The sequence below is a fragment of the Schistocerca cancellata genome, chromosome 5 (assembly GCF_023864275.1).
Source record: "Schistocerca cancellata isolate TAMUIC-IGC-003103 chromosome 5, iqSchCanc2.1, whole genome shotgun sequence".
NCBI classification, from domain to species: domain Eukaryota; kingdom Metazoa; phylum Arthropoda; class Insecta; order Orthoptera; family Acrididae; genus Schistocerca; species Schistocerca cancellata.
In genome coordinates this window covers 314,219,453-315,372,885 of record NC_064630.1, presented here as the reverse complement: position 1 = coordinate 315,372,885, position 1,153,433 = coordinate 314,219,453, and the positions used below count along the sequence as shown (strand labels likewise).

General features: G+C 43.1%; 3 protein-coding genes and 1 pseudogene across 3 annotated transcripts; 3 read left to right on the top strand and 1 right to left on the bottom strand.

The window, feature by feature from the left end:
* Positions 1 to 94,093: 94,093 nt before the first annotated feature.
* On the top strand, positions 94,094 to 94,211 carry LOC126189754 (5S ribosomal RNA; annotated as a pseudogene).
* Positions 94,212 to 191,847: 97,636 nt separating this feature from the next.
* On the top strand, positions 191,848 to 192,429 carry LOC126188513 (charged multivesicular body protein 1b-2-like). The gene has a single exon (XM_049930115.1). The coding sequence runs from the start codon at positions 191,848 to 191,850 to the stop codon at positions 192,427 to 192,429; it is 582 nt and encodes a 193-aa protein (XP_049786072.1).
* Positions 192,430 to 281,212: 88,783 nt separating this feature from the next.
* LOC126188512 (ecdysone-induced protein 78C) lies at positions 281,213 to 1,014,964 on the top strand. The gene is made up of 10 exons (XM_049930114.1): positions 281,213 to 281,399; positions 281,511 to 281,552; positions 877,476 to 877,600; positions 961,120 to 961,261; positions 980,038 to 980,282; positions 993,944 to 994,100; positions 1,002,067 to 1,002,224; positions 1,004,346 to 1,004,525; positions 1,006,725 to 1,006,919; positions 1,014,349 to 1,014,964. The coding sequence occupies exons 1-9, from the start codon at positions 281,213 to 281,215 to the stop codon at positions 1,006,914 to 1,006,916; spliced, it is 1,428 nt and encodes a 475-aa protein (XP_049786071.1). The 3' UTR covers positions 1,006,917 to 1,006,919; positions 1,014,349 to 1,014,964.
* A 40,408-nt stretch (positions 1,014,965 to 1,055,372) lies between these two features.
* LOC126188856 (N-acetylgalactosamine kinase) lies at positions 1,055,373 to 1,151,777 on the bottom strand. The gene is made up of 10 exons (XM_049930499.1): positions 1,151,312 to 1,151,777; positions 1,143,563 to 1,143,721; positions 1,122,465 to 1,122,632; positions 1,120,328 to 1,120,529; positions 1,120,139 to 1,120,247; positions 1,101,137 to 1,101,294; positions 1,093,874 to 1,094,014; positions 1,093,574 to 1,093,688; positions 1,055,974 to 1,056,172; positions 1,055,373 to 1,055,893 (listed from the first exon to the last, which is right to left on the bottom strand). The coding sequence occupies exons 2-10, from the start codon at positions 1,143,709 to 1,143,711 to the stop codon at positions 1,055,728 to 1,055,730; spliced, it is 1,407 nt and encodes a 468-aa protein (XP_049786456.1). The 5' UTR covers positions 1,143,712 to 1,143,721; positions 1,151,312 to 1,151,777; the 3' UTR covers positions 1,055,373 to 1,055,727.
* Between the last annotated feature and the right edge of the window lie 1,656 nt (positions 1,151,778 to 1,153,433).

Here is a 1,153,433-nt window from a genome sequence, read left to right as displayed (position 1 = left end):
AGAGTAAGATAGATACTGCCTACAGGAAAATTAAAGAGACCTTTGGAGAAAACAGAGCCACTTCTATGAATATCAAGAGCTCAGATGGAAACCCAGTTCTAAGCAAAGAAGGGAAAGCAGAAAGGTGGAAAGAGTATATAGAGGGTCTATACAAGGGTGATGTACTTGAGGACAATATTATGGAAATGGAAGAGGATGTAGATGAAGATGAAATGGGAGATACGATACTGCGTGAAGAGTTTGACAAAGCACTGAAAGACCTGAGTCGAAACAAGGCAACCGGAGTAGACAACATTCCATTGGAACTACTGACGGCCTTGGGAGATCCAGTCCTGACACAACTCTACCATCTGGTGAGCAAGATGTATGAGACAGGCGAAGTACCCTCAGACTTCAAGAAGAATATAATAATTCCAATCCCAAAGAAAGCAGGTGTTGACAGATGTTAAAATTAATTGATTTATTAATGATTTAATAAGTCACAGCTGCAAAATACTAACACGAATTGTTTACAGACGAATGGAAAAACTGGTAGAAGCCGACCTCGGCGAAGATCAGTTTGGATTCCGCAGAAATGTTGGAACACGTGAGGCAATACTGACCCTACGACTTATCTTAGAAAATAGATTAAGAAAAGGCAAACCTACGGTTCTAGCATTTGTAGACTTAGAGAAAGCTTTTGACAATGCTGACTGGACTACTCTCTTTCAAATTCTAAAGGTGGCAGGGGTAAAATACAGGGAGCGAAAGGCTATTTACAATTTGTACAGAAACCAGATGGCAGAGATGCCAGTTGTAAGAGTCGAGGGGCATGAAAGGGAAGCAGCGGTTGGGAAGGGAGTGAGACAGGGTTGTAGCCTGTCCCTGATGTTATTCAATCTGTATATTGAGCAAGCAGTAAAGGAAACAAAAGAAAAATTAGGAGTAGGCATTAAAGTCCATGGAGAAGAAATAAAAACGTTGAGGTTCGCAGATGACATTGTAATTCTGTCAGATACAGCAAAGGACTTGGAAGAGCAGTTGAACGGAATGGACAGTGTCTTGAAAGGAGGATATAAGATGAACATCAACAAAAGCAAAACGAGGATGATGGAATGTAATAGAATTAAGTCGGGTGATGCTGAGGGAATTTGATTAGGAAATGAGACACTTAAAGTAGTAAAGGAGTTTTGCTATTTGGGGAGTAAAATAACTGATGATGGTCGAAGTAGAGAGGATATAAAATGTAGACTGGCAATGACAAGGAAAGCGTTTCTGAAGAAGAGAAATTTGTTAATATCGAGTATAGATTTAAGTGTCAGGAAGTCGTTTCTGATAGTGTTTGTATGGAGTGTAGCCATGTACGGAAGTGAAACATGGACGATAAATAGTTTGGACAAGAAGAGAATAGAAGCTTTCGAAATCTGGTGCTATAGAAGAATGCTGAAGATTAGATGGGTAGATCACATAACTAATGAGGAGGTATTGAATAGAATTGGGGAGAAGAGGAGTTTGTGGTACAACTTGACAGGAAGAAGTGACCGGTTGGTAGGACATGTTCTGAGGCATCAAGGGATCACAAATTTAGCATTGGAGGGCAGCGTGGAGGGTAAAAATCGTACAGGGAGACCAAGAGATGAATACACTAAGCAGATTCAGAAGGATGTAGGTTGCAGTAAGTACTAGGAGATGAAGAAGCTTGCACAGGATAGAGTAGCATGGAGAGCTGCATCAAACCAGTCTCAGGACTGAAGACAACAACAACAACAACAACAACATTTCGAAATGAGCATGTGGTATGGTTCATAGATGCCTCTCTTACATTTTAGTGATACTTTCTTGTTCCGTAGTAGAACTTGTTCAAATATGTGTGAAATCTTATGGGACTTAACTGGTAAGATCATCAGTCCCTAAGCTTACACACTACTTAACCTAACTTATCCTAAGGGCAAACACACACACACACACACACACACACACACACACACACCCATGCTTGAGGGAGGACTCTAACCTCTGCCGGGACCAGCCGCACAGTCCATGACAGCAGCGCCTTAGACCGCTCGGCGTAGTAGAACTATCAGATGGAAGTTAGGAAGTTACTATCTGCTTGAATTCTCTGAGTGATTTCTTTGCCTATAGAACCAGTATCAGAGATATTTAGTAGGATGGCTCATCTGTAGATGTTTCCCCTCCATTACGACATGGCCCACTGGCTTCCCGTATCTTCTCAACACCATCAACTCACTTTTCTCCTATCTGAAAATTAGACCACATACTACAGCAGCTTCTGCCCATGTGTTTATTTGATCTTGAGGGTCTACCTTGCAATGCACTAAAGACATACGTCATTACTAAACAACATGGATTTCACTTTTTCATCTCCGATAGTTTAATGTGATTTTCTCTCGATCTCGTTCAGTAGAATAGTAAGAGGAGGACACAGAATCCCTCCTTGCCTTAACGAAGATTTTACGCCAAAGGCTTCATTCAGTTCTGACTGACTGTGGATATTTTTGTACAAGTTTTTCAGCCTATGTACCATATCCTGTACTCCATTTTTCGTCAATGCTTCCTGTTCACGACATGAAACGCTTTCTAATAAAGGAAGGTTGACGATAGGTCTCTGTTGTATTCATAGACCACAAATTAAATCTATTGTATACCTTGCCTTCCTGAATGCATACCATACTTCCACGAGAGTTTCTTCAAGTAAAGTGTCCGATCTTAGACACTACTTTTGCAAAATTTTTCAACTGGAGATTTCAGTTGATTCCCTATATTAACAACATTTCTTTCTATCACCTTCTTGAAAATTGGAATTGTGATACCCATGTTACAATCAGCAGGTATCTTCCTTCCCTTTCATATCTTACGAAAGATCCTGTAGCTCCAACTTATGTCGACATAAAACAAGTAAGAAAAAAAATGAATGCATGTTGGTAAGTAGGGATCTAGGTGTTTAGCAGTGCTAAGGACCCAGCACGACCTTGAAACGACCATGACGTGAAGAACTATATAAGATCGCTACGCGGGTCAAAGGTTTCTATCTAAGCGCTCGTCGACCAGTCTGGAAAAGGAAGGCAGGAAAAGGAAGCTCAAGTTTTAAATTTCGCGTTTAAGACTTCGTTCACGCAGGAGGGTCGTACAATCGTACTGTCTTTTGATCGTCGCATAGACTCTTATGTGGAGGAATCCCTGATGAAGAGAATCAACTGAAAGAGTTAAAAAGAAAGTTGCCAGAACTGGGTGGAATCCCTATTCGATTTTGCAGAGAGACATATATGGCGTTAGCCTCTTACTTAGCTTGCATTTTTCGTGAATGTCTTGCCCAGCGCAAAGTTCCAAATGACCAGAAAAAAAGCGAGGGTGACTCCTGTGAATAAGAAATATAAAAGAACGGCCTCGTGTAATTGCAGACCATTACCCTTAACACTGGTATTCTGCAGAATTCTTTAGCATATTCTGCGTGTGAATATAATAAATTTCCTTGAGACAAGAAAGCTTCTGTCCACAAACTAGCATCGCTCGGGCGTATCTCAGCTTGTCATTTTCCCACACACTATCCTGAAAACCACGGATGGAGGGCAACAGGTAGATTCCATAGTCCTAGATTTCCGGAATACGTTTAACACAGTGCCTCGCTGCAGACTGTTAGTGGAGGTACGAGCGTACGGAATAGGTCCCCAGATATGTGAGTGGCTCGAAGAATTCTTAAGTATTAGAATCCGGTATATTTTCCTCGACGGCGATCGTCCATCCGAGACAAGGGTAACGTCCGGAGTGCCCCAAAGAAGTATGACAGGTCCGCTACTATTTCGATATACACTCCTGGAAATTGAAATAAGAACACCGTGAATTCATTGTCCCAGGAAGGGGAAACTTTATTGACACATTCCTGGGGTCAGATACATCACATGATCACACTGACAGAACCACAGGCACATATACACAAGCAACAGATCATGCGCAATGTCGGCACTAGTACAGTGTATATCCACCTTTCGCAGCAATGCAGGCTGCTATTCTCCCATGGAGACGATCGTAGAGATGCTGGATGTAGTCCTGTGGAACGGCTTGCCATGCCATTTCCACCTGGCGCCTCAGTTGGACCAGCGTTAGTGCTGGACATGCAGACCACGTGAGACGACGCTTCATCCAGTCCCAAACATGCTCAATGGGGGACAGATCCGGAGATCTTGCTGGCCAGGGTAGTTGACTTACACCTTCTAGAGCACGTTGGGTGGCACGGGATACATGCGGACGTGCATTGTCCTGTTGGAACAGCAAGTTCCCTTGCCGGTCTAGGAATGGTAGAACGATGGGTTCGATGACGGTTTGGATGTACCGTGCACTATTCAGTGTCCCCTCGACGATCACCAGTGGTGTACGGCCAGTGTAGGAGATCGCTCCCCACACCATGATGCCGGGTGTTGGCCCTGTGTGCCTCGGTCGTATGCAGTCCTGATTGTGGCGCTCACCTGCACGGCGCCAAACACGCATACGACCATCATTGGCACCAAGGCAGAAGCGACTCTCATCGCTGAAGACGACACGTCTCCATTCGTCCCTCCATTCACGCCTGTCGCGACACCACTGGAGGCGGGCTGCACGATGTTGGGGCGTGAGCGGAAGACGGCCTAACGGTGTGCGGGACCGTAGCCCAGCTTCATGGAGACGGTTGCGAATGGTCCTCGCCGATACCCCAGGAGCAACAGTGTCCCTAATTTTCTGGGAAGTGGCGGTGCGGTCCCCTACGGCACTGCGTAGGATCCTACGGTCTTGGCGTGCATCCGTGCGTCGCTGCGGTCCGGTCCCAGGTCGACGGGAACTTGCACCTTCCGCCGACCACTGGCGACAACATCGATGTACTGTGGAGACCTCACGCCCCACGTGTTGAGCAATTCGGCGGTACGTCCACCCGGCCTCCCGCATGCCCACTATACGCCCTCGCTCAAAGTCCGTCAACTGCACATACGGTTCACGTCCACGCTGTCGCGGCATGCTACCAGTGTTAAAGACTGCGATGGGGCTCCGTATGCCACGGCAAACTGGCTGACACTGACGGTGGTGGTGCACAAATGCTGCGCAGCCAGCGCCATTCGACGGCCAACACCGCGGTTCCTGGTGTGTCCGCTGTGCCGTGCGTGTGATCATTGCTTGTACAGCGCTCTCGCAGTGTCCGGAGCAAGTATGGTGGGTCTGACACACCGGTGTCAATGTGTTCTTTTTTCCATTTCCAGGAGTGTATATAAATGAACTGATGGACAGGTTCAAATGAAATGGCTCTGAGCACTATGGGTCATCAGTCCCCTAGAACTCAGAACAACTTAAACCTAATTAACCTAAGGACATCACACACATCCATGAACGAGGCAGGATTCGAACCTGCGACCGTAGCGGTCGCGCGGTTCCAGACTGAAGCGCCTAGAACCGTTCGGCCACTCCGGCCGGCTGATGGACAGGAGGAGCAGCAATTTGCGATCATTTATTATTGAAGTAGTGATGTGCGGCAGGCTATCGCCATTAAGTGACTATACGAGGATATAAGATGACCCGGGCAGAATTTCTAGTTGGTGTGATGTGTGGTAGATAGCTTTACGTTTAGAAAAATGTAAGTTAAGGCGGATGAGTAGGAGAAATACTTACTTTTCTAATACAGCATTACTAATGTCCTGCTTGACACAATCACGGCGTTTACATACCTGAGCGTTACGTTGCAAAGCGGTATGAGATGGAACGGACGCTACGTTGCAAAGTGGTATGAGATGGAAGGAGCATGTAAGGGTGGTAGTAGGAAAGGCGAATGGTCGACTCCGGTTTATTGGGAGAATTTTAGTAAAGTGCAGGTCAGCTATAGAAGAGACATAATGCGGTACACTAAAGTGAGCCATTCTTGAGTAATGCTCGAGGGTGTGGGATCTCCACTAGTCAGTTCAGAGAAGTGCTGCTACATTTGTTACCATTAAGTTCGATCAGCACGCAAGTATTACGCAGATCCATCATGAACTCAAATGTGAATGGCTGTAGGAAAGACGACGTTCTTTCCGAGAGACACTACTGAGATAATTTAGAGAAGAGCAATTTTAGATTGTTTGCAGAACGAGTCTGCTGCCGCCTAAGTACTTTTCGAGTAAGGCCCACGTAGATAAAATAAGAGAAATTAGGGCACGTATTGAGTGCCCAATGCAATGGCCGATACCGTATGTAATGTAAGGCACTGTTTTTCTGAAAGCACGTTAGTTTTATTCAAGATTCCAATATAACATATTATTACCAACTCTTTTGGCTAGTCCGTAGCTCGTGGTCGTGCGGTAGCGTTCTCGCTTCCCGCGCCCGGGTTCCCGGGTTCGATTCCCGGCGGGTCAGGGATTTTCTCTGTCTCGTGATGACTGGGTGTTGTGTGATGTCCTTAGATTAGTTATGTTTAAGTAGTTTTAAGTTCTAGGGGACTGATGACCATAGATGTTAAGTCCCATAGTGCTCAGAGCCATTTCTTTTGGCTACAAAACCCTATGCACCACATAATCTCTGTGCAGTGCAAAGACACCTTACTGGGAGGGCTTGTATACCCGCCTCGCGCCATTTTACTGCCGAAGTTGCAGAAAACGTCTTGCTGCATCAATAACTTCACAGTCATCCACGTACTGCGTACCATGGAGTACGCCCTTCAGTGGGCCAAATACACTCCTGGAAATGGAAAAAAGAACACATTGACACCGGTGTGTCAGACCCACCATACTTGCTCCGGACACTGCGAGAGGGCTGTACAAGCAATGCTCACACGCACGGCACAGCGGACACACCAGGAACCGCGGTGTTGGCCGTCGAATGGCGCTAGCTGCGCAGCATTTGTGCACCGCCGCCGTCAGTGTCAGCCAGTTTGCCGTGGCATACGGAGCCCCGTCGCAGTCTTTAACACTGGTAGCATGCCGCGACAGCGTGGACGTGAACCGTATGTGCAGTTGACGGACTTTGAGCGAGGGCGTATAGTGGGCATGCGGGAGGCCGGGTGGACGTACCGCCGAATTGCTCAACACGTGGGGCGTGAGGTCTCCACAGTACATCGATGTTGTCGCCAGTGGTCGGCGGAAGGTGCACGTGCCCGTCGACCTGGGACTGGACCGCAGCGACGCACGGATGCACGCCAAGACCGTAGGATCCTACGCAGTGCCGTAGGGGACCGCACCGCCACTTCCCAGCAAATTAGGGACACTGTTGCTCCTGGGGTATCGGCGAGGACCATTCGCAACCGTCTCCATGAAGCTGGGCTACGGTCCCGCACACCGTTAGGCCGTCTTCCGCTCACGCCCCAACATCGTGCAGCCCGCCTCCAGTGGTGTCGCGACAGGCGTGAATGGAGGGACGAATGGAGACGTGTCGTCTTCAGCGATGAGAGTCGCTTCTGCCTTGGTGCCAATGATGGTCGTATGCGTGTTTGGCGCCGTGCAGGTGAGCGCCACAATCAGGACTGCATACGACCGAGGCACACAGGGCCAACACCCGGCATCATGTTGTGGGGAGCGATCTCCTACACTGGCCGTACACCACTGGTGATCGTCGAGGGGACACTGAATAGTGCACGGTACATCCAAACCGTCATCGAACCCATCGTTCTACCATTCCTAGACCGGCAAGGGAACTTGCTGTTCCAACAGGACAATGCACGTCCGCATGTATCCCGTGCCACCCAACGTGCTCTAGAAGGTGCAAGTCAACTACCCTGGCCAGCAAGATCTCCGGATCTGTCCCCCATTGAGCATGTTTGGGACTGGATGAAGCGTCGTCTCACGCGGTCTGCACGTCCAGCACGAACGCTGGTCCAACTGAGGCGCCAGGTGGAAATGGCATGGCAAGCCGTTCCACAGGACTACATCCAGCATCTCTACGATCGTCTCCCTGGGAGAATAGCAGCCTGCATTGCTGCGAAAGGTGGATATACACTGTACTAGTGCCGACATTGTGCATGATCTGTTGCCTGTGTCTATGTGCCTGTGGTTCTGTCAGTGTGATCATGTAATGTATCTGACCCCAGGAATGTGTCAATAAAGTTTCCCCTTCCTGGGACAATGAATTCATGGTGTTCTTATTTCAATTTCCAGGAGTGTAGATGGAGTTCCGTTCTATTCAGTGGATGGGAGAACAGTCGAATGGAGTTTTGTGAGCTCCTCTGAGGTGCACGGACTAGCGTGAGGCCTTGTGTTGACATGGAGAAGGAGAAGTTCATTTGAATTTCTGTGGCGACGAATACGCTGAAGACGTTTCTTGAGTTTCCTGAGTGTATTACAACACACTTTAGACTTGATCGTTGCACCATGATGGAGGACATCAAACAGAAAAACCCTTTCAGAGTTCCAGAAGACCGTCGCCATGACTTTATCAGGTGCGGGTGTGGTTTTTGAACTTTACCTTCAGAAGAGTTTCGTTGTGGCCACACTCTATCCACCAAGTTCTTTATCCCGTCCACCCAATGGTTCACCAAATGCAGGACAGCCTCCACTTCCTCCACTTGGGGGGGGGGGGGGGAATCTCTATGGCGTTCCTCTGGATCCCAGGGCATGTTGGTATCTGCAGAAACGAGGTGGCCGATATAGCAGGCAAGGCTGCAGTGTGTCTTCCACGGCCCGCTGTTCGCATGGTTCCCTTTGCCGATCTACAGAGCGTTTTATGTCATCGTGTAGCTCTTTTATGGCACACACATTGATCTATACTTTCCGATAATAAATTACGGGACGTAAAACCTGTTCCCTGTGCTAGGACCTCTTCCTCCCTGCCTCGTCGTCGAGAGGAGGTAATTTTAACTAGACTCCGGATGGGGCACTGTCTTTTTAGCGATCGACATCTTTTAAGTGGTGATCCTCCCCCGCTTTGTCCCCACTGCTCTCAACCGTGGACGGTGAGACACCTTTTACTTCAGTGCCCATATTTTAATCCGCTACGAACCCGTTTCCAGTTGTCGCCTGATATATTTTCCCTTCTATGAGATGACACGCGCCCAGCCGTTCGCGTCCTTGAGTTTATCGGCATCAGTGGGGTGACATCGGTCATTTGAAGCTCTGTCCGCTCCTGTTAGCTGAGTGGCGCCAGCACGTTAGCTCAGCGTGTTTGGACAGAGGGTTATCTGCCCTCTGTAATAAAAAAATAATAAAAAAAAACTGAGTCAATGGATCGTCACTGAACTTGAACGTGTAACATGGGACATCCGCACCTAACAAATGCAACGAACAATATGGAACAAAAATGAGAAAAAAAAGTGGTCAGCGCGACGGAATGTCATGCCTAACGGCCCGGGTTCGATTCCCGCCCGGGTGGCAGATTTTCTCCGCTCAGGGATTAGGTGTTTTGCTGTCCATATCATCATCATTTCATCCCCATCGACACGCATATCGTCGAAGTGGCATCAACTCGAAAGACTTGCACCAGGCGAACGGTCTACCCGACGGGGAGCCCTAGCCACACGGCATTTCAATTTGAAGATCTCTTTGGGGAATACAATACCCCATTCAATGGTAGTTTTCTAAGATTCCCTTCCGTTTTTAGTTTCCCTCCTTCTTGAGTTTCCCTCCAATTGCTGCTGATTTCCCATTTGGTATTTTATCCTTCCCTAAACTACAGAATGGGTGCTTATGACCGAAGCAGTTTTGCGCCGTAAAACCATAAGAAAACTCCATGGATTGCTGTTTTGTTTCCGTTTCGAAGCGATGAACCCATGTTTCACCACCAGTGACGATGTTCGGCAAGAAAATTGTCAGAATCAACCTCGTTACACGCAAGCAATTACGCACAAGCGGCCCTTCATTGCTCTTTATGGTCTTTTGTTAGATCTACATCTACATCTACGTTTATACGCTGCAAGCCGCCAACGGTGTGTGGCGGAGGGCACTTTACGTGCCACTGTCATTACCTCCCTTTCCTGTTTCAGTGACGTATGGTTCGCGGGAAGAACGACTGTCTGAAAGCCTCCGTGCGCGGTCGAATCTCTCTAATTTTACATTCATGATCTCCTCGGGAGGTATAAGTAGGGGGAAGCAATATATTCAATACCTCATCCAGAAACGCGCCCTGTCGAAACCTGGACAGCAAGCTACACCGCTATGCAGAGCGCCTCTCTTGCAGAGTCTGCCACTTGAGTTTGCTAAACATCTCCGTAACGCTATCACGCTTACCAAATAACCCTGTGACGAAACGCGCCGCTCTTCTTTGGATCTTCTCTATCTCCTCCGTCAACCCGATCTGATACGGATCCCACACTGATGAGCAATACTCAAGTATAGGTCGAACGAGTAAGCCACCTCCTTTGTTGATGGACTAAATTTTCTAAGGACTCTCCCAATGGCGTGGAACCCAGCGGGTATGTATCTTTGAGAACCCCAACTGGTGTACGAGTGTGTTAGCACTAGCAAACGACACGTACACTTGTGCAGCGAGGTGTTTTACTGTGATCCGTCGATCACCTCAAATGAGAGCGTCCCCACATTCCAACATTGCAAGGGTCAGAGCTGTGAGCAGGCAGACGGCATGTGGCAGACCGGACAGGTTTGCGTGACCTTGTTTCGATGATAACAGACACCTCGCCCAACGGCTCACTGTGCTTTTGTTCACTGCAAGGTCTCCGTAGACATTCTGCAAGCGCCTATGAGTATCTGCGATGGTGTGGCTTTCTGCCAAGAATACTTAGTGACAGCTCTCTCCCGTGGAACGTATCTCTGTTACAGACGCCATTTTGAATGCTACATAGAGCGCCGCCACCTATCGGACCTTCGTGAAACTATAGGGCCTGACGCCGGGATATTCCACAGTAACGCATAACAAATTCTGCATTTTTTGCGAACGAAATTGTACGAGAAAAAGTGTGGCTTTACTTATGTGCTGCAGCCGAGCGAGAACAGGCTGAATGGCTGTTGGGCTGTCTGCGCTGTTGTCCCGCTACTGCGCGGACACGTGCCACGGCGGCAGACTGCACGGCGGGCGTTATCGGCGGCCCACTGGCCCACATGTCGGCCGTGATAAGGCGGCGGCGGTTGCCACATCTCGCTCTCTGTGTTTGCGTGCACCGTATCGGTCATCGCCGGCGGGCGGCCGGCGCGTGCGCGGCGGCAGCATCACACCAGAGGGCGGGCTGGACGAGGAGAGCGGGAATCGGCGCGGGAACCCGTCGCTACCACACGCCGTGGCCGGTGCTTCTTTTCGCTACTGTTCCGCATGTTTCTTATCATTTCCTTTCCTATTCCTTTCCACCACTTTAATATTTTAACACATAATATTATAAAAATGTATGTATTTAGGTATATATGTTCACATCTCCTCCTAAACCACAGGATAGATTTCAACAAACCTCTGTACGTATCACTTACTGTTTGGAAGAACCACTATGGGCTGTGGGGACACGAACGAACAACCTCTCAAAGGCCTGGGGATGGGGGTGCAAACGGGGCTTAGTTCAAAACGCGAAAACAGCATTCCTGTATTCATACAATATTTGAAAATGAGACTATTTAGTGATTTGCAAAATGATTTAGATTATATACGTGTATGGTGCGAAAAGTGGCAATTGGCCCTGAATAAAGAAAAGTGCGAAGCTATTCACATGAGTGCCGGCCGGGATGGCCGAGCGGTTCTAGGCGCTACAGTTTGGAACAGCGAGACCGCTACGGTCGCTGGTTCGAATCCTGCTTTCGGCATGGTTGTGTGTGATGTCCTTAGTTTAGTTAGGTTTAAGTAGTTCTAAGTTCTAGGGGACTGATGACCTCAGAAGTTAAGTCCCATAGTGCTCAGAGCCATTTGAACCATTTATTCACATGAGTACTAAAAGAAATCAGCTAAATTTCTTTTGCGCGATAAGTCACACAAATCTGAGGGCTGTAAATTCAACTAAATACTTAGGGATTACAATTACAAATAACCGAAATTGGAACGATCACATAGATCATATTGTGGGTAGAGCAAACCAAAGACTGCGATTCATTGACAGAACACTTCGAAGGTGCAACAGGTCTACCAAAGACACTGCTTACACTACGCTTGTCCGCCCTATTCTGGAGTACTGCTGTCCGGTGTGGGATCCGCATCAGATGGGACTGACGGATGACATCGAAAAAGTACAAAGAAGGCCATCTCGTTTTGTATTAGCGCGAAATAGGGGGGATAGTGTCACAGACATGATTCGTGAACTGGAGTGGCAAGCATTAAAACAAAGGCGTTTTTCGTTGCGACGGGATCTTCTCATGAAATTTCAATCACTAGTTTTTTCCTCCGATTGCGAAAACATTATGTTGGCACCACCTACATAGGGAGAAATGGTCATCACTATAAAATAAAGGGAATCAGGGCTCGCACGTAAAAATTTAAGTACTCGTTTTTCCCGCGTGCCGTTCGAGAGTGGAACGGTAGAGAGACAGCATGAAGATGGTTCATTGAACCCTCTGCCAGGCACTTTATTGTGAATAGCAGAGTAATCACGTAGATGTAGATGAAGTTTACATATAATATCACGCCCTCCCGAGAATTTCTCTCGCTGGTGCTCCCTACAATGCGAAGAAAGGAGCATTTTCGCTCTTCATGCAGTAAAACTGCCGCATCAGACCTGACCTATTAATGTATTACTTCTTTACTGCAAACTCTCTTTGCAACATATTTTGCACAGAGTGTCTTGTGTATCACTGAATGTACCTGCAAAAATATATCTTTATACGGCATATAGTTCAGGAGATATGAAGTCACAAATTTCCACATAATGCATGATGTTTCCATTTATCTGTTCTCTACTACTAAGTCTATTCGAAGGCGATTTCCACCTGTACCGCACCTGGGTCGGTGGCGGCGTCTGCACAGCGCTGTTGGCAAGCAGGGCGCAGTCTGCCCTTGTGCGGCCAATTGAGGAGCTACTTGACTGAAAAGTAGCGGCTCCGATCACCAAACATTGATAATGGCTGGGAGAGCAATCTACTGACCCCATTTGGTGACGCACAACACTGAGGATGACACGGTGGTCGGTTGGTACCGTTGGGCCTTCCGAGGCATCTTCGGATGGAGAGAGAGACAGACAGACAGACAGACAGACAGAGAGAGAGAGAGAGAGAGGGAGGGGAGGGGGGGCGAGAGAGAGAATCTACACATACCGCTGGATGTACCCACAAAATTATATTACTGGAATCCGTTAAACTTCCGTTACGCGATAAATCAGTCAAATCCTTAGTACCTAGGAACTACAATAATTAACAATTTAAATTGGAAAGAACACACAGAAAATGGTGTGTGGAAGGGAAACCAAAGACTGCGTTTTAGTGGCAGAACACGTAGAAAATGTAACAGATCTCCCAAAGAGACTGCCTACACCACGCTTGTCCGTGCCCTTTTGGAGTACTGTTGCGTGGTTTGAGATCCCTACCAGACAGTATTAACGGAGTACATCGAGAAGGTCCAAAGAAGAGCAGCAAGTTTTGTATTATCCCGAGATAGAGGAGACAGTGCCACGGACATAATAGAGGATTTGGGGTGGACAACATTATAACAAAGGCTTATTTATTTGCGGCGGAATATTCTCTCGAAATTACAGTTACCAACTTTTCCCTCCAAATGTGAAAATATTTTGTTGACGCCGACCTACATAGGGAAAAACAATCGTCACAATAAAATAAGGGAAATCAGAGATCCCACGGAAAGATATAGGCGTTCATTTTTTCCGTGTGCTGTTCGAGACTGCGATAGTAGAAAATTATAGTGAAGGTGGTTCGATAAAGCCTTTGCCAGGCACGTAAGTCCGATTTGCACAGTATCCACGTAGATACAGATATGGATGTAGATGTAGTCACATAGTGCAGAAGCTAAGACATGGCCATTTAAAAATTAAAATTGCTACACCATGAAGATGACGTGCTACAGACTCGAAATTCAACCGGCACGAAGAAGATGCTGTGATATGCAAATGATGAGCTTTTCAGAGCATTCACACAAGGTTGGCGCCGGTGGCGACACCTACAACGTGCTAACATGAGGAAAGTTTCCAACCGACTTCTCATACACAAACATCAGTTGACCGACGTTGCCTGGTGAAACGTTGTTTTGATGCCTCGTGTAAGGAGGAGAAATGCGTACCATCGCGTTTCCGAGTTTGATAAAGGTCGGATTGTAGCCTATCGCGATTGCGGTTTATGGTATCACGACATTGCTGCTCGCGTTGGTCGAGTTCCAATGACTGTTAGCAGAATATGGAACCGGTGGGTTCAGGAGGGTAACATGGATCGCCGTGCTGGATCCTAACGGCCTCGTATCACTAGCCTGAGTCAACACATGGGGACGTTTGCAACACAACAACCACCTGCACGAAGAGTTCGACGGCGTTTGCAGCAGCATGGACTATCAGCTCGAAGACCATGGCTGCGGTTACTCATGACGCTGCATCAGAGACAGAAGTTCCTGCGATGGTGTACTCAACGACGAACCTGGGTGCACGAATGGCATTTTTCGGATGAATCTAGGTTCTGTGTACAACATCATGATGGTCGCATCCGTGAACGCACATTGGAAGCGTGTATTCGTCATCGCCGTACTGGCGTTATGACCTGGCGTGATTGTATAGGGTGCCATTGGCTACACGTCTCGGTCACCTCTTGTTCGCATTGACGACACTTTAAATAGTGGACGTTACATTTTTGATGTGTTACGACCGTGGCGCTACCCTTCATTCGATCCCTGCGAAACCCTACATTTCAGCAGGATAATGCGCGACCGCATGTTGCAGGTCCTGTACGGGCCTTTCTGGATACAGGGAATGTTCGACTGCTGCACTGGCCAGCACATTCTCCAGATCTTTCACCAATTGAAAACGTCTGGTCAATGGTGGCCGAGCAACTGGCTCGTCACAATACGTCAGTCACTACTCTTGATGAACTGTGGTATCGTGTTGAAGCTGCATAGCAGCTGTACCTGACCCTTTAGTCAGCCATAGTGCCAGTAGTGTCAGTGTCGTCGTAACTGCCGTCTGCTTCACGTCTGCTGTGCAGCGAGCTACCTTAATTTAAGTATTAACTGTATTTTTCTTATTTGTCACTTCTTCTTCCGTGTGTTTTTGCTTTTAGGAAGCTTTAATTGTCGAGTGCTAGTAATAGTGTTCCATAGATTTCGTGTTTGTTTTGAATAATGTCAGAGAGAGTCCCTTCAGTCAACCATAGTGCCAGTAGTGCTAGTGTTTGTTTTCAGTACAGTCCAGAGACAGGTAGTGCTATTTTCATTGTTTTCTACGAGAAGTGGCTAGCAACCACAGTTCAGTCAACAATCAGCCGCATTTAGTGAATTAGCAGTCTAGTTAAAAGTTGATTAACTCTCTACAGTAAATTGATTCCTTAGGATGGATAGGATGTGTGACTGCTGTGTACGGACGCAGGAGGAGCTGGCCACTGTTCGCGAACAGCTGAGCGTGTTGATGGCCGCGGTCAGCCGTTTTCAGGCTGCTGCCCCGGAGTGTAGCGGCAGTGGGGAGTCTGGTGTGTCGCATGGTACACCCCAGGTGTGTTACATGCTTCACCCACTGTCCCTGCTGTCGAGACATCTTCGCGGGTACCGGGCGCGGTTGGGCCACCCTCTCCCCAAGGGGAGTGGCGGGTTCAGCGGCGTTCGCGGCGCACAAGGCGGAGGGTACATATGGAGGCTGGCCGTGTGGCATCGCCCACTCTGCCTGTGAGTGGACATGTGGCTGCTCCTTCCGCAAGGTCCGAGCAGGCACACGGGGGGAGGGGTTTATTAGTTATTGGGAGCTCCAACGGTAGGCGGGTGATGGAGCCTCTTAGGGAAATAGCGGAAAGGTCTGCTTGCCGGGGGGTCTCATCCGAGATGTGGAGGAGGCCCTGCCGGCGGCGATAGAGAGCACTGGGTGCACCCGACTGCAAATTGTTGCTCATGTCGGCACCAATGACTCCAGCCATCTGGGTTGAGAGGTCATCCTCAGTTCGTACAGGCGGTTGGCGGAATTGGCGGAAAGCCTCGCTCGCGGGGTGGAATCAGAGCTAACTATTTGTAGTATCGTTCCCAGAACCGATCGCGGTCCTCTGGTTTGGAGCCGAGTGGAAAGCTTAAACCACAGGCTCAGACGATTCTGCGGAGATCTGGGGCGCAAATTTCTCGACCTCAGTTGTCGGGTGGAGAAATGTAGGGTCCCCCTGAATAGGTCAGGCGTGCACTACACGCCGGAAGCGGCTACAAGGGTAGCGGAGTACGTGTGGAGTGCACATGGGGGTTTTTTAGGTTAGAGAATTCCCTCCCTAGGCCCGACAAGACGCCTCCTGAGACGCGGCAAGGTAGGAGTAGGCAAAATGCAACAGGGAATAACAATATTAATGTGCTAATAGTAAACTGCAGGAGTGTCTATAGAAAGGTCCCAGAACTGCTCTCATTAATAAACGGTCACATCGCCCATATACTACTAGGTACAGAAAGTTGGCTGAAACCAGACGTAAACAGTAATGAAATCCTAAACTCAGATTGGAATGTGTACCGCAGAGACAGGCTGGACAGTGAAGGGGGAGGCGTGTTTATAGCGATAAGAAGTGCACTGGTATCGAAGGAAATTAACGGAGATCGGAAATGTGAAATAATTTGGGTGAAGGTCACTGTTAAAGCAGGCTCAGACATGGTAATTGGATGTCTCTATAGGCCCCCTGGCTCAGCAGCTGTTGTGGCTGAAAACCTGAAGGATAATTTGGAAAATATTTCGAGTAGATTTCCCCACCATGTTATAGTTCTGGGGGGAGATTTTAATTTGCCGGATATAGACAGGGAGACCCAAACGTTCATAACGGGTGGCAGGGACAAAGAATCCAGTGAAATTTTTTAAAGTGCTTTATCTGAAAACTACCTTGAGCAGTTAAACAGAGAACCGACTGGTGACGAAAACATATTAGACCTTCTGGTGACAAACAGACCTGAACTATTTGTAACAGTTAACACAGAACAGGGAATCAGCGATCATAAAGCGGTTTCTGCATCGATGATTTCAGCCGTAAATAGAAATATTAAAAAAGGTAGGAAGATTTTTCCGTTTAGCGAAAGTGACAAAAAGCAGATTACAGAGTACCTGACGGCTCAACACAAAAGTTTTGCCTCAAGTACAGATAGTGTTGAGGATCAGTGGACAAAGTTCAAAACCATCGTATAATGTGCGTTAGATGAGTATGTGCCAAGCATGATCGTAAGAGATGGAAAAGGGCCACCGTGGTACGACAACCGAGTTAGAAAACTGCTGCGGAAGCAAAGGGAACTTCACAGCAAACATAAACATAGCCAAAGCCTTGCAGACAAACAAAAATTACGCGAAGCGAAATGTAGTGTGAGGAGGGCTATGCGAGAGGCGTTCAATGAATTCGAAAGTAAAGTTCTATGTACTGACTTGGCAGAAAATCCTAAGAAATTTTGGTCTTATGTCAAAGCGGTAGGTGGATCAAAACAAAATGTCCAGACACTCGGTGACCAAAAAGGTACTGAAACAGAGGATGACAGACTAAAGGCCGAAATATTAAATATATTTTTCCAAAGCTGTTTCACAGAGGAAGACTGCACTGTAGTTCCTTCTCTAGATTGTCGCACAGATGAGAAAATGGTAGATATCGAAATAGGCGACAGAGGGATAGAGAAACAATTAAAATCGCTCAAAAGAGGAAAGGCCGCTGGACCTAATGGGACACCAGTTCGATTTTACACAGAGTACGCGAAAGAAATTGTCCCCCTTCTTGCAGCGGTGTACCGTAAGTCTCTAGAAGAGCGTAGCGTTCCAAAGGATTGGAAATGGGCACAGGTCATCCCCGTTTTCAAGAAGGGACGTTGAACAGATGTGCAGAACTATAGACTAATATCTCTAACGTCGATCAGTTGTAGAATTTTGGAACACGTATTATGTTCGAGTATAATGACTTTTCTGGAGACTAGAAATCTACTCTGTAGGAATCAGCATGGGTTTCGAAAAAGACGGTCGTGTGAAATCCAGCTCGCGCTATTCGTCCACGAGACTCAGAGGGCCATAGACACGGGTTCACAGGTAGATGCCGTGTTTCTTGACTTTCGCAAGGCGTTCGATACAGTTCCCCACAGTCGTTTAATGAACAAAGTAAGAGCAATTGGACTATCAGACCAATTGTGTGATTGGATTGAAGAGTTCCTAGATATCAGAACGCAGCATGTCATTCTCAATGGAGTGAAGTCTTCCGAAGTAAGAGTGATTTCAGGTTTGCCGCAGGGGAGTGTCATAGGACCGTTGCTATTCACAATATACATGAATGACCTTGTGGATGACATCGGAAGTTCACTGAGGCTTTTTGCAGATGATGTTGTGGTGTATCGAGAGGTTGTAACAATGGAAAATTGTACTGAAATGCAGGAGGATCTGCAGCTAATTAACGCATGGTGTAGGGAATGGCAATTGAATCTCAATGTAGATAAGTGTAATGTGCTGCGAATACATAGAAAGATAGATCCTTTATTATTTAGCTACAAAATAGCAGGTCAGCAACTGGAAGCAGTTAATTCCATAAATTATCTGGGAGTAGGCATTAGGAGTGATTTAAAATGGAATGATCATATAAAGTTGATCGTCGGTAAAGCAGATGCCAGACTGAGATTCATTGGAAGAATCCTAAGGAAATGCAATCCGAAAACAAAGGAAGTAGGTTACAGTACGCTTGTTCGCCCACTGCTTGAATACTGCTCAGCAGTGTGGGATCCGTGCCAGATATGGTTGATAGAAGAGATAGAGAAGATCCAGCGGAGAGCGGCGCGCTTCGTTACAGGATCATTTAGTAATCGCGAAAGCGTTACGGAGATGATAGATAAACTTCAGTGGAAGACTCTGCAGGAGAGACGCTCAGTAGCTCGGTACGGGCTTTTGTTAAAGTTTCGAGAACATACCTTCACCGAAGAGTCAAGCAGTATATTGCTCCCTCCTACGTATACCTCGCGAAGAGACCATGAGGATAAAATCAGAGAGATTAGAGCGCACACAGAAGCATACCGACAATCCTTCTTTCCACGAACAATACGAGACTGGAATAGAAGGGAGAACCGACAGAGGTACTCAGGGTACTCTTCGCCACACCCTGTCAGGTGGCTTGCGCAGTATGGATGAAGATGTAGATGTAGATACCTGTACACGCCATCCAAGCTCTGTTTGAATCGATGCCCAAGCGTATCAAGGCCGTTATTACGGCCGAGGTGGTTGTTCTGGTTACTGATTTCTCAGGATGTGTGCACCCAAATTGCGTGAAAATATAACTACATATCATTCCTAGTATAATATATTTGTCCTATGAATACCCGTTTATCATCTGCATTTCTTCTTGGTGTAGCAATTTTAATGGCCAGTAGTGTAATTCTGTTTTAAGCTTATTTTGTAGCTGCAAGTGACTGAAACGTCCGATTCATCAAATTTTCTGCAGTATGTTATGTGGAAGCAGATGAATCTACCTGCGAAACACGCATAGTAAAGTGCAAGTAACTCTCGATTCAGCAGCATCGAAAGTGGGATGACAGTTCCTTTGTGCATTTCCTGGTGACAGCAGTCAGCACGCGATGACAGTATATTACAGCGTCAGTCTACCTAATTTTCTTTCTTAGGCATCAAGCAACTAAAATAATGAAGGGCTTTCGATGTAAATTTATCTCAGGTCATCTGGCAGATGTGAGGGGATCTTGAGTTGAATAATAAAACCCCTATACTAAAAATCGATGGCACGTAACACGAAATTTATTGCTTAGCACTCGAAAAAACGAAGTCTTTTTCGGGACAACACAAAAGAAAAAACTCAGCAGTAAAAGAATTTATTTCTTCTTATTATATAAATCAATCTTCTGTACATGATGATCACAAAATAGTTTAAGATTCATCTGCCATACCAAAAAAAGCAATTTTTTTTAGTTTGTCCGTGGAGAGGGGGGGGGGGGAGGCGGGAGTGGCGAATTTATGAGATAAATATCCAACTGTTTCGTCTGACTAGAGAAAATAATTCATCTGTAGTTCACAGTTCCAGAATGCAGAGAAGCACCAGAATCCTTAGACACGGGTTCCTTGGAAGGCTTCTGCGATGATCTTATTTTACCACAGTTACTCAGATAACAATCTACAAACAGATGCTTCCAGTTCCTCACTTTCTTTAAACGTGATTGTTTTTAGCGCATGACACAGGTAGTAACTTCAACGATCTCCAGAATGAACGGTATCATTTCAATCCATTCCTGAGTTCCTTGCAAGATTCAGTCTTCGAATGCTTCTGGTATTCATTGCAATCAAATTCATTGAGTGACATGGTACAGCGAAATTTACATACATGGCATTGAGTGGCATTGCTTTTTACAAAATACTCTTTCTCTGTTACAAGGAATTCACAGAACCCGCCTGATTTATAATCTATGTTGCCAGCTGTCTACTTAAATTTTTCAAAAGCGTCCTCACCGATGGCTGAGATTGGTCTGTCAGTAACTTCGCTCCATTTCTCCGAAAACCAAAACGGCGTAGGAGACATTCTGCATTATTCATTGTTACCAACTTTATCGACGTGACGCCTCCTTCTTGGTACTCACGAAGCCGGTATCGGTGTGTAGGCTGGAGTGCACAAGAGAAATGGTAATGAGGACACATTATATGCACGGACGTATATGCACACCCTACACGTATATCGTAATATATAAATATTTATGCCAAGAAAAATATGATACTGTCATCTAAAAGACTGGCTTTGAAAACTATGATTAAGTAATTTACTACAATACAGCATTAAAATAAAAAAATTCTTATTGAGAAAAAAAAGGTTCGTTATATAATATTACACTGATTAAAACTGTAAATTCTTTGCCGATCAAAGAAATATTTCGTCACGAATGACAAATGTTTGCTGAAGATTATACTCATTAGAAGCAAAGTTTTATACTTTCTTATTAACGTCGGACTCAGAGATACACCGATTTTATTTCAGCTTCTGAAAAAATTTTGAACAGCTCAGCCGGTGTAATATTGCCCGCAAATATTAAGGATGCACGTCAGTCAATGTTTGGCTGACTGTTGTCATTTCTTAGAACGTTTTCCTCAAACAGAATATCAAATCGAAAGTTACGAAAAAATAAACCCTAGTTTTCAAAAGCGGAAATGATGTTTTTAGCTAGAATCCTCTTTTGAAATATTATTACAACAGATACAGTTAATTTAGATCACCATCAACTTACCGAGTTTAGTGGTCTGTTCGAATGTTACAAATGTTGTTGTGGTGGTCTTCAGTCCAAAGACTGGTTCGATGCAGCTCTACATGCTACTCTACCCTGTGAAATCCTCTTCAGCACCGAGTAAATACTGCTACCTACATCTTTCTGAATCGTCTTAGTGTATTCATCGCTTGGTCTCCCTCTACGATTTTTGTCCCCCACGCTTCCCTCCAGAACTAAATTGGTGATCCCTTGATGTCTCAGAACGTGTCCTACCTGCCGACACCTTCTTCTAGTCAAGTAGGGTCACAAATTTAACTTCTCCACAGTTACATTCAGTATGTCCTCATTAGTTACGTGATCTACCCATCCAATATTCAGTGTTATTCTGTAGCACCACATTTCAAAAGCTTGTATTCTCTTCTTGTTAAACGGTTTAGAGTCTATGTTTCGCATAAATACACAGCTGCACGCCATACAAGTACTTTCACAAAAATCTTCCTGATACTTAAATCTATACGCGATGTCAACAAATTCCTCTTCTTCAGAAACGCTTTCTTTGCCATCGCCAGTCTACATTTTCTTTCCTCTCTACTTCGACCATCATCAGTTATTTTGCTGCCCAACTAGCAAAACTCATCTGCTGCTTTAAGTCTCTCATTTCCTAATCTAATTCCCTCAGCATCACCTGATTTAATTCGACTACATTCTATTATCTTCGTTTTGCTTTTGTTGATGTTCATCTTATATCCTCCTGTCAAGACACTGTCCTTTCCGTTCAACTGTTCTTCCAAGTACTTTGCTGTCTCTGACAGAATTCCAACGTGGTCGGCAAACTCAAAGTTTTTATTTTTCTCCCAGGATTTGAATACCTACTCCAAATTTTTTTTGTTACCTTTAATGCTTGTTCAATGTATAGATTAAATAACATCGGGGACAGGCTACAACCCTGTCTCACTCTCTTCTCAACCCTTCCTTCCCTTTCTTGCCCCTCGACTCTTACAGCTCCCATTTGGTTTCTGTACAAATTGTAAATAGCTTTCACTCCCTGTATTTTACCCACGCCCTCTTCAGAATTTGAAAGAGAGTATTCCAGTCAACATTGTCAAAACTTTCTCTAAGTCTACAAATGTTAAAAAGGTAGGTTTGCCTTTCCTTAACCGAGCTTCTATGATAAGTCTTACGGTCAGTATTGCCTCGAGTGGTTCGCCTGTAAAGAATTCGTGTTAGTATTTTGCAACCATGACTTATTAAACTGACATTTCACTCAGCTCCCGCTTTCTTTGGAATTGGAATTGTTTTATTCTTATTGAAGTCTGAGGTTATTATCCTGTCTCACACATCTTCCCCACCAGATGGACGAGTTTGGTCATGGCTGGCTCTCCCAAGGCTATCAGTAGTTCTAACGGAATGTTGTCTACTCCCGGGGGCTTGTTTCTACTTACGTCTTTCAGTGCTCTGTCAAATTCTTCAGGCAGTATCATATCTCCCATCTCATCATCATCTACGTTGTCTTCCATGTCCATGCTGTTGCCCTTAAGTACATCGCCCTTGTATAGGCCTCTAATCTCTTCTCTGCAAAGGGCTCCTTAATTATTCTGTAGGCGGCATCTATCTTGCCCATAGTAAAATATGCTTCTACTTTCTAGCCATTACCATTTAGCCGTTTTGCACTTGCTGTCGATCTCATTTTTGAGACGTTTGTATTTCTTTTCGCCTGGTTTTTATTATTTTCTCATTTCATCAATTAAATCCAACATCTCTTATGTTACCCAAGAATTTCTACTAGCCCTCGTCTTTTTACCTACTTTATCCTCTGCTGCCTTCACTAATTCATCTCCCAAAGCTACCCATTCTTTTTCTACGGTATTCCTTTCGCTTGTTCCTATCAATCGTTCCCTAATGCTCCCTCTGGAAAACTCTAAAACCTCTAGTTCTTTCAGTTTCACACACCCTTAAATTTTTAAGTTTCTGCAGTTTCTTCAGTTTTAATGTACAGTCCATAACCAATAAATTGTGAACATAGTCCTCATCTGCCCCTGGAAATGTCTTACAATTTAAAATTTGGTTCCTAAATCTCTGTCTTACCATTATATAATCAATCTGAAGCCTTCCGGTGTCTCCAAGTCTCTTCCACGTATACTTGAACCAAGTGTTAGCTATGATTATGTTATGCTTTGTGCAAAATTCTAGCAGATGGCTTCCTCTTTCATTCCTTATCTCCAGTCCATATTCACCTACTACTGTTCGTTCTCTTCCATTTCCTACTATCGAATTCCAGTCCCTCATGACTATTAAATTTTCGTTTGCCTCCACTATCTGAATAACTTCTTTTATCTCATCATACATTTTTTCTTTCTCTTCATCATCAATGGTGCTGATTGGCATATAAACTTGTACTACTTTGGTAGGCATGGGCTTCGTGTCTATCTCTGGTAAAATAATTCGCTCAATGTGCTGTTTGTAGTAGCTTACCCGCGCTTCTATTTTTTATTCATTATTAAACCTGCTCCTGTAATATCCCTATTTAATTTTGTATTTATAGCCTAGTATTCACCTGACCAGGTGTCCTGTGCCTCCTGCCACCGAACTTCACTAATTAACCTATCAATTTCCCTTTTTAAATTTTCTAGCCTACCTGCCCAGTTAAGGGATCTGACATTCCACACTCCGATCCATAAAACGCCAGTTTTGTTTCTCTTGATAACGACATCCTCCTGAGTATTCCCTGCCCGGAGATCCGAATGTAGGTCTACTTTACCTCCGGAGTATCTTGCGCAAGAGGACGCCTTCGTCATTTAACCACAGAGTACTGCATGCCCTCGGGAAAAATTATGGCTGTAGTTTCCCCTTGCTTTCAGCCGTTCGCAGTACCAGCACAGCAATGCTGGTTTGGTTGATGTTACAAGGCCAGATCAGTCAATCATCCAGGCTGTTGCCCCTGCAACTACTGAAAGGCTGTTGCCCTCTTCAGGAACCACACGTTTATATGGCCTCTCAACAGATACCCCTCCGTTGTGGTTGCACCTACGGTACGGCTATCTGTATCGCTGAGGCGTGCAATCCTAACCCACCAACGGCAAGGTCCATGATTCATGGATGGAGGTCGAATGTTACTAAACTAATCGATTCACTTTCGATATTCTTACTATGGAAAAAGTTAGGTAGATTTAGACTAGCTTCGTTATTTTATGTCAACATAATTATTAGACATTAATTAGCGGGTCTCTCCTCATTTGTAACAAACGATACTTCACTTTATGCGAAAATTAAATCAATTTTAGAGAGACACTGGAGTTTCCTTCTCCGAGATCGTTGTGCGACCATGTGCATTTAGGTTTTCGATAGTTTCCCTAAATTATTCAAGACAAATGCCCGGATGGTTCCTCTGCAACGGTGTAAAGGACGTTGTGTATATCCCTGACCATCCTTGTCCTATTCCAGTTTGTGGTCCAGCGCAAATGCCCTCCTTGTCGAAGGGACGTTAAATCCTATTCTTCCTTTTATTTCCTTTAGACAGTCAATAAATATCAGAAATGACTCACTACTGAGCAGAAGCAACAGTGTTTCTGCTTTCTGCCTTCTGGTTACCAAATTCCTGAATATGCAAATGTTTGAAAGACTAGATTCACGATACGAAATTTATAGTTACGTTCACAAACAGAAAATCATCTCTAGCGAAATGCTTTGTTGCACAGCAGCGCGTATTAAAGAAGTATCATCATCATCGTTTTCTTCTTCTTCTAGATCATCTATTTCTTCATCATCTTCTTCATCACCATCTCATCTTCTTGCGGTTTATTTACAACTGGAGCCGCTTCTCCGCCTCCAGTCTCCATCCTCTTCTGTCTTTCCTCAACATTCATATTCCTTGCTAGCATTGCCTCGTGCACATCATTTTGCCGGTTGCTTCTTGGGAAACCACTTTTCTTCTGGTGGCATGGTATCCATTGTAGTAACCTATTTGGTATTCTGTCTTCATTCACTCTATTCGCATGGCCAAACCACATCAGCTGTTTTTGTTGTATTTCTTCACAAATATCAATATTCATTTTCATCCTTTGTGGGATTACGTCATTTCTTATCCTATCCATCCTAGTACAGCTTGAGCTTCGTGTTACACAGACCATCTCAGTGGCAAGCAGTTTATTTTGCTAATGCCCCGGACTTCTCCTCCGTACGAAACTACACTCTGGACTATAGTCTTATACATTCCCTTCCTCGTTGTTATTCTTATCCTTTTATTGCACAGAACAGAGTTCGTTGCCCTTGTTACAGCACTTCCTTTAACCTACCAGTGATTTCATCATTCCTTGTGCCCTGTTCATTAAATAATACGCCAATATATCTTTCCTTATCCACATCTGCTTCTATAACTATATCCAAATTATTTATTTTTTCCGTTCCAATATTCTAGTACTCACATTTCTTTACGTTGTCTTCAGGTCTGCCTTATTGCATTCCTCTTTAAGCTTTCATGTCAGGCAGCTCAGATCATCTTGATGTTCTGCTAGTACAATCTGGTCATCTGCTAAATACAGGCTAAATATGTTGCTATCCTCTACTATCACTGCCATAACCTGGCACTTTCTATACCAGATCTGCATGGATGTCCGTGGATACAGCTTAAAGGGGGTCGCTGATAGCCCACATCCCTCCCGCAGACCTCTGTTCACCTCGAACTCTTCTGTCCAACTATTTCCAATCTTTACTGTCCCTGTGTTATTTTCATATAATTTCATAACTACCTTTAGCAGTCTTTCGTCTAACCTTATCATCTCCTTCAACTTATCCCACAGTTTGTTGGTGGGTACATTATCGTACGCTTTCTCTGGGTCAATCAGCGTAACATGAGCCTCCAACCCTACCTTTGCTCGTTTTTCCCATGTTAGTTTCACTGTGAAGATGTTGTCCATCACAGATATTCCTGCTCTGAATGCTGCTTCCTCTTCTTGCTGATTGTGACTTGTTTCCTTCTCTACAAGATCTTTCACTACCTTCGAAAACAGTCTTCCAACGAAAGGGATCGCTCCCACTCCCCTATAATTATTTAGATCATTACGTTACCCTTTCTTATGCACAAGTTCTCCATTCCGATGGAACATCTTCTCCGTTTAATTTTCAAACAGCCTCCTTAGCATCTCCAGCAATTTCGGTGTTCCAAACCTCTCCAGCTCTGGATATTTTGATCCATATGTTGATACCCTCCTCATCTTACAGCTCCTCACAGCCTCTTCTAGAACTTTTATATCTAAACGCCACAGCTCCTCCCGCTGCATACTCACGAGCGTCTATGTGGGATGCATCGCTAAAATCACTAATTGTTTGCGTTCTTCACACGTCCAGGTGCACAATATTGTATTCGTAGAATTGAAATTTTTCCGATTTATAGCATCTGGGTTGTATAAGTGTTTTCTCCTTCTACACCTGGGACTTCTGTCTGTATGATGGAGAAGCATCCCATCATCAGCCAACACAAAATAGTAAAAAAAAAAAAAAGAAAAGCATAGCGTAACCGGTGTACCAGACAAATGGACGTTGGATTAGATCTACCATCCTGCCCCATGTATCAATTTCCTAGAGAACATCCAATTTTGCAAAATACTGGCAAAACTATTCCGAGGTCACCGTGGGACTCTTCTTAGCGACTCCACCCACTGTGATGGCATGAAACTAGAAATTATAACAGTCCATTAGAATAAGAATCAAAGAGACTTTTATTTTCGTTTTCTTGTTTTTAAAGTCATTTTTTAATTTTTTGTACACAATACAATTACAAAACATTAGAAGATACAACAGTTTTCGGTTTTGGACCCTGTGTAGTAACTGTTCGAGGGCGGTTTGGCAAGTCTGATAAAAAAGCAAAAACAAATGTTTGTTTCAGAAACAACTCCCTTGGCTTCTTGACATACTCTGCTTTGAGAAATATCCACTTGGCACTGCGATCCTCCATCTTTTTCATCCCATATTTCCGATTCAAGTTCTGTCAAATTCTGCAAAATACTCGTTGACTGAAACTATCATTGTCTCATTTGATGGCAATTTCATCCCAGAAGGCCAATGTTTCAAGCTACGGAACAGGAAGAAGACATTTGGTCTGTGTTTGGGGAATAGGATAGATGAAGGACCAATTTAATGCACATTTTATGCTCTTTCGCCATTGTTATTGAGACGTGCGATATGGCGAATTATCCTGGTGAAAGAGCACTTTCCACGTGCCAATGTTGGTCTTTTTTCCGCCAAAGCAGGCTTCAGAAAATTAGACAATGAAGCATAATAGGCTAAAGTTATTGTTCTGCGTTCTCCAAGTAATCTATCAGGATTATTCCTTAGGAATCCCTAAAAACAGTGGCCATCATCTTACCAGCTGACAAAATGGTCTGTGCCTTCTACGGTGCACTTTCACCAGCCTTTATCCATTGTGTTGACTGCCGTTTTGACTCTGGTACGTAATGGTGGATTCTGGTTTTATCAACAGTCACAAATCCAAATCGGTGCAAAAATTCTTATAGATTGCGATTAAACATCGACACAATTGTGTTGAAATAATGTGCCGGATGCGCTTTTAGTCGACTGTGAGGAATCGCGGCACCCACTTCTCACACAGCTTTTTCATAGCCAAGTCTCGTTGCATAATATAATGCACTCGCTCAGTTGATATCCCTGCTGTCTCATCAATTTCACGAATTTGTATTCGGTGGTCTCTCGGTTTTAAAAGAAGTCATTAAATAATGAAAAACGGTACGTTACACTGTAGTAACCAATGCAATCGAATAAAATTTACAAAAAAGACAGAGTTACAGTTTTTCCAAAGTAATCGAAAATGAATGTAAATAATGAGATTTGACAGAAAAGTTGTACTTTCTTGTTTCAAATAAATACTAGTTTTTGTCCACACGATTGTTTATAATTGGAGTATCGTGAAAAAATTTAAAATAAATATGTCAAGAACTTTTAGAGATTATTGGAATCAACTTTTCCCCTTTATACAGTGTGTTCGGAAATTCCCGTTATAAACTTCTAGGTCCTTTAGAGGGAAGTCAGTACATAATATTTTGAAGTGTAACAGATGTCCTGAAAGTCATCCAACGATTTTACAGAGTTATAGGCACCGGCGTCTGCTGAAATTTGTTTTTACAGGATGCTTCCTTGATGATGTTACAAACTTTTTAGGGTGATAGAGATGGATAAACGTTTCAATTTGAGGCAAAGGTCTCTGGTTAGGAAACGAAGGAGTCGGAAATCTGATACCTCTGACAGTGGAGTACGTGTACAGGTACTGTTCTTGTTAAGAATGCAGGATATGAAACTTTCATAGTTGCTGTTATTGACCAAAACAGGGAAGAAATGTTCAGTAAACGTGGGCTCGAAAGATCATTCCTGAGGAGCTGTTAGCATTTGTTCATCTTCGACACTGCGAAACACATTTCCTCTTCTGAGCAAGTGCTCATAGCTCTTAAGGGATGCATTTTAAAGCTCATGTTTAGTAGACTTTTTTTTGTTGTGTTGCCTACCCTACAATCTTAGCAACTACAGTAGCCGTATATGTATTCCATTGTCAGAGATATCATAACGATTTTCGCTTGTAGCTTCCGATTCGCTCGTTTCCGAACTAGGGACTGCTACCTCAAACTGATACATTTATCCGTCTCCATCGTCCTACAAAGTCTGTAACATCATAACGGATTCACTATCTATAACTTAGATGCTCTGTAGCATCATTGAATGATGTTTTCGAAAACGAGTTTCTGTTCAAAATATTATCTACTCACTACCCCCAGTAAGTTCTAGAAGTTTTTAACGGGATTCCCGAATCCCTGTACGTGAGCGTAGAGCGTAAATTTATATTATAATATTCCCGCAGATATTAGACAACGGAAAGCGTAACAGTAATTCACATTATCGTTTTAAGACTTGCGGTATAAACGAGCATTTCGTAGTCGGTGACAAGAAGGAACTGGACACATACTGAGACGAATGATATCGAGACAGAAACGACATGTTGCTGTGTGGGACACCGTGGTTAGGTCCACAGTAAGGCTCATTCAGTGGATGTTACGCTTTTCCATTCAATTTGGTGCGACACTGAACGAACGATCGAGCATCAGGCTTATTATGTGACACGCTGAACAGCCGTTTCGGAGTTATCCACGTATATCCAACTACTGAGAACAGCGGCTCGTTTGCTACATATGCGTCTACATTTTTACTCCGCGAGCAGTCGTATGGCGTGATTTGTGTGACGCTGTCAATGACCCCATTTCCTGGTCCAGTGCTGCTCGGGAAGATTGACTGTTGTTAAACCCTCGTAGGAGCTCGAATCTCTCTGATCTTGCCTTCTTGGTATTTTCGCTGAATACAAGTAGGAGAAATCAATATATTTCTTGACACTTACAGGAATATACGGTCTCGGAATTTTAACGACATCGTGACTGACAACGCGTTTCCTACAGGGTCTGCCACTGGAGTTGGGTGGTGCCTCTGCGACACTTTCACTCTTACCAAACGAACCCTTAACGAAACGCTCTTGCTCTTCTATGTATCTTCTCTATTTCATCACTGAATCCGAACTGGCGAGGGCTGCAAACTGACGAGACGCAATAATCAAGTGTCGGCCGAATGAAGGTTTCGTAAGCTCCCTCCATTGAGGGTGGATTACAAAGATTCTTCGCATGAATCTGTCTGGCAACTACCTTTCCAAAGACTAGTTTTATGCCTTCATGCTACTGTAATTCATTCCGTGTGCATGTTTTCACATATTTGCTGGATGTGACAGCTTTCAATAACTGTTCAGAAATCGTGTAGTAATGGTGGAAGGTTCCTACCCCATTCTGTGGCATCTAATAGTCAGCCCTACTAGATGAGTGGCTTGCCAAGCAAGTGCAAAAAAAAATGGTTCAAATGGCTCTGAGCACTATGGGACTTAACATCTGTGGTCATCAGTCCCATAGAACTTAGAACTACTTAAACCTAACTAACCTAAGGACATCACACACATCCATGCCCGAGGCAGGATTCGAACCTGCGACCGTAGCGGTCACGTGGTTCCAGACTGAAGCGCCTAGAACCACGCGGCCACACCAACCGGCAAGCAAGAGCAGTTATTATTCGAACATCAGAAATATTTCCATGATTATCATACCCACTGCAACTATGCTTGAAATATGAGCCCTAGTGCCTTTCAGTTAAGCTATAATTTATTCTCGTCCTTACTTTTTAACGCAACGGAATGGATAACGCATCTGACTAAGAGCTATTTCACATTTCTGATGGACTCACTTCACCCTGGCAAGGCCACATTTCCTTCCTGTTGTATATATTTTATCCAAAGCTTGGACATCCCAGCAAGAAAATGGAGGTTATGTTAAAATACCTCAACAAAATGGCTATCCACAACTCAATAATCAAGACCACTGTTTGTCTCGTATATCTCCTTTTTTATTACAATATATTCTTTCATGCTAATGTTGCAAAATTTCTTGCATTACACTTAAACACAATAGTAAATCAAGTGATTCTCCACCCAATGGGCATGATATAACATAAGCATTTTACTATTCTATGGTCTCGTTATGTTTCTGTCTATCGCTACTGTGAACTTTATGGAATGGTAAGGAATCTTTTGCTACTTCATTCTCTCCCACACTCTCGTAATCTCATACATCAGCAATATAACGAATTTACTGACTTTCGTGCTGTACTGGGAGAAATCATGCTTGACCCACTAAATTCGCTACTGTCTCATGCAAATCACACAGATTAAATACACATAATAGATCACACTGACTGTATAAAACACATCTCTAAAAACAAAATGATTGGTTTTCTACTCATTCTGCTTTCCCACATCAAACAAGAGTCACCCCAGATTCACACGTCACTGACCCATGTAATAATTTTCCTATCACAAACTCTGGAGGATTTATGCACATCTCCCTGTGCAATGCAATCCTCATGGAGTTGCCGGGTAGATGGCTGACTCACCTTAATTCACTCTCAGAATATCTGAATATCATGCTGGCGTCACACGAATGTACCCCATAATGGAAGTTTTGGTATCTTATTTATTTCAGACACGGATCCTCAACTGAATGCTAGGTCAAGCACTTCTAATTCTTTTTATTGTCTCATAGTATGGTTGAGACTCACACTGTACTCACCACTTGGAAGTGCTTGTCTCTAATTCAAGTTCTGCACACGCAAATCTTAATTATTTTCAACTTAGATTTACCCACGCAAGTATTTCATCTTAATACTACCACTCGCTAGTATTTAGTCTTATGATTACAACACGTGGTTTCTTTGTCACTTCCGAAGAATCCTATGTCCCCCTTGAATTTTTACCTGCCTATCTTTTTCAGAACAATTTACATCAGCCTCCCACCCAAAGTTTCTGAAAAGAGAAATTATTGGTGCATCTACTCCTAAATACTCGATATGCATACCATTTTCATTTAACTTTGTTCTTTTTGGAGCACACATAGAGCACGTCTTCACACCTCAGGAACCAGCGGCAGAGTGCTGAAACATGGTCGGTCATCCGGTCATCCCGCGCTTCCGCAGAAGTGGGGTAGGACCTTGCCATCGTATTGGTCAGCCACATTCCAAGCCCTCTGGTGCTCTGGTATACTTCCTCTCTTTGGTTCAGACAAAGGTGACCAGAGAACTGTCTCAAAGATGATTATATAATCTTTCACTATCTGTGGTCAGCCATTCATTCAATCCACAAACATTACCAACTGGATCCAGGGATTTATTTTAAGTAAGTGCACATATGGATAATTAAACATACAAATTACCCTTCTTTCTTACATTGGTATCCGGCTTCGGTGTATTAAATAAAATGGTGTTATTCTACAAAAACGCTGTTGTGACAAGAACAACAAAGTATGTTGTTGTACATCTTTTCTATGTCCGGCAGTACTGACCCATTCAATGGATCTTTCCGCCCGTACATGTGCAATTCGTTACATTTGCTTTTGTTGACTGCCAATCCCTGCACCAAACTCAGGAACGTCTTCAGATTAAAATGAAAATCACACGTCCGTAATTCTTCCTCTTTTTCTCTGCACAATAGGCCTATCACGCAGAACTCCACACAGGTTAAGGTTTAAAAGAGTTTTGTCTAGTCAGTAAACTGTTTTGAATATTTTTAAAATTAATTTCAATTTTCCGGTAATAAACTTTTTTTGCTTTGTAATATGGTGAATGTCAGAACTGCAGTTACAACTGAACTACACTTTAAAATTAAAAACATTGTAAGAGATATCTATACACAGTAGGCATTCCATTTGCGATTTGCGACAGTCATTTCACACATACGACCAAAAATGTTGAACAACAACAAAACTGTGTAATATATTTTTACTGGTTTATCGCGGAAATATAACGTTTATTTAGTTGAGCTCTTCCGTTTTTCTTGTACCTTAAACTGCTGCCATATTTTATTCTTCTCGGTACATGCTTAAAAAAATACATGCGAAGAGTCAGAACTCTTGAGCTGTATTTGCTGGAAGTAACAAGTAGAATAATACCCAAACAGAATACAAGTTGCACTACGGAAAACCAGGAAGATTTTCCAGCAAATATTCTCTACTGACAAGAGCAGCAAGATCTCGGTAGATGAGAAACACTTATTTTCCTGTTGGAACGAAATTCACGAAAACTTTTTAACAACGTCAGAGTCGACGCCGTCATAATAAGATTGACAATATTTCACCATCCATATTTTACCCTGCGCCAGCGGGCTGTTCCTGAAAGTTTTAGTTGGACGTAAATATTAAGCAGGAACAAGAGATTGCTTTTTCGTACCAGACAGGAGAGAAAAATCGTATGCACTACGTCGTGAGCGTCTCATCCGTCACGTCGTACATCTGATGACGTGAAGTGTAATGGAAATGTCCAGTGTAACGTCTGTAGCGTAGGTTCACGGGTATTAGAATCGACAGAAACCACCGCTTGGCTGAGCGTATTCTGGTCACTAAGGTGCATTTATACTACACGCTGCACTGCGGCAAAGATTTTTTATTCTCGCCACATTAAATCTGACCAAAATCGGTACCTACAAGTAAATCTGCGCCACAGTCAACCTGCGACCGATTGTAACTTACGTATTTCTTATAAAAAGAGATCAGTCGAAGTCACCATACTTTTTTCCTGCCAATAATGACGACAGAGAAATCCGAAATTTTATAGAATTTTGATGCAGCAATAATAGCGAAAATATTTATTGCACTAGCGTTCCATGTAGTATGGAACAATGTGGAAAGTGTGTTGTTTATTTAAAGTGTGAGTCAGAACTCTAGAAATTTTTTTTCGATGTTTTGAACTCTTATCGAAATCTAGTGATCGCTCATTGACGTTAGTCCGTCAGTAAGGCAGCAGCAGCCGGCCGAGACACAAGCAGCAACAGGGAAGCAACTGATTTTATGAGAACCAGGCATATGGCATGAGAACCAGGAGCGAATTATTTAGTCTCATCTGTGGGCTTCGGTGGTTTAGTGTTTTTAACTCTGCATGTTAATGAAATTTATTGGACTCTGTTCTTGCGTTAACGTTAGTGTCTACATTATAATTTCGTGGCACGTATCGATAGCCGTTTGTTTGTCCGTGTAGTGTAGTTTTCCATCACCTTTATTATAGATTAGGGATGCGAGCTGAGGTGGTGACACTTAACTGTCAGTTTCAGGCTGTGTTGGCTTCAGTTGCACAGCTTGAGGCTGCAGTGGATGGGAATCACTTGTGGACCGGCAGTGGGGATCCAATGGACGTGCAACACGACCCACGAGTCCGCCGATCGGTCCGCATCGGTAGCCATCCCAGTTACTGCTCGCTGTGAGGTTGACCCCTCAGCCGTAGTCAAGGGGGAGGTCGCCTCGGAGCGTTCCAGGCTGCAAAAGAATTCCCACGGCGCAACATGTAAGGCCCTTTAGTCTGACAATCAGCTTCCAGGTGTTGCCTGTGGCTGATACTGTCCCTCAGCCAGATGCAGCTGCTTGTCCTATTTCAGAGGAAACTCTCAGCCAGCAAGATCTGGGCAGTCATAGAGTGTTCGGTGCGTTGTTGGGCCCCTTAGGGATATGATTGCCAAGGAGGGGAAGAAAGTCATGCGCACTCCATATGCACACCATCTATAGCCATTGCAGATGTGGAAAGGTTCCTTCCATATGGCATGAAGAACACGGGGTGCAGCGAATTGCAGGTAATGGTCCATGTCGGTGCCAATAATGTGTGTCGCTTTGAATCACAAGAGATTCTCTCTGGTTTAGAGCGGCTGTCATAATTGGTAAAGGCTGCCAGTTTTGCTTACGAGATGGAAGCAGAGCTCACCATTTGCACTATGGTCGACAGGACCGATTGTGGACCACTGGTACAGAGCCGAGTGGAGGGTCTGAATTAGAGGCTCACACAGTTCTGCGACCGTGTAGGCTCCAGATTACTCGACTTGCTCCATAGGATGATGGGGTTTTGGCTTCCGTTAAATAGATCAGGAGGAGTCCATTACGCGCAGGAGGCGGCTATCTGTAGCGGGGGCTGTGTGGCGTGGACTGGGCGATTTTTTAGTTTAGATAGTCTCAGGGAAACACAAAAGTGCTTCAGTCTCAAAGGGTGCTCGTCAATCACAGGAAGAACGTAGATCCTGGAGCCATTGGTATAACAGTTGTAAATTGTCGTAGCAGTATTGGGAAAACACCAGAGCTACAAGCGCTAATAGAAAGCAGTCATCCTCAAATCTTTACAGGCATTTAAAGCTGGCTAAAGCCGGAAATAAATTTAATCGAAAGTTTTGCAAGGACCTAACGGTGTTCAGAAAGATAAGCTAAATATTGTTGGCTGTGGCGTGTTCGTTGCTGATAGAAGTAGTTTATCTTGTAGCGAAATTGAAGTAGATAGTTCCTGTGAGCTATCAAGGGTACAGGTCATTCTTGGAAACTGGAATAAAATAATAATAGGATCATTTTACCGACCTCCCAACTCATATAATATAATTACTGAAAGGTTCAAAGAAAACTTGAGTCTAATTTAAAACACGTATCCGACTCATAGAATTATAGTTGGTGGTGACTTCAATTTACCCTCGATATGTCAGCGAAATCACACATTTAAATCCGGAGTCAGTTCGTGAGCCCGCTCGAATAGTAAATATTTGTGAACACACACTTGCCCTCTTAGCAATAAATAACCCTGAACTAATAACGAGCATCAATGCGGTTACAGGGATCAGTGAACACAGGGTCGTCGTTGCGAAACTTAATACAGTAACTCCCAAACCCACCAAAAATATACGAAAAAATATCTATTGAAAAAAGAAGACGAAAACTCGATGGACGCCTTCCTGAGCGACAATCCCCACTCCTTCCAAAATAAAAATGTAATCATAAACCATTTGTGGCTGAAATGCAGAGAAATACTATCGACACCAATTGAAAGATTTATACCAAATGAATTAACAAATGACGGAGCTAATTCACAATGGTACACAAAACAGGTCAGAATACTGTTTCTGAAACAACGGAGAAACTGTGACAAATTTAAAGGAAAGCAAAACTCCCAAGATTGACGATTTTTAAAATAAGCTCGAAATTTAGCGTGGACTTCAATGCGACATGCTTATAATAGTTTCCACAACGAAACTTTGTCTCGAAACTTTTCAGAAAATCCAAAGAGACTCTGGTCGTATGTAAAGTATGACAGCGGCGAGACACAATCTGCGAGATGGCAATGGAAATACTATCGATGACAGTACTGGTAAAGCAGAGTTACTAAACACAGCCTTCCGAAATTCCTTTATCAGATCTGATGAAGTACATATTCCAGAATTCGAATCAAGAACAGTTACCAACGTGAATAACTTAGAAGCAGATATCTTCGGATCAGTCAGCAACTTAAATCGCTTAAAAAAAAGCAAGTTTTTCCGGTCCAGACTGTATACCAATTAGATTCCCTTCAGATTATGGTGCTTCAATAGCTCCATACTTTCAACAATCATATAAACCGCTCGCTCGACGAAAGATCAGTATCCAAAGACTGGAAAGTCTCACCAATATTTAAAAAAAAAAATGGTTCAAATGGCTCTGAGCACTATGGGACTTAACATCTGTGGTCATCAGTCCCCTAGAACTTAGAACTGCTTAAACCTAACTAACCTAAGGACATCACACACATCCATGCCCGAGGCAGGATTCGAACCTGCGACCGTAGCAGTCGCGCGGTTCCGGACTCAGCGCCTAGAATCACCAATATTCAAGAAGGGCAATAGGAGTAATCCACTGGCCCATATCATTTACGTCACTGTGCAGCAGGATTTTCCAGCATATGTTGTGTTTAAACATTACGAATTATCTCGAAGAGAACGGTCTATTGACACACAGTCAAAGCGGATTTAAAAAACTGCTCTCTTGTGAAGTGTGGAGGGCTATCAACAAAAGAGTGCAAATTGATTCCGTATTTTCAGATTTCCAGAGGGTATTTGACTTCACAAGTGGCTTGCAGTCAAATTGTGTGCTTATGACATCTCGTCTCAGATAATCGACTGGATTCATGATCTCCTTTCAGAGAGGTCACTGTTCGAGCAAAACAGAAATGATTTGTGGCGTTTCCAAGGTAGTGTTATAGGCCCTCTGTTGTTCCTTATCTATATAAAGATTTATGGGACGATCTGAGCAGTAGTTTTAGATTGCTTGCAATGATGCTGGCGTTTATCGTCTAGTAAAATCACGAGAAGATCAAAATCAATTGCAAAAGGACTTAGACAAGATATCTGTATGGTGCGAAAACTGGCAATTGACCCTAAATATTGAAAAGTGGTAAGTGATCCACATGACTGCTAAAAGGTTACACGATAAATCCATCAAGTCTAAAGGGCGTAAATTCAACTAAATACCTACGAATAGCAATTACGAAAAACTTAAATTGGAAAAAGCGCATAGAAAATGTTGTGGGAAAGGCGATCCAAAAATTGCATTTTTATTATCAGTACACTAAGAAGATGTAATGTAACAGATCTACAAAAGTGACTTCGTATACTAATTGCCCTTCCTCTTTTTGGGTACTGCTGCGCGGTATGGGATCCTTACCAGGTAGGATTAACGGGGTATATCGAGAAAGTTCAAAGGCGGGCAGCATATTTTACACTGTAGAGAAATAGGAGAGTGTCACGGACATAATATAGGATCTGGGTGGACATCATTAAAACAAAGTCTTTGCGGCGGGATCTTCTCATGAAATTTCAATCACCAACTTTCTACTCAGAGTGCGAAACTATTTTGTTAACCTACGCATGGAGAAACGAGCATCATAATAAAATAAGGGAAATCACAGCTCGTGCATTGATTAAGTGTTCGAGAGTGGAGAGTGGAATAACAGAGAATTATTCTAAAGGTGGTTCGATGAATCCTCTGCCAGACACTGAAGTGTGATTAGCAGAGTAGCTATGTAGCTGTAAATGTACATGTATCTCCAGTGACTTGCAAGATAGTTAGGTTTATTACTCCATCCACCTCCTTGGTTGTCTTACGCTTATAATATCTGTATACCAATGCAAATGAAAGTAATACTGAATTCTATTGGGTTTGTGGTGTACGCTGTTGGCAACACACAGATAACACAAGAGCAATGCATTCCAGCGGGTATCTAATTGCTGTTGTCAAAGACAAGGCCAAAAGCGAGTGCAATTAAGCGTAGGAGACCGAAGATGTGCACATGGTACGCACCATTACAGGCTAAAAAGTGGAATACGAAGTATAACTCAATTAGCACTGGGAAAAAGAGGCAGTTCGTGAAGTCCATTGTCAGTCTGAAATCGCTTCTACCGTCAACACCTCTATGGGATATAGGTCATGTGACGGTAGAGTGATCCAGAACATCAACCATTCCTGTTTTGGCTACTCTAGGTACAGAAGCGGATGAAGAGTGGCTACTTATGGAGCTAATCCACGTGTATTAAGAAATTATCTTTAATGTGTTAACATTCTTGACAACAATGAATACAGACGTTTATAATTTGATCGTGGAATGCGTTTTAAAATTTGAGATTAAGCTGTAGCCGTTCCCTTTGTGTGTGTATGTGTGTGTGTGTTTATTTAGATTTATTAGAAATTGTCCGTTAAATTAAGGGGCCACTGTATAATATATGTTTATCGTGTCAATGGATTTTATGTTTTAAAGTCCTCAGAAATTGTAGAAAATTGGTACAGATGCCTTTTCAAAGGATAGACAGGAAGTTTGGACTGGCTATGTTGGTGTTCTCACAGGCCAATAAGAAAAGAAGAAAGAATACCAGATATATAGTTTCCTTTTCGCCCCTACCCCGCCCGAAATGTCCAGCCTTGATCTCTCATAACAAGAGAACACCATCTTGTTTTGAGCAATAGATCAGGAAAACTTATAAATGGAAGAGAATTACAATAACTCTGTTATAGAACAGTACAGAAAAGCGGACAAACGTATAGAACCGTTTTATTGCAAGAACTGTTCGAAATTAAGAGCGAAATAATTGCGGCAGATTCTACACTTTTACTCCATAGACTGCATTTTACCCTCAAGAAGCCCAGAAAATTGGCTTACAATTTCAGAAGCTGTGATAATCGTGGCCATCAGTGTCCATTTGGACATTGACCAGATCTTCGCAAAATTGGCTCTTCCCTTGGGCCAAGAAGAAGTTGGCTACTGATATGTCTGTTCACCGTGTTAGCCATGTAACACGAAAATCACGACTAGTATATCACTGTCCAAGCTTCACAGCAAGTGCGAAGTGTGCACTCTATTGCACCGACTGATAAAAGATAGTACCACTAACATCACGACACAAACGCCTGCGTTTTGAGTGAAGACATGACCAGGAAGTACAGGCTGCTGATTGCTTGCAAGCTTCCAACTTTCAATTGTAATCATGACTTTAATAAAAATGGCAAAGGTAATGTTAATCAGAATACTGGGAGGAGTTGTGGTCTAAATAACAACAGATTTATTCATTCTTAACATCACAAGACTAAAAATTTGCTAAAGACACGGCACACAACATTTTTTTATTCGACAAACACTTTCAGTGATATGCGGTCTATGGTGAACGAAGTGATCAGACGGGGATCAACACACGACACTAACCGGAACTAATCGATTTACCTGACTTCATACATGTGAATCCGTGATATGGCCCAAAGACCACGCTACTATCAAGCATCTGTACTCTACTACTCCATAAAGAAAAGTATGGTTCCAAAGGACAGGGTGCTGAGAAGCATATATTGGAGCCCTACGCTGTAGCAGCAAATACTTTACCCTTATGCTGGTCAGGGCGGCACTCCACGATGCGCTCGGTGACTGGAGTGATTGACGGCAGCAATCTGTTATTAATGGCGAGCGCCCAAAAAAATGCAAGTAAGCGGTCTCGCATTCGGCTAATTCGGAACGCAGGTAATTCCCTATAAGCCTCTGAAACCCCCGTGGATTCTGGCATGCAGGTGGAACCGTTTGCTGGTCTGCCAAACCAATTTGACTCCGTGCCACGACTATGGATAATGGAATGTGTCAAATGTTTAGACAACTGACTCAAAACAAATAAGTACACCCATGCATCACTCTTTGTGTGCGTGATGCTACAAGCAGTACCTCTGACGGTTCAGATAGTGACTGCCACAGACTTTAAGTGGCACACTAGCAAAGGACACAAGTCTCACCGTTTAGGTAACGACCTGCCGTTCTTCACTAGGGAAGTAAATAAACGTCGTGTGGCTAGGGACTCCCGTTGGGCAGACCGTTCACCGGGTGCAAGTCTTTCGATTTGATTCCACTTTGGCGACCTGCGCGTCGATGAGGAAGTCGCCCTGACCACTCAGCTACCGGGAGCGCACACTAGCGAAGTGCCAGTACAGGAGTGTCCTCTTCTCTTTCTGGTTCAAATGGCTCTGAGCACTATGGGACTTAACTTCTGAGGTCATCAGTCCCCTAGAACTTAGAACTACTTAAACCTAACTAACCTAAGGACATCACACACATCCATGCCCGAGGCAGGATTCGAACCTGCGTGCGTAGCGGTCGCGCGGTTTCAGACTGTAGCGCCTAGAACCGCTCTGCCACCTCGGCCGGCTCTTCTCTTTCTCTCAGCTTTCCTCACCAGCTCGGTAGCACAGCACATTTACATCTTACGCTACTCCGACTTTAGCACAAGCAATCACGAGCCAGACCTCGGCATTCGAAGCTAGGAGACTGTCCCTTGCTCGGCATACACAGATTTGACCAATCAGCGACTTTAAAAATTATTTGGGAGAAGAAGGAGAAAAGATTCAGCTTCGCGGCCACTTTCTCTCAAGTGTCTTTGCTAAAAGCATGACCTGGATGGAAACACAGCCCTCCATAAAAAGATCGTTACTTCCCCTATTGCGTCCATTTCGAGCTTTCCAAAGAACGGCTATAAACTCCCTAAAAGCGTTAACTACTGCCAACCATTTCAACATATGAATGAAGTCAGATCGTATCCAGTATAGCAACCAAGTAATAAAGTTCATCTTCCGTAAGAACATTACGCAGGATAACAACGTATCTGAAGTGAGAGTGCCCTGCAATTCCTCAAAGGTACACCTGAGCTTTGGATATATTCGTGTGGATGTCAGACGATTCGCATTGGTTGAACTGGCATATATATCTCTCCCCTTGGGCTCATATCCGTTTAATAAAAGCTGTCATCGAATGGATAACTAATAGAACGGAGATAGCCCTAGCAAATATGAGACATGGGTGTTGCATCTCAAAAAAGATAACAAGTGGGTTGATCATGTTGCTACAAAATGAAACAATGATCCACATTAACTACTGCTTATTATAAAGTTCCCTGTTAACATACACGTCAATAAGAAATTACTGCATGGTCTATTCGATCCGAAGAAACACAGAGAACACGGAAGTTGACAGTTAGTGGCATGGAATGGTACTACTCTATCACTTGATGGTCCCAGAAAAGACTGAAAGTTTAGGTGATCTGGATAAGACCGTAACCTACGAGTGAATTGAGGGAAGACAAATCTGCAGTGGACACACATCGATTGCTTGAGTCCGCTAGAAGAATGGAAAACTATGACACTGATCGAGTCAGGAATACTCCACAATCACTCGAGAAAGGCATAAGATTCACGGGTCATGATCGATCCTATGATCACGCCTACAAACGCTCGGTAATTCTCATACCTTGCTTGCCCAAGATGGAATTTCTGACCATATTTTTCATTCAGCAGTGGGACGTTGCGGGCGCCGTGGTCTGCTGCAGACTGTAGCACATCGGCTACCAATTCCTAGAACATCCCTTCTCTGCTTCTGCAGGCACTTTCCTCTGTTCCGTGTCTCCAGATCATTTCAGGTCTCCAGACGAAGTGTTCTTAAACAGCATAGAGTTCTTTTTCCTCTCTATATACTCAAGTAATTTCCATGAGCCAAAAAAGGCTTTAAAATGCTGGTCAATGATATTTTTTTCACAAGGTAACAATCTTCCCTCCTAAGAAAAGTTTCACGAAATTAACCAATATCTTCACTTCCGTCTACATACTGTATTTCTTAAACGATTCTGAGTTCCGCTCCCACTCTTCAGCTAAGTCTTCCCCTTCAGCTAATGCGCTAGTCTCCACGTCCGCATTTCTTGGGTTTGTCATCCTGGCTACCCTTCCTTTAGCATATTTAAGATTATTGTATGAGGAGCCCTCTTATCACTTTTTACACAACAGACTGGTCATTTTTCATATGGTGGCATTGTAGAGGAAAGAGTCCTTGACCATACTTCGGCTCGGTCTCTTCTCACAGACCACAGAAAGAGTTAGTGAATGCCCGCTCATTGCGTTCTCAGAAGGCTACCTGTCACCGTAAAACGAAGTTCCTTTGGAACGTGTTTTGGCCAGCTGGCACTGCTTGTAAAAACTACAGAGGGCCGAATGGAAACATCACTGCATTAATTCAGGATAGCTTTCGGGAACCTGTGAAGCGTCAACGACGGTATTAAAGCATTATTACAGTTTAGATAATTGTTCACAGTGTTTACAAGTCGTCGTCCTTTCACGCCAGCCACGACTGTTGCTCATTCAGCTGTGTGTTGGTTTCTAGTTGAGCGGTTGGTTGCACACGTGGAGGACGCCGGCGAGCAGGCGCGGCCGTTTCGGTCTGGCCGTTGGAGTGTACTCGGTCCCAGTCCGAATGCTACGATGACCCTTGATGACCCATCCGTGATGTTCTTGTTGTCGATAGTCGTGTGGTCTTTCGATTTCCTCCCTACTCCTGGTAGGTTTCAGCAGCCGAAGGCGTTCAGTGTTGAACAGGAACGTGGACCCCAAGAAGGTGCTGTTGCTGGCTTCCGCGTTATAGTCCAGTATTGGCAGTACTCTCGATTTGTTGTCGTCGGAAGACAGACAGTTCCTCCGTCAGAACGTGGACGGAGGCGCGCAGCATGAAGTACATCAGGTTAAGGCCATCATCTTGAGTGCAAATTGGAAATTTGTGGTAAGGTCTTATGGAACCAAACTGCTGAGGTCATCGGTCCCTAAGCCTACACACTACTTAATCTAACTTAAACTAACTTACGCTATGGACAACACACACACACACACACACACACACACACACACACACACACACACGCACACACACCCATGCCCGAGGGAGGACTCGAACCTCCGACGGGGGAAGCCGCATGGACCGTGACAAGGCTCCCTAGACAGCGCGGCTATCCCGCGCGGCCACCATCTTGAGTGCATCTTCGTTTAGTTCATAGACTGTGCTGGAGCACCTAGGACATAGATTCACTACAGTCTCGCAATCATGGAATTGAGTGCTATTACTGTGAATGCCATCGAACCCAATGATCGACTCATGACGAGAACTGGATAGCCGGAGAATTTAAAGGGAATTTGCGTGAGGCTGTGATGCATGGTTCGGTTCGTAATGGCTAAGTGTGTCCTTCTTATTCTGCTACATTCACTTTACCGGTTCCTCGCTATCTGCTGTTATGAAAACGATACAGTTTTACGCAACATGTCCTACGACCTAACGGATATACTTGTCTAGCTTCACTTGGTTCTGTCACAGTCTCCTTTCTGCTGAATGTGTATCCTTAATCGGCAGACAGTGTCGTCGACTTGAATCACTTGCGTCTTGCGTCGTGCTGGCTTGCCTCTTGTTTCCGCCTCTGATTCTGTCATGACTTGAATCTGCCTGTGGCCGTGTGAGTAAGTTTTAATAATTTTTTTCCTAATGTCTACCCCTTACTATCACTTATTACTCTCTACCGTAAAAAAACTAAGATTTTGCATGAGCACAGGTGTTCGTCGCAATGCATTATACAGCTTCTTTGTATGTAGCTTGGGCCCCATATTGTGCATACTTTATGCGAAGAAGTGCCAGAATGCGGCGCCCAGTTCCGCAGCCCGAACAAAGCTTGAGTGGAGGCGTAAACCTGCCACTGGGGGACGCTTCGTACAATTGCACTCCATTCCTCCTCTGAAAGCGAGAGCCAAAACTCCCAGACAGGCTCGAGAGGACATCTTCTCACTGCCTTGGTCCAATCTCTCGACCCTGGCTCATCGTTGCCCCAGTCTTTCTTTCTTCCTTTGTTTCTTTTTGAGTCATCAGTTTTGTGACTACTTTGAAGCGGTTTGTCACGAATTCGTCGCCTGTGCCAACCTCCTCATCCCAGAACAGAAGTTGCAACCTACGTCCTCAATTGTTTGCCGGATATAGTCCATGTCTTAACACAAGTCCTACAGTCCTGTTCCTTCTCCTCTTCAACGTTTTCGATATTTTCAAAATGGTTCAAATGGCTCTGAGCACTATGGGACTTAACTGCTACGGTCATCAGTCCCCTAGAACTTAGAACTCCTTAAACCTAACTAACCTAAGGACAGCACACAACACCCAGCCATCACGAGGCAGAGAAAATCCCTGACCCCGCCGGGAATCGAACCCGGGAACCCGGGCGTGGGAAGCGAGAACGCTACCGCACGACCACGAGATGCGGGCTTTCGATATTTTCCTTACCGATTCCTCAGAGAATTTCCTCGTACCTTACCTTATCAGTCTACCTAATTTTTAACATTCTTCTGTAACACCACATGTCAGATACTTCAATTCATTTCAGCTCTAATTGTCCCACAGTCCACGTTTCACAACCGTTCAATGTGGACCCAAAACGTATTTCCTAACAAATTTCTTTCTCAAATGAAGGCCTCTGATACTAGTTGACTTCCCTTGCCCAGGAATGCCCTTTTTGCCAGTGCTAGTCTGCTTTTTATGTCCTCCTCGCTCCTTCCGTCATTGGTTCTTTTGCTACTTAGCTTCATCTACTTCGTGACGATAAAACCTGATGTTAAGTTTCTCGCTGTTCTCCTTTCTGCTCCTTCCCACTACTTTCGTCTTTCTTCGATTTACTCTCTGTCCGTATTCTGTACTCATTGGACTGTTCATTCCATTCAGAAGATCGTGTAATCCTCCTTCACTTTCACTCAAGACAGCAGTATCATCAGCGAATCGTATAATTGATATCCTTTCACCTTAATCTTTATTCCACTCCTGAAACTTTCTTTTATTTCTCTCATTGCTTCTTCGATGTACATATTGAACAGCAGGGGCGTAAGATTATATCCCTGTCTTACACCCTTTTAATCCGAGCACTTCTTTCTTTGTCGTCCACTCTTATTATTCCCTTTTGGCTCTTGTACATGTTGTATATTACCTGTCTCTCCCTACTGGTATTTTTCTCAGAATTTCGAAAATCTTGCGCTATTTTACATTGTCGAACGCTTTTTCTAGGACGACAACTCGAATGAAAGTTTCTTGATTTTTCTTTAGTCTAGCTTCCATTATAAACTGCAACATCAGAGTTGTCTCTCTGGTGCCTTTAGCTTTACTGAAGCCGAACTAATCGTTATCTAACACGTCCTCAGTTGTCTTTTCTATTCTTCTGTACATTACTCTAGTCAGCAACTTGGATGCATGAGCTGCTAAGCTGATTGTGCGATAATTCTCGCACTTGTCAGCTCTTGCAGTCCTCGGAATTGTGGGATGATGTTTTTCCGAATGTCAGATGGTAGTCATCAGACTCATATATTCTACACACCAACGCAATAGTCGTTTTGTTGCCACTTCCCCTAACGATTTTAGAAATTCTGATGGTATGTTATTATCCATTGTGACTTTTTTTATCGGAAGCCCTCCGAAGCTCTCTTAAATTCTGATTCTAATATTGGATCCCCTACCACTTCTAAATCGACTCCTGTTTCTTCGTGTAACACTCTCACTCAGACAAATCTCCTCCCCTCCTCCCACCTCCCCCCCTCCCCCCAGACGCCTTCAATGTACTCTTTCCAACTATCCGCTCTCTCCTCCGCATTTAGCAGTGGAATTCCCGTTGCACTCTTAGTGTTACCGCCCTAGATTTTAATTTCACCGAAGGTTGTTTTGACTTTCCTATATGTTGAGTCAGTCCTTCCGACAATAATTTCTTTTTCGATTTCTTCACATCTTTCTTGCAGCCATATCGCCTCAGATTCCTTGCACTTCCTATTTATTTCATTCCTCAGCGACTTGTGTTCCTGTATTCTTGAATTTCCCTGAACATTTTTGTACTTCTTCCTTTCATCGATCAGCTGAAGTATTCCTTTCTTTACCCACGGTTTCTTCGCAGTTATCTTCTTTGTATGTTTTTTTTTTCAATGTCTGTTGTTGCCCCTTCATCTGTACTGCCTACTGAGCTATTCCTTATTGCTGTATCTATAACCTTAGAGAACTTAGTATTTCTGTGTCCTACTTCTTTGTGTATCGGTTCTTCCTGACTAATCTCTTTAACTTCAGCCTGTTGGTCATCTCTACTACGTTGTGATCTTTGTCTATACCCGCTCCCGGGTACGCCTTACAATCCAGTATTTGATTTCGGAATATCTGTCTGACTATGACGCAGTCAAACTGAAATCTTTCCGTATCACACGGCCTTTCCCAAGTACACTTCCTCCTATTGCGTTTCTTGAACAGAGTATTCGCGATTACTAGCTGAAATTTACTACAGAACTCTCCCGTAATCGTTTCTTCTTCTCCTTCCCCGAGAACTGCATTCCAGTCCCCCACGACTATTAGACTTTCATCTCCCTTTACGTACTGTATTATCTTTTCAATACCCTAATTTACTTCCTATATCACGTCAGCGTCAGCTTGCGAGGTCGGCATGTGTACCTGAACTGTCGCTGTCGATGTTGTTTTGCTGTCGATTCTGGTATGAACAACCCTATCACTGAAGTGCTCGCAGTAACACCCTCTGTGCCGTACCTTCCTATTCATAACAAATCCTCCTCTCGTTATACCATTTTTTTCTGCTGTTGATATTACGCTATACTCATCTGACCAGAAATTCTTGTCTTCTTTCCATTTCACTTCACTGACCCCTCCAATATCCAGATTGAGCCTTTGCATTTTTCTTTTCAAATTTTCTCGTTTCCCCACCACGTTCAAGCAACTGACATTACACGCCCCGATTAGTAGTACGTCATCCTTTCGTTGATTATTCAGTCTTTTTCTCATGGTCACCTTCCCCTTGGCAGTCCCCTCCCGGTGGTCCGAATGGGGCACTATTCCAGAATAATTTGTCAATGGAGACATCATCATGACACTTTTTCAATTACAGGTCACATGTCACGTGGATACACGTTATGTGTCTTTAACGCAGTGGTTTCCATTGCCGTCTGCATCCTCATGCCGTTGATCAATGCTGAATAATCCGCCTTTAGGGGCAGTTTCCCATCCGAAGAGCAGGAGAGCGCCCTGAACCCCTGTCTGCTCCTCCTCCCTTTTTGACAAGGCGGTTGCCAGAATGAGGGTGACTTCTTATGCCGGAAGTCTTCGGCCGACAGTATGGTGACGCCATTTTTTCAACAATACAATGCTTCTCCACAAATGCCAAATGTCTCTGTGAACTGTCTACTTGGCGCTGATGTACTGCAATGGCCAGGAAGGTCCCCAAATCTGTTCCAACCACTTTCCATAGGTACACACTAAAGCAGCATACAAATCCTTCCAGCTTCAGCCCTTCCGGGATGCTCGTTCCCTCACAACGGGCCTAAAACGCTGCTTTTGTCAAATTCGCTTATGTCAGTAAATATCTGCATGTGCCGACAACCATTTCTCATTCGTTTCTGTTCCGTTTCTATACTTTTCCCGCACTTCACGCGCAATCTCGCGACGGGCAGTGATCGTAATATTTTGGGTCATCACTGTACATCAATGTATACAGGGTGGGGAAAATGAAAGTGGCCCGGAGAACAGAGTTCCAGGATAGAAAGAAACACGGCAAGGGAAAGGAAATACAATATTTACCTGATTATAGCAGATGTTGAAAGTAACCACTGTTGATCTCTTTGGTCCCTGTTCAGCAAATTGCTCAAGGCAGATCGAAGCTGGACTGCTGGAATTGCTCAAATGTTCTGCTGCAGTTCTTGAAGACTCTGAGTGTTGTTGCGATACCCGTCAGACTTGAGGGCTCCCCACGCAGAGTAATCGCAGACCGACAGATTATGTGACCTGGATGCCCAGCTAGTGCCGCGATCAGACTGATTTGTGCTAACAACTCTATCAGGCGTAAAGATTGTGTAAATGAGCTCCAAGGTTCCGCCGGCTGTATGGGCAGTTGCTCCATCCTGTTGGAATTCACGGGGTGTGGTTATGTGCATTAATTCACGTGCAATCGTATCCACTCGTCAGGGCCACTTCTTGAAGAACTTATCGTGAGATCTGAATCACGGCAGAGAAGCCTTTGAGCGTAAACCGTCTTTCAGTGTACGGACTGAACTGTTGAGTCTATCTTTCCAGTCAGTTGCCAAGTGCTCCGTTCTGCTGCTGATTTGACGGCGTGAAGGTGAGGAGCCTAAGTGATTAGTGTGCAACTTCCCGACCTGGGGGGCAGAGGCGCGCTAATGGGGAGCGGCTAAGTTTAGGCTGTGGGCGGCTCGCGTGCGCCGCCAGATAGGGCCGTTGCATTCCTGGGCGCGCGGCGACCGCTCGCATGCAGCACGCGACGCCGGATCCCCTGCATCCCGCATGCCGCTGACGGCTAATTTCGCAGCGTGTTGCAGCTAATCGATGCATGCATGCATGTAATTCTGCATGTCACTCTCCCCCGCTGCATCCGCGCAACACACAGCGAGAGCCAACACTTAAAACAATCCACTGCAAGACTGTTGAAGTGGTCATTATCTGTAACGGCTACACAAATGCAAAAAGAGCTTCTCTTTCAACGCTGCAACATAGATATTTTGCTCCATACACATTTTGCCGTTGTTTGGAATGAATCTTCAGTGTGTATTCTGAATTATTACTCGATTTCGATTTTAAAGATAGTACAGCTACTTAGGCAGCTCATATCTTCGTTTTTTCGGAAAAGGAGCCTATAGTTACAGTTAATTTCACGTATCTTGACGACTATCCTTTATCTCCTGGTGATAGGTTAAAACTTGCACGTTTACTTTGCCTATGCGCATTTCTGCGATTTAATTGTTAAGTACTGTGCGTGTATATTGTGTGGGTTAGAAACAGGCGTTGGTTGTCTAGCCACTAATCACTCTTTTTCCACAAGAGGTGGTGGAGTGCAGATCTGTTTGTTGATGACAGCAGTTCCATGGTTCCATTAGCATATGCAGATATTCTCTCTCTCTCTCTCTCTCTCTCTCTCTCTCTCTCTCTCTCTGTCTCTCTCTCTCCCTCTCCTCTCTCTCTATCTGTATCTGTTTCTCCCCCCCCCCCCACTTTTTATGTGTGTGGCTTTTATTTCACTAATATTTTTAATTTTTAATAGTACGTGAAGGTATTTTCCAATCTCGTTAAAGTCACTTAGTCGTCTGAAAAGACAATTTGTTTTGGAACGGCAAAAGTATATAATTTAATTATGTCCGCATAAAAATTGACGCCTTTTAGAGGATGTGAACCAGTTATGAATAAAACAATAATTAATAACAAAGCAATGGTGCAAATCAACAACTTCCTATAATTATGATTTGAGATTTCTTACATATCAAGTGACAATGTGAATAGAAAGCTACAGAAATGTGTCACAAACAGCGTTTTAAAATTAGCAGAAAAAATTCATTGCATAAACTGTATCAAGTAATGGCAACTAGAAAATTGCTCTACAGATGAGAATGTTAGTCATTTATTAAACCACATATAAAAAGAATAGGAAGAGCAGAGTTGAAATTTCTAAGAACAGTTGTTGGCTATAGATGACTTAGGGACAGAAAGGACGGTATTAAAGAACTAAACATATTTAATTCTAATGAACAAATAGTAAAGTAGAAATGAAAATAACGTGGAACAAGAAAGTAAAAAACCGGAACTCCAAAATCAATGCTGAATTGTAAGCCAAAATCACAACGAATATGAGCCAACCAAAGAAAAGTATGATAGAGGGAGGGAGGGAGGGAGGGAGGGGAGGGAGCGTCCTTCGATGTACTACAAACGACGGTAATGGAAATTCTCTCTGATGTATTCCCAATTGGGACTCTGTCTGCTAGCTCACCTGATATTTCGCTACAAAGTTGTGTCATTACTCGAATCGGCCACTCTAACTAGAGAATGAAAAGTAAAATAATCATCGTAATCCATACATATTATAAAAATGCATGTACGTCTCTTTGTATGATCAGTATGTATGCATATTTTGCGTTTTCTTCTAAACAACTGGACTTCTTTCAACCAAACATCGTACGTGTATCACTTACTGAAAGAATCGCTGTGGGGGTAAGACCCACCTAGCTATCAAAGATGTGCGAATACCCGGATTTAAAAAACTTCCTGGCAGATTTCTGAAACACCCGGATTTAATTCATCCAATATTTGAGAATGAGAGCATTTGGTGACTTCACATGTACCACTGAGCGTACCAGCAAACTTATCAATCTTCGACACGTAGTTCAAGAGATATGTCATAAATATTGTGCTGCCTGAAAATGATGCTGTTGGGCGAAATTAGTTAAAAGTGAAATATGTATACAGACACAGTAAAATACGGTAAATGTATGTGAAATATATTTTACTTGTGTGTACACGGCCAAAGCCACGGATAAAAAAACTCGTCCTAAGCCCCTGGAATGATTTCAGTCAAATTTGGTACACATATTAGTTACGATCTGCAAACAAATACTATGGAAGTAAGAACCACCAGCGTCCTTTTGTGTTGGGGATGAGAGAGAAGGAGGGAGAAGGAAATGGATACAGATAGGGGGAAGGAGAAGATGGACAAGGAGAGGTGGTGGAGGAAACGGACAGAGAGAATGGCGAGGAGGGGACAGAAGCGAAAAGAAAGAGGAGGAGATGGACAGATAAGAGAGGGAAGGAGGAAATAGACACTGAATTGGGGGAGTGGGAGATGATTAGGGAGACGAGGTAGCGGAAATAGCCAGAGACAGGAGAGTGGAAGAGATGGGTAGAGAAGGAAAAGAGAAGGAGACGTGCAGCAGGCAAAGACGTGCAGAGAGAGGGGTAAGGAGGGGGAGAGAGAAAGGGGAGGAGGCAGACAGAGAGGAGGAGATGGAGAGAAACGAAAGGGCAGAAGGAAAGGCAAAAAGACAGGGGCAGGAAGAGGAGGGACAAAGAAATGGGAGGAAGTGGAGAGAGAGAGGCGACAGGAGTAGATGGACGGAGAAAGGCATGGGTAGAAGATGGACCGACAGAGAAGGGAGGAAGAGAAGAACAGGGAGAGGGGGAGGAAGAGATGGACATGTAGAGAGGGAAGGGATAGATTGACGAATAGAAGATAGGAATAAACACCCTAGGTACTCAGCTTGTAATAAAATGAAATAAAATAAATAGAGTAATTCGCAAATACATATCATAATTCGTTTAAAGGTAACTTTATATATATATCGTTACTCTTCTTTCAATTTTTTCCCGTTTAAATGTAATTCTCCAGTTAGAATTTGTGTACTGAAAATAGAAAAACTGTCAGCCATGATTGTTTACTCTCTCCTATAAAAATACGTTTTCGGTTTCAAACTTGCAGCTTCATCTTAAAGGGGCACTACACGTTGTAAATTTATTTATTATTCATGAACGTGATATCGTGGTTGAAAAGTGTGTAGCAAGAAATATAGTTCGGCGCAATAGTGCAGTTCGCTACTGTGGCTCACGTTCAAAACAAGACTTGTCGCCTATAATAGGAATTTCGTTTGAAAAGAAAAAAAGAAACTATATGGTTTTGTCTTGATGTGTTTGTTGTTAGGTATACTTTGTATCTGACGTCCTTCAAACAGTCTCAAAATGTCGTTTTTCGACGAAATTGTGCAATGGTATGTCTCTTACACAATCACAAGGTGATTATTTTCACTAGGAGGAGAGAAGATTAGGGTTTAACGTACCGTTGAAGACGAGGTCATTTTCCACGTAGCACAACCTGGGAAGGACAGGAAGGATATCGACCGCGCTCTTTCGAAGGAACCATAACGGCATTCACCTTAGAAGTGTTAGAGAAATCACGGAAAACCTAAATATGGACCATCTGGAGATATGTTCGAACCATCACGCCGTCCTTAGTAGGGCAGTCCTCCTCAATAGAACAGTTGCTGTCACAATGTGAAGAGCACACATGTACATGAAGTTCGGATATCTACGCAATCAGATACGAGTATTGGGGCCTTTTCTTAAATATAGTCTACATGAGTGGTACTTCTCGTCAGTCATGTGATATGCCTGAAGATGGGGTGACTGGGGCGTCTAAACTGGTTGCCTAATAAAACAACATCAAAGTAACGGCCATTGGTATAGCATTATTACATTCCCTTAAAAGGATCTAGCGTCTTACTACTCCGCATCCTTCCTCGGCAGTTTTCATTAAAAAAGTGTAGACAAATTTTCACTTGCAACTAGTATTCCCGCAATCGTAGTTCATATTGCATCCAATGAATTATGCATGCTTCACTACTATTACACAAGTCTCTGTTTAGTTTCAGCTGCTGCGAAAGAAAAAGGAAAAAAAAACACCTCAAGACTATTAAAACTGATTTGTTTTTTGTTGCGGTCTGCACAACCAACACCCAGTTTGTACCTAAACTACATGAAGACAATTGTAATAATGCCACCTGATAGTAAAGGTGTGATCTTATAAGTTGCATTCTAAAAGTCCAGAACGGATGCAGAGAATTGCAGACTGAAATAACTAACTTCCGTCCGTTGCAGGATGTCAAATTACATTTTAAGGCTCAAACATTATGAGCTTTCCACTAAATTTCGGGCATGCAGCCGCGCAAATAAAATTTCTTCTACTGATATTTCGGCCGCGTATCGTCCAGCCATTATCAGAGCGAGTCACAAGACTGACGACAAGGTGCCAAACGCGGCCTTATATGCTCCACCGCGGCGGTACTGCGCATGCGGGTCACAGATGCTGGTCGGCGGCAGAGACATACGCTTACACATGCGCCGCCTGTGGCGAAGGCGTACAGACATTCGATTTGCTAATCGATGTTTGATCGGCGGCGGTGACACGATGACGACTTCTCTGGAATTTAATTACTCCAAGAGCCGGATTCCATGCTTTGTCCAAATTAAAACCATTATCTCTGTTTATTATCAGTAGAGGAAATTTTATTTGCGCGGCTGCATGCCCGAAATTTAGTGGATTATTCAATACGCCGCGAGAAGTTGAAAATGCACATTATGAGCTTTACTTTACTTCAACGAAACAGCATAGGATTCAGTAAAAATTCCCATGTGAACACAAAATGCTTTACTTATACACAATATCTTACAAACAGTAAGTAGACGCGTATTACATTTAGATCCCTCTGTGTCTTCTGCGTGCTTCAGTGTTTTTTTTTTTTTTTCGGCGTGTGCGTTGTTCTGAAAGCATCACCAACGTCAATCAGGGAGACAGTTGTTTGTTATGAAGCGTACACACGCCTAAGATGCATTGGTCACGTAAGACCTCACACCGCCTGAAAATCTCATTCTCTGCCATTGCTTCCTTTCGCGGGGCGCTTCATACAATGAGTCAGAAGTCTCTTACAAAAGGATAACTCCAAGCCATTTCCAGTAACAAAGGAAGAAAAGCCAGAGGAAATCGATTACAAGATTAGTGGCTATTATACGGGATTCGCCACATGGTTTCAGTAACTTTGGGGTAATACTAAGAAGCGAAATGAAAAGGGCGAATTCGTAAAACCAGTATTAGGGATGGCGAAAGGGCGACTTACATGCGACGTGAGAATCTCGGCTGTAAATAGTGGAAAAGGATAAGTTCGTTGTTTTGAGTAAGTGAGCAGTAAAGTTTCAATAAAATATCTCAATAATAAGATATTTCAAGTGCATCCCATTGTGGCTTTTTATTGAGTAGAGGCAATGTTTTCAAGTATTTGTAGAGGATTGACATATTTTTAAAATCTTAAATTCAATCTAAAATTTTATTCTTAAGAGTACACCAATGGTTACATAACATTATTTAGTTTCAAACTGAGTGCATTTAACGTAATGTAAGTAGGCTGTTTAGGTTTTTATGTTGGTAACCCCACTTAGCGTTCTATATGAAAATCACTGACTGTGCTGTGTGAAGTCTGTGGTTGGTTTGCATTGTTGAAGTATTTGCTATTGTAGTGTTGGGCAGTTGGATGTGAACAAAATGGTTCAAATGGCTCTAAGCACTATGGGACTCAACATCTGAGGTCATCAGTCTCCTAGCACTTAGAATTACTTAAACCTAACTAACCTAAGGATATCACACACATCCATGCCCGAGGCAGGATCCCAACCTGCGACCGTAGCGGTCTCGCGGTCCCAGACTGTAGCGGCTAGAACCGCGTAGCGTTGCGCTGTTGGAGGTGAGCCGCCAGCAGTGGTGGATGTGGGGAGAGAGAGATGGCAGAGTTTTGAGAGCGGATGATCTGGACGTGTGCCCATCAGAGACCGTAAATTTGTAAGACTGGATGTCATGAACTGATGTACATATATTATGACTTTTGAACACTATTAAGGTAAATACATTGTTTGTTCTCTATCAAAATCTTTCATTTTCTAACCATGCCTATCAGTAGTTAGTGCCTTCAGTAGTTAGAATCTTTTATTTATCTGGCAATAGTGGCCCTCGCTGTACTGCAGTAGTTCGAGTAACGAAGATTTTTGTGAGGTAAATGATTCATGAAAGTTATAGGTTATTGTTAGTCAGGGCCATTCTTTTGTAGGGATTATTGCACGTCAGATAGCTTTGTGTCAGTTTGGTGTTGATCAGAATAATTGAAGAGAGTAATGTCTGAGTACGTTCAGTTTTGCTCAGTTGTTTGAAAATCAAATAATGTAACAGGTTTATTAGCACAGTCATTCATAAATTTGCTAAGGGGACGTTCCAGTAAGTTGCCACTGAGTTACCATTATTTACTTGGGGAGGAATTAATGAAACATCGCTGTGAAATGTCTCGAAAATACAAGTTTAAAAAGCGCGAAATGCTTCAGTTTATCCTGCTAGGGCATGCATGACGGATGTTTGAAATGATGAAGTGTAACAACTTCAAAAATCGCTAGAGCACACAAGCGCTGTAACGAATATGTACGAAAAGGCTGGGGGCATGATCGTTATTTGGTGAGTTTTTTTAGTCTTCAGTTCCTATTTCGGCAAGTAACACGAAGTAGAAAGTATTTCATTTAACCCCGCCCAACGGCCATTTGTACAGGCATTCGAACATCAGGTTTACTGTAGCTATGTTACAATACATTCAGTAAGAGTTGAACGACGAACCGGGGCTGGTGCCCAGGCAAATTGTGCAAATCTGTTAATTCCTTTTGCAAAATATTTTAATTGTACTGAAATTAACGTTCATCTAATGGCACTAATTTGTATATGCATCGCCGATCGGAGTGGCCGAGCGGTTCTACGCGCTACAGTCTGGAACCGCGCGACCGCTACGGTCGCAGGTTAGAATCCTGCCTCGGGCATGGATGTGTGTGATGTCCTTATTAGTTAGGTTTAAGTAGTTCTAAGTTCTAGGGGACTGATGACCTCAGATGTTAAGTCCCATAGTACTCAGTGCCATTTGAACCATCTTGTATATTCATCGTTCGGATTTTACGTGCAAAAACAATTACCCTTATATAATTCCTGCCTGGAACGAGACTGATAGTTCACATTTAGTCCACCGGTGTATCGCGCCTTGGTCTAAGATCATTTTCAATCGTTTGAAAAGATCTCGGTTTGTTTGAATCTTACGTGCAGAAAACACTTTTTCTGGGACGATTTTGAAGCACACCACTTCTATACGTCAAACTGGCACGAATTTGTTCAAACTTTGTTACAATGGAGGTAGATAAATGGAAAAAGTCAAAACGATTTTTTTAAATCCAGTACTCTTTACGTTCTAGAGATACGATGGCATAAAGTCGAGCAAAGTGTACCACCACGTAATATTTGTTCTTATGTGAATTGAAGGTGCAGAAACGGTTTAAAAAGAATCAAATAAATAACAAATGTATTCTTACGATAAAATTGAAAACTTAATTTCAAAGATCTAGCTTCATTTGGATTTTACGTGTAAAACAATGTGTTTTGTGAGGCTTTTTACCTGTACCACCTCTGTGTTTCAAACTAGCGGGAATCGGCTCGAATTTTGTAAGAAGTTAGACAAATACATGTATTTAATTGCCGTCCCGTTGTTTTGTGAGAGCTTTATCCATTGCCAAGCCAGCGGCTTAAAGTTGTATATCAAACTCTCGAAAAACTCTGTTTTCTGCGAACAACACGTACTGAGGTGGTTTTAAGTGATACAGATGATAATAAAAGATATATTCTTACTGTAATTGTAAGAAACGTTTGCAAAGATCTTTCATCGTTCAGGAATTACGTGCTGAAAATCACGCGTTTTCATGTGAAACTCTGTTTCTACAAATGCCGTGCATTTTCACCATTGCACTTGGATGTAATTAAAAAACGCGGGTTGTTACAGTTGATTATCATTTTGTTGTTAATACGTTAAGGATTTTATTCACCAGTGGCTTGACATTATTGCAAAATCGTTGGACGTGCAAAACAATGCATGTACCAAACTAGAATTATGTCCAGCCCTCTACAACCGCACTGTTTGATTGAGCGTTTAAGGGTTTATCGACGACGACGCGGGAAGTTAAACTAACATGAAAATAGCTATAAAAATAATTTTCAGAAAAAAATCTCACTTTGTTACTAACCAGCAGAAAATCTGTTCCTGCGTTTTCGCCGGCAAGTGTGGCCGAGCGGTTCTAGGCGCTACAGTCTGGAACCGCGCGACAGCTACGGTCGCAGGTTCGAATCCTGCTTCTGGCATGGGTGTGTGTGATGTCCTTAGGTTAGTTAGGTTTACGTAGTTCTAAGTTCTAGGGGCCTGATGCCTCAGATGTTAAGTCCCATAGTGATCAGAGCCATTTGAACCATCTGAACCTGCGTTTTTTCTAATACTACGCTATCTTGTAGAAAATTTATTTTCAGGAAAAGCATGCTTAAGTTCGTCGATTTTCGTACATAATTGAGTAGTTGATATTATTTTGTGTGGATGTATTGTTTCACATTTGTTCTGCTTATTTCAGTCAGTCATACTCATACTTAATTCGGACTGATCATTGCAACATTTGTCTCCAAAATTATTCACGTGAATTTTCCTAAGAGCAGTTCCTTAATTTTCCATTTTTACTGTTGCATACTTTAAATAAGTAATGACAAGAATTTTAAGATAAGAGATAAGAACAAGATGTATGCTTCTCAGTAGTTAATTATTTATTGCGTATATCATTCAGCTTGCGATATAGTAAACTTTTGAGTAAGTTTAACCATTCTATGTAATATGGTCATATCGTAAGTTTATCCGCATAATATAACCAAAAACTATTTACAGAGATTACCACAAACTTTGCACAGCATTTAATATGTTGCTCGGTGTAGTTATTTTGTGCACTGTATTGTATATTTGTGGCCATTTTCATCTGTTTGCGCACACAGTCTCATGTGTATAGGAATAGAATGTGTAGTTATAAAACAAAAAATTTAAAAAAAACTATAAAAATCAAACAAAATTTTGTATGTTAATATATTTAAAAAATAATAATAAATAAAAATCAGAAAAATTAAAAAATAAAACGGAAACCTCTGGAGGGCATGTGACTTTGACGTGATGATGAGGTTTGTGTGTTCTGTGGACAAAGTACGGTACATGGGACAGGTTCAACCTTACTAGACAGATAACCGTACAGGACCGCACTAACGATGCACAACTCAGGCAACATGGTTCGAAAGACAATAAAAAAACCTATATAGTATCATTAGTCGCTCGAAGCGAAAAAAAAAATGTAGAATAGAAAGTTGGGAACCATAATGAGAAATGCTCCTATCATAACATAAAAAGGCGACTATGCCCTGGGCAGAGTTAAGACTGTAGAACAAAAGAACTAGCTTTTCGACTTATTTGGCAGATTTAATGACATTTAAATCAAAACATCATGACGTATTCGCGCTTTTTTATGCGTTAAAACTACTTCCCCAGCGCAGTGAGCTCTCTTAGCCGCAAGGTGATGACACATCTGCGTTTTGCAATTTATAGGCTAAAGCCCCTGATCCTGTGCCTAAAATCCAGAAGATTCGCCAGCCATAGTAAACAATATATAATATCATATTGTTGTAGAGCATACATGTAATAGCTAAAAACACTTTTTTTGTGGGGATAAAGTTTACGGTGGTGGATTTGTTCCTGGAGATGTGGAGGACACGTTAAAACAGTTTTTTTTATTTCTGAGTAGGGAGGATGGGTTGACTTTTTCCCCCAGGGGATCATTTCTTTTCCAAACCCATCATCCCCTGTTATATGTGTGGTGAGGGGTACAAGAACAAATAGACACAAATTCCTGTGCTTCTTGAGAGTGGAATGCATCTACAATAGGAAGTATCCTGGAGTGAGGTAGCATCCGTAATAGGAAGTACCCCAGACGAGGGATACTTGCATCCTAAATTTTAATAACACATTGTATGACAGTGTACGGCATAACGGGTGATGGCACGTGTCATGTTATATGACGTGCCACAATGTATCCGTTACTTTACTTGACACGATGCATTATATTACATGACATGGTTACTAATACTAACTAGTACAAAGGCGCGAATAGATCAAGATATTTTGGCTTAAATGTCTTCGAAGTCTCTAGATAAGTAGAAAAGCTAATTCCCTTCTTTTACATACCTAACTCTGACTACAACATATTCGCCTTTTCTTGTGCTACGACAGGAGCATTTTTCATTCTGGTTCATCTACGATTCAGCACAATGTAAAGTTATTTTATTATCACCTTACTACAGCTAGTAAGCCAGCATAGCCGTTGACATTTCTGCCATCGCACTGTCACCTAAATTCACGTAAGTGGTGGTAAGATTCACAACATTGTTCACTTGCTTAAATAAATATTTACATTTACTCGATTAGCAATAACATTTCAAGCGTATTTGCGTTCAGGATCTTCATCTGAGTTGTAGTTATCCATATCATCCTCATATTTGTAGCCCCTGTTACATTTATGGTGAGGAATACAAGAACAAATAGACACAAAGCATTTTCCTGGTGTGAACACTGCATACTTATTGCTACCAGCAGTTAGGACTGTTGATATTTTTAAAAATATCGAGAATATGATATGTCGATATTTAAAATTTCTCTCTACCGGCCCTCTTTCTGTCGAAGTAAAGTATCGATACACCGACTGAAAAAGTATCGAGGTACCAGCCTATAAGAATATCGGCTGCACATTGTAAATATACTGCTGGTTTCAGATCTGCAAATTTAAGTATTGATTTATTATTATACATTCTGTATATCAACATGCTAGCAGCCTGCTTACCCCTCTCAGCGCAAGAATGGAAAGGAAGACGATGCACGTTCACGCTTGGCGATAATCACTTTGCTAACGACGGTAACTGAATGCAAGTGGCACAATGAAAGGTTTCCGACGTGCCCGTACCTCAGTTTAGTCACATATAGCTCGGTTTAGTCACAAATCGGATTTGTCCAAAACACTTCATATCGACTTCTCTGTATTTTCATTTCTGCAAACGCCAGCGACCTATCAGTTAGGTGGTGAAGTTAAACGCTACAGTGTCTGTTACAGCCCGATACCCGAAGTCCGATGAGCGAACGATGGCGATTCGCGCAGGGCGAGACAAGGCCGGGTACTTCATTGTTGCCACTTCCAGGCGACAGTTGTGGTACGCGCATACACGTGCTTTGCGCTTGCAGAAAGCGTGTACCCACAAACTGTCTGTCGTTTGCTTGTGTAGCATTTGTCGCTGACCACAACCATCGGCCATACAACTCGCAACATGTTGGAACAAAATTCACTAAATAACTAGCTACGATCGCGCATGATGCTTCCATAGCATAAAGCATTCACAGCAGAGCGCTCGGAATACTACTGAACCCTCATTCGCTGACGGAGAAAGCGTGACGTAGGTGCGCAGAACAAGCCTAAATTCGATCGCCGTCGTTCTTGACTCCAACTATAGTAGCGCTGAGAGCCGATTACGTCACCATTTCCCCTCACACGTCTCCCACCGCAAAGAAAAATCTTGTAATATAAATTTTTGTTCATCATTTTCTGCAGCCACTTTTCAAGAAATTAAGAAATAGCGCACTAGCTGAGTAAAAAATTGTTTTTTTTTCCTTAACGCAAGTGGTGTGCTATTTCTTCTCATAGGAAAACTTGTTCTTCCATTCACACCGACACCCGCCCCCCCCCCCAGCGCAACCGGACTTCTGTGTGCCACCTACACTTGCTTCACACAGTCAAAGAGAAAGACGACGTGATGAAAGCTCAATAAATAGTAAGGCTCCTTCACACAGTAAAAGTAAATTTATATTCTATTACAATTTCAAAGAACAATTTCAAATATTTACCGAAAATTGCGAAAAAAGTATAACATAAAATAAAAATGTCGGTACTCGATATTACCATTTCGTTATTGATATATCTGACAAAAGTATCGCCGTTATGTATCGAAACTTTCCGAAAAATTATCGATATTTCGACATTTTATCAACAGGTCTACCACCAGTCCTGCTATAGGCACTTACCACTACTTAAATGCACGTCTCCTGACAATTTACCACTAATGGGACTCTGAAATTAGAGGTAGGGCTGCCATTTCTCGGTACATCTTGTAACTATCAACTACTATGGATAAAGCACGCCCCATACCATATTTTATATGCAACAACTCTACTTTTAATCGACGGTCCCTTACCACTGAATGAAGCAAATTTCAAGCATGATGCTAGTGTGACCTATTTTAGAATGTTGTTCCAGTGTTTCGGAGTCTTTACCAAGTATGCATCAAACGAATTCGGAGACAAGCTGCTAGTTTCGTAACTGGTCGGTTTATTCCATACGAAAGTGTAACAGAAAAACTCGGGGAACGTAAACAGGAATCCCTGGGTGAAAGACGAAATAATTCACGGGTAAACCGGTTCGGTCAATTTAGCGAGCCTGTATTCGAAGGTGGCTGTGATAAAATCCCGCTGTAAGGATCGAAAGTCTTGCGTAGCTATTACGAAAGTAAGAGAGAATAGGGCACGTACAGAGGTTGAGACAGCTAATTTTCCATCGCTCAGTAAGCGAATCGCTGTGAATGCTAAGAAATACGAGTGCCATCCGTATACAGTGTACGTACTTACAATGGAACCTCCCCATCGCACCCCCCTCAGATTTAGTTATAAGTTGGCACAGTGGATAGGCCTTGAAAAACTGAACACAGATCAATCGAGAAAACAGGAAGAAGTTGTGTGGAACTATGAAAAAAATAAGCAAAATATACAAACTGAGTAGTCCATGCGCAAGATAGGCAACATCAAGGATAATGTGAGCTCAGAAGCGCCGTGGTAACGTGGTTAGCGTGAGCAGCTGCGGAATGAGGGGTCCTTGGTTCAAGTATTCCCTAGAGTGAAAAGTTTATACTTTCTTTATTTTCGCAAAGTTATGATCTGTCCGTTCGTTCATTGACGTCTCTGTTCCCTATAATAAGTTTAGTGTCTGTGTTTTGCGACCGCACCGCAAAACCGTGCGATTAGTAGACGAAAGGAGACGAAAGGAGACGAAAGGACGTGCCTCTCCAATGGGGACCGAAAACATTTTATCGCAAGGTCATAGGTCAACCGATTCCTCCACAGGAAAACACGTCTGATATATTCTATACGACACTGGTGACGGCACGTGCGTCACATGACAGGAATATGTTGTCGACCCACCTAACTTGTACACTTGGCGAATAGGTGAAAAGATTCTTCTACCTTGCCCGATTTAGGTTTTCTTGTGGATGTGATTATCACTCCCAAAAAAGCGATGAAAACATAAGAGTTCGTCACATAAACTGCAACAAATGAATGCAACAGTTTCACAGTCGCACAGTTTTCCCTGTGCTCTGTCAAAACATATGTTTTTAACGTTTTCAAATTTTTCCGTGTGTAGACCGTCAAATCCTGCATATGTCCAAGCAAATCTGAACATGTCCTGTTTTCTCGATTGATCTGTGTTCAGTTTTTCAAGGCCTATCCACTGTGCCAATTGACACACGATCATGTAAACAATACTGCTCTGTGTACCTGCACAGCTTCTCAAAATCATAGAATCAGAGACGCTAAACTTATTACAGTGAACAGAGACGTCAAAGAACTAACGGACAGATCATAACTTTACGAAAATAGAGAAAGTAAACTTTTCACTCGAGGGAAGACTTGAACCAAGGACCTCTCTTTCCGCAGCTCCTCACGCTAACCACGGAACCACGGCGCTCCTGAGCTCACACTATACTTGATGCTGCATATCTTGCGCATGGACTACTCAGTTTGTATATTTTGCTTATTTTTTCATAGTTCCACACAACTTCTTCCTGTTTTCTCGATTGATCTGTGTTCAGTTTTTCAAGGCCTATCCACTGTGCCAACTTATAACTAAATCTGAGGGGGTGCGATGAGGAGGTTCCCTTGTTAGAAGTAAATATTCTAGACGTCAAAGAACGCAATATCAGCATGTGAGTTCGGACAGACTACAATGTCCCATCCCCAGGAAATGGATTCATCGTATCGTGAAATTTGGATTTTGATAGGTTATTTTTTTTACGGCAGTGATACGTCTGTGGAATCAGAGGAAAGTTGTTTGTACAGTGGTATGCTAGTAGTAATCAACTCAACCGATGAAAACTTGGAGTGACTGCCATCTTGCTCATATTCGTAGTCGTCTGCAGAAAAACGCCTCCGACGACAAAGAGCAAGTGAGCTACAGTTCTGAGTAGCAAAACGTACCTACGTTCTTTACAGAAAGCTCTAAAATGTGTCAGTTGCTAATATACTGCTGGATGAAGTCTGGTTGTCTGCACACATTTTGTGACACAGAGGACGAATACCAAATTTAATGGTGTGTCGTGCCAGTCATTTGAAGAGAAACGCTTATATTGTGGAGGGTTTTGACCGCAAATATCTGCACCTTCATCCAACTCCATATGTCCTGTTTCAGGACGACAGTACGCAACCACATGAGGCGAAGAGTGTTTCAGCATTCGCGGAGAAAACGCAATATCCTTGCTTTCCCTGCCTGCGTTTTCACCTGACATGTCGCAAACTGAACATTTTTATTCTAATATTTTCATTAGAGACTATTTTCTTTAAAGACAAATGCAGTAATAGTCTGTAAAAAATTAGAAAAACAATTCAGTTGTTGCAGATTATCTCCGCTTGACCTAACATCAATCTTCCATCAACATGTTTTGATAGCACAGAAGATATTAATCCTGGTTTTCTTGCAACCACTGTTCGTGCTTTGCGTGGATCTACATGGACAGCCCCAGTAGTACATCCAGGGCCACTATGATTTCATTCTGAGACTTTTAGCTCTGATTATATCTCGTGCGCTTTGCGAAACTTGCTCAACTGTCAAAGTCAGAGACCACCGACAATACGGTGCTCTTAATCTGGTGTACTGCAGTCTGAGTTGTTCTTCTTTCACAAACTAAAACAGTGTTCCAGATTCACACTTTAATTTATGTTGTAAGTTCATAAATAGTGAGGTATCTCAAAGGGAAGGACCTCCCACATGCCAGTCACATGAATTCGGAAAGAATGAGCCAAACAGAATCCAACTCGCGTTCTTCTCACATGACGTCCTGAAATCAACGAACCAAGATAATCAAGTGCACGCAGCATTTCTTAACTTAAAAAAGTGTTTGACTCAGCAGCACACCAAGGGTTATTAAAGAAAGTATGACCATAAATTTATGATAGGTTTCAGGATTTCTTGGTCGGGACGTGGCAATCTGGACAGCCAATGGCGCATCAGAAGTAACTTCAGGAGTATCCCAGTGAAATGTGTTGTGGCCCTTATTGTTCGTGTTGTATGTTAATAAGAAGATAGACAGTACAAATAATATTCTCAGATTCCTTCCAGATGACACAGTTCGCTACAGTGCAGTACTATCTGAAACAGCTGCAATCATATCCAATAAGAAATTGATAAGATTTCACGGTTTTGGAAGTACTGAAAACTTACTTTAAATGTTCAGGAATGTGAGATTGTGCACGTAACAAAGCGCAAAAAATGTTGTATTGTATAACTTGTATAACTGCAATATCGGTTAGTGATAACTCATACAAATTCCTAGGTTTAACATATTCTACGTGTATAAACTGGAAATACACTACTGGCCATTAAAATTGCTACACCACGAAGCTGACGTGCTACAGACGCGAAATTTAACCGACAGGAAGAAGATGCTGTGATATGTAAATGATTAGCTTTTCAGAGCATTCACGCACGGTTGGCGCCGGTGGCGACACCTACAACGTGCTAACATGAGGAAAGTTTCCAACCGATTTCTCATACACAAACAGCAGTTGACCGGTGTTGCCTGGTGAAACGTTGTTGTGATGCTTCGTGTAAGGAGGTGAAATGCGTACCATCACGTTTCCGACTTTGATAAAGGTCGGGTTGTAGCCTATCGCGATTTCGGTTTATCGTATCGCGACATTGCTGCTCGCGTTGGTCGAGATCCGATGGCTGTTAGCAGAATATGGAATCGGTGGATTCAGGAGGGTAATATGGAACGCCCTGCTGGGTACCAACGGCCTCGTATCACTAGCAGTCGAGATGACAGGCATCTTATCCGCATGGCTGTAACGGATCGTGCAGCCACGTCTCGATCCCTGAGTCAACAGATGGGGATGTTTGCAAGACAAAAACCATCTGTACGAACATAACAGTTCGATGACGTTTGCAGCAACTCGGAGACCATGGCTGCGGTTACCCTTGACGCTGCATCACAGACAGGAGCGCCTGCGATGGTATACTCAACAACGAACCTGGGTGCATGAATGGCAAAACGTCATTTTTTCGGATGAATCCTGGTTCTGTTTACAGCAACATGATGGTCGCATCCGTGTTTGGCGATATCGTGGTGAATGCACATTGGTAGCGTGTATTCGTCACCGCTATACTGGCGTATCACCCTGCGTGATGGTATGGGGTGCCATTGGTTACACGTCTCGGTCACCTGTTGTTCGCATTGACGGCACTTTGAACAGTGGACGTTACATTTCAGATGTGTTACGACCCGTGGCTCTACCCTTCCTTCGATCCCTGCGAAATCCTACATTTCAGCAGGTCCTGTACGGGCCTTTCTGAATACAGAAAATGTTCTACTGCTGCCCAGGCCAGCACATTCTCCAGATCTCTCACCAATTGAAAACGTATGGTCAATGGTGGCCGAGCAACTGGCTCGTCACAATACGCCAGTCACTACTCTTGATGAACTGTGGTATCGTGTTGAAGCTGCATGGGCAGCTGTACCTGTACACACCAATCAAGCTCTGTTTGACTCAATGCCCAGTCGTATCAAGTCCGTTATTACGGCCAGAGGTGGTTGTTCTGAGTACTGATTTCTCCGGATCTATACACCCAAATTGCGTGGAAATATAATCATATGTCAGTTCTAGTATTATATATTAGTCCAGCGAATACCCGTTTATCATTTGCATTTCTTCGTGTTGTAGCAATTTTAATGGCCATTAGTGTATTAATTAGGATCAATCAATAGCAAAGCACACGGCAGACTTCCCTTCATTGGTAGGATACTGGGGAAATGCAGTCAGTTTGTAACGGGAGCTTTTACAAATAATTAGTGGACTCAGTGCTAAAATATTATAATGCTATTACTTTTAGCGCTGTTACTTCTCGTTTATTGTAAACAGCAGACGATGTTCAGTTCCTCACGGTTACGTGGCGTATTAGCATCGTGTTTGCATGCAGAATGGCCTTCGCTGGTTCCGTTTGTTTACTATCGTCGTTTTCCAAATCAATTTTTCGTTCATCATAGTGTCTCTGAGCGTCGACTGCTGTGCTTTCTCTTTTCGTAATAATACTTTTTTTGGGACTCTTTATTAAGCATCATTATCAGTCTTTTAAATTCTAGTTTTTCATAGTTTCTCTAACTTTTAATCCATTTTGCCTTCTTTTATCTCGTTACTTTCCTCTTCCTACTTACTTAGCTGCCCCCTACATGCCCTACTTGCAACTTTCCCTATTTAAGTGCATTCCTGGCGCGCCTCGGCAGACGTCCTGTACCCTCTCAGGGCGATTGACTTGTAAGTTAAGGACACATGTGTCGATTTCCTAGACTGTAACCGATTTCGTACTACTTCTATGTTGTTATGATGTTTTTATAATGTTTATTGACCAATTTTTTCAACATTATTTTGTTTATATAACATACATCCATTTTAATAGAAGACGAGAGCACACTGCATTATTACTTAATTTGTTATCTTCATGATGTGGTCCAGTTTCTTGAACATTTATGCATTTGATTTGTTATTGATGATGCTTATTGCCAAATTTTTCCTCATTTGAGTAATTCTGTTGTACAGTGTTATTTGATACTATGTAGATACAATTAGATAGTTGCATTGGGGGCCGACACCGGTCGTGGCTTAGAATAAAAAGAAAATTGCAATGGTACTGAAATTTTGTTCAGAATTATCACCACGTTTGCGAAATCGGCACCAATAAGTTCCACATGTTGGACAGGAAACTATAATATTGTTTACATGTGAGGGATTGTAGCAAATGTGATGCACATGGAATATTGAACGAATACAAACAAGAAGAGCAGCAATGGTCATACGTTTTTTAAGTAGGCTGTTTAGGCTTTTATGTTGGTATCGCCACGTAGCGCTCTGTATGAAAATCACTGACTGTGCTGTACGCAGTCTGTGGCTGGTTGGCATTGTTGAAATATTCTCTATTGTAGAGTTGGGCAGCTGGATGTGAACAGTGCGTAGCGTTGCGCAGTTGGAGGTGAGCCGCCAGCAGTGGTGGATGTGGAGAGAGAGATGGCGGAGTTTTGAGAGCGGATGACCTGGACGTGTGTCAATCAGAAACAGTACTTTTGTAAGAAAGGATGTCATGAACTGCTATATATATTATGACTTTTGAACACTATTAAGGTAAATACATTGTTTGTTCTCTACCAAAATCTTTCATTTGCTAACTATGCCTATCAGTAGTTAGTGCCTTCAGTAGTTAGAATCTTTTATTTAGCTGGCAATAGTGGCCCTCGCTGTATGGCAGTAGTCTGAGCAACGAAGATTTTTGTGACATAAGTGATTCATGAAAGCTATAGGTTATTGTTAGTCAGGGCCATTCTTTTGTAGGGATTTTTGAAAGTCAGATTGCATTGCGCTAAAAATATTGTGTGTCAGTTTAAGCACAGTCATTTATAATTTTTCTAAGGGGACGTTTCAGTTTGTTTGACTCAGGCGAAGGTGCCAAGGAAGGGCTGAACACTCTGAACCGACAAACGCTTGAAGGAAGACGTCAATCATTCAGTGAAAACCCACTTAGAAAGTTTCAAGAACCGTAACCAAGCAAGGAATCTAGGGACGTACCACAGTCACTTAGATACCTCTCGCGTAGGGACCGCGAAGTGGACTTTGCACAAATTACAGCGCGCACAGCGGCATTTAAGCAATTATTCTTCGCACACTACATAGTTTACGTGACTGGAACTGGAAGAAACTTTAGCAAGAGAAGTACCCCTCTACCGCGCACTTCACAATCGTTTACAGTATATGGATGTAGAATTACTATGGATCATTCATACATATTTCTTAGAACAAGAACGGTACTGCTCTGATAACGTCCTGTTCAAAATTATACTTTCTCTGTCCGCACTTGAAGTTTGTGTGTATGTATAGATGGAAGTTACTGATTGTGAAGAGAACATTGCTTCAACATTTTAACATTACAAACGTTCTAATTACTGGCAAATCTGTGTACTTATATTGATTTGAATGAACAATAATAACTTTTAGATAATAAACCCCCTCTCCCCCCATGAACCATGGATCTTGCCGTTCGTGGGGAGGCTTCCTTGCCTCAGCTATACACATAGCCGTACCGTAGGTGCAACCACAACGAAGTGGTATCTGTTGAGATGCCAGACAAACGAGTAGTTCCTGAAGAGGGACAGCAGCCTTTTCAGTAACTGCAGGGGCAACAAAAAATGGTTCAAATGGCTCTGAGCACTATGGGACTTAACTTCTGAGGTCATCAGTCCCCTAGAACTTAGAACTACTTAAACCTAACTAACCTAAGGACATCACACACATCCATGCCTGAGGCAGGATTCGAACCTGCGACCGTAGCGGTCGTGCGGTTCCAGACTGTAGCGCCTAGAACCGCTCGGCCACCCCGGCCGGCGCAGGGTTAACAGTCTGGATGACTGACTGATCTGGCCTTGTAACATTAAACTAATTGGCCTTGCTGTACTAATACTGCGAACGGTTGAAAGCAAGTGAAAACTACAGGCGTAATTCTTCCCGAGGGCACGCAGCTTTACTGTATGGCTAAATGATGATGGCATCCTCTTGGGTAAAATAGTTCCCCTTTCGGATCTCCAGGTGGGGACTTCTCAGGAGGATATAGTTATCAACAAAACTGGTGTTCTACAGATCGGAGCATGGAATATCAGAGCCCTTAATCGGGTAGGTAGGCTAGAAAATTTAAAACGGGAAATGGGTAGGTTAAAGTTGGATATAGTGGGCAGGAGGAACAGGATTTCCAGTCAAGTGAATACAGGGTTATAAATACAAAATCAAATAGAGGTAATGTAGGAGTAGGTTTAATAATGAGTAAAAAAAAAAAAAAAAGGAACGCGGTTAAGCTACTTTGAACAGCATATTGAACGCATTATTGTAGCCAAGATAGACACGATGCCCACTCCCACTACAGTACTACAAGTTTACATGCCAACTAGCACCGTAATTGAGAAGAAGAGCGCGACTACTACGGTCACAGGTTCGAATCCTGCCTCGGGCATGGATGTGTGTGATGTCCTTAGGTTAGTTAGGTTTAAGTAGATCTAAGTTCTAGGGGGCTGATGACCGTAGATAAGTCCCATAGTGCTCAGAGCCATTTGAACCATTTTTTGAGAAGAAGATGTAAGACGAGATAAAACAAATTATGCAGACGGTTAAGGGAGCCGAAAATTTAATAGTCACGGGGGACTGGAATTCATGGTAGGGAAAGGAAGAGAAGAAAAAGTAGTAGGGGAATATGGACTGGGGGAAAGGAATGAAGGAGGAAGCCATCTGGTAGAATTTTGCTCAGAGCATAATTTAATCATAGGTAACACTTGGTTTAAGAATCATGAGAGAAGGTGTGCATGTGGAAGACACATGCACACATCGGAAGGTTTAAGATTGGTTATATAATGGTTAGACGGACACTTAGGAAACAAATTTTGAATTGTAAGACATTTCTGGGGCAGATGTGGACTATGACCACGATTTATTAGTTACAAACTGCAGATTAAAACTGAAGAAACTGTAAAAATTCAGAAATTTAAGGAGATGGAAATGTGGAAAGGAATACAATAGAAGAAGAATGTGTAACTTCGAGATATGAGATAATGAAGGTAACAGAGGCTCAAGTAGGTAAAAACATGAGGGCTAGTAAAAATCCTGGGGTAATACAGGAGTTATTGAATTTAAGCGATGAAAGGAGAAGACATAGAAATGCAGTAAATGAAGCAGACGAAGGGGAATAGGCCTACAAACGTCTAAAAAATGAGATCGACAGAAAGTGCAAAATGGCAAATAAGGAATGGCTAGAAGAGAAATGTAAGGATGTAGAAGCATGTATCTCTGTGGGTAAGACAGATACTGCCTACAGGAAAATTAAAAAGACCTTTAGATCAAAGAGAACCATCTGTATGAATATCAAAGGACGAGAGGGAAAACCGCTTCTAAGCAAAAAAGGGAAAGCTCAAAATGGCTCTGAGCACTATAGGACTTAACATCTGAGGTCATCAGTCGCTTACAACTTAGAACTACTTAAACCTAACTAACCTAAGGACATCACACACATCCATGCGCGAGGCAAGATTCGAACCTGAGACAGTAGCGGTCGCGCGGATCCAGACTGAAGCGCCTAGAACCGCTCGGTCACATCGGCCGGCCAAGGGAAAGCAGAAAGGTGTAAGGAGAATATAGAAGGGCTGTACAATGGAGACGTACTTGTGGGCAATGTTATCGAAAAGGAAGGGGACGTAGAGGCACATGAGAAGGGAGATATGATACTGCGTGAATAATATGACAAAGCACTGGAAGAGTTAAGTCAAAACAAGACCCCGGAAGTAGACAACATTCCGTTAGAGCTACTGATAGCCTTAGGAGAACCAGCCATGACCAGACTCTTCCATTTGGTGAGCAAGATGTATTAGACAGGCGAAATGGCTGAAATGGCTCTGAGCGCTATGGGACTTAACTTCTGAGGTCATCAGCCCCCCTAGAATTTAGAACTACTTAAACCTAACTAACTTAAGGACATTACACACATCCATGCCCGAGGCAGGATTCGAACCTGCAACCGTAGTGGTCACGCGGTTCCAGACTTTAGCACCTAGAACCGCTCGGCCACTCCGGCCGGCACACGCGAAATACCCTCAGACGTAAAGAAGAATGTAATAATTCCAATTCCAAAGAAAGCAGGTGCTGAAAGGTGTGAAAATTACCGAACTATCAGTTTAATAAGTCACGGCTGCAAAACACTAAGACGAATCCTTTGCAGAAGAATGGAAAAACTGGAAGAAGCCGAACTTGGGGAAGATCAGTTTGGATTCTGGAGAAATGCAGGAACACGCTAGGCAGTACTGACCCTACTACGACTTCTCACAGCATACAGGTGAAAGAAAGGCGAACATACTTTTATTATCACTTGCAGACTTAGAGAAGGTTTTGGCAAAGTTGACTGGTATACTGTTTCAAATTCTAAAGGTGACAGGGGTAAAACACAGGAAGCGAAATGGTATTTACAATTTGTACAGAACCAAATGGCAGGTATAAGAGTCGAGGGTCACGAAAGGGAAGCGGTGGTTGAGTAGGGAGTGAGACAGAGTTATAGCCTATCCCGAACGTTATTCAATCTGTATTGGGCAAGCAATAAAGGAAACAAACGAAAAATTTGGAGTTGGAATTAAAGTCCATTTAGGTTTGTCGGTGACACTTTAATTCTGTCAGAGACAGCAAAAGATTTGGAAAAGCAGTTGAACGGAATGGACAGTATTTTGAAAGGAGGATATAAGGTGAACATCAAAAAAATCGAAACGAGGACAGTGGAATGTAGTCGAATTAAGTCAAGTGATGCTGAGGGGATTAGATTAGAAAATGAGACATTAAAATAGTAAATGAGTTTTGCTATTTGGAAAGCAAAATAACTGATGATGTCTAAGTAGGAAAGATGTAAAATGTAGACTGTCAATGGCAAGAAAATATTTTCTGATGAAGAGAAATTAGTTAACATCAAGTATAGATTTAAGTGTCAGGAAATCCTTCCTGAAAGTATTTGTATGGAATGTAGCCATGTGTGGAAGTGAAATGTGGACGATAAGCAATTTAGACAGGAAGAGAATAGAAGAAATTGAAATGTGGTGCTACAGAAGAATGCTGAAGGTTAGATGAGTAGATGACATAACTAATGAGGAGGTATTCAATAGAATTGGGGAGAAGAGGAGCTTGTGGTACAACCTGACTAAAAGAAGGAATCGGCAGGTAGGACAAATTCTGAAACGTCAAGGATTCGCTAATTTAGAACCGGAGGGTGGTGGGTAAAAATCGTATATGGAGATCAAGAGATGAATATAGTGAGCAGATTCAGAGGGATTTAGGTTGCAATAGTTACTCGGAGATGAAGAGGCTTGCACAGGTTAGAGTAACATAGAGCGTTGCATCAAACCAGTCTTTGGACTGAAGATCACAAGAAACGATAAAAAGTAGAACATGCACATTGAATGTGGAATGCGTGCTAACAAATGCCCAAAAGTCGAATATTCTCCGGTAAGTTGGTGGACCTCGTCCGGTCGTGTCCTTGCCATTTCTCCGTGGGCGTCACTGCTGAACAGCTAGACGAAACAGACTTTTTTTTTTCTCCGCGGTCGCCGCTTTGGTATTCCGTGCACAAAGAGCATAGACATGTCGCGCGGAGGGAGTGTCGCAGAACTGTCCGGGTGCGACGCCGCTCTTGAATGCAAAGCGAGACTTTTATTGAAATACGACTGCTGGCGGCCCGCCTCGCTGAACCTAGCATGCCCTGCGAAGTGTCTAGAGTTTCTACGGAATTTGGACCCATATCATCGGTAGAAGTTTCAGGACTGATGCACTTTTGCTTTCGGTCTTTTGCCATGCGAATTATTTAAAATTATGCTTAATATCATAAGTAATTTACACTAATTTCATTCGAAATGCATGAAAGTTTGGTAATTCGATAGTCCTGCAGTACCACAGGTGCCGTAATCGCAACAAAATAACAATTAGCAGAAGATTTTGGTAGTAGTCTGTGTAGTCCAGGTTGTAAACGCGATGTTACAGGATTGGGAGCCGCCTTCAGTCCTGGTTATAGAAGAATTTCACCAAGGAGATAAAAATTATCCCGAGTGTTAGTGGTGGGAGACTTAAGCAGCATAATATGGGCAGACACAAGGGAACCGTGACGCATTCAGTTCGTAAGACTGTTCATCATTGTTGTAGGTTAAATACCAAACTTCTCTGCAGTTGAAACGTCCCCTTAGAAAAATTATACATGACTGTGCTTAAACTGACACACAATATTTTTTAGCGCAACGCAATCTAACTTTCAATAATTCCTACAAGAGTATGGCCCTGACTGAATTAACCTATACCTTTCACAAATCACTTCCCTCACAAAAATCTTCGTTACTCGAACTATTGCAATGCAGCGAGCGCCACTACTGCCAGCTAAATAAAAGATTCTAACTACTGAAGGCACTGACTACTGATAGGCATAGTTAGCAAATGAAAAATTTGATAGAGAACAAACAATGTATTTACCTTAATAGTGTTCAAAAGTCATAATATATATAGCAGTTCATGACATCCATTCTTGCAAATGTACTGTTTCTGATGGACACACGTCCAGATCATCCACTCTCAAAATTCCGCCATTTCTCTCCCCACATCCACCACTGCTGGCGGCTCACCTCCAACTGCGCAACGCTACGCACTGTTAACATCCAGCCGTCCAACACTACAATGGCAGATAACAAAGCAACCTAGCCACAGACTGCACACAGCACAGCCAGTGATTTTCATACAGAGCGCTACGTGGCGTTACCAATAAGAAAACCTGAACAGCCTACTTACACAGTGTATCAAGAAGTATTTGCAGCTAAGAATGTAGATAGCGTCATTTTTCTTGGATAAGATCAATATGATCAATATGCTTGATTTTACCCTTTCCTAAAAGAGACGGATGAGCGCTTGGTCCTCTCCCCCCTTCCCCCCCCCCCCTCCGACACCACCCGATTGAATATGTTTAAAAACTAATTTCAGTTCCATTAGATTTCCTGTGAGTAAGTTATTTAGCCAAAATAACACGTTACTCAGGCTTCACACTGATCTCCATTGCCCCACGCCAAAGATATCTCAAGTACACTGTGTCATTTGTATGAGCAATAAAAAGTAGTTTTAATTTAAAATCAGAAATTTTCTTCATCAGCATGGAGATTTCTATGGATTCTTAAACTTTCAGTTACCAGCCAGACACTGAAAGTTTTTTCGATTAAAGATTACAGCGCACTAATTAACCGTTATAACGGTTTCATCAAACGTATATGCCAAATTTATAGCAAACTGTTGAGTTGACTGTTTACATCTACTAAGGAAGGCAGTGGAAATCACTGCATTATAGGTAGATATTGGATATCCATATGAAAAAAACGTGCGCTCGTGACCTCTTCATTGCTAAGAATTGTGCATTAGTTCCCCACTTGCATCTCCGAAAGAAGAATGCCAAGGTGAAGTTCATCAAAAACCAACGATAGGATAGCATTCTACTAGTAATGGCATGGATGTGACTGGTAGTTAGAAAATCTGAAAAAGGAAATGCAAAGGCTCAATCTAGATATAGTAGGAGTGAGGGAAATGATATGGAAAGAAAATAAATGTTTTTGGCCAGATGAATACAGGATAAGGTGAGCAACAGCAGAAAGCAAGAAGTCTTTGTTATGAGTATGGAGGTAGGGCAGAGACCGAGATATTGCGAACAGCTCAATGATAGGATTACTCTCATCACAATCACCATTAAACCATCGCTAACAACAATAATTCATTGTTAGTAACTGTAGGCATTGTCCTCAGTTGCAACTTCAGTTATGCTGAATATAGATTCAGTTGCAAAAGAGGAGTTTTTCTTATCTGTATGATACAGAATAACTAGCAATACACCAATTATACATGCTGACATCGTAAGCGGAAGATGAAGGTATAGCGAAAGTACATGAGGACAGCGAACAGGTAATACAATTCGTGAAGGGAGACAAAAATCTAATATTTATGGGAGACTGGAACGTTATAGCAGCAGAGCAATAGAAGGGACGGGAGAATACAGTGTCAGTAAAAGAAATGAGAGAGGAGAAAGACTCCCTGAATTCTGCAATACATCCCAGCTGGTAACAGGAAATTAACTTTCCAAGAACAGCAACAAGAGGCGGAATACTTGGAAAGGCACTCGGGACACTAAGAGATACGGATGAATTACGTCGTGGTGAGACAGAGATGCTATACAATTTAGTTGTGATGAGGAGTAGAGTGAAGTTCAAGAGAACCTGCGGGAAGAATTATCATGCAAAGAAGTCGGACACGGAAGTACTGAGGAATCTTCCGACTCATGTATTCAGTACCTCAAGCAAAGATCTCTTCATACTTTGAAACTTATTCTGAAATAATGATGTTGTTATGATGTATATTCTTTCTTCTTTGTCATAATGTTTCTTTCGCTATATGTTCTTAGCAGCTAACAGCTTCCAACCGCCATCTTTGTTTACAAAATATGGCAGTTTACATGTGATGTGTTACGACATTGAAAGAAAACTGTGACCACTGGAGGTGTTCTGTATTTTACTTGTTTTATTTTCGCTGTTAGATATACGTTTAGATTTTAGTCAAAAAAGTTCCAAAATCATGTTATGAAATAGTATTTTGTTTGTCCACAAGATATTGCCATCAGCTTTTCAAAACATCGTAACACAACACACAAATATGCCATACTAACAAATGTAAATCCGTCTGATGATGGAGGTTTAAACCTTCTAAACGCGTCGTGAAGATAAATTGACGTAACAGTAAACTTGTTTCATTCGAAATTTAGATGTAATTAAAATCAAAGTTGTCACCGTTTAGAGTGCAAGAAGAATTTCGCTGTTAAACGCAGAGGAGAGCGCGGATAGGTGGAAAGAGTCCTTCGAAAAGGACTATTCAGCTTGAATCTATGAGAATAGAGACGTATCTTGAGTGTTCCAGAAAAACATCATCCACACAATCCCGAAGAGTGTAAGGGCAGATAAATGTGAGAATTATCGCACGATTAGTTTAACATCTCATGCATCCAAAATGCCGACAATAATAATACACGGAAGAATCGAAAAGAAAACTGAAGATCTGTTAGATGATAATCAGTTTGGCTTTATGGAAAGTAAAGGCACCATAGAGGCAGTTCCGACGTTGCACTTTATAATAGAAACAAGACTTGATCATGACACTAAAATGATTGGTCGACCTAGAAAAACGTTCGACGCAATATAAAACCATATAAGATGTTTAAAATTCTCAGAAAAACAGCTATAAGCTGCAGACAGAGGTGGACATTTACATGACACAAGAGGGAACAATAAGAATGGAAAATCCCGAGAGAAGTGCTCCCCTACTGTCCAATCTGTTGATTTAAGAAGCGGTGTAGGAAACAAACGGAAGATTAGGTGTCTTGTTTAAGTTCAGGATGAAAGGATTTCAATAATAAGATTCGCAGATGGTTACTATCCTCAGAGAATGTGAGACAGAATTACATAACTTGTTGATTGGAATGATCGGAAGAGAACAGAATATGGGCTGAGAGTAAACAAAGGTGAAAGTAATGACGCGTAGCAGAAATGGGATTAGTGATGAGCTTAGCGTCATAATTGGGAAAATGTAGAATTCTGCTGTCTAGAAAGCAAAATAAAGGATGACGGACGAATCAAGGATAATGTCAGAATCAAACTGACACAGGCAAAGAAGGAATTCGTCGTTTACTGGTATCAAATATAGGCATTAATTTGGGCAAGGAATTGCTGAGAATTTACTTTTGGAGAACATGATTTTATAAAACTGGAAGATGGACCTTCGAAGAACAAGGAAAAGACAATCGAATCGTTTGCAGTGTGGTGTAATAGAAGGATATTTAACATTAAGTGGACTTGTCGGTATGAGATAAAACATGCGGTGGTTCTCCGCGGAATCTATGAGGAAAGTAATGACCGTAAACACTACTAGAAGAAAGAGCAGAATGCTAGGGCTTGTATTAATACTTCGGGGAATACCCTTCATAGTTTTAGAGGTACATGTAGAGAGCAAAAGCTGTGGTGCTACTGTCAGATGACCAGGCTGTCACAGATGAGGAATTCGTAGCGGCCCGCATCAAAACAGTCACATAACTTCCTGAAAGAGGTCAGCGTTTGCGATACAACTGCGACATTTTATACGCCAAGCTGTGCAGTCATTCCTGATTCTTAGATAATACCGCCTGAAGAACTTTATGAGTTCTCAGTGAATAGGCTTGGCATCACAAGCTACTTCATGAGCAGAAGAAGCATTTAATACGAAATGTCTGGAAAGCTTGTAAGGTTATTGCAGAGTAGGTTACGCTGATACAATAGCTAAGAAAAAAATTGTATGCGTTGCGCCGTTTCAGAATTAATTAGCATTAAATTTAGCCTATCAGGCCTTTGTGGGAGCCAACTCAAGCGGCCCGCCAGATGCAAGTACTGGCAGTTGTTCTCATAGCGTAAATGATAGCGCACGAGACTGCTCCGCCTCTAGTTCGGGTTCGATCCGTGCTGGCGCTACATATCCAAATTTTTGTATTGCTCTCTCGTTCGGTTTTAGAAAACCAATCGGTTGGTGACACCATCTCTGGTGGATTGCTTGAACTTACGCGCGCAATGGTCTGAGTGGCTAATTTCAATATTAGTTAGCTCGGAAACGGCGTAATGTCTCGAATTTTTTCTTAACAATTATTTCTCTACACAACGTACCCTGCAACGCCATCAAAAGCTTTTCAGGCCGTTTCTGACCGCCCCGTGTAGGCACACGACACGTCTCTTATTACCCAGTAAGAACTCCCACACGAGTATCAGGGAGACAGTGGGCCGTCTGTTTGCTGCAGTTTGGTATGTGCGAGCGCATCCCTGATATGATCCCACGGGAACAAACAGTCCCTCGTCATATTCTCGATTCTACAGGTGAACCGCAGGGTACATTGAACATAAGTAGTTTTGTAATATGAGACACAATTGAGAGATAAAACTGAGCTTCAAGCAATGTCCAGGCTTCTCGATGACATGCCAGTGTTTGTAAGTTTGGTTCACAATGTTTCAAATAGCTCTGAGCACTATGGGACTTAACATCTGAGGTCATCAGTCCCCTGTAAGTTTGGTAAGTAACTAATAAAAGTTGACCTCAACGTTTTTAGGTTTTTCTTATCACCTGCCCTCCGTTCCATTTAGGACGTAAAGGAGACCAGAAAAGTCACATGAAGCCAAACTTTAGAAGAAGATGGTTTGGAGATCAAAATTTTGGCATCGCAATAGTCGACATACAGGGTCTATCCAGTATAATTGCAGATATTTTTATACGTTGTACTTAATACGTACACACGTTAGTGTGTTGGCTATTTTCCCTCTGTGTTGAATAATCCTTCCACAGTCGCATCAGAAACTTCATGACGCGATGTTTTCTGCTCGATCGTACTGCACCACCGAATATACTACACCTGTCAATATATCTACATCTACATGAGTACTCTGAAAATCACATTTAAGTGCCAGGAGGAGGGTTCATCGAACCACCTTCACAATTCTCTATTATTCCAATCTCGTATAGCGCGCGGAAAGAATGAACACCTATATCTTTCCGTACGAGCTCTTACTTTCCTTATTTTATTGTGGTGATCGTTCCTCCCTATGTAGGTCGGTGTCAACAAAATATTTTCGCATTCGGAGGAGGAATTTGGTGATTGGAATTTCGTGAGAATATTCCGTCGCAACGAAAAACGCCTTTCTTTTAACGATTTCCAGCCCAAATCCTGTATCATTTCTGTGACACTCTCTCCCACATTTCGCGATAATACAAAACGTGCTGCCTTTCTTTGAACTTTTTTGATATACTCCATCAGTCCAATCTGGTAAGGGTCCCACATCGCGCAGCAGTATTCTAAAAGAGGACGAACAAGCGTAGTGTAGGCCGTCTTCTTAGTAGGTGTGTTACATTTCCTAAGTGTCCTACCAATAAAACGCAGCCATTCTCACAACATTTTCTGTGTGTTCCTTCCAATTTAAATTGTTCGTAATTGTAATACCTAGGTATTTAGTTGAATTTACGGCTTTTAGATTAGACTGATTAACGTGTAACCGAAGTTTAATGAGTTCCTTTTAACACTCATGTGGATGACCTCACACTTTTCGTTATTCAGGGTCAACTGCCGCTTTTTGCACCATTCAGATATTTTTTCTAAATCGTTTTGATCCTCTGATGACTTTATTAGTCGATAAACGACAGCGTCATCTGCAAATAACCGAAGACGGCTGCTCAGATTGTCTCCCAAATCGTTTATATACACTCCTGGAAATTGAAATAAGAACACCGTGAATTCATTGTCCCAGGAAGGGGAAACTTTATTGACACATTCCTGGGGTCAGATACATCACATGATCACACTGACAGAACCACAGGCACATAGACACAGGCAACAGAGCATGCACAAGTCGGCACTAGTACAGTGTATATCCACCTTTCGCAGCAATGCAGGCTGCTATTCTCCCATGGAGACGATCGTAGAGATGCTGGATGTAGTCCTGTGGAACGGCTTGCCATGCCATTTCCACCTGGCGCCTCAGTTGGACCAGCGTTCGTGCTGGACGTGCAGACCGCGTGAGACGACACTTCATCCAGTCCCAAACATGCTCAATGGGGGACAGATCCGGAGATCTTGCTGGCCAGGGTAGTTGACTTACACCTTCTAGAGCACGTTGGGTGGCACGGGATACATGCGGACGTGCATTGTCCTGTTGGAACAGCAAGTTCCCATGCCGGTCTAGGAATGGTAGAACGATGGGTTCGATGACGGTTTGGATGTACCGTGCACTATTCAGTGTCCCCTCGACGATCACAAGTGGTGTACGGTCAGTGTAGGAGATCGCTCCCCACCCCATGATGCCGGGTGTTGGCCCTGTGTGCCTCGGTCGTATGCAGTCCTGATTGTGGCGCTCACCTGCACGGCGCCAAACACGCATAAGACCATCATTGGCACCAAGGCAGAAGCGACTCTCATCGCTGAAGACGACACGTCTCCATTCGTTCCTCCATTCACGCCTGTCGCGACACCACTGGAGGCGGGCTGCACGATGTTGGGGCGTGAGCGGAAGACGGCCTAACGGTGTGCGGGACCGTAGCCCAGCTTCATGGAGACGGTTGCGAATGGTCCTCGCCGATACCCCAGGAGCAACAGTGTCCCTAATTTGCTGGGAATTGGCGGTGCGGTCCCCTACGGCACTGCGTAGGATCCTACGGTCTTGGCGTGCATCCGTGCGTCGCTGCGGTCCGGTCCCAGGTCGACGGGCACGTGCACCTTCCGCCGACCACTGGCGACAACATCGATGTACTGTGGAGACCTCACGCCCCACGTGTTGAGCAATTCGGCGGTACGTCCACCCGGCCTCCCGCATGCCCACTATACGCCCTCGCTCAAAGTCCGTCAACTGCACATACGGTTCACGTCCACGCTGTCGCGGCATGCTACCAGTGTTAAAGACTGCGATGGAGCTCCGTATGCCACGGCAAACTGGCTGACACTGACGGCGGCGGTGCACAAATGCTGCGCAGCTAGCGCCATTCGACGGCCAACACCGCGGTTCCTGGTGTGTCCGCTGTGCCGTGCGTGTGATCATTGCTTGTACAGCCCTCTCGCAGTGTCCGGAGCAAGTATGGTGGGTCTGACACACCGGTGTCAATGTGTTCTTTTTTCCATTTCCAGGAGTGTAGATAAGCAACAGCAAAGGGCCTATAGCACTACCTTGGGGAACGCCAGAAATCAATTCTGTTTTACACGATGACTTTCCGTCAGTTACTAAGAACTGTGACCTCTCTGACAGGAAATCACAAATCCAATCACATAACTGAGACGGTATTCCATAAGCACGCCATTTCGAGCCGCTTGTGTGGTACAGTGTAAAAAGCCTTCCGGAAATCCAGAGATACGGAATCGATCTGATATCCCTTGTTTCGTGTCAACGCGTCCACACTTCAACAGTTGACCTGCTGCCCAGGGGAAAATAAATCATTAATGGCTTCCTGTCGCCACATATGCCTGCAGTTACCAACCATCCTAAAAACATACTACTTTTAATGGCTGTAATTAGTAGTCTGCAAATGAGATAAATGCTAATCTAATGTTTTTAAATATAACTTCCTCAGTAACCACTAGAAATGTCTGCGCTAACACCCGTTACATCCTGAATAATGACGACCAAACGAAAACTGGCCCGACACCAATTAGTGACGACGTAAGATGTACAGTGAAGATATCAAAATAGCTCATCAGAAAACTATCCGAAACGACTAATGGAAAGCTCTCATGTTTCCAGCAAGGTGTCAGTGGTAAAATATCGCGACGTTTCGAAGAGTGTCATACTCACAATCTTCTGGCGTAGATGAACGTCGAGGTATTTTAACACTTCTACCAGATGGAAACCCGACAGCTTTTCATCAGTTGTATACGCCGGGAAATCTTACATTCGCACTAGCCGAAACACCTGAAAACTTTGTTCTAGGAAAGGATAGCTTGAAAAAGCCTGACAAAACAGCAACGCCACTTACTTCTCCGAGTTATTTCTAAGAGATAATCTGGTCAGATCATAATTAAAAAAACTCAGTAATTTAAGGCTTACTAATTTTGTGTTGTGTAGGTGGAGCTTCCACATCCGTCTCCACGTTTTCAGTTACAAATGAAGTGCATCAGAAAATCAAAATGGCTCTGAGCACTATGCGACTTAACTTCTGAGGTCATCACTCGCCTAGAATTTAGAACTAATTAAACCTAACTAACCTAAGGACATCACACACATCCATGCCCGAGGCAGGGTTCGAACCTGCGACCGTAGCGGTCGCTCGGTTCCAGACTGTAGCGCCTAGAACCGCACGGCCAGCTTATAATGTTCACACGTCTCAGAATGGATGAAAATCCCAGCGAAATCATGAATTATTAGAGAAACTGATGAATAATTTCCATAACTTCATAAGAAAATTTGAAGAAAGTGTTCCTTCTATGTATCATCACGTCGCCGTCATTCAAGTGTTTCTAAGTAAAGGAGGAAAGACGAGGATTTTACGAGCTGTCGGTATTCCGCTCATTAGTCAAGTATTGTTCAATCGTAGAAGGATGTAGGAAGGAATCCTGTTTAAGGAACCGTACCACCATCCGTGAGAAGCGACTAAGGAAACTAGGAAGACTTCAGACAAACCAGTTGGTATTTAATGTTGCTTCCCAAGAATTTGAATATGGTGTAATTACCAATAACTGGTTTACTTAATAAAGTAAATTAACGATTTTTGTGGTGTTAAACCGGTGGATGATAATAAAATAAATTTCATAACGTAGGGTCTTGGTGCACAGTACTCATGACAGTAGATAAATTTAGGATGGATTGGGATGACATCTTCTCTGCCTTCAAATATTACACAATTAGTGGAAATGTGCAGTAGCACAACTGCGCAACTATAGTCTCAGTATACTATTAGAAAACAGTCTGCTGCTATAGCTAGACAGTGTGATTGCTGCACAGTCCCTAAAGGATCCGTAAGACCACATCCGTTCTTACATTATAAATGAGAATTTTTGTCTCTCTCTCTCTCTAAAATATAAATCGCTGTGGTGTCATACGTCGGTTATTATGTTTTTTTTAGACAAGACTGAGAAGTCCCACTCTGAGTACCAGAATGAGGATTTTTATAAAAATTTGAGTATCTGTGAATGGCTGCCAACTTTCTGTAGCTCCATACTGTTGTAATTGACCTTCTAAATATTTAGGTGCTGGAAAAGTAAGTAGACTAAAGCACCATTGATTCTTTGCAGGTAAGCATGAGTGTCGATGGCACAGAGAGGAAATATTGAACTATTTATTCTCTCTAGTATGATATCCACTTCACTCAGCTGCTTATTAATTGGAGAATAATGAACTGTGTATTATCTTTATTATGATTTCCACAACACAGATTTATTTAATGCTGTTTATTAATCTTGATTAGTTACCTACATTAAATACTAATGTTTGAAGTGGATATCATTATAAAAAGAATAAATAATCATTATTATCCACAACGAGTGTACATTTCACTTACATACTTTTCCACTTTTACGACTGTGCGTGGACCACGACTAGGGTTGTCAACTCTTTAGAGACAAATGACATATATTATTTGAAAGAGATGTGAATAAAAGGTATATATGCTGTATATCTGAAAATATTACTTTTGTGGAGAACGTCATTTGTTTCGCGTTAAGGAAATCTCAGCAGACCACTACTGGATGTTATAGAAGGCGTAAACCCCAGCAGATGTGCTGAGAGCCGCTTCATGTGAACGAAAGGTTACTACTTGTATTAACCTCTCATCCCCTCTTTGCCACCCACCTCCTCCCTCCTCTGGCAATTTGTGTGCCTGTCGCGCGGAACGGAGCGCAACGAGCATTCAGGTCGGCCAGAGCGTTCGAATGCAGAAGGTAGCGTGCGAAACGCGCCACCTCTCTGCGGCTTCTAATGCCCTGGGCGGCAGCGCAGGAGGTGACGTAACACGTTGTTCCCAGCGGTCCAGAGAGGTGCAGATTAGTATAAAAGTACCAGCATGTACATGTGAATAGCACTTCTCTATGTATGTGAAGTATTTACTATTTCAGCTACATTTCAATACTTGAGTAAAATGTGTCAAAGTTTGTGTGCTTACATATGATTTGCACGTACGTAGCCAGTAACGTAATTTTCTGCACAATATACACTCCAAGGCAAAAAGAACGACGCACCACGAAGGAATTATCCGAATGGAATTTAAATCGGTAGATGTGATATACCTGAACAGACAAACAAATTTTCACAATTTGAGAAAAATTGAATGATTTATTCAAGAAGAGCTTCACAAATTGAGCAAGTTAATAACGTGTCGGTCCACTTTCGGGCCTTATGCAAGCAGATTTGCGCCTTGACGTTGAGCAATATCGCGCCAAATTGAGTCCAATTGGCGCGTTACATCGTCAGAATCCCAAGCTGGTTGGAGGGCCCTGCCCATGACGCTCCACATGTTCTCAATTGAGGAGAGGTCCGGCGATCTTGCTGGCCAACGTAGGGCTCGGCAAGCAGAAAGATTAGCAGTAGAAACACTCGCTGTGTGCGGGCAGGCGTTATCTTGCTGAAATGTAAGCCCAATGTGGCTTGCCACGGAGGGCAACAAAACGGGGCGTAGAATATCGTCGATGTACCGCTGTGACGTAAGGCTGCGGCGAATGAGAACCAAAGGGGTCTTGCTATGGAATGAAACCGCACCCGAGACCATCAGTCCAGACTGTCGGCCTGTACAGTGGACGGCAGTCAGATTGGCATATCACAGCTGTCTAGAGCATCTCCAGTTCGGAGCGAGACTCATCACTGAAGACAGTTCTACTCCAGTCAATGATATTCCAAGCCGAATGTGCCCCACACCACTGCAGACAGGCTAATTGGGTTCACAGAGGTAATGGAAGTCAGTGCAAGGAAGCCGTGCACCCAGCCCCGTTCCTTCGAGCCGCCTATTACTGGTCCCTGTGGTCACTAAAGCACGAGTTGAACGTCGGATCGACGACACCTGATGAATGAATGGGCTCTGAATCAAGGTTTCCCGTATTCAGGGACAAGGGAGGGCCGCCCCCACCTTGCCTCAAGACCCAGCTCTCAGGAAAAAGAAGCAGATTAATTTATCAGTTGTTTTTCTTTCACGAAACGTTCTCCATAGCTCCAAGTCCTACCCTTCCGTCTCCCACCACCTGCCACCCCCCACCCCCACAAACTATCGTACGGGCTCCTCTGACGATTGCTCGGTCCTCATATTTTGTCTTCTGTCTAGGTCGACCGCTTCCTTCTCGACGCTTTGTTCGGCCAAGGTTCACCTATTCTTATTGATATTATCGAATAGTGTCATCACTCCTACCCAAATGTCGAGCTTTTCGCCGATTACTCCAACCAGTTTCTTTGAGCCCAACCACACACATCCTCTCTCAAATTCTTAAATCTGAGTATATTGTTCACACCCCAGTCTGCGAAGCATTGCTACTCTCCAATTGAATACACTGTATGCAATTTGCAAAGGGTTTATGCCCCGGTATCGACATCTCCTCCCATGAAATTGCACTGCAGCCTCACATATTCATCTATTGGCCCCCAGAGTTTACAATTCTACGTTTTCTGTCGACACCTGTATGAATATAAATTGTTGACCAACCTGTAAAGCTCCTTCGTTTTGCGGCGTTTCTTTTTTTTTCTTTTTTTTTCTTCCAGTGTATTTGCCTTTGACACAAATAAATGGCGGAATGAGTGTTTAATGGGTGGACATCATCACAGTTTCTCGGCAAAACGGGATACAAACAATGGCTTAAATCTGGCAGTGTTAATTTCCTTTTCATGTGTCTAAGAGAACTTTTAAGCGCAACTTTGAACCTTCAACGATAGATCATCTTCATTACTACGTGTTAATCGTACCTGGAACAACTTAAATGATGAGAAAAAGAATTAATCAATTCAGTACACAATTTAAAAAACTGACAACGGCCTTGTGAGCGGTGTGCTGACAACATGCCTCTCCACATTCGCATTCAGTAGCCAGTATGGGCTGAGGATGATACGGCGGTACCCTTGCCCCTGAAGGCCAGTTCCGACACATCATAATTGAAGACGAGTTCCCTGTCCAGGTCTTGAAGGCCCTTGTGTCTTGATGTCGACCGACCATCGTGTCATCCTCTGCCTTGCGGCGTCAATTGATGCATTATGGAAGTGTATGTACTCAGACAATGCTCTGCCAGCAAGCTTTCCAGACAGTGGAGCAGCTACTTCTCATTCACACGGCTCCTCAATGGGCATCGCAAGGCTCACTCCATCTCGTACCACTCCTTTCACCGAGGAAAAATTGTTGACAGTACCGTGAATCGAACCCGAGTCCTACGCATGGCAACCATCTACGCTGACCAATCAGCTACGGAGGCAGATGCATAACTAAACGACTTTGTGTGATGCTTATTTTAATTTTGGTGTACTCCCTGAGTTGGCTTCACATACCGCAGCGATATGGCTTCACAGTGACGGCATCTGTACCCTGGTCGCGAGGGCATTCATAGAAATTTGAGCTATGGAGAGTGGGCAGATGGGAAGGAGACATGGTTCTAAAATTGTCATTTTTGATAAAAATGATGTGGTGAGTTTCGATACATATCATACCATAAGAACGACATTTTGCAGCTGAGAGTAAAAACTTATTACATCCCAACAAATTGATCTTTATCCATCCAGTATATGAATAAAAAGTCTTTACTTCAGATTCTAAAGGGATGGGGGGAGGAGAAGGCAAGCCCCGCCCCCCACCCTTTGCGGACGCCTATGCTTGGCTGTACACCATCGTTTTAGTTCAGCTAATGTTACTGCCACAGATTAGTTTCCTTCAGAACAATAAATGGTTAGCGCGGTCAGCTTAAACTCTAAAGAGGGCTTTCAGTTGAAACAACGAAAGCTTGTTTCAACCGAAAGAAATAATTACAGATTAGTTTCACTTGAAAAGGAGGAATGAGTAATTCAGGCAATATGCTAAACTACAACGGAATGGCCCGACTGTTTTTATTCGGTTACTCTCACAGACTGGTTCCACTTGAAAGGAACGAACAAATAATAATCCAACCTATACGTAAAACTAGAACCGACAGGCTCGATTTTTTTCATTCGGCTGCTGCCTTCAGCAAGGTCCGAGCAGGCACACGGGGGGAGGGGTTTATTAGTTATAGGGAGCTCCAACGTTAGGCGGGTGATGGAGCCCCTTAGGGAGATAGCGGGAAGGTCGGGGAAGAAGGCCAGTGTTCACTCTGTCTGCTTGCCGGGGGGCCTCATCCGAGATGTGGAGGAGGCCCTACCGGCGGCGATAGAGAGCACTGGGTGCACCCGACTGCAAATTGTTGCTCATGTCGGCACCAATGACTCCTGCCGTCTGGGTTCAGAGGTCATCCTCAGTTCGTACAGACGGTTGGCGGAATTGGTGAAGGCGGAAAGCCTCGCTCGCGGGGTGGAATCAGAGCTAACAATTTGTAGTATCGTTCCCAGAACCGATCGCGGTCCTCTGGTTTGGAGCCGAGTGGAAGGCTTAAACCAGAGACTCAGACGATTCTGCGGAGATCTGGGGTGCAAATTTCTCGACCTCCGCTATCGGGTGGAGAAATGTAGGGTCCCCCTGAATAGGTCAGGCGTGCACTACACGCCGGAAGCGGCTACAAGGGTAGCGGAGTACGTGTGGAGTGCACATGGGGGTTTTTTAGGTTAGAGAATCCCCTCCCTAGGCCCGACAAGACGCCTCCTGAGACGCGGCAAGGTAGGAGTAGGCAAAATGCAACAGGGAATAACAATATTAATGTGCTAATAGTAAACTGCAGGAGCGTCTATAGAAAGGTCCCAGAACTGCTCTCATTAATAAACGGTCACAATGCCCATATAGTACTAGGGACAGAAAGTTGGCTGAAACCAGACGTAAACAGTAATGAAATCCTAAACTCAGATTGGAATGTATACCGTAGAGACAGGCTGAACAGTGAAGGGGGAGGCGTGTTTATAGCGATAAGAAGTGCAATAGTATCGAAGGAAATTGACGGAGATCCGAAATGTGAAATGATTTGGGTGAACGTCACGGTTAAAGCAGGCTCAGACATGGTAATTGGATGTCTCTATAGGCCCCCTGGCTCAACAGCTGTTGTGGCTGAGCACCTGAAGGATAATTTGGAAAATATTTCGAGTAGATTTCCCCACCATGTTATAGTTCTGGGTGGAGATTTTAATTTGCCAGATATAGACTGGGAGACTCAAACGTTCATAACGGGTGGCAGGGACAAAGAATCCTGTGAAATTTTTCTAAGTGCTTTATCTGAAAACTACCTTGAGCAGTTAAACAGAGAACCGACTCGTGGGGATAACATATTAGACCTTCTGGTGACAAACAGACCCGAACTATTTGAAAAAGTTAACGCAGAACAGGGAATCAGCGATCATAAAGCGGTTACGACATCGATGATTTCAGCCGTAAATAGGAATATTAAAAAGGGTAGGAAGATTTTTCTGTTTAGAAAAAGTGACCAAAAGCAGATTTCAGAGTACCTGTTGGCTCAACACAAAAGTTTTGTCTCAAGTACAGATAGTGTTGAGGATCAGTGGACAAAGTTCAAAACCGTCGTACATTATGCGTTAGATGAGTATGTGCCAAGCAAGATCGTAAGAGATGGAAAAGAGCCACCGTGGTACAACAACCGAGTTAGAAAACTGCTGCGGAAGCAAAGGGAGCTTCACAGCAAACATAAACATAGCCAAAGCCTTGCAGACAAACAAAAATTACGCGAAGCGAAATGTAGTGTGAGGAGGGCTATGCGAGAGGCGTTCAATGAATTCGAAAGTAAAGTTCTATGTACTGACTTGGCAGAAAATCCTAAGAAATTTTGGTCTTATGTCAAAGCGGTAGGTGGATCAAAACAAAATGTCCAGACACTCTGTCACAGAAATGGTACTGAAACAGAGGATGACAGACTAAAGGCCGAAACACTAAATGTCTTTTTCCAAAGTTGTTTCACAGAGGAAGATTGCACTGTAGTTCCTTCTCTAGATTGTCGCACAGATGACAAAATGGTAGATATCGAAATAGACGACAGAGGGATAGAGAAACAATTAAAATCGCTCAAAAGAGGAAAGGCCTCTGGACCTGATGGGATACCAGTTCAATTTTACACAGAGTACGCGAAGGAACTTGCCCCCCTTCTTGCAGCGGTGTACCGTAGGTCTCTAGAAGAGCGTAGCGTTCCAAAGGATTGGAAAAGGGCACAGGTCATCCCCGTTTTCAAGAAGGGATGTCGAACAGATGTGCAGAACTATAGACCTATATCTCTAACGTCGATCAGTTGCAGAATTTTGGAACACGTATTGTGTTCGAGTATAATGACTTTTCTTGAGACTAGAAATCTACTGTGTAGGAATCAGCATGGGTTTCGAAAAAGACGGTCATGTGAAACCCAGCTCGCGCTATTCGTCCACGAGACTCAGAGGGCCATAGACACGGGTTCACAGGTAGATGCCGTGTTTCTTGACTTCCGCAAGGCGTTCGATACAGTTCCCCACAGTCGTTTAATGAACAAAGTAAGAGCATATGGACTATCAGACCAATTGTGTGATTGGATTAAGGAGTTCCTAGATAACAGGACGCAACATGTTATTCTCAATGGAGAGAAGTCTTCCGAAGTAAGAGTGATTTCAGGTGTGCCGCAGGGGAGTGTCATAGGACCGTTGCTATTCACAATATACATAAATGACCTGGTGGATGACATCGAAAGTTCACTGAGGCTTTTTGCAGATGATGCTGTGGTGTACCGAGAGGTTGTAACAATGGAAAATTGTACTGAAATGCAGGAGGATCTGCAGCGAATTGACGCATGGTGCAGGGAATGGCAATTGAATCTCAATGTAGACAAGTGTAATGTGCTGCGAATATACAGAAAGATAGATCCGTTATCATTTAGCTACAAAATAGCAGGTCAGCAACTGGAAGCAGTTAATACCATAAATTATCTGGGAGTACGCATTAGGAGTGATTTAAAATGGAATGATCATATAATGTTGATCGCCGGTAAAGCAGATGCCAGACTGAGATTCATTGGAAGAATCCTAAGGAAATGCAATCCGAAAACAAAGGAAGTAGGTTACAGTACGCTTGTTCGCCCACTGCTTGAATACTGCTCAGCAGTGTGGGATCCGTACCAGATAGGGTTGATAGAAGAGATAGAGAAGATCCAACGGAGAGCAGCGCGCTTCGTTACTGGATCATTTAGTAATCGCGAAAGCGTTACGGAGATGATAGATAAACTCCAGTGGAAGACTCTGCAGGAGAGACGCTCAGTAGCTCGGTACGGGCTTTTATTGAAGTTTCGAGAACATACCTTCACCGAAGAGTCAAGCAGTATATTGCTCCCTCCTACGTATATCTCGCGAAGAGACCATGAGGATAAAATCAGAGCGATTAGAGCCCACACAGAGGCATACCGACAATCCTTCTTTCCACGAACAATACGAGACTGGAATAGAAGGGAGAACCGATAGAGGTACTGAAGGTACCCTCCGCCACACACCGTCAGGTGGCTTGCGGAGTATGGATGTAGATGTAGATGTAGATGCCATAGACTGGTTTCATTCAAAAAGAAAAGAATGAATAGTTCAAACGACTGAATTGGCCTTTTTTGTTTGGTTACTCACATAGGGTTGTTTCACCAAAAAGAATGAACGAATAATTCAACTGAAACGTAAAACTACAGCCGGATGAGTCGATTCTGTTCCAGCAATCGATAGTTTTCATTCAAGCTTTTAATCATGGTTGCGCTTCAGCAACTGTGCATGTAAGAACTTCAATGGCTTGAAAATAACAGCCAACCGGTCGCCAAATACTGGTTTATTAAACGTTGACCATGCTTTAGACAGTTTAAAAATGTCTTCTCCAGAAGGTATTGTACCTATTAACAAATATTATGACACTGTGTGTGGAACAGAGATGATATCATTACAATAACAAATAAGAGGAAATGTTTGAAAACAGTTCTAGTGAACGATACTCACCTACAATCGCACATTATCTGTATCCGATGTGGGAGTCGTTGACTCTCTCTAGAACATGTGCATGGAGTAGTAGCTCTCTACTCCAGCACTTCGTCGTAAATTTTCTTAAAATGTCACACGTATGACAATTGATCCAACAACTTGTAATGTGCCACTTGAAAGGTTTGTATATATACATGACATTTAAATAAAAAAAAACATGGCATCGGATCGTACAGAGCGTAAGTATGCGACGTACATAGCTAGTGACTCGCGCCGCCTGGTTGAACATTAGACGCACGAGCCTCAGGTCGCCTCTGGTGGCTGGCGCTCCAGCGCATTCTGTATGCGCGTTAAGTGCAATGAGCAGCGTGTGTGTTTTCACAAGTACATATTCATTACTAGAATTAACATATTAGCTAACAAGTTGGGAAGAGGGAGAGGGGAGGCCGGTAAAAAAAGTGTGCCATTAAAGTTATTTGGTTTATTGCGTTTGTGCGCGTATGCGCTACTGTAATGAGCGTTGATGTCAAAAACGTAAATACTTCAAGGACATATTATCAATATATTTTGTTGTTGTTGTTGTTGTTGTTGTGGTCTTCAGTTCAGAGACTGGTTTGATGCAGCTGTCCATGCTACTCTATCCTGTGTAAGCTTCTTCATCTCCAAGTAACTACTGCACCCTACATCCTTCTGAATCGGCTTAGTGATTTCGTCTCTTTGTCTCCGATTGTTATCCTCCACACTGCCCTCCAGTACTAACTTGGTGATCCCTTGATGCCTCAGGACACGTCCTACCAACCGATCCCTTCTCCTAGTCAAGTTGTGCCACAAATTCCTCTTCTCCCCAATTCTATTCAGGACCTCCTCACTAGTTACGTGACCTACGCATCCAATCTTCAGCATTCTTCTGTAGCACCAAATTTCGAAAGCTTCTACTCTCTTCTTGTCTAAACTATTTATCGTCTATGTTTCACATCCATACACGGCTACACTCCATACAAACAGTTTTAAAAAAGAAGACTTCCTGACACTTAAATCTATACTCCATGTTAACAAATTTATCTTCTTCAGAAACGCTTTTCTTGCCATTGGCAGTATAGATTTTATTTCCTCTCTACTTCGACCACCAACAGTTATTTTCCTCCCTAAATAGCAAAACCCATCTACTACTTTAAATGTCTCATTTCCTAATCTAATTCACTCAGCATCACCTGATTTAATTAGATTACATTCCATTATCCTCGTTTTGCTTTTGTTGATGTTCATCTTATCTCCTCCTTTCAAGACACTTTTCATTGCTTTCAACTGCTCTTCCAGGTTCTTTGCTGTCTCTGCCAGAATTACAATGTCATCGGCAAAGCTGAAAGTTTTTATTTCTTCTCCATGGATTTTAATTCCTACTCCAAATTTTTCTTTTGTTTCCTTTATTGCTGGCTCAATATATAGATTGAATAGGCTACAACCCTGTCTCTCTCTCTTCCCAACCACTGCTTCCCTTTCATGCCCATCGACTCTTATAACTGCCATCTTGTCTCTTCACAAATTGTAAGTAGCTTTTCGCCCTCTATATTTGATCTCTTCACCCCTGACATGAAGAAATACTGTGCAAGGACAGACACATTGTGATGGAGAAAATGCAAATATTAAAAAAGAAGTGCTGAGTTTGGAAAGAGGAGTGGGTAAGGAGACGGAGGTAGATAATGACGTGTGAAGCACTGTACTACCTGATCCTACTGATAAAGCATGCTGTGTGAAGACATATGCTAGGAGAGGTGGGTATTATAAAATACTCAGGAAAATAATGACTAAACAAAGCCGCAGTGAGAAGTGTATATGTGCCTAAAACTCACGATGTTGTAAGCAGAAGAAACACACTTAAGACATAAATAAAAATAAAAAATAAATAATAGCAAATGTTAAGACAAAGCCCTATAGTAGAGAGTTACTTCTTTTAAACCATGTGTTTTAAATGATGGTTAAGGCGGGTAGGACGTCAAACGGGACGACTTGGAGCAGGAGAGGCACCAGAGGACATTTTAATTTCCACTGTCTATACTTTTAAGAATAAATTCATAAAACTTTGTCAAAATGACCAGAATGGATTCAGGATTTACACTCATAGCAGTGGAAGTTCAAATATATAAGAATTTTTTTTTTTACATTTGAAATTTGACCTTTTGTGACTTACCATTGGCTGCATTTGTTGCTATAGGTACACTTTTCTTCATAAGTAAGGGAGATTCTTCTATGAAGTTTGCACAGCATACAAACCATACTATACACGTGTATGAAACTCTAGAATTTTCCAAATCTATTGAAAACTGTGGTTAAAAGTTGAGATAATCAACTATAAAATTAGAGTTTTTTCTAAACATGGAGTTTAAAATGCAACATCACCTTCATTTTTTCATAAATTAAATAATTTCTAGAGTTTCATACACCTGTAAGTATGGTTTGTATGCTGTTCAAAATTCATCGAAGAATTTCTCTTACTTAAGAAGAAACGTGTACCTACAGCAACAAACCCAGCCAATAGTAAGTGAAAAAATGATGAAATTTCACATGTTTTTGAACTTTAAGTGCTATGAGTGTGAATCCTGAATCCTTCCTGGTGATGCTGACAAAGTTTTATGAATTTATAGGTAAAAGTATAGACAGTGAGAATTAAAAAGTCCTGTGGTGTCTCTTCTGCTCCAAGACGGCACGTTTAACGTCCTACCCCCCCTTAAGTGAGGTATACACACATGTACTAGACAGAGTCAACGACTCGCGCATCGGATACAGATAATATGTCATTCTACGGTCAGTCTGCTTCATTACAGTTATTTGTAAATATTTCCTGTAATTTTGCTTATTTTAATGAAACCATCTCTGTTACAAACACAGTGTCATAATATTTGTTAATAGGTACAATGCTGCCCGATGAAGACATTTTAAAACTGTCGAAATAATGGTCAAGGTTTTAATAAACATGTATTTCGCAACTAGTTGGCTGTAGTTTTCAATCCATTGAAGTTTTCATTCAGTTGTTCACATCACTACCGTATATCCTAATCATATCGCTGTTCTGTCACGTACTATTCCTGTGCGTTTTGTATGATTATCCGTCTGCTTTGTGTATGCTCTCAAACGAAGTATACTAATCAGTCTTCCAGCTACCGAGCGCATATTCGATTTCCGGGAATTCACTAGTGCCTACCACGCAGATTCGACTGATATTGCAATGGAGGCTGATCTGATGTAATCTAATGGAGGCAGTCGGCCCTCGTCAGCAGAGTGGCGCCTAATCCCTTTCCGAGAGCCGCTGCCACTGGCGGAGTGGCACGGGAACGCCGTGGGCGAAAATGTATAAATTTTACAGTGCGCGCGCGTGTTTCTCGACAGGACAGTTGGCACTCCTGGCCCGAGCGGCGCATGTTTTATTCGCGCTCTGCGCTGCCAACGCGATCTGCCAAACCCGTCCGTGTGCGCCCCTTCCCCTCCGCTTCCCACTCCACCTCCCACTGTCTGACAGCTCTTTTCTCCCCCTCCCCCCTCCCCTCCACAGCAGAGCCCCTAGAGTGCAGCTCTTCCAATTTCCAACAGGCGAGCTTGTGTTTTTGCGCGCTACACGACTCGGAAAAATTAAATCGCATCGATTCGGTCCTGTTTGGAGCGTAGGACTGGCCGCGGTATTTACATGCGGGACACGATAGCATCTGCTGTCACAGTCTAGGACCCTGACCCTGCCGGCCGGCGCCGGCTCCAGCGGTCTGTCGTCCCCTCCCTCCCCCTCTCTTCCCTCCCCCCCTCCCCCCTCCACACACATCACTTCACACGAGAACCTCAGGGACCAATGACCAGCGCTTCCTCGTGCTGCATTATCATGTTCTTCTGCATTTCGTATTATGTAAGTAAAGAACCTGGCAAGCATGCATTCGTATCGCAGAGATACGTGTCATCAACCTCAGAGGCGTTTTGCCAATCTCATCGCCGCACAACACGAAAGAACTACCCACCTAACACGGTACGTTCTCGGGTAACATGCTCGCTTGACAGTCTCCAGCCAACTACTATGACGACTGACTGACTTGTGGACGAGTCAGCTAATGCAGTTTGATTGTCGTTACGACATTATGAAATGTGCGGGATATAATAAATGGTTTAGAAATAGGGGGGCTTATAATATCAGCAAGCAGCTCACGGAAAATATATTGTCCCTCAGCGAAAACAAATCTTTACAAACAGCGTCGGACAGAGATATTGCGTTAATGTGATAAAATATTTTCGCTCTTATAAGCAACATCCGCAGTCATTTCCTTTCAGAACTACGAAGCACGATAAAAATGAGATCGAAGAAGCTGCAAATATGAAATAACTGCACCACATTAGTTGATCATTTCCGTCCACATACACAAACAGAAATTGAAGACTAGGCATGACTGCCCTCAGAATAAGGAACCAACATAAACTCATCAAGGCAACGGCCTTGCCGCAGTGGATACACCGGTTCCCGTCAGATCACCGAAGTTAAGCGCTGTCGGGCGTGGCTGGCACTTGGATGGGTGACCATCCTGGCTGCCATGGGCTGTTGCCATTTTTCGGGGTGCACTCAGCCTCGTGATGCCAACTCAGGAGCTACTCGACCGAATAGTAGCGGCTCTGGACAAAGAAACCAACATAACACACGGCAGAGCAGTGTGCTGACCACACGCCCCTCCTATCTGCATCCTAAATAAGGATGATACGGCCGTCGGATGGTCCCGATGGGTCACTTGTGGCTTGCAGAAGGAGTGCTTAAACCGATCATCCATTAAAATAAACCCTTCGTACAAAAAAAGCATACCTACACGTCATTTTGACGTAACGACCAGTCAAGTTCTAGCATTCCAACTCTTCCTAGGCTAACAAAAGGCCCAACTGGCCATTGACGTCTCATAATGTACTGTAAGTAGGCTGCTTAGGTTTTTATGTTGGTAACGCCACGTAACGCTCTGTATGAAAATCACTGACTGTGCTGTGTGCAGTCTGTGGCTGGATTGCATTGTTGGAATATTTGCTATTGTAGTGTTGGGCCGTTGGATGTGAACAGTGCGTAGCGTTGCGCAGTTGGAGGTGAGCCGCCAGCCGCCATATATATAATGACTTTTGAACATTATTAAGGTAAATACATTGTTTGTTCCCTATCAAAATCTTTCATTTGCTAACTTTGTCTGTCAGTAGTTAGTGCCTTCAGTAGTTAGAATCTTTTATTTAGATGGCAGTATTAGCGCTCGCTGTATTGCAGTAATTCGAGTAACGAAGATTTTTGTGAGGTAAGTGATTCATGAAAGGTATAGGTTATTGTTAGTCAGGGCCATTCTTTTGTAGGGATTATTGAAAGTCAGACTGTGTTGCGCTAAAAATATTGTGTGTCAGTTTAGTGTTGATCAGAATAAGTAAAGAGAGAAATGTCTGAGTACGTTCAGTTCTGCTCAGCTGTTTGAAAATCAAATAACGTAGAGGTTTACCTGCACAGTAATTTATAATTTTCAAATGGGGATTTTTCATATATGAAACTGCGCAACGCTACGCACTGTTCACATCCAACTGCCCAACACTACAACAGCAAATATTTCAACAATGCCAAAAGTCATAGGATAGCGATACGCGCATATACAGCTTGCAGTAGTATCGCGTACACAAGGTATAAAAGGGCAGTTTATTGGCGGGGCTGTCATTTGTACTCAGGTGCTTCTTATTAAAAGATTTCCGACGTGGTTATGGCCCCACGGAGCTAATTTACAGACTGTGAGTGCGAAATGGTACTTGGAGCCAGACGCTTGGGATATTCCATTTCGGAAATCGTTAGGAAATTAAGTATTCCGAGATCCAAAATGTCAAGAAAGTGCCGACAGTACAAATTTCGGGCATTACCTCTCACAACGGACAACACAGTGGCCGACAGCCTTCACTTAATGACTGAGAGCGGCGGTGTTTCATAGAGTTGTTACTGTTAACAGACATGCAACACTGCGTGAAATAACCACAGAAATCACCGACGGCAGACTTATCCGTTAGGGCAGTGCGTGAAACGTGGCGTTAATGGGCTATGTATCAGTCAATCTACGCGATTGCCTGTGCTAATAGCACCACATCGGCTGTAATAACTCTCCTGGGGTCGTGACGATATCGATTGGTCCCCAGACGACTGGAAACCGCGAACAGGAACCGTGACCAGGTCTGATGAGTCCCGATTTCAGTTGGTATGAGCTGGTGGTAGAGTTAGTGTGGCGCAAAGCCTTCGGAGCTGTGGATCCACGTTGTCAATAAGGCATTGTGCAATGTGATGGTGCCTCCGTAACGGTACGGGCTGCGTTTACATGGCATGGACTGGACCCTCTGGTCCAACTGTACCGATCATTGACTTCGAATGGTTAGTTCGGCTATTTGGACACAGTTTGCAGTCGTTCATGGATTTCAAGTTCCCAAAAGACGATGCGCCATATCACCAGGCGCGACTGGTGTGAAGAACATTCTGGACAAATCGAGTGAATAATTTGTCCAACCGTCTCGTTCGATATGATTCCCATCGAACGTTTATGGGACATAATCGAGAGGTGATTTCGTGTACAAAATCCTGCATTGGCAACATCTTCGCAGTTACGGGCGTTATAGAGGCAGAGTGCCTTACTATTTCTGCAGGGGACTTCCAACAACTTCTTGAGTCCATCCACGTCGAGTTCCTGCACTATACCGGGCAAAACGAGATCCTAGCCTATGTACGGACGTGTCCCAGGACAGTTGTCACTTCATTGTAAGATGAATATTGTAAGTCACAGGTCAAGGAAATCAGGTGAATACAGTTTTCTTTAACTTTCTTTTAACTTTCTTTTACCACTACACCACAATAACGCTTATTTCAATCAAATAAAATTTGTAAGTAGACTGAGGATTTATTAGTAAGAAAGGCAGTGCCGGAAGTCGGTGTTGTATGAGCATTCACACTGCCTTAACGAATTCACAGGACGGTGGATATGGAAATGACCAAATCTTGCTAATTTGTCTTACCAGATCCCAAGAAATGATAAGCACAGCACTCCGTCTTCAGGCCACAAGTGGCCCATCGGGACCATCCCACCGCCGTATCATCCTCAGCTGAGGATGCGGATAGGAGGGGCGTGTGGTCAGCACACCGCTCTCCCAGTCGTTATGATGGTTTTCTTTGACCGGAGCCGCTACTATTCGGTCGAGTAGCTCCTCAATTGGCATCACGAGGCTGAGTGCACGCCTAAAAATGAGAACAGCGCATGACGGCCCGGATGGTCACCCATCCAAATGCCGGCCACGCCCGAGAGCGCTTAACTTCAGTGATCTGGCGGGAACCTGTGTATCCACTGCGGTAAGCCTGTTGCCCGAGAAACGATAAAATACCCCCATAAAGCACGTGGACTACACGCCGAAATTTAGTACCTAAAGCTGGCAGACGGTTAGAGCACTTGGCCAATCAATATGTTGGTAATCTGATAATTGCTAAACGAGAGAATTATACCAGATAACATTTTATTTTTATTCGTGAATCGACTAAGAACATCAGAAGACTTCATGAATAGATTCACAGGCTAAGTACTGATTATATGCCGTGTTCACATCGACCTTCTATTCATAATTATGCTGTACAAATGGAGGTGATATTTTAACTACTGACGACGCCTTTGGCATGGCTGTTGTATATATCTCCACTGCAGGATGTGAATTTAGTGTATTTTTGCTCCTGATGAAGGTATATTTAGATATACCGAAGCCGTAGTAAAGGGTTTCAATAAATCTTTATCCTGCAACTGTTTGGCTGTTGTCATTCACCATGAAGATTTTCAGCAGTTGCTGCTTCACCGTGAAGAATAGATTAGAATCAAAAGAGCTATTAAAATATGGCTTTCTTTAACGAGATGTTTATTGAATAATTAATGACAAAGGGTCACCACCAGCACCACACTAGATAAGGCGACTGAAATGGTAGCCAGAAGCAATTTACCGACACACACGTAATAATTTCTACCGTGCCAGAAGAGGAATCAAATCAGTAAGGCATCAACCGAGCACACAATCGGAACAGAATTTGGAAAAGAAAAATCATTAGAATAGTCTGGAGACCTACATCTCATAACAGCATCAATTAATTGATTCATACGTGGTTAGCCATTGAAAAGCACCAGGAAAAGAAAAAGTGGCTTGTGGAAAAAACATGCACGATTTCACGTAACTCAAGCAGTGCCTCAGACACACTAACTGAGCTGTAAATTGACGTTAAGGCTCGTGTTCTCCACCTTGCCCCAGAACCTGAAGCTGAAAGTGCGCATCGCAATCTGCAGTCTTACAGTGGGCCGTAGTAAAAGTAGCCGTGGGTGATGGCGTCGACCGCTGAGGCGTTACAGCTGCTGAACAGCGTTCGTATACGCGTACGTATGCGCGGCGTCCATTCTTTCTGACATGTCTAAAAGGAACTGATGCTATCAGCTGTATCGGGACTTTACGCGGAATCTGCGGCGAAGAGTGGAAATATGTGCCGCAACGATACAGTAAAACCCCTGGGCTCCAGCTTACTTGGCAGATGCGTTAAGCACTGCGCCAGCCAGACACAGTGTTTATCGCACATACACAGACCATCTCGACACGCTCCCCACCCAACTCAAGTTCTCAGCTAGCAACACCTATCCGCAGTCCTCGTTCACGTCCTTCCTGCTCGCTAATTTTAGATTTCCGCTGGAGGTCGAACAAAATGTGCATCCGCAATGTAGATTATTGATTCATTACCCATCGATGTGAATCAATTATATGAATGCGTCGCGTCTGTTCTTTCGGCTAGGTGGGACGCGTAGCGTTCCGTGATAGTCTGCGCATTTGCGATAAACTCCGTCTGCGGATGATGCAGTGGTTAACGCAACTAACTAGTAAGCAGGCGATGCTGGGTTTGAATCGTAGTTTGGCACACATTTTCACTCGTTGCCGGCGATTGTGCACAGATTCCCGATGCAGCTGATGTTGTCAGTTTGTAACGCGCCTGGGGGTACAAATGGGTGGGGTACGTTAAACTGATTGTAGTTGACCGTTTCTTGACCGTGCGCCCTGTCCACACCACGTGCCTGATAATCCCGCGGCGGTCGTACTGTTCTGCTCCACACTGCTGTGGGCTTGCCTGAAATTATCTATCGAAATATGCAGGCGAGTAAGGGGAGCACTCAACGTTAAAACAAAACACTGTCCTATGTCTGGTATGAACATCTATATTCTGAGACGATATGGAAACCACAGGTTGCACTGTTTACACTCCAAATCGTAAATGTTTATCCCAATTAACAATCTTGATGATTAACAGTCCACAATATCACACGGACGAGCGTACGCGTAACCGACACGACGCGGGTGATGCTGATGATGCGGAAGCTGAATGATCGAACGAAAGTTCTTACACTCGTCACACATCACACATACAGATATCTGGTAATAGTGCTCCTTGACACTAGTAATGATATAACACTGTTCGCAAAGTTAATTTTTCAGTTTCTTAGTTATCACTTGTACGAGCGTACGCTTAACCGTCGCGGCGTGGCTGATTGTTGATAAATGCGGAACGATGACCGAACGCACGTCCTCACGCTCGCTACAGGACACTGGCACTTGACTGCACTCTTTTATGGTAACTAATTTTTGTTGATTCACATTAATTCATGCCGGGAGTCCGAACACGGCGCGGATGATCGATGCTGTGCGACACGCAACGAGAGGATACATAAATACGTTATTGGCGGCACTGCATCTTGACGCACTTTCCTCTGAACCATTTCCATATATCATCACTTTACTATAATAGCACTTGTAGCAACACTTCAACTTCCATACTCACAAAACTTCTTACATACAGAGCTATCCACAACACAACATAACAGTTCCGTGTCCCGCGCTCGACTCTCTAGACGCGGCTGCCCGCATAGATACTCCACAACTAAACCAGCAATATGACAGTACACATACAAGTTCCTTATCTTTCCTTTCCTTTCTTCAACCTTCAGTGTCATAAATGGAGTACGTCACTGGTCGCAGGTTGACTCTGTGAAACTGAGTTCACCATCTTGTCGATACTGATGAGGCTGAATAAACTCTGTAAGTCGTGTAAAAATTGAACTATAACACCGGAATGACTTGGCAGAAGGCCCAAGTCCAAACTTCTCCTCATTCGAAGCGTTTTCAGCTCCCCTAGCAACCAACTGCTCTCCAGCAAGACTTCCTCCACACTTCGGAACAGTACTTCCAAAAACCCCTCCGAGACCAATTAGCAAAGGGACCTAAGTGAACCACCAATTCCAGGTGTGGAAACTGTTTCCCTGTCTCCCATCATATAATGTAACATGCGCTAGCCAATGAAAATCGTAGTTTCTCTAGCCAACGAAGATTATCACGTTCGATACTTCACGATGGGAAATTTTGCAATTTTTGGAAGACTACAAACCTCGTTCGCACAGAACACCCGGGGCAATAATTTTGGCCTAGCAAGACGGAGCCACGGAGCAAACACAGTGGGAAGTCTTACTGTGGATTGTCAAAATCACCCGTCGAGGGTGACGAGGGATAGGTCTCAACCCCACCAACCGTCAAGTACTGGTTTCTATTTTGAGGAAATGTTAGCTTGAGTTCAAAAATGGTTCAAATGGCTCTGAGCACTATGCGACTTAACTTCTGAGGTCATCAGTCGCCTAGAACTTAGAACTAATTAAACCTAACTAACCTAAGGACATCACACATATCCATGCCCGAGGCAGGATTCGAACCTGCGACCGTAGCGGTTGCTTGGTTCCAGACTGTAGCGCCCAGAACCGCACGGCCACTCCGGCCGGCTAGCTTGAGTTGACTTCCCGTTGACTAGACGTAGCCAGTGGATAGTCCATTGGTCGCTGCTCGCTTCAGAGCTGTCTTCTGGGAAAGTCAGGTGCTGAGGAAAACAGGGCTTGACTGAGTTTGCCTCTGCAAGACGTGAGAAGGTAGCTGTTCCACACTTAGAGGAAATCCGTGTGCCGAGCCAAGATACGAACAAAGAAAACTGAACGTCATCAGAAGTGAGGATGATACCAAAATTCCCGTATTATTACCGATCTAAATTACTAGCACAGCCAGCGGCCTTGCCGCATTGGTAACACAGGTTCCCGTCAAATCACCGAAGTTAAGCACTGTCCGGTTGGGCTAACATTAGGATGGGTGACTAAGGTGGGTGACCATCCGGTCTGACGAGCGCTGTTGGCAAGCGGGGTGCACTCAGCCCTTGTGAGGCAAACTGACTGAGAAGTAGCGCCTCCGGTCTCGTAAACTGACTTACGGCCGGGAGAGCGGCACGCCGACACAGGCCCCTCCAATACACATCCAGTGCCGCCTGTGGTATGAGGAAGACACGGCAGCCGGTCGGTACCGTTCGGCCTTCGTGTGCTGTTCAGGCGGGGTTTGGTTCTTTTTTTTTTTTTACATTACTAGCAAAATGAAGAAGTGAAAGTTTGATATACTAATCGCGTAATCAAAGCATGATACTATGTGAGATAAGGCCTGGAACAAGCCGCCGCCTCAAACACAGCATTTTATCCCGAATGGAGAGTCATCTACAGGTGCAGAAATAGCTTGGGGCGTGTCTCGGGAAAATATATCTTTATTAATCCTTTTAATTTTGTATGCAAATGACTTGACAGACTATAACAATGATACCCTCAGTTTCTGCAAGTGATGCATATATACAAGGTGTGTATCATCATTAATAGCGAAAAACGAAAGCGGTGAAAGTATACAGTAATACAGCTAACAATGTTCCAGTAAAAATAGGTCCGCAAACGAACTACCATTGATTTTAGTATGAAATATTGCCCTAGGAAAAACAAATAAATGTATTTGAAAAATATACTTTCGGATTAAGTATCCATATAACTGTGCTCAAATTACAGCTATGGCCCACATTAACAAAACTATTTACAGTACCCCTTCAGTACGTTACATGTTACAGTTGACTGTACACTCGTTAAAGGAAGTCAGGAAAAGTTTGGTCCTCGCATACCGCAGTTAGCAGAGTTACTAGTTTTTTCAAACACCCCGGATCATCTCCTAAGTTCTGACAAGACCGTATAATCCGGTGCTCCAGTTTTTTTAGGGGTATCAACGGGAGATCTGTACGCTTAACTTTTGAGATTGCAACTCACGGAAGCATTCAGAGCATAGAGGTCAGGTGATCTTAAAGCCCATGGCACTGTCCCTACTCGACCTATACATCTTGGACCATACTGGCGATGTCGCTTTACATCAGCAGCAAACTTTGCCAATGTCCCATCACGCACGTATCACGTTTCCAACCACTGCCCATGCATGAAATTTGAGCCCAATAACATTATAGTATACCTTCATCGCTGTCAGTTTCTTCATGATACGCTCTATGTACAGGTTGTCCGCGCTAGAGGTGTACGCAGACAAATGCTTATAATGAAGGAGCTCGACATCTTATGTTGTTGGGTAAATTTGCAGTCAGTGGACACACTCTCCAAGAAGTGATCCTCACCGGTCCATGAACAGCGCTGAGTCGTATGGTGCATGCGCACAAATGCTTACTGTTCAGCAGGCAGACGTATTTCTGGCATATGTACGCCACAATGAAAGGTGCAATGTGTGTTTTATGGTTAGAAGAGTTAAAATCGGTAACACGCGTTCATCGGCGTGGATCCTTCAACAAGTAAATCCATTTATCAGTCGGGTAGAACTCTTTGAAAAACGGGAAGTTTGATTTCAAATGTTCGAAAGCATCCAAATACGCATGTGATGAAGAGACCGTGGAACGTGTGCGCGAAGCATTCGATAAAAGCCCACTTAACCCATCGGATAAGCTAGTAAGAACGTAGCCGCCCCCGTTCGACAATGCACGGAACTGTGCACGGAAGTCTCCGGCTGCGTGCTTAAAAACTCCAACTTTTGCATCACGTTAAGCCTGAGGATTACCGCAGAGGATGTGATTTTTCTGCTGAAATGTTGCCTCGTACAGACGAAAAAAATGAATACCTTAATGCAGTGCTGTCCAATGATGAATCTACCTTCCACGTCTGTCGCAAAGTTTGCCGGCATAACTGTCGAATATGAGGAAGTGAGTTTCCAGGAGAAGTGAATGAGTACGAAAGAAGCACACCAAAACTTTATGTGTAGCTGTGATTTCACAAACATGGTTTTACTGCTCCTTTTTTGTGAGGTCCGCATTGAAAGGGCACACCTATCTCCATATGCTGGCGAGCTATGCACTCACAGAGATGCCTTCCCACGACTTTGTGCAGCAGGATGGTCTCCACACACCACACTATCAAGAGGATGTTACCACATTGCTCCATTAGACGTTTCATGAGCGCTGGACCTGAAGGGAAGGTCTCATTGCATGTGTCCCTCGACCTCCCCATCTGACTCCGCTGGACTTCTGTGAGTGGGGCTTTATCAGGGACATTGTTTACAGAACAAAGGTCCGATATCTCGCAGATCTGAGGTGTTGGATCTACACCACAGTAGAGGCCGCAACATCTGTCACGCTTATGCACATGAGGCGAGAGGTGGAGTACCGTTGTGATATATGTCAATATACAAACGGAGCCACTTTGAACCAACATACACAAAAGTGTTTGAGCTCCTGTGTACAACGTTGGGCAAATACAGTTATAAACCTTAATAGGTACTGAAATATAAACAAATGTTTTGTATACCTCTAGCCCAGACAATCTGTATAATGAAATACTACTTGAAAGAAGTTACACACATCTCGTCCGATATTGATAATATTTCAAAGAAATGCAAAATTGGCGACTTAGTTTAAATATGCTCAAATGTAAAATCATGCTGCAATGTTGAAAGTACAAAAATAGTAAAATTATGCATTTCAAAAAATCCAAAACGTATTGTTTTACTATTATAATACACGTAGGGACTTAAGAAAGTTAGTTACGCGCACATAAGGATGATTACATGACTATGTTACAAAATTTCGGGGATGACGGAGAAGGGTAAATGTATCAAATCTTCAAATGTGTGTGAAATCTTATGGGGCTTAACTGCTAAGGTCATCAGTCACTAAGCTTACACACTACTTAACCTAAATTATCCTAAGGACAAACACATACACCCATGCCCGAGGGAGGACTCGAACCTCCGCCAGGACCAGCCCCGCAGTCCATGACTGCAGCGCCTTAAACCACTCGGCTAATCCCGCGCGGCGGTAAATGTATCAGTTTGAGGTAAGGGACCCTGACCGGAAACGACCGAGTCGACAGGCATAAGCGACAATCTACTCAACTTCTGCCTTAGTCTCACGCAGCATTAGAATTAAGGTTCAAATGGTTCTGAGCACTATGGGACTTAATTTCTGAGGTCATCAGTCTCCTAGAACTTAAAACTACTTAAACCTAACTAACCTAAGGACATCACACACATCCATGCCCGTGGCAGGATTCGAACCTGCGACCGCAGCGGTCGCGCGGTTCCAGACTGTAGCGCCTAGAACCGCTCGGCCACCCCGGCCGGCTAGAATTAAGGGCCCGTCTTCTGAACCTTGGTCATGGTATACAGAATTCTCTCTGAATACTTCCAAATACCCTTAGATAATTTCCCCTGAAGATGGACTAGTAACGGAACATGTAACTTGAGGTCAGAGAGACCGAAAATCTTAAGTCTACAGTGCAGTAATATTGAATTCTATTTATTTTCGGCCATAGTGGCTACGTTTATGAACCATGACTGTGTGGGATAACTATTTATTTGTAATTTCTACAACCAGTCACTTTTTTATTTTTTGTTTTATGTTTAATCTAACATAATACAATGCGTTTTGAACATGTTCTGTTCATCTTCAGGAGTTTATACATACATAAAGAGAAATGTTACTTAAAAATAAACCCCGCTCCCCCCTCCGCCTGCCTCAAATGCCACACCAGCCACTACTGTAACAGACAATGGACAAAGTGTTCCCATGTTAACCTAGTTTAAGATGGTTTATTTTTAAGTAACATTTCTCTTTATGTATGTATAAACGCCTGAAGATGAACAGAACATGTTCGAAACGCTTTTTATTATGTTAGATTAAACATAAAGCAAAAATAAAAATGTGACTTGTAGCGGCCGTGCGCTTTGAAAAGGAACCATCTCGGCATTTGCCCGAATCGACTTAGGGAAATCACGGGAAACTTAAATCACGATGGCCTAACGCAGGTTTGAACCGTCGTCCTTCTGGACGCGAATCCGGTGGGCTAACCACTGCGCCATCTCACTCGGTCCCTGAAAAAGGGAGACTCACCATCACAACCCCCGTCAGATTTAGTGGTAAAATGGCCCAGTGAATAGCCCATCAAAAACTGAAAACAGACCAGTCATGAAAACAGGAAGACGGTGTACTGAACTGTTAAAAAAGAAGCGAAACAGACACAGTGAACGGTCCAAGCTGAAGATATTCAACATCGAACGAATTGGAAGAACCACGGCGTGGTGGTCGTGTTGTCACAGTTTTGGACTGCAAAGCAGGACATCCGGGTTCAGATGTTCAAATCTCCCTCGTACCTCTATTTATTTATTTATTTATTATTATTATTATTTTTTGTCACAGGATTATCCGGTGATAGACATGTCTGTTCTCGTTCTGCAGCCTTCGGAACTGCCTTACTATACACTCTTTATAATATATGAGTCATATGGGAGAATATATTACCGTCGCAAGTAAATGTGATGAACAGGGAGAGCAGGTGAGATGCCGCATAGACCTCTTACAGGAATGAAAACAACAAAGAAACGGGTGTTACAGCAAAGAAATTCAAAAGTCAAAACTTACAAAAATGAACGCAAGAGTCGTAACATGCGGTACTTAGATTTGGAGGCCTTTTCCTTACACTTCGCTGTTGCATATTGACGTTCCACTACGACACTAGACACAAATTTAAATACAGCGAGCATACACGTCAATGAGCGGACGGACGGTTCATAATTTTTTAAAAAAAAGTATACTAAAGCGCCAAAGAATCTGGTACACCTGCTTAATGTCTTTTAGGGCCCTCGCGAGCACGCGGCAGTGCCACAACAGGACGTGGGATGGACCCGATTAATGTCTGAAGTAGTGCTGGACGGAACTGACACCATGAACCTTGCAGGGTTGTCCATAAATCCGTAATAGTACGAGGGGGTGGAGATCTCTTCTTAACAGCACGTTACAAGGAATCCCATATATGAGGCCGAGTTTCTCCTGGCGTATACAATTTTCAAACAACTTACGAGAAGTCAGCCAGGTAATATTCACAGCGATCGCCGTAAATATTACCTGGCTGAATTCCCGCAAGTATGAAAATACCAGATATGTTCAGTAGTATTAATGTCTGGGGAGTTTGGTGACCGATGGAAGAGTGTTACTGAAGCGACTCTATAGCAATTCTGGACGTTTGGGGTGTCACATTGTTCTGCTGTAATTGTCCAGGTCTGTCGGAATGCACAATGGACATGAATGGATGCAGCTGATCAGATAGGGCGCTTGTGTACGTATTACCTGTCAGAGGTATGTAGATGTATCAGCGGTCTCATCTCACTCCAACTGCACACTCCCCACACCATTACACAGCCTCCACTAGCTTGAACAGTCCCCTCCTGATATGCCGAGTCCTTGGACTCATGAGGTTGTCTCCGTAACAGGCAACGTGTTTCCAGTCACCAACACTCCAGCATCGGTGTTGACATGCCCAAAGGAGACGTAATGCGTTGTGTCCGAAAGCCCATATCGATGATGTTTCGATGAATGCTGACACTCGTTGATGGCCCAGCATCGAAATCTGCAGCAATTTTGCGGAACGTTGCACATCTGTCATGTTCAATGATGCTCTACAATCGTCGCTGGTCCCGTTCTTGCAGGACCTTCTTCCGACCGTAGCGATGTCGGAGATTAGATGTTTACCGGATTCCTGACATTCACGACACTTTCGTGAAATGGTCGTACGGGAAAATCCCCATTTCATACCTACCTCAGAGATGCTGTCCCATCGCCCGTGCGCCGACTATATATAACATGGCGTTCATACTCACTTAAATCTTGATAACCTGCCACTGTAGTAGCAGTAACCGATCTAACAATTGCGCCAGACTCTTTTTGTCTTATATAGGCGTTTCCTACCGCAGCGCCGTATTCCGCACATCAAAAGAAGTTTTGCATCACCCCGATTCCCAGAACTCCTGAAGACAGACGTTTACTTAGGATATTGTGTCTGTGACACACAGACACAGTCCCTTTGACTGTTCAGAGATGTCACTAAACCCGCCCAAAGATGTAAACAACCGTGCATGAGCAGCACCTAGTAGTCGGAGGGAGTCCGATAGCTGATCAGTTCCAGTCATTCCACCAGGAAGGAGGTGCACTGATTGTGTTGTCTGTAGTTCAACCATGCCTAGACGGTCGATACTGCGATTCGATCGCATTCGCATTGTTACTTTGTGCCAGGAACGTCTCTCAACAAGGGAAGTGTCCAGGTGTCTCGGTGTGAACCAAAGCGATGTTCTTCGGACATGGAGGAGATACAGAGAGATAGGAACTACCGATGACAAGCCTCGCTCAGGACTACTGAGTGGATGACCGCTAGCTACGGATTATGGCTCGGAGGAACCCTGACAAAACGCCACCATGTTGAATAATGCTTCTCGTGCAGCCACAGGACGTCGTGTTACGACTCAAACTGTGCGCAATAGGTTGCATGATGCACAACTTCACTCCCGACGTCCATGGCGAGGTCCATCTTTGCAACCACAACACTATGCAGCGCGGTACAGACGGGCCCAACAACATGCCGAAAGGACCGCTCAGTATTGGCATCACGTTCTCTTCACCGATGAGTGTCGCATATGCCTCCAACCAGTCGATCGTCGGAGACGGTGTTTGGAGGCAACGACTTAGACGCACCGTCCAGCTAGTGCAGCAAGGTTGGGGTTCCCTGCTGTTTTGGAATGGCATGATGTAGTCATAGAAGGCGCCGTAACGGCTGTACGATACGTGAATGCTATCCTCGGACCGATAGTGCAACCCTATTGGTAGCATTTTGGCGAGGCATTCGTCTTTATGGACGACAATTCGCGCCCCCATCGTGGACATCTTGTGAATGACTTCCTCCAGGATAACGACATCGCTCGGCTAGAGACGCCAGCATGTTACTTTCTGCACAATACTAATAGCAGTTGTTTCTATGTAACGTCCAAGTTTTATTGAGATTTCGTTTTTAAACTTTGCTCATCAGTATTGAGCTGTGGTAAAAATTGCTGTTTTGAAGAGCGCGCCGCAGCGTGTAGTGTGAAGCAGTCGCCCTCCGTTTCTGATGGTGGCGCCACTGTGGCACTGGCAGCTTTGGTGTCTCCCTCTGGTGGGAAAGGGGAAAGGTTGCCAGTTCACGTGCATTTAAGGGGAGCTATGGGCTCGCCAGTCGGTACTGTCTGGGTCAGTCTCTCGTCCCCAGCTTATTAGTCTGTCTCTCGTCCTCATTTGGTAGGCAGTTAGTGTCTGTCTATCGTTCGGAGTGCTAGTATGTCTGTCGTTCGGATCAACCTTTAAAGCCGGCAAAATGAGAGTCTTTCCATTCCGCCAGTAAGTCGGGGCTTAGTTCCTGCATCTGAGTCTGCGCGTTAGGCCGCCAGTCTGCTCAGGCAATGGTCATTGACGGTTGGATTGATCGGTTGGTCGGTCGCGCACTGAGACACAAGATGACTTGTCCGTCTTGAGCGTCGGCGCATGTGAGGTCGCCACGTGAGTCCAGTGGGCCGCGGCGTATAGCGAGGGGTAGTGACTTCGCGGTCGACACGAGAGCAACAGCAGTCAACCCACGACATCAGTCTGGCCGGTACGAGCTGCGACGCCGTGAGACGGGAGATCGGCGCACCTTCCTGCGTTCGTTGAAGCGGCTGGCAGCGGACGGTTCGGGAGAGCGATTTGGGGGTGCTGCGCCAGGTCTTCTCGAGAAATAGCAGTTTATTAAAAGTTAAGTGATTGGTGATATTTAGTTTGATTTACTCTTGTTAAATTCTACTTCTTTTCGTGGTGAGGTCACCAGCCGTTTTGCTTTGGGGTCGTCCCACCATTCTTCTCCGTTTGCCCACCCGCGGGTAGGTGGTTGTTTATAAATTGGGTGGTGCGTTTTTCCGTTGTGGAGAAGGCGAGGGTTAGAGCAGCCTGCGGTTCGGGTTGTTCGGTAATCTCCCTATCAATCTACCGTACGTTAGTAGCTGCCTCTGTCATGTTTGTCGGATTTGGTGTGTTAACAAATTTATTGCTTGGAGTGTAACGGCCTAATACCTGAAATATGTTTGATCTTTAGAACTTTGGTATTATTGCCTATGATATTCAGAGGCAGTATCTCTGTACTGTAGAGCATCTTAACTATTGTTTGGTCAACCTTGTAGAATTTTATATAAGATTGTATTTTATGGGATTTTATTTAAATGATCATTTTAGTATATAAAGTTGCCACTGTTACACCGTAAGACTTTTCTTAGAAGTTAAAATAAAGTTGCACCTTCGGTGGCAAAGTTAATATTTTAACTGTTAGCCCTTTTGTACCATTTCCATCCCTCCTGGGGGAGGGGGGTGCATAGTTTGTGTGCTTGTGTAAATTGTAAAAACTCTTAGTTTAAAGTAATCTGGTGTGTTGTAGATTTGCACCAGTGTAGTCTTTCAGAGGCTGTTGTGAGCGGTCATAACTACGGCCGTGTCAAAAGGGAGTAGCAAGGTTCCCTGCCCGAAAGCTCATTCAGTCAAAACTTGTTTCTTTCTGCCTATGAATAAATTGTAACTTGATATTTAGAGGGTGCTTTCTGATTACAATTTTAAATCTTTTTCTTTTAAAAATGCTTTTAGGCACTATTAAAGTGAGTAAAATTCCCATTTGTTAAAAGGAATTTGGTTATGATTTCATCAGTTACTCCCTGGCAACTACTTCCATGCTTACATAGTGTGATTAAATGTGCTAATATTCTTGATGAATCGCTAGTAAGCAAAATAAATTCTTAAGAACATTCTTTGAAAATAAATCACAGTTCAAGTATATCAAAGTAGAGAGAAACGAGATTTACGTCCTAAGTAGGCTATGATTCACTGAGTGTAGTGCGTACGACCTTGTAGGTCTGCTGTGCTTTCTGAAATACATTGTTGGCGTCAGTGATCATCTTTATATTGTAGGATATGTTGAATTCACGTCCTGTACGACAGTCATTAAATGTAAGGGTACACTATCTGAATTGCTTAGATGTTTTTCCTTCATCCAACCTAGTACCCCTATCCTAAATTCCGAAGTACTCGAGAAGTACAGAAGACCGTGTTGACTCTTAACAGGGCTGGAATTTTGGGGCCGAGCTCCAGAGAAAGTGTTTCCTGGTGCACTGTCAGCACTGGTCCCTCACAGCATGGCAACATGCGAGGACGCGTCTCCTAGCAGTACAGGCACAGTCGCCTTTCATGTGTAGCACGCGCCGTCTGAGAACAGAGTGCGTGTGAGATTTGCAGTAGTGACGTCCACCAAGTGCAGGCACAGAGAGAGAGAGAGAGAGTGGGAGGACGTGGCGGCAGGGGGGGCCGGGGGGGGGGGGAGTAGTGCGGCTCACGTCATTGTTCTGCGCGCAGCACCCGCGGCGTTGCCGTACAAAGGCGCCGTGAGCCCAAAGGCTGGGCCTGCTTAGCGGCTCTGCTCTATCTCCGGCCGGGCTTCACGGCGAGTTTCAGATGGCTTTACCACCCGCGAGCACGCCGTACACGTAGCTGGGCACGCAGCAGGTAACACGGCGCGTCGTTCAGCTGACTGCGGAATTATGCCCGTGAGTGCTGGCTACTAAAACTGCTGCTCCAGAAACAACAGCAAACAACAAAATTTTACCTATCGTGCGACTCCGGTACAGTAGGAAGTATTCATGACTAAATTTGTAATTGATTTGGCAGTACAGACGTTGCAAAATGTACACTACTGGCCATTAAAATTGTTACACGACCAAGGTGACGTGCTACAGACGCGAAATTTAACCGACAGGAAGAAGATATGAAACTTCCTGGCAGATTAAAACTGTGCGCCCGACCGAGACTCGAACTCGGGACCTTTGCCTTTCGCGGGCAAGTGCTCTACCATCTGAAGCACGACTCACGACCGGTCCTCACAGCTTTACTTCTGCCAGTACCTCGCTTCTGTAAAGTTTGGAAGGTAGGAGACGAGGTACTGGCAGAAGTAAAGCTGTGAGGACCGGTCGTGAGTCGTGCTTCGGTAGCTCAGATGGTAGAGCACTTGCCCGCGAAAGGCAAAGGTCCCGAGTTCGAGTCTCGGTCGGGCACACAGTTTTAATCTGCCAGGAAGTTTCATATCAGCGCACACTCCGCTGCAGAGTGAAAATCTCATTCAGGAAGAAGATGCTGTGATATGCAAATGATCAGCTTTTCAGAGCATTCACACAAGGTTGGCGCCGGTGGCGACACCTACAACGTGCTGGCATGAGGAAAGTTTCCAACCGATTTCTCATACACAAACAGCAGTTGACCGGCGTTGCCTGGTGAAACGTTGTTGTGATGCCTCGTGTAAGGAGGAGAAATGCGTAACATCACGTTTCCGACTTTCATAAAAGTCGGATTGTAGCCCATCGCGATACCGGATTATTGTATCGCGACATTGCTGCTCGCGTTGGTCGAGATCCAATGACTGTTAGAATAATATGGAATCGGTGGGTTCAGGAGGGTAATACGGAACGCCGTGCTCGATCCCAACGGCCTCGTATCACTAGCAGTCGAGATGACAGGCATTTTATCCGCATGGCTGTAACGGATCCTGCAGACACGTCTCGATCCCTGAGTCAACAGATGGGGACGTTTGCAAGACAACAACCATCTGCACAAACAGTTCGACGACATTTCCAGCAGCATGGACTATCAGCCCTTGACGCTGCATTACAGACATGAGCGCCTGCAATGGTATACTCAACGACGAACCTGGGTGCACAAATGGCAAAACGTCATTTTTTTCGGATGAATCCAGGTTCTGTTTACAGCATCATGATGGTCGCATCCGTGTTTGGCGACATCGCGTTGAACGCACATTGGAAGCGTGTATTCGTCATCGCCATACTGGTGTATCACCCGGCGTGATGGTATGGGGTGCCATTGGTTAGACGTCTCGGTCACCTCTTGTTCGCATTGACAGCACTTTGTACAGTGGACGTTACATTTCGGATGTGTTACGACCCGTGGCTCTACCCTTCATTCGATCCCTGCGAAACCCTACATTTCAGCAGGATAATGCACGACCGCATGTTGCAGATCCTGTACGGGTCTTTATGGATACAGAAAATGTTCGACTGCTGCCCTGGCCAGCACGTTCTCCAGATCTCTCACCAACTGAAAACGACTGGTCAATGGTGGTTTAGCAACTGATTCGTCACAATACGCCAGTCACTACTCTTGATGAAATGTGGTATCGAGTTGAAGCTGCATGCGCAGCTGTACCTGTACACGTCATCCAAGCTCTGTTTGACTCAATGCCCAGGAGTATCAAGGCCGTTATTACAGCCAGAGGTGGTTGTTCTGGGTACTGACTTCTCAGAATCTATGCACCCAAATTGCGTGAAAATTTAATCACATGTCACTTCTAGTATAATATATATGTGTCCAATGAATACCCGTACATCTTCTGCATTTCTTCTTGGTGTAGCAATTTTAATGGCCAGTAGTGTAGTACACAGAGCTGCCACCTCTGGTGGCAACGGTGATTCCAACCCGGATGGACGTCGAATCGAACTGAGCTTAGATTACAGATATGGGTACATCAATCCATACAGCTTCAACTCTATCCTAGAGTTCAACAATCGTAGTGGCTGCCGTTTCGTGGCGTCCAGTCTCTCTGCAATACCCATGACCAGATGTTTTCAGTGGGTGACAAATGTGGAGAAAGTATTGGCCAAGGCAACAGTCGAACACTCTCTGTATGAAGTATATCAAGACCACACTGGCAACATGTTGCTTTGCGTCGTCTTATTGAACGATAAGGTCACACAAACCTCGAAGATAGTGTACACTGCCAGCCAGAAATGTAATGTCGGCTGTTCCAAATTATCGTCTATGCGAACCAAAATAACCGTGTTATGTACGTAGTAGAACCCCATAACGCCATTCTACGTGGTGGGCCCATATCATGGATATGGAATCTGTCCCATCGTGATGCCTCACACATTACTAGACCGAGCGAGGTGGCGCCGTGGCTAGCAAACTGGACTCGCATTCGGGAGGACGACGGTTCAATCCCGTGTCCGGCCATCCTGATTTAGGTTTCCCGTGATTTCCCTAAATCACTCCAGGCAAATGCCGGGATGGTTCCTTCGAAAGGGCACGGCCGACTTTCTTTCATAATCCGATGAGACCGATGACCTCGCTGTTGGTCTCCTCCCCCAAAACAGCCCAACCGAACCCATTACTAGAAATCCTCTGAAAAGACAACGTGGTGCCATTCCCGTACACAGTGCTGTGCTTGTGCTCACGAATATCAACGTGCCCCTCGCTACTGTTGCGTCACGAGCAACGGTCGTTGAACTAACGACAGCCTGAGCAACTCCAGACATCGCCAAACTGTCCTTCTGGATACTTGTCTTCCTGCAAACACGCCAGTTTCCTAATCCATGACACGTGACGTGGCTGTACCATTCCGTGCACCTGAGTGAAAAATTATCTGACCCGTCAGGTGCTAGATTCTGCTTTGTGTTGACTTTCGTCTTTCCCATGGGATCGTACTCAACACGAGCATCAGTACTGCTGAAATAAACTGCTGCCTCGATGGGCTACAAGTCTGCTTCTTCTTCTCTGCCTCGTGATGACTGGGTGTTGTGTGATGTCCTTAGGTTAGTTAGGTTTAAGTAGTTCTAAGTTCTAGGGGACTGATGACCTCAGATGTCCCATAGTGCTCAGGGCCATTTGAACCATTTGAATCTGCTTCTTCTGAATTCCAACTGCTGATGGTGATCGTTTCCCCTTCTTACAAGAGGCGCAACACATTGTTCTCACAAAGAATCATTCATCAGCGATTTCTGAATATGAACCCCAATGCGTGATCTCTCCTTTACTCCTAATCTTAAAATTCCATATTCTTATACTGGAATCAAAATACCGATGATATGTTGGGAGTTCTGCAGCAATGTAGATCACCGCAAGTCCATATAGTAAGTTGCAATAGCTTTGGAATGTACTGTCGTAGCATTCGCAAAAGAAGCCAAGTCTTCGGAGGGAATAGTAACGGCTGAAGTACGACATCGTAGTATTGTGGCGTAGTTATGAGACCGACAACCACAGGTCGCCAGGCTCAATACTGCAGCATAGCCAAGAAGACGAAAAACAGCTGGGTGCCAGGCAGCCAGCCAGTCCATCGAGCGATTACGCTTCACGGCACACATCACTAGACAGCGTGAGAAGAGAGAGACAGAGAGAAGGTCTGTAGGAGGGACACATATATACCATGAGGTGTCAATGACAGACCGAAGATGCAGCGTGTGGCCACATAAGGAGAGACGCCTCTCTCCCTCGAGCCAGCCTCTATAGAATGTGCTGAACACAGTGCATAATTAGAGCCAATGAAACGGCGGCGGGTATTCGGGATCACATAGTGTCAGGGACAACGAGGAAAACAAAGAAAATTCCGAACCAAGGGACGCTCCGGGACTGAGTACAGAGCAGATTAGGAAACAGAATAATAGACAAGAGCAGGTGACCAGGATGCTCCGAATAAAATGTGTAGAGGCAGCAAGATCCAGGCAGGGCTGAAACAAGGCTATCAGTAGCAATATAGGGCTCGGCAGAAGTAACTGAATTAGTGTCAGCGTAGATGATGAGATCACAGGCGAGAAGCTGAGGAACTCTGCGTGTTATGTCATGGCTGCAGGCCATATTAACAGTTGCTTTTCCAAGGGATGCTGCCACGGGATGGTAGGTTCGCAACTCTTCATCACTGAGAAAATTGAATTTCTTTTTATTGATATTGTTTCGTCTGTCTCAGTTGCACTGATATAAAATTCAGCTGTCGTGGTTACCGGTATATGGCTGCCACGCTCATTTTCACACCACACGCTTTCTTATTAATCCTAATTATTTACACAATATGGTGCCAAAAGCATATTGTATGAATAATTACAGTTGATAGCAAGGTGTGTGGTTTGAAAATGGGCGTGTCAGGCCGAAACCGGTAACCAAACAGCTGAATTTTGTATCAGCGCAACTCAGACGGGCGAAATTAAAAAAAAAATTCAATTTCGTCATATTAACAGTACCATGTCATAGCAGACAAAACGCCATGTGTCTTCTCTTTCCTAAGGCTTGGTATTTTCGTGGGCACATCTCCTTCAGTACGAATAGAGCAATAGCTAACACTGCTCCTGAATAAATTTAGAAGTTGCAAACCACTTCCACTTGACATTATTTCGAGTAGTTGATACTACACATGTTCTACAGGGGAGATATTTAAGAATCCTGCCGGCCACGGGCAGCTCATAGAGACACGCATCATCCTGTTGAACGATGGCATCACGATGTTGTTACATGAAAGTAACACATGGGGGCGCAGGATGTCCGTGACCTGCAGTTATAACTGATGACTCCCATACCACGACGCCTGTGCCTCTCCAAGACATTCAAGGATAGGGACCTCTTCCCTGGTCGCCCCCATACTACCTGACGATGGCCAACCACGGTTCATGGCTGAATACTGTGATGCTGTTCAGCTGCAGTCCATGCTTCCCCGTCACGGCACCACTCCAAACGCAGGTCTTTCTGCTGTAGTGTGAACAGCAGTCTATGCTTGGCATGGTAATTCCCTTGTCCGGCTATTGCTAGTCTCCGACCAATAGTTTTGTGTGCAGAGGATGTTGGAAGAAGCCCATTGCTTACTCTGGTGGCAGGCGAGATGTGGAGGTGCTTAGTACACAAGACGGTTATCTTCCCTTTTGGTTGTCCAAATCTTGAAGACGAGTACACCTGCCTTCATGTTACCAATCAGTCCAATACAGGGCCAGTACTACATCAGGATGACCCACAAATCTATTGCACAATAGATATTGCACAATTCGACCAGGTGTCCAGATGGAAATCCACAATGAGACCCCTGTCAAATTCTGTTAGGTTCTCACAACGCTGCGTCACACGAGTACGTGGCATCTCTGTGTCCTTCGCAGTGATCACTCAACTCGTGACGCAGTTCACGTCCGTTATATGCTACCAGGCCAGGTAGCATCACTAAACACGAACAACACTAATGCACTCCGTTCTACACGTCACAGAGAATTGCATCTTTCATCATTTAAATACCCGCCGATGGTGTGTACTTGGACGAAGTTACATTGAAATCCGACCATGTCTCCTGGGTGCTTTTCTTTTTTGTCAGGCACTGTATGTACAACTCTATCTAATGTACGTGCACACAAAAACTATAGTGATAAGAGGTCACATACATAAGTCATTTAATGCAGCTTACATGATGTCAAATAATATAAAATCCATCATAAGTCACTGAAAGTAAAAAAAAAAAAGACCCAAAATACTGAGACAGTGTCAATATGTACAACGAAATACTTACATACGATGCATTTGAACAGCGTTATCTGCTGCCAAGTACTAAAATACATTATACTGCCAATGTCAAAATGTACCGAACACTGTTAATCTTCGTTCTGTGTATGACACAGTCTGGTTTTACGATGTGTGGAAGTACTCTGTAATACTGGTGACTACGCAGTTGATTTACGTTTATAAGACGAACCAAATATCTACAGGAGATCTACATTTATCGGTATTTGTTCTAAGATTCTAGTGATTAATATCCCTACGATTATATGAACATTTGTGACAGTCTCACACAAAAACATAACGTATGCAGTAACATATTACATGTATTGCAACATAAGCAGTGCAAATACGGAGCTGTTTACACTGTGGTGAAAAAAGTCATCGCGTATCTCTTAATATTGTGTCGTACCTCCTTTTGCCCGGAGTGGTGCAGCAACTCGACATAGCATGGGCTCATGTCACGCGAGGTCTCTTGCAAAACTAATGAGCTATGCTGCCTGTACAGCAGTACAAACTTGCGAAAGTGTTGCCTGTGTAGAGTTTTCTGCACGAATTAACCTCTCGATAATGTCCCATGTCGGGTGACGTTGGTGGTCAAATCATTCGCTCGAATTGTCCAGAGTATTCTTCAAACGAATCGTGAACAATCGTTGCCAAGCGACATAGCGCGTTGTCGTCCATAAAAATTCCACCGTTGTTTGAAAACATCACGTCCATGAATGGCTGCAAATGGTCTCCCAGTAACCGACCATAACCATATCCAATGAATGATCAGTTCAGCTGGAGTCCGCCACCCGTAGCTGAGTGGATAGCGCGGCCGTTTCTGATGCCGGAGGGCCCGGATTCGATTCCCAACAGCGCAACTGTATGACATGTTTCATAAGCGAACAGTCACTACAATACATACTTTGGTTTCAGGGAGTAGTGCCAAACTATTGGAATAATTCTTATGAATACGGAAGGATGTATATCGTAATAGTTAGTCACAATTCCTACAGTATTGTGACAGGTTAAGTCTGATTTCACTGCACAGTCTCACAAGAAATCATACGTAGTAAACATAGACGAAAAATGGCGTAAGAAAAGTACTTTGTTAGTAATACGTATTACACTCAAGTTACAGTACTTTCATGTTAGGGAGAACAATAAACATTCCTAGTAATAATATTCAAAAATGCTAGTTTATGTGGACTACTTAGGACTCGAAATATAAAGTGTGGCAATCCCCATTGAATCCCATTATATCTGAACACAATAACCAAGTGGCTTGTTAGATTAACTTACGTGAAGTCGTAAAACGAAAGATGTGCAGCTTTGAATGAGCGTTATGAAGTCGGATTTCACGGTATATTTTTAAAATGTTGCTTGAGGAGAATGACTTCTTGCAACAATAATATTGTAACTGTGTATCTAGCAATTTTATTGAACATTTTAAAACCAGAATAGTTGCGTCTGAGCAATTTGCTCAATACAGAGAGGTTAAGAATAAGTCAGGCTGCAGCCGCCGGCCGAGCAGCACTAGCAACAGAGAACTAACCGATTTTGTGACATTGTACGTGTTCCTAACCAAAAGGGATTTTTTTTAGTCTCGTCAGTGTGCTTTGGTTGTTTAGTTTTTGAACCTCTGCATATTAATCTAATTTACTAGACAACGTCCGTCAGTGTCTACAGCAGAGCTTTCAGCGTCTTTAGTATGGATAGGGACTGTGATTGCTGGGTGCGGATGCGGCTGAGTTGGTGACACTTCGCTCTCTGCTCTAAGCTGTGCTGGCTTCGGTTACACAGTTTGAGGCTGCAGTGGATGGGCATCACTGTTCTGGACCAGCCTTGGGGATCCAATGGACATCTAGCGCGACCCACGAGTCCGCTGATTGGTCCGCACCTGTGGCCAGCACAGTTACTGCTCGCATTGAGGTTGATCCCTCACTCATGAACGAGTGAGAGGTCATCTTTGGGCGTGGCAGGCTGCAGAAGACTTCCTCAGCTAGTCGGACAATCAGGGTTGAGATGCTGTCTGTGGCTCACAATGTCCCTGATCCAGATACAATCGCTTGTCCTGTTTCAGAGGAAACCTCTCAGACTGCAAGATCCGGGTAGTCACAGGGGGTGGGATTATTGGTAGGTGGGAGCTCCATTGCTAGGCGCGTGACAGGGCCCCTCAGGGACATGGCCGCCAAGGAAGGGAAGGAAGGCAGTGTGCACTCCGTGTGCATACCACGTGGAGGCATTCCAGCCGTGGACCGGGCCCTTCCGAATGCCATGAAGAGAACATGATGCAGCCAGCTGCAGTTGGTGGTTCACGTCGGTACCAATAATAAGCGTCGCTTTAGATCGGAAGAGATTCTCTGTGGTTTCGAGCGGCTATCTGAAGCGGTAAAGGCTGCCACTCTTGCTTGCGAGATGAAAGCAAAGCTCACCATTTTCATTATAGTCGACAGGAACGAATGTGGACCTCTGGTACAGAGCCGAGTGGAAGGTCTGAATTAGGGCCTCCAATGGTTCTGCGAGCGTGTAGGCTGCAGATTCCTCCATTTGCGCCATAGAGTGAAGCAGTTTATAGTTCCGCTAGATAGGCCAGGAGTCAATTACACACAGGAGGCGGCTACATGGGTAGCGAGGGCTGTGTGGCGTGGACTGGGCGGTTTTTTAGGATAGGGGATTTCGGGGAAACACAAAAAGGCCTTTAGTCAAGTCGAAGACAGGAAGTACATAGGTATAGGAACCATGGTTATACAGTTACAAACTGCCGTGTCGTGACTGTTTTGGGAAAGTGCCAGAGCTCCAATCGCTAACAGAACGGACTGATGCTCAAATCGTTATAGCCCCTAAAGCTGGCTACAACCGGAGATAAATTCCGCCAAAATTTTTGCAAGGCCTTAACGGTGTTCACAAAGGATTGCGTGTTTGTTGGTTACAAATAGTTTATCTTGAAGAGAAATTCAAGTAGATAGTAACTGTGAGTTAGTATGGGTAAAGGTCATTCTTGGGAAAAGGAACAAAATAATAACTGGATAGTTTCACCGACCTCCCACCTCTGATAATACAATTGCTGAAAGGTTTGACGAAAAACTGAGTCTAATTTCACACACGTACCCGACTCATATAATTATAGATGGTGGTGACTTTAATTTACCCTCGATGTTGTTGTGTTGTTGTGGTCTTCAGTCCTGAGACTGGTTTGATGCAGCTCTCCATGCTACTCTATCCTGTGCAAGCTTCTTCATCTCCCAGTACCTACTGCAACCTACCTCCTTCTGAATCTGCTTAGTGTATTCATCTCTTGGTCTCCCTCTACGATTTTTACCCTCCACGCTGCCCTCCAATGCTAAATTTGTGATCCCTTGATGCCTCCTACCAACCGATCCCTTCTTCTAGTCAAGTTGTGCCACAAACTTCTCTTCTCCCCAATCCTATTCAATACCTCCTCATTAGGTACGTGATCTACCCACCTTATCTTCAGCATTCTTCTGTAGCACCACATTTCGAAAGCTTCTATTCTATTCTTGTCCAAACTGGTTATCGTCCATGTTTCACTTCCATACATGGCTACACTCCATACAAGTACTTTCAGAAACGACTTTCTGACACTTAAATCTATACTCGATGTTAACAAATTTCTCTTCTTCAGAAACGCTTTCCTTGCCATGATGAGTTGCCAAAAATACATGTTTAAATCCGAAGGTACACACAAAACATCGTCCGAAATTGTGCTAAATGCGTTCTCTTAAGATTGTTTCACGCAGTTAGTTCATGAACCCACTCGAATAGTAAACGTTTATGAAAATACACTTGCCCTCTTAGCAACAAATATTCCTGAGCTAATAACGAGCATTAAGACGAATATAGGGATTAGTGAAAACAGGCTTGTCGTCGAGAGTGAATGCCATAACTCCCAAATCCACCAAAAATAAAAGAAAAATATATCTCCTCAAAAAAGCTGATAACAAATCGATCGGCGCTGGCCTGAGATACAATCTCCATTCCTTCCGAATTAAGAATGTAAGTGCATACTAGATGTGGCTTGAATTAAAAGAAAGATTATCGACAGCAATTGAAAGATTTATACCAAATAAATTAATAGACGACGGAGCTGATTCCCCATGGTACACAAAACGGGTCAGAACACTGTTGCAGAAACAACGAAGAAAGCATGTCAAATTTAAACGAATGCAAAATCCACAAGAATAGCAATCTTTTGCAGTAGCTCGAAATTGAGCGCAGACTTCAATGGGCTGCGCTTATAATAGTGTCCATTTCGAGATCTGGCAAAAAATCCAAAGATATCCTGGTCGTATATAAAATATGCTAGAGGAAAGAAACAATCAATGCTTTCTCTGTGCGGTAGCAATGGTTATTCTATCGACAACACTGCTGCTAAAGCATAGGTACTAAACATAGCCTTCCGAAATTTCTTCAACAAAGAAAACGAAGTAAATATTTCAGAATTCGAATCAAGAACAGCTGCCAAAATAAGTAACTTAGAAGAAAATATTCCTGAAGTTGTGAATTAACTTAAATTACTTAATACAAGCAAGTCGTCCGGTCCAGATTGTATACCAATTAGGTTCCTTTCATAAAATGCTGATGAAATAGCTCTATACTCAACAATAGTATGCAACTGCTCGCTCGATGAAAGATGCGTACCCAAAAACTGGAAAAATTGCACAGGTCACGCCAATATTCAAGAAGGGCAATAGGAGTAATCCACTAAATTACAGGCGCACATCATTGACGTCAATATGTAACAGGATTCTGGAACATACACTACTGGCCATTAAAATTGCTACACCACGAAGATGGCGTGCTACAGACGCGAAATTTAACCGACAGGAAGAAGATGCTGTGATATGCAAATGATCAGCTTTTCAGAGCATTCACACAAGGTTGGCGCCGGTGGCGACACCTACAACTTGCTGACATGAGGAAAGGTTCCAACCAATTTCTCATACACAAACAGCAGTTGACCGACGTTGCCTGGTGAAACGTTGTTGTGATGCTTCGTGTAAGGAGGAGAAATGCGTATCATCACATTTCCGATTTTGATAAAGGGCGGATTGTAGCCTATCGTGATTGCGGTTTATGGTATCGCGACATTGCTGCTCGCGTTGGTCGAGATCCAATGACTGTTAGCAGAATATGGAATCGATGGGTTCAGGAGGGTAATACGGAACGCCGTACTGGATCCCAACGGCCTCGTATCACTAGCAGTCGAGATGACAGCCATCTTATCCGCATGGCTGTAACGGATCGTGCATCCACGTCTCGATCCCTGAGTCAACACATGGGGACGTTTGCAAGACAACAACCACCTGCACGAAGAGTTCGACGGCGTTTGCAGCAGCATGGGCTATCCTCTCGGAGACCATGGCTGCGGCTAACCTTGACACTGCATCACAGACAGGAGCGCCTGCGATGGTGTACTGAACGACAAACCTGGGTGCACGAATGGCAAAACGTCATTTTTTCGGATGAATTCAGGTTGTGTTTACAGCTTCATGATGGTCGCATCCGTGTTTGGCGATATCGCGGTGAACGCACATTGGAAGCGTGTATTCGTCATCGCCATACTGGCGTATCACCCGGCGTGATGGTATGCGGTGCCATTGGTTACACGTCTCCGTCACCTCTCGTTAGCATTGACGGCACTTTGAACAGTGGACGTTACATTTAAGATGTGTTACGACCCGTGGCTCTACCCTTCATTCGATTCTTGCGAAACCCTACATTTCAGCAGGATAATGCACAACCGCATGTTGCAGGTCCTGTACGGGCCTTTCCGGATACAGATACTGTTCGACTGCTGCCCTGGCTAGCACATTCTCCAGATCTCTCACCAATTGAAAACGTCTGGTCAATGGTGGCCGAGCAACTGGCTCGTCACAATACGCCAGACGCTACTCTTGATGAACTGTGGTATCGTGTTGAAGCTGCATGGGCAGCTATACCTGTGCACACCATCCAAGCTCTGACTCAATGCCCAGGCGTATCAAGGCCGTTATTACGGTCAAAGGTGGTTGTTCTGGGTACTGATCTCAGGATCTATGCACCCAAATTGCGTGAAAATGTAATCACGTGTTATTTCTAGTGTAATGTATTTGTCCGGTGAATACCCATTTGTCATCTGCATTTCTTCTTGGTGTAGAAATTTTAATAGCCAGTAGTGTATAATTTGTTCGAACATTATAAATTACCTCCAATAGAATGGTCTATTGACACATAGTCAACACGGATGTAGAAAACATCGTTCCTGTGTAACACAACTTTCTCTTTACTCACACCTAGTGTTTGATCCAATCGAAAAGGGATTTCAAATTGATTCCGAATTTCTTGATTTCTAGAAGGCTTTTGACACCGTTCCTTACAAACGGCTTGTAATCACATTGTGTGCTTATGGAATATCGTCTCTGGATTCGTAGTTTCCTGTCAGATAGGTCACAGTTTGTAGCTACTGACGGAAAGTCATCTGGTAAAACAGAAGTTGTTTCTGTCATTCCCAAGTTAGTGTTATAGACCCTCTGCCATTCCTTATCCTTATAAACAATTTAGCACACAAATTGAGCAGCCGTCTTAGTTCAATTCCAGATGATATTGTCCTTTGTCGTTTAGTAAAGTCATTGTAAGATCAAAACCAATTGTAATGCGATTTAGAAAAGATATCTGTATGGCTCGAAAATTGGCAATTGACCCTAAATAATGAAAAATGGGAGGTCATCAGGTTACACAATAAATCAATGAAATACGTTCCTCGTACGTCTCACATTGATTTCCGCGGTTATTTCACTCAGTGTTTTTTATACTTTAGCACTGACAACTCTACACAAACGCCGCTACTCTCCGTCTCTGTGTGAAGGCCGTCTCTGTGTGAAGGCCTGAAATTTATATCTTGGAATTTCGAACTCCCTAAATATCTCCGAAATGGAATGTCTCATGTAGCTAGCTCCAACTACCATTCCGCGTTCAAAGTCCGTTAACTCCAGTCGTGCAACCACAATCACGTCGGAAACCCTTCCACATGAATCACCGAAGTACAAATAACACTCCGTCAATGCTCTGCCTGTTTATCCCCTGTGTACTCGATGCTACCGCTATCTATATCTGTGCATATCGCTATCCCAGAACTTTTGTCATCTCAGTATAGACAGCGTACAGTGTACGAACAGGTTGTTAGTTTTGCTGACGCTATGCCACACATGGGCGACTGTTTTTCGCTGTTAATCATAGAACACGTACGATCATTTGTAGACTACACATAGCGTTTTTCATGTTTCTATAGACATTTCTGGCAGGTGCTTAATCGTAACGCTGCAACTATTTGTGCAATTTAGTAGTTATGTACGTTTGTTTCCACACATTGTTCAAACGTATCAGGATTTTTATTTCGGGAACTATTTTCTTGTGCCAAAACGCAGTTTCAATTACCTTCACCGTGTGACGTTTGTCTGGCCTCTCAACAGATTCCCTTCCGATACGGTTGCACCTACGGTACGAGTATCTGTATCGCTGAAGCAAGAGGCACGCAAGCCTCCCCACCAACGGCAAGGTCCATGGTTCATTGGGGGGGGAGGGGGAGGGGGAATTTTCTTACCTACCTGCCCGATTAAGGGATCTGACGATGTTATTCGATCTATATATTGAGCGAACAGTAAAGGAAACAAAAGAAAAATTCAGAGTAGGTATTAAATTCCATGGAGAAGAAATAAAAACTTTGAGGTTAGCCTATGACATTGTAATTCTGTCAGAGACAGCAATGAACCTGGAACAGCAATTGAACGGAATGGACAGTGTCTTGAAAGGAGGATATAAGATGAACATCAACAATATCAAAACGAGGATAATGAAATGTAGTCGAATTAAGTCGGGACATGCTAAGGGAATTAAGTTAGGAAATGAGACACTTAAAGTAGTAAATGAATTTTGCTGTTTGGGGAGCAAAATAACTGATGATGGTTGAAGTAGAGAGGATATAAAATGTAGACTGGCAATGGCAAGGAAAGCGTTTCTGAAGAAGAGAAATTTGTTAACATCGAGTATAGATTTAAGTGTCAGGAAGTCGTTTCTGAAAGTATTTGTATGGAGCGTAGCCATGTATGGAAGTGAAACATGGACGATAAATAGTTTGGACAAGAAGAGAATAGGAGCTTTCAAAATGTGGTGCTACAGAAGAATACTGAAGATTAGATGGGTAGATCACATAACTAATGAGGAGGTATTGAACAGAATTGGGGAGAAGACGGGTTTGTGGCACAACTTGACTAGAAGAAGGGATCGGTTGGTAGGACATGTTCTGAGGCATCAAGGGATCACCAATTTAGTAGTGGAGGGCAGTGTGAAGGGTAAAAATCGTAGTGGAAGACCAAGAGATGAATACACTAAGCAGATTCAGAAGGATGTAGGTTGCAGTGGGTACTGTAAGATGAAGAAGCTTGCACAGGATAGAGTAGCATGGAGAGCTGCATCAAACCAATCTCAGGAATGAAGACTAAAACAACAACAACACCGTGTTACAGTGAGTTTCTGGAAGCTCTAGAAATATACTATTATGGATATACACAGTGCTTAAAATAAGTGCACTACGTTGAATTTACAGCGCGACAAACTGAATGTCGTATACATGAAACATAAATAATGGATTTACGAAGAGTAATACGTCTTGCATGTTGGCTAACTCTACGGTTTTATTAACTCTTTTGATAGCGAATTCAGTTTTTCGGACCGGGAAATAATTTGAGTCATTTTTGTGCAAGGTTTTTCTTCATCTTCTTGTCCCTGGTGGTATTAGAGGTTTCACGAAATTCTGTTCATCGTAAATTTCCCACTTTGTGACAAGCCGGCCGTTGTTGTGGCCGAGCGGTTCTAGACGCTTCAGTCCGGAACCACTCGTCTGCTACGGTCGGAGATTAGAATCCTGCCTCGGGCAGGGCATGGATGTGTGTGATGTCATTAGGTTAGTTAGGTTTGCGTAGTTCTAAGTCTAGGGGACTGATGACCTCCGATGTTAAGTCCCATAGTGCTTAGAGCCATTTGAACCATTTTCTTAGTGACAGGTTGCTCTTCCTGGCGCTACAACGTCATCTCCATACAACGGCACGTACGCCATTTGTCTGCAAATCGTTGAAACTGTTTTAGTGGAAGCTGTTTTCTTGTGCTGGTGCCGGGATGAGATACTGCTAAACGGATGTACGGAAAGTGAAGGACCGCATTCAGGCTGCTTCAACCGTGCGCGAGTTCTGCCACTTCTGACTGATCTCCCAGTCTCGCCAGCTAACGCTCCACGCTATATGAATTTTATCAGTGTGAGTAAATACTGAAAAATATACTGTTCGTATTGGGTGGGCGATAAAGAATCGTCTGCTACATTTTTATAATATAATATTCACGGAAATAAACTGTAGAGGCACATCGAAAAAATACTTGAAATATTGATGCCAGGAACGTTACAGTCCGTATACCTGTGACAGAGACTACATTCCGGTGAGGTATGAAAAATGTGTAAGTTTTGCTTACATAAAGGGACGATGGAGAGGCAGATAACTGCAAAGGCTTATTTTGAAATATTAAATTACTTTTATACTGCGCAAGGTCTCTATCAATTGTTTGATGAAAGGCAAGAAGCTGACTTCCATTAGCACTGAAGTTCCTCGAATTTAGAACACTGCACTGCTGTAGCTAATTAATGGCACAAATAAAATAAAATCAGTGTCTGTCTTACTAAGTATGTATGAAACGACAAATTTAACGTGCGTTGAGGCATTCATCACTGCTGTTTATCGTAGATATTTGCTTCAGAAGTTTATAAATTGCGTATGACAGTAGAGAAATGCCAGTCAAGCCAATTCCAAAGCAAGCTAACTAGACCGTTACTGAATTTCTGGAGTAATTTCTGTTAGATATAACTCAATGACGCCTGTGTCATTCTGTAAAATGAAGTTGGAACTGTAAGTACATTAGAACGTTTTTTCCCGTTTCCCACTGGGAACGCATGTGTCTCCAAATTTCTACAGGGTGATTCAGAAGGCTGGACAGAAATTAGAGCTGACAGAGGAGTCAAAATACAATCAATAACTTCGTAACAGGAACTTGTGGTCTGGAAGTATTCTGAGTTAGTGAAGACTCTGGAACGTTAAGGAACAACAAGGACAATCAGCTGAAACGCACACTGAGTTCTGCAGGGTAAACGGCTTCTGAATCGTGTGGTTTTCGTGACTCATTGAGTATGCAACAGAAATCCTCTTTACGTTACTGCACATTTAGGGTTTCGCTTGCGACGTAACTGCTACCTAAGGATAATAAAAGGTTTATGTTATTTAAAGAAGTATCTCATAGCCCAAGTTTTAACAGTCATGCAACTTCACTGTTTATGGCATATCGTTGTCAAACGGGGTGGGGGAGCGTTTTATGAATCGCTGTCAGACCAATAAAAAGAACAATTGTACCCAGTTTCCTGAAAGTGCACATTAAATAAATGCTAGGATGATGACGGGAAAACTACTGCAGATGAACAATTTGTAAATGTGTATCAAAATATTGAGAGATTAAATTTAAAATACAAAAATTGAAAAATAATATTCTGCTCGCTTCTGGAACTCTTTCGGTTCTTCATTTACGATCCGCTAGTTACGGCTCTCGCAATGAGCCTTTACACGCCTACGCTGATGGGTGAGTGTATAACATTTCTGTCCATTGTTATTTGTTCTGCGAGGTTGTCGTGATTTGTGCGCTGCCGCTAACGTGTTTTCCGTGAAATGCGACCTGAACGGAATATTTGCCTGAGTGGATATCACTTGATTCATAGAGACACTTGGTCGTTGATAGCTACTCAAATAGAGATTGTAATGCGACTCTCATTCGTACTATAACAGTGCAATAAATTCGATATGCGTTTAATCTCGCAATCGTCCCTTCATTTCTATCACAAAACCGATTAACTGCATGCTTTGCTTCAATTCCTTCTGACAGTATTGCACGACTGACTGCGCAGTTACCATTATAATCAACACCGTTGTCATCATCATTATCATCATAGTCATTTTACGTCCTATGCTGGATTTTTCATTACATTACGGTTGCCAGTTAAACTCATCCATGATATTCCTCCATGTTTTCCAGTTGCTCACTTTCCATTACACTGCTTCCGGGTTTTCGCCGAGTCGAGTACAGCCAGCGGATTAACGACGAGGCCTAGTCTCCAGAGCCGCCTGGATGTGGTTTTTGAGCGGTTTCCCACATTCGACTGTGTGAACACTGCGCTGGTACCAAAGTCCTGCTTGAGCTAACCATTCGCAGACACTTGGAAAACTTTCTCATGCTTCAGCGTGGGATAACAATAGTCGCAGACAGATGGGGCACACAACTTCCATCCCGGGGGCAAGGGGTTGGGACAGGAAGGCCATCCGGCCACTCTCTATTACTAACATCGCCAAATCTATGAATTAATATGCCGGCTCACCGAAGGCAAGCGATGAAGCCAAGAAAAAGAAGACGACTCTTCTGCCTATTTCTTAGGACAGCCTCTTCATCTCAGAGTAGCATTTGTAACCAACGTCATCAACTATTGTAGAATACATTCCAGTGACATGAAGTAGTGAAGGCTGCAGAGGATCACATAGGCAAAAAAACAGGGTATAGTGGAAATCGTTGGATAACACACAAGGTATTGAATTTACTTTTCGAAAGGAGAGAATATAAAAATGCAGCTGCCGATCTCGGTGACCGAGCGGTTCTAGGCTCTTCAGTCTGGAATCGCTCGACTGCTACGGTCGCAGGTTCGAATCCTGCCGTGGGCATGGATATGTGTGATGTCCTTGGTTAGGTTTAAGTAGTTCTAAGTTCTAGGGGACTGATGACCGCAGATGTAAAGTCCCATAGTGCTCAGAGACCTTTGAACCACAAATGCAGCAAATGAAAGGCAATACGGGCGTCTAAAACAGAAGAATGATAGGAAATGCAAAGTGGCTACGCAGGAATGACTAGATGACAAATGAAAGGTGAAACGTCCCCTTTGAACAATTTATACACGACTGTGCTTAAACTGACACACAATATTTTTTAGCGCAACGCAATCTGACTTTGAGAAATCCCAACAAAGGAATGGCCCTGACTGACATTAACCTGTACCTTTCACAAATCACTTACCTCACAAAAATCTTCGTTACTCAAGCTACTGCAATACAGCGAACGCCACTACTGCCAGCTAAATAAAAGATTCAAACTACAGAAGGCACTAACTACTGATAGGCATAGTTAGCAATTGAAAGATGTTAATAGAGAACAAACAATGTATTTACCTTAACAGTCATAATATATATATTAGTTCATGACATCCAGTGTTACAAATTTCAAAACTCCGCCATCTCTCTCCCCACATCCACCACTGCTGGCGGCTCACCTCCAACTGCGCAACGCTGTGCGCTGTTAACATCCAGCTGCCCAACACTACAATGGCAGACAACAACGCAAACTGGCCACAGACTGCACACAGCACAGCCAGTGATTTTCATACAGAGCGCTACGAACGTTGCCAATAAGAAAATATAAACAGCCTACTTACATAGCCCCCATGCTCCCCACAAAAAATTTTACAAATTGTTTTGGGCAGTGGCCAATAATGATTTGATAAAATTTTTCATAATTACAATCACAAAGATATCCAATGCACACACTTATTAATACAATATTGGTCAAAAGCTAAAATTTTCTCACACTCCATAAAGACAGTCCTGATCATTCATCACAGTAAAACTGCCGTTTCTTTTATCAAAGTCTGAGCAGTAAAAAACAATGAACACGGAGGTAGTGGATGTCCATTCAGTCTTGAAGAAGTAGTGTTGTCCTTCCAACGGAAAGACAGTGCTGTCTCTTGACATGCTGACAGGTAATGGGCCAGAACAGAGCAAACCCACAGCAGAGTCATTCGAAGTTTTGAAGAATATTGGTAGGTAGGTCATCACAGAGTAGACCCACTGTAGTCCTGGTAGAGATTGTGGTATTGGTGGGCCACCAGAGGTTCAGACCCACTGTAGTCCTGGTAGAGATTGTGGTACTGGTGGGCCACCAGAGGTGCAGGACCACTGCAGTCCTTGTAGAAATAATGGTACCGGTGAGTGAGCAAAGGTGTAGACCCACTGTAGTCCTTGTAGAGATGGCCAGCAGCCATCTGTTGTGACTGTGCAGGTGCACATTCACCATCGAAGAGTCTTGCGGAGAATATAGCAAGTCCATAAACCACCACTTGTGCACTCACAAAGTTTTTTTTTTTTTAATCCTTAGAACCAGCAATGCTGTTAACCAGTCCCTTGCTGAATTATTAACACACGTGCAAACACTATCAGTCCCTACTTCTCACATATTGTCCATATACTATGACCAACAGAAACATGTGCAGTGAAATGAATGCTTACAAGTTACTTAATGTGATAAACTGGTGTCAATTACAATTTTATAACATGAGAATACAATTACAGAAATACAGAAAACATCATTAAAGAACATAACAATACAATAACATTTGTAGTACAAGCTTTACAAAAGAATCGAAATAACATATACATCAGTGTTACAGGAATTATGATTTGAGTACATACATAAAAGATCAGAATAACTTTCGAAACATCAACTTCACACATGAGCATCTAAACAAAACAGAATAAATAATGTCTAAACATCTTTACAAAGTAAATAACATAGTATTAGAAAAATTCTACAACATTGCTCTCATCAGCTAAACACATAAAGACAGGAAAAACACAAATACACATGGGTACACAAACATATAGAGGGATGACACAAAAGGAAAGGACAGGGTTTGTTTTCAGTGTAACATTTGGTACTGCAGTCCAACCCAAAACTTCATTCCATAGATCTTTCGTCTTATTTCGATATTTGCTCCAGCCAAAAAAATCCTATCCAAGCATGCTTTCTGTATTTTTCTCGTATAACCTCTCAGTGCATTTCTTCAAATTCATCGCAACTCATTCTCTTATAGGCTACCCCCTCTTAAGCTAACTTAAATCTACTGAGCTCAGATGCTAAACTAAGGGACGAGGCAATGCAGCAGCACAAAACAATTAACAGAAACAGCAATGACAAAAAAAATCAGATTGGTAAAGAAAGCTACAGTAAATCTAAATTACCAAGGAAATGCAACATTACAACTAATATGAGCCAATGTGCAGCAAGAAGAAAAATAAATCAGTAGTAAAACTGGCTTAACAGAGTAATACAAAGTGAAATTCAGTAACACTATGCCTGGCAAACAGCAGCAGCAAATGAAATAACTTATATCTAAACATTACATAGCTCAAGCAAAAAAAATATTACACTAAAGACAACAGTGTAGACAAGGGAAATGTATATTCACATCTTAATGTCTATGTAATTAAAGTGGTGCACCACAAAAACAAATTCTACAAAAAATTACCAAGTACTTGAAAAGAAAATTCTGTATGCAATTCCTGTGAAATGTTTTTGTGCTCCTTCGTTTTTTTAGTACATCATACCGTTATTTTTTACTGGATCTGTAGGCATAAAATATCTATATTAGTACATCTATAAAATTTTATTTTAACCAATGCTGCAGTGCAGTTAGAAACTAAATATCAAACAAAATGAGAAATCTCTCAACTAGAAAGACAATAGATGTAAAATGTTTCTCATCATTTCATAATATAATAAATTAAGAGCTCCACAGTGTAATCATATATTTTCAAGTTTGAGCGTGTTGTATTTGCGATGCTTTCTACAAAAGAATGTCAATAGCGAGGTTAATAGCCTCCCTTTTTTTTTCTACCTGTGCCTCTGAAAACGCACACACTAAAGGCTTTTTCTCCAGGCGTCTGACGCAGCTGGGTGCCCATGACGCATTACGTGCAGGTGGTCACTTAACTTTCTTACGGAAATATTTACGACATCAGTTTCCGCTACAGTGACAGTCTCATATAAAAATATTTCACAGGTCAAGAATTTGCGTTACAAATCTGTAGAAACAAAATCCTATAAATATAACAGTGTCCAAAAAATTTTCGCCGGCATTGTGATACATTCACGCATTTACACACATTTCATAACTCTTAAAGTACGATTCTTGGTTTCCAACAACCTTTTTCACAAACCAGAGTCCCTAAACACTACTCATTATTCCTTACCTTATTCGTCGACACTTCTTCAATATTTCATCATAACAGATATGTAGCTTAATCAAATTCCTCATATGTCATCATCTCATTGAACATAAACATACCGCAACAGCTTAATACACTTTGCCATCATAATAATAACATCATAAAAACTCAGCCAAATTTCAAAAACGTCGTAGCTTCCTTCAATAATTTCAAAACCTAAAAATTTAAATAGTGTCATCTACCTCAAACGTACTTTAAAATCATGCTCCCTTACCAAATACATCATTCAAAGCTCTCATAGTATCACAATGGTTCCAAAAAAATATGAACAGTTCACAAAGTACAGACAAAATACAATTTCGTAAGTGTGAAGTTACCCAACTGTGTAATTGTGTAAACATGTGTCACTGGTGTAGTAAAAAAAAAATGTTTATCTCTCAGTTAAATGATCAGATAGCTGTGTAATTATGTGTTAGAGAAATATGGTACCGATGTGTAAAGTTGTATAAGCAAATACCATATTAGCTAGGGCGCCTTGGGCTTGCCAAACACATGGTACACAAAGTAGGCGTGTACCCCCCTGAGGATTTCTCTGAGCCAGCCGGCTGCCTGCGGTGCGAGTCATTGTCTGTTCCTTTGTTGGCGCGCATCGTTATTGGAATTAGGAGACCTAGCTTCTACAAATTCACGTTGGCGAAAGTGCCCTGCTCTGTTTGAATCCCGCCAGTTCTGATGGAATTCAGGTCTGTCGTTTTGTCGGTAGTTCACATAGTTTCTTGTTTGTCGGTCATGTGGTGGAGAATTTCTCTCAGAATCGTAACTGCACACTAACCTGTTGCGCCTGAAGTTATTCTGTCTCCCTTGATAATAATTGTTTTGATTTCCATATTGTCTGTTTCTATGGTTATCTCTGTCATATTCATAATTACGGAAGTGCGATCTTTCTCTGTAACTATTACTCTGCCAGTGGTTGTCATACGGGTGGTGTCTGTTTTGGTCACGATTTGTGCTGTGATAATAGCCTTGTTGTGTCCAGTTATTATTTCTGTCATCGCGGAATTGTGATAGATGTGACCTATAATTGTTGTACTCCTGTTTCCGCGTTCCGCGATTGTCAGTGTCAATTTCCAGTTCTTGTAACAGTCCCTGAAAAGCTTCAATGTCGTCTTTGCAACGTCCTGCTAAAATAATATGTCGTAAATGTTCAGGCAGTTTGATTAAGCAACTGTGGATGAGTTCTGAGGGGCTGTATGGGTTTGACAGGTACTGATTCTTGTGCAACATGTCTTCAAAATATTTCACAAGACTGGAAAATTCAGATTGTTCGAAATGTTTCATCATTATGATGCCATGTTTTACTCGGTCTTGTGTGGCTTGAGACCAATATGCTGAGAGGAAGGCATGGTAAAATTCTCCTTCACTGTGGCAATCGTGAATGACCGATAGCATTCTTACAGCTGGTTCATTCTCTAAATAGCCACACATAAATTCTAATCTGTGTTCTAATGACCAGTTGGGAGGCAAACAATGAGAGAACTGATGAAGCCATGCTTGTGGATGAATGTTGTTGTCAGAATTCTTAAATGTTTTGACTTTACGTGTAGTAATGAACAGCTTATAGTCGAAATCATCGTGTCGGCGAGTCGCACATCACTCATTGTTACTTCCTTTCGGGAGTTCCATCTCAAAATCCAATGCGCCTTGCCAATTTCTTTCATAATTTCCGAAGTGTCCTGTGTTCTTATTTTGTGGTTGTTCCGTATTTCTATGTCCCTCTTCCCGTACTGGAGTGCGAGTGTCCTCTGAAATATGTAATTCTTGTATTACCTGCGTCAACTGATCTAGTACTTCCCGGATTTCTCTTTTGTACTGTGTATTGATTTGATTTTGATTTTGTTTGAATTTTCTAATTTGTTCATACTCTTCTGTGTCAGTGAAGGCTACGGGTCTTGTGTCATTCAGATCATCATCTACCTTTGTAGATAAGTTACTGACCTGATCCGAAAGTTCGGCCACTTTCTCTGATAGTGAACACATTTTCTCAGTGTGTTTTTCTGAACCAAGTTTCAGAGTGTCCATTTGTGTTGAAGTCGAATCTACTGTGTCCTTTAAGTTTTCCTGAGTTTTTGCAAGTTGCGTAACCGAATCGGTAGATGCAACTGAGTCAATTTTAGCCCACAAGGTCTCATGATTTTCATGAGCAATGGTTTGCAGTTCTTTTATGGCTGCTTCGTTATTCTGTAATGCATTTTCATGCCGCGAAAAAATAGGTTGAAAATGCTCACAAATTTGTGTTTTTACGTCATTAAAAACTTTTTGACATTTCGATTCAATGTTATGTAACTCAGTAGTTAAATCTTCACGTGTTTGTTCAAGTGTGGTGTCTAACTTCTGAAGATTTTGTTCCATTGTGTCTAACTTTTGAATATTTTGTTCCATTGTGTCTAACTTTTGAAGATTTTGTTCCATTGTGTCTAACTGTTGCTGTGTTTGTTTCTGGTGTTGTTCCATTGTGACTAACTTTTGAAGCCTTTGTCCCATTTGTCTCTGATTTTGTTCCATTTGTTGCATTAATTGCAATAATAATGTATTAGTGTCTGGAATCTGTTTCTCTATGCTATTTGGCAGTGCATTTTCACCGGCAACATTCACATTTTGACAAGCAGAAAATGTGTCTTGACTCATTTGAGAAAACGGTGAGGACCCAAAACCTAAGTCTGCAGTATTTGCAATATTGTGTTCTGTCATTTCGGATTCCTGAGGCGAGCTTTTGCCGACCGATCGATCGATAATGCTTCCGTGTTCACTACCTGTTTCACTGTCTTCACCATTATTTACCTCCCGCTCCATTTCCCTATGCACAGTTACCAAATTACTACTTTGAATGTCTGTTAATTCACTACACAGTGGTGCTGATAAGCTACACTCGTCGTCACTATTATTTCTCAGTTTACTTTGGAGCCTAGTGTTACGTTTTTCACACGCCATTATTGTCACAATATTTCACACGATAACACATAAAAGCACAATTTGAAGAGCAAAAATAAGAGAACACATTAACATAGCACTGAAAATAATATGTAGTTAATTGCAAGCGCAGCTGCGAAATACTTGGTGCAAATCTACATGCATGCCACAACTGTTTTACTGTACAACAATGAAAGACTGCAACTACAAAGGAGATTCTCTCTACAATTACGCATTAGCAATAAACAATATCTATACTAATTACACAAACTACAAGAAAAAAATCAGAAGATTCCAGTGAGGTATCCCGGCAGGGTCGCCATATGAAACGTCCCCTTTGAACAATTTATACACGACTGTGCTTAAACTGACACACAATATTTTTTAGCGCAACGCAATCTGACTTTGAGAAATCCCAACAAAGGAATGGCCCTGACTAACATTAACCTGTACCTTTCACAAATCACTTACCTCACAAAAATCTTCGTTACTCAAGCTACTGCAATACAGCGAACGCCACTACTGCCAGCTAAATAAAAGATTCAAACTACAGAAGGCACTAACTACTGATAGGCATAGTTAGCAATTGAAAGATGTTAATAGAGAACAAACAATGTATTTACCTTAACAGTCATAATATATATATTAGTTCATGACATCCAGTGTTACAAATTTCAAAACTCCGCCATCTCTCTCCCCACATCCACCACTGCTGGCAGCTTACCTCCAACTGCGCAACGCTGTGCGCTGTTAACATCCAGCTGCCCAGCACTACAATGGCAGACAACAACGCAAACTGGCCACAGACTGCACACAGCACAGCCAGTGATTTTCATACAGAGCGCTACGAACGTTGCCAATAAGAAAATATAAACAGCCTACTTACAAAGGCTGCAGAAACATGCATGACTAGGTGAAAGATAGGAGGAACGTTCAATAAGTAACGCAACACATAGTTTTTTTCGGACAATTTCGCTTGGGAAAATGCGGAATTTGTTGTGGGACGTCGTGGAATATCCCTGCTTCAGCCGTTTTATTTTCATAAAGTTCTGGTAGGTGGCGGCTCTATACTAGCATTCAGAATGGCGTCGTAACGGAGGTGCGTTTCAAGCAGAGAGCTGTCATTGAGTTTCTTTAGGCGGAAAGCCAGAGCATTGCAGATATTCATAGGCGCTTGCAGAATGTCCACAGAGACATGGCACTCACAAAAGCACGGTGAGTCGTTGGGCGAGGCGTCTGTCATCAATGCAAACAAGGTCGCGCAAACCCGTCCGATCTCCCGCGTGCCGATCGGCCGCACGTAGCTGTGATTCCTGCAAGGTTGGAACGGCTTTCGTGTATTCGTCGCCACAAAAAGGTAAATGGACAACTCTTTCTCCATGACAACGCGAAGACTCACGCAAGACTCCACACCCGACATATGATGAAAAAACTTTATTGGACTGTTCCTCTTCATCTATCTACAGCCCGGATCTTGCGCCTTCCGACTTCCGTTTGTGTGCACCAATGTAGGGTGCACTCTGCGGGAGGCAGTGCGTGGCTAATGGGGATGCTACAGATGTAGCAAGACGTTGGCTCCGGCGTCGGCCAGTAGAGTGGCCCCATGGGGGCATTCAAACCCTACCAGTAAGGTGGCGTAAGGCAGTCGTATTGAACGGAGACTATGTTGAAAAAGAGGATTTTTTTAGCCAAAAGAGTGGGAAATAACATGGTGTATTGGAATCCTGAATGAAACCAATCTGCTTTCAGCAAAATATGTGTTGCGTTACTTTTTGAACGCCCCTTGCATATGCTGTCTCTAGGACTTTTAGAGAGAACCAGCTGCTTGGATATCGAGAGCTCAGATGGCATGCTAGTACTAAGCAATGAAGGGAAAGAGAAAAGGTAGAAGGAATATATAGAAGGTCTGTATACGGGGAAAGAATTTGGAGACAGCATTATAGAAAAAGAAGAGGAAGAAGATAAAGATGCGATGAGAGACATGGTACTTCGAGAAGAATTTGACAGGGCACTGGAAGAAATGCGTGGGAACAAGGCTACTAGCGTAGACGACCTTCCCTCAAAATTATTGAGATCCTTCGGAGACCAGCCCCAACAGAATTATTCTACAAGGTATATACGGCAGGAGATGTATCCTCAGACTTCAACTAGGCAGACGCTGACAGTTGTCAATATTACTTAATCATCATTTTAATAAGCCATAGCTACAAAATATTTCAGGTAATAAATTAAATAGCCAGTCGATTGCTGGAAGATCATTTATTTAAACTCGACCTAGGTTTCGATACTACTCTGAGTTTCTTTTACAGGAGAACGTGATGTTACTTGGTTACATTAATTCAAATGTGTTACATAAACCACGAGCTAGCCAGCTCAAGTCACAAGCAGTAAATTCGTGTAATTAAAATGTCTCTTGAATTGTAAAGAGAAATATGTATGGCTGTTCAACGAAGGCGGACGTCGAAGCGCCCTCTACCGCTGCAATATAGGACGGCTAGCAGCAGTCACTTAACCTACTTACACTTGGAGCCTCTACACTACTACGCCATCGTTCGTGCATAGCACAGCGAACTTCATCCGATGTGCTATTGCTTTACATGTACATCTACTTCCATATTCCGCAAACCACCTGACGGTGTGTGGCGGAGGGTTGCTTGAGTACCTCTATCGGTTCTCCCTTCTATTCCAGTCTCGTATTGTCGGTATGCCTCTGTGTGAGCTCTAATCTCTCTGATTTTATCCTCATGGTCTCTTCACGAGATATACGTAGGAGGGAGAAATATGCTGCTTGACTCCTAGGTGAAGGTATGTTTTCGAAACATCAACAAAAACCCGTACCGAGCTACTGAGCGTCTCTCTTGCAGAGTTTTCCACTGGAGTTTATCTGTCATCTCCGTAACGCTTTCGAGATTACTAAATGATCCTGTAACGAAGCGCGCTGCTCTCCGTTGCATCTTCTCTGTCTCTTCTGTCAACCCTATCTGATACGGATCCCACACCGGTGAGCAGTATTCAAGGAGTGGACGAACAAGTGTACTGTAACATACTTCCCTTGTTTTCGGACTACATTTCCTTAAGATTCTTCCAATGATCTCAGTCTGGCATCTTCTTTACCGACGATTAATTTTATATGGTTATTCCATTTTAAGTCACTCCTAATGCGTACTCCCAGATACTTTATGGAATTAACTGCTTCCAGTTGCTGACCTGCTATATTGTAGCTAAATGATAAAGGATCTTTCTTTCTATGTATTCGCAGCACATTACACTTGTCTACATGGAAATTCAATTGTCATTCCCTGCACCATGCGTCAATTCGTTGCAGATCCTCCTGCATTTCAATACAATTTTCCATTGTTACAACCTCTCGATATACTACAGCATCATTCGCAAAAAGCCTCAGTGAACTTCCAATGTTATCCAAAAGGTCATTTATACACTCCTGGAAATGGAAAAAAGAACACATTGACACCGGTGTGTCAGACCCACCATACTTGCTCCGGACACTGCGAGAGGGCTGTACAAGCAATGATCACACGCACGGCACAGCGGACACACCAGGAACCGCGGTGTTGGCCGTCGAATGGCGCTAGCTGCGCAGCATTTGTGCACCGCCGCCGTCAGTGTCAGCCAGTTTGCCGTGGCATACGGAGCTCCATCGCAGTCTTTAACACTGGTAGCATGCCGCGACAGCGTGGACGTGAACCGTATGTGCAGTTGACGGACTTTGAGCGAGGGCGTATAGTGGGCATGCGGGAGGCCGGGTGGACGTACCGCCGAATTGCTCAACACGTGGGGTGTGAGGTCTCCACAGTACATCGATGTTGTCGCCAGTGGTCGGTGGAAGGTGCACGTGCCCGTCGACCTGGGACCGGACCGCAGCGACGCACGGATGCACGTCAAGACCGTAGGATCCTACGCAGTGCCGTAGGGGACCGCACCGCCACTTCCCTGCAAATTAGGGACACTGTTGCTCCTGGGGTATCGGCGAGGACCATTCGCAACCGTCTCCATGAAGCTGGGCTACGGTCCCGCACACCGTTAGGCCGTCTTCCGCTCACGCCCCAACATCGTGCAGCCCGCCTCCAGTGGTGTCGCGACAGGCGTGAATGGAGGGACGAATGGAGACGTGTCGTCTTCAGCGATGAGAGTCGCTTCTGCCTTGGTGCCAATGATGGTCGTATGCGTGTTTGGCGCCGTGCAGGTGAGCGCCACAATCAGGACTGCATACGACCGAGGCACACAGGGCCAACACCCGGCATCATGGTGTGGGGAGCGATCTCCTACACTGGCCGTACACCACTGGTGATCGTCGAGGGGACACTGAATAGTGCACGGTACATCCAAACCGTCATCGAACCCATCGTTCTACCATTCCTAGACCGGCAAGGGAACTTGCTGTTCCAACAGGACAATGCACGTCCGCATGTATCCCGTGCCACCCAACGTGCTCTAGAAGGTGTAAGTCAACTACCCTGGCCAGCAAGATCTCCAGATATGTCCCCCATTGAGCATGTTTGGGACTGGATGAAGCGTCGTCTCACGTGGTCTGCACGTCCAGCACGAACGCTGGTCCAACTGAGGCGCCAGGTGGAAATGGCATGGCAAGCCGTTCCACAGGACTACATCCAGCATCTCTATGATCGTCTCCATGGGAGAATAGCAGCCTGCATTGCTGCGAAAGATGGATATACACTGTACTATTGCCGACATTGTGCATGCTCTGTTGCCTGTGTCTATGTGCCTGTGGTTCTGTCAGTATGATCATGTGATGTATCTGACCCCTGGAATGTGTCAATAAAGTTTCCCCTTCCTGGGACAATGAATTCACGGTGTTCTTATTTCAATTTCCAGGAGTGTATATATTGTGAATAGCAAGGGTCCTACGACACTCCCCTGCGGCACACCTGAAATCTCTCTTACTTCGGAAGACTTCTCTCTACTGAGAATGACATTCTGCGTTCTGTTATCTAAGAACTCTTCAATCCAAACACACAATTGGTCTGATAGTCCATATGCGCTTACTTTGTTCATTAAACGACTGTGGGAAACTGTATAACACTCAAGAAACACGGCATCTACCTGGGAACCCGTGTCTATGGCCCTCTGAATCTCGTGGACGAATAGCGTGAGCTGGGTTTCACACGATCGTCTTTTTCGAAACCTATATAGAGTCCTACAGAGTAGATTTCTAGTCTCCAGAAAAGTCATTATACTCAGCATTAGATGCACTCTGTATCTTGGTATTATTTGTAACGAGTCTTCGTATGCAAGTTAAGTAAATCTTCTGTTTGCCGTATTAACTTTTTCGCTGACGATTTCTGCTCCTGTCCAAGGTTCCTACGACGACAGTTTCCGCATCACTCTGTAGGCCACATCTTCTTACCTCTGTGTTTGAAGCCGCGCACAACACCTTCCGTATAGGTTGCATCTGTTTTTCTGAAACTTTAGAACAGCTTGCATCATTTTAGAATGTTGAATGCTTTTTCCTGGTAGAGAGTTGGTATAAATTTATCAGTTTTCGTAAGTTTTGCTTTCATTATCAGGTGCAACGTCAGAACTGTGTCATTGGTACCTTTGCATTTTCGACAGTCAAACTGATCTAACAGATCCTCATTTCTCTTTTCCATTTTTCTATATTCTTGTCAGCAAATTTGAGGCATGAGCTGTGAAGCTAATTGTCCTTGAAAACCTTCAGGATGTATAGATGCCATTTTTCCGAACGTCTGATCGTATATCTCCAGTCTCATAGATTCATGATTTGACTGCAGATTCTCGCAGTGACTTTGGAAATTCCGAAGGAACATTGACTATGCCTTTCGTCTTCTCGGAAGTCTTCCAAAACTCTGTAAAACTTTTATTCTGAATTTGGATCCTCTGTATCTTCCATATCGGATGTGATTTCCACTTGTATTATGCTAGACAGTTCCGATCTCCTGGAATAAAGCCAAGAACATCCTTGGTTCATTTGAAATACATTTCCCTGGCTACTTGTCTAACCTTCTTCTGTCTGATTCAACGCGCTGATTCCATTCATGTGCACGCGCAGACAGATACAAACACACCCACCACTTCAGTTCCATGGCGTATCTCAGCAGTGGAGGGTCACATGGCCACCTGATATCAGTTCTGCACCGTCCACAGCGCGTCAAAAACAACCGGTATACTCCTTTGAGGGGTGTATCTGATATTCTCTATGGTGGTCTTAAATTATGAATTATATTCACATTTACCGGAGTTGAGCAAATAGCGCGAGAAATGTATGCCTGAACATAAATGCAGATGGTAACCAAGCGTGCAGGTGCTTGATGGTGCGTTATGGCGGAACTCATGGCATTCGAACGTGGGCAAATTGTTGGTGCTCGTATTGTGGGTGCTCAACTCACAACGCGGACAAAACTGTGTGTTAAGTGACCGTGACAAACGGTGGTTGAAGAGCATTCTGACGAAAAATAAGATGAAACTTCCTGGAAGATTAAAACTGTGTGCCGGACCGAGACTCGAACTCGGGACCTTTGCCTTTCTACCAACTGAGTTACCCAAGCACGACTAGCACTCCTGGAAGAAAGGATATTGCGGAGACATGGCTTAGGCACAGCCTGGGAGATGTTTCTAGAATGAAATTTTCACTCTACAGTGGAGTGTGCGCTGATATGAAACTTCATGGCAGATTAAAACTGTGTGCCGGACCGAGACTCGAACTCGGGCATCTGCAGGAAGATGCAGTGAAAGCTGGAATTCCGAAACCACTCATTAGTGATGCAAACGCCTGTAGCAGGTAAAAGTGGTACTGAAGTCTTAAAACCTGGACTATGGAGAAATGGAAGAAAGTCATTTCGTCAGCTGCGTCTCCTCTCATGTTGTTACAACTCTTGGGCTAGTCTACGCCCGGCGTACGCCATCCTAAGACTAGATGCAGACTGATTGCTGCAAAAAGTAAAATGTGACAGGGGCTCGGAGGTAATTTGGGCAGCCAAATAATGCCATTTCATGGGCCCCCGGATTACACTGCAGAACTGCATTACCGTCAAGGATTATATGAACATTTCGGCTGATCAGGCCCATAGCAAGGTACGCTGTCTGTTCCCAAACGGCGATGCTGTGTTACTACACTGCAGGTTCGCTGTTTACACAGCTTGCATCGTCAAACACTGGTTTTGTGAGCAAGATGATGGATCCTCGCATTTCCACTGACCAGATCTAAACACACTGAGGGAAAAAAATTGCAACACCAAGAAGGAAATGTGCGACAGAAATGAAAGATGATATCTACTCAGATTTCGCGCCAGTCGCATTAGAGGTGCGCCAATAGCACCAGTACGGGAATGCAAATCAGCTTTGCTTTAAATACACGATCCCCTAATAGTCGTGAGCGTTAGTCATCTTTGATATGGGACGTGGTGGTCTGATCTTAGTCCAGAATGCCTTTAGGCGGAAAACACGCCACTATCAACACCTCGCTGACTTTGAACACGACATAGGGCTACGAGAAGCTTAATTTTCCTTCTGCGATACTGCAGAAAGCCTTGGCAGGTATGTAGCTACTGTACATGACTGTTGGAAGCGGTGGTCACGAGATTGTACGGTCTTAAGAAGACCGGACTCTGGATGACCACGCGGCACTACCGAGAGCGAAGATCATCGTGTTCGGCGTATGGCTCAGCCACATCGTACTGCATTTACAGCAGAAATTTGACCAGCAGTTGGCACCACGTGATACAAAAAACTGTTATAAATTACTAACTTCAAGGACAGCTCCGAGCCAGCCACCCTGTTCCACTGATCCCAAACCACAGCCATTTGATACTTTGTGTCGTCAGTCGAGAAGTCATTGGAGGGCGGGTGGAGGTCTGCTGTCTTTTCTGATGAAATCTTATTCTACCTCTAATGGCCGTGTGTTGGTTAGAAGAACGCCACTTGAGGGCCTGCAACCAATCTGTCAGCGTGCTAGACACATTGGTCATACACCTGGGATGTGATTTCGTATGACAGCAGGGCCACTCTCGAAGTCGCCCACGCATTCTGACTCCGAAGTTGTACGTCAGTCTGGTTATTTGACCTGTCATGCAGCTATTCATCAACAGCATTCCAGGGAGTGTTTCCTAACAGGATAACGCTTAACCTCATACCCATCATGAACCGAACATGAACCCACCATGAGCCCAATATGCTCTGCAGGGCGTAAACATGTTGCCTTGACCTGCTCCATCACCAGATCAGTCTCCAATCGAGTACATACGGGGCATCATCGAACGACAACTCCAGCGTCATCCACAAACAGCTTTAACCGTCCCTGTATTGACCGACAAGTTAACAGGCATGGTACTCCATCTCACAAACTTACATCCGGTACTTGTACAACACAATGCATGTACGTTTGCATGCTTGCATTCAACAATCTGGCGGTGGTTATTAATTTACCAGCAGTTCACATTTTCAGTGCCTTACATTAACTTTGATTTTTTCTCTGGTGTTCCGATTTTTTTTTCGTCAGTGTATTGTTCAGCCTTTTTGCTCTACTTCGGAGAGAAGGGTACATGATCACTTTCCACTTCAATTATCGTTATCTGAACTTGTCAGTGTTTTGCAGGAAAAACGATATAAGATTTCCTTGAAAGCTATAGAGAACTTATATTTATCAAAAAAATGGCTCTAAACACTATGGGACTTAACATCTGAGGTCATCAGTCCCCTAGACTTAGAACTACTTAAACCTAACTAACCTAAGGACATCACACACATCCATGCCCAACCGTAGCAGCAGCGCGATTCCGGACTAAAGCACCTAGAACCGCTCGGTCACAGCGGCCGGCTGAACGACAGTCAAACTACAGTTGTTGACGACGTTATATGTACGTCGATCCGTTTCGACAATACAAACATCACTCGATGCCCGAGGCAGGATTCGAACCTGCGACTGTAACAGTCGCGTGGTTCCGGACTGAAGCGCCTGAAACTGATCAGTCACAGGGGCCGGCTGTATTTATCCATTTATAGACGACTAGAAGCTGATTTGAATAGCAGTGGTATTCCTACACCATATTAAGCTTGGTAATGTGTTTTTGTCCAACCACTGTGTGTAATGTGTACAAAGGAAATAAATAATAATGTTTATTTAAATCAAACAGTATATCGTTTTCCGAGGCAGATGTCGGACCTACTGCCTCGTGTCTACGAGACAGCGACGGTACCGAGAGACTGCAGAGATGAATACCAAGAACTTTCACACTAATCTACACCTATAAAAAAGAGCGTCTGTTTGGCTGTTTTAATTCACACAGAAGTACAGTTTTTTTCCCGATCGTGATGAAATTTTTCACGCTTTATCTTCAAGACAAGTGCTATCGCGAGTGTAAATTACAGTGGAAATGCCCGTGTTGGATATAGTCCCATCTCACTAGATAGCAGAACGAGCGAAAACTTGATAACTTTACTGAAACATGATTGTATACTCTTATTTATTGATTAGTTGCGGTTGTTACATATGAAATACATTGCAGAAGATTTTTTTCCGTTTATTATTATTTCGTCCCCCTCGTCCCATGTGGGCGGCGGGCTGCCAGCAATACAGATTTTCGCTCTTCAGCCAAGCGAATTAAAAAAATTTACAGTGGGAAAATATAAACAAAACTTGGGGTTTCTTCTATTTTAATTAAACAAGAAAGACTGACAGTCAAAAAACGAAAATGTATTCATTTTAAAAACACACCACAGGAAGGTGAAATTGGGACAAAAACACAGAAGCACTGCACTTTCCATTAAAAACTGAAGGACCTTGTATTATGGTGAGAGGTATTGCCGGAGGAAAGAGTCTAGTCCCTAGGTTTGAAGGATGTGGGTAGAAAGATGGAAGTCTGTTAGATATGAAAAACTATGGAACTGAGAGATAGGAGCCGAGAGGGATAGTGGGAAATATAGTCGGTGGGAAAGACAGAGGGTAAGGAGTAGTGTCTTGTGTGGGTAGGGCAAGGGTTGCAAGAGGAAAGAGATGGGACGGATGGAGGGGGAAAGAAGAGGAGCCCTGTTGTAGAGTGGGACAGTTGACAGTTGGGGGAGAGTTTAAGTTGGTAGCAGGGATAAATATGAGGGCGGATCTCACTGCAGGGAGAGTAGTCGGTTGAAGTTGGGTTGGAATAGGATATATAATTTGTGGAGGTGTAGGGACGAAGAGATATGTTCGTAAAGCGTGGCAGCATACCAATGTTGGTGATCAGAGGGGACACAATGAGGTGATTGGAATCTAATTTCCGACATTATCGGAGATGCCGAGGTGTTCGACGTAGGGGAGGAGGGGTGGGAATTTGATGAGATGGTACAGGATCCAGGTAGGGAAAGGTAAACGGATGCGGAAAGAAAGGCAGAGTGCAATGGCGTTCGAGGATTTGCAGAGAGTTACAGAACTTTGGTGGGGGCGGAGATCCATGCAACATCTGCATAGTGTAGGATGGGTCGGATTAGGGTTTCATAGGTATAGAGAATATTGGAGAGATCTAATCCACAAGTTAGTCCTGTTAGCAGTTTTAATTATTCTGGGCTTTCTGTTGGATGGTTATTAGGCGAGGTTTTCAAGTTAGTTGCCGGTACCCTAGAAGATATTTTAGTACGTGTTCCACAGTCATTTGTATAATAAAAATCCACAGTGCCATAGAAAAGCTATGGCAGGTCATGTATACGGTACCAATAAATGTCACTAGATTGCGGGCTTATGAAAATATCGAACAGAACCAGTCATTTCCCGAACTACGACGTAAACGGTTCGAACAATTCGTGTCGAGGTCTGGCATAGCCCTACTTGAAACAGTAAAAACTGAGCTGAAAGAATAACGCAATGAGATACTAATCGCAAAATGTAACAACGGATGGCGGAAGCAGTCATCTTTTCATACAAGTGAAGACGTATTCGTTCGTCGCTTTCAACTGACACCCAGTGGTTCAAATATGTCCTTCGATTTAAAGCGATTGCAGTTTTCCGTGCGGTTTGCATTCGCTTTGAGCATCAATAAGGCACAAGACAAATCGCTTTGTGTAGCAGGCATTAAACACCTCGTGCATCGCCGGGCACTGCAACCAGTGTGTTATATTAGTGAAGTCAGGCAGAGGTAGTCTACCTTGCTCTTTGGTTTGTTTCTAAAGAAGAGAGTTGTCGCGGGGAGAATTAACAGCCTTGTGAAGGGGTGTCTGTTGATCCATTGTGGATACTGGACAGCGGTCGGTCAAATATTTACCAAGGAAAATCGCCAAAGAGCCATATGCTTTGGGAAGTTATTCTATGTAGACAGCCAGTTTCGGCATTTCATTTATGTCACCTTCAGGCCCCTATGTGCTGCGAACAGGGTGACAATTATCAAACTATATCAACAAAAACGTAAATTAGTTACAAACTACGACGTGCACATACTTCGTTCAAAATGTAATCGCCACTGCAGATATTCCGATTTAAGTTACGACATGTCCGATATGCCTGCCATCATTGGCGGTAATGTGGCGCAGACGAATAGCGAAATTCTGCACGACCCGCTGAAGTGTCGAAACATCGATGCTGTTGATGACCTCCTGAATCGCTGTTTTCAGCTCGGCAATGGTTTTGGGGTTATTGCTGTACACCTTGTCGGTTATTGCTGTACACCTTGTCTTTAATACAGCACCTCAGAAAGGAGTCACATGTGTTCAGATGCGCAGAACACGACTTCCAATCGAGGTCCATGCCAGAGCGAGAATGCAGTCCCCAAAGTGCTTCTCCAGGGCCCTCTCCTGCTTCGATGGGGTCGAGCTCCGTCTTGCATGAACCACATCTTGTCGACATCATGGTCACTTTGGATAATGGGGATGAAATCATCTTCCAAAACCTTCACGTACCCGTTTGGTAGCCACCATGCCATCAAGGAATATCGCACCGATTATTCCGTGACTGGACACTGCACACCACACAGTCTCTCTTTGAGGGTGAAGAGACTTCTAGATCGCGAAATGCGGATTCTCAGACCCCCAAACGCGCCCGTCCAAATTAATGTGGGCTTCGTCGCTAAACCAAACCACACATCCATACTAATTCCCATCACACTAATTCCTATCATGCCCGAGGCCAATCGTTCAGTTTGAACGTCCTAACGCAAACCATTCGGAAGTTATGACGATTTTATTTCATATGGTTCAATAATTGTCACCTTGTGTATCGATGCTTGCATAAATGGAGCCAGCAGCATCTGGATTCTGCGAATTCGCTTTTGGAGTGCTACTTCGAAGACCTGTTCAACTTTGCTCTCGAGACTGGCATACTTAGCCTATGCAGACGACATCTGTCAACTCTCTAGGTCGGAAGAGGAGTTGGAGCGAATGACCAAAGCACTAAAGGAGGCTGCCAGAAAATTTGGGCTAAACATAAACGAAGCCAGGACAGAGTACCTTGTTATGACGCGTGATCATTGTCAGACTGCTGATCACCTACAATCACTGCAGGTTGAGGAACATTCCTACAAGAGAGTGCAAGAATTCAAATACCTAAGGGCGCTTTTCACTGAGAAATCGTCATGTGAAACAGAGATCAATGGCAGAATACAAGTAGAAAACCGATCTTACCACAGCCTAACACAACTGCTTCGGTCCAAATATCTCTCCAGACAGTTCAAGATTCGAGTGTACAAAACCCTGATCGAGCCTGTTGTTCTATATGGCTGTGAGACATGGAGTATCCGGAAACAGGACTTCCATTAGCTCCTTGTTTTTGAGCGAAAAGTGCTTCGGAAGATCTTCGATCCGGTTCTGGATGCAGATACAGGGGAATGGAGGATCAGATGCAACCAAGAGCTTGAGTAACTATACCAGCAGCCCAACATAGCAGGAACTGTCAAAGCCAAACGAATGCAGTGGGCCGGCCGTGTGGCCCGGATGGAGGATCACAGATGGCCTCGGAAGCTCCTGGATTTCACACCTACAGGAAAAAGACCGCCAGGGAGACCCAAGAAGCGTTGGAGGGATGGACTCCATGAAGATTTAAACCAAGTGTCAATAGATGTGAACGGATGACGGATAGCAGCAATGGACAGAATACAGTGGAGGAGGTAACTTGTAGTGCGTGCGGTCCACTGGGTCTGATCAGGTAGTAGTAGTAGTAGTAGTAGTAGTAGTACTTCGAAGACTTGACAACAACTTGTCAAAGTAAATACTTCAAAAACGAGTTCACGGAAACCAGATACTGATGGCTCCAGTTATGCAAGTATCGATATATCTGACTGTCTATACATGCAGTGCATAGGGGCCTGAAGATGGCGTAGTGCCGAAACTGGTTGTCTAAACAAAATAACTTCTCAAAACATGCGACTGTTGGGCGCTTTTCCTTGGTAAGTTCGTGAAGTACCCGTAGATTCGCCAGGACGCGTCCTCTTGTGACAGCTGCCTGGGCCCGACGGAATAACAGACTTGGAGCACGCGGCCTGGCGAGGAGTGTCTGTCTGCCGGCCTCATCGTCGCCGCCTGCCGTAACTGCCGGCCCTCCTCCGAGGAAATGGGACGGCGCGTGACGGGATGGCGCCATGGGGACCGATCCACGGGACACGCTCTGCCGCCCCAGCAGAAAGCGACCCGAGAGCGCCAACAACGTGCGACGCTTTCTTGCACACCCAACGTATGCCGTGTTCGTTACAATTTACGTCACGTACAAGTTCACAACTGAAATATTCTCCATTAGGATGACAAAAAGGAGAATATGCTCCTCTTTAAAAGGCAGGCAGAAAGTTAGGGAACCGACTGTCTCAGTCCTCATTCTGCCTTGCCGTCGTCCAGAGATCGCGATGCCACACCAAAGTCGGCAACCCGAATCAATACTACACAAATTAGTGGGGGCCTGCTGCAGTCCACGACGACGTGTGGAGGCGCTTCTGAAGACCGCACCTCCCTCTCAGCAACAGCAGTGCCCTCACGCTGAGGTCAATATACGAGGGGCGTTTGAAAAGTCCGTGCAAAAATAAAAACTACTTACGTGTTTCGGGTAAACCTTTTTTATTTTTCGACATAGTCTCCTTTTAGACTTATACACTTCGTCCAACGCTGTTTTCATTTGTTGATCCCTTCCGAATAATAAAAATTGTCGAAGTCTGAAAAATAGCTATTAGTTGCTGCAATCACCTCCTCGTTTGAATAAAATCTTTGTCCCGCCAGCCATTTCTTCAAATTGTGGAACAAATAGTAGTCCGAGGGAGCCAAGCCTGGAGAATACGGGGGATGTGAATCAAGACAGAATCCTATTTCCATTAATTTTGCGACCACAACTGCTGAGGTGTGTGGTGGTGCATTGTCGTGATGGAAAAGGACTTTTTGCGATCCAGTAGCCGGCGTTTTTCTAGCAGCTCGGTTTTCAAAGGGTCCAATAACGATGAATAATATGCACCTGTAATAGTTTTACCCTTTTCCAGATATTGCGAATCCCAAAAGACACTCGCCATAACCTTTCCGGCCGAAAGAATGGTCTTCGCCATTTTTTCTGCAGTTCTCCCTTGGTAAACCATTGTTTAGTTTGTTGTTTGGTCTCAGGAGTATAGTAATGTATCCATGTTTCATCCACCGTGACGAAACGACGGTTAAAGTCCTGCGGATTCTTCCTGAACAGCTGCAAACCATCCCTGCAACATTTCACACGATTCCGTTTTTCGTCAAGGGTGAGCAATCGCGGAACCCATCTTGCGGAAGCTTTCTCGTGTCCAAATGTTTATGCAAAATATTATGTATCCATTCATTTGAGATGCCCACAGCACTAGCAATCTCACGCACCTTAACTCTTCTGTCATCCATCAACATATCATGGATTTTATCAATGATTTCTGGAGTCGTAACATCCACAGGGTGTCCACAACGTTCAGCATCACTTGTGTCCATATGGCCACTCCGAAAATTTTGAAACCACTTATAAACTGTTCTAATCGAAGGTACAGAGTGACCGTAATGTTTATCAAGTTTCTCTTTAGTCTCCTGAGGCGTTTTGCCTTTCATAAAGCAATGTTCAATCACCACACGAAATTCTTTTTCGCCCTTTTTTTGACAATCAATCGACTTCCTTGATTCACAAGAGTGCCAAACACAAATAAATAGACCAATATGGCTGAAACTTAGTCTGCGTTCTTTCCAAAGATGCTGCTAACTAAACATGACCTCTATATCCACCGGTGGTGCCATCTCTCGGACTATGCACAGACTTTTCAAACGCCCCTCGTATTGTTTTGCAACGACAACAACACTGGAAGACAAAGAACGAAGTGCTCGGATTAGGCAGAGATGTGGTCTTTTGCTCCTACTGTTCAATCTACACATTGAAGAAGTAATTACTGAAATAAAAGCAAGGCTCAAGATTGGAATTTAAATTCAGGGTGAAAGGATATCAATGACGAAATTCGCTGATGACAATACTATCATTAGTGATGGTGAAGCGGGATTACAGGATCCTCTGAATGGAATGAACAGCCTAATGAATACAGACTATGGACTGAACGCAAATCGAAGAAAGACGAAAGTTATGAGAAGTGTCAGAAATGAGAACAGCGAGAATCTTAACATCAGAATTCTAGATTATGGAGTACATGAAGTTAAGGAATTCTGCTACCTTAGTAGCAAAATAACCCATCACGGAAAGAGCAAAGAGTACATACAAAGCAGACTTGCACTAGGAAAAAGGGCATTCCTGATCAAGAGAGGAAGAAATTTCTGAGATTGCACGTTTGGAGCATAGCATGGAGCATTGTATGGCAGCGAAACACAGACTGTGGAAAAACTGGAACAGAACAGAATCGAATCATTTGAGATGTGGTGCTGCAGTGAAAGCTGAAAATTAGGTGGACTGATAAGACAAGGAATGAGGAGGTTCTCCAGAGAATCGGCGAGGAAAAAATGTATGAAAAACATTGACAAGAGGGATAGATAAAATAGTAGGTCATCATGGAACAACTTCTGTGGTACTAGAGGGAGCTGTAGATGACAAAATCTGTAGAGGAAGAGAGAGACTGGAATAAATCGGGGAAATAATTGAGGACTTAGGCTACAAGTGCTACTCTGAGATGAAAAGGTTGACACGGGAGATGAATTCGTGGTGCGTCGCATCAAATCAGTCACAAGGCTGATGACCCATCTAAAGGCGTCAGCATCATTGTGCTGCAAGAGAACGGTTTTTTAAACTGTGTATGAAGTGATGCTTTAGCAGTCAATAACAGTTGCAACTTATCAAGCAGTCCTGCGCCAAACTTAAATAAATCTTTTATTCATTTTTGTAATGACGTGAACTATTATTTAATGTGTTCCAGTTTGATGAGCAGTCAAAGAACCAAGGCCAGACGAAAGTAGTTCCACCTGGTCGCAACAATTTTGGCATGTGTACATATTTGCCGTCTTTTATTACAGAATATTCTAAATCATTCTCCCCTTGTCTCTATTTGTAGTGAATCCTTCATACTTGGAATCCCCCTCTTACCGGCACTGTCTTTATATACAGGGTGTTACAAAAAGGTACTGCTAAACTTTCAGGAAACATTCCTCTCACACAAATAAAGAAAAGATGTTATGTGGACATGTATCCGGAAACGCTTAATTTCCATTTTAGAGCTCATTTTAGTTTCGTCAGTATGTACTGTACTTCCTCGATTCACCGCCAGTTGGCCCAATTGAAGGAAGGTAATGTTGACTTCGGTGCTTGTGTTGACATGCGACTCATTGCTCTACAGTACTAGCATCAAGCACATCAGTACGTAGCATCAACAGGTTAGTGTCCATCACGAACGTGGTTTTGCAGTCAGTGCAATGTTTACAAATGCGGAGTTGGCAGATGCCCATTTGATGTATGGATTAGCACGGGGCAATAGCCGTGGCGCGGTACGTTTGTATCGAGACAGATTTCCAGAACGAAGGTGCCCCCAAAAGGAAGACGTTCGAAGCAATTGATCAGCGTCTTAGGGAGCACGGAACATTCCAGCCTATGACTCGCGACTGGGGAAGACCTAGAACGACGAGGACACCTGCAATGGACGAGGCAATTCTTCGTGCAGTTGACAATAACCCTAATGTCAGCGTCAGAGAAGTTGCTGCTGTACAAGTTAACGTTGACCACGTCACTGTATGGAGAGTGCTACGGGAGAACCAGTTGTTTCCGTACTATGTACAGCGTGTGCAGGCACTATCAGCAGCTGATTAGCCTCCACGGGTACACTTCTGCGAATGGTTCATCCAACAATGTGTCAATCCTCATTTAAGTGCAAATGTTCTCTTTACGGATGAGGCTTCATTCCAAAGTGATCAAATTGTAAATTTTCACAATCAACATGTGTGGGCTGATGAGAATCCGCACGCATTTGTGCAATCACGTCATCAACACAGATTTTCTGTGAACGTCTGGGCAGGCTTTATTGTTGATGTCTTGATTGGGCCCCATGTTCTTCCACCTACGCTCAATGCAGCACGTTATCATGATTTCATACGGGATACTCTACCTGTGCTGCTAGAACATGTGCCTTTACAAACACGACACAACATGTGGTTCATGCACGATGGAGCTCCTGCACATTTCAGTCGAAGTGTTCGTACGCTTCTCAACAACAGATTCGGTGACCGATGGATTGGTAGAGGCGGACCAATTCCATGGCCTCCACGCTCTCCTGACCTCAACCCTCTTGACTTTCATTTATGGGGGCATTTGAAAGCTCTTGTCTACGCAACCCCGGTACCAAATGTAGAGACTCTTCGTGCTCGTATTGTGGACGGCTGTGATACAATACGCCATTCTCCAGGGCTGCATCAGCGCATCAGCGATTCCATGCGACGGAAGGTGGATGCATGTATCCTCGCTAACGGAGGACATTTTGAACATTTCCTGTAACAAAGTGTTTGAAGTCACGCTCGTATGTTCTGTTGCTGTGTGTTTCCATTCCATGTTTAATGTGATTTGAAGAGAACTAATAAAATGAGCTCTAACATGCAAAGTAAGCGTTTCTGGACACATGTCCACATAACATATTTTCTTTCTTTGTGTGTGAGGAATGTTTCCTGAAAGTTTTGCCGTACCTTTTTTTAACACCCTGTGTATCTCTCCCACTGTCTCCTTTTCGTCCTATTTGGATGCATGGTAAAAACTTCTCCATTAAGTTTTGTGTGTGTGCTATTTGGCTTGAACCCTCAAATCTTGTCAGATTGCTATTTTTGTATGGTATCAACCTTGAGAAAAGGAGTCAGTATCAAGACAAAGATGAATATTTAATAACCTGACAACCAATCTGCCATTCGCCCTGTGGTTCATGGCGAATGACTGGCAGTTCCTGTCCCGCCACAAGTGCTACCATCAACTAGCGATCGCTATGATGCCGAACCGACTCTTACAGTCAGAAAAGTGCAATCATCCGCCAATGACAATGACTCCACCTTTATACAAACATCGTCATCTCGAGAAACACACTAAACCACACAGTGTGAACTCAGGGATCTGATTGAGGATGTAGATTTTTCCAAGCGTAAAGCTGCACTGTTGGCCTCACAACTGCAGCACTGGAATCTCCTAGTTGACACAGTACGTGTCTCGAGGCCGTCATAAAAAAGCTTCACTGTCATTTCGATAGTGAAAGAAACATTACACTCAGAGGTGACATTGACGGTTTGCTCGAAGTGGCCTCTGTAATAAAAAAATCCGTGATCAACTGCGTGCATGGCATTGTTTTAGTAAGATGGCAGCAGTGTTCTTGAGAACAGTCGAAAATTGCAGGGATCTTATGGACAAATTCATTTAGGCTTATAGGGGCATTAGCTACAACATGACCCTGAAGATGTACTTCCTGTTTTCCCACCTCCGTGCGTTAATGTATTAATGTATATTAACTTATGTATATATCAATTAATGTATATGTACTATTGAAACTTCCTGACAGATTAAAACTGTGTGCCGGACCGAGACTCGAACTCGGGACCTTTGCCTCTCGTGGGCAAGTGCTCTACCAACTGAGCTACCGAAGCACGATACACTCCCCGTCCTCACAGCTTTACTTCTTCGCACACTCCGCTGCAGAGTGAAAATCTCATTCTGGAAACATCCCCCAGGCTGTGGCTAACCCATGTCTCCGCAATATCCTTTCTTTCAGGATTGCTAGTTCTGCAAGGTTCGCAGGAGAGCTTCTGTAAAGTTTGGAAGGTAGGAGACGAGATACTGGCAGAAGTAAAGCTGTGAGGACGGGGCGTGAGTCGTGCTTGGGTAGCTCAGTTGGTGCCGGCACGGTAGCTCAGCGTGTTCGGTCAGAGGGTTAGCAGCCCTCTGTAATAAAATAAACTGAGTTAATCGATCAACAACGAACTTAAACGGATGTCTTACGACGTCCGCCCCGAGAAATGCAACGAACGAAAGCGGACAAAAAGCCGGCACGGTAGCTCAGCGTGTTCGGTCAGAGAGCCAGTTGGCCTCTGTAATAAAAAGAACTGAGTGGAAGGATCAACCACCGAACTTGAACAGGATGCCTTGCGACGTCCGCAACGACCAAACACAACGATCAATAACGAACAAAAAAAAAAAAAAAAAGTTGGTAGAGCACTTGCCCGCGAAAGGCAAAGGTCCCGAGTTCGAGTCTCGGTCCGGCCCAAAGTTTTAATCTGCCAGGAAGTTTCATATCAGCGCACACTCCGCTGCAGAGTGAAAATCTCTTTCTACATAGCCTATTGATTACGGTAGTAATATATATCAAACGCAAGTCCCAATTTATTTGCAAACTTGAGTTAAGAGACAACTTTAATCGTAATATTTGCGTTCAGTACATCGAAAACTATATCGATCGTCTACTTTGGTTTCTTCAAAAACTACCCTGTGGGCGAGCTATAATTTCCAAGACAAGACAGCCTGCATAGGCGTAAAGAGCCCATTATACAGATACAGCGCACTGTAAAGTTTTCTTAGTGAAAAAATGGCAACTAAAAATACGGTTTCGTGGCCTCAGAACCCTTTCGATGGAGCCGAAACCCTTGCCATGTGTTCACTACGTTAGTTAAAGCCACATTTACGCCTCAGACTTGACATCACATGCTTATTTTAAGTGTGTAAGTACGGTGTCTTTGAACCTCTGACATCGAAAAAAGTTACGAAGTTACCCGAAAACATCGTGTTAAGAACATACGGTAAAAATTTCGATGATTTACCATGAATATAAATGATAGAATTGCCCATCCCCACAACTAGTGCTTTTGGTACCCAAAAATCACGGTTTTTCTGGCTTGTCTCAGGAACTGGTTATGACCGAATGGAGCTTCTGTAAGCTGCTGAAGGCCAGCCCTACAACACACGTAACGCAAAAGAACCAACCGATTGGTTCAACTTGTCTGAGCTGAAGGAAATGTGTAATGTTTAAATTTTGACTCTAAACTGTAGGATAGCTACAGTATGCCCGTTCTTCCAATTTCTCGCTTCCCACGCCCGGGTTCGATTCCCGGCGGGGTCAGGGATTTTCTCTGCCTCGTGATGACTGGGTGTTGTGTGCTGTCCTTAGGTTAGTTAGGTTTAACTAGTTCTAAGTTCTAGGGGACTGATGACCATAGATGTTACGTCCCATAGTGCTCAGAGCCATTTGAGCCATTTTTTCTTCCAATTGGCCCTTATCTCTGTGATCAATAGAACCCGAAATATGATTCCCAGAGAAATCGCGTTTTCGAGAGCGGCTTTTTGGGACATATTGATACCGTGTACTATGCTCGAGCCGATATCTGGAATGAATGCTTACCCAAATTTATTCTTAACTTATGGCTAAAATTCCTTTTTTGGACTCGCTGTCTTTGTAACAGTTTTCAAGTTTTAATGATTGTGTCTACTGTCTAATGAATGAAGATCGTCGCCATTTCCGGAGAGGTGGAATCTTCTGACTGGTTTTATGTGACCGACAACGGTTCTCTCTCCTCCATCAATCTCTTTATCTCGGAGCAGCTTTTACATTCAATCTTCAAAATGGTATGCTGTACAAGGGATCCTCATAAAGTCTGAAATCCGTTCATTAAAAAGCCGTATTTCAAGTTATTCATTTTACTCGAATTGTGAATCGCTAAACTATTGAAAAGATATCCTGTATTCCGGCTATAGGCTGCCAAACATACTGCAATCTTTGGCTAGTAAAGTGGAGGTATGTGTGTAGGTGGCACTTCGGACGTACAGTTGAAACGTCCCCTTTGAAAAATTTATACAGGACTGTGCTTAAACTGACACACAATATTTTTAGCGCAAAGCAATCTGACTTTCAATAATCCCTACAAAAGAATGGCCCTGACTAACATTATCCTATACCTTTCACAAATCACTTACCTCACAAAAATCTTCATTACTCGAACTACTGCAATACAGCGAGCGCCACTACTGCCAGCTAAATAAAAGATTCAAACTACGGAAGGCACTAACTACTAATAGGCATAGTTAGCAAATGAAAGATTTTAATAGAGAACAAACGATGTATTTACCTTAATAGTCATAATTGACATCCAGTCATACAAATTTCCAAACTCCGCCATTTCTCTCCCCACATCCACCACTGCTGGCGGCTCACCTCCCACTGCGCAACGCTACGCTCTGTTCACGTCCAGCTGCCAAACACCACAATGGCAGACAACAATGCAAACTAGCCACAGACTGCACACAGCACAGCCAGTGATTTTCATACAGAGCGCTACATAACGTTGCCAATAAGAAAACATAAACAGCCTACTTACATAGCCCCCATGCTCCCCACAAAAAATTTTACAAATTGTTTTGGGCAGTGGCCAATAATGATTTGAAAAATTTTTTCATAATTACAATAACAAAGAAATCAAATGCATACACTTATTAATACAATCCTCGTGGCACGTGATCTTCCTGTAAGGGTTGTCATATCTAAACTTCCAAGTCACGCTAGGATACTACCAGTTCTAGTCGTGATCTTAGATTCATTGAAATATTCGTTCATATCCGATTTTCTCTATCGTTGTGTAATGACAGCATCTCTTACTCTTGAATATTTCAACTAGATTGTGGTCAAATAACGTAAGTAATTGTTGTTGGATCAAAACTTCAAATAAAAAGGGGCACATTACATTTTCAGGATATTTTACTGAAGTCATATATTTCATGTACTCGTTTCAGTTCAAAAACAGGGGAAGGAGTCTTTCAAGTTTTATCACCTTCAAAATCTAAAGTTATGTAGTTAATTAAAGGCTTTAACAGCCGATTGTAATTTGTTTGGTTAACCAAGTATCTTGACCCTACTGTCCTACATACCAAGTGTGGAATGTGGACATTTCGTCTGTTACATGTGTATATTTTACTTTTTTCACGCTACTCGTGGCATTTAGAAAAGTACGATAGACAGTTGCAATACATACGAAGTGTGTCTTGGCTGGTATGACTATCTTGGCTGCTGTGAAGAGCACAATGTGGTGTACGGTAGGTTCAAAGAAAGTAATCTTTATGTAACACCACGAGCTGCTAACAACAGAAACCTCTATTTACTATGAGTTCTTGGTGCTACATAAAAATATACTTCTTTAAATATTTGCGAACTTTTGGATATAATCTGCAAAAAGCATACAAAGCAGATATAAGGAATGACAAGAGGTATACAGTCTTGTACAAAGGGGTAACGAGCACGGAACTTTTATGTCAGGAAATTACTTGATAGGTGTGAAGTGTACTAGGCTGATGTAAGCAACCAGATCGGTATGAAGACAACCAATGCACACTAGAGACACAACCGAATAAGACTGATAATGTCTAATACAGTGAAGCAAAACGTGTTCGGTAGCGAGCAAAGTGAATTTATATTAATAAATTCTTCTGCGAATCGTGATAATAAAATTTCACGTACAAGTACGGAAAGGAAAAAAATTTCGTTCGTTCCACTATGCTCATTCATTACAAACCAGTCTTCAGTTTATTCGCTCTTGATCAGGTAACCGTTGCCTGGCACCTACAAATACATTAGTGTGCAAAAGCCTTGAAATCTAAGGATACTACTAAGTCCTCAGGCTTCTTGATCATACGCAGGAGATTTCATAGAAGGATTTCTTAACTAGTGTTACACGTAAAACATGTTCTAAATATTCTTCACTGAATAGTGATGCCTACTTGCAAGTTAGAGGAAGTAATTCGTCACTTATTTCGTGGATATCATATATGAACACATGATACTGTTGCAATTCTAAAACTGTAAGTTAAGAAAGTTGACGCAGTTTATGCACCGTCACAAACATTTAAACATCGCTAGCAGCTGAATTAAAGCGAGACCGACCACGATAAAATTACAGTGCATGCGTTCCTCGTGGCCAACATCACTTTCCGTGACTTTTATTATTCATATTACACGTAAATGTGCATTGATCCGACACTCTAACTTCTTAGAGCTCGATTTTCTGTCGACGAAAAGACCAGAGCTTACCGAAATAACATACTGATTAGTATATATTTCCAGGAAAGTGAACACAAGCTAAACAAAGAAGCAACTGCTGCATTCTAGGAAGCAATTAACATCGTTTATTCCAGAATGGCCACGAATAAAGCTGGTAGAGAGCGCTGACGCGAAAAGTAATTTTTTAAAAGCATTTCCTCTGCAACCATTTTATAATGTAATTATTGAAATATTATTCAGCCCAGTACTTATTTTTGTGCTTTATTTTGCGACTTCATGTTATGCAGATTATACTATATAAAAGCTATTTCTCACTAAACACTTAGATTGTATTTCTAGGAAATAAAGTCACGTTTGCAGAGTGCCACAAGGGATACCGTTTTCAAGAATACTAAGCTCTTCCATCATAAAGCAGAGAATTAAAATCAATGTACACAACATACGTGAGAGGTTTTAAGGCATTTTTTCCGATTCATATAATATTGTGAGCTCACAATACTTTTAATTAAAACAGAGAAATCAAACAAATGTTCTGCTCTGCAGAAAGACAGGCACAGAAACAGAACCGACAGTTTGGAAATGAGTACAAACAAAGAATTCGACAAATTGGTCAAAAATGAATGCTCCATTCTATGAAATCTCTTTCCCTGTTAGATGCTTTTGTCTCCGACATTTCTATACTGTAAGAACAGAAATTAAAGTTAGCAGTGTCACTGCGTTCTTAAAAAACACATTTAACGAAAATGCTACAACATTAATAACGAGCAAGGTTATGTCCTAAGTTAGCGGTCTCCTGTAGATATTCTCGGTGCGCTCAGTATTGGGATAAGACTTGTCTTTTCAGCTGCTAAAAACCGTGTGCCAGTTCGTATAGAAGCGGTGTAAGTAGCGTGAATAAAAGTAGCGTGAATAAAAGGACGCTATGTGCAAGAAGCATGAAGCGCCTCCTGATAGCTAAAAGAGCCACGCACACTTTGAATAAGAAAATGCTACTTGACACTGAAATCAATATAAAAGATAGGGTCGCCACCAACTCTAGCCACACGACAAAGAAGAGGTAGCACTGAGTCGGAAAATTACTTAATTTATTAATAAGAAAAACTCACAAAAGAACATTCATTGTAGAGTCATTGATAATGAATGGGATGTAGTTATTAATATGATCCAGGCATTCTTCCCGTGAATCAAATATTGAGTAAAGTAAAGAGGTCGTGAACACCATGCGTAAGTGCAGCCTGCAGCAAGATTCGTGAAAACACTATCTATTCCAGAGCATTTGTTTCAGATAAAAAAAACGGACACTAATCACTACAACTGTGCACATGGAAACGCTATAGGTGGGCCAACAAGGAAAACTACAAGGTAAATGGCGAAGGTAACGGCGACGTAACTTCGGTACACAAGATAAGATGGAAGGCAAAATTATTTATTCCTTAAAACATTGATGTAGTGCATCTATAGACTGCTGTTGCATGCTAACTATGTACAATTGCTTGTGAAATACTACACGTTTCATAACAGACTCGCGTGCCCACTCGGTCCGTGGAGACAATTTCTATGGACCGTGGCCAAATTTTAATCACATGAGACAAAGAAAATTCACAAATACACAAAAATTACCAAGATCCGGAAAAGATTAGAAGCATACACACACAGTTGTAGGCACATAAACATTCACACTGAACCGAGGGCACTTCAACATATGCAACTCCTTTGTGCCGCGTTCCTCTCACGGATCAAAGTCAAGACTGCATTGGGAATCAAACTGAAAGTCTACAAAAGCCTTGCATTCCCTGCTGCAACCCAGCAAGTAAATCTTTATAAGACGAAATTCGTGACCAAAAACTAAAAGCTCCCCTCTCTATGTGACAACGCGCCACGCGGTCAGTCCAACTCACCCTTCTTCAACTGGAGCACAGCTGTGTACCCTTCCCGTACCGGCGGCAGACTGCCTCCCGCTTCTCCAGTCTCTTCCACGCTCCGCGTGGACCGGAAAACCCCAGGATGCCATTTCCGCCACCAACCTAACGCAGGTGGATTTCTCCCAAGTAGCGGAAACCTCTTTGCCGACTTGACCACTACGAGAGTTGGCAATGAAAGGTGGCTACAGGACCCTTTCAGCGGACACACAAACAGAATTTACCATGTGCTAATTGAAAGTTACTATGTGCCAAATGGCACCGTGAAAATAATATCGTGATAAATCTAAAATATCCCGAGCTACTTTGTCTCGTTACTCGCTCATGAGAAATCTTTCGAAATAATACTACAGGAAACTTTCCTTCTAACATTTTCAATGACGAGTTTCAACTTGCACCTATAGATTCAAAGTTATGTCATATTGAGAATTAACTCAAGGTTCTTTCCCCCCAACCCTGGCGATGTTAAACTCATCACTGTTCCAAATGAAGCCAAGAAAAAACAGTGACAAGATGAAGTGCCACCTGGTTGCTTACCAAATTCTGACAGCTTGCCTCGCGACATACATTTCTCTTTTACTTTTACTTTTTAAGTCAAAATTTTTTATTTATATTAGTTACACGTATTTTGGCAGATTTTTGCCTTCCTCATGAACCTTATTAAACTGTCTTTCATTAATGCTTAATATTTGCCTAACAGTATCCGAATTCCCTTACGTAATTTTTCGTTGGTTCAGGGTTCCTGATACTCTAAATTGCTTACCATAAATAAAATCATACAAGCTGAATTGAATGCTGCTATGCAGATACGAAGTATTAATGTTAGGCAACGACACTACATGTTAACAGACTTACAAATCGTCTGTTGTCATTTTTATTGGAACCAGTCAGATTTATTCATCTTTCAACTACGCTTACGGAGAATTATACCTCTATAGTCAAATGGAAAATCGATTTATTTAGATTAACGGACCATAAATTCGTTTATGTAAGCGTAGGCTTTAACGAAAGTTGATATGTCCAAATAGTTCTTCGGAGTATGTGATGCCACTGTCAGTATATAAAATTTTGAGTCAGCAAAACACCACAACGAAGATCATTTGTAATAGATGCCGAAACGTCGGAGAATTTTACATACTGAAAATGCCGTCCCATACCCTGAAGAATTTTATTGACATAAATTGGTTGTACGTACAGTCTTTTGATCAAGTTGTGACATTGTGTTTCAGTGGTGACAGACTGCTTATTTGCATTTTATTCACTTTCCACTGTTCGTACTTTATGAACGCCGATAAGCAGAGATTGTTATGTTGGGTGGTTGCGTAGACATCGCAGAAAACTTCATTAAAAATGGGAAATCTTTTATGAACAACCCACCAGTCACATTACAAGACCCAGTTACTATTCATTACGCTAGCTTTAGAAAACGATCACCCATGACAATATCCCATCAGATTCACACATGACAACCAATGAACAGGCAGGGTGAGTTGTTGATTTGGTACTCACCACACCAAAGGGGTATGTGGATTTTAAACCTGTAACCTTCAATACCTTTAAGATACGAATTCCTAATTACTCCTACAAACTGTTAAGAGACAATGTGGAAGATTTTTTCCAAGCATGTAAATGCACTGAGATATGGCACGAATATTTAGACACTCCCGTTACAAGTGACGTCATTGTAATGACACGTGTCAGACTTAACGTATTTCATCTCATAACTGTATACAACTAGCTCCAAAGTAAATGAGTAATAGATCTAATTATCACAAGACAGCCATACTTCAATGTATTTCTGTATTTACGAACTCGAGAACGAACGCTGATGTAGGCAGCACGTAAATATTTCCACATAATAGTGCTGATATTGTCTCCCCTCCTCTCTATGGCCGTTACTGCCGCTGTTTCTCTGACGCTTCTGTGTTCTCCATTGTGACGGCGATGAACAAAGCTATTTATAAAAGGCGGAGCAAATAAAAATTCCTGGTTGCTCAATAATAACCGGCTGCTGCAGAGAAAAACATTTTATAAACGTTTATTCGAATGAACACAGCGTCAGACGAATGGTCGAAATGCGATCGGCAGCTTCAAAGGCACGACTGTTCGATGAACAATAACGGTACACATTAAATATGATCACCAAATAATTTAATTATTTTGTAATGTGCGTTTTCTGTCTCTTATTTTCGACTTTTTAAGCTCCAGCGCTAGTCGCTCTGTAACACATAACACACACGATATTACTAAAAGTGGCATTCGCAGTGTGTATTAATTGAGCGATGCTATGTTACTGTGTACTTCGGTTGCTAGGATGCTGTAGCGACACGGAAGGTTTAGGTTTGGAGTTAGTTACGGCCCAGGAATCAAAAGAAACTATTGGCCTAACACTCGTATGAAGCCGTCCATAGTTTATTATTTTCGTCGCTTTGTTTACAAGACTCACACAAGACGGATAATTGAAGTGAAGAGCCTGAAACTTCGCTGCCACATCAATAAAGTTTGAGTCACACATTACTTAGATGGAACAATGTACTTGATCGTAATCCCAGGTAATATACATATTCACTGTTGCCTTGGACAATAGGTGCAGTGTTTTGAATAGTAAACTGTCTACGATACAACTCAGCAATCGTCCAGAGAGAGATAGCTACTCAAACTGGTGGCACTAATGAGCATTTCTTGCAGCTGTTTCAGTGTCATGATCAGCCTCATCTTAATGCGGCCGCTAGGCGCGGTAACATGGGGCTGCCGAGGGCGCTTATGGCAGGGGGTATGGGTCACATTTCAGTGGTGCCAGTTGGGTCTATCAGTAGATCGGGTTTCACTAGGCATGGCCTGCACCTCAATAGGTATGGGAAGGGGAGGCTGGCAAAGCTTATAGGTGGCAGTGTAGTGGGTGGTGGTGGGATCATTCATGGAAAAATTCCTGCAGTAGTTGGTGTTAGAGCTGCACCCTTTTTAGATTGAATTCAGCTGATAGGTATAACTGTTTAAAGGAAGTCCCTCTAACTAAGGGCTCACCTTCGGAGGACGTCATGTTTCCAAACAGAGAAGGAATTAGCATATTTCATCAAAATATGAGAGGTACTAGAGATAGAGTCAGTGAACTGCTTATAGATGTTGACTCTGAAATTAATGGTATGTCGGAGCACCACTTAAATAATTTGGCAATTCAAAGGCTTCCTTTACCAGGATAGAGATTAGCTGGCTGTTTTTCCTTGCGGGGTGTGGGAGTGGCTATGTATGTAAAAAGCCGTATTCCATTTGAGTTCGTAGATGTATCACAGCATTGCGCTAAACAGATATTTGAATGTTGTGCAGCGGCAGTTGAATTTAGTGAAACTAAACTTCTAATTGTTGTTGTTGTTTATAGGTCCTCTGACTCTGACTTCAGAGCTTTTCTACTCAAACTAGAGGGGGTTTCTTGATTCACTTTGTAGGAAGTACCAAAATTAGTTATATGTGGTGACTTCAGTATTAGTTTTTTATATGATGGACCAAGAAAAAGGATATTGATAGATCTCCTAAATTCATATGATCTGATGCAGATTGTGTATTTTCCAAATAGGGCGCAGGGGAACAGCAGTACAGTCAAAGACAATATTTTCATTCATTCTTCATTACTAGATGGGCATTCTGTTAGAAAATGGGTGAATGGCCTTTCAGACCATGAGGCACAAATTTTAACACTAAAAGGCTTTTTTACTCAAACAAATTTCACATATAATTACAAACTATGTAGGAAATGGCAATAGAGAGTTTTTTTACACCTTGTTAAAGAACAAGAGTGGCAGGATGTTTATAGTGCCAGTAATGTAGATGATAAATATAATGCTTTCCTTAACACAATTCTCATGCTCCTTGAGAATTGCTTTCCATTAGAACGTTCTAAACGGGGTGCTAGCAGCAATAGGCAGCCCTGGTGGCTGGCTAGCTAGTGGGATAAGGATATCATGTAGAACAAAGCGAAAATTATATCAAAATGTTAGAAGTAAACACAATCAAGCTGCAGTAGTCCATTACAGACAGTACTGTAAGGTCCTTAAAATGTTATTAGGGAGGCAAAGAGTATGTGGTATGTCAATAGAATAACTAATTCACAGGATAAAATTAAAACCATGTGGTCAGTTGTGAAGGAAGTGTCTGGTCAGCAACACAAGGTCAACGATGTAAAGTCAGTTCATAGTAAAAATAACTCTATTACTGATAAATCAGATATATGTACAGTATTTAACAATCATTTTCTGAGAATTTCTGGTGAATTAAATAAAAATTTAGTTTCCACATGGAATCATATAATTTTCTTGCTAAATGTCTTTCCAAGATTGATGTTTGAAATACTACTCTGTGATACAGACAGGGGGGAGATTGAGTCAGTAGTTAAATCATTGAAGACTAAAGACTCTCATGGCTATGAAGGAGTGTCTAGCCGAGTATTAAAGTACTGTGCTGCACATGTTAGCCTTGTATTTAGCCATATTTGTAAGTTTTCCTTTAGGAATGGTCAGTTTCCTGAATGATTTAAGTTCTCAGTAGTAAAGCTGCTTTATAAAAAGGGAGAAGGGGATAATGTGGATAATTTTATACTTATTTCTATGCCATCAGTGTTTGCTAATGTTATTGAAAAGGCTGTGTATGTAAGGATAATTGATCATTTTATATCACATGATTTGGTATCAAATGTGCAGTTCGGCTTTATAAGCCGTTTAACAACTGAGAATGCTACATTCTCTTTTCTCTGTGAGGTACTGGATAGGTTAAATAAAAGGTTTCGAACACTAGGCATATTTTTATTTAACTAAGACGTTTGATTGTGCTTATCATAAAATATTGCTCCAGAAGTTGGATCATTACAGAATACGGGAAGTAGCTCACACTTGTTTCACCTCTTACTTTAGCAACAGAGAGCAAAAGTTCATTATTCACAATGTTGAGAATGACTGTGATATGGGGTCTGAGTGGGTTACGGTCAAGTGGGGGGTGCCCCAGGGATCAAGACCACTCCTGTTCCTTATTTATATAAATGACATGCCCTCTAGTATTACAAGTAACTCTAAAATATTTCTGTTTGCTGATGACACTAGCTTGGTAGTAAAGGATGTTGTGTGCAGCATTGGCTCGGTTTCAAATAGTGCAGTTCATGACCTAAGTTCATGGCTTGTAGAAAATAAACTAATGCTGAAGACTCATTTTTTACAGTTTCTGACACACAATTCAACGGAACCTGACATTTTAATGTCACAGAATGGGCATATGATTAGTGAAACTGAACAGTTCAGATTTCTAGGTATTCAGATAGATAGTAAACTGTTGTGGAAAGATCACATTCAGGATCTTGTTCAATGACTTAATGCTGCCATTTTTACTATTCGAACGCTATCTGAAGTGAGTGATCGTTTGACGCGAAAATTAGTGTACTTTGATTATTTTCATGCGCTTATGTCATATGGCATTATATTTTGGGCTAACTCTTCCTGTTCTGAAAGGATATTTTTGGCTTAGAAACTGGCAGTTCGGGTAATAAGTGGTGTAAGTTCACGAACCTCTTGTCGACCCCTGTTCACGGGAGTGGGTGCTTTGACATTGGCCTCCCAATATATATATTCCTTACTGTCATTTCTTGTTAATATTAGCTTATTCCCAAGAATAGGCAACTTTCACTCAGTTAATACTCGGCTGAAATCAAACCCGCATTTGGATCGGACTTCCTTAACTTTTCGAATTCAAAAATCTTAGCAGTAATCCACGTGCTATCAAATCGAAACTGAAGAGTGTCTTCATGGGTCACTCCTTCCACTCTGTCGAGGAGTTTCTTAAAAAATTAAGCTGATTCTTGTTCTATTGTTAATTGGGTTTACTTAAACCCATGGATTGACTTTTACATTTTATTTTTATCTGTTATTACTTTTATGTTGTAATTTCATGTACTGACACCTTCCATGACCTTGGAGATTTGCTCCTCAATTTGGTTCTACTGAACTAGACGTGTAAATAAATGAAAGATCATCACCTGAGGTCTGCTTGACCGATTTACTTGATTTGTTTCTGTTATGTTCGTTATTGTTAGGACAAGGTTTGTATGAAAGAAACTTTTTGGAGAATCCACCGGAAAAGTCGGGAATTAAAATGAACTGTGAAAGATCGCCACTTGAGAAGGGCTCAACCGATCTGTTTGACTTTTTTGTATCCTTAGTGCTCGGTAATGATATTTTTGGTGTGAAAAAAATTTTTTTCAGTTTGTCAGCTTTGATATCACAAGTTTTCAAAACAAAAAAGATTTTGTTTGATAGTTAACATAATATATAAAGGAGAAACGTTGTTAACGAAAACTTCGAAAAGTTTTTGACAGGTTTACTACGGATTTTTACACGAGATACTAATGAACGTTCGGATGGACATAGGCACGTATATAGCGGAAGAGTAGATACTGCAAATCTCGACACATTCTTGACCATTATGCTTCAAACTTTTACACGATACTCTACTGAACATTTAGAAGGAAATGGTGAGGGGAGGGGGGGGGGGAGATTAAGCAGAGAAATGGGAGGAGAGGAGATACATGGAGCTAATAAACGTTCAAAAGGAAATGGGCATAGAGAGGGGAGGAGGTGGAGATGTGCGGAGGGAGAGGGGCGTGAGAAGATGGACAGAGAGAGGGGGCTAGGTATTCGGGATGTATATACAGTTATCATACATATTTAGCAATTACGAATTATTACCGGGTTCGCTAATAGTATCATATTTCTGCTTGGTTTGGAGCCATTGTCGTTCAAGGCTAAATCTACGTGTTAGGCCACGTCATACCCTCTTCAAATTTCTTCTCTGTCATGCGACATTTCGACCTCTGGCTGTTATCTTCTTTAACAGTCTTGTTGTGTCTCCATATGAATGTATCCTGTCACGTCCATCTAAACTGCTGGCTGTTGAAATTGCAACACCATGAAGACAGCATGCACCAATCGTCAAACTTGCCTGACATATACTAAATGCTTGGATATGCAACAGATCAGTGTAACCACACAGAGTGGAAAGGCCTAACTCCGTATTCGTCCTGTGGACAAGAGAAGATTACATATCGTGTTTCTTATTCAGAAAAGGCAATTTATTGTAGTTTTTGGGGAGAGTATCATGTTATACCTCGAGTAAGAAGGAGAGATGTCTACCAGCATGTTTCGAGATTCCATAGTGTCAGGATCGAGCCTATCTAGACTGTTGATATATTGTCCTCTCCGCCCTGTAGAATTGCACCACGTGATGTATCTGGAGTCATGAAATGGGCTTGGTTGCAGTAAGAGAACTATTCAGACGCACAGTGCCACAACGTCTGAAACACCACAGACTATTAGCACAGCGACCATTGTTGTGGCTTCCATTGACGCACCAGCATAGAGAGGAACGCCAACAGTGGCGCACCCAGATATAACAATGGACACAATAGCGGCACCACATCGGCTTTTCACTGTACCTGTTCTACGTAGAGAATAACGATGCATATATCTGTGTGTGGGGGCGCTGAGGAGAACGGACGTTGCCAGATTGCATTCCTCACTGTCAAACTGCCCTAGGATCTGTTATAAATGTATGGGATCCCATTTGGTACATAGCATCTCTCTTTCGCACAACCGGAATTTTGACGGTAGCAGTCACATTTCTGATTTCTGAAGGCTGGTGATAACACTAACGGTTTTATGTACTGATCTGACCTACTTCGATACAGAAGACTCGGGATTAGGTTGTTGCCTGGTCACATGTGTTCCAGATCTCTTACGCATCAACAGCATTCGACCATGGGTTGTCGAGATACTGGCGCGTACGCCACCATTCGCTAGCCACTACGACTGATGAACTCTGGCTCAGAGTAGAATCAATACAGACTAACACAGTACCTCTGGTAGTCGCGCAAACTCAGTTTGACATAATGTCCAGCCAAGATAGAGACACTGTTGTTGGTTGACGTAGGATATCTAAATTTCACACATTATACAGCCCCAAATCATTCCATATATGATCATGTATTCTGTACTGCATCATGTAGTGTATGCTGTATAAGCACAGTAACTAGAATTTCGTTATTCGATATATTTTCTGTGTTAAACTTTTAATGAAAGTCAGTGTTTTGAAGGATGTTCTGACATCAGTGGACGTTCTCGATCAAATTCAAGGTGACGTGTGTTCGTGGAAAAGCGTACATACGCGAAACTTGGAGGGAAATAAAAGGGCTCAGTAAAGAATGTGAATGCCACCCACGCTTAAGGCAAAGTGTAACATCTGCAGTAGTGGACACCAGGAAGATTATGACTATCTGACTTATAGTTCAGTAGGACATGAGTGATAGTAAAAAATTGTGCTCTCTGTAGAAGAGAAGTCCTGAAAGCAGTCGAAATTTCCAAGAAAGTAGAAATAATTTGTAGGTTCAGGCTCATATTTTTCTAAGAAAAAATGACATAAATAAAAAAATCCTTTCAGAATTTTATGATCTATGTCGTTTTTCCTATAGTTTATATGTGTATGTGTGTGAGATTTCATGTAATTTTTTGTATACAAGTAGTAAGTGGGCACTTCAAGTGCACTTGACAGTGGAAAAGACTAGTGGCGACTAAGAGTAATAATAACAAAAATTTCAAATAAAATAAAAATTCCATATAACGATGTTCATTGCTATTATTACTCATTCTCTTCATTCCATTATTTCTTGGTTTAACCTGTCCATCTTCAGAAAACTGAAAATCTTAATTAGTTATGAATCTCAAATGTCATAAAAGAATATTAAACTTGTTATTATTAAGCTGCTTACAAATATTTCCTGCATATCTAATACAGTATTAAAATATTCAAAACCAGTAATTTTATGTATGAAAGATTTACTTGTAGCTCACTAATTGTTTTAAACAAATTAGAATTGCTTGCCTTATTAAAAATCTTTAGTAGGGGCTGCATTTACACAGAAAAAATTTGTATTAAGGGGAGTAGGACATAAAATGGGCTGACTTGGAAAAGAAGAGGCACCACAGGACATTTTAATTTCCACTGTCTATGCTTTTACAAATAAATTCATAAAACTTCATCAGCATGATGAGAAAGGATTCAGAATTCACACTCATAGCAGTGGAAGTTCAAAAACATAACAAAATAAAATTTTTTATGTGTGAAATTTCATTATTTTTCTCTTACTGTTGGCTGCATTTGTTGCTGTAGGTACACATTTCTTCATAAGTAAGGGAGAGTCTTCGATGAATTTTGCACTGCGTAAAAACCATACTTACAGGTGTATGAAACTCTAGAATTTATTTAATTTATTAAAAAATGAATGAGTTGTTACACTTTAATTTAATATTTTAAAAATTTCAAATTTTGTAGTTAATTACCTCAATATTTACAACAGTTTTCAATAGCTTTTTTAATTAAGTATTTCATGTTTAAAAACCATACCAAGTTTGAAAGAAGTAGGACATTTATTTTGGATGTTACATGTACCTAAGTACAGAATTTTGTCTTTTGCAGAAAATGGCAGTTACAGTTTCTGCTTGCATTTGGCACTCTTTTACAATTGTTCAGCACCATAAGCAGGTTCTTTTTCGTTTTCTTAATCAGTTTTCTTACTTTTTTCATTCCTATGATTCACTCTTCTGATTTTATCACCTCCAAAAATGATTTTATCTCCTTTCACTACACGCTCTCTGCCTATCGCATACAAAGCTTTGATGCAGTTCAACCTGGGCTTTATTCCCATTTTCTCTAAAACATATATAGTGCTTTGCACACCATCATTAAAACATGAAACTGCATCACAAACTCGAACAGCAAGTGCATTTCTTCCCCTAAAAATGGTTTTTGGCTCTCTTTCCCATAGACTTTGGTCAAAACTTTCAATTGGGTTTTGGGTATGGTCTTGAAGAAATTTATTCAAAGAAATGGTCGATATCAATAGTCCTTTGTTTCATATATGACAATTTCTGGGGAAAATATAAACATTCAAATTCTACAGAGTGAAATACACTTACATATGACAGGAGAATGCTGTGCAAAGGGGTGTGGCACAGATTCTTGGTACACCCTTAAGACCAAATAATGTGCCTTATAATCTCTCAAATGTATATGTTTTCTACATCAAACCATTCAGAAAGATAAGCACTACAAAATAGGAATATTTTTGAAAAATTGAATCTTTTTAAATTTTTAACATCCTACCCCCTAAATGAAACTTAAATTTTAGGTGTAAATTTATTATTCAAAGTATAGTTTTTTCTACAAAACTCCCACTTCATGTGGAGAAACACTGGGCTACACTGTTTGAATTTCTTATAAATTGCCCTATATTTAAACAGGATTTGAAGTACAAAATGGCTTTAGGAAAGATTTCATGATTGCAGTCACACTCGTTTTAAGTGCTGAGCTAACTATGCAAGGCACTGTAAACTAATTTAGTTTTATATCTCAAGCAGAGCAAACTGAAGTTGCAGTCCTGATATCTAGAGGCATCGCTTTGCTCTATCAGTCTCCCATGAGATCAGGGACCTGCTAGCACGCAAATAGGTCGATTTTTGTTCATTTCTCAGTCAAATATTAACCAGTTTTAAAAATTCAAGCATCTAGCATAATCTACATGAAAAGGACTATCCAGAGAAATAATAATAGAAGTCATCTTCTACTTGGCTCTGAATGTTTCCTCTGTCTTTCTTTGCAAAAGAAATATAATCAAAAATTTCCAGTTCATGTTCTCTGCTGTGCATCACACATGAGATTCTTTCTACCATAAGTAATTACAGAAGCAAGGGTGTCTGCAGGAATTTTATAATTAAAAGTTGCACAATGTTTGAACATTGTTTTTTGAGTGGCAGCTACATTCTTTCTAAGAGTCATATTTGTGATGTACCATAAATTGGATAATTCGTTATTAAATTATATTGATGTGTATCAACATCGCCTTTAACTTTTACACCGTTTTAAATTCAGAAAAAAATCGTAAGCCTCAAAAATATTATTTGGTGGATCTAACTTCCACATTTCTTGCAGGAAGACTTTGTTTCTTCCATTCTTATGATAAAGTTTGCATAGCTTAACATGGTCAAATAATCATCAATCAAGCAACTGATTATTTTTTTTGGCATGTCTGAAATATAATGAATATGAATTGAGGCAAATCAGATTCTGCTGAGTTATAAAAATTCATAACACCTAACTCAAAATTCTTTGTATTCCAAGTTAGAGCCATCATTGTTGGCAGATGTAGGATATCTAATTTTCACACCCGGTATAACCCCAAATGAATGAACATTTAATCATGTATTCCATACTGAAACGAATATAAAGTATTCTGTGCTGTATGAGCACAGTAACCAAACTTTCGTTATTTGCTATCTTTCCTGTATTATCTTCAGTGCACTGAAAAATGTTCAAACATCAGCACAAGTGTTTGATTGCCTCCACAATGATGTGTAGTTGTGGAGAAGTGTACATATGCAAAACTGGAAAGAAAACAAAAGGGCTCATTAAAGGACATGAATCCCATGCACACTTAAGGTACAGAGTAATATCTGCAGTACCTGATAGCAGGACGATTATGGCTAGCTCACTTATAGATCTTTAGGAAGAGCTTTGTAGTCAACAATTGCAATATCTGTTGTAGAAATGTCCTGGAAGCAGCTTAAGTTTCCAAGAGAGAAGTAAGAAAAAACTACCCTGTCCTACTAATTAACTCTGCTATCCTACTTTCCTTTCTTTATGGTTATAAAATCAAATAACTTTGCCACATGATTATCGATTGATTTTATATTAGATTTTCCATCAAATGTTGGATAATCTAATACATCAACTTTAACAGTCCTAAAGCTCATGTGTAACCGAGTATAATTAGGATAAAGCCATCTATCTCCTGTATGGATGTTAGTTTCACTGTCCTTATAAGGAACATTTAGGTTACATTTACTTTTCTCATTCATAGGGAATGAGTAGAACTGATGGCTCTCCATCTCAATCATTTAATAAGGATAAAATTTTTCTAGGCCATTTCTAAGGCCACTTTTACACTAACACCACTGAACTCAATCCAATTATCATTTTCATCAGTTATAGTTACTTCAAAATCCTGAATAGTATCAAAAACTGAAACAAACACAGGATAATGTGGTTCACGAATTAGTGGTCCACCAAATTCAACTTGAATGACGCCATAATATTAGTTGCAAAAGGAAAGTGATTGGTATGGTTCACAATCACTCTATCAGCCAAATTAAAATTTATGTTGATTAATTTGAATGGAATTTACAAACATGGTTGGCAACAATCTTTTCATTAGGAATAATAGTTTGGGCACTAAATCCAAGAATACGTCCAATACTATCATTTATATCCATATACAACATCACTTTCAGTGTCCGCCCCTAGTAACTGAGTGGTCAGTGCGACACACTGTCAATCCTAAGGGCCCGGGTTCGATTCCCGGTTGTGTTAGAGATTTTCTTCGCTCCAGGACTGGGTGTTGTGTTGTCCTAATCGTCATTATTACATCCCCATTGACGCACAAGTCACCGAAGTGGCGTCAAATCGACAGACTTGCACCAGGTGAACGGTCTACCCAACGGGAGGCCCTTGTCACCCGACATTATTATTATTATCACTTCCAGTAATAACTCTATTTAAAATTTCGTCATCTTGATGTAAGTTTTTGGCTTTCTTGAATAAATAAGTTTTTCTAAGCTTTTCAACACATACAGGAGTTTATATTATCTCTCCATTGCTATACAATTTTTTATTTTTGATGAAATTTTTGGAGTTAAAAATGATATATTAAAATCAAATAGTGTAACATTACTATAGCTGTCTCTTATAGGTACAGTCAATCTTTTTTGAGAACGAGTGACTTACCACTCAACTGAAATAAGGGAGTCATTTAGTACTAAAAATATATTATTAATTAAATGAAAACTGATTGGGAAAGAAACAAGACTTTCAGAGAAGAAATCAAAAATACACACTGCAAATCTTGCCTAGTTCTATTCCATGTGCAGTAATAGTGCCAAACAGATGTGGAGAAATATCATTAATGATTGACAATTATATTCTAGCTGTGGGAACGTTAAATTGGAATAAAATCAGCAACCTGGATGTTTAAACTAAAAGTTTAGATCAACAAACAAACAAGACTTTTTAAAAATATGCAGAAAAGTGTAAGGTAAAAATAATAAGACGATTACTACCTTTATTGAAAATAATGATGAAATAATACCCTGGATCAATGTCTAGATAATCTGATTCACTTGCAGTTTTCAATGACATCATCCTCAACAACAAGGATGTGGTTAGGGAATATCTCCCTAGAGGCAGACACAAAGGAATAGATGGTTTTCACTTGGCTCAAACTTATTCAAAAGTACCAAAACAATCAGAGAAAGATAATCTAAATTTTTAAATATAATTAGACAAGATGATGGAAATTTAAATCCTATTTATCATGAATTTGTTGGCAGTGATTTAATGTTTGATGTTATTAAAGAATATTGGAGTAAATGCTGGAATGAGAGTCAGTTTGGATTTTTGCAGTAGATATGAACAGAAAACACAATGAAGGTAAATGCAGACATGAACTTAAAACGTTTTTTTTTACAGTATCAAAATGTGAAATATAAAAAATATTTTAGTAATCCTTTTTGTCTTTAGTAAATTTTCGTACAGTATGACCCAGAAGGTATTAAACAAAGCTAAACAAAATAGAATAAAAATGGAAAGATGAAGAATCATTTCAGTCTATATAAAAACATTGTTCGTAAAATTTTGATTCTGTATAAATGCATAATTTCAGCATTGAGCAGTTTGCTACCTAGTGGTACACCTAAGGCAAAAGCAATTAAAATTAAACTGAATAATGATCAGCTACATAGTACTCCTAATTTTTTAACTGATACTCAAAAGAGAGAGGAAGAGAAAAAAAACTGGTGGAAATTTAATCAAACTACTACACATACCTACTGTGTAAAAATTATTGAAAATGTAATAAAAAAGAAAGGAGGGCCTGACTAACAAAACTCTAAGGTGGTTTTCTACAATTACTGTTGGCAGCATTACCATATTTACCTTCTACTGGTTTATTAACTTGTGGAGCAGCTGCTGTAGCAAATGCAGTAATAAAGAAGGAAAGAATATGATATGCAATGGAAAGAAAAAGGCATTACCTAGCATTACAGAGGAGGAACTGGTGTAAAAAAAATACCCAAAAGATTATCAAAGAGTATAATAATCCTTTATCAAATTTACATAAAGACAAATTACCTAGGCAATTAAAACTTAGACATGTGATGCTTACATGATTGTTAAATTACCTAATAAACCAAAAAATTGTAATGTGAAATAGTTAATTTAGATATTTCTGATAATGTTGGCACACATAGATATAAAATTATAAGAATAATGATAAGAAATTTATGTTTGATTCATTTGGAGAAAATATGCCTGAATTTTTGGTTGAATATTTTAATTTCAAGTGAGTTGTTCTATAACAGACAGCCAATACTGAATTTTAATGCAATTATATATGGTTATCTGTGTCTATTTGTTTTAAAATGTAAGGAAATTAGGAATCTTGTTGCATAAACATTTTTGGAAATAAGATAAATGAGCAAAGAAGTGCAAAAATAAAATCTGGAGCATCAGGAGAAATTAGAAAAGAATTAGAATCAAAAATCTCACAGGTTACTACTGAATTACAATCCTTGGAATCAAATATAATTAAACAATTTCATAGAGAATTACTCAGCATTTTAAAGTTAACTAAAAGTTATATCGATTTCAGTTATGAACTATAAGCAGACGCAAACGATCCAATTGACAAAAAAAAAACATAGTAAACTACGATATTTAGCAAATAAGTTAAATAATCTTATTACCAGTTATTTTAACACAATTTAATAACTATGTTACATAATGTTGTAACTAACCTGTTACTACGGGTTATTACATTATTATTGGGAATGTAAATACTTATTGCTTGTGAAGTTAACTTGAGAAGATTAGGGTCGCCACCGACTCTAACCATACAATTAATCGAAGGTTTGGTGAAGTCAGAAAATAAATTAATTTGATCAATGACCAAAAACTCCCAAAAATGCATACGTTGTGAGGTCGCTCATAGCGGATACGATGTAATTAATAGTATTGCCCGTGCACTGTTCACGACAATCAAACATTTAAAATAAAATAGAAATTGCATGAACACTGCATAAGATCAGCTCCCAGCAACACACCTGAAAATAAGACTTAATCTAAAGAATTTGTTATGAAATACAAGGGGAGACTAATCACTGGACCTGTACATAAGGAAATGCATTGGATGTGCTAACGGGCAAGCTACGAGGTGAGTGGCTTAGGTGCAAAAACGTAATCTCGGAACACAAGAGAAAATTGTAGATAAAATCATTTATTCTTAAGATAAGGGTGTGAGGCATGTACACGATTCCTGATAACACGTGGTTTGTGGAGACACAATTTCTACGTATAGTGCCAAATTCCAACAATATCACATCACACAATCATGTTAACATTATCTAAAACAAACATGCGATCGGACAGTTAGTGGTGCCGGTAGCCCAACAACTATAATGTTCTACCACGTGGTTGGCTCCCCACGGACGAAAGACACATAAAGCAAGGAAAATTTACGAGAAGGCAAGGCTCAAAATATTTAAAAAGGTGAAAGCTTATGCAGGCACAGCTGAAGGCAAACAGACAGTCATACAGGAGCGAGTGCTCACTTCTTATCGACACCTTTGTGTGGCGCTCTTCCGGCGGATCCAAGTCTGCTACAGAAATTGGCTAAAAGAAAAATCTGCCAAAGTTTTGCATTCCTTACTGCGACAAGGCAAAGCAATCTTCCAGATTTGAAAAGCGAGACCAAAAGCTAACAGTTCTCCCCTCGCCAAGTAACAACGCGCCACGCGGTCAGTCTAACTCACCCTTCTTCGACTGGAGCACAGCTGTGGACGCTTCCCGTACCGGCGGCAGACTGCCTCCTTTTTCCTCTCCAGCCTCCTCCACGCTCCGCGTGGACCAGAAAGCCCAAAGATGCCATTTCCGCCACCAACCTAACGCAGGTGGATTTCTCACAAGTAGCACAAACCTCTTTGCCTACTTGACCACTACGAGAGTTGGCTATTCTGTACCAGTGCTGCTGAATCTGTACGACTATCGCAGACTTTCTGCGGCAGACTACGCTACCGTCTAGCAACGTGACACACAACCGCATTCATTCAATCACGCCACTATGAGAGTAAAGATAAAAAAGAAACAAGGAAAAGAAAGAGAAATACTTGTGAAATTGGGCTACCGGACTAATGAAAGGTGGCTACAGGACCCTTTCATCACCTCAAACGTCCCGGAGAAGACTGTGCCGCGAATTTTCTCGCCATGGTAGGAGATTCGCCAACAGTCTTCGAAACAAACATACCCTAACGAGTAACAATTGCAACAGCAAACAGCAGCACAAAAGAATTGATTAATCTCTTATATCCAAGTGAGCTTTATCTGACCTTAGTCAATAATTGTGACCTCATGCGGTCCGCAAAGCAAACATCATGTCATCTGACCTACTACGACCACAACCATGAGATATTATTTTAAAATTGCTTTAACCAATTATCTAAAGTTAACATAGAGACATAGATGAACAGGTACATAATATATATAAATATATAAACAAATGATGCAAAATCATTATCACAAACCAAAGCAGTATCAGCTGGTGCTGACATATATAAAAACATGCAAGTGAAAGTGCAAAATACAATATTCACAACAAATACAGTGATACAAAATCATTAATGAACCCAATTGAATGACAGCTGGTAAAAAATCACCTATGGAAAATAAGACATGAGTACAAAAACACATCCAAAAAATCAACTCGTTGACACGCTGTCATTTTTCAGTTTCGTCACATGGTTGTTTCACTGGGTATTCTCTTTAGGTGATGGGGTGGGCGTCTCTTCTAAAGGCGACTTGGAGGATAAGCTACTAGGGGACCTCAACACTGAACTGGGGAGTTCGCAGCGGCGTTGATTGTAACGTCCGTTGTAACCCAGGTTATTCATCCTAGACAGCACCACGCGACGTTGCCTCGTACCCGTTTCCACCCTCTGCGTCCATACTGTGGGATGGTTCGGCGTTGCAGATTTGCAAGACATCGTCGCCTGTGGGCCCTGCCTCATCATCGAGAAGGCAGCTTGGCGGTCGTCGTCCGTGTGTTGCGGAGGAAGGTGTTTTACGACACACGCCCCTGTCTCCTGTCGTGTCAATGGAGAGACACGTGCTCTTCTCCGTCGCATCGAGGTCGACGTAACCTCGTGCGGGTGTCGGGCTTGAGACCCGCTTATCGCCTCAGCTGATGCGTCAGTGGTGGGACACGCGTCCCTACGGGCAGTGGGTGTTACCTCACCGCAGCGGCCGTCTGGACTAGCGGCGCTCAGGGATCGGCGGCCTCGCCTGGCGTGCGTCATACTTTCCCTTTCGCTTGTCAGATGACTAGCGCATGGAGTGGAACGCCGGCCATCAGCTGGCGCTGCCGTGGTGACACGCCTGCGGGCTCCGGTGTGAGCCTGGGCTTGGGGGGAAGACCAGCATCCCCTCTGATGGAGAAACAGCTGTGACCGCTCGCCGCACCACAGCCTCGCCGTTGATAGCAGCGTTCTGCAACGCCTGCCGGTGGACCAAGCCCTGTACTTTCTGATGCGGAGGCTCCCTAGGCGGCCTTGCACCCACTTAAGAACTGCGCTCACAGAGATCGTTACAAAATATCATGTGTACAGATTACCACAAAATCAGCGGAGTTTCTTACTCCTGATCAATACGTGGAATATTGCCCAAAATTAACTTGACAAGAAGGGCCTTGTTAACAATACCAATTTAAAAAAATAATGAGGAAAATTACATAAACAATATTCAAACAAACAAAAAATCGTTTTTATAAAATATAGTTCCAGCATTACATCTGCTGTCAATCATTCAGGGTAGATCTTGTACAAGGTTTGGTCAGGATTTGGATAGGATTTGGCGCCGCTGCTAACTACAGACACAAAACTCTACCTACTCCTAACTACGCTCTCACACACAATCTACACAGCTCGTAGTAGTCACCATCACCATATAGCCCGACTACAATTCCCACATATAAACAAAATATTCCTTTCAACACCAATACCCATATCGTTGTTCATTGACTGCTCCTCCAAGGTTTGCAGCACACGTTTGCTGGTCTGTGAAAAATTTCCGAGACTTCTTTTCTATGTACATTGCATAATAATAGTTATGATTAATGAGACACAGAAGGTTCATTCAAGTCACATCTGGAATGATAAATGTTTCAACATCTATTCATCAGACTAATGCAAAAGGTCAGTGGGCATAAAAATGGAAATAAAAATCATCCTATCCTATTACCAAACACATAAACACTTCGTCCTATAAGTACATAAAAAAGGACTCTCAAAAGAAATCCATTGTCCAGGGCCATGAGTACCCAACTTACTGCTGTCATAAGATACTCATAATGATTACACAATTACTCACCACATGTCCCCAGGGGTCCTCACCTACCGTCATGTTATTTCAGGTTGGAGGTAGTCGCACTGATTCTCTATTAAATATCAAGTTGCTTGAGTTAATAACCTGTTTCCAAATACGTCTTCTGGGGTTTCACATTCTGGTGCCCTCAACCGTACCTAGTAGTATGTGGCGGCAAGTTACACTTTCCAAATATCTTATAAGATGGCAACTCTGAAAATCAAACGCTATTAATCTCCCTTCGTATACAAATTCTTCGCCTACAAGTCACCAAGTCGCTTCATCAACATCGCAGTACATTTGAAAAATCTCACTGAATCATGCTCACCTAAGGGGAATAAGAACATTACAACTGTAATTTATCATCAAGAATTACCTTACGTCCAATGACTCGCCACGTCAATACGCCCGATACCTTTTTAGTCATCAAAAAAACAAAAGCCATCTTACTGTAATAAAAAACGCTTCATCTGAGCCTCATAATCATTCACATTCATACGTTATGAAGCTGCACAACACTACTCTTTTCTGCTCAGAAGAAGAAATAGCTACGCACATATTGGAGGACCCTTTACAATTCACAGAAAATATACACTTTAATTTTAAACACACCAGAGTGGATCTAAACATTGGAAAATATACACTGTAAATGTACTAAACAGACACGACTGGGTTTACCGCAGGCACACCAATACTGTGGCCCTCCCTCAACAAATCTTCCATAATAACGTCTTCCTTTATCAAATGCACATCAGTATCATCAACAGCACCGGTCCTCATTAAGTTGACGCCAACTGAGTCAGCCAATAGTCATTGATTCCTTTGATTAGAGGTATTTGGCTGATTGTGCAGCGGGTTTGCGGAACGAATTTCAACACCCACTGGCGGACCACCCGTACTGTTTAGAGCACCCCTGTTGTCGCTTGTTCGATAATTATTTGGTGGTCGGTTGCGACTACCGTTCCTAGGTCCGCTATAATTGTGCCTAAATCTCTGCTCATTACCATATCTTCTAAACTCCCGGGGGTGTCTTTGATTTCTTCTCGGCGAATGATGATTATTGGCATCGTTCATTCGGCCCTCGTTCCGTGAGGAGCCGCGACGCTGCCAACGCCCGTGCGTTCTGTAACTCACAGGCGACCCGTTACGTCTGGATTGCCAACTGTCTCTAGGCCTGCGGCTTCGCTCGCGCGGCCGCTGCTCGTAGACGCTCTGACCGTAATTCTGCGAGGTGCCATTCGCATCGCACTCCAGCTCTAAAAGGAAATTGCGAAACCCCTCTACGTCATTCTTACATCGTCCTGCAAGGATAACGTGCCGCAACTGCATTGGAAACTTTCCCAGGCAAATACGAATACTTTCCGCAGGTCCATAAGGATCGTCAAGATGTTCATTCGCCTGCAGCATGTGCTCGAACATCTGCACAGGGCTGGAGAATTTTAACTTGTTTAACACTGGTAGCATAATGAGTCCGTGTTGTACACGACTTTGCGCTGCCACTGACCAATAGATCGACAGGAAGTATTGTCGAAACTCCCCAACAGTGTAGCAATTGCGTGCAATTGACCTCATCCGCGCCGCTGGCTCACCTTCGAGGTAGCCGCACATATACTCCATCTTGTGCGCACTGGGCCACGTAGGAGGAAGGGAGAACTCGAACTGCTGTAACCAGGCCCATGAGTGAATCCCCGTAGCCGAGTTACGGAAGACTTCAAACTTCCTCACCGTCAGAAAATGTTTAAAGTCAAATGCGTGAGTTTCCCTTGGCGAACGTTCCTGAGGGGATCCGCGCCGTTCCCACCTGGTACAAGATCTGTGATCATGACGATGATCAAATTCGCCATCGTTCCTGGAATCATCGTCGGAATAATGGCCTTTTCGTTCATTTCTTTCAACTTCATGGGCCTTTAACCCTTTTAGGTGAAGTTCTAAATGGGCAATGCGCTCACATATTCCCTCGGTAACCCCTCTTTGTTGCATTTTTATTTCACACTGTCCACGCGGACATTTCGTTATCGACCGTATTTTGTCTGCATCCGCTGATGACGAGGTAATCGTTTCCCTATTATTGTCAAACTTACGCGCCACTGCGTCTGAGATCCTGGCTATTTCTTCTCACATCTCTCGGTGGGCCGTGTCTTATTTTGTTTGCGTAAGCCCTTGCTCTCGCTCGAGAGCTATTATCGCTTGGCTGAGGGTTTCTACCTGCGCGCTAAGGTGGACCGGGCACTTAGCTGCAGTGTCCTCTATTCGGGACACAAGAGCCGCGTGGTCACTCTGGCATTGTTCTGCTAATGCGCGGAGATCCCTGGCGGAATTTTGTCCTACTCGGGACTCAAGAGCCGCTTGTTCACTCTGGCATTGTTCTGCTAGCATACGTATATTCCCAGCGAACCTTTCTTCTTGCTCCATCACCTGCTTACTAATGACTTGCTGCCCCTCTTCTAAGGCGGAGATGCATTGGTCAATGATAGCCAGTTTCTCCCGAATACCATGTACAATTTCACTAGTCAATCTTTTATGTGCTTCTTCGATATGCCTCCTATTTTCTTCTGCTTGTTTTTTATTCACTTCCTCGCTATGTCTCCTATTTTCTTCCGCTTGTTTTTTATTCACTTCCTCGATATGTCTCCTATTACTGTCTAGTAATTGTCGTAGCATAGTGTAATGAATTTGCATCTATCGAATGATTCGAAATCACTACAGCGGGCTCAGGATGGACAACACTTGTACTTGCGTTTTTCGCGTTTTGTTCATGGTCGGACTCGACGTTCTGACCTCGTCCTTGTTCAGGGTTATTGTCTGGCAGGTTTTTCCGATCACGGCTTCCTGAACAGCTACGTGTCTCCATCATAAGGATAGTTACTCCGTGCTCCAAAATACAACAAGAATAATGCCAAAGTCTCCTAATGGACTCACAGTCCCCACAAAGCACCCAAGATTTACTATATGACACCGATACACGCCACAGGACAAGAATCAACCCACACTTGTAACACAGTTGAATACTAAATCACAATGTCCATACAGTAATACATACAGAAGATAACACATGTAAGAAAATGCACACCTATATCATAAATTCACGTAAATTCTGTATCACAGAAAGACAATATAACAATTAGCACATCCAACCGAAAATAACTAATCCTCACTGCACATCAGAAGATCTCTGGTTTACCGAAATCCGTGAGCAGGGTAAGCCATGTGTAACTAACCTGTTACTACGGGTTATTACGTTATTATTGGGAATGTAAATACTTATTGCTTGTGAAGTTAACTTGAGAAGATTAGGGTCGCCACCGACTCTAACCATACAATTAATCCCAGGTTTGGTGGAGTCGGAAAATAAATTAATTTGATCACAGACCAAAAACTCCTAAAAATACATACGTTGTGAGGTCGCTCATAGCGGATACGATGTAATTAATAGTATTGCCCATGCACTGTTCACGACAATCAAACATTTAAAATAAAATAGAAAATGCATGAACACTGCATAAGATCAGCTCCCAGCAACACACCTGAAAATAAGACTTAATCTAAAGAATTTGTTATGAAATACAAGGGGAGACTAATCACTGGACCTGTGCATAAGGAAACGCATTGGATGTGCTAACGGGCAAGCTACGAGGTGAGTGGCTTAGGTGCAAAAACGTAATCTCGGAACACAAGAGAAAATTGTAGATAAAATCATTTATTCTTAAGATAAGGGTGTGAGGCATGTACACGATTCCTGATAACACGTGGTTTGTGGAGACACAATTTCTACGTATAGTGCCAAATTCCAACAATATCACATCACACAATCATGTTAACATTATCTAAAACAAACATGCGATCGGACAGTTAGTGGTGCCGGTAGCCCAACAACTATAATGTTCTACCACGTGGTTGGCTCCCCACGGACGAAAGACACATAAAGCAAGGAAAATTTACGAGAAGGCAAGGCTCAAAATACTTAAAAAGATGAAAGCTTATGCAGGCACAGCTGAAGGCAAACAGACAGTCATACAGGAGCGAGTGCTCACTTCTTATCGACACCTTTGTGTGGCGCTCTTCCGGCGGATCCAAGTCTGCTACAGAAATTGGCTAAAAGAAAAATCTGCCAAAGTTTTGCATTCCTTGCTGCGACAAGGCAAAGCAATCTTCCAGATTTGAAAAGCGAGACCAAAAGCTAACAGTTCTCCCCTCGCCAAGTAACAACGCGCCACGCGGTCAGTCTAACTCACCCTTCTTCGACTGGAGCACAGCTGTGGACGCTTCCCGTACCGGCGGCAGACTGCCCCCTTTTTCCTCTCCAGCCTCCTCCACGCTCCGCGTGGACCAGAAAGCCCAAAGATGCCATTTCCGCCACCAACCTAACGCAGGTGGATTTCTCACAAGTAGCACAAACCTCTTTGCCTACTTGACCACTACGAGAGTTGGCTATTCTGTACCAGTGCTGCTGAATCTGTACGACTATCGCAGACTTTCTGCGGAAGACTACGCCACCGTCTAGCAACGTGACACACAACCACATTCATTCAATCACGCCACTATGAGAGTAAAGAGAAAAAAGAAACAAGGAAAAGAAAGAGAAATACTTGTGAAACTGGGCTACCGGACTAATGAAAGGTGGCTACAGGACCCTTTCAACGTTATATTGAAAAAGAATAAAAAAATCTTACCACAAAGGATGAGTACATTAGCATTCTTTCAGAATTCAAAAAGAGAAATCCTTTCTATTATGTACAACAGAGGATTACTATAAAAAGATAACTAATGCAATCACAACTATTAATCATGCACTAGATAGGGGTAATATGCTAGAGATGAAGGCATGTGATAAACAAGTCTTCGAATTTACATTTATGACAAGAAATGAAGGAAAAAATATACATAAAAACCAACCTGTCAAAGATTCTGATATCTTGATAAGTGTTTCTGATAATGTTTACCAAATTACTTCTAGTATCCAATTGATACGAATAATGCCTATATAAAATTTTCTAACTGTAACAATAATATATTAGTGAAAACTGTGCCTGTAGATGTAAAACAATTATATTTGGTGGAGTAAATTAGATTTATTAGATTTAAAACCTATATAAACGGATTGCACTCAGGCCTTCAGTGCAATAACATGCTAATGCCTAAAGTGCAAAATGTCTACTGAGAACCATCATCATCAAAGAGTAACTAAAAAAATGTAAGACGAAGGATTGAAGGTCTTTGCACAGAATGTAAAATTAAAAAGAGTATATTTGTTAAAAAAATTGTAAATGGAGGAGACAGTCTGAAAACTATAAGGTGAAGGCTAAGGAAGCAACTGCTGTAGCAGTTTCCAGAATGTGTCCTGCTTCATTTGCCACTAGTGTTGATGCAGAAATTATCAATGAGTTACATAAACTAATTAGAACACATTTTAAAACAACAAATATCGTTGCTCTTGATACAGATGTCTTACAGAAAGCTGATTGAGTAGAAATGGCTTCTGCAAACTTAAGAAGAATCTCAAAAATAAATAAAGGGTACAAATATTTATTAACTGTTATTGATATTGGTTCAAAATTAGCTCGAGCTATTCTAATCAAGGACAAATTGGGTAAAAATGGCAACGATTCTTTGAAAAAAAATTTTAGAGAGAGGACTGCAAGATACCCGGCCGGGTGGCCGAGTGGTTGTAGGTGCTATAGTCTGGAACTGCGTGACCACTACAGTCGCAGGTTCATATCCTGCAAAAGTAAAAAGAAACAGGAAATTTCTTTCGCAAATCATGAAGTTAGTGATCTTTTTTGGGAAAGTACGAACATACATTTCGGGGACAAGACGAGTCCAAAAGCTACTTGAACAGAGGAAATTATATTGTGGCCGAGCGGATCTAGGCGCTTCAGTCCGGAACCGCGCTGCTGCTACGGTCGCAGGTTCGATTCCTGCCTCGGGCATGGATGTGTGAGATGTCCTTAGGTTAGTTTGGTTTAAGTAGTTTCAAGTTCTAGGGGACTGATGACCTCAGTAGTTAAGTCCCATAGTGCTCAGAGCCCTTTGAAGCATTTGAACTGCAAGAAAACCAGTGACAGATAATGGTGAATAATTCTGCATAAATAATTTCAAGAGTTTGTGAAAAAAATATTTATCATTATTCAACAATTACAGAAATAAAAGCATCTGTTTTTGAAAAATGTAACAGAACACCAAAACAAAAAACCTGGAAGAAATTTGCTCTTCAAGGAAATTATAAGTTGGTTGACTTATAAAACTATTTGATAATGCAATACACAAAACATTCAACAATAAAAATGAAGCCAGTACAAGTTAATGAGAAATACTATAAGCCAACTGCCATAGTTTCTAATAAGAAACTAAAATTTAAAATAGGAATAAAGTTGTGAATCAGCGAACTTAAAGGAATGTTTAGAAAAAATATTCATAGCTAATTGGTCAACAGAAATTTTCTAAATTCAAAGTGTTGTTCTTTCTAATCCAATCACATGGAAATTAAGAGCTTTAGATGGAGAAGTATAAGGACATTTTTATTAGCAAGAACTTCAAAAAACAAACTATCCTGATGTACAATGACCAGCCAGAACACTGTGACCACCGACCTACTATTGATACAAACTTGTCCAGGTGATATCAGCATCACCTGGCAGAGAATGACTGCTAGTCAGGCACACACATGATGAATGTAGTACCAGTGAGCGAGCTGTCCATGTGTAGAATGGGGAAGGTGCTTGATCTATCTGACTTCAACCAAGGCAGATTGCGATGGCCTGGACGCTCAGCACGCGCATTTTGGAGACTGCACGACTTGTCAAGTGTTCGTGGAGTCCATTGGTGAGTGTCTTCAACACGTGATTAAAACCAGGTGAAATCACATGCAAACGTCTTGGGGTTGGGCGGTCACTCCCCATTATAGATATCTGATGTCATAGGCTGTACAGATGGTAAAAAAGGACAGGTGGTGTACTGTGACAGAATTAATATCAGAGTTTAATGATGGGCAGAGTAGAAGTGTATCTGAATACACAGTGCACTGAACACTCCTAATGATAGATCTCTGCAGCTGAGGACCCATGCATGAGCCAATATTATAACAACATGACACAGTCAGTTACAACTGAAATGGACACATGACTTTCGACACTGGACATTGGTGCAATGACAGAGAGTTACATGGTCTGATGACTCCTGATACCTTCTTCATCATGCCAATTAAGGGTGCGAATCTGTTGTCTTCCAGGGGAACAACTCCTTGACACCTGTATTGGGATACGGGGACAAAGCTGGTATCAGCTGCATTATGCTCTGGGGGACATTCACATGTGCATCCATGGTTTCAGTGGAGGTTGTGCAAGGCACAATGATGGTCAAGCAATATTGTACACTGGTTGCAGACCATGTACACCCTTTCATGATGATCACATTTCCTGATGGCAGTGGTAGTTTTCAACAAGACAATCCGCCATGTCGCAAGGCCAGTGTGCTAGAGTGGTTTGAAGAACGTAGTGGTGAGTTCCTGTTGATATGGTGGCGCCCCATTTCACCAGATATGAACTTCATCGAACACATTTGGGATGAGATCGAACATGGCAACTGAGCCCAATGCCCCTCTCTGATGAGTTAATGGGAATTAGATAACTTGTGTGTGAAGATGTGGTACCAACTCCCTCTAGTGACCTACTAAGACCTCACTGCTTTAGTGGTCCATTTTTCCATGCAGTGAGTTTCCATATGAAATCCCACAAAAATAAGTAAATTAGGTATAATTACTATCTCTTTCTTGTCTTTCAATGATAGCCATATTTCTAAAGATATGTTCTCACCAGATAGTGTTAAATTATTTTGCTTTATGTATTCAAATATTTTCATCATAGGTACTTCTGAAGAGAAAGCAACATTAGATGTCATTTATAAAGAAATAAAATTAATAGGAAAAAATGTTTTGAAAATATTCATATTCTAAAGCAAGTGGATCCTTATATCTAATTTAAATATAATCAAGATTATAATTATTTACAGATAGACTTAAATTGCTTTCACTTTTTAGAGCCTACACTCATAGTCTCCAAATAATGAACAAAAAATATAAAACTTGCCAGATCCAAATATCTTCACTTGGCAATATCATATAAAAAACACAAAACCGCATTCATGATCTTTTTCAGAAGTCTCATAATTTTTTATGGCAATGAAAATCTGTTTTCATAAAAGTTTTAATTTTAGTCACTTGGAAATCTTTATAAATAAAACATAAAATCTATATGACTAAAGTACAAAATCTCAATAATTAAAGCATAAAATATCATTCAGGATCAGTACTTTTTTGTTAAAATTTCGTTGAACAAAGTACCTAAATTTAGCTGGTATATTTTCTTCTGAATGAATTTATAATTACCATCTGGAAATAGACAGTTTTTCATTTTCTTCTTAAGAAGTAAGTCTTATAACTGGTGACACTACAAACCTTAAAAGTTAGTGAATAAAAGCCAGGACAAAACAATTCGAATATAAAGGATATTCTAAAATGAGAAAAAACCGCTTACTGATCTCATCATCAACAACAATAATGATAAAGAGATAAATGACACTGTAAAAGATCTAAAAACTATAGCAAAATAACTAGGAAATAAACAATATTTTAGACAAAGAAAGGAACAGCTTATTGCATGGATTAATTATGATTTTGAAAATGTGTTTGAGGAATTATATAAATTGTACTCAAAAACTAAAATATACAGAAATAAGGTTTTTGATTATATTGAACCACATGATCTTTTTAATGAAGCCGCATGGAGATTTATATCAAGACATTTTAGTTTGTCTACAGATTTCATGATTAAAATTCAAGATGAAACTGATTGGGATAATATATCAATGAAACAAAATTTCTGTAGATTTCATTAGAGAATTTCAATACTAAGTAAACCAGGACACTATACTAACTGAAATTATTATAAGAGAATTTAAAGATAAAATTAATTGAGCTATTATATCAACTAAACTAAATTCATGTGTAGAGTTTATTAGAGAGTTTCAAGATAGAATAGTGTCTTTTTCCTTAATTATAACGATAACACTTTGCAGAAGTACATCAAATGAGCTAGCATCTATTCTCAGAAAGTTCCGATAATAGTCACTCAGTAAATCTTCATGCGTCATTCTTCCTCTCTTCTTGCACCACAGAGAGCGAGATGGTGTCTTGGTTTACACACAGGACTTGCATTCTGGAGGTCTATGGTTCAAATCTGCTTGCAACCATCTGGTTTTAGGTTTTCTCTTGTTTTCCTAAATCACTACAGGCAAATGCAAGGGTCATTGCTTTGATAGGGCGTGGCCAATATCCTTTCCTGTCCTTGAAACAATCAGAGTTTGTACTTCATCTTTAATGACGGGACGTTAAACTCTAATATTCCTTCCTTCCTTCTTCTTACAATACTCGTTCGTCCGTCTATGCTTCCTCTTTGCTTTCCGCGAGCGCAGAGCCAGACCAAAGGCCAAATAACAGCTAGTGCCCATATCCGTTTTGTTTGCATAATATCACTTTGCAGTGTGGAACCAGAAGTCAATATGTTGTGCAGTATTATTGACAATCTAGAGGCTGCTTCATTACATAGATGTCGGTAATAAGTATGTACGCTAATTGTAGTCCTGCCGATCTGTGTTACTGTTAGTGCCACCCCACGATTAATAATTTTTCCAAAGTAAGTAAAATTCGTTCATTTTGGAATCATTTGCAAAATACTACCACGCTAGCAATGCAGTTTATCTTAGATGATTAGGTTGTAAGAGGCTCCCTATAGAGTAAAATGAAATAATTGCTCATGTTTTCCCAGGGGGATTGATAAATACATTTTGTCGTCTGCCACGAGGATGATTTTGTGGAGTACGTGATAGTCCGATCCGTCATTCTTCATCACGTTTTCTGACACATGCAGTTCACGTAAACCTCACACCGAGGAACATCTACCAAATAACTAATCAGATGGTATATCAAGGTATTGTAAGACACTACCGTGTTGTTATGACTCACACCAAGACTGGGTGCAAAGACCGAAAAACTGCGAGAACTCGAATTTGAGACGTCAGCGAGAAGCGGCGAAAGTCAACAGCTGTCTTGTGTTGTAGCAACAACTTGTTAGTCACAAACTCGTTGTGCTGTGTTATTGTTGCGAAAATGATATTTAAGTGCACTGAAGTCATGCTATGTGTTACAATGTCGTGTTTATGAGTTTAACGCAACATAATATGTTTATCTAGTTTCATATTCATTACGAGTGTGAAGTGTTGTGTGGCTAAAGCTAATGGGAATTACATTCAGGAAACAAGGTTCATGTGTTCAGGTTCCCTAAAGATGATTTAATGAGACAGAAACGTCTCCACTCAATACCAAGGCAAGATATCACAGTTCCTAATTATTCAGTGTTAAGTTTTGTTCTGAATGTAATTTAGTAACGCATGTTTTATATTATGGTATATTGTTATTTGCCGGATCTTTTGGCTTGAATATATTGCGATTACTGTACTTCGTTGCTCAGTTTTCAAGTGTATCACAAGCTTTTCGAAGCTAACTACATTATCTGGGTAGTGTCAGCCACAGTCGGATAAAACCGTAACAGTACCTTCAAAACTACGGCTTAATTTAAACGCCATGCCTGGCATTTTTTGGTCGGTCCAGCCTACCTGTCTTCAGCTGCAGGACCGTCTAGGAAAAGAATAGAGGAAAATCATGGTGGAGGCATTAGTACAGCTGGAAGACATCAAGATTAGCGAAGCCAGCCATAATGTGTATTTAAAAGGAATTTCATGTAACAGTATTCAGGGACTGAAAGATAAAGTTCATGCAATTTTCTTACAGAAGAACTGCGTGAAAGTAATGAACGAAGAGTCTATTATTTATATCGTATTCCTATCGAACTATCTGTGCTGTCCCATTAATTCGTGTGGTGTGTTACTTATTGTGACTGATAATTATTTGAAAGTGGAGGTCTGTCCAAAAGTAGTTTTATTGAACGAAAATTCTATTCACCCGAATTTGTTCTTCATCTTGCCCTGGTAACAGAAAACTGTATGAATACAGCGACTTTGACATGCATGTCTCACTGTGATTGTATGAAAATATTATATGGAAATGTGTGAATGTTTTACTAAGCAACTACTAAAGACTACGTTTAAAAGTGTTCCAGATGTTTCTAACTGTTCATACAAATGAAAATAATCCCATTTTTTCAAAAACGTCAGCAGTTTTGCTTACAGATTTGTTAGTCATGTTGTATGTACTATGCATGAAATTAATCGCAATAGTGCGATGTTAATTGTTTATGCCTCATTCCAAATAAACAACTACGTGTATTTTCTCTGTTAACTGACGTCATTGAAGTATCAACTCAAAAACCGTTAAATTTACGGGACACACAATTTTTATGGTGATGGTGGCTGCTTTATATTACGATCGCCGCTTGTCTCTGATGGTGTTGCTCGCACTTCGTTCACAAAAAGTTGAGCTACACACCTTAGCGTTCTTTACCCTTTACTGGCAAGACTTTTTAATGAAGTCAGTGGGTAGCATGGTTTTATTTGCTTTGAATGAAACAAGTAGCACAGATTTTTCACAGTCAACATTGTTACACATCTTCGGCGCTTCTTTCGGAATATGTCGTGATTTCTGAGATAGTGGTTCGGATGGTACCTGATAGAACATTTTAAATTTAACTGCACTTTCCTCTCTCTATTCCGCCGTAAAGATGTGTATTTCTTTAAGCCGCTGTGTATATCCCTACATGTGGCATCATGGTGACGTTTATCTAACGCAGTTCTGCCACTGGTTTGGCCATCTTTTGTAATCAACATCAACCGTTGACGTCTGCTATAGCGTATTTCCCGTATTTTTCTTAATAATCTTATTCCGCTTATAGAATGGCAAGTTTTATGCTTTGTAGTAGGAAGATCTTGTCCTCGTTTTAGCTTCATCTATACACACACTTAAAATGTGTCCATTTCTTGTAATCAGTTCCGTATGTCTTTCTGAAGTTCTACCCAACATTTGTGCTTGAGGCTGTACCCTGCACTCACTGACGTGCTGCATAAAACATGCCATCTTTCTTCTGTGTTACTACAGTCTAACACATACAGTCACGACGCTCACACTCATCGTTGTTATATACTGCGACAGCAAAGCTCCAAGCGGACAGAAACCTACACTTCCGATTACGATACTGGATGAATGGGAGTAGTGTCATTTATATTGATTTGTAACATTGTTTTTACAACAGGGAGCGTTGTGCTGCCATACTGATTGAAAATTGACACCACATTTTCTTTCTTCAGTTTTATTAGAACGCTGGAAAGTATGAAACAAAAGACGTAGGGACAATTGCTTTACGATTCTCTTGTAACCCACAGATATTTAGTGAAGAACGTCGTTTTCTTTAAAGAACAAAATAATCACTATAAACAACAGAAGACCTGACATTTTGCAGAATATATACTCAGTAACGTGAAGTTTTCTTCACTACCTCGAGCCAAATCATGAAATGTGGAACATAGGAAACTTTCATGGAATGCAATATCTAAATTATTTCAAGTACCAGTTAAGCCACCACAACTGTAGCTGAAGATAAAACCATACATACTACCTCCAGCGAAATCATGGAATGTGGAACATAGTAAACTTTCATGTAATGCAATATCTAAATTATTTAAAGTACCAGTTAAGCCACCACAACAGTAGCTGAAGATAAAACCACACATACTTGATAATGAAACGTAAAAAGCAATGAAATTCTTTCCTATCATAGAAGTTCCATAACTGTTTCTACACTTGAGCCACAGACGGCAGAATCATCAACACATTAGCTTTTGAAGCACAAGTAATTACATTTACAAAAATATTTGTGTATCATAAAGTCGACTGAAGCGTAAGAATGTACAAATCACTAGCCACCATACAATATTGTTACGTGTCAAGGAAAGTAATTATCGTAATAATAACAGACAGCAACAGAAATATATGCAAGAAATATGTGGTTATATTCTTTCGCTGTCAGCGGTGTAAGCTGCAATTATACATAAAATCAAAAGCACTTCTTCATGGATAAGTTGTACTGTAGCTTATGTCACTGAATCAGCGAGAAACTGATGTTTTTACATTTATTTAACGATCACTGACAAATTACTAATGCCTGGAACGCAACAAAGTAATAACTATCTCGTTAATTAACTAGAAAAGTAATTAAAAACAAACATCACATTTAATGTTGGCTTTCTCGGCACTACGGGTTCTAGTGTCGTTGCAACTGTCAGATGGTAAAACTTTTCACAGAACGACTGTATATGTTAGACTGTGATAGACCAAATTATCATTTATATAAATCACATTGTAATTAATTTAATTACAACATTTAGAAGTTAAATAAACACTACCTTCAGTTAGCTAAAATATGAAGTTTTTGTTCTATGACGCTGCGATGGAGTGAAGAGATCTATGGTGGACATAATTTATCTCTGGTGCGAGTTACTGTAACAGGTTATCTTTGAAAAACATTGCGCTTCGTGACAGCTACGAAATAAACCAGTGTTCCAGTGCGACAAAAGATGTGGCTCTGTTCTCGTTTTGTCAGTTATTCAATACTAAATGGCAGGCGTAAAAATGATGCGCTGTAACAGCGCAGGGTTCAGACTCGAACGAAAATAAACGCTGATTAGACCATTACCGCTAGAGGACGGAGAAATGGAAAGACATCTCTTCAACTTGAAGTTCGCTTCCAAAGAAATGATTCGAAACGCTAACAAGTCCCAAAAGCTGGAGGATGCGGAGAAAAGCAAATGCAAAAGCGCTTTGCGCAAGGGGGCGCTGGATGTTGCGCGAGTGCATGCCGAGAACGCCATCAGGCACCGCAACCAGGCACTCGGCTTCCTGCGCATGGGAGCGCGACTCGACTCTGTGGCGGCGCGGGTGCAGAGCCTCAACAACATGCGCAACATGACACGCACCATACAAGCCGTCACGCGGTCCATGGAAGTGGCCATAAAGCGCATGGACCTGGAACGAGTCCAGTCGCTGATGGACCGCTTCGACGAAGAGTGCCAACAGCTGGAGGTGGCGAGTATGGTGCAGGAGTCGGGTTTGGACGATACGACGTGCACGGCAGTCCCCATGCGGCAGGTGGACGACTTGGTGATCCAGCTGGCCGAAGAGGCGGGCCTGGAGGTGCAGTTGGAGATGCCGCAGGTAGCGCTGGACAGCCTCGGAGCTTCCCTCGTGTCCGAGCGCGACGAGCTCTCCAAGAGGCTCGCGCAGCTCAGGAAGTAAGCCGGTTCACATCCGAGTCTACAGTCTCATCTTCAGAAATCTTCCTGGCCGCAATTAGGGCTGCCAATACTATGGTAAATTTTGAAAAGTAGTAGCCTTAATACCAATAAATATACTCCAAATATAAAACTCTCCTCAAGTTAGGCTGATGGACATCTTGAAATATTTACCGCTTTTGTTCAGTCTGTATGTTGCTATGTTGCTTGTACGATTATCTAAACCCATGACAAAATGCACTAATGATGCCTGCGACATTTTCGCTGCTTGCTGTTGTTAGTAAATGTTCCTGCGACGAATGATGGCAAATGAAATCAATGAATCGTTAGCGAGATGTAGATACTGCACTTTAGCCTACGAATTTACCTCATTCCGTAATATTATTCCTAGCACCAGTCACTGGCCGAAGTGTTACTAATAAGACTTACGTATTGTCTTCGTGTCTTTGGTATTTTAACACTTGATTTACTCTGAAAAAGTGTGTAGTGTGGATTAAAGTGTAGTTACGGAGTAGAAAGTTTCTGCATCATGCTTAGATGTTGGTAACAGTGGGCGATTAGACGACTAACGAGTCACATGAAGATAACGAATGAGAATGTTCATTTTTCTCGTTTCGTAAATAAAGTTAACTACACTTAATTTCTGTGGTAATGACACAGAGATTTTTACCTTTTGCAGATTAAATTATTTAATAATTTTGTTTGTCAGGTAGGAATTTAGAATTTATGCTACGTGCAATTAGCGATGTGCCTTTAGATTTCATATTGGCGTCAGTTGTTTGGATGGTTCTGTATTTTGTGATTAATTTTAATGTCGTGGTAGTCTAGAGTAGCTGGATATATCTTCTTTTCTTCAGGAGAACATCGTAGTTTATTAGAGTTTTGTTTACTGTCGCCATGGAAGGTTTCCAGATGATGTACACAAAATTTGTTATTGTGGATTACAATGGTGGCTAGTTATTTACGTATGTTGTTTTGTTGTTTGTTTGTGACACTATTTAGAAATTTTTGTAATTAATGCTAGGTCATATTGAGTCAATTTAATTTGCAGGGTAAGGTTGTACAGTGATGTTTTCAACAGGAGCTGCTGCATACGAAAGAAATATACAGACAAATGCTGTTCTGAAATGCTTGTCGTTAGTAGAAAAGTTCGTTGGATGATACTCAATGGTGTTGTCGAAAAGAACGTTCACATATCTCTCGTCTTAGTAAACGTGAATGCAATTGGTTTTGTGGCACTCACCATTAGTCGGTGACAGCTTGAGGATGACATTTATGTTGCGATGTCCGAGTCTGAGCTTAGGTTGGAATTTCATAGCACAATTTGCTTGTCAAAAATGCTTCACTGTTTTTCTATGAATATGCGACGATTTTCGAGTATGTATCTATGCAGGAACCTAATAGCGCAGCATAAATCACTTCGAGTGACTTTGGAGGTTGTGATTAGGCGGAAATCCAATAGGACAACCTGAATTACTGCAAGTAAAATGACCACCAATCACACTTGTGTGGGAGTGCATTTACACTGACCGATGCAACTACATTTCTGAAAGCACTGGATTAATGCGGAACTGTTTACAGCGTGCAATAAGTGAGGAACGTGCAATAAATGAGGAACTGCAACATTTGAAGATTTTCGAGTATATTGTTATGCAGGAACGTAACTGCAGAGCTTACGTGCACTCTCAGCAATCATTTTCGTGTCAAAGAGCAGATGTCTGGTAAAATATGCCGACACGTTAACTGCACTTCTGTTCACAATAAGCGTTAAAATTTTGGCAATTTTTTAAAATTTTATATGATGTTTCTCAATTTAATTTATGATTTTAATTTTTTACATCGAGAAGTGTATTAATTATTTCGAGAATTTTGGCAATGATATATTCTGTTCGAAATTACAAATAGTTCGATGTATCACAGCGATCTATTCACACGTTCGTATAAAGGCACCAGCTTGTAAGATTTAAAAGAAATCGACTGTTCGAAACTCGTTGGCACGTTTCTCTCTTAAATCACAGTTTACGTTACACCACCAGGTCCAATACAAACCGCTCTCTGCTGATTCAGGCCATATTCTAAAGAGTCGGTGAGTAATAACATTCAGTTATCACTGTAATTGATTCATATATAAAAGTACAGATACAAAAATATATTTACATATCGGAATCGAAACATACAATGCAGCAGACGACGAGTTTTGTTAAGTTCAGATTTATTCCGCTAGGTGCAGTGTAACGTTGTTAACGTTGCAGCTTTATAGTTTCTACATCAGAGACGCTTTGAATGTTTCGTTCTCTTACACTGATGACTCACATAAAGCACGGATGTCTATGGCGTGAGCAAAAGCGTATTGCGAATTCGCCAACATTAAACCAGACTGTGATTAAACTGGGATTGAAACGTGACATGAAATATAACATTGTTCCTTTAAATTTTGCTCTAAGACCGAAAGTTTAATATTAATCGTATTTGCTCTTGTGCTACAAATCCCTTTATTAGTAGTATCAACAGTGAAAATTGACGTTGTGTCAGTAAGATACTCGGAATGGGTCAAAGGAGAAACGTTACTTATCAGTAAAGGCTACTACTTTTATCTTCACGCTAATAAGAGGCGCTTTAGGTGCTGCAAACATGAGACACAGAGGAGTTATGAGTTAACAAGTGATTGTATTGCTTTATATGACCACACAAGTGCTAGATAAATTCGGTAGTGTGGGCTGACAGGAAGCATACAGTTCATCTGCAGAAAAAATTATATGTATGACAGTCTGAATAATTTCCTCACTATTATAAAAATGTCTTAACCATTACGTTTATTTAGAAACTTTACAAAAGAATTTTAAAGGTCCAGTTATATATATATATATATATATATATATATATATATATATATATATAAACTTATTGCATAAGAACTAAACATTGTGCAGATGTCATACATATTGCATTTTGAAGAGAAACTCTGAAAGATTTTTTTTTTTTTTACGAGCATTCACTGTATGCACGACGCACCGATTTTTTTGGCCTCCTTATGAATGTCTCTTGTACGCACTCCACATTCACTTCACTCACACTGGGACGTCCGCTTCTCTTTGCAGGGTACGAGCAACCTGTCGTAACGAATTTGTTGTGCCAGTGGTAAATGGCCTTCCTTGTTGGTGGCTTCTTTTCGCACTTGGTTCTAAACATCCATTGAACAGCTGTAGCACACTTGTTTTTGACGAACTGCAACACACAGAAAGCTTGCTCCGCAACTGAACTCGCCATGTTTGCGTCTAGCGCTGACTATTGGCAAATTACCAAACTACGCTGTGGCAGTATACATTATAAAAAAACTTTCAGGGTTTCTCTTCAAAATGACATACGTATGATACGTGTATAATGTTTGGTTCTTGTGCAATAAATAACTGAAAATGTTCCCAGACTTTATGTACACTGTGTGTGTGTGTGTGTGTGTGTGTGTGTGTGTGTGTATGTGTGTGTGTGTGTGTATGTGTGTGTGCGTGTGTGTGTGTGTGTGTGTGTGTGTGTGTGTGTGTGTGTGCGTGCGTGTGTAGTGGCGAGGGCGAAAAAGGTGAGGGGGAGAGGGGGAGAATCTTTCTGTCATAATGCTAGAATGACATTCAAAACTTACAAAGTACACTCCTGGAAATGGAAAAAAGAACACATTGACACCGGTGTGTCAGACCCACCATACTTGCTCCGGACACTGCGAGAGGGCTGTACAAGCAATGATCACACGCACGGCACAGCGGACACACCAGGAACCGCGGTGTTGGCCGTCGAATGGCGCTAGCTGCGCAGCATTTGAGCACCGCCGCCGTCAGTGTCAGCCAGTTTGCCGTGGCATACGGAGCTCCATCGCAGTCTTTAACACTGGTAGCATGCCGCGACAGCGTGGACGTGAACCGTATGTGCAGTTGACGGACTTTGAGCGAGGGCGTATAGTGGGCATGCGGGAGGCCGGGTGGACGTACCGCCGAATTGCTCAACACGTGGGGCGTGAGGTCTCCACAGTACATCGATGTTGTCGCCAGTGGTCGGCGGAAGGTGCACGTGCCCGTCGACCTGGGACCGGACCGCAGCGACGCACGGATGCACGCCAAGACCGTAGGATCCTACGCAGTGCCGTAGGGGACCGCACCGCCACTTCCCAGCAAATTAGGGATACTGTTGCTCCTGGGGTATCGGCGAGGACCATTCGCAACCGTCTCCATGAAGCTGGGCTACGGTCCCGCACACCGTTAGGCCGTCTTCCGCTCACGCCCCAACATCGTGCAGCCCGCCTCCAGTGGTGGCGCGACAGGCGTGAATGGAGGGACGAATGGAGACGTGTCGTCTTCAGCGATGATAGTCGCTTCTGCCTTGGTGCCAATGATGGTCGTATGCGTGTTTGGCGCCGTGCAGGTGAGCGCCACAATCAGGACTGCATACGACCGAGGCACACAGGGCCAACACCCGGAATCATGGTGTGGGGAGCGATCTCCTACACTGGCCGTACACCACTGGTGATCGTCGAGGGGACACTGAATAGTGCACGGTACATCCAAACCGTCATCGAACCCATCGTTCTACCATTCCTAGACCGGCCATGGAACTTGCTGTTCCAACAGGACAATGCACGTCCGCATGTATCCCGTGCCACCCAACGTGCTCTAGAAGGTGTAAGTCAACTACCCTGGCCAGCAAGATCTCCGGATCTGTCCCCCATTGAGCATGTTTCGGACTGGATGAAGCGTCGTCTCACGCGGTCTGCACGTCCAGCACGAACGCTGGTCGTACTGAGGCGCCAGGTGGAAATGGCATGGCAAGCCGTTCCGCAGGACTACATCCAGCATCTCTACGATCGTCTCCATGGGAGAATAGCAGCCTGCATTGCTGCGAAAGGTGGATATACACTGTATTAGTGCCGACATTGTGCATGCTCTGTTGCCTGTGTCTATGTGCCTGTGGTTCTGTCAGTGTGATCATGTGATGTATCTGACCCCAGGAATGTGTCAATAAAGTTTCCCCTTCCTGGAACAATGAATTCACGGTGTTCTTATTTCAATTTCCAGGAGTGTATTTCTGTCAGCTTAATTTTTTTTTCATTCAGCACCTCCCTAATTAGAGCCCTACGTTTTATTTTACACTGATTAAAGTGTCACACAATAGGATTCACAGTACATAGCACTGTCCTGTGCGCTGTGGCATCATCAAAGAAAACTGTTGTGTTACAACTTAAGAACATTTTTTTCTGTAACAGTTTTAAATTTGATTATTAATTCAGAATATCATTATTCTAATATGCACTATTAGTTTTTGAGTTACGACATCCTTTATATTATACTATGATGTAGGATAATTACAACATTGTTCATCTATTATCAACCATTATTTCGATTAATTACTTATATTTTCTGCTACTAGTCACATTTATTTGTTTTACGTTTAATTTAACAACTTTAAACATGTTTCAAGTACGTTTTGCCCAACATTAGGTGTTCACACAACAGAAAATTGATAGTTAAAAATAAGGTCTTAAACTAAATTAAAATGGAACTACTTGTTTACTGTTCGCTACTGGAGTGGCATTTGGGGTATTTAGAAGGAGGGGCGGCTATGGTCGGCCGGAAAATGATGTTCAGTGACATCTTTGCTGGTATGGAACTGTGTCTCATTGTTTATTATGAGTTATACCACAACGATTTTGAGAGGACAAAATGACTGTGGTGTCAGTCGTAATAAACAACGAAACACAGTTACATAACATAAGAAGACATCACTGGAAATTAGTTTCTGGTCATCCACTGCAGACCCTCCCTCTAAATACCCCAACAGCCACTCCAGCAGGAAACAGTAAACAAATAGTTCCATATTAATTTAGTTAAAGACTATTTATTATTAAGTAACAATTTCCTGTGTGCATAAATCACAGAAGACGAGCAAAAAATAAGTGAAATGCATTTTAATATGTTAAATAAAATGTAAAACATATAAAAGTGACTGATAGCAGAAAATACAAATAAATAATTATTCCACACTGTCACAGTTCCCAAACATAGCATACATGGCCACAATTTATCATTTTTATTGTTTGGGTATTTATTTCATGTTCGTTAACCTTCTCCCAAAGACGTCTAAGTTCAAGAGAGTGGACGCCTTGTATTCGTTTCCTCTTAACTGAAATCCATTTTAATTTCATCTTTTGCTAAGGTATTCAGAATTCACGCTGAAAATGGAGACACAGAAAATTTATGTCTGCATCAATTTTTGTGGAATTTAAATGTTAACATTCCACTCTACTTTAATTGGTGTGTTTAATTATGACATACTAGATATTAAAACTTATCACTAAGGTTTTGATGGAAGTGTAATAAAAACATTTGAAATAGAGCTCTGTATAATCGTTGATACATGTGTATCACATTGAATAGTCACTAGAAGTGTGTCTATTATTAGGAAATATTTACTGTTCATTATATCTGACACTTTTTTTAACTTACTGCAAATTTTCAAAACATATGATGAATGATGTTAATGTCTAAGTGTGAATTTGAAATGGTATATTTAGTATCCTTGATTTGTACATATCTTCACAGAAAGATGTCTGCTTCTGTAGATCCTTCATAAATATTATACATTTCAATGTTACTATTTAATAATGAAATACACATGACTGTGCATCAAAGAAGAAAGAGATAAAAATACGAAAGAAGATTAAACTGATGTCTCCTGATATTGTTAACTTATTTACAGATTACGAGAGAAACCTAATAAAACATACAAATAAGCCAGTTCCTGAAATACTGGCAACTACTGGCATGTTAAAACTGGTAACCTTCTGAAAAATCACTTCACTTTTAACGATTAGTTCTTCCCATAGAAAGGAAAAAGCTACTCAGAAAGTAGTATATAGTGTAAGGTATGGAATGACGAATTAATCTGTTTTCTTTGGTTGACCAAATATGATACAATGGACTGCTTGTACAATTTAACATGTATAGAAATTATTGTACAACAGAACACAAGAATAATAATCAATTAATATTTTGTATCTCCTCATTAAAAAGGAATTCCATAACAGTTGCAGCTGGCAGAAGGCAGGAGGTGTGGAAGAACCAGCTTACATCAGATGTTAGGACAGGACATTACAAAGTTATCAATGAAACAAACGATTCCAATGGCGGCAAAGTTATATTGATCCATCTTGCAGATTCGCCCCCTTGCGAAAAGTATGGTAAAGAGGATATGCTTACACATCGAATCGCATATCACTACGTATGCAGAATCTGGGAATGGACGCAACAAAACTTGCATCACTACCGATGACGAAAACGCAGTATGTGATGTTACAAGAAGTTTTAACATTGGGCAGAAGCGATAACCGGGCCAGAAAAACAATATGTCCTTTGATCCATTTCGTACACTACGTGATAACATCAGAAACACCGAGTTAAACGGAATTTCGGTATAGGCTAATAACGAACCATCATGAACTGCAAAAGAAACCTCAATTATCAAAACAAGTATTTTATCCCTGCAGCTAAGAAATTAAGACAAGTGTAAAAACTGTTGAGTCCCCTACATTTTGTTTTGTATCTATACTTCTATACATATAACAAAACTCTAACTGGCTGATCTCTGTACACAGGAGATATTTGATTAAAAGTTAATATGAGGGATCAATATAACAGCAGTAGAAGCCAAAACAATTACTTTAGGTTTTTGTTTGTTTGTCTGTCTGTCTGCCCGTATGTTCGTACATCAAACTAGATGCGTTTTTCACAGTTATATTTTTGGAGATCCAACTTAAAATCTCATGGATATTTAATCTCGGTAAGTCTCCTAAACCCTGCGTCATCTATACGTACAGAGTAATTTCTGTAACTAGGTCAGTCAGGGAAACCAGAATCAATAGGAGACACAGGGAAACTGCCTTAGGAACGTTTAGGGGCTTTTTTGTGAAAACAATTTTTTCATAAATTTTTCGTCAAGGATAAGTTGTTCATGAAAATGAGTAAAACTGACAAATCTTTTTGATGTGCATCGACTCAGTGTCGTGTAATCATCATTTCATTATATTGGAAGAACAAATTCGGGATAGCAAAAGTCTTATAAAGCTAAACTATCAGGATAGAAATGATAGGATCCGTAAAACTTAGTATTTTAGAGCAAATTCTCATCACAATAGTAATGTTAAGTTTAATCCTGCTATCCAGAGATATTCTTAAATTCATACTTGAATCTGTGGAGGTAAAACAAAGAAGGGAGCTGGCACTAGAGACCTATCACAGTCTAATACATATATTCAAGACACTCTTTGGTGTGAAAGTTGTTACCGTTTAACAGGTGTAGCTTCCACAGCGACCCCCCGCCCCACACACACACACATACAGTGGCGAGAAAGCAGACAGTCATATGCATCATAAGGATAATATTGTTTTGCGTTCAATGCGTTCTTAAGCTACCAAGATACACGAATTGTCGTGGAATACATGTAAAAACAACCGAATCACACTGATTCGATGACATAAGCTACAGATCATTCAAGAAGAAATACTTTTGAATATGGCTATATTTGCAGCTTATTCCGATGAAAACAAGAGAACATAAGCACATTTCATGCAGGGTAAGCATATATTTCTGTTGCTATTGTCATAGGCACTTTCCTTAACACAATTACTTTATCCAAGGAATCGCCCTCTCTTACATATCACTCGGCTTTCTAACTCACGAATATTTTTGTAAATGTAATTGCTTTGGCTTCTTGCCACTTGTGGCTCTGATTTAGCAACAATTTTGGAATTGGTTTCTCCTATGTTGGGAAACAGTTTTATCGCTTTTGATTATTATTATCACGTCTGCATGGTTTTCTCTTATCCTACAGTTGTGGTGACTTATTTGATACGTTAAATAATGTCGGTATTACATTTCATACAGGTTTCCTACGTTCCACACCCACTGCTTTGGCTGAAAGTGTAGGGAACAAAACTCTGCTTTGTTGGATAGATACACGACATCTTTCTGTAAAAGGTCAGGTCTTCTGGTGTTTACTAGCAGGTTTTTGTTATTAAAGGAAAACTACATTATTCAGTAAATGTCTGTACGTTATAACAGGGTCGTAAATAATCTATCATGTAATGCACAGTTTCGTATCTCCCAGGGTCTTTTGGTTAAATAATCACAAACGCGCTGTAAATTATTATGCTGCCGAAAAATGTAAGTAAATGCGGTTGATTTGGAAGGTCAAACTTTTAAAGCTCGGATACAGTGTTACTAGTGTCCTGCTTGGCACAGACAAGTCGTTTAAATATCGGGGCGTAACTCTGCAAAACGATAAGAAATGAAACGAGCAAGTGAGAACTGTGGCAGGGAAGGCGAATGGTCGACTTCGATTTATTCGGAGAATTTTATGAGAGAGTGTTTTACCTGTAAGGGAGACAGCATATAGGACGCTTGTGCGATCTGTTCTTGAGTACTGCTAAAGTGTTTGGGATCCGTACAGGGTCGGATTGAAGGAAGACATCGAAGCAATTCAGGGGCGAAGTGCTAGATTTGTTACCGGTAGGTTCGAACAACATGTGGTGTTACAGAACTGCTTGATGAACTCAAATGGAAATCACTGGAGGGAATAAGATATTCTTTTCAAGAAACACTATTGAGAAAACCTACAGAAATGGCATTTGAAGCTGACTGCTGAACGATTCTACTGCCACCAACATACAGTGCGCGTAAGGACCACGAAGATAAGACACAAGAAATTCGGGCTCATACGGAGGAATATAGACATTATTTTCCCCCGCTCTATTTGCGAGTGGAACAGGAAAGGGAATGGACTAGTAGTGATACAGGGCTGATACATGGTACTCTCCGCCACGCACCAAACGGTGGCTTGCTTGGTCTACATGTAGATATTGATTTTTATGGCACTCCATACACTCCCTCTTGTAAAAAACTGTGTTACAAAGCAATATACACGTTAGTACTCGCATTCATCCGATTTCGTATTCAGAACTGTCGCTGGTGACCGCTTGAGGCGCTGCTATCGCCGGGGTAACAAATACGATACGGAGTGTCGCGACTGTTATGTTAGACCACAGTGTAACAAATATAGTCATGATACACTCCGCTGAGAAAGTTGTTACCGTTTGACAGCTGGAGCGACACTAGCGTTCCAAGCGTTAAGAGAACGGTCAGTGGCATATGTCGAAGGATGATGTACTTTTTTTTGTCTAAATAACGAAATAATTGTTATATTATATCATATGAGTTATCGTGAAAGAAACCTAAAAACTGCCGAATTTCACTGATTCAGTGACATAAGCTACAGCTTGTTCACAAAGAAATACCTTTGAATTTGTGAATAATTGCCACTTACTTCGCTGACAACAACAGAATATAAATATTTATATCAAGCACAAGAAGCATATATTTCTGTTTGTCGCTGTTGTTATTGCGACAGGCTTCCGTTGACACATAAAAAATTTTATGGAGTCTAATGATGCGCCAATTCTTAGACTTCATTCGACTTTCTGATACACAAATATTTTTGCAGATGTAATTACTTTTGCTTCAAACGCGAATGTGTTCAAGATTCATGCCGTTTGGAGCTCGGATGTAGCAACATTAGTTAAATTGGTGTCCTCCCTGCCGGGAACCAGTTTTATTGCTTTCCGGCGTTTTATTGTGACGTCTGTGCGGTTTCCCCTTCAGCTACGTGCGCGATGGCTTCTTTGGTACGTTAAATAATATAAGTGTTACCTTTCATTCGAGTTTATTACGTTCCATATTCTCAGATTTGGTTTGAAGTGTAGCGAACAAAACTTCGAAGTGTTGTGTTGATCTATGACATCTTTCTGTAAGGAGTCAGATCTTCAGTTGTGTACTGGCATTTTTTTGTTATTAAAGGACAATGACGTTCTTCGATAAGTATCCGTACGTTGCAAGAGAATCATACAGAAACAGTGCTGTAATCTACAGTTTCATACCTCTCAGGGTCCCTAGGAAAATAAATAATGACAAATGTAGCGTCAGTTATTGTAAGTTATTGTTGATTATGTGGTTCTACATAGATCTATATTGTGAAAACTATGATACAAATCAGTATAAACGATAGTGTTGGCACTCATCTGATATCTTGCCAGAATTGTCACTTTCTGGCCGCTTGGCGCGCGGCTGTCGCAGTGGGTAACAAAAATCAGTTGGCGTGCCGCAACTGTTATGTTACATTGTGGTTGCATGTCGTTTCGAAGCCAGAGTAGGCATGCCTACTGCTACCTCAAATAGTCAAAAACATTAGCGGACTACTGTTTACGACTGCTTCTTGTTGATTATTTCTTTCGTTTGTAGCCAACAGCTGTTTAAAATACTAACAATTACAGTGCTTACATGAATAACGTAGTGTCAGGAAGGTAACTTCGGACGTCTTTCTGCTCTTGAATGCGTTTCAGTTAGCCTCGTTAGTGTAACTTGTCTTTTCTCGGTATATTTCAAATAACCAAGAAGAGCTGGGTGTGATGTGAAAAGGATGCTTTCGTGATCGACGTAATTCCACTTTTACTGTATTTGTATCGATAGCAAATGAAGCTCGAACTCCGAAAGCAGTACTTGTTTGCTTACTGGTACTGTTTCTTGTTTGTTACATTGCCAGATTTCAGCTCGTATGCACAACGGTTTTAATGTTCACATTTGCAATAAACGTTCCTACGAGTTCTGTGTTAGCCAATAAACGCGTGCTATGAGGAAAAAAGCACGACATTCTATCGTATCTTGTGCACATCAAGGAAGTGAATGATTACTGCAATGTCAAAGAAACAGAACTGCGTGCAGAATCGAGTTCTTGTTTTGTTAGTGTGTCAGTGGATTAATCTCAGTATACTTTACACATCTTCTTGCTTTGAAATCTTATCTGTGATGTGACATTCAGTGTGTGGCCAACACTAGCAATTTACGGGATATAAAAAAAGATATATTTCTTAAACATTTTCTAACAGTGTGCAATGCTATAAATGTGATTAAGGAAAAAGTCTCAAATGCTTAGATGGAACTAAAATGGATATTTTGCTTTAGCGTGTATGTAAGTCATTAATTTTTTGTAGAAATTATAGCCTAACATGTGTAACATGTAGACCTACCCTTCCAACAGTACTCTGCTTCTTTTCCCGGAATATTTCCCATTAGTAACTCTGCCAGTTCCTCCGGAATAACCAACTTATCGCAGTTGTAATGTACGTCTACTTTGAGCATGTGCTTGATTTTGCTTTTGAATTTCATTTTTAGGTTTTCAGTGTATATGAGCATATACCATGCTTTGTGATAGACCAATAGTTATTTAGTTTCATGTTCCATGTATCATTTGTACGATAACTCATAATGATGTGGAACGAGTTATTTTATATTAACATCGATCTTTATTTGTACATATGTCTCCATGCCTATTATTTATTAGCTCTTTTTTTAAGCTAAAGACAGACAGATGTTAAATCAGTAATTCCTACCCATCACCATATACCCATTACAATAATAGTCTTCTGTGGAATAGGAGGCTTTGTCGGAGAGAAACATTTTCAGTTTAGTTGCAAATTTTACCTTGGTGTCTGTCAGGCATTTTATATCACTGGCTAAGTGATCAAAATTTTTGGTTGCAGCATTATAAACCCCTGTTTGTGCTATTGACAACCTTATTGGCGCATCATGAATGTCATATTTTTTCTGGTGTTCTAATTATGTACATTATTGTGCTTGTTCAAGTGCAATGGATCATTTACAGTTAACTTCATGAGGAAATAACTATACTGTGAATCGGATGCATTGCTACACCCAAGGCGAACAGCAGGCAGGTACGAAAAAAAGTGCTCACACAAGTTTTCGGCCAAAGGAAGCAAGGCATAAACAGACATTCATACAGTCATAGACACAAAAGTAACACACACCTCATCGATGTCTCCGGGTGTTCTAGCCAGAATCTTTTTTTAAAAAAGGGATGAAATGTGAACAATGAATTATTATCGTCTGAAGGAATTTAGTGCATGATATGCTGCACTAACAATCAACGCAGTCACGTAGCTGTGTGTTGTACGGGAACGAGACACATTGTAGCTCGGATGTCGGCGAGTTTGTTATTTGGAAGGCAATGAAAAACACGGGAAAGAAGAGCAAGAACCGACACTAGTAAAATAAAACTTCAGAGGATAGTAATAAAGGAAAACGTCACTTGTTTGTAGTATAGGAGAAAACTCATTACGCAAAATCAAACAGTAGGGTGTCCAGGTTGGAATATCAGCAGTATTTGCCGATTCTGGCAGCGTGTGTGTATGTGTGTGTGTGTGTGTGTGATTTTAATGCTATCTGCTTGTGTTCTGCTTTCTGAAGAATGGTTTGGCCGAAAGCTTATGTGAATATTCTTTCCAGTAGTCTGCCTACTGCTCGACGTGTATTCTTTATGGTGAGTTGCAAGCTATTTATTGTTTTCACAATACTGTTGATATTCCAATCTGCACTTTCCATTCCATTGTCTGATATACTGCGAAGAAGTAGTTAAAATGCCTAACGCCTTTTACAGGTGTTTACAAGATGAACACAGGTGAGCATCACATAATATTCTTGCAGCACGTTTTTGAGCAATTAATATCTTCTATCGTAAAGATAAGTTACCCCATAACGCTATTCCATGTGCCAATATTGAGTGGCAATATACACATAAAATATGACAACCACACAGTTTGACTCTCCCTAAGATTTTCAATGATTCAATGTGCAAATGCGGCTTACATGAGTAACATTGCTTGCACGGCTTCAGTTGCGAATGAAATGTAATTCCTTTAAACTTTACATTATGTTCGATCTATTATTTCGCCTGTACACGTCGCACGTTGGTATGTGTCCACACAATCGAAGCACCAGCTGTTATTTGGCATATGATCATGAAAGCCGATAGTTATTACCTACGGTTGAAATGGTATGGGCACACTAGAGTGACGTCACGGGGAAGAAGTATCACTGCGCTGAACCATGGAGGTATAAATGTATTGGTCCTAGTGTTTTTAGGCTACATAAGATGGCGGACGTCGACTTTAAGTTTGTAACGTAATGACAACTCCCTTCTTTTTTCTTCCTCCATACTTGACTCGGTTTGTCGAATACTATTATCATTGCTACGTTTGTCGAGATCATAGACCATATGTAACATAGATCGTGCATGTCCTTATCTCTGCTGTGTTAAGGCTTGAAACCAATTTCTAAATCACGTGACTCAGGGCAGAAAGCCAAGTCCGTGTTATTACGAGCTGTTTGAAGTGGAGCTGACAGTTACGGTTTTTTTTTTTCATTTATAGCTGAAATCAAGCATTGGTTTTGACAATCCAACGAAGTGCAGTACTACTGTTACACATGTAGTAGTCCAATTAACCTAGTTTCTCCGAAAATCGTGATAATAAAGTAATGGTTATCGTTTATACCTGCGGTCAAATTGAAATGTATTAACAGTTCTTTTTAACAAGCGACAGATTCACTGTTCTTTCTTGAATACTTTTTAAAATTGTTTTTTCACTGTGAATTCTCGTAGTTCACCGCTTCCACAGCTGTGGAAGACAAAATAACAATTTCGCACGCAGTTTAGTTTTCTAACGATTCCACAAGAATATATGTGAAATGTTTTAGTATGCTTTGTAAGAAACGAAATTCGTTTACGTGCATAATTCAGTTATTTACATAAAATAAGCGCTTATATTTTCTGACTTTTGCTTAATCCAGTACAGATACCAAAACGATATCAACATGGGAAGCGTTACATATAACAAAACTTTGATTATACTTGTGTAGTGAGCTAGATATTAACAATACGTCGTCTCAAAATCTTAGTAATTTCTCAAGTTTTACATCGAGGGACCAGCATCCATCCTAACTTTTAACTAATGGAAATACCTCTGCAAGGATTTTGAAATAGTTAAATAGTTCCCCTTCACTACTGAGATTTTCATCCGTTTATGAAGTGTGGAGGGTCAAAAGACAACTTGGGAATATATAAAGGACATTAATTATGCTACTAATATAAAGCACAAAACCTGATCTGTAACGAAATTACACTGCAGATGAAGAACCTTCAGGGACGTGGAATGAGTCAAGATCTGCAGTAACAACAAGCAGATTGTAGACAATTTGCTTTAAACATAAATGTACCTATTCCTATACTGCATAGTTATATTCATACATACAGCAGCTAATAAATTAAAGTAAAGGGAAAGTTGCTACTTTGAAAATACCTGCTGCATTCACAGTTACACTAAATACTTGCTGTTTGCCTCACACTAACAGCTTAGTGACTACTTTGATTACGCTTGAATTTTTCAGACAAAATAGTTACTTATATCTACAAAAACTGAGTCTTGCTTGCAGTGCATTACTATTTAACATATAGCTTTACAAGACACATTCATACCTACCAAGTAACCAATAAAACTTTTTAATTATTGAATTTAGATCTTCAAGTAATAAAAAGAGTGGCTAATTTGAGTCTAGTTTTCCTTTGAATTAGTAGAAATTACCAGTTTCTTCTTTTATGTTAGATGGGAGCTTGCTGAATACCATACTTTGGCAGCAGAATCCATTACTCCTCTCAGAACACTGGGTAAGAATGCAAAGTGCACATGAAAATGATTTTGATTGCCTTATATTGTGTTAAGTACATCACAGATCTACTGAACCTTGTCTCTGTCGTCAGTAAGAAAAACCATTAAGGAGTACAGACACAAGGTAGTAAGAATTCTGAGGGCCTTAAAAGGCATTCTGCACAATGTTTGGTTATCTGCCTTACACAATAATATCGCTGCTCACTTCTAGTGAAAAGACACTATTTAATACAAATGTCCAAAGAATTTATTTACTTAAAGTGCCTTGCCCAATACGATTCATTTAGAGCAGAGTGAAAATATGCTGACACCAAGCCCCACAGCCCCTCCCCCTCCCCACAATGAAAATCATCATTTACATGGACAGCAATGCACACCCTAAACGTTTTATACAGACAATCAAATTTGATACCACTGTGTTTGTCTTAATATTATTGTATATTTCTTATATATGAACTGCTCTCTCAAAGGAGTAAGCAAAACAGCATTTTTAACAGGATCGTTGTCACTTTCAAAACTTTTATAATAGGCTACATTATGTGTGTTAAAGTTGCAGTTTTTTTTGATAAAGTGTCATTTCCACTTTCTGACGTGGTGCCAAAAAGTTGGAAAGACTTCTAAAGTCAGCAGTTAACACAAAAGAGAATGAAAGTACTGCTGGTAATAATATAAGCACTTCATTATCACAGAAAAGCAGCACCTAAGCAAAACTTACATCCTTGCGCTGTGGAAATTTATTACTTTAATATTTAACACAGATCTCTTAGACTCAACTTTATTTAATCCAATTCCTGCTACAGTGGAAACTCTGTATGAGGGAGAAGAAGAAAAAAAATAGTTCAGCATCTTAAAAATTAAGTTGATATCACAGTTTTAAGGCATGGAAATTTGGAAACTATATTGTGAATTACACACTGAAACAAATATAAGCCATTTCTCACTTTTCAGCAACAGAATTGAAGAAAAATACAGAGAAGGTTTATAGACTGGGATTCAAATTCATTAATTTACTTAACACAAACAAACACAAAAACTATAGTTCAGCTGTAGGTGACCTGACTTCTGCAGCTGTAGGTGCCACCACGTATGTAAGTAATTTTATTTTCAAAACAATCACAGAATCACTGATTGTTAAACAAAAATATTTTTGTGTGAACGCTTCTAATCAGAGAAGTGTATAGCTTCTTGCTGGAGAGTTTCACTTCATCACACAGCCTTTTTTTACAGTACTCGACGGGTACAGCATTTTTTCAGTTGATGAATGTGATTATCAAATGGAGCACTGTTTGAAACATGTTTATTCAGTGGAAGGAAAACATCATTCCTTATGTCCTGCAAAGCTGACGTAACTAATGTTTAAAAGGGTTTTTCAAGTGAAAGACGGACATTTGTCTAATACTTTCTGGCCCATTTTGTAGAGATAAACACGATCATTGGACATCATAGATAAGCCGCCTCTTTTTTCTGTTCAAGATATCGGTAGTAGAAATTTTAGAAAATGTGGCACTCCAGCTTTTGTTCAGTTTCCTGGCCAAGTAAAAAGTGTAAGAAACTGGATGGGGCATAATCATAGCCATTATTTATTACAATGGTAGAGCAATCAGCACTAGTAGATATACGAATCTGAATGTGTACTATAAATCTCTTGGAAGCAGCTTCAGACCGCTGGATTGATATTCTGCTCCTCTATGACTTATCACAGTTAAAGAAACACTTCCAGCAGGTCTTGAGTGAGTTTATATGTCAGTACGAAAGTCCTTCGTGGTGCAGACCTGCTTCTAACAGGATCGTACACCATTAAAGATGAATGTAGAGTGTTAATTATACCCATCAAATCTGTTCTTGTTGAGCGAACCAGTTAAGTTCCCTCAGGAGATTCTTATAACGTAAACTGGCAACATTTTACTTGCTTTACAAACCGGCATCACTAAGTGGCAAAAGTCATAAAATATAAACTCTTATTTTGCGCCTAAACCGAACCCTATGGTAGAAAATGGATTTCATTTCTTATAAAAGCATAACAAAACAGTTCACACATTTTGGTGAGGAATCGTCAGAAAAGTAATATTGCCTGCCAAACTGATATTTTGTGTCCAACTCCTGTGGGAACGGTGGACTAAAAGACTCACAAGGCAACAAAAACAAGTATTCACTGAAGAACTGTAATTTTGTTGCTTGTAAACAGAACTATCAGTACCTTTCACCTGCCCACATGTAAAAACGATAATCATCGCATTAATTTTCGAAATTTCGGAGAAGTAAGATTAACTGCACTACTATACGTGTGATAGAAATAAGGCAAATTGTTTTCTTGTTAAAATCAATGCTTTATTTCAGCTATAAATCAGAAAAACTGTAACTGCAGCTCCACTCTACACAATGTGTGGCATGACAACAGAAAACTTGTAATATAGAAATAAGGCAAATTGTTTTCTTGTTAAAATCAATGCTTGATTTCAGCTATAAATGAGAAAAACTGTAACTGCAGCTCCACTCCACACAATGTGTGGCGTGACAACAGAAACTTGGCGTCCTGCCCCGAGTCACGTGACCTAGGTGTTGGTTTCGTGCAATGATGTCACACGCCATCTATATTATCGATGGTCTATGGTCGATCTTCAGAGGTTTTCATTGCGTCCTATCGATGTAATTGAAGTCATACAATTGTTATGATTTCGTAATAGTGTCTTCGTTCATTTAACTTCTTTCATTATTGGATTCATTCTTCAGCGGGTGCAACTATTATCGTCGATAAGTTTGTCGAATAGTAGTAATTCCTTCCCTAAAACAATTTGATCTTTCTTCCGTTTCTGCTAAAGCCAAACGAGCACGATTGAGCAGATTAACAGAAAGTGAACCGGAACGTAAAGAGCGTTTAGGATCGCAGCGTTCTAGAATTGCGTCGTCTCGATCTCAAGAGACTTTTGACAGCTTCAGCTTCCGTTTTTATGTGTGTTTTTCTCACCGATAATAAGCTTCAGGATTTTTCAAATTTCATGCAGGTTCGAGATCAGGTTCGAGATTCACTCGGATGAAGGCGCGGGCGAAAGCTTAGTTTAAAATAACTACTTTTACTCGTTATATTACTTCTATTTTAAATGTAACTTACACACTCGAAGTAGAATAAAGATAATAAAAAGAGAAAAAATACTACAACGAAGGAGAAAATGTTATTTTTCTATTTTCCTTAACAAGAAACAAGAATTTCAGTTTCTATAGACGATCAAGTGACTGGATTTAGACCAAATATCAGAATCCTTTGCATTTACAACGGAGTATAAATTTCACTTTTAGAACAAGGAGAGGCGTCAAGGTTTTCAGTGCAAGGAGAAATTGCTTTACGTTTTTAGAATTAATGAGTATACAGTCATCAAAAGGGACTGCACTGTCCCATTACTTTTTTCCCTTATCATTTAATTTACAATTCAGAATTTACAATTCACATCTTAAAAAAATATTAAAAACAAGTGCCCCTCAAATGAAATATTTAGAACTTTGAAATATGGAAAGGTCTTGAAGGCAGAATTCTTTATTAAGCGTTATGCATTTCAAAATTTCATCACTGGACAAGACCTGTGGGATACAGTGTACAATGGAATAAACGATATCAAAATTTATACACACCGGTACTGACGTAAGTTTGTATATCGGTGATCCATATACTGAATTTTATTTAATATCATACTTACAGTTAAATAATAAAAAAAACTTCACCCGAACAGACCATGAAGGCCCAACGGTACCGACCGGCCGCCGTGTCACAGCACACAGGCGTAAATGGATACAGATATAAAGGGGCATGTGGTCAGAGCACCGCTCTCAAGCCGCATGTCAGCTTCCGAGACCGGAACTACTATTTCTCATTCAAGTAGCTCCTCAGTTTGCCTCACAAGGGCTGAGTGCACCCCATTTGCCAACAACGCTCGGCATACCGAATGGTCACCCATCCAAGTGCTAGCCCATCCCGACAGAGCTTAACTTCGGTGATCCGACGAGAACATTTAAATAAAATTTAGTAAAAGGTTTACAAAAGTGGGCCCATAGACAGGATATAATATAGATCTCATATGTTATAGACATATTTGACAGTGCAGTTGTCTATTCGAAGAGAACCAGTGCCAAACTAGGCGATCGATCTAGCTAAGAAGTAAACGGAGGCTATAGAAATGAAATAAAGAGTAACTTTACTAAGAAACCATACATGACAACGGACAAAATCACAGAAAATCGGAAACAACTTTACAAAGATACATTCGGAAACTGGAAATTTGTGGTAAGTCCTATGGGACCAAACTGCTGAGGTCATCGGTCCCCAAGCTTACACACTACTTAATCTAACTTAAACTAACTTACGCTACAGACAACACACACACTCATGCCCGAGGAGGACTCGAACCTCGGACGGGGGCAGCCGCGCGGCAAAGATACATTGATGCTACTTATACAGAGAACAAATTCGTACTTTCATTAGATGAAATTTACATAACATGAAATGTGCGTCGTGAGGTACGAGTAACATAGTGAACGACATAACGGAGATACCAGTTAGCCAATAAACAGAAGAGAAGATATGATTGCAACTATTAACTGGTGTAGTACAATGTAAATATAAAAGCGTTCTAGATCACAGAATAAAATAAAATGTAAGAATGAGTTAGTAATGAAATAGTTACATTAGTTAATTTCTTCCATCTTCAAGGAGAATTATTATCTTTTTAACAAGAAGATGCAACAACTAAAAAGAAAAAAAAACAGAAATGAAAAAAAGAAAAATGCGGAATCAGATAGCTCTGTCCATAGAGCACTTGCCCAAAAAAGAAATGGAGAGCCCTGATTCGAGTTCCCGTCCTGCACAGAGTTTTAATCTTTCAGTATGTACAAGTTTAGTGCGCGGATTGTTCTGCCTAATAGGTCAGACTGAAAAAATCCTTCAGTAAAAGTATTGCTTCACTTACACTGCATCACAACGACGAATTATCTACACCCAGGCACATGTGCGACGCCGATCACAAACTGCATCATGTAGGTAAAACACCAAGTGTCAGACAAGTGTCACTGCAGTGAAGTGAAAAATACTCGACTTAGTAGAAGAGCATTAGATTTGCTTACAGGTATTTAAATAGTTACTGAATGAAGAAACAAAGTGTTACAGCTACGATTTTCTGACCACCTTTCATGATACACTTAGAGTTAATTTTCAATCATTTTTCATAAAGAGCAAGAAGACTGCTTACATACATGCATGTCTTTGAAATTATTAGGAAAGAATTTGCTCTAGTACGTAAGTAGTCAGTAGCTTCTCATGACCGGTACCAGAACATTTTTCCACACAAGGCACTCATCATTTGGTGCCCACCTGTTTTCCCCCCTTTTCGACCATACATTTTCAGCCGTGCCAGTTTCCGCTACTAATAGTGTTACGCACAGTATGCAAATCTTGCACTTGGGTACCCCTGGCGCTCGTCTCAGCTTGGCGCCCATAGCTACGGCTTGTGTCACTGCGGCCTTAAACTGGTCCTGTAACTTCTGTAAGTCTCATCCCTCTAAATATAGTAAGCACCTTTTATGTATAAGAATTTATCTTTGGTTGACATATAACGTTTGTATCATGTAGCATCCTTAGGTCAGTGTCTTAATTAGAGGCTATATTACATGATACCAGTTACGGAATTACCTTCTTTGTGCCGATATTTTACGGTTTACATGTTGGTAAGGAAGTCTTCTATTGTCAACAATAATACATTTTATCCTAACTTTTATACATGCTGGGTATTACGTCGTTTTTGCTAGCACTATACACAATAAATCAATGAAGACAGCCATTAATAAAAACCAAAGTACCTGAAAATGCTCCACTGGATCACCGTGCATAAGTTTAAGTGCAGTTATCTTTGTGATTCGGGATAAAATTGGGGTATATTGAATTACCACAGTAACAGACAAGACTGAGAGGCAGACTTGCGCAAATTTCTGGAACAGTTGTACTGTTCACCGTACGGGGGATCTGTCTGCTGCCCTCTCTCACACTTAAGGAATTTTGTTGGTAAGGACTTATTAAATCCAATTAAAAGATAGTGGTAACCAAGTACGTGTATTCCGCAGATCTCCTGCAATCGAATTTTAGGTACTGAATGTACAAATATTCTAAATATGTTGGAAAATGAGGATGCCAGTAAACGGAGACGACGCCGAAAACGAAGCGCGTATTTAACTTCGCCGTTTGCTTAATGTCTGGCAGAGAACCTTTCACCTTGCCCCATTGTGACGTAGGTCAAAACTTTTTTCACGCCGTGGTTTATTCCCTCTTGAACAAAATAGGACATTAAAATACTACATGAAATGAGATTAATTATGTTAGAACATACTTTATTAAAGAAAATATTTATTGTGAAGTTATAGTTAAAATAACAACTAAAGCACTTTTATGTAATGAAAACATTATTTCTTAAAGTTTAATATTGTCGCACACGAAGTTAATGTAGAAAGGACATAAATTACGTTAATTACTTGATCAGTCTGGCACCAAGACTTGCATTGACACGAAGGGCAAACTTTGCGGATAATAACCGTTTAATAGACCCTAGAAACTGTGTCTTACCGCTATTGAAATAAGCCCTTCAAATGTAAACACGGTGAAAGGGAATGTTTCCTGAAAGTTTGGCCGTACCTTTTTGTAACACCCTGTATACGTGCTGCTATAGAGATGATTTTGTCTTAATTGTTAACTTCTGGCCTTTCACCGTGTTTACATTTGAAGGGCTTATTTCAATAGCGGTACAAGTCCATTACCTCTACTTTTCTGCCTATAATGCTCCTGAAATTAATGATCCAAACAAACAGAAAGAAAGGTTCATCTCTAGCAAAAAGCCATATGCTTGAATATTTCTGGTATCTCAAATGCAGATTTTTTAGCGCTCATTTAACTTTAAGACTCTGTATCTCAAAATGAACAAAAATGGACTTGTACCACTATTGAAATAAGCCCTTCATTTGATGTTGTACCAAATGACCTGCATTATAAAATTTTACAATTTTTTCACTTAAGTGTTAATTTTTTAAAATAAAAGTCAAACTGCTTGAATGTATGTACATTGCTTTAAACGTCTGAGGGATATCTAGGGATCAGTGGTTAGGAGTGTAAGAAGTTGGCAGCCACAGCAGGAAACTGTTGTGCCTGAGCGAATGCAATGGACAAAAACTGATCCGCTTCAGGGCGTGACCAGTACCCGAAACGCTTTCAAGCTAAAACGTTATGACGAGTTAGTTTCCTTTCTTGCTGGAAGATGGAAAGACGTTCTTGTTTCCAAATCCCATGGTTAGAACTAGCAAAGCAACGAAATTTCAGCTTCTGCCAAATGTCAAGATCTTCTCACGATCACAGAAATCTTTGAACCTCCTCCCGATGGTAGAGTGGCAGTAAAGTATACGATAGCAGTATTATTTCAAAATTCTCACACTCCCCTCTTTCCCTACAAATACTGTTTAAACAATAACTGTATGAAGGCCTAGAGTGAAGCAAATTTCGAACCCTCTTTACTTAAAATAAAATATATGCATTTTACCAGTTTGAGTCGCGTGAAATAAACATATTGCAATACCCTGAGTTCCACCTGTTGTCGGTCACACCAAACCTACACCTGTCTGTATGTTGCTCACTCTCGTTTAATGTGAATCGTGGTGAATGATCGTATTATTTAGTCTGTTTTATCATGTCTACATGAAAGTGAAATCACTTAAACTATTTCTTTGGGTATTCTTGGTTTTGGACTTCTGGAGGATGAGGGACGAGATTAGTGTTAACGTCCCGTCGACAACGAGTTCATTAAAGACGGAGCACAAGCTCGGATTCGATAAGGATGGAGAAGGAAAGCGGTCGTACCCTTTAGAAGGAACCATCCTGTCATTTGCCTTAAGCTATTTCGGGAAATCACGGAAAACCTAAATAAGGATCACAGGACGCGGGTTTGAACCGTTGTTCTCCCAAATGCGAGTCCAGTGTGCTAACAACTGCGCTACCCCGCTCGGTGGCTTTGTAGTTCTCACTGCATATTTTTCTTGACAAGTTCCCCTCGGTCAGCCAGAAAGCATTGCATCAACAAGTAAAACGCAAAGTGGTGAAATTCCATTACATTATAAGACTGAAATTAACTGTGGTCTTTTTTAACAGCGTATTAACATTGAAAGATCGTGTTCCACTATGTGTAAACGTTTATAATATCAAATGTACATATACTTCGGGCAGTCGTTCCTGAACCAGACACCATTCAGGAGCTAAAAGCATCGAGACATATGTCTTTACTACTGTATCACGAAAACTCTGATGCATTTGTCGGTAATGTACCCAGCGATCAGTTACTATCACATGTAGTTATAAATAAGACAACCGAAAAATATGACTATTTCCCCATTTCTGTTTTTCTGCACTGAGAACACTATCTGGTCTTTACTTCCGCTTCCTCTCTATTTAATAAGAGCGATGTCAGTGCTGTTGTAACTTACTGCTAACATGCAGTACTATTATCCGGATAGTAATTTTCGATTCGGTAAAAACATTTGTTGGATATTCGTGCGCTTACAGTCACAGGCGACAAATCTTGCCTGAAACAAATGAAAACTTCGCTAATACGATCTATAGGCACACGTTTTCAGTGATTCTAATCTATATCTTGGTTCAAATGGTTCAAATGGCTCTGAGCACTATGGGACTCAACTGCTGAGGTCATTAGTCCCCTAGAACGTAGAAATAGTTAAACCTAACTAACCTAAGAACATCACACACATCCATGCCCGAGGCAGGATTCGAACCTGCGACCGTAGCGGTCTCGCGGTTCCAGACTGCAGCGCCTAGAACCGCACGGCCACTTCGGCCGGCAATCTATCTCTTGAAACAGAATATCCTTCTCCCCGAGATCTCATCAAGGCCATCGGGTGGAGTAACTTGTTACCGATATCTAGGTGGCTGAACCACAGGTCATCCTATTCTTATGACCTGTCTGCCGCTAGACTCTTAACGATGAAAACTCTCATTTCACCTCTCTTGTTGATAACTAGGCTGTTTGTAGGCTGTTCCCGCTACGTCGCTGCCTTTATTAATGGTAATTCTATTTTTCACTACCAAAATGACGTTTACTGGCTGACTGAACACAAAGTGAAACGCAGTCGCAATATACCACTGAAGAGCCATAACACTATGACCACTGCTCACCGCAAGACTGAGTGCCACCTGATGGTGATGCGGCCACCTGACACAGTTAGGAAAGAATGTAAGCGAAAGAGAGATGAATGGGCAGTCATTGTAGCGAAGATACTGGCCGCAAATGCGGAAATCCGCTGAATAAACGGTTTCGACAAAAGAGACATTATTGTGGCTCTACAGCTGGCAACGAGAATCTCTGAAAAGGCGAAGCTGGTCACCTATTGGCGTACTACTGTCGTGACCAGCTACGGAAAGTGGTTTGAGGATGGTGAAATAAAGAATAGGCCGTATGGTATTGGACGACCAGGTCTCATCGCAAAACGTTGGGATCGGAGGGTACCCCACTGTGTCATCCAGGGCAGGCAGCGATCGGTGGCAGACCCGGCGACAGAGTACAACGTCGGTGCAGGCACAAGTGTTTTCGGAGCACCCATTGAACACGGAGCTCCACATCACACGAGCCCCACGTGTTCCTGTGTTGACCCAACGACACCGTTAGTTAAGATTGCACTGGGCACAGCGTCACCGAGTTTTCACCGTTGATCGATAGAAACGTGTTGCCTGTCGAATGAATCGCATTTCTTGTTACACCAGGGCGATGGTTGGGTCCTACATGCCGTCATCCAGGCGAAATGCTGCACGGAACATGCACTTAGCGACAGATGCAGGCCGCTGCGAGCTGAACTGTGTTGTCGGGTACATTGAGTTGGGCTTCCATGAGACCTGTGGTGGTAATCGAAGGCATTATGACAGCAGTGGAGTACATGAACATTATTGCGGACCACCTGTTGCTAGAAATCTCCCCCTATGGCTATAACATCTTCCAGCAGGATAAATGTCCGTGTTGCAAGGTCAGGATCGTGCTTCAGTGATTTGAGGGGCATTATAGTGAACTCACACTGATGTCTTGGCAACAAATGTGCCTGATCTGTACGCTCTGGAACACATATCGGCCACCAGCCGCGAGCCAGTAAACCATCATCCCGTAATTTTGGGGAATTGCTTGACGTGTTCTCAGCCATCTGGCACCACATACTTCTGGAATCCTTTCAAGGACTTGTAGATTCCATTCCAAGCAGAATCTCCGTTGTACTGTGTTTGAGAAGTGGAGCAGCAAATTCGTTGAATTCGCGGAGTTGCAGAAGAAAGTTCAGTCCGGTTGACTTAGCGATTCAAATGAGATGATGAACAGGAGCAAGCGTAATCGAGATGGGAACGAGAAAGAGCAGTCTCTTGTCGCCTGATACACTGCGTGATAAAAAAAAACGTTAACCTCCCAGAAGAGCTGACGGGATCTCGATGTAGCTTCGTACACTTACGCACCAACCCAACGCAAACGGCTGCGTTTGGAACGGTACCGTGACCGGGAAACACGGACTGCTGATGAATGACGTTGTATGGTGTTCAGCGATGAACCGCAGTTCTGCCCTCCTATGGATGACTATCGTCAGCGAGTGTGACGGCGACTTTAGGAGAGGTCTTATCTTGCTGTGAGTTATGAGGCACAGCGGTGATATTCCTCGCTTCATTGTGTTTGGAGCGTCGGGTATGACTTCACGTTACAGCTGGTATCTAATTGGGCTAACTATGACGGCACAACAGTAAGTCACGGGCATCCTGCTTCCTCACGCTTACCTCCCATGCCATAGTACCTTGGTCAGTTTTCTACTGGACAATGCTCCTTCACACGTGGAACGGGTCTCTATAAACTATCTGCATGACGTTCAGGTATTCCCAAGGCCAACAAGATCCTCACATCTAACTTTGGCAGAACAGGTATGGGAGTAGCTCTGGCATCAATTTCGTCCCAGTGGTATCCAGGGTATCAATGACCAGTTACAACAGTTGTGGGTCAAGTTGCCTCAGCACAGTATACACTGTCTGTGTGATACCCTTCCACATGGAACAGTGCATGGGGCCAGGACGGAGAGAATCAGTATCATACTAGTAAGTAGGCTAATACTGCCACATTCTTTGTAAATTAAATCGATAATTTGAAATAACATCACATACCCTTTCAAGCGGCGAAGTTTCATTTCGTTTCTTGTTCTCCTTCTGGGTGCTTCGCTTTCTTTGTAAGGTAGTGTATCTCAACGGCCCATAACACGTTACTTCCAAACGATGTATCAATGGGCAGTGGTGGAATATCGGCGACCTCCGTGTTCTGCCCTTTGGCAGCTAGGACACCTCGGACGGTGGCGGTGAGTCGTCGTCATCGCTATAGATGGACGCAGGTAAGTCATCTAGTTGTTATCCGCCAGGATACAAGTGCCCACCCCCTTTCCTCCTTTTGTAGTTCGCGCATACGGTGAATGTTCGCCCATGCGTCGGCGACTGTATCTACAGGAAGTGTCCTCGTCGACATGTGCGAAGTGGACTTCTGTTCCTTCACACATTGATAGGTACCCAGAGCAATGCTGGCGGGGCGCTGTCGTCTGGAGAAGAATGCAGGAAGTGTAGTGCTGTTATGCTTCTCCCGGGGGTTCTTTTGCTGTTGGTGCTCGGAATGCTGCTCCAAGGAGCCAAATTGACGGGGCCGTTGCGTCACTGGAACGTGAAGCACCCTATTGTAATTGTGGTTTGCAAGCCTAGACTTACCTGCCTGGTGACGAGTGGAATGATTGGACCTAGACAGTTCCTGGCCCGGTACGGGGTAATAGCTCCCCATTTCACCTGCCACTAAAATATCATCGGTCTTGCCTCCAGGTGAACGCCGTCGGTGCCCATTTTTTGAGTTGATCATAGGTAAGGGTCCAATTTTAAATCCTCTGTAGTATTCTGTTGTTGTTGAAGCTCGTGACGCAACAGGATCTGTTGTAACGTCACTCTTATCTCAAATGACCAATATAGTGAAAAATTTTCATAAAATAAAAATGATCTTTCAAATTAAAGCAGAATCCAATAAAAAATTTAAAACTGAGACGAAACCCGACACATTAAAACTGAAAAGAGTTTAAAATATATTGTACTAATGTTGCACAAATGGAATAAAAATTACAAAAAAATATGTAACTATTACCAGAATTTACGTAGTGTTAAACATAGACTGAAACTATTACTGGCACTCATCAAAAAAGTTACCCACATTGATTCTGGAGTACTACAATATGTCGATTTTAGAGACATAAACTCTGTTCAATACGTATTTCTCTAAATTTTTCTCGTCGTCTAAACGAAACACCAATGAAGAATCACCTGCTCTAGGCCTATCCTGACTGATCGAAACCAACTGGCTCAGTGGTGGATGCTAAATGACACAGCTATTTTACCAACAGAAAGATCAACTCTAATTTTGCATGAACACAGTATAAAGGAGCAACCCAAAGTAGGTGAAGACTGGGCATACAGCCGCTTCCGCGGATCACACGCTCTCACGACCACTTTCACTTTTAAGTAATTGCGTTCCACTGCCATACCACGTGTTATGCAATCTAATACCACAAGCAAACTAAGCGTATCTAGTGGCACAAGACGTACAATATTTCACAACAACGCCTAAGCACTGAAGCCCGAGGATTCAGGGTTCAACCCCTAGAGTAGGCAAATATTTTAATTTTCATGTAATTTAATCGAAATTTTGCAACACTTAGTGTAAGCCATTGTTCGAAGTACGCTAAGCTCCACCACGCCCCAAGCCTTAGGTTCATTCCCCCTCCCCCTACTCCTTCCCAGGTGCCCCGACTTTCAGGCCCTACGTTCAACACCCGTAATTTCACTAAATGCTACAACAATAAAGCATAATTGTCTCAGTTTCACAACAACATTTAAGCTTCAAAGTTATGTGCAAATAGATTAATTTGCACATAATTTCACAACAGCACTCAAGACCTAGCACGTAATTTCACGACGTCTACCAGCAGAAATAAATGTTTGTAAATAGCTTAACTTTAATGCGAAATTTCACAACAATGCCGTGTTATATGCAGTTGTGCAAAGTACACTAAGCATCAGTGTATTGAGATATCAGGCAAGCGTATAATATATGTATTGCTTTAAGGCCCAGGGCGTAGGGGTTCTGAGAGGTGTCATTTCATCCACATATTATGCCAATGAGACGTTTTTAATACAGGTTATAAGATTTTCACCGTTTCTTCATGTAGGGGGGGCCAAGCTTTCAGTTACCTTGTTGCAACGACTTTTCAAGGCCATGTAAAAAAATTAAAGTTTACAATTCTTGCAAACAAAAGGCCATTAAATTTTGTTCTTTTATATGTCTTCAGCTCTGTGAATGGTTGTTCTGCTGGTAGGTGCGCAACATCCAGGATGCGACAGTTAGGTAGAATATAACCACTCTTTTTAAGCAGATCTGTATGGGAACAGAGGTTTATAAAATTTTCTTGTGTATCCTTTAATGTAGTAAACTTTCTCGATTCGTCTGATTTTGGATAGCACTCCAACATGTGACCAGCTTCCATTGCTGTTTACTGAAAATCCAGATATTTTATTTTCCCAATCTGCAGCCAGATTTTGCCATACTCTGTGTTTAAAGCAACATGTAAACGTTGCTTGCACTTCTACAATAGCTCCTTCTTTTTCCAGTTGCAGTTGATATTTGTCCTTTGCCGCAACTGTCTTCCCCATATAATTTTTCTTTTTGACTTCAATCTGTTCCATTTCCAGTCTCCTTTTTCCTACACACCATGCATTAACTGCACCTGAAGGCGTAATTTCTTTAATGTGGAATGGCTTAAGACTGTCCTTTACACTTATGACATGTAGGGTAACATTGTTTATGGGAACCAGCGCTAATTCAGCAGTATCCTTATCTGATGGTATTGTGGAGAACAATGTCCTGGATTGATAGAGATTTGTATCTCCCGCGTTAATACAACACTTATGTGTAACACTTAGGTCGATTTAGCTGGGGTCAGTGTTAAGAATATCCCTGTAGTTGACAAGTAGCTAAATAAAACTGCATGTGAACAGATCGTGATTTATAAGCTTTCCTATGTCTTGAGTGTCAGAAAAATTTATTTGTCCCCCAGTAGACAAACTGCAGAATGTTGTTAAAGACCACACGCAGCTGTTATGAAACATATTTGCTTACTGACACAACATCGATGTGATTGGCACAGAGTACAGAGGAGCGCATTGTAAATGGTATTTCTTAGAGTTTAAAATACGAGTACTTCAATAGTCTTGTACAGGGTCAAACACATGATCCATTCCGTAGTTGAATATTGTAGCCTCCAGCCTGGTAATACCATGTTCTTTAGCAAAGATAGACGTAAAAGTTTCTCGTAGTCACATGCCTGGACAATTTATAAAATCGAAAATGTGATAACCGACAACTTTTTTCACGCATGGGCTTGTGATTTTAAATATAAATTTGTTATATATCTTTCCAACTGGAGGTCATTTATGCTAAACAGTCTATTCCAAATGTTTTATCTTTGTCCACAATAAATTTGCTGTTTTCCTTGCAGGCTTCTTCCATGCAAAAGTCGTGGTTCGATATTAGGTAGCTGTACATCTCCATTTGTAAAAAAAAAAAAAAAAAAAAAAAAAAAAAAAAAAAAAAAAAAAAAAAAAAAAATGCCGGCAGAATCTTGCGTTATGTCCAAATCCAGAAGATAACAGTCCTCTACACAAAGCTTCTATAATATTCCAGGCAGCACTTCCATTAGCCCTTCCAACTTAACGTCAGCTATTTCCGCTTTATATAGTACAGCCAAAGTATATTTAAATTTCTTCTAAATGGTTTACAGTGCTTCGCTGCCGATTTTTTCCAGAATTTCTCTTTATGTCACACTGCCATTCCCACGTGGAACAAATGGTAGCTTTGCCTTGATACCATGTCCCACAGTGAGGAACTTGAATAATTTTGTATGTCGAAAATAGTTAAATGATCCATAAGCATCTTTCTTTAACATAACAGAATTTCTTTTCTCTAATTGCCCCTAACAGTCTACTTGATCACAGATTTTAACAACCATAACGTTATCATACAACAGTTCTGTAATGGGTGTAAGCAAATCTAAATTCTTCCTGATAAACAGCGCGTCGCTTTCGGTGTAATTTATAATACCAGTATCAAAGCAAAAATCGCGTCTTTTTGGTGATCTACGTTTGGGGACTGTGGGTACTTGTATAGCCTTGAAAAGTAGTTGAAACGAGGTAGATGAAATTGTAAGGCTCCATTTCCGTTCCCTATCTGATGGAATATATTGATTTAAATATTAGTAAGAGAGCTTCTGCAATGAGTTCATTTGAAAAATATTCCTGTAAATTTATGAATAATTCTATTTTAAAAAAAATAGAAAATCTTCGAAAGCACTGTCATACTTATTTGATCAGTGAATGGGATGGGTATCTTGGCAAGAGACAATTGATAGCCACGCTTAATTTTAAACTAATATCTTTGATAAAGACTTTGTTGTTCCAGAGATGGTAAAGGTTTCGGAAAGCTGACGAAACCTGTTAATATAGGTATATGTATATTATGTGTCTAAGTTTCACGTGTACAGGTTTCATTGTGTTTGCCAAACATTATTTTAAACACCCTAAGTTATTTTATATGGATTCGGACAGCTTCATGTATTGGATGAAGGTTGCGATCCACATGAAGTAATAAGGTGCAGTCCCAATGAATTCAATAAGTCCTGGTATGAGGCTGATAACCCTTATGGCATAACACCATCAAACAATAATTACATCGGTCTTATGAAAGACTACATGAATGGGTGGCAGACCGAAGAGTTCGTCCATATTCGTTCAAAAATGTTGCATACCATACAGACACAGGTTCTACTCTTAGACGGATTGAGGGCCTAAGTCTTGCGGTCACAAAGAATCTCATGGTTTCCGATTACTTGAGGTGTCTGCATGACGATGTTGTGATGGCGCCTCCCCACATATGGTACACCGAGATAATGCTGAATCGCAAAAACATTTGATGTACACTTCATTGCAACTAAGGTTTGGACTTTCGCGCTATGATGATAAACGGGGGCATTCGTGAGAATGGTATTAACACTCTAACAAACTACACTCCCCATTAAATGAAAGACTGTATTTATTGCGAAATAGAATAACCCGTTTATCATAGTTGTATATTTCCGGGTTCTGCTGGTTATATTTTTTAAGTAGTGTAATATTGTCTATGGAACTGCTTCAGTAAAAACACATATTGTAATTTAACTTTGTTTTATTAAGTATTTTTCATGCAGAAATAAAACACATACCGGTATCACATTTCTTATTATTCATTGTGACTTTCCTCCCTATAACATTGTTTAAATAGTTAATTTTTATACATTTTAAACTCTGCTTGTGTAGCACTCAAACCAACAGGAGCAACAATATGTTTCGGTATCCATCTGTAATTTCAAGCTCTTTTAATTTAACATTAAAGCAGTTATGGTAGCAGGCGCCGGTACTGCAGACATACGTGCATTTTTACAGTTTTCTAAATCACACTGTATGCTATATTCACTTACATATTCACAACATTATCGAACAGTGCTTCCATATATATGGTTTCCATTGAGTAATGCTGTCCATCGCGGTCCATAATGCACCACATAAGCAATGCACATTATCTACACTTGAATGCTGTAAACATAAACACTGTACTGTGAATGGTTCTTTTGATGATAACTTCAGTGTTGGAGTTACGTACATTTTGATGATGGAGGCCTTTTTGATGAAGATGTTAATGTCTGGAGGAAGACGAGATGGATCATACTTTGTTGTCACTGACCTATCGACGTTCTTCAGTTGCTGCATAATTCACCACACTCCATCATATTAAAATGCACTTTTGTATTACAATGAAAGACCTTCAGTCTTATCTGATGCTAAGCCGACATTTTACACATTTGGAACCACAAGCTGTCAGCATGTACATATTGTTGAAGAGATGCATTGTAAAGTGAACTGGTAATATGGTCTCACTGTAGGGTTTATACTGGGTGATTTGTTCCATCGTGTACAAACTCTATGGTTTGATTGATGAGAGGATACTGAAAAAAAATAGGTATAATGAACTTATGTCCAGAAATGCATGGTTTCCGTTCTAGAGACCACTTGTCCAGTCATGCTTTGTTTCAGAGACTGCGGTTTAATACGCGCTGCACCATTCAGCCACAGTTACAGTATGCTAGGGGGTGGTACTGTTCCTCATACGTCATGCCCTAGCGCCCTCTCCTGCCATAGCCATGGGTAATGTTGTGTCCGATTCTTTACTTTGTAGTGGATGTGTATACAGTGTAGTAGACAATGGGTCCATATTCGAATCGAGAGCTTACCGACATGGTGTTTACTTATGGAACACCAAATGGCAACAGGCAGCGGGCAGGAAAGGTTGCATCAGGAGACCTGTCCCTGCGACATCAACCATTGCATTCAATGTTTGAAACAGTGTCTCACCATATGTCTGAGACAGGGTTTTATCAGAAAGTAGAAAATCATGAAGGACTTTCCCGAAATGTTCGGACACCAGACTTGGAGGAAAATGTGATTAACATTGTGGAAGGCGACTGCCATGTCCGCACCAGGCCGTTGGCTCGCCAGTACAGTGTAAGGCAGATGACCGTGTGGAACATTTTCCATGATAATTGTTACTACTCTATTACTTACAGCATGTGCAGGACTTACTAGTGACAGACTTTCCATATCGAGAGCAGTTTTGTCACTGGTTTCTCCACCAGGCAACCATGATTGCAGGATTTGTATCATCCATCCTATTCACAGATGAGGCCACCTTTACAGGGAGTGGTATCTTCAACTTTCATAACAGTCATCTGTGGGATAATATGCAGAACCCCTATGATATGGTGACAGCGAATCATCAGCATCGGTGCAGCCGGAATGTGTGTGCCGGGGAATTAGCGACCGTATTTTGGGGCCAGTATTCCTTCCACGTCGCCAAACAAGCCGGAACTATCGGCGTTTCTTACGGGTGACTTTGTCTCCTCTGCTGGAAGAAGTGCCATTGATGATTCGAAGGGTTATGTGGCTGCTACAAGATGGTGCTCCAGCCCACTTCGGCGTTAACGTCCGGACGCATCTCGATCGTGTCTTCCCTGGTCGATAGATTCCACGAAGGGATCAAGTTGCATGACGTGCTTGTTCACCGAATTTCAACCAGGACGATTTATGGTTATGGTGCCATCTCAAAGTATCGGTATGCATTGCCCACTCTAGATGTGGAGACACCGGAGCAGCGCACTGACGTTGTCTTTGACACTGTTCAGATGCAGCCTGACCAATGAGTACATGTGAGACAGAACATGCTAAGGCACATACACGCATGTGTTGAGGCACAGAGAAACTATTTTCAGCACATACTCTAACTGTGAGTGCATGTTACTGCGCGTATTAGACTGCCGTCTCAGTAACAATATGGGATTGAATAAACGGTATCTAGCAAGGAAACCCTGCATTTCCGGACATAAGTTCATTGGACTTTTTTGTTCCGCATCCTCTCATCAATCAATCTGTAGAGTTTGTACACGGTGGGAAAAAATCGCCCTGAATACCTCTCCACAGCATATTTACTTCATAGGTAGCTTCGGAGCCTCTGAGCGTAAGCGATGATGTGAAATTACATCAAAATTAAACTATTTACATATGGCTCTGTGCCTTATGCGTTGTGAAATTGAGGGAATTACGCCAACTGGTTGCAACATGTAAGTGTACTTAGGATATTTACTTGTGCCAGAGTGTGAAAATTACACCCTTGGCTCTGAAGCTTAGGCGTTGTTGTGAAACTGAGAGAATTATGCTGATGAAATTACAATATTTCTGTGTACTGAGGGTCAAACGTAGAACCTAGATGGCAGGGGGCCTGGCGGGTAGTGGTTAAGGACCTGGAGGGTAGGGATCTAAACTTAAGGCCTGGGGAGGGGGGGAGGGGGGGAGGCGGACGCTATGAAGCTCAGAGTACTACGCACAACTGCTTACTCTAAGCGTTGTTGCGGGATTTGGATTAAATAGCACGACATTAAAATATTTACCCATGCCAGTTGTCGAACCCTGAACCTTCTGGCTGCAGAACTTAGGTGCTCTAGTGAAACAGTGTGATGTCATACGTTCTTGGGTATTCGCAGTACTCTTGTGCTATTAGTTTGCAAAACACTTGTTATGAAAGTGGAGGGCAATAGAAAATTTTGTGTCATTGCAGATATGTCAATAAAGTTTAACACACGTGTGAGGGCATGCTGAAAAGTGTTCCAGCGCAACGCAAGCGCCGGCACGACGATGGAGAACGGAAGAGCAGAGAGGGCTGTGAGACGACGTCAGCCAATACTACGCTGATTAGGAATACACCAAGACAGGAGCAGCATCTAAACGAAGAGAATATAAGCGCTGCGCTGCCTAGCCGTGGCGGTGTGGAAGACGAGCCGTCATACAAATGCTACAGCAGTGAATGATGAACTGTACAGATTTGCATGTAATGAAATTGTATATACCGAAGGACATTGATTATTTGCTTGCGACACACCTTTATGAATATGCAAAGTTAAGTATTGTCAATTTACTGTAATAAACTCCAGTAATATGATTTGCCTGAATTGTTGTCTAGCAATCCGAGAAAACAGCTTCCTAGGCATCATATAGTACACGAGTGGTCAGAATACAAAAAAAGTACAGCATTCGAATATTTTATGCGAGAACACTCAAAGCTCTTTAAATAAAATGAACTGTATTAACATTCTACACTTATATTTCTCATATCTGTTGTTGTTATTGTTGTGGTCTTCAGTCCCGAGACTGGTTTTATGCAGTTCTCCATGCTACTCTATCCTGTGCAAGCTTCTTCATCTTCGAGTACCTACTGCAACCTACATCCTTCTGAATCTGCTTAGTGTATTCATCTCTTGATCTCCCTCTACGATTTTTACCCTCAACGCTGCCCTCCCGATACTAAATTGGTGATCCCTTGATGCCTTAGAACATATCCTATCAACCGATCCCTTCTTCTAGTCAAGTTGTGCGGCAAATTCCTCTTCTCCCCAATTCTATTCAGTACCTCCTCATTTGTTATGTGATCTACCCATCTAAACTTCGGCAGTCTTCTGTAGTACCATATTTCTAAAGCTTCTATTCTTTTCTTGTCTATGTTTCACTATCATACATGGCTACACACCATACAAATACTTTCAGAAACGACTTCCTGACACTTAAATCTATACTCGATGTTAACAAACTTCTCTTCTTCAGAAACGCTTTCCTTGTCATTGCCAGTCTACACTCTATATCCTCTCTACTTCGACCGTCATCAGTTATTTTGCTCCCCAAACAGCAAAACTCATCTATTACTTTAAGTGTCTCATTTTCTAACCTCAGCATCACCTAATTTGATTCGACTACATTCCAGTCCTGTCGTTTTGCTTTTGTTGATGTTCATCTTACATCCTCCTTTCAAGAGACTGTCCATTCCGTTCAAATGCTCTAACTGGTCCTTTGCTGTTATTGACAGAATTACAAAGTCGTCGGCAAACCTCAAAGTTTTTATTTCTTCTCCGTGGATTTTAATTCCTACTCCAAATATTTGTTTTGTTTCCTTTACTGCTTGCTCAATTGATTGAATAACATCGGCAATAGGCTACAATCCTGTCTCACTCCTTTCCCGAGCACTGCTTCCCTTTCATGCCACTCGACTCTTATAACTGCCATCTGGTTTATGTACAAATTGTAAATAGCCTTTCGCTCCCTGTATTTTACCCCTGCCACCTTTAGAATTTGAAAGAGAGTATTCCAGTCAACATTGTGAAAAGCTTTCTCTACGTCCACAAATGCTAGAAATGTAGGTTTGCCTTTCCTTAATCTATCTTCTAATATAAGTAGGGTCAGTATTGCCTCATGTGTTCCAACATTTCTCCAAACTGATCTTCCCCGAGGTCACCTCTACCAGTTTTTCCATTCGTCTGTAAAGAATTCTTGTTAGTATTTTGCAGCCGTGACTTATTAAACTGATAGTTCGGTAATTTTCACCTGTCAACATCTGCTTTCCTTGGGATTGGAATTATTATATTCTTCTTGAAGTCTGAGAGTATTTCGCCTGTCTCATACATCTTTCTCACCAGATGGTAGAGATTTGTCATGGCTAGTTCTCCCAAGGATGGCAATAGTTCTAATGGAATGTTGTCTACTCCTTGGGCCTTGTTTCGACTTAGATCTTTCAGTGCTCTGTCAGACTCTTCACGCAGTATCGTATCTCCCATTTAATCTTAATCTACGTCCTCTTCCATCTCCATAATATTGCCCTCAATTACATCTACATATACTGTATTTATTTCTCCACATAGTCTCCCTGGCGATGAGCACATTTCTCCCAACGAGAGACCAGTTTGTTGATACAATCACTGTAGAACGTCTTTGTTTATGTAGCCGTAACCTCAACTCTGATTCGACTGCTTCATCACTATCGAAGTGGAATGCTCGCAGGCATATTGGACACAGATGAAAATCGGATGGTGCCACGTTGGGACTGTATGGAGGATGGTCGTTGACGATGAACCCAAGGTGTCAGATTGTTACAGATGTCGCAGTGCGTTGTCATTCCGAAGGAGGGGGTGCTTCATGTGTGGACGAACTCTTCGAATTCGAAACTCTGTCTCTCACACATCTACATACGTAGTTACACGCTACAATTCGGAGCCCTCTAGTGGCAGAGGGCTCAAATATGTAGATATGAATAATAATATTTTAAAAAGTTTTTTGAGTTCTCACATAAAAATTTCGGAGGCCTTCCTTTTCAGCACGCCCTCGTAAATGCCATATGAGTGGAAGCAATGTTAAAAATAAAACACTCGTAGATTTCATATTACTAAGAAAAAGCATTAAACGGTAAAATTTGTTTCAGTTTAATCTTCTGGAATTACTAAAAGTTAAGTAAAAAAAAAATCCGGAAACACATTTCCATCAGACAGATTACCATGGGTAGTTGTAGTCCTACACATAAAATCATTACAGGTTTATAGAGTTATTATTCAAGTAATTTGTTAAACAAAATACAAAAAGAAACTTTCTAACAGTCAGAACGTCTGTTAAAAAATACTTAGCTGTCAGAAATGTCGTCTCTTCATCCATCTTTGGTGGCCCATAAACCATATTCAAATAGCATAATCTGTGTTAGGAACAGTAACTATAAATGCCGTCTTGGGAAGACCAATTGCATCACTATGTAACGGAATATTCCTTATTTACAGCCTATAGTCGATGACAGAACAAATGTGCCTCGCTCAGAAAACTTATTGTTATCCAATTTCTCTCCATTTGATTAACATTTCTCTGTACTGTTCAAACGTTTTTTTAGATATTTGTTTGTGACGAGAAGTACTTTTAATCATACATGCTTTAGTTCGCAGCCCACGTTTTGCAACGAAAAAAGACCATTTAGCAAACATATCATTCCGTACATCACCTCACGGTTTTATTAATTCACTGATGATTAAGTTTCTTTGTATGTAAATGAAAATCTGAATTTGTCCCTAAACTCTTTGCCCCTTTGATGTAGCTGCTTGATTATAAAAGAACCACGAAGAAAATAAATTGTTGAGAAGAATATTGTCATCCTCTGATGATCACGTGAATGGCACACGTTTTGTTGCTATCATCCCTCGCGCGCTGTTCACGCGATTACAGCGTGAAAAGCAGGTGGAGGCACCCAGCTGATGGAATGCCACGTCAGTGTGAGTCGTGCGATAGCAGCGAGAGGACAGCGTAGGATCTGCAAGTTGAGGGAGTGTGTGCGAATGACTGATGAAATTAGCATTTGGGATAGGATATCGAGAGTACAAGACAGACTCGAGTATTACAAGTAAAATAAAGAACAAATAAGAATTTATTACAATGTTCAAAGCAATGTCTAACGTAATTGAATGAGATAGTTCAATCAGTACTAGTTTTTTGTTAACAAACAATAATAATTAACACTCAAAAGACGATTAATTCTGAGTTTCTTCTTTAATTCACCTATCTTCCCAAAAAAATTACTACGACAAAAATTTGTTGACTTCACAGCAACGCACTCAACCAGTGTTCCCCACCACAATGCAAAGGAAACAATATATTATTGTCGTGCCCCAGAAACAATCGCTTTAAGCTGAGAAGACAGATCAAGACGTACATTAACATAAAGACTGTGATATTAAATCCTCCAGAATAGATATTGCATGCCACAATTTGTTTCTGTAACATTTTCGTTTCTCGTCAGATTAGATTGTGCCAAAATGGCATTTGCAGGGCCATAAACATCAACAGTTTTCAAGCTGCAAAGTAATCATTCAAAAGTAATACAGTTCAATAATGTTACACAAACTGTAGTATAAACTTCAGATCTGACAACTAGAGTTATAATCTTCTGTTCCATTGCAAGAAGCACTTCTATGCTTTTATAATTTGTTATTTATCTGTGTGACTGTAGTGTCTGTATGTGCTTTCAGCTAATCAGAATGCGTATTTATCTTATCATTAGAGTTGCGTTTTATTGATTTAAAACAACGCCTAATTTCCAATTAAATCTGGAAATATCGACTGCTTGCACATTTTACAGGTATTCCTGCATTTGGCACTGATGTTCTTTACTTAATTTCACGTCAGTTTGCAGCACTACACTTTTCTTGACGTGAAAAAGAACGAAATATAGTACGTTTGTTTACGTTCTCCTGGATAAACATTTAGCCAGTTGTATCGTTCTGGAAACAGAGGTGGCTCAATCGCGTGTGTTAACGAAGATACGAGCATACAGAATAAGTTTCCGAATGTGTGAGTGGCTTGAGGCCTTCCTAAGTAATAGAACCCAGTATGTTGTCCGCAACGGTGGGTGTTCATCAGCCACAAGTGTACCGTGAGAAATGGCCCTGAAACTGTGATAGGACCACACTTATTCACTGTGTAGATAATTGATCTGACATACAGGAGCAATGTGATACTGTTTGCTGATGATGCTGTTGTGTGTGCGAAGGTACCGTCGTTGAATGACTGTAGGAGGACACTAGATCACTTAGACAAAATTTGTAATTGGTGTGATCGCTTGCTCTGAATGCAGAAAAATGTAAGTTAAAGCAGATGAGTAGGGAAAACAAATCCGTAATATCTGAAAACCGCATTAGTCGTGTGTTGCTTCACACAGTCGCTACGACTAAATATCTAAGCTTAACGCTGTACACAGTGTCTAGGTGTGACTTTATTGTGAAGGAAACTCCGAGTAACAATCTTCATTAAAATTAGAGAGAACAATGAATGTTGCGATAGTAATTTTTTTTCTTAATATCTGTACAAATTATAATTTAAATGAGAGGAAATTAAAAATCATCCCTTATTTTTTTTTTTTTTTTGCCTCAGGTCGATCCTACCAGTTTTCCTCCCAAAGTTATCAATCTCGTCATCGTCGAAGGACTGGCTTTGGCGGAAAGTTGCAAGCGAGACTTTTCAGTGCTGGGAAAAGCTAGCGAAGAAAGTCTGTCCTGACCTTGAGTATTGCAAAGATAGGATTCAATCCTCTACACTGCTGAGAATGACCTCTCAGGAGGGGCGACCAAGAATTCGGAATACAAGCCATACCCTGGAAAGAGTGACATGATGCATTTCATACGACTTGGTTTCATAATTCACATTTCTAAACAACATAGATCACAAGCACAACAAATTTTCATTATCACTTAATTATTTTTATCTGGTACAAACTGTCGGTCAGCGGCAGGCAATTTCACACATTCCAGAATGATTTCACAAACTTTCGCACTCAAGTTGGCACGTAATCATGACCAATTTAGTTTCATAATCGAAAACAGGCGTTTGGCACAAATACTTGGTACCTCCTTACGGAAAGTAGGAACTATACCTTAGGAAAACTATGTTTTAACGTATAAGGATTTGTCTTTAGAGCAGGAGCTGCATTGTAAGTCAGTCAGTTACATCTCCACATGCACAGGAGGACTTTCAAATGAACTGGCAAACTGTCTCGAAAACAACTCTAAAACACCTACAAGACAGGTAGTGGCACCAAACGTTTAGAAAACTATCCTTGTAATTCTTTCAGACACACAATAAATTCCCCAGAATTCGCATTTTCCTTAACGCCAGTGAGCTTAGGGGACTGGACTGTCTTCGTCAAAATTTGCCCCTTCTACAATGCGATTTTCTTTTTAAATGCATCTCTATCAATTGAGAAATGAGTTGTTTTTCACCTTGCAGCGCCTTACTGTGGACAGTGTGCAGTCAAGTTCAGTTAAAATGCAATCTATTCTGGGTGTTCTGCATTACTTTTTTCTTCAAAAATTCGACAACAGCGGATTTTAAATCGAAAAGATTTTTCCAGGCAAGTACCTCGACTTAAGCAGAGTACTCTTAAATAATATATAAATCATTCATACTTATGTTCTGTTCCATCGAAAATTGTTGCTACTGGCAATGGAATAATGTGTGCGACTTAATAAATTTTACTATTCGTACCACAAATTTTTTCACGTTCTCCATGCCTCCTTGATGTACAGAACAATGACTCCCCACGGTCTATAGTTGTAATGAAATCCAAGTCAGGAAATCCTGAATCAGTATTGCTCATAATTGTACCAATAACTTCCAAGAATAAACTCTTATAACAAATTCATGCATTTTCCCCTTGTGTAGTACCTACTTAAAATCCTTAATTATGCACATCACGGACAACAGATATATCATTGCAGGTAGATTCAATATCGTCTGCGAGTTTCGTAAGACGCATCGTAAGTTTTTCATGTTGTTTATGGCAAAACTCTGTATTAAAAGCCTTCTTTTAGAATACCTAAAACAATATGTCAGTCTAAGGAAACAATAGAAGAGATGAAGAAAAAAGTTGAAATCAGACCAACTTAATGTGCATTTTTGACTAATTACGTTAGCAAGTTTTCTACAACTTGTTTGTGTACGTACACCGTTTTTAATAGCCTGTTACGTAATTCGATCTTGAAACTAATGTTGCAAATCTCTTATTTATTTCAAACTCGAGTGTTGCCATTCGCTTTGTAGATTTCGCAAAGAAAATACCAAAACCAGAAGTCGTATTGAAAATATTTTACACTGACTAATAAAGATCACAGCTTGTGACATAAATTCAAACTAGGGCAAACAAAATTAATACCAGATTGGTGTGCTAGAGAACTTGTTGTTCTATCAACACTGACATATCTGACACAAAAATCTTTCTTCAATACTTCCATATTTTCTCAAATACCGGAGTGTGACAGATAGTTATGATTTATTTGTAATATCTGTTGCCTCATTCACAGTAATTTCAACAATACAAGTCTCAGAAATTTCTTGCTTTATTTCGTTTGTCGTCAGTTCCGAACCAGCGTAAGAAATATCATTTCGTATGTTACTGTGAACCCCGCAAAAACTTTCGCATTTTAGCAAATGGTGACATAACTCTACATCAGAACTCCCTAATTCCTTCGCATTTCAATATAATTTCCCCTGTTCAAGTAGCTTGCGGACTCGTCATGTCCTCGAAATGTAAGTTCGTACTTTCCCAAAAAAGATTACTAACTTTATTATTTTCGAAAGAAATTTCCTGTTTCTTTTTGGTTTTGCATTGTTCTTATTTACTGTGAGCCGAAATTACTAACTTAAACATAATTCATTCCGCGTTTCTCCGAACAGCATAAGCCGCTGCCTACGATCGCGGGGTCGTGCCAACCTATGCTATACAGTTTTTAGTGCGAAAGAGTAAACGCATTTTGTTTTACTTAGCGCTATGGCCCACAACATGTCTAATTTTGATCCTTCGTCTTTTCTGCTGAAATTAATTCGAGGTTTTGAATTTCTGTGGCCTCTCTGTATATCGTAGCATACTAATTATTAGATCTTGTTAAAACCACATTGTCAGAGAAAATAATTTGAAGGGTTTCCGGTCCTGGTGCATGATCTGCTGCTGCTGTTTATTTGGATTGCCCATTCGACTCTTGTGTCCATTAAGGTGGGTGTTAATGTGTGTCTTTGTAATTCCTACGTATACTTGGCGCAAGTGCGTGGGATTTTATATATTCCTGCTACGTCAACCGGCGGGCGCGAATCCTTTGCAGTGTTCAAGTACTCGCATACCTACTTGTTGGTTTGAACACTACACAGATTAGCCGGAACATGATGTCCACCGATCTACTATCGATATAAACCCGTACAGAAGATAGCAGAGTCATCTGGCGAGGAATGACTGCTACTCAGACACACCCACAGTGCCTGTAGTATCAGTGAGGATGCGGTCCCTGTGCAGGATGGGGAAGGCGCGCGATCTATCTGAGTTTGACGGAGGGCAGATTGTGATGGCCCGAGTGCTCGCCACGAGCATTTCGGAAAGTGCAACAACGTCCAGACGTCGTGGGGTAGGGCGCACTCCCCTCATTAGATACGTCGGACGTCGTAGTCTGGGCAGACTGGTAAAACAGGACAGGTGGCGAACTGTGGCGGAACTAACGCCAGATTTTAATGCTGGGAGGAGTACAAGTGTGTCTGAACACAGTGCATCGAACGCTTCTAACGATGGGCCTCTGCAGCCGACGACTCGTGTATGTGCCAATGTTAACACCACGATATAGGCAACTAAGACTGAAATGGGCATGTGACCATCGGCACTGGACGTTGGTGCAGTGGCAGAGTGGTGCATGGTCTGATGAATCCCGAAACCTTCTTCACCATGCCAATGGGAGGGCACGAATCCGTTGTCTTCCAGGGCAACAGCCCCTTGACACCTGTACTGCGGGTAGGAGACAACCTGGCAACGGGTCCATTATGCTTTGAGAAACATTCGCGTATATATCCATAGATCCAGTGGAGCTCGTGCAAGACACCATGACCACCAAGCAGTATCTTGCACTGGTTTCATACCACGTACACCCCTTCACGACGACAGTGGAATTTTTCAACAAGATAATACACCATGTCACAGGGCCAGGAATGTGATGGAGTGGTTCGAGGAACACAGTGGTGAGTTCCTATTGATGTACTGGCCCTCCAAGTCGCCAGATCTGAACCTGATCGAACACATCTGTGATGTGATTGAGCGTGGCGCAGAGCTCATCACCCCCCTGCCCGGAATTTACAGGAATTAGGTGACTTGTGTGTGCAGATGTGGTGCCAACTCCCTCCAGCGGCCTACCAAGCCCTCTCCAGCGGCCTACCAAGCCCTCATTGCCTCTATGCTTCGACCTGTCGTCTCCGTTATCAGTGCCAAAAGTGGACACACTGGGTATTAGGTAGATGGTCGTAATGTTCTGGCTGCTCAGTGTGTAACAATATGGTGACTTCTGAGTACTTTGTTTACGGGACCTGTGATTGGTCTTACAAATGGAAAATAAACTTTCCTATGAGTTTGCACTTTTTCCTTAGAAGCTCTGGACACTTTAGGATGTAGTGCCCTATTTATCTTTTTATCAGAGTAGCTATTCCCTCAGATGGTCTTTCTTAAATAATCGAGGTCGTCTCCCAAGTGCTGTGGTTCACAGATCCTTTTAGCCCATTCCACTAATGTTTTGACCACTCGTCTTTTACGCTTGGGATGGTGGCCTGTACATCTGTAAAGCTGTCTTTCCTTGGGAGTGGCTTTGTGTAGATTTTATGCCCTAAAGTTGTGTCTGATTTTCTAATGACCCGTACACCCTATAATGAAATCTGACTTTCGCTGTTTCCATAGTGAACTTTATATCACAATTAATATTATTAAGAAAATTTCGAAATTCAGGGAGTTCTTTTTCCTTAGGAGTTCATATAACGAAAATATCACTTACATAATCGAAGCCAACACGGTGGTTTCTTCTTCATTGTCTGAAGCACTGCTTCCTCAAATTGTTCAAAGCACTCTGCAATTGCGATGATTGGATTCCCCATAGTCACGCCATCAGTTTGCTCATAGAATTTGTAAGTTAACGTGAGACAACGTTTAAAGAAATCTGTCATATCCGTTGCGAAAATATTGTCTAGCTGTGACACCATCTCATTAAGAGAAACCACAGTAAACAGTGATACATCAAAACTGACCATAAAATCATTTGGATTCAGCCTGAAGGATTTCAATTTTTCAATAAAATGAACAGACCTTTAATATTAGTGTCATTATTTCCTACAAATGACCATAGGAGAGTATCTAAGTGTTTGGCAATCCCATATGCCGGACAATTAGTGGCGCTAACAATTAGTCTCAGTGGAATGCCATGCTTGTGAATTTTTGATAAACCATAAAATCGTGGTGGCAATGGTTCATGTCAGTGGGAGACATCGAAACGGGTTTTATTAGCTTATTCGTTAACCTAAGGACAGAAGTTGTTGATTGCTACATTAGCCCTGAGGCCATTATAAATCGGTCTGTCCAGAATGAATACAATACATCGGCTGACTATTACAATGTCCAATTTTGTCTTGCTTTTTGCAAACATCCACTAGTCGTTGATGGAATGCCTCCTACACCACTGTTCAGGGTCTACAGCACTCACGTGTTTCATGGGTGCTCCATTCCCCGGAATGCGAAGCTAGATGGTGGCTCATACGTTCCTAGCAGTGAAAATGAAAAATAAAAAATTCCAAAATTAACAACAATACGCTTTTTCCCAACTGTCGCTTTTCTCCAGTTACTCAAAAACAGTTTGATATTCATTCTCCATGCTTTACTTTTGAAATTAATAATTTCATGGGGAGTAAAAAACGTATGTAACTGGACACTTAAAATAATTACGTGATAAATATCTTCAGTGTCAGATTTATGGCAAATATCGTATTATGATCCATACTTTCACTGCATTGACACAGTTTTACTTCTCTGTCAGCACGACAAAATGATAAATGTCTTCAGCGACTATCGGCTCCCTTTTTTCCCCTCTTCAATTTTGGCATTTATTTTGGTACACAGATGGAAACTTATTAAGCTACAGAATATATTAATTCAACTCTTCTTGTTCTCGTTGACAGTCCTATTCCCGCATCTCGCAAAGGCTTTTCCCATCTCGCTGTGGACCACTTTCCTCACAGATTCTCAACTTGCATTCAGTTTTCTGGCACCACTGTATCGCTGAACATCCGAGTAGAAACGTATACTGGAAAGACGACAGTTTGTTGAATTCTGAAATTCTTGCGTAATCTCTCAATTACTTGTCCTTGACCAGAACAGCATTTAACATTAGTGGAAAGGCTACTAACAATAAGAATGACCTTCCCGTTTTATCGGTTAACTTTTCTCAAAGGGGTTTGGGAATAAGCCGGTACGGTTCATGCATCCAGTGACGACGGCTTGTTGACGTAACAACAGGAATGACGTGGCTTTAAATGAAACTAACCGGTATCTGAATTACCATAACCTAACAGGCAATGAAGTATGGGTTTCAGAAAAGACAAATGTTTTATTAACCCTTTCAGTCCCGATGTTTTTCTGGGGTTACTCTGCTATTCACAGTAAAGTGCCTGGAAGAAGGTTCATTGAACCACCTTCAAGCTGTCTCTCTACCGTTCCACTCTCGAACGGCATAAAGAAAAATTTGTATTTACGTGGTAAGCCTCTTAGGCAATTCTTTAATGATTTTAGATGCAAGATTTATACAAAAATATGTACCGGTTTTCAAAACAGACTTCGTACAATTGGCTTCATTTTATGGACTAAAATAACCAATTAACGAAATATTCTCTATTGTAATAAATAGTAAAATGATCAGTGAATAATTACCATGCAAAAAACAATATCCAATCATGCAATGGATGCAGTGAACAACCACATCCGTGTATTCTAGTGGTCACGAGCTGCTGCGCACAGCTACATTGATTTGCTGATATCTTCATAGTGATGCCCAACAGCTGGCAGCACTTTTTCATGATGAAACAGTTGAACATTCACAAATGTGTACCTCAGGTTTCCATTGGGAAAAAATACTTCTCTTGCAGCTAAAACACAGTAATGGTTAATGTACACAACTGCAGCCAGAGGGTCTGCAAGGGTTAAAGTGCCTCTAACTCAAACGTGGACGGAATTAACTGACTCTGTCTGAAGTCTTTACACAGAAATTAGTTGTACTGACGGAGATAATGTGCTGGCTAAATCAAGATAAAATGTTTAGGAACGTTAACAGTACTCTTTGGGGGTGGGGGAGGCTTAAGTGCTCCTGTGGAGCTTGAATGTTTTTCTGATATGCGGTAGTCTGTTGTAAAAAAATTTCTTTATTTACTACAGTACCTCAGTATTAGAACATATGAAAATCAGTGCATCCAGTTCAAGTCCCTATAACGACATGTTATGTCTTGTACGGTCTCAATATAAACTACATTTCTGGTAATTGTTAAAAAAGTTCTCTGTTGCTACAAGCGACTAATCACCTTATAATAAAGCAACTTCAGCTAATGCTTACTGTACCAGCCATTACTACGCATCATTAGTTACGAAACATCATTCCTTCGCATTCGTGGAAGACTACATTTCTGAATGCATAAATTGATTTTAATATCCGGCCATATAGAAAGGATGCTTAGAATAGCAAGAGGTTACGTGCAACGCATTCGCACTTCCTACTGGCAATCGCTAGCAGTGGTTGTATGAAATCGTGATTTTTTTTTAATAGCCGGCTCGTTAAAGTACTTTGAGCCAGATTAATCCGTTACTGAAATACGGTATTCATTACCTTTCAAAAAGCGCTTAGTGCTGCCGGTTTGTGCTCCGTACAAAGTTATGAGCCGCGAGTCTTGGGCGCCAGGGCGGAGGTTTCTCCGAGCAGCGCAAAAACCTTAATGAGCACGAAGACCACCCCGGTGCATTCCGGCGGTGTCTAATTTGCTCGTGCCCATCAGTCAAACAGGAGCATGCGCGTCAGCGGATAGCAGCTACTCTCAGAGTTCACTTTGTTGTGTGGCCTCGCCATTAAGACCGTTCTTTTTGTCAGTGATGACGGTGTTTCTCACTGCTCTTTCGTATTCCAGAGCTACAGTGTATTGCGTTGGCAGATTTACGCGTATGATTGGCACAACGTTCATTTATTTTCTGCTGTCGTAATTGCCTACTATTATCTCCAGTACATGGTCGTCCTTTTGGAAATTCGACCATGTCGCATTTGCGAAGTCGCTGGCGCCTACTGGTAGCGAAAAACGATTCGACTGCCTCTGTTGCGTGGCCGTAAGCGTTTTAAGTTCAACATGGAGTAATTAGTGAAAATTCTAGCTTTAAATTCTCGCATAAGATATGTAAGGAACATTCGATTGTCTGATCATATCAACATGGCCGGCATTACGGTGTGGGTGGGGAGGGGTTCGTGTTTGGGGGTAGGAGGGTAAGCGGGGTAAAAGTATCGCAGGCCCATGCCCCCAGAGGGTGCCCCCTGGCCCGTGTGACTTGCTAAATAGAAATCAAACGCAAGCTTTAAAACCAGCACCTATAGTTTTGAATAAAAGACCTTAGCATTGGAAGTCCTCTTGGAACCTGCGGAATAGTTTTAAGGAAACATATACATTGACAGCTAGTGGTTAAATTAATGCTAAATAATATGGTTCTGCAAGTAAGGGACGGCTGTACATAAGAGCAAAAAATATTATTATTGCATATGTACAATGGGTGTAACATACACCGCTGAAAAAAAGCTTCGTACACACTTTTAGAGGTTTCCAGTTCACTCAAGAGTTGCTGCTCAAACAGCGCATATGGAGTGCATGAAATGATTACATTTACAGACCAATAGGGCAAGCGTTTCTGAGATACCAGGTATAGACCCAGCTGAAAGATCTCTGTTAGTAAGTGGTGTAATCTTCGCGGGCGGCAATTCAAGCGATGACTCTGACGTCCCGTCGATCGTACAGATGGCGAGTACCATTCTGCGCTACGTTATGATACGCCTGTTCGACTTGGTCGCTTAGTTTCGTAAGTTTGTTGACGAGTCGCACGAGTAACTTCTCATCCCACCATTCCAACATGTGCTGGATTGGAGACATGTTCGGAGATCGTGCTGGCCAGGGAAGTTTTTGGACGTCTTGCAGGGCACATTGAGTTTGACGGACAGCATCTGGGCGATCATTATCCTTTCGAAAAATCATTCTCCTGTGCAAGAACGGCAAAAGAACGGGCCTAACAACATATTGCACATACCGATAGTTGGTCAGAGCCCCCTCCAGAATCACCGGCGGCGCACGTGACTTGTAGGCTATCGCACCCCAGACGATAAGGCCTGAGTGGGGCCAGTGTCTCTCCGACGAATGCATTCTACGAGACAGCGCTCACTAGGTAAACGACCATCACTTGCGTGCAGGCGAACTCTGCTTTCATCGCCGAAGACCGATGTGAGCCATTCCATCTTCCAAGTAATCTTCTGGAGGCACCAGTCGCTGCTGTGGCGTGAGTGGAAGACGGGCTGTAGATGTGCTCGCCCATAGTCCCAATGGTAATAGCCAGTTCGCTACAGTTTGTGTTGAAACGTCTGGGTCCAGAAGCCATTATAACTATGCTATGGTAGCTGTACAATCCGCCATAGCTGCCGTTACAATACTACTATATTGAGGGCGTCTGTGCTGTGTGGAAGTCCAGAACCTCGTCTATGGGTGTGAGACTGGTTCACGTGACCAGTGATATCCCTACCGTTGCATAACTGATGCAGCACGTCCAAGCTGTGTGGCAGTTCTCCAAAAGGGCCATCCGGCCACTCAAAAGGCCATAACCTGACTACTTTCAAACTCGCTCAGTTGGCTGTAGAAAGCACGAGTGTGTCACCACAGCATGGTGGCCTACTTGCTTCACACGTCTGCAACACACTGAGCCTTCTGGCTGTGAGCATACCTCTGCAGGGTAGATACAAATGGCGCTCTGGTAGCTATGGCACTGCGCTGTTTTATGGTGGACGACGTTGAAAAATTTATCATTTCATCTGCTGTCCCCCCCCCCCTCCCCAAGGTGGCATATGCTATCATCAGATCAAAATCGACGTCCTTTTTCTCCGGCGGTGTACTTACAAACTGCTTTTAAGTTCTTTCAGTTGATAACAGATTTTACTGAAAGTTTAAGTAACAGTCTAGTAGCCGCAGAAGGCAAGTCTTAAAATAAAATGTTGGACTGTCTCTTCACAGACTATTGGAAAGGAGATGGTCTAACGGAGAGACTCCGTGTATCCGCTTGTTAAGCAAGTGCCAGGATTACAAAAGGCGACTTAACTTGCTTTTAACTTTAATTTGACTGCAGACGCACATTCTGAACTAAAGACCATTCAGAAGTATTTGAAATCTTTTCAGTGTGTTTCCAATGTAGCACAGCGTATTAGCTGCAATAAACGTGCGTAAAGTTGTGCTTCAAACAAGGGAAGCCACAGTAATTGTCGGAAGTGCCGATATTAAGAGTGAGGTGGAAGAATTAAATAGATTAAAATATGTATTGGATACTATTTAAGAGAAAATTGCAAAGTAGCAACACCATGGACACGTTTGGGTTCTTATGGAACTACATAATACTAGAATATTTTACACTGTTAGAGTGCACTGAAAATGTGACATATTTCTACAGCATAGAAGTTAATAAGCAGGATTTGAAACAAGAGATTTTGCAAATAAAAAAGATTCATGCAGCCAATTTTCGATATAAGATACTTCACCTTGTGCGCCATCTCAGTGCTCATCATCAGTACAACTTTAATAAAATAGGCTATTTTCAGGTAAATGTTAGCCTTACGGATTTTCTGATTTTTTTTCTGTTACTGTTGCCCAAGCAAAATGGTCACTCAGCTTTCTTTCAAGAGGTAAGAATAAATTATTTGAGAACTACAATGGGGCAAGAGCAGCCTGTTGAATTACCTCTGATCACAATAGAGTCAGAGATAGCCAAAAATGTTGAAATGTGTGTGAAATATTATGGGACTTAGCTGCTAAGGTCATCAGTCCTTAAGTTTACACACTACTTAACCTAAATTATCCTAAGGACAAACGCACACATCCATGCCCGAGGGAGGACTAGAACCTCCGCGCGGCCAGAGATAGCCCACCCGTTAAATTATGCCAGGATTGTAAAGAGTTCACCTCTAAAAAGGCTAGAAATAAATTATAATTTTGTAAACTACCGAATTTATGTAAGCTGCGAGCATGAAAAATTTCTTAAAAATGCTTTGTCTGATTTTTCTATAAAATTTTTCTGACTATAACCCAAAAACCAAAATTTGAAATAAACAATTTGGGGGAGGGGCCTAAGAACGCTTACCCGGAGCTCGTAAATCCTAGCGCTGGTCCTGCGCGCCGGTCCTTCCTGTGTTCAAATAGGCTGGATGCGGCCGGCTCGTAAATCCTAGCGCTGGTCCTGCGCGCCGGTCCTTCCTGTGTTCAAATAGGCTGGATGCGGCCAGACAGCTGACGTGTGTACCCCTCGCTCTGTTCATGATTTCTTAATCGCTGTTGTCCTCAGTACCTCTGCTGACATATCATATGCCTGTCACCGATCCACATTTGCAATACTAGATCGGATAAGTCCAGCGTCTTGGCTGTACCTTTGCGTAACATTACATTTTTCCCCATTGTCTTCTCCATATCAGCTACACAACTATGTAATCTTTTAAGCTGCGTCATATACAAAAGTGCTCTGTATCAAGAGGAAATTAGTGTTTTATCTCTTATCATCGGCGTAGCTTTCATTTTGGCAAAGCCGAGCTGTTGCCTTCAGTACCACCATGTCATCATAAACCATCCATTCTTTTAAAACCTTTCTATTTCTGTTTTCTAACTCCTAATTCACCTGCTAATCGTACTCTATTATTTCTCGGTCTTCCTCTGATCAGGCGCATTCTTAAATTGTGTACATTCATTACCGTATTTTAATATTATACTGTGTTCGTGTACTGTGCAAACTGTAATACCGACTCGCTAAGAATGTGTGGGTTGATGTAGGAGAGGGCCTGAAAGTCCTCATCTTGTCAGGTAAAATAAATAAAAAGTACCCGCCCCCTCAGGAAAGGTGCTCGACTCGAAGGCTGAACCGTCCAGTGGACGGAGAGGTTAAGTTTGGAGGCCCTTTAGTGCTTCTTGCAAGAAGTGTATTACATGCTGGCACTAATACAAATTCAAACACGATAATCTTCATGCAGTCACAACAGTGATCTACACTGATAAAATAGATTTAACTCGTAGATTCCAGATGTGATATAGAAAAAGTTTCGACTGCATGCGAATAAATGTTACCTTTCCGATGTGGAGCAACTTAGCAGCTAATAGTCCGATATAGAATTTATCATTGACTGCAGATTTTCCTACTAATGGAACTGTTACCGAGATTTTTAATGACCTTCTCCCCCACTGCCATCTCTTATTACCCAATAATCTTTGAATGTACTAAGCACACGCACACATTATATTTGATTATTACTATCAGGTTTTTTTTGTATTCATTTCATATTATGCATACTTGACTTTGGGGTGGGAAAGTGTCGCTAATGGCGGACGAATCAGTAACGATCGACGGCAGGAGGATGCTGAAAGCAATGGAAATCACTTCATGGGCGACACCTGATGTGTTTCCTTGGTACATGTGGCCTGTTACTGAAAAAGCGTCTTGGTGATATCTCCATTGGCAACAGATTCCGGACTAGTCCCCATTCGGATATCCTGGGTGGATTGCCAATGGGGAGCTGAACATGACAAAAAGACTGAATAACAAACGAAAAGACAACGTTCTGCGACTTGGGGCGTGGAATTTCAAAAGTTTGAACATGGTACGGAAGCCAGAAAATCTGAAAAGCGCTAAGACTCAGTCTAGATATAGTTGGAGTCAGTGAAGTGAAATAGAAAGAAGACAAGGATTACCGGTTAGACAAGTATGGGGTGATATCAAAAGCAGCAGAAAATTGTATAACAAGAGTAACATTCGCTATGAATAGGAAGGTAGGACAGAGAGTGAGTTGCTGTAAACAGTTCAGTGATAGGATTGTTCTCATCAGATTCGACAGCGAATCAACACTAACAGCAATAGATCAGGCCGAAGACGAAGACATAGAGAAAGTATATGAGGCTATTGAAGGATGATTCAGTAAGTAGAGGGTGATGAAAATCTGATAGTCATCGGGAACTGGAAAGCATTTATGGGAGAAGGAGCAAAAGAATATGGGTTTGGTACTAGGAATGGCAGAGGAGAAAGTCTAATTGAGTTCTGCAATAGATTCCAGCTAGTAATAGCTCTACTCTGTTCAAGAAACACAAGAGGACGAAAATTAGTTGGAAAAGGTCGGGAGATACGGGAATATTTCAGTTAGATTACGTCATGGTCAAGCATAGATTCCGAAATTAGATAAGAGGATTGTAAGGCACATGGAGGAACAGATATAGACTCTGATTACAATTTAGTAGTGATGAAGAGTAGACTGAAGTTCAAGAGACTAGTCAGGAAAAATCAGTCCACAAAGAAGTGGGATGCAGAAGTACTGAGCCGGCCGGGGTGGACGAGCGGTTCTAGGCGCTACAGTCTGGAACCGCGCGACCGCTATGGTCGCAGGGTCGAATCCTGCCTCGGGCATGGATGTGTGTGATGTCCTTAGGTTAGTTAGGTTTAAGTAGTTCTAAGTTCTAGGGGACTGATGACCTCAGAAGGTAAGTCCCATAGTGCTCAGAGCCATTTTGAACAGAAGTACTGAGGTATGAGGACACACGCTTCAAGTTCTCTGAGGCTGTACACCCTGAGAGTGGGAATATCTCAGTACGCAGTTCAGTTGAAGAGGAATAAACATCTCTAAAAAAAAAAAAAAGGCAGTCACAGAAGCTGGAAAGAAATACATAAGTACAAACAAGGTAACTGCGAAGAAATCATGGGTAACACAAGAAATACTCCAGCTGATTAATCAGAGAAGGAAGTACAAATACGTTCAGCGAAATTCAGCAATACAGACATACAAGTCACTTAGAAACGATATAAATATGCAGTTCAGAGAAGCTAAGCCGTAATGGCTGGAGGAAAATGTGAAGAAACCGAAGAAGAAATGATTGTCGAAAGGACTGACACAGCATGTAGGAAAGTCAAAACAACTTTCGGTGAAACTAAAAGCAAAGGTGGTAACATTAAGACTGCAATGCTGAATTCCAATGCAGAGGACAGAGCAAATCGGCGGAAATAGTACACTAATGCCTCTGTGAGGGGGAAGATTTGTCTGATGACGTGATAGGAGGAGAAACAGGAATCGATGTAGAAGAGATAGGGGATCCAGTGCTAGAATCAGAATTTAAAAGACCTTTGGAAGACTTAAGATCGCATAAGGCAAAAGGGACAGATAACATTTCGTCAGAACTTCTAAAATCATTGGGGGAAGTGACGACTTAGCGACTATTCACGTTGGTGTGTAGAATGTATGAGTCTGGCGATATACCATGTGACTCCCGGAAAAATAGCATCCATACAATTTCGAAGATTTCAAGAGCCGATAAGTGCGAGAATTATCATACAATCAGCTTCGCAGCTCATGCATCCAAGTTGGTTACAAGAATAATATTCAGAAGAATGAAAAGGAAAATTGAGGATGTGTTAGATGAATATCTGTTTGGTTCTAGGAAAGGTAAAGGCGCCAGAGACGCAATTCTGACATTGTGCTTGATAATGGAAACAAGGCTGAAGAAAAACCAAGAAACGTTCATTGGATCTGTCGACCTGGAAAAAAGATCAACATTGTAAAATGGTGCAAGCTGTTCGAAATTCTGAGAAAAATAGGGGTAAGCTATTGGGAAAGATGAGTAATATACAATTTGTACAACGGTCAAGAGGCGCAAATAAGAGTGGAAGACTAAGAACACATTGCTCGGATCAAAAAGAATATAGGACAGGGATGTAGTCTTTCGCCCCTTCTGTTCAATCCGTACATCGAAGAAGCAACGATGGAAATAAAAGAAGGTTCAGGAGTGGAATTAAAATTCAAGGTGAAAAGATATGAATCATAGAATTCGCTGATAGCCTTGCTATTCTGAGTGAAAGTGAAGAAGAATTACATGATATCCTTAACGGAATGAACGGTCTAGTGAGTACAGAATATAGATTGAGAGTACATCGAAGAAACACGAAGGTAATGACAAGTAGCAGAAATGAGAACAGAGAGAAACATAACATCAGGATTGATGGTCACGAAGTAGATTAAGTTAAGGAATTCTGCTACCTAGGCAGCAAAATAACCAGTGACGGACAGCGCGAGGAGGACATCGACAGCAGACTAGCACTGGCAGAAAGGGGATTCCTGGTTAAGAGAAGTCTACTAGTAACAAAACACAGGCCTTGATTTGAGGAAGAAATTTCAGTGAATGTAGGTCTGGAGCACAGCATTGTATGGATGTGAAACTCGGACTGTTGGAAAACCAGAACAGAAGAGAATCGAAGCATTTTGGATGTGGTGTTACGGACGAATGTTTAAAATTAGGTGGACTGATGAGGTTCTGCGCAGAATGGAAAAGAAAGAGAATATGTGGAAAAGGAGAAGGGATAGGATGACAGAACATCTGTTAAGAGATCAGGTAATAACTTCCATAGTACTAGAGGGAGCCGAAGAGGGTGAAAACTTTAAAGGAGGATAGACATTGCAATACATCCAGAAAATGACTGAGGACGTTGGCTGCAAATACTACTTGGGGCGAAGAGGTTAGCACAAGAGAGGAATTCTTGGTGAGCCGCATCAAACCAGTCAGAAGACTGATGACACAAAAAAAAATGTGGAATGTGTACCCTTCGCCTTTATGACACCTTGAACTCTGCTGGCGACACTTTAAAGTGAGGTGTCTGAATGTCTGTCGAGGAATGACAGCCCATCCTCCATCAACAGTCAAAACCAGACAAGGTAGTGATGTTGGACGCTAGAGTCTGAAACAAGTCGACGGTCTAATTCATCCCTAAGGTTCCGCTAGGTTCGTGTGGGACTCTGGGCAGGCTAGCCCATTTCAGGAATGTTATTGTCCACAAAACATTGCCTCACAGAACTTGCTTTATGACAGGGTGCAATGTCATGCTGATAGAAAAACATCATCATCTCCCAACAGTTCCTCCACACTACGTAGTAGACAGTGCTGTAAAATGGTAAAATGTCTTCATACGCTGTGTTATTTAACGTCTTCTTAAGCGCAATAACGGGACCGCACGATAACTTCTAAAACCATTCCCACACCATACTACATAACTGTGTGGCTTATGAGCAGCTTCTCGACGTCTGTATCCCAGTCTTTTTAACTCGTTACGCACAGTCACTCTGTTAGCTTAACTTTTGGTAGCACTTTGGGACTCACGAGTTATTTATTCCGCCAGTTTCATGCTATTTCTTACGACTATTCTTTTCAATGTTCGACGATCTCTGACCGTCCGTCATTACACGACATCTGCCTGCTCTTTGTTTAGCTGTAATTGTTCCTTCGCGTTTCCTCTACACAGTCACATCACCAATAGTTGATTTCGGCAGTTTTAGGATGGTTGAAGTGTATCTGATGGCTTTGTTACACAGATGACATCCAATGACGAGCCCACAGTCGAAGCCACTGAGCTGTCCTGACGGAACCCGTTCTCCTGTTACAGTGCTCCTCTACTGACAAGAAAATACTGTCGCCTCTTTTTATACTAGCGGGTTTGCCTCTCGTGACATTTTATGGTCAACTCCGCAGTACATAGGGGCGTCCGGATACTTTTGGTCGGATGCTGTATACTTATGTATTATCATTTTGTGATGGATTACTGTTGAAGTAGCTCCTCCCCTCCACGTGGAAGATAGGTCGTCATAATACGCTATTTTATCTTTCAGATCGTTGCCGACAGTGCAACCGAATGAGACGGTGCTGGTCTAGTATACGCAGGGGAGCGTGGAACGTTTAGATGTTCGACCATTCAGAGATAGTCTTTCCTTGTATACCTATACCACTCGAGCAGAGTGCTTCGAGAAAAGCTTCTCGAAATGAGATAGTTCAAATGGCTCTGAGCACTATGGGACTTAACTGCAGAGGTCATCAGTCCCCTAGAACTTATAACTACTTAAACCTAACTAACCTATGGACATCACACACATCCATGCCCGAGGCAGGATTCGAACCTGCGACCGTAGCGGTCGCGCGGTTCCAGACTGTAGCGCCTAGAACCGCTCGGCCACTACGGCCGGCGAAATGAGATAGTACTTAGACTGTACCAATCTTTCGTCGTTTCTTACCTGTCGAAGTTTTAAACCTCTTGCCTTTTTCGCACCATTCACAGATAAACAATGAAGAAAAGTTATGACACGATGTACTAGCTTACTCCGGGATACTCTTACTCCAGGGAAGTGCCCCACCATTTATCTTACGTTATATTGGGAAGCAAGAAGAAGTTAAGTCGAGCAAGTAACCGATAAACGCTCCATGTGAATGCCATGAAGATGACAGAATAACACAAGGAAAAAAAAAACCGTAAGCGAGCAGTTAGGTGCAGTATTTTGGAATTGGAATATCAATAAAGGTACTGAAAGCATCTGATACAGAGATTTCTGGAAGACACCATCATGCGACGCAAGAGTGTGGGCACAGACAAGAAACTGAAAGAAAGATGTTGCAAAACCACAATAAAGGACTTGGTATAAAATGAAAACTTCTAGTAGTTGATGTAAATGTGTTGATACAGTGGATAGAGATGAAACAACTAGAACGGAATTTTCATATTGGATGTACAGTTGGCCACAAAAAGTGTAGGATATGTAGACCTACAGGATAGCGGAAAAGAGGTAGACTTATTAGTATTTCAGAGGGGGCATGTACACCCGTAGGATAGCGGAAAAGTGGAATTGCTGCACGCGGAAACTGTTGGGCTCGTGCAGGATAAACAGACGGCAGAAAATACTTCTACAGATGAAGAGGCATGGAGACTAGTTGTGTTAGACGTCCAACGGTGCCAGTGTTATAAATTACTTCTGTGAGGTTAAACTTCATACTCATTTATCTCACCATTCCAAATATCTTTGTGAACAGTGTTCTTCAGATCCTCAAACTGCAATAGTGTGCCCTATTTACCTTTGTTTTTTGCTGAACGATCCAGTTCTTCGCTTTCGAACAGAGGACAACGTCTGAGAAAGTTGTGTGTTATCTGCAGTGATTCGACGGATTATTATTATACCTGCAGTTCTTTTCACTGTCCCTGTCCACAAAATACTACGTCTTAGACACTAAGCTGAGACACGGCAAGGTACCAAGTTTATCGTGTAACAGAGCCTGATGTCAACGAAAAAAGAAAATTGCTTTCTGCCCTGTAAGGTCTGCCGAAATGTGGGATCGATTCTAATGACACATTATGTGCTTCTTTGGTTAATCGGGTGCTAAACTTTGTAGCCTACTACAACTTTTTATTGTTAGTGATAATTGCGGTATTTCCATATTTTGCAATTGTCTTTCTTCAGTTGGATGACACGGATGTATGTTTTTGAAAGGCTTCAATTTAGGCTTTAGGTGATCTCGTATATACTATATTTGTTATTCTTGTTGTGGGTTGGCAGGAGAGCCAATACCGGTATGTGAGGAAGCCGAAAGGCACGCGTGTTAGCTCACGCAGGCTGGCGTGAGGTAATACCAATAGAAACTGGTAATGCCGCCTTGTTAGGTCGTAGCAAATGACGTAGCTGAAGGCTATGCTAACTATCGTCTCGGCAAATGAGAGCGTATTTTGTCAGTGAACCATCGCTAGCAAAGTCGGTTGTACCACTGGGCGAGTGCTGGGAAGTCTCTCTAGACCTGCCGTGTGGCGGCGCTCGGTCTGCAATCACTGATAGTGGCGACACGCGGGTCCGACGTATACTAACGGACCGCGGCCGATTTAAAGGCTACAACCTAGCAAGTGTGGTGTCTGGCTGTGACACCACAATTCTCTCCTCATTTCTACATCACGTTTCCCATCTTTTCTTGTGCCTCTTCTTATGCTACAAATTCTCATTTCTTCTGTCTCTTTCACTAGAAACCATACATTACTTCCATAGGATACGCACGAGCTGCCTTGTGTGTCTTCTTCAGTTTTTTCTCGATTTATTTAAATTGAGCTATTAACGGGACTGAATCTTCCCGTTCTATTTTCTGTGTCGGTGTTACAAACATTTTAATATATTTACTCATGCAGTTTCAAAGCTGATCTTTCAAAACGCAAATTTTATGTCAGTTTCATTGCGGAGAATTCGAGTGTTTTTGACAGATGAAACACGTCTATAGCTGTGTTCCCTGACGTTACAATATTGGCAGCAGCCGCGGCAGATAAGAAATAAGGTCTTTAGCCTTTTGTGTCGGCTACCCACATACTTATCTCGGCCGGGAAAACAATGCGGAGCAAATAAAAGACGGTGACGTTTGTGTACCCTAACACGCGAAGAGGCATTCTTGCGCAGTTCCGTCCAAAATACGAACGGCGGAGTGGCGTCATGGGGAGATAAGGAACGCACGCCGGCAAGCGCCGAGTGATGTAATGAACGGGAGGCGGACCGAGAACCACTCCGCGGATCACGTCACTGCGGGGAGACGGGAGTAAAGTGGAAATACAAATTCGTAATGCCAATAGCTGATGTCGGAAAACTGACAGAACCACCTCAAACTATCAGCGTGGGTAATTACTACTTCGATGTTAACGAAAAGCAGCTCCATTTCCTTTTTTTAAGATTTTGTTTAGTTCACACGACCGATTTAGGCCTTTATATTAGCCCATTATGAAGTGCATCCGGAACTGCCACATGATAATACATAATATGATGGGCACATAGATATTTTTGTTTTTTATAATAGGAGATGAGAGACAGTGCTTATATAAACACCGTACGTGTGCAGAAATAATACACAACTTACGTTACACTGTAGGAAAGCAACGTCGTGTAATAAAACAGTACAAATCAAGTGGATTTAAAAAAGTTTCGCACCCAATGACGTCTTGAGAAAATTGAGCTGTTGTAGTTTCCTCATGACGTCATTGGGCGCGAAACTTTGACTTGTACTGTTTTTGTCACTTGACGTTACTTTTCTACCGCAGAACGTAAGTTATATATTACTTTTCCACTCCTACTATACATATGTAAGCACCGTCTCTCATCCCCCAAGTATATTACTTTTACACTCGTACTGCTCGTATATAAGCACTGTGTCTCATCCCCTAATATCAAAAACAAAACTACGTATATGTCCATCATATTATGTATTGACATGCGGCAGTTCGAGATGATTTTGATAATGGCCTAATACCAAGGCCGTAACAGTCGCGTGAAATTAATGAAGTTATAATAAAAAGAGCTACTGGAGTGACTTTTTACTAATTGAAAAGTCAGTTGTGGAGTCAGCAGTATCATCCAGAAATGGGGAAATTAATATCTGTTGCATGTTTATACAAATGATCACGACTTCATCCAAGACTGATATGCAGGAGAGTTCTGGACATCTTAACATAATACTCAAAATCTGTTTTCTTGCATAAACAGTTTGGGTTCTTGGAAACATTTATAATTTGTCATCGTCCTTCTGACGTGAATGACCATGGGGGATACGGTGTAACACGGCTTCCACTACCGCTATCAAGCGGCAGTTCAATCTTCCTCATCGACCTTTAATCGCTGTTTTCAGCAGTTGTCACTTTACCTTCCTTAAGGAAGCTGTTTTACTCAGAATTTACAGCCCATTCTGTTAACTGTTAGATGAGCTATGCATTTATGGCAAGGAAACGAGATGTTTTGTTAACGTTGTAGTATTTCCGTTATAGTCCTTTTTAGTTTATTGTTATAGTGTCGGAATATAGTTGTGCCCATGCATGGTATTAATAAAGATCACTCAGGCTATCTAGAAGACGAAAATTTATTGGAGGAGATTAGCGTTTAACGTCCCGTCGACAACGAGGTCATCAGAGACGGAGCACAAACTCGGATTAGGGAAGGGGGGAGAAGGGAAGCGGCTGTGCCTTTCGAAAGAATCATCCTGACATTTGCCTTAAGCGATTTAGGAAAATCACGGAAAACGTAGAGCACGACGGCCGCACGCGGGTTTGGACCGTCGCCGTCCCGAATGTGAGTCTATTGTAATAACCACATCTCTACCGTACTCCGGTGCAAACGTTTATTGTTGAACACTATGATGTATTAGAATTCTCAACAGATATCCTACTGGTGTAACGAATATGAATATCAATGGGCTTTAAAGTTGCATCCTCACAAGTTTTGGCATTTCTACACTATCCGTATATAACGTTCGTTTTCAACTCAAGAAATACAAATTTGTTTAGTTAAGTAAAGAAAAGGAAAGCAAGTAAATTAATGAGTACTTATAATTCTTCTGAAACTGTGTGCATTCCTACTGGCCCCTAAACTTAAGCGACGTTCCAATGCAGTTGATTTTCGTGACTCAGTCACATTTTAACGTGGAATCCGAATCACGGCAGAACTCGGAATTTTCGCAAACTCAAAGCATAAGCAGAGCTGAAAGGTTCGTTATCTTTTATAAATAATTCGAGGAGCGACTGGAACCGAATTCTGAAGCTCTGCTTTCATGATTTGACGTTTATTCGCTAAGCCACCGAGGCACACATACCTGTGGCTGCTTTGCAGTGGCTGGAGAATCTCAACGCCAGTGTTTCATCGACGTTTGACCTTTGTAATACTTTATGTTGTGTGTTTCTCTAGTTCTCATACTAGAAAAATATTTACAAACAGTGCACTCGATAAATAAATCAGCCACACAATGGTCTCACTCGCTGGTGTAATGGAATATGCACAAATCTCTGCAAGAGTATAACTAGACGTTGTGTGTAGCAAAGACTACGTAAATTCTGGTTCACCTCATCTGTCAGTGGTGGTTCCTGGTGTCTTTAGCACCATTTGTGGATATATAAACCTGGGCAAACGAGGAGGCGGGAGCTGCGACCAGTAATGGAGCTGTGAGAGTTTTATTATGACTCTCAACAGGCAGATGCGTCGCAAAAAGTACTCACGAGATGCTAATGGAACTCCTTTACTTTCATAACAGGCTTCAGGCGTGGCCCATCATCAAATGAGCAGATAAATGAATAACATATTTTTACATTACAAATGTGAAGACATGCAGAATCGTATTTATACAGGCACAATGGTCAGCCCGCCAGTACGGTATAGTAAACCAATACTTCTGCGTCATATTTAATTTACAATACGAACAGATATTTAAACAAATTTTAAAATGTTTTTCATGCCAATATACACGCAAAGAACATATTTAACACAAATGCTACAAGGTTCAAGGGTCGTTCAATAAGTAATGCCCCACAGTTTTTATCTCAGAATATATTTATTGTTAAGAGACAGAATTTGGTAACAATATACACCAACATGTCTTGTCCATGTCCTATTTTTCTACGTAGTCTCCATTACATTCTATGGTCGTACGCCAACGTTGTGGAAGAGTAGCCATTCCCTGCTGGTAAAAGCTCTTGTCCTGTAGGCATAACCATGTTTTCACTGCATGACTGACACTCTCGTCATTTTCAACGTGTGATCCCCGTAGAGAATCTTTAAGCGACCCAAAGAGGTGGAAGTCCGAGGGTGCCAGGTCTGGACTGTAGGGTAGATGAGGCAGTGATGTCAAACCCAACTGGCGATGTGTTCCCGAGTTCTCAGACATGAGTGTGGGCGTGCATTATCGTGTTGGAGCTAGATTTCTGCTGGATTCTTGTCCGATCGAACACGTCGGAAACGGTTCTTGAGTTTATTCAGAGTCTTCACGTATGCCTCTGAATTGATGGTTGACCCTCTTGGCATCACATACACGAGAATGACGCCATCACAATCCCAGAAAACTGCCACCGTGACTTTTCCAGCAGAGGAGTTGTCTTGAATTTCTTCTTTTGTGGTGAATGAGGATGGTGCCACTCCATGGACTGCCTTTTTGTTTCCGGCGCAAAGTGCTGCACCCAGCTTTCGTCCCCCGTAAAGATCCGTGACAGAAAGGCCTCTCCGTCGGTCTCAAAATGCACCAACAACTCAGATGAAATGGCCTTTATTTGAATCGTGTGTTCCGCTGTGAGCATTCGTGGAACCCATCGTGAGAACCTCTTTGAATATCCGAGAGTCTCGATCATTGCAGACGCACTTCCAATGTTAACCGACAACTGTAGAGCCAACTGTCGTGTTGGTATGGGCCGGTCGGCACGAATAATGGCATCCACACGATTCAGCATGTCTAGACTAGTGGCTGTGACAGGACGTCCCAAACATGGCTGATCATGGATCTCTGTTTCTGCATTTCCTGAGGCTGTAACGTTCCTTATCCATCGCCTAATTGTACTCATATCAACTGCAGCATCGTCATACACGGCACACAAACGGTTATGGATGTTCACCACGGTTTATTTTTCTGCACACAAGATTTCAGTAACAGCACATATGTGAGTCGTATGTAGACGCCATTTTGACGCTGTACTACGGCTCTGCCTTCTGCCAGAACGGTTCGAAACTTCACCGACGCACAGAACAAACATCAAATGTGAATCACCAACAAGGACATTTGTCTATGTATATTAATGGCTTTTTAAAAATAATGTGGGGCTTTACTTCTTGAACGACCCTCGTAAAATACTAAAGTAAAAATATTAAATCTAAGCATAAAAGTAACTTGTTTTATTTTTTTATGTAATTCACTGGCCTTTAGCATTAACTACTGTATATAGCCAGAGAAGTGAGTAACTACAGATTTAGCATATAACATCATATATACAGCATAGGTATTATAAATTACATTAATTCCAGGTAAACTTCATGGTACACTCTGTACATTCACACATTCAATCCAGTTCAAACATCACAACTTCTTACGCTGGAACCTTTGTGTCTCTCTTACAACTAGATATCCACTTCTTGCATAAACTGGGCAATACTGAGCTGTCGAAATAGGTCCGTCGCCAACGCAGGTTGGGGAATTCCTACTCTGAGCAATGTCTTAAGAAACATGTAGCGTTGTCTGTCATAAGGTGAACTCCCTAGTATTACATGGCTGAGATCTGCACTCTCTGTTGGGTGGACATCGTAGCATCGTTATATTGTTTTATTTGACACTATGTGTACGTTTCAAATAAGGTAGTACATTAGTATTAGTGAAAAATATAAAAGAGAAACTAAGCTAGAAGGTCATCAAAAATGTTCAAAAATGCTTGTCAATTACTTGCTACTTGTTCATTAGTTACATTATCTGAGTTAGTACAACGATGAGCATAAATTTCAAGGTTTTCAATGAGAGACGTGCCCAGGCAGAGATTGTGCAACATTTCTAACAATTCCCTAGTCAGAATAACTCTAGAAAACGATGATATGCTATCTCTAGATATACTGCTGTGTAGGGAGGAAACGTAGCTGTCGTTCCGCAGGACGCGTTATGAAATTTGAATGACTGAATAGGAGAAGGAATTGCTCGTACATCGTGTCACATGCTGTCCACCAGAACACCTGTAAGGGTTTTCTCGAATACCGCATTTGACCAAAAAGAGGGTAATTTCTCCTTTTGTGACATCTAGAGGAAGAGCAAGGCTTGCAGTTTTCTGTGCCACCTGGCGAAATGGGAAATTTAGTCTCTTTCCGAAACATTACCCACGTTCACAGGTCAGCTGACACGCTAGACTGTCCCACATACACATTATGACCGCCGACCTGCTATAGATTTAAACCCGTCCATGGAAGAATGCGTCACCTAGCCAGGAATGACCGCTAGTCAGTCACACGCCCGGTGCATGTAGTATCAGTGAGCATGCAGTCCGCGTGTAGAATGACGAAGGCGCACGAGTTTGACGACTGGCAGATTGTGATAGCCTGGAGGCTCAGCACGAGCATTTGACGTGCACCACTTGTCGGGAATTCGAGGAGTGCTGTGGATAGTGTCTTCAACACTTGGCGAAACCAATGTGAAACCACATCCAGACGTTGTGGTATTAGGCGTCCACACCTCTTACATATGTCGAGCGTCGTACGTTGGGCAGACTGGCATAACAGAATAGGCAGCGAACTGTGGCGGAACACATCAGACTCTAATGTTGGGCAGAATACAAGTGTGACTGAACACATAGCGGACCAAACACTCTTAACAACGGGCCTCCACACTCGACGCCCAAGCATGCGTCAACGTTAACACCACGGCATCGGCAGCTACGACCTAAACCGCATGTGACCATCGGCACTGGGTGTTAGCGCAGTGTCAGGAGTTGCATAGTCTGATGACTCTCAAGACCTTCTCCATCAAGGTGATGGGAGGGCGCGAATCCGTCGTCTCCTAGATGAACGGCTTCCTGACACCTGTACTGTGAGACAGACACAAGCTGGCGGCGGCTCCATTATGCTCTGGGAAACATTCACGTGGGCTTCCATGAGTTCAGTGGAGCTCGTACAAGGTATTATGACAGCCAAGGAACATTGCACAATGGTTGCAGACCATGTACACCCCTTCGTGACGATCACGTATCCTGACGGCAGTAGCGTTTTCAAGCAAGATAAAGTGCCAGGTCACAAGGCTAGCAGTGTGATGGAGTGGCTCGAGAGACACAGTGGCAAGTTTCAATTGATGTACTGCTCCCCCTCCCCCCCCCCCCCCGCAAACTAGCCATGTCTTAACCGGATAGTTCACATTAGGAATGTGATTGAACATGGCGTCAGAGCCATTCGCCCCACCCCCCTCCCCTCCCCGGAATTTTCGGGAATAAGATGCCTTGTGTATGCAGATGTGGTGTCAACTCCCTCCAGCGACCTGCCAATGTCTAATTGCTTCCGTGTCACGACTCACTGCCGCTGTTATCAGTGCCAAAAGTGGACATACCGGCTATTAGCTAGGTGGTCACAATGTTCTGGATGATCAGTGTACGTTCCCTTGCTAAAAGAAATTTAAAGATGATGTTTGCGCTGTTTTTCCTCGTTTTAATAGAATGGCGGCTCCCCTAACCCTGCTTTATATGTAGTGTCATGAAGAAACTGATTTATATTTTTTGGCTTTCAGTGTTTTATTAAAATGTGGGAGCATGCTCGAAGATTGTGGTAGTTGTTGTACAGATGAGCTTCAGTCACAACGACTTAAGTTTTAATTTGTTACAGAACAATATGTTAACCTGTTACGAGTATGTGGCATGCGGAATTCAGTTTGTAATTTTTTAAATATCTCAGTGACTCCGAGAATCATTAAGAAAGCCTGCTCTTATTCTAGTGAGTACTATTAGCCGTTTTTTTCGTACTGAGAGGATCACTTACGAGAAAGTGAGCTCCTCTCTCCACCAACCCGTCCCCGCCTCCCCAACCCCATCTCATCCAAAATACGACAATATTGAAAGGTGAACATTTATTGATGCACTATCTTCTGCTTAGACTACTTGGCAGAAGATGTATTTGATAACTTACTACAGAACGTTCGTGTGTGATAGCACACCCTGTCTCGAACCTGTTAGCAGGTCTACTGCAACCTCGCAGCATCTTAACCAAAACTGTATGAACCACCGGACCCCGTAATCTAGGAGCTAAGCGCTGCTGTATGACTAGCGCTCGTCCTGGATGTCGATAGCTCAATCCTAGGAGCCGGATTAGTACTAGGGGGTTTTTTCCAACCTCCGGTAGGTCGCGAAATTAAAACACAGTGAAAATACAAGAAGTTTTTTCCGGATGTGTTGTCCAGTGTCTCTAGTATGCACGTAGATCGCGTCACGTCGTGCTTTTTAGTTCTGAGTACACAATGAGCTCATGAAGATACTTAGAGCAATAGAGTCTCCCGCCACGTGTGAATTCCCCGCTGAGGGGTTCCGCCTGATTTCAAGCAGCCCACGTAACGTAACTGTCATCCGTTCCCTTCTTCATGACAATTCTGGCCGCGCACTACAGATGTAATAGCGATGCTCCTGCACCGTTTTCGATAGGAAAGTGTGATCACCTATCATACAAGCTGGAGTTGACTTCCTCTGATTTTCATGTCTTCACAACATGAACCTCTGGCTATGACAGGATTTTGGCACAAACAGCGATTGCAGATCAGCGTAACGAATTGGTAGAAAGCACAGGGAGCTATTTTCTATGACTACGGTATTGGAAAGTTGCTACCATGCTGTGACCAGTGTCTAAGTCGGAGCGCCAACTTTGTAGAGAAGTAGCTGGGAGGTGTAGCTAAATGTTTTAAATAAACCATATTTTACTTTCACTGTGGTTCTCATTTCGCGACAGATTGGAGGTTGAAAAAAAAAAGTCCCACGTCGCTCACAGGGAAAGAAACTTGCATCTAATTACATGCTCAAGATCACTGTAGGAATAGGTGAAGTTAGCGAGGAAAAAAATTAAAATTTTTTGCAGCCAGTACGGCATATTTTTTGTGTTTTTACGAACTAGGAGACATATAAATTTTCTAAGATACGAAGAAAAGTTTGTCACTACTTCGAATCGGTCCCTGAGACGTGCATGGGTGGCTAAATTTGTAGCGAAATTCTCGCTAAAGGCACAGATCACCAGTTTCAGCTATTGGTGAGGGTCAGAGTTTTAACATACCTTAACAGTTTCATCGACGCGTATAACGCACTAACAAAAACGTAAGTAAATAAGAATAGACTTGATTTGCATTGAACGTAGGTACGTTCCTGCAACAGCCGGCCGCGGTGGTCTAGCGGTTCTGGCGCTGCAGTCCGGATCCGCAGGACTGCTACGGTCGCAGGTTCGAATCCTGCCTCGGGCATGGGTGTGTGTGATGTCCTTAGGTTAGTTAGATTTAAGTAGTTCTAAGTTCTAGGGGACTTATGACCTAAGATGTTGAGTCCCATAGTGCTCAGAGCCATTTGAACCATTTTTTTGAACGTTCCTGCAACAAATTGGTTGAATGACTGGATGCCGGCAGGAGAGAAGGGGGTGTTGGTATTACGTTCCTGGTTAATGTGCCTATCCAGTATAGCAGGGGTCTCCAAACTTTTTAGTCCGCGGGCCACATTGACTCCTCCACGAAGTTAGAAGGGCCAAGATCTACCTAGTGGGATTAAAGCACCCAAGCACTCCATGATCACCGTAATGTAAGGCTAAATGAAAGATGAAATCGCAAAAATCTAAGGTTGTGGGAATAGCTGGCACTGAAACGAACTACGATTTTTATTTAATTACATAATTTTGATTGGTGGGCGTACCTGAAAGAAATTCTGGCGTATTTTATTCTGACGAATTTCACCGACAACAAAGTATGTCACTGCACATTCTTCACGAAAGCGTCCTGCAAAGTTAACGAAACCTCAAAATCATTGTTAGCGACACTATTACTGCAAGACGTAATAGAGGTAGAGTATGTCAACGCATTGTCATTTCAAGCGGCGCAACAATAAGTTTAGTTATGTAGTCTTGTAGCGAGTAGCAGAGCCTATGTCGCGGTGTATTGGTCGCGATAGGCCTCCAAACTCAATTGTTGGCAGTATAGGAACCACCTCAAATATTTGGCGGGCCGGATACCGGGGATGTCAGGCCAGCTGACGCGGGCCGGTTTGCCGGCTCTCGCGGGCCGGTTTCGGCCCGCTGGCCATAGTTTGGAGACCCCTGCTGTATAGGAACGGTGCGTTACAACACTATAATGCGGGCATCTACACTACCACACCTATCAAGGGCTGACTAGAACACGTAATATCTTGACTACTAATTTCATGTGTGGTAATCGTATCGGTCATAGTCGACACGACGGCAGCAGAATCACGCAAGTACGAGCATGATGCGCTCAGCACTCAACCTGGAAATACTACCTGATGCTTTATAGTCCGTCTACTATCAAACTACGTTCCTAATCCTTCCTGCGTTGATACTACTGAATTTCGCTGATCTCATTTCTGCGTTAAGGAGGTTACTTTGATAATTAAGAAGGCGTTTCTGATAGTGAAACTGGATGCCATATTACATCGTCACTCGTTACCGCACTAAAATACGCTGCACGATGCAGGCTTTGTGCACCTTACACGCTAACCCAGTTAGTCATATTATACGATGTGCGTTGATCAAATCATTATAATGTAAGGGATTTAATTTTCATGTGAGTAAAATATATTAGTTTTATCACGTAACCGGAAAAAAGTCGAGGCGTTTGAGACCAGCCCCTATAGAAGGATGTTTAAAATTAGGTTGACTGATAAGATAAGAAATGAGGACGTTGTCTGCAGAATCGACGAGGAGAGGAACAATTGGAAAACATCGACGAGTAGGGACAGGATGATACGACATGTGCGAAGAAAACTGGCAGTAAGGTCGGTGGTACTGAAGAGTTGTAGAGGGTAAACACTGCAGAGGAAGACAGAGACTGCAATACATCCAACAAAAACTGAGGTCGTTAGATGCAAGTACGACTCTTATATGAAGAGTTTGGCATAGAAGCGGGATTTGTGACGGTCCGCATCAAATCATTCCGAAGACTAATTACCACCAGACAAACAGTCAACGGTCTTGCCCCGTTGAATACAGCGGTTCCCGTCAAACCACCGAAGCAGAGTCGGTTCTGGTCGGTACTTGGATGAGTACACCACGTGATGGTGGATGGTTGCGTAAAATTCCCTATCACTAGACTTCCGCCAATGTCCTGGAATAAACTGCAAACCTTTTCGCAGTAACTCACGGAGTGAAGGGCATGTGACGCTGTTAACGGTGATCCGTCGTTCGGTCCACTTGTTGCTATTCGAGAGGAGTAAATAGCTTTTTGTGTTGCTAAACACACCGCATTTTGACTGAATTGTTGTTTATTTAGCGGCCAGGTTTCGGCCTTTTATGACACTTTCGAGTAATTGAGTTTATGTTACTAACATATATTGCAGTTTGATGCCCTGCAATATATGTTAATGATATAAACTCAGTTACATGAAAATTCCACAAAAGGTCGAAACCTGGGTGGTAATTAAACAAACAACAATCCAGAGGAGTAGGCTATGTGCCAACACCATGTTTCACCCTCTTCCTTCTCTCAACATACAACACGAACATGACACCATGTCACACACACACACACACACACACACACACACACACACATTACAGTCATCTACACGTATCAGATACACTTAGCACCGGACTATCACACTTTGCGAAGGAAGGATGCCCGTGTGTGAGGAATACGAAGAACCTTCCAGATTAGTCCGCGTCTTTCATGGTTTCCTCTCTCTCTTTTTTCTCCAAAAACACACCTACGTTGACGTTAATGTACATGAGTATATCACGTAGTTTCTACCATTCTAGTTGTAACTCATTCTGTGGGGGGAGGGGGAGGGGGTAGTACAGTCTTTAATTTACACTGACATATCTTGACTCTCTGTTCTCCTTAAATCTACACAGGTCTGGCAGAACAAATTTTTATCATATATTAACAATTAGTAAACTACAGACATATAGTAATCAGCTGTTACTGTAAGGCCTGAATTGAAGAAATTATGGCTGGTCCCGGCGGAGGTTCGAATCCTCCCACGGGCATGGGTGTGTGTGTTTGTCAAATGGTTAAAATGGCTGTGAGCACTATGGGACTTAACATCTTAGGTCATCAGTCCCCTAGAACTTAGAACTACTTAAACCTAACTAACCTAAGGAAATCACACACATCCATGCCCGAGGCAGGATTCGAACCTGCGACCGTAGCAGTCGCGCGGCTCCGGACTGAGCGCCTAGAACAGCTAGACCACCGCGGCCGGCGTGTGTTTGTCCTTAGGATGATTTAGATTAAGTAGTGTGTAAGCTTAGGGACTGATGACCTTAGCAGTTAAGTCCCATAAGATTTCACACACATTTGAACCTTTTTTTGAAGAAATTATAATCGTCAGTTCTATTGTTAGAGTCTCCTTTCTTCACGTTATGTATTTACGAACTCGTATCACTTGTAAGCAATGTAATTATTACAAAATCAGTCCATTAAATATCCGAAAAACCAGAAATATTTTTATCTTATCAGGGTTGTGGTTACTTGGGAAATTAACGTTTTTCATATAAAGCTGTGTATTCGTTTTTTCCTGTAAGACCTTATGAATCAACCACCCCTGGGAACAACACGGAGGTCTCGGTAAGATAAGAGATGTGACATCTAAGTGTAACTGGTTGCAAATAAAGTGTTCTTTCTTAGTACTTAGCGAATTACCGCGAGCTGTTTGACTATTTTTGTCACTTAATCGATAGATATATGAATGAGCTAATGATAAAAGTACTGAAACATCGATTTGCCGCAATTTTATCCGAGTTTAAACTGTGGCGCTCTCTACTTCGTTTGAAGTAGTGGTATTGAGAGAAACAGTTTGCGTCATTGTGCTAAAATACTTAAACTTAAGAAATTCTGCAAATCCAAGTGCTAAGATTTTAATATTACTCATTATTCAACCTTGCACCATATACACCATATACACACATCAAAAAAAGTTTTGCCTCACCTCGGTTCCCAGAGTTCTGGAACCTGTACAGAAAATTGGAATAGAGGTAAACATAAATATCACTTCCGCCATTTTTATTGCTTGTGAAAACCACACATTGCATGTTGTATCACCATACAGCGAGACCTAGAGAGGTGGTGGTCCAGCTTGCTGTACACACCGGTACCTCTATTACCCAGTAGCACGTCCTCTTGCGTTGATGCATGTCTGTATTCGTCGTGGCATACTATCCATAAATTCATCAAGGCACTGTTGGTCCAGATTGTCCCACTCCTCAGCAGCAATTCGGCGTAGATCTCTCAGAGTGGTTGGTGGATCATGTCGTCCATAAACAGCCCATTTCAATCTATCCCAGACATTTTCGATAGGGTTCACGTCTGGAGAACATGCTGGCCACTCTAGTCAAGCGATGTCGTTATCCTGAAGGAAGTCATTCACAAGATGTGCACGGTAGGGGCGCGAATTGTAGTCCATGAAGACGAATGCCTCGCCAATATGTTGCCGATATGGTTGCACTATCGGTTGGAGGATGGAATTCACGTGTCGTACAGCCGTTATGAAGCCTTCCATGACTGCCAGTGGTGCACGTCGGCCCCACATAATGTCACCCCAAAACAGCAGGCCACCTCCACCTTGCTGAACTCGCTGGAGAGTGTTTCTACGGCGTTCAGCCTGACCGGGCTGCCTCCAAACACGTCTCCGACGACTGTCTGGTTGAAGGCATATGCGATACTCATTGGTGAAGAGAACGTGATGCCAACACTGAGCCGTCCATTCGACATATTGTTGCAGTTTTCGATTTGTGCTTTTACCAGTGGGGAGGATGTCTTAGGGGGTTAGTATAATTATATATGTTACTAGCTTGGACCGTGGCGTTGCCCATGGTTAAACAGTTATTTATAAATAGATGTTAATGCCGAAATTCACTATTCACGCGTAAGCACTATCAGAAAAGCCATCCCTTGTTATATCTTTAAAAGTACATTATAAGTAAGGCTTATTAACAAAATCATTTACATACAGTTATACGAGGGGAATTCAAAAAGTAAAGGCACATTTGTGAAAAGCTGTACTTATTCTGATGATAGAAAACTGAAACATGCGTTATTTCTCTACGTAACCTCCCTGGACGTCAATGCAGTTTTCCCGATGTTCTTTTAGTTCTAAATGTTTTGAAATGCTTACCTACTACATAACACTTTTTCAAAAGTAATAAGCAAACATATTAATAGTATTAATAGTAAGACTGTATTAAAAACTTTCAGTGTTCGACTCCACAAATTTAATTTATATGTAAAGTTTTACTCCAGTGCGTGGGAAATAAACATCCCAGGTTGGGATGCATAAACTAAAACAGAGGAGGGGATGGTCTGATGTGGCATGGTCTGATGTGGCATCTATCTTCGCAGACTGTATTGTTGGGCCATTCCTAACCGCGCTGCATGGTGTCGTGGTTGCAATGATGGACCTCGCCGTGGACGTCGGGAGTGAAGTTCCACATCACGCAGCCTATTGCGCACAGTTTGAGTCGTGACACGACGTCCTGTGGCTGCACGAAAAGCATTATTCAACATGGTGGCGTTGCTGTCAGGGTTCCTCCGAGCCATAATCCGTAGTTGTCTCCTCCACGTCCGAACAACATCGCTTTGGTTCACTCCGAGACGCCTGGACACTTCCCTTGTCGAGAGCCCTTCCTGGCACAAATTAACAATGCGAACGCGATCGAACCGCGGTACTGACCATCTAGGCATGGTTGAACTACAGACAACACGTGTCGTTTACCTTCTTGCTGGTGGAATGACTAGAACTGATCGGCTGTCGGACTCCCTCCGCCTAATAGGCGTTGCTCATGTATGGTTGTTTACATCTTTGAGTGGGTTTAGTGACATCTCTGAACAGTCAAAGGGACTGTGTCTGTGATACAATATCCACAGTCAACATCTATCTTAAGGAGTTATGGGAACCGGGGTGACGCAAAAAATTTTTGATGTGTGTAATAGAATGTTTCAGAATTAAAGATGTCTAATCGATTCCCGGTACTGTCAAGGATTTTTCCTTAGTGGGAGGGCTGTTACAGGGAGCACTCAAACTCGTGTTGCCAATTGAGGAGCTGCCTGAAAGAGAAGCAGCAGCTCTATGGTCTGGAAAGTTGACCAAACGGCCAGGAGAACGGTGTGCTGATCTCGTGTCCCTCCATACCTCCACACCGCATTCGCAAAACGCCTCATGGCAGAGGATGACACAGCAGCCGGTACATTGGGCATTGGGCATTCAAAGCCTGGACCAAGAGATCCTATACTGAAAAAAATTCTATACATGTTAAGGAAATTTTGTAAAAAAGTTATTCTCGGATTAATGGCGACTTTTCTTTGTAATTTTATGTGCCTAGTAAGTTAAAATATTTGGTCACCATATTCTCCTGATAGACTCACTGCAGATGAACTGAATTACTTTTGCCATGCAAGCACTGTGAAAAATGTAATGAGCAGCTTCTAACCCTGCGAACATGCAAATGACATTACACCCAGCTTAACTGAGATACGAAAGCATCGAAAATTAGAAAACTCGAAGGTGTTGTGGAAAATATCAAATTTAATTCTAAACGCAGCCGTTTGACATTACGAGATTAATTCGATGGATACTAAAAAGCTACCGTATATAACAACAAGCTACGCATCGCTAGTGTTGTGTACTGCGAAGTAAAAGTGCTGCAAGATGTTTCATGGGAGAGGTAGAACCATTTAAACGACATGTCTAAATACACTCCTGGAAATGGAAAAAAGAACACATTGACACCGGTGTGTCAGACCCACCATACTTGCTCCGGACACTGCGAGAGGGCTGTACAAGCAATGATCACACGCACGGCACAGCGGACACACCAGGAACCGCGGTGTTGGCCGTCGAATGGCGCTAGCTGCGCAGCATTTGTGCACCGCCGCCGTCAGTGTCAGCCAGTTTGCCGTGGCATACGGAGCTCCATCGCAGTCTTTAACACTGGTAGCATGCCGCGACAGCGTGGACGTGAACCGTATGTGCAGTTGACGGACTTTGAGCGAGGGCGTATAGTGGGCATGCGGGAGGCCGGGTGGACGTACCGCCGAATTGCTCAACACGTGGGGCGTGAGGTCTCCACAGTACATCGATGTTGTCGTCAGTGGTCGGCGGAAGGTGCACGTGCCCGTCGACCTGGGACCGGACCGCAGCGACGCACGGATGCACGCCAAGACCGTAGGATCCTACGCAGTGCCGTAGGGGACCGCACCGCCACTTCCCAGCAAATTAGGGACACTGTTGCTCCTGGGGTATCGGCGAGGACCATTCGCAACCGTCTCCATGAAGCTGGGCTACGGTCCCGCACACCGTTAGGCCGTCTTCCGCTCACGCCCCAACATCGTGCAGCCCGCCTCCAGTGGTGTCGCGACAGGCGTGAATGGAGGGACGAATGGAGACGTGTCGTCTTCAGCGATGAGAGTCGCTTCTGCCTTGGTGCCAATGATGGTCGTATGCGTGTTTGGCGCCGTGTAGGTGAGCGCCACAATTAGGACTGCATACGACCGAGGCACACAGGGCCAACACCCGGCATCATGGTGTGGGGAGCGATCTCCTACACTGGCCGTACACCACTGGTGATCGTCGAGGGGACACTGAATAGTGCACGGTACATCCAAACCGTCATCGAACCCATCGTTCTACCATTCCTAGACCGGCAAGGGAACTTGCTGTTCCAACAGGACAATGCACGTCCGCATGTATCCCGTGCCACCCAACGTGCTCTAGAAGGTGTAAGTCAACTACCATGGCCAGCAAGATCTCCGGATCTGTCCCCCATTGAGCATGTTTGGGACTGGATGAAGCGTCGTCTCACGCGGTCTGCACGTCCAGCACGAACGCTGGTCCAACTGAGGCGCCAGGTGGAAATGGCATGGCAAGCCGTTCCACAGGACTACATCCAGCATCTCTACGATCGTCTCCATGGGAGAATAGCAGCCTGCATTGCTGCGAAAGGTGGATATACACTGTACTAGTGCCGACATTGTGCATGCTCTGTTGCCTGTGTCTATGTGCCTGTGGTTCTGTCAGTGTGATCATGTGATGTATCTGACCCCAGGAATGTGTCAATAAAGTTTCCCCTTCCTGGGACAATGAATTCACGGTGTTCTTATTTCAATTTCCAGGAGTGTATATGTGCTCAAGATGCACAGGAGTCCCTGTTGATGGAATCATCAAGAGAAAGCTCCTCAGTGCTTCCTCATACCATTTGAGTGTGTGATTATCTATATTCCGCAAGTCATTGTACGGTACGTCGTTTACGCTGCTGTGTATCACTGCTAATCGTTCCCTGCTGTAATCCACTCGAGAATGGAGTGAGGGAAATATGACTCCCTGTAAGACTCAGTATGCACACAACACCTGCCTTTTTTTATTGTCACTATCCTCGAGTCAGATGTACAGTGAAAACGGTATAACTGTTGCCATGTCTACCATGAATGCCGGTTCCCTAAATTTACCCAACAAGGTTTCACGCAAACAACGCTGCTTTCTTTTCCAAAGACTCTCATTTAAGTTGCTAAGCGTAACATTCGCATACGCAGTAAATGCACTCGCAGTTGCGAATATGAACCATTTCGGTCGTATATTGGAATGACGACAATGAAACTCTTTGCCGGACCGGGACTCGAACCCGGATTCCCTGCTTTACGCGACAAGGCGCCTTAACCGCTTAGGTCATCCGAGCAAGAACCACGGCCAGAGCCAAACTTCCATAAGTCGTCGTCCCTGCACTCGTACTTTATGTATATTCCCGCCCAGGAAGGATATTTTTTTAGATTCAAGGGCCTGCTATTGGAGAATAAATATGAAACAGCAATGCCTGTGCTGTTAACAAATACGATGCAATGATCCTTCGGACTCGCGAATACATTCGTGCTTGGAAGGCCGATGCGGTTAACGCGACCGCTCACGTAAAGCAGGGTAATCGGGTTAGACTCCCGGCCTGGCACATTCTGGAACATCTCATAGTATTTGTTAGTAACACTGGCACTGCTATTTCGTACTCACATAGGCGCCTGACACACAGGGGAAAGAACCGGAAGTATATTATTGTTGCACTGCGCCACAAATTGGGTGGTGGTCCTTTCGGCGCTGTAGTCATACAAAGCATCTCGACCATTGTATCCCCCGTGCAGGTCGTGTCTGCTGGCTCTTGGCCTGTCTATAAATGTTTATGCTACAGCAGTAGCCGACTGAGACACAAGCAGCAACAGAGAAGTAACCGATTTTGTGACAATTTACAAATAGTTAAGCAGGAGCGAATTGTATAGTTTCGCCTGTCCTCTTCGGTGGTTTAATTTCTTGAGTTTCTGCATGTTAATTTAATATTTAAGAGACACAGCTCTCGCGCTTTCATTTGCGCCGGAAAGCAAATAGATCTTTTGACAGATTACAAGTTCCTAATCAGAGCGGATCATCTAACCTGATCCGAGTGCTTTGGTAGTCTAATTTTTGAGTATCTGCGTGTTAATCTAATTTACTAGACTCTTTTCTTACGTTTTCTTCAGAGTCTACACTAGAGTTCCGTAGCGCGTGTCGATAGTTCTTTGTTTGTCTGTGTAGTGTATTGCACGGCCTTCAGTATGGATAGGGACTGTGATTTCTGTGTGCGGATGCGAGCCTTCTTGGTGACACTGCACACTCATCTCCAGGCTGCGACAGCTTCGGTTACACAGCTTGAAACTGCAGTGGATGGTCATCACTGTTGTCGGCCAGCCGTAGGGATCCAACGAACGTTCAGCACGTCTGACTCCGCTGACCAGTCAGGACGGCGCCCAGCCCAGCCACTGGCCGCTCTGAGGGAGGTTGACCCCTCATCCGTGGTCGATTGGGAGGTTGTCTCGGAGCGTGACAGGCGGCGAAAGATTTCCCAGGGCGCCGAAAATATGCAGTCGCTTGTCCTTTTTAAAAGGAAACCTCTCAGCCTGCAAGATCCGGGATTGTTGGTAGTTGGAAACTCTGGGGCCTCTTAGGGACGTGGCTGCCAAGAATGGGAAGAAAGCCAATGTGCACTCCGTGTGCATACTGGGTGGAGTCACTCCAGATATACAACGGGTTCTTCCGGATGCGACGAAGGGTACAGGGTGCAAGCAGCTGCAGGTGGTGGCCCTTGTAGGTACCAATGATGTGTGTCGCTATGGATCGGAAGAGATACTCTCTGGTTTAGAGCGACAAACATAAATGATAAAGGCTGTAAGTCTTGCTTGCAAGATGAAAGCAGAGCTCACCATTTACAGCGTAGTTGACAGGATCGACTGCGGACCTCTGGTACAAACACGAGAGGAGGATCTGAATCAGAGGCTCAGACGGTTCCTCGACAGTGTAGGCTGCAGATTCCTCGACTTTCACCATAGGGTGGTTGGGTTTCGGGTTCCGCTGAAGAGGCCAGGAGTCCATTACATGCAGGCTGCGGCTCCTCTGGTAGCACGGGTTGTGTGGCGTGGACTGGGCGGTTTTTTAGATTATATGGTATCATCTGGAGTGCCCCAGGGAAGTGTGGTAGGTCCGCTGTTGTTTTCTATCTACATAAATCATCTTTTGGATAGGGTGTATAGCAATGTGCGGCTGTTTGCTGATGATGCTGTGGTGTACGAGAAGGTGTCGTCGTTGAGTGACTGTAGGAGGATACAAGATGACTTGGACAGGATTTGTGATTGATGTAAAGAATGACAGCTAACTCTAAATATAGATAAATTTAAATTAATGCAGATGAATAGGAAAAAGAATACTGTAATATTTGAATACTCCATTAGTAGTGTAGCGCTTGACATAGTCACGTCGATTAAATATTTGGGCGTAACATTGCAGAGCAATATGAGGTGGGACAAGCATGTAATGGCAGTTGTGGGGAAGGCGGATAGTCGTCTTCGGTTCATTGGTAGAATTTTGTGAAGATGTGGTTCATCTGTAAAGGAGACCGCTTATAAAACAATAATACGACCTATTCTTGAGTACTGCTCGAGCGTTTGGGATCCCTATCAGGTCGGATTGAGGGAAGACATAGAAGCAATTCAGAGGCGGGCTGCTGGATTTGTTACTGGTAGGTTTGATCATCACGCGAGTGTTACGGAAATGCTTCAGGAGCTCGGGTGGGAGCCTCTAGAGGAAAGAAGGCGTTCTTTTTGTGAATTGTTACTGAGGAAATTTAGAGAACCTGCATTTGAGGCTGACTGCAGTACAATTTTACTGCCGCCAACTTACATTTCGCGGAAAGACCACAAAGATAAGATAAGGGAGATTAGGGCTCGTACAGAGGCATATAGGCAGTCATTTTTCCCTCGTTCTATTTGGGAGTGGAACAGGGAGAGAAGATGCTAGTTGTGGTATGAGGTACCCTCCGCCACGCACCCTATGGTGGATTGCGGAGTATGTATGTAGATGTAAATGTAGAGGGTTTCGGGGAAATACAAAAAGGGCTCAGGTCGAACACACGAAGAACATAGATACAGGAGCCATCAGTTTGGGAGTTGTCAAATGTCGTAGCTGTGTTGAGACAGTTTCAGAGCTCCAAGCGCTAATAGAAAGCAGTTTTGCTCAAATCGTTATAGAAACTGAAAACTGGCGAAAGCCAGAGATGAGTTCGGGAGAAATTTTAGCGAAGAACATGGCGGTGTTCCGAATAGATAGGATAAACGTTGGCGGTAGCGTGTTTGTTGCTGTTAGAAGTAGCTTATCCTTTAGCGAAATTGAAGTAGATAGTTCCTGTGGGTTATTATCGGTAGAGGTCATTCTTGGCAAACGGAATAAAATAATAATTGTATCCTTTTACCGACCTCCTTACTCAGATGATGCAATTGCTGAAAGTTCAAAAATAACTTGAATTTAATGTCAAGCACGTACCCGTCTTATACAGTTATAGTTAGTGGTGTGTTTAATTTATCCTCGATACGTTGGCGAAAATACATGTTTGAATGGCACAAAACATTATCCGAAACTGTACTAAACGCATTCTGTAAAAATTATTTCAAGCAGTTGGTTCGCGAGCCCATGCGAATAGTAAACGGCTGCGAAGTCACACTTGCCCTCTTAGCAACAAGTAATCCTGAGCTAATAACGAGTATCAAACGGATACAGGGGTTAGTGAACATAGGCTTGTCATAGCGAGACTGAACACCGTAACTCCCAAATCCACCAAAAATAAAAGAAAAATATACCTATTAAAAGAAAGCAGATAAAAATTCACTTGATGCCTTCCTGAACTAGCCCTACTCCTTCCAAATTAAAAAATGGTTCAAATGGCTCTGAGCACTATGGGACTTAACATCTATGGTCATCAGTCCCCTAGAACTTAGAACTACTTAAACCTAACTAACCTAAGGACGTCACACAACACCCAGCCATCACGAGGCAGAGAAAATCCCTGACACCGCCGGGAATCGAACCCGGGAACCCGGGCGTGGGAAGCGAGACTTCCAAATTAACAATTCAAGTGTAGACTAGAAGTGGCTTGAATTCAGAGAAACAGTATCGACAGCAGTTGAGAGATACATACCAAATAAATTAATAAACGAAGGAGCTGATCCGCCTTGGTACATAAAACGGGTCAGAACACTGTTGCAATAACAACCATAAAACCATGCCAAATTTAAAGGGACGCAAAATCTCCAAGATTGGCGATCTTTTACAGAAGCTCGAAATTGCTTAAAATACCTTCCACAACGAAACCATGTCTTGAAACCTGGTAAAAAATCCAAAGGGGTTCTGGTCGTATGAACAGTGTGCCAGTGGCAAGACACAATCAATGTCTTCTCTACGAGGTAGCGACGGAAATACTGTCGACGACAGTGCTGCCAAAGCAGAGTTACTAAACACAGCCTTCCAAAATTCCTTCACCAACGAAGACGAAGTAAATATCCCAGAATTCGAATCAAGAACAGTTTCCAACATGTGTAAATTAGAAGTAGATATCCTCGGAGTTGTGAAGTAACTTAAATCACTTAATAAAAACAAGTATTCCGGTCCAGACTTTATACCAATTAGATTCCTTTCAGAGGATGCTGATGCTATAGCTCCATACTTCACAATAACGTACTAATTCTCGCTCGACGGAAGATCCGTACCCAAAGACTGGCAAGTTGCACAGGTCACACCAATATTCAAGAAAGGTATAAGGAGTAATCCACTAAATTGCAGGCCCATATCATTAACGTCGATATGCAGTAGGAATTTGGAACATTATTGTTTTTAACATTATGAACTATCCCAAAGAGAACGGTCAATTGACATATAGTCAACTCGGATTCAGAAAACATTGTTCTTGTGAAATACACCTAGCTCTTTCCACACACGAGGTGCTGAGTGCTGTTGACAAGGGATTTCAGACACCGAGCGAGGTGGCGCAGTGGTTAAACACTGGACTCGCATTCGGGAGGACGACGGTTCAATCCCGCGTCCGGCCATCCTGATTTAGGTTTTCCGTGATTTCCCTAAATCGCTCCAGGCAAATGCCGGGATGGTTCCTTTCAAAGGGCACGGCCGACTTCCTTCTCCGTCCTTCCCTAATCCGATGAGACCGATGACCTCGCTGTCTGGTCTCCTTCCCCGAAACAACCAACGACAAGGGATTTCAGATTGATTTCGTATTTCTAGATTTCCAGAAGGCTTTTTATATTGTACTACACAGGTGGCTTGTAGTGAAATTGCATGCTTATGAAATATCGTCCCAGTCATGTGATTGGATTCATGATTTCCTGTCAGAGAGGTCACAGTTCGTAGTAATTGACGGAAAGTCATCGAGTAGAACAGAGGTGGTTCCTGGCATTCCCCAAGGTAGTGTTAGAGGTCCTATGTTGTTCCTTATCTATATAAACGATTTATGAGACAATCTGAGCAGCCTGTCTTAGGTTGTTTGTAAATGATTCTGTCGTTTAGCGTCTTGTAATCAGAAGATTTAAAAAAATTTCAAAACGATTTAGAAGAGATATCTGTATGGTGCGGAAATTGGAAATTGACCGTAAATAATGAAAAGTGTACGGTCATCCACATAAGTGCTAAAAGGAATCAATTAAACTTCGGTTACACGATAAATCAGTAAAATCTGAAGGGCGCAAATTCAACTAAATACCTAGGAATTACAATTACGAAAAACTTAAATTAGAAAAAAACACATAGAAAATGTTGTGTGGGAGGCAAATCGAAGACTGTTTTATTGGCAGAGCACTTAGAAAATGTAATAGATCTGCTAAAGAGACTGCTTGCATTACACTTGTCCGTCCTCTTTTGGAGTACTGCTGCGTGGTCTGGGATCGTTACGAGGTAGGATTAAGGGGTATATTAAGAAAGTTCAAAAGAGAGCAGCAAATTTTGAATTATCGAGAAATAGGGGAGAGAGTGACGCGGACATTACACAAGATTTGTGGGGACATCACTAAAACAAATGCGTTTTTAGTTGCGGCAAGATCTTCTCAGGTGTTTCAAATACCAACTTTGTCCTCCGAAAGCGAAAATACACTCCTGGAAATGGAAAAAAGAACACATTGACACCGGTGTGTCAGACCCACCATACTTGCTCCGGACACTGCGAGAGGGCTGTACAAGCAATGATCACACGCACGGCACAGCAGACACACCAGGAACCGCGGTGTTGGCCGTCGAATGGCGCTAGCTGCGCAGCATTTGTGCACCGCCGCCGTCAGTGTCAGCCAGTTTGCCGTGGCATACGGAGCTCCATCGCAGTCTTTAACACTGGTAGCATGCCGCGACAGCGTGGACGTGAACCGTATGTGCAGTTGACGGACTTTGAGCGAGGGCGTATAGTGGGCATGCGGGAGGCCGGGTGGACGTACCGCCGAATTGCTCAACACGTGGGGCGTGAGGTCTCCACAGTACATCGATGTTGTCGCCAGTGGTCGGCGGAAGGTGCACGTGCCCCTCGACGTGGAACCGGACCGCAGCGACGCACAGATGCACGCCAAGACCGTAGGATCCTACGCAGTGCCGTAGGGGACCGCACCGCCACTTCCCAGCAAATTAGGAACACTATTGCTCCTGGGGTATCGGCGAGGACCATTCGCAACCGTCTCCATGAAGCTGGGCTACGGTCCCGCACACCGTTAGGCCATCTTCCGCTCACGCCCCAACATCGTGCAGCCCGCCTCCAGTGGTGTCGCGACAGGCGTGAATGGAGGGACGAATGGAGACGTGTCGTCTTCAGCGATGAGAGTCGCTTCTGCCTTGGTGCCAATGATGGTCGTATGCGTGTTTGGCGCCGTGCAGGTGAGTGCCACAATCAGGACTGCATACGACCGAGGCACACAGGGCCAGCACCCGGCATCATGGTGTGGGGAGCGATCTCCTACACTGGCCGTACACCACTGGTGATCGTCAAGGGGACACTGAATAGTGCACGGTACATCCAAACCGTCATCGAACCCATCGTTCTACCATTCCTAGACCGGCAAGGGAACTTGCTGTTCCAACAGGACAATGCACGTCCGCATGTATCCCGTGCCACCCAACGTGCTCTAGAAGGTGTAAGTCAACTACCATGGCCAGCAAGATCTCCAGATCTGTCCCCCATTGAGCATGTTTGGGACTGGATGAAGCGTCGTCTCACGCGGTCTGCACGTCCAGCACGAGCGCTGGTCCAACTGAGGCGCCAGGTGGAAATGGCATGGCAAGCCGTTCCACAGGACTACATCCAGCATCTCTACGATCGTCTCCATGGGAGAATAGCAGCCTGCATTGCTGCGAAAGGTGGATATACACTGTACTAGTGCCGACATTGTGCATGCTCTGTTGCCTGTGTCTATGTGCCTGTGGTTCTGTCAGTGTGATCATGTGATGTATCTGACCCCAGGAATGTGTCAATAAAGTTTCCCCTTCCTGGGACAATGAATTCACGGTGTTCTTATTTCAATTTCCAGGAGTGTATTTTGTTGACGTCGATCTACACAGGGCGAAACGATCATTATAGTAAAATAAGGAATATCAGAGCTCGGAAGGAAAGTTATAGGTGTTCGTTTTTTTCTGCACGGTGTTCGAGACTGGAATAATAGCGTATTATTGTGAAGGTGGTTCCATTAACCATCTGCCAGGAACTTAAGTGCGACTTGCAGAGTATTCATGTAGATGCGGGTGTACGCCTCATTTGATTTCAGCAGTCTAGGAGCTGGATCTCCAAATCCGATAATTTCACTGTTAGACTCGTCTCTGTATAGCCCTCCCTGCATTCTTGCTTCAACCATTAATTAATTTTTCTGTCGTAGCAAAATGTTGGCGTCTCGAAAACAGATGGTTTCAAAGGACTTATTTTAGATGCTAACGGAGAAGAGGGTCGGTGTCGGCGCTGTGGAGGAAACAGATGCGACCAGTCCATCGTGTATAAGAATTAGTTTACTTTGAACGTTCATGTGCCGTCACACCATAGAATAAAGTTTGAGAAACCGCATATAGAAATCATTGTGCTGTTTAGTTATTTGTCTAGTGCATAGTTTGCAAAATTCTTCTGTACCACGAACACTAGAGGAATTGATAATACAAAAGATCAAAATTTGATATTACACTGATGTCACCATGGACAAGATAATCTCTAAGGCTCCAGTCGATGCAAAGTGGCGGCGTTAGCTTGGTGAATAGCGGAAAGACCACCGGTTAGTCTACTGTTCTGTTGGGACAGTCCGCCACAAACGAACAGAATTGCAATCATGTATGTTATCTAGCCAAATTTCTGACTAGACTGAGGATTTACTGGTAGAGAGAATGCAACATGTTATCATGGAAGGAGAGTCAACGATAGAAGTCAGAATAACTTAAGGCTTACCTCAGGAAACAGTGTTGGGACCATTTCTGTTATTGTTGTGTGTTATTGACCTTGCTGATAATATCAACTTTTTCTAGTAATTTGTAACGAAGTATCGTTTGACGAAAGCTGTAATTATCTTCAATCGTTTCTGGAGAAGATTAGAAAGCGGTGCAAAGATGAAAACTCGCTTTAAATGTTCAGAAACGAAAGATTTTACATTTCACAAGACGCCAAATTTAGCACCGTATGATTACTGTCTCAGAAAGTCATAGCTGGAATCCGTCAACTAAAAAAAATACCTCGGTGTAACAATTTGTAGGGATATCAGATGGAACTATCACATGGCCTCAGTCTTTGGTAAAACAAATTACGATTGTGTGAGACCCATACGAAATAAAAATAAAAGAAGATACTGAACGTATGAAAAGAAAAACAGCACGAAATGACATAGGTTTGTTTGACTCTACGGAGAGTATGGAGGCAATAATAAAAAATCTAAATTTGTAAACACATGGATATAGACATCGTCTATCTCGCAAGGATCGTTATTACGCAATGAATAACACTCTACGTATTGCTCTTGTTGGGGTCACGAGGGCAAAATTAGACTTACTTCAGCATCCACGGTGGCGTTTAGGCAATCGTTGCTCCCACGCTTCGTACGTGAATAGAAAGTACGCGCTTTTCGCAGAGTGTAAATGTACAAGTGACGTTCGATAAGTAATGCAACACATTTTTTTCTGAAAGCAGGTAGGTTTTATACAGAATTCCAATATACCATATTATCGCTCAGTCCTTGGGCTACAAAATTCTATTTTTCAACATAGTCTCCGCTCAATGTGACGGCCTTAGGTCACCTTACTTGGACGGCCCGCACCACCGCATGGTACCACTCTGCTGGTCGACGTCGAAGCCAAAGTCTTCCTGCGACAATAACCTCCCCATTTTCCACGCACTGCTTCCCGCGAAGTGCATCCTTCATTGGGCAGAACAGATGGAAGTCGCGAGTAGGAATAGGCGAGATCCAGGGTATGGACTGGATGAGGAAGAACAGCGCAATGAAGTTTTGTGAGCTCCTCTCTCGTACGCAGGCTTGTGTGAGATCTTGCGTTGTCATGGAGGCGGAGAAGTTTGTTTGCATTTTCTTGGTTCAAAAATGGTTCAAATGGCTCTGAGCACTATGGGACTTAACACCTAAGGTCATCAGTCCCCTAGACTTAGAACTACTTAAACCCAACTAACCTAAGAACATCACACACATCCACGCCCGAGGCAGGATTCGAACCTCCGACCGTAGCAGCAGCGCGGTTCCGGACTGAAGTGCCTAGAGCCTCTAGGCCACAGTGGCCGGCTGCACTTCTGTGGAGACGAACGTATCGAAGTCGTTTCTTCAGTTTCCTGAGGCTAGTACAACACACTGCCGAGTTCACCGTTGCATCATAATGGCGGACATCAAACAGAATAATCCTCTCAAAGTAACAGGACACCGTCGCTATGAGTTTACCTACTGAGCGGGCGGCTTTGAACTTTTTCTTTGGAGGATAGGTGGCAGGGCGCCACTCCATGGATTGCCGTTTTGTTTCCGGTTCGAAGTGACGAACCCATGTTTCATCGCCTGTGACGCTGTTCGACAAATGATGTCACGACCAGCGTCGTAACGCGCAAGTAATTCCGCACAGATGCTCCTTCATTGGTCTTTACGGTCCTTGTTAGGCGGCGATGAACCCAGCGGGCACAGACTTTTGAGTACCCCATCCGGTGGACGAGCGTGTCAGCACTACCAACAGAGATGTCCAGTTGAGTAGCGAGGTGTTTGGTTGTGATATGTCTAATGAGAGTATCCTCTGGTTCCAACATTACAGAAGTGTCAGCTTTGTGCGACCGGCCGGCACGCGTGAGATCTTACAGGTTTGCGCAACCTTGTTGCGATAATGACAGACGCCACGCACAACGACTCACTGTGGTTTTGTTCACTTCCAGTTCTCCGTAGACATTCTGAAAGCGCCTAAGAATATCTGCAATGCTATGGTTTTCCGCCAAAAGGAACTCAGTGATATCTTTCTGCTTGGAAAGCACCTCCGTTACAGAAGCTGTTTTGAAGAGTACATACCGGGTGATCAAAAAGTCAGTATAAATTTGAAAACTTAATAAACCACGGAATAATGTAGATAGAGAGGTAAAAATTGACACACGTGCTTGGAATGACATGGGGTTTTATTAGAACCACCCCATATCGCTAGTCGCGTGAAAGATCTCTTGCGCGCGTCGTTTGGTGATGATCGTGTGCTCAGCCGCCACTTTCGTCGTGCTTGGCCTCCCAGGTCCCCAGACCTCAGTCCGTGCTATTATTGGCTTTGGTGTTACCTGCAGTCGCAAGTGTATCGTAATCGACCGACATCTCTAGGGATGCTGAAAGACAACACCCAACGCCAATGCCTCACAATAACTCCGGACGTGCTTTACAGTGCTGTTCACAACATTATTCCTCGACTACAGCTATTGTTGAGGAATGATGGTGGACATATTGAGCATTTCCTGTAAAGAACATCATCTTTGCTTTGCCTTACTTTCTTATGCTAATTATTGCTATTCTGATCAGATGAACCGCCATCTGTCGGACATTTTTGAACTTTTGTATTTTTTTTTAATAAAACCCCATGTCATACCAAGCATGTGTGTCAATTTGTACCTCTCTATTTACATTATTCCGTGATTTATTCAGTTTTCAAATTTATACTTACTTTTTTATCACCCGGTATATCGCCGCAACCTTCCGTAAGTTAATGAAACTATAGATACTGAATCGGGAATATTTCACGAAGTCAGCATTTTTTCAACCGAAACTGGCCGAGGAAAAAAGTGTGACATTACTTATTGAAAGCCCTTCATATATGTGGACGTAGAAATTGGGTAGTGGTCCTTTCAACGCTCTAGTTTCAAAATGTTGTTCTATGTCTTATCGTCTGCTAGCCTTTCACCTTTTCTCACCGAATTGATATACCACTTCTGTACGATAGGGATTAAAGAGTGATTTAGCTGTACTACTGTCTTCATCCATGCTTCAAGTCTCAGTTGTCATAATTAGTTCTTCTGACTTACCATAAGGTCGATCACGATAACAGGTGACATTTCTGACGTGACATACTGCGAACTATGCATGCAGGGCAACAGGCAGATTCCAAATTTCTTCATTTCCGGAAAGGGTTTGACACGGTGCCCCATTGCTAGCTATTGAAGAAGGTACGAGTATATGGAATAAGTTCAAAGATATGTGAGTGGCTCGAAGACTTTTTAAGTTACAGAACCCATGTTGTCCTCGACGGCGAGTGTTGATCAGAGACAAGGCTATTATCAGGAGTGTCCAAGGGAAGTATGACAGGACCGCTATTATTCCCTGTACATATAAATGATTTGGCATACTTTGTGGGCAGCAGTCTGTGGTTGTTTACCGATGATGCTGTGTGTAAAAAAAATTGTTTAAATGGCTCTGAGCACTAAGGGACTTAACTCCTGAGGTCATCACTCCCCTAGAACTTAGAACTACTTAAACCTAACTAACCTGAGGACATCACACAGATCCATGCCCGAGGCAGGATTCGAACCTGCGACCGTAGCGGTCGCGCGGTTCCAGACTGTAGCGCCTAGAACCGCTCGGCCACCCCGGTCGGCGCTGTGTGTAAGGTAACATCTTGAAGTATAATGACTTAGATAAAATTTCTAGTTGGAGTGATGAATGGCAGCTAGCTCTAAATGTAAAAAAATATAAGCTAATGCGGATGAGAAGGAAAAACAAACCCGTAATGTCCGGATAAAGCGTTAGTAGTGTCCTGCTTGACACATTCACGTCGTTTAAATATCTGTGCGTAATGTTGCAAAGCGATATGAAATGGAACGATCATATGAGAATTGTGGTAGGAAAGGCGGTCGACTTCGGTTTACTGGGAGAATTCTAGGAAAGTGTGGTTCATCTGTAAAGGAGACCGCGTGTAGGACGCTAGTGCGACCTGCTCTTGAGTACTCCTCACGTGTTTGCGATCCGTACCAGGTCGTGTTAAAGGAAGACATCGAAGCAGTTCAGAGGCGAACTGCTAGATTTTTTCGAACGATACACATGTGTTATAGACATGCTTCAGGAACTCAAATGTAAATCCCTGGACAGAAGGCTAGGGTTCTTTCGATGAATCACTACTTAGAAAATTTAGATAACCGGCATTTGAAACTGACTGCAGAACGATTCTATTGCTTCCAACATACATTGTGCGTGAGGACCGTGAAGATAAGATACGAGAAATTAGGGCCCATGCGGAGGCATTTAGCCAGTCGATTTTCCTCGCTCTGTTTACGAGTAGCACAGGAAAGTAGTATGGTGTACCCTCTGCCACGCCCCGTGCGGTGGACTGCAGATCTCTGTGTACATGTAGATGTCTTGTAGATCTGAATGGAGAGCATGTTCTGGCTCGGCACAGCTTTAGGCAGAATCGTATTTGAGAAGCCAACTGGAAGGTTAGAGACGCGTGCGGCTGGCGGCTCGACGAGTCCGGCGAAGGTGATGATTAAACGAGGGGCGTTGACGATTTCGCCAGCGTCCAGGCCAGGCCAGAGGTGTGTCGCGGTCCGCGGGCTTTTCGGCAAGGCGGCGTGGACCAGCAGGGCGCGCTGTTTGCCTCCCCCCACCCCTCGCCGCTCGCCGCCGCTGCTGCTCCGGCGGCCTCCCTCCTCCCGCGCCGCGCCGGGAGGCGGTCAGTGAACCCGCGCTGGCGGCGGCGGCGGCGGCGGCGGCGGCGGCGGCGGCGCTGCAGCCACTCGCCTCACCTGGGCCAGTGCCGGGCGGACCGTCAGCCGACTGGCTGGCCGCGGACGTGCACGTGGACGTGGACGCGGCGCGACAGCCGACGCCCGCCGCTGACGCCGACGCCGGCCTGGCCCGGCGCCGACGCCCACGCCCGCCCCCGCGCTCGCGACATGGACGTGTTCAAGATGGAGCAGGCGCTCGCGGGCGCCGCCGCCTCTACCGCCGCCGGCGCCGCGCCCTCGCCCGACAAGATCGCGACCGCCACGGCGGACGTGTCCTTCGACGCCGGCTCCGAGTTCAGCCTGAGCTTCTTCGAGGACAGCAGCACGCAGGGCTTCAGCGACGAGCACGAACCCGGCTCGGTGGGGTCCGCGTCGGCGTCGTCGCCGCCCCCTCCTCCGCCGCTGGCGGTGCTGGCGCCGCCCCCTCCCGCCCCCGCACAGCCACCCCCGCCGCCGCTGCCGCCGCAGCTGCTGCCGCCTCCCTCCGCCTCCGCCGCCCCCAAGCAAGGTGCGTACGCTGCCGTCAGCTGCGTGCGTGCGCGGGTACCTCCCGATGGCCACGTGGCGGTGGCAGCCTGTTGCTCTCGCACGTGGGGACGCTGGCCACACGGGCCGCTCCACTTTGCCACTGCTTATCGCCCTCTTAGCGCTCGGTCTCGATCCGACAGTGTGGAGGCGGAGTCTTGTAGACGCAAAGGAACATCACCTTGGTGATAACACAACTTCTCTGCAGCTCGTACTTTTTTTTAATAACTCCGTGGTTGCCTCAGACTCAAAAGCTATTTGTCCATATTGGAATTTCGGCGGCATGGCCATTATCGAGTGGACTAGCGTGGAAATTGTGCCTCAGGATATCTAAAAACTTTAAAAATATCTAAATGTTAATAAATACCGCCGCAGCTGTATTTCATCTACGCTTATGACACCACAACCGGTTTGCCGGCTTCGTTCTAAATGGTCTTCAGGTGACACCGAAAGTTCTCACCTTTCCTTACAATGTGGCAGAAATGTGCCGGTGTCACGACTTAAATCACCATATGCCAGACATTTGCATACGTTTTTGAGTCGCGATACTGAAATATTTATGCCAGTTTGTAAGATTTAAGTACTACGACTGTTGATCAACTTTCGGTCACCTGACGATGTTCATTTAAAACTGAACCGGCGGTGCCTTGCTGAACGTGCCTGAAGTATAGCTCTGGCGCTTTTTATCATCATTGATATTATTCAGCTGTGGAGCACAAAATGCTCAAGGCTGAAAATATCTAACATGTATACATGTCAAATATTTTTAAAGTTTCGAAATGTGCTGAAGCACAACTTTCGCAGAACTCCACTTGATAATGGCCACATGGAAGAAACTGCACTAGTGATTTTTTCTACGGTCAATGACCGCCATAACGTCCTTTAAAATTTATACGTGACTTTGTACCCCAGCTACAGAAAGGTTACCTCTTACCTCCATATTCCACACAGCCTCTTTTCCTTCGTTCAGGCCTACATAAACAATGTGACACCTTGGAGGTCGTTCAGCTATTCAGAACATAGCTAGGCCACAAAATCCTGTCTGCTGTCTAAAATTAGTCTCTATCGAACCTTTGCGAAATAATAGCGGAAACTGAATCTTCGAGGGTCACAAGAGATAATTGCTATGTCTCCATTATGGCCTAGCAAATAAGTCGAAACGTATGAAGGTAACATTTGACAAATAAAACAGAACGACATCTAGATTTCTGTAAAATGAAGCCACAATGTTTGCTTTAAAAAAATAGGTATTTCGTAGTTAACCGCCTTCTATGTATGTAAGTTGATTATTAAATAGTTTCATACGTGAAGGACTGTACCGATGTTATGAAGAATAAAATGATACTGATTGAATGTAACAAGGAGACAAAATTACAGTGGTCTTAACCCACTATTTTCCGCGCCAAAACTGAATTTATTGTGCGATTTCGCTCCTCGTGATTCTAGCAAATTCAACCGGTACCATTAAACTATAGTAGGAGACCGTTTACTAGTTCCGGAACGTTGACATTGTTCATTTCTTGCGTCTTACTGATTTACAGTAGGTAGTCTATAAATTTCAGTTACACAAATTCTGAGAAATGTTGACAAATGTGTGAAGAGGTGCGTACATTAGGACCGTCTAGGTAGAAACAGTTACTTCCTGCAAGCAATTTGGTTAACAAATTTGAGTAATTTCGTAAGAGTTTATTTGTTTTACTTGTTCTAGTGGGGAACTTAATGATGCGTTTTGGAGCACAGTTTCCATCTAAAGACAACTGTTTATTGTTTACTGCGGATGAGTTACCTCGTTTTTATTGTTATTAGTTTATTTTGTTACGTTTATTGGCAGATACAGTGATTCAGACTTTCTTCAGAGTAAACTGTTCACACGAGCGACATCCATCAACTAGAAATGACATCATCTGGCCATATAATTAGAAATTTCGGAGACGGCCTTTTCTTTATTTCCATACACCTAGCTAAGGCCCGTACGACTGTTACATGTTGCAGAAAAATAATTTATTATGATTAATGTTTACTATTTTGTCAGAAAATATTGCCTTCCTTATCTCAGTTACTAAAGAGTATTTACCCTTATAGAGAGTGGTTCGTACACGCGAATATGTACAAGTATATCCTTAAAGTAATTACATCAACTGTGTCATGGTTCGCCACATCATCATAGTTCATTATGATTATAACCTTGTAATGTTTAGAAAACAATGATAATGTGTTGAATACATCATTCGAGAAATGTGCAGAACCTCCTCAGGAGAACAAAATGCATAACTGAGAAACGGACTATGTACCAAGTGTCACGATAATACATTATAAATGAGATCTTAGTGACTAGACATTTTCACGGAAGTTTCTACAATTCCCAAAGGAACATTTATTCGAGTCGGCCAAAAGCGCTACGATAAGAGGCACCATTCATCGTGCCGGCAACTTCGCCGTCGCGGAGATGGCGGCGCGCTCCTCCATTACACGCTGTTTCGCCACGCTGTTTCTGCGCACTCTTGTGCGACCGCGTCTTCGCTCATCAGTCGAGCCTTCAGTCTGCTGGGCGCTGTTCGCTTCTGACTCCTTAATATCCCACACGTGTCGGCCGATGGGACTCAAACAAACCCGCACTCGGCCGATACAAATAAAATTTGCATTCGCATGCGTAATTTCGGCCTATTTGCATACAAAGCCCGAATAAAGATATGCCCGGGCCTGCACGCCGTGAGCCGTGTATCTGGCTGGACTGTCGGCGCTTACCACTCACTCACCTCAAACTGCAGTCTGCCGGCCGAATCCAGATTCCAGTTTTGTGGCATTCCGAATCCCCCATTTTCCCGAATGATTCGAGAATAGACGTTCAACTGTTAATAAATTAGAACTACGCCAACAAAGTCCTATACATTACTGGTGTAGTGTTTTGCAGCTGATGCCTCACAACAGACTAGAGCTTTATTATTTTCTCTTCGGTTTGTGTGATAACACCAGCAAGAGAGTTACAATAGTTGAAAGAGTTCTACTGGACTTCATATTATCTTCTTGTATACGTACTGTAATATTATGGCTCTGAGCACTATGGGACTTAACTTCTAAGGTCATCAGTCCCCTAGAACTTAGAACTACTTAAAGCTAACTAACCTAAGGACATCACACACATCCATGTCCGAGGCAGGATTCGAACCTGCGACCTTAGCGGCCGCGCGGTTCCAGACTGTAGCGCCTTTAACCGCTTGGCCACCACGGCCGGCACTGTAACATTATGAATAAGAAAATAATGTTACTGGAAAGACAACGAAAACCGTAAACGGTGAAATAACCCGGAGCTTGAAACTACACCGGCATCCATATTGGTGTTCAATAAGACGTTTCTGCAAAGCTACTGTTAAAAATGTCAATAGTGATTTGGAAATGCTCCATGAATTATCGTGCTTGCTCTGTGTTCCGATGAGGCTGATGCACACCTTGAAACTGTGCGACAATGCTAAAGACACGGTACAGCCTACAGGAAGCATTCAAGCATTATTCCTTACCGGCACGTATACGCAGTATAAGGAACTAAACGGCGTCTTTGCACCTTATCGATCCGTGTCTGTTTATTGCTCATGCAGTTTTTACGTTGCTTGCTCACAAATATTATGTATGTCATGATCATATGGTAAATGACTGTATATAATGAACAGTTGTTTAACTTCTATTTTAAAAATTGCGATGTTAGTATCACTAATACAAAATAACTCTAATCTCAAACTAAAGTGTAAGAAGGCACGAAATGTCAACACATTCAGTCAGCTCCTCTCAGTATCGAAATACTTCTTGTTAATGACGTACATACCATGTGCCAACCCTCTAATCCCGACGCTGATAAGGTTCTAGTCAATATTACCGCCCCGAATAGCTGTTAATTAGATGCAATTTGTTTTAGCCTATGACATTTTCCCTCTAGCCAAGTATTTCTATAAACAGCGCAACATACAGTGAAATATGGAGTCAGACACGCAGAGTATGGTCTGTTGTCTTATACTACTTTATATATCATTCAAACAGTATTTTCTTCTAGCGATAACTTCTCAAAACGCATCAAAAACAGTGGACGAACAAATATTGCGCTCGACATACATCTGTCATTCATTTGATAACTGAATTAAGAGTCACCGGAGAAACTCGTTTAAAAGGTTATTTGCAATAAAACAACTCGATTTAATAGGCAGTTTGCATAAATGTGACAAATAAATTGTTGTTCAGATTTAACAGCAATTTTCTGCTTAACTCTCTGCGAGGCTAGTTATAAATTACATGTTTTAATTAGCGAATCATATAGTTACGCATTGTCACTGAATTGTAGGTCAGTGAGTATTGCCACTTACGAAGGACCAAATATGTCCCCCCTCCCCCACATTGTTTGAAAAGGCAGAGGCGTGCTCCTCCTACTATGTGGCTGTTTACAGCGTCTGGCAGCTTTCCACGCGGTGGCCTTGAACTTGTTCGTGGCCGATTCACAACGTTTCCGCTATGCCGAGTCACAGAAGTGATACAAATTCTCCAGTGGGCACGACAACTGCTGGTAATTTTCAGGCCGTCGACTACAAGGGCTTCGTTCCCTAAGGAATTCCTACAGATCGTCAGCTGCTTGAGATGAATTCCGGGTCAGTGACAGAGGAAGCTTGCACACTTCCCCACATCGTCCCCCTCCTCTCCCTCCACCCCCACTCACACAACTCTTGCCGTCCCCTTCTCTCTCCCTACCCCTCCCTTCTTTCAGTTTTACAACTATCTCGTTTTCTGTTCCTACCTCACGCACGAATACCTATATACTCGTACCCACACGAACACGTAAAACATGTGCGTTAACGCGCACATAGTGGACACACGCGTACAGCCTACGATCTGACCGATCCCTGACGAATGTAGATTTCACCAGCATATCAAATGACAAGCGACCACAAGACGTTATTTTCGTTGAAAAGAACGCGCTTTCGGAATGCTACTTTCACCACCCGCTGTTGGAGAGAGCTGAATAGATGAATGTGTCTCCACACGATTTCCAGTACCGATTGAAACACACATCGTGATATTGCGGCGCTGCGTCATTTCTGTAGATGAGGTTACTGTAAGGTGTTTTTCAGGTTATGCTAATGACGACCTGAGGTATTCGCTTCCGGTGTCACTACTTTCTTCTTCATTAATCTCTTCAACGCCAATTAGGATTGCTTTTACTTATTCACAATTCCTGATTTCCCTATAAATAATGGTCGCACTCGGCCCCATCGCTACGATGCTTCATAGATTTCCTGATTTTTGGCACAACTCTTCGACTTCTATGCTTCTTTCTGAATAGTGAAATACAGCAAAAAGCTGGCAAATAGAATAGGAATACGTATACTTTTGGTTAATGTAAATTAGTGCAGCAGTAACTATGAAATCATAAACTGCAAGTAGAAAGTAGTGACAAGTTAGTGAAAGCACAACCATTTTGGCCAACTAATTCAAGTAGCTTGAAACTTTAAAACAACTTTCGACGATGGCGAAACTACATTGTGTGCCCACTACTAGTAATAACAATTGTATTTTATCAAAAGAGAATCATAAATGAATCACAGTGGTACTTCTGAATGACTAAAACACCACAGTAAGACAATATACAATACTCTTTATGTTCCTGCACTTGGTTGCTTGCAACGTTTCACTGTATTGGCAGAAAACCTTTACTACTACTCGTGTGAATAAGACTCCTTGATGTAGTCTTGAATTTTAAGATTTTAAAACTGAGGATTCCCTGAGGGTATGGTGATCTTGTAGAGTGGTCTGCACAATATACTCTGTGTTGGTGAAATGAGTTGGCAGTTCAGGGAAACGTTTGTAATTTAATACTAGTTAGTTTTTTTCTGCTGCGGTCCTTCGCATCTCACATGCAATACAAAACCGAAGTCATTAACAGTACAGTTCAAATAGGTGTCCAAGAGTTTGACAATCATTTTATTAAATTTATTTGTGTCTTTTTTGATCCATAAAATTCGAAGGATTCATTTTAGTGATCTCTTGCCTTCATCAAAAATAAATTTCAGTCTGTCTTATCGAAAAAAATTAACTTGTTCTGTCACACTTGCGTTACTGCAACTACAATGGTGTTCAGTATAGGCAAATTCGTTTAATTCGTGAAAGTTTTTGTTTTTTGATTTCATATTTGTGTTAAATAAGTCCCAAGTATACTTTTTATACCTAATGTAATAGAGGCGATACTGCAAGTATTAGTAGATGATTTGAATTAATAGCACTGACCGTGATGACTGCATATTCATAACGTGTGTATATAGAAATAGTCTTGCGAAACAATGTTGGGATCTTCCTGCGACAGTTTCTTTCAGATCTTCCGACGATAAATTGTTCTGATATTCTCAATACTGCTGATACAGACCTAGGATTTGGCGAAGAAGGTTCCATTACATTTGCGATGGTTTTTAAAGTGAAATAATTGACAAGAAACCTATATGATGTTTTTCTTTTTTTGTTATCAGAGTAGATCAGAGAACTTATATTTTGGGTTCATAGTTCAGTTGTACGGGAAAGCTGCACTAACTACACTTGACCGTCGTATTATGTCTCAAATCTCGCAAAATACTTGAAGAAGGCTTAAGTGAATGAGGCTCAGCATCTGATGTAATTTCTGCTTTACGTTGTGGAACTGGCATCTTAGAAAATCTTTGGTGTTGGAAATAGTCCAGCAAAAGTGGAAAATGCACCATCATATCCACAGTTCATAAAGAACTTGTAGCTTGAACCATTTATGCGGATAATAGTTTGAAATGAGTGAGAAAAGAGTCGTTATTACCCAGTTTGCAAGAAGAAAAGACACTCAGAATTATAAATTGTTATTTCCCATACCAGTCAGTTCCATAGAGCTGGAATATATTTTAAGCCACAATATAACGATGTCCCTTTGACAGAAAGGTGAGCAATCCCGCAAAAATAAGAACTGTGTACAGAAGTTGCACACTTTGGTTCTACAGTATTCTGTCTCCTCCCACAATATGGCTCAAACAGTACGTGCAGGCGAATGGCTGTATCCGCCATGTGTATTTACATAAAGAGATTCAGCGTCATCCCATTTTGGGACTGATGTATGGTTTATCATCCCAAGTGTGTGGCTGGATTGGGGTGTTCTTGGCAGATAGAACTTGCTATACTAAGCGTTCATCAGAAGCAACGGCAGCGATGACGTGTCCCTAATGAGAGGGATGAAATCCCTGTTGTGCATTCTATGACCTATCTGTAAGCACTCTTGATTATTCTATGGTGTTGCTGTTGTCTGCCAAAAACTATCTTCGCTGTGTATCAGGCAGCTGTAAAGAAGCGCAAGCCGAACATAATTAGAACTCGTCGCATATCGTCAACAAATCTTATACTCCTCCTGGACTCGAATAATAATTCCATCCCAGCATCCATCAGGCTTCAGAGAAGCCACACTCCTCGTTGTACCTGCTCAGCTACCCCCGCAGCATCATGGGAAGACTCTACAGTGCAACCTGCGAGTGGGTCGCGAGACGTGCTCACATAGCGCAGTCGATAGCACACTGCCTAGAAAATTCTGTTGTCCCGGTCCCAGTGCCGGTCCGGTGTACATTCCCAGCGAAAAGGCTTTGTAATTGTCTTTTGTCCTTGTAGTAAAAGGTAGCTCACCTGAGATGTGGATAAATGCTAGAAAATGTGTTAAATGGAAAAAAATACCGGTAGTTACTGAAACTAATTATAGCCATAAAATGTAAGAAAGCACAACATTAGGAATCAAGAGATACGAAGAAATGAGGAACTTTGATAAATGTTGTAATATGCCTCTTCAGTGTTGCGTATTCAATGGAGCCCTCAGATCGGGCGTCACGCCTTATTTTGAAGTAAGTTGCATCGAAATGGGTCAAATGGCTCTGAGCACTATGTGACGTAACTGCAGTGGTCATCAGTCCCCTAGAACTTAGAACTACTTAAACCTAACTAACCTAAGGACATCACACACATCCATGCCCGAGGCAAGATTCAAACCTGCGACCGTAGCGGTCGCGCGGTTGCAGACTGTAGCGCCTAGAACCGCTCGGCCACTCCGGCCGGCCTGAGTTGCATCGAAGGATGTATTTACATACTAAGATATTAAGTTTTTACTTGGGTGATTGTCTTGATGCTGGCTTCGTTGTCTTCTTTAGAAGCATGATAACGTCCGCAGGCTGGTCTAGCATGTAGATAACCAACTGATGGAAAGAGTGGCACCGGCCTGGGTGACCGAGCGGTTCTAGGGGCTACAGTCTGGAACCGCGCGACCACTACGGTCGCAGGTTCGAATCCTGCCTCGGGCATGGATGTGTGTGATGTCCTTGGGTTAGTTAGGTTTAAGTAGTCCTAAGTTCTAGGGGACTGATGACCACTGCAGTTACGTCCCATAGTGCTCAGAGCCATTTGAACCATTTGAACAAAACTTTTCACACATTGTGATGTCACAATTTGAAATAACAATTCAAATAATATGTCTGCTTTTATTATCGCAATTCACCACAACTTCCCGCCAAGTACATACGCGATGAAAAGGAACAGATACTAAAGAAAGGTTTCACGCTTTTGTCAGAGCCAATAGCTGGTATGTACTTAGCACAATATTATAGAACTGAATCTGCAAAATAATGTGTTAAAATTTGAACACAGTTCTAAGGATATGGAATATAAATATTTAATCATCAAACAAAAATTTTTTGTGGACTTCTACATGAAGTGAAGATAACGATACCCGCTGGTATCGCGGGGTTCCTAATGGGTCATAGGCTTTACATTACAATGTATCGCACCCACGTAATTATGAAGTATCGTTAACATTTGTTTCTAAGCTAACTTCTCGTCTCCTATTTACTTACAAAGAGAATGCAACGAAGATGGACTACTGAAAAGCAAGCGGCCTATCGTTCGCAAAGTGCTTAGATAACGTTTAATTTATTTTTCTTCCTCTTGTTATATCATTTACAAGGTCCTCATATGGTGAGCCACTGCTCGGATTAGAACCGGCGATTGCGTATTTTCATGGCCTGTTGTCCTAACTGGCATCACAATTTCGCCTTAATCTGCGGAGAAAAGGATCGTATGCGCCACATGTGGTATCCATGTTGGAAATCACCGAAAGGGGTAAGGGGAGGTGCACATCAATGACAGATAGTCTTGAAACTTCCTGGCTGATTAAAACTGTGTGCTGGACCGAGACTCGAACTCGGGAACTTTGCCTTTCGCGGGCAAGCGCTCTACCAACTGAGCCACCCAAGCACGACTCACGACCCGTCCTCACAGCTTCAATTCCGCCTTCCAAACTTCACAGAAGCTCTCCTGCGAACCTTGCAGAACTAGCACTCCTGGAAGAAAGGATATTGCGGAGACATGGCTTTGCCACAGCCTGGGGGATGTTTACAGATAGTCTTGTCTGTACATCAGGACAGTGGTGATCAAGGCAGCGCAGAGGATATATCGGGATCTGGCTCACCGCCAAGTCTGACAAGTTATTGCACTTCTCCTTACCAAGAGCATACCCAAAATCAGAATCTATTAGACGAGGAGGAGGAGAGGCAGGCAGGAATGGAGAAACCTAAGCATCATTTCTTACAATATTGAACACAACATTGCTGAAAAACCGTGTTTATTAATTACTAAACATAATGATGCTACTACTTTATAACACGTAACTTCTATCTGCAATGTTATTGATTGAGAGAGTATCGTTTGCATGAGATTTCTACGTATTGTTTTGATGTCAAGAAGATGTGTATGAATCCTTTCTATATTCATATTCCTAGTTTTCTACATTGGCTGGTAATATAAGAAGAAAACTGCGACTTGAAAGCAGAAGTCTGCTGCGGATTCTTAGAATACTGAGCCATGTGACGTTTTCAGCTGTATTATATTTTTAACTGATTCTTCTTTCTGAATTGTTCTGTTTCCTTTCTGCATTAATATTACCAATGGTTGCTGTTGACATAATGTATTACTACATAGATAACATAAAACATTGTACGTTACCATGATTATTGAATATGTACAACCTGTTTAGAGTTCCCAAATAACAGGTCTAAAATTCGTGGCAATAAATTGAATTGAATTGAAATAAAATTGTATGGAGAATAGCGGCGAAGGGCGAAATAGTCTCAAGACTTCACGACAAACTGCTCTCGGTACATTTGATACTAGTCAGGATCTATTACTGGTTCTAGTCTTCCTCAAGCGGATACTGAAATGAAACGCCTGCATCTAACTGGGTGGTAGGGAGGGGGCGAAGGTGAGGGGAAGATAGTGGCCCTATCCTGACTTTCACTGGATACGACCTTACTCGGTGCTCTACACAAATATCTCACTGCTGCACTCAGTACATTAGTGGAACATATTTATGTACAAAACAATTGTGCTGCCTGCCATCGTAGCTTTCATTACAAAACTTCATAATTGATTGTTAAGGTGCATAAAGGGTAGTGCTGATACTCAGTTTTCCCTCATTTTATTTCCGCTCAAGGCAGAAAAGCGAGCGTTCCATAACCGTAACAAGTACCCTTCAACATGCATCGTGCATTTACTTGTGGAGAGTTTGCAAGTATGTATAAGCGGACGGTAATGCGCAGAAAACCATATCCAATATGAAACTTCCTGCCATATTAAAACTGTATGCCGGACCGAGACTCGAACTCTCTCGAGTTCGAGTCTCGGTTCGACACACGGTTTTAATCTGCCAGAGAGTTTCACATCAGCGCACATTCCGTTGCAGATTGAAAATCTCCTTCTGCAGACATATCCAATATATTAAATGCGAAGTCTAATTACAAAGACATCAAGGAATGTCCTCTGAGAGACTATCAACATAGTACAACGTACTGAATCCTGTTTCTAAGTAAATCATCAGTCCGTTGAGTTCTCGTCATCGTTGCATCAATTTGCATATTATAGAGATGCCACTGAAAAAGACAAAAAGACCACAAAGAAGGCTCTGAAAGTAGACGTTACGTTCCTGTTTGAGCAACCCTTAGCTTGTTATTGACTCGTATTGTACCTCTCAACCGCCAGCAGCTGATATCTTTCAGTAAGTGAGACAGTACTTTCGGTATCAAAAGAAAGTGCTTACCGTTGTTATCTGACGTTGCGCTGCGGCCAAACGAACACATGACCATATTAGACCCAGTTTTGCTTAAAATGATGACACGCACCAATGGCAGCTCTTCCAGTCCTGCCTGCGAAGTACTCTGCATTCGAATTTTTTATATACCGGTTCCCATCGAGATGTCCAGGAATCGTAATTGCTGTGAAGATAAATTGGACGTAACTGCAATCTTTGAGACTTGATGTTCATAGTTTCAGAAGAAGAATTTCACATATTTGCATTCTTGAGAGTCTTAGGGAACATACCTGTAGTTGTAATCGAGAGTTGTAGTCGAACCTGCGATACAAAATCATGTGCTTTGACTTTCATGACTTTCAATTTCCATTCTGTGTTCGTAACAGATGAAGTAGTAGTACGGAAGTAACACGGCACGACAAATCGAACATCCTTTTCTTTTTATGCGTGTTCTTTTTTTTATTTTTGGGGGGGAGGGGAGGGGATAATAGGAGGGTAGGTGGAGGGGAGCAAAGAAGGACATGTGCCTTAGATGATTGCTAATTTTTCAACTTTTTTCGTATTTATTTCTAAGTAAATCACTCTTCAGTTATTTTGTCTTCACAGCGAACATACACTCCTGGAAATGGAAAAAAGAACACATTGACACCGGTGTGTCAGACCCACCATACTTGCTCCGGACACTGCGAGAGGGCTGTACAAGCAATGATCACACGCACGGCACAGCGGACACACCAGGAACCGCGGTGTTGGCCGTCGAATGGCGATAGCTGCGCAGCATTTGTGCACCGCCGCCGTCAGTGTCAGCCAGTTTGCCGTGGCATACGGAGCTCCATCGCAGTCTTTAACACTGGTAGCATGCCGCGACAGCGTGGACGTGAACCGTATGTGCAGTTGACGGACTTTGAGCGAGGGCGTATAGTGGGCATGCGGGAGGCCGGGTGGACGTACCGCCGAATTGCTCAACACGTGGGGCGTGAGGTCTCCACAGTTCATCGATGTTGTCGCCAGTGGTCGGCGGAAGGTGCACGGACCGGACCGGACCGCAGCGACGCACGGATGCACGCCAAGACCGTAGGATCCTACGCAGTGCCGTAGGGGACCGCACCGCCACTTCCCAGCAAATTAGGGACACTGTTGCTCCTGGGGTATCGGCGAGGACCACTCGCAACCGTCTCCATGAAGCTGGGCTACGGTCCGGCACACCGTTAGGCCGTCTTCCGCTCACGCCCCAACATCATGCAGCCCGCCTCCAGTGGTGTCGCGACAGGCGTGAATGGAGGGACGAATGGAGACGTGTCGTCTTCAGCGATGAGAGTCGCTTCTGCCTTGGTGCCAATGATGGTCGTATGCGTGTTTGGCGCCGTGCAGGTGAGCGTCACAATCAGGACTACATACGACCGAGGCACACAGGGCCAACACCCGGCATCATGGTGTGGGGAGCGATCTCCTACACTGACCGTACACCACTGGTGATCGTCGAGGGGACACTGAATAGTGCACGGTACATCCAAACCGTCATCGAACCCATCGTTCTACCATTCCTAGACCGGCAAGGGAACTTGCTGTTCCAACAGGACAATGCACGTCCGCATGTATCCCGTGCCACCCAACATGCTCTAGAAGGTGTAAGTCAACTACCCTGGCCAGCAAGATCTCCGGATCTGTCCCCCATTGAGCATGTTTGGGACTGGATGAAGCGTCGTCTCACGCGGTCTGCACGTCCAGCACGAACGCTGGTCCAACTGAGGCGCCAGGTGGAAATGGCATGGCAAGCCGTTCCACAGGACTACATCCAGCATCTCTACGATCGTCTCCATGGGAGAATAGCAGCCTGCATTGCTGCGAAAGGTGGATATACACTGTACTAGTGCCGACATTGTGCATGCTCTGTTGCCTGTGGCTATGTGCCTGTGGTTCTGTCAGTGTGATCATGTGATGTATCTGACCCCAGGAATGTGTCAATAAAGTTTCCCCTTCCTGGGACAATGAATTCACGGTGTTCTTATTACAATTTCCAGGAGTGTAGTTACGAGTGGCACGCAGCTCGTGGTCGTGCGGTAGCGTTCTCGCTTCCCGCGCCCGGGTTCCCGGGTTCGATTCCCGTCGGGGTCAGGGTTTTCCTCTGCCTCGTGATGACTGGGTGTTGTGTGATGTCCTTAGGTTAGTTAGGTTTAAGTAGTTCTAAGTTCTAGGGGACTGATGACCGTAGATGTTAAGTCCCATAGTGCTCAGAGCCATTTGAACCATTTTGAATGAGTGGCACAAATATCGGCTCGATGCTAAAATATAGTTGTCTCATATACGCAACCGTGTTGCTGACGAAGGTCTCCAGAAGCGGTTACAAGATCAGTGTTAAAATTAGGGAGTACATTAGCGACAACATTTCGTCCTTGAGAAGGGATTTCTATGCGAAACTACCTAAAAAAACAGTCTCGCTTTTATGTGACGCCTTTTATCCAACGTCACTTTCCTCCCAGCTGTTGTGTTTTGGCATCTGTCATTCATGAAAATTTTGGGTAGTGTTGTAAGTAGTGATATTAATGTGTCCTTGAAGCTAGATCTTTTACTTTCTGCCCCATAGCTGCCATGAATTGTTCAAGGTTAAAATCATCGCTACGCCAGGATTGCTAAATTCGGACAGAAACTATAATTTATTATTCATACATCACAGCTGGCCAGTTTTGAGCGGACATGAGAAACTGCTGTACATGTGCCATTAGGTTATTCTAAATCCTTATGAACAAGTGGAATAAACACCTATTCGTAGATTTTTATGAACACTAAAAGTGCTTTAAGCAGTTTAGCACGGAACGCAAACCACTTAGAATTTTTCACACATGAATCACCGATACAAGAAAAATTTAAGAAAGGAAACCACAACGGTATAGTCTCTGAAGATTGAACTTCAAACGATTTGCATTGAACTGTGGAGCCACTATGTTCCACTCATCACTCTATGAATACGAATCCGCGATACACCTGGATAAGGCCACACACATCCTGTTCGTACAGATGTACAAGAGATTTCTGCATGAATTCTTAAGTGCTGTTTCCATTCTATTGCACAGTGTTTCGTAATTCAACATTATATACGTTGAACAAGTTATTGTAATTTGGAATTATTTTTAATTTGTTATGTATAAATGTAAAAGTAAATGTCGAACATAATTGTCGATTTACAAAAGTACCTGTTCTGTGGTGTACGACGACTTTTAACAGATAACAGATTCGCCATTCGCTTTTCCATTGATGCTCGTATTCTCTCATAATTTTGACGAATAGACACACCAGTGAAGATCCAAACTTACTACTGACACTTTATGCAAGCATTATAGCTTTTTACATAATCACAAAATCATTGCCAAGTAATTTTTTATATCCTGACATCGTATTTGCGCCATTCCGCTAGAAGGCCCTATTCGACTTTAGAGAGATTTTGGAACCACGCAGCTTGTGAACTCTCTTCAATACGATGGGGGTTTTGCATTTTACATATTTACAGTACTCTTGATCAATTACAGCAGTTTTTGACTTCCATGGTATGTGCATGATCATAAGAATATAACTTTCTCTAAAATAATAGTTCAGACACAGCCATCGATAGTCTCCTTTCAACCCTGAATCATGTTCAATCCTTCTGAAATCCAGCAAACAAATTGAAATCTAGAAGGTATATAAAAGATTATTAGACTTGATTGGCAGTTCCATTCTTCTGCTGAAGAACAGAATGATAAAGCCATCTTGACATCCATGCAGTATTATCCCACTATTTACAATAACATTTTCCATTGGAGAAATCACTTATATGTCTACAATAGAGTTGAAAGTTGAATGAGACTGATTTTGGACAAAGTGTAGAACACAGAATACGGTAACAGACCGAGGATTTGTTTCTCAACATTGCATAATTACTTTTTACGCGATGCAAATGCTCGACCATTTTCCAGTTCTTCCACGTGCAAGTCACCGAAGTGGCGTCAAATAAACAAACGAAAAGAGGGAGATGCAGGAAATTTATGTATTCACAAAACATACAAAAAATGTTGATCGCCTTCAAAGCAGGACACATTTGAGTCCACGTACTTCAGCATTCGTCGTATACGAAGCTCAGACTACTTCTGCAGATCGTATTCCGCGATGTTCAACAGGAACTCCGCCGCACCCACAGAAGCAAACATGGAGTAACCTGCCAGTCTGCCACCACTGACTTGATCGACTGTTATGAAACTTAGCATTAGAACATTCCTGTTTTCAAGAAACGCCGGCCGGTGTGGCCGAGCGGTTGTAGGCGCTTCAGTCTGGAACCGCGGGACCGCTACGGTCGCAGGTTCGAATCCTGCCTCGGGCATGGATGTGTGTGATGTTATCAGGTTAGTTAGGTTTAAGCAGTTCTAAGTTCTAGGGGACTGATGGACTGATGACCTCAGATGTTGAGTCCCATAGTGCTCAGAGCCATTTGAACCATTTCAAGAAACGTTGTTCCTCGAATAGTCGCACGGAACTATATACCCATATAGCCGATGTCAGTCTGCTGTAGAATCTTGGAACTGTTTTGTGATCGTCTACTAAGGTCTTTCTGGAGGCTGAAATTCTCTTCCGTAGCAATCAACATCGATTCCACAAACAGCGATCGTGTGAAACCTAGCTCACTCTATGCACGACACAGAGAAAGTAGCCGATACCTATGCCCACGTTAATACTGTGTCCTTTGACTTCCTGAAGACGCCCTATACAGTTCCTCAGTGCCGTCTAATGAATAAAATTACACGCGTACGGAATATCGGACCAGCTGCGTCCCTGAGGCAATCCGTCGTTTTTACCGCGGACAAATCATCAGACATAAAAATTTACTGTTGATCCTCAACATACACAAATGTAACGTGTTGTGTGGATAAACAGGTCGAAAGACCCGTTATTGTATGAATACACTACTGAGGAACAACAAGTGGCTGTAGTTACATCCATTAAATTTTGTGAGTATTCATATGAAGCGATTTAAAGTGGAGTGGCCAGATACAACTAAACCTAAGAAAGCAGATTCACACTGTTTCCCTCACTCTCTGACTGTTTCTACACAGACGTGATATAGGAAATAGGAAATATCCAAGGAACAGCAGTGTGTTTCGACACAGGTTCGTTTAGTTAGCGCGAAAGCCGCACGCTGATGCTCATCCAACTCAAGTGCGAAACATTACAACACAGGCGTTGTGCACCACGGTGTGGCTTAAGTTAAGAGACCGTAAATTCCTAGAATATTCAACCAGTATATTGATTCTCCGTATATATACACTCCTGGAAATGGAAAAAAGAACACATTGACACCGGTGTGTCAGACCCACCATACTTGCTCCGGACACTGCGAGAGGGCTATAAAAGCAATGATCACACGCACGGCACAGCGGACACACCAGGAACCGCGGTGTTGGCCGTCGAATGGCGCTAGCTGCGCAGCATTTGTGCACCGCCGCCGTCAGTGTCAGCCAGTTTGCCGTGGCATACGGAGCTCCATCGCAGTCTTTAACACTGGTAGCATGCCGCGACAGCGTGGACGTGAACCGTATGTGCAGTTGACGGACTTTGAGCGAGGGCGTATAGTGGGCATGCGGGAGGCCGGGTGGACGTACCGCCGAATTGCTCAACACGTGGGGCGTGAGGTCTCCACAGTACATCGATGTTGTCGCCAGTGGTCGGCGGAAGGTGCACGTGCCCGTCGACCTGGGACCGGACCGCAGCGACGCACGGATGCACGCCAAGACCGTAGGATCCTACGCAGTGCCGTAGGGGACCGCACCGCCACTTCCCAGCAAATTAGGGACACTGTTGCTCCTGGGGTATCGGCGAGGACCATTCGCAACCGTCTCCATGAAGCTGGGCTATGGTCCCGCACACCGCTATGCCGACTTCCGCTCACGCCCCAACATCGTGCAGCCCGCCTCCAGTGGTGTCGCGACAGGCGTGAATGGAGGGACGAAAGGAGACGTGTCGTCTTCAGCGATGAGAGTCGCTTCTGCCTTGGTGCCAATGATGGTCGTATGCGTTTTTGGCGCCGTGCAGGTGAGCGCCACAATCAGGACTGCATACGACCGAGGCACACAGGGCCAACACCCGGCATCATGGTGTGGGGAGCGATCTCCTACACTGGCCGTACACCACTGGTGATCGTCGAGGGGACACTGAATAGTGCACGGTACATCCAAACCGTCATCGAACCCATCGTTCTATCATTCCTAGACCGGCAAGGGAACTTGCTGTTCCAACAGGACAATGCACGTCCGCATGTATCCCGTGCCACCCAACGTGCTCTAGAAGGTGTAAGTCAACTACCCTGGCCAGCAAGATCTCCGGATCTGTCCCCCATTGAGCATGTTTGGGACTGGATGAAGCGTCGTCTCACGCGGTCTGCACGTCCAGCACGAACGCTGGTCCAACTGAGGCGCCAGGTGGAAATGGCATGGCAAGCCGTTCCACAGGACTACATCCAGCATCTCTACGATCGTCTCCATGGGAGAATAGCAGCCTGCATTGCTGCGAAAGGTGGATATACACTGTACTAGTGCCGACATTGTGCATGCTCTGTTGCCTGTGGCTATGTGCCTGTGGTTCTGTCAGTGTGATCATGTGATGTATCTGACCCCAGGAATGTGTCAATAAAGTTTCCCCTTCCTGGGACAATGAATTCACGGTGTTCTTATTTCAATTTCCAGGAGTGTATATCTCACCAAAAGACTGTGAAAGTAAAATTACATAAATTCAGGATCACACGGAGGCTCATCGACGGTCGTTCATTCCACGCACCTAAAACACCAAAGAGGGTAAATGAGAATGGTACAGAAACTACCCTCCGTCGAACTCCATGAGGTGACTTAGGTAGGCCGGCCGCGGTGGCCGAGCGGTCCTAGGCGCTTCAGTTCGGAACTGCGCGACTGCTACGGTCGCAGGTTCGAATCCTGCCTCGGGCATGGATGTGAGTGATGTCCTTAGGTTAGTTAGGTTTACGTAGTTCTAACAAGGGAACCCCCCCATCGCACCCCCTTCAGATTTAGTTATAAGTTGGCACAGTGGATAGGCCTTGAAAAACTGAACACAGACCAATCGAGAAAACAGGAAGAAGTTGTGTGGAACTATGAAAAAAAAAGCAAAATATACAAACTGAGTAGTCCATGTGCAACATAAGCAACATCAAGGATAATGTGAGATTAGGAGCGCCGTGGAGGTCCTTGGTTCAAATCTTCCCTCGAGTGAAAATTTTAATTCTTTATTTTCGTTAAGTTATGATCTGTCCGTTCGTTCATTGACGTCTCTGTTCACTGTAATAAGTTTAGTGTCTGTGTTTTCGCGACCGCACCGCAAAACCGTGCGACTAGGAGACGAAAGTACGTGCCTGTCCAATGGGAACCGAAAACATTTGATCGCAAGGTCATAGGTCAACCGATTCCTCCACAGGAAAACACGTCTGATATATTCTATACGACACTGGTGACGGCATGTGCTTCACATGACAGGAATATGTTGTCGACCCACGTAACTTGTACACTTGGCGAATGGGTAAAAAGATTCTTCTACCTTGCCCGATTTAGGTTTTCTTGTGGATGTGATAATCACTCCCAAAAAGTGATGAAAACATAAGAGTTTGTCACATAAACTGCAACAAATGAATGCAACAGTTTCACAGTCGCAGTTTTCCCTGTGCTCTGTCAAAACATATGTTTTTAACATTTTCAAATTTTTCCGCGTGTAGACCGCCAAATCCTGCATATGTGCAAGCAAATCTGAACATGTCCTGGAATTGTGGAGAGCGAAGTTGATTATGTGTGAGTGCCTGAACTTTGATAATTATTTGAAAACAAAAAATTAAACTTTTCACTCGAGGGTAGACTTGAACTAAGTACCTCTCGTTGCGCAGGTACTCACGCTAACCACGGGACCACGGCGCTCCTAAGCTCACATTATTCTTGATGTTGCCTATCTTGCGCATAGACTACTCAGTTTGTATATTTTGCTTTTTTTTTCATAGTTCCACACAACTTCTTCCTGTTTTCTCGATTGATCTGTGTTCAGTTTTTCGAGGCCTATCCACTGTGCCAACTTATAACTAAATCTGAGGGGGGTGCGATGGGGAGGTTCCCTTGTAAGTTCTAGGGGACTGATGACCTCAGAGGTTAAGTCCCATAGGTCTAGCGGTTCTGGCGCTGCAGTCCGGAACCGCGGGACTGCTACGGTGGCAGGTTCGAATCCTGCCTCGGGCATGGGTGTGTGTGATGTCCTTAGGTTAGTTAGGTTTAAGTAGTTCTCAGTTCTAGGGGACTTATGACCTAAGATGTTGAGTCCCATAGTGCTCAGAGCCATTTGAACCATTTTTGACTTGGGTAGTATAGGCGTAATGTAGACATACACGGTCCATTCACATTAACGTGAGCACCGCCTATGTTCGACATAAACGTGCAGTAACCACTATCAGACGGTCGGTGGCATCAATAGCAATGGAAGACATATAAAGAGTGTCGGGGGCATGCGGAAAACAGTGCAGTCTTGTCGTAATGCGGAAACGGTGTTGACGTCAAAAAGGGCATGACCATTGGCTTTCGGGACAAGATGGAGGCATTTTCGGAACGGCTAAGTTGTAAACTGTTCGCGTGCTGCCACGGCTAAATCCAAAACCGATGTCGAGGCAACTGTTATCTTCCACGGGCGACAGATGATTGGGGTAAACAACGACTGTGAAGATGTGTACAGATGAACAGATTTACCACGGTCGAGCAAATGACCGCCAGATGAATAGAGGGGCTATCAACCATGTTTCCCAAACGTTGCCGCGTACAGGCCCCAGCAGCAGGCGGGAGCTTGGTTCATGCACCCACACTGACAGTTCATCATCGAAAAAGACTCGAATCTGCACGCCAATACCGCAACTAAACGTTCACTGAGTGATGACAGATGGCCTTTTTATGCTCCATCGGATACATGACTGTTGGCGTGTACCGCGTCCGAAAGCAAACACTCTGAACAATCGCCAGAGGCGTTCAGCCCGGAGGAAGGAGCGTCATTGTATGGGGAATGTGGGATTTCCTGGGTGATTCTGGAAGGCCCAGAGGATCAACACAAGTATGTATCTATCTTTTGAAAACATGTCTACCCCTGCATCGAGTTTGTTTTTCCTTGTCACGATGGCCTCTACCAGCTGGAGAATGCAACGTGTCACACAGCTCTCAGTGTTAGTGAGCGGTTCGAAGCACTCCAAGATGAGTTTCGCGTACTCCCCTGACCCCAGACTCCCCAGATTTAAACCCAGTCTGGAATCTGCGGAACCACTTCGATCAGGCTGTCCATGCCATTGTTCCTCAAACGAGATAACTAGCGCAGCTAGCCACGACACTGGGATAGGATTATGTTCACATCCCTGTCATGCCTTCCAGAACGTCACTGACTCTCTTGCTGCTGCTAGCTACACTACTGGCCACTAAAATTGCTACACCACGAAGATGACATGCTACATACGCCAAATTTAACCTACAGGAAGAAGATGCTGTGATATGCAAATGATTAGCTTTTCAGAGCATTCAACAAGATTGGCGCCGGTGGCGACACCTACAACGTGCTGACATGAGGAAAGTTTCCAACCCATTTCTCAAACACAAACAGCAGTTGACCGGCGTTGCCTGGTGAAACGTTGTTGTGATACCTCGTGTAGGGAGGAGAAATGCATACCATCACGTTTCCCGACTTTGATAAAGGTCGGATTGTAGTCTATCGCGATTGCGGTTTATCGTATCGCGACATTGCTGCTCGCGTTGGTCGAGATCCAATGACTGCTAGCAGAATATGGAATCGGTGGGTTCAGGAGGGTAATACGGAACGCCGTGCTGGATCCCAACGACCTCGTATCACTAGCACTCGAGATGACAGGCATCTTATCCGCATGGCTCTAACGGATCGTGCAGCCAAGTCTCGATCCCTGAGTCAACAGATGGGGACGTCTGCAAGACAACAACCATCTGCGCGAACAGTTCGACGACGTTTGCAGCAGCATGGACTATCAGCTCGGAGACCATGGCTGCGGTTACCCTTGACGCTGCATCACAGACAGGAGCGCCTGCGATGGTGTACTCAACGACGAACCTGGGTGCACGAATGGCAAAACGTCATTTTTTCGTATGAATCCAGGTTCTGTTTACAGCATCATGATGGCCGCATCCGTGTTTGGCGACATCGCGGTGAGCGCACATTGGAACCATGTATTCGTCATCGCCATACTGGCGTATCACCCGGTGTGATGATATGGGGTGCCATTGGTTACACGTCTCGGTCACCTCTTGTTCGCATTGACGGCACTTTGAGCAGTGGACGCTACATTTCAGATGTGTTATGACCCGTAGCTCTACCCTTCATTCGATCTCTGCGAAATCCTACATTTCAGCAAGATAATGCACGACCGTATGTTGCAGGTCCTGTGTGGGCCTTTCTGGATACAGAAAATGTTCGACTGCTGCCCTGGCCAGCACATTCTCCAAATCTCTCACCAATTGAAAACGTCTGGTCAATGGTGGCCCTGAATATGGAAGTTAATAGGAATATAAAAAAAGGGAGGAAGGTTTATCTGTTTAGCAAGAGTAATAGAAGGCAGATTTCAGACTACCTAACAGATCAAAACGAAAATTTCTGTTCCGACACTTACAATGTTGAGTGTTTATGGAAAAAGTTTAAGGCAATCGTAAAATGCGTTTTAGACAGGTATGTGCCGAGTAAAACTGTGAGGGACGGGAAAAATCCACCGTGGTACAACAACAAAGTTATGAAACTACTGCAAAAGCAAAGAGAGCTTCATTCCAAGTTTAAACGCAGCCAAAACCTCTCAGACAAACAGAAGCTAAACGATGTCAAAGTTAGCGTAAGGAGGGCTATGCGTGAAGCGTTCAGTGAATTCGAAAGTAAAATCCTATGTACCGACTTGACAGAAAATCCTAGGAAGTTCTGGTCTTACGTTAAATCAGTAAGTGGCTCGAAACAGCATATACAGACACTCCGGGATGATGAAGGCATTGAAACAGAGGATGACACGCGTAAAGCTGAAATACTAAACACCTTTTTCCACAGCTGTTTCACAGAGGAAGACCGCACTGCAGTTCCTTCTCTAAATCCTCGCACAAACGAAAAAATGGCTGACATCGAAATAAGTGTCCAAGGAATAGAAAAGCAACTGTAATCACTCAACAAAGTCTACCGGACCTGACGGGATACCAATTCGATTCTACACAGAGTACGCGAAAGAACTTGCCCCCCTTCTAACAGCCGTGTACCGCAAGCCTCTAGAGGAACGGAAGGTTCCAAATGATTGGAAAAGAGCACAGGTAGTCCCAGTCTTCAAGAAGGGTCGTCGAGCAGATGCGCAAAACTATAGACCTATATCTCTGACGTCGATCTGTTGTAGAATTTTAGAACATGTTTTTTGCTCGAGTATCATGTCGTTTTTGGAAACCCAGAATCTACTATGTAGGAATCAACATGGATTCCGGAAACAGCGATCGTGTGAGACCCAACTCGCTTTATTTGTTCATGAGACCCAAAAAATATTAGATACAGGCTCCCAGGTAGATGCTATTTTTCTTGACTTCCGGAAGACGTTCGATACAGTTCCGCACTGTCGCCTGATAAACAAAGTAAGAGCCTACAGAATATCAGACCACCTGTGTGGCTGGATTGAAGAGTTTTTAGCAAACAGAACACAGCATGTTGTTATCAATGGAGAGACGTCTACAGACGTTAAAGTAGCCTCTGGCGTGCCACAGGGGAGTGTTATGGGACCATTGCTTTTCACAATATACATAAATGACCTAGTAGATAGCGTCGGAAGTTCCATGCGGCTTTTCGCGGATGATGCTGTAGTATACAGAGAAGTTGCAGCATTAGAAAATTGTAGCGATATGCAGGAAGATCTGCAGCGGATAGGCACTTGGTGCAGGGAGTGGCAACTGACCCTTAACATAGACAAATGTAATGTATTGCGAATACATAGAAAGAAGGATCCTTTATTGTATGATTATATGATAGCGGAACAAACACTGGTAGCAGTTACTTCTGTAACTGGGAGTATGCATGCGGAACGATTCTAAGTGGAATGATCATATAAAATTAATTGTTGGTAAGGCGGGTACCAGGTTGAGATTCATTGGGAGAGTCCTTAGAAATTGTAGTCCATCAACAAAGGAGGTGGCTTACAAAACACTCGTTCGTCCTATACTTGAGTATTGCTCATCAGTGTGGGATCCGTACCAGATCGGGTTGACGGAGGAGATAGAGAAGATTCAAAGAAGAGCGACGCGTTTCGTCACAGGGTTATTTGCTAAGCGTGATAGCGTTACGGAGATGTTTAACAAACTCAAGTGGCAGACTCTGCAAGAGAGGCGCTCTGCATCGCGGTGTAGCTTGCTCGCCAGGTTTCGAGAGGGTTCGTTTCTGGATGAGGTATCGAATATATTGCTTCCCCCTACTTATGCCTCTTGAGGAGATCACGAATGTAAAATTAGAGAGATTAGAGCGCGCACGGAGGCTTTCAGACAGTCGTTTTTCCCGCGATCCATACGCGACTGGAACAGGAAAGGGAGGTAATGACAGTGGCACGTAAAGTGCCCTCCGCCACATACCGTTGAGTGGCTTGCGGAGTATAAATGTAGATGTAGATGTAGAACTGGCTCGTCACAATACGCCAGTCACTACTCTTGATGAACTGTGGTATCGTGTTGAAGCTGCATGGGCAGCTACACCTATACACGCCATCCAAATTCTGTTTGACCCAAAGCCCAGGCGTATCAAGTCCGTTATTACGGCCAGAGGTGGTTGTTCTGGGTACTGATTTCTCAGGATCTATGCACCCAGATTGCTTGAAAATGTAATCACATATCAGTTCTAGTATAATATATTTGTCTAATGAATACTCGTTTGTCATCTGCATTTCTTCTTGGTGTAGCAATTTTAATGGTCAGTAGTGTATGGACGCTTTTGACAGGTGGTTACTTTAATGTGACGGACAATGGAGAGCAAGGTCGTAAACAGGTACTACACTAGTACGGCAGGAGAAGTAGTTCGAAATTAACGCGAGCTGTTCCGTTTCGTATTTGTCTCACCGGTTAAGTTTTAAATGGCTAAAAGAAATTTTTCCGTTGCTTAGAGTGCAACTGACAGCTATAGGAGAGTCATTAAGCCTGTCGGTCGTGCAACAGGCTCAGAGATGTGCTGTGTTTTTAGTGGTAGTGGTAGTGCCTGTGAGCCACGTGCGAAGTGAACGACCTTGCTCGTGCACAGTCGCTCGAAGCTCGGCGAGGGACTGGGAAGGGGGACTTTCGGCCGCGACACGCCTGCCAGGAACATCCGTATCTAAAATATACCGCATCGGTTTAAGCGGAAGGCATCAAGCAAGTCGCTCCACCTACTGCAGTGTCTGTTATTGAAGACATTCGTCAATAAGGTGCGTCAGCCATTTGGACTTCTATACCTTCCATAAATCAAGTAAGGCGAAAAGCTCTTTTGAAAAGACAACATTCGTCCTCTTTCAGGATCCTCCTCAAGCTAGCACACCTCTACTTGTATAGTCAATGTCACCGAAACGTGATATGTCGATCGGTATGGTCTTGTGAGATAAAATCGTTCGCCGGCGGTTGTGGCCGAGCGGTTCTAGGCGCTTCAGTCCGGATCCGCGCGACTACTAGTGTCGCAGGTTCGAATCCTGCCTCGGGCATGGATGTGTATGATGTCCTTAGGTTAGTTAGGTTTAAGTATTTCTAAGTTTTAGGGGACTGACGACCTCCGATGTTAAGGCCCATAGTGCTCAGAGCCATTTGAACCATGAAATCGTTACCTTCGGCAACAGCCCAATTACGTGTAACTTTATATCATTAAATAAAGCCATGTCTTCCGGTTCAGACTGTATACCAATTAGGTTCCTTTCTAAGTATGCTGATACACAAGGGTTGGACAAAAATACGAAAACATCGCGAGAGATGCATCCTTGAGCAGAAATGAAGATGCTACCCAAGCCCGAAGCTTGCACTGTTGTATGTGACCACGAACGGCGTTTATTGCAATGTCTTCAGTAGGTTGCAAGTGTTAGTAGCGGTGAGAACCGTTTTCTGTGTATGTCGGATCTAAGCGACCTCATTCGTAGGCAAATGTTCGTGCTCGTATGCTTCTGTAACCAGGACAGCCGAAGTGCTTGGTGCTTCGAGAGGCTCCTTACCGATAATTTATGTCGCTTACAGGGAAAGTGGTAAAACAGCATCCACTAAGCCACAACGCAGAAGCAAGTGTGTGTTGAGTGATCATGACAGACGGTCATTGAACAGAATTGTGACGAAAATTAAGAGATCGTTAGCTGCAAAACTCACTGCGAACTGAATGTTGTACTCGCAAATCCTATCAACACGAAAACAACACGAAGGAGGCTCCATAAGCAGGGGGAGCTGGATTTCCGAAACCACACATCAGTGACGCAAATGCCCGTAAGACGGAAACGTGGTTCCGAAGCTAAAAACCGGGACCGTAGCGCAATGAACGATGGTCGTTTGGTCGAATAAGTCTTTTTTCACACTGCTTCAAACTTCTGGCGGAAATTACATTCCGAGATTGAAACATATGCCGGCCGGAGTGGCCGAACGGTTCTAGGCGCTTCAGTTTCGAACCGCGTGACCGCTGCGGTCGTAGGTTCGAATCCTGCCTCGGGCATGGATGTGTGTGACGTCCTTGGGTTAGTTAGGTTTAAGTAGTTCTCAGTTCTAGGGGACTGATGACCTTAGAATTTAAGTCCCATAGTGCTCAGAGCCATTTGAACCAGCCATTGAAACGTAGTGGGGGACCGGTGACTATTTGGACAGCCTACACGTGATATTACATCTGCACTTTGCGAGGTCAGATTACTGCCAAGGACGATGTGACCATTTTGGATGATCAGGTCCATACATTGTCTGTTCTCCAATGGTCAGTCTATGTTACAAAACGATAGGGGCCCTGTTAACACAGCTCTCAGTATTGTTGAGCCTTCCTGGTCTACTTAGTTGAGAAGGGAATGTGATGGTTATCCACTTCCATCATGGTTACCTGAACATTCCACTACATTGCAGGAAGTGATTGTATAAGGCCTTGTTTTTGTTCATTCGGAGACAACTGGAAGGTGTTTTGAATGTTAACGATTTCCTAGCCTGCATTAATCATGATAATGTATCATATTTTTAGTGTTTTCATATTTTTGTCTATCCCCGGTAACAGCTTCAACCATTCGCTCGACGGAAGATCCGTATATAAACACTGGAAAGTTGTTCAAGTCACACCAATACTCAAGGAAGACAGTAGGAGTAATCCGCCTAACTACTATATCACTAACGTCGGTTTACAGTATGATTTCGGAACATATACTCTCATTGTGAACTACCATCAAGGAAAATCTCTATTAACTTATAGCCAGCTCGGATTCGGAAAACATTGTTCTTTTGAAACACAACTAGCTCTTTTTTCGCGCGAAATAATAAGTGCTATCGACAGAGGATGTCAAATTGATTGCATTTTTTAAAATTTCAGAAGGCTTTTGACACTGTTCCTCACAAGCGGATTCTAATCAAATTATGTGCCTGTGGGGTATAGTCTCACTCATGTGACTAGATTCGTGATTTCCTGTCATAAACGTCACAGTTCGTGTAATTCACGGAAAGTCATCAAGTAAAGAGACATGATATCTGGCGTTCCCCAAGGAAGTGGTACCGTTCCAGACTTCTTCCTAATCCATATAAAGGATTTAGGAGGCGAGCTGAACAGCGCTCGTAGAATGTTTACAGATGATGTCGTTTACTGACCAGTAAATTCACCAAAAGATCAAAAACAACTGCAAAATTATATAGGCAAGACTCTAATGAAAAAGATGTTATAATGAAAAACGTGCAGTCATTCATGTGGGCACTAGAAGGAATTCGTTAAATTTCGCTTACAAGACAAATCGCGTTCGCCGGGTGTGGTGGCCGAGCGGTTCTAGGCGCTACAGTCTGGACCGCGTGACCGCTACAGTCGCAGGTTCGAATCCTGCCTCGGTCATGGAAGTGTGTGATGTCCTTAGGTTAGTTAGGTTTAAGTTGTTCTAGGTTCTAGCGGACTGATGACCTCATAAGGTGAGTCCCATAGTGTTCAGAGCCATTTGAACCATTTGAACAAATCGCGTAAATTTAAAGATGGCAATGCAACTAAACACCCAGGGAGTCTAATTACGAAAACAATAAATTGGAAAGATCACGTAGAAAATCATATGGGGAAGGCAAAATGAAGACTGCGTTTTATTGGCAGAACACTTAGAAGATGCAACAGATCTACTGCAATATGCTTCTCCTCTTCTGGAGTATTGCTGCGCGGTATGTGATCCGCGTCATATAGCATTGACAGAGGATATGGAAGAAATTCTAAGGCGGCAGCTCGTTTCGAATAATAGCGAAACAGGGAAGAGAATGACACTGATATAATAAGAAATTTGAGTTGGCAGTCATTAAAACAAAAGCATTATTCGTTGTGGCGAGATATTTTCACGAAATTTCAATCACCAAATTTCTCCTCTCAATGCGAAAATACTTTTTTGACGCCCATCCACAGGGAGAAATGATCACAGTAATAAAAAAGAATAAGGGAAATCAGAAACATGTAAATGTTCGTTCTTCCCGCGTGCTGTTCATGAGTGGATCGTAAGAGAAGTAGTCTGAAGATTTTTCCATCAAGCACTTAGTGTGAACTGCGAAGTAGTCATGTAGATGTAGCAGTAATGTAGGAGATTTAGAAGATCCAAAAAGGAATGGCATGTTTCATCACGGGTTCGCTTAGTGACTGCGTAATAGTCACGAAGATGCTCATCAGAGGCCAGTGCATCACGCGGAAAGGAAGGCTTAGTGTATCATGCGCCAATAACTCATGCGTGCCCAGGGAGTTGCAGTCCAGTTGAAATGTTCACATACCCTCTGCCGAAACCCTGTTCTGAGATGTGCAGAGATGTGACATGTGTAGACGCTAACTTCGCACACGTTCCGGGTACATGAAGCCTTCCACAAACACTAATTTATAAAATGATGCTTCGATGACTCCAGAGACAGCAGATCGATTTTGGCGCATAGTCGCAATCCTGTTTCTTCGAGTGCACAAAATAACTGCCTTTGAGCACATGATAGCCGATGGCGTCCTCGTACATAACTACTGGATTACTGAACTGTGAATATGAATTTTTACCACAGTTTACGAACAATAGAGGTACGAATTACAAGCAGTTTTCTGACTCTGAGTGTCACCTGCCTCTAATTTACTGATGACTATCAATCCCGAACCCTCTTTAACTGTCTCTGCGCCTCTGATAACTGTCTCGGGGTCACTCGATAGGATTGGTTACCCAAACTGTCTTTTCCCTGGCTATGAGTTCCGCTATCCTACTTTCAACCAAGTAGTTTTCTGCTATCCACTGAGTTTGAGAATGCAACATCGATATTTTGCATGTGGCACTTTCGAGCTACACTGCTTTAGTAATAACGCATACAAATCTCGTGTTAATTTTTTTATGTCATTGAGTTATTCTTTTATATTTATTTTTTCCCGTTTTAAGGATACTAATTCGTCATTCACTTCATAAAAATTCCTAAATGACCATTGCAATATTTTGCCTTTCGTTCAAGAGGTTCCGTCAGTAGTGTTATCAAGGTGATAACAAACTACTCGACCCCTCCTGCTTTCTGGGAGGTCTGACACTATCAAATCTAAGGCTTTGTCAGTATGGAAACGTAAGATGACTAACATTATTAGCCTTTAGAAACAATGAAAATTACATGTTTTCTGAAATTTTTCGTGCTGAGATGTGGATAATTCTCCGGTCTAGCAAAACTTCAAAGTCGCATGCTTACATGCTGTTTGAAACTAATGACCGGTCTGTCATATCTGACTGTAAGTTGGACGTGCATTACACGTCACTCTTGAAGTTGACTTAGAATTGCTCCTCCTCGACAGGTAGTAATTTCATAAGAGAGTGAACTGAAGTAGTAGAACATACCCTACTTCCTCAGCAAGTAAATGAAAATACTTTTGCCGGCCGCGGTGGCTGTGCGGTTCTAGGCGCTGCAGTCCGGAACCGCGGGACTGCTACGATCGCAAGTTCGAATCCTGCCTCGGGCATTGATGTGTGTGATGTCCTTAGGTTAGTTAGATTTAAGTAGTCCTAAGTTTTAGGGGGCTGATGACCTAAGATGTTAAGTCCCATAGTGCTCAGAACCATTTTGAAAATATTTTTTCCCGTATTTCGTTGCGGTTATGTGTTTTTTGACTTTAGTGCTATTAGTGCCTTTGCTTAGAACTTAGTCGTTTATGACTTTAAAAAACTGTATTTTGGTATTTATGAAACTGCTACACTTGCAGAAACCATATCTGTCGTGACAGAAACTAACGGTCGCACCATCCCATTTAGAAGCTACTAACTGCAGTAATTACCTGTCGACAACATGCGATTGAATGGCTGTGTCATTGTCTAACTTCCGATGCATGTCGATGTAATAATTAACTGTTAGACAGAGCTGCCGCTTCCAGGAGGCGCCGGAGGCAGTGTTATGTTGCCTTATACGACAAACTGTAACGATACGAAGTAGGCAGGTAACACGGAAGCCACTTAACACGCCCAGTAAACCGGATGTACGAATTAACGATGAGACGTAACTGCCGCTCCGTTATCTTTCGTAAGGATACGGTACTGTCAGGAGACGTGGGAAGCGCTCAACAGACTGAGCGCTAGAGTTAATTTAAGAAGCAAAATAATTAAAATTGGCGAGAATCGGGTTTTCTTTATCAGACTGGTTTGTGCGCCTGTCGAAACGAGAATGTACCACTTTTACCTCATTACAATTGTTTCCAGCCTGATGGAAAACATGAGATATATAAAAAAAAGACAGAACTTATTAATGGTTGGCAAATTACTCGGAATGTGGTAAAAGATCATACTTTTATTGTACGCTACAACATCTGGTTTGATGTTCCGCTCTACGGCTTCCTCTCCTGTGCCAACCTCCCCATCTCAGAGCAGCACTTGCAACTAACGTCCTCAATTATTTTTTGGATATATTCCAATTTCTGTCCTCTCATACAGTTTTTACCATCTACAATTCCGTCTAGCATCATGGAAGCTATTCCCTGCCCTCCCATCCAATTCCTTCTTCTTGCCAATGTTTTCCGCATATTTCTATCCTCGTTGGTTCTGCGGAGACCCTCATCATTTTTTATCAGCACCTAACCTTCAGTATCTTTCTAGAACTCCAGATATCAAACGCTTCGATTCTTTTCTTCTCCAGTTTTGTAAATAACATCTCTCAAATGTACGTTACTACAAATGTAACGTATTTTTCATACTTTTCTTTGTACATTTGTTGCTCGATGAAAAAAATCAATAAAAAATACCCCAACAGTCAAGAATTTGAAATTTTGCTCCCATATATTGTAATTCCACTGCCATCAGCTGTTTCGTAGAATACATTTCCATTAATCCAACGTTTCGCGCCACAACACTCTGCGCCGCAACTCTATTGTTTACCACGTACCCCAGTTGTTCCAATGTAGAGCGTATGGTATCGCCATTGATTACATAAGCGTGCTACTTTTCTTTAACTTTACTTTCTGATTAGCACTAATAACTACCAATATTAATTTCAGCACTGTCTTACGTGATGCATCAGGTAATAATAGTAATAATTTCGTGTGGCTCAATGGCCGACTGCAAGTCTTTCAACTTCGCGACACGCGCAGCTATTCAACCTAGGAAAGGTGACCTGCAGGGAACGTGGAATCCGAGCCACATGTCATGTCTGTGCCTTCTGGGTGTTGACGTGGGAACGTTAGGATAAAGGCAGTCTGAAAATTTCCGTGGGCTAGCCAGGATTCAGTGTCGCGACCTCTCGGTTTCCAGGCGCGCGCTTTAACGCTAGACCACCGCCAAGACATACATCAGATTGCATACAGCTGTTTATTGGAGTGAAATAACAATCTATTCATTTCCATCTTTGGTAAGTTATTCGTCTCCTCCCCTCTTGTCATTTTTTTGTACGGCTAGTAAGTCGCGTAAGTAACATCAAGAATTTAAATGACAGGAGGGAAACCTATTAGAGAGCAAGAGTCAGATGACTACCTGACACTCAACTTAAAACAGACAGTGACTGAAACTGCACAGTGCTTGGCCTCTGACACTCTGGAAAAAATCCACTCTGCAAATTCTGTCCTTCACCCACGTCGAAATCGTGATGTCTTCAGATACAATCGAGCCGGCCGAAGTGGCCGAGCGGTTCTAGGCGCTACAGTCTGGAGCCGCGTGACCGCTACGGACGCAGGTTTGAATCCTGCCTCGGGCATGGATGTGTGTGATGTTCTTAGGTTAGTTAGGTTTAAGTAGTTCCAAGTTCTAGGGGACTGATGACCTCAGATGTTAAGTCCCATAGTGCTCAGAGCCAGTTGGATACAACCGAAACGCCCACGTACACTCCTGGAAATTGAAATAAGAACACCGTGAATTCATTGTCCCAGGAAGGGGAAACTTTATTGACACATTCCTGGGGTCAGATACATCACATGATCACACTGACAGAACCACAGGCACATAGACACAGGCAACAGAGCATGCATAATGTCGGCACTAGTACAGTGTATATCCACCTTTCGCAGCAATGCAGGCTGCTATTCTCCCATGGAGACGATCGTAGAGATGCTGGATGTAGTCCTGTGGAACGGCTTGCCATGACATTTCCACCTGGCACCTTAGTTGGAGCAGCGTTCGTGCTGGACGTGCAGACCGCGTGAGACGACGCTTCATCCAGTCCCAAACATGCTCAATGGGGGACAGATCCGGAGATCTTGCTGGCCAGGGTAGTTGACTTACACCTTCTAGAGCACGTTGGGTGGCACGGGATACATGCGGACGTGCATTGTCCTGTTGGAACAGCAAGTTCCCTTGCCGGTCTAGGAATGGTAGAACGATGGGTTCGATGACGGTTTGGATGTACCGTGCACTATTCAGTGTCCCCTCGACGATCACCAGTGGTGTACGGCCAGTGTAAGAGATCGCTCCCCACACCATGATGCCGGGTGTTGGCCCTGTGTGCCTCGGTAGTATGCAGTCCTGATTGTGGCGCTCACCTTCACGGCGCCAAACACGTATACGACCATCATTGGCACCAAGGCAGAAGCGACTCTCATCGCTGAAGACGACACGTCTCCATTCGTCCCTCCATTCACGCCTGTCGCGACACCACTGGAGGCGGGCTGCACGATGTTGGGGCGTGAGCGGAAGACGGCCTAACGGTGTGCGGGACCGTAGCCCAGCTTCATGGAGACGGTTGCGAATGGTCCTCGCCGATACCCCAGGAGCAACAGTGTCCCTAATTTGCTGGGAAGTGGCGGTGCGGTCCCCTACGGCACTGCGTAGGATCCTACGGTCTTGGCGTGCATCCGTACGTCGCTGCGGTCCGGTCCCAGGTCGACGGGCACGTGCACCTTCCGCCGACCACTGGTGACAACATCGATGTACTGTGGAGACCTCACGCCCCACGTGTTGAGCAATTCGGCGGTACGTCCACCCGGCCTCCCGCATGCCCACTATACGCCCTCGCTCAAAGTCCGTCAACTGCACATACGGTTCACGTCCACGCTGTCGCGGCATGCTACCAGTGTTAAAGACTGCGATGGAGCTCCGTATGCCACGGCAAACTGGCTGACACTGACGGCGGCGGTGCACAAATGCTGCGCAGCTAGCGCCATTCGACGGCCAACACCGCGGTTCCTGGTGTGTCCGCTGTGCCTTGCGTGTGATCATTGCTTGTACAGCCCTCTCGCAGTGTCCGGAGCAAGTATGGTGGGTCTGACACACCGGTGTCAATGTGTTCTTTTTTCCATTTCCAGGAGTGTATAAATCGTGATGTCTTCAGATACAACCGAAACGGACTAAAAACGAAACGACTTGTATTTATTACGTTTTCAACGCATCAGACCTCTTTTAAAAGTTTCCTTAAGCTATTCTAGAACGGTTTCGACATTCCCATCAAACAATTATTCGTTTGTTAAGATGATTGTGACATTTAGCGTCGATTCAGATGAAGTTGACATAGAACTTTTCGAAAAATTTATCACGAGATTTATTTTACAAAATTGACTCCACCTAAGGCAGCGGGGAATGGAGAAATAAGACCTCCTTTAAAGCCTCAAGCACCAGCGTATTCCTTATTTTGTATCTTGGGAAACAGTGTGGAACTAAAAAGTTTCAATATTCTAGCAGAATTGTTTGAGTGATAGTGTACCTCTCAGGGCTCGAAAGTTTGAGAGACAGGAAAATTAATGATAACATACGTTTAAACAAAAGTGAAAGCTTTCCAGTCACCAAGAAACCGTAGGAGCTAGAACCACAATGCCAGCTTCCATGGCTGAGAAAACAGTGACGAATTTCTGGAGAAAATTTTATAGCGTTCGTCCACCTCCTCACTTACTGTAACATGATCGTATTCATTCAGCCTGTAAAATTCTCTGTGACTTATCAGTAATGCTTGTAAATAGCAAAGGACTTTGTAAATACAGGACAGAAATGAGGGTCGTGACTGCAAACGTTTCCAGACAAATGGAACGGCGAAAAATTTTCAATTTCCTCTTCTGTAGGCAGCCAAGGGCCTTGCCGCAGTGGTATCAGCGGTTCCCGTCAGATCACCGAAGTTAAGCGCTGTCGGTCTTGGCTAGCACGTGGATGGGTCTGCCGCGCGCTGGAGGCAAGCGGGGTGCACTCAGCCCTTGCGAGGCCAATTGAAGAGCTACTTGACTGAGAAGTAGCGGCTCCAGTCACGAAAACTGACAACGGCCTGGAGAGCGGTGTGCTGACCACATGTCCCTCCGTATCCGCATTCGGCGAAGCCTGAGGATGACACGGCGACCGGTCGGCACCGTTGCTCCTTCAGGGCCTGTAGGCAGAATGAATCCATCTTTTCATGTTCATTTGACGTAATTTCGAAATTTGCGTCTTGAATTATGTCAGTGCCAAGCTGCGTCCCAACACCTTTGACAGAGAATGCTGTCCCTTAGACGTGCGACACAATAATCGTTCCATACGAGGTTTAGTTGCTCACAATGGAAAGACACGCAGTACTTAACTGTCGACAAAAGGCGTAGCGCAGAGTTGTAGAACGTTCGTATCTTTGAAATCAGAGAGGACAAACCGCTTTCAGTGGTTGATCCTGCACACGTTGGTACAGCCAATAGGTATTTGACGATCACTGCTTCTTTCGCACTGTGGGTGGTTCATCAACGATTATTACGAGAGAGTGCTGAAAACTAATGCCTCTGAATTTTGCTGTGAAAACTTTTAAAGCTTTTTAAATAAAACAAATTTTACTAACATTCTACATCTTTGTTCTTCATGTATGCATACTTGCAGCCCTCTGTTGCTAGAGGGCTCCGAATTGTACCGTGTAACATGCCGGTGGGTAACCTAACTGTGTCGGTGAGTACGAAATAGCGTAGTGTATGAGTTTCGAATTCAAACAGTTCGACCACACATGTAACACCCTCTCCTACAGAATGACAAGGACAGACCATATTGAGCGCTGCGCCATCTGCAACAATACGACGCCTTGGGTTCATGGTCATCGTTCATCCTCGTATAGTCCCGAGTTGACGCTATCCGTTTTCCATCTCTTTCCAAAACTTAAAAACACGTTAGAGGACTTCGCTATGATAGTGTTCCTGGCTTCGTCAACAAACTCAACAGTGACGGTGTCAACAAACTGGTCTCGCTGGGAGAAATATTTTCCTCGCCAGGGTGACATACGTTAAGAAATAAATATGTAGACATGAAGAATAAAGATGCAGAATGTCAATAATGTTTGTTTTATTTAAAAAGCTATAAGAGTTTTCACATAATGAATTCGGGGGCTTTACGTTTCGGCACGCACTCGTAATTTCAAACGTTACCATGCAAAATGGCCGTTTTAAGGCCGACATTAGCTATGGAACTAGGAAGAGATCTTAATACATAGAAGATGGGAAATATCACTTTTGTTCAAAACGTGTTTTATTTCTGCTATTGAAGCGCAAAGTAGAGCTCTGATTTTGTGCTAAATTAATATTTCAGCTAATTTATAAACTATTTTACTAGTATAATTTTGTGCTTTACTTACGATACTTTTAAAATATAAATAATATTACTTTGATTTTACTCTATAGGTTCATTTGCCCCCATTTCCTATCTAATAACACTTTAGGACAAATAGGTAACAAGGAAACGTTCTCTGATTGCCTGGTAAACAAATACAGTTTTCATTGTCTTTCTACGTGGTACCTCATTGTCGTTTTGTGGGATAAAATAATCGTACGTCATGCCGCTTGCGTTAAGGGGATTGACGATATGTGACACTTTGAAATCCTATGCCGGAAGAGGATTCTAAGCCATCCTCCACTGCAAATTACGCCATCCAAGCACGCCTGACGGGCGTAGCCAAAGCATCAACTTGTCGCGGTCTCTTCCATTGGCATCGAGTCGGTCTGTGAAACATGCTTGGACTGAGTAACAGATAGGGCGCAGCCCATTAAAAGCAGCGATCCAAGTTTGAATAACGGTTTTACATAAGGCTTTAATTTGTCAAATGGTTCAAATGGCTCTGACCACTATGGGAATTAACATCTGAGGTCATCAGTCCCCTAGAACTTAGAACTACTTAAACCTAATTAACCTAAGGACATCACATACATCCATGCCCGAGGCAGGATTCGAACCTGCGTCCGTGGCAGTCGCGCAGTTCCGGACTGAAGCGCCTAGAACCGCTCGGCCACCCCGGCCGGCCTTTAATTTGTCACTTGTGAACAACGCAGTACGTAGGTTGGAACATAAATAGTGGAAACACTACTGTGGAGACACTATGCAATGGAATCTACTATTGCCGCTGATAGCACACGTTGTTCGCATACCTACCTTACCTCCGAGCAAATGGACTCGCCCGTTACACGTCACCGGCGTGCCCACAATCGAGGGAAACACAGTCAGTTGTGAGCGAGCGGTCTAACGTAACGGTGATTCCCGTGTTATCCTAATGCATTACGTTCCTCCACGGCAGACCGTCAGTGCACAGTATTACTGTTCGTTTTTGGAGCATCACCTGCGACCAACTTTGCGAAAGAAGCGGTGACACTTTCTGCGCAACCCACCCATCATTTTGCACGACAAGGCGCGGGCGCATACATCGCAATCTGTGGCTGGTCTGTTCGGTCGATGGGACTGGGAAGTACTGTACTATCCACCTTACTCCCCAGACTTAAGTCCTTGTGACTTTGATTTGGTTGCGAAGACGAAGGAACCGCTTTGCGGCATTCGCTTCAGAATTGTTACAGAGATTCGACAGGTAGTAGACCGCTCCATTCGCACCATCAACAGAACAGGCTCTGCTAACGGTATACTGCGCTTTCCACATCCCTGGCAGCGGGTTCTACACAACGCTGGTGACTACTTTGAAGGACAGTAACAGGCGTAAACATGTAACCATTTTGTATCGGTTGTGAATACATAGTTGCCACTATTTAAGTTCCAACCCCCGTATATACTCAGGAGTGAGCAAAGGAATTTATTTTATGCAGCGTGCTTTTTTCTGTATCTCTGAGCAATCCCATCCCATCTGGATATCCCGCTCTGCAACAATATATACCTCGGCCCAAAACTCTTTTTTTTTCTTTTCTTTTTTTCCACAGACTTACGGACTGCAGACACTCCCTCCTGTCGCAATAAGTACAACCTCGAAGGCCACCACTTTTGTCAAGCAACAATACTTGATCATGTTATCCGTGCGATGGCTGCAGCAAGGATACAGTTTAGCAGTACCGACGCAGCGGTCCGATTCCTTCTAGCGTGCAACAGCAAATATCTCCCTTCAGACTGTCATAGCCTTTGGATGTCCTCGGCTGAATATGCTGAACACCGACTTCCATCGTTAGATATCAAAAAATGGTTCAAATGGCTCTGAGCACTATGGCACTTAACATTTGAGGTCATCAGTCCCCTAGAATTTAGAGCTACTTAAACCTAACTAACCTAAGGACATCACACACATCCATGCCCGACGTAGGATTCGAACCTACGACCGTAGCAGTCGCGCGGTTCCGGAGTGAAGCGCCTAGAACCGCTCGGCCACCGCGGCCAGCGCCGTTAGCTATCGTTGGTTCGTCTACGAACAACAGAAAGGATAACGTAAGGCCACGTGGCACATTCCACACAAGTTCACCCTGTGTTCGGTCCCCCACTGTCTTTCCATCGTATAACGGTAGTTAAAAAAGATGTAAATGTCAAACGGCATTCTTGGCTAATATATCCCATGAAGTGGATTCAGCCGTCTGTCGGAAAGGGTTTTCTTCTCCACGCACACTGGCCACTTTTCTTGAGGATATGTGAGAGTTGTGTTGAATGTGTATCTTTAGAGTGTGGGTGAGCGTAAAGGTAGCATGGAACGTGTAGTGTTATATTTGCGTTATATGATAATGAAGATGGCAGTATGATGAGAGAAAGGAGAGGATGAAGTCCTGTGCCAGCACGTACCTTACTCTTCTCGAAAAGCACCAAAGGGGCGATGACCCCCATCTGACGAACGGATCACCCTCAGTTCACGAGACACTGCGGAGAAGTTTGCGATTTAATTCAGGAGATTGGCGCAAAGGTTTGTGATCATGAAATCTCGGAACCAACTTTCATCAAGTTCCCGGCCAATTCCTGAAAGTAAAAACCTCATCCAATACCAGAATTCGAACCAGTTTATCTCCGAGTCGAACGACACTGCACAGGCTTACGTTACCGACCACGTATATACTGAAACGCAAGTTAGCCATAATTTATCACACGACAGTGTATCCAGTTCAGAAAGCAAGAACTTGAATACGTAGCATGGTTAAAACAGACCTATACATTCTTCGTAGGCTCAGGGCCTAACGCTTTTCCCTTGCGAACAAAGCATGCTACATGAAATACCTCAAATCACATGAAATTTACGGACCAATGTCGATTGGTGAATGCCACTGCGTTGAACCTATCTGCATTTAAATGAAAACTGTGATGTTGCAAAATGCTTTGACCACAATCAGGCTCTGCTCGGTAAACGCTAGTATAGACGTACCATTAGTGTGTATATTTTTCCAAACATTCCACTCTTCCACTTTTGTACAGTACGTAGACGAGGCTACCGCTGAGAATTAAATCGCATCCGTTCCGTATACGATAAAGCACTTTTGAGTGATTTTGAAGTAAACGGGAGCATGTAGCTCAGTCGAGTGCGTGTCACGCACTTCGCGCCTACTGGGCAGACATTAACAAGAGAATACCGTTTGAGAAAAATTATTTCTCTTACTAGTACGCGTCATTACGAAATTTTCAAACAATGTCATGGCAACGTTTTTGCCGACTTTGCAATGGTTGTCTTCATGGCAACTAACTGTTAGCAGGTAGTCGCACTGAAGACAACCACGCCAAAGTCTGTCGAAACGTCGGCAAATCAGTTGTTTTAATATTTGATAATGACGGCGGCCTAGTACACAAGAGAGTTTTATTCAAATTGACGCTGCCTATGGAAGCCTACGATCTTATAAAAGAGCCTATCAGTTCATAATACTGCAAATGGCCTATATGGAACAACAAGAGGCTCAAAGCACCCTCCAGGTGCCCTCGTCCACACAGTGCATTATTTCAACCGAGCGAGCTAGCGCGATTGTAATCAGATTAGGTCATCCGTGGTTTTCTTAAATCACTTAAGGCCAGGAAGTTTTCTTCGTAAGGGAACGATCGGTTTCCCTTCCCATCCATCCCCAACACGAGCTTGTGTTTCGTCTTTAATGACCACACCATCGACGGGATGTTAAACAATTTTTTTATCATAGACGTAGATGTGATCAGCTAGCAGATGTCGGATGATGATGATGATGATGATGATGACGATGTTTGGTTTATGGGGCGCTCAACTGCGAGGTTATCAGCGCCCGTACAAATTCCCAACCTTGGCTCGGTCCAATCTCGCCACTTTCATGAATGGTGATGAAATGATGGGGACAACACAAACACCCGGTCATCTCTAGGCAGGTTCAGATGTCGGATACGAAAGCTTCTCACGTGGTACGAACCGTAGGTTTATATCTTCAAAAGCAGGTCGTGAAGGGCTATGGGATGTGTCATCGTCGACCTAGCAACTTCATGCAGATGGGCATGGAACGGCTGGTGATCAATAAGCAGCTTTCCCGGCCCGTTTTGCAGGTTTTCCGGACCGTGGAGACGCTGCTATCCTGCCAAGAAGTTCCTCAGTTGGCATCACAAGGCAGAATGCGCCTCCTACCAGGCCTCCTACCAGAGAAAAATCCTTAGCAATACCGGCAATCAAAGTCGTGTCCGCCGCATGGCAGCCCTTTACGCTGACCACTCAGCTACGGAAGCGGACCCCTACTTAAGACAAACGTATATATGAGCGACTGATGTTCGCGGAGTCGTAACGCCTGCTCCGTTCACCGTCACCATCATGGAATGAGGTCTGAAGAGGTTCAAAGCTGACCGAAACCAGTAACCACGAAAATAAAGGATTGTTGCGATAGAAACTGTTTACGTTCGTTTCAGACCACTAAAAAAAACAGTTTTTCTCCACGAGAAATACTTGCAAAAATTGCTAAACGTACATATAATACAATAAAACTACAGAATATTATTTCGACCGTTGTGTTTCTTACTTCAACCATGAGAACGATGTACCCTTAATAAGTGATATTTCTGAGGAGGTCTACTGTTCTAGCAACGTACTAAGAGCTTGTTTTCACCACTTAATGTTTATCCTAGTCCCTGTAGGTTTCTTCGCAATTACAGAAACCCTTAAGTGATTAGAACTTCAGAAGTTACTCTTTTTCGAAATCGCCAGGGGATGCTGATATAATGCAAAAAATATGACAATGTAGGAAACAGTGAACTCTCAGTAAAGAAGCAAGAGTACTTGTCGACCACTTACGTAAACTGACAGTCAGACGAATTCAGACAGCTGGTTAGAGCCATACGGAAGAAAACAGTGTGCCTGAAGAAGCATTCGGCCTCTCAAGCACTAAAATAATCTAAAGCTGTTTCCAGTTGCTGACATGTGGCATTCCGTTGTACATTAAGAGTCCGTCAAGTTTTTTTAGAATCGTCACTTGTGAATCTGGATCATTCAGTACTTATTTATTTACAACAAAGACATTTCAATCCAATTGCCAAAAACATCACGAATAGACTGAAACTGCATTATACGTAGAAACATCCATCTGTGAATATTACAGATTTCTGCCAGATTTTTCCTTTGTAGACAGTTTATAGGACTTGTTCATTTTCGAACAAAATTTTAGTTTAATCGAAAGTACAGGGGAATGGATAGCAGGTGGACCGAAGAAGCTCTTCGCTGGGTCCCAAGAGACGTGGAATGAGCGAGACGACGACCTGATGTAACGATAATGCGTGACGTTATCCGAAGATCTCATTGTGTAGAAACGTCTAGAGGAGGTCTTTAACGAGCAGCAGGTGTCATATGGCTGTTGATGATAATGCAGAATAATTACAAACTTCTTTATGTACACTGAAGACTCAAAGAAACTGGTACACCTGCCTAATATCGTGTAGGGACCCTGTGAGACCTCAGGAGTGCCGCTAAACGACATGGCATGGACTCGACTAAAGTTTGAAGTAGCGCTAGGGAAACTGACACCATGAATCCAGCAGAGTTGTCCATAAATCCGTAAGAGTACGAGGGAGTGGAGATCTCTTCTGAACAGCACTTTGCAAGGCATCCCAGATATGCGCAATAATGTTCATCTTTGGGGAGTTTGGTGGCCAGCGGAAGTGTTTAAACTCGGAAGAGTGTCCCTTGAGCCATTCTGTAGCAATTCTGGACGTGTGGTGTGTCGAATCGTGATCTTGGAATTGCCCAAGTCCGTCGGAATGCATAATGGACATGAATGGATGCAAGTGATCAGACAGGATGATTAAATATCAGGGGTCCCATATCACTCCAACTGCACACTCCACATACCATTACAGAGCCTCCACCAGCTTGAACAGTCCCCTGCTGATATGCAGGGTCTATGGAATAATGAGGTTCTCTCCATACCCGTACGCGTCCATCCGCTCGATACAATTTGAAAGGAGACTCGTCCGACCAGACAACATGTTTCCAGTCATCAACAGTCCAATGTCGGTATTGACGTGCCCAGGCGAGGCATAAAGTTTTGTGTCATGCAGTCATCAAGTGTACATGAGTGGGCCATCGGCTCCGAAAGTCCATATCGATGATTTTTCGTTGAATGGTTTGCACGCTGACACTTGCTGATGGCCTAGCACTGAAATCTGCAGCAATTTTCGGAAGGGTTGCAATTCTGTCACGTTGAGCGATTCTTTGCAGTCGTCGTTGGTCCAGTTCTTGCAGGATCTTTTTCCGGCGGCAGCGATATCAGAGATTTGATATTTTACCAGATTTCTGGTATTCGCGTTACACTCATGAAATGGTCATACAGGAAAATCCCCACTTCATCGCTACCGGTACCTCGGCGATGCTGTGTCCCATCGCTTGTGCGCCGACTATAACACCACATTCCGACTTACTTAAACCTTGATAACGCGCCATTGTAGCAGCAGTAGCTGATCTAACAACTGCGCCAGACACTTTCTGTCTTATATAAGCGTTGACTACCGCAGCGCCGATTCTGCCTGTTTACGTATCTCTTGTACAGGGCTATTACAAATGATTGAAGCAATTTCATAAATTCACTGTAGCTCCATTCATTGACATATGGTCACGACACACTACAGATACGTAGAAAAACTCATAAAGTTTTGTTCGGCTGAAGCCGCACTTCAGGTTTCTGCCGCCAGAGCGCTCGAGAGCGCAGTGAGACAAAATGGCGACAGGAGCCGACAAAGCGTATGTCGTGCTTGAAATGCACTCACATCAGTCAGTCATAACAGTGCAACGACACTTCAGGACGAAGTTCAACAAAGATCCACCAACTGCTAACTCCATTCGGCGATGGTATGCGCAGTTTAAAGCTTCTGGATGCCTCTGTAAGGGGAAATCAACGGGTCGGCCTGCAGTGAGCGAAGAAACGGTTGAACGCGTGCGGGCAAGTTTCACGCGTAGCCCGCGGAAGTCGACGAATAAAGCAAGCAGGGAGCTAAACGTACCACAGCCGACGGTTTGGAAAATCTTACGGAAAAGGCTAAAGCAGAAGCCTTACCGTTTACAATTGCTACAAGCCCTGACACCCGATGACAAAGTCAAACGCTTTGAATTTTCGGCGCGGTTGTAACAGCTCATGGAAGAGGATGCGTTCAGTGCGAAACTTGTTTTCAGTGATGAAGCAACATTTTTTCTTAATGGTGAAGTGAACAGAAACAATGTGCGAATCTGGGCGGTAGAGAATCCTCACGCATTCGTGCAGCAAATTCGCAATTCACCAGAAGTTTACGTGTTTTCTGCAATCTCACGGTTTAAAGTTTAGGGCCCCTTTTTTCTTCTGCGAAAAAAACGTTACAGGACACGTGTATCTGGACATGCTGGAAAATTGGCTCATGCCACAACTGGAGACCGACAGCGCCGACTTCATCTTTCAATAGGATGGTGCTCCACCGCACTTCCATCATGATGTTCGGCATTTCTTAAACAGGAGATTGGAAAACCGATGGATCGGTCGTGGTGGAGATCATCATCAGCAATTCATGTCATGGCCTCCACGCTCTCCCGACTTAACCCCATGCGACTTCTTTCTGTGGGGTTATGTGAAAGATTCAGTGTTTAAACCTCCTCTACCAAGAAACGTGCCAGAACTGCGAGCTCGCATCAACGATGCTTTCGAACTCATTGATGGGGACATGCTGTGCCGAGTGTGGGAGGAACTTGATTATCGGCTTGATGTCTGCCGAATCACTAAAGGGCACATATCGAACATTTGTGAGTGCCTAAAAAATTTTTTTGAGTTTTTGTATGTGTGTGCAAAGCATTGTGAAAATATCTCAAATAATAAAGTTATTGTAGAGCTGTGAAATCGCTTCAATCATTTGGAATAACCCTGTATTTGAGTACGCATGTTTATACCAGTTTCTTTGGCGACTCAGTGTACAACGTAAGGACAGGCCAAAGATGATGCGTTTAACAGCATAACGTTAATGAGTTTTGTATTTTTCATTTACGTGAATGACGGTACCAAAATGCTTAATAATTATAGAATAATCAGATGAAATGCTTAGAGTAGCCTCTCTCTTGCATTATGTTCCAAAGACAACTTCTCTGAAGCATAATAGTAGAACTACAAACAATATTATTCAGGAAGTTGCGCACAAATTGAAGGAGCTGATACAGGAGTCGACATTGAACAAAACTGGAATGGTAACTTATGGTCTTGAAAATAACCCTGTGGCAGTGAAAGTTCCGAAATGTCAGGAATAACAAGGACAATCAATACACACATGCTGTAATGTCATCAAAGATAATTTACTGTTTCTGTGTACGTACGGTTGGTTTTTTTTACGAGGGTGTGGGATCATGGCAACGACTCATATAGATCACACCAGTTCCCGACCATTCATGGTGTACATGTTAGAGTGCACCAGAATTTTCTGCGAAGATGTTGTGCCTATATTGGATTTTGCGGTCGCCATTTTGAGCACCTTCTGCAATGTACAACATTGATGAGCAAACAGTATATTATCTTTACAGAACTTTTTTGTCGGCTCAGAATTGCTTCCAACACCATAAGTTCCTATTCCAAAGTGATTTCATTTTGACTCCTCTACCAGTTGCTTCAGTTAGTGCGCAACCTTTTGAATCAACCTGAATATAAAAGCACGACAGTAAAGATTGAAACTCATATAAAACGTCTGAACAAATAGAAATAGATCAGAGGTTTAAACAAGCGTGTGGTCTCTCGTACACTTTTTAAGGAACATTTTGACTACTTTTTGGAAAAGTGGAAATTTCTAGTTCACTTTGGTTTAAAAATATTATACGAAACGCCAATCAACACATGTTTATCCACTGCTGACCAACTGCTTATATACAATGAAGATAGACTGCAAACCGCTGTCCACAAGCTGAGCTTACTGAGCCAACAATACAATACGAAATCGGTAACGGTAAGACAAAAGTAATGCCCTTTGCAGAAGTTAAACTTACCGGTTGTTTCTCACACGCGTCGTCAGGAGAATATTCTCTGGTCTTTCAGCAGATATTTTCAATTTTGTTTTTGCAACGTGTAGCTGACGTCAGCCAAAACAGATACTGGACATCTCATATTTCACGCGACGCCCAGCGTACACGAATGCGTCGGTTTGTTTCCCGTTTCAAACAAAATTATTTTTAAAATGGAATTTTACGTGCCAATTCGATGGAGCGCTACCAGATTAGTCTAGTGCAATATTCGTTTTACCGATACATATTAACAGGAACAGTGAAACGAGAATAGCTGGTACTCCAGCGCTTCTGCATGGCGGTAGCAGTCATCGTGGGCCAGAGTGGTGCTGTCGCTGTCGGATTACTGGTCATTCGTCATTTTTTACTGTCCCTGTTAACACGAGTACCTGTCGGCACAACGAATATCGCACTAGAGTAGTTTGGGACCGCTCTATCGAAGGGGCACGTAAAATTCCATTTTAAAAATGGAAAAAAACAAGACTGAAAATATCTGCCGAAACACCAGAGTAAATGCGACTGACAACTCTTATGAAAGACATACTGTATAAAATAAAAAATTGTCATTTATGCCAAGGTAACAGAATAAGTAAAAAATTACAGCAGTCGTGGAAATAAGATACATTACCCAGAACAAAATCTGTTGTTGTTGTTGTTGTGGTCTTCAGTCCAGAGATTGGTTTGATGCAGCTCTCCATGCTACTCTATCCTGTGCAAGCCTCTTCATTTCCGAATAAATACTGCAACCTACATCCTTCTGATCTGCTTACTGTATTCATCTCCTGGTCTCCCTCTACGATTTTTACCCTCCACGCTTCCCTCCAGTATTAAATTAGTGATCCCTTCATACCTCATAACGTGTCCTATCAACCGATCCCTCTTCTACTCAAGTTGTGCCACAAATTCCTCTTCTCCCTAATTCTATTCAATATTTCCTCATGAGTTACGTGATCAATCGATCTAATTTTCAGCATTCTTCTGCATCACCACATTTCTAAAGCTTCTATTCTCTTCTTGTCCAAACTGTTTATCGTCCACGTTTCACTTCCATACATGGCTACACTCCACACAAATACTTTCAGAAACGACTTCCTGTTACTTAAATCTAGACTCGATGTTAAGGAATTTCTCTTCTTCAGAAATGCTTTTCTTGGAATAGCCAATCTACATTCTATATCCTCTCTACTTCGAACATCATCAGTTATTTTGCTCCCCAAATAGCAAAACTCGTTTACTACTTTAAGTGTCTCATTTCCTAATCTAATACCCTCAGCATCACGTGATTTAATTGGACTACATTCCATTATCCTCGTTTTGCTTTTGTTCGATGTTTCATCTTATATCCTCCTTTCAAGACACTGTCCATTCCGTTCAGCTGCTCTTCCAGGTTCTTTGCTGTCTCTGACAGAATTACAATGTCGTCGACAAACCTCAGAGTTTTTATTTCTTCTCCATGGATTTTAATTCCTATGCCAAATCATTCTTTCGTTTCCTTTACAGCTTGCTCAGTATCCAGAATATACAAATTGAATAACATCGGGGATAGGCTACAACCCTGTCTCACTCCCTTCCCTTTCATGCCCCTCGACTCTTACAACTGCCATCTGGTTTCTTTACAAATTGTAAATAGCCTTTCGCTCCCTGTATTTTACTCCTTTTGAAGAGAGTATTCCAGTCAACATTGTCATAAGCTTTCTCTAAGTCCACAAATGCTAGAAACGTAGGTTTGCATTTCCTTAATCTATCTTCTAACGTAAGTCACAGTGTCAGTATTGCCACGCGTGTTCCAACATCTCAAGGGAATCCAAAATGATCTTCCCCGAGGTCGACTTCTACCGGTTTTTCCATTCGTCTGTAAAGAATTCGTACTAGTATTTTGCAACCGCGATTTATTAAACTGATAGTTTGGTAATTTTCACACGTCCCAAAAATATCTAGATTTGCAAAACTCCAATACATCTGTGGCACTGTAACGGAAATTGAGGATGATGAAAGAAACTGAAATTAAATTTTATAAAACTATGGCAGTTCCAGCACTATTCGACTATACTGTTGCCTGGACTCTTTCAAAACTATAGAGAAATACGTTTCAAGCGTGTGAAATGAGAGTTCCAAGAATAGTGGAAAGATGTACAAAATTAGATAAGGTAAAAAATGATGGTATTAGAAATGACTTAATAGATGAACTACTAAACCATATAATACATTAATATAGAGGTAGATGAAAGTACCATACGGAAACAGTTTCAGGGTCGCGACTGCCACTACAAGCAATGAAACATGCTGATGAGCGGAAATATTAAGTCCACCTACCGAACAGCGCGTTCGTCCTATAAAGAAAAGCAAAGAATGACGATTCTGTTGGTATCAGGTACCGCACACGTCACGTAATTTCCGCAACTTACAGGCCGGAGGTTTGTGGGTAAAGAACTGGTACCAGATAGCGTGTCAGATGTGTTGCTTCGGGTTCGGATCAGGCGAATTTGATGGCCGAGACATCAACGCGAGTTCACTGTCTTGCATCTCAAAACCACTATAGCACAATTCTAGCCTTCTAACACAGTTATCCTGGGGGAAAGACACGGTCCACAATAATGTTCATGTAGTACACAACGGTAATGCTGGCTTCGATTATCACAACAAGTTCCATGGTAGCTCAGGTCAATAACCCTAGCACCATAGTACTAGCTCCACCGGCCGAGGGCGTGGCCGGCGTACGTTTCGAGCAGCCGTTAGCCTGGATGACGACGTATCTGTGCACGACGATCAACCTGGGGTATCCAGAAACGTAATTCATGCGACCATTCGAAACGTTTCCGTGGATCTACGATCTAATCTCGATGATATCGTCCTCACTCCAACGTAGCTGACGATGTAGTTAGGTCTACGTGCGAGCACGTAGAGGTGGCTGGTCTCCTGCAGCATCACATGTTCAACATTGGACATGTGCTGAAAGGTGTGCTCCCATTCACTTGTGGCTGGGCCGGCATTTCATTAAGTCGTCAGATCTGACATTTGTCGCCGTCTATCCAGCTTCACACGGCGGGCAAACTTCCGCCCTAAGGACATACCGCGTCGAGCCATGGACGTCCAAACCCTTGTCGTCTACTCGCGGTTTCCCCTTCCTTGAAACACTTTCCATAGAAGAATGTCAAATCAGACACCTTTCGGCCGTCATATTTCCAAACTGTTATTTTATTGGGTTACCGGTTTTGGCGGTTTATTACGCCATCTTCAGGTAGGAAGATTCCAACCTCGATCTAAATAGGGGCCAGCTTTCAAAAACTGGTATCTGTAGATTTATGCTTCATACAGTGATCACTTCAAACATCATCTGCTGACTGTTATCTGACAGGAACCGAGATTGGAATCTTCCTACAAGCCGGTCAGGGAGCCTGAAGATGGCGTAACAAACGGCCGAAATTGGTAGCCCAATGAAATAACAGTTTGGAAATTAGACGGCTGAAAGGTGTTTGACTTGACACACTCTGCTGAACAGCCGAGTCCCGCAACCATCTCTGAACAGATGGACATACAGAGACTTTCCATAGAAGCTCCGCTAGTAGCATGTGAACAGAGAGGACGATTTTCGACCTTTTGCATGCAGTCGTTTCCAGATGCCAGGTCATAGCAATCTCGTCTTCGTCATTCATTTGAGGATTTGCCATTTTCGGAACGTTTCGTGTCGTACAGCATGTTTCGCTCTTATAGTTAGAAAAAAAAGAAGCGAGGAGAGGACAATGAAACAAGCAAATAATCCTAATAAATACAGGTCCGGAAACCAACTTTCCCCGATACAGCTTATTATGACTTAGTGCCTGAGCATAACATCGTATTCCTTGACTTCTGTGTGACTTTCGATATAGTTCCGCCTTGCTGCCTAATAAACAAAATAAGAAATACTTTATTGGACTGAAGAGTTCCTATAAACAGAAAACTCAGCATTCCATCCTCACTGGAGAGAAGTCTTCAGACGTAAAAATAACTTCGGTGATACCCCAAGGGACATGCGGCTCTTTTGCGGGTGGCGCTGTTGTATATAGAGAAGTTGCGTCGCTTGAAAATTGTAGCGAAATGCAGGAAGATCGGGATAGGTTCGACGCTTGGCGTAGGGAGCAATTGACCCGGAATATAAAAAAATGTAACGTATGCTAATACCTAGACAGAAAGATACATTATTGTTTGACTACACGATTGGAGCACAATTTCTGGAAGCAGTTACTTCCATGAAAATACACTCCTGGAAATGGAAAAAAGAACACATTGACACCGGTGTGTCAGACCCACCATACTTGCTCCGGACACTGCGAGAGGGCTGTACAAGCAATGATCACACGCACGGCACAGCGGACACACCAGGAACCGCGGTGTTGGCCGTCGAATGGCGCTAGCTGCGCAGCATTTGTGCACCGCCGCCGTCAGTGTCAGCCAGTTTGCCGTGGCATACGGAGCTCCATCGCAGTCTTTAACACTGGTAGCATGCCGCGACAGCGTGGACGTGAACCGTATGTGCAGTTGACGGACTTTGAGCGAGGGCGTATAGTGGGCATGCGGGAGGCCGGGTGGACGTACCGCCGAATTGCTCAACACGTGGGGCGTGAGGTCTCCACAGTACATCGATGTTGTCGCCAGTGGTCAGCGGAAGGTGCACGTGCCCGTCGACCTGGGACCGGACCGCAGCGACGCACGGATGCACGCCAAGACCGTAGGATCCTACGCAGTGCCGTAGGGGACCGCACCGCCACTTCCCAGCAAATTAGGAACACTGTTGCTCCTGGGGTATCGGCGAGGACCATTCGCAACCGTCTCCATGAAGCTGGGCTACGGTCCCGCACACCGTTAGGCCGTCTTCCGCTCACGCCCCAACATCGTGCAGCCCGCCTCCAGTGGTGTCGCGACAGGCGTGAATGGAGGGACGAATGGAGACGTGTCGTCTTCAGCGATGAGAGTCGCTTCTGCCTTGGTGCCAATGATGGTCGTATGCGTGTTTGGCGCCGTGCAGGTGAGCGCCACAATCAGGACTGCATACGACCGAGGCACACAAGGCCAACACCCGGCATCATGGTGTGGGGAGCGATCTCCTACACTGGCCGTACACCACTGGCGATCGTCGAGGGGACACTGAATAGTGCACGGTACATCCAAACCGTCATCGAACCCATCGTTCTACCATTCCTAGACCGGCAAGGGAACTTGCTGTTCCAACAGGACAATGCACGTCCGCATGTATCCCGTGCCACCCAACGTGCTCTAGAAGGTGTAAGTCAACTACCCTGGCCAGCAAGATCTCCGGATCTGTCCCCCATTGAGCATGTTTGGGACTGGATGAAGCGTCGTCTCACGCGGTGTGCACGTCCAGCACGAACGCTGGTCCAACTGAGGCGCCAGGTGGAAATGGCATGGCAAGCCGTTCCACAGGACTACATCCAGCATCTCTACGATCGTCTCCATGGGAGAATAGCAGCCTGCATTGCTGCGAAAGGTGGATATACACTGTACTAGTGCCGATATTGTGCATGCTCTGTTGCCTGTGTCTATGTGCCTGTGGTTCTGTCAGTGTGATCATGTGATGTATCTGACCCCAGGAATGTGTCAATAAAGTTTCCCCTTCCTGGGACAATGAATTCACGGTGTTCTTATTTCAATTTCCAGGAGTGTATTTAGCGGTATGCGTACGGAGCGATTAAAAGTGGAACAACCACATAAAACAAGTCACAGGAAAGGATAATGCCAGACTGAGATACATTGGAATAATTGTGAGGAAATATAGTCTGTCAACAAAGGAGGCAGCTTACGAATCCTTAGTTGGACCAATATTTGAATATTGATCGCCAGTACGGGATCCGCACCAGATTGTATTGGTAACGGAAGTAGAGAAGGTCCAAAGCAGTGCAGCTTGTTTCGTTACAGGTTCATGTGGTAACGACGGAAAGATCACAGAGATGATCAACCAAATCCAGTGGCAGGCGCTGCTAGAGGGACGTTGTGAGAGAGTTCATTCCTAGAAGAATCAAGAAATACAATGCTTTCTCCTACGTATATCTCGCGAAAAGAAGATTGAAATAAAATTATAGAGATTGGAGCCCACACGGAAACTTAACGGCCATCGTATTTCCTGCAAACTATTCGCTACAGGAACAAGGAACAGGAAAGGGGCGTGGAGGAGGGGGGAGAGGAAGTTGCGCATTATGCGGCCTGTTGCGCACAGTTTGAGTCGTAGCAGGACGTCCTCTGTCTGTACGAAAAGCAATATTAAACGTGGTGGCATTGCTGTCGGGGTTCCTCCGAGTCATAATCCGTAGGTAGCGGTCATCGACTGCAATAGTAGCCCTTGGTGGGCTGAGCGAGGCCGGTCATCGACAGTTCCTGTATCTCTGTATCTCCTCCATGTCCCAACAACATTGCTTTGATTTACTCCGAGACGCCTGGACACTTCCCTTGTTGAGAGCCCTTCCCGGCACAAAGTAACAATGGGGACGCGATCGAACCGCGGTATTGACCATCTAGGCATGGTTGAACTACAGGCAACACGAGCCGTGTACCTCCTTCCTGCTGGAATGACTTTAACTGATAAGCTGTCACACCTCCTACGTCTAATAGGCGCTGCTCATGCATGGTTGTTTACATTTTTGGGCGTGTTTAGTGACATCTCTGAACAGTCAAAGAGGCTGTGTCTGTTACATAATATCCACAGTCAACGTCTGTCTTGAGGAGTCCTGGGAACCTGGGTGATGTAAAACTTTTTTTTTTATGTGTGTACATGTGGCAACAGCAAGCAGTGCTTATTTTCCCCTGAATGGAAGATCAGGTGTTGAGGAGCGGACGTAAACCGGTTAGTCTATCCCCATAAACGAAGGCCAGTTAGGGTGAAGTTACGAGTGAGCAGAAAACATCAGTTCAAGTGTGTGATGTGTCTGTAGGAAGAAAGAAGCAGAGAAAAAACAGCCAGCAGACTTCTTGTGTGTACTTGTTAACGTACACATATTAGGGAACCACATATACTTAGAGAACTATCTGGATTTATAACCGTTTCAGCTTGTATATGACTGTATTGCAACCTGGGCAAATAAAACATATCTAGTAAGAATATTACATTTTTTTCAATTTCAGAGATCGCTCTCCTGCTAAGAAAGTCAGGTAACCACAATGAAGGACGAAAATGTAGCTTATTAATACAGTTTGTTTTATTTAAAAGCTTTAAGAGCTTTTACATAAAAACTTCGGAGACATTACTTTCCAGTATGCTCTCGTGTACAAGCCAAATAGACTGTGTACTTTCCTTGCCGCGTGAGGTTCCCGAAACGCCACCAGGCTGCGTTCATTCTCGCAGTAGTATCATGTTTTGCTCATCTGTGCATGTATAACATGGAAAATAAGTATTGGAAGATCTAAGAACAGCTGACATGAATAAGGCTGTCTCACCCAGATATGCGGTACTCTGATCCTTCAGTGTGGTGGTGGTGGTGGTGTTGACGGTGGTGATGATGGAATCATCGGATTTCGAACTTTCAATGTGCGGCCTGCAAAGATTCAAAGTGAGGCCAGGGAAACGTTTGTATGAAGTGAGAGTGACGGCCTGTCGTGGGACGGCACAGAGGGGAGAACACGTGTAGCGGCGGCCGCTGGCCGGCTCCCCGGCTGGTTTCTCGGGCCGCCGGCTGCTGGCTGCTGGCTGTGCCCCTGGTCATTGCTCCTGGCGCTGCTCGCTCCGGCAGACTTCTGCGCGCGCTTCCGCCCGTTGCGCTCTCAAGGTCGTCCTCATCGGCCGCTTTTCTTCTTTTCTTTTTCCTCCTCGCTTGCATTACGCTTATTGAGCGGGCTTCTCGTCACATCATTTGCGCTCTAATCGTGGAACGCACGGTTATTCAAAATTGCAATTCCGTTTGCTTACATTTTTCTCTCGCCGCCAGTTTCTCTTTTTGGTCAAATGGGTGGAGCGAAAGCGAGACTTCGTAGAAATCACACTACGATTTTTGTCCCAATTTTCTCAGCCAAATGAAGAGCGGGAAATGGGCAGACGGGGTATCAAATTGACCGGCGAGAAGTCTAGTTTTGCAAAGAAAGATTTAAATGCTTGTAAGAACTAGGGTAATTAAGAGAAACTAAATTGGCGATTGAAGAAAAACATTTTACCCGAACTTTCATAATCAAACAAAGAATGAGAAATGGACAGCGCTAGATCTAGTTTTGCGAAAAATATTTCAATTCCGTTAAAATTATCAGCATACTTACCGAAAACATAATTAGTGATTTGAGATAAAATGAAATATTTCACGAACACCTGCACCTATGTAGATGAAATGTCAGAGAGTTCATCTACATCTACATCTAAATACATACTCCGCAATCCACCATACGGTGCTTGGCGGAGGGTACCTCGTACCACAACCACATCTTCTCTCCCTGTTCCACTCCCAAACAGAACGACGGAAAAATGACTGCCCATATGCCTCTGTACGATCCCTAATCTCTCTTATCTTATCTTTGTGGTCTTTCCGCGAAATGTAAGTTGGCGGCAGCAAAATTGTACTGCAGTCAGCCTCAAATACTGGTTCTCTAAATTTCCTCAGTAGCGATTCACGAAAAGAACGCCTCCTTTCCTCTAGAGACTCCCACCCGAGTTCCTGAACCATTTCCGTAACACTCGCGTGATGATCAAACCTACCAGTAACAAATCTAGCAGCCCGCCTCTGAATTGCTTCTATGTCCTCCCTCAATCCGACCTGATAGGGATCCCAAACGCTCGAGCAGTACTCAAGAATAGGTCGTATTAGTGTTTTATAAGCGGTCTCCTTTACAGATGAACCACATCTTCCCAAAATTCTACCAATGAACCGAAGACGACTATCCCCCTTCCCCACAACTGCCATTACATGCTTGTCCCACTTCATATCGCTCTGCAATGTTACGCCCAAATATTTAATCGACGTGACTGTGTCAAGCGCTACACTACTAATGGACTATTCAAACATTACGGGATTCTTTTTCCTATTCGTCTGCATTAATTTACATTTATCTAGAATGTTACGCCCAAATATTTAATCGACGTGACTGTGTCAAGCGCTACACTACTAATGGACTATTCAAACATTACGGGATTCTTTTTCCTATTCGTCTGCATTAATTTACATTTATCTAGATTTAGAGTTAGCTGCCATTCTTTACACCAATCACAAATCCTGTCCAAGTCATTTTGTATCCTCCTACAGTCACTCAACGACGACACCTTCCCGTACACGACAGCATCATCAGCAAACAGCCTCACATTGCTATCCACCCTATTCAAAAGATCATTTATGTAGATAGAAAACGACAGCGGACCTACCACACTTTCCTGGGGCACTCCAGATGATACCCTCACCTCCGATGAACACTCACCATCGAGGACAACGTACTGGGTTATATTACTTAAGGGTCTAGCTATTTTGCGCATAATAAATGTGGTGGAGTACGAATTGTGAACTTCTTTCTTTGAAAAATCAAAATAAATATCAAATTACATCAACTGGAACTTATCTGCTTCCTCTTTATGTATGTTCTTTTAATAATAATCCGAACGATATTTGTGTGTATTATATTTCACGCTTTCTGAACAAAACTAGAAAATAAAAAAAATGAAAAAAATAGTCAGCCGTTTTTGAAATGACTTTACTAAAAGTCAGAAAGAAAATAGATTAGGGAAATATTTGACATGGCTGTCCTGCTACAAGGCTCACTTGCTACCAATGATTTCGAGCATAATTCAAAGGCGTGTAAAATGTTTTTTTTTTTTTCAGTCTAATTTATTTCTTACTTTTACTCAAATCGATGCACAAAACATTTGATCATTTCTCAATGACGTAAATCTGTCGTCTAGCTTCACGTTGGATGAAACACGCCAAAGCTTCACTTGGCCGTAGTCCTATTGGAGACGATCCTCGTACGCCGATCAAGTATTAGCATAGCATTATTAATATAAAGACAAATCGTCAGAGGTAGCGGAATATATACTTTTTATGTCCAGTTTCGCACTGCCGACGACAACATCTTCAGGCACTCATCGCCCGCTCTGGATACGACTTAAACCACTCAATGTTTGACGATGCTGCTGAGCGTAGCTCTGAACTTCCGACGTGCAGAGAGAATATACCAATAAAGTTGCAAATAATATGCGCCCCTTAGCTGACTATTTCTGAATGGCCGCCTGCAGACGATGACTGCGTTGGTTAAATAGCTTGTGATTATATTTATATAATGTGTATGAAATGATTTTAAAAACTGTAGCGAACTGTATGGTAAGCGCTACTGTCAAAATTCGATCAATCCTCGGAGACATCACGATAATACTGTGTAACACCATCTCAGATCACTTCACAAAACATATGATTTTTTTTCCATGACGTAGCTCTGGCGGATTAAACGCTACAGAGCATCATTGGTCACAGTCCTATAGAAGACGATTGTCATACACTGATCAAGTATTAGCATAACATTGTCGATATAAAGACAAATCGTCATAGGTAGCTTAACATGTACTTTTTATGACTAGTTTCACCCTGCCAACGAGAACATTTTCAAGTACACATCGTCCGTACTAAGTTGGATGCAACTTAAACCACTCAATGTTTGACGTTGGTGCTGAGCGTAGCTCTGACCTTTTGACGTATTGCCACACTGCCAACACACAGTCAATCTGTGAGGACTCTCTCGTTGGCAGAGAGGATATAGTAATAAAGATCCAAATAATACGCGTCCCGAAGCGGACAATTTCTGAAGGGCCGCAGGCTGCAGAAGATGACTGCCTTCGTTAAAAAGCTTGTGATTCTGGTTAGATAGTGTGGATGATCTTAAAAAAATATATAGTGAACTGTATGTCAAGCACTACTATCAAAAGTTGGTCAGTCCCCGGGGACATCACGCTAATACATGTAACACCGTCTCTAGCCTCGATAACTCCTCGATCCGACGAGGGAGACCTTCCACAAGTTTCATCGGGTATGTCATTTCAGATGCAGCCGCTGACCAGTGATTAGATTAGATCCCGCAGAGCTACCAAACTGTGAGGTGGTCAACTGCTACGTGTCACCCACTGCTTCAGATACTCCCAGATTTCAATTTATGCATTTTATGTGAATGCCGTTTGAGGACTGCGATTGTGCTGTACTGTAAGATTTTTATGAAATAATATACACTGCAACAGTCACTTTTGCTAACATTTTATTAGCACAACACGTTTCGGCAGTATACTGCCACCATCAGGTGGATTCCCATGTTCTTTTATATTGTAATTAAAACGAAGTGAGATTAGTTTCCTTTGCGGTGTGTGCTAGTGAAGTTATGTATCGAATAAGACGACGGTTCAGGAAGATGACTATGTTATCGTGTGTACACGAAGTGATAGTACGATTAGCTCATTTTTAGTGCATTTACTTACATTTTTGTTGATAATTGCGCTGTCTGGCGCAAAGAGTACAAAATAAGTACATCACAACTTAACACTTTCACAATCATTTGCTTACACCAATCGTGATTTCCCTAAATCACTCCAGGCAAATGCCGGGATGGTTCCTCTGAAAGGGCACGGCCGACTTCCTTCCCAATCCTTCCCTGATGCGATGAGACCGATGACCACGCTGTCTGGTCTCCTTCCCCAAACCCACCACCTTACACCAATTCATTAAGTATTAAAAGCTAAGATAAACTAGTTCCTATTGTTAACATACTAGTTTGCAGTGAAGATGAAATATTTATATGTAGATGTATTTATCTCATAACACATAGTAGGTGAGTGGTTGGTAAAGACAATTTTTTTTCTAGTGAAATAGGCATTCAACATTGGACAAGTTTTTAAAGAAGTTTATATTATTATTTTCAGGTTTATAATTTAGTACTGTGTCTCGATGTGCTGTGTCATGAACAAACAGAGTATCAAAGTAATGGCAGCATTAACTTCTTAGACCTTAAAATCAGTAAAGAAAACAGTTCACATATCTTCAGAGTTTACAGAAAGACAACTACAGGTATAACCATACACAGCTCATATTGCCACCCCGCGACACAAAAGCATGCTGCATATAGAGCATTGGTTAACAGTGTCAGCAGCATACCAATAGATAAATATGCAAAGCTTGATGAGCTCAGTACAGTCAAACAAACAGCATTGCAGAGACCCTCCAACTGTATGGAATAGCACCTCAGCATCGAAGTGCGTTAAGGAATGAATGGGTACAGTCTGGAACCGCGCGCCCGCTACGGTCGCAGGTTCGAATCCTGCCTCGGGCATGGATGTGTGTGATGTCCTTAGGTTAGTTAGGTTTAAATAGTTCTAAGTTCTAGGGGACTGATGACCTCAGAAGTTAAGAGTCCCATAGTCCTCAGAGCCATTTGAACCATTTATGAGTGAGCGGGAATTTGGACTGAGGAGGGAGGAATGCTAGGGTATTCCGTGCAGTTGTGCAACGCCAGGGTGGCGTAATGGTTAGTGCATGTGCCTAGTGCGCAACAGACCTTGGTACAAATCTTCATTCGTCGCTTCAGTTCCATATGCTTTATTGCCATACACTATGTACGTAGTGGGAAGATTTGTGTGAGATACATTAAAGCTAAAAATGTATCTTAAAGGTTTTTTTTTTTGCTTTTTTGAATCATAGTGCAGCGCTCTTCTGGTGAGAAACTTAACTAGCGGTAAGCCTCTGTCTCGTGGACAGCTTTTATAGAAATTTCCCTCTTTGCGTGTAGTCGTAAGCAGGTATCAGCAGGCTTACCCCTTTTCAGAATCCGCCTCAGTGTCGGTGGTCGCAAATGTACCCTCATGCGCTGCCACACGACTCGGAGGTAGCCCGTGCTGATTCTGATGCTGAAATATACAGGGTTCAAAAATGGCTCTGAGCACTATGGGACTTAACATCTGTGGTCATCAGTCCCCTAGAACTTAGAACTACTTAAACCTAACTAACCTACAGACATCACACACATACATGCCCGTGGCAGGATTCGAACCCGCGACCGTAGCGGCCACGCGGTTGCAGACTGAAGCGCCTAGAACCGCACGGCCACACCGGCCGGTGAAATATACAGGGTTATTCTCTAAATGAAGGATCCATTTTCAAAATTTCGTAATTATTCAAGTACAAATGCAAAACGAACAAGCTTTATACCAATGAAAAGAGGAAGTTTGAAAGTTCTTTTTCACACTGTTTGATGTCAATTTACTAAATTTAATAATTTGTAATAATTTGTAATTAATTAGTTTTTAATAATTATTTAATAATTAGAAATGTGATAAATGTTATAAATGTTCAATCTGGCCACCGTTGGCTGCACGGCAAACTTCGACGCGGTAGCCAAACTCGTCCCACACACGCGAGAGCGTATCTGCTGTTACTGAGCGCACGGCAACAGTGATCCGGTTCCGCAGATCGTTCAGAGTGGTTGGTAGAGGCGGGACGTAAACAGCTTGCTTCACGTAACCCCATAACAAAAAGTCGCAGGAGATCTCGGTGGCCAGAAGTGCAGAGCCGGGTTCCCAAGTCCCCTGCGACCGATACAGCGCTGAGGAAGGGAGTCATTCAAAAAGCCTCGTACAACACGGTGCCAATGGGGCGGAGCTCCATCCTTTTGGAAAATGAAGTCCTGGGAATCTTCCATAACATGAGGGAACAGCCATTGTTCCAACATGTCCAGGTACGTGATTCCCGTTACAGTTCTTTCCACAAATAAATGGTCCGTAAACCTTCTTAAAAGTTACACACTGTAGAAATGTGTCATCCTCCATCTTTGCTGGCACATAACTATAAAATGCTAGACGCTTCTCTTTGGCATTGAGGTTGAGAGCCTACAAAAGTTATAATCGGTAGGGCTTGTACAGCAAACGACGTCTCACAACTTTCCGTACAGTTGGTTGAGATGTTACACGTTCTCGACTGGCTCTATTGGTGGACTTTCTGGGACTGCGCACATAACTTTCTTGAATCCGTCGGACATCATCCTCTGACACACACGGTCGGCCCGTGCTTTTTCCTTTGCACACACTCTCAGTCTGTTTAAATTGCTTAAACCGACGGCTAATTCTTTTGCGAGTTAGAGGTTGAATACCGAATTTAGTACGAAATGCCCTCTGCACTGCAGAAAACCATGCGCTGCACAGTCACCATCTCACTCACAGCTGACAGTGAAACGCAGTGACGGCCCTATTGCCGCGCGAACTCTACTGGCCTCTTCTGAAACCATCACCGCCCTCCCGCCGCCGCCTCTCCTCTTTTCATTGGCATAAAGCCTGTTCATTTTGGATTTGTACTTGAAAACATACTAATTTTTCAAAATGGGTCCATCAGTTAGAATAACCGTGTATTTTTATCGACAATATTCGATCCGCTAAGGGCAGACTTTGCGCCAGTTTCCTGGGTTAAATTCCGAACCTTACCGCATTGCATCATGAAATGACTGCTGCTGGTGATAACGTCCGCTGGATGGAGACGGTAGATTCGTCAGTCTCTATGTGTAGAGCAGTGTTATAAGAGCAGGCACCAGGTTTGCCTCTCTCCCTTCTTTACCTCATCGTCATCAACATCACAGAGATGATACTAAACTCTACTTGCACTCATCAATGTTACGTACATTCGACAGATAATCTGAAAAAGACTTTTTTACAATTCTCGAAGAGAAGATGCCGTAGTGCATGAGGACGGAAAGCCTTTCCAGTTAGGCATTTTGTCAGATCTAATGGGGTCTCCCCTATGCAACGTACTAGACGACTTTACTTTTTCACCTGCTTCCAGAAATCTATTTTGCATTCAGATTATACGATTAACTGTAACGGTATTGCACATCGTAAATGCAACCTTTCGTAGCTAGATCCTTCATACTTCGTTAACTTCTCAGCTGCATACGGCTCTAATTTCGGGAGCCCCACCTGATGAGCACTTGTTGCGAATGTGGCAAATTTTTTGGTGGCCGGATGTCCTTCCTTAAGATGCAACATAACGGTGACATTATCAGAGGACTGCCGAATACAGAAACTTTGCTAATGAGTAAACTTGGTCTTGCAAGTGTCCTTTTCTTTATTTGTTTGTGTGTTTCCTCTCCGAAATGTCACTCCACAACCAGCTCGTCATTTTCCGAAAGACATACATGGCAACAGACCGATCTGCGTGCTCTTAAATACAATTCGTATTTACAGGTTGTGATACTCCTTGAAGAAAATTACCCCTTTAGGTAAACTGAGATCATCCACCACGTAAATCTTTTTCTGATCTCGAATAAGATTCAAATACCGTCTAGGGCGACGTCTCATCATCTTCCTTCGTTTCGTTCCTGAACGGTAATGTTTTCGGAAAACGCGAGCTGCTCATTAAGTACGCTGTAGAAATGAACACAAATTGTGCTCTTCTGTACAAAATGAACCCGAAAGAGCTTCGGAGATTGTTGAGGTATGTTTCCTGAGTAACTCACCGCAAGGGCCGTTGGTCTTCGGTGGCTCCTTGCGAAGCAACTGCGTTTCATTTTATTTATCTCCACTTATTCTTGTATCTGCGTTGCACTGAAAATATCTACACAACATTGACAATGACGAGAGTATGCTCTGTGTGTTTTGTTTGGGAACAAACTTGTTCCATTCACTTACTGTACTTTATGTTGATAACAGTACTGCCAACTTTACTTTTCACCCTCATGCATTCAGTGCCGCTCCGTTATGTTTTGGGTTTGTTTTACGAGCTGTGCTACTTTTACCCTGACAGCGATACGCAGCAGTATGAATAGGTACACGGACGAAGAGTTGGCCGTACGCACCTCTTGTACTTATTCATTGGTTGCACTGGAAAAGCAGAACAACGAACTGTTCCCGCAGCGAAGGCAGCCACATCACAGCACTTCGGCCTCTGACGGTTGTTGTATTACTGTGCGTTTTGTTTCCTATGTTTCAGTGAGCAGACAGCACTCTTTATCGCGCATTTCATTATAGACATGTTGCTACTTGAGTTCTTCACTGTGGTAACATTCAACTAGTTTATGCGTTTGTCGTCATGCGAATTTCCACAAGATCGTTTACTAAACAGAGTAAACACCACGGATTCCAGGCATTTACTTCTGAAAATGGGCAAAAGCTGGAAACGCTTTGGGTAAAATAACTTACGTAATCGAAAGTGTAAAGTCACAAACGGCTAATTTCGCACCATCCTTCGGAGCTATAGATGAAATGAAAGTCCAGAATTTACTGTCCAACAATCTTGATGTCACCAAGATGTTAAGCACTAACTGTGCGTTGTTAAATAAATTAGCGCTGTGAAAATAACTTGCAATGACAATCCTGTTCCTGATAGTACAATTACGGACACAGGTGACCGTTTTAAGTGTACTTATACCACAACTGAAAAACTTTTCGGAAGACTTGCCTCTGAATAGTGGTCCAAAGAGCCCGTATGTACATTTCTGGATCCATCATTAATCTCTAAGCGAACACAGTGAAGCTGGCGGTTAGAGAAGACGCCTAGGCTGCACACTCCCTCGGGTAGAGATAAACATATGACGAAAATGATTGTTCTGAAATTAATGGAATATGTCACATGGCGATCAGATGTTGTCATACTTCAATTAGTACGTGAACGGTAAATCTTGTGATAACATTTTGGAAGCAGTAGCTGCTTTCCACACTTGTTCTGAAGCTGCGAACTAAACGAATTAAAAAAAGGAATTGAATTGGATTGTTGGTGCTACATTTCAGACATCATTTCGACGACTGTCCTAATTGTGTTGTGAACGTTCGAAAATTTTCAGTTTCGCTGAGAACGTTTTTACATCCTTTTCAATGTCAATACATTTCACCAACAGCCGTATACTTTAAGATATTTTGTTTTATTCTGAAAGCAACCAGTTTCAGCAATTTATTTTACCAGCTTCAGAACCCACATGCATGGCAGGTCCTTTACACCATTGCCGAAACTGGTTGCTTTCAGAATAAAATAAAATATCTTAAAGTATACGGCTGTTGGTGAAGTATATTGGCATTGAAGAGTACTTACCAGCGACGGCCAGTGTGGCCGAGCGGTTCTAGGCGCTTCAGTCTGGAACCGCGCGACCGCTACGGTCGCAGGTTCGAATCCTGCCTCGGGCATGAGTGTGTATGATGTCCTTAGGTAAGTTAGTTCTAAGTTCTAGGGGACTGATGACCTCAGATGTTTAGTCCTATAGTGCTCAGAGCCATTTGAACCAAGTACTTACCAGCCGATGTCCTCTCGTCATGATGGACCAACAATTTACATCTCGTTCTATAATACGCACTTACTAGTATACAAGTGTATGTCTTTCAAGGAGCTGCATGCTTATTACTTAAATTGAACAAAGTTAAAGCTAAGAAATTTCGGACTTGCTTTCTAAAAAAGAAGAAGAAGAAGAGGACGGCACGAAGAAGCAATGGTAATACGTAGCCACACTGTATCTAGTTTTTACCTAGTTGAACATATCTGCATGGAAAAAAGACATGTTCGAATCACTGACCGAGCTGGTACTGTGAAGTATTTTCGCATAGAAAAGGTAACTGGGTTAATAAACCGAATGAATCATACACTGATGTCTAAAACTTAAGGACGCAAACAACTTGCACATTATATATCACATCCAAGTAACATACGTCGATGAAACATGGACCATACGTGGAAAGAAATGTACGACAGTACATAATGTTACTGAAATAAATATGCTGTGAGACGAACAGAAATGACACTTTTACTCAAAGACAATATTTACACTGGAGCCGTCGCGATTTAGGATGGTCTCCTGGACATTAAAAATGGCAGGACATGGTTCTTAACAGGGTGTGAGAGGAACACGGGTAGCAAGCATCGTCTGCAACGTGCTCCCTCGCCGGCCGCAAGACTGACAAAGAGTTCTTGGGATAGGGCTTCCCATTCCTTCTCCAGCGTGGTTGAGAACTGCTAAATGGTCGTTCTAAATGTTCAAATGTGTGTGAAATCTTATGGGACTTAACTGCTAAGGTCATCAGTCCCTAAGCTTACACATAACTTAACCTAAATTATCCTAAGGACAAACACACACATCCATGCCCGAGGGAGGACTCGAACCTCCGCCAGGATCAGCGGCACATTCCATGACTGCAGCGCCTGAGACCGCTCGGCTAATCCCGGGCGGCAAATGGTCGTTCGTATATGTGGAGATACTACTCCTGCCCAACGCATCCCACACGTGCTTAATAGGATTTAAGGCGAGAAAATGGGCAGGCCAGTCCATCGGCTGAATATCCTCTCGTTCCTAGAATTCGTGCACCTGCGCACTGTTGGATGGTCGTTGGTGCATGTGGACGTGCCTATTCTCCGAACATCCTCTCGTTCCAAGAGATCCCCGACTTACGCTGTGCGATACAGTCGCTCATTGCCATCCATAAAGATGAAATCAAGGGTCGGACGCACCCCAGAAAAGCCACAATGTGGAAGGAGTACAGTATCACGACAACGTTGACGGTGAAATGTACTGTATTCTAAGACTTGGAGGTCCGTAGACCCACTCAATGTTATGCCTCCCCACACTATAACACCTGGACCACCAAAATGATCATGTTCGGCATTGTTCCTTGGTGCATTATGTGTTCCCACATCTCGTCATATGAGAGTATGCCCAGGATTGTCAAACATGGTGCAGGTGTTATGGTGTGGGGGATCGTAATGTTGCTTGGGCGTATGAATCTCCAAATCTTTGAACACTGCTCTCTCACCGGTCAACTTTATTGTGACACTTTATTCCTTCGCCATGTGTGTCTTTTGAGGAGTGCATTTGGCCCTTACTTCATTTTTATAGATGAAAATGCGCGACCTCAAACGACAGCGCAAGTAGAGGAGCTCCAGGAACCAGTGGATATTGCGCGAATGGGAGAAGTATCGTAGCATGTTCACATGCACCAACGACCATCCAAGAATTGTCAACCGTGCTGAGGGAGAATGAAACTCCTACCACCAGAACTCCTTAAGAACGGTAAGGCCATCAAAAGAACATGTTGTAGAGCATGCATTGTTGGTCAAACACTCTATTAAAAACCATATTACGTCATTTGTAATATCTAGGGGGACCATCAAACATACCGATGACTTAATTGTAATTATTATCATTGAACAGAAGTGTCATTTCTCTTCGTCCCATAGCGTGGTTCTTTCAGTTACCCTCTATACTATACTGTATCAGTTTTTTCTCTGTGTGGTCCAAGTCTCACCGAGGTATGTGACTTGGCAGTGAGACACCATACGAAAGATACTTTTGTCCTTAAGCTTTGCACACCAGCGTATTTACATTGTTACTTAGTAACGAGCTATTGGAAACCACAGATTCCTTCGAGCAAAATTCTCAGAAAATATCCCAGACCACCCTCAGAAATTTTGTCGGTGAAGTTCTCGTTCAACTTCTATAAGTGGGTCGGCCGCTGGTGGCCGAGCGGTTCTAGGCGCTTCAGTCTGGAACCGCGCGAACGCCACGGTCGCAGGTTCGAATCCTGCCTCGGGCATGGATGTGTGTGATGTCCTTAGATTAGGTGAGGTTTAAGTAGTTCTAAGTTCTAGGGGACTGATGACCTGAGATGTTAAGTCCCATAGTGCTCAGAGATATTTGAATTCTGTAAGTGGCTACACGTAGATATAGTAGGGATAGTGGCTGAAATCACCTAGCGTACAGTGTCGAAAGTACCAGAATGTATTTTCTGATCGATTTCCTGTTCTATGAGAGAGATATAAAGCAATAAAACTGTCATTGGTGTAGTGATTCGCACTGATGGTAAACTGACCAAAAAATAAGTCCAACCCATTTCATTTGATGAAAATGTTAGACACGGGTGTAATACTGGTAGGCATAATTCACATGAGTTGAATATTCTGAATTAAACGTGGACGCTTCAGGAGAGCCAAACAGGAAATCTTTTTAGAATGAAAACGTTATTTGGCTTTATTATGTAAGTAGTGTTCAAATGAAGAGTTACGGAACGTCGTAATAGCCAATCCGGTTGACATTTGCATATGTCGCTTTGGGATAACGTAGTGAGACATCTAGAGACGTGAATGTAGTGTCGTCAGCTCCCCCTAAAAAAGCTGTGCCGTCACCAGGCAATGTGATGCTCGCCGTCTTTTTTTAAGTCCGAGGTCTGATACTCATCACATTCCTCAAGCACTGGAAAACCATTAACACTGATGTGTACTGTGAGACACTCCATAGCCTGCACAAATCCATCAAGAGCAAACGGCCTGGGTTGCCCACGAAGGGAGTGATTTTGCTCCACGATAACGCGTGTCCACACATTCTCCATTGTCGCATTGTGATTGCCACGTACAAGTGGGAGCAGCTTGAACATCAACGCTACATCAGCGTCTACATGTCGCCCTGCTACTTGCATCTTATTGGTACGGTAAAAAAAGACAAAAAACAGTGGAAGACTGGCTACTATGACAGCCACAGGAATTCTGGGGACAGGGAATCCTTCGGCTCGTGAAACACTGGGATAGCTGTGCTCATGCCACTGGTGATTACTTTTGAATAAAGATTTCAATTACACCGTGTTGTTACGTACGTTTTCTTTTGAGCACCCTTCATACAAAATTGTGGTTTGTCTTCTCGGAGCGATCTGTTCCGAGAGTCTACACCAGTTCAGTCGTAATAATAACCGAAGATGTTAGATGTACCAGTAAACGTCCATGTAACAGTAGCTGGTACTTCAACTTTTTTATTCAGTAATCAGTGAAGAGATTTATAAACGTGAATGCTCGATATGTGGGAACATTGCTCAAATTTGCCTTTTACGGACCAAACATTGATAGCACATTGCATTAGTATGTTTTTTTCTGCCTGGGTACGTATAATGTAGGGATGATACGTAAATGTAAGAGAAGATGTAGGACATGTAGTGAGCGACCAGGGAAACAAAATTTACTTTGTGGTGTAAGGGACGCGGAAAGTAATAGGGAGGTATTTTTAGTAGTCTATGGAAAGTATCTGACTTGAACTTATGGTTGTTGGCATACGATCGTGCATGCAGACTTCGTCGACGATAAAAATTCGTTTTCCAGCAAACATCACATTTCTCTTCCTTCATAGTATACAACTATACAGCATGTTTCCTTAAAACACTGCTTTATCTAACTAAAGTGGTAGCCTGCGTAATTAATCAGTGTTACACGTTAGTGCAATAAATAAATAAACTGCATTTTCAAAGTATGTGAGTTTAGAATCAAGTGCTATGGTAATACTGAACATTCATTAAACATGTCGCAAACGTACAGGTATTGTTAATTTTTTTTCTATGCGAATTTCCCGTGTATATATACAACAAACTGTCTGGAACGTTCTGTTGAGCAAACATTAGTGCATCAGATGATTTCTGCGGACTGACACCAACGTAGCAGAGTTAATTAAATGGGACTCCAATGAAGACTGGACAAAGCAAGCAATTAACGCCAGAACACTCTCCGTTCTCTGTTACAGCACCACAGTTTTTTAATAATGGCGCTCCTGTATCTGCTACACATACTTGCGCTGCTCGAAAATGCTCTGTATTCATTGAACCGTGTAAGTTGACAGATATTGCGATACGTTATTGCTCATATATATTTTCGGGGAACATCAGTTTGCAAATAATTTATTTAGTCCGCTGCAGTTTGCAGTTTTTTTTTATTGGACCGGCTGCTGGTCGACATTTATTTACGATGAGTAGCTAAACAAAAGCAGCCAATCGATGATAAATAAATTTACCTGAAACTGGAAGCAGTGAGAAACAGTTATCTAGATTAAAAGCACAACATTCTGCGTTATTGACGAACCTATAATACTTTAAAAATATTACTATAGCTGCCTTATGGAGTGCGATACTGAGTTCGATTTGCAGTCTCTAATGACATCGTTGTCGACGGGACGTTAAGCTCTAAATCTTCCTTTCTTTTAAGAACTACGCAAGCCATGATCTTTATCTACTCTAGTCATTGCCGTGTAAAAACATTGAATTTAATTTTAACTACAATTTGAATTTGCCTCATTTTCTGGCACTATTAAATATAGGGTGCACAACCTTACTTCCTGTAAACTCAACTTCTTACAGCTGGAATATCAGAGGTGAGTGAACATTACTAACTTTGTTCCATTTTTCCAAGCAATCATCAAAAGCAGGTAGGCTTACAGTAGAGATTAGAGACTTCGTGCTGGGAAGAATTGCAGAAGTCGTATAATCCTCCATTAACCGGATATATTGGACCGTTGTCGGAAGGAACTGAACCAAATTTCCCTCTGCCTACCCTTTTATAAACGTTTCGTTGCTCCCCGAGAACATTTCAGGTAAATGTCGAGCTCTTCCTTTTAATACACTCATTGCCGATTCCTTGTTCCCTTCTGTCCAACTACAATAGGGATCCATCTCTAATAACTTCAAAGTCGAACAACGAAATAAATGTTTTAGAGCAGTAGAACATGTTCAGTCGCTACTATGGACATTTCCTTATGAACACACTCGAGTGAGCAACCCCTTGTTTTCCCTGAGCACATGTTCGAAAAAGGAAAGATGGGTTTAACATCCCGTCGACATCGAGGCCGTTGGAGACGGAGGACAAGCTCGGATTGTGTCGAGGATCGGGAAGGGGTTTTTTCAAAAGAGCAGTCACGGTATTTGCCTGGAGAGATTTAGGTTCAAATGGTTGAAATGGCTCTGAGCACTATGGGACTTAACATCTTAGGTCATCAGTCCCCTAGAACTTAGAACTGCTTAAACCTAACTAACCTAAGGACATCACACACATCCATGCCCGAGGCAGGATTCGAACCTGCGACCGTAGCAGTCCCGCAGTTCCTGACTGCAGCGCCTAGAACCGCACGGCCACCACGGCCGGCTGAGAGATTTAGGGAAATCACGGAAAACCTAAATCTGAATGGCCTGCGGAGGGTTTCAACAGTTGTCCTCCCGAACGCGAATCCAATATGCTAAGCACTGCACCATTTCTCTCGGTCACATGTTCATGTAAAGTGGGGGGGGGGGCGGGGGGGGGAAAGAGGATAGCTAGTAGTCGTTACAGATTGCGCCGTTAGAGCGCGCAACGTAATATACTGTGCTTTTCAGATATACTCGATTTCTACAAGATGATTTACGATAATTAATTTATTTTTTGTATGATACCTTAAAAGGAATATTCGTTCCTCATCATTTTTACTACCACGTTGTCTAGTTTTCTCGAAAGTCCAAAATGTTGCGTCACGTTTTGGCGACAAGGTCTTCCACGGGTGGAAACGCCGTCTTGAGATGCAAGAATATCGGCGGTTGTATTCATAAATAACCTTGTCAGAAATTCGAAACATGTTATAAATTACTATCGACACTTCAATAGTTAATTTAAACATTCGCATCAACGACAATAGAATTGTGTGAACACGATTTTTTTCCTTAATTTATTCTACATGTGGATGGGTCTCTAATCTGTTTTGTTTAAGTTAGCCTCGTAAAATTATTTCCGTCTGTTATATTCATCCCTGTCATCTAATTCTTAGTATAACTACATTCGTAGCACCTAATTTAGTTCACATAGCTAACCATGGTCCTAGAGTCTCGCTTCCAAGGAACTTAAGCTTAGATTTCCGGTCATTTAAGACACTCATGTAGATATTTATCGTCTTATAGCCAGTTTTCAGTTTCTAACCACATTGCACGTAAGCATTTTCTAAGGAAACAATGCGACATCCGTGTCAAAAATGGCTCTGAGCACTATGGGACTCAACATCTTAGGTCATAAGTCCCCTAGAACTTAGAACTACTTAAACCTAACTAACCTAAGGACATCACACACACCCATGCCCGAGGCAGGATTCGAACCTGCGACCGTAGCAGTCCCGCGGTTCCGGACTGCCGCGCCAGAACCGCTAGACCAACGCGGCCGGCACATCAGTGTCTTTCAAATGTTGATAAAAGGTAAAATTTTACACTGAAGCGCCAAATAAACTGGTATACGCATGAGTATTGAAATATAGAGATATGTAAACAAGCAGAATACGGCGCTGAGGTCGGCAACGCTTATATAAGACAACAAGTGTCTAGCGCAGTTGTTAGATCAGTTGCTGCTGCTCCAGTGGCAGGTTATGGAGATTTAAATGAGTTTGATGTGGTGTTACAGTCAGCGCAAGAGCGATGCGACACAGCATCTCCGAGGTAGCGATGAAGTGTTGATTTCGCCGTATGACCATTTCACGAGAGTACCGTGAATATCAGGAATCTGGCAAAACATCAAATCTCCGACATCGCTGCGGCCGGAAAAAGACCCTGCAAGAACGGAACCAACGACGACTGAAGACAATCGTTCAACGTGACAGAAGTGCAACCCTTCCGCAAATTGCTGCACATTTCAGTGCTGGGCCATCAACAAGTGTCAGCGTGCGAACCATTCAATGAAACACAACAATGTGGGCTTTCGGAGCCGAAGGCTCCCTCGTATGTCCTTGATGACTGCATGACACAAAGTTTTAAGCCTCGCCTGGGTCACTCAATACCGACATTGTACAGTCAACACCGACTTTCAACTGTTGATGCCTAGAAACATGTTCCCCTGTCGGACAAATTCCATCGAACGGATAGACGGGTACGAGTATGGAGACAATCTCATGAATGTATGGACCTGCATGTCAGCAGGGCACTGTTCAAGCTGGTGGAAGCTCTGTAATGGTGTGTGGCGTGTGCAGTTGGAATGATATGGGACCCCTGATACGTTTATATACGACTCTGACAGGTGAAACGTACGTAAGCATCCTGTCTGATCACCTGCATCCATTCATGTCCATTGTGCATTCCGACGGACGTGGGCAATTCCAGCAGAACAATGCAATGCCCCACATGTCCAGAATTGCTACAGAGTGGCTGAAGGAACAGTCTTCTGAGTTTAAACTTTTCCACTGGCCACCAAACTGCCCAGGTATGAACATTATTGAGCATATCTGGGATGTCTTGCAACGTGCTGTTCAGAAGAGAACTCTACACCTCTTACTCTTCCGGATATACGGACAGCTCTGAACGATTCATGGTGTCAGTTCATTCCAGCACAAATTCAGACATTAGTTGAGTCCATGCTACGTCGTGTTGCGGTTCTTCTGCGTACTTGCGGGGTCCGCTATACGATGTTAGGCAAGTGTACCAGTTTCTTTGGCTCTTCAGTGTACTCATTTATGCCAATGGGTATTTTAGGAGTCTTAAAAGCGAACAGATACTGAATGAATCTGCGAACGTCTTGTTCCCACTAGATAATGAAGTATCTTTGCTCTATAAACATATTTTGTAGACGACTTCCAATTTCACTACTTTTGGGTACACCGCGTGAGAGCAGCATGATATTAAGGTAATGATACTATTTTTGGATCTACACGAATTCATTTTCACTTTCCCGGTTCTCCTTATTGCAATCCGAACAGTGCATTTTGTTCGGTACGAAGTCTGTGGCTATAAATCCATTGTTAAGTTTTGGCCTAGCCAGTATCGTCTACCTTCTGTTAGCTGAAAGTATGAAACATATGAACCTAAACTGATCTGCACTTTGGGAACGTTACTTGTGAAAAACGTTGTGTAGTGAATGTCCTTCACTAAATAAGCACAAGAAATTATGAGACTACGCCACACTTTGTGCAAGAACATATCTTCGCGTGTCCTCATACGATATTTCTTCACAATTTCTAGCTATTTCAAAATATGTTACGTTACAGGAATGTGGTTTCGCAATAAACAACCGAGCGAGGTGGCGCAGTGATTAGACACTGGACTCGCATTCGGGAGGACGACGGTTCAATTCCGCGTCCGGCCATCCTGATTTAGGTTTTCCGTGATTTCCCTAAATCACTCGAGGAAAATGACGGGATGGTTCCTTTAAAAGGGCACGGCCGACTTCCTTCCCCGTCCTTCCCTACTCCGATGAGACCGATGACCTCGCTGTCTGGTCTCCTTCCTCAAAACCAACCAACCAACCAACCGCAATAAACATGGGCTAACAGGGGAGTACTAGAGACAGGTATATTGTAAAGTCATATTTCTTCGCTCACAGACGATAAGTCTACATATTTTCCATTTATGTTGTTAGGCCACACATCACATAACTAGAGCGGAACAGTGCTAATATAAAGAGTTCAGCTCCATCCAAGAAGGAAATAAGTTTGACACAGAAAACATCAATACTGTTTTTCAATAACCATACATTACGTAGAATCTGACGCACCCAAGTACAAGGAAAAGCTCCTTAGTAGCAAATCGTTCTGTAATGTACTTCAAACATTATTAGCTATTTCATACACATAATTTAGTTAAATACGAGATACAACATGGCTAGGTTCTACATCGCTTCTTCACATAATCCTCTGAATTATTAGCGTAGTTTTATTTTATTTTTATTTTTTTTTCAAGAAGTCTTGAAATTGCTTAGCTTTTTCACAATTTAAGCAACAGGACAACATGTTTGGAGTATTGTGGTAATGTCTTATGGGACCAAACTGCTGAGGTCATCGGTCCCTAAGCCTACACATTACTTAATCTAACTTAAACTAACTTACGCTAAGGAGAACACTCACACCCATACCGGAGGGAGGACTTGAACCTTCGAAGAGGGGAGCCGCGTGGTCCGTGACAAGGCGCCTAAGACCACGCGGCTACCCCGCGCGGCGCAACAGGACACACAGTTGCTTGTAAGACATACACTCGTATGTGTGTGCATATTATACGACGGGATGTGAGTATGTACTCAGCCAAACTGCAAATTTTCGACCGTTCACAACACAGTTAGGAGAGACGAAGGAATTAAAGACATTAGCTGCCAATGACTACTCATTTACAGGAAAGTTGAAAATTTACACCGAACCGAAATTCGAGCCCGGGTCTCCTGTTTACTAGGCAGACGCGCATGACAATAACACCATCTACACACAGTGGTTATCGCAGCTGCACGGACTGCAATACCACGCCTCCATTCAGACCCGAATTCTCAACTTGTCCCAAACACTACTAACGTAGAGCCCCGGTCCTTTGTCCTCACTAGTCCTTGCATTTCGCCAATTCCCGTATGAACTCGAGCGTGGTGTGCATCTCCACTGGAGGGAGCATTGGCCGTCACCGCCTTAGTTGTACAGCCGTGTGGTGTCCGTTCTTTCGGACATGTCCGAAAGAACAAACACCACATACACAACTAGCAGAGTCGTCAAAATGTTGTCCACAATGTAATACGAATAATCCAATTTAATTCCTTTTCTGAATTCGACTTACTTCGCGTAACTATTATCCAGTGCCGTTACGCCGCTCCGTGTACGCGTTTAATGAGCAACTTCAAAGAAGGTGTGGAAAACAGATACTGACTATTATCCAGTGCCGTTACGCCGCTCCGAGTACGCGTTTAATGAGCAACTTCAAAGAAGGTGTGAAAAACAGATACTGCTTTCAAAATATTATCACAGGATTTACCGTCCACTAACTAATTCGAGTAGAAAACAGTTGACAGTCACTTGTACCTCATCTGATCCCCATGTGACATATTCCATTAATTTCAATTCCATCATTTTCATCATATGTTTACCTATTCCTGAAGGAGTGTGCAGCCTAGGTTTCTTCTCTACTCGCGAGCTTCACTGTGTTTACTTCGAGATTAATGATGGATCCAGAAATGTACGTACGGGCTCCGTGGGCCACTATTCAGAAGCAATGCTTAGTTGAGATATGAGTACACTTAAAACGGTCACCTTTGTCCGTAATTGTACAATCAGGAACGGGCATGATATTTTCACATCGTTTATTTCTTTGGCTACGAATTATTAGTGTTTAACGTGTTGGCGATGTCAAGATTGTTAAAGACAGTAATTTCTACTCGAATGTTTTCATCTTATATACAGCTCCGTAGATTGCAACGTAATTAGCCGCTTGTGACTTCATAATTTCCATTACTTAAGTTACTTTACCCGGTGCGTTTTCAGCTTTTGCACATTTTCAGAAGAAAATGTGAAATGCGTAGTTTTTACTTAGTAAACACTGTTTCACATAACGACAAATCCATAAACTTGTTGTATGTTGCCGCATTGAAGAGCACAAGTAGCAACATTTCTACAATGAACTGCACGATAAAGAGTGCTACTTGATATGCCAAGAGTAATAAAACTCAGTATCAGCATTAACCACCTTTCCTGTGTCTGATTTCAAACAGTACATATTACGGAATAAGGTACAACATTGCAGAATAAATAAAAATCAGTGCCTCAGGGCTGTATTTTACTTTGGCGTGACCTAAATAAACAGTAATTCAAAAAAGAGTAAAAGCCACAGACTTAACAGCTCCCTTACGTAATACGAGCAGTTTCTCCCAATATTTTGTTTACTATTGAAATGGTTATCTCTGTAGCATAGCTAACGTTTTGTTTGATGACGTGTACCGACATTCTGCATTCAATTAAGGCAATCTCGTGTGCTCATAGCGTGACTTATTTTACTTGGATTCCTCTGTCAGGAAAGGCGACGCACATCAGCTAAATATATGAGCCTGTCCAACAATTCCGCTGATTTCTGATTAATTAAAGGCCTGTGATTTAATTCGACCGTGATCTTAGGGAACAGAATACACGCAACTACAAGAAAACTTACAGTAGAAAATTCCACGTTTCACTGTGCCAGAGAATACGGCCCCGATAGTTTCCGTATCTTGACAGTGCGGCGTACTCTCTGCAGTAGTGGCCGTTAGACCGCAGAGAGCAGCGTTGCTTACATGAAACTTCAGGCCGAACTTCATATAGACAAACTTGCCCCCTGCGCGGGGAAAGAACAATATAAAGTTTACTGCCTCCTATCCGCCGGCTGCAGAACGTAAAGCTACTGCACCTCGTGCAGCGAAAGAAGAAGCAAGAGAGAGGCGGAGGCGCTCCACCGTTTCACCTCACCGCCCCCACTGCCTGATTGGCAGGCTCATCGATTTTACCTCCAGTCTACGATGGCTATTGTATTCCCTAATGAGTCAGTCATAATCTTCGTCGTCCTTTTACTTGTTTGTTTAAAGACGAGGGAACCCTTCGCTTCTTTGCAGGTTGCTTCAGCAGAACGCAGTTCATTTCCATTGCTTTACGAGTTGTGTAGAGAATTCTCGCACAACACCTGAAAATACTTTCTCATTTCTTTAAAGATTCTCTTCGATGGAGGATGGTTACGGATGAACGACCCATCCAAGACAGGCTGTAGGTGACGAAGCAGAGCCTGGGAGAGCACGACTCACCATATTCCACGTTATAACGGAGTTGTGTTTAGGCTGGGACCAGAGGGCACTGGCTGTCGGAAATGGGTATCAGCCCACCGTTTCAGCTAACGGTGAGACGACAATTACACAGCTTTAAAAACTCTGTGAAGTGTCCAGACCCCAGTCTTAGGTTTGAAGTTTCATTGTGGTGCAGAGTGGATGGGTCACCTTTTTGTCTAGCGATTAGTCAGCCATATATATCTGTCATAGTAAATTAATCTTTTTTCATTGGCGCCAGTCAACACTTTAAGCAAAAATTTTAATAACTGACATAGGAAAACTATTTTGTGTGTGTGTGTACGTGTGTATGTGTGAGTGCGTGTGTGTGTGTGTGTTTTACAGAAAGAGAGAGAGCTTAAGGCTTATCTTCTATTTTCAGTAAAGTTTTCATTTGTTCAATGGCACTCTCATTCGATTTCAGTGCGGTCTCTAAAGACACCGTCGTCAGGCATCCAAATGATTATGTCATGGAAGGAGATCGGTTGTGCCCTTGTGAGATTAAGGCAAATAACGGGAAGACAGGACAGGAGAGGAATTTGAGCCCGCTACTCCCGAATGTAAATCCAACGCTCTTTTCAGCGGGCTACCATGCTTGTTGGGAGATCATTTCCCTGTGGTGGTCCTGAGAAAGCCTTCAGTACCTGAGAGAATTATTTTTTCATACCAGACCTCTTTCCTAGCTCAGAACTTCATTATTCAATACAGACATTTTCACATTCTCTCCACCATATTTGTTTTCCGTTGGCTTGGCAGTATTCACTCACCACAAGAGGCTTCACAATACGTCTTAAGTTGTGCAGGAAGTTTTATTTATTTATTGACACTAGTTTCGGAGGGCTTATCCATCAGCAAATGAACCGTGTACATTAGTCTTGCATTACAACCAGGTGTGCAAGTTTCTGGGCACAAAACATATAAACGTGTTAATATATACACTAGCGTCAACACTGGAACATTACTGAACGTTAAAACGTAACCTCAACATACAGTAATTTTATATGCGGACGTTACGTCGTTTAATGCTACGTTTATATGTTTTGTGGCCATCAACTTACATGCTCGTCTGATTGTAATGTAAGAGTTATGCATTCAGATGATGCATAAGTATGTAGCATTTTTGTCTAAATTTAATAAACATAACACACACACACACACAACAGAATCTTTATTATCAGTAACATACTCTCCCTCGCTATTTACAACAGTCGGCCGATGCGAGTCCGCAACTGTAGAAATCACGTGGTTTTGAGACGAAGAACTCGTCGAGCCATGTTCGGAGCGCTTTTTCATCTGGAAACAAAGTTCCTTGAAGGTTGTTCGATAGGGAGCCGAAAAGGTGAAAATTTGAGAACGCAAGATCAGGTGAATAAGGTGGGTGCGGAATGATTTCCTAATCCAACTCCTGCATAGTGTTTTTTGTCAGTCTAGCAGTATCCGAAGGGGTAGTGTCGTGAAGAAGCATCACTTCACACTTCATGCAGTCTTCCTGGTCGTTGTTCTTGGACTGCGTCTGCAAGATCTCTCAGCTGTTGACAATAGATGTCAGCATTGGTGCTTACATCTCGGGAAAGCAATCCGTAGTACACCACGCTGTCGATGTTTCACGAGATGCATAACATTATCTTTTGTGGATGCGTGCAGGTCTTTTAAAGGGGAGTAGCTGCTTTGCTTGTGCTCAACCAATCCTTTCTTTTCCGTGTGTTAGTGTAAAGACACAGTTTTCCGTCACCAGTAGCGATACAGTATACGATTAGTTCAAATGGCTCTGAGCACTATGGGACTTAACAGCTGTGGTCATCAGTCCCCTAGAACTTAGAACTACTTAAACCTAACTCACCTAATGACATCACACACATCCATGCCCGAGGCAGGATTCGAACCTGCGACCGTAGCAGTCAGGATACGAGAGGTCGTTGTTGTTCGCGAGCCAGTTGATGACGAGCAAGCAGAGATGCACATATGGTCATCCGCTGATTTTTGTGATTTTAGCTTAGAACATGCAGTACCCATACTCCCGATTTTTTAACTCTTCCTATTGCATGCAAATGTCGCACGATGGTTCATTCCATTTGCCACTTCTCGAGTACACTGACGGGGATCGTTGTGGTTTAATTTCTTTCCACTCACTGGTTCAATGAATCCTCTGCCAGGCACTTTATTCTGAATAGCAGAGTAGTCACGTAGATGTACATACAGATGTGTTCATCAAACCTCGACCGTCTTCCTGAACATGGTGAGTCACTAACGCAAAGCAATGCTCCTTAAAACGAGAAAACGATTTTCCTACCGTTCCCCGTCCCATGACTTTATCAACATACATTGTGAAAATAATTCTGACTACCTCCGCTGCCGTCACCCCCCCCCCCCCCCCCAGTTGAACTCAAGAATATGTCATGGAAATGTTCAGGTTTCTCCATGTGGCACTCCATTTTATAGCGACCGCAGATCCACTAACTATCTCCATATGACAAAATGGCAGTAAGGAAACTCCATCAGCAACAGTGAACTGCAAATATAAAATGACAATCGATTAATAATAACATAGCTACCGGAATACCGACAGGCAAATCAAAAACGCTACGAACTTATGCACTAACCTAACACATGGATGATTTGATACTGGACAAACCGACCGAAACTAGCCATCAGTGCATAAATAAAACTTCCTACGTAGCTTAAGACGGTTCCTCTAATATTTATTGCAGCCGCATAAAAGTTCAAGACTTATTTCAACCCTAGCAACTGCTGAAGATACACATGCCTATGCCTATGAGATTACGTTAATCTCTGAAAGTGCAATACTCACACGATTCTATAGATTATGCATAATAACCTGCTCCTTTTCTAGCAAGAGTTCAGTGTAGGTCGCCGGAGCCATTAGACGAAAGACTTTAATCTGTTGTATGATTATGAAACAGGTTTCTTGCTAAAATATTATGATCTTTTTGGAGATCGAAAACCTCCGTAGGTACTAGCATTGCCTCTGGAGGGATCTGAAATTCGCTTGCACTGCACGTCCAGGAGTTCCAAAGCGTCGTAGACAAGGCCCAAGGTTGACAGCGTGTACCTTTACTGTTAAAAGTCCGCCCCCGGTAGCTGAGTGGATGCCGGCACGGTAACTCAGCGTGTTCGGTCAGAGGGTTAGTTGCCCTCTGTAATAAAAAAACTGAGATAATGGATCAACTACGAACTGAAACGGGTGTCTTGCGACGTCCGCACCGAGCAGATACAACGATCGAAAACGAACAAAATGAGACTAAAAAAAAAAAATGGTCAGCGCTACAGACTGTCAATCCTAAGGGCCCGGGTTCGATTCCCGGCTGGGTCGGAGATTTTCTCTGCTCAGGCACTGGGTGTTGTGTTGTCCTAATCATCATCATTTCATCCTCATCGACGCGCAAGTCGCCGAAGTGGCGTCAAATCGAAAGACTTGCACCAGGCGAGCGGTCTACCCGACGGGAGGCCCTCGTCACACGACATTTCATTTTTACTGCTAAAAAACGATACAGTTCCTCATTGTCGCTCACCGATCGAACTACTAGATTACTCAGCATCAGACCGAACTTGTGAATGGATGCAGAAAATTCTAACAGAAACAACTCATCTGGAAGCAGCCGTAAAATACCGGGCATAACTAGATAATACTAGTACAATAGTGTGCAAAACTTAAGGCAGACAGTAATTTTCGAGTGAAGTGCCACTCTCAAGTAACACAGCTCGATGAAACTTGGATTATACAAAAGAAGAACTGCTACAGTATAGTAAAAAAGGTAACTGAAACAAATACGCAGTGAGACGAACAGAAATGACACTTACATTGAAATGCAATAATTACACTGAGTTCATCGCGCTTAACGATGGTCTCCTGGGCGTTATAAATGGCGGGACATGATTCCTAACAGGGTGTGTGATCACCACGGACAGTAATGCATGCTCTCAAAAGTGCTCCCATGTTGACTACAAGATTGGCTATGAGTACTTGGGGTAGGGCTTTACGTTCACCAACCAGCCAGATGGTCGCTCATACATGTGGATGCACTGCAATAGGCAGCCCACACTTTCTCGGTGGAATTTAAGTCGAAAGAATGAGCAGACCAGTTCATTCGCCTCTTTCTTAGAGGTCCTACACCTGCGCTGTGCGATCTATTGTGATCTATAAAAATGAAATCAGAACCGAATGCCCCCTGAAAAGACGCACGTGAAGAAAGCGTAGTGTCACAGTTATGTTGACCGGTGAGTATAGCGTGTGCGAAGATTTGGAGTTCACGATTTGGGAAGACATAATGTTACATTGGAGCACTGACCTCCAAGTCTTTGAACAACGTACGCGCACTTATTTTCCAATAATTCTCATAGAATTTCCATTATTTGGATATTCATTTTATTGTCCACTTGGCGATTTCAGTAGCTTGCAATACGCTTTTTGAGTCTCATTCTATCACCAGGTTCTGGAATCCTGCATGACGAACAAATCTGATAGCGTCTCGAATCGCTGTCGTTTCCGCGGTAAAAATTGGGGGTGCATGTGGCAACACAAACTTATTGAAATATTTCTTCTTGAGAACAAGAAATTCACATGCTGCTCTTGACTCTTTATATCGAGAGCGATCAGTATGCACATGAACGAAGTGTGATAAATAAAGATTAATGTAAACACAGAAAGTAGAAATGATAGTGCAGAAGCTATTTATCATAAAACTTTAATACTGAAAACCGAGGTTTACCAACTGAAAACTTAAATAGTGAATATCAAGGTTTACCAACTGAAACATCCTATCAGTCTCTCACTCGGTAATGTCAACAAAAATCTCACATGCTGGCTGCCTATTTACTAGTTTGTGTGTCAGTTCCAGTTTGCACATGACCTACGAAGATACGAAGATCGTATCCACCGGTTCTCTTCACTGTTGCTGTTCGTAACTGTTGACTGGATACTTGCATCGGTTTCCGAGGGGTCTGTAGGAAACTTACAAGCACGTTCTTACATTTGGCGTGTATTTCATTTTCTTTACCAGGAAGACAGATGTATCCATTGAGGCGATATTTCTCCGAGCAACTATGAATTGTCGTCCTAGCCGGAGCACGGTGGTCATACTTCGCTCTAAAAGCGCCCAAAGGGTCTTCGACCGTGTATCCAGGAACACCCAATCTACCATTGCTAGATTACTGAGTTGTATTACCTAACATCAACAACAGTTTAAAGACGACATATGCAATAAAGTGCTGACGCTTTCAGTTATGTAAATCCCTGTCTGAGATTCTACTAATGTCAAATCTTCTTCTTGGGCCTCACAAGGATACTCTACTTGGGACGCACTTCGAAGATATTGAGAGCATAATTCAAGCAGTGGAAAGATGTCTATGATCGCAGGACAAGAGCTTTAGCCGACAGAGAATACATGCTCTTACTCAATGGCTATAGATCGTAATGGAGACAAAATAAAAAATAAGTCTTTTAAAAAATGTTGATTGATACTGCCACCAAATTCTTAGTAATAAAAATGTTATGATAACGAAAAGGTATTTATTTAACGATTGGAATTGTTATTTATTGAATGATACTCGAACAATGCGTACGGATATTTCCCGAAACACACTACGCACTCCCGCCCTTTACAGCACGCTCTTTAGTCTTCAGAAACCTTCAGAGTCGCTAGACCATAGTTAGCGTGCAAGACACTCACATTCCGATGATAACTGGTCTGTCTAAGCTTAAATACAGATGTAGCATCAACTTATATTACAATTACGACGTCTAAAACGTTCCTAGGAAACGTAATTGCAAGGTACTCGCGAGCACTAAGACGCCCGTTATGGTTTACGACTTCACGCTCTCTCGCTACGTGAGAAGACGACGTGAAGTAAATGTGACGCTAAGTCTGCTCGGAGTGGCCTCGAGTTTTTGTTACTCAGTAATTTTTTGTTTGTGCAGACATGTGTTACCCTTATTCTTTCTTTTTCCCCGCATGTAGCAAAGTTGTTCGAATTATCTAGTGTGTAATTTGGGTCGAGAATTAAATTACATATTGCAAAAAGTGCAGCAGAGACTAACGATGTGACAATGGTGTACTGCTAAGTAGTACTGCATAAAACAAATGGGAGACACTGAACTGGAAAAATTCTTTCAATCACGCATTATCCCTTTTGTGAGACCCTAATGTACACTGCCTGACAAAAAGACTGTGGCATCCAGGAGATATGGTAAGTTGTTGACATAACTTCCTGAACTTATACACCATCGGTTGGTGCGAGAAGTCGGGAAAGAGTACGCACTTGGTATTTAACTGTGATCAAAAGTATCCGGACACCTGACTGAAAATGATTTACAGGTTCGTGGCGCCCTACATCAGTAATGCTGGAATTCAATATTGTATTCGTCCACCCTGAGCCTTGATGACAGCTTCCACTCTGGCAGGCATGCGTTCAATCACGTGCTGAAAGGTTTCTTGGCGAATGGCAGCCCGTTCTTCACGGAGTGCTTCACTGAGGAGAGGTATCGATGTCGGTCGGTAGGACCTGGCACGAAGTCGGCTTTCCAAAATATCCCAAAGATGTTCTACAGGATTCAGGTCAGGACTCTGTGCAGGCTAGTCCATTACAGGCATGTTATTGTCGTGTAAACACTCCGCCACATGCCGTGCATTATGAACAGCTGCTCAATCGTGCTGAAAGATGCAATAACCATACCCGAATTGCTCTTCCACAGTAGTAAGCAAGAATGTGATTCAAACATCAATGTACGCGTGTGCTGTGATACTTCCACGCAAAAAACAAGGGGTGCAAAACCCACTCCCCCCTCCATGAAAAACACGACCACACCGTAACACCACCGTCTCCGAATTTTACTGTTGGCACTACATACGTTGGCAGATGTTCACCGGGCGTTCGCCATACCCACACACTGCCATCGAATCGCCGCATTGTGTACCATGATTCGTCACTCCACACAACGTTTTTCCACTGTTCAATCGTCCAGTGTTTACGCTCCTTACACCAAGCGAGGCGTCGTTTGGCATTTACCGGCGTGATGTGTGGCTTATGAGCAGCCGCTCGACCATGAAATCCAAGTTTTCTCACCTGACTGTCATAGTACTTGCAAAAGGATCGTAATGCAGTTTGTAATTCCTGTATGATAGTCTGGATAGATGTCTGCCTATTACACATTACGACCCTCTTCCACTGTAGGTCTCTGTCAGTTAACAGACGACATCGACCTGTACGCTTTTGTGCTGTACGTGTCCCTTCACCTGTACGTGTCCCTTCGCGTTTCCACTTCACTACTACATCGGAAACAGTGGAACTAGGGATGTTTAGAGGTTTGGAAATCTCGCGTACAGATATATGACATAAGTGACATCTAATCACCTGACCACGTTCGAAGTCCGTGAGTTCCGCGAGGCGCCCCATTCTGCTCTCTCGCCATGACTACTCAGATCGCTGATATGGAGTACCTAGCACTAGGTAGCAGCACAAAGCACCTAATATGAAAAACGTATGTTTTTGGGGGTGTCAGGATACTTTTGATCTCGTAGTGTACCTAGTAGATGAGAATGTTAAAACAAACTTTTTTACAGCAAATTATCGCTAGTTTATTTGGGAACAACATGTAACTTTTAACATAAACCTTAAATGTCAACATATGTAAGATACTGCTTGTTCGTACATTTAGCAGCATCGTCTAGTAAGTGTATGCGACATGCAGTCAAAGAGTGCGCACTAACATAAATGACAAGAAAATTCATCATGCCCTTCACAATCTTCATCCTTCTGCTACCATTAGGAGCAATTATCACACTTAATCCAGTCTACCGTGATGTGCTTCCTGTAGACTTCAGCACACTCTCGGTAGTTCAAAACATGAGATCTCTCCTTGTACACTCCTGGAAATTGAAATAAGAACACCGTGAATTCATTGTCCCAGGAAGGGGAAACTTTATTGACACATTCCTGGGGTCAGATACATCACATGATAACACTGACAGAACCACAGGCACATAGACACTGGCAACAGAGCATGCACAATGTCGGCACTAGTACAGTGTATATCCACCTTTCGCAGCAATGCAGGCTGCTATTCTCCCATGGAGACGATCGTAGAGATGCTGGATGTAGTCCTGTGGAACGGCTTGCCATGCCATTTCCACCTGGCGCCTCAGTTGGACCAGCGTTCGTGCTGGACGTGCAGACCGCGTGAGATGACGCTTCATCCAGTCCCAAACATGCTCAATGGGGGACAGATCCGGAGATCTTGCTGGCCAGGGTAGTTGACTTACACCTTCTAGAGCACATTGGGTGGCACGGGATACATGCGGACGTGCATTGTCCTGTTGGAACAGCAAGTTCCCTTGCCGGTCTAGGAATGGTAGAACGATGGGTTCGATGACGGTTTGGATGTACCGTGCACTATTCAGTGTCCCCTCGACGATCACCAGTGGTGTACGGCCAGTGTAGGAGATCGCTCCCCACACCATGATGCCGGGTGTTGGCCCTGTGTGCCTCGGTCGTATGCAGTCCTGATTGTGGCGCTCACCTGCACGGCGCCAAACGCGTATACGACCATCATTGGCACCAAGGCAGAAGCGACTCTCATCGCTGAAGACGACACGTCTCCATTCGTCCCTCCATTCACGCCTGTCGCGACACCACTGGAGGCGGGCTGCACGATGTTGGGGCGTGAGCGGAAGACGGCCTAACGGTGTGCGGGACCGTAGCTCAGCTTCATGGAGACGGTTGCGAATGGTCCTCGCCGATACCCCAGGAGCAACAGTGTCCCTAATTTGCTGGGAAGTGGCGGTGCGGTCCCCTACGGCACTGTGTAGGATCCTACGGTCTTGGCGTGCATCCGTGCGTCGCTGCGGTCCGGTCCCAGGTCGACGGGCACGTGCACCTTCCGCCGACCACTGGCGACAACATCGATGTACTGTGGAAACCTCACGCCCCACGTGTTGAGCAATTCGGCGGTACGTCCACCCGGCCTCCCGCATGCCAACTATACGCCCTCGCTCAAAGTCCGTCAACTGCACATACGGTTCACGTCCACGTTGTCGCGGCATGCTACCAGTGTTAAAGACTGCGATGGAGCTCCGTATGCCACGGCAAACTGGCTGACACTGACGGCGGCGGTGCACAAATGCTGCGCAGCTAGCGCCATTCGACGGCCAACACCGCGGTTCCTGGTGTGTCCGCTGTGCCGTGCGTGTGATCATTGCTTGTTACAGCCCTCTCGCAGTGTCCGGAGCAAGTATGGTGGGTCTGACACACCGGTGTCAATGTGTTCTTTTTTCCATTTCCAGGAGTGTATTTGGACCTGGTTGTTCTTGAAGCCGCGCGGGATTATCCGAGCGGTCTGGGCGCTACAATCATGGACTGTGCGGCTTGTTCCGGCGGAGGTGTGTGTTTGCCCTTAGGATAATTTAGGTTAAGTAGTGCGTAAGCTTAGCGACTAATGATCTTAGCAGTTAATTCCGATAAGATTTCACACACATTTTTGTTCTTGAAGATGATGGCGCGGTTAAGTCCAGGTTAGATTCTGCGTTCGTGGTACTGATATTTTGCCTCTTCTTGGTTTTGCCTGGTTTGGCCTGATCGTCTAATAATGCATGTTTGTCGCATTTTTTCTTCTTTGGTGTGTGTCGATCATATTTTGGCAGTGGATAAATTCTGGATAGGCCTACACCTGTTCGTACGACTGCTCTCTGAACTTCATTTGAGTTAGGTTCTTGGTTTTTCCTGGTGACTACACAGACAAATAATCTTTCACTGAGGATCAGCATTTGTCCGTGGGCTCCTGTTAAACTCCTTTGCCTTCTTGAGTTGTTGGAAATTCGGCTGGCTCTCTCAGTGATTTCTGATGGAGCAAAGTCCTCTGCTGTACAGAATCCGGAATGAACTTGAATATTCCCACTTACTCGAAGGATGTCTCAACTTCTTGGACTACTCTAGAATGTGCAGCTCGAAAAATGCATTCACATTTGTCTGCCTAATGGGTCTTACCGGATTACTAACCATTAGAAACGAAGAGGGCGGGGGGTTAAGAGTACGCACGTAGACTTGCCCGCTATCGTACAGCGTGCTGTAACCTATGCGCCACACAGTTCAAAAAAACATCACAAATGGAAGACTCTGCTTGGTTCCTCTGTTTGTCGTGTCGTGGTTTGTTCCTCATACAACGGTTATTCTTTTGGCAAATAATTTTATTTTCTAGTGCATGCAGAAGTAGTGCTTACTACTTACGATGTAGAACTTAATGATTACATAATACGAAACAAAAACTTACATTTACCTACTAAAACCAATAAATCTGGCGGAGCTTTTCAAGATTTTATGAGATAGGGTTTATATAACCAACATCAGAATGAAGTTCGTCCTTATCGGTCAGTGTTGCCAATGAAGAGAAAATGCGACTGCAAACTCTTACTGGACGCGTACACCTAACCGACCTTACCCCATGTAATTGATTAGCGTTGCAATTCTCTGTAACAGGGAGAATGGAAAACAGAGTGCATTGCTTTTGTTCGTGTTTGGTGTTCTTACTAACAAGGGAACCTCCCCATCGCATCCCCCTCAGATTTAGTTATAAGTTGTCACAGTGGATAGGCCTTGAAAAACTGAACACACATCAATGGAGAAAACAGGAAGAAGTTGTGTGGAACTATGAAAAAATAATCAAAATGTACAAACTCAGTAGTTGATGCGCAAGATAGGCAACATCAAGGACACTCTGAGATCAGGAGCACCGCGGTCCTGTGGTTAGCGTGAGCAACTACTGAACGAGATGTCCTTGGTTCAAGTCTTTCCTCGTGTAAAAAGTTTAATTTTTTATTTTCAGTTTATGTGTCAAACTTATGTATTCATCACTTTTTTGGGAGTGATTATCACATCCACAAGAGAACCTAAACCGGACAAGGTAGAAGAATCTTTTTATCCATTCGCCTAATGTACAAGTTAGGTGGGTCGACAACATATTCCTATCATGTGACGCACATACAAGTCACCAGTGTCGTATAGAATATATCAGACGTGTTTTCCTGGGGAGGAATCGGTTGACCTATGACCTTGCGATCAAATGTTTTCAGTTCCCATTGGAGAGGCGCGTCCTTTCGTCTACTAATCGCACGGTTTTGCGGTGCGGTCGCAAAACACAGACACTAAACTTATTACAGTGAACAGAGAAGTCAATGAACGAACGTACAGATCATAACTTTGCGAAAATAAAGAAAGTAAAATTTTCACTCGAAGAAAGACTAGAACCAATGACCTCTCATTCCGCAGCTGCTCACGCTAACCACGGGACCACGGCGTTCTTAATCTCAGGCTCTCCTTGATGTTGCATATCTTGCTCATGGACTACTCAGTTTGTATATTTTGCCTATTATTTCATAGTTCCACACAACTTCTTCCTGTTTTCTCGATTGATCTGTGTTCAGTTTTTCAAGGCCTATCCACTGTGCCAGCTTATAACTAAATCTGAGGGGGGTGCGATGGGGAGGTTCCCCTGTAAGCCTGGTAGGATATGTAAGAGGCGACAATAGCGTCAGATGTTGAATGATAACTGTGAAGGACGCGTGTGCGACAGCGCCTGACACAGTTTGAAATGGTCCTCATCGTGGGTTTCCATTTAATTGGCAGGTCGAATGATGTAATATCCAGATTCGTGGTGCATTTGGATGTGACAGTGGACCGAAGTTCAATTGCGTGGAAAGATGAGGGCAGGATACTCGTCGTCAACGACCAGGCCGTCACGTCTGACAACCACAAAGCAGGAACGGCTTCACATCGGTGTCCGCCGCCAGAGATCGCACCACTGATCAGAGACCAGCAGCAACCGGACTAGGACCGTCCCGTGCGTAGCCTGCCCTCTACACCACGATACAAGTAACTGCATTACGACGTGCCTCACCGGGAAGCATGGAGTGCTGATGAATGGAGTTCCAATGTGTTCAGCGACGAATCGCGGTCCTGAGCTATCTCGGATGACCAACATTTTTGCAATGTTTCGGAGAGGCACAGCGGTGTTACTCCTGGAGTCGTGATGTGGGGAGCTATTGGGTTCGACTTAGGTCACGATAGGTAGGTACTTACCACAGTAGCCGGCCGGAGTGGCCGTGCGGTTCTAGGCGCTACTGTCTGGAACCGAGCGACCGCTACGGTCGCAGGTTCGAATCCTGCCTCGGGCATGGCTTTGTGTGATGTCCTTAGGTTAGTTAGGTTTAATTAGTTCTAAGTTCTAGGCGACTGATGACCTCAGAAGTTAAGTCGCATAGTGCTCAGAGCCATTGGAACCATTTGAACTTACCACAGTACGTCGCGGTCATCCTGCGTCCTCGTGTGTTAACTCCCATTCGACAGTATCGGCGTAAATTTTTCAACAGATTAATGTCGTCCACATACGCTACGTGTCTCTAAGAACTGTCTACGTGATGTAGAAGCACGTGGCCAACAAGATACCCAGATCTGTCCCTGCTAGAACGTGTGTGGGACCAGTTCGGACGATAACTCCATTCCAGTGCCAGTATCGAGTACCAGATACTACAGTTGTGGACCAGAATGCCGCAGGAGAGGATACAACGCCTTCATGATATCCTTCCCAAACGAATCACAGCATACATCCAAGCCAGCGGCGGTGCAACGTCATAGCAATAAGTGGGATCATACTGTCGTGTTACTTGTAAATCAGAATCGATTTTGTAATCACTGAATGATATCAGATACGTCCTCAACCTCTGGATTTTTATCTCATTTCCCTCTCCCCTTCTCTGCGCTTTATTTTTTCTGTGAGGCAGTATAGAATGTTATCGCCTTGCTCTGATTATTACACGATGAGTCAGTCGTAGCTCGGTAGCTCAGCGAGTAAGGGCCAGATTGCTGATTCAAGTATCCAGTGTTGCAACCCCAGCCGGTCCTATTATTTTTCTGCCAGTTAGCGCTCCTTTCATTACTGGCAATGATTTCCGAGCTGCATCGTAGTTTGGAGCTGTGGTAATTTCGTTCGAAGGCCAGAGGGAGCAAGTTCCAGCACGATTACGTCTGGTGAAGCACTGAGGTGTTCAAACCAACCTTCGTCCTGGACTGTTTCACCTGTCTTGTAAACGTGTGGCATGGTTGACTGTTATAATTGTCACAAACGTATTCTTCTCTCTCTCTCTCTATCTCTCTCTCTCTCTCTCTCTCTATCTCTCGCTCTCTTCCTTTCTCATAACACAGTACACTGGTTATCCAGATGTTTGTTACTGACCGCTAGGACTACGTTGCAAATTGAAGGCAATTTTAGAGAAAACATCAGCCAATCACAAATCAGCGATGTCGTTCCCTGACGGATAGTAAAATTTACGGGGCTGCTAGCTGTAGCCGGCCATTGCGGACGAGCGGTTCTAGACGCTTCAGTCCGGAATCGCGCTAATACTACGGTCGCAGGATCGAATCCTGCCTCGGGCATGGATGTGTGTGATGTCCTTAGGTTAGTTAGGTTTATCTAGTTCTAAGTCTAGGGGACCGATGACCTCAAAAATGGTTCAAATGGCTCTGAGCACTACGGGACTTAACTTCTGAGGTCAACAGTCCCCTAGAACTTAGAAATACTTAAACCTAACTAACCTAAGGACATCACACACATCCATGCCCGAGGCAGGATTCGAACCTGCGACCATAGCGGTCGCGCGGTTCCAGGCTGTAGAGCCTAGAACCGCTCTGCCACCCCGACCGGCACAGATGACCTCAGACGTTAAGTCTCATAGTGCGTAGAGCCATTTGAACCATTTGCTAGCTGTGTATCTGCGCGGTGGTTGTGCTGTGTTTAAAGCGCTGGGCTCGAACTCGAGACGAGAAGTATTGTAATCCGTGCCCGGTTAACATGATTACATTTTTTTCCCCTTCTATCTTTTGAGGAAAACTGCTGTGGGAGTTTCCATCGACAAGTTCACTACTAATTTTCTGGCTGCAACCGTTGTTCAATTCATAATCCCCTTGAAAGCATTACAAAGTATGATTAGACGTCAACACACTGTCCAGCCATACTGTCGTCACCATCTGTCAAAAACCTGAATAACCGTCTTTCGCAGAGTGGATCGCTGCGAGACGTGCAGATAGAGAGTCACTGACTTTCTGGAATTTACCGACAGAGATGTGTGGTCATGCCGACTCCAGTGCCGTGGAACTACGCTAGGTTTGTCGGTTGCGAATTCCATGGCGCTACTAGCCCGATCGAGGTTTCCCCACAGATATTCGACTGGGTTTAAATCCGGGGAGTTTGGTGGGTAGGGGAGTGCAGTAAATTAATACTGGTGCTCTTCGAACCACGCATATACACTGAGAGCTATGAGACACGTTGCATTGTCCTGCTGGTAGATTCCATCGTGCCGAGGCAAAACAAACTGCATCTAGGGGCGGACTGGGTCCTCAGGCAAAGGTGCATACTTATGTTGATCCATTGTGCCTTCCATAATGACGATCCCAGACAGGGAATGCTACAAAAACATTCCCCAGACCATAAAGTTTCCTCTTAAAGCCTGGATCCTTCCGACGATTATTGCAGGGTGTTTGCTTTCAGACTATCACGCTGTACACACCAACGGCCAGCTGTCCGATCGAGCATAAAACGTGATTAATCTGAAAACTCCACCTGTCTCCACTCACCGAATGTCCAGTTGCGAAACTGGTGACGAATTCCAGTCAGCATGGGTGCATGAACGCGGCACCTGCAGCTGAGGCCATTACGTAACAACGTTCGTTGCACGGTCTTCGGAGAGACATTGTTGGTATCATCTTAGTTCACCTGGTCGGTCAGTTCCTCAACAGTTGCACGTCTGCTCGCCCATACACCTCCCCATAGCCGACGTTCACCCATGTCATGTACGGCCGGCGGTGCACGAAAGTTGTCTCGACTCCAGTTTTGGATAGCGCCATTTTACCATTCTCTGTATACTTAAACCAAGGCGGTACGTGAGCAGCGTACAAACATAATTGTTTCGGAAATTCTTCCACTCTTGGCCCGAAAGCCAATAATCATCCCCTTTTCGACGTCAGATAAATCATTCAGTTTCTGCATTATGACGACGACTGCGCTGTTTTTCGCGTCCTCCCGACACGCTTTATATACCCTCCACTGGTAATGCTGCTACTTGCCGTCTGTGAGTGGTTATTTCACTGTGACGTGGAACATAGGTGGCGGTCACATTAATGTGACTGGATCGTTTATAACTGTCTTTACTGTTTCTGTCTCTTACAATCGTGGTCTGTGAAGCCGTATAAGGGACGTCTCTTCATTGAACTTGTCGTGGATTTTTTGCTGTTAATTCTTCAAGATTTATTTGCGCAACGGATTTTCACATCTTCTCCTATGATGTCATGCGACTGTTATAACACTGTTATTGAAATAACCTGCTGTATACACACTTTAAATTCTGATGACTGAAACTCCCGAGTCCTTATGTAGGAACAATTATTCTGGTACACAGGCGTAATATCTGCTCCGTCTACCTTTACGGTGATGGTGAGCTGAGTTTGAGTGTGTCGATCTTTTTTGTTGTTATTTCGTATGAAAATGATTCAGCGAAATGATAAACGCCCACAATTATTTCTTTTTGAATTATTGATCATTATTTTCAGATGTTGTTTTAGGCACCGACTATTATCATGTATTCTTACTATGGACTGTACTAAATTCGTTCATTCCCTTCATAACTTTGTAAAAATCAAACTTGTTCACCAGTTTTCTTCTTCACCCAATACACTTATCTCATGCCGTCTGAATTCTTTCTAAAAGTCAATGCCAGTTGAAGACGACTGTTACGAACATATCTTAAGTTATTTTTCTTCATAATATTTACAGTACTCGTACGGTCTACGGGCATCTTTATTCAAATATTGCAGAAATGTTATTCCTGCTTTCTCAGCCACTTTATCATCTTAATCTGTGAAAATCCTCCCCACTCGTACCACTTCACCCCTTTAGCTGTCTCACAGGGTTCTTCTGAAACACTGAAACAGCCGACAGTCTTAGAGCATGATCTGGGTTGTTCGACTACTGGTTGCATCATGGGCTATCTTGTGTGTCACACACAGTATGCTGCCATTTGTCACCTATGAACGATTAACAGTTACTTGCGTACGTCCGGAGACTGGGCAGTTATTTGTTGTAATTTAGTGCGTCTCGCACGGTACACTTAGCCGCAACTACACTCAGTATTATACGCACTATCAGTCGCTAGTGGATGGCGTACATCTTTTTTCCGTTTTCAGGTGTTCTTATATTTTTCTGATGAACTCTAAAACCCCATGCTTTGTTAAATGCTTATGATGCAATCGACAGTCTTGTTGTCCGTATCCGTAGCTGAGTGGTCAGCGTGGGTGACTCCCATTGAGGGGGAAGCGTGTTCGATTCCCGGTACGGCCAGGGATTTTTCCTTGGTGAGAGAACTAGTATGGGGTGTACTCAGTATGTTGGGTCCAACTGAGGAGTTAATCCACCGTTTAGTAGCGGTACCGACGTCAAGAAACCCTTCGCCGACGGCGAAAGCCGTATGTATTGGTCACTTGCCCCTCCGTACTGCATCCGACGATGCTTCTTCCACGGATTTGCTGGAATAATCATTTTTCTTAAAAAACGGACGGCAAGTAGCTGAGTTCTTCCTGTAAGTTAATTTACCTGATTCACAAAGATTTTAATTAAACATCTTGTTTGTTTTCGATGATGGTTCAAATGGCTCTGAGCACTATGGGACTCAACATCTTAGGTCATAAGTCCCCTAGAACTTAGAACTACTTAAACCTAACTAACCTAAGGACATCACACACACCCATGCCCGAGGCAGGATTCGAACCTGCGACCGTAGCAGTCCCGCGGTTCCGGACTGCAGCGCCAGAACCACTAGACCACCGCGGCCGGCGTTTTCGATGATGGTTAGATTCTTTATGTGCAGGTCGATTTCTGTGTCATGCTTTCACGTTCTAACAATACCACTTGCAAAGTAGGTTAGAAATCAGATTAATAATGTTGCTCCCTCAGTATATGTTCGCTTTATCGGGCAACAACAAAACTATTGACTGTGGATAGTATCGTCAGAATCGAAATAATGAGGTCACTGTAAATAAGTCATTAATTTGGCACTTATCTTGAATGGATTCCCACGTAGATTTCGTCGAAGTCGTTATGGCTCATCTTGTTGGTTCTGGGGTGATTCCACTTTGGCTGCTAGAAGGTCCGGATCTGTATTTTAGCGATATTTGAAGACCTAACAAATGCGTTTTTCAGGAAATTCTTAACGATCAAACAATCCCACATCGGAACAATGGCATGATAGAAATAATTTTCGATTTGGTTTTCACGATCCACATTTTTAATAAGCTTCTTGTAAATTCACATATACTTCTTCTTAATTGTCACATCATTAAGAAAACAGTTTTGTATCAATCTTCACATATTTAATTTCCACTTTAACCAAACACAAGACTTTGCTGTTCTTTTACAAAACGAAAGAACAACATAACTTCTGCAAGGTAAACAAAGACTGCTCTGTGCGCATTCACGCCAAAATGATTACAAGTGAGTCAAAGATTATGACAGTCTCACAGAAATGAATACACACAAGAACCATATCACTGTAATATATCGATACATCGGAGTACCTGTACATTAATAAAACCAAATGTGAATATTGTCATAAAAATATGTCTTACTTCGCAGAAAAGTAGTTGGATATTACTGGTACCGAGCCCGCATCTCGTGGTCGTGCGGTAGCGTTCTCGCTTCCCACGCCCGGGTTCCCGGGTTCGATTCCCGGCAGGGTCAGGGATTTTCTCTGCCTCGTGATGGCTGGGTGTTGTGTGCTGTCCTTAGGTTAGTTAGGTTTAAGTAGTTCTAAGTTCTAGGGGACTTATGACCAAAGCAGCTGAGTCCCATAGTGCTCAGAGCCATTTGAACCATTACTGGTACCGAGAACTGGGGTTGCAGTGCCGTAATGGTCACGTAAATGAAGAACCATTACAACGTGCACCTTATTCCCCAAAATTCTATCGCTGTTATTATACCTAGGTTGTTGCCTGTTGTTCTCTTCCTCCATCGTGAACTGAATTCTCGGTCTCATGCTATTGAGACGTACCGGAAGACTTTCATCTCCTCTTCGCTCTGGGTCTATACTAGGAAGTTATCAGCCTTACCAAATATTTTTGCCGTTTCATTCGTCACTGTAAAAGGGTATCTTAAACTTTGATAATATCTTCAATGTTTTATTGCGTATGTAGGGCTATATACTTTTTTTGTATGTTAAAATGTCGTTGCTTTTATCGTAATGGCGCATTCAGACTAATGCAATCAGTTCACTCCTTATGTCATTTATAAACGTTTTATGTTTTGCAGTGAATTTAATTCATTGTCCTGTTTGCACCATTATGTGTAATAATTGCACCTGATGAAATAGTCTCTGCCTGAAAACAAATAAAATAAAATATCATCCACACAGCGGCACCAAATAACTGGTCTTATATTGTCTGTCTGAAGAGCCTATTATTTTAACATCACCAGAAACAAATTTTATACAGCTGGACTAAGAAGACTGACTTTGGTAACCCGTACAATTTGCTCGTCACTGGAAAAACTTCAAACAAAATGCATTCACTTAAGAGGAAACATGTCGAAAATAAATGCATTTTTACCTTGAAAACGATGTTTCTCCGTTTGCACTGAATGTTACGCGTTTTCTTCTACGCACATCCGCATGTTTCCTATGCGTAGGACGCAAATTAGGTTAATTACTGCGTTTACGATGCTGCGTTTACGATGCTGCGGAACGAGTGCACAGAGTAGTAATTGGAAATGCATGTCCTCATTACATGACATCGAGTCAAACTGGTAGCCTGATTTACCGAACCAGTGCTCAGAGTTTGTCAGCCACACACGAATGAAAATTTATAGTGCGTGTTGAAGCGTAGCGTTGCGGATCATGTCAATCAAAATTGCAATGACGCATTCAGTCACTGCAGACGGAGTTTTCTCGCTGCTGAAACAGTGAATGAAGAAACTCATCCTGACATGTGTGATGACATGATTTCAAACTTTCCTGCCTGCATAGGAAGTACAAAGAGAGGACCATCGAGTGTGGTGAAATAAAATGGGACAATTTAGAAATGCAAATATTAAAGAAAATGGCTATTTAAACTGATGTGACAAAAGTCATTGGGTAATGATGTGCACATATACAGATTGCGTAGTACCCTGAACACAGGGTGTAAAAGGGCAGTGCACTGGAAGTGCTGTCATTTGTGCTCAGGTGATTCATGTGAAAAGGTTTCCGACAGGATTATGGCCACACGATGGGAATTAACTGACCCTGAACGGGTAACAGTAGTAGGAGCTAGACGCACGGGTCATTCCATTTCGGAAATCGTTAGGGAATTCAGTATTCCGACATCCACTGTATGAAGAGTGGGCCGATAATACCAAATTTGAAGCATTGTCTCTCACCACAGACAACTCAATGGTCGACAACGTTCACTTAACCACCGAGAGCAGCGGAGTTTGTGTTCAGTTGTCAGTGCTAACCGACAAGCGACACTACGTGAAATAACCGCAGAAATTAATGTGAAACGTACGATGCCCGTATGCGTTAGGAAAGTGCGGCGAAATTTGGCGTTAATGGTCTATTTTTATGAATGACAATGCGCCATGTCACCTGGCCAGAATCGTTCGCGGGGTTTTGAAGAAATTTCTGGGTAGGTCGAGCGAATGATTTGGCCACCCAGATCGCCCGACATGAATCCCATCGAATATGTATGTGACATAATCGAGAGGTCAGTTAGTACACAGCATCCTGCAACGGAATCAACCTGCAGCTCTACAGGCAGCTTGGCTCAATATTTCTGCTGGGGATTTCCTACAACTTGCCGAGTCCGTACCACGTCGAGTCGCTGCACTACGGCAGGCAAAAGGGGGTCCGACACGATATTAGGAGGTATCCCGTGACCTCAGTGTATTCTTAATACGAATATTCTTCATACGAACTCAAATGTTCTTTGCAGTGTTCTTCCGTACAGATAACATTACAAAAATATTTACATCTGGTTCTTGCTTAGCGTGTAAAAGTTCTCTGAATACGAAAGTTAATTAGAAGTGTAAATAGATAGCACAGAGAACACGAGTTGAGAATGATATTTAGAACATATATTTCGTCACTTTTCTTCGTAATATTTACAGATACCCAAGCAATGAACGAATGTCTTTATTCAAAAGTTGCCCGCATCTCGTGGTCGTGCGGTAGCGTTCTCGCTTCCCACGCCCGGGTTCCCTGGTTCGATTCCCGGCGGGGTCAGGGATTTTCTCTGCCTCGTGATGGCTGGGTGTTGTGTGCTGTCCTTAGGTTAGTTAGGTTTAAGTAGTTCTAAGTTCTAGGGGACTGATGACCGTAGCAGTTAAGTCCCATAGTTCTCAGAGCCATTTCAACCATTTTTTATTCAAAAGTTTCAGAAATGTTCCTCCTACTTTCTCAGCCACTCCTCCTTTCCCCACCACCAGCACCTGACGCCTAACTGTCTCATAGAATTCTTCTGAAGGATCTCATAGTCTTAGATTACGATCTGTAATGTCCGATAGAGACTGCAATTTTTCTTGTGTGTGACACACAGTTTTCTGCCAGTTGTTGCGGTACGCTAAATAAACCCCCTGCGACAGCATTACTCGTGACTATTCTTTCGTTTTTAATTGACTCTGTTTTTCTAACGTACCGCATTATAAGTAAATAATGACAGAGTGCCCTCGAAGGAAGACTTCAGTGTGAAGTGTTGTCTTTAGTTGCAAACTGTATTATCTCATGTGAAGTTCATGTTTTGAGTTTTGTTCCTTTGTGGTGCTTGCGTGTGGGTTTTCCATCGATCTCACTTATTCTTAGAGGTATGACAAGTAGTCAAGCCTTTACCGTCATCCAAACCGATTTAGTACAGAAAATCACTTCCTTGCTCGTTTACAGCAGTGACTCTTTGCTCAGCGGAATTAGGAATGGAAACCGCCATTTTGATCTCAAATTTAGAGCAAGAGTCAAATCAGAGGTCCGTTGAACCGTTGAATTTGTCAGTTCTTGAGGCCAAAAGAGGATATTTTTTCTTTTTTAAGTTTTACTTTGCGGTTTCCAAGAATGCCTTATATGCTGTATATGTGTGTGTGTGTGTGTGTGTGTGAGGGGGGGGGGGGGGGTGTTACTTAATGGGGACTCAACGGCGAAGTTATCTGCGCCCCCTTATATGCTGATGCGTTGCCCGACGGATGGTCCACAGTGTTTCCTGCAATTCTAAGGACTGCACCTGTCGCAACAACCTCGGCTCTACGATTCAGGTCACCGATGAAGTAGGATGAAAGTTACTTCACTGATACAACAAAAGACGGCCATATCTACGAGAATTGCTTTATTTACAGGAGATAACCACCTCCTCGACGGTAGTCACATTCGAGACAAGACGCTGGCAGCTAGCCGCTATCGCAAGGCTTTCTCACGTTCACTGCACAGCGTGATTTTACTTTTTTATCTTCTTAATTTCTTACGATTTACAATACAATTCCTCTGGAGCTTACGCCTCTGTACTTTGGTACGTCCTTACATACGGAGAGATGTGGGTAAAACAGATGTCATTGGCTTTCGCGAAGAACGTCATTTTCCGAGAATCAAAATTCGATAAGTTGCGGCATCTGACGATATATCCAAGCTGCCAATCACTTCGTTTAACAAACCGTTCCGTGCAACCTTAAAAACATTGCGCCGGCCTTTGCCGCCGAGCGGTTCTAGGCGCGTGAGTCCGGAACCATTCTGGTGCTACGGTCGTAGGTTCGAATCCTGCCTCGGGCATGGATGTGTGTGATGTCCTTAGGTTAGTTAGCTTTAAGTAGTTCTAAGTCTAGGGGACTGATGACCTCTGATGTTAAGTCCCATAGTGCTCAGAGCCATTTGAACCATCTGAAAAACATTGCACTCGATCCTACTTACAACAGCGAGTGGAGGATCAGTTGCTGCAATGATTAATCCACTTTAATCACGGGAAGCAAGGCAGTAGCGAGTGTCAGTGCATAGTCGTAATGCTGGAAAGTGTCCGAATCTGACTTGATGATACATTTTATTGTGCACCAAAATACACATTTAGTTTAGCAAACTAGAGGAAGACGAAAATAATAGGAATGAGGTTAGTAACAAACTTAACACCAAAATTGAGGATCATATATTGAAGGAACTTTGTTACGGAAGGAGATTAGAAGCTAAGGTTACGAAGTTTGCAGTGAATCGTGCACTTTTTATTTCATACAACCAAAACGGCAGACTGGTAGTACATACGTTAGATTATTTTTCGACATAGTCTCCGTATCGGTTTAGGCACGTGTCGCGTCGTGGGATGACTCTGAATATACCCTCCTGGTAAAAATCGTTTCCTTGTGTGTTCAGCAAACGTTGCCGCAAAGTGTTTCATCTCCTCCCCAATTCTACCGTCATACGCTGACCCTCTGTTGTCCTGAATCAGCTCCTCTACCTGTGTTCGGATCTGTTGATACTATGCTGGGCTGGCCAGCCAGTGCGATCCTCGCCGGTGGCATTTTCTCTACAGGCCGCAAACCTTCGACAACATTCTGCGAAGCGGTGACGAGACATTACAGTCTGCCCGTAATCTTCTACCAGCAGCCGGTGAATATCACCGCTCACAGAATCTAATAACTGAGCTCATTTGTTCGCGAGATCAATTTTCCAGTCGAATCGCCATTTATGTTGACCTACAACTTGCATTGTAGGTAGTGGTTGGCTGAAACTCTGCACATTTGGCAACCGTATGTATCAGAATTACCGCACAGTAGTATTTTCTATATAACAGACGAAACTCCAGGAATATCCGCCTTGTAACATTAGTTTCTGATGACCCTCCTGCCTTGCAAGCAAAATCACGTAAGACGTACTTAGCAAGGAGGATACAAGAAACAGACTGGTGCAGTCAAACACCGTATTCTTCGCCAAAAGAGGTCTGCTGTTGTCAAACACTAGCCTTAATCTAAGGAAAAAATGTCTGAGAATGCCTGTTTAGAGCACAGCATTGTATGGGGTAACTGGGAAAGAAGACAATCGAAGTTTCCGAGATGTGGTTACAGAGAATGATGATGCATATTATGTGGACTGATAGGAAATGAGAAGATTCTCCGCAGAATCGGCGAGGAACGAACATGTGAAAAACACTGGCAAGAAAAAGGGTGGGATGACCAGTTACAATCACTGTCCACGGAATAAAGAGAAAATAAACTTTCTTTATTTTCATTCCTAACGTTCATGTTAATATCATTGATGACACAGTTCCTGCACAGAGCATACCTGTCAACAAAGGTTTATCTTTGACTTGTTTGCAACGAAATGTCGCTGCACACAGTTCAGCGTTCCGGTTGTGTGCTACTGTACTGCAATGTAACGATTATCATGGCTACAACGTTCAACGTAGTATGTAGTAAAGCATTTTATTACATGTCACTTTCAACTACTGTCTACTTTATTTTTACCTGTACTCATATACCTGGCAACGGCCTTGCCGCAGTGGTTACTCCGGTTCCCGTGAGATCACCGGTTAAGGGCTGTCGGGGGTGGTCGACATTTGGATGGATGACCATCCAGGCCGCCATGCACTGTTGCCATTTTTCGGGGTGCACTCAGCCTCGTGATGCCAATTGAGGAGCTACTCGACCGATTAGTAGCGGCTTCTGTCAAGGATTGCATCATTACGACCGGGAGAGCGGTGTGCTGACCCCACGCCCCCTCCCCCCCCCCCCCCATCCGCATCCTCCTCTGAGGATGACACGGCGGTCGGATGCTCCCGGTAGGCCACTCGTGGCCTGAATACGGAGTGCTTTTACTCATATAGCTACTGTTTGTTTGTTTTATTTTACAAAGGACGATCGAAATGTTTCCGTTCGAAGACCGTAATTCCACAATCGGTATGCCAATCAGGCAAAAACGCAGTGAGCATTGAGGCAATCATCCAATTGATGAAGATACCGTGTCCTGCTGCGTCCACGCCCGACAGGAATCGCCGAACCTTCAAGGCCGTTTTTAAGGAACCGAAGGCGTGATAATGAAATGGGGAGAGATCAAGACTATAGGGCAGTCACCCGAGTGTCTCCCAGTTGAGTTGGCTTAACTTCTGCGTTACGAAATTGCGATATGGGGGCGTGCGTCATCATTAATCAGCAACACCTCTTGGCGCACCGTTCGACGACGGTGGCTGTCGACAAACATGCTGCAGCGTACGCATTATTTATTTTCCGGTTTGTCCTCCGGCATCCAAGAAAAGAGTAGCAGCACGTTGGTCCTGTTTGGACCCATTTGGTAACGACGTCGCCATAGTTCACGTTTCCGCAATTACCGCATGCACGTCGGAAAGACACGAATGCCACACTAATACCTTGAGTAGTTGTCGGTGCTTATATACCCCCACCGGAGTCACGATACGATGCATGTACGCTGCACAAGCAAACGGAAAGTTTTTGATCGGCTATTACGAGTCATGCCAACCAAGGACTGCCTATAAAGTTATATGACTATTATGAAAAACACGTGGGTAACGGGTTGAACATTGTAAGTGCTATTTTTATTTTGGTGTCCAGTGGTTGCTTTGTATGTTGAATTCTAATTATTTTTTTCTGAAATGCACGCAATTGCGTGTAAATGGCTACAGAGATGAAACGTCATAGTACATGAAATAAAAATAATATGGAAATGAGTAACAGCCAATGTGGGAAGCTTATTTCTTTCAAGAAGTTTATCACGGCTTTCACTAAACTATGTTGAAACATCTGGTACCGGAGAGAGCTATAGAGAGTAAAAACCTTAGGGGAAAACGGATACTGGACTATAAGTGCTACTCTGAGGTAAATAGGTTGACGTAGTATATGAAGCAGTGGCATAGCGCGTTAAACGAGTCACAAAGCTGAAAGCCCTTCCCTCTCTCCTCTCCTTACCGCCTCCCCCACACCCCCTTTCGGAGAAAAGGATTGCACAAGTATGCATTATCATGTATCACTGGTTAGCAAAGACTTCATTTCTTACCTATAAAAGAGGCGAATGACTTTTGATGTTTAGAAAGGGAGTATAGGGTTGAAATATCGAGAATGGGAAATTAATACAATGAGTAGCGATTGTCACACAGTACTGCGTTTATTAGCCAGTAGGTGGCAGTATCTCGAGCGTGTGACAGCCGGCGGAGCACCCGAACAGTAAACACCACAGGCTTTGGGGGCTCTTAAGGCTTCTCTCTCTGTATGAGCTTTCAGTACAAACCTATCGCCAACATGGCGACTCACAAGGAATACATTGCAGTGGACAGTCTACCAGATGCGTACGTTGCATATAGGCTGCTCTGAAAAATTGCCTAAGCTGAGATTGAGCAATCCTGCTGCGCCGTATTTAAGGACTCGGTACCAGCAAGAAAACAGCATGCGGCAGTTGCTTGGACTCTTTTCTATTGCAATGGTAAACAAACGATCCTGTGATAAAATCGCTGTCTTTTAAGAATGTGTTTTGGGGAAACTCTAAGCCGATCTGTTCGGTTCACTCAATCAGGTTGTTCCGTTAGACCTGGTGGTCTAATGGCAAAGTGAGTTCCTGGAAAACGAGAGGTCAGGATCGAATCCCGTTCGGACTGCGGACAGTTTCACTCTGCTTTTAATATAGCCTTGGTCTTACATCATTGAGTCGCTAGGAATGATACTCGGTTCGGATTTCAAGTTAAATTGTTGGTCCCTTTTCCTGGTTGGATAATTATTAAATCTCACAACTAAGATAGATTAGGGACATGCAAATCGCGAAAGAACCCTCCAATTTAAAGACTTGCACACAAAGTTACTGTTAGCAGATTATTTCCAACTGCCAATTACCTACCAGCAGAGGTATCGCCGCCCTCATAGGGTCCTCCTTGGCACAAAAAAATTGTAACGACTACCGCCATCTAGATTAAAATTAGTTATCGTAAATTGGAACATTCTACAGTACAAATTCACTCAAATATATTACCATGCCTAACGATCAATATTATCTAATTTCCACCTATCTGTCGTCTCGGGAACACATAGAAGATCGTTACGGAATTTTTAACATTCGTTAATTATTGATTTACTTGCTAAATAATATAGTGCACTCCAGTTTAATTTTAATGCTGAAGGAAAAGGTAGCTTCTCACAATGGTTATGACCAAAACTGATTATGACTTTGTACACAAAAACAGAAAGAACATACTTAGAACTGAAATCATATGGCATTAGATTACAGTGAGCAAGCAGATACAGATCAGTTTATAACATTACCCTAGTGGGACCGTATTTTGGACAAAATCAGTCGTTTGTTTCGAAAAAATAGGCTCCAGATTGGCTTCAGGTCAGAACAATGCAAGATCACCTCTTATACAAAATATATCATGTCACGTTTATATCAAATAATATGCTGTCAATGGTAAATTTAATGTTCAGTGGACAGAGATAAACTTCAAAACTAGATTTAGAGGACATATGAATGCTAGTGAAGCCAATCCTTCAGCATTCAGTCCTCATCTAAGAGAGTACAGACATCATGGTAATGCCATTAATAAAAACATCACCATTCCTCTGAACGTATTTGTCCGGAGTGTAGCCTTGAACAGAAGTGAAACGCAGAAAGTAAGCAGTGGGAACAAGAAGAAAATAGATGCTTTTGAAATGTGCTAGAGACGAATGCTGAAGATAAGACAGTTAGATCGCGTAACAAACGGGAAATGCTGAATATAATTGGCGAAAAAAGGAATTTTGTGCCACAATGTGACTAAAGGAAGTGACCGTTTGATTGTTCACAGTTTGAGACATCAAGGAATTATCAGTTCAGTATTGGTGGAAAGTGAGTGGTGGGGGGAGGGGGGGGAGAAGGAGAGGGGGAGGAGCTAAAAGCTGTTGAAGGCGACCAAGAGGCAAGAGACGACAAGAGTAAGTGGGTTCAAATGCATAAAGATTGCAGTAGCAATTGGGAGAAGAAAAGGTCTGCGTAAAGTAGGATAGCGTGGAGAACTGCATGAAATCAGTCATCGAGCAGAGGACCACAACAATAAAAAAATCTGCTTAAAATTATCCATGTGGGTACGAGACGAATACACTATTAAAGATATGTTCAACATTTCGTGGAAGTCACAATGTATATACACTGAGCTGACAAAAGTCATGAAATACCGCCTAATATCTTATCGGACCTCCTTTTCCCCAACTTGACATGGAAAATCGTTGGAAATCTCCTGCAAAAATACTGAACCATGCCGCCTCTATAGGCGTCCATAATTGCGAATGTGTCGACGGTACAGAATTTTGTGCACGAATTGACCTATCGATTAAGCCCGATAAATGTTCGACGGGTTTCTTGTTGGACGATCTGGGTGACCGAATCATTCGTTCAACCTCTCAAGAATGTTCTTCAAACCAATCGCGATGATCTGTGTCCGGGTGACAAGGCGCAGTGTCATCCATAAAAGTTCCTTCGTTGTTTGGGACGATGAAGTCCATGAATGGTGTCCAAGTAGCCGAACATAACCATTTACAGTCAATGATTCGTGAAGTTGGACCAGAGTACCCAGTCCATTCCATATAAACACAGCCCACACCATTATGGAGCCACCCCCAGCTCGCACAGTGCCTTGTTGACAACTTGGATCCATGGCTTCGTGGGGTCTGCGCCACACTCGGACCCTACCATCAGCTCTTACCAACTGAAATCGGGACTCAGCAGAGCAGGCCAGGGTTTTCCAGTAGTCTAGGGTCTATACAAGGGCGATGTACTTGAGGACAATGTTATGGAAATGGAAAAGGATGTAGATGAAGATCAAATGGGAGATATGATACTGCGTGAAGTCTGACAGAGCACTGAAAGACCTGAGTCGAAACAAGGCCCCCGGAGTAGACAACATTCCATTAGAACTACTGACAGCCTTGCGAGAGCCAGTCCTGACAAAACTCTACCATCTGGTGAGCAAGATGTATGAGACAGGCGAAATTCCCTCAGACTTCAAGAAGAATATAATAATTCCAATCCCAAAGAAAGCAGGTGTTGACAGATGTGAAAATTACCGAACTATCAGTTTAATAAGTCACAGCTGCAAAATACTGATGCGAATTCTTTACAGGCGAATGGAAAAACTGATAGAAGCCGACCTCGGGGAAGATCAGTTTGGATTCCGTAGAAATGTTGGAACACGTGAGGCAATACTGACCCTACGACTTATCTTAGAAGCTAGATTAAGGAAAGGCAAACCTATGTTTCTAGCATTTGTAGACTTAGAGAAAGCTTTTGACAATGTTGATTGGAATACTCTCTTTCAAATTCTGAAGGTGACAGTGGTAAAATACAGGGAGCGAAAGGCTATTTACAATTTGTACAGAAACCAGACGTCAGTTATAAGAGTCGAGGGGTATGAAAGGGAAGCAATGGTTGGGAAGGGAGTGAGACAGGGTTGTAGCCTATCCCCGATGTTATTCAATCTGTATATTGAGCAAGCAAAGGAAACAAAAGAAAAGTTCAGAGTAGGTATTAAAATCCATGGAGAAGAGATAAAAACTTTGAGGTTCGGCGAAGACATTGTAATTTTGTCAGAGACAAAATGGTTCAAATGTCTCTGAGCACTATGGGACTTAACATCTGTGGTCATCAGTCCCCTAGAACTTAGAACTACTTAAACCTAACTAACCTAAGGACATCACACACATCCATGCCCGAGGCAGGATTTGAACCTGCGACCGTTGCGGTCACGCGGTTCCACACTGAAGTGCCTAGAATCGCACCGCCACACTGGCCGGCTGTGAGAGACAGCAAAGGACTTAGAAGAGCAGTTGAACGGAATGGACAGTGTTTTGAAAGGAGGGTATAAGATGAACATCAACAACAGCTAAACGAGGATAATGGAATGTAGTCGAATTAAGTCGGGTGATGCTGAGGGAATTAGATTACGAAATAAGACAATTAAAGTAGTAAAGGAGTTTTGCTATTTGGGGAGCAAAATAAATGATGATGGTCGAAGTAGAGAGTATATAAAATGTAGACTGGCAATGGCAAGGAAAGCGTTTCTGAAGAAGAAAAATTTGTTAACATCGAGTATAGATTTAAATGTCATGAAGTCGTTTCTGAAAGTATTTGTATGGAGTGTAGCCCTGTGTGGAAGTGAAACGTAGAGGATAAATAGTTTAGACAAGAAGAGAATAGAAGCTTTCGAAATGTGGTATTACAGAAAAATGCTGAAGATTAGATGGGTAGATCACATAACTAATGAGGAGGTATTGAATAGAACTGGGGAAAAGAGGAGCTTGACTAGAAGAAGGGATCGGTTGGTAGGACATGTTCTGAGATTTCGAGGGATCACCAATTTAGTATTGGAGGGCAGCGTGGAGGGTAAAAATCGTAGAGGGAGACCAAGAGATGAATACACTAAGCAGATTCAGAAGGCTGTAGGCTGCAGTAGGTACGGTGAGATGAAGAAGCTTGCACAGGATAGAGTAGCATGGAGAGCTGCATCAAACCAGCCTCAGGACTGAAGACCACAACAACAACAACAGGGTCCAACCGATATGGTCACGATCCCAGGATTGGCGCTGCAGGCGATGTCGTGCTGTTAGCAAAGGCACTCGTGTCGGTCGTCTGCTACCATACAACATCAACGCCAAGTTTCGCCGGACAGTCCAAACGGATACATTCGTCGTACATCCCATATTGATTTCTGCTGATTCGTCACGCAGTGCTGATTGTCAGCACCGACAACTCTACGCAAATGCCGCTACTCTCGGTCGTTAAGCGAAGGCAGTCGGTCACTGAGTTGTCCGTAGTGAGAAGTAATGCCTGAAATATGGTATTCTCGGCGCACTCTTGACATTGTGGATCTCACAATGTCGAATTCCCTAACGATTTCCGATATGTAATGTCCCAAGCGTCTAGCTCCCCGTGTTTGATGTTAGTTAATTCCCGTAGTGAGGGCATAATAATGTCGGAAAGTTTTTTACACGAATCACATGAGTATAAACGACAGGTCCGCCAAAGCACTGCCCTTTTATACTTTGTGTAAACGATACTACCACCATCTGTATAAGTACATATAGCCATTCCACGACTGTCGTCATATCATTACAGTGTAACCATAAAACGCTACCAAGTAGCGATTTTTCACCTGGCCAAGAGCAGAGATAAACTGCGAAAGCTTGATCAGCGGTAATCTCGGACTAATGACATTTGTGCAGTTAATAGTGTGCTTCGTAGGAATGGTATTTGCATAGTTGACATCGGATCCGGTGGAGTCGGCTCGGGTCGAGAGACGGAAACGGCGTTTCGCCGGCTTATTAGCGCGCCGCCGGCGGGAAGTAGCATTTTTGTGTACTCGTAGTGTGGCTGGGAGAATGTGGTGAGAGCAACAAGTAGTGGCGGCAACCGGTTCCGGCCCACGCAGCGGCAGCGGCAGCGGCAGCGGCAGCGGCACCGCCAGCCGAGTGTGGGCGGCGCGGTGGCTAGGAGAGCTGCTGCTGCTGCTGGCGCCGCCGATAACAGCGCTGCGCTGTCAAACGGCGGCGACACGCAGCTGGCGACAGTTTCCACACAATTCCAGACCGCGGCTTCACCTGGAAGCGGGGGATCAGTCGGCTCCACCTGAAAGTGAGGGATCAGTCTACAAGGGCTTTGCCCACCAGTCCATTTCATTGCAGAAACATAACGATGAGTCTCGTTGTTTACAATTACACTGACCTACCCAAAGGATACGCTTCGATTTTCACCTGGTTTGAATATGTTGTAGTGTAGAGCAAAATAAGACACATATTCCTTATACATGCGCTTAAGGTATTTTTGAATGAATACCGTTGTAATGGTAACAGATGCAAAAAGAATAAAACCTCCATCGGTTTAAATGTACGTTACAACGATGCATCCATATCTGACGAAATAGTCATTTTTTTCGAAATCCCTTATGCTTAGTGGACAAAATTGAGGCCCATTCAAATTTTTTGACTCAAAAAAGTCTGTGCTTCCCCATTACTGTACAGATTTGCAATAATACACAAACGATTTCAAATATAAAATAATTAAATCCAAAAATGTTACAACTTGAAAAAAAAAGCACGGCAAATACAGAAAGAAAACACAAATACAATACGTCGAGCGCGTGTACAATGACGTGAAGATATTTCTAGCTGATTTCTGACAAATGCCTCTGTGGAATACCGCTTCATTATATACCACTGAATTTGGTATTACTATTTGTCAAAGGTCGAGAGGAGAAACTGAATAATAATGGGGCGGGGGCGGGGATCTCGAAAAAAATGGCTATTTCGAGATATATGGGTGTACCTTTGTAATGTACATTGAAAACAATAGAACTTTTTATTAAAGAACTTTTTATGTCTGCTACCGTTTCAACGATATTCTTTAGGAAATACTAACCTCAGTTTCTTTCAAGGAGGTGTTTCAGCGCCTTGACAGCCATAAGGGCAGGTATAAAAAATATTTATCTCTCATTTCCTCTACATACATATTCAAAGCCGATCAGAATCGAAGTGTGCCCTATGGGTAGGTTTACCTGTGAGACAGATGTAGTGTCAGCTGCTTAATAGTATGGAGAAAAGCTATTTATCACTCGTGTTAAAATATTTCAGTAATTTCAATCGATTTCAAAGCCAAAAAGCTTGATCCTCAGGCTTATAGTGTGGTAAGCGGAGTAGAGAACTCTGCTGGCGTTTAAAATTGCGATACCATGAAGAATGCATGCTCCAAACGTCTAACTGGCATGACTACATGGCTGAACGTGTAAGTGATTAGGATCTCTTAGCAACAGCACGAAGTATGTAGGAGTAACAGCAACTATATTGTGTGTATAAGATTACACAGAGAGTTTATGATTGACAAATCGCATAAGAATGTTGTTTGTTTGGGAGAAATTCGTGTTACGCCTCATGTAAAAAGTGTAAACGTCTACCAGCACATGTCGGAAATCGGTAGCAGACATTGCTATTGACTTTCACACCGGGATCTCACGACCCATAAGCCAAAGTGGAATCATTGTGATCAGGACCATAATCAATACCATTTAGGTTCTCAATGCCAGCCCCTCTCTCTCACTGCCCCCTCCAGATGTCTCCCCTACATGCACACACACGAACACACCAACGAACTGGCTGACCGAGCGAATGTGTGTAGGTACTTTGGCTAAGTGAACAACCAGTTTTTCTTGTTGGGCCTTTCCCCCTCCCCCTCCTCCCAGCCACCACCACCACTAGCTCTACCCCCACCACCACTTCACCTGACCCCCTCCACCATTTATTTACCTAGCAAATTCTGCATGCGTAGCGCTGTCGTGCCAAGCGCCAGACAAAAATTCTGAAGAAACACCGGGTCGGAACTGTGTTTTGTCCTCCGAATAAAACTCGTGCACTGGTGGGGAGCACCAAAGATGACCTCGGTTTGAGGAAGGCCGGCGTGTACCAGATTCCGTGTCAATGTGGCAAGTCAGACGATGCGCACGTCGAGGATCGATGCCGTGAACACCAGAGGCACACTCCACTGATGTATCCCAGCAAGTCGGCGGTCGCTGAACATTGTTTGTCGGAAAATCACTCTATGGAGTATGAACGCACGAGGATTCTGGTACAGACGTCGAGATACTGTGACAGCGTTGTTAGAGAGGCCATCGAAATTCGCACCAATGACGACCTCATAAACCGTGACTGTGGCTATAATCTTAGCAAGGCTTGGGAACCAGCGATTGGGTTAATCAAGAGCAAATCGAGCAAACGTATAGTTGTGACGACCACGGCGGACAGAGCCATCACTCCGACGTCATCATCTCAGACGCCGTCGCAATCTGTTCCACCGCGCGACAGTGGCGCGGGGCGCCGACGGCGGAGGAAGCGAGCCGCGGGCGGAGGGTATTTACCCAGTTCCCCCTGAGCAGGCATAGCGTACGGGTCTCCGTGCCGGCACGTTCACAGGAGCTCAGTCCGTCAGTTCACCTGATGATGGCGACATGTATGATCGCCGAAATATTGTGCCCATTGGACACTATAGACCGGCAGTACACCCGTGGATATTTTGATTAAAAATTCGTCTTTTGTCACTATAATGCTATAATCGCTGAGTAAAGTCGGTCGAAACGTGTGTAGGCTGCACACGAAATTAGTCAATCGGTTGGCTGGTCAGTCGGTTGGTGTGTGTGTGTAGGGTCCTTTAAAAACATCTGGTCATGAGCTGCCAAGAGACTGGCATGCCACCACTAGTCAAGCACTACGATCAATGAACCCTTTCAACAGAGTTGAAGCAACATGGAATGGCATAACCATATAATCCACACAAACTCATTTCGACTCGATGCCCAGCCGAGGTAGCACCATGCTATAGGTGTCTGAAATTCACATCTTGTACGCCTCAAATCACTCAAAAATTTAATAGAATCTCCCTGAGCCGTCCTAGGAACGTCTCTGTCTATCGATATCAGAGAAGACTTGCTGCAAGTGCTCTTTGGTTGACGTTATTTGAGACCAAGGGAGAAGAGAAGTAGCTTCCGCTAGGGCGGAGTGATGGCAAAAGTCTGCCAGGGAACGAGGAAGTGAACTCAGTGTCTCCAACAGTGGTAAGGCGGGCAGGGCGTCTGTGTACGTAATCACAGGGGTGCGACCGCTGAGCGACAAGGGCAGAAACGAGCTACGTGCAACAAGTGCTGCCATGTATAGAGTACGGCGCCCTGGTGGATGCTATGCATGTCATATTCCAGTAATAATGATTGCGGATGAGATGGTAATATGATAGCAGGGTTCTCAGCTGCACTCGCAAGAGAATAAATAGCCACTACACCAGTGATCGCTGAAGTTGAAGTTATCGGTTTTTTCGCAGTGCTTCACCATGTGTTCTGTTCTGGTATTGGCTATTTATAGATTTTTTTTCTTTATTGCTGTGGGATGGTGCATCAGCGAGACGGGTATGTAAGTTGTGCTTCCTCAATGAGTGAACAACGTTGTTTGGCAGACATTATCGTTGATCAGTGTTCGGGTGCAGTCGCTGGGCGGACATTGTGATTGATCATGTGTATGAGCGACGTTTTATTTGGCTGTCACTTGGTTCGTCGTGACGTTGTCCTTGTAGTTGAGTCTCTTCCTATCAAACTGCGTATGTTAGTGTATTGGTCTCTACTACGAGCACCACGATTCCTTCTCGTTCGTCCCCTGTTTTAAAATTAAAGTTGGCTTGCCTTTTGCTTACGTAGGCCCATAACCATGTGTCTTTTGAGTGATGCGAAAGACTGTGATATTTTATTGAGAGAGTAATTTACGGAGCTTCTCACCATTTGATTGTCTTTAAATATTTATTGCGCTGGTAGAATAGGTAACAGATGGTTCAATTTTTGTGAATGCTATTGACCTAAGGTTGTCACTATTTAGTTGTGTAAAGTTTAGTGTACCATTTGCGCCAACGTTATGTCAAGGGCTCAATGCGTGCTAAGAAAATTAATCTATATTTATCATGTATATTTTTAGAGAGGTTGTGTCGAAGACCTATTTTTAAAGAAACTGCTAAGTACTTCTACATTTATTTCGTGATTCTTAAGCAAAAAGTATCATTGTTTGCGAAGTTGCTTTTACTGTAACTTTACACAGTATTTGTGGTAACATTCTTTGTTTTGAAACTGGTTAATCAGTTTTCAATTTTGTTACCACCTTTCGTGAGCGACTATGGTTTAACAGTATATATTCTATCAGTTGCAAGAAAAAAAGACTGTTTTCTTTTTGCCAGGTGTGATGAAATATATCTGGAGATTAAACTGTGCTGTGATCAGCTATGGTGAAATTCTTCTTTCAACGAAGTGTAATGTTCACATTTTTTTTAGTTAGCAAATGATGAATTGATATTTGTCCAGTAAAACTACCAGCACGCTTCACTGCCCCAAGCGACACTTCCTCTCGGCACATCCCTAGCATACAGAATACGCACAATAAGTAATATTTCGTTATTTGCTATCCTCCCCTGTGTAGCAGTTTCAACGGTCAGCAATGTACATCCGAACTACCTTAAATCGGGTCAGTCCACACGTACCTCATATCATAGTAGGTGGTTAGGACACTGGTCTCGCATTGTGGAGTACGACGATTCAAACCCGCGTCCTGCCATCCTGATTTAGGTTTTCCGTGATATCCCTGAATCGCTTAAGGCAAATGCCAGGATTGTTTTTTCGGAATGGCACGGCCGCTTCCGAGCTTGTGCTCCGTCTCTAATGACCTCGTTGTCGACGAAATATTAAACACTGATCCATTCTCGCTGCTACTCGAGTCAATATACACTGGTGGGCCAAAACATTGCGAGCATTGCCCACCGAGAGACTGAAAGCCTTCTCGTAGTGTTGCGGTCACGTGACGTGGCAGGAATATAAGTGGAACAGAGACACATGGGTCAGTCGTCACAGCGAAATACGGAATGCAAATGCGGAAATCCACTGATATAAGCGAATTTGACTGCGAATGAGAGTCTCAGAAACGGCGAAGCTGGTCGCCTTTTCTCGTATTACTGTCGTGAGCATTTGAGGAAAGTGATTGAAAGACTATGAAATAACGAGTAGGCCACGTGGTATTCGGCGTCCACCTCTCATCACAAAGCATGGAGACCGGAGGACTGACCACTGTGTAAAGCAGGTATGACGACAAAATAGAATGCTGATGCAGGCACAAGTGTTTCAGAACATACCGTTCAAAGACCACGGAGCTCCACAGCACACGACCACTACTTGTTCCTGTGTTGACCCGTCGACATCGTCAGTTATGACTGCAGTGAATGCGTCACCAAGCTTTCACCGTGGATCAATAGACACTGGTGGCCTGGTCAAATGAATCGCGTTTCTCGCTACACCGGATATATGGATTTGTCCTTATACGCCGTCATCCAAGCGAATGGCTGCTTGAAACATACACCGCACCACAGATACAGGCCGGTGAGGGCAGAATTATGCCATGGGGTGCGTTGAGCTGGGCTTCCATGGCACCATGGCAGCTGTGGTCTGCGTGAATGTTCGCTTTATGCTTGGTATCTTTCCCTATGGCGATGACATCGTGCAGCAGGACAAATGTCAATGTCATAAGGTTATAATCGTGCTGCAGTGGTTTGAGGAACGTGATGGTAAACTCACACTGGTGTCTTGGCCAGAAAATGCCCACGATCGGTACCTGTTGGAACACACATCGACTTCAGCTGTGCACACGCAAACCAATTTACGGGAATTGCCTGATCTGAACGGTGACATATGGTGTCGCACACCTCCGGAAACCTATCAAGAATTTGTGGAATCCGTGCCAAGCAGAATCACTGCTGTATTCTGTTTGAAAAGTGGACCAACATGTTATTAAAGAGGTGGTCATAACGTTTTGACTCATCAGTCTAATCAGCACTGTACATCCTCAAGTACCTTATAACGACTCCGTGTCGCGCAGCATCTACACATCATCGGGTATGGCTATAACGAAACTTGCCAGTTCAGTTAAAAAAACCTTGCCAGTTGCAGTTTAGTCATATTCGATGATGTCTACATGCCCTATGAGGGCAATTAATAAAAAACAATTTATGCGTTTTGCTCGCAACAAAAATAACAAAATGGAATAAATACTTTTTACTGTCTGCAATAAGACAGCACAGAGCTTACGAGTTTCATTACACTTTTCATACGAACTGTGCGAAAGTAGTACCTCACAGTTAACGAATATGGGATAAGCAGCACTCCACAGGTAAATAATTTTAGATAAGCAGTTACTAAATTTCAGGTATATTTGTCGTGGACGTTGTTATCCCTGTGCCAGTGCAGTGCAATTTCAAATGTGTTTACCGTGTGCAGCGTCCTGGTCTTCTTCGGGAAAAAGTTAAACGTCTGTGGCGCTCAACCCGTAAGTGGGTTTCTGGCCTGGTAGAGAGTAGCCTTTCGTTCGCCACGGCGCAAGGAGGGGGAGTGTGGCGATCTATGATCCAGCCGTCTTTTTCCGTCGCGAAAGACCCCCAGTACTCAATTTGACAGCAAAATCAGGGTACCTGGTGTCATCCTGGAGGGACAGGACCGAGCAAAAATCCCCACCTCTACTCAGGACTGAACGCGAGGCCTCCACCGGAGGAGTCTAGCGCTGTACCCGCTAGAACACCACAGCCGCATTTCAGCAAAAGAGAAGTGTAAATCATTTGCCGGCCTTACACACAAATATATTTCCGTGGTTAACACAAACAACTTCGGTAAAAATGCGGGGTGGTAACTTCAGAAAGAATAGAATCCCATTTTTCAGTCTGACCCTGCTGTCGATGCTGACGTTCTAACTTTCCTTCCTTCCTCGCTTACCCTTCTAGTAAAAACAATGGCAACTAAGGCCAGGTTACCGCGGACCTTACTAGTTTCCATAATGACCTTCTTGGTGTGAGATCTGCGGTAGTGGCCGAAACTTTGTAACATTTCACATCGTCACATTGTCACGCTTTAAGAAGATTTTCACCCAGAATATTAACTCTCTTTACAGCACTGATAATTGATACTGTATTCTGCCACATATCGTTTGAAGTGTCAGAGAAACATTGAAAGCAGGTGGATAAAAAGTACTCAATTGACTTGCAGTGTCAAATTCGGGTAAAGAACCGAGATGCAGCAAGTTTACGTTGCGGAAGACTTCGTGGTCATATTGAAGGTATGTATGTGCTGAACCGATGGAGGTCAATGGACTCGCCTTAACCATCTACACCGAGTTATGTCCACATTTCTTCCCACTCACCGCGAACAAATCCCCGCGTGGTTTCTTCAACAGGGCGACTGTCGACTTCGCATCGTATCGTTTTGTCAAACGAGCTAGTATTTCGTCTTAAATGCCTCTACATCCACGAGGTGCTGAAACTCACTACAGAATTTTTTTTCGCTTCCAGTATAATGATCCTCCGTCGCCTACCCACAAAATGATGACTTTCCTCGAACATTGAGTTACTTGTTGAACTCACGGACGACTTTCTGGATTGTCGAATGTAGCATATTGTCTTGCACACAGAGACGTCAACAGACAAAGAAATGAAAACCAGTAAACCATGCACAGTATAATAGCTCCGTTTCGGTGCTTCACATAAATACCTTTATGTGCCTCGGCACTCGTTTAAACCCACACGTTTCGACAGACTTTCTTGCTATATACTACCACGTGGTCTCTTGTATTTTCATATCAAAATGCGCCTGCTACGAGTTGTGCTTTCAATGGATGCCTGCGATTAATGTTTGTGCTGTCTACAGAGTGGACCCAAGTTAATAGGAAAAATTGACACAAGTGAAACTATATGTTAATGGAAGTTTATTTATTTAGCGAATGGCTAGCACCACATCACGCAGGGAAACATTTTCTCCTTAACATTACATTCATTTAGAAGAAAATCATAACTGTAAGTTTAATTAAATTTACAGTGTTTTCAAAGTACAGAACGTCATAGACATATATTCAACTATTGAACATACACAACTGATGCCTTAGCTGCCAACAGGAGCTCCTCCAGATCGTCAAGAAAGGACTCTTTTGGAAATTTACGCATGATATGCTGAACAGTAGGTGGTTACGAGCCCCAATTGCAACTGGACGACGCTAATCCCAATATGTACATTTGTCAGCAAATCTTCCATTATTTGTCCTCATTTTGTTGCGCGCAGACCAGATCTTGCGATGTTCTTCAAAACCTGGTGGCGTGGTCGAGACACAGGGCATCTTCAGCTGTTCTGGGGTAGCGTTATTCTGCGCTGCTCCTGTCCGTCGGTCTGTTGGTGTTCTGTTGTCCACCAGAAATTTTGCACCGTACAGAAGCGGGCGACTGGAGCGAAGTCTGGTTTTACTGACGCAGCAGTGTCCTCGTGTACGGGAAGGTAAGGATCACCAGTTGTTTTTGTAAGCTCCCACCTGAGAGCAGAGGAGGAACTATGCGGCTGAGAATAGACAACCAGAAACTTGGAGTGTTTCTCATTGTTTCTGTGATGTTGAGCTTAAATGGAAGTAAAAACGTTTCGGTAAACATGAGTTCGAAAAGTGATCCGTTGCAAGATAACTGCGAATGCCTGGCTGCGAGACGCCATTGAGTTCAGCTGTTAGTTGGAATGTATTCGGAATGTAAATTCTGATTATACCCTCGTCTAATTGGATTCAAGTTTCATCTATAGTCCTTGGCTATAGATTGTATACATGTGTGAGGGGCACTGTTTATTTTTCGGTTGATGTAAGACGTTCGTCCGAAGCGAAGCACCAATACAGTTCAAGGCGGACAGGCCGAGTAGTGTCTCTTCCTTGGCCTCCAAGATCATCCGTTCTCAGTCCTTTTCTGATAACGTGGTGCATACAAAGCGAACTGCACTAAAATCTCGCTTAGTCTTGCTGTAGCAACATTCTACTTCGCGCACACGTGTTTATCTTTGTAGAATTTCGCTGCAAAGGAGGTGCTAGTTCTGTCTTCGAGAAAGGCGAAACCACATTGGATTAGCCTCACAATTTAAGCTCACTGGGCATCTCTTTGGAGCGTACTTGGGAGCGGAACCGTCACGCATCATGTTGCCTTGTGGAATCAGATCCTGGCAGATATCTCTACATCACACTGAAACAAACCATAAATATATTTTAGATGTATATCATGTGTTACTGTACCGCACTTACAGCTAGCTTACTATCCAGAGAAAAGTTCGTCGTTTGCGGACCAGAATGAGTCCCTGTAACGGATCACCTTGCCCATGCATATTTTAAATTTTTTACTGCTCTTTTCCCTTTTTCTGTTCTGTAAAAATAGAGAAAAAGCCTGTCATTTTGAGGGACAACACAGTGATTATCTCCGTGTCTGAAAAGATGCATTCCGCCCATTTTGATCGTGAATTCGGTTCTAATTCAGCATCTTTTTATTTATTTTTATTTTTTTTACTGCAGCTTGTGTTTACTGAAACTTCACATATTCAGTTAATGACGGAACGGCCTTTTGTAATACTACTAGAATTTTTCGCTGTCCATTTCATAATTCTAACTTTTACAGGCGTTCCTGCTAGAAAGCCACAGACAGACAATAGTTAATATCCGCAGGACGTTAAAGCAGTTCCATGTAACTTTTCGTTCTCAACTAATTATATGAACTTAAAGCCACGAAATAGTACGACCGCATGTATACGTCGAGCCAAGTTAAGAGATTGACGAGAACAAGCACCGCCGGCGACCGGTTTGCCGGCTGGGTAACGCGTTGCGAAAATAATGAATGATCTGCCGGGCTCTACGGTCTCTGGACAGCCTCGTTGCCTCGTAAAGTTATCCACGCTGACGTCAATGGTTTTTTTTCCTTTATTTTATTTCATTATTTTTATATTTATTCATTGCTTTCTGAAAATCTACTCTCTTATGTGTCTAAACAGGTCATACAATACATTCAGATTGACTATCTTCTGCCTAATGGTCTTTTTCTTTTTTTTTTTAAATCCTTAGCTCTCATAATACAGTAGTTATTGCAGCTTTTATCATATAATTTGATGATACGTATATAAAAACCTTAATTAGGAATAAATTCAAATAAAAACTCGTAATAAAATGACAACAAAAGTGGCAATATGAAGATGCATTTCAAGTCTTCACTTATTGGCATCCTTTTGGTGCCCTTCGCTTTGCGGCTCATTCAGTGCAGGTAGAGTCCGCACCGAGAGGAAAAATCTTTTACTTACCACCTCTCGTACATTTTCTACTGATATGGTCCATAATTAACACTATTTGTATTCGCCTATTCGCTGGTTAGTGTGTGGCTCAGGAAGTCTCAAGTCGCCATAGTTCTGTAAGCTCTTTCAGACATTTCCATACAATTCATCCAAGTAACATTTAATATTATCACCATTGTTAATTATTTCCCCGCTTATTGTGCGATGTATGTAACATAATAACGTGACTCTAGTATTAATTTGTGCGAATGTAGCCCTTCCCAGAGTAATTCATACGCTCTTACACATCCAGCCGCTTGGTAATTGGGAATTTCCTGAAGTTTTGAGTGAGTGTCATACTCATCACTATTTAGTGGAGATGATGGATGTAATAGCTCCCGAAGTATCAGGGGATTTCAACACTGCAAGCCCACTACTTTTCATTACTGGTGTAAAATTATGTTTGGAACTGATTTGTTCCTCCGTCTGCTTAAAGGAGTGTTACGTGAGTTTAGTTCACAGGGATTGACTAGTGCACCTTTTCGTGATAAAAGTTTTTTATTTAGGTGGTTCACTACCACAGAAAATTAATCAAAAGTTGTTGAAGACCTGTGCCTTTCTTTTCAACAGTTACAAGATAGGATTCAGCTGTGCTCGTACTTGTCCTGTAGATGGTCCAGGACGTTACAAAAATTCACTAACTATTGAAAAATAGAGTGTGCGCAGTACAGTATTGAATAATCTAAGATGAAATCTGTACGAGATACGTACCACCGCAGACACATCGGTAGAAAGAGCGCAGCGTTTTTTATATGAACAATAAGGCTAAGTGTGGTCCTCTCATGAGATCTTTTTTGTGGCGACAGGCTGATATGCAGCATTGCCCGAGGTATAGGTTGGATTGGAAAGTTAGAGTTCCGTTGTGAGTTTTCGAATCCATGAATGTGAATGAGAAATAAATGTTGTCGTAATGGACTGATGCGTAGTGAAGCACGATGTCTAGGTTCGCGTCACATTTAATGCAACTTAACACCTTATATTATGAAAGTTAAAACTGCGAGGTAAATTCAAAATGCATCAGAGACCAGAAAAATCACGGAGGAGTGTTTCTGCGCATGTTACGTACCATCGGGCATAAACTATCGGACATGTAATGGAAGGCCACTTCGCAAATCTTTTTGTTGTTGTTGTTGTTGTTGCAGCTGCTATTGTTGTTATCTTGAGTCCAAAGTCCGGTGTGATTCAGCTCTCCACGCTAGCTATCCTGTGCAAGATCCTTCTTTTCTGCATAACTACTGCAACCTACTTCCATTAGACCCACTTACAGTTTTCGAGTTTTGGTGTCCTGCCATTCTATCCCCGTCACCCACTTACTTCCAGTACCAAATTTATGACTCCACGATATCAAGCTATCCCTTTTTTTAAACACATTGTGCCATAGTTTCTTTTTCCAGTTCGATTCAGTATTTCTTCGTTAGTCTCTCAATCTACCAATCTAATTTTCAGCATTCTTCTGTAGCATCAAATCTCAAATGTTTCTATTGTCTTCTTGTCTGAGCTGTTTATCGTCCACGTTTCACCTCTTACATACCCGACATATACCTTAAGGAAAGACTTTCTCGCAGTTAAATTTACAATCGATGTTAACAAATTTCTCTTTTCCGTGACGGTAACTAGTCTACATTAAACGTCAAATGCTCCTGTTGATGCTCAGACGACATAACACATCTACTGTTTTTATTGTCTTAGTTTCTAATGCAATCATCTCAATGTCGATTGACTTAATTCGACCACGTAGTATCATCCTTGATACTTTTTTGATGTTCGTCTTGTAACTTCCTTCCACGTCCATCCAACTACTTTTTCAACTCATTCGCTGCCTTTGTTAGGGTTACAATGTCAGCAGAAAGCCTCGAAGTTTTTATTTCGTCTTCCTGAATTCCAATTCCCTTTTCAAATTTCTTATTGGTATCCTTCACGCTTTTTCAAATGGGTCTGAGCACTATGAGACTTAACGTCTGAGGTTATCAGTCCCCTAGAACTTAGAACTACTTAAACCTAACTAACCTAAGGACATCACACGCATCCACGCCCGAGGCAGGATTCGAACCTGCGACCGTAGCGGTCTCGCGGCTCCAGACTGTAGCGCCTAGAACCGCACGGCCACTCCGGCCGGCTCACGCTTTTTCAATGTACATATTGAATAACGTCTTGGATAGGCTACAAACCTGTTTCATCACCTTCTGAACCACTGGTGTCCTTTCATGTCCTTTGACCCTTATAATTGCAGTCTGGTTTCTACACAAGTCATATATGACGTTTCGGTCACTGTGTATTACCGCTGATAGCTTTAGAATTTCAAATAATGTAGTCAACACTGTCAAAAGCTTTCTCTAAACCTACAAATGTTATTTACGTAAGTTAGCTTTCCTTTAATCTGTCGTCTAAGATAAGTTGTAAGTTCAGGGTTGCTTCGCATTCAAAAAATGACTCTAAGTTCTACGGGACTTAACATCTGAAGTCATCAGTCCTATAGACTTAGAACTACTTAAACCTAACTAACCTAAGGACATCACACACATCCATGCCCGAGGTAGGATTCGAACCTGCGACCGCAGCAGCAGCGAGATTCCGGACTGAAGCTCCGAGAACAGCTCGGCCACAGCGGCCGGCCTTGCTTCACGTGTTCTTGTATTTCTCCGGAAGCCCGAATGTTTTCCCCCGAGGTCGACTTCTTTTAGTTCTTCCACTCTTCTGTAAATAATTCGTGTAAGTATTTTGTACCGATAACTTATTAAAGTAAGTGTTCGGAAGTATTTATACCTAAAAGACCTACCTTTTTTGGATCTGGAATTATTAGATTTTTGTTGAAGTGTGAGGGTAATTTGTCTGTCTCACACAACTTGCACACCAGTGGAATACTTTTGTCCTGGATGGGTCTCACAAGGATCTCAGTACCTCTGAGGGAATGTCATCTGCTCCAGGGGCCATATTCCGACTCAGATTCATTTACTTCCCTTTCGCTTTCTATAATATTGTAACTTTTACCAAGAACTGAGTGTGAGAAAACTTTAGGTAGGCTGGGTGCCACAATCATCGAAGGATTATCAAACGAAAATGCGAAATTGTTTAAAAAAATAAATTTTTTGGGTGATTTCTTATTGCAGATGAGACGTATATCCATCACTTCACGCCAAAACGAAAGAGGTCTCAGAGGAGTGAAAGGAAGTCTGTGCACATGTATCAAAAAAGTCGAAGTCGTTTAATCTGCTCCGAAGTTTTTGGTGGGATAGAGAAAAGCGATCGGTTACGTTGTAGATAGTAAAATGATGACTGGTGGCAGAAATTACTGCAAACCTCCAAAAGCTCAAGTGAAATAAAAAGCACATGGGAAATATCGAGTATTGAAATATAAATTCACCTTTCGTCAGGACAGTGGAAGGTGGTTTGGTTGTGAGGATACTGAGTAATTTGCGATGCCAATGGTTGAAAACTTCATGTTATTTACCAGAGTTGCCATTTAAACACACACAGACAATGCCTGACAAAAATACTGAAGCAGCCAGAAGGGAAAAAGAAACTAAAGGAAACTTAACGAAGCAGGAGTTATGTAATGTTATTTCAACGATTAGAAAATCGAGCCACATTTACAATGAAGATTACAGTATTAGTCCACATTTCATAATGACGTTGCATCCGATTTGACTTGGATGAACACACTGATTCACTTAGGAAGGGTATCATAAAGCCACTGTATCCTGTCTTGAGGCAAGTTGGTTTGCAACTGGACTTCACTGGGACAGACATGACGTGCGAGCTGGCCCCACACAAATTCTTTCAGGGACTGATTTGATGATAATGCTGGACGTGGAAGTATCTCAACATGCCGCAGACTTTTCACAGAGACATGTGCCGTTTGTGGACGAGCATTGTCTGCTTCAAAAATGGCACGACAGTATTGTCGCAAGAGAGGTAACACATGAAGACGCAGGATTCCCATGATGAGTAGTTGTGCCTACTTATCATTATCGACCGTGACTTGAAGTCATTCCTGATAACACGCTGTATCGCTCCGAAACATTTGAAGAATGGGACCTCTCTCTCTCCAGGTCGCCGTCGTAGACAGCGAAGGTTGTCTGGGTCAGTGCAGAACTTGATTCATCACTGGACATAATTCGACGCCATTCATCAGCAGTACACGCTTCTCCGTCACGGAACCATTCCAAACGCAACCGATTGTTTTGTGGTGTTAACGGCAGCAGTAACGCTCTAGTCCAGCTGTTCAGGTCTGCGACCAGTGGTGGGGGATGACACAATAAGTTGCAAGGAGTCCATTATCTTTTCTCGGACGGCATGCGCAAATACGAAAGGGTTATGATGTGCCTGGTGCCCAATGCAGTGATCTTCACTTTTGGTGGTCAGAACGAGTATGCCTGCCGTCATGTTGCCAGGCTGTCCAGCATTGGGCCACTGTCACATCTGAATGGCTCAAATATCTGTACATTGCACTATTCGACCAGAGGACCAAGTGAAGATTCACAATGGTGCCTCTTTCAGCTCAATCAGGTGCTACTAACGCTGTCTCACATGAGTACAGCCGGCCGCGGTGGCCGAGCGGTTCTAGGCGCTTCAGTCCGGAACCGCGCGACTGCTACGGTCGCAGGTTCGAATCCTGCCTCGGGCATGGATGTGTGTGATGTCGTTAGGTTAGTTAGGTTTAAGTAGTTCTAAGTTCTAGGGGACTGATGACCACAGCAGTTAAGTCCCATAGTGCTCAGAGCCATTTGAACCATTTTTTTCACACGAGTACACTGTGTATCCGCGTCTTTCACAGTGATCACGCAAAATCTGATTTGCTGACGTTCCTTATGTACGCTACCAGGCAGGGGGACAACATCTAACATGAATGACGCTAATATACTCTGATGACCAAGCTGCATGTCGCATGCAATTGCAACTCTAATGATTTACATATCCACCAATGGTATCTATTCCCATGCCTTCCAGTTTTTATATAGAGGTATAACCCTAGATAGTTTCCAGTGGAGATAGCTAGATACACTCCTGGAAATGGAAAAAAGAACACATTGACACCGGTGTGTCAGACCCACCATACTTGCGCCGGACACTGCGAGAGGGCTGTACAAGCAATGATCACACGCACGGCACAGCGGACACACCAGGAACCGCGGTGTTGGCCGTCGAATGGCGCTAGCTGCGCAGCATTTGTGCACCGCCGCCGTCAGTGTCAGCCAGTTTGCCGTGGCATACGGAGCTCCATCGCAGTCTTTAACACTGGTAGCATGCCGCGACAGCGTGGACGTGAACCGTATGTGCAGTTGACGGACTTTGAGCGAGGGCGTATAGTGGGCATGCGGGAGGCCGGGTGGACGTACCGCCGAATTGCTCAACACGTGGGGCGTGAGGTCTCCACAGTACATCGATGTTGTCGCCAGTGGTCGGCGGAAGGTGCACGTGCCCGTCGACCTGGGACCGGACCGCAGCGACGCACAGGTGTACGCCAAGACCGTAGGATCCTACGCAGTGCCGTAGGGGACCGCACCGCCACTTCCCAGCAAATTAGGGACACTGTTGCTCCTGGGGTATCGGCGAGGACCATTCGCAACCGTCTCCATGAAGCTGGGTTACGGTCCCGCACACCGTTAGGCCGTCTTCCGCTCACGCCCCAACATCGTGCAGCCCGCCTCCAGTGGTGTCGCGACAGGCGTGAATGGAGGGACGAATGGAGACGTGTCGTCTTCAGCGATGAGAGTCGCTTCTGCCTTGGTGCCAATGATGGTCGTATGCGTGTTTGGCGCCGTGCAGGTGAGCGCCACAATCAGGACTGCATACGACCGAGGCACACAGGGCCAACACCCGGCATCATGGTGTGGGCAGCGATCTCCTACACTGGCCGTACACCACTGGTGATCGTCGAGGGGACACTGAATAGTGTACGGTACATCCAAACCGTCATCGAACCCATCGTTCTACCATTCCTAGACCGGCAAGGGAACATGCTGTTCCAACAGGACAATGCACGTCCGCATGTATCCCGTGCCACCCAACGTGCTCTAGAAGGTGTAAGTCAACTACCCTGGCCAGCAAGATCTCCGGATCTGTCCCCCATTGAGCATGTTTGGGACTGGATGAAGCGTCGTCTCACGCGGTCTGCACGTCCAGCACGAACGCTGGTCCAACTGAGGCGCCAGGTGGAAATGGCATGGCAAGCCGTTCCACAGGACTACATCCAGCATCTCTACGATCGTCTCCATGGGAGAATAGCAGCCTGCATTGCTGCGAAAGGTGGATATACACTGTACTAGTGCCGACATTGTGCATGCTCTGTTGCCTGTGTCTATGTGCCTGTGGTTCTGTCAGTGTGATCATGTGATGTATCTGACCCCAGGAATGTGTCAATAAAGTTTCCCCTTCCTGGGACAATGAATTCACGGTGTTCTTATTTCAATTTCCAGGAGTGTATTATAACCATGGGTAATCAGAGTTTCAATTATCGAAAACATCAAGTTGCGACCATTACACTTTTTGACATTGCTACTCCTTCTGCCCATATTCCCCTTCAGTACGACACACATTTTCCAAAGAGGCGGAGATACTGGTTGTGCAGCAGTACATTTTGGCTTTTCTGGAAACATTCCACCTCAAAAACTACCTCGTCTTCATTTTGCAAATGTTTACCACGCAATAGGTTCTTCAGATTAGTAACTAGGGAGATGTTACTGGGTGCCATATTAGTAGAACACGGCATGGCAATATCTGATGCCCCAGACAAGCTTGGGGACTTGTTGGGGGCAAAGAAACAGCTTGCCACAACGCTTCATTATTGCTGACTGCTGTAACCTCACTAGGAGACTTGGGCAGCATGCACATGGGATAGTTTGCCGCTCACGAGCATCATCTATTAGCACTATATCATGTAAGTCCCATAAAACACCCCACATCATCTTGTTCGATGCTGGTTGAGTGTTCGACATTTTTTGACGGTGATGAGCCCACACGTTTCCTCTGTTTGCTTTGTTTAGAGGACACAGTAATACCCCCAGCACTCATCCATAGTGATTACGCCATATAGGTTGGCCTCACACACGTGCAACATTTTCGCTGTTCATTCGGTTCTGTGGGTTCTTTTGAATAGCTTTGAGAAGGAGCGGAACTCAGCAAACAGTGGCATTTGTCATGGAAATGTCGTGCAAGGTGTTAAAAACCGATGAGTTTTTGATTTGCACTTTTTCTCTGCGGTCTGCCTTGTGATACGCCGGATTTCGAACACCAACGCCTCCATTTCTATTTCGATTCCCGGTTCTTCACAATGAGATGGTCTCCACTTCGTTCTCCGTCATTCAGACCTGTTTGACCACACCAGAAGCATCTGCGCCAACTAACCACAACGCAATATGATAGTGCATTGTTGCTGTACACTTCCATCAACTCAGCATGCATTGTTCCAGTGTTCTCCTTGCAGATCCAGAAAACAGCTACCACACGATACCCCATTTAATCAGTGGGTTTCACCGTATTTTTAGCCTCTTCTACAGGCATGGGGATTTCAATGTGAACCAGAACTGCAGACAAAAAGTTAATTTTGTATTGTTATATTTTCTATGTGATGACTAAAGCTTTGTGACCACCCATCGTTCCCTTCCCAAGTGGTACAACACTCCTCAATGCATTGTATCGTATTTCGTGGAGTATGTGCGTAGATATAGGTGTAGATATAGATGTAGGATGCAGACCTTTCAGAATTGTAGTGCAGATGTAGAAATGTACTCAATGGAATAGCGTTGTACGAAAGTGTTGATCCGAAAAGTGACTACTGCAGCAAATGCCGTGTTCCTTGATTCCAGTAAGGCATTTGATAAAGTTCCGCATTGGTGCAACACTCCTCAATGCATTGTATCGTATTTCGTGGAATATGTGCGTAGATATAGGTGTAGATATAGATGTAGGATGCAGACCTTTCAGAATTGTAGTGCAGATGTAGAAATGTCCTCAATGGAATAGCGTTGTACGAAAGTGTTGATTCGAAAAGTGACTACTGCAGCAAATGCCGTGTTCCTTGATTCCAGTAAGGCATTTGATAAAGTTCCGCATTGGTAGTTAGTTTAAAAAAATATGAGCTTGCTTTGTATCTCGTAAGTATATATGACAGATTCAGGCTATTCCTAAAGGTAGAGCTCAACACGTCAGTCTTAACCGAATAAAACCGACAGATGTAAATGTGACAATTGTATTATAACCGTTACTATTTAGAATGTGTGTAAATGGTCTAGTGTGTATCGTCGAAATCTCCATCAAGCTGTTCGCTGATGATACAGTTGTCTGTAAGAACCTAGCAATGCCGGGAAGACAGTAGCAAAATGCGGGAAGAATTCAGGAGATCGGTGGTTTGTGCAGGGACTGGCTGTTAACCCCCGACGTAAATAAATGTAGGGTATTGCTCATAAATAAGCGAAAATATCCACTACTATACGATTACGCTATTGGAGACAAATCACTGGAAACAGTATTTACAGTAATGTACGTAGGAGTAACTACACTGACGGAGGAGCTGTGTGACATAAACGAAAGTTGGTAGGTGTGTTTCTACATGATGTCTATTCCAATTTCGCGCCAGTCGCATAAGACTAGCGCTAGTAGCGCCACCATGAAGATGCAAATCAGGTTTGCTTTCAATACACGCTGTTACGGTCGTGAGCGTTATTTTGTGATTGAATGTGGTGAGTTGATGTTACTCGGGAATGCTTTTAAGACGACAAAGACCTCATATCAGCATCGCACTGAAACTTCCTGGCAGATTAAAACTGTGTGCCCGACCGAGACTCGAACTCGGGACCTTTGCCTTTCGCGGGCAAGTGCTCTACCATCTGAGCTACCGAAGCACGACTCACGCCCGGTACTCACAGCTTTACTTCTGCCAGTATCTCGTCTCCTACCTTCCAAACTTTACAGAAGCTCTCCTGCGAAACTTGCAGAACTAGCACTCCTGAAAGAAAGGATATAGCGGAGACATGGCTTAGCCACAGCCTGGGGGATGTTTCCAGAATGAGATTTTCACTCTGCAGCGGAGTGTGCGCTGATATGAAACTTCCTGGCAGATTAAAACTGTGTGCCCGACCGAGACTCGAACTCGGGACCTTTGCCTTTCGCGGGCAAGTGCTCTACCATCTGAGCTACCGAAGCACGACTCACGCAGGAGAGCTTCTGTAAATTTTGGAAGGTAGGAGACGAGATACTGGCAGAAGTAAAGCTGTGAGTACCGGGCGTGTGTCGTGCTTCGGTAGCTCAGATGGTAGAGCACTTGCCCGCGAAAGGCAAAGGTCCCGAGTTCGAGTCTCGGTCGGGCACACAGTTTTAATCTGCCAGGAAGTTTCATATCAGCGCACACTCCGCTGCAGAGTGAAAATCTCATTCTGGAAGCATCGCACTGAGTTTGAATGAGTTGTTAGTAGGGCTACGAGAAGATGGATGTTCCTTCTCGGATACTACAGGCCGACTTGGCACTGTAAAGGGGCACTGTAAGCCACTGCACATGATTGCTGGCAGTGGTGGTCACGAGAAGGTACGGTCGCAAGAAGACTGCGCTCCGGACGGCAATGTGGCACTACCGAGAGGGAAGACCATCGTGTTCGGCGTACGGCTCTGGCGCATCTTACTACATCTGCAGCAGCAACCTGAGCAAAGGTTGGAATCACAGTCGCACACTAACGGTTACTTCAAGGACAACTCCGAGCCAAACGCCCTGTAGGGTGCATTTCATTGAGCCCAAAGCACCGCCATTTGTGACTTCTGCAGCTGCAAGCGAGAGCTCATTTGAAGGCAGGGTCGAGGTCTGTTGTGTTTTCTCATGAAAGCTGGTTCTACCACGGTGCCTCTGATGGACGTGTGACGGTTAGAAGCAGGCCTGTCTGCTTGCTAGGCACACTGTTCCTACACCTCTAGTTGTGCTTTGGGTGCGATTTCGTATGACAGGAGGAGCACTCTCGTAGTTATCCCTCGCACCCTAACTGCAGATTGCTGCGTCAATCAGAAACGTACTGCATGACTGCATTCAACATTCTCGCGATTACACCGGTTATTTTTGTTCCAGCATTTCTCATTTCCAGTGGCTTATCTCGCGCTCACATTAACCTGTGATTTCGCAGTGTAAATATGTTACTTAGACAAACGTATTTCCGGAATTTCATTACTCTATGTTAAATATTTTTTGGCGCTGCCATGTTGTTTTTTTTTTTTTTTTCGAGCAATCTTAAGTGGAATGCCCATAAGAAACCAAATGCAGGAAAAGCAGATGCGAGACTGAGTTTAATGGGTAGAGTCTTAAGGAAATGTAACTCATCTGCGAAATACGTGGCTTACAGAACTCTTAACCGATTGTTGTGTACAGCTCATCAGTCTGCAGCCCTTGCCAGGTTGGACTAATAGACAAGATAGCCAAGATCTCAAGAAGAGAGGTGATTTTTCACCACGGCATCGTTTATCCAGCGCGAGAGCGTTACGGAGATCCTGAAACGTTAGTGGCAGATGCTATGACAGGTATTCTGGATCACGGATAATTACTAGCGAAATTCCGTGAGAATTAGTTACTGAAAGAGTCGGTCAGCACGGTACTTCCTCCAACACAAATGGTTCAAATGGATCTGAGCACTATGGGACTTAACATCTGTGGTCATCAGTCCCCTAGAACTCAGAACTACTTAAACCTAACTAACCTAAGGACACCACACACATCCAAGCCCGAGGCAGGATTCGAACCTGCGACCGGAGCGGTCACGCGGTTCCAGACTGAAGCGCCTTTAACCGCACGGCCACACCGGCCGGCCCTCCAACACACATCTCGCGAAATTACCACAGCTACAATATTCGAAAAATCAGAGCTAATACGTAGGCTTATCTCAGTCATTCGTCCCACGCGCCGTTCGCGAATGGGAAAGAGAAAGGGGCAGCAGATACTGGAACTAAATGTACCCCGGTGCCATACACCAAAAAGGGTTGAACGCGGGGCACAGATGCAGGCTGCACGTCTAGAACAGTCTCTCCTCACCTTGCCCTCGTAAGTATAAATTCCAGGTTGCGGCCTGCAGTGAGCCAGTATCGAGTGCGCCGGTAGAGACAGCCGTGTCGCGCTGCGAGGTGAAGGCCCGCGAGGTGGGCGTTCGTCCTCGGCTCGCGGCGCTGCCCGCTCAGATCGGCTGCACGGCCGCCAGCTACCGGCCCCGTATAACGAGCCGTTTCTCACGCCGCCGTGGCTCTGCCTCGCTCCAGACGAGCCCTCATTACGCTAGACGGCGCTTCCCGCTCCTAAATTGGCTCTCGCCTACCCCTAGCGCGCTGCTCGACCGAGAATGTTGCTCGTCCGAGGATCCGATCACCTGTCAATATGCTGCTCAGGTGTCCGCAATTAAGGGAAACAACAGGGTGTGCAACAACGTACCCCAGAATATGAATTACACTCATGCTCATAAATTAAAAATAATAGTGATACATGGTGAAACAACGCTCTGGTGGGCGGTTTGCGGGTTAAAATCTCCTCGGGGTACGACCATGCAGTGCATTTGACCGGCGGTCGTCGAACGGTGGCGCTGACAGCAGTCCACATACGCAGAGGTGTGTTGGTGCATTTCAGAGTACGGTGCAGCGAGTAAGTGTGCAGACGTTTTCAGTAGTGCTAATGGTGACTGTGTGTTGAAATGGCTCAAAGAACACATATTGATGTAGAATACTAGGGCGACTGGAGGCTGGTCAAACACAGCAGGTCGTAGCTCGGGCCCTCCGCGTGCCACAAAGTGTGTTCTCAAGATTACGGCAACGAATCCAGCAGACAGGAAACGTGTCCAGGCGCTACAGTACGGGACGTACGCAGTGTACAACACCACACGAAGACCGATATCTCACCATCAGTGCTCGCAGACGGCCACGGAAGACTGCAGGTAGCCTTACTCGGGACCTTACTGCAGCCACTGGAACAGTTGTCAAATGGGTGTGAAATCTTATGGGACTTAATTGCTAAGGTCATTAGTCCCTGAGCTTACACACTATTTAACCTAAATTATCCTAAGGACAAACACACACACCCATGCCCGAGGGAGGACTCGAACCTCCACCGGGACCAACCGCACAGTCCGTGACTGCAGCGCCTGAGACCGCTCGGCTAATCCCGCGCGGCAGTTGTCTCCAGACACACAGTCTACAGACGACTGAACAGACATGGTTTATTCGCCTCGAGACATGCAAGGTGCATTCCACTGACCCCTGGTCACAGGAGAACCCGCAGAGCCTGGTGTCAAGAGCACAGTACATGGTCATTGGAACAGTGGTCCCAGGTTATGTTCACGGACGAGTCCAGGTATGGTCTGAACAGTGATTCTCGCCGGGTTTTCATCTGGTGTGAACCAGGAACCAGATACCAACCCCTTAATGTCCTTGAAATGGATCTGTATGGAGGTCGGGGTTTGATTGAGTGGGGTGGGATTATGACTGGAGCACCTACACCCTTGCATGTCTTTGACAGAGGAATTGTAACAGGTCAGTTGTATCGGGACGTCATTTTGCACCAGTATGTCCGCCTTTTCAGGGGTGCAGTGGGTCTCACCTTCCTCCTGATGGATGATAACGCACGGCCCCACCGAGCTGCCATCGTAGAGGAGGACCTTGAAACAGAAGACATCAGGTGAATGGAGTGGCCTGCCTGGTCTCCAGACCTAAACCCCATCGAGCACGTCTGGGATGCTCTCGGTCGACGTATAGCTGCACGCCTTCAAACCCCTACGACACTTCAGGAGCTCCGACAGGCACTGGTGCAAGAATGGGAGGCTATACCCCAGCAGCCCCCCCATGAACGATGGACCTTGCCGTTGGTGGGGAGGCTTGCGTGCCTCAACGATACAGATAGCCGTACCGTAGGTGCAACCACAACGGAGGGGTATCTGCTGAGAGGCGAGGCCAGACAAACGTGTGGTTCCTGAAGAAGGGCAGCAGCCTTTTCAGTAGGTGCAGGGGCAACAGTCTGGATGATTGACTGATCTGGCCTTGTAACATTAACCAAAACGGCCTTGCTGTTGTGGTACTGCGAACTGCTGAAAGCAAGGGGAAGCTACAGCCGTAATTTTTCCCGAGGGCATGCAGCTTTTCTGTATGGTTAAATGATGATGGCGTCCTCTTGGGTAAAATATTCCGCAGGTAAAATAGTACCCCATTCGGATCTCCGGGCGGGGACTACTCAAGAGGACGTCGTTATCAGGAGAAAGAAAACTGGCGTTCTACGGATCGGAGCGTGGAATGTCAGATCCCTTAATCGGGCAGGTACGTTAGAAAACTTAAAAAGGGAAATGGATAGGTTAAAGTTAGATGTAGTGGGAATTAGTGAAGTTCGGTGGCAGGAGGAAGAAGACTTCTGGTCAGGTGAATACAGGGTTATAAATACAAAATCAACAGGGGTAGTGCAGGAGTAGGTTTAATAATGAATAAGTGCGGGTAAGCTACTACAAACAGCATAGTGAACGTATTATAGTGGCCAAGATAGACACGAAGCCCATGCCTACTACAGTAGTACAAGTTTATATGCCAACTAGCTCTGCAGATGACGAAGAAATTGAAGAAATGTGTAATGAGATAAAAGAAATTATTCAGGTAGTGAAGGGAGACGAAAGTTTAATAGTCATGGGTGACTGGAATTCGACAGTAGGAAAAGGGAGAGAAGGAAACATAGTAGGTGAATGTGGATTGGGACTAAGAAATGAAAGAGGAAGCCGTCTAGTAGAATTTTGCACAGAGCATAACTTAATCATAGCTAACACTTGGTTCAAGAATCATAAAAGAAGGTTGTATACATGGAAGAATCCTGGAAATAATAAATGGTATCAGATAGATTATATAATGGTAAGAGAGAGATTTAGGAACCAGGTTTTATATTGTAGGACATTTCCAGGGGCAGATGTGGACTCTGACTCCACAATCTATTGGTTATGAACTGCAGATTAAAACTGAAGAAATTGCAAAAAGGTGGGAATTTAAGGAGATGGGACCTGGATAAACTGACTAAAGCAGAGGTTGTACAGAGTTTCAGGGACAGCATAAGGGAACAATTGACAGGAATGGCGGAAAGAAATACAGTAGAAGACGAATGGGTAGCTTTGAGGGATGAAGTAGTGAAGGCAGCAGAGGATCAAGTAGGTAAAAAGACGAGGGCTATTAGAAATCCTTGGGTAACAGAAGAAATATTGAATTTAATTGATGAAAGGAGAAAATACAAAAATGCAGTAAATGAAGCAGGCCAAAAGGAATACAAACGTCTCAAAAATGAGATCGACAGGAAGTGCAAAATGGCTAAGCAGGCATGGCTAGAGAACAAATGTAAGGATGTAGAGGCTTATCTCATTAGGGATAAGATAGATACTGCCTACAGGAAAATGAAAGACACCTTTGGAGAAAAGAGAGCCACTTGTATGAATATCAAGAGCTCAGATGGAAACCCAGTACTAAGCACAGACGGGAAAGCAGAAAGGTGGAAGGAGTATATAGAGGGTCTATACAAGGGCGATGGACTTGAGGACAATATTATGGAAATGGAAGAGGATGTAGGTGAAGATGAAGATGAAATGGGAGATACGATACTGCGTGAAGAGTTTGACAGAGCACTGAAAGACCTAAGATGAAACAAGGCCCGGGAGTAGACAACATTCCATTAGAACTACTGGCGGCCTTGGGAAAGCCAGTCCTGACAAAACTATACAATCTGGTGAGCAAGATGTACGAGACAGGCGAAATTCCCTCAGATTTCAAGAAGAATATAATAATTCCAATCCCAAAGAAAGCAGGTGTTGACAGATGTGAAAATTACCGAACTATCAGTTTAATAAGTCACAGCTGCAAAATACTAACGCGAATTATTTACAGACGAATGGAAAAACTGGTAGAAGCCGACCTCGGGGAAGATCAGTTTGGATTCCGTAGAAATGTTGGAACACGTGAGGCAATACTGACCTTACGACTTTTCTTAGAAGAAAGATTAAAGAAAGGCAAACCTACGTTTCTAGCATTTGTAGACGTAGAGAAAGCTTTTGACAATGTTGACTGGAATACTCTCTTTCAAATTCTGAAGGTGGCAGGGGTAAAATACAGGGAGCGAAAGGCTATTTACAATTTGTACAGAAACCAGATGGCAGTTACAAGAATGGAGGGGCATGAAAGGGAAGCAGTGGTTGCGAAGGGACAGGGTTGTAGCCTCTCCGCGAAGTTATTCAATCTGTAAATTGAGCAAGCAGTAAAGGAAACAAAAGAAAAATTCGGCCTAGGAATTAAAATCCATGGAGAAGAAATAAAAACTTTGAGGTTCCCCGATGACATTGTAATTCTGTCAGAGACAGCAAAGGACTTGGAAGAGCAGTTGAACGGAATGGACAGTATCTTGAAAGGAGGATATAAGATGAAACATCGAACAAAAGCAAAACGAGGATAATGGAATGTAGTCGAATTAAGTCGGGTGATGCTGAGGGAATTTGATTAGGAAATGAGACACTTAAAGTAGTAAAGGAGTTTTGCTGTTTGGGGAGTAAAATAACTGATGATGGTCGAAGTAGAGAGGATACAAAATGTAGACTGGCAATGGAAAGAAAAGCGTTTGTGAAGAAGAGAAATTTGTTAACATCGAGTATAGATTTAAGTGTCAGGAAGTCGTTTGTGAAAGTATTTGTATGGAGTGTAGCCATGTATGGAAGTGGAACATGGACAATAAATAGTCTGGACAAGAACAGAATATAAGCTTTCGAAATGTGGTGCTACAGAAGAATGTTGAAGATTAGATGGGTAGATCACATAACCAATGAGGAGGCATTGGAGAGAATTGGGGAGAAGAGGAGTTTGTGGCACAACTTGACAAGAAGAAGGGACCGGTTAGTAGGACATGTTCTGAGGCATCAAGGGATCATAAATTTAGCATTGGAGGGCAGCGTGAAGGGTAAAAATCGTAGAGGGAGACCAAGAGATGAATACACTAAGCAGATTCAGAAGGATGTAGGTTGTATTAGGTACTGGGAGATGAAGGAGCTTGCACTGGATAGATTAGCATGGAGAGCTGCATCAAACCAGTCTCAGGACTGAAGACTATAACAACAACAACCTCAGCAGCTGCTCGACCACCTGATCCAGAATATGCCAACCCGTTGTGCGGTCTGTGTACGTGTGCATCGTGATCAAATCCCATATTGATGTCGGGGTATATGCGCAGGAAACAGTGGCGTTTTGTAGCAAGTGAGTTTCTGGACGGTTTTCTCACCTTATCACCAATACCGTGGATTTACAGATCTGTGTCGTGTGTGTTCTCTATGTGCCTAAGCTATTGTCGCCAGTTTTGTGTAGTGCCACGTTCTGTGGCACCACATTTTGCAGTTATCATTAATTTATGAGCATGAGTGTAGCTGCGTTTGGGGAAATGCGGGGAGGGAGTAATTCATTATAATTTCATGAAAGGGGAAGGATTTGAGGAAACGAATCACAAGCTGTTATAAAATAATCTCAAAATTATCGAAAAACTGATTTTATTAATCACCACCTCTCTCTCTTTCTCTCTCTCTCTCTCTCTCTCTCTCTCTCTGTGTGTGTGTGTGTGTGTGTGTGTGTGTGTGTTTGTGTGTGTGTGTGTGTGTGTGTGTGTATGTGCAGCAAATCCCTACATCTGCTGTTCACAGGTCTTTCAACGCTTCAAAATCTTTGAAAGATGGCTTCATGGCTACCACCAAAAGCTGCAGTAATGTCTATTTATTTACGGACAGGCTTGGCCAGTTTCTCTCAAGCAGCCATTTGCAAGTCACAGATGAACATTTACATCAAGGTTAAAGGAGGGTTCCGTATCGCCAAATGCATAAATGCGATGGCATGCTGAAAACTGATGCTTCTGAATTTTTTGTGTGAAAACTCTTAAACCTTTTTTAATAAAACAAGCTTTAACATTCTACATCTTTATTCTTTACGTCTCAATATTTATTTCTCACCATAGCCACCCTACTGACGAACACATTTCTCCCAAAGACACACCAGATTGTTGAAACCGTCACTGTAGAATGTTTGACTTTGTTGACAGAGCCACAACATCAGCTGTGTTTGCAGCGCTTCATCACCTCCAAAGCGAAGTCGTCGAAAGTGTTCTTTAAGTATCAGAAACAGAAGAAAATTGGATGGGGCCAAGTCTGAACTGTAGAGACGATGATTGGATTCGCTAACAGTCAACGTAAAGCTTCGGATCGTTGCAGATATCGCAGCACTTGTGTCACGCCTGGCATTGTCGTGCTGAAGGCAAGAGTGCTCCATGTGTGGACGAACTCTCCGAATTTGTGCTTTCAGTTTTCTGCTGTTAGAAACTGATTCTGACACGCTGTTTCTCACGCACCGACGTAGTTACATTACACACCGCCGTCTTACACTCTACAATTCGGAGCCCTCTCGCGGCAGAGGGTTACGAATTGCGTCAGCGAAGTGGGAAAGTCCACTGAGTAATATGAGTGACCGATATTGAGAACAGTGTAAAATCCTTCAGAGGCGTTACATTCCAGCGCACCCTCTTACTGTCAGTGATAGATGTTACAACTAATAACACTTGTGTACTTTACACCAGGGAAGCTTCCTCTACCGTGATGTAATGTTTCTCTGTGACTTAGAGGTCGTTGCTTGTAGGAATCTAGCTATCTGTGAACAAATACACGTTACAGCAGCTTTTTGTCATTTTAGTCCAACCGGCAGGTATGTTGGGCCCTAGCAAAAGTCGAGATTTTATGAACTTTTAGTATTCGAAGTTCTCGACCTCTATACGCGTGTGTTAACTCCACTCTGTCTGAAAGCTCAGCGTTCTGGTGCAGACGGGCCAATTGGGACTGACCGACCGCCATGACATCCTACGCCATTGGCTTCATACGGATGCGATATGGATGGCATGGGGTCAGCATACCGCTCTCCCGGCCGTTGTCAATACTAGACATTGGAACCGCTATTTATTAAAGTACGTCCTCAATTGACTATCCATTCGAGTCCTCCCATCAACGAAACGCTCGTGGCAGTAACGGGAAACGACCTGTGTCCCTCGCATAGCAGCCCAACACACTGACCACTGATCTACGGAGACGGAAACTGTGCTAACTTGGTGGAGGCGGGGGGAGGGGGAGGAGGGGGAGTTGAAAAACGGCGAAAATTTGGCAGTTTTCTTAGTTTATTCTGTATAAATTTTTCCCCTTGTGTCCAACGATAAAAGGTACTGTGAACTTTCTTATAGAGCGCAAAATGTTCTACATTTTGTACGTGTCAAACGTACATTTACACCGAATACGAAGCAAGATACAAAGCTGCAAGAGAGGTCAAAATTCTCACATTATCAAAAAACTGCAAAAAGGATAGGTTTCAAAATCACAGTTTCAGTTGTGAAAATTTTTTCAAATTATTATGGTAGGTGCTTCTGATAGACAACGCTTAACATCAACAACTGCCACTACCTACCCCTGCCCTCAATGGGGGTTCTCATTTCTGGTAATTTTTCGCAGTAGGTGCTTCTAAAGGTCAGAGTTTAACAACCGCAAGAATACCTCCCCTCACCCTAATACAAAGTGATTACTTATCAGGTAAATATGGATTTAAAAAATGAAAACTACTACCAATAAAGAAAAACGTGAAACACAATAAGTCTGTATCTGATTTTCTGAAACAGAATAAAGACTCACTCAAAAAGTTAAGACCTTGACCTGTCTGGCGAGTCAAGTGAGGCATCATGTCCTTCCTCCTCAGCGAGGATGTCATCAGTGACGTTTTCCCCTCGTCATAACCCTTCTTAGAATCCTCGTTGGGAGCCGGCTCGTGTGGATACTAGCATACAAGGCCACAACAACGTCTGCTAACGGCAGGCTATGAAGTCAAGCTTTTCTCACGCTGCCCATCCCTGTGTTACACCTCTATCTACATCTACATACATACTCCCCAGGCCACCGTACGGTGCGTAGCGAAGAGTACCCTTACCACTACTATTCATTCCCTTAGCTGTTCCACTCGCACACAGACCGAGGGAAAAACGACTATCTATAATACCTCCGTACGAGCCCTAATTATCTTCGTGGACCTTACGTGGAACCAACGTTCGCAGAAATGGAACCGTTCTGCAGTCAGTTTTAAAATCCAGTTCTCTAAATTTTCGCAATAGTGTTTCTCGAAAAGAACGTCGCCTTCCTGTTTCAGTTTCCGAAGCATCTCCGTAATACTTGCGTGTTGTTCGAACCTACCAGTTACAAATCTTGCCGCCTGCCTCTGAACTGCTTCGATCTGTTCCTTCCACCCGACCTGATGCGGATCCTAAACACTCTAGCTGTGTTCGAGAGTGGATGAACCACACTTCCCAAAATTTCCCAACAAACCGTAGGCGACCATTCGCCTCCGCCACCACAATCCTTACATGCTCGCCCCATTTCATAACGGTTTTCAGCGTTACGCCACGATATTAAATCGATGTGAATGTGTCAAGCGGCACACTACTGATATTGCATTCGAACATTATTTGTCTTTCTTACTGGTCTGTATTAATTTACGTTTTTTCTACATTTAGAGCTAGTTCTCATTCATGAACCAAGGGAGAAAATTTTATCCAAATCATCTTGTATCCGTCATGAAGGATTATGGTACTGCATTATTATGAGAATTGCTCCTCGTCTTGTTAGCGTGAAGACTCTAACAGATAGGCTTTTTCGTTACACAGGCATGCCTGTGGTTGTGGGTACGTACGAAAAGAATGGTGCTGGACGCTGTCTCGAGTAGATGGCCGTCTTGCGAGTTGAAATTTAGGTTTAGCCGCAGAATCGGACAATCGGTTGCAGCAAAGGTCGTTCAGTATCTTCGTTCTTGTCTCCACCGTGCAATGTCATAGGAAACTGCCCCGCATCAGAAATTTGGCTGTTTGAAAATACCAAGAAATGGTATGGACTTTCTTCTTCCGCTGTCCAAATGAGACTAAAATAGTGTCACACCCGCTTGCTGCACGAAGAGAAAGAGTATCCTGTGGATTATATTTGCATGATGACGACGAGTGTAGAGCACCGGGAGAATTATCCCTCCTACTCTCCTGCAAACAGAAATTATTTTCAGAAGAGACTATTGTTGTCAGCAATTCCACAATATCTACGTTTTCATGTTAACATTGTTATTTGCAGCAGCCTTTGATACAGCAGGGTGTTCTGTCAGCACATCGGCATCTTCTGTTGCCTGCTTAACAGCAGTGCCCTCTGTGAACGTTTCAGACATCAGCATTGAAACGAAGATCCTTTTGTTCGTGTCATTTGGTAAAAAAATTTCTTATCATACTGTAACGAGTGTTCCTGTGTAGAAGACTTTGATTTAGCACTACGGATCACTACATACAATATACTAGAATTATTTGTTACACACAGTCGTCGCCGCGTATGAGTTGTTACTTTTTGTTTGTGGATAACCAGTTTCGATCAGCTACAGAGATCATCATCTGATCTGCGTTCCTTCGTGGGAGTAGGAATCCCTGACGCAGAGCAGGTCAGTCCGTGCTGGCGCTGAGAGCACTGAGCAATGTTCTCAACATAAGGACGAACGGGTCTACTCTGCGTCAGGGATTCCTATTCCCATCAAGGAATGTATATCAGATGATGATATCTGTAGTAGATCGAAACCAGTCATCCACAAATAAAAAGTAGCAACTTATACCCGACCGCGATTGTGTTTAACAAATAATTATGATACTACCAGACTGCTGTTTTCTGGAACAATGTTGCAAAATTCTATATATTATAATTACGGAAAATTCATTTAGAAAAAGTCTAGATTGCACATATCACGTTTATTGAAAACAGATTTCGAAGTACACACATCAAAAAAAGTTTTCTGTCACCCCAGTTCCCAGAACTCCTGGAGAAAGACGTTGACTGTGGATATTGTATCACAGACACAGTACCTTTGACTGTTCATAGATGACACTAAACCTGCCCAAAGGTGTAAACAATCAAGCATGAGCAGCACCTTTTAGACGGAAAGGGTCCGACAGCCGATCAGTTCCAGATATGCCACCACGAAGGTGGTACACGGCTCGTGTTGTCTGTAATTCAACCATGCATAGACGGTCCATGACGTGGTTCGATCGCGTCCGCATTGTTACTTTGTGTCAGGAATGGCTCTCAACAAGGGAAGTATCCAGGCGTCTCGGAGTTAACTAAAGCGATGTTGTTCGGACATGGAGGAGATACAGAGAGAGACAGGAACTGTTGATGACATGCCTCGCCCAGACCGCCCAAGGGCTACTACTGCAGTGGATGACCGCTACCTACGGATTATGGCCCGGAGGAGTCCTGACAGCAACGGCACCATGTTCAATAATGCTTTTCCTGCAGTCACAAGACGTCGTGTTACGACCCAAACTGTGTGCAATAGGCTGCATGATGAGCAACTTCATTCCCGACGTCCATGGCGAGGTCCATCTTTGCAACCACGACACCATGCAGCGCGGTGCAGATAGGCCCCTCAACATGCCGAATAAACCGCTCAGGGTTGGTATCACGTTCTCTTCACCGATGAGTGTCGCATATGCCTTCAACCAGACAATCGCAACGAACGTGTGAGGCCCAGCTCGTTCTGTTCAGCCACAAGACCCAGAAAGCAGTAGCTTCCGTCACCAAAGTCGATACCATGTTTCTTGACTTGCGGAAGGCGTTCGACACACTGTCGTCTGATGAACAAAATACCAGCGTAGGGAATGTCAGACTAGCTGTGTGGCTGGACTGAAGAGTTACCTGCAAACGGAATTCAGCATGTTATTCTCAACGGAGAGAAATCTTGAGACATAGAAACAACTTCGGGCATATCCCAGGGGAGTGTTCTTGAACCATTACTTTTCATAATATACAGGATGTCCCAGAAATGTTTAAAGAATCTTAGAGAGGTAGTGGAGGGTGCATTGAGGAACAAATCGAGGACTGTAATCCGTGTCCGGAAACGTCATCCAGCGAGGCTACAAAGCGTTGGACCAATACTTGGATATTACTGGTCGGTCTGTGACCCGTTCAAGATAGGATCGATAGAGGAGGTATAAAAGATCCGAAGAAGAGCAAAACGTTTCGTTACAGCTTCATTTAATAAGCCCAAAAGCGACAAGGGGATGCGTTCTGCATCACTGTGCGATTTGCTGTTAGAATCCCGAGTGCAAGAGCTCGTAGAATAGGCAACCAATATAATGCTTTCTTCTGTGTGTAACTGGTGGAATGCCATGAATGTAAAATCAGAGGGAGATCAGAGCTCACACGGAAGCTTACCAATAATCGTTCTTCCCGTGAACCATTCGTGAGTAACACTGAAAGAATGAAGTGACTCTGGTGCACAAAGTGCCCTCAACCGCACACCGCAAGGTTGGTTTGCAGAGTAGACAGGGTGGTGAGTAACCGACTGATGTAGGTTTGGTTGTGCTGAGAAATAATTGTTAAGAAAAAAATTCGGAACATTGTGTCGTTTCCGATTGAATTACAGCAGCACTGAAGTTAGCCAGTCAAACCGTTACGCACGAAAATTCAAGCGACGCTACAGACAAACGATTCAAAGGGCTCTATGCACTATATTATGGCTTAACAGCCGGCCGGTGTGGCCAAGCGTTTCTAGGCGCTTCAGTGTGGAACCGCGCGACCGCTACGGTCGCAGGTTAGAATCCTGCCTCGGGCATGGATGTGTGTGATGGCCTTAGGTTAGTTAGGTTTAAGTAGTTCTAAGTTCTAGGGGACTGATGACCTCAGATGCTAAGTCCCATAGTGCTCAGAGGCATTTCAACCATGACTTAACATCTGAGGTCATCAGTCCCCTAGACTTAGAAATACTTAGACCTAACGAACCTAAGGACATCACATACATCCATGCTCGAGGCAGGATACGAACCTGCGACCGTAGCAGCAGCGCAGTTCCGGACTGAAGCGCCTAGAACAGCTCGGCCACAACGGCCGGCTCGCTACAGATACAATTAATGTCAGCTGTTCTCATTGCGTAAATGATAGCGCACGTATTTGCCCGGCCTTTGTGTCGAGCTCGATCCTTAACTTGGTCCCAAGTCCAATTTTTGTATCGCTCTCCTGTTCGGTTTTAGGAAACCAAACGAAGAACACGTTTGGCGATACCGTCTCTGGCGAGCCGCTTGAAATTTCGTGCGCAACGGCCTCATGGGCTAACTTCAATGCTAATTATCTCGGAAACGTCCCAACGTATCGAATTTTTTTCTTAACTATTATTTCTCTACAACCTACCCCTTATGAGCTCTGCAGACTGTTTCTAATCACCCTACATATGTAGATGTACACTGAAGTGCCAAAGAAACTGGTACAACTGCCTAATATCGTGTAGCGCGCCCGTGAACACGCAGAAGTGCCGCAACACGACGTGGCATGGACTCGACTAATGTGTGAAGTACTGCTGGAGGAAACTGACACCATGAACCCTGCAGGGCTGCGCATAAATCAGTAACAGTACGACGGGGTGGAGATCTCTTCTCAACAGCACGTTGTAAGGCGTCCAAGACATGCTCAGTAATGTTCAAGTCTGGGGAGTTTGGTGGCTAGCGGAAGTGTTTAAACTCAGAAGAGTGTTCCTAGAGTCACTCTGTAGCAATTCCTGCTGCAATTGCCGAAGTTTGTCGAAATGTACAACAGACATTAGTGGATATTGATGATTAGAGAGGATGCTTACGTGAATCAGTAAAGCCTCATGTACTTTCCATCGCTCGCTGTGAATAACCTCGACGCAGTGCGTGCCTGGTTCACTGTACCGTCAAAAAGTGACAGAAAACATCGGCGGTACACTAAAATTCTCACCCACAAGGCGTCGGAAATGGTTTATGGAACAACTGGCACTCGTATATTGCTTTTATTGTGGAGCGAGTCACTGTAAGAACCCTTAACGCTTGGGGCACTATGCTTCGATTCCCTCTCCTCGTCGTCTTCCTGGTCGTCTCAGACCCGGCACATCGCACATGAGTGCCATCTCGTGACCACTGCTTCTAACATCGTCTGACGAGAACAGTCCAAATGACCGACCTGCCGAGCCGCACGTAGTGTCGATCAGGCAGCCGTTTTCATGCCGGTGATTAGGCCCCTATGAAACTGGCTTAACTGTGAGAAATGTCGTCTAATTCAGTCACTTGGTATTCTGTGCCTACTTACGTCCACATGAAGTCGGGATGTGGTTGTCGTGTGTATGACTCGTCCATTATGTGCTGTTTAAATAGGGTCTCCTGCCTGATTTCAGCGCCATCACATGGTCTATGGGGATTTACATTGGCACTTTTTTCCCCTCTGGCTGCACTATTTTCAGTGTTCTTGAGTATATAAAACAAATCAGACATACAAGTCGATGTTGTGTAATGGAGAGCCAGTAGAGCAAGTTTAAGAGTCTCAGCAGAAAATACCAAATTTATCACAAACATAAAAAATGCACCAAGTTTATTAGAAACAAGGAATGCTCAAAGCGCATAAGTCAAGAAATTCGATTATCTAGGAGACATAATTTTTGAACTCATAACAGAAACGTCAGCAAGCCTTTATCTTAATGTAACAAAAAGTCAGTCCCGATTGCAAATGGTTTTTATTTTTGTAGTATGGTAACCAGATTTAATCGTACACAGACCATCACCAGACCAGTAATTGCTTCGTTGGTGACGCGTGGAGACGATGTAAAGAGCCGTTGTTAAGTGCAAGAAGCACCTGTCGCCCAATGCCGTTGCATTTACAAGTGCTCCGCGCTTTTTCTCCAGGCGTCACGCCACGCGGGGTAGCCGCGAGGTCTGGGGGGGCCTTGCCATGGTTCGCGCGTCTCCCCCACGTCGGAGGTTCAAGTCCTCCCTCGGGAATGGGTGTGTGTTGTCCTTAACGTAAGTTAGTTTAAAGTTACACTAAGTAGTGTGTAAGCATAGGGACTGAAGACCTCAGCAGTTTCGTCCCATACGAACTGACCACAAATTTTCCACGCGTCACCAATGGAGGCAGTATTGGTCTATGTACAACAGGAAGCGGTTGACACAACATAAAAATAAAACCATTTCCGATTCGGACTGGTTCCTTAGTTACATACAGAGGAGACGTAGCTGAAGAAAATGTGTCTTAAAAAACTGATACAAACGGAAGTATAGGCTACACAAAAAATAATGGCGTATGGGATAACAAAAAAATATTTACAATAAAAAGCAAAAACAGTTCATTACAACATGGTTGTGAAACCAGAACGCATCCACAAAAGTGAATGCCTAACGCTGAATTACAGATTCGGCAAATTAGAAATATTAGACAGAAGAATCATGAGGAAAATTTTATATCCAGTAAGATGCAAAGAAGCCTGGAAATAAAGAACCAATGACAGAAATGTAGAAAAAATAACAGAAACAGCAAGGAAAATAACTCTTATAATTATTGGATAATTGCACAGAAGTGCCAAAGAAACTCGTATGGGCATGCATATTCAAATACAAAGATATGTAAAAAGACCGAATACGGGACTGCATTCGGCAACGTCTGTATAAAAAAAAAACAAGTGTCTGGCGTAGTTGTTTCCGGTTACTGTTACTACAATAGCAGTTAAAAGATTTAAATGAGTTTGAAGTGATATTACAGTCGGCGCACGAGCGGTGGGACACAGCATCTCCGAGGTAGCGATGAAGGGATTTTCCCGTACGACCATTTCACGAGTATACCGTGAGCATCAGAAATCCGGTAAAACAAATATCAGCAAGAACGGGACCAACGATGACTGAAGAGAATCGTTCAACGTGACAGAAGTGCAGCCCTTCCGCAAATTGCTGCAGATTTCAATGCTGTGTGATCAACAAGTGTCAGCGTGCGAACTATTCAACGAAACATCATCGATATGGGCTTTCGGAGCCGAAGGCCCACTGTGTATCCTTGGTGACTGCACGACACAAAGCTTTACGCCTCACCTGGGGCCGTCAACACCGACATTGGGCTGTTGATGACTGGAAACATGTTGCCTGGTCGGACGAGTCTCATTTCAAATTGTATCGAGCGGTTAGACGTCTACGGGTATGGAGACAACCTCACGAATCCATGGGTCCTGGATGTCAGCAGGGGGCTGTTCAAGATGGTGGAGGCTCTATAATGGTGAAAGGCGTGTCCAGATGGCACCCCTGATACATCTAAATACGACTCTGACAGCTGACGCGTACGGAAGCATCCTGCCTGATCACCTGCATCCATTCATGTCCATTGTGCAATCCGACAGACTTCGGCAATTCCAGCAGGACTTTGCGACACCCCACACGTCCAGAACTGCTACAGAGTGGTTCCAGGAACACTCTTCTGAGTTTAAAGATACTCCGCTGGCCACCAGATTCCCCAGACATAAGCATTATTGAGCATAACTGGATTACCTTGAAACGTGCTGTTCAGAAGATATCTCTACCGGCTCGTACTCTTGCTGATTTGGAACCCTACAGGATTCATGGTGTCAGTTCCCTCTAGCACTACTTCAGACATTAGCCAGTCCGTGCCACGTCGTGTTGCGGCACTTCTGCGTGCTCATAGATATTAGACAGGTGTACCAGTTATTTTTTTTATCCAAGCTGGATACAAGAAGTTGAAAACAAATTTAGAAATGTGCAACCTAAAAGTATAAAAGGAAGGAGGAAGAGATATTTTTTGTAGAAAAGTGTTTAATGTAGAAATATTTCTAGGCAGAAGCAGTAAGAGAATAGTTGTGAATTGGTCTGAAGAATGAAGAAACATACGTGAGAAAAAGATGAGCGCTTATTGGTGGAAAAGAAACGAGAAAATCAGAAGGAACTGAAACTGCAACATGGTCCCAAGTTCATCAAAACAGAAGAGAGGTTGCGAGTAAAACATGGTAACCATTTGATTTTAAATCAAAACGTAGAAGACAATTTGATGAATTTTCTACACTGAATGATGATTTCGAATGAAAGTTGAAATTGCGTAGGGGTGGAAGGACGTTTTTAGTAATGTGATTATGATGAACCAGAGGAAGCATACATTACTGCATAGACAGGCAAAGATAAAGAGGGAGAAACGATTTCATGGTTGGGGAGAGGGACGTAGTTGAAAATCCGGCGAGGAAATATTGATGAGGCATAAAGGCGCATAGATGGGGGAAGATGGGTGTAACTACGGATCAGGGTTTCTGGTTTGGAGATTGTAGGATATGAGGTGCCGAATTGAGTTTTCCGGCTTACATCGTGTTTTCTAAGCTGTTCTAGGAAGAGAAGAAGGGGTAACAGCTGGATGAGTTGATATACGCGGCTTGGAGAGGCGAGAAGATGCAGATGACGGGGTTGAGTGTATATCTTTGGAAATTTCAAGGAATTTGTAAAATTTTAGAGGAGCAGATATCTAGGTAACATTGGCATATCTTAAGATAAGGAGTTTCTTGGTGACGCTAAAACGGTATGTTTTCTTCTGCCCTTCACTATAGAAAACTTGAAAGACTCTTCTGAGTCTTGCTACCGTTTTACCAAAACAAACAGAAAACAGCTGTCGTACCAGTTTGTTACAGTAGTTTACTGATTCGAACGACAAGTACTTTGACAGAAACACAAACCGCTGCTATCAACTACCCTTGCGTCTATTCAACTGATAATCACATGCACCGGTAAGCAAAGCTTTTCTGTTACTGCACTGTCTCACAACTTAACTTGTTGACACGATCATAATACGTATAGACAAAACACCCACATTCACACTATAAAGCATAAAATAAATACGTATTAATAAACTAAATTAGTAATAATTGACTAAATGATGTAGTATGTGTTAATTACCGGACAACGTCTGTGTTTAAGTTAGAGCAGAGCCACAAAACATTGGAATCACGATGTGAATTTCCTAACATGATATTATAGTATTTAATCTGTTATGAATGTTTCAAATTGGCCAGCTTCCATAAACAACCTTAGCGTAGCCAATCGTACACTCCTGGAAATTGAAATAAGAACACCGTGAATTCATTGTCCCAGGAAGGGGAAACTTTATTGACACATTCCTGGGGTCAGATACATCACATGATCACACTGACAGAACCACAGGCACATAGACACAGGCAACAGAGCATGCACAATGTCGGCACTAGTACAGTGTATATCCACCTTTCGCAGCAATGCAGGCTGCTATTCTCCCATGGAGACGATCGTAGAGATGCTGGATGTAGTCCTGTGGAACGGCTTGCCATGCCATTTCCACCTGGCGCCTCAGTTGGACCAGCGTTCGTGCTGGACGTGCAGACCGCGTGAGACGACGCTTCATCCAGTCCCAAACATGCTCAATGGGGGACAGATCCGGAGATCTTGCTGGCCAGGGTAGTTGACTTACACCTTCTAGAGCACGTTGGGTGGCACGGGATACATGCGGACGTGCATTGTCCTGTTGGAACAGCAAGTTCCCTTGCCGGTCTAGGAATGGTAGAACGATGGGTTCGATGACGGTTTGGATGTACCGTGCACTATTCAGTGTCCCCTCGACGATCACCAGTGATGTATGGCCAGTGTAGGAGATCGCTCCCCACACCATTATGCCGGGTGTTGGCCCTGTGTGCCTCGGTCGTATGCAGTCCTGACTGTGGTGCTCACCTGCACGGCGCCAAACACGCATACGACCATCATTGGCACCAAGGCAGAAGCGACTCTCATCGCTGAAGACGACACGTCTCCATTCGTCCCTCCATTCACGCCTGTCGCGACACCACTGGAGGCGGGCTGCACGATGTTGGGGCGTGAGCGGAAGACGGCCTAACGGTGTGCGGGACCGTAGCCCAGCTTCATGGAGACGGTTGCGAATGGTCCTCGCCGATACCCCAGGAGCAACAGTGTCCCTAATTTGCTGGGAAGTGGCGGTGCGGTCCCCTACGGCACTGCGTAGGATCCTACGGTCTTGGCGTGCATCCGTGCGTCGCTGCGGTCCGGTCCCAGGTCGACGGGCACGTGCACCTTCCGCCGACCACTGGCGACAACATCGATGTACTGTGGAGACCTCACGCCCCACGTGTTGAGCAATTCGGCGGTACGTCCACCCGGCCTCCCGCATGCCCACTATACGCCCTCGCTCAAAGTCCGTCAACTGCACATACGGTTCACGTCCACGCTGTCGCGGCATGCTACCAGTGTTAAAGACTGCGATGGAGCTCCGTATGCCACGGCAAACTGGCTGACACTGACGGCGGCGGTGCACAAATGCTGCGCAGCTAGCGCCATTTGACGGCCAACACCGCGGTTCCTGGTGTGTCCGCTGTGCCGTGCGTGTGATCATTGCTTGTACAGCCCTCTCGCAGTGTCCGGAGCAAGTATGGTGGGTCTGACACACCGGTGTCAATGTGTTCTTTTTTCCATTTCCAGGAGTGTATTTGCACAGAATCTGTATGACAAATATCTTAGAGATACTAGATTCTCTCTGTGTACACTATGGCAGACTGCATGAGCTTTGTTTTCACAGTTCTGAGGTTCAAAAGAGTTTGACTCTCATTACTTAATTTCTCAATGTTCAGAAACTGTTCTGTAAGATTATAAATAATGAATATCGATGACATATTGGAAGTTCTGTCGTATTATGTTACTGTACACACGTTTTCCTGTTGTTGTTTTGAATGTGAAGTTGGGCTGGAAAAACGATATTCGCTTTCGAACAGGCTCGAGATTTCCCGATACCCCACAGCGTTCGATACCGTGGCGAGCTGTTCGAACAACCACGTGACATCTGACTCGCGCGGAGCAAGTGCAGTGGATACGCAAGAAACTACGAATTTGCCACAACAGTAAACTATGGCTCTGCTTAAAATTTGACAGTTTCGTGAAACACTGGAGGAAATATCAGTAAATTTTACCACTGCATAAACTCCTGCTGCGTTTGAACAAATCTACAATACGAGTTCACATACAGCACCGATATGTATGGACATATAAACATTTACACTGATTTTTAAATAAAATGAACAGACAAAGACGAAAGTTTTACCTCCAAAATGAATGAACCCAGTGTCATGTTTTATTTGTTTATGAGAGGCAGTAATCATTTAGCAAATAGGTTGCAAATGAGTTCTTCATTCACTGTTCACATATTACCAGATTTTAATCAGTTTGAAAATAAGATGGCAACAGTCAAATGAAACAATCAAGACACTTAATCAAGAATAAATGCTGACCAAACGAAATGTATCGTAATGAAGTGACTAACTTTTATCGCGGTCATGAATTACAGGGTCAAGATCCGTCTTGGAGAGAGCAGCGCCAGACCTCACAAGTTGGCAGTACGAGCGAAAGCTCGAGAATTGGACATAATCACGATTACAGTCTTTTATTTATTTATTGTGTGCGTTTGTGACGCATTTCCAGCACCCTGTAAGATATTTCAATCCTTGTTTCACAGATTTTTCCATTTTGTTATTAAAATCCACACTATATTAAAGACGCAGAGGCAGGTCAGGTAATAGCTCCAGAAAAGTCTCTAGATCGCAGGCCGATCAAAAGATCGAACAGAACCAGAGATTTTCCGAACTGTGGCCTAAAATGTTCGAAAAATTCGAGTCGTGTTCAAACGCAACCCTAACGTCAAGTCAAAGATGTATATTTGCTCTGTTCATACCTGATATCGTCGTAGTTGCTAGAGTGGAAGTTGGATAGCGCGATCTCTGACCGCCTCAATGCTGATGGATCAAGATGGCGACACTATCACACCTACCACTGCTTCAAACTTCATAAATCAAGTAAAACCAGTTTTTTTTTCTACCACACAGCTCCAGAAATCATCTCAGTGACGTATAATGTTATCTTTATAGGGATGTGACTGAGACGTACTTATGTGGAAACTCACCCAGTTTTTGGCAACAATGTGCTCACATAGAAACTATATTTAACGAGCGAAGAGCACATTACTGGAAGTGGCACATATCCGCACTGTGCCCTTACAGTAAATTGAAACAGATCTAAATTTACTGCTAATGAAAGCCCGTGTAACATTCACAGACTCTAACAAACAAGTTCGTTACCATTCATACTACGCAGTCCAATTAAGCCTTTCATCTCAATGATAAGTGGAGTCTACGTAACTCCACACTCCGTACAACATAGTTCGTTCGCTTTCTGCGAAACAGCTTCATTCAGATTCAGTCAGTTGTTCAATTCTTTCATCATATCACATCTGCCGTCCTCCATGAAAACGGTTCTTAAGTCGACAAATCCGCTTCTTCTTTCCTGAGTCGCCATCACCGTCTCTGAGCATTTCATATATCTAATGTTCGATTACAAGCTAGTCAATACGTTCCGCCATGACGCCATTATTCAGCCTCTGACAAAACTCTTCGTTACGTCTTATTACCTTCCAAAGACAGCTTCAATTTAACTTCCTGTCGTAACCGTGCCTGTCTTTGTTATTGCTCCACTTATCGAAGTCCGAAATTTGACTCAAAAAGCTACTTCTTCCCGCAATACAAAACGAATCCTCTCTTAACATACTTGCAAGGCCTACACATACTTTTCACACGTTCAGCTCCAATTTTCTTCGTGTTTCATTTTTTTTTCATAGATGTTAAGTTTTTGACCTAATAGCCATAGTATTTCATTTACAGAAATTAAGAAGAGTCGGACTAAAATTACACAAAATTACTATTACAAAACACATCTAGAGATAGAATTACAAACATTCAAATTAATGTTTCATTTTTGCATTTGTATAAAGATAACCAGTACGTATAAAAACATAAATAAATCAACAGTAAAAGCCATAGCTAATACAACAAATAAGGCAAAGAACGCTGGTAGAATTTTTCTACAGTAACTACAGAGGAGAAAATCTCCGTCACAACGCTGATGGTAAAATAGGTAATTTTAGTAGTTTTAATCAGTTTCGGGCTTTTTGTTGGCTAGCGAGAGAGTTTGCAATACACCTTTATTTTATGTCAAAGGTTAGTCCAAAGCACTTACTGTGTTAATAAGAGAAATGGTATACATGTTCATACTCTCCACAATACAAGGTACGAGCCTACAAAGATCCAGACACTATAATGACAGTCCGCTGTAAAGGGCAAGCGACGACGAGACGGAAATGTGGCAGAGTAGGTCTGTAGGCAGACGTCCTTGTTGTTTCTTATAGCCCTTATGACAGCATAATGAGTGATGAATCCATCACACGAAAGACGAATATCTTCCCATTTAATCCAGCAACAATGGAAATTTCTGTATACAGTTGTATCACACAAGTCTTTTCGATATTCAGTTAACGGACCATGGATTTCAAAAGCATTCAGTCTTGAAATTAACTGCACATGAATGTACATGGTAAGATATGTATGATACAGTTGTCTAGAGACACTGAAATTATTACTTGAATAATTTGAAAAAAAAAAAAACTTGAAAAAGCTGTATGAGTGTCCTACCCCACACGGAGTGACCAGCCTGATCTCCCGACTTGAATGGAGTAGAGAATGTTTGCGAAGCTCTCAGAAAACCTGTAGCTGCCGTCATCCGACCATGCTTCTAGCGCAACTCGAGCCACGTTCAGAGACGCTTAGGAAGATAAAAAGTAAAGCCGGTGGTGAAATTTGTAAACGCAATGAACATTAGTAGACCTCTCACAAATCACTGCATGTACTTCACTGCTGCTCTGTACCCATGTGCTATACCACACTCTTGCAGAGACAGAATTATTCTTAACCCCAGAAGCAACGTAGACGAAGCTGAGACAATTAATGCAATATAAGAGACTTGGGGTCGCAAATGTTGGGAGCTACCCTGAAAACGGATGACAAATGTTGAACATGTGACGTCACCAGAGCCTATCGTCTGTTGCACCAGATCATCCCATCCCAAGTCAAGCACTCACGTCAATGTGGCCCTGGGCCACGTGCGCGACTTTAGCGTGTGGGGCTAAGGGTTCGGGTCTTGCGTCCGGCAGGCAGTATTTTTGTCACTGCGTTACAAAATTGTGTGTTTACATTGAGGTAAGATTTATGATTTTATTTACGGGTCTCGTGGTCTTCGCTGGTTCATTGCAAAGTACAGTACATCAAAAACCTACCGTATTGAGCCATAAGTAAATGAGTATAAGCTTCCGAATTGCGTCGTTACCAGTAAGTGACCTACATTTTTTCCCCTAAGGAATGCTTTAAAAAGATAAATAAACGGAGAATGGACAAAATCAAAGAAACACAAAAAGCAAGAAAAGCTTTTACTTAGTTACAGCGAAGACAATTTTGTAACTTTACGTTGACATCAGATCGCCGTTTATGAAAAGTGTTCGAAATTTACACCGTTTGATCGAACGAAAGAATTGCATCGCTCTTTCATCCATTCCCGCCCAAGCCCAACCGCTGGGCATGCGACGACGTACGTCATCTACTAACGTCAGATATTCAACGTTTATCATCCATTTTTGGGGTATTTTCCCATCTATCGTATATCAAATTACTTGCCTCAGCGGTATCTACGTTGCTTGGGGGAGTTTAAACGTTAGCGAGAATCACCCAGTATCCACATTTCAAACAAGTTACGAGTTGAAGATACAGTCGTACTTATGTTTTATCTACTCTATTTCATTTGAATTGCATTTTGTGACTTGGAGGATTTCTTAGCGAAACATTTTATGGTTCTCTTCACGAGTTTGCGGTCACACATTAAATACGGTTTGTTACAACAGTCAATACACTGTCGGAAATGGAAAATGGCAAACCATGAAGCGCTATTCCGGCATTTATAGAACTTCATAGACATGTTCAGCACACACACACAAATATATATATACACTCCTGGAAATGGAAAGAAGAACACATTGACACCGGTGTGTCAGACCCACCATACTTGCTCCGGACACTGCGAGAGGGCTGTACAAGCAATGATCACACGCACGGCACAGCGGACACACCAGGAACCGCGGTGTTGGCCGTCGAATGGCGCTAGCTGCGCAGCATTTGTGCACCGCCGCCGTCAGTGTCAGCCAGTTTGCCGTGGCATACGGAGCTCCATCGCAGTCTTTAACACTGGTAGCATGCCGCGAGAGCGTGGACGTGAACCGTATGTGCAGTTGACGGACTTTGAGCGAGGGCGTATAGTGGGCATGCGGGAGGCCGGGTGGACGTACCGCCGAATTGCTCAACACGTGGGGCGTGAGGTCTCCACAGTACATCGATGTTGTCGCCAGTGGTCGGCGGAAGGTGCACGTGCCCGTCGACCTGGGACCGGACCGCAGCGACGCACGGATGCACGCCAAGACCGTAGGATCCTACGCAGTGCCGTAGGGGACCGCACCGCCACTTCCCAGCAAATTAGGGACACTGTTGCTCCTGGGGTATCGGCGAGGACCATTCGCAACCGTCTCCATGAAGCTGGGCTACGGTCCCGCACACCGTTAGGCCGTCTTCCGCTCACGCCCCAACATCGTGCAGCCCGCCTCCAGTGGTGTCGCGACAGGCGTGAATGGAGGGACGAATGGAGACGACACGTCTTCAGCGATGAGAGTCGCTTCTGCCTTGGTGCCAATGATGGTCGTATGCGTGTTTGGCGCCGTGCAGGTGAGCGCCACAATCAGGACTGCATACGACCGAGGCACACAGGGCCAACACCCGGCATAATGGTGTGGGGAGCGATCTCCTACACTGGCCATACATCACTGGTGATCGTCGAGGGGACACTGAATAGTGCACGGTACATCCAAACCGTCATCGAACCCATCGTTCTACCATTCCTAGACCGGCAAGGGAACTTGCTGTTCCAACAGGACAATGCACGTCCGCATGTATCCCGTGCCACCCAACGTGCTATAGAAGGTGTAAGTCAACTACCCTGGCCAGCAAGATCTCCGGATCTGTCCCCCATTGAGCATGTTTGGGACTGGATGAAGCGTCGTCTCACGCGGTCTGCACGTCCAGCACGAACGCTGGTCCAACTGAGGCGCCAGGTGGAAATGGCATGGCAAGCCGTTCCACAGGACTACATCCAGCATCTCTACGATCGTCTCCATGGGAGAATAGCAGCCTGCATTGCTGCGAAAGGTGGATATACACTGTACTAGTGCCGACATTGTGCATGCTCTGTTGCCTGTGTCTATGTGCCTGTGGTTCTGTCAGTGTGATCATGTGATGTATCTGACCCCAGGAATGTGTCAATAAAGTTTCCTCTTCCTGGGACAATGAATTCACGGTGTTCTTATTTCAATTTCCAGGAGTGTATATATATCGGATGATTAAACGTGCTTTCAGTTCGGAAAAAACGATTTTCATGATCATTAATACGAGTTGTGATGCCCGCGGGCCCGGAACTCCTCTAACCGTTGCGGAATGAAAGCTGACAGCCTCCGAATGCCTAGTGGAGGAACTTCCTGCTCTCCATCAAACAAATATATTAAACGTGCAAACAAAGTTGACACTCAGCGCGCTGGCTGATGGGAGTGGCAGTAAATGGGTAATGCCTTTGCAGTCGCTCCCATCTGCCACGGCGCCGAGTGTCAACTTTGCACGTACAAGAGTGTCGGCTCCTAATGATTTCAGGCTACAGGTTCGTATGACAATATACACTTTCCCATCGCATGCCAGATCTGCTTTACGAGCGACAGATCAGGAGATCTGGTACTCTAGTCAAGGATCCATACAGCCCTCAAGGTGTTTTTGGTGTCAACTGAGATTTGATGTCTTGCGTTGTCCTGCTGAAATACGTGACTTGGTACTCCGGTCATGAAGAATAGATTAACACGTTGTCACATACAATAGCTCCTCACACCATGATTCCATGTACTGAAGGGATATATTTCTTGTGAATCGTTGCTTCCCGTGACCTTTCCACAAGTCACCGACGGACACGGGGCGTCTATCAGACTGCCGCAGACAGAATAGAGACTTAGCTGCTGATGAAGCTTCCTGGCTCTATGGTCGTGGTCCCTGACATTTCTTCCAGAGCTGCGCTGGACAACTTCAGCGGTGCTCCTGGCGACGCTTTGCCTTGCCCACTGACAAGTCGGGCGTAGCACAGGTACATAATTACTGTGTAAATTGAGCGTGGTCGAGTTTACACGTAGTCCACAGTTATACTTTATACTTTACTAGACTGACAAAGATGCAGGTATTGCTGAAGCCTAACGTTTGGTGAAGTAAGATGACGGCGTCAGGAAGTTTGTGTGTGATATACGATTTTCTGAAACGAAATGTCTGTGTAAGCTTTACGAGGTGGTTTAAAGAAGTTCTGCAGTTGAGCAAATATTTGCGTCCTAGTTGAGTTTAACGCATACGTTGTAGAATCATGTTACGAGAAGAGCATCAGGTTACGTACATACACGTTTAAAGTTGACTGTGGTTTTCATGAGAGCACTCAAATTAATACCGACACTTCTTATCAAAGACAAATAGCACATTCTACATATAGGATCACTTTCATAACGAGCATCCTATTCGAAGAAAAGCCGTAGTTCATCAAAACTGATTAAAAGCGCATCATTAAGCTACGTCTGTTAATACTAAATATATAAATAAACTATTTAAACACTGCCGGTATTTCGGATAAAACAAACTTTAATGTAATTATTTAGCCTTACATACACCACAAAACAGAAAATACGTAAGATATTTTTACTTACGCTTGCACTGAGACATGTTCCTTTCCTTGTATCTTCCGTCCGCAGTACTAAAAATACAGGCGACACAACGCATGTATTGATCATTATATCAGTTTATTCCCTTTTCTTATGACTGTTTTATTACTAAATAAATAGCTCTTTACATGTCCACTGCGCTTACCACCAAACTGCGGTTCCAAACACCAATGATATTCTATACGTATTGCCACTATAGTAATATTTGTCTGTGTCGTGATCAGCAAGAGAATCTTTCTCAGAGATAATATTTAAATATCTATTGTCACCTGTCAAGTATAAAACTTACCTATCGATTCTGCAGGGCCACTGTCCTTACATCGTTGAGTTTCATAGCTCCTTTTACTGTTACAATTATCGCTATTCTTATATACAAATTATCGCTATTCTTATATACAGTGAAGCGCCAGAGAAACTGGTATAGGTACGCGTATTCAAGTACAGAGATATGTAAGCAGGCACAATACAGCGCTGCGCTCGGCAACGCCTATTTAAGACAACAAGTGTCTGGCGCAGTTCTTAGATCGGTTATTGCTGCTACAATAGCAGGTTATCAAGATTTAAGTGAGTTTGAACATGGTGTTATAATCGGCGCACGAGCGATGGGACACAGCATCTCCGGTAGCAGTGAAGTGAGATTTTCCCATACGACAATTTCACGAGTCTACCGTGAATAGCGGAATCCAGTAAAACATCAAATCTCCGACATCGCCGCGGCCGGGAAAAATTCCGTCAAGAACGGGACCAACGACGACTAAAGAGAATCGTTCCAAGTGACAGAAGTGCAACCCTTCCGCAAATTGCTGCAGATTTAAATGCTGAGTCATTAATAAGTGTCAGCGTGCGAACTATTCAACGAAACATCATCGATTGGGCTTTCGGAGCCGAAGGTCCACTCGTATACCCAAGGCTTTACGCCTCGCCTGGACCCGTCAGCACCTAGTCTGACGAATGTCGTTTGAAATTGTATCGAGCGGATGGACGTGTACGGGTATGCAGACAAGCTCATGAATCCATGGACCCTGCATGTAACCAGGGGACTGTTCAAGCTGGTGGAGGCTCTATAATGGTGTGGAGCGTGTGTAGTTTGAGCGATATGGGACACTGATACGACTAAATACGACTCTGACAGGTGACACTTACGAAAGCATACTGTCTGATCACTTGCATCCATTCGTGTCCATTGTGCATTCCGACGGACGTGGGCTATTCCAGTAGAACAATGCGACACCCCAAACGTCCAGAATTACTTCAAAGTGGCTCCAGGAACAGTCTTCTGAGTTTAAACGCTTCCCCTGGCCACAAAATTCTCCAGACAAGAATATTATCGAGGATATCTGGAACGCCTTGCAACGGGCTGTTCAGAGGGGGTCTCCACCCCCTCGTACTCTCACGGATTTATGGACAGCCCTGCAGGAATCATGGTATTAATTCCCTCGATCACTACCTCAGACATTAGTCGAGTCCATGTGACGTCGTGTTGCGGCACTTCTGCGTGCTCGCGGGGCCTTATACGATATTAGGCGGGTGTAATAGTTACTTTCGATGGCATCGCTATACCACCGTGGGTGATAAAACTTTTGTTTCGGAAGATTTTACTTCAAAACTTCCTCACTGCTGAGCATGCTCTGCTACACCCGACTTCTCTGTTTTCCCTAGTCGGTAAAGACTTGTCTGTTCTTTCGGTTCTATATTAGCGCTTCTGTTGGTAGTTACATGTAGATCTTTCCACGAGTAGCCGATAACTTATATACTCCAGAGGAGAGCGTTTGTCATCTACAGATTGGAATGCTAGACAGATTTTCTTAGTTTGTCTAAAAACCGGCCTGTTGTCAAGTTTCTGTAAAATCTTGCCATCCTGATCAGTTACTGTTTTGATAAAATGGAGAGAAACCCTGTTCTTCTATCACTGTGTTTTATCGTCCTTTTTTCTAATGTATTTCGATCGTAGAACTCTGTGTACTTCTTTGCCTCAATAGCCATTCTTCTTGGAAGCCTGCTTCGGATATTTTAATTCGGCGTCAAGATGTTTCGGAGTGCAAATTCTTTTGGCTCTGTCTACAAGACTTTTAATGGAATCTCTTTTTTGTTGCGGATGACGGTTGAAGTTTTTATACAAATATCTATCCGTATGTACTGCTTTCCGAAAAATCTTATGTTTCAACTTTCCATCAGCCTGCCTCATAACTAAAACATCCAAGGAGAATAATGCGTTGTGTTTTTCCATTTCCATGGTAAACTGGATTTTTTGATTTATACCATTCAGGCAACAAAAGAATTCTTCTAAAGCTTTTTTCCCATGTGTCCAAACCACGGTTGTATCATCGACAAATTCTTATTTGCATTTTCTAGAACTGACTGTTCGAATTTTTCCACATATAAATTATAGATCGCAGGACCTGATGTGTTATTGCGACACCATCAACTTGCTCATAAAATTCATCGCCCCACTGGAACTGACTAGAAGTAAGGCAGTGTCTGAAAAGAATAGTCAAATTCTCTGGAAAAGCATCCGTTCTTTGACCACAACCATGGAGCCCGGAAGATTCATCAGCAAATAGGGCATCCGCTCGTGAAAGGCTTCCTTGTACGATCACAGTAGAGACTCTTTGCTGAACATCACAGAATGTTACTCAGTGTCTGAGTTTGATCTGGCTTTACAACATGCAAGTTTCTGTCGTCGATTGTGCTATGTCAGCAATAAAAGAGGAATGGTAACCCGAAATCTCTGCCCAGTAACCTATTGCCGCCGGTTCTTAGTGACACACTGTCTGTAACCTTTTTCCTGGCTACAGCTATTGTCATTATTCTATTTCGTTACAGCTATTGGAACAATCTGACATTCTTCTCGTGGCGTAGACGCCTGCAGGGAGCACTGACTACTCTTTTTGCCTCATTGTTGTCCTGACTCTGCCTTGTGACATCACAAATCGTTCTACAGTCATTAGCGTTAGAGCCAACTGGCTGTGCAATCTGTCTGCATGGTGCTCCCACTTCCCTCACGCCAATGATTCGACCTTTCCCGAAGTCGGAAAGGTGGCGAAATTCTGCACGTGCACATCCTCTGATCATACTGTGTGCACGTGCACGTCACCTGAGCGCTCTCTACCTGAAAAGTTGAGTGCCATGAGACACAACAAAAGCCAGTATGTACTCGCACCATTCTTTAACTGTAGCAATGAGTTTCTTGTGTACTTAACCACAAGGTCGTCCGTACTCGGGAGCATGCAGCCGCTCCCCCCCTCCCCCTCTTCCTCTCTCACCCGTCATAGCTCTCAGGAAAAAAATATAGTGTAGGCACTTGTTTTTCTTTCAAGAAAGGTTTAGAATAGGGTTGGGTCTGGAACTTTTTCACCGCTACGCCATTCGTATTCCTAAATATTAAGAATATTACCCCAGGTCTACCCCCCGCCCCCTTACAAACTATCTGTGGCATACTCTCTTATTCGTTGTCCTTTTCGGCAATGGATTGTTTCATTCGGCCATGGGTTGCTTCATCAATAGTACAATTTAATGATTGGTTAAGTTACGTTCATTACGTACAATGGTTTTAGGTGCCACTATGCTTTTGTTATGTTCTTTGTTGAACTATATTCTTGAATCATATTAAAGCGAGGGACGTTCAATAAGTAATACAACCTTTTTTTCTCGACCCATTTCATTCAAAAAAATGCGGAATTTTTTGTGGTACATTCTGGAATATTCCCGCTACAGCCCAGATAGTCTTGTGAAGTTCCGATAGGTGGGGAGGCTATACGTAGCCTTCAAAACGGCATCTCTAACGAAGGTGCGTCCCTAGCAGAGAGCTGTCATTGGGTTTCTTTTGGTGGAAAACCAGAGCATCTCTGATATTCACAGGCGTTTACAGAAGGTCTATGATAACCTGGCAGTGAACAAAAACACGGTGAGTCGTTGGGCGAGGCGTCTGTCATCATTGCAACAAGGGCGCGCGAAGCTGTCCGATGTCCCGCGTGCCGGCCGGCCGCACTCAGCTATGACTCCCGCAATGTTGGAACGTGTGGGCAATTTCATTCGAAGTGATCGACGTATAAAAACACTTCGCTGACCAACTGGACATCTCTGCGGGAAGTGCTGACACACGTCGACCAGTAGAGTGGTACCATGCCGACACAGAACAATGTGGCGTAAGGTCGTCGCATTAAACGGTGATTATGGTTCAAATGGCTCTGAGCACTATGGGACTTAACATCTGAGGTCATCAGTGCCCTAGAACTTAGAACTACTTAAACCTAACTAACCTAAGGCCATCACACACATCCATGCCCGAGGCAGGATTCGAACCGGCGACCGCAGCGGTCGCGCGGTTCCAAACTGTAACGCCTAGAACCGCTCGGCCACCTCGGCCGGATTATTTTCTCAGAAAATTATTTTGAACAATTAGTTCATAAGCCCCCTCGAAGCGTGATTCGTTGCGAAAACATAGTTGACCTTACAGAAACAAATAATCCTGGACAAACAGTGAGTATTGTAACGAATACAGGGATTAGCGACCACAAGGCAGTTGCTGCTAGGCTGAATACCGTAACACCTATAACCATCAAAAAGAAATGCAAAGTACATCTATTTTTAAAAAGCTGAAAAAATGCTCTTAACGCCTTTTTAAGAGACAGTCTTCACTCCTTCCGATCTGAACATGTAAGTGTAGAAAAGTTGTGGAATCTTTTCAGAGAGATAGTATTGACAGCAATTGAGAGATATATACCACATAAATTAATAAGTGACGGTACTGATCCCCGATGGTACACAAAAAGAGTCAGATCGATGTTCCAGAAGCAACGAAAAAAAGCGTGCAAAATTTAAGAGAACGCAAAATCCCCAAGATTGGCAAAGTTTTACAAAAATTCGAAATTTAATAATTTCCACAACGAAATTCAGTTTCTAAATCTGGCAGAAAACCCAAAGAGTCATACATAAAGCACACCAGTGGCAAAACGCAATCAATACCTTCACTGCGCGGTAACAACGGTGCAGTCACTTATGACAGTGCCACTAAAGCAGAGTTATTAAACACGGTTTCCCGAAACTCCTTCACCAAAGAAGACGAAATAAATATTCCTGAACTCCAATCAAGAACAACTGCCAAGATGAGAAACATAGAAGTAGATATCCTAGGAGTAACGAAGCAGCTTAAATCACTTAATAAAGGCAAGGTCTCCGGTCCAGATTGTATACCAGCCAGGTTCCTCTCGGAGTATGCTGATAAAATAGCTCCATATTTTGCCGGCCGGTGTGGCCGATCGGTTCTAGGCGCTTCAGTCTGGAAACACGCGACCGCTGCGGTCACAGGTTTGAATCCTGCCTCGGGCATGTATGTGTGTGATGTCCTTAGGTTAGTTAGGTTTAAGTAGTTCTAAGTTCTAGGGGACTGATTACCTCAGATGTTAAGTCCCATAGTGCTCAGAGCCATTTGAACCCCTCTTCCAACCTTACCTTTGCTTTTCCAATACCCCTGGTGCCCTCATTCTTTGCGCTGTGTATCTTCTTAACCATTCTGTCATGAGCTCACATTACCTCTCAGCCTATTACAAAGTCTGATTCATTATATAGATTACTTAATTCGTTTTTTAATCTCTTCTTCCAGTCAACATTTTCTTCAACCAGTCCAAGAATGTGTCTCAGTATCTTTCTCGATTAACATATTCGGCGCAAAACTATGCGTGGCATTTCTGCAAAGTTAGCACCAGATCGCTGCGCTCCACAGACAGTGCTGTCTAAATTTATGAACATATTCTGCACGAGTAGGCGCACAGTGGGAGGCGGTTGGTTCCGCAGAGATGGGGCCGATGGTGCCAATAGGAGCCCGGCGAGCGCTGACCTTGGCGCGGCGGCACGTCCTTGAGCGCTCGCGGCCGTTTTTCTGGCGTAATGAACGGAGCTCGGTGTACAGCCGGCCTGTACTTAGGCGCGGGCGGTGAGTGCCTCGGCTGCAAAAAGCCGCGCCTCGGCTCGTGTTATTACGCGGCCGTAAATCCCTCGGACGATTTCCACGCGTGCCTCAGTTGCCAGACGTGGCAGACTCACGCACACCACGTCCCTCCCGACTGCAGTCTGCGGTGCTCCACTGCGGCTCCGTGGCTGTATCTGGCTGGAGGCGAGTGATTTAGCTGCCCCACGACACAGCTCTTATGGAGATAGGTTTGGGAACTCTCACTTCGTAGTTACACCGTCTGATCAAAAGTTGCCCGACACCGCTGTCTAATGCGGCGCTATCTAATGCGGAACTGACCACTCTGTCAAGAGAGGCAGACCCGCCGCTATAAAAAGGAAGCGGGGGAAGTGTGTAGCTGTCTGCTGATGATGTTGTGGTGTCTGCGAAGGTATCTTCTTGAGTCACTGTAGAAGGATACGACGTCGCAGACAAAATTTCTAGTTGGTGTGATGAATGGCAGCCAGCACTAAATGTAGGAAAACGTAAGTTAATGCAGATAAGTAGGAAAAACAAACCCATAATGTTAGAGTAAAGCATTGGTAGTGGACTGCTTGACACAGACACGTCGATTACATACCTTGGCGTAACGTTACAAATCAGTATGAAATGATGATGATTTGTGGGGGGGGGCTCAACTACGCGGTCATCAGGGCCCGTACAAAGTCCCAATTTTTACACAGTTCAGTTTTTTACACAGTCCAATCCAGCCACTGTCACAAATGATAATGATGATGATGATGATGATGATGATGATATGATCAGGACAACACAAACAGGCAGTCCCCAGGCAGAGAAAGTCCCCAGACCGGCCGGGAATCGAACCCGGGACCCCGTGATCCAGAGGCAGCAACGCTAACCACTAGACCACTGCGGACCAGTACGAAATTGAATGAGTCTGTGAGGACTGTTGTAGGGAAGTCTAATGGTAGACTTCGGTTTATTAGGAGAATTTTAGGAGAGCGTGCTTCATCTACAAAAGACACCGTAGGACACGAGTGCGACCAAGTCGTGAGTACATTCGAGTGTTCGGTATCAGCACCAGATCGGATTAAAGGTAGACGTCTAAGCAGGTCAGAGGGGGGTTCTACATTTGTTATCGGTAGGTTCCAAAAGCACGCAAGTATTACAGAGATGCTTCGAGAACTCCGGTGGGAATCACTGCAGGGAAGACGACGTTTTTTTTCGAGTAACACTAGAGAGAAAATCTATAGAACCGGCATTTGAGGCTGACTGCAGAGCGACTCTGCTGCCACCAACGTACATTTGCATGTAGCATGTAGCGTGAAGATAATATTAGAGATATTATGGTTCGTGAAGAGACACAGTCGCTTTTCCCTCGCTCTACCTGCGAGTGGAACAGAAAAGAGAAGTGATTAGTAGTGGTACAGTTTATCCTTCGCAACGCAACGTACTGTTGCTTATAGAGAGTGCATGTAGATGTTGGTGTCACCTGCGTAACAAATCGATGGGGAGCTTCAACCCTTTTACAGTTGCCAAAGTCGGCCGCTGGCGTTGTGATTGTGAAGTGGAAATGCGAAGGAACAATCAAAGCTAAACCAAAACCAAACCTCATGTACTCACGGCCAGGGACGTCAAGCATTGCGGGAATGATTGTGAAAAATCGCCTGAAATCAGTTGAAGCAATCATTGCTGGGTTCCAAAGTACTACCAACAGTCCACTCAGCACACTGACTGTGCTTAAGGAGTTAAAAAGTATGGGGTACAATCGTCAAGCAACTCCTAATATTCCACACATTTTTTTAGTCCATGGTAAGCGAAGCTTGAGGTGATGTAAAAAGTAACGCTATTGAATTGTGGTGACGGAAAAAAGTGATTAGGAGCGATGCACGATGCTATACGTTGTAGAAATCCGGTGGAAGTGTTTGGGTTAGACGAATGTCTGGAGAAAGTTACTCGCTACCACGTGTAGTGCCAGCATCGAAGTACAGAGGAGGTGGTGTTACGGTATGGGGGTGTTTTTCGTCGCTCTACAGTCCCCTTATTTCGCTTTAGAAAACGCTAAATGCGGAAGTATAAGGTCACATTTTACAGGATTGTGTACTGTGTACGGTAGAGAAATAGTTTGGGAATGATGACTGATTCTACGACAATGCAGCCTGCCACAAAGCAGCATCTGTGAGGCAATGATGTGGGCATGACACTTCTGATACGGTATGGCCTGCCCAGGTCCCGACCTGAATCCAATGGAACACCTTTATCGCCCCAGCCTGCCATTTCTCCACAGACATTGAGACAGCTCATTGGAAGGATCCTCAACACAGATCACGCTGTCATAAAAGCAAAGGTTGGACGCAACTGATATTAATGTCGACGGATGAAGTACACACGTAGTAATCACAATGCTCGAGCCAGTAATAGGTTTTATGACCCACTGCCTTCTTGTTTCCGTCTCTGCAACTTTGGTCAACGTTTGTTTAGTAATGTCTCTAACGATTTGCCAGACCGAGTGGCTGACATTCTCAAAGATTCACCGTCCATTGCTGTGGCCGATATGAGTCGATACCGTGGCCGGATGTTATATGTACTCTCCGGGCTAACGTTCGCTTGGGCTGCTCCCTGATTGCTGCTGCTGTATCCTCTACATTGTTACTTGCAACGGTCTTTCGTTGCAAGACGGGAACGCAGGATCCGTTTATCTTGAGGATTTCTTATTATTATAACCATTGTCATGTTTATGACATTCAATAGCTTCCCTGAACTAACGGGCGTGGGAGCTTCTCCACAGCGAGAAAGTGCTTGTCGGCGAATTTTATTGCTTGGCCGGTGTCACGAAGAAAGTTCTGCAGTGCGACCTGTTTCTCCTTCTGCACCACCGTGCCATACAGTTTATGTTGCATGACGGTGGAGCTTATGAATCATCCGGTCGTTCAAACACAGACTTTTCCACATGCACACGATATGCAGAATTCTATGGACAATGCTAGTGGACCCCTTTTTTCCTTTGTCATCTGAGCGACACTCCTAGGTCGGTTTGTACGAGGTGCAGTCAAATTAAACCACCTCAGATTTTTCTCTCAGGACTGGAAACAGACAGAAACAAGTTAGAAAATATGCGTGCAATCTTGGATACGTGAAAGAGATGGCAGCACTGTATGGCATACAGAACTCTGGCTGCAGCGGCGAGTTGAGAACTGTTCCGATATTTCGAACGTCGACGTTTTCATTACAAGGACAGTGTGTAATCACTTGTTTTCTCCATTTGTGTGGTGTGACACCGATTGAAATTCATAGCCAGCTGACTGAGAAATATCGTGACGGTGTCGTGGATGCGTCTACTGTGCGTTTCTGGTGCGACATTTCAAAGAAAGCAGAACGTCCGTGTGAGAACATCTCAAGAGAATCTCGGACTCGCGTACCCCACCTGACGACATGATCGAGTAAGTGGAGAAAATTGTTTAGAGGATTGCTACGTGAGTGCACAGAATCCTGCATTTAGACCTGAAAATACTAACGGATGGCTACAAGGCTACGCGCTTTGCTTGTTGCCAGGCAATGTTGACATGTGATGACGACATGAATGAGGCTCTCTTTTCATCGATTCTGACAATCGATGAGACATCGATTCTGTCTTTCAGTCTTTAAACTAAGCATCAATCAACTCGCCATTTTAAGTATGAAAAACATCGGTGCAACGATAAGAATGCAGTGGGAATGTATTCACATCTGTTGGACGAAAACTATGAACACAAACACTCCAAACCGACATTTCACGTAAGTCACATCCAGTGCTAATCTGTAACGCAACCATCTGTGTGGCGTGCATATAATTATGTATTATTTATATTTTAGGACAATTAACCTGTAAAAAACGTACCACATGTTCTAATGAAAGCATCAAAACCGTCTGAACATGAATCGTAACGATTCGAAATCGGTAACGGTACCTTTTGAATAAAGGAACTGAAAATAAATGTGTGGCTGGTTGCTGTCTCAACACTATCAAAATTTGTGTTCAAATAACAGCCACGGTCTCCAACCATGTCATCATATGACAAAATCGCACTATGGGACTTAACACCTGAGGTCATCAGTCCCGTAGACTTAGAAACTACTTAAACCTAACTAACCTAAGGACATCAGACACATCCATGCCCAAGGCAGGATTCAAAACTGCGACCGTAGCAGCAGCGCGGTTCCGGACTGAAGTGCCTAGAACCGCTCGGCCACAGCGGTCGGCACGGCCGTATTTGTCCGTCAGTTGTTTCATAACGAACGTAACCGTCCACGAGATGGTCCAAGTGTGGTTGAGTGGTCTCGTATTGTGAGATGAAATCATCTTATATTGCAACGGTTTACAGACGATCATGAGCTTCAAGGACATCACCACAGGCTGGCGCGACCAGAGGTCAACGGGTTCACTTGGAAGCATGTTTATTTAAGTAATAACAACTCCCCTTCAATTAGATTGCAATGCGTTATGAGTATGAATATAGTGCGCCAGTGAAATGTAGGATCACTAGATTGATTTCCGGCCGCTGTGGCCGTGCGTTTCTAGTCGCTTCAGTCTGGAACCGCGTGACCGCTACGGTCGCAGGTTCGAATCCTGCCTCGGGCATGGATGTGTGTGATGTCCTTAGGTTAATTAGGTGTAAGTAGTTCTCAGTTCTAGGGGACTGATGACCACAGATGTTAAGTCCCATAGTGCTCAGAGCCATTTGAACCACTAGATTTATTTTGGCAGTTTATGCGGCACTGTAGCGGTGATAACACGAATGCAATTTTTTTTTCCAACCTCCGATCGGTCGCGAAATGGAAACCACTACGAAATCAAAAATTCTTTATTTGCAACATTTAGGTACACCGTCCAGCTATTTCTCTGGATAGTCGCCGCTCCGACTAAGGCATTCGTCATAGCGCGGTACCAACTTTACAATACCCTCGTCATATAAGACAGCCGCCTGCGCTTTCAGCAGTTCCCTAGGCTGGTATTTATCTCGCTCTCTGTGCCGTAATGCTGTCCACATAGCCACTGGTTCATGTGCGCGAAGAGATGAAAGAGGAAGCGAAGTCCGGACTGTGTGGTGGCTGATCAAACACTCTCCCGTCGAAACACTACAGCAGTGTTGTTGTTACATCTACAATGTGTAGACGAGCATTGTAATGGAGAAGGAAACACACGTAACGTGGGCTGCGTGAAAACAGGCGGAACGCGTCTGCAGGCACCTCACACTTGGCGAGAGGCGCTATTGCTCAGTGTGGGCTCAAAACTGAAAAGTGCAACGGGATGTGATCGACGGGCATACTGGAGACACTATCCAATACATCCTCACAGAGCAGCTGCCGCGAAAGGCAAAGGCCCCGAGTTAGAGTCTCAGTCCGGCACACAGTTTTAATCTGCCAGGACCTTTCGTATCAGCGCACACTCCGCTGCGAAGTGAAAATCTCATTCTGGAAACATCCCCACAAAGCTTTATCGGATTATCAGTGTGTTATAATTTCGCGAACAATAGGATGTTTAAAAAGAAATAATCCCATTATGTTGAACTTTGGTTGGTTGGTTGGTTGGTTGGTTGGTTTGGGGAAGGAGACCAGACAGCGTGGTCATCGGTCTCATCGGATTAGGGAAGGATTGGGAAGAAAGTCGGCCGTGCCCTTTCAGAGGAACCATCCCGGCATTTGCCTGGAGTGATTTAGGGAAATCACGGAAAACCTAAATCAGGATGGCCGGACGCGGGATTGAACCGTCGTTCTCCCGAATGCGAGTCCAGTGTCTAACCACTGCGCCATCCCGCTCGGTGAACTTTGGTATCCAGTACAATGTTAAGTAAAAAAAAAACAGTCAAGATCGCAGTAATATTTGTTTATTTACCGGTTTCGGCCACGTGTACGATCGTGGTATCACGAGAAAACTGAGGAGTCGGCTGCAGCCAAAAATTCTGAAGATGGCTTTTACATAAGACGAAACCGGTAAATAAACAAATATTATCGCGATCTCGACTGTTCATTTTAACCTAAATATAGCATCAATTCGCTGCTCTCCATAGACTATGTTGTTTAAATTCATGAACAGTACATTATATTTCCTCGAGACATTTCTCTTTTGCTTCTTTTATCAAGTTAGAATAAGCCCAGATATTTTATTTGTTCAAAAATCTTTGCTCTGCTTCAGAGAAAAATCAGTGCAGACATTGTGAGCTCAGCAAAAGATCACTGAGTTGTTTTGCAGATCACTTCTGGAGAAATGATGAAATTGGGTGTCTTTTTGGACACACTTGGTGCGAGCAGCCTAGACGTGAGTCACACAGACTGCCTTCGCAGGCGCTCGGCTTACGGTACCAGCCAGACGGGTGCCTCGCACCTTATCTCGTCAGACAGTCTGTCACGTTATACGGGAATTCCCCCCGGCAGCGGCGCCGTGGGCCACGGAGCGCCCATCTCGCACCTCCGCCCCTGGGCTGCGACGCCGAGTGACGGCCGCAAACAGAAACAGGTTCTGCGAGCTGCGAGCTGCTGGCTGCGGCTGCCGGCCAATGAACCCCGGCGCTCGCCAAATCGAGGCGCGCCAGCGGCGTCCGCGTCCAGCCCGGCTGGCTCGTGTGAGCAGCGGGCGGTCTACACTCTCCCACACTCTGTGAGCCGAGCCACGCGGCATTAGGTACGACTTGGAAAATATCTTGCCTACAGGTGGTTACCTGGCGGTATGTCACCGAGCTTTCTTTCATCAACTGTTATATATATATATATATATATTACCATGCCAAATAGAATTTAGGAAAACCGCTGACATTCAAAAAGGCTTCCAGTTGTCTCTCGGAATGGATTAATACAGGTCCTGTATGGATTTCAAGGGAAACTTACACCATTCTTTCTGCGAAACTGTGGCAAATTCAGGTAACGGTGATGGAGCTGGGTGGCGATCAGGCACCCTTCTCTCCAAAGTAGACCACAAAGCTTCAATAACAGCGAGATCTGCTGATTGTAGTGGCCAGAGGAGAAGCGACAATTCATCCTCGTGGTCACAAAACCAGTCCTGGACGATCTGAGCTGTGGCAACTGGAGTCCTGTCGCCTTGGAACACAGCCTTGAAAGTACGAGGGTCACTCCAAAATAAATGCACTTTTTTTAAAAATCCATCTTTTATTCTACATGTTTGAAATTTATACATTGTGTAGATACATCCTTTAGGAACAATATTTTCATTTCTCCACGTAATTTCCATCCCTCTCAACTGCCTTGCGCCATCTTGGAACCAGCGCCTGTATACCCGCACGATAAAATTCTGGACCAACCTGTTGGAGCCACTGTTTGGCAGCGTGTACAAGGGATTCATCGTCTTCAAACCTTGTTCCACGAAGAGAGTCTTTCAGTTTCCCAAAGAGATGATAGTCACATGGAGCCAGGTCAGGACTGTAAGGCGGGTGTTTCAGTGTTGTCCATCCGAGTTTTGTGATCGCTTCCATGGTTTTTTGACTGACAGGTGGCCGTGCATTGTCATGCAACAGCATAACATCTTGCTTTGCCGATGTGGTCGAACACGACCCAGTCGAGCTTGAAGTTTCTTCAGTGTCGTCACATATGCATCAGAATTTATGGTCGTTCCTCTTGGCATTATGTCCACAAGCAAGAGTCCTTCGGAATCGAAAAACACCGTAGTCTTAACTTTTCCAGCAGAAGGCGTGGTTTTGAGTTTTTTTTTCTCTTGGGTGAATTTGCATGATGCCACTCCACTGATTGCCTCCTCGTCTCTGGTGAAAAATGATGGAGCCATGTTTCATCACCTGTCACAATTCTTCCAAGAAATTCATCTCCACCATTCTCGTACTGTTCCAAAAGTTCGCTGCATACCGTTTTCCTTGTTTCTTTGTGTGCCGCTGTCAACATCCTGGGAATCCACCTGGCACAAACCTTTCTTAACGCCAACACTTCCAGTATTCTTCAAACACTTCCGTCCCCTATCCCAACGTAGTGTGAAAATTCGTTCACTGTGATGCGTCTGTCAGCAGTCGCCAATTCGTTAACTCTCTGCACATTGTTTGGAGTGTTTGCAGTACGAGGCCTGCCGCTGCGAGGACAGTCCTCAATATTGCCGTGCCCACTTTCATCACGTAACCTGCTTGCCCACCGACTTACTGTACTGCGATCGACAGCAGCATCTCCATACACCTTCTTCAACCTCTTGTGGATGTTTCCCCACTGTCTCGTTTGCACAGCACAGGAATTCTATGACAGCACGTTGCTTCTGACTAAGGTCAAGTGTAGCAGCCATCTTGAAGACATGCTGTGACGGCGCCACTCACGGGAACAGCGGGAAGGATCTAGCTACACACTGTAAAACTTCCACACATGCAGAATGAATACTGTATTTTTACAAAAATAGTGTGCATTTCTTTTGGAGTGACCCTCGTAATATGACTTGGAGAGTAGCTGTGGGGCTGATGGAACATCACAATGTGGCTGCCCAAAACAGTACCAATACATCTCCCTTGGGACGTAAACTTGGTCAGAAGTTGGAAATAATGTGCAATAAGACTCTTTTATTTATTGCTAACGGCCCGTCTTGATCACATAAATTGTTACAATTCACACTTAATTGTTTCAGCCATTGCCACCGTCAGGTCACAAAAGTATTCTGATGTATCAACGTCAATATCTGTACATCTAAGTTCATAATAAGTGCTCAAGTTGTAAAGCCAATATCTGTGTGTCCAGGCACATAGTAAGTGATTAAGTACTACGTACCTAGAGATACAGATATTGACTTTGATACTTACGCGAGCATATTTTTATGATCTGAAGATGGTAACAGCTCAAGCCAATCACATATTTACACATCTTGTACCCCAGGAAACACCGCCTGAATTAATGTCATTTATAGTATTAATTGAAACTATTAGAAATGTTATCCGATCAGAGTATGAATTGTACTATTTACGGGATGAAGATGTGGCTTTACAAATAAAATCCTATAAAATGATCGTGAACTCATACAGATATATCTTCAATTGATAAGGGTCACTCGACCAAAACGACTTTCTTCCGTTGTTGCGTGGTTTGGGTGGTTCAGGTTTCATGTCTTCGGTACCACATTTTTCAGTTACGGAAATTTGCAATACTAACGTACGGCTTTCGATTTCCAGTCCGTCCTGTAATTCCCATATTATGAAGCACCGTGTTCTTTCGGTGCTGACAGGGTTCGCGAGTGCATCACACAATTCTGCAATGACTTTTTCGTCACAATCCTCTTCAATATCCGTCCTTCTAGCTCACTCAATGCACACTTTCGTCCGCGTTGTGACTTAGCGGATGATGTTTCCGCTTTTCCTGTACGTGAGATATGGTGCCTCATGAGACACCAAACACTTCGGCCACCTTGATTATAGAAGCACCCACCATTCGAATACCAACAACTTGCCTACACTGGGATTTTCATTTTCCTTCGACATAGTGCACTCACAACTACACATAACACTGTTCTGACCACAACTGATAATTGCAACATATGAGGACATTGCGCAAGTGTCGTTCGTGGTCAGACATAAAAGCGCAACCTGCAGGCTTGGCTAGCATTTGTATTTATTTTGAAGTAAACATTTCTCGCAGTATTTCCATATTCTTGTTCACCTGTTGTACACTACTACCCACTGAACTTATAACACCATGAAGACAGCATGCAACATACATCAGACTGACGTTTAGTTTATTACACGCTTAGATATTGTAATCTATTTCTAATTTTACTATTGCGAAAAAATATGTTTTAGGAGGAAGTGTTTGGATAGCATACGTCACACGTACATCCTGTGATTTGTTTGCCTCACCTTTCCTCATTACCTTGAGAAGAAATGAGGGATAAAGGTTAAACTGATCACGAATTTAAGCTTCTAAAAACTGTTTTCCTTGTTTGTGTTGGTTGTCCATTAATACTCATTATCGTTGTTGGCACATTTTTCTAGTGAGATGATCCTGCTTGCAAAAACAATTTCAATATACCATTTTCCCTCTTTCTTGCCATACAATGTGTGAAATAATACCAAATCCTGGTAAAAATAAAATGTAAGCCTCAGGGTATACATTATTAAATAAGGATCACACTCTGTTTGTTTCAATTTTCTATATTTCTGTAATAATCGTCTGTGTTAATTATACCCATTCGACACGAGGTCCAGAATACAACTCACATGCTCGTCTCTTTTTGCCATTGTCAGTGAATGATAGTAATAATAACTTGAGCGAAAGTATGTGTTGCTTGAGGCTTTCCCGGCGGACAAGTTGTAGAAATGCTTCTCGAATGAGACGTGGGATGTCACTCTGAAATTCCCATAATAGTATACATAGGAAGCTTTGGTCACAGTTTTGTCTTCGTCGCACCTGAGGATACCAGTCAGCTGCGTCGATATATATGGCGTACTGTGGCTACTTCTCGACGAAATCGGACGTCTTGCTCGAATACCATATCCTTTACAAAAGTAGTTCATTACTTTTGTTGGTGTTTCAGTGATCTATAATAATATTGATTGAAAATGTCATATTAACATCAAAAATTTAAAAAAATAAGTACATAAAAATGAAAAAATCTGCTGGACATTCTCGAACCAACTCCGCTAGGGTGCAGGTAGAGCCTACATAATATGTGCTGCCACGTTGAAACAAGGGATACTTGATTTAAATGTCATGCAAGCTATAAATACGTAACAAAGTTGCATGTGAAACTATTTCGAATCGTGTTCTATATTAAACCAAAGTAATAATGCATAAACAAACACCGTCTGCATCACAACTTTTCCTTTAGTGACTAATGGTTTCAATCTGCGTTGCAGATCATTTACAGGTCAAACCGCAATTTGTCAACAGCTGTGTAAGGCTACACAAGTGTTGAAAACTGCATTATGCAGCACCAGACCTGAAGATGGTCTTGTAACGCAGATTGAAGGTGGTAGTTGGCAAATAAATAATTTTGATCCAGACGGTGTTTTTTATTATAACAAAACGTTCATGGGTCCTACGAAAGGGCGTTAATTATGAAACCAATGTAAATAATCAGTCTGCAGCAAACAGCAATTTAATTATAAAAATGCGAAACCGCGCAAAGTGAATAGGTGTAACATCTTTTACATCTACACTCCTGGAAATTGAAATAAGAACACCGTGAATTCATTGTCCCAGGAAGTGGAAACTTTATTGACACATTCCTGGGGTCAGATACATCACATGATCACACTGACAGAACCACAGGCACATAGACACAGGCAACAGAGCATGCACAATGTCGGCACTAGTACAGTGTATATCCACCTTTCGCAGCAATGCAGGCTGCTATTCTCCCATGGAGACGATCGTAGAGATGCTGGATGTAGTCCTGTGGAACGGCTTGCCATGCCATTTCCACCTGGCGCCTCAGTTGGACCAGCGTTCGTGCTGGACGTGCAGACCGCGTGAGACGACGCTTCATCCAGTCCCAAACGTGCTCAAAGGGGGACAGATCTGGAGATCTTGCTGGCCAGGGTAGTCGACTTACACCTTCTAGAGCACGTTGGGTGGCACGGGATACATGCGGACGTGCATTGTCCTGTTGGAACAGCAAGTTCCCTTGCCGGTCTAGAAATGGTAGAACGATGGGTTCGATGACGGTTTGGATGTACCGTGCACTATTCAGTGTCCCCTCGACGATCACCAGTGGTGTACGGCCAGTGTAGGATATCGCTCCCCACACCATGATGCCGGGTGTTGGCCCTGTGTGCCTCGGTCGTATGCAGTCCTGATTGTGGCGCTCACCTGCACGGCGCCAAACACGCATACGACCATCATTGGCACCAAGGCAGAAGCGACTCTCATCGCTGAAGACGACACGTCTACATTCGTCCCTCCATTCACGCCTGTCGCGTCACCACTGGAGGCGGGCTGCACGATGTTGGGTCGTCAGCGGAAGACGGCCTAACGGTGTGCGGGACCGAAGCCCAGCGTCATGGAGACGGTTGCGAATGGTCCTCGCCGATACCCCAGGAGCAACAGTGTCCCTAATTTGCTGGGAAGTGGCGGTGCGGTCCCCTACGGCACTGCGTAGGATCCTACGGTCTTGGCGTGCATCCGTGCGTCGCTGCGGTCCGGTCCCAGGTCGACGGGCACGTGCACCTTCCGCCGACCACTGGCGACAACATCGATGTACTGTGGAGACCTCACGCCCCACGTGTTGAGCAATTCGGCGGTACGTCCACCCGGCCTCCCGCATGCCCACTATACGCCCTCGCTCAAAGTCCGTCAACTGCACATACGCTTCACGTCCACGCTGTCGCGGCATGCTACCAGTGTTAAAGACTGCGATGGAGCTCCGTATGCCACGGCAAACTGGCTGACACTGACGGCGGCGGTGCACAAATGCTGCGCAGCTAGCGCCATTCGACGGCCAACACCGCGGTTCCTGGTGTGTCCGCTGTGCCGTGCGTGTGATCATTGCTTGTACAGCCCTCTCGCAGTGTCTGGAGCAAGTATGGTGGGTCTGACACACCGGTGTCAATGTGTTCTTTTTTTCCATTTCCAGGAGTGTATGTATAAGAAAGATTAAAGACTGGTTTCGCAATCATAAATCACATTTGGATGTTGGTTGTTTGCAAGCAGATCGCATTATGACTCGTGTAAGAAGAAGAAATATCCATCACCACGTGTCAGAAATCGGAAGTGACAGGGTCATGCCCTACCGAGACTGACGTGTATCGTTTTGCGATATTGCTGCTCCCGTTGGTCGGGATCCCACGACTGCCATTCCAATATGGAATCAATGTGTCTAAACCATCATTAAGACTCTCAACTGGCCGACGCGACTAGCGCCCGGCAGGATAGGCATATTGCAGGCTCAACCGTGCAGGATGGCCTCGTTAGTTACCTTGACTCAGGAGACGGGCTTGTTGATAGCAAAGATAAGTATCCACACGGAACTACGGAGCACCGCAGACTGTCAACACGGATACCATTCTTGTGGATTCCCTTAATGCAGAAAGAGACGAGCCAGCATGTAGCGCCTAACGACAACACTGAACACAAGAACAGCACCACGCGGTGTTTTCAGGCAAGTCCCTGCTCTGCGTGCAGCATCACGATCCAAGTATCAGTGTGTGTAGGGTCTGAACAGAACGGACGTAGCCACGCCCAAGGATGAGGCGTGATATGGAGTGCTACTGGATACACAACACCATCACCTTTAGCTCTCACTGCCGGTAATTTTCTCAGCAGCTGTTACATTTCTGATGTATTAAGGCTGGTGGCATCATACCCAATACTGCCCTCTGTTCAGAAATACATACACGCACATAAAACATAAAGGGCGTTGGGGGTGTAAGTGCGATATTTCTATTGATGACTGAGGACAGTGTACTGAACAACATTACATCAGTATTTACATCATTTGCAAACTAATAATTATAGCTATAACGAATTTAAAGTTTTGTGTTGGTTATTACTTCCAAATATGCGCGACACAAGCAAGGCATTAATGTTTATTTTCTCATGGGCAGCAGGTCAGGTGTTGTAATGTGGACGCATGGACTGAGAACAGAAGGTTTATACTGAAAGGCGCAGTTCACTTCATGACGCAGTTGCGACTACGCAGAAAACATCAGACCGTAAATTATGTGGTGTGTTTGTGGGAAAACTGTTAGGCACAGAGGAAAAGGATCTAACACACAAAAGAGGATACATCTTAAAGTACTAATTAGTATTATATCTGTACCCATATCCGTAACAAATTTTATGTACACTAAACACACACGCAGCATATTAATTATTGGCTGGGACCACGCCCTCAATGAAGGACCATTCCCAGGAATAAATTAATAAGGTTCCAATCCTCCAGTTAATATCAAGGTGATTGGGAGGTTTTCCCTGGTTGTAAGCCGAATGCCGGAACTGGTAAGCCCGTCCTATTTATTCCCAATTAGGATCTTCCGTCTGCCCCGCTATCAGCTTGTCTGATAATTGGCTGAATAGAACTCCGACTTAATGGACCGTGTCGCGAACACCCCACTCCCTCCTTCGAAGATTAAAAAGGAGCCAGTGACTATACCTTCCATTCGAGATCTCCATGAGATTATCTTTCAACGAAGCTAAGCCGCATTTCGCCGTGCTGTGCTGGTCTGCTTAAGTACATAGCGTACCATATTGCTGCCCTGGCCATCACATCCTCCAGATCTCTCACTCGCTGGAAAAATCTGGTCGTGTTTTGCAAAGTGAGTGCCTCGCCGGTACTCGCTAGGCACTGGAATAGATGAACACTGCTTGGAGTGATCGTATGTCACCCAAGCTCAATTCGACTCGTCGCTCAGCCTGGATAGAGCCATCGTTGCTACGAGAGGTGGCAGCTCCGTGTACTACATTTCGCACCATGTACGTCCACAAATCATCTGAAAGCTTAATAATGTCTTCTTACTATTACACGTATATGTATACTAAGTAAAATTTCGTTAACTGCTACACTACCTAATGTTGACATTTTAGTTTCCCGCGGTGTACATCACAAGACAGTCTTCACTGCTGATCGGTCAAGATGTCTCACTTGGATGAATGCAGTTCCATGGGTTACCACTAAGGATTTTCCCTTTACAACTCTAGAATGCGATCTGTCTACGACAGCTAGCCTAGCAGGCCGTGCATGTGCAAATTCAAGCAGCCCTCCAGAGACGTTGTCGACAAACGTGTTCTTCGCTTGATTCCCTAAAACCGAACAAGAGAGCGATACAAAAATTGGGCGTGGGTCGATAGTAAGGATCGGACTCGAGTGGAAGGAAGAACCCTAAGGAAATGCAATCCGAAAACAAAGGAAGTAGGTTACAGTACGCTTGTTCGCCCACTGCTTGAATACTGCTCAGCAGTGTGGGATCCGTACCAGATAGGGTTGATAGAAGAGATAGAGAAGATCCAACGCAGAGCAGCGCGCTTCGTTACAGGATCATTTAGTAATCGCGAAAGCGTTACGGAGATGATAGATAAACTCCACTGGAAGACTCTGCAGGAGAGACGTTCAGTAGCTCGGTACGGGCTTTTGTTGAAGTTTCGAGAACATACCTTCACCGAGGAGTCAAACAGTATATTGCTCCCTCCTACGTATATCTCGCGAAGAGACCATGAGGATAAAATCAGAGAGATTAGAGCCCACACAGAGGCATACCGACAATCCTTCTTTCCACGAAGAATACGAGACTGGAATAGAAGGGAGAACCGATAGAGATACTCAAGGTACCCTCCGCCACACACCGTCAGGTGGCTTGCAGAGTGTGGATGTAGATGTAGATGTAGAAAGGCAGAACAGTGTCGTCCTCTATCATCTTCCCTATGACGACAACTGACATAAACTGTGTCTGGCGGGCCGCTCAAAGTTTCGAGTGCAAGGGCCTGATTGGCTAACGTCAATGCTAATTAACTCGGAAAACGGCGGAACGTATTGAATATTTTTAATTAACAATTATTTCTCAGACAGTCTACCCTGCAACACCCGTATAACCTTTTCAGACAGTTGCTGAACACCCTGTATACTCCGCTAGTTACTGTTTTAGTTCAATATCTTTCTTTAATTCGAACAGCAGAACTCAAGAATGGGTCACACAGCTATGTTAGACATTTCCAGAACTATGTCAACAAATCGAAGTCAACCACTCGTTTTACCTACAACTGTCCTTATGTACTTGAGCCACTTCATTTCGTTTCGCAGCCTTATGCTCGGATATTTAGGAGAATTACTGGCTCTGGTTTCGAAGTCGTACCTTAATGGTTGAGAGATTAAGTTGTACTCATTTTTATTCCTTAGGTATACAGTGCGTAAAATCCTTGTGGATGAGGAAAACGTGTGAATAATGTAATTTAGCAATCAGCGTTTAATTATACCGATCATATTACCGCACATAAGACGTTTAAAATAGAATATTACGTAGAACTCATGACAAAGTGTGGGTTAATATGGAACATACACACAGAGATTGGTTCTGCTCAGACATTCATAGAACAGAAGGAGATGGCCACCAGTAAGTCTTTCAGGTTTCTTTGAAATGTCCGTTATTATTTACTGAAGCTTTTTATAGTTGGCGAAGATGATGAGAATGACACTCATCGAAACGTCGCAGAGTTTCGACGCAGCTACCTGGATGGAAGCCCGAGAAGATTTCATCAGCAGTATACACCGGGAAAGCCTACATTCACTTTTTATAGCTGTTTGTATCTTAGTTAAAAAGTTTCTGAATAACAACTAGGAGCTTTTAAATGTTTTTGCAGATAAATCTCATTCTTAATGCCCAGAGATCGCTGTCTTAACTACATGCGCCTATTCTTAATTCGAACTCAAATATTGTTATCCATTTTCTTGAATGTTATTGGATTATGCCGCGTATTTCCTCTCCTTGAGGTGGGTATCTACCTGATGTGGTGGCAGTGTTGATGATTTACTTTATTATGAGTGATTTACCGAAATGAGAATGCAGAGGGTTCATGCAGGCTCATAGTCTATTCCGTGAAATAGGAACAATCAAAGAGTTTAATGAGCTCATCAAATGGACGAACCACTGACAACAGTGTCACACGATTTCATTCTAAAGTCTAATGTAGAATGTTTGGAATCTTATCAAACACATCGGTGTGTAGCCTGATGACGTCACCAGGCCTCCCCCTCTCCATTGCCGCCTCACAATTCAGTCAAAATAGAGGCGAAAGCACTTCGTTCAGCATCAGGGTTCGGACCGCTTCCCAGACAAGGGCGTCCGTGTCAGCATGCGTTAACGACGTTGGTTTGGCTGTCGGGTTCTGAACACACGCCATCAGTACCTCCGTCTGTTGACAAATTTTGCCTTGATAACATTCTGCAAGAATGACTGTGCTAGGGAGTTCAGTAGCGTTTTACAAAAATATCAAAATCCGACAGTCTCGACTTGTACCAAGAAGTTTATATATTTCTTCATGATATCGGCGATTTAATTTATTTTGTTAATTACACACATCGTTCCCAGTAAACATCGGTTTTTCGACAAATCTGTCAAAATTCCTATATACATAGATGAGCCATTAGCAACAGTTTTTTTTCATGTCTCTCTGCATAAATATTCTTGTACAGAGTACACATTCTATTAAGAAACTTTTTTTGACAGGTATTAAACGAAAGAACTTACGACAACAATGTGCATTCCACACGCTGCAAAAGAAATAATCAACAACTTGCATGAAGGCACATCTCATCGTTGTCACAATAATTAATTCTACATCATAGACCATACTTCACAGGAAGTTCAATGTATTACTGTGAAGAAACTGAGAGAATATGATGACGAAATTATATTGCCATATTACCGTCAGCGCTCAGTTATATCTAACAATGTATTAACACAAATTGGGTTAACGAACGCCACCAGTACTGTGCCATGTAAGCATTTTACCATTAAATTATCTTTTTCCTTCAACGCTGACCACTATTACTTCGTAACCTGAGTTCATAAAATTTTAAGTTCATGTACTTATCTTTAGGTATTCTACAGTAACTACACTGAACTTCAGTCAGTTTTCTTTAACGACGTGTAAGTTATCTTTCGCTCTTTGCACTCCCACCTATTATTTATTTTAAACCTTTACGATTCCAGTCTGAAGTGAAAAAAAGTTATTTCAGTATAAAATAAGTAAAATGCCTCCAGTGAGAGGACCCTCAAAACTGAAGTCAAAGTGAATATCAACGAATGCTATGTTGGATCGCTTTATTTTACAACAAGTTTCAAGTGTAACACATTTGTATCGTTGAATCAGTTGCAATAATGATGTCTAAATGAATTTGTTGAAGTTATCATACACTGAATAGCATATTTTTTGTACCTCATGGTATTAACCTAAGACAAATAATGAGATTATAAAACGTTTTCTTGCCTGATGACCTGTTACCGATTGCAAGAAGAATTGATTCGTCATAATAGCTGTTAGTGGTCCACTATGACTTTCAGTAACAGCACGTATAAGGCATTTTCTGGCGTCAAGCATTCCGTCGTAATATTTGGTACTATATCTTGTTTTCCTCCTGTACGTTTTGCATCGTGACACAGTTTGCTAGTGATGGCATATCTTGTTTTTCTTCTGTGCGTTTTGCATTGTGACACAGTTTGCTAATGATGGCAGTCACTTATTCATAACTTGGACACACTTCTCTTTCAAATTCTGTACCCTGTTAGCACCTGTGTCCCAAAAATCGTCACTTAGCGAAGAAAGGAAACCTGTATGCTCCTTGAGTCCGACTGAGCGAGGTGGCGCAGTGGTTAGCACACTGGACTCGCATTCGGGAGGACGACGGTTCAATCCCGTCTCCAACCATCCTGATTTAGGTTTTCCGTGATTTCCCTAAATCGTTTCAGGCAAATGCCGGGATGGTTCCTTTGACAGGGCACGGCCGATTTCCTTCCCGATCCTTCCCTAACCCGAGCTTGCGCTCCGTCTCTAATGACCTCGTTGTCGACGAGACGTTAAACACTAACCACCATCCTTGAGTCCGAATTTCGTAAACATTGTTCTGTGCGTACTTGGGTATTAACTACTTCCATATTAGTTTTTGAGGTGCCGACAGGACAGTTTCTGGGTAATTCCCCAAGTCGACTGTGGAAAATGGCGTAAAAACCTACACTTCGATTATCCTGTGTAGCACACCAGCGCTGACACACCTCTCCGCCTTCATAGCTTGTGTGCGCGTCGTTCATATACAGGGTGAGTCATCTAACGTTACCGCTGGATATGTTTCGTAAACCACATCAAATACTGACGAACCTATTCCACAAACCGAACGTGAGGAGAGGGGCTAGTGTAATTGTTTAATACAAACCATATAAAAATGCACGGAAGTATGTTTTTTAACACAAACCTACGTTCTTTTAATGGAACCACGTTAGTTTTGTTAGCACATCTGAACATATAAACAAATACGTAATCAGTGCCGTTTGTTGCATTGTAAAATGTTAATTACATCCGGAGATATTGTAACCTAAAGTTGACGCTTGGAACCTCCGACGTTCAGTTGCATGTTGTAACAAACACGGGCCACGGTCGGCGAGCAGCATCTACAGGGACATGTTTACGATGACGACCGTGTTTACGAGTGTGGCTGTAGTGCACTGTTGTGGTTCGGTCTAGCTGTCGCAGTGTCCGCATGTAGCGCTTGCTGCTTTTGTCATTCTGCATTCGTCTCCGCACGCAGACCAACTGTAGTACACCGTGTTACCAGACGTCTGTGATAGTGTAGTGTTGTAGGAACTGTGACCATGGTGTATTCGAAGTCTGGAAAGGCGGAGATGATACTCATCTATGACGAGTGTCGACGAAATGCAGTTGAAGCCTGCAGGGTGTATGCAGAACGGTACCCGGACAGAGAGCATCCAACGTGCCGCACATTGCAAAACATCTACCGCCAACTGTATGCAACAAGTATGGTCGTAGCACGCAAACGGGTTCGTAACAGGCCCGTCACAGGAGAGGCGGGTGCAGTTGGTATGTTAGCTGCTGTTGCCATGAACCCACACATGAGTACACGGGACATTGCGAGAGCCGGTGGACTGTGTCAAATTAGTGTCATGCGCATACTGCATCGTCACCGCTTTCACCCGTTTCATGTGTCGCTACATCAGAAATTACATGGTGATGACTTTAATCATCGAGTGCAATTCTGTCAATGGGCATTAACAGAGAATGCGTTGCAGTTCTACCTGTTTACCGATGAAGCGGGTTTCACAGACCACGGGGCAGTGAATCTACGGAACATGCATTACTGGTCCGTGGACAATCCTCGCTGGCTCAGACAGGTAGAGCGACAGCGACCGTTGACTGTAAATGTATGGTGCGGAATCATTGGCGACCACCTCATTGGTCCTCACTTCATTGCAGGGGCCCAAATAGCTGCAACATACATCGCGTTTCTACAGAATGATCTGCCAACGTTGCTCGAAAATGTCCCATTGGAAACGCGTCGACGTATGTGGTATCAGCATGATGGTGCACCTGCACATTCCGCAGTTAACACTAGGCTGACCCTGGCAGGATGTTCGACGGGCGTTTCATAGGACGTGGAGGACGCATAAATTGGCCAGCCCGTTCTCCTGATCTTACAGCTCTTAACTACTTTCTGTGGGGTACGTTTTAAAGGAGAATGTGTACCGTGATGTTCCTATAACCCCAGAGGATATGAAACAACGTATTGTGGCAGCCTGCGGCGACATTACACCAGATGTACTGCGGCGTGTACGACATTCATTACGCCAGAGATTGTAAATTGTGTGCAGCAAATGATGGCCACCACATTGAACATCTATTGGCCTGACATGTCGGGACACACTCTATTCCACTCCGTAATTGAAAACGGAAACCACGTGTGTACGTGTACCTCACCCCTCATGGTAATGCACATGTGCGTCAGTGAAAAAGACCAATAAAAAGGTGTTAGCTTGTGGACGTAATGCACTGTTCCAGTCTCTTCTGTACCTAAGGTCCATCACCGTTCCCTTTGGATCCCTACGTAATTCGGTGCTGTCCGATACACACGATCGAACAGCGGAGGAGTGGTACTCAAGCGGCAACTTTAGGTTACAATATCTCCGGATGTAATTAACATTTTACAATGCAACAAACGGCACTGGTTACGTATTTCTTTATATGTTAAGATGTGCTAACAAAACTAACCGGGTTCCATTTAAAAAAACGTAGGTTTGTGTTAAAAAACATACTTCCGTGCATTTTTTTATGGTTTGTATTAACCAATTACACTAGCCCCTCTCCTCACGTTCGGTCTGTGGAATCGATTCGTCAGTATTTGATGTGGTTTACGAAGTATATCCAGCGGTAATGTTAGGTGACTCACCCTGTCATGTCTTTGTGAGGCTTTGTGAACGATCTGCGTTATGTTTAGTAGAAGAGAATTGTCACACAATATGCAGACCTTTCTGGTTGACTTTAATAATATCAAACTTCTGTTGACTGAGTTATAGACATAAAAAGAAATTCTGTATTCTTCTAGATGCGCCAGGAACTCCTGTTTTGTATGCACTAACTTCATGGCAGCGGTGCTCAGTGGAATCTGACAACGTTTCGCGGTACAACTACAGTCGTTCAGTTCCTTAGGAATATGACTTTCTTCTTATACTTCCGTCTACACGTATATTCCAGTGTTGGCTGTGCAACGCACCGCATTAAACGGTGTTATTCGGCGTCTTTTCGTTAACACCTGGTACAGCTGGCGCAACGTAATTTAATCTGGAACGCTGGCGAAGATCTGAATCGAGTTTATGGCACGAGAACAAATTGCATCAGTACTGCGGCTTCACTAACACGTAACTCTGCTCCGCAGACGTCACCGTCACCCAAATCCCATTTAGCCGCAGTGTCGCTGCATTCGTAGAACTCAACGAAGGTTTGTATCAGCTGTTCTTGGAAAGAATGCACATAAAGTACTCTGGTGTCTTATGAGTCCCCGTAACGAGAAAACTCTCTTCCCTTATAACTTTTTGCAGACTGAACACCGACGCCTCAACTGTCCTACTTTTCAGAATTGGCTGGTGTAAGGGAAGTATTCCTAGCAGAGCAAAGTTCCTAAGTTCTTTGCACCCAGTTCACGTATGATGAGATTTTTCACTACCAACTCACCACTGTTACGTTTACAACAGTGAATTCACCGAATATCGTCTGCATGTATTGGATATTCCGTAATGCCATCAACTTATTGGAACGTGTCAAACAGAAGATACGAAGAATATAACGCTGATTATATCGGCTCTTACACGAGTCAATAAGTAAAGGGAATTTTTCAGAATGGATTAGAAGATCATAAATAACATCATTTCTGTACATAATCTCACTTAATTTCTATGGATTTGGTCTGTCGCTGTACGATATTTGTGACAGCGTGTGTATCCACTCTAGCACTTTCCCCAAATCTACTCATCCGACGAAGACTTATTCACGCAGGTGTTCCTTCATCGGACCGCAAAAGGTAAAAATCATTTGTAACAGCTGAGGGCCATGATTATGGATGCACTTGATTGTTTCCCAGCTGTTTGAGGGTGTCAGATTTATCCTGAAATAAAATCATACATTTTAAAAGCTTCATCCTCTTCTTCGTTTTATGCTGTCTCGAATTATGTCAGCAAACATTTTAAGAGGTTTTAAATTTATTTATAATTTCAGCAGATTCTGGAGACATTGCACAAAGTTGGGTAATGCAGCGTTTTTAGACACTGTCCAGTTGATTGCAATGGAAAATACGACTATCCGTCAGTCAACATTTTTAAGAGAATGGTACGCTAAATCTGAAATTCACTATTTTTCAGACACTGACTGAAGGGGAATTCCGCGCAGTGGTAATGCAAAAGCATTGTTAAACTCTGAAAATAGGAATTAGTACCTACTGCAAGTTCGATCCGCAACAGGAACTATGGAGAGAGTTGCTATAATCTGAACACCGATCTCTACTTGATTTAAATCTCCATCTCTGGCTCAGCATGTGTGTGTGTGTGTGTGTGTGTGTGTGTGTGTGTGTGTGTGTGTGTGTGTGTGTGTTTGAGAGACAAGAAGAGGGGGAACATAGAGACAGAGACAGAGAAGAAAAGAAGATTGAAGAACACTGAAAGGAAAGCAATCTTTCCCGTATTTGTGCGAGTGCCTAATTAAGTGCATTAAATTCTTCTAATTATATAATACGCTCTGGCATTGTATGGTAATTTGCATTGCCATCCATTTTTCTGTAAATTGCATTTATTGCAAAATCCAGTGGTTCCAGAATCACAGTTACTTTGCTCGACAGGAATGAGGATCAGAACTGAACACAGCCTAGTACCATAATTTCCCTAGATACGTAGAATCCAATAAAAATAGCAAATAAGAAGCACTTGAGGAACTATATTGTGCAGACATTTTTCCGCATAAACTATAATAATTTTTCGAGGTTATATCTTTATTTTCCAACATGTGCCTACACCTAATGATATGAGAAAAATTTGAAAGTTTCCAGATGATGCGAGGCTCTTGATTTTTCGCTAGACATACGAAAGTCTGCACTTACAGTTTTTTTATTTGGATTCAACCTGTACATATTGTCTCCAAGGAGTAGCATACGCTGCTGTTCTTTCTAACGATGAATCGTTCTCAGTGATGTAAAATATTTCATTCTTTTATGACTAATGTTGTGAACTAGATCACAGTTACCGATACAATGCTGAATAACTTATTCAGACACTTGTAGTCGCTCTCCTACAGCACACTCGGTACTGAAGTCATGGAATGAAACATGGGCTGGTCGTGTTGCGTTTGACATAGTTTTTCAGTAATGGTTAACTGTTCAAACCGATTCCGCAAGTTTAGCGCAGTTCATATAGCACTGTTGAAGAAAGTTCCACGTGGTTACACACCGCTTGACATTCTATCATACGAGTACTGCACGTTAAGAACGTATATTTCGGGAAGCATCGCCTAAGCTGAATAAGTTTACTGGTAATGATTAGTGACACGAATGAAGTGAAATAAAAAAATAAATTCTTTCAACAACTTTTCGCCCACTCCCTTTTAATCGAATAACACTTGCGTAAACTTTTCGGTCATGACAATTTCACTCCTTTTACACCGATTCTGAGATCATATGTTCTCGAACATTCCCCGATACACTGAAGATGCTGTCCTACTCACAGACGTGTTGACTATCCCAAAGATGTGAATGAATAAGAAGAGTTTGTCTCCATTTCAGTGACATACGTCTGTCTTGCCTTAAAATGATGCCGAAATGGGCTGCGCGCTCAAGCACTCTTCTCTTTCTCTCACGCACGCGAACACACACACATACACACACACACACACACACACACATATTCCACTTCCGCTCGCGTTTTTCATTAATGACACGCAGAATCTCACTTGGTCGTTGCCACAGGATCACATTGATATACAGCACTGGAAGGAAAAGTAAGGGTAGCGACACCTCAAAGAAGCTCAGATCCTGCATAATGTTGCAAAGTGGGGAATTAAATGGCACCGGAGGCCAAGAGGGCACTACGCTTTGTAAAGAGACTGTTGGTAAGTAATATTAGCTCACGCAAAACAGTGTAGAAACTATTAACATAATTTCTGCCATTGTAATGCAATGTAATGGAACAATGTGGTGAAAAGTTCAGTGAACAAATAGAGTCGTTTGAGATACCCTCTAGAGCCAGGCATCACTGGCTTATATATGGGACACGTTCTTTGGCCACAGTGTGAAAAACTACAAGAATTCTTGTGTCACCTTAACAGCATACACTACAACGTCAGTTTCATCAAACAGATGCATTAAAAGGGATTAAAATCGTCCCTAGACATTGTGATAAAGAATGAACCCTAATAGTACTCTGGGACTTTTCGTCTAAGGAAAGAAGACACACACGCTTCTGTACCTAAAGGCCAATAGCTGCCACCATCCAGTGCAAATCAAACCTTTACTCGCCTTGTTGGTACGCATAGGGCGAGTATTACGCAACAATGAAAGTCTGGATACTGAGAGTCCGCAGCTCGTGGTCGTGCGGTGGCGTTCTCGCTTCCCACGCCCGGGTTCCCGGGTTCGATTCCCGGCGGGGTCAGGGACTTTCTCTGCCTCGTGATGACTGGGTGTTGTATGTGATGTCCTTAGGTTAGTTAGGTTTAAGTAGTTCTAAGTTCTAGAGGACTGATGACCATAGATGTTAAGACCCATAGTGCTCAGAGCCATTTGAACCATTTTTGGATACTGAGTTACATATCTGCGCGAAAGCTTTCGGAAGAACGGTTACTGAGAGACACAAATACCACTCGCTCTCCAGCCGAGCTAGAAGAAGAAAGAAAGCAGTGCAGAAGAAGAGACCAAGCGCCTGGTGTTCTTTCGTACTCACGGCTGCCCACAGCCAAGACTGCCAGGATAATGTCGAAACGCAAGACAAAAACCATTTTCCGCGCGACTGTTAAGATCAATACTTGGGTCAGTCAAAGACCAACTAGGACTACGGGATCCTGGCGTCTACAGCTTCAATTACGAGTGTGAACCGTGGTCCCACGTGTTTATAATTTAAGTGCAGTTAGAGAGGTCAGTTGTGAGCTGTAATTAACGTTTGGCAGCGAAACTTGGTAGATATGGTAATGCGGTATCGATTTCCATTGGAAAAATATTAGTTGCAACTTTGGACACCAGGTGCTAATCCGGCACTGCGAGCGTAAGAAAGACCTTTAGAAATGTTTCCCTGTGTAATGGATTACGAATGTGACGTTGGCAGCCATAATGTTTATTTTATTATTAACCGCTGCTGATACAGTTTGCTCATTGTGGCTACCGGAGACGTCGACGAGATCCTGTGTCCTTAAAAAGACGTCATCAACTGTTGCTAGTAGCAGTTCCGTCGGAATTTGAGCAACGTGTCCTTCGTAAACGCATTCTTTTAGATGTCTCCAGAGCCGAAAGTAACTTGGATCCAGATCAGATGATCTTGCAGCTCACGCATCTGGAAAGCTCTGGAGACAACATATTCGTGGAGGAATGCGTTAAGCAGATCTTTCACTAGACGAGCGATATGAGGTATTTCATCTTGCTTGAAAACTGTGGTTTTCACAGAGTTGCACTCTTCCAAAGTAGGAATCGCAGGCAGGGCTTGATAACGTGCAGACGTCAGGCTATACCTGATGGATCCTCTAGGTGTATTCTCTTCAAAGAAGAACGGACCGATGCTGGGGTTGGCGGCGTGTGTGCGTGAGGTGTGCCTGCTTGCGTGTGTGAATGGTCTGTGTCTGTCTTTAGTGGTGATGGCTGGGGCCGAAATCTTTATGTAAGTGTCTTTTTAATTGTGCCTGTCTGCAACTTGACGTGCATCTCTACGAAAAGTAGCAATCTGTCTTTTCCTAACTGTTGATATTCCTACCTGGATTTTCCATTCTTTCATGTGGACTGAGGGTAAGGTGTCTTAAGATCCACACCACACAGTCACATACGATGAGTGCAACGGCTCTTCGTCCACAACACGTGGTTTAGCAGTATCCCAAATTCAGCAGTTCTGTGTATTCACTGCACCTTGTAGTGTCCAATGTGTCTCTACATCTACATCTACATTTATACTCCGCAAGCCACCCAACGGTGTTTGGCGGAGGGCACTTTACGTGCCACTGTCATTACCTCCCTTCTCTGTTCCAGTCGCGTATGGTTCGCGGGAAGAACGACTATCTGAAAGCCTCCGTGCGCGCTCGAATTTCTCTAATTTTACTTTCGTGATCTCCTCGGGAGGTATAAGTAGGGGGAAGCAATATATTTGATACGTCATCCAGAAACGTACCCTCTCGAAACCTGGACAGCAAGCTACACCGCGATGCAGAGCGCCTCTCTTGCAGAGTCTGCCACTTGAGTTTGCTAAACATCTCCGTAACGCTATCACGGTTACCAAATACCCCTGTGACGAAACGCGCCGCTCTTCTTTGGATCTTCTCTATCTCCTCCGTCAACCCGATCTGACACGGATCCCACACTGATGAGCAATACTCAAGTATAGGTCGAACGAGTGTTTTGTAAGCCACCTCCTTTGTTGATAGACTACATTTTCTAAGGACTCTCCCAATGAATCTCAACCTGGTACCCGCCTTCCCAACAATTAATTTTATGTGATCATTCCACTTCAAATCGTTCCGCACGCATACTCCCAGATATTTTACAGAAGTAACTGCTACGAGTGTTTGTTCCGCTATCATATAATCATACAATTTAGGATCCTTCTTTCTATGTATTCGCAATACATTACATTTATCTATGTTAAGGGTCAGTTGCCACTCCCTGCACCAAGTGCCTATCCGCTGCAGATCTTCCTGCATTTCTCTGCAATTTTCTAATGCTGCAACTTCTCTGTACACTACAGCATCATCCGCGAAAAGCCGCATGGAACTTCCCACACTGTGTACTTGGTCATTTATATATATATATATTTTGTGAAAAGCAATGGTCCCATAACACTCCCCTGCGACACGCCAGAGGTTACCTTAACGTCTGTAGACGTCTCTCCATTGATAACAACATGCTGTGTTCTGTTTGCTAAAAACTCTTCAATCCAGCCATACAGCTGGTCTGATATTCCGTAGGCTCTTACTTTGTTTATCAGGCGACAGTGCGGAACTGTATCCAACGCCTTCCGGAAGCCAAGGAAAATAGCATCTACCTGGGAGCCTGCATCTAATATTTTCTGGGTCTCATGAACAAATAAAGCGAGTTGGGTTCACAGGATCGCTGTTTTCGGAATCCTTGTTGATTCCTACAGAGTAGATTCTGGGTTTCCAAAAACGACATGATACGCGAGCAAAAACACATGTTCTAAAATTCTACAACAGATCGACGTCAGAGATATAGGTCTATAGTTTTGCGAATCTGCTAGACGACCCTTCTTGAAGACTGGGACTACCTGTGCTCTTTTCCAATCATTTGGAATCTTCCGTTCCTCTAGAGACTTGCGGTACACGACTGTTAGAAGGGGGGTAAGTTCTTTCGCGTACTCTGTGTAGAATCGAATTGGTATCTCGTCAGGTCCAGTGGACTTTCCTCTGTTGAGTGATTCCAGTTGCTTTTCTATTCCTTGGACACTTATTTCGATGTCAGCCATTATTTCGTTTGTGCGAGGATTTAGAGAAGGAACTGCAGTGCGGTCTTCCTCTGTGAAACAGCTTTGGAAAAAGGTGTTTAGTAATTCAGCTTTACGCGTGTCATCCTCTGTTTCAATGCCATCATCATCCCAGAGTGTCTGGATATGCTGTTTCGAGCCACTTACTGATTTAACGTAAGACCAGAACTTCCTAGGATTTTCTGTCAAGTCGGTACATAGAATTTTCCTTTCGAATTCACTGAACGCTTCACGCATAGCCCTCCTTACGCTAACTTTGACATCGTTTAGCTTATGTTTGTCTGAGAGGTTTTGGCTGCGTTTAAACTTGGAGTGAAGCTCTCTTAGCTTTCGCAGTAGTTTCCTAACTTAGTTGTTGAACCACGGTGGGTTTTTCCCGTCCCTCACAATTTTACTCGGCACGTACCTGTCTAAAACGCATTTTACGATTTCCTTGAACCTTTTCCATAAACGCACAACATTGTCAGTGTCGGAACAGAAATTTTCGTTTTGATCTGTTAGGTAGTCTGAAATCTGCCTTCTATTACTTTTGCTAAACAGATGAACCTTCCTACCTTTTTTTATATTCCTATTAACTTCCATATTCAGGGATGCTGCAACGGCCTTATGATCACTGATTCCCTGTTCTGCACTTACAGAGTCGAAAAGTTCGGGTCTGTTTGTTATCAGTAGGTCCAAGATGTTATCTCCACTAGTCGGTTCTCTGTTTAATTGCTCGATGTAATTTTCGGATAGTGCACTCAGTATAATGTCACTCGATGCTCTGTCCCTACACCCGTCCTAAACATCTGAGTGTCCCGGTCTATATCTGGTAAATTTAAATCTCCACCTAAGACTATAACATGCCGAGAAAATTTATGTGAAATGTATTCCAAATTTTCTCTCAGTTGTTCTGCCACTAATGCTGCTGAGTCGGGAGGTCGGTAAAAGGAGCCAAGTATTAACCTAGCTCGGTTGTTGAGTGTAACCTCCACCCATAATAATTCACAGGAACTATCCACTTCTACTTCACTACAGGATAAACTACTACTAACAGCGACAAACACGCCACCACCGATTGCATGCCATCTATTCTTTCTAAACACCGTCTGTGACTTTGTAAAAATTTCGGCAGAATTTATCTATGGCTTCAGCCAGCTTTCTGTACCTATAACGATTTCAGCTTCGGTTCTTTCTATCAGCGCTTGAAGTTCTGGTACTTTACCAATGCAGCTTCGACAGTTTACAATTACAATACCGACTGCTGCTTGGTCCCCGCATGTCCTGACTTTGCCCCGCACCCTTTGAGGCCGTTGCCCTTTCTGTACTTGCCCGAGACCATCTAACCTAAAAAAACCGCCCAGTCCACGCCACACAACCCCTGCTACCCGTGTAGCCGCTTGCTGCGTGTAGTGGGCTCCTGACCTATCCAGCGGAACCCGAAACCCCACCGCCCTATGGCGCAAGTCGAGGAATCTGCAGCCCACACGGTCGCAGAACCGCCTCAGCCTCTGATTCAGACCCTCCACTCGGCTCTGTACCAAAGATCCGCAGTCAGTCCTGTCGACGATGCTGCAGATGGTGAACTCTGCTTTCATCCCGCTAGCGAGACTGGCAGTCTTCACCAAATCAGATAGCCGCCGGAAGCCAGAGAGGATTTCCTCCGATCTATAGCGACACACATCATTGGTGCCGACATGAGCGACCACCTGCAGATGGGTGCAACCTGTACCCTTCATGGCATCCGGAAGGACCCTTCCCACATCTGGAATGACTCCCCCCGGCATGCACACGAAGTGCACATTGGTTTTCTTCCCCTCTCTTGCTGCCATGTCCCTAAGGGGCCCCATTACGCGCCTGACGTTGGTGCTCCCAACTACCAGTAAGCCCATCCTCTGCGACCGCCCGGATCTTGCAGACTGAGGGGGCCACTCCATAGAATATTTCCTGGTCATATGTCACCAACTTCGATCCGTACCAGGATCCATAGATCAAACTCAGAACGTTGTTACGGATCATGGGGTTCTAGCTGCTGTTCGTCTAGATCTTGTACGGGTTCCCGTGTAAAATTGACCGCAAAACTTACCGTACTGTTGACCATGGGATGGACAATTCTCGTGATAATGCACGAGCACTAGCAATACCTGGGACACGTGCTGCGTGGTCAGTTACAGTAAAACCAACCTCGTCAATAACTTCCCCCGGGAAGGGACGCCTTCCTCTTCCAGGTGCCAAATGAAGCTCGCCAGTCTTTTCGAATTTCATTATCATGTTCTTTAAGCCATTTAATGACATCGGGGCTCTGCTCAGACCTTTCAGTCGGCGGTACTCCCTCAGTGCAGCACTGAAATTTCTACCGGTCACCTAAAACAGTTTCGCTAACAGCGTAAGTTCTCTCTTCTCGATCGCCAATACTGTTCACTCGCGTTATGGCTTGTCAAATGACAGAGTGGGTGTCACACCGACATACAAACAGCTTAGAGTACCAGATTTGCAGCTGGTGGCCACAATTGTAACTAACGTGTACTCCAACGTAAATCAGTTCCGCATTTACACATTTGTATATCTACCACGTTTCGCTGCTATTCGAGAATTACAGCTCACATAGGACTTCTGTGAGTAGCTGCACTTTAATTATATAACTACCCAGTACAGCGACCAGACGTAGCAATGCACCTCGCAGAGCTGTTCGGAATATGTGAGGAGAACTCGCCTCGACCAAGCAGACAAATCTGCAGTGGCGGAACAGGGAGAGCATCAACGGAAGACACGTCCGTAATTGGAGCAGGTGCTGTGCCGCGCCAGATGAAAATCCAGTAGATGTGCAGCAGCGTGCAAGATGGCCGAGAAGTTAGGTTGCGACTTGCACTGTTAAATGTTGTATCCACGGAATTTATAGATTTTACGTAGCAGATGGCTTGAAGTTATAAAAGATACCTACAGCGCGGGTAGGCAAATATTGGTGCTGCAATCTGCTGCTGAAATTTACATATGGTTATCACTGTACATAAGTCACGCAGTGTGGTAAAGACGTTACACTTTTGTTCCGCTGAAGAGTTTAGTACAACAGAATCACAGCAAACGCAGGACATTTCTTATGTTATTGACGTAATATGGCAATAAAGATCTTTTTATTATACATTTAACAACAATAGGAACTGATTAAACTACTACTGAATGTGACAAATTTTCACTAACGATTCTTGTATAATACCACAAATGTAATTAATTAAATTGTGAAAGTTTACAGGCACACTTAATCTGTTCCACATATTCAATTTCGTTCATTATAACTTTTATGACTGTAATGGGAGTTGAGATACCCTTTCCAGAATAGTTATCATTTTCATGCTATTGGCTAGATGAAAACACTTTTCACTATAGCCCTTTGAAAGCTACGATACACACGAGAAAATAATTGCAATCCAGATAATCACATGGATTTAAGTTATTTCTTTAAAAAATTGCGCAGTATTTTATCGAAACTATCAAAGAAATTGCGTAATTTGCTTTCAGTATGGTCATTGTGTGAGTTTTGGTCTGCTTTTTTCTGTGGATCGAAACCCCAAGTTTATCATAAATATTCATTTTGTTGCCTTTATTTAAAGTGCGCCGTGATTGTACTCGAAGCTGTGACCTTTGTCTTTGATGTGAGGTGCTGTTGCAGACTTTTCGGTGAAAGTAGAGAAAGAGAGAGAGAAAAGGGGAACTAGTTTTAGAAGTCCTAACTGTCCGTCTCATAGTATATCAGACAACAGGGGTATGTGCCGTTGTAAAACAGACATCCGAACAGTTTTAATCTGCCAGGAAGTTTCATATCAGCGCACACTCCGCTGCAGAGTGAAAATCTCATTCTGGAAACATCCCCCAGGCTGTGGCTAAGCCATGTCTCCGCAATATCCTTTCTTTCAGGAGTGCTAGTTCTGCAAGGTTCGCAGGAGAGCTTCTGTAAAGTTTGGAAGGTAGGAGACGAGGTACTGGCAGAAGTAAAGCTGTGAGTGCCGGGCGTGAGTCGTGCTTCGGTAGCTCAGTTGGTAGAGCACTTGCCCGCGAAAGGCAAAGGTCCCGAGTTCGAGTCTCGGTCGGGCACACAGTTTTAATCTGCCAGGAAGTTTCAGACATCCGAACTGACAGTCACCACTTTTACTATGACCTTAAATTGTTGCCATAAAGTGTAAATTGTTTACGTTGGTAATAAACCAAGCGCTCATTAGTTCCTTATCTCAATGTAATCAGTTTGCCATTCATTGTCGTCTGTATAATATTGATCCTAAGTGCCTTATTCGGTACGTTTCTAAAAAGCGATGAAACAAGTTTCACATATTTCCGATAAACAACGTTTCAACTAACAACAGTGAAGGCTGCAGAGCGTGTAAAAAAAATTGCTAATATAAAACAGAGAGTGGGAAATAGTACACAAATTACTGAGGACTTCGATATTAACTCGAGGGGTTAACTACCGTAAAGGTTAAGGGCCAGGCGATCAAACGCAGTCCCATCCTCTACCAAAGACGGCATTCAGAGACGGCACAGAAGGGGTGTGACCTCTGAAAACAGCTGTGCTGAACGTGAATATCGACTTTTGGAGTAGGAGGCACACATCCCTAGTTGTCGTCAAGAGTTCACGTAGTTTGCCCGTACTTCCACCAAGCTGGATTCCGTGACAGAATCTGGCATTCGACTAGGGTGTTCTGAGCGGTATTCACAATGACGAGCCACAACTTACGCGTGCTCGGATAGTCCAATCGAAATAACAAAGCACTCGAAAACCACGCGTGAGGAATCGCGTCCCGATCCCGTGCGTGACTCTAGTTTTCCACGAAGCATCAACGGCCTCACTCCGCTACGCATAGAACGATTTCGTACTCGTTAAAATGAGACACAAACGTTGTTTACAATAATGAGGCACTGTTCTTTCCTCATAAGGCTGCAGAATCAAAAGAGAAGAATTTTAAGGGTAGTGATGTGATACGTCGCGTGAATTGTCATCGATCTTGGCCATTACAAACACACACACACACACACACATTTATACATAATCAGTCTTTCATTTATAGAGATAATCTAACACTTTCCGCCCGAGAAACAATTTTGAAGAGATTGAAAATAAAACTCACACAGCTCTGAACGTCTTGGATGCGTACGAGCCGTAGTCATATAGGTTTTTACGTTTTTTTCCATCAGTCTGACTGGTTTGATGCCACCCACCAGGAATTCCTCTCCTACGCTAACCTTTTCGTCTCAGACTAACACTTGCACTCAGCGTCATTAGTTATTTGTTGGATGTATTCCAACCTCTGTCTTCTCCTACAATCTCTGTCTTCTCCCACAATCTTGTACCCTCTAAAACTCACTCTAGTACAATGGAGGTTAATCACTGATGCTATAACACATGTCCTATCTCCCTGTTCCTTCTTCTTTTCAGCGTTTCCCCTTTTGCACAATTCTTCAGCGACTTTACGGAGAACCTCTTCATTCCCTACCATAAGAGATCCATATAATTTTCAACATTGTTCTGTAGCACCACATCTCAAATGCTTCAACTCTCTTCTATTCTGGTTTTCCCACCGTCCATAATCCTCTACCATAATGCTCTGCTTACCTTATAAGATCAATATAATTTTCAACATTGTTCTGTAGCACCACATCTCAAATGCTTTGACTCTCTTCTATTCTGGTTTTCCCATCGTCCATAATCCACTATCATAATGCTCTATTCCAACCGTACGTTCTCAGAAATTTCTTCCTCAAATTAAGGGGAGCCTGAGGTGGTCAAATCCAAAAAATTACGTTTTTTTTTTTGCTACCGAAAATTAATTGGAACATTCCTCTTTAATGTAAACTTTGAATTATTGTTCTACTCGCCCTAGAAGCGGAGTTATTACCATTTTCCCTGCAGAGGAAATGGGCGGCCGCTGAATCCATCTAACACCCTCTCGTGACTTCCTGGCGAACTGCTTGGGATTTTCTCGGCCTGTTACGCATACAGCGCCTTATGTTACGCATACAGCGAGTGTGCAAGGGTTGGCTACATTGTTTTCTGTGACAAATGAAGCGCTAAGAGGGATTTGGTAGTGGCATTAGATGGTTCCTGGCAAAAGAGGGGTCATAAATCCATGAATGGGGTTGTAACTGCTACTTGTGATGATAGTGCAAAAGTGATAGATGTTGCAATATTATCAAAACATTGTAGGTGCAAAAATAAAATCAAAGGAGAGCACAGTGGAACCTGTGAGGCAAATTTTAGTGGATCAAGTGGAGCAATGGAAGTGGATGGAGTGAAACAAATTTTTGAACGTTCAGTTCCCAGATACAATGTTAGGTACAAATACTACCTTGAGGATGGTGACTCCAAAGGTTTCAAGGCTATAGAGAAACTGAAACCATATGGAAATGAATCTGTAGTTGAAAAGTTGGAATGCATTGGGCATGTGCAAAAGCGTATGGGTGCAAGGCTTCGAAGGCTCAAACAAACTTTGGATTCAAGTAAGCTCAGTAAAGGAAAGACAATAGGAGGGACAGGCAGGCTTACTGATGAGGTGATTGAACGTCTACAGAGATACTATGGGTATGCTATCAGGCAAAATACTAGTGATGTTAGTGACATACGAAAAGCAGTGTGGGCATTGTTCCTTCATACTGCTTCTTCCAAAGAATACCCTCAACACAGCCTGTGCCCAAAAGATTCCTGGTGCAAATATAATGCAAAAAACGACTATGATCACAAACATGGTTTGCCAGCAGCTGTGATAAATGCAATAAAACCAATTTTTCATGACTTAGCACAGCCAGAATTGTTACACAAATGTCTACACGGAAAGACGCAGAATCCTAATGAGAGCGTAAACAATTTGATTTGGAAAGTGATTCCTAAAAGGGTGTTTGTAAGCATAAAAACACTGCACTTTGGCATTTATGATGCAATAGCAACCTACAACCAAGGGAACAGTGTGAAGTGTGAAGTTCTGAAGGCATTAGGATTTACAGCTGTACAGCTGTGGTGAACACTGTATGAGCACTAAGAAATATTGACAGAGAAAGGATAAGAGGAGCAGAAAGAAGAGAAAGGCATATGAAGTATTATGGAACAACAGGCCAGAAAAGAAGACAGAAGAGGAAGCTTTTGGAGGATGAAGAAGAAGACCCTGATAATCCATCCTAACGTGCAGGAATGTATTGAGAAACTTTGATAGCCATTTCCCGTAAATTAGAATTTTTCGAATATGAGGAACATTTTCTCAAAATCCACTCAAGCTAGAGAGATGAAATTTTTATACAGCACTCCTAGTGGTCAAACTTACATTGCAACACAGCCCTTTGGCAATATGTTCAGTAGTTTCATTTCAGTTTAATAATAAAGCAATTATTTGTCAAAAATTTGGGTCATTAATAAAAAAATTATTGGAAGAAAACTAGAAAAGATACTCCAAAATCCCTCTGTCATAACTGCAATACTAAACCACTCTATATGTAAAAAAATATTCAAATTTTTCTGTTTGGTAGTTTATTCATAAATGTTCCTCAAACTTAGAGATTTTAACATGGGCAGCATAGGCACCTCCGGCTCCCCTTAAGGCCCATTTTTGACAGTAAACACCCCTTCTCTTGGCCAGGAAGATTATTTTGCTTCGAAGACCGCACAATTCCTTAACTTCGTCACTTCCTGATCACCAATTTCGATGCTAATTTTCTCGTTCTCATTTCACCTTCTTCCTGTTACTTCTGTCTTCGCCGGTTTTCTGCCAGTCAATATTCTGTACTCATTACACTGTTCATTTCAATCAGCATAGGCGGTAAGTCCTCTTCACCTTCGCTGAGGGTACCAATATCGTCAGCGAATCTTACCACTGATATCCTCACACGCTGAATTTTAATGCAACTCTTGAACCTTTCTTTTATTTCGGTCATTGTTTTTTCGTTGTATAGACTGAATAGAGGGGCGATAGACTACATCCTCGTCTGACGCTATTTTTAATTCGAGCACTTACTTCTTGATGTTCCTATCTTGTTGTTTCCTCTTGGTACAGCGTACTGTTTTTCTCAGAATCTTTAATGTCTTGCACTATTTTACATCGTCCGGTTTTAATTATCAGCTCGAAAAAATAACGTTACAACATACATTTTTGTTTATTTATTGGTACAAACGTTCAGTCCTTATTCCCATTGAAATCCGAGGGACGTAATATTGTACCACGGTGCTAGATGCGCCAAAATAAAGCATAAATTGGAGTACGGTACAGTAAGTGGTTTTCTGCATTGATTGGAAACTACGCTCCGAAAATTCATGTTGAGTTATTGGAACTGGACACCATATGTGGTTAAGAGGAGTGGACGCTTTCAGCGTGGCCAAACAAGCCTGAATGTAGAAGAACATAATCTGACACCGTCCCCTGTAAAGAACAGGTAAACGAAATCGAAGTGGAGGACCTGGCGCTCTAAGATCGGAGTAACGCCATCTAGACAGTAGTGCACAAAGCTAAAATCAGTCATGGATTAGTTTTCTACGTATTGCACGATATTTTAAAAGTGATAAAAATCTACCACGACTATGAACATGCATTCACGAAGTCGGCCGAGACGAGGCTCCTACGTCCTGTCAATCCGTATGACTTCTTTAGCCGTGGACGATGGGGTGCTGAGAATCAATGCCTCCGAATTTTTTATGTGATAACTCTTAAGGTTTTTTAAATACAACAGACGTTATTAATCTATTAGCACCACACTGTGGCAGTCCTAAAAACCTCTCAGTATTGCTTGACCGACGTAACTGTGTTGTCGCCTTCTTTAGGTGATGAATTCACACGTTCCACTGCTTGCGTTGTTCCTTTGTCTCGGCCTCATAATAAGACACCCTGGGCAAATACAGGGTGTATTAGTATCAGCCCGAGACAAAGGAACAACGCAAGCAGTGGAACGTGTGAAATCGTCGCCGCCTAAAAAAGGCGACAATACAGTCATCAGCGGGCAAGTAAAGCTAGAGGTTTTTAGGACTGCCATAGTGTCGAGCTAATAGATCAATAACGTCTGTTCTGTTTAAAAAGCGTTAAGAGATTTCAGATTAAAACATTCGGAGGCATTACTTTTCAGCACGCCCTCGTAGCTCATTGCTCTCAGGACACGGGACTTTAAAACCGGGAACGTCCGACCGGTAGGCACCGCGTGACGTCACGGGGCCGGTGTCCGGCCGCCTGCGAGCTCGTCAATAATTTATGGCGCGCCGCGAAGCTTTGTTTCACTTTCATTCAAGGCGCGAGCCGCCTAGCCGAGCCAACAGGTCGGCAGGCGCAGCTGCTTTCTCCTCTGTGCGCGCTTGCTTCTAGGCGACAGCTACGACAGGAGACAAATACAATAATTACACTGCTCGAACTTACAATTACGATCAGCATGGATGAAAACAGAGAGTGGATTAAACAGGTAATCAGAAAAATTAAGATAATTCTCATTTATTTTGCCATCACCGTTGCACATTTTTAAGTAGATTACATGTTTCGATCACTCTAGATCGTCTTCACAGTTAAAACGAAGCAAAACTAAATATGAACCGTCTCATAGCTTACAATAAGTAGAAAAGACGAGAATTGTGCAGAAACGTAGAATTTACCTAAGTAGTTGGTCAGCAACAGGTCATGTCTACATAGAAGCACATATCAGAGTACTGTGTTTTGCAACTGCAATCAGTGTTTAAAATATGTACGTTTAGGATGTTGGGGAGTGGAGGGAGGGAGAAAGAAGTGAGGCTAATTGGAGGAGAGGAAAGGAAGCAGGGAGGGGGTTGGTGGTGTGGAAGGGGAAATGGAGAGGCTGATTTGGGGAGGGGAAAAGAAGCAGGGAAGCGATGGTGGGTACGTCATGAGCTTAACAAGAGAGGTAGTGCTAAAATTAAAGAACGTATAATTATGTAAAAATTCTCGTTGAAACACTAATAGTGTAGAACAATGGATTCGTAAAATGTAAGCATTTTATTTTAGATTTGAAGGCGATCCAGAATCACAGAAACACGTAATCTAATTAAAAATGTCTGACTGATATGGAACAATAATGAGAATTATCTTAATTGTCTGAAGGGTAACGGAATCTCTCAAGACGATTTTGTCGACTATAGTGAATCAGTAAAGTGGATAATAGTGACACAACTAATGTTTCAGATTAACAAAACTACAGAATTTAGATTGACATAACTACAATAAAGAGAAAAAAGGAAACCTTGCATTCAGATAAGTTGCAATCAGAGCTTATTTATACCATGGGTTCTAACTGAAGAGGAGCTGTTTGGATCTGAGTGTAAACGCGTCAGTTTCCCATCTGTGCACATGTCGGAGGAGAGGCTGGCTCAGACCAGTGTTCATGCTCTGTACAGAGAAACCTCGTCGCTAGGCAGTCAGTGTAGAGTCCACGCAGGATACAGTGGACGATGCACAGTGACCAATTTCCGTACCTGGGCGAGTTCATTCGTTTGTTCGGATGGGGAGACCGACAGTGTTCGTCCACTTCCGCTTGATTAGCGATCACAGAATTGAGGCGCAAACTATTTTAGAGAAACTATTCAGTAAAACAATTTCATTTTTGTCTTACTTGTTGCTTTGTATGTGAACTTCTTGATGATGTGCCCACCATTTTGTCAATGGTAATATTTACTGTGATAATTGCATGTAAGTAAGACACTGCACGAAACTCGAAAAAGTTTCCAATGAAAAATAGGAGTCTCTATGATTTTGCGGTTGGTGCATGTTACACAATACGTCGTTTTCTGAATTTATTCGAAACTACGCTCCGAAAATTCATGCTGAGTTATTGAAACTGGACGCCATATGTGGTTCGGCGGAGAGGACGCTTCCAGCGTGGTCAAACAAGTCTGAATGACGAAGAACATAATCTGACACCGTCCCCTGTAAAGAACAGGTAAACGAAACTGAAGTGGAGGCCGTGGCGCTCTAAGATCGGAGTAACATAACAACAAAATAAATGGAAATCGTGCTTTACTTTAAATTCGCATAGTTTTGCGCTGACTTCATATTAGCGAAGTTGCTAAATTTCAGGCAAAATCTTTTATTAGCCCTAGCTCCGTAACTAAAAATTTGCGGACCTATGTTTATATGAACTTTTTTCTTTAGTTTTACTTTTAGACTAACATATTAAGATATTTGCATGTTTTTTTGAATCACCATGTATACAGTAGGTATGATACGATATCACAAATGTGAAAAATACGTTACCATAAAATGTCAAAGTGGCCACCATAAGACAGCCATAAACTGTATTGTCGCATATCTTATACCTCAAAGAGTCATCAAATGTCGTGTAATACAGGCCTCAGGCACTTCTACCACACACGAAAAACATTTAATGAACACTTCAATGTGCAGACGATTAAGCTCAGGTAGCATACCACGTAGGACGAAGCTATGAGGGAACTGCATGCGTGATATAGAATCCAAGAACATAATCGCATACAATCCAACGAATAGACATATGTGGTACTGCTGTCAACCAAAGAATGTTGATTAATAATGCGATCATTGAAACTAGTACATCGTGTGACAAGCGTCTATTTTGTTGATGTTATATTACACCATTGTGTATATGATCTATACACCAGAGTCTCAGCTCTTGAGGTTTGTGACATAACTGTAGCGCCCGGTTCCAAGAATATAAGACACAAGCGGTTCACAATATTGAAATACATGCAAGAGATCCCGTGTATTACCCTTCTTATGATGTATAGGATCAGAGACCCAAGTCACCTGGAGAATGATGCCTTGGTTAATCGCAATGTATGATTAAAAATCATTATGACAAAAAGATTAAGGCAGATAGTTATGGACTAGAACTTGTGAGTTACATTGTTAAAGATACAACTTGTTAACATATGCTGATTGTCAATACTATGATTCCTTATGCACCAACCAATACAGGTCATGTAATTCGTATATGACACCATATAAAATGTATTATTTAAAGCAAAAATAAGATAAAATAAAATAAAATTTAAAAAATTGCGCTCAAAAAGTGTTTGGAGCCTATTTACTTCATTTCTGACATAACTTTGCAGTTGAAACTGGTAGAAAAACGAAGTATTTTCACGATGTATATGTAAGGTTACGAAAATGTATGTTGACAGTTTAGGAGTCACACAACATTTTGTTTCATTTCGCATATTTACTTGTATATATCACTACTTGAATAACAATGTCAGCTCGGTTTCGTATATGAGCATATTACTGCTCTTCATAAGGTTGACAACATAATCTCACTGTAAATACGAACTTCATTGCTTCTACTGTTTTATCTGCTGACAGTGTATATCCTTACTAACAGCCGACACTAAATGTGGTAGGACGCACTTTGCATTGTATTCTTTAGAGTTATTACTGAACACGTGTTCTGTGTTGTTCCATAGCCAACTAGGATCAGTCTTCATTATAGTTCCTTTGCATCTGGTCGTTCGTTATTGTAAGACCAATTTGCTTGCTAATTAAGATCGTGATACATATTATACGCGCATATATAATCATTGTTACGAGAAACTCCAAAACATCTAAGAGAAAGATGAATTGCTTTTCCATCTAATATAAATGCCTTTGTGGACATAATGTGTAAATTGCATTTTTCATTCTTCTGTTGATAGTCTTCCAGTGAAGAGAGTATGAGCGACCGAAACTGGTGAAGAATAAAGTTTTATTTATACCACTGATGGTTAAAAGTGTAGTTCTATAAGTAACACAAGAGTGTTAAAGAGACCTTGGCAACTTTTACAGAGCTCAGTTACTGGAGTTATGCAAATTGAGCAGATGCGTAACAGTACAGGCAACTGTTTACTCCAAGTAAAAGCTACACACGGGATATGAGAGCAGCAACTGTAACCAATCAGAAATCTTCCCAAATGCATCTTACACTTGGGCGCGAAATAAGAGTATATATGCAAATGGAGACAGACTGATGAAGAGAGCAATAAAATTGTTTCAGTAGCTCTGTTTCGTGCTTCTTTCTTTTGTGAAGCCTCATATTGTACGAACAAACAACCATGTATGATGTTACTAATCCTAGTGTGTATCATCTACAGTGGAATTTTACACTATCTTCACATACAATTGCTTTAAACGCGATTTGGGCGTTGAAATGAAGGCTTTGAGTAGTAACACACCTTTCGAGAAGACTCCCAGTATTTTCCAGGATTGACTAAGGGAGAACCGCAACTATCCGCAATATACACAGAACATTTCTAAGACATTCGTCCATTTTAATATCCGAACACGCTCCCGTATTACTCTCTTATAGGATGCCAGTCAGGTATGCCACCCGCATAACCATGTACGTAAGCATACATGATGTCATATATACAGGGCTGTGCACACTTGAATGTGGCAACAATCACAAAGATTGATTCGCGAGAAGGCACCCCTTTCAGAAGTTTTTGGCGGACAAAAAGGCCTTGAGGCTTCTCGTCGAATTGAAACACATTTTTGTCACCTCTCAAGTATAATTAAGACTAATCTTAGAAAGAAATTATTTTCCTATCAAATGGAGTCTACTGTAAATACGTCAACCTGTTGACACGCACACAGAGAACTGCCTCCAGTGAGAGATACAGAAGTGGTTGGTCACTTTGATTTTTGCGCACAACATTCTACGATATCAACCGTTGTATGGCTGCAGCATAGGCAGACCGTAAACGGGAGGAGTGAGAAGTAGAAAGGGTAAGTGTGGGGGTACTCCTTAACTTCGAGTGTACACCATAAAATACCGAGCATTGGGTCACGGTGTAACTACCGGTCGTCCTTGGCTGAATGTCATGGCTGCTGAAATAATGATTAAAATGTACTGTCAAGATAAAATTCGACCAGATGAACGTCTGACTACCCCGCCATTATGAGGTTGCTATTCTCACAACTCGTCCGAATATCTATGTGTGTCTATAAGCCTAGCGGGCGATAGCGTTAATTAGTTGTGAGCGTAAGGAAAACTGTACAGCTGGCCTCAAGTGTTTGTTTGCTCTGCGTTTTGCGCCACGGGCAGTACCGGCAGTCGTAGCCCGAAGAATCACTGGCGAGCTTCCGTAGTAAATGGTTGTGCAGGTCGGTAGCGAGACTTTGATATGATTAGTCTACGGATTATAATAAAGTTTTGTAAAATAGTAGTTGGTCGCGCTAAATTGTCCAGGGATTAATTAAATCCGTCAGTCCAGTTAGAGGCAGTGGCACACAATCTTCTGCAAAGAGTTTGGTTGGGTGGTGTGGGTGAGGAGGCCAAACAGCGAGGTCATCGGTCTCTACGGATTAAGGAAGGAAGGGGAAGGACGTCGGCCGCACCCTTTCAACGGAACCATCACGGCATTCGCCTGGAGCGATTTAGGGAAACCACGCAATACCTAAATGAGGATAGCCTGATGCGGGATTGAACCGTCGTCCTCCCGCATGCGAGTCCAGTGTGCTAACCACTGCGCCACCTCGCTCGGTAATCTTCTGCAAAGGTTGATTGTAGTGGTGAGAGATATTGTTGTTGTTGTGGTCTTCAGTCCTGAGATTGGTTTGATGCAGCTCTCCATGCTACTCTATCCTGTGCAAGCTTCTTCATCTCCCAGTACCTACTGCGACCTACATCCTTCTGAATCTGCTTAGTGTATTCATCTCTTGGTCTCCCTCTGCGATTTTTACCCTCCACGTTGCCCTCCAATACTAAATTGGTCATCCCTTGATGCCTCAGAACATGTCCTACCAAACTATCCCTTCTTCTAGTCACGTTGTGCCACAAACCCCTCTTCTCCCCAATTCTATACAATATCTCCTCATTAGTTATGTGATCTACCCATCTAATTTTCAGCATTCTTCTGTAGCACCACATTTCGAAAGCTATTCTCTTCTTGTCCAAACTCTTTATCGTCCTTGTTTCATGTACATATATAGCTACACTCCATACAAGTACTTTCAGAAACGACTTCCTGACACTTAAATCTACACTCGATGTTGACAAATTTCTCTTCTTCAGAAACGCTTTCCTTGCCATTGCCAGTCTACATTTTATATCCTCTCTACTTCGACCATCATCAGTTATTTTGCTCCCCAAATAGCAAAACTCATTTACTACTTTAAGTGTCTCATTTCCTAATCTAATTCCCTCAGCATCACTCGACTTAATTCGACTACATTCCATTATCCTCGTTTTACTTTTGTTGATGTTCATCTTATATCCTCCTTTCAAGACACTGTCCATTCCGTTAAACTGCTCTTCCAAGTCCTTTGCTGCCTCTGACAGAATTGTAATGTCATCGGCGAACCTCAAAGTTTTTATTTCTTCTGCATGGATTTTAATACCTACCCCGAATTATTCTTTCGTTTCCTTCACTGCGTGCTCAATATACAGATTGAATAACATCGGGGAGAGGCTTCAGCCCTGTCTCACTCCCTTCCAAAGCACTGCTTCCCTTTCATGCCCCTCGACTCTTATAACTGCCATCTAGTTTCTGTAAAAATAGTAAAAAGCCTTTCACTCCCTGTATTTTACCGCTGCCACCTTTGGAATTTGAAAGAGAGTATTCCAGTCAACATTGTCAAAAGCTTTTTCTAAGTCTACAAATGCTAGAAACATGGGTTTGCCTTTCCTTAATCTATCCTCTAAGATAAGTCGTAGGGTCAGTATTGCCTCACGTATTCCAATATTTGTACGAAATCCAAACTGATCTTCCCCGACGTCGGCTTCTGCCAGGTTTCTATTCGTCTGTAAATAATTCGCGTTAGTATTTTGCAGCCGTGACTTATTAAACTCATAGTTCGGTAATTTTCACATCTGTCAACACCTGTTTTCTTTGGGATTGGAATTATTATATTCTTCTTGAAGTCTGAGGGTATTTCGCCTGTCTCATACATCTTGCTCACCCGATGGTAGTAGAGTTTTGTCAGGACTGGCTCTCCCAAGGCTGTCAGCAGTTCTAATGAAATGTTGTCTACTCCTGGGGCCTATTAGTAACAATAAAAGGTATAACCAATTGGGACATTCGACTAAGACAGATTCAGTTTCCTGATTTGCACCGCATCCCGCTTGAGGAGTAGAGTAACAGAAGAGATCTGTACGACAGCAAACGACGAGAGTACAACTGTTGGGATATTCGGCCGCAACTGTCTTTATTTGATCTGCATGCACAAAAAAAGGAGGAGATATAACGATCTGTTGACGATGTGCTCATTAAGGACGGAGCACGAGCCCGGACTGGGGAATAATAGGGAAGAAAATCTGCCGTCTTCGCCTTGATGGACTTAATGATAAAGAAAGCTGAACCTGTCCTTAATGTGGGGATTGGTTTGGACACCACAGTGCTTTTCTAGACAAGGTCCTGTTGCAGATGGCATGCTGCTATGCTGCTGGTAGCTATCGGTCCGCCCCCAGTAAGGGGAACGTAAGTGACTGGTGAATGGAAAAATATACGTTATCGGGAAGGTTAGTTGTGGTGGTGTGTGCGTGTGTGTGGGTCTGGCGGCCGGCGCCGCATCTCGCTGTGACGGCGCTGTCGGCCCGTCGCTGCAGACGCGGCCAGTTCGCGACGCGAGAGATGTCCGCCATTGTATGCTAATGAGCCGGGGTCAATGTCACGCCACACTGCCGGCCGCGGATCGCTGCAGCAGCCGCGGGCTGGCGCGCTGGCGCCAGTATCGGCAGCAGTCAGATGCCAGTCACAACGCGACTAGGCGCTGCGCTAGCAGCCCTTACTGGACTGGCGCTGTCGTCTCCACTACGTCACTTCCTTTAGTGAAAACCACCCGGAATGTACTCTGGCTGTGCATAAACCTCATGGGTCAGTTTTATGTAAACATTTGCGGATCGTTACCTCACGGAGGCGATGACACACAAATATCAAATATTTTTCAGTCATGATATGTCACAATAGTTGTATGATACTTTTTTCGGTCAAACAGCAAAAGACAGAATGAAGAGAACATGGGTCCCATCATCATCATCTGTGTCTGGACTACCTGAGATGCTACGACGGGCGTTCAATAAGTAATGTAACACTTTTTTCCTCTACCAGTTTCGGTTGGAAAAAATGTGGAATTTGTTGTGGAACATCATGTATTACTCTCTCTTCAGCCCATATAGTTTCATAAAGTTCCAAGAACTAGCGGCGCTTACGTAGGCTTCAAAATGGCCTCTAACGGAGGTGCATTCTAAGCAGAGAGCTGACACTGATTTTCTTTGGGCGGAAAACCAGGGCACGGCAGATATTCATACGCGCTTGCGGAATGTCTACAGAGACCTGAACAAAAGCACGCTTCGTCGCTCAGCGAGGTGTCTGTCACCATCGTAACAGGGTTGCGTGCAGGCCGGCCGCTCACATCTTTGACTCCTGAACGTGCGGACACTCTCATTCGAGATGACTGACGGATCACAATCGAACACTGTGCTGCATAACTGCACGTGTCTGTTGGTAGTGTTGACACTCTCATCCACCAGTTGGGGTACTCAAAGGTGTGTGCCCGTTGGGTTCCTCGACGTCTAACAGAAAACCATAGTCGGCCGCTGTGACAGAGCGGTTCCAGGCGCTTCAGTCCGGAACCGCGCTGCTGCTACGGTCACAGGTTCGAATCCTGCGTCGGGCACCGATGTGTGTGATGTCCTTAGGTTAGTTAGGTTTAAGTAGTTCTAAGTCTAGGGGACAGATGACCTCAGATGTCAAGTCTCCATAGCGCTTAGAGCCATTTGAACCATTTGAAAACCATAATGAGCAACGAAGAATCATCTGTGTGGAGTTGCTTGCGCATTCGACGCTGATCGAGACAATTTTTCTTTAAACAATATAGATTCATCGCTTCTAACAGAAAACAAAGTGGTACCACACCACCTCTACCCCGAATAAAAAATTCGAAACCGTACGCTCAGCCGGTAAAGTCATGGCGACTGTCATCTGGCACTCTGAAGGGGTTGTTCTGTTTGATGTCCTTCCATATGGTGCAACGATCATTTATGTATTGTGCTACTCCCAGGAAATTGAAGGAACGACTTCAGCTTGTTCATCGCCACAAAAAATGTAAACGAACTTCTCCGTGACAACGGAAGGCCTCACATAATTCTGCGCACTCGAGAGGAGTTCACAGAACTTCTTCGGACTATTTTGTCTCATCCACCCTAAACCTTGGATCTCGCACCTTCCGACTTCCATCCCTCTGTCCTAATGGAGGATGCACTCCTCGGGAAGCAGTACGTGGACTATTGGGAGGTTACCGATGCTGCAGGACGTTGGCTCCGACGTCGACCAGTGAAGTGGTAACGTCGTACTGTGCAGGTCCTCCTTGTGATGTGGGGTAAGCCGTCGCACTAAACCGAGATTATGTTGAAAAATAGGGCTCCGTAGCCAAAAAAGTGGATGTATTTAAATCCTGAATCAAACCAACGCGCTTTCATCAAAAAAGTGTTGCATTATTTTGTTTTATTTCTGTCGACTTTACCACTTCTCTGTGGCAAGTTGAAAGTTTGTGCCGCCAGAGGGTTCCGAATTGTAGCGTGTAAAATGTCTGTGTGTAACGTAACTGTGTCGGTGCGAGAGAAAGAGCATGACGGAATCGAGAATCAAAGAAGACACATAGAAGAATCAAAGATGTGTACGGTGATGGCTGTATCGACATCAGACGCCTTGGGTTCACTGTCATCGAAAAACAACCATCCTCCATCCTCCTTCGAGGACGTCGCTCTGGTAGTGATGAAGCGGTGCAAGAAGAGGTGAGGTTGTGGCTCTGTCAACAGTCAAACATTCTATACTGACGGTACCAACAAGCTGGTCTCTCATCAGGAGAGAAGTGTTCGTCGCCAGGGTGACTACGTTGAGAAATAAACATGTAGACATGAAGAACAACGATGTAGAATGTTAATAACGTTTGTGTTATTTCATAAGTTTTTAGAATTATCACATAAAAAATTTGGAAGCATTACTTTTCATCACGCTCACGTACATTTATTTTATTAAGGAACTGAGTTATAATGTAAAATAAAGAAAACGGCTCCCCAATTTTCTGTGTGTCCCCGAGATGAGACAAAGGCGGAAACTATGTATCATTATTCCGTCTACACGATTAATTTTGGGCCAGGTTAATTTTAATGCAACGTCTTTCAAATTATATTTACTGATGTCACCAAAATGGTGCTGACTGTTAGAGACGTTTCTTGGTTTGAAGGTGGACGCCTGCAATGCAGAAACACCCCGTGTTAAGAGATAATCGTCAGTTATCACCAGCCAATTAATAGCATCTTAATAGATTAGGAGAGATTGCTCAGAACTACTTGTAAGACGGACATAGCTTTTTGTAGAAATGGCCGTTTACCGTTTAGCCTGAAAAAAAAGCTACTCTGACAGTCTGCTGTTGTCTTGATGGGACCAAGCATTTAAATATGACCCACTAGGATCATTCTGCCCCACGATTGTCGGTGTTCTGGAGCAGTCAACACATAGCTCCTCCGCAGTGAATGTCCGTCTTATAGGATGTCATAGTAGGCTCCATCTGCGTGATTCACGTGATCGGAATACACCCGTTGGCCCCCGCCTTCATAAAACGGCGAGGTGCCACGACCTACAGGATCCTGTAGGTGACACGCTATCATGCCCCACTGTTGCTCCTAATTACTGTTATTTGTCTTCCTCTCGCTCGTCTCAGTCCTACAGTGGTTCCCTTGACATCACGCTGTAACTTTTATTTTTAACTGACGCCCGATCACATGCAGACCCTGATACGTGATAATAGTCCTCTTTTCTCCCAGTTTGATTGCTTTCCTCCCAGTTTTTACGTAAAGCTTAAATGCATAATACATTTAAATTAATGAGTCAGAACTGGTGTTCTGCAGTTGTTTTTAATGTGAAATAGCTGTTCGTGTTCACTAACGTTCTCACAACAAGATTTGATTAATCGATGATCAAACTGACTGCTTGAGTCATGCCTGCAAGTACTCATAGGACGGCGTCAGATGCTTTGAAGACGACACGGCATCACTTTATTTGAGTTCGCTTACGCACTAGCTGCATCATAATTATAGAGCATGGGAAAATGCCCGATTTATACATTTCGCAATTCCAGTTAACGCCCCATTCCTTTAACAATCAAACTCCCATGTACAAAACAGCTTCAGACGTCTCATTACTTCAGAAATGAATTAAAGTGTTAAACATTTGACGTTAAGCGTGTAAGCGAGAAAAGTTTGGAAAATGTTTGAAACTATGCTTGAAGTTTGTGGGAAGACGCCTAGTGATCCCTTCACGAATTACTGGATGAATCATGTCTGGGTAATCTGCGCTCCATTTTAAGCAGAACTTAGTTTTTCACACGTCTAAATGTATATGGCGTCATATCTCCTGAACCGTGAGTCATCAAGTGATATAATTTTGCAGGTGCAGTTAGTGCTATATGTGGATACCGTCTGCGAAGTGCGGTCCGAATAGAGTTAGAAGTAAAGAAGAAGTAAATCAGAACGTCATGTCTGACGTTGAAGATTATTGCGTGAACAGCGAAAATGCAGTACGCGATAAAGTTTTTCATTTCATTATTTTGTGGGGGTGTTAGCGAGAAAAAGTTTCGTAAGGATTTAAAGATCTGAAGTTGTAAGTAAAGTTTGCTCGAAGTTGCTAAGTGGTCTAACTCTAAAATACTGGGTGAATATAGTCAGGGCATTTATCTACTGTCGTTGACACCGTGTCAGGAGAAACACAGAGATTCTAAGTGGAATAGTTGCCTTATTGTGTTAAACTTTTAAAGCCGGCCACTGTGGCCGAGCGGTTCTAGGCGCTTCAGTTCGGAACCGCGCGACTGATACGGTCGCAGGTTTGAATCCTGCCTCGGGTATGGATGTGTGTGATGTCCTTAGGTTAGTTAGGTTTAAGTAGTTCTAAGTTCTAGGGGACTGATGACCTCAGATGTTAAGTCCCATAGTGCTCAGAGCCATTTGAACCATTTAAACTTTTAAGATAAGAGGAGTAAACCATGATAGCATTTTAATTTTTAATTCCCGCCAATAACTACACGACATACGGTACTGAAAATAAATGTTTGTTGCCCCTGGAAACCGTTACACACGCAACCTCAAACGGTACGGGGTCCGGGATAAGCAGTTTACTAATTAATCGAATGGTTAGACAGTCTGAAAAGCTTGTAAGTGCTCAGGGTAGATTGTGCTAAAAAATAACCGTTAAAAACAATCTGATAAGGTGCCCCGTATCCCAGTTAATCAGTGTTGAAGTTAGCCAATCAGGACGTTGCTCGCGCAAATTCAAACGGTCCACCGGAGACGTGTTGTCAGCGTGTTTTTCGTGATACATCGGGCAGTGGCAAGGATCGAACCTGAGCCGAAGGCTAAGCAGTCGCTTGCTATCAACTACACTACGAGAAAAACTAGTTTTATGTGGCGGGTCGCTTGAATTTGCGCCTGATTGGTTAACTTCAATGGTAATTAGCTCTGAAACGGCGCAGCATATCGAATTTCTTTCTAAACATTTTTTTACAGTGCAGCCTACTCTGAAACACCGTTACAAGGCTTCAAGACTTTTTCCATCCACCCTATAAACGTTAACAGGGCTGTGCACGAGAGCAGAAAAACGTTCGCTCTCGCTTCTAAATTTAGGAACTTCGTTCGCTCCAGCAAAGACTTCTTGCGGTGCTACGTAAGTCAAGAAAACCTTTTTCAAATACGGTTTGAAAAGGAGGGCAGACGTTTCTGCAGTGTATTTCACAACTTTTAACTCGGCGGGAGTTTGCCTGCAGACTCAGAGCCTGGAGTAGACTGAGTCAGCCGGTGGTGAACAAGCGTCCCGACGGCAGCCTGGCAAATGTCGGAGGTCGGAGGAACCCGTTCCGCCGACGGGGGTGGCTGGCTGCCGTGTGTTTATCCGGGACGCAATCGCAGTCGCCGCGGTGCACGCAGATTCCCGTTGCGCATGCGCATTGAGCCGACTACTACAAGCGGCACTGCCGCTTATTTTCTACCGTCAAACAGCCGCCGATGAACGCCGAAGTGCAGGAATCCTCCAAGAACGACTGATGGAAACGCTCCGAGGCGTCAAGAGCCCACGCTCTCTCAGCGCTGAGTGCGCACGACACCATTTGTGCGTAAGGTTTTGTATAGGGGAGTATAGCCATCTTGCTGGTGCCCGACATTTTAGGCACATCGCACTGCTGCTCGTATATTGACCGCTACAGTATATTCAGACGAATGAGAAAAGCCTGTAGCGGTCTTCAAGAATTTAACATTAACCACTAAACGAAATGAAACACTAATCAGACGTATTGGTGCAGTTACACGTCATCTGCAAGTAAATAAAAAACATCGGTACGTCAATAATTTAACTTCACATTATTACGCTGAAAAGTTGATCTTAAATTTGTTCGTGTTAAAATACTGCAGTTCATTGTTACATGATATATTCGTCGACGAATCTTAAGTTTCAAGATGACTTACATTAATGCAAAAAAATTCTTGTTGCAGCATCTATCCCCTCAGGCCTTTGTGACACACACGCAACAACATAGCCCAATATGGCTGGAAGTGTCACGTGATGCAGCTTTGGCTAATCACGAACGACAGACGGCGGCAAGCGGAGGGGAGCAGATGGCCGTACTCCCCCTATAACGAGCTCCTCGGGCTGGCCTTGAGGCCTAAGGCATGTCGACGGGCCGCCGTATCATTCTTTGCCTCGCACCGTCGTGCGGATGCCGTGTGGAGCGTCACGTGCTCAGCACACCGCACTCCAGGCCGTTAGGCCGACTTGCCAGTCGGTGGAGCCGCTACTGCTCGGTCGGGTAGCTTCACAATTGGTATCACGAAGCTGACGGCATCACGTGCCAGCCCTACCACCAAGGAAAAATTCTCGGCAGTAACGATCTTCCGCACAGCAGCAATCGACTCTAACCACTTAGCTAAGGAGGCGAACTGCTTTCCCTATACAGAACTTCAACTATGCGATAAAATTACACGGAAAAATTTATTGTCTCACCCGAGTTAATTTTCTCTATTGTTACATGTCTAAAATGTCTAGAAAAAAGATCGTCAGCTTCCTCGCTTTTCCCCCCAGACGAGGTTAAATTCCTTCTGTGTCAATAATTAAAGATCATGTAGCTGTCTAACTACTATCAGAAAACTTCCTAAACCCGACTAACACTTTGTCGCTTCCATTTGGCTCGTAGCAACTTCCTTCGATAATTTCCACAACGAAAAAACAGGAACACGGTTAACAGAGGAACAGTCACATAAAAACACTACACACAAATTTCCACGGAAGCAAATACATTTGGTTTCGATTAACCTAGCGACGTTCGTCTCTTCCACTAAACGCTACCATTCAACTGGCAACTTGAGTCCAGCACATAGTTTTTGGTCTCTGCCTGAAGATTATGTACACACTCACTAAACCTACAGACTATGTGCACACTCACTAAACAGCAACACTCGCCTAGAAAATCGAAAATTACTCAATCGAAATCAACTTTCGGATTCTCTGTGTTCCGTAACAAGAAACGAAGGATCACCAACTCCCGTCCTCAGAATACTCCACGAGAACATCGCCTACGGTCCTAAAGGCATACGACTTTTACACCTCGGTGCTGCCGGCGGACTCGATTTCACGAGCTTAAAACTGGTTTCCTTCGTAGAAAAAGTATCGAATCTGGCAATAATGATAATTATTTAATTACATAATAAAGTCTGAGATCTCGGTGCTTTTCCGTGAGAACACCGTTGCGCTTCTGGCAATACTTTTCGAAACAATGAACTTAAAGATGAAAGTAACTTCCGCACTGTGTATCACTGTCAAGCAATATAGTTCGACGAAACTTGAACGATACACCGAACTGTGCAGGTAGAGGTGTTCTTTGATCGAGAGGATATTCGGCTAATGGACTGGCCTCCCCGTTCTCCTGACTGAAATACGATTTAGCACTTTTGGAGTACGAATTTTAACATTACTACATATGCCAACGACTATCCAGCAGTCGTAAGCCGCAGTGGAGGGAGAATGGGAAGCTCTACCACAAACATTATGGTCAGCATGGGAAGACGCTGCATACCAAGTACTTCCGTAAGTGGTGACCACACATCTTATTAAGATCCATGTCCAACCTTTTGCAATGTCCAGTGGACCATCATAAATCGCGGTGACTTAAATGTATTTTTTTTATTGTTGTTTGTATAAAAGTGTCATTCCTGTCCCCATTGCGTATTTCTACCAGCTGCCACCTGTACTTCACTGTAGCAGTTCTTTCTAGGCACATTCTAATTTTCTTCGAGACAAATTACATGACACTGACACCTCATGCGAAAGTTACTTTCGTGTTTAAGTTTTTGTACACCAGTGTAATTCATTTTTCCTTTACCTTCACCATTTTGCATGGTGTGCACTGCAAGGGTCTCACACCGAATATCGTTGCCCGAAAAGAGAGTGTTTGTCAAAGCAGGAACAAAATGAACCACAGCTTGCATGAAGACTTGTTATGTTAAGACCATCTGCGTCATTACCCTATTTACCACTACGCTACGTCACTTAGTACCAGCTTCGGTGGCAGAGAGCTCACCATATAGTGTCAGTCATCGGTAATTAAGCACACTTGAAGCTGAAAGAAAAAATTAACCGATAAAATTACTCGACAGAGGCGTGGAGCATTACGTGGACAGAGTCGAGTGAAAAGTTTGTAAGCGGAGTACTGCGAGCAAACAATGCGAGAGGAGGCGCGCCAGAGCTGTGGCGGCACAGAAAGGCGAGGCGAGGCGAGGCGGGCAGGCGGCGCCGCGGGCGGCTGCCTCAGCAACAGAGCGCGGATCGATGCCCGCGGGGAATTAGCCAGTGTTTCCGGCACAATGGCGCACATCTGGCGCCCCTAATGAAGACAAATGCCGCGCGCCTGTCGCCGGCGGTCTCCCTGCGGGCTGCGGAGTGCCGGAGCGCAGCGGAGAGCCGGCCGCCTGGGAGGTAGGCTGCCCGCGGCGCACACGGCCCGCCGCCAGACCTACTCCGTGTGGCCGAGGACCCACGCACTAGCTTGTTGCTACAATACTGTCTCTGGAAGTCTGTTACCATTATTACTTCTAGTGCCAATACTATCAGGCTATTGCTTAACGAGATGTAGGTATTTCTGTGTGAATTCTGAGGAATACACACACAAAAAAGGATAGAATAATAGCTAGCAGGGACTAACTTCCTTCGTACTAGAGGGAATCACAAAGAGTGAAAACTATAGGAGATGACGACGAGAACGAACGACTCGTCAAAGCCTTGAAGGCCCAAGGGATGACGACCGACTGCCTCGCTGTCCGTACCGTGCAGGGTCATGGGATGCGATGCGGTGGACCTGTTGTCAGCACACCACCCTCTCGGCCGTATTGCCGACTTTCCAGTCCGTGGAGCCGCTACTTCCGCTCCTTGTTTGTTTGTTTTTTTTTTTTTTTTTTTTTTAGAGTGGCACTTGTAATCTACGTTCTCGATTATTTGTTAAATGTATCCCAGTGTCCGCCTTCCTCTACAATTTCTACAACTCCCTCTAGTACCATGAAAGTTATTCCGTCATGTCTTAACAGATGTTCTACCATCCTGTCCCTCCTTCTTTTCATCGATGTTCCAGAGAAAAAAGTTGTTCAAATGGCTCTGAGCACTATGGGACTTAACATCTGAGGTCATCGGTCCCTAGAACTTAGAACTACGTAAACCTAACTAACCTAAGGAAATCACACACATCCATTCCCGAGGCAGGATTGGAACCTCCGACCGTAGCAGTCGCGCGGTTCCGGACTGAGGCGTCTAGAATCGCTCGGCCACCGCGGCCGGCTTTGTTCCAGAGAATCTCATCGTTCCTTACCTTATAAGTCCACTTAATTTTCAACACTCTCCTGTAGCACCACATCTCAAGTGCTTCGATTCCTTTCTTTTCTGGTTTTCCCACAGTCCATGTTTTACTACGATACAGTGCTGTGCTCCAGACGTACATTCTCAGAAATTTCTTTGTTAAGTTAAGGCCGACGTTTGTTACTGGTAGACTCCTCTTGGTGAATTTTCTTTCTATGTCCTCCTTGCTCCGTTTGTCATGGTTATTTTGCTGCCTAGCTGGCAGAATTCCAGAACTTCGTGATCATCACAAATCATGATGTTAAATTTCTCGCTGCTCTCATTTCCGCTATTTATTACTTTCGTCTTTTACTCACAGTCCATATTCTGTACCCTTAATGTTCTTTTCATTCCATTCAGCAAGTCCAGTAATTCTTCTTCACGTCCAGTGAGAATAAAAATGTCATCAGCGAATCTTATCATTGATATTCTTTCACCTTGAATTTCCGCTCTGGAACCTTTCTTTTATTACCATAATTTTATCTTCGACATATAGGTTGAATAGTAGGGACGGAAGGCTACGTCACTGTCTTACACCCTATTTAATCCGAGACCTTCGTTCTTGGTTTCCCACTCTTATTGTCCTCCCTTGGCTCTTGTACTTCCTGCATCCGCCACTCCCTACGGTTTCCCCCTGTGTTTCTCAGAATTTCGACAGTGTTGCACTATTAGACATTGTCGTACACTTTTTCCAGGTCGACAAATATTATGAATGTGTCTTGATTTTTGTTCACTCTTGCTTTCATTGTCAACCGCAACGACAGAATTGTCTCTCTGGTGCCTCTACCTTTCCTAAAGCCAATTGTTGATCATCTAATACATCTTCAATTTTCTTTTTCATTCTTCTGTATATTATCAGCAACTTGGATGCATGAGCTGGTAAGCTGACTGAGCGATCATTCTCGCACTTTTCGGCTCTTGCAATCTTGGGAATTGTGTTGATGGTATATCGCCTGTCTCATACATGCTAGTCTCCAACGTGAATAATCGTTTTGTTGCCACATCTCTCAATGATTTTAGAAATTCTGATGGAATGTTATTTATCCCTACTGCCTTATCGATCTTAAGGCTTCCAAATCTCGTTTAAATTCAGATTCTTTTCCTGGATCCCCTACGTCTTCTATCACGTCATCAGACAAGTCTTCCCCTCACAGAGGGCTTCAATGCTTTCTTTCCACCTGTCCGTTCTCTCCTCAACATTTAACAGTGGAATTCCAATTGCATTCTTAACATTACCACTCTTATTTATCCGAAGGTTGTTTCGGCTTTTCTGTATGCTGAATCTGTCCTCAGTCATGCAGCTCCTCAATTGGCATTGCGAGGCTGGATGCACCCCGTACCAGTCCTCCCACCACGGAAAATTCGTTGGTATTCCCAAGAATCTAATCCAGATGCTCCAAATAGCAGCCATCTACGCTGACCACCCATCTACGGCGGCGAAAGAATGAGGATACAGGGACTGGGCTTTAGGTATAAGTGCCACTACGATATAAAGAGGTCGGCACAGGACAGAAAGCCACTGCGGGCTGCAGAACGTTAATGATTCTCAAAAATAGAAATTTATCGAACCCAGGTCCTCAGTATGACACGCTGACGTCTTCGCTACGGAAGTGGATAATTTCCGTCCATATCGATCTGAATTTCTTGCAGGTAAACACACTTCCACCGTATGCATCGGTCAGCAAGGTCTAGCAACCTCAACCAATCAGAACGCTTTAGAGGTTGTATGAGATGCGTCGACTAGATGAAATGTAGCCCATCAGGCATTACTAAGTATTAACGCACACCTATTCGCAGCTCTTCTCCAAAAACCGACTGCTAATGGATCTCTTGCATGGATCGCATGTCGCTACTAAAAATGTGCGGCAGTTGGGGGTAATGATATCCTGCATTGATGGGTTTTTCGTTACAGGGAAAACTAGCTCTATTGCACCGTTTTAACAATGGTTCTACTTTGACACCAACTGATTTTCTCATTTACATAGAAATACATTTTTATTACGTCAAACATGATGAATATGCATTGTAGATATTGAGCGCCAAATAAAATTCAACATGGGATTTTCTGTCACTAACAGGGTATTCTAAACCTTGTTAATACTAGTAACAATATTGTATGAATTGCGATGCTTTTAGCTGAGCCTAAATTGGGTAAAATTTGATTCTGTTTCCTTTACAGTTGAGTAACTGTTATACTATGCTCTTTTTCAAAAACCCTTAGCTTGTTTCTAACAGTAATCGATATCTGTTCACATATGGTACAATGAAATGAAATCCACAATAAATGGGAAGCAAATTAATATGATACAATGAACTACAGAACACTTAAAGATTCAGGAAAACTTTCAAATTTAGCAACTAATCGTACTAAAATAATGTCGGTCTTTAAGGTGTGCTTACCCGTGGATGTCTGCTGCCTGGTTGCGAGTCCTGCTCAGCGATACTGGCAGGCTCCCCTAAAAACTAAGAAAAAAACACCCACAGGAACATCAACAGTAGCGTTACAGTAGCAGTTCCTTCTCGTAGATAAAAACAGTATTACTTGTAAGTTTAATGAATTCCGATCACATTTGTAGAAATAATTTCTCTCACAAAGTTCTTGCTCTGTCGACTAGGGGTTATTGATTTTATCTTGTTTTTTTACAGGTAAGTGGACTCCAGTGCACTGCAGTGACCGCTGGCAATCTTCCTTATGTCGTCAACTCTTCAACTCGTTTTACCTGGTGTCTGCGTATTTACCGTCATTCTGTGAGTAACATTTCACTGTATTTTATAAATTTTTCTTAAGCTTCTACATCTTCTCAATGAATCATAATTTTTCTCGCTCTTAACCTGGTAGCAAACATTTACTGAAGCTAGGTTTGTATGCGTTGCTCTGTAGATACAGGAAAAAGTCACAGTATTTGCTTAGCTGCCTACTAATGTTGTGGAGAGCATTCATACGCTAACAAAATTTTGTTACCTACGAAGATATGCACATGATTATAGTGTTAACAGCCAACTTCAGTTATTTTCTTCCGTAACGACGAATTCTTGCGCATACACAGTAACTGCGATAAATAATGGAGGCTATACGAACTATTCTTGTTACATAAATCGAGTACTGATATCAATGGACGCTTCCAAGTAACTACGTCGTTTGTGACACACGAAAAAACAGGTCGAACATAAACTGAATGTTAATTAAAGCCAGGTTTGAAGTTGTTAATCATTTTAATTACGAAATCAGTGTCATTACGAAAAGTATATGCTTGCCGCACACCTGGAAAAAGTAGTTCACGAAGGCATTACCTACGAACTCGTTACTTTCTTGGATGGTGTCTTCTTGTTTAGAGTTTGTGAGAGGCAAAATGAGAAATTCCTTGCAAAGCATACACCATTTTAATTGGAAGGACTGTGCCAAAGAATACGTGAGGCGTTCTACTGCACCCTATATGAAGGATGAACATGCACAGTTTCATAGGTAACAATGAAGTGAGGTGAGTCCGTAGACGATATTCTCTGTCATCAGACAAACTATATTCCATCAGTACTTTAGATAGTCCGTCCACCAGTAATATAATGTTTTCATTATGACTCAAACAAATTATGTTGAATAAAATATTAAGAACGGTTATCTGTGAAATGTAGAATGTTTACATCCGTTCTGCCTGACTGCGACGAACTAAGCCAGAGGCGACGCCGCAGCATTTCATAATTTAGTTCTGTGTGACGAAAATCGCTTCCACCTCCGTCGAGTGGCCCAGCAAACAGAATATAACATGATGCTTTCCTCTACAAAACAAACAACTAAGTGAATCGTTTCAAATCCTACACAAAGTGAAGACAGCTGAGCAGAGACATGGTTAAGTAGTTCTGACATGGCAGTTATTTAACAATATGAAGTCTGCCTCATTAACCGCGTCTATAGGCCGCTGACGCCGTGGATTGACGAGTGTCTCCATTTAGAATTAAGACTACGAATGGAACTACAGTTTTGTCAGTGAATTTGCTAATCAACAGAAAGAGACATGGCGGTCAACACTCCTTGATCACCATAGTGCGCGGAATATCCAGAAAAAACAATCCAAGGCCACTGCGTAAGATGCTATGCAATGGAGGTGTATTAAAATGCTGTAGAGATCCACTCTTCGCATTGACAAGATAAGTCAGCGGCCCTTACGATTTTTTCCTTTGTTTGTGTTTGTATGTGTGTATGGAGATATATTCCGTGGTAAAGTATATCATCATCGCACCCACGTTCACCCATTTAGCTGACAAAACTTCATATTGCATCTATTGCACCAGCGAATACGGTCAAAGTCTGTTTTACACAGTCGGCCATTAAAGCTGCATCATGAAGGCGGCATGCAACAAACATCAACATTTCTACAGATGAGTTCCGATTCTTCGAACGTCATCACGATGCTCGTATCCGTGTAGGAGGCTCCCAGGAGAACGACTGTTGCCAGATAGATTTGTAATCGTCGTAAGGCACACCACCTGTCGTATTGGCATGCAGTGCCGCTAACTACCCATTGCAATCACCTCTGGTTCGCATAGCCGGTAATTTAGACAGCGTCTGTTATACTTCTGAAGCGTTAAGGCCAGTGGATGTACCCTATCTCTGCGGCATCCGTGAGGTTATCTGTCAAGAAGATCACGCAAGACTGAATGGTACCCGTGCTGTCATGACTTACCGCAATACAGACAATGTAGGACTGTTGCCCTAGCTACCGCTTTCTCCAGGTCTCTCGCCCTCTGAAGCCATATGGTCATGTGTTGCCGAAGTAATGGCATGCCGCCACTCGACACCACTATGATTGATTGGCATAGCTTGAAGCAGTATGGAATGACGTACCCGTCTCCGTCATCCACGGTCAGTTCGACTCTATTCAGAGCCTGGTTAGGGCCGTTGTTGCTACCAAGGATGGCAGCTCTTGTGTTCTAAATTTCGCATCTTGTATACCCCAAAATCACCTACAAACTTCACCACGAATCCTTTCTTCTGTACTGTATACGTACATCAAGTAAAATTTTGTTTTTTGGATTCTTCCTATGCGTGCAATTGTAATATCGAGCAGCGTATGTCAGAAGCCTGTGTGGTGCAGGATTTCGGTGAGAATGCCTTTTGATTGGGAGTTGTAACCAAACGCTTTGGTTTATTTTTAAAAAATTATAATGCCAAAGCGCATACATAAATAAATAAGGCTGACACTCGCGCCAAATCTTCAGACCATTTAACATCAAATGGAACAATAATTTAAGAAAACAACTAGTACCCACCCCACAGCAATACAATAATAAAGGCTTCAAAGGGGGCACTAAGAACATACAATAGTATTTAGCCTAAGACACATGCATATATGTCGTTCGTAAGGGATATGGCTTCGGCCCACAAGAACTAACTTTAAAAGGCGCACAGAAATAATACTGCGCAAGAACACTAGCTGACCAGAAAATACAATAAGACTAAAATTTCCTGACAGATTAAAACCGTGTGCAGGACAGAGACTCAAACTCGGGACCTTTCGCGGCCACCCAAGCACCCCTTACGACCCGTCCTCACAGCTTCAATCCTGCCAGTACCTCGTCCCCTACTTTCAAAACTTCTCAGAAGCTCTTCTGCGAACCTAACAGAACTAGCACTCCTGGAAGAAAGGATGCTGCGAAGAGATGTCTTAGCCACAGCCTGAGGGATGTTTCCAGGATGAGGCTTTCAGTCTGCAGCGGAGTGTGCGCTGATACGAAACTTCCTGGCAGATTAAAACTGTGTGCCGGACCGAGACTCGAACTTGGGGTCATTGCCTTTCGCGGGCAAGTGCTCCGAGTACGAATCTCGGTCTGGCACACAGTTTTAATCTGACAGAAAGTTTGATATCAGCGCACGCTCCACTGCATAGAGAAACTCTCATTCTGCAGTAAGACGCAGCATGGCCTCGCACCGGGCGAGGTGAAGCAGAGGTCAGTACACTGCTCTCGCATTCGGGGGCGGGGGGGGGGGGGGAGAGAGGAGGCGACAGTTCGACAGCTCAAATCACCGTCCGTCCATCCATCTTCCATCTAGATTTAGCTTTTCTGTGTTTTCCCCAAATCACTGTTGACAATTGCCCGGATGGCTCCTTCGAAAAAGGCCCGGCGGGATTCCTTCCCCATCCTTGAAAGATTCCGAGATTGTGCTCCGTCTCTAATGACCGCGTTGTCGACGGGACGTTGAACTCCAATCTCCCTTCCTTCTCCTCCACCCTGTCCTCATCGTGTCTTTTCGACTCAATTACAAAACAATTAGCGCACACCGAGACTACTTTAAGCCTTTTCAATTCAAGTACCATATGTAAGCATTGCTCTACAACACATTCTCAACAGTTCACCCACTACGGTCTGACAGTACAAATCCGAGTCAGACACTAATGCAAAGAACATGCAGTACTCTGCACACTGACCGCCACAAGTCACTCTTATGATCCATTTTAGAAGCATCATAATTCGCAATTTCTCCTTGCCGCCGAGTTGCAGTACCAACTGGACGTATGGAGGAAACACCATCTGCTGCCCCAGCCAAATGATGCTGTGTGACAGTCTGCCACACCCTCCGTTTACAGAGGCAGTCACACTGCTCTTCTGCTCCCACGGTATTCTTCGATTCCACAGCACTGTCTGCTTCTCCAGGACCAGTCTCGTTTCGCCAGTGTACACTCACTCCTAGACTGCAGCATCCTCAGCCGACTACTGCGCTCCACCTTCTTTGAACAGTCACGACGATAGCGAAGACGAGCACAGCCGATGCGTCATGCCAGGCCGGTGCCGAAACCGAGCGGCCACTGACGCTGGCTCAATTAGGTGTCGCCACACCCACTCTGTACTGTAGTCTTCACGTCCAGATGCTTCCGACTGCTTGCAGCATCTCAGAACCAGCTGTTTGCCGAGGTTCCGCTACTCGGCGGCTAACTCTCAGGTTCCGGCGCTGCCCCCACAGACCCGGTACCTCGCGCAAGGTCTTTTCCGCCGCTGCTGCCTACAGTAAAGGAGCTGTCTTCGGGATGCTGCTGTTCGCACGACGTGACCCCAGACTGTCAACCAACGAATCGCGCCGTCACAGGGAGGCTCGTCGTGGCGCTGCTTTCGCTAATAGCCGACAGCAGTGCCCGCTGGCGAGAGCTCAGCGGCTGGTCGTCTCTGGCCCAGCCGGCCGGGCGGCAATGCAAACACGCCGCGGAAGATTCACTTTCACGGCAGACTTGTTTCTTGACTCGTTTTGCAACATGGACTCTCGGAATTCTGTGAGTAAATTTCTCCGCGAAGCGTATCGTCTCTCTTGTAGAGTTTCCCCCCCCCCCCCCCCCCCGCAGTTCAATGAGGTTTTTCTGTAACACTCTCAGGCAAGCCGGCCGCGGTGGTCTCGCGGTTCTAGCCGCTCAGTCCGGAACTACGCGACTGCTACGGTCGCAGGTTCGAATCCTGCCTCGGGCATGGATGTGTGTGGTGTCCTTAGGTTAGTTAGGTTTAAGTAGTTCTAAGTTCTAGGGGACTGATGACCATAGATGTTAAGTCCCATAGTGCTCAGAGCCATTTGAACCATTTTGAACTCTCAGGCCGTCAAGCCAGCCTGGGCGGCCGAGCGGTTCTAGGCGCTACAGTCTAGAATCGCGCGACCGGTACGGTTGCAGGTTCCAATCCTGCCTCGGGCATGGATGTGTGTGATGTCCTTAGGTTAGTTAGGTTTAAGTAGTTCTAAGTTCTAGGGGACTGATGACCTCAGAAGTTAAGTCCCATAGCGCTCAGAGCCATTTGAACCATTTGAACCATTTGAAACGAATAGTAAAGCTCCTCCTCAAATCCTATCTCCTCCGTTGGCCCGGCATAGAGGGGGTCAGATACTCAAGAGTTGGTCGAATAAGTGTCCTGTATGCGACATCTTTCCTGCATGAACTACGTATGCTCAGGATTCTTCTACGAAACCCAAGTGTAGTATCTGTCATCCGTACAACTAGATTTACGTGTTATTTGCACATTAACTCGCTCTGTACTGAAACTCCTAGATACTTGAAGGTTGTGACTGATTGCCATCGTGTTGTAATACCGTATCGATCTATTTATTTATTTACTATGGGTGTTACATCAAAATTTATTTGATGAAGGAAATTACACAGGATATATGGTCACCTAGGGCTAGACAATTATTTTCTTTTACAATTTTATTACATTTTCATATCTATATAAAAAAAATTAGTAGTGCATCACGAGGTACTTTGTCCCTGACTCCTGTCCTACACACGTGTACTGTAGCGAGCGGCTCAGAGAGTGAGGCAGCACAGTCCGTCGCAAAAGTTACGATACTAATTTTACTCGTGGCGTATGAGGGCCATTAGTGTATTAACTGCAGTCGGAGCTTAAGCTACCATCTGTAAACAACAGATGTTCGTGATCTCGACCATTGAGCTATGAACTGGCAGTAGTGGACGTGCGGACTTAGTGTCTACAAACTGCAATGCAGCAACGAACTGAACATCTATATGTCAAGTGTGCAAGACATTCTGCCGAATATTTTGCAGAAGGTAGAAGTCTGCCCAATCCCAGTTCGCAAGCTAAGATGACGCATGAGTTGAACAACATCCCAAAAAGAGACTTTTCTGACAATTTAATATAGTTGGATGAACGTTCGGTGCATTGTATTCAAGTGGGGTTGGGGTGACGGGGTCGGATGGGTGGGGCAGATGGGGGGGGGGGGGGGGGGCGAGGCTATGCAGAACAACCGAAGCATTACAATCACCATCTCTTAACGTATCTCTGTTTTCTCATCAATCCAGTATCGGAAATTTTTGGACTGACGGTGTATGTGCACGCTCCCATAGCCGACGGCGTCACATACTAGCAACAAGAGGCGATTACAAGCACTCCGTCACAGACGTCACCTGGCGTGATCCCGTCGCATACAGAAACGGTATCAGACTGCGCACAAAACGACAACATCTAAGTATCGTATTCAGTATACATACATATCAGGTATCCGCCAACTACTATTCTGTTGTCAGCCTACACTGCGAGCTGTCATGTATTTTTGGGGTTTGGATAGATTTTTCGTAGCTTCTCGGTGGACTTCGGCTGCACACAAGATCTTGCTGTATTTCACAGAACTCATCCTTTGTGTAATTTCAGTCAGCTAGAAGCTTTTTTTTCGGTAGTTGTAACCCTAGTGATTATGTTCAAATAAACGGAACGCAAACACTATTCCAATGGCGTGGGTATACAGCCTACAAACGGAAGTTGAAAAATCTGCTCCTATACGGAATGTGTTACTCTTACCGACTTTTTGGGGTTGTATTGAAACGATACTTATCCGCATTCCCAAGTAGGAAGTAAACTTCATGATGATTAGACGTTTGTTCCGTGCCTCTCATATTGGTTTTGAAATTTTAATAGTCAAAATGGTTCAAATGGCTCTGAGCACTATGGGACTTAACATCTGTGGTCATCAGTCCCCTAGAACTTAGAACTACTTAAACCTAACTAACCTAAGGACATCACACACATCCATGCCCGAGGCAGGATTCGAACCTGCGACCGTAGCAGCCGCGCGGTTCCGGACTGCGCGCCTAGAACCGCTAGACCACCGCGGCCGGCTTTTAATAGTCGACGGTGTACAAATTCGCTAACAACAAAGCTAAAATTAAGACCTCTGTAAACAATCAAACAGTTTGTCAAATTTCGGTAATTTGTCAAATTTTGGCACTTTGCGGATTTGTATGACGAGTTGGACAGAGAAAGTGGTGGGCGTTATTGATAGAAATTTTGACTGAGGCAGATCGGAGAAGACGTCGCACGTTTTTTTTGTTGACGTTTCGCCGCGCTTGTTTACCGGAAGGTGTTTTCCTCACTGTACCGCGAGTTCCCAGAATTGAGGAAACTACGATCAAAAGACCTTGTGGATAAAAACAGTAGAGCGCTGGAAACTGCCAGAAGGGTAGGCAAGTTGCATCTTTGACAGTCGTATATTACCCATAAAGACATTAAGAAGAAAATCAATATTCTACTCAAAACGTACAAGAGGGAGTGCAACAAAATAAAGTAAAAAATCGAAGCTCTCCGGTTCTCCTATGGAAGATGTGTATGTTTCCACGATGTGGTATTTTAATGATTTTCATGGATATATTTCTCTCTAAAGTTCAACAACTGGCTGGATTAGAGTCTTGTATTCTTTTTCTTCTGAAGTCAACGCAAGAAATACTTTGTCTGCATTGACTGCCGTTCCCACTAGTGTCAAATTACTTTGCAACAGCTGCTTTAAAAGTAAGGTCAAATAGGACAAACTTTGGTGGTACGTCTGAAGACTTGTTTGACAAATACGTGGAAGGGACACAGCGTATTTGACAAACTTGTTTGATCGTCAGAGGGCCTCTAGGCTAAGATCACATGACGGCTGTCTGACGTGCGTTTTCAAATCACGCCTTCCACCTGCAACGGCGCATCGTTCACTGAAAAAATCTCTGTATGAAGAAAAATGGTGGCACCCCTGTTGTGCTGCTAAGTTGATCGCGTGTTTCCGTAGTCGTCAGACGAGTTTTATAAGTTTTTCTATTATTTCTCTTTGTCGGAGGTTGCAGAGTATGAGTGAAACCAAAGGCGAGAATACTCATATGGCATCACTAATTCGTGAACTAGGAAGAAAGAATATATCATCGGAATAGCATAAAAACAAAACTTCGAGACGGCAAGTTTGAGAAGACTTGCTTTTGATGTTCTCTAAGGGAAAGACTAGTAAAATATGTATGTAAGAAAATATTGTTAACAAGTATACTTTAGCTTATGTCATACGATCTGCATGCTGGAGTCCACCTTCATTACAAAAAAATAAAAAAAACAGCTGTTAAATTTATCCTGAATTTTATCAGCCGATGAAGTGGGTCGTCCATTTGTATTTGTGAGATTTTCATCTGAGATGTCATCGTATTTAAATCCATCTCCAATTCGAACATAGCTGTAAACTGCCTTTACAACGTGTTCGGCAAATCCAAAAATAACATCTAATGGGCGGTGTAGTGCTCTCCCCTTACTACACGTTGTAGCAAAAGTACAATCAGCCTACCTTCTTGCTAAAGTTAGCCGATAGGTAAATATATATTTTTTTTTTCATATGTCAGCTGCATTCCGTCTTGGCGTCTCGTTAAATTTTCATTATCTAAAATGCTTCATCACCTACGATCACATAAGGACGTGCCATGTCATGGTTTTCTGTTAACAATTTTCTTTTTTTTTTTTTTTGTTGGTATATCCAAAGATTTTCCAGTGATTTTTTTATATAGAACAGAATCTCTGAAAATTCCTCATTTCGAAATAAAGCCATAGTAACATGGCGCCAACAACACTACAAAAAATTATTATAATTGTGGGACTTCAGTATCCTAGATGTTCTATTCTGGCGTGTTTACCATTGAGAACTTCGATACAATGAGGAAATGTTGCGTATTGTTGAAGTCCTTGGGATATTTCAATGCATTTTTCTTCATCTGGCGTTAGAATCACAATGTCTTTTAATTTCATCCAGCTAACATTACATATTGACGAATTATCGTGGATATGGTCGCTTTTTCCGTTGTGCACGGCCAGTGTATCGCCACAATTGAAAATGAAATGATCGTATTTCATTAATGACCGGGGGTCCCTACGTGCCGAAGTTCGGCTTGCAAGTCTGTTTAGACTAGATCCAATACTGGGTGACTTGCGTGTCGATGATGAGGAAATGGTTATAAGGACAACACAACACCCAGTCCCCAAGCGGAGAAAATCTCCCACCAGGTCGGGAATCGAACCCAGGCCCGCTGCATGGCAGTCAGACGCGCTGACCATTCAGCAAAGGGAGTCCCGCTATTGAAAAAGCGCTTCCGAGGTATCAGAAATCGAAACATGCTGAGAGAGAGTAACTGCAGCGACTGATCCTCTCTTCCACTCGCCATCCGAACTCTTTTGAAATTCGATCGAGCGTCAGCGCACGTTAGATCTGAACTTACTAGAGACACCCGCCATAGGTCGCCCTGTGGTACTGTCGAAACTTGGCGGAGTGATAGAAAGATGAAAATAAAGGAGCATCTATTTTGGCATGGTGCCAACACGAAATACTTTGCGAGAAAATTACGATCAAAGATTCGAGGCGACTCTATCAGGTTATTCGCGCGGCATAAAATCAAGTGCGTTTGCAGAGGAGTGCCTAAGAGTACAGTTTCGAAATTCTGGGACCCTTGTGCAAATTCAATATTATACTCTTTTTTTTCTTTTCTTGTAGCTGAAGTAGGTGACATCAGTATTTTTATGGGATCGTGAAATACAGTGGAATTAATAGCAAAACAAACAGAGGTTTCAAAACTTATTAAAAATAGATTTTATTATCACAACTGACAGAAGTTTACACCTTCCAGAAAAGAACTTTGTGACAAATTTGGTCCTCAAGATGTAAACCAATCAATGGAACGAAATCAGAAAGGGCAAACAACCCCCGGACAATGTGGAACGCTCACAAAAGAAACCCATCATCAGTTTCTGGACAAGTTTTGCGACCATCGTAAAGATGTAGGCGATTCTGTACGATATTGACTCGCGGGATAGGCAAACCGATTCCTCCTCATACAATGGGCTGTTTGTCGATGAAATCGGAATACGAAAATGGTTCAAATGGGTCTGAGCACTATGGGGCTTAACATCTGAGGTCATCAGTCCCCTAGAACTTAGAACTACTTAAACCTAACTAACCTAAGGACATCACACACATCCATGCCCGAGGCAGGATTCGAACCTGCGACCGTAGCGGTCGCGCGGTTCCAAACAGAAGCGCCTAGAACCGCTCAGCCACAACGGCCGGCTAAACCGGAATACGACACGTTCATTTAAAGTATTTGGCCCATAGGTATGTTAAGTGAATCCTGCGACGTACACTTTTACTGACAGGTGAAGAATTACACTCACCGATTAAAAAAGTGCGCTACTCTCATCGCACAGCAAAATGAAACAACAAACAGGAGCGACGCAATTAAAATACACCCCTTGATCCATAATCAATCAGCTTTCGAGTAACTGCCTCGATATCGCGATGTTTTTCTAAAGATATTCTTAACAAAAATAAGAGACTGTGGTAAATGTGCCTTCACGCGTTGCTCCTGATGCTCCGAATTTTCATGCCTTGAATGTTTTTATGAATGCATTGATTCTCTTGAAGTACAAAAAATACAAAACAAAAAATTGAAATAGTGTGAGTAGTGTAATTTTCATGTTTTTAATTTTCAGTTACTCTTAATCATACAAGATTATATCAGATTTGTAATGAAACAGTCTATTTTTAATAAAAGTTGCAAGGCTTATTTCTTTTGGCAATAATTTTTCTGAAAGCAGGTTGGCTTTATTCAGAATTTCAAGACACCATATTACTCCCCACTCCTTTGGTTATAAACTCATGTTTTTCGACATAATCTCCGTTCACTGTGTCAGCATTGCGCCACCTCAGTGGGAGGTTCTGTATTCCTGCATGGGACTACCGTGCTGGTGGACTTTAGGGCCAACGTCTTGCTGCAACAGTAACCACACCATCACTCATAAAGTCCAACGGAGACTTGTGAGGTCTTCTCTGGTGCAGAGGCTTGTGTGAGGGCTTGTGTTGTCGTGGAGAAGGAGAAGTCCACTTGCATTTTTTTGACGATGAACACTCTGAAGTGGTTTATTCAGTTTCCTGGGGGCAGTACGACTGTGTGCAGCCGGCATTCGGGAGATCGGACGTGTTCGCACGACCTTGTTGCGATGATGACAAGCAAATCGCCCAACAGTTAACCGTGCCCTCGTTTTCCGGCAAAAGAAACTCAACGACAACGCTCTGCTTGGAACGCACCTGCGTTACAGGCGCCATTTTGACGTATAGCGCTGCCACCTATCAGAACTTCATGCAACTGTAAGGACTGAAACAGTAATATTAAGCGATGTCCCACAGTAAATTCCGCAGTTTTTCAACCGAAACTGGCCGAGAAAAAAAGTGTTGCATTAGCTATTGAACCCCCTCGTATTCTCCGATATCGCAAAAGAGAGTGATGTGGCAAGAAAAGGAAACATAAGCGTAGGACTGAATTTGAACAAGAGGTGCGAAATTTCAAAACTGTGCTGTTATCCACTGCGCTACCAACTCACTTGGTTTTACTAAGCGCCAGTCGACCGACCAAGTCACGCCGAAAGTTTGACCGTAACTTTCTCGAAAACCACTGAGTGTTGGCAACTAAGCCAAAACACGTGTCCCTTTATTTCCACCCATCCTTTACCAAGCCAAGCCCGCATCTCGTGGTCGTGCGGTAGCGTTCTCGCTTCCCACGCCCGGGTTCCCGGGTTCGATTCCCGGGGGAGGGTCAGGGATTTTCTCTGCCTCGTGATGGCTAGGTGTTGTGTGCTGTCCTTAGGTTAGTTAGATTTAAGTAGTTCTAAGTTCTAGGGGACTGATGACCATTGATGTTAAGTCCCATAGTGCTCAGAGCCATTTGAACCAAGCCAAGTTTGGACTGTACCAGAGAGCGGCCTATGACGCGTTCCACTTGTTAGCCTTAGACCAGGGGTGACCAAAACGCGTCCCGCGGGCCGCATATAGCCCAAAGCAAGTATGAATGCGGCCCAAGAAGAAGTGAACACCTATCACACTACCCTTTAAAAAAAAATCTGTTGATGTTAAGTTATGATAAATTGAATATCTTCAATTTGAAGATCCCGCCATACGATACTATTCTGTCATTGGTCCATCTCACTTTTTTTCTCAGCCTGTATTGTTAGTGTCAAGTATATTACGAGCGGCCCAAAGACTGTCGTCTTCTTCCAAAGTGGCCTAGGTAAGCTAATAGGCTGGACACCTCTGCTTAGACTGTCGATATCCTTCCAAATTCCTGTTTATTCCTGCGTATCGTACGCTCTGCGCATACTGACTAACCACCGAATGAATTCACAGATCAGATGCCCCGGATGATCCGGACACGTGAGACAGCGCGTGTGGCGGGCGCGCTGCGCGCCGCGGTCAGTCACCGCTGCGCCGCCCGTTAGCCGCGGCTACATGGGATACAGGCTATGCTAATCTGGCGCGGCCGGTCGGACGGCGTCCCCTCCGTACCAAACGTGGCGCCTCCTCTCCACCTCCTCCTCCTCTTCCTCAACCCGCGCCGCGGCGCAAGACGGCGTGGCGTCAGCCGGAAGCGACGGCCGCCTGAGAAAACACGCTAATGGCGGCCGCAAACAGCCAGCCACACACGTGCTCTCAGTCCGGTGAGCGGCTTCACTTTCGAGGAAAGTGGCCGCTTTCTTCGGCAGTCTCCTGAGTTTGTCTATCCTGCTGTACAACACTAATACCACCTCACTCCTCTCTTCCATTTATTTCTACCACTCCTTTACATCACTTATGACACTGCGCAACGTAAAACACTGATTTAGGAAGCATACCGACCAAAAACTTAGTCTCACCGACAAGAGATCTCGAATAACGTTAACTCACGCCTCCGTACAGGCTTCATTTCGGAGAAGAAGAAAGTCCATAACTTTTATCCAGTAGCCGCGCGATCTGAGGCGCATTATCACGATTCGCGCGGCTCCCCCCGTTGGAGGTTTGAGTTCTTCCTCGGGCATAGGTGTGTTTGTGTGTTGTCCTTAGTGTAAGTTAGGTAGATTAAGTAGTGTGTACGCCTAGAGACCGATGACCTCAGCAGGTTGGTCCCATAGGAACTTACCAGAAAATCATTACCCCAAGTCAATTTCATCCAGTATGCTACATCCAGCTAATGCCACTCACCGAATATTACAATACCTAGGTAATCAGAAAGGCGAATAAATACTACATTTACAAGGTTAATTTATGGAAATTAATATCGTGCATATTTTGTTATACAGGGTGTACATTAATAAAACCGACAAACTACTAGGACGGATTCTTGACTGGGAATGGAGGGAAAAAGGCCCTATGAACGTGTGTCCGAAAATGCATCGTTGATGGCACTGACGGATGACAGGTCCTCTGACCACGTGCCGTGTGTTCCTTGTGTACTGCAGGATGTGAGATTGACGAAGCGTACTGTAAGCAGCACAGTGGTCCGGTATTCATGTCGGGAGCAAGCCGTGGTGGTATTTGTGTACAGCCAAGGGGATGAAAATGGTCGAGAGGCAGCACGGCTGTATCGTACATAACAAGTACCCTCACAAACACCAACCACATCACACAACATTTCTGTGTCATTTCAGACAGACGAGCCATCAGGGAGGCGGAGGACTGTGCGTATACCAGATTTGGAGGACCGGGTTCTACAAGATATTGGGGCGAACCATTCAACAAGTTCCAGTCAAGTGACTCGCCAACATTGTGTTAGCCAAAGTGCAGCAACCGTGATGCGACGCTTGAACGCGTGCATTGTATCCCAGAGAGGCCACTTTGAACATTTGTTGTGACTGCAGCTCTGTCTGCGTTCTCGAACGATTTGTTGACGTTACACGCACACCGTCCATTTCCAGACACATATTAATAGGACCGTTTCCCCACCATTTCCAGTCAGGAATTCGTCCCTTCAGTTTGTCGCTTTTATTAACGTCCACCCTGTATAACAATGTCAATACATAACTTAAAATTCAGTGCATGCATCTACGAGGTCGACCGACCGTGTCAAACGACCGAGTATGAAATCCACATTTCTCTTGACGAAGTCGCATGGGATATTGTTGATAGCGTACCAAACCTGTGCTTCCAATTCTTTCAACGTGCGAGGTTTTGTCCAGCACACCTCAACACCTCACATTTTGCTCAGACGCCTAAAAAGAAGTCACATGGTGTCAGGTCTGGACTTCTTGTAGGACACTCTTGAGGTCGGCATCTTCCCAGCCAACGTCCCGAAAACTGCTCATCCAACCGCTCACGCACGTCATTTTCAAAGTGAGGTGGTGCGCCTTTTTGCATACAATCAATGTCTTGAAGATAACTGTCATTTATTGTTCCGTTCCATTTGCACATTTTTGATTAGATTACATGTTTCGACCAGCCTGGATCATCTTCAGATCGAAGCAATTGGGTCAGTACTCAGAACCACATATCAACATGCTACTGATGTGTTGTGGAGAGTACACGTTCTTGCAGTGTTTCGCAGAGACACCTTGATAAGAGGAAAAATTGCCGCCAAGTAACATCGCCGAACGGAGTCTACGCTAAACTCTACGCAAGCGCGGAACTGCCTTCAAAAATGATTCAGTTATTAAAATTAAAGAACTTCTAACACCAAATTATTTTCTCCATATTTTCGACCAGTTACACAATTCGTGCAAGTAAAATGCAAAGTTTTTTTAACATTACTTATCACAGTCCTGAAAGCTTAGGTCATGATTAATGACAATGTGTTTGAGAAAACTATTCCATCTTGACACATGAAACATAGATCTAGGAGGGCATAACTTCTACTACAGCACTACGCGTTGCGATGGTTCTCACCATCGCCTTCGGTGGAAATTTCGAAGAAGAGGACATGATTGACGAAGAGTTTCAGCAAATCAGGCTACGTGTCTTATTTTTATGTTCTCGGGTTTGACGTCAAGTAGTCACTTTATCTCCACACAGGACAGATAAAATTACATCACGGCTGCAGACCATGTGCTTCGCAGAGAAACGTTGAAGGAGCACTATTCAAACGAGTAGATGTAGTGGTTGCACGATTTTAAACTACCATTCACTCGTTTTAAAGATGTTGTGTGTCCACCCACTGTCTTTATGCCTGCGATGGCTTATGTCGTGAATACTTGTAAAATATTTGACCACGTTTTATCGACAGAGGGCACAACATATTTGCGAATTGCTTATGTATGGTAAATAATTTATGTTCGTACAGAGCCTTGAGTGAAATTGTGGAGGAGAGATGTCTTCTGTTGATTCCGAGCAGACGTAACCATTCTATTGTCTGGCGCTCATCAGTGCTTCGAGCAGAAATCGGCTGGGCCTGTCTGCATAAGGACGCCCTGCCTTCCATTGTCTCCACCGGCGACGGACACCGCGTGACTCGCCGATCTGTGCGCCTTCCAGCTGCCTCTCACAAACCTGCTAGACGCTCACCATCAGTCACGGAACTTTTCGTTGCGCTTCTGAAACGTTAACGCAAGCGACGTCTTCATTCGGCGTTGAGGACAATGGTAAAAGAGACGCCGATGAACGAGCATTTCAATCTCGTACTCATGAAGATTTCACTGATCTCAGCTTTTAAACGCAGGCTGTGTGTCATACGCAATGGAATTTGAGTTGTCCGACGTTTTCGCACCACAGTTGAAGACGTGCTATGTGCATTCAGCGTGTCCCCCCATAAAACCGCATACATTGTTGCAAGATACATCCCATACTACGTCGTTTATACAGTAAGATGGACGAGAGACCATTCAAATTGTTGAGTTCTGATGGCAGTTGCTGACAACACTTCGATGGAGATATCATTTTGAACATGTGTCACGCACAACATGTTGGTTTCGCTTAAAAATGCGACATATTACGTTTAGATAAGATATCTCTACTTGTGGTGAGAGAGTGAGAGATCTTTACTTGTGGTGAAAGATGCGACAAATTGCGTTTAGGTAAGATATCTTTCCATATGGTGACAGATATCTACAACGGTGATCTGCACCTACCTAGAGGCCGACATGAGGTTTATAACAACGTGCCAACGAATGAATTGTTCATAAATGGACGAGAACTTTAATTTCAGAATTAGAGAAGTCTCGCGGCAGCGATAGCAGATGTTTCACCGTGACGACTCATCCATTCCAGTTTCTATCTGCTTACGACCAATTTTTCTTGAATGGTAGTCACATGAAAATGCTACCAGCTAAAATCAGAATCCTATGCATGGAAATAAGTAATTGCCTAGGTAAATTCAAGGAAATGGGTGTTAGCTGCTCCGTAGGGCTGCCTGGAAAACCGCACAAATGTATAATCATCTAATTAAAATTTCTTATACAGCTTGTATTAGAATCTGTTGATGCCGGTTTGTGCAAATCAGAAAATTTATTCTATTTACACTTTTCGGCTGAGCTAGTTCACTGCTGAGTAACTTCATGGTTGCCGTGTCAGGTATCAGGTCACAGCAAACACAATAAGAAAGTTTCACGAAACAAGTAGTAACGTGAAGTCGTGCGTCTCTCTTCTCATAAAAGCTGAGATCAGTGAAATCTTCATGAGTACGAGATTGAAATGCTCGTTCATCGGCGTCTCTTTTACCATTGTCCTCAACGCCGAATGAAGACGTCGCTTGCGTTAACGTTTCAGAAGCGCAACGAGTCGATACCAATTTTCCTGGAAGCACTACTTCACAATGAATATTTCAGGCGCTTTCCTCATCCCCCCATTGCTGACCCGCACCTCAGTACATTATGCATATGAGAACGCTACCGGTGTTCTAAGATGAACGTTACATCACAGCACCCAACAGCCGGCAGCACTGACTGTGTGTATGTGTTTGTGTGTGTGTGTGTGTGTGTGTGTGTGTGTGTGTGTGTGTGTGTGTGTGTGTGTGAAAAGAGAGAGAGAGAGAACAGATGGAGATGGTGGAGCGGACCACAAGGAAGAAAACGCAGCGGTTCGCCGTTGCGCGGCGCTCTCGAGTAGAGCACCCATGGCCAACATGTATCAGCAGGTCAGTTAATTATTTAAAGCGCGTGCGGAGCAAAGGTTGCAAGCTACGCGAGGAGTACTAGTCTTCATGAATGCTTCGGGATTTTATCCATTCGTCTGGCTGTCAGCAAATATAGGATGTTCATCCCAAGAGTTGTCAGAAGCATTTTCTGTTACATTTCGGCCCATATATGCTCATCCCGTCTTTTATGCGACGCCCAGCGTCGACGGAAACCGTTGGTTTGTTTTCCGTTACAAACAAAATGATTTTAAAGCGGAATTTTACGATAGAGCGGTCCGAAATTAGTGAAGTGTGATATTATTTTCATCAGTATCTATTAGCAGGAGCAGCAAAAAGCATGATAAATAACCAGTACTCCAATATGGACTGAGCAGCGCTGCTGCATGGAGGTAGCACTGAACACAGGCTAGGCAGTGCTATCGCTACTGGAGTACTGGTTATTCTGTGTGTTTCACTGTCCCCGTTAATACGCTGATAAGCCACCACTGTCAACTTCGAGTTGGATGCCGCTTGGTGGCGCTGCAGGCACGTGAAGCGGTAACGAAAGTATGTAGGCGGAGCTAACATGGACCGGGGATCACCCTAGCGAAGATGTGGGCTGCAAGTGAGGAAATCCCTTGAGGCAAGAGACTTTGGCAAAGGACAGAGCCTGTGAACGAGTATCTCGAAAACGGCGAAGCTGGTCAAATGTTCACGTCCTACTGTCGTGAGCGTCTACCGAAAGTAGCAGGACAGTAAAACTACCACAAGGCGCTATATGGATGGGCGTCCACAACTCTTCACAGAACGCGGGGTTCAGAGGCTTGTCTTTTCTGTAAAGTAAGGTAGACGGTGATCTGTGATATCTCTGCCAAAAGAACACATTGTTGGTGCACGCACAAGTGTTTCGGAGCGCATTGTATATCGTACATTGTTGAACACGTAGCTCCCTAGCAGACCACCCAAACTTGTTCACATGTTGATACAACGACATCGTCAATTACGATTGCAGTGAGCACGGGACCACAGGGATTCGACTGTCGGTGAATGGAAACATGTCGGCGACATTAGGTCGATGGTCGTCTCCACAAACGCCGTCATCGAGGTGAACGGCGGCACGAAATATGCACCGCGCCACGGACACAGCAGTATTATGCTGTGGGGAACATTCTCCTGTGCTTGCATGGGACCTGTGGCAGTAATGGAAGACACGCTGACAACTGCGAACCACCTGCATCCCTTCATGCTTGGTGTCTTTTCCGAAGGCGATGTAATCTTTCAGCCGACCGAAGTGGCCGAGCGGTTCTAGGCGCTACAGTCTGAAACTGCGAGACCACTACGGTCGCAGGTTCGAATCGTGCCTCGGGCATGGATGTGTGTGACGTCCTTAGGTTAGTCCAGACAGTAGCGCCTAGGCGGGCCGGAGTGGCCGTGCGGTTCTAGGCGCTACAGTCTGGAACCGGGCGACCGCTACGGTGGCAGGTTCGAATCCTGCCTCGGGCATGGATGTGTGTGACGTCCTTAGGTTAGTCCAGACTGTACTGCCTAGGCTAAGAAACTAAAGAATGTTGTTAAAACTGAAAAATCAGGTATGTTCTAATAAAATATGAACCCAGTAATATACTGGAAAGCCAGTACCACAGAAATTAAGGGGAAAATTATAGCGAGTACGAGGGTATAGGTACGCCATCGATGCGATGAATTTCTCTGCCTCGTGATGACTGGGTGATGTGATGTGATGTCCTTAGGTTAGTTAGGTTTAAGTAGTTCTAAGTTCAAGGGGACTGATGACCTATGTTAAGTCCCATAGCGCTCAGAGCCATTTGAACCATTTTTGATGCGATGAATTGTTTTTAAGATTTTGTGTGTTAAATAACGTATAAAATGTATGAACTTTTAAAAAAGATTGTACTCTCTAGCAGCTACACCGATTTTCATGAACGAAGTGTCAATGTATAGATCTCGTAGAGACTTATCAGAGAATTAAACCAAAATTGTAATAAACGTTAATATTTGTATACTAAAGGACGGAATGTGCATTCCATGCTGAAAAATCTGCAAATTTAGCCACAAGATTAATATATATCGTAACAATAGCGGAAGTGTTAAGCAATAACAATAATTAGGAAAGTAGAAATAGGTTGATAATTGTCTCTATATTTGTTAACTATAATATCACCAAATGTAACGTTTTTCATGTTAAAGGTGTAATTTACGCGAAAACCAATGTGTACTAAAATTTTAATTTCAGCACTGAAAAGCTAATAAAATTTGCAAATTATTTCATATATAATGCTTTTACATATCAATAGATCTATATTTTTATATTATTAGCAAGCAAACATACTTGATTTGACTAACGCGACATTTGCGAAAGTGTAAATACCCGGCCGTCATCTTGGGTCAGGCTGGCTGGTTTGGGAGGTATTCGCGAGAAGTCTCTCTGTGAGTCAGATGGGCGGCGAGCTGATCGTCTCGGGAAGGTAATGAGATTTTCCTAAGTGCCGAGATGTGGATTTCGCGGGTGTCGCCAGTGAACATTTCACAACTCTGAAATTTTACCGCCATTGTAGAGAACGGATTTGAACTTGTGATTTTTGCCAGTTAGCATCTGGCAACTTTAACTTGAATCTGAAGCAAGCTGGGCTTTCAATTTTTCGGGGTTTAGGAGCACATGGAGACCTAGCTGGGATACTGCTTGATTATTTACGTTCTCGCATAGGATAAACATTCATCCTTGAACTTGTTGCTGCTGGTCATAATTTAACGAAACTCAAACTTTTGTGAGTTGTGAAATTTATTACGCAAATCCCTGCTTGCATTCTGTTGAAAAATTTTGGCAAGTGCGACGAGTGAATAACTCGTTCCTAGAAGTGGTTCTGAGTTAAAAGTCATACTTTATAAAAAAAATCTAAGCCTTCTCTGTGGTCCGTGATGGTCTGCTGTTAACTAAAATTTCAATGAATAGATAATTTGCACAGTAGTGCAGAACTGTTTCAGTGATCTATTGGATATTGACTTTCAAGTGGCGTTTCTTCAGTTCAGTACTTCAGTCTTACGTTTACATTTTCAAGTTAGCTAGTGCACATAGAAAATAGTTGACAGTGCAGTACAGTCGAAAGTGTGACTTATTTTTGAAACTTCCTCGCCGACTACGACTGTGTGCCTGTAACAGCCCATTTCGCCTTGATGACGGTTCCAGCTCACGACAACAGATTACACGCGACACTAAACTCGCGAAAAGCCATCATGACCTGCAACTGCTGCAGCATCAACCACAAATTACAGACATTCGTCAGAACCCAGAGGCACCCTTAACTCATTGGGTCGTCTTCAGGCTACTGCGAGCAAACAAACATGTGCATGTGACAAGTGCTTCTCTTTGATGGGGCACAATGTTCCTGTCAAGTTCGCAGCTATGTGATCATACTTTAGTTAATACGATCACATATGAGTATCAAAAGAAATTAGCTACTGGAGTGGGGGTTTCTTGGTGAAGACGACAGAGCATGTTATCTTGGATTTACAGTCACGATTAATGGTGAAGTAACTTCAAACGTGCCTCAAGCAACTTTGTTGGGGACCTACCTGTTAATGTTGTAGTGGATATCAATGGCCACCATACGATATTAAGAGCCACCTCGGACTTTTTGCAGATAATACAGTCATCTATAACTAAATACTCTCTGAAAAAGGCTGCAAAAATATTCAGACGCATCTCGATAATATTTTGAAAGTGTTGTGCAAATTGGCAACTTCCTTTAAATGTTCAGAAATGTAAAGTTTTACTCCTAAGAAATAAACAAAAATAGTATCCTATGATCACAGTATCAGTTCACTGCAACTGGAATCAACCAGCTCGTAGAATATTTGGATATACATTCTTCTTTTTAGGACAGTAGCAACAAAATTCATCCTCCGTGCCAAACCTCTTCATCCCAGAATAGTACTTGCAGCCAATGTCCTCAACGATTTGTTGAATGTCTTCCAGACCCTGTGTTTCCCTGCAGTGTTATCCACTACAGCTCTCTCTGATACCATAGACACGATTTGGAAATTTGGAAAATTGTGGTAAGTTCCTATGAGACAAAACTGCTGAGGTCATCGGTCCCTAGGCTTACACACTACATAATCTAACTTAAAGTAACTTACACTAAGGACAACACACACACCCGTGGCCGAGGGAAGATTCGAACCTTTGATGGGGGAGCCGCGCGAACTGTGGCAAGGCGTCCGAGACCGCGTGGCTACCCCGCGCGGCAGACGTGATTTACTGTTGTTTTAACAAATGTCGTATCATTCTTCCCTTATTCTTGTCAGTGTTCTCAATTTGTTCCCTTACTTGCCGATTCTGCGGAGATCCTGCAAATTTATTATCTTATCAGTCCACAATTTTCAGCATCCTTCTATAGCAGCACATGTGAAACGTTTCAGCTCTCGTCTTTTCTGGTTTTATCACGGTTCATTACGCGTACATTCTCAGAAATTTATTTCTCAAATTAAGATCTAAGTTTGATAGCAGAAAACTTCTTCTGGACAGGAATGCCCTCTTTCTCTATGACATTCAGTCTTTTGTGTGCTCCTTGCCTCGTTCGTCAAGGTAGAATTCCTTCAGGTAGTTTGCTTCGTGGACCTTTGTTCAGAAATGCATGGTTTCCATGCTAGAGATAATTTATTCAATCATACATTGTTACAGAGACTGCAGTCTAATACGCGCTGTACCATGCAACCGCAGTTGTAGCATGCATGGTTTCCTCTTAGAGGGTGGTACTGTTCCTCATACGTCATTCATTAGCGCCCTCTCCTGTCATAGTAATTGGTATTCTTGTGTCAGATTCACTTAACTTTCTGACTCACCTTGTAGTGGATGTGATGCAGCGTTGTACACGATGGTTGCGCATTCGAATCGAGAACCTTCCGGCGCGGCGTTTACTTACGGAAAGGGGCGGCGGGCAGCAATGTTGTATCAGGAGACCTATCCCCGCCGACGACAACCACAGCATTCAATGTTTCACCTTTCAGTGTTTCACCTTTTGTCTGAGACAGGATCATTTCAGGAAGCAGGAAATCGTGAAGGAGGTCCGCGAAATGTTCGGACACCAGGCTTTGAGGAAGATGTAATTAACACTGCCGAAGGCGACCGCCATGTCAGTACCACGCAGTTGGCCCGCCAGTACAGGGTAAGCTAGACGACTGTGTGGAACATTCCACCCTTATCACTTACAGCGTGTGCAGGGGTTACTAGCTACAAAGTTTCCACATCGTGAGAAGTTTTGTCATTGGTTTCTTCACCAGGCAACCACGATTCCGGGATTTGTCTCATCCATCCTATTCACAGATAAGGCACCTACACGCCGAGTGGTATCTTCCTCTTTCGAACAGCCGTCTGCGGGATAGCATGTGAACCCCCAGGGTGTGGTGACCCCATACTGATGTCAGTTTAGTCAGTAACTCATTTCTGCAACTCATCATATCTTCCATTTATTCTGAATTCATAAAGTGAGCTCCTCCATTAAATTAGTGTGGGGATGTGTAATGAAATGATTACATATCGTAGGCAAGACAGGTGGCACCTTTGTGTCATTGTAAGAATGCTGGGAAAACACACACGGGCCACAGATAAAACATTCGTGCAACTCGTGCTAGAACGCCGCTCCAGGTTGTGGAAAATATTCGAGTCACCACTAATGTGATATTATGTAAACTGAAGTTGGATGAAGGGGGGCGGGGGGGGGGGGGGAGAAAGGAGAGGGAAAGAACTATTTATGTCAATTACATTGGGACTTCGAGCGGAATCAGCGGCGATGAGTAGGAATGGGTGCCGAATTGGGATTCGAAGCCGGGGTCTCTACTTTCCAGGTATTTATCGCAATTGCGCAGAATATTTCGGCACGCCTCTCGGCCTACCCACATTCCCACCTATCGCTACCTACCTGCATCCTCCGTCCATGTCCTCCATACTCGTTCACATCTACACTTACACTCTGCAAGCCACGCAACGGTGTGTGGCGGAGAGCACTTTACGTGCCACTGTCATTACCTCCCTTTCCTGTTCCAGTCGCGTATGGTTCGCGGGAAGAACGACTGCCGGAAAGCCTCCGTGCGCGCTCGAATCTCTCTAATTTTACATTCGTGATCTCCTCAGGAGGTATAAGTAGGGGGAAGCAATATATTCGATACCTCATCCAGAAACGCACCCTCTCGAAACCTGGACAGCAAGCTACACCGCGATGCAGTGCGCCTCTCTTGCAGAGTCTGCCACTTCAGACTCCCGCAGGCGTCGAGCGTAACTGTTCAACGCACTGAAGGTGGCGGTTTCAGTGCCCATCTAGGCGAATCGCTTATATGAATGCTTGCTGTCTATTCTTTCGGAGATATCCCAGAGCACAGACACCACGCATTCACGTAGCTAATGTAATACCGAGAAGCCACGAAAGCGCACCTGATTTACATGGTCAGGTGCGGGTGGAAACAACTCTCCAAGCCTGGCGCTAAACTTCAAAAGTGGTTCAAATGGTTCTGAGCACTATGGGACTTAACATCGGAGGTCATCAGTCCCCTAGAACTTAGAACTACTTAAACCTAACTAATCTAAGGACATCACACACATCCATGCCTGAGGCAGGATTCGAACCTGAGACCGTAGCGGTCGCGCGGTTCCAGACTGAAGCGCTTAGAACCGCTCGGCCACTCTGGCCGGCCGCTATACTTCACAAAGGCACACGACCGTTCCAGTTCGCACTCGGTTTCTAGCAAACTCGGTCTCTGGTTTACCGCACCTGTTTTTGCTTACGGGGAGACCGCAGCGGCCGTGCAGAATTTATGCCTTAATGAGTATTTCATGTCGCGCCGCGTCATCCGCTTGGCGGCGGGCGCAGCGAGGGCGACAGCTCGATTGTTATCGACAGCGGTGGAACGGCTGCGGCGGTCGCAGACGCCATCGCCGCCCCCGCGACTGACAGAGGCAGAAACCGCGGAATCTCTGTGCTCGCCTCACATGCTACAGAGAAGGCACTTCTGTCGCTGACAGCAGCCGTGGCACCTGCTGGTCGATACCAATTCCGCTCGCCTTAATTTGCTGCGGAGGAGACGGGCGTGTTCCAACCACACACACGCGCACACATACACGGGGAGAGAGAGGGAGAGAGATAATTCCGCAGCCGCGTGCCACTGGTGTACACAGACGCTTAGCGCTCGGCTGCTTCGTGCGGCGGCGAACACAAACACAGCCAGCAGATGTTAACGAGCTGCCTGCCGCCTGCTGCCTGCGAGACTCCAGCCGCGGACCGGCAAGACATTCCCCTGGAGACGCCAGCATTTACACAGCAGCCGCTTCCGCCTGACGTGAAACCAGCCGAGCCTGCGCGCTGGCGAAGCCTCGCCCTCGTCCTTACTCTGTAGTTGCTGTGGCAACGTTTAGGCGGCGACTGTGTTGCAAGCCGAGGGAAAACACTACAGAAATACACGTTGATAAGGTTAAAGGTGTCGCCTTGACAATGTAAGATGAAAAACATGTGCTTTAGTTCAAAAGCAGGCCAATATTGTAAGATTGGGGTTGTTTTGGGGAAGGAGACCAGACAGCGAGGTCATCGGTCTCATCGGATTAGGAAAGGATGGGGAAGGAAGTCGGCCGTGCCCTTTCAGAGGAACCATCCCGGCATTTGCCTGGAGCGATTTAGGGAAATCACAGAAAACCTAAATCAGGATGGCTGGACGTGGGATTGAACCGTCGTCCTCCCGAATGCGAGTCCAGTGCAATATTGTAAAACGTCTCCTGACCTTCATTGCTTACATATTTCGCCCTCACAATCATATTCCGCACATCAAGACGCTTCATTCGAACCCAAACTCGATAAGATAAAGTCAGTTTTGTATGAATTCATGTAAACGATTTGCAAATAACAAGTAAATCGCAAGTGCGCACCGGGGTTAAATTACTCGAGGCTGGCGTACACACACACACACATTCAAGACACGACGGTCACAAAAGCTTTTAGTTAAGGAGAGGCAAACCGCACGCCAGCAAGCCAGTCCCTTCAGAAGACGAGTCAACCTATCTACGTCGGCCGGCGACTGCCCGTAGAGCAGACAGCATTTGCCCGAGTGAAAGGGAGAACAACCACATGTTCGGCTTAAAAGCAAATTCCGCTACATTGTGTGGGAGCGCCCAGCCTATGCATTCTTTACAAACATAGCACGCAGTTTCAGAGGTTTTCACAGGGAGACAGCAAACGCCAAACGCCGATGCTACAGATTTCTGGATTGGTCGCCTTAAACGAAATGTCATTCTCCCATTTTAGAAGAGCAATGCTGATTGGCAGACGATATTCCTGACGCCTTGAGCTGAAGGAGTAATGGTAGAAACTGAAAGATATACCCCTTCACATCTGGGGTGGAGAGGGGCCATTCTGTTGTCACCCTTGGAGCGAGAACACGTAACGAGAGTGTGTGCGCTCGTACGTGTACTCAAAGAGAGAGGAACAAGTCTCTCCTCAGTACTTCACTGGGAGAGCACCTCTGTCGAGAGCGAATCGGACTGCGACTCTATATTGAGTCCTTGCGATTAAGCATTGTTCACTGTGTTGGCCACCACACTTGTTGTACGGTGTGAACTGACAGAGTTATAGTTAAACGCCTACGAGCGAATTTTTGACTGGCATCGCGGTGGACTGGTTATCTGACCGGTATACAACGTCAATAGTTAGACTAGGGGCGAATAGGAGTCCTTGACTTCATCAAGGCATAGGGAGAGTTTGATTGGCGAAGGTCAATTCAGATAGACCGAGAGTTATCTTATTTGTCAGCAGCGAGTGGCACAGACAACAGTCATCGCAGCTTACGGTATTGTGCGCTATAGCTCTTGCGAGCCCCATTTCCCCCCACAACAGTACACTTCACTGCATTTCACACGTGACAGCCTCGACTGTACCTAGCAACATTCCAACGGATAATTATTCAAGTTGAGTAGGCATGGCTCTCAGCCATTCTGCCAAGTCAATAACAATCTTAAACTTTGTGTAGAACTTTCATTAGCGAATCCTATCCTTAAGAGGTAACTTCACATTCCGAAAAGAACCTGGAAATAACTTGTTCAGTTCATAACTAAAAGTGCCATTGTGAATTCTCAGAATGTTTGCGAAAAAATAATAATTTTTGTTAGTTTTATGTTTTTCTTACACTAATTATCACTACTCCAGTACCCAAACATCCCACTAGTTACGTAAGAAATTTTGTGAATTTTTGTGTCATTTCCTTACAGTGGACGACTCCAGAATATATTTATTGCTGAAAGTTTTTCAGGCATTTCTTTTTAGAACGTCTGTAGTAGTGTGGGGGTGGAAATTTCATCTTGCAGGAGCCACAGGGTAAAGGGTACATCTCAGATTAATCCGTTGCGCAGAATGACAGAATAGCAGCCACACGTCGCTCACAATACACGGGGCGATTTTTTCCACCATGTACAAACATTAGGGATTCATCAATGAGAGGATACGGAACAAAAAAAGTCCAGTGAACTTATGGCCAGAAATGCATGGCTTCCATGCTAAAGACCGTTTATTGAATCATACATTGTTAGAAAGACTGCAATCTAACACGCGCTGTACCATGCAGCCACAACTGCAGTGTGTGTTGAAAATGATTTCCATGTGCCTCAACGCGTGCGTGTACGCATAGTAGCATGTTGTGTCTAACATGTTCACGTCGGCCAGGCCGCATCCGAACGAAGGCAGCATGAAAACGCTTCTCCAGTGCCCCAAGTCTGGAATGGGCTTTGTATACACGATACTTCTGAGGTGGCCCCGTAACCTGAAGTCGCAAGGGTTGAGACCTAGTGAACCAGCAGGCCGTACAAATGGACCTCCTTGCCCCGTCCTTCGACCAGGGAAGACACGAGTGAGATGCGTCCGGACGCTAATGGCGAAGTGCGCTGGAGCACCATTATGTAAACGCCACACAATCCTTCGAATCATCAATGGCACTTCTTCCAGCAATGAATCCAAAGTCACCCGCAAGAAACGTCGATAGTTCCAGCCTGTTAGGCGACGTGGAAGGAAGATTGGTCCCAGTCGCCAATTATCCCGGCCCACACATTCCGGCTGCACCGATGCCGATGACTCACTGTCACCATAGCCTGGGGGTTCGCATGGTATCCCGCAGACGGCTGTTCGAAAGAGGAAGATACCGCTCGGCGTGAAATTGCCTTACCTGTGAATAGGATGAATGACATTAATAGGATGGATGACACAAATCACGGAATCGTCGTTGCCTGGTGAAGAAACCAATGACAAAACTGCTCACAATGTGGAAACTTTGTCGCTAGTAAGACCTGCACACATTGTAAGTGATAAGGGTAGAATGTTCCACTCGGTCGTCTGGCTTACCCTGCACTGGCGGGCCAACTGCCTGGTACTGACATGGCTGTCGCCTTCGACACTTAATCACAGTTTCCTCCAAGTCTGCTGTCCGAACATTTCGGGTACGTCCTTCATGATTTCCTGCTTGCTGAAACGATCCTATCTCAGACAAAAGGTGAAACACTGTTGCAAACATTGAATGCTGTGGTTGTCGTCGACGGGGATACGTGCCCCGATACAACTTTGCTGCCTGCCGCCCGTTGCCTCTTGCCTTCCGGTAAGTAAACACCATGCCGGCAAGCTCTCGATTCGAATACGGAACGATGGTGTACAACGTTGCATCACACCCACTACAAGGTGAGTCAGAAAGTGAAGTGAAATTGATACAACAATACCAACTACTATGGCAGGAGAGGGCGGTAACGAATGACGTGTGAGGAACAGTGCCACCCTCTAAGAGGAAACCATGCATGCTATAACTGCGGCTGCATGGTACAGCGCGTATTAGACAGCAGTCTCTGTAACTAAGTATGACTGAATAAATTATCTCTAGCATGGAAACCATGCACTTCTGGACGTAAGTTCATTAGAAATTTTCTGTTCCGTATCCTCTCATCGGTCAGTCCCTAGCGTTTGTACACGATGGAAAAAAATCACCCTGTATATTTTGCAACTTCTATCTAGCATACTTCTCGGCATCTACATACCGAACGGTTAAAATTAAACTGACGATGTTTTTAGTGCTGCAGTGCAGGTTGTATAAATCGCAGGGAGCTAAAATATCGAAGGTACGGTCTGTTAAGTACGATTGTGATCGAGTTAGTCTGTAGAAAACTGTATTTGACAACAAACATACATTATATATGAACAAAAGAAAAATACAATTACGATTAACAATAAGTCCAACCACCCGCAGCATCCTTTCTTCCGGGAGTGCTAGTTCTGCAATGTTCGCAGGAGAGCTTCTGTGATTTTCGGAAGGTAGGAGACGAGGTACTGACAGAATTAAAGCTATGAGGACGGGTCGTGAGTCGTGCTGAGGTATCTCAGATGGTAGAGCACTTGCCAGCGAAAGGCAAAGTTCCCGTGTTAGAGTGTCGGTCCGGCAGACAGTTTTAATCTGCAGGGAAGCTTCATATCAGCGCACACTCCGCTGCAGAGTGAAAAACTCATTCTGGAATCTCCAGTGTGCCTGTGATACTCCTACTCAACACAAACACTCATGTATACAAAATGATCTAAAACTTATTCAAATCGAAAATCAGTAGAAGAAACAAATTATTATTAAAATCTCTTTCGGCAGTTGCACTGATGCAGAAGTGAGTAAGCAGTTTTGCAGGTGTAAAACCACTACACAGTCTACAAAAAAAAATGGTTGAAATGGCTCTGAGCACTATGGGACTTAACATCTGAGGTCATCAGTCCCATAGAACTTAAAACTACTTAAACCTAACTAACCTAAGGACAGCAGATACATCCATGCCCGAGGCAGGATTCGAACCTGCGACCGTAGCGGTCGCGCGGTTCCAGACTGAAGCGCCTAGAACCGCTCGGCCACACCGGCCGGCACACAGTCTTCAGTAAGCATAAGGCACGGCTGTCGTGGAGGCGATACAATTAATGCGGCGTAATAAAATGCATGAAATACAGTTGTCTAGGTAACATATTGAAGTGAATAACATTACAAGATTACAGGTTAATGGTTGGTTGGTTTGGGGAAGGAGACCAGACAGCGTGCTCATCGGTCTCATCGGATTAGGGAAGGATGGGGAAGGAAGTCGGCCGTGTCCTTTCAGAGGAACCATCCCGGCAGTTGCCTGGAGTGATTTAGGGAAATCACGGAAAACCTAAATCAGGATGGCCGGACGCGGGATTGAACTGTCGTCCTTCCGAATGCGAGTCCAGTGTCTAACCACTGCGCCACCTCGCTCGGTACAAGTTAATGTAAGCACAAGATAATCCATTGCATGTGTGAAATGCTGGTACATTAAAGCGTTGTCTCCGCCGGAGTGTTGCAGTCAAGAGTGCAAACGTGCATGCATTGTGTTGTACAAGTGCCGAATGTTGGTTCGTGGCATGGAGTTCCATGCCTGTTGCACTTGGTCGGTCAATACGGGAACGCTTAATGCTGCTTGTGGATGACGCTGGTGTTCTCGTCCGATGATTCACAATATGTGCTCAGTTGGAGACAGATATGGTGATGCAGGCCAAAGCAATATGTCGACACTGTGCAAAGCATGTTAGGATGCAACAGCAGTAAGTGGGAGAGCGTTATCCTGTTGGAAAACATCAACTGGAAAGGTCTTCATGAATGGCAGCACGACAGGTACAGTTTTCAGTCATGATGCGTGAGATGACCCCCAGAGTTCCCTTGCTGTCGTGCGAAGTCGCACCCCAGACCGTAACTCCAGGTGTAGGTCCGGTGTTTCTAACACGCAGACAGGTTGGTTGCCGGCCCTCAACTGGCCTCTTTCTACACAACACACAGCCATCCCTTGCACCGAGGCAGAATCAGATTTCATCAGAAAACAAAAAACACCTCCACTTTGCCCGCCAATGAGCTCTCGCTTGACCCAAGTCGCAAATGGCGGTGGTTTAGGCTCAGTGGAATATACGCTACAAAGCATCTGGCTAGAGGCTGTCCTTGAAGTAACCGATCTTTAACAGTTCGTTTTGTCACCTGTGGTGACAGCTGCTGCTCAAACTGCTGCTGCAGTTGCAGTTAAGATGCGCCAGAGCCATATGCCGAACGCGATGGTATTCCCTCTCGGCAGTGCGGCCTGGTGTCCGGTCTTCTTACGGCCGTTCATTCTCGTGACGGGCGCTGCGAGCGATCATGTACAGTGGCTACATTCCTACCTACATCATCACAGAAGGAACATCCAGCTTCTCGTAGCCTTATAACACGACCTCGTTGAAAGTTAGTGAGATGTTGGTAATGGTGACTTTGTCCCCTTCAAGGCATACTCAACAAACATCAACTAACCACGTCCAATCTCATAAGTAACCAGCGGTCACAACCGTTACAGCGTGTATTTAAAGCAAATCTCGTTTGCATCCTCATTGTGGCCACTCTTACGCGACTGGTGCGAAATATGAATAGACATTATCTTCCCAGTATATAAACATGCTGAGGTGTAGCGCCGTATAACGATCCTGCCTTGGAGGCGGTTAGTGGGAGATGTGCCTCAGAGCTGGATAGTGACAGATGGTGACGCGAGACTGGACGCGCATGTAGTTTATGTATCAGCCGATAGAGTACAGTATTGGATAAGGGACTGATTTAAATTTCGATTGTGCCCAATAGAGTGCACTAAAGTAATAGAATGTTTTTCATAAACTGTTCTAGTATTTTCATAAAGTGTTATTATTTCTTTTTGTGTCTGTAAAATGTTATAAATGTGTTTTAGCAGTATGAATGATGCGTGAGTGTGGTTTAAGGTTAATATGAAGATAATTCTTTAACGAGTTACGTAGTAGGATTTAGTGTGGGAACATTTCGAAGAAGTATGGATATGGACAAAGGGGATTTTTGTAGAATAGATTTCTAAAGTAAGTTTATGGTAAAGGGAAAGTTAATTCGGTTATAAATAACACTAGTAAATAACTTTATGCATAAACAAAATTTCAGCATATTAGATAATTACGTCGGTAAGAAGTGAAGTCGTGAGGTTTACTATTTTGCGATTGGTTATGGATGAAAAGCACGAACTGACGCGGGAGAATGTTGTTTTGCTATTGGCTGTTAAGTAAACTGACGAATGATAAAGCAATATTCTTCGCGCGCTTTTCTCTGCTGGTAGAGAAGACCTAGAGTGTTCTAGAGAAGAGTCGAAGCCTAGCCATGAAAGAGATCGGACGTGTGCAGTAGTAGTTCCGATGAAAATGATAAGTTGCCGGATCTAGCAGTGTTTCATACATCAAAAGTGTTGGTAAGTGACGGCATAATTATTCCGATGTGTGTGTAGAAATTTCGGAATTTTTAAGTGAATTTTGTGAGGAGAAAAGACATATATTCCGCGTGGCGTGTTGAGCAGGTCGGTGGGTAAAAACTGTGACTGCATTTGGTACCGACAGACTTAATATTTGGCGAGCATTCTCAATCAAAAACAATCAGTATTTTTGTAGCTATTACGTTTTCGGGAAATTCAACACCATAAACTTGCTAACGTGAGTGAAAGGGATTATGAGTGACTGTGTTAAGACTAGCACAGGCTTGGCAGTGAAACTTGTTCACGTAAGTTTCAGAATATATTAAGTGAGGACAAATTTTCCAACCTCTCATTTCGTGTTTCTCCCGAAACGTACACTCCTGGAAATGGAAAAAAGAACACATTGACACCGGTGTGTCAGACCCACCATACTTGCTCCGGACACTGCGAGAGGGCTGTACAAGCAATGATCACACGCACGGCACAGCGGACACACCAGGAACCGCGGTGTTGGCCGTCGAATGGCGCTAGCTGCGCAGCATTTGTGCACCGCCGCCGTCAGTGTCAGCCAGTTTGCCGTGGCATACGGAGCTCCATCGCAGTCTTTAACACTGGTAGCATGCCGCGACAGCGTGGACGTGAACCGTATGTGCAGTTGACGGACTTTGAGCGAGGGCGTATAGTGGGCATGCAGGGGGGCCGGGTGGACGTACCGCCGAATTGCTCAACACGTGGGGCGTGAGGTCTCCACAGTACATCGATGTTGCCAGTGGTCGGCGGAAGGTGCACGTGCCCGTCGACCTGGGACCGTACCGCAGCGACGTACGGATGCGCGCCAAGACCGTAGGATCCTACGCAGTGCCGTAGGGGACCGCACCGCCACTTCCCAGCAAATTAGGGACACTGTTGCTCCTGGGGTATCGGCGAGGACCATTCGCAACCGTCTCCATGAAGCTGGGCTACGGTCCCGCACACCGTTAGGCCGTCTTCCGCTCACGCCCCAACATCGTGCAGCCCGCCTCCAGTGGTGTCGCGACAGGCGTGAATGGAGGGACGAATGGAGACGTGTCGTCTTCAGCGATGAGAGTCGCTTCTGCCTTGGTGCCAATGATGGTCGTATGCGTGTTTGGCGCCGTGCAGGTGAGCGCCACAATCAGGACTGCATACGACCGAGGCACACAGGGCCAACACCCGGCATCATGGTGTGGGGAGCGATCTCCTACACTGGCCGTACACCACTGGTGATCGTCGAGGGGACACTGAATAGTGCACGGTACATCCAAACCGTCATCGAACCCATCGTTCTACCATTCCTACACCGGCAAGGGAACTTGCTGTTCCAACAGGACAATGCACGTCCGCATGTATCCCGTGCCACCCAACGTGCTCTAGAAGGTGTAAGTCAACTACCCTGGCCAGCAAGATCTCCGGATCTGTCCCCCATTGAGCATGTTTGGGACTGGATGAAGCGTCGTCTCACGCGGTCTGCACGTCCAGCACGAACGCTGGTCCAACTGAGGCGCCAGGTGGAAATGGCATGGCAAGCCGTTCCACAGGACTACATCCAGCATCTCTACGATCGTCTCCATGGGAGAATAGCAGCCTGCATTGCTGCGAAAGGTGGATATACACTGTACTAGTGCCGACATTGTGCATGCTCTGTTGCCTGTGTCTATGTGCCTGTGGTTCTGTCAGTGTGATCATGTGATGTATCTGACCCCAGGAATGTGTCAATAAAGTTTCCCCTTCCTGGGACAATGAATTCACGGTGTTCTTATTTCAATTTCCAGGAGTGTAGATTAGTGACTTTAATTGCAGCCTGGTTCACGTCGAAGTACAGTAGGTTTCACTCGGCTTTGCTACTGATGATCTGCTGAGACAATGTTCACAGGTAGGTGCAGGTCCGTCGTAAAGGGGCGGAAAGAACCGCGCCGCCGCAATGCCTACAAACTTTCGTTTATGTCACACAACTCCTTCTTGGTGCTGCGATCTTTTTCCGCAATATAGTCTTAGAACACGGTTCATTTACAACTTGTTCTGGCTACCTACTGACGCGCTTAAGTAGGTGAATAATTTAAGTTACATGTGTGGCCTCTACACCGGTGACAGTGAGTGGTAAATGAATGGTTGATCTTAGGTGCACGCCTTCATAGTTCCTTGCTGCGTTACATTGTGTTACGAGTATCGGCGTGAACGAGCGTTCAGCATCTCGTGTCTGGGGCGGTGTCTGCCGACGGACCAGCAGGACGTGCGCTGCCAGGAATTCCTAGGGTAGTCGTGCTGCCGCTGCCGCTGCCGCTCCTGTAATTTACAAGGCGCGCTCAGGAAAAACGCGTCCAGTCTCTGGGAGCTTGTTTTTTATGCGCTGCGCGTGTTACGGGAACCTGTTCCATGCGTATGGATAGCCGCGAGGCTTCGGGCAGCCGACACGTCAACGTTTCTCACAGCGCAGCGCCGGCTGTCCGCTGTCCAGATTGGCTACGAGGAAGCTCTGCTGAGGGCGTTACTCCGGTAACAATTCTGGTCGCTCCCCCCAGGGGAGAAAGGTCGCGTGACCACTGGAAACGAACGAATTGCCAGCACATGAAAGGGAAGGTCATACAGCTCCATGTCAACAACCCGTCAGTATTCTTTCGAGAGTCGGTGTACTCCTGCCACTACTGCCTCAACTCCTTGTACAGAATGGCCCGAAAAGAATTTTAAGCATTTCGTCACATCGTATTCGAAACAGTAGAGAGTGAAATGGTATTCCCATATTTTGAATCCTGCTCTGCCTACAAAAAAAGAAAAAAGTTAAAGCACTCAGAAGACATCGTCGGATATCAGTGTAAGTTCGTACACGTACACACCATGGGAAGGTACGCAAATCATTAGAGTTGCAACTGTCTGTGACAAGCACAACGGCCACCAGAGAGTGTTGTTCATATTTAGTGTTGTTACCAGGCTTGGTAGGACATATAACGGGCACGAATAGCGTCAGATATTGAGCGATCACTGAGAACGGCATGGAGACGTAGCGTACTGGTGTGAGACAGTGTTATCAGCCTGGCGGAGCTTGCATGGTGCCCTCTACTTTGCTGGCTGTCCGAACCGTGCAATACCCTGACCCCAAGTTAGACAGCACAGGCACGTGAGTGAGGGCAGGCAGAGTCGGCATCAAGGTCTCGGTCGAACAAGACCGACCACCACAAGAGATGGTCGCCGTATTGAGCTCCAGGCACATCGTAATCCCTGCAGATCTGCGCCTATCTCCCTGCAACATTCTGTGTCATCCGCATCATTGATCGGAGACTAGCAGCAATCGGACTGGAGAATGAGTGGTCCATGTGTTAACTGCTGTTAGCACCACAACAGAAACAGCTGCGCTTCGGGTGGTCCGTGACGGTGAAGCACGAACTGCTCATCAATGGTGTCGCATTATCTACACCGACGAACCGTGGTTCGGAATTACCCCAGAGGACCATCATTAACTAGTATGGAGGTGATCTGGGGAGAAGTCCCATTCTTCCAGCGATTCTTATAGGCACAACACTGTCACTTCTGGCGTCATGGAGTGGGGAGCCATCGCGTATGACTTCACGTCACGGCTGGTAGTGTTTGTAGGAATTCTCACGGAGTAACGGTACGTCACGCGTCACCTCTCTTGCGACAGTATCGTGGTGTCATTTTTCAACAGGACAACGCTCGGTCACACATGTTATGTGTCTCTATAGATAGTCTGAGTGATTCTGAGATGCTCCTGTGACCAACAGAATCCCAGGAGCTTTCCTTGCTAGAATATGAGTGGGACCATCTCGAACGTCAACTGCGTTCCAGTGTCAGTATCTAGGATATCAGAGACTAGATATAAAAGTTGTGGACCATTTTGCTTCAGGAGAGAATTCAGCAGCCTTATGAAACCATTCCCAACCGAATCAGTGCATGCTTCCAAGCCAGAGGGAATGCAACATAATGTTGTAAGTGGACCCATACTGTCAAGTTCTTCGTCAATTTGTTTCGATTTTGTAATCATTAGAGTAACTTCACATACCCTCTCAATCCCTGAAGTTTCGTTTCGTTTCGTTTCCTCATCTCTTTCTGAGTACTTCGTCTTCTTCTTTTCCAGGCAGTGTATAAAGTTCGCTTCAGTCATTGTTCACTTAAATTTTTTAATGGCTATACAGGTTCCAACTTAGTGATTTGCAGTAGGTCATAAGCACTTCTTGGCCGATGGCTACGCCAAACAGTGGAGTCAACATTCCTATTACAGGATTGAGAGTCCTACTGAGGCTCTATGCTAACGACATGGCAAATATAAACGCCGAATTTTTTCCCCCTCCTATCTAGTTGTGTTTGTCCAGTCATGAGAATTCGGAGAAACTCATAAGGCTGTCCTCACCAGTCCATGTTGGTCCTATTTTATTTTGACAGTCTTGTAACTTCTGTATTGTTATAACTGCTAGTTAGCATTTTGGTTCACATTTCACATCCAGTGTGTCTACATTAGTTTCAGGATAAAAATCTGTCCAGGTTACGATGTAAAAGTTGGTGGCCACCATTTGATAGAAAAAGTATGAAAAAATTTTGAAAGCTATAGTCTTGCCGCAGTGGTAACACAGGTTTCTGTCAGATCACCGACTAAGCGCTGTTGGGCGTGGCTAACAATTGGATGGGTGACCGTCCGGTCTGCTGAGCGCTTTTTGCAAGCGGCGTGCCCTCAGCTCTTGTGAGGCAAATTCAGGAGCTGCTTCATTGAGAAGTGGCGGCTCCGGTCTCGAAAACTGACAACGGCTGGGAAAGCGGCGTGCTGACCTCATGCCTCTCCATATCTGCGTCCAGTGACGCCTATATGCAGAGGATGACACGCCGGTCGGTCGATGCCGTTGGGCCTTCCGGGGACTGTTCGGACGGAGTTTCGTTTAGTATAGTCAGACAAAAAAGTAAAGCCTAAGAATGACGTTTCTATCAGTTTTAGTCATGTTTTAATTGTAACATTTTCGGAAGGATGACGACGTTATTAAAGTCAAAATGAAAGAGGTTGGACTGTGCACGGAGAAGAAAGAAAGTCATCTGCCCCTTTGAAAGGAACCTTCTCAGAATTCGCCTTCAGCGATTTAGGGAAACGTAAATCTAGATGGCCAACAGGGGTGAAAACTTTTCGGAAGAGTACATTAATTATGCGGGGTGCCAAAAAAAAATGGATAGTACTTTCCGACGAAGGTAGTGAATGTCGAATCGAGCAATATTTTCCAGATTAGCACAGGCCAGCATTACACCTTTGTGTCCTACACCCGTAAAATGGCGCCCAATCAGCTTTGAGCCTGCAAATGTGTGCCTCACGTGTTATGCTAAGGAACTTATTTTCTGGTTAAATCGGCTGAAGGCAATTACGCTGGAACAGTGGAATCCGGGCAAACTTTAAATTTCTAAACACGTCTGGTTACGTTAGATGCGATTTTTCTGTGATGTTGACAGGTAAGACTCGACTATTAAATCGAATACGCTGTAAGTATTTTAATCTCATTATTTTGTTAAAATAATGCGCTTAACAGTAGAAACAGCACAACAGTACGATAGTTGATAGTGATCATATAAGGTGCAAGTGTTTTAATAATTAAGTGTTTTAATAACGAAGGGCACGCATGCACCAACCTTCGTAACCGAGGTCGCTAGGCCGGCCGTGGTGGCCGTGCGGTTCTAGGCGCTCCAGTCCTGAGCCACGCTGCTGCTACTGTCGCAGGTTCGAATCCTGCCTCGGGCATGGATGTGTGTGATGTCCTTAGGTTAGTTAGGTTTAAGTAGTTCTAAGTCTATAGGACTGATGACTTCAGATGTTAAGTCCCGTAGAACTTAGAGTCATTTTTTGAATGCGAAGCAACCCTGAACTTATCTTAGACGACAGATTAAGGGAAAGCTAACTTACGTTAATAACATTTGTAGATTTAGAGAAAGCTTTTGACAGTGTTGACTACATTATTTCAAATTCTAAAGCTATCAGCGGTAATACACAGTGACCGAAACGTCATATATGACTTGTGTAGAAACCAGACTGCAATTACAAGGGTCAAAGGACGTGAAAGGACACCAGTGGTTCAGAAGGTGATGAAACAGGTTTGTAGCCTATCCAAGACGTTATTCAATATGTACATTGAAAAAGCGTGAGCCGGCCGGAGTGGCCGTGCGGTTCTAGGCGCTACAGTCTGGAGCCGCGAGACCGCTACGGTCGCAGGTTCGAATCCTGCCTCGGGCGTGGATGCGTGTGATGTCCTTAGGTTAGTTAGGTTTAAGTAGTTCTAAGTTCTAGGGGACTGATAACCTCAGACGTTAAGTCTCATAGTGCTCAGACCCATTTGAAAAAGCGTGAAGGATACCAATAAGAAATTTGAAAAGGGAATTGGAATTCAGGAAGACGAAATAAAAACTTCGAGGCTTTCTGCTGACATTGTAACCCTAACAAAGGCAGCGAATGAGTTGAAAAAGTAGTTGGATGGACGTGGAAGGAAGTTACAAGACGAACATCAAAAAAGTATCAAGGATGATACTACGTGGTCGAATGAAGTCAATCAACATTAAGGTGATTGCATTAGAAACGAAGACAATAAAAACAATAGATGTGTTTTGTCGTCTGAGCATCAACAGGAGCATTTGATGTATAATGTAGAATAGTAACAACGAGATGTGCCATCTTTTTTTTTTTTTTTTTTTTTTTTTCTTGTAGTCCGAGGTGATAGGTTACAATACAGCATCACCGGTCTGTTGCGGTCTAACTGTGTGGGTGGGCCAGTAAATTTCCACTGTGCAGTGACTTTGTCACTGCAATTCACTTTGGAGGTGTGGCGGTGGGACTTGTAGTCCCGTACCACCCTCTTACGGTGATAGTACTACATGAGTCAGGCAGAATTTATTGCCTAACATGGGCAGGTGCAGGTGTGGCGGTGGGACTTGTAGTCCCGTACCGTGGGTGATGGGAAGGCGAGAGATGTGCCATCACGGAAAAGAGAAATTTGTTAACATCGATTGTAAATTTAACTGCGAGAAAATCTTTGTTGTAGGGGACTGATGACCACAGCAGTTGATTCCCATAGTGCTCAGAGCCATTTTTTTGAGGTCGCTAGCGAACTCTGTGCGGTGGCGCTTGACTAAGAAGTAATCTGGTTTCGAATGATGATGATCGTGGTAACACGAGAAAACCGACGAGCAGCCTGCACCAGCCATAAGGGGCCACAAATTCTGAAGATGGTTTTGATATAAGCCGAAATGGTACATAAACAAATACCATTGCGATCTCGACTATTGTGTGTAACCTAAAAATTCCAAACTTCCCAGTAGTGTCTCATCAAGTAAGGCCATGTGACACAGTTGATGGTGATCCGTCCGTCGAATGGGGACGTTAAGCTAGTGGCCCCATTGGTGCTGTTCGAGGGAAATAGGCTAAGTGCAGGCGCCGGGTTTCGTCCACTCACTTCTCTCATCATATTCATCATCTTCATCATGACTGTACAACTCAAACACGACACTAAACTATACAAGCATCAATTACACTCACCTATTCTCTACACAGATACACATGCATTCGACACGCCTCATATCAACACAACAGAAACACACTACACTGCACAGGCATCCATTACACCGATTTACACTCTACGCATGCACATACCACACCTCCCAAACGTCCATACCTGCAAGAAAAGGAGCCAAAATGGGCGGAGGAAGAACGTCCTTTCCGACAGACAGCTGAACGTACACCTTGGGATATCCCAACCAACGACGCCATTCCTCGTTTACCTTTCTTGAAGTCCATGCTGTTTATTGTCCTAGTACGAAGAGTGAGTGCGAATTAACTTTTTTCTGACAAGTAGACCACTAACTGTTAACTAGAACATTGAAGAAAATATGAACAAAAATTAAATTTTGTGCACTGTTATTTTCTCAAACATTATTTCTTACAGTATGTGGCTGAAAGTTCCACATCAAACTTCTCTACAAAGTTGACACCACTGAAGAAGTGATAGGGCAAAATCGCTCGAATATTCTTTGGTGACTGATTGTTGTTGAGCTAAAAATTTTGCGCCCGTATCTCCACAGCTATTGACTTGCGAGTACTTACCTCTGGTTGGCCGGATCTCAACAGTGGTGCGTTTCTGAGCTATGGTTATCTGGAAAGTCTGACTAGATTCGGCGTACTCGAACCTCGACTCACATTATGAATGCTTTTTCAATTAACTAAACTGCTAGAAGCTAAATAAGTTATTGCTTTAATGAATGCTAAATATCTGTTTTTGAGAACAAACGTAAAAGCAGTTGAAGTGTATGAATATAGAGAATAACTACCGTCTGGACGAAATGAAGGAAAGATTTTTTTAATATGTAGATAATATCGTGTTGTGTAAAGTCGGAAAAGCTTTATGAAAGGAAGTAGATGTGATCTGCTTTGCCGGCCTTTGTGGCCGACTGGTTCTAGGCGCTTCAGTCTGGAAACACGCGACCACTACGGTCGCAGATTCGAATCCTGCCTCGGGCATGGATGTGTGTGGTGTCCTTAGGTTAGTTAGGTTTAAGTAGTTCTAAGGTCTAGGGGACTGATGACCTCAGATGTTAAGTCCCATAGTGCTCAGAGCCATTTGAACCATTTTTTTATCTGCTTTTAAGCAAACATCACAGTATTCACTTAAAGTTATTTTAAAAAAGTACTTAATTTGTGTGTGTAACGAAGTAAAAACAAAAAAAGATTAGTGTTTAACATCCAGTCGACGATGCGATCATTGTACACAGAGCACAAGATCCAAGAAGACAAGGCTATGAAAGAAAATTTTGCCTGTCGTTTTCTTAGAAAGCACCTCAAAAGTCATTTTGTAGATTCAAAGAAACCACGGAAAAATGCATCTCAATTATACAACGGCAAGTGTCATAAGCACTTCGTTACCTCTGTCAGTCGTTCTCAAGTAGGCATAGATTTTTCCGCAGTTTACTGCATTCGGAAACTGTTGGGATGTTTTCTTCGGAAAGGGAATGTTGATTCCCTGCCCCAGGTATTTTCCGTGTTTGTGCTCCACTGATATCTTCGTCAGCGAGACTTTAAATAATAATCTTACTTCCTTTTTCCACAACCGACATACGCAACCTTAAAAGCGTCACACGTGGAATGTCTGTCTACAGAAATATCTGGCTGTTTAGACCCGGGCGATCAGTATAGCAACGAACGCAAGCGCTGTATAACGTAATCTATCTGTATACGAAAGATCCTTGCAGTATATCCACAAACTACTTGCAGTGAAGCCGCATTCTGCTCGCTCCACTGCAAATAGAGAACTATTCATTCCACGTCCACTTCGGCGGGAACGAAGCTTTTCCGCGAAGGATGAAGGGACAAAGCAGGTAGCAGAAGGAGGTGAAATTCACCGAGTTTCCAGGTTACCAACGCAAATAAAGTTATATTTCCGACCTAAATCTTCCCAGAGCTTTCGCTCGGTATCGAATACTGGGAAATGGAATTTTTTTATTTCGCTCCAGATTCGTTTATAAACATTATTATAACGCACAGTACGAAGTTACACAGGGGGCTGTGAGTCGTTTAGTGTTCTTTCGCAGTCTTTTCATCTCTCTCTCTTTCTCTCTCTCTCTCTCTCTCTCTCTCTCTCTCTCTCTCTCTCTTCCTTCTTCCTTTCGTTCTACCCTTGAAACTGAGAACCACATCATTCGCACTCGCGTCAGTATTGAATAAAGCTGTTATTCTCTGTAGATGGAAAATGCTATGAATGACATAGCGATCAACTTGCTAGTATTTTCTAAGCAATGCACACCAGTACATTGCACAAATTTCGAATATTGTAGTACACTCTAACACAAAAAAAACACATTATGAAGGAATTATCCGTGTGGGACGGAAACAGTTAGATATGATGTACATGTACAGACAAAGAAATGATTACTATTTCAATAAAATTGGATGATCTGTTCAAGAGAAGCAGCTTCAAAACTTGAGCAAGCCAACGATGTGCTGGTTCACCTGAGGCCCTTATGCATACAGTTATTCGGCTTGACATTAATTAATAAGGTTGTTGGCTGTCCTACTGTGGAATATCATACCAAGTTCTGTTCAATTGGTGAGTTAGAGAGCCAAAATCCCGAGCTGGTTGGAGGACTCTGTACATAATGCTACAGACTTTCTCAATTGGCGAGAAATCCGGCGACCTTGCTGTCTAAGGTAGGTGTTTGGCAAGCGCGAAGGCAAGCAGCAGAAAGTCTCACAGTCCACGGACGAGCATTATCTTGCTGAAAAGTAAGCCTTAGGATGGATTGCTTTGAAGGGCAACAAAACGGGGCGCGGAGTGTCGTCGACGTACCGCTGTGCTGCTGGGATGCCACGTATGACAACCTAAGGGGTCCTGCTACGCAAAGAAATGGCACCCTAGACCATAACTCCTGGCTTTCGGGCTGTATAACGGGCAACAGTCAGTTTGGTATCCCAGCGCTGTCGAGAGCGTCTCCAGACGCCACTCAATGAGATTCCAGGCCGAAGGTGTGTCTCCTGACGCCCCGGACAGCGGTGGGATCCAAACTAACTTCTGCCCGCCGTACGGCTTGACAAGCAGGAGTTATGGTCTGGTGTGCGATTTCACATCATAGCAATACACCTTTGGTTGACATCTGCGGCACTTTTAAGGCGCAGTGGAACGTCGACGATATTCTACGCCGCGCTGTGTTTCCCTTCGTGTCAAGGCACCCTGAGCTTACATTTTAGCTAGGTAATGCCCGCCTCCACACGGCGAGACTTTCTACTGCTGGTCTCCGTGTTTGTCAAACCCTGCCTTGTCCAGAAATGTCGTCGGATCTCTTCCCATCTGAGAATTTCGGAGAACTATGGCCAGGGCTCTCCAACCAGTTCGGGATTTTTGACGATCTAATCCTTCAGTTGGGGAAAATTTGTCACGATATTCCTCAGGAAGACTCCAATAACTCCAAAAATCAATCCCAAGCCGAGTACATGATTTCATAAGGGCCAGACGTGGACCAAGTGTTACTGACGTGCTGAATTCTTCAAGCTCTTTCTCTTGAATAAATCGTCCAATTACTCTGAATTTCTGATTATCTGTTTGTCTGTCCATGTGTTTCACATCTACCTATTTCCATCCCTTTCGGGTAATTCCTTCTTGGTGCGTCCCTTTTTCTTTTTCTTTTTTTAATGCTTAGTGTATATGTTCTCCGAGGAGTTGTAATGTATCCCTTTCACCTCTAGAGAGGCCAGCACATCTCCCGAGCCAGGAGAATTATACTCGGCTAATCTAAAAACACAGAATCCGTATACCCAAGAGAAGCATAATCCAGGTGCTACTCCTCCGGCTGTTCACGAGACCAGCAGTCTTCATTATTTAACTAAATTTAGTACCTATGAAATATGCTCTCTAATTATTACTGCACTTAGTCGTTTCCGCTACCGACGTTTTATCTTTTTTTCTTTGCTTTCAGCGCTGTCTTAATTAATTTGAAACGCTTACCTAAGCCATAACGCGCAGAAAAATGAGCAGCAGCTGATAAAATTATGACCATCATAAATCTCAGTTTCTTGCGAATCCCTCCGTAGACATTTTTCCTTGAAAGAACAGTACTCTGTAAAACGATAGGTGTGTATGAGAGAACCATCTGCAGAGAATGAGTTAGATTTTAGCATACATAAAAATCAAATAAATCGAAACAAGTTTTTACTTAGTCTTCCTTCTATGTACTTGTTTCCAGCAACAAGCGACATCCCTAGTTTTAAAAGCAGCTTAATCAATCCTCGTACGAACGAAGAACGGATGTAATTTAGATTACTCGTGGTTTGCGATTATTCTTAACGAAAGTATATTTACTGTACTTTACGGCTTTCAATAAATGTAACTCAACTAGTCAGTACGACTACATCGACCATGACCACATTGCGCTCCTGTCCAAACTTTCCTTCAACCTCTATCGAAAGCATCACTGAGCGACAGTATTAGAGGCGTTTGTCACAATCAAACTGTCCATAAATGCATCATTCGAACCGGAGCCAGTGTGTCAGTGCTTGTGTGCCGCACAGTTCCTCACTTATTCATAAGAGACAGGTGGCGCCATTCCACTCCCTTTACCAACGAGAAATCCCTGAGAAAGCACGTACAGATCTGGCACTATGAGAAAAAAGGCACACGAACCTATTAAGTGTAAAAAAACTAAATGAGCGGGTGGCATTGTTGGCCGGGAGGCCCCATCCGGGGAAGTTCAGCCGCCGAGCGCTAGTCTGATTTCAGTCAACGAACGCCACATTGGGCGACTTACGTGCCGGTGATAAGGATGAAATGATGATGACAACACAACACCCAGTCCACGAGCGTTGAAAATCTGCACAACGCGGCCGGAAATCGAACCCAGGCCCGCTGCATGAGAGGCAAGCCCGTTATCACTCAGCTAAGCAGGCGGACACGAGTAAGAGATGCAGCTAAACAAATTATTATTTTGCCCACAGAATCTCCTGCGTTCGAGAAGCAGTCGACAGTAAAAAATTTTCAGAAACGCAGTCAAATATTTCCAATTTGTCCAAAAGAAAGAAATAAAATATCTTCGTATATCCATAATTAAAACGGACGTCAGCTGGTATAATATATGTTAAAAAATGACGTAATTCCTCCAGCTGTGCTAAGGTGTTGGTTTTATTGGCCAACACCTTAATACAGCTGGAGGTATTACGTCATTTTTTAACATAGAAATAAAATACATTAGAGAAAATTTCATGCCCTTTTGAATGATGCTCAAAATAATGTGCATCAAATATCCTCTTGTACTCTTCAAAATTCTAAGATACTAAGCTAAACACTGAATTTTAAATTCTCAATCAGCCCCCATTTGGTGCACATGATCTGGAGCATCATTCAAAAGGCGCCTCCAAATGTTTCAATAATTCATTTTATTTCTTACTTTTATACAAATCATTTCACAAAGTATTTGACCTTTTCTAGTCAATTTATTTATATTCAAGTCTTGTTCAGAAATGAAGTTTTCTAGAAGCTTTAAATTTAGCGCGAACTTCAATGCGAGATGCTTCATTATGGCTCTGAGCACTATGGGACTTAACATCTATGGTCATCAGTCCCCTAGAACTTAGAACTACTTAAACCTAACTAACCTAAGGACATCACACACATCCATGCCCGAGGCAGGATTCGAACCTGCGACCGTAGCGGTCACGCGGTTCCAGACTGAAGCGCCTAGAACCGCACGGCCACAATGGCCGGCATGCTTCATTAGTTTCCACACCGAAACTCCGTCTCGAAATCTAGCTGAAAACCCAAAAATATCTTGGTCATGCGTAAAGTACACCAGCGGCAAGACGCAATCAGTACCTTCACTGCGCAACAGCAATGGTGATACCACTAATGACATTGGTGCTAAAGCAGAGTTACTGCTCACGTTTGTCCGATACTCCTTCACCAAAGAAAACGAAATAAATGTTCCAGAATGCGGACTCAGAGCAACTGCTAGCATCAGTAACTTAGACGTAGACGTCCTCGGTGTAGTGAATCAGCTTAAATCACTTAATAAAAGCAACGTCTCCGGTCCAGATTGTATGAAAGTTAAGTTCCTTTCAGAGTATGCTAATACAATAACTCCATACTTAGCAATCATATAAAATCCCTCTCTCTTCGTTACATCCGGAGCTACAGACTGGTGAATTGCACAAGTCACACAAATACACGAGAAAGAAAATAGGAATAATACGTTGAGTCACTAACGTCGATTTGCAGTAGGATTTTGGAACATATACTGTGTTTGAACATTATGAATTACCTCGAAGAAAACAATTTATCGACAAATAATGGACGACTAGAGAAGCACCATGGTTCAATAGTTCTGCAGGAGACTTCCAACAACTTCTGGAGTGCTTGCCACGTCCAGTTGCTGCACTATGCCGGGCAAGAGGTGATCCGACACGATATCGGAAGGTATCCCATGACTTTTGTCATCTCAGTGTTATGCGCCCTTTGGAAAAGTCTCTTACGTCAGTGGATTTCTCCATTGGCCGTCCGTATCGTTGCTACTACGATTCTCCATTCGCCTCTGCTCCGATTATAAACTACGTCGTGCGACCGCGACGCCAGCAGGTAGCATTCTGCCTCGTAGTGGACTGTGATCACAGTGCTGTGACATCCAATACGTAGTGTCACTGGCATACACACCACCAAACTGGCATCGGGATGAAGAGGATTTATTTATGTAAAATAAATAAAGCGGTCGTCAACACGAAGAATAGGGTGAACACCACTGTGCGTATTATGTTCTTATCGGAGGTATCATCAGCATCTCCGTTCGACGTCATATTAGGCTGACACAAGATAAAGGCCCCCGCCTAGAGCGTAACGGTAATTCATAATTAAGTTCAACTCCATTTCCTTACGTAACCAAAGCATGCCTATTTGCAAATGTCTAGTTAACTAACAGACGAACAGGAAATAGACGTCCAGATCTTGTAGTTGGCAGTCACACACTTCAAGCCACACATCAAGCCACACTTCCTTGCTTTCTTTTATCTTTCCATTGGTCATTACCACGCGATGTTCCCGGTATTTATAACTAAAGTTCACTTACTCACAGAGGTCCAGTGTGGGCTATAATTGTCGTATTGCAGAGAAACTTGGTAGATATGCTAATGCGTTAATTTGTAACCGATTTACGCTGGAAGAAAATTAGTTCCAATTCTGGCCACCAGGTCCATATCTGGCTCTGTACACTGCTTGTATGACGCTATGACACTCACGCTCTCATTTGACAAATAGTAACACGAGTGAACAGTATTGGCTGTCGAGAAGAGAGACCGTGCGCTGTTAGTGAAACCGTTTTATGTGAACGGCAGCAATTACGGTGCTGCGTTGAGGGAATATCGCCGAGTTAAAGGTCTGAGGAGATGTTCAAAATGTTCAAATGTGTGTGAAATGTTATGGGATTTAACTGCTAAGGTCATCAGTCCCTAAGCTTACACACTACTTACCCTAATTATCCTAAGGACAAACACACACACCCATGCCCGAGGGAGGACTCGAACCTCCGCTGGGATGAGGAGATGTCCTATGTCATTAAATCTACATGGATACTCTGCAAATCACATTTAAGTGCCTGGTAGAGGGTTCATCGAACCATCTTCACAATTCTCTATTATTCCAATCTCGTATAGCGCAGGGAAAGAATGAACACCTATATATTTCCGGACGAGCTCTGATTTCCCTTATTTTATCGTGGTGATCGTTCCTCCCTATGTAGGTCGGTGTCAACAAAATATTTTCGCATTCGGAGGAGAAAGTTGGTGATTGGAATTTCATGAGAATATTCCGTCGCAACGAAAAACGCCTTTCTTTTAATGATGTCCAGACCAAATCCTGTATCATTACTGTGACACTCTCTCCCATATTTCGCGATAATACGAAACGTGCTGCCTTTCTTTGAACTTTTTCGACGTACTCCGTCAGTCCTATCTGGTAAGCATCTCACACCGCGCAGCAGTATTCTAAAATAGGACGGACAAGCGTAATGTAGGCAGTCTCCTTACTAGGTCTGTTACGTTTTCTAAGTGTCCTGCCTATAAAACGTAGTCTTCGGTTAGCCTTCCCCACAACATTTTCTATGCGTTCCTTTCAATTTAAGTTGTTCGTAATTGTAATATCTAGGTATTTAGTTGAATTTATGGCTTTTAAAGAAGCTGGTAATGAAATTCGTAAACGCGGGTGTGCTTGGTATAGCACAAGGACGAAGAAGGCGTCCGAATCCCATGGAATTATTTAAGAGGTTACTGTTGCTGGAACTAACCATGCAACACTCGCCCCAGGTAGTGCTAATGCTCGATCAGTCTCACGAGAATTGTCCATTCCATGGACAACGGTACGAAAAGTTTTGCCATCTATTTTACACTCGTACGCCCACAAAATCCACATGGTGCAGCAATTGAAACCTCATTATCTGCAGCAACGTTTTGAATTTGCTCTTCGGTTTCTGACACGGATCGAAGTTGCTGACATATGGCAGAGTAACATTCTATGCAGTGACGAGGCACATTTTACACTAAAAATTGCAGTGAATACATATAACTTCCTAATTTGGGGTACTGTTAAACCATGTGTTGTGCGCGTAGCGCCACTACTTTCGTCCTATGTGAGTGTGTGGTATGGTGTGCACTCACAAGCGGCTTCACTCTCGGTCCGTTCTTGTGTTAAGAGGATTCACCCAGAAGGGCTGTCAGGCGTACCGTGAGTCTGCACGTTGTCAAGACCCCCCTGTACAGCATGTGATTCCCCCTTCGGAAGAGCGCAACTGCCTGGAAACCACTGTATTCATACAAAATGTGGCAACACTTCATGTCACTTGCTCAGTCAGAGATCTGCTTAATGCAACCTTCAAAGAACGCGTTATTCCAGACACTTTCCAGGTGCATGTCCTGCAAGATGACCTGATCTGAATCCATGTGACATTTGGCTCTGGGGACATCTAAAAGAACGCGTTTCCCAGGAACACGTTCGGTCTGTAGCCTATCTGAACACACTGCTCAGATTCCACGGGTAATGCCGCGAGAAATTTTTGATCACGTCGTTTTATGGATGCAGAATCACGTCAACGTCGCGATGCCGATTCTGAACGAATTGTGTAACAGGCTGTTTGTAACTGATAAAATCAACGTTATGCCTTTCTCACTTTTGCACCTTTTCTGCCCACGTCCCGTTCCTAACCCATTGCATATGGAAATATTTCTTTATGTCTTTCTTGCGCTCAAAGCGCCAGATCTACACCTGGTGACCAAAATTGGAACTAATTTTCTCCGGCGTATATCGGTTCCTCATTAACGCATTAGTATATCTACCAAGTTTTGCTGCTATACTACAATTACAGCTAACACTGGACCTCTGTGAGTGGCTTCACTTTAATTCTAATCAGCCGGTATTAATAGTATGGAACGAGACTGTTTATAGGCGACTTAATGTCTGTCGTATCTAATTATGACACCCATAATCGGATGATCGTAAACCGCGTATTAAACGGAAGCTTGGTTGGATCTTTACCAGACGTTGTTCTATTGGAGGTGAAAAAGGAATACCTGGGTTCAACAACACCGTCGACGACAAGGTCATGTAAAAAACAACAAAAGCTGCAAAATTCAATTTTTCTTTATTTTATTTTTGACTAGTTTCAAGTTACCTGAACCCATTTTCAAATCGTCCAAACAGATAAAACGATCATCAGTTAAATAACAAAACTGAATTTTCCTACGCTGGCCGTTTTCTACATCATATTGGCTAACACAAATCGCTGCCCTGTTATTAATCCGGCGTGCTGGAAATCCATAAAGGCAACTAGAGACGGAAAATAAGCTCGGATTGCGGAAGGAAATATGTGTTTCCCTTTCCGACGATCCATCTCGGCATTCGTCTTCAATGATTTAGTGAGTCCCTGGAAACTTAAATCGGGATGATCGGATGGGGAGTTGAACTACCGTCCAGATGAAGACGAGTCTGTCGCTTTATGATGGGTCGCATCGTCCGCGGCCGTGGGACGTACTTTCCTTCTTACCTCTCCCTAACTAATTGCAGACATTCAAAGTGTTGCTAGAGTCCAGACCGCTGTGCAACTTATGCTTTTCCACATACTTGACTACCTACCTGAGGTGCACAGTAACAATAAATAAGAGAAAAAATCCCAGAACTGAACGGGGTCCGAGAGCCTAACATTTTGATTTCCAAACTGGCAATTATCTATTCAGTTAAGGGGACGTATGACATTAGATCTTATTTCGTTTAACAACACTTAACCTATTTAATGTTTTTTACATTACAGTTACTAAATAATTTTATAATTAGTTGAGGTACCTGCCATAGGTTCCCTAAGGATGAAAACCGAAGGCAGCTTTGGATACAGGCCCTGAAACGGAAAAACTTTAAGCCATCTGCACATACGCGCCTTTTTGTATATACAAGTGAGATTATAATAAGGTAAGAGCACCTATAGTCGACACATGAAGAGAATTTTTTTCTACCTTCTAATACTATTAAATAAATGTAGGCTCCAAAATTATTTTCTGAAACTTCAAAGTCTCACCTTTCATCTAAAATATCATTTTTTTTAAACTGATAGTTTAAACTTTTGTAAAAATAGTAGGAACTGAACCTTTGAAGTTCACCTAAAATTGATACTCTAAAATGGACCTGCTCCTAAAGTCGACAATTTTGGCACCTATAGTTGACATAATTCCCATATCCCATTTTTTTTTTATAAGTGACTAGAGCTCAAAATGCGGCGAATCCAATATTTAAAGTTTTGACAAGAGCCCACTCTTACTGTTTAAAAGAATTTTAACGACATTTTACTTTAATTCATAGTTTATAGTAATTTCGTCCCGCTGCCCACCAGAGGGGCGTTCGATGTATTTGTTAGATTTTATAAATGGTACTGTGAACAAATCCCGGTCAAATGTAGTTCTGACATAATTTTTCGCAAATAAAAAAGTAATTTTTGTTGGAAGCTGTAACGTCTCATAGCAAAACACATATTATATGTTTAAAAAAATGAGAAAAGAATAATTGAACTGGATGATTGTAATTGCGTGGACAACGATTGTGTGAACTTTATGTAATAAAGAGAAAGCATTATGTGTCATGTTTTGTTCTTGTGTAGAATTATGTACCGATTTTTTTTTAGAGATAATATCTGTGTCGGCGAATTCTGAAACCGCCATAGACGATACTTATTAAACATCAAACAAAAGATGAGACTATGTGACAACAAGTATAAATAGTAGTCACCGAACATTAATTTCTCTGCCGTCTTCTTGGAGTTACGTGAGTAGGAAGAGCCTGTGAACAAATCCATGTCAAATGTAGTTCTGACATAATTTTTCGCAAATAAAAAAGTAATTTTTGTTGGAAGCGTTTGGCAGTCAATTGAGAAATGTGGGTAAAATACGATACAAACATAGGATGGCAGACCGCTGATTTGAAATCCCGCCACGTTTTGCCAACAGTCACGTGGTTTATGTTGGAGCCACACCAGCCCTATAGCTTCTGCACAGCAAGGCCAGTCTACTAGTATCTATGGTAGAAGGGTTCGGCCGCCCCAGTGGACGCCCCCCCCCCCCCCCCCCCAACCGCCCTTGGAACGTGTCATACCAGACGAGTGGCTGAGGCGGAATAAGGGAAACCAGCCCGCATTCACCGACGCAGATAAGAGCCGCTTTGAAAAGGAACGGATAAATACAGGTCCTACACACACCAAAAAAAGTTTTGCATCATCCAGGTTCCCAGAACTCCTGAAGATAGACGTTGACTGTGGATATTGTATCACGGACACAGTTCCTTTGACTCTTCAGAGGTGTCACTAAACTCGCCCAAAGATGTAGACAACCACGCACGAGCAGCGCCTGTTAGACGAAGGGGGTCCGACAACCGATCAGTTCCAGTCATTCCACCAGGAAGGAGGTACACGGCTCGTATTGTCTGTAGTTCAACCATGTCGAGACGGTCAATACTGTGCTTCGATCGTGTCCACATTGTTACTTTGTGCCAGGAGAGGCTCTCAACAAGGGAACTGTCGATGACATGCCCGCTCAGGCCGCCCAAGGGCTACAACTGCAGTGGATGACCGCTACCTACAGTTAATGGGTCGGAGGAACCCTGACAGCAACGCCAACATTTTGAATAATGCTTTTCGTGCAGCCACAGGACGTCATCTCACGACTCAAACTGTGCGGAATAGGCTGCGTGATGAGCAACTTCACTCCCGACTCCACCTTTGCAACCGCGGCACCATGCAGCGCGGTACAGATGGTCCTAACAACATGCCGAATGGACCGCTCAGCATTAGCATCACGTTCTCTACCGTGAGTGAGCGTAGACTACGATACTTCTCCTAGTAGCTTTGGTCAGGTAAGGTCGTAATTGCGTTACCGGTACGTTACATATGTTCGCATACCCACCGTGCGTTACCTCATAACGATCGCTTTCTTTACGTACGCAATCAGTTTCTTGCCAGATTTTCCCAAGAACAAGAAGCGATGAATCGTCTAGAAGCTGATTGAAGATATAGGGCCAGTTATCGTACGGAAATTTTTGTTCTACTTAGTTATCCTTCTGTGTGCAACTGAACAATAAACAGTTTTTATAGAAAACTGAAATGGTCACTATTTCATTCAGGTTTTATTCGAAAATTGTTGATTGGTAATTTGAAACTGACGGATGCTGTAGTAAAAGCAAAGATAAAAATATAGATTTACCATATAGCGCTAGAAAACGCAATTTCCTCAACAAAAAGGACTAAATAAACCGCAAAACAAAAATATATCAACATCGTTTCAATATTTCGTCGAACTTATATAAATGATGTTTTTGTTATTGATAAACAACTCCCGCATTTATCAATAACGCCTTTGGTCATGATGAAGAACGTTCAGTTGAGTACAAAATAAAAACAGTAATTATGTATATACTTTTACGTTTGTGCATCTAAACTGTACTTGCATCAAAAGAAATTACTTCGGTTACATGACAGCGCAGAAGTTACGCGATGAACTAATTTTTATTAGTTATAAAATTCAATTTATGTTCTGTAAGGATATGAAATACAGAGTGAACTAACACTGACTGATGTGCGGTTCTGATTATGAGCAAACAAACACCCAACCAAACAGAAAAAAAACAAAAGAATTCATCAGCTCCCAGTTTCTCTCTTATACATTCATTTATGCTTCTTTTCCTACCAACGCTGCCAGTACCACTGGGAATCCTACCATTTACTACGTCATTTATGCAGTGTACCAAAACTACTGAACGGTTGTTTTCGTAGAGCGCACCTTCTTTGCAACGTACTGAGGACATTTCAGACGTGCCGTTCGTGGTGACAAGAGCGCAACCAGTACGCTTAGCTCTCGTCTGCTATGTTCAAGCATGCATTTGCCGCTGTTTTTCCATATTTTCGTCGACCCCCTGTATCCGTAACTGCGTATCACATTCACTACTTGAACCGATAGCTAAAGAGTATTTTGCGATATTAACTTCGATTTCTTTACTGTACATATTTCATTTTTAGTTCGCAGTGCACATCGAGGTTTCAACTACAGGACTAGAGCTGCTTTTTTTTATCATACTCGAATCGTTTTTTCTCCAATAAATACGTAGTTACATTTCCTCTTGCGATATGCGTTTAGATTTGCTTCTAGTACATACAAACATTCGTAACTATGTATTACATTCTCCACTTGAGGAGCTGTTTGCCTAAAGTGTGTTTTGTCGTGCTATCTCCGATTTCTTTCCGATATTTTTTTTAATAGTTGCATCGCATGTCGCACGCAGTATTCATAGAGGCTTAGAGCGTTTTCTTTTTCGATACCGGTATTCGATCTGCATTCTTTCCAATAAATGTTTCTTCTACCTGTCTGTTATTGGTCATCGTAATTGTAACTCGAAGTATTCTTTTCCTCGATGGAGGAAATTCTCGTAACCAACTCCATTCCAATATATTTTACTCGCTTAGTGAGCGAGGGAGAAATCACTGTCTTTGTGGCATTTTTATGTGTTCCAACCTCCCTTATCTTATTCTTACGATCCAACGCAAGATGTTTGCATCATAATGATCTCATAGTATACTTCGAATACAGGCTACCTCTAAATTAACCCATCGTTGTTTTGCGAGAACAACATAGTCCCTCTTGCAAGGATCCCCATTTACGTCCCCCGAGAACTTCTGTCACACATTAGTCTCGACTATATCGTCCTGTTACGTCTCTGAATTCGTTTACGTAGGAAAATACGGTCTAGGATTTGAGACTATAGTCGCCGAGTTGTTTACGTCGTTTGCATCATATGTTCACTACGCCACTGGCCAAGTCCGACGTTTAGAATCGCAATTTGCACTTTACCCACTTGTTTTATGTATTCTGTATGCAGTTCGTTTTATTCTTTCTTTGTAATTGATGCTCCTGGTGCGAATTAAGAAGCGAATTTTACATCCTAGATGAGGTGGATTAACCTCCAGGCTGAACACTCGAGGCGAAAGAGTGACAGCCACTGTGGGGAAGCTCTGCAAAAAGCGGAGCCCGTCAGCTAGGCCTTAGACACGAGTGCCGCGGCAGGGACTTCGCTGCCTTCCCAGGGACGCGCCGCGCCGCGCCGCGCCAGCTAGCAAGCTTCCATACAGGAAAGGACGATGGCTCGCGCATTCCGCAGCCCGCTGGACACACACTCGCTGACAGCGTGAGCGAAGAGCCTGCTGCGTGGCGGGCCGCGCTCTGGTCTTACCAGAGGAAACATTCCGCTCTTCCTTACTGAGTTTCTCTTGTTCCCGAACACACAGTGGTGTGATTAAGAGACGATCTCGCTACTCACTTTTCTTGTAAAGTAGCTGTGGCATGCAGACGTAGTAAACATTTATGTCCCTTCATTCGCACCAAATGCAACACGTCTCGTACAACCGCTCGATGTTACAGTATCTCCGCCAATTAAAAGGAATTGGTGAGAAATTTGGGACAAATGGAGAAAGGAAAGTACAGGGGGTGGTCGAGAAGTTCTCGTACCCCCTAGTATCGAATGGTAATTGATTTGAATGAGGACAAGTACTTACTTACGTATTAAGCGTCCAGTATATCGGTATGTTCTCCATCAAGCTGTAAACACATTTCCATATCCTGCCATGATTTTCGTTACATATTTTTTAGCCTTACCCATGTTACAATGCGAAATGCATCCTCAACAGCATTGCACAGTTCTTCGTTTGTAGCACAACGACGTGCAGATACGTGCGCCTCAGTGACTCCCCATGACGAGTCGTCTGCGTCATAAGGTCAGGACTTCTTGGTGCCCATTTGAAGGGCGCTGGTGTTGCTGATGAGCCACGATCTATCCACCGTCTTGGAAAGTTTTCGTTTAGTAACTTTTGCACTGCAGTAGTGAGAAGGCCCTCCGTCTTTCTGCAACCACATGCTTTTTGTGAGGCCCCTTTCCTCAAACTGAGGTAATAACCAGGTTTGTAACACTAGCACATAATCTGCGACGTTCACCGTTGCTCCAAGAAAGTGCGGTCCAAGCTTTTGTTGTGATGTCATCGCTGCCCATATAATTACGTGGGGCGGCTTCCTGTGTAACTTGACTCTCTCCTTAGCCCAAAACGACAATACTTCTAGCACGTGAGCTGCAATAAATGGCGCATTCATTCGCAAAAATAACTTTGTCACGGTTCACTGCATTTGGGAATTGAGTTAACAAAGCGCGGCGTATTAAAATGCGCTCATTTCCGGTCTTTGTCCGATAACTCGTTTACGAACGTCGGTCGAAAAGGTGTGATCTTAAGATCTTTTTGCCTGTGATCTCGAACTGTTACCCTCGGTATACCTAGTTCCCAAGAACGTTTGCATGTCGACTTCCTAGAAGATCGTTCAATCGAAGCAGAAACTCCGGCACATTTTCCTTCTCGTGTCCTCTTCCTTACAATCCGCCACCTGTCTTGAATACTGGCAAAACAAAATCGCATCTTTCCCAATCCAGAAGTATTGTCTTTCACAGTGGAGCCTTATTAAACCTTTCGTGGAACGTTCTCATAATCTCTCTCATTGTCTGCCCTATGTGTTGTCGATCGTGCAACCTCACACTTGCCGCTAAGCGCTCCTCAATAGTCTAACTATGACATCTATGTCCACAGCTAAATAGATGCTCCGCATTCCACCGTATGAAGCGTTTCGGAGGGTACTCCTTACCACTACTAGTAATTTCCTTTCCTGTTCCACTCACAAACAGAGCGAGGGAAAAACGATTTTCTATGTGCGCTCGTGCGAGTCCTAATTACTCGTATCTTGTCTTAGTAGTCCTTACACACAATATACGTTGGTAGCAGTAGAATCGTTCGGCAGTCAGCTTCAAATGCCGGTTCTCTAAACTTTCTCAACAGTGTTCCTCGAAAAGAACATTGCCTTCCCCCCAGTGATTCCGATCTGAGTTCCCGAAGCATCTCCGTTACACTTCAGTTTTGTTGGAACCTATCGGTAACAACTCTAGCAGCCCGCCTTTAAATTGCTTCGATATCTTCCTTTGATCCGACCTGGTGCTGATCCCAAACAATCGAGCAATACTCAAGGTGCTGATCCCAAACAATCGAGCAGTACTCAAGAAGACGTCTCACTAACGCCCTTACACATAAACCACACTTCCCAACAGTTCTCCCAATAAACCGAAGTGGACCATTCGCTTTCATCCTACAATCCTCACGTGCTCTTTTCGTTTCATATCGCTTTAAAAGACATGACTGTGTCAAGCAGGACACTACTAATGCTGTAACCGAACATTATGGATTTGTTTTTCCTACTCATCCGTTGTTGTTGTTGTTGTTGTTGTTGTGGTCTTCAGTCCTGAGACTGGTTTGATGCAGCTCTCCATGCTACTCTATCCTGTGCAAGCTTCTTCATCTCCCAGTACCTACTGCAACCTACATCCTTCTGAACCTGTTTAGTTTATTCATCTCTTGGTCTCCCTCTACGATTTTTACCATCCATGCTGCCCTCCAATACTAAATTGGTGATCCCTTGATGCCTCAGAACATGTCCTACCAACCGATCCCTTCTTCTAGTCAAGTTGTGCCACAAACTTCTCTTCTCCCCAATTCTATTCAATACCTCCTCATTAGTTATATGATCTACCCATCTAATCTTCAGCATTCTTCTGTAGCATACTCATCCGTTTAATCTATATTTTTCTGCATTTAGAGCTAGCTTCCATTCATCACATCAACTTTAAATTTTGTCTGAGAGTCATCGTGTATCCTCCTACAGTCACTCAGCAGCATCACCTAACCGTACACCACAGCATCATCAGCATAAAACCGCAGATTGCTGGAAAACCTGTCCGTCAAATCATTTATGTGGATAGAGAGCAACAGCGGTCCTATCACACTTCCATGGGGCGTCCCTGACGATACACTTGTCTCTGATGAACGCACGCCATCGAGGACAACGTACTGGGTTCTATTACTTAAGAAGTCTTCGAGGCACTCACATATCTGGGAATTTATTTCATATGCTCGTACCTCTGTTAACAGCCTGCAGTGGGGCCCCGTGTCAAACGCTTTCTGGAAATCTGCCTGTTGCTCTTCATCCGTAGTTCGCAGTATATCGTGTGAGAAAAGAGCAACTTAAGATTTGCACGAGCGATGCTTTCTGAAACCATGCTGAATCGTGGATATAAGACTTTTGATCTCAAGAAAATTTATTGTATTCGAACTGAGATTGTGTTTAAGGATTTTGCTGCAAACCGGTATTAGGGATAATGGACTGCAATGTTGTGTTTCCGTTCTTTTGCCCTTCTTATACACTCCTGGAAATGGAAAAAAGAACACATTGACACCGGTGTGTCAGACTCACCATACTTGCTCCGGACACTGCGAGAGGGCTGTACAAGCAATGATCACACGCACGGCACAGCGGACACACCAGGAACCGCGGTGTTGGCCGTCGAATGGCGCTAGCTGCGCAGCATTTGTGCACCGCCGCCATCAGTGTCAGCCAGTTTGCCGTGGCATACGGAGCTCCATCGCAGTCTTTAACACTGGTAGCATGCCGCGACAGCGTGGACGTGAACCGTATGTGCAGTTGACGGACTTTGAGCGAGGGCGTATAGTGGGCATGCGGGAGGCCGGGTGGACGTACCGCCGAATTGCTCAACACGTGGGGCGTGAGGTCTCCACAGTACATCGATGTTGTCGCCAGTGGTCGGCGGAAGGTGCACGTGCCCGTCGACCTGGGACCGGACCGCAGCGACGCACGGATGCACGCCAAGACCGTAGGATCCTACGCAGTGCCGTAGGGGACCGCACCGCCACTTCCCAGCAAATTAGGGACACTGTTGCTCCTGGGGTATCGGCGAGGACCATTCGCAACCGTCTCCATGAAGCTGGGCTACGGTCCCGCACACCGTTAGGCCGTCTTCCGCTCACGCCCCAACATCGTGCAGCCGGCCTCCAGTGGTGTCGCGACAGGCGTGAATGGAGGGACGAATGGAGACGTGTCGTCTTCAGCGATGAGATTCGCTTCTGCCTTGGTGCCAATGATGGTCGTATGCGTGTTTGGCGCCGTGCAGGTGAGCGCCACAATCAGGACTGCATACGATCGAGGCACACAGGGCCAACACCCGGCATCATGGTGTGGGGAGCGATCTCCTACACTGGCCGTACACCACTGGTGATCGTCGAGGGGACACTGAATAGTGCACGGTACATCCAAACCGTCATCGAACCCATCGTTTTACCATTCCTAGACCGGCAAGGGAACTTGCTGTTCCAACAGGACAATGCACGTCCGCATGTATCCCGTGCCACCCAACGTGCTCTAGAAGGTGTAAGTCAACTACCCTGGCCAGCAAGATCTCCGGATCTGTCCCCCATTGAGCATGTTTGGGACTGGATGAAGCGTCGTCTCACGCGGTCTGCACGTCCAGCACGAACGCTGGTCCAACTGAGGCGCCAGTTGGAAGTGGCGTGGCAAGCCGTCCACAGGACTACATCCAGCATCTCTACGATCGTCTCCATGGGAGAATAGCAGCCTGCATTGCTGCGAAAGGTGGATATACACTGTACTAGTGCCGACATTGTGCATGCTCTGTTGCCTGTGTCTATGTGCCTGTGGTTCTGTCAGTGTGATCATGTGATGTATCTGACCCCAGGAATGTGTCAATAAAGATTCCCCTTCCTGGGACAATGAATTCACGGTGTTCTTATTTCAATTTCCAGGAGTGTATATAGGAGGCACCTGCACTTTTTTCCAGTCGCTTGGAACTCGCTGTGCGACATATTGGCGATAAATGTAAGCTAAGTAAGGGGCCAATGCTGTAGAGTACTCTTTGAAAAACTGCTCACATCTGCCATGGCTAGAAATTAAAACTCGACTGCGGCTGCGAAAGTACGTAAACATGAATTTCAAGAATTGATTCCAACAACTGATAAGAAGTAACGTAGCTACAGACACCATAATAACATTTGATACTGTACAGCGGATAGAGGCGTACTGGGATTTCTCATCCACCCTGTACGTTTCTTGTCTTGTTAAACAGACTATAGATTGGAATTAATGAAACTATGAGCAAAACTTTAGTGTCAGGGTTTAAAGATACAGAACTGCATACACCGAACCTTACTGAGCTTGAATATATTTCAAGATGAAATAGATTGTGACACTGAGGATACCAGAAGAAATTTATAACAGCTGTTGAAGGAACATCGAGAAAGTTTGACAAGAAATTGAGGAGACAGGGTAGCACCAACAACAAATGCACCTGCTACACTTATGCAGGAGATTGAAATGGAAGCTCCTGTAAATTTTTCTATGTCAATATCGACAACATCCTACCAGAAAGGACTTTCATCCTTGGGTTCACAAAATCTTCGCAAAAAGTACTAGTTCGTGTTTGTCGCAGAACAATTGTACACACATTTACATACAATATTTGTCTTATAAACTGGGAAGGCTATACAGGCAAATTTGTTTGGACTGAATGTGTAAAGTTCCATGGATGTATATGGGCTCACACCGTGGTGGCACTACTGATCCATACAGCAACTAGCTCCGTTGTAGTGTCAAGGACAAAGACTACATACCAGAATGAAAATCACAGAAAGAGATTCAACGTGCCTTGGAAATACGTTTAATGTCTCTTAGATATTAGTTCTTCGAATACCCGCCAGGTTAGCCGAGAGCGCTAATGCGCTGCTTCCTGGACTCGGGTAGGCGCGCCGGCCCCGGATCGAATCCCTCCCCCCCCCCCCCCCCCGCGCCGGATTAACGACGAGGGCACGTGTGCCAGCCAGCCTGGATGTGGTTTTTAGCCGGTTTTCCACATCCCTCTAGGTGAATACCGGGCTGATCCCCGCGTCCCGCCTCAGTTACACGACGCACAGACATTTGAAACAAATCCGCTCTTTTCCATGGTTTACACTAGACGCAGACAGTACTCTGATTCCGTCCTGGGGGAGGGGGGGGGGGGGGTACGGGATGGCGGCAGGAAGGGCATCCGACCACCCCTTCACAATAACATGCCAAATCCGATTTAACCACGCCAACCCCGCGCAAAATAAACACAAAACACACATAAAGGGTGTCGAAGCAGTTCCGTCGTCAAACATTTTTTGAGTGTTGCTCACAGCTCACAAACTACAGCATTCCTGATCGTGGAACAAGAGGCAGCGTAAACTTACATTTACTAATAATTAAAAAACAGAAACAAAACAGTATTTTCTGTAATGGAATAAAGTAGTACAATAAACTCCCCAAGGAGATTTAAGACGTCAATTAATACCTCTTAAATAATGCTTACTACGAAGTCAGGGATTATTTAGATCGCTCAGAGTCGGGAATTAATATTATTTAATAATAAAAGTCCGACATTTCAGGTGCGAACACTCACAGTTTAATGAATGTTATTCTAAAATCCAGCGCCCAGGATACGTAATGGATAATTGTAACTCTTTTCCATTTTATTGAGCTTAACATCTCATTCTTTGTACTGAGGTGCTGACTCAGCATTTTCATCCGGACCAAGGGGACACGGACGATACGAAAAATTCGGTGGAATGGTGGAAGTGTTGCTAAGATCTTGAAGCAACGAAAATTGTGTGTGTTTCTGTATGTACGTATGTATGTATGTGTGTGTGTGTGTGTGTGTGTATGTGTGTGTGTGTGTGTGTGTGTGTGTGTACATAACATACCAAAAGGAACAACACAACATGTTAATCTTGAATATATATTTTTGTTTTTCCTTTGTCAAATAAGATGACATGTCTGACGTACCCTAAATGATCTATTGACGAAGAAACAGATAACTGTCTAATATTTTTCATGTATCGACCGTTTAAAACCACTTTAACGTTAGAAACATTTGTGGAGTGCAGAGCTTTAGGCTACAAATTATCAAAACTGTCAAGCAATTTTCAGTGGGCTCGGGTCAGTGCGAAATAGATACCGTAATGTATTGATAAGGGAAGAAGTCCATAAAGAACTGTCACCCGTGAAAAGCGCAGTTAAACGTGACATATATGAAGCCATTCAGGAATGGCATGCGTAGTTAGCAAGGCGCTACACTTACATCTACACATGTACGGTACATGGCGGAGGGTACAATGTCCCAGAGTTATGGATATTCTTTCCTATTCCATTTGTTTCATGAGCTAGGAAAAAATGACTGTCTATACAGGGTGAGTCAAAAAGACTTTACAACTTTGGAATGACATAAAAATTTATTGAGATAACTTACGGAAGTGGCGAATGTGTGATTTTGTAGTAAACAATCTAAAGCTTGATTCACGTAGTGCGCCAGTGCCCCATTCAGTCACCAGGAGCGCCAGCATAGAGCACATTTAAAATGGCTACGCTCACTGACTTAGAGCAATCTCGCTGTGTATTTTGGTTTCATGAAACGGCCTCTGCAACAACCATTCGGCGTAAATTTCGCATCGAATACGCTACAGAATCTCCTAGCAGGCCTACAATTTACTTTTGACGCAATAACTTTGTTGAGTCGGGTTGTTAACTGCGACATGAGAAATCAGCAGGTCGCCCGCGTGTTGATGATTATGTCGAACATGTTTGGAAGAGCTCTTCCCGCAGTCCACAGATCGATGAAGATGACTGGAATGGGATGGTTTACTACCAGCAAGACGGTGCACCACCTCATTTCCACACAGAATTTCGAGGTTACCTCGGTAATCGCTTCCCGTGTCCGTGGACTGGCAGTGACGGGCCAGTCGCAGGGCCACCTCGCTCCCCACGCTTGACGTCACTGGATTTCTTTCTCTGGGGTCTCATTAAGGACCGCGTGTATATTCCTCCACAACCGAACAATTTAGCCGATCTGCTGTTGCCCAAGTGATGCCCGATTTGCTGCAACGATTGTGGGAAAAAACGGATTATCAGTGGGATGTTTGCCACGTCACAAACGGTAGTCACATAAAACCAAAATGACACTTGACACTTTCATGTCAAATTTGAGGCTCATCGCTGAAAAATGTCACATCTATTGATTCCGTAAGCTATCTCAACGAATTTCTGTATCATTCTTACGTTATATAAAGTCCCTTTTGACTCACCCTGCATACCTCTGCGCATGACCTACTCCCCTTTATCCTTACGCAAAGTGGTGGCAGATTAACGGTCGCGCAGTTATTGGAAAATAGGTTTTCTAAATTTTCCGAACAGTATTCGCAAGAACTGTGCCGTCTTTCTTGCAGGGTTTCTCCATTTAAGTTCCCCGAGCATTTCTATTACCCCTTCGTACGGCATACACCGAGCTCTTACGTCTCGTAGTTCGTTAGATGTCTGTTGTTATACCAGCTTGATAAGTACTCACTAGCGTGTTGTATACGACTTGTCTTTACTCGTACACACGCATTGCACTTTACGAGAAGTTTTCTTAAAATTCAAGGTATTGCATTCTCCTCCTCTAATACCGCTCTGATTGTTATGTGATCGTCCCATTTCATACAGTTCCTTAGTATTACACATAAATATTTATGTTCTGATGTGCGCAAGATGTTCGCCACTAATCTTGTAATCGGATGCAGTCGCGTTCCCTCTGTTTGCAACGGCATGACCTTACATTTATCCACGTTTAGAATGAGCTGCCATTCATTTAAAAAAAAGTGAAAATATTGTCTGGTTCTTTCTTCAGTTCGTTATGCGCGTCCAACAACGATCTTATGAGACTTAACTGCTAAGGTCATCAGTTCCTAAGCTTACACACTACTTAACCTAAATTATCCTAAGGACAAACAAACAAACCCATGCCCGAGGGAGGACTCGAACCTCCGCCGGGACCAGCCGCACAGTCCATGACTGCAGCGCCTGAGACCGCTCGGCTAATCCCGCGCGGCGATACTTTCCTCTATGCATTGGAAATTGTATTTATTTTTCTTCCTGACGTCGGAAGGTTATTCGTATGTAATTTTCTTATATTAATAACGATCTTGTGTAATTTAGTCACGCACGTCAACTACTTTGTTAACTAGCGAATAAAACTGGTACAAGTATTTCCGCAACAAGTTTTTATCTTTAGGTTTCTTCATAAATGTAATCTATTAAATCAGTATAGTATTTCACTGGTGTGGAAATAGTGTTCTCGAAAGGCGTATTTTTCCTCAGTGTGGCAGATGAGATTCCTGCATTTCTATCACATCGGCGAAATGACGTTCTCATAAAATCTGAGAGGCACAGTCTGCACAAGGAATAGGACTATTGCAAATAAGATACATATAACGGCGAAATTAGAATTATATTAATACCTTCAGCTGTTGACGGGCATTGATATATATCAACGGGGAGAGGTGAAAATGTGTGCCCCGACCGGGACTCGAACCCGGGACCTCCTGCTTACATGGCAGACGCTCTATCCATCTTCTTCTTTTTTTTTCGATATTGGTCTGTGCATTTGTTCGGTGCGGATGTCAAATGACACCCGTTCAAGTTCAGTGTTGAGCAGTCGACTCAGTTTTTTTATTGCAGAGGGCATCTAACCCTCTGACCGAACACACTGAGCTACCGTGCCTGCTTTATATTGTTCGTTGACTTTGTTCGTGGCGGACGTCTGATGACACTCGTTCAGGTTGGTCTTTGATTCGTTCACTCAGGCGCACGGGATTCGCCGAGCGGTCTAAGGCGCTGCAGTCATGGAATGTGCGGCTGGTCCCGGCGGAGGTTCGAGTCCCTCCTCGGGCATGGGTGTGTGTGTGTTTGTCCTTAGGATAATTTAAGTTAAATAGTGTGTAAGCTTAGGGACTGGTGACCTTAGCAGTTAAGTCCCATAAGATTTCACACACATTTGAACATTTTTTTCACTCAGTTTTTTTTATTACAGAGGGTAGCTAAACCCCCTGACCGAACACGCTGAGCTACCATGCCGGCACCCATCTGAGCCACCGAGGGCACAGAGGATAACGCGACTGCAGGGAGTATCTCGCGCACGCCTCCCGCGAGACCCACATTCTCATCTTGTAGGTCCACACACTGCATTCGTAGTGTCCCACCCCAATACACTCATTACTCGTGGAAGACATTCTTACCAAGTCCCGTAAGAGTGTGGGGAATATGTGTGCGTCCGCACAGAAGGAGGAGGTCATGGCCCATATTGCCAGAACTATATACTTATATGTCCGAAATAACAGACACCATATCCATACAAGTATATATAATGGCTTCCTATGATGCACCATTAGGTGAGTTTAAGAGATGCAATGTTAAATTGCTGTGTATATAAGGTGAACCCGAAATTTTGGAGATTATTCAATACTTTTTTCTGGGTATTTTGATATCAGAGACCAGCGCTTATTGCAGGATAATAATATACATGCAATGTATTCGGTTTGCTATCCCAGTTACCTTTGTTTCTGTGCAGACACCTTCATAAGAGAGAAAAAGCCTGTAATACGCAGTCAGCAAAACGTACAGCACAAAACACAGAGAAATGCGACAACCGTCACACAGCTTTAAAAATACTGTGTAGTGTTTGCCATCGTTTCAAAAACAGCCCAGTATGCCGTCGCTCGTTCACTGCATTCAGTGAACCCATAAACTAAGTACGCATCGGCCAACCGTTCGTCAGTAAACCTGACCATACTGCTGTTTATCGCTGTTAGCACACAACTAACACTGTCGGTAAATCGAAACGGAGACAGAAACGAACAGCACTGAAAGCAAACTTGAGGACGCAGAGTAAAGTGGTCTCTACTGCTGTCAACAGCAAGCACCGTGAGGGAATGAAACAAGTTCGTTTCCAAACAAGACACACGGTGCGCGCCGTCGACATTTACACTACTGTGTAGACATTTTCAGTGCAATACAGAAGCAAATACACTCCTGGAAATGGAAAAAAGAACACATTGACGCCGGTGTGTCAAACTCACCATACTTGCTCCGGACACTGCGAGAGGGCTGTACAAGCAATGATCACACGCACGGCACAGCGGACACACCAGGAACCGCGGTGTTGGCCGTCGAATGGCGCTAGCTGCGCAGCATTTGTGCACCGCCGCCGTCAGTGTCAGCCAGTTTGCCGTGGCATACGGAGCTCCATCGCAGTCTTTAACACTGGTAGCATGCCGCGACACCGTGGACGTGAACCGTATGTGCAGTTGACTTTGAGCGAGGGCGTATAGTGGGCATGCGGGAGGCCGGGTGGACGTACCGCCGAATTGCTCAACACGTGCGGCGTGAGGTCTCCACAGTACATCGATGTTGTCGCCAGTGGTCGGCGGAAGGTGCACGTGCCCGTCGACCTGGGACCGGACCGCAGCGACGCACGGATGCACGCCAAGACCGTAGGATCCTACGCAGTGCCGTAGGGGACCGCACCGCCACTTCCCAGCAAATTAGGGACACTGTTGCTCCTGGGGTATCGGCGAGGACCATTCGCAACCGTCTCCATGAAGCTGGGCTACGGTCCCGCACACCGTTAGGCCGTCTTCCGCTCACGCCCCAACATCGTGCAGCCCGCCTCCAGTGGTGTCGCGACAGGCGTGAATGGAGGGACGAATGGAGACGTGTCGTCTTCAGCGATGAGAGTCGCTTCTGCCTTGGTGCCAATGATGGTCGTATGCGTGTTTGGCGCCGTGCAGGTGAGCGCCACAATCTGGACTGCATACGACCGAGGCACACAGGGCCAACACCCGGCATCATGGTGTGGGGAGCGATCTCCTACACTGGCCGTACACCACTGGTGATCGTCGAGGGGACACTGAATAGTGCACGGTACATTCAAACCGTCATCGAACCCATCGTTCTACCATTCCTAGACCGGCAAGGGAACTTGCTGTTCCAACAGGACAATGCACGTCCGCATGTATCCCGTGCCACCCAACGTGCTCTAGAAGGTGTAAGTCAACTACCCTGGCCAGCAAGATCTCCGGATCTGTCCCCCATTGAGCATGTTTGGGACTGGATGAAGCGTCGTCTCACGCGGTCTGCACGTCCAGCACGAACGCTGGTCCAACTGAGGCGCCAGGTGGAAATGGCATGGCAAGCCGTTCCACAGGACTACATCCAGCATCTCTACGATCGTCTCCATGGGAGAATAGCAGCCTACATTGCTGCGAAAGGTGGATATACACTGTACTAGTGCCGACATTGTGCATGCTCTGTTGCCTGTGTCTATGTGCCTGTGGTTCTGTCAGTGTGATCATCTGATGTATATGACCCCAGGAATGTGTCAATAAAGTTTCCCCTTCCGGGGACAATGAATTCACGGTGTTCTTATTTCAATTTCCAGGAGTGTATAAATGGAGTAAGAAATCAAACGAAATGGAATTAATCTGTAAAGTGGTACGGGTCCTGACACCACAATACTCAGAAAATATCCGTGGATAATATCAAAGTACTCCGATAATATCCATGACAACCTGCGAAAGTTTGTCGCCAGCGCATGTCTTCATCCTCTGTATACCTCTGAAAAAGGTTAAGGATGACCGCAATGAGTAGGAGTTTTACTTTGTAGTATAAAATTATACGAGAACTGTCGTGTAGGTGTACCGCAATACATCAGCGTTAGGGTTTCTTTCAAACGTCCATTAACTTTTGAACGCCCGATCAGCAGCACAGAAATCTTTTTTTATTTTGTCTTAGAATCTTAGTAACCTTCCACCAGGAAGGAGGTACATTGCTCGTGTTATCTGTAGCTCAACCATGCCTAGACGGTCAATACCGGTATTCGATCGCGTCCGCATTGTTACTTTGCGCCAGGAAGGGCTCTCAACAAGGGAAGTGTCCAGGCGTCTCGGAGTGAACCAAAGCAATGTTGTTCGGACATGGACTAGATACAGAGATACAGGAACTGTCGATGACATGCCTCGCTTAGGCCGCCCAAGGGCTACTGCTGCAGTGGACGACCGCTACCTACGGATTATGGCTCGGAGGAACACTGACAACAACGCCACCATGTTGAATGATGTTTTCGTGCAGCCACAGGACGTCGTGTTACGACTCAAACTGTGCGCAATAGGCTGCGTGATGCGCAACTTCACTCCCGACGTTCATGGTGAGGTCCATGTTTGCAACCACGACACCATGCAGCGCGGTGCAGATGGGTCCAACATACCGAATGGACCGCTCACGGTTGGCGTTACGTTCTCTTCACCGATGTGTGTCGCATATGCCTTCAACCAGACAATCGTCGAAGACGTGTTTGGAGGCAACCAGGTCAGGCTGAACAACTTAGACACACCGTCCAGCGCGTGCAGCAAGGTGGAGGTTCCCTGCTGCTTTGGGGTGACATTGTGTGGGGCCGAAGTACGCCGCTGGTGGTCATAGAAGGCGCCGTAATGGCTGTACGATACGTGAATGCCATCCTCCGACGGGTAGTGCAACCATATCGGCAGCATATTGGAGAGGCATTCGTCTTCATGGACAACAATTCGCGCTCCCATCGTGCACTCGTGCACATCTTGTGAATGACTTTATTCATAACGACATCGCTCGACTAGAGTAGCCAGCATGTTCTCCAGACGTGAACCCTATCGAACATGTCTGGGATAGATTGAAAATTGCCATTTATGGACAACGTTACCCAGCAACCACTCTGAGGGATCTAAGCCGAATCGCCGTTGAGGAGTGGGACAAACTGGACCAACAATGCCTCGATGAACTTGAGGATAGTATGCCAAGACGAATACAGGCATGCATCAATGCAAGAGGACGTGCTACTGGGTATTATAGGTGCCGGTGTGTACAGCATTCTGGACCACTACCTCTAAAGGTGTCACCGTATGGTGGTACAACATGCAATGTAGGGTTTTCATGAGCAATAAAAAGGGCGGAAATGATATTCATGTTGATCTCTCTTCCAATTTTCTGTACACGTTCCAGAACTCTCGGAACCGAGGTGATGCAAAAGTTTTTGATGTGTGTATATCCTACGTGATACTTTCTTCATGCTATATAATCTTTTATAATGTACTGCAGAATCACATCATTGAAGCAGCAGTTGTACAGCATACTATGGAAGCTGGTGACACTACTAACAGAGCGAAGCTGTGGTTGCCTTTGGCGCCTCAGTTACAGTCTTCTGTGTCTGATTATGCCTCTTTGACGAGTGCTGTACCGTTTTAGGAACATCTAATTTAGTTAATGTATTGACGTCTTAAAAGATATGTTTCTTCGTGATGTGCAGTTTCCGTCACTATCAGTTGAATATGCAACGAATATGCAACCTCATCGTGTTGTGGAATTATTTTCACGTGTGGTCGTAAGCACAACGCACAATGTAGTTGCTCATTTTAAATTCTGTCCCAGTTTCCTTTTCTTCCCGTTGTGAGATAAGTTACATTGCATCAGTAGCTCAGTGTGTTTATTGTGGAACACCACAGTCAACAGTATTTTGTTTAATTGTCTCACAGGGGATATTACGTGAAGATGTTGACACTATCATGAATTTCCCAACGTGCTTTCATTGATAGTGCCTAATAAAATCCGTAACACTGAAGTGATAAGAACATGCATTATAATAAAACAACTAATATTAAACAAATCGTCCTCAGTGCTTAGAAAGATACACCCCACAAACTATATCCGCAATCTATTGCTTATACAGGGCGGTCAGAAACAGTCTCAAAAGCTTGTTGCACGGTAAATTGTGCTGAGAAATAGTTGTTAAGAAAAAAATTCGATACTTTGCCCCGTTTCCATGTTAATTGGCGTTGAAGTTAGCCAATCAGGCCGTTACGCTTGCAAATTCAAACAGTCAACGAGCTACAATTAGTTCGAGTTGTTTTCATAGTGTAGATGATAATAGGGCACGAGATCGCTCAGCCTTTGGTTCGGGTTCGATCCTTTCTACTACCCCAAGTCCGATTTTTGGTGACACCATCTCTGGCGGGCCGCTTGAATTTGCGCACGCAGCGGCCTGATAGGCTAACTTCAAGGCTAATTAACTCGTAAAAGTCGCAGTTTTTTCCTTAACAATTATTTCTCTACACTACTACCGTGCAACACTCTTACAAATTTTTCAGGCTGTTTCTGACCACCCTGTATAATTCCGCTGTTTTATCTAGTAGTTATCTAGTTTGTACTTGAACAATCCACTTAACAGTCCCTCTTCAATCTCCAGTCACAGTGTTAATGGTTCTAATGGCTCTAAGCACTATGGGACTTAACATCTGAGGTCATCAGTCCTCTACACTTAGAACTACTTAAACCTATCCTAAGGACATCTCACATATCCATGCCCGAGGCAGGATTCGAACCTGCGACCGTAGTAACCGCGCGGTTCCGGACTGAATCGTCGAGAACTGCACGGCCACAGCGGCCGGCTTCAAAGTTATACATGGTAATATTATTTATTATGGTGATGTGCGGACTATAATACGTACATTCTCAATGTCAACAGTGTGGTCAAAAATTGTGAAACTTCATCGAAATTTTTTGCAATAGATACATACTAAAGGCATCTAATAAAGGCAGACAAAATCGCTAAGTCTTAATTAACCAAATTAACTTATTGATACGTGTATTTTCACGCTTGGTTCATGGAGTATCTGTCTGCACACACTAGCAGCGTGCACAGGATAGAAAGAGATACTCATTATAGTTCAAGGAATCATCCTGCCAAGATTTTCTAGTATTTTACAAACGTAAGAGATGTTTCGACGAGGCAAGACTCGGTGTCTAATCTGTATCCACTTCACTGCAAGTACTGAGTTCACCCACCTCCACTGAGACCTGGCGAGTAGCCCAGTTATATCGAACACCGCTTATGACGCAGGCAGCACAGGGCCAGCCTCAGCAAACAGCTCACATGAGACATGGATTCACGTATTGCTTTGCAATAAACAGAAACAGAGAAAATAGAGAACGATCATTGTTGGTTCCTAGGGAACGTATGTTTCAGACAAAAAGATATTCTTTGTTTTTAAAGTTTGAGTACCTTATGAATATTCCTTTCTTTGTAGTATTATTTCCCTGTTACCTGCCACCAGCGTTTTGAGTTAACTGCACATCGTTCGCGACCTCTACAAGGAAACCACGTCCCCATCTACAGTAGCACTAGTTAACGATGCCTGCGTCCCTAGTGCACTGTTTACCTGCTGCTCCCCTAACACACGGCAACTTGATTACTCACTGGCTAATATGGTACGGCTTGTTTACTGCCCTGGTATTGCTGTTGTGCATTGTGTTAGTAACTATGAGCTGTAGGACGCAACTGTGATAGTTTGAACAAGCACCTGCTTAGGACACACAGTGAAATGCATTGTGAAGTCTATAAAACACATCCGCAAGTAGTGTTAATGTTGCATACGTAAATCTGCAAAAAGCTTTATTGTAGTATTTGCATCTGACTAGTTTTAGAAAGTCATCTTCTTTCTGACAACGCTTCATGTTCTGATAGGCGTTCTAGATTCTCTTTTGGTCTTCTATCGGCTTAAAATACTGTACAACAATTTGTATGTTCCATCAGATTAACTATGTCTAGAGGACTCATTAGCTCCATCAGATAGACAAGACAATGCATTTGCATTTGCAGTTGCTCAGTCACTTAAAGTAGTAGACGTCAAACTGCTGCATGAACAGTGGAAATCTCGTCATTCTGCCATGAATCAATCTACAGTCTTTTTCACACGTTTGGTGATCAGTGTGAATTACCACCTTGTATTAAACTGTCTTGACCAGATCCAGTATTCATTATGTTTCATTAATCTTTGACTGTTTCGACAGTAGCCACATTAAAAGAAACAAAAGCCTATTAATAAGTGCACTTACGCTTCATGTGATTAACTCTGACGTGATACATTGTGTCAGTAGGGTTTGATTCCTTTGGAAATGGCTTCATGCTGAAATGCTTAAGGTTTAATGAAGTATTAGTAGTCCAAACGCTAGTTTTATTCTAAGTGTAGCATATGACCGCCACATCTCAAGAAAGTTTTATGCAATATATATCTAATTACCACCTTAAGTAAGATCTTTACTTAGTCATCAGTCTTCTGACTGGTTTGATGCCGCCAGTCACGAATTCCTCTCTTGTGCCATTCTTTTCATTTCAGAGTAGCAACTGCAGCCTACGTCTTCAATTATTTCCTTGATGTATTCCAATCTCTGTCTTCCTCTATAGTTTTTTAGCCTCAACAGCTCCCTCTAGTACCATGGAAGCTATTCCCTGATGTCTTAACAGAAGAATCACCATGTCAATGTTTTCCATACATTCCTTTCCTTGCCGATTCCGCAGAGAACCTCCTCGTTCCTTACCTTATCAGTCCACTTAATCTTCAACATTCTTCAGTAGCACCACATCTCAAATGCTTCGATTCAGTTCTGTACCAGTTTCCCCACAGTACATGTTTCACAACCATTCAATGCCGTGCTCAAATCGTACATTCTCAGAAATTTCTGCCTCAAATGAAGGCCTCTGATACTAGCATACTTCTCTTGGTCAGGAATGCCCTTTGTGACAGAGCTATTCTGCTTTTGATGTCGTCCTTGCTCCATCCATCAAGTGTTATTTTGCTGCCTAGGTAAGAGAATACCTGTGTTCTCATACGGCTGCACGAGCCTCCCTCTCTGAAATGATATTATTATTTTCATACTTCTATTTTTTGAAACCTCTCCACACCATATCTGATATTAAGGCTGTCGGTTTCCATATTAACTGGTAATGATTGATTTGGTGATCCTGTATATTTTGCATCAGTTCCATTTTCAAATTATCGAGCGCCTTTTGGCATTCGTTCTTCCGTAACAATGTACTGTTCAATAGCGTACAATTAAACACTTGCCTATGTACAAACCTAAGACCTAGACAGTTGATTAGTTATTCATTCTTCAAAAACTAATATGTTCGTGGAAAAGAAACAATAATATCAAATTGTTCAAAATTTACTCTGTCTGTCAAATATTAACCGTAATGCACACCTTTTTATCTGCTTTTTGATTTGAGTTTCAAATTTTAGTCTCATTTGCAGTTAGTTTCAACATGAGAGGCTTGAATACAGAACATTCAACAAACTATATGTAAATATGATTAGATGATAGTTTTCATTAGTAGGCATCGAACACTCATATTTTTGCTTTTTCGTAACTGCACTTCTGACGTACACAGTAACAACATATTTAAAACCCATACCTAAGCTCAATGCCAGTCTCTAACTGGACGCAAGTTATTACCAAGAAATCATGGAGACCTGTGTGTATTCCTTTGTGATTTGTGAGGAAAGCTCAATGAGTAATTGGAAGCGTTCTGGTACATAAGTCTATTCATTCCTCCCCTCCTCTCCCCCCCCCCCCCCCGAATGAAATTCCCCAATTGTAGACAACTCTGCTTTCTAATTTGAACTTAAATTGTGGGTTTACATGGACAATGGTATTTCTCTCATAAAACAGTGAATAATTGCTGTGACTGCTTTGATAAAACATACGACTCTTAGTAATGAAGAACTATAGCGGTAAATAATTCGTTTTACACGTCATGACAACGGATTTTTAAAAAACCGTTATTTTCAGTATGTTCCACATTAGTATTTTCCTCTGAACTCTATTATCTCACTTCTGCATACAGACAATTACCAAGACGAATGACGAAAAGATTACTCCTAACACTAAACTGAACGGAGTGTTCAAAGGCAAAATGTTCAGTGAAACATCTACATCTACATCTACATCCATACTCCGCAAGCCACCTGACGGTGTGTGGTGGAGGGTACCTTGAGTACCTCTATCGGTTCTCCCTTCTATTGCAGTCTCGTATTGTTCGTGGAAAGAAGGATTGTCGGTATGCCTCTGTGTGGGCTCTAATCTCTCTGATTTTATCCTCATGGTCTCTTCGCGAAATATACGTAGGAGGGAGCAATATACTGCTTGACTCTTCGGTGAAGGTATGTTCTCGAAACTTTAACAAAAGCCCGTACCGAGCTACTGAGCGTCTCTCCTGCAGAGTCTTCCACTGGAGTTTATCTATCATCTCCGTAACGCTTTCGCGATTACTAAATGATCCTGTAACGAAGCGCGCTGCTCTCCGTTGGATCTTCTCTATATCTTCTATCAACCCTATCTGGTACGGATCCCACACTGCTGAGCAGTTTCAAGCATTGGGCGAACAAGCGTACTGTAACCTACTTCCTTTGTTTTCGGATTGCATTTCCTTAGGATTCTTCCAATGAATCTCAGTCTGGCATCTGCTTTACCGACGATCAACATTATATGCTCATTCCATTTTAAATCACTCCTAATGCGTACTCCCAGATAAATCATGGTATTAACTGCTTCCAGTTGCTGACCTGCTATTTTGTAGCTAAATGATAAAGGATCTATCTTTCTGTGTATTCGCAGCACATTACATTTGTCTACATTGAGATTCAATTGCCATTCCCTGCACCATGCGTCAATTCGTTGCAAATCCTCCTGCATTTCAGTACAATTTTCCATTGTTACAACCTCTCGATACACCACAGCATCATCTGCAAAAAGCCTCAGTGAACTTCTGATGTCATCCACCAGGTCATTTATGTATATTGTGAATAGCAACGGTCCTATGACACTCCCCTGCGGCACACCTGAAATCACTCTTACTTCGGAAGACTTCTCTCCATTGAGAATGACATGCTGCGTCCTGTTATCTAGGAACTCCTCAATCCAATCTCACAATTGGTCTGATAGTCCATATGCTCTTACTTTGTTCATTAAACGACTGTGGGGAACTGTATCGAACGCCTTGCGGAAGTCAAGAAACACGGCATCTACCTGTGAACCCGTGTCTATGGTCCTCTGAGTCTCGTGGACGAATAGCGCGAGCTGAGTTTCACATGACCGTCTTTTTCGAAACCCATGCTGATTCCTACAGAGTAGATTTCTAGTCTCCAGAAAAGTCATTGTACTCGAACACAATACGTGTTCCAAAATTCTACAACTGATCGACGTTAGAGATATAGGTCTATAGTTCTGCACATATGTTCGACGTCCCTTCTTGAAAACGGGGATGACCTGTGCCCTTTTCCAATCCTTTGGAACCCTACGCTCTTCTAGAGACCTATGGTACACCGCTGCAAGAAGGGGGGCAAGTTCCTTCGCGTACTCTGTGTAAAATCTAACTGGTATCCCATCAGGTCCAGAGGCCTTTCCTCTTTTGAGCGATTTTAATTGTTTCTCTATCCCTCTGTCGTCTATTTCGATATCTACCATTTTGTCATCTGTGCGACAATCTAGAGAAGGAACTACAGTGCAGTCTTCCTCTGTGAAACAACTTTGGAAAAAGACGTTTAGTATTTCGGCCTTTAGTCTGTCATCCTCTGTTTCAGTATCATTTTGGTCACAGAGTGTCTGGACATTTTGTTTTGATCCACCTACCGCTTTGACATAAGACCAAAATTTCTTAGGATTTTCTGCCAACTCAGTACATAGAACTTTACTTTCGAATTCATTGAACGCCTCTCGCATAGCCCTCCTCACACTACATTTCGCTTCGCGTAATTTTTGTTTGTCTGCAAGGCTTTGGCTATGTTTATGTTTGCTGTGAAATTCCCTTTGCTTCCGCAGCAGTTTTCTAACTCGGTTGTTGTACCACGGTGGCTCTTTTCCATCTCTTACGATCTTGCTTGGCACATACTCATCTAACGCATAATGTACGATGGTTTTGAACTTTGTCCACTGATCCTCAACACTATCTGTACTTGAGACAAAACTTTTGTGTTGAGCCAACAGGTACTCTGAAATCTGCTTTTTGTCACTTTCTCTAAACAGAAATATCTTCCTACCCTTTTTAATATTTCTATTTACGGCTGAAATCATCGATGCCGTAACCGCTTTATGATCGCTGATTCCCTGTTCTGCGTTAACTTTTTCAAATAGTTCGGGTCTGTTTGTCATCAGAAGGTCTAATATGTTATCGCCACGAGTCGGTTCTCTGTTTAACTGCTCAAGGTAGTTTTCAGATAAAGCACTTAAAAAGATTCCACTGGATTCTTTGTCCCTGCCACCCGTTATGAACGTTCGAGTCTCCCAGTCTATATCCGGCAAATTAAAATCTCCACCCAGAACTATAACATGGTGGGGAAATCTACTCGAAATATTTTCCAAATTATCCTTCAGGTGCTCAGCCACAACAGCTGCTGAGCCAGGGGGCCTATAGAGACATCCAATTACCATGTCTGAGCCTGCTTTAACCGTGACCTTCACCCAAATCATTTCACATTTCGGATCTCCGTCAATTTCCTTCGATATTATTGCACTTCTTATCGCTATAAACACGCCTCCCCCTTCACTGTCCAGTCGCATCTCGTGGTCGTGCGGTAGCGTTCTCGCTTCCCACGCCCGGGTTCCCGGGTTCGATTCCCGGCGGGGTCAGGGATTTTCTCTGCCTCGTGATGGCTGGGTGTTGTGTGCTGTCCTTAGGTTAGTTAGGTTTAAGTAGTTCTAAGTTCTAGGGGACTGATGACCATAGATGTTAAGTCCCATAGTGCTCAGAGCCATTTGAACCTCACTGTCCAGCCTGTCTCTGCGGTATACATTCCAACCTGAGTTTAGGATTTCATTACTGTTTACGTCTGGTTTAGCCAACTTTCTGTCCCTAGTACTATATGGGCGTTGTGACCGTTTATTAATGAGAGCAGTTCTGGGACCTTTCTATAGACGCTCCTGCAGTTTACTATTAGCACATTAATATTGTTATTCCCTGTTCCATTTTGCCTACTCCTACCTTGCCGCGTCTCAGGAGGCGTCTTGTCGGGCCTAGGGAGGGAATTCTCTAACCTAAAAAAAACCCATGTGCACTCCACACGTACTCCGCTACCCTTGTAGCCGCTTCCGGCGTGTAGTGCACGCCTGACCTATTCAGGGGGACCCTACATTTCTCCACCCGATAGCGGAGGTCGAGAAATTTGCACCCCAGATCTCCGCAGAATCGTCTGAGCCTCTGGTTTAAGCCTTCCACTCGGCTCCAAACCAGAGGACCGCGATCGGTTCTGGGAACGATACTACAAATAGTTAGCTCTGATTCCACCCCACGAGTGAGGCTTTCCGCCTTCACCAATTCCACCAACCGCCTGTACGAACTGAGGATGACCTCTGAACCCAGACGGTAGGAGTCATTGGTGCCGACATGAGCAACAATTTGCAGTCAGGTGCACCCAGTGCTCTCTATCGCCGCCGGTAGGGCCTCCTCCACATCTCGGATGAGGCCCCCCGGCAATCAGACAGAGTGAACACTGGCCTTCTTTCCCGACCTTCCCGCTATTTCCCTAAGGGGCTCCATCACCCGCCTAACGTTGGAGATCCCAATAACTAATAAACCCCTCCCCCCGTATGTCTGCTCGGACCTTGCTGAAGGAGCAGCCACATGTCCACTCACAGGCAGAGCGGGCGATGCCACACGGCCAGCCTCCACATTGACCCTCCGCCTCGTGCGCCGCGAACGCCGCTGAACCCGCCACTCCCCTTGGGGAGAGGGTGGCCCAACCGCGCCCGGTACCCGCGAAGATGTCTCGACAGCAGGGCCAGTGGGTGAAGCATGTAACACCTGGGGTTTACCTTGCGACGCACCAGACTCCCCACTGCCGCTCCGAGGCAGCAGCCTGAAGACGGTTGACTGTGCCCATCAACACGTTCAGCTGTTCGCGAACAGTGGCCAGCTCCTCCTGCGTCCGTACACAGCAGTGACACATCCTATCCATCCTAAGGAATCAATTTACTGAAGAGAGTTAATCAACCTTTAACTAGACTGCTAATTCACTAAAGGCGGCTGTTTATTGACTAAACTGTGGTTGCTAGCCACTTCTTGTAGAAAACAATGAAAGTAGCACTACCTGTCTCTGGACTGTATTGAAAACAAACACTAGCACTACTGGCACTATGGTTGACTAAAGGGTTCCAATGGCTCTGAGCACTATGGGACTTAACATCTATGGTCATCAGTCCCCTAGAACTTAGAACTACTTAAACCTAACTAACCTAAGGACAGCACACAACACCCAGTCGTCACGAGGCAGAGAAAATCCCTGACCCCGCCGGGAACCGAACCCGGGAACCCGGGCGTGGGAAGCGGGAACGCTACCGCACGACCACGAGCTGCAGACTGACTAAAGGGACTCTCTCTGACTGTATTCAAAACAAACACGAAATCTATGGAACACTATTAATAGCACCCGACAATTAAAGCTTCCTAAAAGCAAATACACACGGAAGACGAAGTGACAAGTAAGAAAAATACAGTTAATGCTTAAATTAAGGTAGCTCGCTGCACAGCAGACGTGAAGCAGGCGGCAGTTACGACGACGACAACATCTCGGTAAGCGTTATTTGTATTAGTTAGAGATGACTCTTACTGTGTAGGTGCACTTCGTGGTGCCTTTAAGATGCATATATTTTCCGATATCTGTTTAATTTCACTCCTTCTTGATGAAGAACACAACAATGCAAACCTTTGTAACTCAGCTCTTAGCGTCTCTGTTACAAATAGGTGAATTTTTTTGCACATCCTATATTCTAGTATTCCTTGATAGATAACCGCCTTTCCTGCACTTCGTCCTGAGGAAGGTATTTTTCTGCTTTTTTTGGATATTTGTTTATTTGTGCACATTTGTCACTGAAAGGCTATGAAAAGCTATAGTTCTCTGACGACTTCGTGGGCATTGCCGAACGATACACTGTGGAGTTTAATTACTTGAAAAAACTTGACTTTGGAAGGTTTCACAGCCGGGAAAGTTGCTCAACAACAGCTGATTACACCAACGAGTTAGCTATTTCTATACGTTTTAAATTAATGGATGACATTCTTCCTTGGTCTTTTTCAGCTGCCCTAAATTTTAAGAGTTATGTCATTTGTGCTTTGTTCATATTTCGTTCAGTTTCATAAATCGTTATCTCTAAGAGCATTATCCTTAACTTAGTTTTATGTTCCATTGGGCCTCCAGCATAGTATAAGTCAGTATGTGACATGTTTATAAGAAGTGGCCAGATTCACCGCAGTGTGATATTACTTTTTAATTCTTTCACTTTCACTACATGTCCTTTTCGGCTAACATTGGCATTATCGAGTGACGTTTGTATTGTCGAAATGGATCGACGTACATATAACGTCGTAGGCAACTGTATTTTGACTGTCGTTCAGCTGGCCGCTGTGGGCAAGCGGTTCTAGGCGCTTCAGTCCGGAACCGCGCTGCTACTACGGTCGGGCATGGATGTGTGTGATGTCATTAGGTTAGTTAGGTTTAAGTAGTTCTAAATCTAGGGGACTGATGACCTCAGATGTTAAGTCGCAAAGTGCTTAGAGCCATTTGAACCATTTGACGTCGTTCTATATTTGCTGAATTAAGTTAGTGGTTAATTTGTTATACAAGTTATTTGACAGTTTTGGAGTTACAATTTCATACGTTTACAAAGTATAACGTACACTTTGTTCACACGAGGTACTTCAGACAAAAACATACTTAGGAGCATGATGCTTCACATAGATATAAATGTTACAAGATATCTACGTAACAGTGATAAGCAGATTAGTGAAAGAATCTTAGCATGAATTTAGAGGTGAACATTCACGCAGATGGCAGCATAGTAGTGATGGTGGTGCCATACTTCGCCGTAACTGACAACATAGTCCAAAAAATTAAATCATGAAAACACAATAGCCAAATATACATGATAAAATTACAACATTACGAAAGATTGTAAAATATGTTGTAATTATAACAAGAACAGCGAAGAACAAAGTCGCATGACTGCCCTCAGGCGGCAGTATAGAAGCAAATGTGGCGCCGTACATCGTCAAGATTTACAGCGAATTCCGTTTACATAATAAAAGTTCAACAACAAAATAATTACACAAATTACAATGTAAAATAAAAGACAGTAATATATATAATGTACGCATATTTTTATTCTTCATAAATCTTCATGACGTATGGCGCCATATTTGCTGCTATTCTACCACCTGACGGCAACCATACACCTTTGTCTTTGCTGTTCTTGTTATAAGATAAAAAACATTTAGCAGTCTTCGTTACTGTTATATTTTTATATTGTATATGTGACTATTTTATTTTTATGTTTTAATTTCTGGGCTATGTTACGACAACATCACTACTACACAGAATCTGCACCCAATTCTGCCACCTCATATATTTCCGAAAAGAAACAAAATGTGGAAATGCACTTAGTCAGAAATGCACCTATGTCAAGGACTGACACAATGGGCAGGAATGCACTCTGCACAAAAGTAAACAAACATCACTTTCAACACAAAGTTAGCTTTTTGAAATGGCACATGTATTTTTTTCTACGGAAATGAGAACAAGAGAAACATGTAGCGACAACAGACTCGTTTTCACTGTTCAAAACCTCTTACCTCCTAAAACACCTAGGCTTTAAAGGATGGCAACCGCGCGACAGTTTCTGTCGTAATGCGCTGAGCAAGGGTTGCCAACAGCAGGCTTCATGACAGTGTAGGCTACCCGCATTACGGAATTACAACATTACGGCCTATACTGTGGCGCCGTTTCCGTTATTGGACTGTGCATTCCTCCCCATGGTGTGAGCCCCTGCGATAAGTGCATCCCTGCTCAATTGTATTTTCCACATTTAGTTTCATTTCAGAATTATATAAGGTGGCAAAGTCACGTGAAACATCCTGTAGTGCCATTTGCGTGAATTGTCACCTGTAAGTTTCATGTTAAGAATTATTTTTTTCACTAGGCTGCTTATGACTGTTAAGTAAAGATCCTGTAACCTCTATAGCTACGTGTAGAATGATGCTCCTGCGTATGTTTTTGTCTGATATATCTTCTATGTACAACTGAAAGTTGTTCCTATGTTTCACCATTTTGATTCTGTTTCGTAATTTACGTGTATGTTTACTATATTTGGCAGATTCTGAAGATGGCTAAGTCATCTTGTTAGCAATAAAGTATCCAATTTCTGAAGCATGATTTATTCATTATCGAATAATGCAGCCTCTATGCAGTGCTACTGTTCAATTCCGCAATATGTGGGGGTATCAGGTACTTTACCAGACAGTCTATCTGCCTTTCCGAATACTGGAAACTGTGCTTCAGCATGTTGAGACTTAACGTTGTAAAGTGAGCTTTAACAGGCACCTATGATTGAAAATGATAAAATGTCAAAAAAGCAATCGCAATAAATATTTTCCACTGCCATAAACGGAATGACTATATTCAATAATTGCGTAAAGACTGCGAACGTAGTTCTGATCAAAATTTTGAAAACTTTTCTTGGCTAAAGGACAGAGCAGCTGTACAGCTGCCCACAGCTGAGGCAGGGAGAGGCGGTTATCTGGCGGCCGTGTCTGGCCGCGAGATGTTACGGCAGAGCTGCGTCACGGCCGGCCCGCAGCCGGTCCAGCGCGTAGTAAACAGCGGCCGCGGCAGAGGCGGAGGCGAAGCTGGCCGGAGGATGCGAGACGGCCGAAGGGGAGAGGCGGCAACAGCGCGCAGTCACGCGCGCCGGGCCCAGCCGCACCGCCTAGCGGGTTCCGGGTTCGATCCCCTGGCGCTGTAGCTGGCGCCAAGTGGAGGGGCGGCTACTGCCGCAACGCGTCGCCAGCGATCTGGAGAGCGCTGCCGGAGTCAATTGGCGAGGTCTTCGTACCGGCGTCGCCTAAGCCGTAACTTACGGCACCTTGAACATGCAACAAACAGTTGGGACTCCACGATAAACTGTGCATTAAATGATGACTTGGCAACATTGTGAAATGGGACACACAGGGGTAAGACATCATCCGGTAGGATCCAAGCTCGTATCACACTGTTAGGTGGTGACTCCCTCTTCTGTATCGGTTTGGGAAATGGAAAATTAATTACAACTCAGGAAAATCCGCCTCCGTAGCTGAATGATCGGCGCATTTGATTAGCATGCGGAGGAGCTGGGTTCAATTCCCGTTATTGCCAGAAATTTTTCCTTGATGGCTTGGAACGGGCTCAGTCTCGTCTAACCAATTGAGGAGCTATTTGAATGAGAAGTGTCGGCTCCAAGGTATGCAAAACCAACAGCGCCTGGGACCGCGGTGGTTGACCCCACGCCCCTCGATACCGCGTCCAAAAGACGCCACTGGCAGAGGATGATACGGCGGTCGGTCGGTCCCAAATGGCCCGTCTGTGGCCATAACTGCAGAGCGAAGCACATCCTAACCATAACCATAACCACTTGCCTTTCGACAGCTAGCTCTACTCACTGCTCACTCTCCCTTACCTACATTTTTTAGCTGCTACATTTGTTATCTACCCATGCAACAAGAGCCTGAACATTCCTCGAAAAGATGCTGGCGAAAATACAATCATCAGTACAATGGTGAGATCTTTACATGCTCCGACAGAACAACGAGAGCAAATCAGAGCATGTAAAATATTAGTTCACTTTATTGTAAAAGAGATATCAAGTTTTACTTAACTTTGTACAATCCATTTCCACAGGAACGTTCTGAGTATTTACAGTAGTCTTTAAATGTTGAAGTATCACTACATGCAGACAATTTTACGAGGCTCTTCACTTGGAGTACATTGACGAAACGCCCATAGTTAATTGTTGATCACGAGCTGGGCTGAGCCTTCCTCTGCTCCGCTGTACATCGGCGTCTCAGTGCGATGCCGGGAGAGGGTATGGCTTCGCCAGAGCCTCCCATTAGTCGTTGCAGTACGCAGCGAAACATCGTTATCCCCTGTGGTGTCGACGCGATGTGCCTACTCCGTTACGGCACTGCGATCTTTGGACAATACCACAGTGGTTAAACTGAAAATATTCTAAAAGAATTGCTTGTAATCTTCTGTCCACTCGTTGACGTCTCAGCTCCATCTGCTGGAAAACGCAGCCTGCAATACGGTAATTCACAGTTCGATCCAGTAAAACCGAAGTATATTAAATCGTTTTTTAAGTTCACATCGTAAGCAAGCGCTACTCCAGGACTGGCAAAATAACATTGGTCCGCAAAATATTTATAACACTGACACGGAATTGTTCCCTGGTAATGAACACCCCAGAATTGCCCATCACAGAAAATTCTGGAACCCGTGATTTCTGTTCATGAATCGGTCGCTGTCACATATCTGCGAATCCCCATCTCCCACATGCTCAGTCTCTAGTTCTTCGCTGCGTCATTACGTTTGAGTAAGGGAGAGGAGCAGACTGTTCAGTGACCAGTTGACTGCAGCTACAGTTGTAAAACTACTGTAGACTTCAGTGGCCTACCTTAACTAAGCTTTGGTCAGTTACGGTCGTACCCACGTTACCTTGTAGTGGGTGTGTTGCTTATCTATCGGGCGTTACCATATAACGATCGCTTTCATTAGGTATGCGTCTTAGTAGTTTCCTCTAAAAACCGCAAGCAATGAACCATCTAGAAACTGAGCGAGGATCTATAAAGGGCTGGGTAACCTACGAAACATTTTTATTCTACATAGTTATTCTCCTGTCTGTTCCTTAAGAATAAACAATTGTTATAGCAAAACTGAAACAGTCAGTGTTTAATTGATTTTAGCGTAAGACGTAGAAATACTGCAGTAAAAAATTAAGAAAAAGCACAGACTTATCGTGCAAAGCTAAAAAACGCAATTTCCTCAACAAAAAGGTAAAACCGAAAAAAATAGTAGAACAAAAATATATCAAACATCGCTTCACTACTTCGTCGAACTTATATAAAAACACAGTTCTCCTATATCAGTAATAATAGGATCACAATGAAGAACGTCCCACTAAGTACAAACTAAAGACAATAATTAAATATGTTTACATATATTCATGTGAACTGTATTTGCTTCAAACGTAGTTGCTTCGGTTACATAAAAGCGCAAAAGTTGGGCTACCTACTAATTTTTATTACTGCACTTTATATTCTGTAAGGATATAAAATACACAAGAGACGAACAATGAATGATGTACGGTTCTGATTATGTGCAAAACAAACAAACAAAGAGAAGTCGTCGGCTCCCATTTTCTCTCTTACACATTCGTTTATGTTTCTCTCCCTAACAACTCTACCAATATTACCGGTAACTTTAGCATTTACTATGTCATTTTTCTAGAGTACAAAAACTACCGAAGCGTAGTTCAGGTAGAGCACAACTTTAATTGCAACACAAAATGGTGCCCACGATAAAACAACGCATGTTCATTGCCGAGTGTCATGCAAGAGACAATCTGTGCAAACCATGTGCAGAACTGCTTGTGTAAAAGGTTGGGACTGTAAGAGTTTTGGCGAAACTCACAGCGAAGTCTGCAGTGCAAAACTTAAACCGAAGTGGCACAAAACGGGTTCTAAAGCGAATAATAACCGTAACTATCGGAAGAAACTTAGAACAGCAGAAAAATTACTCATATGAAGGCAAGCCTGGAACAAATCCTGGCGAAATCTCAACGCTGTTTATCTGTGCAAGTGGGAATAAGAATTGTTCGTAGTGAAACAGTATCAAAAAAGACGTGCATCCGTATATCTACAAATTTAATGTTCTGCTTGAGTTACAGCGTCCAGACGAACTATTCTTGTTCATTTCTGCCCGTGGTTTCTGAGTGAAGGAGAATCAGAACTTTTAGATCCTCAGTTTTTCATTGCTCCAGTTAAGGCCTGGTTCAGTGTGTCAGAGTATATGAACTCACAGAACGTGTGCCATTGTGCATCAGAAAATTCCCATCAGTACTTTGAAGAGCCGTTGTAGAAGTTCAAATTTGTGTTTGGTGTGCAATGTCTGGTGTCCGTATCGGAAAACGATTCTTTCACCAAATTGTTAATGCCAAAAGGTATGTACAGAAACTGTTTCATACAGATGTGGATTAGCTTAAAGAAGCTGAATGACTGTATGAATATTTTCAGCAAGACGGAGCAACAGCGCACTACACCTCGACAACCTTGTCACGAGTGCGAAGGATTACAGACAGAGGCAGTACAATCTCCTGGCCACCTCGTTCACCTGGTCTCTCTCCCAGTGATTTTTTTCCTGTGGAGATCAGCGTAGCATCGACATCAGCGGTGCCCATTTCCAGCATCTTCTATGGTGTCCATTCACAAGGGTCAATCCGTCTCAGTGTTAGTGTAAATATTTTCCGGGCCACTTCTATTTTCACAAGCTGTGACATAGTCGCGATTACAAACCGTGATCCAGGTACTGTCAAATGTTTTTTTTTTTTTTTATTTCTTCGACGATGACAGGTTTCAGTCAGTAATGACCATCTTCAGATCTCAGTTTTTTGCATGCTCTCATTTTACTGACATCTGAAGATGGTCGTTTCTGACTGAAACCGATCATCGTCGAAGGGCCTTATATTGGTGTCAAAGACTGGAATAAAAAAAAAGCTTTTATTTTGACCAGCAGTTACAAGCAGCACCTGGAACAAAAAGCACCTGGCACCTCTCAGATTTAAAAGTCTGAGAATGTTCCAGTATTTGATTCTGTTAACTGAAATATAATCATTGACCGGTTAATTGAAAAGAAAATTTTCTCGACCTAAATGTGCTAACCTCTAATATTGAACTTGTGACACGGTTTCACATGCAGGCGGCGTACAAAAACTACACTCCTGGAAATGGATAAAAGAACACATTGACACCGGTGTGTCAGACCCACCATACTTGCTCCGGACACTGCGAAAGGGCTGTACAAGCAATGATCACACGCACGGCACAGCGGACACACCAGGAACCGCGGTGTTGGCCGTCGAATGGCGCTAGCTGCGCAGCATTTGTGCACCGCCGCCGTCAGTGTCAGCCAGTTTGCCGTGGCATACGGAGCTCCATCGCAGTCTTTAACACTGGTAGCATGCCGCGACAGCGTGGACGTGAACCGTATGTGCAGTTGACGGACTTTGAGCGAGGGCGTATAGTGGGCATGCGGGAGGCCGGGTGGACGTACCGCCGAATTGCTCAACACGTGGGGCGTGAGGTCTCCACAGTACATCGATGTTGTCGCCAGTGGTCGGCGGAAGGTGCACGTGCCCGTCGACCTGGGACCGGACCGCAGCGACGCACGGATGCACGCCAAGACCGTAGGATCCTACGCAGTGCCGTAGGGGACCGCACCGCCACTTCCCAGCAAATTAGGGACACTGTTGCTCCTGGGGTATCGGCGAGGACCATTCGGAACCGTCTCCATGAAGCTGGGCTACGGTCCCGCACACCGTTAGGCCGTCTTCCGCTCACGCCCCAACATCGTGCAGCCCGCCTCCAGTGGTGTCGCGACAGGCGTGAATGGAGGGACGAATGGAGACGTGTCGTCTTCAGCGATGAGAGTCGCTTCTGCCTTGGTGCCAATGATGGTCGTATGTGTGTTTGGCGCCGTGCAGGTGAGCGCCACAATCAGGACTGCATACGACCGAGGCACACAGGGCCAACACCCGGCATCATGGTGTGGGGAGCGATCTCCTACACTGGCCGTACACCACTGGTGATCGTCGAGGGGACACTGAATAGTGCACGGTACATCCAAACCGTCATCGAACCCATCGTTCTACCATTCCTAGACCGTCGTAGAAGATATGCAAGGAGGAGCAGAATGCCAGTGTACAAGACTGTTATCACTTTTGATGAGACACCAAATGATGTTGCTCAACAGGAGATCCTTAGTGGGCCCATAACTTTTGTTGGCTGTAAAATTAATTTCTCTTGTACAACAAATGAAGTTGTACCAGGTAATTCATGGATGACCATTGCTGTAGTGAGGGGCGATGAGAAGCCTAAAGCTGGATTGGAGTCGTACTATGTATCCCGTGCCACCCAACGTGCTCTAGAAGGTGTAAGTCAACTACCCTGGCCAGCAAGCTCTCCGGATCTGTCCCTCATTGAGCATGTTTGGGACTGGATGAAGCGTCGTCTCACGCGGTCTGCACGTCCAGCACGAACGCTGGTCTAACTGAGGCGCCAGGTGGAAGTGGCATGGCAAGCCGTTCCACAGGACTACATCCAGCATCTCTACGATCGTCTCCATGGGAGAATAGCAGCCTGCATTGCTGCGAAAGGTGGATACACACTGTACTAGTGCCGACATTGTGCATGCTCTGTTGCCTGTGTCTATGTGCCTGTGGTTCTGTCAGTGTGATCATGTGATGTATCTGACCCCAGGAATGTGTTAATAAAGTTTCCCCTTCCTGGGACAATGAATTCACGGTGTTCTTATTTCAATTTCCAGGAGTGTATTACGAAATGTGAAATACATTAATCTACAAGTCGTTTTCAGTCTAATTAAAAAAATACAATCGAAACAATTTGTTAATTTTCTGTAAAAGATTCGCACAACACATCAGTCATAACTTCCAGACTGAAAGCCTGTAGTTGATGTTATATAAAACTGCTTCCTGACGTTTCGTCTTCAACTGCGTTAGCCGTCTTCAGAGGTAAAACGGCTGCTACCACCAAGACTTGAGCGACTCTCGATTTTATAGAGCGCGTACAGGACACCACCTTACTTCATTGTGATACCGACTGTGTGACTATTTCTTGATGACGTCATTATTCTCGATTAAAAATAATCGATTTTCATTCTGTGGCCGCAAAGTCAACATCCATATTTCATCTAACTTCAAACCTTCTTCTTTTCTACTAAAATTATTACTGCGTTTATGAATCTCTGTTTCTTCTCTATACACGCGTGCGTGATAATGCGGTGTCCTTGCTAAAACGCTCGTCTCACTGAATTTTTTTTAGTGGTTCCCGTCTCGAAAAACACGTTGTGCTACGGCCGATTTTTGACGTGTTCCCGACGATATTTTCTTTTGTGTTTGGTTGTGCGGGTGTTGTAGTTCCAATTAACAATTGCCCGCAACTGCACGGAAAATATAACCCAGGTGTTGCTAGGCAGTGCCGTACACCTTTTACCGTTCTTAAATATTCATTAATCTTCGTGCTGGGTCTAAAACCCGTTTCGATTCCTTACTCGGACAAAACTTTTCCGATACGATCCGTAATTTTATTAATGAACGGGAGAAAAACTTTCCCACATGGCAGCCGGAGTTGCTCAGTACTTCCGGTTTCTTCGCTTCTTTGATGGAGTGCTCGATTAATCTCCTTATTACCATACCCATTTTTCTTGAGGGTCGATCGCAAGTAATTTAAGTCATCCCGCAAATAATCCGGCTCACAGATTTTTTTGGTTCTGTCCACCAAGCTTTTAATGACAACTCTTTTTTGTCTAGCATGAAAGAGAGGTCATTAAAAGAAGACGCCGACCGTGAAACCTACATTGCATGATTTATACAGTACTTCATACAATACAACGTTTACAAAAAAACAGCCACCCAAGGCACGCGGTTATACCGGCTGATACCGTTGCCACGCGCAGAGCAGCACGGACCGACCACGCAAACTGCACGGCATGGACTTCCCAGTTGCTCCAAAACGATTTGAACGTCATCTGAGCCGGCCGAAGTGGCCGCGCGGTTCTGGCGCTGCAGTCTGGAACCGCGAGACCGCTACGGTCGCAGGTTGGAATCCTGCCTAGGGCATGGATGTGTGTGATGTCCTTAGGTTAGTTAGGTTTAACTAGTTCTAAGTTCTAGGCGACTAATGACCTCAGCAGTTGAGTCCCATAGTGCTCAGAGCCATTTGAACCATTTTTTTGAACGTCATCTGTGCGTGCGGACGTCGGGTGGAACATTCAGTTTCGACGCAGCGTGCCCACTACTCCAGGCTAAGAAAGAAACATTGCGTCACACAGATATCTAAATAGTTCTCCCAACAGCAATCCTAACTTAATGCCAAATTTTTCTCTAGAAAATTTAGAATTTTTGACACGTCCCTTTGTCCCTGTAAATTCGAAAGCTATATTTTTTTTATCAAATGGAACTGTTGCTTACATTCGCTTCCGAAAGTTGCCAATTCGAAACTCTCTGTACTTCAAACTAATATAACAACTATGAAAATTACGCAGTCTTATATGTTTCTGCAGTTTATAATCTACAGATAGAGCTGTTCAATTGGGGTCAATCACATTGCATTCCAGTAGGAACCAAACCAACATTCGTATGGTTCGTTGCAGATGGTATTCTTACCAGGTCACGCTCAGTATTATAGCCCTGATTGCTAATAGTACTACTTCCTGCTCAACTCACTATCACAACATGATCCTGCTTTGCAAAACCCTTGCACAATGATCCTACATCCTCTATCATTCGGTTGAGACATGCACTGGGCTTGAAAAAACTTGTGACCTCGTACCTGTCACGCGGAGAGGACGACCGCGTACGGCAACCGAAGAGACTCGTCGTAATGGGGTTGATGGACTCATCACATAAAATCATCGAATAAGAGAGACACAGCTCTGAGGGAAGTATGGCATATTACGAGAGCGTGTACAGGCTATCATTGCAGAACTGCGATACAGAAAACCATGTGTACCTCGCATGGGGACTCCTGACATGAAACGGAGAAGACTGGACGTTCGTCAACAATTTCTTCCAAGTTTTGACCATGAGGGTGATGGGTTCTTTAACAATAGTGTGACAATCTCGAAAGCTGGATTCACCATTTTGACCCCGAAAACAAAATATCATCAATGGAGTATTGCCACAAAGGATCAACAATGCCAATTACAAATTCAAGACCACGTCATCAGAAGACAAAGTCATGCTCACGTTGTACTGGTATGTTCAAGGTGCGGTGCATTTGAAATTCATGCCTTAAGGCATCGCCATAAACTCTTTAAGGTACTACGAGACCCTGAAAGCAGAAACACGAATTCGAAGAGATCATCCATACAGGTAGCACCCTCTCCTTCGGTATGATAAAGCCAGACCACACACGAGCGCTGAGACATCTGCAACAATCCGACGCCTTGGATTTACTGTCATCGATCATCTGGTAGATGCCGACCTCATGGAAGATTAGTTTGGGTTTCGTAAAAATATAGGAACACTCCAGGCAGTAATGACCCTACGACTTATGTTAGAAGGCAGAGTTAAGAAAGATAAACTTACATTTATAGCATTTGCAGATTTAGGGAAAGTTTTTGATAATGCTTACTTGAGTACATTCTTTGAAACTCTGAAGGTAGCAAGGATAAAATGCAAGAAGCGAAAGGTTACCTGCAACTCGAACAGAAAGCAGACTTCAGTTATGAGAGTCGAAATACATGAAAGGGAAGTAGCACTTGAGAAGGGAGTAAGATAGGGTTTCGCCTCTCCCCGGTGTTATTTAATTTGTACATTGAGAAAAGAGTAAATGAAACGAAGGAGAAATTTAGAAAGAGAACTAAAGTTCTTGGAAAAGTAATAAAATCCTTGAGGTTTGCCGACAACAGAGTATTTCTGTGAGAACCGGTAGTAGACTCGAATGAGAAGTTGAAATGAGTCACTGACTGTGGGAAAACCTCAAAAAGAACAGAATCGAAGCATTTTAGGATGCTGAAGATTAAGTGAACTAATGAGGTAGGAAATGAAGAGGTTCTCTGCAGAATCGACGAGGAAACACTATCTAGATGATAGGGCACAAGTTGGGACATCAGGGAATGGCTTCCTTAGTCAGTGGGGCAGAGAGGACAAAAACATTGTAGAAGAAGACAGAGATTCGAATATATAGTCCTCAGATTGCGTTTTCAAAGGGCTTACCTTTCCACTGCGTGTTTTGGGTTAATGACCATGTCTCAGCTCAATATGAAAGCACGAGCTGGATTTAATATTGATTGAAAAGAGATTACAGATGTTTAGCATGTGAAAAATGTTCCCTATTGCATTCTGGGATTCCTACCAATATTTAATAATCCATTAGACTTATATGACGTAACAGAACTCCTAGCTGCTCGAAATCTCTTACATTTTCAAAAGATATACCATCGATTTATACAACTAAATTGCCATTAACCTTATTGCTTCTCTTGAATGTTAGATATGTGGTTTGTCCTGGCATATCTTCAGGCAAACTTATTAGGTCTTCTGTATTAATACGCTCAACATCTGAACTCTTCTTCATTGCGGCCAATTAGTATTGCATCCGCAGAAGAGGCTATAATATACTGCGGCCTAGTCAATTTCCATGCCCAAGTTCTTTTTTTTTTATCTCACTTAACTCTCTCTCTATGGGATGAGATTAAACTCAAAGGAGGAAAAACTTTTACTTCATCGGGCTCTTGGTTTTTGCCTACACTCCTTCTGACATTTCACCGTCTACCAGACTCATAATTTACCTACAGGCAGTTTTGTCAACGTGATAATCCTCTTGCCAAAATATTTGTTTTCGATGCAACCATATTCCTTCATGAGGTCGATGAAATGACATCTATCAACTTAATTCCAGTATCTTCCTGATAATAGGTGGCCGATCTGTTGTCGATTTTCTTCTTCTAAAACCTGCCTGCTGGAAACCAAGAGAGTTCTCCAAATATGTCGTCAGACCATTCAGTATCAATAAGCTTACAATCACAACCGACCTTAGAAGAGCAGTTCCTCTGTAATGAGTACATCCAAACGACTCTCTTCTCCTGAAAACTGGGCACATGAACCGCAATTCCAATTGTGCTACGATTCTTTCAGGTGCTATGTTAAAACAGTTTTCCGCCGTAACCAGTACTGTCATTGCGTTATGTGTCTGAATGTAACCAATCACAGAGCTGCAGTACAGTGAGACCCTGATAGATTCTTTTCTGTTTAGGGCCACCTGAGTGTACGTTAAGAAACCCTAAAGCATTTATACAAGGTGCTTCTGATAAGTTAAGTTAATGGTCTCAGAAAATAAAGGAAACAAGAGTTACAAACAAAATACCGTTACCGGTCTTCAGATTAATCACCATTAGCTACAACACACTTTTGGAATCGGCTGCAAAGTTGTTGGAAACCGTCAGTAAACGTTTCTTGTGGAATCGCTCGAAGCACTGTGGTCACAGGTTGTAGGATATCCGCATCGTTACAGTAGGTGACACCGGTGCTACCGGTACGACCTGGAGACCAAGAGACAGACAATGGCATAGTTTTCATCGCTTTCCCCGCGTACTAAAAGAACTAGAGCCAAGATTAATAAGATTAATACGATGTCGATCACCTTTTGCGAGCTACAGCAAGGGCTTGATCAATCATGAATTTCAACTTGAGTGAGGTGGGGAAGACGATGAACACCATGTCATTGACTGTCGGATGTTCTCCGGATCGTAATGGAAGCACCAGGTATCATCTGGTATAATGATGTGGACATCTAACAACAAGTGCCCATAGTGTTTCAAGTGACTCGACAAGTAACAATTGCTAACAGTTTCCAGTAGCTTTGCAACCGATATCAGAACTGTTCAGCAGCTAATGGAGATTACTTCGAAGGCCAGTAAATGTATTTTGTTTGTAACTTTCGTTTTCTTTATTTTGTGAAACCATTGAGCGAACTTATCAGACGCATCTTGAAGAAGACGCCACCAGGCGCAGTCCTACTATTGCTTATCGTGGAATCCCTTAAAGTCGTTGATCGGTGATCTATACTTTGATCGATAAGAGATGTATTTCCGATTCAGTCCACTGCACTTGAGTTCTTTCCTTACTTCCTCGAACAAGTTATCGCAGATCTTAGGTCTGTTGTCTAGTACATAAAAATTTACTTCGTTAGTCGAACTGTATCCAGCCTGAACAGATGTCCCTTGAACTTTAATCGTCTTTGACTCCATCAGTCGTTCATTATCCCTCAATAACTCTTCTCTAACTCTCAGTTTATGCTGCTCGTCTGTTGTCTTGGGGATTCTTCATTTCCCGAAGGATCTTGCACTCAAACGTATCTGCTGCCCTCATTCCAGCCTTAGCCCGCTGAGACACTGACTTCCGTATAGCGCTCGATCTAAAGCACTGTGTTACAGTGTCTGAGTTTAACTTTCCATGACACTGCGTCTGCCTTGAACAGGAGATGCATCTTACGGAAACCAACAGCCGTATTCTCTCCCTTACTGTCGTCGGCTTCTTTATGTAAGTCTTTTCTGCATTATTTGACTAAGGTGTCTGAGACTGTGTACTTTCTCTGTTTTGCCGTGATCTGTTATTAGGCGGTAAGACGCTGGTCGGATATATAGTTTACGTATTTTGTTTTCTCAAAAGTAATTTGAATGTCTTTTCTGTACCACAGCTGTCTATGTTTTTTGACAGGATAGTCGATCATCGATGAGAGTTTTCATGTAACGACTTTGAAGGAAACACAAATTTTTCTACTGATTTTTGAAAATAAATTTGGCTCTGTTGTCATGTTCTATATCATTATCTCAGTTATCTGTGTTAGTTCCCTTCTACAACGAATTTGAAGCAATATCACATCTTCTTTCTCTCTGAAATGAATGCAGTTTTTAACCCTTTGTGCATCACATTTATAAAAGAACTGGGGAATTTTTTTTGTGATGAATATTTACTGTATATGTTGCACATACGCCATTTCCATTGCAAAAGTTGTTTTGAAGTTATTGGTTAATGAATAAAATAATGATTCCAAATGGCATCATTAGAAATTACATAATAATTACTCAAAAAAATGCCTACTGAACTGTATTGTAAACTTACCGTATTTCTTTCATTTGCCCTTGAGGAACTAGGTAAAGTTGGTTCCATAAGCAAGAATTTCAGTATACGCAGAATAAAACTAAACACAATAGTTGTTGTTCACTCACAAATGCAGTAGCACAATTCACGACACTTCTCTTTTCTGCACATCAAATAAACGTCGAGTCATGAAAGCAAACGCCACTGTGATCTGTTGGCCAAACTTGGAACTGCATGAAGCGATGCCAAACGGTATCATTGAAGCATTGGGAAGCTCAAAAAAGCCAGGAATATTTAATGATGCCATATGGAATCGCAGACGCAGAATGGGTTAATAAATTTGAAAGTAACTCCACTCTAGCACAACCCAAAAATTGTTGATGTTTGTACTGAAGTCCTTAGCAAACATTTCACTGAAATTAGAGCGCGATTCGTCTTCAAAACGGTACCTAACGAGCCTCGACGGATCGATTTGGCACCGTCGATTTCAGGGCTGCAGGTACCTCGGCCTGGTGTCCCGTGGGAGCCACGGTGAGGTGCCGCGACCAGTTTGTCACGCAGCGGCCATAAATGAAAATCGTTAAAACCCGACCGGACAGGACGCCTAACTGGTCCCCAGTGGCTGGCTCCGCCGTATTATGCGCTTCTGGCCGAGCAGGAATTCCCAGCGTCGCTCATTTATTTCCCTTACTTTCCAAGTGCAGCGATTTCCGTTACTTATCTCTCGCACCTAAATTACCTACTTTTCCACATCTGAAACTCCTATAGTAGTCGAAATTCTTAAAGAGTTTACTTGATCATAACATGTCTTATCAGCAATCCTATTACTCCCGAATTTTACACTACTGGCCATTAAAATTGCTACTCCAAGAAGAAATGCAGGTGATAAAAGGGTATTCATTGGATAAATATACTATACTAGAACTGATTACATTTTCACTCAATCTGGGTGCATAGATCCTGAGAAATCAGTACCCAGAACAACCACCTCTGGCCGTAATAACGGCCTTGACACGCCTGGCCATTGAGTCAAACAGAGCTTGGATGGCGTGTACAGGTACAGCTGCCCATGCAGCTTCAACACGATACCACACTTCATCAAGAGTAGTGACTGGCGGATTGTGACGAGCCAGTTGCTCGGCCACCACTGACCAGACGTTTTCAGTTGCTGAGAGATCTGGACAATGTGCTGGCCAGGGCAGCAGTCGAACGTTTTCTGTACCCAGAACGGCCCGTACAGGACCTGCAACATGCGGTCGTGCATTATCCTGCTGAAATGTAGGGTTTCGCAGGGATCGAATGAAGGGTAGAGCCACGGGTCGTAACACATCTGAAATGTAACGTCCACTGTTCAAAGTGCCGTCAATGCGAACAAGAGGTGACCGAGACGTGTAACCAGTGGCACCCCATACCATCAAGCCCGGTGATACGCCAGTATGACGAAGACGAATACACGCTTCCAATGTGCGTTCACCGCTATGACGCCAAACACGGATGCGACCATAATGACGCTGTAAACAGAACCTGGATTGATCTGAAAAAATGACGTTTTGCCATTCGTGCACACAGGTTCGTCGTTGAGTACACCATCGCAGACGCTCCTGTCTGTGATGCAGCGTCAAGGGTAACCGCAGCCGTGGTCTCCGAGCTGATAGTCCATGCTGCTCCAAACGTCGTCGAACTGTTCGTGCAGATGTTTGTTGTCTTGCAAACGTCCCCATCTGTTGAATCAGGGATCGAGACGTGGCTGCACGATCTGTTATAGCCATGCGGATAAGATGCCTGTCGTCTCGACTGCTAGTGATACGAGGGATCGAGCACGGCGTTCCGTATTACCCTCCTGAACCCACCGATTCCATATTCTGCTAACAGTCATTGGATCTCGACGAAAGCGAGCATCAATGTCGCGATACGATAGACCGCAATCGCTATCAGCTACAATCCGACCTTTATCAAAGGTGGAAACGTGATGGTACGCATTTCTCCTCCTTACACGAGGCATCACAACAACGTTTCACCAGGCAACGCCGGTCAACTGTTTTTTGTGTGTAAGAAATCGGTTGGAAACTTTCCTCATGTCAGCACGTTGTAGGTGTCGCCACCGGAGGCAACCTTCTTTGAATGCTCTGAAAAGCTAATCATTTGCATATCATAGCATCTTCTTCCTGTCGGTTAAATTTCGCGTCTGTAGCACGTCATCTTCGTGGTGTAGCAATTTTAATGGCCAGTATTAATCAGTATTTTCTTTTTGTCTCTTGAATTGTTGTTAATGGCCTCTAGTATTTCGTTATGTGTGATACGTTGTTCCATCTATTCTTTCTGGTAGTCTTTTCATCTTTAAGCACCTGGCCTGCCTAAAGTTATCGATGATCGAAATGTACTGGAGACTAGAAATCTACTCTGTAGGAATCAGCATGGGTTTCGAAAAAGACGGTCGTGTGAAACCCAGATCGCGATATTCGTCCACGATACTCAGAGGGCCATAGACACGGATTCACAGGTAGATGCCGTGTTTCTTGACTTCCGCAAGGCGTTCGATACAGTTCCCCACAGTCGAACAAAGTAAGGGCATATGGACTGTCAGACCAGTTGTGTGATTGGATTGAAGAGTTCCTAGATAACAGAACGCAGCATGACATTCTCAATGGAGAGTCTTCCGAAGTAAGAGTGATTTCAGGTGTGCCGCAGGGGAGTGTCATAGGCCCGTTGCTATTCACAATATACATAAATGACCTTGTGGTTGACATCGGAAGTTCACTGAGGCTTTTTGCAGATGATGCTGTGGTGTATCGAGAGGTTGTAACAATCGAAAATTGTACTGAAATGCAGGAGGATCTGCAGCGAATTGATGCATGGTGCAGGCAATTCAATCTCAATGTAGACAAGTGTAAAGAGCTGCGAATACATAGAAAGATAGATCCCTTATAATTTAGCTACAAAATAGCAGGTCACCAACCGGAAGCAGTTAATTCCATAAGTTATCTGGGAGTACGCATTAGGAGTGATTTAAAATGGAATGATCATATAAAGTTGATCGTCGGTAAAGCAGATGCCAGACGGAGATTCACTGGAAGAATCCTAAGGAAATGCAATCCGAAAACAAAGGAAGTAGGTTACAGTACGCTCGTTCGCCCACTGTTTGAATACTGCTCAGTAGTGTGGGATCCGTACCAGATAGGGTTGATAGAAGAGATAGAGAAGATCCAACGGAGAGCAGCGCGCTTCGTTACAGGATCATTTAGTAATCGCGAAAGCGTTACGGAGATGATAGATAAACTCCAGTGGAAGACTCTGCAGGAGAGACGCTCAGCAGCTCGGTACGGGCTTTTGTTAAAGTTTCGGGAACATACCTTCACCGAAGAGTCAAGCAGTATATTGCTCCCTCCTACGTATATTTCGCGAAGAGACCATGAGGATAAAATCAGAGAGATTAGAGCCCACACAGAAGCATACCGACAATCCTTCTTTCCACGAACAATACGAGACTGAAATAGAAGGGAGAACCGATAGAGGTATCAGGGTACCCTCCGCCACACACCGTCAGGTGGTTTGCGGAGTATGGATGTAGATGTAGACGTACTAAGACATTCTGTACATGTACGTCATATCTACCAATTTCCGTCCCATTGGGGTAATTCCTTCGTGGTGTGTCTTTTCTTCTTTTATCTCAGGGAGTGTTTGTCTACACTCACAATTCTGCCAATTAGAGCCCTCTCTCGCATTTTGGAAAAGTTTTGTACTGTCCCATAACCTCTCTTGAGGCCTGATATCTCCTCTTTAGAAACCTACATGTATTCTGCAAACGTGTGAAACCTAACTCGCTCTTGTCGTGCACGAGACCCAGAAGGCATTATGTATCGGCGCTCTTTAACTTCCGGAAGACGTTCTATACAGTTCCACATTACCGTCATGAACAAAATACTAGTGTTCTGAATATCAGACCGGTTTTGTAATTGGAGCAGAAAGTTCCTAGGTGATAAAACACAGCACTTCATTCTTAAACACAAAAATCTCCATATCTGAAGGATAACGTCGAAACTTCCGTGAGAGTGTTGGCGGAAGAAGAGAAGTTGCAACTCTAGAACATTGTACCTAAATGCAAGGAATCGCTGCTGACCCTCAACATAAACAAATGAATGCATTGCGCCTAAATAGATTGTACCTAAATAGATTGCCGAACAGTCAACGGAAGTAGTCACATCCATTAATAATCTTAGTGTATACGTCCGCACCAATTTAAAATGGAACGACCGTAGAAAGGTAGCCGCTAGACAGATATTCATTGCACCACTCCTCCGGGTAGTCCACCCACGGATGAGCTAGCTTACAAAAAATCTCCTTTGACGCACATTTGTATATTGCTCATCTGGGGTCGTTACCACATACCATTGACAGAGGAATTACAGAAGATCCAAACAGCACCATGCGACATCTTCACTCAAAATTACTCCCGAAAACGTGATAATGTAGACTAGTTGCAACACCCTGGCACTTCACGTGATCGATGCTGTTGGACGTGTACCCTTCACTCATATGTCACGAAAGCTCTGTCCACTCATTTTGTTTCTTGTGTTGTTTGTCCTTCTCTCGGAAAATCTCACACGGCCGTAGATCCAGTGATCACACCCATTGTGACTGTAACGAGCACCTATGGTTCTCTGAATGATTCTGTATTTTTCAGGGATGCCACAATAATTTTATTATGTGAACTCCTTCAGCAGATATCGACCAACGCCGTATCAGTCTCTGCCAATGGCGTCATTGATTGTGGTGTCGAGGGGCGCGAGATCAGCACACCGCTCTCCTGACCGTTGTCAGTTTTCGTAACCTGGAGCCGCTTCTACTCGATCACGCAGGTCCTCAATTGACTTCATGAGGCTGAATGTACCCCAATCCAGGCCTCCCACCAAGGAACTGGGCCATCCGCGCTGACCACTGTGGAGGCGGACACAGTGATGTTATGCCCTGGTATCATGTCTGCCGCCACATTTTGTCGCAGTCAGGGTGCAATACTTACAGACAAGCCAGCTTGAAGAGAAACCCAGAGTCGCACTTTGTATACGTTTGTATCAGTGCACAATCTTGCTCAGGGCTATCTCATAGTCCGAAATGAGGCCACGAGCATTGGAGTGTCTCACTCCACTTTTAGCCAATCAGGTGCCAAGAACGTCCTTATAAGAGAGTGCTATGGACAGCCGAGAAAATGATCGTTTACGTTATCAAATGCACACTTAGAGCGTGCTCGCAACGCGATAGGCGTTACCGATTTGGGTTTAAGCCACACTGCACCATGCGAGGTCCAATTGACCACAAATGTTACAAGCAGCCGATTCACTTCAGGTTAGGTCAGTAGGCGCGAAAGCGTCAGACACTTGCTGGTCCAGCTCCAGTGGAAGACGTTGTACATCAAGGTGTGGTTTACTGTTACGTTCATAGTAACGTCTGTTGGTCTAATCAGTTGATAAAATAAACAGTCAACCAGTTGCCACAAATTTATTTACTAAAATTTGCGCTAGGTTTAGATACTACTAAGAGTCTCTTCTTAAGACAGTAACGGCATTTACATCTGAAGAAGATACTCAGAGTAGTATCGAAACCTACGTAAAAATTAAATAAATAAACTTGTGGCAACTGGTTGCTGGTTAGTCGTGCGGTCTTGTCACGGTCCGCGCGGTTCCCCCCGTCGGAGGTTCGAGTCCTCCCTCGTGTGTGTCGTCCTTAGCGTAAGTTAGTTTAAGTTAGATTAAGTATCGTGTAAGCTTAGGGACCGATGACCTCAGCAGTTTGGTCCCATAAGACCTTACCACCAATGAACGTGAACCTGTATATTGCTTCCTCATATCTATATCTCGCGAATAGTCAATGAAGGTAAGAGCTCACACGATGACTTCTCAGTAACCGCATTATTCTTGTGCATTATTAGTGGGCCGGCCGGTGTTCTAGGCGCTTCAGTCTGGAACCGCGTGACCGCTACGGTCGCAGGTTCGAGTCCTGCTTCGGGCATGGATGTGTGTGATGTCCTTAGGTTAGTTAGGTTTAAGTAGTTCTAAGTTCTAGAGGCCTGATGACCAAAGATGTTAAGTCCCATAGTGCTCAGAGCCATTTGAACCATTATTAGTGACTGGAATAGGAAAGGGGAGAAAGTAACAGAGGTACACACAGTACCCTCCGCCGCACGCCAAAGGTGACCTGCGGAGTAAAGTTGTACCTGTAGACTGTCTTCCTAGTACTGAGCTAATTACACTTGAATGTATAAGAACATGTCCCAGTAACTTCCCCTGCTTATTTAATAATTTCCTTCCATTTTCTTTTCAATGCTTCAATTTGTTCCTTAGGATATGTCCAGGATATTTCAAAAAATCAGTGCTACACAAGTGCTTCTTGAAATAAGTATTTGTATAGTTGCATGATCAGCTGCTGTCAAAAACTTTGCTATATTGCTGATAGTTTCTGTCATACAAACGGACCATCTTCTGTCACTGGTCAAAAAATCCGTTATAGTATCTTGCTTTCTGATTTATAGTATCTTACTTCCTGATGTACTACAAGTGGTTGAATTTAAGGCAAGCGTTAATGTTATGTTGGTATTACGTCTCATTAATACTATTTTGCTTGATGAGCAGATTAAGAATAACTTAGAAAAGCCTTACAAGACACTTATTTGCTCACCTTGTACATCGAAAGTTCAGATGTGTCAAGCTAGCAAATGTAAATACGAACACTGTTGCTTGCCCATTTTACTCAATATTAAAACAATTATTAGTAATGTATGAGAAAAAAATGCTATGGCATAGTTTTTGACCGGTGGCAGGAGACAGTCCATGCACATGACTGAAACTGGTAGCAACTTAATAAAGTTTTTGACAGCAGTTGATGGCGTAACTATACAAATAGGTCTTTCATTTCCAGAATAAATGACAGCGAATGGTATCGGTTGCTAATTTATACAAATCGAACTAAGAGTGTTACTCCGTGCTTTTCAGGAAGCGCTTATCTCTTTTGACCGCCAGAAACGTCCTGCTTCAGATGCACTGTTCTATCATGATGATGACATTGTGTTTGGGGTCGGGAGAGTAGTGAGTTTGTGTGACTTTCCCCAGTTCCTTGAGTGGCGATTCACGCTATGTATCTCTGCGAATATGTTATATCTATCATCCGGACTAAACATCACTACATGGCTCCTATGGTCTTTGCTTTCGTCTAAAATTTTCACATCTATCTATACTTCCATCGTCAGATCAGACAGTTTCGAATGTCTTACCATACCTTCCACTAAGTATTTCTAATCTTCCGGAAATTATTTTTCACAGGGCTCTTTCTCTACAGCGTTATTTAACAATTGTGATTTAGTGCTATGCTTAGTCATGTACAACAATCCACATTTCAAACGTTTTTGATTTGATATTTCTGTATTTCCGTTTCCTTCCCCGATTTCGTTAGCCACAACGAGATGTACCATCCAGGAAACTTGGGTGTAATTGTGCGGCAATGTTTGGGACCAACAGATTCCTGCGGACGCGGTCCGCGAGAAGTAGGCTAGTAGCTGGCGGTCGCTAGTGTACACCAGATAGCCAGTACCAAAGAACTGATAAACCAAGCTACTGTTAGACAAGCGCGACTGGAGGCGGCGTCATTCATCATGTTTATACAAAGTGTCTCTCGTAAGAGTCGTCAGGCGCATTTCCCCTGGTGTTTCGACAGATGTTTGCAATTTCGTTCCTGCAGAATATATCCCAAACAAATATTTCTCTTCAAGTCTTTCATGCGATGCCTAGTGTCGACGGAATGTGTCGGATTGTTTCCTGCAAGAAACAAAGACGAGTTTTAAAGCAGAGTTTTACGTTTCCATGCGATAGAACGGTCCCAAATCGGTCTAGTGCGATATTTCTTTTATCTATACATTTATTAACAGGGACACAATAACCAGTACTACAGCAGCGACAACACCGCCCTGGTACGCGCTACCAGCTACCGCCAAGCAGCAGTGCTACTCAGTCGCTTCTGAAATACTGGTTATTCTGTCGCAGTTAATAAATATAGATACAAAGAAAGCACTAGACTAATTTTGGACCGCTCTACCTAATGGAAATATAAAATTCCACTTTAAAAATTATTTTGCTCGTAACGGTAAAGTCTGACGATTTCCGCTGACAACAGAAGTCGCACGAAAGACGTAATGGCTCTGAGCACTATGGGACATAACTGCTGTGGTCATCAGTCCCCCAGAACTTAGAACTACTTAAACCTAACTAACCTAAGGACATCACACACATCCATGCCCGAGGCAGGATTCGACTGGAGCGCCTAGAACCGCTCGGCCACTCCGGCCCGCGAAAGACGTAATGAACGGTATTTGTTTGAGCTGACCCCTGCTACACATTGCAAAATCAAAATTGCAATGCCGATGCAATAGAGGAAATGCGCCTGGCCACTATTAGCGTGAATACCGTGTATAGGCACGTAAAAATAACAAGGCAGCGTCGTTCTGCGTGGAGGATGACAGAGAATAACAGGCGGCGTCGCAGCGTGTTCCGAGCGTTTGGCCTATGCCACAGGCCCCCGCTGTCGCCTGCCGTGGTAACTGCGACAACGGGGTCGAGTGTCACGTTGGGCCACTGTTCCTGCTTCTACCTAGACAAATTTAAACGCTATGAAAATTATTGCTGACACTTGTTAACGTAACACTTGTTGTGTTTTCTATATGTCACCGGTGAATAACACTACAGGTTCAGAGTACCGTCACAATAACTGAACAAGCAAGCAAATCAGCATTAAAGCCGGACGGAGTGGCCGAGCGGTTCTAGGCGCTGCAGTCTGGAACCGCGCGACCGCTACGGTCGCAGGTTCGAATCCTGCCTCGGGTATGGATGTGTGTGTTGTCCTTGGTTAGTTAGGTTTAAGTAGTTCTAAGTTCTATGGGACTGATGACCTCAGAAGTTAAGTCCCATAGTGCTCAGAGCCATTTTCAGCATTAAATGTTCTATGCGCACCTCAAAGCGCACGGTACGCTATTGGCTGGAGTGTCACGTGGTACACTAACCCTTGCCACTGTGCACTGCCCTACCACCCGCCTTCTTACGAACACACACACATGTACCTTATCTGTCCTAGGAGTCAAGTTATATTTTATGCGCTTTCACTTCGAGAAGGTTTTCTCTCCCAATAAATTTTAGATTATGGATATTCTTAAATTAAATATTTTAAAAGAAAAGCATTCGGAAATAGCCACTTCATTATTATTTCTGGACATAGAAAACGCCTATGCTTTGTGCAGTTTGTAGAACGCTTTGAAATCAGCCAATATTAATCCTACTATAATTTATCAGTCCTTTACACAAAAAAATTGTAGATTTCAGAGGGTTCCAGGAGAAAAGTAGACTGTAGATGGAAACCTGTGCCTGAAACCATCAACCACCAAAGCAAAAGAGCATCACATTCACAGGAGATACAGCAGCTAGCTCCATCTTCTCCACTGCAGATAGTGATAATCAGTCGCGATCACTCAGTAACAAACACTGGGAGATGTTCCGCCTACTCTCTGTCACTGTACAATGTCACGTTTGGTACTGAAGAGGCGGCCTAGTAGCGGACGCTCCGCCTGATGCTTTGTGGCGTCATTGGATGACCGTCTTTGGACACGGGCCAACATCCTCGATTTGTTCCTCAAGATACCCTCTGCAACTCCATCGAAGTTTGTCGCAACATTTCTGGGAGACCCTGTACATGCGTAATGTTATAGTAACGCGTCGAATAAATGTAGTTGGTCATTTATATTTTCACAGGAATATCCGTTTTAAGGAAATACATTTTTATAGCCAAATACATACATATTTTATATCGCCAACTACATATATACAATGTATTACTGTAACATGACGCATATTTTGAGAGCGATCTAGTCTTATATGACGTACACAGAGGCCAGCTGTGAGATTAGTCTAAAAATTGGCCTCCGTGCAATTTGAATTCCTGATGTGTGTAGTCCGAGAGGGATTATGCCAAATAACAGCTAAAATATGTTAACTTTATCTGCTGGTATTTACTGTACACTGAGCGGTTTATACAATTCTAGTTTGGTGTTAATATATTGAATTCTAATTGTTTTTTGTATTACCCCTAGCACTGAAGATGGTCGCTCAGTGACCGAAACCTAGATCGAATACAATAAGTACAGATTGTGATGATTTCCGTAACTTCTTTCGTCAATTGGAGTCATAAGTTAAGTCATATTTGTAAATTTTTGCTTAAAAAGAGACTGTCAACTCTTATATAAAGCTAATATTGTCCCTAAGCGATTTCCATATTTTTGGAATCCTGAAGAAATTCATTCGTGCCCGCTGATTTGCTTCGGACAAAAAGGTGCAAGAGCAAACATTTCTCCATGCAGGCATTGATCGTTTTGTCTCACAGTGGCATAAATATATTAATAGTTACGGCGATTAATTTTGAAATAATAATTAGTTTGATTATTGTTTAGGGTACTGTACCTCAACTAGAAAAACGGAACTCTTATAGAATGCTTTGTTAACTATATCATACGCAAAAAATATTTATTTTCTCATTTGTTGTCCAACTTCGCACTTGACACAAAAACGTTCTCGAAAATCTTGAATTCCATGGGACCAGTATCTTGCGAGTGTCAATGTCGACAACAGGCAAAAATCGCTGGGCTCGATTCTACGGTTGGATGAACTATGTATATACATAATTAAGTTTGTACTCGCTCCTGGCCAATTTTCTTCCATCTGTCTCGTTTTCGTTTGAGTGCCCCTTATAGAAATAGGATGCTTGTTGTCACACGAAAGCCCACTAACAAAGTTTGAAGAACCAGTTTTAAGCCAATACTTTAGAGGCAGTTTTGATCTCCCTTAGTATAGCCCACTTAAGGGACCGTGAAATCAAGATCAGACTACTCATAGAACGCACAGAGGCATAACATTTAGTACCGTGGTAAGTACGCTCTACCACGCACTTTACAGTGCTTCTCATAGTATGTATGCAGATATAAATGTAGAACATCAGTCTCTGAAAACCTGAAAATAGACACCAAGGCAAATGAAATTAATAGTCTCTAGTTCATGAATCTTGGTTTGATCCTTCAGCAGTTAAACTTCAGCAGCTAGATTTCGACGGCTTTCGACACATGTACGTTTGCCGAGTAGTTTCTTTCGGTTTATGTCGCCAGCCCGCTTTTTACGGCGCCTTGATACACGGGGCGAGCAGCTATAAACTTAAATTGCCGCCTTGCGTCCTGAGAGCAAAAGGAGCTCAAACAGGTTTCCTATAATTAGAGTGCGCCGAGGAGCGAAATGAAGACGGCTCGGCGATGTGCCCACGACAAGATCTGCTTTTGCACGCTGCTCGTTTTCAGGCAAACCACGTTGACGATAACGACTGAATGTAACGGGTCGGTAATCTTCCGCGCGGCCTCCATTAAGCAACTGGGCGGTGTTCGCACACGGCACTTCAAGAAGCGAGCACGAGATACATAGACAACTGTCTCAAGGATCTAATTAGGAGATGCTTCTTTGGAGATAAACACGACACACTGCGGAACAGGAGCAATGCACCAGAAATGAATGTCGATTCCACGTGGTTTCACGTCCGTACCCAGCGTGGTAAAGTGTCAGGTATCTTCGTAACTGAAAGAAAATTTCCGTTACCGATATTTAGCGTGCAACACACAGAAGCTACTCATTTCGGGAGTCGAGGTCCCATCACCTGGTCGCGTGCGTTTATACATACGCACCCAAAAGCACCAAGCAGTCACAAAAATTAAAAAATTATGATATTCAGACATAAAGCACTCGTCTTAGTTTATAATCGGCAACACATGATCCTCTCTTTCGCTTCTACATTTTGCCGGCCATTTAGCAAAGTGTTTCTTTCCTATATACTAACACAGGTCACATCTGTTTCAAGCCACAATGGCTACATTCCCGCATACTGGTTAGTTCCGTAAACTACTATACGGTTCCACCTGACTGCACAGAGCCACCAACCGGTCCACAGAGTTCCAGAGGTCTTACATAGCAGACGCAGAAAACAACATACCAATAGTTATCTAAGCAAACTGCTCATACGTGTTGTATTACTGTCAACCTCAAAGATCATAAATTCGTTGAAGAAAGCGTCACCTCTCTCTCCCTTTTGCACCTAAAGCACATTATCAAATGTATGTCGGTAAATTGCTATTTCAAGTTCTTCAAGCTCGCCAAGCTTTCTTTCTCCGCTACATGCATCACCTCTAAATCCTCTTCAATGCTGTGCATGAAATGCGTACTATTGTAATAATGCTTCACTACACGTGCTTTTTTATTTATTGCTACCGTTAGTATGCAGCTCATTTTCAAGCAGTACGCTTGAAATTGGTGTTGATATTCGTTCTCCTTCAGCATCTCTTATAAACCATATATACACATACAGCAGCCGTGCTTCCTTTTTCTCGTGTCTACAATTACATTTTAACATCGGCCGCTTCTGACGATTTCTGTTAGCGTAGACAGAAAATTCAGTTTATAATGAACCATGGACCTTGCCGTTGGTGGGGAGGCTTGCTTGCCTCAGCGATACAGATAGCCGTACCGTAGGTACAACCACAACGGAGGGGTATCTGTTGAGAGGCCAGACAAACGTGTGGTTCCTGAAGAGGGGCAGCAGCCTTTTCAGTAGTTGCAAGGGCAACAGTCTGGATGATTGACTGATATGGCCTTGTAACAATAACCAAAACGGCCTTGCTGCGCTGGTACTGCGAACGGCTGAAAGCAAGGGGAAACTACGGCCGTGATTTTTCCCGAGGGCATGCAGCTTTACTGTATGATTAAATGATGATGACGTCCTCTTGGGTAAAATATTCCGGAGGTAAAATAGTCCCCCATTCGCATCTCCGGGCGGGGACTACTCAAGAGGATGTCGTTATCAGGAGAAAGAAAACTGGCGTTCTACGGGTCGGAGCGTGGAATGTCAGATCCCTTAATCGGGCAGGTAGATTAGAAAATTTAAAAAGGGAAATGGATAGGTTAAAGTTAGATATAGTGGGAATTAGTGAAGTTCGGTGGCAGGAGGAACAAGACTTCTGGTCAGGTGACTACAGGGTTATAAACACAAAGTCAAATAGGGGTAATGCAGGAGTAGCTTTAATAATGAATAGGAAAATAGGAATGCGGGTAAGCTACTACAAACAGCATAGTGAACGCATTATTGTGGCCAAGATAGATACGAAGCCCACACCTACTACAGTAGTACAAGTTTATATGCCAACTAGCTCTGCAGATGACGAAGAAATTGAAGAAATGTATGATGAAATAAAAGAAATTATTCAGATAGTGAAGGGAGACGAAAATTTAATAGTCTGGAATTCGAGTGTAGGAAAAGGGAGAGAAGGAAACATAGTAGTTGAATATGGATTGGCGCTAAGAAATGAAAGAGGAAGCCGCCTGGTAGAATTTTGCACTGAGCACAACTTAATCATAGCTAATACTTGGTTTAAGAATCATGATAGAAGGTTGTATACATGGAAGAACCCTGGAGATACTAAAAGGTATGATAGATTATATAATGGTAAGACAGAGGTTTAGGAACCAGGTTTTAAATTGTAAGATATTTCCAGGGGCAGATGTGGACTCTGACCACAATCTATTGGTTATGACCTGTAGATTAAAACTGAAGAAACTGCAAAAAGGTGGGAATTTAAGGAGATGGGACCTGGATAAACTGAAAGAACCAGAGGTTGTACAGAGTTTCAGGGAGAGCATAAGAGAAAAATTGACAGGAATGGGGGAAAGAAATACAGTAGAAGAAGAATGGGTAGTTTTGAGGGATGAAGTAGTGAAGGCAGCAGAGGATCAAGTTGGTAAAAAGACGAGGGCTAGTAGAAATCCTTGGGTAACAGAAGAAATAGTGAATTTAATTGATGAAAGTCGAAAATATAAAAATGCAGTAATTGAAGCAGGCAAAAACGAATACAAACGTATCAAAAATGAGATCGACAGGAAGCGCAAAATGGCTAAGCAGGGATGGCTAGAGGACAAATGTAAGGATGTAGAGGCTTATCTCACTAGGGGTAAGATAGATACTGCCTACAGGAAAATTAAAGAGACCTTTGGAGATAAGAGAAACACTTGTATGAACATCAAGAGCTCAGATGGAAACCCAGTTCTAATCAAAGAAGGGAAAGCAGAAAGGTGGAAGGAGTATATAGAGGGTCTATACAAGGGCGATGTACTTGAGGACAATATTATGGAAATGGGAGAGGATGTAGATGAAGATGAAATGGGGGATGCGATACTGCGTGAAGAGTTTGACAGAGCACTGAAAGACCTGAGTCGAAACAGGGCCCCCGGAGTAGACAACATTCCATTTGAACTACTGACGGCCTTGGGAGAGCCAGTCCTCACAAAACTCTACCATCTGGTGAGCAAGATGTATGAAACAGGCGAAATACCCTCAGACTTCAAGAAGAATATAATAATTCCAATCCCAAAGAAAGCAGGTGTTGACAGATGTGAAAATTACCGAACAATCAGTTTGATAAGCCACAGCTGCAAAATACTAACACGAATTCTTTACAGACGAATGGAAAAACTAGTAGAAGCCGACCTCGGGGTAGATCCGGAACACGTGAGGCAATACTGACCTTACGACTTATCTTAGAAGAAAGATTAAGGAAAGGCAAACCTACGTTTCTAGCATTTGTAGACTTAGAGAAAGCTTTTGACAATGTTGACTGGAATACTCTCTTTCAAATTCTAAAGGTGGCAGGGGTAAAATACAGGGAGCGAAAGGCTATTTACTATTTGTACAGAAACCAGATGGCAGTTATAAGAGTCGAGGGACATGAAAGGGAAGCAGTGGTTGGGAAGGGAGTAAGACAGCGTTGTAGCCTCTCCCCGATGTTATTCAATCTGTATATTGAGCAAGCAGTAAAGGAAACAAAAGAAAAATTCGGAGTAGGTATTAAAATCCATGGAGAAGAAATAAAAACTTTGAGGTTGGCCGATGACATTGTAATGCTGTCAGAGACAGCAATGGACTTGGAAGAGCAGTTGAACGGAATGGATGGTGTCTTGAAGGGAGGATATAAGATGAACATCAACAAAGACAAAACGAGGATCATGGAATGTAGTCGAATTAAGTCGGGTGATGTTGTGGGTATTAGATTAGGAAATGAGACACTTACAGTAGTAAAGGAGTTTTGCTATTTGTGGAGCAAAATAACCGATGATGGTCGAAGTAGAGAGAATATTAAATGTAGACTGGCAATGGCAAGGAAAGCGTTTCTGAAGAAGAGAAATTTGTTAACATCGAGAATAGATTTAAGTGTCAGGGAGTCATTTCTGAAAGTATTTGTATGGAGTGTAGCCATGTATGGAAGTGAAACATGGACGGTAAATGGGTTGGACAAAAAGAGAATAGAAGCTTTCGAAATGTGGTGCTACAGAAGAATGCTGAAGATTAGATGGGTATATCACATAACTAATGAGGAAGTATTGAATAGGATTGGGGAGAAGAGAAGTTTGTGGTACAACTTGACCAGAAGAAGGGATCGGTTGGTAGGACATGTTCTGAGGCATCAAGGGATCACCAATTTAGTATTGGAGGGCAGCGTGGAGGGTAAAAATCGTAGGGGGAGACCAAGAGATGAATACACTAAGCAGATTCAGCAGGATGTAGGTTGCAGTAGGTACTGGGAGATGAAGAAGCTTGCACAGGATAGAGTAGCATGGAGAGCTGCATCAAACCAGTCTCGGGACTGAAGACCACAACAACAACAACAACAATATGGTTTTTGATATCTTTACTGCGAGAGAAAAAGATTTATTTTCATTGATTTGGTGAAGACCTCATAATAAGATAATAATTAATTTTCTTTGCTTTCATTGCGCACACCATTACACATAACAATTTATTACCCAACACATAATTTTTCCCCTGTTCTTAATTATGTAACATTAGCGGAAATTCAGAAAGGATTAACTCAATCAACGCAACCTTTTGTAATTTATGATAAAAATATATTTTTGTAATAATTCTTTGAACATGACACTACTGAACAAACAGCTTTAAAGTATTTTCAGAGTTTGTCATTTCTTTTCAAAAAATGGTTCAAATGGCTCTGAGCTGGGGACTTAACATATGAGGTCATCAGCCCCCTAGAACTTAGAACTACTTAAACCTAACCAACCTAAGGACATCACACACATCCATGCCCGAGGCAGGATTCGAACCTGCGACCGTAGTGGTCGCGCGGTCCCAGACTGAAGCGCCTTGAATCGCTCGGCCACACTGCCTGCCATTTTTTTCAGTTCTTGACCCTAACGAAGAATACTTTTGTAAAGCGACTTTTCTAAATTTGCCAACACGCCTTTAAAGGAATCAGCGTTAACGGACTTTACCACGTTATTATCAATTTCCCAGTATTTGGCATTCATGAGATAAGGTTTCACAACCGCAATTTACAATGCGGACGCATTACGTGGTCTCATTGTACACGGAGTTCACCTTTAGTTAGTTTGCTGCCCAGTAAATGAGACGCACATTTCTAGTAGCTTTCAATAGCAGCAGCATTTTCCAGAGAGAACTGTCCCCGAGCGTTGTTCGAAGCCCCAGGTAAGCCAAAAGAGAAAAAGGAATAATTACAGATTTCAAGGGACTTCCTTTCATACGATCAGAAATCCGTTAAGGTTTCGGCGAATTTCATGTCAGAAAATTAAAGAAGTACGTAACAGATTGTTACGAATTTTGAAGCGAACTTAGGTAGAATTTAGTTTTCTTTTGTAGGTGACTCAGTACACTTTCTTGTAAATCATGCAGCCAGATTAACTTCCGATTCACTGTTTGCAACAGACAAACCAATCAAAGCAATTGCAAATACAAATTAATAAATAGAAACCATCAGAAAACCAAACCATAAGATCGTACGGCTTGAAAATAAGCCATGCTAGAAGAAATACATAAAAAAGCATCTTTGATGGACTATCATTACAGCAGTAGGCATTGCAGACAATGTATTGAGACTGCAGAAGACACGCAGAAGAAAAATTCCTCTTCAGTGCCTTGTAGCCGGTAGTCCGTCTCGCATGTACGAGTGTGTGGTTACCTTTGATTTACCATAAATGCCCAGTCTCTGTGCTCTTTGCACCTTGCCAAGAATTTTCTTCACATCTCCCCTATATATATTTTAGGCACTGTCGTTTATATTCATTCATTTGTTCTAATTTACTTGCTCCGAATCTCTAAGTTTTAAAGTAAGACAAGTATTTCTCATCCGAAAATTTTTGTTTTATTGTATGACTATTTCGTGCCATTTTAAATGCGTGTGTATAAAAGATAGAACGCAGACATCCGGATTATTGGGCCTCGACTTCCCAAACACGTAGCTGTGAATGAGTATTGCATTCCTCACATTTATGTGTTTTAAACTAAATGATGATAACGGTTATCTCACAACTGCACCTGCAGTTCTTAAGATGGATACTATTAGAAAAGAAATTTGTTTCAATGGGCTTTTTAGCGTCTTTACTATGCACCTGTGTTTACAAGTATGGTTCGAAACAATACGAGAACAGACAAGCTACACTCCCTACACAAACAAGGCATATAGCCTGAGGAGAAGGGGTGAGAACATCTTATACATTGTTCTATTACATATTTCAACATCAGGTCACATAGGAGGTGCCATTACCGGTTTTGAATCGTTGCCAAGTGATCTTCACGTGATCTGTTTAAAAGAAAGGGGATATTTAAGCATTATGAACTGAAATTACAAACCAAATCAACTGCCAGACAAAACCATACGTTCTTGAGTGTCTCACACAGGCGTCAGATGAATAAGTCCGGAGAGTTGCTCACAAAACAATCTGAGCTCTGCTTGTTAGAACAGAAGACTGCAAATATAAACTTTGTGGCACCCAAATAGTAAATACATGATCAGGAATATTATTATTTATTATTATTATTTTCGGTTCAACGATGTATTTACATTTTCCGGCAAGCCAATATTATACATCAAACTCAATATTCATTCACCATTTTTGCCTATCATTCCATAAGTTTTCTTCACTCTTCTTTCTTATAATTAATACCTGAATTCTTTGTATTCATGTGGTTAGTGGTCTTCTCCCTTTTTTTCTTCCTGGTGGTTCACATTTCACGATCCGTCGTAGCTATCTCTCTTTTTGGGCATCCGTACAGTATCAGTTGTTTACTTCCACAACATCAAATCGAATGTGAGACTACATTTTTGGTCCTTTCCCGCCTGGATATCTCTACAGTCCACCTCTAAAAGTCTGTCTCTGTTGCCTTCAATATATTTTCATTAACTGGGAGCTAACCGTCCGTCCTTCTGATCTATATGTCATTTTGCTTTTAATAACGGTTATGAAGATATTTTCCCTTTTTAACCTGTTGATCCCATAAAATACCATTTAATGTTCCGATACTGAACTTTCAAATATTTATTCTTGAATCAATTTCCTTACCTTGTTTACCACCTTGTGTGATTTTTACACTCCTAGATATTTCTACTCTTCAGTACGTGTAATCGTTCTCATCTCTGCTTCCAGTGTCGTATCTTTATTTGTTCCTCCTATTACCATGTATTTCTTTTCTTTTCTTTTTTTTTAATATTGACCTGAAGGCCCCGTTTTTTATACTCCTCTATTCATTTCCTTTTTGGTATACTCAATGTCTTCTTCATCCTATGTCAAAATCGTAAGGACTATATAGTACTAACTTCTATTGGGATTCCCATGTCCTTACATTTTTTCTTCCACTTTTTCAACGCTTTCTCTATACGTAGTTCAGAGACCGTTGGTCAAGTTAACAATTACGTCAGATTTGTAACTTGTTTGGTTAAAACGAGACTGTCCACTCTTATATAAAGCTAATATTCTTGTGCAGCAGTGCAGAGAAAGAGTTGCTCTTAGTCTACCGATTTCCAATTTCAGAGTTCTTTGCGTGTTTCTCGTCCACTATTAGTAATAAAACAACATACTCGTGATTTTATTTGGCTAACTAATGCATAGTAAACGTACCGTGACGTATTATGAACGTTACGGACACTACAAAACAAATTCTGTATTTAAATTTGTAGAAACTCCTACTCATCGCCCGTTTGGCTGCCGACAAAGTCGTTATCCCACTTCTCGAACAGTTCAGAATTCCTTCCGAAAATACATGAGATTGTCTCTTACTCAAAGACGGTGACCTGTCGCACCAAAAACAAAACAAGTAAAATGAGTCTCCACATTGAAATCCGGAGGGAATAATTACTCCTCTAATTCGACGCTATTGGCGTGGAAAATAAAAGTAATAGTACTATATTTGTAAGAGTGGCACGTCACAAAAACATACTTGTAAAAGCGATATACAGGACAAGTAGCCATAAATATTCAATTGCACCTCGAAAAGTAAAGTCACGTGCATAATTTCTTAGTACTAGCAAAAGTACATTCGTTTGTTTGCAGAAGCGTCTCTGTTGTCCTAGTGCTGACACTGTAGCAGTCCCGACGGCACAGTAACATAACCTGTCATTGGAGGATACAAACGACAATGGCAAAATCCATTGATACAGTGTCGCATACATTCCGGGTATGGTCAAAAAAGTCTGAATGCCAAAGAACGATGTGACACACCATCTGCCTTTAAAGAACTGAAAATCGAAAAGAAATTGAGACTTCAGTGGTCGAATAATGGCTTTCAGCAATCGACGCGTTAGCGGAAAAAGTAAAATCAGCAATTTAACAGTTATGAACATCTTGTACGAACTTTTGAACATTCTGAACAAAAGTCACCATTCACTGTCTTCCGCGATTGTTCTCGGCCATTCAGAAAGCCCTCCCAGCAGAGGCAGCAGCATCAATGTTGCACATGTGTGAGGCCAATCCAGATAACTTCTTTACTCGCCAAATCACTATGGGCTAGTGCTGGGAGTATCAGTACGATCACGAGACGAAGGAGTAAAGCAAATAGTGGAAACTTGCGGATTCACTTACAGCGGAAACCGCAAATATCCAGTCAATGACGATTAGAAGCTTGTTAATGTACACTCCTGGAAATTGAAATAAGAACACCGAGAATTCATTGTCCCAGGAAGGGGAAACTTTATTGACACATTCCTGGGGTCAGATACATCACATGATCACACTGACAGAACCACAGGCACATAGACACAGGCAACAGAGCATGCACAATGTCGGTACTAGTACAGTGTATATCCACCTTTCGCAGCAATGCAGGCTGCTATTCTCCCATGGAGACGATCGTAGAGATGCTGGATGTAGTCCTGTGGAACGGCTTGCCATGCCATTTCCACCTGGCGCCTCAGTTGGACCAGCGTTCGTGCTGGACGTGCAGGCCGCGTGAGACGACGCTTCATCCAGTCCCAAACATGCTCAATGGGGGACAGATCCGGAGATCTTGCTGGCCAGGGTAGTTGACTTACACCTTCTAGAGCACGTTGGGTGGCACGGGATACATGCGGACGTGCATTGTCCTGTTGGAACAGCAAGTTCCCTTGCCGGTCTAGGAATGGTAGAACGATGGGTTCGATGACGGTTTGGATGTACCGTGCACTATTCAGTGTCCCCTCGACGATCACCAGTGGTGTACGGCCAGTGTAGGAGATCGCTCCCCACACCATGATGCCGGGTGTTGGCCCTGTGTGCCTCGGTCGTATGCAGTCCTGATTGTGGCGCTCACCTGCACGGCGCCAAACACGCATACGACCATCATTGGCACCAAGGCAGAAGCGACTCTCATCGCTGAAGACGACACGTCTCCATTCGTCCCTCCATTCACGCCTGTCGCGACACCACTGGAGGCGGGCTGCACGATGTTGGGGCGTGAGCGGAAGACGGCCTAACGGTGTGCGGGACCGTAGCCCAGCACCATGGAGACGGTTGCGAATGGTCCTCGCCGATACCCCAGGAGCAACAGTGTCCCTAATTTGCTGGGAAGTGGCGGTGCGGTCCCCTACGGCACTGCGTAGGATCCTACGGTCTTGGCGTGCATCCGTGCGTCGCTGCGGTCCGGTCCCAGGTCGACGGGCACGTGCACCTTCCGCCGACCACTGGCGACAACATCGATGTACTGTGGAGACCTCACGCCCCACGTGTTGAGCAATTCGGCGGTACGTCCACCCGGCCTCCCGCATGCCCACTATACGCCCTCGCTCAAAGTCCGTCAACTGCACATACGGTTCACGTCCACGCTGTCGCGGCATGCTACCAGTGTTAAAGACTGCGATGGAGCTCCGTATGCCACGGCAAACTGGCTGACACTGACGGCGGCGGTGCACAAATGCTGCGCAGCTAGCGCCATTCGACGGCCAACACCGCGGTTCCTGGTGTGTCCACTGTGCCGTGCGTGTGATCATTGCTTGTACAGCCCTCTCGCAGTGTCCGGAGCAAGTATGGTGGGTCTGACACACCGGTGTCAATGTGTTCTTTTTTCCATTTCCAGGAGTGTATGTTGTTGATGTGGTCTACAGTCCTGAGACTGGTTTGATGCAGCTCTCCATGCTGCTCTATCCTGTTCAAGCTTCTTCATCTCCCAGTACCTACTGCAGCCTACATCCTTCTGAATCTGCTTAGTGTATTGATCTCTTGGTCTCCGTCTACGGTTTTTACCCTCCACGCTGCCCTCCAATACTAAATTGGTCCCTCGATGTCTCAGAACATGTCCTACCATCCGATCCCTTCTTCTAGTCAAGTTGTGCCACAAGCTCCTCTTTCCCCCAATTCTATTCAGTACCTCCTCATTAGTTATGCGATCTACCCATCTAATCTTCAGCATTCTTCTGTAGCACCACATTTCGAAAGCTTCTATTCTCTTCTTGTCTAAACTATTTATCGACCATGTTTCACTTCCATACATGGCTACACTCCATACAAATACTTTCAAAAACGACTTCCAGGCACTTAAATCTATACTCGATGTTAGCAAATTTCTCTTCTTCAGAAACGCTTTCCTTGTCATTGCCATTCTACATTTTATATCCTCTCTACTTCGACTATCATCAGTTATTTTGCTCCCCAAATAGAAAAACTCCTTTACTACTTTAAGTGTTTCATTTCCTAATCTAATTCCCTCAGCATCATCAGACGTAATTCGACTACATTCCACTATCCTCGTTTTGTTTTTGTTGATGTTCATCTTATACACTCCTTTCAAGACACTGTCCATTCCGTTCATCTGCTCTTCCAAGTCCTTTGCTGTCTCTGACAGATTTACAATGTCATCGGCGAACCTCAAAGTTTTTAATTCTTCTCCATGGATTTTAATACCTACTCCGAACTTTTCTTTTGTTTCCTTTACTGCTTGCTCAATATACAGATCGAATAACATCGGGGATAGCCTACGACCCTGTCTCACTCCCTTCCCAACCACTGCTTCCGTTTCATACCCCTCGACTCTTATAACTGCCATCTGCTTTCTGTACAAATTGTAAGTAGTTGTTAATGTAACTGAGTTTGAATTAAATATGAAGAATTGTGTAGCAACGTTAGTAAAATTTCCCCATGGCCAGAATAATTCTCTTTTCAGTTATGAAGAGTTCCGTTGGCAGAGGTGAAGGATGGGACAGTAATTAGTGTGAGGATTTGACGAGTAAGACGAGGGCAGTCGCGCGTTGCACGTCGTTTCTTTGTGTGGCACGCGGCATCGCCAAGCATTCTCCAGAGAATCGGCAATCGATGCGGCGCTTGCAGCGTCCGGATTCCTCGCAGGGCGTAAGCAGCCGCTGTCCCGGGCCCGCCAGCGGCTGTCAGCTGGCGCGTTCCCAGCACGTGGTGGCCAGCGGCAAATACAGCAGGAAGCTCCAGGGGACAGCAGAAACGCTGTTCGCTGAGGGTAATCAGCCTGCAGTACACGTAGAGTGACCATCCTGTCTTTCAGCAAAAGTACATTGAAGCTCCAAAGGAACTGATATAGGCATCCGTATTCAAATAAAGAGATAACTAAACAGGCAGAAGACGGCGCCGCGGTCGGTAAAGCCTATATGAGACCAAAAGTGACTGGTACTGTTGTTAGTTCGGTTACAACTGCTACGATGGCAGGTTACCAAGATTTAAAGTCTAAACGTGGTGTTATAGTCGGAACACGATTGATGGGACACAGCATCTCCGAGGTAGTGACGAAGTGGGGAATTTCCCGTACGACCATTTCACAAGTGTACCGTGAATATAAGGAATGCGGTAAAACGTAAATCTCCGACAGCGCTGCGGCCGGAAAAAGATTCTGCAAGAACGGGACCAACGACGACTGAAGAGAACCGTTCAATGTTACGGAAGTGCAATCCTTCCGAAAATTGCTGCAAATTTCAGTGCTAGGCCGTCACCAAGCGTCAGCATGCGAAACATTTAACGAAACGTCATCGATATGGTGTTCGCCCCCGGTAGCTGAGTGGGCCGGCACGGTAGCTCAGCGTGTTCAGGCAGAGGGTCAGCAGCCCTCTGTAATAAAAAAACTGAGTGAATGGCTCAAAAATGAATTTCACCGGGGTCAGGGGACGTCCACCACGAACAATTACAACGAACTATAACGAACAAAATGAGATTACAAAAAAAAAAGTGGTCAACACGACAGAATGTCAATCCTAAGGGCCCGGAATAGATTCCCGGCTGGGTCGGAGATTTTCTCCGCTCTGGTACTGGTTGTTGTGTTGTCCTCATCATCATCATTTTATCCTCATCGACGCGAAAGTCCCCGAAGTGGCGTCAAATCGAAAGACTTGCACCAGGCGAACGGTCTACCCGACGGGAGGCCCTAGTCACACGACATTATTATTATCGATATGGTCTTTCGGAGCCGAAGGCCCACTCATGTACCGTTGATGACTGCACGACAAAAGCATGGGCGCGTTTACGCCGACTTTTGACTGTTGATGAATGGAAACATGTTGCCTGGTCCGATGAGTCTCGTTTCATATTGTGAGGGACGTGTACAAGTATAAAGACAACGTTATGAATCCATGGACCCTGCATGTCAACAGTGGACTGTTCAAGCTAGTGTTGGGTCTGTTTAGTGTGGGGCGTGTGCAGTTGGAGTGAAATAAGACCCGTGATAAATCTAGATACGACTCTGACAGGAGACACGCGCGTAAGCATCCTGTCTGGTCACCTGCATGCATTCGTGCCCATTGTGCATTCCGAGGGACTTGGGCAATTCCAGCAGGACAACGCAACACCCCACACGTCCAGAATTGCTACAGAGTGGCCCCAAAACACTCTTCCGCTGGCCACCAAAAACTCCCCAGACAAGAACATTATTGAGCATATCTAGGATGCCTTCCAACGTGCTGTTCAGAAGAGACATCCAACCCCTCGTACTCTTATGGACAGCCCTCCAGGATTCGTTTTGTCAGTTCCCTCCAGCAGTACTTCAGGCGTTAGTCGAGTCGATGCCACGTCCCGTTGCGGCACTTCTGTGTGCTCGCGAGTGCCCTACACGATGTTAGGCTGGCGTACGAGTTTCTTTGAATATTGAGTCTAATAAGTCTTGTAGTAAAAGTAATAAGAATTAGTGAGAAAGCCTTCGTGAATTGTTGTATTAGCAGCCACAAACTGGTAGCCGGAAGTAGGGCGACATATGGGTCAGTATTTTATACACGTAAGGGGAAAGTGGAAAGAAATGGCCACAGCAGTCGGTGATGTGACTAGGTGCTAGGCTTTAGTGAAACAAGGTACATCTTGGGGCGGTATAAATATGTCCGAGTCTTACGACAGATCGTTCTTATTGTTGTAGTCCAGCAGCACAACTACAATGCCATGCGCCCCGCTGAGCAACGGGACGACAGAGCATCGCCAGCACCAGTCATGGGTTCGAGACCGGGCTACACCAGCTGTCATCGACGCTGAGTTCCTCACAGGACTTGGTTTCACAGCACTGAGTTCCTCGTGGGACATAGCGAATCAGCGCCAGCCGCCGTCCGACTTCTGCAAGAACCCGCGCACAGCGGTCTCCACAGGCTGCTGTGAAAAGCACACGCGATGTCGAGGAGCCGCCAGTGCTCCATGCTGCTGAGGAAATGTCACGTCAGTGGCCGTGACCCCGGCAGATACCGGCTTACCAAGGACCTGCCGTCAGCATTGCAGGGTGCCTGCTCTGCATCCAGTGCCAGAAGCCGCCTCCAGCGCCATCAGCGCCTTCCAGGAACAACAGAATGAGGCTTACATGCCAAGTATTGGAGTTAAAGGCATTCATTACCATCAACAGTGTTTCCATTGGGATCATCGGCCTGTCATCGCCATTCACATCACCCCCTTGAGTTCACCTGACTGGTCGTGTCTTCATACAATATGCACTCTTCATACAATATGGAGTATGTCTCCTGACACCTCACTGATGTGAAACCGAATGTGGCATATTGGTACATCTACATCTATATGGATACTCTGCAAATCACATTTAAGTGCCTGGCAGAGGGTTCATCGAACGACGTTCACAATAATTCTCTGTTATTCCAATCTTGCACAACACGCGGAAAAAAACGAACACCTATATCTGACCCTTATTTTATTATGTAGGTCGACATCAGCAAAATATTTTCGCTTTCGGAGGAGAAAATTGGTGATTGAAATTTTGTGAGAAGATTCCGCCGCAGCGGAAAACGCCTTTGTTTTAATCATGTTCACCCCAAATCCAGTATCATTTCAGTGACACTCCCCTATTTCGCGATAATACAAAACGTGTTGCCCTTCTTTGAACTTTCTCGATGTTCTCTGTCAGTCCTATCCGGTGAGGATCCCATACAGCGCTGCAGTATTATAAAAGAGGACGGACAAGCAGTAGTGTAGGCAGTCTCTTTAGTAGATCTGTTACATTTTCTAAGTGTCCTGCCAATAAAACTCAGCCTTTGGTTAGCCTTCGCCACATAATTTTCTATGTGTTCCTTCCAATTTAAGTTCTTCGTAATTGTAATTCCTAGTTATTTAGTTGAATTTACGGCCTTTAGATGTGACTTATTTATATTGTAATCGAAGTTTAACGGATGCCTTTTAGCACTCATGGTGGATGACCTCACTCTTTTCGTTATGTAGGGTCAACTGACAATTTTTGCACCATACAGATATCTTTTATAAACATTTTGCAATTAGTTTTGATCTTCTGATGATTTTACTAGTGGACAAACGACGGCATCATCTCCAAACAACCTAAGATGCCTGCTCGGAGACCCACAAGGTCGTTCATTCCCTCAGCTCAGTTCACTGTGAAACATTCTTTCACTGTTCTTACTGGACTTCGTATACGAATGGAACGGGAAGACCCTAATCTGTGGTACTACGGGAAGATCCTCCGTCACGCACTTGATAGAAGTTTACAAATCTGCCACTTCCGACTTTTCAGCTTTCTTGTTTTATTTCATGGTTTCTTTTCCGAATTTGGTGCTTAGCGACCCTTCATTGCCCTTTCAGTTCTTTTCATCACGTTAATATCCATTTATCCGTGCTCTCTTCTTTCAGCCAGAAGTGCCGAAAGGCCTACAATCTTATAGATTCGGTTTGTTTTCTCTCTTCACTTTCTAAAATTTTCTTCTTGTCTTTCATGGTCTCGTCATCAAACAAACTGAACACAATGAAGTTTGGCGTTGTCAGACTGGAGCACGCGACCTATTTTGAAGAATACTTTTTCATTCACAACAGTCTTAACAGGATTTGGTGGACTCTGTACAGTTTACCGGGTCCCATTCTAATGAGTTGTCATTAGAACCAGTATCTTGTCACGAGGGTAACACGTCGAATAGAAATCCGAACCAGTGACTTGTTACGACAGTAACACATCGAATAGTCATCTGAGGCAGTATACTTCAAATTGTCGTCTAGGGCCCATCACGGTCCCTGAAAACGGTCACATGTTTGCTACATGACTATTTGAAGTGCTGCTTTCGGAACAAGATAATAGTTCAGACACTGAATCGTAAGAAACGAAACAGGTAAACTGTCAGTAATGGTACTATAGTAAGATAGATACTGCCTACCGGATAATTAAAGAGACCTTTGGAGATAAGAGAACCACTTGTATGAATATCAAGAGCACACATGGAAACCCAGTTGTAAGCAAAGTAGGGAATGCAGAAAGGTGGAAGGAGTATATAGAGGGTGTGTACAAGGACGATGTACTTGAGGACAATATTATGGAAATGAAAGAGGATGTAGATGAAGATGAAATGGGAGATATGATACTGCGTGAAGAGTTTGACAGAGCACTGAAAGACCTAAGACGAAACAAGGCCCTGGGAGTAGACAACATTCCATTGGAACTACTGACGGCCTTGAGAGAGTCAGTCCAGACAAAACTTTACCATCTGGTGAGCAAGATGTATGAGACAGGCGAAATACCCTCAGACTTCAAGAAGAATATAATAATTCCAATCCCAAAGAAAGCAGGCGTTGACAGATGTGAAAATTACCGAACTAACAGTTTAATAAGCCATGGCTGCAAAATACTAACGCGAATTGTTTACAGACGAATGGAAAAACTAGAAGAAGACGACTTCGTGGAAGATCAGTTTGGATTCCGTAGAAATGTTGGAACACGCGAGGCGATACCGACCTTACGATTTATATTAGAAGAAAGATTAAGGAAAGGTGGACCTACGTTTCTAGCATTTGTAGACTTACAGAAAGCTTTTGACAATACAGACTGGAATACTCTCTTTCAAATTCTAAAGGTGGCAGGGGTAAAATACAGGGAGCGAAAGGCTATTTACAATTTGTTCAGAAACGAGATGGCAGTTATAAGAGTCGAGGGGCATGTTAAGGGAAGCAGTGGTTTGGAAGGGAATGAGACAGTGTTGTAGCCGATCCCTGATGTTATTCAATCTCTATATTGAGCAAGCAGTAAAGGAAACAAAAGAAAAATTCGGAGTAGGTATTAAAATCCATGGAGAAGAAATAAAAACTTTGAGGTTCGCTGATGACATTGTAATTCTGTCAGAGACAGCAAAGGACTTGGAAGAGCAGTTGAACGGAATGGACAGTGTCTTGAAAGGAGAAAATAAGATGAACATCAACAAAAGCAAAACGAGGATAATGGAATGTAGTCCAATTAAGTCGGATGATGGTGAGAGAATTAGGTTAGGAAATGAGACACTTAAAGTAGTAAAGGAGTTTTGCTATTTGGGGAGCAAAATAACTGATGATGGTAGAAGTAGATAGGATATAAAATGTAGACTGTCAATGGCAAGGAAAGCGTTTCTGAAGAAGAGAAATTTGTTAACATCGAGTATAGATTTAAGTGTCAGGAAGTCATTTTTGAAAGTATTTGTATGGAGTGTAGCCATGTATGGAAGTGAAACATGGACGATAAACATTTTGGACATGAAGAGAATAGAAGCTTTCGAAATGTGTTGCTACAGAAGAATGCTGAAGATTAGATGGGTAGATCACATAACTAATGAGGAGGTATTGAATAGAATTAGGGAGAAGAGGAGCTTGTGGCACAACTTGACAAGAAGAAGGGACCGGTTGGTAGGAAATGTTCTGAGGCGTCAAGGGATCACAAATTTAGCATTGGAGGGCAGCGTGGAGGGTAAAAATCGTAGAGGGTGACCAAGAGACGAATACACTAAGCAGATTCAGAAGGCTGTAGATTGCAGTAGGTACTGGGAGACAGTAGGAACTGGGAGATGAAGAAGCTTGCACGGGATAGAGTAGCATGGAGAGCTGCATCAAACCAGTCTCAGGACTGAAGACCACAACAACAACAGTGGGACTATGAATATTAAAAAGGTGAAAACAAATCACTGTCAAAAATTAAGGAAAAATCGCACAACGTGGAGAGGATGGAGCGGCAGCAGGCTCAGTAGGCACGCAGCGCCTTTAGCAGCGGCCAGTGTTTCTCGTGCTGACACGTAGCGCAGCTCCTTGTTCGCAGTGTGGCAGGCCTATCCCAGGGAGGCGGCTCGCATTCTGCCAGCGCTGCCGCGCTCGAGTCCCGCGGGCCCGGTTGGCGTGTGCTGCTGCTTCCGCCGAGGCGCACACGGAGGAATGCACTTCGTCTCGCAAGACGGCCCTGTGCAGCGTGCGTGACGGAGGATGGAGCCGCTGTCGGAGCACCTGTACAAACGCCTAGCTGCCGGCACATATGGCGCCTCGCGTTTCGCTCACTTGGTCCACTTGAGCATCACTCAGCACTGCGGTCTCCGGTAGACAGCCTCTAGCACTCTCCTCGCTGTAGTCGTAATCTTTTGTCACTCTTCTTCAGATGACCTACACCCTTCCTTCACTTACCATTCGTCACAACTACGTTACGCCTCAACACCTTTACTGCTCGCTTTAACCAATAGTACGTCTCCCTCATTGAAAATCTGATCAAAAGTATCTGGACATGCCTACATAATGCGAAATTGATCACAAGATGTCGTGAGTGGCACACCCGCCAATATGAAAGGAGACGATGGGTATTATACTGTCAGTACAGAAGCAGTAACACCTCAGTGACTTAGAACGTGGGCTAGTCGTATGATGTCACCTGAGTAGCAGTTCCATCAGAGACGTTTCAGTCCTCCTGAAGCCGCCCAAGTTGGTGATGCGATTCTGAAATGGAAACGCGAAGGAACGACTGAGACAAACTAAGACTAGGCAACGTCGTGCACTGACGGAGAGGACCGACCGTCGAGCATTGCGGAAAGTGGTAAAAAAAACTACGTTAGGGAAGTTAAAAAGAATGGGATATAATATTTGAGCACTTTCTCGCGGGACATGGGCCCTACCTGTGGCCCATACCTGCGCCGGTTTGGAAAGCGGCATACGCCCACGTGTGGCTGTGGAACTGTGGAGCGCCACGTACACGACAATGTGGCACCTGATTTGAGATGTCAGTTACCAAACCATGATACGCATCACCTGATCAGAGATCAAAACACCTTCGAAATCCTTAGCAGCCTAGCCAACGAGGTATCCACTAAAATTTTAAGGGACTACTTGAGGGATAACCAATAAAGGTAAAACTGAAAATGAAAGCATCCACGCACTTGCCCTGTACCACCTTGGCGTCGACTGGCGGATCACCTTTACGGACGGAATCCACCACTTCACGGACTAGGAGAGAGGTGCGTTTCTTACCGATGGAGGAAACTGCACTAGTTTTCAGTTAGTTAGTAATAGATTATTCAACTAGGAATGGATATTTGAAAGCCGTAGTTAATATCCTGCAGCGACAGTCAAGTTCCTAGGGCCAGCCCAGTACCAGGTTCGGTGGGCACGGCGTATATAGTAGGTTTATAGTTTGCTGGCACACCTGTAACGCTGCAGATAGTGTACTGCAGTAGAAAGCAGTTCAATTGTAGCCCTTAGTAGACTATATAGCAAAGTAGTAGATTGGCAATTAGAATTAACTGTATTAACACTACTAGACACTAGCTGCATGTTGAACAATATTGTAACATCGTAGGACCCATTAATTAGTTAGGCAGTGGGTTATTGATGTATCCTTAATATTGTTGTGAATAAAGAATTTTTAAAAAATTCCCCATCAGCCACATACTTCCGTAGACAATGCTAAATGCTGAAGGATATGAAGACTTTTACATCACCATGTACTGCATATAGCAGAAGAACAGCTGGGAGACGACGATTGTATCAGTATGACAATACACCCAGTCACAAGACAGCATCTGTGAGGCAATGGTTTGCGCGCAGTGACGTTCCTGAAATGCACTGAACTGTTCGCGTTTCCATCCTGAAACCAAGGAATCACCTTTGGGATGAGTTCGACTTCGCTCCCAACCCCAGCGTCCACCCTCTCTGGTTTGGACCTTGCGGGTCTGCCAATCCTCCACAGGCATCCAGTCGCCTCTTTGAAAGTGTCCTCAGCAGAGTACGGCCGGAAGGGTGGATACATCCGATATTAATGTCCACTACTAGGTTTCAAGATACTTTTGATCAGACAGCGTATTTCTACATCTATACTACGTAAACTACCTTACCATCAGTGGCGGAGGCAGTTTTGTAAACCACTTCCATTTCCCGATTTTCAGTTGTGGCCGCGACTGGTATGCTGGAAGATCGACTGTTGGGACACCTTCAGGCTCCAGCTTCACGCTCTTTCCGCGAAATATACATAGGAGGATTCAGTATATTGGCTGGCTCTTCAAGGAACGTACACTTTGGGAATTTTCATGGTAAAACACATCCTATTGCACAACGCCTTTCGTGTAGTGCTTTGGACCGTGAGGGGCTGCCATTCCTCCACAGGCATCCAGTCGCCTCTTTGAAAGTGTCCTCAGCAGAGAACGGCCGTGATAAAAGTGAAGGGTGGATACATCCGATATTAATGTCCACTACTATGTGTTCAGATACTTTTGATCAGACAGGGTATTTCTACATCTATACTACGTAAGCTACCTTACCATCAGTGGCGGAGGCAATTTTGTAAACCACTTTCATTTCCCCTTTTCCATTTGTAGCCGTGACTGGTATGATGGAAGTCGACTGTTGGGGCACCTTCAGACTCCAGCTTCACGCTCTTTCCGCGAAATATACGTGGGAGGATTCAGTATGTTGGCTGACTCTTGAAGGAACGTACACTTTCGGAATTTTCATGGTGAAGAACACCCTATTGCACAACGCCTTTAGTGTAGCGTCTGCCACTAGAGTTGGATGAGTACCACGGTGACCTAAACGAGCCTGTGAAGAAACTCGCTGTTATTCTTTGGATCTTCTCTATTTCCTCTATCAATCCTAACTAGTAAGGGTACCAGCCTGACAATCAGTACTCAAGTATCTTTCGAGTAACGGTTCTGCATTTATGGATGAGCTATACTTCCTCAGGTGTCTTCCAGTAATTAATATGACGTGAGACTCAGCCGATCAGTGCCGCGGGGAGGGGTCGCGCGGTTAGAGGCGTCATGTCAATAATCGCGCGGCCCCTCCCACCGGAGGTTCGAGTCCTCCCTCGCGCATGGGTGTGTGTGTGTTTCCTTAGTTTAAGTAGTGTTTAAGTCTAGGGACCGATGACCTCAGCAGTTTGGTACTTTAGGAATTCACACACATCATCCGATCAGCAAGTAGAAAGATGGACTGCGTGAAATTTTAAATTGGTCGCCTCCCACGCAGATTGAGGAAAACCTCTCGGTCTTCAAACCGGGTGCCAGTGTTGAGATACGTACTCGTCATATTCTGGTTGCCAGCCATCCAATATGCTGCTCATCACCTCCAGTTGGAGCGGGCGGCATCTCCACGCGTTTAAATGTAAAAGTAACCGGAATATCTCGACACTTCACCATAAAATTATGCATATGACACTAGTCGAAACTCCGAGGTACCTCAACATTGTCAATAAAATGGTTCAAATGCCTCTGAGCACTATGGGACTCAACATCTGAGGTCATCAGTCCCCTAGACTTCTTAGAACTACTTAAACCTAACTAACCTAAGGACATCACACACATCCATGCCCGAAGCAGGATTCGAACCTGCGACGTTAGCTCGGCCACATCGACCGGCCATTGTCAATCGACCAGAAACCAGGGAGCTATTCATACAATACTTACCCCTTAGACACAACGTATTTATTTACCGTTTTTATCCATTTCACTTCGAGAGATTTATTGTTATTTTTCTGTTCTTCATTCCAAAGACTCGTTAGTTGCAGCTTCTATTCTCTTTTTTTCTGAACTGCTTATCGTCGACATTTCACTTCCATACAGGCTACATTCCAGACAAATACCTTCAAAAAGACTTCCTGAAATTTAAATTTTTATTAAATGTTGGTAAACACCTCTTTTCAGAAATACTTTTCGTGCTGTTGCTAGTCTCTACTTCGCCCGTCGTTTATTTTGCTGGGCAAATAGCAAAACTCGTCAGCTACTTTCAGTGTCTCGTTGCCTAACGTAATTTCTTCAGCATTACATGATTTAATGCGCCTACGTTGCAATACCCTTAGTTTACTGTTGTTGGTGTTCATCTTACAATCGGTTTTCGAGAAGCTATTCATTCCGTTAAAGTGTTGTTCCAAATCCCTTGCCATCACTCACAGAATTACAATATCATCAGCAAACCCTACAGTTTTTATTTCTCTCCCCTGAAATTTTGCTTCATTTCTTCTTGGTACCTTCACAGCTTGCTCATTGTACAGAATGAATAACATCGGGGTAGTCTGCAACATAATCTGACTCCCTTATCAACAACTGCCTCCCTTTCAAGTCCTTCGACTCTTATTATTAAAGTCTGCTTTGCGTGCAAATCGACAATAAACTTTCGTTCCCCGATTTTATCCCTGCTACCTCCAAAACTTCAAAGAGTGTCCTACAGTCCCACTTGTCAAAAACTTTGTCTAAATCGAGCAGTGCTGTAAACGTGGGTTTGTCTTACCATAACCTATCTTCTAAGATAAGTCGCATGATCAATATTGTCTAGTGCGTTCCTACTGATCTTCCTCGACGTCGACTTCAACCAGTTCTTCCATTCTTCTGGAAATAATTTGTTTCAATAAATTGCAACCATGAATTACCAACCCGATGGTTCGGTAATATTCACGCTGCCTTCTTTTTGGTACAGGAATGATTACGTTCCTCTTGAAGTCTGACGGTGTTTCTCCTGTCGTATAATGTGTTATCCACACCGAGTGCAATAGTTTAGTCAAGACTTACTCTGCAAATAGTCTTAGTAATTATGAGGAAATATTGTTTGCTCCATGGGCCTTGTTTCCGCTTACGTCAACTCTTCTCGCAGTATTATATCTCTTACCTAATCTTCACTTATTTCTTCTTTTTTTTGTGGCGGGTCTTCTTCTGACTGGTTTGATGCGGCCCGCCAGAATTCCTCTCTCCTGTGCCAACCTGTTCATTTCGAGTAGCACTTGCAACCTACGTCTTCAATTATTTGCTGGATGTATTCGAATTTCTGTCTTCCTCTACAGTTTTTGCCCACTACAGCTCGCTCTACTACTATGGAAGTCGTTCCTCATGTCTTCCTATCATACTGTCCCTTCTCCTTGCCAGTGTTTTCCACATATTCATTTCCTCTCCGATTCTGCGCAGAACTTTCTCATTCCTTACCTTATCAGTCCACCTAACTTTCAACATTCTCCTGTAGCACCACATCTCAAATGCTTCGATTCTCTCTGTTCCGGTTTTCCCGAAGTCTGTGTTTCACTACCATACTATGCTGTGCTCCAACCGTAAATTCTCAGAAATTTCTTCCTCAAATTAATGCCTATGTTTGATACTGGTGGACTTCTTCCAGTGCTAGTCTGCTTTTGATGTTCTCCTTGCTCCATCCGTCATTGATTATTTTGCTGCCTAGGTATCGGAATTCCTTAATTTCATCTACTTCATGACCTTCAATCCTGATGTTAAGTTTTTCGCTGTTCTCATTTCTGATTACTTTCTTCTTTCTTCGATTTACTCTCAATCCATATTCTGTACCTATTAGATTATTCACTCCATTCAGCGTATCTTGTAATTCTTCTTCACTTACCCTCAGGATAGCAATGTCATCAGCGAATCGTATCATTGATACCCTTCCACCTTGAATTTTAATTCCACTCCTGAACTTTTATTTTATTTCCATCATTGCTTGTTCGATGTGCAGATCGAACAGCATGGGGAAAAAACTACATCCCTGTCTTACGTCCTTTTTAATCTGAGCGCTCCGTTCTTGCTCATCCACTCTTATTGTTCCCTCCTTAATCTTGTACATAATGTATATTACCCGTCTCTCCCTACAGCTTACTCCTACTTTTCTCAGACTTTCGAACATCTTGCACCATTTTTCTAGGTCAAAAAATACTATGAACGTAACACAAACTGGTAGCCAAGATCGCAAGAATTCTTTTTATTCCATGATAACCGGTTTCGGCGAAACTAAAGCCGCCATCATCGGATCTTAGGACACATACTGCTTACAACACCAAGGCAAACAATTATGATATTATTGCCTTGATGTTGTAACCTGTATGTATCCTAAGATCCAGTGATGGCGGCTTTAGTTTCGCCGAAACCGGTAATCATGGAGTAAAAAGAATTCCTGGGATCTTGGCTACCGGTTTGTGTTTCAGACGTCTAGATCGATCCCACATGAGCACAATGTGCTCCCTACAAAATACTATGAACGTGTCTTGGTTTTTCTATAGTCTTGCTTCCGTTATCAGCCGCAATGTCAGAATTACCTTTCTGATGCCATTACCTTTGGTAAAATCAAACTGATCGTCATGTAACACGTCCTCAATTTTCTTTTCCATTCTTCTGTATATTATTCTTGTCAGCAACTTGGATGCATGAGCTGTTAAGCTGATTGAGCGATAATTCTCGCACTTATCAGCTCTTACAGTCTACGGAATTGTGTGCACGATATTCTTCCGAAAGTCAGATGGTATGTCGCCAGGCTCATACATCCTACATTTTCGGTATACAGGAGAAAAATAAACTGCAGATAGAAACCAGCTTGGAAAACCGTCATCCGCCAAGACAAAAGAGTATCGAATCCATAGGAGACAACGGCTGCCTACGCAGCGGCTAGCTCCATCTTCTCCACTGGCGTTCGTGGCAGTCAGTCTGGCCTAGTGGCACGCGCCGCCGCTTGTAACTTCGACGCTCTGCAGCATCGTTGGATGGCGTTTCTGGACACGGGTTCCTATCCTCGATTTGTTCCTCAAAACACCGTCTACAACTCCTCGACGTCTGTCGCAACGATTCTGGAACACACCTTATTCTAAAAAGAACGTCGACGTTTGCGTACTGTATCTTGTTACTTGTACAGTGTGAACCAGGACAGCAACGCCTATTTCACTGCTGTGAAACACGTATCTTGTACTGAACAAGTGCTCGCAGCTGTTAAGGCAGGCATTTTAGAGCGCATGTTTACTGCACTCAAAAGAGGAAAGGCCGCTGGACCTGATGGGATACCAGTTCGATTTTACACAGAGTACGCGAAGGAACTTGCCCCCCTTCTTGCAGCGGTGTGCCGGAAGTCTCTAGAACAGCGTAACGTTCCAAAGGATTGGAAAAGGGCACAGGTCATCCCCGTTTTCAAGAAGGGACATCGAACAGATCTGCAGCACTATAGACCTATATCTCTAACGTCAATCAGTTGTATAATTTTGGAACACGTATTATGTTCAAGTATAATGACTTTGCTGGAGACTAGAAATCTTCTCTGTAGGAATCAGCATGGGTTTCGAAAAAGACGATCGTGTGAAACCCAGCTCGCGCTATTCGTCCACGAGACTCAGAGGGCCATAGACACAGGTTCACAGGTAGATGCCGTGTTTCTTGACTTCCGCAAGGCGTTCGATACAGTTCCCCGCAAACGTTTAATGAACAAAGTAAGAGCATATGGACTATCAGACCAATTGTGTGATTGGAGAGTTCCTAGATAACAGAACGCAGCATGTCATTCTCAATGGAGAGAAGTCTTCCGAAGTAAGATTGATTTCAGGTGAGCCGCAGGGGAGTGTCGTAGGACCGTTGCTATTCACAATATACATAAATGACCTTGTGGATAACATCGGAAGTTCACTGAGGCTTTTTGCGGATGATGCTGTGGTATATCGAGAGGTTGTAACAATGGAAAATTGTACTTAAATGCAGGAGGATTTGCAACGAATTGACGCATGGTGCAGGGAATGGCAATTAAATCTCAATGTAGACAAGTGTAATGTGCTGCGAATACATAGAAAGAAAGATCCTTTATCATTTAGCTACAATATAGCGGGTCAGCAACTGGAAACAGTTAATTCCATAAATTATCTGGGAGTAAGCATTAGGAGTGATTTAAAATGGAATGATCATATAAAGTTGATCGTCGGTAAAGCAGATGCCAGGCTGAGATTCATTGGAAGAATCCTAAGGAAATGCAATCCGAAAACAAAGGAAGTAGGTTACAGTACGCTTGTTCGCCCACTGCTTGAATATTGCTCACCAGTGTGGGATCCGTACCAGATAGGGTTGATAGAAGAGATAGAGAAGATCCAACGAGAGCAGCGCACTTCGTTGCAGGATCCTTTAGTAATCGCGAAAGCTTTACGGAGATGATAGATAAACTCCAGTGGAAGACTTCGCAGGAGCGACGCTCAGTAGCTCGGTACGGTTTTTTGTTGAAGTTTCGAGAACATACCTTCACCGAGGAGTCACGCAGTGTATTGCTCCCTCCTACGTATATCTCGCGCAGCGACCATGAGGATGAAATCAGAGAGATTAGAGCCCACACAGAGGCATACCGACAATCCTTCTTTCCACGAACAATACGAGACTGGAATAGAAGGGAGAACTGATAGAGGTACTCAAGGTACCCTCCGCCACACACCGTCAGGAGTATGGTTGTAGATGTAGATGTAGACATGTTTTTCTTGTTTTGGTCCATACTAATTCCTCCCAGAACATGGGAAGCAAAGAGCTTTCAAGAGAAGAGAAATATTTCAGAGTACCGAAGTTGTGTGCGCTACAGCCCATGTTTAGAAGAATCTTTTTCTTGTTTTGGTACATACAGCCACCTCCGAAAGTTTGCCGATGGAGTTCTGGTTCTCCCTAGGGGAACTAAAAGCAAAGACTGTACTACTTCCTCGCGGCCCGTGCGCCCGCGCACGATGATCTAGCTGCGTCCGCTCCTTAGCGCCGAGCCTGCGAGAACCGTCTCCCTGATGAGCGCTCCCAGCCAGGGGCAGTAAACCCGGCGCGCTCGCGTGCCGCGGCGCTGGCGTGAGTCTTCCTTTACGCTGCACACGTTTGCGAGTAATAACGCCGCTGGTGGTGCGGTCGCAAAGAACTCTACATCAGCAAGGAGCCCCGCGAGAGCGGCAGCGAGCAATCACCGTGATTGCCCCTGCCCCTGCCACTGCCGCTGCGGCCGCCACACGGCGCAGCAATCCCATCCGCGGTCAAAGCGAAGCAAGCGGCGCGGTCGTCCCGGCAGACAAAGGCCGTCTTCCCGCTCTCGGAAAGTGCTTTGTACTTATCCCTGGGCCCCACCGGCACTCGTCATTTGGTCAAGTACGTTTTGTCGAGGCGCAGAGGCTGCAGCTGCGACCCATTACGCCGGGCAATGACGTATCGAAAGTTCCAAAACTGTCTTCAGGTGTAGTGGCTAACCAATTGTTTCCTGTACAAGCTAATCAAAAAATATACTAAGCAGAAGACATACACTACTGGCCATTGAAATTGCAACACCAAGAAGAACTGCAGATGATAAACGGGTATTCATTGGACAAATATATTATACTAGAACTGACATGTGATTATATTTTCACGCAATTTCGGTGCAGAGACCATGAGGAATCAGAACCCTGGACAACTACCTCTGGTCGTAATAACGGCATGGGCATGGAGTCAGACAGAGCTTGGATGGCGTGTACAGGTACAGCTGCCCATGCAGCTTCAACACGATACCACAGTTCATCCAGAGTAGTGACTGGCGTATTGTGACGAGCCAGTTGCTCGGCCATTGACCAGACGTTTTCAATTGGTGAGAGATCTGGAGAATGTGCTGGCCAGGGCAGTAGTCGAACATTTTCTGTATCCAGAAAGGCCCGTACAGCACCTGCAACATGCGGTCGTGCATTATCCTGCTAAAATGTAGGGTTTCGCAGGGATCGAATGAAGGGTAGAGCCACGGGTCGTAACACATCTGAAATGTAACGTCCACTGTTCAAAGTGCCGTCAACGCGAACAAGAGGTGACCGAGACGTGTAACCAATGGCACCCCATACCATCAAGCCGGGTGATACGCCAGTATGGCGATGACGAATACACGCTTCCAATGTGCGATTTCGCCAAACACGGATGCAACCATCATGATGTTGTAAACAGAACCTGGATTCACCCGAAAAAATGACGTTTTGCCATTCGTGCACCCAGGTTCGTCGTTGAGAACACCATCGCAGGCGCTCCTGTCTGTGATGCAGACTCAAGGGTAAGCGCAGCCATGGTCTCCGAGCTGATAGTCAATACTGCTGCAAACGTCGTCGAACTGTTCGTGCAGATGGTTGTTGTCTTGCAAACGTCCCCATCTGTTGACTCAGGGATCGAGACGTGGCTTCACGATGGGTTACAGCCATGCGAATAAGATGCCTATCATCACGACTGCTAGTGACACGAGGCCATTGGGATCCAGCACGGCGTTCCGTATTACCCTCCTGTACCCACTGATTCCATATTCTGCTAACAGTCATTGGATCTCGACCAACTAGAGCAGCAATATTGCGATACGATAAACCACAATCGCGATAGGCTACAATTCAACCTTTATCAAAGTCAGATACGTGATGTTACGCATTTCTCCTCCTTACACGAGGCATCAGAACAACGTTTCACCACGCAACGTCGGTCAACTGCTGTTAGTGTATGAGAAATCGGTTGGAAACTTTCCTCATGACAGCACGTTGTAGGTGTCGCCACCGGCGCCAACCTTGTGTGAATGCTCTGAAAAGCTAATCATTTGCATATCGCAGCATCTTCTTCCTGTCGGTTAAATTTCGCGTCTGTAGCACGTCATCTTCGTGGTGCAGCAATTTTAATGGCCAGTAGTGTATACGCGAAACAGTTAAAAAAGAATGCAGGCATTATTATAAACTAACTATTGCTGTACGAATCATCAGGGAGGCGGGTCTCGCAGGCTCGGCGCTAAGGAGCGGACGCAACTAGATCATCGTGGGAGGGCGCACGGGCAGGGAGGATGTAGTACAATCTTTGCTGTTAGTTGCCCTAGGGTGAATCAGAACTCCATTGGCTTTATTTCAGTATACGGTGAATACTTCCACAAGGGAAAAGTTCAAATGGCTCTGAGCCTCGGGCGTGGATGCGTGTGATGACCTTAGGTTAATTAGGTTTAAGTAATTCTAAGTGTAGGGGACTGATGACCTCATATGTTAAGTCCCTTAGTAATTAGAGCCATTTGAACCATTTAAAGAGTAGTAGAAAGGAGAATGGTGAGACGCTAAACAACTGCGCCACTGAAGATCTCGTAACAGACTTTTCTTGTAGAGGAAACAACATTACACAACACAGCCGAAAAAAAGCAGACGTTAGTAACAATATAGCACATGCAGAATAGCGTTTGAAATGTGGTACTGTAAAAGGCGTTAAACTAAAGGACAAAATGATAATGCACTTGAAAGAGTGTGCGAGGAAAGTAGCTAAGTAAGGGGCAGGTTAGTAAGATATCTGCTACTACATAGTTGCAATGAGTAGGTCTCTAGACAAGTAAAAGTGTAGAAACGTACAAACACAAGGCGATGTAAAGTGATGATGTAGCATGTTAGGTGTAGTAGGAATGTTGAGTTGGAAACATCAGTACAAGGCACGCAGATTTGGAGGATGAGATGAAATCAGCTGAAGACCGATGACCATTAAAAAATGACACATTTCCACACAGGTTGTTTCAAAAGTGCAAGCACTATATATCCACTAATTCTCTCTAAACTAAATGCTAAATGTGTCTTAATGAAACAATGCGATTTTCTGAAATACCTTTACATTCCTCTCTACACGTGAGAAATAGTCTGTTCAGTGAAGAGAGATTGACATCACCTGCAGAAGCAAATACGCCAGACGGCGTACACATTCACACAAAGTGCTGAAGTAAGTGACATTTTAACTGTGTAAATATTGTTCTAACTGCAAGAGGCGCTAAGCAAACCTTTCCAAGGCGTCAACACCGGCACTCAAAAGACCGCCTACGTCGTTTGTTTTGCACGCCTCTCATCAACGGAAAGCTATTCCCGGCTGCTTCAAATTGAGAACCCTTGTTGGACGTTACAGGCAATCACACATAATCAGTTTGGTACCTCTTCTGATCTACGAAAAAAACGAGAGTTATCAGTTTACGTTGCACCAATAATTACGCACGGTTATATGTGTCTTCTTTTGACGTAATGTCCTTCCGTAACACTTTTCCTAATCCTTTTTTCATTCTCCGAAAAAGAATGCTTCGAGTTTTGATTCAGTCGAGAATTTCTTTTGTTGTCAAACCTGACTTGCAGAAAGTCGTTGGGTGAAATGCTGTTTCATTTAATGACTTGCGACAGGCATGACGTTAAATGTTTTTACTGGCACCTGGGAGTATATCTCTCACCATACACGTGGCAAAGTCGTAATTAAAGCCGTCTTTTCAGCTCAGGTCTCTGAATGCTCGATGTTCAGTGAAGGTGACGTCAAAAAAATATTTTTTTTGTAATACGAAGCAGCTCGCTATAGCCACAGCAAACAGTTACGGACTAGCCGTCGTATACTATGATACAGCAGAGAGTAATCAAAAGAATAATACCTACAATTACGTAGAGAGACGATGTACACGGTCTCTTTCGAGGATGGAATTTCCTTGTCTGTTGGATACGTAGTAGCGCCAATTGTCACTATATTTTTCAAAACAATAATGGTACCAGTCGAAGAATCTTACCTGCAGAAAGCTACATTCATTGTAGCACACTGCGTTAGCGCCATGTAATCTACTGATGTGTTGAGTGAGAAATATATTTGGATTAGCGCCACTTTTGTTTAACGAGAATGAATGTGATTAATCTGAACGTAAATGACCTATAGGGTGTTTCCGTGAAAATTCATGCAAGTAGAACTGTAGATTCGAAAACCGGGTAAATATAAGTTTGCACATCTCATTCACACTGCTTGCCTACCTATATATACCATAAACATGCCTCCTACCTATTTTAATTCTTTCATATTCATAAAATGCGACATTATCGGAGATAGTATTCCTCACAAACACAGCTGCAGACTATATGTTTCCAATTCCACAAACCATGGAATCGACATGAACACTGTAATTTGAAGATAATGTAAGTCCCAAAAATGGCTTCCATTAAGAAGAAAATGTTGTTGGCGCATTATTTTAACATCATATGTGACATACAGTTATGAAAGATGCGAGGAAACGAATTCCTTGACTTTTGTGAACTACCGAATAGATAGAGATGTCATCATAACTCTTTATTTAAAATATCAAATGGACAATATCAGTACCTTTTGCAACACTGATCTTTATCTAACGTTGAACTATCTGGCCTGATACAACACTGTCTTGCAACACTTGCCAACAATAGTAGAGGCAAAGATAAAGCAATCACATGCGTCTACACCGTTTGAGGCGTTATCGGTACGTCACTAACTGACATGTTACGTGTTTGACTGGAGTTTCAATAAAGCGGGAAGATCGTATGAGGAAATTAGGGAACTGAACTGTCACGTCTGGCCGACGATCATGTCACTGATGAAGGAGCATAGCAGTGTCAGATTAGACTAGTAATTGCACTGTAGATCATGCATATAACACTTCGCAATGATTTGGAGCGTGTCAGTTTAAATAAAGTTTCTTTACATGTTGTAATTCAAGTTTTTTTAATAGTTGTATGATTACTATTTCATATTTAAAAATTCATCTGTTCAGCAGAAGGAGTTATCAATCAGAAATTATTTTTGTTTGTTTTTAAATGCTGTTAGGCTGTGTGTCAGACAGCTGTTATTTTGTCAGTGACCAAATACTTGTATGGCCGTATAAATCACCCTTTCAATGCCAAAGTTAGATTTAAGACACAAAGGAATTAATGACATTAGTTGGCAGTGGGCACTGATTTTAATCTAGGAAGAAAGATGAAAATTTGTGACGGACTGGGATTCGAACACGGTACTCCTGCTTACTAGCCAGATACATTGACCACTGCGTCATCCAGACAAAGTTGTCATCACAACTGCACGGACTACCCTTGCACACCTTCCTTCACACCCAAATTTTCAACTTATCCACACACTAGTGGTGTACTGCCCCGTGTCCATTATCTTCATTACTCGAGGCATTTCGACGATTCCCGTAAGAGTTTGTGCTCCGCACGGAAGTGGTCATTGGCCGCCCTCGTCTTAATCGCATATGTAGAGCAAGGATCAGCTTTCTCCTAGTGTTGTAGTTATGCACATTGTTATTGTTTTCGATTTGGAACGGATTATTATATATATATATATATATATATATATATATATATATATATATATATATACCAAAATTTGGAATAACCCTTGTAGCATAAGTATCTGAATTCAAACGTTTCAGTAGATCGTCAATGTGTTTCTTCCACATCAGTCTCTCATCAACTCGCACACCAAAAAACTTGCAACATTCTGTCTAAGCTACAGATTTGCTCTCAAACTCGATATTATGTAATGATGCCTTTTGGAGTACAGAACTGCGTATGTAATTTGTCAGGTCAGTTCAGGTGGGTAAAGAAGTCTCCTGGATCGGCCTTTCACTGCCGCAATATTTCAGATGCTGCCGAGAATGAATTAGAGCACGATAATCCACTTTTTTAACAGGCTTCGCCACTTTTCTCCCGAGCCGGTTTTGTGATACGATACGGTGGCGCGGCGATTTCAATGTGTAGCAGTACTGCAGACGCCTAGTCTGCATAACATAGTCCTGCCTTTACACATTATCAAACTTTTATTACTTAGTTAAAAAAACTGATCACCCAAAACCTATCTACGCTATAATATGCAATAAATATGGGGAGAAATACAAATACCACAGAGTACAGACGATTAAATGACCCACATAACAGCTGAAATAAAAATGCCGTAACTTCCAAGGAATAATCTGGTATCTTTCATTTATGGACATAATCAAGTAACCGTAGGCATTTACACTATCTGATCAAAAGTATCCGGACACCTGGCTGGAAATTACTTACAAGTTCGTGGCGCCCTCTATTGGTAATGTCGGAATTCAGTATGGTGTTGGCCCACCCTTATCCTTGATGACAGCTTCTATTATCGATGGCATACATTCAGTCAGGTGTTGGAAGGCTGTTCCGGGAATGGTAGCCCATTCTTCACTGAGTGCTCCACTGAGGAGAGGTATAGAGACTTGACACGAAGTCAGCGTTTCAAAACATCCCAAGGTTTGTTGTACAGGATTCCGGTCAGGACTCTGTGCAGGCCAATCCATTACAGTGATGTTATTGTCGTGTAACCACTCCGCCAAAGGCCGTGCACTATGAACAGGTGCTCGATCCTGTTGAAAGGTGCAATCGCCACCCCCGAACTGCTCTTCAACAGTGGGAAGCAAGAGGGTGCTTAAAACATCAATGTAGGCCAGTGCTGTGACAGTTCCACGCAAAACAACAAGGGGTGCAAGCCTCCTTCATGAAAAACACGACCACACCATAACACCACCGCATCCAAACTTCACTGTTCGCACTAAACACGCTGGCAGATGACGTTCTCCGGGCATTCGCTATACCCACACCCTACCATCAGATCGCCACATTCTATACCATGATTCGTCACTCAAAACAACGTTTTTCCACTGTTCAATCGTCCAATGTATACGCTCCTTACACCAAAAGATGCGTCTTTCGGCATTTACCGGCATGATGTGTGGCTTAATGGGAAGCCACTCGACCATGAAATCCATGTTTTCTCAACTCCTGCCTGTCATACTACTTACAGTGGATCCTGATGCAGTTTGGAATTCCTGTGTGATGGTCTTGATGAATGTCTGCCTATTACACATTGCGACCCTCTTCAACTGTCGGCTGTCTCTGTCAATCAACAGACGAGGTCAGCCTGTAGGCTTTTGTGCTGTACGTGTCCCTTTACGTTTCCGCTTCACTATCACATCTGAAACAGTGGACCTACGGATGTTTAGGAGTGTGGAAATCTCGCGTACAGACGTAAGACAAAAGTGACACCCAACAACCTGAGCACGTTGGAAGTGAGTTCCGCAGAGCGCCCCATTCTAATCTCACGACCCCTAACGCTTACTGAGGTCGCTGATCTGGAGTACCTGGCAGTAGGTGGCAGCACAATGCACCTAATATGAAAAACGTATATTTTTGGGGGTGTCCCGATACTTTTGATCGCATAGTGTAGGTACCTGTTCTTCATAGTTACATCGATGTTGCGCATTCTGAATACAGTCTGTCCACACGTGGACAAACTGGCTTCGCTCGCTAAAGGTGGCCGTCAAACTTCGTTTTATGTGACTTAAAAACTCAATATTGGTGCTATATTCTTTTCAGCAGGAGTTAAAGAAATGTCCGATAGAACATCAAGAGAAAAAGATGAAAAGATAATTCAGGTTCACCAGTGACACTCCTCTTCAGTCTAAAAGTGGGAATGATTTACATGTTAAAATAAACTGTGCACGCAAAATCGTAATAAATAAAGAAAAAATAATTATGAAGTATGGCTTTATAAATGTATAGAGACGACTGTGGTTACTATATTCACTTGCTGACGAGACCAAGTTTAATTTTTACATTACCAGTCATCTCTCATCCAATATACAACATAGTTGTGTACCCTTGTTGAGGATCACTCATTGTCACATAACTATGTGTAAACCGTTGCACCAGTTGTGCAGAGATGAAGATGCTTGTAAAGGATAGACTAGTATGGAGAGCTGCAACAATCCAGCCTTCGGACTGAAGACCACAACAACAACAAGAATCAACTTAAGAACAACAGAGCATATAATAAGGAATTTTTACTGTCTAGCAGGCTAGGCTACGCAAGCCGCTGACAACAAAGTGTCATCAACAAAGATATTTACTGATATCAAATATCACCCTAGACTTAAATAGTATTTACTAAAACTGTAACTCATAAATAAAGGATCAGAAAAGAAACATTCAACTCAAAGATCAACAGTTAGTTGTGAATCTTGCATAGACACAGAGTAGATAGTTTTACAATACAGCTGTAAAGGGGAAGTACGAACAAGACTGCAAGGACGGAGCGATAGCAGAAGCTATTATCAACATTCTTTGCTAAGAATGTTGGTAACTGAAAAAGAGGGGATACATAAAAAAATAACAAAGCGTACTTGTTGATCCAAGTAATGATTATGGCTTTCATTGGTTAGGATTCAGTGTCATGGTCTTGATACATCTGATCATCACAAATCTAATCCACTGTGTTGCTTCAAGGTTCTTCCGTCGCTAGTACGTTCACCGCTGTTTTATGACGCTACCGCGAAAATGTTGCGAACTCGGTTGCTAATGATTTCCGCTTCCTGCGTACGTTCTCCGTCTGGAGTGCCGCTGGCACGTGAAAAACATCGTGCCGCATCGACAGCGGTGCCAGTTAGTTCACTAACGACGGTATGCGACAGTTTCCTCACGAATTCGCATCATCTAGCGTACTCTAAACAGGCGTCTAACAGAACGGTCAAGTTGTACTCACACCACATGATGTTCAGAACAAGAACTTCCAGCTACTTTATGTGAACTCGTTTCCAGTAGAGAACACAAACCCAATTTATTAAGTGGGTAGACACATCTTTAACTTTCAAACCGTTGATCAGTACGTGGGTGTCAGATTTTAGTACTTTCCTTTTTTTTAGATTCATAAACGGAGCAACTTAGAGACACCTTTTCACTCCATAACGTCCAAAATACCTCTTCTTGTCCTTACAGTACTTATGAAGAAGTAGTGAAGGCAGTGATGCCATTATAGAGCCAGTTTCTGAAGCTGAATATAAAAATATGAGGACTATTCAGAAAGTAAGTTCTTATCTGTTGCGAATTGGAAACCGCTGCAAAAATCAAAAATGTTTTATGTACAACAGTTACCTACACCGTCGAGGTACTTGACTATTTAGTCACCGCTTCGACTTAGACATTTGTCATAGCATTATACCAACTTTCTAATGCCTTCGTCATAGAAGGAAAGTCTGTGCTTTCCGCCAGTTCTCAACGCTAGTCTATAGCCCATTGTCTGTGCCAAAATGTTGTCTTCATAGCCAGCGACTCGTGTGGGCAGATATGAAAAAGGGGGAGCCAATTTGGGCTGTATTGTGGACACTTCCCATCGAAAACGCTGCAGGAGCATCTTCATAGCCCCTGCAGAGCACGGAAGGAGGAAACGAATGGCAGTCATGTTATGTGGGCTGCATGAGATCAGGCGAAATCTGTCACCAGGCTCTCGTATTTAGAGTCGCACGCTATTTTCTAGGCCTCTTCAGTGCTCACTGTGCACTCAAAACTGAAAAGAGCGACGTGACGCAATCGACGGGCATACTAGAGACACTGCTCTCGTGCTACAAGTAATCTCACTTGCAGAAATTGTCATCTTCTTCCAACGTTCCTCAAAACAGACTGTCGGTCATCGTTTTAACAGTTTTGGATTAAATATCATTTACAAACAACACATTTTGAGAACATTGTCTTGCATTTATCTTAGCTAGTGACACTATAAACTACGCTATGAGATTTTTTTTTTATTTCTGTGCGCACAGAGTTCTAAATTTTTTTAAGATCTTCCGTTGGCGAAACGTCTCTATAAGTAACATCATTACAACTGACTGCCTGCTTAGCTGAGTGATAACGTGCTTGCCTACCATGTAGCGGGTTCGGGTTCGATTCCCGTCTGGGTTGGCGATTTTCTCTGCCCATGGACTGGATGTTGTGTTGTTCTTCAAAATGTTCAAATGTGTGTGAAATCTTATGGGACTTAACTGCTAAGGTCATCAGTCCCTAAGCTTACACACTACTTAACCTAAATTACCCTAAGGACAAACACACACACCCATGCCCGAGGGACGACTCGAACCTCCGCTGGGACCTGCCGCACAGTCCATGACTGCAGCGCCCCAGACCGCTCGGTTAATCCCGCGCGGCTGTGTTGTTCTCATCAATCACTCATCATCACCGAGGCGCACCTCACCCAATGCGACGTCAAATGAAATAAGACTTGTACCCGGCTGCCGATTTGCCCCGAACGGGGCCTCCCGGCCAACACTACCACAAGATCATATCATTTCATCATTACAACCGAGCAATTAGAGATAGCCATTCTTTTACCTGATAACTTGGAGAACATGTCAGAAGCTCATGATTCTACCACATATCTGGAACGGAATCACCATTCCCCTTTGCCATCAGAAAGTGAGAGAGCCAGGATGATTAGATTTTAACACTTAGTCGACGTAACTGTTATCGAGGATGGAGAATAGCACAAATGGAGAAGGCCTAAAGGAAGTGACCGTAGCTTTTTAAGGAATCGTCTCGCTTTAAGTGGTGGAGTGAGTTGCCGACCGCGGGCTACTGTGACCGAGCGGTTCTAGGCGCTTCAGTCTGAAACTGTGCGCCCGCTATGGTCGCAGGTTCGAATCCTGCATCGGGTATGGATATGTGTGATGTCCTTAGGCTAGTTAGGTTTAAATAGTTCTAAGTCTAGGGGATTGATGACCTCAGATGTTAAGTCCCATACTGCTCAGAGCCATTTGAACCATTTGAGTTGCCAACTGATCCACTACTTTATAAAACTCTGAAAGTATACTCTCCACATGCAATACTGGCTTCTGAGTTGTTTTACAATTTACGTTCCATTTCAACTCTATAAAAAAAATATAGCCTTGAAGAGCACATTCTAAGCGAACATTCATCAATTTTCCAAGTTTCTCTACTCTGGCTAATGTATATTAATTAGCGTTTGAAAAAACAATTATCAAAGCTATTGCATAACTTGACATACTTACTGAATGATTTCTTACAATTTTTAGATGACATCACAGATGTAAAAATTATTTACTAAATAAATTATTAAAATTATTTACTAAATAATTTTCTACCACGTGAGAGTATGCACATGTTTTATATCAAATGTACTATTATTTCACTGCTTGCTGTTTGTAAACGATCATACCCAGATATTTTTAAAGAAAAACCTTTAAATATAAAGATGTTGAACAATGAAATAAAAATAAACTCGCCTGGAATCATGTGGGAAAGCCATTGAAAAACCACATTAAACTTAATGGTGTGTCTCCGGGTGTTCAGCTGAGTTGTTGAGTCGATTTACTTGCGGTTTCTGGGAGTTGGATCTTTTATGCACTTTCGCTGTCTGGAACCCAACCAGGATGTGAAAGACTGTTGGTATCCGCGCCGCTTTCTATAGCCAAGTTCTACACCCGGCGCCACTACTCTCATTTATGCTTATTTGCTTTTAGAAGCTCGCATTTTTATTCCATGAAACGCACGTTCTCATACCGTCTTCCAGCTGTGGTGGAAGATATGACCTTGCTTCCGTAAGAGTTTACTTATCTTTCTGGAGACTGGGCCAGCATAAGGCAGATAAGCGATTATTAATTTTTCGTTTTCTCAGTCTCCGCATTGCATTCAATTTGCTTCACAATAAAGATAAGAAGTCTTCTTTGTAATGTTAAATACCACAAATGTCTCCCCCGTTAGAATAGTCTAGGAGAGATGCAAGGAATATCATCTTCCTAAAATTCTTTCCAAAACACATCATCTGCCTCAAATAACCACAAAATGATTTACGGCAACTCCAGACTCGCAATGCAAACGTCAAGTTTCTAGAACAGCGTAATTAAAGAGTCTATCGAGATATAGGCTTCAATTCAAGGAATGCTTGGGATTAGACACTTAATTTATTAATGCCGTCGACCACCTCATCCACCAAAGCTCGAAAAGATTCAGAGAACATGAGTAACATTCATTTCACAAATCTTTGTGCAAACATGATGTCACTTTGACGTCACACACATTGTCAACAGTCACAGGAATTTCTATCGACTTCGTGACAAGGAAGAATATGAATGTTATTGCTGCTCATTTCAGTCGCAGCAATTTAAGCTGTCCTCTAAGGTTCCTCAGAAAACATACACTAGGAAATCGGCACATAGTCGAACTAAAGTCAAAATATATGAGAAAAGGAGGACTATGAATTTTATTGCTACTCGTTTGAGTCGCAACAGTTAAAGCTGTCCTCTTAGAATCCGGCCTAAGCACACGCTCGGATACCTCCAAATATTTATTTCATCCTTCGTGCTCTGATCACACAGAACTGTAAATAACATCTAATATTGCAGAACGTACTTGTATTCCATTCATGAGAATGTGTAACAGCGCTGGGGTGAAAAACAAAAAAAAAACATGTGACGGGATGCGAAACTGTACCCTTGAATACTACAAACCACGGTGTTGTCCATGACGCTAGAAAAAAAAAATGTTCAAATGGCTCTGCGCACTATGGGACTTAACAGCTGAGGTCATCAGTCCCCTAGAACTTAGAACTACTTAAACCTACCTAACCTAAGGACATCACACACATCCATGTCCGAGGCAGGATTCGAACCTGTGACCGTAGCGGTCGCGCGGCTCCAGACTAAAGCTCCTAGAACCACTCTGCCACTCTGGCCGGCCCATTACGCTAGAATCTGGACATGTGATACTAGTCTCGTGTCCTGATTATCACAGCATCTCTTGAAATAGTGTATCGTTGATACGTTAGTAGCTGACATTTAGTGATAATGGTGACGTGTTTGTGATAATTTTCAATGTGCCGTTACCTTCAAACGGCATACTGCAAGTTTTAACACAAGTATGTTTTATGCTTAATTCGTAAATAATTGACGATAACAACTCACTCCTGAGAGAGCATTTTTATATAATAGCGGTAACCGTCTACAAATTACTATGTGATGTTTAATTGTAACAATAACTGTAATAAACTTATCAAGAACCAAGTGTTTTTATAAATTTCCGATACGCGTGCGTGAAGTCCTGTGAAAGGTCCGTATCGTAAGCTAATCAAAGTCGATAGCAGTTCCTGCGGTCGTCAATATTGCGCGTGACGTCAAAAGGACGTCACGTTTGCAGGAAGTCTTGTGAAATGAGTGTTAGCTAGAGATTATGCATTTTGCGAAATAACAACACAGACTCCGAAAAACAACTGAGCGTCGAAGAGAGTATAGGGCGTCGGGTTTCGTAACTCTACTATAAATGGCGGCGAGACAGCAACAAAACTTCACAGTCTGGTTGGAGACCAGGCAGCGAGTACGCGTCATAACGCAGCCCGTAGCATCTGAAGAATATTGCGCGCGTAATAGAAGTAAAAATCTCCTCAACACCCGATGACACACTATTGATCCGTCACGTCAAGATGACCTGAGAGACCACATCACATCAGTACTGCACTGAGGCACAAGCAAGAGTCCTCTCGACAGAAAAAAGCAAATTTCACTTTGCTTTATTGCGTTGTAGTTAGGAATATTACTCAGCAAGCAGCTGGAATGCAGAGATCGGATCGTTTTATCAAATCACCTTGCCACTGAAAAGATTTTACTCTGCATGCGTGATTTCTTTCCACTACCGTTCAAAAACAATCTCAGCTGTGGAAGCGACATGAAGCTGATGTTTATCGTTTCTGGAAAGCCAGTACCGCACAAATAATTAGGTATTCCTTTTGCAAGTGCATAAGCAAGTGCAGTTCTATCTGGTCGGAGTTCATTGTTTGCCAAAGGCGCTGTTTGACGTACACAGCAGGCACAGTAAGTTACGTTGTTCGCGTGACTGTCTCGTTCGTTTATTCGCTCCAGCCACCGACTGTTTGCCAAATTCGAGTGGGGTGAGTAAACGCCCTGTTTTCATTTACATTACTTTTCATTCGGCTCTTGCGGTCCATATTTTATTCAGACTGTCAATATGCGACCGCTGGTAATGACAAAAGCTTCTGAAAGCGAGACAAATATTTTATTCACTCAGTCCCCCGTTATAAAGGGCATAATGGGCATAAAATGGCGCTGCCGCCGGACTCGGATAAACTGTTGCCTGCAGTAGTTCCACCGCGTGCAGTACAAAGGCAACTTTAAACCGCAGCACGCTTGTTCTACTCGATGTGTTCTCTCCCAGATGGCTAATACTGCGCTTGGGAGGTCGCCAAATAATAATGAAAGCGAATGGCAGCGCTGTCAAGAGCGAGAAAAATCAATGGGAATTATCACTCGGTATTAAGCAAGAAAATGAAAAATATTCTTCAAATTCTCTGCAGAGTAATTCTGGTATGTAGAAAAATTTCGTGGCTACAGCGCAAGTGTAAAACAGGAATATACACTCCTGGAAATGGAAAAAAGAACACATTGACACCGGTGTGTCAGACCCACCATACTTGCTCCGGACACTGCGAGAGGGCTGTACAAGCAATGATCACACGCACGGCACACCGGACACACCAGGAACCGCGGTGTTGGCCGTCGAATGGCGCTAGCTGCGCAGCATTTGTGCACCGCCGCCGTCAGTGTCAGCCAGTTTGCCGTGGCATACGGAGCTCCATCGCAGTCTTTAACACTGCTAGCATGCCGCGACAGCGTGGACGTGAACCGTATGTGCAGTTGACGGACTTTGAGCGAGGGCGTATAGTGGGCATGCGGGAGGCCGGGTGGACGTACCGCCGAATTGCTCAACACGTGGGGCGTGAGGTCTCCACAGTACATCGATGTTGTCGCCAGTGGTCGGCGGAAGGTGCACGTGCCCGTCGACTTGGGACCGGACCGCAGCGACGCACGGATGCACGCCAAGAGCGTAGGATCCTACGCAGTGCCGTAGGGGACCGCACCGCCACTTCCCAGCAAATTAGGGACACTGTTGCTCCTGGGGTATCGGCGAGGACCATTCGCAATCGTCTCCATGAAGCTGGGCTACGGTCCCGCACACCGTTAGGCCGTCTTCCACTCACGCCCCAACATCGTGCTGCCCGCCTCCAGTGGTGTCGCGACACGCGTGAATGGAGGTACGAATGGAGACGTGTCGTCTTCAGCGATGAGAGTCGCTTCTGCCTTGGTGCCAATGATGGTCGTATGCGTGTTTGGCGCCGTGCAGGTGAGCGCCACAATCAGGACTGCATACGACCGAGGCACACAGGGCCAACACCCGGCATCATGGTGTGGGGAGCGATCTCCTACACTGGCCGTACACCACTGGTGATCGTCGAGGGGACACTGAATAGTGCACGGTACCTCCAAACCGTCATCGAACCCATCGTTCTACCATTCCTAGACCGGCAAGGGAACTTGCTGTTCCAACAGGACAATGCACGTCCGCATGTATCCCGTGCCACCCAACGTGCTCTAGAAGGTGTAAGTCAACTACCCTGGCCAGCAAGATCTCCGGATCTGTCCCCCATTGAGCATGTTTGGGACTGGATGAAGCGTCGTCTCACGCGGTCTGCACGTCCAGCACGAACGCTGGTCCAACTGAGGCGCCAGGTGGAAATGGCATGGCAAGCCGTTCCACAGGACTACATCCAGAATCTCTACGATCGTCTCCATGGGAGAATAGCAGCCTGCATTGCTGCGAAAGGTGGATATACACTGTACTAGTGCCGACATTGTGCATGCTCTGTTGCCTGTGTCTATGTGCCTGTGGTTCTGTCAGTGTGATCATGTGATGTATCTGACCCCAGGAATGTGTCAATAAAGTTTCCCCTTCCTGGGACAATGAATTCACGGTGTTCTTATTTCAATTTCCAGGAGTGTAGATTATCATGTCAGCTGCTCTGTTTATATGTTCAAAGGCAATGAACATAACGAAAGTGTAAAAATGCTGGGACATGGAGTAATAGTGATTTTCTTCATACATTGCTCTCCTAGCTGACAATGCGAAATGCAGTAAATAGACTTTCACGTACGTGGGACGTTCAGCAAGTAATGCAACACATTTTTTTCTGAAGGCAGGTTTGTTTTATTCAGTATTCCAATACACCACTTTATTCCCCACTCTTTCAGCTAAAACCCTATTTTTTTAAAATAATCAAGGTTATGGCCTCGCGCCACCTAACTGGGAGTTCCAGTACGCACGCATCGTACCATTCTATTGGTCGACGTCTGAGCCAATGTCTTGCTACATCAGTAACCTTCCCATCATCCACGTAGTGCTTACCGCACAATGAATCCTTCACTGGGCCAAAAAGATGGTCCTTCGTTGCTCTTTGTAGTCTCCTGGCCTCCTGTTAGGAGACGAAGACCCCAGTGGGCATACCCCTTTGAGTACGCCAACTGGTGGACAAGTGCGTCAGCACTACCGACAGAGACGCCCAGTTGTGAACCGAGGTGTCTGATTGTGATCCGTCGATCCCCTCGAATGAGAGTGCCCACGTGTCCCAACATTGCAGGAGTCACAGCTGTGTACGGCTGGCTGCAAGCGAGAGATCTGGCAGTTTTGCGCTACCTTGTTGCGATGATGACAGACGCCTTGCCCAACGACTCACCATGCTTTTGTTCACCGCCAGGTCTCCGTAGACATTCTACAATCACTTATGAGTATCTGATTTCTCACCCATTGCAAAAATCTGTTCATGGACTTCAGAGATTCTCACGAAAAAATGTACCCACACCTGTCATCGAAGCTTAGTTCAACTCAGTGCCCTGTCGAAACCACTATTGCTGCCGGAGGGGACAGTTCTGTGTACTAAATTTTGCTCTCTGTACATAGTTGATGTTGTTGTTGTGGTCTTCAGTCCTGAGACTGGTTTGATGCAGTTCTCCATGCTACTCTATCCTGTGTAAGCTTCTTCATCTCCTAGTACCTACTGCAGCCTACATCCTTCTGGATCTGCTTAGTGTATTCATCTCTTGGTCTCCCTCTACGATTTTTACCCTCCACGCTGCCCTCCAATATTAAATTGGTGATCCCTTGATGCCTCAAAACATGTCCTACCAACCGATCCCTTCTTCTAGTCAAGTTGTGCCACAAACTCCTCTTCTCCCCAATTCTATTCAATACCTCCTCATTAGTTACGTGATCTTCCCATCTAACCTTCAGCATTCTTCTGTAGCACCACATTTCGAAAGCTTCTATTCTTTTCTTGTCTAAACTATTTATCGTCCATGTTTCACTTCCATACATGGCTACACTCCGTACAAATACTTTCAGAAATGACTTCCTGACACTTAAATCTATCCAGAATGAGATTTTCACTCTGCAGCGGAGTGTGCGCTGATATGAAACTTTTCATATCAGGGCACATTCCGCTGCAGAGTGAAAATATCTCATTCTGGAAACATCCCCCAGGCTGTGGCTAAGCCATGTCTCCGTAATATCCTTTCTTTCAGGAGTGCTAGTTCTGCGTGGTCCGCAGGAGAGCTTCTGTAAAGTTTGGAAGGTAGGAGACGAGATACTGGCAGAAGTAAAGCTGTGAGTACCGGGCGTGAGTCGTGCTTCGGTAGTTCAGATGGTAGAGCACTTGCCCGCGAAAGGCAAAGGTCCCAAGTTCGAGTCTCGGTCGGGCACACAGTTTTAATCTGCCAGGAAGTTACTTAAATCTATACTCGATGTTAACAAAATTCTCTTCTTCAGAAATGCTTTCATTGTCATTGCCAGTCTACATTTTATATCCTCTCTACTTCGAACATCATCAGTTATTTTTCTCCCAAAATAACAAAACTCCTTTACTACTTTAAGTGTCTCATTTCCTATTCTAATTCCCTCAGCATCACCCAACTTAATTCGACTACATTCCATTATCTTCGTTTTGCTTTTGTTGATATTCATCTTATATCCTCCTTTCAAGGTACTGTCCATTCCGTTCAGCTGCTCTTGCAGGTCCTTTGCTGTCTCTGACAGAATTACAATGTCATCGGCGAACCTCAAAGTTTTCATTTCTTCTCCATGGATTTTAATGCCTACTCCGAACTTTTCTTTTGTTTCCTTTACTGCTTGCTCAGTATACAGATTGATGTACATAGACTGTCAAAAAATTAAGTCATGTGTTCTTCCTACTATACTGTGCACGCACAGTAATTGTAATTTCTTTACTTGCTTAGTGTGTTTTCACGCCAGTATAAAAGAGTTTATATTGTTATCACTGCATTTTCATGAAAGAACAACGTGCAGCTACACTGGTGTGCAAAACGAAAGTACGAGAGCGTGCTGGAAAGTAATGCCTGCGAATCTTTCATGTGAGAACTCTTAAGGCTTTTTAAATAAAACAAACTTTATTGACATTCTACACCTTTATTCTTCAAGTCTCCATATTTATTTCCCAACATAGTTATACTGGCGACGAACGCATTTTTCCGAACAAGAAATCAATATCTTGATGCAGTAAAATGTCTGACTTTGTCGACGGAGCAACAACCTCACCTCTGCTTGCACCGCATCATCACTAACAAAGTGAAGTCCTCGATGGTGTTCTTTAAGTTTTGGAAATAGATGAAAATCGAGTGGAGCCAAGACGGGACTGTATGGAGGGTGATCGATGACTATGAACCCAAGGCATCTGGTTGTTGCAGATGTTGCGGCGCTCGCGTGTTGTGTTGCTTCGTAACGCTGAAGGAGAGGACGCTCCATGTGTGGACGAACTCTTCGGTTAGGATCTCGATTACAGCACGCTGTTTCTCGCGCACCGACATAGTTACATTACACATCGCCATGTTAACGGTGCAATTCGGTGCCCTCTAGCTACAGAGGGCTGCAACTTGCAACAGCGAAATGGGCGGTCGACCGAGTGATATACATGACATATGTACCTCAAGCGGTATTGAGAACAGAATAAACAATTCCAAGGTATTACTTTTCAGCACGATCTCGTAACATCCGCACGATGTGTCCTTGCCAAGTACCGTAACTCGATGAAACTTGAACCGTAGACAGAAAGAACTGCTGCATTATAGTGTTGAAAGCAATACTTAATGAAACGAACAGAAATGACATTTTTATTCGATGATAATAATTACACCGAGGTCACCACGAATCATGATGGTCCCCTGGACATTGGAAAAGGCGGGACGTAGTTTTTAATAGAGTGTGTGATCACCACGGATAGCAATGCATGCTTTCATTCTGGCCACAAAGTTGGTAAGGAGTTCTTGTGGTAGAGCGTTATGTCCCTCTACCAAGGTGGTTGACAGCTGCTGGGTGATCGCTGGTGCCGGCCGCTGTGGCCGAGCGGTTCTAGACGCTTCACTCCGGAACCGCGCTGCTGCTACGGTCGCAGGTTCGAATCCTCCCTCAGGCATGGATGTGTATGATGTCCTTAGGTTAGTTAGGTTTAAGTAGTTCTAAGTCTAGGGGACTGATGTCCCATAGTGCTCAGAGCCATTTGAACCATTTGATCGTTGGTAAATATGAACGTGCTGCAGTACGTCTTCCCAGCGCAGCCGACACGTGTCGATGTGACGGAGGGATCGAGTAGGCCAGTCCGTTAGCCAAATATCCACTTATTTCGAGGGTTCCTCCACGTGCGCTGCTCGATATTGCGGCGCATTGCTGTATTTAAAAATAAATTCGCCTCCTAATGCATTCTTCAATTGTACAAGGAGCACGGTGTAACAGTATCGTTGACCGATGAATGTATCGCGATCAAAGATTTGGAGGTCAGTACGCCCACGCAACATTATGCCACCCCAAACCATAAAACTTGGACAACCAAAACAATCATACTTGACAATGCTGTCGGGAGCGTTACGTTTTCCCATCTCTCGTCATATGACGATATATCCAGAATCGCTACTTAAACTGAATCTGCTCTCATCCGAAAACTGCACCCCTCCCCCCCCCCCCCGTCCTCGTTGGTCCACTCCCTACGCTCTAGGCACCAACGCAAAGGGTGCCCCCGTTCCGAGGGTGTCCACGGAACACAACGTCGTGCAAAGAAGGTGCCCCCCCTTCCGTCGACATGTCACATGCCACTGTGGAGTGTGAATTGTGTGCCCTGCAGTCCTGTTAAAGGTGGTTGCAGCTGCACCCGCTGACTGGACGGAAATGGATCCCTTCTTGCCTACTGCCTAATGTAGCGGTCATCGTCTGCAGTAGTTGACTTTAGGCGACCGTCTCCTCGCCTTCGGATGGTAGTGCCTGTGATTCGAAACGCCTTCCCCCCACCCGTTCCATGCTCGTGAAGCAGTGAGCAGTACCAAAGACCTGGGCCACCCTCCTCACACTTCGTCCTTCTCCCAGTTTCCCGATGACTCTCCCCCGTTTGAATTCAACCAGATGTTGTTTCCGAGCCACGTTTATGGAGAGCATCAGCACAGTGCATTGTAACTGCAAGCTGGTTAACTCACACTATCTTTTTCCCATTTCTTCAGCTGCCTCGTGTCACACTGTCTCACTCCAGCTACCTGTAAATGATGAAGATCTCTGGCAACATGCTTCAGCACTTTCATTCTTATCCACTAAGTAGTGCAGATCAGTGTATTTCCACCATCCCAATCATCCGAGCGACAAGCTGCACATGGTTCAAAGTTCGAAATGCTTCTGAATACAAAGCCATCTGCTGCTTCAGCGTCTAGAAAGCTCGTTAATGTGACAATAAGTGTCATTTTTCTTAAGAAAAGAGTTCCAGAAAAATTGGTTTCATAATTAATTTAAAGCACCCGCCAAATGATTAGCATTTCACTGCAACCGCCTGAAGAAGGAAGGGTAACAAATCCATGTTCGGTACAAAACAAAATACATTCCGTAAATTGAAGGGCGAGGAGACAGAAAGGAAAGGAAAGGAACTAATGATATCAGCTGCATCGGGGTGATAATATGTGTTGGACTGGGACTCAAACCCGGGATCTCAGACTTCGTACGCAAATCTTTTAACAGCCGCGCTAGCTGGACACAGTGGTTATAGCAAACGCGTGGACTACCTCAGAACGCTCCCCGGCCGACTCGGAATCCCATCTAGCGCCATCTATCCACAGTCCTCAACGTTCGCTAATTTTAGATTCCCCATGGAGGTCGAACGTGCATCTGTAATGAGGGTTCTGGATTCACTGTCCATCGAGGCGAATCACTTATACGAATGCATAACAGGCACCATGCAGTCATGTATAAATAACGAAATATTACACGGTAGTTTTCTCTTTCATAAACCACAGTTGGATGTTTGTTGCTTTGTGTGAAGATCGTGTTATGCTTCTGCAAGAAAAAGAGACGGCTACCAATACGTGATAGAAGTCGACAACAAAAGGATCGTGGCCTCCTGAGACCGTGATTCATCGTTCCGAGATATTGCTGCTCTCGTTCGACGGAATCCTTTCGTCATGCGAACATGGGACCGATGTGTTCAGGAGGGCTATGCTCGGTGCCACGTAGGACCTCAACGACGTCATGCGACTAGCGCCGAGTTGGCAGTCATTATTCTTCATTCGATCGTGCCGCCACGTCAGATACTTTGGTTCAGAAACCGGGATTCTTTGCAGCAAGACTAGTATCCACGCAAACAATACGACGCCATGTGAGCATCACAGGCTGTCAGCACGGTGATAATAGCTGCAGATTTCCCTTCAGGCGGCAGCAGATGGACAGAGGAATTCCGCCACATCGTCCTTTAGAGAATGTTCCCAGTTCTGCACACAGGTGGCCTTAGACGTAATTGTGTGTGGAGCCTCCGAGAACAAAAGTTGGCAGACTGCATTCCACATCATCATATGGGACCAGCGTCTAGGGTGATAGTATGGAATGAGACTGGGTAAATAACATCTACATCTACATCATACTCCGCAAGCGGAAGGTACTTTCGGTACCACTATCTGATCCCTCCAACCCTGTTCCACTCGCGAATAGTGCGTGGGAAGAATGATTATCGGTAAGCCTCGGTATTGGCTCCAATTTCTCGAATTTTCTTCTCGTGGTCAATACGCGAGACGTATGTGGTGGGGAAGTAATGTGTTGTTCGACTCCTCCTAAAAAGTGCTGTCCCCAAATTTCAATAGCGAATCTCTCCGTGATGCACAATGCCTCTCTTGTAATGTCTGCCAGCGGAGTTTGTTTAGCATCTCCGTAATGCTCTCTCGCCAACTATACGATCCCGTGACGAAATGCGCCGCTCTTTGGTGAATCTTCTCTATCTCCTCTATCAGTCCTGCCTGATAGGGATCCCAATTAGATGAACAATACTCAAGAATCGGGCGAACAAGAGCCTTATAAACCACTTCTTTGGTGGGTGAGTTACACTTCCTTAAGATTCTTCCGATGTATCTGAGTCTGGTGTCTGCTTTCGCACTATCTGTTTTATAAGCGTGAAACCAACTCTTGGTGTCACATTTCCGTATGAATCAGTTGCACAACGATTCGGAATCACGGTATCCAGTTTTATGGCGCTGTAAGATAAGCTCGTCGATCCGAAAAAAGCGTATGGGACCTGAAGATGGCAAAATGAATTGCCGAAACTGGTTGTGTTCGAAGTAAGATAAAATAACCTGAAGTATACGGCTGTTGGTAAAATTTGTTGAATTGAAAAGTACGCACCAGCCGATGTCCCCTGGCTATAATGGACAGACAGAGTCTAAAACAATTTGTCAAATGAAAACCTTTCAGCCGTCTCCTTTCCATACTTATTTTATTTGGCTACCGGTTTCGGCGATTTACTACATCATCTTCAGGCCCCTGACCGACGTTTAGGAAGATGGCGTAGTAAATCAGCGAAACTTGTAGCCAAATAAAATGAGTTTGGAAACTAGAGGGCTGAAAGGTGTTTTTTAATTGATATCCTGTATCAAACAGCCTAGTCCCGCAACTATATCTGAAAAGATGGACCTACAAAGTCTAAAATAATTTAGTGACAACAGTGCCTCACCCTGTGCAGGACTCCAATGGTAATACAGTGCGAGCACAAGGGAGGGTAGACACCAGAACAAATGGAGATCTGGACCTCTCCTGGCTCGGATAGCCGAAGCTGTTAAGGCGACCGCTCACGACAAGCGGGACATCGACGTTCGAGTTCCAGTCGGACACAAATTTTCATTTGTTCCGGAATATTCTCCAGCTGATGCGGAGCCATAATCGCAGTTAGTGAGTTTATTGCTCGACATTTTATTTACTTCCCTAAATAGCGCGCTGACGTCGGGGTGAATGAGAGCTCTTTCTCCGTGTTAGCCACGCGGCTGCGGCGGAGCTGTCGTTCTCGGCCGGGCCGCCAGGAGGCGGATTAAGGCCGGCAGTGGCGCCGCGGCACACCTGGAGGCCGGGCCGGGCCCCGCCCAGAGGGACGCCGGCGGGTTTTTACGAGGCTGGGTTGATGACCGAGTTACTCGCCGCCCGCTGCAATATTGAGGCCCAGCACGCTCCGCTGCCAGCCACCGCTTCTTTTTGTTCCTCCCGTCTCCGGTCTCGCGCTGAAACGAGCGCCGCGCTCCATTTTTCCTGACGCCTTGCAGACTTATAGAGGGCGGCCAGCAGTCCGCTGCGAGCAGGTGCCGCCCCTACCGCAGCCCGTCACCCACCACACACAGGCGCAGCAGCGGTCCCACCGAATGCCTCGCATACGCCACTGGCCAAAAAAAGTACAACGCCAGGAACGATAGCAAGTAACGAAATTTTACTTATTATACATGTACAGTATAGCAGGAAAAATACGTGATTAAATTTCTGTCTGGCAATGTACAGGCCGTGACGTTTGGTAACATCTCAGTCAGCAACGATGGAGCAAACCCGACTGGCCACAGAGCCGAACTTACTTTGGATAACATACACTGGTATATTATAATTTTTGAAATTATAATTGGAATAATAACGACCCTGTAATCTTATAAAAAATAGTCACTCAGGAAATCTACTCTACTGGCCATTAAAATTGCTACACTAAGAAGAAATGCAGATGATAAACGGGTATTCATTGGACAAATGTATTATACTAGAACTGACATATCATTACTTTTTCACGCAGTTTGGGTGCATAGATCCTGAGAAATCACTACCAAGAACAACTACCTCTGGCCGTAATAACGGCCTTGATACGCCTGGGCATTGAGTCACACAGAGCTTGGATGGCGTGTACAGGTACAGCTGCACATGCAGCTTCAACACGATACCACAGTTCATCAAGAGTAGTTACTTGCGTATTGTGACGAGCCAGTTGCTCGGCCACCATTGACCAGACGTTTTCAATTGGTGAGAGATCTGGAGAATGTGCTGGCCAGGGCAGAAGACATTTTCTCCATCCAGAAAGGCCCGTACAGGACCTGCAACATGCGGTCGTGCTGAACTGCTGAACTGTAGGGTTTCGTAGGGATCTAATGAAGGGTAGAGCCACGGGTCGTAACACATCTGAAATATAACGTCCACTACTCAAAGTGCCGTCAATGCGAACAAGAGGTGACCGAGACATGTAACCAATGGCACCCCATACCATCACGCCGGGTGATACGCCAGTATGTCGTTGACGAATACACTCTTCCAATGTGCGTTCACCGCGATGTCACCAAACACGGATGCGACCATCATGAAGCTGTAAACAGAACCTGGATTCATCCGAAAAAATGACGTTTTGCCATTCGTGCACCCAGGTTCGTCGTTGAGTACACCATCGCAGGCGCTTCTGTCTGTGATGCAGCGTCAAGGGTAACCGCAGCCATGGTCTCCGAGCTGATAGTCCATACTGCTGCAAACGTTCGTGCAGATGGTTGTTATATTGCAAACGTCCCCATCTGTTGACTCAGAGATCGAGACGTGCCTGCACGATCCGTTACAACCATGTAGATAAGATGCCTGTCATCTCGACTGCTAGTGATACGAGGCCGTTGGGATCAAATTGTTCAAATGGCTCTGAGCACTATGGGACTCAACATCTTAGGTCATAAGTCCCCTAGAACTTAGAACTACTTAAACCTAACTAACCTAAGGACATCACACACACCCATGCCCGAGGCAGGATTCGAACCTGCGACCGCAGCAATCCCGCGGTTCCGGACTGCAGCGCCAGAACCGCTAGACCACCGCGGCCGGCTCGTTGGGATCCAGCACGGCTTTCCGTATTACCCTCCTGGAGCCACCGATTCCATATTCTGCTAACAGTCATTGGATCTAGACCAACATGAGCAGTAATGTCGCGATACGATAAACTGTAATCGCGATAGGCTACAATCCGACCGATATCAAAGTCGGAAACGTGACGGTACGCATTTCTCCTCCTTACACGAGGCATCACAACAACGTTTCACCAGGCAACGCCGGTCAGCTGCTGTTTGTGTATGAGAAATCGGTTGGAAACTTTCCTCATGTCAGCACGTTGTAGGTGTCGCCAACGGCGCCAACCTTGTGTGAATGCTCTGAAAAGCTAATCATTTGCATATCACAGCATCTTCTTCCTGTCGGTTAAATTTCGCGTCTGTAGCACGTCATCTTCGTGGTGTAACAATTTTAAAGGGCAGTTGTGCAACTTTTTTTTATATTGTCCGTCTCAGTTGCATGAATAATAAAATTTTTGCTGCAGTGGTTACCAGTTTCGGGCTGACACGCCCATTCACAAACCACACACGATATTATTAACCGTAACTAGTCATAAATATGGTCCCAAAAGTGACGAATAGTATCTGTACAGATAGTCAAACTGTGTGCAACAAAAACTGTCACTAATATTAGCCTATGCGGCTACTGTTGCACCTGACTGACAGAACCAACCTGACAAACATTACTTTCAGCAGCCAACTATACTGAAGCACCAAAGAAACTGGTATAGGCATGAGTATTCAAATACTGAGATATGTAAACAGGTAGAATACGATGCTCCGGTCGGCAACGTCTGTATAAGACAATAAGTGTCTGGCGCAGTTGTTACATCGGTTACTGCTGCTACGGTTATAAAGACTTAAGTGAGTTTCAGCGTGGTATTATAGTCGGCGGACGAGCGATGGGACACAGCATCTTCGTGGTAGCGATGAACTTCGAACTTTCCCGTACGACCATTTCACGAGTGTACCGTCAATATCAGGAAGCCGGTAAAACATCAAATCTCCGACATCGCTGAGGCCGGAAAAAGATCCTGCAAGAACGGGAACAACGACGACTGAAGAGAATCGTTCAACGTGATAGATGTGCAACCCTTCCGCAAATTGCTGTAGACTTCAGTGCTGGATCATCGGCAAATGTCAGCGTGCCAATCGTTCAATGAAACATCATCGATAATGGGCTTTCTGAACCCAAGGCCCACTCGTGTATCCTTGGTGACTGCACGAAACAAAGCTTTACGCCTCGTCTGGGCGTCAACACCGACACTGAACCCGATATTGGACTGTTGATGACTGGAAATGTGTTTCCTTGTCGGACGAGTTCCGTTTCAAATTGAATCGAGCGGATGGTCGTGTACGGGTATGGAGACAACCTCATGAATCCATGGACCCTGCATTTCAACAGGGGACTGTTCAAGCTGGCGGAGGCTCTGTAATGGTAGGGTGCGTGTGCTGTTGGAGTGTTACGGGACTCCTGATACGTCTAGATACGACTCTGACAGGTGACTCGTACGAAAGCATCCTGCCTGATCATCTACATCCATTCACGTCCATTGTGCATTCCGACGGACTTGTGCAATTCCAGCAGTGCAGTTCGGGAACCCACACGTTCAGGATTGCTACAGACTGGCTCTAGGAACAATCTTCTGAGTTTAAACACTTCCGATGCCCACCAAACTCCAAGACATGAACATTATTTAGCATTGCAACCTACTGTTCAGATCTCCCGCCCCTCGTACTCTTACGGGTTTATGGACAGCCCTGTAGGATTCGTGGTATGATTTCCCTCCAGCACTACTTCAGACAAGTACATGATCCTTCGTGTTGCGACACTTCTGCGTGTTCGCGGGGGCCGTACACAATGTGGGGCAGGTGTATCAGTTTCTTTGACTCTTCAGTGCAAAAGGTTTGTCGTTTGAGAATCGGAGTATCAGCAGCAAAAGTTGTATATTCATGCAACTAAGACGGATAAAATAAGAAATTATCAAGTTCCCTTAGTACTGAGCAGTTGCAACCAACCATCCCGTGGGAGCTGTTGAACAGTTACTTATTTTCTGGTATTTGGTTTCAGGTATAGAAATACCATCACCACACAGTTATGTAATTCCACTGGTAACGTGCGGAACCAGTATGCGGAGCTGCTATACGTGCTAAGAGGAACCAGTCGATAACTGCTCTAGTATCGCCTGGTTCCTCTTAGCACATTCCACAGTTCCACACGCCGGCCCTATGCGTCATCAATGGAGTTTCATATTGGTCTGAAGGTGGTCTTTCTGAAACCGGTTACCATAAAACTGAATACCTGTTGCGATCTAGGCTAATAGTTTTGTTATATACTGAAACGTCATTCCATCCCCGTTCAACTCTATGCCAATCCAAGTGGATGGCAAGCAATTGTCTACCATTCTCTCTGCAATCCGAGAACAGATTTCTTCAATGGGTGAGTGAACGATCTGGTGAACGTGGTGGCCAGGGCAAGAATCAAACATCTTTTGTGTCGACGTACGTCAGGACTGTAAGGACAACATGCCGTTTAAAGTTATCTTATTTAAATATAACATCAAAGAGATCTCTAGGATAGGGCACAACCACCAGTCTCATCATATCATCGGCTATTGTCCAAATTACCGGCTATGCGATACAGAGATGATCGTGTTGTGCACGCAACGGCACGCCATACATTCACGCAAGCTGTTGGAACTGTAGGCGATAACGAATGCAGTCTGGCAACATTCTTTCTACTCGGAGCCTTCACACACGGATACGGCCATCGTGATGTTGATGAAGAACAAGACCATTTCTTGAAACAAGGTAAGTGATGAGACTATGCGAATTGCACAGGCGAACGACAGTATGTCTCTATTCTCAGGCGTTAGTCGCGTGCGGCCACTGAAATCCTACATGGCGTTGACTGTGCCTCTTCTGAACCAATCGGTTTCGTATTCGCATGACAGTCGTATGATCCCGAGTGACGAGAACAGTATTATGGAACGTTAAAACCACAGTCGCTTTTGCGTCCCTGTCATAATGCGACATGTGATGTTGGGCGTTTCCTCTTCTTACACGAGACGTAACACGATTTTCTCACAATCAATCAACATTCAAATACGATTACTTAAAGGGAAACTCGCTACGTAATCTTTAGTTAAATACATAATTTATAATAAGTGTAGATGTAGACGGACTTGGGTGATTCCTGCAGGGCAATGCGACACCCCATACGTCCAGGAAAGCAACAGAGTGGCTCCAGGAACACTCTGCTGAGTTTAAACACTTCCACTGGCCACCAAACTCCCAGATATGAACATTATTGATCAGATCTGGGACGCCTTCCAACGTACTGTTCAGAAGAGATCTCCCGCCCCTCTTACTCTTACGCCTTTATGGACAGCCCTGCAGGATTCATGGTATGAATTCCCTCCAGCACAACTTCAGACGTTAGCTGGGTCCATTCCATGATGCGGCACTTCCGCGTGCTCGCGGGGGCCTTACACTATATTAGGGAGGTGTATCAGTTTCAAAAATGGTTCAAATGGCTCTGAGCACTATGGGACTTAACAGCTGTGGTCATCAGTCCCCTAGAACTTAGAACTACTTAAACCTAACTAACCTAAGGACATCACACACATCCATGCCCGAGGCAGGATTCGAACCTGCGACCGTAGCAGTCGCGCTGTTCCGGACTGCGCGCCTAGAACCGCGAGAACACCGCGGTCGGCTTGTATCAGTTTCTGTGGCTCTTCAGTGTCCATCACATTAATCGCGAATGTGATCCAATGCTCCCCAGGTGACTATCTCGGTTCAGCCGTTCTGTCTTCATTAAAAACTCTCTTTGACATCCCGCGAGCACGTAACGCATGTATCCGCGTGAATGTATGTGGGTGTGCCTGCAGGCGTACGGGGCGCTTGGGCGTTTGCTAATAAGAGGACCACAGACGAAAACCGGTGGCGAAATAAATTACGTCCGCTGAAGGCGCTATAATTTCGTCGAGTCTCGCAAACACTTTATTTACGGGCCGGAGTTCTCAATTTTCGCCGCTCCACTCCGATTGGCACCAGTATAAATCACCAGGGCGTGTTAAGTTCTCTTTGTCGCTTCTGTGTACCGGCAATAAAGTGGCGACGCAATTTGCGTAATTTGGTGAGGACACAAAGCGTTCGCGAGGCCGCTTTTCATCTCGTTATCTGACTTCCAAAGTTGAAGGATCCAGCGCTGACGCCAGCCTGGCTGTCTCGCTCAATCAGGTGAAGGGAAAAGAACATTGTGTCGTTTGGAAAGGATAGAAACTGTGCAAACAGACAAGTAGAAATTTTATCGGCATCAAGTGTTGAAATGCCATGTTCAGAACCAGAACACATAAGAAACCTCAGTATCCGCTGAAGTGTCAATTGACTGAAGTTATTGCAATGACACCCTGTAGATTTTGGCCCCGCAGGCCTCCGTATACCATTACAGGTTAGGGTAGCCGATGAAGGTGATGGTGTCGAGACGGCCTCTTGGCTAGTCAGCATGGGAATGGATTCAGTAGATTGTTCAGTAGTAGGCAACAACAGCGTACGCGTGAGCACTGCAGGGTGCTAAGTAGAAGTCCGCACTGACAAGCGCAGTAGCATTGCCTTTGCAGATAAGAGGCTGTGCCTACGCGGATGTCTGCAAGTGCATCTACAGATCTATCAAATAATGATATTATTAGAGAACAGTGGATGTTATGTGATGCAGTATGTTGAGAGTGCGCAGCAGCAACCAAAAAGTTACCGGTTCCGAATTTACACATTCATCGCCAGACGGCTTTCATCCTTTTATCTAATTATATGGACTATAGAACTGTCTTAGGGTAGACAAACATTCATAGTTGCAAAAGAGCGACAATGGTGACTGCGCTATAAAAACGTGTTAGAAAAGTTATACGTCCCATTCTTGAGTATTACTCGTGTGTTTGGAATCACACCACATTGGTTTAAAGGAGCAGTTCAGAGGCGTGCTGCTGGATTTGTTACCGACAGATTTGATCAACACAAGAGGTTTAAAGCGAATGCTGCGTGAACTCAAATGGGAGTGTCTGGAGAGACAAGGACGTCTTTTTCACGAAATACTATTGAGAAAGTTTAGAGAGCTGTCACTTAATACAGACTGCCAGCAACATACATCTCGCATAAGGACTGCGAAGAAAGGCCAGTAAAATCAGCTCGTACGGAAGCATATACAGGGTGGTCCCGAATTCATGGTACAAACTTTAATGGTAGGTGCAGGACATTGTAACAAGGATATATTGTATAGGAATGTATAGTCCCAGGTGACGCGGTGAGGCGTAAACAGGGGAAATAACGGCCGAAAGGAAAACGAAAGATTTTATTGAAATCGTTGTTGACAAGTGTCATGTTTACAGTAAGTGTTCAAAATTGCGTCCACCATGAGCGATACATGCTTGACAGCGTCGGTGCAGCGATTGGCGTACACGTTCAAAGATGCCTGGTATTTCACGCACACCTGCAGCAGCTGCAGATATGCGAGCAACGAGATCCTCATCTGAGTCAACTGGAGTCTCATAAACAAGACTCTTAAGATGTCCCCATAAAAAGTAATCGAGGCAAGAGAAATCAGGAGATCGGGGTGGCCAAGGGACTGGTCCACCACGCCCAATCCATCTAGCACCAAACGTGGCATTCAGGTAATTCCGTACAGCAGTGCTGAAGTGTGCTGGCGCTCCATCGTGCTGAAACCACATGCGGTTACGAATGGCGAGCGGAACATCTTGCAGCAGTTCTGGTAACACTTCTTGCAGAAAAATAAGATAGCTGTCGCCACAGAGTCGCGTGGGTAGTAAGTATGGCCCAATCAAAAAGTCGTTCACAATACCAGCCCACACATTAATACCGAAACGTTGTTGATACGCATGTGGACGCGTTGCATGTGGATTATCTGTTGCCCACACATGGGAATTGTGCGCATTAAAGACACCCTCGCGTGAAAATGTCGCTTCATCTGTAAATAGCACATGACCTACGAAATCCGGCTGCAACGCACATTGCTGCAACAACCACTGGCAGAAGTTCACGCGAAGAGGATAATCTGCCGGATTCAATGCTTGTACTTTTTGAAAATGGAAGGGGTGTAAGCGATTTTCATTTAACACTCTGCATACAGTCTGATGACTCACATGTACGTCACGCGCAACAGTTCTTGTGCTTGACTCGGGTCTATCAGCCACTATGTTCAAGATGCGTTCTTCCAGTCTTGGAGTGCGTACAGCTCTTAATCGACCAGCGTCATGTCTGTTGACGTCGAACGTACCTGTTTCACAAAGTTGACGATGTAACCGTTGAAAAATTCTATGATCCGGCATTCGTCGATTAGGATACTCCGCGCGATACATTCGTAACGCAGCTCTGGCGTTACCATTTGCACGGCCGTACATGTAATGCATGTCTGCTTTTTCTGCATACGTAAAGTCACTCATCGTCTACGGCAGCATAATTGTGAATGGCGCTTGTCCCTACTGCGATACATCATGTTCATCTACTGCCCTCTACCGGCAGTGACACCAACCGATCACTCCATTTCTCTTTCCCCTGTTTACGCCTCACCGCGTCACCTGCGGCTATACATTCCTATACAATAAATCCTTGTTACAATGTCCTGTACCTACCATTAAAGTTTGTACCATGAATTCGGGACCACCCTGTAGATAATCGTTTTCCCGTCGCCCCATTTGCTACTGGAACAGGAAATGGATAGACTAATAGCGACGCAAGGTGACCTGCCGAGTATGTATATAGACACAGATGTAGAGTGCTAATTGCGTGAAATAACGACCTGGAGCATTTGTTTTCATCTTCTTACGATTAATAATAGTCATGTTCTTCGTCATGTTCACACAAAAATCCAGCGTGGTTTTCCTTACTATCCAAGTTTGTAGGGCAACAACACAGATTATGTACATGTGTAACTTTTTATAAGATTCACTTATATGAGATCAAAAAATATGCGAGCGTCAGAGTTGCTGCAATACTGCGATACAGCACAATGATATGACACGTGGAGACGTATAGGAGCTACTACAGGTAAAATAATTTCAAATGAGTATTTTAGATTAAACGTAGAGCACCGGACACAAATAAATAAAATAGCATTTAACACTTAACGACGTTGCTAATTCACTTTAGAGAACAGCAGAAGAGTGAACGTGGTTAACAAACCGCCTAAAACCACAAGTCCCATTTGGATAGTGCTGTCAACTGTACAGTGCAAACTCGCTACACGCTATCTTGTCACATTAACGTGCCCACCTGTCAGGAGCCTGAATGACCACCTTTTTCAGCGAGGACCGCTGCGAGACGTGCATTAACAAAATCAACGAGGTTCTGGAAGTCATCGATATGGATTTGGAGCCATGCCGACTCTAGTTTCATGGTTAGCTGCGCTATGTTTCTCGGTTGAGGATCCAGGGCGCAAACAGCCCAATCGAGGGGGTCACACAGATTCTCGATTGGGTTTAAATCCGGGCAGTTACGTGGCCAGTGGAGCACGGTAATTTCGTCCTGGTGCTCTTCGAACCACCTACGTGCACTGCGATCTGTGTGACACGTTGCATTGTCCTGTTGGTGGATACCATCGAGCCGAGGGAAAAGAAACTTCAGTAGGTGTGGACAAGGTGGCCAAGGATAGATGCGTACTTGTGTTGATCCGTTGTGTCTTCCACAATGACGAAAACAACCAGGGAATGTTTTCGGAAAACTTTCCCCAGATCACAACGCTATCTCGTCCGCTTTATACCCTTCCGATAATTGTTGCAGGGTGTTTGGTTTCAGACATTTCACGCCGTACACGCAAACGGCCATCTTTCCGATGGAACATACAACGTTATTCATCTGAAAAGACCACTCGCTGCCACTCAGTGGACGTCCAGTTGGGTTCGTCGCCGAAAAACAGCAATCAGCATTGGTGCATGAACCAGGCGCTTACTGCGGAGGCCAGTATGCAGCAAAGTTCGCAGAACGGTCGTTGAGGGGACACTATTGGTAGCCCCTTGGTTTATCTGGAAGGTCAGTAACTCAACAATTGCATAGGTATACTTCTATTCGTTCGTACACATCTCCGCAGCCGTCGTTCACTCCTGTCTTCTACGGCCCCGTGGTGCACCACACTTGATGGTTTTAGACAGCGTCACTTTGTCATGCACCGCGGCACGTCAATAGTTTACAAACTTAGCCACTTCGCAAATACTTCCATTCTTGCCCCGGAAGCTAATGATCATTCCCTTCTGGACGACGGATAAATCACTTCGTTTCCGCATTACGACAACTGCACTGTTTCACGAGGCCCTCCCAACACCTACCCTCCAATGTTTACGCTACCACTTACCGTCTGTGAGTCGCTATTGCACGCTGATGTCGAAGACAGGCAGTGGTCGTATTGATGTTACCGTTCCATATATACACTGCAGAGCCAATCAAACAGTTACACCCGCCTAATATCGTGTAGAGCCCCCGCGAGCACGCAGGAGTCTCGCAACACGGCATGAACTCGAGTAATGTCTGAAGTAGTGCTGGAAGGAACTGACACCATGAATCCTGCGGGGCTACCCATAAATCCGTAAGAGTACGAGGGGTTGGGGATCTCTTATGAACATCACGTTGCAAGGCATCCCAGATAAGCTCAAAAATCTCCATGTCTGGGGAGTTTGGTGGTTTAAACTCAGAATAGTGTTCCTGGAGTAACTCTGTAGCATTTCTGGACGTGTGACGTGTCACATTGTCCTGCTGAAATTGCCCAGGCCCGTCGGAATACACAATGGACATCAATGGATGCAGATGCACAGACCGGATGCTTATGCATGTGTAACCTGTCAGAGTCGTATCTAGACGTATCAGGGGCCCCACATCACTCGAACTGCACACGTCCCACACGATTTCAGAGCCTCCAACAGCTTGTACAGTCCCCTGATAACATGCAGGTTCCATGGATTCATGAGGCTGTCTCCATACCCGTACACGTCCATCCACTTAATACAATATGCAACGAGTCTCGTCCGACCGGCGACATCAACAGTCCAATGTCGGTGTTGACGGGCCCAGAAGGGGCGTAGTGCTTTGTGTCGTGCATTCATGAAAAGTACACTAGTTGGCCTTCGGCTCCGCAAAACCCATATCGACGATATTTCGTTGAATGGTTCGCACGCTGACTCTTGTCGATGGCCCAGCACTGAAATAGCAGCAGTTTGCGAAAGTGCTGCACTTCTGTCACGTTCAACGATTATGTTCAGTTGTCGTTGTCCCCAGTCCTGCAGGATCTTTTTCCGGTGTCAGAGATTTGATATTTTACCAGCTTCCTGATATTCAAGGTAGACTCGTAAAATGGTCATACGATAAAATCGGCGCTTCGTCGCTACCTCGGAGATAATGTGTCCCATCGCTCGTGTTCCGACTACACTGAAGCGCCAAAGAAACTGGTAAGGACATGCGTATTCGAATACAGAGAAATGTAAACAGGCAGAATACGACGCTGCCGTCGGCAGTGCCTATATAAGAAAACAAGTGTCTGGCGCAATTGTTAGATAGGTTACTGCTGCTACAATAGCAGGTTATCAAGAGCTAAGTGAGTGTGAAGGTGGTGTTATAGTCGGCGCATTAGCGATGGGACACAGCATCTCCGTGGTAACGATGAACTTGGGATTTTGCCGTACGACCATTTCACGAGTGTGCCGTGGATATCAGGAATCGGGTAAAAAATCAGAACTCCACATCGCTGCGTCCGGAAAAAGATCCTGCAAGAACGAGACCAACGACGTCTGAAAAGAATCGTTCAACGTGACAAAAGTGTAACCCTTCCGCAAATTTCTGCAGATTTCAATACTGGGTCATCACAAGTGTCAGCATGCAAACCATAATCGGTATTGGCTTTTGGAGCCCAGGGCCCACTCGTGTACCCTTAATGATTGCACGACACAAAGCTTTACGCCTCACCTGGGCCCGTCAAGACCGACATTGCACTGTTGATGACTGGAAACATGTTGCCTTGTCTGATGAGTCTCGTTTCAAATTGTATGGAGTGGATGGACGTGTATGGGTATGGAGACAACCCCATGAATCCACGGACCCTGCATGTCAGCAGGGGGACTGCTCAAGCTGTTGGAGGCTCTGTAATGGTGTGGGGAGTGTGCGTTTGGAGTGATATGGGACTCCTGATACGAGTAGATACGACTCTGATAGCTGACACGTACCCCAAGCATTCTGTCTGATCACCTGCATCTATTCATGTCCATTATGCGTTCCGATGGACTTGGGTAATTCCAGCAGGACAGTACGACATCCCACACGTCCAGAATTGCTACACAATGGCTCCAGGAACATTCTTCTGAGTTTAAACACTATCGCTGGCCACCAGACTCCCGAGACATGAACATGATTGAGCATATCTGGGATACCTTGCAACGTGCTGTTCAGATTTACGGACAGCCCTGCAGGATTCATGATGTCAGATCCCTCCAACACTACTTCAGTCGAGTGCATACCACTTTGTATTGCAGCACTTCTACGAGCTCGCGGGTGCCCTACACGATGTTAGACACATGTACGAGTTTCTTTGACTCGTCAGTGTATAACACCATGTTAAAACTCACTTAAATCTTGATAACTTGCCATTGCAACAGCAGTAACCGATCTAACAACTGCGCTAAACACTTTTTGTCTTGTTTAGGCGTTTCCGACCGCAGGCCGTATTCTGCCTGTTTACATGTCTCTGTATTTCAACAAGCATGCCTATACCAGTTTCTTTGGCGTTCCATTGTATTAGTGGCATAAAATTTATTGATTAAGCAAAGAGACACAATATTTTAATAGCAACAACTTTATCTGTATATAAGGCAAGGAACTTTCTTTATAGTGGAGTGCCGAAAGTAACTTTCCTGAACACATTCTCAACGAGCAGACTACGTTACCTAATACTCCTCTCCTTATAAAAAACAACTTCAAGAGAGGTAAATATCGCGGAACCATAAACCACACTCTCGATAGGCCGTATTTGTCGCTGTCGCATTCTGCTACGTGTTAGTGGACGTAACGCAGTCTACACAACACACACACACACACACACACACACATACACAACAAACGTAAATGTGCGATCTCTGAATGAGATACTAGCTACGTAATCTTTCCTTTAGTTACTTTGTGCGCTTTGTTGCAATGCTAATCATTCGCAAATCCAAGAAAGCGGTACACTGAACGTCAGTTTGACGTCCTCCATGTTGTTGCAGTTGAATGGCCAGCAGTGTACCTCGTTACTCAAAGTGCGGAGGCAGAGGTGAGCTTACTATGAGAAGCGTTTTGTTTGTACAACCGTTCAACAATTTCGGCGGTTGCTGTTCCTTTGGAGCGATCGTTCCTGTGATGTAGCTGCTACTGGAGGCGAACGGAGAGGAAACACCGCGCGGTCTAACGCACAGGGCTTCCCCTGGCGCCTGCGGGGCAGACTACCCGGAGACCTTGAGAGTTGGGAGTTGGGTCAGCGCTCAGGGACGCAGCAGCCGCAGCAGGAATGCCGCCTGGCCTTGGCAGCAGCTGAGTCCCATCTCGCTGGCAATCAAGGTGGCTCGTCCTAAACATCTCGTACCCTGAATCTCACGAATTAGGCGAAACAGGAGTGCGACTGGAACACATAAGCAATTAATGCAACAGCCAAGTAATTATAAAGGGTGTAATATGTGTAAGTGCAGATTTTTTGTGTTGGTAACTGAGGACGGTGTACTGAATAATATTAATCAGTATCTACGTCATTTTCAGACTAATAATCATAGCTGTTACAAGTCGTATGTTTCTCGTTTGGTTAGAATGCCTATGTCGCAAGAGCAAGCCATTAATGCTTATTTCTCCCTCCGCAGCAGGTCAGGTGCTGAAGAGTGGAAGTGTGGGCACACAACGGTTAGTCGATACTCACAGCCGTAGTCTACTTAGTAGTGTAGTTATGGCCGTGCAGAAAACATCACGTCGTAAAGTTTGTGACGTGTTTGTGAGAAGACTACTCGACGCAGAGATAAAACACACTGATGTGCGTACATACTAATGTACCATATATAAAAAATATCTGCACCCTGTAAACTAGTGAAGAACACAAATGCTACAAGTAAGCAATTGGTGTTGCAATCTGCTTAAATTAACTGTATATAGCTGGCAGCAAACGGCGACTGGTGGTCTGAGAGTGTATGAAAACAGCTAAAATAACTTGGTCGAACATTGTCAAGGCTTCCTTTATCAGAAAAAGGTGAAACGCACATGAGCATGTGGTGCTGCAGCTAAGAACGTCATACGTCTGTAAGGAGGGTTCCAATTACCGCCGTTTGCTGCTATGAACTCGAAGGAATGAATCAGCTGAGGTCTGCATGCCAACGGCAGAGAGTGCCACGGAGAATAATGCTTTGAATCACTTAATTGTAACAACTTCAGTTGCTGTTTAACAAATCGCCCATAAGTGCTCACATCAGGTGGTGCAAGAGCACATCAGTGTAATACAAATAACTGGCTCTGATGCCGTTGTATGTAGAAGCCCACGATTTTGTCTTTGTTCTTATAAGAGGATCTGCCGAAACCTGGTAAGCAAGCAGGATAAACAGGTGTATAGCCTCAATGGTTATGTCACAAGTGTATAGGCTGTTTACGGTTCATAGTGTAATATTTATCAGCTAAGACGTGCTTGTATGTAGGAGCCCACGACTTACCTTTGTACATATTAGAGGACCTCGTAACCAAGCGGGATAAACAGCTAAATAGCCTCACTGGTTGAGTCACAAGTGTAAAGGATATTTAATGTTGGCTCTGAGACATCTGAGGTGGTTACGATTACGTCGTTCATAGTACATGAGCTCTACTGCAGTAATTACTGTTTACAGAAACACACAGTAGCAGTAAGCAGCTGCCTAATCTTTCATTATATACAGCGACAGATCTCTGGACAGTTCCTGCGAGGTATGACATATTATGACAATAGGATTTCCACGAATAACCTAGTGCAGGAAACGCAAATAGGAGGAAAAAGAAATTTCAGTTGGAGTCAAAGTGTCGTACGTGACGAAACATCTGTCATGTCCGATAACAACACAGAAGTCATAAATAACTAGCACAGTCAGTTCCAAGAAGATCCTCAGAGGATATATCAGTGGAAGGTCCAATTCCGCGCTACGAACAGTAGTGTGGTCTGTGATGAGCAAATCCACAAACAAGTACGAAGTGACTATGTTTTCCAAACACGACTCACGACCCGTACTCAGTTTGGAAAGTAGAAGAAAAGTTGCTTGTGGATAAAGGGATGTGAGGGCCGGTCGTGAGTCGTGCTCGTCACAGGACCAAGTCAACACGTATTCTTTCTGAATATCAATGGAAAACCACCATCTTCTTGGCTGAGACACGGATTAGCTTCTAAGGTGACAGAAAGGATCATCTGCGTTGACGAAAAGCCGAAACCTATCATTAAATCTTCTTAGTGGAATGCCTTCAGACATTTTCTTGCGGATTTGAGCTCCACGTTTATCTAAGTGCGCACAAACAGACAGATGGCATCCTTATACTGACGTAAAGACAGGTGAATTCATCCTAAAAATCGAAAACGTTTGACTAAGCAGACCTCGACTCGTGGAAAAAATCTTTAACAGGAGACACGAAGTGGCCAGCCTTATCTCTCATCTTAATTTCCCCAGAAAAAGCCGTCTGGAAGTGTATTGCCATTCCCAATATTCCTGACAGCTGCTTCCCACGCTTCTTTGTAAGATAAATGATGTTCACTTCGAATGGGCGTCAAATATTTCGTTATTTATAACAGCACACTTACTTTCGAGATATTCCTGCTACTTGTACTGTAGGTCTATTCTTTTTTTTATATAGAGCAAGGGTCTTTTCGATCTTACGCCTGCCATATAAACCCTACGGCCAGCATGTTCTCCAGACATGAACCCTATTGTTGAATGCCGGGGATAGATTGAAAAGGGGGTGTTTATGGACGACGTGACCCACTGAGGGATCGACGCCGAATGGCCATTGAGGAGTGGGACAATCTGGACCAACAGTACCTTGATGTACTTCTGATAGTATGCCACGACGAATACAGGCATGCATCATTGCAAGAGGACGTGCTACTGGGTATTAGAGGTACCGGTGTGTACAGCAATCTGAACCACCATCTCCCACTGTACGGTGGTACAACATGCATTGCGTGGTTTTCATGAGCAATAAAAATGATGTTTATGTTGATCTCTATTCCGAAACTCTCGCAACCGAGGTGATGCAAAAATTTTTTTGATGTGTGTATTTATCTTTACTTTCGTAACTGGGGGAAATAAATGACATATTATTTACGGTCTTGTTGGGAAGTCAAGCCAGGTTTCCGCTCCGCTTATTATAGATCCTAAGTTTCGCATCGGCGACGTCATTAGAAACTGAGCACAAGCTCGGGTAGGGTAGGAAATAAAAACGAGAAACCTGCATCTGGATGACTCGACCACTGTGCTGGCTGGCGTCGCCCGCTGAGAGGCGCTACCGAGGCATTCGGCCGGTAAGTCGTGGCGCCGCTCGGAGGCGTGCGGTCAGCGACCGTAGGTTCTTGCGGCGGCCAGTTGCTTTGTAGCGACACCGCAGCGGGTGATCGCACTGCCTGCTCGGACAGACCGGCCACGCCTCCCCTTCACGCTGCAACCGCTGTCGCAGGCGGACACTTTATCTCTACTTCCCGTGGAGGTGGAGCTACGAGGCGGTTATAGGTCGTTCGCCATGTTGACCTCGGAATTCTAGCTCAGAGAGAAACCAGCGAAGGCGAAGGCTTACGAGGGGACAGCGTCTATTCGTCGTCACTGATTTGGTCCAAATGTTTTGGTGTACGCAGATCTTTGTCAGAAATGAAGGTAACATAAATGAGAGCTCCAGATTCCAAGCGCTTAGAAAAAAATTGCACTTTTGGCGGGGGTCGGGTGAGGCATGTGACGTTTATGATAGCGTAGCTCGCTCACAGTGGCTGGCGCAAAGGAAAGAGTACAAAATGGTTATCCGAGGGTCGTGGAGTCGATACTTATTTATTCTCAATTTCAACACCATTTACACAGCAAATAAACCGAAGTAACTCTGGGGCCGGCCGGAGTGGCCGAGCGGTTCTATGCGCTACAGTCTGGAACCGCGCGACCGCTACGGTCGCAGGTTCGAATCCTGCCTCGGGTATGGATGTGTGTGATGTCCTTAAGTTAGTTAGGTTTAAGTAGTTCTAAGTTCGAGGGGACTGCTGACCTCAGAAGTTAAGTCCCTTAGTGCTCAGAGCAATTTGAACCATTTTGAAATAACTCTGGCTTGAAAAACAAAAGGTAAAGGAAAATCTGGGAAAAAAAATAATTTTCCAAGAGCAGCATCCTCGAGGGCGCTGCAAATAAATTTCCAGGAAAGGTATGTAAGGCGCACACGCGTACTTCTTATATAACATTAGATCCTTTTATTTCGTTCCATTTGATGATTTACAGCACTTGCAGGTTTTTTTCATCTTACAAACAGAGCAAGCACCAATTTTTTCTGCATCTGGCACACGTTATAAAAGCCGAATTTTTACAATTACATTGTTGTTTTAAAGTTTCTATAGAAAAATAAACTTTGTTTAGCTACATTCATAAAAGGTTCTCTCTCATTACACAGTCTGGCAGCAAACCACGCCTGACGCTACTGAGAGTCAGAATGAAACTAAGGGAATATGAAATCCTGTACGATTTAATTAAAACCTCTTCTTGGAACATTATTTACAGACTCCGCGCGGACGCTGTCCTTCCTTGGAAATTTACAATATATGCAGTATTATTTAGGATTATTTTCAGTTAAGGATTATAAACTTTAGAAATAAACAATATGTTACCGCATCGGGACTCGACCCTAGGACTTCTCTACTCTTTCCACTGCGCCAGACGCTACCTGAAAACTATGCTAACATAAATAGCTCATGCCTCGCCCGACCCGAACCATTTTTTATTAACATTTCGCCATCTGCAGCTCTCATTTCAGTCAGTTTCATTTCTGACCAAGTCCTGCTATAAATCTGGGTGAACTCGGAGATGACGTTGTCCGGTCTTTAAAACTAGGTAGAGCATTTTGTCAATATTCTACAGAGCACATCATGAATAAACGATGCATCCCGACGTCATTATGTGACCTTGTTGAGGTTCAGCCGTGAAAGAGCCCTCTATGATAGTTTCATAAAGAATTGCACTTCAATCTGTCACTGCAATCCAGAGTATGATTAAGTTTCCGTGTTGCGTCACCTATGAGCTTATTAGTGGAGGAAGTCAAATACGAATAGGGCAAAGATGGGCAGTGAAAGAGGCCTTCCCCTTTTCACAGGAGCCGTCCGAGGAAATGCGGATACCATGGTAAACTTAGGTCAAGGTCCACTTCTTTGTTGCGATGTTCCATCAAGACAGTAACTTTAATATCATTAATAACCAGTTCTGGCTACACGAAATTGCAATGTCTGTGTTGTGAAGAAGTACGATGCAGTGTTAATTCGGACAGGTACTACGGCGACTACATCTGCTACGGAAGACACGAAAAGTATTCGCAGTTGCGAGTATGAACCACCTCCAGTTGTGTAATGGAATGACGACAGTGAAAATCTGTGGTGGACCAGGACTCGAAATTAGATTTACGCGAGTGGCCACCTTAATAGCTTCGCCTATCCGACCACGGCTGAAGGCCAGACGCAAACTTCCATATATCGTCATCCATGTATCTTACCTTTACTTGTAGAACCGATTAATGTTATTCCCGTACTGGGGAGACGTTTTATTTGTACGTCGCTGACCCGGTATCGGCCGATAAATACAAAATTGCTCAAATGGCTCAAATGGCTCTGAGCACTATGGCACGTCTGAGGTCATCAGTCCCCTAGAACTTAGAACTACTTAAAGCTAACTATCCTAAGGACATCACACACATCCATTCCCGAGGCAGGATTCGAGACTGCGACCGTAGCAGTCGTGCGGTTCCAGACTGAAGCGCCTACAACCGCTCGCCCACAACGCCGGCTACAAAATTGCACAGCCTGTGTTGTGAAGAAATGGCCTGAGAACTACAAATAAAATGACTCCCCTGTACGGGAATAACATTAATAGGATCTGCAAGTACAGGTATGACACACGGACGTCGACATGTGGAAATTTGGCTCTGGCCTTGAATCGTGGTCGGATACGTGGTCGGATAGCAGAAGCGGTTAAGGCGACCGAACTTTCCATACAAATGTTCTTACCGAAATTTTGCTCCCAAAACCTTGCTTCTGTAATCAAAACAACTGGATGAGATGCTAGGTTCAAAAATCGCTCACCGGTGTGCCATGAGATGTTGCACATGTATGAGTGGGACGATTTAATGTCACGCAGACAGACACTCACCACGCGAGAAGCTCATCAGCCGTAACATTATACACTACTGGCCGCTAAAATTGCTGCACCACGAAGATGACGTGCTACAGACGCGAAATTTAACCGACAGGAAGAAGATGCTGTGATATGCAAATGATTAGCCTTTCAGAGCATTCACACAAGGTTGGCGCCGGTGGCGACACCTACAACGTGCTCACATGAGGAAAGTTTCCAACCGATATCTCTTACACTAACAGCAGTTAACCGGGGTTGCGCGGTGAAACGTTGTTGTGATGCCTCGTGTAAGGAGGAGGAATGCGTACCATCACGTTTCCGACTTTGATAACGGTCGGATTGTAGCCTATCGCGATTGCGGTTTATCGTATCGCGACATTGATCGCGTTGATCGAGACCCAATCACTGTTAGCAGAATATGGAATCGGTGGGTCCAGGAGGGTAATACGGAACGCCGTACTGAATCCTAACGACCTCGTATCACTAGCAGTCGAGATGACAGGCATCTTGTCCGTATGGCTGTAAAAGATCGTGCAGCCACGTCTCGATCCCTGAGTCAACAGATGGGGACGTTTACAAGTCAACAACCATGTGCACGAACAGTTCAAATGGTTCAAATGGCTCTGAGCACTTTAGAACTTAGCATCGGAGGTCATCAGTCCCCTAGAACTTAGAACTACTTAAACTTAACTAACCCAAGGACATCACACACATCCACGCCCGAGGCAGGATTCGAACCTGCGACGTAGCAGTCGCGCGGTTCCGGATTGAAGCGCCTAGAACCGCTCGGCCACCTCGGCCGGCACGAACAGTTCGACGACGTTTGCAGCAGCATGGACTATCAGCTCGGAGACCTTGGCTGCGGTTACCCTTGACGCTGCATGACAGACAGGTGCACCTGCGATGGTTTACTCAACGACGAACCTGGGTGCACGAATGCCAAGACGTCATTTTTTCTGGTGAATCCAGGTTCTGTTTACAGCATCATGATGGTCGCATCCGTGTTTGGCGACATCGCGGTGAATGCACATTGTATTCGTCATCGCCATAATGGCGTATCAGCCGGCGTGATGGTATGGTGTGCCATTGGTTACACGTCTCGGTCACCTCTTGTTCGCACTTTGAACAGTGGACGTTACATTTCAGATGTGTTACGACCCGTGGCTCTACCCTTCATTCGATCCCTATGAAACCCTACATTTCAGCAGGATAATGCATAACCGCATGTTGCAGGTCCTGTACGGGCCTTTCTGGATACAGAAAATGTTCGACTGTAGCCGTGGCCATCACATTCTCCAGATCTCTCACCAACTGAAAACGTTTATTCAACGGTGGCCGAGCAACTGGCTCGTCGCAATACGCCAGTCACTATTCTTGATGAACTGTGGGCAGCTGTACCTGTACACGCCATCCAAGCTCTGTTTGAGTCAATGCCCAGGCGTATCAAGGCGGTTATTACGGCCAGAGGTGGTTGTTCTGGGTACTGATTTCTCAGGATCTATGCACCCAAATTGCGTAAAAATGTAATCACATGTAAGTTCTAGTGTAATATATCTGTCCAATGAATACCCGTTTATCATCTGTATTTATTCTTGGTGTAGTAATTTTTATGGCCAGTAGTGTAGTTTCCTACTTAATACAGGGTGTAGGTCCACCTTTGTGACACAAAACAGCGGCGTTTCTGCGTAGAAGAGATTCGGCAAGTCTTTGGTACGTTTCTGTAGGTATGTGGCACCAGACGAGTAAGCACAACCCTCGCAGTTCCCTCAAATTAAGAACCGATTGTTTGTTGGCGTGCAGCTGGTGCTCGATAGCATCCCAGCTGTGTAGCGTCAGATTCAGGTCATGTTAATTTCGTGGCCGAGATATAAATGCGAGTTGACGAGCATGCTCCTCAAACCACGCTATCACAATTCTGCCCTTGCGATAAGGGCAGTTATCCTGTTGGAAGATGCCATCGCCGTCAAGAAAGCTATCAAGCATGAAGGGGGTGCACGTAGCCCGCAGCTACGTCTACGTAGTGCACAGTTGTTATGTTGCTTTCGATTACGGCAGTAGGCCCCATGGAATCCGAGACGAGTGTCACCCATAGCACAGCAGCGCCCCCACCAGGCGGCGTCGACGGCGCGGCGCGCGTTACGAGTAGCCGTTCGTCTGGTGTTCAGGATGGCGGCATGAAGGGCATCCGGCCACCCTCTGCAACTAACACTGCCATATCAATAGTAATAAGGCCGACCTCGCAAAACAAATAACGAGTACAAAACAAGATGCCAGCAAAAAAGCAAGATCTATTTTTAGGAAATCCGAAACGGAAAATGATTTGCTTAAATTTTTTTTAAACCATAATTATGGCTGGTCGGTGATTTGAAATGTAAACTTTTTTTTTAGCAATTTAGATGCACCTGAGAGAGGCATCAACGGCATTAAAATCAGTTCCGCTGCTGCTGAGTGCATTGAACAGACTTCGCGAGCAGCAAGAAGAGCTCGTTTTTGAGCTAAGACTCGATCTGAAGTCGCGTTAGACCGCTCGACGGAAGGCCAGCAGAGTAGGAGGTGTGAGCGCGGCGCGCGCTGACCCAGTTGCCGGCCGGCGGGCGGCGGGCAGGCGCAGCAGCCGCCCGGCTGACCCGGCGACCTTGTGGCGCTGGCGGTGGGTCACGGCCGGCGCTGCACACTGTCCGCGTGGGCGGCGGCGGGGGCCTGACATCAGACGCGCCGCCGCCAGAGGCAGAAGGCGGCGCCCCACCTGCTGTCTTCCCACTGCTTACTCTGGTATTCCCGTAAACAATGGCACACCAGTCGACTCTTTTCTGGGCTTCTCACCCAGAAGGCCTGACAAGTTTCAGTTCGCCAATAAAAGCGATTGCCACAATGAACTTTCACTCTGCAGCGGAGTGTGCGTTGATTTGAAACTTTCTGGCAGATTAAAACTGTGCCGGACAGGGATTGGAGACTGGAACCTTTGCCCTTAGCTCGCTCTCTTGCTTGACGCGGCTGAGCGTTCTACCGACTTATCTACCCAGGCACGACTCACGAGCCGCCCTCACAGCCTCACTTCCGCCAGTTCCTCATCTTCCTTTCTTCGCGGACTGCTAGTGCTGCAAGGTATGCGGGAGACCTTTTGGGAAGTGTGGAAACTAAGAAATGAGATACTGGTGGAAGAAAGGCTTGAGGGCGGGTCATGAGTTGTGCTTGGGTAGCTCAGTTTCAGTCCGGAACTACGCGGCTGCCACGGTCGCAGGTTCGAATCCTGCCTCGGGCATGGATATGTGTGATGTTCTTAGGTTAGTTAGGTTTAAGTAGTTCTAAGTCTAGGAGACTGATGACCTCAGATGTTAAGTCTCATAGTGCTTAGACCCATTTGGGTAGCTCAGTCGGTACAGCGTTTGCTGATGTCCCACCTTTCAGGTCCCGGTACACCACACCGTTTTAATCTGCAGGCAAGTTTCAAAAGCAGCTACATTTGGTTAAGTCCCAACACATTGTGTTCGCGTTATGCGGAAGCTGGGTTTAAATACTCGTCCGGCCATCCAGATTTAGAAATAAAGTTTATTACAGTTCATTTCCCATAGATATTCCTGTTGCTATACCGGTAAGTCAATTAAGACGTTGTGTGTGTTGTGGTCTTCAGTCCAGAGACTGGTTTGATGCAGCTCTCCGTGCTACTCTATCCTGTGCAAGCTTCCTCTCTCAGTACCTACTGTAACCTACATCCTTCTGAATCTGTTTAGTGTATTCATCTCTTGGTCTCCCTCTACGATTTTTACCCTCCACGCTGCCCTCCAATACTAAATTGGTGATCCCTTGATGCCTCAGAATATGTCCTACCAATCGATCCCTTCTTCTAATCAAGTTGTGCCACAAATTTCTCTTCTCCGCAATTCTATTCAGTACCTCCTCATTAGTTATGTGATCTACCCATCTAATCTTCAGCATCCTTCTCTAGCACCACATTTCAAAAGCTTCTACTCTCTTCTTGTCTAAACTATTTATCGTCAACGTTTCACTTCCATACATGGCTACACTCCATACAAATGCTTTCAGAAAAGACTTCCTGACACTTAAATCTATACTCGATGTTAACAAATTTCTCTTCTCCAGGAACGCTTTCCCTGCCATTGCCAGTCTACAGACGTATGCGGGGAATATTCCTTTGGAAAGGGAGTTCCTTTCAACCGTAGCCATGTCCAAGTTCGTTCCGTCTAAAGATCTCATCGTTAATTAGGACGCTAGAAATTTTCAGTGTTTGAAGAGTGGATCCAGCAAGTTGCACATAACAGGTTGCGTTCACATGGATGTTCTGATGGCGGAATCTTCATTTAAGTGAGTAGTTCAGACAAGTGCCAAATGTCCTCAATGCACAATTCGGTGCCCCTTCTAAACTACCAGCGGACGATACACTTTATTGCTGGTGTATAGACGATGTCAACGCTGTAACTACGATGGCAACTTTATCAACTCTAAACAACAGATGTGCACTCGACCAGTCACTTGTGAACAGGTTATGCATTGTTAAGTAGGAGGACTAACGTCAGCGTTGTTACGTCACAAACAACAATGGAGCAACGACCTCAACATCTCTCTATTAGAGATGTGTCGAACTCGTTCATTCCCGTGAACTACTTCATTCATTTCACTCTTTGCCGTGAAGCGTTCAAATGAAGTAGTACCGAAGCCTGGCGAAGTTGCCCATTCGCCGCTCAGCCGCGGCTACGCTCGCTTCGCCTCGCTCGTACAATAAAGCTTCGTAATACTTCATAACTTTACCAACAGATGGCCGAACTATGCAGTAACGTGCACGCATCGTTTTACGCTCTTATAGCGTCAGCGTCTTAAACAGAACATGGTCGAATGGGACAAAGGAAAGATAAACAGAGAAGCCTGTCACATATAAAGAAGGTATTACATTTAATCTTGCTCGACATTTCCTCATGAAGCGACCAAAAAAGTCTTTATCTGACAAGTGAAACCTTATTTTTTGTATTCATGGACTGAAAACTAGGGCTACCAACAAAATGCAGTCCAATTTTATGTTCCTTTTAAAATTTAATCCAAAATAGAATGAGCATGTTTACCACTGTCACAAACTCTATATACCTACGTTAAGTAATTATTCAGAAGTTTTCCTGTAGATTTTATTTTTGTAAAACTAGTGAAATTTGGGGTTTCTTTGCCGACTTAGGTGATGGGAAAGCAAAGTGCAACTGTTGTTCTAAGTGTATTTCATATAAAGGAGGAAATACATTTAATCTAGTGCGTCATGTTCGAGTGCTGCATCCAACAGTGTCATTGTCAATCAGGCGCATAGCGCCCCCTGCTCCTGCATCTTTCGATATTTCTTGGAAAAATTACCCGGACAATCCGGAACCAACATCAGCAATTGCCAGAAATCGGTGCCAGAAAATAACAGTATCACCTCATTATCAGACAGCAGACATCAATATCACAGAACATTACCTATGTATTTTCCGAAACCTCTTTCGAACAAAAGAAATCAGGAGATAGATTTCTCACTTCTGGAGACTGTTGTAAAGGATTATTTGCCCTTCAATATAGTGGAAAGCAAACATTTCCAAAGTTTTGTAGGCAAACTGAATGGTGCTTACAGAATGCCAGCTCGGAAGACCATTACCAATACACTACTACAACAACAGTACGCTATGATGAAAGAAATTGTGAGAGTCAAAATTAATTCTGCAGAAGCGGTTGTGCTGACAGTGGATGGGTGGACCTCAACCACGAATGAGAGTTATTTGTCGGTGACAGCACACTACTTTAAAGACCTGGAGCTGGCGTCTTCCCTCCTAGAGTGCTTTTAAATACGACGAAAGGTAACGTCAGAAAAACTCTCTGAAGAACTGCGACATGTCACAAGGGAATGGGGCAGTCAAGAAAAAGTCGTGTGTGTTGTTAGCGACGAAGCTGCTAATATTGTGGCAGCTATAAGACTCACAGCCTGGAAACACATCCCCTGCTTTGCACACACACTCAATTTAACTGTTCAGAAAGGGGTTCCGCACATTCAACCCATTCTGAATAAAGTAAAAACAATTGTTGAATTTTTTTAAAGAAGTTCGCAGGCCTGCACGAATCTGAAAAATATGAAATAAGAGTTAAAAGAGCCAGTTCTGACACTAAAACATGACACTGTTACAAGATGGAATTCAACCTTTGATATGCTGCGAAGAATAATCAAGGTTAAGAATTCCCTAACGACAGTTATCACTCTGAAATGTTCGGATCATCCAAATCTGACTGTAGAGACACTGCAAGTGTAACACAAGCCTGTGACCTATTGAAAGTTTTCAAAGACTGCACCGAGGAAATGTCAAGAGAAAACGTTGTCACTGCTTCTAAAGTTACACTCCTTAGTCGCCCGTTGAAAAAATGGTATTGCAGGTTTGTTAATAACACTGAAATTCATGCAAACATGCAACGGATGGTCGAAAAGTTAGCTCAAGACCTAAAACAACGATTTTGAAATATAGAGGAAAAGTCCATTTTCGCAGAAGCAACTTCATTGGATCCTCGGCTCAAATTACATGGTTTTCTTACAAAAATCCTGCTGAGAAGATGAAATCAAACCAGATCATGCACTGTGAGAAATTTGTGACGAACACATCCAATGCTACTGCAACAATCTCAGTTGCAAGCACTGAATCTACTTCTAGTCTCTGGCTCGAATTTGATGAAATGTTTTCCAGGCTGCAGAGTAATCCACACCCGAGTGCTGCTGCAGTAGTGGCAGTGGACAAATATTTCAAGAGCCCCTGCTACAGAGACAAGGCAATCCTCTTCAGTGGTGGTCTGAACGGCTGTCAGTATACTCCTCGCTCTTTGAACATGCAAAAATAGGACTGTGTATTGTTGCAACCTCCACGCCGTGTGAAAGAGTGTTCTCGAAGGCAGGACACCTTATACCTGACAGAAGAAATCGCCTGACAGGAAAAAAGTGGAACAAATCATGTTTTTAAACGGAAATCTCTGAACATTCGCCAAATCCGTTGGTTTTTATTTATAATTTTTTTAATTTAATTAGGACAACCCTTAAATTGACATTTAGTGTAATAATTTCAGTAATGTGTACGAGATAAACATTCCTACATGAACGATTATCTTTCAAGGGTGGATTCCACACATGCTTCAGTTACACACTCACAAAGTAAGCATTTTATTTTCATGTTGGCTGTGCGTGCTCACACAGCCAGCCTCTTCGTTTGTATCTTTAATATTCATTTGTCTGCAAGCGTTGCCAACGGTAGGCTACCAGTAGACGCGAAGTATAACTGCACAAATAGTCAAGAGTAATGTTGTCAGCACTGCAGGAAGCAGCTGACGCTGCCTTCCCCTCGCCCCTCACGTCCCCAACCCATACGAAACCTATAATTCCTCACAAACACCGTGCGATTCGTCGACAGGCAGTAGAGGGAGGACTGAAGTGAAGTGACGTAGCGCCGATGTAGTGGGAGAGGGAGAGGGGAATAGAGTGAGTGAACTAGAAAAACTGTGCTACCTGTGAAGAGTTTGAAGTACCAGTTCATTGAAATTGAGTGGTTAGTTCACACTTCACTGGAGTGAAGCGTTCATTTGAACGACTCATTCACGAGCTCCCCATCACTACTCTCTATCTCACGTTCAAGACATTTCCCAGAATGCTTTCAAGAAGAGAAAATTGTCTAAAGTATGTTCTGCATATCTTAACAAAGACAACGATGCGTGGATCTCCTGCTGCGACTGGACCGAAACGCAAAACCTGGAAACTCGGTGTAATGAATATGAACCAAGCACAAAACGACAAAGTGCTGAAATTCGCCTGAAGGGTCAACGTTTTGACAGCAAAAGCGACATTTAAGCCAATCTGACGCGTGACTTGAACAACATCGCAAGGAGAATCTTTTCTGACAGATCCACATGGCTGTATGTACGTGCTGTGTATTGCACTCAAGTGAAGAGAGAAAATGTGGAACACCTGACGCTCTGACGCTTCCATCTTAACTTATCTCTGCTTTTCGAAACTCTTTGGACTGATGCGCTATTTAGCTGCTGCTGTCATGAAGCGATAAGCCTCCTCGGATCACTGTTTCTCTTAAAATGTTTAAGACGCCGTGATCCTCACGACTTGCACGCACGTCCGCACCACTTAGTACAAACTGATGTCTCTTTTTTGGGGATATTTACAGAATTGTGCCTATGTCACCGAACTCACGACTTCAAACAGCTCCTCAAGGAATCTTGTCGATCCGTTGACACCAATAAGTCACATCTCGTACTCAGGTCATTTAGAAGGCACATTACGTTGTGCATTCAGTAAAAAGAGAACTCGTTTGAACTCACATTCCGCCACCTGATATCAGCCAATTATCCCTATGTGCAGCATGTTGCATCCACCCCAGGCACTTTGTGTTTTTTTTTTAGCTCTCTAACTAAAATTGATGAAAGTTGAATTTAAATTCAGTTGTACACAATTGTTTTAAATACATCAGTTACATACTAGAAAATAATGTTCTGTTCAAAAAAGTATAACACTTTTTGTGACTCTCTGGAAAATAACTAAATAATCTACAATCGCAGCTCACAAAAAAAGTAATTTTTCTTAAGTTTGTCTGAATGCATGGTCTCGCGGCGATATGAATAAAGTCGTCTCGGGTTTTCAGCCGCGTCAGGTGGTTCGAATCCTACGGGCATCCGACCGAGCTCTCTTCGGCGATTGTCAAGTGGTTAATGACAGCTGTGTCGCCGTGGCCTGGCAATTACATAACCGCGCTGCTGGCTGTGACGTCACTGGTGCTCTCTTCCTCGCCAAATGTGGTAATGTTTTCGCCCCGCATCCGTCGCGCCCACTTCGACTTCGCGATGGCCGGGACGCGTTCTGTGCTTGGTTGCAAACCGCCGTCGTCATTGATGATCTTTTAAGATATTTTTATTTCTATGGCTTCTTTTGTAACGCTATCCCAAATCCCTTCGTCCTCATAACGTCGATGTTTCGTCGAACAGAATTCGGTGTCGTTTATCTGGAACGTGTTCTGCTATGGCAGAGTTTTCAGGATCACGTAGGCGTAAATATCTCTCGAGTTCCGTCCGGGGTTGCTCCACAGTGCGTATGTTTGGCAGACGTGGTAGCAGCCACACTGACATGGTGCTTTAAACACTCCATGCGTTCTAACCGCTGGATCTTTCCTCACACGGCTCATAGGCTGTCGTATTTCACGTCGACGACACGTGTATCATCTGGACCCATGGACTTGAGAAGATGGGCGAATTCTTAAGAACACCTGAACGGCATGCACGACCACATATGGTTTACGATGGAAATAGAGATAAACGGTGCATTGTCCTTCTTTAACGTCTCGTTCTCCGGAAAACCAGTGGGAACCTCAGCGGCAGTGCCTGCAGGAAACCTACACACGCGAATCGTTATCTGCACGCTCTCGGCCACAGCCATCCGGCACAAAAACGTGGCGTTCTGAACACCCTCGTTCCTCGTGCCAAAGTCGTCTCAGAAGTCGAAAATCTGCCGTTAGAACTAACCCACCTGCGGAACGTCTTCTGGTAAAATGGCCAAGTATTACCGGCAGGTATCACAGGCTATTTCTGGGGAGACGTTGCGATTTTTTTTTTTTTTTCCTTTCTGTTGCAAAGTGTCGGGAAAGATTCGCCGGCCCCTGAAGAGAGACAGCATTTCATTAGTGTTCAGGCCTCCAGCAAAAATACGACTGATCAAGAGGACTGTGAAGGACGATCTAGGTGTTATAAAAATTTCTGAAAACACCTTCAGTGAGGTCGGCGATTTGTACAGCCTGGAGCCCGGCCATCGCGAGGTTTAAACGGGCCTAACGGAGGCGGGACGAAAAAATTACCATATTTGGCGGGGAATAGAGCACGAGTAACGACACAGCCAGCAGCGCGGCTATATAAAGTACGTAATGTCGAGGCCATGGCGACACAGCTTTCATTTGCCACTTGACAGCGGTCGAGGAAAACTAGGTCGAGAGCTCGTGGTATTTGAACCATTTGATAAGGCTGGGAGCCCGACAAAACTTTATTAATTTCTTACCTTTAACTGTCTAAATAAACATGCCTTTCACTTACTAGTTTGTTAGTTATGGAGAATAAAACTTTATGTAAAACATTATGTATGTTATAAAGCACATTTGATCCCATCATTCGCAGTACGTGCCAATGGGAATTACTTCAGTCGATAGAAATATGGAATCTTGGATTCGTCTCGACACATTGAAATATGTCCTCTACACCAACTTGGTCATACCATTTGTGTTCTGAACTGGTTTAAATTTTTGATTTCGCTTTAATCTTGTCGCCCATTTTGGCGCATAGCCGGGCTCCTGCGGAACGTTTAGAAATGCTAAACTAAGTTGTCTTCGTGTTTCGGAGCAGTATGCACGTGTGTCTTGCGGTTCTCATCAGTTCCTGTGTGCCTTAATGTGGCTGCGTTCTTGTGGATGGCTTCATAAACTAAAGGAGAGTAGAACTCGAAACCCAATTCTTCACGGCGCTACCGGGCTAGGTATAGCAGTAGTTACGTCACTCAACTGTTATTCGGAGCAGCGTGATTCAAATCCTCTCCCAACCTTTCAGATTGTGTTTCCAGCGGTTTTTCAAATTTCTGCAGAATAATGGAGCTATGATTCCTTAAAATACGCCAGTGCATGATTTCTTCGCCGTCGTTGTACAATACTACTGCTTTGGCTCTGAAGAGGTTCACATCGATGGGAAGTTCTTTTTTTTTTTTTTTTCCTCGTGTCTTTATCCCACATCGGCGGAGCGTCGCCATGGTATTAATGGACGTGGCATGCTTAATTTAAGGGGAGGCTTCGTGTCGTCACCCCGTTTCGGAATATGTGCACACCGACCGACTGCGTGTTGTGTTCTCACGTGAAAGTGAGCGAAAGTTTTCTAAATATTTGTGAATCGTGTAACTGAGGCGGGACTTAGGTACGAGCCCGGTATTCACCGAGAGGGATGTGAGAAATCGCTTAAAAACCACATGTAGGCTGGCCGGCACACCGTCCCTCGTCGGTAATCCGCGACTGTCAAACCTCCCCGTCTCGTAAGCAGTGCTTTACAAACGGGCTGGTCACGGCGATGCGGCGTTCTATGCCAGAGTTTCTCTCTTCTTTCCTATTGATACTGAGGAAAGGTTTGGAATATTAGGTGGTACTGGTGCAGAGTGTGGTGAGGTGAAGCGTCCACTGCACTCTGTTAGTAGCTCGTCACGAGGCCGAGGAGTCGTCCTAAGCCAGCTGAAACAGTCTGAAAAGTGAGTCGATGACAATAATAAGCCGTTTCTCTAAATAGTCTGAAGGATGTTTGCTGCATCGTCTCATTAATAATTACGTCACACGAGTTATTTACTGGGTGGTTATAATTAAACTTTCCCTTTTCGACTGTAGCTTTAATGTCCAGAGTATGGGGTGCATGATTTCCAAGTGTCAAAGCGCCACTGTCCGGTTCCAATTATGGCCACCAGGTGCCGTGATCAGTCATCGTGATTCATAGTCTCACATACTTGACCAATCGCAGTGCGCTTGTTGACGTGTCGACATGAGCTTGGACAAATGGAGCAGGGGATTATTGGTGAAGTTCTATTATCAAAACAACAGTAATGCTGCAGCTGCAATTCGGGAATATTGTCGGCTGAAAGGATTACGGAAGGGTCCTCTTTCTCCACCTGCTGTGTGGAGCATGATGAAGAAGTTCGAATCAACTGGAGAACTGGGCGTCTCTCCGGGAAGAGGCCGACGACCAGTTGCACCACAGATGGTGGATGAATTTGCTGCTGCCATGGCAGAAAACGCTGCGCGCAATTCCCGATCGTCAGGCAGTGCGCGTGCTGTGTCACGACAGTTGAACATCCCGTGGTTCACTGTACGGAAGGTGCTTCTCAGATACAGGTAGTATCCGTACAAGATCCATATCGCACAGCAGTTTCCACCACACGTCGCACAACGACGTGTTGACTTCGCTCTCCTCTTTCTCGCAAGGATTAAAGTTGACGAGGGCTGGCCCTGGACCATTCTATGGACATACAAAGCTTATTTTTCTCTAACGGGTGCGGTGAACACAAATAATTACCGAATGTGTGGATCTTCACCTCCAATCAATGTCCATTAAGTTCCTATATATGGTGAACGTGTCACCGTAATGGTGTTGCTTCACGGTTATGTTCATCATTGACCTTTTCTTTTTTGAACAGGTTGGCGCTCAAAGCCCAAAGACGTGCAGTGTGACTGGCCAACGTTACTGCGATGTGCTTCGCCAGCATGTCATACGCGCCCTACAGGAGAGTGACGCACTGAACTCAACAGTTCTCACGCAAGATGGGGCTCCGACAGCACATCGCTCCTGAAGTTCACCTGCATCTTCGAAAATCATTTGGAAACGATCGAATTATCAGTCGATCCTTTCCAAATGCTTGGCCGGCGTGATCACCTGATCTCACTCCCAGTGATTTCTGGTTGTGGGGCTACCTGAAGGAGAGGGTTTACCAGGGGAACATTTACACGTGCTGATCAAAAATGTTCAAATGCGTGTGAAATCTTATGGGACTTAACTGCTAAGGTCACCAGTCCCTAAGCGTTCACACTACTTAACCTAAATTATCCTAAGGACAAACACACACACCCATGCCCGAGGGATGACTCGAACATCCGCCGGGCCCAGCCGCACACTCCACGGCTGCAGCGCCTTAGACCGCTCGGCCAATCCCGCGCGGCGTGCTGATCTGAAGCGCAGCATATCAAGAGAGATTGCCAGCATACCTACGGACATGCTTCGTTCTGCTGTGCAGATATACCTAGCAGCACATTAAAAGTCGATTGAATTGATTCTGTATTGTTTTCGTTCCCCATGTCCTTGTCATTAGTACTGCCAAGTATGGTTCAAATGGCTCTGAGCACTATGGGACTCAACTGCTGAGGTCATAAGTCCCCTAGAACTTAGAACTACTTAAACCTAACTAACCTAAGGACAACACACACATCCATGCCCGAGGCAGGATTCGAACCTGCGACCGTAGCGGTCGCGCGGTTCCAGACTGTAGCGCCTAGAAACGCTCGGCCACCAGCGGCCGGCCAAGTATGGTCCTCGTACTGTAGTTAGTTTCCGTGTTACAAAGTGTGAAATTGGGAAAGTTTAGTTGTAACCACCCGGTATTTATTTATTTATTTACTGCTTATTTAGCCTGACTAGATCAGGGCCTTAGGGACCTCTCTTACATCCGACCAGGAACAACACATATCAATAATATTACAAAACATTCACAATATTATAATAAACAATGATATTTTCAATATAATAATAGTAAAGGGCATTTAGAATGATATCGATAGCTTAGCACATTTGGAGCCATGTTTAGTATTGTCGCCGGCCGTTGTGACCGAGCGGTTCTAGGCGTCTCAGTCTGGAACCGCGCGACCGCTACGGTCGCAGGTTCGAATCCTGCCCCGGGCATGGATGTGTGTGATGTCCTTAGGTTATTTAGGTTTAAGTAGTTCTAAGTTCTAGGGGACTGATGACCACAGATGTTAAGTCCCATAGCGCTCAGAGCCATTTTTTAGTATTGTCAAAAGCGGAAGGGATAAAGAAAGAGGAGAATATTGAAATGACAGTGACAGTGGCTATTAGGAAAGAATAGAATATGAAGAGAGTGAAGTCTGCCGACAAGCAGCAGGGAAAAGCTATATGTAAGCGCAAAACGACCGAGATGTGCCTATGGTGGCAGAGGATAAACCATTAACTGTCTTTAGTTTGGAAGGAATTTAATTTCTCAGATATTTTGAGAAAGATTGTCGAAAATTCATACGAATTGCATTCCAACAGATATGGCATCCACGTGATGATTCTTAGTTTAGTTCTCTCTCCTCCCTAACACATATGTGCATGCCATGCTCTTGTGCTTTTCAACAACTCGACTTTGGAAAATCGTACCTTGTAACATCGGATAAAGTACCCATTTCCGGTCTGTCAGAATTAGTCTAGTGGATAACGTCTCATGAGAACGGTACCTTTACACTATAGTGATCTTCATACCCCACTAACTGCAGTCGCTCACTGTTTGTTTCCCATTGTCTCTCTCTTAAATCACATACTGTCCTACTTTCTTTTTCTTCCTTTTTGTTTTGCTTTTCATTCCTAATTACTCTAGTTTTATGAGGATATTATAACATGAAATGGAGATCTATCACTAGTGGTTCATTCAACCCACTACCAGGCACTTAATTGTGAATAGCAGAGTAATCAAGAAGATTTAGATGTATATGTACATGAGTCATGTAGGAATGTGTGGTAAAATGGAAGTTGTGTGGTTGACGCAAGGGACGTCCTAAAGGTCCTAAACTTGTGAAAGTAAATAAAATTATAAACCTATTTCTGAATGATTACTACTGTATAAATTTTGAAGAAATCCTATTGAGTCAGATAACGCAAGTTAATGAAATATTTTTAAAATAAAGGAATTTAATTTTTTCTCTCGAGTATCCCCTCTTACAGTTATATTGCGCTTGCTTTTTGCTGCCGAAATTCAGGAGGCGAGGTTCTCGCTAATTGCAGACCCGGTCCTCAGCCGTGGGAAATTTGAAGATTACACCCTGGGGAGAAAATGTGTCTGGTCGCTCTTTTCGCATCTCCATACGCAGCCGCATTGCGACGCGTCCGACTGCAGAGCCCCCAGCCATGCGGTTTGTGTGAGCTGAATGCTATTGCGACTGTGGATGTTTCCCCCACACCCCTGCCAAGCATTATCGGAATGTCTTCTTTTTTTATTTCAGATAACGAGGCCAACATTGGAAAAAAAAGCTAGCTTCGAATGGTGGTGACATTCCGGATAAGCGCAACAATGCAAACAAACTGTTTTACTGAGCGAAGTAGAACCCGGCGAAAAGCCGTAACTCAAAAACTCGTTTCGCTCGCGAGAATGCTATTCCGCGTGGCTTTTCTTGTTACGCCGGCTGGGTAACTATATTTATGAATCAGCGTTATTCAGCTGATTAAACAGTTAACGATGTTTTGATGTTTATCCTCGACGCACTGGCTTCGTTTCCTCTAAGCGAATTAGCTAGTCAGCAAAATACTGTTGCAGCAACAGAAATAAACGATATTCGCTTCCACAAACATGAAGTTACTATGCTTAACCTGCCTCGCTTGCTTTTGCAGCGCACGCAGTAATTTATACGCCACACTATAGCTCGCTAACGTACTTCTCGTTCAAAACGGTTTTTGCAGATAAAACTACTGAGTTCGCCGCAAACCACAACCGATCGCCTGCTTTGCGTTAACCACAATAGCTGGCATGCGCGATGCTGGAACAGTGGATCAGCTGCGACCGGAGCGAAGACTAGTGATATATCGAACGGTCGGTCTCGAACAAAATCACGAACTGTTCTTCCCTGTGTGTAGTTGAGCAACAAAAAACTATAGAGCGAAGTTGAACGTGCTGCACGATATCAGTTTGATATCTAATGTTTAGCAATAGTGTAAAATGACTCACGAAATATTTGAGTACAGTATTTAAAATGAGCATGAACATTTCCTAACGAAGGCTGTGGAAAGATCATTTAGTTCCATCACGGATTATCTCAACTTCAGCGGTCACAACCATCTTTAAGATGAACTAAATATTGCGTACTACTCGAAGGTGAACGTAATGAGGAGAACAGGGCAAGTGACAAAACCCGATTTCCCAGAAACTTTGCTCAGTGGAAGAGAGATCAAAATAAGCTAACACGTGTCTCAGCTTATCCGTAGGAAATCAACTGTTGCTGAAAAAAAAAGACGGTCGAAGTTTTCCAGGTATTTTCCAGGTACTTTGTGTGTGTTTTGCCGCACGATATCCTCAGACTAAATGATGGTACTTTGTTTAGCGTCACGCTTCTTAAATTTGCGCCCCGTGTTCCAGACCCGTTCAGAACTTCTATTTTTGTTTTTTTATTCATGTACCCTTATCTGTAGCAAATCACTACACCAATGTTCTCCTGTGTATATTTATATAATGTTATTCGCCTACTAACTTTGTCAGATGAGTGAATTGTTTAAAAGATGTGAAAATTAATTGAAACTGAAACTTCCTGGCAGATTAAAATTGTGTGCTGAACCGAGACACGCACTCCGGACCTTTGCCTTTTGCGGCCAAGTACTCTACCAACTGAGATAACCAAGCAGAACTCACCCCCCTCTCCCCATAGCTTCAATCCTGACAGAAAGGATACCAGCGCACACTCCACTGCGGAGTGAAAATTTCATACTATTTGAATCTGTTTTCGGAGAAATTCCTGTAGTACATCCCGATTAATAATCAATTGAAAGCGCCAGTTTTCGGGAAAAAGGTATTCCGTTGTGCATGGCTTGCCGCGAAATTACTGCCACCACGCGAAATCTTCATCAGTGTTAACGAAATTTCTTTCCAAAGTGAGATTCATGCGAAGAATTGTCACTGTGGCAAACCTGTCTCCGCGCGATGCTGGAGGTGTTCGGAATGTTCAAATGGCTCTGAGCACTATGGGACTTAACATCTGAGGTCATCAGTCCCCTAGAACTTAGAACTACTTAAACCTAACTAACCTAAGGATATCACACACATCCATGCTCGAGGCAGGATTCGAACCAGCGACCGTAGCGGTCGCGCGGTTCCAGACTGAAGCGCCTAGAATCGATCGGCCACTCCGGCAAGCCGGTGTTCGGAATACTTGTCTTTCGAATCTTTCTATGATCGTTACCATCAAAGAGGACGCACCAATTTTTCCTGAAGGATAAAAGTCCAAATAAAATATAAGACTTAATATAAGAATTGATATGGGAATGAAACATCAGAATACGAGATTTTAAAAAGACAGTGCCCTCCCCTCAACGTACCATACACACATATATTATATAATAAATGTGTGACGCTTATTGTGAAATTCAGTGGTAATTTTTCAATTAATATAACACCATTGTATCCCCTAATTTGGTAAGAAACATTCGTTTAGTAACCTTCAACGGACATGGGTGGGTAATTGTGGTTGGAACACGGGGCACAAAATGAGAAACTGCAGCATTATCCACTGAGCCACCATTTCGTCTGAAAATATCACGCAGTAAGAGACACATAAAGTACTTGCAAAATACCTCGAAAAATTTGACCGTCGTTTTTCCAGAAACGTTGAGTATCTACGGATAGGTCGAGACACGTGTTCGCTGATTTTGGCCCTTCTTCCACTGAGATAAGTTCCTGGGAGATCGGGGGATGGCACTTGCCTTGCTGTGTTCTTTTCGTAAGCAGACCACCACAGTATAGCGGTCAGTGTGTTGATCATCATGCGCTGGAGCCGACTATTCCCAGCCATAGAACCTAACAGTCGTGAGTGCTGCGTGCTAACCACCCCATACTCCGCTGTCGATGTTACCACTGACAGACGGGAACACAGAATCAAGCAGGAATCTTCTGGCCAACTAGACTTGATCGTGGATTAAAGTAAAAGTGGGGAACTCAGAGTGCACAGGACCATTTTTATAGTATCTCTAGAAATGTCAGCAACATATCGCATACCGTGCACATGTGAAAAAGTCTGTGCCGTACTGACTGAAAGCAAAGCATCCAAGACAGAAGTCAAAGGCAATATTTTTGTATGTACGATCAACATCATCTCGTGAACCAGTGAATCGATTTCAGCCAAACTTGGTACACATATCACTTACTTTTTGGATGGAAGAACTGAGGTAAGAACCACCTACATCTCTTAGAGGTGGTGTTGAGGAAGAAAGGGCGGTGATACAGAAACATAATTCAGGAACCTCTGCAGCTATTTCAACCAAATGTTGTATATACATGCATCATTATTTGTATAAAAATATTGTGGTGCTAATATACCTCTACCATCCTTAGAGGCGGAGGTGAGGATGAGAATCCGTGAGGCGTAAGGGCATACAGTGACCGATATTGATATTTGATATCAAATCCACAGTGCTACAGATCGGTAAGCCCATTGGTGACAGTGTCCGCGACGTTTCAACCTTTGTGGTCCAGAAGTGATGGTGCTGCAAAGACTGTGACATACCAGCATATCCCTATAACACTTGAAGCTCTACCATGCGAAACACTTGCTATTTGGAAAAAAACTGTTGCGGTAACAAGTCGCTCTTAGCACCCCTATGGCTCTGGAGCCAAATTTCGTACATGCATGACTCAATATGCGTATAAAACTAGAGTGAGACTAAGATAACCCTGCTATCCCTAGAGGAAGGGGGAAATGAAAAGGGGTGAAATAGAAAATGTTAAGATTCTACTTTTTTCCTGTATTTAACTGATCTGGAATACCTTACAAGTACGAATACCTTTGCGATGAATAAATTTTTTCTTAAAAATGGAATGAGTGAGAGTGAATGCGAACAAATGAAATATACAGCTTATTAGAAATGTTGAACCACTGTTAACGACGTTTTGCAGGCTTCTTACCCAGAATTCAGTGTGTGTGTGTGTGTGTGTGTGTGTGTGTGTGTGTGTGTGTGTAATATATATAACAATGCGTACACGTGCGACGCCGCGGGCAAAAAGCTAGTACTTAATACTTACATACAATAGGTGATCTTTTCCAGCGTTTCCTGCTGCGAGACAACGCTTGATCACTCTCAGCCTCTCCCTATGCGTGAAATCCTTGGGCGGACGGCATTACAGACCTAGCGTAGCCTGATCGAACCCCTGACCTGAAACTCACAGAGCACGAACACGATCATGGGCATGGACATGCGCCTTCAGCTGATGATAGTTTACTACTCTTCTTCTTCTTCTTTTTATTATTATTATTGAATAACAGTTTCCTCAAGATGTGACAATTTCGATCGAATATTCAGTAATAGCCTAGTGAAAGAGATCACAGAATAAAAATTATCAGAATGCAGGCTTTCTTGGTAAATTCCACTGAAGAAGTCTTGTCGGGATATCGGCCGAGTGGCAATATAGTCCTGAAGCAATGTTTCATCGAGTTTCCCACACGTCGTCTTCGCAAGAGCAGGAAACTCGTCGTCTCCAGATGAAGCTGATACGTCACCGAAATCCGAAGATTTCATCAGACTGAACATTGCCTCTGCGGCATTTGACTGTACTAAATATTGAAAGTAATTGAAAGAGTATTTCTCACAATTACTTAAGCTCTTTTTCTTTTTATTATTATTATTATCGTCCTCGTTTTGACCAACTAGGATCACGTAAGAACTTCAATTCCTCTAATTTCTTTCTTGTTCCCTATTTTCCCAGAGTTCTTCATCATCTCCATATGTGTTCTTTTCGTTTTTCTGTCCATGTTGTCCCCAAACTCTTATTTCTGCTGCATTGAAAGCCTTCTAAATTTAGTATTTTGTTCTTGAAAGGGTGTCTTTCTGTTTTGTTAGCATGTTCTTATTCAATATTCTTATTATTATTATTACCATTAATATTGAGATTATTATTACTGTTCATGTGTAGTGCCTCCGATATTGATGATGCAATGAAAACTGCTTGTCAGTCAGCAGCAGAATGCTAGAGTTCTTAGATTTTATTGGTGCTGAAATAGTTTTAAATGTTTCTAAGTTATCATGATGTTGTTCTGCCTACTGGACGACCTTCAATTTTTTTTACTTTCCATATTTCCCGATGTGTAAGATATGTATAACGTTTGTCATCTTTCTGCTTGTGATGGAAGTCAGAACACTCTTTTGAAATTCGTGCGTAACAGTATTTACTTTCCAGAATGAGATTTTCACTCTGCAGCGGAGTGTGCGCTGATATGAAACTTCCTGGCAGATTAAAACTGTGTGCCGTACCGAGACTCGAACTCGGGACCTTTGCCTTTCGCGGGCAAGTGCTTTATCAACTGAGCTACCCAAGCACGACCCACGCCCCGTCCTTACAGCCTTACTTCTGCCAGTATCTCGTCTCCTACCTTCCAAACTTTACAGAAGCTCTCCTGCGAACCTTGCAGAACTAGCACTCCTGAAAGAAAGGATACTGCGGAGACATGGCTTAGCCGTGTGATTCATAGTGATTAGCCGTGGCTAAGCCATGTCTCCGCAATATCCTTTCTTTCAGGAGTGCTAGTTCTGCAAGGTTCGCAGGAGAGCTTCTGTAAAGTTTGGAAGGTAGGAGACGATATACTGGCAGAAGTAAGGCTGTGAGGACGGGGCGTGGGTCGTACTTGGGTAGCTCAGTTGATAGAGCAATTGCCCGCGAAAGGCAAAGGTCCCGAGTTCGAGTCTCGGACCGGCACACTGTTTTAATCTGCCAGGAAGTTTCAGTATTTACTTTGCCCATGAGACTCATATGAAAACATCTTGACAGGGCCTTCAGCCATTTCATAGTGATTTATTATAATGACCAAGCTCCAGCTCCAAAGAGAAGAGTAGTTCATACGTGACAACGCAGCAACCCATTCGAGAGCGTGATGAAATCGAAATTGTGCACGTAAATAATCAGTGTATTTCAGTGATCCATTTTTATAATAATCATTGTAAGCCATAAATTCCGTGATTCGATTCAGTCCATTCAGTCGTTAAAAAACATTTCCGTCCGTGCTACGACGCAGGAATACAGCTATACTGCTGTTGGGAACTCAAGAAGCGTTGTCACAACGATTATGGAACGGGTGCTTTTCGAAAATATGAACTTAACAATTTACAAAATTTTGAATCACTGTGCTCAGCATTCCGCTAAGTAACAATGTGGAAGTTTCTGGTTGTTCCCTTCGTAGCGTTCTGCTGGAAGTGGTTTAGGGTGATCTACCTCCCAACTGTAGCGGTTTGTAAGACGTGTGAGTGAATCAAGTGGGCGAGAGTGACGAGTGTTTGGGCGGGTTAATGTTCTCTATGTGTTAAAACGTGCAATTATGTTTACGGGAAATGTATTCGCAGGTGCGAATATGAACCACCTTCGGCTGCATATTACAAAGACGACAGTGAAAATCTGCGCCGGAGCGAGACTCGAACTCTGATTTCGCGCTTTACGCGAATGGTTTCCTCAGCCCTTCGGCTATCCGTGCACGAATCACAACCATACGGAAACAAATGTCGTCGTTCTTGTGTCACAACCTGCACCTCTTCCCGGAAGAACATATTTAATGATAATCGAAGGCCTGAATTTGAAGAATAAATACGAAATAGCGGTACCTGTGTTATTAAGAAGTACAGCGCAATGTTCCTTCGGATATGCATGCATCCAGCGGATCAGGTAACTTGTTTTCACCCCATGAGAATCTACGGAGGTACTTAATGCACACTCAAGTGAACAAAAACTGTCAGAAACGACTTTACCACCCATTGAGAGCAAATATCAATAACGAAAATGTCCTCAAATCTATTAATTGGAACCAGAAGTAGCAGAAAGGTACAGTATTTACAACGGAAAGATTACTTTTTTCCTTCCTTATCCTACGTCATTCTGTGTACTTTGTGTCAGACCCGACAAATTCACACTGTCAAGGAATCTGCACTGTCGGACAATAGCAAGTTCTAGTCCTATTTATCTCCGCACCACAGATTAGCTACTCACCGTTTATTTATGTTACGCGTGGAAAAACACATGCCTTAAGATTCACTCGAGAGAGTAATATGTGTTTACCTTTCAGCAGCTGCGCCCAGCTCGTTCCTGGAAATCTTTGTTTTATCTCCCAGAGAGCATGCGGAGAAGGCAGGGGAATATAGCTGCCAGCAATCACACAAATATTACAATAATATTTCCCTGATCCCTGGATACCTCTGGAGGCAGTACATGTTCAAATGTTCCTTTTACTTTCCTTCTTTTCATTTCCTAACAAATGTTCTCCGCTACTCAGCTTTACTCCGGTAGCAAAATTACATTCAGACCGCGTATCCAAACATTCCAGTACACAACATCGATACTTATACCTTTTTTTCATAATTCTGAACAGTTCTGTTAGTAGAATTGATATTCTACGCGTTCTAAATGAATTTATTCCTAGCAACAAAATTTTGTTACTAGCGTGTTGCTAACGATAACAATACAGGCACGTTCCGTCGACCTATTTATAACAGGAACACAGGCAGTTTTTGTCGATAGTATATTGACGAGAAAAAACCATAGGATATATATATATGGACGTATCAGGATAGCTCTAGTATTGCGTACACAAGGACAGTACATTGGGGGGGGGGGGGAGGAGGGGGGTAGCTGTCGTTTGTGCTCAGGTGAGTCATGTGCAAAGGTTTCCGATGTGATCATGGCCTCACGATGAGAATTAACAGACTTTGAACGTGGAATGGTATTTGGAGCTAGAAGCATGGGACATTCCGTTTCGGAAACCGTTATGTAATTCAATCAATATTCCGAGATCCAAAGTGTCAAGGGTGTGCCGAAAATACGGAATTTTCAGGCCTTACTCTCACCAATGACCGACAGCAGCGGCGTTTGCTTAGAGTTGTCAGTGCTGACAGACAAGCAGCGCTGCGTGAAATAACGGCAGAAATCAACGTGGGGCGTACGACTAACGTATCCGTTAGGACAGTTCGTTGAAATTTGGCGTTAATGGGCTATGGCAGCAGAAGAATGACGCGATAGGCTTTGCTAACACCACCACATCGCCTGAGGTCGTGACCATTTCGGTTGGACAACGAACGACTGGAAAATCGTGGCCTGGTCAGATGAGTCCCGATTTCAGATGGTAAGGGCTGACGGTAGGGTTACACTGTGGTGTCGACCCCACGAAGCCACGGAACCGAGTTGTCAAGAAGGCACTGTGCAATCTGGCGATGTCTCCATATTGATGTGGTCTCTGTATACACAGAATGTACGGGATCCTCTCGTCAAACTGAACCGATCATTGACTGGAAGTGGTTTAATGGAAACCATCTGCAGCCATTCATGGACTCCATGTCCCCAAACAGCGATGGAACTTTTACGGACGACAAAGCGCCGTGTCACCAGGCCACAATTATTCGCAATTGGTTTGAGGAACATTCTGGACAATACTAGCGAATTATTTGCTAACCAGATCGCCCGACATGAATCCCATTGAACATCTGTGGGACACAATCGAGACATCAGTTCACCAACAAGACCCTGCCGCGGCATCACTTTCGAAGTTATGGACAGCTATAGAGGCAGCATGGCTCAGTATTCCTGCAGGAGACTTCCACCGGCTTGTTGAGTCCATGCCACGTCCAGTTGCTGCACTACGCCAGGCAAAAGGAGGTCCGACACGATGTTGTGAGACATTCCACTACTTTTGTCACCGCAGTGTTGTTGTTGTTGTAGTGGTCTTCAGTCCAGAGACTGGTTTGATGCAGCTCTCCGTGCTACTCTATCCTGTGCAAGCTGCTTCATGTCCTAGTACCTACTGCAACCTTCATCATTTTGAATCTGTTTAGTGTTTTCATCTCTTGGTCTCCCTTTATGATTTTTACCCTCCACGAAGCCCTCCAATACTAAATTGATGAGCCTTTGATGCCTCAGAATATGTCCTACCAAACGATCCCTTCATCTAGTCAAGTTGTGCCACAAATTTCTCTTCACCTCAATTCTATTCAATACCTCCTCATTAGTTATGTGATCTACCCATCTAATCTTCAGCATTATTCTGTAGCACCACATTTCCAAAGCTTCTATTCTCTTCTTTTCTAAACTATTTATCGTCCACGTTTCGCTTCCATACATGGCTACACTCCATACAAATACTTTCAGGACCGATTTCCTGACACTTAAATCAATACTCGATGTTAACAAATTTCTCTTCTTCAGAAACGCTTTCCGTGCCATTGCCAGTCTACATTTTATATGCTCTCTACTTCGACCATCATCAGTTATTTTTCTCCATAAATAACAAAACTCCTTTACTACTTTAAGTGTCTCATTTCCTATTCTAATTCCCTCAGCATCACCCCACTTAATTCGACTACATTCCATTATCCTCGTTTTGCTTTTGTTGATATTCATCTTATATCCTCCTTTCAAGGTACTGTCCATTCCGTTCAGCTGCTCTTGCAGGTCCTTTGCTGTCTCTGACAGAATTACAATGTCATCGGCGAACCTCAAATTTTTTGTTTCTCCTCCATGGATTTTAATTCCTACTCCGAATTTTTTTCCGTTTCCTATACTGCTTACTCAATATACAGATTGAATAATATCGGGGGTACGCTACAACCCTTCCCAACCACTGCTTCCTTTTCATGCCCCTCGACTCTTATAACTGCCATCTGGTTTCTGTACAAATTGTAAATAGCCTTTCGCTCCCTTCAGAATTTGAAAGAGAGTGGATGATGCTGGTACATCTGCCTTCCCTGATTTTGCTTAGATGGTGTGGCGCCTTTCTTGATTTTAAGCGAATATACAAAGCAGGACAGTTGACGTGCTTGGGTGACACGATAACAGAATATTGTGAGATATTCCATTAATTTTGTCACCGCAGTGCACACTGTTATAAAAGAAAATAGCACTACTACGTAAATATAACAACAGCCTGCGCGGTCTAACGACCTGCTTTCCCAGCCGGAAAGCGCCGGTCCTCGGCATGAATCCGCCCGGCGGATTAACGTCGAGGTCCTGTGCGCCGGCCACGCTGTGGACGGTTTTTAAGGCGGCTTTCCATCTACCTCGGCGAATGAGGGCTGGTTCCCCAAATTCCGCCTCAGTTACACTATGTCGGCGATTTCTGTGCAAACACTGTCTCCACGTACGCGTACATCATAATTACTCTATCACGCAAACATTTAGTATACCACTCGTCTGGTATGAGACGTTCCAGGGGGAAGGAGGGGGAGTCCACTGGGGGCCGAACCGCGCAATAACCCTGGGTGAGGTGTGGGGCGGCGGTGGGGCGGGTGGACTGCTGTGGCCTGTTGTAGGGTTATGAACCACTGAGGACTACGGCGGAACGATGCCTGTCCGTCGTTTCTAGGCCCCGGTTTCAATGCACAATACAAATATAACAACTGTTCAAGAACTTTCGCATTGCAGGATTATTCAGCACTGAGTTGTTTTATTAAATATGAGAAGGAAATCTTCAATCTCGTTGCTCGTTCTTGTTATGTACATGTGAATCTGTTTATTTTGTTCATTTTTTTATGTCAATGTTTTTCAGTGCCCAAAGATACATCCAAAGAAGTCTGCCCTCCACGTGAGCTATGACTATGGTTGATATTGTACCTCTGCCTTCGTTTTGATTAGATGGTGTGGCGCCTTTCCTGAATTTAAACGAATATACAAAGCACGAAAGTTGACGCACTTGGGCGACGAACTGGCTTCTGTCAGACCGCTTTTGTGGAAAGCACACGTAAAATGGAAGCATTGTGTGAAGCAATGTCCACATGCGAATAACATTTTAAATTAACTCATAATCGGCGCTTTTCACTCATATATGATCGCAATGCCCGATAAATAACGGTTTGGTTGTCGTCCTTCATTAGACAGAAAATACACGTCAAGCAATTAGATGTTGTCAAGTACTCCATCACTCCTCTCCATAATTCAGTAAAAATCACGTTCTTTCGTCATTTATAGCTCACACATCATATCGTCTCTCCTTATAAATTGCTTGAAGATTCTCTACAAGCCGGACGATGTGGCCGAGCGGTTCTAGGCGCTGCAGTCCGGAACCGCGCTGCTGCTACGGTCGCAGGTTCGAATCCTGCCTCGGGCATGGATGTGTGTGATGTCCTTAGGTTAGTCTGGTTTAAGTAGTTCTAAGTTCTAGGGGACTAATGACCTTAGAATTGAGTCCCATAGTGCTCAGAGCCATTTTTATATGAAGTACCGCAACTCAAATATATCTATACTCCTCTGTTCTCGTTTTCCCACAATCCATGATTTATTGCCATACAGTACAACAGTGCTATCAACGTACGAATTCGTACTTTCACCATAAAAATTCGACTGCGAAAATGTGTTGCAAAATCTGACTGCGAGAAAGTAACTTGAAAAGAGCTTAAGCGTTCATGACATTCAAATACTAGAAAAATGCCCTTGATATGTACAGCCCCTATCTTGGAGGCCGGTATTTTGTAAAACAACTTCTTACCGCAGACACGCATTTTATCATTCAGCCAATCAAAACTACGCGACACAGAAAAATGAAGAGAATAGTGTTTTCCTTGTCGGAAGCGCATTGCGGAAAGTTAGTTCTCTGGTAGGGTTCTCCATGGGCGGACTTCAATTGTGGAAGACTTCTCGAGGCTCGTCTGCAATAACAGGCTTATCCGGCTGAGCTGAACTTAAACGCTAGTTGTTGGCGCAGACCCCATGACTGATCTTGCAGCCACTTCAGCCGCCATCTGCAGACTGTGAGTATGGAGAGGTCCCGCCGCAACAGCGAGGCGAACTGTAAGGAAAGTCGAGTCATCTGTAACGATGTTTAGTAATTACAGTCTTTATTCTGGAGACTTGTTCTTAGTCAGAGGTTCAACATGCTTCCAACTCAGTTAATAGATACACATAAATATCCTCCCGTAGCATTTTCTATGTCTATGCGCTAGCCTTTGGCAATCACAATACGACTTCTGCAAATGTAAATGTTTTATGCAGTGCTTTTTTTCTAAAAAAAAAAAAAGTTTGAGGGTCCTCCGACATGCAGCGAAAATTACTTATAACTGAAGCATGGGATACCACCCGTCTGTTTTTAGCCATGACGTCATCAAGATGTCGAATTAAAAAAAAAAAGGTATCGGAGTCTTCAGTTGACTTTAAGCTCAAATAAAGCAGGTGATACCGAGAAACACCCAAACATACAAGAGAATGTGGTATCCAACACTTCAGTTTACATCACCTCAAATGAAGCATGCGATTCCCATCAACCTCTGAACAATAAAAGAAAATGGTATCGTACACTTCAATTGACCTATAATACACCTCAAATAGGTGAGTCCAATCAACCCTCCGACATACAAAACAACACAAGGAAATATTACCGAATACATATTTTAACCTATAAAACACCACTAAAAGACACAATACAACAAAAACCATCCATACCTATCATCAACAACAACAGCAACTACACTTCAAAAATCTTTTGTAACCTTGTTAGGCTCCCGAAATGGCATAGATGATTGGTGGTATCCCATGCTTCAACTGATCCAATTTTTAATACAGCTGAGAATGTATTTAACTATAAAACTACAGTGTAACTTACATTAATAGCATTACAACAGTTTTCAAACTGACTTTAGTTCATGGCTGCTGTAGTCTTCACGCCTTCTTACTTTAATCTTGCTATCAGTAGCAAGATGTCTGCCTTTCATGAACCAAGAGAGTACATAGTCCATGGGCTGGAACAACATCAGTGGAGGACCAACCAACTTTATGAACATCAGATTACTGACTGTGGAAAGGTGAAATGAAGCTTTTGTTGGCGAGACAATCAGATTCATTTGGGAAAACCCACGTTCACATTCATTCATTGATATAGGAACACATTTCAGTGCATTCTGAAGAGGAAGGAGGGACGCTGGAATTTTCTTCTCCGCCAAATACTCCCGAAGTACTCTACATATTTCTCTCTCTGGAAGAGCAAAACGACAACATAAAGTTTTGATATTTGTTTCACCATATGTTATTCCAGGATTCTCAGACCAATTTGACGAGTCCAAAACTTTCGCACATTCAGAGATAGCAATATCCTCTGTCTGCAGAAGACGATTCTCCATCCGCTGTTTCAGACAATCGTAAAATATGCTGGGCTCAAGATGTCTGATAGTTGCCCCCTTTTCCAGTGGAATTCCTCTGAAGTTCAGCTCTTGGGCTGCTTTGAGAGCTTCACAGTAATGAGGACCACAGCTCTGTTTTCTGTCTTCAAACACCAACAGCTGATTTCTGATCTTCTGTTGGGCAGAATACAGTGTGATGTCTCTTGATTGTAGCTCAAGACTTAATTCTGATAATTCTTGAAGGGCATCACACACTAGAGCCAAGTCGAGAATGAAGTCAACTTTGGTAATGTACTTCTATATACCACCGTACATACCTCTGTCAGTTGATTCCCTGCTTTGATCATCTTTTGAAGCTGTGAAGTGAGCAACCAAAGCTTTAAAGTTTTTCCACACTGCTGACACACTTCTGAAGCTCGATGCTACCCATCTGGTGCCCATTATTCTGCCTATTTTCAGAATTTCAATTTCAAGTAGCTCTGCATGTTGTTTTAACTCTCTAGCGACGAAAAAGTTTAGGGGTACGCATCCCCCAGTGTTCCCCCAGAAAAACAGCACTGCTTGAAACAGTCAATTACATCGCTTTTCCCAATAAAAACTGCACTGGTATCGTTCGTATTGCAATTACCAACAAGAAAAAATGAATTAAAAATTTACGTCCGTGAAATAAATCTTTGGCACTCTTCCAAGTTCTCAACATCGTAAAGAAATTACTTTGTCGACGAAAAGGTTTAGGGGTAGGCATCCCCCAGCGTTCCCCCAGAAAAACAGCACTGGTTCTATGCAGATACGCGTTCATGTGAACCATATTCCCGATCTCTTGTCCAGATTTGCAAAGGCATCAGCTTATTATGGTCAACTGTTGCTAAACCATTTCTTTCGATTTTACTTGTAGTAAACTAAGTTAACTGGGATCCTTGTCTAATTTCGTAGTTAGATGTATTCTTTTATCATTGTTCTAGTGGGTAATGATTTGCTTGTATCGAGTGCACAGGGCCAGATTAAAATATTTAATTAAGACACTTCACTGCAATCCCACAATAACCCAAACTGCTTACAATTTATACATCTTTTTCACTAACTGTTAGTTTTTCAGTTGTTCAGATCCTAATTTTCACATATTTGATATCCAGAAATTCTGAAACTATCTCTCTCTCTCTCTCTCTCTCTCTCTCTCTCTCTCTCTCTCTCTCTCTCTACTCACTGTTCTTCAAGTATCCATTCCTCTGATTTTACGCAGGTACCAATATCTCTGTGAATAGGGTCCAAACAACAAAAAATACACTTGTACACATAGGCGTCTGCGAGGAGTGGCAAGAAGGGGCACTGGAATCTGGATACAGGACTTTTATCCACTACAGAATACTCACGACTTCCTAGCAATATTTGTCTGCGACTCTACTAAACTGTTTATTGAACACTGCTGAGCGCGACGTGAAATACTGTGACTTGAGCAGTCACTACGTAAGCACCTTAGAGAGTTTTTTAATTATTATTTTGACGACGTGCAGAGGCCTTACACCGATTCCTTGGTACGGCGAAGTTTTGGCTGCTGTCACGGAGGATGCGAATATATACAGAACACTGCCGAATGAGCGACCCCAATACATATTTTGTCTGGCACATCCTCTGTATCGAGTTAGAAAAAGGGGCCTGACCTGCGGAAGCCAATGACATCTTGAAACATGGCAGTAGGAGGAACGAAAATAAGTCAATAAATGCAGTTAAGTGATCCTATGTGAAGTTCTGTAAGCGAACAAAATGCTGTAGAGGCATTGAATTTGGATAACTCTTTTTTAAAGTTTATTCTCTGGGTCTTCTCTTCGGAAAGTATCTTCAGTTGGTTGTTTCTCAATCGTTCTGACTTGCTTTTCTCTCTTAAACTTTTAAAGATCGGTTTCAGCCTATCGTATGGGAATATGGCTAAACGGTTTCTGTCAATATTTTCTAGATTTATTCTGCAACTAGTTGGATACCGTGTGTTTAATCACATGTGGGAGTAATTTCAGATTGTTGAATCAAAAGGATGTCATCCATATTCATATTAATAACATAAAACGATACACTTTTTATATACAGTTGATGTATGGTTATTTTATGTATCAAAGTAATTTATCTTAAAATACCAAACGGACATGAGTCGTTTTAGACACAAAAAGTTTTTATTATATTTAGTTCCTGAGGAACGACACATCTACAGACTTACCGAATCAGTTACGTCAAAAGTGGCAATTTTAGAATCTCGGCTCCTCTTGGTAAAATTTCTGCGGACACCCATGCAAGCGCAACACTTACATGCGTAGAAATTTACGTAATGCAAGTAACACAGGTAATATTAATTAAAGAAAAAAAGAAAAATAAACACACTCCACACATCACAGCAGGAACTGAAAGTTTACTAGAAATAAACAGACTTGCCACTCTTCCCCAAGTATTAGCTTATACGCAACGATCCAAACAAAATCCCTGCTCTGTTTACGTTTGAGCTATTCTCGTTTCATTATAATTGCAGCGCAAGCGTCAAAGTTTAGGCCCTCTCACCTCCGAAATTCGCCCGCGCCCATGTTCCGCTAAACAATGCTCCGCTTTTTAGAGCCTGCTGCGTGTGTGATACGCCGTAAAATGTTACCAGCGAAAACCGAAAGAGAGAATTAAAAACAGGACGTGGTACTGCCAGATATAATACGAGGAGCACCGGATAAATGCTGTTTTCATGGACAATGATTCAGAGTACTGAAGTTTTTCACGATGGTATTCTTGTAAAAAATGTTTTCGATGTTCAAGATGCGTCATATCTGAGCAGCGCCACAAGCTTTCGTAAATCTTCATCACCGGGATAAGAATGATAACCACTATGTAAGAGGCACACATCGATGCCAGCGTGAGGCGGCAGCCTGTTTCAGGCCTTTCTCCTCACATTTTAAACTATTTGCATACTGAATTTGCATACGAAACTCTTTTGCTTCATTACTTCCCGATTCAGTTTTATTTGTCGACTTCCCACCTGTACTGCGTGTTGTTTACATGCTAGGGGTAACGTGTAGCACTATAGGTAACCCACCCATACCGTATTTCAATATTGTAGTTTTTCCCATTAAATGCATCTGGTCTTAACCATTTCGCTGGTGGAGGGGGGGGGGGGGCGGGGGAAGGGGTGACAACAGGGACTTTTACACGTTCTAGAAGAGCTGCCAGGCGTTTAGAGTGCAGGATCTCACACTAGTTGGCCGCATCGACAGTCGAACGACCCTTTGCTGGAATTACCTTCCTGCCTCAGCTTTTGCAGACAATGAACGGCGAACGGAATATTTGCGTCCCCAAGAGCGGAAAGGGAAACCACTGGCTGAAGGGGTGTGAAGTCTGCCTTCTTAGTAAACTTCGGGTGGAGTGCTTAGCTTTCCACTTGACTTTACGCTGCTGTGTATGGTCTGCAGCCACGTTTCCTGAAGCAAAATATATAGCAACAAAATTTCTAGAATTTCCGGTAAACAAGTCTGGACTTTGGAATGGGGCGACACTCATCTCCCGTTTCCATATATACATATCTCATTGGAGGATAAATTTAACTTTACGGCGCGAGCTATGAATAGAAACCAGATTCCTGGTTGGAAGAGCACTTCAGACCTCTCTGGGATTGGCTGGGAAAGATTGTGCGGAAGGAAGGCTACGAAGAACTGGGAGAGGCATTCGTAGTCGTATTGGGTTCGAACTTCTACTCAGTGATGCTACTCTGGACTCTGCGCTCGTATTTTTCTTGACTTCGGCCCTCTGTAAAGTCTTCGAAGTTTCACTGTGAACTTCCGCGCACCCGCGACGTGGAATCATGAGGACGATGAGATCTGCGATTCACAATCATATCACATCGCCTCATCCCAGCAACATATAGCAGTTCGGTGTAGCCCGACTTGTCGGCGACTGCATCAATAGCAGTCACGCTAAGGTCACATTTGTCGTGCTCACTCCTGACTTCGGAAATCGCCACATATTGAGGGAAGAGTATTTCGTTCCCGGCTACTGTTTTTTAATCTCTCGCTAAATGTACTGTCATGGAATTTTTTCTGCAATCTAATTTTTACTCCAAAGGAGATTTTCTCGTAACCAGTCATGTTTGTTGCGCTATCGATTTAACTCATTGGAGCTCCCCAGGCTAGAGATGTTTCTTTCTGATCTTCATTTATTCATTCAACTGTTGTATGCTCTATTAGACTTCATACCTTTTTTTTTAATTTTCAAGTTTTACAATCACAGTCGAAAGTATAATTCGGGTCCTTTATGTGTCTTGGCATCACCACAACCATAATTGTCCAGCATGACGCTGGTGGCGACCGTTAAAGCCATTCGTTTTCTTATCATTGTTATATTTTTACTGTGTAAATTCATCCTAAAATTGTTTTATAACCACGAAGTTTATGTGTCATGAGTAATTTTTATAATTTTTACAGACAGTTTGAATAAATATTAAAAATAATATAACTTGAAAAATCAACTGATAAAAATCAGGTCATTAATTGATTTTTAAAGTAGTCTATTAGCTCCATGGGGGTAATCTAACATTTTGTATGATCTGTGGTGATAGGTTCAGCATTAGTCTAATCTGCATACCCACAGAGCACCTGATTAGCAAGATGTCCAGTTCACACCATACGCGGCTTCTGGCATAGCACTCAGACACCTCATGACAATGCTGACGGCACAACTTAACTAAATTTCGAGTTTCTACTGACTTGCTTTTGGCAGAAGTGGAATTAAGATCCTATTTCAGTTATCCTGATTTTGATGATTGGTAGTTCCCCATGTTACCATGACGTCGACGCTCTCTTCTCTCCTTCGAGAGTCGTCTATGACCCCTGGTTTCATACTTTCCTATCATTTTCATAATCATCCACAACAACACAAATACAATACTGCACTGCGCAATTTGTCGTCAGTCATCCACTCCATACTTACTTGTACACTCCTGGAAATTGAAATAAGAACACCGTGAATTCATTGTCCCAGGAAGGGGAAACTTTATTGACACATTCCTGGGGTCAGATACATCACATGATCACACTGACAGAACCACAGGCACATAGACACAGGCAACAGAGCATGCACAATGTCGGCACTAGTACAGTGTATATCCACCTTTCGCAGCAATGCAGGCTGCTATTCTCCCATGGAGACGATCGTAGAGATGCTGGATGTAGTCCTGTGGAACGGCTTGCCATGCCATTTCCACCTGGCGCCTCAGTTGGACCAGCGTTCGTGCTGGACGTGCAGACCGCGTGAGACGACGCTTCATCCAGTCCCAAACATGCTCAATGGGGGACAGATCCGGAGATCTTGCTGGCCAGGGTAGTTGACTTACACCTTCTAGAGCACGTTGGGTGGCACGGGATACATGCGGACGTGCATTGTCCTGTTGGAACAGCAAGTTCCCTTGCCGGTCTAGGAATGGTAGGACGATAGGTTCGATGACGGTTTGGATGTACCGTGCACTATTCAGTGTCCCCTCGACGATCACCAGTGGTGTACGGCCAGTGTAGGAGATCGCTCCCCACACCATGATACCGGGTGTTGGCCCTGTGTGCCTCGGTCGTATGCAGTCCTGATTGTGGCGCTCACCTGCACGGCGCCAAACACGCATACGACCATCATTGGCACCAAGGCAGAAGCGACTCTCATCGCTGAAGACGACACGTCTCCATTCGTCCCTCAATTCACGCCTGTCGCGACACCACTGGAGGCGGGCTGCACGATGTTGGGGCGTGAGCGGAAGACGGCCTAACGGTGTGCGGGACCGTAGCCCAGCTTCATGGAGACGGTTGCGAATGGTCCTCGCCGATACCCCAGGAGCAACAGTGTCCCTAATTTGCTGGGAAGTGGCGGTGCGGTCCCCTACGGCACTGCGTAGGATCCTACGGTCTTGGCGTGCATCCGTGCGTCGCTGAGGTCCGGTCCCAGGTCGACGGGCACGTGCACCTTCCGCCGACCACTGGCGACAACATCGATGTACTGTGGAGACCTCACGCCCCACGTGTTGAGCAATTCGGCGGTACGTCCACCCGGCCTCCCGCATGCCCACTATACGCCCTCGCTCAAAGTCCGTCAACTGCACATACGGTTCACGTCCAAGCTGTCGCGGCATGCTACCAGTGTTAAAGACTGCGATGGAGCTCCGTATGCCACGGCAAACTGGCTGACACTGACGGCGGCGGTGCACAAATGCTGCGCAGCTAGCGCCATTCGACGGCCAACACCGCGGTTCCTGGTGTGTCCGCTGTGCCGTGCGTGTAATCATTGCTTGTACAGCCCTCTCGCAGTGTCCGGAGCAAGTATGGTGGGTCTGACACACCGGTGTCAATGTGTTCTTTTTTCCATTTCCAGGAGTGTATTTGTCACAATGCGTCAGGAGGGTACGTCACACGAACACCCGTGAGAATGGTTTGCCGCACTCGGATTCAGACTTATTATGTGAGACCTCTACTAGTATAGTGAAATTTGCTGTACATCTCATAGGACCGGCATCTAAGGGTTTTTTCCCAAATGCTTGGGACTTTGTTTTGGTGGAAGGTGAGGCTATATAGACACTGATGTTCGTTACGGCCGACATTACGAAATAAATGAAAGCTATAAGACGCAAGGCGATCAGTAATTTGAATAGGTGTAAACAATGTCACACTGACAACTGCGGATAAAGAGAATATTTTAGAGTTAAATGTTCCACGTTGTACTCCATCTTTCAACAATAGTTTTAGCATACACTCTTCATCATTGTGTCTCTCGTAAATCTCAATGAAAAGCTCCAACAGAAATTATTAAATAAAACATCTTCGGGTAACTGTGCTCATTCTCAGGTAGCGACATTTGTGACTCTAACGTCATGAAAATGGTAGGAACATTCGCCAGCTGTGTGGTCCATAAGAATTTTTTTACAGTTTCACTACACATAATTAAAGTGATTGAAACGTAAATTTATTATTTTGTGCATGACATTTTAGTTATTACAAGAGTCAAGCAGCTTATAATATTATACCACACTAGTTCAGTATATTCTGTTCCTAGATGCAGACAACTTCAAAGGAACCCAGATATGCTCCAAATAAAGAAATTTTTTTAGGAAAGAATGACTTTTGACATTTTTCATCTTGATACCTACCAGTAAAATGTTCATTAAGGAAGGGAAAGTACTGCAATATAATTTGCTAACATATATTGGAAAAAATTGGAAATTTGTGGCAAGCTCTTATGGAACCAAACGGCTGAGTCTACCCACTATTAATCTAAATTTAAGTAACTTACGCTAACTTAGCGGACCGTGGTGGCCGAGCGGTTCTAGGGGCTTCAGTCTGGAACTGCGCGACCGCTACGATCGCAGGTTCGAATCCTGCCTCGGACATGGATGTATGTGATGTCCTTAGGTTAGTTAGGTTTAAGCAGTTCTACTCTTGGGGACTGATGACCTCAGAAGTTAAGTCCCATTGTGCTCAGAGCCATTTGAGCCATTTACGCCAACTTACGCTATGGACAACACACACACCCATGCCCGAGGGAGAACTCGAACCTCCGAAGGGGGGAGCCGCACGGACCGTGACAAGGCGCCTCAGACCGCATATATTGGAGTTTTGAGCTTAGTTCCCGTGTTTACAGTAAAATAATAATGAGTTAAAGACGGGTACGCCTTTTTGTAAGTACACAGATGTTTGTTTTTTTTATCACTCATACAATACATGTTTTATCACTGTTGTGGCATGTTCAGTGGTTTTTTTACTATCTTCCTGAAGTACGTACACACGAGTTCTTTTTAGGTTAACGAATACGATACATCAGATTATGTCCTCATTTAAATTCTGTGGGCAATTTATCTTTTATGTGACATTGTTTGTGCCCTGTGGCTGCCAACGGAAATCAGCCACAGGCCTAAATTAAGACACCATGTCATCTACAAACATGAGAGGCATTAGAAAATCGTCTGCATTGAATTTCTTGTACATGGCTCTGAGCACTATGGGACTTAACATCTGTGGTCATCAGTCCCCTAGAACTTAGAACTACTTAAACCTAACTAACCTAAAGACATCACACACATCCATGCCCGAGATAGGATTCGAACCTGCGACCGTAGCAGTCGCGCGGTTCCGGACTGAGCGCCTAGAACCGCAAGACCACCGCGGCCGGCAATTTCTTGTACATTATCCAAGCTTTTAAATGCATGTTCTGGTAAAATTCGTGGCATACGCCGGTTTCTGGCGTTACCACTGTAGTATGGTGCTGGTCCTTAGCTCTGACAAGTTTGATTTTATGTACCAAATGTGTATTTGTGTAGTTCAGCTGAACCTGTGGATATCGGTAAAGGTTTTGTTAAGCTTAGGTATGGCGAATTATGTATGTATGTACGCACTTCAGGAAGATAAAAAAAAGTCCACTTAGGATGCCACAACTGTGGTGAAACATGTTTGGGCGATGAAACAAAACAATAATTTGACTACCTGCAACAAAGTGGACCTATCCTTAATTCGCAACTACTTAACTTACTTTAAAATAGTAACTTGCTTTAAAATATACTCATGTGTATAACGCTGCTGTTTGGTAACTCTACAGGAATTGAGCCCTAAGTCACAACACCAACAAAAACAACAGCAGCAGTAAACACCAGTGGACATCATTTTCTCCCCCTCCTCAACCACCACACCCCTCCGCATTTTCCCGCCGGCCGTGTGGCCGAGCGGTTGTAGGCGCGTCAGTCTGGATCCGCGCGACCGCTACGGTCGCAGGTTCGAATCCTGCCTCGGGCATGGATGTGTGTGATGTCCTTAGGTTAGATAGGTTTAAGTAGTTCTAAGTTCTAGCGGACTGATGACCTGAGATGTTAAGTCACATAGTGCTCAGCGCCATTTGAACCATTTTGAACCCATTTTCCCCAAAAATGTGACATCAACATTGCAATGAACTTAGTTCAGCGGTGAGCTTTAGATTAATTTATTAACTTTTTATGTCACAATAGTGGCAAATATATCTACTAATAAACAAAACATGCTCCGAAACGAGTCGGAACGTGTTAAATGAAGGCAAGGTAAATGATGTGAGTGGTGCAGCAGTACAACGCAAATAATTTACTGCATTTGAAACGATAGAAATTAAGCAGCATCCTATTTGAATAACAACCTGAGATAATTTTACAGTAAAATGAAGCGCTCTGTGCACTTTGCATTCCGCAATTTCAACGGCAGTATCGGAACATTCAAATAGCAGAGGTGTTGCAACGTCTCCGTTTAAAAAAAGTTGTCGTCATACTCGTACGTTACCTGTAATCGCCGTACATACGTGTTGTAAAAAAAGGGACTGCTTTTCTTTACTTCCTCTGTAAGGCCTTTACACTAAGGTGACAAAACTCATGAGATACCTCCAAATATCGTTTCGGACCTCCTTTTGCCCAGCCTAGTGCGGCAGCTTCACGTGGTATGGACTCAACGAGTCGCTGGAATACCCCTGCAAAAATATTGAGCCATGCTGCCTCCATAGCCATCCGTAATTCCGAAAGTATTGCCGGTGCAGAGTTTTGTGCAAGAAGTAACCTCTCCATTATCTCCCAGAAATGGACGTTGGGATTCATGTCGGGTGATCTGGGTGGCCAAATCATTCGCTCGATTTGTCCACAGTGTTCTTCAAACCAATCGTGAACAACTGTTGCCCAGTGACATGACGCTTTGTCATCCATAAAATTTCCGTCATTGTTTGGCTGCAAATGGTCTCAATATAGCTGAACATATTTTCCAGTCAGTGGTTGGTTCAGCGGGACCGCAGGACCCAGTCCACACCACTATGGAGGCACCACCAGCTTGCATAATGCCTTGTTCACAACAAGGGTCGACGGCTTCGTGGGGTGTGCGCCACACTAGAACCCTACCATCAGTTCTTACCAACTGAAATCGAGACTCATTTCACCAGGCCACGGTTTTCCAGCAGTCTAGGGTCCAACCAATATGGTCACGAGTCCAGGAGAGATGCTGCAGGCTATCTCGTGCTATCTACTGCCGTAGCCCATAAACATAAAATTTCGCTGCAGTGCAGCTAACAAGTCTACACAAACGGCGCTGCTCTCGGTCGTTAAGTGAAGGCCTTCGGCCAATGCATTCTCCGTGATGAGAGGTAAAATTAATATTCAAAAAAAAAAAAAATGGTTCAAGTGGCTCTGAGCACTATGGGACTTAACGTCTGTGGTCATCAGTCCCCTAGAACTTAGAACTACTTAAACCTAACTAACCTAAGGACAACACACACATCCATGCCCGAGGCAGGATTCGAACCTGCGACCGTAGTAGTCGCGCGGTTCCGGACTGAGCGTCTGAACCGCTAGACCACCGCGGCCGGCAATTAATATTCCCGGCACGCTATTGACACTGTGGATCTCGGAATATTGAATCCTTCAATGACTTCCGAAATGTTCCAAGTGTCTGGCTTCAACAATCATTCCACATTCACAGCTTGCTAATTCCCGTCGTGTGGCCATAATCACGTCAGAAACCTTTCTAAATAATTCACCTCCTACAAATGACAGCTCCGCCAAAGCCCTGCCCCTTCCTTCAAATGGTTCAAATGGCTCTGAGCACTATGGGACTCAACTGCTGTGGTCATCAGTCCCCTAGAACTTAGAACTACTTAAACCTAACTAACCTAAGGACATCACACACATCCATCCCCGAGGCAGGATTCGAACCTGCGACCGTAGCGGTCGAGCGGTTCCAGACTGTAGCGCCTTTAACCGCTCGGCCACTCCGGCCGGCGCCCCTTCCTTCACTGTCCCATCATACATTACTGGCCATTAAAATTGCTACACCAAGAAGAAATGCAGATGATAAACGGGTATTCATTGGACAAATATATTATACTAGAACTGACATGTGATTACATTTTCATGCAATTTGGATGCGTAGATCCTGAGAAATCAGTACCCAGAACAACTACCTCTGGCCGTAATAACGGCCTTGATACGCCTGGGCATTGAGTCAAACAGAGGTTGGATGGCGTGTACAGGTACAGCTGCCCATGCAGCTTCAACAGGATGCCAAAGTTCATCAAGAATAGTAACTGGCGTATTGTGACGAGCCAGTTGCTCGGCCACCATTGACCAGACGTTTTCAGCGGTGAGAGATCTGGAGAATGTGCTGGCCAGGGAAGCAGTCGAACATTTTCTCTATCCAGAAAGGCCCGTACAGGACCTGCAACATGCGGTCGTGCATTATCCTGCTGAAATGTAGGGTTTCGCAGGGATCGAATGAAGGGTAGAGCCACGGGTCGTAACACATCTGAAATGTAACGTCCACTGTTCAAAGTGCCGTCAATGCGAACAAGAGGTGACCGAGACGTGTAACCAATGGCTCCCCATACCATCACGCTGGGTGATACGCCAGTATGGCGATGACGAATACACGCTTCCAATGTGCGTTCACCACGATGTAGCCAAACACTGATGCGACCATCATGACGCTGTAAACAGAACCTGGATTCATTCGAAACAATGCCGTTTTGCCATTCGTGCACCCAGGTTCGACGTTGAGTACACCATCACAGGCGCTCCTGTCTGTGATGCAGCGTCAAGGGTAACCGCAGCCATGGTCTCCGAGCTGATAGCCATGCTGCTACAAACGTCGTCGAAGTGTTCGTGCAGATGGTTGTTGTCTTGCAAACAGCCATGCGGATAAGATGCCTGTCATCTCGACTGCTAGTGATACGAGGCCGTTGGGATCCAGCACGGCGTTCCGTATTACCCTCCCGAAACCACCGATTCCATATTGTGCTTACAGTCATTGGATCTCGACCAATGCGAGCAGCAATGTCGCGATAAACCACAATCGCGATAGGCTACAATCCGATCTTTACTAAAGTCGGAAACGTGATGGTACGCATTTCTCCTCCTTACACGAGACATCGCAACAACGTTTCACCTGGCAACGCCAGTCAACTGCTGTTTGTGTATGAGAAATCGGTTGGAAACTTTCCTCATGTCAGCACGTTGTAGGTGTCGCCACCGGCGCCACGTTGTGTGAATGCTCTGAAAAGCCAATCATTTGCATATCACAGCACTTTCTTCCTGTCGGTTAAATTTCGCGTCTGTAGCACGTCATCTTTGTGGTGTAGCAATTTTAATGGCCAGTAGTGTACTTTGTGTCGCGATACTACCGCCATCTGTACATGAGCATATCGCCATCCCATTACTTTTGTCACCTCAGTGTACGATTAGAAGTACGTGATTAATTACTGACGCACCACGCCGGTCTGCGTGTTCTCCTGCGAGTTGCCCAGGGCCAGCTATTGATACCAGAAGGGGATTACTACCCTAGCGTCAAGTGTGGCGTACGCACGCAGAGCCAACTTTGTGTTTTTCCCAAGCAGACGGCCGCAGTGCGTGGCAGATGTCTGACGTCACCGCCTACCCCGCGCGCCCGCGCTCGGCGTAACTTGTTGCTCGTTCCATTACCATAAAGTTGTCCTCCCCCGCAGTGGCGGGCTCACCTCAAAGCGGCCAGCGCCGACGCTTGAGCACCTATTAGCGCGCCTCGTGCCGTGGATTATTTAGCAGCTTCCGCGGATGGCAGATCAAAGGCCTTCCGACTTGTGTCCTGCACACGAATTGGACATTAGTCTCACAGTCAGCTAACTGTAAAATTAGCGCAGATAGTTTAAAAAAAGGGGGAAATGGGTCTTCTATTGATGTTTATGCTCTTGAAACACGACTAAAACCATATTCGTAGACTCGCGGCCATTACTTTATAGCTCTGGCATGCACACCGTAGTCGGCATAATGTCTTGAGAGAATTCAGCAACTGTAAACGAGTAGATATTTAACATAATTCTCATTTATTGTTCCATCTCAGTTGTACACTATTTTAATTCGAATATATGTTTCGATCACTCTGGCCATAATCATGTCAGAAACCTTTCCAAATGATTCACCTCCTACAAATGAAAGCTCCGCCAAAGCCAAGTGTTTGTCCCATAGTGGAACAACCACTGGTAGCACTTACTTCTGTAAAATATCGAGGAGTATGCGTACGGAACGATTTGAAGTGGAATGATCATATAAAAGTAATTGTTGGTAAGGCGGGTGCCAGGTTGAGATTCATTGGGAGAGTCCTTAGAAAATGTAGTCCATCAACAAAGGAGGTGGCTTACAAAACACTCGTTCGGCCTATACTCGAGTATTGCTCATCAGTGTGGGATCTGTACTAGGCCGGGTTGACAGAGGAGATAGAGAAGATCCAAAGAAGAGCGGCGCGTTTCGGTCACAGGGTTATCTGGTAAGCGTGATAGCGTTTCGGAGATGTTAAGCAAACTCAAGTGGCAGACTCTTCAAGAGAGGCGCTCTGCACCGCGGTGTAGCTTGCTGTCCAGGTTTTGAGAGGGTGCGTTTCTGGATGAGGTATCGAATATATTGCTTCCCGCTACTTATACCTTCCGAGGAGATGAATGTAAAATTAGAGAGATTCAATGGCGCACGGAGGCTTTTCGGCAGTCGTTCTTCCCGCGAACCTTACGCGAGTGGAACAACAAAGGGAGGTAATGACAGTGGCACGTAAAGTGCCCTCCGCCACACACCGTTGGGTGGCTTGCGGAGTATAAATGTAGATGTAGATGTGCGGTGGCCGAGCGGTTCTAGGCGCTTCAGTCTGGAACTGCGTGACCGCTACGGTTGCAGGTTCGAATCCTGCCTCGGGCGTGGTGTCCTTTGGTTAGTTAGGTTTAAGTAGTTCTAAGTTCTAGGGGACTGATGACCACAGATGTTAAGTCCCATAGTGCTCAGAGCCAATAAATGAGAATTATCTTAACTATCTCCTAGCATACACATCCGAGACTTTCAGTGATATGAAAATTGTTACCTTCTGAAAGTTGGAACGACACTAGCGCTCCAAGCGGCGAGAAAGCCAACCATCATATTCTTCGTAAAGAATTATGTTTGATTTAATTATTATGCAGTGTAATTTAAGAAAAAGTTATATTAGTACGTCAGAACCGTTACTAAAATATCAAGAGCTGTTAGTGATAATTCTAAAGAGAGTTCGGAAGTCTGTAATGTATCTTGCCTTTCTGGCAGATAAAAACTCTATGTATGCGATGGCACGATGGGGTCAGTAATGTTACATACATCTCCCGGTGGCTACTGAGCAGCATCATTGTTTGAAGGCTCGTTGACAGTGGAAAAACCATACTGTCCTCCGTAGAAAAATTGGTACTGAATATTAGTGAGGACGTCGTAAAAATAGAGCTGCAGGTTCGACTTCTGGACAATAAAATGCTTAAACGACCCGACGCGATAAGCAGTCGGTCGTTCTGCCTTCGAACAGTGTGTGCACAATTTCCTGATATGTCTACTTGAAATTATAAAATCATCAAATAAAATAAATCTGATAGTGGCAAAAGGTTTCACAGTAACTGCAGCCACCACTGTTGATAGATAAAATTATTATTTTTTGATAAATCAGATATTAAATAGGAATGACAACATGTACTTCCTAATACAACGAGATCTGTAACGTGAGTCAGAATACGAAGTCTCAGTTCCTATTGCAAAAAAAATAATATAATACAGAGGTTACTTATACGCCTTATGCATACTGTCTGTGAGTTACAATTAACATCTGCCCTTCAGTCAGACATTACAGATACATTTTGTGATGTAAGATATTTTTACAGGTTCATGATTTCTTCGTACAAGTAATAAAAAATGAAACATCTTTTAAATGGTACGCTTCAGGTGAAACGTCCCCTTGTTGTTGTTGTTGTGGTCTTCAGTCCTGAGACTGGTTTGATGCAGCTCTCCATGCTACTCTATCCTGTGCAAGATTCTTCATCTCCCAGTACCTACTGCAACCTACATCCTTCTGAATCTGCTTAGTGTATTGATCTCTTGGTCTCCCTCTACGATTTTTACCCTCCACGCTGCCCTCCAATGCTAAATTTGTGATCCCTCGATGCCTCAGAACATGTCCTACCAACCGATCCCTTCTTCTAGTCAAGTTGTGCCACAAACTTCTCTTCTCCCCAATCCTATTCAATACCTCCTCATTAGTTACGTGATCTACCCACCTTATCTTCAGCATTCTTCTGAAGCACCACATTTCGAAAGCTTCTATTCTCTTCTTGTCCAAACTAGTTATCGTCCATGTCTCACTTCCATACATGGCTACACTCCATACAAATACTTTCAGAAACGACTTCCTGACACCTAAATCTATATTCGATGTTAACAAATTTCTCTTCTTGAGAAACGCTTTCCTTGCCATTGCCAGTCTACATTTTATATCCTCTCTACTTCGACCATCATCGGATATTTTACTCCCTAAATAGCAAAACTCCTTTACTACTTTAAGTGTCTCATTTCCTAATCTAATTCCCTCAGCATCACCCGACTTAATTTGACTACATTCCATTATCCTTGTTTTGCTTTTGTTGATGTTCATCTTATATCCTCCTTTCAAGACACTGTCCATTCCGTTCAACTGCTCTTCCAAGTCCTTTGCTGTCTCTGACAGAATTACAATGTCATCGGCGAACCTCAAGGTTTTTACTTCTTCTCCATGAATTTTAATACCTACTCCGAATTTTTCTTTTGTTTCCTTTACTGCTTGCTCAATATACAAATTGAATAACATCGGGGAGAGGCTACAACCCTGTCTCACTCCTTTCCCAACCACTGCTTCCCTTTCATGCCCCTCGACTCTTATAACTGCCATCTGGTTTCTGTACAAATTGTAAATAGCCTTTCGCTCCCTGTATTTTACCCCTGCCACCTCCAGAATTTGAAAGAGAGTATTCCAGTCAACATTGTCAAAAGCTTTCTCTAAGTCTACAAATGCTAGAAACGTAGGTTTGCCTTTTCTTAATCTTTCTTCCAAGATAAGTCGTAAGGTCAGTATTGCCTCACGTGTTCCAACATTTCTACGGAATCCAAACTGATCTTCCCCGAGGTCGGCTTCTACCAGTTTTTCCATTCGTCTGTAAAGAATTCGCGTTAGTATTTTGCAGCTGTGACTTATTAAACTGATAGTTCGGTAATTTTCACATCTGTCAACACCTGCTTTCTTTGGGATTGGAATTATTATATTCTTCTTAAAGTCTGAGGGTATTTCGCCTGTCTCATACATCGTGCTCACCAGATGGTAGAGTTTTGTCATGACTGGCTCTCCTGAGGCCATCAGTAGTTCTAATGGAATGTTGTCTACTCCCGGGGCCTTGTTTTGACTCAGGTCTTTCAGTGCTCTGTCAAACTCTTCACGCAGTATCGTATCTCCCATTTCATCTTCATCTACATCCTCTTCCATTTCCATAATATTGTCCTCAAGAACATCGCCCTTGTATAGACCCTCTATATACTCCTTCCACCTTTCTGCTTTCCCTTCTTTGCTTAGAACTGGGTTTCCATCTGAGCTCTTGATGTTCATACAAGTGGTTCTCTTATCTCCAAAGGTCTCTTTAATTTTCCTGTAGGCAATATCTGTCTTACCCCTAGTGAGACAAGCCTCTACATCCTTACATTTGTCCTCTAGCCATCCCTGCTTAGCCATTTTGCACTTTCTGTCGATTTCATTTTTGAGACGTTTGTATTCCTTTTTGCCTGCTTCATTTACTGCATTTTTATATTTTCTCCTTTCATCAATTAAATTCAATATTTCTTCTGTTACCCAAGGATTTCTATTAGCCCGCGTCTTTTTACCTACTTGATCGTCTGCTGCCTTCACTACTTCATCCCTCAGAGCTACCCATTCTTCTTCTACTGTATTTTTTTCCCCCATTCCTGTCAATTGTTCCCTAATGCTCTCCCTGAAACACTCTACAACCTCTGGTTCTTTCAGTTTATCCAGGTCCCATCTCCTTAAATTCCCACCTTTTTGCAGTTTCTTCAGTTTCAGTCTGCAGTTCATAACCAATAGATTGTGGTCAGAATCTACATCTGCCCCAGGAAATGTCTTACAATTTAAAACCTGGTTCCTAAATCTCTGTCTTACCATTATATAATCTATCTGAAACCTGTCAGTATCTCCAGGCTTCTTCCATGTATACAGCCTCCTTTCATGATTCTTGAACCAAGTGTTAGCTATGATTAAGTTATGTTCTGTGCAAAATTCTACAAGGCGGCTTCCTCTTTCATTCCTTCCCCCCAATCCATATTCACCTACTATGTTTCCTTCTCTCCCTTTTCCTACTGACGAATTCCCCTTAGAAAAATTATAAATTACTGTGCTGCTAAACTTCTACGTTATTTGACACAGAGACAGCTGAGTAAAACTGAACGTACTCAGACATTTCTCTCTTTACTTATTCTGATCATCAATAAACTGACACACAATATTTTTAGTGCAACGTAATCTGACTTTCAGTAATCCCTACAAAAGAATAGCCCTGACTAACAATAACTTATACCTTTCATGAATCACTCACCTCACAATAATCTTCGTTACTCGAACTACTGCAATACAGCGAGCGCCAGTACTGCCAGCTAAATAAAAGATTCTAGCTACAGAAGGCGCTAACTACTAATAGGCATAGTTAGCAAATGAAAGATTTTGATAGAGAACAAACAATGTATTTACCTTAATGATGTTCAAAAGTCATCATGTATATATCAGTTCATGATATCCAGTCTTACAAATTTCCTCTTTTGACGGACACACGTCCATATCGTCCGCTCTCAGAACTCTGGCATCTCTGTCCCCACATCCACCACTGCTGGCGGCTCACCTCCAACTGCGCAACGCTACGCGCTGTTCACATCCAACTGCCCAACACTACACAAGTGAATATTCTAACAATGAGACTAACCAGCCACAGACTGCACACAGCACAGTCAGTGATTTTCATACAGAACGCTGTGTGGCGTTACCAACATAAAAACCTAAACAGCCTACTTACACAGGTTGTAAATAAAAGGACATAGGTTTCCAATGTATTGAAGAAGAAATGTTTTCGGACATGTTCGCCTATTCATCTTGCTCCATGTTTTCTTTTCAATGGCATCCTGATGAGGCTACATTAAATGAAGAGCAACCTTTTTTTCCAAGAACTTCGATCTAACATTTTGTAAAAATGTTTCTATGATACTTCTTGCGGCTCTCTATTCTATTCGTGAGAGCCACTTCCCTTGTCACATCAATTTTGTTCGGAATATTATGAGTTGCTTATTCTTACACTTCGCTCTATTTTACAACACACGAATAATTCTATTTAATATAATCAGTTCATTTTTCGAAAACGTCTGTGTTGAAGATACCGCTCTTTGTCTAATGTTTCCGGCTCTGGTCTAGCAAGGATGTTGTAAAAATGGTTTCTTTTGTGTGTTCAGTTTTAATGATTTTTACGTTTTCTTATTACTATTGTGTGACAGTTATCTTTCAACGTCAGCTATTATGATGTTCATAAACTAAATTGGCTCGAAGTGTAGCGTACAAGACTTCACGTTATTGTGTAGGTATACGAAATATTTCCGCAAAATTTAGTTTTTGTAGACCAATCATACAGATAGGGATGCGGGACTGCGGCTGATCAATACCTCGTAGAAACAGGATACCAACAGCCGTAATTCTTCCTAAAAATTTCGTTGTCTAAGCAACCAGTTTCGACACTCCATTAGGGTCATCTTTATGCCTCTGCACATCTAAGCGAAAACCGAATGGAGACATCCAAACTTTGGATGATATAGAATAGGTACCATCTATACTGAACCTTGATAACATGTACTTCGTCGTGTACGCTCCAAACACGCGACAACAGTTCACAGTTGTTGTTAGTTAAGAGTGTCGGCGTCGAATAAATAGAAGTCCACGGTATCCAGTTCAGTATACACTAACATCAAGAAGTTGCGCGACTTAAACGAAAGTCGTTAGGGTTGTTTCTACGCCTAAAATATTACGTCTATTCCAATTTCTGGATACGGTCGCAGGTTCGAATCCTGCCTCTGGCATGGATGTGTGTGATGTCCTTTGGTTAGTTAGGTTTAAGTAGTTCTAAGTCTATGGGGCTTATGACCTCAGCTGTTAAGTTGGGTTGGGGGTTGTTTGGTGAAGGAGACCAGACAGCAAGGTCATCGGTCTCATCGGATAGGGAAGGATGGGGAAGGAAGTCGGCCTTGCCCTTTCAGAGGATCCATTCCGGCATTTGCCTGAAGTGAGTGAGGGAAATCACGGAAAACCTAAATCAGGATGGCCGGACGCGGGATTGAACCGTCATCCTCCCTAATGAGAGTCCAGTGTCTAGCCACTGCGCCACCTCGCTCGGTGGCTCAGAGCCATTTGAACCAATTTCTGGCCAGTCGCATGAGAGTGGAGCCAGTAGCGCCACGATAAGGAAGCCCATCGGGTTTGGTTTAAATACGCACTGTAACGGTCTTGAGCGTTAGTTATCTTCGAGGTAGGACATGGTGAGTTGGCGTTCGTCAAGAATGCTTTTAAGGCGGCAAAGACGCCATTATGAACCACTACAATTTGTGTCTTCAGCAGTGTCAAGCTATAGCTCGTTGGTGGGAAGGTGGGAGGACTGTTGTGTTTTGTAATGGAAGCTGGTTCTGTCATGATTCCAGTGATGGCCGTGTGGTGATTATAAGGAGATCAGTTGAGGATCTGCAACCAAACTGTCTGCGTGCTAGATACATTGGACCTTCACCTGGAGTCATGGTCTAGGGTGCGATTCCGTGCGACAGCAGGAGCACTCTCGTGGTTATCCCAAGCAACCTAATTCCAAACTTGTACATCAGTCTGGTGATTCGACCTGTTGAGTTGCCATTCATGAACTGCAGTCCAGGGGGTGTTTTGCAACAGAATAACGCTCGCCCATATACCGCTGTTGTAACCCAACATCCTCTACAGAGTGTCGACATGTTGCTTTGGCCTGTTCGACCTCCAGATCTGTCTCCAATCGAGCACATATGGGCATCATCGGATGAGAACTCCAGCGTCATCCACGAACAGCACTGACCGTCCCTACATTGACAAAGTGCAACAGGCATGGAACTCAGCCCAAAAACTGACATACGTCACCGGCTCAACACACTACATGCACGTTTGCATGCTTGCATGCAATAGTCTGGCGGTTACACCTGTTATTAACGTACCAGCATTTCTAATTACAATGTCTTATCTCGTGCTTACATTAAAATGTGATATTACAATGTTAATCACTTAAATGCTACCTAGACGAATGTATTCACGAAAGTTCATTACTCTACATTAATTATTTTTTGGTGTTGCGATTTTTTCCCGTCGGTGTATATAATACCTATTTTATGTGCACCAGTGTTTGGATGTCTACCGGTTCCTGTCAGATCACCGAAGTTAAGCGCCGTCGGGCCGGCCTAGCACGTGGATGGGTGACCATCCGGTCTGCCGAGCGCTGTTGGTTAGCGGGGTGCACTCAGCCCTTGTGAGGTAAACTGAGCAGCTACTTGATTGAAAAGTAGCGGCTCCGGTCTCGGAAACTGACATACGGCGGGGAGAGCGGTGTGCTGACCACATGCCCCTCCATATCCACATTCAGTGACGCCTGTGGATGAGGATGACACGGTGGCCGGTCGGTACCGTTGGGCCTGCCAAGGCCTGTTCTGACGGAGTTGAGTTTTAGTTTTAGTTTGGATATCTCCATTCACTGTACGCAGAGATGTACAGGGTCCTGAAATTTACGCTAATGGAGCATCGAAACTGGATGCTTAAATAATAAAATTTTTAGGATGAATTACAGTTGCTGCCATTTCTTTCGTGCTAAAAACAAGAAAAAAAAGCTAACCATACTGTTTTTCTGTGGGTTACATAAGAATCGTAACTAAACAATCCCTTAATGTGATGCTTCATACTTCTGACAGTCATTAGGAAGCCTAAGAATGACAAATGAGTCTTCTTTTTGTTATTGCTGCCATTTATTGCTCTACAAATGCTCCATTTTGCATAAGCCGTGTTACAAACCGGTACGAACGATCCTGTCCGCATTCATTGGGTATCATATTCAACAGTGCGACTTGGTACCGCTTGGAGCGCTGTTGTCGTAGTGTATAACAAAAAGGAACATTGATATCACGACTGTACGTGTTGGAGCGTGCTTCTGTGGTCATTCGGATTGCTGAACTTATGAATCAAATTTCCTTCAACAAGGTTTAGCAAACACTACGTACATAGCGAGATGGAGAAGGGTTCGCGTAGGAATTTTCTCAAGCGCTGCCTTCTACAGGAAGGGATCTGGTTGGCCCAGTAACCTTGTAGGCCAATACAGTGTTTTGGCGACGCAAGCTTTCATGTTTACCCACCACTTGGCTCTTCGCAGAAAGTCGAGTAAACAGTGCCTGTCACTGTACACATTCGGCTTCGTATTTGCAGGCGGTGACCTCCTGTGTGACAACGGACTACTTCCAGCATACAGGAGGAAGGTGTAGTATGCGGCGTCCAGAGCTTGTTTACATCTTGTGAAACGTGAAAAACCCTTGCTTCTCCTCATAGTTGTTGACAATTCATAATCCAGCTCTGACAGGCGTTTTTGTGCCATTTATCCCTCCGTTAGTTTATCAGTGTAGTCTGTCTTTACGAAAGGATTTCAAGAGCATCTTTCCAAAATTATAGCCATTTTCACAGAGACAAGTCAATATATGCATTTGGGGACATGAAGCAATAAAGCATAGTTTATAGCACGTTTTTGTGAGATTACCATGTGTTGCACCTTTTCTCTTCAGTTGTATGCTTTAGCACCTTTTCCTCTATTTTCATTTGCCTTCTTAATAAATTACAATTTTTTTCTTCTTGAACAGGGTTTTAAGATTTTGTTTAATCAGAAGTCAACAATGGTCAATAAATATAAAAATATAATTTATGGAAAACACCAGTAATTACTCATTACTCCAGCAACAACGGGCAACCTCAGTAACAATACTCAACCTCAGTAACAATGTTCAACATGCAACTGCGGATTCAAATAAAATTTAAGCTATGATGTTGCAACAGTTGTAATCTACGTTCTGTTAATATTGGCTTGAATTTAACAGTTCCTGTCTGTCCACCGTATACAGTCTTGTTGGTCGCGTTAGTGTTTTACCAGAACGGATTTTTCACAACATAACCATGCCGAAGATTAAAAAGGAGAAGTTTTGTGCATTTTCATACGGCAGATGCCATTATTCTGCGATTTTCCGTCTGTGGAGAAAACTTTGACTGAACATCCTTTCCGGGTGCTGACAAGATATGTTTAATTGGCTTATGCCGATGTCGAGTAGAGTTTCTCTGTGTGTAAGGAACTATTGAACGCAAGGCGCCAGCGACTTAGTGCGAAAAACGTTGAAATGATGCATGTAATCCAGTATAACAAAATCCCGTAAATGGGACAAAGAAAGTTAATGTAGTTGATTTAAGCCGAAATAAAGAAAAATCCTCAACATCTACTTTGCACCTTTTTGTGTGTATTTTCAAAACCTTTTTCCCCATTTTCTGACCATAATTTGCACCTTAAAATCCTTTCACTGGTGATCAGCGTAGGGAGTCCACTGGTGGAATTTCCGGTGATTATCATAGCTTTTACTATATTGGATCACTGATACTTGCCAAGAACTGTGAGGGAACGCTCATAAATATAAAAAGCGAGATAGACTTGCACACCGGTTCAAATGGCTCTAAGCAGTATGGGACTTATCATCTGAGGTCATCAGTCCCCTAGACTTAGAACTACTTAAACCTAATAAAGCTAAGGACATCACACGCATCCATGTCCGAGGTAGGACTCGAACCTGCGACCGTAGCAGCAGCGCGGTTCCGGACTAAAGCGCCTAGAACCGCCGTGCCACAGCGGCCGGCATGCGGGCCGGTGAAGATGTTTCAACTCTAAAGGTTTTCTGAGCCGCTACGCAAAATTATTATTAATAATATTGTTATTATTATCCTCCATTATAAGTCTCACTTAAACATGACATCATTGACACCTATTTTTGTTTCCATACTTTGAGTAAAGTACTAAGAAAAATCTCTTTCTCCATTTGAGCAAGACATTTACCGATAACTTTCATCTCCATCTTAAAGAAGAAGTATCTGCGAAATAGTGTTTCGTTATGTCTTCCATTACGGTCGTAGGACATGTTTCAAAAAGACGACAAAATAAAAAAGCTAAACCTCCCGCTTTTCTAAATGTTGTACGTTACCTTTTATTGTCAATGTTACTAGAAAGCATAGAAAATGGAGATGAAAGCACTTCTCTACACGTTACGGACATGCTCATTGAGTCAAACTGCAAATATCTGTATTTCAGGACACACCCCGCAAAATAATAGTGTTCACTCCGTATTTCAGTTCGTTGTCTCATGATCAGATAGCGAAGTAGTCAAGCATATCAGTCACGAAACGTGTGAGCCCTGGCAATCCTAAAAATGTTCGTGCTAGTAGTTCTAGTTTTATGTTAATCCAAAAGAGCAAATGCAACCACCGATATCTTGCCGAGACTTCACTTTCAGCGGTGTTTTCTCGCCCTCACCGCTCACCAAAATTTATTTTTGCTGAAGCTGATTTTCATTCCTACTCTCACATTTGCTTTGTTGTAGTCATGCAGTAGTTATTGAAGTTTTCAAGCAGACGTATATTGGTCACAAATAGAAAGATTTTTTAGACTGTCTCCATTAACAGGCATTCTATTTTGGTTCCAGTTCAGTGATTTGAAAATCTCTTCCGTTGAAGAAGATAATTGTTCTCGCGAATGGTTTCAGCTCTTCCTCGCACCTCTTTTCTCTTTGGTCTTAAATTAGGTAAACATTTTTAATATTTATTTTTGTTGGTCCAATTCTTTACTGTTCAAGGCAACCACCAATGCGAGAAACATTCTCGGCCTGTTCAGGTGACCGTGCATGCTGTTTACATTTCTAATGCGAATCTATTACTCACACTAATTAAAAGCTCTTGCGATTTGTAGGCGACCAGAGACAATGTACCACTGACAAGAAATACCTATTTTTACTATTCCCTTCCTTTTGCAACAGATATTGTTATTTTAGTTATTTACTGTAGGAGAATTTCTTGGACACCCCCAAGCACATCACAGAATCTCTGAGGTTTCGCAAATTTTATCAGTACTTGTGTAGATTTTTTAAATAATTACTGAAAAGAGACAGTGATAAAGTGATGAAATTGGTATCCGAACGTTGGTAAACGAACATATACATTCGGTGTTTATTCCAGTAACAGTCGCGAAACAGCCATTCACTAGTTTTGCCTAACGAGTTTAATGCTACATATCCTTTATATCAAAACATTGATACATAGTCACCAAATAACGACTAGGAGTGTGCCAATCAAAAATGCTTTCGGCTAGCACTGTTAGAATTTAGTTCGAATGTGTTGAGTTTTTGTTTAGAATTCTTTGTGGAAGTAAATTTACTTTCGCCGGGATATCTGTCCTAATACAGCAAAAGTGTTATTTTTCTTTGCCCCAACTCTTTTTGCCAACAGAAAAACTTTATTGAGAAGCTTTTCAGCTCCACTTTCCGGTTGCGTAGAGCCGGCAGGGGTTGCAGTTTCCATTTGTTTACCGCACTCAACCACGGCTGCGTCGCATTAACTACATTAAGGCCACATCGGAATCCACTGTGCACGACAGTGTGGCGAACTTCATTTATTTATCAAACTGTTTATTAGCTTTAAAACCGATGCACTCTATTTTGTACACTGCGCGTTCCCGCCCACCTATTTACCAGCTCGTTCATTCTCCAAATACGGGGCTTTATTTCATTTCATTACATTTAAAAACACAGATAATGTTTTACCGGAATTCTTGAAACAACTGGCTAGGCTTTCATCACAGTCCCCATCCAATCTTTTGTTCGTTTTATGCATTTTACATACTGAGTAACATTAGAAATATAGAACAGAAGAAACGACTTTCCGTATTTGTCTGTCGAGTAGCTTCTGATCTCCGCTTTCAGAGAGGTATCCTCACTCGTGAGTGATCGCTATACACCTCCATCATCAGTTACATGGACTTGGCACTGTCTTGCAGGAAGAAGGGTAAGATTCCCTTGAATCACGCGGACACGTATTTTTCCATTCCAAGATGACTGGAAGTGATATTGAATGCGAATGGCTTCCACACCGTATTAGACATGGTAATGTGCTATGATTTTGATGTTTCCATATTTTTCGTCAGGCCCTGTAGTTCGGTTGCGACAAAGAAGTAAGTATGTCTTCCTGGAGCGCAGCAATGAAACGCCACTTTTCTGTAATACAACAAGCCTTCCACGCCGACGCTTAGGTTAAAACCGCGGGAATCTCACAGGAATTAGCCGTCCATTTACTGAGATATTTTTAGGTTTTGCTAGCTTTTAGTTAGATACATGCAGAATAGTATTTGAATTAGACCTTTTATACTTCCTTCACAGTGACTTTTCCAATGAAAATGTATATCGGTGGGCCGCGCAGGATTAACCAAACGGTCTAGGGCGCTGCAGTCATGGACTGTGCGGCTGGTCCCGGCGGAGGTTCGAGTCGTCCCTCGGGCAAGGGTGTGTGTGTTTGTTCTTAGGATAATTTAGGTGAAGTAGTGTGTAAGCTTAGGGACTGATGACCTTAGCAGTTAAGTCCCATAAGATTTCACACACATTTGAACATTTTGTATATCGGTGGATTTGAGTAAAGCAGCTATGCCTAGGTTTCAGGCAGGATCCCCCGTTTCGTTCGATGCTGTTTTTTTTTTTCCTTTATTGAATTTCAATTCCCCCCGAAGGGGGCGGGCTGGCAGCAGCTTAGTATGTCGCTCTTCAGCCTACAGATTCTGTGACAAAGATCAGGAGAACAAATAATAATAAAAAACAGGCGATAAAATCGGAGACTTAGAGAGTAACAAGGCGAAAAGAAATCGTGGAACTTAAAACAAACAACAGAGGGATGATGATGCTAATAAAAATACATACGAAGCAGACAGGGAAAACAATAGACAATTAAAAAACACGGCGACAGTCTGGATTCTGTTCGCAAAAGACATAAAATTCACACCTAGCGACAGCATGGTTTCTGTTCGCAACACGTTCGATGCTGAGGAGCTATTCTAATACAGTTGGAGAGCCTCTGCAGTGCTGTTCGAGTTTAGGAGAAATACCAAGAGGGCTGAGGCGTGAATGGCAATTTGAATTGAGGAGGGAGGAGTACTAGGATTGTCTGTGCCATTGTCTCAGAGTGGTGTAGTGATTAGCAGTATGTTAGCGGCAAGAAACAATCAATGCCTTCTCTGCACGATAGCAATGGAGATACTATCGAAGACAGTGCTGCCAAAGCAGAGTTACTAAACACAGCCTTCCGTAATGCCTTCACAAAAGAAGACGAAGTAAATATTCCAGAATTCGAATCGAGAACAGCTGCCAACATGAGTAACGTACAAGTAAATATCCTCGGAGTAGTGAAGCAACTTAAATCACTTAATAAAAGCAAGTCTTCTGGTCCAGACTGTATACCAATTAGGTTCTTCTCGGAGTATGCTGAGGCATTAGCTCCATACTTAACAATCATATACAACCGTTCTCTCGATGAAAGATCCGTACCCAAAGCCCGGAAAGTTGCACAGGTCACACCAATATCCAAGAAAGGTAGTAGGAGTACCAATTTTAAGAAAATCAGCCCTCGGTCACTATTTTTAACACACTAACCTGGTTTCGATGCTGCTAGGAGTGTCTTCCTCAAAATTTAAAACAAAGAATGGTATATTCTATAACATGGTCACAGAATTATGACTAAAAATGTATGATAGAGTATAAGTACGGAAAGACTAGCAGTACTTATATGTCAGTTCTAAAATAATAAATATGCCAAAAGGGCATTAATCACAAAGACATTTAAGATAAAGAAAACTGTGATTGCGAGCCACTAAGGGCTGCTAGCTATTTGCGTGGTGCAGCTTGCGAGAGTAATCCACTAAATTACAGGCCCATATCGTTAATGTCGGTATGCAGCAGGATTTTAGAACATATATTGAGTTCGAATATAATGAATTACCTCGAAGAAAACGGTCTATTGACACACAGTCAACATGGGTTTATAAAACATCGTTCTTGTGAACTGCTGAGTGATATTGACAAGGGATTTCAGATCGATTCCGTATTTCTGGATTTCCGGAAGGCTTTTGACACTGTCCCACACAAGCGGCTCGTTGTGAAATTGCGTGCTTATGTAGAATATCGTCTCAGTTATGTGACTGGATCTGTGATTTCCTGTCAGAGAGGTCACAGTTCGTAGTAATGACGGAAAGTCATCGAGTAAAACAGAAGTGATTTCTGGCGTTCCCCAAGGTAGTGTTATAAATGTTCAAATGTGTGTGAAATCTTATTGGACTTAACTGCTAAGGTCATCAGTCCCTAAGCTTACACACTACTTAACCTAAATTATCCTAAGGACAAACACACACACCCATGCCCGAGGGAGGACTCGAACCTCCGCCGGGACCAGCCGCACAGTCCATGACTGCAGCGGCTGAGACCGTTCGGCTAGTCCCGCGCGGCGTAGTTTTATAGGCCCTTTGCTGTTCCTTATCTATATAAACGATCTGGGAGACAATTTGAACAGCCGTCTTTGGTTGTTTGCAGATGACGCTGTCGTTTATCGACTAATAAAGTTATCAGAAGATCAAAACAAACTGCGAAACGATTTAGAAGAAATATTGGGATGGTGCGGAAAGTGTCAGTTGACCTTAAATAGTGTGTGGTCATCCACATGAGTGCTAAAAGGAACTCGTTAAACTTCGGTTACACGATAAATCAGTCTAATCTAAAAGCCGTAAATTCAACTAAATACCTAGGTATTTTACGAACAACTTAAATTGGAAAGAACACATAGAAAATATTGTGGGGAAGGCTAACCAAAGACTGCGTTTTATTGGCAGGACACTTAGAAAATGTAACAGACCTACTAAGGAACTGCCTACACTACGCTTGTCCGTCCTCTTTTAGAATACTGCTGCGCGGTGTGGGATGCTTACCAGATAGGACTGATGGAGTACATCGAAAAAGTTCAAAGAAAGGCAGTACGTTTTGTATTATCGCGAAATATGGGAGAGGGTGTCACAGAAATGATACAGGATTTGGGATGGACATCATTAAAGGAAAGGCTTCTTTCGTTGCGACGGAATCTTCTCACGAAATTCCAATCACCAATTTTCTCCTCCGAATGAGAAAACATTTTGTTGACACCGACTTACATAGGGAGGAACGATCACCAACATAAAATCATAAAATAGGGGAAATCAGAGCTCCTACGGAAAGATATAGGTGTTCATTCTTTCCACGCGCTATATATATATATAGGGTGTTTCAAAAATGACCGGTATATTTGAAACGGCAATAAAAACTAAACGAGCAGCGATAGAAATACACCGTTTGTTGCAATATGCTTGGGACAACAGTACATTTTCAGGCGGACAAACTTTCGAAATTACAGTAGTTACAATTGTCAACAACAGATGGCGCTGCAAGTGATGTGAAAGATATAGAAGACAACGCAGTCTGTGGGTGCGCCATTCTGTACGTCGTCTTTCTGCTGTAAGCGTGTGCTGTTCACATCGTGCAAGTGTGCTGTAGACAACATGGTTTATTCCTTAGAACAGAGGATTTTTCTGGTGTTAGAATTCCACCGCCTAGAACACAGTGTTGTTGCAACAAGACGAAGTTTTCAATGGAGATTTAATGTAACCAAAGGACCGAAAAGCGATACAATAAAGGACCTGTTTGAAAAATTTCAACGGACTGGGAACGTGACGGATGAACGTGCTGGAAAGGTAGGGCGACCGCTTACGGCAACCACAGAGGGCCACGCGCAGCTAGTGCAGCAGGTGATCCAACAGCGGCCTCGGGTTTCCGTTCGCCGTGTTGCAGCTGCGGTCCAAATGACGCCAACGTCCACGTATCGTCTCATGCGCCAGAGTTTACACCTCTATCCATACAAAATTCAAACGCGGAAACCCCTCAGCGCCGCTACCATCGCTGCACGAGAGACATTCGCTAACGATATAGTACACAGGATTGATGACGGCGATATGTATGTGGGCAGCATTTGGTTTACTGACGAAGTTTATTTTTACCTGGATGGCTTCGTCCATAAACAGAACTGGCGCATATGGGGAACCGAAAAGCCCCATGTTGCAGTCCCATCGTCCCTGCATCCTCAAAAAGTACTGGTCTGGGCCGCCATTTCTTCCAAAGGAATCATTGGCCCATTTTTCAGATCCGAAACGATTACTGCATCACGCTATCTGGACATTCTTCGTGAATTTGTGGCGGTACAAACTGCCTTAGACGACACTGCGAACACTTCGTGGTTTATGCAAGATGGTGCCCGGCCACATCGCACGGCCGACGTCTTTAATTTCCTGAATGAATATTTCGATGATCGTGTGATTGCTTTGGGCTATCCTAAACATACAGGAGGCGGCGTGGATTGGCCTCCCTATTCGCCAGACATGAACCCCTGTGACTTCTTTCTGTGGGGACACTTGAAAGACCAGGTGTACCGCCAGAATCCAGAAACAATTGAACAGCTGAAGCAGTACATCTCATCTGCATGTGAAGCCATTCCGCCAGACACGTTGTCAAAGGTTTCGGGTAATTTCATTCAGAGACTACGCCATATTATTGCTACGCATGGTGGATATGTGGAAAATATCGTACTATAGAGTTTCCCAGACCGCAGCGCCATCTGTTGTTGACAATTGTAACTACTGTAATTTCGAAAGTTTGTCTGCCTGAAAATGTACTGTTGTCCCAAGCATATTGCAACAAACGGTGTATTTCTATCGCTGCTCGTTTAGTTTTTATTGCCGTTTCATATATACCGGTCATTTTTGAAACACCCTATATATATATATATATATACACTCATTGGAATAATAGAGAATTGTGAAGGTGGTTCGATGAACACTCTGCCAGGCACTTAAATGTGATTTGCAGAGTAACCATGTAGATGTAGATGTCTGCCTAGTGAGCAGGAGAGCCCAGTTTGAATCCTGGCGTCGTATAAATTCCCATTCTTCGCTTCAGTCAGTTTGAGACTTCAAATGGTCTCTGGAACCGTAAGTGTCATTTGAATTTTCATCGTATTCTTTCCTCTAGTTAGAACAACCTATCATGGGCTACCTGACGCCGAGGCACCGTCGACCTCATTGAGGTCGCCCTCGGAACATTCAGCACTATACAGGATGTATCATCATTGACAGCGAAAACTGATACGGCACAATGTAGACGATAAAAGAAACGAAACTTTCGAGTGAAGATGCGTCGCAAATGAAACTTCTCCCAATTTCTCTGACTTTGGTATGAAATATTGTCCTAGCTAGTAGTAATCTATTTGAAATGTAACCTTCTACATTAAATCCCCACCTAACTGGCTCAGATTTAACCCATGGCCAAACTTGATAAGAAATGGAATACTACTTCAACGCGTTACTTGTTACAATTTACTGTTCATTAGTACCCGCTTAAGCAGCTGTTTAAAGAATCGTCCTTGCATTTGCACGCTATATTGCACTCGTCTTTGCAGTGAGTTACAATTTCTTTCAAACAGTCCTGGATCGTCGAGTAAATCACAAGACTGCAAAATTCGAGCGATGTCTGATCGCCTTGCAGCCTAAGATATAAGTCCTGCTTGATCTGTCCATCTATGACCATATTGGCGAGTCAAATGTCGTCTTACATTAACAGGTAAATGAGCCCGTGTCCCATAAAGGAAAACATCCTCAAACCATTCTGGGAGATGTGGTCCAAAAACCGAAAGTACCTTCATCCATCAAGTTTTCTAAGGCAAATATGTGGCTCAGTGAGACGGTCACTAGACGCCTAACTACCTCTTCAATGAAAAACGTTGCTCATGAGGTGATTCATGAGCAGCTTGAGGATTTATGTAAAATTTGGGCCCAATTAGAACGAGACTTAATAGAAAGATTACATTTCGGATACATCTATACCAACAAGGACAATAGTACATAGTGAAGTCAGTGGCGCCTCGCAATAACCTATTCACTGTTATCTCACAAATAGTTCGTTTGTGGATCCATATTTACTAGAACATCTTTGCTTTTATTACAGGAAATGCTGTACCACTGGCTGTATTGTAACCTGGTGCAATAACAGTAGTCGTAAAAATATCCTAAACCCGTCAACAGAGTGGATGTGTTTCTAATCGCGAATCACGTCACACTTGGTGTCCCTCGTGGTTGCTGCACTCTCTGAAACGACGTTTTACATCTCACGGAACGTGCTTGTCAACGAGATTTGCGACGTCAGCACCCTCCAGCGGCAGTTGCCAGCTGCATGTGGTGCGTAAATCTCACAGTTTCTTTACGAGAACGGACGCGCGTAAAATAGCTAAGTTAATTGTCGAAGAAGAGCGGGAAAACCGCGAAGAAGAGTCTGGACTCGTCGATGGCTTGACAGCGAATTGCTGGTAGAGGAACACTACATAGGACCGTACGACTACCTGAGATACATACTAATAGAACTTATTCGTAACTCAACTGAAACTTCATCCCATTTTCGGTTTTAATATCTAATGTCAGTTTGCGTACGCATAATATCCATATTCTCGATGTTGCATTGACTACCATCAGTCCGAAGTAACGTACTGCAACACATATGTTTGAACATCGAGATTCGTTAAGTAATTGCATTCGGATGGAAGAGCAGAGTTTTTTCGAAGGGATATTTACCGGCAAGATACAAACATGAGGCCGTTCATAATCCAAGAAATATGTGTATATATTTTACACAAAATTTCATAATAGCAAAAACTATCAGCCTGTAACTTGTGTTTATTTTTTGACGTAAACCGGCAGTCACATTACGATTTCTGGCCACTGAGGAAACATTCCAATCGTTGGCCCTTGCAAAAAGAGTTGCAACAAATGCGTTCTTTATTATAAATAACATTGACCACTGCAGACAATATTTCTATTACATTAGTAAGAAAGACATAGAATATTTTAGAACGCAAAAGATGATAAAAAATCGGAAGGAGGTGAACGCGAACCTGCCACTTCTCTCTCTGCAGGTACGCAACACCTTCAACAGGGCAGCTGTTGTTACATACATGGTATACATTGTGTAAACATTAATTACAGGAAGTCTTTACTTACCGATAAGTACTTTCCTGTCGTTTTATTATAACAAATCGTAGCTAAAACGACGCTTTTTCGAGAAGTCCTTAATTTTCTAATATTTTGGAAGAGCCTCCACAAAAACAGTTGCTATGGGTCGCAGAATGTTGTTTTCATACAATGCAGCAGTCATTTTGCCTTCACTTCGTAGGATATCTGCCCAGAACACGACTGAAGATGTCATCGCCGTAGGGAGAGACTTCAAGCATGAAGCGATGCAGATGGACCGCAATAATGTTCACGTAATTCACTGCTGCCATGATGCCTTCGACTACCACCACACATCCCATTGAAGCCCAACTCAGTGGAACCCGCAGCATAATTCTAACCTCATCAGCCTGCATCTGTGGCGCGGCGCGTGTTTCATGTTGCCATTCGCCTCGATGATGGCGTGTAAGGACACAACCATCGATCTTGTGTAACAAGAAATGCGATTCATTGACAGGCGACACATTTATATTGATCCACGGTGAAACCTCATTGATGCTATGCCCACTGCAGTCATAACTGGCGGTGTCGCTCAGTTTAAAAAAAAATGATTCAAATGGCTCTGAGCATTATGGGACTTAACATCTGAAGTCATCAGTCCCCTAGAACTTACAACTACTTAAACCTAACTAACCTAAGAACATAACGCACATCCATGCCCTAGGCAGGATTCGAACCTGCGACCGTAGCGGTGGCGCGGTTCCAGACTGAAGCAGCTAGAACCGCTCGGCCACAACGACCGGCCGTCGTTGAGTCCACACAGAAACACGTAGGAGTCGTGCGATGTGGAGTTCCCTTTTCGACAATGACCTTTGAACTGTGTCACATTACCGCAACAGCTCTAAGAGGCATTCAGTTTCGCGATGGGTAGCGATCATAAAGTTTCGTCTCATCTACATCTACATTTATACTCCGCAAGCCACCCAACGGTGTGTGGCTGAGGGCACTTTACGTGCCACTGTCATTACCTCCCTTTTCTGTTCCAGTCGCGTATGGTTCGCGGGAAGAACGACTGCCGGAAAGCCTCCGTGCGCGCTCGAATCTCTCTAATTTTACATTCGTGATCTCCTCGGCAGGTATAAGTATGGGGAAGCAATATATTCGATACCTCATCCAGAAACGCACCCTCTCGAATCCTGGACAGCAAGCTACACCGCGATGCAGAGCATGCATCAGTTATCACGGGTATTTTCTCACACGTCCTCCCTTAACGTGTGAGCAGAAAACACAAATCGCGCTAGTAAATTTGTGTCTCCGTTGACTGGTAAGTGACCTGTCGAACAATCGTGTATTATAGCAAACGAGCACTAGCTGCAAGCCCGAAACGTCTTTTAGACGTAGTATGTATTTAACGGCGACGCCTGCCGTAAGAAGTAGGTGAGGAGCGGCGTGCCCGGGAGGAGGGATGATTAGCGGCGGTGGTCCAGGTAGTCGATACGGCCGGGATGGTGCCGCTCCGGCTCCAGCTCCAGCTCCGGCTCCAGGCGGCTCCAGCAGCAGGGCGGCTGCGCGCCCGCTGGAGAAGCGCGCTCGGCGGCGCCGCTGTGTTCCTCCGCCTGCTATTGATCTACAGCGGCGCGCAATCAATATGGACGCTCGCTCGCGCAGCGCAGGTGCCTAATGCCGCCGCCTACCTGGGCCGCTTGCCGCCGTTCTAATTCACGGGACGGGAATAGACGGCGCCGCCAGCGTGGGCCGCTGACTCACCCCGCAGGCTGGCGGGGGTTCCCCCCGTCCCCGCCCCTACCGCCAAGCTGCAGCCGCGAGCGCTGGCCTGGTTTACTAACAAGTTGTCACCCAGTTGGAATCGCACGCGTGCTCAGGTCATTATCTACAGGGTTGCTTACGAGCAGTTCCGCGGTTTCACAAGACGACTGCTCGGAAAGTACAAGAGACACGTCAGTGGACAGAGCTTCTCTCCAAGTTTCTGACTTTCATTATAGCTGCTCAATGTCGGCAAAATTTGTGACATGACGAACTTGCATAGTCAAAAATGGTTCAAATGGCTCTGAGCACTATGGGACTTAACTTCTGAGGTCATCAGTCCCCTAAACTTAGAACTACTTAAAAGTAAGTAACCTAAGGACATCACACACATCCATGCCCGAGGCAGGATTCGAATCTGCAACCGTAGCGGTCTCGCGGTTCCAGACTGTAGCGCCTAGAACCGCTCGGCCACTCCGGCCGGCGAAACCATAGTCAAACTAGGTTGTAGAACAATAACCGCTACCAGTCACAGTAGAAGAGGATTTTATTAATACGCGACCAATTTCGGGCTTGTGCCTGTCTTTGGGTGTTTTGCATCCATGTACATGTTTCCACATTCAGTGCTGGAGATCATTATTTAAATCAAAAACAAACAGTTATGATGATTGGACAGGCACATTTTCAAGTGGCTAAACGACATGTGTTGTAAAATGCTGTAGTACTTACACTGAGATGACAGAAGTGTGGGCTAGCGATGTGCAGATATACAGATGGTGGTGATATCGCTTACACAAGATATAAAAGGGCCGTACATTAGTGGAATTGTCATTTTTACTCAGGTGGTTCATGTAAGAAGATTTCCGACGTGATTATGACCGCACGACGGGAATTAACAGACTTTGAACGCGGAATAGAAGTTGGAGCTAGACGCCTGGGATATTCCATTTCAGAAGCCGGCCGCTGTGGCGGAGCGGTTCTAGGCGCTTCAGTCCGGAACCGCGCTGCTGCTACGGTCGCAGGTTCGAATCCTGCCTCGGGCATGGATCTGTGTGATGTCCTTAGGTTAGTTAGGTCTACGTCGTTCTAAGTCCAGGGGACTGATGACCTCAGATGTTAAGTCCCATAGTGCTTAGAACCATTTGAACTATTTCAGAAAACATTAGGGAATTCTGTGTCAAGAATGACTGTCTCAAGAGTGTGCCGAGAATACCACATACCAGGCATTAGCTCTCACCAGAGACAACGCCGTCGCCAACGTCCTTCACTAAAGCACCGGGAGAAAATGCGTTTGCGTAGTGCTGAAAGACAATCAATACTGCGTGAAATAACCAGAGAAATCAATGTGGGGGGATACGGCGAACGTATACATTAGGACAGTGCGGCGAAATTTGGCGTTAATGGGCTATGGCAGCACACGACCGAAGCGTGTGCCTTTGGTAGTAGCACGACGTCGCATGCAGCGCCTCCTAGACTCCAGACCGTTTCGGTTGGACCCTGGACGACTATAAAATCGTGGCCTTGTCAGATGAGTTCAGATTTTAGTTGGTATGAGCTGGTGATAGGGTTCGAGTGGAGTGCAGACCCCACGAAGTCACAGACCCAAGTTGTCAACAAGGCATTGTTCAAGCTGGTGGCGGCTCTACAATGGTGTGGACTGGGTTCGATCCAATTGAACCGTCCATTAACTGGAAATTATGTTCAGCTACTTTGAGGCCATTTGCACCCAAACAACGACGCAAATTTTATGGATGACAATGCGTTCATGTCACTAGGCCACAATTGTTCTTGATTGGTTTGAAGAACATTCTGGACAATTCGAGCGAATGATTTGGCACTCAGGTCACCCGACGTCAATCCCACGAACATTTATAGGACATGATCGAGAGGTCAGTTAGCGCACAAAATCTTGCATCTGCAATATTTTCGCAACTATGGACGGCTATTAAGGTAGTATGGCTCTATATCTCTCCAGCGGATTTCCAACGACTTATTGAGATACATCGAGTTGCTGCAGTACGCCGTCAAAAGGAGGTCCGACTCGATATTGGAAGGTATCCCATCGGTTTTGTCGCCTAAGTGTTCATTTATCTAATGTATCCATATCGTTTACACATTACATTTATGTAATGTGAGAGCTTAGGCTCAAAATGGTTCAAATGGCTCTGAGCACTATGGGACTTAACTTCTAAGGTCATCAGTCCCCTAGAACTTAGAACTACTTAAACCTAACGAACCTAAGGACATCACACACATCCATGCCCGAAGCAGGATTCGAACCTGCGACCGTAGCGGTCACGCGGTTTCAGACTGTAGCGCCTTTAACCGCTTGGCCACCCCGGCCGGCGAGAGCTTAGGTTAAAGAAGTATAGAGACGTTACACATACAGATATTACGTATTATTATTATTATTATTATTATTATTCTACAACCTATAAAGGAAACGTCACGCAGTTGAACTGTATTCATTATGGATAAAATTATGCTATTCACATTCTTGTGATACATATCCTAATAGGTTATGCTCAATATCAGTGACCACGTAATTATCCTTCCTTGCAGTTCTAAATTATGTGGTGGTGGAGGCAGAAACACACAGTCGCTGATATAGGCCTGACACTGTAATAAAAAATCACCTGGATTCATGTCGGTGTACTGCCACAAATTAAGTCCTTAGTTTTACCTTTAAAAGTACACAATTTCCTCTACAGTATAAGCACTCCACACATTGTTGTATTTAGGTCAAAACATGTGACTATTCAGCTTAGCTTTTTTCCGTAAGAATGCTTACACTGTAATAGATTAAATTGACACGTTTCCGGCTTACTCACTTCGAACGCATTCATGTAAGATAACAATGAAAAATTAATTTTATACGCATAAAATTTTAGTGAGTTGTACAATATTAATCAGCTGGCGCGTAGGTACAACGAGCTACGAGTAATCTCTGATTCTGCTCTTGTTAAATATGTAGATAATTCTGCACAATAAAGTTTAGTACTACTCAACATAAAAGATATTCCAAATGTCGTATGGCTATGGAGAGGTAATTAACTCTTTGCTTTAGAAGCTTACAATGTCAACTTTGCTTAAAGGTTGTTGTGATAGCCATTTCTTTGTTATCAAGCATAGCAATATAGCATTGATGTACTGACTGGCTGGACAGAGATACAAGTGCTAAGAAAATGGTCAATTTACTACAATACTCGTTTGATATTGTGGGAAACAGTATCTTTACACGTTAACATTTTTCTTAAATGTTTTCTGTAATGAAGTCTAACATCAGTACCTGAATTCGAATTCTTTCCCGATTGAATTAAAACCTCACCTGTGGCTACTGGCTTTCCATCAGTGCAATAACTATATCTCTTTGGTTCTTATTAATTTCTTCACAGCCGGCCAGTGTGGCCGAGCGGTTCTAGGCACTTCAGTCTGGAACCGCGACCGCTACGGTCGCAGGTTCGAATCCTGCCTCGGGCATGGATGTGTGTGATGTCCTTAGTTTAGTTAGGTTTAAGTAGTTCCAAGTTCTAGGGGACGGATGACCTCAGATGTAAGTCCCATAGTGCTCAGAGCCATTTGAACCATTTTAATCTCTTCACACCTTTTCTTGAGGTAGCGCTTTTATTTTCTTTCAGCACAACTACGTTCTTATTATCATACGATCAGATCAAATACGAAATAAAAAGACCAGAGCTTTTTATTCTTATCGTGTAAGGCTGACTGTAATTTCAATTCCTTTTTAACTCAGTACATTCGCTGCAGTCAAGTTCCCATGTTTGCACAATCCTATCTTGGTCTTGGCCCTCGATTCAGCTTACGAAACAAGTGACTGATAACTCTGTCCTGCGTGTTTTAACGGTTCCTTAAGACCATATATGTAGATGGAGAACTCATATCAGTAGTATTTTTTGACTAAGGGATAAGATTACTAGACAGCAACTCATTCTCTCCGGTGACTCAGAAGTAGCTACTGCTACAACATGAGATGAGCGCTTGCGTCTACCGCTGACATCCAAGGCAACTTATTAAAATCCTTTCCTCGTTAGCTATTAGACACCATTCCCAATAGATGAGGCGCTGCACAGACAGACTACTTGGCATCGGTAATCAATTGGAGATGCTTCCACCCAAAATCTCTTTTCTGTATGCCACCAATGGTTGACATTTGAGTTGCTCTACGAACTCGAAAGGTTTTCTCGACCTAAGTTTCCTACTTTGAATAGAACACTTAAACTTCCATTCTGTACACTTACCAGAACGGAAATTAATCGAATATGCCGATTATCGGGACAGCGTTAAACTTTTCAGTCTCGTGTACCTCCTTGATCTGACATGGTCGCTTCTCTACATTGAATTTAAGCATCACACTTCCGATATCCAAACATCCGATCTGCTCGGGAACAAAATCTCTACATAACTGCCGTTAAGCCCACAGTAAAAACTTAGTAACCATTATGGATCGCCAAACTAACATTGTTACCAGTACTTTTGAACAATGGTTAAATTGTAGCCGATGGTCGTAACGAGTATCGTATACCAGCCTGCTTCTTTGCTGCTGTTGTCCTTTTACCGCCATGGAGCTTCGGAACTGCTGATTACCGTCAACATCGGCATCATACACCTTTCCCTTCGTTTCTGACAACTACGATTCATTTTATACAAAACATCTACGTCCAATAAATAAATAAATTATCATATGTATACATCATTAGCCCCTTACTTTTGATCCGTAACTAAGGTTGTGTGCCTTCGTGATACCAACCACTCAAGTCTGGCACGTCGTGGAGGCTACTGAAGGAGAGGAGGGTCATGACACGAAGAACGTCGTGAGGCAGTAGAACACTGAGCTAATCACGAACGTCTAGAACAGGGGTCTCCAAACTTTTTAGTCTGCAGGCCACATTGACTCCTCCACGAAGTCATAAGGGCCAAGATCTACCTAGTGGGATTAAAGCATCCTAGCACTCCATGATCACCGTAATGTAAGGCAAAAGGAAAGATGAAATCGCAAAAATCTATGGTTGTGAGAATAGCTAGCACTGAAATGAACTACGATTTTTATTTAATTACATAATTTTGATTGGTGGACGTACCTGACCGAAATTCTGGCGTATTTTATTCTGGCGAATTTCACCGACAAAAAAGTATGTCACTGCACATTCTTCACGAAAGCGTCCTGCAAAGTTAACGAAATCTCAAAATCATTGTTCGCAACACTATTACTGCAAGACGTAACAGAGGTAGAGTATGTCAACGCATTGTTATTTCAAGCGGTGCAACAATAAGTTTAGTTACGTAGTCTTGTAGCGAGTAGCAGGGACAGACCATATATTTGATAGTTCTGTTGCGTGATAGTGTCTATGTTTTTAGTGGAACTACAGTGTAATTGTGAGCATTTAATTTAGTAATTAAAGTACCTTAAAAATAAATTCATTGCATTTTATTTAGGCAGAGTACTCCCTAGTTTTATTAGTATTAAATAGCACAATTTTATTTTCAGGTTACAATCTTTTGTGAAGTTGTGTACAAATATGGAAAAGAAACGAAAGGTTGACAGTGAATGTACAATTTTTAAAGAGCAGTGGGGATGTCAATATTTCGTGGTGGAGTCAAGCAACAAACCAATGTGTATTATTTGCAATGAAGCAATATCAGTCTTCGAAGAATACAATATAAAACGTCATTATGAGACTAAGCACTCTCAGAATTTCTCCAAGTTTACAGGATGCGAACGATTAGAAATGTATGAGTATCTGAAACGCCAGCTAAAAACCCAGCAATCGCTGTTTAAGAAAGTAAATGCTGAACAACATGCAGCAACTCGTGCTAGTTTTCGTGTGGCTCATTTAGTAGCGAAACAGTGTAAGCCATTTACCGACGGTAAATTAATTAAGAACTGCATTATTGCAACAGCAGAAAAAGTATGTACAGAAAAAGTTAATTTATTTAAAAACAAAAGTTTCTCGGCAAACACTGTGGCTCGAAGAATAGGTGACATTGCACAAAATATATCAGCACAACTGCGCGTCAAAAATCAAGACTTACACTGGTTCTCTTTGGCCGTGGATGAGTCAACAGATGTATCAGATACTGCTCAAGTACTATTATTTATTCGAGGGATTGACAAAAATTATGAAGTGTATGAAGAGCTCCATGATGTTCACAGTATTCACGGGACGACCACTGGCGAAGATGTTTTTAAAGGAGTTGGAAGGGCAGTTCATAAAAACAATCTTCAGTGGAAGAAATTAAAATGTATTACAACTGATGGTGGCAAAAACATGTGTGGGAAAAATAAAGGTGTTGTTGCTCTCGTTTCTAAGGCCGTAGAAAATGACGGTGGCTCAGAACCATTAGTAGTGCATTGTATTATTCACCAACAGTCTTTGTGAGGAAAGCATTTAGATATGTCAGAAGTTTTAAAGCCAGTTATTTCAGTTGTTAATTATATCAGATACCATGCACTCAGCCATCGCCAGTTCCGCGAGTTTCTTGAAGATATTGAGGAAAGAGACTTGCCATATTATACTGCAGTGCGCTGGCTTAGCTGCGGTAAAGTTCTGACCCGTTTTTTTTTTATCTCCGAACAGTAACTGAAAGTTTTTTGAACGAAAGGAATCGCCCTCTGGCTGAGTTACGGAACGGTGAGTGGTTATGGAAGCCAGTATTTTATACAGACTTAAGTAAACATACGAATGACCTTAATTTAAAATTGCAAGGTGAAAACCAGCTTCTGCCTGATTTATGCACGCATGTTAAGTCCTTTCGACAAAAGATTGTTTTGTTTCAATCTCAGTTGAACAAAGTACGCTTCACGCATTTTAATACATGCCAAACATTCAGTCAGCAAACTGAGATTCTATTTCCCGTAACTTTCACAATTGAGGCTTTGGACGCTTTAAAAATTAATTTTGAATCACGTGTTTCAGATATCGATGCAAATTCAAACGATATCAAGATATTTCAAAATCCCTTTGACGTCGATATAGAAGCGTTACCCGCAGAACTTCAGTTTGAAATTATTGATTTGCAATGTAGCGAGTTTTTTAAAGAAAAACATTCAAAGTCAACATTACTGGAATTTTATAAGTGTCTTCCATCCACACAGTTTCCAAATTTACATAAATTTTCCCAGTGACTTTTTTTCCGCTTTTGGCACTAATTATTTGTGTGAAAAAACTTTCTCCGAAATGAAACACGCAAAAAGTATTTACAGATCAAAATTAAGTGATGAGCATTTGAAGTCGCTGATGATTATCTCTACCAGTAAACTTGATCCACAACGGAGGTAATTATGAAAGGGAAGTTACAGCTAAATAAAAGTCAGTAATTATCATTAAGATGTTAAATTTCTTTACGTGAATACTCTAACACTGAGTTTTCAAGATATAAATTAATTACAGTTATTTTTATGCATCAGTTACAATTAAAATATCCAATATCATTATGTACACCAGGTATTGTATTTTCTTTAAATTGCCTTTAAACAAAAATATTTTATACGATTTACTTGCTATGTGTATTTAAAACGTAATCAAAAGAAAGTGAAACCTCGCTTAAGAAACATCTTCCATAATGATTGATTACTAACGCTAGTCGCCGAAGTGGTGTCCATTTGAAAGGCTTGCACCAGATTCGTGAGTAGAATAAAATGCAAAGAATTTTTTTACTTAAAATGTTTTCGCCAAACTTGTCTGTTAACCGTTCTTTTTTTTTTCACTATCGCAAGGAGAATGGTCTGTTTAACCATGACCTCTTCCGCTTTGTAAAGATAGAGCTCCGACAATGTCGCGGTGTACTGGTCGCGATAGGCCTCGAAACTCAATTGTTGGCAGTATAGGTACCACCTCAAATATTTGGCGGACCGGATACCGGGGATGTCCGGCCAGCTAACGCGGGCCGGTTTGCCGGCCCTCGCGGGCCGGTTTCGGGCCGCGGGCCATAGTTTGGAGTCCCCTGGTCTAGAAGAACATGTGGTGGAGCTGCGATCTGGTTCCAGAATAAAGTCGCCACTGTGTTGCTGTCATTGCGGCACAAGCCACTGCTGCAGCAATCTCACGTATACTTAACCAGTCACAGAATTTTCGGCATTAATTTCTGAATGACATGACATGGAAATAAGACATTTACTTTAGATAAATAACGAATGTGTTCCACGAACTCGGGTGGACGTTTTGTGCTCCAAACACCCACTTTATGGGGATCCACCTTTCTAGACACACGAAACGTGACTTTGTCACTGACAAGTAATTTCTGTGAAAAAGTGTCTTCCTCCGGTAGGTGCAGCAAATTCGTTACAAAAGTCAGAACGAAGTAGCCAGCGCATGTAATAACAGCAGCCTGTATCGTTTTACGCGATGACATTTGCGTGGAATACACCAGACGGTTGATGGCAGTATCTGCAGTTCTCTGCTCGCACGTGTTGTCGATTTCTTCGGTCTCCTGACGAATGATTTCCGGCACACCCCGCACCTCTTCCGCTGACGGTTCCGGACGGCCTGTTTCCTTCGCACCACACAAGCAGCCACTCTCAAGGAACGTGTTGCTGGAGCTTTTACCTGACATTCGGTACGAAATCGTGGCTGAACCGTCAGAACTGACACATATATAGCGAATTCAGGAAAACAAAATGTACAAATTGCTCCATTACGCGCCATTTCCTAATACGTATTCTCCCTTTTGGTGCACTCTGCAACCATGCCAGGACGTATATTACGAAATTTGGAGGGATCTCTTTCCACTGATATGAATCATTTTTCGACAGATCTTGCAGTTTTCGCGCAATCGCCTTCTGAAACCCTCTACAACACTCTAACAAGTTGGTCACTGTGTTCGACTTCTGGAATGACTTACACACGAGGTGTGTTCAGTCATTTACTCATATGCAAATGTCCTTGGGTGAAAAAATGTTTACCCTGAGCCAGAAAGTTAATTAACATCCGGCCACGCCTTTAAGACCCAAGCTATGATTACTGCGCACGACGGAACGGATAACGCTCTAGCTCTGGGAAATTACAAAGAAATAAATTTGATACGAGTGGTAGGTGTTGACGGAAATAACATTTGCATTAAAACATGCCACTATGTTTCCAGTATATTAGGACATGTTTTTATAAATAAGATCTAAAGATGGTCATAATAGATCAAAACCGGTAGTCTGATGACAGAGCCGGCCAGGGTGGCCGAGCGGTTCTAGGCGCTACAGTCTGGAACCGCGCGACCATTACGGTCGCAGGTTCCAATCCTGCCTCGGGCATGGGTGTGTGTGATGTCCTTAAGTTAGTTAGGTTTAAGTAGTTCTAAGTTCTAGGGTACTGATGACTCATAAGCTAAGTCCCATAGTGCTCAGAGCCATTTGAACCATTTAGCCTGATGACAAAACAACTTTGTGACCACAGACGTGACGTGAAGGAAATTTATTCTACATGCGGGTCACTGTTCAATTCCCGACCATGTCGCAGCTGTGAAATTAACACATTAATTTATTCAATTAAAATACGCATTTAGCGGATCCAATTATGAAAGAATATCAACTGGTTTTACAAATGTCACCTATGCGAAATTCACTATTACCTCAAATAACAAGAAAACGTGACCCTCAGATCCAACTGACATTCTGAAAATTACTTACGAACTTTTATCTAAATGAATACAGTGACTGTTGGCCTGTTAATTATATTGAGAAACTCGTGCATCTGCTAAAGGAATGCTGAACTTGAGACAGATGATCGCAGTGACTTGAGCAAAAACGAACCAAGAACTGTCCTATTTTTCTGCACGCCGTATTTCTTTGGAAAAGTGTGAGATTGCTATCTCCTGGAAGCACTCTTCAGAACATGAGAAACTACCAGCCACCCGCGGCCCGACCACAGGGCAGGGATCAGACTTAAACGCACAATTGCACACACCCTCTGTGGCTGGCCCGGAGTGGCGACTTCCATGGAATCGAAACCAGAGGCTGCCTGCAGGTGCCGATGCCACAAGGGCCTCTTTTTCCGTTAAATCTATCACTGCTTTGCCTGTCCCAGATCCGGAGTGCTCCCCTTTCCTACGCACACACAGAAGAACGAGGAAGACCTACACTGTGTTAAATGCATTTAATATGAACTTAGATAGAGGTCAGTACGTACAGTCACCGTAATCCAATTCACATTAATAACACTCTAATGATATTCTGACCCTCCATTGTCCTCTAACCAGTTTGTTATTCTAAATAAAAAGGGGCATGTGAAATGACTTGCCGATTTTCACCTCTACATCAATGTTAAGCATTTCAGTACAGTCGCCATTAGATGTTATAAATTTATGCTAGCGCTTTTTCCAATCCCCAAAACCCTTCTGGAACTCCGTCTTCGGAAAAGCTGTTGGCTCTCTCACTCAAGGTTATTTAATCCCATCTGTGCTTGTAAAACGACAGCCCTTTCACATTCTTATTATTTTTAAGAATAGAAAAAAGTCGCAGGGAGCCATATGATGAATATGGAGGTTGGTGCATCATACAGTATTGTTTTTGACTAATACTTCAAGAACAAACAATGAAGCGTGAGTGGGTGCACTATCGTGGGCTAAAAATCATCATTATTTCGCCGCAAACCCTAGCGTTTTCTTTTTCCTTAACACTGCTTCACGAAAACGGCGTTGAACTTGTAGGCAGCACTCCTCAGTGATTATTCGCCAAGAATCCATCTTGCACTACACAATTCAAATCTGAGAAGTCAGTGATCATGAGCTTCATATTAGACCGAAGCATCATATTCACTTCATCCAGCGACTCCTGAGCAACTTGCATTCACCGCAGAACTTGTTCGAAATTCAACTGCTTTGGAACTAAATTTGCAGTCACACGTTTCATATGCAAAACACCTCAAAGAATTTCACGCGTGAGCCAATTGCTAACCTATCATCGTCATCATCAGCAACTTTTATAATTGTGATGGAGCGATCGTTCGTAATTAATTCTTTCGCTTCTTCCAAGATGTCATCGGCTGTGATGCGTGGGCGCCCAGAGCGCTCGTCAAGTTCAATGTCTTCACGACCCTGTGCGAAACGTGATAACCACTGGTAAACCCTGGTTTTGCTTATAGCACTCAGCAAATGCAATATTTAACACTCCTAAAAACTTTGCTGTATTTTCTTCCCTTATTACAGCAAAATTTAATATAAATTTTCTTATCCATTTTTATACAATATCAATAATGTTTGATAGTACCAGAACACATTTAAACTTTTTCACAGCTGACAGTCAGATGAACATCTGAAATGACTAACACAGTGCAGAAGTTTTCAAATGTGTTTTCCAACGTATCAACAACAACCGTAAAAAATAGCAAGTCTTCGACTAATACATCATGCGAAATTACAAGTCGTACTTACAGTGTGCAGTGACCATCTTGTAATTAGCTTTTATTTTACAGTTCACATCAGGCCATTCAAACAGTGCCATTACCGGTTTCAACTTATTACCGCATCATCAACAAGTGATCAGCTTAGTAAAACACCGGCAAACTAAATTAAAAACAATTTTTTCTTGTATACACAATTACAAGTACTTGAATACTTAACACAACAGCTCGTCGGCTGCACTGTGCCAGAGGGTCGCTAGCAATGTTGTAAGTAGGCTGTTTAGGTTTTTATGTTGGTAACGCCATGTAGCGCTCTGTATGAAAATCACTGACTGTGCTATGTGCAATTTGTGGCTGGTTGGCATTGTTGGAGTATTCGCTATTGTAGTGTTGGGTAGTTTGATGTAAACAGTGCGTAGCGTTGTGCAGTTGGAGGTGAGCCGCCAGCAGTGGTGGATATGAGGATAAAGATGGCAGAATTTTGAGAGCGGACGATCTGGACGCGTGACCGTCAGAAAAAGGAAATTTGTAATACTGGATGTCATGAACTGATATAAATCTTATGATTTTTGAACACTATTAAGGTAAATACATTGTTTGCTCTGCATCAAAATCTTTCATTTGGTAACTATGCCTATCAGTAGTTAGTGCCTTCAGTAGTTAGAATCTTTTATTTAGCTGGCAGTATTGGCGCACACTGTATTGCAGTAGTTTGAGTAACGAAGATTTTTGTGAGGTAAGTGATTCATGAAAGGTATAAGTTATTGTTAGTCAGGGCCATTCTTTTGTAGGGATTATTGAAAGTCAGACTGCGTTGCGCAAAAAATATTGTGTGTCAGTTTATTGATGATCACAATAAGTAAAGAGAGAAACGTCTGAGTACCTTCAGTTTTGCTCAGCTGTTTGAAATTCAAATAACGTAAGAGGTTTACCCGCACTGCCATTCATAATTTTTCTAAGGGGATGTTTCAATGTAAACATATGTGTAGGAGCTGAGAGCCACAGTTAACTACGTAATCGCAGAACGGTATGTCTTAAATAGCAAATATAGCGTTAAGGCTAATGACAGTAAAAAATTGATTGTCAGAGAAAGTCTTCTTAAAGCGATAAAGTAGGACGCATAGATCAACGTATTAATACCTGTCATTATACTCCTTCAGCATCTCATTCTCATAATCTCTGAAATTTACACTAGTTTAAAAAAAATACCCACAATAGTTATTGAATGGACGAAGTGTTATCCGTAGCAAAGCCTTTTTTCGAAGTACTTTTTTACCTCTCATGATATCTCTTCGCCCTGTTTTATGTCTTTCCTTTGTTGGAGTTCCTTTTGCTACCGGTTCGCTCTTCTCTAATAGTATCTTGATCATTCCTGCTTTTCACTGTATATTTGCGACCGCCAGATACTACAATGGTGTGCAAAATTTAAAGACGAAAGTAGCTTTCGAACGATCTCTTACAGTCGATCAGCATAGTTCGATGAAACTTGAATTGTTCAGGGGATAGGCAAAACAATGTGAACAGTGGTAGTAATGTGTTTGACGGTCTGTGTTTGACGGTCAACACACAGTTACGGCACGTGTTCAGTACGGACTAGGTATCAGTGCAGAATGTTTACGAGTAGTTAAAAAAATGGCTCTGAGCACTATGGGACTTAATATCTATGGTCATCAGCCCCCTAGAACTTAGAACTACTTAAACCTAACTAACCTAAGGACATCACACAACACCCAGTCATCACGAGGCAGAGAAAATCCCTGACCTCGCCTGGAATCAAACCCGGGCGCGGGAAGCGAGAACGCTACCGCACGACCACGAGCTGCGGACTTTTACGAGTAGTTCACACTTCGATTTTTGCATTCAGAGGCCGAGGTCGACGTGCAATGAAAGACCTAACACAGTTCCAAAGAGGGCAGATAGTGGGGGCCCGATTAGCTGAAACATCAATAACCAACACCGTCAACTTATTGAACGTTTCAAGAGCAACTGTTTCAGGAGCCATGACAACCTACACAAAACATGGAAAGACATCGTCGTGTAAACGTAATAGTGGGCGCAAATCAAAACTAAAGACAGAGATCGTCGTACGCTAACACGAATTGTGTCAAAACAGCACGAAAACTACGGCTGCTAATGTGACTCTGAGCTCAATAGTCATCTTAGAGACCCAGTATCTATTGTTGTTGTCCGCCGAGAACTCCATAAAGTGAATATTCATGGACGAGCTGCTATACCGAAACCATTAGTGACGACAACCATCGCAACGAAGCGTAAAACATGGTGTCAGGAGCATAAATCCTGGACGGCTGATCAGTGTAAACACGTCAAATGGTGCGACGAGACAACATTTTCGTTATTTCCAACATCGGGCCGGGTTTACGTCTGGAGAACATCAATATAAGCCGAGAATACTGATTGCTTGATTCCAGCGTTTAAGCATGGGGGTGGAAGTGTGATAGTGGGAAGCCACATCACGGCATTCTGCTGGTCCCATCATTATTCTCAAAGGCCGTGTTACAGCCAGCGATTATGTGAACATTTTAGGCGATCAGGTGCACCCCATGAATCAAATGTTCTTCCCCAACAATGATGCCACATTTCAGGTCGATAATGCACCCACTCACACAGCCAGGACAGTACAATCGACGTATGAGGCGCATGCAGCTGAACTGCAGCGTCTTCCTAGGCCGGCACAGTCCCCGAACTTGAACATTATCGAACCCCTGTGGGCGGTACTGGAGCGCAGACTCCGGAGCACAACAGGAGTTAGAAGAGTGGCATAACATTCCACTGGAGACAATACAATCATTATATGCCAGTATTCCAAAAAGAATCGCAGCTGTATTTGTGGACTAATGGGGGTCCAACCCTTTATCGATAAACCTTTCCCAAGTAAGTATAGGCGTTCACATTTTTTTGCCTATACCGTGTATGTAGACTATAGTACGTAACGGAATGAAATAGGGAAGAGAAGGACAAGAATGACACTTTCATCCAAAGACAATAATTAGACTGGAGTCATAGCGATTCACGATGGTTCCCTTGACATTATAAAAAGCGGGATGTGACTCTTAATACGGTGTGTGTTCGAAGAACAGATTATGATTTCCGGCTCTAAATCTGCCTTGAGTACCCACACTCCAGTATAGGAGAATTCCGCTACAGACCTTCTCAGTAACTTATAAGTTGTGTATCGGGGAAACAAAGGCCACACATTAAATAACGAAGAAGAGGTCGAAATTATGCAATCCATCAAGCTCCTTCCCCATCATATCCTAAATTGACGAACGCAATTAACACAACATTATAACTTGGCAAATTTTGACTGCCTCAATAGAAGCTACCACCCCTCCCCTGGCCCCTTTTCACTTTTAACCGTATATATGTTCCTCTATGTTTACCAGGGGACGGCTGCCCGGAGTGGCCGTGCGGTTCTAGGCGCTACAATCTGGAGCCGTGCGACCGCTACGGTCGCAGGTTCAAATCCTGCCTCGGGCATGGATGTGTGTGATGTCCTTAGGTTAGTTAGGTTTAATTAGTTCTAAGTTCTAGGCGACTGATGACCTCAGAAGTTAAGTCGCATAGTGCTCAGAGCCATTTTTTTACCAGGGGACGTCTAGTTTGGTACATACCTTGCTTTCAAGTATATTTCTAAACTGGTAAAAATGATATATTCTAAGATTGTAAGCTCTTTCCGAATTATGAAAAACATAGGTTTCGAAAATAAATTTGTTATTTACATTTTAGACTTTTAATGTTTATTTAGTGGATATTTTGTTACTTTCAATAGGATCTATTCCCCTTGCCGTAATGTATCTACCGATCTTCATTTAAGTTATTAAATTCCCGTAGTTCGTGATGTTACTCTCAGGTTAACATCACTGTAAGGGCATTGTTAGTGATACATTTTAATACAGAAGAACTGTTGTAAGATATTGTATTCGGATACCCAACATTCCTTGTTCTTTTTGGATTATTCACGCGTTCCGCCAAAGATCGTCGATTCTTCAATTGGCGTCGCGCGTCATATGCGCATGCGTCAGCCCTACACAGGCTGGCTGTTTACTTTGGCAGTGTTAGTACCCCAGAACACGCGGTCACATCTATCTCCGTTCCCGGTAATAAGCCGCTTGCTTGACACATATTGTCTAGTTTCTTCTTGAGATATTGTGCCACTGTGCTGTAAGCTAACCCCCTGTTTTTTAAACTAGCCGCTCATCATATCATTATATACTATATGATCCGCAGCTGTGATACATATTATGTTAACTGAATGGAGAGGTTGGAGAAAGGAAAGGAAGTAATGATATCAGCTGCAACGGGACTTTCGTGCGGAATCAGCGGCGACGAGTGAAAAAGTCTGCCTAACATGGTCTCCAACCCGGGATATCCTGCTTCCTGGGCAGCTGCGTTAACCACTGCACAACCCGGACACAGTGTTTCTCGCAGATGCGCGGACTCCCTCGGCACGCTCCCAGGCCGACTCACATACCCACCTAGCGCCACAAATCCGCAGTCGTTACCCACGTAATCCATCCTCGCTGATTTTAGATTCCCGCTATTTTACATGTTTTTAAAAGTTCCTTATTTTCATATTAATGGGTATTTTATTGTCAGTTACTTTTTATCGTTCATTGTCATGCAGAAGTCATTTAGGGATGTGGATTAATGGCCAAGAATCTGGTTATGATCTGATGATAAAAAGATCAAATACTTGCTTTGTAAATTGGCTTCTTTAATCTCCCCCCACCCCCCACCCACCCAAAAAAATTAATCTTCTAATGAAACCACAATCGATAACATTTTAGCTAAGTTGTAGCGTTGTTCTTGGGGGAGGGGGGGCATTGGAAAAAGAATTGTTTTTTTTATTTTTTTATTTTTTGAAAAATGTCGTAAAAGTGAATATTTTGGTGGGCCACTTGGCAACAGAATCGGGGATTGATTACACTATTACAATAACATACGTTGCGCATTAAATACCTGAATAAGAGCAGCATATTGATATATTTCAGATCGTTCGGAAGAAACATTATCATTTCTATGCATTTTTATAATCGCGATGTAGTCATACCAGGAACAACACTAAAGGACCAGAAGATTTATAGACTTTAAAATAAATGCGACACTAAACAATTAAAAAAGAGTCGATTCAGAAATAATAGGAAAACGATAATGTTCCTTCTGCCTCATGCTGCGTTCGGGCCATCAACGTGTTCGTAATTTCTGGTGATGAACTAACACTAAATAATTATCATTCAAGTAAATAAGGAGATGGAATTCATCGAGGTTAATTTACTAAAATAAGCAATCTTATCTTTAACACATTTTTAATGCTACGTACCTTTTCATATTAAATTACAATAGATGACCATTGTGGTTAAATACTTTATACATAACACTCAAAGTGTTCTCTTGATGCTGTCTGTGCGTAATCAGTTACAAGGAACTACATGTTTTCTGATTGGAAAAATAACAATTAGCACATTCGCTCAATATTTTCACATAAAATATAAAATACCGTTGCGGAACGCAGCAGGTCCGCGTCCGCCTTTCATGGAATACAAACAGTAAAAGGTGAGGCGCCCAATGCCTCATTTGTCTTGAAACAACAGAATTGGTTCAAATGGCTCTGAGCTCTATGGGACTTAACTGCTGTGGTCATCAGTCCCCTAGAACTTAGAACTACTTAAACCTAACTAACCTAAGGACATCACACACACCCATGCCCGAGGAAGGATTCGAACCTGCGACCGTAGCGGTCGCGCGGCTCCAGACTGTAGCGCCTAGAACCGCTCGGCCACTCCGGCCGGCAAACAAACAACAGAATTCTTTTTATATTATTAACCGATACATGTACGAGGTTTGTCCGGAAAATACGTATAAAAGTTGAATAATAACTTTATTTTACAATTATTCAGGTGTTACAATATGGCCTCCTTCAAAGTACTCGCCCTGAGACGCGATACACTTCTGCCAACGCCGTTTCCACTGTTGATAACATTGCTGAAAGTCTTCAGTTGTGATGTTCAGTTGCCGTGTCGTTTCCGCCTTGATGGCTTCCACATCTCCCAAGTGCCGCCCCCGAAGCAACAGTTTGCATTTCGGGAACATGAAGAAGTCACACGGGGCTAAATCGGGTGAATAAGGCGGGTGGTCTGTCACGGTGATTGAGCTTCGTGCCAAAAACTCGCGCACAACGAGCGATGAAGGATCCACCGGCCCCCTTTTACCAACTCCCTTCGAACTCGGGCCACACGAGCTCTGGGACGTGTCTGAACTTCAACGTAAAAATTTCCGTTCACTCTCTGGCCGGGAGGGACAAATTCCTTGTGAACAATGCCCCTAGAATCAAAGAAAACAATCAACATTGTCTTCACATTGGACCTTGATTTTCACGACTTTTTTGTTCTCGGTTCTCCTGCTAGTTTCCATTCCTTGCCTTGAGATTTGAGCTCCACATCGAATTCGTAAAACCATCACTCGTCTCCCGTGATGACTCGGTTGAGAAAGTCTCCTCGTTCCTCAGCTTCCAACCAATCCATACAGCACTCAACCCGCGTTGCTTTCTGTTCTGGCGTCAAGAGCTTCGGTACGATTTTCGCACACAATTTCTTCATTTCAAGTTTTTGTGTCAGGATTTCGTGAACGATTGTTTTGGGGATTGACAGCTCGTCAGCAAAAATTCTGACTGTCAATCTACGGTCTTTAAGAACACAAGCCCGAATTCGTTCAAAATTTGCATCGGAACTCGATGTCGATGGGTATCCTGGGCGAGGGTCATCGTTCACTTCTTCTCGGCCATCCCGGTACCTTTTTAACCACTTGTTCACGGTTGGTTCCTTCAGAGAATTGTCTCCGTAAACCTGTCTCAAACACTCAAAAATCTCACGGCCATTCTTGCCTAGCTTTGCAAGAAACTTGATGTTGACGCGCTGTTCCTCAATCAGAGAGAGCTCCATGCCGACGGCAGGTGAAAAAGGGTAACTGTCAACAAGCTGCCTCACACTCCCACCTTCACGCAGAGTGCTTTGACTCGAACTGAGCGTTGATGGGACTGATTACAGCAGTAGTCCCACCTGGCGGTGACTGCAACCTGTAACATAAAGACATTATTCAACTTTTATACGTATTTTCCGGACAAACCTCGTACATAGACATTTGCAGGCACCGCGCAAGAACGGCAAAGATAAAGAATAATAGATTCTGTCGCTGCTATGCGATGGTTCATTTCTTTTACTTCTGTTGTGTACATAATTCCGCGTAGTCAGCGCGTACACAACTTCCCCACTAGAGCGCGCCCCGCTAAGCACAACAGCGCAGGGGCAGCGCTCGTCCGTCTCCGCACTACGAGATGGCGCTGTGTTAGACACGGACCAAATTCTGCTTCCGCCGATCCGCGTGTTAATATGTCACGCAGCCAATGAGATTGCTGCTAACGTAGAACCTTTTCTCCTCGCGGATCACACTCGCACAGTGATACCTGAAAGCTTGAGATATTATAACGAGTGTACAGACCTCCGATTAGTCAGTCTGCATTAGTCTATAGTCAAGTTTCAGTCTGCGCCTAATAAGATTATCGTATTCCTGTACATAGCCATAAAGATAAATGAATAGACACTTTGTCAAGTATCAGAGATATGTGAGAATAAGATTAATGTACCAAGACCAAAGGAACTTCAGAGTGTCAATTGTAAACAGCATCCAGAATCAAGTTAAGTAATTTCTATGCTTTATATTATTTTAATAAATGTGTGTGAAAATTAATCAAGTACTGTTTAAAGTTGGTCACCGTCAATCTGCTACTCTAAGCGTGCAAGTGGTATTTCTATCGTCTGACCTAACGGCAGAAGATAAACACGCCACGATAAGACCACGAGACATATTGCTGATACTCGCCTACTTCGTTAGAGCGACAAGTGAATAATCTGATGGTGTGTGTACCGAAGGTCTTACAGTACGCACACCACAACTTCACAGTTGTTCGATAACTTTATGCCTTCAGGCGTTTACTATTGAGCGTATATTAATGTTTGTGAGGCGAAAATTACTAATATTACAAAGTGTACAGAAAATTTCATGTAACGTTTTCCCTCCTCCCCCTCCCTCGTGGGGTAAAAAAAAAACTGCTTGCCGCAGTAGGGCAATGTCACGGGAATATGGGGGAGCTGCAGGGGGCGATATTTATCGTTTGAAGGTGTGGCAGAAGTTGGCGTGGGATTGGCGCGCGGCGAAGCGCCGACACTTGTTGAGCGGCATAAACAGGGGGGCGGCGGCACGTCGTAAAGCGAGACACGCGATTGCCAGGGGAGGCCGTGCCCGGCCAGCGGCAGGCAGCCCGCTGCTAGTATCGAGCGCCGCGGCCATTTGTGTGATGAAAGAGCGGCCCGTCTGCGTCTGCGTTGCGGGCGCGCGCGCGTGCGTGTGCGTAGCACGCAGCGGCCGCCGCGGCTCCGGCTGCGGCGTCGGCGCCTGTGCGCACGCGCGGCGCGCGGCCGCCACGTGGTGCTGCGGGGTCAGCGACCCCTGGCGGGCCCGGCCAAACATCGCCAATAAACATGCGGCCCGCCGGCTAAGTGCCCGCTCGCCCACTTGCAGCGCGCAGTTCCGGAGACGCACCGCGCGTAGGCGTCTTGTTTGTGTCTGCGCGAGCCGGCGAGGAGGGCGTGGCGCGCAAGGCCCCTCCACAAGTCGCGCGTTCTCGCCACGCAGTGCACCGTCTTCAGGAATGCGACTCATTATCTGCGTCATCAAACACGATATTTTGGTCATTAACCGTGCAGTAGTCGCGCCATATTTCGTGTAAACATGTCCGAAAGGACAGACACCACTCACTTACGTAAGTGATTTGCCTCGATGGGCTACAAATCCACAACTGTCATGCAGATGCATATTTACGTTCGACCTCTAGCAGTAATCTAAAATTAACGAGCTTGGAGGCCTGGACCGGGCTGTGGATGAGTGGTGACGATAGGTGCGAATGTGGACCAGCCGAGGAGTGTGCCGAGATACTCCGCGCATTTTCGATTAACACTGTTTCCGAATGATGCAGTGGTTAGTGCAACTCCCTAGTAAACAGATACCAGCTACAAATCCCGATCCGGCACACATTTTCACTCATCGCCGCTGGTACTGCTTAAAAACCCGATGCAGCTGACGTCATCAGTAGCTTTCCTTTCTCTCCTGCCCCCCCCCCTCGCCCCCCTCCCCACCACCTTTACTTTGCAAAGAAAAATGTTCAAATGTGTGTGAAATCTTATGGGACTTAACTGCTAAGGTCATCTGTCCCTAAGCTTACACACTACTTAACCTAAATTATCCTAAGGACAAACACACACACCCATGCCCGAGGGAGGACTCGAACCTCCGCCGGGACCAGCCGCTCAGTCCTTGACTGCAGCGCCTTTTTTAAATCTCATTTTGTTCGTTTTTGTTCGTTGCATCTGCTCGCGGCGGACGTCGTAAGACATGCATTGAAGTTCGTTGTTGATCGATTAACTCAGGTTTTTTTTTTATTACAGAGGGCATGTAACCCTCTGACCGAACACGCTGAGTTACCGTGCTAGCATTTATATTGTTCGTTCTATATGTTCGAGGCGGACTTCGCATGACCTCCGTTCAGGTTGTTCCTTTAGCCGATCACTCAGTTTTTTTGTTACAGAGGATAGCTAAACCCTCCGACCGAACACGCTGAGCTACCGTGGCGGCTTGCCTTAGACCGCTTGGCTAATCCCGCGCGGCTTTACTTTACATAATACGCGCAATATTTCGTACCGTTCGTAGTCACTGTAGACTCAGTTCGCACGGAGATAAATAGAGAGTTAAAATTAAAAATCAACAAATTAACTGAGAATATACAATCATTACAGTGCGGAATCGCTGTAGCAAATATGTACGAAATCCGGCCGCTTTGGCCGAGCGGTTCTAGGCGCTTCAGCCCGGAACAGCACTGCTGCTACGGTCGCAGGTTCGAATCCTGCCTCGGGCATGTGTTGTCTTTAGGTTAGTTAGGTTTAAGTAGTTCTAAGTCTGGGGGACTGATGACCTCAGACGTTAAGTACCATAGTGCTTAGAGCCTTTTGAACCATTTGTATGAAAAGTGCGCGCTCAGATTCGCGGTTTGGGAGTGAATAGAGGTGGTCGTGGTGCTCGATTCCTGTTCCAGCTACGAACATGAGTTAAAAGTTTTTGGTGTAGCTCGGAACAACATTTGTATAGCCATTCGGACATCCAGCTTATTGTAGCATAATGCAAAATATTAAGCAAGCTCTGGACGACGAACCGGAGCTGACACCCAGGCAGATTGTCCAAATCGATTAACTCCTTTTGCAACAGATTTTAACTGGGCTGGAATTAATGCTCAGCTAATGGTATCGTTCGGATTTTACGTGCGAAAACACTCGCCCTTAAATAACTGGAGCGAGACTACTGGTTCAAATTGGTCATCCGGTGTATCGTAACATTTTGTAAGATTAGTTTTAACCATCCCGAAAAATATCCTTCATTTGGATCTTACATGTTAAATATATCTTTCGTTTCTTCTTTTTGCACGCGTGTCACTTCTATTTAGCAGGCGAGAGAATCGGTTCAAGTTCTGTATCAAGGTAGACAAACAGATGTAATTAATGGTCGTCTTGTTGTTCTGTGAAAGCTTTATTCGTTGCCACGATAATTCCGTCTAAAGTTGCATATAAAATGCACAAAAAATGCCGTTTTACGCGAATCTCATTTGCTGAGATGGTTTATAAGTGATACGGATGATAGTAAAACATATTTTCTTACCGTAATTACAAGAAGCGTTTGCAAAAATCTTTCATCGTTCAGGTATTACGTGCAAAAAATCACGCGTTTGCAAAGAAACAATGTTTGGCAGAAATGTACTGCATTTTAAGCGCTGCATTTGGATATAATAAAAGAACTGGTTGTTAGTTGATTATCGTTTCGTTGTTTACTTCGTTATTCTATTCACCAGTGGCTTAAAATCGTCGAAAAATAAATGTCAGGGAAAGGTCACCTTATTTCTAACCATCAGAAAATTTTTACTGCGCTTTCTTCAAAAACTACTACGTTGTCTTGTAGAAAATTTGTTTTCGGACAAAACAAGCTTAAGTTTGTCTATTTTCATACAGGACAGAAAAATTGATAGTATTTTATGGTGAACAATAGTTTTACAGTTCTGTTTATTTCAGCCAATCACATTCACTCTTAATTTGCACTGGTTGTTGCACATTTCGCGCCAAAGTTATTCTCGTGACTGTTTCTAGCGGCGGTTTCTTAATTTTCAATTTTTACTGTCGCATATTTTAACTGAACAAAGACACGAAGTTTAATATAAGAGATAACAACAAGATATGTTCCTTTCAACAGTTTATTATTTGTTGTACAAATCATTAGCTTGCGATACAGTACTCTTTGAAGTAAGTTTTCCCACGTAATATGGTCGTCTCGTAAATTTATCTACGTAATATAAGCTATTTACGTACATTATCATAAACTTCGCACAATGTTTTATTTTGTTCGGTATGGTATTTATGTTTGCTGTTATTTTGGTCAAATGGTTCAAATAGCTCTGAGCAGTATGGGACTTAACATCTGAGGTCATCAGTCCCCTAGACTTAGAACTACTTAAACCTAACTAACCTAAGGACATCAAACACATCCATGCCTGAGGCAGGATTCGAACCTGCGACCGTAGCAGCAGCGTGGTTACGGACTGAAGCGCCTAGAACCGCTCGACCACAACGACCGGCTTGTTATTTTGCGCATTGTTTTAAGTGTTCATGGTTGTTTTCCATATGTTTGTGTATACAGTCTTGTGCGTAATGAATAAAATGTAACTACACATCAAAAACGTAAAAAATAAAAAATTAAACGAAATTTAAAAAATTAAAAAATACAAAACAAAATAATAAAAGTAATAAGAAAATATGAAATATTAAAATATAAAACAATAAACCTCTCGCGGACATGTGACGTTGAAGAGGTGGTGAGGCTTGTCTGCTCAGAGGATACAGTGTGCTGAACTGGACAGGTCCAACCACACCAGCAGGTAACAGTAAAGGAGCCACACTAAGCATACCCTATTCAAGCAAAGTGATTCGAATGATGATAAAAAAACCTATTGTTGGTCAGTTGTCGCCAGAGTCAACAAAACTCTACATCGGATGCCAAACTATGGCGGTCTAATGTCAAAATTATGGTAGAATAAAGGTTGGGAACCAGAATGAAAAATGTTCTTATTATAGCCAATAAACCCTGGGCAGAGTTAGGAATGTAAAAAAAATAAAGGAACTAGCTTTTTGATTTATCTGGCAGCTTCAAAGACATTTAAATCAAAACATCTTCACATATTCTCTCTTTTTACGAATTCAATTTACTTCCCTAGCGCAATGAGATCTTTTAGCGGCAAGTCTTGGCACACCAGAATCTTTCAATTTATTGACTAGAGTGCACGATGCTTTGCCCAACATCCAGAAGTTTCGCCAACCATGGAAAACAATATGTAATATATGGCAGAAGAGCGTACACGTAATGGCTAAAAAAGTTTCTCTGGGAGGTACAAAATTGTTGTGGATGGATTTGTTGTTTTGGGAGAAGCTAAAACAGTTGTTTGATTCCGGGGGTGAGTGAGTGAGTGAATGAGTGAGTGAGTGACAGACTTTTCTTCCCCGAAGGGATCATTTCCCCTCCAAACCTTCCTCCTGTTACATTGAGGGTGTAGGGAACAAATAGCCACAAATGTATGTGCTTCTAGAGAGTGGGATGCATCTACAATAGTAAGTATCCGAGACTAGTGGCGCATCTATTCCCAGAGTAGGAATGCATACATGCTAAACTTCAATCACAAATGGTTCAAATGGCTGTGAGCACTATGGGACTTAACTTCTGAGGTCATCAGTCCCCTAGAACTTAGAACTACTTAAACCTAACTAACCTAAAGACATCACATACATCCATGCCCGAGGCAGGATTCGAACCTGCGACCATAGCGGTCGCGCGGTTCCAGACTGTAGCACCTAGAACCGCTCGGCTACCCTGGCCGGCAAACTTCAATCACACATTGTCATATTGCACGACATGACAGGTGTCATGCTGGATGACATAACGTCATGTATCATGTTACTTTACTCGACATGACGCATTATATTACATGTCATGGGTACTAACACAAGTAAAAAAGTGCAAACAGGTCAAGATGCTTTCATTCAAATGTCTTTGAAGCTGCCAAATTAGCCGAAAATCTAGTTCCCTTCTTTTACATTTCTGACTCTGCCCAGGACATGTTCGCCTATCTGATTTTATGATGGAGCATTTTTCATTCTGATTTAGTATGTTTAATTTTAGCTTTTTGGGTACATATCTGCTTTACAGCTATAAATTCTGTCCAATTCCACTGAAATTTTGAGTTTCATATCCACAAACAAATATTGAATTGTAATACAAGCAGTAGAAACTCTCGCCATTTGCGGGCGGGTAATTATATTGTTGAAATGTAAGCCAAGGATGGCTTGTGCAGAAGGAAAACAAAACGGGATGTACAACATCGTCGATGTACCGCTGTGATGTAAGGGCGTCGCGGATGACAACTAAAGGTGTACTGCTACATATAGAGAAGTGGTACCCTAGATAATATCTCCTGGTTGTCGGCCTGTGTGACAAGCGACGGTTAGGTTGCTATCCCACCACTGCCTGGGGCGTCCCTAGACAGAACCTCATTGACTGGAGTCGAAGTGCCTTCACTAACGAGTACCACTTCGAACTAAGTCCAGATGACCAGCTTGCCAAACCCTAGTTTAAGCAGGAAGGACGCCGGATCTAAATGGTTCAAATGGCTCTGAGCACTATGGGACTTAACATCTGAGGTCATCAGTCCCCTAGAACTTAGAACTACTTAAACCTCACTAACCTACGGACAGCACACACATCCATGCCCGAGACAGGACTCGAACCTGCGACCGTAGCGGTATCGCGGTTCCAGACTGAAGCGCCTAGAACCGCTCGGTCACCACGGCCGGCTCGCCGGATCTCTTCTCATTTGAGAACGTTCGGAGCATTATGGGCATTATGGGCAACGCCCTCTGGCCAGCTAGGGATTTTGACGATCTAAGGCGCTAATTGGGTATAATTTGGCAGGATGTCCCTCAGGAGGGCCTCAAACAACTCTACCAATCAATAGCAAGCCGAATAGCTGCTTGCATAAGGGCCGGAGCTGAAACAACACGTTATTGATGTACTCAATTTGTGAAGCTCTTTCTCTTGAATAAATAATCCAGTTTTTCTGAAATTGTAATCATTTGTTTGTCTGTACATGTACGTACATTACATCCACCAATTTCCGCCCCAATCATACAGTTTCTTCGTCACGCGTATTTTTTTTCTCTCCAGGAGTATATTAGCACACATTGCAGTATTTCTGTTGCAGTGACTATTAGTCTATTTTCCATGAAGTCACAACTGAAGAAGTGGCTTAGCTGTTAGGTCGCTGGACTTGCATGTGGGAGGCGATCTGTTATTTCTCTAAATCACTTCAGGCAAATGACGCGATTGTTCTTACGTAACTGAGCCAATCCTCCATTATGATGAATACACCATCTATGTGACATAGCTGTTTGTGATTGGTTTTTGAGAATTGAGAATCCAGTTGCACAGGTTAAATAATGCTCTTTGGCGAAAGTAAGAAGTTACTGGTTTCTGGTGGCTGTATCGCAGCAATTCTTTCCTGCTGTTGCGATCTGGCTGGTTACGGCTGCAGAGTTGCTCGTGTGGGAAGCTGTTGTGTGGATTATCCAGTACCGTGAGAGCACATGGTCAAGAATGTTTACTCAGCACTAACATTCTTTATTACCTGTTGCCTGCTTGACGGTTGCGTTCCAAGGGCCGGTTGTGGCTAGTAGGTAGTGAGTGACGTCATCATCGGTCTTCTGAGACAGCGGTAAATTGTTGCGGGCACTGACCTCGCTTCTGATAGTCGCCTCGACGACTCAGTGCTGCATGGGCAAACCAGGTGATGCTTTGTGCGGGAAGTACGCAAGCCGACATCGAACCCGTGGCACTAGGGGTCTGACTGCAATCTCAGGCGATGGCACCCACAGGGCTATCTCGCGGCGGCGGATCACGTTTGAAACTTGGAATCATCAATGCTAGTTGACGGCTGCTCAATGAGACATGGCCACACATTCGACTTGTGAGTGACTGGACACTGTGCTAGTCGAATACGCGGCGCCAAAGGAATGATGCTACTGGCTGAGCCAGCAGTATTTATATTTCCTCAGGCCAGATGATAGACTTTCAATCACTCAGATGAATGATGATCTGTCTTCAGTGGTGACATGGGCGAAAAACCTGGGGCTTAAACCAAATGCAAAAAAGACACAAGTAATCTTAATAGCCCATCAGAAATTAATAAGTTCAGATTTCCGCGGATGGCTACCTCCTATTCTGCTCGACGGTACTCCAATACCATATCAGAAAACAGTGAAGAACTTGGGTGTAACTTTGGATGAGCATCTCAACTGGGCGGAGAATACAGTCGCAGTGTGCCGAAAGACGTCTGCTTGTCTCTATGCTCTCAAAAAGCTTCGGAACATATTTCCACAGGACTTGAAACGCCAGCTCGTGCAAGCACTCGTTCTACCGAACCTCCACTATTGTGATGTGATTCAACAAAGCATGAGTAGTGAAAACAAAAGACGGTTAGAGCTAACCATGAATGCCTGTGTGCGTTACACCTGCAACATTCGCCGATATGATCATGTTAGTGCTTCATACTCTGAGTTAGGGTGGCTGCGGCCGGACAAATTGCGTGACTACCACACTCTATGTCTACTTCACCGACTCCTCGTCGCGCAAGCACCCCAGTACCTTGCTTCAAAGATTAAAAACCTGTCATGCCATCATAATCGAAACACGAGGTCACTCTTATTTCGTATCCTAACTGTGCCCACTCACAAAACAAAAACTTTTGCAAACTCCTTCTCAGTTGCCGCTATCCGCCTCTGGAACAAACTGCCCCTTACCTTGCGCAAAATTCAATCTCCTGCTGCTTTTAAGAAGAAGTTGAAGCATTTCCTACTATCATCCTCATAAAGTTCTCCACAAAATTAATGTACAAGGCCAATCCTCTCATCTGTCAAATAGCAAAGCTAGCGTCTCCTATCTTGCTCCTGAGATGCCTTCCTCTTCATCTATCTCTATTAGCTACGCAATCTTCTTTTCCTTTATATTTCCTTAATTATGTTTCATCATGTCTCTCTATTCTTCTCCTCCTACACCATGAGTCCACCTCATACTCCCTGCTGTCAGCACTCCTATCTAAAATCTGTCTCTTCATTAATGTCTAATTATAACAGTGCTTATGATCTACGAATATAAACTCTATATGTATGTATTTTTCCAGGTGTACCTTTCTAATTGTTTATTTCACTTTTTGTACTAGATGTAGTTTAACATGCCTACTAAAACATATGAATGTAAAATAAGTAGAATGCCTGGTTAGATGTAAGAGAGGGCCTGATGCCCTAATCTTGCCAGGTTAAATAAATCAATAAATAAATAAATGTTGTATGAATTCATGTAAACGATATGCAAATAACAAGTAAGTGCACCGTGGTTGAAATACTCGAGGCTGGTATACACACATACCTTCCAGACACTACAGTCACAGGACCTTTTAGTTCGAGAGAGGCAAACCGCACGCCGGGAGGCCAGTCCCTTTTACAAATATAGCAAGCAGTTTCAAAGTTTTTCACAGGGGGACAGCAAACGCCAAACGCCGATGCTACAGATTTCCGGATTGGTCGCCTTAAACGAAACGTCATTCTCCCGTTTTAGAAGAGAAATGCTGATTCGCAGACGATATTCCTGACGCCTTGAACTGAAGGAGTAATGGAAGAGACCGAAAGATATACCCCAACACGTCTGGCGTCGACAGGGCCCGTTCCGCTGTCGCTCTTGGAGCGAGAACACGTAACGAGCGCGTGTGCTCTCGTACGTGTACTCAAAGAGCGAAGAACGAGTCTCTCCTCAGTTCTTCACTGGGAGAGCACCTCTGTCGAGAGCGAATCGGAGTGCGACTCTATATTGAGTCCTTGCGATTAAGCGTTGTTCACTATGTTGGCCGCCACAATTATTGTGCAGTGTGAACGGACAGTCATAGTTAAACGCATGCGAGCGAATTTTTGAGTGGCATCGCAGTGGACTGGTTATCTGACCGGTGTACCACGGCAGTAGTTAGACTAGGGGCGAATAGGAGTCCTTGACTTCATCAAGGCATAGGGAGAGTTTGATTGGCGAAGGTCAATCCAGGTAGAACGAGAGTTATCTTATTTGTCAGCAGCGAACGGCGCAGCAGCAGTCATCGCAGCTTACGGTATTGTGCGCTACAGCTCTTGTGAGCCCCATATTTCCTCCACAACAGTACACTTCACTGCATTTCACACGCGACAGCCTCGACCGTACCTAGCAACATTCTAACGGATAATTATTCAAGTTGAGTAGGCGTGGCTCTCAGCCATTCTGCCAAGTCAATAACAATCTTAAACTTTGTATAGAAATTTCACTAGCGAATCCTGTCCTTGAGAGGTAACTTCACATTCCGAAAAGAACCCGGAAATAACTTGTTCAGTTTATAACTAAAGGTGCCATTGTGATTTCTCAGAACTTTAGCAAAATAAATAATAATTTTCGTTAGTTTCATGTTTTTCTTACACTAACTAGCACTACTCCAGTACCCAAGTATCTCACTAGTTACGTAAGCAATTTTGTGAATTTTTGTGTCATTTCCTTACAGCTGACGACTCCAGAAGATATTTATTGCTGAAAGTTTTTCAGGCATTTCTCTTTAGAACGTTAGGAGCGTCTGTCTAACTTCTGTAGTAGTGTGGGGGTGGAAATTGCATCTTGCAGGAGCCACAGGGTAAAGGGTACATCTCAGATTAATCCGTTGCGCAGAGTGACAGAATAGCACCCACGCCGCTCACAACTTAAATGACTTACTCGACTGTAGAAACACGGTATTATGCTACACCGTGTTGTAACCCACTCAACCACTGATGGCAGGGCGCCTCGTTGCAAGGTGCCGCGCCAACACCATTGCAGCGTCCAGCTGCAGAACTTTGTCAGTTGGTTGTTAGCGAAGGTCCACCAAGAGTCTCGGGCCGATACACCGAGTATTAGGTTGGATGTATTTCCTGATGGAAGCAGTCGCACAACGAGAATTGCTAGGATCCACCAACACAAGTCCAAGGCACTGGTTATCCATCTGAAGACGACACGTTCACAACACACCAAATGCTTTCCCCTCTGAGCGACTAATTATCAGATTTTCTCAAGCGTTCCTCGCAGAATTCTTCTCTCCCTGATACTACTTCCGTGCAACGTGGTTCCAAAATGGAGGTCTTTCGAGCTACCACTAACGTTAGCAGCCCACGGATCCTCCCGATATTAAACTTCAATTACTCAAAATATTCTCACGTTTCAGAAGGGTACGTCTTCAACAGAAGTTAAGCAGAAAGACGATTCCCTTTCGTCAGCGTGTTTAGCGCTTTGTTCTATCCTCCCACCCGAACTCTATATACGAGGGTCACTCCAAAAGAAATGCACACTATTTTTGTAAAAATACAGTTTTCATTCTGCATGTGTGAAAGTTTTACAGTGTGTAGACACTTCCTTCCCGCTTGTTTTTAAACTTAGTCCAACCTGTTCCCGTGAGTGGCGCCGTCGCAGCATGTCTTCAAGATGGCTGCTACTCTTGACGTTCGTCAGAAGCAACGTGCTGTCATAGAATTCTTGTGCTGTGAAAACGAGTCAGTGGGAAACATCCACAAGAGGTTGAAAAATGTGTATGGAGATGGTGCTGTCGATCGCAGTACAGTCTACATCTACATCTACATTTATACTCCGCAAGCCACCCAACGGTGTGTGGCGGAGGGCACTTTACGTGCCACTGTCATTACCTCCCTTTCCTGTTCCAGTCGCGTATGGTTCGCGGGAAGAACGACTATCTGAAAGCCTCCGTGCGCGCTCTAATCTCTCTAATTTTACATTCGTGATCTCCTCGGGAGATATAAGTAGGGGGAAGCAATATATTCGATACCTCATCCAGAAACGCACCCTCTCGAAACCTGGCGAGCAAACTACACCGCGATGCAGAGCGCCTCTCTTGCAGAGTCTGCCACTTGAGTTTGTTAAACATCTCCGTAACGCTATCACGGTTACCAAATAACCCTGTGACGAAACGCGCCGCTCTTCTTTGGATCTTCTCTATCTCCTCCGTCAACCCGATCTGGTACGGATCCCACACTGATGAGCAATACTCAAGTATAGGTCGAACGAGTGTTTTGTAAGCCACCTCCTTTGTTGATGGACTACATTTTCTAAGGACTCTCCCAATGAATCTCAACCTGGTACCTGCCTTACCAACAATTAATTTTATATGATCATTCCACTTCAAATCGTTCCGCACGCATACTCACAGATATTTTGCACAAGTAACTGCTACAAGTGTTTGTTCCGCTATCATATAATCATACAATAAAGGATCCTTCTTTCTATGTATTCGCAATACATTACATTTGTCTATGTTAAGGGTCAGTTGTCACTCCCTGCACCAAGTGCCTATCCGCTGCAGATCTTCCTGCATTTCGCTACAATTTTCTAATGCGGGCAAGCAGGTTACGTGATGAAAGTGGGCACGGCAATATAGAGGATTGTCCTTGCACCGGCAGACCTCGTACTACACACACTCCAGACAATGTGCAGAGAGTTAACGAGTTGGTGACTGCTGACAGACGCATCACAGTGATCGAATTCTCACGCTACGTTGGGACAGGGGAAGGAAGTGTTCGCAGAATACTGAAAGTGTTGGCGTTAAAAAAGGTTTGTGGCAGCTGGATTCCCAGGATGTTGACAGTGGCTCACAAAAAAACAAGCAAAACGGTATGCAGCGAACTTTTGGAACAGTACGAGAAAGGTGGAGATGAATTTCTTGGAAGAATTGTGAAAGTTGATGAAACATGACTCCATCATTTTTCACCAGAGACGAAGAGGCAATCAATCGAGTGGCATCATGCAAATTCACCCAAGAAAAAAAAAATCAAAACCACACCTTCTGCTGGAAAAGTTAAGACTACGGTGTTTATCGATTCTGAAGGACTCTTGCTTGTGGACAACACTGAAACACCCGCCTTACAGTCCTGACCTGGCCCCATGTAACTATCATCTCTTTGGGAAAGTCAAAGACTCTCTTCGTAGAACAAGGTTTGAAGATGATGACTCCTTTGTCCACGCTGCAAAACAGTGGCTCCAACAGGTTGGTCCAGAATTTTACCGTGCGGGTATAAAGGCGCTAGTTATAAGATGGCGTAAGGCAGTTGAGAGTGATGGAAATTATGTGAAGAAAAGAAAATATTGTGCCTAAAAGATGTATCTACACACTGTAAAACTTTCAAACATGTAGAATAAAAGACGTATTTTTAAAAAAATAGTGTGCATTTCTTTTGGAGTGACCCTCGTAGAAGACATACTCCCAAAACATGCTAAAAACAACTCTCGAATAAAATGTTAGGATTTCTTCAGTTGTGAAAGGCGATCAAGTCAGATTTCAAAGTGAGTAAAACTCCTTCTCAGTTGTCGCCTTGTCAAAGATTTTGCTTTAACGACGACAAGTGTGAAGAACTGCTCTGTAAATTTCTGCGGTCAATAGGAAACATAGATTCTAAAAGTATGATTATAATTTCAGTGCGTCAGTGATACATACCAGTGGTCAACGAAATAGATGAATACCCGTACAAAACTGGTAATACTCTTGTTATCTATGTATGCACTTTTTATTATATTTCCGTTATAATAGGTAAAAAAGACCCTCCCAGCAGTCCGCAGCAATGAATGGTACGAAAAATAGCAAAACTGGCGGAGTAAACAAATTGGAAAGTCAGAGGAAGCAACGGCATACTACTGCTTGAACAGTGAGCCACTGTCGTGTTCGAACAAACCTATGGTTTGATAAATGAACTCATCAGTGTGACACACAGAGCCGACATTACTGCCGAAACCGCGGTGACTTACACTTGCTGTAACAGCGGCATCTTTCATGCATGCGCTGCAGGTTAACATATACAAGTCAAGCATATGTCGCGAATGTTATTTGCTTTCACATTGAGTCTTCTATAGCTGTGTCCCTTACGGAAAGACATTGCACAGTCGGAGATTCCTTGATAGCAGCCACCTCGATTACAACGAGAATCTCTACAAACGATTAATAGGCACCTACGCTATTGACCATGAGTCTTCGAACGTTTTTTTGGGATGCCAAAATACTTGAAGTGTTACGTGCCCAAATCTGCAAAAATGGAACCCTCATAGGATCGCTTTATCGTCCGTTCGTCTGTCTGTCTGACGGACTGTTAAGAAACCTTTCTCTCTTGAATGTGTTGGCGTATCAAATTCAAATTTTTCTCACATACTAAGGTCTATGGTCCCTTGGCGGTGTAAAAAGTTTAAGCTTCTAAGTCAATGCAATCAAAAGATACGGCCATTGATGTCACATATTTTGATACTTGCAATCTCACTTTTCAAAACCTATAGGGTACATCACGTTGGCGTAGAGTCATGAAGTTTGGCAAGAAGCAAGGTTTAGTCATGTTTTAGTAAGTAAATAAATACTTCATTAAATCTTGTACATCTATACACAGTGTGTTTCACAATTCATGGTACCCACTTCTGTAGCTTGTAGAGGGGACTTAGTAGATCAAGTTTTACATAGGAACCCACGTCTGGAAACGTTTATCCAACGGCACTATAGAGCGTCACAGTTATAGGCGCCGGCGCCTGTAGCTGCATGTAGGATGATTCCGTGATGATGTTACAAACTTCCCAGCATGACGGAGAAGGATAAATGTATCAATTTGAGGTAAGGGTCCCTATACCGGAAACGAATGAGTCGAAATTTATAAGAGAAAACCGTTCTGATACTTCTGACAGTGGAATACATGTACCGGTACCATTGTCGCCAGAGGTGGTATTATGGATCAGTAAACACGAGCTCTAAAATGCATACCTGAGGAGCCATGAGCACTTGTTCATCTTGGCTACTGTGAAACATTGAAAAAGTGCTCATAGGTCTAAAGGTACAAAGATGGTACAAAGTTTGTTCCTCAATGGCCCCCTGTTCGCAAACTCGCATCGTTCAGGACTGGTTTCGTGAGTACGATGTTGAATCGTCGCATTTAATACTAATGAAACTTTAAAACGTAAGACGAGTTGATGTCTAGGCTTGTTAGTGTTGTTTCTTAATGTACTGGGAGATCAAAAAGTCAATATAAATTTGAAAACTGAATAAACCACGGAATAATGTAGATAGAGAGGTAAAAATTGACACACATGCTTGGAATGACATGGGGTTTTATTAGAACCAAAAAAAAAAAACGAAGTTCGCGAAATGTCCGACAGATCTCTTGCGCTCGTCGTTTGGTGATGATCGTGTGCTCAGCCGCCACTTTCGTCATGCTTGGCCTCTCAAGTCCCCAGAAGTTACCTGAAGTCGCGAAGCCGGCCAGAATGGCGAGCGGTTCTAGGCGCTACAGTCTGGAACCGCGCGACCGCTACGGTCTCAGGTTCGAATCCTGCCTCGGGCATGGATGTGTGTAATGTCCTTAGGTTAGTTAGGTTTAAGTAGTTCTAAGTTCTAGGTGACTGATGACCTCAGATGTTAAGTCCCATAGTGCTCAGAGCCATTTGAACTGAAGTTGCAAGTGTATCGTGATCGACCGACATCTCAAGGGATGCTGAAAGACAACATCCGACGCCAATGCCTCACCATAATCCGAACATGCTTAACAATACTGTTCACAACATTATTGCTCGACTACAGCTATTCTTGAGGAATGATGGTGGACATATTGAGCATTTCCTGTAAAGAACATCATCTTTGCTTTGTTATGCTAATTATTGCTATTCTGATCAGATGAAGCGCCATCTGTCGGACATTTTGTGAACTTTTGTATTTTTTTGGTTCTCATAAAACCCCATGTCATTCCAAGCGTGTGTGTCAATTTGTACCTCTCTATCTACATTATTCCGTGATTTATTCAGTTTTCAAATTTATACTGACTTTTTGATCACCCTGTACTTAACCAGCATGGAGTTTCATTCAAATTCTGTCATAGCTATCTGTATTCGCAACTATTTTGCAGGTAACTGCTAGAAAAATACTTTGGAATTACAGCGTGAAAGAAAAAGATTGTGTTGTGAGATGGAGAGCACCCGAAAGTGAGGTGCAAGAACTACAGAGTACTTCTTTCTGTGACGCACAGTGCCTGCAGGGACGGGCTCTGTGAGCAACGGAAGTATCCTGTGTGCGAACTTTCCTCGGGCGGAACGCTCGGGAGAGCTCAGAAATGAAACATCGTTATTCGGCTTTGTGCAACGAGCTAATGCACTTAGAGCTGGACGGCCTAAAAGCATCGCTGAATAAGTAAAGTGAGAATCGGCAGGAGCGGAGGAGCAGGAGGAGGGGGAGGGGGTCTGCCATACCTTTAGTGGGGGAGGCAGGGGTTTGAAGAGGGAGGGGGTAGAGAGAGAGGCGCTCGAACAGGTGGGCAGATTGCGCTGACAGCCCCGTCGCTAGGTAACCGCCCAGCCAAAGTAACTCCAGAGGGAAGTTGCGCGGCGCACCGTCCAATTACCCGAAAAGCGAGCACACCTAGCCAACCAAGTACACGTGCCGCCAGAGCAAAATGCACTGGTCGCGACGTCTGTGATACCGGTAGGGGCTTACGTCAACTGAATGCAGCTGTTGAAGCTGCGCGCATAGGGCGTGTCACAGTCACTACACTACTGCTCCAGAAAATAATAATTTGTTCGCAGTTCATTTTATTGTTGAAAGTTGAAGTAACCCCGAATTACTGGGTCCATAGTAGGTAATACCTGGCACCTGTTATGCGACCTACGATATATACACTGAAGCGCCGAAGAAACTGTTATAGGTCTGCGTATTCAAATAGACATATGTAAACAGGCAGAGTACTGCGTTGCGGTCGGCAACGCCTGTATACTCGTAAGACAAGTTGAAAGTCCCCTTAGAAAAATTAATGAATTACTGTGCTGATAAACCTCTTACGTTACTTGATTTTAAAACAGCCGGCCGAAGTTCTAGGCGCTGCAGTCTCGAACCCCGAGACCGCTACAGTCGCAGGTTCGAATCCTGCCTCGGGCATGGATGTGTGTGATGTCCTTAGGTTAGGTAGGTTTAACTAGTTCTAAATTCTAGGGGACTGATGACCTCAGAAGTTGAATCCCATAGTACTCAGAGCCATTTGATTTTAAAACAGCTGAGCAGAACTGAACGTACTCAGACATTTCTCTCTTTACTTATTCTGATCAACACTAAACTCTCATACAATATTTTTAGTGCAACGCAATCTGACTTTCAATAATCCCTACAAAAGAATGGCCCTGACTAACAATAACCTATGCCTTTCATGAATCACTTACCTCACAAAAATCTTCGTTACTCGAACGACTGCAATCCAGGCAGCGCCAATACTGCCAGCTAAATAAAAGATTCTAACTACTGATAGGCATACTTAGCAAATGAAAGATTTTGATAGAGAACAAACAACGTATTTACCTTAATATATATATATATATATATATATATATATATATATATATATATATATATATAGACATCCAATCTTACAAATGTACTGTTTCTGATGGACACACCTCCAGATTATCCGTTCTCAAAAATCTGCCATCTCACTCCCCACATCCACCACTGCTGGCGGCTCACCTCCAACTGCGCAACGCTACGCGCTGTTAACAGCCAACTGCCCAACACTACAATAGCAAATTCCAACAATGCAAACCAACCACAGACTGCACACAGCACAGTCGTCAGTGATTTTCATATAGAGCGCTACATGGCGTTACCAACATAAAAACCTAAAACAGCCTACTTATATAGCCCCCATGCTCCCCACAAAAAATTTTACAAATTGTTTTGGGCTGTGGCCAATACAGATTCGAAAAAAATTTTCATAATTACAATAACAAAGAAATAAAATGCACACACTTATTGATACACTGTTCGTCAAAAGCAAATATTGTTCTCATAGTCCATAACGACAGTCCTGATCATTCATCACAGTATTAATAACAATTGTATGCACAAAGTCTGAGCAGTAAAAGATAATGCACACGGATATAGTGGATTTCCATGCAGTCTTGAAGAAGTAGTGTTGTCCTTCCAACGGCCGACAGTGCTGACTCTTGACATGCAAACAAGTAGTGGGCCACAACAGAGCAAACCAAAGAGTCAGTCGACGTTTTGAAGAGTATTGGTAGGTAGGTCATCACAGAGCAGACCCACTGTAGTCCTGGTAGAGATTATGGTACTGGTGGACCATCAGAGGTGCAGACCCACTGCAGTCCTTGTAGAAATAGTGGTATTGATGGGCCATCAAAGATGCAGACCCACTGTAGTTCTACGCTACGCGCTGTTAACAGCCAACTGCCCAACACTACAATTGCAAATTCCAACAATGCAAACCAGCCACAGACTGCACACAGCACAGTCAGTTATTTTCATATAGAGCGCTACGTGGCGTAACCAACATAAAAACCTAAACAGCCTACTTACAAAGTGTCTAGCGCAGTTGTTAGGCCGGTTACTGCTGCTACAATGGCAATTTATCAAGATTTAAGTGGGTTTGAACGTGCTTTTATAGTCGGCGCACGAGCGATGGGACACAGCATCTCCGAGGTAGCGATGAAGCGCGGATTTTCCCGTACGACCTTTTCACGAGGGTTCCGTGAATATCAGGAAACCGGTAAAATATCAAATCTCCGACATTGCTGCGGCCGGGAAAAGATCCTGCAAGAACGGGACCAACGAGGACTGAAGAGAATCGTTCGTGACAGAAGTGCAACCATTCCGCCAATTGCTGCAGATTTTAATGGTGGACAAACAACAAGCGCCAGCATGTGAACCATTCAACAAAACATCATCGATATGGGCTTTCGGAGCCGAAGGCCCATTCGTGTACCGTTGATGACTGCGCGACACACAGCCTTACGCCTCGCCTGGGCCCGTCAACACCGACATTGGACTGTTGATGACTGGAAACACATTACCTGGTCGGCCGAGTATAGTTTCAAATCGTATCGAGCGGATGGACGTGTACGGGTATGGAGTCAACCTCATTAATCTATGTACCCTGCATGTCAGCAGGGCACTGTTCAAGCTGGTGGGGGCTCTGTATTGGTGTGCGGCGAGTGCAGTTGGATTGATAAGCGACTCCCGATACGTCTAGATACGACTCGGGTAGGTGACAAGTACTTACGCATCCTGTCTGATCACCTGCATCCATTCATGTTCGTTGTGGATTCCGACGGACTTGTGCGATTCCAGCAGGACAATGCGAAACCACACACACATCCAGAATTGCTACACAGTGGCTCCAGGAACACTCTTCTGGGTTTAAACACTTCCACTGGCCACCAAACTCCCGAGAGATGGGCATTATTGAGCGTATTTGGGATGTCTTGCAAAGTGCTTTTCAGAAGAGATCTCCACCCCCTCGTTCTCTAATGGGGTTATGGACAGCCCTGCAGGATTCATGGTGTTGAATTCCCTTCGGCACTAACTCAGACCAGTCTGTCTAGCTCTTCAGCGTATATGAAGTCACAAACCTTATCTTCGAAAACGCAAAATTAATTAATTCGTTTGGCACACACTGCATAGCGTAAGATGATCGTGATGGTAAAATCAGGTAAAAAGAGCCTTATACACTGGTTGACAGTCTTTCTTCCTATACATTACTTGCAAATAGATTAGGAGGGAGCGAGGCGATGCGCTTTGGAGGTAAAAGATGAACCCTCCTAAGCACAACCGAAGGTGGCTTGCGGACCATTATGGTAGATCTATCATCTAAAACGTGAAACAAACAGCATACTAGTTACGTACATTACGAAACTAAACAAGAATAAGCATCGACTCTTCTAATATTTTAAATCTTCATTAGTGTTATTAAGAAACACAAAGAACACTTTATTATGAGTGTGTTTCTGCATACTTAACTGTTTTAAGGGCAGCATTTTGTATATCTATATTGTGAACGAGTCGAAGATGACAGGAAGAAGAATGTAATATCCATTTCTTGCCAAATATTTTTCATTACCAGCCTAATTTTGGCGAATAGAACAGTACTTTGAAGCACAGTTGTACATATGCACTAATTTTATTCATAATATATTATAAGCAAATATTTATCTAATGACTGAAAATTTGCGTCCTTTCTTGTGTCGTTGTGAAGCCTTTTTTTTTTTTAATCAACGGTCCCTGAGTCTCGTTTTTCAGGAAATTTGATCTGACAACATTGCATCTGGCACATTACTGAGCAACCGTCCTTTTCACCAGTAAGGTTTCCAATGGAGAACAAATGGGAGGGGATTACCAGTTCCAGCATTTGTCTGGCAACTGCGGAACACCTCCAGCAAAATGCTGTAGGACTGGAGCTATGTTTAGTTTATTTCTGAGATAATGGATAAAGTTGTCCCACGGAAAATTAAAAAAAAATGCAGCTCGCGTCGTACAGGACTGGTTTTTACGAGTACGGGGGTGAACTGTCGCGTCAGCCCTGGTCAACAGTCACAAAATCTCATTATTATCGAGCCTTTGTCGTCTACTTAATAATACTAATGAAACTTCGAAACGTAAGACGAGTCGATGTTTAGACTTGTTAGTGTAGTTTCTTAATGTGTGTGCAGATGCAGAATTTCTCTGAAACTAGAACAGTTAAAGATGAAATATGGGCAACCGCAGTGGTAGCAGTTGCGAGAACTGGTCCCGAAAAGATGTTAGCATACGTCCATCCAGTCGTTGTGAATATAAGTAATCGAGAATGACTACCATGTGGAAATGGTGCCATTTCTCTTACTCTGGAAGCAACAAAAGAACCGTTGTGTTACATTTTGGAGGAGTTTCTTTCGCCCACTGCTTGAACTATGTTTGTGAGATGACCATAACTGCCACATTACAATCCACACTGTATTCTTTCAGTTACGAATTAGATGGCCAAATTGACGGCTGTTCCTCTAACGCGATCCAACCCCACCCTGTCAAATTCTATGGTGCGAACCATTCTTTTTTGATAACATAAACCAGCTTTCTCGAACTTGAACAGTCCAGTTTATCGAAAGTTTCTCTTCAAAGCGATAAATTTCTTCCGATTAGGATGGCGAAGGTTCCAAAACTTCGCTCTGTAATTTCGTTCGACTTTCTAGGAACTTTATCTTCCTGCACTATACATCAAAGGCATGCCTGCAAGTTTCTGTAAAGAGTAATGTTCCTTTTTGATCAGCAGCACGAACTGCAGACAGTGGTAAACTCCACCGAGGACGCAAGACAAACTACTGAGTGTTTGTTTTTAAAGGTGGCGTTGTCAACGTCCATGCGGCAGGCGGCTGTTTGTTATGAAATGTAAGTTACCAACACAATGCACGCTGCTTGACTCATCTTGGAAAGAACGCTCACTCATTTTTAACAGTAAACAGCTACAATGAATTAACTAGAGAGTTAAACCAAATTCACCATTTAACTCAGTAATAACAGTGGAGCTCTCTACGTAATTGAACACTTGTGGAAAGCTAAAGCTTCACACTCCGGCAGCGTCCTCTGTCAGCACACATCATAATCCTGTGTCCCACTCGAAGGAACAGTAAACTCGTGAGAAAGCATATAGCGCGAAAAATGGCTTATACATCGCATAACGTTGCTACCAGTAATGGAATTTCTGACATTCATTCGCTATGCGACATGACCTTGTCCTAAAGATCTTATGCCATATTTACAGAGAATGAATAGCTCTGTCCAGCACATAGCAATGTTTTTAAGTCTTTACTGTGTGTGACACACGCACATATTTCACGATTTCGTATGGGAAGTCACATTAAAAATTTGAAAATTTGGAGAAATGGCTCCTAACTAGTTAAATAAAAATCAAATGACACAAGACAGACAACAATCCTTTCATTAGTAATGTCACTTAAGTTGTTACCGCTATGGATAGTATTACTCGTTTCACAGGTTCCCGGAAACGAATAAGACTCCTTGTTGTTTATTTTAAAAGTTTATTATTTTCAGACGACCAGCGTAGGCCTAGCTTTATTAGAAAGATCACACGAGAGTAATTAACTGAGAGAGCGGCAAGATTCAAAGATGTCATATAATCGAAAGTATTTCTTTCGGAATCGGGACAATGAAGATTAAGTTTTAACGACACGTCGACGATGAGCTCCTTAGTAACGAAGCAGAAGCCCAGATCGCCGAGGAACACAGAAGGAAATCCGCCATCTCTTTTTCAAAACAATCGTCCCAGCATTTTTATTAGGCGATTTAGGGAAACCCCAGAAAATGTAAATCTGCATGTCCCCCTCCATCGCCTACTTGAACACGAGTAAACGAGTGTGGTTGTAGAACGCCCTGAACTAAGTCAAATGATAGCAATTAGTACCACACGTTCTTTATGGGTAAACACCGCATTTCTTGCATCATACCGAGCTATAGCCGGGAGACTTGCAGAGCCGTTCCTGTAGTGTCTACGACCAGGTACCAAGCCCTTTTTTTCCATTATGATGCCACACAGACTAACGTGTCTCTCGTTTCTGAACAATACATCGGTGTTTTATCATAAAACGGTCATTACGTGAACAAACTTAGTCTTTACATAGAAGTAGGACCATCGTATGCGCTGTTTATAACTACAAGAGCGTATTGTGGTCCACGTTTCGCTAGATTTTCATTACCCTTCAAAATTTGAGAGTGAGGACAGCAATCGTGGAAGTTACATCAAACAAAGTCTTTATAATTTCAGATCGTGTTAGTTTCTCTTTTCAGTCCTCATTCACTCCTCTTCATTGTATCACATACTTTCTTCGTTTTGATATGAGTTTCTCTGTTTACTTTTGAAGGCTGCGATTAAATCTCGAGTGAAGCTTCGTAAACACCAAACTGCTTCAACTCACTTTCACAGACATTAGGTGCAATTTTGTCTAGATCCGTTTTTAGGTACATTAATGTTGTTAATGTGGTCTTCAGTCCAGAGACTGGTATGATGGAGTTTTCCATGCTACTCTATCCTGTGCAAGCTAGTGTGGGGGCTTAGTTGCCGTGATGCGCGTTATCATGCAGTGTCGACGGCGCGGCAGCAGAAAGCAGTTTACAGTACTGTTGTCGAAGTAATTATAATTCGTTCCAATGAATCTGTGTATTTTGTATCACTGTTGATGTTCTAGTATTGGGGATTCACATTGAGGTGACAAAAGTCATGGGATAGTAGATACGCACATAGTGGTCGTATCGCGTACACAAGGTATTTAAGGGCACTGTATTGACGCAGCTGTCATTTGTGCTCCGGTGATTTATGTGAGAAGGTTTCCGATGTGATTACGTCCGCACGACGGGAATTAACAGACTTTGAACACGGAACAGTAGTTGGAGCTAGACGCATGGGACATTCAGTTTCGGAAATCGTTCAGGAATTAAGTGTTCAGAGATCCATAGTGTCTAGAGCGTGCCGGAATTACCAAATTTCAGGCATTGCCTCTCATCAGGGATAACGCAATGGAAGACAGCCAGCACTTAACGACCGAGAGCAGCGGCGTTTGCATGGATTTGACAGTGCCAACAAAAGAGTGATCCTGCGTAAAATAATCGCACAAATCAATGTCGGACGTACGACTAACGTATTCGTTAGGATAGTGTGGCGAAATCCGGCGTTAATGGGCTATGGCAGCAGACGACCGACGCGAATGTCTTTGCTAACAGGTACGACGTCGCCTACAGCGCCTCTCCTGGGCTCGTGACCATATCGGTTGGACCCTCGACGACTGGAAAGCCGTGGCCTCGTCAGATGAGTCGCGATTCCAGCTGATAAGAACTTACGATAGGGAGTGTGGAGCAGACTTCACGAAGCCAAGGACCCAGGTTGTTAAGGCACTGTGCAAACTGGTAAGTTAAAGTGTGGGCTGTGTTTGCTTCGAAAGGGCTGGGTCCTCTGTGGTCCAACTGAAGCGATTGCTGACTGGAAATGGTTATGTTCGGCTTCTTCGAGACTATCTGCAGCCATTCATGGACTTCATGTTCCCAAATAACGATGCGGTGACAATACGCCATGTCACCCGGCCACCGTCGTTCGCGATTGGTTTGAAGAACATTGTGAAGAATTCGAGCAAATGATTTGGCCACCCACATCGCCCGACATTAATCCCATCGAATATTTATGTAACATATTCGAGAGATCAGTTCGTACACGAAACCCTGCACCGGCAACACTTTTGCAATTATGAACGGCTATAGAGGCAGCATGGCAATATTTCTACAGGAGACTTCCAATCCATGCCATGTACCGAGTTGCTGCACTATATCGGAGGTTCGATACGGTGTTAGGAGGTATCCCATGACATGTATGTGATAATGATAGCAATCGTGTGTCGTTTCGATAGAACAACAATCAACCGCGTCGGGTCGGTTACCCTACAAGCAACATTTACTGAAAATTATCCGCGTCAACTTCAAAAGCGAGAGAGACACATAATAGTTCTGACTAACAGAATGAGCTTGGATATTTTTTGGTTCGGATATCATACCGCTAAATTATCAGGCAGCCACTTAGCGTTACCCTCGTGGAAATAACTAATAACGGCACTAGAAGCTATTAATGCTGATTGTTAAATTGTGCCACTCGACTAAATTTATAACAGCACTTTCGAACAGTGGATTTCATGTGTACTGGGTGGTCCATTGATCGTGATCGGGCCAAATATCTCACGACAACTACAAAGAACGAAACTTATCTAGCTTGAAGGGGGAAACCAGATGGCGCTATGGTTGGCCTGCTAGATGGCGCTGCCATAGGTCAAACGGATATCAACTGCGTATTTTTTTAAAATAGGAACCCCCATTTTATTACATATTCGTGTAGTACGTAAAGAAATATGAATGTTTTAGTTGGACCACCTTTTTCGTTTTGCAATAGATGGCGCTGTAATAGTCACAAACACATGGCTCACAATTTTACACGAACAGTTGGTAACAGGTAGGTTTTTTAAATTAAAATACAGAACGTAGGTACGTTTGAATATTTTATTTCGGTTGTTCCAATGTGATACATGTACCTTTGTGAATCTATCATTTCTGAGAACGCATGCTGTTCCAGCGTGATTACCTGTAAATACCACATTAATGCAATAAATGCTCAAAATGATGTCCGTCAACCTCAATGCATTTGGCAATATGTGTAACGACATTCCTCTCAACAGCGAGTAATTCGCATTCCGTAATGTTCGCACATGCATTGACAATGCGCAGACGCATGTTGTCAGGCGTTGTCGGTGGATCACGATAGCAAATATCCTTCAACTTGCCGGCCGGAGTGGCCGAGCGGTTCTAGAAGCTACAGTCTGGAACCGTGCGACCGCTACGGTCGCAGGTTCGAATCCTGCCACGGGCATGGATGTGTGTGGTGTCCTTAGGTTAGTTAGGTTTAAGTAGTTCTAAGTTCTAGGGGACTGATGACCTCAGAAGTTAGGTCCCATAGTGCTCAGAGCCATTTGAAGCCATCCTTCCGCGACAGCAGCTAGAACACCTACTTGGGCATCATCATTTGTTGCAGGTCGTGGTTGACGATTCACATGTGGCTGAACTCTTCCTGTTTCCTTAAATAACGTAACCAACCGGCGAACGGTCCGGACACTTGGGTGATGTCGTCCAGGATACCGAGCAGCATACAGAGCACACGCCCGTTGGGCATTTTGATCACAATAGCCATACATCAACACGATATCGACCTTTTCCGCAACTGGTAAACGGTCCATTTTAACACGGGTAATGTATCACGAAGCAAATACCGTCCGCACTGGCGGAATGTTACGTAATACCACGTACTTATATGTTTGTGACTATTACAGCGCCATCCATCACAAAGCGAAAAAAGTGGTCCAACTAAAACATTCATATTTCTTTACGTACTACACGAATATGTAATAAAAAAATGGGGGTTCCTATTTTAAAAAACGCGGTTGATATCCGTTTGACCTATGGCAGTGCCATCTAGCGGCCCAACCATAGCGCCATCTGGCCTTCAAGCTAAACTAGTTTCGTTCTTTGTAGTTTTTTCGTTTGATGCTTATTTCGTGAGATATTTGGCCCGGTCACTATCAATGAACCACCCTGTATATGCTCCAGGCATCTGAAATGAGTCATCAACCTTTCGACGATAGACATTGCAACGAACTTCGTGACTGAAATGCCAATGATTAAATCGATTATTTGGTGTATTATTTCTGAACAGTAGAGCTGAAAATTTAAGGTGTTTCGTTATCAGAATATATCTGAATGTTATTAAATAAATTTGGATTTCATTGTGTGTCTCCCCAACCCGTTGAATGATACACAAAAAAAAAATGCCGCTGTTAGCTGACAGTGGGAGAAGCAAGAAGGCAGCTGCGGCGAAACCAGGTAAGTAGAGTTTTGGCAGGTGGTCATAAAATATCTACTCCTCGGCCCTGCGTTTATGAAATATGTGCAGTATTCGAAGAGAGAAAGACCAGAATATTTATATGTTATATCCCCCCTGGCGTCTTACAAGCAGACTACGGTTGTTGCCATACCGTCACATTATGCAACGGGACTAAGTTTGAAAAGAATGTTCGAGGAAACAGTGACAGACTGGGTACCGCACGCGAGTCACATTGTCCTGCTCGCGACTGAAACCATGGCTTGCTCTACTGAACTTCACTCAGAGAGCTGGTTTACTTATGGCTGCATTACACATAGGGCTGTACGTGACGATTTTCTGTGATCGAGTAGGTGTTGAGAAAGAGCTAGTCGGTCAAAGAAACACAAACTATGCAAACTTGAGGACGGTGCTAAACTTCAAATCAAAGCGCTGGTTATTGCACACGCATTAGAGAGCATGGACAACTAGAGCTGCGGGAGCAGGCGGTACACGTTCTTACATTTCGCGGAAAGGGCTGCCAAGTATTTTTTTGCGCGGCTGCGGGTTCCGCAGATCTGGCCGTACAAACAGAGACAACCACGCGACTCTGCGTGCGGTACGCGGCCATCCCTCGCAATCCCGGTAATTATTCGCCATGCCGCGCGCTCGCTTCCAGAGTAAATAAAACGAATTTCGCTGTTTGTTTTTCGCTAGCTCTCTGTTTAATTGAATAACACAGGCAGCGCTATAGAAGGCTTGTATTTGTTCAGTGGATAGAGACGCCTCGCAACAGCTGGTTTCATGCGTGTGCTCCACCTCACCCATCTGTGGGGCAAACTGGATACCGCACGTTCTCGCTTGTCGCCGGCGCTAACTCATATTTCGTGTCAGGTCGTGACGTGATAAACGTCGCTTCTCTGCACAGCTTATACTGGGCAAGATAAATTACGCTTCAAGAAACGTTTCGGTTTCTGTGGGACCGGAGAACGGCTGCCGGGCCTCGGCGGACCACTGTTTGGATTCTAAAGGTGAATTTACACAGGCCGTATAAGTGTCATATTTCCGAAAATAAGGCGTCAATGTTGCCCAGAAATATTACTGAGCATGTCTATTGCAGCCACATTTTCAGCCACACAGCTGGCCACTGTTGCCTCGCAATGTTTGAGCCAGTACATTTGCGGGCCAGAAGTGGTTTACACAGTAAAACAGCTAAATGGACGAAAGCTACCAGTAAAGTAAGTGCGGTTCTCCTGCTTTTGCATTCCATTAGCAAAAAAGTTTCTTTTAATTATTGTCTTTCGGGACATGCTCACACAGCCACGACGTTTTTGACGATACGAACTCAAGGACAACGCAACACCCAGTCCCTGAGCGGGGAAAACGAGTCGCCCGGGAATCGAACCATGGCCCCTCTGATTAGCAATCCGTCAAGGTGACCGCACAGCTACCGAGACGGACAAGGAAACAAAGTTTGCAAGGAAAAGAGAAATCGAGCTTCGTGGATGCGTTCCTTTTTAACCGCTTGCCGCACTTTGACGAGTCTGACTAGTAAAAACAAGAAAACCATAACAAGTGACACTCGCGGAAACGGAAGTCGGGCCAAATCTTTTTTTTATGTATAAGTCGCATATGGCTCTGTTCAATATGTACACGAGCCAAGAAACAATACACGGTCAGAAAAATGAAACATATAAGTATCAACCAAGAAAGAAGTGCAAAGTTTGCATGAAACAGAAAGGATGAAACGAAACGACGTGGGAAGTCACGGAGTGTAAAGTGGTTACACATTTAATGGGATGCTCGCGAGACTACTAGTTTTTAGAGTTGTAGGTATTTTCTTGTCAGAAATTCGTCCAAGGGGAGCATTTCTTCTTGTAATTACGTTTCTTATTGACAATGTCTACGTTCGGGCATTGTGTTATTATATTTCCTCTAGAGAAGTCACACATGAAGACAGCCACAAGATTATAGCTTCTATTAAAGTATTGTTTATATTAAAAAATTATATTTTGAAGTATTGTTTGAAACATTGTTTTAAAAGAATACATATTAAAAAGGAGAATTAAATTAGTGTTACAAGAGCATTATCACTTGAAAGAAATAAACTTGTAGCTACAGAATAGGTATCGATTTGTCGGCTTGTATTGAGGTTGTCTCTCGCATCTCGTTGGACCGTTTCTCGCCCGTCGTCACTAATCGCTTGGGCACAGATTTCGTCGAACTATATGGTACGGCAAGGCGTTAAGTAACCGAATTGCTTTCCAAACTTTAGCTCGTGAACTGATGCTGGACGCATACGTCTTCCAGAAAGCTAAAACATGATTTTTGAATATATGTAAAAAGAAATCGTCCGAAAATTGGCAAGATCAATACCACTACGAAAGGTTGTGCATCAGTCGCAACGAGTCTGACCTTCACCCTTCTATTTGTGGCTACGTGGTGATTTATACAAAGTGCACTCCTCATCGATACGTCTGTTCGTTCGCTTGCATTTCTTTGTTAGAGGGACTCAAGGAATTCATAAAGGAAGCGTGAAATAACAGCAATACGCTTATGTCGATATTTTATTGTGGTTCGTTAGTACAGAGTGAGGAGTATGAATTTCATAAATGCGATACCTCTACGAACAGAGTTCAGGGACATCGAAGGCAGTGTGCACAAAGAGACCGTAGTAAAAAATAAAAACAGACAATTTGCTGCCCATGAACACAGTAACAGATGTTATAAACCTTTAAAAAATATGAAGAACCTGTGTAAAATACAATCACGACTCACTGCTGCAGATCTGCTACAACCTTTGCGTGTTTTATTTTCTATGTTCCCTAGCTCTGGTTGTAGAGACAGCAACAGCTTGCTCCACCAGAATTTTTTCCGGCTATACTGCAATACTGCCGTGCATTCCAGCCACATTTCGGTAATCTCGACGGCAACGTTATTACGACCACATGTAGCCGTGAAGATTGGCCCGTGTAAGGTCACATTCAGCCGGTGCTCGAAAGGCATAGTTGTTCATCTGGTCACATCCCTAATATAATCTATTGAGCCGGCCCCTCGTATTAGGGAGCAATTTCAACAAAAATGTGACGTAGTAAGAGAAAATACTTGACATTTATTGGGGTGTTGGTGGGGTTAGGAAAGGAATCAGATGTGAAGAAAATCGAAAACGCTCGCTAAGTCATTATTGCCTATTTTGTAGTTTTCTTGGTCGCTAGGTAGATTGGTAAGAGCCCCTACGAGATAAAGCCCAAGTTTGGTCGAAAACAACAATTAGAACATTCGTGAAGCCTGACATTGATAGGGAGCAGACGGTGGTCTTAATATGTTTAATTAAATTAGAAAAAATTAAAGTAAATAAATTTTAATGCCTAAACCGCAATTTTCCTATCGCAATTAAAGTACGATAACTAGTTTCGCCTGTTGTCTGCAACCATCTTCTGATTGTTCAAAATGTAAAGAAATGGTGATTACTCACTGGAAAGCATCATTATCTGTAGACATGCAATGACGTGCATTCAGAAATACCAAAACAATGACAGTAGTAGTTCAAAAACATCGCTGTTAGCAAGCCAGGTTGGACGAAGTACGAGGCGTGTTTTTTTAAGTAAATACCTTTTTGAAATTTAAAAAAGACGTGCTAAGATATCTCAATAATTTTATTTTTACATGAAAGCCTGTACCTTAATCTACTTTTCTACATAATTTCCGTCAATATTGAGGCACTTGTCATAACGTTGTACCCGTCTTTGAATACCCTCCTCATAGAAGTCTGCCGCCTGACTTGTTAACCACTGCATCACGACTTCGTCATTGTCTTGAAGACGCTGATCGCCCAGGTGTTTCTTCAAGTGCAGGAACCGATGGTAGTCACTGGGCGCAAGATCGGGGCTGTACGGAGGATGATCTAGAGTTTTCCATCGAAATGATGTGATGAGATCTTTGGTCTGATTCGCCACATGCGGAAGGGCATTGTCTTGCAGCAAAACGATGCCCTTGCTCAACTTCCATGGACTGTTGCTTTGATTCTGGTGTGAAGTAGGCTACCCATGTTTCATCGCCCGTAATAATTTGGTTTAAGAAATCATCACCGTTGTTGCGGTATCGCTCAAGGAAAGTCAGTTGACTGTGTAAACGTTTGGTTTTTGTGCACATCCTTCTACTTTTTCGGTACGCAACGTGCGTACAATTTGCGGTAGTTCAAGCGCTCGGTCACAACGCCATACAAAACACTACGAGAAACATTAGGGAAGTCATCCCGCAAGGAGGAAATCGTAAAGCGTCTGTTTTCTCTCACTTTATTGTCCACTTCCTGCACCAAACTTTCATTAACGACCGAAGGACGCCCACTCCGTTGTTCATCTTGCACATTTGTGCGGCCATCTTTAAATGCTCTCACCCACTTCCTTACCATTCCATCACTCATAATGTTTTCTCCGCAAACTGCACAGATCTCACGATGAATATCGATCGCTTTTAGGCCTTTAGCACTAAGAAATCTTATAACAGCCCGTACTTCACAGTCGGCGGGACTCACGATTATCGGAGGCATCTTAAACACTCGGTACACAACGTAAACAAGGAAGAATCAGACCGTAATGGCGTCAGTGCGTAGATTAAGGTACAGGCTTTCATGTAAAAATAAAATTATTGAGATATCTTAGCACGTCTTTTTTTAATTTCGAAACGGACCTTACTTAAAACAACATGCAGGGTGACGGTAACAAAGGGAAATGGTCGGGTGCATGAGTGCAAGTTGCTCATTATTTGCAATATTGTAGCAGAAATTATAGTGGGAGCAGTGTACGTAACGTTTCAAAAAATTGTCATTTGTTTCGTAGCCTGGCTTACAAAAGAATGATCCTCCATGGCGTATAAAATAGTCATCTTTATAAAATATGCACAAGCCGAAAAATGATAGAAAATGCGGAACACTTTTTTTCAACTTTTTAGAGGGAGCTAAACGTGCAAGAAATCCTTGTTGCACGCGTTTACAGAGAGACTGGGATGTAACGAAACGGGAGGAACACAATCTGATCGGGAACTTGACTCTGGCACTCGTCTTCTTCTTGTCATTCAAACTGTAATGATCAAATTTTTTCTCACCTGCTGAACTGGAATCAGCAACTTCCGTAGCCACAACTACCTCGTTCTTCCGAGCTATTATTACCGTCCTCACATTCAAAACAGAGGCAGCAGCGCTCATCTCTTATACGATCCCGACGTCGGACTTCACTCCATCTGGTCACGCATGCAGAAGACTCTCTCTTATTCCGATAACAGCTGCTCGTGGAAATTCCGCTGCGCTGGGCCGTGGAGAATCTGCGCTGCACGTTTTGTCTGTGAGTCGGTGTGCGCGGGGGAGGGTCCGACTTTAATCAGCGATGTGGCTGCGCCAGCGGCATCGGCAGCGGCAGGCAGACCCAGATCCCCAGGGGCCCGAAAGTTGGTCCCTGGGAGGGCCGATAACCCCGGCCGTCCGTCGACGTCAGCCGTCGGCCGGCGTTCCGGGCAATCGCGGGATCAGCGCCGTGCTGCGCGGCGCGGCGCGGCGCGCCTTCTGAAACCGCAATGAGGCGGCCCCGTCTCCGCAGGTGGAACTGTCTCCGGGCGTGCCGGCGCGCGCCGTACGTGAACATCTTCTACAAGACGTCATCAACAGTGAATCGTATGTCTTACGATCTTTCTAAACTATTCCTTATGAAAGTTCTCCGTTCATTTCTTCCCTTTGTATTGGGTTGGTGCTTAAGTTCGTAGGATTTTCACCTGCCTCGAGATGACTGGGTGTTTGTGTTGTCCTCATCATTTCATCATCATCCAGGAAAGTGGCGAAATTGGACTGAGCAAAGCTTGGGTAATTGTACGGGCGCTGATGACCACGCAGTTGAGCGCCCCACAAACCAAACATCATCATCATCATCATCATTAAGTTCGTAGCTTTCTCATAAGTTTAATAAATGCAACAAATACACACAGGTGACTTCATTCGCCAATAATACGCTACTGGCCATTAAAATTGCTACACCAAAAAGAAATGCAGTTGATACACGGGTATTCATTGGACAAATATATTATACTAGAACTGACATGTGATTACATTTTCATCCAATTAGGGTGCATAGATCCTGAGAAATCAGTACCCAGAAAAACTGCCTCTGGCCGTAATAACGGCCTTCATATGCCTGGCCATTGAGTCTAACAGAGCTTGGATGGCGTGTACAGGTACAGCTGCCCATGCAGCTTCAACACGATACCATAGTTCATCAAGAGTAGTGACTGGCATATTCTGATGAGCCAGTTGCTCGGCCACCATTGACCAGACGTTTTCAATTGGTGAGAGATCTGGAGAATGTGCTGGCCAGGACAGCAGTCGAACATTTTCTGTATCCAGAAAGGACCGTACAGGACTTGCAACATGCGGTCGTGCATTATCCTGCTGAAATGTAGGGTTTCGCAGGGATCGAATGAAGGGTAGAGCCACAGGTCGTTACTCATCTGAAATGTAACGTCCACTGTTCAAAGTGCCGTCAATGCGAACAAGAGATCACCGAGACGTGTAACTAATGGCACCCCATACCATCATGCCGCGTAATACGCCAGTATGGCGACGACGAATACACGCTTCCAATGTGCGCTCACTGCGATGTCGCCAAACACGGATGCGACCATGCTGAAAACAGAACCTGGATTCATCCGAAAAAATGACGTTTTGCCATTCGTGCACCCAGGTTCATCGTTGGTTACACCATCACAGGCGCTCCTGTCTGTGATGCAGCGTCAAGGGTAACTGCAGCCATGGTCTCCGAGCTGATAGTCCATGCTGCTGCAAACGTCGTCGAACTGTTCGTGCAGATGGTTTATTGTCTTGCAAACGTCCCCATCTGTTCACTCAGGGAGACGTGGCTGCATGATCCGTTACAGCCATGCGATTAAGATGCCTGTCATCTCGACTGCTAGTGATACGAGGCCGTTGCGATCCAGCACAGCGTTCCGTATTACCCTCCTAAACCCACTGATTCTATATTCTGTTAACAGTTATTGGATTTCGACCAACGCTAGTAGCAATGTCGCGATATGATAAACCGCAATCGCGATAGGCTACAGTCCGACCTTTATCAAAGTCGGAAACGTGATAGTAGGCATTTCTCCTCCTTACACGAGGCATCACAACATTTCACCAGGCAACGCCGGTCAAGTGCTGTTTGTGTATGAGAAATCGGTTGGAAACTTTCCTCATGTCAGCACGTTGTAGGTGTCGCCACCGGCGCCAACCTTGTGTGAATGTTCTGAAAAGCTAGTCATTTGCATATCACAGCATCTTCTTCCTATCAGTTAAATTTCGTGTCTGTATCACTTCATCTTCGTGGTGTAGCAATTTTAATGGCCAGTACTGTATATTCCCCTTTACTATTTACAACAGTCTTCCACGCTGGTGTAGCTTTTCTATTCCAAGACTGTAAAAATCACAGAGTTTTGAGACGAAGAACGTGTCGAGTCACGTTCGGAGAGCTTTTTCACCTCAGAGGAACTTCCTTGAAGCCGGCCGGTGTGGCCGTGCGGTTTAGGCGCTTCAGTCTGGAACCGCGTGACCGCTACGGTCGCAGGTTCGGATCCTGCCTCTGGCATGGATGTGTGTGATGTCCTTAGGTTAGTTAGATTTAAGTAGTTCTAAGTTCTAGGAGACTGATGACCACAGATTTTAAGTCCCATAGTGCTCAGAGCCATTTGAACCATTTGAACTTCCTTGAAAGTCGTTCGATAGAGAGCGAGAAAGGTGAAAATCTGAGTGCGCAAGAATCACTTGAGTAATGTGGGTGCCGAAGACTTCCCAACCTAACTCCTGTACAGTGTCTTCTGTCAGTCTAGCAGAATGTCGGCGTGCGTTATCGTGGTGTGGCATCGCTTCACACAGTTTTCCTGGTCGTTGTTCTTGGACTTTGTCTGCAAGACGTCTCCGTTGGTGACAAAAATATCACCAGTGATGGTTACATGCAGTTCGCAGCGCACGACACCACCACTGTTCCACCAGAATCATAACATCTTTTCTGCATGCGTACAGGTCTTCGTGTGGGGAGATGCTTTGTTTCGGATCAGCTATTCCTCTCTTTTCGTTAACTCAGCATAAAGATACCATTCCTCATCATCAGTAACGGTACAGAATAACAATGGTCGGTCTGTTGTTCACGGGCCAGTTGATGACGAGCAAGCAGAGATACACATTTGGTCACACGCTGATTTTTGTGATTTTGTCTTAGACCATGCGGCACCCATTCACCCAACTTTTGAACCTTCCCCATCGGGTGCAAATGTCGCACGGTGTTGGAATGATTAAAGTTCATGACATTTGCCAGTTCTCGAGTGCACTGATGTCGATCACTGTGGATTAATGCGTTTGCATGATCAAACCCCGAGGTCTTTCTGGACGTGGAGAGCCACTAATGTCAAAACGATCCTCCTTAAAAGGAGAAATCCATTTTCTTGCCATGCCCCATCTAGTGTAATTATCCCCATACAGGGCGCAAATATTTCTGGTTGCCTCCGCTGCTGTCATCTACGTATTGCAATCAAACATAACAACATACCGAAAATTTTCAGATTTCTCCACTTGGCACACCATTTTCTAGAGTCCACGATTCCACTCTCTGTCTCCAAATGAGAAAATGAAAATATGTAAACTTCCCCCACCCTAAACAACTGGAGCAAATCGGTTGGTTCTGATTGCATTATACGTGATCTACCGTGCGTCTTAAGGGCGTTATGGGAGGACCATTTAGCTCATGAACAATTACTGAGAAAAAAAGACGTTTCTCGCCTTTTTTTCTCGGTCAGCAGCGGATATCTAAATAATTAACCACAGAAAATTACTCAGATGTTAATGGTATATTCTTTATTTCTTAATATATTTAGAAACACCATCTTCCCGTTTTCAAAAACTTTATCCATTATCGAGAAACACCCAAAAAAACTTCGTTCTTGCGTGTCAAAACGGAACCGCGTATTCGAGGAAGGCTATAATTTGCACGATATACTCCTAACATCCAGATATCTTACAATATTTTCTTCGTATCTTTATCGGCTCCTGGGATACAGAAGTTGTAATATGCACGTAAAATCCGATGTGATGTGAAAATGTAGTTTATTAAGTGACTAGCATGGAGGAGAATGCTATAAGGTGTCCCTTATCATCAAAGGATTCCGGAAACCCCATGTTGTAGAGCTGAAGCACATGCATAACTTTATGCACATAAAATGACGTCTGAAGTATAAGTAAACTGCGGGCACCAAAATCTACTAACCCACAAAATTCTTGTCAAATGAAAGATATGCTCTACTGCAGCAGAGAAAATAATAATTTTCCCAAAAATTTTGGCGCGGGAACATATTAGCGCCTTTTAATGCTGAGAAATAAGGTGTCAGTGGCAGTTGGAAAGAGACGGAAAAGTAATAAATACTTGACGATAGTAGACAGTGGTTGTGGTATAGAAATAACAAAGGAGGCAATGGCAGTGTGAGAGAAAGAGAGGGACACACTGGCAGTGGAACACACACTGATGAACCAAAACATTACGACCACCTGCGTAATAGCTTGTTTGTCCATCTTTGAGATGAAATACGCAACTGATTCTCCGTATCACGGATCCGACAGTTCGTTGGTAGGTTTGTGGAGGTATGTGGCATTCGGTGGTTACTCACTGGTCATTAATTTGCGTAAATAACGGGCCGCTGATTTGCCTGCGCGGTGATGGTGCCCGATTCCGTCCCAGCTGGATTCAATAGGATTCAAACTGAACATAAGTTCACTACAATGCTCCTCAAACCACTGTAACACGGATCTGGCTCCGATACGCGGACAATTATACTGCTGAAAGATGACACTGCCGTCGGGGAAGACATCAAGCATGAAGGGATGCAGGTGGTTCGCAAATGTCAGCGTGTCCTCGATTACTACCACCCATGCAAGCGCAGGAGAATGTGTCCTGTGGCGTAATACTGCTGCCACCAGCCTGCGTCTGCGGCGCGCTGCACATTTCGGGCCGGCGTTCACCTCGGTGACGGCGTCTGTGGATACGAACATGAACCTACGGCAGCAAAAATATGATTCACCCGAGGAGCCGACGAGTTTCCATTGGTCTACGGTCGAATCCCGATGACCCCGTATCTACTGCAGTCGGAAATGACGATGTCGTTAGGCCAACTTGTGAACACGTACAGGTGGTCTGCTGCGAGCTCCATGTTCAACAACGCACGACGAACGGTGTGCTTTCAAACACTTGCGCGTGCAATGTGCTCCTTCGGCAGAGATGCTACAGATTACCACCTAGCCTACTTTACACAGCAGACAAGCCTCCTAACCCCACGTCCTGTGAAGAGTCGTGGACTGTCAACCATATGGTTGAAAGTGAAAGTGATAGCTACACTGTTCTTCCACCTCTTTCCGTAGATGCTCACGACAGTAGCACGCGAACATTCGACCAGCTTCGCTGTTTTCGAGATACTCGTTCACAGCCTGTGCCTAATAATAATCCGTCCTATGACAAAGTTGCTTATCCCGTTGGATTTCCCCATTTGCAGCCCATATATTTTCTAGGATGATCCCCATCCGTCTCTGCTGTGCTTGCGTACTTTTCACAGCGCGTCACCAGGCGGCAACGTCACGAGGCGGCATCCAACCTCGCGGTTAGCAGTGGTCATAATGTTTTGGCTTATCAGTGAAGTTCCCCGTTACAGAACAGTGCTAAGAAAAAAGTGAAGGAGACAGTGCGAGTGGGAGAGGAAGGAAGAGAAGGAGAAAGTGGAAGTATTGAGAGCCAGTGATTAAGAGAGACAGTCTGTAACAATGACAACGAGTAAGAGAGAGATAGTTACATCGACAAGAGACAACAGCATTAGGAAGCACTGAATCAGGTAGTAGCAGTTAAGAGAGAGCAAGAGAGAGGTAGTGGCAGTGAGAGGAGGCAGTGGTAGAACGATGCTGACTGTAGCTGTGAGACAGGAGGTAGTGACAGAGAGACACTAAGAGATAATGACAATGAGGTGGGCTGAATGAGTGAGTGATAACGGGCAAGTAGGAGTGGATGGTTGTGAGCGACTTACAGCCATGGGCTAGAGGGTGCGAGCGAGTTGATTAGGGAAGCTTCAGGGAGTCAGAGACGAGTTGCATGTTACAAAGAACGTGGATATGTGCACATGCCAACATTTTTGGGAAAAATTTTAAAGATTCAGAGTAAGGTAGAATGAGGCAGCTGGTATCTCATATTCCAATGTCTTAAACAGCAGCATAATCGCCTTTTTTGTGCTCTGAGAGGAGCATTTTTCCACTAGTCGACTATGATCAGTTTCGATTAATCGATATCAGAAGTGTGAGTAACCTCCTTGCGTGTTGGCTGTAGCGATTTCACATCCATGAGGGTCTGTTTGTTTCTGGATCAATGAGAGAGAAGCTTTCGCGATTGCTAACCACGAGTCTGGCCTGGTTCGAAGGAGTGTCCGCAATTCTGTTTTCTTCGGAGTTCTTGTTCGCGAAGACTTTCTTGGAGAGAAGACTGCCTTTACCTGGTGGCGATTTGTGCTGCTGTGGAATTTCTACAATGAATAAGGAATTGGATGGCGTGATATCAGTTACTTGTCGTGGCTGAATTTGGTTAAAGTAGTTAGGTTATTTGGCAGTGCTTGGTTGCAATTATTCCGCGAGTAGGAATGGGGCAGTGAGCTTGCGCGTAGTAAAGTGGAAACTTGTAGGTTGCACATATTTCATTGAATGGAAGCTGATTATACGACATTATCTTTTCACTTCGTCGTGTTGTAAATCCAAAACCGTGACCAACTCCCCTATTATTTACTTATTTAACCCAATCTGAATAGGGCCATCAGGCCCTCTCTTACATCGGACCACGGTTTCACACATACAGTAGCTTTTTATTATGGAAAGGTTTTAATTTTATTCGAGATCGTGAATTGGGAACGTATGTTCAGATTGCTTATCGAGAGTTTGATTCCTGTACTTGATCTGAATACCCTCGTGAGCTTGCGAATCAATCTGTGTTTCGTAACAACATATATGATTATCAGTCTATTTCTCTCGGAATTATTTCTATGCAGACCCAGTCATTCTTCATTATTAATTCATAATATCGTGTCAGGTTGCATGACTGCCACCTTGTTGACCATTGTGGGCTCACTTATTTGCGAAAGCTTTCGCGTATCCGGAATCAAATAGTGAGTGTGGATCACAAAACAGTAAAAAGAAGCTTTTCTTTGGACGGTATAAGAAATCAGGTCCAGGTAGGGTAGGTCAATGGATGCTGTTCGGCAATTGCTGGCACATTATGATGATGTTACGTAAAGATGCTGTTCAGGATTCATGTGTTTATTAGGATGGTTTACTGATTCCTTACAGTCAAAACCAAGTATTACAAAACTGAGACGACATCGTCATTGCCCAGCTGGTCCCTATTAAAAAAAAAAAAGACAGCTGGTACGGCCTCAATTTGGTTTACTGCCTTTACGAACCAGTGTTTACTGCATAATACACAGATATTAGCTATGCAAGCCCATTTTCTTAGTTGCGCAAGTCTATGAAAGCGCGTAGATGCGATTGTTTCTACTAACTTTAGGATTCACGTTGTTAAATAGCACTTTCTGGACGATACCAATTATACTTTGTGCATAACTTGCAGGTTATAGGTCTTAACTATCACTGTGTTTAGAAAACCTTTAGGAAAATTCTCTACTGACGTCCGTGATTGAATACATAAATATAGTTCGAGGATTTCGCGTCGAGAAAAACACAATGTTTTATTTATGTTTAGTCAAATATTTGGCGGTGTTTCACATCATCACAAGTGTATTTCAGTTGCACAATGTTCTAATGTATGATTAGGCAGTTTGTTTCGAATATAATCAGTTCTATGAGACGTTTCAGTAGAATTATAAGCCTACTTAGTGATGGGAGTAATTTAGATGCGATTAAAATTTAACTTACATGCATGGTAGTTGCATACATGGCACATTATGAACCGAAGTCTACGTATTATGAGTGATGTTCAGACGAATGACACGATCTAATCGATCAAATAACTCTCTCCTGTAATATAAGGTTATATCATCTTCTACATGCTCACTAATCTTAACCCTCTGTTGCATGAAACGAATATCAGTGAAAAAAATATCTGGAGTAAGACCTGACACACAAATACTATGTTCTAGGTTGGACATAGAAATTTTGACTTAATTTGGATTTACTCAGTTTTTTAGATTCGTTGCCATTAGGCAACAAAGCGAAAATATTGATTAATGAAATTTATTTAATTCAGTTTCATTTCAGAACTTAATTCAGTTGCAGAGTCGAGGAAACATGATCTGTGCTATCATTAATAATCATTTTACACACTTTGAAAATCTAACTATATGTCACCCAAGTGGCAGAGATAATTCTCTCTTTCAGCAGTTTTTGTGTCTGTACGTACACTCGACCTTCAGCAAAGATGATAGATTTTGAACTGTTTCTGCCAAGATAATGACGCTAAATACAGTCTGGTTCGATACAGCCACACCATGTGTGTTGCCAGATGGCAACGTCACGCATATGCAAATGCTTCCCTTAACGTATAAATAAATTTTCGATTCGTTACCAAATGGCAACACCTTGCTGTAGATGGTTAAATCCAATACTTAACCAGAGTACAACATGCGGAGTTCACTGGGGTAAGGCATCTCTCGATGCCCTGGTTCGAGCGACATAACGCATTGGCAGCGACAGGGTCTCCTTTCTGCAGACGACGCTTCTGAACTGACCATTCTGCACTCATCTAAATCCGTAAGGGATTATCTCCGCATTAGAAGTACAAGAAGTGTACTTCCTTATTATGTAAGTCTGCAGGCTTTCGTGGCCGTTGTCACTGTAGTGAAAATCTTCTGGGTTATTAGGCCGCGTTATGTTTCTTCTAAAATGATCGACATTTCGACCCCTCTGCTGGGATCTTCCTCAGGATCTTCTGGTGTCCACCACTGCTAGAACAGCAGTAGACCAACCATTGTGGGCTCACTTATTTGCGAAAGCTTTCGCGTATCCGGAATCAAATAGTGAGTGTGGATCACAAAACAGTAAAAAGTAGCTTTTCTTTGGACGGTATAAGAAATCAGGTCCAGGTAGGGTAGGTCAATGGATGCTGTTCGGCACTGCTAGAACAGCAGTAGTGGACACCAGAAGATCCTGAGCAAGATCCCAGCAGAGGGGTCGAAATGTCGATCATTTTAGAAGAAACATAACGCGGCCTAATAACCAAGAAGATTTTTACTTCCTTATTGTTAAAAAAAATCAAATGGCTCTGAGCACTATGGGACTCAACATCTTAGGTCATAAGTCCCCTAGAACTTAGAACTACTTGAACCTAACTAACCTAAGGACATCACACACACCCATGCCCGAGGCAGGATTCGAACGTGCGACCGTAGCAGTCCCGCGGTTCCGGACTGCAGTGCCAGAACCGCTAGACCACCGCGGCCGGCCCTTATTGTTAGTAACATCCGATACGACGGAAGAAAACATACGCGATTCTGCATCGTAAAAATAACCTCGTACAAAAATAGTCGCTGAGAACTCGTTAAACAAAACAGAGTTGTTGACTCGCAGTGTTTGAAGTCAAAATAATGTAAAATGATGTCTGTTCAAACGTCATGCCAGTCTCATGAGAGTGGCGCTAGTAGCACAACTAAGAGGATGCAAATTAGGTTTGCTTCAACTACACGCTTAACGGTCGTCAGCATTGCTTGCCTTTGAGACTGGACGTGGTGAGTTGATGTTAGTCAAGAATACCTTTAGGGCGACTGAGGCGCCACTATCAATACCTCACGGAGCTTGAATGGGATCGTGTAATAGGGTTACGAGAAGCTGGATGTTGCGACAATGCAGAAAGACTTGGCAGGAAATTAGCCACTGTACATGGTTGCTGGCAGTCTTGGTCACGAGAATGTACGTTCGCAAGAAGACCGGGATACGGACGGCCACGTGGTACAACCGACAGGCAATACCATCATGTTCGGCGTAAGGCTCTGGCGCATCGTACTGCATCTGCAGCAGCGACTTGAGTAGGAGTTGGCACCACTGTGACACAACGATCTGTTTCAAATCGGTTACTTCAAGGGCAGCTCCGATATCTGTAGCGTGCTTTCTACTGACCATAAACCACCGCCATTTGCAACTTCAGTGGTGTCAAACGAGAGCTCATTGGAGGGCAAGGTGGAGGTCTGTTGTGTATTCTGATAGAAGCTGGTTCTGCCTCGGTGCCAGTGATGGCCGTGTGTCGGTCACAAGGAGGCCAGTTGAGAGTCTGCAACCAACCTGTCTGCATGGTACACACACTGGGCCTAACCTACCTCAATGTGGTGATTCAACCTGTTGTGTTGCCATTCATTAACATCGTTTCTGTAGCTCCATACGCTCTACAGAATGTCAACATGTTGCCTTGGCCTCCTTGATAACCAGATAACGTTTGCGTGCTTACATTCAACACTCTGGTGGTTCCACCTATTATTAGTGTACCAGCATTTCAAATTTGCAATGGCTTATTTCGCGCTTACATTAACCTGTGATCTTGCAATGTTAATCGCTGAAATACAAATATATTCCCGAAATTTTATTACTCTACATTAATTATTTTTTGGTGTTGCAATTTTTTACGTTCAATCTCTCCTGTAAAAGCTATACACTGCTGCGACTTGGGGACGATCAGGGCAACAGTAGGAGATCTGCGGAGTCCAGTGTCGCAGGCTGGAGCCAGTCCTCTGTTTCATTTCTCTTGCTACTATTATCCACTCTTTGGTCGCGTGACAGCTACATTTTTTCTTTCATTTTCTCTTGCTCAAGCAAAGCAAGGTTTTATGCTCAAGAGGGCCACCAGCGGTTGCAGAGAACTTCCCTCTAAAAACGTAAATCCGGTCACTTAAGTACTTGGCCTGAGTGTTACACAAAATTGGTAAATTAGCCGAGTATTGGGGAGCCATCGCAGCAACGGGCATCCTGTTAGCCAGAGGACGAGGCCCCATGGGTACTGCCTAACTCAAATACTAAGAGTCGTGCTCAGCCACAGGACTCCTCCTCCATCTCTGGTGGGCTCAGCCCCATTAGTGTATCACCGTCCCGCTGATACTTGTACCACACCACACACAGGGTGGCGGATCAGAGCGACGACTTTTTGCAGAAATTCGGTAGGCATCTGTTGGATGGCCCGCACAAAGAAGCCTGCAGTTACGTGGAATAAAGAAAAGGCTGAAACCGTGGAGACCTGTGTGTTTCTTTACGCAGCGTCCTATTCTACAAAAATGACCCCGTTCCCCCCCGCCCCCCTCCCTCCCACCGGCCCCACCCGTAGTGTTTTCTGGCCGCAGATCGGACGCTGGTCATAGAGGAACAGAGTGCGGGCGGTCGGAACGGCAGACCACTTCTTGCCAGGTCCGTGGGAAGGCAAAACTTGCGGACTTTCTGTCGCCAGGAGACAGGGGTTGTTGATCCGCGAAGAAGAGAAGGGGACACACGAAGACTGTACGGCGCGTAAAGTAGCAGCGTGAGAGACTGGGAGCAGCTTTTCAGGAACAGGACGTGAGATTACTGGCGTCGGTCTGAACTGCAGCTGTTCTCGAGAGAGCCAATTTATTACCAAATTGTCGGTTTTGTTTAACTTGGAAAAATTAGAGATTGGCTAGCGCTTGCAGGCAAATAAACTTCTCTGTGGAGGAAGGGCAAGGTATGTTGCATAGAATTCCATTCGAAGCTCGTGCAATAAACTTTTCAATTGACGCAAAGGTATTCTGGTGGACTTCTGCGCAGAGATCTTGGAGGAGGATCGTCTCGTAGATTCTTATTTACTTCTTACTATTTACTGACTTCTGGGAGGAGATTTTCAGTTCTCGTGATGAAAGACGGATTCCTTCCTACCTTGACTCCATCTTCTGCACGAACTTCCATCTCAGAGACGTGGAGAGAAGAGGCCACGTTCGTGATGGAGATATCGGTTTTTGTGTTCATTTTTATGGCCGGAGGGTGCAGTCTTCCTTCTCGTGATGAATTATGGTAAGTTTACGCTGTCAAGACGAATGCAAGACGAGAGTGATGAACAATCGTAGATCCGTTTCTACCCGATGTTGAGGGAACTTGTTACGAATTAATCTTGGTGTTCTAAGGCTCACTCGTTATTAAAATTTTATTTACCCCACAGTAGATCGATGCAATCATCATGTCTGATGCGGTACCGCATGACTAATTTCCAAGTGGAGTGCGGATTAAGCACCGGATAGTAGGTTTGCTGAATTTATTGTATCATTACAGTCAAAGTAGACCTACCTTTGATTTCAGTAGTTAGGTGAACCCAAAACTCTCTTTATTACTATTAGTTTTAATAACGACCACACCCACTTGTGGGGAAGATCTGCATATCGAGAAGGTTCAAGATACAAATAAGAGGCAGTGTTCACAATTAGCCATAGCGCATTAATTTGTGCAATACCACTGGAATCTTGCAGGATGGTTGAAAGAATAAGTTACTGGTGTTGGAATTGTTTGCTGTACCACATCGGCCTCTTAAGCTCCATTATTCCTTGGCAAGGTAATGGATAGCCATACGTTCTCTACTTATCGTAGTCCGTCATGTCCACATGTGTAAATTTCAGCCGCCGGGTGTGGCCGAACGGTTCTAGGTGCTTCAGTCTGGAACCGCGTGACCGCTACGGTCACAGGTTCGAATCCTGCCTCGGGCATGGATGTGTGTGATATCCTTAGGTTACTTAGGTTTAAGTAGTTCTAAGTTCTAGGGGACTGTTGACCTCAGATGTTAAGTCCCATACCGCTCAGAGCCATTTCAACCATTTTTTTGTAAATTTCAGCCTAGGAATATCTCGCTAGAACGGTCCGCTTTTGTTGCTTAACGAGAAGTGGTATGTCTTACGAGACACGGACGTGAGTCCAACCCGGATCGAATGCGCGAGCCGATTTAATGATCATTGGTCTGTTACAACGGCGAGTATGGAAGTAGTTTTATGTGGTTTCCTAAGCTCGTTTGGACCAATACCAGCTTGGCTCCCAATCGGTGCCTCGGCAAATACAAAAAAGTATACACGGTTTGCAAACATTTGCTGTATCCCCGTCCCTCGGGTTACGGTAACTAACGAGTGTGGTAACAGAATGGGCGTTCGGTCACAATGTTAAGTTGACAATTAGTAAATGTCCAACCATGGAATGAATAACAAGCGAAGACAGCGACAATGGGACAATCCCGAAAAGGAGAATGATGATATTCCTCGATAATGCTGCATCAAAAATTGTCCCACTGACGCTCAGTACTGTACAATATTTTATAGCATTTCATGGGATTACGGTGTGTATGAAACACATTCACTACCACTTTCTCTTACGGAAATTCTGCATAATGGCACTCCCTGTTGCGTCAGTGAATGGTATTCTTTACTTATACTAAATAATTGAGTTTCTCGTTACTGAACAGTAATTTAAGTTTAACGGACCAATGAAAATGTTAAGAGTAATATTTTTAAACAGAAAATGAACTTGTAATTCAGTCGTGCAATGGTGCAATGTCTGACTGCACTATATTCGTCCACTAATATTCAAAGCAGTCGATACATATACACAAATACACTGAGCGGAATGAAAAGTGTTACAACAAGAATCACTTGGCCGATATTTATCATTGTACAACATCTATGCAGAATATGTCATTAGGAAATCTCTTGATGGCTGGACCAAAGGCATCTCAACTGGTGGGAGAACTATCAACAACCTCCGTTTTGCTGATGACACTGTGCTTCTAGCCAAAAGCGAAGATGAACTTTCTGAGCTACTAACAAGAATAAAGGACAGTAGTCTAGCGTATGGGTTAGACATCAACCTCGGCAATCCGAACTCACGATAATTGATCGAGAAGAACAGATCCAGCTCACAGGTCGATTAAAGGAACTGGAAGTCGTGCATTCCTCCATCTTTCTTGGGTCAACCATCTGCAGCACGGGACGTTGTGAAGATGAGATAAGAAGGCGGATCACGCTAGGGCGAGTGGCTATGAAGAAGCTCACCAAGATCTGGCAGCCGGCCGTGGTGGCCAAGCGGTTAAAGGCGCTACAGTCTGGAACCGCGTGACCGCTACTGTCGCAGGTTCGAATCCTGCCTCGGGCATGGATGTGTGTGATGTCCTTAGTTAGGTTTAATTAGTTCTAAGTTCTAGGCGACTGATGACCTTAGAAGTTAAGTCGCATAGTGCTCAGAGCCATTTTTTAGATCTGGCAGAGCAGAGCAATAACAAATAGCACGAAGATCCGGCTAGTTGAAACACTCGTGTTTTCAGTCTTCTTTTATGATTGCGAAACATGGACACTGAAGGCCAGAAACAGCGCATTGATGCATTTGATCTTTGGTGCTGGCGTAGGATGCAACGCATAAAATGGGCCGAAAGAAGAATAAATGTGTCCATTATTGAACAACTCGTTATCTCCAGACTCCTTTCTTTTCGAGTCACCGAAAAAATTCTCCTATTCTTTGGCCATATTGTGAGAAGAGATGGAGAAAATTTAGAGAAAATAATCTTGCAAGGAAAGATCGAGGGCACGAGACCAAGAGGAAGAGCAGCCAGCAGATGGATAGATCAAATCAAGATGATCTCAGGTATACCTCTTCAGCAGGCACTATGAGAAGCTGGCAACCGTCCGGGATGGAAACGCTTGGTTCATGTGCTCACGACGCTCAGCAATGAGCAGAACGGCTTATGATGATGAGATGCTCATAACACGAATTATAGTGCATTTAAAATTAGTTGCGATGTTTGACGTTTGGGTCTCCGGATGTGAACGGCAACGGTGTCCAGGGAACACCAACTGCGAGTCGGCTTTCCGAACTGCGCCACCAGCCCGCTTCGGTCGGAAAAGCGCCCTTGTTGCCATACTGCGGGTAAACAGTACCACGTGGAGTGGCGCGTTCGTCAACTCTTTGTTGTGAAGTCGTATGCTTTGGTTCAAAATGGCTCTGTACACTGTGGGACTTAAGATCTGAGGTCATCAGTCCCCTAGAACTTAGAACTACTTAAACCTAACTAACGTATGGACATCACACACATCCATGCCCGAGGCAAGATTCGAACCTGCGACCGTAGCAGTCAAGCGGTTCCGGACTGAAGCGCCTAGAACAGCTCGGCCACTGTATGCCACTGGCTTTGAAGTTTTTTGCAGTCTTTAGGTGATGGGGCAAGTGTTTTATGTTGGTATTGCATTAATAATAGTAGTGCAGCGTGTCTGAACACGAGATTCGCAAAACACAGGCTGCGAAGATATCGAGGGTTGGAACGGGAATTCCGATATGTGGACAACGCCGCGCATTTTTGTACTCTGTGGACTGTTCCAAAATGGTTGAAATGGCTCTGAGCACTATGGGACTTAACATCTGAGGTCATCAGTCCGCTAGAACGTAGAATTACTTAAACCTAACTGACCTAAGGACATCACACAGATCCATGCCCGAGGCAGGATTCGAACCTGCGACCGTAGCAGTCGCGCAGTTCCGGACTGGAGCGCCTAGAACCGCTCGGCCACCACGGCCGGCTGTGGACAGTTATCTTGAACTCGAGTGCAATAGTGGCAGTCATATTCTAGATATCATAACAGTGGGGAATATAACAGCTACTGCACTTAACATTCATCGATCCTCGGTGCTGAGAATTGGAAAAGAGAAGGAAAGAAAGGAAGGCCCATACCGGACTGTCTAAAGACGCAACTCATTGGAAACGCACTATTAATTATTAAACTGTAAATGGATACAGGACTGATACTTATTACCAATGAATGCGGGGTGTGGTTCCCCAAGGGCACGAATACAGTCTTTTATTACTTGTGGCATGGAAGGAAACTGTCTCCAAATGTCATTTTGAGGAATTTCTTGCGATACCTGGAAGACATTCTCTGTTTTGATGTAGATCACTGGCTGGAGTATACTTGCCATCGCATCCTAGACATGGTCTATGGGCCAGTCCAGGATCTGTACATCACTCAAGGCGTTTGTGGTGTGAACTGCAGTGCTGGGACTCGTTTTATCCTGGTACCCTTATCATGAAAGGCGTGACAACAGGATATACCTTTCCTGCCACATACGTACTGGCGAATTTCAGTCACACGGAAAACATTTGCGTGCCTTTCATAGATTTCTAAATGTGTAGAATATTTATTTTCTAACTCAAAGCCCATTAGAAACAAATACTGGGGTGTCAGAATTAAATGCTATCTGAGGTCGTTGATATCAACAGTCAATGGATGGTTGGAATTATCAATCCTTTTGCACTAGTCGCAAAACCAAGCTCCACCTGCTCCCTCAGCGTTTTCTCCAGGAAGGTATGGTAGTCATAATTGGGTGGCCGGAAGCAAACTACCTTTACTGATCGATACAGTATGACAAAACCAGGAGAATCAAATTAATCATGGCCTTGCGGCTTTCGCCCGAACTGATTTAAGATAAATTAGTGAGTATCCAAGTGCAAGTCCATTTTCTTATCAAACTACAAATTTTCTCGTTTGAAGTAAAAGAAATGTCGTCAAATGTAACTTATAAAACCTTTTATTAAAATTAATCCACATCGTAACGCATTATCATTCATACTCAATCAGTCGGCGCCAAATAACTCTCAAGATGGCTCCATTAAGCAGAAACTGGCAACAAATAATACAGAGATGCATTTTCGACTGGGTTTTTATAATGTACTTCATTCGGAACACTCATTTCGTGTTCCTTCCGCCCCCGTTAGCTGAGTGTGCCGGTGCGGTAGCTCCGCGTGTTCGGTCAGAGAGCTGCGTGCTCTCTGTAATAAAAAGCTGAGTCAATCAATCGAGGATCAACTTGAACGTATGTCTTGTGACGTCCCCCCAGACCAAACGCAACGAACTACATCGAACAAAAAAAAAGTGGTAGCACGACAGAATGTCAATCCTAAGGGCGCGGGTTCGATTCCCGGCTGGGTCGGAGATTTCCTCCGCTCAGGGACTGGGTGTTGTGTTGTCCTAATCATCATTATTTCATCCCCATCGACGCGCAAGTCGCCGAATTGGCGTCAAGTCGGAAGACTTGCACCCGGCGCACGGTCTACCCGACGGGAGGCCCTAGTCACACGACATTTACATTTTATTCTGTGTACCAAAACAGCCTTAAATTATTATGCGTTCGCATTGTGACTTCTGTGGAAATCCTTTGCCACTATGCAGACACTATCCTATTTCGATGTAAGCAAACATAGGGCTTTTTGTATAGTACTCCGTTAAGAGTCAAGCAATTAACTCGTTCCGTTACCTGCCTATAATATCTTTCTTTGCTAAAGTTCTTACAATCAGTGGTACTTTCTCTATTATTTGACAAGTTTTAAATGGCGCGTAAGATATGGAACAACATAGCAATTTTCATCAATGCCTCAGTATCATCTTTTCAGATATCATTAAAGCAGGACCTGATGGCCGGCCGAAGTGGCCGTGCGGTTCTGGCGCTGCAGTCTGGAACCGTGAGACCGCTACGGTCGCAGGATCGAATCCTGCCTCGGGCATGGATGTGTGTGATGTCCTTAGGTTAGTTAGGTTTAAGTAGTTCTAAGTTCTAGGGGAGTGATGACCTCAGATGTTAAGTCCCATAGTGCTCAGAGCCAGGACCTGATTATAACATTAGCTCTTTGAGAAAGGGCGGGAGGGAGACTAGTATCTGACGTCACGTCTTTAATGTGGTCATTGTAGAAGGGGCAATGCCATTCCTTGTATACAGGATGGCATAGCTCTTATCTACTTTATTAGGTTACTTTGAAATGTTAATCATATGTGTGTCCAAGCATGAAGTACAGTTGATGGCAATCTGACGACTATTGCACGCAATCTTCGTGGCATTATAATTTTGATGGTCGTCAGAGTAAGTAGACAGCGTAAATGAAAAATAAGTCACATTCAAGCGGAACACAGTGTGAAGAAGTAGTAGGAGGCCTATTCGTTTATCAAGGTCCGATCGGTCACGAAATGAAAGCCACAGTGACAATCAAAAATGTTTTATTTGCAAAGTTAGCCAGACCTTCCAGTTATTCCTCTACATAGTCGCCGCGCCAACTTGGTCGTTTGTCGTAGTTTAGTACCAACGCTCCTATACCCTCGTCATACAATGTAGCCACCTGTGCTTTCCGCCAACACTCTACGCTGCTCTGCAGCTCGATCTCTGTGCCAAAATGTTCTCGTCACGCCCAGTGTTTCATACGAGCAGAGATGAAACTTGAAGGCAGCCTAGCCCCGGCTGTACGCAGGGTGGTCAAAAATTTCGCGTCGAAAACGCTGCATTGTGCGACCGAGAATTGTCATGAGAAAGGAAATGCATGACAGCTGCGTTATGTGGCGTGCATGAAATCAAACGAAATCTATCAGTAAGCACTCATACTTGGCGGGAGACACCGTTTTCTAGGCATATTTACGTGCTCACTATGCGTTCAAAACGGAAAACAGTGACGTTACGCGATAGACTGGTGTACTAGACACACTGCCCAACTTATCTGTGAAAGCTTCATCGGATTTTCGCTGTGGTTTCCACTATGCGGGAACTTGACTTTGGCACTCGTCTTCTTCTACATCTACATCAGATCTACATCTACATTTATACTCCGCAAGCCACCCAACGGTGTGTGGCGGAGGGCATTTTACGTGCCACGGTCATTACCTCCCTTTCCTGTTCCAGTCGCTTATGGTTCGCGGGAAGCACGACTGCCGGAAAGCCTCCGTGAGCGCTCGAATCTCTCTAATTTTACATTCGTGATGTCATCGGGTGGTATAAGTAGGAGGAAGTAATATATTCGATACCTTATCCAGAAACGCAACCTTTCGAAACCTGGACAGCAAGTTACACCGAGATGCAGAGCGCCTCTCTTGCAGGGTCTGCCACTTGAGTTTGCTAAATATCTCCGTAACGCCATCACGCTTACCAAATACCCCCGTGACGAAACGCGCCGCTCTTCTTTGGATCTTCTCTATCTCCTCTGTCAAACCGACCTTGTACGGATCCCACAATGATGATCAATACTCAAGTATAGGTCGAACGAGTGTTTTATAAGCCACCTCCTTTGTTGATGGACTACATTTTCTAAGGACTCTCCCAATGAATCTCAACCTAGAACCCGCCTTACCAACAATTAATTTTATATGATCATTCCACTTCAAATCGTTCCGTACGCATACTCGCCGGCCGAAGTGGCCGTGCGGTTAAAGGCGCTGCAGTCTGGAACCGCAAGACCGCTACGGTCGCAGGTTCGAATCCTGCCTCGGGCATGGATGTTTGTGATGTCCTTAGGTTAGTTAGGTTTAAGTAGTTCTAAGTTCTAGGGGACTAATGACCTCAGCAGTTGAGTCCCATAGTGCTCAGAGCCATTTGAACCATTTTTTTTACGCATACTCACAGATATTTTAGAGAAGTAACTGCTACCAGTGTTTGTTGCACTATCATGTAATCATACAATAATGGATCCTTCTTTCTACGTATTCGCAATACATTACATTTGTCTATGTTAAGGGTAAGTTGCCACTCCCTGCACCAAGTGCCTATCCGCTGCAGATCTTCCTGCATTTCGCTACAATTTTCTAATGCTGCAGCTTCTCTGTATACTAGAGCATCATCCGCGAAATGCCGCATGGAACTTCCGACAATATCTACTAGATCATTTATATATATTGTGAAAAGCAATGGTCCCATAACACTCCCCTGTGGCACTCCAGAGGTTACTTTAACGTCTGTAGACGTCTCTCCATTGAGAACAACATGCTTTGTTCTGTTTGCTAAAAACTCTTCAATCCAGCCACACAGCTGGTCTGATATTCCGTAGGCTGTTAGGCGACAGTGCGGAACTGTATCGAACGCCTTCCGGAAGTCAAGGAAAATGTATCTAATAGTTTCTGGGTCTCATGAACAAATAAAGCGAGTTGGGTCTTGTAACATTATGTGATTGTCTTATCATTTTAAATCATTCACTAATCGAGCAGTCGCTCGGCAACAGCTACAGTTAGCAAATAATGTTGCGAGAATGTAAAAGGTGAACGACCTGTGACGTAACTTGTTTATTGTCGAAGCGCCGTCAGAGATGAGTGAGTTACTGACTTTGAAAACCGCGGCGCGAAAAAACGGACAGAAGAAGAACACTTTTACACATTTTTTTTTTTTTTGAGGTACGAGATACTCTCGATGAACACTTACTCATTCTTCTCTTGTCTCTTGTGTCGGACGCGCATGTCTTGCCGCCGTATTATTATCGTTAAAAATAATATTGTTTTAGTGAAAAGTGAATGTGTAATACTAAAAGTGCCTAGCAGTAGATTTATTGTGCGACGTGTATGTGAAAACATCGAAGGAATTGTTTTCATTAAGAGAAGTGCCAGTCAAAACGGCATCCATGTTAAATCCTTCATTGCAGTGTAAGTTCGTCTATTAATTGCCATAAATTCAGACTTAAATGGAACTGGTGTATGGACTATTTATTTAATATAGAATCTATGTCTCACTCCTTCATGAAGTTATTTAATTTTCTTTATGTTTCTGCCAAATAGAGAGTTCACAGTCACGAATTCTTTCGTCGAGTTCGGACGGAAGTTGCATGCGGCGAAATACTTTCTCCGCACCATATTCTACTGGTAAATGCATGATAAACTACGGTCCCTTAGGAAATTCATGTTGAGCTATCCAAAATAATTATATTTTGAATAGGCATTTACTCTCCTATGCAATGCAACTTCCGACTGATCAGACGACGAACGGGGACATTTATAACTGTATGTTTATGTATACACATTACGTAAACATATCGTTATAGTCTCACACGATCGCTGTTTCTGGAATCCATGTTGATTCTTAGAGAGTAGATTCTGGGTTTCCAGTAATTACATGATACGCGAGCAAAAAACATGTTCTAAAATTCTACAAGAGATCGAAGTCAGAGATATAGGCCTATAGTTTTGCGCATCTGCTCGATAAGTCAGAGAGAATGAAAAAGATACTGTGTCAAAGCCAGAAGGTAACAGAAGGAATGATTCATCCTAATCGTGGTCCACATTTGATTTTTATAGAAACTGAGAAGAGGAAATAAAGAGCGCTGAATGAAGAGGACTCTCGATTATGACTGCTTATTAGCGGATCTCTCTGGGTTGGTACGTTCCATTTTTGCATCAGACGTCACTCGCCGGCACGTTCTCGACAGTAAAGTGCTGCGGGACCACAAGGCAAGAGCCGGAGTGTTAATGCATATGTAAATGCGGAGAGTGCGGCCGACACCTCGTAGCGCCGGCGGCGGAGGCGCTGAGCCGGCTGCGGGCTGCCGGCTCCAGGAATAGCCGGCCGTCCGGCGCGGATCGATGCACGCAAGTGCACTCCTGCGGCGGCAGTGGCGGGCCTGCTGCGCTGCTGGCCTAATTCCCAGGGGGCCTCCCCTCCTCGCACTGTCTGTGTGCCACTGGGGGACTGCCGCAGGCGGAGGCCGGAGGCTGTGGGGAAGCGGCGGCTGCGGCGCACGCCCGCCACGTACCATCTCGTTCCCCCAGCCTCTCTGTCCTCACAAAGTGCATACGTGCATTCCACGCTGTCGTACTACGTCTTGGTACGGTCGTATGATTTTCGGTTCGTACTTCAGAGATGCATACATGCGGCCGTATCGATTTCTGGCGTCGGCGCACCTTTACGCAAAGAAAAGTTGTTCTGCGATCAGAGATATCAGGTGTGGATAGGAGTTTTCAGCGCGCGGTGGGCGAATCTGTGGACTGGTGTACTGGACAACAGTAGTAAGCCGTGCAGCAAGAGACGGGCGCATTTGCGGACTGCAAGCGGGGGAAGTGCTACGGTGTTGTCCAGCCCGGATGTTGCTGTTTAGTCGTGGTTGGCGGGGAGCGCATCACATCGAAATTGGTGCCTGGCACGCCTAATGATTTTGGTGAGATTCGGCATTCAGTTCGGAATTTGAACTTGGTCATTCGTCTGTGATCGACTCCGGTCGGGTGCAGGCTCATTTTGTAAATTAAATTGCTTTCGGTTAGCAAGTCACGGGAGCATTTTTCCTATTTCCTCTGGGACACACCACGTAGGATGTTGCGCCGAAGAGCGAATTAGTGTGACGAAATTTTACCCTGGCAGTGTTCTGCAAATTTCCGCGTATATGCGGCTAATCGGATCCCTTTCTGTTGTAGACTTTCCGGGGTGTGTAAAGCATGTTGAACTGTGTGCATGACACTCTAGAGGAGTAATGTCAGATTCAGGGCACTTAGTGATTGTGATACATGTTCCCAGCTTCCACTGGCCAAAATTTGCATGTGAGTGAGTTACTTAATTTCTGTGATCACAAAGCTGACAATAAATCCCGTTAAAGTTTATCTGTATTGGCCGCTACGGCCGCAGGTTCGAAACCTGCCTCGGGCATGGATGTGTGCGATGTCCTTAGGTTAGTTAGGTTTAAGTAGTTCTAAGTTCTAGGGGACTGATGACCTCAGAAGTTAAATCCCATAGTGCTCAGAGCCATTTGAACCATTTTATCTGTATTGTTCCAAATTGCCTCACGTTTAAGAGGCAGGGCGAACGTAAAGTTGGTTAAGACGGATAGTTATAATTAGTCGGTTATAGAGTTTGTTCTTAGCCTGAGACTGTAGTAAAGTGAGCCATGTACCTGATGCTGATGGAGGGTTGGTTTGCGTGCGGCCGCATTAACGCATGTTATGCTTCAGTGAAATGTAATTAAATTTTGTTACTGATTCTTCTGTAATTACCATAACGTTGGTTTTCTCACAACTGGATTGATTGAAATGGCGTTAGGTCATTCACATGGTCAGTTACGCTGCAGTAACGTGAAAAAGTTTCTGAAATTAAGCTTATTTGCTTTAGAAAATAATCTTAGATTATTTTAAATTTTTAAAGTTATTGTTTTTAATGTTGAAAGGAAAAGGAAACCTGGGAGATCTAGAAAATCAGTAATAATAATAATGAGCGTATGGCATTGGTGGCCGGGAGACCCCTCGCGGGGCGGTTCGGCCGCCGCTCCACAAGCTCTTTAACGCCACTACGGCGACTTGAAAGCCAATAAGGATGAAATGATGATGAAAGACACACACAACACCTTGTCATCTCGAGGCAGAGAAAATCCCTGACCCCGCCGGGAATCGAACGCGGGACCCCGTGCGCAGAAAGCGCGAACGCTACCGCAAGACCACGAGCCGCCGACTAGAAAATCACTGATTATTCTAAATACCTTGGATCATTGTAACTTTTAAAGATTATTGGTTCTAATGTTAAAGGGCAAGGAAATTTTGAGTAATTTAGAATTTCAGTAATTATCTTTCAATATTTTGAAAGATTTTAAATTCTAAAAAATCTTCATGGTATTAATATGATTAACAATTATTGGCTTTGATGTTTTAAGAAAACGAAGGTATGAATTTTCTATATACTAGTGTGCCTGTGTAAATTAAGTAAACCAATAAATGTTCAGCGACTGTACTCAGCTGCTTACCACACCAGAACGTCGTGTTCTAGCTTGACCAGCTCCAAATGTTACCTTTCCCTTTCGAATCCTTGAGAGAAGGTTCCAGTGTAGAGGAGCATACAACGATAAGTCATAAAGTTCTAATTACTATCACGAAAGAATCAGACTGTAAGCATGAAAACTGGTGACACAGGAAATCCGGGTTCGAGTCCCAATCAGGCACATATTTTCAAGTGTCGGAACCAGCTGTCGTCAAACCAGAATCGCGAAATGCGAATCCATTCCGTATAAGAACAGATAGTTGCAGCCGCGTTCCACAACAAATACAGAAAATATTTACGGCGCGATCTTACTCTATTTTTCCAATGGGTTGCGACACACTCTTTTGTCTTCTCTAGCGGCCTGCCATGATACTGTGGCGCGGGGCTTTCAGTATGTGCCAGGGTTGCAGACAGGACCTACGAACAAAAGAATGAATACGATTTTTATTATTTAGAGATGATGATTGAAATTTCACTACATCTCTTTGGAAATGTACATACTGGACCACTTCTGCGGTTGCCCTTTCCGTAATACACTCATCAGATCCAGCAATTCTCTACAACGCACTACGCAGCCCAGTTGCAGTAGCGCGGCTGAGGCAGCCGAAATGTTGAGCACCCACTTTAGTCAGCCAGTTGACGGCCAGTGGTGACCGATCAGCAGAGCGGGAAAGACGTGGAATTTTGTTATAATTGTTTGCCTTTCGTCTCATAAAAAAATAATGCCACTTTATTCGGGTTCTCTTTACTATAATTATAAAGAAAAGCTCCGTATCAAACAATAGAGTATCGATGCCGCACGTCATTTTCTGAGACAAGGAGGCACTTGGTACATCTCAAAGTAAGCCGGCCGCGGTGGTCTAGCGGTTCTGGCGCTGCTGTCCGGAACCGCGGGACTGCTACGGTCGCAGGTTCGAATCCTGCCTCGGGCATGGGTGTGTGTGATGTCCTTAGGTTAGTTAGGTTTAAGTAGTTCTAAGTTCTAGGGGACTTATGACCTAAGATGTTGAGTCCCATAGTGCTCAGAGCCATTTGAACCATCTCAGCCGGCCAGTGTGGCCGTGTGGTTAAAGGCGCTTCAGTCTGGAACCGCGTGACCGCTACGGTCGCAGGTTCGAATCCTGCCTCGGGCATGGATGTGTGTGATGTCCTTAGGTTAGTTAGGTTTAATTAGTTCTAAGTTCTAGGCGACTGATGACCTCAGAAGTTAAGTCGCATAGTGCTCAGAGCCATTTGAACCATCTCAAAGTAATGCGTCCATGTGGAGGAAGGAATTTAATAAACAACAATATAGTCTTTAAATACCGATTGTTTCTGGGTGGGCTGATTGTAGACTGCAGTTAGGCATTCTGGAAATTAAACTGACAATTTTTCACCGTCCAGTGGACGTTCGAGAAGAATTTACAATTCGCGTAGTAAATGCATGCAGTATTTTTCATAATTCTGTTCAAGAAAAAGATGACCACAAATCTGCAGACATAATGAGCGTTCCTCCAGAACCGAAAATTCTCCCAGATCCTGCCTGCAGCTGAGAGTCATCATTTGTTTCGGGAAGCAGACAAGGTCTGGCTGCTTCGAAAAGTGCGCATAGACAGCAGGCAGCCACGTACGTTCTCCACGCAACACTCCGCTCCCAACTGGCATTTCCTTAATGGCTGCCTGGAGCGCAGGCTGCAATGAACCATAGCTGTTTCATTGGCTGTTGCAGCCAGATTGCCTAGGAAAGAAGGGAGAGCAATACTGATTAAGAAGAGGAGAGTTGTAAGTGACAGAGATATTATTGCAAAGAGCATACTACAAAGAGCAAAACAGTGCATAATGAGAGTACAGCAGCGGAACTGGGATAAATGTACAAATGGACTAACTATCTGTAAGTTCTTTTCCATTGTGCAGGATATTCTAACACGGAGAGTTATGATTCAATTTCTTAATGAACAAGAACCTTGGTCCCCGTACGTGAACACAATACGGGGTCAAGTTAACAGCAACTGTGACTAGAGAAATGACTGTGTCGAAACTGGCACGCCAGACCACGTTACCCGGCGCTATAGCCACTTCAGAGACACCAGGAGCATGGAACACCATAAAACATCGTACGGCATCAATCACTCTGGCCGGCCTCGGTGACCGTGCGGTTCTAGGCGCTCCAGTCCGGAACCGCGCTGCTGCTACGGTCGCAGGTTCGAATCCTGCCTCGGGCATGGGTGTGTGTGTGTGATGTCGTTAGGTTAGTTAGGTTTAAGTAGTTCTAAGTTCTTGGGGACTGATAACCACAGCGGTTGAGTCCCATAGTGCTCAGAGCCATTTGAACCATCAATCACTCCATCGTAAGTTCAACAACACATCCGAGAAGCATCCGGGGCAGAGGTTGAGATTTACTTTCAGAGAAGAGAATGATTGAATCGCCATTAAGAACTATTTAGACATATAAAAATACGCTAAATGAGGACAGTGGAATAGACAAACTGGAAACATGATAGTGCGATAGGCGCTGGGGAGTGACAGGAGTTAAGACTTCTGTGGACACTCGAGTAGTCGTCCGCGACATGTCGCTGTACAGCGACCAGGTACATAAGAAAGGGTATGGGTGTTCACCGCAGTTCACCGTAGGTTCTTCCCGGGATGAAGGACGAAACGTCAGTCCCAGAAGACGTATGGCGCCGATGGAGGCACAAGGTGGGGGTGTTAACAAGTAAAGTAAGTGAAAACTGTTGTACACCGACGCAAACATATAAGTAAATGTAGAAATTGCAACACTGGGACTGTTTAGCGTAGTCAAGGTTTTCCAGGTCCCAGTCAGTAGGACAGTACATAGCTAAATTAGTTGAGTTATCGTGGTAATTAGGGAATTCAATGGGTAATGCTACTTGTGCAGAAATCGTTACTAAATAAAATTACACAGGTTGGTCGGAAATTCCCGTTACAGACGTCTAGGACTTGTAGAGGGGAGTGAGTACATCGTATTTTGAATAGGAACCCATGTCCGGAAGCGTCACCCAACGAGACTACAGAGCGTCCAAGTCATAGGCGCGGGCGTCTGTAAATGTACGTATACACGGGGTGATTCCGTGATGATGTTATAGACTATCTAGGATGCTGGAGAACGATAAATGTATTAATTTGAAGTAAGGATCCCTGTGCCTGAAACGAACGAGTCGAAAGTTATAAAGGAAAACTGTTCTGATACCTCTGACAGTTGAATACATGTACCAGTTCTTGTGATGCGAAGAGTGTAGGGCTGGTAACTTTCAGTGGTGGTAGTGTGGACAAAAACGAGAAAAAAATGTCGAATAAACGTGGGCTCTAAATTGCATACCTGAGGATCTATGACCATTCGTTCATCTTCGCTAATGTGAAACACATCTCCACTACTGAGCACCTTGTATAACGTTACTTAGACCTACAATAAACAACAGAAAATTAGAGTCTGCTATATTTTCTAGGTAGATGAACTATATGACTGGAAAAATGGAAATGAAGTCCCTTGCTTCTTGACAGAGCGCAGGGGAACAATGCGGGAGACCCGCACCGCCGTACTAGGCAAGGTCCTAGTGGAGGTGGTTTACCATTGCCTTCCTCCGACCGTAATAGGGACGAATGATGATGAAGACGACACAACAACACCCAGTCATCTCGGGGCCGGTGAAAATCCCTTATCCCGCCGGGAATCCAACCCGGGACCCCGTGCTCGGAAAGCGAGAACGCTACCGCGAGACCACGAGCTGCGGACGAACTATACGATTACCAGCTATAAATAAATAAATGCACCTTATTTATATATTTACGTGATACATCAGGTACTAAGGGAAAAAAAACACTTCGAGCAGACGGTCTTCTTAGCTGCTGTGACCCACAGAAAAAAGCAAATCTAATGTATGCAATCCAGAAGAATGCCCCCTTTCATGTAGGAAAACATGACATTACGTGATAAATAATCCAAGAGTTGTAGACACGTCCGGAAAATATGTTTTAGGATATTCTGGCTAATAGCTCATGTCTGTCCTCCGTCACTAGTAACGCGTGCAAAATCGGTAAGGATTTAGTCCGCCAGGCGAGGCTACTTCGTACGAGACAAGACAACGTTCCTGACGGCGAGCACTGCAGGTGGCGTCAAGGTCTTTGGAGATGAAGCGGAGCGAGGAGGCAGTGAAAGGCGTGCGGCCGCGACTGCGACTGCGCATTCCGGCGGAAGATGGCTGACTCACAATGGGAAGGTGCCCGATGTGAACTATCTTCCGTCCGTTCTGCAGCCAGTTGTATTGTCCTTCCGTAGTTTGCACCGCGGACTGTTGGCGTGGCCGGCGGAAATGATACACCTTTACCGCAGCCCGTCGAGGAATCGCTAAAGTAACGTTACTGATATTATCAATATCCTGTGTGGCAGGACTGTGAGACTAGACTAGGTGACTAACGCTCCCTTAAGCGGTCACCCTCGACTCGGAAGCGGCCGATTAGAATTCAGGCGGCGAAGAGATGTCCGTCGCCAGTATTTGGACGACAAGATGAGAGAAGTGATGCCATGTGACCCCGTTAACGGTGATCGTAGATCGGATTCGGACGCTAGCCTCAGCGGTCATCTTGCTACTATCCAGGAGGAGTAATGTACAGGGTGTTTCAAAAATGACCGGTATATTTGAAACGGCAATAAAAACTAAACGAGCAGCGATAGAAATACACCGTTTGTTGCAATATGCTTGGGACAACAGTACATTTTCAGGCGGACGAACTTTCGAAATTACAGTAGTTACAATTGTCAACAACAGATGGCGCTGCGGTCTGGGAACTTCTATAGTACGATATTTTCCACATATCCACCATGCGTAGCAATAATATGGCGTAATCTCTGAATGAAATTACCCGAAACCTTTGACAACGTGTCTGGCGGAATGGCTTCACATGCAGATGAGATGTACTGCTTCAGCTGTTCAATTGTTTCTGGATTCTGGCGGTACACCTGGTCCCCACAGAAAGAAGTAACAGGGGTTCATGTCTGGCGAATAGGGAGGCCAATCCACGCCGCCTCCTGTATGTTTCGGATAGCCCAAAGCAATCACACGATCATCGAAATATTCATTCAGGAAATTAAAGACGTCGGCCGTGCGATGTGGCCGGGCACCATCTTGCATAAACCACGAGGTGTTCGCAGTGTCGTCTAAGGCAGTTTGTACCGCCACAAATTCACGAAGAATGTCCAGATAGCGAGATGCAATAATCGTTTCGGATCTGAAAAATGGGCCAATGATTCCTTTGGAAGAAATGGCGGCCCAGACCAGTACTTTTTGAGGATGCAGGGACGATGGGACTGCAACATGGGGCTTTTCGGTTCCCCATATGCGCCAGTTCTGTTTATTGACGAAGCCGTCCAGGTAAAAATAAGCTTCGTCAGTAAACCAAATGCTGCCCACATGCATATCGCCGTCATCAATCCTGTGCACTATATCGTTAGCGAATGTCTCTCATGCAGCAATGGTAGCGGAGCTGAGGGGTTGCCGCGTTTGAATTTTGTATGGATAGATGTGTAAACTCTGGCGCATGAGACGATACGTGGACGTTGGCGTCATTTGGACCGCAGCTGCAACACGGCGAACGGAAACCCGAGGCCGCTGTTGGATCACCTGCTGCACTAGCTGCGCGTTGCCCTCTTTGGTTGCCGTGCGTGGTCGCCCTACCTTTCCAGCACGTTCATCCGTCACGTTCCCAGTCCGTTGAAACTTTTCAAACAGATCCTTTATTGTATCGCTTTTCGGTCCTTTGGTTACATTAAACCTCCGTTGAAAACTTCGTCTTGTTGCAACAACACTGTGTTCTAGGCGGTGGAATTCCAACACCAGAAAAATCCTCTGTTCTAAGGAATAAACCATGTTGTCTACAGCACACTTGCACGTTGTGAACAGCACACGCTTACAGCAGAAAGACGACGTACAGAATGGCGCACCCACAGACTGCGTTGTCTTCTATATCTTTCACATCACTTGCAGCGCCATCTGTTGTTGAAAATTGTAACTACCGTCATTTCGAAAGTTTGTCCGGCTGAAAATGTACTGTTGTCCCAAGCATATTGCAACAAACGGTGTATTTCTATCACTGCTCGTTTAGTTTTTATTGCCGTTTCAAATATACCGGTCATTTTTGAAACACCCTGTAGGTATTGGCATGAGGTTTCTCTCTCTCCTTCCTATCTTCGTCGACGACAGCACAAACCCGAAACAGCGCTATATATGAACTCATTGACGCCATGTACACAAGACCGTTACTCTAGGGACATTTGACTTGCACGTTGACAAGCAGCGTCATTTAGAACATGTTAGTACCACTCCGACTGTAATAGGAGTTCATTTTTCGTTTGGTTATTTATCCAAGCTGCTCAGCGACACGATTGACCCTACCCTAGGCCCCATAAAAATAGCCTTTGGTAGCCCATACTCGTTAAGAAGCTGCTGACGATGGGACATCTAAATCCTCGGCACAAAGAAACCAGGTAATCTAACAGATGCGTCGTGAACAGATTCATATTTCCTTGAGTTAATCCCTCTCTCGTCCTTCGTTTACCCTCCCTTCGCGTCCCACTTACTGTTACTTAGTTTTTCTATATTATGACAAGTTGCGTATTTTGATTCTAGCCATTTCCTGAGATGAAGGCTCTCTTGTACCATCTTTTAAGAACAGTCTTCCTCCGTATCGGTATAGGGAGAATGTTGGTAATCTATAGGCTGCCGTCTGACTGGTGCGAAACGCAGTGCATCCACGATCGCACTCCACACTGAGCGTACTTGATTGTCGACTTCGTCCGAGTGGAACCAATAAACGCATAACACTCTACAACTACGTGCAGGGACACGAGTCACACTCGCAGACTAACACACGCCCATCTAGCAAAACAGCATTGGTAAGAACAATGTGTACCATTTCATTTTGAAGAGCCTGATGGGTCAAAGTAAGGTACAAATAGTTCCAGATTTAAATAGTGCTAACCTATGGCACAGACATTTATTCGTTGCAGATGTTTTTTACAAGGTCATAAAACTTTCTCACGTTTGATCGTATAGCACCATAGTAACATGAAAGTATCATACATGTTGCGGATGAGAACGATTTAAGAGAAAATCTGTTAAATTTCCTCTTTGTGAATCAATAAAAAGAGGGAAACAGCCATAATTTATGTCTGATGCAATAAACTGTGCTCTTAGTTCATTTCTAACTGATGTTGTAGTCATCTTATCGGACATAAATTCCTGTCATTTGTCTCATACAGGGTGTAACAAAAAGGTACAGTGTGACCCACATTCAGGAAACATTTCTCCCATGTAGAGGAATGAAATGTGTTACATAGACATGGGTCTTTAAATGCTTTAGCTTCATGTAAGGGCTCATTTTCTACTTCTCCTCAAAATCATATTAATCATGGAAAACACACAGAAATAGGACGTACCAGTATTACACAAAATTTTCTTACATGAAATGTTCAAAATAGTCTCTTGGTAGCATTTCGTTAGGACGTACAGTAAGTTGTAATTCTTAGGTTCACCGCCAGTGTTTGTTATTCCATTTGAACGAAAGTAACTTTTAAATGTGATTGACTTCTCCACTTGCCTTAACAGAACAGTAACTTCATTGTTCTGCTAGCATCAAGCACGTAGTATCATCAGCTGTTTAGGTTTCACCACGGACTTGGTTCCTGGTACAGTTCAATGAAAGCGTACTCAGTTGACATATGCCCATTTCATTTGCTTTACGGATTAGCTGATGGTAATGGACGTGGCGTTCATGGTTTGTATATTTGTATCGGGAGAGATTTCCAGAATAACAGTGCCGCTGACAGAATGAATCTGAAGCAACTGATCGTCCTCTTAGGGATTACGGAATTTTTAAGCCTACTACTCGCGATTGTAGCAGATCTAGAAAGACGAGAACGCGTCAGTGGGAAAAGGAACTTCTTCGTGCAGCCCACTGTCAGCGTAAGAGAATTAGCCGTAATATTATAACTTGAGCAAACCCAGTTAAATTCTTAGCCATTTATACGAAAACACAAAAAACTATTTTTTTAAATTAATGTTTTTTAGATTTTTCCGGTATTTGAATTTTAAATCTTATCTTTTGGTTGTGGGACCCATGTAACTTCAAAAAGTAAACTTTTGAGAAGTTACAAGAAAATTTTCAAGAAAAAATATGCAGTAGGTTATTCGTTATAACAACTGTTGTCGCTAGGGTGCTATCCACCCCACTGTGTAAAGTACGACACTCCACTGAAGTGTGTTAGGTAATAATAGTTAATTAGTGATAAGTTTCATCACAGAAGGCAAGTGCATGGTTTGATCGTTTGTTTATTCGCCGGCCTGATGAGTGACTTAGTTCACTCGAAGAATACAACACGCTCTGCTATAAACCAAACTTAATCACCTTAAATCTAATCTTCGTAGGGCGTAACTAGAAGCGCTGAATGCTGCTTACGGTACGCATGGTACAGCACCGAAATCAATAGCAGCCATTAGATCTGTGGCCATACAGAGGCGTCGTCGAGAGCAAGCAAGGGCAAAGCTCTTCGTTCTGACCCAGACGGGCCAAGCGGAGCCGACGGATAGCAGCGCCACCCGTTCCCAATGCCGTCTTTTCGACGCGGTACGGAAGGGCATCGGATCAGCACACGGCTCTACCGGCTGTTGTCGGCTTTCTAGACCCCGAGGCCGCTACTTCCCATGCACGTAACTCCTTACTTGGCATCATGAGACTTAGTGCACCCTGTTCCAGTGCTCCCACGAGAAAACATCCCTGGCATAGCAGCCAGACCCTCTGACCACTGAGCTACGGTGGCTGACCGTTGTATAGAGGCTTATACAAAATCACGTTATGTGACTGGTTGCGGTAGACTCGCGAAGCAGCCGCGCCAAGCCCACTTTAACTGTCAGGGATCTTCTTTCACCGTAGAGACTACAGCTGCACGTACTAAGTCCAACCACATTCGCAGGCATGACGGACTGTTCGTGGCCCGGGGCCTTATGCACAGACTTACTTAACCCTTAGCAGTGTAATATTTTCTCTCTCTTTAGCATTTAAGGGTTATTCACGCGGGCCTTCTTGCCACGTACCCTGACAGGAGCGCCCCTAGCGCACGAAGACAAAACTAAGGTGTCCGTGACTTTAATCTTCCTGGGGCAACGGAACGATACGAATGGCACCCCTTTCCCGAGACACCACGCCGACAAATTGTGCCTCAAAACATGCGCTTTTGATAGCACATTAATTTTATGTTCCGTTGCAAAATTATGCAACGCCGTTAGAAAAGAAACAATGTTCATGACACGCAAATAAATGTTAACATATGAAGATAGTTTGGTAGGCATCATGAAATGTCATGGAAAATTGAAAGCCTATAAAATCAGTTGGTTGCAGCTGCAGTAATACATTATAAAATACCTTCTATTTCAACAGTTTGTGTCCTACTTCATCCATAACGGACGAAATGATTTACTAATGTTAATAAGACAAAGAAGAAAAGAACAAAATAGAGCTATGGGACAGGGAATACCAGTCGATGAACAATTAGGAGTAACTTTGAGAATTTCTTCTGAGGGCCAGACTGAAACCAATCACGAGGCGGACCTGGCCCTATGCGGCCGCCGGTTGCCCACGCGTTTACTGCAGCATCAGTGACTACAGGCAAACGTCTGCTCCCTTCGTTGGTCCTTCAGGAAGTGTGCGAATATGGGACGTTCTGAACTTTCCATCACTCTGGTACGAGGTTCATTCAATCTTCGATAAAACACACAACAAAACATGTTTTGCATCACCCCAGATCCCAGAACCCCTGAAGACAGCCGTTGACTGTGGATACTGTATCACAGACGCAGTCCCTTTGACTGTTCAGAGATGTCACTAAACCCGCCCAAAGATGTAAACAACCATGCGTGAGCAGCGCCTATTAGACGGAGGGGGTCCGACAGCCGATCAGTTCCAGTCATTCCACCAGGAAAGAGGTACACGCTCGTGTAGTCTGTAGTTCAACCGCGGTTCGACCGCGTCCGAATTGTTATTTTGTTCCAGGAAGGGCTCTCAGCAAGGGAAGTGTCCAGGCACCTCGGAGTGAACCAAAGCGATGTTGTCCGGACATGGAGGAGATACAGAGAGACAGGAACTGTCGATGACATGCTTCACTCAGGCCACCCAAGGGCTGTTACTGCAGTGGATGATCGCTACCTACGGAGTATGGCTGGGAGGAGTCATGACAGCAACGCCACCAGGTTGAATAATGCTATTGGTGCAGCCACAGGACGTCGTGTTACGACTCCAACTGTGCGCAATAGGCTGCATGATGCGCAACTTCACTCCCGACGTACATGGCGAGGTCCATCTTTGCAACCACGACACCATGTGGCGCGGTAAAGATGGACTCAACAACATGCCGAATGGACCGCTTAGGTTTAGCATCACGTTCTCTTCACCGATGAGTGTCGCATATGCCTTTAACCAGACAATCGTCGGAAACGCGTTTGGAGGCAAACCAGTCAGGCTGAACGCCTTACACAAACTGTCCAGCGAGTGCAGCAAGGTGGAGGTTCCCTGCTGTTTTGGGTTGGCATTATGAGGGGCCGACGTACGCACTGGTGGTAATGGAAGGCGTCGCAATGGCTGTACAATACGTGAATGCCATCCTCCGATCGATAGTGCAACCATATCGGCAGCATATTGGTGAGCCATTCGTCTTCATGGACGACAATTCGCACCCCCATCGTGTACATCTTGCGGATGACTTCCTTTAGGATAACGACATCGCTCGACTAGAGTGGCCAGCATGTTCTCCAGACATGTACCCTATTAACATGCCTGGGATAGATTCAAAAGGGCTGTTTATGGACGACGTGACCCACCAACCACTTTGAGGGATCTATGTCGTCGAATCGCCGTTGAGGAGTGGGACAATCTGGACCAACAGTGTCTTGATGAACTTGTGAATAGTATGCCACGACGAATACAGGCATGCACCAATGCAAGAGGACGTGCTACTGGGTATTAAAGCTCTCGCTGTATGATGATACAATATGGAATGTGTGGTTTTCATGCGCTCTAAAAAGGGCGGAAATTATGTTTATGTTGACCTGTACAGGTTCCGGAACACTCGGAACCGAGGTGATGAAAAACTTTTTTTTATCTAGGGGCTGGATGTGGGTTAATATGACGCGCGAATACCCATATTCACTCATCACATATTTGCCAATGAGCGCATTTAGTGACTTACTACAAACTTTACATATAATATTAAACCGCTATGAAACTTTTCCTTGCTGACAAACCCCACAAAATGATGAAAGGAATATACTTTATCGCTTACTATAATTTTGCTGTTCATGCAGTAAAACTGTCGCATGAAGCACGACGTTTTAATTTATTATACTTGACAACTGAGTGTATTTACGACAAATTTTGCAGACAGTTTCACATATACCAATCAGTGTGCCAACAAAATTACATCTCTGTACGACACATAGTTCAAGAAATACGATGTCATTAACGTTCGGTTGTGTGAAAATGATGTGTACAGATACGAGTGAAATACATTAAATACATATGTAATACGAGAATATTTGACGCGTGTGTACGCAGGCAAAGCTACAGGTAAAGCCTAAGCCCGGGAACGGTTTCAATCAAATTTGGTATACATGCTTGTTACCAACTGGAAAGAAGAGGGACAGGGAGAGGGGGAAAGAAGAAATAGACACAGACTGGGCGAAGGAGATGGACTGAGAGAGGGGAGGAGAAAATTGCCTAACAGACAATGGAAAGAGGAGATGAACAGAGGGTGGGAGAGGAAGAAGAAGTGATAGGCAGAGAGACAGGAAAGGAGGAGATGCAAGAGACGGCAGAGCAGGAGATTCACAGAGAGAGGGGGGAGGAGGATATGGACATAGAGAGGGGTGAGAACGAGTTGGAGAGTGAGAGTGACTCGCATGTCATTTTTATTAGTTAGCTCCGAATTTTGTTTCAGCTTCCTGATTTCCTCTTCTGTTTCAATTATGACAACATTGTTTGCTGTCTTGATTTTCTTGTTTCTTAAATTTTCTTTCGTGAGGTTAGTTATCTCTGTCAGACGTGTCTGTATTTCCTCTGCATGTTTCTTGTCCTTGGATTTGATGAACAGTGTGCTACCTTGCTTGACTTGTGTTGTCTCAGTCAGAACGAGAGGAGCAGTGGCTGCCACACTAGCGAACGAACGGACGGACCGTCTTGTGTTTTTGTTTTCTCCCCTAAGCCTGGCATTTACTTTTACTAACTGTTCTATATACGCAGTCAGTTTTGCGAGTGATACTGCCCAATGAGCGAGTTTGTATTTCAGCTGTAGTACTTTTGGGGCAGTAACATTTGTGGTTACGTGAAATTCATCAATGTATTGTATAATGTCCTCAAGTTCATCCGACTGCACGTTACTTGTTTCTGAGTGCTCGGAAGTTTTTGTGGAGGACTTTCTTGCGCTCTGTGTCTCTTTTTGCTTCGTCCACGTTTCGTAATGAATGGATGAGATACCTAAGGCTGTACTTATACGTGCAGACGCCGCTGTTGCTGATGCTGCCGGCCGCAGTGACCGAGCGGTTTTAGGCGCTTCAGTCCGGAACCGAGCTGATGCTACGGTCGCAGATTCGAATCCTGCCTCGGGCATGGATGTGTGTGATGTCCTTAGGTTAGTTAGGTTTAAGTAGTTCTAAGTTCTAGGGGACTGATGACCTCAGCTGTTAAGTCCCATAGTGCATGGAGCCATTTGAACCATTTGTTGCTAACGCTTCTACTGTCTCCGCAGTCGCCGCCGCCGAAGACGACGCCCTCGATGGCTGGCAGTGTGACCGCTGGTGCCGGTATCGCTGATGTACGCTGCGCTCCGCTTGGCCTGAACGCTGTCGCTTCGCAATCCGACCTGGCGTGGGCCGCAGAAAACGACTGTTACATGTAGACGACTACGTCTTTTACTATCGAAGTAACTTCCGCACGGATTACAGTCACTCACGAAATGGATGCCATTACGTGCACTCGCTTAGCGAACGCGAACTTTAATGGATTCTGTTTTCCACCGCAAATGCGTCATACGAATAGAGTGGACATAAATCCCTACCGACACGTTGGCCATCATACCACTCTAGTGACAGAAAGAGGGAGAAGGAAGAGATGAACTAACAGAAGACTGCAATAAATACATTCATGGCATTCTTTCTTGTAAATAAATGTTTAATGGCGGGTAACACCACGGGGCGCAGCTCGCTGACCTAACACGAGCCCCTCTCACTTAGCTTGTGTCCGTATGGTGGCACTGGAGTCGCTTGTAGAAATATCAAGAGATGGAATTGTGAGGGAAGTTCGACACCCTGTTATGCCGACAGGCAGGCGGCAGGACGGGTTTCTGGCATACGCGCGTGGCTCATTCCCCACGTATGCAACCAGCGAGTCGGCGTCCGGTCGTGAGGGCTGCAACAGCCGCGCCGTGACATCTGACCAGCCGCGGCGCGTAAACCTGTCTCGTTATTCGCAGCAGCCACCGGCCGCGGTGGGCCCTGCGCAATCCGCCAGTCAATTATCTGAGCCGGAATTCCCCAGCTCGCCTATTCCTTTTGAACGTGCATCTTTCTCTAACAGATCAGTAGGTTAGCAAGCATCGCAGAATTTATGAGGTAATACAGGGATTGGTAGAGTGTGTTTCTTGAAAGCAAGGACTAACGACAAGTACCCTCACAAAGCTAAGGTGGGAATAATCGTGAATTTTCAACGCCTGCACTGTAGTTGGCCTCTCAGCATAGGATCCGAGCATTCTACATTGTCCTCTTAACCTCATAAAACGTTCAGACTGCAGTTCTCTGTGCTCCCTCCAACGAGAATGAAGATAGCCGTGGATGCAGCAGGTACGACTATTGCATACGTAGTGAAATAATGAGCAGCTGTCCCTTCTATTTCATCAGTATTGCACAAGATGCACCGCAAACCTTAGGCGAATGATTTTAAGAAACGAACTTAAGATTCGTCTCCCAACAGGTAAGTCATAATACAGAACTTCCTGGCAGATTAAAACTGTGTGCCCGACCGAGACTCGAACTCGGGACCTTTGCCTTTCGCGGGCAAGTGCTCTACCATCTGAGCTACCGAAGCACGACTCACGCCTGGTACTCACAGCTTTACTTCTGCCAGTACCTCGTCTCCTACCTTCCAAACTTTACACAAGCTCTCCTGCGAACCTTGCAGAACTAGCACTCCTGAAAGAAAGGATATTGCGGAGACATGGCTTAGCAACAGCCTGGGAAGGTAGGAGACGAGGTACTGGCAGAAGTAAAGCTGTGAGTACCAGGCGTGAGTCGTGCTTCGGTAGCTCAGATGGTAGAGCACTTGCCCGCGAAAGGCAAAGATCCCGAGTTCGAGTCTCGGTCGGGCACACAGTTTTAAACTGCCAGGAAGTTTCATAGCAGCGCACACTCCGCTGCAGAGTGAAAATCTCATTCTGGAAACATCCCCCAGGCTGTGGCTAAGCCATGTCTCCGCAATATCCTTTCTTTCAGGAGTGCTAGTTCTGCAAGGTTCGCAGGAGAGCTTCTGTAAAGTTTGGAAGGTAGGAGACGAGGTACTGGCAGAAGTAAAGCTGTGAGTACCAGGCGTGAGCCGTGCTTCGGTAGCTCAGATGGTAGAGCACTTGCCCGCGAAAGGCAAAGGTCCCGAGTTCGAGTCTTGGTCGGGCACACAGTTTTAATCTGCCAGGAAGTTTCATATCAGCGCACACTCCGCTGCAGAGTGGAAATCTCATTCTGAAGTCATAATACGTTTTTGGCAGCCATTGACTAACGTAGCTTCAGTCAAGCCTTTTTTTTCGATGTGATGTCAGTTATAAGACGTCTAGATGACTGTCAAATAGTGAAGTAAACAGATAGGCGCTACAGCTGAAGCGGCTGCCTACACCACCGCCGATCGAATCGATGGCAGTGGTTGGAAACACAACTTTCTGCTACATTAGCTATGCTTGTCTGGCTTCAACTATCGTTTTACTTTGCTTTCATTGGTGAGCAGGTCTGGCAGCGTAGCCATTTTCATGTGATTTTCTGTAAGACACCCAAGACACGCGTATAAAACAAGTATCGATTGAAAACTTACTGGCAGATTAAAACTGTGTGCCGGACCGAGACTCGAACTCGGGACCTTTTCCTTTCGCGGGCAAGTGCTCTACCAACTGAGCTACCCAAGCACGACTCACGTCCCGTCCTCACAGCTTTACTTCTGCCAGTATCTCTTCTCCTACCTTCCAAACTCCGCTGCAGAGTGAAAACCTCATTCTGGAAAGTATGGGTTGGTTAGGCGAAACAACTAGGCCACCAGGACAACCAAATGTTGTCTCATATTTAAATTTTATTTTACACTTGCTATCTACACTGAAGTGCCAAAGATACTGCTATAGCCATCCGTGTTCAAATACAGAGATTTGTAAACAGGCAGAATACAACGCTGCCGTCGGCAACACCTATATAAGACAACAAGTGTCTGGCGCAATTGTTACATCGGTTACTGCTGCTAGAATGGCAGGTTATCAAGATTTAACTGAGTTTGAACGTGCTCCTATAGTCGGCCCACGACCGATGGGACACAGCATCTCCGAGGTAGCAATGAAGTGGGGATTTTTCCGTACGACCATTTCACGAATGTGCTGTGAATATTAGAAATCCGGTAAAACATCAACTCTCCGACATCGCTATGGCCGGAAAAAGATCCTACAAGAACGGGACCAACGACGTCTTAAGAGAATCGTTCGACGTGACAGAAATGCAACCCTTCTGCAAATTGCTGCAGATTTCAGTGCTGGGCCATCAACAAGTTTCAGTGCACGAACCATTCAACGAAACATCATCGAAATGGGCTATCGCAGCCGAAGGCCCACTCGTGTACCCTTGATGACTGCACGACACAAAGCCTTACGCCTCGCCTTGGCCCGTCAACACCGACATTGAACTGTTGATGACTGGAAACATGTTGCCTGGTCGGACGAGTCTCATTCCAAATTGTATCGAGCGGATGGACACGTACGGAAGTGGAGACAACTCCATGAATCGATGGACCCTCCATGTCAGCAGGCGACTGTTCAATCTGGTGGATGCTCTGTAATGGTGTGGGGCGTGTGCTGTTGGAGTGGCATGGGACCCCTGATACGTCTAGATTCGACTCTGACAGGTGACACGTACTAAGCATCCTGTCTGATCACCAGCATCCACTCATGTCCGTGATGCATTCCGTCGGACTTGGGCGATTCCAGCAGGACAGTGAGACACCCCATACGTCTAGAATTGCTACAGAGTGGCTCCAGGAGAACTCTTCTGAGTTTAAACACTTCCGCTGGCCACCAGACTCCCCAAACATGAACATTATTAAGCATATCTGGGATGCCTTGCAACATGCTGTTCAGAAGAGGCTCCGCTCCCTGGTACTCTTACGGGTTTATGCACAGCCCTGCAGGATTCATGGTATCATTTCCTTCCAGCACTACTTCAGACATTAGTCGAGTCCATGCCTGGTCGTGTTGCGGCACTTCTGCGTGCTCGCGGGGGCCCTACACGTTATTAGGCAGGTGTACCAGTTTCTTTGGCTCTTTACTGTATAAGGAGTGTTCACACGAAAAGGTACGAAACGTAACAACCAGACCAATTGATATTTGTGGGGTTGTATTTAATCGTATGGCTAGGGCCCCCCGTCCGGCAGGCCGTTAGCCGGGTGCCGGTCTTTCAATTTGTCGCCACTTCGGCCACCTGCAGTCGAAGCTGACGATAGGAGGTCCATAGCACTCACGCCGTGGTACTGAAAGGCGTTGACCTGTTGTTAGACTACACATACATACATACATACATAGACACACATCCAGAGATCACAGACCACGCGCTGCTTCCAAAAACTACCCCCGTTCCTTTCCGTTTTGTGCTCGTCTCCTCCATGTGTCTTCAGTCTCAGAACTGCCAGGTCCTTCACCAGGTAGTCCATGCAGCGCTGCCTTGGTCGTGCTATGTGTTTGGTTTCCCCTCAGATGCTTTCTTCGTCTGTCTTTCTTCTGGCATACGGTTACAAGGCCTGCCCAGTGGATTCTTTTGCTTTTCAGCTTCTGTAGTATTGTTGGTTGTTGCATCAGGAGGTAGAATTCCTCACTCCCCCCCCCCTCCTCCTCCTTCATTCTGCCTTATCTAAGACTGGGTCCTAAATCTTTCTGATTTCTTTCCTTTCAAATTAATAGTTTTTCCTTTTCGCGTTTTATCATGCACCAGTTTTCTGAGCCGTACATGGATGCTGGGCATATCACTGTGTTACAGATTCTCTTCTTAGTATTCGCTGATACGGATTTTGGTATCTCACTGAGGGAACATATGCTTCTCATTCCCACTGCCATTCTTTCCTTGACCTCCATTTCTATGTAATTTTTGTTGGTAAACCAAGATGCCAAGTATTTGACCTGGTGAACTGTCTTGAACTTCATGTCATTCATCTCAATAAAATCTTTCTATTCTTGTCTTCTTCCTAATTGTCTCCTTGATTCGCCTTTAGCCCAAGCTCTATACTATAAAAGACAACATTCATTTGAATATACCGTTATTCTGTCTCTATGGAAAATGAGGACCGTCTTCAGGAAGAAAGTGGACGAAACACAGAAACAGAAAAAAGTAGCACGCCTACTCTCCAAAAGGGAACTGAATGCAAGTGATATGAAATACAGTGTGAAGCAACGGTAATTTTGTAAACAAGTTGTGTTTTCGTCTAGTAACGTATAAATGATACAATGGGCTTTCAAAGGTGACATGTAATGTGTTTTGTAAACGCAGTATATAGATGGATCCGTCAAAACATGTGTACGAGGACGTGCTGAAAATTAATGCCTCCAAATGATTAATGCGAAAATTCTTAAAGCTTTATAAATAAAACAGACGTTGTGCACATTCTCCATGCCTACATATTCGCAGACCTCTGTCGCTAGAGGTATCCGACTGTAGCGTGTAACAACACTACGTTAACGCAACTATGTCGTTGCGTGAGAAACAGCGTGGTGTAATTATGTTTAGAAATCGAAGAGATCGACCACACATGAAGGACTATCTGCTTCAGCATGACAATGCCATACCACACACGAGCGCTGCGACCTGTGCAACAGTGCAATGCCTTGGGTTCATTGTCACCGATGATCCTCCATACAGTCCCGAATTATCGCGATTTTCGTCTTTTTCCAAAACTTAAAGAACACCTTCGAGAACTTCACTTTGTCAGTGATGAAGTGGTGCAAGTAGTCAAACATTCTACAAATACGGTATCAACAAACTGGTCTCTCGTTGGAAGAATCGTGTCCGCCGCCAGGATGACTATGTTGAGAAATAAATACGTAGACTTGGAGAATGAAGATGTTGTTGCTGTTGTGGTCTTCCGCCCTGAGACTGGTTTGATGCAGCTCTCCATGCTACTCTATCCTGTGCAAGGTTATTCATCTCCCAGTACCTACTGAAAGCTACATCTTTCTGAATATGCTTAGTGTATTCATCTGTTGGTCTCCGTCTATGAATTTTACCCTCCACGCTGCCCTCCAATACTAAATTGATGATCCCTGTATGCCTTAGAACGTGACCTACCAACCGATCCCTTCTTCTAGTCAAGTTGTCCCACGAACTCCTCCCCAATTCTATTCAATGCCTCCTCATTAGTTATGTGATCTACCCATCTAATCTTCAGCATTCTTCTGTAGCACCACATTTCGAAAGCTTCTATTCTCTTCTTGTCCAAATTATTTATCGTCCACGTTTCACTTCCATACATGGCTACACTCCATACAATTACTTTCAGAAACGACTTCCTGACACTTAAATTTATACCCGATGTTAACAAATTTCTCTTCTTCAGAAACGCTTTCCTTGCCATTGCCACTCAACATTTTATGTCCTCTCTACTTCGACCATCATCAGTTAGTTTGCTCCCCAAATAGCAAAACTCCTTTACTGCTTCAAGGCTCTCGTTTCATAATCTTATTCCCTCAGTATCACCCGACTTAATTCAACTACATTCCATTACCCTCGTTTTGCTTTTGTTGATGTTCATCTTATATCCTCTTTTCAAGACACTGTCCATGCGTTCAACCTCTCTTCCAAGTCCTTTGCTGTCTCTGACACAATTACAATGTCATCGGCGAACCTCAAAGTTTTTGTTTCTCCTCGATGGATTTTAATACCTACTCCGAATTTTTCTTTAGTTTCCTTTGCTGCTTGCTCAATATACAGATTTAATAACATCGGGGAGAGGCTACAACCCTGTGTCACTCCCTTCCCAACCGCTGCTTCCCTTTCATGTCCCTCGACTCTTATAAGTGCCATCTGGTTTCTGCACAAATTGTAAATAGCCTTTCGTTCCCTATATTTTACCCCTCCCACCTTCAGAAGATGTAGAGATTTAAAAAAGCTTGTTTTATTTTTAAAAATTTTAAGAGTTCTCACACAAAAAAATTCGGAAACATTACTTTTTAAACGCTCTCGTGTTTTGGATTAGCGGTGTTTTTCGGTTGTCCGTGCAGTGTCGGGTCCGCATGAAACAGGATAATTCTGGAGCTTCTTGTATGTTCTAACCCTGCTTTACGAATACAGCTCGTAATTTCACAAATTTCTTGACGAAACCGAGGCCATTACATGGAGGAGAGAGGAGAACAGATACAGAGAGAGAGGTTTCCCATTAAGGTCGGTGTTCCCAGACACCTCTTCCTGCTAGACCGTCGTTACGAGGAGCGGAGTATGCCAGAATTTACAGCGTGCCGCGTCGGTGCTAATTATGCCAGCCGTGCTCAGCAAAGCCCTTATATCGGAACGGTGTCCGCGCTAACGGAAGCGCCCCCCGGCGTAATATCAGGATTTGTCGCCGCCGCGGCGGGCCGCAGTAATCCCGAGAAGCGCACAGCAGGTGGCGCCTCCGCGCTCTCCGCCCCCACTCACTTGTCTTCGCTACAGGGAGTCGTCGCCGCCGCCGCCGCCGCCGCCAGAGTAAATTGCGAACGAGCACGTTTTGTTCGGATTGCCCCAGACCCCGCGGCAGTGCGTGGGCCGGAGGGACAGAAGAGAGACGGTGGAGTCGGCGGGGAGGGGGGGGGGGGAGAAGAAGGGGAGGGCAGGTCGGCAGGTGCGTGATTGCGTGGGGATTCCCCTCAGGAACAGCGAAAGCGAGGCGACGATAAAGCTACGCCCTCACATCCGCCCGCGAGTGGATTGCTTCACCAAAACACACCATTTGGGGAGTTACAATTCTTAGGCTGCACAGCGACGCTCTAAGCAACTCGATGGGAACATGGAGATAGGGATAATACTCTAATACCATAATACTGTATAGCATAAATTATTAAAACCAACAATACTTGGGAATAAATAAAGGTCTGAAGACAGAAACCGTCCCAAAAGGCTGTATTTAAAACTGTACTTTATTAAACTTTACGAATTTCGAGGTTAGCTAACTTTCAAGCTCAGCATGTAGATTCACCATCCTCGTCAGTTAAAAACCGCGTACTATCCGTGATTATGCGTAACACAGTCGTGAAAATGCATATTCTCGCGATGTATCGCTATAAACCAGACCTAACAGTTGCAAATGTTACTTGAGTACTTGGTTCGTGGTGATGAGAACATCCACCTTCATGGCCAGACTACACATAATAGTGCATAGCACGCGTCTTGTAGTTCAAAATGTTCAAATATGTGTGAAATCTTATGGGACTTGACTGTTAAGGTTATCAGTCCCTAAGCTTACACATTACATAACCTAAATTATCCTAAGGACAAACACACACACCCATGCCCGAGGGAGGACTCGAACCACCGACGGGACCAGCCGCACAGTCCATGACTGCAGCGCCCCAGACCGCTCGGCTAATCCCGCGCGGCGATTTTTAGTTGACGAATATGATTCATCTACATCTGTTCATAGTTGCACTTTAAAATTAGCTAAGCTCGCAATTAGTATTGCTTCATGAAGTATAATTTTAAATACAGCCTGGTGGAACAAAGTCTCTCTATAAATTTATAGAGGCTGTGGTGCCCATACAGACAAAGGTGATAAAGGTTTGACCTCAAAGTTAAATACATTGCTACCACATAATAAGTATTGCGGTGCAAGTCCTGAGATACTGCACTGACGCTCAACAGCCGCATTCATTTAAGAATGAACTCACACACTGCGACTATGGTTCCACTTCAGCTGTAGAATATTTCAGAACACGTCTCCACAGCCGCCCAAATCTCCACTTGTCCTGTTATCTCAGACACACGCCGCAGTATTTCATGCCGTAGCAAGACGATGGAAGGTGAAAACACTGTCTCAACCTGTGTGTACGAGCGCAGGGGATAGTAGACTCTAGGACAAGTGGAGATTTGGGTCGCTCCGGGAAGCGTGCTCGGGTAGCCGGAGTGGTGCCGGCGTGGTGGCTCAGCATGTTCGGTGAGAGAGCTGGCTGCTCTCTGTAATAAAAAAACTGAGCGAAGAAATCAACGAAGAACTTCAACGGGTGTCAAGTGAAGTCCGCCCAGGCAAAATGCAACGAACAATCACCAATAAAACGAAAAACACACCAAAAAAGTGGTTAAGGCGACCGCTAGCGACAAGCGGGAAATTCGGGTTCGAGCCCCGGTCCGGCACAAATTTTCATTTCTTCTGAAGTATTCTACAAGTGACGGGAACCATAATCGCAGTTTTCAAGTTCATTCTTAAGATAATAAGTAAATTATTGAGCAGCTACTGGAATTGATCAAAGATAGAATAGCAGTTACATACAACCGCTCGCTCACAGAAAGATCTGTACCTAAATACTCGAAAATTGCTCTAGTCACAATAATACCCAAAATGGGAAGTAGGAGTAATTCGCTGAATTACAGGCCCATATCACTAAAGTCGATTTGCAGTAGGGTTTTGGAACATATACTGTATTCGAACATTATGAAGTGCCTCTAAGAAAACGATTTATTGACACATAGTCAACATGGGTCCAGAAAATATCGTTATTGCGAAACACAACTTGCTCTCTATACTCCTGAAGTAATGAGTGCTATCGACTGGGGATGTCAAATTGATTCAAGATTGTTAGATTTCCAGAAGGCTTTCGACACCGTTCCTCACAAGCGTCTTGAAACCAAACTGCGTGCTTGTGGAATATCGCCTCAGTTGTGTGGATTTGTGATTTCCTGTTCAAAAGGTCACAGTTCGTAGCAACAGACGGAAAGTCATCGAGTAAAAGAGAAGTAATATCTGGCGTTCCCCATGAAAGTGTTATAGGTCCTGCATTGTTCCTGATCTATATTAACGACACAGGACACAATCTGAGTAGCCGTCTTAGATTTTTTGCAGTACTGTTGTCATTTACCGTCTTGAAAAGTCAACAGATGACCAAAATGAATTGTAAAATGATTTAGATAAGATATCTGAATGGCGCGAAAAGTGGTAATTGACCCTTAATGAAGAAAAGTGTGAAATCCGCTAAATTTCGATTACGCGACAAGTCACACAAATCTGAAGGCTATAAATTCAACTAAATATTTAGTGATTACAATTACAAATAACCTAAATTGGAACGGCCACATAGATAATGTTGTGGGTAGAGAAAACCAAAGACTGCGATTCATTGGCAGAACACTTAAAAGATGCAACAGGCCTACGAAAGAGACTGCTTACACCACGCTTGTCCATCCTATTCTGGAATATTGCTGTGCGGTGTGGGATCCGCATCAGGTGAGACTGATGAATGACATCGAAAAAGTACAGAGAAGGGCAGCTCGTTTTCTATTATCCTGAAATAGGGGAGATAGTGCCACAGATATGATACGTGAACTGGAGTGGCAATCATTAAAAAAAAGGCGTTTTTCGTTGCAATTGGGTATTTTCACGAAATGTCAATAACCAGTTTTCTCCTCCGATTGCGATAACATTCTATTGGCACCCACCTACATAGGGAGAAATGATCATAACGAGAAAATAAGAGAAATCAGCGCTCTCACAGTAAAATTTGAGTGGTCGTTTTTCTTGCGCGCCTTTCGAGAGTGCAACGATAGAGAGACAGCTTGAAGCCGGCTGCCGTGGCCGAGCAGTTCTATGTGCTTCAGTCCGGAACCACGCTGCTGCTACGGTCGCAGTTTCGAATCCTGCCTAGGGCATGGATGTGTGTGATGTCCTTAGGTTAGTTAGGTTTAAGTAGTTCTAAGTCTAGGGGACTGATGACCTCAGATGTTGAGTTCCATAGTGCTCAGAGCCATTTGAACCATTTAGACAGCTTGAAGTTGGTTCATTGAAACCTCTGCCAGCACTTTATTATGAATAGCAGAGCAATCACGCAGATGTAAACATAGAAAGAAGTGTTATTTACGTAAATAGAGGTACTGGACGAACCTCAACTCCACCAATTAAATTTCGGAGGTAGTTCAGGGAAATGTTCTGAGTCACTTGCTACGAGGCTCCCGTCGGCTCCGATGCTTCATTACAGAGTAATTATGTAATAAAACTCATTTGGTTTGTTACCCCAAAGTCTGTAAATGTAACCACTAAAACATACATACAAAACACGGAGAGAGCGCTTATGTACAAAGCAGTGCGATGTGTCTGCTGCTGGTATGGGAAAAGCGCCAGCAGGCTATCGTAGCATCGCTTTCCCATCACATTGAATGAACCCATAAGCTAGGAGTACATCGGTAAACACTTCATCACTAAACCTGTGCATACTGTTGTCTACCATTATTAACGTACAACTAACATTGCTGTAAACATGAACTCGATACGTAACCAAGCTATACTAAAGTGGGTATAACTGTTGTCAACAGCAAATACCGCGAGTGAATGGCACAAGCTAGTTTCCAGACAAAACACTCAGTGCATACCATGGACATTTACACTGTTGTTCTGATATTTTCTGTATAACATGCATACAAAGATAAAGGGAAGTAAGAAGCCAAAGAAATACACTTACCTCTGTAGCGAGCAACCGGAGAGCGAGGTCCCTTGCACCAAAAATATGCCGTACCAAGCTCCAAAATGTTGTCAGTGGATTTCGGTATCAGCTTCTGAGGATCTAAGCTATAGCAAAACTGCAAGGTCAGAAAATTACACTGAAATTGATAGAGACCTACAGAGAGTCATGGCTTGATCCAGATACAGCAACTTACTCGGCATAAACAGATGTAAGGTTCGACGTGTAAATTAGTGCCACTGTTAGAATACAGCATTGACGGTCTATCACTGGAAACAGAGCCCAGCCGCAAAAATCTACGACTGTGCGCGCGGATCCATTTATAGTGGAAAGGCGATGTACAATGTTTTTGTACGAAAAGAAAATGACAGACTGCAATTTCTTAGAATACTCAAGAAATGTAATACACACACAAAACAAGTGGCTTTTAAAAGCACTAATTAGTCCCGTCATTGAGTATCGCTCTTGATTGAGACGTGTTACCAGGTAGGATTGATAGAGGAAGTAGAGAAGATACACATAAGATCACCATGTTTCGTCATGGACTCATTTAGTTAGCTCTAAAGTGTTACGAAAATTAAAGTTAAAATCTTCCGGGTTGTTAGGGCGCGTCATATTTCCTCTAAAATAATCGACGTTTCGATCCCTTTTCTGGGATCTTCTTCGGTATGTTTCGGTGTCCACTATCATTGGACCTTTCGGTGTCCCTTATTGCTAGAGCGATAGTGAACATCGAAACATCCTGAAGAAGGTCCCAGCAGAGGGGTCGAACCGTCGATTATTTTAGAGGAAATATGACGCGGCCTAACAACCCAGAAATTTTAACTTTAATGACAACGGCCACGAAAGCCTGCAGACTTACATGTTACGAAAATGCTCATCCAATCCGAAATGAGCCTTTGTGCACCATGAAGATATTTACTATTGAAATTAAGAGCTGCAAAAGTATCATGATAGCTGTTAGTGAACATTTTTATATGCAGTGTCCTCCCCTTGCCTTTATGACGGTTGAACTCTGCTGGGGACACTTTCAATGAAGCTTCTCAATGGTCGCCCGTTCCTACTCAAGAACTGAAACCAGGGAAGGTAGAGATATTGGAGCCTTAGGTTTGCAGTGAAGTCGACATTGTAATTCATCCCAATGGTGTCCACAACTGGATGTAGGTCGGGACTCCAGGCAGGGCACGCCATTTCACAAATGTTATAGTCCACAAACTGCTGCCTCGCAGCTGCTGTTCCATAACAGGGTGCATTGCTATGCTGACACGATCATCGTCTCCGAAGTGTTTCTCTGGTATGAGCAGTACACAGTGCTGTGTTCATATGCTTACGCACTTTAGAGTTTCCGTAAGCGCAAAAACTACACTTACACCCTAACGCCAGCTCCACTGCACTACGCATGGTGACGGGTAACGTTCTCCAAACCCTCTCATCGAATTGCCACAGGGTACTCCGGCAACCACTCCAAATTACTCGTTTCCACTTATCCACTGTCCAGTGGCATCGATCTTTATATCACCTCAATCGTCTCTTAGCATTAGTATCAAAAAGAGGAGAATTAGGAGAAGCATGCTGACAATTGGACCTCAATCTTTGTAACCCCTTACGCACAATCACTGTGCTACCTGGACTGTTAGTTGCTGTTAGCGGCAGCTTGGAACTCACGAATGGTTTGTTGCGGAGAGTTCATGTGCATCACAGTAATATCACCAGCTGTCGAATTGGGCAACTTTAGAAGGATTGAAATGTCCCTGATGAATCCGTTACTCAAGGACTCAAGTGACACCCAGTTACTACCCTGGGTTGGAAGTCACTGAGCTATCTTGACCAACCTATTCCCCTGTTACTGCTTTCATGATTCAAAAACAAACTGTTCAAATGTGTGTGAAATCTTATGGGGCTTAACTTCTAAGGTCATCAGTCCCAGCCGGCCGATGTGGCCGAGCGGTTCGAGGCGCTACAGTCTGGAACCACGCGACCGCTACTGTCGCAGGTTCGAATCCTGCCTCGGGCATGGATGTGTGTGATGTCCTTAGGTTGGTTCGGTTTAAGTAGTTCTAAGTTCTAGGACACTGATGACCTCAGAAGTTAAGTCCCATAGTGCTCAGAGCCATTTTTTTTTTCATCAGTCCCTAAGCTTACACACTACTTAACCTAAATTATCCTGAGGACAAACACACACACCCATCCCAGAGGTAAGACTCGAACCTCCGCCGGGACCAGCCGCACAGTCCATGACTGCACTTTCATGATTATCTGAAATCTGTTTCCCTAAGAAAACAGTGAATCATAGTTGTAAGGAACCATCTAAAAAGCCGTCGCTTACTAAACGGGCAAACATATCTCGTACACAGAAAAGGGAAATTTATCTTACAGAAACAGTCAAACATTATAAAAATTACTACACCGTGTTGAGAAAAGTTATTAAAAATTCCAGAAGAATTAAGAATACTGTTAAAAGGGGAACAGGGCACCCGAGAGCACAGGAAAACTGTATTTATATCAAACTGAGTGAAAAGTTTACTAACAAAATTCAAGCGTAGAACATTTTGATAACCTTTTTTACGTCTTGTACAGAAAACAGTAAAAAAAATTGACAATTAGCTTGTACAGAAAACAGGATCTAGCTATTAATTAGAAAATGCAAGCCTGTATGCTGAAGAGGAAATGCGCCTGCAATTTGATGAAATTGAAATTCAACCAACTCTCCTATGATTCTAGGAAAATAAAAGCTCGCATGGAACTGATGGCATTTCCAACAGAGCACTAAAAGCTTATGCCCAACAGATAATTAGGATTTCTAGCCACATAAGTAGTAATTCAATGAAACAGGGCGTTTTACCAGACAGACTGAAATATGCTATCGTTAAACCAGTGCGTAAAAAAGAGGATAGATCTGACGCTAACAACTACCGCCCAATCTCACTCAATGTTTCAAGAGTAGCTTCACATGTCTGTAAAAATAAAGTACCTACAATATGTCAATTTGATTTTCAGAAACGCTTTTCAACAGAAAATGCTGCATTTGCTTTCACCGATCAAATATTAATTTCTGTGAATAACTGAACATCGCCCACTGGGATATTTTGTTGACTCTCAATGGCTTTTGACTGTGTGCATCATGAAATTCTTCTAGATAAGGTTAAGTATTGTGGTATGAGTGGGAATGCACACAGATGGTTTAATTCACATTTAACTGGAAGAATGCAGAATGTCGAAATTAACAGTATAGATACTCTGCAAAAATCAGCATATTCCTCTAATTGAGGAAGTATCAAGAATGGTGTCCCACAAGGTTCATCTTTGGGTCCCCTATTCTTCTTAATTAATATTAATAACCTGCCACTCTATATTCATGAAGATGCAGAGCTAGCTTTTTATGATACAAGTATGGTAATCACACCCAGCTAACAAGAATTAGCTGAGGAAATTGTAAACAATGTATTTCAGAAAATTATTAAGTGGTTCTCTGCAAATGGACTCTCACTAAATTTTGGGCAAACACAGTATATACAGTTCTGTACAGAAAATGGCATAGCAGTATTGATAAACATAAACTCTGAACAGAAATCTGTTGCTAAGGCAGAATATTCAAAATTTCTGTGTAAGCATTGATGAGAAATTGAACTGAAAGAAACACGTTGATCTGCTGAAACGGTACAGCACAAGAAAAAAGAATGATCTTCACTATTCTTGGTTAAGTCTGACTCTGGCACAGAAAGGGATGAATTATGGTGCCACAAAAATATTCGGTCATTACCAGATGCCAATTTCGTTTTGTCTGCCGATGATACAAACACTGAAATAAATAGAAAGTCAAGTATAGTCTTAGAAAGATTGGCTAATAAGATATTTGTGGACATTAATCACTGGTTCCTAGCCAATTCTTTGTCATTAAACTTTGAAAAAACACACTACATGCAGTTCAGAACTTGTAAGAGGTGTCCCACGGGTATATGCCTAACATACGATGACAAGCAGATAGAAGAAGTGGACAGTGTTAAATTCTTGGGATTACAGCTTGATAATAAATTCAACTGGGAAAAGCACACCATAGAACTGCTGAAGCATCTTAACAAATCTCTATTTGCATTGCGAATTGTGTCAGACATACGGAATATAAAAATGAAAAAGCTGGCATACTATGCTTACTTTCATTCCATAATGTCATATGGGATTATTTTTTGGGGTAATTCATCAAGCCAAGCTAAAGTTTTCCGGGCACAAGAACGTGCAGTAAGAGTTATATGTGGTGATAACTCAAGAACATCCTGCAGAAGCCTCTTTAGGGAACCAGGGATTCTAACTACTGCTTCCCAATATATTTATTCCTTAATGAAATTTGTCATTAAAAATATATCACTTCTTCAAATCAACAGCTCAGTTCATGGAATCAGTACTAGAAATAAGAATAACCTTCACAAGGATTTAAAATCACTTACTCTTGTACAAAAAGGTGTGCGTTATTCAGGAACACACATTTTCAATAACATGCCAGCAGCCATAAAAAGCTTAACAACTAATGAAATTCGGTTTAAGAAAAGCGTAAAGGATTTATTGCTGGCCAACTCCTTCTACTCCATTGATGAATTTCTCAGTCGAACCAACTGATTTGTAACTTCTGCACCATTTCAGTGCAGTAATGTGTGCATTGTAAATAAGTGTGTGTGTGTGTGTGTGTGTGTGTGTGTGTGTGTGAGTACAATGTAACTTCTGCGTAATGTGTTCATTGTAAATAAGTATTGTAGTAGTTCTGTTACATGTTTATTACCTTATAAATAAATAAAACTTTTTTTATTTTAGATTCAGTGCATTAATGTTTGTACAATGATTCCTTCATATAGTGTTCATTAAAAAAATGACGATTATTCCACTTGGTACCTGTGGAAGGTACATTAGCTTATTTAATTCAGTTGTAAATATTTGTCATGTATTCCTGGAGGGTCTCCTCACTACGGATCACCGAGCGAGGTAGCGTAGTGGTTGGCACACTGGACTCGCATTCGGGAGGACGACGGTTCAATCCCGCCTCCGCCCATCCTGATTTAGGTTTTTCGTGATTTCCCTAAATCGCTCCAGGCAAATGCTGGGGTAGTTCCTTTGAAAGGGCACGGCCGACTTCATTCCCTAACCCGATGAGACCCATGACCTCGCTGTTTGGTCTCTTTCCCCAAAACAACCCAACCCACTACGGATCAATTGGAATGAAAGTAAATCTAATCTAATCTCATTTGCCAAATACCGTTAAGTCTGACAGATAGGCAACCAAGATTTGAAAACAAATTAAAATAATTTCTTAATGACAACTCCATCTCCTCAACAGATGAATTTTTAGATACGAAGTAGTAACTGTAAAAAAAAAAAAAAAAAAAGAACAGAAAAAAATTATATTGTGTAATGAAAACTTACATTAAAGTGACACGTTCCAAATCATTACGAAATGTCTTACTCATTATCAACGGAGCAAGTATAGATGTAATGTAATGTAACACAATACTCCCAGTCTCCTGTTACACTGGCGGATTCGCCTCCCGTGACATCTAGTGGTCAGTTCCGCATTACACAGCGGTCTCCGGAAACTTTTGATCAGACAGTGTAATTAATTTTCTCACGGACAGAGGAAAAGGTGGAGGCACTCCTCTGCCCACCGCATAAACGGACTGACGCTCTAGCAAGCAAGTAAGCTATCAAACATTGCAGGTTCTTCCGGTGTACCACTCACGTCTGGAATAGGAAGGGGAGGTGTAAGTGAAAGTGGCAGAGGAAGTACCCCTTGCCACGTACCGTAAGATGGCTTGCGGAGTGTAGACCTCGACGTGTTCCCAGAGACAGAGTTCCCGTGCAGCCAGGCGGCCAGGTGTAAGAGCCGGTGCGCACGTGACGGCGAACCAATAACGGCTGCTTACCCGCGCCAGGCGCTCTAATTAATTGGGTGAGGCGTGTCCGCGCGGTATTACGCCCGTCACGGCGCATTAGCCCTGCCACCGCTGCCGCCAGCTTTCACCGCCCGCTCTAGCCGTCATCCACAAATTCTAATTACCGTTGGCGACTAACGGCCTGATTGGCTATGTGCTTCAGCCTCACTGAATTATTTCAGTAACATTTATGGAATATTCCGCCGGTACTTGGAGGTACACAATACCGATGTTCCACAGTCATATTTATTTTGTATTTCGTTGTGAACCGTCTCTCGGCGCTCTAGACCATTACGCAATTTAAGACTAAAAAGATGGGCCGCGCAACTTCAGCGAGAATTCACAGCAGAACAAAGATTCTTTGGGAAATACACTGACGGCAAGAAAAATCGCAACATCAAGGAGGAGTTTCCCGACATAAACGAAAATTGATACACGTGTTTCTACACTACTGGCCATTAAAACTGCTACATCAAGAAGGAATGCAGATGATAAACGGGTATTCATTGGACAAATATATTACACTAGAACTGACATGTGATTACATTTTCACGCAATTTGGGTGCATAGATCCTGAGAAATCAGTACTCAGAACAACCACCTCTGGCCGTAATAACGGCCTTGATACGCCTGGGCATTGAGTCAAACAGAGCTTGGATGGCGTGTACAGGTACAGCTGCCCATGCAGCTTCAACACGATACCACACTTCATCAAGAGTAGTGACTGGCGTATTGTGACGAGCTAGTTGCTCGGCCACCATTGACCAGACGTTTTCAGTTGGTGAGATATCTGGAGAATGTGCTGGCCAGGGCAGCAATCGAACATTTTCTGTATCCAGAAAGGCCCGTACAGGACCTGCAGCATGCGGTCCTGCATTATCCTGCTGAAATGTAGGGTTTCACAGGGATCGAATGAAGAGTAGAGCCACGGGTCGTAACACATCTGAAATGTAACGTCCACTGTTCAAAGTGCCGTCAATGCGAACAAGAGGTGAGCGAGACGTGTAACCAGTGGCACCCCATACCATCAGACCGGGTGATATCCCAGTATGGCGATGACGAATACACGCTTCCAGTGTGCGTTCACCGCGATGTCACCAAACACAGATGCGACCATCATGATGCTGTAAACAGAACCTGGATTCATTCGAAAAAATGACGTTTTGCCATTCGTGCACCCAGGTTCGTCGTTGAGTACACCTCGCAGGTGCTCCTGTCTGTGATGCCGCGTCAAGGGTAACCGCAGCCATGGTCTCCGAGCTGATAGTCCATGCTGCTGCAAACGTCGTCGAACTGTTCGTGCAGACGATTGTTGTCTTGCAAACGTCCCCATCTGTTGACTCAGGGATCGAGACTTGGCTGCACGATCTGTTACAGCCATGCGGATAAGATGCCTGTCATCTCGACTGCTGGTGATACGAGGCCGTTGGGATCCAGCACGGCGTTCCATATTACCCTCCTGGACCCACCGATTCCATATTCTGCTAACAGTCATCGGATCTCGACCAACGCGAGGAGCAATGTCGCGATACGATAAACCGCAATCGCGATAGGCTACAATCCGACCTCTATCAAAGTCGGAAACGTGATGGTACGCATTTCTCCTCCTTACACGAAGCATCACAACAACGTTTCACCAGGAAACGCCGGTCAACTGCTGTTTGTGTATGAGAAATCGGTTGGAAACTTTCCTCGTGTCAGCACGTTGTAGGTGTCGCCACCGGCGCCAACCTTGTGTGAATGCTCTGAAAAGCTAATCATTTGCATATCACAGCATCTTCTTCCTGTCGGTTAAATTTCGCGTCTGTAGCACGTCATCTTCGTGGTGTAGCAATTTTATTGGCCAGCAGTGAACATCTAAAGATAATGTTTTGTTCAAATTTCGCGCCAGGCGCATAAGAATGGTGCTAGCAGCGTCACTATAGGAATACATATCGGGTTTGCTTTAAGGGGTATTAACCATCTTGAGCGTTTGTTACTTTTGAGACTAGACGTGATAAGATGGTGTTACTCAATAATGCCCTTAAGGCGACAAAGACACCATCATCAGCACCTCGCTCAGATTGAATGAGTTCGTGTAACTGGTCTATGAGAAGCTGGTTGTTCGTTCTGCTATACTGCAGAAAGACTTGGCAGGAACGTAGCCACTGTATGTGATTGCTGGCCACGAGAACGTACGACCGCAAGAAGACCGGGCTCCGGACGGCCTCATAGCACTGCCGAGAGGGGAGACCATCGCGTTCTGCTTTTGTCGCCTCGTACTGCATCTGCAGCAGCAACTTGAGCAGCGGTGGCACCACAGTGACACAACGAAGTGTTACAAAGGGGGTACTTCAAGGACAGCTCACAGGCACAAACCCTGTATCCTGCCTGACACTGATACCAAGTCATAGCCATCTGCGAGTTCAGTGGTGTCAACCGAGAGCTCATTGTAGGGCAGGGTGGAGGTCTGTTCTGTTTCCTGATGGCTGTGCCTCGGTGCCAGTGACGGCAGTGTGTTGGCTAGGAGGCGGGCAGCTAAGGGTCTGCAACCAACCTGTCAGAGTGCTAGACACAATGGATCTATACCTGAAGTTATGGCCTGGGATGTAATTTCATACGACAGCAGAAACACTCACCAGCGCACCCTGCATGATACTTGCTTTCCGCAAACACTTGGCGGGCATCCTCAACTTGAAAATGCCACCTGTATCTTTTTTGAAAGACGCCTACGACCGTTTGCATGAGCAAATATCACTACAAAATTTCTGATTATTGATTAACTTTAAGTTGAAAGTTTGAATAACTTAACTGTGTAAGTAGGCTGTTCAGGTTTTTATATTGGTAACGCCACGTAGCGCTCGGTATGAAAATCACTGGCTGTGCTGTGTGCAGTCTGTAGCTAGTTAGCATTGTTGTCTGCCATTGTAGTGTTGGGTAGCTGGATGTTAACAGCGCGTAGCGTTGCGCAGTTGGAGGTGAGCCGCCAGCAGTGGTGGATGTGGGGAGACAAATGGCGGAGACTTGAAATTTGTAAGACTGGATGGCATATATATTATGATTATTAAGGTAAATACATTGTTTGTTCTCTATTAAAATCTTTCATTTGCTAACTATGCCTATCAGTAGTTAGTGCCTTCAGTAGTTTTAATCTTTTATTTAGCTGGCAGTAGTGGCGCTCGCTGTATTGCAGTAGTTCGAGTAACGAAGATTTTTGGTGAGGTAAGTGATTTGTGAATGGTACAGGTTAATGTTAGTCAGGGCCATTCCTTTGTAGGTATTTCTGAAAGTCAGATTGCGTTGCGCTAAAAATATTGTGTGTCAGTTTAAGCACAGTCATGTATAAATGTTCAAAAGGGGACGTTTCAACTGGAATGGTAACGGAAATAAGACGTTGCTGTGAGACAAAGAATTTTATATAACAACATTTTATTTAGTAAAATCATGAAAATAACTCCATGATCACCACTTTACTTAATGGTATGGTTATATGGGATGCTGGCCCGTCACCAATGATACCAAAAAAAAGTAATTTTATGCAACCTAACTATATATCCTAACTAAGATGACCATAGGAGCCATCGCAGAGCGTCTCTACTCACCAGAGTCTCAGAAGGGAATGCCTAACCGTCTCCCCTCGTCCGGGGTCCACACACGGTGACCGGAAGGGTTCAGAGTGTCTGCAGAGCGGCTATATGCCCACATAACGGGGCCTGCTAACGCGCGGGGAACTTATGTGTCTCTGGTCCAGTGCAGTCGCACTCTACTTCATACAATGGTTGGCTAACCTGCATCTCCACATTGAGAGAACCCACAGCAGACAGCGCACGCATGCGTCAGCAGACGGCCCGCATTCACATTTACAGACTATACTAAGAGTTATAACATAATTCCGGATTAAAATTCCCTGAGTGTCGGAAGGACACCCACGTGTGTTCTGAGCATGTGACTCTTTAACAAGCCGTGTAGCGGCTCACTTGGAGCCATTACAACCCTGACTGCAAATTTGTATGTCAATTGTAACCCAACATGCTCTACAGTGTGTCGACATGTTGCCATGACAGGCTCGAGCCCCAGACCTGTTCCCAATCGAGCTCATATGGGACATCATCGGACGACAACTCCAGCGTTAACCGTTCCTGTATTGACTGGCCAGGTACGACAGGCGTGGAACTCCATCCCACAAACTAGCATCCGGCACTTGTACGACACAGTGTACGCACGCTTCCATGCCTGTATTCAACATTACGATGGTCACGCCGGTCATTAATGTACCAGCATTTCACGTTTTCAATGGTTTAGCTCGCCCTTGCAATAAACCTGTCAATTTGCAAAGTTAATCACTTAATTATGTTACACAGACAAATGTATTCCCGAAATTTCATTACTCCATGAATTAATTTTTTGCGCTGCGATTTTTTTCTGTCAGTGTGAATGTCATTTTCAACTATATACCTTTCACAAAGCACAAATGTAATTAAATTCAGAAAGAAGTTATGAACAAATAAATATTACATTACTTTACACTCAAAGGCAAAAATTATAAGAGTGTACAGGGCAAAAACGGTACACGATAAACAAGTGACAACTGGCAAGACAAATGTGTTACATGGACGCAAGAACTAGTGAATGTGATGAACCGGTGTAAGGGATGTAAATGTTCTCCACCCACCTTCCGCTGACTCTTTCCTCCTCTCTGACTCCTCATCCTTTTTTTGCCTTTTCATCGCATTCACAACTTAATTGTCTATTGACACACAGTGTAGTCGAGCGGTCTAAGGCGTTGCAGTCCTGGACTGTGCGGCTGGTCCCGGCGGACGTTCGAGTCCTCAATGGCTCTGAGCACTATGGGACTTAACTACTGAGGTCATCAGTTCTCTAGAACTTAGAACTACTTAAACCTAACTAACCTAAGGACATCACACACATCCATGCCCGAGGCAGGATTCGAACCTGCGACCGTAGCGGTCACGCGGTTCCAAACTGACGCGCTTAGAACCGCACGGCCACACCGGCCGGCGTTCGAGTCCTCCCTCGGGCATGGGTGTGTGTGTTTGTCCTTAGGATAATTTAGGTTAGGTAGTGTGTAAGCATAGGGACTGATGACCTTAGCAGTTAAGTCCCATAAGATTTCACACACATTTGATCTTTCTTTTTTGTCATTTACCGTCTACTAAAATCCTCAGAAGGTGACAATCAACTGTAAATTGAGTTACACACGATATCTGTATTGCGCGAAAAGTGCAACTGACTGTGAATAGGGAAAAGTGTGTGACCATCTACATGAACGCGATAAATCATAATATATTTAAAGGCTGTCAATTCAACTAAATACCAAGGAATTACAATTACGAACAATTTAATTTGAGACGAACACATAGATAATGTTGTGGGGAAGGGAAACTGCGTTATATTGGCAGAACATTACACGATGCAACAGGTCTACTGAAGAGACTGGCTACACTAAGATTTTCCGTCCTCTGCTAGAGTATTGCTGTGCAGTATGGGATGCTTATAGGATAGGATTGACGGAGGACATCGAAAAAGTCCAAAGAAGGGTAGCTCGTTTTGCATTGTCACGAAATACGCTAGGGTGTGCCACAGATGATATATGCGAGTTGGGGTGGCAGTCATTAAAACAACGGTGCTTTTCGTTGCTGCGAGATCTTTTCAGAAAATTTCCAACACTAACTTTTTTCCGTTTGAATGCGAAAATATTTTACTATCGCCAGCCTACATAGGGAGAAATAATCATCTTAATAAAATAAGAGAAATCTACGCTGGTATAGAAAGTTTTAAGTATTCATTTTTCCCACGCACTGTTAGAGATTGGAACGGTAGAGAAATAGTCCGAAGGTGATTCGAAGAAACCTCTGCCAGGCACGTACGTGTGATTTGCAGAGTAGTCGTGCAGATGTAGATGTATACTTTGCCCATGTAACACAGTAGTCTGTGCCAGTACTCACTTGCGTACCGTTTTTGGCCTGTACATTCTTATACTTCTAATCTTTGAGTATAAAGTAATGTGAAATTTATTTATTCATAGATTCTTTCTAAATTTGATTATGATTGTGTTTTTGTATAAACATATAGTCGGAATAGTCACATAGTTTTAAAGAATCTCTGTGGAGCTATATGCTCTACCTGATTTTGCGCGTACTATCTGTTCGTCTTAAGTTGTGAAATAATGGCCTAGAAAACCGAAAGCCGATTCACAATGAACTACATAACAAATATTATTGTGGAACTTCAGTACTGTATATTTCAGTCTTTAAGTTTTAAGTAACATGATAATACATATTCTGAACAAATTGTCAGTTGGAAAAGTGACCAACACAATTTTATCTAATGACTACCGGTTTCATTATCAAATATCATTGAAAGATGGAAAGTCCTTTGGACTTGTGTTTCTTCCACTTTATTTTCTTAGCCAGTTGAACAAACATAATTTGGACATTTTCCTTCGTTTAGGAAGGCTCTGTGTCAATGATGCTATTAAAAGAGGGTTGGCAATGGTTCTCATACTGAATTCAAGAATGCCGGTTGGCTATAGTTAAACTTTCCCTACTTTCCCTATTTAACACGTTATAACATGGAAACTAATTGTTGTACGAGGACAAAAGTTGGTAGCATTAATGTCAAGAACATGGGGAAGAGAAATGCAGGATCAATTCATCTGGAACACTTTTTAATGTGCTGGTATGGTATATCATACCATTACATACCGGTACCATTACTGCTACAGAAGGGGCTCACTATGGCGGCCATCGGTGTCCAGAAGAGTCTGAAAACGCAGAATTCCATTCTGCACAGCAGAACGAAGCATATCCGTAGGCTACCTCTCTTGATATGCTGCGCTTCAGATTAGCACATTCGTGAATGTTCCCCCGATAAATCCTATCCTACAGGTAGCCCCACAACCAGAAATCACAGGGAGTGAGATCATGTGATCGTGCCGGCCAAGCATTTGGAAACGATCGGCTGATAATTCGATCGTTTCCAAATGTCTTTCGGAGAAGCAGGTGAACTTCACGAACGATATGCGGTGGGACACTGTCTTGCATGAAAACCGATGAGTTCAATGCGTCTCTCTCCTATAGGGCGGGTATGACATGCTGGCGAAGCATATCACAGTAAAGCCAGCCATTCACACTGCGCGTCTTGGTCCTTGAGCGCCAACCTGTTCGAAAACGAATGGATCAATGATGAAAGTAGCCGTGAAGCCACACCGTACACATTCACCATACAGAGGAAGTTCAGGCACAGTGACTGGAGGTGAAGATCCCCACACTCGGCAATTCTGGGTGTTCACCTTAGTCGTCAAAGAAAAATGAGCTTCGTCTGTCCATAGGACGGTCCAGGGCCAACTCTCGTCAACTTCAATCCTTGCGAGAAAGTGGAGAGTGGTGTCAACACGTCGTTGTGCGTCCGGGGTGCAAGCTGCTGTACGATATGGATCTTGTACAGGTACCATCTGAGAATGGTTCGAAGCACCTTGTGCCACTTATTGAGAGTATGCCCGCATGGGACCACTATAATGGTCGACCCCGGAGCCAACGTCTTGCTGCATCACTAACCTCCAAATCATCCACGTACTGCTTCCCGTGTACTGTATACTTCATTGGGCCGAATGGATGGAAGTCGTAAGATGCCAGATCCAGGCTGTAGGGTGGATGGGAAAGAATAGTTCAATGAAGTTTTGTGAGTTCCTCTAGGGCGCCCACACTCGTGTGAGGCCTACGAGCAGAGACGTCCAGTCGTGTAGCGAGGTGTTTGATTGCGATCCGTCAATCACATCTACTTAACAGTGTTCGCTCGTTCCAACACTGAACACTGCAGGAGTCACAATGTGTGCGGCCAACGGGAACGCGGGAGGTCGGACAGGTTTGCGCGACCTTGTTGCGATGGTGACACACGCCCCGCCCAACGACGCAACGTGCTTTTTTTCACCGTCAGGCCTCCGTAGACATTCTACAAGCGCTTATAAGTATCTACAGTGCTATGATTTTCCAAAAAATGGTTCAAATGGCTCTGAGCACTATGGGACTTAACATCTATGGTCATCAGTCCCCTAGAGCTTAGAACTACTTAAACCTAACTAACCTAAGGACAGCACACAACACCCAGCCATCACGAGGCAGAGGAAATCCCTGACCCCGCCGGGAATCGAACCCGGGAACCCGGGCATGGGAAGCGAGAACGCTACCGCACGACCACGAGATGCGGGCTATGATTTTCCGTCAAAAGAAAGTTAATGACAGCTTGTAACGTATTACTATCTTTACGACGTTTCTCGTCGAGCCATATACGTTATCTCGCATTTCTAGCTGCTTCTCTCACACAAATAATGATAAAAATTCAGAAATTCAGGGTCACAACCAGCCCTTCCTAACTATTTAGAAAAGACAGAGCTGGAAAATTATTAGTTTAATTACTTTAATAATTTAATTACAAGTACGCAAATTTCTTTAAGCAGCCAGATAAATAGCACTCCGTGTCGTACATGAAGCAACTTGATTAATTCAGGAATGGAAATCAGAGTAAGGGGGTAAGATCGACACCAAAGAATTTATCCTTCACGTAAATTATTTATTGTAACTAAATATTTGGTTGCACATCCTAACTACACATAACTGGTGCCTGACTCGAAATATTTAAGTAAAAATTACGTGAGAATAAAACAGAGCACAATTTAACAACAGCAAGAAGAAACACAGAAGACGGGGGTGGGAGACAATTACACTATCATCTCCTTTGCATTAATACCACAAAAATATCTAAGTTAGATTTGCATTACGATTCTACGCATGCTCTATTCCGGACAGAGGTTTAACCAATACACAAGGCTGTGCGATAATTATTTAACAAATTAACTGCGTCTGCTGCTTGCAAACGGCCGAACTAGAGCACATGGTGCATTCTGACTCAAAATGTTGTGCTGCTTCGTAGAAAGCGCACGAAAGAACAGATCTTCTTGCAGAAATTGTAGCTCATTAAACAAGCAAACTGTTAAAATAAAGCCTATTGCGGTGCCGTGGTGAACCAGAAGGGTCATTGATTACCAAACACGTGGCATAAAATCGACACACAAAGACAAAAGCAATTTCCACAAAATATAAAATTGAAAATCATTAAAAAAAATAACTCTCTTCACACGTTTCAGATAAGCTTAAGTTCTTAAGTATTTCACCAATTAAACATAACGAAGTCCTAACTCAACCTGATTCCTGTCACCTGAAACCCCCCTTAAGAGCTACGATCCGTAGTCACCAAGCGTTCACCGAAGAGTGCCCCTTTCTCTTTCGAGATTACCTCGCTCCCTGCAGCGGAAGCTACCAAAGGGGTAGCCCTCCCTCACCAACCTCACACACAAAACAGCCTTCGAAACAGCCTTCGACTAAGATGGGTAAACCTCAGGTATTGGAAACCTAAGTTGGTCATCCTGTGCTCTCCTTCAAACGAGAAGCAACATCGTCTGCTCCCAGCAACTCAGCGTTTCCCACAAAACAAAACCGAAACCCCACATTGAAACACACATATAATATCAATATTCAATAGGCCTTATTTGAGTGCTCAGTCTTTCTGGAAGAGTTCATGAAAAGAGCTAAAATCAGGTAGTAAAGTGAATAAGTTGTACCGAATTCGACAAGCGTCTTATGAAACGACTTCACAGAGACGTTTCAAGCTCTCTGATTGGAACGCACCTCCGTTACAGACGCTGTTTTGAAGGCTACGCACAGTGCCGCCAACTATCGGAACTTAATAAGACTACAGTGGCTGAAGCGGGAATAATCCACGATGTTCCACAACAAATTTCGCATGTTTTCAACCGAAATTGGTCGAGAAAAAAATGTGTTGCATTACACACTGAACACCCCTCGTATAATGGCGGTTCCAGCTCTCGTCATGTCTAGTGATCAAATCTGCGTTACAAACAGATGCCCGGCTCCTTTTGATCAAATAGCACTTCAAGAATGGAGTCTTCTCACTACATACAGATCTACATATATACTCCGCTAGCCACGAAGCGGTGTGTGGCGGAGGGCACAATTCGCGCCAAAGTCATATCCCCCCCCCCTCTCCTCTGTTCCACTCGCGGATCGCGCGAGGGAAAAACGACTGTCTGAACGCCTCAGTATGAGCTCTTATTTCCCTTATCTTTGAATGATGATCATGTATGCTCCACATCCCCGGTGAAGATTGGATTTCGGAATTTCGTGAGCAGCCCCTTCTGTTTAGCACGTCGTCTATCTGCAAGTGTGTCCCACTTCAAACTTTCTATGAGATTTGTAACGCTCTCGCGATGGCTAAATGTACCAGTCCCGAATCGTGCCGCTCTTCTTTGGACCTTCTCAATCTCTTGAATCAGACCCAACTGGTAAGGGTCCCATACAGACGAACAGTACTCTAAGACTGGACGAACTAACGTATTGTAAGCTATTTCCTTTGTTGAAGGACTGCATCGCTTCAGGATTCTACCAATAAACCACAATCTAGAGTTCTCCTTACCCGTTACTTGTGTAATCTGATCATTCCATTTGAGATCATTTCGAATAGTCACACCCAGATACTTGACTGACTTGACCCCATTAAAAATTTGGGGTATTTCCTTTATCTCAAAGAAAACATCTTTCAGTGGCAGCCTCAAAATCCTTAGTTACAATTCGTAACCACCACAGCATATACTGCGACAAGAGTGAGAGGTTTGTCGAGGCAAAAGAATTGGTGTGGTGGGTCGGGAGGAAAGGACAGGGGGTAAAAGTTCCTCTGCTCTGTACTGGTCGCAGCTCGGCAGACGAGATCCAGCAGCTGGTGGACGATGAAAAGACGTCAAGGCGGCAGCAGGTCGACTGCAAAAGACGGCGTCCCACAGATATTGGCGCCGCTTTGATCTCGGGGAGCCGGCGGCGAAATCTGCCGGCTGGCATTGTGGCGCTGGCCCGCGGCGTGTAATTACCTGCCTTATTTAAACGCTGGCCGCTAGACAAAGCGGCGGGCCGCCTCACATGATTAAATCGCGGCTGGGAAGCCTCTCACAGCCAGACAACAGCGCGTCCCCGAGCGAGCGGGACGAGCAGGCGCTCGTAAAACAGAACAGCTCCTTGTTCGGTTTCAAGCGCTGCCGTCCCGAACGCGGAGGGCAAATTAACTGCCGTCGCAGGAAGGAGCGTATGGAATACACGACACAAATTAAGTACTACAATCATACCACAGATGTCACAAGTAGTACTCCGCGAAGCCCAAGTACGTGACTAACGTGGAATCATTATTGCTACGTTACTATAAATGGAGTACACTAATGTAACTGCGACGAATTCAGACGAAATCAAACACCTGTTCTACATCTACATACATACTCGGCAAGCGACCATACGGTGCATGGCGGAGGGTACCCTGTGCCACTACTAGTCGTGTCCCTTCCTGTTCCACTCGCAGATAAAGAGAGCTTAAAACCACTGTCTATGTGCCTCCGTATGAACCGTAATTTCTGGTATCTTATCCTAGTGGTCCCTAAGCGAAATGTATGCTGGCGGCAGTAGGGTCGTTTTCCAGTCAGCTTCAAATGCCTGTTTTCTAAATTTTCTCAATAGCGTTTCTCGAAAATACTGTCCCCTTCCCTCTAGTGATTCCCATTTGAGTTCCCGAAGCATACCTGTAACACTTGCGTTTTGTTCGAACCTACCAGTAACAAATCTAGCAGCGCGCCTCTGTATTGCTTCCTTTAATCCGACTTGGTCACTCGAGCTGTACTCAAGAAGAGATCGCACCAGAGTCCTGTTGCGGTCTCCTTTACAGATGGACCACTCTTTCCTAGAATTCTCCCAGTAAACCAAAGTCGACCATTCACCTTCCCCGCCGGTCAGTATGGCCGAGCGGTTCTAGGCGCTTCAGTGTGGAACCGCGCGATCACTACGGTCGCAGGTTCGAATCCTCCCTCGGGTATCGATGTGTGTGATGTCCTTAGGTTAGTTAGGTTTAAGTAGTTGTAAGTTCTAGGGGACTGATGACCTCAGATGTTAAGTCCCATAGTGCTCAGAGCCATTTGAACCATTCACCTTCCCCACCACAATCCTGAGACGAAGATGTTGACACGGGAGAGGAATTTGTGGCGGACTGCATCAAACCAGTCAGAAGACTAATGATTCAAAAATAGCCCTCAGATGCTTGTTCCATTTCAAAAATCACTTTGCCGTGTTACACCCAGATATTGAAAAAAAATGAAATGTCTGTGGCTAGGGCCTCCCGTCCGGTAGACCGTTCGCCTGGTGCAGGTCTTTCAAATTGACGCCACGTCGGCGACCTGCGCGTCGATGGGGATGAAATGATGATGATTAGGACAACACAATACCCAGTCCCTGAGCGGAGAAAATCTCCGACCCACCCGGGAATCGAACCCGGGTACTTAAGATTGACATTCCGTCACGCTGACCACTCAGCTACCGGGGGCGGACACTCACATTTTAAAACCACGTGACTGTATCAAGTAAGTCACTACTAATGCTGCATCCAAGACTGTGGGTTTGCTTTTCCTGTTCATCCGCACTAACTTACATTTTTCTACATTTAGAGCAAGCTGCCATTCATCACACCAACTAGAAGTTTTGCTAAGTCATCTTGCATCTTCCTATAGTCACTAATCTTCGACACCTCCCCGTACACCACAGCGGCACCAGCAAACAGTCGCTTTCTGCCCAACGTGTCCATTGATCATTTTATGTATATAGAGAAAAACGGCGGTCCCATCACACTTCCCTGGGGCACTCCTAACGATACCCTTGTCTCTGATGAACATTCGTTGTCGCGGACAACATACTGGGTTCTGTAACTTCGAGCCACTCACATATCTGGGAACCTATTCCTTATGCTGATACCTTCGCTAACAATCTGCTTTTTGGAGTTCTAAAAATATGGAATCTGCCTGTAGCTCTTCATCCATAGTTCGCTGAATATCATGTGAGAAAAGGGGAAGCTGAGGTTCACACGAGTGACGCATTCTAAAACCCTGCTGATTCGTGGACATGAGCTTTTCGGTCTGTAGAAAATTCATTATACTCTAACACAGAACTCGTCCAAGAATTCTGCAGCAAACTGACATTAAAGGTGAAGCTTCTTTATTTAAATGTGTGAATCTGTACTTAAATTGCTGAATGATTGAGAAGAAGAAACTTCTACGTTATTTGATTCTGAAACAGCTGAGTAAAACTGAACGCACTGAGCCTACTTCCCTTTTATTTATCATGTCAACACTGACCCACTATATTCTATCGAAACGCAATCTGACTGCTCAAAAAAATTACAACCTGACTTCAAATAATTAATTCAAAAGAATGGCCCTGACTAAATAGAAATCTTAACAATAACCTATAAATTTCATTAGGCACTTACCTCACAAAAATCTTCACTACACGAACAACTGCAAAACAGCGAGCGTCAATATTGCCAGCTAAACAAAAAATTCTAACTACTAAAGCCATTAACTACTAACAGGTATGCGACATCCAGTTCAAACACGAATATAAATCGTCATTGACATCCAGTAGAAAGATATATAATCATGAATAATTTTCAATCTCTAAGTCGGTTACTTCCAGATCGTTAGCCTACGCTAACACTTCTGACTCCTACCCTCCATCAATGCTAACTTCTCACATTTAACATCCATCACTGCTGACTGTTCACCTCCAACGGCCCAACTATACTTCCATCACTGCTAGCGACTAACTTCCAACTGCCCAACGCTACTGGCGATTAACTTCCAACGAGTCCACACAGCCAGAGAGTCTGTTCAAATCAAATCTGTGCGAAATCTTATGGGACTTAACTGCTAAGGTCTTCAGTCCCTAAGCTTACACACTACTTAACCTAAATTATCCTAAGGACAAACACACACATCCATGCCCGAGGGAGGACTCGAACCTCCGCCGGGTCCAGCAACACAGTCCATGACCGCGGCGCCCTAGACCGCTCGGCTAATACCACGCGGCCACAGAGTCTCTTTCGAAGAAAGCGCAGTCAGATCCAATGCAAAGCGCTACACAGCGCTGCCAAAACAAAAACAGCCCACTTACAAGAGTACTGGTCCATAATTTTGCGGGTCCGTCCTCTTACTCTTCTTATATAAAAGAGTCATTTGCGCAGCGCGGGATTAGCCGCGCGGTCTGGGCGCTGCAGTCATAGACTGTTCGGCTGATCCCGGCGGAGGTTCGAGTCCTCCCTCGGGCATGGGTGTGTGTGGGTGTGATTGTCCTTAGGATAATTTAGGATATGTAGTGTGTAAGCTTAGGGACTGATGACCTTAGCAGTTAAGTCCCATAAGATTTCACACACATTTGAACATTTGAACAGAGTCATTTGCGCTTTTTTCCAGATTCGCGATAAATGTTCGAAGTAATAATTCAACAGCACGGCCAGTGTAACAGCAAATTAAACCTTTCACTAATTGTAAGGTTTTAGCTGAGCGTAATGCATAGGTGAACGGAATGAATAGTGTCTCGAAAGAAAGGTTGTAAGGCGAATATCAACAAAAACAAAACAAGGGTAATGGAGCGTAGTAAAATCAGGTGATTCTAAGGGAATGAGATTACGAAATGAGACACTAAAAGTAATCGATAACTTTGACTTTTGCTGTTAGGACAGCAAAAAATGGACAATGGCCTAATTAGAGTGGACAGAAAATGTAGACTGGAAACACCAAGAAAGGAGCATCTGAAAAAGGAAAACTTATCAACATCGCCCGTAAATTGAAATGTTGGGAAGTTTTTTTCTGAAGGTATTTACCTGGAGAGTAGCCTTGTACGGAAGTCAAACATGGATGTTTAACAGTTCAAACAAGAAGAGAATTGACGTTTTTGAAATGTGGCTCTACTGAAGAACACTGATGATTACATGGCTATATGGGATACTTAATAATTACTTGCTGAATGGAATCGGTGAGAAAAGAGATACGACGCAACTTAACTAAAAGAAGGGATAGGTTGGCGGCACACGTCCTGAGGCGTCAATGAACCGACGGTGTGGCGATGGAAGAAGTGTGTGTGGGTGGGAGAGGAGGGGGCGAGGGGGAAGCATCTTGATGCAAACCAAGGCCCGACTACAGAAGCAGGTTCAAACGCATGATGCAGACTGCAGTACTTATGCACAGACGAAGAAGCCTGCACAGGATACAACCGGCGTGGATATCGGCACAATTTATAGCCGCAAAACTACGAACACAGAATTGGTTGAGCAGACTATCGCACTGTCAGAGGTGAATGTAACGTTAAACGACAGGAAAATGGAAAAGTCCTCGGATTTACTTGAGATCGAACACTAAAGTATCTGACTTGTGACCAAATTTAAAAAAATAAACTGCATTTGGTTGTTCTGTTGTAGCATGCCAAACATCTACCTGTTTGCTTGAGGACGTCGAAATGTCGCGCTGTTTAAATATACGGAAAGACGCAACTCTAAAATTAAATGTAGGTTACCCAGACACAAATTGCAATCACAAACTGAAGTTGTAAAATTATTTATTAATGTAGTATAACACATTTCGTGAATTTTCTGGCACGTGTCTCACTAGTAAAGCATGAAAGAAGGATTTGGGTTGAACGTTCCATCGACGACGTGGTCATTGGAGAAGGCTCACAAACTTGGGTAGGGCAAGGATACCGTCCCGCCAATCACACTAGTCGATTTAGTGAAACTAATCAACAAACGTCTTACCTAGAAAGGAAACGATAATGAAATGGTGGAAATACTTAGTTTATAGAGCTCGTTAGACGCTGAAAGCGCTGTGTAACCATCCGTTCAGATCAGCAGATTTTTTGTTCCTGCGTGCAGCAAGCATGGTCGAATAGTATGCGGTCGCGACGCCCTGCTACATACACCAGGTTGAACTGCAGTTCCCCGGCTTACCAAATTTCGTCACAAGTTCCTTAGCACGTTTTGCTCTAGATATCGCAATCGTCATTGCATGAAATCAGTAATCCCCGAAAAGATTGATCTTGGAGCATAGAACTTCCGCATTCCTGTAGATACGTATCGTCTAACTCGTCACCCCTATTAGAGTTCTGGCAAAAGGATTCAACACTCTGTACGTGATTCAGAATTATTTACTTATTTTTGCTTATGAAACTTATATCACTGTTTGTAACAGTATCTGAAGCATAAAACTATCAAACCGTACAATAATGCAGAACGTTACTAGTTGACCCCAGCTTCCGCATGCCTGTAGATACGTATCGTCTAACTCGTCACCCCTATTAGAGTTATGGCAAAAGGATTCAAACACTCTGTACGTGATTCAGAATTATTTACTTATTTTTGCTTATGAAACTTACTTCATTGTTTGTAACAGTATCTGAAGCATAAAACTATCAAACCGTACAGTAATGCAGAACGTTACTAGTTGACCCCAGCATAACCAAAACAATTTATCATTATTTCGCATACAATAAATGCATTCAGTCAGTAGATAAATATACACCGCAATTTCACATGACTGCGAGAACATACGATAATTATCAATATTATATCTAACACTAATGAATGACATTTTATATATACAAGGCTGCTTGTTTATTTTTATGTTTGGTGGACCAGTATCGGGCTGCATACCCACCTTCAGCGGTCATGTAATGTATTTTTATGACTCTTCCATGAAACTACGAGTTCATGCTGAAAACCAGATAAAATAAATGAAAAATCTCCAAAAGCACGTAAAAAAAATTCTGTGAGTACACAAAAGTAATTATATGACCGCTGAAGATCGGCATGTAGCCCGATACTTGTCCGTCAAACCTTTATGTAACTTAAGAATATTATAACCAACTTCTTGTGGTTTTGAACCTGCTAATGTGAACAGAAAATGATAGCAGCTAAGTTATTAAATTAAAAATGTTAAGGCGCATCTCCTGCGTGTATAATGCAGCAAACTTTCACACTGCACACATACCTCTGTTTTCAAAATAGACCTCATGTAATACCTAAAAGACCAGATTATCTTCCCGAAAGTCAATATTTAATGTGCTATTTAGAGAAATACGGTTGTCATATTAGCCATACGCGTGGCTTTCAAGCTGACAGTGAGTGGCAACATAAATGTTGGCAGGCTGTGCATCACTTCGATGCCATGTAAGTAAAAGAAATATTTCGTTTTAGAATGAGAAGTAGGTGCCTCTGCAGAAGGTAATATCTGTTTCTACTTAATTTGCGTACTAAAATGTAGACTTTCACGGCCGGAAATATCATGTCCATTATAATTATCCGGGCTGTTATGCCGTGGTCGGTTGATGAATTCTGTGTCGATTCCCAACGTTTCGTCTCCGACTGCGGGAGACATCTTCAAGAGGGTCCGTAGCTCAATGGAAGGTCCAACACACCCACTGGCTCGAGCTATGGACCCCCTTGAAGATGTCTCCCGCAGTCGGAGACGAAACGTTGGGAATCGACACAGAATTCATCAACCGACCACGGCATAACAGCCCGGATAATTATAATGGACATAGTATTTGCATAGTTCACTAGTAGTTTTCATCATTAATTTTTTCATGTCTCTGTAGACGATATCAACTTTGTGCCAGAGGAATGTGCATTATTTGGGACACCTTGATTTTACGAATTAAGAGGTTAAAAGTTTGCCGAATAATGTGAACAGCGTGTAAATTTTTAGTTTCCTCCGCACATCATGGCATTTAGTGCGCGACAGTGGAATGAATGAGTAAAGCGTAAATTAAAATAGAAGAGAATCCATTTTCTGATCAGCCTGGCAAATGTCCAGGTCACACTTGAATTTCTAAACGATAGAGCAGAACCGTCAAGGTTTTTGCACTTCTCCTCCATAATTTTGAAACACCCAATGCAATAGTCATTTGTGGTAGGACTCGTAAAGCTTTTATGTTCTAGTGACATTTCATTTGTTGCCTAACTACAATATGACAGTCACGAATTACAAGAATCTTTGGCTGGCGCGCTAAGGTTCAAAATGGTTCAAATTGTTCTAAGCACTATGGGACTTAACATCTGAGGTCATCAGTCCCCTAGACTTAGAACTAATTAAACCTAACTAACCTAAGAACATCACACACATCCATGCCCGAGGCAGGATTCGAATCTGCGACCGCTGCAGCAGCGCGGTTCCGGACTGAAGCGCCTAGAACCGCTCGGCCACCGCGGCCGGCGGCGCGCTAAGGTATCTGCAGTTTAACAGCAAGTATAGGTAGAGATCACTGATAAGTCATCCATTCCTGCTCTTGAACTGAAAGTGATCCCTTATAGTTCAAGCGTCATACGTGGAGTAATAGATGATAGTAAGTCTTTGTTGAGGTGTTTGCGCAGAGAGCAGAAGATGTTTGTGTGAACATTAAGCACATATTGAAATATTATTTTAGCAAGGCACAGAATGAAATGAAAAACAAGGAAACAATACTAGACGTGGAGCACATGATGAACATCAAACACGGAGCAAACCACAGGCACAGAATCTAAAATTATATTAATGTTATAAAATCAAATAGTGCTGCTACACATTCGGAGTCTCATGGTGATACGCTTCACTAAACTGTTTCTGGCTTACACTCTCGTAAAGAAATTTGGAACTAATGGAATTTCATAGTTCACGTGGTAAGAAAATGCCGTTTCTGATATATTAGCGTTTGAAATATAAGGATAATCAACAAGTTAAAGCACATTTTGGTTACGGGAAATATTGAAGAACAAGGCAGAGCTTAACCACAAGACGTTTGGAATGCAACACTGTTCAAAACATGTAATTAGAAAGTTCTGAAAGCGAAGAAGCTTTCTTTTACAGATAATGTATCTGCTGTTTGCCAAGGCTACCATTTATAATGATTGCTCGCCTTTTATTTTTCCATTTGCCTCTTCTCCAAGATATGCTTAATTTCTGGACACTAGCATTCTTGCATGATTTCCAACCACACCAAGTCGGAACACTTTACGATCTAACCCGAGAACTCTACGGGTAGCCTCTAGTGGTGACTACTATATGGTTAATACTGCCATCTCATTTAACCCTGCTACCGTTTTGAGTCTCTCACCATGCAAGACAATAGTTCCACGACGATCGTTGTCGTTCCTTTAGACTTTCGATAGCTTGGTCCTATGGCTACTCACTTGCAGACCACTGTATTCATCGAGAGTTTACCTGCTGTTTTAATTTACATAGCGTCCTGTATGTCGTAATTTCAGGAGCAGTGTGTCCGCTAGTAGACAAAAATATTATTTGTTGGTATTTTTGTAGAGCTTCAAATGTTCAAATGGCTCTAAGCACTATGGGACTTAACATCTGAGGTCATCAGTCCCCTAGACTTAGAACTACCTAAACCTAACTAACCTAAGGACATCACACACATCAATGCCCGAGGCAGGATTCGAACCTGCGACCGTAGTGGCAGCGCGGTTCCGGACTGAAGCGCCAAGAACCGCTCGGCCACAGCGGCCGGCTTTTGTAGAGCCTATCGGCTGATTTGTATGGCCGGTTCTGTTTCATCACTCACGGGTCTCAGAAAATGATAGGTCAGTGTATAAAGGACTAAAGATTACCTTCTTGTAGCCACTTTCCCAAACATTTACATTTATGGCTCAGCTCCAGAGAGAGATTGTGAGGGTCTGATACAGCCTTAGCTCGATGCAGCAGGGTTCTCAGAACAGCGAGATTCTGTGGTGGGAGCTAGCGGCTGAGGGTGTGCAGAACGGAAGATAATGCTCGGTACATGCGATGGGGCAGATTAAGCGGACCATTACATACACGCAAACCCAGGAGAAGCCGAGTGAAAATATTACTCGTATATGTTGCGGGACAAGGCACTTGCGACCGCAAGACTAATAGCGATGCTACATGGCCTGCAGGTTACCACCGCGTATACTTTTCAAACGATATTTGTAATTAGAGTGCTGTTTTTACGGAATAGAAGTATACAGTGCGGTGAATAAGTTCCCGGATATTCCCGAGCCCGTGAAATTAACGCCATCTACCGTACAATTCACCAGCTACGTGAAATTGCAATGAAATCACTACGCTTAGCTGCAGACAGGCGTTGATATACGTCATCGGGGACAGTCGAAAATGTGTGCCCCGACCGGGACTCGAACCCGGGATCTCTCGCTTACATTGCAGTCGCTCTATCCATCTGAGCCAACGAGGACACAGAGGAGAGTGCGACTGCAGGGACTTATCTCACGCACACCTCCCGTGAGACCCACATTCCCAGCTTATTGTCCCGCACTATATTCATAGTGCCCCCGCCCATTATACTGATTACTCGTGGCTTTTAGTCGATTCCCGTAAGAGTTCGGGCACTGTTTGTGCATCTCTGCATAGAAGAAGATGGTCAAATGGCCGGTGAGCCTTATATATGGTACCTGTTCTTTCGGGCATGATGGTCCCCTCGACATTCCAAAAGGCAAGTCATCTACATCTACATCTACATCTACATCCATAGTCCGCAAGCCACCTGACGGTGTGTGGCGGTTCTCCCTTCTATTCCAGTCTTGTATTGTTCGTGGAAAGAAGGATTGTCGGTATGCATCTGTGTGGGCTCTAATCTCTCTGATTTTATCCTCATGGTCTCTTCGCGAGATAGACGTAGCAGGGAGCAATATACTGCTTGACTCCTCGATGAAGGTATGTTCTCGAAACTTCAACAAAAGCCCGTACCGAGCTACTGAGCGTCTCTCCTGCAGAGTCTTCCACTGGAGTTTATCTACCATCTCCGTAACGCTTTCGCGATTACTAAATGATCCTGTAACGAAGCGCGCTGCTCTCCGTTGGATCTTCTCTAACTCTTCTATAGACTCTATCTGGTACGGATCCCACACTGCTGAGCAGTATTCAAGCAGTGGGCGAACAAGTGTACTGTAACCTAATTCCTTTGTTTTCGGATTGTATTGCCTTAGGATTCTTCCAATGAATCTGTCTGGCATCTGCTTTACCGACTATCAACTTTATATGATCATTCCATTTTAAATCACTCCTAAAGCCCTCTCTCCCAGATAATTTATGGAATTAACTGCTTCCAGTTGCTGACCTCCTATATTGTAGCTAAATGATATGTTTCTTTCTATGTATTCGTAGCACATTACACTTGTCTATATTGAGATTCAATTGCCATTCCCTGCACCATGCGTCAATTCGCTGCAGATCGTCCTGCATTTCAGTACAATTTTCCATTGTTACAACGTCTCGATATACCACAGCATTATCCGCAAAACGCCTCAGTGAACTTCCGACGTTATCCACAAGGTCATTTATGTATATTGTGAATAGCAACGGTCCTACGACACTCCCCTGCGGCACACCTGAAATCACTCTTACTTCGGAAGACTTCTCTCCATTGAGAATTACAAGCTGCGTTCTGTTATCTAGGAACTCTTCAATCCAATCACACAATTGGACTGATAGTCCATATGCTCTTACTTTTTTCATTAAACGACTGTGGGGAACTGTATCGAACGCCTTGCGGAAGTCAAGAAACACGGCATCTACCTGGGAATCCGTGTCTATGGTCCTGAGAGTCTCGTGGACGAATAGCGCGAGCTGGGTTTCACACGACCGTCTTTTTCGAAACCCATACTGATTCCTACAGAGTAGATTTCTGGTCTCTTCTTAATAATGTCTAGTCTCTTCTTAATAATGTGCGTGATCGCTGCGGATGGCAATGCATGGCTCTGCAACGCGTTTCCATGCTGGGCACAAGGTTGGTAAGGAGTTGGGGTGGTAGGACGTTCCATTCCTTGACCAATGCTGGATGGTCGTTGGTGCACGTGAACGTGCTGCAGTATGTCTCTCGAACGCGACATAGACGTGATCGATAGCATTCATGTCGGGGGAGCTGGTAGGCCAGTCCATTAGTTCAATATCCTCTCGCTCTAAAACCATCTCCACGTGCGCTATTCAATGCGGGTCGCTCTTTGTCATCAAGAACATTGAAGTCAGGGCAGAATGCACTCCTGCGTGGACCCCCATGAGGAATGAGTACAGTGTCACAATAACGCTGAGCGGCGAGTGTACCGTGTTTAACGCTTTGAAGATTAGCACGCCCGTTCATTGTTATGCCCCCCCCCCCCCCCACTCCATAGCACGCGAACAATTGAAACGATCGCGTTCGAGAACGCTGGACGTACCCTCATAAGGCGAGAGATGAGAACACGTAATGCGGCCGGGAACATTGTCGTTGTCAGCCGCCGTGTTGGAGGAATGGAACGCCCTACCACAAGAACTCCTTAACAATCTTGTGGTCAGCATGGGAGCACCTTGCAGAGTATGCACTGCCGTCGTTGGTGATCACACATCCTATTAAGAACCGTGTCCCGCCTTTTGTAATGTCAACGGAACCATTATGAATCGCGGTGACTTCAGCATAATTATTATCTTCGAATAAAAGTGACATTTCTGTCTGTCTCATTGCACATTTCTTTCACTTACGTTCTGTACTGTACTGTACTGTAGTAATTCATTCTATGTATGGTCCAAGCTTCGTCGAGCTATGTTGCTTGGCACAGTGTTCGAAAGTTACTTTCGTCCTTAAGTTTTGCACACCACTGTATGTAGAATATCTGATGAAATGTATGAGGTGTTAAATAGAGAGACTAATATTTCTTTGAATTGCAGTTTCTTCAAAATCATGCTGAAACTGTGTAATTCCTACTCATGCTAACAAATTATTATTGTTAATAGTATTAGTATTGTTCACGGTAAATAATAACAGCCAAACAGTTGAAGGACAAAGATTTATTAAAATCCTTGAGCACGGTTTCGGTATCTGCCCAGGTTTCAAAGGCTGTTTCGAAATACATGGACATATCATTTAAAATCCTGAAAAAAGGTGTATTTTACTTCTGATGAAGGTATATTTAGATATACCGAAACCGTCGTCAAGGATTTTAATAAATGTTTATCCTGCAACTGTTTAGCTGTTATCATTTAGCGTGAAGAATTTGAACAGTTGCTGTTTCAGCCATGGTTAAAATCTTGATATTAGTATTATTATTTGCAGTTCAAGAAAATTAAGTTAATGTTCAAAGAGACGTTTATTGTCTTAATTTGTTGACTTCTACATGTAACTTGAACATCTCCACTGATAAAATAAAGGTTATGGTATTCAAGGGAAAATCGGCTGTAAGAGCTCAACAATAAATAATTTGATGCTGGAACAGGTAACCCACTTTCACAATCTCGGCTGTGGCAAGGGACGAAATTTCGAAAAGAAGATGATTTTTATTATTATTATTACTATTATTGTTTTTACTATTATTATGGTAGGCGTCTGTGACAACATTATTCGTTGCTGTGATCGTTATGTAGATGGTGGCGCGGGACAGGGGGGCAAGGATGGAGACAGCAACAAAGAGTCACCCCCACCCCACGGAACAGAACACTGCACCGCGCCTGTGCTCCTGAAACAATTAACACTTCATAGCGTTGTAATTGGAAGAATATCACCATAACAGCAAGTATACACATGTAGATCATTAACACATATTACCACTGAATATCTAAGAAAGAAAAAGTGAATCACGTCTGACAAAACGAAAGTTGCATTTACTCGGTTGCAGTTAGACAGACGTAGCCTAAAAATCAATGATGTAAGAGTGAAACTCAAACAACGTAAAATGCAGGGTGGGATAATGACAATATTATGAAGAGCATTGATTATTACTCAGACGCAGACAAGCATACATAAAGACTGCTACACATGTTAGCTTTCCGCCTTCGTATAAAATAGTCCACACATACACATTCACGCAACTACAACTCCCAGACATATGACCACTGTCTCTGCCACCGATCACGGAAGCCGATCAAGATGATTCGACATCGGTTGCCAGAGACAGTAGGCAGGTGTGTGTGTTGTGCTTGCGTGAATATATATATATATATATATATATATATATATATATATATATATATATATATATATGTGTGTGTGTGTGTGTGTGTGTGTGTGTGTTGTTTGCTCTAGAAAAAATAATTCAAATGGCTCTGAGCACGATGGAACATAACATCTGAGGTCATCAGTCCCCTAGACTCAGAACTACTTAAACCTAACTAACCTAAGGACATCACACACATCCATGCCTGAGTCAGAATTCGAACCTGCGACCGTAGCACCGGCGTGGTTCTGGACTGAAGCGCCTAGAACTGCTCAGCCACAGTGGCTGGCTTTGCTTTAGAAGAAGGCGTTTTGGCCGAAACCTTCACATGTTCAGCAGCCTCTTTGTTGTGCCTTTCTGTGACTCAGTATCTCCTCTATATAGTGAGTAAATTTTCCTAAGATTGTGGTACAAGCGTCAGTTTTCCGTCTTCAATCACACGCCGTCCACCTTCGTACGTTCAGCCGCAGCGAGACGAAACCTTTCATTTACGGCGCTCCCCCGCAGCCATCTGCCTCTTCCAGGTGGAGGAGCGGTCGACAAAAGGACGCGGCTCGCCGATCAATTTCGAGCGCATTGTCCCGCCGGTGAGGGCGCTCGGCGGCGAGATAGCGCTAACGAGCCGGCCCGCGGCCAGAATACGGCCGGCCGCCAACGGCGCGCACCGTTACCCTGCGGCTGCGAATATTACGCCGGCTGCGGCCGCATCGCGCCGGCGAAAGTTCATTGGCCGGCGCCGCGTCTAGGCTCGGATACCTGTCCGGCCAGTTGCTGGAAACCGAAGAAATGGATCGCTCCGCCTCTCTTCGCCATCGCCTTCCTGCCAGCCGGTTCGTTGAACCTGTCGCGCTGACGCATTACGGCCCGTCTCGTTGCTCTGTTTTGCGCGGCCTCTGTGTTTCTCCCTTTTCCGGAGCGGCTGTCTGCGCGCGCACATGTGTCCACAGGTGCGAGGCGGCGCGCTTCCGCACAAGGTGCCACGCCACCGACGCAGGCCGCGTAGGCTCAGTCCGCGCTCTACTCGTCCGCTCGCCTCACTTTTTTGTATTCTCCCTCGTACCAGCGTCGTCTTTCCCACAGAGTAGCGCGAGGCGTAACGGAGGCTGCGGTGCTCCCGTTACACGCAGCATCTAGCAGTACTCGTATCTCAGGTACAGATTTAGGGTGATACACACACTAAGAGAGAGAGAGAAAAAAAAAACGACGAACCACCAAGGAACTACCCGAATGTGACGCAAATTGACAAAAGTGATGTACATATAAACGCAAAGAAATTATTACAATTTCAGAAAAACTGGATAATATACACTACTGGCCATTAAAATTGCTACACCAAGAAGAAACGCAGATGATAAACGCGTATTCATTGGACAAATATTTTATACTAGAACTGACATGTGATTACATTTTCGCGCAATTTGGGTGCATAGATCCTGAGAAATCAGTACCCAGAACACCCACTTCTGGCCGTAATAACGGCCTTGGTACGCCTGGGCATTGAGTCAAACAGAGCTTGGATGGCGTGTACAGGTACAACTGCCCATGCAGCTTCAACACGATACCACAGTTCATCAAGAGTAGTGACTGGCGTATTGTGGCGAGCTAGTTTCTCGGCCACCATTGACCAGACGTTTTCAATTGGTGAGATATCTGGAGAATGTGCTGGCCAGGGCAGCAGTCGAACATTTTCTGTATCCTACAGGTCCTGCAACATGCGGTCGTGCATTATCCTGCTGAAATGTAGGGTTTCACAGGGATCGAATGAAGCGTACAGCCACGGGTCGTAACACATCTGAAATGTAACGTCCACTGTTCAAAGTGCCGTCAATGCGAACAAGAGGTGACCGAGACGTGTAACCGATGGCACCCCATACCATCACGCCGGGTGATACGCCAGTATGGCGATGAAGAATACACGCTTCCAATGTGCGTTCACCACGATATCGCCAAACACGGATGCGACCATCATGATGCTGCAACCAGAAAGTGGATACATCCGAAAAAATGACGTTTTGCCATTCGTGCACCCAGGTTCGTCGTTGAGTACCATCGCAGGCGCTCCTGTCTGTGATGCAGTATCAAGGGTAACCGCAGCCATGGCCTCCGAGCTGATAGTCCATACTGCTGCAAACGTCGTCGAACTGTTCGTGCAGATGGTTGTTGTCTTGCAAACGTCCCCATCTGTTGACTCAGGGATCGAGACGTGGCTGCACGATCCGTTACAGCCATGCGGATAAGATGCCCGTCATCTCGATTGCCGTTGGAATACAGGACGGCGTTCCGTATTACCCTCCTGAACCCACTGATTCCATATTCTGCTAACAGTCTTTGGATCTCGACCAATGCGAGCAGCAATGTCGCGATACTATTTACCGCAATCGCGATAGGCTACATTCCGACCTTTATCAAGGTCAGCAACGGTACGCGTTTCTCCTCCTTACACGAGGCATCACAACAACGTTTCACCAGGCAACGCCGGTCAACTGCTGTTTGTGTATGAGAAATCGGTTGAAAACTTTCCTCATGTCAGCACGTTGTAGGTGTCCCCACTGGCGCCAGCCTTGTGTGAATGCTCTGAAAAGCTAATCATTTGCATATCACAGCATGTTCTTCCTGTCGGTTAAATTTCGCGTCTGTAGCAAGTCATATTCGTGGTGTAGTAATTTTAATGGCCAGTAGTGTATTCAAGAGAAAGGGGTTCACAAACAACAGCAACACGTTCGTCCTCCTCTGGCTCATGCAAGCAGTTATTCGGCTTGGCATTGATTAATAGTATTGTTGGATGTCCTCCTGAGAGATGTTGTGCCAAGTTCTGTCAAATTCGCGCGTTCGTTCGTCAAAATCTAGACCTGGTTGGAGAGTATTGTCCATAATGCTTTAAACGTTCTCAGTTTGAAGGAGATACGGTGACCTCGCTGGCCAAGGTACGGGGCAAGTACGAGGGCAAGCAGTAGAAACTATGGTCGTGTGCGGGCGAGCATCACCTTGCTGAAACGTAATCCGCGGATGGTCCGCCATGAAAGGCCACAACACGGAACGTAGAACATCGACGTACTGCTCTCTGTCATTTTCATGTCACATTATTCTCCATAAGTTACCTAAAAAGTTTAACATTTTCATACTTGTAAAAATACAGGGCGAGTCAAAAGTCCTTGGACTCCTTCATAAGTTGGAAGATTAAAGGAAAAATTGAAATGTGATGATGGGAACATAGGTTTGATGTGGGGCAGAAATTTTTGGAGTGAATGTCATTCATGGCCGCCATCTTGAAATCCGCCATTTTGGATTCAACTCATTTTTTTAATGGGAAGGGGGGGATGTATGACACGTCAAATAATACTTGCTTGAGGTCTGGAATGTAGTGGTGTAATTTGTTTTTGTCTATCTTGTACAGTTTAGAGGTTATTAATGTTCAAAGTTGGCAAATTACCGTCATAACGACTGCTACAACACATGTTCTGCATGTTGTCCATCCCGTGCAATGCACAACTGTAGTCGCCGCAGCCACTCTGACTTCTAAACTGTACAAGATAGACAAAAACAAATTACACCACTAAATTCCAGAGCTCAAGCGAGTGTTATTTTATGTGTCGTACACCCCCTTTCCCACTAAAAAAAAAAAAAAAAAAAAAAAAAAAAAAAAAAAAAAAAACCCTTGAATCCAAAATGGCGGATTTCAAGATGGCGGCCATGAATGACATTCGCTCCAAAAGTTGCGGCCCCACGTCAAACCTATGTTCCCATCATCACATTTCAATTTTCCCTTTAATCTCCCAACTTCTGAAGGTGTCCAAGGACATCTGACTCCCCTGTATAAACGGTTTTAGTACTCGTGTCGCCCACGACAATCCATTTGCAACCGCGCCTGGTACGTCTTTGCGAGAATCGTGTCTCGAAAATAAGACGTCGTACTCGCGCAAGCTATGAATGTAATATCATTAGGGTCAGTGCCATGCCCCCACCTTCTCACAAGGAAACATCAACAGCTTGATCTCATACACTCCATGACAAAAAAGACACACATTGGCACTGACTGATAGAGCCATTGGATGTCTTCCTGAGGAGTATCGTGCCAAATTCTGTCCAATTGGCGCGTTAGGTCGTTAAAATCCCGAGCTGGCTGGAGGACGCTGCCCGTAATGCTCCAAACGTTCTCGGTGGGGCCTGGAATCACATTGACTGGATTAGAATTGTCTTCAGTGGTGAGTCCAGCTTAGAACTGAGCCCCGAGGACCAGCGAAGACGTGTCTGGAGACGCCTGGAACAGCGGTGGGTTACCATCCTGACAGTCGCCCGCCATAAGGGCGACAACCAGGAGTGATGGAGTAGGGTGCCATTTCTTTCCGTAGCAGGACCCCTTGGGTTGTCAATCCGTGGCATCTTTACAGTACAGTGACGCGTCGACGATATTCTATGCTCCGCTTTGTTGCCCTACATGGCAAGCCATCCTGGGATTACATTTCAGCAAGATAATGAACGCCAGCACACGGTGAGAAATTCCATTGCTGGTCTTCGTGCTTGCCAAACCCTACTTGATCAGCAAGTTCGCCGGATCACAACCAGCCGAGAATGTTTGGAGAATATGGGCAGGACCCCTCAAACAATTCGGGATTTTGACGAGCTAACGTGTCAATTGGGCAGAATCTGGCGCGTTGTCCTTGAGGATGACATCCAGCGACTCTTATCAATCAATGCCAAGCCGAATAACTGCTTGCATAAGAACCAAAGGCGGACCAACGCGTTCTTGAGTTGCTCAATTTGAGAAAATCCTTCTCGTGAATAAACCGTCCAGTTTTTCTGAAATTGTAATCGTTTGTTTGTACAGGTACACCACATCTACCGATTTCCATGTCATTTGGTTAATTTCTTGTGGTTTGTCTTTTTTTGTATTAGAGTGTATTTTAAGAAGAAAAAATCACACTTGCGAGATATTAGTCCCAGTAATGGATCCCGCACGAACATTTGGCCCATAATTACGATAGTACGCAGGTATGACCTTCTGAAAGTACAGCCTTTAAACTTTCGCACGCACCGATAGTCACTCAGTCGCTTCAACGCATTGCAGCCTCCTAGTGCTCTAGCGCCAACTACTGTACAGTGGATTGACGACCAGAGCCCTCCTGATGGCTGGATGTTGAACGCGAAGGAAGAAGACGCGTGAGGTGGACACGTATGTTCAACGTGTTTTAAATATTGTTCCAGAACACATGTTGTTTCACGCGAAAAATGGTATGTAATAATAATAACTAATATATCAACAGCACGCACGTACAGTATAAGTTCAATATTATTTTAACGACACTCCAGTATCGATATTCTGCAGCTATATACACCCTCAAAATCAAAATTAATTGACCTAAGGTACTGAAGAATTATTGTGAAACGAAGATGATAACTTTCGATTTACAATTTAATCGTGCCAGTCACGTCGAAAATAGCTCATCGCCTGCAAATGCGTTTCGCTGGAACAGAGTTTCTTTTAACATCCAAAGAAAGCAACACACAATAGCGATGTTAGTAATTACATGGTACTACGCTACTTCTCTAATGACACACTAGTTCCTTTCATTCATTTACACTGCATTTATGAATCGAAACATAAAAATGTTCAAAGCAAAGAGATCTCTGGCGCCAACTACTGGTTAGATACCGCGCACTTTGACTCAATGAATGAAGCTCGTTACCACTCTCAAAACAGTAATTCATAAACCTATTACTCACTCCACTGTACAATACTTCGCACACGTGCATTTGGCGGCTGCATTTGGGCAGAGAGAGTGACAAAAAACCGGTGCGCGCTAAAGTTCTAAAGCTGTACTTTGAGAAGGGCCTAACTGTGTACTGTCAGAATTACGGTCCAAATTTTCCCACCGGCTCGATTTCTGGGGCTGATAGTTTGCAAGTGTGCTTTTCTTCACAGTAAAATATGAGGTCAAGTTTGTGATGTTTCATTCTGATTGGGAAAGTGTAGCAGTATCCGGTAGTTTATGTTAATCCCGTCCGGGAGCTGAAATCTAGTGAGATGATAACAGGAACGATGCACCCGTATTGTATCACTTATTTCGGGCATCGCGCTGTCAGTGGCCCTACAGTGGCATTGACAAATTTGTGGGTGGAAACATAATAGCAGTTTTGAATTAAAATTCAGTAATACTGTGTAGGATTTTGTGCGCATGATATGCAATATTCTTAGAGCACTGGAAATAACAGATCATTGACACAAGGATACGGTCCACGAAATTGTACCTCATTAAATCACATTTAACCCACTACAAATTATTACAACGGCTTTATTTATAAGTTGTGTATTGCATTTGTCTGCTGCCCCATATTACTTGTTCCATAACATCGTCGACAGGGCTCGTTTGTTTACCGTTATGACACGTTTCACAAAAATCGGTCTACTCACGCACCTCGCCAGATAATGACGTGCACGAGGTATGACGCAGATTATTCCAGGGTGATACTGCAGATCTGTGTATTTACCAACGGCGTTCAGCTAATTTCGCAGACGTCTGCATACACCCTTCGAGAGATCAAAACTACGAGAGAGGTGATGCATTCGGGAAGACGACCACACAATTGCCTGTCCGGCTATCCAGAGTCATGTTCCCCGGGATTTCCTTAAATAGCTTAAGACAAATGCCGGAAGAGGTTCCTTTGAAAAAGCACTTCCGATTTCATTCCCCATCCTTCCTTCCTCTGATTCAAGCTGTGCTCGGTCTATAATGACAACGCCGTCGACTGGACTCAAGCCCCAACCTTCCTTTTTATTGATCAAAGCATTTTTGTATGTGGGGATTTCGAAACACTGCGCAGAAGCCCACGAATACGTCTGTAGTAAACTACTCGTCCTTCGCCACTGCGCTGATGGATGTCTCTGAAACTTGTCTTAGCTTAAGGCCACAGATCTAGAATGAAAACACTTGAGCTTTAGCAGACCATAAGAGATGCTTCCTTGCTAAAGCGAACAGCCACTTCCGTCTTTTCTGTTAGAATATACAGGGTGTTAAAAAAAGGTACGGCCAAACTTTCAGGAAACATTGCTCACTCACAAAGAAAGAAAATATGTTATGTGGACATGTGCACGGAAACGCTTACTTTCCATGTTAGAGATCATTTTATTACTTCTCTAGCCGGCCGGAGTGGCCGAGCGGTTAAAGGCGCTACAGTCTGGAACCGCACGACCGCTACGGTCGCAGGTTCGAATCCTGCCTCGGGCATGGATGTGTGTGATGTTCTTAGGTTAGTTAGGTTTAAGTAGTTCTAAGTTCTAGGGGACTTAGGACCACAGCAGTTGAGTCCCATAGTGCTCAGAGCCATTTGAACCATTATTACTTCTCTTCAAATAACATTAATCATGGAATGGAAACACACAACAACAGAACGTACCAGCGTGACTTCAAACTCTTTGTTACAGGAAATGTTCAAAATGTCCTCCGTTAGCGAGGATACATGCATCCACCCTCCGTCGCATGGAATCCCTGATGCGCTGATGCAGCCCTGGAGAATGGCGTATTGTATCACAGCCGTCCACAATACGAGCACGAAGAGTCTCTACATTTGGTACCGCGGTTGCGTAGACAAGAGCTTTCAAATGCTCCCATAAATGAAAGTCAAGAGGGTTGAGGTCAGGAGAGCGTGGAGGCCATGGACTGTTGTTGAGAAGCGTACGAATACTTCGACTGAAATGTGCAGGAGCTCCATCGTGCATGAACCACATGTTGTGTCGTACTTGTAAAGGCACATGTTCTAACAGCACAGTTAGAGTATCCCGTATGAAATCATGGTGACGTGCTCCATTGAGCGTAGGTGGAAGAAACTAAAATGAGCTCTAACATGAAAATTAAGCGTTTCCGGACACATGTCCACATAACATCTTTTCTTTATTTGTGTGTGAGAAATGTTTCCTGAAAGTTTGGCCGTACCTTTTTGTAACACCCTGTACACAGGGCGGGGCAAATGTAAGTGGCTGGGACGAGTGAATACGATTGGACGTGAATTTGTGGCAGCATTAACGGAGGAGGAAAAGACCTACAGTTGCTTCCAACACGATGGAGCAACTACCAATACAGCCGGCCGAACCTTGGAGTACATTTACACAATCTTCACACCTGAGAGAATTATTACCAGAGACAAGTCTGGTGGCGGCCCTAGTAGACCACCCAGAGCACCTGCTCTGTCAGTGTGCGATTACTTTGCGTAGGGAGGCCTCAAGTCTAAGGTGTATCGCAACAGCCCTCATAGTCTTCAAGAACTGCAGCAGAACATTTCGTATAAGACTGCAGCAATTCCAGGAGTCCAGCTTCGATCCTCCTTCAGCAATTTGATGACTATAACCCAAAAGTTCCAAGAGATGAATGGTGGTCACTTTCAACATCTGTTGCGGTGAGGTTAGAACCGCGTTTTCTTTCCTCTGCGATGTTTCTTCGTATCCTGGAACTCTGTTCTCTGAGCCACTTTTATTTGTATTTACTGCGGGAAGAGGACGCAGACTCTGAAACACATGACGTCTGTTTATGACAGTCAAGCTCATGAAGAGTCAGTGTTCTTCTCCTGCCACGAAATTCGATTTCTATGCCTCCACGCCTGACTCTTCCGAAGGGATTGTCCTCGAGTAAGTAGTCTCACGTTTCAACGTTCCCGGTCTACGGCTGAACGCCCCCGCAAGCCTCTCGCACGACTGCAACGTCACCAGACTTTAAGAGACACTCCTTGGACGATGTCACTAATGCTAACATAAAATTACGTCTTTCCGACACTAGCCCTCGAGGATCACTTGCTTTCTTCCCTCGGGTTTATCAGACGCTGACTTTGTACCCCTTTCTGGGCTTTTAGTGAAGTTAGACGAAGATTAGTTCTCCCGGCTGCCCTCACATCCAATTAGACACCGTACTTCTGTAAGGGTCGGCCACCCCGGGGCTGGAAACATGTAATGTTTTGTCAGGATGCAAACCGAGGATGTGTGTTGCGACGATAGACGCAATAAAACAGTATTCAATAATATTCCACTTAGCACTCAGAATACAACTCGTCGCCGTTCCTTCTACGCTGGCTAGTGTCTACGTAATCCGGAGAGGAATCCTCTGAGTCCAACAGCGGACTCACGGCTGCCGAGACCGAGCGAGGTGGCGCAGTGGTTAGCACACTGGACTCACATTCGGAAGGACGAGGGTTCAATCCGGCGTCCGGCCATCCTGATTTAGGTTTTCCGTGATTTCCCTAAACCGCTCCAGGCAGATGCCGGGATGGTTCCTTTGAAAGGGCACGGCCGACTTCCTTCCCCATCTTTCCCTAATCCTATGAGACCGGTAACCTTGCAGTTTGGTCTCTTCCCCCAAATAACCAACCAACAGCTGCCGAGGGCTTTAGCTCGGAGTGGAAGTTGATGACATCCTGGTGCGCCTGTTTTCCGCTCGCTGGGAGGTAGGCACGCCCCTTCGGAAGCCCTGCTTTGAGATGGCGGTAACTACGTCGTTTCGGGGTGTACTTGATCCCTCCCAGATCACTGCCCTTGTTGTCCCTTCAGGACGCCTGCGATATCGGACGCCGTGATGATGTGCTGAATCCTGAACCTGGCCCGCCGATACGATATGCCGTGAGACTCTTGAGACGCTGGATTTATTAAAGAACGGGACTCCCCTATATAAAATAGCTTGAAACGTCTGTTTGCTTTAAAATGGTTTAAAGTGTTAAATAGTTGACGTTAAGCACGTAATCTGATTTGATCCATTAGAAATGGTTTGTGAAAGACTGATGCTGCGAAAACAATGGGTATGTTTATAAATAACTTTTATGTTACCAGTTACGATTTTCTTTTATTTATATTTGCACACGACGCGTTTCGGTAAATGATACTCATTTTCAAGTGCGTTTTTCTCTGTGTGCTATGTCACTTTTTTCGTGATGTTTGTGATGTGTAAGGCTTTGCTTCGTTCTGTTGACTTTGTTTTCTTATGCTCCATTTACGCAGAGTCTGATACATATTAAGCATCAAACACAATTTTCCGTGCTTCTGTATCATAACAAAACTTAAGTCAACAGAACGAAGCAGAACCTCACACAACAAAAACATTACGAAGAAATGGCGTAGTAGACGGAGAAAAATGCACTTGAAAGTGGGATCATTTCCGAAATGTATCGAGTAAAGTGTAAATAAAAGGAATTCGTGACTGGCAGCAAAAAAAGTTATTGTAAACATGCTCATTAAGTAGGTAAGGGAGAAAAGGTTATGAAAGATTCGAAATTATCAAATACGCCGGGAGAAACTCAAGAATCACATTCGAAATTATGTTTAAAGTTTGTTGGAAATCGATATGTGCTGTCATAATGAAGCACTGTGTGGGTGATACGCACTCTGTTTTATGCAAAACCTAGTTTTTCACGGATCTAAATGTATATAGCTTCACATCTCCTGAACTATGTGTCGTACAGCGAATAATTTTGCAGGATCGTTCAATGACACGTGTGAATACTGCCTGCAAAACGAGTTATGAATAGACTTAATAGTAAAGAAGTAACAAATGAAAACGTACTGCCTGGTTCTGAAGTTTTACTGCACGAACAAGGGAAGTCCAGCAAGCGAAAAACTTCTCTGCTTTCATCAATTTGTTGGGGGTCTCAGCCAAAAAAATTGCGTGAAGGTTTGAAATTATGTCTAAAGTTTTTTGAGAGTCAATGAGTGTGGTCATTCTCAATTACTGAATGACTGAAGTGTGGGTAAGTTCACCTGCCTCAATACATACACACTGTTTTACTGTGTTAACGCTCACAATACGAATGGGGGGAGGCGGTTACTCCATACCCACCTATTAATAATGTTGTAATCTAGTCAGTTATTTCACATTTTAAGATTTCGAAAAATGTACTATTTTTGATGAATTCTTCTACCAGATCCCATAAATGTGTAAATTTTTCAGTTTAACTTAACCGAACCATTTAAGTCTTAGCAGACGATGTCACTTTCCTCCATGACTCTCTTAATCAATATTTTCAGATTCAGGACCTTATTTTGAAATCAGTACGTCTTTAAAATGTTGAGAGTAAAAGGCAACAAGAATTAAGGAACCCGTTGGTAGCACACGTTACTGAAAGTGTGTTGAAATGTTAAGAGAGTGCTAAAATATATTTTCAAGTTCTGGATCCAACTAACTTATTAGCACCTCTTTAAAAACTGAATTGATAATTTAAGTTAACTACAATAAAACAATTTGGTTTTTTTATTTTCTTAAGGTGGACATAAAGTAATCCTCCCCCACCCCTTTGATAATACGCGATATGCAAAAAGGTTTGGTATTGCTAGGGTTAAACCTTACGCCTTTTAACTAGTAGATTCTGACAGGATTTCAAATTTTTAAATTCGGCCAATAATTCTATGAAGTACAAAGTCAAATTTTTGCTCCTGGAAGCCGTTAGCTAGGCAGGTTCTCTGTTTAATATAAATGAAGGAAAGTCCTTTCTTCTGAAGCAGTCTGCTGGGCATACTTCTTTCGCTTGCAATCGATGTTTGAGTTATGAAATAACGGAATTTTTAATTTTAATAGAACCGGCATCCGCGAAGTTTGTGCCGCAGTGAAGTCTGTGAACTCTCGGGCAAAATTGAATCATGGAAATATTGCGAATAACCGTCACGTGCAATCATATTCGCGAATAGTGACGCTTAGTAAACACTGGAAGCCACGTTAATTTATATTTAAGACTTTTTGGTAACAGATTGTGTCATATACGTCGTTGCTCCTATGGCATCATGTTATTCTCATAAATTAGTTCGAGGTGTTCACGCTATTTTAGGAGCACGTTACTTTCGAGCAGTTGTTGCATGAGTCGACAAGCCAAAAACTCCGGATTTAGAGTGAGAAGTTTTGCCTACTCGACGCCTGTGAATCAGTGCGGCAGTGTGGCTCACAGGACAGATCAGACGAGAGGCAGCGACAGCATGAGAATGCGAGGAGCCCCTAGCGCGGTTCCTTGGCCGCCGCCGCCACCGGCACGGTTTACAATTCAATGGCGAGGCGTGGGTGGGTGCGTGCGTGCGTGCGTGCGGCCGCAGCTCGCAGCCTTGACAGCGCTCCTCCATTGTGTCCGGGTACGGCACGACGCGGCCACGCTCAAATTGTCGCGCTGCAGCTTCGCCACATCGCCACATGGGAGTAGTCGGCGCAAGTTCTTTTTATACTGTAATTGTACAGCAATGTTGTAGCATCACGCACAGTTTGGAAAAGTCTTCAGCTGCGCGCGACTGTGCTTCACATGCAGGTTTTCCAGTGCCAACAACCCAGCTTCCATTAGACCCTAGCCTTAGTCTTTTCGAACCTCTTATTATCCAGGAAAGTATTTACTTTCCCCGTCCACTATATACAACTCTAGCAACATGTTATGCTCCCATCTATTTCATTTTCATCGCGTCTTCCATTACAGTTTGTTCCGCGACAACTTATTTGTTTTCTTTCTCTCTCACAGGAAGACCACGCGGCAATCGGGATTTTTGTAATTTTTTATGTTTATCGTACGTGGAGTTCATGACTGAGTTACCTATTTGCTCGAAGCAGTTCGATGCAGCTCTCAAAAGTTCTCGAGAAAATTAACTTTGAAGTTTTCCGAACGCCCTAAGGTTAAGATCGAATTTTCTACAGGCATTGTGACACTGTGGTGGTTCCGACGCGCGGGGGTCGGGGCGAGGGAACGGAGGACTGGGTTCGATTACCGGCTGATGGAAGTTTCAAAGCAAAGGTTCTCAAGCGTAAAATACATAGAGGAGGAAAAAAGATTGGAAGCGTTCGGGATTGGTAATCGCTACATTCAGTCTCGTTGCAGTCATTAGCTTCTGTGGATTCATTTCGAATGCTCATGTCATCGTGTATACATTTTTATAGTCAGCTGTTGTGTGAGCATGAGCATTTCTATTCGGCGCACTGTCCTTATGCTTGTATATATTGTTTATTTTAAATTTGACATGCCGATATCCAGTGATTTACTTTATCTTCGCATGCATATTCGTGATGTGACACGATAAATAGCATAGAGGGGGGAAACTGTGTGAATTTGTAGAACATAAGATCCGAAGATGGTAACTTAGCTTTACCGGAACTAATTATCGAAATAAATGCTTCACCAGCAATCTTAGCTTTTCTAAGTTCGTGTTCTGGGTTCATTATCTATATATCTGTGTCATTTAAATATAAAATTCATCAAATATAGGTTAATTAATAAATATCATTTTTATGAAAAATGTATGTCTTCCTATTTCTGTATCGCACACAAACGTCTAGTATTCATTTCTAATATAATTTCTTAATTGCAGATCGTTCATAAAATATTGTTAGTAAAGATCTGTTAGGTAAAAAATTAAAATTATTTTTTCCTTCTTTATATATACGGAAATGTTCGTGGAACATATATCTTCGTTTAAAAATTTACTAGGGCCGGGAATCCAACCCAGGCCATTTCCATCCAGGCGAGCACTCTACCAAAGACTCACACCGTCTGTTGAAAAATCGACCTAACGTTAGGGTATTAAAGGCGCCCAAAAAACTCCAAAGCCGATTTTCAGGAGAATTTTTTGGAGTTTCATTGACTGCTTCGGGAAACTGATGTTTCAGTTCTGAACTTCACGAACCATAAATATAAAAAAAAAAATACAAAAATCCGATTCTCGTGTGTTCTCTGTGATAGTAAAATACCATCACGCATCTTTCCTTTTCTCATCGAGCAGCCCTCTGTTTTAAGTGGTTTTCCACACTGCCGTAAGACAGAACTGATAACACATAGTGACTGGAAACTACCCAACTCACACACGTCGAAGGTTCAATTTGGAAAAGACAGCTTAGTTTGCCAAGAGTGTTCCAATTTTACTCTTCCGTTATGTCTGTTACCGCCCACCCATTCCCTGTCTTCAGCTGCGCTAAATACAGAAACTCATCAACAGATGTGAAGTGTTTGGAGCTCTGAGGAAAGTGGGACTTAGTGATAAAGCCAAAAGTTCTTAGGGGTTCAGAATAAAGTGAAGTATTGGGATCCAATTTTGCAGGCGACTTAGGACTGAGGAAGGTATCCAATGTGTTTGACGAGGTGAAAGAACTTCACACGGGGTAAATGGATACGGAAAACTAGGAGGAGTGCATGGTGACCAAGAATTTGAAGGGCACGGTACAACTTGTGGGTGGCACAGATCTTACACATCATTTTCTAGTAGAAGCTAACTGGGATAATCCTGCTGTACTCTCCTTATTAGACGCTAGTCAACCTCCCAAATCTCTAACAACATTAACACAGTTGATATAAAAGTCAACGTGATATGATGTGATGTATTCGTCTGCATACGCTACCAGTAAGTTCCACGAAGCTGCGCATAAGCACGGAACTCCTGCGGGGCCCATACCTTCGGTTTTATTGGTGATAGAAAGGTAGGGTCAAGAGTTTAGGATAGCCCTTAGGCTAGGGACCATTTGTTTCCCAACGAAAGAATCTTCTTACTGTAACAATCCTACAGTACAAGATCAAAGTTTGAATATTACACACTTCCTCCAGCTTACGCAAATGGAGCAAATCGGTTGGTTCTTTTTCCATTGGAGGCTGTCTACGGGGCGCCATATGGAGCTCACGGATACGCAGTTTAGTTCACAGGTGGTTCCTGAAATTAGCTTTTTTCACCATTTTTTCGCCATCAGAGGCGGATAACTAAATAACTAACGTCATCAAATTGCTCCAATATCAATTTATATTCTCTAGGCATCTGGAAGTGGCATCTTCCCATTTTCTGAATTTTTTTATCCGTTATCGAGAAACACCTGGGGCAAAGGCCTTGCCGCATTGGATACACCGGTCCCCGTGAGATCACCGAAGTTAAGCGCTGTGGGGCGTGGTCGGCACTTGGATGGGTGACCATCCAGGCCGCCATGTGCTGTCGCCATTTTTCGCGGTACACTCAGCCTCGTGATGCCAATTGAGGAGCTACTCGACGGATTAGTAGCGGCTTCGGTCAAGAATACCATCATAACGACCGGGAGAGCGGTGTTCACCCCATGCCCCTCCAATCCGCATCCTCCATGGAGGGTGACACGGCGGTCGGGTGGTTCCGGTAGGCCACTCGTGCCCTGAAGACGGCGTGCTTTTATCGAGAGACACCCTAAAACATGATTTTTGAGTACCAAAACAACGTCGTGGTTTCCAAAACTACTATTCACAGTAAAGGTCTGTAATTTTAATGATATATTCTTAAGATCCAGATTTCTGACAACCTTCAAAAATTTCTTGGTATCTTTATCCATTTCCGAGGTACAAAGGCTCAAAGTTACCCTACTCGCACAAGTAAATAACACCCGTAAAAACCGGTGTGAGGCGAAATCGTAATTTATAACGTGAAGTAGCACGGGAAAATATGCTGTAAAGCATCTCCGTTATCATTATAATGGTTCTGGGAACCGCATGTTGTAGTACTGAAGCACATGTAAAATTTTTGTGTCCTTAAAATCCTGTCTGAGGTGTAAAATTAGTTTTCCGTTATTTCAATTTCACTTAAATAAACTATCAAAATTTTACTGGCCCATAAAGTTTTTTGCCTACATTGACATTCCATGCTGTAGCTGGGGTAAGAAGAGAAACAGCGGAAAAAATGCTGTTATCGGAGCACAGAAAAGGCGAATATGCTCCTGCTGAAAAGACCCTGACTGAAAAGTTTTTTACCAACTGCCTCATTCTACCATCCTCTCCACCAAAAATTTCCCCAAAAATTTTGGCTTTCGAACCTATCTGCGCTTTTTTTATGCTGAGAGAGGAGATAGTGACAGGGGGAAAGAGACGAAAAATGTAATAAATATTTGGCGATACTAGACGGTAGCTGTGGTATAGAAAGAGAGAAGGAGACAACGGCAGTGTGAGAGAAAGAGGACACAGAGGGAGTGTAACGTAGTTAACAGAACTAGAAAAAGAGTGAACGAGTCAGTGCCAGTGGGAGAAGAATAAAGAGAAGGTGAAATTGGAGTGATAAAGAGAGACAGTGTGTAACACTTACAAAGAGGAAGAGAGGAGACAGTAACAGAATAGAGAGCAGCAGTGCCAAGTACTGAATGAGATAGTAGCAGTAACATAGAGCAAAAGGCAGACAGTGCCAGTGAAAGGAGACAGTAGTAGTAGGACAGAACGAAGGAGGCTGAGGCTCTGAGACAGGAGACAATGACAGAGAGACACAAAGAGATAATAACAATAAGTTGGGCTAAACCAGTGAGTGAGAACGGAAAGTATGAGAGGATGGGTACGAGCGACTTACAGTGATGGACTAATGGACGTGAGCGACGAAGCCTGTAGGCGTGAGCTGCATGTTAAAAAGAGCGCGAATATGTTCGCTTGCAAAATTTTTCGGGAAAATTTTAAAGGCGCTGAGGAAGGTAGAATGCGGCAGCTGGTACCATATTTCCACTCAGATGGAAAGCGCGTATAGCCACAGCTGAGAACGCACAGATTGGCTTAATGTAGTTTTCAGTGACGGGCAGGAAATGGTCGCAGGTAAAGCTGTAAACCCGGAGACTTCCAAGAACGGCGAGTCTTGATGGTACAAGAACCACAACACCCACCGTCAAGGAAAACTTTATCATAAAAATGAAACACTGAGGCTAAATACGTAGAGGCAGGGCAGTGACATGAGGTAAGCCAGCGGCGTGCTGCGCATTCTATCAGCTGCAGTATTGCAGTACGGGGTAACTGCTCGCACCACAATACACACTTTTGCGCTAGCGGGCAAGCAATATCTCACTTGCGGCTACCACAATGCGTATGACCCGAGTGTTGGTAGTTTACATACATAAATCAAAGTAAAACAACACACACAGCATTTTAATATACGCAGTTTATCCGTTAAACCGACAGTCGGTGAAAGGGAATCTGTTTGAATTCAGATATCAAGTCCGCCAGACGTAATCTGCACAGTTTTATTTTATTTGGGAATCTCTAATCCGTATTTGCAAATATGTCATCACTGTTAACGAACACCTTACAACCAAGGGAACGCTGTAAACGAACTAAACAACAGCAGTGGTGACACCTCCTCACTGTAATTTACACTATCTAACAAAAAATGGCAGCTACCGCCTTAATGATCGTACTGTTTAATCACAGTGAAGTCAATTTTGAGTTAGTATCGAAATTCTGGTTCTACTGATATTTTATGACTCTGTTTCCAAGTTATCCAATCGAAAGTTGAATAGCATAATCACATCATTCACACTTTTTATTCTTCCTGCGATGATAGTCGCTACGATCGAAACCAACGGAAAATAAATAATAGATTTGTACAGCTGATGGCAAAAATTCAGCTCTCCACATTCCTAACAGCTGTAACGAATCACCTCATTAGAATGCCGAGCTGAAATAAATGATCAGATAAAACTAGAAATAGGAAAAGCAGATGCTCGTCTGAGGTTCTCTGGACGAATCAGAAGGAAATGTAATTCATTATTTACTGGCTTACATAACACACTTATTACCGATTCTTCAAACATTGCCTGTCAGTCCGAAACCCTCACCGACTACAGTTAATAGAAAATATCGACATGATCCAAAGAACAACGGTGCATTTCATCACGGACTCGTTTAGTAAAGGAGAGAGTGTTATGGAGATGCTTTTTAAACATTAATGGCAGGGAATACAAGAGAAGCAAAAATGGTTCTAATGGCTCTGAGCACTATGGGACTTAACTTCTGAGGTCATCAGTCCCCTAGAACTTAGAACTACTTAAACCTAACTAACCTAAGGACATCACACACATCCATGCCCCAGGCAAGATTCGAACCTACGACCGCAGCGCTCGCGCGGTTCCAGACTGTAGTGCCTAGAACCGCTTGGTCACTCCGGCCGGCACACGAGAAGTCTTGTGGGACATAACTATTTATGGATAAAATTCGAAGAGCGTTGTTTCACCCCAAGAAGAGTTGGGCAAGTAATTATATCCTCCTATATACATATCGCGAAAAGACCGTGATTATAAAATCACACATTGGGTCGAATGAATAAAAAAGATAACAGCCTTCGGAGAGGATTCTCAGAGCAAAAGAATATTCTCTCAGAAAGTTCTCAATTTCGTATGAATAAAAAATTCGAAGCATATTCTCCGACGAGGGAGTTCTCTCTCTCTCTCTCTCTCTCTCTCTCCTCCTCCTCCTCCTCCTCCTCCTCGAAAAAGTTCTCGGCGTGTGTCGTCTGCCGCGTCCGACAGAGAACACACACCTAGTCTTACATTTCTTTCAACTCGCTCAAACAGGCGCCTGTGCGGTTTCGTTACGAGAAACAGATCGCAGGTTTGTAATAAACCAGTTACTAATTTTTCTTATTCACCTACTTCAGCCATATAATGTTTTATTAATGTTAAACCTGTATAAATTACAGGTTCTCACCACTGCATTTCATCTGGCTATATACAGGGTAGTTATAATCAAAACTTGGCTACCTCAGATGGTCCCCATGAAAAACGAGTAATTGTAGGACAATGAAACTTTACGGAAACATTTGTGAAGTCATGCGGAAAAGAAATAACGAATAAACCATTGAAAGAGAGACATTTTAATTTCCACGAGAGAGGGTAACAGACGTTGCTCAATGTGACATCCATCGGCATCGACGACAGCCTGGAATCACTTGACTGCAACTCAAGTCTTCGAGGGAAGCACTTGAGAATTTACGACATCCAGAAACATATGGCCCCAGTATGCCAATGTCGATTATTTTTTGGAGTTGGATTTGGGGCCTGAAGTTGGCACAATGAATTGCCTAAACTGGTACCGAAAATAAAATAGCTTCTCAATTGCACGGCTGTTTGGCAAATTTCATTGTTAAAAAGAAATCACACAGGTCGAAATCTGGTGATCTTGGTACCCACGAAGTTTGGAACGATCGGTCAGTGATTCGGTTTTCTACGAATGTGCTGTGGAGTAACCGAGTGACCTCACGCGTCCAGCATTCTCAGACATGGTAACAGGAACTTCTTCTCAACAATTTGTGGAGCAATTGGTCGTCGGTCTCTTCCAGGAGCAATCCGCAAATCACCAGTTAATTCGAACTTCCGAATCGTGTTCTGCAGCACTGTTGCTGCTGTTACGACAAAATAGCTTTACGAGTAAAGCTATGCTCACCTTGTCAAGGCGCATGTTGCACGTCTGCAGCTATAATGCACACTGATGCTTGTGTTTCGGTCCCACGTCACCCCACGTCGCAGCACCAATACCGCACGCCTGACGTCAGTCATGACACTAACACCACGAACAACGCAAATCCTGCAGCAAACAGTCTGAACATCATTCCTATAAAGCTGGACATCACAGGTATATAGTTCCTTGTCTACACTGGCCCAAGTAGCAAAAGGTTTATTATAACCACCATGTATACCTTTTCTGCCTTCGGAGCAATACAAATTCTGCTAGTTTTAGAGGATATGGTCCAAATAAGTGCTACCACACCCATTAAAGTTTATTCTGCCAAGGTTGTTGAACGTTCAAATACAAAACATCTTAAGGAAATTCTGGAACATGTTGGCTTTCTAACAATGAGGTTAAAATAAAGAGTCGATGTAAAGGTTGTAGGAAATAGCGTAATCACTGAGGACTGTAAATTGGTCGTTTGGCTCGGTATGGTCCAAACATGGACTTCTTCTAAAATGCTATAAAAAGAACACCAATATGTCAGGCATCGACGTTACTTTTAAGAAAGCTTTACTAGCAATGGGGAAGCTAAACATACACATGTAATATGAACAAAATAAGTATTTGCGGTTCAAAATACAGAAAACCACATGACAATATTTTATGAAAGAAAATGTCTATTTGCAATAGTCGCAAATGTACGTATCTAGTTCAGAATGTGCACATCCACTGTGTACCCACATATTTCCCTCAAAACATATGACCCAAAGTTATCCCCTTGAGTCCTCAGAGAAGAGATCCTCGCAAAAATTCCAGCTTTTATCCTCATCACCTGGATATTCTCCTAGAGGTCGTTCCAGAGCTGCATCATCGTCCTCCGAATCTGAGGACTGTTGTCTCACTTTCGAAAGTCTTTCATTTGTCTGCGTTTTTGCTATTGGAATATTGATTTTCCATTTACAGCCCCTACTGCCACTAGAAAATAAGTTTCTCTTACCCTTCTCGAGAGCAGATTGTTCAAAATTTACATACAATTCGCGACGCTGTGGTGTTCCATTAAAGACATACGAACATTAAGGCTTACGACCACGATTTGTTGCTAATTTCCTTATGCCAAGAACTGGAGCAATCTCAAAAGCTCTCAACTGCGCTGATGTTCCTGGAAGAACCTGCGGAGTAGCGGATATCGAATATGATCGTAAGGCAATAACGTTAGGAGTGATCCCTGGGGACTTTGATGTATTAGAACTGCACGTCTTCTCTACTTCAGTTTCTCAGCGTAGAAAATCAGAATCAGGAAATACGTCTTTGTTCGAAGCAAACACTCGACTTCCTTTCAATCCGCTCACTGCAATTTCCCCAGCCCGGACTTTGAGATGTACATTTCCAAACAGCTCCATTATGTCATGTGGTGTGAAACAGCGATGGGAGGATCGAATTAGTTGTCTACCTTCGTCACTAACATGCTTTCAGTGAGCCCATGAATGTGTTACCCAGACACCGATGGAATGAGGAGGAAGAGGGATGGTAGTCACATGTTTTTCTCCCGCCATGTCAATGATATTAGTGCTACGTACGTGATTATAATGCCCATCTTCAGTCAGTAGAACTTGTGACTCTTATTTCGGGCTGGCTTTTGCATTGAAATGAGCAATACAATCTGTAAACAGATTATTTTGCACCCATCCAGATGGATGACCCCTGCCAATCGACCCCGGAGGAGATCTTTTCATTAGAACGTGGCTCATGGTCGTTCTTGGAAAAGTGACTATAGGAGGAACAAACTGCTCAGCTGCACTCCAATAGGCAATAACTGTCGCTGTAGAATCTCTCTCAGCAGACGTCAAAGCTGCTGCCTGTTTCTTACCCTTTCTCCCTGGAACATAATGGGATCTTGTTCTGAACAACTGAACGACCTGTTTCATCTACGTTGATTATCTTTCTGCAGTGAAATTCTGCTTTTGGTAGGCTTATTCGAAAAGGTTAATGAAGGCTTGGATATTTTCTTTGTCGAAGCCTAGTGACCCTTAAACGATTTTCCACGTGCTTTGCAAAATGATAAGCCATCTTTGTATCGATTCGGGAAAAGGTCTAGCCAGGCTATGCCAGCATCAGTTCACGTGAAAGGTGTTTGCAGACCATTTCTAACTGAGAGTTGAAAAGCTATCAGTCTCAAATCTGCTCTAGTATATCCGTGGAATTTTTGTTCCATGATAAGTAGGCATTCAACCAGCTGTTCCCCTAATTCTGCACCCAAATAGGGTTTTCTCTGGAGTCATGTCACGTTTTTCACTTAAGATTTGGAGTGTGGTACGAAGTAAATTAAACATCGTTGCTGCTTTCAGCATCCCCATTCGCTTTTGCCTGACAGCTGAAATAGGTTTTCCATGTCGTCTTCATTCCAGCACTGTCTATCATCCTTTCAGATATACTTCAGCGATTTTCTTGGCTTCCTGACACAACAGATATCATGAATCAACCGTTTTGCTTCAGCTGTGCAGAATATGGGCTACCTCATATTTAGACCCGGTTGTGTAACCCATATTTAGACCAACTGGATAAGAACACTTAAGAGTGGTGGCAGCTCATTGTAAAAATACGTTATGCAATAAATAATAACGTCAAACGAACTGTGGAATACCAGTAACAAGATGATGTCAACAAGAAATGCCTTGTTTTAACAACTAATGGTACATAAAATTAATAAACATACCTACAAAATGTTCCAAGGCACTGGAAATGGTAAAATGAGGCGTTCTATACCACTGCATCAGAATGCTTCGTTTGCTGGCGATGAATTGATCCCTTTCGCTAATTGGATCCCTCTCTAACAATTTAACACTGCCGCCACTAGACTGCAGCATCTGCACGCCATTAGGCAACAATTAGTCCATATTAGACCCTGGTCAGTATTTGGACCATTTCCTCTACAAAAAAATCTCGCTAAAACTTAATCACAATAGAACTTACTCAAGTCGAAGTATGCTACAGAGCTCATTTCGAAAAGTGGAGAATGCCCTCCGCTTGTCAGAAACTTCTCTAGTTTAATTCATAGAAAGCCAGAGAATATTCTTCGCTTTGAGTAACTTCCCTTACCCTTTTACTCATGCTGAGAACATTCTCATGGGAAGTACATTCTCCAGCACGCTATATTGAAACGAACTTGAGAATGTTCTCTGAAATTCCGAGAAAAAAATACATTCTCCTCTTTATTTATACGATTAATTAAGGCTCATACGGAGAGACTGTCGTTCTTCGCAAGCACCATTCTCGATCGAAACATAGAAAGGAAGGGAGGCGCCCTCCATCACACACCGTAAGGTGGCTTGCGGGTTATAGCTGTAGATGGAGATGTACAGGGTGTCCCAAAAGAAAGACCCGATTTTAAATAGAATTATTTATTAGGAAGAAGGGCTTAACATCAACAAATTGCATGCTAAATTACTCAGTAAAGACAGAAGTTTATAAAAATCCATCATAAATGTTCAGTATGTCCTCCACTGGCTGCACGGACGACATCTAGCCGATAGCTGAATTCATCCCAAACTGATCGTAAGGTGTCTTCTGTCACTGAAGCTACAGCAACTGATATTCTTATATTTTGACTAAAGTTCAGTCTTGATCACTCATGTATGTTTTAATGATATAGGTAACCGGTTTCGGTTCTTTCTACAAAACCATCATCAGACCCATGGCTCCCTTAGGGTGGTAGGCGGAGCTCTCCTCGCTGCTACGCAGTCAACTGATCAGGTCAGCGCTCGTAGCGATATCTAGCGGCTTTTTTCTGAAACTCTAGACCATGCCGATTACACCTAGTGCTGTTTCAGTTACCTAGTGACATTTGTCTCAATATTATTACAAGTTAAAATCGGGTCATTCTTTTTAGGACTCTCTGTGTATGAGTATGGCACGCGCTGGCTGGACTTTGTAGTCCTTACCACTTGTGTATTGTCATGTATTGCACCTAACATGCCTGGACGTACGTCTCCTTTGTGCTGCCATGCCTGCCGACGTGCCGGGAACGCGGCGACTGAGTGCCTGTCTCTGTCCGCAGAGCAGCAGTACGCGGCGGCCGACTCCAACAGCTCGACGCCGGCCAAGTCGTTCGTGCCGTGCAAGGTGTGCGGCGACAAGGCGTCCGGCTACCACTACGGGGTCACCTCCTGCGAGGGATGCAAGGTGAGTACGAAAACTCTTCCTACCTGTCACGTCCACAGAAAGGACTATTCGCCCCATTACAACGTCCATCTATGTATCATGTCATAGCGGAACGACGCCACCGTTGGCGGACTTCGATTAACGTTCTTATGACCGATGACGGGTGGAACTGTGATACCCAACGGGATATAGGTTCTACCCTCCATGCACATTATGTTATTATGTACTCGGAACGTCACAACCCTGCCAACATTTTGGCGGTCTCCAGACTCTCCTTTGGCTCTATTCCCGTGGATGCGACGATGGATCTGCTTGCTAACATCACAAAGCCCATGATGCTATTCAGGTGGGTTCTAACAGGTCGCCTTGATCTGATGGCCTCCCACTGGAGTTCTATAGGACATTTGGCCCCTTCTGGCCAAATTTCAGGACCTTATATCACCTTTCGTGCCGATTCCAGGCGGTTTCCTTGATCGTTTCCTCATTCCCATCCACAAGCCTTGGGGCACCTCGCGAATATGTTATTATCGCCCCTTGACGTCACTCAACAGCGACACAAAGATCCGGCTGTTGGCTGCGGACTTAAACAGACGGCTCTGTACGTGGTTTCCCCCGAACAAACTACTTTGGCAGGTGCCAATAACGTCCGCACTGCCCTCTGTCGCTGTCAGCACATAATCGCTCTTGCTCATGCACGTCGCATGCCAGGACTTTTGTCAGCTCTTGACTTCAGCCAGACATTCGATCGGGTCGATCAAGACTACCTGGGAGGGGATACCCTGATGCTACTGTCGACGTCGCAATGCGCCTCCTGCGTGGAGCTACGTCTCGTATACTCTACAATGGCCGTCTCATTCCGCTCATCTCGATCAGTGCATCAAGGCTGTCCACCCTCTGCACTGTTGTGTGCATTCGCCATGGAACCGTTGCTCTCTGGTCTCCGTCAATGCTTCTCTTGGATATCTCTCGGTGACCACGTATTCAGCCGCACTGCTTATGCAGACCGCCTCGTCGTTCTTCGTATCGGTGCTGAGGTCAGGGAGTAACTGGGATGGGTTACCGTCTACGGCGAAGCTTCTGGCAGCTGCTTTAACGTCCGTAAATTGAGCGGGATTCCTGCAGACAGCACTGCTTCTTGGCGTTTAACAGACACTATTCGATGCTTAATACTCGATTTCGCAAATGATCTGCATCGCACGATTACCCTCATATTCCGGCTGCTACTTTCCCGACTACGAACTGGGTTCTTAGTTAACCGTTTGGGAGCGCTCGATCTTCTGCAACGGACACAATATGTAGCATCACATATCACCCACGTGGCACAAACACTTCCTACAACGCCACCCGTGGCCCGCCACATGCTGCCGGCACTGGGTTCATTTGTTTGGCACGGCTTGCTGTCCGAGATAAGGTACGAGACCCTCACCCTCACGCACTGCGGGAACGGTTTAGGTCTGCAACACGTGCCTAACAGAGCGATAGCCCTTTCCATTTGCTCTCATATGGCGTTGTGGCGCCGATGTCCTGCGTGCCTTACCAGCGTAATGCTGGAGGCCCTTGCACCACTCTCTCTCTCAAGACAAATCCCGCTTTGACCGCCCTCCTTTTACTTACGACACTTTTTCCTCGACTGACCTAAGTCCATAATGTGCGATAATGCCAGCGCACTTGATATCCACGATGACGATCTATGGTTTTTTTTCAGCAGCACATGTCACCGAATGTGTGGTTGACGGGAAGCAACCCGATGTCGGATGGCGTGCTCTTTAGGGATCGGTGTGCGCAACTTACCTTGACTCAGACGTCCAGTATACATGGTACCTTACTGTAAATAGGAAGCAAGTATGCCGCTCACACCTTCATGGGACTCACCTCACAGACACTCCGTTACGCGTCACCTGTGATGTTATGGACACAGACGAGCATTGCCTGGTGTCCAGATTGGCAAGAGATGTCTAGTTATTGGTGCAACAGAAAAATGATCAAATGTGTGTGAATTCTTATGGGACTTAACTGCTAAGGTCATCAGTCCCTAAGCTTACACACTACTTAACCTAAATTATCCTAAGGACAAACACACACACCCTTGCCTGAGGGAGGATTCGAACCTCCGCCGGGATTAGCCGCACAGTCCATGACTGCAGCGCCTCAGACCGCTCGGCTAATCCCGCACGGCTATTGGTGCAACAGTTATTGTCTAATTACCAGAACGACTCGTCAGATACATCTACATCTACATTTATACTCCGCAAGCCACCCAACGGTGTGTGGCGGAGGGCACTTTGCGTGCCACTGTCATTACCTCCCTTTCCGGTTCCAGTCGCGTATGGTTCGCGGGAAGAACGACTGCCGGAAAGCCTCCGTGCGCGCTCGAATCTCTCTAATTTTACATTCGTGATCTCCTCGGGAGGTATAAGTAGGGGGAAGCAATATATTCGATACCTCATCCAGAAACGCACCCTCTCGAAACCTGGACAGCAAGCTACACCGCGATGCAGAGCGCCTCTCTTGCAGAGTCTGCCACTTGAGTTTGTTAAACATCTCCGTAACGCTATCACGGTTACCAAATAACCCTGTGACGAAACGCGCCGCTCTTCTTTGGATCTTCTCTATCTCCTCCGTCAACCCGATCTGGCACGGATCCCACACTGATGAGCAATACTCAAGTACAGGTCGAACGAGTGTTTTGTAAACCACCTCCTTTGTTGATGGACTACATTTTCTAAGGACTCTCCCAATGAATCTCAATCTGGTACCCACCTTACCAACAATTAATTTTATATGATCATTCCACTTCAAATCGTTCCGCACGCATACTCCCAGATATTTTACAGAAGTAACTGCTACCAGTGTTTGCTCCGCTATCATATAATCATACAATAAAGGATCCTTCTTTCTATGTATTCGCAATACATTACATTTGTCTATGTTAAGGGTCAGTTGCCACTCCCTGCACCAAGTGACTATCCGCTGCAGATCTTCCTGCATTTCGCTACAATTTTCTAATGCTGCAACTTCTCTGTATAGTACAGAAACATCCGCGAAAAGCCGCATGGAACTTCCGACACTATCTACTAGGTCATTTATATATATAGTGAAAAGCAATGGTCCCATAACACTCCCCTGTGGCACGCCAGAGGTTACTTTAACGTCTGTAGACGTCTCTCCGTTGATAATAACATGCTGTGTTCTGTTTGCTAAAAACTCTTCAATCCAGTCACACAGCTAGTCTGATATTCCGTAGGGTCTTACTTTGTTTATCTGGCGACAGTGCGTAACTCTATCGAACGCCTCCCGGAAGTCAAGGAAAATAGCATCTACCTGGGAGCCTGTATCTAATATTTTCTGGGTCTCATGAATAAATAAAGCGAGTTGGGTCTCACATGATCGCTGTTTCCGGAGTCCATGTTGATTCCTGCAGATTAGATTCTGGGTTTCCAGAAATGACATGATACGTGAGCAAAAAACATGTTCTACAATTCTACAACAGATCGACGTCAGAGATATAGGTCTATATTTTTGCGCATCTGCTCGACGACCCTTCTTGAAGACTGGGACTACCTGTGCTCTTTTCCAATCATTTGGAACCTTCCGTTCCTCTAGAGACTTGCGGTACACGACTGTTAGAAGGGGGGCAAGTTCTTTCGCGTACTCTGTGTAGAATCGAATTGCTATCCCTCTGTTGAGTGATTTCAGTTGCTTTTCTATTCCTTGGACACTTATTTCGATGTCAGCCATTTTTTCGTTTGTGCGAGGATTTAGAGAAGGAACTGCAGTGCGGTCTTCCTCTGTGAAACAGCTTTGGAAAAAGTTGTTTAGTATTTCAGCTTTACGCGTGTCATCCTCTGTTTCAATGCCATCATCATCCCGGAGTGACTGGATATGCTGTTTCGAGCCACTTACTGATTTAACTTAAGACCAGAACTTCCTAGGATTTTCTGTCAAGTCGGTACATAGAATTTTACTTTCGAATTCACTGAACGCTTCACGCATAGTCCTCCTTACGCTAACTTTGACATCGTTTAGCTTTTGTTTGTCTGAGAGGTTTCGGCTGCGTTTAAACTTGCATTGAAGCTCCCTTTGCTTTCGCAGTAGTTTCCTAACGTCGTTGTTGAACCACGGTGGGTTTTCCCCGTCCCTCACAGTTTTACTCGTCACGTACCTGTCTAAAACGCATTTTACGATTGCCTTGAACTTTTTCCATAAACACTCAACATTGTCAGTGTCGGAACAGAAATTTTCGTTTTGGCCTGTTAGGTAGTCTGAAATCTGCCTTCTATTACTCTTGCTAAACAGATAAACCTTCCTCCCTTTTTTTATATTCCTATTTACTTCCATGTCCAGGGATGCTGCAACAGCCTTATGATCACTGATTCCATGTTCTGCGCTTACAGTGTGGTAATTTTTGGATAGTGCACTCAGTATAATGTCACTCGATGCTCTGTCCCTACCACCCGTCCTAAATATCTGAGTGTCCCAGTCTATATCTGGTAAATTGAAATCTCCACCTAAGACTATAACATGCTGAGAAAATTTACGTGAAATATAATCCAGATTTTCTCTCAGTTGTTCTGCCACTAATGCTGCTGAGTCGGGAGGTCGGTAAAAGGAGCCAATTATTAACTTAGCTCGGTTGTTGAGTGTAACCTCCACAGGAACTATACACTTCTATTTCACTGCAAGATAAACTACCACTAACAGCGACAAACACGCCACCACCGGTTGCATGCAATCTAGCCTTTCTAAACACCGTCTGTGCCTTTGTAAAAATTTCGGCAGGATTTATCTCTGGTTTCAGCCAGCTTTCCGTACCTATATTTCAGCTTCGGTGCTTTCTATCAGCGCTTCAAGTTCCGGTACTTTACCAATACAGCTTCGACAGTTTACAATTCCAATACCGATTACTGCTTGGTCCCCGCATGTCCTGACTTTGTCCCGCACCCTTTGAGGCTGTTGCCCTTGCCCGAGGCCATCTAACCTAAAAAACCGCCCAGTTCACGCCACACAACCCCTGCTACCCGTGTAACCGCCTGTTGCGTGTAGTGGACTCCTGACCGAAGATCAGTATCAGCCGGAGACAGAGCCTGAAACCGATTCGTCAGACAAACTGGAGAGGCCTTCCGTTCAGCCCTTCGGAATGTCTTTCGCCCCCTGCCACACCTCGAGACGACCTCCCACTCTACCACAGGTGAGGGGTCAGCCTCAATGTGGGCAGTATCCCGGGCAGCCACAGCCGTAGTCCGATTGGGGGATGCGTGGGACGAGCTGGCCGTCCCCGACAAACCCCCATCCGGACCCCCACAGTGATGCCCATTGGCAACAGTCTCAAGCTGTGTGACCGAAGCCAACACGGCCTGAAGCTGGGAGCGAAGGGATGCCAACTCAGCCCGCATCCGAACACAGCAGTTGCAGTCCCTATCTATTCTAAAAACTGTTGTGCAAAGAACGTCTGAACTATTCTACAGAGAGCACAAACAATTCGACACAAAATTTAAACAGTTATTAAAATACAAATATCCTAGTAAATGCAGTAATGCTGCTACTTGCGCACTGCTCGGCGGCGGAAGGAGACTACGCGATTTTACACTATTCAGGTACTAAAGCGCGATGCTACAACTCTCAAATACTGTATTACGCCGGAAATTTATGAATTAAACAATGCAAGTACCGAAAAACACGCAAAGAAATTAAGAATTAAACTATGTAACAAATAAGTATACGACTTGCTGCTGGCAGCTGCTTATCCAACGGCGGCAGGGAGCACCTACTCAACTGCTCCTCTTTCCACATGCGGGATACTTCCTACAAACCAACATGAATTCTGTGAAGTGGATTTGTGGACATGCAGCTCACTACGTGTTTGCTGATGGCGAGAAAAGTGTCCTCGATTTTTAGTAGTTCCTTAATGAACGTCATTGTGCATTTCTCTGCATTCCAAAATATAGACAATTTTTCTCCAATTTCCATTGCACTGTCTTCCTTAACCCACTCCAGAGTTCACACAGAAAACCAGAATTAACAATAATCGAAGAAGGGAAAGCGGAAAGTTGGAGTAGGTCTGTAGATGGGAGATGAATTTGAAGGCAATATTGTAGACAGAGATGAGGACGCAGATGAAGATGATATGGAAGACATGATACTGAACGAAGAATTTCATACAACACTGAAAGACGTAAGTCAAAACAAGGCCCCTGGAGTAGACGACATTCCATCAGAACTATTGATGGCCTTGGGAAAGCCGGCCATGGCCTATTCCATTTGGTGTGCAAGATGCACGAGACAGGCGAAATAAAATGCAATAATTCTAGTTCCAAAGAAAGCAGGTTCTGGCAAGTGTGAATATTACCGAACTTTCAGTGTACTGTCATGGTTGCAAAATACTAACACGAGTTATTTATGGAAGAATAGAAAGACTGGTAGAAGCCGGCCATGACAAAGAATGACAAAGATAAGTTTGGATTGCGAAGAAGTGTAGGAACACACGAGCCAACATTAACTCTACGATTATAGCTGTTGTAAACTTAGAGAAAGCTTTTCACAATGTTGATTGGAAAATTCTCTTTGACATTCTGAAGGTAGTATGGGCAAAATACTTGCACAGAAACCAGACGGCAGTTATAAGTATGGAGAACCATGAAAGGGAAGCACTGATTGAGAAGGGATTGAGACAGGGTTTTAGCCTCTCACCGATTCTATTCAGTCTGTACATTCAGCAAGAAGTAAAGAAAACTAAGGAAAAATCTGAAGTAGGAAATAAAATTTAGAGAGACGAAACAAAAAATTTGGGGTTTGTTGATATTTTAATTCTGTCAGACAGCAAAAAGGACTTGGAAGAGCAGTTGAGCGAAATGGACAGTGTCATGAAAGGCGGGTATAAGACGAACATCAACGAAAGCAAAACAAAGATAACGGGATGAAGTTGAATTAAATCAAGTGACGTTGAGGGAAATAGATTAGAAAACGAGTCATTTAAAGTAGTAGATGAGTTTTTCTATTTGGGCAGCAAAATTATGATTGCTGAAGTAAAGAGGATATAAAGTGTAGACTGCCAATATTTAAAAAAGCGTTTCTGAAGAAGAAAAATTTAACATCGAATACACAGTAGATTTAAGTGTTAGGAAGCTTTTTCCAGAGATATTTGTATGGAGTGTAGCCATGTATGGAAGTGAAACAAGGACGGTAACAGTTTAGACAAGAAGAGAATAGAAGCTTTTGGGATGTGTTGCCACAGAAGACTGCTGAAATCAGATGGGTAGATCGATGAACCGATGAGGAGGTACTGAATACAATTGAGGAGAAAAGGAATTTGTTGCACAACTTGATCATAACAATGGATTGTTCAATAAGACACATTCTGAAACATCAAGGAATTACCAGTTAATACTGGAGGGAAGGGTTGGGGGTAAACATCGTAGAGGAAAACCAAGAAATGGACGCAGTAAGCAGATTGAGAAGGATGTAGGTTGCAGTAATTATTCGGAGATGAAGAGTCTTTCACAGCATAGATTAGCTCGGAGAGCTGCATCAAACCAGTCTTCTGAGTGAAGACCGCAACAACAACTATTCACAGTGAGACAGTGAGGGTAGGCACTTGGTACAAAAGATAAAAGGAAATGCCGTGTGACTAGGGCCTCCCGTCGGGTAGACCGTTCGCCTGGTGCAAGTCTTTCGAGGTGACGCCACTGCGGCGACTTACTTGTCGAGGGGGATGAAATGATGATGATGATGATAAGGACAACACAACACCCAGTCCCTGAGCGGAGAAAATCTCCGACACAGCCGAGAATCGAACCCGGGCCGTTAGGCATGACATTCCGTCACGCTGACCACTCAGCTACCAGGGGTGGAAATTGCAAAATATATTTAACCTGCATTACTCCTCTCCATTGAACGCTGTAACCCCATGTAAAATCAACCCAGTTAAAACGTGTGCTCTATACTTACTGTCCGTAAAGCAATTGACTGCTACACTCCTTACTTCTTAACTGGCAGAAATTGGAAGACTTCAGGCTGTTAATGTTTTGGGTCTGACCATGGTCAGTAATAATAATACAACTTAGACAAGACGTTTTCCTGAGATATTCAGCAATTTTACGTATATGTCTCACTTTTATCAGCAGCGATGTACGGGACTAAGCACGACATACGTGCGTAGTGGGTGGACGGTGTGAGGAACTTGAAACCTCAACCACATTAACGCTACTAAATGAGGCAAAGAGATTATTGATAATCAGTATTAGAGCCTTACAACACTGTGGTAATAGTAATGACATTTTCAAAGTAATTTAGTTTCGTGACTGAAACAGAATCGAATCGTTTAGTTTTTGTCCCTCATAAAATTTCATTTTACCCCTTCGGGGGTAATCACCCTCAGGTTGGGAACCACTATTGTAGATGAAGAAGCAAGGGCAGCGTTTAATGCCGCGTCGATAACGATGCCGTAAGAGATGGAGCAGAGGCGAATGACAGCGAAGAAAAGTGACCTTTCCATTTCCATTGCAGTCATCCTAGCATTTTCCTTGTTCGATTTGATGTAACTGCAGAGAATCTAAACCTGGATGACAGGACAGGGATTTGAAACATGTACCACCACCCTCCGATCTTTTTATTTTATTTTTTCTGATACATTTCATATCTAAATTTTGTGTCCACTGTGATAAATACGTTAGCACCAGGTTAGTTTCGTAGTTAGGTACCATAGGTACAACTGAAGGGTATAAGCCTATTAAGTGATACTTGCAGCGCGAGAGAACGTAATTAACACAAACGAGACAAGCAGTGAATTTGTCAATCACTCTTGTGATGCTGCTGATATAAAGTTCACCCACTGTGATCAGCTTGCTCTGAAGAATGCACCGTCAGCGAAACAGAGAAAAGTTGTGCTTGCGAATTTCTCAATTAGAGTTACAGACTCGATAGCGGCGACGCTATTACTGAAATCTGACAAGCACATAACGGGTGTCTAATGTCCACTTACAGTTATTTCCAAACTATCACTTCTAATTCAGATATCGTTGAGTTGCGACATTTGTGGAAAGCCAAAGGAAATCGTCTAAAAGATCATTTGTGGTTATTTAGTTAGTAAACTTATCGTGCACTGGTAATCTTAAGCCGTACGTACGCTGGTACACTACACATGGGTCGGTAATCAGAGGCAGCTCATGTTGGATAAGTCTCTCTCTGCAAATTAGCGGGAAGACGCTGAAGTCAGAGAGTAGTTAAAGGTGTCTATAATTGTGAGCTGCAGCGAGCCGACGATAAATTTAAGCATACATACCGTATAGTTGTTGTTTCCTGCAGCTGCTTAACAAGATTGATCTATTGATGTTTGACGGTATATACAGTCACGTTATCATAACGTCAGTTGTTCCTTTGAGGTAGTCAGTGGCTCTCTTTGTGTGTTGCTCAACAGAAGTCGGCGTGACAAAATGTTAATTCAGTTCGTCAACTGATACGAGGCATTCGGCCGCAGATTTTGATTTTATTAAGATTTTTATACATGACGGCGATTCTGTGATGTTTTCCATCACTTGAATGTTTGACTCCATTGTTACATTAGATCATACAAATACACGGTTAAACGGTGGTGCGATCTTTCTTACAGGCTCGTAGTTATTTTAAGCCACACTAGAATTTATTTCGCCCATGCTCTCTCCCTCTCTAACTAATTATTAGAAAGTCCGGAATCCCGTCACAAACACAGAGTATAAACTCCGCAATTTCGTTTTTTGTTCACCAAACGATGTTGTGGGTCTGTACCAAAAGCCTCCCCCGAGTCCATAAACATGGAATCAATCAGCTCTCCGTATTTTTCATAAGATCTCTCTTTGAAAAATCGGTGTTGATTCCTATAGAGGAAATCTGCGTTTCCCACAAAGGTCGTAACACGTAAGCATAAAATATGTTCCCTTGTTCTGCAACTGATATCAGTAATATAGGTCTATAATTACAGGCATCTGTCAGACGACCGTTGTAGAAATTCAGATTCCAATTACATGTAACCGTCCATTATTTCTGCAATCTACGATAAACTATTGCTAGAACAGAAGCAAGTTATTTCGCGTAATATGTACAGAATCGTGCAGGTACAGTACCCTATCAAATCCATCTGCCTGTCTGATAAACGATTTTACTTGGTTTCCTATTCCGCGATCCTTTACCTCAATGTCTGCCATATCGGCGTCCCTGCGATAATTGATAGGGGGAACCGTATTACAATCTTCAGCAGCGTAACAACTTCGAAAGTTCAGATTAAATATTTCCGCCCTTCTGTCTGTCGTCTTCCGTTTAATTGTCACTATAGACACTGAGCGACAAAAATAGACGATTTTATCTGTTCACTGGCTTTACATATGAACAAAACTTCTTAGAATAGCGCATCAGGTCGGTTGGCACAATTTTACTTTCCATTTAAGTAAACTGCGATGAAATTCTCTTTGCTTGCTTTACCACTTTCCATTGCGGCTGCTGAACCAGGGAGGGTGTTTCCATCCCTCACAACGCACATGTTTAACTATACTGCGCAATACTTGCATATTTTTCCCTTTGTATTTCGCATGTTCGTCCTCGGAAATAAGGGTTTTGCTCAGCCTCTCATTTACTAATATAATTCCTTCTCTTTCACCTTCTTTAATTCGACTACAAGAGACTACTTTTGTTTTAGTTTTATTGTTTATCCTATAACCACTTTTCAAGACTACCCGCGCCGTGAAATTAATCTTGTCAGAAAACAAAGACACGTTTATTTTTTCTTATAATATTGCGACGAAAATGCATTCCAATGCCAGGATTCGATCAGCTACCTCCCCTAGGGTCGGCTATAACATACAAAATACGAAACCTGCAGGGAGCAAAATTTCTGCTATCAACATGTTTGCAAAATAAAACTAGTCTGATTTCTTTGGAGATGTGCCGCCGTTGAGTGGCTTGCGGAGTATAAATGTAGATAGATGTAGATGTATTAAGTTGGTGGATAAGTTTGAAGCATTTCTGTTTTACATTTTGGTATTCCGTTTGCTATGGGTTTATTTATCGATTCTCATGTTTCATTTGTAGTTCACTGTTGCTGTTCGAGTTTACTTGTCGTAATTTGGAGACAGTAAGTGGGGCTGTGGACGCTGGAAAGTGGAGTGCCAAGATCTGTTTGAGGTCAATAGAGGGATGACAGCAGCGGAGGCAGTACGAAACTTTAGCGCCATGTGGTTAATACCGCTGGACAAAGCAAGGCAAGCAAAGGATTTTCTTGTTTTAAGGAGGATCGTTTTTACATTAGTGACTCTCCACGTCCAGGAAGACTTCTGGGTTTGATGAAGATCATTAACACGCATTAATCCACAATAATCCACGTTAGAACTGGCAAATGTCATGAACTGTGATCATTCCACCATCGTGCGACTTTTGCATGCGATAGGGAAGGTTCAAAAACCGGGTGTATGTTTACCATATGCTTTAATCTAAAATCACAACAATCAGCGGATGGCCATATGTGCATCTCTGCTTGCTTGTTATAAATTGACTCGTGAACAACACCGACTATCCCTATCCTGTGTCGTTACTGGTGACGAGAAATGGTGTCTTTATGTTAACATAATAAAAAGAAAGCAATGGTTGAGCCCAAAGAAAGCAGCAACTTCCCATGCAAAGAACTGCGAGCGTCCACAAAAGGCAATGTTATGCATCTGGTGGAACAGCAATGATGTGGTGTTCTACGATTTGCTTCGCCGAGCTGTAACGATCACTGCTGACATTTCTTGTCAACAACCGAGATGTATTGCAAACTCAATCCAAGAACAACGACCAGGAAAACTGCGTGGACTGATGCCACTTCAGGATAACGCCCGTCTCCGTTCTGCTAGACAGCCCGCCCGCCGCCCCCCCCCCCCCCCCCCAAAAAAAAAATACGCAGGAACTGGGTTGAGAAGTCATTCCGTATCCATCTTTTTCACCTGATACTGCGCCCTGAGCTTTTCACCTTTTCCGCTCTCTATCGAACAACCTTGAAGGAACTTCCTTTCAGGACGAAAATGCGCTACGAAGATGGCTCGACGAGTTCTTCACCTCAAAACCATATGATTTCTACTGACGCGGAATAGGAAAGTTACCCCAGCGTTGGCAGACTTATAAATAGTGAAGGATAATATATTATTGATAACTAAAGTCTCTGTTAACTTATGAAAAACCGCCACGAATTTACGCGCCAACGAAATAGATAATCATTTCACCAGTCGCAGTGGTGAACAGAATCAAAATGACACTATTTCCAGAAAAGCACATCTTTGTTTCTCAAGTAAATCAGAATTATTAACAACTCGTGGTTTTCTCAATAGTAATGGGAAACACGCAATGTAGCTATTTTCTGAATTTGTATTTACTTTTTTGCTGGAACATTTTTTTTCCGATCTCTCGCTCGGGCCTACTTCATTGGAAATTCTCTTTACTGGATCTCCGGTTGACATTCGTCATGGAATCTGTCACAAGGCGATATTGAATTTGCGGTTTAATTTCAGGTCTCCACATGAGATGAGGCTGAAGGGTAAGATAATTTATTTCCGAAATGTAACACACAGCGTTTTGCCTTGAAACGAAATTTCGTCTACTTGAATGTATCACTCCTTAAGATTGTATTTTTCCAACTATCGCAATGGAAACCACAATACGCGCTTCATTTTATGGAAAGTGTCGTGTTCATATCTGCTGACACTACAGAGTTTCAAAAGTAACTCACTGTCTATTATTCGCATTATCTATGTCAATCTCACCATTAAGCAGCAATAAAGGAAGTTCTTGGGAAGAGTTCCACCTCACGCCAGATAAATTGTAGAAACAACTGTCGAAATCTACCAAGAAAACAGACCCGGATGGGACTGTGCTTTGTAACGGAGGACGCCAACCTCCCAGAAGTCGACGTGAAAGCGAATGTAGAAATGCACCGGCATGTGATTCGTGATGTCACAAAGTGAAATTTGAGTTGCGGTGCGTTAATGAACGCGAAAAACAACAAAATCAACCCTTTCGGAATTGGTAAACCAATGTGAGGAAAGATAGCTTCCTACGAATAGGACGAATCGAAGAGGCACCAAGTTGGAATAAAGCTGTCCGTAGTTGAAGTAAGAAAAGGTGCGAGCATAGGAAGTGGTATGAGGCACCGGCTCGTCAAAGATCTGTCCAAAACTCATTGCTTTTTATTGCGATTTGTTGTAACAAAACATAGTGAAGTTTCACGTTGGTGCCCCAGCTTACCCCTCGCCTGGATGCGAGGTTTACCTTGGTGCCTCCAGCTCATGTGAGGATGTGAGGTTAGGCAGACAAGCTAATCCAGCCACAGTGTTGAGATACTGATTGGGACATTAATTTTTGTTTAGGATGTATAGAAAACCGCATTTTGTAGAATTTTCATTATTATGCACATGCCGTCCGTCCGAAAACTTCCGGAACTGATTTTATTTCTGGCATACAAGGGATGTCACCGAAGTAAATTGAACTAACAACCGTAAACACAAATAATGTGCATTCGACCAATTAAGTAGTGGACATGCAGCTGTAGTGTTTCAACGTCACAAATCGCAATGTAGCAACGAACTGAAGCACGTTATCCAGAATGTTTTGATGAGGAGAAAAATGTGTGCAAAGTCTGTCCCGCACACCTTGACTCCCGAACAAAAAGAACGACGGGAAGGTGCTTGCCGCGACTTGAAGTTTAGAACGCAGACAGTTCCGTACCGGAGACTTGATGGTTAAAACGCCTGAAGCATTACGACCACCATCTTAACTTTCCTCTGTGTTATGTTAATCCAGTCTCGAAACTTTTTGGGCTGTCGAAGTATATAACAGTGAACCGTACAATTCGTTATTTATTTGCAAAAACAGTAGAAATAATTACAAGAAAAATCCATGACAATGTTACTACTTTCAATAAGGACATCGTGTTCAATGCTAATCAAAGACATGTTGGTCTATCTTCTTGGTGATATCGTCGACCTCGGGTAGCTTTTATTTGATATTGCCTGGTGCCGGTTTCGGCTGGCACCTTCAAGACACGTTCCTACCAACTCTGCACGAAACTGGAGGCTACATCTAGTTCAGAAAACGATTATTTCCAAAATAAGAAGTATTTTAAAGGAGGGCACAATTAAGAATGTGCGTCGTAAGTGTTTATAAGTCTGTCACTCATGTAAAACGGATCTTATACCCGTGTTTTAGGTAAAATAAAACTAGCAGTTTTGTAGCTTTGAATACAAATTAATAGTCAGTTAAGTGATTGACCATCCCAATTGCAAAGAAAGCAGGTTCTGACAGGTGTGAAAATTACCGAAGTATCAGTTTAATAAGCCATGGTTGCAAAATATTAATACGAATCTCTTACAGAAGAACGGAAAAACTCGGAGAAGCCGACCCTTGGGAGATCAGTTTCGATTCAGGAGAAATGTAGGAACACGCGAGGCAGAACTGACCATACGATTTCTCATAGAAGATAGGTTAAGGAAAGGTAAACCTGCGTCTGTAGCATTTGTAGACTTAGAAAAAGCTTGATGGCAGTTACAAGAGTCGAGGGACACGAAATGGCAGCGGTGGTTGAGAAGGAAGTGAGGCAGGGTTGTAGCCTATCCCCGACGTTACTCAATCCGTGTATTGAGCAAGCAGCGAAGGAAACCAGAGGAAATTTTGGAGTAGGTATTAAAGCCGAGAGAGAATAAATAAAAAATTTGAGGTTTGCCGATGACATTACAATTTTTTCGGAGACATAAATGGTCTTGGAAAAGCAGTTGAACGGAATGGACAGTATCTTGAAGGGAGCATATAACACGAACACCAACAAAAGCAAAACGTTGATAATGGAATGAAATCCAATAAAACCAGGAGATGCTGAGGAAATTAGATTAGGAAATGAGAGACTTAAAGTAGTAAATAAGTTTCGTTATCTGGCAAGAAAAATAACTGATGACGGTCGAAGTAGGAAGGATATAAAATGTAGACGGGCAATGGCAAGAAAAGCGTTTCTGAAGAAATTGTTTAACATCTAGTATAGATTTAAGTGTCAGGAAGTTGTAACACCTCCGATTTATACTTGCCGACCTGATCTGATCGAATAGCAGCCCAATTAATTATTAATTAATGTGACCGTGTACCTAATGGGGCTGGCAATCGGAATAGACTGCTACGGAGTTGTTACATTCCGTTTTGTCCTACTCAAAATGCTGCAACAATGAAATGTCTGGTAACAAGAAGAACACCAACACAGTTTCACTAATCAAGAACCTATATTCGTCTCAAAGACACAAAATCAAGGAGACAGCCACTGCCTTCGTCATACACTTCTAATTACGGTTAATCTCAACACAGGCTTCTCCGTTATTCAATATCGTCACACGCTGATCCAATCACTGCTATCCAACACTGCAATCCAACACTGCAATCCAAATGATGCCGGCGCGGTAGACGCGAAACCAAAATATCGGCACTGAAATATCACTGAGCACTCTCATAATTATACTTCTTCACTTTCCCCGTATTATTCTCGCACAAAGGGGTTAAACCGCGGCGATGGCCACTCCCTTTGTCGGTAAAACCTTGCATACAACAACTGCTGGCTTCTGCACAGCTCGGCCCGCCACACGGGACTGATTCAACTCACACTCGCTCTCGCGATACGACACTATCGATCGTTAGCCCTATCGACCTGTGCCGAGTGCAAACTTATAGTAAGGGCCTAGGACCCCTTACAAAGTCTTTCCTGAAATTATTTGTATGGAGTGTAGCCATGTATAAAAGTGAAGCATTGACAATAAACAGTTTAGAGAAGAACAGAAGCTTTCGAAGTGTGGTGCTACAGAAGATAGGTAGATTACGTAACTAGTGAGGAATAGAATTGGGGAGAAGAGAAATTTGTGGTACAGCCTCACCAAAAGAACGGGTCGGTTGGTAGCACACGTTCTGAGGCATCAAGGGATCACCAATTTAGTACCGAAGGGAAGCGTGTGGGGTAAAAATCTTAGAGGGAGATCAAGAGATGAATACAGTAAGCATATTCAGAGGGCTATAGATTACCAAAAAAAATGCAAATGGCTCTGAGCACTACGGGACTCAACTGCTGTGGTCATAAGTCCCCTAGAACTTAGAACTACTTAAACCTAACTAACCTAAGGACATCACACACATCCATGCCCGAGGCAGGATTCGAACCTGCGACCGTAGCGGTCGTGCGGTTCCAGACTGTAGCGCCTTTAACCGCTCGGCCACTCCGGCCGGCTTATAGATTACAGTAGTTACTCGGAGATGAAGAGGCTTTCACGGGATAGAGTAGCATGGAGAGCTACATCCAATCAGCCTTTGGACCGAAGACAACAACAACAATAACAACAGTGATTGACCGTGCGCTCAGCCTTCGGCGACCCCGAAACCGGGATCTGTGTGACCCCTATGCTATGCAACATCCCCTCTCCATATCCCGGGAAGGCTGACTGTTGGTCTTTAGAAGCGCTACCATACCACCAAACCCAAATATGTGGCTGCGAATACCAATTTCTCCATAAATTGTAATCAACGGCTGTTTGCATCTACACCGATAATATAGAAGTGAAAACTTGGTTTGAGATGAACTTGGAAGGTATGGAGGCAAACAGTTTAGAAATACAAACTTTGGGAATACACACATGGTGGGCACTAAGAGTGTAATTGCTAACGCACTCAATGTACTGCATTCGTAATTCTAGTAACTGTCTTCGATTTCTGACAGAGATTACTTTTCACAAATGTTCGCAACATTGTTTGATACGTCAAATATGATGTTAATGACATATTCTCTAGGAGGAAACCCACTTTTTATCAATTTAACCGACTGAGAATCGATTGCCGCCTCCGCAATTTTCTTCAAGAATAACTCCGCCCATCTTCGCCAATCGCTGACAAAGTAATGACAGTTTTTTCACACGTGTTCATTTTCAGGAGAAAAACCTGACTGGAAATGCAACTGTCGGCGACAACTGCCTCTGAAGCTCATTGTGGTTGCAGAGGAAATTGGAGAGTAGTCACTGCGTGATTGCGAGAACTCACTACAGTCTGATTTAACCCTGCGGTTATATTCGGGTTAATAGAAACAGAAAAGGAGTTTGTTCTTCCATAACGTTTCTGTACTTAAACGGTAGCTCTCTAAACTTGATTGCTTTGTTTTTCCATATATTCTACAAAGCATAATATTCAAACGAAAAAACAAAATAGATTCTCTTCCCCATCTTACAGTTTAATTATTACAGTGCCCCTTGAGTATATGTGACTCGGTTATTCAAAAATTCACAACGTGTACAAATATCAGTACTAAAATTTTATTACTACGTGTCTGAGATAAATGCATAATTCTTCTTTTTTTGTATAACATTGCATGTCTTTGCTTGCTTATTGTAGAAATGTGTGCAGTTACACAAAAATGCAGGTCGCTAATACTTCCAAAACTCATATTATGTATGTATATTAAAGTATAATCTAATGAAAAATATAGATATTTCCATGCAAAAAAATTAGTTTTAAAACTTGGGTTAATTATGATTGCACGCGTATTTAAAACTGTGAGGAGTGAGTTTTATGAATCAATAGAAGCTTAAAGAAACCAAACTGAACTGTTCATAATTTTACGTACACATAAAGCAATCTTGGGAAAAAATTACGAAGTTATACTGCAGCACATGAAAAGGTAGACAGAAAAAAATCACTCAAAACACAATCAGTTGCAAAACGTATTTGCTAAAGAACTTAAAATAACCAGTTTGTTGGCTTGTTCTGCTGTTGATCTACTTCCCTGAGCAGAAAACGCTTCTTCAGCTTTCGAAAATAGTCGTTATGTTGGAATTAAACTCTGTACAACAGATATATGATACCTTAGTTATCTGATAAAGAGTGGAACTGGTTGTGTAATTTCCCAACAGATTGTGAATGAGGGTCCTTTCTTCCAGGAGTGTTGGTTCTGAAAGGTTCGCAGGACAGCTTCTGTGAAGTTTGGAAGGTAGGAGACGAGATACTGGCAGAAGTAAAGCTAAGAGGACGGGGCGTGAGTCGTGCTTCGGTAGCTCAGATGGTAGAGCACTTGCCCGCGAAAGGCAAAGGTCCCGAGTTCGAGTCTCGGTCCGGGACACAGTTTTAATCTGCCAGGAAGTTTCAGATTGTGAGTGAGTTATATTCTAACCGTCCAGGGGCTCGTACTGGTAAATACACTGACAATAGTAGAGAATCGTCTTCAACGTTATTCCTTTTCTTTTAGGTTTCTTATGTTATAAATACTTCAGTACTAAAAAGAAACCAGAACTATTATGAGATAGATAACGATTCGTGTAAGCGATTCCAATGTTTCGATGTATCGCTGTCCGGTATTCCCAATCATACTAGGCACCCATCGGTGTATTGGTTGCGGGTAAAGTCCAGCTCGCTAGCTGTCAAACGCCGACTAATTTAACGCGGACTATAACTACACTGTAAACCATGCTCGTTTTCATGTGTCGTGTGAGGACAGGAGAAATCTTTGAACATTACTCCCAGCCAAGTGCCAGCCTCACTGCCACGCTGTACATCGTGCGTGACGCGAACAGAGGAGATGTTCCAGCATTAATAAGCTGCATACTAAAATAATTTGTGAGTGTGACAAAGGCAGGACACCGCTGATATTCCCTCTGCCACATGCCAGTAGTTGAACCTGTGGATACGGGGGGTGGGGCGCCTGTTCGCGCTGTAGATTAGAGCGCGGCTCGTTGAAATTCGGCACGTAGCGGGTGTTCAACAAGATTACGTCCCCGCGTCCGTGAGAGCGCTGTGGCCGGCCGCGGCCGGGCAGAGCTTGCATTTCAAACGCGCAGCGCCAGAATTAATGAGCAGCTCCCCGCCCCGGGCCACCACACCACACGCGAAAAATAATGTTAGCAACACGCTAAGAGCAGCCGGCGGTGGACAGCACACTATGCATATGTTGTCTCTAGATTGGTTCGCACCTCAAAAAAATTTGATGTATAATATACCAACAAACGTGAAAGGGAGACGTGAACAGAGAATGGAGGAGAAAATGAGAAACACGTTTTCACTAGTACACTTGCCTAAAATCTGTATGGCGCCCGCGAGCACGCAGAAGTTCTGCAAGACGACGTGGCATGGACTCGACTAATGTCTGATACGCTCTCCATCTGAGCCACCCAAGGCACAGAGGATAGTGCGACTGCAGGGAATATCTCGCGCACGCCTCCCGTGAGACCCACATTCTCACCTTGTATGTCCACACGCTATGTTCGTAGTGTCTCATCCCAACACACTCATTACTCGTGGAAGACATTCTTACCAAGTCCCGTAAGAGTTCGGGGAATATGTGTGCATCCGCACAGAAGAAGGTCATGGACGGTATTGCCAGAACTATATACTTATATGGATATGGTGACTGTTCTTTCGGACGTGTCCGAAAGAACAGGCCATGACCACCTCTTTGCCGGCCGGAGTGGCCGAGCGGTTCTAGGCGCTACAGTCTGGAACAGCGCGACCGCTACGGTCGCAGGTTCGAATCCTGCCTCGGGCATGGATGTGTGTGATGTCCTTAGGTTAGTTAGGTTTAAGTAGTTCTAAGTTCTAGGGGACTCATGACCACAGCAGTTAAGTCCCATAGTGCTCAGAGCCATTTGAACCATTTGAACTACCTCTTTCTGTGCGTCTTGGGGTCGACCAATTCTTGAGCAGGCTATTGTTAGTGTGTGGCCGTTACCAAGTTAGATGAGGGGAAGGTGAAGTAAAGGTAAGAAGAGCTGCGCGATTCATCAAAGATTCCTTTAGACATAGAAATGGTCAACAAATTACGGTGGGAGCCGTTGCAAGAAAGACATCACGCATCGAAGATACGCACGCTCCCAGAATTCTGAGAGCCCAAATTCCAAAGGAAGTCAGAAGATGCACCGTTCTTCCAACATACCGGGTGATCAAAAAGTCAGTATAAATTTGAAAACTTAATAAACCACGGAATAATGTAGATAGAGAGGTAATAATTGACACACATGATTGGAATGACATGGGGTTTTATTAGAACAAAAAAAACACCCCAAATTGCTAGACGCGTGAAAGATCTTTTGCGCGCGTTGTTTGGTGATGATCGTGTGCTCAGCCGCCACTTTCGTCATGCTTGGCCTCCCAGGTCCCCAGACCTCAGTCCGTGCGATTATTGGCTTTGGGTTTACCTGAAGTCGCAAGTGTATCGTGATCGATCAACATTTCGAGGGATGTTGAAAGACAACATCCGACGCCAATGCCTCACCATAACTCCGGTCATGCTTTACAGTGCTGTTCACAACATTATTCCTCGACTACAGCTATTGTTGAGCAATGATGTTGGACATATTGAGCATTTCCTGTAAAGAACACCATCTTTACTTGTCTTTCTTTGTTATGCTAATTATTGCTATTCTGATCAGACGAAGCGCCATCTGTCGGACATTTTTTGAACTTTTGTATTTCTTTGGTTCTTAGAAAACCCCATGTCATTCCAAGCATGTGTGTCAATTTGTACCTCTATATCTACATTATTCCGTGATTTATTCAGTTTTCACATTTATACTGACTTCTTGATTACCCGGTACATGCGCGTAGTGACTATGCCACTACAACCTGAGGAATTCTGGCTCACACAAATGGGTACCAACAGTCTTTGATCCAGCGTACCATCCACGAAGGGAATAGAATTTGGGGAGATGATATTAGTGCACTACTTACCTTCCGCCACAAACCGTATAGTGACTTCCGAAATACAGATTAAAACCTTACTTGCTTAGTGATAAGGTAACTATACATTCATTTGGGTGTGTTTTCCGACGTAACAAAATCTTAAGTCACCCACTCTTTGAGATGACAGGGATAAAATACTGGGAGTGAAAGGTTATTTACAGCTTGAACAGAAACCGTACTGCGGTTATAAGATGTTATTCAGTATGTACACTGAGCTAGCAGTAATGTAAATGATGGAGAAATTTAGAAAGGGAATTAAAGTTCATGGGCAAGAAATAACTTCCAGTTTACCGACGAGACTCTCAGAGACGGCAAAGAATTTGGATGAGTAGTTGAACGGAATGGATTGTGTCCTGAAAATAGATTATAAGATGAACATCAATAAAACTAAAACAAGGTAATGGAGTGTAATAGAACTACTTCAAATTAGGCGACGCTGAAGAAATTGGGTTAGTAAATCAGACACTACAAGCAGTAGATGAGTTTTGCTATTTGGGCAGCAAAATAACTTATGATGGCCGAAGTAGAGAGAATATAAAATGTAAACTGGCAATAACAAGCAGAGCGTAAAAATGTGTGTCAGGAAGTCTCTTGTAAAGGTATTTGTCTGGAGTGTAGCATTGTACGGAAGAGAAACATGAAAGATAAGCAGTTCAGACAAGAACAGAACAGAATGAGATCCAGAATGAGATTTTCACTCCGCATCGGAGTGTGCGCTGTTACGAAACTTCCCTGCAGATTAAAACTGTGTGCCGGACCGAGACTCGAACTCGGGACCTTTGCTAGCACTTGCTCGCACTTGGCTGCGAAAGGCGAAGTTCCCGAGTTAGAGTCTCGGTCCAGCACACAGTTTTAATCCGCTAGGAAGTTTCAAGATCAGAACAGAAGATTTTGAAATGTGGTGCAGTGTATTGTCGATTATCCGTAGTAACCGCGGACTTGAAAAACTCATATAATTGAATTCCGTTGGTAATCGGCAATTAAAGTACAAGGTAATGTATTATAGTTGTTCAAACACAAAAATTAATTACAATGTCATAATTAAAACCACATAGCTAATGTTTATAATAAATATAAAACACAGTACTTACAAAGAATAGGGTGCATCCCAATTTCACGTTACAGTACTGTTCATCGAAACAAAATAGTTTTGAACTGATTTACGTCGCAATGAGGTAGCTTCTCTTTTACATATTGCACTATGAATTTTACACAACACTAACTTGTCAAAAAACGGAGCGAGCATGTTCTTGCTGTTCCAGGTAGTCCAGTAACTCATCGACCCATTGAAGTGCCGATGCATGACTGGTTACTGTTTCTGAATTAGAGGAATGTTGTCAAATTCATCACTGTCATTCACTTCCTCGGATTTCCCTTGTACTCGCTGAACAATAACACTATCACTCAACACCTAAGACCTGGCTCAGGTTCACGTCAAACCATTGAGAAATATTTTATTTGCCAACAGTTTCACACCCTGGAGTACTTTCCAAAACAGCAGCTAACGTCGCTTCGTCATCGTCTTCTTCGTCACTCGAATCACTGATTTCATCAGTTTTAGGATTAACGTTTCTCCATGACTTCTCTATGGTTGATTGTTTCACCTTACGCCACGCCTTCGGCACTTACACAAATTGCGTCTAGCACACCTAATTACTCCCAAAATGTTTGAAGACTGCTGCCCGCATCAATGACTTTTTGTAGGAGATTTCCTCTATAAATTTTCTTCGTGGCAGCAGTGACACCCTGATCCATTGGCTGAATTAAAGCTGTAACAGTAGGGGGTAAATATTTTACGAATATCATTCCGTCATATGACTTCAGAACGAGTTCATTCAGATGCGCTGGTGCATTGTCCAGTAATAATACAACCCTTGCAAGTAGATCCTTCGACATTACATGTTCTCGCACCTGCAGCACAAAGCAATTATGGAACCATGTTTGAAACACTGCGCGGTCTATCCAGCCCCCTTACTGTAGAAAATAATGGACAGGTAAATTGTGCATCTCTTTTCCTTTGAAGCAGCGCAGTTTTTTAATTTTACCTATTACACCAAGCTTAACTTTATGTGATCCCTTGTCATTTGCACAACACTACAGTTATCATTCCCTTACTTGAGTCATAACAAGCGCACTACTCTCTGTCTCGAGAGCTGAAGTGTTTGTTGGTAGACATTTCCAAAACAGTGCGGTTTCGTCCGTGCTGTATATTTGCTCTTGCTCTAAATTTCGTCGTGCAACAAACTCGTGGAAATCATTTCAAATACAGAAGCAGCCTTATCATCTGCACGTAACTTTTCTCCTTGGACAGCAATCTTCCGGATACCATGACGCTGTGTACATCTTGTTAGCCGGAAAGTGCATTAAAAATTTCCTTCAATCTCAAAGGTTTTGAAGAAAAACTGGGCTTGTCTGGCATATATTGGGCCAGATACTAGTGTAACCTCTGCTCTTTTCTTCTGAAACCATTCCAACATGTCTTTATCCAGTTCTGCGTATGTAGCTATTGACATAGTCCTCCGCTTTGACAATCCTTTAGATCAGTCAGAACTGCTAGCAAATTTAACTATTTTATCTTTGTTTTTGCAAACATCATAGAGCGTAGTTTCACGCATTGTAAATCAGTGCCAAATTCCGTGTATTCTTCTTCGAGTTTGCATATTATTTACTGTTTCTGCTGTATCGTAAGCGCAACACTTTTTCGATTTTCAGACATTGTTCGGCAGAAACCAAATGAGTTCTGAATCTACCGCAACAATACAGTCCAGCGCTTGAAGTGTACGAGCAGCACATTGTTTTCTACGCGTATGTTGTAACGTGACATTATCGTTCACTGGTGACCAGTGGCGGGTGCGAGGGTGTGGGGAAGGGGGGGGGGGGGGAAGAGGCCGCTAGGTAGATCGAAGTTTACCTCGTGTACAACGTACAACTACTATGCACGATTCAAAAAATTTCCGTGGTTTTTCTGAATTGTATTTTGTGCTGTAAATGAAATAAAGCACGTTATTTGTTTATGTACAGCGTAGATATACATATCGAAATAAAAACAAAGTAGAAGCTTCATTTTTTTCTCAACGTTCTTTATACTATTATGTATAAAGTAGAGTTTTTGCTGCTGCTTTCATAAATGATGCTGAAAAAAAAGTTAATAACTATTATCGAAAACTTTCTGTTCGTTCCCATATGCAGTTGTTAAAACTCTCATTTGGGTCTTGAGTCTTATCATGTAATAATTTCTCTAAAAATGTTGTGTCTATATGACATTAGAGACTAAAAAGTCCTAAAAAACGTAAAAGTCAGAATAAAATTCTGTTTGTAACAAAGCTTCCTGCGTGATATGGGTGCGTCGTCATGCGTGCAAACACTTTTAAATTCCTGTAATGTTGGGATTTTTCTTGAGTGCAATTTCATCGAAGTAAACTTCTTCTTGTTCAGAAAACTACAGAGAACTCTTAAAGACAAAAATTTTAAAAAATCTGTTTTTTGTTGCTTCTTTCAGCAGGTAGCCATCAACTTTTGGCTCATAAGAGTAAGTTCTTTACAACACTAATTGAATTTTCTGTCGTGCTTAGCAGAACATAACAAAATTAAAAAGGAAAATGCTTCCTAACATTCTGCAAAATTATATTCCTTTAGTCACGAACCGGCTCTCGGCTTGTTAGGCCATCAAAAAAAATTGTTCAAATGGCTCTGAGCACTATGGGACTCAACATCTTAGGTCATAAGTCCCCTAGAACTTAGAACTACTTAAACCTAACTAACCTAAGGACATCACACACACCCATGCCCGAGGCAGGATTCGAACCTGCGACCGTAGCAGTCCCGCGGTTCCGGACTGCAGCGCCAGAACCGCTAGACCACCGCGGCCGGCTAGGCCATCTTCAGTTGACAATTGGACGACACGAACGCAGATAAACATGATGCGTGATTTACAGACACATTATTGTTACAGAGAATACAAATGTGACTTAGTGTTTACGTAGGAAAACATAACATTTTTTGTCTCTTATTACATTAACTAAAAAAAGGTGAAAAAATTTTATGTGGAAATACACGTATCAAACCAATAACACGGGCTTACAGTTTAACAAATCTTCATGGACAATTTTGAATAAATGTTCGTGCAGAAAGGGCCACTCAGATGCAAACTTAATTACTGGTGCAGATATGTGAATGATGTGCTTTGGTTGCGGACCGGCATCACTAGACATTTAGATACATTACTACAACATTTAAGTTCACGACAGAAGAAAATTTAGTTTACGATGGAATTGGAAGGCTCATATACAGATTTTTTTGGACTTTATACATCTATATTCATATACAACGAGGTAACAAAAGTCATGGAGTATCTCCTTATCGTATCGGACCTCAACAATTTACTCGGCGTAGTGCAGCACCTCGACGTCGCATGGATTCAACATGTCGTTGGAAGTCCCATGCAGAAATACTGAACCATGCTGCCTCTGCCCCCGTCCATATTTGCGAAAGTGTTACCGGTGCAGGCTTTTGTGCACGAACTAGCCTCTAGATTATGTCCCATAAATGTTCGATGGGATTCTTGCGGGGCGACCTGGATGGCTAAATCATTGCTTAAATTGTCCATAACGTGGCTAATGTCTGACAGCACTCAGAGGTAATGGTCTAAGAAAGGTTTGGAACCATTGGTTTACAACGTATGTCGCGTGTCGTGGCTTATGCTGTAACAAAAGTTCTAATATTTCCATTCTCTTCATTCCGTCATCGAATTTTATATTATTTCGTTGCAACCACTGTGTGATTTCTTCTTTTCTAGAAGACGACATTTAGGCTTTGTCCTTTGCAACAGGGTGGTACGGTGCGCTGTCAATAATAACGTACGACGGTTTCTCCAAATTCGGTAACAACGAATTTTCAAACCATAGTAAAATGGCGGTGTGGTTCATTTTCTCGTGAAAATTCAAGGTTTTCTTTGAGCTGAAAACGCGTAAACACCCAGGAACAAACCTAGAGCTGTACCTGCATGAGCAACAATAATTCTGCTTCCTCTGCCAACAGGTACTGCCATTCCTTCTTGAGAGCCATGAGACCAACCTGTCCTTAGCGTACGACCAGAATTCAGCCACGTTTCATCTAGCCACACTAAATCATCGAAATCGATGTCCTTTACCTGCCGCAAAAATCGTCATCGCCATTCAGCAATATCTCGTCGCTGCAAGAGTACCTTACGACCAGATACTTTTTCGTAATTAAATCCCCGGTTTATTAATACCAACCGAAGAGGTGACTTACTGCCAACAAAACCACCAGATTCTTTAAGTGTTATATGCAGTTTTCGCAACGTTGGATGCTCTCTACGGTATTAATGTGCGTACAGATGACTGCAATTCGCTTCCTGTCACATGTTTCTCGACGCATCGTTTTTTCCTCTTCCCAGACATAGCGTTTCTGAATTAAGATTTGATGGTCCAGAATGTGTATCCAGTTTTTTTTTATTTTTTGCCTTGTCTGTATTTAATACCGCCGCAGTTCTCTCGACTGCCTTATTAACGGAAACACGGGACCCTCCATTCTCACTTTCCATCTCAAAATATTGTCTTACGTTGCAGACGTGTTCATGCGATAGTCCTCGCAATGGTATTACTCGTCCGACTTTCTTAAAAACTGATTTCGAACTGTAGATTCCAGAACGACCTCACTTTTTATTTTCGGACGTTTTGTGCGGACCAGCCTCTGTAGTAATCTGTCACACACATAAGTAAGTAGTGGCAATTGTGCAGGGTGAGGGGTGCTGAATCTCAGCTTGGGACTGGCCCGTACTCTCTCAAGTCACGTGCTCGTCTAGCTGTCAAATACAGTTTTAGTCGCACTATAGTCTTTGTCTACTCAATTCCCAAGGAAGGTATATACTGTATATAGGGGTCTGTTGTATGTTTCAAGATTCCACAGTTAATGGTGGCCCTCGATACCTTTTAAATAGGTTGTCGCTGGGTAGTTGTAACACATCTTTCAGCGTCTGTCAAGTCAGGTTTTCCAGCATTTCTGTGGCACTTTTCCCTGTGAGTCAAACAAACCTGCGAATACTAGTGCAGCTGCGGCGGCGCGGTTCCTTCCGTCGCTTTACGACGGATCTGCACCTACCTTTGAACATTGTCTCAGCATATCATCAGCAGCGAAGTCGAGCGAAATCTAATGTACTTCGACGTGAACCAGGCTGCAATTAAAGTCACTAATCTACGTTTCGGGAGAAAGTTTTCACACGAAATGAAAGGTTGGAAATTTTGTCCTCAATTAATATATTCTGAAACATAGGTGAACAAGTATCACTGCCAAGCCCGTGCTAGTCCTAACACAGTCACTCACAATCCCTTTCACTCAAGTTAGCAAGTTTATGGTGCTGCATTTCCCGAAAACGTAATGGCTACAAAAATACTGATTGTTTTTGATTGATAATGCTCGCCAAATATTAAGTCTGTCGGTACTAAATGCAGTCACAGTTTTTAGCCACCAACCTGCTCAATACGCCACGCGGAATTTATGTCTTTCCTCGTCACAAAATTCACTTAAAAATTCCGAAATTTCTACATACCCATCAGAATAATTATGCCGTCACTTTACAACACTTTTGATGTATAAAACACTGCTAGATCCGGCAACTTATCATTTGCATCGGAACTACTACTACACATGTCCGAACTGTTTCATGGCTAGGCTCCGACTCTTCCCTAGAATACTCTTAAGTCTTCTCTAGCAGCAGAGAAAGCCGCGCGAAGAATATTGCTTTACCATTGGTCAGTTTACTCAACAGCCAATAGCAAAACAACATTCTCCCGCGTCAATCCGCGCTTTTCATCAGTAGCCAATCGCAAAATAGTAAACCTAACGACTGCACTTTTTACCGACGTTATTATCTAATATGCTGAAGTTTTGCTTATGCATATAGTTATTTACTATTGTTATTTATACCTAAATTAACTTTCCCTTTACCATAAACTTACTTTACAAATCTATTCTACAGAAATCCCCTTTGTTCACATCCATACTTCTTCGAAATGTTCCCACACCAAATCCTACTACATAACTCGTTAAACAATTATCTTCATATTAACCTTAAACCACACTCACGCATCATTCATACTGCTAAAACACATTTATAACATTTTACATACACAAAAAGACATAATAACGCTTTATGAAAATACTAGAACAGTTTATGAAAAACATTCTATTTCTTTAGTGCACTCTCGTGGGCACAGTCGAAACTAAATCAGTCCCCTATCCATATTGTCCTCTATCGGCTGATACATAAACTACGTACGCGTCCAGTCTCGCGTCACCATCTGTCATTATCCAGCTCTGAGACACAGAGCTGGATAATGACAGATGGTGACGCGAGACTGGACGCGCACGTAGTTTATGTATCAGCCGATAGAGGACAATATGGATAGGGGACTGATTTAGTTTCGACTCTGCCCACGAGAGTGCACTAAAGAAATAGAATGTTTTTCATAAACTGTTCTAGTATTTTCATAAAGCGTTATTATGTCTTTTTGTGTATGTAAAATGTTATAAATGTGTTTTAGCAGTATGAATGATGCGTGAGTGTGGTTTAAGGTTAATATGAAGATAATTGTTTAACGCCTCCAAGGCAGGATCGTAATACGGCGCTACGCCTCACATCCCATATTTTTATACGTCCCTGTTTCATGTGGATCCCATACACTCGAGCAATATTCTAGAATGGGTCACTCATCAATCTCTCTTACGAACTGATTTTCGCAGTATTGTACCAACGAAGAGAAGTTACTCTCGAAATCTTGTAATTACATTAACTATTATTCCTCGTAATGATTTCCGATTAACTGCCACATCAATTATTTTCTGGCAAGTCATGTTTTTAAGCCCAATAGGCAGTGAAATATGAGACGAAGGTGAGAGAAGCACCGGCAGCGTCTTGTCAAGCAGGCCATGCAACAATGCCTAAAGGCGTTTCTTCTCTTCCGTTGCCTTTCACTGCAGTCACATTCTCGTGGAAGTAATGGTTAGGATTCCGACACTACACCGGGCGCCACTAGCGAGGAAATAAATGTAGCTCGCGGCGCTCGAGCGAAATTACTCCGGCGCGCAGATGGGATCGGATTGCTTTTGTTTGGCGAGCGAGAGCGTGCGACGCGGCTCAATGCGCTTCTTGCTGTTGGCGCCCGCAGCCGAGTGCAGCCATTGATTACGACGCCAGCGCCTCATAGCGGCGAGACCGCGAAACGCGTTCGTACTGTTCCGTTCAAAGCGCGAATCTCGCTCACGATCATTCCGCCTCTCTCAGCTCTGTTATTCACCGAAGTAATGACGGCTGTATCGCGAAACCGCTTTACTTTTTGTTTCTCCTAGCGGCAGCGTAGACTTGTTACCTTCTACCCATTGCGTCCTAATTGGCAATTTTCTTGCGTAGATGCTAAACGAGCTGAGCCAAATGAACAAGTATCGGTAGGCAGGTCAAGTGTTTAAGATGAAGCATGGAAAACTGGAATTAAAGCTGACTCAGTCGTTAAAGCTATAGCATCGCCGTCTCGTCCTTCTGCAGTATGAGTGCGCCCGATTTCTTTTAAACTAAAATACTTCGTGAAAAGAGGATACATTTTCGGCCCAACAGCCGTAATATCAGTGCTGAATAAGTTGCCGCAGAGTTAAAGACCAAAGCAGCTGGGTTCTAATTTTGGAGTTCTTTGATTTATAAGCTTAGAAATATTCCAATTTTAAAGGAAACTAATCCTGTTGCAACCACCCAGTAGTAGGCAAATTCCAGCTTCTCCAAAAGCATGACGCAACACTCTGAAGGCTATGAAAGGAATTTTTGCCAGGAGGGTAAGAGACAAAGAACTGTTTCTATATGCACTCACGTTACAACGTCCTTATGCACAAAAACTAACTCATTCTCAGATATTGACGCTTGAGAGGCACACGAAAATAAGTTTCTTCTGTGTGGTGTTTTTTAAATTTTTCTTAATGCATCGTTTCAGTTTTCAGCACATATAGCTCATAAGCTACAGAAAAAAGTTCGTGTTCAACGCACCGCCGACACAGAGATGATGACAGACTGGACACTAACTCATGTTCCAGGTGAGGTGGTGCAACAGTGAAGACACTGGACTTTTCAGAAGGTGTGTTGTTCAAATTGAGTCATCCACATTTAGATTTTCCGAGTTTTCCCCAACTCGATTATGGCGAACGCCGGTATGGTGCCTTCGCAGAGGACACATCAGATTTACTCCCCCATCCTTCTTCTGTCTTAGCTTGTTGATGACAGGAGGTGAAGCTCTAATTTTCCTACCCTTCTCAGAGCAGCTGGGAAACGGACACCGATGAAAAAAGATGTCGTTGCGTAAGAAACTATCGTCACATTCGTCCGAAGAGAAACGACAGGAAACGTCCGCCTTCCCATGAGCGCGAGGCTACAGCCTTAACCACAGCTTCTTCATCTGTATCTACTCCTATATTTTGCAAGACACTTTACAGTGTTTGGCGGAGGGTACTTCCAGTACCAGAAGCTTTTCCTCTCTTTCTCCTCCAGTCGCGAAAGGCACTTGGGAAGAAAGGTTGTCGGTATACCACCGTGTGAGCTCTGATTTCTTTGTTTATTGTCATTGCGCGAGATGTCTTTGGGAGAAAGTAATATGTTGCCCAATTCTTCCTGGACAGTCCTCTTGCAGCGGCTAACACTAGAGTTAGTTGAGCATATCCACAGCGATCTCGCACCGGCTAACGATCCCATAGAGAAACTCGCCGCTGTTCGTTGGATCTTCTCTGTCTCTTCTACTAATTCAACTTGGTAAAGGCCGATCTTACAAGACTTCTGTAAGCCACGTGTTTAGCGAAAGAATTGGAGCTCCTCAAGATTCTCCCAATGAATCTCAGCCAGGCATCTGTTTTTCCTACAGTTCATGTGGTCAATACACTCTTTGGGCGCTCTGAATATTTCCTCCTCGGTATTGTACAGTAGTTATTATTTCCAGTGATCTGTCGCCAGCAGTATAATTGTACAGTAGCAGATTCTTTCGCCCATTTATGCGTATTACACAATTATTTACGTTCAGGCTCCCTACACAAATTGTTGCTCCTTTGCATGTCTTCTTGCATTTGCTACAGTCTTCTGGCGTCGCAATCTTCCTATAAATGGTGTAAAACGATAACTACAAAAAACACATACATATTTATGGTCTACCAAACTAGGAAACAACCTCAAATTGGCCCTCAAAAGAGCCTTGTTCTTGCACTTACAAATTGTAAAACTGACATCTGTGTAAATTTTACCTCCAGCTTTTGTTAATTTTCAGTGAATAGTCAGAAAAAATATTTTACGTAGGCACGGCATTCCACTTCATTCATCTGAACTGAACACACGTAGGACGAAACTGTTCTGCACCTCAATCTGACATTTTCGTACCGTTGTTTAAAAACACGTCACCACAACAAACGCAAAATGTCATTGTCATCAGTACAGCCAAGAATATTTCAACTAGCCTTCATACATTCTAAACTAGTCAATACAGCACTTGAAGACAGGATTCACTGCCCTACACGAGTTTTGTACTACCTGTATATCAGTGTTCGAAAGTTTGATGGTTAGCTTCATTGTCGTGTTATGACAATAAACAAAACACAAAGCCACGTGTTGCAGGCATGGATATTACTGTGAAGTGCTTTTTGCATGGCTAACTCTACATGGCTTTCTCCCATGTTAGCGAAGCAAAGCAACTCTTCGTTCATGTTTCAGTTGCTGATAAATAAAAGTTATTCATAGTTGTAACCCCTTCGGGACTTCTGGCCCACCTTGCAGTATTGTCTTGAAATCATTGCTGAATAACTAGACAATAGGTTGCAGGACCTTGTCGCGATACCGCACAGCCTTGATAGCGATAAGAGGCATCCACATCCGGACTTAAAACCACTGCGTGTATGCTAAAGCGAACGTCCTATTGTATCACTTACTAGGGCTTCTTCCCTTTCCATTTACGTATAGAGTGCGAGTAGAATAAATGCTTAAAGGCCTGTGTAAATAGTCAATCATTGCGATCCCTCCGCGAGTGATACGTAGGGAGCTGTAGAATATTTACAGATTCATGATTTAAAATTGGCTCATGAAACTTCATAAATAGGCTTTCGCATAACACTTTCCGTCTGTCTTGAAGTGTCTGCCAGTCATCTGTACTTAGCTCGTCTGTCTGGGACATTTAAGTAGTTTGAAAGTTCATTTTCTACCTCTAAATAATGTCATAATATGGGTAATCATTTCCACAAACGACCGATGTATTATCATGGATTTCGCGGGCACCGCTATCCTTCAAATGGAGGAACATTTTCGCACTAAGAGCCTGTATTTCCTCCATCCTACAACTCAGTCACTTCTCACGCTACCTATAAAAACATGAAAGACAAAAGTAAATGCAATTTTCAACTCATACGCTGAGGGACCAAATACACTCCTGGAAATTGAAATAAGAACACCGTGAATTCATTGTCCCAGGAAGGGGAAACTTTATTGACACATTCCTGGGGTCAGATACATCACATGATCACACTGACAGAACCACAGGCACATAGACACAGGCAACAGAGCATGCACAATGTCGGCACTAGTACAGTGTATATCCACCTTTCGCAGCAATGCAGGCTGCTATTCTCCCATGGAGACGATCGTAGAGATGCTGGATGTAGTCCTGTGGAACGGCTTGCCATGCCATTTCCACCTGGCGCCTCAGTTGGACCAGCGTTCGTGCTGGACGTGCAGACCGCGTGAGACGACGCTTCATCCAGTCCCAAACATGCTCAATGGGGGACAGATCGGGAGATCTTGCTGGCCAGGGTAGTTGACTTACACCTTCTAGAGCACGTTGGGTGGCACGTGATACATGCGGACGTGCATTGTCCTGTTGGAACAGCAAGTTCCCTTGCCGGTCTAGGAATGGTAGAACGATGGGTTCGATGACGGTTTGGATGTACCGTGCACTATTCAGTGTCCCCTCGACGATCACCAGTGGTGTACGGCCAGAGTAGGAGATCGCTCCCCACACCATGATGCCGGGTGTTGGCCCTGTGTGCCTCGGTCGTATGCAGTCCTGATTGTGGCGCTCACCTGCACGGCGCCAAACACGCATACGACCATCATTGGCACCAAGGCAGAAGCGACTCTCATCGCTGAAGACGACACGTCTCCATTCGTCCCTCCATTCACGCCTGTCGCGACACCACTGGAGGCGGGCTGCACGATGTTGGGGTGTGAGCGGAAGACGGCCTAACGGTGTGCGGGACCGTAGCCCAGCTTCATGGAGACGGTTGCGAATGGTCCTCGCCGATACCCCAGGAGCAACAGTGTCCCTAATTTGCTGGGAAGTGGCGGTGCGGTCCCCTACGGCACTGCGTAGGATCCTACGGTCTTGGCGTGCATCCGTGCGTCGCTGCGGTCCGGTCCCAGGTCGACGGGCACGTGCACCTTCCGCCGACCACTGGCGACAACATCGATGTACTGTGGAGACCTCACGCCCCACGTGTTGAGCAATTCGGCGGTACGTCCACCCGGCCTCCCGCATGCCCACTATACGCCCTCGCTCAAAGTCCGTCAACTGCACATACGGTTCACGTCCACGCTGTCGCGGCATGCTACCAGTGTTAAAGACTGCGATGGAGCTCCGTATGCCACAGCAAACTGGCTGACACTGACGGCGGCGGTGCACAAATGCTGCGCAGCTAGCGCCATTCGACGGCCAACACCGTTGTTCCTGGTGTGTCCGCTGTGCCGTGCGTGTGATCATTGCTTGTACAGCCCTCTCGCAGTGTCCGGAGCAAGTATGGTGGGTCTGACACACCGGTGTCAATGTGTTCTTTTTTCCATTTCCAGGAGTGTATAACACCGACGAAAGTCCATCAGTATAGCAGTGGCACCCCAGACCATCACTCCTGATTACAGGACCACATAGCAGGCGACAATCAGGCTGATATCCCACGACTGTCTGGGGCGTCTCCAGACTGTTTGGGCTGGAAACTCATTGACTGGAGTAGAATTCTCTTCAGTGATGAGTCCCGCTTCGAAATGAGTACCGATGACCAGCGTAGCAGTGTTTCGAGATGCCTCCAACAGTTGTGGGATAACAACTTGACTGTCGCCTGCCGTGCGGCCCGACAACCAGGAGTGAAGGTCTGGGGTGCCAAGCAGGACCCCTTCGGTTGTCATCCGCACCACCCTTACAGCGTGGTGGTATGTCGACGTTATTCTAGGCCCAATTTTGTTGCCCCTCATGACAAGCCATCCTGGGCTTACGTTTCAGTAAGTTAATGACCGCCTGCACAAGTTGAGAGATTATAATGCTTCTCTTGGTGCTTGCAAAATACGAGGACCTCTGAGGACCGAAGGTACTATCTGCTTTCTATGCCCCAGTAGACAGATTTGGGCACAGTCCTTCTCAGCAGCTGATAGGAGACCTGTTCTCTGGAGGTCGCAGGTCTACTGACGACCGGTCTCCCTGACGTCATGAAACTCTGGAGCACAGTCACCACAGCCCACACTGTCACGACCACAAGCGGTTTCGTGCTTGGCCAGCAAGGTCGATGGATCTCTCCCCAACTGAGAATGTCTGGAGCATTATGGGCTTGGCCCTCCAACTATCTTTCTAGCTTGACGATTTAACGCGCCAGTTGGACAAAATTTGGCGCGACATGCCTCAGGAGTACATCCAACAACTCTATCAATCAGCGGCAAGCCGAACAGCTGCTTGCATAAGCGCCAGAGGTATATCAACACGTTACTGACTTTCTCAATTTGATAAACTCTTTCTGTTGAATAAATCATTCAGTTTTTCTGAGATTTTATTCGTTTGTTTGTTTGTACATGTAAATCACATCTGCCGATTTCCGTCCGATTCAGCTGCGTCAAACCAGTGGTGCAGTATAGCTGTCACCTGTCCAAACTAATAAACAGAAAATTAAAACGAGTCTCTAGATGACAAGAGACAGGAGCAAAATGGGATATTCGTCGGCGTCTTTCGAGCACATTATCTGACTGTAACCGCTTGTTTCGTGACAGTGTGGGCTATGGAGACTATGCTCCAGAGTTTTATGACCTCAGGGAGACCGTTGCTCCGTAGATCTGCGACCTCAAGAGAACAGGTCTCCTGTCAGCTATTGAGAAGGACTGTGGCCAAATTTGTCTACAGGGGTACAAAAATCAGATAGTCCCTTCGGTCCTCAGAGGTTTCTCATCCTTCCTTGTCGCCAACTGACGCCAGGGCAGACGTTTTTTGTAATAGTAACTTCTCTCATAATGATCATATCAGAGGTCAAACTCTGGGATATTTTTCTCCAGTACGTAGGAATCTGGCTATCATTGTGACCTCTCTCTCTCTCTCTCTCTCTCTCTCTCTCTCTGCTTATAGAGGTTAATCTGCATTAAAGGTACGTAAATATAGAAATAAAAATAAATCAAAATGTGAAGTGGCCGGCCGCTGTGGTCGAGCGGTTCTAGGTGCTTCAGTCTGGAACCGCGCGACCGCTACGGTCGCAGGTTCGAATCCTGCCTCGGGCATGGATGTGTGTGATGTCCTTAGGTAAGTTAGGTTTCAGTAGTTCTAAGTTCTAGGGGACTGATGACCTCAGATGTTAAGTCCCATAGTGCTCAGAGCCATTTGAGCCATTTGAAAATGTGAAGTATAACACCATGTTACTTGCCAAGAAAGAACCCATATTGGTTAGGCCGGTATTACACTATCAAATTTCTTTGTCAAAGATTTGATCAAAGATGTGATCAAATATTCGTCAAACATATTTGACAAAGATCTTTTACGTGGCGCTAAAAAGGGGTGTTACACTGCATAGAGTAAATATCTCTGGAGTGAGCATTGCGTTCTGAGCATGTTGTCAACATTAAACCAGGATTGTCACGTGTTTTCGGGACTTCGCTGTGCGTGTGTGCTTTCTGCAGCGTTTGAAGTTTATAATATCAAGAGTTTTTGTTGTGTTTCACCGCTTGTTGATAGTGTAATAGCGAGGTGAATTACTCTTGTCGCTACGGATGCAAAGAAAAATATGTGAAAGGAGGGATAGTAACTTTTCATAGGTACATACCATGTTGCTCTAATTATAGTTATCATATTAGTAAGAGACACTGCATATGTTTAAAAATTTCGAGACGCCTTATAATTAAGGCTTGATTCTGTAGACCTATTTTTCTACGATTTTATGACTATATAACAGATATTACGGCTCGTACAAAAGCTTACAAACAATCACTTCCTCTCGTAAATTTGCTAGTGGAACAGGAAAGGGAATGGTTAGTTGTTTCAGTAAATACTATCCTCCATGCATTTATCAGTGACTTGTCGATTATGTATCTAGATTACTCAGTCTACTATTTATTTAATAAACTGGGAGCAAGACTTAAAATGCGTTAAATAAATACCTCAAAGTACCACCAGTAAGAAAAATTGTGCTTTAGGTCGCAAAAACGAGAAAATAAATACGCAGAAATACGAGAAAAAGGACGAATTAGCAGGGATATAATTGCTAATGTGTGGCAAATTCGGTGTTTTTTGGACACTTGCAAAAGTACTAGCGTACTGTCAAGTCGTTGTGCAGGACTACCACTGCAAAAATGTACGTCAGACTCTGTAATACTATAAAGTGCCGTATCATACCGTAAACTACCAAAAATCGAACGCATGTGAACTATGACACCTATCTCAAAGAAGCAGAATGTAATATCACTTGCCCTTAAAAGCTGGTTTATTCGTGGTATCGAATGGATACTGTTAAAATGTCTGCGCAACATATATAAATAATCTACGACACGTACGAAAAGAATCCGACTGTACTAGGGATGTAGTGACATTCTAAATATACGGACAAACACACGTCCCGAGATCACGTGACCAGGCCGGCAATGTATGTTGACAACACAAAATCTGTTCTGCGCATGTGAATGCTCACTCCAGAGATATTTACTCTATGTTACACTGTCATCATATTCTTCGTCAAAGTTCAAGATGGCTGAAAACAACAACTTCTTGTTAACTGCAGTAGTTGCATGTACCACAACTGCACTGTGTGCACATGCGGAAGAGAAGCGGGCGAAAAAACGGAAACGCACCTAGATGAAGCCGTGGGTTTTACGACGACACGATAAAAGCGTTCAACAAAACTTGTTACGTGACCTTATAGTGGAGGACGTCAAGTCGTACATCAATTACTTAAGAATGGATGAGCATACATTTCTGTATGTGCTCATTGAAGTGTATCCTCATATCACAATACTCACTTAAGAACTGCTATATCTGCAGAAGACAGGCTCACTGTAACACTCAGATTCCTTGCTACAGGAGAGGGTTAGGTTAGGTCAGGTCAGGTCAGGTCTCCAATCTTCTTAATCTATTTTTGTATTCAGGGTGCCTCACGTTGTACGGCGCTTCATCAGCTTCATACATCTCTATTAATTTTGTAGTTATCGGTACACACCAATTGTATTTACCGGCAATGTTTATAAAAACACTACAGATGACAGAACGCTGCACCGACGCTAGCGCTGCACGTGGTAACATGTCACATAGTGATGGGGAGCTCGTGAATGAGTCGTTCAAATGAACGCTTCACTCCAGTGAAGTGTGAACTAACCACTCAATTTCAATGAACTGGTACTTCAAACTCTTCACAGATAGCACACTCCACACTTTTTTCTAGTTCACTCACTCTCTTCCCCTCTCCCTCCCCCACTACATCGGCTCTACGTCACTCACCCTCCCTTCACTTCAGTCAACCTTAAGTCCTCCCTCTACTGCCTGTCGACGAATCGCGCGGTGTTTGTGGGGAACGATAGGTTTACGATGGGTTGGGGAGGTGAGGGGCGAGGGGAAGGCAGCGTCAGCTGCTTCCTGTAGTGCAGACATCATTATCCGTGACTATTTGTGCAGTTAAACTTCGCGTCTACGGGTAGCCTACAGTTGGCTGCGCTTTCAGACAAATGAATATTAAAGATACAAACGAAGAGGGTGGCTGTGTGAGCACGTCCCAGATAGCACAGTAAGCCGGTTTCAAACTTGTTTCCAGCTGTAAAGTTCAAGTATATAAGCTTGATCAAAGCTGGAATATTCAAGCCTGTTAGCTGGATTCTAGCTTGAAATAAACATCAAAGTTGGCAGAGTTCAAGCTATATTTCAAGCTTGACTTATCAAGCTTGGCTCCAGCTGTATCTACACACGTGGAATACAGCCTGGTATTTACAGCTTGTTTTAAGCTATATAAATATTAATCTGAATTTATTGAACCTAATTAATTACGTTACGTAATATTTAACATTTGTAACATTAACGTACCGAACTGTTTTCTAGTATAAAACAAACTTGTCAACGAACCACAACCATTAACGCGCGTCACAAAGGTAAAATGGCCGTAAACGCAACTTTACGTTACGTAATATTTAACATTTGTAACATTAACGTACCGAACTGTTTTCTAGTATAAAACAAACTTGTCAACAAACCACAACCATTAACGCGCGTCACAAAGGTAAAATGGCCGTAAACATAGCAAGGCTCAGAAAAGTAAATAAAATAAGATAAAACAGAACTGGATACAGCCACACTCAAACCAAACTCCGCGCCGTCATGACGTCACACACGACAACACCCTTACGTCACGGCTTATAAACGCTTGTGGCGCTTCCCGTGGACGTCTATGGAAGCTATGCTGCGCGCGCATCTGCTGTACAGCCTTCCGGGGAAATTACAGTTTATTTCAAGCTTGGGAAAATTATTTTAATTCAAGCTAAATTTTTACAGCTTGAAGTAAACTGTGTAACAGGTTGATTTTTCAATCTTGAATTTTCAACTGAACCTAAACTCAATACCCACCTTGAAACAAGCTGTGTAACAGGTTGATTTTTCAATCTTGAATTTTCAACCGAACGTAAACTCAATATCCACCTTGAAATAAGCTTGAGTGCTAGCTGGGGTACAGCCAATATGAAAATAAAAGGTTTACTAATAACATTAAAAGAGGGATTTTTACCTGATATCGTACCAACGACTACAGGTGACAGTTTACGTTTTGAATCTGGAGGATTATTATTCTCAACAAAAATAAAATCTACAGGAAAACTTCTGAATAATTACTTATCTTAGGTATATAGATTTTGTGACAATGGTGAACATACTCATTCTATTTTGGATTAAATTTTGAAACGAACATAAAATTGTACTGCATTTCGTTGGTAGCCCTTGTTTTCAGTCCATGAATACAACAAATAATGTTTCATTTGGCAGATAAAGACTATTTTGGGCGCTTCATGAGAAAATGTCGAGCAAGATTAAATGTAATACCTTCTTTATATGTGACAGGCTTCTCTGTTTATCTTTCCTTTGTCCCCTTCGACCATGCTCTATTTAAGTTAACTCAGACGCTGTAAGAGCGTAAAACGTTGCGTGCACGTTACTGCATAGTTCGGCCATCTGTTGGTAAAATTATGAAGTATTACGAAGCTTTATTGTATGAGCGAGGCGAAGCGAGCGTAGCCGCGGCGAACTGGGCAACTTCGCCAGGCCTCCGTACTTCATGATTGAACTACTTCGTTTGAACGCTTCACGGCAAAGAGTGAAATGAATGAAGTAGTTCATGGGCATGAACGAGTTCGACCCATCTCTACTTGCAGTGAACAGAAGACAAGCGACGTTGATCAAATCTACAGCGAGGCCCTAGATTTGATCAAATATTGGACGACATTTGACAAAGTTCCCTATCACACCATCAAATTTCTTTGACAAAGATATTGGACAAAGAAATTTGATAGTTTAATACTGGCCTTAGGAAACTAAACAAAAGCTAACTTAAGTTGTAACGTCAGAAACCCTTTAGTAGTCTTCCAGCCAATAATGTTGTATGACTTATTGTTTCAAACTCATAAAAATTTATGTTACATAATACGCAATATGGCTTATATAGCCTGTCAACATATGGAATAAATGAGATTATGGCTAAAGAATAACATGAAGCAATGAAATTAGTTACAATCAGTAAACGAAAAAGTGTTTGTGGCAGCTACACTTCCCTTTATTGATGTTTATTCGCAAATACACACCGCATATGATGAGTGTTGCAAAAGCCGTTTGTTTAGCAAGCGAAAATTAATTTATGGGTCAGCATTCATTTTTATTCACGCGCAGCAATCAGTTTACATTATTTACACATTTCTCCTTTGTTTACTTCCCGCAATATTGTTAAAAGCAAGTCTACTAACCGTTTAAAACAAATCAACGTCAGGGTGATACATTGTCATCAGATGTGTGGACGTAATTTTGGTGAGACTGTAGGAGTTGCTGCGTTTGCAGCTCCAGGTTTCTTTTACTTTCACTTTCACTTCACTGCTCGACAAAGTTTTGGACAAACTTAAAGATTGGGACTTAACGTCCTCTCAATGTCATTGAAGACGGAATACAGTCTTGGGTTGGTGAAGGAAACCACCCGTGTCATTCTCTGAGAAATCATCCCTGAAGCGATTTAGGGAAACAACGGCAAACCTCAGCCTGGGTCGCCATCCTCTCGAAAGCGAATCCAGTGTCTTACTACGACGCCAACTGGCACGGTGATGAAATTTTGAGATCATAAGACGTACCACACATTCCGTAAATAAAAGGAACGCAGTTTAATGAAATAATTCAGTCTGTCGTCAAAGATAGGGAAATATACTTCCAGATACACTATGATACACGGGAATATACCGATTTTACCGTTTCTTAATCGCTGTTCGGTATGAATCAGAACACTACAATATGAAAATTTTGTGGCCTTAATCAAAATTTCCACTTACCTCGCTTCTTGACAACATCCTCAAAGCCGGCCGGAGTGGCCGTGCGGTTCTGGGCGCTACAGTCTGGAACCGCGTGACCGCTACGGTCGCAGGTTCGAATCCTGCCTCAGGCATGGATGTGTGTGATGTCCTTAGGTTAGTTACGTTTAAGTAGTTCTAAGTTCTAGGGGACTGATGACCACAGCAGTTAAGTCCCATAGTGCTCAGAGCCATTTGAACCATTTTTTGAACATCCTCGAAAACACAACAGCTAACAGCAAGCAGGCATAGGTTCAGTTAGATTCCTGTTTTTAAATAAAATTTCCAAACGATATTCTAACTGTTCCTTACCACATTGTGCAACGTAGTTATGCGTAATGATAAACGTTTTTTGACAATTGGATTGGGAGAGTAACTATTCCTATGAAATGATATTCCAAGACAACGATTTTAGAACGAAGTATGTATTCAAAAAGACAGAGTAGAACTTCGAGTGATCTTTACACATGTCGCGTGGTCTGGGGCGCCATGTCACGGATTGCGCAGCCCCTCCCGCCGGAGGTTCGAGTCCTCCCTTGGGCATGGGTATATGTGTTGTTCTTAGCACAAGTTAGTCTAAGTAGCGTTAGTCTATGGACCGATGACCTCAGCAGTTTGGTACCTTACGAATTCACATACATTTGAACATTCACACATGACCCTGGGTCGGACAATACTATGCTTTACAAAGTGAACAATGATTTAAAAAGGGTACAATGTTAACAGAGAATTTCTATAAAAACCAAACAGTTTAATCAGTTACTATATTAATGCATGACTCAGGGAAGAGGGGGTGGTTTTCTCTCAGCTCTGAGCAAGTGAGCTGACAATAACCTTTCCAACTAACTAGCCGCGCAGTGCGGTCTTGCCTAAAACTTCTCTTGAAAAAAAAACGCTGTTCAAAGTTTATATTCCTTTCGCCCTTCAACGTATACACCATATTCATCCTTGCTGTCCTTTACGATAATTCTTTTTTCATCTAACAGATACAATCACAGGTCAACACAGAACTCCTGAGTACGTCCATCCCCTACCACTCACACTGCACAGAGGCAAAGACTGCCACAACAAGACCAAAGATTGTTTAATTTGCGCTCTCTCTCTCTCTCTCTCTCTCTCTCTCTCTCTCTCTCTCTCTCCGTCGTGCACATCGTTCAAATTGGTAGGGGTTCTGTAATGGTGTGGGGCGTGTGCAGTTAGAGTGATGTGGGACACCTGATACGTCTAGATACAACTCTGACAGGTGACACGTACGTAAACATCATGTCTGGTCTCCTGCATCCATTCATGTTCATTGTACATTCCGACAGACTTGGGCAATTCCAGCAGAACAGTGCGACACCCCACACGTGCAGAATTGCTACAGAGTGGCTCCAGGAACACTCTTCTGGGTTCAAACACTTCCGCTGGCCATCAAACTCTCCAGACGTGAACATTACTGAGCATATCTGGGATGCCTTGCACTGTGCTGTTCAGAAGAAATCTCCATCCTGTCGTATTCTTACGAATTTATGAACAGCGCTGCAGGGTTCATGGTGTCAGTTCCCTCCATCACTACTTCAGACATTAGCCGAGTCCATGCCACGTCGTGCTGCGTGCTCGCAGGGGTTCTACACTATATTAGGCAGATGTACCAGTTTCTTTGGCAAAACAAGAAAAAGATAAAAGTTGGTGTATCTGAAATGGCTACCAAAGGAGTTATACATAAATCGAATTGAGTGTAGAAGAAAATGTGCCATTGCCAAAGAGAAGACACGGAGCTGAAACGGAGAAGCTAGGACAAATACGTACACCGTGCGATTAAAAACTTTCGAGACTAGTCATTCCTGGCATATAAGCCACGTCAGTGCAGTAACTGCGGTAGGAAAGTTAATTACTCACTGTATACAACAGTTGCGCGTTCGACCAGTCAGTAGTGAGCAGGCAGTGTTAAGTAGTGGACACAATCTTTTGAAGAAGAGGAAAGTTCGTCCCGCACACCTTTACTCCAGAACAAAAACAATGACGCGTGGACGCTTACCATGGCTTGATTGAAATGCAAAACGCCGACAAATTCTTTTCTTTTATGAGACTTGGTGTTGTCATTATGAACCTACCACAAAAGGGCAAAGCGTAGAAATTCGCATGAAGAGTCAAAACGTTGACGACATAACCGACATTCAAAACAACATGACGTGCGAGGTGAGTATCCCCAAGGACTTCCCTGACAGTTTCAAATGGTTGCATGAACGACCTTTCCGTTGTCCTCCATTGGGGTGAGGGGGGGGGAGGGGGAGGAGGTTTTGTCATTATGAACCTACCACAAAAGGGCAAAGCGTAGAAATTCGCACGAAGAGTCAAAACTTTGACGACGTAACCGACATTCAAAACAACATGACGTGCGAGGTGAGCATCCCCAAGGATTTCCCTGACAGTTTCAAATGGTTGCATGAACGACCTTTCCGTTGTCCTCCATTGGGGTGAGGGGGGGGGGGGGGAGGGGGAGGAGGCGGCATGTAGAAAACCCGAAGCATGAAAAACACCATTCTTATTTATCCTTGATATTTTGTTACTCCAGTCTCGAAACTTTTTCGACTGGTGGAGTATCTCATAGAAATTTGCACGTGCGATGCACAAACGATAGCAGATAAGACAATGAAGCATTAACAGCATACTGACAAGTATACTTTCTTAATCAGTATCAGGTTCAGAAGGAGCATGAAAACTCAGGGTGAAAGGCTTATCAATGAAGAAATTCACTGATGATATTCTTATCCTCTGTGGAAGTGAGGAAAAATTACAAGATCTTTCGAATGGAATGAACAGCCAATTGAGCACAGAACAGGAACAGACAATTAACCAAAGAAAGACGAAGTTAATAAGGAATAACAGAAATGAGATTTTTCGATAATCTCAATATCAAAACTAGGGACATCGTAGAAGAAGTGAAGGAGTTCCGCTATCTTGAAATTAAAATCAAGCATGACAGCCGAAGTAAGGAGGACATAACAAGCAGACTAACACAGAAAGAAAGAGCATTCTCCTCAAAATACTTAACGCCAGTAGTGTTATCATACAATAATTGATCTCTTCCGCCTGTTGATGTGCATTACATTTCATTTTTTTTTTTTGTGTTAGGGTTAACAGCCGGTATCTACATCAGTTGTCAATCCTCTGCACGTCCTCCTGCATCCCGATTCAAGTTTTTGACGACTTTCCCGTATGCAGCAGAAAATCCACGAAAAGTCTCACGGAGCTTACCACGCTATGCATGAGATGTTTCACATATACAGTGTGATTCAGCTGCCCCTACCGATGTCGTTTTATGCTACCCGCGATTCTTTATCCGGCACTCAAAAACCACGCAAGGAATTTTAATATTCTCTCGCTCGCTACGCGCGAACTATTAGTCTAACAGGATTAACAAGAACTTTTTGTAGGAAATTTGATGTAGTTAAATTTTGTACTACGATACATTTTCGCTAGATTTGACATTCTTCGGTTTACTCTGTGTGTAGTAGACTGTTCATTTCATTCAATATGACCTACTCCTCGTTTTCACTGAGAATGGAAATGTCATTATCTAATCTTTTCATTGATATTGTTTCATCCTGAATTTCAGTCCAGATCCTTAATCTGTCTTTTATTTTCATAATTCCTTTTTCAATGTAGAGATTGAACCGTAGGGAGAAAAGACCGCATCCTGTCTTACAGCCTGTTTAATCGGAGCACTGCGTTCTTGTTCTTCCGTTACTACTGTTCTTTCTTGGTTCCCATACATATTGTATATTACCTATTGCTTTCCCAAGAATCTCGAACGTTTTGCAACATTTTACGTTTTTAAACGCTTTTTCTAGGTCAACAAATTGCCTTGATTTTTCTTAAATCTTCCTTACATTATCAAGCATAACGTCATAGCTGCCTCTTCGGTGCCTTTACTGATCGTCATCCAACAGGTCCTCAGTTTTCTGTTCTCCTGTATATTATTCATTAACTCGGATTCATGTGCTGTTAAGTTGACTGTGTGATAGTGATCGTAATTACCTGCCCTTGTTATCATGTGAGAAGTATAAAGATATTACCCTTCAAGTACAACGTACAACATATTTACAGGGCTACTGAGTGAAAGGATGCAATTGAGGCAATAACGCCCAATATTCCTGCGGAGCTGCTCGAAAGTATTGGAGAGTGGTTGATGGATGTTGACTTGATTCAACCCGTCTCCCAGACATGCTCTATGGGATTCAAACAGGGAGAGCGAGAAGGTCACGCCTTACGTACAGTATCTTCCGTTTCCAAGAAAACATTAACCAATCATACTCTACGAGGTCGAACATTATCGTCCATCAGTACGATGTCTGGGGGCACAGCGCCCCGCAACAACCGTACATGAGGTTCCAAAAACTCATCACGATACCTGTCAGCAGTTGAACCTTTCCGATTCACTCGTACAGTTTCATGAAGAGGTGTTAGTGTTCAAAATAATCCCTCCAACACCATTAGCGATCGTCCTCGACATTGGTCTCTTTCCACAATGTTTGGGGCTCGAGATCGTGTCCCACATTCCCTTCTGAAGGGAAACCGTCAAGAACCACTCTCCAGACCAAATCGGGACTCATGTGTGAAAAGAACATCGGCCCACTGTTCGACTGTTCATGTGGCATGTTGACGACTTCAATCAAGACGTTCCCTTCTGTAGAGACGCTTCAGAGGCACACATACAGCAGATCTCCGACAATCTGCTCTGTCGAAGCCTTCTCTACACAGTTTTCCTTGATATGAGACATCCAGTGGGTGCTGCGAGGACAAATCACAGTTGTTGTTCAGTACTAAGGCAGTTCCGTCGGGCCCTTACAGTCAAATAACGGGCCTCTCTTCCTGAAGTCACCCTTGGTCGGTCGTGCCGTCGTGATACAGTTTCGGTCTCTATAAACTGTCACCACATCCGAGAAATAACAGCACGATTCACGATCAGCCATAGGACTACGTGAGTTTGCCACTGTCCTGCTTCCATTCTTCCTATGGCCTTCCACCGCAGCTAGTCTGATATGTCTCTTCTCTGTACCATACTGCACCGTCTGTGACTGTGCACACAGCGATTGTGGATGTGCGATATCAGGCAAACACTACTCCGTTTGATAGGTGACCTGACATCATTGTTGGTGTGGTTTTCCGTTGACCGAAACGCCATCTTCCGCGCAGAACACGATCGTATGGACACCTGTTGACAGTTTGTTTGATTATATCGTGATTTAGACACAGTACGGGGAAATAGCGGTTTGTTGCTTTAATGTTGTTGTTACTCCTATCCTACTTCTGAGGAATTTGATTTCACACGCTGCTATCTATGACGCTTTGCGTCATTCCCTCTCCAACACAATCTGCAACCTTTCCTCAGCTCCCTACTGTCTTCTTTCCATTTTGTCTTTCCATACCTAACATATCCATCTTTCTCCCCTCCATCATATCCGCCATCTCCTCTACCTTTCCTATCAATGCCCCAATGCTCAAAGTTCCAATTCGTAGTCCGTTTGCCTTGACGGGTCGTTGTCTTCTGTATCTACTCTTTCCGAAGGTAGCTCTCGCTTGTTGATCCATTGTTGTCTTGCTAAGCCTATCACAGCTTCTCCAGAGCCCCGTTTGCCACCACTTTTCGGTGTTCCTACAGTGCTTTCACAGCTACCGTGTGTTTCTGGGTACTCTACCGCTGTACTTCACCCTTGTAGGCCATCTCCTACTTTGTGGCATGAATTGCTCTTCCGATAGATATACGAGAACACTGCTCATATGAGAACACTGCTCATCTTAATTGACACTTTTTTTTAGAAAAGCCTTTTTAAACTATTGATATATTTTAGTCGAAGGAGAAAACCAAAACGCCTCGCTTCTGACAGCTGGCGTCACTTAAAAGGCGATTTATTTTCATTGCTGTTTTTAATTAAAACATCAATAAAAACATATTCGCGACTTTTATGGTACTTTGTCTACATAAAATCCAATTACAGTTTTGTAATCCTTTGATCAAACGGAATTGTTTTATGTACCTCATAATAACATTCTATTAGATATTTATTTATTTTTGCCACGTGTCTAACGATTTTTGTGTTTGTATTCTTTTTGTCCTTTCCATCGCTTTCGGCTCGATGCAATCAGAACGTTATAAACACAGTTTGCATTTGACTAGAACTGGCAATTTGTGAGGATTCCCAATATTACTTGGATGCAATAGAGCATCTACATTATTAGCCATCGACATAAATTCACATGATACTTAATTTGCGTCCTAAGACGTTTCACAGTTCTGACGGGGATTTACTGACGTCATGGGATTGATGTCACTCCTCCCTAGAGTAAAAGCAGCTACCTCATGTGAAGGTCTTTCCGGCAGTAGCCGTTGCGTGGGCGGTTGTTCAAGTGAGAGTCTCGGCACACGCTCTAGCGGACGACAGATGAGCGTATGTTTACATAAGATCGCTGCATGCAGGAACAAATAGCCAAACATAGAATTAAGAAAAATGCAAATCTCAGCCATGAGAAAATGTACCAATGTAAACAGGGTGGTTGCAAATCAGAATACCTCAAGCTAGTTCTGTAAGGGACAGTCAGATGAAAACGAAGCAGATGGAAAAAAGAAAGTAACCTGTTTATTATTTACAAAGTAATAGTGATAACTGTTAATACGTCTATCCCACTGTGAGACAAGACTGTCAATGCCTTCATGGAAAAATGTTTGCAGTTGCCGACAGAACCACAGTTGTACTCAGGCATGCACCCCTCGTCGTCCGAAGCAAATCGACAGCCACCAATGTCTTTCCTCGGGGCACGAAAAATATGGAAATAGCGTCGGGAAAGATCGGGTCCGCTTGGAGTATGTGTAAGGGCTTCCCAGCGAAACTTCTGCAGCGTAGTTTAAAAACAACCTTGGCGTCATGTGGACGAGCATTACCCTGCAATTACACTATTGATCATTAAAATTGCTACACCAAGAAGAAATGCAGGTGATGAACGGGTATTCATTGGACAAATATATTATACTAGAACTGACATGTGATTACATTTTCAGGCAATTTAGGTGCATATATCCCGAGAAATCAGTACCCAGAACAACCACCTCTGGCCGTAATAACGGTCCTGATACGCATGGGCATTGAGTCAAACAGAGCTTGGATGGCGTGTACAGGTACAGCTGCCCATGCAGCTTCAACACGATACCACAGTTCATTAAGAGTAGTGACTGGCGTATTGTGACGAGTCAGTTGCTAGGCCACCATTGACCAGATGTTTTCAGTTGGTAAAAGACCTGGAGAATGTGCTGGCCAGGGCAGCAGTCGAACATTTTCTGTATCCTACAGGTCCTGCAACATGCGGTCGTGCATTATCCTGCTGAAATGAAGGGTTTCGCAGGGGTCGAATGGAGGGTAGAGCCACGGGTCGTAACACATCGGAAATGTAACGTCCACTGTTCAAAGTGCCGTCGTCCGCCCCAGTAGCTGAGTGGTCAGCGTGACGGATTGCCGTCCTCCGGGCCCGGGTTCGATTCCCGGCTGGGTCGGAGATTTTCTCCGCTCAGGGACTGGGTGTTGTGTTGTGTTCATCATCATTTCATCCCCATCCGGCGTGCAGGTCGCCCAATGTGGCGCCGAATGTAATAAGACCTGCGCCAAGGCGGCCGGACCTGCCCCGCGAGGGGCCTCCCGGCCAATGACGCCAAACGCTCATCATCATCATCATCAGTGCCGTCAATGCGAACAAGAGGTGACCGAGACGTGTAACCAATGGCACCCCATACCATCACGCCGGGTGATACGCCAGTATGGCTATGACGAATACACGCTTCCAATGTGCGTTCACCGCGATGTCGCCAAACACGGATACGTCCATCATGATGGTGTAAACAGAACCTGGATTCATCCGAAAAAATGACGTTTTGCCATTCGTGCACCCAGGTTCGTCGTTGAGTACACCATCGCAGGCTCTCCTGTCTGTGATGCAGCGTCAAGGATAACCGCAGCCATGGTCTCCGAGCTGATAGTCCATGCTGCTGCAAACGTCGTCGAATTGTTCGTGCAGATGGTTGTTGTCTTGCAAACGTCCCCATCTGTTGACTCAGGGATCGAGACGTGGCTGCACGATCCGTTACAGCCATGCGGATAAGATGCCTGTCATCTCGACTGCTAGTGATACGAAGGCGTTGGGATCCATCACGGCGTTCCTTATTACCCTCCTGAACCCACCGGTTCCATATTCTGCTAACAGTCATTGGATCTCAACCAACACGAGCAGCAATGTCGCTATACGATAAACCGCAATCGTGATAGGCTACAATCCGACCTTTATCAAAGTCGGAAACGTGATGGTACGCATTTCTCCTCCTTACACGAGGCATCACAACAACGTTTCACCAGGCAACACCGGTCAACTGCTGTCTGTTTATGAGAAATCGGTTGGAAACTTTCCTCATGTCAGCACGTTGTAGGTGTCGCCACCGGCGCCAACCTTGTGTGAATGCTCTGAAAAGCTAATCATTTGCATATCACACCATTTTCTTCCTGTCGGTTAAATTCCGCGTCTGTAACACGTCATCTTCTTGGTGTAGCAATTTTAATGGCCAGTAGTGTAGCTTCTTCTACGTGCAGAAGTTTCACTGGGAAGCCGTTACATTTATTCCACAAAGACCCGATCTCTCCCGATGCTATTTCCACATTTTTGGAGCCCTGAAGAAAGCTATTCGTGGCTGTCGGTTTGGTTCGAGTGCACGCTGGCGTACAATCATGCTTTCGGGAACCATGAACTTTGCATCGAGTTTCTGAACAACACAGGCACTGCAATTACGTAACAAAAAATAATGTGTATTTAACTGTTGGTGGAAATTCGCACTAGGCAGCTGTCAGAACACACGATTCCATCCGCGGATAAGTCTAAATTTTTTAGAGGCAACAGCACCCCGTGTGTCGGAAACGTCACAGTGACAGACTCGGCTTAAATCTCGTATTCTGCGAATAATGTGACGCCGCAGATCGGGGCGAAGTCGGTGCTGCTGGTGACAGCAGCTATTACTGCAAATGAGCAGGGCCGCGCTGGGGGACACACCAGCAGTGACGAGGGTCACGAAGAGGTCAGGCGCCGGTGACGGCCGGGAATGAGTGAGTGAGCGAGCGGGGTGGGCGCAGCGGCGCGGCGCCTGTCCGCTGCCGGAGCGCGCTGACGGCCGCCGACCCGACCGCTCCGGAAATAGTGCCAGCCGCGGCGAGACCGCATCGCATATGCAGCGCGACAGCCGGCCGCCGCTGTCGGGCCCGTTCGCCAGCCAGCGCCGCTGCATCTTTAACGGCGCGTCAGCCGACACGGCCAGCCACCGACACCTCCCACTGCGCTGACAGCGGGGCCCGCGTTCCAGAGAAGGCTGACCTGCTGACCCTCTGACTGCCACTCGCAGCTGTTATTACTGCTCTTTGGTTTAATCAGACCTCAGTCACTCCCTCGCGCAAATCACGTCTTTCCCCGTTCTCCCTAGCACGCTGTGGTTCGAAGAAGAAAATTATTCGGCCAGGCATATAGTGCTAACGATCTTCCACATCTACATTTATACTCTGCAAGCCACAACAAAAGAAAAACAAAACAAAAGAAAAGTTCGGAGTAGGTATTGAAATCCATGGAGGAGAAAAAAAAACTTTGAGGTTCGCCGATGACATTGTAATTCTGTCATAGACAGCAAAGGACTTGGAAGAGCAGTTGAACGGAATGGACAGTGTCTTGAAAGGAGGGTATAAGATGAACATTAACAAAAGCAAAACGATGATAATGGAATGTAGTCGAATTAAGTCGGGTGATGCTGAGGGAATTAGATTAGGAAATGAGACACTTTTTTAAAGTAGTAAAGGAGTTTTACTATTTGGGAAGCAAAATTACTGATGATGGTCGAAGTAGAGAGGATTTAAAATGTAGACTGGCAATGGCAAAGAAAGCGTTTCTGAAGAAGAGAAATTTGTTAACATTGAGTATAGATTTAAATGCCATGAAGTCGTTTCTGAAAGTATTTGTATAGAGTGTAGCCATGTATGGAAGTGAAACATGGACGATAAATAGTTTGGACAGGAAGAGAATAGAAGCTTTCGAAATGTGGTGGTACAGAAGAATGCTGAAGATTAGATGGGTAGATCACGTAACTAATGAGGAGGTATTGAAAAGAATTGGGGAGAAGAGGAGTTTGTAGCACAACTTGACAAGAAGAAGGGATCGGTTGGTAGGACATGTTCTGAGGCATCAAGGGATCACAAATTTAGCATTGGAGGGCAGCGTGGAAGGTAAAAATCGTAGAGGGAGACCAAGAGATGAATACACTAAGCAGATTTAGAAGGATGTAGATTGCACTAGGTACTGGGAGATGAAGAAACTTGCACAGGATAGGGTAGCATGGAGAGCTGCACAAACCATTCTCAGGACTGAGGACCACAACACAACAACACACTGTGGTCGAAGAAGAAAATTCTTCGGCCAGGCATATAGTGCTAACGATCTTCTACATCTATATTTATACTCCGCAAGCCACCCAACGGTGTGTGGCGGAGGGCACTTTACGTGCCACGGTCATTACCTCCCTTTCCTGTTCCAGTCGCGTAAGGTTCGCGGGAAGAACGACTGCCGGAAAGCCTCCGTGCGCGCTCGAATCTCTCTAATTTTACATTCGTGGTCTCCGTGGGAGGTATAAGTAGTCGGAAGCAATATATTCGATACCTCATCCAGAAACGCACCCTCTCGAAACCTGGACAGCAAGCTACTCCGCGATGCAGAGCGCCTCTCTTGCAGAGTCTGCCACTTGAGTTTGCTAAACATCTCCGTAACGCTACCACGCTTAACAAATTACCCTGTGACGAAACGCGCCGCTCTTCTTTGGATTTTCTCTGTCTCCTCTGTCAACCCGATCTTCTACACTGAAGAGCCACAGAAGCTGGTACACCTGCCTAATATGGCGTAGGGCCCTCGCGAGCACGCAGAAGTGCCGAAACACGACGTGACATGGACTTGACTAATGTCTGAAGTAGTGCCGAAGGGAACTGACATCATGAATACTGCAGGGCTGTCCATATATCCGTAAGAGTACGAGGGGGTGGAAATCTCTTCTGAACAGCACGTTGCAAGGCATCCCACATATGTTCAACAATGTCATGGCCGGACAGATTGGTGGCTAGCGAAAGTGTTCAAGCTCGGAAGAGTGTTCCTGGAGCCACTCTGCAGCAATTCCGGACGTGTGGGGTGTTGCATTGTCCTTCTGCAATTGGCTCAAATGGCTCTGAGCACTATGGGACTTAACATCTGAGGTCGTCAGTCCCCTAGAACTTAGAACTACTTAAACCTAACTAACCTAAAGACATTACACACATCCATGCCCGAGGCAGGATTCGAACCTGCGACCGTAGCGGTCGCGCGGTTCCAGACTGAAGCGCCTAGAACCGCTCGGCCGCACGGGCCTGCCCCTTCTACAATTGCCCGAGTCCATCGAAATGGACATGAATAAATGCAGGTGATCAGGCAGGACGCTTACGTATATGTCGTATCTAGAAGTATCAGAGCTCCTATATCACTGCAACTACACACGCCCCACACCATTACAGAGCCTCCACCAGCTTGAACAGTCCCCTGCTGACATGCAGGGTCCACGGATTCATGAGGTTCTCTCCATACCCGTACACGTCCAGCCGCTCGATGCTATTTGAAACGAGACTCGTCCGACCAGGCAACATGTTTCCAGTCGACAACAGTTCAATGTCGGTGTTGACGGGCCCAGGCGAGGCGTAAAGCTTTGTGTCATGCAGTCATCAATGGTACACGAGTGGGCCTTTGGCTCCGAAAGACCGTATCGATGATGTTTCGTTGAATGGTTCGCTGACACTTGTTGATGGCCCAGCACTGAAATCAGCAACCATTTGCGGAAGGGTTGCACTTCTGTCACGTTGAACGATTCTCTTCAGTCGTCGTTAGTCCCGTTCTTGCAGGATCTTTTTCCGACTGCAGCGATGTCGGAGATTTGACGTTTTATCGCATTCCTGATATTCACGGTATACTCGTGCAATGGTCGTACGGGAAAATCCCAACTTCATCGCTACCTGTGTCCCATCGCTCGTGTGCCCACTATAACACCACGTTCAAACTCAACTTAAATCCTGGTAACCTGCCATTGTAGCACCAGTAACAGATACAACAACTGCGGCAGACTCTTGTTGCATTATATAATAGTTGCCGACCGCAGCGTCGTTTTCTACCTGTTTAAATATCTCTGTATTTGAATACGCATGCCTATACTTGTCTCTTTCGTGGTTTTAGTGTATAAGAAGATTAAATGATTCGCGAAAAGAATAGAAAAATGAAAACCATTGTTGATGCTTGCAAGGTAAACTTCCCATCGCACCCCCCTCAGATTTAGTGGTAAGAGGGCCCAGTGGGAAGCCCTGTCAGAAGCTTAACACAGATCAAGCATGAAAACAGGAAGAAGGTGTACTCAACTGTGAAAAAAAGCAAAATAGAAACAGTGAGGGGTCCCAAGCTTCACAAGTGCAACGTTGAGCGAACAAGAGAAGCGACGGCGTCTTGGTAAGCTGGTCACGGTGTTGGAATGCAAAGCGGGCGAGCCGTCTTCAATGCGCAGAGGTGTGGCAGCTAATTCAGAAAATGCTTGTCTTTCTTCTACGTACGTCGCCCAATGCCACTACACCGAAGACACTTCTGTTGCCAGATGAGATTTATTTCCCATGTATGAAGACCTCTCGATCTCTTAATAGTTCCGTGAGGGATATAAGAGTGTTCTTGATTTTTCGGTTGGGATTGTTTGGGGCAAGAGAGCAAACACCAAAGAGCAAAGTCATCGGATTAGGGTAGGACAGGGAAGGAAGTCGGCTGTGCCCTTTCAAAGGAACCATCCCGGCATTCGCCTGGAGAGATTGAGGGAAATTACGGAAAACCTAAATCAGGATGGCCGGACGCGGGATTGAACCGTCCTCCTCCCGAATGCGACTCCAGTGTGTTAAACACTGCGCCAAGTCGTTCGGTTGATTTTTGGACATTCCTGCTTTACTTTCCTCATGCACCATCCGCGATACCGTCAATACTATACCAGCTTTTTGGATAGTACCTTCTTCGATTCTCCCTTGCAGCTGGGATGCCCCGGGTATGAGAAGGTGATTGCAGTGTGATTGTGTAATACCAGGACCCAGTCCAATGTACCGGCAAAATAGAATACTCTTCGTGGAGACGTGCATGGCACATGGCTGACTGCCTTCGGATTCTGAGTGCATCAACCTACAAGTTGGCGCGGCGCGGATACCATTTTGTTTGTCCCGCCAGGAGGGTGTTTTTTAATTCCATTTATGTTTTGTTTGTTTCTGATGCTACTTGCACATTATTATTTTTCACCTGGACGGCGTCATATGATGATGATGATTGGTTTGTGCGGCGCTCAACTGCGCGGTTATCAACGCCCGTACAAATTCCCAACCTTTGCTCAGTCCAAACTCACCACTTTCATGAATGATGATGATGAAATGATGAGGACAACACAAACACCCAGTCATCTCGAGGCAGGTGAAAATCCCTGACCCCGCCGGGAATCGGAAGGCGTCATATGTGATCTGAACAAATAAAAAAACGGTGCATTTCGGAGTACAGACAATGTCTTCTCGCCTGCTTTGACTCTTGTGCTTAGAAAATCCCCGACCACTTTTATGAGAATTTCACTGCCTATCTTAAAAACCGTACATCACGGAACTCTTTTAAAGAGAAATGACGAACATAGATTGGAGTCTCTCTTCTGTCGAGGGTAATGTGGCGATTCCGGGTGATGGTGGAATGATTACCGGCTTTTATCAAAGCTGGTCAATTATAGGGCCAATATCGATAGCAAACGAAGCAAAACCCACAAAAGTAGCTCCCTTGTGCCTTTTGCTTCTCGCTTCAAATGTGTCTTTGTATCGTGGTGTGACGTCCGTTCGCAACAGTGAGGTGTTAACGAAGGGACATATAATGAAAGATGATTCTGCAGAACTACTCTAATTACCATCCGAAAGGAAGTGCCTTTCGAAATGGAACCTCAAACGTTTGATGATAAGGTGACAAGTCAACCGAATCCTCCACCGGAAAACACGTCTGGTGTGTCATACATGGGAAGTGTGTAATATGATAGGACCTAATTTGTACGCCTGGTGAATGGGTGAGTGAGATATGCCTCCTTGATCGGTTTAGGTGTTCGTATGAATGTGAACGTGATCACTCCCAAGGAAATGATGGAAACATAATAGTTCGTCACATAAGCTGCAACAAATGAATGCAGCAGTTTCACAATCACACCGCTTCTCTGTGCTCTGTCAAAACATATATTTTTTGAAGCTACGTTCCGTTTCGGAAGTTTTGACTCTTGAACTCCTTTGTTGTAACAGTGTTCACATCCGTTTATTTGTTGTTTCCATTTGACTACAGAAAGAGAACAAACATTTCACTGATCAGACGGACAGTTCATAAAGTGAAAAAAATAAATAAAAATAAATGGCACGAGTGGGTTTAGAACCCAGCTCGCTTGCTACATAGTGCAACACCGTGACCACTAAAGCAAGACGCCATTGCTATTACACTCTGCTCAATAATGCACTTGTTGAGCATGGACCGATAACTGTTCCTGCTTTCTTTTCTTTCTTTTTTTTCTTCTTCATTGTTCAATACAGCTTCTTCCTGTTTTCATGCTTGACCTGTGTTCAGTTTTTGACGAGCTATCCACTGTGCTATCTTACCACTAAATCTGAGAGGGGCGCGATGAGAAGGTGTGAAAGGCGAAACGTGTTTCATTGGAAACAAAATAAACATTCAATTGCAAAAGACGAACATTTTCTTATACAGGTGATAAAATCACATCTTTTGTGATTTTAGGTCTATGAGCATTACATGGTGGTCAAAGGCATGTTTGCGCACTAGCAGCGAGTTGTGTAGCTTTTCACTCTTTTATGTTGTTTATTGTAATACAGTAATTAATCACCATTTAGAGATTGCACTTCACCCTCACGTCATGTTTCCTGGTACTGTCGTTACACACTCGGCAACACCTAGAAAGTGTCTCTGTGTCGAAGTAACTGTTAGAAATTCTCTGAATGAACATTAAATATTACAATAAATTTACAGGGGTCGCCGAAAAACTTCGATCTACACACACCAAAAAAAAAAAAAAAGTTTTGCATCACACCGGTTCCCAGAACTCCTGAAGATAGACGTTGACTGTGGATATTGTATCTCAGACACAGTCCGTTTGACTGTTCAGAGACGTCTCTAAATCCGCCCAAAGATGTAAACAACTACGCATGAGCAGCGCCTATTAGATGGAGGGGGTCCGACAGCCGATCAGTTCCAGTCATTCCACCAGGAAAGAGGGACACAGTTCGTGTAGTCTGTAGTTCAACCATGCCTGGACGGTCAATACCGCGGTTCGATCACGTCCGCATTGTTACTTTGTGCCAGAAAGGGCTCTCAACAAGGGAAGTGTCCAGGAGTCTAGGAGTGAACCAAAGCGATGATGTTCGGACATGGAGGAGATACAGAGAGACAGGAACGGCCGATGACATGCCTCGCCCAGGCCGCGCAAAGGCTACTACTACAGTGGATGACCGCCATCTACGGATTATGGCTTGCAGGAACCCTTGACAGCAACGCCACAATGTTGAATAATGCTCCGAGCGGTCTAAGGCGCTGCAGTCATGGACTGTGCGGCTAGTCCCGGCGGAGATTCAAGTCCTCCCTCGGGCATGGGTGTGTGTGTGTTAAGTAGTGTGTAAGCTTAGGGACTGATGACCTTAGCAGTTAAGTCCCATAAGATTTCACACACATTTTTTATTTTTCTTATCGATGCGGTACCGCGAGTTTTACAATAGAAACCCGTGTATACCAATGTAACAACTGATAGTTTAGCAGTGAATATTGTTCTGTTTTCACATCCATTTATGTAGATCAAACTTTTCGAGGACCGCTGTAAATTTATTGTAATATTTAATAAGTATTCAGAGAATTTCAAACAATTACGTGTCGCAACACACTTTCGAGGCGTAACAGAGAGTGTAACAATACCAGGAAACATAAAAAAAATGGCTCTAAGCACTATGGGACTTAACATCTGAGGTCATCAGTCCCCTAGACTTAGAAACTACTTAATCCTAACTAACCTAAGGACATCACACACATCCATGCCCGAGGCAGGATATGAACCTGCGACCGTAGCGGTTCCGGACTGAAGCGTCTAGAACCGCTCGGCCACCAAGGCCGGCGAAACATAACATGAGGTGGAAATGCAATCTCTAAATGACGATTAGTTATTACAAGAAAATACATAAAAGAATGGTAAGCTTCACAACCCGCTGTTTGTACGGAAACGTGTCTTAGATCACCATCTAATACTCACATAAATAAAATCACAAAAGATGTTTCCATTATATTTATTACGTATATAAGAAAAATGTCTTCTTTTGCAACTGAATGTTTGTTTCCAACGAAACAGTCTTCACCTATTCATACTAAACATCATCAGTGGTTTTCGTTTTTCAACTCTTACTTATAACAGCAATATCGTAACGTACCTATGCTGCACCAATGGAATTTTGTTTTTATTGTACTGGCACGACATACACAGAGCCCAAAATGAAGTAACGAAAGCGGGAAGTCAAGAAATACAAGAGAAGAGGAAACCTTTTTCTTCTGAGTTTGTACCACAGACTCGATAAATTCGAGGAAAGACACCATCCTGCAGTGTTGTATTTTAAAATCGTACTTTATTCGGCAGTACTATTTTCTGGCGTGGCCTATTTTCAAGTGCATCTGTAACGGAGGTGGATACATCGTCCTTGTCTCTTCAAACAAAATCGTGTGCCATGCGTAATTGTGCATAGCACGCGATTTTTGCATCGACAAGAGAAGATCCACGTATGTTGTACAGAGTGAACCAGAACCCCGCCGACGAACTTGCAGAGGCCGTTAATATGAACGAAAACAGCAAGAAAACGTTCAGTAAACATGGGTTCTAAAATCCTTATCTTAGGAGCTATGAGCACTTGTTCGGTAGAAGTATCAGTAGCGAAGATGAGCAAGTCTCGTAGCTCTTAAGGTATGCACTTTAGAGCCCATGTTTACTAAACTTGTTTTTCTTGTCTTGGTCCAAAGTCTTTCCTCGAACAACTCACTGGCTGCCATGCGATGAGAGTAGGGTAAATGAGACGAAATTTGATAGCCCAGAAAAGCAATATGTGCCTGTGTCGATTGCAGAATGAGATGGGGTTTTCTCGTAGAGTAGGCTGACGAGATCTCAAAGAGAAAGAACCAGGACACTTGTGTTTGTACTTTATACCTAACTTCATTACTAAATTCACCTTTTTTTCAATTATTGTGATTCTTTCAAATCGATAATAGGCTTATGACAACACAGCAGCTGAAAACTGTATAGCTAAAATATATCTTCATTTTGTGAATTGAGAAGGAATATGTAAGTACAATACACATAAATAAAATTCTTTTCTTCAGATATAAAGACTGATGAACACTTTTTATTGTAATACCCTGGATATATTGTCTGCAATATTTAGTCACTTAGTAGGTACTTAGGTACAATTTGTTAATCCTAAGAACTGCGTAATATTAATACTCAGATACAGACGAAATATTTCATACTAAAATTTAATATTTTATTTGACAGTTGATGCTAGGGCAATTGTGCATACATGCCTAACAAAACATATGTTTGTGGATGCGGTCCGCCTTTAGCAAAACACACTTTTGTTTTTAATCCCAAACATGTTTCACCGCAGTTGCAGCATCATCAATGGGCTTTTATTTTAAGGCTGTTAAAGAAAGTTCTTTACTGTTTGTATACATGTAAATATTAGTTTTTAAAATCGTAATTACAAATTTTTGAAGAACGCATAAAATTATGTATTCAAACCTTTTTACCACATGGTGTGGTTTTCTTGACGTTTGATGTTTTTATAGGGCCTGTTTTCTTTCACAGTTTGTCAACTGCAACCATATACAACTTAATGTAGACAAATTGTTTAAGTAGAAATTACGATTTGTAAATAGTATGGCTATGCATGAAATTAATTAATTCTATGTGGAAGGTTGTGTGTAAAAGGGAGGGGGGGAGGGAGAGGGGGAGAGAGAGAGAGAGAGAGAGAGAGAGAGAGAGAGAGAAGGTTGCTAAAGGCGAACCCCGTCCAAAAACATATGTATTGTTAAAGCAAACACGGACAAAAGAGCTTCAACGTAAAGACGATTATGCCTAACAATATTCACAAGGCACCACCAACACATGCCGCATCGCTCACTTTCTTCACAAAATTGACTACCATATGGCTGCAGTCCCATTAGGAGAAAAGTGTTAAGTGATGCTTCTTTATACTTCGTTTGGCTTTGATTTTACTTATTTCGAGCGCCATAAAGTGGAATGTCGGCATGTTGGAGGCGGGAGAAGGAAATGCCTTCTTTCCTTTTCAGCATAGTGCTTACTCTTTCTTTAGGCACAAGACGAGTTAAACCAAATGCAATTGAACTATCGTAGGTATTGAGAAGCTAAATATTTCTATAATGTTCCGTGTCTTACAAAAATATGCAATTAAATGATGCATTTTGTTTCTAGATTAAAAATCGGCACAATTATATGTCTCGACGTTTACGTGAAACGGGGACTGTACCGCCAAACCGGGACGTCTGGTCTGCCTGTCACGGTACAAAAACAGCCCGCTGGACAGCTTGACAGCCTACCGTAACCTCGTCAGGAGATTCCAGTAGTTTCCCCCACACGGGTATCATCTGCTCGCACCACACCACGGCAGTCTCAAAAGGCACTCTGCCTCACCTTACCATAAGACATTTGTGCCTTAAAAAGGAACGTCGTTTCAAATCGTACACTCTAAGAAATATAACTGCATAGGAAAAGCAAAAATCTAATTACAGCTAATTTTGAAAATTTTTCACAAATTGTACAATATGAAGTTATTGTGTTTTATGCTTACGTCAAGAAACATGAAAAAGTGAAAATAATTCGCAATTGTGTCCTTCAAATTTAAGGAAAATGTGTTGGACTTGAAATATTTGATCCAGCAATTTGTAAAATGTGCAAATAAAAACGATTAATGAGATAAATACGTAATTAACCACTTATTTTATTATTATTATAGAAGAACATTATCTTTTAATGCAAAATTAAATTTTTCACAACAAACATTCTAATGTACAGAATGCTGAAACGTCCTTCTTGCTGTTAATCAACTTAAACAGGATTTATACCAGTCTAACATGTTATTATTGAAAACTGTTCTATTGCACAATAAAAATATTCACATTAACCATTTTGATAAAGTTGCCAACAGGAAATCAAACAGCTGTATATTTTCAGAAGTTATTTTATTTGCACGACTAACTAAGGTTACCAACCGTGCACAGGTAGAGTGACGACTCCAGCGAGCGACCAAATGGTGTAAATTATCCTGAAGATGACCCCGTCGCGGGTTGAAACCGGTTGGCGGCAAAATAAATAATGCGATTGTGACTGTCATTTTGAATAATTGCTACGAAGGTATTATTACAGACACGTACGATACCGTGACGTGTTGGCACAGCGTACACGGCTGACACTTGTCTTCTGCTGTCTGCTGGGTCTTCACAGCTCCCATGGCGTCTTCTTGCAATGTTCATCAAATGAATACGACTCATTAAATATGTGCCTTCGGCATCTTTTGATAAAATTGAGAAATCCTCATACAGCTTCCGGATGTCACTCTGCCTCAATGGTTGGCATGCATACCGGCATTTGCAGGAAGCCTGGATGGAAAGAACAAAGTGGGGTCAGCAATAATAATAATGAAGGGGTTTAATGCAAGCAATCAGTTGGTTATGTTGTTATATTTAACAAAGAACTGATTGAAACAAACCTTGTCTGGAGATTTATACACTTCCTTCACTTTTGGGATGTTCCTTGGTATCTTGGCTCTACAAAATTCTTCTGAAACAGAACGCCAACTACTGTGCAGTTACATCAGATGCCATCTAGCAGCGTCAGTGGAAACTACAAGCAGTTGCTCTTCATATAGATCTCTCTCAAGGCCATTGGAAATGGCCCGTAGGACATTTTCAAAGGAAAATTGAAATATTGACCAATCTGGAACTTAAACCCTTTTCTTTGTCAGCTCTTCAATTAAATTTCTTGTTTGATGTTGAAGTTTCACTACATACCATTTTAAGCAGAAGCTAGTTTTTCAAAAATTTAAATATCTAAGGCGTCTTATCTCGAGAACCACATGTTTTACAATGATATAATTTTGAAGTTAAATTCGCTTGTTTATGTGAATACCGTCTGCAAAATGTGTTGCAAGTACAGTCGCTAGTAAAGAAGTAATAAATTAAAACGTCATTTCTGATGTTCAAGGCTTTGCATCAACAGAGAAAATTAGTAAGCGATTTTTTTCCCTTTCGTGATTTTGTGGGGGGGGGGGGGGGGTGTTAGCGAGAAAAAGTTTTCGTAAAGGTCTGAAATTATGTGTAAACTTTGTTGGAATTCGCTAAGTGCTCTCATTCGCAAATACTGGATGAATAAATTTCGGGTATTTGTGCTTCGTCAGTTGTGCTGCGTCGAGACACACACAGTTTCTATTCGTATTGCTTGTCATATTGCGTTAAACTTCTAACACAAGATTCTAGCTCTTACAAAGTAGATTACGAATGCATTTTTAATTTTTATTTCGGTCAATAGTCTTGCGAAATATTGAAAGTCAACTTTTTCTTGCCCCTGGAAGCCGTTGGATAGGCAACCTGCAACTGCTTCTGCGTTCCGCGCTCCGAGACAGTTGCTTAGATGAAAGTACTGTTTGAAATGATCTCGCGTTCCGGCTTTAGTGTGAGGCAGTGTTACTGCAGGAAATAGCGCGATTTGATATTCCCAGTTCGCAATTTCCTTCCGCGTGAGGGGTGCCCGCTTCCGGCTCTGGCAGATTCTGTTCACAGCTAATTTCTGCGCAATTGACAGTTCCCAATTCTGTTTTCCAGTTGACGGGCGGCGTCCAATCAGTATAATCGAATTCTTTTCGCTGAGTGATCTTTACCGTCCAGCGCTGCGTCAATTGGAATTCGCCGAGGTCTGAATGATGTACAAAGGATACGACAATTGCCAAATACTGCGGCAAACACAGAGGGAGTATTTCTTTTATAGCTGCAATGGTGTAAATTTCTTTGAACTGAAAGATAGTTACTAGTAAGGGCCACAATTAACAACCATTTATAATACTGTAAAACAATAATGAAACTTCTCTACCACCTAGCAACTTCCTAGTAAGAGTTACAGCTTCAGCCAAATGTAGCATGACAGCTGAGCTGGAATGCAGTGGTTTTAAGAAACGTAGGAGGGATGGATGATTATACGATGCACGCAGTGACCTCTGTACTACCTCCACTGAGAACTCTGATATCTGATAATGCCTGGATCCTGTCGTCTGCACTATCTTCCATGCTGTAGCAAGGCAAAATATTTCCACCGTTCTTTACGTGATTAACGTCTAATTGCTTACTTCTTGCTATGAAATTTATGCCGTTGACTGTAACATTGTCTGGAGAAGGAAACTATCAGTTTGGCATAACACTGCAATACGTCCTGAGAAGATGCCCACTCAACTACAATAATTTCTTCTTTCATGCAGGCTCTACGAGTTTCAGGAACTTTCTTGCAGTATTGTTTCTGCAAACGATATTCTCTGACATCCAAACTCTGACAGCTTGCACACGTCTCTCTGTTGTCAAAATACGTCACATGTAGTACCCAAAAGACAAGATAACAGTGAAATGTCGGTATTTAGTGTCCTGTTGTGAGAAACACGTTTCGGGTACGCAATACGTGTCTCTGTGACGTTGATCAGTAAAACAAATGCTGTATATGTCGTATGTACGAGGTGTGGAAAGTGCAGTCCGATTAGTTGCAAAATGGGAACCACTGTGAAAATCCGATGGAACTTTGCACAAGTGTGTTGGTCAGTGCCTTTAGTGTGCCTGTCGATCGCTTCACGTCACTCTTTCAGTTCATGGCGCAAAGTGATCACGTAGAAATGCCTAAAACAACAGTGGGTCCCGCCTGCTGAGAAATTTCGCCTGAAGCTACGCAGCCCACATAACATAAATATCATGCATTTCTTTCTTCAAGACAATTTTCAGCCGCATTCTTCAGGAGCAATGAAGACGCTCCTGCAGTGTTTTCGATGCGAAGTGTTTGATCACCCACAATACTGCCCTTAATTGGCTCCCTCCGTTATTCATCTCTGTTCACATGAACAGCTGGCTACAAAGACAACATTTTGGCACAAACAACGAAGGCAGACCAGTGTAACGAATTGGTGGAAAGCACAGGCTGTTACTTTCTGTGGCGAGGGTACCAGAAAGTTTGTACAACGCCACGACAAATGTCTAAGTAGGAGCGGCGAACTGTTTAGAGAGGTAGCGGAATGTATAGCTAACTGTTGCGAATAAAAAAATTTTTATTTTCGCTGTGGTTCTCATTTCGCAATCGATCGGACCTTACTTCCCAAACAGTCATCGGTAACATCGTATATTTCGTTCTAATTGAGAGGTAGACGCCCTTTCACATTTTACTATACATTTACGAGGTGTGTGAGAAAAGTAATGAGACTGACAACACTGTGACTGATCTGGCAGCGCTGCGTTGTTCTACTTTTGTAGACGGGTGTGTCCATCTCTTCCAGATGCTCAGACCAAGTTCCAGCTCCGTACAACCATCATGCGATTTTTGAGAGCGCCTTCAGTGAAGCTACGAAAATGGAACAGCGGAATTTAGAGCAACGTTATTCCATCAAGTTTTGTGCTAAATTTGGGGAATTCGCGAGTGTTGCCTTTGAAAAATTGAAAAAGGTCTTTGGTGAACATTCCTTATCAAGATCACAAGTTTCTTGCTGGCACAAATCGTTTCTAAAGGCTGGGAACATGATGAAGATGAACCTCGCTCAGGGATGCCTTCAAGTTCAAAACCGACGAAAACGTCGAACCTGTGCGTGCTCTTCTGAGATCACATCGACGTTTAACGCTTTCACCATACATCAGATAACATCAAATGTTGATCGAAGTTTTGCACACGCGATAATTTTGTGTCAAATGGTGCTGAAGAGCCTCACCACGGAGCAGATGGACAATCAGAAACGTGTGTGGTGAGGTTCTTGACAGGATTGTCAATGATCAGGAATGGTTCAGTCTGTGATCACATGTGATGAATCCTGGATTTTTGAATACGATCCTTAGACAATGCGGCAAAGTGAGGAGTGGCACTCTGGGACACTCCTCGAACGCAAAAGCTCGAATGACCAAATCAAAGACCAAAACAATGATATTTGCTTTTTCGACAATACGCGTATCGTGCATAAAGTATTTGTTCCTCCAGGACAAACTGTCAACCAAGTTGGGTTGGGATTGTTTGGGGGAGGAGACCAGACAGCGAGGTCAACGGTCTCATCGGATTATGGAAGGACGAGGAAGGAAGTCGGCAGTGCCTCCCTGTCAACCAAGAGTTTCACGAAGATGTTTTTTAAAGGCTCAGGAAAAAGGTGAATCGAGTGAGACCAGATATTGGAGACAAGTGGATGCTGCATCATGGCAACGCCCCATGTCACACAGTCACTTCCATCATGGAATTTTTGGCCTCGAAAGGCGTTCCTGTTGTTTAACAGCCCCCCCTCTTCACCTGGTCTGAGTCCTTAGCACTTCGTTCTTTTCCAAAAATCGAAAAGTTTCTTAGAAAGACGTCATTTTGGGACTGTGGAGAACATTAAAAAAATGTGACTGACATGTTAAAGGCCCCACCAGCTGAAGCCTTTCAGCGCTGCTACCAAGACTTGGAACAACGACATCGCTACTGTATAACTGCAGAAGAGAACTACGTTGAAGGGGACAATATTGCCGTTTGAAAAAAAAAAACCTTTGGTATACAAAAAACAGTATCATTACTTTTCTCACACAACTCGCGCACTTAATAAAAAGTAAGAATGAAATTAATAAGTATCCATCGGCTGTGACGTGTCCGAATGTGTCCGAATAAGCAACAAGCGGTGTTTGCTTTCGTTACAACTGTGGTATAGATAGTTCCGATGGCACACAATAGTTGCACGCTCGTAGGCTGGCACTACGAGAGTGGACGAACTACGCCGACCACAGCGCCCTCTACCCGACGCTGTGGAGCTCACCGAGCGCCGCTCTGCTTTCTGCCCAGTTGATCAAGAGCAGACGACTTAGCAACTTAGCTTCTACTTGTAGGGGGAGGGGAGGGGGCTAGCCATTATAGACTTTGCCTTTGTCTTTGTAACTTGTAGTAACTGTTAGCTTTGATACATGAACGGGTTCGCACCTATGTGCTCATCTGTACCAAAAGTTAAGTAATGTGTTTGTATATGTTTATACACCATTAAAGGTGCTTTAACTTTACTTACAGTACCGAAGTGCTTTACCTCACCTGCCCCTACTCGCTTCCTTCATTCAGCCTATTTTGCAGATCTCAGGAGCAGACCCACGTGCCGCCTTCCAGGCAAGATACAAAAACAACATTTGATTTTACAAATTGCAAGTACTCACACGATCTGGTAAACATAGTACCTGATTTATCGATTTCTATTACAACTCGTGTCATTATTTTGCCCGAGTGTAGACTGAACGAATAAATCAAAGAGATAAAGAAGAATCAATTTCCTGATCAGCCACCCAATGTCAACCTGCAAGCTAGACAGCACTAGCACCTAAACAGAAGCTGTATTCAATTGGAGACATAGTTCTGCTCTCTATCAAATGAGACGTGGCTGCTAATATAGAGAGGCAAAAGGGTTGTAACCTCTCAGGCCACCCCCTTCATGAACATCAGCAACCATCAGTTAGTCTGATCTGCAGAAAGATTTTATTAAAGTCTTTTGCTCCACTTTAAACAGTCCCAAGCGAAGCTAGGGTTGAACTATGGAAGCAGAGGTATCCTGATCATCCAGAACTAATCGAAAATAAAGAAGAATTACCACTTGGTCATTAAGAGGGATAATGTACGTGGAAATCCCTAAACAGAGTGCGCCCGGACGTTGCAGTGCCCAAAGAGACTCTAAAAAAATGGGGCCTCGAGCAAGTTGGAGCTGAGTGTCCAAACGTGTTGAGGAACAAAGTTCAAGTCATCTCATGAAGTGCAGCCTTTATCCTGATCCGTGTACAAGATTGGACCTGGCACTGGCTAAAAGCAGTGCCATCAAAGTAGCCAGATACTGCCCACAACTTCTACAAATATTGTATATAGTGTAGATATTTTATATGATGAACGGACATGGCCTTCTTTCCCGCAACCAGTGCATGTTTTGGGTTGACCATCGTAGATGACTATTGCTCTGCATCCGCCGATGAACAAGTATGAGGGTACATATTGTGTCAGTTCTATTCTGAGATGTCACACCCTATTGAGAACGGTGTAGGACGTGAAGTCGGACCAGGTTTCTACTACGTGGCTAAGCACTCTTCCATATGGGCGTAAGGCGTCAATCACCAAGTCACACGGAACCTCGAAGGGAAGTTCGAAGATACCTAGGCTTCGTAATCCCAAGCCTGTGCGATCAATGGTTCTCTCTCCAACATGCCCATCTCGAATGATTCCATCACACTGCATCGTCAGTCAGTTTGACGTGGATGACACTGCTCACTATGGAGAGGTTTATTCCAGTAAGTTCGTTGTAGTCAAGTTTAACTTCGTCTCGTAGGACCCTTTCAATTTCATAGGCTTTCGGTATCACATATTCACGAAAAACAAATCTTGGGAGTCTAGATTTTGATGTGAAACAAATAACCGTATCTTTAGATTGCGTTGACTTAGAAGCTTTCAGTTTTTACATCGTCAAGGGAAGGTAGATCTCAGTATGTGACACAAATTTCAAATTCCAAAGTCTACCTGTTCCTGAGAAAAAAAAAGGTTTTCAGCAGTCGGAGAGAGGAGCAGGCAGACAGTGAGAAGGACAAAAAAGCGATCCTATAAGGGCTCCATAAAAATCGTGACGACTTAGAATTTCCTGTTGGATAGTAACAAAAATAATTAGAAAAACGCCAAGTAAATACGTCTAAAAACACAGAAACAGAAATACATTTAAATAAATCCTCTCGTGCTCGGCAATGCTGCATCTCGCAGATAATCATTGCTACAAATTGGTGGAACTTTGTAATAAACGACGTTTATACCACTAGATTCCAAAGGGAATAATACCCGCTCTCGTCTACCCTTGCGGGCGCCCAGGGCACGTCGAGATAACAATTACGGCTGGTTCTGTAACTATCCGTGAAGAGTGGCGGTTCAAGTAATCGGTTTTAACAGGAGCTACGTCTTCTAGACCGCCAGAAAGTTGGAAGACAGTGCATCGTGAGAAGGCTTACTGCTGGTGTTGCGGATGAAAATGGCTACTATCGCGAGGCTGAGGCACACGGTTGCATCGACAACAGAAACTGTAGATTGTTGACGATATAGTCAGGCATTGTGACAGCCATCATTGCTGGCCTCACGAATTGCAGCTACACGTTTGGCAATATTCTTCCGGCCACTTATTCGGCCATGTTTGCGGCAATACATTTTCGTCCTAGAAGCGTTCACAGGGGGCGCAGTAATGCATTGCCGCGAAATGCACGAAAGCGAGCTACTGGAAGTGAGTGCTTTTGCGTTCTACAAGAAAAAAAAGTTAGCAAGAAAAACATGGTCTTTGTGGATCCTTCCTTTTCTAAATAAGCAAACTGGTTCAGAAACTTTAACTCATCTCTCTTCCAGACTGCTGACATACTATTTGGAATACATCGCAAAAGCATTTTGTAAGACCAGTACTAATATGAAACACTGAATACCAGACTAATACAATGCGATTGGTTATGACCCTTTGGTTTTTAGTTACTAGTCATCCCTACAGAAATCTGATGACCTCTTCTAAGTGCGCCTCTCATCGATTCCTCTCTTGATATCACACGTTAGCAAGGCACTGGTGGAAATACTCAAGGAATTCATAAAGTATGAAATAACAATCAAAATTTTATGTCAATATTTTCTTGTCATTTACCATTGCATTGAGAGAACTATGAGCTTCATAAATGCGATATCTACGAAGTGTGGTGTGGAAAGTAAAGGGCAGTTCCCACATTGCTGCCCGTGAACACAGAAACACGCTTGATCAAGCTCAGAAATAGTTAAGAAGTCTTAAGTAGAATACTATTATCGCTCACTTCTGAAAATCTTCGACGGTAGCGGCGTGAATGTCCTTTTTAGATTGCAGTCTTTGTATGTAGGGTGCCGCAGAAATATTTCGATAGACCTCTAGAGCAGGTAGGGCACATCATAAGGATTGAGAACTGCGTAGCAACCCACTACCGCAAACATCTGGGGTAAGTGGTAGCAGAGGTCGAAGATCGGAAAGGAATGAAGAGAGGGAATCGCTTGAAACATTTATTGAACATAATGAGTACACGTGGTTACGACATGAATACCGCTCTAATGTCAGAACACGTGCTCGAAGTTCATGCCATCAGACGTCACGCATGCCTCACACCGAGAAGCATGGACGAACACTCTCGAACACACCGGGAGTTTCTTTGATTCTAGCAGCCGCGCAGACGATTCTTGCGACGAGATCCATTTCGGACTCCACAGGATCGCGATACTCGAGTGATTTCATAGCTCCCCTCAGTGACTCCATTTTTTTTTTTTTTGTAAAATGTTCAATAGGGTGTTTTATTGAGGAACAGTGTGATAGGGCACAGTATAAAGCAGGCGTGAGTAATAACATCCGATGTGGATGGTTTTTCTAAGAGTATTGTTAGCTCAATTCAAAATTGCCATTCTTAGTAGTCTTAACACCTTACGGTGTATTATTGCGGATTATTTTAGAGGCAGTAACTCACCGAAAATTAAGGAGCTGTGTAATATTTTGACGAGTAGCGAATACTATGTGAACATCTGACAGCAGTACCACCTCCGTAGCAGAGGTCACTAACGTACGCCTGTGCGCTGAGACTCGGAACTTTATGTTCGAATACTATTAGTGGGTAAACTTTGCACTGTCAGTTTTTGGCCGGCAAAGGGAGGAGAGGTTGTGGCGTAAAGTTCCTGGCCACCAATCTTTGCATCAATATCCTGAATTATATTCCAGACCTCTCCGTGGTGTCTCATGAACTTAGGGCATGTGACACTGCTGATGGTGATCCGCCTTTTGTATGTGGGCATTCTTCATCATCTTCATCTACTTCATCATCTTCATCTACTTCATCTACTTCATCATCTTCATCATCTTCATCTACTTCATCATCTACTTCATCATCTTCATCATCTACTTCATCATCTTAATCATCTACTTCATCATCTTCGTCATCTACTTCATCATCTTCGTCATCTACTTCATCATCTTCATCATCTACTTCATCATCTTCATCATCTACTTCATCATTTACTTCATTATCTTCATCTACTTCATCATCGAACACAAACGTCACGCTATACATGCATCCATTACTCTCACCTACACTAAAAATACACATCTGACGAGTCTGCAGAGGAAGCGCCGATTGTGCGTGGAGGAAGAACACCGTTTCCACAGCCGTCTGATCGCATCGCGTGGGGAATCCCAGCCAACAGTACCATACAGCACTTTTAGTTCTTACCATCAGAAGACTGATGTTGTGTATTCTAATTACTGAGTCGTCGCTTTGATATTGATTGCGACTGTTAGTGAGAATATGCAGTCTGAGTGGACCAAACGGTAAAACGAATTGAAAAACATATGAACTGAACCAAGAAGTGTGCGCTGAAAGAGTGTGCTTGTTGTTTAGTACGGTGCTGGCAGTATTTGCCATTATTCACCGCGAAAATATAGTGCAGTTATATGCCAAAGAGTTTGCCTCATTTACTTAGCGAGAACAGTTTAGGGAAATGTCGAGTGTATTAATGTTTTACAGTTTTTCTTGAATTACTCATATTGTGGAGGTTATTGAGGTAGGTGGGAAATGAGCAATTAGAAACTGTGCCACCCTAGTTTCCTGGAAAGACGAATTTTTGGCAGTCCAGTACGTAATGACGGGCCTACTGCAGGCAGAATCGTTTACGGCTTCGTGGGGTTTTATTGAAGTTATGTTGTTATAGTACTTTCCGTGTAAAATTCCTGTCGTGAAATTAAAGTCCATAGGGTTCAGTACCGTTAGTTACGAGGAGCGTTCAATAAGTAATACAACATATTTTTCTCTGCCATTTTTGGTTGAAAAAATGTTGAACTTATTGTGGGACTTTGTGGAATATTCTCACTTCAGCCCCTATTGTCTCACGAAGTTTCGATAGGTGGGGGCGTTATACGTAGCCTTCAAAATGGCGTTCGTAACGTTAGCGCGTTCCAAGCCGAGAGCTATCATTCAGTTTCTTTCAGCATAGATCCAGAGCATCGCAGATATTCTTTGGCGCTTGCAGAATGTCTACGGATGTCTGGCAGCGAAGAAAAGTACTGTGAGTCGTTGGGCGAGGCGTCGGTCATCGTCGCAACACGGTCACGTAAAACTGTCCGATCTTTCGCGTGCCAGCCGATGGCACACAGCTGTGACTCCTGCAGTGTTGGTACGTGCGGACACACTCATTCGATGTGATCGATGGATCACAATGAAACACCTCCATGACAACACAAGGCCTCACAGTCTGCGCACCCGAGAGGAGCTCACGAAACTTCATTGGACTGTTTTTCGTCATCCAACCTACAGCCCGCATCTCGCACTGTCCGACTCCCAACTGTTTAACCCAATGATGGACAAACATCAGGAGAAGTAGTATGTGGACGATGGGGAGGTTATTGATGCAGTAAAAAGTTGGCTCCAAGGTTAACCAATAGGATAGTACCATGCGGGCATTGGGGTCAGACCCTCCTAGTTCCGGCTCGTACGGCTCTCGCATTCAATGATTGTGTTGAAACATTAGGTTTTCGTAGCCCAAAGAATGGGGAATAATATGGTACATTGGAATTCTGAATGAAAAACTGTGACGCATTACATATTGAACGCCCCTAGTACATATACTGGTACTTTTTCTGTTTACGATGTTTTCAAACAAGCTGTAAAGGATAGTAAAGGATTCCGAAACATTCCGTTGTCTTCGGCTACTTTGCTAGTTTCGAGTCATGGGTTGCTGCAAAGTGGCATATAAGATAAATTTATTGGGCCACGAGTGGCTGATCTATGTTGATCTACACGTGTATATGTCCGGGCTGCGAACGAGCCTACGAGACTGGGAAGGGAGCAGGACCCATGATATACCCATGTGCCACATAACGATCGTTTGTCTCCTACGCTGGTCAGACAGAGTGCAGTTTCTAAGTGTTTTTCCATTCTTGTGTGGGCTAAAGTCGATTAGATTATCCATAATTGCTGTAGAAACACAATATGTTGAAAAACGGATGCAGACAGAGTAAAGTTTACACGAGGTACAGGCAGATGGTTCACACGGGTTACGTCTTCACGGTAACTGACACCTATGGATACGGGGAGGCCGTCGGGCCACAGACTGAAATGAGAAAAGTAGTAGCTGCCGACTCATGAATAGACATGTGTCCACCGTCCACCATTAGCTGGCCCTGCTACCGCAGGACAGAGGCTGTGGAGAGTTCAGTTATCCGCTTGATTCATAGCTCATAATTGCGGTCTGTCGCTGTGAAATAGAACGAGTCAGTTTTACAACTGTAGCACATTTTCTCAGTGAAAAATAAGGTGACACGTTGACCTTTCACTTGATTCTTAAGCAACCTCTTAAAAACATAGAGTGATTTAGACTCAACTATGCACAGTATTGGCGATTATGAACAAGATACGTCATATTAACGTATTTCCTGGCCGCGTGGGATTAGCCGAGCGGTCTAAGGCGCTGCAGTCATGGACTGTGCGGCTGGTCCCGGCGGAGGTTCGAATTCTCCCTCGGGCATGGGTGTTTGTGTTTGTCCTTAGGATAATTTAGGTTAAGTAGTGTGTAAGCTTAGGGACTGATAACCTTGGCAGTTAAGTCCCATAAGATTTCACACACATTTGAACATTTTTGAACGTATTTCCTGTTCTGAACAGTTTCCGAGGAACCTAATCAAACCATTGGGGAACAGGACAAATGCAGGTGGCAGTAAATGAAACACTGAGATCTAATGTTTTTAATTGATTGTGTACATTTCCTCACAAAAGATGTTCAAAAAGTTCTGTGTCAGCTGCAATGCAGTTTGCAGCTCTCGTAACAGCTGCTGTGTTGCTGATCTGAGCTTGTTCGTACAGCCCTTTACAGCGAAGAAGTTTCTCTTGTGTGTCCACTTTGCGCTTGATGACTTCGCTCTTAAGCCAGCCCATCCAGCAATAATCTAATGGAATAAGATCGATGACTCCAAAATAACTTGGCCATCAAATTAGCCTGATCTGAACCTGAAGGGATACGCGCTGTCGGACGCCAGCAGAGTGCTCACAAACCATCTGCTTGTGATCTGATCCCACATTCCTCTGGAAATCCACCAAGGATTTGTGGAATCCATGCCACGCAGAATCGCTGCGGTATTGCCTGCCAAAGGTGGACCAACGAGATAATAAGCAGGCGGTCTTAACGTACTGGCTCATCCTCATCAGTGGATATAGGTACATCACACTCTTTGATACACACTTAACACTGGCGCCTACAGTATAGACGCAGCAGTGGTAGTTCACGTCATGCTGCTAAGTGATACGCAGACAACTGGTACCTTCTGAATGGGTACTCTGGGCTGCTTCTGACAAGGCGGCTTTTCGGATTACTCGACCATATCGGTCTGTTCCCTATGGATACGGTCACCTCAAAAAATTTGAAATTTGTGGAAGTAGGTCACACCCTGCTGACACAGGTGCCCGGCTGGCGAATAGCCTGCTAAGCCGGCCCGGTCGACGGCGTGGCCATTGCGAGAAGCTGGTCCGGCGTGCGACGTGGGGACGAAATCGCCTGCTTATCGCGCGGGTTTCGCGAAGGCGGCCAAATCCCCCAGCCACTGCAAAGCCCTGCCGTGAGTTTCGCTGCCGCCTGCGCAGCGGTACCCGATATGCTGAGAAATCCTTTTGCTCAGATAACCGAGAAAGGCGTTCACTCGAGACGCTAAAGGATCCAGCCACTGAAGACAGACAGCGGGGAACGTAGAGATCCTGTACGGCGCACAGCATTATATTTTATTGTTTCCTCCTTACTGGCGGACTCTGTGTCAGTCCCGGCCGTCAGTACTGTTCCTGCTGATAACGGTAGCTAAACTTTTATTCCATTCGATGCTGTTTGAAAACTGAGAACTTTTTGTTTAGCATGGCACTGCATAAAAACGTGGGCACATACTAGATCTCCTCTTTGGTATGGGTTCGCAGAAAGTCAGCTGATGGATGCTATTTAGCTACGATAGATACAAACAAATGCGTAACAGCATTTTAAAAGACGGAATTATTATTTAGAAATGTTGGTGATCCACACATCCCGAAGAATGGCTTGATACCGCCCCCCCCTCCCCCCTCCTAAGCTATTATTTATTTATTTATTTATTTGGTGTTTGAGTGTGTACTCAATTTAGCCATAGGCAACACATAGTGACAATGTACACATAATTGAATAAACAAATACAGAGATGCATATTTACAAGAATAAAAAGGTTAACTGTTAGAGTTTTGTACATACTGTTTTAAAAATTGAATTGAATTGAATTGGAAAATAATTAAAAGTGGCTTGGCTTACAATTCACACCAATTCTGAAATATCTTCATCAGCAAGACATATTTATAATTGACGTACACCATTAAAACCTACAGATTGTGACCAGTACTCTTGATGAAGTTAACGATCACTTTATATAGACGAACGTCTTTAGTACACAAAAGAGAAGAAGCTGATTGAGGAAGATGGTAGCCCATACTCAGCAATGTCTTCAAAAAGACCAACCGTTCACGATCAAATTTGGGGCACATAAATAAGATGTGGTTGACATCAGCTTCCGACTCAGGATCACACTCACATGCTGGTGAACTGTAAACGTTGATCCGATGTAGATGTTGTGGGGAAGAGGCATGATTGAAGCGGAGTCTTATGATGGTAGAAATCGTGGATCGGTCCAGATGTGTCCTCATGAACCACGGCTGTGAAGGAATCCGAGGTTGTAGCACTGCGTAATAACCGCCTTTTGTCTGTTGAGAAACGTTCCACATTTCCTGTCATTGTCTTGCGTGATCCTTGACTGCACGTAAGTAGTCTGTATAAGGAAGGTGCAGATCCAGGACGGTGCCTAAGGTTGCCGCTTGTTTGGCTAATGCATCAACTTCATCATTATAGAGGATACCAGAGTGGGAAGGTACCCACAACAAATGGATCGTCCGGCCCGTGCGTGTGCTGCGAATATATTCAGATATCACATCCAAGATATAACTGTTGGTCGTTTTGTTCCATCGACTGTACTGAATGTTTTTAAGAACGCTTTGCGAGTCAGATACCATCAATATCTTGGGGAAGGAAGTGCTAGAGACAAACTTAAGTGCTTCCAAAACTGCCACTGTCTCCGCCGTAACAATAGAAGTGCTCGTAGGCAGTTTGAAGGTTTTGCGGATCTGGATCTGAGGGCAGAAAAAAGCGCATCCTGTACACTCTTCTTGCGGGATTTTGGAGCCATCGGTATATACACAGAGAAAAACCGGCCATTGTGCTTGAACGAGACGATTGAAGCCAACGTTGACATTAGTACTGTCCATCCAGGTCGTACTTAAATAATGGACTGGGATCTGGGAGCAGAGCGTTTGAAGATCATATTCAAAAACAGGTAGATGCGCTGAACGCCGTATAGAATGTATGACAGGTGACCAAGTGTCAAAGCTGGCACAAACGGCTGGCACTTTATTCCTTCTGTGGGATGCAATCCACAGTCGATAAATGCAGTCTCTACTTTGATAGACGGAACTGTCCATAATGTCCATGCCTTGAATGTAGAATTTGTCCGATGACATTTGGCGCCTAATGCTCAAGGGCATCTCCCCTGCTTCTATTAAAAGGGCGTTGGTGGGCGTCGATCGCATGGCTCCAAGACAGGTACGAATGGCTCTATATTGAAGAGTATCTAATTTGGAGAGATGAATCTTTAACGCAGTGTGGTAGAATTGACAGACATAGTCTAATCCCTCGGTACATGGTGAGTAAAACTCTCTGGTGCGCTCCCCACCAGACACGAGTGAGTGATCTGATTACATTTAAACCTTCTTCACACTTGGTAACGGTGGATCGGATGTGGGGCGCCCAGCTTAACCGAGGGTCAAAAATCATCCCCAGAAATCGAACGTGAGATTTTATTTGGAAGGTGTACTTGCCACAGGCAATGTGATCTTCAGTGCGAGCGGTCGTCGACTTGGAAAAGGGAACGACTGCTGATTTCTCAGCCGAGATCTCCAGTCCATTGATAGAGAGCCACTCATCGATGTGTGCGATGGTTGTGGCTAATGCCGTTTTGGCCTGAAGATATGAAGCAGCGGTAGAATAAACACATATATCATCAGCATACTGTAGGATTTTTGTGGGGGGAGTAAGTATGCGTTCTAGGTCGTGCGTATATAGAGTATACAGGAGAGGACTTAAAATTGCACCTTGCGGCAAGCCCTGGGAGACATAAAAAGGTCCGATCATGGTACCTTTGAAACGGACGTAGATCGTTCTTTGAGTAATCAGGGCACTGATACCGTAGATTATCCGTGAAGGAATTCCGAATCTTGCCAGCTTGTCCAAGAGTATCGGTATTTGTACATGATCATATGCACCCTTAACGTCAAGAAAAGCTGCCACTACTGTCTCTTTCGTTTGAAAGGCTGGCGTGATATCCATATTAAGCAAAAACAGGTTATCCATGGTCCCTTTGCCTTTTCTGAAGCCGTATTGACTCCGAGGCAACAAATTACTTTTTTCAAGCCACCATTCTAGTCTCCTTTTTACCATTCGTTCCAGTGTTTTTGCAACACACGACGACAAGGCAATAGGTCTATAATTAGTACCGACATTTGGATCTTTACCACGTTTGAGAATTGGAATTATTACTTGCGTCGCCCATGTTGATACGAGGTCTTTCTTCATCCAGTACTGATTAAAAATGTTCAAGAGAAAGTCTTTCGCTTCTATAGGCAGGTGTGCAAGCATAGAGTAATGTATATGATCAATGCCAGGGCAATTGTCGCTCGATACTTTAATAACTTCGTTGAGTTCTTCTATAGAGAAAGGACGAAGGCGAACATGATAGCGGTCTTCTTCGGCAGGGAACCGATGGTTTAAAAATGGCACCGTGAGAGGAGTGATTGTATCTATGAATTCCTCTAACCAGGCCGTGGTAGCAGGAGGGGAGGAAGACAGTCTTCTTGTTCTAAAAGCTTTTATTTTATGCCAGATGCTTGCCATACTGGTTTCATTATTTAGGGACAGGCAAAATAGTTTCCAACTGTCCTTCTTGGTTTTCTTCAGGAATTTGGTAACTCGCGCATTCACTTTTTGTACAGCCAAGAAGTTGTCCAATGAAGGATTCTGACGATAGGTTTTCAAGGCGAGTCGTCGCTTCGCAACTTGCTGCAGATTTCAATGCTGGGCCATCAACAAGTGTCAACGTGCGAACCATTCAACGAAACATCATCGATATGGGCTTTCGGAGCCGAAGATCCGTTCATGTACAAAGGTTTACGCCTCATCTGGCCAGTCAACACTGACATTCGACTGTTGACGACTGGAAACATGTTCCCTCGTCGGACGAGTCTCTCTTGAAGTTGTATCGAGCGGATGGACATGTAAGGGTATGGAGAGAAACGTGTGAATCCATGGGTCCTGCATGTCAGCAGGGGGCTGTTCAGTCTGGTGCAGGCTCTGTAATGGTATGGGGCGTGTGCAGTTGGAGTGATATGGGACTCCTGATACGTCTAGATACGACTCTGACAGGTGACTCGTACGTAAGCATCCTGTCTGATCACCTGCATCCATTCATGTCGATTGTCCATTCCGACGTACTTAAGCAATTCCAGCAGGACAATGCGACGCCCTACACGTCCAGAATCGCTACAGAGTGGCTCCAGGAACACTCTTCTGAGTTTAAACACTACCGCTGGCTACCAAACTCCCCAGACATGAACATTATTGAGCATATCTGGGATACCTTGCAACGCCTGCAGGATTCGTGCTGTCAGTTCCCTCCAGCACTACTTCAGACATTAGTCAAGTCCATGTCACGTCGTGTTGCAGCACTTCTGCGTGCTCGCGGGGCCTTACACATATTAGGCAGATGTACCAGTTTCTTTGGCTCTTCAGTGTACATTCAAAGACTTTTTAATAAAATACTATTTTCTGGTGCTTCAAGCCTACTTCGGCTCCAAGGCTATTATCAAGCTATTTGCAAAAATATAGAGTTGTTATTTTATATATCTATGTCTATTTGTAACTAATAACAATTTTGTATATACAGTGTGACAATTATTGAACTATAAGAAAAAAACGTAAATTAGTTACAAACTACGGCGTTCACACATTTTATTCAACATGCATACGTCACTACAGATACTCGGATTTAGTATATTAAAAAACTGCGATGCTGAAGGTTCTTAACCTCGGATTTAGGTTATAGCGTGTTCGATATGCTTACAATCATTGGCGTTGATGTGGCGCTGACGGATAGCGAAATTCTGCATGACCCGCTGAAATGTCGGAACATCGATGCTGTCGATGACCTCATAAACGGCTATTTTGAGCTCGTCAATGGTTTAGGAGGTATCGCTGTACATCTTGTCTTTAATATAAATCCAAAAAAAAGCTTCGCATGTATTCTGGTCCGGAGAATATGGCGTCCAATCGCAGGTCCATGCCAATGGCCTCTGGGTACGTCAGAGCCAGAATGCGGTCCCCAAAGTGCTGCTCCAGGACATCAAGACACTGCCCTGCTTCGATGGGGTCGAGCTCCATCTTTCGTGAACCCCATCTCGTGGAAATCAGGATCACTCTGGATTATTGGGGATGAAGTCATCTTCCAAAACCTTCACGTACCGTTCGGTAGTCACCGTCCCATCAAGGAATATCGCACCGATTATGCCGTGACTAGACGTTGGACACTACACAGTCACCTGTTGACAGTGAAGAGACTTCACGATTCCGAAGTGCGAATTCTCAGTTCCCGAAATGTGCCAATTTCAATAAAGTTGTCAGTATAATTTTTATGTTTTTAAGAAGGTTTGTTTGTTAAGAATTTTGTCTGGATATTTATGTGTGTAATCTTTAAACATGGAATCTTTAAACATGGAAACAGAAAAAATTGTAACAACTACAGAGGTATCTCTTTAATCAGCGTTGTGGGTAAAATCTTCTCAGGTACTGTTGAAAGGAAAGTGCGAGTATTAGTTGAGGACCAATTGGATGAAAATCAGTGTGGGTTTAGGCCTCTTAGAGGTTGTCAGGACCAGATCTTTAGCTTACGGCAAGTAATGGAGAAGTGTTATGAGTGGAACAGGGAATTGTATCTATGCTTTATAGATCTAGAAAAGGCATATGACCGGGTTCCTAGGAGGAAGTTATTGTCTGTTCTACAAGATTATGGAATAGGAGGCAAACTTTTGCAAGCAATTAAAGGTCTTTACATGGATAGTCAGGCAGCAGTTAGAGTTGACGGTAAATTGAGTTCATGGTTCAGAGTAGTTTCAGGGGTAAGACAAGGCTGCAACCTGTCTCCACTGTTGTTCATATTATTTATGGATCATATGTTGAAAACAATAGACTGGCTGGGTGAGATTAAGATATGTGAACACAAAATAAGCAGTTTTGCATATGCGGATGACTTAGTTGTGATGGCAGATTCGATTGAAAGTTTGCAAAGTAATATTTCAGAGCTAGATCAGAAATGTAAGGACTATGGTATGAAGATTAGCATCTCCAAAACGAAAGTAATATCAGTGGGAAAGAAATATAAACGGATTGAGTGCCAAATAGGAGGAACAAAGTTAGAACAGGTGGACGGTTTCAAGTACTTAGGATGCATATTCTCACAGGATGGCAACATAGTGAAAGAACTGGAAGCGAGTTGTAGCAAAGCTAATGCAGTGAGCGCTCAGCTACGATCTACTCTCTTCTGCAAGAAGGAAGTCAGTACCAAGACTAAGTTATCTGTGCACCGTTCAATCTTTCGACCAACTTTGTTGTATGGGAGCGAAAGCTGGGTGGATTCAGGTTACCTTATCAACAAGGTTGAGGTTACGGATATGAAAGTAGCTAGGATGATTGCAGGTACTAGTAGATGGGAACAATGGCAGGAGGGGGCCCACAATGAGGAAATCAAAGAAAAACTGGGAATGAACTCTATAGATGTAGCAGTCAGGGCGAACAGGCTTAGATGGTGGGGTCATGTTACACGCATGGGACAAGCAAGGTTACCCAAGAGACTCATGGATTCAGCAGTAGAGGGTAGGAGGAGTCGGGGCAGACCGAGGAGAAGGTACCTGGATTCGGTTAAGAATGATTTTGAAGTAATAGGTTTAACATCAGAAGAGGCACCAATGTTAGCACTGAATAGGGGATCATCGAGGAACTGTATAAGGGGGGCTATGCTCCAGACTGAACGCTGAAAGGCATAATCAGTCTTAAATGATGATGATGATGATGATTTATGTGTGTGTATGTAGATTTCTATTTCCTCTGTGGAAGTAAATAATACAACAAGGATATGTTTGCAGATAACTTGATAATGGCAATTGAGCCGAAATAAGCTTCTAGAACCATAAAATAACATCTTAATAAAAAGTCTTTGAACACAGCAGCGTTTTGGCTTGCTAGATATATAATGTCCGAACCATTAGCGGCGTACTGCGATATTGTGGTGTGGAGATTTCAAAGTTTACCGTGACAACATCCGACAAAACAACAACAACAAATAACTACGTAACTATTTTTAAGATGATATTTGAACCTTTATGACTACCTTCCACACACACACACACACACACACACGCACACAAAATGAGCATGTGGCATTGTTGGCCGGAAGGCCCCATCCGGGGAAGTTCGGCCGCCGAGTGCAAGTCTTACTTCAACCGACGCCCACATTGGGCGACTTGCGTGCCGGATGAGGATGAAATGATGATGATGATGATGATAACACAACATCCAGCCCACGATCCACGAGCGAAGAAAATCTCCAACCCGGCCGGGAATAGAACCCGGGCCCGCTGCATTGGAGGCAAGCACGTAACCACTGTTTTGTTCTACACTGTTCGTTGAATTTGTTCGGGGTGGACATCCGATGACACCCGTTCAGGTTCTTCGTTGATCCGTTCACTCAGTTTATTATTATTATTACAGAGGGTAACCAACCCTCTGACCGAACACGTTGAGCTACCGTGCCGGCTAAGCAGGCGGACTCTCTCTCAACAATTATTATATCTCTCTCCCCGTCCTCGTCACACACTCTTGCATCCATTATCAGATTCCTTGACGCCTCAGGAGATGTTGTATCAACCAATACCTTATTTCAGTCTAGTTGCCCATGTATTTCTTTTCTACCCGATTCTCTTCAGTACCTCTTCATTAATTACCCAATCCGTTCGTATAATGTTAGGCATTCTACAGTAAAATCACATGGAACTGTTTATAGTTCAAGTTTTACTCCAATTAAAGCTACACACCAAACAAATACTTTCAGAAATTTCCTAACAACAAAGATGTGCTATAAATGCAGCCAGGGGGGAGACGACCATGGTGAATAATTTGCTACGTTGGTCGCAGATGAGGGAACTGTAATGCAGAGAAAACTAGAAACCATTATTCCCTCAGTCATTCTGCTCATGTCCGTTTCAAGTCAACCATGTAACTATGTAAATCCTCTGGATCTCATTTGAAACAGGATTCTGATGACACATGTAAAAATGGATTAATTCTAGAATCATGAAATTGGCAAAAGCGAAGATTAATAGTACAACCAACGACAAAAATCTGAAAACCGTAAATTTGTAACTATGTCACAAAAAAAAATTTTTTTTTGGCATTTCTTACTTTACTCTCTGACTGTTCGTCCTTTCTCTCGCTAAAGGGTAGGCGTATCACGTTGAAATTTGTCGCATACTAGGGCCTACGGTCCGTTGGCTGTATAAAAAAAATTGAAGCTTCTAAATCAACACAGTCAAAAGATACGGCCATTTATGTCTCATATTTTGATACCCACAAACTCACTCATCAAAACCTACAGGGTACTTCAAGTTGGTCTAAAATCTTGAAATTTGGTAAAAAGAAAAGTTTCCCAATACAAGTAAAGGAAAAACTACGAAAATTGTTAATTTGTAACTGTATCACACGAAATAATACTTCCTTTGTCATTTGTTATCTGACATCAAATTTGAAATTAAAACAATCAGTTTTGCATTCAGGCTGACTGGGTCGCAATGATAAGAGCCAAACAACTGGCAAGGAATGACTTTACTGCTCTACGAGGCGTTTAAGAATTCATCCATCATCAGACATCCTGGAGCGAAAGCTGCACGTAGATATGGCGTTTCAAGTTGTGTGTGAAACAAACATTCGCAGACTAGACCGCAAATATTTATTTCACATACAACTTCAAGAACGTTTTAATTTCTATAATATAAATACGGTGTAAACTCATGCAGGAGGCAGGCAACCATTATACGCACCCAATCAGTAGTTCTCAGTTCAGGTTGACTGGGTCGCAACGGCAAAAATCAGACATCTGGCAAGGAATGACTTTAATTGCTGGAGCATACGGGCGCTCGACGCCGAGGTTATTGGCGAATTTATTGCTCATATGACGCATTTCATAATTTATCCATAATCAACTATCTAGGAGCGATTACTGCACTTGGATATGGCGTTTCAACTTGTGTGTGGAATAAATATTTTCAGACTAATCTGCAAATGTTTCTTGCACATACAACTAGTCCGCGAATATTTATTTCACGTTCAACTTGAAAAGCCGTATCAACGTGCAGTAATCACTCCTGGACGTCTGATGATGGATAAATTCTGAAAGGCATCATATGAGCAACAAAGTCATTCCTTCCCAGATGTTTGACTTTTACCACGGCGCCCAATCAGCCTGAATGGAGAACTTCTGATTATTACGTTAATGGTCGCCTGTCTCCGGCATGACTTTGTCGCATTTATATTGGAGAAATTAAAACAGTTCGAAAGTATCTGAATCCCTGAGAGCGATATCTTGCCAGTATCAGTGTCGATAACGGCAAAAATGGTCGCGATTCTCGATTCCCGGAATGGATGAACTGTCTGTATACGTAATGAAATTGGTACGGAACCCTATTGCGCGACTGCTACTCGCACCTGACCAATTTAACTTCTATTTCGGATTTTTAATTTACTGTGGAAACCTAACATTATTGGCATATGAAAAACATTTTTCTTGTGAATAACTCGTTGAATACTATGGCTTTCATAGTAAGAATGATATATTTTTAGATCGTTAAATCAAAATGGCGGCATTCTTATTCGTATTAATAATATTAAATATACACCTAGTATATATTAACGAAATGTGCTTACCACTTTCTTATCAATGGAATGAACCTAAGCAGAACATAGAGTGGATATGTAACTATCGTACGAGATACGTAGAGAAACAGAAGAAATAATAAACAAAGTTCTGTAAAGTTTCATTCACAGGTTTTCTGCGACTGGTCTCATCCTCAATTTTAAAAAGACGTACACATTTAGTTCTGCACATCTAGAGGTACTACACCAATGATAAGTGTAAGATATTGGGAGGAAATAATAAATAGGGTGGAAACCTGAACATTCTTAGGGGTTCTTATTGATGAGAATTTAAATTGGAAAAAAACACATTTTGGAACTCCTAAAATAACTTAGTTCAGCCACATTTTCGATTAGTTATTGCAAATCTTGGGGAGAGACAAATCAGTAAATTAAAATATTTTGCATATTTTCGTTCAGTAATGCCGTATGGAACGAAGTTCTGACATAACTCATCTTTAAGAAAGAAAGTCTTCATTGCGCAAAAATGTGCTGTCCGAATAATATGTGGTGCTCACCAACGATCTGTTTAAGAAGTTGCACATTCTGATTACTGCTTCACAGAATACTTATTTCCTCGTGAAGTTTGTTGTCAATAATCCACCACACTTCAAACGGAACAGTTAGGTACATAATTACAATACCAGAAGGAAAAAATGACATTCATTACTCCACGTTGTCTGTAGCACAAAAAGGGCTGCACAATGCTGGAACAAAAATTTTTGACCACTTGCACAGTGAAATAAAATATCTGGCAGACAGAAAAGTAAAATTTGGTAACAAACAGAAAGTTTCTCGTTAACAATTCCTTCTATCCCGTAGAAGAAATACTTTAAGGTGTAAACGGTTGTGGATATTAATTACTAACTCTCATCTGTATATCTTTTTTCTTCCTGTAGAAAAAAAAACACCAAAGAAATGTTCATAATGTAACCGTACGTACAAATTAATTTGCGATGTGAATTTAAAATGATCGTTCCGCTTCATTACGACCTATCGTGCAAAATGATCCATTGAGCATGTAGCTAAATAACTAACAGTAAGTTCCTGTCAAGTTTAGGGGCACTACACATTCTCAAGCTCATCGAATCATTTTCAAAAAACAGGCAAGTTCAGAATTTTTATCGCTCTTGCATAAGACTCTGCAGACGTTTGCAGGCCTTAAGTGAAGCGTTTGCCATCCTCTTTGGATATTTATATCATACTTTTCAGTGTTTTATTACTGTATATGTTTAATAGACTTATTGTATTGCATTACAGACCGTCTGTGCAATTATTGTAGTTATGAAGACTGGGTTATGCCGAATTCGCTGTTACCATTTAGCCACACAGGTAGTAGTGTACGAAATTCCGCACTAACAGTCTTGTGCTCTATACGGATTTCTCTGCGCTTGTTCGCAGGGATTTTTCCGGAGAAGTATCCAGAAGCAGATCGAGTACCGGTGCCTACGAGACGGCAAGTGCTTGGTCATCCGGCTGAACCGCAACCGCTGCCAGTACTGCCGCTTCAAGAAATGCCTCGCCGTTGGCATGTCGCGGGACTGTAAGTCGCCCAGCCATCCGGCCATAACTCTATTTCTGGATAACATTTTCTCTGTTATAAAAATATCAGACACACAGTATAGTGCAGCGTCTACACTGTCTGACCAAGAGTATTCAGAACACATTAGTTGACATCAGTATACGCTGTGGCCAACCTTCGCCTTTATGACGGCTTGAACCCTGTTGGGGACGCTTTCGATCAGGTATCTCAATACCCCTGTGGGGGAATGGCAGCTCAATCTTCCTCGTTCCTCAAGAGGCGAAATCAGAGAAGGTAGTAAATTGGACGCCGATGGTGGGGAGTGGGGAGCGAAGTCGACGTTCGTTCTAACTCATACAAAAAGTGTTCCATTGCACTGGGTTCTGGGTTCAGGTCGGGACTCTAGGCAGACCAGTTCGTTGAAGTGCTGCTTTTGTGAGCTTCCATCTGGTCGTCTACAGACACTTCAGTGTCGACCTGATCGTCATAGACAGAATCCAGATTCACCGTTGGACACCACAGAATGCCACCCAATGTCCCATTGACTCTGTATCTACAAGTCTGTCATGTGTGGCAGTGATAAACAACACACGCCAACTTGAAATCTCAACCCAGCTTCCAGTAATCTCTTCCTGACGGTTTAAGGTGACACACCACCTGTAACCTCCACCAGGATTTCAGCTGTTGTCGTCCGTCTATTCCTACGATCTTCTCGTATTGCAGTCTTTCTGGAAGCACCCTCACTTCCTAATCGTACCATGCGTCCTGAGTCCACCCGGTCACTGCTCGTTTTAGTCGTTGCACTACAACACTCTGCCTGTTCTGTTCTTTTGCTATAATCCTCCCACGTGTTCCATGCCAGCCACTCAACCTTTTTCACGGTCCAGAAGACTGTGATAAGCTGTATGTGCACATCCTCTGGACGTGATGTGTTGTGATCTCCATCGTAGACACGCCCAAGAGTCGTTGTGTATTCACACCATTCTTCATCTGTAGGAACGTTTTCTTTTCTGTACTGGAAATAAACTAACAGTGTCTTCATGGCATAACACTTTCCATACTCATCAATATACAGGGTTATTCTAAATGATGGGCCCATTTTCAAAACTTCATATTTATTCAAGTACAAATCCAAAATGAACAAGCTTTATACCAATGAAAAGAGGAAGTTTTAAAGTTTTTTTTCATAATGTTTGATATCAATTTAATAAACTTTATAATTTGTAATTAATTCGTTTCAATAATTGTTTAATAATTACAAATGTGATAAGTTATATATGTTCAGTGTGGCCACCTTTGGCTGCACGGCAAACATCGATGCGGTAGCCAAACTCGTCCCACACATGCAGTAGCGTATCTGCTGTTGCTGAGTACAATGCAGCAGTGATACGGTTCCGCAGATCGATCAGAGTAGTTGGGGAACATAAACAGCTTCCTTTACATAACCCCATAAGAAATAGTTGCAGTGTGTGAGATCAGAAGTGCAGAGCCAGGTCCTTAAGTCCCCTGCGACCGATCCAGCACTGAGGAAAGGAGTCATTCAAAGAGTCTCGTACATCATGGTGCCAATGGGGCAGAGCTCCATCCTGTTGGAAAATGAAGTCCAGGGTATCTTCCATAACTTGAGGGAACAGTCATTGTTCGAACATATCCAAGTGATTCCCATTACAATTCTTTCCACAAAGAAAAATGGTGTATAAACCTTTGTATGTGATACGGCTCAGAACAAGTTGATCTTTGGTGAGTCTCTTTCATGTTGCAGTGGTGAATGTGGATTTTCCAAACCCCATATGCGAACATTGTGTCTGTTGACTTTTCCATAAGGTGTAACGTCGCTTCATCGCTAAAAATTACACGCTGTAGAAATGCATCGTCCTCCAACTTCGCTAGCACATAAACACAAAATGCGAGACACTTCTCTTTGTCATTGAGATTGAGAGCCTGCACAAGTTGTAATCGGTAGGGCTTGTACAGCAAACGCCGTCTCAGAACTTTCCATACAGTATGTTGGGGTATTAAGTTCTCGATTGGCTCTATTGGTAGACTTACTGGGACTGCGCACATAACTTTCTTGAATCAGTCGGACATCATCCTCTGATACACGTGGTCGGCCTGTGCTTTTTCCTTTGCAAACACTTCCAGTCTGTTTAAATTGCTTAAACCAACGGCTATTGCTTTTGCGAGTTGGTGATTGAATACCGAATTTGATAGGAAATGCATACTGCACTGCTGCAATTTGCGACTCACTTTTCGCGAACTCGAGAACGCAGAAAACCTTGTGCTCCACAGTCGCCATCTCATAAATGACAGTGAAACGGAATGACGACCCTAGAGATCCTGTATACAGGCTCTCTAGACGACCCTATCGCCGCGCGAACTCTACCGGCCACTTCTGAAACCATCACCGCCCTCCCGCCGCCGTCCGCCACAAACTTTGAAACTTCCTCTTTTCATTGATATAAAACTTGTTCATTTTGGATTTGTACTTGAATACATACGAAGTTTTGAAAATTGGTTCATCATTTAGAGTAACCTGTACATCACTTATTCTGAAAAAGGCTGCAGAACTTAGTTTATCTCACGGCAGTTGATAGAAGCTCTATAATAAATAATTTTCTCCCCACCTCCATCGGCCCGTGCCCGAGGTTGCTAACAAAATTGAAAGAGAGGTCGATCGAGCTGTCGACGAACGTTAAACACTAAAATTTCGCCCGCAACTGTAAGCGATTTGGTGTCCCATTTATTCTACGACTTATTTCGGCATACAAGCTTATTTTCAAGTGTTCCTGCAAGTCCACGACGTGCAATTGTATGAATATGTCTACAAAAATACACTTCGTACACTTAGAACTTACTGAAATCGCCTACGGCAGTGAATTATTGTAATCTTCGTGTTTCTTTTCTCTTCTGAAGAAAGCTGTTTCGAATCTCGACACTGAAAGACTGTCCTGTACCATCTGGCTTTCACCCCTTAGAGGACTACTATCTTGGTGCTACATTTAGTTGCCTTTCTCCAACCTCACATATCAATTCAAACTTATTCTCCAATGGAATCTCAAATGCTATCACACAACTATTCCCTTATCGACCTTTACCTGTTACCTTTCACCATTTCCAAAAGTCTGTTTCTCTAGCGCCACGTATTAATCAGCATCTCGCAACTTCTGTTTCAGCCTGAAGGATACAAATGTATTTCCCCTGTTCAGAAGGTCTTATATGACTTCTGTATAGCCTACGGCTCCCAAGGGAGAACCTTTACAAATTTACTATCGTACTACCAACTGCAAATGCCCTCGTGAAATCCACAAAGCTCAAATTTCACTCACTGACTAATTATGATGCGGCAACATGCATACTTGTGGCGCATTATAAAAAAAAAATTTTTCTTATAAAAAGGCACTCAAATGAGGATAAATTAAAAATTTACGCTATTTAATCTTATTTATTGAGTTTTAGACATCCAGCAGGACGCACAATATGAAGTATGCGTTTGTCACACGCTTTTTACCTTTCAGTGTGCAACACAAGTTGAGGGACAACTTTTGGCAGTTGATTGTTGCTATATAAAATATATCGTGGTACAGATGCGCTACTTTACACATAATATCCGACATCCTTCAGTACGTCTTGTATCTGCGACTAAAATGGACTAACTGTAAATGCCTGCATTCTGGTTTGAAGTAAACTACGTAAAAGAAAAGAACATCAGACAAAAAATTAGCCACCCGCCTTTGGCCTTCAGCCAGGAATCTAATGCACAAGTTTCTACAGCTGTTCCACACCCAGCTGAAGGCAACCATTGATGGTTAGATCACATGATGATGAGTCCCATACTTCTTTGCCTTACTAGGCAAGGTCCTGGTGGAGGTGGTTTGCCATTGCCTTCCTCCGACCGTAATGGGGATGAATGATGATGATGAAGACTGACCCCGCCGGGAATCGAACCCGGGACCCCGTGCTCGGGAAGCGAGAACGCTACCGCGAGACCACGAGCCGCGGATCACATAGAGCTTCCAAATTACGGTTGTTATTTCTACGTTCCACCCGCTGTCCCAAATAGTCTTATACATTTTCTATGGGATTAAGGTCGGATGATTTAGCGGGACAGCCGAAATATACATCTGAGTGTCTATCTCACCAGCAATGTACGTGTGCAGCCCTGTGGAAACATACCGCACAACACATTTAGAGGGTCACTTTTTGAACCCCGTAATTGTCTGCCATTAGAATGGGATTTGGCTTAAATGTGTCCACAACCTTCTACTGTAATGGTGCAACACCGTCGTTCCCTTGCTACGTCGCCCTCGGGCTCGGCGACGCTCCAAACAGCAAGGCGTCGACACATGCGAAAAAAAAAAGGCCAAGCCCAGAAGTTCACGTGCGCTGTAAGTTGGGTTAACGATGCCACTGAAGTCACATCGGCACCAAATTTCACAATCGTGCCCATGCCACCGTGGACGTCTTACACGAAGGGGCGATCGTCACGCCATCTCTTACCCACATTTCAGCCCTTCGTTTGTCGCCTCTGTGGTGGAAGTCAGAGCCGCGACGCCCAGTGTTGAAATCACGCAGCTTTCTTATCGTTGGGCGAGGATAACGTTTCAGACATACCAACAGTCAGAATCGACAAGAAAGGCCCCAGGAGGCGGCATAAAGGGCATCAACCAAACCACCGCTTTGCTCGGGGCGTTGATCCCCGCACAGTTCCTTGTCGAAAACAACTGTTCACTGTAGGAACAGCAACAGGACGACGTTCTTGACAAATGGGTTGCCACTGCTGACATCCTCCGGACGATTAAACCCTTTTCTTAAGGACATCGCAGGTCTGCAACCTCACTGAATGTGATCCTATCCATTTGGAGTGTAGCGTGACTCCAAGTTTAGCTTTGGTACACGGGATGGAACCACTAACGAAAGCTCAAAACCATTCGAAGGAATTTGAACATGATCCGAAGCAGAAAATGATGCCCATGCGTTTCATCCCTCCTTTATCACGCCCTAGTACGGCGAGTACGCACGGGATGTGACACTGGAACACCCATGAATAAAATGGTAAAGGGGCCCCTCTGAGACCCCTTTCGCCCGCCCCCTCCCCCCCAGATCGGCAACACCTGCGCATCTTTGTTGGGCTTTTAAAAATGTCTCTATACAGAGACATTTACCGATCCCTATCCGCCGGCCAGAGAGGCAAGCCTTTATACATCCCTCCGATTTCACATGCGGCCAGCAGGCACTGGTGTGGAGGCGGTTGCTTGCCCGCCGGCAGATAAGGATCGGTGGATGAGAAGGTAGTCTCTGTACACAGACAATTTTAAAGAGCGCAACAAAAATGTTGAGGACACTTTGCCGTTTCATTCACTTTCATGTTAATGGCGCATTCCCGCCATGCACACACCACAAGAGGGCGCGAAAAAGGAGGGATGAAAAAGCATAAAGACGCTTTCCTGCTTCGGATCTCGTTCAAATTTAGTCGAATAGTTCTGACGGCCCCTAGTGGTTCCACCCTACGTACCAAAGCACAAATTGCTGTCAAGCTACACTCCAAAGGGGTGAGATCACGTTCAGTGTGGTGGCAGTCCCACGATGTCCTTAGAAGAGGGTTGAATCATCGGGGGTGTCAGCAGTGATTGGTAGGTAATAGGGGGTGTGACGACTTCCTCATCATGTTACACCGCCACAACGGCTTTGGGCAGAACTATGGTGAAATTTGTTGTCAATGTGACATCATTAACCCAACTTACAGCTACGCGAACCTCTAAGCTCTGGCCTCTTTTTCGCTTGTTTCGAGAACTTTCTGTCTGAAATGTCGCCGCAGGGACCCACGCTTTTATACTACTACAAAGCAAGGCCGTAGACACCTTTGAACAAAATTTCAAACTTCTGCGTTGCAATGGGAGACAATTATGATGTCTCAAAAAAGGTGACCCCTTAACTATATTACAGTGTTGTTGTCACACTGGAAGAGGAGAGTATATACAACAGACTACAGATATAGAAGAAAGGGTAACGCTTTGTCACCGAGAATGTTGAAATAAACATCCCGTTTCACGTTCACGTGAACCCTAATGAGTGATCCCCGGTCATGAGACGGGAAAACGGCACCTGGCACCCCAGAACCACCTGTGACCAGACCTACACCCTTCGCACACTGCAGGCTAAACGCCTCACTGGGCGGTCGGTGCGCTCTACGTGTTTCATCATTTGAACAGATGCAAACATCACGATTAGTCGCAGCACGCTTCAGGCCTGTATTCAGATAGTCCACTTTCCGTTGTTTTTCTCAATGAAGAAGGGCGCTGATGCGCCTTTAGCAATGTACGTGACTCCTATTGTCCACTGCATTGAGTTCCCTTCGCAGTTATCACACTGAGATGGACCTGCATTCACTGACACTTGGAATTCCTGTCAGGTAAGAATTGATAAGGTGTGACACTCATCTCCGGTTCCTTTCTGGGACCACTGTTCTTACGCTTGTTACACCATTCTTTACAAGCACACTGCACAATCCGTGCTGTACACCAACGAATCGAGCAACTTCATTCACCGTGTAGGCATGGAAATTTTCAAAAAGACAGCTCCTTTCTGCCATTCTGCCACGTCCAACTACATCTACACCTACACAGATACTCCGCAAGCCAACGTACGGTGCGTGGCGGAGAGTACCCTGTACCACTACTAGTCATTTCGTTTCCTGTTCCACTCGCAATTAGAGCGAGGGAAAAACGACTGTTTATATGCCTCCGTATGAGCCCCAATCTCTTATCTTATCCTCGTGGTCCTTACGCGCAGTGTTTGTTGGCGGCAGTAGAATCGTTCGGCAGTCAGTTTCAAATGCCGGTTTGTCAATAGTGTTTCACGAAAAGAACGTCGCCTTCCCTCCAGGGATTCCCCTTTGAGTTTCTGAAGTATCTCCGCAACCAGCCTCTGAGTTGCTTCGATGTCTTTCTGCAGTCCGACCCGGTACGGACCAGATACTCGAGCAGTACTCAAGAGTAGGTCGCACCAGCGTCCTGTATGCGGACTCCTTTACAGGCGCACCACTCTTTGCTAAAATTCTCCCAATAAACCGAATTCGATCATTTGCCTTCCCTCCCACAGTTCTAACATGCTCCTTCCACCTAATATCGTTTTGTACGCCCAGATATTTAAAAGACTTGACTGTGCCAAGCAGGACACTAGTAATACTGTGTCCGAACATTACAGGTGTGATCTTCCTACTCATTCTCATTAACTCACATTTTTCCACATTTAAAGCTGGCTGCCATTCATCATGGTGTGAAATTTTGTCGAAGTAGTCTTTATCTTCCTACAGTCATTCAACTTTGACACCTTACCGTACACCACGGCGTCATCAGCAAACAAACACAGACTGCTGCCCACCCTATCTGCCAAATCATTTATGTATATAGAGAATAGCAGCGGTCCCATCACACTTCCCTGGGGCACTCCCTACGATACCCTTGTCTCTGATGAACACACGCCGTCGAGGACAACATACTGGGTTCTGTTAAATGGTTCAAATGGCTCTGAGCACTGTGGGACTCAACTGCTGTGGTCATAAGTCCCCTAGAACTTAGAACTACTTAAACCTAACTAACCTAAGGACATCACACACATCCATGCCCGAGGCAGGATTCGAACCTGCGACCGTGGGTTCTGTTATTTAAGAAGTTGTCGAGCCACTCATATATCTGCGAACTTACTCCATATGCTGGTACCTTTGTTAACAGCTCGCAATAGCGCACCGTGTCAAATGCTTTCCGGAAACTTAGAAATATGGAATCTGCCTGCTACCTTTCATCTATAGTTTGCAGAATATCATGTGAGAAAAGGACAAGGTGAGTTTCGCACGTGCGATGCTTTCTAGAACCATGATGATTCGTGGACATAAGATTCACAGTCTCAAGAAAGTTTATTACACACCTGGAAATGGAAAAAAGAACACATTGACACCGGTGTGTAAGACCCACCATACTTGCTCCGGACACTGCGAGAGGGCTGTACAAGCAATGATCACACGCACGGCACAGCGGACACACCAGAACCCGCGGTGTTGGCCGTCGAATGGCGCTAGCTGCGCAGCATTTGTGCACCGCCGCCGTCAGTGTCAGCCAGTTTGCCGTGGCATACGGAGCTCCATCGCAGTCTTTAACACTGGTAGCATGCCGCGACAGCGTGGACGTGAACCGTATGTGCAGTTGACGGACTTTGAGCGAGGGCGTATAGTGGGCATGCGGGAGGCCGGGTGGACGTACCACCGAATTGCTCAACACGTGGGGCGTGAGGTCTCCACAGTACATCGATGTTGTCGCCAGTGGTCGGCGGAAGGTGCACGTGCCCGTCGACCTGGGACCGGACCGCAGCGGCGCACGGATGCACGCCAAGACCGTAGGATCCTACGCAGTGCCGTAGGGACCGCACCGCCACTTCCCAGCAAATTAAGGACACTGTTGCTCCTGGGGTATCGGCGAGGACCATTCGCAACCGTCTCCATGAAGCTGGGCTACGGTCCCGCACACCGTTAGGCCGTCTTCCGCTCACGCCCCAACATCGTGCAGCCCGCCTCCAGTGGTGTCGCGACAGGCGTGAATGGAGGGACGAATGGAGACGTGTCGTCTTCAGCGATGAGAGTCGCTTCTGCCTTGGTGCCAATGATGGTCGTATGCGTGTTTGGCGCCGTGCAGGTGAGCGCCACAATCAGGACTGCATACGACCGAGGCACACAGGGCCAACACCCGGCATCATGGTGTGGGGAGCGATCTCCTACACTGGTCGTACACCACTGGTGATCGTCGAGGGGACACTGAATAGTGCACGGTACATCCAAACCGTCATCGAACCCATCGTTCTACCATTCCTAGACCGGCAAGGGAACTTGCTGTTCCAACAGGACAATGCACGTCCGCATGTATCCCGTGCCACCCAACGTGCTCTAGAAGGTGTAAGTCAACTACCCTGGCCAGCAAGATCTCCGGATCTGTCCCCCATTGAGCATGTTTGGGACTGGATGAAGCGTCGTCTCACGCGGTCTGCACGTCCAGCACGAACGCTGGTCCAACTGAGGCGCCAGGTGGAAATGGCATGGCAAGCCGTTCCACGGGACTACATCCAGCATCTCTACGATCGTCTCCATGGGAGAATAGCAGCCTGCATTGCTGCGAAAGGTGGATATACACTGTACTAGTGCCGACATTGTGCATGCTCTGTTGCCTGTGTCTATGTGCCTGTGGTTCTGTCAGTGTGATCATGTGATGTATCTGACCCCAGGAATGTGTCAATAAAGTTTCCCCTTCCTGGGACAATGAATTCACGGTGTTCTTATTTCAATTTCCAGGAGTGTATATTCGAACTGAGAATTATGCAGCAAAAAGAAGTTAGTGATATTGGTCTGTAATTCTGCGGGCCCGTTCTTTTAGCCTTCCTATGCACTGGAGTCACCTGCGCCTTTTTTCCAGTCGCTTGGGACATTGTACTGGGCGAGAGATTCACTATCAATTCAAGCTAGGTAAGGGGCCAGTGCTGTGCAGTACTCTCTGTAAAGTCGAACTGGGTGATTTATTTACTTTCAAATCTTTCAGTTGTTTTTGCATCCATCTCACCGTACTGATTCGCAAAACCGATAGTCAGGTATGTATCTGTGCCATGACTTGAGTTGCCGTTGGAGGACAACACGACTTCCTGGTGCCAGGTTCACTCCATCTGCAGCACTCCAAGGCGACCATTGGCTCGTTTAAGGAGATCGCTCGTATCTTGTCCTGTGAACTTATTACGACCAGCAAAATTCAAATGTGCGTGCGAGGACCAGTGGTCGGTCAACCGTTGTCCTAACTATCTGACAACGATGAAGTGATAAGTTTGACATCACATTTCTGCCAACAATGAGAGCCACGCTTCCTTTTCTTTCATTTGCACAACATAAATATAAAACATAGTCAATCATTCACGATTACGTGTACAGCTTATTACGACCGGTTTCATTATCTGACCACTTTCGTGGTGAATAAGTGTCATACATCAAAAGTACATCAAAATCGTCTGAAGCTCCACAAGCAAAATTATCTAGCATCGTGCGTCGAGATGAAGCAAATGGCCGAAAAAATTGAAAAATTACACACACCTCTATCACGTCTAATTTCACTAGTGTGACAAACACGTGTGCACAAATGTTACACAACTACAGCACTACGCTGGACTGATCGCAGACATTCGCACGATATAGATATGAGTCTTGTAGATATGACAGGGAGTCTACTGCAGTAATTTGCTGGTTTATAACGTCCCATCAAGGAACCTGAAAATGAATTATAGCTTTGAGGCACAAACTAAAAACTGCAGAGTAAATAATACAAAGACCACACGGCATACGATAAAATTCTGAGAACTCTGAGTTTTTTTAACTTTAGAAATTCGGCTTAAGAAGCTCAGATTAATAACTGAAGAGCAGGAAGCCTTAATTGGCTCTGAGCACTATGGGACTCAACTGCTGTGGTCTTCAGTCCCCTAGAACTTAGAACAACTTAAACCTAACTAACCTAAGGACATCACACACATCCATGCCCGAGGCAGGATTCGAACCTGCGACCGTAGAGGCCACGCGGCTCCAGACTGTAGCGCCTAGAGAAGCGTTAATTCCATCGGTACAGGGTGTTCCGAAACCATTCGTTCACTCATACAAAACGTAGTGATATTAAAACAAACACATTTAGTTGTCGTACACATAGCCCTTGACGGCAATTTCTGGTGCTAGGGACGATTTACACAGAAGGTAGTTTAGCTGCTAATACAGGAGTGGCATTGACAGGAACTGCGGCCACTGGCCTGTATGCACGCAGTTCGTCGTCGGATCATTGACTGTCATGTCCGTTCGAAGATTCCTGGCATGCCCGCGATGGTGCCAGCAGCGACGGCAATTCTAGAGACGAGGTCTTCTACTTATCCACAACGATTGCATACACCAGCTGCTTCTAATGCTCTAAGAGGAAGAAACCTAAACACATGAGCTCATGTGACCTGCGCGGCCAGGCCAGAGGGTGATCGCGGCCGATCCATAGATTCCCGAAGGTGGCTCTCAGGTGATTTCTCACAGCAACGCTGAAACTGGCTGGCACCCCATCGTGCTGGAAGTGCATCCTCTAACATTTGGCAATGTTCTACGAAGATGCGTTATCTCCACTCGTTAAGGCGGAATGGAAGAATGTGATGTCCAATCAACTTATCAGAGAGATGCCGGTCTACACATGAACACGGAATCGTTGTCGATCACCTCTTGAATTGACTTATGCCCAAACATACAAACTGTGGATACTAAATGTCAGTACACATTCCCAATCAGCGAGACCATCACAACAGCTTACGTCAGCATCAGTAATAAAACGTTCGCCAACATTACAAGTTGACTTCAGAGACCGTATGTTCCTTATCGAAATATATTTGTTTTGATGTTCTTTGCGTCCTTTATTAATTTCAACGAATGGTTTGGGAACACCCTGTGTAATGTGAACGACGTAGGGAAGCCGGACGAAAAGTTTCACTAAGAAAGGGGAAAACTTTCAACCGGCAAAAGACGTTGTTCACACAACAGCTGCTCTTGAATAACAATGTATACCACTGTCTTGTTTTTCACATAGTATACAGCTTGGTACCCATTCTTTTGTGTATGAAAAGCGAGGACACTGATAATGAAGTGAGTGTGAGAAATAGGGCAATCTAAAACTTAGGAAGTAATATCGCATTGTGTAAAACGTCAGTATTTCAAAACTAGAGAAAGGCAAGAGAGACAAAATGAGTCGAAAATGATATATGTAATAATTTCATATTAAATTAAATTACTGTGGATGCTACAAAGAGAACCATCCCTTAATTACGTAAACATAATTACCTTTTCATACGACAGTAGCATTAATTGCTTTCTCTGTAGTTTGTTCCATCCATTTTTCGAGGCCGGAATCATGTTACAATAAAGCTACATTTAAAAAAACACCCCCCCCCCCTCCGAATACACTGCAAGCGGGCGTCGGGCTCGAACCCTGTAAGTAACGTGTGCAAAACTCTGTTACATTATGAAAAGGTGTGGTTTTCATTCTGTACAATGTACATTATTTCAAGTTTCATGAAATTATGTTAAACATCATCATAAAATGTTCTTATAAAGAGACCGAAGACATACAATTAATGTCTGAAGAAGAGCGGCGTGAGGGGTGGGGGAGGATGGGGAGGGGGGCGCAAACGATTTGACGCTTGTGTGAAAACACATACTCGAACCGGCCTTGGCCACAGTGGTAGTTTACTGTGGATTAGGAACATTTTTGTTATCAAAGTGCCATCTTTAGTCACAGGATTTTATTTTCCCGCTTTAGTTCAGAGCGTCTCTCAAGAACTTCATTGACATCTTCTGCTTTGGTTTATGACGTAACAGTAAGTGAACGATACGGTTATTAGTTTTCTGTAGTGGTAGAAAACTTTCACATTTGCACATAACTTTAAATAACGTATTATGCTTAGGACTTTATTATATGGTTCAAATGTGACCCTTCTAATCTGAGATGCTGGAATTATGACAGCAGCAAAGTTAATACTATTAACGTTTAGAAAACAGAAGCAATAAAATAAAATTATTCAAGGTAGTGGCAATTAGAGATTACTTTTACAACAGTACATAATTTGGGGTGCTTATTAATGTACTGTGAGACTCAAATCGCTCATCATATATATTATACTACAACGCTGGAAAAACGTTAGTACATCCGTAAAGACGACGTCGATTTTGATCCAATGACGGCATATGCCACCTGGGGAATAGGTAACCAACAGACAGCGTAGTGGCATAGGTGTCAGAGCGCCATCTGTGTCTACCCTTCAATAGGGAATGCTCACAGCCAGAAGGCTCAGTGTGGTGCAAACGTGTGAAGCAATCAGGCAACCAAGTCACGGAGATGCACTCGTGCTTCCTACAGCCAACTGGGCGAGTTTGAAAGGGGTCAAAATGTGGCCTTCCGAGTGGCGGGATGGTCCATTCGGAGAACTACCACCCAAGTTGGGCGTGCTGCGTCTGTCGTGCAACGATGCTGATATCAGTGGTCACGTGAACATTCTCACACCCATAAACGAGATTCTGGTCGTCCACGTAGCACAGACACCCGCCAGGATCGCCATTTGTAAGAGCAGCAGTGGCCGATCGTTCAGCTACAGCAGCACGGACAAGAGGGCTTGTGAGCCCAGACGGGTCAACATGAATAGTTGCGAACCAGCTATTAGCAGCGGGATTACGGGCAAGCATCCCTTTAGTCCGTCTTCCGCTCACGCCACAGCATCGACGTGAACGGCTATACTGGTGTCGTCAGAGGATCAGTTGGAAAATGGAAAAGCAGGTTCTGCCTGCACGGAAGCGAAGATCGTTTGCGCGTACGACGTAGACCTGGTGGGCGCTGTCTCGCAGAGTGCATTAGTTCAAGGCACATTGGACCCACCCAAGACCATATGGGCTGGGATGCGATAAGCTGTCGTTCACCTTTGGTGTTTCTGGAGCGGACACTAACCAGCGCTCGGTATATGCGGAAAGTTGTTAGACCCGCACTTTAGTCGTTCACAACAGGAGGATGATGTGCTTTTTCAACAGGGTATTGCTCGTCCACACACTGCCTATGAAACTCAACGTATTCTGCAAGACGTGCAACAACTTCCCTAGCCAGCACGATCTCCGGACTTATCTCCAATCAAGCACGTCTGGGATACGATTGGACGAGAAGTGACTCAGTCCCTGGCACATTGTTTACTATAGCTGTGAAGCGCATGACGTCTGCTTTGCTTAGAACAGCTTCGTTCATTATTGTCTAGTTGAGATACTATGCTGATGTGAGCTAGGTTGCGACAGCGATTCCAGCAAGGCTCTCAACTCTGTATGCGTATGCTGACGAGCCCGAAACAAACAGTAACACTGCTTCAGTTTGGTTTGTCGACCTTTTTAATTCAGTCTACTAATACATTTACATGGAATTTCGAAGCGTGGTTTGAAGTCTTAGGTCAATGCAAATAATTTTCCTTTAATCAACAAAGATTTTAATGCTTTGCGGTAGTCACGAAAAAAAGTGTAGGAAAGAAGTCAGATGATTGTGAAAAAAGCCATACTTCCGGAAGCCAGCTAAATCACACATTTGCCGGCTAAATGGTGTTAAAAATAAGCCAGTACTCCGTCTTCAGGCCACGGGTGGCCTACCGAGACCATCTGACCGTCGAGTCATCCTCGGTGGAGGATGCGGATAGGAGGGGCTTGGGGTCAGCATACCGCTCTCCCGGTCGTTATGATGGTATTCTTGACCGAAGCCGCTAATATTCGGACGAGGAGCTCCTCAATTGGCATCACGAGGCTGAGTGCACCCCGAAAAATGGCAACAGCGCATGGCGGACTGGATGGTCACCCAACCTAGTGCCCACCACGCCCGACAACGCTTAACGTCGGTGATCTCACGGGAACCGGTGTAACCACTGCGGCAAGGCCGTTGTCCAAAAATACGCCAGAGTCAGCTTTAAAAAAGCTGATTTGGCAACACTGGTTTAGAACAATAACATTGTTATAACCTCATGATTGCGATTTTGGGCTCTGCTGCATTGTTGAACGAGTGGAGTTCTCCTATGGGGGCAAAGCATTCAGGCGCACTTTTCATTAGCGCCTTTCATGCCTTTGGCCCTCATGACAACAACAAAACATATCTCCATCAGTTTTCATGTTGGATGTCTCAAAATTAGAAATCCATAGCACACTAAAAAGTAATCAAGCTTGCCTTTCTTTCGTTTTCCCGTTTTTGTTCCATCATTATTTGAAACTTCAAACTCTGGCCTACCCATCTGAATATTACAAATATAATAGTTAATCAAAGTTTTCAACAAAAATCACCGAGTGGTTCAGCATGACTCCGGTCCCCTATTAGAAAACATTGCTACATTTAAATCTACTCTCTACAAGAAATGACGGTCTCTCATTTTACTCATAATTCCAATAGAAGCATCTATGTATCAAGAAACCGAAATTTTAAAAAATGTCCATTTCCCATTTTTGAGGATTATCCCCTATGAGCAGTGGCGCCGACTTTGGGGGGGGGGGGGGGGGGCAAAGTACTTCGTACCCCCCTCCCAATAGTTAAAAGCAGGGCCTCGCCGCCCCCCCCCCCCCCCCCCCGGCCAATTTTTCAAACATGCTTTTCTCACCGCTCTCTCCCTCTTCCTCATCCTTTACTGGGAAATTTGTTAAAACTTGCACACACATTTTTGCATAATACACTCCTGGAAATGGAAAAAAGAACACATTGACACCGGTGTGTCAGACCCACCATACTTGCTCCGGACACTGCGAGAGGGCTGTACAAGCAATGATCACACGCACGGCACAGCGGACACACCAGGAACCGCGGTGTTGGCCGTCGAATGGCACTAGCTGCGCAGCATTTGTGCACCGCCGCCGTCAGTGTCAGCCAGTTTGCCGTGGCATACGGAGCTCCATCGCAGTCTTTAACACTGGTAGCATGCTGCGACAGCGTGGACGTGAACCGTATGTGCAGTTGACGGACTTTGAGCGAGGGCGTATAGTGGGCATGCGGGAGGCCGGGTGGACGTACCGCCGAATTGCTCAACACGTGGGGCGTGAGGTCTCCACAGTACATCGATGTTGTCGGCAGTGGTCGGCGGAAGGTGCACGTGCCCGTCGACCTGGGACCGGACCGCAGCGACGCACGGATGCACGCCAAGACCGTAGGATCCTACGCAGTGCCGTAGGGGACCGCACCGCCACTTCCCAGCAAATTAAGGACACTGTTGCTCCTGGGGTATCGGCGAGGACCATTCGCAACCGTCTCCATGAAGCTGGGCTACGGTCCCGCACACCGTTAGGCCGTCTTCCGCTCACGCCCCAACATCGTGCAGCCCGCCTCCAGTGGTGTCGCGACAGGCGTGAATGGAGGGACGAATGGAGACGTGTCGTCTTCAGCGATGAGAGTCGCTTCTGCCTTGGTGCCAATGATGGTCGTATGCGTGTTTGGCGCCGTGCAGGTGAGCGCCACAATCAGGACTGCATACGACCGAGGCACACAGGGCCAACACCCGGCATCATGGTGTGGGGAGCGATCTCCTACACTGGTCGTACACCACTGGTGATCGTCGAGGGGACACTGAATAGTGCACGGTACATCCAAACCGTCATCGAACCCATCGTTCTACCATTCCTAGACCGGCAAGGGAACTTGCTGTTCCAACAGGATAATGCACGTCCGCATGTATCCCGTGCCACCCAACGTGCTCTATAAGGTGTAAGTCAACTACCCTGGCCAACAAGATCTCCGGATCTGTCCCCCATTGAGCATGTTTGGGACTGGATGAAGCGTCGTCTCACGCGGTCTGCACGTCCAGCACGAACGCTGGTCCAACTGAGGCGCCAGGTGGAAATGGCATGGCAAGCCGTTCCACAGGACTACATCCAGCATCTCTACGATCGTCTCCATGGGAGAATAGCAGCCTGCATTGCTGCGAAAGGTGGATATACACTGTACTAGTGCCGACATTGTGCATGCTCTGTTGCCTGTGTCTATGTGCCTGTGGTTCTGTCAGTGTGATCATGTGATGTATCTGACCCCAGGAATGTGTCAATAAAGTTTCCCCTTCCTGGGACAATGAATTCACGGTGTTCTTATTTCAATTTCCAGGAGTGTAGTATGTAATGATTATGTAGGGAAAATACCGACTTTACGAGCTATTGCGTATTCCTTTCTGCTACTCCTCCAACCTCTGCATATGACGAACCGTCGTGACAGGGTTTGTCCCCTGCATCTGTACTATATGCACACTTTTACTGTACGGAGGTATGCGGGGAACGAAAGCTCACCATGAGCTCGCAGCGCTTCGGCTGCTAGGACGAGCTCAACTTCCTCCCACAGCAGCCTGCTGGCAGCTTGTAAAAGAAACTAATGAGCAATAGTGACACCGAATTTGATGGTGAACGCTAACTAAAAGGACTGGGTAACGTTAAAGACTCTTCATTCATTTTTGTAAATTCTATTGACAATCACTAGGTACACTACCACAGCACATCAGCTCCAGGGATTTTGCCGCCCCGCGCGAACATGTCAAGCGCCCCCCCCCCCCCTCCTTTTTCGACATTGTCAACTTTCCTCACGATATATTTCATACATGACGCCTTATTTTCACATATCACACTCATTCGTCTCTTTGTTGTGAATATGTCTTTAATATCAAAGCAGCAAGTTAGTGATACGTTTACAGTGAAATACATTTTAAGCTATTTTTGTTGGAGGAAACGTTTCTTTCGTAAACCGGAGCACACTTTTTCTGTACCATAGATAATTTTCAATTTGGCTTTAATGGATTTTTAATTTTGCTGTGTGTGGAATTGTATAGTGGTGATTTTTTTTTTTTTTTCGGTCGTGGTGGCCGAGCGGTTCTAGGCGCTACAGTCTGGAACCGCGCGACCGCTACAGTCGCAGGTTCGAATCCTGCCTCGGGCATGGATGTGTGTGATGTCCTTAGGTTAGTTAGGTTTAAGTAGTTCTAAGTTATAGGGGACTGATGACCTCAGAAGTTAAGTCCCATAGTGCACAGAGCCATTTTTTTTTGGGGGGGGGGGTTAATCAGTAGCTTATTCCTCGCAAACCACTTTGAAATCTTTTAAGTTGTGACTTCAGCATACAGCCTAATACCCTTTCTATATTCACCTTCAATCAATACACTGTGTGGTCTGCAAATAGGACTGCGGCTGGTCCCGGCGGAGGTTGGAGTCCTCCCTCGGGCTTGGGTGTGTGTGTTTGTCCTTAGGATAATTAAGGTTAAGTAGTGTGTAAGCTTAGGGACTGATGACCTTAGCAGTTAAGTCCCATAAGATTTCGCACACATTTGAACATTTTGTTGCAAATAGGACTGGTTTGGAGTGTCGAGCATGTAGATGGAAACGCAAAGTTATCTGTCAAATGTACCGGGTGATCAAAAAGTCAGTATAAATTTGAAAACTGAATAAATCACGGAATAATGTAGATAGAGAGGTACAAATTGACGCACATGTTTGGAATGACATGGGGTTTTAGTAGAACCAAAAAATACAAAAGTTCAAAAAATTTCCGGCAGATGGCGCTTCATCTGATCAGAATAGCAATAATTTGCATAACAAAGAAAGACAAAGCAAAGATGATGTTCTTTGCAGGAAATGCTCAATATGTCCACCATCATTCCTCAGCAATAGCTGTAGCCGAGGAATAATGTTGTGAACAGCACTGTAAAGCATGTCCGGAGTTATGGTGAGGCATTGGCGTCGGATGTTGTCTTTCAGCATCCCTAGAGATGTCGGTCGATCACGATACACTTGCGACTTCAGGTAACCCCAAAACCAATAATCGCACGGACTGAGGTCTGGGGACCTGGAAGGCCAAGCATGGCGAAAGTGGCGGCTGAGCACACGATCATCACCAAACGACGCGCGCAAGAGATCTTTCACGCGTCTAGCAAACTGGGGTGGTTCTAATAAAACCCCATGTCATTCCAAGCATGTGTGTCAATTTTTACCTCTCTATCTACATTATTCCGTGGTTTATTAAGTTTTCAAATTTATACTGACTTTTTGATCACCCGGTAGTACGTAATAAAACGATTCTTGCCCCTCCCAAAATTTTTTTCAAGTTGGCGCCTCTGCCTATGAGGTTTTAGTAATAAGCGGTTTAGATAACAGACTGCGCAGAATCATGTAAGAGTGACTGACCTGTATTGGCTGTGATGGCGGTGACTGTAAGGCCTGTCGTGGTGTGCAGCGGTGCGGTACGGGCGCGTGCCGAAGAGGTCGCGCGAGCGCAGCGGCGAGGAGGCGGCGGCGACGCGCGTCGGCACGTCGGACGCCGAGCAGTCGGACGCGGAGAGCCGGCAGCTGGCCGTCTACGACGTCATCCTCACCGTGTCGCAGGCCTACCACGCCAACTGCGGCTACACCGAGGAGCAGACGCGCGCGCTCGTGCGGAAGCCGCTCGCCACGCAGCCGCACCTCGCAGCCGCCGCCGAGGTAAGGCGCAATGGCAAGCGCCACCCCGTGCGTGGCATCTCTTCTTTTCTTTCACTGCTGGTCATTAGTGCTGTAACAATGGGTTGTTGTTGCTGTGGTCTTCAGTCCAAAAACTGGTTCCATACAGCTCTCCATGTTTCTCTATCCTATGCAAGCCTTTTCGTCTCCAAATAACTACTGCAACCTACATCCATCTGAATCTGATTGCTGTATTCATCTCTTGGTCTCCTTCTACAACTTCACCCCCCCCCCCTCCAATAATACACTACTGGCCATTAAAATTGCTATACCACGAAGATGACAGGCTACAGACGCGAAATTTAACCGACAGGAAGAAGATGTGATATGCAAATGATTAGCTTTTCAGAACATTCACACAAGGTTGGCGCCGGTGATGACACCTACAACGTGCTGACATGAGGAAAGTTTCCAACCCATTTCTCATACACAAACAGCTGTTGACCGGCGTTGCCTGGCCAAACGTTGTTGTGATGCTTCGTACAAGGAGGAGAAATGTGTACCATCACGTTTCCGACTTTGATAAAGGTCGCATTGTAGCCTATCGCGATTGCGGTTTATCGTATCGCGACACTGCTGCTCGCGTTCGTCGAGATTCAATGACTTTTAGCACAATATGGAATCGGTGGGTTTAGGAGGGTAATACGGAATTCCGTGCTGGATCCCAACGGTCTCGTATCACTAGCAGTCGAACTGAGAGGCATCTTATCAGCATGGCTGTAACGAATCGTGCAGCCACGTCTCGATCCCTGAGTCAACAGATGGGGACGTTTGCAAGACAACAACCATCTGCACGAACAGTTCGACGACGTTTGCAGCTTCATGGACTATCAGCTCGGAGACCGTGGCTGCAGTTACCCTTGACGCTGCATCACAGACAGGAACGCCTGCGATGATGTACTCAAAGACGAACCTGGGTTCACGAATGGCAAAACGTAATTTTTTCGGATAAATTCAGGTTCTGTTTACAGCATCATGAGGATCGCATCTGTGTTTGGCGACATCGCGGTGAACGTACATTGGAAGCATGTATTCATCATCGCAATACTGGCGTATCACCCGGCGTGATGGTATGGGGTGCCATTGGTTACACGTCTCGGTCACCTCTTGTTCGCATTGACGGCACTTTGAACAGTGGACGTTACATTTAAGATGTGGTACGACCCGTGGCTCTACCCTTCATTCGATCCCTGTGAAACCCTACATTTCAGCAGGATAATGCACGACCTGTACGGGCCATTCTGGATACAGAAAACGTTCGACTGCTGCCCTGGCCAGCACATTCTCCAGATCTCTCACCAATTGAAAACGTCTGGTCAATGGTGGCCGAGCAACTGGCTCGTCACAATACGCCAGTCACTACTCTTGATGAACTGTGGTATCGTGTTGAAACTGCATGGGCAGTTGTATCTGTACACGCCATCCAAGCTCTGTTTGACTCAATGTCCAGGCGTATCAAGGCCGTTATTACGACCAGAGGTGGTTGTTCAGGGTACTGATTTCTCAGGATGTATGCACCCAAATTGCGTGAAAATGTAATCACATGTCAGTTCTAGTATAATATATTTGTCCAATGAATACCCGTTTATGATCTGCATTTCTTCTTGGTGTAGTAATTTTAATGGCCAGTAGTGTAAATTGATAATCCCTTGACGTCGCAGAATGTGTCCTATCAATCAAACTCTTCTTTTAGTCAAGTTGCGCAACAATTTTTTTGTCTCCCCAATTCTATTCAGCACCTCGTCATTAGTTACGTGATCTACCCATCTAATTTTCAGCATTCTTCTGTAGCACCACATTTCAAAAGCTTCTGTTCTCTCCCTGTCTAAACTGTTTATCGTCCATGTTTCACTTTCTAACAACCCTACCACAACAAAGGTAAAATTTAATTATGATTGTAGTGTTGCTCACGCTGCTAAACATTGCATTTTCGGGCAACAACAAAGTTACATTAAGTGGCAGGTGTCATTAGAGCACAGTTAATAAAGTCATTTCATGAAATAATGGATAAACTAGGCACTCATCTTTTCGTGTTTCCCACGCTGGTCTCATTGTAAACTCGTGGCTCAATCGTCGAAAATCTAGGTGGTGATGATTCCAAGCTCGGATGCAAAGAGACCTAGGTGTTATTCTGCGATATTCAAAAGTTTTATAGGTGTGTTTCATAAACCATTCTTGAAGATTAAACTTTTGCAAGTTAGCACAATGGTGATGTAAAAAAGTAATCAGCACTCCGTATTTAAGTTACACTTCTTTTTTGTTACTTTTGTCGCAATATCACGTAACACACAAAACATCACTTCACAATATAAAACATACCTGAAAATATCTTCCTCGCTGTTAAAGTTCACATTTTATAAACTGACTACAATTTGTGTCTTTTCAACATGACGACCAAGACTTGACTCTCTAATAACCACTTACGCGCCCAAAAATCAAAGTTACAAGTATAACAAAGTTCATAGTGACAAAAGAAAGAATACACATAAGAATAATATCATTGCAATATAAACATATCGATGTATCAAAGTACCCCTACATTAATGAAATCAAATCTGAATGTTGTCACAGAAATATGTTAACTATTCTACAAAAACACAGTAGAATATTACTGGTATCGAGAGGTTGAGGTGAGGTGCCGCAATGGTTACGTAATTCAAGTACCATTACAACTTCCATATATGCCTACACTTCAGGTCAATACTTTCAGAAAAGACTTCCTAACACTGAAGTCTCTTTTCGATTTCAACAAATTTCTCTCCGTTAGAAACGCTTTTCTTACCACTGCCAGTCTACATTTTACAGCCTCTCTACATCGGCCATCGTCAGTTATTTTTCTTCCCAAATAGTAAAACTTACCTACTTCTTTAATTGTCTCGTTTCCTAATCTAATTCCCTCGGCATCACCTGATTTAATTCACCTGCATTCCATTTTCTTTGCCTTCCTTTTGTTGATGGTCTTCTTATATCCCCCTCTCAAGACACTGCCCATTCGGTTCAACTGCTCTTCCAAGTCTTTTGTTGTCTCTGACAGAACTACAATGTCATCAGCGAACCTCAAAGTTTTTATTTCCTCTTCCTGGCCTTTAATTCCTACTCCAAATTTTTCTTTCGTTCCCTTTAACGCTAGCTCAATGTACAGTTTGAGTAACATCGGGGATAAGCTGAAATCCTGTCTCACTGCTTTCTCAACCATTCCTTCCCTTTCTTGCCCCTCGACTCTTATAACTGCCGACTGGTTTCTGTACAAGTTGTATATAGCCTTTTGCTTCCTGTATTTTATCCCTGCCACCTCCAGTCAACATTCTCAAGATCTTTCTCTAAGTCTACAAATGCCATAAATGTAGGAAACTTCCTGGCAGATTAAAACTGCGTGCTGGACCGAGACTCGGGACCTTTGCCTTTCGTGGGCAAGTGCTATACCATCTGAGCTACCCAAGCACGACTCACGCCTCGTCCTCACAGCTTTACTTCCGCCAATACCTCGTCTCCTGCTTTCCAAACTCGGTCCGGCACACAGTTTTAACCTGCCAGGAAGTTTCATATCAGCGCACACTCTGGTGCATAGCGAAAATCTCATTCTGCGATAAACGTAGGTTTGCCTTTCCTTAACCTACCTTCTAATATTGCCTCGCTTATTCCTATACTTCTCCGAAATTCAAATTGATATTTTTCAACGTGGGCTTCTACAGTTATTCCATTCTTCTGTTAAGAATTCGTGTCAGTATTCTGCAACCATGACTTATTACAGTGATAGTTTGGTAATTTTCACATCTGTTAGCAACGGTTTCCTTTGCAATTGGAATTATTGCATTCTTCTTGAAGTCTAAGTGTATTTCGCCTGTCTCATACAACTTGCGCACCAGGTGGAAGAGTTTCGTCGTGTCTGGCTCTCCCATTGCTATCATAAGTTCTGACGGAATATTATTTGCTCCAGGGGGCTTTTTCGATTTACGTCTTTCAGTGCTCTGTTAAATTGTGCTCGCAATACTGTATCTCCCATCTCATCTTCATCTAAGTCTTCTTTCGTAACAGTTCTTTCAAGTTCATCACCCTTGTATAGACGCTGTATATACTCCTTCCACCTTTCCCTTCTTTGCTTAGTACTGGTTCGCCGTCTGAGCACTTGATATTCAAACAGCTTGTTCTCTCTTCCCCAAAGGCCTCTTTAATTTTCTTCTTGGTGATATCTATTTTTCCCCTTGTGAAATATCCTTCTAAATCCTTACATTTGTCCTCTATCCATCCCTACTTAGCCATTTTGCACTTCCTGTCAGCTTAATTTCTTAGACGTTTGTATTCCCTTTCGCCTACTTCATTTGCTACATTTTTTATATATATTCTCCTTTAATCAATTAAATTCAGTATACATAGGGTTGGAAAGCAAACCACGAAAATTTACCTGCTGTGCATATACAGTGTAGTAAGAAGAATAGGTTACACCATAGTCGACAAAAGACGGACGTATTTTAAACTGAATTTTATTGTGATTTTTGACACTGGGGTGTTGTTCCATTGGGTTCAGGTTAGGAGAATAGGCAGAGCAGTCCATTTCATGAAAGTTATTGTCCGCAGACAACTGCCTCACAGTTGCTGCCTTATGACAGGATGCTTTGTCATGCTGATGCAAACAATCATTCTCTCCAGACTGTTCCTCTACTGTACACAGTACACAATGGTGTAAAATATGTTAATATTCTTTTGAATTTAGTGTTTTCTTAAGCACAGTAAGGAGACCACACCCTAAGTATGAAAAATACCTCCTATACTGTAACACCACCTCCTCTGTACTTGACTGTTGGCACTGCACATGATGGCAGATAATGTTCTCGAGGCATCAGGCATTCTCCAAATCCAAATCATTCCTTCAGATTGCCACAGGTATAGCGTGATTCATTACCCCAATCACTTATTTCCAGCCATTCACTATCCAATGATTGCTCTTTTCACCACCTCGTGCATCGCTTAACATTGACTACAGAAATAGTTGACTTACGAGGAGCTGCTCGACAATTGTACCCAATCTTTACAACTCCTTGCACACAAGTTTTTACAACCATTCTTTGCAATCAGTGATGTGCTTCATCGAATTCTACTGAGTTGTTGTTTCTGTTTTATGTGCAATTTTTGAAACCATATTCTTCAAGTGCTGCTAGTTTTTCTGTTATGTACATCTGGCACCTGAACTTCAACAAGACTGTCAACTATTGTTGGTCTTGTGTCACTGTATGTAGCTAAGATCAATTACTGGCACCCGCAATGCCCTTTGATGCTCTTTTGATATTCTGTGGAATGCAAATAGTTTCAACATTTTCTGCTCTTTAGATTTTATGGCTGGCAAAATCTTAACAAATTGAGTGCCAGTCCCCAGGCATGTTTAAATTGAAACCACCATCCCTATTTATTAGGTTTTCTGATATCTTTATTTTGATAAACTTCTTAATTACACTTTCCAAGAAACTTGCCATTTTCACTACAGTATTGGTCTCGCGTATTTCATTTCACGATTGTATTTGAGTCAGCACTCAGCGACAGCTGATTTGCTTGGTTCTTTAGTCAAGTGCATTGCTGATGTTCCTGGCATCTCTACTTGGCTGTTCTGATACTGCACCCCACGTGAGACACACAACTTTCACATTGAATGTGTTACAAGTGAGCGAAATACACTGGATACCATGTTTCCGTAAGAGTCTGCCAATCTTTCTGGATATTGGGCTGGTATAAAGTAGATAAACGATTTTTGGCTTGTGTTCTTCAGTCTCAACCTCTTTCTCAGATATTCTTGATTTTGACTGCTTTGTTCATTCAGTCTGACGATTTCAGTACCCATATCCTTGCAACACTATTTGTGAGTGTTCTAGGTCTTTGGCAAGGCTCTCCTTGTACGAAAGTGTTCAAGCACTATAGACCAGAGTCTTTAGCTCCGAGTTTCTTTGTGATGTACGGTTATGATCAAGGCTTGGAGACAGAGGTCAGTGTGTGTAGATTTCCTATATAAACTGTGACCTTGTCTTGGCCTTTTGTGCAAGTAATTAGATTTTGCTTTCTGGTGTTCAGACATTTTCATCTGCATTGATTTGCTTGTGACCATGTTGTACTTTCAACCCAGTCCCAAAAATCTTCAGTTAGTGTAACTGACATCTACAGGTGGAGATGAAGATACTCTTTTGAAGTTATGTCTATCATTTGCCAAGTGTAATGAATTCTCCATCTTACAAGTACCAGGCAAATATAACTATGCACCATGAAAATGTGACATGGAACAGTGTATATAATTAATTATAACCTAATAGGATGGAAATTGTTGCTTTTTATTCAAGCTTAGTTATGACTAGCTACACTGAAGTATCTTCATAAAACTCTGACATCAGGTGACCTGGGATTTGCAAAAGCTCTTGATATTTTTAGAATTAGGTGTCATACGAGAGATCTCTACCAATGTGTCAGATATTTTGTAAGCCACCCTAGGGAATTCCGATGACAGAACATGTGCTTCGGTTACCTATGGATATCTAGGCTCAATTTAATCTGCAGTTGCTACAGTTCACTGGATAAGAACTGACCTCTTGGGGAAGTTTCCCAAGTCATCATATTAAGATAAATGGATAATAAAGTGCACTGACTACCTCACCCATTACGCTGTCACCTGCACTGTCTCCATTGTTGAATATCTAGAAATTGACAGATGGATGGCTCTGACACTCTGTGTAAGAACTGTGAATGTTGTAATGCCAAAGATTGGTCTGTAACATACCAAATTGGACAAAACTTGTCAGATGTCACCTATGAGGTTGAGGATGGAGACATTACATTGAGGATACAAAATCACAAAGACAGTGTCCGTGCCCTACGTGTGGAGCCTGTAGTAATATACACCACTCTACAGGAGTGAGTTGTACCTCTACATCTTCTTAATGATGAATGATACCAAAACACAAGTAATCTGTATAGTACAGTAAGACAATAATAACATTAAATAACAAATGTATTATAAACATGCATATATTGCGAGTTGGTTTCCTTTGTTCTGCATATGGTGAGCCATGTTCAGAGATGATATAAATTTTCAATGTGGGCCAACAGTCACTGTGACTTATCTACAGGAAATATCTGCTCACATGCAGCAATAAGTATTTGATGGATCACTATCACACCATAAAGATGCACAGACTTCCCAAGAACTGTTATATCAACAACTGATACATGTTGAAATGGAAGATAGATGAACTTTTGAAACCAATATTGATCTTGTATGAAGAAGTGTTAACATATCCAATTATGGGAGGCGTTCAATAAGTAATTCAACACTTTTTTCTCAGCCAGTTTTGGCTGAAAAAACGCAGAATTTGTTGTGGGACATCATGGAATATTCATACTTCAGCCCCTACAGTTTCATGAAGTTCTGCTAGGTGGTGGCAGTATACATAGCCTTCAAAATGGCATCTGTATTGAAGGTGCACTCCAAGTGGAGAGCTGTCACTGAATTTCTTTTGGTGGAAAACCAGAGCATTGTAGAAATTCACAGGCATTTGCAGAATGTCAATGGAGACCTGGCAGCGAACAAATGCATGGTGAGGTGTAGGGCAAGGCATCTGTCACCATCACAATGAGGTCATGCAAGCCGTCCGACACACACACCCTCAGAAAATTGAAGAAACAAATTCAGCATGTGCATTGCCACAAAACTACAAACAAAGTTCTCCTTCTCCAAAAAAATTCATGGCCTCGCGCCACTTCGCGCATCTGACAGCAACTCACAAAACTTAAGTGAACTGTTCCTCATCCATCTAAAGTCTATATACTGCATCTTTTCACTTCCATTTGTTTGGCCTAATGAAGGATGCACCCCATGGGGTGCGTATGTGGATGATGGGAAGGTTATTGCTGCGGCAAGACGTTGGTTCCAATGTTGACCAGTGAAGTGGTACTATGCAGGCATACAGGCCATTTCGATAAGGTGGTATAAGTCACTCCCATTGAACAGAGATTACATAGAAAAATAGCGTTTTGTAGCCAAAACAGTGGGGAATTATATATGTATTGGAATCGTGAATAAAACCAATCAGAAAAAAATGTGTTGCATTATTTAATGAATGCCACTTGTAGTATGAGTTATCTGTGTATCTAAAGCTCAGGGAAATATATTACTTGTTAAATTGCAAATGGCATAGATAGTTTATTCCTAAAATATGGTGTAAATGAGAATATTATTATTATTATTATTATTATTATTATTATTATTATTATTATTATTATTATTATTATTTTGAAGGAGTTATTGTAGCATTCATTACATAGTCCACAAAAACAACATGGAAAGTATATGATCAGATTGCTGTTATATAGATTGAAAAAACAGCATTTAACAGATTGTAAATCACACTCTGGAGAGGCATATGCCAATATGTGGATTTAGGTTGGAAAAGACACACTGTGATTTAATAACAAAATTCAGAAAATCCTAAGTAAGTGGAAACTGTTTCACTCTTGATTCAAAAAAGAATGCACAAATGAAAACAGGAAATAGTTTGTCATGGGACTAGGTGAATTAATTTTATTCACAATATTAAAATCAAACCATATCTCATATGTCTCCTTTTAATAGCACTTTAACAAGAGAAGGAAACACACATAAAACAAAGAGAAAACATGTCAGCAATGGTGCCCAAGATAGTCATTAAAAATGGTAATCACTTGCACATACCATTACACTAAACATAACACTATGCTTCACCACTCCCCCTTAGTATCAATGATATTTTCTGTTGAATCAGACCTGTTGTCCAGACTGTATAACAGAGCTGTGCACAGGCTGCCGATGGTACAGTAGTGGTAGCCTTCAACATCTCTTAGGGCTGTCATGGGCTGTGCAGCTGATCTTGGCAGAGGTTCGAGTCCTCCCTCGGGCATGGGCATGTGTGTTTGTCCTTAGGATAATTTAGGTTAAGTAGTGTGTAAGCTTAGGGACTGATGACCTTAACAGTTAAGTCCCATAAGATTTCACACACATTTGAACATTTTTTTCCTTAGGACTGATCTGTGACAGGTGGTGGAGTGGCTGGAGTGTTAATAAAGTCCATTGTGTCTGTAGATGAGTCCATATCAGTGTAGGATGCATTGAAACCTGGTTTGAACCTATGAATGGTGATGGTAATTGGTGTGCATATCACATTGACTTTGAATGTCTTTTCCTTGCTGTTGATGACATGGTAAGGTCCATTGTAGTGGGGCTGCAGTAGTGTACAGCATCATGCCATATGAAAACGCAGTAGCCCCTATGTAGCTCATCAAAAACAAAAGGATCTGCTGATCCCTTGGAGCAGTGGGGCACAGTCAACAGATTTGTGTACTCAGCTTTTGCACAAAATCTGATGGGTCAATGCAGTTGTTCGGCATGTTGGCAAGCACACACCAGCTAGACATATTGACTGACCACAAACAAGTTCAGCATTCATGGCTTTCAGGTCTTCTTCCAGTGATGCACAGACCCAGAAGGACCATAGGCAACATCTCCATCTGCTGCTTTGAGTTTTGTCATTGAAGCAACACTTTCAGTTGGCAGCACATGCCAGGTAGTAAGCCGTAGTACTAATTCACTTCGTACCCAGTAGGACAGCAAGTGCTTTGAACAGATGTGACTCAAACTGATTTCCCTAGTGTGTTTCAATTTGTTGATATACACCAAAATGGGCAATCTATCCCTGGAAAAACACAGTCATGAAGGTTTTGACAATAATGCCAGTGACTGGGAACATGTCAGGCAGTGTGTAAAATAGTCAGTGACTGTAAGGCAGTAGGTGTATCCTTCCGGTGGTGGGAGAGTTCCTACGAGATCTAGATGGGCATGTTCAAATCTAAGATCTGGGGGAAGAAACATGCGAAGAGGTGACCTAACTTGCCAGCTAACTTTATTCTGTTGACAGACGGCCACTCAATGTCACACATACTGCTTGCAATATTTGTCCACATGTGGCCAGACAAAAGCTCACTTCACCATGCTGGTAGTGGCTCATACTCCAGGCTGTGGCATATTATGTAAAGAGGTGATTGCCTGTTGGCAAACGTCAGTGGTCACAAATGGTCATGGTTTGTTAGTGGTGATGTCACAATACAGCAGTGCCATTGACAATGGCAGTGTAATATGGTGAACTTATAGGCCTCATGGTTGTGCCAAAAAATCTCATAGCTCATTATCTGATTGTCGTGGTGCAGTGAGAGCTTCAAAATCAGCTGCATCAATGATCACTTTGATCTAAGAGAGAGCATCAGCTAGCACATTCAGTTCTCCTTCTGCATGAATAATATTGGTAGTAAACTGTCTGATATAGTCGAGATGCTGCAGCTAAAGTGATGATGCTTTCTCAGGACACTGGTGGAAAGCATATGTTAGTGACTTGTGGTCTGTGATGAGAGTGGACTGCTGTCCCTCCAAAAGTTGACAAAATTTCTTAATAGCAGCATACGCAGCATTCAGTTTGTAATCTTAGGTGGATCAGTTCTGTTGAGATGGCAATAACATTTTACTAAAAAAAGCTAAGGGCTGCCAGTGTTTGACCTATTTGTTGTTGCAGTGCAGCATCAGTTGCAGTCACAGACACCTCTACCATCAGGGCAAGAGGTGCCTGTGGAACTGGGTGTGCTAACAGTGTAGCTTCTGTGATGACAGTCCTTAACTTGGTAAACGCCATCTCGGCCTCACTTTTCCTCTAGAGTTTGTCCTTAGGCTTTGGTGAACCATGCAGAATTTATTCAATGATGCAGTTAGGAAGGTATGAATGTGAACAAACTTATGTTAAAAATTGATTAAACCAAGAAATCATCATAATTCTTTAACTGCCTTAGGCTGCAGAAAATTTAGCATAGCATCTGCTTTCTCTTGTTGTGCCCTGGAACTGGTAGCATTTACAAAATTAATACACTGTCAGAATGAAACATAGTTATGCAGTTTTCATAAATTAATCATAAACAAAATACTTAATCTTGAATGTTGTGACCAGGTGCTTTTAAAACTGAAATCTAACAGACAATTTTACTAAAGCTGGTCTTGTAGTCCCTATTAAGCACTCACCTACAGAGCAGGAGTTGACTATCAAAAGGTCTTTCAAACACTGTTTAAACTGTTCTTTAACTGAAACCAAGCTTTTAATGGTTGCTGGCAAATTATTAAAAATGTGTGTTTCTGAGTATTGATATTAGGTTCTTATGTAGATTGTTCTTATTCCTAGTATTGAGCTACTGATTGTAAATAGACACATATTATTTGCAACACATTTTGATAATGCATAAATGTACTGAGTAGCAATGGTTAGAATACCTCAGTTCCTTGAACAGGTTTCTACATGATGTTCTTGAATTTACACCACAGGTGAGTCTTATTGCAAACTTTTGCATCTAAAAAATTTTGCTCAGTTTGAAAAGTTACCCCAAAATGTGATCCAATATAACATAACAGAAAGAAAGTAAGAAAAGTATGCATATAGTGGGTCTTTTCAAAGTTTTATGACAGTGAATTAGGTTTAAACCATTTAATAATGTCGTTGAAAATTTGATTAGTAGCCATTTCTAAATTGTTACTTGATTTGCCATTTATTGCAATGTTTGTATCACCTTCAAACAGAACAAACTTACAAACAAAGCAAACTTAGCATCTGGCAACGTAACAGATGAGAGGTCATTTATGTACACAGGAAAAAGCAGAAGACCTATGATGGAACCTTGAGGAAGGGCACATGTGATTAATTCCCAACAGCTTCCCGAGCATGTGGTCCCGGGTTCAATTCCTGGCAGGGTCAGGGATTTTCACCTGCCTCGAGATGACTGGGTGTTTGTGTTGTCCTCATCATCTCATCATCATTCATGCAAGTGGCAAAATTGGACTAACAAAACATTGGGAATTTGTAAGGGCACTGATAGCCGCGCAGTTGAGTGCCCCACAATCCAAACATCATCATGATCATCATCATCATCATCATAATTCCCAACAACACTCTTTGTTTCCTGTTAGGTAAGACTTGAACCATTTTGCAGCACTGCCAGTGACACCATAATATTCTAATTGACTTAGGAGAATACCGTAACTCACACAGTCAAAGGCTTCTTACAGGTTGCAGAGAATGCCAGTAGTCTCTAATTTGTTATCTAATGAATTAAGTACTTTCCCATTATATGTTTAAATGGCCTTTCCTATGTTGGAACCCTTAAAGAAACCAAACTGTTACTTGGACACTATATTATTTGCAGACAGATGCTTAAGAAGATGTCTGAACAAAACCTTTTCAAATATTTTTGAAAAAGCCAGCAGAATGTGGGTCAATGATTCAGTATCTGACACATGCAATTTTTCAACAGTTACAATTTGTGATTTTTAGGACTTATTTATTTATGGAATAACATAATTTCCTACAACATTCTATGTGTGGATAAATAAGAATATTCTCTGCTTAGACACACAGTTCAGATGCATCTGTATTTTCATATTTGCTTAATAAACATGTTCTCAGTATGATGTGTTATTTCTTGTTGACAACCCTACATGCAATACAAAGACCAATACTGCAATACTGTAAAGTTTCTATCCAGTTATGTGATGTGCAACTGTATTTTACTTGCAGTCTCAACCTTTTTCAGAAATGTTTACTACAACAACTGAACAACATTATATCAGTATTTATGTTATTTGCTGACTTATAATTACAGCTGTTAGAAACAGTATGTTTTTAGATTGGTTAGTATCTCCAACTACATGTGGCAAGAGCAAGTCATTAATGCTTATTTTCTCCTGGGCAGCAGGTCAGGCATTGAAGTGTGAACGTGTGGATGCAAAACAGTTAGCCAATACTGACGGGCATAGTCTACTTAGTGGTGCAGTTATGACCCTGTAGAAAACAACAGGTAGTAAATTATGATGCATGTTTGTGGGAAGAGTATTCAACACAGAGAAAAAACAAGCAACACACTGATGTGTGTACATATTAAGGTATCATTCATAAAAGTATCTGCACTTATACCCATTACACCCTTTATGTGAACTGTCACACCATAAAAAAACTTTATTTTGAAATTTAGACTTATTTGTAAGACCTTAAAGGTCTCCCAGCCTGGTGGTTAACACTTCATATACTTCAAATGTCTGTAATAACATATTTAATTGTATACAAGACCCTCTTTTCCAGACTTCCAGTACAATATAAGAGAATACTAGTGATACTGAGAGCAGCCAGTTGTAGAAATCACTATGAGAGCCGGCAATGAATAAAAATCACCAGAAGTAATGACCAGATTTGAGAAGTATATAAATGTATAGAGAAAATTAAAGCATTAATCATTTTTCTTCTGGAGAAGATGAATCATCTGGTTGTGCACAGCTTCCTCTATCAATGTTTAAAAAGCATTTGAATTAAATCTGCCAGAACTTTAAAGCATACAGTTGTATTAATGACAAAGAAACCAGCAGAGTAATTATATAGAATGTATCATTTTCTTGATGTTTACTGTTCATGAACAATTATAACAAACAAACTAAGTATATCTACTCATCAATAAATATGGAGCAATAAATTGCAAACCACATTATACAATTGTATGATTTATCTCAGCATTCTGGTTAGTATCATTTGAAAAACTCATTGACTATTATGTTTCAGGTTTCTGTGGCAGGTGGAACAAGTACAGAAACATCTGAGGTTGCCTCATCAACTGCTGAGTCTTTGGAACAGCATCGTGTATGGCTTTGGCAGCAGTTTGCTCAGCATGTGACACCCAGTGTGCAAAGGGTTGTTGAATTTGCCAAAAGAGTGCCAGGTGGGTTCTTAAGCCAGTTGCAAAAACCAATATATAACTATCACACTTGTTCAGATGAAGACCCAATGAGACACAACAAACTTTAGTTTTGTAAAGGATCTCTTCAGAGAAAACTGTATTCAGTTTCATCAATAAAATTGTATAGGTACTGTGTTGTAAAATGTGTCCAGGGGAGATTATCTGCACTTTGCAAAAACTTTTGATTGTACTAAATGTATAAAAACTTGACTTACTTAGACTCTATTAAATACTACAGGACAAGGAGTTGTTATAACAGGAGCAGGTATAATAATAAATTCAGAATTGTTAAAAATGAAATCTGGACTGGACCACTGATTTTACTTGATTTACATAAATGAGCTCTCATTGTCAGTTAATAGCTACAAAAAGATAGTGCTGTCCATCAGTGAAACAAACACCCTGATTTTGGAATAGATAGATTGCTACTTACAGTAAAAAAGACACATCAAGTTGCAGACAGGCATGTTTAAAAGGCTCTCACATGAAGCTTTCAGCCATAGTCTTCATCAGTAAAGAGAAAACACACATACACACAGCACCACAGGCCGGAATGTAACATCATGTGAGACCTGGAGGGGTGGGGAAGGGAAAGGGAAGGGGAAGGGATAGTAGTGTACAAGAGGAGAGAGAGACAAATGCTGTCTGTTGGAGTGTACAGGGACTAGACTCCAACAGGCACAGTGTCAGGAGGTTGTGAGGCAAGGGAAGGGGGGGGGGGGGGAGGGGAGGGAAAAAGAAACAAAAAATGAGAGGAGTGGGAAAAGATGGGTGGATGCTTTGGCAGAGGGCTGCAAATAAATGGGATGATAGGACATAGGGGGTAGAAACTGTTGGATGCAGGATGGAGTGACAGTATTTTACCATAGGTTGAGGCCAGGATGATTACCGAAGTGGAGAATGTGTTGTAAGGATAACTCCCTTCTGTGCAGTTCAGAAATGCTGGAGGTGGAGGGATGGATCCACATGGCTTGGGTAGTGAAGCAACCATTGAAATTAAGTGTTTTATGTCCAGCTGCACAGGGTGCCACAGGGTGGTCTACTTTGCTCTAGGCAACAGCTTGGCGGTGGGCATTTATCCTGGTGGACAACTAGTTGGTAGTCATACCAATATAACATACCAATATAACAAGCGGTACAATTATTGCAGCAGAGCTTGCAAATGACATGGCTGCTTTCACAGGTGACCCAACCCCTGATGGGACAGCCTGGCTACCCAGGTATGGCATATCTGCAGTGACAAAAGCTCCCTTGCTCAGTATGCTGAGGGTCTCACCAAGGCCTTCACAGACAGGCACTATCCCCCAGACCTAGTCCACAAACAGATCTCCCACGCCATTTTCCCATACAATCCCAATCCTCCCACCGACCCAAAAAACCAGCTACATACAGTGCCCACTTCATCACCCAGTACCACCCTGGACTAGAAAAACTGAACCACATCTGAACTTTGGTTACCTATCATCATGTCCAGAAATGAGAGACATCTTACCTGAAATACTTCCCACCCCTCCTAAAGTGGTGTCCCATCACCCACCCAACCTCCACAACATCCTAGTTCATCCCTATGCCACTCTCAACCCAACCCCTTGTCACAAGGATCATATCCCTCTGGAATACCCAGGTGCAAAACCTGAGCAATTCACCCATCCAGCACTCCCTATTCCAGTCCTGTCACAGGTTATCCTACCCCATCAAGGGCTGGGCCACCTGTTAAAGCAGCCATGGCATTTATCAGCTCTGCTGCAATCATTGTAGAGCTTTTTGTATTGGTATGACAACCAACTAGCTGTCCACAAACAGGAATGGCCACTGCCAAACTGTGACCAAGAGCAAAGTACACCACCCTGTGGCACAACATGCAACTGAACAAAACACACTTCATTTCAATGGCTGCTTCACTACTCGAGCCATCTCGATCCTTCCCTCCACCATCAGCTTTTCTGAACTGCACAGATGGGAGTTATCCTTACAGCACATTCTGCACTCCCATAATTATCCTGACCCCAACCTCAGGGTAAGATACTGTCCCCACACCCTCCATCCAACAGTTTCCACCCTCTGTGTCCTATCATCTCCTCCCCATTCTTGCCTCCCACCCTGCTTATCTGCAGCCCTCTGCCAATGCATCCATCTGTCTTTCCCTGCTCCTCTCATTTTGTGTTTCTTTTTTTTACCCACCAGCCTGCCCCACAACCTCCTGACACTGCACCTCTCGGGGTCTAGGCCCTGCACACTCCACTAGATGGTGTTTGTCTCTCTCTCCACCTGTACAGTACTGTCCCTTCCCTTTTCCCTTCCCCTTCCCTTTTCCCTTCCCGTTCCCTTTTCCCTTCCCCTTCCCCTTCAGATTGCTGCTTGCATCCCATGTGATGTTACATCCAGCCTGAGATTCTGGAGTTGGCAGTCATGTGTGCGTGAGGTGTGCTTGCTTGTGGATGTGTGAATTTTGTGTGTCTCTCTCTTTACTGTTGAAGGCTGTGGCCAAAAGCTTCATGTGAGTATATTTTAAATGTGCCTGTTTGAAATAACCTGATGTGATGGTCTAATTTCACAATATGAGATATAATTTTTAAAAATCATGAATCAACTGTAGAACTGATTCACAACTATGAGTTTATATATTTTTAAAGCCTAAAGATAATGATGGATGTTAGGGGGTAGAAAATAAAAGGAGTGATTGATAACTTCAGTAGGAAAAGTTGAGACGCAAGAAATAGGAAAATATGAATGAGATGTATAGGTGTTCAAAGGGAAAGGCATACATAAAGTCCAATTAAGACAGACACAAGTTGCTGGAGAAAACTCACAAATAACAAGATTATTCATGCAATAACTATAGACAGGAATGGCACTGATCATGAGAAAGAAATGAAATTTATATTTCTACCTGTTATTAGTTTGTGGTGACTATCATTTGCGGATCAACTACCGAAAGTCTGACTAAACTGCTGCGAAGGTCAGTGACATAATCTTTGACTCAGTCTGTTTCCTCTTATCATTCTGACTGTTAGTGAGTTACAGCTTTGTATCAGTGCATTGTGATAAATATGTTTCATTACCTAAAGTGGTCATGTGTCATTATATTCACCATGTTCACTCTTTGCTGACCCCAAAATATTTCTTTTGTTCACAAAAGACATGTTATGCATTATCAGTTTCATGCTAAGATCTGTAAGCAATGGATCACTTGCCACATTGTGACTCGAACTCTACATTTCCAGCACTTTGACTGCAAAGCAAAAACTCTGCCTTCATCACATTTCCCAGATTCATGTACAAATTACATTCACTTCATAGTGGTGTTCCAGTGCCTAACCTCACCTGTCTGACACCACCATGGTGAAAACACAGATACTCATGCCAGTATGTTCTAAACCACACATGTGTTTTCAGCTTCATTTGGCCTATCTAGACTGTGTGCCACATAATTTAAAGCGTATAGTCACATCACTTCATCAGCTTGCCTCACCTGCCTCCATCTCCACTGCTTCAGCAGCCTGTGAATTCTGTTTATCTGCACATGGTGCAATGTTCTACTGGCCCATCCAAACTGTTTCCTACAAAGTTCCCGAACCACTCTCTGGTGACCACAGTTGACCCATCTGCACTGGTTGGGTTACCTTCCACACCAACCATGCCATGTGTGATGTGTGGACAGGGCCCGCCCACCAACCTCACAGGCCTTCAGTGATGCACCGCATCCTCTGCCTACCTTGTCTGCTGCTCTGCATCACAATTCTGCCACTGACAGTGTCCCTCCTCAACTATCTACCCCTTTGCCACCAGCACATTAGCCCATGCCCTACCCTGTTTTGCTGCAGTATATTCCTGCAGACATATTTCCCAAACTTCCCTGGGTGCACAGAGAGACCCAAAAACATGGTTTGTCTTGGACCCATCACTCCCCAGCAGCTTCCCAAACTCAACATAAGGGCCAATCTAGATGCCATGGCTCATGGTGATGCTACAGGGCACTGTTATTCACATCACTCCTCCCAGCAACAGACTCTATGTCTTGGACTCCACCAGAAACCTCACATTTTTAGCCAACACCAGGTGGATGCCACTGTAATTCCTCACCCTTGTGTTCCTTCAAGCCTTCTTCCTTGTGCCAGAGTTACAGTTCCCTTGAAGACTGCATGTTGCTGATGTAGATGGCCCGATTCTCGGGATCGATTTCCTTAAGCATTTTGGTCTCTCTCTCGACCTGCTTTTGGATGCCTTACTCTATCATGCAATTGACACATGCCTTCCTGGCTCCTTGGCCCTCGTCCCCCCTCCCCATCCCCCACCTATGGTTCAGTATGACCCCCTATTTCACACTACCCCTGAGTGCTCCCATTTGACAGCTAAGCTCATCAGTTCATTAGCTGAGCATCGGACTCAGCACTACAAGATTGACACAACAATATTCTTCATTAGCCGATCGCCAATGCATCAGCCAACCTGCGTGCTCTTCACATGGTCAACAGCCTCTCCACTTTATGGCCACCGGTTCTGCCTCCACATCTCTCACTCCCTCACCTCCAACCATTCCTCACTTAATTCAGGACATTCAGACTATCATCAGGTACTTCTATCTCATCTTGATATGTATGTGTTCCCCCCCCCCCCCCCCCTCATTGGTGTGATCGCAAATGGTACCTGCCATAGGCTATCCACTACAGTGTGTCCCCCAGACCGTTACAAGGCTTGATGGCTAACTGCTAAAAAACTGCGTCATATAAAAGCAGCCATTCATGGACTCTTAAATCCCAGTTGTTCAAGGAATATTGCAAGCTCAATACTTGTATTGTTATGGGCAACTAACCTATTCCCAACGTACAATTCTTTACTCAACAACTCAACAGCACTTAGATTTTTAATGTGACTGACTGTCACAAAGCGTATTCAAATCCCTATGTACAAAGACAACATACCAAAACAAGCTATCATTATGCCATTTGGCTTGTTTTAATACTGCTTTACACCATAAAGCCTCAAGAACACCACTCATATGTGGCAACAGTTTATTGACTCCATACTTTTTTCCCTATCTGTTTGCTATACCTATCTTGACAATATTCTCATCACTTAACACAGGTCCTTAAAGTACTTGCTGACCATGATGGGGAGGTTAACCATGAGAAATTACAACTGTGCTGTGCTAGTGTTACCTTCCTTGGTCAAGTTATCACCAAGGGAATCCATCTGACATCATACCATGTTGCATTTACCAATGAGCAGCCGTTACCAGAGACCTAAGCCTTTGCTACTCCTTACCGAGTTTTTCAAAGACTCTGACCTCCTTTTCCTTGCTGAGCTCCCTGCCTTAGTTAAGCTTGTCCATTCACACACTGCCAACATCTGCACTTCACCTCTGTATGCTCAAACCATACTGTGGGTGTACATATGCACAAGACCTAGAACAATGATAGTTCATTATACTCTGAGATGACATGGTCCAGGCAGGATTACAATTTCCTTACTTTGGCGCCACAGGTTGCTTCAGTGCATGAATAACACTTTACATATTTACATATTTGCCTCAATGGGAAACATCAGACCATGTCACTTAACTGAGTTAAATTCTGCTTGGACCCCTTCATAAGGACCCTCTGTCAATATCTGGTTCTGAGATGGCATCCATGGACATGCCTTCGCCTATAACCAGTTGTCTTCCAAGTTCACCTTTTCCTGTTTATTCACTGGTGCCAGTACTCTATTTGATGACTCCCTGCTGAACAATGTGCCCTCTTCCTGTGTAATCTGTATACTGTTGTCACCTCACTCTTCTCCCAGTGTTTCCATCTTCACAGCTGACATATCTGCATTTTGCTTTGAGGGTCTCTCTCTTCAACTCTGAGACAGCACCATGTTCATTCTCCTTGCTGCTCCACATACACTCAATGATTCAGCAACTGTCCACATCACTCTTCTCTCCTCCTTTCACACAATGCTGATGAAGACAACATAATGGCTTCTGTCAACAACAACAGTCATCTCTCTATCACATCCCACTTATCACGCACCCTTCCTCTACAGTGTGGGACCCAACAATCCCTCTCTCTCAACCAGGCCAACCTCTGCTTTGTCCTCACTGCCTGTGGCACTATGTGGACTCTAGGATCTGCAACATCGCGCTGCCTCCGGCCTTGAAACATTGATAGTCTGACTAAACTGCCGCAGAGCTCAGAGTGATATCATCTTTGACTCAGTCTGTTTTCTCTCGCCATTGTGATCATTAGTAAATTACAAACTTGCATCAATATATCATAATAAATACGTTTCATTGCATAAAGTGGTTGCATGTTATTATACCCACTGAGTATAGTGCCTCTTTCCCAGAAACTTCAACGCAAGTAAGATAAGGTCCCTCATGAAAATGCAATATACTAAATTAATCATGAGGTCTCTGTTAAATGCTCGAAAATTCCTGAGACTTCTTAAGGCTGTCGTAGAACTGAGAAAATCAACATAAGTTAAAAATCATGTCAAATTGTTAAGCCTATTTAGAATCCTGAGGTGAAAAACATACAGAATATACTGAATGAACCGGATACAAATGCAAAAAAGTTGTCTGCCATATCAGAGATCAGAAGTACACGTAAATATTAAGAGATTAATGCATCGGGCACAGACATAAGAAATATATGGGAAGGAAGCTGAAGAAAATTATTTAAGGAAGAAGAAATAGTGTCATTGAAGAAATGTGGAGTGACATTGGGGGCAAGCTACTACAATGAAGGAAACTAAAACCAAGAGCTAATTGAAGCTTAGGTGAGGACAAAATGGCATAGTCAGTGAATAAATGAGTATCAGTAAAAGAGATTATGTAAGATATTTCCAGTATCTCATTTGTTCTTGAAGTGTTTCTGATCTTTGAATTTTATGTTTTTGTTCACTGGTATGAGAGGCTGTAATCACATTCAGTATTAGATATATTTGCCCATATACAAAACCAACTTGTTAAATTCTACTAATGTTTATTCTAGCAGTTCACAGCATGATAAAATCTAGTTTATAGCACTAGGCTATTGAGTGTATGTAACTGACCGATCATCCAGTAACACAACATTTACTGCTGAAGATAATTTCTGAGGAATACTGTGTTCACACTTTCATGTTTGTATTATTTTAATACTGCATATAACTTTATTTGGCAGCATGCATTACACCTGCATCTTCATCACAATAACACTTCTACAAAGCAAAATGGTATTCTTCTTGACACAGTCAAAACTTCCATTATAATTATAGTTACCCTTATGATTAAAATAAGGAGACAGGGATTGTTAGTCATTTCACTGAACTGTCATGAAATGGTGCAGTACCAAGGAGCAGGAATATTTCCAACGTGACCATTTTCCCACATTTTTCAATAAACATGTTAGCATTTTTCACACTGACAATCTCAGTTTTTTACCACTTGATAGCATACAATTTCATTATTGCTATGATCCTGTGCCATATTAGCTGAAACAATCAATAACAATAAGTGTATATTTATTCACAAGATTCAACAATAACTATAAATGAGTAATTGGAGATGTACCCTTGAACTCCTTGGAATAGATGACAAAGAACTGATCAGCTCTCAGACTTTTTGCAAACTGTTGGCAACCAAGAGTGCAGCATGACTTTCCTTAATTTCTGACCGTTGAAGAATGCCGTGCACCAGAGGGGCTGAATGTGTTTGTGATGTATGACAGTAACAAACTGATATAACAATGGCTGTTGTTGATACATATTGTTGGTAAGGAATGAACATTGATCAGTACCACTAAATGATATTTACAGACTTAATTCCCACCACTTTTTTCTTCACTAGTCCCATTTTGAGCTAATTTATTGTCTCACAGTAATGTCTGATAAAATATGATTATTTATTATGTAAAACATATTACTGGATTATTAATGAAATATATGACATTTGATACTAATTAAAATACTGTTGTGTGTGCAGGTTTCTGTGATCTGAGTCAAGATGATCAGCTAATACTTATCAAAGTTGGTTTCTTTGAAATATGGTTAACTCACGTTTCTCGGCTAACATCTGACTCTTCACTCACCTTCTCAGATGGAACATACATTACTAAGCAGCAGATGGAAGTGATGTATGATGTAAGTAAAATGATCTCCATGTTATGGAAACTTTTACATGCATCTGTCAGTAACAAGACACAAAGAAGAATACGGTTGACTTTGTTGTCTGCTACTAAAATTCAGCTCACTGTTCTCACTTCTTTCTCATTTTTCCCTCTTGATGTTCATCTGGGCTTTCAACTCTTCCTCTATAGTTACCTGTACATTCATTCATTCATTCCTTTCCATCATAGTTTTAAACCATTATAGTATATATCATGGTGACATATTTACATTGAGCAATCATGTTGAGAAGTAAATCACTATTAAGGTCTGTATGATTGTAGAGATAGCTGATAAAACAAAGTGCTAATACTGATTTCTTGACTCAATGCTAAAACACCTCACTTTCCTTCAGTTCACAAATGTCAGATTTCGTTATTTAAATTTAGTGAAATAAATCGCATCTCGGTATCAGTTTCTACATTTTAACTTAATGTTCACAGAACTGTTTAGTGGGATTCAATACAGGCAGAATACAGTTCTGTTAACTGTGATTAAAGGAACCATGAAAATGTGGGTAGAATATACATATGACCTAAACAGGCTATATTTAAAAAAAATATTATGTTTGATGATGATGATGATATCTTCATCATCATCATCATCAAACATAATTTTTTTTTAAATATAGCCTGTTTGGGTCATATGTTTAAGTTAGTTAAATTTTTTCAATATTTAATGTTTATAATCAGCTTTTTTAGTTTACATATTTTATTTTGTGTTATAGCATTAAGTTAATCAATATGACAGATTGCATAATGAAGATCCTATTATACAGGCAACAAAAATATATGACTTCTGTGAAACCGTACTATTTTCTCTCATCCTACTTATGAAACATGATAAAATACTCACTCAGTGTACGCCTAAATCCATAAATGTTCATCAGTGGCACAAAAAATATGTTATAGATACACCAAAGCCTGCAATATTGTATAATATTGTCTTATCTACAATTTTTGTTTACTTACTAAAGCTCTGTGCAGCAGACATTTGAAATATTAATGACCATCAAATGTTAAAATGCTACTATAAATTCACTTAATTAACATAAAATACATTATGAATTTTTAGGGGATTTCTTTATATGATTGACCTGAGGTATACTTTCAGGATTCTGAATTGATGATTGTATTTTGGCTATAGTATTTTGATAAACAAACTATTCATCTTCTTCAGTTTCTCTGAGTACAAATAATTACAATGATTAGGCTAGTTGCGAAAATATTGAGCAGAAAATGCAATTATCATTTCAGTCACAAACATGAAAACATACTATCAATCAAGTGCATTACTAATTCAGTATTTTCTCAAAAAAGTGACAATAGTGATATGTTTGTACACAAGGAAACCTATGCCAATTAGTGTTATAATATTATAACTGCAAGATGTGTAAATTGTATTCTGTATGTTACTTGATCAATAATAACTCTTTGTTCTTCCTATGGTAAATTATATTACCAAAGCAAACAAAAGTGAAAAATTCTGTTTTACATAATTTGCTAGAAAATTTTACCACTTTTGTTAAATTTAGTTGCACATGCCATACTGTACAGCATTTTCTGCAACTATTTATTTACAACTGAGAACAAAACTTCCAGTTTTCTAGCCAAGTATTTAGTTCAGTAACCTCCACACTGATATAACATGATAACTGATGGAAAAATCCTGAGTTAGAAGAACTTATTCAGGTTCTCAACATCTAACTTGTTCATTCCACAACATTGTACTAACAAATGTAGACAGTAATACATACATGTTCACTGTATCCAATTACAGATGTATGGGCAGAAAATTTCATAAGTCTCAAAATCGCATTTTTTACTCAATAGAATACATAGTGAGTGAGTCATAAACCTATATCTTTCTCTTTTGGCCCCCTCCTCTGTTTTTTAACCACCTTCTTCATTTTGCCTTCTGGTACTGTTTCTTTAAAACAGATATTGTACCACATTCATTTGAACACTTCAATTTTCATGTCATCCTCAGTTTATATAGATTTTACTGTAAAGAACAATTTTGTCCTGTACCCTGTCTACAATATAGTGAATGTTTATCATAGTAAATGTATCTCATGTGACTGTACCCCTTCTACAGGTTGACTTCGTTACCTCAGTATTTCATTTTGCATCGACATTCAATGCGCTTGCTCTAAATGATACAGAGCTTGGGCTGTTTTCAGCCGTAGTGCTCCTAACTGCTGATCGCACTGGTATAACTGATATCAAAGCAGTTGAGCACCACCAAGACCGGCTTATTGATGCCCTCAAAGTCCAGGTATGAGTAAATTTTAATCTTTCCAAAAGAGAGAGAGAGAGAGAGAGAGAGAGAGAGAGAGAGAGACCTCACAAAGAAAATAAACTTAGAAATAGATCAGCAGCTTCTGAATTTTGCTTATAACAACTATAAGAGAAGACTATGACACTTTGATTCACAGCATTCTTTTCTCACTGCTTTTCTTTTTGCTAATGTAGTGTAATTCTACAGAAAGCTTTAATTTTGAAAAATGTTTTATACGTAAGTCCATGATGAAATAACAACATATTATGGAAAGGATAGATTGTTTTCACCACATAAAGGAGACAGGCACAATGAAAAGACTGCTGAACATTTAATCTTTTGGACAAAAATGTCCTCCTTCAGAGATAGAAAGCACACTCACATTCGCAAAAGCACGATTCACGCATACATGGCAACTACCTCTCGCCACTGTGGCCTGATTAAAGTGCCTATGTGCAACTCAACGCTTCCACAATATGGTTAGTAGCAACCTATATGTTTAAAATTTGCTGTTTTACCCTGTTTTAAAAAAATGTAATCTTCTTGTTAGAGAAGTTTTATTTGCCCAGAATGCACTCCTTACATACGTGGACTACTAGTCTCAGAAAATTTTAATTGATATCTTCAGATCATCTGCATAAATCAAACATTGTGCTGCTCTACATAGAACACTGTCATCTAGTCATGAACATAGGAGCTCAATTCACTGGAACCAACACCAGTGTAATATTACCCATCAAGTAATAAAAACATAATTGTGGTAAACATTCACAACAGTTACTGATAAAATACACTTGGTACATAAGGTGTTACTAATACTGAGTGTATTGACATCTGATGCCAGCTATACTCATGCTAACTGATGCATTGGTTCCAGAGAGTTGAGTCCTATACATTCATGATTAGGTAACTTTTTGCACCCTACAACAAAACAAAACAACAAAATGATTAGGTAACAGTGCAGTACATAGTACAGTGAAGTGAGAATTATTCTCTTTCTCTGACATGAAATGACATGCAGATGACTAAAGAGATTGTGCCATGTTGAGAGCCAATAATTAAGTGATATCAATAACTAAGTGAAATCAAACGCAAAAGGTTATGAAATTAGGGGATTGATAAGCAATGGAACAGACTGTTTAGAGGAATAAAACATGAAATGACTGCATTTATTTCAGTAACTTTTACACACACACACGAGGAAAAAAAGCAAATCTCAGGGCCAGTTTGACATGGCATGTACACAAATCCGTTAGTAAGGGGAAGGAAGGGGAATGAATGATCTCACCATTCTTCAAATACATTTGTTATGTGGTGGTGATACTGGCAGGCATTGGGTGGAAATGATGCGTCGCCTCAGAGCTGTGCAATGTGAGTCGGCCACTCTGCTTGGTGGTCTGCAGCTATTAAGGGTCCAGCACAATGTCTGCATTGACAGATAACTGTGTGTTGCCATAGCCGAAGCAATATTCTCACAGTGTCAGAAGGCAGATGTTGGTAATGGATGGAAGAGCCCCTGTGTTCTCTTGCTTCTGTACTGTCACACCAACTTATCCTTCATTCCTCATCCATATCCCAGCTCAAAGACTCCTCAAACATTTTCCTCCTCTTGACATTGCTGACCAAGCCTTCCAGTACAGTGTGGAAATTCTCTGTCTTGCGTGACCTGGTGTGTGACTCGGGAACTGGCATCCTTCTCACAATTTCACTCTCAAGGCTGTTCCCAATGTTGGCCACACTTTATTTCAATGTTTTTCTGCACTCCTAAGTTGTGAAAGCAGCCATGCAACACTTCTATGGCAATTAAAATTTGCCAAAACTAGTAGCCTACACATGTAAATACTGCAGTCTGGGCAAATAAAACTTCTCTAAAAAGTAGATTATATTTTTCATAGTAAGAAATCATTCCCCTGCTGACAATGTCAGGTAGCCATTAAATCGTTTTATGTTGTGATTGACACAACTCCAGTGCTCAATTTTCTCCATCTGCCAAACATGTGATTTTCATGAACCTCAATTTTGTGGAGCAGACAAATGAAATATTCAGAGAAAGGCAGCAGAAGGAAAAAGCTTGGAAAAGTAGTACTGTAAATCTTTTAAACATTTGATATACTGATTGAGAAAATATTTTTAATAGCATCATATAAAAAGAGGTTATTTCTATTTTTATTTATTATTATTTTTATGTTTTTCCAGATTGGGCGAAATCATGCAAGTGATCCACAGTTGTTTGCAAGTCTGCTTGTGAAGCTGCCAGAACTAAGAAATCTTGGTGTTAAACATTCAACACACCTCGAATGGTTTCGCCTCAACTGGACAAAACTGAGGCTGCCTCCCCTCTTTGCAGAGATATTTGACATTCCAAAATGTGAGGAGGATCTACAGTAGAAGGTATGATTTCATTGCTTCTACTTTCAGTACTTTTCTGACACCAGACATATTTTCTAACTTTATGGTTTGTATTGAATTTACATTTTTTATACATTTCATTTTTAGTTGTTGTCCTTTTCTCCTTAATTTTACACTCTACTTCTTCCAAAACAAACTTGTTCTCAGTCACATTTCATTATATTTTGAAGACACCGTTAATAGTAAGGTCATTTCATAACTGTGTATTACATGTTGCTTTAAGTTATTGTTCAAGAATGCTCTTCAGAACTAAGCATCCTTGTGGCTGAGTTTATTTTCTTGTTGTATTTACACCTTTTCTGACTATGATAGATGCTACACTGAAGTGGTCTCATGTTGATTCTGAGCAGTGGTGTGTTTGAAATATTTTCCTTGGCCACTTTCAAGACAACTGCATAATATCAATGCTGGGTGACCTCCATTGCAGAGGCATCAAAAGGCAGGGTGAAATTTGTGATGACCTTCGCATTCTGTGACACATCCACAGTGACACTGGGCAGAATTGTGGTGAATTTTGGTACCAGTATATCATGAACCCACCTTACACCTCATATGAACTTCTGAGCTCTGGCCTCTTTTTCACATGTGCTGGTACATTACTGTTTGTTGAAGTATCACTGAACCCAAGGATAATGTCATAGGGCTCCATAATTTTTCAGCATTATAGAGGAAGTTTGTAGGCACCTCTGAGACAAATTTAAAACTTCTGTGCCACAATGGAGGTCAATTATGGGGTTCTGAATAAGTGATCCTTTAATTATTTTGTACAGTGTATTATGGGACAGACTTGTGTTAGCTAATATTATACTGAACCAAATAAAATTACATATTTTAGTTATTGATTGGCGACTCCATGTTGTCTTGTGCACTACAACCAGATAACAGGTATACTTGAAAAAAGAGACAGCATTGGTCGTATATTTTTTACTATCGCAAAATCGATTTTTTGTCACTGAGTGACCATCTTCAGTGCTATATTGTATAACTTAAATTAGGATGCACTGTTGTCACTAAGCTTATGGCAATCACATAGACTATGTGATTGCCGTAAGCTTAGTGACAACAGTGCATCCTAATTTAAGTTATACAATATAACACTGAAGATGGTCACTCAGTGACAGAAAATCGATTTTGTGATAGTAAAAAATATACGACCAATGCTGTCTCTTTTTTCAAGTATACATATTTTAGTGTTACCAGCGAAGTCCTAAAACCTTAAAAGGAGCATAATTACAAATCCTGTTCCACTGTAACATTCATATTTACTGTTGAAATCCAAATGGGTAGAACAATAGATGAACTGCTCGGTAGGAGCTGCCTGTCTCATATATTGAGTAAGGTACATATACGTAATGAAACATGTATAATTCAGTTAGACAAATTGAATTAAATAGTAGTGTGTGACAAGACAGATTACAGATTGTAATTTACCATAAAGCTTTCAGCCTCAACCTTCATTGGAAAAAGAAAAACAGACACCATTCATTCAAACAATCAGGCAAGCCTCACGCACACATGACTACAAACTCCAGTACATTGGACATTCTGGCCTGAGCTGCTGGAGTTGGCAGTCATGTGTGTGTGAGGTGTGCTTGCTTGTGTGAATGAATGGTGCGTGTTTCTCTTTTTCCAATGAAGGCTGAGGCCAAAGGCTTATGTGTAACTGGGTTTTAACTGAGCCTGTCCGATGCTTAGTGTGTTATCTTTAATGTAAGTAGCAATCTGTCTTTTCTACATTGTTGATGCTCCTACCTGGAGTTACCATTGTTTGAGTTATATAGTAGAAACATCCAAATAGATCTGAAAACAAAGATGATGAGACTTACCACACAAAAGCGCTGGCAGGTCGATAGACACACAAACAAACACAAACATACACACAAAATTCAAGCTTTCGCAACAAACGGTTGCTTCGTCAGGAAAGAGGGAAGGAGAGGGAAAGACGAAAGGATGTGGGTTTTAAGGGAGAGGGTAAGGAGTCATTCCAATCCTGGGAGCGGAAAGACTTACCTTAGGGGGGAAAAAGGACAGGTATACACTCGCACACACACACATATCCATCCGCATATACACAGACACAAGCAGACATTTGTAAAGGCTAAGAGTTTGGGTAGAGATGTCAGTCGAGGCGGAAGTACAGAGGCAAAGATGTTGTTGAAAGACAGGTGAGGTATGAGCGGCGGCAAATCGAAATTAGAAATTAGCGGAGATTGAGGCCTGGCGGATAGCGAGAAGAGAGGATATGCTGAAGGGCAAGTTCCCATCTCCGGAGTTCTGACAGGTTGGTGTTAGTGGGAAGTATCCAGATAACCCGGATGGTGTAACACTGTGCCAAGATGTGCTGGCCGTACACCAAGGCATGTTTAGCCACAGGGTGATCCTCATTACCAACAAACACTGTCTGCCTGTGTCCATTCATGCGAATGGACAGTTTGTTGCTGGTCATGCCTTCTATGTGGGAATGACCAGCAACATAAATCATTCCATAATAGTTAATATCGATATTAAGATGCTGCATTTTTTACTGTGTCTATAGTCCTGACAATGGTGGAATGGACCACCAAAACTGGCCACAATTAAATGAATAAAAAGTACAGATACACAACTGATGGTATTATTCGTTTGTTCACATGCAAGAGACAACAGTCTAGCAATTCATACTTCTAAATTTGCTTTATAAAAAGTAAATGAACCAAGGTGGTAATTGTGGCTTGGTGCTCAGAACATATGAAATAGATTTTAAAAAAATAGAAAATGAAATAGGGTACCTACATGGAATTTGTGGGCAAAGATCAGCATATCAATTTTGGTCTTATAACAGTGTAAAGTGGAAAATGTATTTTGAAAACCTGGAAAGAGTGCAGATAAAGTACAGAGATAGGAAAATACCTAACACTATCTACAAAACCCAAGTAGAAATAATAAAGGGAAAAATCAGGAAATACAATCTCATATTAAGAAGTATGTTAGGTCATCTTGCACTTTATTGCTACTGTCATTCAGGGTAAGGAGGAGAAATGGAAATCTGAGAAAGATATGACATAAGTAAAAGTATTCTAATGTTAAATAGGAAACAGTTTGCTGTGGTTCTGAAATATGAGTTTCCTATTTAATACTGTTGTCATGTTTTGTCAAGTACCAAAAGAAAATTCAGTTAATGTCATAAAAGCATTGTGCGATGAATGAAACAAGACAACACAAGGTACTTGAAATAAGGGAGACATTGTATGTATCCATTCATTCACTCATAAATTGTGTGCCATAAATCCAGTCATGGAAAGGCTTCAGGGAAGTAGAAAAAGTTGAATTCTACAACAGGTAAAAGTGACCATAACTCGCTACCTCTGTGAAGTATACTAACAATAAATTATGACTAGCACTGATCTACTCATCAAACTGACAGTTACTTCCAAACTACTTTATATATGCATGTTACAAGAGAAAAAGCCACTTTTAAAAAAGTCTCTGCTTCTCCTCCAACTCTACCCAGCTGCTGTTTTCAACTGATACTTTAAACACTGCATTTATGTAACTTTACACAAACCTGCCATCAGCTGTCTGTATACTTACAAATCAGGATCTATGTAATACAGATATTACGCTTACATGATATTTACATTCCTGACTCCAAATATTTTGATAAATTATAGAAGGAATGGATAATGAGATATTCTTTCACTTTATCTGTAATGGGATGCTGCTGGATATCAGACAGAAAATTGAAAGTCCCCCAAATATTTAAAAATATTTGGAGGACTTTGTTTCCTATTTGGGGTCCAGCAGTAACCCATTACAGATTTTTGCACCATAAAATGAAACTCCATTCTGAACCCTGGAAAGGGATGCATGGTTTATACAAAAATTATTTCTACTTCTAGTGTTGTGATCATGAATTGCTGAGTTCATCCTAAATTCACTCTTGTTATTAAACACAAATACCATTATGGAGTATATGTGTTGGTGTATAAGTGTAGCCCATCTCCATATCAGTGACCGAGAAATACTTTGCCTCTTCCAAAGAATCTAGGATATGATCAGCACATGACAATGGGTCAAGATCTTTTTTCATGGTTCTGTCCAGTCATCAGTAGTCACACAGAAACAGTGTGTGCTGTCCTTCTTCACAATGACAAAATGAGAGAACCAAGGATTCTCTAAAGGTTCAATGATGTCATTTTGCAGCTTCCTCTCCACTTCCTCCCTAATTCCATATACAGAAACTGTTAATTGATAGATGATCCCCAGGGTGTTTTATCAGGGATTTGAAAGCATCCAAAAAATGGCACAGGGCAGATCACATTTACCGATGTTGTTCCTCAGTCAGGCCTGATCCTTTGGCACTTCAACAATATAGTGTTATTACACCCTTTGCATGCTGCGTGGTTCTTTAGGGGATACAGGAGTGATGTTCATGAACAGAGAATTTAGATATTAATTTATTCTACATCTGATATCAAATAGTAAAAATAATACATAACTTTGCTGCTGTATTTGCAGTGTCAATTGCTAACAGTAGTTGAATTTATAAATATACACAGATACAAAAGATTTATAAATCTGTCACTCTTCAATAGAGTATCTATTCTGAAGAGGCTGAGCCCTGGCCACGATGAAAGTCTGTACATGTTATTCAACTGGCAAACACACAAAATGGGCTCAGTCCATGAATATTGAAACTTAAGAACACCTTCCACTGGAGTTCTGGAGAAAGGATGCTTGCATGTCATTGGCAGCTGTGTAATCATTCGTGGCAGCGGTGTAACTGGCGATGCACATATTTGAAAGTGTGGCTGACCAGATATTGGCCGAGACCTCAGATAGTATTTATTTATATTTATTCATTTATCCATCCATAGACAATAAATATTGTATGGATGTTGTCCAAAAGTACGTCAATTTATGATAAACAATTTATGGAAAAGGATCATACAAAATTTTACAATTAATAGTACAAAGAATAAAACATACAAAATTGTACAAAGAATAATACTTGGTCATACAAGACACAGTAATACAACTTTTTACACATATATACTAACAGTGTTGTAACTGCATAGTTTGTTTGCTCGAAAGCTTTACTTCTGTCTTTCCTAAACAGGAAGCCCTTATATTCACTACAATAATTCAGTAAAGATTTTACCACACTCAACAGCTATCCATCAGATATACAAAATTAACAGAAACCTTAGGGGATGAAAGACAGTGTTTTCAGTTTTAACTTGATATAAACATTATAAGAATTATTTATTTTCCTAAATAGTCATTTACCGAGTAAAAACATTGTTCAAGTAAAAATTCTTTAAATTCTACTTTAAATCTGTTTTCATCTACTGACTTTCTGATGTTGGCTGGCAGTCTGTTGTAGAGTTTTATACCAATATGGCTCACATGCATTTGTGTGTCTGTTCTTTTTGTTCGCTGAATATGGAGTGCTGTGCTATTTTGGGTATTGTAGTTATGCAAGTCGGCATTTGTCTGAAAATCTGCAAGGTGGCCCTAACATAAAAAACACATTTGTATAGATATATAAGGAAGGTATTCTTAGGACTTTAAGCTTGTTGAATAAGAGTTTGCATTGTGTCTGCGGATGACTGTGTGTTATTATTCGGATAGCTCTCTTCTGTAACAGAAAGATTTGTTTTAGACAGCAAGTGGTGGAACCTCAAAATATTGTTCTGTATGATGCAAGAGACTGAAAGTACTCAAAATATGCCACCCTGGTACCCTCTGCAGTACAAACATTTGCAATAATTCTAAGAGTAAAACAGGCTGAGTTACGTTTCCGCACAAGTTCCATTACATGGTCATGAAAATTAAAAAATGGTTTAAATGGCTCTGAGCATTATGAGACTCAACTTCTGAGGTCATTAGTCCCCTAGAACTTAGAACTAGTTAAACCTAACTAACCTAACGATATCACACACATCCATGCCCGAGGCAGGATTCGAACCTGTGACCATAGCGGTCTCGCGGTTCCAGACTGCAGCGCCTAGAACCGCACGGCCACTTCGGCCAGCTTAAAATTAAAATTTTATCTACATGAATCCCCAGCAATTTTGCTAATGCCATTCTGTCTATGGCCTTGTCACCCAACAACAAATCAAGAATTACATCTTGACATATTTTCCCAAAGTGCATATAATTTGTTTCATTTACATTTAGTGTCAACCGGTTTGCAATGAACCAAGTATGGACATTCTTTATTACTTAATCAGTAGTTTGCAGCATTTGCTTTGGTACACCTATTATCACACTAGTGTCATCTGTGAATAGTATGACCTTTGCTGCTCCATCTGAGGTGTCAATGTTTACTTTCTTTCACTAAGACATTACTTTTTTATATTAAGCACACTCTGAAGTGTTCAACATATAAATAATTATCAGGAAAATTGATGATCCAAAGTCTTCATCATCTCACAAACAATCTCGTACAACTTACAATCAAGTGAAAGTACTTCAGTTTGACACCACACGAATATTCAGTGGTATGTTTATTTTTTCAAAGAGCTCTTCAGATGACCTGTTGAGGTTATGTCAAATCAGTTGCAGACCCTTAACTTTTAGAAACTTTCAAAGCAGACAGTAAATATTTAATCCAAGATTTGGACACTAGTATTTACCAACACTACACAACAGGATGTGGTATTCAGTCCTGCTCAGTTTTTTACATACAGCAACTGGTTTCTATGTAGGTTAGAAACTTTACAGAAACAGTCATCGATAACAGTACATACCCTTCACGACAATTGGTTAAACATTTTGCTTCAATTTTCTTCACTATAACCATGATTTTTTTCCTCATTCCTGTCATAATCAAGGTCTTTGATTTGTATCCTTCCTGTTTTAATAATCTATTTTAATTGTTACCTTGTAAGAATTAGTCTTGTCTCAGCATTTAAATGAATCGATCTGTCCAATATATCAGTCACTGACATTCTTGTTGGTGACAAGAAGTGTGAGCATTAATCCAATATTTTCAGAAGCATCAGGCAAAATCTCCTCATTTCATTACATGTAAGAGTGGACTAGATGATTTATATATCCACAATAATCAATGTGGAAAACCACTACTTCATCTCGGTTGTTTATGTCAGAATGTTGTACAGTACATCCAAAGGTAAAAATCTACCCTCCTCCATAAACGACACATTTTGATTTTATTGTTTCTTGCCTGCCTATCTTCCATCCATATGGTAGTATGGTTAATTGTTGCAACTTTGGTTTTAATTGTTGTTGTTGTTTTCAAAATTATTCAAATAAAATTGTTTTCCTATGAATGAAAGTGCTTATTATTGATGTGGTGCTACCTTATCATAGACATATTTTATATTATACTGTAATGAATTAAAATTATAACAAAAGCATTTACTTTTTCAAACGCTATCTCATAATTTATTCCTTTTTTTTTCAGGTTTTCTGGCCTCTTCCTCCATTCGAGGCACTTTTGTGATAGATACTCACTGTGATTGGGCAGTTGGAAGTCATGCACATTGTGTGTGTTTATTTTAATTCATTTTTCATGTTCATACAAGTGAGATTGTTAAATAATTTCTTAATAATATTTGGAAATCTTTTTATCACTCATCTACTGTACTCTATCTTCAACTTTTTCGAGAAGTGGAAGCAAGTTAGAAGTGATCACAGTGAGTGTGCCAGAAATGAACTTGCTGGTACGGAATGCTGACTATCACGACTGTGCTCTCTCTCCTCTTCTTGCTCAATGGTTAGTGCTGGTGCAATAGAGCTATGCTCCCAACACAGTCTATTTTTATTGTTAGGTGCAGCTATAGGCCTATATTTCCTATACCTATACACCTCAGACCTGGATTTTTTCTTTGAAAATTAATTTATTATTTCAAGGTGTTTATAAAGAACACAATGCTCACGTTTGTTGTGCATGGAAACATATCATAATTGTATAAGATTAGCAGGGCTATGCATTTTGTGCATTTTAATATCTGCTAGATATCAATTCCTCTCTAAAGAAAAGTATATATATACTGTATATTTGATGTTGTGTAGTTGTAAATATTTATTAATAGAAATGTTAAAATAATAATTATGATTACTGAAAAATAAAATATTTATAAATATAAAATCTGAGGAATAGGGTGGGAAGGGTGGGCTCTAGCTCTTTCTTGGGGTAAGTTACTGTAAACCAACCGATCATATCACGAAGTGTCGAAAATGTTAGACTTTGCTTGCTTGTCCTACAAAGAGATTCAATCACATAATGTGTTCAAACAAGAAAACTGTAGTTGTTTAATACTGAGTATTACTCTAAGCTGTTGGAATAGATGTACTGGTGTGGAGACTTGCTGTACAAGTAATTTTAAACATGGTTGGGAAGTGAATGTAGCTGCTCCTATCTTATTGTTCTTGTTATCCTCTAAGTACAAAAATCATTGAGAGGCTGGGTTATGTAATTTCTTACTGTGCATTTGTGAAAGAGACTCTATGGATTAAACCAGGGATTATAATCAATATATTATTAAAATATTTATTTGTTTGTTATTATTCACTTACACTGAATAAATCTATAAATGTGGCCAAAGAATGTAACTGTCAAAAATGTTATTGAATTTCTACTGTACCACTTTCACTCTTACATGCTGTTTCTGTGAGGAGCGCTTATCAAATTACCTGAACAGAACAGCACCTAAATGAATAAATGTTTATTTCATTAAAATATATGTGGTTGCTTTAATAAATGGCTCAGTTCATATTTGATAAACAATATACATTATATTTGTCTTTGTAATGTATGGCTGTTTCATGTGGAAATTTATTCAGAACTATAAATGTGGTACTTAACTGTCCCTATTGTCTGTTAAAATATATTTAAAACATCAGAGCATCTGTGTTACAAAGACAGAGCTTCTTTTAAAAATTAATTGTCAGGTTCACTATGGTTGTTTATTAAATACAAATTATAAAATGTTTTTATTACTAAGACTTCTATGAGTGTGCTGTTTACAGAAAAATCTTGTAAATGTTAGAATTACAATTTTTATATATTTATAATTTTATTTCCAAGGAATGGATATTTATATAAAAATGTATGGTTAAATTTAATATACAAAGATCAACAAATCAAACTGTGTGTGAGAACAAGGTATAAGTTCAATCAATAATACAAGTATAACTATTGTAGTAGTAGTAGAACATTTCACAAACAGGCAAAATCAACATCTATATTTACACTGTAAATAACTGTGACTCATTAAATACTTTTTTTGCCTGCAATCAACCTTTCACTGCCTCTACCAATATAAGATGCAAATACAAAATGAAAAGACAAAATAGCTACAAGTAGCAGCTGTGTGGTTTGGGTATGTTATGTGTGAAAAACAAAGACTCTACATACTGTATTGTTATGTGTAATTTATTTTTTATTTTTGCACAATAATACTGAAGTATTTTGATATCTTACGTTACTTCTTGATGTTGTTACTTTTTCTCTTGTTGTTTTGAATGTTTACACTTTCATAAAAAATGAAGGTCTACACTGTTTGTCAGACTTGGATGTTTTTCTACTGAAAGCTTTTTAGATGTTGTATTTTTGTCCTATTAAAATTTTTGCATTTCATAAACTGTATATTTCATACATTGGACATATCACTATAGTAGACTTTTCCTGGAGCAATATCCGACAATGTGGTAAGTGCTTCCTTTTGGCTGGTTCACAAATTCAACTTAATTTTTCCAGAAATAGATTATTTTATTTTCATTTGAATCTTCTTTAGAAGTTCCTCACATAACTCTGTTGCATTCACTACATTATTTCTAGTGGTGAGGTCAATAGTTCTCAATGAATTCCCATATAATACTGCCACGTCTGATGGTAAGATTAAGAGCTCTCAAAACTTGGTAAGAAGTAGTACAATAGAATTGTGTGTTTATCACACATTTGGAAAGCTCCAAATTTCATCTGATTTATTCCTTAAAAGAAATTAAAGTGTATGAATACATTTCTTGTTGATAATATCACATTTACTTAGTAAGATGTTTTACATTCATTTCTGTTCTTGCCACATTTTAGTCGGTGCTCCTATCTTGTTTCAAAAATGATATTTTCAATGTGATGCATTATATTTAAAATGGTATACTTTTTGCACGATCAGAAAACTCTTGTTGGTGTTGTACTTTCAGTATTTAAAGATAGCCAAATTAAAAAAGGGGTTGCTGGAAAAACTGCTTTGCTTGAATAGTTGTACATTCGTTTTATGATTATAATTTCCAGTAGTTTATGTTAAAGTGAATTTGAAAACAATTCATGTTACATGGGCTTTTTTATATACTTTTATGGGTACCGCATTCAAACCTCTGTTAAGTAGCTTATAACACAGGAAAGATATCTTTTATTTTCTTGCTTTTTGTTACAAATTTTCAAGAAATTGAACATTATATTTCTGTATTGACACAGCATAAATTAATAACTTTCAATTTGGCCTGTGTATGAACTTCTGTGAAACCATTTTTAAAATGTGAACTTCATTTTGACAATCACTGTGATCAGATAATGCACAGATTTGAATGGTTTAAATTTATTTGAAATATGTGAATGGAATACTGACCTCACATGTTAAATGTTTTCTTTAATAAATTCAGAACCATAAGAAAATAATTATTTGTTTTTTCATATTTTTGTGCCTCCAATATCACTATACTAAATGAAACAAAGAAATATTAATTATGCACTATTCTCAACAACTTTGTCAAAAAAAGCTTGTAAATACAAACAAGGCAGAACATTATCCAGCAACTGTGAAATAACAAATAAATAGATAACAAACCTCAGACACACTCAGATTCCTCCCCTTTTTGTGTGTATATGCCACATTTATTTCTCTCTTCCTTGGTCAGTCTAAATAATTTAGAAACATTTTCTCCTTCCAGAGATGTCTTTTGTAGTATAATTACTCCATGTCTAATTACTTCAATATAAATGGAGTGTTAAAGTCTAACATTCCTTCCACCTCACCTTATTCCATGAAGTATCCCTCATCAAGTTCAGTGTTTAGGTAAAAATCTCTCAACACTGTTAAAAATTTATTTTTATTCTGTGTAAATATATGAAAATCTTGTTATCTTGCAGGATTAGTTGAAAATTATTTTCCTCCTCCTTTGTTTTTTAGCTTCAATTAAAGAATTTTTAGTGGTTGTTGCTCCATTCCATACAGAAATTAATTCTGTTGTAGTTAACTGCTTTACTCAACTGTCAAAAGACTCTTAATCTATGTTTTTTCACTGTGGACAAAATGTTAACCCCCAATTGTTCTTCTTTCAGGATTTCATCAAGTTACAGTTAAAAAATACTTGTTTCTCATTCCATCTGTGTATTTTCAGCATACCCTACATTGTGTAGCAGGTGCTGGAACAAAGGAAAGGGAGACTGCAGGAAAGTAGGCGTGAGTGCAGGAAGAGTGAAGTCAGAGTCCTGGGGCAGGGTGGAGATGGATGTGAGGAAGGAAGCTATAGTGAAGTCAGCATAACATGTTGCTACCTAACAGTGGCAATGAACTGGGTGCAACAACTTCACGCTCTTACCTCAACCAAAAGCATAAAGCAATTTTGTAAATGTTTTTATGGCAATATCACAGTGTTGTCACAGCTCTATAGATGACTATTGCTTTTTCCTGCAGCCATTTGTGCTTCATAGTTGAAAGCTGGCAACAGCACTGAGAACTGTCGAGGATCTTCTTATCCCATCTTCACTATAGCAGAGGATTACAGGAATGAAGGGTGTGTGGCAGGTAAAGTTATCATTTACATACTTCTGAGATGCTTCTGTTGTGGGAACAATACAGTTTCTCTGATCTATGCAAATGGGAGTTGTCTTGCAGCACATCCTTCTTTCCCATAATCTTCCTGGTATCAGTCTCTGCTAGTCCCCTGCTTCACACCCATTTCCTCCTTGCCCCAGAACCCTAACTTCACCCATCCTGCAACCAAACACTGTTCCCCACAGTCTCTTCTTCTGCTGTTTTGTCTCCCACTCCCAGTCTACTTCTCCATGTCTTCATCATCGGCATCATCATCATCATCATCATCATCATCATCATCATCATTATGCACTGCATGGACTTGCTAGTGTCAGCGCACTAGTCACATTCCTATCCCTTGCACCTGTTGTCTTTCCCTACCAGCTATCAACACTCTTCCAGTCCCTGCCTCATTTCTCACCATTCACATTCCACCCGACACAAATAATCACCATAGCTGCAGTTGCAGAACTGCAGCTCCAACACAACACAATTTATTCAGCTAGCACAATGTAGCCATACAGGTGTGTGTGTGTGTGTGTGTGTGTGTGTGTGTGTGTGTGTGTGTGTGTGTGCGCGCATGGGGGGGGGGGGGGGGAGGGGAGGGGGAATGCATGTGGATTTCTGTAGGTACTCTCTAGCTCAAAAAAGGAGTCATCCAAAAGCTAGCAAAGCTCTTGGTCTTGTGTGTGTGTGTGTGTGTGTGTGTGTGTGTGTGTGTGTGTGTCTTTAAACAACTCAATTCCTTTATTATTAGTGAGCTGCTACCTTTACCCCTAAATAATTTAGGTTCATCTAAGTAACCTTAGAAGGTAGTCAAGGAAAGGCAAACCCACATTTCTAGCATTTGTAGACTTAGAGAAAGCTATTGACAATGTTGACTGGAATACTTTCTTTCAAATTTTGAAGGTACTGGAGGTAAAATACAGGGACTGAAAGGCTGTTTACAATTTGTACAGAAACAAGATTTGCAGTTATAACTGTCGAGGGGCATGAAAGGGAAGCAGTGGTTGAGAAAAGAGTGAGACAGGGTTGTAGCCTATACCCAATGTTATTCAATCCGTATATTCTCCATATTGAGCAAGCAGTAAAAGAAACAAAAGAATAATTTGGAGTAGGAAGTAAAATCCATGGAGAAGAAATAAAAACTTTGAGGTTTGCCGAAGACATTGTGATTCTGTTGGAGACAGCAAAGGACCTGGAAGAGCAGCTGAATGGAATGGACAGTGTCTGGAAGGAGGATATAAGATGAACATCAACAAATGCAAAACGAGGATAATGGAATGTAGTCGCATTAAACCAGGTGATGCTGAGGGAATTAGATTAGGAAATGAGACACTTAAAGTAGCAAATGAGTTTTGCTATGTGGGAAGCAAAGTAACTGATGATGGTCGAAGTAGGGACGATATAAAAAGTAGACTGGCTATGGCAAGTAAGCATTTCTAAAGGAGAGAAATTTTTTAACATTGAGTATAGGTTTAAGTGTCAGGAAGTCTTTTCTGAAAGTAATTGTATGGAGTGTAGCCATGTACAGAAGTGAAACATCGACAATAACTAGTTCAGACACGAAGAGAATAGAAACTTTCGAAATGTGGTGCTACAGACGATTGCTGAAGATTAGATGGATAGATCACATAACTAATGAAAGGGTACTGAATAGAATTGGGGAGAAGAGAAATTGAGGCACAACTTGACTAGAAGAAGGGATAGCGTGGTAGGACATATTCTGGGGCATCAAGGGATCACCAATTTAGTACTACAGGGCAGCGTGGAGGGTAAAAATCGTAGAGGGAGACCAAGAGACGAATACACTAAACAGATTCAGCAGGATGTAGGTTGCAGTAGTTACTCAAAGATGAAGAGGCTTGCACACGATAGAATAGTATGGAGAGCTACATCAAACCATTCTCTGGACTGAAGACCACAACAACAACAAAAAGTAATTTTGAAACAATTCAACATACACTTGAGACTGATCTGAAAAGACACTTCATGCTGCCACCTACACACAGCTTCTACACCATCAGTTACAGAATTTATGGCACCAAGTAAGAAAAGTACTCAGACATTCTGTGATGTAAGCATACTCAATGCTCTCTCTGAAATTCTCTACAATTCTTGTTGCATTTTCTTGCTATTTTAGCTTTAAAAGAAGGCATGAAACCTCAGACTTTGCTTGTCTTCTACATATATATGTGGTGGCGGTTCTTTCAGACATGTCCAAAATAACAGACACCATTTGATCCAGCAGCCACTGTGAATTAAGACGCAAAAGAATTACAGACACTGGCTGCAAGTGGGAATTGATTTAAATCAATGGGGACATTTGAAAATTTGTGCCAGGGTCTTCTGCTTACTAGGCAGATGTGCTGACCACTGTGCCATCTGGACACCATGGTCATCATAACTGCATAGACTACCCTAGCACATCCCCATCGGACGGCATTTTCACAATCCTTATAAGAGTTTGAGCCTGGTGGGCATCTGCTCTGAAGAGATCATTGATCCTGCAGCCACTACGAATTAAGACACACAGGAATTATAGACACTGGCTCGAATCACCAGGCTTGAACTCTTAAAGGAACTGATGAAATGTCATGAGTAATGAGGATAATGGGCAAGGGGCACAACAGTCATAGTGTGGGGATAGGTTGAGAATTTGGGTCTGACAGGAGACTTGGTAAGGTAGTCCATGCAGTTGCAATAAACACTGTATGTGGATGGCACCGTGATCAGTGCATTTGCCTAGTAAGCAGCAGCCCCAGGTTCAAATCCCAGTTTGGCATGAATTTTCAATCTTCCCCATTGATTTAAATCAATGGCTACTCACAACCAGTGTCTGCAATACCTTTGTGCCTACTTGTCTTGTCTTGTGAACTTTATACTACTGGAATACGCACAGTTTTCCCACTTGTTATTCAGTGCAATGAATCTACGCAAACATATCAAGATAATTAATCATAGCAGTTTATAATTTTTGCAATCTAAATGATAACCATACAATTTTCAGGACATTGTTTCTAGAAACATTAGCCATTAGCCAGGCTTCCTTGTTTCAGGCTATAGAAAAGAGGTCTTACTAAATCACAAACTTTGTGTTCATAAATAATAAGGGATGGTACAATCTACTTTTTTTTTAAATGTATAGCATATATATTCTATATCACTGGCAAGGCAATCCAAGCTATTAATAACCCTGATATTTTATAATGGAATACTTAGCATCTGTTGGTTCCCACAGCAGGCTTCAATATACTTACATGATGCATCATCCCAAAAATCATCTGCCACTCCAAAGTTAGAAAATATCCCAGCATCCAACATACAATAATGCACTCTCATATGAAAATTCACTTTGGCAAAATATTCCTTTCAAATCTCAATATGGAGCCCAGTACAACTGGTACCATCAATGAGAATAAGCAAGTAATATAAAAAACAAAATTCATACATTTAACAAGTAAACAGACAACGAAATATAGTCAAGTGTAACAAAAAACATGTTTCATGTAACCAAAACTTTATACTAAATGCATGAAAAATATTCAGTTTCATCACTAAACTACAAAGGAGTATTATCCAGTACACAATATACCATATATCTCTGAATCCAAGACAAGGTTTTTTTCCCAAATTTTCATGCTCAGAAATATGGAGTCATCTTACATTCGTGGCATATGATGTGGAGTTTTTCTTTTCTTTACTGAACAGAACTTCAAGTTTCCATTAAGCTGTAGCTCTTCTCTCTAAAACACCTACTGCTTTAACATCGAATGTGTTCATGGCTTTGATCAGTGTTGTACAATGGCAGGAAGTATTTGTCAGCTTTTTTTTTTTATCAGGCATTTTCTGACTTTGGATATCCCACTTCAAAACTGCATAGTAAAGTGTGTAATAGGTTGTTGTGTGGGACAACATGATTGAACATCAAATTTTTCAACAGGATGCAGGTGTTACTCTGACGCTAATATCAAAATCATGGTTGTTCAGTGTGAAGAATAAACAAACAATTGTATGTCTTCAAAGAAGTATGGAGTCACAGAAGCAAAATTTAGGATTTGCTTAAGGTCAAAGGACATCTGAAGAATATGAAGTCGACTAGGAAAGTTTTTAATGGCCCACAGAGTGGACATTTTGAATATATTAAAACGGAAGTTGAGGCATTTTTGTGCAAGAAAGGTAAAGAAGGAATAGAAGATTCCCATGATGTCATACAAAATAAAGCATGTGAATTGGCTTGGGAACACAGTGTCCAATCTAAAGTGAGCTATGGGTGATGTACAAGAATGATGTGACGTAATGAACTTGTGCTGCAATGTCGAACATCACTTGCTCAGCAGCTTCCAGTGTCATACGTGGAGAAGGTAGTCAAGTATCAGTGACATTTGTAAGACTGAGAAAGGACCATGCTTACCTTGTAGGAAAAACTGGAAATTCGGACAAGACTCCTATTTATGAGTACTTCAACATACCATCCAATACAGCAGTTTAAGAGAAAAGTTCCAAAAGTGTACTGGTTCACACTATGGCCAGTAAGAAATCATGAATCACTGTGATCAAGTGTGTGCTTGCCAGTCAAAAAAGCTGCAATCCTCAATTGTAAAACGGCAACAAAGGAAAAGCTTCCACTTGGTGTCTTATTTCATTGCAACAGAAACAGATTGATTACCAATGAGCTGGTTATAAATTGGCTCTGTAGGGTCTGGAGCAGGAGACCAGGTGCTCTTCAGAAAAACTGAGGGATGTTGATCCTTGACACTTTCAAGAGGCATCTGACATCAACAGTGAAAGCAGAAATCTTGAAATTAAACACAGGTCTTGTGGTCATTCCAGGAGACATGACTTTCCAACTACAAGTATTTGTTGTGGTTGCACATAAGACTATCTGAAGCAGCTGTGCAGCAACTGGTTACTTCAAGGTGGTCAAGCCCTGACCCCTTACAGATAAGTTGATTGAATTAATTGTGTATCTCTAACTGCAGAATTGGTCCAGACTGCTTAGACATGCATATCCAGTATACCAGTTGTGAATGGCTTTACGAAGTGCTGTGTAACAAATGTATTAGACGGAAATAAAGATGGCCTACTATTGGAAGAGGTGTAAGATAACGGTGACAATGGCAGCAACAATGCAGATTCTGTGAACCATTCCAATGAGGAGGGCTAAATGGCACCTGTATGTGACTAATGGAGATCTTTATCTGATTTTTATTTTCAGTGTACCAGTACTTTCACTGTCTCCTTCAGTTGCCTGTAGTAAGATAACCATTTGTAAGTTCTCAGAATAACCCTAGTTTGCACATACATGTTTTTCTGTAATCTCTTGAACAATGGGGGTTGTCTTGCATTTAGAGTCGTCTTGGATTAAGAGTTATACAGTACACCACTGACTGCACACAAGCCACAAAGTTCCTACATGTTTTTATTTATATTAACATTTCTCTTGTGATACTGATGAAATAATGATCAGATTTACTATTTACAATAATCTGACAAACATCATATCAAAACAGATCATCATTGACTCCTTCTCATCAATATACAGGGTTATTCTAAATGATTGACCCATTTTCAAAACTTTGTATTTATTCAAGTACAAATCCAAAATGAATAATCTTTATACCAATGAAAAGAGGAAGTTTCAAAGCTTTTTCATAATGTTTGATATCAATTTAATACATTTAATAATTTGTAATTAATTATTTAACAATTAGAAATGTGATAAATGTTCAATGTGGCCTCTGTTGACTGCATGGCAAACATCAACGTGGTAGCCTAACTCATCCCACACATGTAAAAGCGTATCTGCTGTTACGGCGTGCACGGCAGCAGTGATCCAGTTCCGCAGATCATTCAGAATGGTTGGTAGAGGCAGGATATAAATAGCTTGCTTCACATAACCCCATAAGAAATAGTCGCAGGAGATGTCGGTGGCCAGAAGTGCAGAGCCAGGACCTCAAGTCCCCTGCAACCGATCCATGCTGCAGAAGGGAGTCATTCAAAAAGCCTCATACATCACAGTGTCAATGGGGTAGCATTCCATCCTGTTGATAAATGGAGTCTTGAGAATCTTCCATAACTTCAGGGAACAGCCATTGTTGTAACGTGTAGAGGTACATGATTCCTGTTACAGTTCTTTCTGCAAAGAAAAATGGTCCCTAAACCTTTATATGAGTTATGGCACAGAACACGTTCATCTTCGGTGAGTCTCTTTCATGCTGCAATGGTTAATGTGGATTTTCAAACCCCATATGTGAACATTGTGTCCATTTACTTTTCCACTAAGGTGGAACATCGTTTCATCGCTAAAAATTACATGCTGTAGAAATTCGTCAACCTCCATCTTTGCTAGCACATAACAACAAAATGCGAGACACTTCTCTTTGTCATTGGGGTTGAGAGCCTGCACAAGTTGCAATCGGTAGGACTTCTACAGCAAACACCGTCTCAGAACTTTCCATACAGTTGGTTGGGGTATTCCAAGGTCTCGACTGGCTCTATTGGTAGACAGACTTGGACTGCACACAAAACTTTCTTGAATCCATCAGACATCATCCCCTGACACATGTGATCAGCCTGTGCTTTTTCCTTTGCACACACTCCCAGTCTGTTTCTCCACAGTCACTATCTCACTCATAACTGACAGTGAAATGAAATGACGGCTCTATTGCTGCATGAACTCGACCAGCAATCATCACTGCCCGCCTGCTGCTGCCCACCAAAAACTTTGAAACTTCCTCTTTTCGTAGGTCTAAAGCTTTTTCATTTTGGATTTGTACTTGAATACATACAAATTTTTGAAAATGGGTCCATCATTTAGAATAACCCTGTATCTGGGAGTTTCCAGGATGATTTTAAAAGAAGGATTTGAAAAATTAATCTGATAGAAGACACTTTCACAGTTAAGTAAAGCAAATTGCATTTTTTGTTTTGTTATAGCTCCAAAAAAGGTGAAGGATGCCTGATGGTCATCAACAATAAAATTCTATTTTGATAACTGTGTCATTATTTTATATCAATAAATATACTAACACCCTCTAAGGTTCAAAAATTAATTACAGTTCCAATTTATTTCCTTCACAAAAAAAAACAGTCAAATAGCTATGCTTCAAACCAAGTTGTGAAAGATACATCAAATTCCATTCTGATTTTCCATAAACCTTCAGTTCCAGTTCCAATCACTCTCACACTCCTGTTTCTCTCTCTCTCTCTCTCTCTCTCTCTCTCTCTCTCTCTCTCTCAATAGTCCAAGATCTCTCAGTACTCCCCTTGCCAGTCACTTTAGTTTGTTGTCCAACACTCTTCCAGTGACATCAAGATGAATCATTAACATAATGGTGCAAACATCTCATTTCATGTTCAAGCTTCAAATATTTAAAACTTAGATCAGTACTCCACTGTTATGTCAAAACCGTAAATGCAACATTCTCAGCTGAGTTTTCAAAATTTGCAGTCATTCATCCGCTGCTAGCAGCAGAACTATCATAAAATTGTTTGAGAGTAAAATGAATGAAGGGGTCCATCATCCTAATTATACAGGGTGTTCAGAAATTCCTGTTACAAACTTCTTGAACTTATAGAGTGGACATAATATGTTGAATAGGAACCCATTTCCAGAAACGTACCTTTTCCGTTCTACAATGGTTTCAGTTCAGGTGTGTAACATGTCCATGCCTGCTGAGGAAAAGTCAAAAGTCTCAGAGTTACTTTTCCTTGTATGCAATATGGTAGACATAGTGTCATATACTATGTAATATGGTCACCTGTTAACATATGCCTCACAAAGTCTAATTGATGAGACTCCTGTACAGACAGAGGAAGATCTGCTGCCAAAAGTTCTGGCTGTTGCACTAGAAATTGAAGAAACACAATGATGGAGAGTATGTACCAGAACTTGCTCCATAGGTACAATGTCTGTAACAATGTTGGTGGTTGCCACATCAAGCCACTGGTGTAATGCATTGTTACTGTACTGTATGTATGGTATGCTGGGTTCTTTTTTGTTTTGGAATAATATAAACACACAATGTTTAAGTGTTAATATAGATAAATGTGCTGAAGTGATAAAGGGTTGTTTCTTAGTGCTTCTTTTTGAATTGTTACCCAATAATTGTACTTTGTCATGTCTAATTCAATTCCTTAAGCAGAAGTGGACGAAGTAAACATCTGAACTGAAACTATCAGAGAACAGAAATGGTACATTGCCCGACATGGGTTCCTATTCAAAATATTATGTACTAACTCACCTTACAAGTTCTATAAGTTTGTAACAGGAATTTCTGAACAGCCTTTATAGCAACTGGCATAAGCCCTGAACTTTTTAAGCAGTTTTCACATAAGAAAAGCTTCTAAAATCGCGACAATGACACTGTGATTCCAGGGATAACAAGAAAATGGTTGTTGCACTGCACTCAGGAGTCAAAGGTGAATGAATTGCCATGCTACATCCTGAGCATACAAACTTTCTCATTCCCAAAACTGAGATGGAAAGTGACTGATGATGCAAACCCATATCTATAACATTCAAGAAGTTCTAGCTGAATCTAACAAAGAAAACACAAGATTTTACAGATAATACTTTTATTTTTCAACATAAACAGCTTGAAAACAAAGATATTTAGTTCAATAAGCCTATAACTTTTTAACACCATCAGTAAAATAAAGATTTATTGACGTGTACAAACAAGCATATTGAAAAATATATCATTTGATAGAGATTTTTCACCCACCTAGCCATTTCCTCTAGTTTGAGATAAAAATTAACCACTTGAAGCACAAACTGGTGAATATTGCTGTATGTTGCAAGTCATCCACTGTGGTATAGTACCTATAATCACCAGCTGGCAATGTGCAGATCAGTGGTTCAATTCCCATCTTCTGGTATTAAAAAAATATCACTTAACATTTTTGTTTTATGGAAGGTTCTGTTACTTACTTACTTATTTATAGATTATTTTTATTTGCTATAACATTTTATGCAAGAGTAAACAGATGCACACTCAAGTCATTCAGCTCCATCTGTACTTTTGTGTGTTTTCGATACAAGTGCTTTCAGTGTGAAGCATTGGTACTTCTTGACAACCTTGCTCTCATAACGGGCACTTGATACCAGGTTCAATGTAACATGGTCTGGTGGAGACACCATCTCAGGTATCAACTTCAAAGTTGTTTCAATACAAGACTCCAAAAAAATGACAGTTCTAAGCACGCCAGCCGCCTGCCAACAGTCAACCTCCAAGTTGAAGAACACAGCCATACCCTGGGACAGGTCGCTAAGGTGCAAAGCAGACATTTTCCTTTACTACAAAAGCATTCCAGCCACTCAACCAACTATTGAGGTTATATCATTGCTGAAAACATATTCAGTGGATAACACTTTCCAACATTTTGGTAAATCGCATTGAAGTCATAACGGATAACCAGTATTTCCAAGTGCTAGTTGATTCTGAGTTCCATGATATTGTCTCTAGCTAAAACAATTCCAAGATTCAAACACCATTGTGTTGAAAGTTGCAAATTGGGAAACATGTCCATCCAGTGGGAACCTGAGGTGTGAATAACTATTGATGGCAGGACACAAGCCTTTGAATTTGACATTTTTTTCAGAATGCAGCCATCAATAATGCTACACTAAAGCCAATAGCTTTCATAACTGGAAACCTGATCACAAACAATACATTATTCCTACAGTTCATATTGTCAAAGTACCAGTGGATACAAAAGTAACAGTCAGATGCACATCAGATACCCAGCAATGTGTTTTGAGGCTGTGGCCAGGATCCACTAAAATGGCTAAATGGATTTGACTGTGTCACTAAATACAACAGGTGGGATGGCATAATGCATCTCGCCAATATCTAATTTTATTTAGATGGTACAGCCCAGCAATGATTTGAGAATAATGGGAAAAACTGTGATAGACTTCAGATGGATATTACAAAAACATTTAGCAACAATAAGCAGCAAGCTCACATAGCCAAAGAACAACTGCAGAAGAGAGCCCAGCATCAGGGGAAGACAACAGTTATACACAAAGTTTTGGTGCTGTCATACACAGTGAAACAGAACAAGGTGTAAGCTAAAAGATGTCACTATAACAGACAAATTAGAGACTTCCAAATGTTATACCAATGGAAGTCATGGAAGATCATCAAGACCTCGTGACACTGTCAGAACAAATAATAAGAAAGGGGATAAGATCATGTATGACATTTGCTAATGCCAAATCCAGATAGCTGGAAGTAGCAGCATTGAAAATTGAACGCAGCCAGGAGATGGCAGTTTTCCAAATTCTGAAAGAGATTAGTTGAACATTGGCATTGACCTCTACAAGGCAGATAAACATTGAGGAATGGAGTCGTAAATCCCAAACTTGAACAAAAATCATTATATAGCTTCCAAGGTTCTCAATGGCAAGGATATGACCAATGTTCACACAAAATCAATAACTGCACAGAAAAAAAGGATAATTGGAAAACAGAGGACAAAGATGATGAGACTTACCAAACAAAAGCACTGGCAGGTCAATAGACACACAAACAAACACAAACATACACACAAAATTCTAGCTTTCGCAACCAACAGCTGCTTCGTCAGGAAAGAGGGAAGGAGAGGGAAAGACGAAAGGATGTGGGTTTTAAGGGAGAGGGTAAGGAGTCATTCCAATCCCGGGAGCGGAAAGATTTACCTTAGGGGGAAAAAAGGACAGGTATACACTCGCACACACACACATATCCATCCGCACATACACAGACACAAGCAGACATTTGTAAAGGCAAAGAGTTTGGGCAGAGATGTCAGTCGAGGCAGAAGTACAGAGGCAAAGATGTTGTTAAAAGACAGGTGAGGTATGAGTGGCGGCAACTTGAAATTAGCGGAGGTTGAGGCCTGGCGGATAACGAGAAGAGAGGATATACTGAAGGGCAAGTTCCCATCTCCGGAGTTCTGACAGGTTGGTGTTAGTGGGAAGTATCCAGATAACACGGACGGTGTAACACTGTGCCAAGATGTGCTGGCCGTGCACCAAGGCATGTTTAGCTCAGGGTGATCCTCATTACCAACAAACACTGTCTGCCTGTGTCCATTCATGCGAATGGACAGTTTGTTGCTGGACATTGCCACATAGAAAGCTTCACAGTGTAGGCAGGTCAGTTGGTAAATCACGTGGGTGCTTTCACACGTGGCTCTGTCTTTGATCGTGTACGCCTTCTGGGTTACAAGACTGGAGTAGGTGGTGGTGGGACGGTGCATGGGACTGGTTTTACACCGGGGGTGGTTACAAGGGTAGGAGCCAGAGGGTAGGGAAGGTGGTTTGGGGATTTCATTGGGATGAACTAAGAGGTTACGAAGGTTAGGTGGACGGTGGAAAGACCAAGAAGATATTGATCTTATACAGAGAAAGGCAGCACAAATAGTCATAGGTTTGTTTAATCTGTGGGAGAGCGTCACAGAGAAACTGAAGGAACTGAACTTCACCACTATGAATATAATCTGTGGGAGAGCGTCACAGAGAAACTGAAGGAACTGAACTTCACCACTATGAATATGCAGACTGGCTACTGGCATATACAGGGTGATGAGATCTACCGGAAAATGCTGCTTTCTTAGCACCTGATGGTCTATATGAGTTCAGTGTTGTGTTGTGTGATCTGTGCAAAGCTCCAGCCATCTATAAACACATGATGGACCAGCCACTTTGAAATCTTAAATGGACAATGTTTCTTAGCTACCAGTTAGCTGTTGTTTTCTTGAAGATAATTTGAAGTGCATCTAAGCCACTTGGCAACATTGCTGAAGTCGTCTTGCTGCAGGTTCATGAAAGATCACTCAAGAAACAAAAATATTATGGCACCCAGTTACCAGAAGTGGAGTTCACAATTATTCAGAGCCCCATTTATGATTCCCATAATTATCAGTGTGAATAATTTAGTACTAGCCATAATTCTTTGTTAGACACTTTGCAGGAGTGGCCAGTGGTAGTCATTTCTGCCTGTTAATTACTAATTCTGCTGTCCTCAAAGTTCTTCTTCATGAAGGGGATCGTAGGACAAAAAAAAGATTAATAAGACGACATGTGAATGAATTAATTAAATTAGGTGATAGTGGTTATAGGACAGGTGCTATTCTGCCCAAATCAAGGAAGATCCTGAAATATTGATTGCTTACACCTCCAGAGTACTTTCCAAGTCTTATAAGAATTAGTCTATACCTGTTTTGCAATTAGTAAGTTCTCCCATCTTTTAGGCTAGATGGCACACAATACTTAATGTGACTGATCACCATTCACTCTTCATGCTGCTAAGCCTGAAGCATCCATCATGACAAATGGTGAGATGGTTATTGGATCTTCAGGAACATGAGTCACAGTTGTATACAACAATGAATGCATAAACAAGGACGCCAACACACTTTCTCAGAATCCAAAGAAGGAACATTACAGCACTGGCGCTCTCCCAGTTATCACTGTCATAACGGATATTGCAGCTAAACAAAGGGAGATCCAGCATTATTAAAGGCCATAGGGACCTTAGAGATGGATGAAGCTGTCAAAGAATTATTCAGATTAATAAATGGAATATTGTAAACTGGAATTACAACCTAGTCAGACAGTAATGGTTGGTTGTCATTGCAACTCACTTACAGCAAGCCACATTGAAATATTTTCATGATGCTAAAGCATCCAGTCATCTGTGATTTGGGAAGACCCCTGATAGAATCAGAAGCAGGTCCACATCTTTAGCGATCTGGCACACATTTTGTAAGTGACTATAACAAATGCTAATGGCAGAATCATGTGCCTAAGTTATTCTACAGACATCTGGACCCATTCCTTCTGCAGTTCCATTTCATCAGATTGTAACTAACCTCTTGGGGAGCTTTCCCAAATTTAAAAATGGAAATAAATGGACACAGTGCACTGGCTATCTCACCCATTTTACTGTCACTAACTTTTTTTACGAACTGCTGAAGCTCAGGAAATTTCCAGGCTGGCACACATACAGACCTTGGACACTCATGACAAGGATTGTAAATGATATAATATCAGTCAATGTCTTGCAAGATACAACCCATGTGGCTTAGTATGGATTTTGACACCTGGGCAGAAGGTGGGGTTGTTATAAAAATTATTAAGGTGCAACTTTTCATCGTACTAACTCCTATGTCACTCTTCAGAGATCACCTAAGAAGTTGAGGATCTTGATTCTACATCAAGGAGATGAAAGTGTAAATATGTTGTCCATGTCCTAATGAAGCTCTTTCATACTCTTCAGAAGAAGATCGATGACAGGTACTTCCAATACAAGGAACATGAAGACCAGTCCAACAACTGTGATTCCTTGATGGAAGTAACTCCATCTGAATGTCACAGGGATCATAACAATGTGACAACACAACTACAATGCAAGGCTCCACCAGTGCCACTATACAAAATATTCAGGACGCTGAAGTCCACTTCAAGACAGTAGTAGTAGTAGTAGTAGTAGTAGTAGTAGATGGAGCAATGATGCTTGCTTGTATCATTCACTGTGATGTAGCAGTTACAGTCACAATTGGTGATCTGCAGTTCACTGATTTGATTGCTGCCTCCTACAGATTTTTGCACTTACATTTTGTGTTTTCTAGAAATTTCTGGTACTTATGTATTAAAAGATTGTTGTAACTTGCCAGAACATTCTATATATTTTTAAACATGGTAACACAGTGCCCAACATGAAAGTTCAACATGTTTTTCCATGTAAAAGAGTTAATTTTGCCATTAAAAAGACGGCATGTGCAAATTGTAAAGACAAAATCACGAAGTTGAACAAACGCCCAGCTTACAATTTATAATCAGTGCTCTGAAAGTGTATATATCGAGTTTTCAGCTTGGAAAAAGTGAGCCGAATACTCGACAAGTTCCACAAAGCATCATGCCTGCTAGCAAAAAGTGGACTAAAGTCACTTATGAAAATAGCACGCAAGAACTGAAAAACCATGTAAATGGTGAAACTACCGGTGACATGATCTTTGTGCACAAAAACCCTTTTGAAGTGTTTTCAACTTTAGACTGTGATATCTTAATGAGCTGTGTCGAACCATATGGGAAAAAAAAGGACATCACAGGAAAAAAAAAAATTCAACCACGAGTGTAGTCAGTGGCAGTGAATCAAAATCAAGTGCTCCTCAAGATGGATTATCGACTAATATGGACAGAAAAAGGCAAAACAAACAGTGCCAATAAGCAACATCCAAAGTTTATGCAGGCCTAAAAACAGTTATCATCAACCAGCAAGAAAGTGTAAAATAAACCTTTTTGCAGATAGCCAAGGGTGGAACATAGCAGCCAAATTTCAGTCTAGATGCAGTCACAAAATAACTAGCATAGTGAAACCAGGAACAATATTTCAGGCAGAGACTTCCACGAACAATGACATGAAAACAGCAACAGCAAATAATGACTTTTTTGTGTTCTTGGCAGGAACAAATGATGTAGCAAAAACTGAAATGAAAGACCTTGTGATCACACTTAAAAGAAGGCTACATGAGCTGAGAATCTCAAACGTGATCGCTTTCTCTGTTTCACATCGACATGACTTGCCATTCTCATCATGTATAAATAAAGAAGTGCAAAGTGCAAATTAACAGATGCTACATATATGCACAAGATTCAAAAACGTTACATTTGTGGACATAAGCTGCATATGAAGAAGATTCCACACATCACATGGCTTACATTTCAACGGACTAGTGAACAGAAAATTGAAAGTGCAGTGTTGTGCTACAGAAGCCATCTCTCTCAAGGACACAAATAACAAATACTTGGAAGAATCAGCCACGAAACATCATGTCAGTAAAACAATACATTATATGGATGAGAGTGATGTTTTTTAAGACAGTAAAACCTTCCACCAGTGCAACACCAGATGCAAGTCTATGAGTTCCATATGTGTCTCAACCACACGTCAGTCCACACAAGAATAATTTATCACTTTTGCATTATAATATAGAGGGTTTAGGAAACAAAATAGATGCTTTTGAATTGTTTATCACAGGACTATCTCCACATGTAGTAATAGTTACAGAACACCAGAAAACAGTGGATAACATTCAATATTGCAAATTAGAAGGCTACAACCTAGCTACATTCTACTGCAGAATACACAGTAAAGGTGGTGGTGTTGCCATATACTCAAGAAAATTTAAGTTCATAACCAAAAATTCTGTGTTGACAAAAAATATCTCGAAATTGCAATTCTTAAAAATCACATTTTGCACTGTTCCTTTCTATGGCATAGGTGTATATAGATCCCCCTGTGGAAATTTTGATGCTTTTCTTAAATCACTTGATGGAGTTTTAAGTAAATTAATGCCAGGTTATAGAAGCGTAAATCTTGTCATACTAGGAGACCTGAACATCAACACTTTACATGATGGTCAAGAAAGCAAACGTTTTACAGATTGTATCCTGTCTTATGGGGCTAAAGATCTTGGACTAGTACCCACCTGAATAGCTAACACACATAGTAGTTCAGTTGATCATTTTATCACAAATTATGACCACATTATCTCAACAGATATCATTAATGATCACCTCTCACATCATTTAGGCCAAATACCAGTGCTAAAATATAATACCAAATTCAAACCAAGATAAATGTACAAGCACAGGCGAACATTATTTGCAAACAACATTGCCACACTAAGACATAATTTAAGCCAGGAATCATGAGATTCAGTTATGACTACCATTAGGGTCAACAATAACTGGGACATGTTCACAGAAATGATGGCTGAGAATGTAAATAGAGCCATGCCATTAAAGAAATTGAGTATCCAGAAAAATCAAAACCTGTACCTTCAGATTTTAAAACAAAAGATATGTAAGAAAAAATTGGAAACTGTATAGCTTACACAGACTAACCAACTCAGAGTTACATAAAGAATTCTACAAGCAGTACAAATGTAAGTACCACAAAGTAATCAGGAGATTAAAATCAGAAAGAATCAGCCAAAAGATACAAGGTTCAGATAATGTTTCAAAGATGTGCTGGTCAATTGTAAATAAAATCAACAGAAACTAAAATTAATAATGTACAATTAACTCTGAATAATGAAGATATCTCTGATCCTCTTCTAGTCAGCAATATTTTTAATAATTACTTCATAGATACAGCTGAAAATGATGTCTCTATGAAACAGGATTACAGCACTCATTTGAGTCCAGTAACAAACAGAATTGCAGTACATTACCCACAGTAAGCATATATAACATTCTGCAGCTTACGAATAACCTCAGAAACAAAAATCAGCAGGATTATATGAAATTTCTCCATAGCTATTGAAGAAATGCAAACATGCACTAATGAAAGCACTACTTCATCTAATAAACTGTGATCTCAAAGATGGTGTGTTCCCTGACAAGTTGAAACTGTCTGTAGTGAAACCAACACACAAAAAGGGGGGAATAAAGCATGTACAGAACTACAGACCCACTGCCCTAATCTCAACTTTCAGCAAACTGATAGAGAAAATAATATTTTAAAAAAGCCTAGAACATTACAACAATGCTGACATGGTAAGTGATTTCCAGCATGGTTCCAGAAGAGGTCAAAGTACCATGTCAGCAGTAGTACAATTTGTCCATCAAGTACTTGAAAAAATAAATGAAAAATCCCAAGCAGCAGGAATATTCCTGGACCTCTCAAGGGCTTTTGATAGAGTACATCATGGTTCAAATGGCTCTGAGCACTATGGGACTTAACATCTATGGTCATCAGTCCCCTAGAACTTAGAACTACTTAAACCTAACTATCCTAAGGACATCACACAACACCCAGTCATCACGAGGCAGAGAAAATCCCCGACCCCGCCGGTAATCGAACCCGGGAACCCGGGCGCGGGAAGCGAGAACGCTACCGCACGACCGCGAGCTGCGGACGAGTACATCATGACGTGCTCTTATAAAAAATTGCAAAGAGTGGTGTCAATGAAAAACTCATGCAATTGCTAGAAACATATTTAAAGGGTAGACAACAGTGCACGGAGATTATGTACTCCGGTGGAGAAATACTGGAGAGGAGAAAATCAAGTATAAGAAACATACATTTTGGTGTTCCTCAGGGCTCCATTTCGGGTCCAGTCCTATTCATGTTCTTTGTAAATGATGTCTCGAGTTCTCTTGACAATAAGCAATTGATCATTATGTATACAGCCTAGTTGATGAGAAAAGGCAAGAGGTCATTTTGAAAGAGAGAACCTAAAAGTAAATATAGAAAAAACTAATATTATTCATTTTAAATCAAATGGTCCAGACAGACAAAATACTGTGATTGATGAATTCTACCAAAAACCTGTAGAGATTGTAAATTCTTCAGTTTATGCATAGACGATAGACTTTCATGGAAGCAGCAAGCTAATTATGTCTGTAAAAAAGTAACATCCAGTCTATATGTAAGAATATTATCACACTATCTCAATTCTAAAACCCTAAGGACTGTATATTATGAATTAGTGTATCATTTCTTGTCTTATGGAATAGTACTGTGGGATGTGACATGCCAAATTACTATGAAAAGGGTTTTCATATGGCAGAAGTGGGACTTGAGGATCATAGCAAAAGTAAAACCAGGAACTTCTTGCAAACCCCTATTCATTAGGAACAATATTCTCACAATTTATGCCATGTATATACTAGAAACTATAATGCTAGTGAAAGAAGGTGCTAAGATCACAAAAAGTAATATGGATATTCACAACTATGAAACAAGGCATAGAAAAGAATTTCATATGTTTAACGGAAGATTAACTTTAACAGCAAAAAGCCCATAAGTCAAAGGAGTTGTTTTTAATAATTTGTTACCAAATGAAGTTAAGATATTGACAGGGGATACTTTTTTTTAAAAAAAAAGCGAGTCAAGCAGTGGCTTATCCAAAAATGCCCTTATTACTTGAATTTGTGTGTGTTGTGGTCTTCAGTCCTGAGACTGGTTTGATGCAGCTCTCCATGCTGATCTATCCTGTGCAAGCTCCTTCATCTCCCAGTACCTACTGCAACCTACATCCTTCTGAATCTGCTTAGAGTATTCATCTCTTGGTCTCCCTCTACGATTTTTACCCTCCACGCTGCCCTACAATGCTAAATTTGTGATCCCTTGATGCCTCAGGACATGTCCTACCAACCGATCCCTTCTTCTAGTCAAGTTGTGCCACAAACTTCTCTTCTCCCCAATCCTATTCAATACCTCCTCATTAGTTACGTAATCTACCCATCTAATCTTCAACATTCTTCTGTAGCACCACATTTTGAAAGCTTCTATTCTCATCTTGTCCAAACTATTTATTGTCCATGTTTTACTTCCATACATGGCTACACTCCATACAAATACTTTCAGAAACCACTTCCTGACACTTAAATCTACACACGATGTTAACAAATTTCTCTTCTTCAGAAACACTTTCCTTGCCATTGCTACTTTAATTTATCATGAATTATGATGTAATAAGAAATAATGCAAATTTAAAAAACTGCAATGTGAGAACTTTATACTTAGTTGAAAATGCACATGCATGTAAAATTACATGTTACAAGCAATAAATTTAAACTGAAAAATTAAACTGAAATTGAAGTAGGAGCCATCTCTGCCAAGGCAGACAGTTCAGCTCCTTCTGTGCTTTCCTGTGTGTTTAAAAAATGTACTTTCATTGTGAGGTATTACTTCTCATTGTCAACCAAATTCTTGAAAGTGTTAACTCAATTCCAAATTCTACATGACAATAATTGTGATATGAAAGCACTTCGAAGAAAAATGTCGTATAGTTGTGCATCAAAAATCATAAATGTTTGTGAGAATGTTGACATGTATACAGAATTGCTAGCATATCTCGCAATTCCGAGTAACCTTCCAGTTATTCTTCACTTCCAACCTGATCTTGTCCATCTTTTGCTTTGTCCTTTCCAAGCAGCACAAACTTCTCAACAGAGGAAAGAACATCCCCTCACACCCTCATGGCAGAGCCCGAGTAGAGCAAGCTCCTTGTGACAAAGGCACCTTCACTGTCATGACAAACTGCAGTGATTACCTAACAGAAAGCTATGCCAACTGCCTTCCACCTTAAAAAACTCTGCCATAATGATCCCTTCCCTCAGTCCAGAATAATCTTCAGTCCCTACATAAATCCTTATGCCTACCTCACAATCCAAATCCATCTCTTGTTAACCCCAACTATGCCTCACACACACACACACACACACACACACACACACACACACACACACACACACAGCTGGGCAGGGGGTAAGGCATAGCAAACGATTGAGAGGTGCAAACAGTACTGGAGCCTATGCCTATACCTCAGCTGAGTGGGTGCAGACAGGGGCGAGCAAATGGCTCACACAATTCTCAGAACTGGGTGTGAACACAGTTCAATAGAGCCATTTGACAGGTAGCTTGCACCTGCAGAAGGGGCAAATTGTTTGCACTTGTTGGTGTCTGTGCATCACAGGGCAGAGATGAAACAGCCTGTTCTACATGCTCCCAAAAGTACATAAACCTAAACATCCTGGGTGCCTTATTTTAGCTGGTTACTGTCCATTATCAAGCCCACTAACCATCAACAGTACCTCCATTCAGATAGCTGCCAACTTTCTACACTAGATGCCTCTCCCATACAATATAACAACCCATGGAGAAGAAATCTCCATGATGATCAATCCACATTCCTATCCTGTGCACCTGCTACCTCTCCCTTCCAGTTATCAGGCCTCCTTCATTCAACCCTTCCTCCATCCCCCCACCTTCTTTCTCACCTCTCCCACTTCACCTGATATAGCCCCTCATTGTAGTTGAGTTGCAGTGTCAGTACAGTTCTAGTCAGCCAGGACAAAGTGGCCACACAAGAGGGGGAGATGGGGGGGTGGGAGGGAGGAGGGAGAGAGAGGGGGGGGAGGCAGAGTGGGAGGGGGGAGATGTAAGGGGGAGGAAAGAGAGAGAGGGGGAGATATATATATATATCTTGTTTCTGTGCCTATTAATGACTCAATGCCTGAACTCTACAGTGAGTTGTGACCTTACCTCCTTCTGTATTAACATTCTACCATATTTATACTTTGCTTACTTTCATTCAATACTGTCCAGTGGCATAATCTTCTGGGACAATATGGTTAGAGACAAAAAGGTATTTTAAAATTATTTATTAAAGGTATTTATTCTACAGAAGCATGCACTAACAACATTAATTAGGGAGCTAGAAATTTTTACACTCTCAAGACACTTTTGTGTCTAATAATTGTATTTGTGGCTTATAAGGACAGTGAGCTGATGATGAACGGTGCAATTCACAATTACAATACAAGAAGAAAAAAAACAATATGCATACACTCTGGGACTATATATCCTTATCTAGAGTTCCAAATTGAATTTTATATTTTGGCACAAAAGTCTATAACCAATTGCTCCAACACATCAGGCAGGAAAGTGTAGCCGAGACAAATATGTCAGAATAAATGGACCATGTCCTCAAGTCTGTATTTCCCTGTCATCTGTTAACATATCTGTATACTTTGCACAACTGATGTCTCTCTGTTCAGCAATACACTTATGGAAAAAAAACATAACAACATGAAGACTGTGAGACACATAAACGAAATTTGATAGGCATGTTGATACATCTGAGAGGTGATGTCTATTCAAATTTCACGCCAGAAGCATAAGAGTGGCACTAGCAGTGCCACTATGATGATGCAAATCAGGTTTGCTTTAAATACAAGCTTTAAGTCATGAGCATTACTTACCTTTGAGAATGGACATGGCGAGTTAATGTTAGTCAAGAATGCCTTTAAGGTGACAAAGATGCCATTATCAATATCAACACTGAGTTTGAATATAATAGAGGGAAACATTCCACGTGGGAAAAATATATTTAAAAAGAAAGATGATGAGACTTACCAAACAAGAGCGCTGGCAGGTCGATAGACACACAAACAAACACAAACACACACACAAAATCTAGCTTTCGCAACCAATGGTTGCCTCGTCAGGAAAGAGGGAAGGAGAGGGAAAGACAAAAGGATTTGGGTTTTAAGGGAGAGGGTAAGGAGTCATTCCAATCCCGGGAGCGGAAAGACTTACCTTAGGGGGAAAAAAGGACTGGTATACACTCGCACACACACACATATCCATCCTCATATACACAGACACAAGCAGACATTTGTAAAGGCAAAGAGTTTGGGCAGAGATGTCAGTCGGGGCGGATGTACAAAGGCAAAGATGATGTTGAAAGACAGGTGAGGTACGAGCGGCGGCAAATTGAAATTAGAAATTAGCGGAGATTGAGGCCTGGCGGATAGCGAGAAGAGAGGATATGCTGAAGGGCAAGTTCCCATCTCCGGAGTTCTGACAGGTTGGTGTTAGTGGGAAGTATCCAGATAACCCGGACGGTGTAACACTGTGCCAAGATGTGCTGGCCGTGCACCAAGGCATGTTTAGCCACAGGGTGATCCTCATTACCAACAAACACTGTCTGCCTGTGTCCATTCATGCGAATGGACAGTTTGTTGCTGGTCATTCCCACATAGAACGCTTCACAGTGTAGGCAGGTCAGTTGGTAAATCACGTGGGTGCTTTCACACGTGGCTCTGCCTTTGATCGTGTACACCTTCCGGGTTGCAGGACTGGAATAGGTGGTGGTGGGAGGGTGCATGGGACAGGTTTTACACCAGGGGCGGTTACAGGGGTAGGAGCCAGAGGGTAGGGAAGGTGGTCTGGGGATTTCATAGGGATGAACTAAGAGGTTGCGAAGGTTAGGTGGACGGCGGAAAGACACTCTTGGTGGAGTGGGGAGGATTTCATGAAGGATGGATCTCATTTCAGGGCAGGATTTGAGGAAGTCGTACCCCTGCTGGAGAGCCACATTCAGAATCTGATCCAGTCCCGGAAAGTATCCTGTCACAAGTGGGGCACTTTTGGGGTTCTTCTGTGGAAGGTTCCGGGTTTGAGGAGATGAGGAAGTGGCTCTGGTTATTTGCTTCTGTACCAGGTCGGGAGGGTAGTTACGGGATGCAAAAGCTGTTTTCAGGTTGTTGGTGTAATGGTTCAAGGATTCCGGACTGGAGCAGATTCGTTTGCCACGAAGACCTAGGCTGTAGGGAAGGGACCGTTTGATGTGGAATGGGTGGCAGCTGTCATAATGGAGGTACTGTTGCTTGTTGGTGGGTTTGATGTGGACGGACGTGTGAAGCTGGCCATTGGACAGGTGGAGGTCAACGTCAAGGAAAGTGGCATGGGATTTGGAGTAGGACCAGGTGAATCTGATGGAACCAAAGGAGTTGAGGTTGGAGAGGAAATTCTGGAGTTCTTCTTCACTGTGAGTCCAGATCATGAAAATGTCATCAATAAATCTGTACCAAACTTCGGGTTGGCAGGCCTGGGTAACCAAGAAGGCTTCCTCTAAGCGACCCATGAATAGGCTGGCATACGAGGGGGCCATCCTGGTACCCATGGCTGTTCCCTTTAATTGTTGGTATGTCTGGCCTTCAAAAGTGAAGAAGTTGTGGGTCAGGATGAAGCTGGCTAAGGTAATGAGGAAAGAGGTTTTAGGTAGGGCGGCAGGTGATCGGCGTGAAAGGAAGTGCTCCATCGCAGCGAGGCCCTGGACATGCGGAATATTTGTGTATAAGGAAGTGGCATCAATGGTTACAAGGATGGTTTCCGGGGGTAACAGACTGGGTAGGGATTCCAGGCGTTCGAGAAAGTGGTTGGTGTCTTTGATGAAGGATGGGAGACTGCATGTAATGGGTTGAAGGTGTTGATCTACGTAGGCAGAGATGCGTTCGGTGGGGGCTTGGTAACCAGCTACAATGGGACGGCCGGGATGATTGGGTTTGTGAATTTTGGGAAGAAGGTAGAAGGTAGGTGTGCGGGGTGTTGGTGGGGTCAGGAGGTTGATGGAGTCAGGTGAAAGGTTTTGTAGGGGGCCTAAGGTTCTGAGGATTCCTTGAAGCTCCGCCTGGACATCAGGAATGGGATTGCCTTGGCAAACTTTGTAAGTAGTGTTGTCTGAAAGCTGACGCAGTCCCTCAGTCACATACTCCCGACGATCAAGTACCACAGTTGTGGAACCCTTGTCCGCCGGAAGAATGACGATGGATTGGTCAGCCTTCAGATCACGGATAGCCTGGGCTTCAGCAGTGGTGATGTTGGGAGTAGGATTAAGGTTTTTTAAGAAGGATTGAGAGGCAAGGCTGGAAATCAGAAATTCCTGGAAGGTTAGGAGAGGGTGATTTTGAGGAAGAGGAGGTGGGTCCCGCTGTGACGGAGGACGGAACTGTTCCAGGCATGGTTCAATTTGGATAGTGTCTTGGGGAGTTGGATCATTAGGAGTAGGATTAGGATCATTTTTCTTCGTGGCAAAGTGATATTTCCAGCAGAGAGTACGGGTGTAGGACAGTAAATCTTTGACGAGGGCTGTTTGGTTAAATCTGGGAGTGGGGCTGAAGGTAAGGCCTTTGGATAGGACAGAGGTTTCGGATTGGGAGAGAGGTTTGGAGGAAAGGTTAACTACTGAATTGGGGTGTTGTGGTTCCAGATTGCGTTGATTGGAATTTTGAGGTTTTGGAGGGAGTGGAGCTGGAAGTGGGAGATTGAGTAGATGGGAGAGACTGGGTTTGTGTGCAATGAGAGGAGGTTGAGGTTTGCTGGAAAGGTTGTGAAGGGTGAGTGAGTTGCCTTTCCGGAGGTGGGAAACCAGGAGATTGGATAGTTTTTTAAGGTGGAGGGTGGCATGCTTTTCTAATTTGCGGTTGGCCTGTAGGAGGATGCTCTGAACAACCGGTGTGGATGTGGGAGAGGAAAGATTGAGGACTTTTATTAGGGACAGGAGTTGATGGGTGTGTTGATTGGCTGAGTGGATGTGTAGGTGAAGGATTAGGTGGGTGAGGGCAATGGATTGTTCGGTTTGGAACTGGTATAGGGACTGATGGAAAGAAGGGTTGCAGCCAGAGATGGGAACTTTAAGTGTGAGGCCTTTGGGGGTGATGCCAAATGTCAGACAAGCCTGAGAAAATAAAATATGGGAGTGTAATCTGGCTAGGGCGAAGGCATGTTTGCGGAGGGAATGTAAATAAAACTTAATGGGGTCGTTGTGGAGGTGTTGTGAGGGTGACATGGTACTAGAAGGTGGAAAGTGGAACACGAGGCTGAAATGAAAATGAAAATAAATATAAAAATATATGGGGAGAGATAAAGGTAAAACTAGAAAGCAAATGGAGATCTGGTGTGAAAAAAGGCGAAAAAGGGTTGGTTAGAGCTGGGCTGTTGATCCTGTGGTGAACTTGTGTAGGTAGATAATAATGTGCATAAAGGTTAGGTGGTTGTGTTGCCGCCAATTATTGATGACATTTTCATGATCTGGACTCACAGTGAAGAAGAACTCCAGAATTTCCTCTCCAACCTCAACTCCTTTGGTTCCATCAGATTCACCTGGTCCTACTCCAAATCCCATGCCACTTTCCTTGACGTTGACCTCCACCTGTCCAATGGCCAGCTTCACACGTCCATCCACATCAAACCCACCAACAAGCAACAGTACCTCCATTATGACAGCTGCCACCCATTCCACATCAAACGTCCCTTCCCTACAGCCTAGGTCTTCGTGGCAAACGAATCTGCTCCAGTCCGGAATCCTTGAACCATTACACCAACAACCTGAAAACAGCTTTTGCATCCCGTAAGTACCCTCCCGACCTGGTACAGAAGCAAATAACCAGAGCCACTTCCTCATCTCCTCAAACCCGGAACGTTCCACAGAAGAACCCCAAAAGTGCCCCACTTGTGACAGGATACTTTCCGGGACTGGATCAGATTCTGAATGTGGCTCTCCAGCAGGGGTACGACTTCCTCAAATCCTGCCCTGAAATGAGATCCATCCTTCATGAAATCCTCCCCACTCCACCAAGAGTGTCTTTCCGCCGTCCACCTAACCTTCGCAACCTCTTAGTTCATCCCTATGAAATCCCCAGACCACCTTCCCTACCCTCTGGCTCCTACCCCTGTAACCGCCCCCGGTGTAAAACCTGTCCCATGCACCCTCCCACCACCACCTATTCCAGTCCTGCAACCCGGAAGGTGTACACGATCAAAGGCAGAGCCACGTGTGAAAGCACCCACGTGATTTACCAACTGACCTGCCTACACTGTGAAGCGTTCTATGTGGGAATGACCAGCAACAAACTGTCCATTCGCATGAATGGACACAGGCAGACAGTGTTTGTTGGTAATGAGGATCACCCTGTGGCTAAACATGCCTTGGTGCACGGCCAGCACATCTTGGCACAGTGTTACACCGTCCGGGTTATCTGGATACTTCCCACTAACACCAACCTGTCAGAACTCCGGAGATGGGAACTTGCCCTTCAGCATATCCTCTCTTCTCGCTATCCGCCAGGCCTCAATCTCCGCTAATTTCTAATTTCAATTTGCCGCCGCTCGTACCTCACCTGTCTTTCAACATCATCTTTGCCTTTGTACATCCGCCCCGACTGACATCTCTGCCCAAACTCTTTGCCTTTACAAATGTCTGCTTGTGTCTGTGTATATGAGGATGGATATGTGTGTGTGTGCGAGTGTATACCAGTCCTTTTTTCCCCCTAAGGTAAGTCTTTCCGCTCCCGGGATTGGAATGACTCCTTACCCTCTCCCTTAAAACCCAAATCCTTTTGTCTTTCCCTCTCCTTCCCTCTTTCCTGACGAGGCAACCATTGGTTGCGAAAGCTAGATTTTGTGTGTGTGTTTGTGTTTGTTTGTGTGTCTATCGACCTGCCAGCGCTTTTGTTTGGTAAGTCTCATCATCTTTCTTATCAACACTGAGTTTGAATGAGGTCACATATTGGGGCTACAAGAAGCTGCAGAAAGACTTGGCAGCAATGCAGCCATGTACACGATTGTTGGCAGTGGTGGTCAGGGGAATGTACAGTCACAAGAAGACCAGGCTCTGGACGGCCACATGGCGCTAGCAAGAGGTAAGACCATTGTCTTCGGTGTATGGCTCTGACACATTGTGCAGCACCTGTATCAGCAATCTGAGCAGCAGTTGGCTCCACAGTGACACAACAAACTGTAACAAATTGGTTACTTCAAGGGCAGCTCTGAGCCAGATGCCCTGTAGCATGCATCCCACTAAGGACAAACCACTGCTATTTGCTACTTCAAGTAGTGTCAAGCGAGACCTCATCAGAGGGCAAGCTGGTCTTTTGTGTTTCTGATGAAAGCTGGTTCTGCCTTGGTGCCAGGCAAATTGAGAGCCTGCAATCAATCTGTCTGTGTGCTAGACACACTGACTATACACCTGCAGTTATGGTCTTGGGTGCAATTTCATATGACAGCAGGAGCACTGTGATGGTCATCTCATGCAGCCTGACTGCAAATTTGTATGTCAATCTAGTGATTTGACATGTTGTGAGGTCTTTTGTGTTTTCTGATGAAAGCTGGTTCTGCCTTGGTGCCATGCCAATTGAGAGCCTGCAATCAATCTGTCTGTGTGCTAGACACACTGACTATACACCTGCAGTTATGGTCTTGGGTGCAATTTCATACGACAGCAGGAGCACTGTCATGGTCATCTCATGCAGTCTGACTGCAAATTTGTATGTCAATCTAGTGATTTGACATGTTGTGCTGCCATTCATGAACAGCATTCCAAAGGCTGTTTTTCAGTTGGATAATGCTCACCCACATACCATCGTCATAATCCAACATAGTGGACAGTGTGTTGTCATGTTGCCTTGGCCTGCTCGATCACCAGATATGTCATCAATTGAGCACATATGGGACATCATCAGATGGCAACTCCAGTGTCACCCAAAATCAGCATTAACTGTCCCTTTATTGACCAACCAAGTGCAACAGCCATGGAACTCCATCCCATAAACTGATATCTGGTACCTGTACAACACATGCATGCATATTGCATGCTTGCATTCAACATTCTGGCAATTATACCAGTTATCAATGTACCAGCACTTCACATTTGTGACAGATTATCTTGCACTTACATTAACCTGTGCTCTTGCAATGTTCATCGCTTAAATATTTTACCTAGACAAACATGTTCATGAAATTTCATTATTCTACATTAATCACTTTTTGGTGTTGCAATTGGGACATGTCCATCAGTGGTTTAGGGTGACAGACTCAAATTCAGAGTTTCACATTTATGGTATTTTTGGAGATGACAAAACCATGCAAAAACACAACAGTGCATTAGATACACTCCTGGAAATTGAAATAAGAACACCATGAATTCATTGTCCCAGGAAGGGGAAACTTTATTGACACATTCCTGGGGTCAGATACATCACATGATCACACTGACAGAACCACAGGCACATAGACACAGGCAACAGAGCATGCACAATGGCGGCACTAGTACAGTGTATATCCACCTTTCGCAGCAATGCAGGCTGCTATTCTCCCATGGAGACGATCGTAGAGATGCTGGATGTAGTCCTGTGGAACGGCTTGCCATGCCATTTCCACCAGGCGCCTCAGTTGGACCAGCGTTCGTGCTGGACGTGCAGACCGCGTGAGACGACGCTCCAAATGAGGGACAGATCCGGAGATCTTGCTGGCCAGGGTAGTTGACTTACACCTTCTAGAGCACGTTGGGTGGCACGGGATACATGCGGACGTGCATTGTCCTGTTGGAACAGCAAGTTCCCTTGCCGGTCTAGGAATGGTAGAACGATGGGTTCGATGACGGTTTGGATGTTCCGTGCACTATTCAGTGTCCCCTCGACGGACGATCACCAGTGGTGTATGGCCAGTGTAGGAGATCGCTCCCCACACCATGATGCTGGGTGTTGGCCCTGTGTGCCTCGGTCGTATGCAGTCCTGATTGTGGTGCTCACCTGCACGGCGCCAAACACGCATACGACCATCATTGGCACCAAGGCAGAAGCGACTCTCATCGCTGAAGATGACACGTCTCCATTCGTCCCTCCATTCACGCCTGTCGCGACACCACTGGAGGCGGGCTGCACGATGTTGGGGCGTGAGCGGAAGACGGCCTAACGGTGTGCGGGACCGTAGCCCAGCTTCATGGAGATGGTTGCGAATGGTCCTCGCCGATACCCCAGGAGCAACAGTGTCCCTAATTTGCTGGGAAGTGGCGGTGCGGTCCCCTACGGCACTGCGTAGGATCCTACGGTCTTGGCGTGCATCCATGCATCGCTGCGGTCCGGTCCCAGGTCGACGGGCACGTGCACCTTCCACCGACCACTGGCGACAACATCGATGTACTGTGGAGACCTCACGCCCCACGTGTTGAGCAATTCGGCGGTACGTCCACCCGGCCTCCCGCATGCCCACTATATGCCCTCGCTCAAAGTCCGTCAACTGCACATACGGTTCACGTCCACGCTGTCGCGGCATGCTACCAGTGTTAAAGACTGCGATGGAGCTCCGTATGCCACGGCAAACTGGCTGACACTGACGGCGGCGGTGCGCAAATGCTGCGCAGCTAGCGCCATTCGACAGCCAACACCGCGTTTCCTGGTGTGTCCGCTGTGCCGTGCGTGTGATCATTGCTTGTACAGCCCTCTCGCAGTGTCTGGAGCAAGTATGGTGGGTCTGACACACCGGTGTCAATGTGTTCTTTTTTTCATTTCCAGGAGTGTATTTGTATATTTCAAGCATTAATTTGTAGTGAAATATGAGAGTATTTTCAGCACAGGAATTGAGATAATTTGCAATTAGGGTTTTTGCTATGAATGGGAAATGGGCCTACAGACAGTGTTTTATTGGAATTTTAATCTGTCATTTCATATACAAAAAAGGCACCTCCAAAATGTATGGAAAATATAAAATTGATAGCCAGATTGCAAGTAATGAGCAATAGGAAGCACTGAAAAATGTTAACGAACTGTGTAAGCCTAAAAATAAGAAATAATGAAACTTCTCCATAAAAACTTCCTTTCAGTTTCAGATTGGAAAAGACATTAAATTGCCCTGGCATTTTAATAACTTGGCCTATTACTGCAGGCAATTGCATGAGTATAATGTTGAATTCATGACTCTGGGAGTCATGAGGCTACAATGTTTATAATGCATAAAGGAGACCAGGCAAACTGGCTCCTGAGTAACTGAGCACTGTATTGAAAAACAGTGTGGTGGATACTCCTACAGCTTTGGGGCAAATATATTGGAATTTCATAATTGCTATGGTAGGATGTTATGTTAGCAAAAAAGCAAAGAGTTTTGAGAAACAATTTGTAACCACTGGTTGTAGGTTTCTACCTAATAATGTAAATTTTACTGTCATTGTAAAATCACTCTATGAACATGACATTTATTCACCTGAACACTGGAACGTGCATCAAAATTGAAGAAAGAGTAAAAATTTCAGGTGTTGAGAATGCAGATAGAACACTTGTGTCAATTGCTGGGTGGATTAAAGAGTGTGTTGTTCACAGAAAAAAAAGCTACTGACAGAGAGCAAACACAATACTTGCAAATTAAGCGGCTTCATATAGAAAGAACCCATCCAATGGTAATACAAAGCAAATATTCAATGCGTGACATCAAAAAGTGGAAAAAGCAGAAGACTTGCTTTCCAACAGTCCTTTTGTTGTACCTCTCTGTGATTCAGCATTTCCATTGTATGGTGAGTAGCAAACTATACTTTTCAAAATATTGTTACATTCCATCCTAGACTTTTCCATTGTTTAATTTCAATTTTTTGAAGGCACCTATCATACAAACAAATGACAGTGACCTGAAAGTCATAAAAAAAGAGAGATTAACATGTTGGCTGCGTGTGTTTGTATGAGCCAATAACCTACCGGTGGAAACTTTTAATGCTTGTGCTACAAGCACAAATTATGTCAAGCAAATTCTTCAGGTTTGTGTTCTGTGCTTACATACTGTCCAGTCACATTAATGTGACCATCTGTCAAAAGCCGAATAACCATCTTCTGCTGTACGAACCACTGCGAGACATGCAGTAAGACTGTCAGTGAGGTTCTGAAAGGTACCAACATCGATGTGGAGCCATACCGACTCCGGTGCCATGGGCAGCTGCGCTACATTTATTGTTGGGGATCCCACAGATTCTCAATTGTGTTTAAATCCAGGGGGTTTGGTGGTCAAGGGGAGCACAGTAAACTCATCCAGGTGCTCTTCGAACCACGTAAATAATGTGAGCTGTGTGACACATTGCACTTTCCTGCTGGTAGAGGCCACTGTGGGGAAGAAAAACAAACTGCATGTAGGCAGTACTATGAAAAGGATACATAGCTACTCACCATATAGCAGAGATACTGAGACAAAGATAGGCACACAATGAAAAGACTGACAAACAAGTTAGCTTTTGGCCAAAATGGCCTTCTTCCAAATTAGATAACGTACACACACACACACACACAAATACAACTCACACACACATGAACACTGTCTCTGGCTGCCGAGGCCAGAGAGGATGTAGACGTAGATGTAGATGTACACGCCAACAGCCATCTGCCTAATGGAGCATAAAACCTGATTCATCAGAAAAGGCCATCTGTCACCACTCAGTGAACATCCAGTTGTGTACTGACGTGAAAATTGCAGTCTTCATTGCCAATGAACAGCAGTCAGCACAAGTACATGAATCAGGCACTGGCTGAATGGCCATTGAGGAAACACTGTTGGTAGCCTCTCAGTTCAACTATGAATTTGGCTGCTCAAAAGCTGCATGTCTAATTGACCATACAGATCTACATCTACATACATACTCCACAAACCACCATATGGTGCATGGCGGAGGGTACCTTGTACCACAACTAGCATCTTCTCTCCCTGTTCCACTCCCAAACAGAACGAGGGAAAAATGACTGCCTATATGCCTCGAATAATCCTTCCGCATGTTCACGTACAGAAACCTTGTTATGACTTTTACTTCCACTAAATGATCAAGTTTGGTCACCTTTCCGGTAGCATCGGCAACGACAGAGTCGATGCCACGTACCAGTCCGAAGACCTCATTAAATCATTCAATCGGTAGTAGCGACGGGCGGTGTGTACAAAGGGCAGGGACGAAATCAATGCAAGCTTATGACTCGCGGTTACTGGGAATTCCTCGTCCATGAGGAACAATTGCAAGCCCCAACCCCCAATCTCCACAGCCATCATTCATCCCTGTCACCTATGGCCCATGGTGCACTGCCTTGGAAGCTCGTTCTGGATAGCACCATTCCACCATGCACAGTACACAAACAATCCTGTCAGCAGAACATCAACAACTGAGCATTATAGCAGAGGTTGAAAAGAACCTTACAACTGAAGCAGTATTTTCAACCTCTGCTATACACAGTATACTTTAAGCATGGTGGAACATGAACTGATTACAAACATTTCAGAAATGCTCCCGCCCTGGCCTGAAAGCCAATGACCATGTCCTTTTGGACATCAGATGAATTGCTCTATTTCTGCATCATGACAACGACTGTGCTATTCCCCCTCCCCCGACATGCTTTTTATACCTTCCACTGCTACTGCTGCCACCTGCCATCTGTGAGTGCTTATTGCATGTTGACACTGAACATAGGCAGTCATCATATTAATATGACTGGACCATGTAATACTGATGGCTAATTTACATATGGCAGAGATGCTGAGTCACGATACACACAACAAAAAGACTCTCACAATTAAAGCTTTCGGCCATTGGCCTTTGTCAACACACACACACACACACACACACACACACACACACACACACACACACACACACACACACACACACACACGCGCGCGCGCGCGCGCACACACACACACACACACGCGACCACAGTCTGAGGCAACTGAAACCACACTGCTAGCGGCAGCACCAGTGCATGATGGGTGTGGCGACTGGGTGGGGAGCAGGAGAGATAGTATGGTGGGAGTAGTGGACAGCAAGTGCTGCAGGTTAGATGGAGGGCAGGGGAGAGGTGGGGAAGGGAGAGGGGAGGCAGGTAGTGAAAAAGGAGAGAGATAAAAAGACTGGGTGTGGTGGTGGAATGACGGCTGTGTAGTGCTGGAATGGAAACTGGGAAGGGGCTGGATGGCTGAGGACAGCGACTAATGAAAGTTGAGACCAGGAGGGTTACAGGACGTAGGATGTACTGTAGGAAAAGTTCCCACCTACACAATTCAGAAAAGCTGGTGTTGGCAGGAAGAATCCATATGGCACAGGCTGTGAAGCAGTCATTGAAATGATGGATATTATGTTTGGCAGTGTGGTCAGCAACACGGTGGTTGACTTGTTTCCTGGCCACAGTTTGTCGGTGGTCATTCATGTGAACAGATAGCTTATTGGTTGTCATGCCTACATAGAATACAGCACAGTGGTTACAGCCTAGTTTGTAGACCACATGACTGGTTTCACAGGTATCCCTGTATTTCATGGGATAGGTGATGTTAGTGACCGGACTGGGGTAGGTGGAGGTGTGAGGATGTATGACACACGTGTTGCATCTAGGTAGGGATTGGGAGCAGGGGTTGTGTGTAAGGAGGACGATGTTAGTGACCAGACTGGGGTAGGTGGTGGTGTGAGGATTATGAGACATGTCTTGCATCTAGGTCTATTACAGGGGTATGAGCCAAGAATTAAGGGATTGGGAGCAGGGGTGGTGTGTAAGGAGGACGAGTATATTTTGTAGGTTCAGTGGAAGGCGGAATACCACTGTGGGAGGGGTGGGGAGGATAGTGGACAGGAGATTTCTCCTTTCAGGGCATGACGAGAGGTAGTCGAAACCCTGGCAGAGAATCTTCACTTAAAACTTCCGGGCTGACAGGCCGTGGTCGAAGTATAAAACTCTCCCCTGACATTTCGTCTCCGACTGCAGGAGACATCCAGCGGCAAACTGTGAAGAGAACTCGAGGTAGCACTCATTATATAGGCAGTACAGAGGGCGCCACTGTCAATCACATGGCGTCGGCTGTGAGATCGTCTCTGGTAATGCCAACACTCTCGATTGAAAGTAATCGATCGTCACGCTTGTGGTGCAACGCTGACATCCAAATTTTATCCAGTTTATTACCCTCATCTTTCCTGTTAAAATTATTATGGTGTTTATCAATCTCGATAGCCTCTCTATACATGCGTGCATAATAATGCGAGGTTTTTGATATGACGCCCATCTCGCTGAATTTTATTTCATGATCACCTTCCTGGTAAACATGTTCCGCTACAGCTGATTTATCCGTGTGGCCCAGGTGGCAATTCCTCTTATGTTCAACAAGATGGGTGTTCACATTTCTCTTTGTGGTACCGATGTAAACCTGTCCACAACTACAAGGAAATTTATATACCCCCGGTGTAGTCAAAGGGTGTCGTGCATCTTTTTCCAATCTTAAATATTCTTTTATTTTCCTGGTGGGTCTGAAAATAGTTTCCACCCCATACTTGCTTAAAACTTTCCCAATGCTATATGTGACCTTACTAATGAACAGAAGAAAAACTTTGCCCTTGGGAGACTGTTGTTGGTCATTGCTCCTGATTCTCTGCCTTGAGTGAAGTGCTCTATCTAAATCCTTGCTAGAATAGCCATTATTAATGGAAGTTGACCGTAGATGTTCAATCTCATCTTTTAAATAAACAGGTTCACAAATTTATTACGCCCTGTCTACCAAGGTTTTCATTACACCTCTTTTTTGTCTAGGGTGGTGGTTTGAATCTTTATGCAGATAACGATCAGTATGTGTGGCCTTTCTATACACCTATAGGGTGTCATCACCTTCGACCTAGATAGCAAAGATGTCATCAATGAATCTGAACCAGGTGAGGGGTTTAGGATTCTGGGTCTTTAGGAAGGATTCGTCTAGATGGCACATGAGTAGGTTGGCTTAGGATGGTGTGGTAAAAGGACGGGAACTGTGGAGATTCGGTAGAGGAAATGGTTGATATCTTTTATACAGGAGGGTAGGTTCCAGGTATCCTGGATTTTCCACTGTTTGATGACTGATTTAACACACATAAGTTTCAGACACATGTGGATTGTGTGATAACTTTATAAGTGTCATAATCATTATTTTAAACCACCTCAATAGCCCTCTGACTTATTGCCAAAGCACAGGGATGACTATTCAAACACCAAGCAAATATGGATCTTTGACAAAGAAGATAACACAATGTGATCTTGAAAACATTTACACAATTACAAAATGAAGCAAAATAAATTCTTGCATTCATAGAGAAAAAAAATCTTTCAAGAAATATTAACAATATCCATTGTAAAACAAAATGCTCACTAATAATATATATAATCATACGGTAGTTTAAACACACACACACACACAAACACACACACACACACACACACACACACACACACACACACACACACACACAGAGAGAGAGAGAGAGAGAGAGAGAGAGAGAGAGAGAGAGAGAGAATATGTATAATTGATACCTACACTGCTCACCAATCAGATAATTACAAATTATGTTTTAACATTTCTTCATGAGATTGCATGATTTACAGAGGCAGGGTCGCAAACAATGGGAGTAACAGGAATCAGTCTTTGCAATGAAGACCACCCAAACAACAACACCACCATCATCTGAAGGACAAACAATTATTGCACTAGTATAAAAAGATTCGGTGATCTAATAAACCTAATTATGAACACAAACAAGACAATTTTCAATTCACCATAGGCCAATATATTCTTGCATCACATCTTCATACAGGAAATGAATTTAATGCAATGAACTTACATTTTTCTATCTGTAACATTTTTTTTACACACTGAATGAGTACCATTATACGTTACAACATTTCAATTTATTTTTGTACCATTCTATTCAAGTACACGATAATTATGCTTTATTTGAATCCAGATGGTTTACATATGGAGATACAAATTGTGTCACAAACAATCTCAAAACAAAATATCACTCAAAACCACAAATCAGGCTCACAATTTTCCTGGTTTCCAACTAAAATGATCTACCTGTTCTATTTACATACATTCACAGTTTAATAATAGCTGTGTCTATCCAACAAACTTAAAAGTTTCATGTGTTTTATACTTGGGACTTCATATTTATCATTACTCCCCTGACATAACATAGACTAGTGGTGATTTTTTAACAGAGGTAGATTCTATCACACCTACAAACTGAAAAAAAATCAGCTTGAAACTCATGCTTGCAACTACAATTCAGTTTATAAGTAAGTTTTCTATTCTGCTATGTTTTCTCAATAACTTTCCCCTCATGTACACCACATTTCACATGTGTATTACTACTTGAATACTACATCCAATCTGGCTGTTGCTAGGGACACACCACTAAGAAAATTTACATTTCCATACATGCAGGCATCTAATGTTCTGATAATAAGAATCATACACAAAAGGGAGGAACATTATGTATCTCAGTGATTTACTGACACAAAAGTGGTAGCAATGGTAACATGAATTTAAAAAATGAAAACCACCTTACCAAAACTAATGAATAATTATCAGATTAGCAACACAGATATTACAACAAAGGATGGGATTATCTACACTTGTGAAGTATATGGAATGTCAAAAACCACCATAGGAGTGCAACTGAGAAAAACATATCCAGAAAGATTGGAAAACAGCAGATTACTGTGCAAAACAGATAACAGAAACAGTCATTAGAAAGGGAACAGTAAGAATAAATTAAAAAAAGAAATTAGAATTAATCGTCTTTCTTGTTTGCATTTCCCTGTTGCTGCTTGGTGAGTAGATTTTTATCTATCCAATTAAACTATTTTGTCAAAAATTGGAAGTAGTGCAACATAGGAGTGTTGTGGTACTTTACATAGAGCATTCAAGTACCAAATGAAACACTGAACCATGAACATAATGTTGAGGAAATTAATCTTCAGAGTGATGATATCGTGGCAAATGGGTTCGGTAAATAAGTCTGCACAGAAAATCTGATAATTCATGCATTCATGAAAGGCAAAACCTCTGTACTCAAACTGCTTAAAATAATCACTGTGAGGAAAGTCCTGGCACCATGCAAATACTTCAGGTTAAAGGAGATGTGCTGCCTGAACACAGCTCATACAATAGAAGGACACAGATTTGCATGCCTGTGTGCGCACGTGTGTGTGTGTGTGTGTGTGTGTGTGTGTGTGTGTGTGTGTTTGTACTCTAGCTCAAAAAGGATTTATTCCAAAAGCTGGCAAATTTTTGTTTTCTTTTGTCTGTGGACAACTCACCACTTCTGCTATTCAGTGAGTGGTCTTCTTTACTCCTACAGTGTTAAAATAATTTATATTTAACACGATAAAGCCAGTAAATAACAAAAACTTCAAAGTAAAACAGAGTGGACACAATGTCAAAATTTAAAGTGCATGCAAAGTTCATATCAACATAACTTGCTCTAAGGTTTTAAAAGGAGGTTTAGAGACTGGTTTCATTGATGATGTCCTCAGAGCACAAGCTCAGAGTGAGCAAGGACTAGATGCCAAATCATCAGTGGCCTTTTCAGAGGAACTACTGTGACATTGTCCTCAAGTAAGTCAGAGAAATCATGCCAAGTCTAAATCTGGATGTCCACATAAGGGTTTGATCACCATTCCTCCTAAATGTGAGTCCAGTGCATCATCAATCACTCTTTCTTCACTCGGTGGAAACACACGTAACTTATTGATGACCTTAGAGGGAAACCTTTCTGCATATCTCATACATGGTAAGCTCGACACAAGTTTGATTTTTTTTTTTAAGAAGGTTCGCAGTATACACTGCGGAACAGACACTGAGAAGAAAAATTACCTTTTCTTTTTTTCTACTACCTCAGATATACTCTAACATGAAACTGTTTCAAATTTGTTTTACTGCCATCACATAGAAGCATACATGATTTTCATAAATAAGAACATTTTATCTAATGGCATGGCTCATAATAGCAGTTACTTCAGTGCATAGAGTACTTTATGAAAATATATATGTGTATCATTTAAAGCCATATTATTTCCTTTGATTAAGGTAAGCGTAGTGATCATTCCAGAATTAAACAGGAATGCTATTGATAATTTCTATCCCCTCTTTTTAAGCAACTACATAAACTTCAGCACCTTCACTTGGCTCTGTTGCAAATACAAGAGTATCAATATTTTGTATTTCACTGTGTTTGGCATAGAAACTGGTTTTCAATTTCTCTATGTATTTTTTGTATGAATCTTGTGTTGTTAAAGCAACAGTACAGCCACCCCATCTGTAAAACAAATATGAAAACAAGTATGAAAGACTGTAGGAGCTTAGCACTTTATAACCTATACCTATATGGCTACATACCCAGCTCCTGTTAGTCGAGACCCCAGTGTCACATTTTCTCCCAAGAGAACAACTTCGTCCAGCAAAGGATGACTGCACTCAAACAAATGCTGCAGACTTTGATGGCTCTCTCTCATAAGCTTTCCCAGCTGTACCAGTTTTTCTTCATCACTTGCTTCAGACTGACAAACTGCACAGAAGTTCTTCACACGGGCTGCCTCTGCAAGACAAGAAAATAAACTTTTGTTGGATGCTCTCTACATGACAAAAAGTTTGGTGCTATATTTGACAACTGAAGTAATCATGAGTATGACAAACTTTCTGAACCTCACTCTTTGTACATCAAAATGATACACATAATACTCTCACATTTTAAGGAAGATAATTAAATAAAATGGAACCTTATGTTATCATGCAGTGAGAGGAATGAGACAATCATTTGTACACTGATGTAAGTGAGAGCACCAGCTCTACAACCAGTTTTGTAAGTATAAATTATAAACCAATAAGAATGGTACAAAAGTATGCATTCCTCAAATGTATAGAGCATTAATCATAACATCATAACACAAGTGTTAAATATGTTACAAAAGCTATGACACATTAGGTGGTAATATATACATCAAGGTCCCGACCACTTGAGATTAAGTGACTCATTTTGAAGGACACATCACTAGATTAAGGCATTTTAAATGTAATCGGTGATCACCATGTCATATCCCTACTGCAGCTAAATCATGATAATTTCTTTATTTCAAGTACCCTAAGATCCTCATAATGTGACTATCAAGTTCCAAGGCTTTGTATCTCATTATTTGCCTTGGCAGCACAATTTCAAACAAGAGTATCTCAACTGCAAAGCATCAAAACAGTCATCATTTCTCCAAGTTAGATATTGGTTTGTTAATCCCAATACTGTAAAAGGTCATTATGTTATCAGAATGTGCAGGCATTAGATGATCTGTGCTATGTAACTCCACTCACCCATCATGGACTTGTAGAAGACATTCAGAGTAGCTATTGTTTTGATTACCAGAGATTACCAACATACTGATGACAGAGCAGTCATAATGTATGGCTGTTAAGTTGCTTATGACCAGAGCAGGCCACGTTTTATATTTTTGTTTGAACACATGCTTATTCAAAATCCCTTTACAAAAATTTCAGGAAACCATAGCTTTCAACTCTGTGGAAGGCAATCCATCATGATATGACTTGAAAACTACCACTTTTATTATTTTTATTATTATTATTGCCATTGTTTTACAATAGAAGTTACATTGTTGGATACAGTCAAGTCTAATCCATGTTAGTTCGAGCTTCCTGATGATAGGCCTGCTGATTTAAGTGATTTTACAATATTTTACCCAAGTTCTCTGGCAAAAATGACTTGCTGGGTTCCTTCTCGATGAAATATTCTGAAGTTAAAATAGTCCACGATTCACATCTCCAGGCAGGAACCACTCAGGAGGAGTTATCTGACAAAAAGAGAATGGTGATTATTGCGATTATGTGAAATGTGATAACTCTAAGGCTGAGCAACAAACCACAAAATCTGAAGGTAGAAAAAGAAATCAGTGAGATGTGGTGTCCAGAAGAGGGTGGTTTTTGGTTCATTTAATTGTATAGAAGGAGTAAAAAAAATAATGAATCAGAAAATAGACAGTAAAGTTTTATTTGTTACAAACAGAAAGAACACTGATGATGAAACTGAACAGATATCTAGTAGATATTGTGATCAAACAAAGCATGCATATCTGTGACATCACAAATGACAATGACAGTGAGCGCGAAGAAGATAGTGATAATATTACTGAAATCATAAAATATGTCAATTGGGACTTCAATTAGACTAGAATGTAGTCATTGGTGAACGAATGGAACAGAAACAAATGGGAGCTTTTAGTTTTGGCAAAACAAGAGAGGAGAAAAAAATCAAAAGAATTTTGTATTGGTCACAGATTAATCACTGAGAACACACTGTCTAAATTTTCATCAATAAGGATGCATATATGAAGATGCCAGGGGATCTAAAAAAGATCAGACTGCCTATATTTTGGTGAAATAGAGATTATGTGATGCAGCTAAGAACTGAAGGTATTATCCAGGTGTTGGCGACTACAGTGAACATAACCTAATGTAGACATGAACCTACAAACATACATAAAATATGCATAGCATATAATGAATGAACAAATCTCTTTATCTGGCCCAATCTTGTCAAAATTATTTAACAACAAGAAGAATTAGCCAACACTAAAAATTACATAACATGATGGCAAAGATAAAAAACAACATCCACCGAAGAAACACCTCATGCACTCTCACATCACATCACACAAATGCACAAGAAAATATCATAGCCACACACAGCCCCTATGAATGTATGTGAATCTAGCAGAGGGACATTGAAAATTTCCAATATCAGCATGTACATTTCAGCCCACTTTACTTTGCTGACAAGGAATGCAGGAACATACCCAAAGGTGCACATCTCTTCATAGCAGGCCACACAAAGCGCTCTGTCAGCAAATTGATTGTAGCACTGACTCCTGGGTGCAATTGGCTGTGGATACTGCCAAATGCTGTCTTTCAGAACATCTCTGTAATGAATGGTCCTGGCTTGCTTTAAGAAATGTCACACCACAGTTTCAGCTAAGAGTTAGGCACCACAATTTGTTCAAATTTCAGACCTGTAGAAGGGTTATTTAACACTTGCTGCAGTTCTGAATCCACAGTCTGTTCCACCATGAGCTTATCATAGTCTATAATCTCTGAACTCTCACAAATATGTGAAAAATAGTCAGCCATCAAATTCTCTGCACTTCTTCCACATCATATGTTGTAATGTGGCTTACGAACTCAATATAATGGAACTGTCTCAGGGAGCACTTATCACTAGTGTTTTTAGAGCCACATGTTATTGGTCTGTGGTCTGTAAACACGGTCACTCATCTATTTTCTGTTTGCAGGCAGAAGTATCTAATTGCTTCATAGATTGCCAACAATTCATTGTCATATGTGCTCCATTTTTGCTGTGATACCTGTAATTTCCTGGAGGAAAACTGCGTGGCTACCACTGCCCTTCTCTGCGCTGCCCCAATTGCTGACTGACTCACGTCTACAACAATAGCTGTGCATATTGAACTGGTTTGAGTGAGGATCACTGCCTGGCTGAGGCTTGCTTGTAGATCACTAAATGCTTTGTTCATTTCTGGTGTCCACCTAATCAGTCACTGACCCTTGGCATCATGTCCCTTGAGTGCACCAATGTGTTGTTCTTGCACATCAGCCGTTGCTGGCAGATGATTTGAAAAAAAATTTATTACTCCCATATATTGTCTCAGCTCTTGATAGTTCACCAGTTTTGGCAGAGACTGTATTGCCATGATCGTCTCTGGCAGAGGCAATGTACCTTCTGACAACACAGTATGTCCAAAGGGAAGGGACTTTGTTCTTGTGCATGATGCACTTATTTTCATTTAACACCACTCCATGACCAAAGAGTCACCTGCAGACTTGACACAGACAGTGTTCATGTGTTTGAGTATACAGTGTGAACATCAAAATGTCATCAAGATAAGCAAAACAAAATGCCAATCCCTTTATCACTTTGACAATAAAATGCTGCCAAGTTGGTACTGTGTTATTGAAGGCCAAAAGGCACAAAGGAAAACTTGGATAACTTGAATGTCGTAGTCATTACTGTCTTCAGAATGCCTCTTGGAGCTACTAGTATCTTGTTGTAAGCTTTCTTGCAGTAGAGAATGTTAAAAATTTTCGCACTGGCCGGAGAACATGTGAAGTCCTGTATGTTGGTTACGGGATATCTATGTGGGATGATCCTCAAGTTTAATGCCTGGTAAACCCCTTACAGCCTCCATTATCTGTACGTCTTTCCATACCAAGTGTAGGGGCAAAGATCACTGGCTATCTGCCTGGCAAATTACTCCCAACTAACATTTCTTTAAATATCACCTTTTTTTCTGTCAGCCTCTCTGGTGCAACTCTCTGTGCTAGTCATGAAACTGACTGCCTCAGCATGGTATGAATATAAAGTACCATACTATGTTTAATTTCTTTTCAGTGAACCTGTTTAGTTGATTATCCATTGTTAATATTGCCTGGTCATCCAGAAGTTTCTGACTTTTCTCTTCGTTATGTAGCTCCTCAGATACAGAGTTGCCAATCGCCTGAAGCTTCTCAGCCATCGTACCTCTTTTAGTGCCTGATACAGTACTGTTGTCTGTCAAATTTAATAAATGTTCTCGCTGTAAGTCGACTGTCAATGTGAAATGAGCTAGAAAAACAGTGCCCAATCAATGGTCCAATATATCAGTTATCGCAAAAGACCATGTAAACTGTTTGAAGAAACCCACATCAATCTTGCATACTTTATGCCCATATGTGTTAATCACAGTGTTATTCACTACTTTCAAACATGACTATATGTCTTGTTCGTTGCATGGTGCATGGAGGTCAGGAAGTGAGCTGATGTCTGACCCAGTATCAACCAAAACCCTAATGCCTGTATGCTTTTCTAATACATACAACTTCTTCCAAGTAAAAGGAGATGTATGCGGTGATGACCGCTGCTGCTGACACAAAAACATTGCACTGTTACTGCATGTACCTCGGCTCTTTGAGTAGAAACATGGTGACATGCATCTCAAAATATTTACTGTAGCAACACACTTTATGTACATCCTCTTCCTGGCTTCGTGTTTCACATCTAGCTCATTTTCACACCTGATTAATGTTAACTTGTCATGCTGTTGCCTACACAGTTGTGTTCTCAGGTCTTCTAGAATAGCTTTCAAATCTCTAACCTCATTTGAAATGCTTGTTGCATGTCATGGTGTGACTGTGGCACTGTTTATAGTTATGGCTCCGGTTTCAATTTGCTGATCATGGTGGTAATCATATGTGGAATCTGTCGACATCATTGTAACATTGCAGCTGGCTTACGCATCTCATAGATTCTGTCCACAGCATGTAGTAGCTTGTCAGCTTCTCTCTCCTTGTATATGGCTAGGACAGTCCTTACTTCTGCTGGAAGTTATTGCCATTTGTAACAGTAACCTTTTAGAGACTGTCGAACACTTTACCAGGCTGCGTAAATGTCACCAGTATTCTGACAGAGTCCTACCTCCCTGCTTCTCTTGGTACAGTACCTGCTTGATGCTGATGTCTACTGCCTTCATGCACCAAGAAATTAGAACTTCATTCAGTCTGCCGTATGCTCCTTCTGTAGGTGAGCTCACCATCACATCCGACATCAATGCTGAGGACTGGTGGTTCAGGTTACTTATCACCACACTGAACTTCTTGTGATTGTTGACTACTCTCTGTTGTTGAAATACATTTTCTATTATTGCAAACCTTGTATGTGGCTGGAAAGGCATGAATGAAAATGTTCATAATTGCAACCACTGAGTGTGTGAATTGCTGAAACCAGTGTTTCAATATCCATACTCTTTTCTGTATTTCAAAAAGTTTTGCACAAACACAGAAGGCAAGACTGCCCAGATATTGATGAAATATCAGTGTATTTCCACAGGTATCATACCACACGACACAGCAAGAATTATACAAGCTCATGAACAAAATATGTGTCACTGGGGAAGTTACATTATATCTTGAAAAAGCGTATAATTATTGCACTTCCAAAGAAAGTAAAAGCACATAGATTTGAAAATCTACACTGGTGACCACCCAGCAAACAACACTAACAGCTATAAACTATTTTATGTTCTTTGACTCATCTTGCTTGCAGAAACAATGGAGTCATCACACAACCTTAGTGCTGAAGTTAAGCAATTACAAGGCAGTGACTTACACGGTGTCGAGTTAAGTGCTCGGTAGCAACAGCGACAATTTTTGCCTCTGCTTAAATGTGAAACTGATATTTTCTTGTGCAGTGCTGGTGATATGAACTGTGACCTCTACGTACCTGAGCAATATGTATGAGTTACCAACTCTTCTGGGTGACTTTGGCTATGAATGCCACTCTTCGATAAACAAATGAGACATCTTTCAACAAATTGTCATGGACACACATCGAATGTCACTCGATGTGTTGCACCTACCGTGTCACGTTCGGTTCTGCCAAATTTATTCACGTTGCCAAATGGAGTCAACTCAGTTGGGCCATGCATGAACACTTTCTTTCCAGCCAAAACAACTATGTGGCAGTCATGGCATTTCTGACATCAGCTCCATGTTCGTCACATTACTGTGCCACCTTGGTAAGTATGCAAATCTCATTAGTGATGTTATTTTGTCACCTCCAGCTACCAACAAATATGACATGGCAAAGACAGTGTGGGTTGTGAAGTTACCTCCCCAGGTGAGAATGAGCACTGATCTTGAAAGAGATTGAGCCATAAGAGAAGAAATGAAGTTTGGCACACACACTTCAAGCCCTGTTACAACACCAACAATGTCTTAATTCACTGGACACCAACAACCAGTCCTGCCTCAATTGGGAAGCATGCCTTGACATGCAGCAATAGGCAGCTGAACAATTATGAGCACACACAGATGCTGCTGAGGATGACGTCACTCCCACCCACCCAGGCAGTGACCATCGGCCAGCCAAAACAAACAGACAATTGGTTGGCAACAGCAATCACCTCCCTGACAAAAAGACACAAACATGCCTCTGTTGGCTCCTTGGTTGTTCCGGCACTATTACGCACAACTGCAAGGCATCCTAAGACTACCTAAATGGGAAGAACAATTGTTGCCCCAATTCAAGACGCCTACTACCTTGACATGTGAGCCAATCTCACTGCACACCATCTTCTTGTGACAGACTCTACATCCTGGATCACACTTGCCACCAATATTTTCTCGTTGACATGGGATATGAGGTGAGTGTTATTCCATGTACCTACAACCAGTGCCTTGCAGTGAATGATTCATCCACCGCAGTGTATGGAAACATGTCTTGAAGCTTTGACTTCGACTTAGAAGACATGTACTCTTGGAAATTTTTCATTGCTGATGTTACAAACCAGTACTGGGGTCTGAAGTTCTAAGACATCTTGCCTCAGCCCTGATTTGGCTTGTGGACCTCTTCTACGTCACAGCAGCAGACGTTCTGTGAATGGAATTATCAGTGCTGTACCATCCCCCATGTAACCAATGACTATGTACCTCAGCTCACAAACTCTTAGTTCTGTTGATATGTACAAACACAGTCAATAGATATCAAAAGACTGCCTGTTATCATCAGCAAAATTACAATGTACCACCCAGCAATAATTCGACTTACTGAAGGAAACATTTCACCAATGTGAAGAAAAGCACGCCACTTCCGATAAAATTTGTGCTAACTGCTGACATATATATACTTGGAACAGCTTGATCATTTCATTTTTCCCCATCACAAATGAATCAACAGATGCAGGACATACAGCAACAAACACACACACACCACCATAGCCAATTGTAACAGTTATTTTGTCACCTCCAGCTACCAACAAATATGACATGGCAAAGACAGTGTGGGTTGTGAAGTTACCTCCCCAGGTGAGAATGAGCACTGATCTTGAAAGAGATTGAGCCATAAGAGAGGAACTGTAACAGTAACAGTAACATTTCTTCTCTTACATCAGCACCTGTACAGGTTAGTCAAGTGCATTGCTCCTCTAGTGCCCGTGCACCTGCCATATATGTTTCCCACTTCCCATCATCCATGTGTGCTATCAGCAACAGTATAGTTCATAAAATAAACACCACCCTAGGCCCACCCAAAGTGTGTAGGCTACCTCTGAACAGACTTACTGTGGTTAAGTTCGTTACAAAGAGGTTATTACAAACTGGGATTATTAGACAGTCTGATAGTCTTTGGGTCTTGCCCATTCATCTTGTACCTAAGAAGGATGTCACCTATAGCCTATACGGTGGTTATCAATCCTTATAACTCCCATATGATACCAGACACTTAGCCTATCCCTAACATTCAGATTTTGCACATTATCTGACAAGCACCCCAGTGTTCAGTGAGCTGAATTGTAAGAAAGCATGTCTGTACATTCCTATGAAGCCAGAGGATGTTCCAAAGACTGCAATCATAATCCCTTTAAGACTGTATGAATTTCTTTATACGACATAACGACTTAAAAATGCAAGCCAGACCTGGCAAAGATTCATAGACAATGCTCTTTTCAAATTTCCCTTCTGCTACACCTACTTGTATGGCATTTTAGTTTTCTCTGCTTCCAAAAGGAACAAGACCACATCAAACCAGTTTTCGATACTTTACACAAATTTGGTGTCACAATCAACTATGACAAGTGTCAGATGAGGCAGTCTCAAGTTACCTTCTTTGGTCATTTGGTTTGCCATGACGGCGTTTGGTCTACACCTTAACAAGCTAAACATCACATGCTGCACTCACAGGCCTTTCACAATCTGTACTGATTTTTCAGCTTGATAATTAATTATCGTAGATACCTGCCTAATGCTGCCACCATTCAGGTACCTCGTACAGATGTGTTTACAAGCAAACACATCTCAGGCAAAAAGACTATTCAATGGACCTCACAGATCCGACAAGCATTTGAAAAAATTACAGACTGTCTCTCTCAGGCTAAGATCCTAGCTCATCCACTACCCAGCTGATGGTCACCATGCACATGAGCAACTTTGTGACTAGTGCTGTTCTTCAACAGTCAGTAGCATGCACACAACAGCTACAGCACTTCTTTTCCAAAAAATCCGACCAACTCACAGCATAAGTGATTGGCCTATGACAGAGAACTGTTGGCATTGTCGAAAGCAATACAATACTTCAAAGATGACATGAGGGCACATCTTTGACAGTCTATATGGATTATCACCCACCACCGGATTCTATTCAAAACTCTGCAAAAGACTGTTGCTCATGGTATTTCCTCCATTTATACTTACACTGCACAATTCACAATCAATGTTCCACGTCTACATGGTGTGGACAAAGTCATGGCTGGCTTCCTTTCACAGATAAACTCTCTCTCAATAGATACTGATTTTGACAAACTTGCAGCAGCATAGCTAGAGCATATACGTTATGTAAACTCCTAGACGGCAACACAAAGCGACTGCACATCAAACATCGCAACATCCTTGGCTCTTCAAAACAAGTACTATGTGATGTCTCCCAAAACTGCCTTTATCTACTGGTATCAGACACCATGAGACGAACTATTTTCAATCAATTACTTGGGCTTTCACATTCTGGTATTCGTCCAATAGTGAAGCTTCTCACAAATTACTTCATCTGTCCAAATGTCCAGAAAGACTGCAAATCTTGGACACAATCATGCGTTGCCGGCTGACCATAGGCCAATATCCTTGACATCTGTTTGCTGCAGAATTCTTGAACAGATTATGAGTTCAGATACAATAAAAAAAGTTTCAGATTCGTAAATGTTTCGTCACTGATTACTAAATTTCCATGATTTTTGCCAGCAACACCAGCACTGCATCTAGCTACACTTGGTCCACAACATAATGTTCCTGTAACTCCTCCATCTGAAGATGAGCCTGCAGTGGCTCGAAAACATGTTCATGGTTGAAAAAAATCGTAAAAAAGTGACTGATTGCATATTTATTACCAGATAAATGCCAAAATGAGAATCCCTGAAGGGAAGACAATGTTCTTTTCAAGAAACACTATTGAGAAAATTTACAGAACCAGCTTCTGAAGATGAATGCAGAACAATTCCACTACTGCCAACAGGCATTTTGTGTAAGAACGAATACACAAAAAATTGGGGCTCATACGGAGGCGCATAGACAATCGTTCTTCCCTCGCTCTATTTGTACAAGTAGAACAGGAAAGGAAATGACTAGTAGTGGTACAGGGTACCTTCTGCCATGCACCATACAGTGGTTTGTGTACTGTGTGTGCATATGTAGATGTAAAACATTCCAAACTAGGAGAGCATGCACAACCACAATTTAGTCATTATTCTATCCTTAGGGCCATTTTCAGCATATTACAACAACAAAACATATGTAACTTGGAAAGTTCCATGGCATCTTGAAAAAGAATATAATCATTGCACTTTCAAAGAAAGCAAGAGCACACAGATTTGAAAATTATAGCACGATCTGCCAAGTATCACATCTGTAATGACCTAGCAGCAGTCGTGGAATCCAGCAAGGAGATTCTTTGGTGAGTGCTACAGCTCTGCTGCAGTGACAATATTTGCCTCAGTTCATAACTGATGACTTATAAATGCATGTGTTTTGATGTGGCCTCCATCTTCCAATAAAGTGTAGATTATTGGTATTTGTGGTCTCCATTATTCTACCTGGAAAGTCGTCACCTATGTCCACTCTACATATCAGTCAAAACTATTCACAAGAGTATGTTATCGAAAAATGTAAAACTGAAAGTAGTTTACAAGAAGTTCTGGTCATTTTCAGGAAAATCAGTATCACTTAGAAGTAATTTTAGCACTGTGTTCAATAACGAGCTATATTTAAGAAAAATTAGAAATCATACATTGCACACATAGATCTGAAGGAGGTTTTGATAAAATGTAACAAAAAAATTTTTGCACTTAAACTGCAAGGACAGAAGAACTATCCATTCACTTTGTTTACAAAGTCGCTGGAGAAGTCAGTGCTACAGGAATGATACAAGAGGTCAAAATCAGTGAAGTGTAACATAATGTTGCTTGCTGCCATCACTGATATTTAATTTGTGTTTTGAAGACACAATGAGGGAAGTAAAGAAATATCTTTATGTGAAGTTGGTTGTGGTAAACAAACAATCAACATGATATTGTTTGTTAACAATGAAAGAACTAAGGTAATGGGAAGTACTGCATGAGGATAATTATGTCTTTTGCTTTTTTGTGTGCATCTTCTTTATTTTGGTCAAGAATTCCAAAAAGTTACACTTCTAACAAGATTTTCTAATATTTTGTACCCTCAGTCCTACTCCAGTTGTTCCTCTTTCAAGACTAAAATATTACTAACATTCCATTTTGAATTGTTTGTTTAAAATTTTAATCAATTCATGCAATGAGTAACATTAGTAGTTATGAGATAAACTGGATGTACATTTAATATTTATATTCTATTCACATTCATATTAAATTAACATACAGGTTGGTAAAACCTTACAAGGAGAAGAAAAACGGTACTATCAAATACTGACTGGTTAATAGGATAGAATTATATGAAATAAATCAAGGCAGAATTTACCGGAAGGTAGGAAGATAGTTAGGAAAAGCAGTTGCAAGAACATAAAATTATTTCGCTGCTACTGAGCTCCACTTCCCACAAGCAATCTTCTCCATTTTGCCAGGTTAACTTTTGATCTTCCAACTCCGAATCTCAGTCTATTCAAGGACTTCCAAGTTGTCCATTTACTCTTCATATTCACTAATCCTACCCAACGAATTATCTTAGAAGATAGATTAAGGAAAGCAAACCTACATTTCTAGCACATGCAGACATAGAGAAAGCTTTTGACAATGTTGGCTGGAATACTCTCTTTCAAATTCTGAAGGTGGTAGGGGTCAAATACAGGGAGCGAAGGGCTATTTATAATTTGTACAGAAACCAGATGGCAGTTATAACAGTCGAGGAGCATGAGAGTGAAGCAGTGGCAGGGAAGGGAGTGAGACAGGGTTGTAGCCTATCCCCGATGTTATTCAATCTGTATATTGAGCAAGCAGTAAAGGAAACAAAAGAAAATTTTGGAGTAGGAATTAAATGCCATGGACAAGAAATAAAAACTTTGACGTTTGCCAATGACACTGTAATTCTGTCAGCGACAGCAAAGGACCTGGAAGAGCAGCTGAACGGAATGGACAGTGTCTTGAAAGGAGCATATCAGATGAACATCAACAAAAGATAAACAAGGATAATGGAATGTAGTCAAATTAAATCAGGTGATGCTGAGGGAATTATATTAGGAAATGAGACAATTAAAGTAGTAAATGAGTTTTGCTATTTGGGAAGCAAAATAACTGATGATGGCTCAAGTAGAGAGGATATAAAGCATAGATTGGACATGGCAAGGTAAGCATTCCTGAAGAAGAGAAATTTGTTAATATCAAGTATAGATTTAAGTGCCAGGAAGTCTTTTCTGAAAGTATTTGTAGTATTATTATTACTCTCATGTCAGAAACATACAGGTACAGGTACATGTACAGGTACATTTTACACAGTTATGATTAAATTATTTTTGACCAAACTTGGCCACTTCCAGTGCATTTTCTGTTGCTTGTTGAAGGTCATCTTCTGTACAGGAGGCTGGACACAATCGACAAGGAAGCACGTGCCAGACTGTCTGTTCTTCTTCACAGTCACACCGAATATTATTTGGATCAGTATATCCCCATTTTGCCAGGTTAACTTTTGATCTTCCAACTCCGAATCTCAGTCTATTCAAGGACTTCCAAGTTGTCCATTCCCCACCATGGCCTGCAGGTAAAGCTTCAACAATTCTTTTACAACCAGTGGGAAGATAGGTTGTAGCCCTCCATAGTTGTAACCTAGCTTTTTTAGCAGTGTTTATAAGTTCCTTTGATGTCCTAAGGAAACTCTTCCTTGACTTCAGTTGTTGCAGATGCGGTTCATGCCCATACAGAGGATGAGTAATTTCCTGTTCCACTACCTTTCTTTCCTTGTTTGCAGCTATCTCCCTTCGAACAGGTGGTGGTGCTATTCCTGTGAGGTGGTAAAGCCATTCAACTGGAGTGGGTTTCAAGTGACCTGTTACAATTCTGCAGGTTTCGTTGACAGCTACATCCACCTGTTTCACATGAGTTGAATTATACCAAATAGGACAGGCATACTCTGCCACAGAATAGCATAGTGCCATTCCAGATGTTCGGCTTGTTTCAGGTTGACTACCATACTGTGATTCAAACAGTTTCCATAGGAGATTCCTGGTGGAGACTTTTGACTTGCATTTCATGCAGTGCTTTTTGAAAGTGAGAAATCAAGCAAGTATCACTCCTAGATATTTTGGAGTCTCGTAGTGTTCCAGTTCAACCCCCAACCATACTATTTTCAACTTGCGTATGGCTTCCTTGTTTCTCAAATGAAAATCACACACTTGGGTCTTTGAAGAGTTTGGTTTAAGCTGGTTTGTATTGTAGCATCTGAATAGATCTTCAAGGGCATTCATGAGGTTGCTCGCCACTGATTCAAATTCTGCGCTTTGGGTGGCTAGAGTGAGGTCGTCAGTATATAAGAAGCTCCTGGCGTTGGGGTCTATAGGTTGGTCGTTATGTATATATATTGAACAGAATTGGAGCCAAAACACTTCCTTGCAGGAGGTCATTCTTCTGTAGTCTCCATCGACTATGTTGTCCTTAAAAGTCAATGAAGAGCCTGCGATTCTGCAGAAGGGAGGCCATGAGTCTGGTTAGTCAAAAATCTTTGGTCAGATTGTAGACCTTGACTAGTAGTACCTGGTGATTGACCGTACCATATGCCTCTGATAGCCGACAAATGCCACTCCTGTCAGCTTCCGAGCTTCAAAGCCATCTTCTATAAACTGTGTGAGGTTTAACAATTGTCCAGTACAGCTTTTACCTGGACGAAATCCAGATTGCTGAGGTATAAGTGAAGGGTCAATTGCAGGTGATAGGCAATTCAAAATCAGTCTTTCCAGCAATTTGTAAAGATGACAGTGCGACTGATCTAAAATTCTTCGGATCATTTCCTTCTGTGCCTGGTTTCAGCAAAGCAATCACTCGACTCTTCCACCATATCTTTGGAATTTGGTTTCTGCTTACACAGTTATCGAAAAGTTGAAGAATCCATTTCTTTTTTATTTAAGTCGAAGTGTTCGATTTGCTCGGTTCGTATATCATCCAACCCAACTGATTTACCTTTTTTTTTTTTACTTTGTTTGATAGGCTTCTGTAGTTCTTCCAGGCTGAATGATGACGTAAGGTCATTATTCTCCTCTTGCTCTTCTCTTTGCAATTTCAGTTTTTGTGATTTGTGTGTTGGCTTCCCGTTCATCAGTAACTGATGTGCTATTCGATTGGCAGTGATATTATGATGTGTAATGGTCTTAGTCAGAGAATTGTTTAGGTGTCTCAGAAGTCTCCAAGCTTTATGGCTGTCTCTTTTCAGATCCAAGTTTTCTATAGTTTTTATCCACTTATCCCTTTTTGTCTCCCTTATACAGGAAATAAGATTGTGCCTTGTTTCCATAGTTTCTTCACTGAAATGGTTTTCTTCAAATAAGTAGCTGTATTCCACTAGTAGGGTGGCTTGTTGTGAAGTAAGCCCGGGGCTATAAGATATTCGACAGCCGCAAGGAATAGACATTCTCAAACATCTCTTTTCAGCTGCCGTGAAGGTGTCATAACATTCACCTATTGGTTCTATATAAGATACTTCAATGTCCAGCAATGCCACAAATAACCAATCAGCCTTCTTAAAATTAAACCTTCTCTGGAAAGATACCTTCTATGGTCTTATGGCAGCAAATAATTGACACATTATTGGTCTATGGTGCGAGTTGGGTATCGAGGAGCAGACAGATTTTACACATTGTTGACTGATACTGGTACTACCAAAAATTAGGTCAGAATTGTAAGCTCACCTCCAACTGCCACTGTTAAAAGATCCAGGCAGTTTAGCATCATGGATTAAAGTCAGGTGACTTGCTTCTGCCCACACTTGTACTGCTGTCCCATTCTCATCTTCATGGTCATAGTCCCAAAATGGTACTATGGCTGTTGAAATCACCGATCACAATCTACACATGTTTATTTTGAAAATTGGGTGGTTTGTTAACAGTGAATTCAGAACCAGGTGATTTATTAAGTAATGTAATGGTGCAATTAACTGTTTCTAAAATAAGAATTTCAATGTTCTTTTCCTCCATGAATTCTGTGGATAAGATCTGGATATCTGGATGAACAAAATAGCACTTCTGTATTTAACATGTGGTGTTTCGATGGCGAGAAGCATTTGTTCTATTTTTGGTCTGCGCATGTCACAACTTGCACATGAAACAAGCCTCCAACAAGACTGCAATGATCTGCGATCGGAATGATAAAAGTAATCACGTGTACCCTGGGCATCTTCAGAATATGATCAAAATAATCTGACTGCTCGTCCTTTCACAACAGAAACATATATACCTGAGCCCTTTTCAGGGCTACAGTTAATGATTATACCTATTAACATAGAAGGCATAACACCAGCCAAAAATGAACTGCTATGCAGTCAGCACCAGTCCATATACTGTGCATACAAGAGACACACAGAAGTATTTGTATGGAGTGTAGCCATGTATTGAAGTGAAACATGGACGAATAATAGTTCAGACAAAAAGAGAATAGAAGCCTTTGAAATGTGGTGCTACCGAAGAACGCTGAAGATTAGATGGGTAGGTCATGTAACTAATGAGTGGCACAACTTAACTAGAAGAAGGGCTCACTTGGTAGGACACGTTCTGAAGCATCAAGGGATCACCAGTTTAGTATTGGAGGGCAGTGTGGAGGGTAAAAATCATAGAGGGAGACCAAGAGATGAATAACTAAGGAGATTCAGAAGGAAATAGGTTGCATTAGTTACTTGGAGATGAAGAAGCTTGCACAGGATAGAATAGCATGGAGAGTTGCATCAAACCAGTCTCTGGCTGAAGACAGCAACACAACACACACATGATAATTTCAGATCTCGTCAAATGTGCATTTCTCCTGATCATTTCTTTTATTCATTCTTTTTCACATTAATCACATAACTGATTCAGAAGGTATCTTAACGCAAGTCTGACCAGATTGACAGGATTTTCTATGGCTGTGATCATCTCCGAATCCAGCTATCAGTGATACATTTCCTAATGCTCATGGTAACTTTGCTTATTGGAACAGTTTCAACCACATGGACACCAGCAAAATGAAAGCTCACAATGAAACTCATGGAATCCTTTGGCATCCACACACTATAAACTAACAAGTTGAGTAGTACAGATATTAATGCAAGTTGTGTTGGAAACCAGTGTCAACTACAGCAATTTAACACTGTCTTGGTCCTGACAAAATACAAGCAGCTTTTCATATGGAAACAGTAGCAGAATTAGCTCTCAGACTAATCATAATCTTCTGTAGATCTCTTTAAAATAAAATAGTTCTTAGTTAATGAAATAGAGCAAATTTCATATCACCTACAGCAGTTTCCCAGAACTATCAGCCATAATATTCTGGCCACCCATCCAATAGCGTGCTTTAGTACATAAGACAGTTGTGATTCACTGTGTAGATAAATAGCGGCATCAGATGTCCACAGTAGTGTCAAGAAACCTAGAAGACTATAAGGAAGTGCTTGAACTGATATCAGGTCTCCAGCCAGAACATATCATCATCTGTACACAACAATTCGGCGGTCCACCTGGCCCTCATCTTCAGGTGAGTAGACCATCGCACTATCTCACCGGGACTGAAATCAAACACACCACACCTGCTCCTTTATACACCGACTGTGGGTCCAATGCACGTGTGCGCACATAACTGCCCTCTAGTGACAGGCACAACAGTGCATCGGTGGTGAAAGCTCACGAAAATGATAAATCGATATCAAACACTATTGACAGTTTTTGAAGACTGAAACAAGAACTGTTGTTTCTTAATGTCAAACAGAACAGCACTCCAGCTCTTACTTAAAGGATACTCCTTATCTCTGTTTATAATATTGTTAGATAGCCAGATTTCAATGGCTTCTTTCACTACACAATCCCAATATTGTGATACAGGAGCAACCACTTGTGTCTCATCAAACAATATTTTATGTCCTTCAGTAAGACAATGTTTCAACACTCAGATTTTTCTGGCTGAAATAAATGCATGTGACGATGATGCTCCATGCTGCGATTCTGGACTGTGTGAATCGTTTGTCCAACATAGACTTTTCCACAATGCCAGGGAATCTTGTAGACCCTGGGTTTTCTCAAACCCAAATCATCCTTCACTGAGCCCAGCAGAGCTCTGGTTTTAGTCAGTGGACGGAATACACTTTTAATATCTAATTTCTTTAAAATTCTTCCTATATTTGAAGATATGATCCTAGCAAAATATAGGAATGCCACCAATTTGTTTGTATCTTCTGTTAGTCCCCGCGAAGGCCCAATCTGTAGAGCATGACAGATCTGATGTCAGTATAACATTCTGCTTGAACACAGCTTTTAGATGATCCAGTTCTTGTGTCAAATTATCTGCATCTGATATGGCATAAGCTCTTTTTACCAATGAACATAAAACCCCATTGCATTGGTACAATGGATAACAAATTGATGTACGAAGATATCAGTCCGCATGTGTGGGCTTACGATAAACACTACGTCCTAATGTCCCATCATCCATTCTCTAGACGAAGACATCTAAAAACGGAAGTTTTCCATGGTTTTCAACCTCCACTGTGAACTTAATTTTGGGGTGCAGACAATTAAAATGATATAGGAAACAATCCAGAGCATCCCTCCTATGTGGGCATACCATAAACGGATCGACAATGTATCTCCAGAAACAGCTTGGTTTTACGAATGCCATCTTCAGTGCTGTATCCTCAAAATCTTCCATAAACAAACTGGCGACTCTGTCCGTTTGTTCAAAGTATTTGTCATTAAAAAAAAATATGTCGATGTTAAAACATGGCAACAAAGCTTAGTTGTTTCTTCGTCCAATTTTTCGCCATTTAACTGCAAAGACTCTTCAAGAGGAACTCTGGTAGAGACACAACATCAAAACTAATGAGCAGATCCATGAGACTGAGACACAAAGACTTCAAACACTGAATAAAAACCAGAGAATTGGAAATATGATATTCACATTTTCCAACATGGGAACTGAGAAAGGACGGTAAATACTTGGCTACCTTGTAAGTAGGAGCACCCAAACTGCAAACAATATGCCAAAGAGGAACACCTTACTTGTGTACCTTAGGCAAACCGTATAATCTCTTTTGTGAGACTGCAGCACCAGATCTAAGTTTTTTTAACAACATCGTCAGATAACGAACTCTTCTTCAAAGGTGAAAGCAACTTGCATTTTATACGTTCAGACAGATCGTTCTACAATCTTTGGTATGCCGAGTCTGCAAGCAAAAGATCCATTTTACCCACATAATTATCCCATGAGAGAAGAACCGTTGTGCTTCCCTTGTCTGCTGGAAGAAATGCGAACATCATATTTCCAATTCTCTGATTTTTATTCAGTGTTCGAAATCTTTGTGTCACAGTCCCAAAGATTCTATCGTTAGTTTTGATGTTGTGTCTGTTTACCAGAGTTCCTCTTGGAGATTCTTTGCAGTTAATTGGTGAAAAATTGGATGAAGAAACAACTAAGCTTTGTCGCCATGTGCTGAAGTCAACGTATTTTTTATTTAATGACAAATACTTTCCCCCATAGTTGCCAATTTGTTTATGGAAGATTTTGAGGACATGGCACTGAAGATGGCGTTCTTGAAACAAACTTGTTTCTGGAGATACGTTGACGATACGTTTATGGCATGGCCACATGTGAGGAATGTTCTGGATCATTTCCTAGATCATTTAAATGTCTGCAGCCCAACATTAACCATGGAAGTTGAAAAGGATGGAAAACTTCCATTTTTAAATGTCTTTGTCTACAGAAGGGATGATGGGACATTAGGACATAGTGTTTATCGTAAGCCCATGCATACATACTGATATCTTCATGCATCAAGTTGTAATACCAATAAAACGGGGTTCTACGTACATAGGCAAAAAGAGCTTATGCCATTTCAGATGCAGATAATTTGACACAAAAACTCGATCATGTAAATGCTGTGTTCAAGCAGAATGGTTATATTGAAAATCTGACATGTCTTGCTGTACAGGTTGGACCTTCGTGAGAACCAACAGCAGATACAAACAAATTGGTGGCATTCCTAGCTTTTGTGGGGATCATACCCTCAAAAATAGGAAGAATTTTAAAGAAATTAGAGATTAAAAGTGTATTCCATCTGTCAGCTAACACCAGAGCTCTGCTGGGCTCAGTGAAGGAAAATTTGGGTTTGAGAAAACCCGGGCTCTGCAAGCGTCCCTGGCATTGCGGGAGTCTATATACTGGACAAACGATTCGTGCAGTCCTGGATCGCTGCATGGAGCATTATTGCCACATGTGTTTATTTCAGCCAGAAAAATTTGCAGTGGCAGAACATTGTTGTACTAAAAGACATAAAATGTTGTACAATGAGGCACAAGTGTTGTCCCAGTGTCGTGATATTGGGGCTGTGAAGAAAAAGAAGCCATTGCAATCTGGCTATCTGACAATATTATGAATAGAGATAAGGGGTATCCTTTAAATAAGAGATGGAACCTTGTTCTGTTTGATATTAAGAAACAACAGTCCTTGTTTCAGTCTTAAAAAACTGTCAACAGTGTTTGATATCGATTTATCATTTCTGCAAGCTTTCTTCAGCAGTGCACTGTTGTGTCTGTCACTAGAGGGCAGTTATGCTCGCACACACACGGTGGACCCACAGTCGGTGTATAAATGAGCGGCAACGGCGTGTTTGATTTCAGTTCCGGCAAGAAAGTGTGACGGCCTACTCTCCTGAAGATGGCGGCCAGGTGGACCGCCAAAATATTGTGCCCAGATGATATGTTCTGGATGGTGACCTTATATCAATAAACCAATTATTACAATGGGAAAGTTTATGGAGCCATATAAGGAAGTGGTTTTGTAACATTCCAATGAGAAAGACACCATCATCAGCTGGGAAGTAGTCATCAACTATGCTGATGTCAGAAGACACGTTTTGGTGCTCAGACATGTTGTCTATTGAACTTCTTCTAGAGTGCAGGAACTGAATCGTCAAAGAGGCTGGGTAGCTGGGAGAGTGCTTGTATGTTAAACCAGGTCAATCTCAGAAATCATAACAGCTTTTGTGGAACTTTCTGTACTGCCCATAGAGACCATGAATGCTCAAATTAATGACCTGCTCCCGTCAACATGCAAACATTGTGTGGTACTAGTGGTCAAGCAAGCATTCTGTGGAAGATGACATATAATGACAATATCATTAGTTTGATGTAATGGGTTAAATGGTCCTGCTTCAAAGGAAGAACGTAATGTAGTGGTTCACAATGCTACAGTACTCATTTCAATCTGAATTGAGCAAGTCTGAGTGTTAGCAAAAACACACAAGTTGTCTTCTTCCATTTCCCATTTGCAGAAATCTTCAATGAACCTCAAAACACTTGAATCTTTCTGCTACATGGTGGTCTGGTCTCACTTGGATCCCAGGTTGATGCTTACTTCTCTACATAAAGCATGATATCCTTTGATAGCCACCTGTTTAGATGAGGCATGGATGTCAAATATCTTGTCATCTGCTAACTGTTCTCCAACCATTCAGCCATGTTTCATAAACAATAGTGGTAGAAGCACAAGAATTTATGGTGTACTTAGAAATTTTTAAATTACTCACAGCCACTAAGAGGGCAAAATGTGCTAATCTTTTTAAGCCATTTGTATCATCACTCTTCTCATTATCAGCACAGAGTCAACTGAAAGTTTACTCAACCCTTGTCTTAATGTGACAAAGGTGTATTCATGCCCACAGTACAGAGTGTGGTCATCATCATATGCCTGATAAGAAGAGTTTCCTCAGTTAAAACAAAATGATTTATCTTTGTGGAGTTGATCTGAGGGAAAACAGGATGTGAAATTTAAATCATAGAACACCCAACTATTGCAGCAGTAATCGCTTTTATCTGGCGGGACATTGAGTCAAAATGACACTCAGATATGGATATGTAATTCCATGGTGCTTCAACACCATGCCCAAATTCACCAACAGTAGTGATTGGCAAATGAAGATGTGACGGTCTCTTGAGAATTTGTGAGCAGATGTTTTCAATTTGTGAAATATCTTGGGAATATGGTGGTGAAGGCAACAGTCAAACAAATCAAGACAGCATGAACAACATGAATTCTTGCCTTATATTGTTGGAAGATAACATAACAGAGACCTCAGAGATAGGGCACAACCAGCAGCCTTAACCCTTTTACTGCTGCAGGTGTGTATACACGTCCTGCTATGCCATTCCCCAGGTGTTGTGGACTTGTATATGCACACTGCTTGGATTTTCTTTCAGTGCTACAGGCATCTGGAAGTGTCCCAAGCCACTGACCTCTCACAGCTGCAAGCAAGTTAGTTCCATATCTCAGTGAATAAAAAAGTTTCGAGTATTTATCATACAACATATGTATTTTATTAAGTGTGGTCATTTGCAAAAACCCTTGCTTCCATATCTTGAGTCATTTATGAGATACGATGATTTTTATGACCACACGATTCATGATGCGCAAGGATATGAATGGATGCGTCACATGTGACTGTCCTTTGGATGTAAAGACCAATAACTCAAGAATGAAATGAAGCATTCTTCTTCTCTCAATTTTAAACAAAATTTCAATATCTTATCTACAGTCCATTCACTGAAATGTATGAGCTAAAATTAACCATATACAATGTTTATGTAATGCAAAATCTTTAAAATTTTGTGCAATGTTTACTTAATTTGATGCAGCACAGTAAGTGTGACAGACAAAGAAGAGAAATTCAATTCTTTCTTGATTGAAGGTATCAAACTGTAAGCTATGTGAAACTCAAATTTTTCCGCTAAATAGTTTTCAAAAAATTGGATGGTAAGTATTTCATATTGGCCAGAACACCATCTCTCAGCACTGTTACCAGGATTTGGCAAGCAATACAGCCATAACAAAAGCTGCCTCAGCATGGAATGCAAAAAGCATGTCTGTAGCGGTGAAAGGGTCAATATGTCAGAAACATAATAGCTGCTGTCAAAATTACTAGCTATGTAAACCAGAGGCGATCGAGTTGTGTACCCAATGGCACCATACACCAATGCAAGGTGCTGGGCCCATATGATGATGACAAATGCAGTTTGGTAATGTTTGTTCTCCTCAGAGCCTCCCCATACACGTACATCCCTTGTCACACTGTATGGAGTACTGGGATTGATAACATAGTGACATTTTCATGTCCCATGCTGTCACTGGGTGCACCAGCATGCTTCTTGCTGCTGCTGGTGCTGTGTCAATGGAAGCTGCAAGACTTGTCATCATGCTGATATATCATGGTGTTTAAGACATCATTACATGGTCTGTAAGGGCACATGTTTTCCTGACTCAAGGCTGTATGACTTTGCAGGACTGACTCAACAATATGCATTAATATGAGGCCACAGAAATGCTGCATAGCATTGAGTGTGGTCCTCCTGAACCCATCAATTCCATATTCTGTCATGGGGTTCTGACCAATGAGCAATAATATTACAGAATGGTAAAATGCAGAGTTGATAAGCTACAATCCTGTCACTGTCTAACTGCACAAGTGCCAGTAGATGTTTCTCCATCTTACATAAGCCATAACATGATTTTCTATCAAACAAACAAAATTCAAATGCGATCTCTGCATGAGAAACCCACAGCATGATTTTTCTTTACTTACAGAATAAAGATGGTATTATTCCGATTCGTGAGGGGCATTCATTCATTAAGTAATGTAACACATTTTTTTCCAGCTTCTTGCAATTGAAAAAAAGTGCAGAATTTGTGTCGGACATCGTGGAACATTCCCACTTCAGTGTCTATAGTTTCATGAATCCTGCTAGGTGGCAGTGCTATATGTAGTCTTCAAAATGCCATCTGTAGCAGGGATACATTCCAAGCAGAGAGCTGTCACTGAGTTTCTTTTGGTAGAAAACCAGAGCATCTCTACTCATAGGTGCAGACCTGTCTGATCTCCCGCGTGCCTGTTGGCCGTACATAGCTGTGACTCCTGCAATGTTGGACTTCAGGTCTTTGTTGCCACAAAAATGCAAGCAAACTTCTCCTTCTCCACAACAATGCAAGGACTTACACAAGTCTGCGCATCTGAGGGGAGCTCACAAAACTTCACTGGACTGTTATTCTTCATCTACCCTACAGCTCTGATCTCACACCTACCATGGCCCAATGAAGGATGCACCCTGCGGGAATCAGTAGGTGGATGATTGGGAGATTATTGATGCAGCAACACATTGGTTCTGATGTAGGCCAATAGAGTGGTACCATATGGGCATAAAGGCCTTCCAGTAAGATGGTGTAAGGCCGTCACATTGAATGGAGATTGTGTTAAAAAATAGGGTTTTGTAACCAAAAAAGTGAGGAATAATATGATGCATTGGTGACCTGAATAAAGCTTTTTTAAAAAAAGTGCTGCATTACTTGCTAAATGTGCCCCATACTGTGTGAAGATGCGTTGATATACCACTCATTTGCATATCCAAGCATGTAGTACACTTCTTGTCAACAGATATAATTCTTATAACATAATTCTAGCTTCTGAAAATACTATCCCCGAAAGTTGACCTTATTCAAAAAATCAGTTTATAGTTCGTTACTGATTCAAAAACTGCATAATAAGCTAGCTACTTAATTTTAAATTATTTGTAGAATTGGTCATGTCTGCCACATGTGTAGCTGAATTCAGGTGCTTCTTTATTTCTAGTCATGTGGGTTTTCTGACTGACCTGTCTTTAATCTCTACAATGTAACACTTTCCACTTCTTGTATGAGGGTATTTCGGAAAGTAAAGATACACCGTACGCCAGAGGAACAGAAGAGTTTTGGCGAGCAAGTTGGCAACACTGGTGTTAACTTTGAACCGTTACCTTTCTCCTCGCGGTCGTTCGGCAGTTGAACGTTGCTTCTGGTTGGAGTAGGTCGCGTTTAAAATGGCTGCGCCGATTCAGAATCCCACCAAATGCGAAGTGCGCTCTGGCATACGTTATTCACAAAGAAATTGTTTTTGTTTATGGGAACATTATGAATCGACAAAATGTAACAAAATGGTGTTGTCATTTCTGTGAAGGTAGGACTGATGTTCATGATGAACAAAGAACAGGTCGGCCATCTGTGATCTCTGATGCCCTTCTTCAGAGAACATAGGATGCAATTCGTGCGAATAGACATCTCACATTGAATGAATTGCATCAGATCATACCGGACGTGTCAATGACAACTCTTTATGACATTGTGACTGTCAAGTTAGGGTACAGGAAATTGTATGCGCGCTGGGTTCCAAAATTGTTAACATAAGAACACAAAAAGAAAAGGATGGGCTTTGCAGTCGACTTCCTCACATGCTATGCTGAAGCAGGTGATGAGTTCCTTGATCACACTGTGACCGGTGATGAGACGTGGGTTTATCACCATACACCCAAATCCAATCAACAATCAATGCAATGGTGCCATTCAAATTCACCAAAAGTCAAGAAATGCAAAACGTCGATTTCAGCAAAGAAAATCATGGCTTCTGGTTTTTGGGACAGACAAGGCATTCTTCTGTTGGAATTTATGCCTCCTGAAATGACAATTAATGCTGCTGCATATTGCCACACTTTAAACGTCTTCGAAGGGCAATTCAAAACAAACGCAGAGGAATGCTGACAAGCGGAGTCCGCCTGCTTCATGACAACGCCTGGCCTCACACAGCACTCGTAACCAAAGCACTACTCAAACAATTCAAATGGGGTGTACTGGACCATCCGCCATACAGCCCGGACCTTGCACCCACCGACTTCCATGTCTTCCGTTACCTGAAGTCACATCTTGGTGAAAAATCATTCCACGACGATGAAGAGATCAAAGATGAAGTTGAAATGTGGTTCCGACAACAGGCGGCAACCTTCTATGACTGTGGGATACAAAGGCTTGTGCACCGACTTGACAAATGTTTGGATAACGGGGGTGATTATGTCGAAAAATACCAAATAATCCAGTTAATAAGATGTAACTGACGTTTTCTAAATAAATGTTCTATTTCAGGACTGCGAGCCATTGTATCTTTACTTTTCGAAATGCCCTCATACTTCATTGTTTGGGTAAACTATTTTTACAGTTCCTGATGTTTTATGAGAAGTATTGAACTGTATATAATGAGTTTCTGTAATGCCTCTTCCTCCCAACCACCATCACCCTTCCGTCCACCCCACCCTCTCCTTCCTCATCCCCAACTTACTTTCACACCTCTCCAACAAAACACAACACAACCCCTCATTCCAGTTGGGCTGCAGTGTGTGTTGCGGCAATGTAGTAAGCCACCAAAACCAATCCCTCTCTCTCTCTCTCTCTCTCTCTCTCTCACTCACTGTATGTGTGTGTGTGTGTGTGTGTGTGTGTGTGTGTGTGTGTGTGTTTGTGTGTGGAGGGAGGGGGGGAGGTTGAATGGATGGCAGGGGAGGGGGAGACTGATAATACCAATCTTCTGCTATCAGATGGCATACAACCATATAAGCATGCCTCTTTGACACAGCACAACACTTTTTCCTTCTTCTTCTTTTTAGAAACTTCTTCCTCAGAAAGATAGTTTATTTCTAGGCCAAGGACACATTGTTTGGGCTTTTTTTTGTTAATTCTGGAGTGACCTGGCTTTAGTAATAGTTCTGGGAGAAACTGTCAGTGTTGCTGAATTAAATTTGGAAGCAGAGGTGAAAATTATGTTGGTGGTTACTGAGCCTTAGGTCCCCCACCCTCTGCTTCCGGTATTAATTTTGTAATTCTGATACCCCAATCTTCTGCTTCTCTACTCCACACTGAATGATTATTCAAGCATTTAATGCAACAGACAGGTGGTTTAGCTTACCCCTTGTAATGTCCCCACAGCAAATACCCTCTACTACATACCAATCAATCATTTTCAATCAAACCATCCACATCCATTCACTTTGGAAAAGTTATCTGATCTGATTTTCTCGTAATATATGCGGCGACAGCTCGTCGACGCCAAAGTATTTTCTAGTGCATTTATTCTTTGAAATAACAGAGATGCATATATGCATTATCCATGGTTGTTAGAGTGGTAACTAGGACAGCTTCTGTAGTATCTGTTGAGGGATTGACGTGTTTCTGAGAGATACATATTCTGCTTTTCTTCTCGCTAAAGTGAGCCAATTAACATTTGTGCCATTGGCGGTTTGTTTTGAAGAGAAAGAGATTGTAAAAGGAAAATAATTAAGGCGTGGAATCACCGGAGATCTGGACATGTAATGGAGATGGATTTAATACACAATTTCCTCCATAAATAAGGTTTGTGACTTTTTTGTTCTGGAGTGAATGAATGAATGAGTTTTTTTCTGAATCATTTGTTGATCACGTTGGCCCTGTAATTAGTGGGGAAGTTTCAGCTGTGTCGAAGAGAGCCTGCAATCATTGAGTCTGTGTTAAATCGTCCAAAAAGGCTTCGTACACATCTGGAATTTGCAATCTTTCGTAAAAGGAACAAATTGTCCAAACGATTGATTCTCCCAACTGACTGCAGTGTTTAACAGTAATAATAAATGTAATGATCTCTTACAGCAAGCCAGCCGCTGATTACCAAGACGAAGGACTCCACCAAAGATTCTATTTGGCTGATTTCTCTTATCATTATTACACGTAATGAAATCTTATATTAAAAACTATACATAGATAAAGGAGAGAAAGAGAGAGAGCGAATGAAAATAGAGATATTACTAATAACCCTCCATTAGTCTAATTTTTCGCCTGTCTTATCACGGATCAGCCAAGACCTGGGAGGGCCTTACTTTACTGTATAGACTTACGTGTGAAAGTGAAGGGATCTTAAAGACAACAGATACATGTCTATACAGACAAGACATTACACAGAGATAGCAGCTAGCTGCATTGATCATCTATTCTTAGATTAAAGAGACGGCAACTTATTATCCGAACATTAAAATGTTAAAATGGCCAATCCGTGACAGGACACGTTTTTGGACGTTGCTAAAATAATTTTGTTCTCTGTTTCATGTCAACTACAACGAGCTAACCTAACTGACGCTTGGAAAAGAGAGGAAATACTCGCAGGTGATATAATTGAATCCACAAATATAGCCGAGAGACAGCATGCTGGGCGCAGAGAAAAGGCCAGATCTATATTTTTATTATTAAAGCTTGCTTGTACAGTTGTAGTACACGCTTTTCTGTTTAGTGTTATTTGATATTTGAAGATTGATTGTTCGTGTTCATGTTAGATATAGGAAGTGTTTTGATTGACATGTCCCAGTTGCATTTATCTGTATATGTACATTAAGAAATTAGACACAGAAGTACTCTTGTGTGAAGGGAGTTACATACAGTGACAGTCGAACATTTATATGGTTTCAACTAGGGCAATGTTTAGGATGAGTCAAGCACAGCAAAGCAGCACGCATCAGCCTTCAGCTGTTAGCACTGATAATAATGAAGCAGTAAGAAGTGTTGTAGTACTGATGGCTACAGATAGTGCAACAGAACACCCTGTAGACATGGCTGCGGGTGTAACAGCAAGTACGCAGCAGGGATTAGATCCATTGGTAATTATCATGAGACAGATGCAGATGATAACCGAGAGCATGAATACTTTGAAAACCGACATTAATGCGAAATTTACCTCAGTTACTGAAGGGCAAAATGATTTGAATACGAAATTAGCCTCAGTTACTGAAGGGCAGGAAAATCTGAAAACCGATATTAAAGCACAATTAGTGACAGTCACTCAAACTCAAGAAGAGATGAAATTAGTCCAGACTGAGATTAAGCAGCAGTTACAAGACAGTTTTTCTGAATTAGAGCAGCGGATAGAGGCGAAGACCAAGGAACTCAAAGATCAGGCCAATGAGACGGAACGAAAATTAACTGCACAAATAGAATTGGTGAAAGCACAATGTGAGGAATCTACTCAGTGCGTACGTGTCGAAATGAAGGAGTATGTGGCTATTAAGATAGATACCATACAGGAACAAGTGGAAATGGTTCCGCAGTTAGTACAAAAGCAAGACGCCATGGCATGTGCAATTGCGCAACTTCCTGAATTGGCACGTACACAGACTAACCTAAAGGAAAGCGTTGAACATCTGACAGAGTGTCAAGATGTTATAGACCACCAAATTAACGTATTAACGGGTAAATTATCCTAAATCATATTAGAAAACAAAAGGCTAATGTGTGAAAACGTTGAGCAAAATGTTAAGGCAGCATTCCAGAATTTATCTGGCAAACAGGAAGAGAGTTTGTTTGCGAAAGGACTTGAGGAGGTGCAACAGCAGTCAGGTTCTGATTTTGAGCATTGGAAACAAACGATAGAAGAGTCGATGCGCGCTTCACAACAAAGCTCAGAACAAATGAATATAGGGCAACAGCAGAAGTTGGCAACGACTATAGAGCCAGTTACTGCCCATTCGCACACAATACCGACTTGTGCAAGTAATTCAAACATTAAATTGCCACAAGCTGGTTGTTCGCGTGAATTCTTATCTACCGGAGATTACGAAAGCCTTTCACATGCCGAAGAAAAAATGATAAAGCATCGGCAATTCCAGATTTTTAACCCTGACAAAAGGGGGGTCCATCCAACTGTTTTTATTCAAAGTTTCAGAGGAGTGCTACCCAGAAATTGGTTGGAGTGGCAGAAGATCAGTTTTGTTACAGGATATATACAAGGTTCGGGGGCGGTCTGGGCCTCGGACATGTTTGCCCGACATATGACGATTTTGAGAAGGCGTTTCTAGCAAAGTTCTGGTCAGAAGGGGTACAGGAATGCCTAAGGCAGGAGATGCTCTACCCAGAGCCTTTCTCCTTTTCGAAAGGAAGCCTTAGAAGGTATTTCGAAAAATATATAAATAAAACGAGATACTGGGACAGAGCTATGCCCTTGCTAGACATAATAAACATACTTAAGGCAAGACTACCAACCAGCATCCGGAATCAATTGATTTACGGCAACGACAAAGACTTGGAGTCACTCCTCACGACGTTAGACCATATAGATATTATCGAAGAGAACAACCAGAAAGCCCGTAATAACAGATTCCAATATAGGGCGATAGAACCTCCGCCAAACGGTAGGTAAGGTTGAAGTATGGGTTATACCAATGGCGATCAATCGACACTTAGAAGGAATTAACAGAGATTGTTAAATAATGGAGGAACCCCTCAAAATCTCAATAGTAATCCCGGAAATGGTCTTGCGAGGGTATATTCGAGGAACAACAGGAACGAGAAAAGATACAACCCCGTGTGGGGGAACGAAAGAAATTTCAGACCCCAAGCCTGGAATAATAACAATAATAGAAATTGGAATCAACCGAGAGGAATGAATTCAAATAGCCAACATCAGTGGGGACGGACATCTCCGAATCAACTGGTAATTACCAAAGTGACGGATGATGTCAACCAGCAGACAAATCAAAATCCAACAAACTTGTAAGGACCCACTCGTGCCCTGGAGGAGCGGTCAACAATTGGTTGAGGTGCAACAGGATATGTGTACCCATGCTAACGTATAATGATGGACGATTACTGGCAGATGAACTGACCGAGGACTTAGAACCACAAGATGAGGATAAAGAACAGGTGGCAGTAGCCAAAGTGAAAGTCATTATGGAGACCACACCTATAGTGGCGGTTTTAGACACAGCTGCAACCACAAATGTTATTTCAGAGGCACTATAAGATGAGTACCAATCTTTCCAGTTCAAAATTGCAGAATAATAGGCGCCGTTGGGGCTAGATTGGCTAATGTAAAGGTGCAGTCACTACTTGGTGTGGAATTCGGAAATGTAGCAATATTAAGAACATTCCTTGTTGTGAAAAATTTGGTGGTAGATTGCATTATCGGAGTCAACAGCCTACGTCAATATGGATGCAGAATAGATTTCAAACCAGGAAAAATTTGGTTGAATGTTAATAAACAAGAAATTGGGTTGGAGTTGTTGGGGGGGGGGGGGGGGGGGGGGGGGAAGCCTTACGAGAAAATATAATTGTGGGATCAGTGTGCAAGTAATCAGGACGGCCCAAAATTCTAAACAGCACATAATTAATGAGTTCCAAGTCAAAGAAGATTTTGGTCAATTAGTGTTTGAAAAGTTACATGAATCCAACTGCATTATCGAAGATCAGAAGAAGCAGCTCAATGAATTATTATTAACATATGAAAGCGTTTTTGATGAAAGGCCAGGAGTTATTAAGGGATACATATGCCATCTCTACGTTAAGCCGCACGAAACGTATTGTAGAACTTTCTATCCTGTTCCCTGGAGGTTAAAGGCTCAAGTTCAAAAGGAAATAGATCGCATGTTGAAATGGGGTTTGATCAAACCCTCTACAAGCCCATACTGCTCCCCATTGTTAGTCGTGCCAAAACCAAATAGGACTGTTAGACTGGTACTCGACGCCAAAGAAATAAATAAAATCACAATTTCAGTGAGAACACATCCGGAAAACATAGACGAACTTATACAATGGTTCCAGGATGTCAAATATTTGATGAGCATTGATTTGCGGAGCTCTTATTGGCAAGTCAAGCTGGATGAGTCATCAAGGAAGTATACGGCTTTCATTTATTCCGGAAGAAGTTACCAATTCACCGTAGTTCCTTTCCGACTCAATATTAGTGCTGGAATCTTTATAGCAGCTCTAGATTATGCACTAGGCCCAGAACTCAGAAACAGGATAACAGTGTTCGTTGATGATTTGCTTATTGCATCGAAAACTTGGGAGGAGCATATTACCTTACTGAACCGAGTGTTGGAAGTGTTCAAAACCACGGGAATAACTGCTAACCTACAGATATCCCATTTTGCAGTAAACAGAATCAAGTTCCTGGGGCATATAATTGACGCAAAGGGAAATTTACCAACCAAGGAGAAGCTAATTGCAATTAGTAAGTTTCCAACACCCAGCAATAGGAGGCAATTAAAAGGGTTTATGGGCCTTGCCTCATTTTTTAGAAGATTCATAATAAATCAGGCGATGAACGCAGAAGCTCTAAATAGTCTGTTGAAGAAGGATGTGCCCTGGCTCTGGACATTAGAGGGTCAAGAAGCATTCGAAGAGATAAAGAAACAATTAGTAAATGCACCGCTTTTGTACCATCCGGACATGCAAGAAGAATTTTACTTGTCAACAGATTCTTCGAATGTGGGTATTGGAGTGTGCCTTTTCCAAGTACGCAAGATAAATGGACAACTCACCTTTTGTCCTATTGCGTTTGCTAGTCGTGTTTTGTCCAACTGTGAACGATCTTACACGACGACAGAATTAGAGGCTCTTGCGGTCATCTGGGGATTTAAAAAATTTCATTATTATTTATATGGGTCAAAGACTGTCGTATAATGCGATCATCAATCATTAACGTTTTTACAAATGTGTAAACTGTTACACCCCAGACTGGCTAGATGGACTCTCGCTCTGCAACAATACCAATTTAAGATCATGCATGTCTCAGGACAGCAAAACATTATTGCTGACGCTCTATCTAGGTCACCACAGTGTTTGACTAAAGAGATTGAAGTAAATAATAACTCAGAATTCCCTGTATTCCTGCTGCAGGAAAATCCATATAAGACGTACTACGTCAATTTGTGTGCACATATGGCACAGTTACAGAAAAGAGATGCTCAATGGGGAAGTGTCATTCAAAGGTTACAACAGCAACCTTCAGATCAGATGGCAAATTATTACAAGCTGGTAAATGGCGTATTATTTTTCCACTGTGGACGGCCAAAAAAAGTATGTTGGTGTGTTTGTATACCTGAGGCGCAAATAGAGAAACTCTTATGGTTCACCCATTTAACCTGGGGACATTTCGGTGCAAATGTGCAGACAAGATAAGTGTGTACTGTTATTTTCCCAACATAAAGCACAGAGTGCATGAGGTCTTGAAGAAATGCATAATCTGTCAAAAAGCAAAGCCGGATTAAGAAGGGAGTAAGCACCCATTATGCTCTATATTAGTCCGAGAACCAAAAGAATTAATTTCGTGCGATCTGGGTGGATCGTTACCTACTTCAAGAGGAGGTGTTAGATATGTGTTGGCATTTCTTGATGTGTGTACGAAATACGTAAAGCTATACCCAATAAAGGTGGCTACAGCCAAGGTAATTGTAATAAGATTGACAAGGGATTTTCTTCCACATGTTGGTATACCTAAGGCGATAATAACAGACAATGCTAAGATATTCACGGGACTCCGATGGAAACAGGCTTTGTCTCAAGTCGGTGTGAAACACATACTATCATCATTTTACCATCCACAAGGCAATTTGGTTGAGAGAATTTTTAGAGTTCAATCGCTTTATGAGGACCTATTGCCATAATAAGCAGACTGTGTGGGAAAATTATGTGGAAGAATTTGAGCAGATATACAACAACATGCCCCACTCCTCCACTGGTTATACACCCCATGAATTGATGTTCGAGGCAAAAGAAGAAAACTTTTGGACTGAACGTATGCCCAAAACTCAGGATACTGAGATGCCTTGGGAAGAAAAAATAAGACAAGCCATCATAAATATGACGCAAAAGGCTGATCAGAGAAAACAACAATATGACAAATTAATCAAGAGGGTACAGGCGTACCACGTCGGAGAGAAGGTACTAGTCAAAAGACATACCAAATCATCCTTAATAAAGAAGAGTATAAAGAAATGGGAGTTATTATATACTGGCCCAGACATCATTCTACAAATTCCGAACCCTGGGGCTTATCTGTTAGCATACCCAGGATCTAACAAAATTAAAGGGTTATTTTCCCATAATGACTTGAAAAAATTTAATGAAGATTAGAAGATAGGGATGAATGGTGTTGCGAGTGACAGAGATGAACGCTCGTAAAAACATAACAATAAACTGTGTGTGTTTAGTGTTAGAAAACTTTAAACTGAAATAATTAATCAGTGACACAGATTGTAGAAATAGTGACTAACTATAACTATCGCGTGCTGCAAAGAAGATAGTGGAGAGAGGCTTCACCTGTGTTTGGGTAAACATAGAACTTTAGCATTGCTAATGTCATCAGGAAGTATAAAGGATCTGAATGACCTTCAAGAAGAAAGAAATATTTCCCAAAAATGATACTGCATAATCAAGAGAGGTTCCCAGTGAATGTTCATATATAATTTCAAGTGCACGCTTAGATGTGTAAATGTGTGAAGTGAAGTTTTGCGGTTAAGTAGTGAATCATGAGTGACGGTTAACGTCGCAAAGATAATTTCCTGTGCAAAACAATTGACGTTGGCGCGAGAGTTAGAATTGATATAGACGACACAGATATGCTTTATAATGCATATTTTTTTTTTTTTTTTTTTTTTTTTTTTTTTTGCAATCTTGTTCCCAGGACAATATCTTGTGGTGCTAAAATGTGCACATATGCATCAAACGCAAGGGGAAACTGATTGATGTTGAACTTCAAAAAAGTGTCATAATTAGAGGTTAAGAGTTCTTGATTTATTGTTGAATGTCAAAAGAAATTAATATTCATAGAATTAGTAGTTATTTAATGGGTCTTGTTCACTTTGGAATTTTGTTTGAAAATCCATTTCCATACATGTGCATGTATGAATGCCGGATGAATCAGAGAATAAATGAAAGAAGTGAATCCACAGTCCTCACTACTAATAACTTTTAAATTACAGCAATCAAGCGAAGAAATATATGTATTTAGGATAAAATTTTTATGAGTATAGATAAATGATATGATTTTTCAAGGAAATGATGGATTATGTCTTTGCATAAAATGAACCACACTTTCCATTATTCGATGATTTGAATCCAAAATCTAAAGCAAGTTGCAGGAATCCTTTAAATTACGAAGAATAAATCATTGACAGAAAATGTGTCAGAATTTTTGGACTTATAAGCACAAGTGGTGATGCGAAGTCCAAAAGAAAATTCAAACTAGAGTAAATATTATGATGTTTTCGGCAACAGCATTAGTCAATGGATAAATGGAAACCGTAAGTCAATGGCTAAATTCCTTGCAGTACATCGTAAGAAAAAGGATGCATGAAGCCATAGGGATTTTGTTTTCAAAAAGGAGAATCTTGGACGGTGCAACCTAACCAGCTCTTTTACAGGAAGAGTTTTCCTTTCAGTCACTGCTAATTCTTGTGGAATGAATGTTGCATGTAAAATCTGGTATCCCTGTCCCTTCTACTCTTCCCAATGTGGGTCGTGTAGAAGACCGACTACAAATGTGGACGTCGGGGACATGCAAGATCCAGGGGAGTTTTAGCACCACAAGATATTGTCCTGGGAACAAGATTGCAAAAAGAAGAAGAGAGAAAACACACTCGAGTTATTGATCGTAAAATTTTTTTTAGCTAAAGGCACAAATCACTCTTCTCCAAATCGTTATATAAATCTATCCCTATCTTTCCTTTAGAGATCAATTTCAAAAAAAATTTTTTTTCTTCTGTAGGCTTTCCTACCTTCTATGTACTGTAGGCTGGGGGTCTAGGCTTAAGAGGTTTTCCAAGGTTTCCCTGCTTAAGAAAGCTCCCGAATGGGTAGACCCTGATAATAGTTTCATGAAAGATCATCTTCCTTGGTTGTGCACAGCAGACATAACACCTTGATGCACGTAAAAGCAATACAGCCGCGGTACCTGTCTCTCCATTTCTTCTGTTTTCAATGTTTCTTTTCTTCGTCTGTCTTAAACATAACTATTTTTTTTCAGTCGGAGGACTGACACTCATCACTTCCGGGTTACCTACACTAATAGACAGCTCGCGAAGTGTGTTCGGTAAATCAAAATTAGGCTCACAAACTTCGCTCGCTGCGAGGGGCATTGTAATGTCCCCACAGCAAATACCCTCTACGATGCACCAATCAATCATTTTCAATCAAATCATCCACATTCATTCACTTTGGAAAAGTTATCTGATCTGATTTTCTCGTAATATATGTGGCGACAGCTCGTCAACGCCAAAGTATTTTCTGGTGCGTTTATTCTTTGAAATAACAGAGATGCATATATGCATTCTCCATGGTTGTTAGAGTGGTAACTAGGACAGCTTCTGTAGTATCTGTTGAGGGATTGACGTGTTTCTGAGAGATACATATTCTGCTTTTCTTCTCGCTAAAGCGAGCCAATTAACATTTGTGCCATTGGCGGTTTGTTTTGAAGAGAAAGAGATTGTAAAAGGAAAATAATTAAGGCGTGGAATCACCGGAGATCTGGACATGTAATGGAGATGGATTTAATACACAATTTCCTCCACAAGTAAGGTTTGTGACTTTTTTGTTCTGGAGTGAATGAATGAATGAGTTTTTTTCTGAATCATTTGTTGATCACGTTGGCCCTGTAATTAGTGGGGAAGTTTCAGCTGTGTCGAAGAGAGCCTGCAATCATTGAGTCTGTGTTAAATCGTCCAAAAAGGCTTCGTACACATCTGGAATTTGCAATCTTTCGTAAAAGGAACAAATTGTCCAAACGATTGATTCTCCCAACTGACTGCAGTGTTTAACAGTAATAATAAATGTAAAGATCTCTTACAGCAAGCCAGCCGCTGATTACCAAGACGAAGGATTCCACCAAAGATTCTATTTGGCTGATTTCTCTTATCATTATTACACGTAATGAAATCTTATATTAAAAACTATACATAGATAAAGGAGAGAAAGAGAGAGAGCGAATGAAAATAGAGATAATGCTAATAACCCTCCATTAGTCTAATTTTTCGCCTGTCTTATCACGGATCAGCCAAGAACTGGAAGGGCCTTACTTTACTGTACAGACTTATGTGTGAAAGTGAGGGAATCTTAAAGACAACAGATACACATCTATACAGACAAGACATTACACAGAGATAGCAGCTAGTTGCATTGATAATCTATTCTTACATTAAAGAGACGGCAACTTATTATCGGAACATTAAAATGTTAAACCCTCACATATGGGTTTCCCACATTTTTCACAGAAATTACTGTAAATAACTTTGGCGTGTTTTTGACATTACATGGGATACCCTTCAAAAATCTTGTGCTTAGTGGCTGTAATACCCAATTTGCTGTTGACATTTGAATCAGTGGGTTATCATTATGTATTTCAATGTACCCAGCATTTTTAAAACGTAGTATGGGGAGGACTACTCATAGATGCCTTCTATCCCCTTTATGATAATAATTCAGTTCTGGAAAGCGGAGTGTATTCTATAACTACCTACTACTGCTGATTAGTTTGGAACATGGAAACAATGACTTAAAGAGCAGATTTTAATATCAACAATATTACAAAAAAGAAAATATTACTCCCCATAAAGATGGCACATTCAGTTGCAGACAGACACAACAAAAGGACTGTTCACATTGAGATTTTGTCACATCCTTCTTCAAAAGGAAAACACACATTCGCACAAGCAAGTACACTCCACACACTTATGGCTGCTACCTCCTGCAGCAGCCAGAGATAGCAATCACGTGCATGAGGTGTGCTTGCTTTGTGTGTGTGTGTGTGTGTGTGTGTGTGTGTGACAGAGAGAGAGAGAGAGAGAGAGAGAGAGAGAGAGAGAGAGAGAATGTGTGTTTAATTTCTAAAGAAGGCTTTGGCTGAAAGCTCAATGTGTGACAGTCTTTCCATTGTGCCTGTCTGCAACAGAATGTGTCATCTCTGTTGTGAGTAACAGTCTATCTGTTGCTAATAAGTATAACATATTTGAGGCCTTTGGGTGCAGACATTTCCTAATGTATCATCTGAGCTGTTGGCTGTGATACTATTTGACTATGTGAGACACGTTTACATTCCACAACAAGCTAGGGAAGGTGATGTTAGTCAAACTGAGCACCACAGTTCTACTCAAGCCACTGGTGTGTAGCAGCTGCTCCAGAGGTTGCCCAGCAATGACTATTTCGCCTCAAGAAGCATCCCTCCATTCAGCACAGAGCACATCCATTTGAAATTTTCTTTTTGAAGAAGTTTGTGTATCATAATCCTGATCCAGATGGCTACGCCAAGGTTTCCATTTCTTGTTGTGTCACACAAAATTCCACCATAACAACAATATCTGAATTCCATTCTGAATTTTCCACTGTTTAACATTCTAGCGCAGTATTACACAGTATCCCACCATGGTGTTACATGGTATTCACTGAAACATATCTTTATGATTGCATGGAACTTGTGGCATCCACCAGCCGGTGCTCACCAATCTCCACCATCCAATGAGTTTCCAAACATGCTTGCCATTTAGTATGAACGGTTTATCAATTGCAACTGGGCAATATGCCCCAGGAAGTAGATGGAATAGGCTCCACCACATCAGCACATCAGTATTTTGGGAGAGCGTCTGTCAAGTTTGGAAGAAACAGGTGAAAGGGTTGTCATGGGTTGAAAGATTCAAATGCACCACAGGTTTGTTCAAGTAGCACATTCTCAAAGAAAGGAAGGTATCCAGGTTACAGTACCAATCCAGCCTACAATTTTAGGTTGTATAATCTAAACAGCATGAATTTTGCAGATAACTGTACTTCCTCCTCATACTCTGAGTATGTTCCTCCTCCCCTGCAGTGTCAGTAAGGAACACACAATACTGCAACAGAAATAACTGTTCAAGTGCTCAAAGAATTTGAAGGAGTGTATGCTGAAAAAAAAAAAAGAAATTACGCTTGGCTCATTAGTGTATCTAAAACTAACTCACAATTTTCTGTTACATACGTAGCGTCTGTATCATATATAACATTCAATTTTGTGAATGTCTTTAGAAGAATGTTAGCAAATGCATCAAATTCAATAAAATGCTGAAGTCCTTAGAAACTTGATTTTTAACTAAACATTAGTCTTAACAAACCCTGAAACACATGGAGGGCCCTCTGTCGAAGTTTGAATTTGCTGATGTGTGTGGTGTTGTTAGTCAGAGAGTACTCGTGTAGCTCTTCTTCACTCACCTCAAGCTCGTTGCAAATCTGTAAATTTATTTATGTAGTCAGCATTATTTTTGCTGTATCAGAAACAGGGTGCATACTTATGTATATAGACCAAATGTTAATGGTAAACAAAATCATAAAGATCAAAAATTCTGTTTAACTACCTGTACTACACAATCCCAAAATAGCTATAAAAAACATAAGTAGTGCCTGCTAAGACATACCTCTTCTTTCGTGTATGGCTCTTCATGTAATGCACTGCACACAACTTCAGATATTTCTTCAAGACTTAATCCAATTTTCTTCTGAAGATCAGACAGCTGAGATATCTCTCTCCATTTCAAATTATGTTTTTTTGCTATAATCTGGAAAAAAAGTACCCATCTAGTTGGCAATGTTGTCATTTATATTAAATACAATGTACTGATACCATTATGAAACTGCAACTGAGGTGGGAAAGTAAGAACTAGTTAACATGGCAAGACTATGTTGTAAAACTAAGTTTCAGAACTTTGCTGCCAGTCATTGTAAATGCATGGAGTGCAGCGGCAAAAGTCGTTGACAAAAACTATTCAGTTTTGGAGCATTCATATTTCCATGACATGAAACTATCTGGTATGTGCGTTTATGCTTTAGGTGATGTTTCAATAAATGCAACAAAGTGGTGAATTGAGAAAATGGTTGGCTTTTCAGCAGTTACACTATGCACAGGTCCTTGTAGGGTGTTAATGATAATTATTATTAAAAGAACAGTGCGCAATGCAGTGTGGCACTTGAGACAGTTTTTGTGGTATTAACATCAAATGATTGATGACGTTTGAATTACTGACCAAAATACATACTGTAAGAAACAATAAGACATCTAAGATTAATATAGAGTCCTTTCTGGATTTAGAAAAGGAATCAATGCTCTCACTCAATATGAAGTCACCCTGAAAAGCTTGACTGAATAGCCAGCTTCGCTAAAAGCACAGCTGTGGAAATGCATATGTTATCCAAAGTATGTTATGTGGATTTAAAGGTGAAAATTCACAATTCAGTCTATGTGAAACAAAAAAGATTTGACAACTGAAAGTCAGAGAAAAGAAACTTACTAAATAGGTGACATTGCGAAGATGTGGAACTGAAATCACTCAATAGAGGGAAGGTCACTGCACCTGACGCGGTACCGATATAAATCTACATAGCATATGTGAAAGAATTCACTTTTCTTCTAGAAGCAGTGTACTGTAGGTCTTTGAAGGAGCAAAGTGTTCCTTATGATTGAAAACAGCACAGGTATTACCAGTTCCCAAAAAGGATCATCAAACAGATGCACAAAACTATCTGACGTTAGTCAGTCGTAAAGCTTTGGAATATGTTTTATGCTCATGTAGTATGACACTGCTGGATGCCAAAAAATTGCTCAGTAGGAAGCAACATGCTTCACTGGGTGAAACCCAGCTTGCTCTGTTCATCCAAAAGCTTCAGGAATGTAGAATAGATAAAGGTGACCATGCAGATTTTGTGTTCCTTGACTTCTGGAAGGCATTTTATACAGTTCCATACTACTGCCTAATGATCAAACTATGAGCATATGGAATATCTGACCAACCTTTAATAGTACTGAAGAGTTTCTAGCAAACAGAACACAGCATTTCAGTCTGAATGGAGAGAAGTTTTCAAACATAAAAGTAACTTCAGGTGTGCTCCAGGGGAGTGTTAAAGGATCATTACTTTCACAATACATATAAATGACCAGGCGCGGCTCGTGGTTTCTATACTGGGGAAGGCTGTGGCATTTATCGATGGGAGCCAACATAGACCTCGGGTTATGCTACAGATTAGTCTCACATAAACAACTAAGAATTCAGGTGGACGGGGTGGGCAGATCACTCTCTACCCATAATTTTACGTACTGTATCTTCTATAATCAGGTATTAAATATCATTAGAAGCTAACTTCGAGTTAAAATCTTTGGTAAGTGTTTTTAAATGTCATCATTACATTTCCTGACACTTCGCAGCAAATCATATGGAAAGACACGTTTCGGAGAGATCTTTAATACGGGTCTGGATGCACAAAGTTCTTTCACTTTCATTCCATGGCCGTGTTCCAAGTTTTTACCTATTAAATTGAACACTGAATTCATATTGCGCTTGTTTCACACTCGCGGTATGTCGCAGATATTCACCAGCAAGTAAAACTCACTAAAATCTTGCAAAATATGCTCCGAAAAAGAAACTTGCTAATATTACACGGTATCAACAAAAGCAGTCAGCATCAGCAAGCAAGGAAAGTAAAGTAACGGGACAAATTTCGCGTGCTTTGTCCTCTAACCACTTAGGAAACTCTCGCTGGATGGCAGTACTGGTATGTTACTGTAGTGTAGTGCAGTCTGGCGGGATATTTGCAAACTTATTCTAAATGTGGATAAAATAGCCAATGGCTGAAACAAAACAACTATGTAAAACATTATCGAAACAATAATACTAAACGTCGATTAATGATGCATCGAAGCGTAGTAGAGATGTGCAGAGACAGAGATTGGATAGCGAAGTTTCGGCCACTCTACATTCCTTTATTACATAGATAGTGGAACCTGAAAAATGTGTGGTGGTTGGTATGACACCCTTAGGCTGCAAGCTCTGAGCCTTCGGGTCGCCCATAAAGAGCAGAACTATGTAGAAGCCACGCCCCCAAACCGCTACTACATGCAGCTTACGGACGTTCCAAGGCGCAGCCTAAACACTACTAACCGTTCGGAAAACATCTATCAATACAAACAGTTCCAAAAACGTTGACCACCGTTATTTTAATCGGAATGGGAAATATGCGAAATTTGTCCTGATAATTTAAATTATGTAATACGTTCTTGCGAAATTTACTTTAACATATATTTTGGGGCGGCTCCGCCTCAGAGCCTTTAATTACGAGCCGCGCCTGTAAATGACCCAATAGATATTGTCAGAAGTTACATGAGGCTTTTTGCAGATGATGCTGTAGTACAGATAGAGAAGTTTCAACGCTAGAAAATTGTAGCAAAGTGCAGGAAGACCTGTAGAGGATCAATGCTTGGTGTAGAAGTGACAATTGACCCTTAAAATTAGGAAATGTAACATATTGTGAATACATAGACAGAAAGACATATTACTATATGATTACAAAATTGCAGAACAATCACTGGAATCAGTTACTTCCTTAAAATATCTAGGAGTATTCATACAAAGTGATTTGAAATTGAGTGACCACATAAAATCAATCACAAATAAGGTAGATGCCACACAGATTCATTGGAGAAATCCACAAGAAGTTTAATCCATCAACAAAGGGAGCAGCTTACAAAAGGACTCATTCAACCAATACTTGAATATTGCTTCTCAGTATGGGATCTGCACCAGATCAGACTGATAGAGGAAATAGGGAAGATTCACAGAAGAACGTCACATTTCATTACAGGTTCACTTAGCATCCACAAAAGCATCAGATAGATGATCAATCACCTGAGCTGGCAAACACTGTAAGGGAAGTGTTCTGTATCAAGATGTGGATTATTGTTAAAGTTCTGAGAGTGTATGTTCTTAGATGAATCTTCAGATACATTGCTTCATTCTACGTACATCTCATGAGAAGGCCATGAAGATAAAATTAGAGTGATTCAATCCCACACGGAGGCTTGCCAGCAATTATTCTCCCTGCAAACTATGCATGACCAGAACAGGAAAGCAGGGAAGCGATATGGTACAGATAAAATTGGAGAGATTCGAGCCCACAAGGAGGCTTACCAGCAATTATTCTTCCCACAAACTATGTACGACCAGAACAGGAAAGGAAAGCACGGAAGTGATATGGTACATAAAGTACTTCCCTCGACACACCGCAAGGTGCCTTGTGGATTATAAGTGCAGATGTAAATGTAATTAAGTTGGCAATTGTGGATTTTGGAACATGAAATGGATACTCTAGAGGTGAATAAGAATCTACACAAGTCAAAGAAGTGATCTGAGATCTGTAGTTTCAATTCCTAAGTAAAGCATCATGCATTACAATATCTTCTTTTCTTATTAAACATTGTTACAAAGATCTCTAAACTGCTCTGACATCATTCTTATGTAGTTGACTTTATCAAATCACAAATTCAAACATGTATGTCCTTCGCCTTTTGTATTGGTTTCAAGCAAACAGCATGAACTCCATCAGAACTAGTTTACCATCACAACTTTCATTTTAGAGATGACAATGATGCTCCAGCACTCACAAAACGTCAAAACTGCAGGGTGCACTGATGTCACCGTGTAGACAGGTATTTACAAAATTAATGTGCAACACCTGTGTCACGAAACAATTTTTACCAATCCAGATTCTCTGCTTAAACCACGCTTAACAGAGCCAGATCAGCTGCTGAAGATAGATGGATTACATTTTTTGCTGAATTGCTCATCACAGAAAGTGACCAAGACAGCAATCTATTTCAAGATGGTAGACAACGTCAGAAAACAATCGAGATGTACTTTGATGCATAATATTGAAGATGCTAGTATCTTAGAAGTCTGGAAGAGACTTGATCCAACAGTAGATGAAAAATGGCTGCTGCAGCTGCTGCTATTGTTGATGATAATTATGTTGATTGTATTTTAGCAATATTAGCTGTTTCTCATCACACTGACACTAATATCTTTGTATAACTCATCCTTGCAGTGGTCTGAGAATTAAACAAGGGCTATACTCCTGAGTCCTCCACGTAGAGGAATATTTGACTGCAGATTTCAACATTTCTGTTTCTGCAAAACAGAGCTACTATATATGTACAAGAATAAGGTGAGAAAGGATTTGAAATAGTAATTTTTTGAATGTGCATCCAATTCATCAGATCTTGCAACTGCTGACTTCCATCTGCCCCCCACATCTAAAAACGTTATAGCTGGAGAACATTTTTAGATCAGTAAAAATTTGCAACAGCCTTTACGAGGATATTTTGTACCCCTTCAAGCCACAATATAAGGCTCTATCAATTCCCTTCAACATACCTTTCAAGTCCTTTGCTATCTCTGACAGAATTACAGTGTCATCAGCAAACCTCAATGTGTTTATTTCTGCTGCTTGAACTTTAATTCCCTTCCAACTTTTTTCCTTGGTCATCTTTACTGTTTGATTAGTACACAGATTGAATAACATTGTGGACAGACTACAACTGTGTCTCACTCTTCTCAACTACTGCATCCCTTTCATATCTTCCAACTCTCATAACTGCAAACTGGTCTCTACTTAAGTTGTATATGATCTTTCACACTCTGTATTTTATCCCTGTTATGTTCAGAATTTCAAAGAGCGTACTCCACTCAATGCTGTCAAAAGCTTTCTCTAAGTCTAAAAATGCTATAAACATAGATCTGCCTTTCTTTAACTTATCTTCTAACATAAATCATAGGGACAGCATTGTCTCATGTGTTCCTACATTTCTGCAGAGCCCAAACTGATCCTCTCCAAGGTAGGTTCTATCAGTTATTCCATTCTTCTGAAAATAGTTCACGTCAGTACTTTGCAACCATGATTTATGAAACTGATGGTTCGATAATATTCACATTTGTCATTACTTGCTTTCTTTGAAACTGGGACTATTACATTGTTCTCAAAATCTATCTTGCATAGCAAGTTAAGTATGTTTCTGTTATCCCAATCTATAGTCACAAAAATTGTCATCACATGCTAATTTTTGTGATGATAGACGGTAATAAATGAACTAATTCTACACACTCTGGATCACTGATTCTATTCACAACTATGCTGCAGCTTTTGAAGTAAGTGAAACAATTTTGTCATAGCTGACTCCCCCACGAATCACATAATTCTGAGGGAATGTTGTTTACTCCATGAAATTTGTTTTTATTTAGGTGTCTCACAGGCTTGTCAAATGCTTCTCACAGTATCAAATTGCCCACTTCACTTTCATCTATTTCTTCTTCATCAGCCTTCCCTTCTTTGCTTACAATGGGAGGTCCACAGGGGTAGGACTGACTTTTTGAAACCATCTACATGGTGATGTATATAAGGTCAAAAGCTTTAATTGAGAATGGTGAATTTGGCTATGAGCTAAGTAAATTTGGCCATTTACCCCAGTCATGGAGGGGTAAGCAGTGCAGCCACAGAGGGGTAAGCAGTGCAGTCAGTGCTGGGTTAGATGTGAGATGGGAATGCCCAGTCCTGACAGCTCATGTGCTTACACAACTTGCACTAATTGCCTGCTATGGTATAAATTTGGATATGAAAGTAACGTGGATTCGCAAATGTGCATTACAGAGATAGTTATCTAGAAACACAATACTTACTGTAACAAGGGACATAAAATTAACTAAGGCTCTTGTAGTACAGTACAGTACAGGACAGGAAAACAGGCATTTAAATCACTTCTCAAACTTTTGTGATCGTGCCTAATATCCAAGAGCGCATTTAAATATAAATACAATTACTGTTATTAATCAATTTATCATCCACTCACACACACAACACTTTGTCACACAGTTAAACTGTCAAGTTCGGGGTTGCTAGAGGTGGCAGCAATCTGAAATAGAGAACAATTGAACAAAGTGTTCCAAATGGTGTTGACTTTTAACAATTGGCACTTGCAGGCTGGTGGCCAGTGTATTGCATCTTCACTATCTTTATGGTATCTCACATTTGTGGCCTGAGGTGTCACCCCACAATGTCAGTATTGGCTTTTGAGCAAAGAAGTTTGACGGCCACTGCTCCAGAGTGTCACACAGAAGTCTTTCATCAATTATTCACAAATGAGGGTCCACTTTGAAGAATGGCTTCAGGTTGTGATACCTGGGACCCTACCCTATCATGCTGTATAGATAGTTTCAAAAAGTTGATCCCATCCTGGGAATATCTCCTTGTTAGTACTAACTTGCCCTCTGAGGTCTTTCTATATGTAAAGCTACTTCTCTTTCCTCTGAGGTTTCTTTAAATTCCCCACAGTCACGCAGGCTTCTACAGCTCTGCATTTTTCCTCAGGTCATTGTTGCTTTGCTATTTTGCATTTTCTGTCCATTTCTACGTGCAGTTATGTCTGTGGTGTGTCAAATTACATGCCTATATACCTATATTACTTGGAGAGCTTTACAAAAACATGTCAAATGATAAAATAATAATAAATATATTAAATTTAAGAACTTTATTAAATGCTGAGTGTAGAAGAAAAAGCAATATCATAATTCTGTTAACACATATGTTGAAGATTTCTTGGAAGTCATAAATTGTCTGATGAAATCACACATCAAAGGAAAATCAGAGTCAAGATTCAAAAATAAGAACATATGGATTTTGTTTAATTCCTGTGGCAGAATAAATTTTTTTGAACTTTACCAATGTAAATACTGTTAATTTGAGAACTAATACATGGATTTTTCCAGCTACAATATACCCACATTATTTTGTTAATTTCAATGACAACCATAAGATATTATAATCAACCTTACGCTCTTGTGAATAATATTAATGAGAAATACCTGGCCAGCTAAACGGCATTCTGCTACACGACAATTGTAGTCATGGGTTGCAGCTTTATTCACAACACTAAGAGAATGAGCTATGACAAAAACTGCGCCACTTGGAAGCTTAATGTTTTCAGCTCTTAAAGGATTGAATTCAATGTGCTTGGCAGATCCTAAAACAAGATAAAAATAATTAAATCAATACAAAACTTTTTATTACAAAGTGTTCTGTAAAAAATAATAATCTATCACCATAAAGTAAGCTGCATGGCAATGAGAATAATTCCAAAACGAAAGAAGTAGAGAATAGCAGCTTCTTCTCATTAAAAAAAACAGATTAATCACAATTTTCAATTCTCATATGCTTATGTGTTGTAGTACAAATGGTATCAAAATCAAGAGTCAGGGAAATTATACATTATGCATATTATTAATTAATCTATACACTTGCCAATTTGTAACTCACTAGGACAGTAACAAAGAATAACAAATATGAACATGGATATTCACTTCATTTGATCTGCCATTTACTTCTGACTCACTCTCTTGGTATACTATAGGGATTGCATTGTATTGGGGGACAAAAATTCCACCCTGCAGCTATCAAATATGTTTACATTGCTCTAGAGAGTAGAAAATAGTAATCTCACTGAATTTCATTTACTACATTTTTTTGAAATAATTTTGCTAAGGCCGGTATTACACTATCAAATTTCTTTGTCAAAGATTTGATCAAAGATGTGATCCAATATTCCGTCCAATATATTTGACAAAGATCTTTGACGTAGCGCTAGAGGGGGTATTACACTGTCATCAAATTTTTCGTCAAAGTTCAAGATGGCTGACAACAACTTGTTATTAACCGCAGCAGTTCTACGTACTCCAATTGCATTGTGTGCACATGCGGAAAAGAAGTGGGGGAAAAAATGGAACCATACATACGAGGTTGACAGTCTTAAAGTCCTGGGATTACAACTTGATAATAAATTCAGTTGGAAGAAGCACACCACAGAACTGCAGAAAGGCCTTAACAAATCTGTATTTGCAATTCGAGTGTTAGCAGACATAGGCAACATAAAAATGAAAAAGCTTGCATACTTTCATTCCACAATGTCATATGGGATAATATTTTGGGGTAAATCTTGAAGTCAAGTTTTCAAGGTATTATTTGTGGAGTAAATTCACGGACCTCCTGCAGAAACCTCTTCAAAGAACTAGGTATACTAACTACTGCCTCTCAGTATATTTACTTCTTAGTGAAATTTGTCGTAAATAATATATCTCTTTTTCCAACAAACGACTTAGTTCATACATACAATACCAGGAACAAAAATGATCTGCACAAGGACTTAAAAGCACTTACTTTTGTTCAAAAAGGGGTTCACTACCCAGGAACACTCATCTTCAATAATTTGCCAGGAAACAAAAAATTTAGTTAGAAATAAAGATCAGTTTAAAAGGAGCCTGAAAGACTTACTACTGGCTAACTTCTTCTACTCCATTGGCGAAATTTTTAATAGAAACAAATGATGTATTGTATTTATTCATACTATTAGTATTGTTATTTCAGCTTTAAAAAAATCGACATGTTCCACATCCACGAGGCTCTCCTCAGCACGGATCTATGGAACGAAAAAGTAATCTAATCTGGGTGAAGCCGTGGGTTTGACGACGACACGATAAAAGCATTCAACAAAACTTGTTACGTGAGCTTACAGTGGAAGACGTCAAGTGGTACATCAATTACTTAAGAATGGATGAGCATACATTTCTGTATGTGCTCAATGAAGTGTATCCTCATATCACAAAGCACAATATTCACTTAAGAACTGCTACATCTTCAGAAGACAGGCTCACTATAACACTCCGATTCCTTGCTACAGGAGAGGGTTATGTTAGGTTAGGTTAGGTCAGGTTAGGTCTGCAATCTTCTTAATCTATTTTTGTATTCAGGGTGCCTCACGTTGTAAAGCGCCTCATCAGCTTCAGACATCTCTATTAATTTTGTAGTTGTCGGCACACACCAATTGTATTTACCGGCAATGGTTATAAAAACACTACAGACGACAGTACGCTGCAGCGATGCTAGCGCTCCATGTGGTAACATGTCACATTGCAGTGAACAGAAGACAAGCGGTTTCTTTGATCAAATATACAGCGCGGCCCTAGATTTGATCAAATATTGGACGACATTTGACAAAGTCCCTATTACACTATCAAATATCTTTGACAAAGCTATTGGACAAAGATATTGGACAAAGAAATTTGATAGTGTAATACCGGCCTAATGAAGTGCAGTATGAACACAGGCATGTTTCATCACCTAATTGTAGTTTAATGAACAGTCATCCATACTTTAATGTGCCTATCTGCCATTTAGCACTTTAGTCTTCACATGAAGTTGTAGTGATTCTTATCAACTATTGTTTATTAGCTGGTTATTCTTTATTTGATCAGATTAAAAAGTAAATTGTACAGAATTGAGTATTTCTCATGAAGCACCACAAGAAGCAAACAGTATATTTTTCTCCTGCTCTTTCTACTTAATACCCAAGAGCAAGACAGTAGGTAAAGTTGCCTGTGTGGGAAATACTGACTTCATGTGAAGTCCAACCACTAGAAGAGTATGTCTGCATTTCTTGTTTATAACAGTTTGTTTTATTGAAAACCGAAGACATTCGAGTTTGAAGAGTAATCTGCTGGTATTACAGGAAGCCTATGAAAGAAGACTAATTTCCCTTTAGAACTCCCAATTAAGATAGTAGTTATGCAGACAGAATACCATGACCCCCAAGGAGTATGAAGGCATGGTGGTTCACTTTCTGTCCTTGAAGGCTTGCTAACTTGCTAACCAACCCCCCCCCCCCCCCCAACATTATGCCATTATGTGGGAAGATTCTTTATGATCAGATGCCAATGCAGCATTTTATCAATCGACTTGGTGTGCCTCCGCCCACGGGCAGCTAATGATTCAACAGGAGGACGCTGTAAATAGGCAGACTATGACCCACCCAGTAACAGATAGTTTGGCAGGGTCTGAGGTTTGATGACACTGGGCTGTTCATGGAATGCCGCAAATGCAACAGGCCATTGTCAAGTTGAAATTGGTTCCCCTGACCACAGCTGAGCCTGCTGTAAGGATGCTGCACAGGCATCAGCTGGTTAACATCGCCATGTGCATCATCAAAATATGGCTCTGAGCACTATGGGACTTAACTGCTGAGGCCATCAGTCCCCTAGAACTTAGAACTACTTAAACCTAACTAACCTAAGAACATCACACACAACCATGCCCGAGGCAGGATTCGAACCTGCGACCGTAGCGGGCACGCGGTTCCAGACTGTAACGCCTAGAACTGCTCGGCCACTCCGGCTGGCATGCATCATCAGCATACTTTCTCTTAGCAGTGTGTGAGGTCTTCAAGTATGGTCAAATCTGCTACGCCAATGTGAGACCTGAGTTTCTCCTGGCGTATACAACTTTCAAATAATTTCCAGGAATTCAGCTAGGTAACACTTTCAGCGACCGCCAATATTTTGGCGGGAGAACACCCTGCCGTTTTCAAGGCAAACTGCAACGGACAGGCAGCGTACATGCAAATTTAAAACCTCGGTTCTCGGACTGAAGCAGGAAAGATAACACACACTGAACACTAGTGCCACCAAAGATGACCAAAGTCAGAGCTATCGATAGCGAGACTATGAATTCGCAGGTGAGGTAGCATTGACTCTGTCCCTCTGTTTTTTGACAAGGGAGAGAGCCGGATTCCAAACAGAGTTTAAACAGAAACCTCCATCCCTGTTAACGAGGTTGCTCACTAATTTAGTCTCAACTGCCTCCCTAATAACACTGTACCAATAGCTGGACGTGCATGCCAATATCTCGGATCTCGGTGTTATTATATAACATGGGGTGGCCAGTCTCCAAGCAATGTTCAGCAATAGCAGATCTACTTGGCTGCTGTAATCGTGTGTGCCGTTTATGCTCAGTACATCGGTCCTCCATGGTCCTGATAGTTTGACCAATATATACCATGCCACAGCTACAAGGAACACGATATACACCCGCCTTACGCAGTCCAAGATCATCCTTAACGGAACTCAAAAGTGCTCTAATTTTAGATGGAGGTCGGAAAACACATTTCACATAGTATTTCCATAAAATACAACTGATCCTGTTGGACGTGTTTCCTATGTAAGGCAAAAAGGCAGTAGACTTAGGTGTCGACTCAGAATTATCATCAATCACCCGATGTACAGTTGGTCGATAGCGCAACGCACGTTCAATCAGTCTGTCACTATAACCATTTTGACGAAATGTAACTTCAAGATGGGACAGCTCAGCTGGCAAAGTCTCATCGTCAGAAACGACATGTGCCCTGTGTACCAAGGTACGAAGTACCCCTTCACGCTGAGCTGGATGGTGACGACTATTAGCCTGTAAGTACAAGTCGGTGTGAGTACATTTCCTGTAGACTGCATGTCCCAATGATCCATCGTCCTTCCTCCTAACCAACACGTCAAGAAAGGGAAGGCAACCATCCTCTTCCACCTCCATCGTAAAACGAATGTTCGGGTGGATCGAATTCATATGTTCTAGAAAGACATTCAAATTCTCCCTACGATGAGGCCAAACAACGAAGGTATCATCAACATATCTAAAGAAACAGACAGGTTTCAAAGGCGCCGACTCCAATGCATGCTCCTCAAAGTCTTCCATAAACAAATTTGCGATCAAAGGAGACAACGGACTACCCATTGCAACTCCATCTGTCTGCTCATAATACTGGTCATTAAATAAAAAGTATGTGGATGTCAACACATGCGAAAGAGATTAGTTAATTCAGCACCACCTTGGTGGCACTAGTGTTCAGTGTGTGTGTTATCTTTCCTGCTTCAGTCCAAGAACCGAAGTTTTAAATTTGCATGTACGCTGCCTGTCCGTTGTAGTTGGCCTTGAAAAGGGCGGGGTGTTCTCCCGCCAAAATATCGGCGGTCACTGAAAGTGTTACCTGGCTGAATTCCCAGAAGTTATTTGAATGCTACACCAAGTACAAAGCTGCTGTGCCAACTGGACGAGGACATGCATCTGTGTCTACTCCAGTTTGATATAACAACATAGAGTTTTACTATGATCTATCTTTTTAGCTGCAGTCCCCCACCTCTGATAAGTCTTCTGACTCCCTTGCTCACCGATCAAACCCACAATGCCTAGGTGACTGGCCAAAGGGATGCTCCTTCACCTATTTCATGGAAGCTGCCTGTTACAAAATCATGGCTTCAATGACATTCTACTTAAGTGGATTTTACAATAGTCTTCATCCCTTTCACCGTATGAATGCCACAAAATTTTGCTGTAGTTATTGTGACAAAATCAAAATGCAAAATTTTACAGCAAAATCAAAATGAACTCCTTTTCTCAGCAGTGTGACAAAAAAACTGTTCAAAAAAGTTCTTCCAGTTATGATGGGTGGAATTAAGATGTTCAGGTTAATGCAAAATTATATCAAAGACTAAAAACATTGTTCAGGGAGAATTTTGATGCAGTAGTTCCTGAATTCGATTTTGCGTCTGATGAATACTGTAAAACAACTCTCTCTGCAAACCTTGAGTTCACGCCAGTGGTCACTTGAGAAGCAGACAGACCAAATAAATACCACTTCTTCTTCTTCTTCTTCTTCTTCTTCTTTTCCTGCATTTCAAGTATTAGGCCTACACTTGCTATGGTGCACATCTGTTTCTTGCCCTTCCCAGACTTCTCATTCTAATTTCTGACTTTGTAAAGTATTCTGCCACTGTTCAATCTGCCAAAATGTTCATTCCATTTTCTTCTGTTGTCTTCAGTTTTGTTTCTTACATTAAATATGTTTAATTCCTTCCTAATGTCATTGTTTCTTTGTCTCTCTACTTCAGTGTACTAACTTTCACGGCTCTAAGAAATATAATTTCAGCTTCCTGGATCTCTCTTCCTTATGATTTGTGAATGGCCCAAAATTCACTTCCACAGAGTAGTGTGGGGATAGCCATTATTTTATAAAAACTTTATTGATGCTATTTCTTTTCTCTCTCTCTCTCTCTCTCTCTCTCTCTCTCTCTCTCTCTCTCTCTCTCTAATTTCTGAACTGTTCATTGTTCCACAAGTATTTTAAAATTTTGCAACTTTCTTATCTATATCTTTGTCATACTCTGGTGTGATATTACATCCCACATAATTAAAATGGCTGAACTGTTCTATTACTGTACTCCTTATCACTATTTTTGCTTTTAAGGCATCCCATATACATTGCATTAAATCAGGTTTTGAATGACCAGTAGAGCTTTACTGTAAATGGCTTTATTGAAGTAAATTCCAGTTATGTCCCATTTGATTGTGCCACTGGAAGTCATAGGCCAAGTGATTTTTGAAGGTCTTCCAGAACATTAAAGTAGTGGATAACCCACAAAGACTACACAAACAGCTAATAGACACTATCAGTAATGAGCTGACTGGGTCATGTACTGTTCAATAATGGCATCCTCATGTTGAACATCAAGTAGCCTTTAAGCTCCACAGATGTGTCCATCAGTCCTGTATGTGTGGTTGCCCACAATTCTCAACTGCTGGAATTACATATGGCCACACAAGCCATCAAATCTCTTGAAAGAACAAGACTTATTCAGCTGTGTTCAAAATTGGCCCAAATTAACAGTATATAAATGTTTCAAGGCATCACTGCACATGTGTGGGCATTTATTTACTGGATCTATGAGATTACATTTTTTGGACACCTTCAGATGTAATAACAAGGAGTGAGTCAAGAGACATTTTGCCTTCATCCAGGCAGCCAATAATAAGCACCACTGGCTCCCCAATGTATTTTGCTGTTAAATATATAGCTTAATTATTAAAACCATTCAGGGAAGTGTACCCATCACACAGGTAACTCCGTGGAGTTTATTGAGACACTTAGTGGCCTCAGGCTTAATATCTACATCTACATCTACATCCATACTCCGCAAGCCACCTGACGGTCTGTGGCGGAGGGTACCTTGAGTACCTCTATCGGTTCTCCCTTCTATTCCAGTCTCGTATTGTTTGTGGAAAGAAAGATTGTCGGTATGTCTCTGTGTGGGCTCTAATCTCTCTGATTTTATTCTCACGGTCTCTTCGCAAGATATACGTAGGACGGAGCAATGTGCTGCTTGAGTCCTCAGTGAAGGTATGTTCTCAAAACTTCAACAAAAGCCCGTACCGAGCTACTGAGCGTCTCTCCTGCAGAGTCTTCCACTGGAGTTTATCTATCATTTCTATAACGCTTTCGCGATTACTAAATGATCCTGTAACGAAGCGCGCTGCTCTCCGTTGGATCTTCTCTATCTCTTCTATCAACCCTATCTGGTACGGATCCCACACTGCTGAGCAGTATTCCAGCAGTGGGCAAACAAGCGCACTGTAACCTACTTCCTTTGTTTTCAGATTGCATTTCCTTAGGATTCTTCCAATGGATCTCAGTCTGGCATCTGCTTTACCGATGATCAACTTTATACGATCATTCCATTTTAAATCACTCCTAATGCATACTCCCAGATAATTTATGGAATTAACTGCTTCCAGTTGCTGACCTGCTATATTGTAGCTAAATGATATGGGATCTTTCTTTCTATGTATTCGCAGCACAATACACTTGTCTACATTGAGATTCAATTGCCATTCCCTGCACCATGCATCAATTCGCTGCAGATCCTCCTGCATCTCAGTACAATTTTCCATTGTTACAACCTCTCGATATACTACAGCATCATCCACAAAAAGCCTCAGTGAACTTCCGATGTCATCCACAAGGTCATTTATGTATATTGTGAATAGCAATGGTCCTACGACACTCCCCTGCGGCACACCTGAAATCACTCTTACTTCGGAAGACTTTTCTCCATTGAGAATGACATGCTGCGTTCTGTTATCCAGGAACTCTTCAATCCAATCATACAATTGGTCTTATAGTCCATATGCTCTTACTTTGTTCATTAAACGACTGTGGGGAACAGTATCGAACACCTTGCGGATGTCAAGAAACACGGCATCTACCTGGGAACCCATGTCAATGGCCCTCTGAGTCTCATGGATGAATAGCGCGAGCTGGGTTTCACACGATCGTCTTTTTCGAAACCCAAGCTGATTCCTACAGAGTAGATTTCTAGTTTCCAGAAAAGTCAGTATACTCGAACATAATATGTGTTCCAAAATTCTACAACTGATCGACATTAGAGATATAGGTCTATAGTTCTGCACATCTGTTTGATGTCCCTTCTTGAAAACGGGGATGACCTGTGCCCTTTTCCAATCCTTTGGAATGCTATGCTCTTCTAGAGACCTATGGTACACCGCTGCAAGAAGGGGGGCAAGTTCCTTCACGTACTCTGTGTAAAATCGAACTGGTATCTCATCAGGTCCAGTGGCCTTTCCTCTTTTGAGCGATTTTAATTGTTTCTCTATCCCTTTGTCGTCTATTTCGATATCTACCATTTTGTCATCTGTGTGACAATCTAGAGAAGGAACTACAGTGCAGTCTTCCTCTGTGAAACAGCTTTGGAAAAAGACATTTAGTATTTCGGCCTTTAGTCTGTCATCCTCTGTTTCAGTACCATTCTGCTCACAGAGTGTCTGGACATTTTGTTTTGATCCACCTATGGCTTTGACACAAGACCAAACTATCTTAGGATTTTCTGCCAAGTCAGTACATAGAACTTTACTTTCGAATTCATTGAACGCCTCTCGCATGGCCCTCCTCACATTACATTTCGCTTCGCGTAATTTTTGTTTGTCTGCAAGGCGTTGGTTATGTTTATGTTTGCTGTGAAGTTCCCTTTGCTTCCGCAGCAGTTTTCTAACTCTGTTGTTGCACCACGGTGGCTCTTTTCCATCTCTTACGATCTTGCTTGGCACATACTCATCTAACGCATATTGTACGATGGTTTTGAACTTTGTCCACTGATCCTCAAGACTATCTGTACTTAAAACAAAACTTTTGTGTTGAGCCGTCAGGTACTCTGAAATATGCTTTTTGTCACTTTTGCTAAACAGAAAAATCTTCCTACCTTTTTTAATACTTCTATTTATGGCTGGAATCATCGATGCAGTAACCGCTTTATGATCGCTGATTCGCTGTTCTGCGTTAACTGTTTCAAATAGTTCGGGTCTGTTTGTCACCAGATTGTCTAATATGTTATCGCCACGAGTCGGTTCTCTGTTTAACTGCTCGAGGTAGTTTTCAGATAAAGCACTGAAAAAAATGTCACTGGATTCTTTGTCCCTGCCACCCGTTATGAACATTTGAGTCTCTCAGTCTATATCCGGTAAACTAAAATCTCCACCCAGAACTATAACATGGTGGGGAAATCTACTCGAAATATTTTCCAAATTATCCTTCAGATGCTCAGCCACAACAACTGCTGAGCCAGGGGGCCTATAGAGACATCCAATTACCATGTCTGAGCCTGCTTTAACCGTGACCTTCGTCCAAATTATTTCACATTTCGGATCTCTGTCAATTTCCTTCGATACTATCGCACTTCTTATCGCTAAAAACACGCCTCCCCCTTCACTGTCCAGCCTGTCTCTGTGGTATACATTCCAATCTGAGTTTAGAATTTCATTACTGTTTACATCTGGTTTTAGCCAACTTTCAGTCCCTAGTACTATGTGGGCATTGTGACCGTTTATTAATGAGAGCAGTTCTGGGACCTTTCTTTAGACGCTCCTGCAGTTTACTATTAGCATATTAACATTGTTATTCCCTGTTGCATTTTGCCTACTCCTACCTTGCCGCGTCTCAGGAGGCGTCTTGTCGGGCCTAGGGAGGGAATTCTCTAACCTAAAAAACCCACATGTGCACTCCACACGTACTCCGCTACCCTTGTAACTGCTTCCTGCGTGTAGTGCACGCCTGACCTATTCTGGGGGACCCTACATTTCTCCACCTGATAGCGGAGGTCGAGAAATTTGCACCCCAGATCTCCGCAGAATCGTCTGAGCCTCTGGTTTAAGCCTTCTACTCAGCTCCAAACCAGAGGACAGCAATCGGTTCTGGGAACAATACTACAAATAGTTAGTTCAGATTCCACCCCCGCGAGCGAGGCTTTCCACCTTCACCAACTCCGCCAACTGCCTGTACAAACTGAGGATGACCTCTGAACCCAGACGGCAGGAGTCATTGGTGCCAACATGAGCAACAATTTGCAGTCGGGTGCACCCGTTGCTCTCTATCACCGCCAGCAGGGCCTCCTCCACATCTCGGATGAGACCCCCTCGGCAAGCAGACAGAGTGAACAATGGCCTTCTTCCCCGAACTTTCCGCTATTTCCCTAAGGGGCTCCATCACCCGCCTAATGTTGGAGCTCCCAATAATTAATAAACCCCTCCCCCAGTGTGCCTGCTCGGACCTTGCTGAAGGAGGAGCGGCCACATGTCCACTCACAGGCAGAGCGGGCGATGCCACACGGCCAGCCTCCACATTGATGCATTGGTTAGTTTTGATACAGTATCACTATATACCACAGTACCTTTATAAGACTCCTCCTCTCTCATTCCCCAATATTTTGACAAAGAGAGAACTGTTTTGATTGTGTGCTAATGTCATCTTATTTTCTATTCAGTGGTGAATTTCATGAACATACTGACAGAGTCGTCTTGGGAAGCCCTCTGCCCAATATAATGGTTGATTTATTCATGGGGGATTTTGAGGTCAAGGCACTTGATTCTGTAAGTTTTAAACCTCTAGGTTTATGGAGGTAAGTGTACAATGCAGGGAGGATGACTTATATCAATTTTTGTAGTTTTTTAATTTCATTCATGCAAGTATTTAATTCGCCATGGATATAGAAAAGGATGGCTGCTTCCCATTTCTGGAATTCCTAGTTCATCATGAAGTTGATTCTGAAGTAAGGCGCACAGAATATTGCAGATCCATTGTCACAAATCTCTATTTACATACCAATAACTGCTATCAATCTTTATTATCTTAAAACTTTGGTGCTAAGAGCACACAGTGTCCCAGAGAAAAATTCCCTTCAGCATGAACTTTCAAAGCTGAAAGGCAGTTTCAAAATAAATGGATATTCCCAGCAACAGAGTCACAAGACATTTCTTATTTCTCTGGTATGTGATCAGGAAGATGAGTGTATGTTTGAGAAGTGTACCTTAGGCGCACAACTCTTGTAGTGTTCATTAATGGCACAAGGACACTAATCAAGGGTACAAATTCCATCTTCCCAGACAGTTCAGATGACAGATGAAATGGTCTACAGTTGGTTCACAACAAAGAGTTTAAGTCTTATTCTAACAAAACACAATATTATGCAATTTTAAACACGGACAGTGAAACCTCTTCATCTCAGAGTAGTGCTTGCACCCTACATCCTAAATTATTTGCTCGATGTATTCCAATTTCTGTTTTCCACTACATTTTTTACCCTTTACACCTACCTCTAGGTCTCTCTGATGTCATAACACTAGTCCTGTCATCCTGTGCTGCCTTCTTATCATAGTTTACCATATGTTCCTTTCTTCATCAATTATGCAGAGCACCACTCCCTTAAAAAGCGGACAAAGAAAAGAATTGAAGTTTGTGAGATGTAGTACTATAGATGGATGTTGAAAATTAGATGAACTGATATATATATATATATAATCTCAGTTCATCTAATTTTCAACATCCATCTATAGTACCACATCTCACAAACTTCAATTCTTTTCTTTGTCCGCTTTTTAAGTCCTGCTTGCGTCATCCATTGTGTGTTACTTTGTTTCCAAGGTAGCAGAATCGGTCTACTTTGTAGTCCCCAATTTTGACATTAAGTTCATTGCTACTCTCATTTCTGTTTCTCTTTCATAGGTTTACTCTCAATCCATATCCTCTATTCACTAGACTTTACTCCATTCAACAGTTCCTGTAATTCTTCTTCACTTTCACTGAGGATAGCAATGTCATAAGCACATCGTATCATTTATATCCTTTCACCCTGTATTTGAATCCCATTCTTGAACCTTTCTTTCATTTCCATCACTGCTTCTTTGATGAAAAGACTGAACAGCAGACGTGAAAGACCGAAACCCTGACTTACATCTTTTACAATCTGAGCACTTCATTCTTAGTCTTCCATTCTTATTTTTTCCTCTTCATTCTTGTACATATCATACAGGGTGATAATAATTAAAGTTAAACTTTCAAAACACTGTAGAAATAACACCACTGGTCAGAATGGCGTCAAATTGCAATGGTGTATTATTGGAGAAGGGGGGAAAACGTACAGCAGAAGAAAAAGAAAAATAGTGTGAAAATTGATCAACAGATGGCGCTGTGTGTGTCAGAATATGTAAATGAAAACAACTGTCATGTGCACGACCCATTGAAGTTGGTATAAACACACCAGGTACACGGATTTTCTTCCTTTCGTATCTGTGATGTTCGCCATGACTGTCTCAATGCAGGATCGCACTCTGCTTGTAAAGCCGTGTTACAAGAGTGATGACTGTGCACATGTTGCTCTGCAGAAGTTCCGGACACTGAAGGGTTTGAAAAAAGGCATTGGTCCGATGACTGCTGTGGGCCTGGAGAAAATGATTCAGCAATTCAAAAAGACAGGTTCTTTTGGTGTGCAACCTGATAGAGGAAGGAAATGAATTGATTCGATTTCAGTGGAAGCAGTGTCCACAGCAATGCAGGAGGAGATGAGTGGTGGTGTGCAAACGTGTAGTGCACAGAGAATTGCCCAAACATTGGACATACCCATGAGCATGGTGTGTAAAATCCTATGAAACATCCTTCTTTGCTATCCATCCAAAATTATCTGTATGCACAAGTTGCTTCCTGTTGATCTGCCAGCAAAAACAACCTTTGCTTTAGAATTTCTTGCTCTCAGGGAAGTGGACAATGATTGGCCATGAAAGATTTCACAGACAGACGAAGCCCACTTCCATCTGACAAGATATGTCAATACACAGAATTGTCAAACATGGGCAACGGAAAATCCACACACAAATCAACCAGTATCACTTCATCCTGAAAAGGTCACTGTGTGGTGCGAATTTACGGCAGCATTTATCATAGGGCCACATTTTTTCAAAGAGGCAGGTGCTTGTGGTCCTGTTACCTGTACCATCAATGGTAAGTGCTCCGAGTGTCTTTTGCACAACCACGTCATTCCAGCTCTTCAAAAGTGGGGACGCATGGTTGGGCTCATTTTTATGCAAGATGGCACAAAGATGTTGTGTTCAGTGTTCCGACTGCAAACTTAGCTGCATTGAAGGCATGCATTGTGCAACACACTCTCAACGTGACCCCAGAAACACTTTGATCAGTTGTGGAACATGCTGTTTCTCGATTTCAACTTGTTGCAGAAAATGGTGGACAGCACATTGAACATGTTTTGTGCCAGTCACATGGAAATTAATAATCTGATTTGATTTTGATTGATGCTTTTCATGTGGTTTTGGGCCTCAGTACAATTAAAAAGCAATGTGATTGATGCTTTTTATGCAGTTTTTGGCCTCACGACAATAAAAAAACTGATGTGATTGATGCTTTTTATGTGGTTTTGCTTCAGGACAATTAAAAACCAATTTTTCCCAACCGATGTTATATGACCTTGCTGTGGTGGATGGGCTTGTGTAACTAACAGTATCACACCTGTACACCCAAGCACACTGAGTAGTACAGTTTGTTTAATGTCAAACGTACATCTTAGGCATTGCTGTATGATTCATTTGTCATTTGTAGTGGACCACTATTAAATTATGATGCTTACAGTGCCATCTAATGCTACATTTTGTAACTGTTTATTTTTCTTGTGCCACATGTTTTCTCCCTTCACCAATAACATTCCGTTGCAATTTGATGTCATTCTAACGAGTGGTGTTATTTCTACAGTGGTTTGGAAGTTTAATTATATTCACCCTGTATATTACCTATCTTACCCTGTTGTTCACAATTATTTTTCTTAGAATTTCAAACCTCTTGTACCATTTTACATTGTCAAATACTTTTCCCAGGCCAACAAATTCTATGAATGTGTCTTGATTTTTCTTCATCACCGCTTCTATTATCAAGCGTGAAGTCAGAACTACATCCTTGGTGTCTTTACTTTTCCTAATGCTAAACTGATCAGCATCTAACAGATTCTCAGTTCTCTTTACCATTCTTGTGTTTATTACTCTTGTCATAGCTTGGAAATATGACATCTTAGGCTGAATGTGCAACAGTTCTGCACCTATCTGCCCTTGCTATCTTTGGTATTTTGTGGGTGATATTTTTTGAAAGTCCAAAGGTATGTCACCAGTCTCTCAGATTCTACACACTTGACTCAAATAGTCATTTGGTTGACATTTTCCCAATGATTTTATAAATTCTGATGGAATGTTACCTATCCCTTCTGCTTTATTTGATCTTAAGTTTTCCAAAGCTCTTTTAAATCCTGACTCTAATACTGGATCCGCTATGTCTTCCTCATCGACTCCAGTTTCTTCATGAACTCTAAAGACAAGTCTTCTACCCCCCTCCCCACAGAGGCCTACAATTATTGCAATTCCCATTGCACTGTTAATGTTGCTGCCCTTGCTTTTGATTTTACCAAAGGTTATTCTGACTAGTTTATATGCTAAATCAATCTTTTGAACATACATTTAGTTTTCAATTTCTTCACATTTTGCCTGCTGCCATTTTGCCTTGGGTTCCCTGCACTTCCTATTTATTTTATTCCTCAGTAATTTATATTCCTGTACTCCAGTGTTCCCCTCAACATTTCTTATTTCCTTCTTTCAGTTATCAGACGAAGTATTTCTTCTGTTATCCGAGGTTTTTTTCGCAATTACCTTCCTTGCAACCATTAAAAATCATAACTTAAGTGAAACACTTTGTGAAAAATTCCTTGAAGTCTGGCTGAATAACAAGTTAAAAGGGGTCAGTACATAGACAAACCAAACAAGAAGCCAAATTCAGCATGTTTTGCTCTTAGAGGTCTCTCTCACTGTGCTGACCTAACGACATGGGCATTAGCTTAGTCTGCCTATTTCCAGTCTTTGTTGTCTTATGGAATTACCGGTGGCACAGTGCACCTAAAGTAAATAAACTGTTCATTCAGCAGAAGGGAGCAGTACAAATATTGTGTAAAGTAATCACTCATACCCCAGAAGCTTTTTTAAGGATCTTGGAATAGTTATGTTCAATTCCCAATACATTTACTTCTCAGTCGAATTTTAACACACAGAATCACAATGTGAGAGATGAAAATTACTTTCATGTTGACTTTTCCTCTTCCTACAGAATTCAGAGTGGAGTTATGTACTCTGGTGCAAAGGTAGTCAACAAATCCCCTTCTAATATAAACAAAGAAATTGGGAACCCCCACCCAGTTCATACAAAAATAAAGAAAATGTAATTCATTAGCCACTCGTTTTATAAATTGTCCAGACATCTGGACTCAGTGGCTGAAAGTTCTATTAGACATATGGCAGGTAACAGAGTTTGTAGCAAATCTACATCACAAGTAATTAATTGCTATCTATAACCAGGAATCTGTATTCACAGATCGAATTACTTATTTTCTTTGAAGAATGTGAATGTAATCAAGTCAATATTAACCCAAAAAATGTGAAATAAAACAGCAGCTCTTAATTCAGCTGAGAAGACAGTAGCTTTTTCAAAGTGGCAGCCTTCTTCCTAGTTTACCTGGTTAGATTTCTCTGGCATGAGAATGAACTAATGACAGACACCAACAACTTTACTAAGATCAATACCTCAACAAACTTTCAAAACTGCACAGTTCTTCTGCAGCAGAAATAAAATGTTCAATAGACAATTTTTCTGCAAAAAGCAAAGTTTCCAGATTTGAGCCCCTGTCTGGCAAACAGTTTAAATCTACCAGAGGGTTTCAAACCAGCACATATTCTAAAGAAAAGTGAAAACTCATACTAGAACAATCCCCTAGGCTGTGGCTACACCAATTCTTCTCAGTATCCTTTCTTTCATGAATACTTGTTTCACACAATGTGTTGGAGAACTACTGTGAAGTTTGAAACATAGGAGAGATTTACTGGCAGTAGTAAAGTTATGAGGACAGGTGGTGAGTCATGCTTGGATAATTCAGTCAGTAGTGCATTTTCCCATGAAAGGCAAAAGTTCCGAGACAAGTCCCAGTTTGATGCACCATTTTAATCTGCCAGGCCCCCTGTTGTTTAATGGTACAAATATACTTGTGCCAGTGTGAATGTCCCTCAAGCCAAAATCCAGACTTCTGCAACACCCCATTGAAGAGTGAAAATACATTCTGGAAGTGTGTACATATTTACACGACTGTATACATAACATGTTTTTCAATGTATTAAGTATAAAAATCTTATGCCATAGTATAATGATCCTCAGATGAATAAATTATTACATTATGTAATACTATACTACAATTTCTCCACAGAAATGTACTTCATCTTAAACCCTTAGCGCAGAATTACTGGTTTTTTCACATTTTTAAAGAAGTAGTTGCTTCTGCATAATCTCTCATATGTCTAAATATTCTACTACATTCATTATTTTCCATCTGCAAGAACTTTAATTTGAAAACTATTTTACATTCTGAGTAACCACAGCAGATATTTTAATGTTATGAATATATTTAAGACATCCCTTCACTAATTTTAATATCCGCAAAATGTGGTGACTCTGTACTTTGCTTTTTACCACCTAGGTTCACCTGATGACGCGGCTTAAAGCCGCGAAACTAGTCGTTTTTTCAACAAACAACAATTTTCCCAGCTGTAAGCGGAATTCTTCCTAAAACTTTAATTTGTTTCTCCATATACAGGATGGTCCATTGATCGTGACCGGGCCAAATATCTCACGAAATAAGGCGTCAAACGAAAAAACTACAAAGAACAAAACTTGTCTAGCTTGAAGGGGGAAACCAGATGTCGCTATGGTTGGCCCGCTAGATGGCGCTGCCATAGGTCAAATGGATATCAACTGTGTCTTTTTAAATAGGAACCCCCATTTTTTTATTACATATTCATGTAGTACGTAAAGAAATATGAATGTTTTAGTTGGACCACTTTTTACGCTTTGTGATAGATGGTGCTGTAATAGTCACAAACATATGGCTCACAGTTTTAGATGAACAGCTGGTAACAGGTAGGTGTTTTAAATTAAAATACAGAATGTAGGTATGTTTGAACATTTTATTTCGGTTGTTCCAATGTGGTACATGTACCTTTGTGAACTTATCATTTCTGAGAACGCAGTGTGATTACCTTTAAATACTACATTAACGCACTAAATGCTCAAAATGATGTCCGTCAACCTCAACGCGTTTGGCAATATGTGTAACGACATTCCTCTCAACAGCGAGTAGTTCGCCTTCCGTAATGTTCGCACATGCATTGACAATGTGCTGACGCATGTTGTCAGGTGTTGTCGGTAGATCATGATAGCAAATATCCTTCAACTTCCCCCACAGACAGAAATCTGGGGACGTCAGATTCGGTGAACGTGCGGACCATGGTATGGTGTTTCGACGACCAATCCACCTGTCATGAAATATGCTATTCAATACCGCTTCAACCGCACGCGAGCTATGTGCCGGACATCAATCATGTTGGAAGTACATCGCCATTCTGTCATGCAGTGAAACATCTTGTAGTAACATCGGTAGAACATTACGTAGGAGATCAGGATAAATTGCAAAATTTAGATTGCCATCGATGAAATGGGAGCCTATTATCCTTCCTCCCATAATGCCGCACCATACATTAACCCGGCAAGGTCACTGATGTTCCACTTGTCGCAGCCATCATGTTTTTTCCGTTTCCTACTAGTGCATATTATGCTGGTTTACGTTACCATTGTTGGTGAATGACGCTTCGTCGCTAAATAGAACGCATGCAAAAAATCTGTCATCGTTCCGTAATTTCTCTTGTGCCCAGTGGCAGAACTGTACATGATGTTCAAAGTCATCGCCATGCAATTCCTGGTGCGTAGAAATATGGTATGGGTGCAATCAATGTTGATGTAGCATTCTCAACACCGACATTTCTGACACTCCCGATTCTCGTGCAATTTGTCTGCTACTGATATGCGGATTAGCCGCGACAGCAGCTAAAACACCAACTTGGGCGTCATCATTTGTTGCAGGTTGTGGTTGACATTTCATATGTGGCTGAACACTTCCCGTTTCCTTAAATAACGTAACTATCTGGCGAACGGTCCAGACACTTGGATGATGATGTCCAGGGTACCAAGCAGCATACATAGTACACGCCCGTTGGGCATTTTGACCACAACAGCCATACATCAACATGATATTGACCTTTTCCGCAATTGGTAAACAGTCCATTTTAACACGGGTAATGTATCATGAAGCAAATACCGTCCACACTGGCGCAATGGTACGTGATACCACACACCTATACATTTGTGACTATTACAGCACCATCTATCACAAAGCGAAAAAAGTGGTCCACCTAAAACATTCATATTTCTTTATGTACTACACGAATACGTAATAAAAAATGGAGATTCCTATTTTTAAAAACGCAGTTGATATCCGTTTGACCTATGGCAGTGCCTTCTAGCAGAACAACCATAGCACCATCTGGTTTCCCCCTTCAAGCTATATGAGTTTCGTTCTTTGTAGTTTTTTCGTTTGATGCTTATTTTGTGAGATATTTGGCCCGGTCACTATCAACGGACCACCCTGTATTCTCTGCAAGTTCCTCAATGTAGTTAATTGGGAGAATCAGTAATATGCTTGTGCCTTTGCAAATAAATGACATTCCAGCAGTTGACAAAATGATTATCCCATTACTACGAGTGTACAACATGCCACTAAAAACCTATTACAGAAATAGAACTTCAGTAACAAATCAACTACCTTGCTAATTCCTTTAATGCAGACACTGTGGTCTTTTGCCTATGTAGAGTAAACAATTTAAATTCAATGATTACAACCTATCACACAGAAGATGTAAAAAATGTGAACTGAGACACTCCAAATTACCTCTTGACCCTAAGAATGCTATTGCTTGGTCCATACCACCACCTTGTGTTCCGATATACCTCTCTGCATGAGCACATAATGCTGCAATCTCCACTTTTTTCATACTAACCTGAAAGTACACAGAGATTTATAAACAAATCTAGTTATAGGCATCACAGCATTTAACTGCATAATTTTCGTTTTATCTACCTTATTTGCATGAGCTGTTGCAAGTGCTGCAGCACTTACTAGTGCACTTGAACTGGATAAACCAGAACCCCAGGGAATATTACCAGTAACTGCAACATTCATTCCAACTGAAGTCTTGTCTGGCAGAATATCCATAATTCCTTTCACACCACACAGGAAGTAATTGTACCATTCTGGAGGTTTACCCTTTTCTACTTCAATTCTAGAGGGAAAAAATGGACTTTGAACAGCATAAACATAAATTCCATGACAAAGGCAAGAAAATAACACATAAAAACATTAATTTCTAAAATTTTAATCCTGAAAACAGCGTAATGCATTTGTTCAAAACAGCAAACAAATAAGTTATGTTTATTACTGTTCAGCAGTATTTCTGAAGTGAGAATAATGCTGTATTTTTAAAAGTCAGATAATTTGCTTTTTCAAATTAATCAAGTGATTAATAAAATCAAACAATGAGAAATCCAGGTTGGAAGAAAATCATTTTTCATGTGAAGAGACCAAAATACACTCCTGGAAATTGAAATAAGAACACCGTGAATTCATTGTCCCAGGAAGGGGAAACTTTATTGACACATTCCTGGGGTCAGATACATCACATGATCACACTGACAGAACCACAGGCACATAGACACAGACAACAGAGCATGCACAATGTCGGCACTAGTACAGTGTATATCCACCTTTCGCAGCAATGCAGGCTGCTATTCTCCCATGGAGACGATCGTAGAGATGCTGGATGTAGTCCTGTGGAACGGCTTGCCATGCCATTTCCACCTGGCGCCTCAGTTGGACCAGCGTTCGTGCTGGACGTGCAGACCGCGTGAGACGACGCTTCATCCAGTCCCAAACATGCTCAATGGGGGACAGATCCGGAGATCTTGCTGGCCAGGGTAGTTGACTTACACCTTCTAGAGCACGTTGGGTGGCACGGGATACATGCGGACGTGCATTGTCCTGTTGGAACAGCAAGTTCCCTTGCCGGTCTAGGAATGGTAGAACGGTGGGTTCGATGACGGTTTGGATGTACCGTGCACTATTCAGTGTCCCCTCGACGATCACCAGTGGTGTACGGCCAGTGTAGGAGATCGCTCCCCACACCATGATGCCGGGTGTTGGCCCTGTGTGCCTCGGTCGTATGCAGTCCTGATTGTGGCGCTCACCTGCACGGCGCCAAACACGCATACAACCATCATTGGCACCAAGGCAGAAGCGACTCTCATCGCTGAAGACGACACGTCTCCATTCGTCCCTCCATTCATGCCTGTCGCAACACCACTGGAGGCGGGCTGCACGATGTTGGGGCATGAGCGGAAGACGGCCTAACGGTGTGCGGGACCGTAGCCCAGCTTCATGGAGACGGTTGCGAATGGTCCTCGCCGATACCCCAGGAGCAACAGTGTCCCTAATTTGCTGGGAAGTGGCGGTGCGGTCCCCTACGGCACTGCGTAGGATCCTACGGTCTTGGCGTGCATCCGTGCGTCACTGCGGTCCGGTCCCAGGTCGACGGGCACGTGCACCTTCCGCCGACCACTGGCGACAACATCGATGTACTGTGGAGACCTCACGCCCCACGTGTTGAGCAATTCGGCGGTACGTCCACCCGGCCTCCCGCATGCCCACTATACGCCCTCGCTCAAAGTCCGTCAGCTGCACATACGGTTCACGTCCACGCTGTCGCGGCATGCTACCAGTGTTAAAGACTGCGATGGAGCTCCGTATGCCACGGCAAACTGGCTGACACTGACGGCGGCGGTGCACAAATTCTGCGCAGCTAGCGCCATTCGACGGCCAACACCGCGGTTCCTGGTGTGTCAGCTGTGCCGTGCGTGTGATCATTGCTTGTACAGCCCTCTCGCAGTGTCCGGAGTGAGTATGGTGGGTCTGACACACCGGTGTCAATGTGTTCTTTTTTCCATTTCCAGGAGTGTAAGTCTTATAAATATTTATGCATGTCCACAATAAGCCATTTCAATAATCATTCATCATGTTGCTATGAAATCATGTTAACAGTCTTTTCATGCCTTCCTGTAATAAATTATAGATATACAAATCTATTGCAACAAACATGTTCTTACAATTACTCATTCTCAGATTATCCATTATGCAACATTAGTTCTACTGCTTGAATGCTTACTTGATATTGTCAATAGAGCAGGTTAAATCTTCACATTTGGAGTCAGTATTACACAGCTGCAGCATCTTGCTTTCTGATGGACTAACAGCCATTAAAATATCCCTCTGAATTGCCATGGGACACACAGAGTAGCCGCAGTAATCTATGTGTTCTCCAATGATATTAACTCTGAAGCAAAATGTAAATTTAATTAAGTGTTTTTTTTAACTGAATTCTTTTACACACACACACACACACACACACACACACACACACAAAGAAGGTTTATATAAACAAAGATTCCATGACTTAGCAAACGGGAATGCGCTGGTAGACAGACACAATAAAAAACACACAAACACACACACACAGAATTTCAAGCTTTCGCAACCAACGGTTGCTTCGTCAGGAAAGAGGGAAGGAGAGAGAAAGACAAAAGGATGTGGGTTTTAAGGGAGAGGGTAAGGAGCCATTCCAATCCCGGGAGCGGAAAGACTTACCTTAGGGGGAAAAAAAGGACAGGTATACACTCGCGCGCACACACACACACACACACACACACACACACACACACACACACACATATACAGACACATGCACACATATTAAAAGGCAAAGAGTTTGGGCAGAGATGTCAGTCGAGGCGGAAGTGCAGAGGCAAAGATGTTGTTGAATGACAGGTGAGGTATGAGTGGCGGCAACTTGAAATTAGAGGAGGTTGAGGCCTGGTGGATAACGGGAAGAGAGGATATACTGAAGGGCAAGTTCCCATCTCCAGAGTTCGGATAGGTTGGTGTTAGTGGGAAGTATCCAGATAACCCGGACGGTGTAACACTGTGCCAAGATGTGCTGGCCGTTCACCAAGGCATGTTTAGCCACAGGGTGATCCTCATTACCAACAAACACTGTCTGCCTGTGTCCATTCATGCGAATGGACAGTTTGTTGCTGGTCATTCCCACATAGAAAGCATCACAGTGTAGGCAGGTCAGTTGGTAAATCACATGGGTGCTTTCACACGTGGCTCTGCCTTTGATCGTGCACACCTTCTGGGTTACAGGACTGGAGTAGGTGGTGTTGGGAGGGTGCATGGGACAGGTTTTACACCGGGGGCGGTTACAAGGGTAGGAGCCAGAGGGTAGGGAAGGTGCTTTGGGGATTTCATAGGGATGAACCAAGAGGTTACGAAGGTTAGGTGGACGGCAGAAAGACACTCTTGGTGAAGTGGGGAGGATTTCATGAAGGATGGATCTCATTTCAGGGCAGGATGTGAGGAAGTCGTATCCCTGCTGGAGAGCCACATTCAGAGTCTGATACAGTCCTGGGAAGTATCCTGTCACAAGTGGGGCACTTTTGGGTTTCTTCTGTGAGAGGTTCTGGGTTTGAGGGGATGAGGAAGTGGCTCTGGTTATTTGCTTCTGTACCAGGTCGGGAGGGTAGTTGCGGGATGCGAAAGCTGTTTTCAGGTTGTTGGTGTAATGGTTCAGAGATTCAGGACTGGAGCAGATTCGTTTGCCACAAAGGCCTAGGCTGTAGGAAAGGGACCGTTTGATATGTGTCTGTATATGTGTGGATGGTTATGTGTGTGTGTGCGCGCGAGTGTATACCTGTCCTTTTTTCCCCCTAAGGTAAGTCTTTCCACTCCCGGGATTGGAATGACTCCTTACCCTCTCCCTTAAAACCCACATCCTTTCGTCTTTCCCTCTCCTTCCCTCTTTCCTGACGAAGCAACCGTTGGTTGCGAAAGCTTGAAATTCTGTGTGTGTGTTTGTGTGTTTTTTATTGTGTCTGTCTACCAGCGCTTTCCCATTTGGTAAGTCATGGAATCTTTGTTTTTAATATATTTTTCCCATGTGGAATGTTTCTTTCTATTTTATTTATATCATTAATTTGAACCCAACAATTACGTTTGTTATTGTCACTGTTGCATTTCGAAATCTTTTCTGTCATCTTACTTTCTCTTTTTGTTTGTACAAGTAGTTTCACTTTGTATTCATCTTCCCTTTTTTCCGTAATCTACCATACATTTTATCCTGCCTAAATATACTCAATAATACGTAATTTACTTCCAAACCATAACCTAAAAATTTATAACGCTTTCAACATTACCGCTGCGATAAAATCCACTGTTCCCAGTTTACAAACATTTCGTGTAACCTCGTGAATACTATTTCACAGCTTCAGTTCCTTTCACCCATTAAACAACCATTTCAGCTATTTCCAACAACTTTCGTTTTATTTCCATTCCCGTTTTTTTCCCCACATAACCGAACATTTTTTAGCAGCTTCCCACAGGTTTAAACGTTATTATTTCTTTGTCAGACAATTACTAGCCTCATTTTCATAATCTGCCAGTACATAACTAGTCCATTGAATACATTTACACACAGTTTTTTCGAAATTTTCCAGAATTTCTCCACCCTTTAACGTGTTTTGGAGGCTACACAATTACCTAACCTTGGTACCCATCGTTGTTCACCAACCTTAGTTCAGCACAGGATCAACATAGCTCATCTCAAACTAACACTTTTTCGACTTTTTTCACATCTTTATTTCTCCCTATATATTTTATTTTCACTTTAGCCTCATGTTACCCTTTCCACTTTCTAATACCATGTCACCCTCACAACATATTTACAACGACCCAATTAAATTTTATTTACATTCCCTCCGCAAACATGCCTTCACCCTAGCCAGATTATGCTCCCATATTTTATTTACTCAGGCTTGTCTGACATTTCGCATTACCCCCAAAGGCCTCACACTTAAAGTTCCCATCTCTGGCTGTAATCCTTCTTTCCATCAGTCCCTATACCAGTTCCAAACTGCACAATCCATAGCCCTCACCTGCCTAATCCTTCACCTACACATCGACTCAGCCAATGAACACATCCGTCAACTCCTATCCCTAATCAAAGTCCTCAATCTTTCCTCTCCCACATCCACACCGGCTGTTCAGAGCATCCTCCTACAGGCCAACTGCAAATTAGAACAGCATGCCACCCTCCACCTCAAAAAACTATCCAATCTCCTGGTTTCCCACCTCCGGAAAGGCAACTCACTCACCCTCCACAACCTTACCAACAAACCTCAACCTCCTCTCATTGCACACAGACCCAGTCTCTCCCATCTACTCAATCTCCCACTTCCAGCTCCACTCCCCCCCCCCCCCCCCCCCCAACACCTCAAAATTCTAGTCAACACAATCTGGAACCACAACACCTCAATTCAGTAGTTAACCTTTCCTCCAAACCTCTCTCCCAATCCGAAACCTCTGTCCTACCCAAAGGCCTCACCTTCAGCCCCACTCCCAGATTCAACCAAACTGCCCTTGTCAAAGATTTAGTGTTCTACACTCGTACTCTCTGCTGGAAATATCACTTTGCCACGAAGAAAAATAATCCTGATCCCACTCCCCAAGACACTATCCAAATTGAACCCTGCCTGGAACAGTTCCGTCCTCCATCACAGCGGGACCCACCTCCTCTTCCTAAAAATCACCCTCTCCAAACCTTCCAGGAATTTCTCACTTCCAGCCTTGCCTCTCAACCTTTCTTGAAAAACTTTAATCCTACTCCCAACATCACCACAGCCGAAGCCCAGGCTATCCGTGATCTGAAAGCTGACCGATCCATCATCATTCTTCCGGCTGACAAGGGTTCCACGACCGTGGTACTTGATCGTCGGGAGTATGTGACTGAGGGACTGCAGTAGCTTTCAAACAACACTACATACAAAGTTTGCCAAAGTAATCCCATTCCTGATGTCCAGGTGAAGCTTCAAGGAATCCTCAGAACCTTAGGCCCCCTACAAAACCTTTCACCTGACTCCATCAACCTCCTGACCGCACCAACACCTCGCACTCCTACCTTCTACCTACTTCCTAAAATTCACAAACCCAAACATCCCGGCCGCCCCATTGTAGCTGGCTACCAAGCTCCCACAGAACGTATCTCTGCCTAAGTAGATCAACACCTTCAACCCATTACATACAGTCTCCCATCCTTCATCAAAGACACCAACCACTTTCTCGAATGCCTGGAATCCTTACCCAGTCTGTTACCCCCGGAAACCATCCTTGTAACCATTGATTCCACTTCCCTATACACAAATATCCTGCACATTCCTTTCACGCCGATCACCTGCCACCCTACCTAAAACCTCTTTCCTCATCACCTTAGCCAGCTTCATCCTGACTCACAACTTCTTCACTTTTGAAGGCCAGACATACCAACAATTAAACGGAACAGCCATGGGTACCAGGATGGCCCCCTCGTACGCCAACCTATTTATGGGCCGCTTAGAGGAAACCTTCTTGGTTACCCAGGCCTGCCAACCCAAAGTTTGGTACAGATTTATTGATGACATCTTCATGATATGGACTCACAGTGAAGAAGAACTCCAGAATTTCCTCTCCAACCTCAACTCCTTTGGTTCCATCAGATTCACCTTGTCCTACTCCAAATCCCATGCCACTTTCCTTGACGTTGACCTCCATCTGTCCAATGGCCAGCTTCACACATCCGTCCACATCAAACCCACCAACAAGCAATAGTACTTCCATTATGACAGCTGCCACCCATTCCATATCAAACGGTCCCTTCCCTACAGCCTAGGCCTTCGTGGCAAACAAATCTGCTCCAGTCCTGAATCCCTGAACCATTACACCAACAACTTAAAAACACCTTTCGCATCCCGCAACTACCCTCCCGACCTGGTACAGAAGCAAATAACCAGAGCCACTTCCTCATCCCCTCAAACCCAGAACCTCTCACAGAAGAACCCCAAACGTGCCCCACTTGTGACAGGATACTTCCCAGGACTGGATCAGACTCTGAATGTGGCTCTCCAGCAGGGATACGACTTCCTCACATCCTGCCCTGAAATGAGATCCATCCTTCATGAAATCCTCCCCACTCCACCAAGAGTGTCTTTCCGCCGTCCACCTAACCTTTGTAACCTCTTGGTTCATTCCTATGAAATCCCCAAACCACCTTCCCTACCCTCTGGCTCCTACCCTTGTAACCGCCCCCGGTGTAAAACCTGTCCCATGCACCCTCCCACCACCACCTACTCCAGTCCTGTAACCTAGAAGGTGTACGATCAAAGGCAGAGCCACGTGTGAAAGCACCCATGTGATTTACCAACTGACCTGCCTACACTGTGACGCTTTCTATGTGGGAATGACCAGCAACAAACTGTCCATTCGCATGAATGGACACAGGCAGACAGTGTTTGTTGGTAATGAGGATCACCCTGTGGCTAAACATGCCTTGGTGAACGGCCAGCACATCTTGGCACAGTGTTACACCGTCCGGGTTATCTGGATACTTCCCACTAACACCAACCTATCCGAACTCTGGAGATGGGAACTTGCCCTTCAGTATATCCTCTCTTCCCGTTATCCACCAGGCCTCAACCTCCTCTAATTTCAAGTTGCCGCCACTCATACCTAACCTGTCATTCAACAACATCTTTGCCTCTGCACTTCCGCCTCGACTGACATCTCTGCCCAAACTCTTTGCCTTTTAATATGTCTGCTTGTGTGTGTGTGTGTGTGTGTGTGTGTGTGTGTGTGTGTGTGTGCGCGCACGCGCGCGCGCGAGTGTATACCTGTCCTTTTTTCCCCCTAAGGTAAGTCTTTCCGCTCCCGGGATTGGAATGACTCCTTACCCTCTCCCTTAAAACCCACATCCTTTCGAAAAGTGCCTGCAACCTCCCCCTGTAATAGTGCAAAAGCGAGGTGCCCTGCATCGTTACCCTCGGGCTTGATGACATTTCAAACAACGAAATGTGAACAGATGCAGAAAAGTTCATGCGAGGTGTAAGGTGGGTCAATGATGTCACACTGCCACCAAATTTCACCACAACTCTGACCTACGCCACTGTGGGGATGTCACATGATGAGAAGATTGTCACACCCTCTCTTACCCACATTTATCCCTTTTTTGATGCCCCTGTGGTGGCGGCCAGAAGCACAATGTCCAGCATTGTAATCATGTAGTTTTCTTATGAGTGGCTGAGGAAAACATTTCCGATATACTGCTGCTCAATACTGACATGAAATGGTGTCACATGGCAGTATGAAAGGTGTCAATGAAACCACATATTCCCTTGGGATGTTGATTCCCACACATTTTGATGATGATGATGATGATGATGATGATGATGATGATGATAATGATGATGTTGTCTGGTTTGTGGGGCACTCAACTGCACCGCGGTCATCAGCACCTGTACAAAGTTCCAAACTTTACACAGTCCAATTTAGCCATTTTCCAAACGATGATAATGAAATGATGAGGACAACACAAACACCCAGTCCCCGAGCAGAGAAAATTCCATACCTGGACGGGAATCAAACCCAAGACCCCATGATCCAGAGATAAAAATGCTAGCCGCTAGACCACGAGCTACGGACTCACACATTTCAAAGTCAAAAATGACAGTTCATAGTGCAATCAGCAATAGGGCGGCATTCTTAACCAAGTTCAACATTGCTGACATTTGATGTATTTGAAGTCTGGTGTACTTCCTCTCAAATTTAGTTCTGGGGACATTATACATTTTTGTCGAAAGAAACACTTTTAGAGTCTTGCGTCTCTTGGATAAATTTCTACAGATTCCCACAATACTGTGTAGTCCATTGCAAGACATGTCCTTTGCTGCTCCAATCACAAGTGGAGTGAGGAGAAAATAATTTCCTGTATGCCTTAGTACAAGCTGGAACACTCTTAATTTCTCCTTTTAGTCCTTACCCTAAAAGAACATTAGAAGCAGTAGAACTGTTCTACAGTCAGTCAACAACACTTCCTCAAAAGCTTCCTGTAGTACGTCTCTATTGTATGAGTTCCAATTCCATTGCTGTCCTCATTTTCATTTGTATTCTCTTAGTTTATTTTCCATCCTAGCCTTTAAATCTGTATCACAAGTCACAATCTGTTCATTTGTTTGTCTTATGATATTCATTACTGTCCTTCAATTTTCAATCCTACACAATGCTTAAATTGTCGAGGATTTTTGTGAAAACTGAATAAAATTACTGGCAGTTCCAAACTTTGGTCTAAACTGTCTGATTTTTAGAGCATAATCTCTAACATGTTCAATAGTTTTCAGGTTAGACAGCAAGTGGTATTTTGCAAAATAATCTTTACCTGAAACATGCAGAATAGTTCTCTTGCTAGGCACTAAGTGATTGATATCACTTAGAACAGATACTTGAGAGATTAAGTTTTTCTGAATAAAAATATTATAGATTTGCTTACTAGTATGCATCCAAAAAAAACTGTTAAGTTACACAACTTCAATCCTGACTTGTGAAATATCTTGAAGCCATACTATATAACATGTTTTCTAAGTTTCGAGGCAGTTTTATAATGTCATGTTCGTGCACGTAAGTATTATGAACAGCCACAACCATCAAGCCTAGGATATTCAAAGTGTTACATGATACCCATTAACCACAGTGAAAACATTCTGGGATTTTTGAATTTCTTGATATGGCATAAGTCAGCAGAAAATGCTCTTTCCAGAGCTATATCCAAAACTTTTGTCAGGATACCACTATTTTAACTATTTATCAACATACTGTTCTTGCCAGCTTGAAAAATGGAATGACTGCTTCTTTCCTCAGGAATATGGAAAATATGGTTGAAATTTGCATTTTGTGATAACATAGTGAGACATCTAGGGATGCCAATGTAGTGTCACCATCTCCCTCCAAAAAATTCAAAGCGACACTCTCAGCAGGCAGGTAATATTCACTGTCTTTTTTGAGGCCCAAGGACCACTACTCACCGAATTCCTTGAGCACAGACAAGCCATTGACAGTGACTTGTACTGTGAGTCACTCGGGAGCCTACACAAGTCCACCAAGAGCAAACAGTTAGAGCTACACACAGAGTGAGTGATTCTACTTCATGATAATGTATGTCCACATATCTCCAAGGTCACACAAAGTTTAATGGCCAAGGTCTTCAAGTGGGGGTAGCTTGAACATCCCCTCACATCCCCTCTATACCCCAGACATGTAACCCTGCAACTTCCAAGAGTTTGGTCTCCTAAAAAAACATCAGAGAGAAGTGCTAGGACTCTGACGGCAAACTAAAGGACGCAGTGGAGAACTGGGCTACTGTCACAGAAACAAGAATTCTGGGAAGAGGGGATCTTTTGGCTTGTGAAACAGTGGGATAGTTGTACACAGGCCTCTGATAATTACTTCTGAATAAAGACTTAAATTATACCTACAATGTGGTTCCATACTTTTACCTTTGAACATCCCCTCATACAACGAGGTGACAATTAAGTCATGGGATACCTCCGATATTGTGTTGGACCTCCTTTTGCCTAATGTAGTGCAGCAACTCGATGTGGTGTGGACTCAAGTCAATGAGTGTCCCCTGCAGAAATACTGAGCCATACTGCCTCTACAGCCATCCATCATTGTGAAAGTGTTGCCGGTGTAGAATTTTGTGCACAAACTGACCTTTTGATTATGTCCCGTATATGTTCAATGGGATCATGTTGGGCAAACTAGGTGGCCAAATCATTCACTCAAATTGTCCAGAATGTTTTTCAAACCAACAGCTAACTGCTGTTGGCTGGTGACAGGGCACACCGCCATCCATAAAACTTCCATCAGTGTTTGGGAAGATGAAGTTCTTGAATGGCTGCAAATGGTCTCCATTTGGCTGAACATAACCATTTCCAGCTAATGATCAGTTCATTTGGACCAGAGGATCCAGGCCATTCCACATAAACATAGTACACACCATTACGGAGCCACCACCAGCTTGCACCGTGTCTTGTTGACAACCTGGGTCCGTGTTTCATGGAGTCTGTGCCACACTCGAACCCAGTCCATGGCTTCGTGAGGTCTACAAAACACTCGAACTCTACAATCAGCTCTTACTAACTGAAATCAGGACTCATCTGGCCAAAATACGGTTTTTCAGTCATCTAGGGTGCAACCAATATGATCACGAGCCCAGGAGAAGTGCTGCAGGTGATGTTGTGCTATTAGCAAAGTCACTCGTGTGCTGCCATAGCCCATTAACACCAGACTACACTGTATTGTTCTAATGGATGTGTTTGTCATACGTCCCACTTTGATTTCTGCAGTTATTTCACTCAGTGCTGCTTGTCTGTTAGCACTGACAACTATACACAAACACTGATGCTTTGGTCATTAAGTGAAGGCTGTCAGCAACTACAGTGTGCATGGTGAGAGGTAATGCCTGAAATCTGGTATTCTCAGCACCATTTTGACACTGTAGACCTCGGAATATTGAATTCCCTAATGTTTTCCAAAATGCAATCAATGTCCATGAGTCTAGCTCAAACTACCATTTCACGTTCAAAGTCTCTTAATTCCTGCCATGCAGTCATAATCATGTCAAAGACCTTTTCACATGAATCACCTGAGTACAAGTGACAGCTCCACCAATGTGTTGCCTTTCCACACCTCTTGTGCATGATACTACAGCATCTGTATATGTGTATATCGCTATCCCATGAGTTTTGTCACCTCAGTGTATACCTAAAAACATCTGGAAAGTGATTTCAGAATTAGGAGTAAAATATTGTTGGTATACGGTACTAAACAGTAATGACTGTAGAACAACGAATACATGATAATGCATAATCAGTCTTCCACGTTCAGAAAGTGTAGCTGTGACCTTCCTGACTGATTGAGACAAGAGTTAGTCTCCAATTACCTTCATTCTTTCATGCATTGGGTCATTTCTGACAATATCTGTAGTATCAAAGAAGTGTTCAGCCACAATCTCAGTACAGTAACCAACATCAGGATCACATCACGATAGCATGAGAGTGGCAATCAGCCATAGAGTCAGAGTCTGCAAGTTTTACCTAGAGGTAGGGACACAGGATACCACATGAACATTTCCTTGCTGAGATACATGAAGCATGGGAACATGGTTGAAACTGATGTAAAAACTACTTTTGTCAGTATATAATTTATTTTCAAAGTGGAAATAGCCCCCAACTGAGACACTTGCAAAACATCCTGGACACTTCACCTATTATCGGTATACAGTGTCTCCCAGGGGACTGGTCAATATTTAGGGATATGACATGAACGATCAATTGAAGCAACAATTATAGTAAACTTGGAGTCTAAAATGCATACCATAAGAGCATGGACACTACATGATCTTCGATAGTGTGAAACAAATCTCTTTTTCTGCAAGCTCTTTGATTTTCATATTTTGAGAGATTGTAATGTGGGCCAAAATATACAGTAAACATGGGCTCTAAAGTGCATATCTTAAGAGTTGTAAACACTTTTTCATCTTCACTACTATGACACACGTCTTCTTATGAACAAGTGTTCATAGGTCTTGTGGTATGCATTCCAGAGCCCATGTTTACTAATCTTTCTTGCTTCAAATAACTGTTCCTCTTGTATCCCTGAATAGTCATCATTCCTCCTGGGATGCCTTGTATCTGTCATAGTACATCAATTATTAACAGCCATTTTTAGGTATACAATTGAGTATGCACTATAGCTATAGAAAACTGCATGCTGAAGTAAATTAGACTCTTTAGATCTCAATTTAGCCAGTTCTCTGTAGCAGGGTGATAGTTTTTTCATGTAACAATGTTTTAACTGTTTAAATTCAGGCAGCAATAAGGTCTCAATGAAGGCACTTCGTTACAACAGCGTCACTTGAAGGAATGTTGTGCTTTGGGGAGGGGAATGTTGTGCCTGTGACAAGTTTTGGGTGCATCTTATCAGTAAAGTTACAGAAAGAATGAAGATGGAGAGTCCCAGTGTATAAGCTCTCAGTTATTTTCAAACAAAATGAGATATTCAATGAAGCTCAGGCATACCATTCACGAATGATTCTAGTCTCAAATTCACAGTAAACCAGGATAGGCAGAGGAAAGTTATGCAACAGTACTAAATCTCACTAACAATGACAAGATTGTGGAACACCAACCTAAACATCAGCAATTATCTCTGCCATGGCAGCTTACGTGCAATAAGAGCCATGATGTGTGTGTGTTAACAACAGTTTCAAACATCAAATTTCACAAGACAATATCTTCTGTGTGAATGAAGACAGAAATTTGGGTTGAGTTTTAACTTATGCATAGGGCTATGCAGGTTTTGTTTTGAAAAGAACCAATCAGTTTTTAAGGGCATATCATTTCAATGCATGCAGATGCGACCCTGGAGTAATTTTTACAATTGCACCTAGGATCAAATTTTTCACTTACCTTTCACAAATGCTCACTGTGCCCTCCACCAAACACATCACAAACATTCAGATAATAGTCAAACTTGCGTTATGATTTTATGAGTGTATTTAGACAATTTTATGAGTGTATTTAGACATACTGCAATCACTACTACTGCTATTCTGTGCCACATTTCACCCAATGTTATTGGCAGGGGATGTACATGGAATCTTTAACAAACCCCCACAAAAATTTTCAAAAAACTGTGGATCACGTACCGTAGGTGGCCAACCGTGCAATCTGAGGCCCAAATTCCCTTTATGGTCGATTCATCTTTGAGGCAGCTCGCTGCACCAGTAGGATAGTGTTCCGCCATGTTGAAATATGAAACTTTTGGCATGTTCTCCTAACAGTGGAAAACTCCACATCACCATGACATGCAGGAATGTGACTCCTGATGTGTCTTTTCCACAAGAAAAGAATGGTCCACATTTGTTATCTTGGAAGATGAAAAACACATGAAGCTTTTGAGAGTCAGTCTTGTGCTCAACCACAGCAGGGGGCTGCTGTGTTACCCATATTCTTACATTGTGGTAGTCCATTTTTCCACTTCAATGGAATCTAGCCTGATCACTGAACATTAAATGTAGAAGGAAATTGTTATCTTCTATCCCCACGTTAAGAACAAATTCACAAAACCATATACACTATGCTGTTTATCATCATGAAGGGCTTTTAGCAGTCAAATCCTGTACCTGTACAGTCTGAAACACGAATGTCACTACTAAATATGGTGAACAGACACAAAGGAATGACTAGTCTTGATTGGCTCGACAGGTAGACTTCTGTGGGTTATGTGTAACACTGATGAATGGCTCAGTGTCTTGATCAAGCACATGGGGCCACCTGTCAATTTTCCCTTGCCTAAAAAAGTGTCTTGAAACTGCTGGTGTCACCAATTACTGCAATGAGCTGTGCTGTACTCCCAATGGAAATCACACTACATTGTTGCAACTGGAATTTACCTGTTAACAGCAAACTCAAAATGACTTTTGCTGCTACATTAACATGATCTCACTCTGACATACACTGACTAATGAATGAGTGAGCTGGCTGAAACAGGGGAATTTTTACTGACAAGCACATGAACTGGCAACTTACAACTGCCGCGAAGGTGCACTGTCAGTTTCAATGCCCAAGTTAAAATTTACTTCAAGTTTCTATATTCATCCAGGTACAGGATAATATAACCTTGTGAAATTTGATTAATATTTTTAAAAATAGTTCTGTATTATGGTACCTATGAAACTTGGCTGAAAGAACACCATAGACTGGAACACACCAAAGGGGAATGAGCATTGTTCGCTAACAAGTCATTAACTATATTGTTGGGTTTGGTAAGCAACATATTTGCATATGGAATCATTGTAACTTGAACAGTTCTTCTGTTGGTCCATGTCTGTGTAAAAACAATCTGGGCTTGTGGATCCGCCTTGTTTGCATCAAAAGGAAGGAAGATTAGAGTTTAAATGATTAATGGAAAATCTCATATAAAGATGTGAAACAAATACTAACAAAGAGATAGAGGGGCTGGCCAGTACTTACCTCAGCTCAGTACAGCCGATAGACACACAAAAAACAGAACCGAAAACTTACGTTCCTAGCTTTCGGAACAAATGTTCCTTCATCAGGGAGGAGAGAGGGGAAAGAAAGGGAAGAAGGGAAAGGAGATTCAGTTACTCACAACCCAGGTTATGAAGCAACAGGGAAAGGAAAATAGGGAGGGTAGCAAGGATGGAGGCATGGTTGTCAGAGGAAAGCCAAAGATATTCTACTGTAAGTACTGTGCCAGCTTCAAACCAAAGAGGATGCATACAGAAGTAAATAGGTATATAGTATAAATATAAACACAACTATGTAGGATGAAAAGATGCGTGAATGGCTAAAGAGGAAAGGGAAAGAGGAGAAGACTGAAGAGTAAATGGGAGTGGGGTTGTTCAACGTAGGTTCAGTCCAGGAGGATGGCGGGATGAAAGGATGTGTTGGAGTGCATGTTCCCATCTCCGCAGTTCAGAGGGACTGGTGTTGGGTGGGAGAAGCCAAATGGCACATACGGTGTAGCAGGTTCCTAGGAACCTAGAATTATGCTGGAGGGCATGCTCTGCTACTGGGTATTGGGCATCTCCTAGGCAGACAGTTCATCTGTGTCCGTTCATGCGCTCAGCCAGTTTCGTTGTTGTCATACCGATGTAAAAGGCTGTGCAGTGCAGGCATGTCAGTTGATAAATGACATGTGTAGTTTCACACGTGGCCCTGCCTTGAATTGTGTATGTTTTACCAGTAGCGGGGCTGGAGTAGGTGGTTGTGGGGGGATGCATGGGGCAGGTTTTGCAGCGGGGTCGGTTACAGGGGTAGGAACCGCTGGGTAGAGAAGGTAGTCTGGGAATATTGTAGAGTTTAACAAGGATGTTACGGAGGTTAGGGGGGCGACGAAAGGCAACTCTGGGTGGTGTGGGGAGAATTTTGTCAAGGGATGATCTCATTTCAGGGGTTGACTTGAGAAAGTCATATCCCTGATGGAGTAATTTGTTGATGTTTTCGAGGCCAGGATAATATTGGGTGACAAGGGGGATGCTTCTGTGTGGTCTGCGGGTAGGAACATTGTTGTTGGACGGGGAGGAATGTATTGCTCGGGAGATCTGTTTGTGGACAAGGTCTGCAGGATAGTTGCGGGAGAGGAAAGCACTGGTCAGGTTATTGGTGTAATTGTTGAGGGATTCGTCATTGGAGCAGATACGTTTACCACGAATACCTAGGCTGTAGGGAAGGGAGCGTTTGATGTGGAATGGATGGCAGCTATCAAAGTGAAGGTACTGTTGTTTGTTTGTGGGTTTGATATGGACAGAGGTGTGGATGTAAGCTTCAACAAGATGAAGGTCAACATCCAGGAAGGTGGCTTGGGTTTTGGAGAAGGACGAGGTGAAATTCAGATTCGAAAAGGAGTTGAGGTTATGGAGGAAATTAAGGAGTGTTTCTTCACCATGAGTCCAGACCACAAAGATGTCATCTATAAACCTATACCAGGCCAGGGGAAGCAGCTGTTGGGTCTTCAGGAAAGCCTCCTCCATGGGGCCCATGAAGAGGTTGGCATAGGACGGAGCCATCCTAGTTCCCATGGCCGTTCCCCTGATTTGTTTGTAGGTCTGGCCTTCAAAAGTGAAGTAATTATGGGTGAGGATGAAGTTTGTAAGTGTGATAAGGAACGAGGTTTTTGGAAGATCTTCGGGTGGGCGATGGGCCTAGGAGATGCCCAATACCCAGTAGCGGAGCATGCCCTCCAGCATAATTCTAGGGACCTAGGAACCTGCTACAACGTATGTGCCATTTGACTTCTCCCACCCAACACCAGTCCCTCTGAACTGCGGAGATGGGAACATGCACTCCAACACATCCTTTCATCCCGCCATCCCCCTGGACTGAATCTACGTTAAACAACATCACTCCCATTTACTCTTCAGTCTTCTCCTCTTTCCCTTTCCTCTTTAGCCATTTACGCATCTTTTCATCCTACATAGTTGTGTTTATCTTTATACTATATACCTATTTACTTCTGTATGCATCCTCTTTGGTTTGAAGCTGGCACAGTACTTACAGTAGAATATCTTTGGCTTTCCTCTGACAACCATGCCTCCATCCTTGCTACCCTCCCTATTTTCCTTTCCCTGTTGCTTCATAACCTGGGTTGTGAGTAACTGAATCTCCTTTCCCTTCTTTCCTTTCTTTCCCCTCTCTCCTCCCTGATGAAGGAACATTTGTTCCGAAAGCTAGGAACGTAAATTTTCGGTTCTGTTTTTTGTGTATCTATCGGCTGTACTGAGCTGAGGTAAGTACTGGCCAGCCCATCTATCTCTTTGTTAGAAGATTAGAGTTTAACAGTCTGTTGACAGGACGGTCATTAGAGGCAGAGCACAAGTTTAGATTGCAAAAGGATGGGGAAGGAAACTGGCCATGCCCTTTTCTAACTATCCCAGCATATACCTGGAGCAATTTAAGGAAATCAGGAAAACGTAAATCTGGATGGCTGGACAGGGATTTGAATTGTTGTCCTCCAGAATGCAAATCCACATTTGCATCAAGACAGGCCCACAATGCCATATAGTTTACATATGGAGGGAACAACAACATAGTTTTGCAAGAAACATCATAACATTGTGGTAGCAGGTTGATTGTGTGGGCAGATGTCATTACAGATGGATTTAAGTATCTTCTCTAAATGCAACCAGATCAAGAAGGCTCAAAAGTCAAGGGACAGAACACCTCTGAGCCTTCATTGTGTGATATGCTGGAGCTTTTTAGTATCATACTGAACAACTTGCTCAAAGATGAGGATTCTTTGTTAATGCCTTGGTCAACCATGCTCTCGGGAGTTAAATTATATTAAACATATCCGCTATTCAGCAGTGGAGGAAGACAGACACTTTGTATATGACAAAAATGGGTTCTTTCATATCTGCAAGTCATGTGATAACAGACTACGAACATGGTACTGCATAAAATTTTGTCAGACTGGAACTGTCATAAAATCTGATTGTAACAATATTATGAAAAGGAAAGCTGCTACTCACCATATAGTGGAGATGCTGACTCGCAGATAGGCACAACAAAAAGATTATCACAAATCTGATTAAGCATAGATTTCCCAAGTAGCATAATACAATAACAGTAAATGATTTAGGGTGGTTCCAATGGTATATGAAATTACTAACTAAAGTGGTACAGAATGAAAATGAGACAGAGAGAATCACAGACAACCAATGTAGGTCGCAGTACATTAACAGCAGCAGATATTCTGTTTTAAATGATGGTGAAATTTAAAGCCTGGTCTAAACATAATGCTTTGTCATCAGCTTAGCATGATCATACCAGATTTGTCAAATAAAGCATTTATGTGGACAGAAGTTTGACAGTCTTGCATAAACTGAATGAAGTTGCAGAAGACTGATGGACTGGAGCTTTGTGTACATGCAAGACTGCTGACAAATCTGTGTATGTACACACACATGAGCCTTATCGCTCAAACTTAGCTTTGCTGCCAGTCTACTCTCAGTGATGCTAGAGAATCCAACTGTCATTTTAGTGGATATAGAGGCAAAAGAAAATGATAGACATATGGCACTGGACTCACAAATTTTTCGCAGAGTTCATACAGTGTACCAAAGTTTTCCTTGTCTCTGGCAAGTGAAATCTAAGAATTATAGCAACAAAGGCAAGAAAAACCAGGCATATATCACTTTGGTTAATAAGTACAAGAAAGTGGATCTTGACACAACAGTAGAGTTGGTCACCAAAATGGGCAACTTCTTTTGAACAGTTTGCCACATTCATCAGGAACTGTCATAAATTTAAGAACATAGACATTCATACATTTTGCCTAGAACAGCATATGGAATCATGTGCTACAGAAGTAGAATTTCACAAAAAATCCTTCATAATATTAAGTGTACATCAAGCACCTGCAGGTAACTTCAATCTCTTCGTAAACCATCTTTAAGTTGTACTGGGCCATTTAACTACCAAAAACAAAGAAATAGTGGTTGCTGGTGATTTCAATGTAGATTCCATTAAAGACTCTCCCACTAAGAAGTTATTTGAGTTAGTAACACTATCAATCAACTTAATTCCTACTGTAAAGTTCCCCACTAGGATAGCCAATTGCTCACAAACAGCCATTGATGATATCTTTATAGAAAAATCCAATGAACAAAATTATATTACAAAACCAATAGTCAATGACCTCTCAGATCATGACATGCATTTCCTTCTGTTAAATGTTAACACTGAACAGGATATAAAATCTGTTAAATCTGAGCTCAAGGGGGTAATCAATAAGCCAAAAATTGATTATTTTAGGACACTCCTCAGAGAAATTCACTGGACTGATGTTTACAGTGCTCATGGTATGAATGAAAAATATAACACTTTTGCTAATAAAGTGCTTACCTTACCCGAACACTGTTTTCCCCAAAAATTTACCTAGGTTAGAGCAAAGTCTACAAAGAAGCCATGGATTACTCAAGGAATAGGGGTATCTTGTAAAACAAAAAGAAAACTGTATCTGTGAATCTGAAACAGTTCCGATGTTGATGCTACAGCACATTACAAGAAATACTGCAAAATATTAAAGACTGTAATACGAACATCAAAGCAAATATATTACAAGGAAAAGATAGTCATATCAGATAACAAAATAAAGACAATATGGAATATAGTGAAGGAGGAGACTGGTAGAACCAGACATGAAGAGGGACAAATAGCATTAAGAGTAAATGATACATTGGTGACAGATGTGTATAGTGTTGCAGAACTTTTTAACAAACATTTCATAACTTTTACTGAAAAGACGGAGTTGTCAGGTTCTGTAGATGCTGCTATGGAATACCTCAGACCAGAGATTTCAAGTAACTTCCATAATATGAATTTGACCTTCACTACCCCAGCAGAAATAATGTCTATCATAAAATCTTTAAAATCAAATACATCTACTGGGTATGATGAAATATCAACAAAGCTAATTAAAGAATGTGATTCTGAGTTAAGTAACATATTAAGCTATCTGTGTAACCAGTCGTTTATCAGTGGAATATTTCCTGAATGGTTAAAATATGCTGAAGTTAAGCCACTGTTTAAGAAGGGAGATAAAGAAATAGCACCAAATTTCCGTCCAATTTCACTTTTGCCAGCATTCTCAAAAATTTTAGAAAAAGTAATGTACAGTCGGCTTTATAACCATCTTGTCTCAAATAACATACTGTCAAAGTCACAGTTCGGATTTCTAAAGGGTTCTGATATGGAGAAGGCTATCTACGCTTACAGTGAGAATGTACTTAATTCATTAGATAAAAAATTGCAGGCAACTGGAATATTTTGTGATCCGTCAAAGACATTTGAATGTGTAAATCACAATATCCTTTTAAGTAAATTAGAATATTATAGTGTAACAGGAAATGCTGCAAAATGGTTCAAATCTTATACCTCTGGCAGGAAACAAAGGGTGTTATTAGGAAAGAGACATGTATCAAGCATCATCCAATTGGGAACTAATTACATGTGGGGGTCCCACAAGGTTCAATTTTAGGGCCCTTACTTTTTCTTGTGTATATCAATGACCTTTCATCAGTAACATTACCAGATGCCAGGTTCGTTTTGTTTGCCGATGATACAAACATTGCAATAAATAGCAAATCAAATGTAGTCTTAGAAAGATCAGCTAATGAAATATTTTTGGACATTAATCACTGGTTCCTAGCCAATTCCTTGTCACTGAACTTTGAAAAAACACACTACATGCAGTCCAGAACTTGTAAGGGGTGTCCCACGAGTATATGCCTAACATATGATGACAAACAGATAGAAGAAGTGGACAGTGTTAAATTCTTGGGATTACAGCTTGATAATAAATTCAACTGGGAAAAGCACACCACAGAACTGCTGTAGCATCTTAACAAATCTCTACTTACAATGCAAATTGTGTCAGACATAGGGGATATGAAAATGAAAAAGCTGGCATACTATGCTACTTTCATTCCATAATGTCATATGGGATTATTTTTTGGGGTAATTCATCAAGCCAAGCTAAAGTTTACCGGGCACAAAAACATGCATTAAGAGTTATATGTGGTGTGAACTCAAGAACATCCTGCAGAAGCCTGTTTAGGGAATTAGGGATACTAACTACTGCTTCCCAATATATTTATTCTTTAATGAAATTTGTCATTAAAAATATATCACTTTTTCAAACCAACAGCTCAATTCATGGAATCAATACTAGAAATAAGAATAATCTTCACAAGGATTTAAAGTCACTTAGTCCTGTACAAAAAGGTGTGCATTATTCAAGAACACAATTTTCAATAACTTGCCAGCAGCCATAAAAAGCTTAACAACCAATGAAATTCAGTTTAAGAGAAGCCTAAAGGATTTATTGGTGGCCAACTCCTTCTACTCCATTGATGAATTTCTCAGTAGAACCAACTGATTTGTGTGTGTGTGTGTGTGTGTGTGTGTGTGTGTGTGTGTGTGTGTGTGTGTGTGTGTGATAACTTCTGCACCATTTCAGTGCAGTAATGTGTTCATTGTAAATAAGTGTTATAGTAGTTGTATTACACGTTTATTACCTTATAAACAAATAAAAAACTGTTTTATTTTAAATTCAGTGCATTAGCATTTGTAAAATGATTCTTTCATATAGTGTTCATTAAAAAAATGATGATCATTCCACTTGGCACCCGTGGAATGGTACATTAGCTTATTTGTTTGAGATGTAAATATTTGTCATATATTGTTGTTTTTCAGACATGTTCCACATCCTGGAGGACCTCCTTACTACAGATCAATTGGAATGAAAGCAAATCTAATCTAATCTAGAGTGCAAAAATTATAGGGTATATGAGGTCTGGAGCTGGTACAGAAGAAGTTTATAAACATTCATTGTGGTACTTTGATTTACTTCCCTCCTTGAATGTCAAATATCATTGTCAGACATAGAAGAGTCTGAAAATGAGTTAAGTAATAAAAATCTACTTGTAATTTTCATGGGCAAAAATTATTATTTATTATGTACCTGACACAAAATTATTCAATTCAAGGTCCTTGTGCCTGTCAATTACTAAAACCAGAATGACCCAGTGGAAGCTTATAGCTGCCTTCATGACATTATCTTCCTTTTCAATTTCTGGAGTTACAAGCATTAACAGTTTACTGTACATGTCAGTGTCCATAAGTACATAATTGCTCCAATTTTCTAGTTCCTGCTGTAGTTCTCAGAGGAAGTTCACACGAGGGAATGCCCCTCTCTTCAATAACCAACTTCGGCACCATTGTGAACAACATGTAGGCTTTGTATTCTCAGAGCACAAAGTGCAGCTGCCATTGATGGCAGTTCTTCTTCCACGACTATTTCGGAAAAACTGGGCAAAAGTTTGAATAGTGTAGCTGTGCGGTTTGTGTCATTCTTGTCATCAGTCTTGCATGATCATATAAGAATGATGACAAGAGTTACATGTAGGGCAGGCTTGATGGGACCACAAACCTTTGAAAAGAGATGCATTAAGGTAATTCTGGTGAGAAGAGATTTAATAGTCCCATGGCAGAAACAACTACAAAAGTGCTGGCACACTAAATAACGAGCCAAATATCTTGCTTTTGGAACTACAATGAATGTCTCCTCACTGACAAGGAAAGGCAAATAGAAACTGGTAAAAGATGGATAAAAGAAAAAGTCAATAAACCCCAAATCAAGAGAGATGGAAGGCACAGATAAAGTATTTGAAGAGATAATTCACAACTGACTGATTAGATATACATACAGTACAATCATGAATGTAGGGGCCATTGTTCAACTGGAAATTATGAAAATTAAAGTGACTGTAGTCACAGTTAACATTTATTAAATGCTGTCAAAAATCTCTACACAACATTGTCTGATCTTTTTTTACTTCACTATCTGAAACTTCGCCTATATTAACAAGAGAGGTAGGTAAATAAATAAGAGTCTGGTTTCCTTGCTTCTTGTACATTTAGTTTTGAGCAGTTGAGACAATTAAGTAGGTAGGTATTAAGGATTTTCTGTGAGAATATATAGCTGAAAAGCAACATAAATGGAAAAAAGTGTATGCCACATACTAAACATCAAATGTTATAACTGAATACATTATGGAAGTCCATATGTACTAGCTACCAAGCAGCAGTTGACACACAGACATTCAATAAACCACACAAGAACTCACAGTATTAAGAGTTTCTCCACAAATGGAAAATTCCAAAAGCATTACACACCATCTGACATTTCACGACACATTCGCACCAATGGTGATATACTTCGGTATTTAAATTAGCAGTCGCTGTGCATCATAACTACCTTCCTGGAACGCGGACGTAGAATGATGGCTTCTCCATGAACTTTGCTTCGAATAATTGTGTGACAGAGAGAAATCTGCCTTCTTCCACATCATCTTTTCTCATTTGAATGACCTGAATGTTATCATTATTACTAGCTGGCAAGTCCATGTGTTTCTTCCTATAAAAATATTTTATGTGAGTAAATTTGCAACATAGTACATATAAATTACATGCATGAATGTTTAAAAAAGATAAAACAAAGATAGGAAGAAAATATCTTCAAAATGCATTAAAAATGGCTCTGTATGGAAATGAGAGGAAAAAAAGCACACAACTGGAGCCAACCAATCTGAGTTTTAGAAACAAATTAAATTAGTCAAATATATATATTCAGTGTTACAAGGATCTGGCTCAAACTACTGTTCCTATTACAATATTTGGTAAGTAGGTAATTTTCATCAGAATGTACTGAATACAAACAATATGATATGGGTAAACTATCACCAAATAGAGAAGGCACTAAGTGGCAGACAGGCATACTAAAAAAAGACTGCTAGATATTATCAGCTATTGGGCAAGTCCTTCATCAGATGTAGGAAAAACAAAAATGTGCTCTTTAGCAATTCTGTACATAGGAAAGCACACTTTTCTATGTACCAAACTGACAAAGTTCTGGTATATTGAAACCGGAGAATGGTAATCCTTAAGAAAATATTAATATAAACCCTACAGTTGGCACAAGCAGTCAGTTACAGTGTTTATTTATGGAATATTTTTTTCAGTTCTCTGTTCCTCTATCAGCCCTGTGATGACTTCCTACCAGCTGCAATACATGACTAGAAAGTTTGACGATGAACAAATATGTATGAGCAGTAACACAACCAGAGATTGAACTGTCAGATTATTATCCCTTCAGACTGTTTTGATGTGCAAGATTGTGTGCGTTAGATGCTATCTTTGTAAGAATGTCTGACACTTAATCACATCCAGTATTTACTTCCTTTATCATCGATATTCTCTGTTAAAAATAATGGAACAATAATGAAACACTTTCCCCCCGCAAAGCAATGAGCAATAGCAGGCACTGCAGACAACTGGCCATTTACACAAAATGAAAACCCCTACGTGGTGACTGGCACCTGATCCCTGTAGAAGAAGCCCTTTGAGATCTCTGGAGTATGAAGTGTTCAGAAATGGACAGATGCCAAGAGCCCAGTTGCGAAAAGGTTTTTGATAGAACTGCTATTTCTGGTATGACAAGAAGTGAAATAAATTATGATTGCTTCCTGATACTTTTAACTTGTAAACAAAATGAAGTAAAAGAAAAATTATTCATCAAAAATGCCTTCCATCAACAGGCTGTTCGTAACCATGCCCTTGTGGAGGAAGGTAGTTAGACAGCACCTGTGTCTGGGGCATTTCTGAGCACACAGCACAACGGTGGATAAGATATACTAAAAAAGTTTCTCAATGCTTTTCTTCTTTGCATGTATTACAACATACATCGCCTCATCATTATGTCATAGGCTGAAACTGACATCCAGTATCAGTAGGTTAAGTAGCCAGAAAATACAACTGCATTTCCTGGTTCAGTAAACATGGTTTGGAACCCACATTAAACAGCAAACTTTCAACCAACGTGCCATTAATACCAATTCTTTCAGTTAGCATTTACAGAAGACAACATTGTGACAGGCACAATATGATATTTTCTGACTAATCACCCTTTCCTCTGCAAATCAAGGTCCAATACATTTATATATGTCACAAGCATATATATATAATCCACGATTCATCTCAGCATGGCTGTGTGTCCATCAGTTTGAAGCTGTATGTGGTCCTGTGGGTCTTACAATGCTTCACAAGATAGATGGCCAGCATGATGCTGCCCAGTGTAACCTATATTATGATTCCATAAGTATGACATCTCCACTAATAAATCAAAAGTATACAGGCACCTATTAGTGGACATTAATATGTGATGTGTTCATTCTTCGCCTTTGTGATGGCTTCAACTCTGCAGGGGACACTTTCAAGGAGCAGCCTGAATACTTGTGAGTAATAGAACAGAAACCAGAAAAGTTAGTGATGTTGGACGCTGGAGCAAATTCAACATTCTAACTCATCTCAAAGGCTTTCCCTTGGATTCAGGTCAGGACTCCAGTCAGGCCAAACCATTTCAGGAATGTTACTGTTCACAAACCACTGCTGCACAGATGTGGTGTCATGCCAATACAATCAATCATCATCTTAAAATTGTTCCCCTAACATACGCAATACACAAAGCTGTAAAATATGTCCATATTCTACCCAAATTAATGTTTTCTCAAGGACAATAAGAGGACCACACAATAACCACAAAAATCACTCCCATGCCGTAACACCACCTCTTCCACAATTCAATGTTGGCACTACACATGATGACAGGTAATGTGCTCCGTGCATTTGTCAAACCCAAACCCTTTCATCAGATTACCACAGGGTACAGGATTATTTAGAACACCAAACTATGCATTTTCAGTCATCTACTGCCCAGTGACATTGCTCTTTACACCAACTCAAGCATCGGTTAGCAGTGGCTACAGAAATGTACATGGCTTATGAGGAGCTGCTTGAGCATTGTATCCCATTCTTTTTACTTATTTATTGCTTCTCTAGCCAGACCAGACTAGGGCCTTAAGGCACTGTCTTACAACTGACCAGGAGCAACACATACTATAAATACTACATAACAATCACAATAATTTGTGTATATGTTGTGTTTGTTCTTTTGGACATGTCCATAAGATCAGATTCCTTATATGATCCTTATTCAAAGGTTTTGGATATTGGAATGATTCAATGGCAACAGGTGAAAATTTGTGCCAGAGCGGAACACAAACCTGCATTTCCAATTTAGTGGGAGCTGTCACCTCACACTACTAGCAAAGCATTAGCAAAGCAAAGCATTTAGGATTTCTGCAAGGGATCTGGTTTGGTGTGCATCCACAATGGAAGAGCAGATCTTTAAAGAACAGACATCTTACATGATCCAGCACCCATACAAATACTACTGCATTTGGGCACTGAAATGAATTATATATACAAGGCCGACAACCAAAGATCTATTTTTTCAATACAAATGCACACCAATCAAGATCTCTTGCAGGAATCTGAAATGGTCAGTAAGGGGTTCATGGTTAGGTGATGGTATGCCAACACTAATAATTATTATTATTATAATTATAATAATAAAAGAATGGTGACATCAAGAATGATATTAATTAGTTTATCATTTTTGAAGCCTTGTTTGGTATCAGAAGAAGTGAAAGGTGTAATGACAGAGGACAAGATTGAAATGAAAATGCTAACGGCTTAGGGAACAAGTGAATTTCAATAGAGAATTCTGTTCATAATGGTAAGGAAAAGTGGTTTGGGAGGGAGGGTTGACGAGAATCAGTTGCAGACAAGTATATGGAAGAGATAGTTACAGTGACAGAAGGTAGACCATTAGATGTCTTTTGAAGTTTGAAAGGATTTTAATTTCTATAATATCTTGAGAAAGATTGTTCCAAAGTCAGATTCCTGATACAGAAAATGATTTAGAGAACATGTCAGTATTGTACAGTGGTACAGATCAGATTTTACTTCGTTGAAAACAAGTATTTCGGCTGTGTTGTTCAGACAACAGTATACGAGTTGAAGAGAAGTAAGGAGTGTAATGATCAAGACGACAACAGAGCAAACACAGGGTGTGATAATCTCTACACTTATAAGCATGTAGCCATGATGAAAGTTCATAGGCAGGAATGATATGGTCAAAATAGTGTACATCACAAATGTATTGCACACAAGAATTCATCGCCATTTACAGTGCCACTCTCATACGAAAGTCTTTGGAGAGTATGATCACCATAACCAAGAATTATACACAGTCACTGTGCTATGTGGACTGCTGGTAGCATTCTCGGAATCATTAGTGATTCCTTCCACTAATTTCATGCAGTTTTTTTACAGTCACTCCCTGCAATATTCGATGGACCTTGTCCATTAGTATATGATGTCTGACTGGTCTTGGTTTAGCTGTGACTATTGCTTCGCATTTTCACTTCACAATCACATCAACAACACTCAACTTAGGAAGCTTTACAAGAGTTGAAATGTCCCTGATAGATTTCTTACTCAGGTGACATCCGATATATAATCCACACTTGAAGTCAGCTACTTCTCCTGATGAATCCATTCTGCTGTCACTGCCTCTCTACTGACAACATAATACTCCCTGCCTACTTTTATACTGGCGGGTCCACTTTTCATGACACCTAGTGGTCAATTACATATTACATAGACATGTCCAGATATTTTTGATCAGAAAATGTACATCTTGAGGGATTAGTCAGTTTCAGCAGGGTCAGTCTCTGGTATCCCTATTAGGAATTGCTCAGCAGTGGTTTTCAGAATGGAATGTGATTTCACCTGGTTGCCTTCTGAATGAAACCTAAGCCTCATTGATGATATATGTACAAAGACAAAATGTACCATACGAGAAAAGTCGCCTTACTCTGCACCAGGAAACCACAATGACTACTGAAGCTTCAGAGTAGGTGCCAGAAAAGAAATATAGATAAAGATAGTTATTGAAGTCACAGGTGTTTGGCTGAACCATCAAGCTCTGCCTTTTTGAGGACTATAAATGACTTATTAAGTACTCTGAACCATTTATTTTGTTAATGTCTTCTATTTTCTACAAATTTAAAAAAAATAATGCCATAATATGAACTTAAATTCCACATGTGGGACACAAACTGACACTAGCATCATGTTGCTGCTTTCCAGTCCACTGATTATGCCACAGAACTGTGAAGCCATTACACTAATTACTGTTACATTGAGGTATTTCTTATTGCTTTTCCACCCTTGACTACACTGTATGACAACAACTGTGTCATATAAAAAGCACATTAAGAATTCTTGTGGGTTTTCATAATGTGTATTGTTTTGCACTACACAGCTGCAGTTCCAATTATTCTTTAGTGAGCAGTTATTTACACTGACTAATGTGATTCAATCTTGTATAGCATGGCTTGTAATTTCATGCTCTAGCCATTTTCTGCGATCTCAAGGGTAAAATGTCTAGTTTGCTCTGTTACCCAGAAAAAGAAAGACAAAAACTGTTGCCAATGTTCTGTTCTCTTGCTGTTTGCACATATCATATCACATCATTATGTCACAGGAAAAAGTCAACATCGAGTATTGGTAGGGTCAGTTGAGCACATTTCTCTACTTGTATGTGAAAGCACTTCACCAAGTTTTGAATAGTAGGTTATGTCTAAGAGAGAGGAATCCAGCTATTATGCATTTTGGAAAAAAAAAAAAAGAAAAAAAAGATGGAGACCTAAATATGATTATAAAAGTGGCTGTTTCTTCTAGGTTTGTGTTCAGCTTTCTCATTAGTCCTTCACATCAGTGAAATCTTTCCCTTTTCATTCTTTTCTGTGCTCCAGCAGGACTAAACTCATCTAAAGAGTGTATCATAACAGGAGAGTCTCCTAGTAACCTGGTAGTATCTAGTAGTGCAGCCCGTGGCAAAATGTCAACTTCTTTATTAACATTGTCCTGCTAAGATTCTCCAGATTTAAGAGATCCTGCAATATACTTTGAGCCTTTCTTATTTTAAATGGATGATATTCTTTCTAAGGTGCTTTCCTTTTCATAAACAGACACATTATCTGAAACATTATGTTGTTTGTTAATTATTTCCACTGGTGAAACCACAAGTAAAGTAAACTTGTATGACATGATTGGCTAGGACACACTCAGGGGGGATGGTCAGTGAGCTGTTCACAAGTTTGTTCAGTTGGATACCACTTCGGTGATTTGTGTGTTCTTAACGTAATACAGTAATTCTATCAGAGAAAGGCGACCTACAGTTTAATGTAACACCTGAACTACGTGTCATTCCTGGCAAATCTTCACATCACTGTGAGGTGAAAGTTAGCATCAAGTCAGACTGAAAAATTTCTATGGTGGGACTGGGATTTGATTCTGCGACCTCTCGGTTTCCAGTCAAGTGCATTACCACTAGACCAAAAGGCCTGATGACATAACCACAGATAGTTTAAAGGAAAATGATCTCTCTCATGGAAAATTGTCACTACTCTTCATTTTGTAATTTATAGAGCTGCTTGCTCTGGAGGAATTTTAGCAAACATAGTACTCAACATGTGTTATCACATAAAGAGTATGCCTTTACTGACATTTATCATAGATGGTCCAGTCTGTTAGTGTCCTTTGACCATTTTTGTGGTGACTTAACATATTTCTGACAAGTAAAATACTACCACTTCAAAATTTACCCTCTTTCTTCTACAAATACTATTTAGGAACCTTCCAAGTTGTTGTACCACACTCTAAAATGAGTATGTGCATGGTTTCTGTGCATAACTTCCTCCACAAAGACGTTATGGGTTAAAGATACATACTGGCCGCTCTGACGTCTTGGTTGTGATGACAGACTGATCTGTAGACCAGCTCGAGGTCTAGGTTAATCTGGAAGGTGACAACTGGTTGTGACATGGCAAAGACACCAAATGTGAAAGCAGAAAATGTGGTTGTGTAACTAACTGGCATAGTGAAGCCTTACGTTTCCATCCATGCCATGCTGAAAAATGCAGGGATGAGGGATCCAATATGTAACTTTTTCCCACCTACCGCCTAGGAGGTGGAGTTTAGTTTTTCCTTTCCACATTGCTCACTCAAAAAATCATAATTCAACACAGTATTGCATGAGATAGACACATTTTAATATTTGGTCATTGTGATGATTACTGATGCAGAAAGAAAAAAGGGTATTTGCAACTGGTTCCACACATTACAATAGCATTAGAAGCAATTGTTATAACCTAGCACTCATATATTTTTGCAGATAGCTGTTAATAACAGTGAAGAAATTAAGATTTTGAGCTGAGTAATCCAATAACATTGATGTCATTACTGAACGAGCAAAAGCTCGGATTGGACACTCGAAGGGAAGAACGAAGCATGGGCTCCAAAAATAATTACTATAGCAATTTAAGTGATTTACAGAACTACAGGAAAACTAAACCAGCATGACCACTGCTATTGAATTTGGGTCTAATGTGTTAATCATTGTGTCGTAACCTCACTCAGTTATGATAAAGTTCACTGAATTACTTATGTAATACAAGTAGTATAAGTGACATGGTTTTCTGAATATCTAAGGCAATTTCATGGAGTTACAGCGGAAGACTCTCACTTTTACAACATATTTTCCCATGAACATGCGTCTGTATCTCTCATGAATCTGGTTCTTGGTGAAAACCACAGAAAAGGCGCTGTCATTTACATGCTTCCGTATGTCTGCAACCTACAACATTTTCGTATCTGTTTGATATACGAGACTTAAACAATAAATACGAAATAACACAAATGATGCAAGAGTTTATTGCATACTTTTATGGCGATTCCCGGTTCACATTCTAATATTTTGCGCCATAGCTGGGCCACGGCGTCAACACCCGGCTTTTGATCGCTAAGCTGACATCTCTGTGGAGCAGCCAGAAACTACACTAAGCACAAGCTGTGTTGAGAAAAACATTTCGACTTATAGTTTTACATAAATTTTAACTCAACGACTGCATTTTCGTGGATGGCACTAATACAAATTTTGTGACACACTGCTATAAATATAATTTCAGCGGCTGATAAGTCCAAACAGACGGATCCCATCGTTAAAATGACATAAACTTAAAACGCGAGGCGTCCGTACCTTCTTTCTTGCAACGACAGCCAACAGGTTGAGACGTAAAGTAAACAGTGTGCGCTGTCACTGTACAGCAATGATAAAGTGCCTACGAAATGGGCCAAACTTTATCTTATCCAAACTTGCTCTCAATAAACCACAGTCACAGAGATAGCAGTTTCTCTACATTAATTTTAAAACAAATAAAATGGTTTACATAATGAAAACAAACGATAACAGTTGAGTAAATGTCAATGCAAACACACGTTATCTCTCACAAGCCTTTTCCGGCTACACGTAAACAGCGCTTCAGTTTGAGTTTGTTGATACGCTGCAGACGAAACGATTGTAACCAATGAGATGTCAGCGTCCAAGTCAGAGATAAAATTTTCAATATCCATTTTTTTTTAATATAGCATTGCAGTTAGTTTATAGCTTCGCATAAGTTCGGCGCCTAAAAAGGATGACTGCAATTATATCTCACACTTTTCTCTTGTTTACATTTCTCCAGCGCCTTCTGGTACAGGTTCATTCCATGACCTGCTTTTTTCACCGTCGGTATTTTAGCACATCTTGACGCAATTGTTTGCAATCACGCGAATCACCCAATGATTCCAAACTTCCTATTGCGTTTGCTTTGTCGTTACAACCAGAGTGTAAAATTACTATGTTACAACTGCTCCAACTAACACAGCCATTTCCAAATTTTTATAACTGGTCATAAATTCTACAAGTAATAAAAAAAGTTGAATTTTAGCCTGTTAGATCTACGTAAGGTGTTCGGTGTCGCTGATCATAATTTTCTGCTCACGAAATTATACTTCCATGGGATTTGTAGCGACTATATGTCGTTACATAGCGATATGTCGCACGCGCCGTGTGCGTGTGTTGACAAACATTGTGCTGTCAAACATTTCGCACCAGACACCAGCGGCACTGTATTGTATGCATGTTTTTGGTTTCGTTTACTCTTTGAATTATGCTTTTTAAGGTTTTATGTCTTCTGTGTCTGATTATTAGTTCATAGCTACGGCATAACTTGAATGTCATGTTCCCGGCGAATTTACGTTAAGTTGTGAATCGCATTCTCAGAAGCCGTTATATTTTTTCACCGTTTCCCCTGTGGCCGCATTCAGTAAAATTTGTCACATTGCATGAGTAAGTTTTTCATGTAGTACTTCAGTTTCACTGTGTTGAGATAAATACACAGGATTAAATCGTCGAGCCGGCCGCGGTGGCAGTGCGGTTAAGGCGTTGCAGTCCGGACCCGCGGGACTACTACGGTCGCAGGTTCGAATCCTGCCTCGGGCATGGGTGTGTGTGATGTCCTTAGGTTAGTTAGGTTTAAGTAGTTCTAAGTTCTAGGGGACTTATGACCTAAGATGTTGAGTTCCATAGTGCTCAGAGCCATTTTTGATTAAATCGTCGAACAAAGCCTATCTGGCTTGTACCGACAAACTGGCGCCGCAGACGTGATCGCCTGCATAGTATCACTGAATTAACGAGTGCTCGTGGAAGAGATTTGCAAAATGACTGACTCACCGGCTACGACTACCCTGTCGGTACTGGCTGTATGTCTGCTACCGTTATGGCCACACAATTTGGCTTTGTGGTGTGTGCAGGTGGAGCCCAGTTTTTCTATTCCGAAATTTCAGCAGATACTACTAAGTTTGCGGCAGTAGTAAGTCAATTAGGTTACCAGTACACCGCTGCAGTACAAGAAGAATCGATCTGGCAAGTGTCAGCATCGCAGGAAGAACGAATCCGACAGGTGCTCACCCAAATTATACCAGAGACAGACAGCCTTTGTAGTACATGCGGCACCTACGAAGCAAAATGGACGCGGAAACGGTACCAGACAACTTACTGCGCACTATGTGGAGCAGTCCTTTACCACCGCCCATCGAAGTAATCATAGCATCCTAGACTGACACATCGTTGAACGCGATAGAGGGTTTGGCAGATAAAATCCAAGACGCAATTATGCTACTGCCTGTCAGCGCATTCACCACGTAGTGTGCTAGCCCGATGACAATTGCTTCGCGCGCACATTACGACGTCTTGGCAGCCGAGGTAGATCTAGTGACGCAGTAGATGGGCGAATTATTATCTCGTCGCGACTGAAGAAACGACAGAGGCCGGAATCGAA

What these genes read in the sequence shown, in the direction of transcription:
- LOC126188513 (XM_049930115.1), top strand. Translation starts at nt 191,848, where the DNA reads ATGGAAAGACATCTCTTCAACTTGAAGTTCGCTTCCAAAGAAATGATT.
- LOC126188512 (XM_049930114.1), top strand. Translation starts at nt 281,213, where the DNA reads ATGGACGTGTTCAAGATGGAGCAGGCGCTCGCGGGCGCCGCCGCCTCT. An exon ending in AGATGGAAGTGATGTATGAT is followed by an intron (nt 1,002,225 to 1,004,345) that starts GTAAGTAAAATG and finishes CCCCTTCTACAG; the next exon opens with GTTGACTTCGTTACCTCAGT. An exon ending in TTGATGCCCTCAAAGTCCAG is followed by an intron (nt 1,004,526 to 1,006,724) that starts GTATGAGTAAAT and finishes ATGTTTTTCCAG; the next exon opens with ATTGGGCGAAATCATGCAAG.
- LOC126188856 (XM_049930499.1), bottom strand. Translation starts at nt 1,143,711, where the DNA reads ATGGACTTGCCAGCTAGTAATAATGATAACATTCAGGTCATTCAAATG. An exon ending in AGCATTCTTAGGGTCAAGAG is followed by an intron (nt 1,101,295 to 1,120,138) that starts GTAATTTGGAGT and finishes ATCTTGTTTTAG; the next exon opens with GATCTGCCAAGCACATTGAA. An exon ending in AGCCATACACGAAAGAAGAG is followed by an intron (nt 1,093,689 to 1,093,873) that starts GTATGTCTTAGC and finishes ATAAATTTACAG; the next exon opens with ATTTGCAACGAGCTTGAGGT.